At 36.5% G+C, this 1,066,623-nt stretch overlaps 1 protein-coding gene across 1 annotated transcript; it reads left to right on the plus strand.

Annotated features, from left to right (window-relative positions):
- The first annotated feature begins 408,176 nt into the window (after nt 1-408,176).
- LOC145687806 (prolyl 4-hydroxylase subunit alpha-1-like) lies at nt 408,177-974,705 on the plus strand. The gene is made up of 12 exons (XM_081761230.1): nt 408,177-408,314; nt 466,714-466,920; nt 710,103-710,254; nt 844,554-844,718; nt 892,638-892,825; nt 895,045-895,254; nt 898,970-899,143; nt 904,318-904,391; nt 905,494-905,602; nt 957,016-957,147; nt 958,531-958,696; nt 974,371-974,705. Exons 2-12 carry the CDS (start codon nt 466,724-466,726, stop codon nt 974,454-974,456), a joined length of 1,653 nt encoding a protein of 550 aa, XP_081617356.1. The 5' UTR covers nt 408,177-408,314; nt 466,714-466,723; the 3' UTR covers nt 974,457-974,705.
- Nucleotides 974,706-1,066,623: the final 91,918 nt, after the last annotated feature.

The following is a 1,066,623-nucleotide window of genomic DNA, read 5'->3' on the forward strand; positions in this document are numbered from 1 at the left end:
AAAAAACAAACATTGCTTCCTAATGCCTAATAAAAATAAACAAAGCTTTCTAATGCGTAATAAAAGTAAACACGGGTTTCTGACCACTGTTAAAAATAAACAGGGCTTTCTAAAGGGTGATAAAGTAACAGGACTCTAATGCATAATAAAAATAAACAGGGTTTCCTATGGACTGCTAAAAAATAAACAGGGCTTCCTATGGACTGCTAAAATAACCAGGGGTTTCTGAGAAAAATAAAAAATGAACAGGGCTTTCTGAGAAGGAATAAAATGAATCGTGATTATTTAATGAAAACCCAGGTGAAATTGATAAAATCAGGTCATTATCGGTCCACAAAAAAAGTAAAAAAGTCACTCTAAGGACATAAAAGTATCGTAATCTATATTATAAAAGAGAACGTACAAAACCTTTGTTCCCTCATCACGCTAATACGGCTGAACCAATTTCTTTTATTTTTGGGGGGTTATTAGGATTTGGACCCTAGATGGTTTTTATCATATCACTTTAATTTTTAATTACCAGTGTCTTGAGATAATTGACCATTCAAGTGTCCATACGTACAAATCCTTTGTTATTAGTTCATCATAGGTATAAAAATAAACGTATTTATATGCAACCCGCATGACCGTGTCACTCGGCGGGTTAACATAAATGACAGGCGCTATAATGTTAACATTTACTGCAATTTGAAAGCGAAAAAGTAAAAATTATCTAAGTAACAAAGTTTATTGCGTTCCGGGGTGACCGCAGCGAAGCGGGTCACTCGGCGGGTTAACATAAATGACAGGCGCTATAATGTTAACATTTACTGCAATTTGAAAGCGAAAAAGTAAAAATTATCTAAGTAACAAAGTTTATTGCGTTCCGGGGTGACCGCAGCGAAGCGGGGTGAACGCTGCTAGTCCTCTATATAGCTTTATAACTACTCCAAAGCGTAAAAAATTTTCCAGACAATATGAAACAATGCTACTGTTTACTACAGAAAACAATACTTAACATACGTTATTCATATACTACATAGGTACTGTCCTCTTTCCCGCTTAGATGTTACACAATGTTGTTGCAGAATGTCTGACATCTAACAGTCATCCGTACATTACGTACGTCAGCTATAAGTTACATACGGCCATGTGTATGTGAGATTATGACCACCTCCATACAGTTCTTTTGTTCGTGCGGAAAGTACGTTTATTCGTAACAGTTATACGGAAATTATGTTTAAAATACACTTTTCAGTTATACGTTTAGTGTACCTTAAATCCCAAAACTACAGGATTTACACATGTAAGCAACGTTTTTACGTACGCCACATACATTTTTTCTCAGTGTGCGAAGAAAATAAATGAAAGCTAGTAATAAGTAGTTAAGAAAGTTAATGAGGCAGTTCTGTGAATCAGTTAACTTTTAAAAACGTGGACTAAGACAGGTACATACTGCCGTAAATTTCGTGGTTGGAAACCCAGACAAGTAAAGCCAATATTTTTTTCTTTTTTCGGAGACTTTTCCTTTATTGCAGTCATTGGTATTAAACAGATATTGAAATTAATTTGATAAGATATTGTAGAGGTGAGAATATTTGAAATTAATGAAGTTTTCGAAGAAATGAGAAATCTAATTTTTCGAATTTATGTGAGATTAGGAACAAAATGTAACCGATTTCGTAAATATATTGGTACCACGAGTTATATTATGGTTACCACAGTCGTTATGTAAAAATGTTTTTGATGCTTCGTGTCTCTATCTGTGAATAGTGTGCAAATCTCTTTCGTATCAGCCTTTATATCAACAGTAAATTTTGTGCCTTTGCTTTTCATATTTCCTCAATTTGCAATCCTGCAATCCCGGGGTTCGCCCCCACACCCTCGCCTTTGCTCGGCCTACTTCCTCACACCTCTTAAGCTCACAATTTCCGAATTTCAAGTTTCTTTTCCTATTTCAACTATCTAAAAGATAAGAGTTTGTATACCATGAAAACGCCTATTTAAATAACATGGTGATTTCTTCATCTCCCTTTAGACTCCTTAAAAATTAAAAATATTCACTTTTAGCAACTTTCCTGTAGGTTAGCCTCGGGAGGCTACATGTGCCAAATTTCATGATTCTAATCCTGCCGGAAGTGCGTAAACATTTTGGGGTGTAGACGACGTCCAATATAAATAACATGGAAAATGTTTTTCTGTTCCCCATAAAACCACACAACAGTTGGAAATTTTTATTTTTGCTGACTCACTTAGGTAATACTAACAAAAACGTTCAAGCATACCGAATTTCACGTACCTAAAATATGAGATTATAAGTCCAAAAAAGGGTCTTTTAAATAACATGGAGAATTTCTTCATCTCCCCTTTAGACTTCTTAGAAATTAGAAAAAAATTTTCACTTTGGCAATTTTTTTGTCGGTTAGTTCCGAAAAGCTGCAATCATATCAAATTTAATCATTGTAGCCCTATAGGAAGTGCCCTATAATTTTGGGGTGTAAAAGGTGTCCTATATAAATACAATGGGAAAGATTTTTCAGTTTCCCATAAAACCACTCTAAAGTTGGAATTGTTTATTTTTACTGATTTACTTAGTGAATACTAACGAAAACGTACAAGCATGTCGAATTCCAATTTTTTATATCAATTCCAAGTTCCTAAAACATGAGATTATATGTCCAAAAAAGACCCACATGGGGAAATTCTTCATGCCCCTTCATCATTTCAACTTTCCACGTCAACCGGAAGCACCCCTTTAATTTATGTCAGTTTATGTAGTTTTATATACAGTTAGGATATGTTGGTGGCAAATATAATTAAGATTACAAGCTATTTGAAAGGTGTATATCATTGGAAAGAAAGCCCGAGGCAGTATGAAACTGCGCAAAATGCGCGTCATGTAATGAACTCCGTAGTTTCGCAATGTGGAAACGTAGAGAACAACTAAGTATACTGAAACACCAGCTATGTCTAATGATGTAGCAGCGAGGATTCAGGATCAAGGGTTTTGGGCCCTCTTGATACTCTTCGTTTTTAGGTAAGGGAAAATGAGGTATTAGCGAAAGTGATTTTCTAGTTCGGGTAAATGAATTAGAAAATCGTTTGGACATAACTCTCTAACATATTTAATAAAATTAATTATCCCCTGCTGTTCTAGTGGCTAGCATGTGTGCCTTTCTTGTACAGAGTCTTGGGTTCGATTGCCGGTGGAAGAGTCCTTGGGAACTAATATTGCATGTGACACATTATGACTCCAAAATGTACAATTTTAAATTTAAATCGAGTAATATGCCACAATTGAGAATCCCAATATACAACATTGACATGGTGAACAAAAAGAAGTGAAATATGAAGAAAAACACATAAGATGCCAAAAGGGCAGCCAATTTCGTCAGCCTCAAAAAGTGTTGAGATAAGGATGGATGAGCCAAGTACCTTGGCCACTGCATCTGAAACGAACACTGGAACTTGGCGCGAGGTGTCAAGGAAAATGATGTTAAGGAACCTTAGGGATAGTGGTGGTGGGACTGGTGGGTTTGAGAACACCACCAACCTGAGGAATATCAACTTTGCTAAGACGCTAAGGCACATATACAGTATACTGCAGTAAGATTGGTGGTTCGAAACCCAGACAAGGAAAACTTATTTTCCTCCAAGAAATGTCAAGGTAAATTATGTTAACGAGCCTTAGGGATTGTGTTTGTGAGCGTGGTGGATTTCGGTGTCACCAGAGTAGAATACCCGGCGGATAGACGGCTGAGTCAGGAAAAATTTATCTTGTTTTCCTAGAATTCGGAGGCAAGTTTCAACAAGCCTTTAGTTGTTATGCTCATAGCCTTTTAGGAGCCCCGTGGGAAAATTTTGGTTGTGGGAATCCGCTGTTGCTATGCTCATAGTCTTGGATGTTCATACTCTTGGACGGCTATCGGATTTTCGTCAGAGTCCTTTCAGTTATCACGATCGAAGCTTGCCAATCGATTGATTGATTTTCGTCTTTTCGTTATGTATTGAATAACTATTTTGCATAGCATTGGTCTTCGTCTTTTCCCCGCCCCGTTCCTACTGGGAAGTCGAAGAGCATAAGCGATTTAGCCCCCCTTGGTAATATTCCCACGAAATCCCTGTAGTTTATGAACTGAAGGCGTGAAAAAATACAGCATCACATTATTATTATTATTATTATTATTATTATTATTATTATTATTATTATTATTATTATTATTATTATTATTAATATATTGGAGGAGTGAAAGTGAAGCAGACAACTAACCTTGAAAGTAGCTTCGCTAACTAATTTAGAGTTGAATTAATTCTTACATAAAAAAGAATTTCACCTATATACCACTTCGTATTCATTTTAGCGCAGCATATGATATACATCCTTCGAAGCTCTTCATTTCGAAGTACTATAATGCTTTAAAGTGTTCAATGCTCTCTCTCTCTCTCTTTCATCGAGAATCGAATCGAATCCGTATTAAAGTAGTATTAAAACGTAAATAACAAACATAAAATAAATTTAAATATACAGCATCACGAATTTCACGTATATAGCACTTCGTTTCACGACAGAAAGGAACGAATTAACATAATGTCTTAAAATATTTAATGCTCTCTCACCGAGAATCAAACCAGGACCCTAAATATGCTTTCATTTTGAAAGGTCTCTCACGGAAATCGAACGCAAGACTAGGAACGAATTAACTTAATGTCTTAAAATATTTAATGCTCTCTCACCGAGAATCGAACCAGGCCCTAAATATGCTTCCATTTTGAAAGGTTTCTCACCGGAATCGAACGCAAGAACAGTACTTCACGATTTAGTTTTCAATTAATCCTTGAATGAAAAAAAAGAATGCTTCTCTCTGATCAAAACCTCAGCTGGCTATCTAAAAAGATCATGAAAATATAATCATTATTATAAAATAGAATATGACCAAAAATATGAAACATATTCCCTTAACTTTCTTACTGTGCTTTGACAGAAATAGCATTGGGTAGCTATTAAAGCTAAGAACGCAAGCTTTTCATTGCATTGGGGTATCTATTTTAAATCCATTGCCCACAGTCCCCTCCTGTTGCTAAGTGTTAGGTAACGTCTGTAGGTAACTTTTTTTGTCCTGGGAACGTTCCCTGGATTGATAAGATGAATGTCATGGTTCATGATTGTTTCAAATCGTGTTGGAATTCACTGATTGAACATGGTCTAATAACTGAAGTTTTTCATAACATTTCAGAATGTTTTGACAACGTAAGATGAAAATTTGTATACTCAAGTCAACAGGAACACTTGAGTTTTATATGAAAGTGATATATGAAGGATCGCATGTTTGCTCATGACAATGACCACTTGGGTACATGCTTCCCATAGCAGTTCATAATGTTTTGAAGCCATAGGCTGGGAATCTTAGATTCCATCTTTTTTCTGATTAGTGCTGATGAGAATATAGTGTATCATTGAAGCTATTTTCTTTATCTAATTTGGTCTTGGTATTCTCACGAATTCACTTGTAAGTGTTCATGGGAATAGGATTTGTTTGCAGACTTTTCTTTGATCGAATAGACCTTAGTTGCTAAGGTGAATATCGCATTGCATGATTTTTTTTCAAACGTATACAGCATTTGAGATTACATGAATGTTTGTTGTTGTCTTCACATAGGAACATACTCACGTGCGACTGAAGATAGTGTAATCTGAATGAGAAATCTATGAGTTATGTGTAATGTAAAATAAGTTTTTTTAAAGATAAGATTTACTAAAGATGCTATTTTGATACACCTACCGAATAATGTGTGTGAATAAGGAAATGAAACTTTGTTTCAGATGTGAAACTGAATAAGGATATGAAATGTAGCAGGGGGAGAAGTGTGAAGGTTGTATTCACTTCGAAAAGCTCATATGTTTCTTGAGAACTTTTTATCATAATAAACTTGCTTTATTTTTGACTTGAGATATAAGTGATCGTATTGCTTCGCGATTGCGTTTACCTTTAATATATATATGAGATTTATGAATGTTTTTGTTCGTATGCTTGTAAGAAATCGTATTTTCGCTGAGTACATTTTAATCACGTTGGCATCAGTTTATTCTTGTTGATGTATTTGAATATATTTGTTCATTGATTAGGAAATTTCCTGAAGAATGCAGAGACGAAAGACATGAAATTCTGATTAGGGCTTGTGAAATTTCGTAAGTCCCCTTTCTCAGATAGATGAGTGCTTCGTCATGTCACTGCGTGGTAAGAATACATTAAATCATTATTTTAAAAAGAAAGAAGAAATGGGTGTATTGAAATGTAATATTTGAAATGTTTAAATTTCGGGTGACGTTTTTATTTGACGTCACACGAATGTAAAATAAAACCATTGAACAGAGTGAAGTGTGTGAAGTAGACTTCTACGAATTGTGTTGTGCTAATCTGTGTAGGCATTAGAAGAGATTGTCAGCATACTGAAGCTCTACGTTCTAGTAAAATAAAGAATAGTTGCTGTTCTCTCTTTCTTTCTCTTTTAATCATCTCTGAGGTGCTACCTAATTTCTATAGATAGTGATTATTTGAATTATTATACGTATGATCATTTAAAGTTATAATTCCTCATTTGAATTAGCTTTCCGTGTCTGTCTTAAAATACATTTTGAAATGGAGTCCCTCTTACATAACCACTCAGTTCATTTTCCTATACTACAGACGAAAGGAACTCCAGCTACTTTGTTTACACAATCTAAGTATTACCAAGGGAATTATGGAGACTTATGTTCCTTTAAAGAGTATGTACCATCATATTCAGAAAAGAACGATATTGAAATTTGAAATTTGTACACGCAAGCCCGTTATCAGCGATGTTTTTTGATTTATATTACCCCTGTTAGCATTGGCTTTGAGGAAATGCTAGAGTTAGGAGGACATAGATATTTTTTTATCAGTAGTGTCATCACTTATCAAAACTTGCTGGCCATTACGTGATGCAACTTTTTTCGCATTAAAGGTTCATCTGAAAAATTTCAGATTTGCGCAATTTATCAAAGTGTGGGTAGTCAGATACAGCTACAGAATCGATTAGCCGGATATAAGTGTAGGTACATTTTTAATAGTGTAATTCAAATTGCTGACCTGATGTCAACATGTGCAGAGATGTGTAAGAATGCATCATGTATTATATCACAGAATACTACATTGCTAGATCTATCCGCTTTCGCAGATTTGTTGGCTATTGTAATGGCCAACGTAACACATGGCTATTGTAATTCATCTGAATTAACTTTTCTTGTTTGTCTTAAAAAGCAATATATCTTTGCGGGTAATCACTTAGCGCACGTACAGCCAGGAAAAATATTCTTCAGTTGAGAAAATTTTTTTCCTATTACAGTACTAATTTGGCAAATTATCAAATTATGACTATTCTAAAGATAACGTGACAAAAAAAAAAAACAGATTAATTCATTTGTTCCCGAGTTATAAAAGAAAAAGAACATTTTATAGATTACTTTCTTTTTCGTGTGTACAGAAAGATTATATGGCTCAGATTTTTGTCTCATATATCGTCGGAGATATTCTGATTCTTTTAGAATAGAATGCAATTTAATATAATATTTCCTTGGATATAGTGTTTTGCATTGAGTTATTCAGGTTTATTATTTGGTTTACTATTACTGTTAATATATGTAGGAATTTATTTCTTGTTCTTTGACACTACTTGCTGAAAGCAATACATATTCGCGTCAAATCACTTAGTGCACGTACTTTTATGTAGGAAACTTGAGTTCAACTCTTGACGGATTCCAAGATAATCTGTAAATTCATGTTTCGTATAGCATCCATATATTCTGATTCTTGTAGAACAGAATGAATTTTAAATGTAATATTTACCTGAATATAGTGATTAGCATTGTATTATATATTCCGTAGCTAGTTATTTAGTTACTATTACTGCTAGTATATGTAGGGCTTTATTTCTTGCTCTTTAACATTACGGAAATAAATCAGTTTATAAGTATAGTATTTATATAGTTTAATAGTAGTGGTTTTGATTATTATTTCAGTGCTTATGTAAGTGATATTTTCGTAACGTATTTTGTATTAGTATTGGAATTAATTATTTCATTGTTTATCGTGGATGTATTTTCCTATATTATAGGAAACCTGAGTTCGACTCTTGATGATAGATAATGTAGTCCGAATTCCACGTTAGGCTGTAGATTTACGTCTTATATAATCAAACCTAGTCCTTCTAGACTAAGTTTTTCAAAGAGTTGATAACGAATGGGGAATTTAATCATCTCTAATGAGGTACCTAATTGCTATAGATAGTGATTATTTAAATAATTATACGTATTGTCATTTGAAATACTCTTTTCTTGTTTGTTTTAAAATAAAATTTTAATTGAAGCTCCTCTTACATATAGTGGCCCAAAAGTAGGTATACAGCCCCGTAATGATTAGCTCATGGGATTTTCATTTACTTATTGCAATCCATACATACAGTATATTGACTTAGTTTCTTCATTATTTGCTCTTAATTCCTGTTCACTTATGCCTAAACTCGGAATAGACCGAAGCACATGAATTCATTATCTTAACCCGTCACTTCCAGTTAACATACCGGGATAAAGATAGAAATTATTATTATTTTTTTTCTTGGAGCGCTCAATTGATTGCAAATTACCGATTCTCTATATCTCTTACTGTTTCTAATCTATGGAGATGGATATTTAAACCGGAAGTAGTAGTAACTATCTACCATTTCCGGTCTTAGTAGAGAGATACAAAAGAAGAAGGAATCTTTTCTTGGGACAGTAAATCGATTCGAAAAACATATTGTCACTTATACTACAAACGGATGAAATTAAAGCTACTTTGTTTAGACAATCTAAGTATTACCAAGGGAATTATGGAGACTTACGTTCCTTTAAAGTGTACGTACCTTTATGTTCAGAAAAAACGATATCGAAATTAGAAATTTGTACACCAAGCCTGTTATCAGCGAAGGTTTTTGATTTATATTATCCCTGTTAGCATTGACTTTGAGGAATTGCTAGAGTTAAAGGACATAGATATTTTTTATCCGTAGTGTCATCACTTATCAAACTTGTTGACCATTATGTGATGCAACGTTTTTCACATTAAAAGTTCATCTGAAAATTTTCAGATTTGTGCAATTTTTCAAAGTGTGGGTAGTCAGATACAGCTACAGAATCGATTAGCCGGATATAAGTGTAGGTACATCTTTAATAGTGTAATTCAAATTGCGGACCTGATGTCAACATGTGCAGAGCTATGTAAAAAAACATCATGTGCTATATCACAGAATACTACATTGTTAGATCTATCCGCTTTCTCATATTTGTTCAAAAAAACGTAACACATGGCTATTGTAATTCGTCATCTGAATTATTTTTTCTTGTTTGTCTTAGAAAGCAATACATCTTCGCGGATATTCATTTAGCGCACGTACAGCCAGGAAAAAATATTCTTCAGTTTAGAAAATTTTTTCCTATTACAGTACCGACTCAGCAAGTTATCAAATTATGACTACAAAATTAACGTGAAAAAATTTTAAATGTAATATTTACCTGAATATAGTCATTAGCATTGTATTATATATTCCGTAGCTAGTTATTTAGTTACTATTACCCCTTTCCGGCACCTGTTTTTTTGGGCTATTTTTTTAGACTTTCATTCAAGCAGCTACTGCATCGTCACTATTTATCCTAAAATCATAGTTCATACCTCATTCTCTTAATAATGGAGCTGGCTTTCAAATGATACCAGTTGCATGCTCATACCAGGAGCAGAAAAATGATGTCAAACGGAATATTTCGGAGGGAAATTTTTTCCTCGCATTTTGGGCCTCTCTGGAGCGGCCCTGTGTGAACGTAGCCATATAGAAAAAATCTGATAAATAGTACTTGGTACACTGAATGTGTGTGCCAAATTTCAAGTTTCTATCTTGAATACCAAGGGCGGGAGAAATTTTATCAGGAATTCCCACCATGCCCCAAATTACCGTAACACACCGTAACACCATTTATATAGTGTAATAGTAGTGGTTGGGATTATTATTTCAGTGCTTATTTAAATGTATTTTCGTAACGTAGATAGTTATTTCTTTAACAGCATTAGCATTGGAATGAATTATTTCATTGTTTTTCTACAAAAAAAGTTTCCTACAGACGTTGCCTAACACTTAGCAACAGGAGGGGACTGTGGGCAGTGGATTCAAAATAGATACCCCAATGCAATGAAAAGCTTGCGTTCTTAGCTTCAATAGCTACCCAATGCTATTTCTGTCAAAGTACAGTAAGAAAGTTAAGGGAATATGTTTCATATTTTTGGTCATATTCTATTTTATAATAATGATTATATCTTCATGATCTTTTTAGATAGCCAGCTGAGGTTTTGATCAGAGACAAGAATTCTTTTTTCATGCAAGGATTAATTGAAAACTAAATCGTGAAGCACTGTTCTTGCGTTCGATTCCGGTGAGAGACCTTTCAAAATGGAAGCATATTTAGGGCCTGGTTCGATTCTCGGTGAGAGAGCATTAAATATTTTAACACATTAAGTTAATTCGTTCCTAGTCTTGCGTTCGATTTCCGTGAGAGACCTTTCAAAATGAAAGCATATTTAGGGTCCTGGTTCGGTTCTCGGTGAGAGAGCATTAAATATTTTAAAACATTAAGTTAATTCATTCCTTTCTGTCGTGAACGAAGTGAAATTCTTTATTTTTCATGCAAGGATTAATTCAAGTCAACGGTCGTGAAGTACTGGTCTTGCATTCAATTCCGTTGAGAGACCTTTCAAAATGAAAGCATATTTAGGGTCCGGGTTAGATTCTCGGTGAGAAAGCAATGGGTATTTTAAGGCATTAAATTAATTCGTTCCTTTCTGTCATGAAACGAAGTGCTATATACGTGAAATTCTTTATTTTTCATGCAAGGATTAATTCAACTCTACGGTCGTGAAGTACAGGTCTAGCGTTCGATTCCGGTGAGAGAGCTTTCGAAATGAAAGCATATTAAGGGTCCGGATTCGATTCTCGGTGAAAAAGCATTGAATACTTTAAGACATTAAGTTAATTCGTTCCTTTCCGTGAAGTAGTGGTCTTGCGTTCGATTCCGGTGAGAGACCTTTCAAAATGAAAGCATATTTAGGGTCATGGTTCGATTCTCGGTGAGAGAGCATTAAATATTTTAAGACATTAAGTTAATTCGTTTCTTTTTGTCGTGTAACGTAGTGCTATATACGTGAAATTCGTGATGCTGTATATTTAAATTTATTTTTGTGTTTGTTATTTACGTGTTAATACCACTTTGATCCGGATTCGATTCAATTCTCGATGAAAGAGAGAGAGAGAGAGAGAGAAAGAGAGAGCATTGAACACTTGAAAGCATTATAGTACTTCGAAATGAAGAGCTTCGAACGATATATATCATATGCTGCGCTAAAATCACTACGAAGTGGTATTTACATGAAATTATTTTTATTTTTATACAAGGATTAATTCAACTCTAAATCGTGAAGTACTGGTCTTGCGTTCAATTCCGGTGATACAGCTTTGAAAATGAAAGCATATTTTGGGGTTCAGGTTCGATTCTTGGTGAGAAAGCATTAAATATTTTAAGACATTAAGTTAATTCGTTCCTAGTCTTGCGTTCGATTCCGGTGACAGACCTTTCAAAATGAAAGCATATTTAGGGTTCTGGTTTGATTCTCGGTGAGAGAGCATTAAATATTTTAAAACATTAAGTTAATTCGTTGCTTTCTGTTGTGAAACGAAGTGCTATATACGTGAAATTCTTTATTTTTCATGCAAGGATTAATTCAACTCAACGGTCGTGAAGTACAGGTCTTGCGTTTGATTCCGGTGAGAGAGCTTTCAAAATGAAAGTATATTTAGGGTACTGGTTCGATTATCGGTAAGAGAGCATTAAATATTTTAAGACATTAAATTAGTTCGTTCCTTTCTTACGTGAAACGTGAAATTCTTTTTTTTTTCATGCAAGGACTAGTTCAACTCTAAAATCATTCAAGTACCAAATTCGATCCCAGCTCCCTACCAAAGTGGATTTTTGTGTACAGAGTCTGTATATCGTAAGTTAGCGAAGCTACATTCAAGGTTAGTTGTCTGCTTCACTTTCACTCCTCCAATATAATAATAATAATAATAATAATAATAATAATAATAATAATAATAATAATAATAATAATAATAATAATAATAATAATGATAATTTGATACTGTATTTTTTCATAACCTACAGGCATTTCGTGGGAATATTACCAAGGGAGGCTAAATCGCTTATGCTCTTCGACTTCCTAGGAGGAACAGGGCGGGGAAAAGACGAAGACCAATGCTATGCAAAATAGTTATTCAATACATAACGAAAAGACGAAAATCAATCAATCAATTGGCAAACTTTGATCGTGATAACTGAAAGGACTCTGACGAAGATCCGATAGCCGTCCAAGAGTATGAGCATCCAAGACTATGAGCATAGCAACAGCGGATTCCCACAACCAAAATTCTCCCACGGGGCTCTTAAAAGGCTATGAGCATAACAACTAAAGGCTTGTTGAAACTTGCCTCCGAATTCTAGGAAAACAAGATACATTTTTGCTGACTCAGGCGTCTATCCGCCGGGTATTCTACTACCAGTAGCCTAATAGCTGAAATGTCCCGGCCGAAACACACAAAAAAAAGACATCTTAATGTATTCGTATATGTTAGACACCTCGCGCGAAGTTCCAGTGTCCGTTTCAGATGCAGTGGCCAAGGAATTTGGCTCATCCATCCTCATCTCAATACTTTTTGAGGCTGACGAACTTGGCTGCACTTTTTGCATCTGTGGTGTTTTTGTTCATATAGAATGGTTTCTTCTGTATGTTTCTATATTTCCGTACGAAATCTTAATTACAGTAATTAATTTGACAGAAAATATAAACATGAGGATTAAACGAGGAAATGCTAAACCAGTTTTCAAGGAGATAGTATTTCCATCAATAGCCCTTTTACCACATTCTCTGATGTTAATACGAGTTTTTCAACACAAATGAGTTGTATACATGCATACATATATGTATTAACACATACATATAAATAGAGTAGGTGAGGGGAAGATGCCATAGATTTTAATCATAAGACAATAGCAAACAGAAAAATACGTGTTGAAGACTTAAACTTACAGGATAAGTAGTTTAGTCCTCTCGCTAGACCCTGTGTGACGGTAGTGGAAGAAGTAGAGACGGTAAGTGATAGAAGGTCTGATAAGTAAGCATCTCCAAATAGGCATCTTTCCCTCACTGTCGGTGTAAAATAGCTATTTCTTGTGGGTAAGATGCCACACCTTTTTGGTATGGCTATCACCCTAAGATTGGAAAATAGAACAATTTTTGTTTATTGTGATGTTTAATAAATTATATATGTACCGATACAATACTGACTCTGGATTAGTCTAATGTACACAAATAAACTATATGGAATGCGTGTAAATAATACAACAGTCAACACACTGTAGGAAAAACCATTGAACATAAAGAAAATCGTACCTTTCCTACGAGAAAAATGTCATTTTGATACAGTTATAATAGGTTAAGTAAACATTAAGGCAATAGCAGAAAGCATGTACAATAAACATTTGGACAATGAATACAATGTCAGAAATGTTAAACCGATAGGCACTAGAAATGTTCAGAAAACTATAACGTACAAACAGGCACTCGTAAACATAATGTGGTGTATTATTCTGGAACATAGTGTGACATGAGCACAACCTTATCTGCTGGTTAACCTGTAAGCAAACACAAGTAGGATCTAAGATTTCCTTAGCCTGTATGATTATCAGCAACTAGAGCACTTAGCATGATTTTCAGAATATGTTGCATGAAACCATTTCTGACAGGCAATTCACCTTACCCAATCCACTTTAGGAATTCTTGTTCGCATCAACCATAGGTTAGTGGGCAACAGAAATTTTAAAATTTTTTTCTCGCTTGGGAGAGCTGTCTTATACTTTAATAAGACCCCTTCTGCGTAATTCCATCTAGATATTCTATCCTTGGTCTTCCTCTTCCTGGTTTTCCTTCTGCCTTTCCGTCTATCAGCACGGTGATCCAATCGGAGTGCCGAATAAAATGGCTAATCATGTTCTTTCTTCTTTTTCCTATTATCTTCATGATCTGTCGTCCTTCACTAGCTTCCTTTAGCACGTCTTCATTCCTTTTCCTTTCCGTCCATGATATGTGAAACATTCTGCGCCAACACCACATTTCAAATGCTTCCAGCTTAGATATTTCAGTGTTTCTCTCTGTCCAGTATTTGAGTGTTTCTCTCTCTCGATCCTTAAAGCGCCACGCTCCATACCAGTGTCTTAATAAAACGTTTACGAACGTCCAACGACACATTTCTTTATGTTAGTAGTCCTCTTATCCTATTGAATGCTTGTTTAGCTTTCGCTATTCTGGAACTTACGTCTTTTTCACTTCTTCCGTCCGAGGATATTACACTTCCTAAACAGGGGAACGTCTTCGAGTTTCTCTCCATCTAGCCATACGTTTACCTCTTCCTGTCCTGCTCTTCTGAACTTTACCATTTTGGTTTTCTTCTTATTTATCTTCCTTTTGCGTGTTTTTTTCCAGTTGGCCGTTCAAGTTTGAAAGTGCTTTCTGTAGGTCTTTTTCGCTCTTCGCTATCAATGCTATGTCATCAGCAAACCTTATTGTGCTGAAAACGTGACCATTTACTTTTACGGCCTTTTTCGTTTTTGTCCAACAATTCTTTCATAGCCTCTTCTATATAGACGTTGCACAGGAGAGGTGAAAGTTCACATCCTTGTCTCACTGCTTTACTTATTCTTGCTTCCTTCTTATATCTCACTATAACAGTTGTCTGGTTCCTATAAAGTTGGTTATTCTTCTGTCTCAGTAATCCACTTTGAGATTCTTTGACGCTCTGAATATGATATTCCAATCTACGCTGTCAAAAGCTTTCTCTGGACTATCTAGATCAAAATAACACAATCCATAAACACTGCAATAATTATCCTATTTTCAGCATAAGTACGTTCCTTTCTTTCTCTGGTGTTGGTGATTTTTGTGGAAAATTGTTTCGCAGACGATTCAAATTCAATACAGATGCCTGTCATTTACATCGGATGTTTCTTGGTACGAGAACTGATACAGGACAAATATCATTGATAGATACTTGCGGAGACGTTTAAACAGTGTTGGGTAAGTTACTTGTAAAAATTAAACGCGTTACAAGTTATTTTACGTTCTCTTAAAATGTAACGCATTAGTAAGGCGTTACTTCGCCCAAAAAACTAACTGTTACTTTACTTCGAAAGTAACGCGTTACTAACGCGTTACTTTTAGGTCCGAAACATTAAAATTGTGAAAAAAAAAACTATGACATCAATTTTCCGTACTACTATTACTACCGCTATTATTATTATTATTATTATTATTATTATTATTATTATTATTATTGCACATTCTGAATCGCTTTATGTAAATGCAAGGAAAAATTTTTACTTGATATATGAATATTTTTATATAATGTAACATCGATAAAATGCCATACTGCCTTACTCGTAGGGATGGACACGATAGAGTTCGAGCGAGTTTCCTTTGAAACTCGATTCGACTAGAAACAGACATCTTTGAGCTCGACCCGGAAACTCGACTCGAAAAATTTCCTCCAACTCGACTCGAATTGGGGTCGAGTTTCGAGTACATTCTTCAAGTATATTACATAGAGAATATAATTATTATCAATGACACTACTACTACTACAACTTTTATTATTGTTATTATTACTATTATTATTATTATTATTATTATTAATAATGATAATAATAATAATAATAATAATAATAATAATAATAATAATAATTATAACAACACTGTATGTAAAAATGAAAGATAGTTGGTTTGTATTTGAATACTAAAAAAATAGTTGATTGCCAACCTCGGTAGTCGTGAAGTCTAGGAGTCAAGGACATTGTTAACGAGTTTGTGTATTCGGGCTCGAACCAAACACTGTTAAAACTTATAGGGCACTGGCCAAATATATTAAAAACTGCTCGGCCCGAGTTTAGAATTGTCAACGACTCGAGCAGCTCGGCTCACAGCTCATTCACTATCAACCCGAACCGAGAAGTGAGCCGAGCCAACAGCTCACCCAATCGACTCGGCTGGAGCCCTCTGCTCAGTTGAGCCGAACCGAGCAGATAGCTCATCCCTACCAAGCCAGCTCGAGCCGATGGTTCACCCCAAGTGAGCCGGCTCGAGCCAGCTTCTCAGTTGAGCCGAACCGAGCTGAGCTTGTTATAAAAAATTATTGTGGTCTCGCTATCCAGACGAGACGAGATGCGAGAAGTGTCCCCTCTCGTGAGCAACACTAAAAGTATTCAATATTACTGTTTAGCTTACATTTCTCATGGCTTTCGTTTTCCAGTGTAATCAGGCCATGATTTCAAGACGAGTTAAAACGAACGAGCCATTTATCAAATTCGACTGGACTCGAAACTCGACGCGAAAAACTGAATCGGCTCGGAACTCTACTCGAGGATATTACCTTTGACGTCACTGGATTCTCGATTTGAATTCGAGTCGAGTCGAGTGTTACCTTGACTCGTGCTCATCCCTATGCGTTAGAAAAATATTGTTTCTTATTATTATTCTCCTAAACTAATTATATAATAATAACAATGTTGCTATTAAAATTAAAAAATACAGAATATAGAGAAACATTATACTACAACTAATAAAATGAGAACACATGAACTGGGAATGAATCGAAACTTGTCAGTAACTAAAATCGATACATGCTTTTTAAAGCTAGTTTCAAACTCTATAATCAACCGGACTCTAGCATAAGCAAACTGATCTGAAAGAGCTCCAATATTACATACCATCAGCAAACTATTTTCTAGTAATAAAGTAGGTCTGCTCATCAGAACACAGTTTATTCATATTAGCCCCTTACTGTAAATCATTAATTATGGCACCCTAGCTGTTGATAAATATTTTCCGCCGGTGCATTTCAGACACTTTACTTTTAAATTCTGTCCACCATCATCCTCAGCTCTTAAGAAAAAAAGTATTCTTTCAAATGTTCGAACGGTAAAATATCTTCGTTCACCATTTTTATAAAAAACAACACCAATCAAAGTAAAATAGACTACCGGTATCATTGCACTCCTAGTTCACTCACTGAATGTATTGATTTGGAGCTGTCAAAATCTACGACAAAATCTTCCATGTGCTTGCAATCAGTACACGTGATTTCCCTAAGACTGTCCTCATCTTCAAAAAACAGCAAGTGGTACTACGAACTTACCTGTTTCTCTGTGTGTCTGTGACTGTCGGTCACTGACATACGTAGTTTATCCTCGATTGTTTTATTCTGAGAAATTTACTTCAGGAAAAACACATTTGTTTGCAAAAAAATACATATATTGTAATTACTCATCCGCAATGTAACGCGAAAAAGTAACGCAAACTAGGTACGTTACTTAAAAATTTGTAACGCGTTACCGTTACAGTTACTTTGGAAAAATGTAACGCGTTACTAGGAAACGTTACTTAAAAGTAACCGTTACTTGCGTTACGTTACTCCCCAAGACTGCGTTTGAATTGCAGAAGTCAACTCTGTTGATTGAAGACCGGTCAGAAAAAGCAGAAATTGTTGGTGTATCTTCACGCTGGAAGCTGGTCAAGCGATCTCTTCGTAGACCTATGTGTGTTTGTAGTTCCTCCGTGCTGAGGAAGGCGAGGTCCCGGTATCAGTATCAGTAGAGGGAAGTTTATTTTATTTTTTTTTTTTTAGCATATCTTGTTTTTGTACAGTGGGAAACGTGGCCGCCAAGAATGAGTAATACCTTCTCGGTCTTTGCAGGTATACGTGGAATGAAGTGCTGCTGCACCAGGTCATGAAAATGTCAGAATTGACGTACGCAGATTTCTGATTCGTTATTATGGTTGCACCATTTGGCATAGAGTCCTCCCACACCTGCTCTTTGTTCTTACCTTTAAAAATGCATGTAGGAGGCAGAAAGACATCTTCTGCTCTGCAACATGTGATGACAAAATGGTTTCACCTTTTTCGCCAGACGTAACTTGGTCCGTTGGAGACCCTTTAACACCAATAACGTGTTCTACACGTGCGCTCATTTGGAGACCGTTCATCGACATCGACGGAATTTGGTAGAATTGTGATGGCTGGAATGCATTCATTCCTCCTGTTCGTATTTGTTCTACCGCGAATTACAAGTTTCTTCCAACCACTCCGCTCGTTGAGACATTCGTTGAGATATCCGTGGAATTATCTGCAAAGACTTAGTCACTATGACAGCAGTACAATCATGTATATCGACTGAGAAAAGAAACTGCCATTTTAGTTTTACATTTGTATCAAACTGCAGGTATCCACATATGTCTCTTGTATTTTCTGCTGGCCTGGGCATCTTGTACTACAGCAGGCAATTCAAACATTATAGATATCTGGCACCGCACTTTTTATGCATCTACCCCATTCAGCGGTTCAAGATGCCTAATCCCTTATCTACATGCCATGAGCCTACAACTGTACTTGACTCATATCAGTCCATGCACAATATGTCTACATGTTTCCTGCTCAGTTTTAGAATAATAACTTTAATAGCTACTTAGTAACCAAGAGTTATGTGCACTTCACCAACTATTTTTAGCTATAGCAAATGTTACTTACCGCACTTGTTTTCTTCTCTTCGTTCACTATTTCTTCAATCACCTTATAGTTTTGGCAAAGTAGCAGATATACAATCCTCTCTCTGCTGCGCGTATTCCCCTGCCATTTCGTTGCGTAAATTCCAAGCAATGCATTTGTAGGCATCTCACCTTCTCCCTCTCTACATTAATATATTGGGTGGCCTAAAATTCGCGTCCATGCTCAGAAAAAGGTGGTGCTACATGTAAGAAAAGACAAGAACTTAATTTGACCTTCAGAATCTTCTTTCAGTGCAAGTGCCCAGTAAAAATTGACAATGTGGCTACATCGTATGCACCATAAATGATAAATGTCGAACAGAGAAAAGTTACAATTGTTTGGCGTGACGTGTATGACTAGCATCCTGGCGATACTTATTCAAATCTTATCATGAATTTCACTTTATTTATTTACTTTTTGTCAGCACAGAATACTATTGCAAGCTAAATGCGAATGGAAACATTGAAACAAAGCAGAGATAGTATAAATAAACAGAAATAAGTACACTGACGTGTCAACATCGGGCCTCGAACCAGGCTCACACATGTTGAATTAATTGATTTTTAATTTTGTGTTCTACTGAATACCGAGGCTATATGAATCATTGAATTACTACTTAATGTGGGATCCAAACCACACGAGTTCCCACGAGATATTAAACACGTTTCTCCCAGACAAAGATGCGTGGAGCAACCATATAGGCACAAGGTGAGGTAACGCGCATTGGAGGTGAGTCTTCTATCCGCTTAGCATGGGAGGAATTCACATATCATGCATATGCTTGTAACTTGCTTGTGTCTTTGTTAGATCATCTACATCCATGTGTCCACTTTGCAGCACACATTAAATACATTCAGATATTTACACGGTACGCCAGTGTACTTATTTCTATTGCTTCACATTATTCCCACTTTATTTTTCTGTTTCCATTAACATTTAGATCGCAAAGATGTTCAATACCTTAAAAGAAAGCAATTCTTGGTAGAATTTGAATACGGTTCTTGTCATATAGGTTGCCACTTCCCCACGCCAAACACTTATATATATTTTTTTTTCTGTTAGATACCTGTCTTATAATGTACCATGTGGTATTGTCACATCGTGGTATATTTTCTGAGCCCTACCGCCGAAACAAGTCCCTGTATATTCTTGTTATGCTTTCGTATTCTTTTTACATGTAGCGTAACGTCTCCCTGAGCATGGGCACGCGTTTTAGACCACCCTATGTATGTGTATATCAGGGCTGCTTAACTGCCAGTTATCTTGGAGCGAAGCTCTCAAGCCTTTGGTTCACAGCACCGCCTTCTTGATTTACATCACAGAGGGTTGCTCGGTCTAAAGTTGACTATAATAATATAAACATACCGCAATTTTGTTCCATCTCCTATTAAAGAATATGTTTTCTTAGCCTATAAATGTGCCGTAAGACGGGATTACTTTGCACATCAGAGGTTACTTTGCACAAAATATGAAAAGAGATTCACAGTCCTCTGTCGGTAAAACCATGAACTGTAAACAGGAAGTTTCAACTGCCACCGTAAGATACAATATCTAACAGTATTTTGGCTATAATGTTGGGGGTTAGCATCATTTCTAATTGCCGGGAGGGTTTGTTGTTGTAGAAGTATGGAAAGCAGCCACTGTAAAGACCGCCAAAATTTAAAAGATATCACCTACAAGACTTTCCGTCAAAGTTAAGTGAGTTTCGTAGAATACTACTGTGTATAATGCGACTTTAATACAATAGTTGAAATTGAAATGTGAAACGTTTTAAGTCATTAGAAAATTAAAACTGGAAGAAGGCGGTTTCAGCCTCTAATCGGGGTTACTTTGCATAGGTTCAAAATGCCTATTAGATAGAAAATTATTACAACTGGAACCTCTTGCATTCTAAATTTAGATAATTTTCCTATTTAGGTAGACGTTGGAATGAATTTCTTGTTTTAAAATAAATTATAAACAGTGGCGGATCCACAAAAATAGTTTGAGAGGGGCTTCACAATAGAAGTGAAGAAATCATACAATTTGGGTGGACTTTAGCCTGAAAGTCTCAAACCCCATAAATCTTCCACTAATTACGGTTAGGATGCTATTCTTGAAAATAAAGAATAACCAAGGCAAATCAGTTCCCGGGGATTATTTTTTCTATTCATGAGTTGGCATTTTTGTGGGACATATGCTGAACTATTAGAATGTGGTTCCTGTGTAGGTACCAGAAAATACATAATTTTCTTTACAAATTTTTTTTACATGATTCATACTAAGTATCGTTGCAGTACCCTCATTGTAATATCAATATTTGTAAACTGTATGCAGTTTTGGGTAGAAAGTAAAATGTATAAATACTGAAAGGAAAACATTGTACAGAAACGTTATATTTGTATGTTGAAGATACATTTTGTAAGTTGTGCAAAGTAATCCCTACTATGGGGTTACTTTGCACCAAAGTTTATATTTCAATAAATATGGTCATATTGAATGTTTAGTAATGAACTTGCACGAATGTTTCCCACATATATCTAGCTATTTATGTTTAAAATATAGTGTTCTAAACCATTACGTTTATAAGTTACATGCGATTTTCTTTGAAATTCCTTAAATCGTGTGCAAAGTATCCCCATCTTGCGGTATATTAATATGTGAAGTAGAAAGGGTAAATAATTATTTTTTGTTATCCGCGTGTTTCAGGTGGCTTATTCTTCTCTCTCTTTCTCTTTTTTGTTTTTAAATTCTGTTTCACGATATCGCTTTTGAAAAAAAGTCCATGTCTCACAAGTAACTAGTTGAAATGCCCTTTCTTTCAACAAAGAAAATGGGTTATGGAAGATACGTATTAGAACTATCTAGGTAACCTTCAGTTACAGTTCAGGTGGTATAATTTTTTGGAGGTCCGAATAATTTTGCCCGTAGTGTGTATTATTAGGTTTTACTGTATAATTTTCGGTTTACGTATTAAATCTGTTTGGTTTTTTGTTCAAATAAAACAAATAACCCAGAAGTTTCAGAATAATTAAGAAAATTATATTTTTCAGGAAATAACTTTTTTTCATATATTATTTTTATTCCAAAATTTTTATGTATGGGCATCTCATTTGGAAGATTATAAAATTTTACATTCTTATTTCGAGGTAATTCATAGGTTAGCAATTGAATAGAAATTTCTGAATTTTTCCTCCAATCCAATATTTGGTGGGATATTTTAGACCTCCTTCGTCTCGATGAGATACCCATATCCGGCTAAAATCCGGTTTGATCCAGTTTTCACTATTTTCCATTCGTTTTATATTTCCTACCGCGAAATTTTCTGCGCCGAATTGGGAACTATATTCCTCCTCAGTGCTCTGGAGCGTCTTTTACCTCGTTCTTTGTCGTCTGGATGCCGGAGATGTGAACTGTATCCATCGCCGCTGTCAAATATTTCATTAGTTCTACAGGAAAACTACTGAATATTGAGGTAACAATAATTTGAATCGTTACATAAATATTTTGGAAGCAAATGGAGCCCTGAAGTATTGGAATTTTATCTGAACCAGACAGGCAAACTAAAATATGGAACTTCTTGTTGCTATCACCATGTTGGACGTTGCCATCATCTCAGGACAGGTTAACAGTGATTGCGAAATTTGATTTTCCGGTTTTGTGAGCGTTGCAAACCACTATCTGGAGATTCAAAAGTGACTTCCCAATTTTTCCTTTCCATCCAAATTTCAGTTCCATCCAATGCGGTAACCTGTAAATACATAGTTTTGTATGTGTAGTATATTTGATATATTTTTTAAAGACATGACGGTATACGTAGGTTTTGTGTTAGTTAACTTAAATATTAAAATGTCAGAGTAAACTCCTGTAGGGACTCCTATTTACTCTTAAATTGATTTAGCTTCCAACACAGCATGCGTTGAATAACTTCGTGAAGGTTCCTTTCTCGTCAAGAAAGGGATCTTCCTTAATCTTCTTTTATATATCCATTCGGGGTCATTAACAATAATATTATAATTGAGCAAATGGGTTAGTTTGGTGCAAGGGACACCTGGCCCTAATACCCCATCCCTTTTTTAGCATCAGAGCCAATTAAACTATGGTGATGTTTAGTGGATTGTTTAGCGTAGATATGTAATAGGTGATTTTGTACACTAATATGTGTAGTTTTAGCTTGTTGTGATGTAGCATGTATGTGTGTATTGATGTATGTGTGAAAGCGTTATTAACTTATTTAAGGACAGTGCATTGTTGGTTCATTATCATCCCTTTTAGTCGAACCTGATAGTTAACTCATCCCTAAATTAAAGTCGTTATAATATTACACATTTGTCTTATGAAAGAGATAGTTTGTTGTAAATAGTGTACAAACCATTTTCCAGTACAAAGTTTAGTTACCTTACAGCGCCCCCTAATAGCTAGTGAACAATCGCGCAACGCTAGTCGTTTGTTTTATCAACATAGTTAAAGAGATTCGTTAAGTTAAAATCGCCTATTTTTCGTTCATATTTAGAATTATATGATAGCCACAGTCCATGTAAGTAGCTAAAGGAATAAAGTACATTACTGGTTACCTATCCTGAAGAGTATTATCCGTTCTGTAGCGAAATAATTAAATAATAAACGAAAATAAACCTTACGTTCGCGCTTAAACACAAGCCATTATATAGAACGCTACTCCATCGTGAGATCATAGTTTTAAAGTTTCCTTTCCGTTCCTTTTTTTTCTTTTTTTTTGGCAAATAATCCCATTGTTGATTTCGGAATACAAGTATATTTATAAGTACAGTACAGAATTATGAATGAATTTACACAGCAAGTTGCATGTTAGAGATGTGAATAAAGTAAATAACACTGAATTCTACTTGCGTATATACGGTTATTAGGCTGCGGAGTGTAAATATAGGGTGTTGCTCATGTTGGAAGAAGTGAGTCTTGGTTCATGCAAATTTTCATGTATTGGTCAGTGCTTGAGACTTTCATTTAGTGGTATGTAGATTTCAAGGTACGGAATGTGACTGCTTTGAACAGTCTTCGGCGTATTTAAAGAATCGGGTGTCTCAAAATGAATCTACTACATGAAATGTGAATACATATAATTAATAATATATATATATATATATATATATATATATATATATATATATATATATATATATATATATAAGAATATAGTGTGTGTAATTAAATAATAGAACACCTTAAAGCATATATGAGCCCAGTTTATTCTTTTGCCACTAAGGTTGTGACTTTATGAATGATAAATGTTCGAGCAGTGACACCTACATCAAAAATTCGTATGGAAAGGAATGCTGTGTACAAATAACTGACCACGTTTGCACTTGGTAACCTACTGATTAATCGTAATTATTTAAATTGATCCGAAGAAGTGATTTAAAGAATCGAAGTACTAGAACGATTAATGTCTCGTCAATTTTTATCCTTGCGGGATTGAGAGCTCTAACGTTAGCAAGAATTTGACAAACTACTTACTTGCTAGTACAAAATTATTTTATTTAATTTTTTGGCTACCTTATTTAGGATTTTCTTTGTTTGCCGACTTCTATACTATTTTGTGCATACTTTAACTTGAACTCTTCTCAGTTTTCTGAGGGGTCAGATTTTTTGTATTAGAAACTTCTAAATTAAGAGACCACACCTACCTTCTGGTACTTCCGGGATTTCCAATGGCTTGGCCGGATACAGTGAGTAGTAGGATTTCCATAAATTCCTTGTCTTTGTGAAAATCCTATTCTGGGCACAGACTTGCACTCGCACATGGAGAGATATCTTAGGCTACGCATTTAGTAGGCCAGCTCTTTAGGCATATTAAAATACGTGTTTGGCTCAGAAGTCGATGATTGTCGCATATTTTTTTTATTCGACCGTTTCTTTCTTGTTGTCTGTAGCGTTCTATCTTATCTTCTTTGGTTCACCTCTGTCTTTTCCCTAGCTATCTTTCTATTCTCTTCTCTAATTTTTTAAACTTCCCCCTTTTTAACTTGTCAATTTATATAGGGGAAGCCGGGGCAGAACGGGGTACTTAACATAAATGGCTATATAAGGGTAATAAAATAATAAGAGAATACTGAAAATGAAGTTAACATATTATTTAAAGTTTTAGGTACATAAAGGACCAGTAGTTGGTTGATATGAGTCCAAACACAAGGACACACATATTTATCGAAAGTAATGTTTTTTCACATGGACGTGAACACACGGGCACAATGGGGTACTGAATTACGGCTGGCAAAACTTACAAATTTAAACTTCTTGGTCGTCGTCATTATCTACGCCTGCACAGGAATAATGTGACCAACGTTTGCACAGCATACAGGCAATCCATCTCTCATTAGATTGGGAACACTACCCAGCACAATAAAAGCATGTAGTGTCCTCTGATGAACTAGCTCACAATTTCTTCTTTTTTGCTGCTGCCAGCTCTCGTGCATACTCAAGTGTGTGGTCTGTCGTCTTCGCCAGCTTGTCATTGCCCTGCTGCTTCCTCTTCTTTCTTTTACCTTTTGTTTCCTCTTAATTGGCTCGTTTCCAATGCTGCTTTATACTTCGCTGATATCTAAGTTACTGTTTTTCCTCGTCTTTTGGTCAGTCTTCTGCCACCAGTCTTAACTCTGGGGAAAGGTAAAATATCATTCAGTGGCATGTGTATTAATCACCGTCACGTCAATGTTGTCACGTCCGGAATGTCTGTTCCTGTGATTGGCGTCAAAAGTCGTGAAATAGGTTCGTCAAAAGGTATACTTCCTGAAATCGTGATCAATCTAGGATATCTGATACTGTGGATGACGACGAAGGTTCTGGTTTCGATGCTACATGGGAACAACTTCCTGGAACAGTTTGTAGAGCAGTCTGGGTTTCTCCTTTTGGTTGCAATGTGATATCTGTAGCCCATTCCGCCCTACACCGTCCCGGCCCTATACACATGTTGCTGCTTCATATGCTGTCAGCGGTAACTGCGTGGGAAAAATTACATATTGTAGTCACTAAAACATACTGCAACTATGATATTCTGAAACTATACTAACTACTTCAGCATTCTGTGCATTCTTATTTGAGTTTCCTTGGGCTTTGTTTCTATTGATACTGCAACAGGCGTCGAAAAACAGAGCGTATAAACTAAAACGATTCGCACATGCAAGACGCCTTTTCCAACACTGACGCTGCTTGCTTCACATACCGGTAGGGAGTCGACATTCAGTTTCCTGCTGCTTCTGCAAAGCTGCAACACCATAGTGAGGAAATAGAGGTACACCATTCCACCCCGCCACCCCGTTCTGCCCCGCCCTTTCCTAACCATTTAGCATATCTAATTTGAACTTAGATATATTCGTTTGAGATATTGCAAGATATAATTCGTAGAGTTATTTACTTTCCGCATATATCAAGGGAACATTTTCGTTACTAGTTGACCCGCTGTAGTCGTGAGCGATCGCCCAGTATACCATTTAACTTGCTTCCGTTTCTTCCACCATTCCTGATTAAATGCTTCGAATTTTAGCATTGAAGTACTCATCGTGTCCATTCTTGTTTCAATGCCGTGTCATAGAGATGAATTTTCTGTGTACATATATGGACCCATAAATTATTGTTAACTTTTAAGATGTTATTATCTGTATTGCAAACTACCACATTTTTCAGTATCATAGATTAATATACGTATCTCCTCATTGTTCTTAATATCTATTATTTACGAATTAGTAAGGATGTAAACATATTTATAATATCGCGCGGTTACCCATCTTATGGTCGAGTTTATTTCAATATACAGGATGTAGTGGTGCAACCTTAGAATTTTATTAATCGGGGTAATTAATTAGAACATTGTAAGAAGATGAATAAATATATGCATATTGAATTATAATTATGTAGTGAATGTAAGTGTTATAATGAAGAGTATCATATAGTGTTGAAATATTTTGACTCATGTAAACAAAGGGTCTTGTTACCTGCCCCGAACGGGTGCGTTGCCATAATTTCGTAAATTCGACGAAAATAAACGTAAATTTGGAGTATACCGCTATAAATTTAAATATCATCCGTGTTTGTAATGTGATTAACTTATAATATATATGTGTACATTAACAACTCGGTATTATATCATTAACCACATGCTGCATGTAAAAAAAAGGCAGGTTATCGTAACTCGGAACTAACATCAAGCATATCCCTAATCCCGTGAACTTGGAACCTTACCATATACTCGAATCCCAAATCCCTTGTTACGTGTTGTAACGGGTGAACGACACATATATAATCTTTAAATAGTCTTCATTACCCACAGTCCTGCGAGAACGGACGTCACCTCACTTCCCTCTTTAGAATATAAAATTATAAAAGGAGAGAGAAAGGAGAATTCCATTCCCCCATGGCTGAGAATAATGGCGACGTGGAGTGAGAAATTCAATACTGGTGAAGGCTTACATTATATGCAAATATCTCTATTATTATTATCAGGAAAATTTCTACGACTACTTGTAAATGTAAAAAGTTTTCTCTAACAAACGAAAATTTTTATTATAACAATTCCGAAGTGATGTATATATATATATATATATATATATATATATATATATATATATATATATATATATATATATATATATATATATATATATATTAATATTTAACCATTTAACAAGCAACAATAGCATAAATAGAAATCTCCGTTAGCAAGCAAATTATTTTCTAAAAAAATTTTTTTTCAAGTAACAAAAGTTTTTGAAGTAAATATTAAATCCAATAATAAATCCAATATAGAACATACGAACCTTTACAATAATTTCCTCAAAAATGTATGGAACTCAAAGCTGCTGCCAAGTGGCTTCCTATAGGAATGAAAATGTGGGAGGATAAGATATCTTAAATGGGTCAATACGCATGAATTACGAGCAATAGCTCAACTGTAATTCCATAGTATCTATTCTTTTTTTTCCTAAAAGGATCTAGGAAATTTATCATTCATTTAATGTCTCCACTTGCCTGACAATTTTCCGTAATAGCTGTATCCAATTCCTGACTAGCGACTTCTATATAACTTGCAAGAAAAACAAGAATCAACAAGTTTTAACTGAGGCTCAAGTATGCCTACATAAACAATTTACGTTAACAATATGATTAACTATGTTACTTTTCTTTTCTTTTTTTTTCACAGTTTTTTTTAGAAACTTCCAGGAATAACAAATAATATTGACAAAATCTGAACAAACTCCATAGTCAGGGTCTGATATAATATCTAAAGAAGTTAATAAAGAGAGATTCACTTATACAGAAAACGTTTTAAAGACCCATTTATATTTTCAAACGACGTATCCGACTCACCTCAATTATAGCACTGCACAGAGCTCGTAGCTTAGAGCAAAAACCATGGTTGCAACGTGACGTCATCCCGAACTACACGAAACTCGCGCAACCCACAGACAAGGTTACTTATACAGCGCTTCCAACTCAGAGAGAATAAACCAGCTTTGCAGTAAGCCGGAGTTTCATCTCACATTTTTGTCTTTTACAATATTGTATTTTATTATAAAACTTGGGTAGGTTACAGTGTGAATCTTCAAAACCCAAATAGTGTTCCAACTCAGTGGTTGTGACCTTAGCGCAAAAGTGATTAGTAAATGTCTGTAATGCAATACCAAGTATCCTTCATCTATTATAACAAATACCCTACAAATTCGTGAAATTTTCTTTTCCCGAAACTGTAGAAATGTGACTACAATGTGAGATTTAAGTAAGATCAGTTGAACAAAATATCAAACTAAATAGTAAGACTGATGATTGAATCGAATGACATAAATTTAAGTTTTTCTTCCTTATTTTACGAACGGATATAGATATATAGATAATTATAATGATTGATATATGAAAAATTATATATAGACTAAATATATGTTAGTCATGAATAGGTAAGTATCACAACATGTGTATACTCAAATAAAGATTAACTGCGTTCATGGACGCAAAATATATGCAATATAGACACGTGAAATAAACATTATATAAAATGACGAGAAAGGGAGTCGTTTAATTTTTTGAACCTATTAATATGCGAGATATGATTTATATTACCAATGTTTAATCTCAAAAATCTTTTTTCTCTTTCTTCTTTCCACATTTGAATTCCGATTGATATAACCTAACATTCTATGTACACTGATATACCTTTGTATTTGCATGTAAGTAATATCTTTCCTTGTGTTTTATTCTTAATATGTGTAATAAATGTTACAAAACTGTAGCTAGGAGATAGTTTCCTTCCAAGTAAGTTTTAATCTATTTAGCTGTACCGATACATTGTACGATGTGTGTATATGTGTGTGAATGAATGATAACTGTAGTTTTAAGTGGTGAATTCTAAAGTTAATATAAAGTAATAATAGTTATTATGTATATGTATTACTGCAACATGTGCATATGCAAGTCATGACTGAGGTCATGAGTGTAACTAATCCCTAATTAATCCAAATCGGCTCTGAGAGTCAAGCCGAAGCGGCGGAATAAGTTAGAGATAATAACAGTTTCTTCAAAAATTCAAGAAATCCGATTTGCGGAAAATATGTGCATCGTTTGATTTTTTCTTTCCTTGGCAAATTCAGACCAGTCTTGGGAAGTAACGTAACGCAAGTAACGTTTCCTAGTAACGCGTTACATTTTTTCCAAAGTAACTGTAACGGTAACGCGTTACAAAGTTTTAAGTAACGTATCTAGTTTGCGTTACTTTTTTTGCGTTACATTTCGGATGAGTAACTACAATATATATATATATATATATATATATATATATATATATATATATATATATATATATATATATATATATTCGGAAACAAATGTTTCTTTCCTGTAAGTAAGTTTCTCAGAGTGAAACAATCGAACATGAACTAAGTATGTCAGTGACCGACAATCACCGACACACAAAGAAACAGATAAGTTCGTAGTGTTACTTGCTGTTTTTGGAAGACGAGGACAGCCTGAGGGAAATCCCTGACTATGGAGTTTGTTCAGATTTTGTCAATATTATTTGTTATTCCTGGAAGTTTCTAAAAAAAAACTGTGAAAAAAAGAAAAGAAAAGTAACATAGTTAATCATATTGTTAACGTAAATGGTTTATGTAGGCATACTTGAGCCTCAGTTAAAACTTGTTGATTCTTGTTTTTCTTGCAAGTTATATAGAAGTCGCTAGTCAGGAATTGGATACAGCTATTACGGAAAATTGTCAGGCAAGTGGAGACATTAAATGAATGATAAATTTCCTAGATCCTTTTAGGAAAAAAAAGAATAGATACTATGGAATTACAGTTGAGCTATTGCTCGTAATTCATGCGTATTGACCCATTTAAGATATCTTATCCTCCCACATTTTCATTCCTATAGGAAGCCACTTGGAAGCAGCTTTGAGTTCCATACATTTTTGAGGAAATTATTGTAAAGGTTCGTATGTTCTATATTGGATTTATTATTGGATTTAATATTTACTTCAAAAACTTTTGTTACTTGAAAAAAAATTTTTTTTTAGAAAATAATTTGCTTGCTAACGGAGATTTCTATTTATGCTATTGTTGCTTGTTAAATGGTTAAATATTTTATACATATATATATATATATATATATATATATATATACACATCACTTCGGAATTGTTATAATAAAAATTTTCGTTTGTTAGAAAAAACTTTTTACATTTACAAGTAGTCGTAGAAATTTTCCTGATAATAATAATAGAGATATTTGCATATAATGTAAGCCTTCTCCAGTATTGAATTTCTCACTCCACGTCGTCATTATTCTCAGCCATGGGGGAATGGAATTCTCCTTTCTCTCTCCTTTTATAATTTTATATTCTAAAGAGGGAAGTGGCGAGCACCAACCAAGAGTAAGTGAAACTAAAGTAGTAAGTTACTAAGAGAGAAGGAAATCGGTGACTTCCAGTCGAGAGTACTGAACTAAAGGAGTAAATTACTACAGGAGTAAATTTTTCGTTTACTACTGTAGTAAATTTATTTACTCCAAAACTGGTGGAGAGCACCATCAAAGAGTACGCTACTACATTAGTAACTTAAGGAGGAAATAAGGCAAAAATTTACTCCTAAGCTGTAGTAGGAGTAAAGTTAGAGAGTAAGATGTGTTCTTTGATTTCTGTGTATTAAATATCAAATTCTATGGATTATCTGGAATAGGGAAAATATATGAAGATGTAGGAAGAAGTAGGCAACCTAAGAATGAGGATTTTAATGGATAGAAGAAACCCATTTGCGATGTATAGCGACCATGATTTCAAAAAGCGGTTTGGTTTCGTAAGCAATCTTTTGAGTCACTGCTTGGTATGCTGCAGCCATTGCTGCATCATAATTCTGATAGGAACCGTGCTTTGTCTCCTAGGCTGCAACTTCTTTGTAGATTGCGAATCCTTCGCACTGGAACTTATCAAATCGTAGCAGGGGATCTCATTAACATCCATCGTACTACTGCTGGAAAAGCTTTTAACGGTGTGATAAAAAATTTTAATTGCCTTAAAGCCACTGTATGTGTCCATGCCACAGAACAAAGAAAATATATATCAAGGAACAAAAGGAAATTTAAGGAATTGGTGGATTCCCGAATGTCATAGGGCCATAGATTATGTACACTCATGTCCAAAATTATTGTCGCATGTCTATAAATATGTTGTTCTAAAATATAATTTGATAACGAATTCACTCGGAATTTCTTATGATGTTCGAATGTGTATAATCGTAAATAAGAACAACAAAACGAAAATAAAATTTTCTTGTCCACTTACCGACATTTTATTTTACTCATTATAATTTTCGTATTTATAATTTTTTTCCTATGAAATTACCACAAATATACATTTCCCGATTATACACGTACTATCAGTATTAAAAGTACCCTGCAAAATCATTATCAAATTATATTCTTACAAGAATACAGTTATAGATATGCGACAATAATTTTGGACATGAGTGTACAGTACATATACCCATAATTTGTCCATCTGGAGCAAGCAGAGCTATACAGAAAATCAAGAATTTCTTTCTAGTAGTACACAAATCATTTCTGATGCCAATATGAAGATTTTGAACTTGGTAAGCCGTGGCTGGGTTTCACGTATGATGCATGCATTTGGGACATTGGTAATCTTATAGTTCTGTAGAATTTGAAAATGGACAGTATGATGGGTTGCTTGTTGGAGATAGCAGATATGCTCTCTCCAAACATCTTATGTCTCCTGAGTTTCGACCTCAGACAGGAGCCGAAGAGCGTTACAATAGAGCCCATATTGCTACAAGATGTATAATAGAACGTTCCTTCGGTGTTTGCAAGAAACATTTCCAAATTTTCACTGAAACAATGCGATATGAAAAAAAAAAACTAATGTGGAAATGTTATTGTGGCTGCTCCAAATCTGCACAACTCTGGAATAGAAGTTGGATATGTGTTTCACCCTGATGCTGTGCATGTGAATGACATCGACCAATATGCATTTCAGCCAGAAGCAGATGCTGCAGGGCAAGCTGTCAGGTCTATTATACTTAATTATTTTAATTAATGTGATACCTAATTTGCTAGTAGAATAAGAAGTTATTGTAAAGACTTTTCCCTCTTAAATGAATATAAGACACTGGATCGTCACTACTGCAGTGAAATGTGACCCATTTTATTTATGTATAATTTTATAGTTATGGTTCTCTGTGCTCTTTTTCTTTTTTCTTTTCTTTTCTTTTCTTTCTTTCTTTCTTTTCTTTTCTTTCTTTCTTTCTTTTTTCTTTTCTTTTTTTCTTTTTTTTTGCAAATAGGGGATTAACATTTTCATTTTATTTCTTACTTCAGCACGCAAAGTTATACAATAAGGATGTTTTGATTATTTCTAAGAAAAACAAGATGTCTACTCTTATAATTTTTTTAATACAAATAAATATTAGTACGTGGTAATTAGAAAAATTAAAGGTACTGATGCTGAAATAATAAACACAAACATTACGTCATGTGAAAAACAAGACCATATTGGAAAAAAATATCAATCAAATAAAGTAAATTTCGTACATATAAAACATATTCATATTCATTTACAAAAACGTAAATTTTTCGAGTACATTGCCTGAAGAACCGGAACCTAAAATTTGCTGCATTTCGTTGTTGAACTTATTCATAACTTCCATTTTAAGGTTGTTTTCTATGATTTCTCTGTCTTTTTAATTAACAACATTTTTGCATTATATTCCTCTCGTATTAAACGCATTTTCAACGAAAGAAGCTCGTCTACTTTTCCCAACAACTTCCTGTTCTTCACTACAAGAGCATTTTCTCTGCCTTTTTTTCATGGGCGCATCTTTTAATAAGCTTCAGCTCCCGATAGCAAACGAGATACGTACCAGTAGTGTGTAGAAATGGCTTACTTCTTTAGTAAAAAGGCGTTACTACTTTAGTTACAACTAAAGAAGTAAATATAAATTGAGCTCTCCAACAGTTACTAAAAGAGTATATTACTATGGAAGTAACTTACTAAAGTAATCCAGACTAAAGAAGTAAGAGTTACTAAAAGAGTAATTTATACTAGTTTGGTGCTCGCCACCCATATAATCTTTAAATAGTCCCCATTACCCACAGTCCTGCGAGAACGGACGTCACCTCACTTCCCTCTTTAGAATATAAAATTATAAAAGGAGAGAGAAAGGAGAATTCCATTTCCCCATGGCTGAGAATAATGACGACGTGGAGTGAGAAATTCAATACTGGAGAAGGCTTACATTATATGCAAATATCTCTATTATTATTATCAGGAAAATTTCTACGACTACTTGTAAATGTAAAAAGTTTTTTCTAACAAACGAAAATTTTTATTATAACAATTCCGAAGTGATGTATATATATATATATATATATATATATATATATATATATATATATATATATATATATATAAAATATTTAACCATTTAACAAGCAACAATAGCATAAATAGAAATCTCCGTTAGCAAGCAAATTATTTTCTAAAAAAAATTTTTTTTCAAGTAACAAAAGTTTTTGAAGTAAATATTAAATCCAATATAGAACATACGAACCTTTACAATAATTTCCTCAAAAATGTATGGAACTCAAAGCTGCTGCCAAGTGGCTTCCTATAGGAATGAAAATGTGGGAGGATAAGATATCTTAAATGGGTCAATACGCATGAATTACGAGCAATAGCTCAACTGTAATTCCATAGTATCTATTCTTTTTTTTTCCTAAAAGGATCTAGGAAATTTATCATTCATTTAATGTCTCCACTTGCCTGACAATTTTCCGTAATAGCTGTATCCAATTCCTGACTATCGACTTCTATATAACTTGCAAGAAAAACAAGAATCAACAAGTTTTAACTGAGGCTCAAGTATGCCTACATAAACCATTTACGTTAACAATATGATTAACTATGTTACTTTTCTTTTCTTTTTTTTCACAGTTTTTTTTAGAAACTTCCAGGAATAACAAATAATATTGACAAAATCTGAACAAACTCCATAGTCAGGGTCTGATATAATATCTAAAGAAGTTAATAAAGAGAGATTCACTTATACAGAAAACGTTTTAAAGACCCATTTATATTTTCAAACGACGTATCCGACTCACCTCAATTATAGCACTGCACAGAGCTCGTAGCTTAGAGCAAAAACCTCGGTTGCAACGTGACGTCATCCCGAACTACACGAAACTCGCGCAACCCACAGACAAGGTTACTTATACAGCGCTTCCAACTCACAAGGAACCCTAGGTATCTATCAGAGCCCGATTTTCATGAAACTTTGTATATAGAGAGAGTGCCTCAGGAAACTCGCAGAGCCAGAATTGTAGCTGCAGAGTCCAAGACGTTGGGACACTAGGGCCCGAAAAAGATCAAAAGTGGAACGTCAGTACATTAAGGACATGGTGAGAAAATGCACATTTTTCTTTAAAACTAATCATTGTAGCGACACGAAATGAGCATACATGGATACGAGATGGTCGATATGATCTGTTAAAAGTTATAAAAAGAATATCCGCCATCTTTAAAGAGGCCATGTTGAAACTGGTGTGATTGGTGTAAATGAGAAGAGGGTCATCCGATGCATTAATTTTAACGTAAATAGTCACAAAAACTTGTTGGTGAAGTCTGTTGTTGGATTATATTATTCCTCTGCTTCTGGTAGAGTGATTTAGGTACAAGATAAGCAAAGTGTATCTCATGACACTCGAGCAGATGCAGGGTATGGAGCGCTATAGGTGGACTGATATGACGTTCTGATTTCTGTTCGAATTAAGTCAAGTCTAATAAAAAGTTACTATTTAATATCAATCATGACATTATTATGAAGATTGAACCCGTTATATCAGCACATCCACACCAATTACATGGTAACTGTGACACAAATGATGTAGTGCTAAAATTATATTTCGCTCGGTTTTCTAGTTCCACTGATCCCACTCATAGCGCTCCATAATCTGCATCTGCTTGAGTGTTATAAGATACACTTTGCTCATCTTGTACCTAAATCACTCTACCAGAAGCACAGGAATAATGTAATCCAACAACAGACTTCACCAACAGGTTTTTGTGACTATTCACGTTAAAATTAATGCATCGGATGACCCTCTTCTCATTTACACCAATCACACCAGTTTCAACATGGCCTCTTTCAAGATGGCGGATATTATTTTTATAACTTTTAACAGATCATATCGACCATCTCGTATCCATGTATGCTCATTTCGTGTCGCTACAATGATTAGTTTTAAAGAAAAACGTGCATTTCTCACCATGTCCTTAATGTACTGACGTTCCACTTTTGATCTTCCTCGGGCTCTAGTGTCCCAACGTCTTGGACTCTGCAGCTACAATTCTGGCTGTGCGAGTTTCCTGAGGCACTCTCTCTATATATAAAGTTTCATGAAAATCGGGCTCTGATAGATACCTAGGGTTCCTTGTCAGAGAGAATTAACCAGCTTTGCAGTAAGCCGGAGTTTCATCTCACATTTTTGTCTTTTACAATATTTTATTTTATTATAAAACTTGGGTAGGTTACAGTGTGAATCTTCAAAACCCAAATAGTGTTCCAACTCAGTGGTTGTGACCTTAGCGCAAAAGTGATTAGTAAATGTCTGTAATGCAATACCAAGTATCCTTCATCTATTATAACAAATACCCTACAAATTCGTGAAATTTTCTTTTCCCGAAACTGTAGAAATGTGACTACAATGTGAGATTTAAGTAAGATCAGTTGAACAAAATATCAAACTAAATAGTAAGACTGATGATTGAATCGAATGACATAAATTTAAGTTTTTCTTCCTTATTTTACGAACGGATATAGATATATAGATAATTATAATGATTGATATATGAAAAATTATATATAGACTAAATATATGTTAGTCATGAATAGGTAAGTATCACAACATGTGTATACTCAAATAAAGATTAACTGCGTTCATGGACGCAAAATATATGCAATATAGACACGTGAAATAAACATTATATAAAATGACGAGAAAGGGAGTCGTTTAATTTTTTGAACCTATTAATATGCGAGATATGATTTATATTACCAATGTTTAATCTCAAAAATCTTTTTTCTCTTTCTTCTTTCCACATTTGAATTCCGATTGATATAACCTAACATTCTATGTACACTGATATACCTTTGTATTTGCATGTAAGTAATATCTTTCCTTGTGTTTTATTCTTAATATGTGTAATAAATGTTACAAAACTGTAGCTAGGAGATAGTTTCCTTCCAAGTAAGTTTTAATCTATTTAGGTGTACCGATACATTGTACGATGTGTGTATATGTGTGTGAATGAATGATAACTGTAGTTTTAAGTGGTGAATTCTAAAGTTAATATAAAGTAATAATAGTTATTATGTATATGTATTACTGCAACATGTGCATATGCAAGTCATGACTGAGGTCATGAGTGTAACTAATCCCTAATTAATCCAAATCGGCTCTGAGAGTCAAGCCGAAGCGGCGGAATAAGTTAGAGATAATAACAGTTTCTTCAAAAATTCAAGAAATCCGATTTGCGGAAAATATGTGCATCGTTTGATTTTTTCTTTCCTTGGCAAATTCAGACCAGTCTTGGGAAGTAACGTAACGCAAGTAACGTTTCCTAGTAACGCGTTACATTTTTTCCAAAGTAACTGTAACGGTAACGCGTTACAAAGTTTTAAGTAACGTATCTAGTTTGCGTTACATTTCGGATGAGTAACTACAATATATATATATATATATATATATATATATATATATATATATATATATATATATATATATATATTCGGAAACAAATGTTTCTTTCCTGTAAGTAAGTTTCTCAGAGTGAAACAATCGAACATGAACTAAGTATGTCAGTGACCGACAATCACCGACACACAAAGAAACAGATAAGTTCGTAGTGTTACTTGCTGTTTTTGGAAGACGAGGACAGCCTGAGGGAAATCACGTGTACTGATTGCAAGCACCTGGAAGATTTTGTCGTGAATTTTGACAGCCTCCAAATCAATACATTCAGTGAGTGAACTAGGAGTGCAATGATTCCGGTAGTCTATTTTACTTTGGTGCTGTTTTTATAAAGATGGAGAACGAAAATATTTTACCGTTCGAACATTTGAAAGAATACTTTTTTCTTAAGAGCTGCGGATGATGGTGGACAGAATTTAAAAGTAAAATGTCTGAAGTGCCCCGGCGGAAAATATCAACAACTAGGGTGCCAAATTAACGATATACAGTAAGTGGTTAATATGAATAAACTGTTCTGATGAGCAGGCCTACTTTATTACTAGAAAATAGTTTGCTGATGGTATGTAATATTGGAGTTCATCAGATCAGTTTGCTTATCCTAGAGTCCCGTTGATTATAGAGTTTGAAACTAGCTTTAAAAAGCATGTATCGATTTTAGAGTTACTGGCAACTTTTGATTCACTCCCAGTTCATGTGTTCTCATTTTATTAGTTTTAGTGTAATGTTTCTCTATATTCTCTATATTAGTTCAGCAGAATAATAATAAGCAACCATTTTTTTTCTTACGCATAAGGATGAGCACTAGTCAAGATAAAACTCGACTCGACTCGAATTCAAGTCGAGCTTCAAGTCAAGTCAAAGGTAATATTCTCGAGTCGAATTCCGAGCCGATTCAGTTTTTCACGTTGAGTTTCGAGTCCAGTCGAGCTTGATAAATGGCTCGTTTGTTTTAACTCGTCTTGAAATCATGGCCTGATTACACTGGAAAGCGAAAGCTATAAGAAATGTAAGCTAAGCAGTAATATGGAATACTTCTAGTGCTGCTCACGAGAGGGGGCACTGCTCGCATCTCGTCTCGTCTCGATAGCGAGAAAACAAGAGATTTTTTATAACAAGCACGGCTCCGCTCGGCTCAACTAAGATGGCTCGAGCCGGCTCGCTTGGAGTGAACCATCGACTCGAGCTGGCTTGGTTGGGATGAGCCATCTGCTCGGTTCGGCTCAACTGAGCCGAGGACTCTAGCCGAGTCGGTTCGGTGAGTTGTCGGCTCGGCTCACTTCTTGGTTCGGGTCGATAGTGAATGAGCTGTGAGCCGAGCTGCTCGAGTCGTTGACAATTCTAAACTCGGGCCGAGCAGTTTTGAAGATATTTGGCCAGTGCCCTATAACTTTTAACAGTGTTTGGCTCGAGCTCGAATACTCAACCTAGACCCTCAACCCAAATTCTGAATCTCGTGAACAATGTCCTTGACTCCTAGACTTCACGACTATCGAGGTTGGCAATCAACTATTTTTTTAGTATTCAAATACGAACCGCCTACCTTTCATGTTTATATACAGTGTTGTTAAAATTATTATTATTATTATTATTATTATTATTATTATTATTAATAATAATAATAATAATAATAATAATAATAATAATAATAATAATAAAAGTTGTAGTAGTAGTAGTGTCATTAATAATAATTATATTGTCTGTGTAATATACTTGACGAGAGTACTCGAAACTACATACCGGATTTGGCTCGACTCGACTCCAAACTCGACCCCAATTCGAGTCGAACTGGAGGAAATTTTTCGAGCCGAATGCTCAGGTCAAGCTCAGAGATGTATGTTTCTAGTCGAATCGAGTTTCAAAGAAAACTCGCTCGAACTCGCTCGTGCCCATTCCTACGAGTAACGCAGTATGACATTTTATCAATGTTACATTATATAAAAATGTTCATATAACAATTAAAAATTTGTCCTTGCATTTACATAAAGTGATTCAGAAGTGCAATAATAATAATAATAATAATAATAATAATAATAATAATAATAATAATAATAATAATAATAGCGGTAGTAATAGTAGTACGGAAAATTGAAGTAATTTTTTCACATATTTAAAGTTTCGGACCTAAAAGTAACTCGTTAGTAACGCGTTACTTTCGAAGTAATGGGGCGTTTACACTTAGTCGATTTGCGTTCGATTCAGTTGAATTGACGTCACTTTCAACTTAATCGACCGTGTAAACGGGACTTAAACTTAATCGCTTGTTGATCTAAGGCGACTAATCGACTGGCAACTGAATTGGAAAACGTTCTATTTTCTGTGGTTGAAATAATTGAACACATCTATCGATCTGATTCGGCCTAGTTGGTTCGATTTAGTGGCAAATGCAGCGAGTCGATTTAGTCGTGCGACTAAATCGACCAAGTGTAAACGCCCCATAAAGTAACAGTTACTTTTTGGGGGCAAGTAACGCGTTACTAACGCGTTACATTTTAAGAGAAAGTAAAGTAACTTGTAACGCGTTACATTCTTACAAGTAACTTACCCAACACTGATTCAGACATGCGTTCGACCTTCATTATGTGAAATCAGTTACTGGATGAATGTTATCTAATGTTCAGAAACAACAAATAACAGATTAAATTAGTACCTCCTATCGTCTGGGCTGGGTCAGGATAACTCCAACTTGTGCAGTTACCTGGATCCAGGTCAGAGTCGTATGAGGGAACATGTGTCTCATGAGGAACAGTTAAGAATTAATTCTGGAATAATAAAATTTGGATATGAAGCACATTCCAATATCTATTTAAGCTTCCTTACTATATTTCAATACTTATCCCGTATTTCTTCATTTCTATTTTTTTCCTTCTCTCCCTCTTTCATCTTCTGTATTAACCACAGACTATCCAACATCCCTTTCCTCCAACAGTTTCTTGTGATATCCCCCTATTGCCGACGTAATAGATTTCTTCAGAAGACCTCTCTAACCCTCTTTCTTCTATGCTCCTTCTCCCTCTTTCTCTCCTATCTTCCTCTTCACTTCCTATATCTCTTTCTCAATCTTTTCCTATTTTAAAATAAAACTGAAGGGAAGTCGTGACTGGAAGTTGTCGCTATAGGCGCTGTTAATAAACTCAATTAGATTTATCTTCGGAAGTCCGATATTAAATAACCAATAAAGAAATATACATAGAATAGTAGAATGAAAAATTGGTTCAGTTTATTTACCGAATTGACATATTGAAGTTCAAGTTGGCGACAACTTAGAGAATCTTGTCCCAGTCATGAACGACTTCGCATCGCTTACTTCACCTTTCCCCTTTGGAAACGCATTTCAATGAAATTATAATGATAAAAACATAATATACTATGTTTTAAAGATCAATTTTGTACATCTCTATTTCCTTATAATGCGCCCTTTAATTAATGCGACATGATAAAACCCTAGCTTGAGGAAGGTAATAACTATATTGCAAAACATGCTTTAAACGATTTAGTCATTTTCCTGGGATGTAATTACAAACAACGGAAAACATCAATTTCAATGTGGTGAATTGTGTCAGCAGACTTTTATGTCTTCCTGACAGTTACAGAAAGAAACCAATTTTCCAGGCAATGCTACGATTGTCCGACATACATTAAAAGCCGTTGGTTTGAGGTCATGCAGGGCGGCCGTTAAGGAACAGCTAACACTGGACCATATGATTGACCGTCTGAAGTTTGCACAGGAAATGGAGCAATCATTTGATGCTCCAAAAAGAGTTCCCCACCTTCATTCGACAACTGCGTGCGTGATAGTCGCAGGTTTGACTGGGAAACTTTGATTCTTCTGCTTCACAAAATCACAATTTTTATCTTAATATAGATACTGTTCGATCATTTGTTTCTCTAATTCTAATCTTCCATATGTGAGTGCATTCTTCTTTGCTCCCATATTTGAATTTATGTCGTTCGTCACGAACATTGATTAGACACATACTTTTAATAACTGTAGGTAGTAACTTAGATTTCTTCTTAAGATTATGTTCCAGGTAAGTTCAGAGACAACTTCTCAAACGCAACACAATCAATTTGCATTTAGCTAACGTATTAATCAGACGAACGCATTGTAACACTCAATTCAGAAATCTTTTCAGGCGAATTTCTCTCTCAATGAAAGGAGAATATTGCGTTATAACAGCAATGAGTTAACGAGGGCTGCTTTAGATAAGACAATGACTGCGAGAGGAATCGAAAACGAGACTAAATTAATCACTCGAGGACGTAAGGTGGGTTGATGGACCGAACTGCACCTGCAAAACAACGTGTTGTAGCAGTTTCAGTAGCAAAATCTTGTATCATTTTCTGTGGTACTGTCTGTACCAATCGTAAAACACAAAAGAGGAAGTGTAACGGTGTGGGATTCCTTGTCGGCACATGGAATCGGAAAAGTAGTAATTTATGAGAGTCAAATATATTACAAAAAATATATAACCTATGGAACCTGAAGGTTCGATGCTGCATTCACAAATGTTCACCATTGATTTCTATCCTTGGCCAATTGGATCCAGCTTATACATAGTATTTCTACTTCTGCGAGATCCACCTTATTATTGTGATCCCATCTGCACCTATGTCTTCTTAGTGGCCTTTTTCCGTTCGAGTTTTCAGTTACAGTTTAAAACGGCGTTCTATATCCTTCCATTCTGGCTACATGACCTGTCCACCTCAGTCTTCCAGATTTAATGACTCTAACAAAGTTAGGCAAGTGGTATAAGTTATGCAGTCCTTCGTTATGAAGCTTCCACCATTCCCCATTCTCGTCCTTTTTGAGTACGAATATCCGTTCTAGTAATTTATTTTCACGTGCTGTTAAACTACGTTCTTCCTCAAAGTAAGCAATCATACAGCACAGCAGCCATAATTATCGTTTTATGTATTTTAAGTCTTAAATATTTCGACAGATTTGCGAAGAAAAAACAGTTTGGGCGTAATAATAACATGAATTCTCTGCTTTCAATCAACATCTAATTTATTCGTGAATATTTCTAGTACTGTAATTGAAGATGATTGATATTTTAATATTAAGGTGGACCTCGCAGAAGCAGAAATACTAAATGTAAACTTAAATAAGTTGCAAGCAAAAGTGTTCACCTCGTTGCTATATATTTTATTTGTTTTCCTTGGAAATAGTGCACGCTTTAAAATAATCACAAATTCTCTCCTAAGTTTGTGGTAGGCACAAACTATTTCATAAAATGGAATTTATGAAGCTTTTTGTTACTGAGCATTTCGATGGCAAATTATACAGGGTGGCCCCAAAGTAGGTATACATTCCTGCATTGATGAAGTATACCATTCTTGTTTATGTTTTCATTTGCTTCGGCTGTTCCGAGTTTAAGGTATAAGTAAAAAAAAATAAGAACAAATAATGAAGAAACTAAGTCTACCTGATAGATAGCAATAAAAATGATATAAAATGCACTGCGCTGATCAGCACGGCACTGTATACCTACTTTGGGGCCACCTTTTATAAAATCATTATTTTCTTGAAAACGTTTTTGTTGAAAATAAAATCGACCGTATTTTTGTAAGTATACTGAATTGTATAATTCGGTGAGTTCAGTAACCTGGCATCATCAAGTATGCTATTTTTGGTTCGTTTGTCGTTTTGTGATAATAATAACAAAAATAAAATAAAACATAGGCCGGATTATCACACGGTCTGTTAAAAACAACACATACACAATATTTTGTGTTATTTAAGTGTGTCTTTGTAAACAACGTTTCTGTAATCCGGTGTATTACTGGCAACTGCCATATTATTGAGAGACTATTGTAATAAAATTTACGCACAGAAAAAAAGTAGTATTGCTATTTGAATTTTGCAGCATTTTTATATAAAAAGGACAGACCGGAGCAATTGCCTTCTTTACTGAGCTTACTCGTACTTGATCCATAAATTTCATTCTGAAACGTTTGAATAGTACCTTCCACATAGTAGGTTATTGCTTTTTAGTTCGCCCTCTGTGGAATGAAATAACTATTATTATTATTGTCCCATGTGATTTGAATTCATACTTTCGAGTTTATGAGAAGTAAATATTAAATTTCGGGTATTAGTAACCTTTTTGAGGTCTGGGTCTATTAAGACTTCTAACTGTGTCTATAACACATGAAAGAATAAACTTTAAGACTTTCACAATACAAGACTCCATCGTCTATTAATGGGTTCTCCCAGTTGTTTTTAATTGTTAAAGCCAAGGATAGTGAACCATACGAAGGAATGTCTTACAAAATATATGTAATAACAACGTATATTGCCGTGAATAGCTACTTGGCGAAAATGGTGATGAACTTTACACTGTTCTTAAAGGATACAGCTATATTGAAATAATGTAGGAAGAAACACAAGAGTCCTGCAGAGAAAAGACTATAAGGAACCTCGTAAAAGGAGAAAATGACGGATGTTTATTCGAAAAAAAATCGTAAAATTATCGTCGTTTGTTCTTTCGAAAGAAGAAACTGTATTGAGCCAAGGGTCAAATGGTCAGTTGCGACACACAACACGCATGCACATGGACCAGTCAAACAAGACAAACAGCTGTAAATGGTTGGTATCAAGCGAAGGAGAGAGAGTTGACAGGTGTATTATAAGCTATTCCTTACCAAAGAACAATCAGATATTCCATGTGAGTTGAGACACTGAAATGCTTTCCAAGCTTCAATTACCCCCCTTCTCGAAGTTTGAAGGTAATAATCGGCAAATCTTGTCTTCATCTCTGAGAAGTAAATAGTTCAAATGTGAGGAACTTTTACGAGCATCAAAACAGAAATATATATGAGTTCTTCCTGGTGAATAATGGGTGGTATCTCACAACTTATTCTTCACCCCTGTCATACATACAGTCCAGAGAAGAAAAATAACCTGTTCTTTTAACCAGATTGTTTATGGGATATTTAAGTTACAATAAATCACTAGTTATTTTAGAACATTAATTTGAAATTTCAGTCATGATAAGACTGTGATCCATTAAAGTAAATAATATGGAATTTCTTTCTACATTAAAAGAATTTCTATTTTGACGAAGTACGATATATCCCTTTCTCATCTGAAGAAAAAAAAGAAAGAAAAGATACGATCTTCATGAATGGATAATAATAAGACGATTAAGCTATAACAGTTTATGAAAAAAAATCCGTAAAGAAAGTCATCAGAATTCTCCGCGCTATTTAAGCATTCGGTTTAAACTATACAAACAAAGCTGAAGAAATATAGGGTGGGCCGCGAACAAGTAGCCCGGTGTGGTGCGCACGAAATACCGGGGTCCCAGTTTTTACCCCCTCATAAATCATAGTTGTAAAATGTCAAAACATACTGTGTTAAAACAGCAGATGGCTTTTTCAAACGAGGGCTTTTGAGGTACAAGTTTTGTAGTCATACATGGTTGCCAGTCAACGGACTGCAGAGAGGAGTTTATCCAACGATAGAATATTTCTGTACCCCCAATAAAATAAGGAAAAGGCACGGAGCAATAAAACTACCACACGTCTTGACCACAAATTTAGGAGAGGAAAAATTGGCACGCGACACATTGAGTGACAGGTAATAAACCAACCGCTCAATGCGGAGAATCGGTCTCTTGAAAAATCTTCTATATTAATCAATACATTTTAGTTTTTGTAAAATATTAATGATTTCACAAGATAAATAAAACTGTCACTGTTCATTGGATCAGTCATAAACATATATATATAGTGGCGGATCCAGGATATAATCAAGGGAGGGGCTAAACCATAGTTTGCACTTTTATCCAGTGTAAAGCAGGATTGAAGCCCATTTTATCCAGTGTACACTTGAGCGTCCACTATATATATTTTAAATCAATTGATCAGTGTTGACAAATTATGTTCCAGACTGCAAATATTATCTTTGTGTATATTAAAATTAAGTTACTTGAAATGAAATTTATTAGTTTAATCAGGAATGTCATTTAATTATTTATGCCCCCTAAGTCTGAGGTGTATAATGAAATACTAATGGAAAACGTTCATTAGTAGATAACATTACTCCAGAAATGTTACTCCAGAATATGTTTCAATTAAATTCAATTTCTTTAGTCATTACGCAACACCAAGGTTATGAAGGACGGAACGTGGGCCTTGAACAGCCACCGGCGGGTGTACAGACAATCATATAAGATCAACTTTCTCAGAATAAGTATTTTCCACCACACTGTCTCACTTTCCAGAGAGTTGGATTAGAGGATCACGCAACTGTCCTGACATGACCAACTCAAATAATCTAAATTAAAAATATATCGAGTACTTAAGTCTTCCAAACATAAATAAATGAATAACCTACCCGTTCTTTCTCAGTTTTATAAGTTTCTGTCGAAGGGGCATATATATCTGATATCTCGCTTATTGTTTAAGAACAGCGAGACAAAACTTTTTCCTATATAAATTTTCTTTTTGTCATTATCTTTTCAATGATATATCAAATTACATACTTTATCATGTGATATTTTCGGATAGCCACAGCAATAGGTTACACGGTGACACGAGCAGAGCACTCCATGAAAATATTGTTTTCAAAAAGATTGGAGACATCATCAAAAGGTTCTAGCCACAGCAATAGGTTACACGGTGACACGAGCAGAACACTCCATGAAAATATTGTTTTCAAAAAGATTGGAGACATCATCAAAAGGTTCTGTTGTTTTTCCTGCTCGCAATAATGTTTTCTTGAAAATGGTTTGTCCTGGAACAGAGTTGTAGAAATATGTGGTGATGCAGCTCCAGCGATGTTAGCTTCGCAGTCTGGATTTATAAAGCTGGCAAAGAACAAAAATTCTACAGTTATGGGTTTGCACTACTTAATTCACACACAAGCCTTAGTAAAAAAAAAAAAAGTTTTCAGAAAACTTGAAGCAGGCATTATCACTGGCTATTAAAGTTGTTAATTTTGTCAAGTGCTCTGAATGCTCGCCTTTTTTAGATTTTGAGCTGTATCCATATTGAAGTTCGTTGATTAACGAGTTTAAATACCACTTTTCATATTTCTCATATGTCTCAAATTTTCCGGTATTTCGAGATAGGGCCATCTTATTATAACAGTTGCAAACCAATCCCTTTTTCCTCCCACCTTTCTCTTCCCCTTCTAAGGAAATCCAGAAAATGCAGAAACAATTCTTTAACTATTTTAAATGAAAAGTATAAATAAAATAAATTATGTCTCTAAGCTTTAGGAATTTCGAGATATGGCTATCTTATTTTAATAATTGCAACATCCACCAATTTTCTTACCGACTTTTTCACTTTCTGCTTTTCTCTTCCCTTCTAAGGGAAATATCTAAAAACGCTGAAACACATCTTTAATAACTTTAAATGGAAAGTCTAAATACCAAATTTCATGTCTCTAACCTTAAAGGATTTTAAGATATTTTCATTTTGTTATAACAATTATAACCCCATTCCTTCCCCTTCTTCCATTCTAGGGAAAATACCAAAAACCGACGAAACAGGTGTATAATTATTTTAAATGGCAAGTCTATATACCAAATTTTATGTCTCTCTCTGCCTTCAGAGATTCGGATATATGGAAATTTTAGTATAGTTATTGCCAGCATCCTTTCCTTCCTTCCATATCGATTTTCTAAAAATCTCTCCTTAATGGTATCCCACATTACAAATCCCATGCACTGTTAAAATTTAAAGTTTCCAGGTTAAGAAATTTGACCTTTGAGTTCCTCAGTCATGCAGGCCTTACTGTGTCCAGTGGTGCGATGTGTCCGAGGTTCGATCTCAGCTCTTGGCAAGTGAGTTTAGTGACTGACAAGTTGTGTGCGCGAGTTTTCTCGGTATTCTGTTACCTTCGGCTTTCTTTATTCAATCATTATCATCAATAGAGCCCGGATTTCCATACATAAACAAACCCCAAAATATTCATGCAAACATGCACGAAAAATACAGTATAAAAAATATGCATTTAAAAATTTAACATATGCACTGAATATACACTAAGAAAATAAAATATCAGGTTCTTACAAAAATATCTTATCTTAACGATCTCTGTTGCAATGAACTATCTTCCTTAAGTTCTTTTTTTTTCTGTCAACTCTGTGTTTATCAGTAAGAAACGTTTTGTAGATCGAAAAGTTTCTATCTACATCAGCAGAAGTCACTCGTACATGTGAAATACATGAAAGTCTTCCTGTGTTACATTCTCTTCCCATTCCATGTTTTCACCATTAAGTACATTTGTAATGGCACAGATTGTTTTGTACCCGGATTTTTTTTTTTTTTTTTTTTGCCAAACACTTAGCAAAGTTTATCTGACGCTATTTTGGCAAGACCATGAATTGTTTCACTGGACAAAGTCTGCGATAATTCGCCCAACAAGGAGAGTGAATGCTGCAAAGCCTTCTTACAGGATTCCAACTGTCTGACAACTTCAGGTATTGCCGAGAAGTGGTTATGTATGTACTTAATTTTGTTCTCAATGAGACTTGTAGAGAAACATCTTTGAGATACATAAATAGCGGCTGCATCATCGGGACTTAGTGAGTCTACAGCTGTCTTCATTGATTTTTAAGATATCTGTATAATACTGCACAGCTTGGAGCCACGAGCTCTTCACTGGATGAGAAGGTATTGGAACATTTGTCGCAACTTCGCGAAAAATACGTAAGCGCGATGGAGCTTTCACAATAATTTATTTACATTTAACACTAGCGCGTCTACTGCTAAATATTAGCATTTGATTGTTTCAGTTACGCAACATTTTCTGCGATTATTCTGTACATTTTGTTCTACACTGCGTTTACAAACGGAGTCAGTTCACTTTAAATATAGCCTACTTTCATGTGATATACTCTCAAATATGCTAGTATGTATCAATAAAATTCAGGAATATGCAGTATCCTGCAAAGTTTACAAAATATGCATACCCATCGAAATTCACTCAAAATATGTACTTACATGCACCATTACATGCATCTCAAACGAATTCTTGCAAGTCCGTCGGAAGGAAGAAAGCATTTTCCATAGGTTCTTGAATGTCACTATAAACATGCATTTCGCATATAAATCCGGGCTGTAATCATCAACGTCTTCCTTAACCTCAGTGTATAATCATGGGACGCTAAACTAATAATAATAATAATAATAATAATAATAATAATAATAATAATAATAATAATAATAATAATAATAATAATAATAATAATAATAATAAGGATCACATTATAGTTTTATAACCAACATTACACACCTGATTCATGACAATAAATTTACTCTTCTAGTCAACTCTAGGACTTGGTACCGTACTTCAGTGATTATGCATGTATCATTCAATTTTAAAATAGTTTTGAGTGTGCCGTTTGTTCCGCTAGTCCGTGGAATATTTAATAACAATATTTAAATACTGATTCTCACATAGGGTACTTTATTATTATTATTATTATTATTATTATTATTATTATTATTTGCTTTTTTACTACCTACATGAATTACTTTTCTCTGTCTATCTATACTAATACAATAAAATATCGTTTGTGTGTCTGTTTGTCTCTCATCGGCTTTCCACAGAGAAAGACGTGACCTAGAGCTATCAAATTTGGTAGGTTACTAGATCTAATTCTATATGAAGCACTTTCTTTTTTATTTCGCCACTGAAGACATTATAGAGGACTCGAAATTTATGCATAAAGGGAGATTAATAATTCCCGGGAAGCCGGATATTAGTGTCTAATTCATAGTTTTCGGTGTCACTTAGACGAATAATAACACTCCGGAAGCCGTTCAAGTTATATTCTCTACCCATTATCATCGAGGGGGACGGAGAGAAAAACAGTACATCCAAAATCACCGATATTAGTATCGAATTTGCAAGCTGATTGGTGTTAGTCATGATGACATTGAAGCCCAAGTTTAGGCAGAAAGGAGCATGTCAGTTGGCCCGGGAATAGACAGGTACAACCAGGCGCGGACCAAGGCAAAATTTTCATCCGGGCAAAGTGACTTTCTGTCACTTTCTCCAAGTTCTAACATATATTTTACATTTTATTCGAATTATATTAATATTTTAAACCCATTGTTCAAAGAGAAAAATTAATATTCAAATACATGACATATGCAGATATATTTAGTACTTAAAAAATGAATATGGTATCAGATATATTGTGTTTATATTATTATTATTATTATTATTATTATTATTATTATTATTATTATTATTATTATTATTATTATTATTATTATTTATGTATCGATATCTAACAACAAAAACAATATCGAACACCATTTATTGAATACTAGTAATGCTGACATGATTAGTGCTATATAATCAATTGTTTTGTTATCAATAACATCAGTAGTAGTATTCAATACCACCCACTACCATAAATCCCACTATGTAACAATCTATTCTAATAACGTGAAATACCAATAAAGACACTTCACATATGTTGAATGTCTTTTACGCACAGCAATATAAACCACCCTTTTTAAGTAGGTCCTACTAGTTGAAGTCCATAGCATTCATAAAACATATCTCATGAATTTGTACAAAAGATAACACTCTTACAAGGCTAAAGCTTAATAACAGGTTTTATTAAGTATTAGAAATCCTCTGACTTTGATAAGTAAGTAGATCATATCAATGTCAATTTATGGAACTTTATGAGAAAGAGCGTCCATGTCTTTTTCTTCCATAAAAACAGTACCTTAAAATCTTGAATAATTTACTCAAATTAGTTTTCTAATTTTGCAACATTTAGCATCAGGCGTGATAATTAATAGTGTAACAAAATTTAGAAAGTAAATAAAAAGTTAAACTTTACTATTACTGAAAATTAACAACAAATTAAACAACTTTAAATATATTTGTTTTCAGCACTCACAACAATTAAAATATAATTTTCCAAGTCTTTTTTGTCTGCGAAATACCTAACAATGACATCTGTGTCAATGTCTTGAAGAATGTCGAACTCAATCGGCATCATGGCGATCCCCACGAGGCGCTCCTGGCACATGGTAGATCTCAAATAATTTTTAATTAATTTTAATTTTGAGAATCTCCTTTCGCCTGAAGCCACGCTGACGCCCCCCAAACCTCCCTGGATACGGGCCTGCTGGTTACTCCTTAAGTATTTTAATACTTCAAAGCAAAGCTGACATTTTCTTTGTAACTTTGGGAGGGTGGGGGGCATTAAGATGTGTTTGGTTGCAAATAAGGTTCTAAGAAGGCATATATAAGTATTTTAAGACAAATTAAATTCAAATTATGCAAAATATTGTATATTCATAAAAAATATAACAATAAAAAATATTCAAAAAATATATGGGGGGCCACATAAGCATTGGAAGGCCCGGGCCCCCACGTTCTCCAGGATCGGCGACCTTGATTCAAGTTTTTTTTTTTTCATTTTCACCTGGTAGTAGGAGCAGTAAAACCAATAGTTCCTGTTGAAGCTGGAAACCCTCAATATCACAATGCTCTAGGTCAGCAAATTTCTTCATCAGGGTATCCTAGTCTTCCTTTTTGATCCTGTATAAAAACCCAAATAGGTCATGTTGTGGGGTCGAAATGAATGATTTTGCAAGAACTGTGCATAGCGATACAATAACATTTCCTAGACACTACTTTCAACAAAGGCCGACAGTTAGGTGCGGCGGCATCGTATCTAAGAAAACAAAAATAAGTGGTGCCTGTTAACCCTCCACTACCACTTTAAATGAGTAGCACATATAAACTCCAATAACATTCATTACCTGGGAAAAGTTTACAAAGAAAATGGGCCGCTATAAACAATATTAAATCCCCCTCCACTATCTCTTGTACATGCCATGTCTCCATTTGTCGATACAGTCCCCTACTAATATGAAACTCTCTTCTTCCATGGTGGAATGGAAAAAGATTATCTAATTGACGCTAGTTTACAACAGTATAAAAAAAAATCAGTAGAGAACACATTATAAAATTTGCTTTTTGAGACTCGTTTTGGCACCCCCTGACTGTGGCGCCTCGGGTAGTTGCCCGGGTTGCCTGGCCCTTGGTACGCTCCTGGGTACAACGCCAAGGGAACTATTCTTCCTTATTTATTCACTTAACATATTTCTTTACTTTCAAATCTATCTTTCTATATTGTATAAATAAAAATGAAAATGACAATGTTGTGACTTATTAACTCTTCAACAATAAGACTGATCTCGATCAAATTTTCAACATAAATGAGATCTGGGATGGTTTTCATAATTTCATTTTGATGGTGCAATTTGGGGAGGGGGAAATGTGTAAAAATGAGCAAAAATGAGCGATATTAGTGCCGAATCATAGTTTTCGGGGTCGGTGAGATCAACAGTGACACTTCGATGCCGTTTCAGTCCCTATTAGTACTTCTAAGAGAAGATGGTACCATATAAAAGTGTTAAATTCATATTAGTGTTAAATGTATTTTTTTAAATTGTGACTTCCTAAAAAGATGGGAAAAAGGGCTTTCTTCTTTCCGTTCTCCAGATCTTTAACCCTATTAAGTATAAAACCTTGAACAATTTGCTTAAGCATTTTCAATTCACACCAAGTGATTTTGCGAAATTTGAGCTTCAAGGGGAGACTGAGGCTTAAACTTATTGCCTTTCTGTTGGTCTTTGAACTTTTTCATAAATATTCTTGATTCACTCAGGCTCTAGATGACACGGGATTTTTGAAATGGTACCACTAAGAAAAACAAATAAGAAAAAAAAATGTAATTTTTTTCATTCTGGATTTCCTAAAACATTAGGTGCCTGATCTTGAAAACTTTTCATTTCTACCTTCTGAATTAGACACGGTTTTACGAAATGAGATCCTCGGTCTGAGGAAACGGTCTGTATCTCTTTCTTCTCGTTCCCCAGACCTCCGAAATAGGTGTACATAATCATAATTTTGTATAGATATTAGCCTAGGGTATAAATTTATGGTTAATTTTTTTTAAAAAAATGAATCATGTAAGAGGGTGGAAATGGGGTTAGAGAGCACTAGAAAGTTGAAATTTTGTGAATATATAATAAACTGTATACTTCAAGACAGAATTTGAAAATGAAATATTTAAGTTTTACGTTCCACGGTTATGCCGGTTAGGCTAAAGGAGACGGTGATGATGAGAGATGAGTGAAATAGTGGAATGAAGAAAGTGGGAGGAAACGGGAGAACCCCGAGAAAACCCACGAGCACGGAAGACAGAAATTGAGTAATAACTCCAAGGACACGAGTTAGAATCAAAAGATTTCGCATTATTAGTAATTTGCTAATTTCTTTTGAATGAAATAAAGTGAAACTTTTCAGTTTAACTGTCCTCTCTTTAGGCTAAGGGAGACGACGATTAAGGCAAGTGAATGATGATGGAAGAATTGGTGGAATGAGAATTGAGAGGAAGCGGGAGTATCCTGATAAAAATCACGGACACAATGTTGTCCACCATAAATTTATGTGGCCGGGGATCGAACCAGGGACTCCACATACCAGAGGTAAGCGTATCTATACCACTGAGCCACCTTCCTCTCCCTAACTTCTTTTGAAACTAGCTATATTTTGGCATGCAGAATATTAGTATATTGTGCGAGAGATCGACTTGGTCAAGTTTGGGAACTGAGAAAAGACATTTAAAGGTGCTTTACGGTGAATATGAGATTTAATTTCGGTGAATATGAGATTTAGTAACAATTTCCGTTGACAGTGTGAAAATCTTGTGATTTCCGGTGCAAGAAATTGATTCACCTCAGTCTCAACTCTGATAAAATACATTAAAAAAATAGATTTTGGTATTATGCGTATCGCCTAAAAATTTTGCCTAATGATTTACGTAGATTTTGGTGAATCCGCCATTTTTTGCTGCTAAAAACGGTCTGATCCAGCCTTAACGTTGCGAAAAGTTATTTAGGGGCTGTTGCGTGAAGTTTTACGTAATTCCAGGGAAATCAAAATTCTATTAAGAAGTGTTTTAAATGAAGAAAATTTGCACATATATCAAATATTTTTTCATAAACCTATTTTTTTCCGTGCGAAGAACGGACATTCTCCTAGTAATTTATTAAATTACTTGCTTGATTTGTCGAAAGAAGATGTTTACTTTAAGATTAAAATTGAGTAAGACATCATGAAAAAATAAATATTTCCCGTGTTGAGATATGTGCCTGAAATTATATAAACTTGAAAGCATAAGTCACCATTGCCATTATTTTTCTGTGACAATGAACTTTCTGCCCTCTTAAGACACAAGGTTATTTACTTTGATTCATATTGTATGTTATTTGAAGCTTATATCTTGTATTATACTTGATTTTGATTGGAAATGCTGTGTGTTATTTGATAGGAAGTCTGATAACATTTTATATTAAAACAGAGAACTTTTTTTATGCCAGTTTCAGTATGTCCAGACGTGATTGACATTATAGTTTGTTGTCTTGAAAATAAAGAAAAGCGCCTTTATTTCTCCGAGACGAACATACTGCTTATTTCACAGATGTTCATACAACAGATGAGTACCTGGTTGATAATTTTTTACACTACACAGCATGTGACTTGGTCCCATGAGGATCTTCGGCCTTCTTGTTCCTAATCCGCTAGAACAAGACCTCGTGAGAAACGCAAGTAGACAACTCACCTAGTACTATACATAGAAAGAGATACTGCATGTGTTTGTCAAAATAATTTATTGGGGGGTAATCTTTGTGTATAAGCAGTACTTGAACTCGCTGAATGATCACCCTGTCCCTTACTCGTACCTTTATATTACTGGCAACCCTAAAACCAACTTAAAAGATGGTATCCTTTTGGTAATATATCTGGTTCCACAAGAAGGAAAGAATAAAAGCGGATGTCAATATGATTTATTGGGGGGTAGTTTTTGGTTGCTCATCTTGTACCCCCCGGTAATGCATGGGCAGCTTCAATTGTGGGCAGCACACCGGCTCTGCTCTACCACGATCATACACGCATATCCATCATAGTTGAACTTTTCAAAAAAATGTTTTATATTCATTGCTATGCTTAAATTGTATTCAGTTTTGTAGTTCATTAGGACTGTTGTACACATCGAAGCATTGATTAATACACTACTCCACAAAATTTAAGCAACTCGAAGGAACTAGCAAAAAATATAACGACAAGATCACTGCACCAAGTATAATCAATAGAGAGACGATAAAAATAAATAAAACTTATTAACTCCTGAACCAATCGACCGATCTTGATCAAATTTTCAACATAGATGAGGTTCAGACCTGGAATCGTTTTTATGATTTAAATTTGACGGAGCAACGTAGGGGAGGAGAAGGAAGGGGGAATTTATATAAGACTGAAAGTGACTATTTCTGTAACTTAATAACTCTTGTACTATCCGACCGATCTCAATCAAATTTTCAAGATACACGAGGTTCAGATCTGGAAATATTCTTGTGATTTCACTTTCACGGTAGATCCTAGGGGAGGGGACGTACAAATAAAACTAATAAAACATAATAACTTTTGAACCACCCAATCAATCTCGTTCGAATTTTCATCATATATGAGGGTCGGACCTTGGGTGTTTTCTGTCGTTTCACTTCGACGAGCCAACCTAGGGGAGGGGAAGGGGGAGATATAAGAAAAAGTTAAAATTAAAATGACTGCCTTTGTGACTTCATCACTCTTGAACCACCCGACCGATCTCAATCAAATTTTCAACATGCATACCTTTAGGGGCAAGGATTACTTTAGGCTATTCACTTTGGTTATGCAATGTAGGGTTGGGGAGGAGGAGAAAAATTTAAAAATGATCAAAATGACCGATGTTAGTGTTGAATCCATAGTTCTCAAGATCAATGAGAGAAACAGTGACACTTCTGATGCTGCTTCAATGCAAGTTCATTCCTGATGGTTGGGAAGGGGAGGGTACAACATAGAGGTGGGGGATAAACATTTAAAAAGATCGAAAATGACTAATATTAGTGGCGAATCCATAGTTTTAGAAGTAGCTGAGATTAACAGTGACATTCTGATGCCGTGTACCGTAATATGGTGGTTTGGAGGGGAGCTATATATAATAATAATAATACTAATCGAAAATGACAAATATTATGTCTAATCCATAGTTTTCGGGATCATTCAGATTAACAGTGACATTTCCGATCCTTTTTAAATCCAAAATCTGCCCCGCCACTTGGGGGAGGGGGAGAAAGAGAGATATAAAATGATCGAAAAAGGCCACTGTCGAATTTATAGTTTTCTGGGTCACTTAGATGAACAGTGATACTTTCGATCCCGTTTAAATTCAAATTCAACCCCGCAACTTGGGGGTAGCAGGAGGGAGAGAGATTTAAAAATGATCGAAAATGACCGATATTAGTGCTGAATCCACATTTTTGGGGTGTCTGAGATAACGGTGACACTATATATATATATGATCGAAAATGACTAATATTAGCGTCGAATCCATGCTTTTCGGGGTCGCCGAAATGATCAATGATCTTTCCGATGTTGCTTAAATTGATGCTACTAAAAACGAAAGCAGCATATTTCGCAGGTACTAAACACATGAGATACGGAGTTGTGCATTTAAATTTTCATTTCAGCCCAGCGGAGCGGGTAACATATGTTAGTAACTATATATACCATAGTTTCTATGTCAATTTGGCCTTACATGAATTGACTTTTGAAAATTATTTTGCATTGTGAACGGTAAAATAGTAGACCCTACTTGCATTGTGTTAATATGACTGAATAAAACATAACACCTCCGTATAATTCCTTATGAAAAGTAGCCTGTTAGGCCTCTTTCACATTACACGCCGCGCCGTAAACGACTCCACGCCGTGTGTACAATAGTCGTGCCGTGAAACATATGACTTTTTTCGCGAACATCACGGATGGTTTTTTTTTTTTCTGGCTAAATTGATTTGTCTTTTTAAAAATAGAGACCGTATGGATAATCGAGATAGGTTATTATATTTGTACTGGTTCTATTTAAAATCTAAAAAGACAAAGGTACAGAAGAATAAAGTGGATTCATTTCTTGATTATTCAAAGACCTGTAGCTGGTGCATTTGTGCTATTATTTAGTGACTTTAGAAGTGATGAAACGAAGTTTCTAAATTATTTTAGTATGTCGATAGCAACCTTTGATGAGTTGTTAGAAAATACAAAAGGACAAAATTTTAAGGAAAATACCCACTTAAGACATGCAATTTCACCGACTGAAGGACTTGCCGTAGCTCTGAGGTAAGTAGTTGGAAATTATACGTTTCGAAATGTTTGATTTTCATATTTACACATTTGTATTCAATTGTAACCTGGTTTTGAAAAAGATATATCTGAAGTAATACAATATCAAATTTAATTTTAAAAAACCTGATCTAAACTACATTCTCCAAAGTATTAATAATACAAGATGAAGGTAAATGCTATAATATACTTTTCTTAATTTTTGCTTAATTTATGCAAAGTATAAATGCAACACAAAACACGCATTGCACTTCATCAAAGAAAATAATGTTTTTATCACTGTCAGTCAAATTTTTAAAATTGGAATTCAATCTGTTGCAAATCTCCTTCCAAGCAGCTGTTGTTTCGTTCTTGTACTTCAATGAATCCAAAGATTTGTCCCACAGTATGGGCCTCTAATCCAGCATAATATTTCTGTATCTATATCTTTCATGAACTCGATTAATAGCCAGGGAGCGCGGTGGCTCAGTGGTGGTTCACCTCCGGTGCTTGGGGTTCCTGCCTTGTGGACTTTGTGGTGGAGTTCACGCCTTGTGGACTTTGTGGTGGACAAACACCGTGCTTGTGGGTTTTTCGGGGTTCTTCCGTTTCCCCCCCACTTTCTCCATTCCACCATTTCATTCATTTATGATCATCACCGTCTATTTTATCCAAACCGGCATAACCGTGGGACGTAAAACTCAAAGATGTCATTTCATTTTCTATTTATAGCCAAAAGCAACTCCTTCTATCACCTTTCAATAAACTAGCAAAGAGAATTTTGTCAGGCACACGCCGTCTAGTGTGCAGAGAACCATAAGTAACAATAGTAATCAACATATTGTGTACGGCGAAGCGCCATGTCGCATCTCGAAGGACGCTGAGATGTTTACGGCGGCCGCAGGCGGCGAAAAGCCGTGGCCGGATAATCTGAATAGCCTCATATATACTAATGGTAATTTAATAATCAGAGCTCCGTGCCGGGTGCGAAGCGCGGCAAACGCCGCGTAATCTGAAAGAGGCCTTACTAAAGGCATACTTAAAATTAATGAATGAATGAGAATATGAATTCTTCATTGTTTCAGTCACACTCAATAATATACGATAATATTTTACCTAATGCTTTGTTGACATTCCCTACTGCTCTTTATGATATTCTTTCAAAAATCAGTGACTTCATATTTGAGACACATTTTTATATATTGATTACTAAAACTTACCTCAATTATATTTCAATAATATAATAATCGTAAATCCCAATCAACTGTGTTCACAGCACGGAAACGCACACCAGTCACACCCTCTTTTATGCGATGAAACAAACAAAAGTAAATCTGTCGACGCGACGGATGCACTTCAGTATTCTCCTGCACATGGTTTACACTAGCGCCCTCTTTCGATTATTTTTGTTTGTTACTAAGGTTAATGAAGAAACAATAAATGAAGGGCGAAATCTGTTGCATTTTAATTTAAAACTATTTATATATTTATTCTTATTTATTTTACAAACAGTTTCAGTAATAAACTATGTAGCACTGATAACACATATCTACAAATTTCAACTTTCAAAAATGTGCTGAGATAAAACAATGGAATCCTTACTAAATCAAACGTCCTGGAAATGAAAATGCAGTCAGTTTTTTCGTATCAACCTCAGATTTACTGTTAAGATAGTGATGATGACTAGGGATGCGCACGAGTCGAGACATTTCTGGAATCTCGACTCAACTCGAATGTCTCGAAAATCTTTCTATAATTTTTAATATTATTTTGAAGAAAATGCTCACTTTTTCTAGACACGAGTAACTAGCGAGTGCAAGCCTCATTGAAGATCAAGCCCAAGCCGTTAGTAAGCTCTAGTCTAGTGAGGTTAATGAGCACGAGGTCGAGCTAAAGATAATTTCACAATGAATATCAAGCTCAAGCTGGAATTAGTGCAAATCTTGACTAGTGTGATCCTCATTGAGATTAGCGAACGCGAGTTCCATTCAGGATAGAGAGCATGAGCCCGAGTGAATCACGGTTACAAAATTACCATTTTTACTTCTTTCTTTCTATCTTTTTTCCCCTACTCGAATGCGTAAGGTTTATGAACAGCAGAAGTGATTGCTAGAAAGACCTTAATCAGCATGTGTTCGAAGTATCCATAGGAATTGTTTTGATATTTAATGCAACTTAAGTTTGCATTTGAACAGTTCAGGTTGTAATTAAAACCTTGAATACTGAGCAGATGAGCACGCAGAATTTTTTTGTTGCGGTGTATTTCTGATACGCAATTAATTCTTCGTAAACAAATACAACTATATGGTATGTGAAGCGGCTTGAGTTGGATTGAATGAGAACGTGAACATGTTTTCGAACTGCGCAATGTATTGTTAATTATCGTGAACTGGAAAAATTAGGAAAAAAGTGGAAGCGCAACTGATGAGCACCAAACATCAAAATTTCACAAGGCATGGTCAAAGCTCACACCTCAAAAACCAGAAAAAAAGATTGCCTCATCAACTAACCGTTGCCTTGTCCAAGTCAGTTGCTTCTTGTCATATCTTGTGAAATTCCCTGCAACTTAATCAGAATGTTGAAAATTTCCTACATTTTAAATTTATTTATTATACACCCATCAGACAGAACATTATGACCACCTACCTACTATCGATATTAACCCGTCCAGGAGACAGCAGCGTCACCTGCCGAGGAATGCTTGCTAGTCAGACACACGTCGGTGCATGTAGTATCAGTGAGAGTGCTGGCCGTGTGTAGAATACGGAAGGCGCGCGATCTATTTGAGTTTGACCGAGGGTAGGTTCGAATGGCCCGGAGACTCGGCAGGAGAATTTCGGAAACTGCAGGACTTGTCGGGCGTTCGAGGAGTATGTAGTGTCTTCAACAAGTGGCGAAACTAAGGGGAAACGACGTCAAAACGTCGAGGGGTTGGGCGCCACCCATCTCATTACAGATGTCGGACGTCGTAGGCTGGACAGACTGGCAAAACAGGACAGGCAGCGAACTGTGGGGGGACTCACATCAGACTTTAATGCTGGGCAAAGTACAAGTGTGTCTGAACACACAGTGTACCAAACACTCCTAACGATGGGCCTCGGCAGCCGACGACCCTTCCATGTGCGAATATTAACACCACGACATCGGTGAGTATGATTGAAATGAACACGTGATCATCGCCACTGGACCTTGGCGCAGTGGCAGAGCATTGAGTTGTCTGATGAATCCCGATACCTTCTTCATTATGATAATGAGAGGGTGCGAATCCGTCGTGTTCCAAGGGAACAGCTCCTTGAAACCTGTACTGCGGATTGGAGACAATGTGGCGGCGGCTTAATTATACTCTGGGGAACATTCACGTGACCATCCATGTGTCTAGTGGAGCTCGAGCAAGGTACCATGTCGGCTGAGGCGTATCGCACACTGCTTGCAGACTACGTGCACCCCTTCATGACGACCATGTTTCCCAACGGTAGTGGTATTTTTCGACAAGATAATGCACCATGTCACCAAGCCAAGAGTGTGATGGAATGGTTCGAGGAACACAGGGGCAAATTCCAGTGATGTACTGGCCCCCCAAATCACCTGATCTGTACCCAATTGAACACATTTGGGATGTGATTGAACGTGACGTCAGAGCGCATCGCGTTGTTATCCGTGTCAAAGGTGGACATACTGACAATTAGGTAGGTAGTCATAACGTTCTGGCTGATGTGTGCGTACATTTTAACTCGTATATTTTGTCTGGATTCTAATTTCGAGACGTCTCGTCTCCAATTCGAGTAGAGTCAAGATAGAAACTGTCGAGTCGAGACAGAAACATATTTTCAAGTCGAGACAACATTTTCTCGAGATGAGTCGAGACAGGCTTAAATATCGACTCGACTCGACTCATGCGTATCCCTAATGATGATTAACTGCTGACAGTAGTAAATGTAATTTGAGGTATAAAATAAAATGTGTTTATGAAGACAAATTCCAAGTTTTAATGGAAGAATTACATGTATGTGATACTAACCATTGCAAACTTATATGTATATCGTTATCATGTTAGGGTGTTCCGGGGAAAGGCGACAAACTCTGCATATGTGCTCAGAACCTCTATACAAGAAAAAATCTGCAACTTTGATTGAAAACGCTTAATTACGGAGGTAGGGGTAATAAAAGTGTAAGAGGAATGACCAATTCCAGTAATTACTTTCAATTAGCTCTCTCTCCGTAGTTAAGCGTTTCCGATCAAAGTAGCAGAAAAACATTTTTCTTGTGTTGATATCCTGAACACATATGATCAATTTATCAGTTTATCCCCGGAACACCCTACATGTTTACTTATAAGCTTGATTAAGAAAAATGATTATGGGCAAAGACAGTATTGAAACATTTTCCTGTTTCTATGTTGTGGAGTCCTTTTTCAGGAGGAACCAACAATAATATATCATCATGGACGGGTCCCATTTCCCTTTATAACTTTTTTTCTATCTGTAAAATGTTCTATTGGAAACGCTCACCTTGAACGTTGCTTATAGCAGTTTTTTCTTAATAACTGAAATGGAAATGGAGACACTGAATGAATATTAAAATACATATTTCACTCTTCTGCCTACCAATGTTTCAAGAAGGTTCTGTACCAGTATTTTATAGTTTTCTTCTCTTAGAAGTAAACCTATCGATATCGAAATCTAGTTTCTAGACCAAGCTTGGCAGAGAAGTGTGGAATGCAAAGAAACGAGCATAAGAAAAATTTAAAGTGCTTCCATCTATAAAGATTGCCGCAGTGGCCAAAAACATGATTGATCAGAATAAGCCATAACCATGTGTTTCAAGTGTAAAAATTTCATTTCATTTGTAAAACTGGTAAAGAAAAGAGAAAAAAACACATTAACCGACACTGGGAAGAAGAAGACATCTACTTTAGGGTATGCTTATCATGGCCGCCATCTTGTATCTCGCTTGACTTTTTTTAAAATAGGAAGGGTGTCATATAATATATGAAATTGGGCTAGAATTTTACGAGAAATACAATGGTGCAGTCTATATTTCTATGAGTTTATATTTGTAAAACATAATGAAATGCACATTGATATGAATTCCTTGGTTCAAAGATTTCTTAACAGCTGTATCTTTTTGAAAAGAATTCAAGTCAGGAAGACATACTGTACGCTAGTGAGAACACCATAGGTAGCTACTTATGAAAGGTATTATCAGTTTGAAATAGCTATCTCGACTGCAGACAAAATTAAATGGTGATGAGACGTTCACAAATCTTAAGGAACTGATGGAAGATGGATGGACATATTTTTCATTGGATTATTCGATTTAGAAGACAAACCTTCATAAGCAGTCATTTATTCAGTACGCAATAGTTTACTTTAGGCTTTCCTGACTTGATTTAAAAAAAAATACATCCACGGGATTTTTCGCAGGAGAGGGCAAAGTTTGTTCTCTTGTTTTGTATTTTTAATACAGCTATAAGAAGAGAAAGAATATGCAAAGCAGTCGCACTGAGGCTGATTTATTTGATACCATCTCAGTATTCACGGTAGTATCACATTAATTAATCAGTAAGAACGCTAGGAACTTTTACTTAGTGGGGTGTTCAAAATAAAAGAGGATGTACATCTAGAATAATGATATATATATTTTTTACACAAATTCAAAGAAAACAATATTTTTACTCCTAGGAGTGTGTGTAAGAAATTTGGCGCAGTGTTAGGGGTGTTGGGTGGGGCTGTGCAGAATACTCCCTGGACATAATATCTATTTTTTACAACAACGTAAAAAATAAAGAAAATACTGCAGCATTAAATTCATAAAATATTTATTTATGTCCGGAAACTTTACAAACTATTCATTTACTTGTTAGGGAGAGGCTATATCCTCAATTGTGGAGTCCATGGATGTACCTGTAGTGCAATATGTTGTTATGTGTGCTTGACAAACAAGAGTAGCAGAGCCATCTTAACGGTACTATAACCACTTAGCCAGGGACTCCGTAAGCACTGGGGACCCCACGAGCAGAATGGCATGTATTAATTGCATGTATTAGGAGAAAAAATTAGTCATAGGGACCACAAAACACACTTGCTTGCTCTAAGGTCTAATGTGCTGTTAAAACGGCATTGGAGAGTAGATTATACTGGAGAGTAGAGTAGACGGCACTAGCGCGGGGCCAGATTGGGAGCAATCGGTCCAATCGGCTTAAGGCAGATCCTGCCCACAGCCTTGACACAACACTTTTGTTCACATTGAATTCCTGCGCCACATACACTTTTGATCGTCCTAGTTCCAATTGTCCAAATATTCGCTCGCGGTCAACGTCTCTCAAATGTCGTCTGCCAGCCTTTGCAAGATGTCTACTACTTGATATCCCATACAGGAACCACCAACTCACTGCTTGCAGCCTCGGACATAACTGGGGTTTCGTGTACGCTTTGTGGCAAAATTAGTTCAGCTTTGTTGCGACGGTGCTACGCACTCGATAGAGCGGGCACTCGCCTTGCCTATGCGTCTATTTGTATGTGGATGCCTCCTACCAGTTTTTAATGAGCTTACACGTCACTCACCTCACGTTTTCTCGGGTTGCTTAAGTTTTGTGGAGCAATCTGTTTTTGCAATTCTTCCACGGTGATGCTGCGGGTAGTGTTCCTGACGTTTTCATCAAGTCTGTCCACGCTATAATCTATTAGCTTATATTCATCTCTTTAAATGTTTCTAGAGATAAAAGTCGTACTTGAACAAGTTAGGAGACCGCATGGGCCATAGCCCCTCGCCGCACAGTGGAGTATTTGGTCTTGAAACTCGGACAAAAATATTTACTATTTAGTATCATAAAGTAATCGATTAAATGAAACTAATTTGTGTTTACCTACAATTTTAAAGATATATTATAACCAAAACGTGGTTCTGCAGTTTTGAACAGTCAAGAAAATCAGGGAAATTATATTATCTTGTGTATTAATTATTTTTTATTGCTTTAAACTCTCCATAGTAAATACTTTAAAACATTTAAGAGATAATTCTTAGTTTTGCTATTAAATAACATTTGTTAATCAAATAATGGATAAGAAAGTAACATAAACATAAAATAGAAGCAGCAATACACTTTTATATATGTACTGTACAGAGTGTGGACAAAATTCTAGACCGGGCTAAATATTTGAGAAACTTTAAATGCAATTGATCCGAAGCCAATTGGGATCAATGTTGGTGATAGGGAGAAACATTATGGCGTGATTAAGGTTGTCGTCCACCATTTTGGTAGCCGCCATATTGGAATCAACTTTTTTGCTTTAAATGGCAATATGGCCATGTGAGATGTTAAACAACATCCCCGTTCGAAGAGAAATCCAACGGTAAAGCTATTGTTCCAAAATCTGCAAAGATTTTGAAGTTATAAATGAATTCAGAATAGGTTATGCTATCATTCAGACTTAAATTTTGTTATGCTTGGAGCATTGGATGGACAGAAATTGATTGTTTCCATTTTTTTTCTTGTAGGCGGGATGGGATGGTAACTCGACAGGAAAGAATCGAAATTATCCTTTTTGGCTAGAATGTCGCTTGCTGAACTGCGTCCTCTAACTCGAAAATGTTTGTTTCTAGCCTCAGCTGCCTCCGCTCAGAGTTGCTAAATAGGCAAAATAGCATGTTTTATGATTTCTGGGGCATGAATTAGAACTTATAGTAGGGCTGGAGTCTTTGGACACCAATTATAAAGGTTCACATAAAGTTCTGCAGTGACACTAGCGAAGTTCTGAAATTTCTCTACGTCTATTTTATGGCCACTTGAAATTGCCCACAGAATAATCTTGATTTTTTTTTATCAAGTTTAAATCCACATCAGTTATTCGGGCAGCAGTTCCGTGCTCAGCAAAAAACCTCCTTGAAGTGAGGCTTGCTTAGGGATGCCCACTAACAAATTCATCTCTTCTCTGAAACTGGTTTGAATTTCTTTTCTTCGTCTCTTTAATTATGATTTTCTCTTCTTCTGATTTTCCTTGCCATTCTTTAACAGGGATTTTGTAGGCTAAGTGGAATATTGATTCGAATAACCTGATCCTTGTATGAAGGACAGACAATCCAAACAAGGACAGACAACAAATTTCATGCGTCATTATTCATGGTGCAGTTTATGAACGTAAAAGTTTCAGTAAATGTCATTTTTTATAGAAATAATTATATGAAACCCTACTTAACTAAATTAATTCTACTTTTCTGTATAAACTCAATCGAGTAAAGATTAAAACCATAGGTTTATGTCAGGAAACTGCTGTAAGGCCTTCTAAACTCACAAAGAAATAAATGAGATATAATTTACAAATATGTTTTTATTTTCATGGGGCAATTTCGGGCAAAATGTTATTCTTGGACTAAGTTAACAAAAGACTGAACTTTTAAATTCAAAAGGAATCATTGATCAACTAGAGTCAGAATATACACAAAAACACTACTTAACTTGTAAACTTTATATTTTTCTCTTGCGAAAAGCTGACGACATTTCAATCTATATTTAACCACGAAGACTTAGAGTTAAAATGTTCACATATCATAAAATTAAAACTTCTATCAATACCCTTTAAAACAATACAGTTTTTATTGATAATGACCTTAATAAAATTACTAAAATTATTACCTCAAAAACTGTGCTCGTAGCCGCTCTAATTTAAATTCGCTTGGCCAGAAAAATTGAGTGACTTCAACAATTATTATTTACGTTCATTTCATATTTAAATAATGAATTTATGTTTACAAGATTTGCCAGTTGTCGAAGAACAAGAAATAAACTTTATTACATGTATTTTCCAAATTTCAGTTTTTCAACTTATGTCCGGGTTTTAGGGTCAAATACTCCACTGTGCGCCGACAGTTTGTTCTCAAAACATTTCATGAACCCGTTGCAATGACTCGCGTATATTGCGCCATATTGATTATATTGAGAAATGCACTTACTGATTTGCTCTGGTGTTCGTTGAATGTAAAACGGTTCGGATATGCTCATTTACATTTTGGAATTCACAGTTGGTTTGAAGAAATTTAGGCCCAAAGTTCGTGTCCCTGACACTTGACAAGAAACGCCAATTTCCTTGTTATGTAGTGGCTCTTCATGAATCAGGAGAGGATTTTCAGGAGACCATTATCTTGTATTCTGCGTATTTGCACAACCTCAGCAATGGAATCAAGCTTCATCCACCACCTAGTAGGCTATAGCAATTGGTCTAAACCTCCTTCCGGTAACCATATCCAGAGAAAGTGTATTTGCGAATGCGTTTAGCTTTGTTGAGCTCTTTCATATATTGAATACTTGTAATTCGACATGATTTTGGTGTAGAGATTTCAGCACTCACCGACACAGTTCGTGATATGCCTACTTGCTGTGATAGTCTTCAAATTATTTTCCGAGGCTAGCTTTTGAGTGAGTTGTTGAGTTTAACATCCTGTTCATCAGCGTGGCTATATGAGACGTGGTCCTACTGATTAACGTTAGGGATGCGCACGAGTCGAGACATGTCTCGAATCTCGACTCGACTCGACTCGAATTCGAGTCGAGATTCGAGTCGAGACACACTTTGTAAAATTCGAGACGAGTCGAGACAAACGTGTTTCTCGACTCGAATTTTCGAGTCGAGACAGCTCATAAAAATCTCGACTCGACTCGAATGTCTCGAAAATTTTTCTAAAACTTTTAATATTATTATGAAGAAATTATTCACTCAGGAACAGCCTTGAAACCAATTCCAGCATTTATTACTTTAGAAAGGTACAGAACGTATAAATTTAATAGTTAATCTTCCGAGATCAAGATTTAATTTTCAGCTCAATTCAGTTAATTAAAACTAGTAATTAATGTCGTGATATTTGATTGTACTTCAAATATGATAATAATAATAATTTTAATAATAATAATTTTAATAATAATAATAATAATAATAATAATAATAATAATAATAATAATAATAATAATAATAATAATTGATTATCTAGTTTGTATAAAAGTATTATCCGTAGCCTATATCTAGTCTGTATAAGAACATTGCAATAAAGTGAAATGAAATGAAATGAAATTTTGAGTTTTACGTCCCACGGTTATGCCGGTTAGGCTAAAGGAGACGGTGATAATGAGTAATGAATGAAATGGTGAAATGAAGAAAGTGGGAGGAAACGGGAGAACCCCGAGAAAACCCACGCACACGGTGTTTGTGCAATAAAGTGAACATCATAAATTCTCTGAATGAGCAATTGGCAGTCTATAGTAATTTAGTATAGTTATAACTATTGTGTTTTTATTTCCATGAACGCCATAGGGCTACATAAGTTCTGGACAGGGCCAGATGTAGGGGGGTGCAAAGGTGCATGCTACCCCCCTTTGTTGGAAATATACCTTCTAAAATGAGAAGCTAGCAGTGAAAATACCGCGACACTGGTGTGTCGTGAATGGGCCACTGGTGTACCGCGAGGATATCAAAACAAAATTATTAATTCTATAGCAATCAAATTGCAAAACGTAGGGGAAAATGTATATTTGTATTGCACATTACACTGTACTATGAACCTCTACTATGAATCTACAATTTTAAGTTTCATGCCGTGTTACTTTTCTGTACATTTCTAATGTTGAAAAAAATATTTGTTATTGTTATGACCATTATTGCTTCTTTATCGTTACAGACTATTTCGAAACTTGAAAATTTAAAATATCATTCAATCCTTTCGATAAATTATTTACATTTGTGTTTTAAAAGTAAAATAGATTTATTTGTTCGTTCGTTATTTAATGATCTTCATTCTTAGTAAAAGGTTGGATACAGTTTTCGAAAGAGTAAGCGTATTTTTAATAACCTGAGTCCAACATTTCATTGCAGTTGTTTTCTCCTTTTAAATTAGAATGAAAAATAAGCATAATGATTTACCACGAGGAAAACCCAGTGATCGAGCTTTCTTCTCTGTGCGAAGGAGATCAGTAATCAAAGAAAAAAAATACAGTGTGTTTTATATTTACAAATAATAATATCTATAAGTGTACCGCGAGAATCCATGTTACACCCGTAGTGTTCTGCAAGTTGAAAAAGGTTGGAAAACGCTGGTTTAGAGGAAAGAATAATTGGTACACTCCCTCCTCGCTGCTCTCTCTCTGCCTAGTATATTTTCTTTATTTTATTGTCTCCGAAACACCATCCCAGACAAATGCTTTTCGGTAGAAAAGTTAGAAATAAACCATCTCGCTCTTGGACAAAGTGGGCAACATGCGGTACTCAGGTCAATGAACCTGCTTTGGAAATTTTCGTGCAATTTAGGTTACTGAGAGGGTGTAGTTTCTTCAACTAATCCGCCTTCTACTATGGCTCGTGCCATAAATAAGTCATCGTCTGATCGTATGGGAAACACCGCTAGTTGTCCTTGCCTGACATCTGTTTCATATTTATATTAGCCAGTAACAGCGATAAAGGGCGCGCATACCCTGGGGTGCGGAGGAGCATACTTGAGGGGGCCTCTACAAGGTACACTCAGCAAGGCACCTTTTACTTGTCATTTATAATTTTAATGCATTTTGAAAGCGTTTCTACACAGCTTATATTTAATTCTAACAGTTTCACAGAATTAAACCAGTTGAGAATGCTCCATGAGCATTGCCAGAACGAACTTAAAAAGAATGGAGAGATGGAGCGGGAAGGAAAACTGTCATTGTTCCTACCTCGCAAAAATTAGTAAAATATTATCTCTCTATGACTTACAGTTCTCGAGATATGGCTGCTTAAATATCTAGAAATTTGAAATTTTTGGCCAGTATTTGGGGAACGGTGGCCAGTTGGCCAGTAGACAGTTAATCAGTGAACACTGGTTATTATTTGGTACCAAAATGTTCACCATCCTCTTAGGTAATGAACAACATCAATGTGATCTCTCTGTGACTTATGGTTCCCGAGATATGGCTCCTTAAATCTCTGGAAGTCGGCTATTTTTTGGCCAATATCTTGGGAACGGTAAGAATGACGCGAAAAATTTAATAACTTTTTCTGATAGTTTTTGAAGCTCTATCAAATACACGGTTCAAAATTGAAAAATTGCAAATAACAGACAGACGGACAGACAGACAGACAGACACACAGACATAGAGAATTCAGTATCGAACTTTTTAAGTTCGTTGATAATGAAGTAATAATTAAAATCAAATAATGAGGAATGACTGTGAACATGAATGTCAGGTTCCTCTTTGCAATTTTCCAAAGATTTTATTTTCCAGTGTAACATTTGCATATTATTATGTTAGTCTATAATGCCATATTTTCGATATCGTGTATCTTAGACTAGAATTACAGTGTATTACAATAAATTATCGTATTTACCAGAAATATCTTCCAATAAAATAATTCGAGATATAACAACTTGTTAATTGAAGAAGACAGTTGCTTACTGACAATTGAGTGGCTCCACTGAGATTCGAACGAGACTATTGTGTTCGCATTTGATATGTTATAACTAGACGGATCCCGAAGTTATACGTGTCACCGGGTGGGATATCGTAAGTTACAACATATTCAACGAACTTAAAAAGTTCGTTACTGAATTCTCTCTGTCTGTGTGTCTATCTGTCCGTCTGTCTGTTATTTGCATTTTTTTAAATTTTGTACACTGCATTAGATAGAGCATCAAAAACTATTAGACAAAATGATTAAATTTTTCGCGTCAATCTAACCGTTCGCAAGATAGTGGCCAAAAAGTGACCGATTTACAGAAATTTAAGCAGCCATATCTCGGGAAACGTAAGTCATAGAGAGATCATATTGGTGTTGATCAATATCTAAAAGGATGGTAAACATTTTGGTACCAAATAGTAACCGGTAGTCACTGTCCAACTGGCCAGTGGTTTGGCCAATGGCCACCAATTAACATCAGGACAAAAATGTTTAGCATTCTATTAGGGATTGATTACCACCAATATCATATCTCTATGGCTTACCGTTCCCGTGATATTGGCCAAAAACATGGCCAATTTCTAGATATTTAAAAAGCCATAGCTAGGAAATTACCTGCTAGAATAGTTTGAACCGAGTCATTTGTTCGGAAACGATTGGGTAAATGGAAAACTCGGTGAACATGTATCCCATCATTTTCAAGGCCACACTTTTTTGGGGTAAAAAGTTTGCCTCAGGGTTCCCCGCAGGGCACCAGACGGGATCCAACTAAAAAGTTTCAAATGGCAAGGGGGGTTAAGTAGCACATCGTTGAAATCTGTTGTAAAATGAAGGAAAATGGAGCAAGTCTCGACTCTCTACGACAACCCTGTGCAAAATGGCGGCGGGTCAAAATGAAAACAAAAACTTAATTGAAAAGTCCACGGCCACCCGTATAAATCGAAAATGGTGAGACAAATGTAAAAACAAGAAAGGACGTGTGGCATTACGAGATCGAGCTGAAGAGAATTTCACAGTAAATATCAAGCTCAAGCTCGAATTAGTGAGAAACTTGACTAGTGTGATCCTCATTGAGATTAGCGAACGCGAGCTCCATTGAGGATAGAGAGCATGAGCCCGAGTGAGTCACTGTTGCAAAATTACCAATTTTACTTCTTTCTTTCTTTCTTTCTTTTCTTTTCTTTTTTTTCCTACTCCAATGCGTAAGGTTTATGAACAGCAGAAGTGCTTGCTAGAAAGACCTTAATTAGCATTGCTTGAATTATCCATAGACTAGGAACTGCTTAGATATCTAATGCAACTTACGTTCGCATTTTAACAATTCAGGTTGTAATTAAAACCTTGAATACTGAGCAGATGAGCACGCAGAATGTTTTGTTGGGGTGTATTTCTAATACGCAATTAATTCTTCGTAAACAAATACAACTCTATAGTATCTGAAGCGGCTTGAGTTGGATTGAATGGAAACGTGAACATGTATTCGAACTGCGCAATGTATTGTTAATTATCATGAACTGGAACAATTAGAAAAAAAAAAAAATGGAAGCGCAACTGATGAGCACCAAACATCAAAATTTCACAAGGCATGGTCAAAGCTCACACCTCAAAAACCAGAAAAAAAGATTGCCCCATCAACTAACCGTTGTCTTGTCCAAGTCAGTTGCTTCTTTTCATTATGAAATTTCGTGCAAGTTAATCAGAATGTTGAAAATTTCCTACATTTTAAATTTATTTAGTATGTACTGATCAGTCAGAACATTATGACTACCAACCTACTATCGATATAATTTCCGTCCAGGCGATATCTGTGTCACCTGCCGACGAATGCCTGCTAGTCAGTCACGCGTACGGTGCATGTAGTATCAGTGAGAGTGCTGGCCGTGTGTAGAATGGGGAAGGCGCGCGATCTGAGTTTGACCGAGGGCAGGTTGTAATGGCCCGCAGACTCGGCAGGAGAATTTCGGAAACTGCAGGACTTGTCGGATGTTCGAGGAGTGCTGTGGTGAGTGTCTTCAACAAGTCGCGAAACCAAGGGAAAACGACGTCCAAACGTCGAGGGGTTGGGCGCCCCCACCTCATTACAGATGTCGGACGTCATAGGCTGGGCAGACTGGTAAAACAAGACAGGCAGCGAACTGTGGCAGAACTAACATCATACTTTATTACTTGGGCAAAGTACAAGTGCGTTTGAACACACAGTGCACCGAACACCCCTAACGATGGGCCTCCGAAGCCCATGTCCTATCTATGTGCGAATGTTAACACCACGACATCGGCAACTACGACTGAAATGAACACATGACCATTGTCATTAAACCTTGGCACAGTGGCAGAGCGTTGCATTGTCTAATGAATCCCGATACCTTCTTCATCATGACGATGGGAGGGTGCGAATCCGTCGTGTTTCAAGAGAACAGTTGTTTGACACCTGTACTGCGGGACGGAGACAAGCTGGAGGTGGCTTAATTATGCTCCGGAAAACATTCACGTGAGCATCTATGTGTCTAGTGAAGCTCGAGCAAGGCACCATGACGGCCAAGGCGTATCACACACTGCTTGCAGACGACGACCATGTTTCCCAACGGTAGTGGCATTTTTTTCGAAAAGATAATGCACCATATCACAAGGCCAGGATTGTGATGGAGTGGTTCGAGGAACACAGGGGCAAGTTCCAAGTGATGTGCTGGCCGCCCAACTCGCCTGATCTGAACCTAATCGAACACAAATGGGATGTGATTGAACATGACTTCAGAGCGCATCGCCCCTCTCCCCGGAATTTACGGGAATTAGTTGACCTGTGTGCAAGGGCGCCGATTCTGGGGGGCCGAGGGGGCCCGGGCACCCCCAAAGCTCATGTGAGCCCCCGCATTGTATTTATGAATATACAATATTTGGCATAATTTGAATACAATTTGTCTTAAAATCCTCATATATATGCCTTCTGCATCTGAATGCCCCTCCCCCACACATTTACAGAAAAATCGGCGCCCTTGCCTGTGTGTACCAATCAACTCTCTCCAGTGACCTTTCAAGGATCATTTCGTCCATGCCAAGACGCGTCGCCATTGTTATCCGTGCCAAAATTGGACACACTGACAATAACGTAGGTAGTCATAATATTCTGGCTGATGTGTGCGTATATTTTAACTCGTACATTTTGCCTCGACTCGAATTTCGAGACGTCTCGACTCGAATTCGAGTCGAGTCGAGACACGAGTCGAGACAGAAACATACTTTCGAGTCGAGACACGAGTCGAGACAACATTTTCTCGAGACGAGTCGAGACAGGCTTAAATCTCGACTCGACTCGACTCGAATGCATCCCTAATTAACGTGGAATTTGAGCCACATGAGCTGCCGCCGGGAGGCTAGATTTTATTCGTTGCTGAATGCTGCGGGTGACTTTTACACCCGTTTCACACCAGACTCTGAATACAGGTTTTTGTTCCTGAACGCTTATCAGCGAAGATCGCTTGCTCTTCCTAAATCGATATACTCCACAATCACTGTTCTTTGTTGCACAGAGAACATCATCTTTTTACGCTAATTACAGATAATGCTAAACGACAAAGTACGGTTTCATCAGTTCATGGGATGCGAAACGTAGCTTCTCAGTATACAGGACAATCGACAACAATAATGAATACGAGTACAATTATGAGCAAAGCAATTTGCTTGGGAACCGAACACTGATTACCATATGCCGCAACGGGTTACTTATTCGTAGTTGACCCAGTAGCTTACAATAGTTCTCAGCCTTCTGGAACACTTCTAGACATTGAAGCCGTGCATTTAGATTGATATTCCCCTTGTACGATATAATGCAAGACATACATACATACACACACACACACACACACACAAAACTTTCACCGAATTAGAACTACCTCGTGGCTATATTATAGCACAGGTAGGCCCGGGTTCAATCCTGGTGGAAGCTCATGTGGTTCAGATTTATGCTGAAAATCCAGTTTCATAAAATCTCGGTGTAGGAAAGGTGCATTAATACAAAATTAACGGACCCCTTCAAATATTTTCAAACATAATATTACATGGCTCGTTGAGCATTTTGAATCATAGCCTTTATATTCTCACTGTAAGTCATGAAGTCGAGATAATGTAAGTGAACGAACAGTTAAATCAAGAAAGGAAACACAGTGCGTGAAGAATCTAAGATAATCTACGCCAAGAGTCATATGAATAATATAAACTTTGAGTCACAGTCATGTGCTGTACTTGTCAACATTTTATCCAGGAATATGTAGTAAGCCATCTCCAATCTTACTTTTATCAATACGTCCTGATTAGATTTCGGAGAATTCATTAACCGTTGAATTCATTAACTGACGCTTAATATTTTATTGAATACTTGGTTTCTTGTATTAATTACGTTATGAATTGGATTTTTCGGCTTTCAGCATCCATGGTGACGTTAGGCCGTTACGTATGGGTGATGACGTCTCTCAGTGACCACACTGCGCGGGAAATGGAAGAGGAAGAAAGGAAGCGGCCTAGCACTAGTATGTGAGGTACCAACCCGGAATTTGCCTCGTGTGAATGAAGAAAATATCACTCAGGATGGCTTGCCTGAAAAAGCTTTAACACTTCTAACCGAGTGTCCCTACCGGGAATCGGACACTGGACCGTTTCCTGTATGAAGATAGTCATTTAGAACTCATGGTTTAAAGGGAATATTGAGCGGCCACTGTAGCCAGTCATTTGGCAGAGAATAATAAAAACAAAAACCTTATAAGTCTATTTTAATGGGATCGGGTCAATGCTCAAGTATGTTTTGCCCGACCATTAAAATGTAGGACATTTGCTCAAGTATCTAATCTTGCTATTGATCATGAAGTGGAAATCTATGACAGGCGCGAAAATCTTGGCTAATGGCCAGAAGGGGGAGTTGAGATTTTAACATATGGTAAAATATACTCAGGGTTGCCACAAGTTAGATAAACTTTTACTATGATTTTTTATTAATAAGATTCAATGTTTTTCAGGAATCATTTAAGTCAAATAAGATTTGAATATTCCGGAAGTATGTGCATACGCTTGCGATTTAGGACTCAATCCTAGCAGTTATCACATCCTCAGTACTATATTTTCCATATTGCGAAGGCAAAATATTGTATCTAAGCAATTCAAGGTACAAAACTGGATTTTTTTTCATTGCTTAAACCATTAAAGAAAAATACAATGTTTAATTAAGACGATATTGTATTTAAAACAAACTCTCCTTTTACACCGTACGTACGAATTCTTCAACAAGTTATATGAATTTCTTAGGTTATGTATACACAACTCCAAAAGTGCATTACCACATGCAATTCTCTTTTTTCCTGCAATAGCAGGCAACCAAAAAGCTCGGCGGTTGGGTTGGTTCCAAATTCGAAAGTCGTTGGACTAAACCTCAATTTTGTCACAAATATATCAGTGTGGCAAACTGCAAATAAGAGAATAAAACATATTGTTAAGAATGGCAATTTTATAATCGTGACGGAGTTGGATGACATCAAAAGTTACAAAATGACTTACTTACACAGTTCAAACAAGATGAGTGGTAAGAAACAGATATAAGAAGAAAGCATTTCTCTCTCTCCTCCCATCCCACCCAAAAAAACTTATAAACAGAAAAAGTTATATAATATAAAGGTTTCATATAACAGCCTAACAGCACAAAAACAAATAGCTAAACGAAAAGAAAAAGACACAAACACAGAATAGGGGCACCAGTGGTGTACCAGACTTGCGGCCCTCCCATGCCAGATAAAAAAAATATTACCCCAGTTTTAAACTCTATTGTAATAATAATAATAATAATAATAATAATAATAATAATAATAATAATTATTATTATTATTATTATTATTATTATTATTATTATTATTATTATTATTATAACGATCATGTGTGCACGTTTTGTCAATGAGCGGTCCCGAAGACCAAAAGGGGTGGAAATCTCCAAGAAAGAGAAATTAATTTTTTTTATGGTAAAGTCTAGTTCAAAGTTCGAAGCACTTGCTTTTGCACGTGATTTTTTGTTTCTTTATTCAGGGAACAGAAAAGTTCTGGCGCCTAAGAAATTATACCATGTAATATTGGAAATTTGCAAGTGGATGTTTTTACATTGCAATTTGTGGTAATAGATATAATGACTAGAAAACAATATTGTAAAAAGTAAGTTTAATTTCTTCATCCATCGCAAGTCTTAGGGGCCCCTTATACCTCGCCGCCCCCCGAATATCGATATCGAAAATTTAGAATGATATACTCATGTCCATATATTCGCGATATCGAATGTTGATATACAATAATATAGATATCGACGATAACGATGTATCGACATATCACAGGCCCAGGTCCGAGAAGTGATGCTTGAAATATACTGGAATCAAGAATCAAATTCTAAATAAGTTCTCCATTTCTGTATTCAGTGTTGAGGGGGAAGGGTGTGAACCCGAATAGAAATTTTAAGAAAAACAAATGTTAAGATAAAAGTAGGTTTTCCGTCTCCCCTTGAACATAAAAATTAACAGAAAACTATTACTGTAATTTACCTTTTACTTCTGTTTCTGATTGTTATCACAATTCAGCGACAGTACACATACTTTACATAGGATACCAATACACTCTATAACTTTTCACAACCAAGCAAGCCGGAAGATGAATTTCCTGTGATATTAAAGTGGAATGTTCTACAAAATAGTCATAATTCATTGGCTATATTTCTATCAGTACTTTCGCACGGACTAAGAGCTACAAGACTAATCGGTAAACGAAAGAGTAAAGTTTGTTGATTATCAACTCTCGACTGTTTGCGAGAAGATGTTTCACACTTTATATTGTTATTTCTTCGTTACAAAAACAATTCTAGTTGACTCTATTCATGGTGAATTACTGAACTTATAAACATTTAAAATTATTGAAAAATGAATAATTATTTTTAAACATAAAAAGTCGTTACAGTTCTGTAGAATGCAGTAGTAGATGGAAGTGAGTGAAAAATATGGTTTATTTGTTGAGATGTGCAAACTGAATGTGAATAATAAGTGTTTCCCATTTTGTTGTCCAGCTGCGGATCTACAATGGACTTCGGGGGCTCGGTGGTTGATAATATTCCTACTTAGAGCTACTTTTAAGAACTCCAAACTCTGGAATGGGTTTTATTTATATATAAAATAAGAAAGATTCCCTTTCTGGGGGACAATCGCCATGATCGCCCCCTGGATACGCCCCTGTTCTTGTGTAGCAGACTTTGAAGACATTTAGTTCGTGTATGTTCCTGACGATGCTGATTAGGGATGGCCACATCTGGATAATTTTTTATTCTCATATCGGATAGAACCATATCCGGATTTGCAATATCCGGTTGACGAATAACAAAACCGACGACGGATAGCGGATAATATCCGGATAATGGATGACGGATAATATCCGCTGACGGATAATATCCGAATAACGAATGACGGATAATATCCGGAAAACGGATATTATCCGCATGACGGATAACGGATAATATCCGGATGACGTTAAACGGATAATATCCGGATAACGGATGACGGATAAGATCCGGATAACGGATGACGGATAATATCCGGATGACGGATAATATCCGGATAATGGATTTATCCGGATAATTTATAAAATTAAGATAACGGATAATATCTGGATAATAGAACATTCGGATAACTGATTACATTCGGTTGACGAATAAAGGATAATATCCGGATAACGTATATGGATTTAAAAACACAATGTGGGAGAGGGACGTATCAGACATTTCTGCTCATGGAGTTATTAAAAGATGATCATCGGGCAGTGGTCTTTACCATTGAAAGATATTGCTTCTTAAAATGTTTTCTAGTAACTTCCAATTTTCTTGTTCTTGTTGTGGGGCGCGGTGGTTCAATGGTAGACCGCTTACTCTCGTGCGTGGGGTCCTTATTGTTTCGATCCCCGGCCTAGTAAGTTTTCGGTGGACAAGATCGTATCCGTAGGTTCTCTCAGGGTATTCCCACTTCATGCCACTTTTCATTCAATCAATTCCTCATTTATCATTGACTTGCTGAAATCATTGGACGCGGTGGTTCAGTGGTAGAGCGCTTCTTCTCGTGCGAGGGGCCCTTATTTTTTTCGAACCCCAGGCAAGTAAGTTGTGTGGTGGACAGGATCGTATCCGTGGGTTTTCTCACGGTACTCCCGCTTGTTCCCACATTTTACTCCAGCAATTCCTCTATTATCATTGACTTTGTTTAATTATTGGGCGAGGTGGCTCAGTGGTAAAGTGCTTCCTCTGGTGGGTCAAGTAAGCTTGTAGTGGACAAGATGGTAACCATGAGTTTCTCAGGTTACTCCCTCTTTTCCCACTTTTCATTCCAGCAATTCTTCTTTTATCATGGACTTGCTTCAATCATTGGGCGCAGTGGGTCAGTGGTAGAATACTTCCTATGGTGCGTGGGGTCCTTACTGTTTTGATCCCCTCCCTGATAAATTTGTGCTGGAGAAGATTGTATCCGTGGGTTTTGTCAGGATACTCCCGCTACCTCCCACTTTTCATTCTACCAATTCTTCTATTATCATTGACTTTCTTCAATCATTGGACGCAGTGGGTCCGTGGTAAAGCGCTTCCTCTGGTGGGCCAAGTAAGTTTGTGATGGACAAGATCGTATCCGTGGGTTTTGACAGCGTACTCCCGCTTCCTCCCACATTTCATTCAACCAATTCTGCTATCACTATTGACTTGCTTTAATCATTGGAGAGGTCTTTGTCCCTTGAGCATTGCGTTGATGTCAGAAATCATATTCGGTTCCAGACATTTGGGTTGTGATGTAAACCTTTCGTGTGGTTCAATCTGAGTATTTTATTACGCGAGATAAAACCATCCATACAGCTATAAATGTTCTATCTTGTGCAACCAGGTATTGAGACTGAGCCAATTCGGAAACTCATTTCTGGCGCTTTGAGGCCAGGAACCAATTTCGGATATTACGCTGTCCTCAAACGGCTAGGAACTTAACAATGTTACCAGCCGCGTCCAACAACACTATGTTTAAAAGGGGAATAGAAAGGACCCGCGTCTAAAACTTCGGGACCCCGTCTCTTGAAGTTCAAGGTTTGGGATCGATTTCTGACATCACGGTTATGCTCAACAGATCAAAACCTTTGAAATTCTGCCAACGCCGTCCAACAACTTCATGTTTAATAGGTGAATAGAAGGGACCCGAGCCCATAACGTCAGGTCCCCATTCCTTGAGCTTCGTGGCCTGGGCCTGATTTCTGACATTACTGCTGCACTCAGGGGACCCGGACCTTTCCAACGATACCACTCGCGTCCACTAACTCCATGTGTAACATGGCCCCCTAACGTAGAAGAATCGACTCCATGCTTTTTTCATAATTATTCTTCAAATGGATTTGTATACAAGGTAGTTTTGTCAAGTTTAGCAGCAGATCTAAAATAAGCCTCTTGAGAGCGGCTCTCATTTGTTAAAGAATACATAACGATCGCTTTTGGCTGTTGGAATGGTTTGTCTATGCGGCTTTGTAAAAAAGTCAGCGTAGCATAACAACAAAAAGGTGTTTTTCTTATATGTTAAAAATCAAAGTAGAATAAAGGAAAAGTCAAAGTTTAGTAAAGCGAGTGTCGGGGAACGCCGAATTCTACTTTGCTGCGGGCAACAAAATTTCTAGCTACGGCTCTGAGCTCCAACACTTATCGGTCTTTCAGAGTCTCATCCTTTACCTACAACAAAGTACTTTGATTAATCTGTTATACAAAACGTTTGGAAAGAACTTGTTAGTGTGACTTATTGATAGCTAAGCAAAATATTGACAGAGTGCTAGTCTTCAGTTTAGCAACGAAGCTGCTATTAGGCGATATATCACGTCCCTCTCTACTTTTGTCTGTGCCTTGTAAATCGTAACATTGTGTTTAAAGGCAAACAGAAATAAGGTCAGTTGTTTAGTTCTTTTAGAACAACTGATAAGACGTTTGTGTCTTTTACACAAACACTTTTTGCCAGATTGCTGTTTCAAGCCTTTTTGCCTTATACACTATGAAACAACATATCCAAATCCAGAGAAGCCCACAGAAATTTTAAAGAAGGGTGAAAAAATATCTTTATTATTCAGATGCTTTTATTATTATTATTATTATTATTATTATTATTATTATTATTATCATCATCATCATTATTATTATTTACAGCTTCTCTTTGTTGATAAAGATCGTAATTTGACATTTATTAACTCGTCGTAAAACGTCGTTGCAAAAACACCTGCAATTTTCGTATTCTAAAACAATAGGGGCGGAGGGGCCGAGTTATCCCCTACCCACCCCACCTCTACCTGACCCTGACCGGCTTTGCCAGTCACGCGCATGGTTCGGGAGTGGAAGCGTGTGCATTGGTCACCGTGAGCAAATTGCTAACGGTGCGTGTAACCACGTAGAGGTTGTTGTGAGCAGGGTGCTAACGGGCGTGTTCTAGTGTTAAGTGTTGTATTTTAAGGGCCGTTTGCTCATTCTTTAAACGTATTGTTTGAAGAGTAGAACAACATGTGGCACTAGCATCGTACAAAGCTGCAAAGAACAAGTATATTTTATTACTTTCCACATGGCACGAGGACAATGAGATTGATGAAAGTAAAGGTGATGATTGCAAACCAACAATTACCTTCTACAACAAAAATAAATGTGGTGTAGGTGTCAGTGACGCCATGCAAAAAGAGTATAGCGTATTGAGTGTACCAAATCGCTGGCCACTAACCATGTTTTTCTTTGAATTGAATGTTGGTGGAATAAATTCGTTTGTTATTTGGAAAGCCAACAACATTGGAGATAATGAATTCAACAAGCCTGCAAGAAAAGACTTCTTGATATCACTTGGCCGACAGCTTCTTTCGGATCATGCGCAAAGAACAATAGCTACAAACTATCCAATCGCAAGGTCAATAAAGGACCGGCTAGTTGAAATATTCCAACTTCAGCCAATTAGGCAAGAACCTCAAGCAGCACCTGATCAGCGAGGTCACAATAGAGTTTGCGGTATCTGCCCTTGTAGAAAGAACAGGAAAACTACCGTCTTATGCATCAACTGCAACAGTCTGAAATGCACGGAACATAAGACCATCATGTACAAACTGCACCGAGCGTGGCCAAGGATCAGCTACAAACGATAAGGACGGAGAAGGTGATATGTAAATATAAGCTCTAAATTTCACTGGACTAGTTTCATAACATCAGTGTTCTAGTACATCAATGATGTTTTTGTACATTTTTTTGTATTTGTAATAATAAAACGTGTCAATATCACGGAGAAAATTTCCTATAGCCCAAATAGCTAATGCGGCAATTTGCTCACAGCGCGTGTTGTGGCGTTACTTTGTAACTCAAAGAGTGTAGCAATATGCTAACGTGGCGTGTTCTCGTGTAGAAATAAAAAAATCAAAAACTGTAAAAACATAACAAAAATTTTCTCAAAATCTTTAGCTTAATCTTTTTTAGGTACTAAAAGTGTCTATAATAAGATAAGAAGTCAAAATTTTATAGAATAATTTTTTCACTCTCAATAAAAATGTACGAATACTGATATTGAACTATCAAAACTTGCGTGAGCAAATTGCCGTCATGGCGTGTCCTCATGTTACAAGTAGGGGGCGTGTACTGACGTGTTAAGTGTAATATGACTAGATCTAGAGACAGAAGAGAGATAATCTTATTGCCAGATATAAAAATGTTCAACAGTGAATACGTATTAAATAAACAAACGTATTGATTGTACCTTTTTAAAAGAGAAATTAGTATAATTAGTAAAAAATGTATTCATTGAAAAACTATGGGATAGTACAGGGTCACGTGCTAGCCACTAGACCAGCGGGAATTACACCAACTCCCCCACATAGTTAGGTTAATGATTTCTGGCATTATCACTGCCCCTGAGTGAAGTAGTAATGTCAGAAATCAGGCCCAGGCTACGAAGCTCAAGGAATGGTGTACTGACGTTATGGGCTCTGGTCCCTTCTATTCACCTATTAAACATGAAGTTGTTGGAGGGCGTTGGCGGCATTTGTTAGGTTTTGATCCGTTGAGCACAATTGTGATGTCAGAAATTGATCCCTAGTCTTGAACCTCAAGAAACGGGGTCTCGAAATTTTAGACGCGGGTCCTTTCTATTCCCCTTTTAAACATGGTGTTGTTGAACGCGGATGGAAACACTGGAAAGATACAAGTCGTTTGAGAACAGCGTAATGTACAAAATTGGTTCCTGGATTCAAAGCACCAGAAATGTATTCGGAATTGGCTCATTCTCAATACCTGGTTGCGCAAGATAGAACAACATTTATAGCTGTATGGATGGTTTTATCTCGCGTAATAAAATACTGAGATTGAACCACAGCAAAGGTTAACATCACAACCCAAATGGCTGTAACCGAATATGATTTGTGACATCACCGCAATGCTCAGTTGACCAAAACCTATCCAATGATTAAAACAAGTCAATGATTATAGAAGAATTGGTTGAACGAAATGTGGGAGGAAGCGGGAGTACGCTGTCAAAACCCACGGACACGACCTTGTCCACCACATAATTACTTGACCCAGCAGAGGAAGCGCTCTACCACTGAGCCACCTCGCCCAATGATTAAAGCAAGTTAATAATAAAAGAGGAATTGGTGGAATGAAAAGTGGCAAGAAGCGGGAGTACCCTGAGAAAACCCACGGATACGACCTTGTCCACCACATAATTACTTGACCCAGCACAAGAAGCGCTCTACTACTGAGCCACCTCGCCCAATGATTAAAGCAAGTTAATAATAAAAAATGGTGGAATGAAAAGTGGGAAGAAGCGGGAGTACCCGGAGGAAACCCGCGGATACGATCTTGTCCACCACAAACGTACTTGGCCGGTACGATCGAAACAATAAGGACTTTACGCACAACAGGAAGCGCTCTACTACTGAGCCACCGTGCACAATATTTAGAGTAAGTCAGTGATAATAGGGGGATTAGTAGAATGAAATGTGAGAGGAAGCGGGAGTACCCTGGGAAAACCCACGGACACGACCCTATCCACCACAAACTTACTTGGTCCACCAGAGGAAGCGCTCTACCACTGAGCCACGGCGCCCAATGATTAAAGTAAGTCAATGATAATGGGGGAATTGGTGGAATGAAAAGTGGGAAGAAGCCTGAGTACCCTGAGAAAACCTCCGGATACGATCTTGTCCACCACAAACTCACTTGGCCAACCAGAAAAAGCGCTCTACCACTGAGTCACCGCGGCCAATGATTAAAGCAAGTCAATGATAATGGAGGAATTGGTGGAATGATATGTGCGAGGAAGCGGAAGTACCCTGTCAAAACCCACGAATACGATCATGTCCACCACAAACGTACTTCGCCTACCAGAAGAAGCGCGCTCCCACTGAACCAACGCGGCCAATGATTAGAGTAAGTCAGTGATGATAGGGGGATTGGTGGAATGAAATGTGAGAGGAAGCGGGAGTACTCTGAGAAAACCCAAGAATACGATCCTATCCACCAGAAACTTACTTGGTCCACCAGAGGAAGCGCTCTACCTCTGAGCCACCGCGCCCAATCATTAAAGCAAGTCAATGATAATGGAGGAATTGGTGGAATAATATATGCGAGGAAGCGGAAGTACCCTCAGAAAACCCACGGATACAATCTTGTCCACCACAAACTTACTTGGTCCACCAGAGGAAGAGCTTTACCACTGAGCCAACGCGCCCAAAGATTAGAGTAAGTCAGTGATGATAGGGGGATTGGTGGAATGAAATGTGAGAGGAAGCGGAAGTACCCTGTCAAAACCCACGAATACGATCATGTCCACCACAAACATACTTCGCCTACCAGAAAAAGCGTCCTCCCACTGAACCACCGCGCCCAATGATTAAGTTAGGTCAATGATAGTAGAGTAATCGGTGCAATAAAAGTGGGAAGAAGAGGCAGTACCCTGAGAAAAGCACGGATACGATCTTGTCCACTACAAACGTACTTGGCCGGGGATCGAAACAATAAGGACTTCACGCACCACAGGAAGCGCTCTACCACTGAGCCACCGTGCCCAATGATTAGAGTAAGTCGGTGATGATAGGGGGATTGGTGGAAAGAAATGTGAGAGGAAGCGGGAGTACTCTGAGAAAACCCAAGAATACGATCCTATCCACCACAAACTTACTTGGTCCACCAGAGGAAGCGCTCTACCGCTGAGCCACCGCGCCCAATCATTAAACCAAGTCAATGATAATAGAGGAATTGGTGCAATGAAAAGTGGGAACAAGAGGGAGTACCCTGAGAAAAGCACGGATACGATCTTGTCCACTACAAACTTACTAGGCCGGGGATCGAAACAATAAGGACCCCACGCACGAGAGTAAGCGGTCTACCATTGAGCCACCGCGCCCCACAACAAGAACAAGAAAATGGAAGTTACTAGGAAACATTATAAGAAGCAATAATTTTCAATGGTAAAGACCACTGCCCGATGATCGTCTTTTAATAACTCCATGAGCAGAAAAGACTGATACGTCTCTTTCCCATATTGTCTTTTTAAATCCATATACGTTATCCGGATATTATCCTTTATTCGTCATCCGGATGTAATCAGTTATCCGAATGTTCTATTATCCAGATATTATCCGTTGTCTTAATTTTATCAATTATCCGGATAAATCCATTATCCGGATATTATCCGACATCCGGATATTATCCGTTATCCGTCAACTGGATATCATCCGTTATCTGGATCTTATCCGTCACCCGTTATCCGGATATTATCCGTTATCCGTCATCCGGATATTATCCGTTATCTGTCATGCGGATATTTTTCGTTATCTGGATATTATCCGTCGTTTGCTATTCAGATATTTTCCGTCATCCGTTATCCGGATATTATCCGTTATCCGTCGTCTGTTTTGTTATTCGTCAACCAGATATTGCAAATCCGGATACGTTCCTATCCGATATGAGAATAAAAAATTATCCAGATGTGGCCATCCCTAATCAGCATCGTCAGGAGCATACACGAACTAAATACCTTAAAAAGAGCAGGGGCAGATCCAGGTGGCGATCATGGCGATTGTCCCCCAGAAAGGGAATCTTTCTTATTTTATATATAAGTAAAACCCATTCCAGAGTTTGGAGTTCTTAAAAGTAGCTCTAAGTAGGAATATTATCAACCACCGAGCCCCCGAAGTCCATTGTAGATCCGCCTCTGGACAACAGAATGGGAAACACTTATTATTCACATTCAGTTTGCACATCTCAACAAATAAACCATATTTTCATTCACTTCCATCTACTACTGCATTCTACTAAACTGTAACGACTTTTTATGTTTAAAAATATTTATTTTTCAATAATTTTAAATGTTTATAAGTTTAGTAATTCACCATGAATAGAGTCAACTAGAATTGTTTTTGTAACGAAGATATAACAATATGAAGTGTGAAATATCTTCTCACAAACTGTCGAGAGTTGATAATCAACAAACTTTACTCTTTCGTTTACCGATTAGTCTTGTAGCTCTTAGTCCGTGCGAAAGTACTGATAGAAATATAGCCAATGAATTATGACTATTTTGTAGAACATTCCACTTTAATATCACAGGAAATTCATCTTCCGGCTTGCTTGGTTGTGAAAAGTTATAGAGTGTATTGGTATACTATGTAAAGTATGTGTACTGTCGCTGATTTGTGATAACAATCAGAAACAGAAGTAAAAGGTAAATTACAGTAATAGTTTTCTGTTAATTTTTATATTCAAGGGGAGACGGAAAACCTACTTTTATCTTAACATTTGTTTTTCTTAAAATTTCTATTCGCGTTCACACCCTTCCCCCTCAACATTGAATACGGAAATGGAGAACTTATTTAGAATTTAATTGTTGATTCCAGTATATTTCAAGCATCACTTCTCGGACCTGGGCCTGTGATATGTCGATACATCGCTATCGTCGATATCTATATTATCATATATCAACATTCGATATCGCGAATATATGGACATGAATATATCATTCTAAATTTTCGATATCGATATTCGGGGGGCGGCGAGGTATAAGGGGCCCCTAAGACTTGCGATGGATGAAGAAATTAAACTTACTTTTTACAATATTGTTTTCTAACCATTATATCTTTATTACCACAAATTGCAATGTAAAAACATCCACTTGCAAATTTGCAATATTACATGGTATAATTTCTTAGGCGCCAGAACTTTTCTGTTCCCTGTAAAAAGAAACAAAAAATCACGTGCGAAAGCAAGTGCTTCGAACTCTGAACTGGAATTTACCATAAGATTTTTTTTTATTTCTCTCTCTTGGAGATTTCCACCCCTTTTGGCCTTTGGGACCGCTCATTGACAAAACGTGCACAGATGATCGCTATATGCATTCATGCTCTTAGGCAGAGTCAGAGATTTTGAAAAGGAATCGACTTTTTAATAATAATAATAATAATAATAATAATAATAATAATAATTATTATTATTATTATTATTATTATTATTATTATTATTATTATTATTTCTATTATTATTATTATTATTATTAGTAGTAGTAGTAGTAGTGTTAGTATTATTATAACAATGAGGTTTACAACTAGGATCCCATTTCTTTATCTTGCATGGGAGGGCCGCAAGTCTGCTACGCCACTGGTGTCCCCTATTCTGTGTTTGTCTCTTTTTCGTTTCGTTTAGCTATTTGTTTTTGTGCTGTTAGGCTTTTATATGAAACTTTTATATTATATAACTTTTCCTTTTTATGAGTTTCTTTTTTTGGGTGGGGAGGGGAGAGAGAGAGAAATGCTTTCTTCTTATATCTGTTTCTTACCATTTTGCTGATTGCATACCATTTTGCAATATCACATGGTATAATTTCTTAGGCGCCAGAACTTTTCTGTTCCCTGAAAAAAGAAACAAAAAATCACGTGCGAAAGCAAGTGCTTCGAACTTTGAACTGGAATTTACCATAAGATTTTTTTTTTATTTCTCTCTCTTGGAGATTTCCACCCCTTTTGGCCTTTGGGACCGCTCATTGACAAAACGTGCACACATGATCGCTATATGCATTCATGCTCTTAGGCAGAGTCAGAGATTTTGAAAAGGAAACGACTTTTTAATAATAATAATAATAATAATAATAATAATAATAATAATAATAATAATAATAATAATTATTATTATTATTATTATTATTATTATTAGTAGTAGTAGTAGTAGTAGTAGTAGTAGTAGTAGTGTTAGTATTATTATAACAATGAGGTTTACAACTAGGGTCCCATTTCTTTATCTTGCATGGGAGGGCCGCAAGTCTGCTACGCCACTGGTGTCCCCTATTCTGTGTTTGTCTCTTTTTCGTTTCGTTTAGCTATTTGTTTTTGTGCTGTTAGGCTTTTATATGAAACTTTTATATTATATAACTTTTTCTTATTATGAGTTTCTTTTTTTGGGTGGGGAGGAGAGAGAGAGAGAAATGCTTTCTTCTTATATCTGTTTCTTACATCTTGTTTGAACTGCTTAAGTAAGTCATTTTGTAACTTTTGATGTCATCCAACTCCGTCACAATAATAAAATTGTCATTCTTAACAATTTGTTTTATTCTCTTATTTGCAGTTTGCCACACTGATATATTTGTGACAAAATTGAGGTTTAGTCCAACGCCTTTTGAATTTGCAACGAACCCAACCGCCGAGGTTTTTGAGTTGCCTGGTATTGCAGTAAAAGAAGAATTGCAGGTGGTAATGCATTTTTGGAGTCGTGTGTACAATATAACTCAAATGAGCTGTATTGAAGGAAATTATATCAAATTTTCCATTGTTTGAAACAAAATGTTTTATGCGTAGAGTATAACAAAGATTTAGAATAGTGTTAGCCAAGAAACGAGATTTAAGGCTGTTTCGTTTTGAAACGAATGCGTGAATGTGTTGTCTTTAAAAATGTGTTTATTAGAAGAGTTCGGTGTCATCTCGAAAATTCTCCCTCGACATTATGTTGGGTAACACAAATACCATAATCTATAGGTATAGTGCTATTATATAAAAGAGTGGAAGTGATTCGCTCATCATCGCCTAGATCATACTTCTTTAGGTAAAAATAAAGTTGAAATTTGAACAGAATATTCTTTGGGTGTACTCCACTAGCGCACAAAGTAATGAAAGAAAGTGCCTATGGTATTGCGAGCACACAATATCGCGAGAATACTGCGTTATCATGTTTGGATTTGTTTTAGAAATTATATGAGAATGTTTATGTTACATAGAGAGGCAAATATCAAGGAATATAATAGACGTTAATTATAACACGATTAATTACCACATTTAGATTTTTGAAAAATATGGATAGATGTTTTTGTATGAAAAGGTAAATAGCAAGAAGTATAACATATATGCAATATCATTATATAGTAAATTTTATATACACGATCTGTCTTTAATTGACATTTACCCATTTTTAGTTCGCACCTATAAAGAAGAAAAAGTGAGCATCACTGGCTACCACCATAGTGAAAGTGCCGCTAAATGTGTAACTTTCGTCAAGGGGAAGATTTATGTTTGTGTACCAGTTTTAGACAATTTAAAAAGGGATTCCTGAATTTCATTTATGCACAATTATCCTTGCTGTTTACTTTGAAAATGATTACCTTATGTTAATAGAGAACAGCAGTTTACTTTTTTAATTATATGCTGACAATATGAAAGTATAAAGACATGTCACGTAATATGTTGACCTATCTCCAAGTTGTGTTTTCTTTTCCAGCGCGAAATAAATTAACGAATCTTATGCCCAAGGATAATGCAATATTTGTTTCGAGGGTGGAGGATGGTGATTTAAAAAAAAAATCACTATTGCCAAAAACTGTTCGACACAATGGATTAACATCGCATAGTATTTTGTGCACTCGAGGTTTGTTATTTACGTCATGATCGCACATAGGCCCTTGTTTGTGAGCTCTCCGCCTACGGCCTATACCTTTTATCGCGGAGGCAAGAGATAAAAAAGGATTTTTTGGAGCATGTATTCCAATGGAAATAAAGAGGTTTTTAAAGTTTTTTGAAAAAGAATTGAGTATCTAACACATTCATGGAATTAGAGAAATGAAACTCAGCATATAAACTCTTCTTTAAAATAAGGAAATACGTATTTCAACGCTTTCAAAAATGCTGCTTCTAACGGAGACATTTCTATAATATTAAATTTTCTCTTCCTTTCTTCAGAGACTGTCGAATGATAAGATTCGCTTAAGTTGGAGGTGTGGAATTCAGTACATAGTTTCTTAATTAAAAATAAGAGAACACGAGTTTCAAGAGCATAAAGAAGGTTATGTTAGGGTGGTCCTTAGGTATATGGGAAAAAATAAATTTTCGAATTTCTTCCGCCGCACCCCCTATTCCTTTTCCTTTGGTAATAGAAACACCATACACAAAATTTCACAAAAATCCATCAACGTTAACCCGTGCCGCAAAGCAGTTGTTTTCTGTAAAAAGAAATCCACTTGAATTTCAATGGCACCTGATTTACTATTTGTCAATAAACGTATAATAATTATCACAAATGTAAATAGGACAATATAAAGCTTTCTTCTGTAATTCAGATTTGACTGAGTTTCAAATACAGTCGGTTGGTTATCAGGCAACAAGCATCATGATCATCGTCCATATATATAGTACTTATGGTAATGAACAGTGTTTTGAACAACCGTGGAAAAGATATTTGGATCTGTTTCTCATGTCACTTGCTTCGTTAGTAAAATTTACATGAGTTAGAAATCAATCAGCTAATAAATACAAGTAAAAAATTAATTGATAATGGCTGATATTCCAAAAAATGGAAAAAAAAATATATATATATATATATTTGAATTGTAGATCGACTTAATGATAACTTAGTTTTTACGCAAGGTAGCTTTTCCACATCCTGGAAACAAGTTTCTAGTCTTTCACCACTTGCAAAAGGAATTGATTCTGTTCTTCATTTTTAGTTAGAACTGCATTGTGATTTTCCATTAACTTTACGCTCTTTCCGCAGCGTTATTTGTAACATGCAGCTTATCAACTACTTTTTCCCCGAATAGATATTCATCATTTGTCGACCAACAAACCGGATCAAGATCTAGAAAACCTGTAGAAATCCGAAACCTTTCGAAGAATTTCTTGGTGTTTCCTATCACAAAATCAGAAATTTCTTTTTCTTCAATATCATCTATTTCACTAGCATGCAGTTCAAATCGCTCCATCGTTTCATATGAACTGTCACTATTTTTAAATTTTTATGCTATTTTGTGTTTTGTTCGTTATTGACATTCTCGTCAAAAAATAAAAGTGCTCACACTCCTCTGAGAGGTACCAAAGATGTTAGGAAAACTTCAATAAAGCCACTCTCGAGACATAAGAATTTATGAGTTTGTACGTTTGAAGGCCCTTCAAAAATTGTAAATCTTGATGTGGTGAACGAGATGCACTGGGACAAGAAAACCAAGTAAACCAAGCTTTTTAGAACAGGAAAAGTGCACACTTGACGCAGTCCTTCTTCTTCCCGCTCATTTAAATTAAACTGATTGCTAAAGAGAAATATTTTTAAACATCATAAAGTTTTTTCCCATTCACCTTGCCTGATGTATAGCTCCAGGGAAACGGAAAGAAATACATCCAGGAGCCTTACTTCTTAGAAAAATTACTGTAAGCTCCAAAAGTTCTCTGTAATCTTCTCTGTATTTCCAAATTTTGAACAGCAAAAACTAGCTTATCTTTCTTCATATTTCAAAGAACTGAATTAACACTTCGATTAGAAATTCATGTAAGAAAATTGTTGTGTTGAAATCTCGGCCACTCTTTCTGGAAACTTTTAAAAATTGGCACCTCTGGACCGGAAGAAACTGAAACACATTCTTCAAATACACACTTTAATATCAATTCAAAAATGTGATGCCTATACGGAAAATGTAAAAGGTATTTTTCCAATTTTTGTTCAAGAAGAATACAAGCTCCATTGATACGTTCAGTATGAGAAGAAGTTATGTCCCAATGCCTCTGATGTTGCGATTAATATGCGCATTGAGCTCTATCAATCAATTTATAGTGATTAAAAGCCACAACGAGTAGTGGAGTAATAAAAGGTACTTTCCCTCTTCTTCTCGAAGATCCTGTCACTATCTCACAGAATCTACTCCTTCCATTGGAATTGTAGTTTCAGTGTTGTGGCGAGTATCCTTGATCGGTATTCTTGCTTTAGGCCAAAACATTTCTGTTTCACGAATTACTAACCGAGCATTCTCTCTTAAAGATAATTTCACATTCGTATGTTATAAAAGAATGCACCAAGTACTTGTCTGTTGGCCAGTAACTTACAACCCAATATCTGTTCACTCATATTACCAACGAGGTAAATACCACTACGATAACTGATTTCACTAGACACCGAACACATAATGATCACTTTGTTCATTTAATCACATGTAATGATACAAGACCCACAATGAAACTTCAATTCCCTAAAAATAACAATCATATCAAAAGATCATAAACGCAAAACAGAAAAATTTAAATACATGTTACAAGTAGTCTAAAATTATTTTATTTACAATAACAGTTGTAATTAAGAACAAAGGGAAGAACGATTTGGTTGTAAACGGTCGTAAAAAACATAATTATTTGATATTTATTTATTTTTTCCAATTTAATATGTTCACAAATCTGCTCCAAATTACTTGAGAAATGGGATTAAATAGAATAATCTAAGTCTGAGCATGTATTGCCATCTATTGAGCAACATAAGAAACTACTATTTCCTAAATCTTATTCCTATAAAGATTAAAATGTCTTGCGGCACCATTTATCGCTGTGATAACGAACTCAAATTTACAGGTAACACTTTTCACATTAAAAGGAAAAAGATTAAGGGGTGCGGTCTCAGATATACACAACTTGAGAAATAAGGACCACCCTAAGGTTATATTTATTATATTGAAATTTCGTTTTATTTATACATAAAGTGTCCAGCGTGACAATTTAAATTTCCGGTTTTATATTTCTTACTCTTATCTTCCCGTGAAGAGAAAGGAAACTTCTGCTACTCTATGTATAATCAGAAAACGGTAAAATATGTATTTAATAACTAGCCTTCGGTTATCTGGGGACTTCGCCCAGAAACAACCGTGTTTTCTCGGCCTACGGCCTCACATCTCATACACCTGCAAGCATACCGAATTTCAGTTCAAACATCAAGTTTCATGTTTCTAACTTTCAGGATCCCCATATATGAATGCATAATTATAATAAACTCAAATACTGTAAAGGGGATTACGTAGTATTTCATCATTTAATATGGAATATGAAAGTTGTAGTATGGTTCCTTCAATTCCGTGATCAACATTATAACCGGAAGTGGGCAATTTCTACTTCCGGTTATACTAGAGTGTTAAAGATGAAGATGAAAGTTGTCATTGAAACGTTTAATTGATTACGAAAACAGGTTTTCGCTATCTATTACAGTTTTTGCTATATAATGATCAACGTTAAAACAAGAAGTGACTTATTTCTACAACTTCCGGTTTCACGAGAGTATTAAGGATAAAGATGAAAGTTGTCCTTCAAAGTGCAATTGATTTTCGAAAACCGTTTATCTATGCCTATTACCGTTTTTCCTCTACAGTGATAAATGTGAAAAACGGAAATGGTTCATTTCTACTACTTCCGGTGGACGAATCACTTCCTTGAGATAATCACTCTATCTATCTATGGCAAAACACAGAATTAAAACAAAAATCGCATCCAATCAAAAGTTATCGTGCAGAGTTTTCACTTTCAGAAGTTAATGTGAAAATTGACATTTATTTTTATATACATAGTATTATTTCCGTTTCTTCTTAGTTTTCGGTGGCCTGGACTCCATATATTCTTATATGATGAGTGTATGCATCTTTGGAGCCGGTGACCCGAGTTTGATTGCCGGTTTAAGCTTATGTGGTTCGTATCTCACATTAAGTTATAGGTCTATACCCACCCAACCAGGTACATTCTAGGAACGTGCCATTTAAGTTCCATATGTACCGTTTACGTACCTGGTACTTGAAAAATGTACATTTCATATGCATAGCACGTGTCGCTAGGTACGTGCCTTTCGAGGAATTTCTGACACTTGAAAGGTACTTTTACATGCTTCACTGGAATGTGAGGAATGTGAATAGCACATACCCCATGTACCGTGGCATGGTTGTGTGTAAGTTGCTTCGTATTGCGACTAGGGTTGCCAATTTAGCCACTTTGTGACGAGATCTGGCCATTTTGAGAACGTCGTTAGTCACATAATTTCCAAAGAGCCAATAGTGGCTTTTTAGCCATATGCTTTTCACTTCTATAGCCACTTTCTGAGTTTAGCCACATTGTAATATATTGTGTGTGTCATTTTGCAATTTTCTGACGTTTGATGCGTTCTCTAGGTTGTAACATTCTAAACCCCACTGTCAGAATTGTCCTCATAAAATTAGCATTGATGGTTATATTGTGACGTTACACAGCAGAGAATTAGTTCGAAACCTGTACGTTAAAACTAGACGTTAAATAAAATTTTCGGGAAGACGTAAGTTTAAGTATAAACTAACTCCTTAAAGAAATTCAGCCTGATAATATAGACATCCTTCAGGAAATGTCGCTTTTCAGTGGCAATAAGCTTGAAACCGGTGAAACATCTTTTACTGATTTAGCTTCTTCTTTCACCGTCTGTGGAATTTGAAGATAATATCGACAAAATTGAAAATCAGTGGCGATTATAAATCTTCGATTGAAGAATTTTTGCAAGAAACTAGCTGAACCTGCGCTCTCTACACAGCGCATTATTCGCATATGAGCATATATCGCCTTATCATTCCTTACAACATCTGTACATGTCTCTTTACAGACACAAGTTAAAGACGTATTGATTTAAAAATAGCCAAGGGGTATCATAAAGGGGGATTTTTCGATTATTTTTCTGAATATCTCGCACCGTTTGCAAGATTTGAGCCTACTTCCGGTTGGAGTTTCTAATTCATGTACGACCAGTGTTTTCTTTCTTCTTGCATGCAATATGTAATAAGCAAATACATTACATACAAAATTAATATATTGTCAGTTCTATATATGGTGCTTATTGGGAAAAACACTCCCCAAAAAAGTTCATCTTAGACTGGAGAAATGGTTATCCTTCCTTTTCCATTATTATTTGGCTATGAAACAAATGCCGGAGACATATACAACCGCTATATACAACAGTGTGGTGTTGGAATGTGTAATGATTAGGATGTGATGTTTTATTTTATTTTTTTGAAATTTCAACACTTCCAATGTACCCGTAAAAATGTACTAAAGAAATAGTGCCCATGTTTTTTACATATTCAATTAGAACTGGACAATCTACATGAAATTTGCAATCGATCAGTGAAAACGTCATCTTTCTAGAGCCTGTAGTTTCTGAGATCTCATTGTCGAGAAACATATATGTGTATTTTAAAAGAGCTCCAAAGATGGCAGCACAATTCATTTGCATGTATTTCGGAGAAGGCTTACTAAAGGCAAAGGCCTTTGAACAATAATTTAAAAGGATAAACTTTGTGAAAAATATTTATTTCAGTAATTTATTTAAACTACACTCTTTTAAAAATATTTGTCTTTGTTATAAACGTGAAATCACAAATAACCGTAAATCAAAGGTTTGAATGCTAAGATTATAGGTTAGAGCTCGGTCGCTCGTAAAGATCTTTCGTCGAACCTAGCTCCTCTTGTAGCTGTTACTGTACTATGCTGTGATCAAGTATAGCAAACGTACTTGTGAGACCAGTACAGGTACCCTACTTAGGAGTCTGACAGAAGGTTTTCATCTTCTGGAGGGTATTAAGTTACGATTTTGAAGGTCATTGTTTTTATACTCTGACCAACTTCTTGTCGCTTTGCGACACAGGTTGCTCTTTTGGATCTCGAACTTTGCTTACGACTTAGGCCATGCATAACGGACTTCCTCGGACAGTATCTCAACGTTCATCTACTTCTGCTAAATCTTCCAAAAATGTCTCTTCACCTCCATCTCGTTCTCGCTCACCAAAACGATCTAGAACATCTAGTACCAAAGAGACTGCTACTCCTAAAGCTGCACGTTCTCGCTCACGCTCACCATTACGAATCCCATCTGAAACTGATCTTAATGACACATCTATGGATTACACTGCAACAGAAACTTCTGCTACTCCGTCTGCCTCTGTCAATCCTCAACAGCCAACTCTTTACAACTTTCTGCTAACTAATTTCGACACTAAATTCAAGACTCCAAAACACATCTTCCAGCAACTTATAAAATATGTTCCACGTGTAGAAATCAGTGAGATTATCTTCCGAAATAATGGAGTTATTTTGAAATCCTTTAACCCAGATTTCCATCGCCATGTCAGGAACAAAGCAACTTTTGAAATTTTTGGCAAAGACGCCACTATAACGCAACTCCAACCAAGACAAAACAAACAACCTCCGCCTCCTCGAAAGCCTCCTATGCTATCAGTAGTCATCAAGGGCGTTGACCCTGAATATACAGACACTGAAATCGAGGAAGAACTCAAAGCGGAACAAGTTCAAGTCCATAAATGTATTCGAATCCGGAATGACAGGGGACCCACCTACCTAGTACGTGTATTAACTCCTGAACAATCTGTTGTCGATCACCTGCTTCTTACAGGAGCGTACATTTACAGACGAAGACACAAGGTTGAACCTTCAAAAACTCCTGCACCACAGCCTATACGTTGTGAACGGTGCCAAACATACAATCAGCATTTGACCAAAGATTGTAAAAACTCTTTGATTTGTGGCTACTGCACACAAGCCCATGCTACTCGGGACTGTCCCAATGGAAATGCCAATCCTAAGTGCAACACATGCTCTGCACAACATCCTACTTACAGTTCAAAGTGTAAGGCCAAACCTTCAGTTGATCCTACTCAACCAGAGCTTACTGTACCAATCAGAACGTCTGATCGTCCAACGCCACCAAATAACTCATTAACTCACCCTGTTACAATTGAAGATATGATACGTTTCTTTACAGTAACAACCCAAAACATTCATCCCTTTCTACGTACTCATATTCTTAACCAAGTCATACTTACAACTAAGCAACTATACAACATTCAACTTTATGCTACATATTCTGGTCAACATGTTCACTTTCAACTCCATCCCGTTTCAACACCTGTCTAAAATTATACATATCATCATGGATTTATCATTTCTGTTTTTGAACATTCGTTCCTTCAACACTCGCAAGGTACTACTCCACACTCTATTGTTGGAAGAAAATATACACGCCTTTGCCTTGAACGAAACATATCTTTTGCCGCACCAACATGTACATTATCAGCCATATACTATTTCTCGTTGCGATGGGCCACCTGGAGATCGAGCAAATGGCGGAACTTTAATAGGAATTCGAAGCAGACTACCTCAACGCACGATCACGCATCACTTTCAGGCCCCTCTTCCGGAACACAACATCACTCTGATCTATTTTCCTTCACGTACTATTGCCTTTGCTACTATATATGTTAGACCCAATGTTCAAATTCCCTTGATATTCTTCCAATACATGGACACCTCGTTTCGTCATTATATTATTATGACTGATCTCAATCTATCCAGTCGCACTCTTACGCAACGACGGAACTTCTATCAATTTCTTATGCTGCACACAAATGCCGAACTATGCGCATTACCAAGACATACCCGGCCTTCATCAAATACAACACCTGACGCAGTCATTGTTTCCTCTACATTACAACCATTCGTAAATTGTCATGTTCTATCTTCCATCGGTAGTGACCATGACCCAGTTAAATTGACATTACATTTTCCAAACCACCTTCAAGCTCCTGACACTCCACCACGTACCGTTCTCTGTTATGACCGTGCCGACTGGAACAAATATCGAGAAGATTTGACTACTACCTTATCTAACGTGCCTACTCCAGTACATCACTCTGACTTACATAACACGCTTGATACACTTACTACTGCTATACAACATAGTAGCCATCAACATATACCCACGATTAAATCTAATTATGTACGACCCGCACTTCCTCCTCAATATCGCACACTAGTTGCTCTTGCACGGCAGGCATACCATGAATATCTTCGCACACGTGATCCAGGGCTTTTACAACTACAGCGCCAATATTTACGGCAAGTTCATAATTATATCATTGCCTATAAAAGACGCAAGTGGATCCAAACAGTTAACCATCTTGATCAAGAACATAATCCTACCAAATTCTGGAATGCCTTTCATAGACTCTGTGGGACACGCTCTTCTCTCTCTTACCCTCTCATCGTCAACCAGACCTCAGTACAAACTGATACAGAGAAGGCTAATGTGTTTGCTCAATCACTTCAAAGCATTTTTACGCCACCACTCATCACCTATACTCCTGAACGTTTACGCACTAGAATAAGCAACGTAACAGATCCGCATCAATCACAACTTCGTATTAGTTCTAGTCACGAATTAGACTCGAATAATCCTCTTACTCGTCCAATTACACCTTTGGAGATTACCGCAGTCTTAGCCAATAAGAAGAATACAGCTCCAGGGTTTGACGGTGTCACTTACCGCCATATTAAAGAGGCTCCACTGGTGGTTCTGCTACTACTGTCCGCTATTTATAACCTTATACTTCGAACAGGTGATTATCCGGCTTCCTGGAAAACTTCAAAAGTCTTAATGTTTCTGAAACCGCATAAAGATAACACCAAGGCAGAGTCATACCGTCCAATACAACTCACGTCTACACTGGGAAAGATCCTCGAACGCATCTTAGTTCGGCGTCTACATACTCACTTCTTCCATAATCAAATTCCTCTACACCAAACTGGTTTTCGTCCTAAATGCAGTCTCAATGATAATCTACTCAAACTTACCACTATTCTTACCAACCACTTCAATAGCATCCAACCTTCCTGTTTATTATTATTTGACTTAGAGAAGGCTTTCGATTCAGTTTGGCACGATGGGTTACTTTACAAACTTCATCTTCTACGATTACCATTCGCATATATCAGACTAATTTATCACTACCTCACCAATCGCATAGCATATGTCTGCATTAATTCATCTTTATCATTTCCTATTTTTCCGCTTAGTGGTGTACCCCAAGGGTCAGCGTTATCTCCACTGCTATATATACTATATGTTCGAGATTTGCCTGTTCCTCCTGATCCTATCTACACCTTTACCTTTGCAGATGATACTGCTTATCTTGCCTGTGGAAAATCTATTCAGCATATCAATAGTATACTTCAAGAGGCAATAAATAAATTCTGTGACTGGTGTGATACTTGGCGACTCCGAATCAACTCCACTAAAACACAGGCACTTGTCATCATACCATCAGGACGTACCAGTAGGGTCCGACGCAATAGATCTCTCTTACATCTTACTATAGCTGGCACACGCATTTCCGTCACCCGTACAGCGAGATATTTGGGTGTTATCTTTGATGACCATCTTTCATGGCGTGGACACCTTCAGCATCTTATAAGTCTAGCGCAAAATAAACTAAACCTTTTGAAGAGATTAGTCGGAACTTCCTGGGGCCTTCATCAAGAGACTGTGTTAAACACTTACAAAGTCTTCTTGCGACCATCCATACTCTATGGACACATCGCATGGCTTAATGCCAGTAACAAATTCTACACCCGCCTCCAGATCATTGAAAGACATGCACTACGTCTTGCATATCGTATCAAACTGCCTAGCCCTACCCGGCTACTCTATGAGCGTATTCCATTTCCACATCTTCTTCTTCATCTAGAAAAACTACGTACCAGGTACATCACTACCCGTTGGACTCAAGGCCATCCCATCCTTCGCAGTTGTATACGCATCGATGCAGATCAAGATGTTCCACCCCGTCTACAATCTACACCACTTCAGCACTTAGTTACACTGTACATTCTCACACATCCTGACGAACAAATAGACGAATTTCTATTAGCATATGAACCACCAGACTTATCACCAAACATTTATCCATCTTTTGCACTTTAATTCACACTAACAAGGGCATCATTGTGTCTCTCATCATGTGTCGAGTCGCCCCGACACAAGAAGATAACCATTCACCTGTCTAACTAACAATATCACTGTGTTGTGGCGTCTAACTTGCACCTCATCTTTCATCTCATCACACATACATTTCGATAGATATTGTACGTACAATAAATAACGATTCCTGATCAATTGATGAATAAAAATCCCAATTATGAATGAATAAAGACAATAAATAAATAAATGAAATTAAACCTCTTAGTCCATCCAACTTATCCTTTGTTCCCCTTACGCATAACTCCACTCCCAAGAGAAGGTATTCCCTTCTACGGGTTCTTGCATTGTAAAAAAAAAAAAAAATCGCTCGTAAATGTTACTGTAGTATTTTAATAGATAGTTAAATTGCCACACAGATGCCGGAGGAGGGCATATATTTTCAGAGTTAGTTGCTTGGCTTTTTTTAAAAGTACAAGCTTCTAAATTCGAATGTAAAAATGAAGCGTTAAGGTTTTAGTATTTAAGTACTCGCACCCCCAGTTGCATAGCACTGCCCTAAGGAACATTACTGACATGCCTAGTACATTCCTGGCACATGCCAATGCCAAGTAAATGTGTCAAGTACATACACGGTACGTGATATACACATAATAGATACATTCCTCGGTATGTGTCATGCACGTACTTTTGGGCGGAAGTAACCTTATTCCTTACATGTGTATTTCACATGATTGCTCTATTCACGTACCTATCATGTACATTCCAATGTACCTCGAGGAACATTCTTTACACATGATCAGTATGTACTTGTGTTGGGTGGGTATAGCCTCGCTGCTGAAACTCACGCTAAAGCCCAATATACAACCAACCAATAAGGACTTATAACACCACATATGCCAACCAGTAAAGTGTAGCATCAGTCGAAATCCAACCAACGGAAAGAAGTTAGATGATCTAGCAGACTTTTCTTCTTGTGGTACTGGTTACGACTTCAACTCTAAGTTACAATCAGCAAAATCATATCGGGAAGAAATTCAAGCTCAAATCAGGAACAGACGGAAGTTTTAATAAGATATGAATAAATATAAAAACACTGATATATCCAAAAGTATTGCTTGAAGGGGATGGATTGTTTCCCAGACGATGAATGTAAGATCAATATACGGAACGACAATTTAATGCAAATACGAATTCAAAAAGACCTTAAATTAGGTGTGGTTTCAGACAAGTAGTGCTAAAGACACTAATTCAATTTCTTAATATATACTATATGAATTAAAATGCGTATCTTATGTTTTGAGTTTCACATCCCATCTCTAAACCCATATCAGTGATCCAAGGATAAAATATGAAGTGCTTTATTTTTTAAAAAATAAATTTCGAGTCATCGTCCCTCATACAGATATTCATGCAAATGTATAAGTCATACACTCGCACTTTTGAAGCTTATCGCGACCAGCCCAATGAATTATAAATAGAAATATCGACAGTTCAAATGATATGCCTGCGAGTGTAAAACACATTTTTTTTTCTTTCATTGGTCAGATTCTGGCAAGCTTGTGTCACAAAGTCTGGATCGCTGTTTTTTTTTTTTTTTTCAAAACGAATTAATATTGAAACCAAAACATAGCAAAATAATTTTTAAGAGGTCACCTTTTCCATTCCCACGTGCCACTGTATGAAAGTAACTTTATTGTCAGGTGTTTATAAGAGCAGATGTTCTATTTGTGTGTTTATTTAATTATAACAATGGTTTACTTGTTAAGAATAGATAAGAGGCATTTCAAAGTAGAGACCAAACTACTTCTTTTAATTTTTTAATATGAGGAACTGTATGATTTATATTAGAATAATTTCTTCTATGAACAGGCCAGAGATGGAGTGGGTCAGTGGGTTGGAGGGTCAGTGGGTCAAGTGGGTCAAGTTTTCTGAGTGGGTCAGTGGGTCGTGAGTCAACAGCACTTGACCCACTGCGACCCACCACCCACCATGAACCACTCTGACCCACCACCCACCGTGACCCACTGCGACCCACCGACTCAGTATGATCTACCGACTCACTCTGCTCACTGCATTGTAGACAGTATCTTCTGAAGACTGGTAAATTTGTCTTCGTTTAACTTTCAGGACTTTCAGTCCCCTTCCTTTTCCATTTGTTTCTGTCTACCTACCTGAGATGAGTATATCTAAGTGAAAATTGAACTTCAGGCACTTTTGGATATTGATATTTTTAATTGTAATAATAGCAATAGGAATTATACTACTACTTGGCTTTCGAAACCTGCGAGATTTTAGAGGAGCAAACTACTGGAAAAAATACATTTTTGGATCACTGTAATATATAAACTATTATATAAAAAATTGAATGTAACTATGTGTGCCTGATCATCACGGTCAAATTGCAAAGTCAAATGAAATTACTTTTGGTATATAGTTAGGCCTTAATCCAAACTGGGATGTTATATTGTTTTCATTATAATCCATAATATCCTAAGGAGGTAGTGAGGATCCGAATTTTTGAGAAAAAAAAATAGTATCTCGCAAGCCGTTAAACTTGCGGAGCTGAAATTCAGCGTATTAACTCTTTATTGAAAATAAACAGAATGTGTCTTAACATTTTTTAAAATTCTCCTTTATGTGGAGGGGGGGGGACTTTCTATATATGGAAAATTGGTAGTGAGTTGGTTTGTAAACATGATCGAGAACGATCGATGTTATTTAAGAAAACAATCAAACAAAAAATACAGTGCTTGGCTTCATATATCCATTGCTTTCTACTATAATAATTGCTGAGGTTTATGTTTATTATATGGAGCGTTTACACCACAGAGCAATCAACCCATAAAGTTGTCAGAAAAATAGGCATAAAATTTGTACCGTAAGCTTAATTACACGGAAATTTTAAGTTTGGATTGTACGCATAATTATATGAAAAGTTTTACACTTTTCCCCCTTTACGTTGGTCTACTTACCTTGATTTGGAACTTTCAAATTTCATTCTTTTTTCCACTGAAAAGTATCGATAATTCAACATTATGATAATTTAATTGAAATTCATCGTAATTTGGCACATGGCAAACAGCAGTGTGGTAATTGAAGGGGAAGAAGAAGGGAAATTCCCATTCACCTCCGAACACTTTCCAGTAACCTCGTACCCTCTCGCTTTCTAGACGGGGTAGGGAATTTGGATGGCATCAAACCTTCATGTGTAATTACAAAAATTAAATTTATAAACAAATAAGAAATCATCAGTTTATTAGGCTTTAATTGATAACGCTGGTATATAAAATTTTGCTTATTATAATTTCTTGATGAATGTTTATGTATTTTGATCACCTGAACACGAATCCGGCACTTATTTTTATGTAGTGTCAATATTTTCAGTGATATATGCATGTTTTATTTACTACCTATATTGGTTTTGCAGAGCAATTTGAGTGCATTTATTTAGATACTCGCTAGGTGGTATCGCATTTGTTATTAAAGATAATTGTTCGGAGTAGCAAACAGAGAATATAGATTCTAAAGATTCATAGCCGAATTGTAAATTGATTAAATAGAGTCTAAGCAATAATTAAGCTGTAGCCAATTCTGGTAGTAATGAAATGGTTGCAAAGTGCTGCTTTCAAATTTTCACAGTTATTTTATATTATATTATAACTCTGAGTGTACCTGCGTGTAGTTAAATGTCAGTGTGTGTCAGTGTGTAGTTGATGTATTTGAACAGCATGTCGTCGAGTCGGAAGTGTAAGTTACAGTGCGGATTATTTTTGTTATGTGTGTGGATACTATATTGGTTCGAATCAGGTGAAGCATAGGATTGTGCATGGACCAAAATTTTGTGTAACTTATAAAGCTTACTTCGGAATGGCGGTTGGGGATCTTTACAAGGCATGGGCCCTACTGTGTCTTGTGGTATTTATAGGTCGATGTTGGAACATTGGTTGCGTGGGAATAGGAAAAGCATGCCGTTTACCATTCCATGATCACTGTTATTTTTGCGTGATCGACTTGACGCACTACAAGAAAGGCAAGAACAGACGTCAGCTACAATACCCAAACATACCATCCTCCCGAGCACCTGTTCCGCATAGTGAAGAACTTCCTATTGCCTCACCTCCGTCCTAAACGGTTTTCTTTGAAGAAGCAGCTTATTCCGAAAGTTCAGATAGTTCGTTCGTTTTGGAAGATAATGGGAAACCTCATTTACTGGACCAAAAAGAACTAGATGATCTGATTAAAGATCTACAATTACCAAAAACTAAGTCCGAATTGATCTCACGACTCAAAGAGTGGAACTTTCTACTTCCTTCCAGCAAAATATCTAAGTACAGAAGTAGACACCAAAGTTTTGCCTTTTATTTTGCTGTTGAGGATTCAATATGCTACTCTACAGATATGGGTGGTCTTTTTAGAGCAATTGGCTTTCAATATGAACCAAAGAAATGACGGCTGTTTTTAATGACAGTTCGAGTACTAATCTGAAGGCTGTTATTTTGCACAACGGAAACCCGTATACTTCAATCCCTGTTGTATAATCCATCTACACGAAGGAAAGTTATTCAGGTGTGAAGCTGATGGAGAAAATTAAATATGATGAACATCAATGGGACGTGTGTGGGGATTTAAAAATTATTTGTTTTCTTTCTTGGGTTGCAAAGTAATTATACTAAATCATTAGTGGGATTTATGCTGGCCCTGTGGAATCCTGCTTTCTATGTTTGTGGGACAGTCGGGCAACTAACCAGCATTATGATCAAACTGTGTGGCCTGAAAGAATGGAGCTTATTCCAGGACACATAATATGATAAATCAAGCATTAGTGCCCAGGGAGAAGATTCTCTTGCCAACATTACATATTAAGCTGGGATTGGCAAAACAATTTGTGAAAGCTCTGGATCGCAATTCATCTGCCCTACAATGTATCAAACAAATGTTTCCAGCTTTATCAGAGGCAAAAGTTCTGGCTGTCATTTTTAAAGAGCATCAGATTCGTGTCATGCTTAATAGTGCTCCACTTAAACAAAAAATGACGGAGTTGGAAAGAAACGCTTAGGCCTTTCATAAGTTTGTGACGGAATTTCTTATGCATAACCAAAGTGAAGCGTTATATCACCAAGTTAAGACACTCATTGATCAATATCGAGCATTGGGAAGTAGAATGTCTTTAAAATTGCATATACTTCAATTCACACTTGGATTTCTTTGTTGAGAATTTAGGCGATGTTAGCGAAGAGCAAGGGGAACGTTTCCGTAAGGACATTCAGGTAATGGAAAGCAGATACCAAGGAAGGTGGGACTGTGCAATGATGGGTGATTATATTTGGGGATTAGTCTGTGACGAAAAGAACGTTTTCCACAAAAGAAAAGAACCACTAACCTTCACTTTTGATTAGATACGGAATTCCAGTACTTGATAAGCACTTTCCTCAAATCTCAAACACTTTTGTATGTTTTTATTTATAAGAAATGTAATATTCATATATTTTGGTATTTATGTATTATGTAGATATTTCTTACCCAAAAAGTTGATGTCCAAAATGTGTGTGTTACGTTTGTAGTTCAATGTTCCTATAAGATAGAATTGTATAATATGTTACTGTTTCAATAAAATCTGATATGCTTATATCATCACAAATTTTGACACTACGGGAAAATAACTGCCATACTCGTATTCAGCGGGTGCAAATCATTAAGAAAAAGACGAAAAACCAACATAAGCACGATCTTGATAAAAATTTGTATACCAGTGTAATTTATGCACAAGATTCCCTAACGAAGGTGTGGCAGATGAAGTTTCTGTTCTCCATGAGTCGACATTGCTAACTGACATGGCCGATATAGAAAAGATGTTGTATGGCGATAGAGACATGATACTTTTTGTTGAGTATTTCAAAACTGACCGAGAAAAATCTTTATCAGACTTAAGTCTAACAAGCAGATTGTCCATGAGGAGTTGCAGAAGTTTCTACGACGGATAGAAGTATTACCAATTTCCACGACAGAGTGCGAACGGGGATTTCCCCTTATGAATTTACAGATGACTGATATTAGAAATACACTAAGTGCTGAAACATTGTCTAACTTGTTGTTCATCAATGGCCCACCGCTAGACAAGCTTGAAATAGACGAGCTAGTTATTTCTTGTCTGAAGGATGGACATCATTCCGCTGCGGATGATTTACCACGAAAAAGTTCTGGAGGCCAACAGGAAATAAACCCGATTTCAGATTTGTTTTAAGGTGGAAAATTACGAGTTATGGAAAATGTATACTTGTATTACTAATGGCTTATTTGTGTTATTCAACTTTGTACCTAATTTTTAGTAAGTCTCTTCTTTGCTTTAGGTAAACTACTTCGAATAAATATTCGTAATAATTGCAATTATGCATAGTTGTAACTTAAATTTAACGTGGTGTTTTAGGGATTACACAAATTGCAATTATGAGCATACTTTATGGAGATGCTCTCACATAGGCTACCCGAGCACTTTTATGCACTATGAAAAACTGATTTTTCAAGTCTTTTGTGAGAAAAGTACTGTGAATTGAGAAACCATAACCTTTTCCATATTGTACAGGGATATTTTCCTTCGAATAGATGTTTCTTTTGGAATGCGTTCAGAAATTAACACTTGCAAGAATACTCTCTTAGTACAAGTATATTTTAGGCACACACTAATTTCCCCCAACCTCGGACTGTTTCAATTTCCTCATTGACAAACACTTTACCGTTTTATATTGTAAAGGTCAGATCTACCGTTATTGTAACAGTAGTGCTTGAGCGATTGACTAGAAATTCAAACTCCGATAGTGACAATGTCAGTCTTGTTTTATTACAAGTGTAAACAATTTAGTCAGTACAGAAGAGGCCGTGGATCGTGTTCAGGGTTGATGACGATGGATTTTGGTGAGTCAGAGTAGGTCACAGTGGATGAGAGTGGAACATGGTGGGTGGTGGGTCAGAGTGGATCATGGTGAGTGGTGGGTCAGAGTGGGTCATGGTGGGTTACAGTGGGTCATGGTGGGTGGTGGCCAACAACAAGAATTAAGCCTGGGGTGGCCAAGCTTCACCGAGAACACTGTTTTCCCCGTGCAATACTGTTTGAATACATAGGTCGTTGAAGAATCCTCCGTTATTGTAAGGGGCCACAGCCCACTTTCCCGCCCTCGAGCAGGATATTGTACTTACACTAATGTCAAGAATCTCAGATGTGTCAATAAAAATATATAGTTATATCTAAGAATATATTGTATGAAGCAAGTCATAGCAGAAAAAAAAGACATTAATTCCCAGTATTTGTTAAAAGGGATTATGTTCAAAACTTTCAACTGTTACCATAATTGTATATTCACATAAATACTATTGATCAAGAGATAAATAGTTGTAAAAATGCCTGCTGTAGATCTCCAAATAAAAAATATTAGCAAAGAAAAGTCCATATTACAAGTTAAATATTTTTTTGTGTTTATCTCGAAATATTGATTTTGTCACATAACCCCTAAAATTGACGTAATGAAATGAAAGATAGTATTTCATGAATATAGCAGTTTAGTGTACATGAAGTACTAAGAAACTGAGTAAAATTCAAAAGTGGATTTAGACCTGAACCTTATGTACCAGAACCTAGAACGGCAAATTTAAGGGGATGGCAACTGTATTGTTTAAAGGTCAAAAACTATGTAATTTCAACCCAAACTTAGCAATTCTTGATATATTTAGCTGCTCTTGCTATTAAACATAAGTTTATTATAAAGCTACAAGCTGCATTAAATATACTAAATAAATCTGCAAATCTGCAAGTGAGTCCCGCTTGTTACTCCGAATCACAATTTAGCTTATGTGGCTTCACAAATTCTACTCGACAGAAATGTGAATCACAAATTAGGAGTATGGCATATTCAGCATGATTCGTTTTTCGTAATATTCTTAAATAGAATATATAATACGCACATAACATATAATGGTTTAACGAATTTCGAAGGGAAGGGCGCAATATTTTAATTGTGCCTATAGGCGCAGAAATTGGAAATCCTGCCGTAGTGATATGAGTTTCAGACGCATTATTTTTATTTGAGAAATATGGAATGATAACGCTATGATGTTATCTCTCTGCCATATTTCTCTTCTAAAAACAACATATCATAAATTCTTAACATACTACTCCTTAGTGGTTTCTATGTTCTAGACCGCTATGTTCTATAAATCTGAATAATGCATTTTGTGTACTTTACAGTTACTCTGAAAACTGTAGAATGTCCACTTCTAAGTCGAATGGTTCCTAAAAGTAAATTATGTTGATCTCAATATAACCTATCATGTGTTTTAAAAATGAAAGTAAATTTAAATAAACAATTATTATGGTACGTATTTTAGGGGATGAGACAGCTGTAACTTCCTACCCTTTTAAACCTATACATGGTAATGATAAGAATATTTGTACTGTAAATAAACAGGTTTTAAGCATTTACGCAAACTTACTTTTTACCAAGTTTCAGATGCAGCAGAAATCATTATTTCATTATGAAAGCTTAACATGTAAACTGAAAATTTGTTAGAAAGGGTTAAAAGAAATTAGCATCTAGAAATTATATATATTGAAAGGATCCCCTGTCATTCACCTGCTACCACTAACCACTGAAGAAACTGTCCTGGATGCAAGGGCGGATACAGGACGGAGTCCTGGAGAAGGCGGATAGACTCCAAGGGGGCGGGGCGGTCAGACCTGATGGAGGTGTCGGAAATATTCGTCTAGTGATCTAGGAGCCAGGAGCGGATCCAGGACGGACTTCTGGGGGGTTGTAATACTGCTATTTACAAGGAGACTTACAGAAGTGTCACTCGCCGGTTTGAATGAAACTTTGCACACTTGTAGAACATCGAAAATTAATCGCAACGTATTTTTTTTTTGTTTCGGCAATGGTGAAGATTTAAAGGCAGAAACCACCCTTTGAACATTAGGGGTGGTGTCCAAGCATGGACAGAAAACAATAATTTAATATAGAAGATAGCATACTGCTAGGGCGATTTTAGGACAGCTGATTCAGAATCTGACGTCAAAATTATAAAAATCAAAATGGAGGATCCAATGTAGTAATTACAATTGCGAAATGTCTTCTGGTTTGAAATTCTCTGCACTTAACCAAGAACAATTATAGTTGGTAAGGGTTATTACGAGAAGGTTGCAGACCGATTTGAAATCCCTTTATGGTGCCTTCCATTTCAATTCAGGCAGAGCATGTACCATCACCATCTCAGATATTGTTGAAACTTTTTTTATAGCAACTAGACATGTTTTTAAGAGACCCATATTTTTTTGTTTTGTCGAAAAAAATTCTCCCGCCAAGTAATGGGCCATCAAAGACGGGGAGTACAATTTATGGATTGTAGAAGACATGGAAAATGGTCAATTTCGGAGCCTCACCATTCGGCTATGGAGACAGGTAGAGTTATAATTCTTGTTGTGGTATGTACATAGGGATATAAATAAACTATATTTTATTATAGTTTGGTTTGCGCATGTGTATCTTTTTGTACATAAATTAACAAATGAACGTCAATTTATCTGAAAAGTCGAAGTTTGCGAATTTTTTTCGAGCACTTCCGGTTCGAATTTTAAAATTCTGTTTTCACGGTTGGTAATACCTAGTTACCCGCTTTCCGAAAAAAAATTTGTATCGCTTCTGTGGTCAACCGTTTTGTCGCAAAAAATTCAAGAAATTGTAAAATTTTCAAAAATCGCAATTTTTGGGCGCCATTTTCTCGAAAACACCATTTTTTAAAATTCTGAAATTTTGTCAGATGGTTCAACTTTACATGAATAATAAACACACCAAATATCATTCTCGACCAATGCTTCATGGATTAACTGCAGCCTTTTAAAGTTAGCGAAGTTTCGCTAATTTTGATGTCACAGTTAGCAACACTGGGAACAATGAAAGTGCAATGATTTGATGATGTTTGTGGTTCATATTCATTAAATGAAGAATAAAAGGTTTTCTTGGCTGTTTTTTTTATTATTTTGAACAAAGAGGCTCTCTGAAATAGTAAAATGATCCTCCCCCTACTCCTCCGTTTTCTTAAACTTAAGTAATCTGAGATGGAAATCGCGATTACGAAACACACAAATTTTAAGTTTACTTGAAATGGCCATCCAATGAATTCTGATGATCTATAAAAGGCCTAAACTATTACCTTAGTATGATTTGGAATGCTCCAGACAAAGTCTCAATTAAGTGCGATGTCATTACAGTGATCGAAAAATGACAAAAAGTTAAAAAAAAAATCGAAACGTTTTCTTACGCGTTCCAAAGAAATTTACTGAATTTTTAAACAACAGTCCCAGCATAGAAATGGGTCACTCGGAATTTTATAGTATTCGACTAAAGTGTGTCAGTCCGCAACCTGCGAGGGAAGTGTGTGTGTGTGTGTGTGTGTGTGTGTGTGTGTGTGTGTGTATTGTGCAAATTTTAAGTTAGCTGCTACTGCGTTGCAACAAATCAAAGGTGCAACCTGTATTGAAGCTGTCATGAGTGACCTATTTCCTTTAGTAGTATGATCCGTAGAAAATGACAGCTGTCTTCTTCAAGAATGTGGTGAATGCCCTGGAGTGCAAGAAATAAGTGTGGTGTCTTTGTAAGAATTGTAATTCATGACTGCATCAAGAAAATCCAAAGACAATCCATTGCTACCGAAGACCACCGTATAAAATTTCAAGATACAAATTCTATTTTACTTCATGTGGACTTCGTTGAAAACTGGACTGTTATTCTGCAAAGTGAAATTCAGAGTTATCACCGAAATATGAAACAATTGACAGTTTTGTTGTAATAAATGGCGATAAAACACACGATTCGGTTCATATAGTCATAGACAAGATTCTAAACACACTCGAAGAAAAGCGAAAATATATTTTATAGAAAAAGGTTTGAATACGTGAAAATTGGTGAATCTACAATTTCCCAAACCGTGTCAGTGATTTCTGATGGTGCTGCATCCCACTTTAAAAATCGCTTTCAGATGTTCGAGATGCAGACAGGTCCGATAAAGCAGTGTTTTTGCAGTGAAACCGGCCATGCAAGGGTCTCTGCGACGGTAGTGGGGAAGGGGGGGCAAAGAATGTGGCAACGCGCCATAGCCTTAGGCTAAAGCAGATACAAAGTATTAAAACCGCAGAAGAAAAAAATGAAATGAAATCTTTAAGTTTTACGTTCCATGGTTATGCCGGTTAGGCTAAAGGAGACGGTGATTATGAGAAATGATTGAAATGGTGGAATGCAGAAAGTGGGAGGAAACGGGATAACCCCAAGAAAACCCACGAGCACGGTGTTTGTCCACCACATAGCCCACATGGCACGAGCTGGGATTGAATCAGGGACCCCAAGCACCGGAAGTGAACGCTCTACCACTGAGCCACCACGTCCCCACTAAAACCGCAGGAGAATTCGTGAGTATAGTGCAAGTACAAACTCCGGGTATTACTCTCGTTTTGTTACCTGGAACTGAATTCGACGACTTCCGGAAGAAAAAAGGGTAAGTATGCGACCGGTAACTGGTATTCAACGAAGTTATCTTTGGCTTTCGGAAAATTGCGAAGTTTTTATGGCAGTAACGGGTTACCATGAATTAACTTCATACTTCCCTCAAAATCGAACTTTTGCAATTCAAAGTGTAGATTTAAGAAATTTGCAAAAAGGAACTTTTGTTATAGCAGAAATATGAATAAATCATGAATTACGTGAAGTTGAAGTGCTGTTTATGCTTCCACATGAACCTTCAGCAGGGTACAGGTTTCCAGAAGAGCATAAGAGACGTGAAAATAAGTGTTTTGTGACTATCGACAATCATGGTAGAAATAAGATAAGGTAAACCCACGCGCAGCCTGGCCGTTCGCGTGACGTCACCTTCGACACCAAATCACTGACCCTCGGAACAAGATGATGCTATTGTCGCGCCCTCTCAGTTGACAGGTTGCTAGCTGTATTTCTATTGAAGATTTTCTACGTTTTCTTTTATTTTAACATTTGGTTAATTTGTTATATGCTGTTGTGTATGACATTTTGTATGTGTAAATATTGTATTTTTTACTGTACAACTCATCTGTATTTGTTACATTGACTCTAAAAGCTTTAACAATACCCTCATGCTCTGTGTAATGGCTGTAAAATGAACACAATAGAAAAGTTGGTGAAGAGAATGCCAAGTTCCATTCATTTCCAAAGCAGGAGGATTTAAGCAATTGTAAGAATTTTACCAAATGAATGAATATACCATATGTAACACAACATGTGTGTTTTTTGCTACTACCACTTTAAATACTGCTTTTGGCATTAATTTGCTTATTATGTATCTCTCTATATAAAAGAACAAGTCCTGACTGACTGACTGATTGATCAACGCCTAGCAGGGCATAGATTTTTTTTTTTTTTGAAATCCAAAGGGATAGGAAAGAAAGAGGAGTGAAAATTATCTTAAAATCTCTATACCTTGGAATCTTTGAATGTTAAAGACACGAAGTTTGGCATATGAACTTCTCATTTAAAACAATTATATACATCTTTTAGCGTTTTGTGATATTTTGCCTAGACGAGAAGGAAAAGAAGTGAGAATGAGAAAGGAGTGGGAATTACAATTAATATAATAAGATACTATATCTCAAAATCCCTTAAGATTAGAGTTCTTAGGGATATGAGAAGTGAGAGGCCGTGGGAAAAGCAAATACAGGGGTCTGGGGGCGAAGTCCCCGGCTAACCGAAGGCAATTATTCAATTAAAAAAAAAAATCTGGATGAGCTAGATTTTAGATGCCGGTTTCTGAGTATTTGTTTTTGAAGCTCCAAGTTAATCACGTAACTTTAATCCTTGTGCGCTTATTTTCTAATATTCAGCAGTGGTTTATAAGAGTATTTTGGAATGAAAATTTATATTTAAATTCACATGTTTTTTTTCATCATTTACAGTATGTTAACTTTATTTTCTTTATCAGGATAATAGAAGATAATTTATTCGAATATTTTCATTGCTGTGGCTTTTGTTATGCAATAATTTCAATCTTAAGCAACTCCCTTTAATATGTTACATGTTTCATCTTTTCTAATAATCCTATTATTTCTAAAATTATTTGTTTAGATCAAGCAGGGATAAAGAAAGAAGTATTGTTCCTTTCATTTTGATGAAGAATCAAAGTACAACAATATGCAGAAAAAATTGCTCTTGACAAGGCAATTAAATCAAGATAGTTTGGAAAACTTTTTTCTTACATCAGAGGCATGGGTTCAAGCAACGATCATCGGAATTATCTAGTATTTAGTACAGAGTAAGAGGATATATATAATGGGAAAGCATTCTGCTGCTTTATTTACTCACGGTAAAAATGTAAAAGCTATCGAAGAATCTTCTACGCAGCAGGAAACAGTAATATCTACATTAATTGAATATATATATTTGAAAAACTCCATACTGTATGATGAATTATGTACAACAATGCAACTGTTGAGTTATATTTTACAAGAAAATGAAAATGAAAAGGAAGATCAAATATGTTCATTAAATATGCATGACCTTGAAGAACAGTCTTGAATTTATAGCTGGGCGGGAAGGTTTCAAAGGACCCCGCACTTTTCTTATGGAAAGTGGCTTTCGGCTAATGTTGTTGAAACTTCGCTGGTTGATAGTTCTTAACATGTGGATCAAAAGTCTCAATGGGCACAAAGACCGAAATCCACTCCTTCCCCCCCCAAAAAACCGCCTCCAAGTAGCTGGGGGGATTGAACTGATTTCAGCATGTAAAACAATTTGTTGTTTTAATCAACTCAACAAGGACCCCTAACAACCACATGTTAGACTATCAAACTACCCCACTTGACACCGCCCTTTCCCCCATATACCCCCCCGTGAATTACCTTACGGATGTTCCATATTACTGTAGTTTATAGTTGCGCGTATCTGTTGAAATACCTACAGTTTTGGTCTCACCGACGATATAATGGGTTTCACGTATCGCTGATTACGAATCTGAGGTGAGAGTTCTAGAATTCAAGATGGTGGATCAATATGGCGGATCAAAAACACGAAACTCCTGAATGTAGCCACAAATAGCTGTTTACTAGGGTATTTTGGGTCGTTGGTTACGAATCTGAGGTCAAAATTCTTGAATTCGAGATTGCAGATCCAATATGGTGGATAAAAACGTCGAAGCCACAAATCGTAGTAGACTATAGTGTTTTTAGATCGCTGTTTAAGTACGCAACATTCCTCGATACTTCAGCCACCATGTAGAATTATTCTGCACCCTTGCCCTTTACCAAAACCCACCACAGATATCTTAATGCTGAACGGTGTTAAAATAATTCATCAATTATCTGTTCATTATTTTCATCATTTCGGTTTGCAGCGTCTAATGTGGTACTTAGCAATGAGTCATCGGGATATCTAATATTCTGTAAATGTCGTGCATGGCCTAAATACCACCAGACACTTGCAACGTGCGCACATGTACCTAATGTACGAGCACCGCTTTGACATATACAGTAGTAACCTTGAATAACATTTTGATCATAATCCTGGTCATTGTGTTAGTAGACAGAGGATACCGCGATACAATTCCTTTACTGGAATATTTAGGAATTGATCATAGAATGCCCGCACTCCTACTACCACGTAAAAGACAACTATCAACAGAAGATGCGAATACTTCTCGACTAGTTACTAAAAGTCGATGGATAGTCGAGGCAAGAAGCGGGCATCTAAGATCTGTTTTTAAGTTTCTAGCACAAAGATTGAATCTGCAACATGCAAAGAAACTGAATAGTTTCTATCGCATAGCTGGAGCTATTTTGAACAGATACCATCCCGTTATTTTCATGCAAGATGCAACCATTGAATTAGCTAGAGAAATGGGAAATAGGTCAATCATGCCGAACGTTGTTAAAGCAAGAGTGGAGGTAGATAATCTTATTAGAAGTAACGGTCAATGGGTACCGCTGAATGATCAAAGCCTAATTGATTTCTCTGTACTTAACTTAAACTACTTACGAGATTTGACTGTAGGCACATATCAAGTAGATCTCTCATCCTCTTACGTCCAAGATAAACTAATACGAGATAAGGATGAGCAATTCCAGCTTGACGAAAACGTAACTGAACCAGGATTCCGGGATTCAAGTGTTTACGTCTCTACTCAAGGTTCCGCAATGCAACTAAGCATCAAGTTTTCATAGCATATGTAGCCAATGATGAAGATGACCAGGATTATGATCAAAATGTTATTCAAGGTTACTACTGTATATGTCAAAGCGGTGCTCGTACATTAGGTACATGTGCGCACGTTGCAAGTGTCTGGTGGTATTTAGGCCATGCACGACATTTGCAGAATATTAGATATCCCGATGACTCATTGCTAAGTACCACATTAGATGCTGCAAACCGAAATGATGAAAATAATGAACAGATAATTGATGAATTATTTTAACACCGTTCAGCATTAAGATATCTGTGGTGGGTTTTGGTAAAGGGCAAGGGTGCAGAATAATTCTACATGGTGGCTGAAGTATCGAGGAATGTTGCGTAGTTAAACAGCGATCTAAAAACACTATAGTCTACTACGATTTGTGGCTTCGACGTTTTTATCCACCATATTGGATCTGCAATCTCGAATTCAAGAATTTTGACCTCAGATTCGTAACCAACGACCCAAAATACCCTAGTAAACAGCTATTTGTGGCTACATTCAGGAGTTTCGTGTTTTTGATCCGCCATATTGATCCACCATCTTGAATTCTAGAACTCTCACCTCAGATTCGTAATCAGCGATACGTGAAACCCATTATATCGTCGGTGAGACCAAAACTGTAGGTATTTCAACAGATACGCGCAACTATAAACTACAGTAATATGGAACATCCGTAAGGTAATTCGCGGGGGGGATATGTGGGGGGAAAGGGCGGTGTCAAGTGGGGTAGTTTGATAGTCTAACATGTGGTTGTTAGGGGTCCTTGTTGAGTTGATTAAAACAACAAATTGTTTTACCTGCTGAAATCAGTTCAATCCCCCCAGCTACTTGGAGGCGGTTTTTGGGGGGGAAGGAGTGGATTTCGGTCTTTGTGCCCATTGAGACTTTTGACTCACATGTTAAGAACTATCAACCAGCGAAGTTTCAACAACATTAGCCGAAAGCCACTTTCCATAAGAAAAGTGCGGGGTCCTTTAAACTCAAACATTCACAGCTTTCTGTCGAAGAACCTGCTGCAATACAAGTCAACAAAATTAATCTCAAAAGGAGGACTGACCTTTCTATCAAAGGAACGTCTGGACACAATCAAAGTAGCTAACAAATATTTTCTTGCATATCTCAAAAAAAAAAAAAAAAAAAAAAAAAAAAAAAAAAAAAAAAAAAAAAAAAAAAAAACGAAAATTTATCTGGAAAGAAACGGGGCATCATTAGAAAATTAACAAGTACCTTGAAAAATGAATTTGATAATAAGTGTGAACCGAAAGTTTCAACACATTTTATCTGACTTAGAACATGCCTAAGAATAAATGAACTAAACAAGCAACTAAAAAACTCTTCCCACAAAAGAATATTTTACAAGAAAATGAAGAAAGTTGTGAAATGAGAGAACTGATTTCTGTTAAAAAAAAAAATAAATAAATAAAAATAAATCTGATTGGTAAATGCAAGTGGATTATGCCTATTCGGGATACCATTTAAGAAAAAAATAAAATAAAAAAAAAAAAAACGACGGACAATACTTCTAAGGTTGTGGGGAAACTTGTCTATACCGTATATATAGGTGAAAGTTTGTTTTGGATGTAATAAGAGTATACTGAAATACTTGATTTACCCTACTTTTCTTTTTATATGCATTTAAAAAAATGAAATATATTCCCATGCCAGAATAAAATTCCAGTAATATAATAGGCATCTAAATCAGAAATAGCAAATAGATATCTTGAAGTCAGGAGAAAACAGTAATTTCACATTGAGATTCCAAAGAGAATATACGGGAGCAAGCAGATAGAGACCTGCACGGGCCGAATTTTTCGGCCCGAGCCCAATCCAGACCGAACGTGCCTAGGCCCGGCCCAACCCGGGCCCGAAAAGTTTTGGAGATTTTCGGCCCGAGCCCGGCCCGGCCCGATAATTCTTTTAAAATTCTTGGCCCAAGCCCGGCCCGGGCCCGATAAATTTTAAAAGTTTTTGGCCCGACCCCGGCCCGATAAATTAAAAAAAATAGCTCGAGCCCCAATGTTTCTCAGAATTTAGTACTAAATTTGACCTAACCTCAAACTCTGGTTCACAACCTGGCGCTTGCCTGCCGAATGGTACCAATGCCTCCTAGAACTTTGCCTGTCATTGAGAGAACAAACACTCCATTCCCTCTAACAAAAATCTAACCTAATTGATTTTTTAACACAAAGTGAAGATGGCAATATTGTTTAGCGACAGGCAAAACATTCCCACCCGTTCTTGTTATATTTTGAGTTCAGTGAAGGTCAAGGTCAGAGCTCAATTTACCGCATAATGCCTGCAATCCTCTATAGTGAAAGTGGAGCCGCTAAGCAACACAAATTGTAAATAGCTATTGCATTCTTTGTAACATTTTTCACGGACACACTTCTTCAACGTTTGGCTTTTTCCAATTATCATTTAACGAAAGTCAATAATTATTAAAGAATTGCAATTGATCGGCCCCAGCCCAGCCCGACCTGAAGAGAAATCAGTGTCGGTTAGCCTAAGCCCGGCCCGGCCCAAAGAAATAACAGTGTCGGCCCGCCCAAGCCCGGCCCGGCCCAAAGAAATAAGAGAGTCGGCCCGCCCAAGCCCGGCCCGCGGGCCGGGCTGGGCTTCGGGCCTCGGGCCGGGCCCGTTCCGTGCAAGTCTCTACAAGCAGACGACAGAGCGACTCCTTTCCCGAGCGTGTGTCGAAGGTGACGTCATTGCGCGAGTAGGACGCAAACGCGTTCGCTGATGGACTTTACCTTGTCTTAATTCTACCATGATCGACAATGTGCTACGCAGGGGCGGATCCAGGACGGACTTCTGGGAAGGGATTGTAATACTGCTACTTAGAGCTACTTATAAGAGCTCCAAACTCTGGGATGGGTTTTATTTATATATAAATAAGAAAGTTTCTTCTTCTGGGGGGGGGGCGGCAATCGTCCCCCTAGATCCACTCCTGGATGAGTTATGAGTGAACCAACATCTACTGGAGCATCTGCACGGTTACGTGCTATTAGCAAAGAAGACAACCACCAAGCAAATGATTGGTCCATGTAAAAAAAAAAAAAAAAAAAAAAAAAAAATCAGTGAAATTTTGTTTCCGAAGACCATTTTCAGTAAGTGAACTTGAAATTTGTGTGTTTCGTAATCGTAATTTCAACCTCAGATTACTTCAGTTTAAGAAAACTAAGGAGTAGAGGGAGGCTCATTTTACTATTTCAGAGAGCCTTTTTAATCAAAATAATAAAAAAAAACAGCCAAGAAAACTTTTTATTCTTCATTTAATGAATGTGAACCACAAACATCATCAAATCATTGCACTTTCATTGTTCCCAGTGTTGCTAACTGTGACATCAAAATTAGCGAAACTTCGCTAACTTTAAAAGGCTGCAGTTAATCCATGAAGCATTGGTCGAGAATGATATTTGGTGTGTTTATTATTCATGTAAAGTTGAACCATCTGACAAAATTTCAGAATTTTAAAAAATGGCGTTTTCGAGAAAATGGCGCCCAAAAATTGCGATTTTTGAAAATTTTACAATTTCTCGAATTTTTTGCGACAAAACGGTTGACCACAGAAGCTATACAAATTTTTTTTCGGAAAGCGGGTAACTAGGTATTACCAACCGTGAAAACATAATTTTAAAGTTCGAACCGGAAGTGCTCGAAAAAAATTCGCAAACTTCGACTTTTCAGATAAATTGACGTTCATTTGTTAATTTATGTACAAAAAAATACGCATGCGCAAACCAAACTATAATAAAATATAGTTTATTTATATCCCTATGTACATACCACAACAAGAATTATAACTCTACCCGTCTCCATAGCCGAATGGTGAGGCTCCGAAATTGACCATTTTTCATATCTTCTACAATCCATAAATTGTACCCCCCGTCTTTGATGGCCCATTACTTGGCGGGAAAATTTTTTTCGACAAAACAAAAAAATATGGGTCTCTTAAAAACATGTCTAGTTGCTATAAGAAAAGTTTAAGCGATATCTGAGATGGTGATGGTACAATTTTATATTTTTTTGCCTGAGTTGAAATGGAAGGCACCTTATATTGATTTGAAACACCTTTATTTTAAGGGAATGCTTGATTAAAATGAGTCTCTGCACCTGTCCCTATTCGGGGTGCTTATGTACAGTGAGTCTCCTCACCTCTCACTATCTCAGAACTTCACATATCCTCAATTATTATAATTATGAATTTATTGATAAAATGCTTCACAGTAATGATTTATTTTTGCAAAAAAAAAAAAGTGTGTGATGCATAAACATTGTTTACATCAAGCACACCTTACTACAGGAATAACTGTGACGAATCGCAAAATGCAACACAATCTTCTTCAAAATAACTGTTTTTGTATCACGCATATCTAATAAGATTTACAAATCTGGGAGAAGAAAACAGATTTTGAATCAGTTATTTGGATCTAAATTATATTATTACCGACATGTAAATTTATGTTATTTTTGTAGAGGACAATATCAGTAAAATGTTTCAAGAAGTTTTTCCAGGGCCTAAAGACGAACACATTAAGAGGCTGAATCCTACCAGTTGTTAGAGCCGAATGGTTTATATTTTAAGGCACTCTTTTGTTCGTAAAATAGGTTGACATGTTGATTAATTGTGACCACTTTACGAATCTAATAACAAAATAGACTTTGCCTTAGACGCTGGGTGAAAAACTTCTTGAAACCATAATCTCACAAGACCTGATGTTAATTTTCCGAATTTGATGCTCTCACAACGACATTTTCAAATTAAAATAGATTATGGACTATAGTGCCAAATATTCCATTCTTCTCCTGCAAAATAATTAACAACGGTGATAACACCATTTTCAGAAATTAAAGGCTGTATGGTGTAGCTGTGAGCCATAGATTTATTGACTGTACCACACTTTCTACTGTTTGTGTCTCTGTAAACGCTATAGTAAGAGGTGCAGAGACCCACTTTAATCAAACATCCTATTAAAATGAGTACAGAAAGAGGTTTCAAATTAGTCTGCAACCTCCTCACAGTAATCTTTGCCAACTATAATTGTTCTTGGCTAAGTGTAGAGAATTTCCAACCATAAGACATTTTGTAATTGTAATAACTATATTTAATTCGCCATTTTGAATTTTATAATTTTGACATCAGAATCTGAATCGGACGTTCTAAAACCACCCTGGCAGTATGTTTTCTTCTAAGTTAAATGGTTGTTTTCGGTCTAGGCTTAGAGACCATCCCTAACGTTCAAAGGGTGGTTTCCGCCCTTAAATCTTCACCATTGCCGAAACAAAAAAATACGTGTCGGTGTATTTTTCGATGTTCTACAAGTGTGCAAAGTTTCATTCAAATCGGTGAGTGACACTTCCGTAAGCCTCCTTGTCAGAGCTACTTTTAAGAGCTTCAAACTCTTGGATGGGCTTTATTTATATATAAAATAAGAAAGTTCCCTCTTCTGGGGGGCGATCACCCCAATCCCCCCCGGATCCGCCCCTGCCTGGATGGCCTAACCAGGATGTACGGACTCGGGATTTGAGCTCGGAATCTTACTATTAGTAAGTGCAGCGCAAACTATGTAGCAGATACTATTTTAATATTTTTTTCTTCTTAATTCAGATTGAAGGAAATTTTGATAGAACTACTAGTAAGAATTACGTCTAGTACGTAGGATAATAACCAAAAGTTTCGCCAACGAACCTAACTTTGAATTAAAATTGAACATCTCTTTCGAAACAACAACAATAGTAAGCTGACTTATTCAGCACATATTTGAAAACTTGGTCCTAACGGCGTCAAATCTCTAGTTCGTGGGGTCCCTAGTTCGATTCCAGCCCGAGCAAAGTAGGCTTTGTTGTGAACACTGTGTGCGTTGGTTTTCTCGGATCCTACCATTTCCTTCAACTTCCTTTAGTCCAGTATTGTGATCCGTCTCATCCTTGTGTCCTTTAGCCTCGGTGCATAATCATGAGACGTTAGGCTAACAAATAAAATAACGACGTCAATAGAAACTCAACACTTAATCACTCTTCTTTATGCTTCATTTTCACCTCGAGGTAATTTAGTCCGTACTTCTAGGTTCTGATTTCTTTTTACAGAAAAGTTCAGTGAATTTATTGTAAAACAGGCATTTTATATTAAAAAGTCTTAGTTTATGTTTTTTTTTCTGTTGAACTAGTTTCAACTATGCTTAGTTTACCATATTTTTAATAAATAACACAATTTTACGTGACACTCTGCAACCCTGTCTATCGCAGATATTTCATAATAGTGTATGTGAAATACCACCCATCCCCCTTCTGCTATTTGCTAAGAATGCAGCAGGTGTCTCTTGTGTTTCGGTTGATGATCATCAGATTAAGAAAAAAGGCAGCTACTGTAGGAAATGACTGTCGTTTAGAGACTTGAGGAAATAGACGGTTAGGCAAATCAGTGACTAGAGGGTTTATTCCTCCCTGCGACCACTTTCAGCCCTCCAGAAACTTTCACTTTTTTGTTTACATAAATAAATGTTCTAAAATAAACAGTCAAGATTGTAAGGTAAAGTTAAATTAGCCTTCCCTCGGTAAATGGTATCCTCCCCTACCTTAGTGTTCTGGTTACGGACCGGATACTACATTACTTTCTTCGCAGTATCTACCTTGCAATAGTGCTAGCTGGTATTTCAACATTACCGAAATAGGTTACCAGTATTCAGCGGCACAAATCTGGCTTCAACATTGGGGGAGGAGGACGTGTAAGACCATTCCCATAAGTTTTTTTTTTTTTTTTTTTTTTAAGCGATGTTCAAAATATCTATGAAGTTGAAAAACAATGCTGTGGAGGATTAGGGGAACAGGGTTGTCTTCAACATTGGGAGGCGGGCAGATTTGAGGATTATTCTAGGAGGGAGACTCATATTACGGTAGATGAATCTGATTTCTGAGATGCACCTGTTGCATATTATATATCAGGCGATGTAGATAAAGTGACAGTCAGACAGAAATTATTATTTCTCCCCCCCCCCAAAAAAAACATATTTCAAATTGAATTATTGGGGGACAGTCCTCCCAGTTTCAAGATTGAGCGGGACATGTCCCCCTTATCCCCCCGGGATTTGCGCCAGCGCTAGTATTAGACCCTATATCCATCCCTGACCCTCACATAATACTGTCAATGGATCAGCTGGTTGCAGTGTTTAAATTTATCTTATTTATTCGCTGGTAACTAGGTTTGTGTTGTACAGATGGACCTACATAACTTTTTTTTTTTTTGTACGTTCCGTTGTACTCTGCATAACACTCAATGTTAAAATAACCTCTGTAATTCGAATGTTTAAAAATTACAACCTCGATAAGTCGAATTTTAAGGGTTCCATAATCATATTTAAAAACTTCGGTAACTCGAAATTTCGTATCTGTGAACCTCTAGAGGTATAAGTTTACCTCTATAAGTCAAATTTCTCTTGATGTGACTTCGATAACTCGAAGCGAAGAAACCATGCTTTTACGTAATTGTCATTGTTACTAATGTATACTGTAATTGTGTTTTGCTCATGTCTAGATATGAAAGCCCGCCCTCCATCTGTTTCTGGGTCAAAAACTCTTGTTCCTTGGAATTTCACAACTTTGAATTGTAGAGATTGAACGAATAAAACTTTGAGTTGTAGAGGTTATATAGTCACTTCCAATGAGAAACGCGGAAGGTTGATATCTCGAATTTTATTTCTGGAAAACTTAATGGCTCTAACCTTGATTACGCGAGAAACTCGATAACTCGAATTTTTATGTATTCCCTTCAGCTTCGAGTTATCGAAACCCCACTGTATAAATCAGTAGCAAAATATATCTTCATAGTCCTGATAATGAAAATAGACATTATTTCACTTCCAATTTTCTAACGCTAAACGCAGTAACAAAATATTTTATTAATTAATCTTCTCTTTGACTAATTACGAAATACTGTAGTAATAACTAGTGATGTTTTTCTAGCCTCACTAATGTTTTCTGCAGTTTTATTTCAGTTCTAACAAAAAAAATTCTAGAATGACTTCCAGAGGTGTCCATCCCTCAAATTTACCACTCTCCTCCCAAGCAAACAACAATAGTGTATAGGAGAACAGAGTTGACTGTGACGAAACCAAGATAACTTACTTTCTTTACATATAAAATGTTATTCAATTTAGCGTTCTTAGAAATAATATTGTAGTATAAGTAAAGTTAACGTGGGTTGCTGTCACCACGGCATGGCGCGTCCTCAAGTTGCGGATCGAGGAGAAGACCTCTAGATAAAGAGGTTAGCTGCGGATATACTGAATAAGCAGTCGCACACAGACGACAAGGAGTGGTCTTTCAGCTTGGGGATTTGGGTAAGGCTAACAACCTCATCCTGCACACACACACACAAAAAGTAAATAAAATAAAAATAAAAGGCACCTGCTCAGTAACATTCACAAAAGCCCCGGGCCACTTTATATGGGCACGCACGTTAAAATCCGCAACGAGCACTGTCGCAAATCCCGGGGGGACGAAGGGGACATGTCCCCCCAATCTTGGACCTGGGGGGGACTGTCTCCCCCAATAACCTGACTTAAAAAGTGCTTTTTGGGATAAGTGTGATGATTTGTGTTCGACTGCCACAAAGGAATGTGAGATGAAATTGATTTATCTTGGCTTTTCCATTTCTTTTAAAACGAATCGCAGTCTGTAGAATTTTAACTGAACTTCGTGCTGTAGTGCGTTTAGTAGTCTCATCAATATGTATTAATTCCACTTCCGCTACTTGGGCACAAATTGCAATAAATGCCAGAGGAGGATATGACCCTCTCCTCATGCTGGAAAGTTGTCTCAGCTGTAGGTAGGACACAAATTCCGGAGAAATGGGGAGACATGTCCCCCCAACATTGGAACTGGAGGCTCTCCCAATAATCCGATTTGAAAAGTGATTTTGAAGATAAGTGTAATGGTTTGTGCCCGACTGCCACAAAGGAAAGTGAGATGAAATTGGTTTCTCTTGATTTTTCCATTTTTATTGAAAATGAAGGCGTGCGACTGTGTGTGACGAAACCTGATGTGAAATCTTATCTCCTCCTCTCCCCTAGGCCCTAGAACGCGAAGAGTATATAGACTACCCAATGTCAGTAGAACCCATCTTTTCAGTAAATGCGCATTTCATCTATTTGTAGTATCAGCCTAGGCATCTACTCATGCTTCGTAAGCTAACTCTATGGCCTATGGAACCCGGAGGTTCAATGCAGCGTTCACAAACGCTCTCCATTAACTTCCATCCTTAGCCAACTGGATCCAGTTTCTACTTTGCATTCCTACTTTTGCGAGATCCATCTTAGTATTGTCTTCCCATCTGCGCCTACGTCTTCCTAATGGTCGTTTTCCGATTGGTTTTACCGCTAATACTTTGAAAGCGTTCATACTTTCTTCCATCCTGTCTACATGTCCTGCCCACTTAAGCCTCCTAGAGTTGATGGCCCTAACAATGTTTGGTAAGCCGTATAATTTATGTAGTTCCTCATTATGAAGTTTTCGCCATTCCCCATTCCCGTTCCTCTTGGATCCGAATATTCGTCTGAGGATTTTGTTCTCAAATACTTTCAGTCTATGTTCTTCCCTCAGAGTAAGCTACCATGTTTCGAAACCACACAGAACAACAGGAATGATTATCTTTTTATATATTTTAAGCTTCAAATTCCTTGACAGAATTCGCGACGACAAGAGATTTTGAACTGAATAATAACACGAATTCCCTGTTTTTAGTCGATATTTAATTTCTTCGTGAATATGATTTTCGTCTGTTAATATTGATCCTAGATTTTTGAAAGTATCCACTTTATCAAAAGTATTATTTAATATTTTAACGCATTCATAATTTGCCGTGTTACGGCCCCGACACATTTTCATGTATTTAGTTTTCTCTGTATTTCTTTCTATTGTTCTCGTATCATCCCCCATCAAATTTACATCATCAGCGTACGCATAACCTGGTAAACACCGTTCAACTGTAGCCCCTGGTTGCTATCTTTGATTTTCCTTATAGCTTATTCCAGGGCAAAGTTGAATAATAATGGCGTTACCGCATCTCCTTGTTTAGTTCATTCTGAAAGCTCGTGGTCAAAAATTTTCCTACCCGGACTTTACTTTGGGATTCATTTAAACTTGCCTTAATTAATCTAATTAGCTTTTCCGGTATTCCAAATTCTGTAAGAACGTTGTACAATATTTCTCTCCTAACCGAGTCGTAAGCCTTTCTAAAATCAATAAATAGTTGATGCACCGGGCTACTGTATTCCCACTTCTTTAAGAGTATTTGGCAAATGGTAAATATTTGGTCGTTAATTGATGGATTTCGTCTAAATCCGCACTGATAATCTCTAATAATTTCATCTGCGTATGGGGTCAATCTTGCTAATAGAATGTTTGAAAGGATTTTATAGGATGTTGACAGAAGAGAGATGCCTCAATAATTGTTACAGTCAGTTTTGTCGCTTCTCTTGTGAATTGGAACAATGATTGATTCTTTCCACTCTTGTGGCAATTCTTCCTTGTTGTAGATAAGGAGGATGAGTTTGTGTATCTTGTTCCACAATTTTTCGCCTTCTGTTAAAATTAACTCAGCCGAATTTCTTTTACACCCGGAGATTTGTGTTTCTTTATTTTTTTAATAGCGATTTCTACTTCTATTCGGTTGGGTTCTGAAATATACGGTTCTGCGGTGTGTATATCCCTTTCTCCCCGCACAATAGTTTTTGGCTGCGTGTTAATAAAATCGTCAAAGAAATCTTTCCATCTATTTAAGATGCTATCTGTATCAGTGAGAACTGTTCCATCAGCTTTCTTTAATATAAGCACGAGGTTGATAGCCTTTATTAAATTTGTTGATCCCTTTATACATGTCCCGATTGTTTTTATTTTTACTATTATCTTCAAGTTCCTTAGTTTTAGCTTTTAAAAAATCGCGTTTCTTTGTTCTAAAAGCCTTGGAAGTTTCCCGCCTGATGTCTATGAAATTTTGTGTAGTTATTTCATTCGGATCTTGTAGCAAAAGTAGTTTTGCCTGTTTTCTCTTCTCTGCTAGTTCGAACCATGGTTTTTTCTTACTTATTTCCGCGTGTCCAAATTTTTCTTTTGAGAGAAGATGCTTCGTAAGCAAAGAACAGAATTCAATTGCTGGAATATTTTTCTCCATAATCTTAAGGTTACATCTGTTAACTAAAGAGTATGACATGCGTCAATTTTCTGTAACGATTCCTGTAATGTTATTGAGATTATCATCATTTTGCTCAAATACGAGTATTGTTGCGTTATACATAATTGATATTCTTTCTTCATAGTTTGGGGAAGTCATTATTTATATTATTATATTTTTATAAAACAATTTTAACGTTGATCTTTGTGGATGCCTAATTAGAAACATACCAATTATAAATATGCATGTATTCAGATTTCAGAATGTGTTCACGGCAGTGATTTGTAATACTGATTTGTACTACTATTTCATCTACATCGCCTAATATTATACTCTACAACAGGTTCACCTCAGAAATAAGATTCATCTACCGTAATATGAGTTTCATATCTCTCCTCTAGAATAGACCTCAAATCTGCCCACCATCAAATGTTGAAGACAACCAATAGCGTATTTAGGATTTTGTTTCAAGTGTCTATGTCCAACACAAGGAAGGAAGTGGACAATTGCCCACCCGAGTTTGAGAATTAAATCTATTTTAATTTATGTATAAATTGAAGTTATAATGGCAAGAATTGCAGACAGATAAATCCTATATGATATGTTACAAACATTTAGGAGTGAATCTAACCCTTTATTCTATTCATACAAAAAAAGGAAGCATCCTCTTGACCTTCCTAATTTCCCGGGCTAATTATTCCCCCGTTTTGATTTTCTTTAATTCAAATATTTCCTTCTTTTAAAAATAACTAACCGATATAATTTTTCCTTTGTTATAATAACCGAATTCTGTCATGTTGATATCCGCGCAAGTTGGTGTGGAACACCAGTTTCGCTTATCAACTCCTCTTAGCTTTGGTGTTACTGATGACGGCCGACTTGAATCACCACTGATAACGGTCGATAAAGTATGATAAGCGAAACGAAAGAAAGTAGCATCAAGAAAAAGAAACAGAAAAGTAGAAAGGACGAAAGAAAGAACAAAAGGACGCAGTTCTTACATGAAATGAAATTTAACAAATACAATATTATTTCTGAACAAAGAGCACAAGAAAATGGAAAGTCAATGACATTCTTAGAAATGGTAAGAAGGATTATTGTTGTGCGTGGAATGTGAAAAACTTATAAATTTATTTCGGGGGAAGCTTGAGCCCAGTCCGAAAGCTCCCTAAATACGCCGCTGAAGACAATTCTGCTAACCTGATCCTTCACGGCATTGTTTTTGAACTTCATAAATATTTTGAACATCGCTTATATATATATATATATATATATATATATATATATATATGAGAACGGTCTTACCCGTCCCCCCCAAATGTTGAAGACATATTTGCGCCGATGGTAACGAGTGATTTAGAGAAATACAGGAGGGACCTAGTAGGAGTTCAGGAAGTTAGGTGGGAATTAAATGGAACTGTGAGTGCTGGAAATTTTAGGTTCGTTTCGGGGAGGAAATAAAAATCACCAATTAGGAACAGTGTTTTTCGTTTACAAACGAATAATATCGGTAATTAAGCGGGTTGAATTTGTTAATGTTAGACTTTCATTTATTACCCCTAAGAGTCGATGGTGTGACATCATTATTTTAAATGTACATGCCACAACAGAAGATAAGGATGACGATATAAAAGACAGTTTTTACGAAGAAGTGGAACGGATATTTGACCAACTCCCGCGATACCATATGAAAATTGTATTAGGAGATTTAAATGCGAAGGTAGGGCTAGATGATATTTTCAAACCGATTATAGGGAACGAAAGTCTGCACAACGGTGTTAGACTCGTGAACTTTGCAACATCCAAAAACCTTTTCGTGAAGAGTACAAAATTCCCATATCGCGACGTTCATAAATACACATGGACCTCACCAGACGGAAAAACATATAATAAAATTGATCACGTTTTAGTGGATAGAAGAAGACAATCTAGTATAATTGATGTCCGGTCGTTTAGAGTAGCTGATTGTGACACCGCTGCCCAGTACCAGCGATATCGTTGAGTAAACAAAATATCCAATGTCCAAAAACGGAATGATTTATTTATTTTTTTAAAAAAAATAGAAGAGAGCCAGGTAAAAGAGGAATATCAGATTGAAATTTCGATAGATTCTCGGTTTTAGAAGATACAGAGTGCACTAGTGTTGAGGATGCTTGGATTGAAATTTGAGACAGCATCAAAATTTCAGCAAAAGAAGAATTGGGACACGCGAAAATACATAGGAACAAGCCATGCTTTAAACTAGGAATGCTTTAGGATTCCTAGGAATGCTTTAAACTAGGATTAGGAATGCTTTAAACTAGTGAGAAGAGAAAACAGGCAAAATTTCGTTGGCTACAAAATCCGAATGACATAACCACACAAAATTTCGTATACACCCAGGGCCGGATCTTAAATCCTGCGAATGCGTAGTTCGCAGGAGGCGTCAGGTGATGAAGGCGCCAAACTGGAATGAAAATTTTGTGTTTTAAATGTGAATATTTATTACAGAAAATATGTCTTCGAAATGGAAATGAATCAATAAACAAAACGAAGTCAACTGCACGTGTTGCTTATGGATTGAGTGCCATTACCCTAGTAGAAAGGAATGTCTTCAAGGGTGCTCCACGATGTCATAAACAGTGTCGCACATAGTGCTTCAGTTCAATGACTACAGTAAAGGTTGAGAAAAATCAGGTAAATGCAATGCTTATCATCGAAGTTCAAACTACTAGGCCTTTGTCGTCCATTGGTCCAGGGAGGAGGGGGGCGAATACGAAGAAAAGACGAGTGGTACAAATAGAATTTTTGACAATTTGGCAATTTCTGAGGAAAAATTTAACATAAATTTCTAGTATCAGTGATTCACTATCGCTTCCCACTGCTTAATACTCACTTTCTTAATGTCTATTAATCCATTTGTTATTCGTCAACATTTTCGTTAATGTCCTGATGAAAGAAAATGGGAGACAAGCGAAGACTGTAAAAAGTGTCTTTGGACTTCTGGACAAAATTTCCAAAGTTATAATCATACAAATGTTAAGGTGGAGAGTTGTCAATACCAGTTACTGTTAAGGAAGCAGTTGCAAGTCGACAAAGTTTTGAAACAGTAAGTTAATTTTACTTGATTACAGTATATAATTGTTAAATTAAAACGGAATGATACAGTCTCTTCAGTTATGGGTCTCAGTTAAATTAATTGTATTTCAGCATTTGTTTGAATACAAGTAGTTTTCATGCAGCATATGCGTAAATAACTCGAAAGGGTAACTGTAATCGATAGGTCATTAGGATTATCCCTTAAGAGATCCGGGGTTTTTGGGCTAATTTTTAGACTTTCAGTCAAGCAGCTACTGCATCGTCACTGTTTATCCTAGGATCATGGTTCATACCTCATTCTCTTCAGAATGGAGCTGGCTTTCAAATGATACCACTTGCATGCTCATACCATATACCAGGAGCGGGACAAATGATGTCAAAGGGAAAATTTCGGAGGGAAATTTTTTTCTCGCACTTTGGGCCCCCCTGGAGCAACTCTGTGTGAACGTAGCCATCTAAAAAAATCTGATAAATAGTATTTGGTATACTGAATGTGTGTGCCAAATTTCAAGTTTCTATCTTGAATATCAAGGGAGGGAGAAATTTTAGCAGGAATTCCTACCATGCCCAAAATTACCGTAAAACACCATGATCTCAGGTAAAAAATTTCCTGAGACATCCCTACCCACCCAACACAAGTACATACTGATCATGTGTAAAGAATGTTCCTCGAGGTACATTGGAATGTACATGATAGGTACGTGAATAGAGCAATCATGTGAATTACACATGTAAGGAATAAGGTTACTTCCGCCCAAAAGTACGTGCATGACACATACCGAGGAATGTATCTATTATGTGTATATCACGTACCGTGTATGTACTTGACACATTTACTTGGCATTGCCATGTGCCAGGAATGTACTAGGCATGTCAGTAATGTTCCTTAGGGCAGTGCTATGCAACTGGGGGTGCGAGTACTTAAATACTAAAACCTTAACGCTTCATTTTTACGTTCGAATTTAGAAGCTTGTACTTTTCAAAAAAGCCAAGCAACTAACTCTGAAAATATATGCCCTCCTCCGGCATCTGTGTGGCAATTTAACTATCTATTAAAATACTACAGTAACATTTACGAGCGACCGAGCTCTAACCTATAATCTTAGCATTCAAACCTTTGATTTACGGTTATTTGTGATTTCACGTTTATAACAAAGACAAATATTTTTAAAAGAGTGTAGTTTAAATAAATTACTGAAATAAATATTTTTCACACAGTTTATCCTTTTAAATTATTGTTCAAAGGCCTTTGCCTTTAGTAAGCCTTCTCCGAAATACATGCAAATGAATTGTGCTGCCATCTTTGGAGCTCTTTTAAAATACACATATATGTTTCTCGACAATGAGATCTCAGAAACTACAGGCTCTAGAAAGATGACGTTTTCACTGATCGATTGCAAATTTCATGTAGATTGTCCAGTTCTAATTGAATATTTAACAAACATGGGCACTATTTCTTTAGTACATTTTTACGGGTACATTGGACGTGTTGAAATTTCAAAAAAATAAAATAAAACATCACATCCTAATCATTACACATTCCAACACCACACTGTTGTATATAGCGGTTGTATATGTCTCCGGCATTTGTTTCATAGCCAAATAATAATGGAAAAGGAAGGATAACCATTTCTCCAGTCTAAGATGAACTTTTGGGGAGTGTTTTTCCCAATAAGCACCATATATAACTGACATTATATTAATTTTGTATGTAATGTATTTGCTTATTACATACTGCATGCAAGAAGAAAGAAAACACTGGTCATACATGAATTAGAAACTCCAACCGGAAGTAGGCTCAAATCTTGCAAACGGTGCGAGATATTCAGAAAAATAATCGAAAAATCCCCCTTTCTGATACCCCTTGGCTATTTTTTAATCAATACGTCTTTAACTTGTGTCTGTAAAGAGACGTGTACAGATGTTGTAAGGAATGATAAGGCGATTTATGCTCATATGCGAATAATGCGCTGTGTAGAAAGAACAGGTTCAGCTAGTTTCTAAAAATTCTTGAATCGAAGATTTATAATCGCCACTGATTTTCAATTTTGTCGATATTATCTTCAAATTCCACAGAAGGTGAAAGAAGAAGCTAAATTAGTAAAAGATGTTTCACCGGTTTCAGGCTTATTGCCACTGAAAAGCGACATTTCCTGAAGGATGTCTATATTATCAGGCTGAATTTCTTTAAGGAGTTAGTTTATACTTAAACTTACGTCTTCCCGAAAATTTACGAAGCAATACGAAGCAACTTACGCACAACCATGCCATGGTACATGGGGTATGTGCCATTCACATTCCTCACATTCCAGTGAAGCATGTAAAGTACCTTTCAAGTGTCAGAAATTCTTCGAAAGGCACATACCTAGCGACACATGCTATGCATATGAAATGTACATTTCTGAAGTACCAGGTACGTAAACGATACATATGGTACTTAAATGGCACGTTCCTAGAATGTACCTGGTTGGGTGGGTAATTACCCTAGGGTCATGTTTCGCCCATCATTCTCTTCAGAATAGAACTGCCTTTCAGGCGGTATGACTCACGTGTTTCCATCATGTATCTAAGGCGGGAAAATGAGGAAAAACTGGATTTTTTGGGTCTAAATATCCTTTTTTCAACTTTTAGCCCCCCTGGACCCCCCTGTTTTAACGCAGAGATCTGAAAAAAATCTGGTAAATACTACTCGGTGGGCTGAATGTTTATGCACAATTCCAATTTTCCAGGTGCAAAAGTAATCCCGCCAAAAAAAAATATACCAACAATGTCCCATATTACCGTATACAGAGGGACATTTTTAAACATTCCCTGAGACATCCCTAATTACCCTAGCGTCATGTTTCGCCCATCATTCTCTTCAGAATAGAACTGCCTTTCAGGATGTATCAGGGAATTAGGGATGCATTCGAGTCGAGTCGAGTCGAGATTTAAGCCTGTCTCGACTCGTCTCGAGAAAATGTTGTCTCGACTCGTGTCTCGACTCGAAAATATGTTTCTGTCTCGACTCGTGTCTCGACTCGACAGTCTCTGTCTCGACTCGACTCGAATTCGAGTCGAGACGTCTCGAAATTCGAGTCGAGACAAAAGGTACGAGTTAAAATATACGCACACATCAGCCAGACCATCATGACTACCTACCTAATTGTCAGTATGTCGACTTTTGGCATGGATAAAAACGGCGACACGTCTTGGCATACACGCAATGATCCTTGATAGGTCGCTGGAGAGAGCTGGCACCACATGTGCTCAATCAGGTCACCTAATTCCCGTAAATTCCGGGAAGGGGGGCGATGTGTTCTGACGTCACGTTCAATCACATCCCACAAGGGACATCACTCAAATGTCCGGCTCCAATTTCAATGAAACTTTTTTTGCTGATAGAAGGCATGTATGCATTATTACTTGTGATGACAAATTTTTGGCATGGTCATGTTTTCTATTTTTTTAAATAACTTTTAAGAGTTGTGATGTGGTTATTAGAGATTACTACAGAAGTCCCTTACTACCCTTTGTAAACGGAGCGTTAATGAAGAAAAGTGAAGAAAACACGCATGTGGATACATATAAGTCCTTGGGGGAAGTCGTATGGTAGATATGACCTTGATGGCAGCCATCTTGAAATCCGCCATTTTGAATTAAGGTCAAGTTTTCAAAATGGGAATAGGGTAATATGATACATAATTTCGGGCTAGACTTTAATTAGAAAAATAATGGTAAGGTTAGTTTTAAGATACACCCATTTGGGGGAAAGTTACAGGCATATTAATTGTTTTTACTTACTGTGTGCGTAAGTCCCTTCTTACTTTCGTCTCAAGACCTGTAAATCGATCGCAACGGCAGAGCCCGGTTTCGCACTAGTGTTTAGAAATCTTTAAACTCACTTGAGGCAATATTTGTGGATTATTGTATTGTATTTTGCCTTTAATTAAATTTGAACCCACTTCATGATCTTGTGTAAAGTATCACTAAAAGAGAATTTCTGTTTTTATGGAGAACGTAAGCATGGCAATTATAAAAGGTGAGTAAGGTGCATATGTATTTATAAGAAAGTTTATTTTACGAGTCTTTTGTGGTTCCGCCAACCTATTCTTTAGTTGTTTTTTTTTTCAAAATACTCATATCTCATAAATAAAAGAGGTATTATAAAATCTCTTACCACTATTCTTTAATACTTATAAAATTTTATTTATTGTAAAAGCACTGGCGAGATATTTCTTATCGCCCACTAAAATTATGGTGGAGCTCCTTCGTGGCTAACGGGTAGCATACTTGCCTTTGGCGTGGGAAACCTGAGCTTGATTCCCGGTGGGAGTTCATGTGGTTCGGATTCCACGTTAATCAGTAGGTCCACGTCTCACATAGCCTCGCTGCTGAACGGGACGTTAAACTCAGAATCAATTCAACTCAAAATTATGGTTTTGACTTGATTATGATGTCATTAGTTTAAACGCCCAACTGCCCAGTAATTATAAATATTGACTACATTATAAAATTGTAATTTGTGACGACTAAAATATCAGAAATTAAAGATTATTCTTTGGGTTTTGGAACATTTTGAAAAACGTGAAAAACTGGTACTGCACCGATATAACACACCTTTTGGATTTGTCATAACATGTCTTACATAGCTTTGGTTCGATTCTTAACACGGACTGCAACTTCCCGTTAAATTGTGCATCCGAAAGGCACTCTTTGTTAAACCTCGCTTATCACCGCTCATCTTAATAATATATATAACTTCACCGCGAAGCAAATGTTGCATTTCTCTCTTTCATCCTAACACAAAACAAAACTAACCACAGCTGTGACACGAAGGAGCTATTTCGAAAAGAAACAAGCTGTGCTTCATAGAGATGTGTACCAAATGATAGAAGTATAAAGTATTGTTTTCTTTCCTGTTTATTGATATCAGTTGGTGTTCTTAATGAGTTTACTCATTAGTTTAGAAAGAGTATATATGGAATTTGGACATATGTTGTACGTATTCTCCTGAGAAATTGATGAGACCAGAAAAGTTATAAGGACAGATGGAATAGGTTTAAGCGCATCTACGTGACTTTATCAAATATTTATTCTCCATAATGGTACCACGCGGAAAACTTGGTATAGGCCTACTTTTATCTTTGCCTCCCTCTGTTAGCTGTTTCGTATCATATATATCGGATGGTTTTGATATTTCTTCTGATCATTAAAACAACAATGGTACCTGTGTGCGTGCAGAAATGCAAAAGCACAAGGTAACTTCCTATTTGTTTTGGAAACAACAAACCCATTTCACGTGTGTGAGAGAAATTGAGCACAGCGAGATCGGGTGTTTACTCACGGTCAGTTCGCAGCAGGAGTCCATGGTAAAAGATTTGGCTATCTCGAAAACACTCGCAAAACCTTACAAATACAAAAGACTGCGCTTTAAAGAAAGTTTAGACACAGATGTTTCAATTTTCTTTTAGCATCTTTCTTCAGCAAAAGAGTCGGTTCATTGTATTCGAAAAAGGGAAGGGAGAAAGGGTGATTTTACTATTGAACTAGTGATCTAGTACGTACTTTGGGTAAATAGGCACATTCTAGTGATTTTTTTGCATTTTTTTTTTCTGATGCAGACAAATGAGAAGGAAATGGTTCTTAAAATAAAAGGAAGAAGTATATTGCAGTTCAAAACAAATGTAGAAACCTTAAATTATTTTTTCTTTTCCCTCTGACTGAATGAAACCCCTGCTGTGTAACGACCTTAGGTAAACAACGGCCATCTTTGGTCCGCTACCTCCTTTTGGTACCCGACATGAGATGGGTTACTTTTTTTTTCTGGAAGAAAGTGAAGAAATAATTATCCAGTACATTTACGTTTTGTCAGGCACACAGGCGCAGTCTGTACTTGTTTTCTAACGAATTTTAGCAACATAACATAAATGAAACATATGTACCAAAAAATACAGGCAGTACAAACGGAAATTTTCATCTGTGACACATTTGATGAGAAATATAGTTAGATGTCACGTGCAAGCACTCTAAACATGTCCTATCCTGTAATTCTATTCGTATGTTTATGTAGGTGAGACTGAGAAATCAAGAAACAATAATAACTGGTTTTCTTCCAGGGGAAAAATCTAAATGTGAAGGGGTGTTACACTGGGACTTTAATTGCGTCCTTTGTACAAGATTAACAAGTAATAGGAATTTTTTAATTTATTTTAGTTCTTGGGGAGAGGAAGATGGAAGCGAACCCTCGTAAGGACCTCTGCAAGGAAACATGAATACTATCCGCCACTGTTTGTTACATTACACAAAATAGTTTTTTATATATATATTGAGTTTTAGTCAGGGTTTTCATTCTGCAGGAGAGGGGGGGATAGTAATACCTGACGAACATTTTCTATTCTCAGAGTGTTGCAATGATAGCATTTCCTCCATTATAACTTGGCCAAGCTAGTTGCATTATATGTAAGGATTAAGTTAGCCTAAAAAGCTTAAATTTCTATGGCTGTTTTACTCTGTACCCATGTTTCTCATTTTCGGTCTACGGGACTGTGTCCGGAAATTTTCGATGGCTTCCAAGTCGGAAAATAAGTGTATCAAAGGCATATATATTATATCTATGGTTATATGAGGCATGGATCTACAGTTTAAAGTGGGATACCGGTAACAACTTCATGAGCTTCCACCGTAAATCGAACCAGAGTCTCCCGCGATCAAGGTGTATGTGTTAACCATACAGCCACGAGGAAATTCACATAAGCACGCACACACACATATATATTGTTGAGTTGATTTTGACTTTACCGTCTCTTTCAGCAGCGAATATATATGAAATGGAGACCTACTGATTAACGTGGAATCCGAACTACATGAGCTCGCGCCGGGAATTGAACCCGAGTCTTCCACGGCAAAGACGCGTGCACTAGCCGCGGAGTTCACACACACACACAGAATCAGAGTCCTCACACACCAAGGTTGAGAGCTGTGCCACTGAGTCACAGCGGCCACGGGGCTAGGTCGAGTCCACTTTACGTTCATAGTTTCTTAGTACATAAATGTTACGATTATGAAATAGATTTTCCTTAATGAGCTGCATAAAAACAAAAGCTTTCGAAATGCATTAAACAATTAGCTCGATTTGAGTGTGAACTTAAAGTTATATCAGAGTGTAAATACGGATACGCACGAAAGCTCGAAAACTTAATACACTATTTCTCCTATATAGTCAGCATGTATCAAGCAATCGTTCAGCTTTCATTTGAGAGGATGGAAATCGAAGGCCCCTGAACAACTATGTTACTAATGTGCGGAATGTATTTATCTTAAAGTGAACTGCTTTGATGCCAAGTGGCCTAACTCCAAAATTGAAATTTTCCAGGAGTGAAAGTTGAAGTTCAATATCTCATGAACAATCCATATTTCTTTTATGTTGTGAACCAAAACCATAACTACTGTATGTAGTTCATTGTTTTATAACTTAGTGTTTACAAAAATCCTTTAAAAAAATACCTATTCATAGAAGTGAATGGTACTTATCTGTACTAGTTCTTGGCATCCAAGCAGTCCATTTATTGTAATACTAGCTTAATATACCCATTCTTCGCATGGGGGCTGTATTTGGAAGTCAACACCTGTGGAAGTATCACCATTCATTTCAGTGACCGCGAAAACTATGGATTTGACACTAGTATCAATCAATATGGGCTATTTATACATGTCTCGGTATTCCTCACCCGCTGACACCCGGCCCGCATACAGTAGTAGCTGAATTTGCAAGTCATCGCTGATGGAAGTGTCACCATTGATCTCAGCGACCGTGAAAACTATGGATTTGACACTAATGTCGATCAATTTGGATTACTTTTACTACATGTCTCGCTAAACGCCCCCCTGAGACCCCCTGGTTCCAATTTTGACAAAATCGCTTCGCCTTAGACTGGGACCTGGACCAAGGTATCCGTGACCAAAATTTGGTAACTCTCGGTCCACTCGTCTGGTCCCCAGGTCGCACACAGACAGACAGACAAACACACAAACAAACTCTTTATTTTATTTATATTAGATAAGATATACTATGTAAAATAGTCTCGTATCATAATATGTGATGTACAACAAATGTTACATTATATATTATCCGTAGCTCGTGATATGCTGCAACATATTAAAGCCTCAGAATAGTTGGGCAAGCGAATAATCCAGAAGTTACGTAATCCTATTGCGTTCATGGGAACGAAAAAACAATAATTATAACTATGCTAAATTACTATAGACTACCAACTGCTCATTCAGAGAATTTATGAAGTTCACTTTATCGCAATAGTTTTATACAAACTAGATAATCAATTATTATTATTATTATCATTATATTTGCAGTACAACCAAATAAAACGACATTAACTATTAGTTCTATTAACTGAATTGAGCTGAAAATTAAATCTTGATCTTTAAAGATTAACTATTAATTTTATGCGTTCTGTACCTTTCTGAAGGAATAAAAGCTGGAATTGGTTTCAAGGTTGTTTCTGAGTGAATACTTTCTTCAAAATAATATTAAAAATTATAGAAAGATTTTCGAGACATTCGAGTCGAGTCGAGATTTTTAAGAGCCGTCTCGACTCGACTCGTGTCTCGACTCGAAAATTCGAGTCGAGAAATACGTTTGTCTCGACTCGTCTCGAATTTTACAAAGTGTGTCTCGACTCGAATCTCGACTCGAATTCGAGTCGAGTCGAGTCGAGATTCGAGACATGTCTCGACTCGAGCGCATCCCTACAGGGAATGTACATATTTTTACCATTCACTTGTCCCCATTATGTACTTAAGGCGGGAAAATTCCGTGAAAGGGATTTTTTGGTAAAAATTTCCCTTTTTTAACGTTTAGCCCCTCTGTACCCCCTGTTTTAACGCAGAAATCTAAAAAAGTGGTAAATACTACTCGGTGAACTGAATGTTTGTGCACAATGTCAATCTTCTAGGTGCAAAAATAAACCAGCACAAAAATAGTACCGAAAATGTCCAAAATTCCCCTATACAGAAGTATATTTTGATAAAAATTCCCTGACACTTCCCTAATTACCCTATGGCCATGTGTCTCACATCATTCTCTTCAGAATAGAACTGCCTTTCAGGCGGCACCATTCACTTGTCTCCATCATGTATCTAAGGCGGGAAAATGAGGAAAAACGGGATTTTTTGGTAAAAATATCCCTTTTTTCAACTTTTTGACCCTCTGGATCCCCCCCTGTTTTAACGCAGAAATCCGAAGAAAAAAATCTGGTAAATACTACTCGGTGGACTGCATGTTTGTGCAAAATTTCAATCTTCTACGTGCAAATATAAGCCCGTCAAAAATACTTCACATAACCCCCCCCCCAAAGTATTACACGAAAATATAAATTTTAGACTTATGGCGTCATCACCTCCTATGTCTCGACACAGGAAGGCCTGAGACCATCCGTAATGTCTTCTCCAATGCCTCTGGACGTGGGAAAAAAACGGACGAAAAAGCTCAAATAGGAGAGTTATAACGCAATGCACCATGAAACACCCCGTATGAGATCCCCAAAGGGTTATAAGTAACATTTTTTTTTAGAACTCTCACTGTCAATCACAGCAGCGTATACATATGCTCAATATCAAACCATTCTCATGGATAAAATTAAGATGTAGCAATATTTTTAAACATTTGGCAATAGTCCTATTGCAAAGTAGAGTTTTGATTACACTGTTAAACAAATTTTGATCGAAAGTATGTAAATTCTTTAAAATTGCAATTTTTACATTCATTTAAGCATAATATGAAATGAAATGATAATAGAAGAATTTTCTTAGGTTGCGAGAAAAAACGCCCTTGTACAACAGTAGCTGTATATATACACAAATGTATTAATATTTATAGAACATTTAAGGAAAATCCTTGTAAAAACCTACATTTCACTTTTTTTTTATCTATTTCACTGTGATGTGATAAGCTGGGAAGTTAAGAAGTGCCCTAACCTATAGCTTTCTATACCCTTGTACTTCCTTTTTCAAAATTGCGCAAATACCAGTTTGACAGCGATACAGAAAATAAAGTAACCGTGGTCAAGTTAAACATTAACAATTCCGTAATAAAAATCAGTATTAACATCATAACATGAAAAATATGTACAAATACCTTTTTGTGCAAGAACTACACTGCAATGTAGACAAAAGTTTCAAGTGATCCCTTGTACAGGATTATGTTTATTTTATTTTGAGCTGCTTCGCTTGGCTTGCCTTTTGTAGGTTACATCTGGAGCATCCCTTGCAATAGTCCAACAGTAGTCGGCCAATATGTTAGAACTCCACTTTCCCTCATATCTCTTCTCCATGGCTGCAATATCTTGATGGAAACGCTCACCATGTTCGTCACTTACTGCTCCACAATCTTCGGGAAATAAGTCTAGATGTGAGTGAAGAAAGTGGAGTTTCAGAGACATATTGCAACCAAGATTTTCGTAGCACAATAACAACTTTGCTACCAGTTGTTTGTAATTTGTTGCTCGGTGTCTTCCCAAGAATTGTGAACAAACACTCTTCAAGCTTTCCCACGCAGCTTTCTCCTCACCTTGGAGAATTTCGTCGAACTTGTGATTTTTGATTAGTTGCTTAATCTGTGGCCCTATGAAAACACCCTCTTTAACTTTGGCATCACTTAATCGAGGGAATTGTCCTCTTAGGTACTTATAGGCCTCATCCTCTTGGTTCATGCTCTTAACAAAACTCTTCATAAGACCTAATTTAATATGTAGAGGGGGAAGCAAAATTCGGTTACGATCTACCAGTGGTTCATGCTGCACATTTTTCACTCCCGGCTGAAGAGTTTCTCTGGTACTCCAATCACTTTTGCGGTAATGAGATCCACGATCTCTACTGTCCCATTCACATATAAAGCAACAATACTTCGTATACCCTAACTGCATACCTAGCAACAGTGCTAGTACTTTAAGGTCACCACAAATGAGCCACTGAAAATCGTAATATTTAATGGCTTGAAGTAAACGTTTCAAGTTTTCTTAAGATTCCTTCATATGAACTGCGTAACCTACAGGAATTGAAGGAAGTTCATTTCCAATATGTAAAAGCACTACCTTTAAACTCACCTTGGACGAATCTATAAAGAGCCTCCACTTCGTAGGTTCGTAATTAATTTTAAGTGCCCTCATGATACCATTTACATCTGTACATGCCACAAGTGTGTCTTCCATAGTAAAAAATGAAGTGAACATCTTCTTCCTATTCCGATACACTGAAATATTTATTTTTTCCTGCAATAAATTCCATTGCTTTAAGCGTGACGCTAAAATTTCGGCTTTGCTTTTCGAGAGGTCCAAGTCTCTGATTAGATCACTTAGTTCCTCTTGAGTAAGTCTTTGTGGTTCACAAGGAGGTTCTTCTACAACAAACGTAGGGTCCTTCGAAGTACTTGATTCAGGAGCTTCAACTTCTTGATCATCATCAGAAAAAGATCGTATTCTTTAGGTGGGTCAGGAACAGGTAGTCCTTCTCCATGTGGAACAGGGCGCATTGCAGAAGGAATGTTACGATAAATCAAGGCCCGCTTCTCCTTCGTGGAAATTCCCTTCTTGACGGAAGGAACCATACAAAAATAACAGTCTCTGATGTGGTCGCTTGGCTCCCTCCAAATCATGGGCACTGCAAAAGGCATTGAGCGCCCCTTCCCATTAATCCAATTTCTTAGCTTGCTGGCACAAGTGTTACACACAATGTGGGGTGCCCAAGATTTATCTTGGTCTCCAATTTTACAACCAAAGTAATATTGATAGGCTTTTCTTATTAGTGGGGTTATAGTCTGCTTTTGTGAGGAAAATGTCACTTCCCCACACACGTAGCAGAAGCTATCCGCACTGTTTACACAATTTCGCGGCATTTTTGTTTATTGAAATCTTCAAAATGTCACTTGAAATAGTTCCGACAACTATTTAAAAATATACATTCGAAATACCAGTATTTTTGCGTACTTGTAGTTGTATTTTTATGTCCTGCACTACACAAACGTCACACCCAAAACGCTGATAAGTGCACTAAACCTGTCTTTTCTAACAATAGCAGAACGCTACTGAGATAAGGAACACAATGAAACCAAGCGTTCATATAGTTTCTTCAGTGTTGCCGGATCAGTGTAACATTTTACCCCAAACGAAGCGAATATATTTATTTTTAAAGCGTTATTATTAGACATGCCTGTAAAACGAAAAGTAGAGCTAATATTCGAAAAATAACTTTCAAATTCGTGATCAGCACCACAAAATCAATAAGAATTAGCCGATTTTGTTCAATTTACATTTTCGTTGTTGAACAGTGTTATTAGTTATTTGTGTTCAGGAATGAACCTATGGAGGTGGCCCGAAAGTCTGGATCCCCCAGAACTTCTAATTTTTTTTTAAGAAAATTACCACAATTTCAGAGAGCAAATACACAAAATTATTTGCATTTTGTAATCTACTCCAAAAAAATCTTTGAACACAAAAAAGAAATCTTGGGTGAGAAACTGATTGTGTTTACATCGTGTTACTCATTGCCTGATTTCGAATATATATGATGAAAAGTGACATGAAAGGACTGAATTGTTTTATAGACCCAAGGGATCCTGAAAAGATTTTTTTTTGCGGGAGGGACCTGATTTTGATGTTCCACCATTGGATCGAAGACAAGTTAAATATAGATTAATACACACAATTTTATTTGTTCGGCTAAAATTAATAAAGAATTATTTGAGATCAACTATATCTCAAGAACGATTAAATGAACTATCTTTGATGGCCATTGAAAATTATATAGTCAATGAAATGGACACAGATGCGACAATAAGAGATTTTGCCAAATTGAAAGTCGGAAAAGTGTCTTTAAAACATGAACTTTTCAGTAATAAAGAAAACGAGAAATTAAAATAACTAAAAAATACTATGTAAATATGCATTTAATGAAGCATATGAGCATACCTCTTTGTCCAAATCAAACCTGTTAATGTTACACTTCAAGCTTATTAGTTTTATTGTGTTTCGACTTTTATGTTTCAATTGTACTTGTCAAAATCATCTTAGGTGTATATCTTATTTGTGTCTTGTGCTTATTTAATGAAAATTGCTATTAATTGTTAAAATGGGAACTTCCTTCCGTATTCATCTACAGTCAAGTATTTACAATTTCGCTATTTTTCTTTAGTATTCACAGGGAGACTATATTGAAGAAATTTACAATTGCACCAATTGTTTGAAGAATTTTTGTCCATTATAACTTTGCACTCTTTTTATTATTTAACTGGGGGGACCTAAATATTGTTTGCTTACACTTACGAAATGTCTAGAGCCGGCCCTGTATACACTAAGCGAGAAACTTCCAAAACTTTTAGAACAAAGAAGCGAGATTTTTTGAAAGCTAAAATTAAGGAACTTGAAGATAATAGTAAAAACAAAAACATTCGGGACATGTATGATGGGATCAACGAATTTCAGAAAGGCTATCAATCTCGTGCTTATATATTAAAGAAAGCGGACGGAACAGTTCTCACTGATACAGATAGCATCTTAAATAGATGAAAAGATTTATTTGACGATTTGATTAACACGTAACCAAAAACTAATATGCGTGGAGAAAAGGAAATATACACCGCAGAACAGTATATTCCGGAACCTAACCGTATAGAAGTAGAAATCGCTTTAAAAAATTAAAGAAACACAAATCTCCGGATGTAGACAAAATCCCAGTTGATTTAATTTTAGCTGGAGGCGAAAAATTGTGGAACAAGATACAAACTTATCCTCCTTATCTGGAACAAGGAAGAATTGCCACAAGAGTGGAAAGAATCAATCATTGTTCCAATTCACAAGAAAGGCGACAAAACTGACTGTAATAATTATCGAGGCATTTATCTTCTATCAGCATCCTATAAAATCCTTTCAAACACTCTATTAGCAAGATTGACCCCATACGCAGATGAAATTATTGGAGATTATCACTGCGAATTTGAACGAAATCGATCAAATATCGACCATATATTTACCATTCGACAAATACTCGAAAAGAAGTGGGAATACAACATCCTGGCACATCAATTATTTATTGATTTTAGAAAGGCTTACGACTCGGTTAGGAGAGAAACATTGTATACACGACTCCAAAAGTGCATTACCACCTGCAATTCTCCCTTTCCTGCAATAGCAGGCAACCCAAAAAGCTCAGCGCTTGGGTTGGTTGCACATTCGAAAGGCGTTGGACCAAAAATCAATTTTGTTACAAATATATCAGTGTGGCAAACTGTAAATAAGAGAATAAAATAAATTGTTAAGACTTACCATTTTATTATCGTGATGGCAATGGATGACATAAAAGTTACAAAATCATCTTACCTAAACAGTTCAAACAAGGTGAATGGTAAGAAACACACATAAGAGGAAAGCAGTTTCTTTCCTTTTCCAAAAGAAAATCTCGTAAAAAAGAAAAAGATTGTATAATGTAAAGGTTTAATATAAAAGCCTAACACCCCAAAAGAAACATCCACACGACACAGAAAGGGCGGGAAGATTTGCTGTGGGGAAAATAACCTCTGGTTTTTAGTAAAACACTAGGTATTTGCCCCCGAGGTATTTTTGCGAAAACCCGGGGTTTTTCAGTGAAGAGATTTGCTCATTATCAACCGTGGGGTGAACTACCCAGGGTTTTTCTTGAAATCCACCGACTTGCTGTACATGTGACTGAAAAGTATTATTTTCCCTGCCTGTCTAATCGAATAGAACCTAGCGAACGTTTCTAGCTTTCCTGTGAGCACGGTTATATTTTTCTTCTGCAGCGTTTTGAGGATTTGGAATAGGCGTTAACATGTAGCTTGTACAAGCATAACCACCGTCAGCTACTAATAATCCAGGAAGGTTTCTTTCTTCAGCTATGACTCTCAGGGAACAGTTCCTCTAAACTGTTGAATCATGGGTGGCGCCAGACCAACGTGCAACGATATTTAATATTTTCATGTTAGAATCACAAATTAGCTGTGTATTGATACTATGTACCCCTTCCCTGTTTCTGTACAACTCTGCAGTTGGACCAGAGGGTGACAGAATTGGAATATGCGTTCAATCAATTGCTCCAAATGCACCAGGGAATTGTGAGTTCTCATAGAACTTCAGTTTCACTGCAGGCACTTCTGTTCCAGCAGGCATTTTTATGAACTAGGGTCTTCTTCTAGCTACACTGTGAAATTGCAGTTGTGCGATGCACATTTACCAAATCACCACCAACTCGTTGAAAAGTGCCTGTGTGGAGAATGCGTAATGTAATCAATACCTGTAAATCTGCGGAGCAGTCATGCTTACGTACTGGTTTGTGTAGATCTTCTCCAATCAAATGCATTAATGGTCGGAAAGTTTCTTTGGTATAGCCAAAACGATCTCCAAATTCTTCATTACTGTAGACTGCCAAAGGATTGTATAATTTCTTTTATGTGGATGGTTCTCAATAACATCACCAACGTAATTGATATGGTCTATTTCGTCTATGTTTATTACAGGAAATTATTCCGTCTGAAAAAACACTCCTACCAGTAGGATAAATTTCCTCCAGTAAAGTGCTAGCTATTTGGGTTTTTTCACTGTAGACCAAATATCTTCATTTTTAAAAACCCAGAGATATTTAACTCTCCAGACGAAAAACCACTGGTGTTTTGCTGGTGTTTTTTTTACCAAAACCAAGGGGGCAAAAACCTCGAGTTTTCTTGACACACACAAGCCAAATCTCTCCTACTTTAAAAACCTAAATGAGAAAACCCAGGGGATTTGAAAACCACTAAGCAAATCTCCCCGCCCAAAGAGAGAGAAACACAGAATAAGGAACACCAATGGCTTAGCTGACTAGCGGGCCTCTCATACAAGATAAAGAGATGGGACCCTAGTTGTAAACCTAATTGTTATAATAATAATAATAATAATAATTGTTATTATTATTATTATTATTAAAAATCGTCTACTTTCCCAATCTCTGACCTACCTCAGAGCATGTCTGTATATAGCGGTCATGTGAGTACCTTTTGTCAATGAGTGGCCCTAAAGGTAAAAGGGATGCAAATCTCTGAGAGAGAGGAACAAAAAAACTTTCTTATGATAAATTCTAGGGGAAAGTTCGAGGAATTGCTTTTGACGGGTGCTTTCTTGTTTTTCGGGGACAGAAAATTGTATCGCCTAAGAAATTACAGTATATAATATTGCAAATTTGCAAGTGCATTTATTTACAATGCAATTTGAGGTAATAAAGAAATTGAAGACTTCGGGACAAACGACTTGTCAAGTCCAAAAAGTAAAACTATAAAGGAGATAGCTTCACAAGGATTTCTATTCATCTGATTTTCTTCAAACTTGGCACATATATACTAGACCGAAAATAAATGCACACATGTTTTTTTTTTGTTTCTTTCGGAGAACAGGTTAAAGGAGGCAAAGGGTCCCTTTTAAAAAAGGGTACCTTTGATTTTAAAGGACCAAATTAAAGAAACGATACTCAGACGATGCAAAGATGACTTCAAAGTACAAAATATGGGTTTTGAAGTTTTTCACAGAGAAGTTTTGCAGAGGCAATGCTCCTTCGAAATGAGAAAGGACCTCGAGCAATCTTTATGGAAATTGGATTTCGGTGGAATTGCTTGGAACCGTGTTATGTTGTAGATATTATGTTCATGAGAAAAAGTCTCAATGGACACAACCAAAAATCGTTGGCCGTTTGACCACCATGAGGCCACTTTCTTAAAAAAAAAAAAAGCTGAAGAAAACGACATTCGAGATTTTGGACAAAAATACTAAAACCGTGATGTAGATATTGTGATTCCGAAAAGGTCCTAATGGCCATAACCACCAAACACTGATATTTGGCCACTACAGGGCTACTTTTTGAAAACAGCCAAACAGTGATATTCTGGATTTCAATGAAAATCAGTAAAACTGTGATGTGTTGTAGATGTTGTGATACTGAGAAAAAGTCTCAATAAGCACAACCACCAATCACTGACCGTTTGGTAACTACAGAGCCACATTCTTGCCAACAGCAGAACTTAACGTTATTTTGGATTTCATAGCAATTGCTTGAAACGGTGATATGTTGTAGATATTGTGATTCTGGGAAAAGGTCTTAATGAGCACAACCATTAATCACTGATCGTTTGGGCACTACGAGGCCACTGTTTTGAAAGTAACCGAAGGTGGCGATGTTCTTGATTTCGGTAAAAATGACTAAAACTGTGATATGTTGTAGATATTGTGATTCTGAGAAAATGTCTTAATGGGCACAAACACTAATCAATGAACGTTTGGCCACAACCAGGCCACTTTCTTGAAAGTAACCGAAGATAGCCACGTTCTGGATTTAGGTAAAATGACTGAAACTGTGATATGTTGTAGATGTGGTAATTCTGAGAAAAGGTCTTAATGGGCACAAACACTAATCAATGACCGTTTGGCCACGACCAGGCCACTTTCTTGAAAGTAACCGAAGATGGCCATGTTCTGGATTTTGGTAAAATCACTGAAACTGTGATATTTTGTAAATATTGTGATTCTGAGAAAAGGTCTTAATTAACACAACCACTAATCACTGATCATTTGGCTACCACGAGGCCACTATTTTGAAAGTAACCGAAGATGGCGATGTTCTTGATTTCGGTAAAAATGACTAAAACTGTGATATGTTGTAGATATTTTGATTTTGAGAAAAGGTCTTAATGGGCACAAACACTAATCAATGAACGTTTGGCCACAACCAGGCCACTTTCTTGAAAGTAATCGAAGATAGCCACGTTCTGGATTTCGGTAAAATGACTGAAACTGTGATATGTTGTAGATATTGTGATTCTGAGAAAAGGTCTTAATGGGAACAAACACTAATCAATGACCGTTTGGCCACGACCAAGCCACTTTCTTGAAAGTAACCGAAAATATTGATGGCCTGGGTTTCGGTAAAAATGACTGAAACTGTGATATGTTGTAGACATTGTGATTATGACAAAATGTCTTAATGGGGACAGCCAATAATCACTGGCCGTTTGGACACTACGAAGCCAATTTTTTGAAAGTAAGTGAAAATGTTGATGTCCTGGATTTCAGTAAAAATGACTGAAACTGTGATATGTTGTAGATATTGTGATTCTGAGAGAAAGCCTTAATGGGCACAGCCAATAATCACTGGCCGTTTGGACACTACGAGATGACTTTTTTGAAAGTAAGCTAAAATGGTGATGTTCTGCATTTAGGTAAAAATGACTGAAACTGTGATATGTTGTAGATGTGGTGATTCTAAGAAAAAGTCTTAATAGGCACAACCATTAATCATTAACCTTTGGCCACTACAGGGCGACTTTTCTGATTGTAACGGAACATGGTGATGTTCTGGATTTCGGTAAAAATGACTGAAACTGTGATATGTTGTAGATGTGGTGATTCTAAGAAAAGGTCTTAATAGGCACAACCATTAGTCACTGACCTTTGGCCACAACCAGGCCACTTTCTTGAAAGTAACCGAAAACATTGATGGCCTGGATTTCGGTAAAATTGACAGAAATTGCGATATGTTGTAGCCATTGTGATTGTGAGAAAAAGTCTTAATGGGCACAGCCAATAATCACTGGCCGTTTGGACACTACGACGGCACTTTATTGAAAGTAACGGAACATGGTGATGTTCTGGATTTCGGTAAAAATGACTGAAACTGTGATATGTTGTAGATGTGGTGATTCTGAGAAAATGTCCTAATGGGCACAACCAATAATTACTGAGCGTTTGGTCACTACAGGGCCACGGTGATGTTCTGGATTTCGGTAAAAATAACTGAAACTGTGATATGTTGTAGATCTTCTGATTCCGAGAAAAGGTCTCAATGGACACACCCACTAATCACTGACCGTTTGGCAACAGCCAGGCCACTTTCTTGAAAGTAACCGAAGATGGTGATGTTCTGGATTTCGGTAAAAATTACTGAAACTGTGATATGTTGTAGATCTTGTGATTCTGAGAAAATGTCCTGATGGGCACAATCAATAAATACTGAGCGTTTGGCCATTACCGAGCCACTTTCTTGAAAGTAACGGAACATGGTGATGTTCTGGATTTAGGTAAAAATGACTGAAACTTTGATATGTTATAGATCTTGTGATTCCACGAATAGGTCTCAATGGGCACACAAACTAATCACTGACCTCTGGCCACAACCAGGCCGCTTTCTTGAAAGTAACCGAAGATAGTGATGTTCTGGATTTCGGTAAAAATGACTGAAACTGTGATATGTTGTAGATCTTGTGATTCTGAGAAAAGGACACAACCACTAATCACTGACCGTTTGACCACTACAGGGCCACTTTTTGGAAAGTAATCCAATATATTGATTTTCTGGATTTCATTAAAAATGACTGAAACTGTGATATGTTGTAGATATTGTGATTCTGAGAAAATGTCCTAATGGGCACAACCAATAATTACTGACCGTTTGGCCACTACCGGGCCACTTTCTTGAAAGTAACGGAACATAGTGATGTTCTGGATTTCGATAGAAATGACTGAAACTGTGATATGTTGTAGATCTTGTGATTCCGAGAAAAGGTCTCAATGGTCACACATACCACTCAGTTTCCGTTTGGCCATTACAGTTCACTATCTTGAAAGTAACCGAAAATGTTGATGGCCTGGATTTCGGTAAAAATGACTGAAACTGTGATATGTTGTAGATTGCTGATTCTGAGGGAAGGTCTTAATAGGCAGAACCACTAATCGCTGACCATTGGCCAGAAGCAGGCCGCTTTCTTGAAAGAACAAAAAATATTGAGGTCTGGATTTCGGTAAAAATGACTGAAAATGTGATACGTTGTAGATATTGTGATTCTGAGAAAAGTCTTAATGGATACAGCCAATAATCACTGGCCGTTTTTACACTACGAGACCACATTTTTGTAAGTAAGCTAAAATGATGATGTTCTGGAATTAGGTAAAATGACTAAAACTGTGATATGTTGTAGATATTGTGATTATGAGAAAATGTCCTAATGGGAACAACCAAAAATTACTGACCGTTTAGCCACAACCAGGCCAATTGAAAGTAACCAAAGATGGTGACATTCTAGATTTCGGTAAAAATGACTGAAACTGTGATATGTTGTACATATTGTGGTTCTGAGAAAAGGATTTAATAGGCACAACCACTACTCACTGACCGTTTCGCCACTACAGGGACAATTTTGGAAAGTAATCGAAAATGTTGATTTTCTGGATTTCGGTAAAAATGACTGAAACTGTGATATGTTGTAGATATTGTGATCCTGAGAAAAGGATTTAATAGGCACAACCACTAATCACTGATCGTTTCGATACTACAGGGCCACTTTTTTTTAAAGTAATGGAACATGGTGATGTTCTGGATTTCTTAAAAAAAAATAACTGAAACTATGATATGTTGTAGATCTTGAGATTCCGAGAAAACGTCTCAATGGGCACACCCACTAATCACTGACCGTTTGGCCACAACCAGGCCACTTTCTTGAAAGTAAGCCAGGATGGTGATGTTCTGGATTTCGGTAAAAATGACTGAAACTGTGATATGTTGTAGATCTTGTAATTCTGAGAAAATGATACAACACCTAATCAGTAACCGTTTGGCCACTACAGGGCTACTTTTTGGATAGTAATCGAAAATATTGATGTTCTGGATTTCGGTAAAAATAACTGGAACTGTGATATGTTGTAGATCTTGTGATTCGGAGAAAAGGTCTGAATGGGCATACCCACTAATCACTGACAGTTTGGCCATTACAGGGCCACTTTTTTAAAGTAACGGAACATGGTGATGTTCTGGATTTAGGTACAAATGACTGAAAAGTGATATGTTGTAGATCTTGTAAGGTCTCCATGGGCACACAAACTAATCACTGACCTTTGGCCACAACCAGGCCACTTTCTTGAAAGTAATCGAAGATGATGTTCTGGATTTCGAAAAAATAAAACTGTGATATGTTGTAGATCTTGTGATTCTGAGAAAAGGGCACAACCACTAATCACTCAACGTTTGGCCACTACAGGGCCACTTTTTGGAAAGTAATCGAATATGTTGATTTTCTGGATTTCGCTAAAAATGACTGAAACTGTGATATGTTGTAGATATTGTGATTCTGACAAAATGTCCTAATGGGCACAAGTAAAAATTACTGACCGTTTGGCCACTACCAGGCCACTTTCTTGAAAGTAACGGAACATGGTGATGTTCTGGATTTCGACAGAAGTGACTAAAACTGTGATATGTTGTAAATCTTGTGATTCCGAGAAAAGGTCTTAATGGGCACGCACACTAATCAATTTCCGTTTGGCCATTACAGGCCGCTTTCTAGAAAGTAACCGAAAATGTTGATGTCCTTGATTTCAGTAAAAATGACTGAAACTGTGATATGTTGTAGATATTGTGATTCTGAGAGAAAGTCTTAATGGGCTCAGCCAATAATCACTGGCCGTTTGGACACTACGAGATGACTTTTTTGAAAGTAAGCTAAAATGGTGATGTTCTGCATTTAGGTAAAAATTTCTGAAACTGTAATATGTTGTAGATATTGTGATTCTGAGAAAATGTCCTAATGGGTACAACCAGTAATTACTGACCCTTTGGCCACAACCAGGCCACTTGAAAGTAACCAAAGATGGTGATATTCTTGATTTCGGTAAAAATGACTAAAACTGTGATATGTTGTAGATATTGTGATTCTGAGAAAAAAAATTTAATAGGCACAACCACTACTCACTGACCATTTCGCCACTGCAGGGCCAATTTTGGAAAGTAATCGAAAATGTTGATGTTCTGGATTTCGGTAAAAATGACTGAAATAATGGTGTGTCAGTGGGTCAATTGGATTAAGATTTTTAAGTGGGTTGTAGGTCAACAGGATATGACTCACTGCGACACACAACCCACCGTGACCCACTTTGACCAAACAAGCCATTCTGACCCACGCTGACCCACCGAACTACTGTGACTCACCAACCCATTCTGCTCAGTGCATTGTAGACAGCTTCTTCTGAGCACTGGTGAATTTGTCTACGTTTTACTTTCAAGGCCTTCTTTTTTCTTCTTTTTCATTTGTTTCTATTGAAGAAAGAACTTCAGGCACTCTTGCAGAACTTTAGGAAATTGATCATATTTGCAATTGTAATAATAGCAATAGGACTTACTTCTTGACTTTTCAGACACAGCCTAAGAGTTTTTAGAGGAGCTAACTACTGGTTTTATTTTGAATCACTTATAATGTATGAATTATTATATAAAATTTTAATATAACTATGTATGTGTGATCATCAACATCAAAGTCAACTGAAATGACATTTGGCATATACATAGTTAGGCCCTAATCTCAATATCATTTTTTAAAACTCCCTTTTGTTGGGGGGGGGCGCATTTTCTATATATAGGATTGATTTCTAAAAATAATCGAAAACGATCGATTTTAGTTGACTGCCTAATATTGATATTAGGCAGTCCTTGATATGAACCACCGTGACTGCCATGGTATAAATTTAACTTCAACTGCTTCTTCAATGTTCTTCTTCTTTTTAGTTTTTACTTTCTATGGCTAGAGTCGAGGGTGAAAAAAATATGCTGTTCAGAAAATGCTGTTTACAATGCAGTGAGCAGAGTGGGTCATGGTGGGTGATGGGTCGCAGTGGGTCACGGTGGGTGGTGGGTCACATGCTGTTGACCCACGTCCCACTCAGAAAACTCGACCCACCGACCCACTGACCCACTCACCCACTCCAACTCTGGTTAACGTTTCGGCGTCTGGAGTAAACAAGTTCTGCCAGGGGAACTTTTTTCTTTCAAAATATATTTTTATATGTTCATATTTATTATTATTATTAATTACTTTCTTGTATTTTTTCCTACATTATTTTAGATTAGTGACCGCGGTTTAGGATAGATTATGTAAAGTCAAATACGGTTATGTATGTTTACATTTTCGTTTCTTTCTTTCAAAATGCACTCCTATCTGTTCACGTAGTCCAAACGTAGGCATACACCTCTGTATTGATCAACTATAACATTCTAGTGTATGAGTTTATTTGCTTCGGCTCTTCTGAGCTTAAGATGTAAGTAAAAACATATTAAGAACAAATAATAAAGAAACTAAGTCTACCTGATGGATAAAAATAAGAAATTATATAAAATGCAATGAGCTGATCAGTACGGTACTGTTTACGTACTTTTGGGCCACCCTGTATATTATTAATAATTTATTTCTGGCATTTAATAATAACTAGCTGAAAATAACCACTTTTCGCATGGGTCAGATAAAATATCTATGTAAACAAACTGAACAACGAAACGAAAATATATCGGTAATTTTCTACTACTTTTACATATCGCGGGAAACGCCCCTTGAGACCCCCTGGTTCAAAATTTAAAAAGAACGCCTCTGGCTCCCAAGCAATGGGAGCTGTATTTAGAATTCAACGCCTCTGGAAGAATCACCATTCATCTCAGCAACCGTGAAAACTAAGGATTTGATACTAATATAGGTCATTTTGGATTATTTTTACGTGTTTCTGTACATCTCCCCCCCTCCCGGTGACCCCGGCCCGCACGCAATGGTAGCTGATTTTGAAAGTCATCGCTAATTGAAGTGTCACCATTGATCTCAGTGACCGTGAAAACTATTAATTCGACACAAATATCGGCAATTTTCTAATATTATTACATGTCTCGTTAAACGTCCCCTCCCCTGAGACCCCTGGTTCGATTTTTTAAAAATAAAAACCACTTGGTCCTGGTCTGAGGCCTGGACAAAAGTATCCGTTATTAAAATTTAGTAACTTTTTGTCAACTCGTCTGATCCCCAGGCCGCACACAGACAGACACACAAGCAAACTCGAACAGATAGAACAAACAGCGTTCTTTCGCATAGAATGTTGTTGCTTCCACCCAGCCTAAGTGCCGGAGGGCTTCTTTTATACATAAACACGTCTATTGAATCTGCCTCTTCTATCGAAGTAATGGGTCGCGTGTAGTGCTAGTATTAGGTATTTTGTTGTTATTGACCTTGAAGAACTAACAAATGGTTTCACATCAAGTCACAAGTCGCTTTGGTCCGTGAAGTTGTTATACAGTAGAAATGACCTATGCATTACTCACCCGTTGTGAAATAGAAATATTATGTTGGTTTTATCTGAACACCCACAAATCTGTTATAGCAAGAGGCCTTTCCACAACTACTTCCAATCTAGATTAAATTTCACGGCTAACTTTCTGAATCATACACAAGAGTATCATTGATATGTTAATGTTAATAATATTTATGGAACCAAAGACAGGTTTTAAACTTCCAAATTGTGTTGTGCATAAAGTCGGAAATCTTATAGACTGGTTTCATCCGTGTGTCTGTTGACAGATACCAAAGCAAAGACAGAAAGTGATATAGAGAAATGGTTTTCTGCTATTGATTCTTCATCCAATGAATGGAATAGGTTCCATCTCATCCGTTAACTTTATATTGAACCCAGAAGTGGTTCAAATTAGCAATTTCCGGTTCTAACATTTAACCCATACATGAAAACGGTAACATACATGAAAACGTTTTTTTTGTAAACGATTGCGCGTGTATAGGCAACATATCATGGTCATTTACAATCTCTACTAAAATTGAAAATGGTTTAAATTTATTATTACTTCCGGTTTCAACAACAGTTTCAACTTTTATCGTCATAGCATAAAACGGTAACATAGCGAGAACTGATTTTTGTAAACGAGTTACCATCTAGAGTCAACATCATGGGTACACAAAATAATCTACCGAAATTATAAATGGTTGAAATTTACTATTACTTCCGGTTTCAATTTCCAATTTCCGCCTAATAGAAATAATAAATGCTTCAAGATGTGGTCTTTTGCAATTAATTCAGTATCCAAACAATATATTTTATTTCCTCCGTTAACCTTCTACTCAAACCGGAACTGCTTCAAATTAGCCATTTCCGATTTCAACGTTTGTCGATATATAAAGAAAATGATAACGGATAGTGAGAAGTGGTTTCTGCAAACGATTTAGAGTCTAAAGACAAATATCTACAATACTAAATTCGGCTGTAGTTAGAATTTATTACAACTTCTGGTTTCAATAACGGTTTCAACGTTTATCGCTATAGAATGAAAACGGCAGCAGATAGCTAGAAACAGTTTTAAGCAAACGATTCAGCCTCTCAACAAACATATCGTTACTATCCATATAATTCTACTAAAACTAGAAATTGTTCAAATTTACTAGTACTTCCTGTTCCAATACTGATTTCCGTAGAGCAAAAGATATTAAAAAGTGGCTTTTTGCAATCGATTCATCGTCTCAAGAATAGCCTCCTCCATCTCCGTGGCAGCTTTGATCAAAGCAGAATTTGTTAAAATTAGCCATATTATGTTTGAATGTTCCTCGCCATAGAGCAAAAACAGTAACAGATAGAACATTTTTGTCCAAACGATTTACCGTCTCTAGGCAACATACCATAATTATTGTCAACACCCTACCGGAACAGGAAGTGGTTCAAATTAACTAAACAATATACGGCTTTTTTAAATATATCAGAGTTGTAAGGAAATGTTTCTCCAAGAATTCAGTATCCCAAGAATACTTTCCACCAATTCCCATTCAAAAAAGAAGTAGCTGAAGTTAGCCAAGCTCGGTTTCAACGTGTATTGTTACATGTTTAATCTATGACTAAGAGTTTCAACTTGTTGCATATATTAGAGGAGTTACCAGTACCAATACCAAACTAAAAGAAGTGAGTATCGTTTCATAGTATGAAACGACGATTTCCAAACAATATGAATTCAATAGTGAAACTTGAAGTAGTGTTATCATCTGTCACAAAAGAAAATGTACGTTTTTCGCGGGATAGTATGTTTCTATCACCTCTCGATTTAATTAAATGTTTTAAAGGACCAATCCCTAACCATAAATCGATAAATGTATTACCTCTCGTTTTGCAGCTCAGACAAGATACGATAGAAATATCGTAAACCTTAATAGAAAGACAAAACAACTACGTTCTTTTACAAGCTTGAAACTTACGAATATTAGCAGTATATATTTACAGAGTAGGGAGTTTCTGCTACGTTATTCCGTAGTTCATTGGATTCGTACAGAACTACCACCCAGATGCTATGTGAGCTTTGTGGTGGACAAATACCGTGTGCGTGGGAGTTTCCGGGGTGGTCCCGCTTCCTCCCACTGTTTTCATTCCACCAATTCATCCCATCATCATCCATACAGCCTGAGCCGTAGTTACCTAAAGAACGTATGACAAAGTCAAGTACTTGACCTACTAAGTAGAATTTGGTACGCTACCTTTAGACCACGGAGGCCAAAACCGTGAACTGGCGTGCTCATAAGATCAGTGCAATTTGTAGTTATGTTCAATTAGCAAGCCAAATACCAAATGATGTTACATGTTCCTGTATTCGTTATATCATAATATGATACTACAAATATAACAAAATATTATGATAAAATAAATCACCAAGACGCCAGGGCGGATTAGGTGCTCCTGGAACGGTTGCTCAGTGATTGAGCGTTCACCACTGGTGGATGGGGTCCCTGGTTCGATCCCAGGTCTCGCCAGTTGAAATTTGTGATGGACAAACACCGTGTGTGGGGGTTCTCGACGTTCTCCCGTTTCCTCCCACTTTATTAATTCCACCATTTCATTTCATTTATTCCACCAGCATCACCGTCTCCTTTAGCTTAGCCGGCATAACTGTGGGACGTAAAACTAAAGATTTCATTTGCATTGTTTTGTTTTCGTATTACTAGTAATAGCAGTAGTGGTATTCGCTGTGGTATTCGTATAGTAATAAGTAGTAGCAGTAGTTGTAATAGTAACAGTAGTAGCAGTGGCGGCAATAGTGGAATTAGCACTAGCATTCGTAATCGCAATACTAATAATAGTATTAGCAGTAGTAGTTGTAGTATTAGTATCACATACAGTGTAGAAGTTTTACATATCTTCTCTGTTACTTGTAATGCATTAATGAGTGTAGTATAAGACTTTTACGTCCATGAGCTGTATTATTGTATAATAAACATGGCTGGACAGAGCAAGCACAAATAACAAATATACAGACAGTATAGGGATATAGAAAACAAACCTTTGGTAACTTTTCACACGATTTTCCTATTTGAGAAGGACAAATAGACAGTGCAATATTATGACGACATATTTCTCATTTTCCATTACATATTGAAGGATTGACTTGATTTATCAACTTGGTTGTTCTCAGGCCGGTTACGCCCGGCCCGTTTAGAGCCCGGCTCCTTTGTGCCCGGCCAGTTTAGAGTCCGGCCCGTTTGTGCCCGGCCCGGTTACAGCCCGGCCCATTCTCTGCCCGGCTCGAGATTCGGGCCGGATCGGGTCGAGACGGACACAGAATACAGATCCATCCGGGCCGTCTTCGGGCCTGGCTTTGCAGGGCTCTGGTCTACAGACACACGGATAAAACCGTTTTCTGCGACTTCCAGCATTTATGCACAGCATAGGTTTGAAGGTCATTTCTATATTAACTTCATGAATTAAAGGGAACTTGTATTCCTCGAAAGGCATTTGTTGGTCCTTCAAGGTCAATCGAACAATGAAAAAACTGATACTAGGAGTATTTTAACACGCCACTCACTACAACGATATAACAGAATGCTGCCTCCGGCTGTTAATAAAAGGCTTAACTAGCTGGAACTCGCTAGTACAGGAGCAACGTTATATGCCAAACAACGTTGTACTGTGTAAGAAATGCTAGGGGTTGTTCTGTCTATGTGCGCCGCCTCCTTGGTTTTCCCTGGTTAAAGCACTCACACAAATAATCTTGTCAGGGCACTGCAGGCAAGATTTTTAGTTTCGAAACATAATAAACATAATAAAATAAATATTTCTTGCTTGACACTATCAAAAAATAAACAATTAAAACATAGAGATGTGAGTTAAAATTTCTAACCTCTAAAACATAATTGATTGTTTCAAATGTGTTTTTGCAAAGGCAACCAAGGAACACACTAAGTTAGTCACTTTATACTTTATGTCCACAACAAAATCCTTGCAGGGGGCGCGGTGGCTCAGTGGTAGAGCATTCACGTCTGGTGCTTGGGGTCCCGGGTTCGATCACAATCCCCGCCAAGTGAACCTTGTGGTGGACAAACACCGTGCTCGTGGGTTTTCTCGGGGCACTCCCGTTTCCTACCACTTTCTTCATTCCACCATTTCATTCATCTCTCATCATCACCGTCTCCTTTAGCCTAACCGGCATAACCGTGGGACGCAAGACTCAAAGATTTCATTTTCAAAATCCTTGCAAGTTCTTTTTGCAATACCATTAAAATTATTTTCTTTTATGATGATATTTTCATTTTAATTTGTATGAATGTAGTATTTTCTTTTAGTAACGTTTGATAATATCACTGCCTCTTGCACTCATTGTGCAAGTAAGTTTTGAAAATATACACTAAATACCACGATTATATATGTTGGGAATATGCATTACAGGAATTAAACTTGAACCCGGGTTTCAACCTGTTTCTTTACGTTTAAGTCAGCCGTGTTACCGACTGAGCTAGGATAGTCCCAACTTATCCTTATATTACCGGTATATTTTACTTTATCACAGCACAGCCCTTTATGACAGTGTTCATAAAAGATTTTAACTAAAAAGAAATCAATCAAAAAAAAATCGAGACTCCCCTGAAAACATATAACACGTTCCGCCATTTATATGCACCCACATACATTTTGGAAAGTCGGCGCCGTTGGTTCTATCTGTTGTGTTTGAAATCAGTGTTTCTCTCAGAAACTATGTTCCGGGGGGGGGGGCACACTTCGTATTCCGGGGGCACTATCGATTACTTTCTATTTTTTATTATATTATAGACGTATTATTTTGGTCTCTTCTGGGGGGCACTCTCAGAGCTCCGGGCGGGCAATACCCCTAAAAACACTTCTGGAAGAAGCACTGTTTGAAATACTCCTAATCTAATATAAATAAAATAAAAAGTTTGTTTGTGTGTATGTCTGTCTGTCTGTATGTATCTGTGTGCTGCCTGGAGACCAGACAAGAGGACCGAGAGTTACCAAATTTTGATCTTGGGTACCTTGGCCCAGGTTCCGGATCAAGACGAAGCGTTTTTTTAATCGAACCAGGAAGTCTCACGAGACGTTTACAGGGACATGTAAAAGTAGTAGAAGATAACCGATATTAGTGTCGAATTCAAAGTTTTGGCGGTCGCTGAGATCAATGGTGAAACTCCGATTGCATTAACTTCCAAATTAACCCCACTTAGTTGCGGGTCGGAGTACCGGAGAGGATAACTGACATGTAAAAATAATCCAAAATGGCCGATATTAATGTCAAATCCAAAGTTTTCGCACTCGCAGAAATCAACGGTGATACTATAGAGGCGTTGACTTCCAAATACAGCCACCATGCGAATAATGGGTTTTTCTGATAGTTATTAATAAATGCAAGAAATAAATTATTAATAATAAATGGGAACAGATAGGAATGCATTTTGAAAGAAAGAAACGAAAGTGTAAACATACATAACCATGTTTGACTTTACATAATCTATCCTAAACCACGATCACTAATCTAACAAGAAGAAAGTAGACTTTGGTAAATTAACTTCGGGGTCATTTTTCGCGAGGTAGTATTGCACATTTAAAATATGAATATTTAGGGATGCGCACGAGTCGAGACATGTCTCGAATCTGGACTGAAATTCGAGTTGACACACTTTGTAAAATTCGAGACGAGTCAAGACAAATTTATTTCTCGACTCTAATTTTCGAGCCGAGACACGAGTCGAGTCGAGACTTTTCGTAAAACTCTCGACTCGACTCGAATGTGTCGAACATCTTTCTATAATTTTTAATATTATTTTGAAGAAAGTATTCAGTCAGAAACAGCCTTGAAACCAATTCCAGTATTTATTACTTTAGAAAGGTACCGAACGCATAAACTTAATGGTTAATCTTTCGAAATCAAGATTTAATTTTCAGCTCAATTCCGTTAATTAAAACTAATAATTAATGTCGTGATATTTGATTGTACTTCAAACATAATAATAATAATAATAATAATAATAATAATAATAATAATAATAATAATAATAATAATAATAATAATAATAATAATAATGCTCTGGGGACATACACGTGAGCATGTATCTAGTACAGCTCGAGCAAGGCACAATGACGGCCGACGCGTATCGCACACTGCTTGCAGACTACGTACACCCCTTGATGACGACCATGTTTCCCAACGGTAGTGGCATTTTTCGACAAAATAATGTACCATGTCACAAGGCCAGGAGTGTGATGAAGTGGTTCAAGAAATGTTCAACAATGTTCTATATCTGTTGACGATGTGCGAATTACAAGGGGAATGAGGGAAATCCCCATTGGTAATACTATATGCTCCTATAACCAAAGGAGATTTCCCTCCATGTCAAAGAACTATGTGCTGTGTAATTAAAATGTATGAGTTGTTTTATCTGTTGTGTGTATGAAATAAATTATTAAAAATGCAACAAATAAATTATTAACAATACATGTGATCAGATAGGAATGTATTTTGAAAAAAAGAAAAGAAACGGTAACCATACGTAACCGTATTTAACTATACATAATGTGACTAAACTAACCGATGGTAACTAATCTAGAATAATGTAGGAAAGATGCAGGAAAGCAATTAATAATAATAAATATCAATATATAGAAATATATTTTGAAAGAACAATGTTTCCCAGAAGTAACTTTGTAAATTTAGGATTTAGGATTTAGATTTCTGGGCTTTCGGCATCTGAGACCATTTAACCCGTCACGTTCGAGGGATGACGTCTCTAGGCGAACACACTTTCCGGGGAAAGAGAAGGAAGAAAGGATTGGGGAAGAAAGGAAGTGATCTGAAACCTAAGGTATCACCCTGGCATCTTCCTGGTGTGAATGTGGAAAACCAAGGAAAATCTCATTCAAGGTGACTGGCCTGAAAAACTTTTAAATTTTTCGACCGAGTGCCCCCACCAGGAATCGAACACGGGACCGCCTTCATGTAACCATATAAACGTATGTTTGTCTATTCCATTACATTGCGAATAGGCGAAATTGGAACAATGTTGCATCGGAGTCAGTCAATTAGTTCGAATAAAATCTGTTATTCATAGCACAATCCCTTCGAGGACATTTCCAAAATCGGGGCAGTAACCCACATGGTCGAAAGTAGTGTTTCCACGAGATGAGACGAGAGAAGACTTCAAGCTGTCTAGTCTCGTGAGACGAGACACGAGAAATGTCTCGTCTCGTGGCAACACTAGAGCGGATGAGGCCCACAAAAAGGAGCTGTTATACAAAGTGGTTAAAATTACAGCTTTTAACCACTTTTGTTTGGTTATCATCACAACACACAACACGACTACAATCTTCCAATCAGTGTTTCTTTCAGAAAAAATGTTCCTGGGGGGTATATTTAGGATTCCGGGGGTACTGCTGGTATTATTCTATTATATATGTATTATTTTGGTCTCCCCGTGGGGGGTACTCTTAGAGTTCCAGGGGGCAGCACCCCAAAAACATGTCTGGAAGAAACACTGCTTAAAACAACGACTACTTAGTTTCGACCACGGGCGCCCGAAGGAAGGGGCAAGGGGCCCGGACGCCCTTGCTCACGAAAATATATGTGTAATATAGCAAACTACGTATATTAAATATCAGGCGTAATATAGCAATCAAGGAGATGACCCCCTTAAAAAATTCTTCGGGCGCCAATGGTTTCCAGTAATGAATTATTACGACAGGAATATTTGTCAATATCGTCGGTACAGTCGAAAGGCAAGCCTTCCCCACTTATTCTGAAATCCTTTTTTCAAAACCTCTTGCGCCACTTCAAAATATAAGAAGGCCCATGTGACTTTCTGATTTCAAAAATGACTTTGGTTCGAATAACATCATAAAACAATAAAACGAAACTAAATTTTATTGTCAAACCAACATCCTTTCAAACTCAGTACAGGAAAAGACCTACACGTTTCTGTCTTTGTTCGGAACGAGAAAACTCATGAAACAATGTTTAGTTGCTGATGAAACTGGCATTAAGAGAACTTGTATCTCTATAAAGGATTTTTATACATAGGTATAACCACCAGCCCTCGGAATGAAATATTCTGAAACACTGATCTCAAAGAATGGTTTAACATTTTACTTGAATCTGGAACAGTATCACTAAATATTTAAACTTGAATCGGTTGGAAAATAGAAATGAAAGCTGTTTGTAAGAATCATTTAAAAAATAACTTTAGGTCTTCCTTGTTCTTTTAGGATAGTCCTCATTTGAAATAATAAACGCTAGTATACTTTCGAAGGCAATAATTTATTCCGAGTTAATAATTTTTTAAACAATTTTAAAAACTGTCTTTTCATTTTTGAGACATGAGACGATACGAGGCATTTCAAGAGACGTCTCGTCTCGTCTCGGAAACGAGACGGGACAAGTAGTCTGTCTCGTCTCGTGTCTCGTATCAATGGTTTCTGTCTGGTATCGTGGCAACACTAGTTGAAAGAAAGAAACAAATGAAATCTTTGGGTTTTACGTCCCACGATTATGCCGGTTAGGCTAAAGGAGACGGTGATGATGAGTAATGAATGAAATGGTGGAATGAACAAAGCGGGAGAACCTCGAGGAAACCCACGCACACGGTGTTTGTCCACTACAAAGTTCACTTGTCCGGGACGGATCGAAGCCGGACCCCAAGCACCAAAGTTCAACGCTCTACCACTGAGCCGCCGCGGCCCCAAGAAAGAAACAAATATGTAAAGACCGAGCACACGGATAAAGTAGTCATACATGTATTTTAATCTTCTGACTACTTAACCTCGACTAATTTAAGATTGCAAGAAAGGAATTATTAAGAAGAAATATAAACATATAGAAACGTATTTTGAAAAGGAAAAAAAACAAACCGTACCAGCCGTGATATGAATCTGGGTTGCCCACTCAACAAGCAGACACCTTACCGAATTATCTGCGGCAGAACTTGCAATTTGTGGTTTAGAAGCTTTATTTATACTGTGTGTGTTACGTAACGACGCTACGGGATGTCATTACTAGTGCGACCACCTGATTCAAGACCCTTTTTTGTAAGTTGTTTGAGGAAAAAAGAGTGATTTCGTAAATCAACAAAACGGATCTTGTATATAGAGGGTGTAACTAAAAGGTACGACAAAACTTCATGGGTGGATTCCTTATTGGTTGACAAGCAAAAGCGTTCCGATGACCATATGTTGGGAAATGCATCGTTCCAGAATTACGGCCTTTGAGCCGACTACTGGTATGAAATAGTCACATTCTGGTCGCTCCTTAATGTGTCTCAATTTAAACCTCAATATATCAAACTCTGATTAATATAGGAAGGTAATTTTAGTAGCAACGTGTTCTGCAAAAATTAAGCTTTCCGCTGATATGCATTTTATGAGTGTATCCCCAAGGAATGCCATCTCCAAAATGCTGATGCAAAAATCAAACAAAAAACAAGTAATTACCCTCCCATGTCCACCGTGGTACACCCACACATACATAAAATATACAGGGTGAGTCGAAAGTCCTTGGACACCTGCATAAGTTTGAAAATCGACGGGAAAAGTAAAAAGTAATGATGGGAACAGAGATTTGATGAGGGGCCGCAACTTTTGAAATGTATGTCATTCATGGCCGCCATCTTGAAATCCGCCATTTTGGATTCACGTATTTTTTTTTTAAATGGGAAGGGGGTGTATGACCCATCAAATAACACTAGCTTGAGCTCAGGAATTTAGTGGTGTAATTTGTTTTTCCTATCTAGTACAGTTTAGAAGTTATTAATGTTCAAAGGTGGGAAATTACCTTGATACTGAATGCTACAACACATGTTCTACGTGTTGTCCATTTCGTGCAATGCACAACTGTAGTCCCTGCAACCACTCTGACTGCCCACGGAGGAGATGGCTCCTGAAGTTTGGTCACAGGATTGTTGGATGCGTTCCTCCATGTGTCTCAAATCACGTATTGTCTCAGCATGCACTATCTGCTTAAGATGCCCCCAAAAATAAAAACCAAGGGTCGTTAAGTCAGGGGATCTGGGCAGCCACTCCACCGGACCACGGCCACCAATTCACTTCCGTGGCAGTTGTTCATCCAACCATTGACGGACACCAAGTCTATAGTGTGGAGGGGTTCCATCGTGCTGAAAATAAGATGGGAAAATGCCGTCAGCGTTCAGTGTGGCAGGGAACACAGTCCTGCAACAGCATCAGATACTGTGGTGTAGTTAAGGTGTTGTAACTGAAAAATGGCCCAATGATGCGGGTGTCCCATATGCCACACCACACCCCATCACCTTCGTTGGACTATGTTCTTGACTCGGGTCAACCCAGATCGGATTTGCGTCACAAAAGTATTATGTCGATTAACCTCCCCGGTCAAAGTGAAATACGCCTCGTCACTGAACAGTATGCCCTTGACAAACGCAGAATCCAGTTCGTGTTGTTCAGTAACCCACATGCAGAACTCCAACCGGCGATCAGGGTCATCCTCGTTCAGTTTGTGTTGCATGTGCAGCTTGTAAGGATGCCACTGACTGGTGTGCAATATCCGGATAACGGAGGATTGACTTTTTGAACATGCTAGGGACACACGACGGGTACTTCGTGTAGGACTTTTCACAAACGACGCAACAACCGCCGTTGCAGTTTCGTCATTGGTGGCAGTCTTTGGTCGCCCACTACGTGCCCTATCTTGAACAGAGCCCGTCTCTCGGAATTTGGTGACCACGTGAGCCACCGTGCTGTGCGATACCGGTTCTCTGTCTGAGTGCCGTCGGTTGTAGTCAGCTGCTATTGTTCGGTAGCTGCGTTCCACTGATATAAGGATGATTTCGATCTTCTGTTCACGTGTCAGACCTATTTTAGATCACCTGGAACAGAGAGAACTATGTCAGTATCAAGTTAATTTCCCACTTTTGAACATTAATGACTTCTAAACTGTACAAGATAGAAAAAAAAAACAAATCACACCACTAAATTTCTGAGCTCAAGCTAGTGTTATTTGATGTGACATACATTTTCCCATTTTAAAAAAGACTTGAATCCAAAATGGCGGATTTCGAGATGGCGGCCATGAATGACATACACTCCAAAAGTTGCAGCCCCTCATCAAACTTCTTTTCCCATCATCACTTTTTACTTTTCCCGTTGATTTTAAAACTTATGCAGGTGTCCAAGACTTTTGACTCACTCTATATATATAGGCGGAAAGTATCGTCCTTTAGAAATACATAGATATCAAAAATATCTTCCTAGGTTAATTAGAGTCTGAGTTATTGAGGTTTAAATTGAGTCACATTAAGGAGCGACCAGAATATGACTATTTCCACCATTAGGCGGCTCAATGGCCGTAACTCTGTAATGATACATTTCCCGACATATGGTCATATGAACGATTTTGCTTGTCTACCCATAAGGAATCCACCTCTGAAATTTCGCCGTACCTTTTTGTTACATCCTGTATATATGTGTGTTGGTGCAACAATAAGTTCCCAAGAATATAGATTAATTCATTTTTGATTTTAATCTACATAACAAACGCTTTTTTATGAAAGCAAGGAGCCTGCGAGTTAAAGATGGTTAAAGACCGTAAATAAAATTCAAGATCTGAATTGGAGAACATTCGAAGTCCACCGGAGTACTTTTTTGTTTTTAGAATAAAGACAAGAAGATTATACTTGGAATGCTATTCTGTTTAGCTGAAATTATTTTGATTTTTTTTTTAAGTTTTGACTTGGACTTACGTATTATGCAAGTGAATAGCCCTGAAACATAGATGCTAAAATAAAAAACAGAAAACGAAAACTACGAAGAAAAAGAGTGGACTTGGGATGTTTTGTAATTCAGCTTTTCAATTCAAACTTCAAATGGAACTGGAATAACTCGCAGACAATGGCTGACTTAACACTTTGATAATAGCGGGTGTAATGGCTGGTTTGAGAACACAATTGATATGGCCTGTGTAGCTAAGTAGACTCCTGCCCTTCCCCCTCAACATTGGATACGGAAATGAAAAACTTATTTAGAATTTGATTGTTGATTCCAGTATATTTCAAGCATCACTTCTCGGAATCTGGGCCTGTGATATGTCGATATATCGCTATCATCGTTATCTATATTATCATATATCAACATTCGATATCGCAAATATATTGACATGAATATAATCATTCTAAATTTTCCATATAGATATTCGGGGAGTGGGGATGCGAGGTATAACGGTCCCCTAAGACTTGCGATGGATGAAGAAATTTAACTTACTTTTTGCAAGATTGTTTTCTAATCATAATATCTTTATTACCAAACATTGCAATGTAAATACATCCACTTGCAAATTTGCAATATTATATGATGTAATTTCTTAGGCGCCAGAACTTTTTTGTTCCCTGAAGAAAGAAACAAAAAATCACGTGGAAAAGCAAGTACTTCGAACTTTGAACTAGAATTTACCGTAAGAAATTTTTTTGTTTCTCTTCCTTAGAGATTTCCATCCCTTTTGGCCTTTGGGACCGCTAATTGACAAAAGGTGCACACATGATCGCTATATGCATTTATGCTCTGAGGCAGAGTCAGAGATTTAGAAAAGGAAACGACTTTTTAATAATAATAATAATAAGAAGAATTATTATTATTATTATTTTAACAATGGGGTTTACAACTAGGGTCTTGTCTCTTTATCTTGCATGGGAAGGCCGCAAGCCTGCTACGCCACTGGTGTCCCCTATTCTGTGTTTGTCTCTTTTTCGTCTCGTGTAGATATTTGTTTTTGTGCTGTTAGGCTTTTATATGAAACTTTTATATTATGTAACTTTTTCTTTTTATGAGTTTCTTTTTTTTGGGTGGGGCGGGGGGAAAGAGAGAAATGCTTTCTTCTGATATCTGTTTCTTACCATTCACCTTGTTTGAACTGCTTAAATAAGTCATTTTGTAACTTTTGATGTCATCCAACTCCATCACAATAATAAAATTGTCATTCTTAACAATTTGTTTTAATCCCTTATTTGCAGTTTGCCACACTGATATATTTGTGACAAAATTGAGGTATTGTCCAACGCCTTTCGAATTCACAACCAACCCAACCGCTGCGCTTTTTGGGTTGCCTGCTATTGCAGGAAAAGGAGAATTGCAGGTGGTAATGCACTTTTGGAGTCGTGTATACAACATTCTTTCAGAATTTGGAGTACCGAAAAAAAAACTCATTAGATTAATTAAGATATGTTTAAATTCATCCCAAAGTAAAGTCCGGGTAGGAAAATTTGTTTCACGAGCTTTCACTTCAAGAATGGCCTGAAACAAGGAGATGCGGTGTCGCCATTATTATTCAACCTGGTCCTGGAATATGCTATAAGGAAAATGAAAGATAACAACCAGGGCCTTTAGAGTTGAATTGTGTTCACCAAGTTATGGCGTATGCTGACGATGTGAGTTTAATAGGGGATGATAGGATAATAATAGAAAGAAATGCAGAGGTCTTATTAAACGTTTGCAGGAACATGGGTTTAGAAGTAAATGCAGAAAAAAGAAATACATGGAAGTCCGTCGGGATCGTAATACTGCAAATTATGGATGCGTAAAAACATCGAATAATACTTTTGATAAAGTGTATACTTTCAAATATCTAGGATCAATATTAAGAGACGGAAACCATATTCACGAAAAAATTAAATGTCGACTAAAATCAGGGAATTCGTGTTATTATTCAGTTCAAAATCTCTTGTCATCACGAATTCTGTCGAGGAATTTGAAGCTTAAAATATATAAAACGATAATCATGTCTGTTGTTCTGTATGATTCTATATAAAATTCTTATGCCGTTGTTCTGTATGGTTCTATATAAAGTTATTATGCCATTTGTAATATAAAAAAATCTGTAACCCTAAAAAATCTCATGTGGTCAACTTTCGCTCTAAGATCCACCTTTGAGTACCCTTAATGACTTCTTTAGTATATAGACCTTTCCCGACATTCTTCATAAAATGTGTTTATAAATTGATGTTGGGTTATAAACACTGTTTATCTAATGATATTGCAAGTTCGTCAATGTCTTGATACCCTCATCGTGCAAAATTTGATCGATTTTTGTCTATTTCAAGATAAATGATGCTCCTTGTTTAGTAAACTTTTCTGATCTAAATGTTATCCTTCAATTATCGTTTTACAATCTCCATGTTAGAACTATTTGAGCTATCAATTAATAATTTTTAAATTTTATCCCATTCAATTGATGATGGCAAATTTTGTCTAACTTAATGTTTTGACTCCTATACGTTAAATTTAATACCTAATTGTTTAAATGTTTGAAATACGTTTGCTTAGTTCTTGCAAAACAGTTGAAAACCCGTATTTAAATGACAAAGCACTCTTCAAAGAAAATGTCACTTCCTACACCTACTTTTCGGCTGTCCACAAAACAGATGGTTTCTGCCATACAAACGATGACAGTATTATTGTACTTGATGTCTTACGAATGCTATCACTCTATTCTTGACTTTTTTTTTTCGTTTCGTGACTAAGTTGAGGAGAAAGAAAGACAATGGCACATGAAACGAGCTTTCTAATCATTTTTGTCTCAGAACAATCGCTCTTTTCGCTACGATCTTTCGATGTTTCCTACAACATCTCAGCTTTTTTAGTTCACTAAACATTGTACGTATCCAGTGTTGGCTCTCTTTGTTATCCTTCAATTAAAAGATGAGAATTTCTGGCAGGAGGCGTGTACAGGGAGTGTTATCTCCCTTCGGGCTTGAGAATACACATAAGAGATTAGTTTCACTTGGTTCACACACATTGAAAACTCTCACTTCAGCATACGAATCAATGGTGTATATTTTGTTTCGTAACCTGAAACATTTTTTTTTAAGTTTTGCATCACCCAGTTCTAGATCTAACTGTTGTTTTTCTGCTGCGCAGTTTAACGAAAATTTTGATTCTGCAAACTCTCAAGGCAGTAATTAATCAAGTAAATTTAAGTTCTAAACAATAAATACAGTTAAATTTTCAAGTAGAGGAATACTATCAGACAAAGCAAAATTTGTCCCATTTCCAGCATTACATTTGCCCCAGACAATCTTCTTTCATTTACGTATTACTTTAGAAGCTGAATAAAACCGTTACTCTCAAACAATGTTTCACAACCAGAGTTGAGGGTTTGCGGGTAAGAGTAACTGATTTTAATTTTGCTAGCTGGGATTATTATGCGTGACTATTGACTTTTCTAACATTTCTTAGAAATAGAACACTTGTGACGAGAATATAAGTGTGCCTTCATTTTATATATATATATATATATATATATATATATATATATATATATATATATATATATATATATATATATATATATATATATATATATATATATATATATATATATATATAACTATCCAAGTTCTTATACAAACATTTAAGAAATATTCGTTATCAACACCTTTTGTCTTCGCGTTTGCTAATCATATAGCTACAATGGAGATTCAATAAATCATTTCAAAGCTATTACTGAATTTGAGCAAACATTATGGAGGCAATTTTACCTTATTTGTATCAGTGAAATGAAGAGGCAGCGTGCCTTAGAGCATGTCTTAATAAGTGACTCAGTGAGTAAAATCTTCGTATCATACGCTATTGACTTGAATTGTGACAACGGTTGTTCAGAATATTACAATCATTTTGCAGAACTTTACGCAAGCGAAAAACATTAATGGCATAAAATGAAAACAATCCGCGAATCATTGAAATTTACTTTGTTGACTGGTATTTGAACTCTCATTTCTGGCTTGCGAACTGTAAAGATAGTCACTTTGTGCAGAATAAATATATTTGCATTAATTCTGATTTTTGAATTAGGTTTTCACGAAGAAAGGATCTACTATTAAGCTGGAATCTGAACTACTACGATATTTCGGAGAAACTTGACGTTAGTAAAGATAAATAAGGGGAGATTATCTGGGACTATATTACGGAATGCCAACATATTCGGATTTCGGTAAGGAGTATCCTGCAACCAGAAGTGTGTAGTCTAACTTCAGAAATTTTTCATTTATCTTATTACTTTGCATGCCAAGAATGGTTATTTCTACTCATATATATCTCTATATGAATAAATTATTTTAGTAATTTCACAATCTTCGTGTTAAAATAGTAATAAATATAAATATTATGACAGTTTAACGACATAAAATATGTCCCTAAATAAGACATATAGTAATGAATAAGCCTTATTCAGCTGGATATAAAAATACGCGTGAGTGTAAAATTTCATGCGTAGTTTTTGACAAAACAGAGAGAAACGAATTTCTCTGGAAACCAAAGACAATGCTTTACCAGGACCATGCCATTTATTGAGCTTAAACTGATATTAAAATAAACCTTATTTAAGTTTTTCATTATAACACTACCAGGGCCACAATACATACTATTATTAATAAGATAAAGCCTAAAATTGATATTAACTCTTAAATTTTAATTTCTGTTTAATTAAAATATTGTCAATATACAAGACATGCATTAGTCTATAGATCATATTGCGCTAAACAAAATGATATACGTGTGAATAAATTCTCATACATATTTTTTGAAAAATAAAAAAAAATGTGGTATCTTTCGTCTCCAATGATAATAGATATATTTTTATTTTGCTGGAAAAAATGTTACTTATGGGTCATTCCATATCAAATCACCTAGAGCACCGTGCTTCAATGTCTCAGATTCTCTTCAAAACTTTTTCATACATTAATACCAATGAAATTATGCTGAATTATTTTTTTCCCGATTTTTTGGATGAGAAATGGGCCGGGCAATTTTTTTTTTTTAAATGTGAATTATTCTTCAATTTCACTTTTTGGCACTCAGCATCATAGAACTAAATTAACATAACTTCCTTATATTTCAAGTTATTGGGCTCATTCAGATGTCAAATGAAAGTTTAATTTTTGCTATTTCAGTAGATCTTAAGTAAACTTGCAAAAGATTACACCGTCAAACATTAATGGCCATACAAAGAAAGTTTTAGGGTTTTTACAAACTGTGCCATTGCTCAAAAGTTACAACTATGATACTTTTGAAACCTTTTTTGTACATTCATCTTAACACGTACATGGTATGGTTAAGAAATAAAGACGGTGTTTTTTTTTTTTTGTATTTTTGTAATTATTATTTTTTTATGTACGGAAATATGCAGTTTTAAGTTTTGTAATAAATTGTGTCATTGCTCGTAAGTTACAAATACGAAACTATTGAAACTTTTTAAATAGAATCATTTTAGCACATACATGGTATGATTAAAGAATAAAAAGGGTGCTTTTGGCATTTTTGTAATTATTATTTTTTGGTATTTTACATGTACAGAAATATACAGTTTTAAGTTTTGTTATAAATTGTGTCATTGCTTGTAAATTACAACTTTGAAACTCTTGAAAATTTTTTATAGGATCATTTTTGCATATAGATGATATAGTTAAAAAACTAAAAAGTGTGTTTTGGTATTTTTGTAATTATTATTTTTGTACATCAGAGTGCAATTCATGAATTGCTCTGGGCCTTCTATATTCTACTGGCCAAAAAATCAAGACTTTTGTTGTATACCTTTTGAAAATATCATCTGGAAAGTTCCTGTTCCATCTCTTACAAGCCACGATACTTCTAGTAGAAAACAGTACCTTAGCATTAATGCAGCAAACTTTTTTCTTTTTTAAAAATAAAACACACACACTTCTCAACGAAAAACAAAGATCGTCATAAAAACAAGGGTAGTTAAGGAGTTCATTATCTATCAATGATACTGAAGGAGCGTTCTGTTTTTGTGCTGATGCAATACTTTTTAAGCTGGTTCGAATCCCACTCGATGTATTTATTTTTTTATTTCGTAATTTTCCAGTCATTTTGGCCGTACATTTTTATACTATAGCCTATGTATTATACAGAGGTGATGGACAACTTTCTAATTTATCCAAAAATAAGTGTAGAGGCGTAGAACCTTTCCTATATATCCCAATGTGAGTTCCTCTTAGTGAAAATAACTTCTTGCATCGATCCATAAACTTTTCGAAAACCTGTAAATAAATCCAGAGATCTAGTGTTTAGGAAATCAGTATCAAATCGAATACCTCCTTCATCACTATCAGAACGCAATTCGTATTATTATTATTATTATTATTATTATTATTATTATTATTATTATTATTATTATTATTATTATTAATAATAATAATAATAATAATAATAATAATAATAATAATAATAATAATGTCTCTGGCGTGGAAGACTTGGCTTGACTGAGTTCCCGACTTTAGTTCATATGGTTCGGGGTCTACGTTATGCTGTACGTTCACTTCTCATATAGCCTCGCTGCTGAAAGGGGCGCTAAACTCAAAATCAAATATACTATTATTATTATTATAGAAATCTTTGGCATGGAAGACCCGGTTCGATTACCGGCGGGTGCTCATGTGTTTCGGGACCTACGTTAAGCTGTAGGTTTACTTCTTATATAGCCTCACTGCTGAAAAGAGAGCTAAACTCAAAATATATTATTATTATTATTATTATTATTATTATTATTATTATTATTATTATTATTATTATTATTATTATTATTATACGTATCTTTGTTGTAGGATACCCGAGTTCGATTCCCGGCGGGAGTGCATATGGTTCGGGGCGTACGTTAAGTTTTAGGTTTACTTCTCATATAGCCTCACTGCTGAAAAGGCGCTAAACTCAAAATCTATTATTATTATTATTATTATTATTATTATTATTATTATTATTATTATTATTATTATTATTATTATTATTATTATTATTATTATTATTATTATGAAATAGAAAAAACGGTTTTAGGGTACTAAATTTGGTGAGATATTTTACTTCTTCCCAGTATGGACTTTATTGTTGTCTTAGTGTATCAGAACCATTTTAGATAGGCTTTCTCACATTTCTTTTTCACTTAAAAGCCTTAATAGCTCTCAATAGTATCACCGCTTGCTTGAGTCAATTGCATCGCACAAGAATGCACTTAGTTACATAATACCTTGGCTATCACCTTACTCTGAACATTCTCACTTAGTATTTTGCGAGAGGAGATGAGGTGTGTTCTCTACTGTTTTCAAATAGGTTTTGTGTCAGGTTCAAAATAGTGGATGTAAGCCATACATTGAATTATGATATTTTGTAAAAACCTGGTTGTATCCTCTTTTTAAAGATAAATAATGTTTTCAAAAGTGAGATCTCTTTCACATTTTCCTATAGAAAAGATTGTCTGAAGAGAAATGAAAGTGAGTTGAGGCCATAGTTGGGCACTATTTAGTATATCTTAGATCCTGCGCAGGGCGATGTTTCAACTTCGAGGGGAAAGGTAGGCCTACACCTAAAAAAAGCACTGAACTCGCTGCCGACTCTGTTCACCATTCAGATTTGGAAACCTGCCTCGTTAATATTTTCCTCATGCTCTGCCACACATTTGTATCTTCAACGCTTCATCAGAGGATGTTGTAACTTGTGATACAAAATACCTATAATTTCTACAACACACTAAAGGTTTTGATTTTGCAATACTGTCATGGATAACATCAATGTTTTCTGGGTCAGTATTATTGAAGATGCACTGCAGCGAAGTTCATTAACAATAAACCTTTGACCTTTTAGAAATCTGCAACTCAAATTCTCACAGCAGCATTAGAAGTTTCACGGTTTCTCAATAATTGACACATATCTAGATGGATTTTTGAGATAGTAATGCGCACCTCAGAGACGGTTAGATTGCGATGAGCTATCCGCTCTGTTTATAATTGGTTCAGATTAACCACCCTCTCGATTCGGCTTGATTGAGGTGCGCCATCGGCTCGGTAGACGTGATATATCGTCTTCTTTCTGAGCTCGGCTCTGTAATGAACAACCGCGAGCCGACCAATTTAAACCAATTGCACGCTCGAGTCGGCACGTTTCATTCAGCGCATTCCAATGAACCGAGTTTCATCGCTAGAGGTTAGATCGGTTGTCGCTTTTATAAAAGTGACTGTATGTCCAGCTTAGTGAGTCTTCCTGTATCTCATCTCTCCTTAAAGACACCCTTGGTTCCGCTGTGAAGATGATTGTTACAAAACAAAGTTCTAGTAAAGTCAGGTGTAAATTTCCTACTCGATAAATTTCTTGTATAGCTATCTTGAAAAATTAATGGATTTACGCAGTGTTCAGTAGCTTTTGTCAATTCAGGTGAGTAGGGACATGGTTTTTATTGGACATTTGAAATACAAACACTAAAAAGAACGATGTTTTTTTTATTATTGAAAACAAAACTTCACCGGTTTTGTTTACAACACTATGTTTCGCATCCATACAGCACCGCAGAATTTTCATTGGATAGAAGATATTCAAGTGACAATTAGCTCACATTTTCTTTACTGTATTTGCACTTTGCTATTCTGTTGGAGATATCAGTAAAAGTGTTTAATGAGTATCAATTTTCGCAACAACGACACGCTGATGTTCTCTCATGCTTCACAACGTAAGCGAGAAGATTCATGAATTATCGGAAATGAATTTTCTAAAAGGTAGTCCAAACTTTTGAATACATATAGGGTAATTTTGAATAGACCTAATATAGGCACATTAAAAGCAAAATGATGATATAGAAATATAATTTGACAGAAACGTGAAATATCTTGTCTAGAGTTCAATCTGTTGGTTAAGTTACTTTTAAAATATATCGCGTTACTTTGTCGTCAACTTACTTCTTATATACAGTATATGGCACAAGTTATACTAGGTGATAGTGGTTATTTATATAACTCACAGTCGGTTCGGAAGTAGCGTGCTATTTGTAGCGAAGCTACAATAGCTAGCTATAAATTTTGTAGCTCTAGAAGTAGCGGCGCTACAACGCAAAACCTGTAGCTTGTAGCTGTAGCTGAGCAATATATTTTTATATTGTGTAGCGAATTTTGCACTAAAGCTACAAATAAACCTTTTCCAGGACGCAAAAATATTTTGTAACTCCAACATTTCCTCACAATTTTTAGTAAATTTTCATATGATGATAGGGAGAAAATATGATTGTTTTCTGATTTCTATCTCCAATTATTTTGCAACAATATTACAAGAAAATTTTCTGAGATAAATTGCGTACTGACGATCGGCCAAAAGAATAGTAATCACTCTTAAAATAGAACTACATGCCATTCTAGCAGCGACAGCATATACATTTTTGGAAGGAGGGGGTAATATATATATATATATATATATATATATATATATATATATAGGGTGAGTCATTTAAAACTGTTTTTGAAAATATCTGGAAAACCACAAATCGGAGTTTAAAAAAGTTGTAATAAAAGTTGTTCGTCTCGAAGGGGGACATCGAATGATACCACACTTGAAATCTTGAAATGATACCACACTGGCCAACTTTGAAATCTTAAAAAGGAACCACAATTTTTTATTGCATATTCTGATTTTCGGTGAAAAAATAAGTAACTTTTGTCTCGAACATTTTTTTCGTTGCGTGATAGATGGCGCTGTAATCGACAAAAATCAAAATGGCTTATAAACGAGAAATGATGCATTTAAAGCTGTTTTTCAGAATATCAGGAAAACTACAAATCGGATTTTGAAAAATTGTTGTAAAAATTGTTCGTCTTGAAGGGGGACATCCAGTGATACGACACTTGAACCCCCGGGGGCGGGAGGGGGGTCAACTTTTAAATCTTGAATAGAAACCACCATTTTTTTTTTTTTTTTGCATATTCTGATTCTCCGTGAAAAAATACGTAACTTTTGTTTCGAACATTTTGTTCGTTGCGTGATAGATGGCGCTGTAATGCACAAAATAAAGATGGGTTACAAACACTCGGTAAAATTAAAGTTACAAAATACACATCAGATTAGAAAAGTTAATACTTGTGATATTTTCGGAAATACTACCAACTTACACCATAGTTGATTCTCCCTCTACAATCTCATATTAGAAAGGCATTTATTCTAAAATCTGAAATGATAAACCGGTGTTTTATAGCAAAAACACTTGATCCTCTAGAACTTAATACATTACTATGTCCACATTGTTAGTGTAATTTCTGTCACAGATGTCATTTGGAAATACTCAAGATTTGTTTTTATCAATGTATTAGATCTAGTTTTAGTGTTTCTCAGGAATAACGACGTGGATGTAGTAATAGTTTGTTCCCTTCGGGATGCTTTTTTAATGTGAGTTCCCTTGCCTCTCACCATGCGGAGCAGGACGTTTGGGCGCAAAGCTGTTTCGGCGCGAGATGTTTGGGCGCAAAGCCGTATATCTAAATAGGTTAATCTACTTAAATGGGTTATAATTATAATGTATTTCATAACGAGAACCCGGATGTTTTCGCACTAAAAGCCTTGAAAATAGACACTAATATCACAAATACTCTGTCATAAAAAATAACTGCACAACTTAAGAAATTCAGCAAGATGAAATTTGACATCAATTTTCTAAAAAAAAAAAAACAAATCTTCAAACACTAAATTTTCGTTACGTTATTACAGTATGCCCTATGGTAAACAGTCTTAGTTGCATTAAATGCTTAGGCCTAGTTTTGTCCTAGTAAATTGTTGTATATGCCTAATGCAGAAGGAAAAAAAATCTTATGTTACATTTACCATGACATTATCATTGCATGACGGAATTATGGGCCAAACCCAGCAAGTACCGTACTCTGCACAAGATTTAAGCTATATTAAAGAAAATTAATGGGAGATTAAGGGATTTGGGACTTTCAGATTGAAACCCACCCAAATTGCACGATTTCTTATTTTAAAAATCTAATGTTAGTCATTCCTATGCGTATAAGCTGAAATCCTAGTCATTAAAAAAAAAAAAAAAAAAAAAAACGAAGTATTTGTAAGTAAAGCCTCTCTCAAACTACTTTTCTGGATCCGCCATTGTTCATAATTTATATTCCAACAAGAAATTCATTCCAACATCTTCCTAAATAGGAAATTTACCTAAATTTAGAATGCAGGAGGTTCCAGTAGTAATAATTTCCTATCTAAGCGGTATTTTGTAGCGGTGCAAAGTAATCCCGAATACAGATTGAAACTCCCTTCTCCCAGTTTTACTTTTTTAATGACTAAAACGTTTCACATTTCAATTTCAACCATTGCATCAAAGTTTCATTATACATGGTAGTATTCTACGAAACTGACTTGACTTTGGCGGAAAATCTTGTACGTGATATCTTTCAAATTTTGGTGGCCTTTACAGTGACTGCTTTCCATACCTCTAAAAGAATGAACCCTCTCGGTAATTGGAACTGATGTTAACCGCCAACATTATAGCCAAAATACAGTTAGATGTTCTGTCTTACGGTACCAGTTGAAACTTTCTGTTTTCTTTTTTCTTTTTCTTTTTTTTTTTTTTTTTTTTTTTGCCGACAGAGAACTGTAAAACTCTTCATATTTTGTGCAAAGTAACCCCTAATGTGCTAAGTGTCTTACAATATTCTACAATATCAACAGTTTCAAAATTTCTGTACAACAGTACGAATCTTTCATCTGCCCGAATATATTTTCTTCTTTCCATGGGAGGGTTTCTTCTCGAAGCATTGCCTCGTACACTAAGTTCTGCTTTTTTTCTGTCCTTCGAAGTGCATCAATAAACTGCCAACTCGATCAATATCGTTCCTTTATGTTAGATATATTATAAACGACAGAAGTTTAGTTTGGGGTGTCACAGGCTGCCTACAGTAAATTTTATTTGGACCACTCCTCCTATTTCAATGAATAGCTAGTGCCTATTTTTATGAAATCTGAAATAACTTTCTGTTAATACAATAGTCTCAACTATCCGGCCTAATGGGCAGATCGAATAACAAAAAAACATTCAATAAATACTCACTTCTTGAAACACCCACCCATAGCATTATAAACTTAATTTTTATTCCAAAAACAGCTCTTATTCATTACTTAATAAATATTTCCTATGTTTTGTAACATTCGTTTTAATAATTTATTATGGAAAAAGAAAATGCAAAAATGAAAATATGTGCAGTGTTGTATACATTTTGTCACATTTTAAAAATAACTAAACGTTAAAAAAACGTTTTTTTACACAAATTACATGTCCTTATTACATATATCTTAATTTATTTCTTTCGAAACTAAATCGCATAGTACGGAGAAGGCCGGTAGCCAGCCCAAAAATGTAGGGGGACCCGACTGAAGTTAGGAGGGACCCGATCCAACCATATTATAGTTCATTTGCAAGCCTGCCGTGAAAATTTTAGTGGGGCAGGAAAAAATTTACGAGGAAATCAGCCCCCTAGACCCCCTGAATACGGGCCTGGTACGGAGATCTGATACTAGAGATGCGGATAGTCGAGAATCTGCTGCATTTATTTATTTATTTATTTATTTATTTATTTATTTTTACTGGTACAGATACGTTGTGCATGACGTGCAGAAACTTTGTTGTGTTCAAGATGTTATTTTTAGTTTTTGCAAAATTGTTGTGGAAGTTTTTTTGAAATTTCCAGTGCCTATTTTCATATTTTAGTTCCTAAACATCCGGATTCTAGTTATGAAATACAGTATATGTAAGTAGGAGAGCTATTTATATAAAAGGTTTTGTGTCCAAACATTTCGCGCCCAAGCGGCCGCACTTAAACGTCTCGCCCCCAAATGTCATGGACCCTGACCATCGAGGTGCTTGTTTCAAGGCGAGACCTCTTGCCTCTCACCATCGTGGTGCTTGTTTTAGGAGAGTCTCCTTGTTTCTCACACATCTCCATTGTTTACTGAAACAAATATTCGAAATGGTGCCCGTTTTCTGCAACACACATTGCAAGTGTTACATGTACAGCGAGAGTCTGACCATGGATTGCGACCACGATCGCAGTCTTTGCTTCATAGACTGTAATTTAAATGATAAAGAATGTATCGCAGAAAATAGTCACCATTTCGAACATTTTCTTGTCACTTGTCAACGGCGTTTAGGGATGGGCATGAGCAAGTTCGAGAGAGTTTTCTGTGAAACTCAACTCGACTAGAAATAGATTTCTTTGAGCTCTACTCGAAACAAACATATTTGAGCTCGACTAGAAAAATTCCCTCCAATTCGACTCGAATTCGGCTCGAGTTATGAGTCGCGTCGACACAAAACGAGCCAAATCCTGTGTGTAGTTTCAAGTACTCTCTTCAAGTATCCTACATAAACAATATAATTATTATCAATGATACTATTGCATATAATAATAATAATAATAATAATAATAATAATAATAATAATAATAATAATAATAATAATAATAATAATAATAATTATTATTATTATTATTATTATTATTATTATTATTATTATTATTATTATTATTACAACACCGTATATAAATATGAAAGATAGGCGGTTTGTGTCTCAATACTAGAAACTAGTTGTCTTCCGACCTCGGTAGTCGTGAAGCTTAGGAAGCAAGGGCATCGGGGTTTGAGATCCAGAGGAGGAAGTATTCCGGCTCGAGCCAAAAACTTAAAAGTTATAAGGCGCTGGCTAAACAAGTTCAAAACTCCTCGGACCGGGCTTAGGCCTATCAACCGCTCGAACAGCTCGGCTCACATCTCATTCACTAACGAGCCGAACCGAACAATAAGCCGAGCTAACAGTTCACTCAACCGACCCTGCTCGAGTTCTAGACTCAATTCAACAAAACAGAGGAAATGGCTCATCCCAACCGAGCCGATCGCTCACCTCAAGCGAGCTGGCTCGAGACATCGGCTCAGTTGAGCCGAGGCGAACTAAGGTCGTTATAAAAATCGCTTGTCGTCTTGTTATCGAGACGAGACTAGAAGCGACCAGTGTCCCCTCTCGTGAGCAGCACAAAAAGTATTCCACATTACAGCTTACATCTTACATGACTTTCACTTTGCAGTCTCATATGGCCATCATTTCAAAACGAGTTAAAACGAGCTGAATGAGTGAGCTATTTATCAAACCCGATTCGACTCGGAACTCGAGTTCATAAACAATGACTCGGCTCAGAACTCATAGTTCGACTTGGCCCATCCCTAACAGTTTCTACCCATTTTGATGTTTTGAAGATCACTGCGCTATCTGTCACGCAAGGAAAAGATTTTTTTTTTAAAACAAAAGTTATGTTTTTTTTACATGGAGAATGGGAATAAGGAATAAAAAACGGAGTTATTATTTAACATTTCAAACTTGACCCCATCCCGCCCCCAGAGCTTGGGGTAGGGGGTCAAGTGTGTTATCATTGGATGTCCCCCTTCGAGACGAACAACTTTTATTACAACTTTTTCAAAATTCGATTTCTGGTTTTCCTGATATTCTGAAAAACAATTTTAAATGCTTCATTTTTCGTTTGTAAGCCATTTTGATTTTTGTCGATTACAGCGCCATCTATCACGCAACGAAAAAAAATGTTCAATGCAGAAGTTACGTATTTTTTCACGGAGAATCAGAATATGCAGTAAAAAATGGTTATTTCTATTTAAGATTTCAAAGTTGACCCCCCTCGCGCCCCGGGGGTTGGGGGTCGAGTGTGGTATCATTGGATGTCCCTCTTTGATACGAACAACTTTTATTACAACTTTTTTAAAATCCGATTTGTAGTTTTCCTGATATTCTGAAAAACAGTTTTAAATGCCTCATTTTTCGTTTGTAAGCCATTTTGAATTTTGTCGATTACAGTGCCATCTATCACGCAACGAAAAAAATGTTCAATGCAGAAGTTACGTATATTTTCACGGAGAATCAGAATATGCAATAAAAATGGTTATTCCTATTTAAGATTTCAAAGTTGACCCCCCTCCCGCCCCCAAGGGTGGGGGTAGGGGGTCGAGTGTGGTATCATTGGATGTCCTCCTTCGAGACAAACAACTTTTATTACAACTTTTTTTAAAATCCGATTTGTAGTTTTCCTGATATTCTGAAAAACAGTTTTAAATGCCTCATTTTTCGTGTTTGTAAGCCATTTTGATTTTTGTCGATTACAGCGCCATCTATCACGCAACAAAAAATGTTCGAAACAAAAGTTACGTACTTTTCACGGTGAATCAGAATATGCAATAAAAGATGGTGGTTCCTATTTAAAATTTCAAAGTTGACCCCCCTCCCGCCCCCGGGGGGTGGAGTGTGGATGTCCCCCTTCGAGACGAACAACTTTTATTACAACTTTTTTAAAATTAGATTTGTGGTTTTCTGGATATTTCCAAAAACAGTTTTAAATGCCTCATCTGGTATATATATATATATATATATATATATATATATATATATATATATATATATATATATATATATATATATATATATATATATACTTTAAAAAGAGCAGAAAAAAATGCATACTTTACTGTGAAATGGAAATTGACAGTCAAAGCTTTTATGTAATATTTTAACCAAACTTTTAAGTTCAGTTACGTGTGTAGATGCCATAACATATATTATAATGCATGATGCCAAGTAAGCTATATTTGTGACAAGAGCTTAAGTTGCGAATACGTTTCTGAAAAACTAGCTAATAGTTATAGTGGGCTACAATTTTTATCATGTAGCTGTAGAGCAGCTACTTTTGAAAAGTAACTTTCCGATCACTGCTCATACTAAAATAATGTTGGCAATTGGTGAATATACTATATACTTGCCTTCTACGTGTGCCTCTCGGGTCTACTCTAGGCGATCTTGCTTTTCTCGATTTCAACAATCGATAGAAGGAAATTTATCACCTTTCTCAGTTGGTTTTATGTATGCTCAGAAAACTGTTAGAGTTAATAATATGATTTAGAATACTCGGGTCATAACAAAGAAGAGTCATGAAAACCATGGCCCTACTCACCTGAACCGATGAAAACTACTAAACACTGCTTAGATCGGTTAATTCTTTACGATGCTATGCAAAAACTTTATCGAGTTGGAGATAGTGGTGTCAACCAGCTCGGCTCGAGCCCTGAGCCACCGGCGCCGCTTGAACTCCGGCTCGGTTCAATTGAGCCAACAGCTTGAGTCGGGATGATTGGAACGAGCCATCGGCTCGGTTCGGCTCGGCTCAGGTGAGCCATTGGCTAGAACTGGGTTGGTTGAAATGAGCTACCTGCTCGGTTCGGCTGGGCTGAACTAGACTCAGGTGAGCCATCGGCTCGAGTCTGCATGGTTGGGGTAAGCCATCAGCTCGGTTCGGCTCAGTTCAGGTAAGTCATTGGCTCGAGCCGGCTGAGTTGGAATGAACCATCGGCTCGAGCCGGCACGGTTGGACGAGCTGTTGGCTCAGCTCACTTCTCAGTTCGGCTCGGTGGTGACTGAGCCGGAAGCCGAGCTGCTGTAGCCCATGACAACACTTCTACTTGGAACCTGAAAAATACTGATTTGAAAGCCGTAGAGAAACCACCTCATCTCCACTCGCAAAATACTCATGAGAGATTGTTCGGGGTAAGATGATGACCAATGCTTCATGAAACTGAGGGCATTCTTGTGAGATAGAATCTAGCAAATGAGATACTATTGAGAGCTATTAAGACGTTTAAGTAAAAAATGTGAGATCGTCGTGAAAACCTATCTGAAATGGTTTTGATACACCAAAATAACAACATACAGTCCGTAGGTGTAACCAGCGCCGTAACTTAGGTTTTTTTCGGGGAGTAGCAAGCATTAAGACGCGTATTAGGGTCCCATAGAAAGTTGATTTTCTCATTCTTGGACCCTCTCTTTCCATCTTTCTCTTACACTTTATGGACCCCCGGAGCCTGTGCGCCCTCCCGCACGGCAAGGTCTGCGGTTCCATTAGTTGCGCCCCTGAGCCCGTTTCACACATGACAAATTAATTAAGGGGACAATATTGACAAATCTCAAAGCCATACTGATACATGTTATTTCTAGGGCACCTAATAGTAGACATTTTTTTTGTACTGAAATGGGCCCCAGACTCATTTTTATTTTATTTACACTTTGTGTGCTGTTTTGTTTATATAATGTAGTGAATCTGTTTGATGCTTCATTTATAATTTCATCTTCGTATCGTATATGGAGTAAAAAAAAAAAATGTCTTAACATGGGCCTTCATCGAACGGCGGGGAACTTCTCCGGAAGTGGCAGTTGCCCGATGCCCACCACAAATTACGACCCTGGGTGTAACAACAAACTGGGAGGAAATAAAATGTCTTACCAAACTTAGTACCCTAAAACTTTTTTCTATTTCCTACTTAGAATAATAATAATAATAATAATAATAATAATAATAATAATAATAATAATAATAATAATAATAATAATAATAATAATAATAATAATAATAATAATAATACTTTTGGTTTTGAGTTTAGGGTCCCTTTCAGCAGTGAGACTATATGAGAAGTAAACCTATTGCTTAACGCAGGCCGGGAACAACATGAACTCCCGCTGGGAATCGAACCCGGGTCTCCCACTCCAAAGACGGGTATAATAATAATATATTTGATTTTGAGTTTAGCGCCCCTTTTAGCAGTGAGGCTATATGAGAAGTGAACCTACAGCTTAACGTAAGCCCCGAACCACATGAGCTCCGCCGGGAATCGATCCGGGTCTCTCACGCTAAAAAAGCGTATAATAATAATAATAATAATAATAATAATAATAATAATAATAATAATAATATTAACTGAGTTCTAATAGTGATGAAGGAGGTATTAAGGCTGATAGTATTCTTCTGGACACTAGAACGCCAGATTTATTTTGAGGTTTGCGAAAATCTTACGGATCGATGCAAGAAGTAATTTGCACTAAGAATTTATCACAATGGGATATATAGAAAAGATTCTGCACCTGTACACCTTCTTATTTTGGGATAAATTAGGAAGTTGTCCATCAACTCAATGTTATACATATACTATAAAAGTGTACTTCAAAAAAAAAAAAAAAAAAATAGAAAATGAAAAAAAAGTAAGAGCATCGAGTGGGACTCGAACCAGGTTCAAAAGTACTAAATTCGCACAAAAAGCAAGAACTTAGCTCGCATGGCTATCAAACCAACAACTATGAATTTCCATTCCTATTTCATGAATAAAGAACGAATTTCTTAACAACTCCCCCTCCGGTAATAGTATACAACGGGTCCTCATCATCTTCTGTGCGCGTGGATACTTCCTACTGTTGCACTACGTATAAAAATGATTTTATTACATTTACAAGTGGTAATAGAACACGCAAGAAACCCAGATCATGTTGTATTCACACTTCGACATGAAGTGTGAATATACCATGATCTGCGTTTCTTATGTGTTCCATTACCACTTTTAAATCAAATAAAATCATTTTTATACGTAGTGCAACAGTAAGAAGCATCCACGTGCACGTGACATGCGATATGTGTTTCAAATGCCCCACATATACTCATACAAAACGTACAAGGGCACATTATTCTTCTTCGTATACCATATAAATAAACAAATCCTAGAAAAATATATTTTAAATGCAAGGGCACATTTCAAGAATGCAATAAAAATAAGGTAGGGAGTACAAAGCGAAAACGCGCACATATAGCCCGAAGTACAAGGGCTATATTATTGTTAATCAAGAAATATAAAGCTCTGTAAAAGTTGATGCCTACAATGACCTACTGAGCAACATAGAAGTGCTTACCGCCCACGTGATGAAATTTTAATAGAATATTAAACTATCAATCAACACAAAAAATCACTCATTAACTAGAATACAAGATTTTAAAGCACCAATATAAAAAAGATAAAAATCGTAAACCTGGTTCACGATCCACGCACTTTACTTACTTACACGTGCAAGAAATGCTACCATTTTCTTCTTCTCCTTCCTAGCGTGCTGCCACCTGCAGAACACAAATCACAAGCTACGTCAATGTATGCAGAACCAAAAAAAGATGGCACCTCCACGTAGGCGGAACCTCTGGCTAGAACTGCAAGACGTTATACGGCCCGCAAGAAAATTCCCGAAAATGCAGATTACCAGTAAGTGAAAGTAAACAACAAAAACAAACTTTGCGTTGCGTTCAGCTCACAAAAACCTCTACGGAATGACCTTAAATCTTGACGCAAACCTCTACGGAATAACCTCTCAAACCCGTTTTCTTCACAAAACCCGGTATGCAGTCACGATAGACCTGCTACTACTGCATACAACTCTCAAACAGTTGAAGAGCGTTCGCCGTCGAACAAAACAAATAAGGAGTACGATCAGAAAGGTGGAATACGTAACTTGTGTTTTTATATTCGTATCACCAGGAAAGTGAACGACACTCGCTTCGTTACCCCACTTTTAAGTTCCTAGATGTTCAATGAATAATCTGTAAAAGACTGCACTTCGTGCGTCCCCGGGAAGTGACGGGTACGTCACGCATACTATTAGCAGAAAGAGATCTGAGTATTTCAAACAGCAAACTGTGAGCTGTGTTGAGAAGTCTTGTTATTTTTTTTTCTTTTCACTTCCCTACCTTCCCTTCATTTCACTACCATTACGTCAACTGCGATGTTGCCAAACTTACAATTTTAAGGGAGTTAGAAAAAATGTGGCATACAATTATATTTTGCATAAGTGTACATTAGTCTATTATATCTTATTTCTGTTGATAGGGTTCGTAATAATTACTCAACCCCTTACATTGCTAGGCCTATATTTTCCATTCACAAAACCACAATATTATTACAAAAAAATGTATTTCTTTTTGTTATTTAATCATACCTAGTAAATGCAAACTAATCCTATAAAAAATTACAAAAGTTTGATAATTGTAAGCGATGGTACAATTGGGAAAAAGTTGAAAGTCATAGTTAAAGTACAAAAATATAATATTATGGTAATGCCAAAACTACACATTAAACCAGTTCTATTTTTAAGGATACCTCATATTTACTAAGATAATTATTTGAAAAAGTTTTAAAGTGTGACTAGGGTCAGAGTAGGGATGGCCAAATTTTCCGAAATCGGAAATTTCACTTTCCGGAATTTTTCCGAATTCCAGATTTTTCCGAAATCGGAATTTTTCCGAATTCCGAAATTCTTCCGATTTTACTTTCCGGAATCCTGAAAGTAAAAATTCCGGAATTGGCCATCGCTACTTCGGAAAAGGCATAATATGTTAACAACAATAAATCTGTATATTTCTGTACATTTAAAACACAAATAATAATAATAATGATAATAGCAAAAACACCGAAAGCCCCCTTTTTTTATTTTTTAACCATATCATGTATGTGCTAAGATGATTCCATTTAAAAAGTATCAAAAGTGTCATAGTTGTAATTTACGAGCAATGACACAATTTGTAACAAAACTTAAAACTGTATATTTCCGTACATAAAAATAATAATTACAAAAATAAAAAAAAACACCCTCTTTATTTTTTATCCATACCATGTATGTATTAAAATTAATGTGCAAAAAAGGTTTCATATTTGTAAGTTTTTAGCAACGGCACAATTTGTTAAAAAACACTAAAATTTGCTTTGTATGCCCATTAATGTCTGACAGTGTAACTTTTTGCAAGGTTACTTAGGATCTAATGAAAGAGCAAAAGTAAAGGTTTCATTTGACACCTGCATAAGTCCAATAACTTCAAAAATAAGAAATGCTAATTTTAGTTCTATGATGATGAGTGCCGGAAAGTGAAATTGAAGCAAAATTCACATTAAAAAAAAATTCTCTCCGGCCCATTTCTCATCCGAAAAATCGAAAAAAAAATAATTTAGCATAATTTCATTGGTATTAATATATGATAAAATTTTGAAGAAAATCTGAGACATTGAAGCACGGTCATGTTTCAAAATTAGGTGATTTGACATGGAACTTTATTTATGTACTATGCATGTAGAAAATACACTGTTAACTAGCCAATTGTGTCTATTGTCTGTCTTTTCGTAATAATGACACACGTGCCTCTTTATGCACATATGACTTGTAATTATATTAATAACAGACGCCGTTTGAATTGAATATACTAAAATGTCCTTTCTGTTCCTTACATTTATTCTTCCTATTATAACATTTTCTACGTGTACAATTCCAAGCGACCGTACGTCCTTCTGTCAAGAGACTCAGAACAAATAAACGAATTCCAGTATGAATTTTGTGAAGGTACAGATGACTATGTTATACCATAGAAAATAATACTCATTTTTTAATTTGTCTGGAATTTGTTTTCAAGAAAATATTGTAAACAATGTACTCTCATTGTATGAAAGTGCTATACATTTTTGTTGTCGATTGAACTTGTCACGCATATGTTGTTCGTTTCTCTTCTTATTTTGGGAGATTCCGGTATCAGATGTCGGTGGGAGCTCTTGTGATTCGGATTCCACGTTAAGCTGTAGGTCATTGTCTCATATAGCTTCAGTGCTGAAAGGGACACTAAAGTCAAATTCAATTAGTCATCTTGGTTTGTAAAATGTTTCATTTGATATTTAATGTTATTTTTTTCTGCAGAAAGAGGACTGCGGTGGCTCAGTAATAGAGCGTTCACCTCTGGTGCGATCCCACCTCGTGCCAAGTAAGATTTGTGGTGGACAAACACATTGTCCGTGGGCTTTCTCGGGCTTCTTCCGTTCCCTCTTACTTTATTCATTTCACTCATTTCTCATCACCACCGTCTCCTTTAGCCTTGCTGGGGATCGTGAGACGTAAAACTGAAACATTTTTTATTCTGCAGAAAAGTGTTTTCGAACAAAGAGAGTATACAGTTCGACCAGCAAACGCCAAAACATACTTTATATCACAAGTTCCAGGTTTCAAATATATATTATAGAACAACTAAATTTTCTTCCGTCTCGTACATAATCTAATTTTAGTACTAATAGATTTCTTTACGAAAATATATCTGAATAAAATAACGTGAAATTTCTCTCTATTATTTGTACAAATTACAGTCTGACATCTATAAATGCAGCACAATGAAATGCGTTCCGCCTTAAGTTTCCTCAAGTACGTGGATTACGAAGTGAAAAAATGTAATTTGTTGATAAAACATATTTCCTATACCTTCACTGAATTAATTTTCCTCTGACTTGAAGAAGACAAAAATATTTCTTGTTCCATGAAATTCGTGGTATCGGTTTCTTTTGTAAATATAGTAAAACGAAAGTTGTTAAAGATGATGCTAGTAACATAGTCCATTCTCGGAGAATTAGGGTGAACAGCCAAAGCAGACACTAAATATAGGATAATAATGAATGAGCTCGTCAGAGCGGATAATAAGTGACTCTCAGCGACTTTCACCTTCAAACCAAAGCATTTCCGTCACTCTCCAGTTAGTGTCTTTGCGAGTGAAAGATGCATTTTTGTTTGTTTTAGTACTAACCTCATCTTGAGATTATTCAAATGCCTAAAAGAGCAATTGTTTGAAGCTTTGAATGTATTTCAAATGGTTTTCTTGATGTAATACGAAGCGATTATAAGAGATTTGTTGTGATGTTGGTGCTTATACGCAGTGGCGTATTTACGATTTTGTTTCGGGAGGGGCTTTTCCTCTTTCGGGGGGCTTTGCCTGAAAATGTGAAAATTCTGCAAGATATTTACTATACTTTACTATAGTAAGTAAGATTTCGGGGGGGGGGGGCTTAAGCCCGGAAGCCCCCCCCCTAAATACGCCACTGCTTATATGTATTGAGAATCTCATAAATACGGAAATAGAAATAAGACCTACGATATAAAAATCTTTAAAAGTCAAATTTAACCAACATTTATAAGTTAAGAGAAAGAGAGAAAACTTTCAAGGTTTTCTTCCATCGACATGAAAATTTAGTTATATGACATAGAGCTGATGCATTAGGAGTTCAGATTTAAAGCATTATGATTTTTTAAAGTTCAAAAATAATATACAAGAGTAGTGGTTTTAAGATAACCACTTCTCCATGATGTAGACCAGTCATTTTCAACTGAATGCTTTGAGACAGGATCTCATCCACGGCAAGGGATCCACCGGGTGTGGACTAGTAATGGGCAGTGGGAAGGGAAATAAAAAAATGGGAATATTTCGATTTTTTTCTCTGGCATATAAGTTCCCGGGAGGGAATTTCTTTCCATTTCTTTACTTTATGTTCCATATTACTTTATTTTAATTTATTAGCACTTACTTCTAGGTCTTGAATAATCTGGAGGCTAAAAAAAAATAAATAAATAAAATTCGTTGACTGTACTTTATATATAACTAATAGTATGGTTTTTTAAATTCCATTTCCATTTGCACTGAAAAGTAGCAAAGCACTAATTTACAAATAATGAAAAGGAACCATTTTTTAATGTAGAATTTATGTAGAAATAGTGGTGAAGTACTATTAATACACCTCAAACCACCGTTCGTAATAGACTTCGGTCTGTCTGTTGTCTCTGACTCGAATTTCTGAATAGGTACTCGGACTTCCCTTACATGTGAATTAACGCATGGAGTTTCGAGAAGTAGGTAAGAAGAAAGGTCGTGTGTGGCAACGTTACGTGCAAAATTCTAAAAATAAGTTAGTTTCTTGCAAATTTTGTGAACATAAATATGTATGCGCAAATGTTGATAAAATGGTGAGACATGTGTTTTCTGGCAGATATCCAACCTAGTTTGTTTATAACATTTAAAATGTTAATATGTTTGTAATATTAGTAGTAAGGTCAAGTTTAGAATATCCACTTATATATAGATTTAAACTGTTTAGCGGTGTAAAAGTATGTGGACTTCCTATACCAAATGTCCTTTCCAACATATTTACTCGTATAAAACATATTGTAAGTAAATATAGGGCCTACATTTATGTGTACCCTCTAAATATAATAAAATATTAATAAAATAACGATAACAAATACCATTCAGAATATACACTTTAAAGAATCCTCTGCAGACAACAGTACGGTAATTAATATACTGTGATAAAAAAACGAACTTAACTTTGAAATCATAATATAGTAATAGAATACCTTGTGCGTAGCAAATTTCTTTGTGTTTGTACATAAATTCCCGGAATATTCCCATTTTTGGGAATCTTCGCGGGAATATTTCCAGGGAATATTCGCGAAAAATATCTTCTCGGGAATTTGTCCATTACTAGTACGGACTCCTAGAAAATGCCCAACTCAACATACATTTGTATACTTTCTCAACAAAATTATACTTTTTAAGAGGAAAATGATTGATGTAGCACGAAAATTTGATCTTACATTTCATCTGTCTTCTTTCTCTTATAAAAACAATCTAGTTCTATTATTCTTCCTGAAAATGCAGATAGTAGTGTTTTACAATTATTTATCGTCTTTTCTGGTGTAGTATGATATCCGTTCAATACTACATAGACGTAGTGGCTTCTAATATTGGACTCCCAAAAGCTTGGATCCCTCCAAACAAAAATTTCTAGATGCACCCCTCTTGCTAAGTGTAATGATAGGGACAGTACATCTATACGAATAAGTTTATTAGGAAAATAATGACATTTCGTCTCTTGTATATCAACAAAATATTCTTTGTGTTCATGTTGGAATATTTAAATCTTAACTATGCCTGAATTCAGGCTCACATTTAAAAGACAACATTATTCAATCGACATTTAGCAATGAAACAGTGACAATTTGGTATGCTGAAAGCTCTGGTCATTTTTGCTGGTTTTCGGTACTCTGCTGACGAATATACAGGGTGGTCCAAAAGTGTGGAAACACGCAAATGAAAGACAGGATTTTAAAAGAATAGTATAAGCAACACTGTAGGTTTGTAGTACAGGAGGGTAAGAACTTTCAGGACGTATGATGTTGATGCCCGCCATCTTGAAATCCGCCATTTTGAATTCACTTTCATTTTCTTAAAACAAACCACATGTTGTGATGCTTTGCTCTCATGTAAAACTTTCTCAGAAATTCAATGCTGTGTTTGCTTTTCCTTTATCGCTTACCATAACGCAGTTATGACTTTTTTCTTGGTATCCTTTCAGATTACTAACAGTGAGAAAGCAAACTTTGATAAATGAATTTCGGGGTTATTTTTGTAAGATGATAATGCACATTTAAAGTGTTGATATTACAAACTGGGATAGCGCAATGGCCTAATATAGCGCAGAAGAAGTCTTAAAATTTTCGACTCGCCGCATGTATCGCACGATGCACAAAGTTATCAAGTAACGGCGTGGCAGAGTTAGTAACATCTGTGACTCACGTGCCAAGGATCTCGGATTCGTTTTTTTTTTTTTTTTTTTTGCTTTAACGAATAAAGTAGCTATTTGTAGCTACAAGAAAGGTGTTAATTCACCATATGTTGATAATGAATTAAAACAATAGAAATATTCAAATCAGTTGTAAAATCTTTCAATGTTCCATGTTAACTAGCAACAAAATGTAATCTATTTCGTAAATATATTGATATCACGACTTATATTATGGTTACCACAGTTGTTGTGTAAAAAATGTTCTTGACGCTTCGTCTCTACATCTGTTGACAGTGTGAGAATTACAAGGGGGATGAGAAGAAAATACCCTTTGGTAATACTGGATGTTGCTATATCCAAAGGAGACTGCCCCCTTATTTCCCTTGTAATCAGCGACGCAAATCTGCAGTAGTATTGGGGTGACTTGGCCGCGTTTTGGACTTTGACCCCGACCTTTGTGACGTCATAGGTCAAAGGTCAATGACCTTGGCCCGGGGTCAATGACCTAGGGGTACATAGGACCACCCCCTCTAAATTTTGGCAGGGGTACCTTGGCCCACCCCTAAATTTTGGCAGGGGTACCTAGGACCACCCCCTTTAAATTTTGGAAATTGCCAAATCTAAAAATTGGGTATGTAGCATAGGACCATAGTATGTACCTCTATCAGTATTGGGTGTCTATGTCGTTCCCTTTCATGGGTAAAAGATTGCCAAATATTCAAATTTCAGGGGTTTTTGACCTAATTTATCCCCTTTGATGAGGTGTTATTACCCTATATGGTTATATGGGCGTATACAGGGGTCCATTACCTTTCATAAGACATGGGTATATTGATGCACCCCTTGAAAAATTTGGGAGGGGTACCTTGGCCCACCCCTTAAATTTTGGAAATTGCCCAATTTACACATTGGGTAGTATAGTACAGGACCGTAATATGTATTATGATAAATTTGGGTGGTCCACCTCGTTCCCTTCTAGGGGTACAAAATTGCCAAAATATAAACGTAAGCAATACGTTATACCACGTGTTTGGTTTTTGGTCGATTTTATCCCCTTTGATTAGGTGTTATTATCCTATATAGTTATATGGTCATGTATAGGGGTCCATTCCCTTTCATAAGATATGGGTATATTTGTTTACCAGTTTAAAAATTTGGGAGGGGTACCTTGGGCCACCCCTTAAATTTTAGAAATTGCCCAATTTAAACATTTGGTATTATAGTACTGGACCCTAACATGTATTATGATAAATTTGGGTGGTCCACCTCGTTCCGGTTTAGGGATACAAAATTGCCAAATTTTAGTACAACCACGTGTTTGTTCTTTTGGCTCAATTTATTTCCTTGGATGAGGTCCTATTACCTTATATGGTTATGTATAGGGGTCTATTCCCTATCATAAGACATAGTTACATTTGTGCACCCCTTTAAAAATTTGGGAGGGGTACCTTGGCCCACCCCTTAAATTTTAGAATTTGCCCAATTTAAACATTTGGTATTATAGTACTGGACCCTAACATGTATTATGATAAATTTGGGTGGTCCACCTCGTTCCGTTTTAGGGGTACAAAATTGCAAAATTTTAGTACAACCACGTGTTTGTTCGTTTGGCCCAATTTATTTCCTTGGATAGGTCCTATTACCTTATATGGTTATATGGTTATGTATAGGGGTCTATTCCCTATCATAAGACATAGTTACATTTGTGCACCCCTTTAAAAATTTGGGAGGGGTACCTTGGCCCACCCCTTAAATTTTAGAATTTGCCCAATTTAAACATTTGGTATTATAGTACTGGACCCTAACATGTATTATGATAAATTTGGGTGGTCCACCTCGTTCCGTTTTAGGGGTACAAAATTGCAAAATTTTAGTACAACCACGTGTTTGTTCGTTTGGCCCAATTTATTTCCTTGGATAGGTCCTATTACCTTATATGGTTATATGGTTATGTATAGGGGTCTATTCCCTATCACAAGACATAGTTACATTTGTGCACCCCTTTAAAAATTTGGGAGGGGTACCTTGGCCCACCCTTTCAATTTTGGAAATTACTCAATTTACGCATTGGGTATTATAGTATAGGACGCTAATATGGATCACTATAAATTTGGGTGGTCCACCTCGTTCCCTTTTTAGGTGTACAAAATTGCCAAAATATAAACATAAGCAATATGTTGTACCACGTGTTTGGCTTTCGACCTAATTTATCTCCTTGGATGAGGTCCTATCACCTTAAATTTTTAGGAGGGGTACCCTGGCCCACCCCTTCAATTTTAGAAATTCTCCAATTTAAGCATTTGGTATCATAGTACAGGACATCACTATGTATCATGATAAATTTGGATGGTCTATCTTGTTCTCTTTCATGGGTACGAAATTGCCAAATTTTAGTACAACCACGTGTTTGGTTTTGGCCCAATTTATCCCCTTTGATGAGGTTTTATTACCTTGTATGATTATATGGTCATGTATAGGGGTGCATTTCCTATCATAAGACATAGGTACATTTGTGCAACCCGGGAGGGGTACCTTGGACCACCCTTTAATTTTGGAAATTGCTCAATTTAAACATTTGGTATTACAGTATAGGACTCTAATATGGATCACTATAAATTTGGGTGGTCCACCTCGTTCCCTTTTAGGGGTACAAAATTGCCAAAATATAAACGTAAGCAATACGTTGTAACACGTGTTTGGTTTTTCGACCTAATTTATCTCCTTGGATGAGGTCCTATTACCTTATATGGTTACATTGTAATGTATAGGTGTCCATTCCCTATCATAAGACATAGGTACATTGGTGCACCACTTTCAATTTTTGGGAGAGGTACGTACCTTGACCCGCCCCTTAAATTTTGGAAATTACCCATTTTATATATTCGGTATTATAATACAGGACCTCAATATGCATCATGATAAATTTGGATGGCCGACATCGTTCACTTTCATGGGTACGAAATTGCCAAAATATAAACGTAAGCAATACGTTGTACCACGTGTTTGGTATTTTGGCCCAATTTATCCTCTTGGATGAGGTCCTATTACCTTATTTGATTATGTGGTTATGTATATTGGTAAATTCCCTATTATAAGACATGGGTATATAGATGCACCCCTTTAAAAATTGGGAGGGGTATTTTGGCCCACCCCCTTAAATTTTGGAAACTGCCCAATTTAAACATTTGGTATAATAGTATAAGACCCTAATATGTATTACTATAAATTTGGGTGATCCACATCATTCAATTTCATGGGTAAAGAACTACCAAAAAATCAAATTTCGGAGGTTATTGACCCCTATTTAGCATGTTATATGGGTATGTACAGAGGTTTTATTACCTTTATATGTTTATGTGCCCTTTTAAATTTGAGAATTATCAAATAACAAAATTCGGTAAACGTTTTTCTAGGACCCATTGATGTTCCTCTTATAGCAAAATACTCAAATTTTGGAGTTTATTGACCTATTTTTTTTTGATACGGCTTTATTATTGAATAACTACAGGATTTATTACATAAGACACAGGCGTATTTGTGTACCAGTCTTAAATTTTGGGAGGGGTACATTTCTTATTGTCATATCAACAATTGATAATTGTTCTTAAAATTGGATAGTATCTCATTCATTGGGTAAATCATTGTGAAATATGAGTATGATAACGTGATCATTTATTCACCTATGATGGGATTAGGTGTTCAGGACATTGGTACATTTAAACTTTATAGGATTATTTGAGAATGCGTCATTGGTTTTGATTATTATAGCCAAATATAAACGTAAGCAATACGATGTACCACGTGATTGACCTTGATGAGGTAGTGTACAGGGATTCATTTCCTTTGTTGTGGTACTCCTTAAGTTTGAGTACACGTTTCTAGACAACAGTTGGTTCTGCTAAGATAAACAATTGACGGACATTATTGACCTTATTGAACATATAATGATATGATTAATTCTAAGACTTAGGTATATCAAGAGAAGTATTCTTTAAATTTGGGAATTGTGATAAACAGGATTATAACATAAGGCGCGAAATTTGAAACAATACTTTGAACTTTAGTCACAGCTCATAGTCTAAGATCATTTGTGGTGATTGATTTGACCTTCAGATTTAAAAATCTGATAGCTAACCTTATTGAATCTTATGACTCATAGTCTTAAGGGAATACATGCTACAACACTGGCAAAGTTATTGTTGATGCAATTTGATTGGTTGATCACTATCTTTCGTGCAATCTGATTGGCTGATCACTATCTTTCGTGCAATTTGATTGGTCGATGAGTCTCAAATCTTTGCTGCATTCAGTTTTAAGTTTTGTTTAACATTTAAAAAGTTTTTGAAAATTTTTTGTTTGAAACTTTGGTTTGAAATTTTTTAGTTTGAAAATTTTTGTTTCGAAATTGTTTTGTAAATTTTTTGTTTGAAATTTTTGTTTCAAATTTTTTTTAGTTTGAAAATATTTGTTTTGAAATTGTTGTTTGAAAATGTTTTTGTTTGAAATTTTTTTCAATTTTTTTGTTTGAAAATTTTTTGTTTAATTTTTTTAAAATTCTATCGTTTCAAATTCTTTTTGTTTGAAATTTTTTGTTACCAAATTTTTTTAATTTGAAAATTTTTGTTTTGAAATTGTTTGAAAATGTTTTTGTTTGAAAATTTTTTGTTTAAAATTTTTTGTTTGAAATTTTATCGTTTCAAATTCTTTTTGTTTGAAATTTTTGTTTGAAATTTTTGTTTCCAAATTTTTTGTTTGAAAATTTTTTGTTTAATTTTTTTTGTTTGAAATTGTATCGTTTCAAATTATTTTTGTTTGAAATTTTTGTTTCCAAATTTTTTGGTTAAAATTTTTTGTTTCAAAATTTTGGTTTGATATTTTTTTTTAAGTTTGTGCACTCATTAGTAAAGAACCGGAACTGTTTAGAACAAAAACCTCTGGCATCATTGTTTATCATGGTGCAATAGTACACGTCAGAACATGGGGTTGTACTTGAAATGAAAAAACACAATTCATTGAAATGGATCATTTTATTACACTCCACATACATCCATACCAGATATAGGATCTGGATATTGTCGATACAATATATTTTGAACTTCTTGCACTAGTTTGTCTTTAGCATATAGTTTTAATTCCAATTGAAGTCTTTTAAGGTCTATTGCAATATCAATAGGTGGAAACTCAATGTCCATTTGATCACAAATAAACTGTTTATAAATACAGGTATGCACCCACGAACGATGTTGACAACCATCACAACATCTAGATACATGTTGTACAATATGCATGACCCATTTTTCAAAATAGTACTTTTTCAGGAATATACTTGTTTTGTTGCACACTTCCACTGCATGTTTCACACACTGGAATACGCTGATGAATTTGTTCCATTCCGTTTGCGTTAGATACACCATGTTACGAGGGACATGCAATGTACTCTTTTTACGTAACAGCACCATTTTCTCTTCGAGGACTGTACGCAGCACCACTTCATGATTTGAGCCTAATGATTTGACTATGGTCACTTTTAGCTCATCATGAAAATAATAATTCATTTGGTCGATTCGTGAACATACTATTTTCCATTCTTCACAGGTCAGTTGTACACCAAATTGTTCTGCTTCGCCCAATCGAATCACAGGTTCAAATGCTCTAGCACTGATACCAATCATCACATGTTTTGTTTGAAATATATTTATTGGATAATAGCTTGCGAAGAGGAATTCTTTATCGTTAGGAGTACACATCTTTTCTGCTGAAACGCACTTGCTCAAATGATTCCATGGGCTGATAGTGTACTGGTTGATTTCATAGTTATTGCTGACGTCATTGGAAAGAAATGTGCTGACGTTTGAATTCATGATTTCATCACAGTTGCTGACGTCACAGGAATTTGCCGACGTTTGAATTCATGATTTCATCACAATTGCTGACGAAACCGGCTGTGTACTAAATTCAAATTGATGACTTCGACCCAAGAATCCTTTGTAACATAAAGATACAGATCCAGTATTTAAGAAACGAAGCAATTCTTATTTTGATGCTTCCATGGGTAAATATCTTGCTGGTAGAATTATATTCTTATCATTTTCAAGCTTTATTACGATTCTTAATCCAAACATTGTGGGGATTTTTTGGCTAGCTAAGATTCTATAAGGTACATTCTGTTGTAAATCAGTAATCTTGGTAAATGATTTCATCACATCACGTGTGTTTAGAAACTGCAGACAAGTAGCCATGATGACGTTTTCATGAATACTAACTCGAACGATACTTATATATGATGCAAAACTGATGACGTTGCATTATCATGTTCTGACGCGTACTATTGCACCACAATGTTGCCAGAGGTTTTAGTTCTAAACAGTTCCGGTTCTTTACTAATGAGTGCACAAACTTAAAAAATGTCAAACCAAAGTTTCAAACCAAAAGCTTACAAACAAAAATTTCGAATAAAAAACTTTGAAGCAAAATTTTGAAAAAAAAAAATTGAAACGAAAAAAAATTGCAAAATGAAAAATTTCAAACAAAAAATTTCAAACGAAAAAAGTCAAACAAAATTTTGAAACAAAAAATTTTTTCAAACAACAATCTTGAAACAAAAAAATAAACAAAACAATTTCAAACAAAAAAATTTGAAACAAAAATTTCAAACAAAAATTTTTCAAAAAAATTTTCGAACTAAAACATTTCAAACCAAAGTTTCAAACGAAAATTTCAAAAACTTTTTAAATGTAAAACAAAACTGAATGCAGCAAAGATTTGAAAATCATCAACCAATCAGAAAAAATCATCAACCAGTCAGATTGCACGAAAGATAGTGATCAGCCAATCAGATTGCACGAAAGATAGTGATCAACCAATCAAATTGCATCAACAATAACTTTGCCAGTGTTGTAGCATGTATTCCCTTAAGACTATGAGTCATAAGATTCAATGGGGTTAGCTATCAGATTTCTAAAGCTCAAGGTCAAATCAATCACCACAATGATCTTAGACTATGAGCTGACTAAAGTTCAAAGTATTGTTTCAAATTTCGCGCCTTATGTTAAAGTTCTGTTTATCACAATTCCCAAATTTAAAGAATACTTCTCTCGATATACCTAAGTCAGAATTAATCATATCATTATATGTTCAATAAGGTCAATAATGTCTGTCATTTGTTTACCTGAGTAGAACCAACTGTTTAAGTGTGTACTCAAACTTAAGGAGTACCACAACAAAGGAAATGAATCCCTGTACACTACCTCATCAAGGTCAATCACGTGGTACATCGTATTGCTTACGTTTATATTTGGTCCATAGGCTGGAATAATCAAAAGCAATGACGCATTGTCAAATTATCCTACAAAGTTTCAATGTACCAACGTCCTGGACTCCTAATCCCATCATAGGTCAATAACTGATCACGTGATCATACTAATATTTGACAATGATTTACCCAAAGAAAGAGATACCTGTAAGGACAATTACCAATTATTGATATGACAATAAGAAATGTACCCCTCCCAAAATTTAAGATTGGTGCGCAAATATACCTGTGTCTTATGAAAAATTAATGAATCCTGTACTTATTCAATAATAAAGCCGTATCAAAAAAAGGTCAATAAACTTCAAAATTTGAGTATTTGGCTATAAGAGGAACACCAATGGGTCCTAGAAAACGTTTACCGAATTTTGTTATTTGATAATTCCCAAATTTAAAAGGGCACATAAACATATGAAGGTAATAAACCTCTGTACATACCTATATAACGTGTTAAATCCTTATCAAAGGGGTCAATAACCTCCGAAATTTGATTTTTGGTAGTTCTTTACCCATGAAAGGGAACGAGGTGGACCATCCAAATTTATAGTGGTACATATTGAAGACCTGTACGTAGATACCAAATGCTTATATTAAACAATTTCTAAAACTGAGTGGATGAGCCAAGATACTCCTCCGAAATTTTTAAAGGATGCATCAATGTACCCATGTCTTATGATAGGAAATGAACCCATATACATGACAATATAATCATATAAGGTAATAAAACGTCATCAAAGGGGAGAAATTGGGCCAAAACAAAACACGTGGTGCAATATATAGCTTAAGTTTATATTTTTGCAATTTTTTTTATCCATGAAAGTGAAGGATGTGGACCTTCCAAATTTATCATGATACATGTTGAGGTCCTGTACTATAATACCGAAAGCTTAAATTGAAATTTAAAGGGGTGCATCAATATACCCATGTCTTATAATAGGAAATGGACCAATACACATTACCATATAACCATATAAGGTAATAGGACCTCATCCAAGGGGATAAATTGAGCCGAAAACCAAACAAGTGAGTGTATTAAAATTTGGCAATTTCGTACCCATGAAAGGGAAAGAGGTGAACCACCCAAATTTATAGTAATCTCTATTAGGGTCCTATACTATAATACCGAATGCTTAAATCGAAATTTAAAGGGGTGCATCAATATACTCATGTCTTATAATAGAAAATGGACCAATATACATGACCATATAACCATATAAGGTAATAGGACCTCATCCAAGGGAATAAATTAAGTCAAAACGAAACACGTGGTTGTACTAAAATTTGGCAATTTCGTACCCATGAAAGGGAACGAGGTGGACCACCCAAATTTATAGTAATCTCTATTAGGGTCCTACGTATACTATAATACCAATTATATAAAATGGGTAATTTCCAAAATTAAAGGGGTGGGCCAAGGTACCCCTTCCGGATGTGCACAAATGTACCTATGTGTTATAATAGGTAATGGACCCCTATACATGACCATATAACCATATAAGGTAATAGGACATCATCCAAGGGAATAAATTAGGTCAAAAACGAAACACGTGGTTCTACTAAAATTTGGCAATTTCGTACCCATGAAAAAGAACGAGGTGGACCACCCAAATTTGTAGTGATCTATATTAGGGTTCTATACTATTATACCAAATGTGTAAAATGGGCAATTTCTAAAATTTAAGGGGTGGGCCAAGGTACCCCTCCCAAATTTTTAAACGGGTGCACAAATGTACCTATGTCTTATGATAGGGAATAGACCCCTATACATAACCATATAAGGTAATAGGAGCTCATCCAAGGAAATAAATTGGGCCAAAAGAACAAACACGTGGTTGTACTAAAATTTGGCAATTTTGTACCCCTAAACCGGAACAAGGTGGACCACCCAAATTTATCATAATACATGTTAGGGTCCAGTACTATAATACCAAATGTTTAAATTGGGCAATTTCTAAAATTTAAGGGGTGGCCCAAGGTACCCCTCCCAAATTTTTAAACTGGTGAACAAACATACCCATATCTTATGAAAGGGAATGGACCCCTATACATGACCATATAACTATATAGGATAATAACACCTAATCAAAGGGGATAAAATCGACCAAAAACCAAACATGTGGTATAACGTATTGCTTACGTTTATATTTTGGCAATTCTGTACCCCTAGAAGGGAACGAGGTGGACCACCCAAATTTATCATAATACCTATTACGGTCCTGTACTATACTACCCAATGTGTAAATTGGGCAATTTCCAAAATTTAAGGGGTGGGCCAAGGCACCCCTCCCAAATTTTTCAAGGGGTGCATCAATACACCCATGTCTTATGAAAGGTAATGGACCCCTGTATACGCCCATATAACCATATAGGGTAATAACACCTCATCAAAGGAGATAAATTAGGTCAAAAACCCCCCGAAATTTGAATATTTGGCAATTTTTTACCCATGAAAGGGAACGACATACACACCTAATACTGATAGAGGTACATACTATGGCCCTAGGCTACATATCCAATTTTTAGATTTGGCAATTTCCAAAATTTAAGGAGGGTGGTCCTAGGTACCCCTGCCAAAATTTAGGGGTGGGCCAAGGTACCCCTGCCAAAATTTAGAGGGGGTGGTCCTATGTACCCCTAGGTCATTGACCCCGGGCCAAGGTCATTGACCTTTGACCTATGACGTCACAAAGGTCGGGGTCAAAGTCCAAAACGCGGCCAAGTCACCCCATTACTACTTCTGCCCTCAACATTGGAGCGGATGGGTAAGACCGTTCCCATAATTTTTTAAGCAATGTTCAAAATATTTATGAAGTTGAAAAATAATGCTGTGGAGGATCAGGGGCGCAGAATTGTCTTCAACGTTGGAAGGTGGGCAGATTTGAGGCTTGTTTTGGGGAATATCCATTTCATCTCACTTTCTTTTGTGGCAATCGGACACAAATCGTCACATTTCCCCCCCCCAAAAAAAACACATTTGAAATCGGATTATTGGGGGGTACAGTCCCCCAGTTCCAAGATTAGAGGGGACATGTCCCACTCAATCTCCCGTGTAATTTGCGCCAATGCTTGAATTTCTCACACTGTCAACAGATGTAGACACGAAGCGTCTAGAACATTTTTCACACTTTTTACTACTTTATCGGTTGTAGCAAAAAACAAAAAAAGTTTACTCCAGCTGGAATCGAACCCGGATCCTATGCAGTGAGGCACAGGTGCTACAGAGGCGGTTCAGTATACATTGGGCCAATTTCGACTTACCTAAAAATTTAAAAGAATCCATGGCGCCAGGTCCGTAAGTCCTCGATGTGTTTCCCTTGGTTCGTAAGAAGAGCCCGACAGCGCAATTTCCACTATAAAAGGTTTCTCTGAAGAACTGGGAGGGGAATCTTGTCCCATTCAGTTTGCACAACTTTCCAAAGTCCTTCCACAGTTGTCACACGCTGTTTTCCCAAAGCCCGCTTAAGCAATCCAAATGCACAATAGTCCATAGGACTTGCATCTGAAGATTTAACAGGTACCTCATTGAAAGGTATCACCTGTATACCACTTGCCTCCTCCATCTCCTGTAGAATGCGATGTCGATCGTGAGGTACGTGATGAGGCCTTGTCCATGTGAATGCTCACCAGATTGGCATCATATCAGTACATTGTTGGAATCTCATGCACGTAGATCGGCCGCATGATCTGCTCCTGAAAATACTGCGAATTTATTTTGCAGTTCTTCACCACTCTACGAATCTTCAGTTTACCTCGGTAACAGTAGTCAGTAACGACCACGAACTCTTTCGAGAAGGATTCTTTACAGACACGGACCCACTTTCTGAAGTTGTTGGCGTCTTTCTTTCGGTACATGATCGCTCCGTTTTGCCGCAGTCGGAAAGGTAAATCCGTGCTTCATCGAGCGTTATGACGTACATCCACCTTTGTTTTGCCAGATGCCGTTCGTACAGCTTCCGTGCATTACACTTTCGTTCCTTTTGGTGGGCATCCGTGAGAAGATGGCCGCGAGCTTTCGTGACTTTTTCCAGCTTGAGTTGATGGTGTAACGTCCGGCTCACAGTCCCCATAGACACGTCAAGACAATTAGCCATACACCTTTTGTTGGCGGATTTTCTTGCATTGCCATTTTTCGAAGTTTTCTCTGCATAGTGTAGGTGGACTTGGTGCATTCCCGCTTCCTAGGCAACTTCGTTGGTGATCCAAATGGTGGAGCTTCGTTGCCCTTGCACTTTTTAATAACATCTTTTTTTCCACTTAAACTGATGTTGCAACGATTCTTCTTGCACTGTTTTCTAATGACAGAAACACTAAAATGGGCGTCATAAAGAGCCGCAACATAGCCTTCCCAAAACCGGCTTAGTTTGGTTGAAATTTTGGTCACAGAGCGGAAACCGACACACTTGGAAACAAATTTAACACAACACTAACAACAATGGTCCTGTTTTGTGCGTTATTGTCGTCCGCGCGGAAAAACAACTCCGTTCCCAGGATGCCACTGCACAAAACTGCAGGACGCCACGAGCCAGGTCGGATGAGTTCTTTCTGCCCGGGAGGGGGAAGGAACGAAATCAGCCAAACGTAGGCTGAACAACCTCTGTACTTTTTTTTTTTGAAATCTTCATTAACAGTTTAAATACATGTACATTGGACAGTTATAAAAGCAATACAAGAACCTGTTGATTTAAAAAAAAAAGAACTGTTAAGAGATGAGAAAAGCTTGCACAATTCTTATGGAGCTAAGACAACGAAATAATTTGCAAATTGTTGCACATTAATTTTCTTCAAATGGTACCGTAAATAAGACAAATACACATCGGCATGATATGGTCGATATGTGGTAAGCACATAAAGAAGCGTATATGCAGTGAGTCAGATTACGCTGTTATTTTTTGCTTTAGGAAAGTAGTTGAAATCTGGATATATCAGAACATCAGTAGCAGTAATATGAAATGAAGGAGAATGGCAAATCTTACATATGAATGTACTGAATTGATAACATATATGTCGAATCCCTGTACAATATTGTAAGCGATGCTCAAGAGTATTTATGTTATGCCAGTAGTCACACAGATTACAAGACACTATACCGAGTTGATATAGTCTGTCTAGCGTTTCGTATTTGTTGTTAACTATAAAATACCAAAGAGATCTTTCCTGGGGAGTTAAAAAAGGAGCATTAATATTTCGCCAAATATAATAACAATGAAGCTGTGATTCTTTCATTTGAATGTGTAACGCGACCTCCACCCTTTACTCGTACAAGTGATTGAATGGAGCCGTCGTTAGGTAGAACAAATGTACCCTTCGGGCACATCCACACTTATAACGTATAGCAGGTTCAGAAATTAAATTATTTAATGCATAAACAATGTTAATTAAATATATAGTAATCCTGAGTTCAAAAATGTTAGAGCGAATTTAGCTACTATTCATAAATATACATAATAGTATGGTTAATCGGGAAAATAATATTCTTTGTTCTATTCATTAACTTTATAACAAATTCAATAAAGTAATATATATAATGACTGCTGATAAAGAATTCCATCCAAAGAGGCTACTTCAATAGACATATTTTTTTTTTCTGAAATTAGGCTCATGACAGTAACCTATTAAAAATTACATATCATCTGTAAGAATTTTCGAATCTGAACGATTCTTAGTTACTTATAACAAACTTATTTCTATATAATTAATTAATACAGTAATTACCTCACCAATATTTTGAATACAATATTCCTCCTTGCTATTTGTATACTATGGACATGGAACTTCACATAGAACATGTATTAACAGGATCAAATGGAAACACACACTTTTCTTTAACGTAGCACCAAGTAACTATAACTTCTTTCACACATACACCGATCCTCAATTGAATTATTAAAATATAATAATATCACGTAATAAGATTTTAACTTTCAGAACTATGCTTTCAAGATACAAAATAACAACTGGTTAATTATTAATGGGTTTTACCCATTCCGATCAAAATTCGAAACTCAGGATAGCTCAGACTTCTACCTTTGGATTCAACAGCTAAAGTGCTGTTGTCTACAGACAGAAATTAAACGTAGGAAGATAGTTCGCACAAATTCCGCTGTGGGCGCTGTTATAATGTGAAGCTGATTTTACTTTTTTTAAAACTCTAAATAAACATCTCGTTACACATTCACCTCTCCCTCAATTTTTTTTTGTTATGAAATACGCAGAATCTCGTTTGTCTCAAAGTCATGATTAATCACCAAACTAGTATCACTATACCTACTAACTAGCAGAAACATACTTCCCAACTACACCAACTAAAGAAAAATATAAACCAAAAGTAAAAAAAAATAATCCCCAAAATACAATCAAACCACTACCATACTCTACACTCTCTCTACAGTTAGCAAGTATAGTAATTCGTCTATGATTCGCATCTTTCATAAATTTACAAACACTTCCAAAAGAAATTATGAAATAGCGCCAAAATGCAATTTCCTGATTTTCCTAAGCAATATTAAATATAAAGCGAAAGATATATATATATATATATATATATATATATATATATATATATATATATATATATATATATATATATATATATATATTCCCTACATATTATATTTTACATATTCAATAATAGAAAAAGAAATTACATTGTAACTTACAATTTCTGTCTTGATTACATACTGAACGAATAGTTTCCAGTTGAAAAATAATATGTTGATTTATCCATAACCAGTTTTATCAGAATAATCCATTTCCATCCAAGAGACATGACAAACAGACTGGAATCCGGTCCACGGAATTCTCCATTAACAATTGACGATACAATCCACCGACTATTGGACTAAAAGCCCAATTCACAATTAAGGACGCAATACATTAGACATATTTAGACGGACACATTACAGGCCTGCAATGAGTAAACTATTTTAACATATAACACTTTAAAATTACTTAAAATTATGTTCGTCTATTGTCTTATTGCACCAACGTAAAGCTTCAATAACAATTTATATTTCTATGTATATATATATATATATATATTTCCTTTTTTCCAGTTCTTAATAATAAAAATTCCTAATTAATAGGGATTCTCCTTTCTCTGAAAGGTTTTGTCATTGAGACATGTACTCTACGAATATCTCTGTCATTTTCAACAGATTTAACCTGTAATGAGTTTTCACCAAGGAATTTCTGGATTTCGAATGGCCCCAACCACTTTTCTGATAAACTCTTCGTAATGTTATCAGCCAAAGATGACTTGGTTTGGGCTTTAATTAAAAGTTTATCACCTACCTGATAATTAGTAGGTATTCTTCGTTTATTAAAAATTTTCTTTTTCCTATGCCATGCTTTCTCCATATTATGGAGCGCATTTACCCACAAATTGGGGTCTTTCTTTTGGATATCTAGCTCCTGCACATTCCATTTTACATCTAATGGGTCTCCGCAGTTATAGTTAAATCAAAGGGACTACACTTGGTCTCGTCATGAACTGCGCTATTAATCGAGTACTCTATTTCGTATAGACCCGTGTCCCATTGATTATGTCTCTTACTAAAGTATATCCTCAACGATTTTTTCAAAACTGAAATGTATCTTTCAGCTGCGTTTGAGGCACTATGGTACGGAGAAATTCGAATATCACGAATACCATTACTATATAAAAAATCTTTAAATAGTGCAGAGCTATACACACTAGCATTGTCATGTGCCAAAGAAAATATAAAGCCATGTCTATACATTAATTTATATAAACGATTGATAATGGCTTGACTAGAAAGTACACGGAGTGGTTCTAAGAAAACTCGCTTAGAAAACGAATCTACCAAAATCAAACAATGGCGTCCCGATCGTGTATTGCACATTGGACCAATTGTGTCCGTATACCATCTCCCATTTACAAATTTTTCAAAATCTGATGTTAATTGACCCATTGGTTTCCTATTATTAGGTTTATTTTTCTGACATAGCTCACAGCATGACACAAATTGTTTTATATCTTCTACCATCCCACTCCAAGTATATTTGGCTGCTATACGCCCAATAGTTTTTCTTGTCCCTAAATGACTTCCGGGTAAAATACAACTATGATGAAACTCTATAATACTATTCGCTAGACATTTTGGAAGACAAATCTTATACGGGTTTTTTTATAGCTTTAGTCTTTTTACACAGAATCCCTTTAACTAACTTATAATCCTCTAATCTCTCCTTACGTTCTAAACGATGTATAATCTCCATTAATTCAGGATCTCTAGCTTGATGATCTTTTATAGATATGTTAGCAAATGTCATATTCCAGAGATTTACTAAGCATAAATTATTAATCTCTTGTTCCATAGTTGGCTCTAAATACATAGATTCAAAATGTTCCTCGTCAAACAATCGTGACATAAAATCTGCACTTATATTCAAGTTACTTGAAACAGATTTTACAGTGAAATCAAACGCTAATAATCGATACAATAAACTACCATACCTTTTGACCCTTCGTATGTTACGTATAGCATACGCTAAACCCACATGGTCTACCCTCAGTTCGAATTTATTATGCAAAAACGTTTTATATCGTTCCATGCATTCAACCGCCGCCATAAGTTCCAACAAAAAGATCGGCTCATTTAAATCATATTTACGTAAGCGTCTAGAAAAGAATGCTACCGGAACTCTATTTCCCTGACTATCTAATTGTTCTAACGTGCCTCCTAAGGATTTTAAACAGGCATCTGATGTAATTATAAAGGGTTTATTCAAATCTGGAAGTTTCAATACTACATAAGCTTCAAATAATTTCTTTATCTGATCTAAAGCTCTTTGCTATTCTTTTCCCCACTCAAATTTACACTTCGCCGAACGAAGTCGAGTTATCGGTTCCATCACATCATGAAAGTTTGGTATAAACCTACTATAAAACTGTAATAACTAGCTAAGTTAATCAAACTTTTCCGATTTTTCGGTGCAGGTAATTTCCTGATAATTTCTATTCTAGAAGGATTTATACATAGATTTCCGTTTTCAACAACAAATCCCAAATATGATATCTTTCTCTGAAATAATGCAGATTTATTAACCGACAATGTTATACCAACCTCATTAAACTTCTGCAAAATTGACTCAATTAGCTGTTTATGACTCTCAATATCTTTACTTACTGCCACTATATCATCAAAAAACCAATCCACACCTTGTTCTTTCAAAGGATATAGCAAATCAGTTAAAACCTTTGACAAAATAAATGATCCTGAAGATATACCAAAAGGCACATACTTATATTCGAATAAACCGCGTTGAGTTAAAAAGGCGGTATATTGAGTCGAATTTTCACTAAGTTTCAAATGATGATATGCTGCATGAACATCAAAACGGCTATAAATAACTCCCTGTGATAGACTAGCTAACACATCTTCCATACGAGGAGTATATTGTGCATTTAAACACAAACAAGAATTTAGAGATTGATAATTCACTACAAACCTTTTACTTCCTGACTTATTGTTGACAAGAAAACCAGGAAAAGTCCACTGGGAAATACTAGGACGAATTATTCCTTGAGCAAGTAAATCATCTAAAATTACATCCATTTGCTTTTGTTCTGCCTGCGAAAGAGGGTAAGGTGTTTTCCGTATAGGTGTATCGTCTTTTAACAATATTTGATGCTCAAATCCTTTAATACATCCTATCTTATCACTAAAAACATTAGGATATTTATTTATTAAATTATCAACATACCCTTGTAAAGTATGATCCTGTTCCAAGAAACTAGGGTCTACTGTGATTGGTGACAATACTGATGGCGGCTGTTCAAAATTCCCTGACCTCTCCGGATACAATGAAGAAAAAGTCTCTCCTGGGTTGGCAACAACGGGAGGATCCAAGGGCGCTGATGATATGGAAACCTTGAAGACGCCTGGCGACGAAGTCATTTCCCTTTCTCTACAACCGTCCATCCTCATAAACAAATTGGCATAAGCAGAAGCACCATCGCTACACAATAAATCGCTTTGCGCAGAATAAGAATTATCTTTTTGGGATGGGGTGACAGATTATAAGTGAGGGGTACCACGGCACGTTCTTGTTTCAATAAAAGTTTGTTATTGTCAAAGTCTATCTAAGCACTTATAAATTTTAGTTCCTGGACTCCTACGATAAATGTAGGTTCTAAACCTTCCACTAGGAAGAACTTCGATTTGTAAGTTTTCTTATGAAATCTAATAAATAGGAAAACACAGGAGTTCAACTCGATCTTTTGTCTATCCACACCTACTCCACGAAATTTTTGCTCATAAACACGCACAGGATTATTTAAAGTTTTATTCCACTTCTCAAAGTATTGTTTGTTCACCAAGGAAACTGAGGTACAACTGTCAAGTCCTCCTTTTAATTGTTTCCCCATAATAAAGACATTGACAAATGCTGCAATTAAGTTCTTGAATGTTCCTTTATATGGATTCTCACTCTTAACCTCCCTAAAGTTTGAAGAAAGTTTATTAACTGGACCTTTATTCACCTTACTTGCTTGGGAACTAACCCGGGACCTCTCACTATTTGTAACACTGCGTATCCGCTCACCGCTTTCAATGTTCAACTTAGCTATACATTGAGAAAGTTTATGTGGGCACTGGGAAACTCTCTGATTTCCTTGACAAAAATAGCACTGAATTACTTTTCTTCCTACTGTTTCCTTTTGTTGATGTTTAACTAAACTATTGTAAACAATTAAGTTCCGCTGATGTAACTCATATTTTTCCACTTCTGCTTTCACAAATTCTAGAGATACTGGACGATTATATTTTAAAAGTTCATAACGTATTTGAGGCTTCATCCCATTTAAAAGAATGTCAATTAATGTTTGTATATCTTCTCTCCCGTGTGTGATCACATAACTATCCACCACACTCTCGACGTGAGATACTATATTAACCTCCAGCTTTTGCAAACAATAAATATATTTACGTTCTATTTGTTGTTTACCTATCGGGGTCACAAATTTTGAATGCAATAGGTAACTAATATGTACCCACTGATTTGAACCCGTTATCAAATTAGATAACTCATGATTGATAAGGCCACTACTCCTTCCTAAAGCTATAATAAACAAAGCTTCTTTCGGGAACAAGTTGAGTTTCATAATCTTATAAATCTCTAATAAGAAAAGAAGAAATAATTTGGTCTTTAGTTCCATCACAAAAAGGGATTCTTTTTATTTTTTTCCGAAAAATTATCATTGGCAGCTGATACTACTAATTTATTCATATCCACAGAGAACGGCATAAAATTATGTAAATATGGCTTACTACGTTCATTCTCTGTATTGATTTGTTTACCAATTTTCCAACAGTCTTTTTCATTTAAAGCAAAACAGCTCTTATCTACCACAGGTGCGCTGAAACCAGTTTGCCTTAACTGACCTACCGCAACACTCTCACTCTCATTCCTCAAATCGTGAGTCGTTGCACCTGCCAAGGTCGAATTGTAAACACTGCTGGTATCTGAATCTAACAACGGTGATAAATTACCAGCTGTTTGTGACTCAACTGCCCTTCAGTAACTGTCCCTATATCTTTCGTTTTTTAAAACGAAAAATCTTGGTCAATCAAAAAAGCATTTAATGGATTAGGTATTATCAAACCACCATCTCCATAGGGAAAATGATTTAAATTTAACTGGCCCTGATGGGTACGTTCACTACTCGTATCTGACATGTTTCTGGCTCGAACCCCGCAATATATAAAACTCAACTCTCACAAAATTCTTTCTATATACAGCCAATATGTTACCAAACAAGGAATATCCTGACAAGTAAGAACTAGATACGTGTATCGTAACAAATTAACTACATTGGTGCTAACAATACTATATTTCATGTAGATGAAAAAGAGAACCTGCTTTCCCAAATCTATCCTTCCTGCTACTTATAATAATATTTCTATTAATGAAAAATAAGAAGGAAAACTTTAGCTGTTGAATTTGTGTAACGTGACCTCCACCCTTTACTCGTACAAGTGATTGAATGGAGCCGTCGTTAGGTAGAACAAATGTACCCTTCGGGCACATCCACACTTATAACGTATAGCAGGTTCAGAAATTAAATTATTTAATGCATAAACAATGTTAATTAAATATATAGTAATCCTGAGTTCAAAAATATTAGAGCGAATTTAGCTACTATTCATAAATATACATAATAGTATGGTTAATCGGGAAAATAATATTCTTTGTTCTATTCATTAACTTTATAACAAATTCAATAAAGTAATACATATAATGATTGCTGATAAAGAATTCCATCCAGAGAGAGTACTTCAATAGACATGTTTTTTTTCTGAAATTAGGCTCATGACAGTAACCTATTAAAAAATTACATATCATCTGTAAGAATTTTCGAATCTGAACGATTCTTAGTTACTTATAACAAACTTATTTCTATATAATTAATTAATACAGTAATTACCTCACCAATATTTTGAACACAATATTCCTCCTTGCTATTTGTATACTATGGACATGGAACTTCACATAGAACATGTATTAACAGGATCAAATGGAAACACACACTTTTTTAACGTAGCACCAAGTAACTATAACTTCTTTCACACATACACCGATCCTCAATTGAATTATTAGAATATAGTAATATCACGTAATAAGATTTTAACTTTCAGAACTATGCTTTCAAGATACAAAATAACAACTGGTTAATTATTAATGGGTTTTACCCATTTCGATCAAAATTCGAAACTCAGGATAGCTCAGACTTCTACCTTTGGATTCAACAGCTAAAGTGCCGTTGCCTACAGACAGAAATTAAACGTAGGAAGATAGTTCGCACAAATTCCGCTGTGGGCGCTGTTATAATGTGAAGCTGATTTTACTTTTTTTAAAACTCTAAATAAACATCTCGTTACAAATGTGAGGCGTGACGATATGTTGAGTTCTTAGATAATGCTGGTAGAGGGCTTTGACAGGCATTAACTCAATTTGTGCTCGATCAATTAAAGCATGAGCGATATCTAAGACGGTTTCACGCAGGTGTGGAAATTTGAGTCCCCAAGGAAAAATATGAATCGGAGCTTCAAGGTCAATCCAACCTAAACAGACATAGAGAACCGAAGACGACACACTGATCTTATCATTCGTAAACAATTGAATGCTTCTTTTCAGCAGTAGTGATTTTGTCTGTAGGGTAATGTTGGTATAAGCTACACCACCCTGAGCTGGTAATAGAACCAGTTAATCACGTGCAATTCGCAACAGCTTGTGATGCCACAGAAAGAACTAAGTGTGACAATTAATTTATATATTCTTGAGGGAAGAGGAAGCATTTGACAGAGATATCAGCAAAGACTGAATGCTTTTTGTTCCAGAAATAAATTTCTACTGAACAGGTTCATATTGCGAGGCTTCTGCTGTATTAGAAGACCGCGTATTTTGTTTGCATGTATATCAGAATTGAAGTTAATGGTTTGCTTAGTGTTATTCAAACATTCAATCTATAAGATTTTAACTGAATCAGCAATCGTGTAGTACGTACTGTATGTAGTCCGATATTTGGGATGTATCCATAGCAGCTTTGTTTTTTCTTTATTTAAAATCACTCCAGAAATTTGTTGATATCTGTGCTCTGAATTTCTTCTAAGGTGGAAATGCTGTTGACAGAAATGAACGTCGTCAAGATAACTCGCGACAGAAATGGAAACTGATACATTTGTATGTCATTGAGTCTGCTTTATGCCTCGTATATGAGAGGTGAATCGAGAAACTGAATAAAAGGCTGGAAATGCTATCACCTTGAAGAATACCAGTACAAAAAGGGATAAGAGAAATTAGACCACCATTGATTTTTAACTTAGTTGTCCTGTTGTGATATACTCCTTGAAGCATGGACAGAAAGGCGCCATTAAAACCAATTTTTCGGAGAACTTTAAAACGATAATCGTGTGACACATTATCGAAAGCTTTCGAGAAATCAGTAGATAAAATATCAACAGGCGTAGGAGAAGCAGTCTCATTATAGGCAATAACATCTCTAATATTAGGTTAGGTTTTATGTATTAAAGCATGTTGCCTATGCCCATATTGACAGGAACTTAATAACTCTCCCACATAGTGTCTCTTACGAAGCGCTAGACATCGTGTTAAAATTTTGAAGTCCACACATAAAAGGCTGATGGGAGGATAATTGTCGATGAAGTTAGAGTTAAGCAGTTTAGGGATTAATACAGTACTACCAGTGGAGAAAGATTCTCCTAAGGTAGAGGTATCTCGATATTCATTGAAGTGATTCGTAAGAAACGGGGCAAGAATATCAATGAAACTAATATAAAATACTAATAGTAAGGAGTCAATACCATTAAATTTGCCACGTTTCCCTAATTGATTTGATCGCTTAACTTCATCGAGTGTAAAGGGACTGTTGAGGTATTCCTGGGCATTTACATCTAAGTATAGAGGAATAAAATCCAAAAGAGATTCATCTACATTATTGACCGTAGGTTTTTGCATACAATTGTTTACAATACTGTACAAACTGGAGAAATACCAGCAAACCTTCATAAATTTAGCCATCCTTGCCCTTAATAGAAGAAATTAACTTTTGCTTGCCTCTGAGTTGTTCTTTTCTACGTGTGTACGTGATGTTAGTTTGTTCCGTGTCATCGGCCGGGACAAGTTTGCCTCTAACAAAAAACACACATTCGTTGTTTATGCAATGACAACAAATGTACTTTGATTTCTTAAATTTGATGCCTGACAGGACGGCCTAGCAATTGTTCTTACATGTATTCTTTGAGAAATCTCGAGTAATAGTTTCATTGAATATGGTATTCTTTGTTCCGTTGAATACAATATTGTTTATTTATGGATCGAAATCTCGGTTTAACTCGCTTTTCCCAAAAAAACATTAGTTTACCGTGATGGCATGATATTAACGGAAACAATATCTACCATTCATCTCGAATTAAATGCTGATACTCAGGGTCCATAAGTATAGAGGTGTTAAAATACCAAAGGGGACTACTTCTCAAAAGTTTGGATACTGAGGGTTATTCTCATGATAATAGCATAGTGGTCGCTGAAACAAACAGTTTCGAGCTTAACATCGCGTACATGTGCAACAAGTGAGCGGCTTACATAAAAACGGTTCAAACGACTAGATGATTTTGAAGTATGAAACGAGTGACCCGGTTCAGCGGGTCGAAAATGACGCCACACATCTACTAAAGTATATGTGTCTACTATTCGCTGGAGTTCAGGAGAAAAGTTAAAGTTTGGAGTCTAGTCAATAGGCTGTAAAACTGAATTATAAATCACCTAATATACAAAGGTTAGTTCCATTAAATAGAGCCTGCTCAAGGTCAGTGTTGAAGAAATGTTGCCTCTATCTCTTTTTCCGAGCGCCAGACGGGACATAAACATTTTATAATTTGATGTGTTCAAGCATACCCATGGAGATTCTTTCATTTGGGTGATCATTAACTACCTTAAACGCTAGATCACTACGATAGATAGTAGCTGTACCTAGCTCATTCTCTGTAAAACAAGAATAGCATGTATGATTGGAAAGATAACAATATTCTGGATGGGCTATTTCTTGGGAGAACAACAAGTCAATTTCTGCTTTTTAAATAAAATCTCTTAACGCTTCTTGTTTAACAGGGGAGATAAATCCATTTAGGTTAATGATGACAAAACTAAAACTATACATAAACAAACAGAAAGTGAAACGAAATGGTAAACACTGCATTAATGGCTGAAAATGAGACCCCAATAGAAGGAAGGTAATTATAAGTCGTCCCCAACGGGGGTACCAGCTTTCAACGTTTCCAAGATGGCCCTGGTTTGTGCACCTAAAACTTGTGTAACATCTGAAGGACGACCACCTTTACACGTTTTTAAAACTCCAGTGACAGTTGTCTTTAATTTGGAAATATTACGTTTTTCGTATACAGGAGCACTGAGATCTGATTCATTGGCGGAGTCACTGATAAGGGGTTGGACATTCCTGTCAAGGGTAATGTTTGAGTCAGATGCCAAGTGCACGACACGCTGAATATCGTGGTCCATGGGAACACTAAGATCAACTTTGAAACCCTTAACTGACTGTTGGTCACCTACCTGAGCTAGTTGTTCTTCCAGGAAATTTTCTGTGCCTTATAACCAGGAGTAGACTGGGGTACTTCAGTAGTTTTCCAGAGGGGCAAAAACTTCCGGGTCCGTAGAATGAACTCCTTGAATTGGTGGGTCGGGACGAATGACAGGATCTTGAGATGTTTCAGGAGCTGGAACGTCATGACTTGAAGAAATACCAGGTTGAGCAGAAGTGAGAAGAGGAAATTCCGTGTAGTTATCAGTATGTGGTAGATTATTAGGAGTACGAAACCGCAGCGGTTGAGAACTACGAACTGCTGGGTGAACTTTGAAAGACTGACATTTTTTCGGAGACATTCTTGAACAAAATGGTCTTGTGAGTTGTACAACGCACAATTTGGATTTGAACTGACTAACTACAAAATAGGCACAAACCACACGCTGTAATAAATGAAGGAATATTTTGTTTTACCTTGAATTTAATTAATTTAGGTCCAGTACGGGTGGCATATAAATTATCCGCAGAATACTGTTTGTCTAGGGTTGACTGAATTTCACCATAATGAGAAAAAACTCGTGTTAACTGTTGATTACTACGTTCCATAGGTCACAAAGACACTTTAATGACAGTAAGACTGTTGTCAGCGAGATCAATAGGAAAAAAAATTGTCACTATTTTTCACTATCGGTGTATTTGACTTCTCCATTAGTTGCAGATAGAATTCGTTCACACAGTACCTTGTTGACTAACTTAAACAGTTGTTTCCTTATGAAATCCAGTTCTATACTATGGATTTGATCAATTGTTAACTTCAAGGTGTTTCGTATCCAATCATGGAAAAAATGGAAGTACGCTTTTGACTTACTTAACCAAAATTGATACGTAAGGACCCCGGTATTCTCACGCAAGCAACTCATGTTGAATTTTCGTCCTACAACGACCACAATTATCACCTAAAGAAACAAGATATGTAGATATAGAAGGTACTAATTAGAACTGCAACATCACAGTAAGATAATCGCTCAATATAAAAACTAAGTTCGTAACTCGTCGTTTGTTACAACACTAACGGTCGGCGAGCGAGAGACGGTGTTACTAGCACGAAGTCTCACGAACGTGTATGCCTACTGACTTAGCCACGCTTTTACTGTATAGCCTTGAGCATCGTACGATATATGCGGCGACTCGAAAATTTTAAGACGCTTTTTCTCCGCTATATTATGCTATTGTGCTCTCTCAGTTTGTAATATCAACACTTTAAAATCATCTTGCAAATAATGGCCCCAAAATTAATTTACCAAAGTCTGCTTTCTCCTTGTAAGATAACATGGCTATGATGCAGGCAGAGAACATTGAGATCATTTTGATATCAAGAGAGCGAAGCACGATGGTCGTTGACAGACGATTTTAAGAACTGTCACCCAAATAGGGCACTCATTAGACATACAACAGTAAGCAAGTTGATCAAGAAATTCAGGGAAACAGGGTCCATGGCCAACAAACCAAAATTAGGCAGACTATGAACGGTAACTGGCGAAACAATTGTAGCAGCAGTTAGCAAGAGTCCGAATAGAAGCACTCCTTGTTTGTCCCAGAAAAGTGGTGTTAGTAACATATCTATAATGCATGTTTTGTATCTGCATAAGCGGCGCCCCCACAAGCTACCTGTTAGAGGATGAGCTCGATCGACATTTCGAATAAGTGGATTGTACAACAGAGCAAATTCGCCAAAATTCCCGTTTTGCCTACGACGTCTTATTCACATATGAGGCCAACATTTACGTTTCTGGTGTAGTGAACAAACAGAAGTTCGCTACCGGTCAATCCCCATTAGTGTGAAGTATCTGCTGTCATTTCTGGAAAAGTGATGGTGTGGTGTGCGAGGGACCCATGTTTTTGGTCCTTCGTTTATCACTGATACTTTAACAGCAATCGAATATCGTCGAACGTTGGAAGAATAAATCTTGCCCTTTTTCTTATCTGAAGATAAGATATTCTCTGTTTTCTTCAACATGATAATGTCTCTCCGCATTATGGGTATTGTGTTCGTGAATATTTGGATATGTAACTTTCCAACTTGTGGAACGGTAGACGAAGTGCTGTGGAGTAGCAGCCACGTTCTCTTGATCTCAATCCCCTAGATTTTTATATTTGGGGACATCTCAGACACATTGTGTATTCATTGAGAATTCGGAACATTAACTGCCTAAAGAAACGCATAACAAGCGCGTATGCAAACATAATTGAAAGCATTTTGAGCAAGGTTTTTGATGAATGGGAAGAAAGAATGGCTCTGACAATTAACGGAATGGATAACACTTCGAATACATTATTTAGTCGGCGGCGGGAGCTCATGTGGATCGAATTAAACGTTAATCAGTAGGCCCTGTCTCACATAGCCTCGCTACTGAAAGGGACGTAAAACTCAAAATCAACTGAATCAACTAAACATTCTTTAATTGCGAGAAATGTGTGATATGTGACTGACGTGAAAACGAAAGAAAAAAGAAAGGAAAAGAAAAAGAAAAAAAATAAGAAAAAAAAACAGTCATACTTTCGTTACAGTAAGTGATAAGGTAAAAGCAAACATAGCATTGAATTTCTGAGAAAATTTCAGATGAGAGTAAGATATGACAACATATGGTTTCTATTTAAGAAAATAAAAGTGGTTTCAAAATGGCGGATTTGAAGATAGTGGCCACCAACATTACTTGTCCTAAAAGTTTTTACCCGCCTGTACTACTATTCTACAGTATAATGTTTGCAATTCTTGTAAAATCCTGTATTTTATTTGAGTATTTTTACACTTTAGGACCACCGTATAGATTAATGTTTAGTGCTAGGGTTATTTTTACTTGTTTTTCTATAGTAGTACACGAAAGAGTATAAATGGATGACATGAACTCCGTCAGCGGAGGCAAGAGGCAGTGTCATCTATATTTTAGAAGCGTGTTCAGTTCTTGGAAATACATGTCGAAACATACTAATTTGCTCTCACATACTATAGTAATTAATATATTTATATTAAATTTTACGGTACTATATTATACGGTACGAAGTATAGTTAGCTGGGTTATGTGCGTAAATAACACAGCCACAAAAAAAATAAAAATAAAAATAAAAATAAAAATAAAAATAAAAATAAAAATAAAAATAAAAATAAAAATAAAAAAAATAAAAATAAAAATAAAAAGTTGTGTGCAGCTGACCGCAGGATATGGATTCGATGTATTTTGTTACAAAGAATCCAAATTTCGAAACCCTAAAGCGATTGACGGTGTCAATTTTGTTTTATAGTCGAGAAAACATGTGTTGTCGTATCCACAACCGCTCAGACACCATAAAACAAAATTCACACTGTCAATCGTCCTAGGGTCCCAAAATTGGAGTTTTGTGTAACAAAATATATCGAATCCATACCTTGGGTTCCGCTACTCAAAAAAATTTGTTTGCTTGTATGGCTGTATTACATGCATCCTCCTATCCAAAATTGCTCAAGTGTTTCGCCCATAAAAAATGGCATTGACAATCGTCCTAGGGTTTCAAAATTCTTATTCGGCGTAACAAAATACATCGAATCCATATCCTGCACAGAACTGTGTGTGTGTGTGTGTGTGTGTGTGCAGCTGTGTAATTATTGTTTTAGTTTATGTGCATGTGTGCATCGAAACGTGTGTGTATTTGTGACTGTGCTTGGGTGTCGGTTTTACCCCATCTTGAAACCGGTCTTTTTCACAACCGGCCTCCCCCATTGTAAAAAAAAGAAAAAAAAATCCTGCGGGTATTTCTGATGGAAGAAAAACAAATAGCGAACATTACACCACTTCACCCAATGATGACAATAATAAACTACTTTTGCATCTTGTAAACAATGTATTTTATGTAAGTGAAAGATCATTTGCTTGAAGTAATATTGTAACAATTCCACACAATATAACTGATAACCTGTATTCATCTTAAAATAGAATGTGAACTTTCTCGTGGCTATGTAGATAGCGTACGAGCTTTTGGCAGGAAAGACCTGGGTTCGAATCCCGACGCGAGCTCATGTGATTCTGATTCCAACAGATTGTATTGTATGTTGCAGACAAGGGGCAAATACAGTCTTTTATTGGCATGTGTAAATGTTAACAAATCTGAAAATTATACACTATAATATCGAACGAAATATAACAACTGTTGACAGTACAACAAAAAAAGTATTTGAACACAAAGAAAAATGAACATAAAAAAGCTACGAAATGAAAACAAGAGGATCTCTCAATACTTTGCTTTTACCCTTTAGCTGCGACCTCTGCTTGAAGACGTTCTGGCATTGAATTGATGTATTTACGACAAATGGTGGAATCAAATTGGACCCCAATCCTGTTGAACATATTGAATCAATTGTTCACCTCTGGTAGGGTTGGTTTACGGATATTTTTCTTTAGTTCAAACCATAAGTTCTCCAGAGGATTCAAATCTGGTGATTGCGGCGGAGTTTTCAGATAGTGGGATGTATTGTAAAGGATCCATTGGCGAACGTCGCAATCTCGGTACTTGGAGTCGTTATCTTGTTGGAACATCCAATTATTACCCAAGCGAAATTTTTGCACACTATCCTGTAAGTTTAATTTTAAGATCTCCAAATATACTTTCGCAGTCATAATAGAATCAATCACATGGATATTTCCCACTCTATTAGCATTTAAACATCCACACACCATAATTGAACAGCTGCTATGTTTAACTATGGTAACAATATTCTGTTTTCCGAATACTTTATTCTTCGGTCGCAACACATACATTATTCTTCTGCCCATCACTTCCAAATGCGTTGATTTTAGTTTCATCTGTGAAAATCACATTGTGACAAAAGTCTACAATGTTTTTTCTTTTTCTTTCCTTTTTTCTCTTTCTTTTCTTTTCTTTTTTTTTGCAAATTCTAGTTTTTTTCTTTCTGTTTGTCTGAGAGATGTATGTTTTTGCCCTTGCTGAAAATCCTTGAAAACCTCCTGTTTTAAACGTATTTCTTACTGTTTGAGGTGTAACATTGACTTGCATGTCCTGGATGGGTGACGCGGCCACCTGCCTTGCACTCCTTCGTGGATTTTTCTTATCAGTTATAATGATGTAGGCCCTACTTTTCTTGACGGGGATTTAGCTTCCTTGGTAGGCCTATTCGCGGTTTATTTTGCAGTATTTCTTCTGTTTTGTGTTTCTTTATAACCAACAGTGGAAGGTACTTGTTCACTATACTGCCAATTTCTAGATAACCTTTACCTTCTCCATACAATTTCACGATTAACTTTCGTTTCTTATCTCTCTCCGTTTTTTCTCCATGATACTGATTTCGTCTTCAAGTCCTATGAACTGCCTCATTCTACTTTGTAGACTACCCAGGTACGTTGAAACAATTCTTCATCTCCTATTTTTGCGTGATTTATTCGCGATCACAGCGCTGTCCAAATACTTTTTCCTTTTTTGCTATCCTTCTACCCCGAAAGCTATGGCTCAGACACTAATATTAGTCGTTTTCGATTAGTTTCCTTCTACTGCTCCACTTCTCGTCAGTATGTCGATAATGCGATAAACCTTAAGCTAAAAATTGACCCAGTCATGTACCAAAAATCATCGAATTCGATGCAGTGATCTCGGAGGAGTTGGCCGTCAAACAATCTTCCATTTCATTTTAATTGTACACAAAACTTACTCCGTCTCTCAAAACTAAAATTTTTTAGAACGCTGGGACAGGTACATTCTTATTTTTAACTACGAATTCATATACAGAGTCTCATTTTCCTAATTTAATAGACTGGTGAGTTACTAAATTTTTCGCCCCCTCCCGCTACCTTTTAGAAAATGACTTTTAATCAAAATAACATGATAGAAATCCAGTTCGAGATAGTTGATAAATATTAAAAAATCAAATGGTTCAGCTGCTTTCCCGTGATTTGATCACACACAAGATCAATTTCTCTTTGACATATTAGATTTACATATATACCAGGGGATTTTTAAAGCGCTATTGCATTGCTCTTTACTACACAAAATAGTAGAATCGCGAGACAAACGAAGAATTGCATGGCAAACTCAATAAATGAATCCGTGACGGACAGGTGTTGCTTGGAATTTCCATGACTCGATTACGAAGCAACCAGAATTATTAGTCTCAATTGCGGACGCGTGCAAGAGAAGAGGTAAGATCTATTGATAACAAGCAGCAACGTTGCCACATTTTTCATTTCATTACATTTACTACCCTGCCTCGACATAAAGAATTGAAATCTGTCAGTATACGAACATCTATAATTATAAAGCTATGTAATATTAGACATACTGCTAACCCCTAGTTTATCCATTAATTACGTATGAGATACATGTAAATTACATCAGAATTCCTGTAATTATTTTGCAGATTTGTGCCTTATTTAATTTAATTTATCCCAGCAAATTTTTAGTGAGGGAAATTTTCATGCAAAACTAATAAATTTAAATAACTTCTCTTTCGATAGGAGAAATAAAAATAAAAGTGTTACTTGGGCTTGCATCTACGACAAATCCAAAAATTGTATAAAGCGAATGTCAACGAAAGACAGTGTTGTGCTCTGGGCTTCACAACATTCGTGTCTACCGGACGTTGCAGTAACTGGAAAACCAGGAAACCTGGAAAATAGACAGAGTGCTTCGGTGTCAGGAAAGTCTCATTCAATAGAAAACTATGTACCTGATGTTCACGTAAAAGAGCAGTAAGAAGATCTTTCCTGGTACATAACGACTGGATATTTAGGTAGAGTAACGTTATAAGAAGGCTTCTATCCATGATGGAAAACGATTTAACTTGGGTTGTGACGGTATTTATTTGAAAATGGACAGTCTGACCGGAATAAGTCGCCTTGACATCGAGGTGATATAACACTTTGGTCGCATGAATCACTTGAGCGACAATGTGGACTCGCAAGAACGGATGGATATTTTGAAGCGTGAGACTGAAAAAGCGAATCATATCCTCAACAGTAACTGGTTCACGTAGAGAATTATGTGGAGGCACTGGAGCATCGGGAGTGCGTAAAGGCACAACTAGTTCCGGTTTCGTAGGCTCCGCTGAAGGTTTGGCTTTGCACTTATAGCTGTAAGTAGGGTACTTTTCGTTACAGATATTACATTGTGGCGATGCTGTTCCATTAGGACAATCTTTAGTGATCTGAGTTTGACCACAGTAGCCGCACTTAGAATTGTTAGGACAGTTAGCTGTCAGGTGTTGATTATAAACTTGGCACTTTTCACAACGGACCGGGAGTGGCGGAGGTGTACGAGAAGGCTCTACCCTATGACAGCGGTTGAAAATGTAGGCTCCATGCTGGAGCAAGTGGTCAATGGCTTGTTGTTCGCTGGTCAGAACGCGAACTAAGTAAGTAGCGCCTGTATTGTTGCGGATTCGAATGCATTTTTGAATGCTGACACCTTCAGCTATAAGCTCCTCTTCGATCTCAGTGTCTGTTATCTCGGGATCGACACCCTTGATGACCACAAATAATAATGGTGGTTTCCTTGGTGGTGGAGCTTGGGCCTGACGTTTTGATTGCAGAACAGAAATGTTTGCGTTTTTGCCAAAAATTTCGAAGGAGGCCTTGTTACGTACATGGCGATGAAAATCTGGATTTGTCGATTTCAGTATGACGCCATTGTTCGTGAAGCGAATTTCGGCTATTTCCAGGCGTGGAAAGTATTTGACAAGATGTTGGAAAATATGTTTTGAGTTTTTGAATTTGGTGTCAAAATTAGAAGAAAATTGTAGATCGGAAGAGTCGAAGGCTGAGGAGGAGCGGTTGGTTTACTAACAGATGGTTGCGTGTCCATAATCAGATCTTGTTCGTCATCGGCAAGATTGGTTGTCTCAGGAGCAGACCCAGAACGGGGGCGCTTGTCAACAGATTGATCCGAGTTGTCAGATTCCCGCCTAGTGCGCCTACGCTGATCCCTAGGCTGGGGGACCACGGGTGGTAGCCTGTGCATGGGGCCAACAGCCCTACAAAAGTGATGGAGACGTATACAAAGGTACAGGTGATGATCGGATCCCGCAAGCAACAAATGAGATGAGATGAGATGAGACCAAAAATATAGGTTTTAACCCTCCAAAAGGCGTATAATTCTTTTGTCGACCCTATAAAAAGCGTACTTGCACCGATCTCAGAAATACGTGTTGCAATACTTCTTCATCGAAAGGTGCAATAACTGCCTTAAGACAGGTTAAGCTTAACCCAAAGTAGGTATGTTAAAAGCGTTTTTCCCTGTCTTACATTCCCATCATGAGACGGGCGGGCCGCAGAAGGTTATGCCTTCTCTATGGCCAGTGATAGAAAAAAGGTTTGGCGAAATAATATGAGATGGTTCTCAGGCTGTTATGCAATATTAAGAAGCAGATAGGTCATATAATAAGGAGTTGCAGAAGCAAAGTCGATTATTGATGAGCATGGAGTGGTGCATGGAATGGGAATGTGGTCGTGTTTAGACGGTGGAAGCTAAACTGCAGAGAGATCCATGTGTGGGATCATGGATGGTGAATTTGGACATAGTGGTGATAGATACGGCGAAGTGGGTTGTGCGTCTCAGGGGAGTTGTCCTGTTTGTAAATGGCCAGTAGATGATCGATAGGCGGGTATGCGTATCTGGATTGCGTAGGTGTTTGCTCCAAGAGCTCTCCAATTAGAGGATGTGCATTGGTAATGCGCTGAGAGATGTAGCGGCTGCGAAGGCGTCGGAGATGAGGAAGAAGTGTAGGGATAGTGGTGCCTCGGTAAACCTCTGCAGTAGGTGTTTGCTGCGGTAGAGAATATGCAATGCGTAGTGCATGGCGTTCAAGGATTTGGAGGCGTGCATAAAAGTTGGTAGTCGCTGACAGCTAGGCGAGATGACCGTGTGTCAGTGCTGGTCGGACGAAGACCTTGTAGGTCTAGAGAAGCAATTGGCGTTAAGACTCCACGTAGTGCCTTTTAGATGTCGAAGGAGGTTAAGGCGACGGCGGATGTTGGCTTCCAAGGTACGAAGGTGGGCTGTCCAAGTTAGGTGTTTATCGAACGTGACACCAAGATATTTTAAAGTATCGTGGACCGGAAGACGAGAGTCGAAGAGGGTAATCGTGAGGCGCTCGGGATTGCGAGTAGGGAAAAACATGTGTGTCTTGAGGCCAAATAAGGTCATCTGTGTTTTCGTTGGATTTGGTTTAAGCTTCCATTTGAGGCACCAGGCAGCAAGATTATCCAGCGCACGTTGAAGGAGGTGATTAATTTGGTCAACGGAAGACCCAAGTGCGAGATACGCTGTATCATCGGCAAATTGGAGCATATGGACTGGAGGCGGAGGTTGAGGCATGCCAGCGACATAGAGTAAATATAAGAGGGGTGAGAGCACGGAACCTTGAAGAACGCCAGCACGAAGTATAAAGGTTGGGGATTTGGTGTTATTAATCTGGATATAAGCTCGTCTATGGCGGAGAAACTGAGCGATGATCCGCACGTACGGAAACGGCAGAAGGGAGGTAAGTTTGTAGATTAGTCCAGCGTGCCAAACAGTGTCGAAAGCCTTTTCGATATCGAGTGATACTAGTACTGAGGAGAGGCGTTTCTCAAAATGGTTGACCAGTAGGGAGGAAAGTTTGACAAGTTGATCGTTAATGCCAAAGGAAGGTCGGAAACCAGCCTGAGTAGGTGGAATGATTGCCCTATCTGTAATGTATGGCTGCAGACGCTTCATAAGAATACGTTCGAATGTTTTGCTAAAAGCATTCGTGAGACTGATCGGCCGATATGATGCCACTGAGGAGAGGTCTTTTTGCGGTTTTAAAAAGACCACTATCTTAGCAATCTTCCACGCTGTTTGAAAATAGCCGGTCGCAAGTATTGTGGAGTACAGTTGAGAGAGTAAGAGCAGAAAAACGGCAGGCACATGGAGAAGTTGACGCTAGGAGATATTGTCATTACCTGGTGCTGTATTGCGGCGGGATTTGAGGACCTCTAAGATTTCGGTTGAAGTAATGGGTGCCAGTAGTGGGCCGTCGGGTTGAGGGAGTTGAGTGAAGTTCGGTGCAAATCGTGCTTGTTCGGGATCACCGACTGCAGTTATGTGCCGATCACTAGGATGAGTGAAGATAGGTGAAGAGTGGGTGGTAAAGACCGCCTCGAAATGTTTTGAAAAGAGAGTGGCTTTCCCCAAGTCTGTAGTAGGGGCAGTGCCATTATTAAGCAATGGGTACTGTGGTCTACGCTTCTGAAAAGTTAGTCGTTTGAAGAGGTTCCAGAATCGAGTTGGGTTGCGCTCATCACGTAGCTGGTTACATGATAGTCGCCAGTTCAGTCTCTTCCGTGCAATAATATAATGTTTCGCCATGCGCTGGAATTGGCGATGTAAGTGTAAGAAGTGACGATCCTGGGTGCGGTGATATTCGGTCAAATACTGATCGGATCGTGCTAGGATATTTAAGACTCCAGAAGGGAGATTTGGACGGCTCTTAGGTTGGGAGTATTTTGGTACGGAACATGCAGTACTGTGGGTGATTGTGGTCTCAAGTGTGGTGCAGAGTTGATCGACGCTGGCAATGGAGTCCAATGTGGGAGTGAGGTTGCCGAGGTCGTTGGTGATAATCTCTTGATAGCGATCCCAGTTGACTGCAGTAAAGTTATATTTAGGAGTTGAAGTGATGTCAGCAGGTTTTGGTATAGTCTGTGTGAGAGTCAGAAGGATCGGTAGATGATCACTGCCAACAGAACCAAGAATTTCCACGGACGTCCGAGATAACAGATTATTGGATACTATAGCTACATCGGGTGTGGTATTGCTAGCTGGTCGACTGTGCTGAGGTAGGTGAAGAAAAGTGCTATGGGTAGTTGCTAGAAAGTCAGTAAATCGCTGTCTCTGCTCCATAGTGCGAGAAGCGTAATTAATATCTGCCAGAAGAATATAGGTACGGAAGTTCAAGTCAAGATAAGTGAGAAAGTGGTACGGTAGCGGCTGGGTAGAACGGACGTAAATAGTGGCAACTGTGAATGTAATAGATGGAAAGTATAGAGTTTGGATCACATGTTCAGAGTAGCGTTGTGGGTTAGGGGCTATAATATGACGCCGTGGAAGAGAATGTTGAACCGCTATAGCTCCTCCCCCGCGAGCTGGATGCTGGGATAGATCTGCACGGGTAAGATGATAGCGGGGAAAATAGTAACGTTCGCTGGACTTTAAGAAGGTTTCATTGAGTAGAATACAATCAACGTTATGTGCCGCAGCCATGGTTTCCAAAAGGACTCGATTGGTTCGTAATGATCGGATGTTTGAGAAAAATAATTTGATTGGCCGTTTCCCCTGAGTGCGAGTATTCATGGTGGAGTATCGGAATGGAAATGGAAGTATGTTGAAAGACCAGAGTACGTTGCAGCCATATGAAGATGAAAGATGTCATGCTCTGCTTTCGTGGCGTGAGTGAAAATAGCTTCCCGTTGGTATGCGAAGGTGTTCTGGAGAACGAGACTTATAAATTGCAGCATAGTTTCAACTGTGGGTGGCAGTAGAAGTGAAGTTTGGGTGCCAGTAGAGACCTGAGTTGCGGGATGAATACGGAGAGGCACTGCGGTTTCCGGTTTGTCGGGTAAGGGCTTCGGTTTCTGTGGGCATTGATAAGAGTAAGTGGGGTGAGGCCTACCACAGGTGTTGCAGTTAGCAGGTTGTTGTAGGTTAGGACAATTTTTCAGCTTATGGGCGCCTTTACAGTGTGGACAGAGGGAAGGTAAGCTGCATTTGTTAGTAGGATTTGCATTATAGGCGTGACAATTTTCGCAGCGTAAGGAAAGAGGCGGTGGAGTACGTGACGCTTCCACCCTATGGTGGCAGCGGTAGATATAAACGCCATTCTGGAGAAGTTCGTCAATAAGAGTCTGGCCGTCTGTAAGTAGGCGCACCATGTAAGTTGGACCTGTAGCATTCATAATACGTAGGGCTCGTGTGAGGTGGTAGCCGTCCTCTTTGAGTTCCTCCAAGATTTCTTTTTCCGTTAGGCTGGGATCTACACCACGAATTACCACGGATAATAAGGGTGTGCGACGTGGTGGCGGTGGTGTTTTCTGTGTGGGCGTTTTCACAAGAGTAATCTTAGCATTGGTGCCAAACATAGCTCGTCCGACCTTGTAAATGAGATGGTCATATAATCCAGGATTGGTTGTTTTTAGTAAGATGCCATTTTGGATTTTGATAAGTTGCTGAAGATCGAGGCGTGTACAGTAGCGCATGAGCTGGAGGTACATTTGTTTGACGTTGAAATACTCTGGTTTTAAATTACTGAAGAAGATGGTGAAGATTGTAGTAGATAGATTGTCTATGATGATAGGCTTCTCAGCGGATGAGGAAGGGGCAGATGATACGGACGGTTGTGTGGATCTAGGCTTGGGTGGACTGAATAGAGCCTCAGTGTATTTAAGCTTCTTTATATGAGTAAGAGCGGGAGCGATTCCTGTCTCGAACAGGAGAACCAGGGGAGACAGAAGAAGTTCCAGACGAGGTGCGGTCTCGTTCTCGTAGCCGTGGAAGACGATCCTGTGGTGGCCCCATCACAGTTGCGGGAAGAGTATGGCGTCCAGAGGTATTGTCGGTTGGAGTAGGAGGCCCCGGCATGATGACCTCTTGGAGAGCGACAGGTAACCAGTATGAGAATAGAGCAGGTTAGTAATTGATTGGCTAGCGCGCAAACAACGAAGTGTTGCTGCCTTGCCTAATTAAGAGCGGACTGGCAAACCTGATTAGTAGAACAAAAGGTGAACAACCAACTAGATGAGACAGTATACAGGATACTGATGTGGATGTTGTGCGGAGATAAACCGCTAGCTAAGGAATGCAAGGCACTCTCAAGAGCTAGGCAAAAATCGTAGAAAAGATCTGTCTTCCAAAAGATGAAAATCTCCTGTCAGTCCGTAGAGAAGTGTAAGTATGCAAATCTCATGAATGCGTATGCTACACTCAATCCTCGTATTGCATAGTAACAAGCTCCTAGTACGGTTAGACAGCCTTAATAATAGTATGTTAAAAGCGCTTTTTTAAAAGGTTAACCCGATCAAAGGGTTACGCCCTTTCTTCGGTAGGAGGAAAACTAGGTATAGGGTTTTACTTTTATTTATAGTTGGGCATTGAGAGTTTGAGGAGCATTAATTTATTTTATTCTTTTGTGGTCATCTTTTTTTTCTTTCTTTCTTCAAAATGACTTTAGTGGCATCAGTTGCCATAAGGAAGGCATCAGTATACGGAAGGTCATTTATTATTCACTATTGCATTTTGGAGGCCGGGCTATGGTTGTGAAATGAGAGATGAGGTGAAGTGCTGATAGACGCCACAACAAAACACAGGGATGTGGTTAGTGTAGACAAATCAATGGTTATCTTCTGCCCTGGGGTGTCACAGGGCTGATGATGACAGATGAAGCCCGCTGCTAACAACACTGATGAAAACACTAGTGCAGAGATGGATAAATGCATGGACTAAGGTGAGGTGGACGGTATATAGCAAAATCGGCCTTGTGGGGGTCATTATCGTCTAAAGTCTTATGGTAAAGTGTAAGAAGATGTTGAGGAGGGGTATCATGAATGATGTCCTGGTGAAAGGTGTCTAGGAAGAGCGGATTACCTTCGGCAATGACTTTTGTTATGTAGTTTGTGCGGAGTGTTTCCAAGTGCTGTAAGATGGTGGGAAAGTTGATACGGCGATAGAGATCGGCAGTTGGTGCTGGTAGTCTTATGCGATAAGCAAGGCGGAGAGCATGACGTTCGGATATTGCAAGTCTAGTATATAGTGCGTCAGGGGCAGAGATCCAGCATATATGGCCATGTGTGAGAGCAGGTCGAAGGAAAACCTTATAAGTCTTAATAACAGTGTCAGTATGTAAGCCCCAAGTGGTGCCCACTAGCCGGAGGAGAAGGTTTAATCGATTTGTAGCCTGTGATCGGATTTTCTGTAAGTGAGGTTTCCAGTTGAGTTTTGAGTCAAAGATGATTCCGAGGTATGTTACTTGTGATGATGGGCGTACAAAAGTGCGTGACGTGAATATGTAGAAGAACAGGATTGCGATAAATTCGTGATCGGCAGCGAGGTGGAAGAAAAATGATAGCCTGTGTTTTGAGGGGATTTATGGTTAGGCGCCACTTGCCACACCAGGAAGTGAAAGCGTCAATTCCTTGTTGGAGTGTTCGATTTAAGTGTTGAACAGTGTTGGCTGTGGTGAAAAAATGCTGTATCGTCGGCATATTGATATAATGAGACATTTTGTGGTAGAGGGGGCATGTCTGCTACGTATAATACATAAAGAAGGGGTGAAAGAACAGAGCCTTGAGGAACACCACAGTGAAGAAAGATCGGATGTGAAAGTGATTGGTTGATGGTAATGTAAGTCATACGATTCGAAATGAAAGAATGGACACATCTGATGTAGGAGAAAGGAAGATGAAAAGAGTGGAGTTTTGCGATGAGGCCGGCATGCCAAACTTTGTCAAAAGCCTTTTCAAGATCGAACAATAACAAGCAGGAAGGTTTGGAGGTAATGTAATGATTAGTTATGGCAGTCGTGAGGCGTAAGAGTTGATCGGAAATACTGATGTTTGGGCGAAAACCAGCTTGATGAAGAAGAATGAGGTTTCGTTCAGAAAGATGGGTATGAAGGCGACTGACAAGAATGCGTTCACAGATTTTGCTGAGTACTGATGTCAGTTGTATAGGACGGTATGATGAGAGTTCTGTAGGAGATTTATTGGGTTTGGTGAAAAGCAGAGTTTTAAAGATTTTTAAAAGCGCCCGAGCTCCAACCTATAACTCTGGCTTTCAAATCTTTCATTTAAGGTTATGTGTGATTTCACGTTTAACAGAGACAAACATTTTAAGTACGAGTACTTTAAACAAATCAGTTAACTAGATCTTTTTCAGAAAGTTTATGATATAAAATTATTGTTCAAAGCCTTTATATTTTAATAAGCCTTCTCTAAAATCATTGCACGTAAATTGTGCTTCCATCTTCCGAGTTCTTTCAAACTATATGTTGTGAACGTTTATATGTTTGTGGTCAATCCTTTCGACAACGAGATCTCGGAAACTAGAGGTACTAGAAAGATGACATTTTCACTGATCGATTGCAAATTTTATGTAGATTGTTCAGTTCTAATTGAATATTTAAAATCACGGCTATTATTTCTTTATTACATTCTTTATGGCACACTGGAAGCGTTGAAATTAAAAAAGTAAAGCATCATATCCTACGCGTTATACATTCTAACACCACGCTTATGCATATAGGGTTGCATATGTCTCAGGCGTTTGTTTCATGGCCAAATAATAATGAAAAAGGAACGATAACCATTTCTCCTGTCTAAGCAGTAAGATGAGTCTTTATTTTTGGAATGATTTGCCCAATGAACACCATATATAACTACCATTATAATTAATTGTGTATGTAATGTATTTGATTATTGCATACTGCATGCAAGAAGAAAGAAAACACTGGTCATGCATGAGTTAGAAACTCCAACCGGAAATAGGCTCAAATCTAGCAAACGGTGCGAGATATTGAGAAAAAATAATCGATAAAATGTCCCCTTTATGATAGGCCTTGCCGATTTTCTTCAAGACTTCTTTCACTTGTGTCTGTAAAGGGACATGTGCAGATGTGAGAAACGAGAAGGAAATTTATGCTCATATGCGAATGATGCGCTGTGTAGAGAGCGCAGGTTCAGCTAGTATAATTTAAAAGAACTCCAAAGATGGCAGCACAATTAATTTGCATTGATTTTGGAGAAGGCTTATTAAAATACAAAGACTTTGAGGAATAATTTTAAAACATAAACTTTATTTAAAAAAGACGTATTTAAATAGTTTATTTAAAGTACACACAGTTTAAAATATTTGTCTTTCTTAAACGTGAAATCACAAATAACTGTAAATCAAACTTTTGAAATTCAAAGTCAGAGATTGGAGTTCAATGGAGGCTCATATACTTACCCTGCTATATTCCTAAATACATTCTCCACAGACATGATGGACCGAACGGCGCTCGTCTCCATGGAGGTACAGCTATTGGCTTGCAATCTCGCATTCCCCATCGGTCTATTATCCTACCTCCTGCTTTTCAGTTGCCCGAATACAATGTTGTTCTCTTATATCTCAGGAATCATACTATAGCTTATGCAACCATCTATGTCAGGCCGAGACAGGATATACCATATCAGTTTTTTCAGTACCTCTCTGACACCTATCGTAAATTCATTATCATGGGAGACATCAATTTTCACAGCCGGCCTCAACACGAACAACAACGATTTTTGAATTTCGTCACGCTTAATACGACCGGCCACTTCCATGTACTTCCTCGGCCAACTCGGCCATCTAGCAATACCACACCTGATGTCGTTATATCCTCTACAACACTCAACTCTCATATCAATATTGACGTTTTGGATTCCTTGGGGAGCGACCACGTTCCTATCAAGCTGTCTCTTGCTACCAACACTTCTTCACACCATACCATACCGAAGAGAAAAGTTTATATGTATCATCAGGCCAACTGGCCAGCGTACCAAGCGACCATCACCGCAGCACTTTCTGATACTTTAGAGCTAACATCACAACATGACCTAGACACTGCCGTGCAACATCTCACTCAGACCTTACAAACAGCAGCTGATCACCACATTCCAACCGCATATATTTCCCCGCACAAACCGAAACTTCCTCCACGATACCTTTCTCTCATAACTGCAGCTCGACGTGCCTACAGAGAATACACTCGCAGCCGTAATTTAGAAGCACTTCGCCTTCATAGACAATATCTTCGAATCACTCATAACTACATAATCGCATACAAACGCCTTCACTGGACCAGAACTTGTAATAAACTCAACGAAACATCCCATCCTACCAAATATTGGCGACAGTTCAATCAACTCGTTGGCAAATTCCAAAGGACACCATACCCACTAGTTGTAAACCAGCAAGCACTCTCTTCTGATCAGGACAAGGCCAATAGCTTTGCCGCCCACTTCCAAAATATCTTTACTCCCTTACCTGGCTGGCATACTCCACAGCGTTTACTTGCAGAAATCGATCGGTTATCTGATCCTAACTTAACACATTTGCAACCACATCATAGTCACGCTCTGGAACCAAATAATGCACTCACAGTACCCATCCAACCGCCAGACATCCAGTCTACTCTCCTTAAAAAACGAAGTACTGCACCAGGCTTTGATGGGCTTACCTATACTCTCATTAAAAACGCACCTCCTGTTGTCTTCACCATCCTCAGTTTTATTTATACATTTATACTCCGTACTGGTTTTTTCCCCATCACTTGGAAGTACTCAAAAGTATTACTCTTCCCTAAACCTAATAAACCACCCTCTGACGTTACCTCTTATCGACCTATACAATTGACGTCTACGTTCAGCAAAATATTTGAACGTATATTAGTGCGTCGTCTCCACGATCACTTAGAGACTAACGCTCTTCTACCATTGCATCAAGCTGGATTTCGCCCCAATTTCAGCATTCTGGACCCCCTGTTACGTCTCAGCACCTCTATATACAATCAATTCAACCAGGGTCATCCATCATGTCTGGTTACATTCGATCTAGAAAAAGCATTCGATAAAGTTTGACACCAGGGTCTTATATACAAGTTATACTCTTTCCAACTTCCTCTCTCTTACATACGAACTATACACTCCTTTCTCACAGCCCGACTTGCTTACATATCGATCAATGATGCTCTGTCATTTCCAATATTTCTTAATTCTGGCGTTCCTCAGGGATCTTCTCTCTCTCCTCTGCTGTATTTGCTATATGTCTCCGACTTACCAACCACTCCTGGTACACAACTTTTCCAATTCGCTGACGATACTGCATTTCTCGCTGTTGGACGGACAATTACTGGTATCCAACAACGCCTTCAACAGTCAATTGACACATTTGTTGACTGGTGCAACGTTTGGCGTTTGGCTATCAATGCTACTAAAACACAAGCTATCGTTTTCTTACCATCTGGTCGTCGATCTAGAGTACACCGAAATCCTCATTTGTTACGACTTCATGTTGAGAACTCACCAGTCACCATCCATAACACTCTTAAGTATCTGGGCATTGTGTTCGATTCCAAGCTTACTTGGATACCGCACCTTCTCACTGTCATCGAGAAAGCCAAAAACAGACTTAACTTACTGAAACGACTAGTTGGTACCACGTGGGGTCTACATTCAAATCTCCTCCTAAACACTTACAAAGTTTTCATGCGTCCGGTCTTTAACTATGGTCACACAGCTTGGTTGCCAGCTCCTCCTAAGTACTATCGAAAGCTAGCAATACTCGAACGCCATGCATTTCGTTTAGCCTTCCGTATCCAGCTCCCCCACCCAACCCGTCTACTCTACGACCGTATTCATTTTCCCCCGCTCTTATCCCATCTTGAGGCTCTCCGCTTAAAATACATTACGAAACGCATTACAACTGCTCATCCAGTATTCCTGAACATTCTCCGCTATGATAGAGACTATGACACCCCTGCTGTTTATTATCCGACACCTTTACAACATCTGATGACCCTGTATCATTTGAACATCGGCCGCGAGAACGTCGATCCGGAAGTTTTCGACATTTATCATCCTGGCACAGTTTCACCGCTCATCTATCCATCTCATGCACAGTAAATCAACCACTAACAGGGCTGCCTTTGTCTTCATTAGTTCCTGAGTCGCCCCAGGAACAGAAGCTAACAGCATTCGTCTTACTAACAATACCCATGTGTTGTGACGTCATAGCACTTCACCCTCATGACATCTACCACTCTTCCTGTCTTGCCTACCGTCTATTTCTGTGATTTCACCGTATGTTTTATAGCTCCAGATGAACCTGAATCACCGCAACTGTGTTTTGTTATGTTCTCTTCATTTCAGGCGCCGAAGTTAAGGAACGACTACGACTTATATGTCAGCCAGACGATCTTCCTTAGCATCCATGGCAGATGAAAATTGCCCTCACTTAATTGATGCCCATCCCTATGAGTGAACTGAATAAAATGTTAAATAAAGATGACTAAACACCACCTAGACCCTCTCATATTAAAATTGATGCTCCTATACAATCCGACCTCTTCCCGAAGAAAGGGCGCAACCCTTTAAGCGGGTAAACGTAAAAAAAAAATAAAAAAATGGAGGCTCATATACTTCGCTGGTTTCCAGCTTTCCCATTGGAGGCATTGTTTTTCAGTGTCAAGTCCAGGCTGTGATTATTACGTATTTGTGGACGCAAGTACGGCAAGTCTCAGCAACGGACGAGAGAGTGGGAGAGATTAAGGGTTTCACTCGAGTGGAGACTGCGTTAACGTACACATTAGTGTACATATTTTTGGAAGCTTAGCTTCATCATTCATTCATTTCATCTTTCATTTCGTCACACTATTTCATTCATTATCTTCACCGTGACTTATGGCGTCCCAACCTATCATTGGACAACATTCTGGCTTACCACCTATAGCACCGGAACCTTCTTGCTCCTCCGGGAAACCGATTAGACGGAGATGCCATTCTCTGGAACGAATCTCTACCAGCCAGGGCTCTTCTTCTCGTCAACGTTCTCCTATCGCATCCACCAAGCTACCGCCTGCTAAACGCCAGCATAAGTTAAGCGATGCAAGCTCTGAAGCATCAATGATTATAGACATACAGGATGATCGCCAGTTTCCCAACCTGCCTCCTCCGAATCGACCACCAATTTATTCTTTCTTACTCCAGAACTTTGACCCTAAATTTTCGAATCCTAAGCTTCTTTTGGTGCAGATTACTAAGTATATGCCTCGGGCTAATATTACTCAAATTGTCAGAACACGGAACGGCATGATTATTAAGACAACGGATCCGGAATTTCTGCGTACGACCAGGAACAAATTCAGTTTTGAGATCTTTGGATCTAAATCAACTATGACCAAGCTCACTGATCAACGCACAAAACAGCCGCCGCCACCGAGAAAAACACCCACACTGTCTGTTGTGATACGAGGGGTAGATCCGAGTTACACTGACGAGGAAGTTTTTGAAGAACTGAAACTAGAAGGTCATAATGTCATTAAATGCCTCAGGATCAAAAACGACCATGGTTTGACCTACATGGTGCGGGTACTAACTAACTCTCAACAGACTATCGATGAGTTACTAACTCGTGGCGCATACATATACAAACAACGTCATCGCGTTGAACCATCACGCACCTCTGCTCCTTTACCTCTTCGCTGCGAGCGGTGTCAGGTTTATGGCCAGCACTCTACTTCACAGTGCAAAAACCCGTTTAAATGCGGTTACTGCTCAGGACCACATCCTACACGCAGCTGTACAAATCTCAAACTACCTCCGACCTGCTCCACATGTCAAGATCACTCCCACCCAACATACAGTTATAAATGTCGTTCCAAGCCAGCTCCAGAGCCATCGAAACCGGAGACTGTGGCACCATTACGCATACCAGAACAAATCCAACCACCGACCAATCCTGCTTTACAACAACCTGTCACTGTTCATCAGTTACTGACGTTTCTAACTCTCTCGCTACAAAACATCCACCCCTTTCTACGAGATCACATCGCTCAACAAATTCAATCCGCGGCCAAGGCAATTTTCCATGCCAACATCTGTCCAACATATTCAGGCAATAGTGTATATTATCATTCAAATGTCCTTGAAACTGAAGTCTAATCGCTATCCAGTCACAATCCGCATTATTCTGCATTGCATTATGGCGCTCTCTTTCTTATTTCTAAACATCCGCTCTTTACCACAGCATAAGCCGCTTTTTGAAGCGCTTTTACTAGAAGAACACATAAATACCTTCATCCTTAATGAGACTCATCTCACCCATAGACTGCCCTGCCGCATATCTCGCTTCCAATTGTTACGCCAAGATAGCACGATGCCAGCTAGACGAGCCAATGGTGGAGTAGCGATTGGGTTTTCGCCCTCTATTCCATTTCGAAGCCATTCTCCAGTTCTTCCAAATCTTCCTGAATACCTTATTACATCTCTATATTATCAAGCACTGTACGTAACTGTGGCAACCATTTACGTTCGTCCGGGTCATGATATTCCATTCAGCTTCTTTCAATATATTTCCAACAACTTCCGTACTTACATAATCATGGCAGATGTAAATTTACATAGCCGGACAGTTACGCAGCGGGATTGTTTCCTCAATTACATTATCAGTCATACCACCGGAGTGATTTTGCCACTACCCAAACCGACTCGCCCCACGAGTCAGACTACTCCTGATATAGTCATTGTTTCGAGCAACCTATCACAACGTAGTTCTGTTAATGTTCTTGACCTCATTGGTAGTGATCATGCTCCAATCAAATTAGTTATTCAGACTCATAGCAATACCACTTCTCAAACGCCGCCGCCCCGTATTACCTACCGCTATGATAAAGCAGATTGGAATGCCTACCGATCATACCTTGAGAATCATCTTAATGATCTTTCTTCACCGACCACTGAATCCGACCTATCTCATGCTCTGGACTCTATCGTCACTGTTATGCAAAACGCCACAGAAAAATACATCCCCAAATCAACAGTTTCAAATTTTCGACCCTCATTACCTCCTCAATACTTACCGCTGATAAAACGATCCCGACAGTTTTATAGAGATTATGCTGCAACTGGCAATCTTGACTCTCTTCAGCATCAGAGACAATTGCAACGAACAGTTCACAATTATCTTAAAGCTTACAAGTTGCGATGCTGGGTCAAAACATGTAATAATCTCGGCTCTCTTTCACATCCTACTCAGTATTGGAAACGTTTCCGGCAACTTACTGGTCTCAATACTCATACAACATATCCTCTCATCGACAACAATACTCCGCTTCATACTGATATAGATAAAGCCAATGCTTTCGCCAGGTATCTCCAGGACATCTTTACACCTCTCGCACCTGAATATCCCCATCGATCTCATCCAGTCGACAACCTCAATCTGGATTCGCCTCATCTGCAGGCTAATGTTCATCACACTTTACCCGAAAACAATCCTCTTACTGCACCGATCTCGATTTCTGAAATAACCTCAGTGGTAGCTCATAGACGTAACACAGCCCCTGGCATGGACTCTATTACATATCGACACATTAAAGAAAGTCCGTACGTAGTTTTATATCTTCTTTGTCTCATCTATACCTTTATTCTTAGAACTGGCTTTATACCTGCTGATTGGAAAACTTCAAAAACTCTAATGTTCCTAAAACCACATAAACCTGTTGCCTCTGTTAGCTCGTACCGCCCTATTCAACTAACGTCAACCTTTAGTAAAATACTGGAACGCATCATTGTTAAACGTCTTCATCCGTACCTGGCACTACACAGCGTCATTCCACTCGAACAAGCTGGTTTCAGACCTTCTTTCAGCATAAATGATCAGCTGCTTCGCCTTTCCAATTCCATCTATAATCACTTTAACACAGGCAATCCATCATGTTTGGTCCTGTTTGACCTCGAAAAGGCATTCGACAAGGTCTGGCATCCCGCTCTCATTTATAAACTCAAACAGCTCCGATTGCCTATTGCTTACATCAGATTCATTTTTAATTTTCTCTCTTGTCGACTGGCATACGTCTGTATCAACTCCAGTTTTTCATTTCCCATTTTTCTCCATTCCGGAGTTCCCCAAGGATCGGCTTTGTCGCCGTTATTATATATTCTCTTGGTTTCCGACTTTCCACCAGTTCCAGCTACAGTTAAACTCTTCCAGTATGCCGATGACACTGCTTTCTTTGCGACAGGGAAAACCATTCACCAACTCAATCTCGCTCTACAGGATTCTATCAATGCCTTTGTTGATTTGTGCTCTCACTGGAGACTAAAAATAAACGCTGGAAAAACTCAAGCAATTCTCTTTCTTGCTCCGAAGCATCGTTCCCGTGTCCACAGAAATCCAAGACTTCTGCACCTCACAGTGCAAGATGTATTGCTCAACCCTACTCGCAGTGTCAAATATCTTGGAGTCACTTTCGATCAGCATCTAACCTGGACAGCACACCTAAAAGATATCTCCAAGAAGGCTTACTCTCGCCTCAATCTCCTGAAACGTCTTGCTGGAACTACTTGGGGACTCAATGCTCATACAATTCTCAACACATACAAGGTCTTTCTCCGTCCTATTCTCACGTACGGATTTACGGCTTGGATATCTGCTCCGATCCTCTACTATGAGAAATTACGCATCCTGGAACGTCATGCTTTGCAAATCGCTTTCCGTATCAAATTACCAAGTCCCACTCAAGATCTTTATGACAGACTTACGTTTCCACACATCTTGTATCATTTAGAAACACTCCGGACCAAATACATCACCCAGCGCCTGCACAGCAATCATCCACTTCTCCAGAAAACGTTTGAAGACCACGCCCGAAGCATCTCCCCTACTGCTGCTCTTTTCCCGCCGCTCTCATTATTGTTTACTCTACACCGTTACACTCTACCTCCAGACCACCCGAACACCGCTTATTACGAACCATACTCTACAGACGCTCATCTACCTCACATATGGCCATCATATGCACAGTAATACCTTCTGTACTAACAGGGCTCCTCTGTCTTCATTGATGCCTAGCGCCGCCCCTAGGCGAGAAGATAACCTGCATTTGTTCAACTAACAGAACCTATGTGTTGTAGTGAGTTTCGCACTTCATTTCATCTTCTCATCTCATATCATATTACAGTTATGCTTTTCCTTCACTGAAGCTTATGTACTTCCTTTACCTCATGATTATGGTTAAAGGCCATAATGACCATCACAATTGTACAATAAAGTTTATGTATCAACCCATATCCCAACCACGGCTTCCTGAACAGCACAATCTATTTTAAAAATCTCTTCCCCTACAGAGGGCGTAACCCTCTTCGGGTAGTAGCTAGCGTCGGCTAGCTGGCAAAAAAAAGGAGGCTCATGGCATGTTTACCTTTGAGCAGAACCTAGCCTCTCTTATAGCTGTTAATCTGTTAGCGAAAATCAGGTGTAGCATACGCACTTGTGAGCACCACAGACATACGCTATTTAGGGGATTGACGAAAGTTGACACTTTCGGAGGGTCGCTTGTATTTTTGGGATTTCATCATTATCATTCGTCGTTCTTCTTTTCACTTCACTTCACTTCATTTCTCACTGTAGTTAAATCACACGGACAGATAGTGCTGGTCCTTGGACCAATGCACAAGAACCTACCCCCATATGTGGGGCCACCGGCTCCTGGCTCTGCTACAGTAGACCGTGACAATGTGTCTCGCTCCGGTCGTACCAGGCACCTCTCATGGGGTAGTCAAACCAGTTTACGAATAACTAGACCCAGAGATCGTACTGATTCTGGTGACTCGGCACACTCCAGTAAACGGCCTCGCGATAGATCTCGGTCTCCTGTTCTGACTACCAACTTGGACTCTGCAATGGACACTGCTACCGCTTCTTCTTCTAATTTATACAACACCAAAGAACCAATCTTTTCATTTCTACTTACTGATTTCGATACAAAATACACCCATCCTAAGATGGTGTTTCTACAAATCATCAAGTACTTACCACGAGCCAGCATGGAAACGATTGTTAAAACTCGGAATGGATTTATCATTCGTTCTAAGGACCCGAATTTCGGTACAACACTCCGAAATAAGGCATCTTATGAGATCTTTGGTAAAACTGCGAAATTAACAAAACAAACTGATAGGAAAATCAAACAACCACCACCTCCTCGAAAACCACCCATGTTTTCTGTCGTTATCAGAGGAGTGATACCCGAAATAAGCGATGACGAGGTTCTTGAGGAACTCAAACAAGAGGGAATCGACGTTAACAAGTGCATTCGCATTAAAAATAGCAATGGCCCCACATACATGGTGCGCGTTCTATCTCAAAATCAAACTTCGTTAGATTATCTATTATCACATGGAGCTCCTATCTATAAGAAACTCCATCGTGTTGAACCTTCCAAGACAACAGGGCCTCTACCAATCCGGTGTGAGAAATGTCAAACCTATAATTCTCACTTTACACACCAATGTCCAAACACATCTAAATGCGGGTACTGTAGTGGACCTCATGAAACCAAGTCTTGTAAAAATCAGCAGCAATCACCAACTTGCTCTGCGTGTAACGAAAATCATCCAACTTACAGTTATCGCTGTAAGGGTAAACCACAAGCTCAACCTGAACGTCCAGAACTCACAGTACCGGTACAAAGCTTTGACAAATCCACACCACCTACTCAGTCTCTCGCTCAGCCTCTCACTGTCGAAGATCTCCTTCGTTACATCACCATAGTACTCCAAAATGTTTTTCCATTCCAACGCGAGCACATTCTTCGGGTTGCCATTTCAACAGCTAAATCTTTGTTCAACTTAAACTTTACAGCTACATATTCAGGCAATTTTGTCCACTTTCACATCGCACCTCTAGAAACAGCAGTCTGAAACCAACGTGGCAGTATACATAATGGCTTTGACTTTACTCTTTGTAAATATTCGATCTTTTCATCAACACAAAGTACTTCTAGAGCCTCTACTGCTAGAAGAGAGAGTTGATATTGTAGCTCTCAATGAAACAGCTTTAAAACCAACCATTACTGCGCGACTTTCAGGGTATCAAATTCATCGATGCGATTACCATGATGCACATGCGCGCGCTCAAGGAGGAGTAATGATTGGCTTTTCTCCAAAACTTCCTTATCGGCAATATAATCCTCCGGCATTTGCACAGCTACCTGAACATCTCTTCTACTCTATATACTATCCTTCTCTCACAGTAAATGTAGCCACTATATATATCCACCCTGGGCATCCAATACCATTTTCTTTTTTCGATTATATAGCCCGTAATTTTAAAAACATAATTATCATGGCCGACGTAAACATTCATAGCATAAGTGCCAGGGAAAGAGAACGATTTACGGAATTTATTTCAACCACCCTACAACTTTATATTCACAACCTTCCTGGTCCCACTCGACCAGCCAGTCAAACAACTCCAGATGTGGTAATAACTTCTTTATCGTTTGTAAATGACTGTGAATTGCAGATTCTCGATACGATCGGAAGTGATCATTGTCCGATTAAACTGTCCATTAACAAGGGTCGTTCCTCTGTAAAGCAGTTACAACCTCATTTTATTCCTCGTTATGATAAAGCCGACTGGCCTCAATTTAGACAGTTCATACATACCCAGGTCTCAACCCTTCATCCACCAACTAATGAAGACGAAATGTATTGCACAGTCAACCAGATTACAAACATCTTACATACCAGTGCTCAACAAACCATCCCTGAGGAGAAATTTTATCCTTCTAAACCTAAATTGCCTCCTCAATATCTGTCTTTAGTACAAAAATCACGCCAGCATTTCCGAGAATACAAACAAACCGGAAACGAGGAATGTCTTCGCCATCACCGGCAATGGCATCGCACAGTAACTAATTATCTCATAGCATATAAACGTCGAAGCTGGATCAGCGCCTGTAATAAATTAAACGATGAAGCATCTCCAAGCCGGTATTGGAAATCTTTCCATAGACTCACAGGCAGAAATATTAAAATTTCGTATCCACTTTTGGACAATAGTGCTCCTCTGTTTACTGACCTAGATAAGGCCAACGCTTTTGCAACGCAATTGCAGACAGTTTTTACACCTGAAGTATCTCCTCATTCACGTAACCGTATAGACTTGGCTACTATTCCTGCTCTACAACCTTCACTTTTACACACAATCGATGAGGAAGCCCCTCTTACATCACCAATCACTACTCACGAACTTCAACGTGCTCTCCATAAGAAACGCAATACTGCACCAGGCATTGATCATATTTCCTACCGACTACTGAAAGAGGCTCCGCTTTCTTTGCTTACGTTACTTGTTGCAGTATTCAACTTTATTCTCCGTACCGGCTTTTATCCTGTCGATTGGAAAGTATCCAAAATCTGCATGTTTCTCAAACCTCATAAACCGGCACATGATGTAACGTCTTATCGCCCTATCCAGCTCACATCAGTCTTTAGTAAACTGTTCGAAAAAGTCCTGGTACAAAGGCTTCATATATATATCCAAGAACATAACTTATTACCTACACATCAAGCAGGCTTTCGACCCTCATTTTCTATTAATGACCAGTTACTTCGTCTTTCGACAATTATCACCAATCAATATAACAAAGGTCTCCCATCATGTCTCGTCTTAATGGATCTGGAAAAAGCATTTGACAAAGTTTGGCACTATGGGCTCATACGAAAGTTGCAGAAACTTAACCTTCCGATCAGTTACTTACGTTTTATATATACCTTCTTAACTAATAGAATCGGATATGTTTACATAGGATCTGCCATCTCCCGTCCTATTTTTCCACACTCCGGAGTTCCACAGGGTTCTGCACTCAGCCCACTTCTCTATATATTGTACGCCTCCGATATACCACCACCTACACAGAATGTGTACTTATTTCAATATGCAGATGATACGGCATTCTTAGCTCTGGGCAAGACCATGCAACAGATCAACATAACCTTGCAATCAACTCTAAATAATTTTATGCAATGGTGCACCACTTGGCGACTAACTTTAAATGCCGCCAAAACACAAACACTGGTATTTCTACCTCCTAAACGCCGCTCCAAGGTTCAACGAAACCCTCGCAACCTTAATATATCTCTACAAGGCCATCCACTTCGACCAACACCTACAGCTACATATCTCGGGGTTGTTTTCGACTCTAAATTAAATTGGAAAGCTCACTTAGAGAAAGTAACACAAAAGGCCACTCTGCGGCTCAATCTTCTACGGCGTCTAACAGGAACTTCTTGGGGTTTAAACGCACCTCTCTTAATCAACACATACAAAATGTTCCTCAGGCGCATTTTAACTTTTGGCCATATTGCCTGGTGCAATGCTCCAACAAAGTTTTACGACCGATTATCGATACTAGAACGCCATGCTATTAGACTTGCGTACCGCATAAAATTACCATACCCGAACTTCATGACATACGAACACATCAACTTTCCTCACCTTATTCAACATCTTGCAGACCTCCGTTTGAAACATATACTCTCTCGCCTACCGGTCTCGCACCCATTACTCCTAGATACTTTACAAGCTGATGCTGAAACTGATGCACAGCATAAATATCTGCATACACCGTTAAACGTTCTCCTCACGCTATACCTAAAATCTATACATCCTACAGCTGAAGACCACGACATATTTCATATATATCTTATACCAGATCATCTTCATCATTTGTTACCATTTTAGCACTATGTCTCAATTCACTACTAACTTTGGGCTTTCCCCGTGTTTCCATCAGTCTCGAGTCGCCCCGAGACAGAAGAACTAACATGCATTCGTGTATCTAACACTATGTTTGTGATTGTGGCGTGTACGCACTGCATTTCATTTTATACTATCATGTTTATTTCATAATTCAACGCACTGCTTTCATGCCAAAGTTCCATTCTGTTTTCTACCTGCACCAATTCTATAATTATATATGTATTTTGTTTACTTATCTGCACATTTAAATTTTATTCACTCACTTATTGTTTTGTTTATTGTTACTTTCAGCACTATTCTTTTATAAAACTGCACTTAGACCATCTTATATGCTAAAACCCACCAGTGTCGTCAATTCTGTGCCAAAGAGAGGGCGTAACCCTCTAATGGCTAGGGTTAGGAGACACTCTACCAGCATACCTTTTGAAATGAAAATAGATGAATAAAGTTTATAGTACCAATCCCTAACCCTGTAACCTTAACAAAAAAAAATGGAGGCATACCTCTGGAAACTGCTGCTTAAAACCAAACATGCGTTACTCTACATTATGGGGATTACTTTCCTATTCGTCAATATTCGTTCATTTTCAGAACATAAGCTGTTATTCGAAACATTATTATATGAGGAGCATATTAATGCATTTGCACTTAACTAAACCGCCTTAAGACCGAACGTGTTAGCCCATATTTCTGGTTACCAGATACAGCGCCACGATTATCCCGATCATATGGCACGTGCTCAAGGAGGGGTTGCAATAGGTTATTCTCCCAAATATCCAGTAACAGCATATACTCATCAAGTTTTTGCAGATCTCCCGGAATACTTACTTTACTCTATATACTTTCCATCATTAATGGTTAATTTTAGCACAATCTATATTCGACCACGCCAACCCATACCATTACAGTATTTTGAATATATAGCCAATAACTTTCGTAATATTATTATCATGGCGGATATAAATATCCATAGTCGTAGTGCTCGCGAAAAGGCAAATTTTCAGCAGTTCTTAACTGACAATCTGCAGCTGCATCTTCATGTCCTTCCTACTCATACCAGACCAATCAGTCAGACTACACCAGATGTCGTAATTACATCTATAAACCTTGTTAACGACTGTCAGCTTGAAGTTCTCGATTCCATCGGAAGCGATCATCATCCAGTTAAATTAACATTAACTCGAGGACAACCGCCACGACAGGTAATTGCACCGCGACGTGTTCCTAGATTTGACAAAGCGAATTGGCCTCATTTTCGGCAAGACATCGAACACTCTCTTTCAAGTGTAGCAGCTCCAGCTACAGAACCTGAGTTGGCTTCGTGTCTTACTACTCTCACTGAGTCAATACGAACCAGTGCTCACCATAACATTCCAACTGTTCAATACCACCGACGTATGTTACTCTGATACATAAGGCTCGCCAATATCTCCGCGAATACCATCGAACAGGGAATGATGTCTATCTTCATCAACATCGCCAATGGCAACGAGCGGTTCGTAATTATCTTGCTGCATATAAACGTCGCAGTTGGATTAAGACTTGTAATACCTTATCTGAGGAAGCACACCCATCACGCTATTGGAAGAGGTTTAATCAACTAACTGGCAAGAATACGACAACCACTTATCCTCTAATCTTAGATGGCACCCCTCTCTTCTCAGACCAAGAGAAAGCTAACGCTTTTGCTAGTCAGCTACAGACAGTTTTTACTCCAACAGCTGCCTCTAAGATCTCTGAACGGACAGACATCTCTTGCATTCCTGCTTTACAACCTTCTGCAGACCACGTCATTGATCTGGAACATCCACTCACCGCACCGATTACTACAGATGAACTTCACATTGCTCTCAGGCGGAAAAAGAACACAGCCCCTGGGGTTGATAACATTTGCTATCGACATATTAAAGAAGCCCCACAATCACTTCTACTACTACTGGTGGCGATATACAACTTCATTCTCAGAACTGGTTTCTATCCCTCAGACTGGAAAGTATCAAAAATTTGCATGTTCCATAAACCGAACAAGCCTCTACATTCTGTTTCCTCTTACAGACCAATTCAACTGACATCAGTATTCAGTAAAATTTTTGAGAAAATTCTTGTCTGCCGTCTTCATAAGTATCTTGAGACAACTACTCTACTACCCATCCACCAAGCAGGCTTTTGGCCTAACTTCTCCATAAATGACCAGCTACTTCGCCTCAGCACCATAATCACTAACCAGTATAATAAAGCCTTCCCTTCTTGCCTCATTCTTATGGATTTAGAAAAGGCTTTTGATAAAGTTTGGCATTACGGCTTAATCAAAAAATTACAATCATTCAAGTTTCCACTTTGCTATTTGAGGATAGTATATTCTTTCCTCACAAATCGCATTGCTTATGTTACAGTCGGCAATGCTCTATCTTGGCCTATCTTTCCGCTTACTGGGGTTCCTCAGGGTTCTGCTCTCAGCCCTTTATTGTATATCCTATACGCTTCTGATATCTCTGCAGTTCCACGCAATGTTTTTACTTTTCAATACGCAGACGACACAGCTTTTCTTGCTCTTGGTAAAACTATCCAACAACTTAATATTCTTTTACAAAGAACTCTCGATAATTACATCAAGTGGTGCAAGCGATGGCATTTAACCATTAATACAGAAAAGACTCAAGCAATCATATTCTTGCCTCCAAACAGACGTTCCCGAGTTTACAGAAATCCGAATCTTTTGCAAGTAACTGTTGATGGATACCGTGTACGCCCTACCCCTACTGCTACTTACCTAGGCGTGGTTTTCGACTCAAAACTAACTTGGAATGCTCACCTGAAAAAGCTAACAGCTAAGGCTAACATACGGTTAAATCTATTGCGCCGTCTCACAGGCACGAATTGGGGTCTGAAAGCTGAAGTGATACTTCACACCTATAAGGCATTCCTCCGACCCATCCTCACTTTTGGACACACCGCCTGGAGCAATGCTTCTGCGTCATATTACGAAAAACTCTGCATCTTGGAGCGACATGCTATTCGGCTGGCTTATCGTATTAAGCTTCCTTACCCTACATGGCTGACATATGAGTATATCGATTTTTCAAAAATCACGAAACACCTCGCAGAACTACGACTAAAGTATATCACTTCACGTATACAAACAGGTCATCCGCTATTCTTGAACATCCTGCAGATTGATACTCTTACTGACGCTACATTTCGGTACAAACATTCACCGTTAAACATCTTAGTATCTCTGTTTGTTCAAAATACACATCTGACTGCTGACGAACGGGAAATATATGACATTTACTCCATTAATGATCATCTTCCCCATATTTTTCCATATTAGCACTGAAATCCTCACTATTAACAAGGGCTTCCCCCTGTCGCCCCGGGACAGAAGATTTAACACTGCATCTGTCTTGCTAATTTAACTATGTCTGTGTTGTGCTTGCACTTCATCTCATACCTCATCATCATTGCCCTAAGTTCTATTACATTTGTGATACATTTTGTTTTTTTATCATATTTATACTTTAGCACCTCGTATATATATATATATATTTGGATATATGTGTTCTACTTTTGAATTATTATTATTTATCAGTAACACCTAGTTTAGTATGCTCACTTTTTCATCATGTTTATAAAACTGCACTTTGACCATCTCATAGTGTTCAATAATCAATGTAAATCTAAATGCATCTTTGCCAACGAGAGGGCGTAACCCTCTAATGGCTGGGAGTAGGAGTATCACCTTGCCCAAATCAGTTAATAATTGATGAATAAATATTATCCAGTTCACTTATAACCCTATTCCCTTACCCCTAAAAAAAATGGAGGCACACATACTTTTCCAGAGGTTTTACCTCTGAAGCGCCACCTACCTAGAACGGTGACGATTTTTGTAGCAACCTTCCTACTCCTGATCCTGGACTTTTCTCCGCGTTTCTACAGGACACTGTTCATCAGACTTATCTCAGCCAAGGGTGTACAGTATTACTGCATTAATAGGGAAACTGTCTTACCTGGACTACTATCCAAACGGGTGGTTTCACCATGAGATCACTCACACATCTCATCATACATTAGTCTCCCTAGCTTTTTCCATCTGGGCAGTTGCCCATCGGACGGTCTTTAAAGATGGCGGATTCACGCACCACCTCAGGCAAACGCACGAACAGTCGGCATACCTCTCTTCCTTCTGTCGTCGACGAACCTCCTGTGTATCCCACGAAGGTGAGGCCACGGAAGGGATCGTCAAAGGCGCAGACAAACGCTACAACCGCTCGCACACGAAGAGATTCTCATACTTCAGTTGCATCTATTGAATCTACAACCTGTGTCCGCTCTAGGTCACCTCAGTCTAAAGACAGCTATGCTGCACGTGTTCGGGATTCACCTCCAAAGAAAAAACATCACCACGAAGATTCCGCTAGTGACACTATGGTATAGGAGCATCAACATCGTCCACTTCACCTATCTCATCAACCTTTTCCATACTACTTCGTAATTACAACAGCAAGTTTTCCAACGAGAAGTTTGTCTCACTCCAATTTCGGAAATATCTACCACGTGCTGCTCTCAAGGAAATAGTTTATACCCGGAATGGTTACATTCTCAAGACAGCAGACCCAGATCTTTACACCACTATTCGTAACAAAGTACCAATCGATACTTTTGGCGCAAACGCTGAGATCACTCGTTTTACCGATTCAGCACGCAAACAATCACCTCCACCCCGACGGCCCTCACTTCTCTCTGTGGTTATCCGCGGAGTAGATCCGTCATACACAGACGATGAAATACATGAGGAACTGAAACTCAATGGTTACTCCATTACTAAAGTTCTTAGGATTCGTAACGACCGTGGGCCCTCCTACATGGTCCGAATTCTTACACCTCATCAGGAGACCATAGACGATCTACTTGCACATGGGGCATACATCTATAATCGAAAACATAGAGTCGAACAATTGTGATCGTTAGCACCATTGCCAGTACGCTGTGAACGCTGTCAGGAATATAATACACATACCACTTCTGAATGTAAAACCAATTATAAATGCGAGTCTGTGCAGGACCCCATTCAACACGGCTCTGTACCAATTTACACCAACCAGCAAAGTGCTCCACATGTCCCGATAACCACCCCACTTATAGTTATAAGTGTAAAGCAAAGCCGGAACCAACACCAGTCCATCCTGAACTTGTTGTACCACTCCGTACAGCACCTGCCGCCACTTCAACTCCGCCTGCTACTGACGCTCCTGTCACTTTAAACCAATTGTTCACATTTTTTACTCTGGCACTCCAAAATATTCACCCTTTCATACGGCCGCACATTCTACAGCAAATTACTCTAGCAGCTAAATCAACATTTCATACCAATTTCACAGATACTTATTCTGGTAATACAGTACACTATCATGCATCTCCAATCGCTCACCTCGGATAATCACTCTTTCATTATGGCTTTAAACTTTCTGTACTTGAATATCAGATCATTCTCTACCAATAAACTCATGTTTGAAACTCTACTTCTGGAGGAACATATCACAGTTTTTCTGTTAAACGAAACATTCTTGACAAAGAGAACTTCATGTCGCATACCCGGCTACACCATTCTTAGGGCAGACAGTCACATTCCAGCACAACGAGCGAATGGGGGCGTAGCAATTGGTTTCTCTCCACATATCCCCTATCATCAGCACGATTGTCCCATCAATATGTTACCTGAACATCTCATCACCACTTTATACTTCAAATCTCTCAGCATCACGTTTGCAACCATTTACGTACGTTCTGGTCACCCTCTTCCGAGTCAGTTTGTTCAATATATTTCAAACACTTACCGTCACTGTATTATCATGGCCGATTTTAATCTGCACAGTCGCTCACAACTAGATCGTGCGAATTTCGAAGTTTTATAACTACGCACACAACTGGGATCATACATTCACTCCCAAAGCCTACTCGGTCCATTTCCAACACAACACCTGACATTGTCATCACCTCAGCAAATCTCTTCACCCATAGTCTCATCACTGTTCTCGATACAATAGGTAGCGATCACGCTCCTGTTCAATTTACGCTTCAGTTACAAGCCACTGCATCACCTCGCTCGCAATTGCCTTCTCGCCTATGTTACCGCTTCGATAAAGCAAACTGGATTCATTATCGAAGCTATCTGACTCAACATACAGCACACCTAACATCACCCACTGCTGAAAGATGAACTTTACGCAACAATGGATACTATTACAAATACCATTCAGGAAGCCAGTAAACTCTCTGTTCCAACTAGTAAAAGCATTACATACAAACCACGTTTACCACCACAGTATGTGACTATGATATCCCGCTCCCGACAACTTTTCAGAGATTACCTTCCCACCGTAAAAACTGAAGCTTTACACCATCACAAACAAATGCAACGTACAGTGCACAACTACATCAAAGCGTACAAACTCAGATGCTGGGTTAAAACCTGCAATAACCTATCAACCACCAGTCATCCAACAAAGTATTGGAAAAGGTTCAACGCTTTATGCGGCAAGTCCAGTAGCACTCCATACCCCATACTGATAGGAAACTCCGCTGCTCCTACAGACACAGACACAGCAAATGCTTTGGCCGATCACCTCCAGACAATTTTCACTCCGCCCCCTTCTGAGGACCGGCCACACATTGCTGATCGGGTAAACCCATCTACTCCATTCTTACAGCCTAGTCATCTGCATGTTCTCAATCCAAATCAACCTGTTACCGCACCCATCACCGTCACGGAGATCACCGATACCGTACGATATAAACGGAATACAGCACCAGGTCTCGATAATATAACGTATCGCCAGATCCGAGAATGTCCTTTTACACTACTACTTCTTCTTGCAAACGATTTCACTTTCATTCTGCGCACTGGATACTTCCCTATGCCTTGGAAGACCTCAAAAACGCTAATGTTTCCGAAACCACACAAACCACCTCATGAACTATTTTCTTACAGGCCGATTCAACTCACAACAACATTTAGCAAGATTCTTGAGCGCATTCTTGTTAAACGCCTCCATAATTATCTGTTAGATAGAAACATCCTACCTCTCAGCCAAGCGGGTTTCCGCTCTTTCTTTTCTATAAATGACCAAGTCTTACGCCTCACAAGCCTAATCAGTACACACTATAATTCAGTGCACCCATCATGCCTCGTCCTCTTCGACTTGGAAAAAGCATTTGATAAAGTGTGGCATATTTGACTTATTTACAAGCTTATTAGACTTCAGCTACCTACCGCCTACATCCGCCTCATCTTTAACTTTCTCTCCGGCCGTCTTACATACGAAGCCATCCAAAATTGCCTATCGCATCCGATCTTCTTGCTCTCAGGAGTACCTCAAGGTTCCGCTCTCTCACCTCTATTGTACATTCTGTTTGTAGCTGATATGCCACGCCTTCCGGATTTCGTTCAAGCCTTCCAGTATGCAGACGACTCCGCTTTTCTCGCGCTAGGCACATCCATTCAACATATTAACGGCATCCTACAAACCGCCATAGATGACTTTTGCCGCTGGTGTCGACACTGGAAACTTAAAATTAATGCTACAAAGACACAAGCCATCGTTTTCATCCCGGAGAAGAAAACATCTAAAGTACGCAGAAATCGACGTTGTCTCTCCTTACATGTTGACCATGTTCCGTTGCAAGCTACCAGGACCGTAACCTATTTAGGCATCTCTTTTGACACTCACCTTACATGAATGCACCATCTTAAAACAATAACGACAAAGGCTTACAATAGACTAAACTTCCTTAAACGTCTCGTGGGTACGACTTGGGGTCTAACACCTTCTACTGTCTTAAACACCTACAAGGTTTTTCTGCGTCCTACCTTAACGTATGGCTTCACAGCTTGGATCACTGCTTCCGACACATTCTACAATAAACTACTTGTCCTTGAACGACACGCCTTCCGGATAGCTTTTCGTATAGTATTGCCTAGCCCAACACGTGATCTCTATTCCCGTATCTCATTTCCAACGTTGCAATATCACCTTGAAACTCTCCGACTCTCCTACATCCGTAGCCGCTTTCAAACTCATCATCCCCTTCTTTTTGACACACTGCAATACTTACATACCACACCTTCACGATATGTACACACTCCATTATCCCTTCTTTTCACACTATATCATTACACACTTCCACCCGATGATCCCTCACTTTTGCTTATCAATGATTACATCACTCATGTTCATCGTTCTCTCATATTCCCATCATTTCATGCACAGTGATTTCCTCTGTCTACTAACTTGGGTTCCCACCGTCTTTCATCATAGCCTAGAGTTCCCCTAGACAAGAAGATAACCGCATTCGTCTGCTAATATTTAATCCTTTGTGTTGTCCTGTGCATTGCCCCTCACTTCATCCTTCACTTCCATCAACAAATAATTCCAGACTCATATATTAAAATATATATTTGCTCTTTTTGTCTTTATTTCACAATTTGCGTCTTTTCATACTTGTTCTAGTTGTTTCATATTATGTTTCTTATTATGTCTGTTATTTCCGTGACTATCCTATATACTGAAAACCTCATTTTCATTATTTTATTATTATTTTGTTTTCTGCAATTCATAACAACTGCATGACTGTATGTATTAACATGTATCACTGTATTTAATGTTTGTAAATTGTGATCATTCCTTATCCACGCCAAATGTTAGGGAACGCAAAGTTCCTTAAGTCCAACAATTAGATGAATAAAGATATATTACAGCACTTAGACCATCCACAGACCTTGAAACCTAAGTCTTCCCACACCACTTCCCTAAAACAGGGCGTAACCCTGTAAAAGGTAGCTAGCCTTGGCTAGCATTGTAAAAAAAAATGGAGGCACAACATCCACTTCGACCAACACCTACAGCTACATATCTCGGGGTTGTTTTCGACTCTAAATTAAGTTGGAAAGCTCATTTAGAGAAAATAATACAAAAGGCCACTTTGCGGCTCAATCTTCTACGGCGTCTGACAGGAACTACTTTGGATTTACACGCACCTCTCTTAATCAACACATACAAAATGTTCCTCAGGTCCATTTTAACATTTGGCCACATTGCTTGGTGCTCCAACAAAGTTTTACGACCGATTATCGATACTAGAACGCCATGCTATTAGACTTGCATATCGCATAAAATTACCATACCGAACTTCATGACATACGAACACATCAACTTTCCTCACATTATTAAATATCTTGCAGACCTCCGTTTGAAATACATACTCTCTCACCTACCAGTCTCCCATCCATTACTCCTAGATACTTTACAAGCTGATGCTGAAACTGATGCACCACATAAATATCTGCATACACCGTTAAACGTTCTCCTCACGCTATACCTAAAATCTGCACATCCTACAGCTGAAGAACACGACATATTTCATATATATCTTATACCGGATCATCTTCATCTTTTGTTTCCATTTTAGCACTATGTCTCAATTTCAATACTAACCTTGGGCTTTCCCCGTGTTTCCATCAGTCTCAAGTCGCTCCGAGACAGAAGAACTAACATGCATTCGTGTATCTAACACTATGTTTGTGACTATGGCGTGTACGCACTGCATTTCATTTTATACTATCATGTTTATTTCATAAATACACAACGCACTGCTTCCATGCCAAAGTTCCATTCTGTTTCTACCTGCACCATTTATATATGTATTTTGTTTACTTATATGCACATTTAAATTTATTCACTCACTTAATGTTTTGTTTATTGTTACTTTCAGCACTATTCGTTTATAAAACTGCACTTAGATTATCTTATATGCTATAAACACACTAGTGTCGTCAATTCTGTGCCAAAGAGAGGGCGTAACACTAGGGTTAGGAGACACTCTACAAGCATACAATTTTGAAATTAAAATAGATGAATAAAGCTTACACTACCAATCCCTCACCCTGTAACCTTAAAAAAATGGAGGCACAACCAACCCCTGTTTCCATGTCAAATTTTGCGGATGACCCCATTGGAGATGTTCACGATACGCCACTGGTGTCGCTACTATTTTTATTGACGTCTACACATACGATTTTGTAGTTCAATTGTTTGTTTGACGGCTCTATGTGCATTATTAGCTGAGATAAAGGCCTGCTACGGGTAGTCAGATACAAGTTTGCAACAACGCATCTAGCGGCTAAATGGGAAAGGATATGACAAAGTTTGTTCTCTAAAAGTTGCATGACATTTAATGTCCTTTCGAACGATTCCAACTGTTATACCACTTTCCATTTCAAATTTTGAAGCTGCTCCCCGTTGGAGGTATTCGCGAGACGCCATTGATCTCGCTACTATTTTTATTGTATTTTACACATACACTGAGAAAAATCCATTATCCGGACAGCGGTATATTGTACAAATACAAGGATTCGTTATGTTTACTAAGGAAATCTGTACGGAGCGTACTTTATCCATATACTACACAGGTACTGCCTTTTACCCGCTTAGATGTTACATCATGTGGCTGCAGGATGTCTGACATCTAACAATCTTCTGTATTTTACATACGTATACGTATGTTAAATACTTCAGCTATATGTTATATACGTCCATCTGTGTGTGAGATCCAGACCGCCTATAGACACTCTTTCTTTCTCCATGGCTGACGTCATTGAACTACCGTCTTTTGCTTGCGAAACGAGGTTGTTTACAAACGGAACAGAAGAGAGGAAGGAAACAAAAGCCTGGGTAAGTACAATAGTTAACTATTACTTTAGTTAAATATTCCATTAACTATATATTCTTTTAGTGTAACTTGCTTTAATATAGTGCATAAACTACATTACTAAGTAAGTAATGTAATTTATGACTACAATTCTTACTATTGTAACTCGTTAATGATTGAGGAGAATGGAATGGGTGTATCTGAATTTTGAGAAATCTTTGAATATTAATGTTTTGAAACATTTTACGTTTCAAGGTAGCAAAATGAATGTTATGTGTTTATTTATTCCGTTTTATGTGTGACGATTTATTACTTGGTGCAGATTTTCTACAGGACTGCTTAACATAATTGCTAAGAAACCGTTTTCAGCGCGAAAATTTCCTTGTTTAGAGAAGATTTAGGATTTAGATTTCTGGGCTTTCGGCATCAATGGCCTTGTTAGCCTGTCACATATGAGGGATGACTTCCCTCGGTGAGCACACTATCCGGGGAAAGGAAGGATTGGGGGAGGAAGAAAACAGCCTGGGATCTATATATTAGGTACCGCTCCGGCATTTGCCTGCTGTGAATGAGGAAAACCCAAAGAAACCTTATTCAGGATGGCTGGACTTAAAATCTTTTGATACTTTTTCGACAGAATTCCCCCACCGGGATCGAACCCGGGACCGTTCGCACCGAAGGCGAGAGCATTAGCGACTACGCTACACGGGGCCACTTGTGTAGTCTAGATAACTCATTTTAGTAGGATACTTGCAAGATTTTTTTTTTTTTTGCTTTTAGTTTAACACCCCATGATTGTACATCAATGTAAGTGAAAAGGTGACGATGAGATACATGATAATGGTGGAATCAAGAAAATGTAAGGAAACTGGAAAGTCTTAAGAATCATCACACGCACAGTGTTCACCAAAAGCCTATTTGTCGGGAGCAGGAATCGAACCAGGGACCTAACGGGTCAGAGGTAAGCGCTCTACTACAGAGCTTTCTTTTGTTTAAAGAACTTGTTTACATTGAAATATATATATATTTTACGAAGATATTGACATATTTTACAGCCTCTCTGAAATTTAAAAAAAAGAAAGACTCGTCAGGGAGAGCTTACTTGTCAGGTTTTTATTTTCTAAATTTAATTTAATTTAATTTTTATTTATTTATTTTTGCTTGTTATTTTCCCTAGTTAATTAATGTTTGGGTTACTGAGAATTAAAACCTTTATAGTATTATTGTCATGTCATCACTTTGGAACCAAAAAGTTAGAATTTTTATCTTGTGTTTTCAAATAGAAAGTTGGTGAGTTTGTGCCTTAGCATTGGTTTGGTTTCTAGAACGTAATTGAAGGTCATGTTGAGTTGAGTCTTGGCGGGTTTGAATTCGTGAAATGTCAGGCACTGCTTGTGTCCCTGGCTTCTGTCTGTGATGTTTCCTGGCTTTGGGCTGTGACGTATTTATGTTGAGGAGTACCAACGCAGGCCGCGTGATATACTGTAGCTACAACACAGCTTCAACAGCTACGAGTGCCAGGTGTTTGAATTTCAGCTTTCGTGACGACGTGACTAATGCAGTATAGTACTAGGTTCCAATTCTAGGGCTGGTAAAAACGGTATATTACTTTCGTGGTGTGGTAAGAAATACAACGTAATAGTTATTAGTTTAATTAGTGTTTCTTCATAGTATTGTTTCACTATTTCTAGAAGGAATTACGTATTAACGAAGTAATGAATAAGCAAAAGCACACTTTGATTGACGTTTACTATTTCTCATACTCCATTGAGAATGTTTTGATCCTCAGTTGCGCAAACATCCAGTGTGCGTTTTTTTTTTTTTGCTTACACTGCCTTACAGATGAGCTCCCTCGTGGCTAAGTGGTTAGTGTACACGCCTTTGGCGTGGGACACCCGGGTTCGATTTCCGGCCGGACCGTATGTGGTTCGGATTCCACGTTAATCTGTAGGTCCACGTCTCATACAGCCTTGCTGCTGAAAGGAACGTTAAAATCAACTCAGCACTGCTTTACAGATGCAATTGTTCAATTCCGAGTTCGAATGCAGCTTTTCACGGGCAGGGGGCGACTTTTATATATACAATCCAAGCATTTTAGTTATCAGTTATCAGCATTAGTTATCAGCATTTTAGTTAGTGATGCAATATATATATATATTACAAAACTGAAAGTGACTATGTTTGTGACTCTTAATCTCTTAGGGCCGCGGTGGCTCAGTGGTAGAGCGTTCACCTCTGGTGCTTGGGGTCCCGGATTCGATTCCAGCCCCCGCCAAATGAACTTTGTGGTGGACAAACACCGTGTGCATGGGTTTCCTCGGGGTTCTCCCGTTTTCTCCCACTTTCTTCATTCCACCATTTCATTCATTGCTCATCATCACCGTGTCCTTTAGCCTAACCGGCATAACTGTGGGACGTAAAACTCAAAGGTTTCATTTCATTTCATTTTTTCTTAATCTCTTGAACCATCCGACCGATCTCGATCAAATTTCCAACGTAGATGCGGTTCTGGCCTGGGAGTGTTTTTAGCTATTTACTTTGACAGTAGAACTTAGGGATGGGGAGGAGGGGGACAGAAAAAATAAATAAGACTTAATTTACTTTGAAGTGTAAACGTGCGAGCGTTTTCTTTTCTCTCTCTCTCTCTTTCTTTCTTTCTCTTCACTCCTCCAGTCTCCTCTCACTTTGGTACACGATTTCGCACTCTGATGAAAAGTATTAAATACCGCCAGGAAAAGTACTAATATATAACCTCTCGTTTAGGCGCCCCTCCAACCACGCGCCCGGGGCACATGCTTTGCTTGCTCGCCCATAGCTGCGGATCTGTAAGCTACATAAGTAATATACAAGGCTTACGTAATACTTTGAGTTATAAATACTATTAAGAAAGGAAGAATTGCATTTTTTTAACTTTCGGAAAGAAGCTACTATGGGATTAAAGATAAGGTAGGAAAGGCAACACATTTGTATGCAAATGAAGTGGAACACATTCCAGTCTATGCTTTCACCCAGCAGACATTGTTTGGAACCAAAAAAAATATTTTAATTTTAGGAATCTTGTACTTAGATTCACAGCCGAAGCGACAAAATAACTTGACTCATCCATTGTAGCTCTCCCCGCAACCAGTGTTGCCAAAATGTTGACAATAAGTTTGCGAAACGAGATGTGACGACTCCAATTTTGGGTGAAAAGTCGCTATAAAAAATAATCGAGAAATTCATTGCCTATAAGCATTGTTTTAAAGTCGTAGATGTAAACTAAACAATATGTTCTACTCACTGGCGCAAATCCCGGGGGGATGACGGACACATGTCCCCTCCAATCTTGGAACTGAGGGGTACTTCTCCCCAATAATCCGATTTGAAATGTGTTTTCTGGGAGAAATTTGATGATTTTTGTCCGATTCCTACAAAGGAACGTGAGATAAAATAGACGTCCCCCAGAATAAGCCTCAAATCTGCAGCCTCCCAACGCTGAAGACAACTCTGATCCTCCACAACATTGCTTTTCAACTTCATAAGTATTTTGGACATCGCAAAAAAAATTTGGTAATGGTCTAACCCCCCCCCATGTTGAAGACAGATTTGCGCCGCTGGTTCTACTCACATCTTTGTAAACAGGGCGCAACCAATCCTTTAATTCAGGGATCATTTCAGATTGTTTCGGGTACTTTTGTTCATATTGTGGAGTCAAAATAGTTCCGAAATAATTAACACTACAATACTTACGTTAACCAATTTTTTTGTAAAAGAAAAAGTGCAGAATAATTAAAAGACCCCAAAGGACAAATATAACAAACACCCACTTCGCCTTTATTCACGCATCTATAGCTAATCTTGTTGCTATCGGTAATGATGTTTACGTGTGCCTCTCAACGGAAACTCTGCGAACTAAAGGACATTAAGTTTGTAGTTGTTCTTCGTTAGAGGGCAAGGGTAACATAACAATGCAGGATTGTGGGGCAGTTGGTACGCTGTATTTCCAAACTCTTCATCACTTGCGCTGATTAAAACAAACAAACAGAAAAAAAGAACGTAAAAACTGTTTTGAACTAATAATTCTTCTCTACAGATTAACATTTTGTTTGCAGCAAAATTTGTAAGTAGCCAAATCGTCATTTAAAACTCACCCAAAAAAGTCTCCAACCGGAAAAATTATTTTTTGTCGCGATCGTAGGGCGACCACACGTCCCGTTTTGACCGGAACAGTCCCGTTTTAGGGGCGTGTCCCAGCCGTCCCGTCAGTAGATGAAAAAAAATAGTATTCGTCCCGTTTTATGTAAATGAAAGAAGTAAAAACAAACCCAGTACCTTTTTTCCTTTTAAACGTATTAATAATTAATAATAGCAAAGAGGCAAAAATTCAAGTGAAATTCCCTATATTAAACATACTCTATAGTTTGCAGTACTGCTCGAAAGGCAGCAGAGGTTGTTTGTTGGTTGTGTGTTGAACAAGCACCCGCTCTGTAACAAAGAGAGAGAGGGGGGAACTCTGATATCAAGGCACTGATAAGAACAAAGATAGATCTAAAAGTCTAGGGTTGCCAGAACCTGTCCCGTTTCTAACTGAAAATTTTATGGTCACCCTACGCTATCGTTGAGGTCGAATTCCCCTGATTTAGCGACTTTTCCCAAAATTGGCAACATTGACCCCCACCGAACAACAGTCCGTCATATTTAGCCTAGCCAGCATAATAGTGGGACGTAAAACTTAAAGATTTCATTTAATTTCGAACAACACCCCCAGAAACCTACTGTTATGCCATTCCCAAAACACCCTTTTGTACAGTTCTCCCTAATCGAAAAAAAAATGTAAATAGCAGGGTTCATACATAAATATGGAACTCAACTTCCCTGAATTTTCCAGGTTTACCAGGTATTAATTTGCAATTTCCATGTCTAGTGGAAGAAACTAATAATACGAGAACACACAAATTTTAAGAATACTATATTTATATATTTGAGAATGGCCACCCTTCTCCCTAATGAACGATTGCAATTAAATATTGAGTCACAAGAAAATAAATAATTAAAATAAATAAAATTTAAGTTTAAAATATTAAGTTGAGAAGCCTACTAAGGGAATTAATTAAATACTTTTGTTCTATACTTGAATACATTCAAAATATACAAAAATGTTGGGTTGGGGAAGAAAAAAGGGCCCGCGAGATTTTAACTGATTCTTGTAGTACCCGATGACAGAAATCGATTACTGAAAGAATTTTCAAAATCGGCGCAGGCAAACATGGAGAAAATCATATTTTCATGTACCGGTTCAAAATGGGGAAAGAAAAAAGGACCGCGAGATTTTAACTGATTTTTGTAGTACTCAACGAGAGAAATCGACTAGTGAAGAAATTTTCAAAATCGGCGCAGGCAAGCATGAAGAAAATCACATTTTCATGTACGGTACCGGTTCAAAATGGGGAAGAAAAAAGGGCCCGCGAGATTTTAACTGATTCTTATAGTACTCGTCGAGAGAAATCGACTAGTGAAGGAATTTTCAAAATCGGCGCAGGTAAACATGAAGAAAATCACATTTTCATGCACCGGTTCAAAATGGGGAAGAAAAAAGGGCCCGCGAGATTTTAACTGATTCTTGTAGTACTCGTCGAGATAAATCGATTAGTGAAGGAATTTTCAAAATCGGCGCAGGCAAGCATAAAGAAAATCCCATTTTCATGTACCGATTCAAAATGGGGAAGGAAAAAGGGCCCGCGAGTTTGAACCGCTAAGAAAATTCTTGCCCGTGGCCATATGTATCACATATCTCACCAGTTCATAATAAAAATTTTGAACACAAAATTACGGTCGTCCGTGTGACGTACTTCCAAAAGGCCTAATGTATATCACCCAACTCACATTCAATGAAACCACATCCGTGTAGAATTTAGAAAGGAACTTCTTATGATGTATACAGGATGTCTCAAAAGTTCCCTGACATAGGGTAACTCGGTTATTATCAGAGTTACAACAAAATGTAAGAGGTAAAAACATCTCGAAATATGACGTTTTCAATCTAAAGTGAACACTTTTTAAAAAATCGGACGAGATGTTTGTGCTGTATACTATTTATGCACCCAATTTTAAATGAAATGCAACGTTGTCATTTACCTGGCCTGAATGAAGTTACTGTTTGAAACGGGGGCTAGCCATCGACATGTTAGCGTAAAGGACAGTAACTTCACTCACTTATGTTTTGGGTCCAGGAAATTGGCAACGTTGCATTTTCATTTCACATTGGGCGCATAAAGAGTGTACAGCGCAAACGAGTCATCCGATTTTAAAAATTCCTTCACTTTAGATTGAAAACACCATATTTGGAGATGCTTTCCCCTCCTACATTTTGTTGTAACTCTGATAATAACAGTTACCCTATGTCAGGGGACTTTTGAGACACTCTGTATATCTTATTTAACGTATGTTTGATGTCACTATAACTGTAGTATAATTTAGTTTGTTTAAATTTACAATTTAATACAAGTAGATTCGGATTTACATGCGTAGGATTTTGTATGCATCTAACTAATGAATTCTTTTATTTTCATGCTTAACTTAGTGACTTGGCTTTGGACTGCAACTGATTATTGTAACCCATTAATGTTTGAGAAGAAACAAAATATCCGAATCTTTATTTGGAGAAATCAAGGGAGACCTTATGTTGACAAAACCAGAGCACCATACAATATGACGTCACTAAATGTGATAGTAAGTTGAGCAGTGTTTGCAACTGGTTTGATGTAAACTTATTAATTTTATACTAGAGTAACAGACCGGAAAAGAAAATATGTTTAAAAATGATTATCTCTTAATGAAGTAATATACTTAAAGAGATATTTGTATATTTGTATGAAAACATAGCATCTCCACACGCGAAGCATTTTCGCGATGTGCTCCGCGAAAGATTTGTTGCCACAAAAAGTTGGAGACCCACAATATATAATTGACATAAAACTTAATGATAGGCCTACATCATATTAGTATGTGACAGGCCCGTATCCATGGGGTCTAGAGGGGGGCGGGCCCCCTCTAAATTTTTACTGCCCCCCCTAAAATTTTCATATTAGGCTTGAAAATGAACTATAACAGGATGCAAAATTTCAAAGTCAGACGCACTCGCCAATCCAAACATAATGGTCGCCAGTATCTCTCACGTACAAATTGAGATGTTCCGCTCCCCCCCCCCAAACGACCTTTGGTTTGAGAAAGAAAGACTTCACATTCCGTGTTTTCTCTCACTCAGTGACAATTATTTTTTTACGAAACAGAAAATGTGCTGCCCTTTGAGTTCAGGCAAAAACCATTCCTACTGAACACTGGTAGCCAACTCTAAATTTCTAGTCGCCTATGGCGACTTGGCGACCGGAAATTTTGTGCCCTGAACTATAATATGATGATTAACTATAATACGTTTGGATCGGGACCCCCAAACTTCTACTGGGCTTCCCCTACATTTTTGGGCTGGCTGCCGGCCTAGTATGTGATAAGTGACAGGGCCGTAACTTGAGGAGGGAGGGGGCAAATGCTTCCCCAGGGAAACTCCCCGCCGTTCGAGGGGACCCATTTTAGAACAAAATTTTCTTCCTCTGTATACGATACGAACATACAATTCTAAATGAAACATCGAACATGTCCACTATATTATATAAACAAAACAACACATAAAAGGTAAATAAAACAAAAATGAGTCGTGGGCCCATTTCAATTAAAAAAGTCTACTATTAGGGGCCCTAGAAATAATGTTTATTCGTATGGCTTTGATATTTGTCAATATTATCCCCATAATTCATTTATCATGTATGGAACGGGCCCAGAGGTGTAACTAACGACCCCGCAGTCCTTGCCATGCGGAGAGCCCATTGGCTCCTGGGGCCCATAAAGAGTAAGAGAAAGATGGAAAGAGGGAGCCCAAGAATTAGAGAAACAACTTTTTTCTAGGAGCACCAAATACGCGTATTAATGGCTACCCCCCTCCCAAGAAAAATATGTAGCCCTAAGTTACGGCGTTGAATAAATGGATGCAGGTGTAGAATACATAAACATAAAAAAAAAATAGTAATTTTACGATTAAAATGAATGACTGTACTAATGAATGTGTGAAAGAGGACTGTACTACTAATTTTTAAAAATTAAATAACGTTTACTGAATGTGGAAAACGATTATGCTCTCCTATTTTATGAGTTTAAATTTGCAAAATTTACGAAAGAAGTATGTAATATATTTATCGGGTTCTGTAGGATTACGGGGGACCAAAACTTAGTAAAAAGCACAATGTTTACAGGGGGAATGAGTTCATGTTGCGGAAAGTTAATTGATATTGATATGTGAGTAATTTGTGAACTGAGTAGACTGGAAATGCCGTGTGCGGAATGGAAAATTTTGCATTTACTATCTGTTATTAATTATAATATTTATAGACGAGTACAACGTGCATTGCGGCTCTCTAACCCGACTTCGCTTGTTAGCGCTCGCTCATCAATACTGATTTATTTATTTATTGATACCAGTCATGACAAGTACCGGCATCTATGGCCTTAAGCACGTCACGTTGGTGGGATTACATCCTCGGCGAGCACACAATCACGATACGGCGAAGGATATAAGGAACGGATAAGGGAAGAAGCAGTGGGGCCTGTAAACTAGATACCATCCTGGCATTTACCTGGTGTGAATGAGGAAATCCCAGGAGAAACCTCATTCACGATAGCTGGCCTGAAAAAGCTGTTACACCTTTTCGACCTACTGACCCTGCCGGAAATCGAGCCCAGGACCAAAGGCGAGAGCATTAACGACGGCTCATGCTCATCAATACTGTCTGAAACTCTTTACTTAGTGGTATGTTTGGCTTAAGGTAGATTAACCTCACAAACATTTAAAAAAAACTTCAATAATTTTAAACAAAAAATGCTTTCTCCCCGTAATCCGACATATGGCTAGTTTTCAAAGCACACACTGAGGAAAATAAAATGTAGGTGGCGTACTTAAAAAGGTAGGTTACATACGTAATTCCTGTAGTTTTTGGACTTAACGTACAGCAGACGTATAACTGAAAACGCATGTTTTATAACACTTTCCATATAAGTGTTCCATCTATACGTAGTTTCCGTGTGAAACAATATAGGCGGTCAGGATTTCACATACAAATGGACGTATATAACATATAGGGTAAGGGGGTACAATTTCGAACAGGTACAATTCTGAACACAGTAAGCATTTGCACCATTTTTCGAAATACAACAGTTCCCAACACTGAATAAAGAATATGGCGTTGACAGTGACTTCTGTGCTTGTTTGTTTCTAATAGAGTTGTGTGTTTAATTGTTTGTTGAGGCCGTACAGAAATTATTCTTCAAGCAAAGGTGTATATATCAACCTTAGAAAATGTCGTACTATAAAATAGCTCATTGTTTGACGTTGTATTGTTGCTTTAAATTGCGAAATGTTGGTTGTTAGTTTACTGTAGTATGTTGCACGGTCCATGATGGAAACAAGCATGGTACACCAGATGCCATCTACGAGCAGCATTTGTAACTGTTTAGTCGCAGATAAAGTATAGTGAAAGGTACAATTTCGAACACCAATAAGGGACAATTCTGAACACTAGATTGAAGATACATATGAGCCAGTTGTGCTACCATTCTCAGTGTGCCTTTCGTGTTTTGTCATTACAGATGCCACGACGGAAAACTGAAACGAAGAAGCGTCTTTTGTGGAATCCTTCTAATATGGCAACAGCAGTGAAGAGCGTCTTATCGGGTGATTTATCGTTAAGAGTTGCATTGGCATTGTATCACATTCCACTAGGCCCCCTTCGTGACCGTGTAGGAAAGGAAAAGGAAAGGCAGATTGCACTTACTCCACCGATAACAGGCAATATTGGACATCCCACAGTACTATCGGAAGAAATAGAGAAGGGTTTGGTGAATAGGTTAGTGTATTTCGAGAACAGAGGATTAGGACTTACACCCTTGCAAGTAAAACATTCTTCTTTTCATGTGGATCTGGCCTGTGGAGTTCAGAACCCATGGAATTCAGATGTGAAGATAGTTGGTGATGACTGGTTCAAAACCTTTATGAAAAGGCACCCAAACAAGTTTGAGAAAACCAGAAGGACTATTGAGAGCTAGAGCTGCAGCTATGAATGAAGAAGAAGTGAGGAACTACTTTAGAATTCTGAAAGGTGTAATGAATGACTTTGTTTGATAAACCTCAATGCATATACAACATGGATGAGACAGGGATTCCCATGAATAACAGATCCATGAAAATAGTAAGTCAGAAAGGAAAGCGTGAGATCGTGTCACTAACCAACGTTGATAAAGGGGAAAACGTAACAGTCGTTGCTTGTTGCAATGCTTCTGGGCTAATCCACGCCAAATCGTACAGCGAAAATGTAATTTTACACCCGACCATTTCCGATTGCAATGAAATTTGGTATACAGTATCTTTAGACAAATATAAGAACCCGTATTTTTTATTTTGCCCATATTAGCTCTGGTTTGGTTTTTACAGCCTTCGAAAGAGAACTCTGCCCGACGATTTTGTGTATGCTGTGATAAATGAACGGCACGTCACTCGGAACTTCAACTGAGCACCATAAGGCCACATTTGACCCAAATGTATTCAAATTCATCAGACTAAATGGAAATTGCATGAGGATTTTACAAATCAGGTCCAAAACGGCATAATGATATTTCCAAACCATGAAATTTAGTTTCAAAATGGCGGAATAGAATTTTTCGAAGGTACTTATTAAATTACGCATAACTTTTTTCTCTAAGCGGGGAATTCAATGAATAAATGCCGGTTAAATGAGTACATAATGCTCTATTAGGAGAATAAAAATATCCGTGGGTTTTGGCTTGTAACAGCCTACAGAGCGCCAAAGTCAATTTATGACCTTAGATTTGAGAGTACGGGCAATACACCATAGATGTTACAAAATATTGCATTTCGTAAAAGAATCACGGCACTAGGTAACTGGGATAGTAGTTTCAAAAGAAACTATTTTAGTACGAGGCCCCATGAAAATATACCTTTAAAATCCAAGATGGCGGCATTGCAAAATGGCGGCACATGGTAGTTAGTTTTGCGTCACACAAATACAAATTGACGTAGGGCCATGTACCAATATAGGCAAAGTAAATGTTCATACGAACGCTATGAATACAAAATCACCATACCAGAAAGACGTTGAAAATTCAAGATGGCGACCTTTCCTAAATTATTGTTTTGGGATTTATGTGGTGCAAGTTCCAAAAGAAATGTTCACTGTATTTAGCAAAAAAGCATACCGCTTGAGAAAGCATACTTACCTAAGTTATTTTAGAACGAAATCCGACAAGGAAACTCCCGTAGGATCCAAGATGGCGGCCTCTGCAAATGTCAGCATGTAAGTAATGGTTTCCTTATATCTACACTACAAATCCAAGAAGAGGCATACAGCTTCTGCAGAGGAAAATATGTATTCACATTAATATTTAAATGTAACACCCTTTAGGTTTCAGACGATACACTTTAGGTTTTAAGATGGCGGCTGTTTCGAAACTGTATGTTTAGTAATTTGTCACAATATCGTATGTGTACGTAAGTTGAAGTGAATAGAACGTCAAACAATCATACATGAAGTACCTAACTTGAAATACTTAACTTTGAGTTATGCTGAGAGTACATTTAATTTCGTTTAGTCCATATTGCCTGAATGTTCTTAACACTCTTTGCAGTGAGTTTGTATTGCAGCCTTCCGAACTGCGTGATAACGTCAGGAACTTCCATCGCACATAGAATATTCGAAAGTGGAACCCAGCACTTGTCTTCTCTGCCGCGGTTTTTATCCTCTGGCCAGTACAACCTCCTTGAAGGCCAATGTGGATGCATAAATTTGATCCATACATCGTTGCTGTCGTCGTCAAGTTCTAATATCATCCCAATATAACACTGTTCATCCCAATATACACAACTAACGTAGGAACTAAGTTGAAGTTCTCTGAATCTGGTTACCTGTGAACAGTGGCGGCGATTGGACGTTAAAAGTGGGGGGGCAAGACATGATCTGAATATTTATATATCAATGTTAGTTTACCTGGTTGCTTCTAACGTTTTGTTTGGCGAAAGGTTGTATACCTAATAGGATACTATCTTTTTCAGTTAAAATACCGTATATCGTATTTCAAATTTTATTAAGTAAATTGATAAGAGCAACGCAAGTAAGTACTAGTCCTTTATATTCTTAAACGAAGATGTAAGATTTGATTCCTTGCTCATGAACATCTTAAAATTGTCTGAAAGATTGTGTGATCAGATTATTTAATAACAAATTGCAAAACAAATTAATACAAAGGATAATATTAATCATAGTAATGAATAATGAGGCTTGTTTTGAAGAAGTTATATTGAAACTGGGGATCAATGAACAACTTAATTTTTAGTTCCACACATGCTATTAAATGTATGTTATTACTCTTAGAAAATGAAAGTAAATACTACAAGCGTATGCTATGACATTTAAAGAAATCTCGAAACATGTTCGTTCTCGTACACCCCTAAACACACCACTGCAAAACAATGGAAAGGGCTGAACCTGTTTTTTATTACTCTCTTTTTAATTAATATTTCTTACTGAGCTCCTTCGTGGCTAAGTGATTAGCGTACGCGCCTTTGGCGTGGGAGCCCCGGGTTTGATTCGCTGCAGGAGCTCGTCGGATTCTACGTTAATCATTAGGTCTACGTCTCGTATAGCCTCGCTGTAAACGGATATATATATATATATATATATATATATATATATATATATATATATATATATATATTTGCGAAACGCTATCTCAATTAGTTTAAAAGCGGCTGATTAACTCATATTGGACTTACACTGAGCCCTTGTAAGAAGAAATGAAAGTATGCTCCAAATGTTGCGCTCTAATAGATAAATTCTTGGACCATATTCGTGACAATTAAAACGCAATTCCTGTAGCTTTCTTAACTCCACGGGGAGACAACAAATACGTACTCACGCAACGGCAGGGGCCGCGGTGGCTCAGTGGTAGAGCGTTCACCTCTGGTGCTTGGGGCCCCCACCAAGTGAACTTTGTGGTGGACAAACACCGTGAGCGTGGGTTTTCTCGGGGTTCTCCCGTTTCCTCCCACTTTCTTCATTCCACCATTTCATTCATTACTCATCCTGACGGTCTCCTTTAGCCTAACCGGCATTACCGTGGGACGTAAAACTCAAAGATTTCATTTCATTTCATTTCACGCAACGGCAAATATTATAGAGAACATTTTTTTCTAAATACATACAAAAAAATTTACATTTCAAAATGGAACTATATACATTAATAGGTCATTTCAGAAAAGTGGGGGGCAACTGCCCCCCTTTGCCCCCCCTAATCGCCGCCCATGCCTGTGAAAAGCTGTACCTCAGAGAAAAACTTTCATCGTTGCTCATACTCTTTACAGCAATTTCCGTTTTGGAGACTGGCTTGAAATAATGGTAGGAACGGGCTCCTGGTACAGTTTTTTGTTTCGAAAAACGCAAGTTTAGATTAGCTGCCACGGCAGTAACATCCTGTTTCTTGATAAACTGGATGGTCACTTTAGGTGCAAAGTGTTCACTGCAAAACTGTGACATTTGCTGCGCTGTACATATTTGTTCTTCGTAAGGTCTCTGGAAGTTTGCACGCGTTACACTTCTTTTGACAGTTCCGCCTATACCATCACAAGCAAACTTGCCGGGAGAATTGAATGTTTGTTTGAATAATTGAGTTTTGTACGTGGTTAGGCAGCAGTGGCGGCTCGTGAATTATCTGGTAGAGCTAACAATGATAATTTGTAGTTTACCGTGGTCAATAGGGTATTAATGGAGAGCTTATGCTGAAATGAGTAGCAATGTAATGGTGTTACAGTCAACTGACACTCTAAAATCGAATAGCAATGAGCGCTTGTATTGCAATACACAGTGCATACGATCCCAAACAGTGTCGCCATCTTGAATTATCAATGTCTTTGTGGTCTTATGATTTTGTATTCATAGCGTTCGTATGAATATTTACGTTGCCTATATTGTTACATGGACTAAATGAAATTAAATGTACTCTCAGCATAACTCAAAGTTAAGTATTTCAAGTTAGGTACTTCATGTATGACTGTTTGACGTTCTATTCACTTCAACTTACGTACACATAGGATATTGTAACAAATTACTAAACATACAGTTTCGAAACAGCCGCCATCTTAAAACCTAAAGTGTATCGTCTGAAACCTAAAGGGTGTTACATTTAAATATTAATGTGAATACATATTTTCCTCTGCAGAAGCTGTATGCCTCTTCTTGGATTTGTAGTGTAGATATAAGGAAACCATTACTTACATGCTGACATTTGCAGAGGCCGTCATCTTGGATCCTACGGGAGTTTTCTTGTCGGATTTCGTTCTAAAATAACTTAAGTAAGTATGCTTTCTCAACCGGTATGCTTTTTTGCTAAATACAGTGAACATTTCTTTTGGAACTTGCACCACATAAATCCCAAAACAATAATTTAGGAAAGGTCGCCATCTTGAATTTTCAATGTCTTTGTGGTATTGTGATTTTGTATTCATGGCGTTCGTATGAATATTTACGTTGCCTATATTGTTACATGGCCCTACGTCAATTTGTGTTTGTGTGACGCAAAACTAACTACCATGTGCCGCCATTTTGCAATGCCGCCATCTTGGTTTTTAAGGTATATTTTCATGGGGCCTCGTACTAAAATAGTTTCTTTTGGAAACTACTATCCCAGTTACCTAGTGCCGTGATTCTTTTACGAAATGCAATATTTTGTAACATCTATGGTGTATTGCCCGTACTCTCAAATCTAAGGTCATAAATTGACTTTGGCGCTCTGTAGGCTGTTACAAGCCAAAACCCACGGATATTTTTATTCTCCTAATAGAGCATTATGTACTCATTTAACCGGCATTTATTCATTGAATTCCCCGCTTAGAGAAAAAAGTTATGCGTAATTTAATAAGTACCTTCGAAAAATTCTATTCCGCCATTTTGAAACTAAATTTCATGGTTTGGAAATATCATTATGCCGTTTTGGACCTGATTTGTAAAATCCTCATGCAATTTCCATTTAGTCTGATGAATTTGAATACATTTGGGTCAAATGTGGCCTTATGGTGCTCAGTTGAAGTTCCGAGTGACGTGCCGTTCATTTATCGCAGCATACACAAAATCGTCGGGCAGAGTTCTCTTTCGAAGGCTGTAAAAACCAAACCAGAGCTAATATGGGCAAAATAAAAAAATACGGGTTCTTATATTTGTCTAAAGATACTGTATACCAAATTTCATTGCAATCGGAGATGGTCGGGTGACACCCCTGTACGATTCGGCGTGGAATGACCCTTCTGGCTCTTAGTCCATTTCCAAAGGTGTCAGAATGCGCCCGGAATTCAATGATGGTTTGCCACCTTGCACAGTTGTGGAGTTGAGCGAGTCTGGTTACATCAACGAAACGGGTTTTCCTTAGGTGGTTGGAACATTTTTGTATACACAAAACTCCTGGTAAAGTTTTGCTTATACTGGACAATCATGGAAGTCACACCAATTTCAATGTTTTGAAATTCTGCCAGGAGAATGAGATCGAGCTCGTGGGTTTACCACCTTATACTAGACACGTTCTTCAACCTTTAGATAGAACTTTGTTCAAGTCTCTGAAGGCACACTAGCACAGGAAAGCAATAAACTGGCAACATCGCCATCCCAACGAGACTCTGTCGAAGCTCAGATTTAATCCTCTCTTTTGCGAGGCTTGGAACGAGGCAGCTTCTGTTAGCTCGGCCAAAAAAGATTTTGCGTGTACTGGAATCATGCCCTTTTCGGACGACACTGTTCCAAAGTCCAAATTTGCTCCTTCCCTCATGTTCGTATCGTCTTCGGAAGAAAAACATCAGTGTAGGAATAACACTGACACTAATGACATTTGTGCACCAGGAACATCGAAAATTGATGATTCATCTATATCACAAGATCAAGATAGACCCACTATTATCTCACCTACACCAAATACCTCAGGTTCTCCTATACCACAAGACGAAGACAAACCTACCATTCTCTTACGTACACAAAAACCCTCCGATTCTCCGGAAAATGCTTTGGTTCGTAACATCCTCAAACCTCCTGAGAAGAAACCTTCTACACGTAAAAGAAAACTCCTAACCTCGCTCCGTCTTACAAGCAACGCTCACATTGTTGAAGTACGGGCTAAGAAATTATGTGTTGTTAACCGGCCTACTCCAGGAAAGAAGCTTCAAGTTACAAGACAGCCGCAAAGCAGGGCATTAACTCCAACAAATGAGGACATATATGACTTTTGTCAGTTGAGCTATTACAGTGAAGAATCCGTCGTGAAAGGCGACTGGATACGATGCCAATCTTGCCAAGTGTGGTATCATGAAGTGTGTGTAGGTGCACAAGGTAAGAAACAATTTATTTGTGGATAATGTATGTGTTCGAAATTGTACCTACCAGTGTTCGGAATTGTACCTGATGTGGTACAAATCTGAACGTTTCTGTGCTAACAAAAAATTATGTTTATGGACATTGTAACAGAGCTTTTTTCTTAATATTTCTGTAACGCAACACATAGATTACAAACTTTGTTTTTACCAAAAATTGTCCTGTTATTACGTCTAGTTTGTCCGAAAATAAAAAAAAGTTTCTAAAGTGTTCGAAATTGTACCCTCTTACCCTAGTTGAAGAATGTAACATAGGCATATGCATGTGATATACGGAAAACTGTTAGATGTCAGACGTCCTGCAATGGCATGATGTAACAGTGCGTATGTAGCATATGGAATAACTTATGCTCCATACTGGTTTCTGTAGAAAGCAAGAGGATTACGTGTATTTATATAATATACCGCTGTCCGGAGAACGGATTTTCCTGTGTGCAGTTCATAAGTAATGCAATTATGTGGGTGCTGAACCTGTGGGTTCAGTATTTCTTGATAAATACATTAAATGTTGTGCATGTAATCCCACAAGAGAACACAGATATAGGCGGGAATTCATGTCACTTCCCATTTTAAGACAGTAGTAAATGCGAAAATTGTCGATAAGTGATTTGCCTACTTTGATTTTGCGAATAGTTCGTACTATGTGCGATTTTATCAATGCAGCGCATAGAGTATGGTCGACGTCGATAAGCTAATAAAACGAAATACTTCAAAAGTTGGGCCAGTGGGTGCGTAAACGTAAACCTTAGGTACAAGCTGCATAATTACTTCATTACATCAGTGTTATTGTGCATCCTTAAATTGGGATAGTTTCCGCAGTTCAGATCAATAATACGTGGACACATTCATATTACTTTGAAACTCACATTATGATGAGAATAGTGTCATCACGCCTTTCGGCGAGTGCCAGTAATCCACCAGGAACAGGTAAAATTCAGGGGAGCTATAAGAGATTATTGTTCAAAAATTACATTTAAAAAATACATTTATGGGTGCACATTTAGTAGTAGTAATGATAGTATAGTAGTAGTAAGGCAGTAGTAGTATGGTAGTAGCCAGGCCCGCAACCAGAGAAGGGCTATGGGGGGTCAGGCCCCCCTAAACTTTTTGTGGCCCCTCCAGATTTCAATACAAAGTTTTATTATTAATACAAAAACACAATTTAGATATTTATAAGGTAATTTTTAATGACTTGCCCCCCCTCAGATATTCACGGTCCCCCAAACCTTTGTAGGTGTTTTCGGGCCTGGTAGTAGCAATGATAGTATAGTAATAGTCTAGTGGCAGTAGTAGTTGCATACTAAGGCAGTAGTGGCAGTAGTTGAGTAGTAGTAGTAGTAATAATAATATACTAGTAGTAATAGAGTAGCAGTAGTTTGGGTTAGAGTAGGTTCAGGCCAGCTAAATAGTCATATTTCAAGTCCCTTGTACATTAGTTTGCAACCCTGAAATAACGCCCATTATGGAGAGTTTCATGGAAATGAAAGCAACCTCTTATTGCTGTATCTATGTTCAAAAATGACTTACATATTCTGCGCCTTCATAAATAAATTCCTTAAACATTTATCTTTTGTTCTGAATTAACACCTTTTACCTGTAAATTGTAATTTATAAAATGTCCACGTCTTCTTAATCCCGTTTCTGCCACTCCAAAACACATACTAAACCTACAAGAGTTTATTTGGTGCTAAAAGAAATTGATATATCATGAATGTCAGTACACTTACAAAATAGAACATAACTGAGGAAACCTGAAATTTCAATCTTGATACATGTATTAGTGCGCAACACGAAATTAGATTTTAAAAAAATCCCGGCGTTCTTCCTGCCTTTGATGGGACAAGCCGCAATTATTTACGCATTATTCAGTGCATTGTTTGTGTATAATCTTGTTCGTTTGCTGAATGTAAAACGCAACTCACAAAACGACTGTAACAAATAATAATTTTTTTATTGTCCACCAGTACACGAACAAATTCCTGGCATGTCTTAAATTATAATCCACCTTGGCATATTACCTCAGCCGTAATGCTGTCAGCAGATCTGCCTTGCTTATGGATACACTGTGCATGAAGTGCTCCAGGTTAGTGACGTCATTAAGTGACGTCATGTGCTGCAGCTCTGGTTATGTCAACATAAGAACTCCCAGAAATCAAAGGTCTATTGGAAAGCTGGGGATTACAATCATTACTTTCTACATTTCAAGGTGCGTAAATTATATATTCTGTGTTTATTGTTAAATTACTATTACTAATATTGGGTTGGAATCAATCAAGCACTTCATGATATTTTATGGGGATTAAGATGGGTGCCGGATAGATAAGTATTTGAGCGTCAGGCTCTTATTTCTTTTCAATTTAATATTTAATCAATGATTATTTTTCTCCCTCATTATTCCACCAAATCGTATTCCAAGATCATCAATTTTCATTACTCATTTGTGACCTTCAGCCTACATAGCATATTCGTAGAACGTAAAACAAAGATTTCCTGTTATTTTATGTTTATCTTTTCTCCATAGCTGTGAAAAATAACACCTTCAGCATCATAAATTTGTATGCTACTTGCCTGCTTTCGCCTTTCAGCCGTCTACTCTTCGGACATCACGAAGCAAAGCAGGTCTACTTTGCAGTTCCTAGTTTTGAAAGGATGTGACATAACATAATGATATTGGTATGCGATGTTCAGTACTATAGATAATTAAACAATGCTAGTAAACAAATCGAGTAGCAATTGTATTTTTTTTTAGCTTACATGCCTTTCAGACCGGCCATTTTTTACAACATATTGTTATTTCTACTCTATATGAAATATATTCTGAGGTTGTGTTTTGGGGAGCGTTCACCTCTCCTGCGTGAAGTTCCTGGATCGATCCCAGCACGTGCTAAATGGACTTTGTGTTGGAGAAACACTGTGTGTGTTTTTTCTCGAGGTTTTCCCGTTTTCTCACATATTTTTCATTCTACTATTCCATTCATTCTCACCATCGTCTCCTTTAGCATACCCGGTATAATTGTGGGACGTAAAACTCAAAGATTTCATTTCATATAAACTTTGTTGCAAAGTAACCTGATAGCTGAAGATACTTTGCAACACATATAAAAAAGAAGTATTTTCAACATATGAACATAATGTTTCTGTGCAATGTTTTCTCTCCTCTATTTATACATTTCACTTCCTACACAATACTGCATGCAGTCTACAAATATTGAGGTTGGACTTACGGTACCGGTGTCAGTACTTAGTACGAATTATCGATATTTGTAAAGAAAATTATGTATTTTCTGGTACGGACATAGGAACCACATTCTGATAGTTTAGTATGTCCCACAAAAATGGCAACTCAAGAACAGCAAAAATCTCCGAGATCTGATTTGCCTTGGTTGCTCTTTATATCCAAGAATATCATCCCAACCGTAATCAGTGGAAGATTTACGGGATTTGGAGCTTTCAGGCTGAAGCCCACCCAAATTGCAGAATTTCTTTTAAAAAATCTAATGTTAGTCATTCCTATACGTCTACGCTTCAAGCCCTTCAAAAAGTCTAGTCATTTCTAAATAAAGGAAATCTTTCTGTGTGAAGTCCCTCTCAAACTATTTTTCTGAATCCGCCGCTGTTCGTAATTTATTTCCCAACAAGAAATCCATTCCCACATCTACCTGAATAGGAAATTTTTATAAAGTTAGACGGCAGGAGGTACCAGTAGTAATAATTTCCTATCTGAGGGGTTACGTTTGATCAGTGCAAAGTAGCCCCGATTAGAGGCTGAAACAGCCTTCTCCCAGTTTTATTTTTGTATGACTTTCAAACGTTTCACACTTCAATTTCAACTGTTGTCTCAAAGTCCCATTATACACAGAGTGTTCTACGAAACTGACTTGACTATGACAAAAATTCTTGTAGGTGATATCTTTCAAATTTTGTCGGCCTTTACAGTTACTGCTTTCCATACCTCTATAACAACAAACCCTTCACTTAATTAGAACTGATGTTAACCGCCAACATTATAGTCAAAATCCAGTTAGATGTTCTATCATACGGTGGCAGTTGAAACTTTCTCTTTAGTCCATAATTTTACCGACAGAGGACTGTGAAACTTTTGCCGTATTTTGTGCAAAGTTAATCCTGAAGTGCAAAATAATCCCGTCTTACGGTACTTACAGAAGATTAGTCAGTAATTTTCACATTAATTTTAAAGGTGACAACAGGTGGAGCCTATGGCTGTGTGATATTTTAAGGTGAGGACTACTGGTGCAAGGATTTTAAAATATTGTTTTTCCTCCAACGGCTACTCCTTTTTGAATTCTGACTACATGGTCACTATAGGAAGGATCAGTGAGTCTTTCCAACTACGGTATAGCTCCGACAGATTCACAATGCTCAGAGAAAAGACAAAATAGTATGTTTTCAACCTTAAAGTGAGAACCACTGGCGTTTTACCCTGCTATGCAAAAGTAAGTGAGTACTCCAATGGGGTTCCAATGCGGTACCTAATTTCTGCATTTTAGATTAATGGAAATACATGTCTCCAAAATGTAAAGAACTGATTTTTTTTTTACTGAAAACTGCAACTAGGTAAGCCTTATGGATACCGAAATATGGGAAAATAAAGAGCGATACTATAAATATGTGGGGCTTGCATACTTGACGCTACAATTCGGAAAATGAATTAAAATATGACTTACGGCTATCAAGATGCTGTCAAATAAAGGGAGGACCAACACAGTTAAGGGGTTTTCGTGTTAGATGCTAAAATTTCCGAAATCAGTCATGGAAAGTTAATAAATACCAGTAGCAATTTCATCTTAAAGTAATTAGATATCTTCATGGGGTGTTAGAACATCATGGAGTCTACCAAAATTAAGTTTTAAAAGCTATTGAAAATATAATCTGACATTTGTAAACAGTATTTGAAATATGTGTTTACCCAAAACTTCCAGCTAGTACATCTAACATCTGGAGAAACACTGTGAAATAAAAGCGTATGAGATCTTGAAATTTCGGAAACAATTATTGGTCGCAACAAAATTAAATAAGATGGTTCTTCTATGGGTTAAATGAGTACCTCAGTACAATTTCGATCGAAAGATTAGTTCAGCCCTAGGTTTTTTTCAGGCAATTCCAAGGGTTCATCGAGCTGTGCAAAAGAATGAAAATTCGCTGTCAATATCTAAGATAGTAACCAAGATATAAGGAATTATATATTTTATGACGTAAAAACAGAGATCGTTATATATTTGTACTTTTGGGTCTTTCCTATAAGAAATTAATTCAGAAAACTACTGTATATACCTTAATAGACAATTCAATGGGCGGGGATACAGTAGCTTAGTGGTAGGTTGTTTAACTAATATTTTTTTGCAGAAACTATTGGAGTATTCACTTAACCCATAGAGATACGATCATACTTAACTCCCCATTTAATTAAATAAAAGGAAATATTTCAGTTTAGCGACCCATGATTATGCGTTTTAGTCTCAGGGAGATTTTGATTAAAGCAAGTGAATGTTGTTGACAGAATTGATGGAATGCAAAGGTGGGAGGAAAAAGAGTACCCCGAGAAAACCCAGGAATACGATGTCCACTACAAACTGACTTGGCTGCGGATCGAACCAAAAACCAAATACACCAGAGGTAAGCACTCTACCACTAAGCCACCGTGCCCCCGCCCATTTAATTGCCTATTAAGGTATATACGGTTGTTTTCTGAAATTTCTTCTTCTTACAGCAAACACTCAAAAGTACAAATCCATGTGGGTCTCTATTTTTACGACGTCATAAAATACACAATTCCTTATATCTCGCTTGCTAAATTAGATATTGACAAAAAATGTTCACTTTATTTCAGAGCCCGATAAACGATTGGAATTGTCCAAAGAAAATTTAGAGCTGAATTAACCTTTCGGTCGAAATTGTACTGACGAGTCTGAGGTACTCACTTAACCCATAGAAGTACCATCTTATTTAACTTTTCTTAGGATCAATAATTGTTTTCTGAAATTTCAAGATCTAATACGCTTTGATTGTATGGTGTCTCTCTAGCTGCTAGAAGTACTAGCTGGAAGTTTTAGGTAAATACATATTTCTAATACTCTTTACAAATGTCAAAATATATTTTCCAAAGCTTTTAAAATTTAATCTTGGTAGACCCCATGATGTTCTTAAACTCCATGGAAATACCTAATTACTTTAAGATGAAATTGCTACTGATGCTTATTAACTTTCCATAACCGGTTTCGGAAATTTTACCACCTAACACGAAAACCCCATAACTGTATGGATCCTCCCTTTATTTGGCAATATCTTGATAGTAATATTTTAATTAATTTTCTAAATTGTACTGTCTAATATGCAAGCTCCACGTACCTACGGTGTCGCTTTTTATTTCACCATATTTCGGTAACTGTTAGGCGTACCGACTTGCGGTTTCGGTAAACACACACCTCTAACGTTCTTTAAAACGTTATTAAGACATATTTTAGAATGTTTAGAAATGAGAGTTCTGCGAATATCATGGTACCTGAAAACTCCCATCAGGGCGTGTGTGTAGTGTATTTAATTGAAAGTACTTTTGAGGTTGTTGTAAGTAATTACGTTTCCGAAACTGCACCATCTAGTACGTAAACCCCACACTTCTATGGTGTCATTTTTTATTTTCCCATATCTCGATATCCATAAGGCTTACCGAGTTGAGGTTTTCGGTAAACAGATGTCAGTTCTTTACATTTTAGAGACATAAATTTCCATATATCTAAAAAATACAGACATTAGGTGCTCCATGGTACCCCGAACACCATTGGGGTACCCACTTACTTTTGAATAGTAATACATTTTGAGTTGTTGTTCAGCAAAAGTACGTCCTTTCTGAAGACAGACCCAATTGTACTTACATTCTTTTGTACGAATATACTGTATAACCCTAATAAAGATACTGTACTACAAATTATTTCTTCCATAAATTAGAATAAAATATTATCTCTGTTTAAAGAAGATGTTTGTTAATGTTAAGTCATTTCAACTGTTTTTCTCTGTAATAAGAACATTATCCCTCGCAATATTTTTTATCTTTTTGCTATTACGATTGGATTAAGTAAAATTCTATACGAAGTACTATTATTTCAGACATGAATTAATAACTAATGTATTGTTCTATATGTAAGACAATGTGTATACTGAACATGTCTAGCGAAGGTGTTGTTTTAATACAGAATCTATAACTCAGCTTTTCAGTAGTTAACTTTATTGGGAATCCAAAGAAAAAAAAGTTTAAAAAAATGTTGGACTTACCAACGTATGTGTGTTCGAATTCTGGACTAATCCAAATTATCCAGAGAAATCATTATATATTTCTTTGTTGCTATTTCAGATGTATCCTTTATCCAAGTCGTGTGAAACGGATACTTCATATACCGCTATACTTTGTATGAACTATGTTCCGTATTTACTTAATCACTTTGTAACTTTCTCTAGTGTTGACAAGGTCGCAGGTGTGAATCGATTAGTTTAGTGTTTCACTCATGTCACCTTGTGACTAAGGTACGTCCTGTCGGTATATATATGATACTGGGTTCAATTAGCGATAAAATACATTTTTAGCATTAAACAAATGCAAAAATCTACACGAAATGAGATACCATGATCTCTGACTTACGGATAACACCAAGCAACTAATGGTACTGAGTGTGATTGAGTTTACTAGTTACTATCTGCCTAAAATCAGTGTTCCTTTAGCTATAGTTCTTTTCGTGCTCTGAATTGCAAAGTTTGAGATAACAGTTTTAAATTATTGTATATATATCTTCCGAGTAATTCTGATAATAATTGCTCTTTCTTTAAGCAATGTATGAGACTGTTAAACTGCTCGTTGCTTAAAACTAAGAAGGATGCATCCAGGAAAGTCCAAATTTGCAGAATGTCTAGAGCAGGGAAGGATAAATATGTTTAGTCGGTGGCTGCACAACGCCTCCGCTGTCACCAAGTTGTCACACAGCGAATACAGCGGACGTTTAAGAGTGTTCTGCACTTACTATTAGGTATCGGCCTTGTAACTTTGGCGCAGCTACCATGTCTCCTTCTTGGTGTTGCATTTTTAACGGCGAGTACTGAGTAGGAATCATCTTGTGAGCGAATACGTTTTCGGCTGACACCATACTTTTAATTATTACGACATTAAAAAAAAAACATACCTGTTAATTAAAATGTACAGAGAAATTATTTCTGGAAAATTCTATTCAGGCCTCTTGTGGTAACAACTGCACTTTAGTAGAAGATATTATTAAGGAAAAGAGTGAGGTAAAATAATCCTTTATATCGTACAAGCCATGGATGATAACAGCTTAATAAATGATTGTACGTAAATCTTGTTTGAGTTTGAATATAGGATTGTATACGGCTGTGCATTTTGCATTATTATTGAAGTGCTGCAACTAACTAACTGCAAACCATATGATAAATTCTTACAGTAATATATCACATATTGATTTACTCTGTATGAAAACGAAAATAGTTTAACATATGGTTAACCTCCTTTGTGCCCATAATTTTAAAATTAACGCCATAATTTTAAAATTAATGTTACCTCCCCCTCCCCTCGGTTCTACCATCAAAGTGAATAGCCTAAAACCAGCCCAGCCTCGGACCTTATCTATGTTACAAACTTGATCGAGATCGGTCGGTCGGTTCAGGAAATTTAGAGTCACAAACATAGTGATTTTCAATTATATACATATATATACAGATAGATAGATTAAAGTTTTGAGTTTATTTGTTAATATTCGTTTATTATATTTATAAATAAAATTAGTTTCTGTTTGCACATTCCTTCGTTCATTCTCCTAGTTCTCTTAACACTCAATTCTTTATATACTTTTTAGGTGATATACCATATGGCCTCTCCTGTTTTGAAATGATTGATTTTCATATAAATCAGATGACAAGTAACAGTAATAGAGTAAAATTGTTTCGTGCGGATGACAGGTATAGAGAACATGTTAGACACTATTCATTGAAAAGTGGTTCAACAGTTTCGTTGAACATTATCAGGATCAACCTAAAACTTTTAAAGTACTGAGGGATGCTATCATATGTAAGGTACACTCATGTTCAAAATTATTGTCGCATGTATATAAATATGTTGTTGTAGGAATAAGGTAGGTGCAGGTAAATACGCTATGTTAAGGGTGTTGGATTGTTTTATGGCCTTAATTTTCTAAAACACAAAGAACAAGACATGTGCTTTTCAGAGTAGCCTTTTCCGCGTGTAGAAAGAATGTGGAAATGATGATGACTTGTACCTAAGGTAAAAGAGAAAAGTGTTACAAAGTGGCCTTATTTACCAATACGTGCAAAGTAATTACGCCAAATCTAGGATAGTACTAGAAACCTGTAATAAATTTTACAACTGCTTACATCGTATGTATTATACGACCTCAAACATTACTACACAACATGGCTGAACTAAAAAATTGAATACTAAAGTGCAAGATGAAGATAAAAAAGATAAAATGTAAAAACGATCATTTCCAAAGTTGAAATGAAGTTCCAAACTGAAAAGTTTTAGTGCATAAGAAGATAAACAAACAATGTCACTGTACTGTGATTTAAAAAAAAAAAAAAAAAAAAAAAACTAAATCGATATTACATGGAACATGTGAGGCAAATGAAAACATCTTTGTTTTCTACAGTCAGTCCTGCATAAGCCCTGGCGTATTTCACTGCACCATGCTTGGTATTGATTTAGTAGCCATGTAATCACAAATACTGAAATTGCACTTACAAAACAGTGTTCCTAGTCGGACACGAAATAAGGCGTATATTGCTGTAAACAATCAGCAATGTTCTGAGTTAGCACGGTACTAATAATGGATTCTGACGTCTATTGAAATAATGTCCTTCCACGGAACCTTCCCGAAGTAAACAACACTGCACGGCGTGGCGTTTCAACGCTTTCTCCCGGAGTATTCATCAAATCGGACTTATCCAAGACCGTGGCACATATTGGAGGCTCATTTTATCGGATTTCGTTGGAAACGCCCCAACACTGAACAATTGGCGTATTTAGCTGAACTGGCGTATATACCTGCAGTTACCTTATTATTCAATGTTACAATCTGAAGACTCTACGGTATCACCAACATTTCACACACATTCAAATTTTGGAGGACTCTGTAGACTAATATCGCGCGTGCGACGGACGTAAGAATACACATCAAAAGTACCTTATAGTTCAATACTATGCCCGTCATAGGACGAATTTCTATAATAGAAATAAAGTTTCAACAGATACTGTATTTTAAACTATAATGTGTTACAGTTAAGGGTATCTAACATATCATTCATCAGACACCATGTAGACACTCTATATAGTGTCTGATGAAAGATATCCGAAACTGTAACATTATAGTTTAAAATACAGTGTGTGTTGAAGCTTTGGTCAGTGTTTCTTTTGTTACAATATCAAATCCAAAGCCATGGATAGTGTTATTATAGAAACAAAATTAGTAGGAATTGAACAATTGATTTAAAAATAAATTAAAAAAAAACAGCTTAGTTAAGTATCAAATCGAATCGCATAGATGGTTTTCAATAAACCTAAACATCTTAATGCCGTTTACGTCAATTTAATATCTGAAACCGTTCCTGAGCTACATTGAACATTGTGAAAGTTTGCAACACTACTTACAATTATGTAAAAAGAATTTAATCTTTAAGTTTTACGTCCCGCAGTTATGCCGGCTAGGCTAAAGGAAACGGTGATGATGAGAAATGAATGCAATGATGGAATGAAGAAAGTGTGAGGAAACGAGGAAACCCACGCACAAGGTGTTTGTCCACCACAAGGTCCAGTTGGCACAAGCTTGGATCGAATCAGAGACCCCAAGCATCAGAGGTGTTAAAATTATATGGTTGCGATAATTGTTGTAATTACAACTACAATAAACTATTTATGTAGTGTTATATATGCAAATGAAAAGAAAAATCATTCTAAAAGATTCCCGTACATATGCCATTTTTAGTAGTATAGGAATCTCTTCACATGTTTTTCATATTTCCGAAACGGTTTGAAATTGTTGTAAACGGTGTTATGATCTTTACACTTATTGAAAACCGTATGTGAGATTGGATGTGAATACTTATATAGGCACTTTAACGAAATAAAGACATTTGAAAATATTCAAGTTTTCAGTTCCTCCTAACATTTTTCCTATTTATTCGAAATACATCATATCCATGTAGAAATAATAGTGACACGTTCGATTCCCGGTGGGAACACTCGGTTGAAAAAGAATACCGGATTTTTCAGGCCAACCATTCTAAATGAGGCTTTTCCTTGGTTTTCCTCACTTAGACCAGGAAAATCCCGATATGGCACCTATCATACAGGTCCCAGGCTGCTTCCTTTCTTCTCCCTTCCCCGCATAATGTGCTCATCGAGGGACTTCATCTCTCATATGTGACAAGCTTAAGGCTATAGATGCCGGCAATGTACAGAAATATGTATAAATAAAAAGTAGAAAGAATAGTGCACAGTTTGCGCCCGTTCTGAATATAGTGGTGCTGGATGGTTTAGAGAATATTTGTTCTTTCGGCCCAGGCGCACTTCTATGTCAGAAATTTGTCAAAAGAATTTAACAAAGTGTACAATTTTATTGATTTTTTTAAGGGCATACATTTAAATGGTTAAATATGTGGTATAATTACACGTTTCTAGGTATATTTTCTATGATGTTTATTGAATACTTTCGAAAACAGGTCTTAAGGAGGACTCCCTGATGTCAAACCAGTCTTGGGAAGTAACGTAACTCAAGTGACGCGTTACTTTCTAAGTAACGTTTCCTAGTAACGCGTTACATTTTTCCAAAGTAACTGTAACGGTAGCGCGTTACAAATTTTTAAGTAACGTACCTAGTTTGCGTTACTTTTTTCGCGTTACATTTCGGATGAGTAACTACAATATATGTATTTTTTCGGAAACAAATGTTTCTTTCCTGTAAGTGAATTTCTCAGAATGAAACAATCGAGCATGAACTATACATATGTCAGTGACGGACAGTCACCGACACACAGAGAAACAGGTAAGTTCGTAGTGCCATTTGCTGTTTTTTGGAAGATGAGGACAGCCTTAGGGTAATCAGGTGTACTGATGGCAAACACCTGGAATATTTTGTCGTAGATTTTGACAGCTCCAAATCAATACATTCAGTAAGTGAACTAGGAGTGCAATGAAACCGAAAGTCTATTTTACCTTTATTGGTGTTGTTTTTATAAAGATGGAGAACGAAAATATTTTACCGTTCAAACATTTGAAAGAATATTTTTTATGAGCTGAGGATGATGGTGGACAGAATTTAAAAGTAAAATTCTGAAGTGGCCCGGCGGAAAATATTTATCAACAACTAGGGTATCAGAATTAACAATATACAGTAAGCGTTAATATGAATAAACTGTGTTCTGATGAGCAGGCCTACTTTATTACTAGAAAATAGTTTGCTGAGGGTATGTAATATTGGAGTTCTTTCAGATCAGTTTGTTTATCCTAGAGTCCCGTTGATTATAGAGTTTGAAACTAGCTTTAAAAAGCATGTATCGATTTTAGAGTTACTGGCAAGGTTTGATTCACCCCAGTTCATGTGTTCTCATTTTATTAGTTGTAGTGTAATGTTTCTCTATATTCTGTATTGTTAATTATACATAACATTGTTATTATTATATAATTAGTTTAGCAGAATAATAATAAGAAACAATATTTTTCTAACGCATAGGGATGAGCACGAGTCAAGCTAAAACTCGACTCGACTCGAATTCAAGTCGAGTTTCGAGTCAACTCAAAGGTAATATTCTCGAGTCGAGTTCCGAACCGATTCAGTTTTTCGCGTCGAGTTTCGAGTCCAGTCGAGTTTGATAAATGGCTCGTTCGTTTTAACTCGTTTTGAAATTATCGCCTGATTACACTGGAAAGCGACAGCCATGAGAAAGGTAAGCTAAACAGAAATAATTATGGAATTATTTTAGTGTTGCTCACGAGAGGGGACACTGCTCACATCTCGTCTCGATAGCGAGACCACCAGAATTTTTTTATAACAAGCTCAGCTGGGCTCGGCTCAACTGATAAGATGGCTTGAGCCGGCTTGCTTGGGGTGAACCATCGGCTCGAGCTGACTTGGTAGGGATGAGCCATCTGCTCGATTCGGCTCAACTGAGCCGACGGCTCTAGCCGAGTCGGTTGAGTGAGCTGTTGGCTCGGCTCATTTATTGCTTCGGGTCGATAGTGAATGAGTTGTGAGCTGAGCTGCTTGAGTCGTTGACAATTCTAAACCCGGGCCGAGCAGTTTTGAAGATATTTGGCCAGTGCCCCATAACTTTAAACAGTGTTTAGCTCGAGCCCGAATACTCAACCTAGACCCTACCCAAATTCAAAAGCTCGTGAACAATTTCCTTGACTTCTAGACTTCACGACTACCGAGGTTGGCAATCAACTAGTTTTTTAGTATTCAAATACAAACCACCTATTTTCATGTATATATACAGTGTTGTTATAATTAATTAATTATTATTATTATTATTATTGTTATTATTATTATTAATAATAATAATAGTAATAATAATAATAGTAATAATAATAAAAGTTGTAGTAGTAGTAGTAGTGTCATTGATAATAATTATATTGTCTATGTAATATTCTTGAAGAATGTACTCGAAACTACCCACCGGATTTGGCTCGACTCGACTCGAAACTGGATTCCAATTCGAGTAGGAGGAAATTTTTCGAGCCGAACTCTCGGGTCAAGCTCAAAGATGTCTGTTTCTAGTCGAATCGAGTTTCAAAGAAAACTCGCTCGTGCCCATCCCTATGAGTAACGCAGTATGGCATTTTATCAATGTTACATTATATGAAAATGTTAATAATCAAGTAAAAATTTGTCCTTGCATTTACATAAAGCGATTCAGAACGTATAATAATAATAATAATAATAATAATAATAATAATAATAATAATAATAATAATAATAATAATAATAATAATAATAATAATAATAATAATAATACGGAAAATTGAAGTAATATTTTTTCACATATTTAAAGTTTCGGACCTGAAAGTAACGCGTTAGTAACTCGTTACTTTCGAAGTAAAGTAACAGTTACTTTTTTGAGGCAAGTATCGCCTTCCTAACGCGTTACATTTTAAGACAAATAAAGTAACTTGTAACGCGTTACATTTTTACAAGTAACTTACCCAACACTGTGTCAAACTTAGGAGCTCAGAGATTCAATGGCTAGTTAATGCCTCCAACTTTAAATATAGGCTATTCATATATGATAACAGATAATTTCGACTCAAGATAAATTCTTTGTAGGTTGTAATAAATAAAAGCGGTAATTTATAATTTTCCCGGCTGTTTTTCTACCGCTGATTTGCTCAACCATTTGCCATTTTTGACATGATGAATGATAGCTACTTTCTCTAACAAGCACCTGCTACCTGATGAAGCTCCTCCTATTCTTCACAGTTTTCACTTATAATTTACCTGGTCATCAAGTGTTGCCTGTCATTATCATTAAAGCGAATGAAAATATACATTATCCCAACAAGAGGTGCTTAAGAGCATTTCCTGCGAGCAGTACCAGTTCATTGGAGTTGAAATTGTCATTAGCATAATTTAGTCAGTTATCTTTATGTTTCGCAGCATTCGAACCTGACGATGAACTTAAATTAAAACTACACCTAAGGTAATTCCATGATGGGTTATTAGGATGAATGTTACGGCCCATTATCAAGAAAACGCATATTGCCATGTACTGCCAAGCTCATAAGCTGATTATCAATAATAACATTCAGCGGCATATTCAATGTGTTATAAAGTAAGTATTAGCTTCATCATTCGTTCTGAAAATCTCTTATGGAGTCATGGTGGCTCAATGGTAGAGCACTTACCTGTGGTGCGTGGGGTTTCTATTTCGATTTTATGACCAAGTAAGTTTGTAGTGTAAAACATAGCGTCAGTGGGATTTCTCGGGTACTTGCTTTTCCTCCTACATTTTCATTCCACCAATTATTCTATTATCATTTACTTACCTTAACCATCCGTCTGCCTTAGCCTAAAGGATATAATAGTGGCACTTTAAACTGAAATAATTAATTCGATTTTCTTTGAAAATCTCTGAATTTGTATTCAAGATAACGAATTTTCACAAAATAGTGATATAATTTTGGAGGAATTTTAATGGAAAGGAACGTTCAATGAGTGAAAGTATTAAGCATTTAAACAGAAGAATGTCTTAGGTAAAATTTACTTTATTTTTTTTTTTAACAAAAGCGACTTAATATGCTGGTAACACTGACTATCTATCCTAGGACTTTGTTCACATAATATTCACCCAAAGACTTGAAATGCTTGCTATAAAGTTGGTTGTAACCCCACAAAGAATTATCAACCAAGTTACAGCAAGAGAGGCAAGTGGTTTTATCGAGGTTCCTATTGCAAATTATTAAACATTGAGAATCGACCTTGACTAACTAAAATGAAAAAAAAAAAAAAAAAGAAAAATAGTTTTTATTTTGTTTGTTTGTAGGGGCCGCGGCGGCACAGTGGTAGAGCGTTCACCTCTAGTGCATGGGGTCCCTGGTTCGATCCCAGGTAGCAACAAGTGAACTTTGTGGTGGACAAACATCGTGTGCGGGGTTTCCTCGGGGTTCTCCCGTTTCTTCCCACTTTCTTCATTCCGCCATTTCATTCATTTATCATCATCACTGTCTTCTTTACCCTAAACGGCATAACTGTGGAACGTAAAATTCAAAGATTCCATTTCTTGTTTGTTTATTATGTAACCTGTGAAACCAAATTTCAGTGGAATTACTGAAGTCTACACATACAACAATTAACAAGAACAATAGGAAATAAATTCAATCATGGTCTATATTTAAAGATATAATCCTGTCATTCGACTGGTAGAACTGAGGCAAAACCCGAAATAAACGTTAATTAGGATGATCAGTCACTGAATTCAAACCCAGGATTTCTCAATTGCGAAACAAAATGTTAACTACTAGCCTACGCTCGCTCAATATGCTACGTTAATATTATCTGAAACTACACAATTCACACAAGCTGAAACTAAGTTTAGTTTTTGGGGTCTCTGGTTCGATCTCCGGCTAAGTAGGTTTGTGGTGGTCAATATCCTGTCCGTGAGTTTACACAGGGTACTCGCGTTTTCTCCCAAATTCTCATTCCATCAATTTTTTCATCATTCACTTGGTTTAATCATCGTCTCCCTTAGCCTAAAGAATACCAATGTCGGACGTTAAACTGAAAAAGTTTAAGTTTTATTGGCCCTATGGTAAAGCTATGTACAGGATGTGGCCCACTCAAAACTCTAGGTCCCCTTTCGTTCCCTCCCTCGCTTCCTTGTGTACGGTCTTAATAGGTACACTGTCCGATAAAGGCATTGGACTGGCCTAGCAACATAATAGACGATTTAGAATAAAGTTAAATTAGCAAGTAGTGGCTGGTTATTACAGTTGATACAGTATTATACCTAGGTATGTAAGAGATGGAACTGTTAATCCCTTAGACCAGTATTTAAAAGACCATGCTCTATTACATAGGGAGATATTTGGATTGCCCTAGCAAAACTACAGGCCAGAAATTGAGCTGAGTTGATTTTGAGTTTAACGTCCTGTTAAGCAGCAAGGCTATATCAGACATGAACCTGGTGATTAACGTGGAATCCGAACCACATGAGCTCCACCGGGAATCGAACCCGGGCCTCTCACACCAAATGCGCGTATGCTAACCGCTTAGCCGCGAAGGAGCTCAGGCTAGAAATTGGAACGGAGCGCCACCATTTGTATAGGAACCCTATTCTTCCTTCATAATCAAAGTAATTTGAAATTATACCACATTTAAGTAGTAGTTTTATGTTCCAGTTTGTAACAAGCACACTTTGCATCTCTTATTTGCATGTCAATATTGAAATTTTCGATTAACTTTTTGCTTTAATTTGCATATTGTAATGTACATACATTAGCGTATGCAAATATATTAAAATCATGCTATGCATATAATTATTTTGCTTCAAATTTACATATTTAACAGATATTTTCCGTATAATAATTTGCATTTAGGATAGGATAAGTAAAGGATTAGTTGTGGGAGTAATTGTGTATAGTTTATTTCATTTTTGTGTTTATTATTATTATTATTATTATTATTATTATTATTATTATTATTATTATTATTATGTGTGTTATGTAAGTATGTCATGGGAAGGATTAAATCAAGACAGAAGTTTAATTAAACACATCGATTTGGAATATAAAATGTGAACAGAAGGCAATGCTTTTAGGAATTTTAGAAAGTTGGACGGTACATCGCATGAACCCAGCAAAGAAAAAAAGGAGAAAAGTTGGGAGATTCTTTGTGTCAAGACAAAGAACACCCAAGAGTTAGATGCAGCTGGTGCATAGTTGCTAACTCAGTTCTTCAAAGAAGAGAATATGGCTGAATCTTCAGTATTCATAAACCTGCGGAAGATATATAGGGGAAGGTCGTCTGGTATCGGACACCTTAGCTTTTTTTTGTTTGTCAGCCTGAAAAATAGCTATATCAAATTACTTAATGCACAAAATGATACCTTGGTATCTTACACACAACGTGTTAAAGGTGATTTGACAGATAAAAACTAATAATATGTATTTTTGTTAAAAATCAAAAGTAATACAAATTAGCATTCTTAAAAAGTGGAGGGTGGTATCGGACAAACATAAAACCATAGAGAATTGGTCTTTTGAGGTAATTTAATAACAGAACTAATTGCAAATATTAGTTGTTTACTTACGGGAGTTCTTACACACAAAATAGAGTTTTATTACGCTTTGAAATACAGCCTAAATAAGAGTAAAAAATATATCTTAAAATTCTTAGTCTCATCAAAAGTTGTTATTTTTTATTCTGACATAAATCACAATGATAAAACAGTCTGCCCTCAAAATTTTCATATTGTTCATGTACCAAGTCCTTACATATATGACGCTGTATCCATTCATCAAAAGACTCCTCGCAGATTATAATGTTTAGTTTTAGAACAAGTTTCTAAACTAGTTTTAAAAATTCTGATATTCTTAGTGGCTTTGGCTAGTTAACTATACAAAGCTTTTACATGATTGTATAATATTTCTTCGTGGTCACGTTCTACTAAATGTGTCTTTGTTATCCATGCAGCGAGGCTTAGCTGTTGCCTTTTTCCCCTTCGACAGTTTTCCGACACGATCTTATAATGTACTCTAAGGAACACCATATCTAGCACTGGCCGCACGTGCTTCTTTGGAAGAAACTTTGCCCATGGCCAACTTCATATTTTCTTCATTCCAATTGCCACGTATTTTCCCCATGGTTTCCTGAAAAGGCCAGAAACCATTAAAAACGTCAAGTTTACTTACCAGTGTTGTGTCCGATACCACCCGATTCCCTTTTGTCCGATACCAGCCGAAAGACTTGTAACTTATGAATGGCTATCTACCAGCTTGTAACAACACCAAGGCAACTATACGCCTAAATTATAATATATATACACACCCTAATAAATGCTGTGATAGCAATAATATATCAATACATTTACTTTGTGAGAAGTTGCAGGCACACAAATCTATCTCCGTGCACCTGATCACTCGCAAAAATACAAAAATCTTGAAGCATGAGATACACCGTTCATCGGACAAATCCACTATGGCGTGGACTTAGCTAGTTCATTTCGATCAACTAACTGTATGCTTGACAGGTGTCGCCTTAAGCAGGATTTAACGAAAACTGCTTTTGTCCGATACCACCCGCTGTCCGATACCAGACGACTTTCCCCTATGGGAAGAATACTATGGCCGGAGACGGTGTGAACTGGAGACACCAAGCCGAGTGCAGCCATTGTTTAAGTTTGCTTGCTGGAGTTCGTAAGTACATGTGAGATTTCGTTTACAAAGAGGCGTGATAATTCTGGAAGTTGAACAGAAGTAACACATTTTGAGTGTATAGCGTCGCTTCCAACGGAAATTCCGCCAGCCCGAGTCCAACCTCGAATTTTGCAGCTCCCTTCACCTCACCGGAGCAAAATCGAGGAACTGAGCATTCCATGTAAGAATCCTTCACCCCTGTAGATAATTTTACTTCTACAAGTAATTCTCTCAATATTGTAAAGATTTTCTTGGTATTTCGTTATTGTAGAATATAAATTAGGTTAGTCGCTGTATGGTGTTGTTTTTGTATCGAATAAAAAAGGCTTATTTCAGTACAGGACGACAAGTCCGGCAGTACTCCATGAAGGAAATGCATGATAGATGTAAGAGCGTAAACATCGCTATCATAGCAGGGGACATCCTGAGGAGAAAAACTGCACCGACGAATAAGAAAATGAGAAATTTCCATGTTTTCAGGACATGACAGCATGTCATACTTTCAAGTAAGCTGTCTTAGTGTATATAGGTGTCTATTCTAGTGTGTGGTATGTTGACAAACATTTTTGTTTGCGAAAAAGAATGAAAATATGACAACTCCACTATAGCAACCAATCACACGGGTGAGCGGTCGCAGAGGAATCCCGCTAGACGGCAGCACAGTCGGATCTGCGTGAGAGCAGCATGTTCTCTCAGCCGAAACATAGACAATTTTTGTGAGAAAACATAGAATACAAGTTTCATAAGAATGTCATAAGTGTAGTGCTACGTGTCATTTGAAAGCTGGACATTTCAGCTATCCAGTGAAAACATCAGTTTGTGTTTATCAAGCAACAATTTTAAATGATTAAGAGGAGAAACAGTGAAAGCGAAAATTAAGGCCAGAGGAGACAATGACCTCTGTAGGCAACTCTTTTCATCCCCGCTTCACCCCCGTCATAAGATTCGCAAAAGCTGGAAAGCAAACCCAGCATTTTGAGTAGAAGGTGGGTTTGATAAAAACAAGAAGGCAGAGGGAAGCAAGGGGAATGAGTGTCTTGTCGTCGGAAGAGAGGTATCACTCTTCGTACTCTTGTATAGTGAATTCGGTTCTTGGTGTGATAGCAGAAAGATAACTCTTCGGGTTCTTCACATACAGAGGGATTCGCGACTCTGTTATAGTAGCGGACAGTGCTAGCTGCGAACATTGAAGTTTATTTTAGTAAGCAGTTATATTAGCTATGTGCGCGAACATTTTGTAAATATATAAACTATAGTTATTATATTCAGCGCAGAAATATATATATATATATATACAATCTTTTGTTATTAATCCTGCGCAGCGAAAATCGCAACTGTGTGCGTTAAGTACAGGACAGTGGTGTGCGAACATTGTGAAATGTAAGCAGGATATAATAATTTGTTAATCTGAACTCTATAGAAGCAGCAGTGTCATCTTCCCTTTACTATTAGGGTGATGAAGTTAGATAGTCGTTCAATAGCCACTTAGCAGGCTGGATCGTGTTAGGTTAGGCGAAACAACCTGTGCCTAAAACACGTTCCACTGCAGGCACAAGATCCAGGGAATTGCAAATTGTTCCCTGAATATTCGACCAAAGGCGAACCAGAAGTGTAGCAGAGTATCGTCATGTTTTAATGGGGAAGACAAACTTGACCTCCATGGGACCTACGTTCTGGTAATGGGAAGATAGCAGAGCCAACTTCAAGGATCAAGAGGAAGACCAGGAGACATCCAAGACAGGAGAAGAGGAGGACCACCGAACATGTGTCGAATCGTGCACGAACATTTCATCTAAAACCCATCAGGCCTTAAAGTGTAAATAAACATTTCGACGAAACCAAAATCTGAAAATTTCAAAATTTAATATTATTGTTTTCTTTATTGTAAAGTCACTGTGTATAGTGTTTTTGCAAGTGTTATTACACTTCATTAAAAGTTTATCAAATTAATTTCGTGTGCACCTCATTCTCCACAGGAAGCCTTACAAGGTATGTGCTCAGTGTGATATTATCATGTCTTTCCTTTCAGCTGTCCTGGAGTTGTCAATGTCCGGTACAATACGATGCCACAACAGCCAAGTGTTGTTGTGTGATTGAGAATTAGTATTGTCTCTAATCACCTGGAGAAACACGTAGACCTGTAAAGTAGAGTCTCTCTTTTGATTTGGAATGCTCTTCTAAATTATCTTCATTTCATTCAGTAAGATCAGTTTATCTTTATAAATTACATATTTTGGTGCTACCGACATTTTAAATTTAAAGCTTTACCGACTTTGCTAGTTATTTGCGTATTTTTCAGAACATTAGCATTTCAAGATTTACATATTTAAATTTATTCAAATTTTTATTTAATTTACATATTAATTAATTAATTTTCCACTCTACGGCCCTTCCCCTTTACAATATTAAGGTTTAGGTTGTATATTTTTTATTTTTATATGCATTTATATAATAGTGTAATAACAATAGGGGATGCCAACATTTAAAGTATTATAGAGCTTAAGTTGTGTTATGTGTGTAAATAATTTGGTTTAATATTAATGTATGATATTTGAATATGGAACCCAAGTTTCTATATTCATTTTGAGATTTGATTGGAGTAGCATACCAAAAGTTTAGAGATGAAACATTCGTTATGCATAAAAAAAACGAAGCAAGAGAATCTGCACTCAGGTTCGAGTGAACACAGATGTTTGTACAGCAGCATTGCCACTACAAGGCATTGATAATTGTTCGTAACAGATAGTTTTATTTTTATTTCTTCATGGGAACGAATTAGGGTCCTGAGAATAAGTATAAATTCTATAGTTACTAACTTTGTCTTCTGGGTTGATCCTGACGGCAACCAGACTAGAGTTTCTTTGTGGCGAAAGCAGTATAATTTTTCGTATCTCCATGCAAAATTGCAAGTAACAAAAGGTGTTAAGAATAAGGGTTCTGACCATATTTGTCACCTATGCCAAGACACTCTGCTGCCAACGGCCCCTTCAAAAATGAGCCTATAATTTTTCGCTCACTTTCTTTTCCTTTCAAATCCAGAAGAGAGACTATACCTTTCACCCACCTTCACCTCTGTGAATAGAAGTAAATGCAGTCATTTTTTCTAGTTATGATGCTCTTTTGAATTAATAGAAATTTATACTGTTTAATATAGATAGATAGATAGATATAGAGAGATATAGATATAAAGCTTATTGCAATAGAATCCGCATTATTTTGAGTGGTATTGCCAGGAGAGGAGTAGGTTAGGTAAGAGCCTAGGTTCACATAAATCACGTGGTAAGCTCCCTAGCAGATGAATTTAAGAAAAGAGTATTCCAATGCAATATTTTAAGGTGTCATCATATAAATGTTGTACATATATATTACAAACATGTGTAAAATTATAGCACTACTTTGCTTCATAAGCGGTATTATTTAAAAGGTCTGCATTTTAAGGGTTATTACAAAACAGCTAGATAGAAAGGGAAAAGCAGATGAGTGAAGTTTCCTGGTTATCCCGCGAGTGGTCAGTCACTCGCGGAGAAGAATGTCACAACCAGTGATGCTAGGTCGTCAAGTTAAAATTTTCCTCAGGGATGCTCAAAAACTCCCCTTTTAAGATAAAATTTCCCTAATTTTTTGTTATATATATATATATATATATATATATATATATATATATATATATTGTTATGTTGTTATTCTGAGGTTGGCATTATATTTGTATACACTTTCTTTTGTGAAATCGTATTTGAGATCACTCCTCTACTCTCCACCCAGTATTACAGAGTTGGTTCTGAGTCCAACTCCCTTTAAGCCTCGGTATTGAAACGTCTTTGGCCTACTGGTTCGAAGATGATGAGAAAGTGCACTAAAAGTCGCAATAATGGGGGGAGACTCGTATTTCAGAGGTAGAGCCTGTACTGGAAATCGAAACCCAGGTAACATATGAAGACTGTGAGCTGAATCTAGATAGGGAGGGATAGCTTGACTAAATTAAAGAGACCATTCCATTTTATATTTTATTTATAAGAATAAAAAAATAAAAATGAGGATACAGATGAATCTCACAAATCGGTTACTTGGAATTACAACTTGAAATTATTACTACATCACGTTTATGGGCACAACCCCTTCGTAACCAAATGGGTGCTAGAAGGTTTTTATGCTAAACCGCGATTTATTGAAAATAGTGAAATTGATAATCTGTACTCGCAACTTGCATTGGCCCAAAAGGAAAAGTGTTAATTCTTGAAGAGGGAATTTGGTCTCGTTTTGTAAATAACTTCATATTTGTCACTAAACAATCTCAAGGTGCTCATCCCGAGTCGAGGGGGGGAGAACTTAGAAAAAATAATCACATACCTGATTTTCTGACGAGCGTCCCTATCAAGAGCGAAGTACACTGGTTGACGGCAGGCCGGAGAATCACCCGAGCCGGCGAACAGGCCTCGCTTATATAGGCGCTTCGTCCCACGCATTTCTGCCAGTTCTGACGTCGCTCGAAAGCTACGTCACGAGCCTCGACGAGCTTGGAGAAGCTTCTTCACGCGCATGCTCAATAGTGGCTAAGACTTCTAGTTTTTCTATGATTTGTCCCCATCACGCCGGGACTGAGTTATCTATTTTATATTTTCATTTACATTTCTTATTTCACGCATAGCTCCAAATACATAATGTTTTTTCATGTATTTATCGCTTGCGTGGTATTAACTAAATTTGCATCCGGGACCCGGCGCTGTGATCTGAGTAAATCAAAGCCAGGGTCATACCACTATTACACGCGTGTGGGTTGGTGTCAATGAGGCATTAGGTTGCTAATACAATCAGAGCCTCAACTGACTCCGTTCTCCCTTTCTCTCTTTTCCTTGCTGCACACACAATTTGAAAAGCGCGGGCGTCTCGACCCATAATTTGAGTCCGGCTTAGGACTTCGAGGCATAACTGTGTAACAGTTATCCGCCGACCTCGGTAAAAAAAATAAAAAAAATGTTGGAAGTTATCTTCCTGATATTTATATCCAAATACAGAAACGGTTGTCCAAGGCAAGTTGCTGGGATTTAATGGGTTAATATAGAACGGGCCTTACGTAACGCGCTAAGGAACTAAAAACAAACTTTCCTAAGAGTCTGGAGATTATGAACGAAAAAATTTGCAAGAGAGCGGGATTGTAAGATTTCATGTGTTTTAACTATACTACGTTTAAATGCTACAACAACTCCACTGACAAAATAGGAGATTAAAAAACCAAGTTTAGTACGAAGCTTTTATGATTTGGAATCTGTAGGATGAAACCTTACAACCATGGTATCCTTCTAGCTTAAAATTGTCAAGAGGTTTCGTGTGAACTCACAATAGTAGATTTGTTTTTTTTTTTAAAAAAAAAAAACAATTCCTCACCATAGTATTAAGCATGCCTTTGAACCAATTACGAGTACAACTTTTAGTATCCTAAAGAAAATGAAGATTTTGTGAGTTTACTGATTTGCTAAGTACCATTATATTTACTGTACTGAGTACAATTATAGTCATACGTGTTAAATGTGATTTGTCTCAGGCTACTAATATAATTCAGCTAAAACTTAAAAAGATCAACATTAAATACACTCAAAGAAAAAAATAGCGTGAAGCGCTTTTAAATTTGACTGAGATGGACGATAAAATTTACAAGAGCAGTTTTCATTGGTTTTAGTATAAGCCAAATGGGAAACATGCAATGATATAGAATAGTACACTCGATTGTGTTTGCCTTAATTCTTAAAATATTGCGGGGTTGTGCCTTACAGTTTGTGAACAAATTCCTTATGTTGTTTCAATATACCATTTATAATTCATAAAGCATAGGCGATACTCTACTTTCCAGAATCAAGTGAATATTGAACATTTATGGCATATAAGGAAAATATAACTTGGAAAGTATTTGAGTACCACAATACATATCCTGTAATATATTTATTGTAATATAGAAGCGATTGCATACTAAATGCTTAAATCGCGTATGCAAAATAACTTGAATAATGAGCGACTAACGATTAATACACAATGCTTAATAAGTATTTTCAAGTGCGTCTATAAACATTTGATATTAAAACTAATCCTAACCTTTGGCTAAGAATATAACTAACAATATTAGTTATTACTATCAACATTGGTAGTAGTAAGGGTAATATATTACAATCTTACTGCATAACTGTGTCCTATACTAGTGATCAGAGTATATATATATGTTTATTTATTTTTTTTCTACTCATTTTTCTTTATTTGGTTTTTCTCATCCTGTGTGGTATGCATCATGCCACACACATTGACATTTATGTATACTGGCAATATACAGCAATTACAAACTAATGAGCGCACTTCAGCGCACCTAGTGGTTAAATACAAAATAACTCTAGATTTCTTTTCCATGGGAGCTTCTGTTAGCAAGGGGGAGACTGAATAGTTGAAAGACTGACCCTATGGTTAGTGTGTTAGTTTATGCCCTAATGGCCTATGGTAATAACAGATACAAATTCTAATAATCAGGGATGCAGTTACATTTACCATACTATAGTACATGTTTTAAAGGGGACTGTATAAAGTTCCTACGTAATTAGGGGGGGGATGTTTGGGGGGTCTATAGGTTAGTATTGTTAGTATTCCTATTCTTATTATTATTAAAAGTAATATTGGTATTAGCATTCGTATTTTATATCTCTCTCCTTTTTATTTTTATTTTATTTTATTTTATTTTTTTTAAATACGATACGAAATCGAGCGGGATTTCTTTGTGGTTACAAAGGAAATTTACGAAGTAAAATTACATCATGTTCCATCATGTTGGTGGTTCTTGTTGTTTTATAAGATAGATTTCAAACACAAAAGTTAACCACAACAAAAGCTATGGTTGAGCTAGAGAATTTTTTTTAAACACCGGAAGTGTGTTCCGTTCTTTCTTTTAATTCAACTAACCTTGACTGACAACAACCATAGGTTTCCGTTTGTGGTGAACTTTCCTGTTTTTAAATCTTAGACACATAGTGTAAGTGATTTAGTTATTCGGAGAATAATTCTACATAGAGACGACATACAGGGTGACATGTATGTATCCTGTTGTTGAGCAACAGTTGAATGCAGATATGACGAAATTCAATGTGCAATGGATAATTGAATAAAATACTTCCTTGTTCTTTTCCGCTTCGGTTTTTGCCAAAAGATAAATATACAGAGGTTCCAAAAATTACGGTCTTTAACATAGTGGAATGAGAATGTGCAGAGTCGAATACCATACTCACATATAGGCTTCTTCAATTGTCTGAAAACAAATCTTGTGCTTAAATTTGACCAATTAATAGGAATTTATTCAGACAATAACTTTCCGTGGGCTTTTGGTACATTAGACCGTGATTATTACAATGAAGCTGAGTTATTTCATATATTGAGAACGTTTTAAAGTCTCTTGACGTTGCTTACAATCTTCTTATGATTTGTCACAACGCTGATTTGAAAGAGTTTTTTATTCCTTTTACTTTGAGTCTTATCACTTGTCCAAATTTTGTGTATGTACTGGTACGAGAAGAGTTTTTCACCTGTAAGCAATGAACTGAGGTAGGTCAATGGGAGTCTGTCCGTAGATAAAGAGCTTTCCTTGTCACTGCAGAAGTTTATAAATTTTGTGGTACAGAGAAAGTTCTGTATCCGGATGGAGGTTTAGATTTTAGATAAATGTTGTCCACTAATAAACAGTGATGGATCGAACAATAACAATAATCGATTTCCATATCGTCCCTCTGGATCAGCCCTGGATGGGGCCGACTGGCTGTGATCTGGATCCTTGGGTACCTCCAGATGCTAAGACTATGGGGGGGGGGGCTTACTCTAGGCATCACACTGGGAAGGCAATGGTTAGAGATCTGCAATCAAACAGACTATTAGCTTACATTATCATTAATGCTTTACATATTAACCTTGGCTTATGCAGAGTACTGGTTTATATAGGTAGTCCACTGTATCCTTCTTGTAATTGTTCATTATTATTTTTTTATGGGGCTGACCACACATCAGTTTAGGAAAGGTATAGTGATCGATGGAACCTGCGAAGGTTACCAATAATGAGGCTATCTGAAAATGAGAGTTGAATAAGAACAATGTTTTTCATTCAAATGTCCTGAGTGTGCTGACCACACATCATCAGAGTCTAGGCATAGGTACCTGTTTAAATAATGTATGTGATTGTGTTAATATCATTATGAGATTAAGAATCAATTTTGTACCATGAATAAATTAAACTGGAAGCCTAGAAATAAGTGTATGTGCGCTGACCACACATTACTATTAGGATGCCTCTTGTGTTTGAGCTGTGATGATGCGAAGATGAAGATAACATCATGGTAGAACAAGTTCTTCACAAGATGATTGATTTACCTAACTTGGTTTGTTTTTTTCGTGAGTGGAATAATAATGATGGAGGAAAGTGACTTATCAAAATATTTTTTTCATTTACTGCAGTGATTAATGGGTGATGAATCATATGGTGAGTAAATCCAAGGTACTTTGCAAGATGGACAATACTTTGTTTGTTATTAAAATGTCAGGGCATACATTGCCTTATTGACATACTTTTGTCTTCAGATGTAGTCAGGTTGAGGAATAGAGTGTTAAAAGGAAGTTTGAATTGAGCCAGCGTGGCGGAAGTTAGCTAATTATACAGATTGGTATAATGATATGTGGCTTGTAAATTATCAGCTCAGCAGACGAATGTTCGGAGAGAGGGGGAAAAGGGGGTTTTTCTTGTCATCGCCACTGAGAGAAACATCTAGTATACTGTTACAGACGCCGGCTTCAGACCAGGGACATCTTAACATCGTCAGATAAGTATATTTGAATTGTTTTTCTAAATTAGAGGATAGGAGTGGTCAGTCATTGGATTGCTATGCAAGAATACGAAAAGTTTGTTGTATACGGTCTTTTATACCTTGAAATGTTAATATTATCTACCTTTTTTTAAATTTTAACCAAGATAGAACTTAACAAGTTTATGCAATGCTTTTAAGTAATTTCGTGAACCACAGGATTATTAAACAGATCTTAGATTCAGCAAGATTTAATTAAATTTAATTATACCTTTGCAAGTATGCCAGTTAGGAGAATTAGTTCCAAAGTACCTTCAAAATTTATGTTAATTGATTGAACTAAAAATTTAAAGTATGTCAAGCAAACTGATATAACTTTTAAACATGTAAGATTTCATAATTGAAATTCATTTCTAGTTTTACACTTTATTTCACCTTGTGTACCCATAGTGTTCAAGATAAGACGTATCTCACAATAGGGCAATCCAGCACTTGAGAAATTCTCAGTTAACGTGCATATTTTTTCACTTGTATGCTGATTATTCTCTTTTTAATATGTTATCTCGATTGCTATTAATTTCTTTGAATTAATATTATAGGATTTTTGTTGTTGAGCTTGGGTGCTACGTTGTATAGTTAATTAGTGACAAATTAGGCCCTCAGAGGAGGCAGTCTTATCTTGTGCACATTATGATTTGTTCATTATATTTGCATACTTTTGTAGATAGCTTAGTAAAATAACAAAGTAGAAGTGTCAAATTTCTGTTTAGAAGTAAATTGATAATCAATGATCAAAAATTAATAACTTTTAAAAAAACATAAAAAGGAAAATGAATACTCAGTTATTTCCAATGCGCAGGTCCTTTCACTTCTCTCACCTGGGCAGGTTCTGCTATTAGGCTTCTGAAAGGAAAATTCTGAAACGAAAAATTCTCACACACAAACAGTATTATAAATTGAACCCGCGGACTCGAGTGTGTCCGTAGTGTCGCGACAACTTATTAGTCGAAATTTAAAGAACGTGTTAGTTAAAACATTACTGGATTTAATTAATAGTTACATTTATCTAATTTCTACTCTATGCTAATTATTAGGTATAATAACAAATGAGTTTAAATAAGTTCTTAACTTTGTGGTTCATATTTTTCATCTTGTTGGGGTATACGTATCATCCTTTGCTCGAAGAGCGCACAGGAAAGAGAAGGGAAGACTTTATGTTTCCAGAGACAATGAGGGAGGTCTCCTGTTACGGGGTAAGTACTATCTCCCTGAATTGTTAGTGTATTATTCTTGAAGCATGCGTCTTCAATTACTTCACTTTAAGTTACCAATTCGTTTAGCCATTGAGTGTTAACCTAGTTTAGTGCTGAACCCTAGTGTGCAACGAAGTCGAAGTTCGTATCCTGCGAGTATCCCATACCGATTTTTATTATTACTGAAATTAAGTGAAAGCCACTACGAAAGATAGTGACCAAAGTCGTAGTTAAACAGTGATTATAAGAAGTGCGTTTTGCATTACCTGTGAATTTAGTAAGTGTTTCCCTAAGGAACAACAAAGACGGTGTTTTGTGCGTGTCACTCATACAGAAAGTGCGTGAGTCGGGATTCGATCCATCGGGGGATCGAAGTTGGATACAATTGCGTAACAGAGACTACGGTGTATTCCAATCGTGATGATTTATAGGGCAACATTATTATTAATAGTTTGGGTGTAGTTTCATTCCCCTGTTTTTTAATTGTTTCTATGTAATTGTTTTTATATTTTCTCGTTGTAAATGCTGGTGTGTTCTTCGATGTTGACGCTACTCGCCACATCATTCTGAGTTCTTGTTAGCAGCTGGATTCACTTCCGTCACCTGATAAAAGTTGATTTCCTTGTAGTTTTAACGCTGAATGAGAGGCGGGTGTTGAAGAAGTATCCGCGAAAAGCAAAATGATATTCGATTAACTTTTAAGTTTTTAAAGAGTACTACTTTTGTTTATTTTGACATTTAACTTATTTCACTTAAAAATGATAATTACCGTCACGTCCTTATAATTACATCCTAAAGTTCGTGTGCGCCGTGCGCTGTTGTGATGCAGTTTTCTACCTATTAAACCAGGGCCGCGTATGGAGGGGGCCAACCAATTTCGAAAGTCTCATGACTTGTAGTTTTTAAATCTTTTGTTGGGTATAATCATAAGTTTTATTCTGAATAGAATTAAGTTATTTTATACTAGATTCATTAAAAACAAGTTGACAGAGCTCGAGTGTCCTTAATATGTGTCATGTAAAGTATGAAGGATTCTATGATGCGAGTATTGAACCTCGTTACGACATTATGTGCACGTAATGATTTGCCTTCCGTGTTTTATTATCATTATTATTATTATTATTATTATTATTATTATTATTATTATTATTATTATTAGTATTATTATTATTATAATGTACAAGTGATAGCGCGATTTAATACCACTCTGCGTTGTATTATCAGCGTTGTGTGCCCTTTTAATCAAACCAAGCCAAGAGTTTAACTTGTATTAAGGCAGTTACACAGGGATGATTGAAAAACACGAGTATAGTGGTGTAGTGGTAAGACAACATCTAGGAGGGCACTATAGCTCACAACGATGTTATTTATGTAACCGTTACTTTACATAACATGTCGATGGTAATATAATCAAGTTTGTATTATAATAAGCGGGTTCTAGCCCATTACCCAATGATGGGAGGACATAAAAAATGGGGGGGGGCTCGATCTATCCCTAATATTCTTACGAAATACATATGGTAGCCTTAACACTAACCTAAGTTTATCTTGCCACAATGAAATAATGATACAATATGATACTATCTAGTATTTTGATAAATATTATTAATGCCCTTATAATTGAAAACATTATTCTAGAATGAGCATCACTGTTAATTCTTGATCATAAGTCAACATGAATATAACTAAAGGTAGTGTAATCTTACTAACTAAATGTAGCGAAGTATAGTACACAGGTAGCTATTTACATTCTTTTTTTTTAAAAAATGAATGGCCGAGACATGTATAATTGTAAATGCATTATATACAATATGCGCATTATGCTAGTATAGCGCCGTGGTTTGCCAATAGATTGGTCCTTGCTAAGAGATTGGCAATTTTTACAGCAGCATAAGGTCACTTGTGTTCACCTAGAAGGGTCGCATGAAAATTTCACTCATATCTATGGATACGAAGTCCACAGCAGCAGCAGAAAACAACATGTCAGAGACTAAGGCGTATTTCTCCTTATTTCGTTTTCTATTTTATTTTTTTTTAATTAACCAATATGCTTCCCGCCCGAACTACGCGGAAAAAAAAATAAAAAAAAATAAAAAATAATAACAGCTCAAGGAAAAACAAACGGGGTAGGCATTGTGTGGAGTAGCCTATGTAAATATCTGGTGGGGGGAATTACGCTCCTTTTGTTTTTTCACAGGTAGATAACCCGGGTCAAAAGAAAGCGACACGTAAACAACGCGTTTATCATAAGTAGGAGTAAGTTTGTAGCTGAGCAACAAAAAAAAAACAAAAAAAACAAGCAATATTGACTTTGCTTTATCTTCCAGGGTAATACATTCCTAGACACGAAGAGGGAGAGCGGCGAGTTTCTTGAGAGAAAGAACTAAAATAATCAGGCGGCGGCAACGGATGAATTCCTATAATGTGACTGAGGAGTTTTCAGCTGCAACGACGTATATTTAAAATCGCAGTTGAGTATACAATAAAATACACGTGTACATATAGATGTTTGTAGTTACTAATAATATATTTTTTTTCAGCTATGTCGTCACTCGTTTTCCTTATAGGTTCTCTGTGTTTGGCAGCATATTGGGAGTCTTATAGGAGAAGAAGAAGGGTAACTCATTCGTTGCCGGCAACATTCACACAAAGAAAAAAATATTCGCCCCAATATGTTGGCAAACCATTTATTTAGGTATCAACTCGACATAACCTTTTCTGTGACGCGTCTAGCTTTTCCTTTATATGGTAGTTATGGTAGGTACGGTAGGTACGGTAGGGCCCTAATTCTAAAAGTGACTTATTTGCTCCTCAGATCAATTTTAGCGCCGCCGACTAAGATGAGTGCCTACTACCCATAGTAGGCCATGGGTATCTAATGCCTTTTACAGCATCGAAGGGGGAGGGGAAATGGATACCAGGAAGTAACTTTTTGTTTCTGATTCTCGAAGAGTATACTATAACTTTTTTTACATTGTTACTGGTTGTAAAAGATCTTTTTCGTTGTATGTATGTCTTCAGGCTCTATTTATAGCCTTGTATGAACATGTTCCGGTATGCCAGAGGTCATGTTTGACTACGTGTACTCCACTTTTTAGAGGTCTGTGCGATATAAGAGATATTCGAAACACTCAATAAATAATATACTCCAAGTTTTCCCCTTTTTTTTATAAATCCGTCTAGATTGAGGCAACCGGGCCTCATGGTCAACCTATACGTTATGCCTAACATTCCTCGTCCTCACTATCGCTAGACACTTGCAGCTCGCGTGAGTTGTCTCGGGGGAAATACTTCTTTAAACTTTCAATGGTTACAATCTGAGTGTGGTTAGGGTTTGCTACTAATTCAATTTTACAGGCATTTGTGGGAGAAATACTCCTTAGGTAATACGGTCCCATAAACTTGGGTGTCAACTTAGGAGAAATATCCTTCTTAGGTAGATAATCTCTACACAATACTAAGTCACCAACTTTTAGCTTAATAGGTTGTCTAGTGCGATCAACTCGTAATTTAGTCTGCTGCTGTGCATGTGTCATAGCCTGCTGGGCTAACTTACGGATTAACTTTAGTTGTTTCTGATGTTCCAGTATTTTCGTGAATTGATACTGGGTGTCCAACTGAGTGGGAAATCTTGCCTTTTGACCAAAGACAATCTCGTATGGGGAGTATTTTCTAATAGGTGAGGTTGATATATTGTAAGCATATGCACACAATCGGACATATTCTGCCCATTTAGTAGGCTGTTTAGCCGTGTATTTAGTTAGAAAGTTTGCAATTACAGAGTTAAATTGTTCACACAGCCCGTTTGTTGACGGTTTGAATGCTGCAGTTCGAACAAGTTTAATGTCAAATAAGTCATTTAGTTCGGCCATTATCGCTGAGAGAAAATTCGTTCCTCTATCCGTCAATATCTCTTTAGGGGGGTCAAAACACGTGATTAACTCGTCCAACATGCCTCTAGCCACTGTCGGAGCTTTCATATTTCGCAGTGGTACTAATATTGCGAAATGGCTAAGATACTCTATGATAACCAGGATATAACTGTAGCCTGCGCTACTATGTAGCGGTCCAAAAATATCCAAACTCCAACGGGAGAATAGTTCCTCTTTTACAGGTAAAGGGTGAAGAAAACCTTGTTTCTTTTCTCGAGGGATGTTCACCCTTTGGCATTCGTCACACGAGCGCACGTATTCCTTAACTATTTTCCCCATGTTAGGAAAGTAGTAACGTTCGTTCACTTTAGAGTAAGTGCGAGAAAATCCCGTATGGCCTCCACACAGCGGAGACGAATGGGCCTCTTGTAAAATGTCGGGAATAGCCTTTTCCGGTATCACTAGTTTCTTATCTTTGTTCATGACTCGGTATAAAACATCGTCAACTACAACATAGGGTTTTAGGGCACGATCAGTAGGGTTATCTTTTTTCTTTTGTATTAGTTCTCTAATTTTCTCGTCCTCTTTTTGCATTGTTCTTATATCTATTTTGGGACATAACACTAGGTTGCACACGTCTGCACAGTCTTCTTCTTGACCAAATTTTGAGGGTAACTCATCCTTTAGCGGACACCTTGACAAAAAATCTGCGGTCACATTATTGCGCCCTTTGACGTGTTCAATCGTAAATTGATAGGGTTGCAAACGGATGGCCCAACGCATAAAACGAGAATTTAGCATCTTATTATTTCTGAGGTAACATATGCCGTGAGCATCGGTCCGCACAATAAAGGGACGGTCTGCCAATAGAAGGTGGAAATGCAAAATCGTCTTAGTAACTCCTAGCGCTTCAAGCTCAACCGTGGAGTAGTTGAGCTCCGCTGGAGACAAAGATTTCGATAAATAGGCTATTGGGTGTTCTTTGTTTTCTTCTTTAATCTGTGCAACGTATCCACCTATTCCGTTTCGACAGGCATCCGAATAGACTATGACGTCCTGATTTGGGTCAAAGTGGGCAAGGACTGGAGCAGATATAAGACAAGATTTCAAGGTATCCCATGCTTGTTTCTCGGTTTCTCCAAATTCGAATTTGGCGTTCTTTTTAGTCAATGCAATGAGTGGTTTTGCAATAGTAAAACAGAAAATCCTTGGACAAAAGCTCTGTAAAATGAACAAAGTCCAATAAAACTCCGTATTTCTTTGACTGTAGTGGGGTATGGTACCTTTGATATAGCTTCCGTTTTTGCGGGATCTACACAAATTCGTCGTCTACCGACGATGTGACCAAGCACCGAGGCTTCTTCGTAACCAAAGTAACATTTCTTAGGGTTGAGTTTTAAGTTGGCCTCCCGGAGTCGAGATAAAATAATTCTCGTTCTTTCTATTAAAGCTGGGAAGGAAGGACTAGGGCAAACCAAATCGTCTAAATAACATATTACATACTTCCACATAATGTCACCAAATATAACATTCATCATATTTTGAAAAAGGACCGGGGCCGTGCTTAGGCCGAATGGTAGTGTCAAAAATTCGAATTTCCCCCGACTGCAGATGAATGCAGTCTTCTCTATATCGCACGGACGGATTAATAATTGATGGTATCGATTTTGCATGTCCAAATTATTTATGTATTTGGTACCATTTAAAAACGCTAGTACTTCATCTATGCGCGGCACTGGCGTATAATTAGGCCTTAATATCGAATTTAGCCTTCTGAAGTCCACGCATATGCGCGGGGAGCCATCTTTTTAGGTACTATCACAATTGGTGCCGAATATGGACTCTTACTTTCCCGGATAATATTGCTGTCTAACATTCTCTGGATCTCTTCTGCGACTATCTCTCTCTGTTTTGGTGTTTCTCTATATGGGGGGTGAGAAACAGGAATATCTGTGATGACCTCCAAGGGGCACATAAATTTATCGGTAGCCGCAGTCAGACGAGACTTGTCCCAGGCTACAACATCCCTAAATTCCATCAATAAGTCCAGCAACTGGTTTCTTTCTTCTGGGTTTAAGTTTGGACCAATATTTAGTACTTGAGCTAATTCTTCCTTTGTTTGGGGGACTTTCTGGGGTTGTCCAGGGACTTCCACGTCGTCTGTTTCATCTTTGTTAGTAAGGTGTATGATCTGATTAACGGCCTGTACGTCATTGTCCGTCTCGTCATTTAAGGACTCGACCTGGGGAACAAGTTTCCCTAAATAAAGGTTTTTAGACAAAGATCTGGTTCGATCTGAACTATTAAAGATAGTCAGAGTAATATTTCCATTGTCAGTAAACACTGGACCTCTTGGGATCAAACAGGAGTGCCAATACCGAATTCCTTTGGACGGTATGAATTCCCAAATATGCACGTTCCCGGTTGGTGCCGTAATTTCTATGTCATGCGAAGCCTTGGACGGCACGCGGACATTTGCTGGAAGGTGCACTTTATAGGTAGTGTCCGGATAAATATCAAAAATTTCGTCGCTCAACCCCAAGGGGTTTGGCACGACCTCTTTCTTATTATGATCCTGTGCAGAACTCTCTAGGTGAGGGAGAGTTGCTGGATCATTTACACTTCCTTGCGTTATCAAAGGTTTTTCTAATGTTTCTAACTGTCCTCTATTTGATTGGTCCTCTACAGGCTCATAAGGCGCCTGTGAGGCCAGGGGTGGCTTTACAGAGTGTTGTTTCTTTTGGCTATATTTTGTCGCATAAAACGCATTCTTTTTCTTTCTGGGAATAATCTCTGTACCCGAACTTACTGTAGAACTAGCTACCAAAGTTCCACTAGGGCCTGGTTGAGGGTCAAGACTGCATAGATTTTTTCCCTCTTTTTCTAAGTCAGGCGAATTGGTAGGTTCCAGCTCAGGAGCACTGGAAGATACCTTGCTTTTCTTAGTTCGTTTACGTCTTGCCTTTTTACGCCTATTGACTTTTACATTCGTTCTATTCGTAGGCTCCGAGGGAAATTTTGTAGTTTTCCTGGAACACACGAATACTCGAGATGTAATTTCTTTAGCAGGGAGTTTTTGTCTTTTATCAGCTACTCTAGCGACGGGATTTATGGGATTTCCGGTAACCAATTTTGGAGACGGATCCTTACTCCTAAGTGGGAGGTTCCGTTTCCTATAAGTTGGTTTGTTTCTATGAGGGGGGATAGAGAAAACCGTTTGTCTAGCATTATCGTTCTGTATTGATTGGGAATCGTTAAACGATCCTTTTACTACTGACGGTGGGTATCGTTCAACATGTGTTAAGTCTAAGGTATGAATCACACCTTGACGATGCCCATATGTACCTTTTGGAATTCTGAACCATAGGACTTCAACATGATTCCCGTCTTTATCTGCTAGCTCCAAGTATTTGGAATGAATGGTTGTGACATACTTGTGCAAAAAATCTATCCCTAAAATGACATCATAGGCGCAAAACTGTGGGTCAACTATAGCTACATCTAGAAATCTTCGTTTGGTTGTTTTCAAGTGATCCTTGAAACAACACGCTATTCTCAGAACAGGAATGTAATCTGTGGGTTGGGCACCTACGCCACGAAGCTTTACATAACCCTTCAATCTTTCAGTTAGTGGGAATCTTGGGGGTAAGAGGATTTTCGAAGCCAGCGAAATTTCTGAGCCTGTGTCTATAAGACCTTGCGCCCAGCGGTCTCCTATTTTTATCTTGACTGTACAAAGCTGCGCCTGCCCATGGCCAAGGCCATAGGCATTTTGGTGAGTGTTCCTATACATTTTGTAACCCGGTTCTGCTACTACTTCGTCTGAGTAACAAGAACTAATCTGTACAAATCCAGGTTGGTGTTGTTCTTTAATGCTTGACCAGTCCAAGCGGTCATTTTCCCATATTACGTCATAGCTAATTCTCTGACTAACTAATTTTTGTGCTGTGTGAAGTTTTCTAAGATATTGCAGGCACTGTTCGAGATTATCACAATCATCCACTTCAAGCATCAGCTTATTTAGGACGTCTGGTAACAAACTCATTCTAAGCTTACTTATCAATTCACTTTCATTAACCCAACCTCGTAAGAATTTCAAATCCTTTATTAACTTATAAATGAACGCTAAAGTACTTTCATTGGGTTGTTGTTTTCTTGTATCAAAGTCATATTCTAATCTTGCAGTATACTCAATACTAGGAAATGCCTTTTTAAGTTTTTCCGTCATCTCGTTATAGTTTAAAGGTGAAAGGTTTGCTAGGTCTACTAAATAGAAGGAGAGAGCTTCCCCTTTCAGACAATAAGGAAGGTAATTTACTATCTCTAGGTTTGACCATTCGTATATGCTAGCCACTAATTCATAATCTTGCAGGTAAATTTCCACACACTCATGTCTATTACCAGAGAAGGAGGGAATTTCAACATTTGGATAGATCTTGAATGCTTGTGGTTTAACACCAATAGTAGAATTTTGATTGTCACCGTCGGGAGGAGGGTTGCTAACTTTGCCTGTTACAACAGTATCTGTAAATTTAGGTTTCTCAAAACTAAATGGTATAGATGGCTCGGTAGCCGGACTAGTTTTAATTTCTTGCTCTGATTTTAAATTTATACAAGGCTTATCCTCAGGATCCAATTTTAAAAAGGGCGAAAAATTTAATTTTTGCTTGTCAGAGGTCCTATCTTCACTTGATGAATGTGAAACGAGCTCATCTTTCAGTTCTAAGGACCTGTCTAAATAAGCTGAGGTGTTGAAATTTTCAGAAACGGGCCTATAGTCGGTATCAGTTACGCTTCTATTTTCTAAATCGGAGGTTTGTTCTGGACGAAATTCTGATGTATAAGATCTATTTTGTTCGCTAAGTACTGATTTTTCTGACTTTTCCCCTTCGCTAAACTCTAATTTCTCCACTGGGGTCGTGGGTGTAACTACGCTACTAGGTGGCGAAACAAACGCTATCTGTAAGGGATCTAACTTTTCCTCTTGTTGGTACTTTTTCATTTCCTTGGTCGCAGGTGATTCACCAGTTTCATTATAGGAACTGAATTTAGAACTAGCACTAGCTGAGGGTTGTAAACCACTATTCTTAACACTATCGGTTTGTTTGTTAGATTCACGTTGGGCTGGAGAGGTTGAGGGATCGTCTCTATTTTCTACCTCATCTAAGCAAATTACTGACGCACCAAATTCCGCGTAATCAAATATTTTACCAATGTTTTCGTTTATTCTACTCTCAGACCAGGAATCGTGGTCTTCTTCTTCTTCTTTAATTTGCTTCTGGTGGTCGGAGCAAACTGAGGGAAAAGCATCATCACTTTTCTTCTCTTCGTCTAACCTCCTCTCAACTGGAGCAGGAGCGACGAGGTCACTTCTCTGGTCACCATCCTCTGTGGGAGGGTCTTGGTTCGCTGCTCGGGGAGTAGAAACCGTGGGAGGATCCCAATGGTCATATCGGAGTTCTTCTTCGGAGTTCCATGAAGGTTTTGACTCATCCTCCAGGGATGACGCAGGAGAAGACTCCGGGTTGTCTTCTTGAAATTTGGCTATTTCTTCGTTTTGTAATTTCTGTAGTTCGCATCCCAACCAATCGTCTTTCAACGATTCACTCCCATCTGAATCTGCACTACTAATATCTCCGTTTGACCACTTAACTTTAGAAACTACACTGAGTATGTTATCTATACTGTCCAAATATTGCAGTTTCTCTTAGAGGGTTAGGCTATTTTCAAACATAACAGGGTTGGTTTGGGTAGCTGTTGTCCGAAGAACCTTAAGTTCACGATCTGTGTCAATCCTGGTCATTTTAGGAAACTTATATTCGGTCTGAACACTAACATCTTTCTTTTGGACAACGTCGGTCTGTATTTCCATATCAAAATTTCCAACTACATTTTCCTCAGGTAATAACTCTTCAAAGGGGGCTGACGGGTCGGCTTGAAAAAGAATACCTAATTTCTGTTCGTCGTCACCTTGGCGACGAACAACTGTGACCTGTACTTTCTTGTTTCGTAGTTGTTTAGTTAAAGGTCGAATTAAGTTTCCTACTGCCGGGGACAGTTCCGTTTGTAATGAATGCTTAATCTGGTCTATTAATGCTTTATAGTTAGGTTGTGTCAGAGAGCGCAATTCATTTTCATTATTCTCGTCAGGACTCTCAATTTTCGTTTCCCTTGGTTCGGTTCCTATATTTGCATAAATTGGCTCTTTATTCGTTGAAGTCTGGGGTTCGATACCAATATTTTCATAAATTGGTTCTTTACTCGTTGAGATTCGTGATTCAGTATTTAAGTTAGCATACATAGTTCTAGGACCGATCTCAGCATAAACTGTTTCATCACTACTACCAGCATAAAAAGATTGAAAGGTTGGTCTTTGCATTTCTAACGGCGTTGCAGGATGTGACAATTCGTATTTAATAGGGAAATATAGCGCTACTGGGCTATCTGGTTCCTTTGATACTCCAATATCTTTATTCCCTGAACTTAACACTAAGTTACTTAATCTATTTTCCTTATCAACTAACTTATTATTATCTAAGGGACTTTGGTTCGAGGGGACATCAGGTATTACACAAGCTGTTGTTTCTATCTCAACTGTTGCTTGAGGGCATTCCTGACCTGCAGTTATTAGCTCTGCAATTTCGAGTTCATCTTTTAAATTTACTTCATTCACTAGAGCTTTTGGATCTACCCCCGGTGGGGTCTCGTCAGTATCTGAATTTACATATATCGTCCTAGGAGCTGGTGTTGGTTTATCACTCGAACCAGCACTTTGTATTTCTGTATCATTTCTAGTCGGGATAGGACTAGATGCGGCAAGAGGCGTTAGATCGTAGCCACTCGCCGGAGCGTCAGGATTTTTGCGGCCTAGCGGTCGTTGGTTCAAGATATCTGGGCTGACTCCACGTATCCAAGTATCTCGGTAATGGATTCTTTTTCCAACGGTCAAATTGCGGAGGAGAATGCCCATGAACTTTTATTTTATTGCATTCAATACAATAATAATTATTCCACCGATCCAAAATATAACGGTGTTTGCCCGTGGGCGTCTTAGGACAATGGTATTGCCCTAAATCTAATAGCTTTTCTTTTATTTTCTGCGCGAAACTCATTTTTGATGAATAAATCTGTTTTTCATGTCAGTGGCCTCTTAAACCAGGGCAGTGGGTAATCAACCTATTTCCTCTGATATAGTAGGAATTTAATCACTGATAGCTACTTCCCTCGGAAATGCTACGTCAAATTTTTACGTATTATGAGACTTTTTATTATTTCGATATCTTTATTTAGCTTCCTTTGAACTTGAATACTCAACTTCCCTTTCTTTATAAATTTTGCTTTACTTTTTAGAACGGGAAACGGAAAGTGACTAGACAGCTGTTTATAGAAGAAAATGTTTAGCTATTCACTTATGATGATTTTACTTTTTACTTCTATTCTTTAACTTGTTTTCCTTTTTTTATAAACTTCATTTTTTTAACTTTTTTTTTAAATTCCCACAGGGGGGTTACGAACATCCAACCATTGGATCATGTACCTGCATTTTGATTTTTGGTGTTGCATTTGCATAAGGGAGAGTTTTAGGCAGTTATTCCCAGGCAGCCGTCGGACATGCACCCCTAGTGCAGGGGGGCCCTGCTGGACCAAGAGAATAAGATACCTGTGACCCCCAAGCTTTGCATGGGAAAGGATTTTAGACACTTATCGCCAGACAGACCGTCGAACTTTCATCCCGTGAAACGGGCGGTTCTGCTGTCTAGAGATAAACTGCCTGTGATCCTCCCCAAATAAGTGGTAGGGATTTTAGCCACTTTTCACCGGACAAACGAGTCGAACTTTCATCCCGTAAAACGGGAGGTTCTGTTGCCCAGAGATAAAATTGACTGAACCCACCAAAGCTAGCAGAAGCATAAGCAGATTTTAGGGTTTTGCAAGTACATGAATCAAAAGTTGAATTCTGTCCTAACACTCGCGTCCCGATTTTACATTTCCATCACTACACAAGACACGTCGTGAGGTAAACTGAGTCTTGCTCTGCGGAACCTAGCAACTATTCCGCTGACTTATAACAACTTAAAGCGAGAGAAGTTGAGAATAGAAATTTTCGTCGTTACTTCACTCCTTGTAAAACGCACCACTTAGAGCAGAAAAAAAATATACTTGTATATCAGAGTCATAAGCTGAACACCGCCTAGGCCAAGTACGCCACTGAACTTTACTGACTTTACATATTACAGATAAACCACTTGACTAGTCAGAAGAAAAAAAAACTTCGCGTACACTTTACACTTTTATATATCGAAAACTCTTCGATAAAAAAAATCACTCGCGATTTGCCCTGAAACGCAACTTTGACTTTTGGTTCCCCTACAAAGTGAACGAGCACCAGAGATTTGTTTAGAGATTCCAGCACACACAGTTCGTTACCCGGCGAACACCGAACACCATAAAACTGTTATGTTGTTATTCTGAGGCTGGCATTATATTTGTATACACTTTCTTTTGTGAAATCGTATTTGAGATCACTCCTCTACTCTCCACCCAGTATTACAGAGTTGGTTCTGAGTCCAACTCCCTTTAAGCCTCGGTATTGAAACGTCTTTGGCCTACTGGTTCGAAGATGATGAGAAAGTGCACTAAAAGTCTCAATAATGGGGGGAGACTCGTATTTCAGAGGTAGAGCCTGTACTGGAAATGGAAACCCAGGTAACATATGAATACTGTGAGCTGAATCTAGATAGGGAGGGATAGCTTGACTAAATTAAAGATACCATTAAATTTTACATTTTATTTATAAGAATAAAAAAAATGAGGATACAGATGAATCTCACAAATCGGTTATTTGGAATTACAACTTGAAATTATTACTACATCACGTTTATGGGCACAACCCCTTCGTAACCAAATGGGTGCTAAAAGGTTTTTATGCTAAACCGCGATTTATTGAAAATAGTGAAATTGATAATCTGTACTCGCAACTTGCATTGGCCCAAAAGGAAAAGTGTTAATTCTTGAAGAGGGAATTTGGTCTCGTTTTGTAAATAACTTCATATTTGTCACTAAACAATCTCAAGGTGCTCATCCCGAGTCGAGAGGGGGAGAACTTAGAAAAAATAATCACATACCTGATTTTCTGACGAGCGTCCCTATCAAGAGCGAAGTACACTGGTTGACGGCAGGCCGGAGAATCACCCGAGCCGGCGAACAGGCCTCGCTTATATAGGCGCTTCGTCCCACGCATTTCTGCCAGTTCTGACGTCGCTCGAAAGCTACGTCACGAGCCTCGACGAGCTTGGAGAAGCTTCTTTACGCGCATGCTCAATAGTGGCTAAGACTTCTAGTTTTTCTATGATTTGTCCCCATCACGCCGGGACTGAGTTATCTATTTTATATTTTCATTTACGTTTCTTATTTCACGCATAGCTCCAAATACATAATGTTTTTTTCATGTATTTATCGCTTGCGTGGTATTAACTAAATTTGCATCCGGGACCCGGCGCTGTGATCTGAGTAAATCAAAGCCAGGGTCATACCACTATTACACGCGTGTGGGTTGGTGTCAATAAGGCATCAGGTTGCTAATACAATCAGAGCCTCAACTGACTCCGTTCTCCCTTTCTCTCTTTTCCTTGCTGCACACACAATTTGAAAAGCGCGGGCGTCTCGACCCATAATTTGAGTCCGGCTTAGGACTTCGAGGCATAACTGTGTAACAATATATATATATATATATATATATATATATATATATATATATATATATATATATATATATATATATATATATATATATATATATATATATATATATATTTACAGAGTGTAACTAAAGGTCGTTTACAACGCTTGAGAGGTGATTCCTCGCACGAAAACAAGCAAAACATTTATGTGACATTTTCTTAAATTCGGCTTGTTTCCGAGTTACAAACTGTCGCAAATGGCGGCAAAACGACGTGTGACACCTCATTGCGGACAAAGGAAAGGTGCAACAAGAAGCAGGTCTAGACAGTTTAGAGAAAGTAATGCCTGGATAACATAATGGTGTGAGAAGGAGGCAGTAGGGACGCGGCAAAAGGAATTTCTCAAATGGAATTTTCTTATGTGGACAGACTGACATGCGGAAAATGGATGGAGAAAAGGAACTCCTTGTGCCGCGTCCCTACTGCCTTGCTTTTGACAACATTATGTTATTCAGGCATTACTTTCTCTAAACTGTGTAGACTCGCTTGCTGTTGCACATTTGCTTTGTCCGCAATGAGCTGTCACACGTTGTTTTGCTGCCACTTGCGACAGCTTGTAACTCAGAAATGACACCGAATTGAAGAAACTGACACATAAACTTTTTGCTTATTTTCATGTGAGAAATCACCTCCCAAGCGTTGTAAACGACCTTTAGTTACGCCCTGGATATATATATATATATATATATATATATATATATATATATATATATATATATAGATAGATAGATAGATAGATAGATAGATAGATAGATAGATATAGATATAGATATAGATATAGATAGATAGATAGATAGATGGATACATATATAAATCCTTTTTTTTAGAGAGCATTGTTGTGTAATTGTGGATTATTATACTATGCTCATATTTCCACAATGTACATTCCTGCTTTTGATCTGTTATTCTTTCAATGTTATCTTGTATAATTACATCCTGAAGCCAGGCAGCGGAAGGCTTGTTGAAAAAGAAAAGTTTGTAACTTTGTGTGTGGGATTCTGCAAGAATGCCACCTTCTTTCCTCATACTTTCGCAATGCTTAGTAACATACTATTTGTTGAAAAAAGCTATATATAATATTTAGTTTTCTTTAGTAAAATTAGTATCGCCAAACAACTGTTTCTCCGTTTGACAACTTTTTTTGAAAAGAGAAAAGATAATACTTTTTCTCCCGCTTCCAGCTTCAAATCTTTACTGGTGACTGTATTAGTAAGCATTGCCTTTCTGGGGCATCAAAACAAACAGGGAGAGAGAGAGAATTGCCGTCGTTTTATTACTACATGAGCGGATGTAAAGGACAAGTATACAAGTCTTTCTTTCTAGGAATTCTGGAAGCCCTCTGAACTTTCCCTGCTAGGAATTGCAACACATAGTAGTTTATATAGGGGTTTATGACCCCTGGTTGCAGCTTCCCTTCCTTTTTTCTGATTTTTTTTATCATTCTGTATTTTCAAATATTGAGTTTCGGTCATTTTGTGGAGAAAACATAGTCAGTAACAACGTATATTCCGATGTGTTTTGTTCCAAAGATTTCGCGTCGTGTCAGTGCGTTGGTGCGTTCGTTTATCGATAGTGTTGACAGAAAAAATAAAACATTATTGTGGTGACGTGTTATGGTTTTAGTTTTTTTGGAACAAGAAAAGCTTGAGTTTCAGTGAAGTGTGTGTTTTATTTATTCACTCATTCATTATTTGCAGGTAACTAGTGTTAATTGAACATTTGAAAAATGGATCGTTTTATACTGAGAACGAAAAAAAAGTGCAAAATGAATCTTCTATTTCAGTGATTGACAATATTGATAGTAGTGCTTCTATTATTGAGGGAAAGCAAGAGGAAATTTCAATGCCGTCTTCATCTACAGACAAATCTATATCAAATAAAAGAACCTTTCATATACATTGGGGTGAGAAGTTTCCTTGGTTGTTTTATGACGCTAAAGTAAATACGGCATTTTGTAAAATTTGCAAAGATGCATAAGAGAAAAAACTTCTGAGGTTTTCATCAAAAATGGAGTTAACCTTTGTTGAAACTGGTTTCCGTCATTGGAAGAAAGCGCTGGAAAGAATGAGAACACATGAAAGCTCTGATTGTCATCGAGAATCGTTTTCAAAACTTCATGTTCTAAATAGCAAGATCAGTGTATCTTCCCAGCTCTCTGATGGTAAAAGAATTCAAATGGAAGATAGTAGAATTGCCCTACTGAAGATGCTTTCTTCTACGCGTTATTTGGCTGTTCAAGGACTTGCTATAAGGGGTCACACTGACGACAAAAGCAATTACAATCATTTGCTCCGATTGAGAAATGAAGACAGCCCTATCCTTAAGTTGTGGTTTGAACGAGAGAGAGAGAGAGAAAATGGATATCACACGATATATGTAACGAAATGCTATCAATTATGAGTAATGCTGTAGTGATACAACTTGTGTCTACTATAAAATCCACAAAGTATTACGCTATGATTATTGACGAAACAGCAGATATATCAGTGAAAGAACAGATTTCCTTTTGCTTTAGAATAGTCACCAACGATCTTGAAACTGATGAAACTTTTCTAGGCTTTTACTTAACAAATGACACACATTCAGAAACTCTTTTCAAATTAATTCAAGATGTCCTTCTACGTTTCAGTCTGGAAATAACATATTGTAGAGGCCAATGTTATGATGGCGCTTCCAATATGGCTGCGTACGTGGAGACTTGAAGCAAAAATTTCTCAATTAGAATCGAGAGCTTATTATGTACACTTATGTCCAAAATTGTCGGATGTCTTTTGAAATTACATAAATAGAAATAACTCTCTTTCTTGTGATAGAAAATGTCACATTTCTTCTTGGAAATAAGCAGAAAAACAAAACATTTATTTCCAAAAAATATTTCAATAAAAAATTAAGAAATAAGCAAGTTATAATTAAAAAAGGAAATCTCCGAAACTTTCATCGAAAAATTCTAAGTTCCATTTTCGTAAACGTGGCAAACGCGCAGCGAAATTTACAAAGAGGGAGGGAATTTTATGCTTTGTTAAAAATACAACGTAAATCTGTCATAAGGTTAGTTACTATACATGTGGCACAGCTCTAACAATCATTGCTATTAAGCATTTTACATTTAAACAAATGACTAAACAGAAATAAGCTACAAAATGTGCGAAACGATCAGGCATTTTGTGTTAGTGGTTTCGTTACATGCGACTGCCAAGATGCAGTTCTTACCATGCCTTTGTAGAGTAGTCGGTTAAAGTCTTTTCTTTACATACTTTTTTTTTCCACGATCATCACTTCGAATCCCATACCCTATAGTAACGTTTTTTTAAAAGAAAAGCTTGATTCTGTGAATTCCTTAAAGAACAATGTTTTGTTCTAATAATGCTCCTTAGTATTATTATCTTCATTCTAGTTTATTTGAATATTTCCAAATAATTTAGAATTATGTCTTTAAAAACATTAAAACTGTCAAGAATTTTATAAAAAGTGGCAGCTTCATTTGTAATCATTTTCATAACCGAAATGAGAAACTTACAAATAGTGGAATTTTTAATTAACATATGACTAAACTTTCATAGAACAGTAATTAAATAAAACATTTACTCTGCATAGTTTCTGCAAATAATATGCAGGTAATAGACATAAATAATGAACGTAAACTATTAGATGTCGATTAAAAATTAGTAGGGATAGTTCTAAAGCCAAGTAGAAAATTCTCTCTGCTTCATGAAAATAATGAACATTTTACAAAAGTAATGGTATTTATGCTATATCGGAAATTTGTTTAGTAAATAAATAAATAAAATACAATTATATAATTCAATCACTCTTACTCGATAGCTTGAAGAGAAACTGTGTCGGCCGCGATCCTTCGGTTTTCTTCGTAGCACACAAAGGGACACAAAGTAGATCCGAACCAAGGGAAAGGGTGTAGAAAGAAATAGTGGCACGCCACAGAACAGCATGATCAGAGCAATGAAAACTTGACCCACGACCCACTGACCCACCACCCACTGTGACCCACGGCCCACTGACCCACCACCCACCGTGACCCACTCTGACCCACCACCAACCATCAACCATTCTCATCCACTGTGACCTATTCTAACTCACCAAAATCCATCATCATCAACTCTGAACACGATCCACGGCCTCTTCTGTACTGACTAAAGAGTTTACACCTCGTATAATAAAACAAGACTGTGAAATTGTCACTAATCGGAGTTTGGATTTCTAGCCAATCGCTCAAGCACCACTCTGTTAGAATAACGATGGATCTGACCTTTATGATATAAAATGGTAAAGTGTTTGTCAGTGAGGAAATTGAAACAGTTCGAGGTGGGGGGAAATTAGTGTGTGCCTAAAATATACTTGTACTAAGAGAGTATTCTTGCAAGTGTTACTTTCTGAACGCATTACAAAAGAAACTTCTGCTCGGGTACCCTATGTGAGAGCATCTTCTTAAAGTATGCTCATAATTGTAGTTTGTGTAATCACTAAAACACCACGTTAAATTTAAGTTACAAATATGCATAATTGCAATTATTATGAATATTTATTCAAAGTAGTTTATCTAAAGCAAAGAAGAGACTTAATAAAAAACAGGTACAAAGTTGAATAAACAAATAAGCCATTAGTAATACAAGTATACATTTTCTATAACTCGTAATTTTCCACCTTAAAAACAAACCTGAAATCGGGTTTATTTCCTGTTGGTAACTTTTACGTGGTAAATCATTCGCAGCGGAATGATGTCCATCCTTCAGCCAAGAAATAACTAGCTCGTCTACTTTGAGCTTGTCTAGCGGTGGGCCATTAACATTGATGAACAACAAGTTAGACAATGTTTGAGCACTTAGTCTATTTCTAATATCAGTCATCTGTAAATTCATAAGGGGAAATCCTCGTTCGCACTCTGTCATGGAAATTGATAATATTTCTACCCGATTTCTGCAACTCCTCATCGACAATCTGCTTGTTAGACTTAAGTCTGATAACGATTTTTCTTGGTCAGTTTTGAAATACTCAGCAAGAAGTATCGTCTCTCTATCACCATACAACATATTTTCCATATCACCATGTCAGTTGGCATTGTCGACTCATGGAGAACAGAAACTTCATCTACCACCCCTTCGATAGGGAATCTTGTGAATAAATTATCAATTAAAGCCTGATAAACTGATGATTTCTTATTTGTTTATAAATTTAATTTTTGTAATTACACATGAAGGTTTGATGTCATTAAAAAGTTCCCTCCCCCGTCTAGAAAGCGAAAGGGAACGAGGTTCCTGGAAAGTGTTCAGAGGTGAATGGGAATTTCCCTCCTTCTTCAACTTCAATTACCACACTGCTGTTTGCCATGTGCCAAATTACGATGAATTTAAATTATCATAGTATAATTATTTCCTTGTTGAATTATCAATACTTTTCAGTGGAAAAAAGGATGAAATTTGAAAGTTCCAAATCAAGGTAATTTGACCAACGTAAAGAGAAAAATGTGTAAAATTTTCCGTATAATTATGCGTACAATCCAAACTTAAAATCTCCGTGTAATTAAGCTTACAGTACAAATGTTATGCCTATTTTAGTCACAAGTTTTTGGGTTGATTGTCCTGTGCTGTAAGCGTTCCATATAATAAACATAAGGATCAGCAATTATTATAGTAGAAAGCAATACATATATAACGCCAAGCACTGTATTTTTTTGTTTCTGATTTTTTTCTTAAATAACATCGATCGTTTTCGATCATTTTTACAAACCAACTCACTACCAATTTTCCATATATAGAAAGTGCCCACCCCCCACATAAAGGAGAATTTAAAAAAAAAATGCTAGGACAAATTCTGTTTATTTTCAGTAAAGAGTTAATACACTGAATTTCAGCTCCGTAAGTTTAACGGCTTGCGAGATACTCATTTTTTTTTCGCAAGAATTCGGATCCTCACTACCTCCTTAGGATATCATGTATTATAATGAAAGCAATATAACATCCCAGTTTGGATTAAGGCCTAACTATATACCAAAAGTAATTTCATTTGACTGCAATTTGACCATGATGATCAGGCACACATAGTTACATTCAATTTTTTATATAATAATTTATATATTACAGTAATTCAAAAATTTTTTTCCAGTAGTTAGCTCCTTTAAAAACTCACAGATCTCGAAAGCAAAGTATAGTATAAGTCCTATTGCTATTATTACAATTAAAAATATCAATATCCAAAAGTGCCGGAAGTTCTTTTCTCACTTGGTTAGATATACTCACCTCAGGTAAGTAGACAGAAACAAGTGGAAAAGGAAGGGAAATGAAGGTCTTGAAAGTAAAATGAAGACATATTTACCAGTCTTCAGAAGATACTGTCTACCATGCAGTGAGCAGAGAGGGTGATCATACTGAGTCGGTGGGTCGCAGTGGGTCATGGTGGATGGTGGGTTGCAGTGGATCATGCTGGGTGGTGGGTCGCAGTGGGTCACGGTGGGTGGTGGGTCACAGTGGGTTACGGTGGGTGGTGGGTCCCAGTGGGTCACATGCTGTTGACCCACGACCCACTGACCCACTCAAAAAAACTTGATCCACTTGACCCACTGACCCACCGACCCACTCCATCTCTGAGCATGATATGTGTGAATGGTCACGGCAGTGACACGGACGGATCATGGCAGGGGAATGACATGGGCATGATACACTATGTGTGAATTGATCTTTAACTGAAAACTGGCACATTCAGTGCACGAGGGAGTCAAGTTCACTTTTGATATTTTAGACATGTTTTATCTTTAAAATCTCTACTTGAGTCTTCTTTCAGAGCGCATAAGGTTCAAAGATTCATGTTCAGAAATTGTTAAAAATGCAAAGTATATCTGTCATAATGTTAGTTGCTATACATATGGAATAGCTCTAATAATGATATTAAGCATTTTACACGTAAACAAAGGAATAAATAAAAATAAGCTACAAAATATGTTAAACTATCATGCATTTTGTGTTAGTGGTTTCCTTATATGCGTCTGCAGGTAGTCCGCTCTTAACTTACCTTTGTAGAGTAGTTACTTAGCACTTGCTCTTTATCCTTTATTTTTCCATCTACAAGTATCATTTTATGCGAAGTTGTCTAATATATTTGTGAAATTAGGATTAAATATTTTTAAAGACAGCACTCCAAATTCATTTGTTTGATTGTAAATGTAATATTTAAAAAAACGCGCTTAATACTCTTTGATGAGGGTGAAAAGGCGACGTAAATAAGTTTTGGGTTTGATGGCTGATCTTGAGTTTGTCGTCTCTTTGAGCACTGAGGCTATATGAGACGTAGATCTATAGCTTAATGTGGGTTCCGAAACACATGCGCTCTCACCGGGAATCCGAACTTGATTTTTTGCGTCGAAAAGGCGTACGTGAACCTTATAATCACGAAGGAACAATTTTCACTTCAAGGAGAAATCCCAATCGGAGGGGACTTGAAAGAGTTTATTTCGGAAGAAAGATTAAATATTTGCATAAACTTCAGAATGGTTAACTGCTTTAGGTCTGAAAAATCTATTTAATTGCGTCTGAACTTCTGGAAATGTCATTTTGAAGGTAGATAGAGTCTTGAGTGTGCGTGTTTTATAATGTATTTTACAGTGACCTTATTGTTTTTCATAGTCATTCTCTGAAATGAAGTTTTTAAAGTGGCAATTTTAGTCGAAATCTTTTATTTTAAGATATATGTATGAAGTTAAGTTAGAAATCCCCCTTTAGTAGTGTTTGAAGGATTGATCTTAAATCCTTCATACTTAACACGTTATCTTTTATCGAATGCTTCTTCCGGACAAGCTCTGACAGTGCCCCCCCCCCCCGTAATACTGACAAGGAGAAGGCAGAGTTTGGTAAGTGAATTTCAGAGCCATTTTTTGGGAGGTGGTAGTACACATTTAGAGAGTTAATATTACAAACTGGGAGAGAGCAATGGCCAAAAATAAGGAAGAAAAAACGTCTTAAAGTTTTCTACTCGCCGCATATATCGTACGACGTACGAATTTACCAATTGACGGTGCGGCAGAGTGAGTAAAATCTGTAACTCATGTGTAAAATGTCCCGGGTTCGAGTCACATCTCTCTTTTTATTTCTTCAACCAATAAAGTAGGCATTTTAACTATAAGTAAAATATTAATTCATCGTATGTTTATAATGAATAAAACAATAGAAATTTTCAAATCACTTGTAAAATCTTTCAATCTTCCATGTTAACTGCAAACTGGCATACTGATATCACGAGTTATATTATGGTTACGACCAGTGGCGTATTTGCGATTTTATTTCGGGGGGGGGGGCCTTTGCCAACTTTAGTCCTGGAAATGTGAAAATTCTCGAAGATATTTCATTTACTTTAATATAGTAAATAATATTTCGGGGGGCATAAGCCCGGAAGCACTCCCAATAAATACGTTACTGGTTACGACAGTCGTTACGAAATAAATGTTCTTGACGCTTCGTGTCTACATCTGTTGACAATGTTCGAATTACAAAGAACTTGAGGGGGAAATCCCCTTTGCTAATACTGGATGTTGCTATAACCAAAGGAGATTTCCTCCTCATTCCCCTTGTAATTCGCACACTGTCTACAGATGTAAACACGAAGCGTCAAGAACATTTTTTACACAACGACTGCGGTAACAATAATATTTATGGAATAGATTAAATTTTGTTTCTACCATAGTTAAAATGGAACATTGAAAGATTTTACAAGTGATTTGAAAATTTCTATTGTTTTATTCATTATAAACATACAATGAACTAATATTTTACTTATAGATACAAATGGCTACTTTATTGATTGAAGCAAAAAAAAAAAAAAAAAAGAAGTATGACTCGAACAGGAATTGAATTCGGAACCCTTTACACATGAGTCAAAGATTTTCCTCACTTTGCCACGCCGACACTTGGTAAATGTGTGTGTCGTACAATTTATGCAGCGAGTAGAAAACGTTAAGACGGTTTTTCTCCGTTATTTTTGGTCATTGCGCTCTCCCAGTTTGCAATATTAATTCTTTAAATGTGCACTAACAACTCACAAAAAGTGGCCCCGAAGTTGACTTACCAAAGTCTGCCTTCTCCTTGTGAGTGTGCCCCCCCGGAACATTAATTCTGAAAGAAACAGTGCTTTCACCGAATACTGATTTTTGTTTCTAATATTGTAGACATACGTATCTGCTGAGGTGATAGTCATAATGTACGTTTTAGCGAAATATTTCTGAATAGAATTTCGTTAAGACAAAGGGTGACTTTAAATCTATACTTCGTACACGTCATCTATACTTCGTACACGGTTCTTGTCATAATATACTGCGCACCTGTAAGACGCCCATCAATCCTGTGAAGATACCCAAACCCCTCTGCAGAGATCCAGCCCCAGACAGCCACTGATATGCGTCCGCTGGAACGCTTGTGCCGTATGAATCGAGGATGGAATCTGGAACCTCTCTCACGAAAGACACAGACTGGTCCATCATTTGCAGAAGAAAATATACATTCATCGATGAAAATGACACTTGTCCAGTTCCGATGCATATTTTCCTCTGCAAATTGACGTCGTCGTTTGATGTGTTCCGCAGAAAGAAATTCCTTAATGGCTGCACGCCGAACGAAGAGATTAGCCTCCCTGAGTCGCCTAATAGCTGTTTGACGTGATCCAGGAAAGTCAGCGGCTTGTCGCAGTTGACGCGAATTTGAATGGGTAGTTTCCTTGGCTTGTTCAACCAGATGACGGTCTTGCTCGTTTGTGGTAACTCGCCGTCTCCCATTACCACGACGACGAATTGTTTTTCCGGTAACACGATATCTGTGTGCCCACCGCTGACCTGTTCTAGGGTAAATGCCTACATGTTCCGCGGCTTGCTTAGCGCTGTAACCTTCGTCAAGAAGCGTTATGAAACGAATTCTTGCTTCCTCCATGACGCCTACCACTCAAATGTAAGTGAATGTCTGTCTAAAAGAAATCCCATGTATTACGTGGCATTTACTAGACACGAACTCCCTTTTATCGAATTTTGATTTGTTGTCATATCAGATATTTGGTAGTGTGAATTGAGTCCTTACTTAATAGCCCTACAGTATCACACGAAACACAGCCAGAGGCGTTTTCTTTCAGCTTTACCTTTGAATGTGTATAATCAGGGGACTCTCGGGATAGTTTTTCTGCTCTCATTTTTCCCAGGATACTTTGCGGTCGGTGACGTCACGTGGAGGTATCGCGGTATTTTTCAAAATAAGTGAAATACTGCATAAACAATTACACTACTGTTTCAAGATGGGCAAAAGTTATCTTACTTTTGCAGTAGCTCATTCTAATAACAAAGGAACTAATACAAATGAAATAATGTTCCGTCGATTCCCCAAAAATAATGAACTTCGAAGAAGGTTGATTTCCCGCTGTAAACGAAAGAACACTTTTAATGTGGATAACGCACGAATATGTTCTGCTCACTTTTCATCAAAGGATTATCAAAGTTTGAAAAAACGAGCTTCTAAGTTTCCTGCAAAAGTAGTGTTTAAGATCTGACACTGTTCCTTCATTATTGATACCAAACTGGCATGGGGAAAAATAAATTAGACACTAGTCAAGTTGAAAAACAGGTGTGTAACAACAATAATTAATTTTACTTTTATGACATTTGTTTCTGAGGGCCTGAAGCTTAAGGAGTTTATGTACGTAAAGCGAAGTGGAAGGGGGTACAAACGAGAATATAAATGTATACTCTCATATATTCTTTAGTTTAAATGATACTCGTAAGTTTTGTTAAGTATCTGAAACATTATTCTGGCAAAGTGCTCAAAGTGCACTTTGAGCAGAACATTCATAGGAACCTATTACGAACCGAACCTAACATAATAACTTTACCTAATCTAACCTAATCTAATCTTGTTTAACCGAGCCGTACCTGTTACGTACAAATCACATTGATTTTATTCCTTCTCGAATGCCACATCGTGTAACAAAATAATTTGCTCTGATCAAAGTGCACTCTTACCATATTCTTTTAATTGAAGGGCTGTCCGAGAGAGGGGGCTAAGCCACAAAAACAATTCTGATAAATCGAAGAGCAAAGTGTAGGACAACTGCAAATTTTTCCCTGTGAAGGTGGTTCTTTTATGTATGTATACCACTCTATAGATATCTGTGCAACTTATAACCTGTAATACATAATGTAAAATGTGTTATATTGAGTAATAAACGAATATTAGTAATGTAAAGGAAATATTTTGCAGTCACGACTTCTGACAATTTGGTTAATACACACTAAATACAACGGGTTAGGTTAGATTTCTAACATGACCTAACTTAACCTAACCTAACCAAATTAGGTTAGGTTAGATTCGATTATATTAGGTTAGGGTAGATTAGATTTCTAACGTAACCTAACATATCCTAATACAACCTAACCTAATTTATTACATACCCGGAATCTCTGAAATTTTGAATAATGTTTGCTTTATGTATTTTACTACCTGAAATGTTCTTATTAAGAGGATTGGTTTATGGAAAGTATTTGGACTCCTTCCACCCTTAGAATTCACGTTTCAATGAAAGTGCAACGACAAAAATCCGTAATGCCACCCAGTGGTGGATCCAGGATATGATCAAGGGAGGGGCTAAACCATAGTTTGCCGTTTTTTCCAGTGTGAAGCTGGATTAAAGCCCATTTTATCCAGTGTATACCTTAGCGTCAAGGGGGGCTATAGTCCCTATAGCCTCCCCCTTAGACCCGCCACTGATGCCACCCTTTCCCCACGCCCAAAGAGGGTGAATTTGGTTTTAAATGGTATCGGTTTGATCACTATTCATTTCAGTGACCCTGAAAGTTATGGACTGGACATCAATTTCGTCTGTTTTTGATTATTTGTCATCTCCTTCCTGTTTCCTCTCATCCCGAGCCAAAAAATTATAAGATCCTAAGTTAGACCTGGCTGCATTAAAGTACCAAAAATAGTTAAAGTTGGTTGAAGAGAAGTTAGCAATCAAACATTGTTAAAATGAATAGAAAATGCCCCCTCTTCCCCTTAAAACAAAAAATTTCAAAAACAGTGGGACATGTTTTTCTTTAAGCTTAATGAGGAGTTTATATACCGAGTTTCATCTTTCTGACTTGATAGGTTCGTGAGATGCTGTATTTTAGGTACACATTTTGAACCCCTTCTACCCTTTAGGATTCGCCCTTTAATCAAAGTAATGTGATAAATATCTTAGGCCAGGTCAACTAAAAATTATAAAAATCGGTCCAAAGCTCCAGAATGAATTAGCGAGTAAACATTATATTCATTTTTATTTGTATAGATACAGTAATTAATCATTATTGACTTTATTTATATATTTATTACATTATATTGTCTCATCTGTGAGTAAAACTAACTCATTATTTGTATTTGGAAAGACAAGGAATATCATAATTATGTTTTGAATCCAGTTTTACGAATAAAGCGCGAAGTGTAACAAGCAGGCAAGCAAAAAAAATCTTCGCCGATACCTCCACATGACGTCACAGACAGAGAGCTAATCAGAAAGCTAATCGCGAACTGGGGCTACCTGTTATTTTAATAAACCTTGGTGTATAATGTAGCTTGTATTCTCCAGGCGTTTCAATAACGAAACACACTTTACTTCAGAACTAGTAACACTATATATGTATATAGGCCTACCTCAGTTTCATTCAATGACATCTAGAATACTTCTTACAGCACCGAGGTTATATAAGACGTAGACTTACAGACTAGCGTATAATTTGAACAAATGCACATTCACCGATAATCGAATCAGGCTCGTATCCAGGAGGTCTAGGGGGGCTGGACCCCTAAATTTTAGCTACCCCCTAAAAGTTTCACGGTAGGCTTACAAATGAACTATAATATGGTGATGAACTATAATACGGTTGGATCGGGCCTCCCCTAACTTGAGCCGGGCCTTTATATGTTTGGGCTGGCTACCGGCCTGAATCGAATCCAAAGTGCCCCCATTCCTTTCACAAGAATACCCTTAGCCGCAAGTGAACGCAACATTCCTTTAAATTATATATACCTGAACCGCTTTAAATCACATATAGACCCTATTTGATTCATTTATAATTTTCTTCGTGACCATAAATCCTATTTAATGTATGTATACTATGGATGAGCACGAGACGAGTCGAGACAGGATTTTCCTGACAAAATTCGAGTCGAGACACGGCTCTTCCAATAGAGAAATATACATTTTTCGAGTCGAGACATCACTTTTACAGCACATTTTCCAGACGAGACAGCCACAAATCTTGTCTCGTGCGCATTCCTAATGTATACAATCTACCGGTAAAATAAGTACAACTGAAATAGGAAATAGCGATGGCCAATTCCAGATTTTTACTTCCCGGAATCCGAAAAGTAAAATCGGAAACATTCTAGATTTCGGAAAATTCCGATTTTGGAAAAAAATTCGGAATCGGAAAAATTCCGGATTTCAGTAAAATTCCGATGTCGGAAAAATTTCGTATTTTTTCCGAAGTCCGGAATATTTCTAAATTCCGAAATTGTTCCGACATCGAAGTTTTTCCGAAATCCGCAAAGTAAACTTACAGATTCGGAAAATAAATTTTCTGGATTCCGGATCGCGAAAAATTTGGCTATCGCTAGGAAATAGTAGGCTGTAATCTATATATCAAGGGTGCATTTCGTGCTTGTGTTTTAACCTGCATTTGATTGCTTCAGAGAAAAACGTAAAATTTCTACATTTATTTCTTTAATATCAAAGATGTCCGTTTATTGTACGGGAAGAGTAGTTTTATTTGAAAAATATTTTGAAGATTGTTTGGACCTTCTTTCTCCTCTCAGAATACATATTTGAATTAAAGTGAACTGATGAAAACTAAGCTCGACTCAAGTTCTTACTATGTGCACATATTCATTTCAAATGGTTGAGTCGTTTTTCGTGGTGAAACAGAAAATGTCGATGCAATTTTATACTGTTTATTAAGAAAACATAGAGGAATAGTTGCGCTTCCTCCTAAAAGCGAAATTTTCGGAAACTTTGGATCTTGTGTCCATCGAGTTTTAACAAGGAGTTTATATACCAGATTCTATATTCCAATTATTTGGGGTTCGTGATATACTATATATATATATATATTTTTTTTTCCATAATTTTTACACCGACTATCCCCCTAGAGCATTTTAATGAAATTGACATGACAAAAGCAATGCCGAGTTACCTGTTCATAACTTCAATTTAAACACTTAAGAAATTTTCCTATCATGATGAGACTGTATTGTATTCGAATGCGAAAAAAGTCATGGTAGAAATTGCTCCTTCCCTACGTGAAAACGGAATTGTTCAAAATACTAGAACGAGTTCCTATATATTTTAAATTAGGAATATATACGGTGACTTTCATATTCTTAACTCAAAAACCTCGTAAGATACTCTATTTTTATGTATACTTTGAATCATGTTTCCCTCCTTAGTATATGTGTCCGTCTTTATTAAAGTAAAATAAATAAATAAATAAATAAATAAAACATTGAGGTGGAAGACAATGCTAACTATGCGTAGCTATTATCATGTTACCTTCATTAAAATATGTTTGCTAAAAGATTAGATATATTCAAATTGTATGCCAAAAATCACTCAAGTTTAACAGATGAAACTCAGTATATAAGTTCCTTATTAAATCTAAGCTGGTATGAGTCCCAGCGCTTTCGAACATTTCGATTTATGGGTATGAGGATATCAATATCTATATTATTCTAGTTTCACATAGTCTGTTCATAAAATAACCAAAATGTGAAAATGGTTACATCGTTTAAAATGAATTTGTGATTTGCGTCTACCTGAGGTTTTATCATCTCACTTTAATTCATAGGGGCATCGTAAAGGAGGAAGAGTCCCCAAATATACCTTGCAAATATGTTCCATACATCTAATCTTCCCGTGACAAGAACCGGCATTTCAACTAGTATATTGCGTAAATGAAATCAATCTTGGCTATATCGTCGAAAAGAAAAAAATAAAAGAGGAATTTTAGGAATGATCCAAAAAATGAATCAAAAGATTGCGATCTTGGCCAATAATTTTATTAATGATTAAAAAAAATCATCAAAAGATTGCGATCTTGGCCAATAATTAGTTTCAGAATCAAGGGCACAAAATTTTTGAATGGTCCATAAATCAAATGTTCGTATTTTCGACGGAATAAGCACATTACACTGAGTTATGTGATAGTTTGGGTTTGGCTACACTATATGTAGAGCTCCAGATATAAGATGTAGAAGAAAAATTTTGATTGAATGAAATGTATTAGATTTCTTTTTTCAGGGGTCACAAAATTTATGAGCGGCCCCTAAATAGTTTTTTTTTTTTTTTTTTTTTTTTTTTTTGCGAAATAAGGAAATGATACTGAGTTAAATGATAGTATGAGTTTGGCTACACTATATGTAGTTCTCCAGGTATAAGGCGTACAAGAAAATTTTGCCTGAAATATATTTAATCTTTTGATCCAATAAAACAAAAATATTAAAATAGGTAATTTTTACCAATGTTCTGTACTTTTTTACTTTAACCATTTTAGGATCCCGGCTTTTTGGGCTATTTTTTAGACTTTCAGTCATGCAGCTACTGTATCGACACTATTTATCCTAGGATCATGGTTTATACCTCATTCTCTTCAGAATAGAGCTGGCTTTCAAATGGTACCACTTGCATGTTCATACCATATACAAGGAGCGGGGAAGATGATGTCAAATGGAAAATTTCGGAGGGATTTTTTTTTTCTCGAACTTTGGACCCCCCCTGGACCCCTCCTGTGTAAACGTAGCCATCTAAAAAAATCTGATAAATAGTACTTGGTACACTGAACAGCTGTGCAAAATTTCAAGTTTCTATCTTGAATACTAAGGGCGGGAGAAATTTTATCAAGAATTCCCACAGTGCCCCAAATTACCACAAAACACTATGATCTCAGGGAAAAAAAATCCTGAGACATCCCTAATTACCCTAGGGTCATGTGTCGCCCATATTCTCTTCTGAATAGAACTGCCTTTCAGGCGGTACCATTCACATGCCTCCATCATGTATCTAAGGCGGGAAATTCCCAAGAAAACGGATTTTTTGGTCTAAATTTCCCTTTTTTTTTTTACTTTTAGCCACTCTAAACCCCCTGTTTTAACGCAGAGATATGAAAAAATCTGATAAATACTACTACTGTTAAATACTACTCGGTGGACTGAATGTTTGTGCACAATTTCAATCTTCTAGGTGCAAAAATAAGCCCGCAAAAAATTCATAAAGTGCCCAGTGTTACCCTATACAGAAGTATATTTTGAAAAAAAATCACTCAGACGCCCCTAATTACCCTAGAATAATAATTCGACGTCATTCTCTTCAGAATGGGACTGCCTTTCAGACGGTATGACTCACGTGTCTTCATCATGTATGTGAGGCGGGAAAATCGTGGAAAACGGGATTTTTTGGTCTAAAAATCCCTTTTTTGAATTTTTTCCCCTCTGAACCCCCTGTTTTAATGCAGAGATCTGAAAAAAAAATCTGATAAATACTACTCGGTGAGCTGAATGTTTGTGCATAATTTCAATCTTCTAGGTGCAAAAGTAAGCCCGCCAAAAAAAAGTATATACCGACCATGTCCCATTTTTCCCTATATAGAAGTATATTTTTCAAAAAATCCCTTATACGTCCCTAATTACCATAGGATAATGATTTTACCGTCATTCTCTTAAGAATAAAACTGCCTTTCAGACGGTATGACTCACGTGTACCCATCATGTATGTGAGGCGGGATAATCCTGAAAAACGGGATTTTGAGGGTAAAAATATCCCTTTTTCAACCTTTGCCCCTCTGGTTCCCCCCCCCTGTTTCAACTCACAATTCTGAAAAAAAAATCCGGTAAATACTACTCGGCGGACTGAATGTTTGTGCAAAATTTCAATCTTCTACGTGGAAAAATAAACCCGCCAAAAAATGTTGAACATAGGCTTAGTAAATGAAAAAATAAATTTTAGACTGATGACGTCATCACCTCCTATGTCTGGACGCAGGAAGGTCTAAAACCATACGTAATGTCTTCTAGAATGCCGCTGGACTTGAGAAACAAAAAAAAAGACGTAAAAGCTCAAATAGAAGAGAAATAACGCAATGTATTATCTGTCAGGAAAGTAAATGTACACCTATTTTTCGAGTCTGGAATTTCTGCGCTCCATCCGTGGAGAGTATGGGAATTAAATCAATCAAATGTTTACTGAGGGGCAAAAAGAAAAGTCTAATCTGAATAAGACATTGCAGAGGAGCACAAGCTGTGAATACGAATAGTGCATAGTGTAAATAAAGGACGACACCGAAAGAGAAAGCCAGATACAGCTGTTAAACGGAGATAAAAGAGCAAGAATTGTCGAAGTGGGAACATAAAACACAAATACAACAAATACGCCGACAACTAAACGTCCACCACGCAATGATCTTGGAGTAGTGGTTAAGGTGCTGGCTTACAAATGCGAAGGACGCCAGTTCGAATCCCCGGCAAAGACGTTTTTAAAAATTTTTGTTAATTATACATACAGGTCATGAGAGATGGTAAAAGAGGGCGTATTTAGTGTTTCGTAGCAATTATTATTGGTAATGTTTAGTCTGATAATACTTTTTGTCTTTGTGTATTGCTTTTATTCTTTTGTTCATTTCGAAAGAGAAGAATATCTGAACAAATGCCACTAAAATTCCTCTTATTTTTGAATGTGAACGCCATTTGCAATTAGTAAATAATAACAATTGAACGTTTCGATGTAGCTGCAAAAAGTAAAAAGAAAAACATGGAAGTTGAGGGGTTCGAATCCATACTCATAGTTAATAAAATAAAATTTCTACATGTCTTACACTTCTTGACCACATTTCTACGTTAGCAAGTAAGAGGCTTGTGTTTAGGTTAGGCTGGTTAATACATTTCGCAAAGAGGCCCGGTTTAGTTCTGACGCACCACAGGTGCGAGAAGGGAGAAGGGAGCAAAACACTTTTTCTCTCTTCCTCTGTGTGTCTATTTATCTATCTATCTCTATATATAACGCTATTTGTGAATATCATAACCACCCTAATTTTCAGAAGATTGAGACGAAACTTGGCACCAACATTAATTGTTGAAATATCTTGATGAGTTCGTTAACCAGAATAATCAGATGAAAATGTTCAAAATGGCGGCCCTTCAAACTCTTAAAAAGTTCCAAGGAACCAATTTTCGCCCCTTAAATAGGTATTCAGAAAGTTTGAGTAACTTTTCCTCTTTTACTGAAATATTTGTGTGCAGGGACTTATCCTCTTTTATTGAAATATTGGACCCGATTAATCGCCTAAAAAAGGTTCTCGCCCTTTCGCTACGATCAGGCTTTTTTTTTTTGCAGGAGGAGGGTTATTTTTGTATCGGAACAAGGTGATTGTTAGTGATGATATGAAATTACATATTGAAAGTGAAGTAACTTGTGAAACGTGTTATTTGAAAGAATAATATAATAAATGTGCTTTTCCCTAACACAGAGAACTGTAAATCACGTATTTCGAGTTCGGGAGCGTGAATGGCGAGGAGTGTTATTTGATTTGCTTGTTAGTAACACATTGCATTGCAAATAAAGGTAGGCAACATTAGTAGTAAGTGAAATAATAATAATAATAATAATAATAATAATAATAATAATAATAATAATAATAATAATAGGTGTTGTTTGTGGCAAGGCAATATATTCCTCAATTCTTCTTCAAACGTAATCGTTGTAACGCCATATCTCCCTTACAAACAAAATATTAGCAATTTATATCGAGAGAACGGGAAATTGTAGAGTGATGGGAGCAACGTTGGACACTACGCACTTTCAATGCAAAATGAACGAAGAGTCATTGTCATGGGAAGTCATGTGGCCACGGCAGAGCCCTCTTTAGGCAAAATATCGATAACTTATATCGAGAGAACAGGAGGTGATAGTGGTATGAGACCAACGTTGGACACCGTGCACCCATAAGGCGCATCGAAAAAATTAGAGGGGGGCGCCAGCTATCCTTACTTATTTTTACATAATATAAAATTATATTGTCGAAATACACACGAGAGTTAGCAAGTAATATTTCATATTATTATTATCATTATTATTATTATTATTATTATTATTATTATTATTATTATTATCAAGAGCGTCTTTTCATTACGCGTTCATGTTTGATATGAAAGCAAAGAGAAGATACATCATTCGTAAAAAGAATAAGAATAGCCAGTTACTTTAACTGTGGAAAATACGAAAATAGTGAATACCTGTAGCGAAAAGAAATACTTTCTATATTTTCTCCCAATTGGATAAAAAATCAAGCCGAGATAGATTCGAACTAGCATGGACGGCGCGAATAGCCAGTGCTTTGTCTACTATTTTTTTAACTGAGTCACCGAATGTGTTTCAGTAACTTACTTATTGCTAATTTTACTTGCTTTTTCTAATAACTTATAACGACAGGGACACGAACACAGAAGCATCGAGGACAGTTAAAAATCATAAATACTCTCCCGCCGGGAATCGAACCCGGGACACCATACACCAAAGGCGCACGTGCTAGCCACTCGACCAGTGGGGAGGGCACTGCTGACTACCTGTGTCGTTGGGGATTACCACAACTGTATTGCCAGCTATCACTTCTGCGGGTTGTATACTATGATCACATGTTCCTTCTTTGCTGGAAGAGTTAAACCTACATTCTATGTAATACATGAGGTATTTAGACCTACATGCTCTTCATAAAATGTAATAAAAGGGTCATGCTGGAAATAAGAAAAATAACATTACTTGGACAAAACGGAAACTATTGGCATCAAAAATATTTATCTACGAGGCATGCGCGGTAGTATATTTCAGAATAGTTACTTTTAATTCAGTAAACGAAGAAAGGGGTATAGAAAGCAAATATATCGCGTCAACGAGATCGACCAGAGTTGACAGAGGCGGAAGCAGATGTGTAGTAATACAACAACTTGGTTAAATTGATAATTGGTTCTGTATTCTGTAGTAGATCGTATCACAACTTTACGGGAGAGCAGAGAAAGACTTACTAACGCTATCATACAGTAAGCTTTAGTAGCACGATCATATAGACACAAATGGATGTAACTGTGAGTACTACAACTTCGATTTAACGAAATCCTTTAGATATTCAGTGGTTTGCAGGGTTGTATAAGACACAAAAAGATAAAACACAATACCATTCTTCATACCTTAGCTTCCAGTAGCTAGATACATGCAATTTCTGGTTTTATACTGAAACACCTGTCGGATTTTAATACATGACGTATTGCTGGATAAAAAATGCTTTGCATTACTTGTTTGTTTGTAGACAACTACCAGCTTAGTGTTCTGAAAGCTTGTCTATAAACTAGGGATAGCCAATTCCGGTAGTAAAACCGGACAAATTCCGGAATTCGTAAAATTCCGATTTTGGAATAATTCCGGAATTCGGAAAAATCCGGAATTTAGAAATTCCTGATTTCGTTAACGTTCCGGAATTTGGAAAAATCCGGATTTTTCGAAATCCGAAGTTTTTCTCAATTCCGGAGTTTTCTAAATTCCGGATTGTTTCCGACTTCTGGAATTCTTCTGAATTCAGAAGTTTTACTGAATTCCGTGGCGGAAAAAAGTCTTTGACCAGGTAATGGCGATTGCTTTGAAAGAAATGAAGAGTATGAGAATTGAGTCTGTCATATTTGTAGTTTCGTGTGGAGAAAAAACAAACTTGTGAACTAACGGTTTAAGAACAACTTAAGTTATTGATGTAAACTTTGCCGACACCATAAAGGAAATATGAAAGACATTTTGAATCGAAGAAATATAATATACAAGTTTGCAAGCGGAGACAAAGAAACCTAACGTAACCAGACTAAAGACGAATCGTTTGCCGCGTAGCGATCGCGGTTCAGAGGTGAAGGTGCTTGTGCGAATGGACGTCGCATTTTTTTTGTTACTTTAGGATTTTTGATGGCGATTGATCGGTGATGACATACTATATTATATTCAGATTATATTCAGATATTTGAATACTCGGATGTTTCAATACTTGAACTATCAAATCTTCAGGAATAATAATAGTAATAATAATAAACTAATAAAAAATATTATTATCTCGTAGAAGATTAAAAGCTAGGAGCTAATTATCGCTCAGGTCATACCATCACAAGTAGAGACATTTGGAAAGAATATTTCGGTTTGGTTCAATGTTGCCCACGAGAAGAGGGATTTAACATCTCGTTTCTAAAACAAACAAAATAACATGAGAATTAACATTTTACATTCGAGACGGGACAAGTCTAACTCAAAATTTTCGTCTCGCTTTGCGGATGAGAATCGAGACGATACGAAAAGTATCGTAAACATTTCCCATCTTGTCTCGATTCTCGAAATAGTGTATGTCCATTCTTTAAGTAGCAATTGCTCTGTAGACTGATTCTCATAGGCTATTTTGTTACATTGTATTTCAGAGATCATTGAATTATGCTCTGTGTGGGTATTTTTGTAGCAAAGCTTTTATATTTACCTCTGCATATCCTAAAAATTAGTTTATTATATGCCTTACTGTTGCGTGATATTCAGTTATATTTATTACAGTTATTTTCCTTAAAACATACAATAGAATACTGTCGACATGCAACTTTAATGGAAAGCTCGAGTTTAACATTCGGGTAGTTGCAGTGGTGTGTCTTGAAGGTACGGAACCCTTTCACCGAAATCTCTACTTTTAAGTAAGTTTTGCCAAATTTTAGGGCAAGTTATAACTTTTAATGCCGTTATTATTATTATTATTATTATTATTATTATTATTATTATTATTATTATTATTATTATTATTATTACTATTATTATTATTATTATTATTATTATTATTATTATTATTATTATATCAGCACCGTATATAATCTTTAAAAGATATGCGGTTTGTATCTGGATAGTAAAAGCTAATTGACTGTCGATCCCGGTCATCGAGAAGTCTTCAGGAGGAAAGGACATCGGTCACGTTCTGGGTTTGAGTTCCGAAAGGGCAAGTATTCGGGCTCGAGCCAAAAATTGTTCAACCGAGCCAATTTCAGCCATCGGCTTAGTTGAGCTGAGTCGAACCGTGCCGATGGACTAGTTTCAACTTAGCTGGCTCGAACCGGTTCACATGAGCCGAGTAGGTGACCCATCCCAACCGAGAAAGCTCGAGCCATCGGCTCAATTAAGCTGAGTCGATGACTCGTTCCAACATAGCCGGCTCAGGTCATAGGCTCAATTGGGCCGAGCCTACTGGAGCTGTTCGCTCAGTTGATACGAGCCGAGCTGGTTGATATCACTACCCGGGTAGGTCTTCTGTTTGGGCTCAAGAATACGACCGTGCAGGTCTCAGCCTTGATTTTAAGAACTACAGTATATACTTATATTGGTGATTACGACATTTGAGTCTGTCTCGTAATAATAGCCAAAAAACCTCTTGTCTTCTCGTTATCTAGACGACACGAGATACTCTAAAATTGCCTCACGAGATGCACTAAAATTACGAGACGAGATGTACCCCTGTCGTGAGCAACACTAAAAGTATTCCACATTACTGCTTACATTTCTTATGGCGTTTGCTTTCCATTCTAATCAGACCATTATTTCAAAACGAATTAAAACGAGCTGAACGATCGAGTGAGCCATTATCAAACTCGACTCAAATCGAAACTTGACCTCGAAAACAGCGACTTGGCTCGGAACTTAACTCAAGAAAATTATCTTTGACTCGACTCGAATTGAACTCGGGTCGAGTCGAATTTTGGCATGACTCGCGCTCATCCCTATTCGTATTTGTATTTTATGTTACCACTTCAAAAATTTCTACTCTTTTTTCTCCGTTTACCTGCTGTTTCTGGATTTCTCTTTCAGTGTCGATTTTTTTCCGAATTCCGGAATGTTAACGAAATCAGAAATTTCTAATTCCGAATTCCGGATTGGACGAATTCCGGAATTATTCCAAAATCGGAATTTTCCAAATTCCGGGTTTTTCCCGTTTTACTGTCGGGAGTACGGAAAGTAATAATTCGGGAATTGGCTATCCCTAGTTTATACACAACCTTTCAGAATACTAAGCTAGTAGCTGTCTACAAACAAACAAGTAATGCAAAGCATTTTTATCCAGCAATACGTCATGTATTAAAATCCGACAGGAGTTTCAGTATAAAACCAGAAATTGCATGTATCTAGCTACTGGAAGCTAAGGTATGAAGAATTGTATTGTGTCTTATCTTTTCGTGTCTTATACAACCCTGCAAACCACTGAATATCTAAACGGCTTTCGTTAAATCCAAGTTGTAGTACTCACAGTTACATCCATTTGTGTTTATATGATCGTGTTACTAAACCTTACTGTATGATAGCATTAGTAAGTCTTTCTCTGCTCTCCCGTAAAGTTGTGATACGATCTACTACAGAATACAGAACCAATTATCAATTTAACCAAGTTGTTGTATTACTACACATCTGCTTCCGCCTCTGTCAACTCTGGTCGATCTCGTTGACGCGATATATTTGCTTTCTATACCCCTTTCTTCGTTTACTGAATTAAAAGTAACTATTCTGAAATATACTACCGCGCATGCCTCGTAGATAAATATTTTTGATGCCAATAGTTTCCGTTTTGTCCAAGTAATGTTCTTTTTCTTATTTCCAGCATGACCCTTTATTACATTATATGAAGAGCATGTAGGTCTAAATACCTCATGTATTACATAGAATGTAGGTTTAACTCTTCCAGCAAAGAAGGAACATGTGATCATAGTATACAACCCACAGAAGTGATAGCTGGCAATACAGTTGTGGTAATCCCCAACGACACAGGTAGTCAGCAGTGCCCTCCCCACTGGTATAGTGGCTAGCACGTGCGCCTTTGGTGTATGGTGTCCCGGGTTCGATTCCCGGCGGGAGAGTATTTATGATTTTTAACTGTCCTCGATGCTTCTTTGTTCGTGTCCCTGTCGTTATAAGTTATTAGAAAAAGCAAGTTAAACCATTAAAGCAAGTAAAAATAGCAATAAGTGAGTTACTGAAACACGTTCGGTGAGTCAGTTAAAAAAGTGGACAAAGCACTGGCTATTCGCGCCGTCCATGCGAGTTCGAATCTATCTCGGCTTGATTTTTTATCCATTTGAGAGAAAGTATTATTTCTTTTCGCTACAGGTATTCACTCTTTTCGTATTTTTCGCCGTCCTTAACAGCTAAAGTAACTGGCTGTTCTTATTCTTTTTACGAATGATGTATCTTCTCTTTGGTTTCAGGTCGAACATGCACACGTAATGAAAAGACGCTGTTAATAATAATAATAATAATATAAAATATTACTAGCTAACTCGCGTGTGTATTTCGACAATATAATTTTATATTATTATGTAAAAATAAGTAAGGATAGCTGGCGCCCCCTTCTAATTCTTTCGATGCGCCGTATGGGTGCATGGTGTCCTTTGGTCCCATACCACTATCACCTCCTGTTCTCTCGATATAAGTTATCGATATTTTGCCTAAAGAGGGCTCTGCCGTGGCCCCATGACTTCCCATGACAATGACTCTTCGTTCATTTTGCATTGAAAGTGCGTAGTGTCCAACGTTGCTCCCATCACTCTACAATTTCCCGTTCTCTCGATATAAATTGCTAATATTTTGTTTGTAAGGGAGATATGGCGTTACAATCATTACGTTTGAAGAATAATTGAGGAAGATATTGCCTTACCACAAACAACACCTATTATTATTATTATTATTATTACTATCATTATTATTATTATTACTATCATTATTATTATTATTATTATTTGTGTTGTTGTTGTTGTTGTTTTACTTACCACTAATGTTGCCTACCTTTATTTGGAATGCAATGTGTTACTAAAAAGCATATCAAATAACAATCTTCGCCATTCACGCTCACTAACTCGAAATACATGATTTACAGTTCTCTGTGTTAGGGAAAAGCACATTTATTATATTATTCTTTCAAATAACACGTTTCACAAGTTACTTCACTTTCAATGTGTAATTTCGTATAATCACTAACAATCATCTTGTTCCGATACAAAAATAACCCCTTTGGCGTGGGAGGCCCGGGTTCGAGTCCCGGCGGGAGCTCATGTGGTTCCGATTCCACGTTAATCAGTAGGTCCACGTCTGATATAGCCTCGCTGCTGAATCGGATGATAAACTCAAAATCAACTCAACTCAACTCAAAAATAACCCTCCTCCTGCAGAAGCAAAAAAGCCTGACCGTAGCGAAAGGGCGTCAACCTTCTTTAGGCGATTAATCGGGTCCAATATTTCTATAAAAGAGGATAAGTCCCTGCACACAAATATTTCAGTAAAAGAGGAAAAGTTACTCAAACTTTCTGAATACCTATTTAAGGGGCGAAAATTGGTTCCCTTGGAACTTTTTAAGACTTTGAAGGGCCGCCATTTTGAACATTTTCATCTGATTGTTCTGGTTAACGAACTCATCAAGATATTTCAACAATTAATGTTTGTGCCAAGTTTCGTCTCAATCCGCTGAAAATTAGGGTGGTTATGATATTCACAAATAGCGTTATATATAGAGATAGATAGATAGACACACAGAGGGAGAGAGACGAGGTGTTTTGCTCCCTTCTCCCTTCTCGCACCTGTGCTGCGTCAGAACTAAACCGGGCCTCTTTGCAAAATGTATTGACCAGCCTAACCTAAACACAAGCCTCTTACTTGCTAACGTAGAAATGTGGTCGAGAAGTGTAAGACATGTAGAAATGTTATTTTAATAACTATGAGTATGGATTCGAACCCCTCAACTTCCAGGTTTTTTTCTTTTTACTTTTTGCAGCTACGTCGAAACGTTCAATTTTTATTCTTTACTAATTGCAAATGGCGTTTACATTAAAAATAAGAGGAATTTATTGGCATTTGTTCAGATATTCTTCTCTTTCGAAATGAAGAAAAGAATAAACGCAATACACAAAGACAAAAAGTATTATCAGACTAAGCATTACCAATAATAATTGCTACGAAACACTAAATACGACCTCTTTTACCATCTCTCATGAACTGTATGTATAATTAAAAAAAATTTTAAAAACGTCCTTGCCGGAGATTCGAACTGGCGTCCTTCGCATTTGTAAGCCAGCACCTTAACCACTACACCAAGGTCAGGGCGTGGTGAACGTTTAGTTGTCGGCGTATTTGTTGTATTTGTGTTTTATGTTCCCACTTCGACAATTCTTGCTCTTTTATCTCCGTTTAACAGCTGTTTCTATCTTTTTCGTTCGGTGTCGTCCTTTATTTACACTATGCACTATTCGTATTCACAGCTTCTGCCACTCTGCAGTCTTATTCAGATTAAACTTTTCTTTTTGCCCCTCAGTAAACATTTGATTGATTTAATTCTCATACTCTCCACGGATGGAGCGCAGAAATGCCAGACTCGAAAAAATAGGTGTACATTTACTTTCCTGACAGATAATACCATAAAAACGCATATGGTACAAATTGTACACTCCGCATCAAAAAAATTGCGACACCTAACGCCTCGCAGTTAGGCCACACAATATAGACCTTCTTATCCTATAATCGTGTCAGGTAATGAGACCCCCTCTCTCCCCTCCTTTCTTCTCTCCTATACTGAAATTAGCTAACAACATGAGCGCAATTCTTATTTCAAACCACCCATGTATTAGTTTCGATAAAATGAAATAACAAAACCGAGACGAAACTAGATTCATAGGTTGATGTAGGGAGAAACTGAAACACACACAATGAAAAATTGAAAACAATGAATGTCTATTACACAGAGATTCATAAATGAGGCAGAGAGAGAGAAGAGGAGAGAAGAAGAAAAAGAAAAGGGAGAACAGATAAAACTGTGGAATTCAAACGTAGTGAGAAAAGAACCTAACATTATAAAGTTCCGTTTCCAGAAATCCAACAGTAATATAGAAATAACGTTTGTTTTTACATATTTTTTAGAACTATTCGAAGATATAGAAGATGCTTTAAACATTCATTATGTCACTTTCATAATGGATTGCATACTCAATTTCAAGTAGAACTGTAGATCTCCGAGACAAATCTGGGATAATGCGAAAAGTTTAACACACATGCTTTGTTTCCTCGTGGTTCGATTGCAAATTCGATAGTGTTCATTGGACATACTGTTCCAAAATACATTCCAATATACCCAGTAGATAGCATTGGTCATATCCTCCATTTCAGACTTCTAATACAAACTGAACAAAAAAAAATAGCGAAACCAGAAGAATAGAAAAGAGAAAGAAAGAAAGAGAAAATAGAAGACAGTTCTATTTTACTATTAAATTTCAATCAGAAATACCCTATATTAGAAGTTCAAACTGTATCATAACGAAAAGTTACAAATGTTGGAAAGGGAAAGTTTATATTCCTCATAGATGTAGCATGCTTCAAATTTCAACGTGAAAAAAACTCACTGAATTATAGGATGGGAACAAATTTTGTGTCAAATCTTAATAACAATAAATAAACAATAATAACAAGAACAATAAATAAAATTTTGTTTTCAAATAACCAAAGAGTTACCATTTTCTAGTCTTTTACGAAGATTTATCTGTTCTGAACATCCAGCATTGATTTCATCTCTTCCGGATATAACGTAATTTGCACAGGTAGAATGAACACGCTAAGAGCTCAAACGGATCATCGTGTCAGTCGGATGATGTTGGTTAGGTTATAGACCACCACTGGATCGAGGATTCAAATCCGTAGTGACCCGGTAATTCGACTGAGACTCGGTAACCCAGAGGATAAAAAGAGATTTTACTTATTCCCTTGCGTTTAAACATTAGGTCTATTTCTGTCAGAGATGACCAGGGATGGAGATGTTATCCCCAGAGCACGAAAAACATGACGCCGAAGTTAACAGTTAATTAGATTCTCCAGACCATCTATATCGGGCTCTTGCTCCGTTTTAACTTTGGAACATGAAGTGCGTGTGTGAGAGAGAGAGGGAGAAGTGAAAGATGCAAAGACAGCATAGGGAAACGTCAAGACAGAGAAAGAGGGGACGAATATAAATATGAAACATACTTATCATTACAGTGTATGATATAGAACGCACACACTGTTTATTTGAATTTTCGCCAGTGATGACTTGTAAGTTCTCCACCAGAAGATAAATCTCTGCAGCCATTATTTTATGCGCAAAAAAATCATGCTAACTGATGGAGAATCGAACCTAGATTTTCCATTTGGAAGTCTGGCACGTTACCACTACACCACCGATTGCTTTAGCCAATCTTTCTTTAACAAATGGTGTAGTGTTTCTTTCTGAGAACGATAACATGAAAAATGTATACTGCAGATCAATGATGTCTTTGGAATGTCCTGGTAATTTCCTTGCCCTTTCCCAACCAGCATTCGTAAATCGTCTCTATCATGATACAGATGTTTGCTTCCACATTCTTATGTATTGCTTGTCCAGTATGATAAGTCGATTCTTCACAATCACTTTGTAAAAAGTTTAACTTTGGGGTGAACAGGATTTGAACTTACGTTCGATAGCTCTATTATTCATAAGGCCATTACGTTACCTCTACACTATGAGTTTTATTATTTCCGTACAGAAATTACAAGCTGAGCACACAACCACAGGAGCCAAACATGATTAAGTACAAAAGGAGGCTGTAGCCTGTTTACTATATTACATTACAAGTTAATCTTTTTACAAAGTGATTGTGAAGAATCGACTTATCATACTGGACAAGCAATACATAAGAATGTGGAAGCAAACATCTGTATCATGCTAGAGACGATTTACGAATACTGGTTGGGAAAGAGCAAGGAAATTACCAGGACATTCCAAAGACATCATTGATCTGCAGTATACATTTTTCATGTTATCGTTCTCAGAAAGAAACACTACACCATTTGTTAAAGAAAGATTGGCTAAAGCAATCGGTGGTGTAGTGGTAACGTGCCAGACTTCCAAATGGAAAATCTAGGTTCGATTCTCCATCAGTTAGCATGATTTTTTCTGCGCATAAAATAATGGCTGCAGAGATTTATCTTCTGGTGGAGAACTTACAAGTCATCACTGGCGAAAATTCAAATAAACAGTGTGTGCGTTCTATATCATACACTGTAATGATAAGTATGTTTCATATTTATATTCGTCCCCTCTTTCTCTGTCTTGACGCTTCCCTATGCTGTCTTTGCATCTTTCACTTCTCCCCCTCTCACACACACGCACTTCATGTTCCAAAGTTAAAACGGAGCAAGAGCCCGATATAGATGGTCTGGAGAATCTAATTAACTGTTAACTTCGGCGTCGTGTTTTTCGTGCTCTGGGGATAACATCTCCATCCCTGGTCATCTCTGACAGAAATAGACCTAATGTTTAAACGCAAGGGAATAAGTAAAATCTCTTTTTTATCCTCTGGGTTACCGAGTCTCAGTCGAATTACCGGGTCACTACGGATTTGAATCCTCGATCCAGTGGTGGTCTATAACCTAACCAACATCATCCGACTGACACGATGATCCGTTTGAGCTCTTAGCGTGTTCATTCTACCTGTGCAAATTACGTTATATCCGGAAGAGATGAAATCAATGCTGGATGTTCGGAACAGATAAATCTTCGTAAAAGACTAGTAAATGGTAACTCTGGTTATTTGAAAACAAAATTTTATTTATACTAATTCGACACAAAATTTGTTCCCATCCTATAATTCAATGTATTTTTTCACGTTGAAATTTGAAACTTGCTACATCTATGAGGAATATAAACTTTTCTTTTCGTTACGATACAATTTGAACTTTTAATATAGGGTATTTCTGATAGAAATTTAGCAGTAAAATAGAACTCTTCAAATTTGTCTTTCTTTCTTTTTCTTTTCTTTTCTTTTTCTTTTCTTTTTTTGCTATTCTTTCAGTTTGTATTAGTAGTCTGAAATGGAGGATAGGGCCAATGCTATCTACTGGGGTATATTAGAATGTATTTTGGAACAGTACGTCCAATGAACACTACCGAATTTGCATTCGAGCCACGCGGAAACAAAGCATGTGTGTTAAACTTTTGACATTATCCCAGATGTGTCTCGGAGATCTACAGTTCTACTTGAAATTGAGTATGCAATCCATTATGAAAGTGACATAATGAATGTTTAAAGCATCTTCTATATATTCGAATAGTTCTGAAAAATATGTAAAAACAAACGTTATTTCTATATTACTGTTGGATTTCTGGAAACGGAACTTTATAATGTTAGGTTCTTTTCTCACTACGTTTGAATTCCACAGTTTTATCTGTTCTCCCTTTTCTTTTTCTTCTTCTCTCCTCTTCTCTCTCTCTGCCTCATTTATGAATCTCTGTGTAATAGACATTCATTGGTTTCAATTTTTCATTGTGTGTGTTTCAGTTTCTCCCTACATCAACCTATGAATCTAGTTTCGTCTCGGTTTTGTTATTTCATTTTATCGAAACTAATGCATGTGTAGTTTGAAATAAGAATTGCGCTCATGTTGTTAGCTAATTTCAGTATAGGAGAGAAGAAAGGAGGAGAGAGAGGGGGTCTCATTACCTGACACGATTATGGGATAAGAAGGTGTATATTGGGTGGCCTAACTGCGAGGCGTTAGGTGTCGCATTTTTTTTTGATGCGGAGTGTACCATAAGATCCCCAATAACGCGCGTATATTAAAGGCGATAAAGGATTAAAAAATTATGCCAATAATAAAATACCTCAGAGCCTCTCAAGTTACGGCCGAGAAACTCGATACAAATGTCTTATTATAAATAAATAGACATATATCCTAACATTTTCGAAAATTCTACCTTTAAGAAGTAGTAGATGGGATTTATTCAATTGTTTTACTCACATTATTTTGTTATCTATTGCATCATCACAAAACACATTCCAACCGTTTCAAATTAGTTTTTAAACATAATTATCACCGTTTTCGAACGAAGGCTTGATTTTGTTACTTTCGTCTAAAGTCCATAGAGAAAGAGGGTGGAAAAATTTATGCTTAAAAAACAGTATTTCACAAGACTAATAAGGGGAAACCAGACTTTGGTAAATGAACTTCGGGTTCATCCTTCGCGAGGTAGTAGTGCATATTTAAGTGTATATATTACAAACTGGGAGAGCACAATAGCCAGAAATAGTAGAGAAAACTCGTCTTAAAGATCTCGACTCTCGCATATATGATGCCACGCGTAAAGTTATCAAGTGACGACGTGGCAGAGTTTGGAGCATCTACGACCCCGTGCAAATGGTTCCGGGTTGGATTCTTGCTAGATTCAACTTTTTTGTGTTTTGCTTTAACCAATAAATTAGCCATAAAATATTAATTCACCATATGCTTATAATGCATAAAACAATAGAAATATTCAAATCAGTTGTAAAATCTTTCAATGTTCTGTGTTAACTAGCAATTAATTGTACCCTATTCCGCGTTATATATTGATATCACGCGTTATATTATGGTTAGCACAGTCGTTGTGCAAAAAATGTTCTTGTCGCTTCGTGTCTATATTTGTGAACGTTGTGCGAATTACAAGGGGGATGAGGGAGAAATTCCCTTTGGTAATACTGGATGTATGCTGTAATCAGCGGCGTCATTTCAGACTTCAATTGAGGGGGCAAGAGCTCCACGACATAAGGCTTTCACGTTTAGTTCTAGTATATTAGTAGACAATCGATTAAAGGATATTTATTCCTCAAACTCTTGAGGGGTAATTGCCCCTCCTGCTCTTCCTAAATGACGCCCCTGGATACAACTGTCATACTTTGCCATACTGTTGTCGTCTGAAGTACAATCCATTCTCCCTTGCATATGTCCGGTCAATTCGCACACTGTTCACAGTTATAGACACGAAAAGTCAAGAACATTTCTTACACAACGACTCTGCTAACCATAATATAACTCCGGGCCGCAGTGGCACAATGGTAGAGTTTTCACCTTTGGTGCATGGGGTTTCGGGTTCAAACCCTGTTTCCGCCAAGTGAACTTTGTGCTGGACAAACACCGTGTGCGTGGGTTTCGTCGGAGTCCTCCCGTTTCTTACCACTTTCTTCATTCCACAATTTCATTAATTTCTTATCTTCACCGTCTCCTTTAGCCTAGCCGGCATAGACGTGGGACGTAAACCTAAAAAAAAAATTCATGATTTTTCATAATATAACCCGTGGCATCAATATAATACGTGGAATAGGTTACATTCTATTGCTAGTTAACATGGAATATTAAAAGATTTTACAACTGATTTGAACAATTCTATTGTTTTATGTATTATTAACATATGATGAATTAATATTTTACTTGTAGTTAAAAATGGGTACTTTATTGGTTAAAGCATAAAACAAACAATTCACTCGAGCAGGAATCGAACCCAGGACTCTTTGCACGGGAGCCGTGGATCATCCTAACTCTGCCACGCCGTCACTTGAGAACTTTATACGTCGTGTCATATATGCGCTGAGTTAGAAACTTTAGGACGCCTTTTCCCCACTATTTCTTACTATTGCGCTCCTGCAGTTCGTAATATTAACATTTTAAATGTGCACTACTGCCTCGCGAATGATGACCCCGAAATTCATTTACCAAACTCTGCTTTCCTCATGTTAGTTTACTCTGGCCGGGCTTTTCTCATGTTACTTTCATACAATACATGTTCTAAGCGAGGAAAGGAAATATTAAAAATATACTCCAAAAAAAGACTTTCTGATGAATGTCTCATCATAGGGAGATGAAACTCGGCATTTAAACTCCTCCTTATAAATCTGTGACCACGTGATCCATCGTTTTTGGAAATTCCAACTCTAGAAAAGAAAGCAAGACAATCACCACAATATCTTAATTTCCCATTTTGTGTTCATAAACTGGCCAAAGTGAGTAAGCATTTTAGCTGTTTAAATTAAATCTAGAAGATAGTTAGCAGTTGGATTCACTTGGATCTTTTTCATTTCACTTCGATTGATATGCTATTCTATTGGGGATCAGGTTTGAATATTTCGCAAATAATATTTCCATAAACATATTCTTTTCCTTCGATAAATGGCTATTTCACTAGTTCGTACCTGACATTTAAAGATTGCTAGAGCCTATATTTTTAAACGAATTGTGAATTCTATATTTGAGTTTTAGAATATACTAGCATCAATTATCTGCTTCGCTGCGGTAAATTAAGAAAACATAGTTCCGCTAATCAGTCACTTTTTACTATTACTAAAGCGCTCTTTTATATTGGTCATTTTCGATGGTTTTTATATATCCCCCTTCTCTCCCCATGTTGCGGGGCACGGAATCGGAAGTAACACTGTTCATTTCACCAACCTGAAAATAGATTCGCCACTAATATTTGTCATTTTCTATCGTATTTATATATCTCCCTCTCAAACTGTGGGGCTGAATTTGGATTTAAAGAGCATCGGTAGTGTCACTGTTAATCTCAGCTAGCTCAAAAGCTATAGATGACTAATATCGGTCATTTTCGATCATTTTAAGTGTCTCCCCTCCTTCTCCCTAAAGTTACACCGTCAAAGTGATATGACAAAAACCATTTCAGGTTAGAACTTCATTTAGACTGGAAACTTGATCGAGATCGGTCCGGTGGTTCAAGTGTTATTAAGTTTTATTTACTTTAGGTATCCCCTCCCCTCCCGTAAGTTCTACTGTCAAAGTGAAATGATAAAAAAAAATCCTCGGCCCTAACTTCATCTATGTTTAAAATTCGACCGAGATTGATTGCTTGGTTCAATAGTTAAGTTTTACTTACATTTTAACTCCTTCCTTCCCCTCCCCTAACTTTTATCGTCAAAGTAAATAGATACCAGTAAATACCATCCCAGGCGAAAATCGCATCTATGTTGAAAATTTGATCGATATTGGTTGGGTGGTTCAAGAGTAATAAAGTCACAAAGACAGCCAGTTTTATTTTTATTTTTTTACATATCTCTCCCCTCCCCACCTTTCACCGTCAAAATTAGATTATAAAAATTATTCAAGGCCCGAACGTCAGCTATCTTGACAATTTGATAGAGATCAGTTAGGCGGTTCAAGAGTTATTAAGTTTTATTAATTTTCATACATCTCTTCCCCTCTCCCCCTAACTGTTTGTTCTACCATCAAATTGATATGATAAAACTACCCCAGGTCTGAACCTTATCTATGTTGAAAATTTGATTAAGATTGGTAGGGTGTTTAAGCGTGATGAAGTCACAAAGAGAGTCACTTTTATTTTCATTTTTTAAAATATATCTACCCCTACCCATCCCTTACGTTGGATCGGAAAAGTGAAATGGCAATAACATCCCAGACCAGAACCTAATCTATGTTGAAAATTTGATCGAGATCTCTCGGGTAGTTCAAGAGTTACCCAGTTTTATTCATTTACATATATTTCCCCTCCTGCTCTCCCCCTTCCCTAAAATCTACATTCAAAGCAAAATGATAAAAAAAATCCCACTTCCAAACCTCATCTATGTTGAAAATTTGATTGAAATAGGTCGGGTAGTTCAAGAGTTATTAAGTCACACACCTAGTCACTTTTATTTTTATTTATATTGGTGTTTACATATCTCCCTCTTCTCTACGTTGTTCCGTCAAAGTGAAATGATAAAATCCATCCCAGTTCAGAACCTCATCTATGTTGAAAATTTGATCGAGATCGGTCTGGTGGTTCAAAATATTAAGAGTCACATAGTGAGTTTCAATTTTATAATATAGATTTACTGATTTCTTGAACCCGTATTAGGAACCTAGAAGCACAATTTTAGGAAGCTAAAAATCAAGTTTAATTATGTGTCACAATAGTTCAGCGAGTGATCAACATCTATACACAAATTTGTGACGTTAATCTATTTCGGGTTACGTGGAAATTCCTCCGTGCATGGCTTGTAGATTAATATAGACCTATCACAGTTCACAAACCAATCATCTTCCCTCAAACTGATAGTTATAAGACTAATCAGTTGGTTTACTTGGAGTGTAACATCCCTTTCAGCACCGAGACTATATGAGACATGATTCTACAACTTAACTTGGGATCCAAAACTAAATGAACTCCCATCAGGATGAATTTCTTGATAGGGTTGATTCCATAAATGTTGCATAAATGTTCTTTTCATTCTCACGTGAGTATTCCAAAATAGAAAATGACCTTCCAGAATACATATTGTCTTTCCACTCGGTATGAACACTAGTTTATTAACCATATTCTCCTTAAATAGTGAACATGATTTCTTTTTTTAACATACTGAAACATACAGTATAATAATCAACAAACAAATAAATATAATAATATTGCTTCTTTTTCTTCTCTTTATGTTTCCACAAAGAGAGGTATTTCATTGATAACATTATTATTTTTTAAAAAAAAAAGCTGTGTTCAGTTCACAGTTAACACATAGATAAGAGAGGCACTTTAAAGCGCGTCAGATTATTTGCTTTGCTCTTCTGCTCAGTAGTGACTCACCAAACTTTCTACTTTCATTTCAATTACTTGTATATTTAGTTTTGGATGTAAGCTTATTTTGATATTTTATTAACGGAAAGAAATCTACAACACCGTTACTTTTGATCTACCTAGGTATAATCATACTTTCAGCCTTATATTATTACCTTAGACAAGAACAAGAAAAAAATCTAAGAGAATGAAACCATATACAGGGTATTAATGAACTATACCAAAAAAACTATAAGAGGTGATTCCTCACATCAAAATAGGAGAAAAAGTTCATATGGACCTATGGCGAAAAGTGCATAGTTTCAGAGCTAGGGCTGACCAAAATCGGGGAAAAGCCAAATTTCAACAGGCCCTACCTCGAATTCCAGAAACTGTGGATGGTGGTCTTTATTAGCGTAATGAAAGCCACGCTTACACAATCCAAAAGTGCATATTTCGTCAATTTTTAATAGGTATACAAGGTATTCCCTACAGGGTGTAATTCTCAGATATGCTCTCAATAGAGTTTTCAGATATACGGTGATTTCAAGGAGGGTCCAAAGTAGGCAGAAGGTAAGCCTTAACAATAATGGACATCCATTGCTTCGGAGGGAAGTCGGAAGTGTTAGGAACCGGCAGCTCGATGTTTTTTTTTGTGTTCGCAATAATGTGTGATGCGATGTATTTCCTCACTGTATATTTCACGTTCTCGTCACTTATAAGCGTGAAAGAAGACATTACAGCATGCGTTTTCCCGATACGAGAAACCGTGCTGCTGACGATCCTTAACACTTTCGACATCGCGCTAAAGGATTCTGTGATAACTGCTATCAAGGCTTATCGTTTGCCTACGTTGGACCAATCATAGAGTCAGTCAAATCTCAAAATTCGGTTGATTGTATGTCTGGGAATTTTACCCTGTATGGAATACTTTGTGCACCCACTGAAAATTAATGAAATATGCATTTCCGGATTGCGTATTCGTGACTTCCTTTACCTGATAAGGACCACCATCTACAATTTCTGGAATTCGAAATAGAACATATTGAAGTTTTGCTTTTTCACGATTTTGAACAGCCCTAGCTCTGAAACTATGCACTTTTCCCCAAAGATACATATGTACTTTTTCTCTTATTTTGATGTAAGGAATCACCTCTTAGAGTTTGTCGGTATAGTTCAATAACACCTTGTATAAAACTCTAATACTACAAGTAATGGCTGTTCCTTTGACAAAAAGAAAAAAGTAAATATTACAAGTAATGGCTGTTCCTTCAGCGAGAAAAAACAAAATGCACTTGACGAAGACTCCAAAATGGAACAACTGATTGGTAGATTAGAACATTATCTACTACGCCACATACTCAGGTGCTTTTTTTGTGATTTTCGTTTCTGTTGTCTTGCCATAACACAGTTTCTCTGCTTCTCCTGCTTCTCACACTATTCGTGTTATTTGTTGTGTAAATTGCATATGCAAACGTAGTATATTTTGTTAATTTACCAGCATCCACACCTTTTAAAAGTTTTAATGGTCAATTATATTAACTGGACCGATTTTCTCGTATTTTCCATCGCGTCAAGAAGCAAGAGATACTATCCTGCGGAGAACATGCATTTTCTTATATGACAGGCAATACCTATCCGGCCCTGAGTGCCATTACTTCTTTCTACACCCTTTCCCTTGGTTCGGATCAACTTCGTGTTCCTTCGTGTGCTACGAAGAAAACCGAAGGATCGCGGCCGACACAGTTTCTCTTCAAGCTATCGAGTAAGAGTGATTGAATTATATAATTACATTTTATTTATTTATTTACTAAACAAATTTCCGATACAGCAAAAATACCATTATTTTTGTAAAATGTTTATTATTTTCATGAAGCAGAGAGAATTTTCTACTTGGCTTTAGAACTATCCCTACTAATTTTTAATCGACATCTAATAGTTTACGTTCATTATTTCTGTCTATTTCCTACATATTACTTGCAGAAACTATGCGGAGTAAATGTTTCATTTAATTACTATTCTATGAAAGTTTAGTCATATGTTAATTAAAAATTCCACTATTTGTAAGTTTCTCATTTCGGTTATGAAAATGATTACAAATGAAGCTTTCACTTTTTATAAAATTCTTGACAGCTTTAATGTTTTTAAATACATAATTCTAAATTATTTGGAAATAATCAAATAAAGTAGAATGAAGATAATAATACTAAGGAGCATTATTAGAACAAAACATTGTTCCTTAAGGAATTCACAGAATCAAGCTTTTCTTTAAAAAAAGAACAACAAAAAAAAACGTTACTATAGGGTATGGGATTCGAAGGATGATCGTGGAAAAATAAAGTATGTAAAGAAAATGCTTTAACCGACTACTCTACAAAGACACTGCAAGAACTGCACCTTGGTAGACGCATGTCACGAAACTACTAACACAAAATGCCTGATCGCTTCGCACATTTTGTAGCTTATTTCTATTTAGTCCTTTGCTTAAATGTGAAATGCTTAATAGCAATGATTGTTAGAGCTGTGCCACATGTATAGTAACTAACCTTATGTCAGATTTACGTTGTATTTCTAACAAAGCATAAAATTCCCTCCCTCTTTGTAAATTTCGCTGCGCGTTTGCCACGTTTACGAAAATGGAACTTAGAATTTTTCGATGAAAGTTTCGAAGATTTCTTTTTTTTTTAATTATAACTTGCTTATTTCTTAATTTTTTATTGAAATATTTTTTGGATTAAATGTTTTGTTTCTGCTTATTTCCAAGAAGAAATGTGACATTTTCTGTCACAAGAAGGAGAGTTATTTCTATTTATGTAATTTCTAAAGACATGCGACAACAATTTTGGACACAAGTATACTACTATGAGCAAAATAAATGACGCGTCTCTTTACTTTAAAGTTTTCTTAAAGTATCTCCGTTTTCTTTATATGTTCGAAATTTTGGAAGGTTTCCCCAGCAGGAAACGTTAATAACAAACTCGTTTTTAATATTTTTTTAAATATTAGCTTAAAATAAATAAATTAGAAGCGAAAAACATTAAAGCGACGGAAATTACAGGAATTACCAACTCTGCTAAAGTGGGAAATTTTCAAGAACGCGAGGGAATTCTGCAGTTCAGCACGAAGCAGCGACATCTCTGTCATTGAGAGAAATGTGGATTAAATCTACAAACGAAACTTATAACGAAACATTTCTAATATGTCTTATTACGTGCATTATCTGCAAACTCCAGAGCATATAGTGGAAATTACCTATGGAAAAGGACGAATTGGTAGCACGATCGTAATGAAAAATCATGTTTAACGTAGAACATATTCAGTTTACGTAAGAAAACATATAGCTAAGTTAATTAAAGCAACGAGTCTGTATGCTGAAGGTAGCTGGTTCGAACCCCAGAGAGGTGCAACTGTCTTCTTTATTACTGTGGTTATTTTTATTTATTTTTTATGTGGGAAAGAATCAAATTATAACATATGTGTAAAACTCATGACGATACCAAAAAATAAAAAAAAAATGTTGTCGCACTTGCATTAGTGTCCCTAATTTAGTTTGCAAACAGTTTCGTAATTATTTTCCCTGTGCTCACTGCTCACAATATGCTCGCTGGTGCATAATTTATGTTTCCCAGTAAATGCTAATTCTAATTTGGAGATTTTTATAAAGTTTCACAATGTTTATCATTAAATAGTCTTCTATCTACTTTTTTGGACACTTTGATACCAGATTTCCCCATTAAATGTTTAATTTTCCGTAGATGTTTCATTACGGAAAAGTTTTACAGTGTATTTGTCTTGAAATTGTTTTGAATTTACCCCATGAGGTAAGTAGCCCGAAGGAGGAGAACTGAAGTAACTGATATCCTACGTAAGAGCAACCAATTTTAGATTGATGACGCTTCTTACCTTCAGCACATAATCTTTAAGTTAGAGAGTCAGAAAGATAAATCTTTTTTTTCCCTCCCCTTTGACTACTCATTTTAAAGCTCTACATGTAATGATTCGTGTCACATAATTTCGTCTCTCCAAAGATATTCATATAATAATAATAATAATAATAATAATAATAATAATAATAATAATAATAATAATAATAATAATAATAATAATAATAATAATAATAATAATTATTATTATTATTATTATTATTATTATTATTATTATTATTATTACTATTATTATTATTCCTGAATATGCCACCCTTACATAATGTAGTAACCTTAGACATCTTAGTTAAAGTGCTTTCTTTAGTAATAATTTGAGCAACTACGTAACAAAATTTAAACTGCAGGAGGGGCACGACGTTTTATTTTACCCCTCTATTTTCAGCACCCTCCCGAAAGAAAGTATTTAATTTCTGACAAGAAGGGCAGACAAAATGAATAAGAAATATATTTAGAGCATCCTTTCCTCCGTGAGTGGAATATCACGCAGCATTTTTTTATTCTACCGAAGATGACTCAAGGCGGTTATGATTAGGTAACAAAAGAAATACGTAATATATTTATAGCGCCCTTTGGCTGTAATAGTACTGCTTCTTTATTTGTTCGAAGGCGCCCTACACAACCAAGGGTGACAAAAAGAATAGGAAAAGTGTCTAAAGATTATAAAACACTTTATATTTTGTCAGAAGCATGGCAGTGTATCCACAGCATTGCTTTCGTTAACAAGTGTTTCACCCTTGAGTCACTTATAAAATTAGCCAGAATAAACTTTTGCCGATCGTTGCTCTAGAGGGATTTGTGCAGGATGGTTTGGTGTCGGGCTAATAACGATGAGTATGTTTATTTACAACACCGTTAAAGAAATACCAAACTTTCTGAAAGGAACTTACTTAGGAAATATCAGATCCTCCTTATACTTAGCCAGAGCCCATTCTGAAACATTGCATCTGGTGTTCTGGGTGAAAGTTCTATGGGACTATTAGAAAAATATATATATTCCGATTTCCACGCTGATGGTAGAATTTCTGAAACAGTTGTTGAATTACGTTAGAAGCATTGGCGTAAATAGCGCCCCCACAACCCTGTGGCGTGGGGACCGCACAAGCTGCAAAGCCAAAAAAATATATAGAAAGTACGCAGGGACGGACCGGGGCAAATTTTCACCTGGGCAAAGCGACTTTATGGCGCCCTCCCCCCTAGTATTAGCCTATATTTTACATTTTATCCTAGTGTTTTTAATAGTTTAAGCCCATTTTTCAAAAAGACATTCATTACCTAGGAAAACTTCCAAAGGATATGGCCTGCTATAAACAATACGAACACCGCCCCCCAGCTTGGTCTAGTGGCTAGCACGCCTGCCTTCTGTGGTCCCGGGTCCAATTCCCGGTGGGTTACCGTTGGACGATAAACGTGGTTCGGATTTCACTATAATCAGTATCCACATCTCCTTTGGCCATTAAGGCATAACCGTGGAACGCTAAACTCAAGCAAAGAAACAAACAATACTTACTCCCCTTCCACTCTTTATTCTACATGCCATCTCTCAATTTGTCGATACAGTCCCCTTAGTGCTATGAAACTCTCTTCTTCCATGGTGAAATGGAAAAAGATTATGTAATTGCCGCTACTTTACAAGAATATAAACCAAAATATCAGTAGGAAACACATAAAATTTACTTTCCAAGGGTCGTTTTGGTGTCCCTCTGACTATGGCGTCCCCCGCCCAAGGTCCGACCTTGAAAGTACTGACGCATAACTAAGGGCTGCGGACGTGAGGTTAACTTTCATGTTATGCCACTGGTGTTTGAAATGTTCAGTAACGAATCGGTTAGTAAAATAATTTCGACGGTTACTCATATTTAAAGTTTAGCTAAGACAAAGTTACCTAACCAAATACATTTGATATCGCGATGTTACAATTTGATTTTTCCTCACATAAAAAAGAGAAAAACAATAGTAATAAAAACCCTTACTGGTATTAGGCTCCAAGTAACAACCTAATTCGTACAGACTAGTTGCTCTGACCAACTGAGTTTCGATTTCTTCTCGAAAGAAGTCTGTTATATTACGAGACATGCTTTTCATTATGATCGTGCTGTTAATTTATTCTTTCGATAGGTAATTTCCACTCTTTGCTTTACCTATATAAATAAATGTATGGATTCATATATTAAGTGTCCTTGGGTAATGTGTGTAATAATTTCGCGACAAATATACTTGCTTAAATATATAGTATGATATGATTTGCCCTGATTGTCTGTTCATATGGTGGTTGGAAAACATACGTCAAAACTGTTCGAAGTAATACGAACACAGCTTAAGAACAGGGACTGAACTGAATCATCACTCGATTGACCTTGAGGGCAAAAAACACCAAAGGGTAGCTATAAACGAAAGTTCAGCATGCATTTCTGTGGAGCTCTCTTCAATATCACGGTTCTCTGGCAAACACGTTTGTTCTTAGGAGTATATATTACAAACCTAACCTTTCGATAGAGCGCAATGGCAGAGAAGCAAAGTAAAGGAATTCTTGCCCTTGTTAAGTTGGGGTACCACCATGTGCAATTAAAAATATCGCGTCTCCTTGAAGTGATACTTTATCAAAAATAACTCGTTTTCCTTTATATATTCGAAGTTTCTGAGGGTTTCAAAATGAGGAAACATTACTGACAAACAAGGACGCATTTAGGGGTGGGTTCAGGGGGTCCGGACCACCTCTGAAATCTCAACTTTTCTGTAAATTTAACCTAATTTTGTTTTTTTTAATATTATAATTTATCCTAATATTGAAGTCGGACCTCCCATATAACTTTGGACCCCTCCCGAAATAAATTCCTGCATACGTGCCTGCTGACAAATATATTTTCAACATATTCGTTAAATAATAAAGTAAACTAACTAAATTAGGAGCAAAAAGCTTCAACACGGTCCAACTTTTGTCCACTGCCAATATTGTTAGAAGGAATATTAATAGCAAAAACTCCTAGTTAATTCTGAACCTTGGAACTTCATCCCGAACAGAAGCATATTTTCGAAACACACTAAGGCCTAGCCAGAAAGCACTGTAAGCGAGTTACGTTTGGCAACATCGCACGGAAACAAATGAATGCTGAATTGCATTGTAACCCGTTCCTACTACTACTACTTTTACTACTAACTTTGCTATGGATCTGTATAGTACAAGGGAAACTTATTTTAATGAAAGAAGTTTAATGAAAATTTTTAAAAAATAATTGTTAAATCACTTTTTGAATATTATTTTATTTTTTTTTATCGAAAGGAGTGTTACAAACTTTTTTAAAAATAATAAAAATAATTCTCCTTAGGAAGGATTTGAACCCACGTCAAAACCAATCTTTCTTACCAGCATGCTGCGCTAGCTCACTCAGCTACGTGAGCCGACAGCATTTAATGTTTACTTTGTGCTGTATTCACGTCATGACTCGTGATGTCACCAACAGGATCACGATATTGACGTCATTATTTTTCCTACATTGCAGAGTCCCCCGAGATTTGATCATTGTCTACTCGGACTGGAATTGTCATTTGGAACAAACACTTCAAACGAAGCCAAAAATTCCTTTAAAATAGACGAAAACTTCGAAAGTTTTAAGAATTTTAATATTTTTGCCTTTTCTCATATGGGAGTCATAGCCTCTACACCGAAAAGCCCCCCGAAATTTGATCATTGACCACTCGGACTGAAATTCTCATTTGGAACCAAAACTTTAATATGAAGTATAAAATTAAACTTTTACATCAATTTGAACTGACTGGGTTCCGGTTAACCACACTATTATGTTTAGTTTAGTTAAGTGGTAATTTGTGACAGCTTCACATCATCAAAAGAATCCTTCACTTCACCACTTCCCCTCCTCATGAATCCGTACTGGATCAGCCACTAGAATGAATAGACACTTCTCCTATTCTTTTTGTCACCCTTGGTTGTGTAGGGGCTCCCTCGAACAAATAAAGAAGCGATAATATTACAATCAAGGGGAGCTATGTATTAGGTACCTCTTTAGTTACCTACCCCTAACCGCACAGGGCTAGCTTCGGTAGAATTAAAAATGCTACGTGATTTTCCAATCATGAAGGGGGAGAGGGTGATATAAATATATTTCTTATTCATTTTGTCTGCCCTGCTTATCAGAAATTACGTAACGTTGTCCCTGTTTGTCAGTAACGTTGCCCTTGTCTGTTGGGAGGGTACTGAAATGAGAGGGGCAAAAAACGTCGTGCCACCTCCCACATGGTTGCTCAAATTATTACAAAAGAAAGTATTTTAAACTAAGATGTCTAAGGTTACTACATTAGGTAAGTATGACATATTCAGGATTATTATTATTATTATTATTATTATTATTATTAAATGAGTGTCTTTGGAGCACCGACATTGCGTAAGACGAACCATGGTATGCAGAGGTTTAAGATGGGTGGGCATAGGGGAGGAAAAAAAGACTTTTTCTCCATCTGACTCTCTAACGTAAATATTATGTGCTGAAGGTAAGAAGCATCATCATTCCACAATAGGTTACTTTTAAGTAGAATATCAGCTACTTCAGTTCTCCTCCTTCGGGCTACTTAACTCATGGGGTAAATTCAAAACAATTTCAATTTAAAACAAATACATTGTAAAAGTTTTCCGTAATTAAAGATCTAGGGAAAATTAAACATTTAATAGGGAAATCTGTTATCAAAATGTCCAAACAAGTAGATAAAGATTATTTAATGATAAACATTGTGAAACTTTATAAAATTCTCCAAATTAGAATTAACGTTTACTGGAAATCATTCGTTATACACCAGCGAGCATATTGTGAGCAGTGAGTATAGGGAAAATAATTACGAAACTGTTTGCAAACAAAAATTAGGGACACTAATGCAATTGCGCCAACATTTTTTTCTTTAGTGGTATTGTCATGAGTTTTACACATATGTTACAATTTGATTCTTTCCCACATAAAAAATAAGTAAAATAACCATAATAATAAAAGTGACAAATGCACTTCTATGGGGTTCGAACCAGCTACCGCCGGCATACAGTCTCATTGCATTAACGAACTAAGCTATTTGTTTCCTTACAATTGAATCTGTTCTACCGTAAAAATGATTTTTCATTACGATCGTGCTACCAATTCGTCCTTTTCCATAGGTAATTTCAACTATTTGCTCTATCTATACGTTAATACTTGGCATAGATTCATATATTTGAAGTTTGCAGATAATGTACGTAATAGGACATATTAGAAATGTTTCGTTAAAAGTTTCGTTTGTAGATCTAATCCACATTTCTCTCAATGACGTAGATGTCGTTGCTTCGTGTTGAACTGCAGAATTCCCTCGTGTTCTTAAAAATTTCCCACTTTAGCAGAGTTGGTAATTCTCGTAATTTCGGTCGATTTAATGTTTTTTGCTTCTAATTTATTTATTTTATGCTAATATCTAACACAAATATTAAAAACGAGTTTGTTATTAACGTTTCCTGCTGGGGAAACCTTCCGAAATTTCGAACATATAAAGAAAACGGAGATATTTTCAAAAAACTTCAAAATAAAGAGACGCGTCATTTATTTTGCTCATAGTAGTACATTGCTTTGCTCACTCTCTTAGCTTGTGTGTTTAAGATACTTTAAGAAATGCGAGAGGCTGTCGAAATGTCCTCAACCTGGTTAGGGAAATAATTGTTCTTGTAAAACATTCCCCTAAGAGACTGGTTTTCTTTCATCAACTGCAAAGTGAAAATGATAAGTCGATTAATTTTCGACCGTTTTGTCCAACTAGAATGACAGTACGGCATGTCTGTCTTCAGTCGTGTTACCTTAACTACCATTAGCTTATGACTTTCATGTCAGAGCAATCTTTATCAGATAAGTCAGATGCTGGTGCCAAATCACATGGCTTTCTGGTTCAAATGCACTCGTTCGATTTCTTTTTTCATCTCGTATTATTAATGAAGCTGTTTTGTCACATTGATAGCGCAAATACAGCACTACAAAAGAAAGTTTTGTGTATTCAAGATGCTGTAAATATGATTTCAAGCCTACAACTCACTTTGCAGAAGTTCTGAAAAAAAATGAAATGAAATCTTTAGGTTTTACGTCCAACGTTTATGTCAGTTAGGCTAAAAGAGACGGTGAGGATGAGAGAAATGAAGAAAGTGGGAGGAAACTGGAAAACCCCGAGAAAACCCACGAGCACGGTGTTTATCCACCACAAAGTCCACACGGAGAGAGCTGGGAAAGAACCAAGGACCCCAAGCACCGGAGGTGAACGCTCTACCACTGAGCCATCGCGCCCCCAAGTTCCGAACAGATACTGAATTTGACACGTTCTGGGCAGATGTAGTAGGAAAAGCAAACGAACTTGGGGTTTCAGAACCAGCTCTCAAGCGACGAAGAAAATTTCCAAAACGGATCGATCAAGGTGATAATCCCCATGAATATGAAAACGCACAGCAGCTATATCGTCAATAAAATTTTGAAACTATTGACACAGCAGTAAAGTGTTTAGAATCACGGTTTGATACTAAAATAAAAAAAATTTCTAGGGCTCTGGGAACGGTTTATCATTGGTGGAACAAATGATGTTAGTGTTATAGATGAGTTTTACAAAGACGATATAGATATCGAACGGCTCAACCTGCATCCTGATATGTTACTTGATTTTCGCAAAAACAAACAAGCTTCCAACCTTTCCGAAGTTTCGCATGTGTTCTTGACTTCTTAAAGCAAAACACTTATCTTCAAACCATGGTGCCAGAAATCGTTAAGTTCGTTGGATTATTTTTGACGCTACCATCCACTACTTGCACAACGGAGAGATCCTTTTCTTCTTTAAGATGACTAAATTCCTATCTACGATCTACCATGGGACAAAAACGGCTCAGTGCGTTAGCAATTTTAAATTGTCATCAAGAACTTTCTGCAGCACTCGATCTTGATTTTATTGCAGACGAATTTATAATGAACACCGAAATTCGCAGGCAAACCTTTGCTATGAAAAAGAAGTGATTCTCCGTTTGCCACCTACAAACCTGAACCTAGATGGAAGAAATTCAACTAAGTACAAGTAAGTTAATATTAACATAATATTACAATTTAATAAGAAATTTAAAATTTGGTAGTCGTATCTTATTCCTACATCTATTTCATTGTCTCATAAAAAAACTTCAGAACTGTGGCTATGCACGACGAAGAACTTTTGTGCATATATGTGCATATGATTTATTACAACCATATTCTATATTGAATGGAGTAACTGTGCTTATTTGACCGTCTGAATAGTGATACTTTTCTTGTATTATAAGGGTAGCACAAGTTAGTTAGCTAGTCGCAAATATACTGATGTAATTCCAGTGGAGCGTGCTATATAGCTAAGGACTAGAATAAAACAAGCAACACGTCTAACGGTAGTCCACGATTACAAAAGTCTCTCCGCTACATTACTGACGAGAAATATCGTAGGGAGATCACTTGTCACAGCAATTAAATTTCTAATTGCCATCAAGAAAAAGGAGCTTTTTGTAGTAGTCACTGGGAAGAGGCTAGTGTGTATTGTTGGAAGAAGTGACAATACCGTCGTAGGAATACAAACGTGGTAGTCCTGTCAAAGAGAAGAGACAGGGCCAACATTGGACAAGAATATACCAGACAACGAAGAAGAAGTAGTGCGCACAGACTATTAACTTTCCAAGTCAAAAATTCAGAAAATATCTCAAAGAATTTTTTTTCGATGGTGAATGAGTGTATATACAACATATTATCAGTGTTTGTTTGTGTGCTGCGTGACTTGTTTTGATATTGTTTATTAAAAGTTTAATCCCCTACAAATGGATACTTCTTACATAAACATTCCAGGAGATATCACACGTATGTGATGATATATGTGTGTCATATTTCTTCTTTTTCATAACCACTTGAGGGCGTGGCGAAGCGTAATCCCACAAGTTGGGTAGGCCCAATAAATTAATATTCCCATTTAGTTCCACCACAAATATTTTGAAATACAGTTCACATTTTTTCTCTTTGGGAGTTGCAGGGGGATGAGGGGAATTTCCTCCTCATTTGCTGTTTTCATTTCCTGCATATTTGAAAATGGAGAGAGAGGAAAAGAAAGTACATTCTTACTGTTAGCTGTCAAATTACTTTGATAAGCGTTTGTTACTTGCATCACCTACTTTAAAATAAGTATAACACTGCATTTAATTAATGCATCACGTGATAATGACGTTAATAGAAATGTTAATGCTCAGAAGGAACTTCATTTGAATCAACTAAAGGTATATGATATTGTATTGTATGCAGTGCCATATTTACAGCGGTAGCTTCAGGGTTAAACACTGACCGAAATTTCATCACGTTTTTTTATGTTCTATATATATTGCAGAAATAAACTTAACAAAGACCCTTCCAAAACGAGGAAAGCCCTCGAAACGAAATCGTAAATACCACACTGAGTCTATGAAGTGAAGAACTCAACTAAAATTACAGACGAATATTGTGATTTTATCCTGTACGGTAGTGTTTCATAAATTTGAACGTACGTTTCATATATAGATATTACACATATTTTACAAGGTATTATGGACCACGTCCTATGTAGGAAATAAACAGCTACACTGAATAACTCCTGAGAGTATATACCAAAATTTAGCAAGTTATCACTAACAGAAATACATAATTCTACGCAGAAACTTCTTATTCTGTGTTAAGGAAATCATTTTGTAACATATTAGCATTTAAAGATGCCTTCAACGCTAAAACTAAACTCCCAGAGGCAAGCCTTCGCACCTTCCCAACAATGGGTGCAATCCCCAGCTATAATAGCTTCCCTCCCCCCTGTCTAGCGAGCTGGTGAGGCTTAGACGAAAGGGTCTCCAAGTGTTTCCAACATACTATTTTTTACCAAAAAAAACGAAAATTTGAAGTATGGACTTTATTTTATAAGAAATCAAAGATAAAGAAAATATATGGTAGAAAACAAGGTAGGCCCGGCCCCAGATCCTCATAGTACTCTTCGCCACTGCTTGAGAGGCAGATTCGACGCAAAACATAATTCTGATATATTTAAGAATGATAGTTGCATGTGCCAATTCTGGTGAGACACATGAAAATAAAACCGCAACGAAGACCCTGACAGGATTATTCATTTTGTTCAGAACAATAAGATTTATCATTCAGTTACATGCCCTAAATTTATTTGTATTTGGCGTAATTATTAACTTTTCTTTCATGCTCTACAGAGAATTTTGCTGTGTTGAATATTAGTCAGAGTTATTTTTTATTATTATTTGTCAAAATTACATTAATCGAAACGCGTGAGCCTTCAGCCCTCGCACTTTGTCGATTGGTTATCTAATCAGTTCATACCCTCCATTTTCATATAACTTGGCGTGTCCAGTTAATAGGCATGTCCACGCACATTGACAAATCACAAAAGTTGGCTCAACCAGCGTGGGGCACATTCACAGTACACCAGTAGCGCATCGTCGTCAACAATAGAACAGCAGGGGACCTAAGCAAACTGGTACTTAACGACTTTTATGTCTGTGGGAAGAGGTGTGGTCGGACAATTCATTAGGAGGGAAAGACTTATTACCCTGACCGTTAGGTGGTAGGACGGCTTCCTGGAAAAAAGGTTGAGTGTTAGGAGGGATGAAGTAGTTTCTAGAAAAAGTTGACTGACCTGTATCACGTGATTTTTTGAAGGCGTTGTCTCTATAGGAAACTCGGGACATGTGTTGGTTCGTATCCTTTTTTATTCTTTCTTTTTATTAAAGAAAACTCAGAGGAATTATATTCCGAAAATTAAGAACACGTAGAACAGCTATGATATGAGCAAATTAATCATTTTATTTACTTGCATAATATTATTTTATTTCATTGTTCGCATGCTAAAGCATACTCTATAGAACAGCTATACTGTGATCATGTCAGATGGGAGGGAATAAACTTTATTCATGCGATACTTCATAATTCGACGGATAGTATGCATAGTATACTTAGTGAGCATGATAAAAGTTCGTGTACGGAGTACATATACAGAGCGTGGTTCTCGCACATCTTTCGCTGGTGAACTAAAGACATGACTTGAACTTTTTGGAAACCAGGTGAACGAGAGTAAAGGATAGCGTTGTCGGGTAATGACCTTACAGGTACGTTTTAAAACATGAAAACAAATACAAAAGAAAAGAGACACCGTGTCGGTTAGACATCACAGAGTGCCGACAGAGTAATAAAAACAAGTTTTCCGCCGCGGTAGGTGAACACAAGACATTGTCGGGGGAGAATAGAAAGAAGATTGAGGTGGAGGTAGGTGAACATGTTGAAACATGCCCCTATGATAATTGGTAATAGAAAAGAAGTTTGCGACACGAATGTTGAACACGTCATACCTTGTGGGTATGAAAATACTTTAATACGGGCTATGATTACGAACTACTTTAATGAAAATACGGGCTATAGCGGAAAATATATATATAGAGACATCATGCATCTCTTTGAGAAAGAAGAACCCAACGAGGTTAACACTGAAATAATATCTGATGCTGAAACAGAAATATACGAATTGTCATCAGATGAAGAATATGATTTTGATGCAATAGAATCACCAGTGCTACCAACAGTTTCACCAACTCTTCCGTAATCTCCAGTTGTATTATCAAGAACATCACGATTTTGGGATTTAGATTGTTGTTGTAATAGTCAAAAGGTGGGTCGTGAATGTATAAAGAAGGCAATTGAAAAATGGGGTTTCAACGATACATTAATATATGACGGATGTAGAGAAGGATCCCTTCATGATTTTGCGCATTATTCTATGAATGTTCACCCTGTCATTGGAAACCCGTGCTTGGGGTATTATAGCAAGTCCTAATGTTGAAGAACATGTGTTTTACGTGTATGAAAATAAGCATATTATTGGATAATTAACACGAGAAAAATGCTATGAAACGTATTCGGAATTATTAAGTGATACTGACTATCTTCTGGAATTACTGGACATTTTCATAAGAAAAGACAGACGGAAATCGGACATTCCAGGTTGAAAGAAAAATGTATTTGAATAGACCTAGTGTGAATTGTGTATTAAAAACTATAAAAGTATACTTACGTAACAATAATCCAATTGAATGCATGGAATACAAGTTAAATCTTCCTCATGATTGTACTCATCTTCATAATACTGGAACATTTGCAACGAAGTACTTATCTCTTGACAAAACTCTTAGTTAACTTTTTGAAGTTTTTGAACAAGAACATAGTGAAATCTCATTTATATGGTTTATGCGTAAAATGTTTTACCTTTTAAGAAATACAGAATTTGTTGGACAGATTATTCCGTTTTTCATTCATCACACAAATGAAATTTCGCCATGTGTAAATCAGTATATTATCGATATTCAAGCTTTTTAATGTGTGATAACGAATTTATCATTAGTGAGTTTTGTTTAACTGCATGCCCTGATACAGTAAATTTCGATCCAGTAAAATCACCAATAGATGATAATTTATTATCATTAGGTTGTCAAAAACAAATTGATTGGTTAGCTTTAAATTTACACGGTTTGAAATGGAATAGCAAAACTGGATATACTCTATCATGCATACGAAACCTTCTATATCAATTATGTTCAAAGAAGTCATCCTTTTATTGTCAAGGTTTTGAGAAATATATTTGGATTAAAATTATATTTGCATTAGATAATGTCATTGATTTAGAAACAAAACATAGTCCTTCATTAAGCGAATTATATGGAAACTCATTTAATGAATATTGTACTTTCTACACAAATATTGTAAAGAAATCAGGATGTGCATATCGTAATACACAACAGTTGAATTACTGATGGAAATATGAAAGATCTACAGCATTTACTAACGCATTATCAAGATTATAATGTCTTTTTTCTTTGGAATTGTAAATAAAATGCAGGGATGTAAGTTTAAAAAATACTGAAAAATTAAAAAATGTTTACATGATAAAAATTGTATATATGATAAAAAATAAAAAAATGTAAATATATATTAAAAAATAAAAAAATATTTGTTTTCTTTTTTAAAAAAATGTTTACATTTTTATAAACGATATCATCATTCTTTTTCAAATTTTTGTTAAACAGTTTTAAACACTTTTGAAATCAATGAGTGCGAATAATATGATGCAAAAAGAATAAAACAATATATCCAACACAATATAGAATTATCATGTCGATATTGATGATTATTTGTAAAGTACATTTTAGTATTTTTGATAAAAGGTCTTTTATTTCCTTGGAAATTTCCATAGCAAGACTGTCAATGTAATAGCCATGTTTTTCTGATCGATGTACATTGCAACCCAATGCGAACCAGCAGAATCAGATGTATCAAGATTAATCACAAGTGCAGCAGGAGGTTCTACCGTTATAGGAAGTTTGTCAATAGGGTAAATTCCAGTAACTCTTGCACCAGTCACTTTATCACTTAGTAACACTTTTAACAATTCGTCACTATACATGATGAAGATTATTATTTTTTAATCGTAGTAGGTATCTAACTATCACTGTTATTCACATGTAACACATAGTCATACACTTTCACATATTCACTATACAGTAATGCTTCATGAACACTGCACCTACATTCTCCGAAAGAATGTTTATTATGTGCACACTGATGAACGTGAAAACTTCATGCAGTACACTTTGGACAGTTTATTTCTTCTAAATTTGTAACTTCTCTTTGAAGAATTTCTTGAAGGAAACACTTTCTAGTTATTCTGTATGTGTATATGGTTGTAGTATTTGAACAATATGTTTGAAGTATTTTGTTAAGATGTGAATATTTTACATCGCCTTCGTGCCAGGTAATGCCATAAACATTCTCACCTAGATATTTGTTTGTAGTTATGATTTACTCAGCTAACTTATTTAAAGGAAATGTTGGTTTAAAAATCCAATTTTGGAGAAAGGGAACGTCAGGATTTACAATGGATAGCTCCTTTACAATAAACTCATCTTCATAATCGTGAAAGGCAGAGAAGTATACAGCAACCCTCATCGTACTCAACTGAATAAATTAGAAGGTGTTATCGGTATAAATATTTATATCTTTGCCTACTTGTGCTAAGGAATCGAATTGTGCATACACAATGCATGTAACAGGTTCAGTTAAAGTTTCTGAAAATGATACTTTTAAATTTACTGGGGAACCGCGTACTACATCCCATGTGTTGTCGTCTAATGGTCCTGTTGAAGATAGAATAAAAGCATACGGAGCATATCCGTTTGGAAATTCATCAAGAGTAACAGTATGTGAATAATTTTGATAATATATGACAGCACCTGAAATCAAAGTTTAGTAACTTAGAGGGTATAAATCATGATTAAAATCAAGAATGAGAGGGTTGATGGGGGGAGGAAATGATTTTGAGCCGACTTGTAATTGCAGATTGTTAACGTTAAAATTTCGAAATTCATAGGGATTAAGATGTGATTTTCCATTGAAGGCTGTGTTGGAGATTAAAAAAAATAACCAGGCCTTGAGGAACATTACCCAGGAAGAGATTACCAATGTTGTAAGATTTTACTTGTGAAGGTATAGTATAAGATCTTGTCTCCACTCTCATCAGAGGTGACTTGGCCGTTTCCGAAACCATTCGTGTATTTAATTGCATAGCTAAATCTGCAGCTACATCAATGCGTCCTAGATGAAGAATAACTTCCTCAAGTGCAACCTTATAACTAGTATTTTCAGGAAACATTAAATTATCTTTACTACGGTGTAATTTTAAAAGTAAACTTACTTTGTTAGGGAGCATACGATCCAAACTTACAATATCAGTATGAAGAATTCCATAAATTTCAAAAGATTTACTATTTTTTACCTTAGCACGTTTTTGAAAACCAGCATTTGTATAATCTAATTTATTAAAAAGTTTTGCCGTATCTTTATGCCACATGGCACATGCTAATTGTGTTTCAGACGCATCATAAGAATAATTTAATAATTTTTCAATGTATGCACGATAAGGATAAGATCCTGATGAATAACTAATTAATTTATCATTTAACGAAATATCAATTGGACTAAATAAAGAATGTTAGAAATTGTTTACTGGTGCAACAGTATCATCTTGAGTTAAAGTTGTACGATCAGCTTTAGTAATTTTAAATCGTACATAAAGAATATATACGCAGGATGAATAAATTCCCCTGTTTCTCCCGGAATAACAAATTCAATAGGTCCTTCTGAGGTTAATGTAGAAATAAGATGACATTCAGCATTTGTAGTTGCTTCAATTGCTGTTTGTGTTATTGGTATAGAAAAGAGATCAAATTAATTGGTACAACATTCAAAACTATTTGAATTTTGGAGCGCCATTATGAAAAGATATCGTGTATATGTTTCCGTTTTGTTGCTGATCCAAACTTTACAATTTCAGGAGCCTTCCTCTTGCATGACCGTCTCTTGCCGTTACCAGATAGCAACTGTTCGACTTTATTAACGGCTTTTGTCTTTAAACTATCACCAGCTTCTTTTAAACGCGCACGAACAGATTCTTTAAATGGACGATTTTCTAATACATCACCCTCAACTTGCATACCGGTTTGTATTGCTTGACGTCCTACAGTTTTTGCACCTTGTTTAAGAAATGGTAATGCAAAACGAAATAACTCTTTAAAGAAACTACCTAGTCCATGTCCCCTTTGATATAAAGGTGCTGAAACATATGGTATTCCATGTCCACGATGATAAGTAACACGTCTCGCTCCCTTCTTTACTATTATTTACCAGTTGCAGGAGAGCGTTTAAAACGTAGTGTTACGGCCAGTGTCCCAGAACGAAATGGCAAATTTCGCTCTGCATGATCTTTTAATAGTATTTCGATTGTGTTAAAACAAAATTTTGCAAGTGGAATATAATGAATATCTTCAAAGATAATTGTTTGATCTTTCCGTATTTAATTTGGGATTTAGAATGTAGATTTCTGGACTTTCGGCATCTAAGGTCTGATGACCCCAGGACCTTTTCTGCTTGTGACGCACCACGACCCTCCAGGGACCAACACCTAACAAAGGAATCTATGATTACTTGATGAAGCATTGGACGCAGGACCCTCCAGGGACACACCGGATAGCCCCTGATGAAACCCAGTTATTTAATGTTTCGTAATATTTAATTTTAATCCCTCACATATATAGCATATTCTAACAATGTGTGAGAAGTTAAAAAGCACGTCGTTAAAATATAGGCCCAGGCTTAGCAGGGACCAGCTGCCTATACAAAGGAATCTATGATTACTTGATGAACGCAGAACCCTCCAGAGACCACCTATAGAAAAATGGCCCACTGCATCCCCAATAAATTAAAATGAAGTTATACATATGTGAAATAAGAATATACATACAACCCCAGCTATACAGAAGTATCTATGGTTAGTTGATGAAGAATTGAACCAGGGCCCTTCAGAGACCATACGAACATTGTGTGAAGATTGGACATATCTTTATTCATTCGGGACTTTTTCATTCTTTAGTATCTTTTATTTCATTTCTTAATTGGGTCGTATGCTAAAGCATACTACTAAGAACAGCTACGCTATGAACCTACAAATAATTCCGAGACATTTAAAAGCTCATTGCTAAGAACTCGCTGTAAAGATGATGCGGGAACACTGTGCAGACACATCCTTCCTTTACAGGCTGTGAAACAGAAATGACTTTTGAGAGAGACAGGCAAGGTCACGGTGTAGTGACGTCATATGAACTTTGTCTTCTACTGGCGTGGCCGATATCTAACTGACTTATTCACAATGAAGAAATGATCACGAGGACATGAATTTATGCTCAAATATATGTCATATGAACTTTGTTTCCTATTAGCGTGACCGATATCTAACTGACTTAATCACAGTGATGAAATGATCACGAGGACTTGTAATTATGCACAAACATGTCACATGAAGGCTTTGACCTTCCTGATGTTGGTTTATGCATGAGAAGACGAAAGCATTTTTTATCTCTTGAAACACAAACACACACAGAGGGAAGAGATGGAGAAATACGTTACTCACAGATAAACGCATGTTTCATATGCTTTTGTAATACAGAGAATTGAAAAATTAGGTTACTCACAAATAAATCCCTGTTCTTTGGAAGACGAACATATATCACAACTTTACTCAGAGATCACGAAGAAAAAAACCTTTTGCATCTTTTTTGATGAATCGCTTGCCGCATGGAACTATGTTTGGAAGTTGTAAATACACCACGTGTAAATCAAAGTATACTAATCATCGCTGGTTTACTTACAGAGATTAATGCCCTTAGAATACAAGGATACAAAAATATGCACAGTATTGACAATTAGATGTATGACCGGTACGCGTAAACCAGATATGATAATGATATTTCCTAATTAAATTACAATATACGAAAAAATGCCTGCTCATATTGAAATAAAGGTATATAAAACCCCTTAAATTCCCTATCATATTATCCATACCAAGTTCGTGCGTGTGTGATTCTGTGTTTTCTGAAATTTCTAACTTTTTCGACATTGACCGCTTTTCAGCATTAAAAACGTAAGTTATTTCTTGTTTGATTATTGAATTATATGACTAGTTGACCTAATCGGGGATCACCATTGTATTTGCCAAACTCACGGACCCTTTGTGTTTTTGTAATGAATACTCGATTTATTTTTTTTTAATTATTAACTTGCCCTTATTCGCTGTTACTTGCTCGGAGGAATTACTCGATATAATTTTTAAATGCCAACCTACCTTCACTCGCGTACGCTCGATTAGGAATTGCGTATAAATTATTACTAACCTACCCTTATTCGCTGAAGCGCCCTCGGGAATATTGTATAAGTTAATTGCCAACCTACTTTCACTCGCGTACGCTCGGTTGGGAATACTGTATAAATTAATTACTAACCTACCCTCATTCGCTGACGCGCCCTTGAGAATATTGTATCAATTAATTGCCAACCTACCTTCACTCTTGTACGGTCGGTTGGGAATATCGTATAAATTAATTACTAACTTACCTTTATTCGCTAACGCGCAAATGAAAATACTTTATACATTAATTGCCAACCTACCTTCACTCACGTACGCTTGATTAGAAATACTGTTTAAAATAATTACTAACCTACCATCATTCGCTGACCCACCCTCCGGAATTTTGTATAAATTAATTGCCAACTTACCTTCACTCGCGTACTCTCGGTTAGGAATATTGTTTAAATTAATTACTAACATACCCTCATTTGCTGACGCGTCCTCGGGAATATTGTATAAATTAATTGGCAACCCACCTTTAGTCGCTGACACTTGCTCGGTTGGTTATACTGTATAAATTAATTACTAACACGCATTTATTCGCTATTGCTCGCTGGCTTGAGAATACTGTATATATTAAGTAAAACACGCATTTCTTCGCTGTTGCTTGCTCATGATTTATTTTTAATTTGCTACTGCGCCTTACTTACTATTGCTCCTCGTGATTTAATTTTAATGGCTAGTCAGCCTTAATTACTGTTGCGCGTTCGTGGTATATTTTTAATTACTAACTCACATTTCTCGCTGTCGATAATACTACATAAAAGCTTCTTGTTGAGCCCGCCCTCAAAAGTGCGTAATGATTTTTAAAGACACTTTTACTAAGGAACAATTCATTAATTGATGGCACACATATCTACTATACGGTACTTTCAGTACAAGTACTGAAAAGTAGATGAGCGAATACGTACCTTGTAAAAAATAAATGAACGTAGATTCATTAGTCACATTGAATTAGATTAATATATTAGAATTTTAATAACCATCCCGTATTATTTTGTGGTCCTGCCTAGAGTTGCAATTTACTTAAATACAGTACATGTTTTAATGCTAAAAGATGTAAAAATAAAGTACTTACATGGTATATTTCGCCCCAGCATATTTTAATTTACACTTATTGAGTACTGTATATAATTTACTCCTCTCGTCGCATCGTTCACTCACTTTTTTCACAGTTGAAGTAACAAAAATGTAAAAAAGATATTCTAAACATTTAAAACATACGCCTGTGAATTAGTTTTATCTTACGGAGCACAATTATTACACTACATGCACGAGCGCATGAATCATACTGTACTTTACAATTTACCCGATAGGGGGCAGCATTGAGTAGGCTTTGCGATAGCACATGCGGATAATCTATGGCTAGTCACAGACTACTAAAGGGAGAATGGGGAGAAATTATTAAATAACAATTTACTAAGAAATGGGGATGTCTTTTTGCTATACTTGAGTACAAGTAGTCTGTAAAAATGAGAATAAATGAAATGACGCATACAAGTACAGACTGGGATTTTGAAAACCCTTATGGAATGAGAACACCATGATGCATAGAGATGATGCTGTGTTGGGAATATTTGTAAAAAATATATTATTAATATTAAGGAAATAATAACATTAATATCTATTTGTGGCGATATGTCTGTTCATGAATCACTTAACAGGAAAGGAATATGGTACTGCATACTTTAGAACTTGGTTGCTAGCGCTTTGCGAAAGCACAATCCCTCTTTAGATTTGCGTTGGTTTTCAATATATAAGAAATATATAAGAAATTTACAATATATAAGAAATATTGTTTATAGAAATGTGCGACCCAGTACCTTTTTGGATTTGCTGTGCTTTATGCAAATTTGCAATATGTAATATAGTTCGTTTATATAAGTTGGACCCTTTGGATTTCCGTTGAAGAATCTAAAATTGTGATTCTATGAAAAAGACTGTTGTCGCGCCCCACTATTAGAAGAGCGTAATAATTTTAAATAAATGCGACCCACTTTAAATGAGTTTTACTAAGGAAGATTTGTTAATCATGGGGTAGTAACAGGCTAGTTAGAGGAGCTTTTTGGTATAATTTGAGTACAAGTAGGAATGAGCGTATGCTTAGTCTGAAAATAAATGAAATGATGTAGTGATGCATACGAGTACAGACTGTGTCTTAAGCTATTTTAGAATGAAATATTGAAAACCCTTATGGAATGAGAACACCGCGAGGCTAGAAAGTAGCTAAAATTTATTCACCATTGGGAATTCAAGTCAGATTTTCCATCATAAAGACGGCTGTGCTATTTACTTACTTACTTATGAAAAATGTATAATTTAGTTTTCCATCGGGGTTTGAATTTAGATCTTCCACGCTAAAGGCATGTACGCTAATCGCTTAGCTATGACGGAGCAAGGATTTAAATTTAGTTATACACTGAGGAAAATGCTAGCTAAAAATGAATTGACCTGATTTTATGTATTATGAGTATTTTGACATTGAAGATCATTTAAATCGTTACGTACCATAACACTTGAATTATATGAATAGGAAAAATTTTTACGCTGTATGGTTGACGTAAAAAGCTTTTACACTTTTTGAGTAACTGCTTCATCATGAATTAAACAAGGGGCCTGCTTGCACGAAAGGCGGAACATGTATTCTACTACCGGAAATTAAACCCGGGTGACCTTGCACCAAAGGTTGTAACATTAGCGAGTATGCTATATGAAACCAGTGGAAATTGAACGGGACGCGCATGCGCCAAAGGCGGGAACATTAGCGAATATGCAACGCGAAACCTCTAGTTTACAACCAGAAATTGAACACTGGCCTGCTAGCACCAAAAACAAGAGCCTTAGCTATTACGACATGCAAGGGAGCGCTAGTTCCTGCACCGGAAATCGAACCCGGGTATGCTTGCAACAAAGCCGATACAATTAACGGTTACGCTATGCGGGACCACTGGAAATTGAGCCTTAGCGTCTTCGGTATGCGGAACCACCGCAAATAGAACCCGGGTCCGCTAGTACCGAACGGGGAAATATTAGCGATTGTGGATTGAACGCGGATCTTTTACGTGAAAGGTCCGTAAGACTGTAAATATTACAGTTCTTATTCAAGAACATATTACAAGATTTATTAGCGGTACATGGTAGCTTAATTTCAGTTAACGTGTCGTTCAGCGCCATAGTTATATAAAACATGAACCTATTAACGTTCATTGGAAAACAAATTCGAACTGCGAAAGCAATGAAATACATGTGTGGTAATCTTTTACCAATGGTGAAGTTTAAATCGATTTTCAGTTTACCCTCCCGTTCAGCATTGATACTATATGAGACGTGGATCTACACGAAGCGTAACATTTTATTGGAGTTTATCTTAGACATACGAAGAAAACTTTTTTGTAGTACTTTTAGGACCAATTCAAATACAATAAAGTAACTCCTCAGATTTGTATATATTGTGTATATTAAAAGAATAAATATAAGTTGTACTAATAATACTTTATTCATTATTTTGCAGAAGAAAATGGCGGGACAAAACCAATTACCCCCACTGATATAACCCATGAAGAGGCCATGGATTATTTGTTTAATTTGCTATTAGGAGAAGAAGAAGGCAGAGGAATGAGTGGGAGTTATGAAGGACAAGAATTTATCGAATTTGAAGAATATAGTGCATTCGCTATTATTTTGAGCAGCTGAAATTTAAAGAGTTCAAATTAATACCTGATTTTCACACAAATGTAAAAAATGATATAAAAAAGGAGAAATGGCACGTGTGCGATACATGTGTAAATTTAGATTTGGAGGTGATAATATTCAAAGGAAGCATTATGAGAATATCGATGTGTGAAGAGAATTTTAAGGTTGCCATGGGATTTTGAGGGGCGGAAGTGGTTCTGGAAAGAAAAAGTAAAAGAGCAGAAAGAAAAATGGAAGACGAAGAAAAGGAAGTGCTCGATAGAGAGAGACTGGATATAGGGGGTGAACTAATTCTGGACTAGTAAAATTTTGTAAATGTTCTAAATATATGTAAAATAAATGTGCTTTTCTGGGTGAAGGGAAAATCTGTGCTTTGTTTTTCTCTGAATTGTTAAGGCCTTCCTAACAAAGTTCATAAATGTGTAACTTTTTTCCTGGTCATATTGGAGTTATATCGGTAAATATTGTGTAATGAAACATAGATGTCTTTTACTAACTACAAAGTTTTGAAGAACGCAAAGATGAATTTTCAGGAATAAAAGGTCATTTGAAATTTTGAGAATAACATTCATCGTTAGAATTAAAAAAGAAGCAGAAAACTTTAGTTCATGTTCATAATGGAATAGCTTTAGTTCATAATGGAATATTATTAGAAATTTCTCATCTTTTACGGTTTTGCTTTACATTTCTTTCACGATTTGCTATGCTGTGTTTTAATCACTTTTAAGATAATTAATGGAAAAAAGGTATCCGATTACTAATTATTTTGTTGTTGAATGTTTACTATACAGAGTATATCTGATAATTTGATTTCTAATACAGTATACTGAAAGGAAAAGTAACATGAAATCTTTGAATTTTACTTCTTGGTTAAATCAGAGCAGATCAGCTTAAGATGAATGAAATACAGGTAGTGAAAACTGGGAGGAAGCAGGAAAAGTCCAAGAAAGTTAATGCAGACAATTTAAAGAAAATCGAAAACTTTTCTCATGCGAACGCTAAAATTATTTCGTAGACGGGAACTACACATACTTAGTTTCGAATATACAATGAGATCGTTTTTTTCATTAGTTGAATAAATAATTAGCTATCTCTTTTGGGTTTGAAGTTGTGGATATAATTTCCGCTTAACATTTTCCGTTTATGTACTGAAGCTATTTTATATGAAATCACTTTAAAATTTCGCTTTTAAGATGAAAGAAATAGTGGGATGAGGAAAGGGCTGAAGTTCAAGAAATCTTATGCAAAAACAGGAGAATGTCCATTGCAATTTAATTGGTCAAGGAATGAACCTGAAATGGTATCGATCTATCTAAATGAACTATGGTTAAATATCCATCTATCCAAAGTAAAATATGATTAACATTTCAAAACAATTAACCTGACATAAAACATGAAGGGCTTTGGAAAGTATAGTTTCAGTGTAGAAGGACAAACTATAACTTGTATGTTAATTGATGAAAACGTAAGATAATAGACATATATTTGTCCAGTTGGATTAAAGAAAAACTTCAGTTCAGATACTTAATGGTAGTATTGATGGTGATGATTAACACCGCGGCTATATTCTCATAACATGGTGTTTGTACTGATCTTATCACCAGTTTGATCCACATAAGCCCTCACGCGGGATTCGAACTCTCAATATCTGTGAAGATGGAATTGAAACTGTCTCTTACAAATAAAAATTACATACTAAGGTGTGTGTGTGTGTGTGTGCTAAACGCTTAACTATAGAAGAAGTCTGATAGTGTATTGAATTATCTTTAATATTCTACATTTAACTTAAATTGATTATTTAGTTTATTGGAATATTATTGTTTTAAGCTAAGACAAATGGATAATGCTAACAAATAAATGCTAATCCAAGCAAGGACTGACCACTACACTTTGCAAAATTTTTAAATTTCCTACACTGCATGGATCCTTCTCTATAAAAATTTGATAGCTTACACAATTTATTTCGAGAATTAATCGAAACTGAATTCCTGAAAGCAGTACCGAGTTATAGCTAACATAGTGATAATTCTTTGGAAAACTATTAAACCCTTTTCTGTTTTGAACAGTGCACCACAAAGTTATGGTTGACGGATATTGTAGGCCATATAGCTAAAATCATTTTATGGTAGCAAGATGAATGGTCTCAAGAACTTAAAGTCAGAAAGTATACATGAACTAGACTGAAATGTTGTATTTAGTGGGATAAAGAATGAGTTTTAAGACAAGTTGATAAATGAGATGAACGTAGATATAAGTGTAGGAGGACCACATCAGAGTATCAGTATTACATGTATATACACATATGAGGATGAATGTTTGTTCATCATATATGTTCGGGAATACAGATCCACACAAATTATTTCCAATTTCAATAAACAATAATTCAGACATGAAAATTAAGGAAGGTGGGCGTGGGGGGCAGTGATGGAAACTTAATAATTATTTATGTATATATATATATCTTATACTATATCCTTTTCTAGGAAACTTGGATAGCGGATGAACATTTCAGTTTGCATGTGGTGACAAAATTAATTAATTGAAACATATTTAACGTAGAAGCTTCTCTTCCAAGTTTTCTAAATACATCGTAATAAAAATTTCACGGATCGTTCCATGTTTGAAAGAAATCCATAGACCGTAGAAACCGAATGTAAGATGATCATTAAACTGAAAGTATAATTATAGTTGATATTAATAATAACAAAAACAGTAGTAAATTGCATTTAAAATAAATGCTGATACCATAATTAACTGTTGACATAGATCTTGGGTAGCACGCTTCGTTATTAGACCGCGATACGGTCCGTTGTCATATTGTGGAGTAACGAGTAAGAGGTTTGGCTGGTGCACTATAGGTCCCGGGTTGGATCCTCCGCCAAGCTGTGGTAAAATTTTCTTCTTTTTATTTTTGTAACGTGAGTCGATTTTATTTATTTTTACAATATATATCTATGTTATCTATTATTACGTTGATAAATAATTGCAAGAGTTTGGAAATAATTTGATAAAGTTAAGAGTTTTCATGAATATTAGTGCATACAGATGAAGTGGTCGCATAAGTAAATCACAGAGACGTCGCAAGACAAAAGGAGTGGGAATGGAACATGTTAGAATAGGATTGTTGGTTATGAACGTCGAAAAAACAGGGTACTGCACCCGTCTTGTACGTTTTTTTTTCGGTGTGCTACATCAATGTGACCTACAGGTATATTTGTAAAGATTATAGAGAAAATTGGCGTAGTCATAATTTACTTAAAATAAGACTGAACTTGGCTTTCGATTTTTTCCTATGATGTTAGGCAATCTGGTATGTCACTCTTGTAGTGTTGGTATGCATACCACCAAGGCACTGATGGACATTTCTTATGGTAGTATGAAATTTAAAATCACCATCAAACATGTGGTAGTGTTTAAAAAGAATGGCAGGTGTGAACTATGTATGGAAAGCATCGGTGTAGAACATATAGTAATAAGAATATCGACCACTGCAAGCAGTCTTCCAACTTCCAAATTGAATCAGCATGTAATAGCGGTGATCGACGGATATTTTTCACGAAATTTCATACCCTTTGGAAGACAGAAAACTTTTCCTTCTTTTTTTCTTATTACACGAGAAGTACTAATACAAAGTCTACATATCCTCATTTCAAGGTTTATTTAAGACAAGATATACACCATGCATTAGTTCTGAAAACCTTAAATTATACATAGAGATCTCTTACTGTTAAAATACACATGCAAGTATAGTGTTTTTACTTACAAAATGTTTCGAAAACCAACAATTCTCAGTCTTTATTATAATACGACAACGTCTCAAGTAGTAGGGGATGGTTACTACGAACACACTTCCTCCTTCCACCTCCTAACTACCAAAAAATTATGAACCCGCCACTGACCATTGTACTTTAACACAGAGGGATACCCCAAAGTGAGATTGAATATGCTTTTATGACATTTAAAATCATAAAAACTTACATTTAAAAACTTACATCTAAAATTACAATTAAATCATTCTACGCATTTACAAATATAATCATATCCATAATTTTCACATCTACTACATCTTCCAAAGCTACAGAAGTCACTTGTACATTCTTTTTTAGTTTGCGTTGCAATTGATTTACATGTTGTGCAATAATATCGAAAATAGTCTAATTTTATTATGTTTTGTTTAGGCATTTATTATATAAATGAATTGTATATATATTTCGTTTTTCTTCTAACTTATAATGACCCCATGGTAGGGTATTGATCCCATCCTTTAAAACACATCTCTTATCATCCACGCAACTTAAAGCTAACTTATTTACTTCTATACTGTACAAATCGTGCTTATAACTTCTAATCAAATTCATCTTCTTATAATATTCTTTTTGGCTAATCAAACAGTCCTTATATTCGTTAAATGTAAGTTCTTTATAGACGACATTCTTCTTAACACTTTTAGCTTTCTTACAACACTTTTCTTTATCGAACTTACCTTTAAAGTCTTTATCTGTTAAATCTATTTGAGGTGCTTTTATACTGTACATCTTACTTCTTAAACCCACAAACTCTTCTATGATTGTGCCTTTAATTTCATCCTTCATCTTACCAAGTATTTTCTTATTGATTTGTGGTATCTTATACTTGTTATCTTTAGGGTAATCACTCGTGTCGAAGTAATCAATATAATTTTTCATGTCCTCGTACACATCTTCTGTTTGGATATGGTATATATAACTATCGGTATCTGTATAACATACTTCTATTTTGTCTTGGTATTTTGGCTTCATCACATTATAATGGAAATCATACATTAAATATTTTGACAAATCTAGAATTGACATACCAACATAAATTGGTTTGTTAAATTGCACTTTAACCTTGTTCATGTGAATTGCTACTAAATTTTCCGTAAAAACTGTAGTACTCTTATAATTCGGTTTTGCTACAAGCTTCTCGTATTTTTTCTCATCACTTACAAGTTTAATATTAACTCTCTTTCTAATATTTTCCATCGTTTTCCCAAATACTGAATTATTCATGAGCTTATAAAAGTCTTTTTCAAAATCATTCGTTGCTTTCGTTCTCATTTGTGTGTTTAAATCAATATATTTATTTAACCAATCTGATTGTTCGAACTCTATTACTCGATGTATCTTGGTAAGTTTTAATCCAAGTGAAAGACATTGTTTTAGGTTTCGATAGTGAATTACATATTTTTCTTTGTCATATAGGGTTGTTAATAGCTTCGATTGTTTTGAACCAGGCGGACATATATTTTGAGGAGCTAATGGATAGTCTTTGTGATAGTCATGTAATTCTTTAGGATATTCAAGATCGACTTCTAATATATAACCAGTATCAGAATCATCAGTTATACTTGTAAAATCTATTTCTTCAATCTCATCTTCACTTAACCATCTAAATCCCTTATACGGTAAATATTGACTCATTGCCCACCCATACAAGTTATTGGCATCTAGATACATTAAGTAAGAATCTTCTTTATTCTTATCATAATCTTCCATATACTTATTGTTTGCTTTTACATATCTTTTTGAGCACTGACTAATCCCACCTCTTATACCTTTCTCTACCATTAATACCATATCATAATCCCACAACAATTCTAATTTTATATTTGTCATCTTTAACATTGCATCCCAAGCTAAACCCGGTGCCGTCATATACCAAGCTGGATCAAGATCATAAGCTTTAAGACATGTTTCTCTAAAATTCTCGAACACATCTGCTAACAATAATACATCTGTTTTTAAATATAAATCATGGTATTGTCCGAGATTCTTAATGTCAAATATTTCCCATACTTTCTTTGCATGTTCATAATCTTCATCACTTATATGTGTGTTCATAAGCTTGTTGAAGAATGCTTCCTTTATCGGTAATTTTCTTTCTCTAAACCTATCCCAATTGTTAACATAATCATATGGGTAAACACCTTTTCTTATTACAAGTTGAAACTGTTCTTCATTAGGATAAAAGTGTTGAGTATGTATCATTTGTTCGCGTTTCAAGTTCGATGATATTTTATCTAAACTAGAAGCCATAAATCTAAATGAATCTACAAATTTCAATTTAATAGTTCCAACCTTTTTACTGAATGATATGCATCTTTCCTCGTTATTGGGTATTAGATCTATTTCTTCTTTATTACATCCAAGCTCTTTTATGAACAAGTGAGAGTCATATCCCGTCAAGTTATGTATGATCACTGGTACAAACTTTGGTACTTTAACTTTTAAATTGCAGTTATTACATAGTGGTGCTATAAATTTTCCTGTTATATGATCGTGATGCTTAACTTTATGATTTTCTTTAGTATACTCCTGCTTACAGTAATAACAACATTTAGATTCATTGAACTCTTTTCTCTGACATTTTGTTAATGGTAATTCGTTGTTTTGTTTGTATATGTTCGATATGTGTTTGGCTTCTTTTGTTAACATTCTTATAAATTTAGTAGCAGCGTTCTTACCTCTATACAAAACAGGATTAGTTTTACTTCCATCGCTCTTTACTACATAATAACAAAATCCAGATGGCTTATGTTGTTGATATTTTTTCGTATATGGCTCGTTATCTGGATAACATTCTTTACAACCCATAACTTTATGTAACAAACATTCAAAATCAGCATAAATCACAAATGGCATTTTCATTATGTATTGGTAGTTTTTAAATTCAACACATTTACCTTCTTCAGGCATTATTATTTTTACTGGCTCATTTAACGAACAATCTTGCTCATGTTTATTTAAAGCGTTTTGAGAGTAAAAGTGTAACACACATCTGTCACATAAATATTTTCGAGCTCTCTTTTTAGTTAATTGTGTACATACTAGTCTGCTTAAATCCTTAATCCAACAATAGTGTGTTTTAACTTGGTCTTCATTTTGTTCTTTTATATATAATAAATTGACATGATTTTCTTGCTTGTTTTGTGTGTGATGTAGTATATAGATTGAATAGTCTTTATCATATGCATAAACATTTATAGAAATATTAAGTAATTTTTCAGCTCTTGGAATATCACTTAGTTTTACAGGATAATTGATGCCTTTTAATTTTTTTCCAAGTCTATAACAACATGCTTATACTTCGGTGGTCGTTGTGGATTTTTTTCAACAAGATGTAATGCAGAAGCGATTGAATATAAGAAACATTTTTCATCTTCGTTCTTTACATTTATGATTGCTTGTTTATTTTTAATTTTATCAGGTAATTCTATGTAAGTTGATCCTCTATATGGTGTATATTTGGCGATTGCTAGTTGTAAAAAGTTAATGTTTATAAGAGCCCAGCCAGAACCTCTAGCTTGGAACTCATCCATTCTTGTTCTTAATCTTTGTTTCATCTTAGTTATTTCTTCTTTTAAATTACTTGATTGATATATTTCTTGGTTTTCAGTGTTAAAATAGAAGTTTTGAGTTTCTTTACCTTTCTTATATGTACAACTTATATAAAGATTAGCTTTCAATGAACTGTGTTTACTTAAGCTAATTTGTAATCTGTTTAATATAGCTTTAGATGTTGCAGTAATATATTGTTCAAGTGGATCTTGTGGTTTGTAATCTGTTGTAAATTCCCATGTTTCTAATCTTGATTTCATTAAAGAAAACTAAAGAAAACAACTCATTTCTTACACAAAACATTCTCTATGCAAATGTTATGAATTTGTCAGATGAGATATTAGATTCACTGACTAATGAACAATGGTTATCTATAGGTTATGATGATTATGAGGGGGAATATAACTATGATCACATTACAGAAGACTTCATACGTAAATATCTGCAGAAAGTTAATTTGAGCGAAATATGTTTATGGAAAAAGTTATCGGAAGAGTTTATAAGAGAATTAGCTGATAAAGTTGATTGGGAGATTATTTCAGGAAGCCAAGACTTATCAGAAGACTTTATAAGAGAATTTGCAGATAGAGTTGATTGGAAGGAAGTATCGTATAACCAAAAGCTATCTGAAGAATTTATTAGTGAGTTTATAGATAAAGTTGATTTTGATGCTATATCTTATAGGAACAAACTCTCTGAAGCCTTTATACGAAAACATGCAGATAAAAGTTTCTTGGGGACGCTTATCTGGAACTCAACAATTATCAGAAAATCTTATAAGAGATTACGCTGACAAAGTAGATTGGGAAATAATTTCATTGTTTCAAAATTTAACAGAAGGATTTATTGCAGAGTTCAAAGACAGAGTTCATTGGCATAACATTTCAAATTTTCAACACCTCTCTGTAGAGTTTATATATTTATTTAGACATTATGTAGATTGGAGAGTTATAATAAGAAAATACCGTAATAATCCTGATTTAGGTGGTATATTGAATTTAGCATTCGATGTTACAGCAGATGGTTTGTTTAATGTTTAACTAATTACCCTTTATGACTATTATATCATAAAAGTCGTAACCTTAATTATTAGATATTAACCTTAATTATCTTTTATGATTATTATATCATAAAAGTTGTAACTTTAATTATCTAATATTAACCTTAATTATCAGATAATAACCTATCATATAAACAATCAATTTCTTTAATCAATTCTTCTTCTGATAGTGGCGTAAAACTCATTACCTTTACCTTTTTACACCTATTCATCTTTTAACTCCAATCCTTTTAATTTTTCGATTACTTCATCATCTTGAATTTCTTCTATAACTTCTTTGATCGTGTTGAGTTCACACTTGAAAAATTCACCTTTATATTTAAATTCATCTAATTGTTTATGCACAAGTGACTCTAACTTTTTAGCATCATTTGTCTTATAGGTTTCTTCATAATAAAATAGTTCGAAGTCAAGTCTACATTCATTAAACTGACCTAGGCGTTGTTCAAGATTTTTTGTATAACCCACTTTATATATATTCTTCTCTTGGTGCTGTTTGGTAGTTGCTATATAAACAAAACCTGACTTATCATCATCTTTTTTCAATTGAGACCATCTTTTTATTTCTTGGAACAAGTGTGGATGAGCATATGTACCCCTGATTATTGTTATTCTTCCTCCACTAACCACGTAATATATTTTTTGAGATTGATGTCCTTCTTCTAATCTTTTTATTAATGTTCTTGATTCTTTATTTCTCAACCACTCTTTAAATCTCTTACCTCCATCATTACATAGTTTAGTAGCAGTGAAATATCCTGTACTCTTATCTATAATCAACTTAAAATCACCAAAAATACCATACCAATAATTACCTTTAATCTGTTCATAACAAATATCATTTAAACTATATGAATTATCCATAGTACGCATATTTTATTATATAAAAATAATTATTTATTTCAATTTTTGATTAGCTTTTATGGTTATTATTCCATAAAAGACAAACATTTATATTTACACTACAACATTACTTTTATCTATCCAACTATTGTGCGAATCATCAAAACCTAACCATTTAACATATACTTTATCACCTTTCCTTCTTAACACCTTTTCCACCAAGTATTCATCTTTATGTTTCGTCTTTAATAGTTCTGGTTCATAAAATCTACCTTGTACATCCTCTTCTTCTAAATGTTTAATTCTATATGTAGGTGGATTAGATGGAATAACTTCACTAATAACAAATACTTCTGTTGACCAATTAGGTGTATATCCTTTCTCAAATAACCCTTTCGATTTACTTATACGAACATGATCACATAATTTGTATTTGGGTTTAACACGTCTATATTCTTTTTTATACACTTTTTCCAATATTGTTCGCTCATTCTTCTTATTAATTTCTATAGGCTTTAAACCAATTGTTCTATGTACTCTATTATTATACTCACTAACCAATGTTGGTAATATCTCTATCCATTTATAATTTCCTTGTGTTGTGAACCTTTTCCACATGTTTTGTTTAAGTGTTCTATTAAATCTCTCAACAACAGAAGCTTTCTTACCACTATAGGTTGAGTAATGATTAATCTTATTTTCATCCATTAACTTCTTAAACTCTTTATTATAAAACTCTTTACCTTGATCAGTTTGTAAGTTACTAGGTTTTCTCGTTTTTAATATGGATTCGAATGCCTCTGTAACATTCTTACCACTTTTATCTTTAACAGGAACAGCATACGCATATTTAGAGAACACATCTATAATCGTAAGCAGATACTTATAACCTTTATTTAATTTGGAAACACCTTTTAATACTCCACTATCCATTTCAACAAGATCAGCTTGCCAAAGATCATCGATACCTTTTATAACTACACTTAATCTGTCAAAGTTTTTTCTAGATGGTTTGTGAATTTCTTCTATAATGTCTTCTCTAACACCTTTACCTTCTTCTAGTCAATCGGACTTTTTAACGAATTTAGTTTTAGTAACACCACATACAGAACAAATACCTTTCTTTAGATATCTTCCATTCTTTGTTTGTTCAATTCTAATGGTATCTTTCTCCGTATCTGTTAACTTCTTACACTTAACACAATACATCATCATTATTTATTGTATAGAAAATCAACAAAAAAAAAAAAATAAAATTTATCATTACCTAATACTATACTTTTAACATTATCATCATCATCATCATCACTTGATTCGTTTTCATCTTCTATTTCTACATACATAATAATCAATAATAACTTACCTTCTTTCAATTCAGAATCTTTAGATGGTCTAATTGCTAACTGATCATTTATATTAAAGTGTAATGGAAAACTTTCAACTAAAACGTCATTTAGAAATAAGTCTATAAGATGTTTATTAAAACTCGATTCTATATGCATTAACCTACCTCTATAAAGAAATTTGTAGGCAGCAGCTAAATTATGTACAAAAAAGACTAGTTTCCCAAGATCATCTTCTGCCAATCGACATGGAACTTCAACAATTTATTTTCTTGTAAGTAAATTAAACTCTTTTTTCACTGATTCAAGCTGTTCTAATGTTACAACATCTTGTTTATCAATAGCATTAGATACATTACCAAAAATATCCATATTTATTATATAGCAAACGTCTTTAGGAAAGCTCTCTTTCTATATACATCACAACAAACAATAATTGACCTTCTTCCATAGCTGAATTTTTATTTGGTTTAATCGTTATTATATCATTCTTCTTAAAATCAAAAGGTATATTTTCAATCAAAGTATCATCTAAATATATGTCTAAAAAGTATTTATCCAAACTTAAATCCATGTGCATTATTTTCCCATTATAGAGAAATTTGTAACCGTTAGAGAGATTAAATATTCTAAAGATTGGCTCCTTAACGTTTTTAGCTCCTAATCGATATAGTAGAGGTACAGTTTCTTTCTGCATAATCAATTTAGTAGTATCCATCCTAACCTTTTGAAGATCTTCTTTCTTTATGTATGTGTCTTGTAACGTTTCTAATGCATCTTCAAATCGTTTTCTATCGTTCTCTAATTGGTTGTTAATATCGCTTTTCACTAACTCGAGCTGGTTTAACGTAATAGCATCTTGTTGATCAATACCATTAGTAATATTAACTAATCTTTTTTGTGTAAAATCAATCCACGATCTATAATTTGTTGTGAAAATTTTATTTAGTTCAGATTTAAAATTTGTACGACTCATTAAATTTTCATGTCTGTCTCTTTTATATTTTTCAAATTCTTCATTCTTAACAACATTATCTAAATTCCTTAACTGCTCTTCACTAATATCACTTACCTTACTTTTAATATTACCAAAAATATCCATACTCATTTATTATATAGAAAATGTCCAACCTAATTTTTCAAAACATTTCTTTAACATCTCTATTTGTTTAGATGAATGTTTAAAATCAATATCAACATGAACATCGTGCTTTTTTAACACATAGTATAATACACATTTTAAGTTAATAAACAATACTCTTTTCGGATACAGTTCTTTAAAGGTTTTGTATAAGTTTTCGAAGTCCGTTATAAGTGTTTCTTCCATATGTTGTAAGTTTAATGGTTTTTGATCGGTAAGGTGATAGTGTATTAAATAGACATCATCATAATATTTTGTGTATTTGTTTTTCTTTAATACTTCCAGAACATCTTTTGTTGATATTAAATGTTTTGATATATCTCTAAATTCATCATTTAACACCTTGAACACCTCTTCAGGAATAATTCTATACTGTAAAGCTTGTAAACGAGATAACTGTAACTTAAATCTTTTTATAGTATCATACCATGGTTTTCTTACGCAAGCTCTCATTCCTTCACAAGTACTGTAAACAAAACCATTCGCTACAGAACAATTATCACAAATATATGTACCCCTACCTTTTGTTAATGACTTACAACCACAATTATTGCATTTTAATGGTCTAGAGCTATAATTTGACAACAACTCCTTTAAGGTAATTATTGGACGTAACTTTACCAACTCTTCTTCCGTGTACAAAAATTTAGGTATTAACATTCTCCAAAAATCAATAACATCATATACATTGTTTTTATCTTTTAACTCAATCTCGCTAACATACTTAAAATACTGATAAAAATTAAATCTAACTAGTGCATCTAGTTCATCCTCATTTTTCTCAAAATAATCTAAAAATCTATTGTGTATAGCTTCCATATTTATCTTAAAACAAAACTTTTATGAATATATGCCATAAAAGTACTTAAACTTAATAATATTTAATCATTTTTAATCATATACATAACATCACTAAAAGAATACCCTTGATTTAGAAGATTTAAAACCTTAACACAAAGATGACCACATATAACTGAACTAAAGTCTTGTATTCGTTCGTCATTGTAAAATAAGTTTTCGGTACCAAGATATTGTACTAGTTGTTTAGGAGGAACACCACCATAAGAATCGAACACGTACTTTATGTTGTTATCTTTCCAATAGCATACCCAATGAGTACCAATGTTTTCTGATTTATCAAAGTTAACTACACCACATTCATTTATATAGGGTTTTTGTGGAAGTTCATCACTCATAAATACGCCTCTAAATTATTTTATCTTTAATTCTTTAACCAACCTCTCTATATCGAAGTTGGTCAATGGTTTTAGTTTTTTTGATTTCTTTGGTTTACCTGCTCCCTGCTTTTCTTCCATAACCATATTGTGTCTTGTTTGTTCTTCAAGTTCTTGTTTATTCTTCTTAGCATCCAGTACAGTTTTAGTAATCGCTGCTGCACCACCTGCTAATGAACCGACTGCTCCTAAAGCTGCTAAAATGGCTGGAATTGTAAAGATAAAACCACCCATATGCTCTTTCTTAATCTTTTTCATTTGTGCAGTAGTTAAAGTTAAATCCATTCCTTTACCTTCTTTAATTTTCTTGGCTTTATCGTTAAGTTGTTTCTTTGTTAATACATGATCAATATTTAAATCCTTTTGTTCGTTATAAGGAACACTAAACATACAACCTTTAATAGAACACATCTTCCTATTTATTTAAGAGAAAATCTTAGTTTGTAAAAATACAGTTGTTGTTGATCCACCAAAATCAATTAAGGAATCATTCTCATCTTTTATCCTTATCTCAAAATTGTCAACCTTGTCTTTGGATATAGGGAAAAATAATGGATAAGTAGGCTCGTAAATAATACTATGTTTGAACTCAGCATCTGTTTTGAATGATGCTAAAATTCCTGTTTCCCTATGTGTATATTCTGTATCTTTAACAAACATGCCATTTGCTATATTACAGTGAACATTTATAGTATCAAACGGATGAAACTTTGGCAACTTACTTCCAATATGTGTTTTGTTCTTTTCTAAAACTTCAAAAACATTAAACCCGAGGACAGTACCTATACTCCCAATTGTAACATCATTACTATCAGTTTCAATTTTAACTCTATTTCTTAAATGATCTTCTGATAATGTTATGTTGATGGATTGAGATTTTAAATACTCATTAAGTGATTTTAAATTATATTGACCTTCTGGTATAAAAACTTGTCTATCACCATATGAGAAACTGTTTTTTTCTGTTGTTATGTTTGGAGTTAGATATGTACTGTAAAACACAACTAGTCCTATACTTAAATAGTTGCTACTGTTGTCTAATTCGTAATGGAGTTTCTTCTTTAAAACAGAAGTATCACTCGTTAACTTAAATACCTTAGCCATTTATTATATAATAAATGAATGAGTTTGATTTACCTAGAGATATTCCAAGAGAAAAAGTAATCAAGTTAATAGAAGATGTCATTCAAAAGTTAGAATATAGTTTAAAGAAGAAAAAGAGAAAACTACGAATTGTTAAATATGCATACTACACTTTGATCACGTTATCAGTCATACTTTCTGCAACAACTGGATTTATTAATATTTTTATACCTGTAACAATTTACTCAATATTAACAACGTCTCTTGCAACTGGAAGTGCTATAATAACAGGTTTGTCTTCTAAGTTAAACATAAGCAAAAGAAAAGACGAATATAAAACCATTGTCACTTGTATTAACTCGTAACTTGTATTAACTTGTAAAAGATACGTTGCTTAAGATCAGAGAACAACTTAAAGATATAAGATCATAAAAGAGTCGATTTTCTCTATAATAAATGAGTAAGAAAACTATTAATTGGGATGTAAAAGAGATGATAAAAGAAACAGCAGTTAAGAAAAGAAATGGAGAGCTTATACCTGATGACATTCGTTGTCTTATCGTAGGTTCATCGGGGTGTGGTAAGACGTTTTTGTTATTTAATTTTTTATTACAGCCAGGTTGGTTAAACAATAATTACTTCTATATATATTCTAAAAGCATGAATCAGCCAAAGTATGAGCAGTTAAAAGATCGATTTGAAAAGGCAGAACTAAAGTTTAAGAAACAAATAGCAACGTTCTTAAGCGGTAATGATTCTATTGTACCTATTGATGAATGTGAAAAATACTCTGTAGTAGTGTTTGATGATTACATTTCGGAAAATCAAGATACTGTTAGAAATTACTTTACAAGAGGTAAGCATAGACATTTAGACTGTTTCTATCTTGCACAAACATATTCAAAAGTACCTAAACAGCTTATAAGAGATAACGTTTACTTCCTATGCATATTCAGACAAGATGATACTAATCTTAAACATGTGTATAATGAGTTTGTTGGGGGAGATATGTCTTATGATAAATTTAAAGAGATGTGTTCAAAATGTTGGCAAGAAGATTATGGTTTTATAGTAATTGATATGACAAGGAAGGTAAACAATGGTAAGTATAGGAACAAGATAAAACACTTCTTAAACGTTTGAGTTTTTCACGTTTATTTATGTTCTTTGACGTTTATTGACGTTTATTTATGTTCTTTGACGTTTATTGACGTTTGTTCGTTTTCTATATAATAAATGGATGAGAAAGATATTAATAAGAATATCAAGTTAAAGGAGTTCTTGATAAAGGGCTTCAAATCTTGGAAGAAAGAAAGAGCAGGTATATATGATAAATTTAAAACACAAGAACAACCTGTAATTGATGCTATTCAAAACTTGGGAAGTGAGATCAAAGAAGTAGCAGAACAAAATAAAAATCTAATAACTGAACTTGTTCCAGTTGTACATAAGACGGCTTCAATAGATCCTAGTCTACTAGAAACACCTAAAAAGATAACTTATGATAGTTCCCCAAGTAGTAGTGATACGCCTATAACAGGAGAAATAAAACAAATGAGAAAACAAATTAAAGACAAATTGGAAGGAGTAGAGCCTTTAATAACAGCACAATCATTTGGTAAGATTGCAACGAAATAATATAGTAAAAGAAATGATAGTGTGTTTGGAATAAGAACTGTAGAAGAAGATGGAAAAATAATAAATAAAATAGGAAATTCTGAAGTTAAAGTGAATGGTGATGATTTGATAATTAATGGTAAAACTTATAAGGGAACATAAGGTCTATGGGAATTGTTAACGATGAATACTAATAAAAACATTGAAGATTATGATGATGATGATTTTGAACAGTACAAGGAAATAATAATAGAATCAGATGCTGCCTTCCGAAAATATAATCGAGATAAAAAAGTAGCATCTAATAGAGTTTCTAAGTACATTAATATTATCAAGCCTATTTGGGATAATTATATTAAACGATCTTTACCTCCAACTCCTAAAAGGACTGGTGAAGGAATTAAACAATATACAGAGATACCTAAAGAATATATATGGATGGATGATGTGAGAAAGTTAATTGATCGCTTAATAGTTATAGATGGAGAAGAAAAGGCTGGTAATAATAACTTTTATAATGATAAAGTAGGTATAGTGAGTATGATTAATAATAAGCTTTCACAATTTATTCCTAATGATCCAAAAGGTATAGGTTATTTGATTAAGATCTTAAATACATTACCAACACGATTTTGGAATGATGAGAAGCTTGGAAAAGGACTAATGAATAAGATTTTAAACATGAAGGGGATACCGGAGTTACATATACCAGGCTTCAGATTTTGCGGACCTTTTACGAATCTTCAAAAAAGGTTAGAGAGAGGTGATCAAGGTATAAATGCATTAGATGAGGCTTGTAAAGAACACGATATATACTACAGAGACAATAAAGATACAGAGTCAAGACATATTGCAGATAAGGAACTAGAAAGTAAAGCATGGAAAAGAGCATTTAGTAGTGATGCGTCAATTGGTGAACGATTAGCTGCTTTTGGGGTTGGTACTGCTATGAATGCTAAGGTTAAGTTAGGATGGGGATTATAAGTTTTTTAATTGTTATTATGTATGATTCTTTTATGGGTATATCCCATAAAAGCGTTGTTTCAAGATTTTCTTTATAATAAATGGATAGTGTTGAGAGTTACGAGTTACAAAGCTTTAATGCTAACACAAGAACATTTAATAATTTGAATGAAGCTAACAAAGATATTGAGTTTGATTTCGATGTGGGGGATGGCTTTATACATCCACACAAAGCAGATTGTCATATGACTTTTGAAGTTGTTGGTGCATCAGTTGGAGGAACATTTGGTGCAAATGATACTATAAAACTTGTAGATAACTTCTTACCATTCTTCTTTTCTCAAATTGAGGTTAGAAAGCATGGTGTTGTTATAGATAAGATTGAGCTACCAGGAATAACGTCTACAGCTGTCGGAACATTAAAGATTTCCAAACCAGAAGTTGAATATCTAAAACAAGCAGGATTTGAAACAGATGATAAACTTGGTCTAAGAAAGGACTTTAGTGTTTTATATCCATTAAGATTAATTCCTGGCTTTTTAAGTGATTATAAAGAGGTTATGTGGAAAGGTGGATTGAGAATAACATTTACAAAACCTAACAACAATAACGATGTCTTGTATAAATGGACTGGATCAGGAGCAGGTGCAGCAGCTCCTCATGATGGAAAAATAACAATAAAAAGTATGGAGATAAGAATGCCTATTGTTGAATACGAATCTAATTATGAAAACCAGTTATAGTTGAATATTCTTAGAGAACCTAAAATCATGTTTTCCTTCCATACTTATCAATGTGTTCAAAAGACTGTTGTAGGTTCTTTCTTGGAGTTTGATGTTACTACTCAATTTAATTCTAGACAATTCGGTATGCCTGATTTCGTAATTGTAATGTTCCAAACTGATAGAAGTGGCAAACAAACAGCAGTTGCAAGTAAGTTTGATCATTGTAAGGTAAAGAATATCTATCTTAAGAATGGAAGGAATGTGGTATTTCCAAAAGAATCAAGAAACTTAGATATTGCTAACAAGGATTATTTTAAGATGTACGAAGATTATACTGCATTTAAGAGAATAACATGTGGCAATATCGAAATGTACTATGATCCTAAAGAGTTTATAGATAACAGACCGATGTATGTGATTAATTGTAGTAAGAGGAAGAATGTATCGGTAAATGAGAGAACAAACATAAAGATTGTAGTAGACTTTGCAGAAGCTGTGTCTGCTAATACTATATGTTATGCGATTTTAATTGGACAAAAGAACTTTACATATGATCCTAAGAATGAGAAAGTAGTAGAAGAGATTTAGATAAATGTATTAAAGTTTTTCCATAAACAAAATTGATAAAAAATGATTAAATATTTTTGGTGAAGAGTGTTCATTGATTTTCTATATAATAAATACGATGGCAAGTCATATTGAACTTTTAAATAAACTTGGAAGTCTCGAGCAAAAACAAGTTATTGGATTAAGAGAATTAGAATTAAATACAGAATATAAGATTGTGAAAATGGAAAAGATTAAAACTAAGTTTGGAAATAGTATTTTAGTTGAATGTGAGGAGTTCAAGGTTTTTCTTCCACCTAGATTTACAAAACACTTAACAGATAAAATGATCGATGAGATCGTTAAAGATGGAATAAAAATCAAATACACTGGTTTAAAAGATAATTATCCAACTGTTGAGTTCTCTATGTAAATGTTATGTAAATTTTATGTATGTAAATGAGGATTGATTTTATAAATTTCTCATAAAACGAACATTTTACTTATAATAAATAAACTATGGCTAATTATTTGAATAAAAAAATGATGTTAAAGCATTGAGATTCCTTCGCATAGATGAGTTAGAAAAAGGTAAAGCGTACGAGATAACATTATGGAAATTGATTCAAACACAGCGTTATGGTCAAAGAGTTTTAGTACACTTAGATGAGAAATATAAGACGTTGTTACCACAAAGATATAATGATGAAACTGAGCAAGTATTGAAAGATTTGAAAAAGTATAAGCTGTTTGTTAAGTATGAAGGTTTGAAAGATTTAGATAATGGTTATAAAATACATCACTTTTACTTTAGAAATGAATCCAAAAAATAAAACTTGTAATTTTAAGTGTATAAGTGTTCATTATCAATATCCGAACTTGTAATTTTAAGTGTTTTTATAGTATCAGACTATAAAAAACTAAGACCTTTGGATATATAGAACATAATGTCATTTGAATTTTAAAGATACATATATAAATAAGGGATTTATTTGAGTTTTTTGTAATTATATCCTTAGAGTTATGCAATTTATAAGACATTCAATAGATAGGAAATTTATTTGTCTATTGAATGTCGTTTGAATTTTGAAAATCGGTTAATAAACAACGGAGATATAACAAATTCGGAATATTATCCTTAGAGGTATGCAACCCACAATACATTCGAAAAATTTCAATTGGTTTCTCTATCGATTGCCGTTTGAATTTTGAAAATCGGTTAATATTTGATGAAGTTACAGCAAGTTCAAAATTTCGGGAATTTTTTACGGGTTTATTTTTAAATTTTCGGGAAAATGTTATACTTTTAAAAAGTCCTAAAATTTTATTTTAATTATGGTAGTATTTTTATTTTTTCGATTTGTTGAAATTTTGTGGAGATATTGAAAAAGGGAAAAGTATCCTTTGGGTTGTGCAGCCATTTATGCATTTTAGAAAATTGGTTATGTTATTAGTATTCATTTGCCGTTTGAATTTTGAAAATCGGTTAATTAGGAGCCGAGGAATTAATTAATAACGTTATTTGGGGGTAAAACTATCAGTGTTGCCAACTCACTTTTAACAATTATCATATTTATTAGTAGTGGGGTGAATTCATCCCGATATGTTTTAAAGCGATATCTTGAAAAATTAAAATCCTGGAACGTTCCGAAAAAATATATGGAGTTGGATACACTGATTTTTTCTTTTTTGGACATTAATGTTTTAGCTATAATTACCACCTAGGTGACTATGATCAATAAGTTACTCAGTCAGTAGATGGTGTCTCATATCATGTAGTTTATCACTGAGTGTTGATGGGAAGGAAGGAGAGAAAAAGACTCGAGAGATATTTTTTGTGGATTCAGTGACGCAGTCTAACAGCTATTATACAACGTCATCAGTATACAGCTCCCTCTGGTGAAGACAAAAAGAGTGCTTGAATATGTATATATGACGTTGTCTAACAGGTATTAGACTGCGTCATCGGTACAGCGCTCCCTGTCCGCCGCTAGCTAAAAATTCTGTTGAAGGAAGAGCGGCTAATGTGTATATATGTATGTTGGTGTGTGGAGAAGGAAAGAGAATCGGATTGGACGGTCCTGTCCTGGTACTGGAATCGTTCAAATGAATCAGTGACAGATCACCTATTCCAGAGTTGTATGTATTCTTTGTATGCATTCCTTCTCATTGAGTTTTTAAAGCTAATTATTAACGGATTTTCATGATTCAAGTGTCAAATGAAAGCTTATAAACTGGAGATTAAGATACAATAAATATATTTTGTGTGGGATTCCATTATAAGTTTTTAAATGTAAGTTTTCATGATTTTAAATGTCATAAAAGCATATTCAATCTCACTTTGGGGTATCCCTCTGTGTTAAAGTACAATGGTCAGTGGCGGGTTCATAATTTTTTGGTAGTTACGGGGTGGAAGGAGGAAGTGTGCTCGTAGTAACCATCCCCTACTACTGTCTCAGTCTGTTTGTACTGTTCGCTACAGTGTGATCACGCAAGCCATAGCGCAAATATTTTAGCCTTTTCTTTTTCGTTTCAGTGGACTAAAACAGTCTTGGAACTTTCCATCTTGTAGATTTTCTTTCTTCTTTAGCTCTTTGGATATTTCCCTTCCTTTCCCTTCGACACCCTCTCTTCTTACATGGCTATCTGTGTATTTCCCTCCTTCTTTACTTCCCTTTCTCTTCATGGATATTTCGCTATCTTTCTCTTTATTTCCCTCTCTCTTTACGTATATGTACTTTATTTATTTCCCTCTCCTCTGTTGATGTTTATTTGTCTTTCTATGTCTCTACTTATTTCCCTGAATATCTAGGTATTTGCTGATGTTTGTTTATTATGCTTTTGTTGGTCTATTAGAAACCTATTATATGTTTTCCAATTTGGATCTATTCTTAACCTAACATAACCTTGCTCTGTATTTCTATGCATTTATGTCTCATGGTAGTTGCAGTCTCTTTCGTTTTTCTCTATCTCATGTACAAGTCTAAGTATTTTCTTTTTTTCTTCTTTTTGAATTAGAATATACTTTAATAAATTTACATTTCTGAACTAATTCGCTATGATACGAACTTCTAACTTTATTATGTATGTTACCTGACTTTCTTACTCTTATAAGTTTCCCCTAGCATAAGTTTGATACGGACGTGCGGTGTTCTACTACGTTTGGAACGGACACGTGTTTACATATCCCTGTGTGTTGGGCTTAATGTTAAGTTTCTTTCAGTGTGTTTGTTCCAAATTTAAAAGTCTTTTTTCAATAAAGCAATCGATGCAATTTAACAAAAATTAACACAGAGCTTGATGCAATGTTCCATACAGATAGTTATTCAAAAATAACTCTCGTAATTTAAGAATACCAATTTATTACTATTTTTTGTAGTAGTAGTAGTGTGGGCTTACAAAGAAAAAACTAAATACTATGAAGTTTTCGTAAACTGATACTGCTAAAATACATTTCAATAATCATTTGCATAATAATAATTTTAAATGCAAAGTGAGTTCTTAAAGACAAACGTCAGATTACATTCTGAAACGGGTGCATAAAAGAGAATGAAAGCTATTGGTTGCAAGAAAACACATGATTTCAAGTGGGCGTTTCCGCTAAAACATTCTCAATGTTGTAATGACGTCATAACAAGATATATATAAATACAGCGTTAAAATCAAGAAATTAGTGTCTAGTGTAGTCAGTTCCTTAGTTTTACCCGTATTTGTGCTCAAAAAAACTTTATTTGAAAACTGATTCTACGTATTGCTGAATAAAAGACAAATCATGTTGGAATAAACTTTTTGCGTGTGTGAATGGCATAATAACGATATAACCATTCAATGTTTAATATAAACGTTCCATTTGTGGCCACCTAAGAAAAGAATTTTGTTACTGTTCGATGTATGTTCCCACAATTATAAACAAAGTGCAACACATAAATGCCTAGCAATACATAAGGATAAATTAATACAAAAGCGATATGGTTAATTACTGATATCGACATTCGGGACGAAATTTTACGACAGTTTCAGAAATCCCATGGAAAAACATTCACAACGTTAAAATGTTTTAATACAAATGAAAAAGCAATTGAAAATTAATTTATTAATGAACTAATAAGAATATTCCCAGAAAAGGATTTTAAAAGGTATATGCTTGAAAACGTCGTATGTGTATAATTAGAACTTATTTTTTTTAACAATGAGTGTTATAAAAATAAGAGAGAACATAAACAGAGTTTGTGAACCAAGTGTTCTTATAATTGATTGCACTGTAAAAATACTGAACAGTTTTTAATAATAAGAAGAAAGAAGAGTAAATTTTAAGGAAGTGCATCGATGTAATGAGGACAAAATTAAGTAATCTCATACACATTTTGCTAGAACTTCATCATTATATAATTCAAATTTCATACCTCCTATGCTTAAACTTTATATCGGGTGTTGCAAAATAAGTATTACAACTCTTGGGAGGTGACTCCTGCCACTGAAACAAGAAAAAAAGTTCTCTTGAACTTTCGGCTACCGGACATAGTTTCGGATCTACAAGTTGCCGAAAGCATGGGAAAATTACTTTCGGACGCCAATAGTTCGGAAACTATCCAACGTAAAGAAGGCAGGTAAAAGTTCACTGAAGAAGTCATACCTGCTGTATTGAATTTTGCATGTTTCACAATCCGACCATGCACGCGCAAGGGATTCCCCAACGGAACGTAGGGAGTCCCGGATAATCTGCCAAATGAAAATTGGTATAACTGGATATGAATTGATTGGGTTTCTACCAGGTTACAATAACTCGTTTGTATTAAGTCGATATCCGGAACATATACAAAATGGCGGACACCTTCAAGCCTGTTGTGTGTGGTTGCATAATCGCCAGGTACGGATGCTGCTCAACAGTGACGTTCTGAGTATTAAGTGTAGCGAATTTGTACTCAAATGCTCCAGAAAGACATCTGGAGTGTCGGTATAGCACAACAGATGAAGCAGGGTGATTCACATGTGTTGAAACACCTAACGAAAAATGCCCAGAAATGCACTCATACTCAGTAAACGTGAGTTCAAAACGTCGGAAATGTAAGTAATAGCATCAGGAAAATGAAAGCCAATTCACCAAGAATATTTCGTCAGTCCGATGCATTATGATCTGCACGGTTGCATATCAATAGGGAGGCAACAACTGAGGCCAAGTTGAAATTAAGCATGGGGACTCCCTAAAAAACTGGGTAAACTCAAGGAATGTCAGTAGTGGGATCGCATGATCGATATTGAAATGTGGCCAATGTGTGTGTTGATATCAACATGTAGCTAATGGGCAAATGTCAGCATGTCCCACCACTGCTGGAAATAGGAAACTAAGAAAATAACGTTGTAAATTCTGCTATTATATCTGGCGCACTTTTTGGTAGAACGTAACTAGAACACATTTGTATCAATGTTCTTCTTTGATTGGGACATTGTCCCACAGTTGACACATATGAAAAGATATATCTTAATTCATGGGCCAAATTCTGATAAAGCGTAAAAAATAAACTTCTATCATGTTCCACGTCTTCTGGGACACATGACGTACTCGAAATTTATGAAAATACCTCCAGAAAGTCGTATCTTTTACACAGTGCACATACCGAGACAAAGACGAAAATGAACCAATTTAGCACATGTAATACTACTGCTGGAATACCATACATATGGAAAATAAAACAACATGAGAAATAGAAAGTAATATCTTAAAGCTCTGATTGTTTACAACTGTGCAGTAGGAGTAACAAAATGATACACACAAGCATGGGGGAAGCTGTACAAGAGCGCTTGCCAAAAAAAGTGGTTAATCCCCAAAGAAATGGATACAGAGAAAGTGAGGCTCCGACGAAGCCTCAGGGCTAGAGCGATTGTTTTCGCTCGCGTGGTCGCAGTTTCCATTCCTACTGGGAGCCCACGGCCTCAGATTCAAGACCTGAGTAGTTATTTTCCTATTTTTCGCACGTGGGACGGTGTCCCAGCAGTAGTGGGACATGCTGACATTTGTCCATTAGCTACATGTCGATATCAACACACACATTGGCCACATTTCAATATCGATCATGCGATCCCACTACTGGCATTAATTTAGTTTATCCCGTTTCTTAATGAGTCCCCTTGCACAATTTCAACTTGGCCTCAGTTGTTGCCTCCTTATTGGTATACAACCGTTCAGATCATATTGCATCGGTTTGAGGGAACATTATTGGTGAATTGGCAATGGCTTTCGTGTTCTTGATGCTATTCCTTACATTTCCGACGCTTGGAACTCACGTTTACTGAGTATGAGTGCATTTCTGGGCATTTTAAATTAGCTGTTTCCACACATGTGAATCACCCTGATTCATCTGTTGTGCTATACCGAAACTCCAGATGTCTTTCTAGAGCATTTGAGCACAAATTCGCTACACTTAATGCTCAGAACGTCACTGTTGGCCAGCATCCGTACCTGGCGATTATACAACCACACACCACGGGCACGAAGGTTTCCGCCATTTTGTATTTGTTCCGGATATCGACTTAATACAAACGAACTATTGTTACCTGGTAGAAACCCAATCAATTCATATCCATTTATACCAATTTTCATTTGGCAGATTACCCGGGACTCCCTACGTTCCGTTGGGGAATCCCTTGTGTGTGCATGGTAGGATTGTGAAACATGCAAAATTCAATACAGCAGGTATGACTTCTTCACTGGATTTTTTACCCGCCCTCTTTACGTTGGAGTTTCCGAACTATTGGCGTCCAAAAGTAATTTTCCCATGCTTTTGGCACCTTGTAGATCCGAAACTATGTCCGATAGACGAAAGTTCAAGAGAACTTTTTTTCTTGTCTCAGTGGCAGGAGTCAACTCCCAAGAGTTGTAACACTTATTTTGCAACATCCGATATAAATCATTGTCTTTTGTTAGCTACTTTTTTGTTCTTTGTCTCAGGACGTGAAACGATGACAAATCCCTGCTTACGGGTAATCCTACCTGGGATGATTATTGTTTTTCTTTGAATGTTTCAACGAACTAGGTTATAAAAATGCTCAAAATTAATTTCTTCTCGAGTTCTATAATCTAAAGTAATTCTGTAATTTTATAAACATAATCTACTTTTCCCGTCCCACTTTCTTTAAGCCTATACGCATTATTTTTTGCCTCCAAACCATAAAAGGTTGTAAACTTCCAACCCTTCCGGAACTTTACTAACATCGAGTTTCTTTTTAATATTTCGGAATTTTTTTGTAGGTTCATATCGTAGCTGTTCCTTGGAGTATGCTTTAGCATACCATCTAATGAAGAAATGAAAACGAAAGAATAAAAATTACGATTGAATACAAAATCGGGCCCAAAAAAAGTGGAGATTTCTCATTATGGTGTTGTACGAACACGATGCTATCAGTATCAAAATATAACACCTTATCGCAACCTACACTTGTCATTAAGTCATACAAATTTAACCGCGCCCATGACGTAATAAACACCGCAATAACAACGTTTGAGAATTTCCGAAGTTTATTCTTATTGTCTGTATTATGATACGTAAGAATAAGATGTTTTTCTCTGACGGGCAATAGGTTTTGTGCCTTATATTTTGGTGCCCGTAAAAGCTTTTCCTGTGTGTCAACAATTACAGATTATGACAAGCCTGTTCATTGTACCCATTTTTCATAAAGCGAATTGAGGAATATTTTAGCTATGTACCACAGACCATGGTTCAATTCAATGTTATTTTCCATTAACTCTGTCTTTATTAGCATTATAATAATCTGCCATATATTTATTTTTGTCTCCTTTGGTTTTGCATTAAGCGGGAAAACCAGAAGCTTCCTGCTTCATTTGGAGGAGTGTGCGTATCTGGAACAAACAATATGTATTACGATCTTCCGAGTTCAAATTCCTTTTATTTTGAGTTTCCACACTGTATACCATTATGCAGTGCAAAACGTATTTGTAATGGTACAATCATTAATATTTCCTCCTCTAAATGTATAAACATATTCCTGGGAGCTTCTAATGAAGCGATCCAACAAAAATTGTCTTTTAAGTTGTATCTTGACGGAACTGAACTTACTAAAATATGGTTTCCGTTCTTTAATGTATTATGAGTACAATATTATATTACTAAAATAGTAAAATGTTTTCTAATACAATATCATGTAATATCGTATATAAAATTATATGTTTTCATATATAAACATCTTCATAAGTTTCATTGATAATAAAAAGTGATGTACCTGGAAAATTAAATATTGTAATGCGCAAGTTTGAGCATAAATCAGGTCGTGAGTGATACTCATATAAAGCGGATTCTACCATGATTGGATATGCAGTAAAAAGCAGTCTGTATCAGGTAGTGCAAAACTAAAAATGAATACATCATTACATATAAAACTTCTCATAATAAAAAACAAAAAGGTGAAATTCAAATGAATCTTTCATTATCAAAAGTATAAGTGTAGAGTATAAGTATATTTCACCACGTTAAGAAACGTTTTGAACTTGAAAAACAAAAGAAAATTGTACATTTCCATCCAAATGATCGTGATATTCCTGAAGAAGATGATACATGTAAAATTTTTCCTAAGCAGGAGGTAATGAAAAGACACTGTGTTTAGAAGTTTCAGACATCCAAATGAAATACCATTTCAAGAGGAAGTAGCAGATCAAAATACCATTTCTAAAGACATTTTGATATTCAACGAACTAAAGTGTGAATTTACTCCTAATGATGTATGTGAAGTTTGTGTTAAAAAACTACTATTAAATTATAAACTTTCTGAACCTTTACTTTGTGAAAGTTGTGCAATTCATAGTAAAAATGAAACTGTGCATAAATGTGTAAGTGAAATTAATGAAGAATTAAATACTGTTGTGTGGAATTTCCTAATTAGAAAATCAACGCGTGATTAAATATTAAACAATATCAAAAAATTCATGTGAAATATATAGATACCAACATTATTCCATATCGTATAAACAAATTTAACTATACATATCAGGAAATTACATTTAATGATTATCACATTTCTGATTTAAGAGAAACATATCTTGAACAGGATAAATGTGTGTATGAACAATGTCAGTGTGAGTATCAGTGTATTTCCCTAAATACATACGACCATTGATAATATACTTTTAAATGTTTCTCTGTAAACAAACAATGTGTGTTACTGTGTATTGCAAGATGAAAACCCGAACATAAACTTTTGTGTTGCGAATGTTTTCAAAATCGCCGTAATGTAGATGAACATGATTCTATTACTTTACACTATGATATACTATTCTATAATGCATGTGGTGTATTAGTTAATATGCAAACATTTCATGCGTTTTGTGAGAAATTTACAACAATGCAAAGTAATATGGAAATTGATGGGTGGGAATTTACATATGCATTATATATCATATTGTTAAACAAAGATAACATTCAATTACTTACTGAATTATTCTTACAAAAAAGATTTACAATATAATATGCATTTTTAAAAAAGTTCAATGGTAAATGAAAACTTTTGTGTTAATCAATCACAAAATAATAAAACAAAGTGTCTAAATTAACAAAAACAACTGATAAAAGACTTTCAGCATTGAATTGGCCAACATGTAATTGTACATATACTATTATAAATCTTGAATGTATTCAACAATATTTTAAGGAATGTGTTAATGAAATTTGTAAATAAATTTTTGTTATATATATTTCTTGTTTCCTTTCCTAACTTTTATTCTTTCAATTCATTCATTAATATGCTCATAGCTTGGCTTTTCCAAGGAGTTTTTAATATTTCTGAACTTTTTACAACGACCTTTTCTTTAGTGCACTCACATATTGTTCGAACATTGCATACATATGAGGGATAAAATTTGTAATATTTTCACCATTATTTGTAGCTTCACAGCGTAGGTGGTCTTAGGAGTATGCTTAGCGTATGATTCAGTAAGTAATTAACAACGAGTTTCCAAGGAAAGGATTTATTTACAAGTTCACACTATAAGTGTTCGGAGCTTACAATGGAAACGATCCGTGAAAGGTAGGAAAGGAGAATATAAAAAGTAAGAAACGAAAGAATAAAAATATTAAATTTTAATAATGAGCTTCTGTTAAAGTGAAGCGTATAAGATAGGGAGCAATTTAATTACAAGTTCGAAATTATTTGTAGCTTCACAACGTAGCTGTTCTTAGGAGTATGTTGTGGCATACGATCTAACTTATATTTCTATAGAAGAAAACCATTAAAATATTAGGAGAATACAATTTGCTCCGAGTACGTATAACATACGATTTATTTAGAAGTTCGCAATTTTATTATTTTCAGAAGTACTTGTAGGTTCACAGCGTAGCCGTTCTTAGGAGTATGGTATGAATCTAAAATTCCTATGCAAGCGAAACTTCAAAATAATAGGAGAATACAAATAAGAACGTATTTCTAATGAAGCGATCCAACAAATAACCTGAGCTTGCATAGCAAGCGAAATATTTACAAGGTCGAAACATTCTTCATACGATCATAACTTTTAGTACTTTCGGACATTTTGACAACGAATTTTAAAACGTTCACTCAAAGTGTTCTGGATTTGGTAAGTAAATGATCTAATTTAAAATAAATATCACGAAGTAACAAGTAATTAATATTTTGACAATCGAATTTCAACAACGAGTTTCCAAGGAAACGAAAGAATACAAAAGGATAGCTTCCATATGAAGCGAAACATAAAAATATGAGCTTCTGATGAAGAGATTTATTTAGAAGTTCACACTCTATTTTAACAACGAGTATGCTATGCATACCAATAAATAAATAGTTGGAGCTTCCATGGCAAACGATCCTTAAAAGATATGAAAGGAGAATTTAAAATATAAAGCGATCCAGCAAATGATTAACGAGCTTTTTTAATATTTCCGAACTCTTTATCAGTTCACGCACAAAGTGCTCAATGGGTTTCCAAAGGAAACGATTTATTTTCAAGTTGGGAATATAATTCCTCTAAGATTTCTTTAATGAAAATGAAATTTAAAAAAATTAGTATTTTCACATTCTTCATCGAATCGCAAATAGATTTGTTCAGAATTTGAACGGCAAACGATCCAATAAAGAAGCAGAGCTTCAAATAAAGCTATTTATTTACAACATTTTAACAACAACTGTTATTATAAATAACACGAACGAACAAATAATTAACACTGAGCTTGATGAAGCGACTTAATATATATTTAACAATGAGTTTGCACAGCAAACGAACCAACTAATATTTCACAGAAAAGAATATAAAAATATGAAAAGATCTAATAAATAATTGGAGGTTCCTATGGAAGCGATCTGTAAAAGATATCAGAGGAGAATATAAAATTATGAAATAAAAATCAAAAATAAAATGTTGTGTATATTTATATTTCAATATAAGTAAACATACAAACAATAACACATATCATCATAGAATACAATATATACAAACATAATAATAATACATACAAATAACATATATACTTAAAAGAGGAAACTATATAAAAATACATGTTACACCTCTATTTTTATCAAGTAATATATTTACTTTTTCTTCAATATATTTGAGTGTGTTTAATAATTTTTCGTGTTGTTCATGAAACGTGTATGTTTACTTAAGTATTGAAATGGGCCTTCATATATACATCAAACACGTCATTTCCTACAATATTATTAATCATGACGCACCAAGCTTCCACCACATGTTTTAATCTATTTACAAATAAACATGTATGTCCAAATTGGTTGAAATGATTTAAGGTGCACCCTTCGCAAAGTAGCACACTCTTTGGTTTCCAGTTTATAACACTTTTTGAACACAATTTTCGTCCACGTTGTCACAGTTGCACATACACTTTTCTAATTTCCAATGAACCGAGAAGTCTATTGGTTCCTTCTGCTCTGTTGATACAAAATCCAGTTTTGAACCACTTGGTGATGGTGTGACTGGTCTGCATTCATCTAATTCTTCAAATAAACGATGAATTTCTTCTTCCTCAGCATCCGTAAATAAATCAGATGTTGTCCCTCCACCTCTGGAAATAAATTTCGTGATGCTGGCACCTCCAGCTCGGGAAATAAATCTTGTGATGTTGTCCAACCACCACGGGGAATAAATCTGCTGGTGCTGGTTCCTCCACCTCGGTGAATAAATCTGACGATGCTTGCCCCTTCATTAAATCCCATTTCAATAATGGAACTATTACTGCTTTACCATGGGATGTCCCATTATGCGAAGAGGCTGGTGGTCAAACTGGATATGTTGGGATTGAAACAGGATCGCCCTTGAATCGATGATTTCCTTGTATATTATAAGGTAGGAAAAAATCCTACCCTAGCCTCAGTTACATGATTGTGACACACTAGATATTAATCGATTATGTCATTATCAATCAATAAACATTTGATATCTCTTTTCAAAGGCGGCATCTTTTTGTGTACAATTTGCAACCATCCTACTTAAGGCTCAAAACCATATTTTCTTTTTTAAATAGGCACAAACAACGTCGGATGGAATATATAACATTTCAATTTTCATTCAGTTCTCCCAATCAACTACATAAAAGGAAATTAACTTTTGAAATTATTGAAAGCCAAAATTGCATTACAGAGAATTTAATATTGCTGTCTAACTTATCGCCCTTTATTTACAACAGATTATTTAGTATACTGCTATTTACGTGCCACCCACTTTCAAATAGCTGCACATCTTTCAGTAATTTCACCCTCTCACTGTCTTTATCATAACTCTACAGTGCATGATTGTTTTAATTTCTGTGAAAAAGTACTTTTACAGGAGAACACAAAAATGAGTAACGGAAGTACAGGAATGCTTAATAGTGTCATCTATGCGGAAACTATGATATTGGTGTTGATCAATACGTAGTTCGATGGTGAACATTTTGGTACCGATGTTAATTGGTGACCATTGGCCAAACCAGTGACCAGTTGGACAGTGGCCACCGATTACTATTTGGTACCAAAATATTTACCATCTTTTTACATATTGATCAACACCAATATGATCTCTCTATGACTTCAACATGCATTAATAACTGCATACCGTTATGCAGGAAACCACAGGTAATTTACCACTATGACCCATATCTGTCCCACTATGCATTCTTTTCATAAAAATTACGATGCACTTCGGGATTGTGGTTACCCCTGACCAGGGGCATCAGATCACTCCTTTTCAACGAAACTAAAAAGTTTTCAACGAACTTAACATGTTCGTTACTGAATTCTCTATATCTGTGTTTCTGTCTGTCTGTCTGTCTGTCCGTCTGTCTGTTATTTGCGATTTTTTTTCAATTTTGAACCCAGCATTCAATAGAGCGTCAAAAACTGTAACAAAAGTGATAAAAATTTTCGTGTCACTCTTACCGTTCCCGAGATATTGACCAAACATGGCCAATTTCTAGATATTTAAGGAGCCATAGCTCGGAAACCATTAGTTCTAGAGAGATGATACTTACGTTGATCAATACCTAAGAGGATGGTAAATATTTTGGTTCCAAATAGTAACCGATGGATACCGTTCAACTGGCTACTGGTTTGGCCAATGGCCAGTTGGACAGTGGCAATTGATTAATATCAATACCAAAATGTTAACCATACTTTTACGTAACACAAATATCATCTCTCTATGACTTACCGTTTCCATGGTATTGGTCAAAAAATGACAAATTTCTAGATATTTAAAGAGCTATAGCTTGGAAACCGTAAGTTGTAGAGAGACGATATTAATGTTGATCAATATCTAAGAGGGTAATAAATATTTTGGCATCAAATAGTAACATGTCACCACTGTCCAAGTGGCCACTGGTTTGACGAATGACCATTTGGCCAATGGCAACCAATTAATATCGGTACGAAAATGTTTAGCATTGCATTATGTACTAGTTAACACCAATAGCACCTCTCTATGACTTACCGTTTTTGTGATATTGGCCAAAATGGCCAATTTGTAGATATTTAATAAGCCATAGCTCGGGAATCTTAAGTTGTACAGAGATGATATTAGTGTTGATTAATACCTAAGAGGATGATAAATATGTTGGTACTAAAAAGTAACCGATGGCCTATGTCCAACTGGCCACTGGATTGGCCGAGGGTCAGTTGGCCAGTGGCCATCAATTAATATCGGTACGAAAATGTTTAACATTCTATTGGGGATTGATTTGCACCAATATCTTCTTTGTATGACTTACCGTTCCCATGATATTGGCCAAAAGATAGTTCCGATTTCTGGAGATTTAAGGAACTAAATCTCTGGAACCATAAGTCTCGTGCAGAGATCATATTGGTGTTCATCAATACCGAAGAGGATGGTGAACACTTTGGTACCAAATAGCAACCGGTGGCTACTGATTAGCTGTCAACTGGCCAACTTGCCACCGTTCCCCAGATATTGTCCAAAACACTTCGAATTTCTAGATATTTAAGCAGCCATATCTTGAGAACTGTAAGTTATAGAGAGATGATATTTTGCGAATTTTTGCGAGAAAGGGAAGAAGGTGCAGATAAAATGATTTACTTTAACATCTAGTTATCCTTCCCACTCCATCTCTCAATTCTTTTTAAGTTAGTTCTGGCAATGCTTTTGGAGAATTCTCAACTGATTGTTACTGAATTCTCTGTGTGTCTGTATGTCTATCCGTCTGCCTGTTTTTTTGTGATCTTTTTTCAATTTTTAACCCTGCATTCGATAGAGCATCAAAAACTATCAGATAAAGTGATTAAATGTTTCGCGGTGATTTGCATGTCGATCAATATTAAGAGGACGGTGAACATTTTATTACCAAACAGTAATCGGGGGCCACTGCTTTGCCCAATGGCCAGTTGGCCAGTGGCCACCAACTAATATCGGTGCCAAAATGTTTACTATCCCCTTAGGTATTGATTAACACCAATGTCATCTCTCTATGACTTACCGTTCCCGTGATATTGGCCAAAAATTGATCAACTTCTGAGGATGATAAATATTTTGGTACTAAAAAGCAACCGGTGGCCTCTGTCCAACTGGCCACTGGTTTGGCCAAGGGAAAGTTTGCCAGTGGCCATCAATTAATATCGGTACAAAAATCTTTGCCGTTCTATTAGGGATTGATTAACACCAACATCATCTCTCTATGACTTACCGTTTCCGTGATATTGACCAAAAGGTAGTTCCGATTTCGTTAGATTTAAGGAGCCAAATCTCAGGAGCCGTAGGTCACACAGAGATGATATTGGTGTTGATTACCTAAGAGGATGGTGAACATTTTTATATCAAATAGTTACCACTGGCCACTGATTAGCTGTCTACTGGCTAACTGGCCACCGTTCCCCAGATATTGGCCAAAAAGGTTCGAACACTGGCTTTTGACTGATAGGCAACTGTATTATCCGGTAATACATTATCAAAATCGCTGCCTGGAGTACTGGCGTTTCTGTCATAAAGGGGTTAATTTTTTATTTACGTTTATGCAAAAATACCACAAGGTAGATCTCGCAAGGTAGATCTATCCAATGGCGATTATAACTCAAACTTGCCATTTTTTGAGTTGTAATAGTCTTCCACCGGGTGTGCGATATATATATACGTTTAAGGGGATCGTTGTAAGTGGGCTCATCGTGTAGACTAATCTAATTAGAATTATTTCTCCAGAGGTATAAAAAAATCTAGAGAACAAGCTGGAATTAGTTGGCATCTTAACCGTGAAAGAGTCAATCAGTTTGGAATGTAACCTCTCCATTAATGGATTACAATATCATAATAAGTGACCTTCTTCAGACAGTCCTGTGAAACCATTGTGAATATCTTAATTATGATGAACAAGCGTGAATTAATTCATGTGAATCGACGTTGAAAGACCAGAAGCCGGTAGACGTATACAACATCAGAGATATGCAACAGTGCTCTTGTGATGCTGGCACGGGAAATGCACAATAATTATGGAATACAAAGAGACAATCAACCGGCACCAAATTTCTTTTTCTCTACTTTCAAAGAAACAGTAATCATTAAAATGTGCTCTAGCATGAGCTGTAACGTACATGCAGGTGTGTATTGGAGTAGCATTCTCCTTGCAATCTAGAGTGCAATGCTGTATTTGTTTTCCAATTCTTGTCGATTTTTTCTGCTTTATTTGCCACCATATACAATTGAATTGTTGAGTACGGACCGTGGAAGTGTCATTTTTATACGATCCAAAAATGAAAACAGTCCTATATGTCGGATACATATTGACTAATTTAGTTTTGTTTGTCACTTCTCTCAAATTAGCTTCGATGGAGATGACCGGTTTTCGAACTCAACGATTCAACTGATGAAAATAAAATCTCTAACTGCTTTGGGAAATTACCCATCCTACCTTATTTACAAAATTGCGTGGAAGGACGGGAGACACGGTGACTCAGTGGTGGAGCGTTTACCTCTGGTGCATGGGGTCCCTGGTTTGATCCCCGGTGAAGCAAATGGACAACATCGTACCCGTGTGTTTTCTCGGGATACTTCCGTTTTCTCCCACATTCTAATTCTCTTTCACTTGCCTTATTCGCTGCATCTCATACTCTAAACGGGTTTAACTGAAATTTTTCATTTTCATTTCACTTTGCGAACTGATTAATTCTAGATTGTTGTGCAGGTTAGGATGTAGTTATCACACCATTTAGTATTTTAACAAAATTGGGTGTTTTTAACTTTAAAAGTGTTAGAGAAGTAGTTTCCTATATATCTAGCTTATTTCTCGATAACAGTCCTTTTAATTGGGAAGAGGGATATTAAAAGGAAGGAAGTTAAACGAAAATTATTTATTTTCCTGTGAATATTCCGATTCTGAATAAAAATTTGCCACTTAGCATTTTTTAGAAATAAGTTCAGATCTAGATACACAGAGAAAAATCCGCTCTCCGGACAGCGGCATATTATACAAATATAAAGTGTCCTCTTGCTTACTATAGAAATCAGTACGGAGCATACGTTATCCGTGTGCTACATAGGCACTGCCCTTAGATGTTACATCATGCCGTTGCAGGATGTCTGACATCTAACAGTTTTCCGTATATCACATGCATATACTTATGTTATCTTTGTCGGCTATATGTTATATACGTCCATTTGAATGTGAGATCCTGACCGCCTACATTGTTTCATTCAGAAAGTACGTATAGATGGAACGCTTATACAGAAAGTATTATAAAACATGCGTTTTCAGTTATACGTCTGCTGTACGTTAAGTCCAAAAACTACAGGAATTACGCATGTAACCTATCTTTTTAAGTACGCCACCTACATTTTTTTTTTCTCAGTGTAGACTATTGCCTGTCTATTTTCAAAGTTTATCACCAAGTCTTTACATTACGTGGATGTACGATTTAACGTGGAAATCAAACCATATTAACGAATTCCTAGCAGGAATAGAGCACGAAATGTAAAGAGTGTTATGCACAGTGGCGGCTTTAGGGGGTAGGCCGGGTAGGAAAGGAACTACCCAAAAATTTTGAAAAATATATAAATGCTAAAAGATACAATAAAGAGTAAATATATTTTCCTCTATTTATATTAATTGTAGATAGTTATTTAACAAATAGCATGAACCATTACTGCAAAAGTAATTTCCTACTGGCATTAATCAATCAAATGTGTAGATGTATCCATAAGCTAGAGAGCGGGCCTGCCCAAAATTAAAATCCTAAAGCCGCCCCTGGTTATGCATTAATGCACGAATTAAGCTAATTACTAGAAGTTGTTCAAAGCATACGCGTTAAGTTCACTGAGTTTGCTGTTCCACTTGGTGTAGTGGCTATTGCGTATGACTTTATTACGCAGATCCCGAGTTCGATTCTCAGCGGAAGAGCATTGAACACACTGCTGTGGTTCCAGGATTTCTTCTAGAAAATTTTGTCTGGGAAGGGGATAATAAGGTGGTTGCACTGAGACACTATTTTTGAAAGGCAGTATTTTGCACAAGAGAGACATATAATGGCATTTCCATTTGGCACAGCTCCGGAGGTGGTTGACCAAATCAAGGGGTGGAACCCCCAGGAAATATTCCTGAAAGTAACACGAGGTGGTTTGTATTTCACATTAAACAGAAGGTCCACGTCTCATAGCCTCGGTACTGAAAAGGATCATTAAACTGCAACAAAAAACAAATAAAACCAGTTTTACAACTATGTAAAATCAATAACCAATATAATGAAAATTATATTCTGATAATATCCTTGACTTAAGACTTATGCACGCGTAGGTGAACACTTGATCTTATTGGGGTTTTCTTTTGGGGTTTCCTCACCGGGCAAATTATTAAATAGTACATTAAACTTATAGATGCTGGCGTTCGAAATGTTACTTCTACCTTCCTGTTAATAAGTGCTTCTAATAGGAAAGAAGATCCTTACTTTCTTCCTTTGTCATCACTTCGAAAGCACTATAGATACAGTTTTTTGTAAACTTTCGACCAAGATTGGGGAGGAGAAAGTATGGCAATTGTAAAAAAGGAAATGAATTAGATATTTCAACCCATTTATGCGTTTCATGGACCCTACATACCGAAAATGTTTTCTTTTAAATGTTCGTCTGTCCGTTCCGATGTAAATATGTTCACTTGCCTAGAGATTGTATACCGTTCAACGTATCCGCACAAAATTTTAAACTTTTGTAAGTTTTTATAAGATTCTCTAGTGTCATTTTTTGAACTTCCTACCCCGAAAATTAAGGGTAGTTTACAGAAGGGAGAAAATCGAAAACTACTATTTCTCGGAAACGGCTCCAACGATTTTGTTTAATTTTCATACATCAATGTTTATTAGCAAACCTATAGTGTAGTATAATCATTTCTCTAAGAAACATTCAGAAGGGATAGTTTGCTTCTAGGGGTGAATTCTTGAACGATTTTCTAAAAAGAAAATAAAAAGAAAAAATGACTCAAGGAATGTTGTTTATATTTCATAAATAAGTATTCCGTTAGTAATCTGACAATATTGTATAATTCACATGTCCTGAAAATATTCACAAGGGGTAGTTTACTCGTGGGGTAAGTTTTTTTTTTCGGGAAGTTCTTTTCAAAAACATCTCAAGCGAGTTTATTCATATTTCAAAAGTAAATACTCTATTTCATTTGTAAGCTGACAATATGGCATAACTCGTTTGTCCTGAAAATATAACCAAGTGGTAGTTTACTCTTGGGGGTGAGCTATTTCCGGGCGATTTTCTAAAAAAAATAGCTCAGGCGATTTTGCTCATATTTCACAAATAAATATTTTATTACTAATCAGACAGTATGCCATAAATCATTTGCTCTAAAAAATACACGAAAGGTAGTTTACTTTTTGGTGAGTTTCTTTTTTATTTCTGGGCGGTTTACCCGAAAGTGATTCAGGCGATTTTGTTCATATTTCATAAATACATATATAGTTACTAACCTATGAATATGGCAAAATTCACTTGTCCAGAAAATACTCAAAAGGGGTAGTATAGGCCTACCCTAGGGGTGAGCTCATTCCAGGTGATTTTCTCAAAAACGTCTGTCATTTAAGTTCATATTTGTTAGACAAGTGTTTCATTAGTAACCTCACAATACACGAAACGTCATTTCTCATGAAGCAATTAACAAGAGGTAGTTTACGCTTAGGGACGGGTTCATTTTCAGATTTTTTTTCAAAAGCAACTCAGATGATTTTCTTAATATTTCAGAAAATAAATATTTCATTAATAACCCATAATGTCGTATAAGTTATTTCTTATAAAATATCCACAAAGGATAGTTGACTTTTAGGGATGAGTTTTCTACGGGCGAAGTTTGCTTCGAAAACGCCTATAAGTTTGTTCGTATTTCACTAACAAATGTTTGTGAGCTTCCTCTTGGCTAAGCGGTTAGCATATGAGTGTTTGGCGTTTAAGACCCGGGTCCGACTCCCGGCGGGAGCTCATGTGGTTCGGATTCCACGTTAAACGGTAGGTTATATAACCTCGCTGCTGAAAGGGACGCTAAACTCAAAATCAAATCACAATCAAAATAAAAAATGTTTCAGTCATAACTGTAGCATAAAGTAATTTAGTGTAAGAAATTGGAGTTGAGTTGAATTTCAGTTTAGCGTCCCTTTCAGCAGCGAGGCTATGTGAGACGTGGACCTACTGATTAACGTGGAATCCGAACCACATGAGCTTCCGCCGGGAGTCGGACCCGGGTCTTAAACGCCAAACATGTCATGGGTCATGGGTCTCGAACATGGGTCTCCCGCTGTAAAAAATTGGAGAAAGAAAGTTCAGTGTGGTGGGCTGTACCTGTACCTTTATTTGGTTTGGTTTGAGCTGGTATGTATTTATTGTCTTCTTGTTTCGTGATTACTGGCGTGAGTCGCATTTCAAGACTTTTGCAGATCGTTTGGGCTGGAACAATTGATAAAACGCTTGCTCCAGGGCCACACAGGTGAGCAGACTCGACAGCCAGGTAACACGTCCGTCAGTTATTTGCTTTCCACTTCTCAGCGCGCTCGGCTTCGTATTCTCTTGTGTTTTCTTTTCCTGGCGAACCACAACGAATTGTTTACATTTGTTAACATCACATGGTTGTCTAACACGCGAAGTAAGTAACAGCTCGTTTATGCTAATGTTTATTTTCTTTATGTTGTATTGGCAACGTAAAATAACGTTTTTAAGTAATTTTTTTTAGAAGCATTGGTTGAATTGCAAATTACCTATTAAAATCGTTCTTTTAAGGAAAATATATTTTTATAATATCGACTTTTTTCTTTTGGAATCTAATTTCGTTGTTGGTTAAAAGCGATAAACAAAACTCAAACATTTTTTATAGAATGCATCTGTTTCATTGATGGGTCGATTATTTTTGTGTGGTTGTGCATTTACATAATTATCGTTCAGACGTTGATACTAGAAGTGCAAAGAAACGTTAGAAAAGTGACTGAAGATGTTTGAATGGTTGATTTAGAGGTTAGCGTCTTGCTGAGCACCAAGGTTTTATAAAACGTGGAACTACAGCTTAATGTGAATCCGAACCTCATGAACTACCACTTACAATCGAACCCGGATCTCCCGCGCTGAGGACGAAGTGCCTTGAATTACATGACCTGATTACTTAATTGTGATAAATTTGAAAGAAAGTATTAAATATGGCTAAAACTGAAAGACGAAGCAATTCCCAACTTCATGTTAACAAGTTTCTAATTTAATTCATAATTGGATCATTTAAACATTTAAAAGTATATATATATATATATATATATATATATATATATATATATATATATATATATATATATATATATATATATATATTTAACCAGAGATGCGCCTATAACTTCTTAACCTTCCTAATGCTAAGATATGAAATTTACGTGTCGTAAACGAGTAAAAGTATCGTTTGACAGTTATGATATATCACATTTTCAGTATCTCAGCAACTTGAACAAACAAATTTTTGACAGTTATCACACTTTACTTTCGTCTTCCTATCTGACTTCCTATGTAAATTCAAACAAATGTATTGATTTTCATAGCAAAATTGATTGGATTATGACAAATGTAATTAATTGATTATGAACTAAAATATATTTATGAAGTAATAAATTGGCAACTTTCAAATATTCAGCTTTTCAAATATTTTAATTGTAAATGTCTACGCCCAGTTGGACCTCGCTTATCATTAAGGAGGTCAACTAAGTATATGCTTATCCCTCGTAATGGAAGTCAATAATTTTGTTTGTGATGCTGTTTTAAAATATCCTTCATAAAATTTGATTGGTACCTAAAATATTCGAAATTAGTTGATAAGTGCTACTCGAGTCGTCGTCTTGGTTCCATCAATTGCTACGTTGTAGTTTAGGAAAGAATGGAACACGGAAATAATTAACTAATGGGATCATGTGATCCCACTGTCTTCTCCTCCAAATAACATATATGCATAAACAATAGTGTTTTTATAAATATTTTGCACATTTTAAATTTAGACAAATTGCCATGTGTATATATAACTTATGTAGCTTTACAAAATAAAAAAAAGAAAACTTCCTAGGTTAACTTATTCAAATCTTTGTCTATCAACATACACGAAATTATGATAGTCTTATTGATTTAATTTTTTAACTACGGTCGAAATTTTTAAATAAAATTTGTTTCCGCACCTAACTCATTTTGGTGAACCTACTGTCTCGTTTTAAAGTTATATTTTCTGTAATAACATTTTATTTGTCCAATATTTTTGAGTGACATGATAAAGCAGACTATAGTAATCTCGTTCACTACATTTCTTTCTACGAGTTATCAAACAAGAAAAAGCTTTAATATGGATTTATCCACTCTAAAATTATTTACGGAAAGAAACTTGTGAGGAAATACTTTTATTGTCACCAGCAAAAATTAGGATTCATACTTTGTATGTGTGTGTGTGTGTTTTTTTTTTTTAATAATCTTGCAAGCTAGTTGACCAACTGGAGTACAATTGAACATCCATAATAATTTAGTGCAGTGATCGCCAAACCGTCGGTCAGGAACTACTAATAGCTCACGGGGACATTTTCGGTAGATAGCGTTAACCCTCCGGTTGGCTAACCTTTATTCCTCCACTTGGTAGGCAATAAACAAAAGTGAGATTTTTTTAAAAAAAAGTTTGTAGTTTCTTTGGTTGGTAGCTCACAGCAGGATTTAAAAACGGTACGGTAGCTCAGAAGCTTCATAAGTTTAGCCACCACTGGTCTAGTGGCTAGTGACGCGCCTTTTGTGCACGGGGTTACAATGGAAGATCCTTGAAATTGAAATACAATGTGGTGGTTAGAATTCCGCCTTAAACCGTAGGCAGACGTTTCATATAGTTTTGATGCTGAAAATAGATGCTAAACTCCAATCTACTAACCAACCGTAATAAGTTTCCAGTTTTGTGAAGAGAATTACGTTGCTTCAAACAAAACTCAAGCAACTTTGATTGATGAGTTCTGATTTATTAACAGAGGAACACGGGAGATTCTCATATGTATTTTTGCCGGTGAGTGTACCTATATGATGTTCTTAAACAGAACTCCGGATGTGGAACTTGGATGTCATGATCATAAAATGGATAAGATAAACCTTACCCAATGTGTTGTAAAATTTCAAAATGAATAGAAAGATCCAGGTTTGGACCGCCAAATTTGTAAAATTTGAAATGAATAAAAAAAGCAATTTCTGTTCGGGTCGCGAAGTTCGTAAACTTGAAAATAATAGAGAGATGTCTTGGTGGTGATCGTTTGTAGCGCCAAATTTTGTAAGAGTTAAAATAATATTGAGATTGCGGGTTTCGGGTTCACATTCCATCTGTTGTTATTTATCCCCTGTGCACCACCGTTAAAGTCTCCGTTCCCCGAACTAAAATGGTTTGTGACTCGACAAGGACTGATTTCACGGTTTGGAAATCCTATCTCCCCACGGTGTCCAAGGGCTTTAGGGGAACAAGATCCCTCTAAAACCATGTAAGCAAATGAAAATTGATTTTATTTTCACCTATATTCACATGCTGCAACGCTGAAAGAGAATTTTGTTCTAATCTTTGGTTTGTGTGGATGAACTAGACTGACTTTCACTTTCCATGTGGACTGAATAATAATAATAATAATAATAATAATAATAATAATAATAATAATAATAATAATAATAATAATATGAAATCTTTAAGTTTAACGTCCCACGGTTATGCCGGTTAGGCTAAAGGAGACGGTGATAATGAGAAATGAGTGAAATGGTGGAATGAAGAAAGTGGGAGGAAACGGGAGAACCCCGAGAAAACCCACGAGCACGGTGTTTGTCCACCACAAAGTCCACACGGCGCGAGCTGGGATCGAACCAGGGACCCCAAGCATTGGAGGTGAACGCTCTACCACTGAGCCACCGCGCCCCCCTAATAATAATAATAATAATAATAATAATAATAATAATAATAATAATAATAATAATAATAATAATAATAATAATAATACCAGAAAATAAACGAATATATCTAGAATTTAAAAAATTTAATTGAAAGTCCTGACAATCAGTCTAATCCCCACTAGAATCGAGAAATTGCTTATATTTCCTCATTAGCCTAACAGATCTTTTGGAAACTAAGGTTATGCTCAAGGTTAGGAATACAACTTGTTTATGAAAGAAAAAGCTTACGAATTGGGGGTTAACAATGTAATAAAAGTTTTAATGAGTAAACGAGAACAACAAAAACAAATGTATTTCTTTTTTTTTAAAAAAAAAGTTAAGTAGGCCTAAAATTAACATTGAATTTGGAGTTCTATGACAACAAATATTAATAATAAGGCATAAGGCCTCTAACACAGGAAGAAATCAATTCAAGTAAATTACATCTTGGTTTTCTTTCTTGACCTATGTATTGAATGAATTGTTATCCTTAACCTGACACACATAAGCAAAATTTGGAACTGATACTTAGGTGTCGTCCGATTTGCGACAGTCTTATTAGCAATAGGAACTATTAACTGTCTTATGAGCGACCGATTCAATCTTTAACTACCTTTGAATCACCGATTCGTTCATACTAAGATAATGGAAGAAGATAAGGTTATTTCTTCTTTAACTTGTTTCATGCTAATGTGATTTAGAACCTAACAAAATGTAATATGAAAAATTCCGCTCTGCCTGAATTTAATACGTGAGAATGCTCTCATTACATTAACAATCTTTTATACGTTTTTCCTAATATTATATTTTTGAATTAATTTTTATGAATACGTGGACTATATCAAGGAGAAAACTAACTATTTAGAGTAGCTCTGCCTTTGTCAATGATTCTGATATAATTAAAAATTGCATGTTAAAATAATACGGAGCATAAGTTTAGATTGAATATGTTTATGGCATAAGAAAGAAATCAGAAAGAAGTAGGGGCGCCCAAAGAAAATTTTCTAGGGAGGGGCATCTCCATGGTTGCTGTATCACGTCTGGTATAGCCGTATTTAATATACGTGATTTGCTATATTACGTATACATTTCCGTGAGCCAGGGAGACGACCCCTGCTTTCCCATCGGGCGCCCATGGAAAGAGGGTTCACCACTTGAGGATACCAAAGAAATCTAAAAACACGGTTTATTCGAAGAAATTATTACACAAGTTACAGATCTCTCGAAGGACTAAACAGTTCGTCTAGTTATAAGGGATTATTTCAGATTGCTATACGACAAACTTTTATGTATAAGTCAAAACAATTGAGGAAAGCAAAATAAGCAATTAGTTTACGTTTTAGTAGCTTACAATAGGGAGGAAGGTAGTTTAAAGGGTTTGTTTACCTTTTGGATTGTTTAGAGTAAACTGTATTGTAATTGGTGGAATTGGTTGAGAAAGCCAATCAGATGTAAGGGATCTCACAAGCTGTCATTTACTATTGACTTTTTTTTCATTTTATTCAGTGTCTTAGGAAGTCTAAAAAGTAAATAGTTGGCGAAACTGATACACGTCTAACTTTTTCAAAATAAAATATATTACTGTGCTTAGGGAATAATTAGATTTGAATCAAATTAAGTAGAGAAAACATAACTTTTGAAGAAAAGGGATATTACAACTGAATTTTCAATAATTACATAGGAATATTTATTTATTTATTTATTTATTTATTTAACAAACACCAGATACAGCTCAGAGGCCATTTTGCACTGGATATCTTTTCTTGGAAATATCCCTTTATCTCGTCAAGTTATTTGATATGTTTTATGTCAAATCTAACTCAAAATAAGTGTTATTTGCACTCACAGTAGAGGAAAAATATATTTGACGAACAGTATCACTGGCACGTACGTATTTCATACCAAGGTTGTTCGGGCGCTATTAACGCCAGAGGCAACATATTTTACGAGATGGAATCATATCATCTTCCATCATCTCCAATGTAATGAATCGGTCGCTCATAGGACAGATAATAGTTCCTGTCGCTAATAGGACTGTCGTTTCTGGGACTAATTCGATATTTATAACCAGCGCTAGATGCAATTTTGCATTGTTTATCTTTCATATAGAGCTTTCATAATTATATATATATATATATATATATATATATATATATATATATATATATATATATATCATACCAAACTGGTTAAATTACAATCTTGCATATGAAAATACCTATTCATTTGACATCGTATACTGAAGATATAGTTTACGTTGATCAGCTGATATGTTCTGAATATGACCTTTCCAAAACTACGAATTTAAGATGATATATTGCTTGACGGAATTTGAGTATAACTACCTACATCTTAGTTGGGTGAAAACTAAATATTGGGATTATTTAAAATAAGTTGAAACGAGTCGAAGTAAGTCGAAATAAGTTGAAGTACATCGAAATAAATCGAAAAACAAGTCAAGACTTTGATTTGAGATTAGTGAGAAGTATGAAAGAAACATAGAATGATCTAAAGGACTTAAGTAAACCTATGTCTGGCTGCTAATCGTTTATAATTATTGACTGAAAATAGGGTATAAGTACACTAGATATGCAATTTGACATTGACATAACTAACAAGAATACATCATTATATACATAAAATCAATGAGAGTAGCATTACTATTATTTTATTTACGGATTCCGTATTTCTAACCAAGAAAATGGTTAATCGTGAGACTAGTCGCTTTCATCGTGTGCGTGGGTTTTCTCGGGGTTCTCCCGTTTCCTCCCACTTTCTTCATTCCACCATTTCATTCATTACTCATCATCACCGTCTCCTTTAGCCTCACCAGCATAACCATGGGACGTAAAACTCAACGATTTCATTTCATTTCATTTCATTATAGTCGCATTCATTATAATCATTAATTAATCTTTTAGCTATCTTGCATAACACACTTTTGTTGAGACATTACGGTATTATTTATTAGACTTTTACTAGCATATAGATCGAAATAGATTCATTTAATCCGTTAACTTCTATGCAAAATGACTTTACAAACACAATAATCTTTGGACAATTCGAGCAATACACTGAATATATTTCTAGGAATCAGGGGCGGCTTGTCTATAAGTGCTGCAGAGCTGCAGAACTACCAGCTATTTTAGTGGAATAAACGTATTTTTAATTGAGTTGAATTGTGTTTAATTTAACCAAGCTAATAAGATGTACTGATGATATTTTGTCTAACAGTGTCCTGAAATTGTACTGCTAGATATGCTACATAGCGTAGAATTACTGGAAACACTTTCTGAAGCTTAATAATATTGCAAGAGCTGTGCACGGATTGCCCTATGCTTTACCACCGAGACCAAAATATTCACCAGCCGCACTGTATTACGTTTTTCTTGTTTGTTAGATAGGGTTTACTAGAGCTGCACTTCTAGCAGCTCAGAACTCACGAATACTTCCGAAGAAGCCGAAGACACACGACGTGATGTACAGTGCACATGAGGCGCCGTTCTCTTGCTTTTGATAAAGGTCTTCAGTGTAATTGTTGTGCGCTTTGAAAATAATAGTATTCCATGTTCGAGTTTGTGCAAATTTTCTGAACAAACACAATTGGTGTGACAATTGTTTTAGGAAAGCATAAAACTCTAGGAAATGCTACTACCCTAATGAAAATAGCTGAAGCAGAACGTTACTTATCTAATTGCCAGGGAAGACTCAATGCCACAATATGCCAGGAAAGACTCAATGCTTTGGCTGCTTTATCAATCGAGCGTGATTTTCATATCCACCATGCCGAACTTTAATGATAGAGTAATAGAGCATTTTGTACAGCAGAAGGCATATCGGATGGACTTCATTTACGAACGATAAAATATCTATAATTCAGTAGTAGGAATTTCTGCCTGTAAACATTACGTGAATCCGAAATTTTTATGGTATCTGAAAACAGTATGTTTCTTGCGATATAGATATGGTATTTTTAAAGTTTGTTGTACGCAACAATGGCGTATTTAGGAGGCAGCTATCGGGCTGAAGCTCCCCTGAAATTCATTAAAATTATAGGCATCCAAAAGGAAAAATTGAGTGCTTATTTGTGCACACTTTACTATTTTTCTCCTGTTTCACAAAAAGATGCTAAAAGATCTTCTGTTTTCTTTGCTTGGGCTCACGAAGGGCCTTCTGTATGTGTGGTCTGCTGCGGGTGGCTTAGGCAGCGGGGGTATTAACGGACAAAAGAAAGGTCGTTTAAATGTCCTCGCCGCAACGACAGGTATACAGAATATAAAGAAAACATTTTAGTCTTGGATACGGAAGGAAAATAAAGAATGTGATTTGAGTTAACTTTGCATTTTAACACACACAAAGAAAGAATAAAATGACATTCGCTAACGTTGTTTTAATTATATGCATAATTGAATTAAAAGAATTTATTTGAAATTAAATAAAAATGCTGATGATGCAACTGTCACAGTGTTCGGTCATGTTATAACACGCTTATGTTAGATATCTAACGTATGTTTATCAAGTAGTTAAAAGTTAGGTGGAAATGGGAAATTAAAAAAAAATCTTCGAAATCTTTGTTTTACGTCCCACGATTATACCGGCTAGGTTAAAGGGGACGGTGATGAGGAGGTATAAATGAAATAGTGGAATGAAGAAAGTGGAAGGAAACGGAACAATCCCGGCAAACGGCACACGGTGTTTGTCTGCCACAAAGTAGGGGAGTAGGGGAACCAAATTGAGTGACAATAAGATGATCTAGTGGTTTAAGGTGCTTCAACGCTGAAATTTCCCTTGAGCACAACATTATAATTACATTTGTTAACGGATACGTGATTGTGAATGTTTTAAAATTTAGAAGGCAGATTTTACTGACATGAGACGACAATCAGTTCTAGATAAAATCGATGGAGGGTACACCGAAGTATTTTCAGATGAGGCATAGGGTCTATAAATAATCGATTTGATGCGTCTTCTCGTCCTCTTTTTGCTTCAGTTTATAACGTGCAAACTTATGAGTTCAATGGTCACTTAGTCGCAAAGTATTCATCTCTAGTGTGAAGTACTCCTGGTTCGATCCCAGACTGTGTGAATTGGTGGTGGACCGTGTGCGTGGGTTTTCTCAAAATTCCCCCATTTCTTATCACATTCCACCTATTAATTCATAATAATTCACTTTCATTTAGTATCAGTCTATTTAGCCTACGGGCATACTTTCTTGGTGAAGGAACGAAATTACTATTTTGAGCTATGACCACCATCCACCCTTATCTAACCTGTTCTATCAACCATTATAAAAATTATAGCTGAATTCAATACATTAACGATGATGTGAACTCTCTGAAAGTGACGTACCTTGAAATGAGTGGCTCGGTATTACACTAAATGAGACATTTTAAATAGCTCTCCCGTAAAATTATAAAAATCAAAATACACTACTTAGCCCCTTTGCGGACGAATTGTGGGAGGTAAAATTAGAAACATACTTTCATTCAAAACTAGTGAGTGCACGAGGAAGAGAGTTCGCCAATGCAACTGACATCACTCCTGATTGAGGAAGATTGATAATGGCTTTACATCTTGTGCATTTTAACACTAATGTTCAGTTAAGTGTTTTACTTGAAATGCTATTGCCCAGTAGATGTATACAATCAATTTCTTCCCTACTGGCCAAGCGCGCACGCCTGTGATGCACGTGCTCTGGGAAGGAAAGTCTTGAGATTTGAACACATTACAATGGTCCGAATTCCACCTTCTACTGTAGGTCCACGTTTCATATTCGTCCTAAGTTCTGAAAAGGGACAATAAACTTTAACCAACCAACCAACTACGCACTCAATTACACGTATTATAAAAGGCTACATTGAAGATTCAGAACATATCATAAACTTGTGTTTGAAATAGTTGCATAGATTTGGAAATCGTATCTTATAACGATTATAGGAAACATTTCTTTTTATAAAAGAAGAAAGTTATTTACATGTTCTGACTAGCTTTTCAATGTATTATTCCGCGCGGATGGAAATGGGAACGGCTTTTATGTTATTTGACAAAGCAAGGTATAAATTGACACGAATATGCAAGTGTATCAAGTGTTCTAAAAATTGTGTCCACGGACTACGGAAAACTGTTCTACAAGTAGAAACAAACTGGCCCCACGTAGCGTAGTTGCTAACGCTCTCGCCTTCGGTGCGAGCGGTCCCGGGTTCGATACCCGGTTTGGGCACTCGGTCGGAAAATGTGTATAAAGTTTTCTTTTTGGCCAGCCATCTTGAATGAGGTTTTCCTCATTCACACCAGGAATGTACCTAACTTATAGGTCCCAGGCAGCTTCCTTTCCTTTCCCCGGATAGTGTGGTCGCCAAAGGATATCATCCCTCATAGGTGACGGGCTAAATAGCCATAGATGCCAAAAGCCCAGAAATCTAAGTCCTAAGTCAAAACAAAGCAAGAAGTACATATAATTGTATACCTTTCGGGTTCTCGTCTAGAGATGCGAATTCCACTATGTGGGAACGTCGCAGATAAAGAACCATAGGTTACAACTACCAATCTATCAAATAGTTACATCGATTCTTTCCAGAAAAATGAAACGTTTGAGCTTAAGGGGGTGTCTACCCATCATCAGAGGCTTCAGAATCTCCATAAGGTAACATGTAAAATTTAATTCGTAAATATCTTACAAAATACTGCACTTAGAAACTTGCAATTTTCTATACGAATACCAAAGAGCAATACAAAGGAGGTGATTATCTCAATTTTAAACTTAATGACTTAGATTAATTGTAATAATTACTTCCGTAATTAGGTAATCACTATTGCAGGTAAAGGATCAAAAGACCACTTTCATACTTCACAAATTACTACAGGTAAAATTCTTTGAAGAACACATGCTGGGGAAGGATGCATTGTGGCAATTTGAACAGCGAAACTCATGTCTATCCCTCCATTTTCATAATCATTTATGCCTTGAGCAGTTTCCCTTACCACTCCCCGCCCCAGACGGCAACTACCTGAATTTGCTTTTTGGATGGAAACTGGAGTGACTCAAGTGTCAACAAAATACTTGGTAGAACAAAGATAATGATCTTTGAAACCTCAGTATCGAACATATGTTTCCGATTGCTTTTCTACATCTTTTTTTTTTTTTTTTTTTTTTTTTTTCTTGAAACGGATGGATTCTTCTTCCAAGCAGTAGCTTTCACCTCTCTGCCACTCAAAACTATACAACGAAGAAAAGTCTAAATGTTTCTTATTTACCTATGTTTTGTTTTCTGGAAGGATAGGATTCATTTTATTTTATATTATTTATCATAGAAAACAGACAGTGCGTCGTTTCTGTGGTTAGAATGGATTACATAATTGTATGCAGGGGTGGCAAAAACCAAGTTTTCCTTGTTTGGTATTTGAATAACTACAATTTGGTTTACCTACTCCTTTATATATTTACCATACCCGTGTGTGCACGTGTGTGAAAAAAAAGAAAGAAAAAGTAAAAGAAACAACTAAAGAACTGCTTGATGGATCATCACCAAATTTGGTCAAAATATAGTCAAGAGTAAGGAATTTTATTTGTCATTAAAACCACCTACCCAAACCAGAAGTGATTTAAATAAACCATTTCTGGTTTGAACTTTGATCACCATAGATCGAAAACGGCAATATGTAGTGAGATCCGGTTTTCTGCTTCGTAAGAATATATTTAATATCTATTATTAACTCTACTACAACCTACAATGGTTCAAATCAACTATAATTTCTGTTTTCAATAAATAATTATCTATATACAGCAAAAACGGTAAAAAATAGATGAAAACGGTTTCTTCCAATCGAGCAGCTCTCAAGCATATCAGGTGTACCTTTCATCTCCTCTTGTGATCTTCAATTGAAAGCTCGGTTTCAATAGTGATCTCCATAGAACAGAAATGAAGCGGGTTCTTGCTTTCTATTCAGCTTGCTAAAAATAACTACTATATTCTGTCTTCCAAAAGATGTGGAAATCAACTACTTCCGATTTTAACTTTAATGGCTATAGAATAAAAACTGTAATAGATAAGAAGCGGTTTTCTGCAATTAATTAGGCGTTCCAAGAATATATTTCGTCTCTAGTCTAATTTCTCTACTGAAACCGGAAGTGGTAGAAATCTACTACAATTTCCAGTTTCAATATTAATTATGAAAATATCGTACTACAGAAACCAAACTCTTTTGCGTGATGTACACGTGGCACTGCTACTTCTTTTTGAACCATTTTCTTTACCTTGTGGATAATCCTGGCCTCTATTTTTTAAATAATAAAATAAGTCAAACTCGAGGTCATATGTAAACTAGTTTTACAAATGATTTACCAGTAGAGCACAAATTATTTACTAGTCTGCCCATTCATTACTGTACAAGATTGAATAAGCCAAACCGAGTAGCGTGTCTGAACAAAGGAGTGAGTTAGGGAAGCTAATACATAAGATTATTTGCATGAATAAAATCTACTTTAGATTTGTAATAAGGGATAAGAAATTTTAAACATCTGAGAGGTTATTTGGTTCACATAATTACAGTTAAGAAATTGATAAGGGAATAAGATAGATTCGGCTAGAGCCTAAGTTGGGATAAAACGGGAAGTATAAAACACATTTTTGTAATGAAAGTATTGATTCTGAGCGAAAACAGCTAGTTGACCTTTGACCTCGAGTTAGACCGGTTTGCGGTCACTTCTTAAGATTGAGACCGAGATCAGTCGAATTAGCACCCTCAAGTTGCAGTTATTCATTTTTTTAAGAAGGGGCCATGGCTACAAAACATTTAATTTATTTAGATTACATATGGATAGAAATAAGTTTTTTCTAGCCCGTTCTTATGTAACAGGGGGGTTATGAAGGACGGGACCTACAGTTTAAAGTGGGTTACAAACCATTACTCGGTTTGAAACGGAGAGAAATTGTCCTCTAGCTGGGCTCAAACCTGGGACCCTTGCCTGATTACAAAAGTGACAATTCTACAGACTCATCCACGGAAAACACCTGATAAAGATATATTGTACTGATCTTGCATGTACTGTACTTGTGAATATTTTAAGAATCACTTTACAAGAAGAGAAAAAAAAATGCACAAGTGAAATCAGTAAAAAGTACAGAAGATATACTTTATTCCTCCAAGTTAGTTCACAGAGTCAAAAAATTAGCGACCTAATTTAATTTGCATATAAATATAAGAAGTGAATAAAGATATGAATCAATTGAGTTCACTCTGGTTCTGAACCATTTATATTATTTTATTGGTTTAAATCAATTGTTTGTTTAACATACACATACAAATTCTATGAACTTCAATAGGAAAATAATTTTGGATCTTTCGATAATTTTGGATAATTTTAGCACCAGTCGAGCTAAAACTCGAATCGACTCGAAACTCGAGTCAAGTTTAGAGTAGAGTCAAAGGTAATTTTCTCGAGTGGAGTTCCGAGCCGAGTCACTGTTTTTGACGTCGAGTTTCGAGTGAGTCGAGTTTGATAAATGGCTCGCTCGTTCAGCTCGTTTTAACTCGTTTTGAAATAATGGTCTGATTAGACTGGAAAGCGAAAGCCATGAGAAATGTAAGCAGTAGTGTGGAATACTTTGTGTTGCTCACGACAAGGAACACTACTCGCATCCCGTCTCGTCTCGATATTGAGACGACAATAATTTTTTATTTTTTATAACGAGACAGCCTCAAGTGTCATGAGCATCAATATAAGTATATACTGTAACTTCTACTATCAAAGCTGAGATCTGCACGTTCGAATTTTTGAGCTCAAGCAGAAGCCCAACCCGAGTGGTGATGTCAATCGGCTCGGCACTAGGTTCAACTGAGCGAACAACTCGAGCAGGCTTGGTTCAGATGAGCCATCGGCTCGCCCCAATTGAGCCAACGGCTTGAGCCAACTCGGTTGAGACGAGCCGTCGACTGACACAATTGAGCTTTTGGCCCGAGCTTGCTCGGTTGGGATGAGCTACCGACCCTCGGCTCAGATGAGTCACCAACTCAGCTGAGATGAGCCATCGGCTCGTACCAGCTCCGTTGAAACGAGTTCATCGCCTCGGTTCGACTCGGCTCAACTGAGGCGATTGCTCGAGTTGGCTCGGTTGGGTGAGCTGTTGGCTTGGCTCACTTCTCGGTTCGGCTCGATAATGAATGAGCTATGAACCAAGCCGCTCGAGCCACTGACAACCCTAGACCCGAGCCGAGCAGTTTTGAACATGTTTGACCGGCGCCCTATAACTTTTAACAATTTTTGGCTCGGGCCTGAATACTTGCTTCTCCGGAACTCAAACCCAGATCCTCGTGAACAATGTCCTTGTGAACAATAATAATAATAATAATAATAATAATAATAATAATAATGATAATAATAATAATAATAATAATAATATAAGTAGTAGTAGTATCATTGACCTATTATCTATGTTGGATACTTAAAAATAGTAATTGAAACTACACACGACTCGACTCGACTCGAAACTCGACCTGAATTCGAGTCGAGTTGGAGGAAACTTTTCGAGCCAAGCTCAAAAATGTCTGCTTCGAGTCGAGTCGAGTTTCAAAGAAAACTCACTCGTATCCATCCCTACAGTGGAATAGGTATAAAGTTCGTGACCCGAGGTCTCGCTATGTATGTACACAGGGTGTTCGAAAACGACATCAAATTACTTAAGGAAATTAATCCTTACACGAGAACATAATATGAAAGTTACGGGTCACCGTACTAAAAACATTTTCGATTAAATTTCTTAGGTTAAATCATATTATGTTGCTGTCAAATACAACAAAACTTTAAGGCGTTTTCGGAAAACTCCAAAATATTGCTCGAGTTGTTGCTTTCTTGTACCGTTACGACCAATTTTCTGTGGACAATATATCTGAAATAACGCAGCTGTGCACCAAGGTTGGTCTATAGGCTTTTTCATGTTTTCATCCGAGGATTCACATCCCGAAGTTACTTCCTGACAGCATGTGTATATATTATATTTGCTTATTTTCGAGTAACAAGATCTAGAAATGTTCGAAGCCCTAGTTCCACTTATATTTATTACCATAATGAAAACTTTAAAAAATCGTTCACGTAGTCTAAATTATAGTGACATTACTATGTCCGTTCTTCATTAGCTTGGTTGGTTTGGTGGGTTTAGAGTTTAGTTTCCCTTTCTGTACCGATGTTATAAGAGACGTGAGCCTTCAGTGGAATCCGAGTCCTTAGTGATCTGTTGATATTTCAAGGCTCTTCTGCCGGATATCGAACCCGAGATCTGTGATCCAAAAGTGCGCGAGCTAGCCACTAAACAGACAAACGGGAAGGGTTATTGTATTTTTTAGAATGTTACCTATGTATGTTTATTCACGGGAAAGTTGGTTCATCGGGTTCAATCCATCGTTTCAATCTGTAGAATTTAGCTTGAAGTAAAGTTGGTTTTTTTTATTACATCCAGAAAAATATGTGTTGAATAGCTAATGTTCCCAGAAAGTAGAAGTAACTATCTGTCATGAACTTCAAATCCCAGTTACTAGAGGGAATTCTGTAGTTTGTATCCATGCAAACGTCACATACAAACTTAGTGCTGCAAAGGAAAGCTAAATTTCAACCATGATCTGTATCAAATTGTTGATCCTCCTCTTCAAAGTATATACTCTCCCCTATTTTCTACTGTTGAGGCAGTGTTATTACAAAGAGTTGGAACGTACTAATATGAAATTAGTGGTTAGCAATAATTATCTAACTAGAGTTACTAGTAATGAAGAAATTGGCGTTCTCTACCTGATCTTTGTTTTCGCAGTATACATCATACAGCATGAAATCGCAAGAAGCAAATATTTCAAATTGTCTTGGAAGCAAATATTCTTTCTTTGTAACATTTACAGAAAATCTATCCGCTCTGCAGAAACGGAGGAAAGAAATGGGATGAGGGTGGCACCCCGCAGCGTTCTACCACACCCATTGGAAAAGGACTTAAGAGGGGGAGGGAAATACCTGCCTGTCAGCAGGACATCTGTTCGCGAAGATCACATTGGAACACACAACCTTCAATATATAGTCCATTACAATGTTACTTTAAAAAGTTCATTACTCTTGATCTACGTCATTAAGCGTGAAATTGAAACAATCATTTCATTTCTATTGCTTTTCTGTATACATATAAAAAATTTTAAGTTGTTACGTACCATATTTCGTTAGATATTCATGAAATAAAGTTTACATGTTATCTTATGGGGACTGAGAAACCAGTGGCAAAAGGTATAACATCGCCAGGCAAGTGAATGATGGTGAAAGAATTGGTGGAATAACAAGTGGGAGGAAACAGAAGTCCCTCGAGAAATCCCACGGACACGATGTTGTCTACCACAAATTTACTTGGTCGGGCATCGAACCAGGGTACCCCACGCACCAGAGGTAATTCTTGTCACATGACAGTTAAAGTCGATAGATGTTGACAGTAGAGCCACGTATTAGCGTAACAATCGATGTAATTGCTTGATGGATTCATAGAGCAATGCTAATGGTTACAATTTAATCTGCGACATTGCCACATAGTGAACTTCTGATTCCTCATAGCAGCTGAAGGAGGCTTCGGGGGGTATACTTTATAAAGCATTTTCTCTTTATTTTGAAGTGAATAATGGCGCTATGTTGTCCCATTTTTAGAACACCCGATATACATATGCGTGTGTGTACTGTAACAAGAGAACATAATCCTCTGTATCGATAAATACTTAAATTGCTCAAGTTTTTGCTATACAGATATTAGTCAATGTAAAGATAACCAAGAAAGTTCTGTCGCTTTTTCATTTACCATCTTCAAACATCGATATGTTACCTAAGACGTAACTGAAAGATCAAAAGTAGTGGCCATCAGCATCGGCGACCTTCTGCCAACGTTCTGCAAGGCCATGGGTTCAATCGAAGTAGAACTTGATGGGCCGTGAAGCAGAAAAGTATCAAGCATAGAGATGGCTACGAGCGAGTTCGAGCGAGTTTTCATTGAAACTCGACTCGACTCGAAAGAGACATCTTTGAGCTCGGCTAGAAAAATTTCCCTTAACTCGACTCGAATTTGACTCAAGTTTCGAATCCAGTCGAGCCAAAACGAACCAAATGCTGTGTGTAGTTCCAAGTACTTTCTTCAAGTATCCTACATAGACAATATAATTATTATTAATGTTACTTACTACATTATTATTATTATTATTATTATTATTATTATTATTATTATTATTATTATTATTATTATTATTAAGAAAACCGTGTATAAACATGAAAGACAGATGGTTTCTATCTGAATACTAAAAACTAGTTGACTGCTGATCTTGGTAACGTGAAGTATAGGAGATAAGGACATCATTCATGAATTTCTGGGTTTGAATTCCGGAGGAGCAAGTATTCGAGCTTGAGCCACAAATTGTTAGAACTTATATGGCACCGTCAAACATGTTCAAAACTTCGGCCCGAGTTTAGGGTTGCCAACGGCTCGAGGGGCTTGGCTCACAGCTTATTCACTATCCAGCTGAGCCAACAGCTCACCCAATCGAGCTCTCTCAAGCCAATGGCTCACTCTAATCGAGTCGGTGGCTCATCCTAACCGAGCTGGCTCTAGCTGTTCTCTCAGTTGAACCTAGCTGAGCCGGTTGACATCACTACTCAGGTTGAGCTTCTGCTTGGGCTCAGAACTTCGACCGTGCAGGTCTCAGTCTTGATGATAAGAACTATATACTTATATTGGTGCTAACGACATTTGAGGCTGTCTTATTATAAAAATCCATCGTCGTCTCATTTATTCAGACGAGACGAGATGCGAGCAACACTAAAAATATCATCTCGTGAGCAACACTAAAAATAATCCACATTACTGCTTACATTTCTCATGGCTTTCGCTTTCCAGTCTAATCAGGCAATGAATTCAAAACGAGTTGAACGAGCGAGCCATTTTTTCAAACTCAACTCGATTCGAAACTTGATCTCAAAATAGTGACTCGACTCGGAACTCGACTCGAGAAAGTACCTTTGACTCGACTCGAATCTCAACTCGAATCTCGACTCGAATTCGCTTCGAGTTTCAAGTCAAGTCGAGTTTTAGCTCGACTCGTGCCCATCCCTAATCAAGTACATTTTGCACCTCTACTAGGGATTTGAACTGGCGTCTTCTAAGGTGATTGCCCAAGGAATGGAACAGGCAATAATCAGATGGTGCAATGTTTGGGGACTATGGTGGATGCAATAGTGTTTCCCATCCAAGGCGTAGAATGGTATCCCGGGTTTAGTGCACCCATCCTAGCCACTTGCGGTTTAGCGTTGTCCTGTAACAGGAGGATCTTCTTCTGGTGTAATGCTGGTTTCGGCTGTTTTGGAACCCTTTCATGGGATGCTAACCAACGATGACGGCGCCGTGGAACTTCGTAGAGGACCCACTTCTCGTCACATGTCAACGCCCTCCCCAGAAATGGCTCCTTCCTCAGTCGACACAGCAAAGAAACACAGGTGTCTGGTCGCGTTTCCTTCTGGCCCGGAGTCAAATCATGTGGGACCCATCGCCTCAATTATAGTGTTTTCCAAATTGATAAATGTGCTGCCGAATGGTTTCTCCACTCACACGTCTGGTCACTGTTCGCCTAAATTGCTGCCTGAAGATCTTCATTTTGTACATGTGTTGGTCTTCCGACACGTGGTGCGTCTTCGAGTGTTTCGTCACCGTCCTTAAACTTGTTAAGCCATCGCTGCACTGTCCGCGTACTCACGACACCGTAACCAAAGGCCTAGCATATTTTTTTGCCCCGCTGAAGCGGCTTTTGACTCCAGTTTGAACTCGTACAGCGTACACGCCCTTATGGCGCTCTATGGAGGTCCCATGCTCACTGTGTCCTTATGCAAGTTCACGGGGTAACTGAACTGCCACTTCTGTATGTTGGATATGCCCACACCAACAACTGACATTCGTCTTATCTCCATTCGCATTCAACTCACAGTGTGAGGACCAATGGAACACTAACCTCCACAAAAAGCGACGTAACTTTCTTGGTTAGCCTTATATAATACTTTTGCTTGTGACTGTAAATACTACTTGTCTATACTCAATGCAAATATCTCTGAAATATAATAGATGTACTCATTTGTATAGAAATTAAAGGTTTCTTGAAAGACGAATCATATACTGTAACTCATTAAAAGAACTGTGCATTGTCCCAGGTTGCGCTTAATTTAGCAGCAGTTTCCAGGTATGGTGTATTTGGAATTGCTAGGAAATTCGGAATTGAAGCTAGTAGATATGCTATTTGAATTCTTATAATCAGCCGTAAACTACTGTGCCGTGAAGATGAATGGACTTTCTGCAAAAATGCACCACATTTTACAAGTTTATTTCCATAAATGTGCAAATACTGCACAGGTCCGCGAAGGAATTTATACTGTGTATGGACAAGATACGTTATCGAAAGCAACAGCCAAAAAGTGGTTCGTTCGCTTTATTCCTGGAAATATGAATGTCTAAGATGCTACTTTCAGTGTGTGACCAAACGCAGGACTAATGGACGATATTCTGACAAGAGTTGAGCAAGCCCGACATGTAAGCAGTCATGACACGCCAATGACTTGATTGGCAAGCTGTGTTAAACCATTTGGAGAAAACTAGGTTCATAGATGTCCTGAATCCCTTAGTTATGGTTACTGTATTAAAATATGTTCATCAGAAATTGCAGTAATTATTTTTTTAAATAATTAATTATTTAATTGAATTTTTAAAAATATTTTGCACGTAAAAATGTTCCTTTGTAATAGCTGATTTGATCAGTGAAAATTACATTGCAATATGACCAATGATTCTCCATATAATCGTGAACATACCTACAAATACACATGCATACATACCCACTTACATATAGATAGATCAAATTGAGATTTGATCCTTAAAGATCCCCCACCACGTCAGTTACAGAGGATCATAAATGACAAAATCATATTTTCTGTATTGAATAAATATGTGGTACAAAACAAATCGCAAAAAAAAAAGTTACAATAATAGTGATGCAATCAAACGTAATCGTGAAGTTACTTCACTTGCTTTGGCAGTTTTTTTTTTTTGTTTTTTATGCAATTCTTCATTTGATGAGGCAATCAGATCAATTACTTTTTCTTTGTCTACATTCTAAAATAAATCTTTTTCTGTAAACATAAAAAGTAAAGGAGACAAATGATTTTGACTTATAGTAGACCTTGCTCTAGTTTTAACAATTTTCAATGTAGAAAATGCTCTCTCACATGAGACTTGAGTATAGGGAAGGTAAGGACAAATTTGAGAGCAGTGTACAAATTACTGAACAAATCGCTCTGTTGCGAAAGCTGAACCAGAAGAGAAATATACATTGTAGACATTTAAAACACTTTGGATTGTTTACATTTTCATTTTTTTCACACTCTTTTTGTGTTTGTCGGATTCATTTTCGCTTCTCTATCCCTGCAGGACCCTTTGGCCTGGGGTCCTTGGCGATCGCCAAGTAGTCAACATGGCCAGTATTTCACTGGTTTCATGTTTTTAAGTTGAAGGAAAGTAACATGATGCAAAAATCTAAGCCAGGATCAACCCATTGATTTTGCAATTCAGGAGGAGTTTGCAGACAAACATCGTCACACTAACTTTTATATACATAGATAAAGGAAAAAAAGTCCTGACTGATAGTCCAAACTGTTTATGCTAGAAACTTGAAATTCGTATATTATAAAATTTGTGACGTAAGGCACAACTAAGGAAGGGGTTTTGAAAATTCTACATGTAAGGGAGGAAATGGGAATTGTAATTATTATATGATGTCCATATCTCGGGATCCCTTAAGTTGCGAGACATGAAATTTAACATTTGAGCTTGCCATCTAATCTATTCTAATATAAACTAGTTGAGAATGTTCCAAGAGCATCGCCAGAACGAACTTAAAAAGAATGGAGAGATGGAGCGGGAAGGATAACTGACATTGTTCCTAGATGTAAAAGTAAATCTTTTTATCCGTACTTTCTTCTCTTTCTCTCAAAAATTAATAAAATATTATCTCTCAGTTCTCGAGATATGACTGCTTAAATACCTAGAAATTTGAACTTCTTGGCCAATATCTGGGGAACGGTGGCCTGTTGGCAGTAGACAGTTAATCAGTGGGCACTGGTTACTATTTGGTATTAAATGTTCACCATCCTCTTAGGTATTGATCAACACCAATATGATCTCTCTACAACTTACGGTTCCCAAGCTATGGCTCCTTAAATAGCTAGAAATTGGCCATTTTTTGGCCAATATTACGGGAACGGTAAGGCATAGAGAGATGATATTGGTGTTAATCAATACCTAAGAGGATGATAAAATTTTTGGTACCAATATTAGTTGGTGGCCACTGGCCAACTGGCCATTGGATAAACCATTGGATAAACCAATGGCCAGTTGGACAGTGGCTACCGGTTACCGTTTGCTACCAAAATATTTTTCATCCTCTTAGGTATTTTTCAACATCAATATCATATCTCTACAACTTATGGTTCCGGAACTATGGCTCATTAAATTTCTAGAAATTGGCAATTTTTGTCCAATATCACGAGAACTGTAAGTCATAGAGAGACGATATTGGTGTTAATCAATCCCTAATACAATGTTACACGTTTTCGTATCAATATTAATTGATAGCCGCTATACAACTGTCCACTGGCCAAACCATTGGTCAGTTGGACAGTGGCCACCGGTTACTATTTGGTACCAAAAAGTTCACCATCCTCTTAGGTATTGATTAACATCAATATCATCTCTTTACAACTTATGGTTCCCGAGCTATGTCTTCTTATATATCTAGAAATTGGCCATTTTTGTCCAATATCACGGGAACGGCAAGTCATAGAGAGATGATATTGGTGTTAGTCAATACCTAAGAGGATGGTACGCATTTTGGTACCGATACTAATTGGTGGCCACTATACAACTGGCCATTGACCAAACCAGTGGCCAATTGGCCAGCGGCCATCGGTTACTATTTGGTACCAAAATATTCACCATCCTCTTAGGTAATGAACAAGACCAATATGATCTCTCTATGACTTACGGTTCCTGAGATATGGCTCCTTAAATCTCTGGAAGTCGGCCATTTTTAGGCCAATATCTTGGGAACGGTAAGAGTGACGCGAAAAATTTAATCCCTTTCTCTGATAGTTTTTGAAGCTCTATCAAATGCAGGGTTCAATATTGAAAAACTCGCAAATAACAGACAGACAGACACACAGACATAGAAAATTCAGTAACGAACTTTTTAAGTTCGTTCATAAAATAAAGAGTTTGTTTGTGTGTTTGTCTGTCTGTCTGTGTTGGGCCTGGGGACCACACGAGTGGACCGAGAGTTACCAAATTTTTGTCATGGATACCTTGGTCCAGGCCCCAGATAAAGACGAAGCGGTTTTTTTTAATTTCGAACCAAGGAGGCTCTCAGGGAGCGTTTACCGTGACAGGCCTGGGGACTGGGCTAAAAGTTACCAAATTTTTGTGACGGGTACCTTGGTCCAGGCCCCAGACCAAGACGAAGCGTTTTTTTTTTAAATCGAACCAGAGGGGTCTCATGGGGAGTTTACCGGGACATGTAAAAGTAGTAGAAAATGACCGATATTAATGTGGAATTCATATTTTTTGCGGTCGCTGAGATCACTTCCATTAGCGATGATTTGCAAATTTAGCTACCATTGTATGTGAGCCGGGGGTCACCTGCGGTGGGATTGCCGAGACCTGAAAAAAATATACAAAACGACCGATATTAATGTCAAATTCAGAATTTTCGCGGTCGCTGAAATGAATACAGCCTCCATGTGAAGAATTGGTATTCAACTAGTTTAAAATAAACACGTATTTCAGCGTTTTTTCTCACATTTGATCTAAAAGGGAAGAAAAGGTCCTTCACTAAGATACCCGTACGAGGTGTTCGAATTTCGTGCAAAACTAAAGAATTCAGAAAAATTTTATATGAAAGACAGAGGAGGAGGAACACAAAATACTGGCTGGAATAACACGTGGTGGCATTCGCTAATATCTTATAAATTTGCATCCTGGAGATAAGATTTTTGGACAAAGATGAAAGATTGTGAGACTAGTAGAACAAATTCTACTCTTACAATGTTTCCAACGTTATTTGCTCTCAGCATTTTGATTAACATCTTTTGTTGTAGTAATCATGCCTCAGCATCACAAAAGCAAATATACTTTCCTTTGTAATGTGTTTACATGTATCTTGCACTAAATAATTTCGTGAAAAATAAATTTCATGATACGTTTGAAGTGGATTTTTTTACGTGAACCAAATAAAGATCACTAGCCCCAGATTTTACACGGCGGGATCGAAGGTGGAATAGCGTCTGTAGAAAGTTGCATGCAAAAAAATCTTTCATGACTTACAGAGAGAGTTTTTATTCCTGAAGCGTAAACTTGTCACAGAACTAGATTAAAATCATAACATTACGATCATTATTATTATGTTTATCATACTTTTAATCTAACTGGTTATAAGATGTTAACATATATGTAAAGATTCTTCAGTTACTTCTAGTATGTATCGTGCGCGGTTAAAAGGAACTGTTGTCGAGCCCAAACAATGCTAATGATAGAGAGAGTAAGAGAAAACAGTAGCGTTTTGCGTGCACAATATTCACCATAAACTTACATGAAATAGAATCGAACCAGGAACTATCGGCATTAGACTAAGCGCTTAGTAGTTGAACCAACATGGTTTGTGACAATTGTTGAACACTCTTTATTTAGTACGATTTACTTCGGTGCAGTTCGTTATCTGCTATCTGTATAAATATTAATGTCAAGAATAACACTTTATTTGTCACACTTGGAGAAAAATGAAAAATAAATTCATTTAATGAAAGATTCTTAGCGACGTTTACATGAAACACGACTGTATTGCATGAAACACGACATAGAACTTAGAGTGGAGCAGAGAAACGGGAAATTTTGAAGTAACGTAATTTGCATGAATAAACGCAGGAAAAACATCTTTCATTAACGAAAGTGCATGCATATAGTATGTCATTTATGTTTTCAATACAAAATGTCACTGAAACTGTCTCTTTAAGTCTTAAAGATGACACCGGAAAGATGTCTACCTTTCGGCGTTCACATTCTAATAGCCTGTTATGGAAACTCCGGGATGCTCTGTGTAGCATGTCTCGGGAAATGGCAGTGATTTCCTTTTCAATATTCTATTTTAGTTCATTGATAGTTGCAGGACGTGTGCGAAACCATGCCTTTAAGATGTCCCCACAAGAAGAAATCTCACACACTAAGATCAAAGGATCTCAGAGGCTATGGAATGTCACCGTTACGTGAAATGACGCGCCTTCCAACCAATTGGCGAACGGTTTCCATCGATTGTCGAGCAGTATGTGATGTGGTTCCATTCTATTGAAACCGCATGTTTCGATCGTGGAGTCTCCGTGTAAAAAAAAAAAAAAAAAAAAATGTTTCAAGCATATCAACATACCGAGCGGATGTTGCTGTTGTTGTAATACCGTCATGCTCAAAAAAGTAAGAGTCAATGACATCATGACAGCCCATCCGCCCGGATACCCGGAAATTTCCGGGTGGGCCCCGCGCTCTGCAAAATCACTTAAGATATTGCTCGATAACTATTTCAAAACTCTGTTCTCGTTCACAGTAACCAGAGGTGTAACTAACAGGCCCGCAGTGCTAGCAAAGGGATAACACTAGTTAAAGGGGGTCCCCTGCCCAACCCGTAGCCTTGTTTGCTGAAAATTCAATAAGACAGTTAAAAGTATCAAAAAAACATGTAAGTCATTAACTCGAAAATGTAATCTCGTCCATAATTTATGTATCCAATAATGTGATGTGCAATCGATAATATATAAAGAGCATGGTGCTGATTCTTCTACGGTAAGGAAAAGTGTTATTTGTTGGACGCGAGTGGTGGCAATAAATAATGGTCCTCTGAGCACAGCGGTGATGTCAGAAAACGGGCCCAAAGCCTCAGAAATCGGGCCCTGAAGTTTCGAGCTTACGTCCCTTCTATTCACCAGTGAAATATGTAGTTCTTGGATGTGGGAGGTGACAATGGAAATGTCGTGGTCCCCTGAGCACAGCGGTGGTCACAAATCGAGCCCGGGGTCTGATGTTCCCAGATATCAGACCCCGAAAGTATAGGGTCGGGTTCCTTCTATTCACCAACGAAACATGGAGTTTTGGACGTGGGTGGTTGCATTGGAAAGGGTCTGTTTCCCCTTAGCACATCGGTGATGTCGTAAATCTGGCCTGCGGCCCCAAGCCCAAGATATCGAGACCAAAGGATGTTGATGTCATATTCTCCATGATTTTTGCTTAAAAAAGTGTTTCCTTATTATACTGCCTGAATGTTATTCAACCGAACATTACAAGACAATACCGATGCTGCATGTCAGTAAGTTACACTCATGTCCAAAATTATTGTTGCATGTCTATAAATATGTTGTTGTAGGAATATAATTTGATAACGAATTCTTATAATGTTAGTATGTGTATAATCGTCGAAGACAGGTATGTGGTAAATTTCACGTCAAAAGAGCAGTAAATAAGAACAATAAAACGAAAATAAAACTTTCTTTTCCATTTAGCAAAACTTCGTGTTATTCATTCTAATTTTCGTATTTATAATTCTTTTCCTATGAAATTTATCATAAATATACATTTCCCGATTATACACTTAGGATCAGTATTAAAAGTATCTGCAAAATCATTATCGAATTAATTTTTTACAAGAAGACAGTTATAGATATGCGACAATCATTTTTGATATGAGTGTACAACGCAATATATTTGATATCGAAGAGAAGGGACCTAAATCCAAACATGTGGGGCCCGAATTCTTGGGTTTCAGGCCACGGGACCGATTTCTAACATCACCGTTGTGCTTAGGGAACCCGGTTATTTCCAACGCCACAACTTGTGTTTCCAACTCTGTCTAAAACTGTTTCCTTATTGTAGGAGGATTTTATGGAATATTCTCCATGTTCTTATCCAAGAGTTAAAAAAAAAAAAAAAAAAAACATTACAAGGCTGTGGGAATTAACAGGGCATTCGATAGGGACAATTTATTTTTATCATATATATAAAGTACACGGGAAATAGTGAACCCCAATGGAAACGCACCACTCCTTTCTTGCAAATCTAGTTTTTAGCTTACGATTTTTTTTCATATTTTTACTTGTTTCCAAAACTCGGGTAGAAGGAGATCTCCATTGCTAATGCATTCATAGTTTTTTTCTTAAAGTTCGAGTCGATAAAGAGGAAGGGGGGTAGCAAGATGGGGTTTCTAATTCGGTATACCTAACAACAGTGCACGATTATTGACAGGGGCCTATTTGCGAATATTGCGGGTTGTTGGCATTGTGATACAAATCCAGGGTAGATTAAACGATAGATTTACAAACAACAACAACAAAAATAATCTTTGATGTTTCATGTCTTGATCTTCGCCTATTTACTAATTTACTAAATGAGGGTGTTCCATTTAGGAGAATGTGCTTTACAGGAGATAGCTGAAAATGTTTAGTTGAGCATGAAAATTTGAAATCTGTTGTTGATATTTGCTAAAATAATAATAATAAAAAAAAAACTCCGGAAAACTCTGCCAGACAGCTGTGGTAAAGCAAATAATAAAGGCTGTACTGACACACAACCTGACGTAGATGTTGCAGAATGCGATAGTTCTACTAAGTGTAGTGCCTCGGAGGGCAAAAGTGAGCCTGAGGAATGCACTGCCTCTTTTTCAGAAGGCCAGTCTTATAAGATGTGCAACGAAAATAATCCGTGTAAGCAGTGTTACTTGTGTTGCTACAGGTTGCTACTAAGATATAACATGCATGTTTCCAGTTTCCAAACACTGTTTACACAAATATTTGATAACTCTCTCAGTTACTCAAGTATCGTGTGAGCGAGCATTCAGTTATCTTAAATTAATTAAAACTCTTACGCGTTGGTCTTTGTTCAATCATATTCTGGAATAATTTATGCTTATGACCATTGAAAGGGAAGTTCTGCAAAAAAAAATCTCTAAAGATGAAATTATCGATTAAATTGGAAAATCTTCTGTCTTTAGAAAAGTGCTGCTGTAAAAGTTGGTTTGATAAATGATCTTTATTACTCACGTGTTTTATAAGAATTGCAAAACGCATCAAAGACATGACAGACAAATGCGCTATCACCTCTATGTAGTGAATAAGTATGCGAATTTTTGCATCAAAAGTTCATGCTGTTCGTTCCGTTTTTTCTTTGTTGATTTTGAGAGGGTGATTCCTAACTGCCGTTAGTAGAAGAAATATTTTTGGTTGTAATATTCCAATTTAATTAGTGTTTAACAAGTCAACAAGAAATTATTTATCAAACTCAGTGCACGTGCTTTATCAAAAATGTTATAAAAGTGTTTCCCTAAACTTTGTGTTTTCAAAATGTTACTTTCTTGTTTCTCGCCTCCATAATTGGGTGGTTACTCAATGTTCTTCATTATATATCATGTAAACAAATCTACAAAGGTAGACTATTAAATTACGCAATAAAATTATGTTTATTATTATTTATTTATTCACTCATTTGCATGTACCATTCATGAAAATTAAATTCCTCAGAATTTTGAAGATTGAATGGTATGATATTCAGGTTTCTTTCAATATAAACAGTCGCTGCTTTGAAGGGACATGTACGATTCATTGCAAAGATTTTCAGACTAGAAAATAAAGAAAGCGAAATAATACTTAGCTGTAGATACGCATACACAACTTTACATTTCGTGGGGGCGGGGGTTTAGCCATCCAAGTCTCCAGCTAAGGGTTCATTTCTAAAAGGGCAGTCCTGACTACAGACCAACTCTGTATTCATTAAGGCCATTAAGCATCATTCGCCGGGTGGGCCCTTGTACTCCCAGCCCGCCTCTGATGACATGATACAGAAAACCACATTGTAACCTTGGCGCTATATAATGGACACTCGTGAAGCTCACAAGCCTTTTCATGTGCCCAGTAACGGAAATTCTGTTTGTTAACGTATCCATTAAGGTGGAAGTGTGCTTCGTCTGACATCCATATGTTGTTAACGAAATCGGTGTCCTCGTTGGTTTTAACCAACACCCATTAACTAAACTCCCTATGCGACACATAGATGGCCATTTTCCACCGGGTTCGCTCGGGCTCCCGCTCACCTGTCTCAACTGGGCTCGCGCTCACTTCTGTCAACTGAGCTCGCACTCATTCGGGCTCGCGCTCATCTCTCTGGACTGGGCTCGCACTCACTCGGGCTCGCGATCACTTCTCCCAACTGGGCTCGCGCTCACTCGCGCTCGCACTCACTAATTTTATCTGGGCTCGCACTCACTCGAGCTCACGCTCCCTTCTGTCCACTGGGCTTGCACTCACTCGGGCTCGCGCTCACTTGTCTCAACTGGACTCGCGATCACCAGCGCTCGCGATCACTTCTCCCAACTGGGCTCGCGCTCACTTCTGTCCACTGGGCTTGCACTCACCCGGGCTCGCGCTCACTTGTCTCAACTGAGCTCGCACTCACTGGGGCTCATGCTCACTTGTCTCAACTGGGCTCGCGCTCACTTGGGCTCACGCTCCCTTCTCTCGACTGCGCTCGCGCTCGAGCTCATTTCTCTCAATTGGGCTCACGCTCATTCGTGCTCGGGCTCAGTTCCCTCAATTGTGCTCGCGCTCACGTATTTCATTGGGGCTCGAGCTCAATTGCACTGGGCTCACTTCTCTGAGTTGGGCTCGCACTGACTTGTTTCATTGAGGCTCGGGCTCAATAATTGAGCCCGAGCCCAGTTGAGCGCAAGAACCATGCTCGCGAGCTTGTACACCTTGGGCTGAGTAATGGCGTATGCTCCCTCCAGTTTCAACCCTTGATGGAGTTGTTACAATTAATCGGAGTTTTCTAACTTTTCCTATTTTTGCGGCGGCCCAAACTATTACCTCGATTTTTGTTAAAATAATGTGAGTCACTTTTATATCGATTTTCATTGTTTCTGTTTGCAGAATCTATATGGATAGAGCTATCATTTAGTTACAAAATAATGTTTTTTCTTATCTCATAGAAATACCTGACAGTGACACGTTAATACTAAACTTTGTTAAAACAGCTGTTTTAACAAAATGAACTAGACCTACAAGTCATAGGTTGTTTATGCAGCTGAAATTTGAAATACTGTTGATTGATTAATTGATTATCTTTCACCGTCCCCTTTCATCAGCGAGGCTATATGAGACATGGACTTATAGCTTTAACGTGGAATCTGAACCACTGTCGTTCAATAGTTTCCCACAGGGAATCGATCACAAAAGTCGCGCGTGCTAGCCACTAGACCAGTGGAAGGGCTTGTAATACTGTTGTCCAATGATTTTTATTAGGAGTAAATTATAGGTGATTTTTTTTTTTTTTTTTTATCGTTTAGTCAGCGTAACGAAGATGTCCAAATTACAGACCATTGTGTAGTCCACAATCCAGTATACACCTTCTGAACCCCTGTCACCAAGGCATTCAAAGTGAAAGTGTTAGTGCTCTGAAGAATGTTAACCCTCCCCCCGTCCCAACCCCATTGTTAAGAAACCAACTATCCAACCCCGAGTCAGTGAAGCTAAAATCGACCTTGACCGATGATAATTTTGTGCTCAGGAACTGCATGAATTAGTAAGTACAACAAAATTAGTAAATCCCAGATATGTTAAAAGCAGACCTTCACCTTCAAGTTTTACTGTGTTGCCAAGCCTCGAGGCTCATTCGTTGTCGTGGTCTGTAGATAATAGCTATGTATCTGAGACCATGCTTCAAAACCATACACTGAGGAAAAAGTGTACGTGGCGTATGCAAAATCGTATGTTACATTTGTAAATCCTGTTGTTTTTGAACTGCAAACGTATAGCTGAAAACGCATGTTTTATAATACTTTCTGTAAGTATTCCATGTGTACGTACTTCCGTATAAAACAATATGCGCGGTCAGGATCTCATATACAAATGGACAAACAAGGGAACGTATAGCCTGTTGGCCTCTATCTAGAATTTGAGGGAGTGAATAGTTTGTATTAACAAACAAGCAATATTTTCTAAAGTTAATTCTGCAGCAGTTTCTTTATTTCTTTACGTTTATAACTTCTAATGAAAAAATAGGCCTATTATGTGATATGACACCTCCATGAATACCGGGATGATATAGTCTTAATGCGATTTCTTTACATGTTTTTCTGAAACCTGGAGCACCACAATAGCGTTCCCATTCGGGCCTGCATCTTCTAAGTCCATTAGATTACTTTTCCCCCTTACTTTGAAGCAAGAAAACTTTAATTTTTTAACTTTGTGACTTCCCTCAGGAGCAACCTCTACTTTTAATTAGGTGTTTGAAAGCATATTGTCCTGCTAAATTACATTAAATATGAATATTTCTTAATTTAGGCTAAGTTTAAGAGTATTAAAACTGAAAATTTGAAAATATGCGTTGATTATAGCCTGTATTTTGTTGAAACACACCAAAGAAAATTATAAGTTAATGAAAGCTCAATAAAGATGTTCATGAATGAAATTTACGTCATAACATCAGTTTGAGTCGAGAAGTTATGTGTAGTACTTTCGAAAATGGTAAGCATATTGTGGTTCTAGTTTTCAATTCATCTTTACATTTCCTTATGTATATTAAAAGCCGGTTCTTTAATGGCGTAACATAACGGAAAAATAGTACCTATATAAATGAGGTAATATTAGGGACTGCGTTAAAAGAGGAAATGTAATTATGTCAATTTACGAAGCTATCGTGAAATTTAGAATGTTTTGTGTTTGTTTGTTTGGAGTTTAATATTCTTTTTCATCAGTGAGGTTATATGAGATCTCGCTCGTCTGGAAGATGAGAATAGTTACTTACCACTTATTCACAGTGAATCAATATGAATAAGTGCCTGGCAACCCTTAGCTATTTCGTCAGGTATGTGCTAATCTTCACGGTAATAAGATTTGATAAATCCGCAATGAAAATATTGTGTCAAACAACATCAAAATCAAATTGTAACCTAGGGTAAAAATGGATTTGAAAAGGTTGGGGAACGCATGACGTTATGCCGTCCCCTATGCCTATCTTCGCCCACTATATTTTTTAGGAAGTGGAGAGATGCCATAGATATTTTTGGAAGTGGGAGATGACGTCCCCCGTGTTTTCCTTCACTTTTAACTCTGGTTGTAACAAACGACTCGCCATCGTTTCAGGGTAGCTTTCGAAAAAAGTCTTTTGAAAGGAGGTGTGTGTGTGTGTGTGTGTGTTATTTTTTTTGGATGTTGAATTGCTATCTTTCTTTTTTTAATAGCCCATTGACTTATTAGGAAGTATTTTTCTTTTAAATAGACGAGATTTTAATCATTCAATTTTATTAATTTCTTTTTCTGGCCTATTTAAGAGTTCCTGGCTTTAAAAATATTCAATGTAATATTGTTTTAGTTTTTATTTATATATAATAAAATTGCATAACACCGTAGTTAAATTTTGCTTAGAATACATTTAAAGATCTCGAGAAGAAGTAGTCAGTAAAATTAACAGGCTAAAATTCTTTTATTTCAAAAAATTAAAACAATGTTTCCTCATATAAATTAATGGGCTGAATAACCATTATGGTGCAAGTTATCAACATTCTTAAGAGCTACTCTTGTTTATTGGGATTTAAAGAAGCTACAATTAAATAATACATAATTATTTCGCTCGACTTTTCTACGAACACACAGCTTCATTAGTTGCTAGTAAATAAATTTCCTACTTCGCAAAGTCAAGTAGTTTCGTTACTCTATGATCTCACAAAAAAAAAAAAAAAAGCTTGGGTCATGGAAGTTGTTACTAAAACAACAAAGACAAATACTTGCCTCAAACAAATACAATCCTTTCATAATAACCATAAAAAAGTCGGTTCTCTGTCGAAAGGTGTTTGAAGTCCTCTGGACAATAAAATGACAGCTCGGACCTCAAGAGTGTGCTTTTCTTTTTTGTAAAGTTGTTTCATTCGCTCGGGCTCACGCTCACTTCTCTCAACTGAGCTTGCACTCACCCGGGCTCGCGATCACTTCCCTCAACTGGGCTCGCGCTCACTTGAGCTCGCGATCACTTCTCCCAACTGGGCTCGCGCTCACTCGGGCTCGCGATCACTTCTCTGAACTGGGCTCGCGCTCATTCGCACTCGCGCTCATTTCTCTTAACTGGGCTTGCGATCACTTCTGTTAACTGGGCTCGCGCTCACTCGGGCTCGCACTCACTTCTCTCGATTGGGTTCGCGCTCACTAATCTCAAGTGGGCCCGCGCTCACTTATTTCATTGGGGCTCGGGCTCACTCAGGCTCGCGCTCAATTATTGAGCCCGAGCCCGGTTGAGCGTGAGTGCCGAGCTCACGAGCGTCGGGCTCGCGAGTTTGGACACCTATGATGCGACATAGGATCTTGTTGATATAATTTCTATACTTATAGGGGTGGAACTTGAATTCGTCCAGTGTTTTTTTTTTTTTTTTTTTTTTTTTTGTATGCTTCGTCGCCTAATCTCTAGCGCAGATGCATGTTGTGTAACGGAGCAGCGGGGGCTCCTCTCAATAGAAACTCGAACAGCTGCAATGTTCTCTGTGGTACGTTCTATTTGAACGCCATCTGAAGGCTTCTTGTTCAAGGCTGAACAAGTCTTTTTTTTTTTTTTTTTTCAATATTACGCACCCACGTTGTAATCGCATGAGCAGATGGGACACATCCATGATATCCTAGCTGGTAATGCTGTCGAAATATCTTTTCGCATCAGTCACACTATCACCCTGCTTGTAAAGGCTCTCACAGCGACAGTACGTTTCGCACCATTCCAGTGCTGTATGGTCACTAAATGGCAACGCGCTCACAACAGCCATGCATCGGTTCCGATCAACTGCTAGCACTACAGTGTTACCTACTCTAAAGTTCAAAATTTCCCGTTTCCCTGTGCACCCTGTATAATGAATAGGATAAAGAGTCGATTTTACGTCAGCGATGGCTGTCTCGTCAGTACAATTTCCATTAATCAGGAGCGGTTATTGTTACAAAAACAATCATATTATTGCGTTTAGAAGTGCACTTGCTGCAAATGACCCACTTACAGTTAGCTACGGTTAGCTTTATTTGCGGGGAGGGGGTAACCTAGGTTTGATCTTCGATGAGAATTCATGTTGTTCGTGCTTTACATTGAGCTGTAACCTCACGGTCTTGCGTAGTTCCGATGTTCAATAACAAGATTCAGTTTCAAACAAATCTAGCCAAGCATCATTTAGCTGGAAAGATGCTCGTCTAAATGAGGGTATCCAAATCAGAGTAGCCTTTGAGTTAATTTCAGAAAAATCAAGTCAACCGATTTACTATACTTGAAATCGAAACTCTCATATTGTATATTTATAGATGGAACTATATAATTGTAACAAGAAAAAAAGAGTGACCTTGATGTAATTATTCAAAGTTTAATAAACTAGTTGAAGGCTAATTTAAAACTTTCACACAAAATATATATGCGGCTATTACTAAAGCATCTATACTAATAGGCTAGATGATGTGTAATAACTTTTTTCCCTGTTGCAAGCAGTCTTATCATCTGGCGGTTATCGAAACCACTTAACGTATACAGGGTGGGCCATTTTAATTAATCCACGGAAATATCTGAAAAATGATAAAACATAGAAGAAATGTTTGTAATACACGTTATATATTGCTAAGGGGGGAAAACCATTTCCGCCAAAAGTACCCCTCTCCGCCCCCCGGAAATGGGGGAAACGGGGGTAACTTTGAAATGTCAAATGGGAACATGGGTCGAGTAATACCTCATTCGAAAGGTCTTGGAAAACTAAGTAACGCTGTACCAAAATTTGTTTCATATGGAGCACCAGTTTTCAAAATGGCCGCCATGATATAGTTCGGAAACTCCAGTAGCCGTAGTATGAAATCCATGGGAGGTAAATGAACGGAACAAAATTGAAATACGTAAATATCATAGGGCATAGTCGAATGATGTGACCCCTGCGATCCCAGCGGCTTCCCTGAAGGGATCTTGTGAGCTAACTTCAAAATTTCAATGTCCGACCGGACAACGGTTCGAGCGTTACGCTTGACATACCCAATGCTGTTTGGAAGGCAGACTTCAGGGATAGAGAATTAGTGCACTCAGCTAATGCGGATGGCCACAGTCAAGGGCGCCCATAAGGGGGGCAAGGGGGCTCTCGCCCCCCTAGAGGAAATTGTGCTTCGGAATATCGAAAACTCAATAGAATTTTTAGAATAGCTACAGCAAAATTTGAAACTATATTTGAAATGTCGCTTTTTCTTGCCTCCCTTGGAAACCACAACATGGGCGCCCTTGGCCACAGTTACATTTTGATTAACTATTAGCACTCATGTCATATTGTGAGCTTGAGGGACGAAACAGTGTGTACGTATATCCCCGAAATGCTTTCTGAATAACCAGCACGCATTGCATAAAAGTTTCTGTGGCGACGGAGATTAGCAAATTCACACGTTTGTAAGTTCCAGCAACTGCATTATTCGACAACTTCTTTCGTATAACGTTCCTTCTGTTTTCGCATCAAATCATACTTAGCCATACAGATATGCGTTACCATTCAAATAAAATTTCACCTTTTTTTAGTCACTACAGCGTCATCCTTACAAACAAATGTTTCAACCATACCATACCTATTTGTAAGGTTGCCTTAATTTGCGAATTAAAGTAGTTCTCATTTGAACTTTCACTGTTACTTTTCACCCCACTCACATACAGAGCAAAGGAAAAGATTATTTTGCAGGACGTCAGTTACCTACTCCAGTTTTTCTTCTGTTGATTTATCTCCAATCGCTTTCATACTACGGACACAAAACCTTTTCTCTGACACTGATACTATGTTTCGGCGGCCTTTTGAGAACACTGCCATTTCACCTCAATTGTTTTTTTCCTGCAAGATGTTTGATTTTGCAAGATTTATCGAACGAGGTACCACTCGACTTATGTTACTATTTGAAATCTAGAAATTAGCCCCCAAGACCCCTTCAGGGAGGCCACTGGGATCACAAGGACCACACCATTCGATATGCCCTATGATATTTACGTATTTCAATTTTGTTCCGTTCATTTACCTCCCATGGTTTTCATACTACGGCTATTGGAGTTTCCGAACTATATCATGGCGGCCATTTTGAAACTGGTGCTCCATATGAAACAAATTTTGGTACAGCGTTACTTAGTTTTCCAAGACCTTTCGAACGAGGTATTACTCGACCCATGTTCCCATTTGACATTTCAAAGTTACCCCCGTTTCCCCCATTTCCGGGGGGTGGGGAGGGGTACTTTTGGCGGAAATGGTTTTCCCCCTTAGCAATATATAACGTGTATTTCAAACATTTCTTCTATGTTTTATCATTTTACAGATATTTCCGTAGATTAATTAAAATGGCCCACCCTGTATATATATATATATATATATATATATATATATATATATATATATATATATATATATATATATATATATATATATATATATATATATATATATATATATATATATATATATATATATATATATTTTGGAAGGACGATAGAAGCAAAAATGTATTGTAATCGTGAAAAAAAAAACGATTTTAATAGCAATTACATATTTCATGACCCTACATCACGAAGAAAGCAGGTTTTGTATGCCGGTCCATCTGTTCATCTATTTCTTCGTCCATACGTATGTCCATCGTTACTATTTTACGTAACAACATCACATCTTGACGAATTTATTGTATTCCGTAGAAGAAGTTTCGAGTTTTTCTTTCTCCAAATAATAATGGTATGGTACTGAGAGATGAAAATTGAGAGTTTTTCGAAAAGTCTAACATTTTCTTTTCGTATTCTACAAAGAAATGTTTCGTTAACATCACTGGAATATGGCACTGTTGGTTCATTACAGTTAAATTCAGAAGACGTGGGTTACAACTAGGAATAATCTTTTTTCGATCGGTTTTCTCAAAAATGACTCGGACAATTTTCTTCGTAATATAAAAATAAATACTTCCTGAACGATCCTGTAATTTTGCTTTGCAAAACTCACAATTATTAGCTTATTTTAGGTGTGATTCTTTTTGGGTGATTTTCTCTAAATCAACTCGCAAGATTTTGTTGTTATTTTAAAAATAAGTGTTTCATTAACAATTTTGCAATATGACACATATAAATTTTGAGAACAATTAAGATATTATCATTACTAGATAATATCTGCCCATATATTTTTTTTAAAATGGCAGTATCGACATTATTATAACTCATAAAGACTCATTACGTTCGTGAGTAATTAGTTTTCTCACAGAATTTTTGGAAGGTAATTTAGTGGTGGACCACGGGCAAATTTCTCAAAAAGGCACTAGTATTTTACATCATATTTCACAAATAAATATTTCATTAATAGTTTTACGAATTGGCATGATTTATTTCCCTGGAGTCATTTAAGGAAATAATTTTATAATGTAAAAGTGAGTAGAGATATATTTTTTAAAAAAGTTCTTTTTCACTTGATACAAAAGAAAGTGATGCTGTCAGTTAATAGGGAAAATCCCATGCAAAGAGACAACGTTTCAGATACATAATGGACATAAATATGGTATATTTTTATATACTGATATAATTACAAAATTAGCTCTACAATATTCACAAACATGTGCGAACTTATATCACTGCAATATTTCCTCTCTCTATGTAACATTATTTGTTCTGCAAAAGATTCTACATTGACATAGCAACAATAAATTATTTTGGAGGTTCAAAGAATTTTAATGACAACAAGTATTTGAATTGTGTATCTGTACTTCTACACCTTCAAACAAATAAAAAGAGTTCACTGTTTTAATTTAAGCATAAAATAAATCATAGGTGTCAGTGTCCTTGCATGTATTAAAGTCTTAACTAATTTATTTTGAGAATTTTAAAACATAATAAGTATTTACAACAAATCGAAAAACTGCTAAGTACGACTCTTGTCGTATTAAGTATAGATGTATACTTGCAGCAGAGATTTCAAGAAAACAATTTGTACTGACATCAGTAATTTTCTTTACCTTGGGTTTAAAGACATGTTTGACATCTGTTGAAACATGTTGCAAATTTTGAAGAGTCTATGGGTTTTCATGAAGTTGCTAGTATTGTTTGCAGGGAGAGGACTTAAATTCCCACTCCCCACGAAGAGGATTTTCTCTTCGTTACCAGTATTCGTAGGTTTATTTTTCCTTTAAGGAACATGGTCCGAAAATATGGCGTTTTCAATTACTTTTCTCTCTAGATATCGATGAGTTAAAAAAATATAAATGCTATTGTAGTTGGCACAAGAAAATTATAAACGATAATCAGATAAATATATTCTTATCGTTATAAGAAACTCCCAAATAATAGTTTTTAATGGTTATACTGAACCCTTGCAATTATATATACGAACCGCGCGTCACGACAATGTTGATGTCGGTCATAAAATTCGCTTAGACCTACGGGTGTTCAATATACAATAGGGTGGAGTGAAAAGAGGCCAAAAAATTTTTTTTCGAAATTCGATTTTGGATAGGGGGCAAAAGTTGCATCATATTATAGTACTTTACCATGGAAAATTTCAATTCGCTAAAATAATTTTTAGCCGGGGCGCAATGGGCCTTAAATTTGAAAGATTATGGAAATAAGTGAAAAGAGGCCAATTAAAAAAAAATAAATTCAAAGTTGGATATGTTACAAAAGATGCATCATATCGTAGTACTTTACCATGGAAAATTTCAATTCTCTAAAATATTTTTAGCCGGGGCTCCATGGCCTTAAGTTTCATAGATTTTGTAAACAAATACACGTGTGTTGTGTATTTGTGTAATTATTAGACAGCTCTTCGCTTGAAGTAGACTGTAATTTGAGAGTGTTAAGATTCGTTGTCGCGACGGGATGAATTTCTAAAGCCACCGAAGTTCATATTCTATGTTACAGACTACATTAACCCAAAATTCACCACTAAGAGGTGGCTGCCGTCGAGTTCAATCCCACCCACCCGCCAACATTAGATTGAATTTTTCATAAGTTGCGTTCACGTCTTCCTGCAAAATACTGCGACTGTCTGAAAAGTAGGCATGTATTTTCTCAAGACAATTTTGGAACGAATGAAGAAATCGCTCTCTCGTGCCCCAGATACTGAAAGAAGTTTCACTAATTAATTTCACTAATCTTTCCACTATTTGCGTATGACATTTGAACTCAGGGATATCAACACATGTATTTTCTGAAGTGCGAATTTCTTACAATTTTTCGTGTGTCTCATGAGTCAGTGTTAGCGTTCTGTTATATTACACTCATTCCAGTTTATAATTTCTGTGTAATTATTAGTCTCGAAGTTTAATACTGGCACTTCGAAGGAACGAATTTCAGAATGTTTACACTGCTTTCTGGATTGGAATATTTTATCAGCAGCAAGGATTCGTGTAGTTGATCTGTCGACACCAATCATGGCAATGAGAATGTTTTAAGGATTCGCATAGAATGCATTTCTGGAAATTACTTTATTGACTGGAGTCTTGTATGGTTCTTGCAAACATCGCGAAAGTTTTATGATCAGGAACAAATGTTTAGCTCCGTATTTGACAATGAACCACACTTTTACCACGAACTTTGATAGAGTTTTGAGCTCCTATGAAGGATTTGGCATTGATATATACACCTATAGACGCAAAAGTCTGTAAGCCACTGTTAACCAGCGAACATGCCCAAGTTTCCCAGTTTCTTAATCTGCTAGGCTTTTATCAGTCTAATCTAATGACAGATTGGAGTATTTCACACAAGTACCTCTGACCATAACTGAGATCACGCACATTTAGGAGTGTAGGGGGTTCTGAAGAAATCTTTTCGAAGCCGTACACTGAATTTGTTTCACAATTCACTAATGATCTACCAATAGGGCCAAAGAAAGTGTAAGGGCCAGTACTTATACTGTCGATTTCTTTTAGTAAATGACGAAGTGGTAGTTCAGTGAAATGTAATAAGCATATGCACCACTGCAAGAGCCTCCCTAAATGGTTTTCGAGCACTTTAATCACTCCTCCTTTTGACCTAACATTAATATTAGTGCCATCGAAATAGCTACCACATCTGATAGGTCCACATTATTTTATTGTAATTCGCAGCAGATGAAACTAGCAATATTCTTTGCTGATGTTGATCCGGTCAAAGCATTTCCGGTATAGCCGAGAAATTTGTTACCCGTTTCTACACGGATAGAATAATGTTCTTCCATCTTCATCTTCCGGACATCGTGAGCGTTTGGTCTTTCTTCCAATCAAAATAAATGGCACGAGGTTTCACTTTATTAACAGTCTCTTAGTTCTTACACTTTCCATTATACCATTTTTGACAACCTCTCTTTGAATTTTACTTCTGTCAATTATGTTTTGCGACTGTTCTAGACTCATATATTTAAAATCTTCACAAAACCGCAGTAGCAATTGCTGCAATTTTTCTTCTAGTAACGCCGGTTTTCGCTTTCACTTTTGCTAATGTTGGGACGAATTTTCTCATTTTCGTGCATCCAATCTGTGCTTGCTCTCTTGTCTTCTTCAAAGGATATTTCCAACTAAAATATGATCTCCTCCAGCTTCAGTGTGTTCTTTATTGCCTTCCTATCTTGTTTCCGAAGATGACAAGTAATCTGAAGATTCGATAATATAACTAGTAGAGTATAATACTCTTTGGCTGAAGGCTTCACCGTAAGGTCGCTTTTTGGCTTTCCTTCCTTCTCTTTTCTTGAATTTCTTTGTCCAAGTAATATAAATAATACCGAATATCATTTTTTACTCACCACCCAGTGACACAACTAGGCTAGTTATCGTCCGGGGCAAGAACTCGCCTTAGCCCCCCCCCCCGACCAACCGAACCAAAAGGCTCCGCAACTATATCTGATATTGGCATCAGACAGTAGTTCTCCTATTCCATTCTTTCTTCAAGTGATAAAGCTTGATTTCAAAATTGTAGTACATATTTTAATTTTTAGTACAAGATAAAACACTAAACTACTTTGTAACTGATTGACAAATAATCTGAGAGTAGCATGCTTGACACATTCTTATAGTCTTAACGAAATAACTGCAAATCGCAATGTTTTTGGAATTATATTGGGATGTGGATATGTGTAGAATGAATCAACATCTTTTGCTTTTGAATAGAATATTTAATTATGAAAAACAATGAAGCTGTTGTCTCGAGTATTATACTCGGACATTTTACAACTCTCTTAAATTGATATAAGTTAAATGAAAACACAAAAAGCTGGAACTAAAATTTAACTTACGGCCTCTTTTGGATGCAAAGGTTTTACAATGTCCTCAAAAGATAGCTTTGAAGCTAACATAAGCTCTATGGATATGATCCTAAGGTTGGTGAGTCGTTGTTACCCTGTTAAGTTTCATAGGTATTTTTTTATGATATCTAGTTTGCTAAAACTCCTTTCCTTGCTTTATAGTGAAAATAATTATATGCCCAGTTTTGCGGCCCCAATTTGACGCCCGGGGCACAAGCCCCGTTCCCCCTAGTTACGTCACTGTCACCACCAACCAAACTATTGTACTATTAACAATACTGTCAAAAGTTCATTGTAGGATATCAGAAGTCTTATTAAATAGCAAAAAGCTTCTTTATGACAGACTCGCAAAATGCTTATAGTGGATCACTTTTCGTCTTATTATTCCCAAATTTCAGGACCATTGTGCCCCGGCTAAAAATAAATTTAGAGAATTAAAGATTCATGTTGTTATCTATTGAAAAAAGGACACATCTTTTGCCCTCTATCCACAATATAAATTAAAGTCTACTTTCAGCGAACATTTGCTAAATGGTTACATAGTAAACGGAAATTGATTTGCAAAATTTCAAATTTGAAGCCACTTGCGCCCCGGCTAAAACTTATTTTAGAGAATTGAAATTTTCTATGGTAAAGTACTACGATATGATGCAACTTTTGCCCCCTATCCAAATTCGAATTAAAAAAAAAAATTCGCTCCACCCTAATATACAATCCAACCCGGAGCTTGGGATACTAGAACTTTTGAACCTGAAGCGATACACAAATAATGGTTATGCCAAAAATGAAGCCTTGTTCATGCATATGTTTTTAAACTTGGAAGCATCGATCACACTACATTAGAAACCACACAGTGTTGCCAGATGTAACCAAAGGTGTATTTTTTTTTTCAAAACATGTGAATTGACTAATAACTCATACGTATGGATGTTCTGTCATTAATTTTCAGTTTGCTTAGTTGGAGTAGCTTCGAAACTATGGAGCAGAGAAAAGAATTTTTGATTTCCACTGATAACTAATCGGATGATGCCTCTGTAAGGGGGAACTAGAAAAACCTTAGTTTTCAGGAATTAGCACTCTGAATTGGCAACTTTGCTGATATTTGAGTGCATCAAAAGGTGCATTAGGGGTCTGTCTACATTATGCAATTCCTGAAAACAACGAAAAAGAAACTTTGAAATTATCATGATAAAACTGTTATTTACACGCACCCGACAACACTGCTATTATCACGCAATGAGTTATCAGCTCTGCAACAGATGCTGAAAGTATTCCCTGTTTTGATTCAAACACAGGTTCACACGTTTCACCATGTTGGGAACTTTACGAAGAGTAAAAGTGTTAATGTTCTCAATGGTATTGCGAATGCTCGTTTCCAGATCTTGTATAGTTTGAGGACTGTTCTTGTATACCTGTTGCTTTAAGTAGCCCCATAGAAATGTATAGCAGTGTTGTCGGGTGCATGTAAGCAAAAGTTTTTTCATGGTAATTTCAAAGTTTCTTTTTCATTGTTTTCAGGAATTGCATAATGTAGACAGATCCTTAACACATCTTTTGATACACTGAAACATCAGCACAGTTGCCAATTCAGAGTGTTAATTCATGGAAACTACGATTTTCCTAGTTCTCCCCTTACAGAGGCCTCATTCGATTAGTTATCGGTAGAAATGAAAAAAAAAAATTCTTCTGCTCCATAGTTTCCAAGCTACTCCAACTAAACAAACTGAAAATTAATGACAGAACATCCATACGTATGAGTTATGAGTCAATTTTCATGTTTTGCAATGTATATAAAAAATGAAATCTTTAAATTTTACGTCCCACGGTTATGCCGGTTAGGCTAAAGGAGACGGTGATGATGAGAGATGAGTGAAATGGTGGAATGAAGAAAGTGGGAGGAAACGGGAGAACCCCGAGAAAACCCACGAGCACGGTGTTTGTCCACCACAAAGTTCACTTGGCGGGGACTGGGATCGAACCCGAGACCCCAAGCACCAGAGGTGAACGCTCTACCACTGAGCCACCGCGCCCCCCGCAATGTATATATATATATATATATATATATATATATATATATATATATATATATATATATATATATATATATATATATATATATATATATATATATATATATATATATATATATATATATATATATATATATATATATATACACGTCTTTGGTTACATCTGGCAACATTGTGTAGTTCCTAGTGCTCTTCAATCGTTGCTCCCTGGTTTAAAGATATATGCATGAACAAAGCTTCATTTTGGTATAACCATTATTTGTGTATCGCTTCAGGTTCAAAAGGTCTACTATCTCAAACTCCGGGTTTCATCGTATATTGGACACCTTGTAGTATCCACAAGGGTGCTGTCTTGACACAAAGTGCGTCGTTAAAATTTTAGGGGGAAAGTTATATAAAACTAGCGAGAAACTATGATAACCTACAAAAATGAGTAATTTATGTAAAATCAACTTTTTCCCTCAAGAAATACGTACTGTCGCAAGAAGTTTGAGTTGACAAGCGTTCAACAAGTTAAAAACTTGCTCTTTGGAGGAACATTCCAAATAAATTTAGAAGGATATGTCATGAGCCAAAGAGAGAATGAGGGAAATAAATGCCGCTGTTCCAGGGTGCTTCCTTACCTTAATATTTTCACGTTCTACTCCTCTATTTATCGTTTTGTTTAAACTACATGTTGCTATTGCTGAAAAATCGAAATTTGTTGTTCTTCAAGCCTAGAAAAGTACCAATAACGTTAAACATAAAATTTCGGAAAATTGTTCCGGCTCTAGGAAGTAATAGTAAGGCATGGATTACTAGAATATGAATTAAGGCATGGATTACTAGAATATGAATTGATATTACATGATACTCGTCGGTATGCGTGATGGATACTAAAATGATATATTCTTGAAGATTTTGATCCCCAAACCATATTTTAGCTAGAGACGATATTAAAGACAAATACATTATTTTAATATAGTTGATGAAATAATGAAGCGAAATGTAATTGAATTTGGTGAGATCATTTGCGCGCAATGTTTCTCCCAGAAGAGTTCGTATGAAGCAACTACGGTTGGAACACGCAAACTTTCCCTACAGCATCGAATAATTTAACCATTAGCCATTGGGGTTTTCGGTAGATCTAATCAGGAAACAATTTGAGCACTGTTTTTATCCTACTTATCAGAAACCAATAGCACAGTTGCAGCAAGAGAAAATGAACGTGAAGCAGTAAAGCCCTTTAACACTCCCGGAGAATAATAATATGCTTTTGGTAACATGTTAGGTGCTTATTTGCCATGAGGTTATATCACACAGAAGATCACAGAAGTTCTTTATCAAATCTGCTAAAACCAGAATTCTGTGAAGTTTAATTTAATTGGCTAATTGTGAGTACAATATATAATTAACCACCAAGTAGTCGTCATATCCCCCATTGCGTTTCAATTAGGATCTAACAATTATTTTCTAAGTGTCATGTAGTCAAGTTTCAAAATGGATATTAAAATGATGTGGTAGTCGCAGGTTGTATGTCTCAAGCATAGTTGTATTCGAAATACAGGAACGTTATTTACTACCTGTTCTTGAATTATTTTTCTTCCCTTTTTGGTTTATAGACACGAACATATAATCGAATCAAATTTTTCGGCATTTCAAAGAATCTTGGTATAACGGAGACAACCCATTGAAAGCAATAGCATTTTATGTAAAATAAACTTCAACGCTGTGCTTCGTTTACGATATTTCAAAGTTCTTGGTAAAAATTAAAGAAAATTTAGACTTAGACAATGAGAACTCACAAATCGTTATTTTTTCTTAAGAAAATACGCGCACGACTTTTAATAGAAATGTATTTTTCTTAAATAAATAATATTTTAAGATCTATAGTGTAAATAAAGTTGACAATAGAAGATAAATTAGTATCGAAGTAATAAGTAAGCAAAATTGGTTGTTCAGGATGCGACAGCAATAACTAATGGGGTTCAGTCCTAAGCTTGACCACTGATTCCATAATAGTAATATTGATAATATTTTTTCATGGTCAGTGATTCTTGTATTTCAGACTGGCATATGTCAGCTGAAAAACATTCCTGTTTTTGGAAAGTTTCTTACTTGAACAACGTGTATATTTGTTCAACGTACATTATATTGAAGGAAACAACTGATAAAAAGCTAAAAAGCTCCACACTTCAGCCTTAGTCACAATAGAACGTGACCCATTGATTTGTAAATTGAAAGTCATGGCTGAGGGTCTAATTCTTTTTACTACCAGTGACAACGGATTTGCTTCCTGTCTATCCGTCGTGCAAACACGTATTTTGAGAGGGCACCTGGTCTGTAGCCTGAATAACTGTGCGCCTGTCCTTCTTCCAAACGAAGTCAAGACGGAATAATGATTAGAATTGTCAACCGTGAGTCTGAAGTTTAATATTCATGCCGCAATGTATAGAAATATCGAAGCTAGTGGTCATGATACAGGCAATTGTAGTCCAGAGTTTGATACCATATAAAGGCCATTGCTTCTATTCTTACTGTTAGATCTCATGGGAGCACAGTGACACAGTGGTAGATCACTCAAGTGCAAGGAGTCCCTGATTCAATTCTAGGTCCCGTAAGCTTGTGGTGGACCACATCGTATTCGTGGACTTTCTGGAGATTCTTCTATTTACTCCCACATTCACATTCCACCAATCATTTTCATTAATTATCCATCTTCTTTAGCCAACAGAGTAAAACGTAAAAATAAAATATTTCATTTTTTAGATTTTTTTTTAGCGAAACAGTTCAAATTATTTTTTGCGATTTCTTGACTCTTCACTACAAAAGTTTGTTTCCTAACAGCTATGTAAATATAGTCTTCTTTTGTATTGAAATTTTCTATTTTTTTTAAAGTTTTTGTAAAACAGGTAATCTTTGTCATTGATTACACAGTAATATCATGTTGTCTAAAGAATATCACACACTTATCAAAAATTGCTACTTGTGAATTTCAACGCAACGAAATGATTCTTAATTACAAAACGATTCTAAGGTCATTTATGTGGAGATCATCATTTTCTATGACAGCATTTGTTAACGTAAATGTATTTTTAGCTAAGAAACACATAAGAAGAAAAGGTGAAGTATTTGTCAGGATTTATCATTTTTGACAGGCGTGACTACTAAGCACGCTAACTATTTAATAGAACCAATATATATCAGATTGTTCATTCATTAAGGTAAGTATAACATGTTTTGTATCATATAATTTGAAAGGACAAATTAACTCAAGAGTTATCTTACTGGAAATCAGTTACGCTGAATATACTGTCATCAAAGTTGTTACGGGATTAGAATATTAAAAAGAAAAAAAAAATAATTATCTGCAGTCTATCCACAACAAACAACTTTTGATATCTGAGAAGAATAAGAATTACACCAATGGACCTAAAAGGTTAATAAAATCACATTTCAAGTTTGGGATTGAGCATCAAGATAATGTAATAGGTAGATATGGAAGAGAAATTTCGGCAGGGTACGGGCTAAGCTTATTCTCTTTCCGACTGGGCAGAAAAGAAAGTTGTTAGCGTGTTTGAAGAATGCCGTAAGCGAGGAGTCAATTAATGTCAAGCCCAGAGAAGAACAGCAGAAGAATAATCGAGTGGGAGTCACAAAAGAAAGAGGAAACAGCGCTATATGATTACATTTAGAGCTCTCGTGGACAGAGAAAGATTAAAGGGAATACGGAACGTAATATTTTGAAACTACAAGACACAGTGTGATCATAAAACTTTTACCATATTAATGCGCATGCTGTGTGTAGAAATGGGTTAGAAACATCAAACAATAGGAAAAGTTCTAATTAAAACTATCCTTTTTTAAACATCAATATTGCCAAACATGTTTAGTATGCTTCTTTTGGGTGTGCAGCTTTAATGACTGTTAGGGATATAAATTGTTCATTTAGTGTCATAGTCAATTGATTGGATTGATTTTCAGTTTAGCATCCCCTTCAGCAGCACGGATATACGAGACGTAGACCTACAGCTTAACGTGGGATTCGAACCACATGAACTCTCTCTGGGAATCGAACCAGGGTTTCCCATGCCAAAGGCGAGTACGCTAACTGCTTAACCATGATGGACCTCTATAGTCAACTGAATATTAACATTTAGTAAGAATGCTCTCTCATGCATTTAAAGAAGGAAATGATTGACAGCCCGACGCGATGCTTAATTTCACGAAATATTGAGGAAAGGCTACTAAAGAAGTAAAAGATTTTGAACGATCTGACAATTTTCAAAATTTGTATGCGTTTTAATTGCCAGTGCAACTGATGTAATATTACTTCTATTATTTTTTCTTAGTAAAAGGAAATTATATAACATAGTTTCTACTGTTCCTACGGGAGTAGTGAGAAGTTTTCTCTATAAATATTTTACGAAACCAACCCAACAAGAATTATCATATTAATGCTTATATCTGAGAAACTAGAGCCGCAGACTTAAGATGAAGTTTGAACTGTTGGTATAATTTTTGGGAATTGTTTAATCAGTAACAATAGTTTTACTTTTCATAAGAATAATATAATATACTTCATGACACGAAGAAGATCTCAGGCGTCTAAATGTTTGGCGTTCCTGTCTTTGTTGTGGCAGACATGGGTTCGATTGACAGTAGGTGGTCATGTGGTTTGGATCCCATTTTAAACCATATATCTACACCCTATGTATTCAGAAAGGAACCTGGCGCAAGCGAACGATTTTTTGTACGAAATTTTGTATATATACTAATTTGAGATCGGTGAATACCACGGGAATAGTCATTCGATTCGCTTTTGCGTGCTTTACGAGATTCACAGGGTGATGCAAAACAGAATCCGTACGTTGGATTCTGTTTGCATCGCCCTGTAACTAGGTAATCCGAGTCGGAGTTGGACGAAATTTCGCATGGATGCTAATTTAGGGTCGTTGAATGACATGGGAATAATCATTCGATTCACTTTTATGTGCTTTAGGAGATATACAGGGTGATGAAAAACAGAATGCAACATAATACAACTATGTAAGAAGCAAGTGCTAAAGATATACACTTTACCCTAATGACTGACATAATAGCACACAAATGAAATAAACTGCAGTTGAAATATATTGATTGGAAGTCGAAACGAGACATACCATTTCCATGGTAGTGTGAATTGCAAACAAAGTGAGTTGGTCAAAGAGCCATGGAACAGTAAGTGCAGGTAAGAAATGCTGCTGCCTCTCAATCTGCTGTTGCACATATGTCATCGTCAACTTGAAATAGAGTTTGAAGAATATTTCGGAAACCACTGTTCAGTTCTTTAGTTACATATCCAGCATTGCGCCACGCATACACTAGCATGTCTTGCAATGCAGGGGAACAGAATTGATGATAGACCACGGAATGCAATTTCATTATACAGACTCTACCATGCAACTTTTCTGTACTACTTTCAAGTACAATTTTGTGTCGAAAGTATTCTCCAATTCTCCGAATGACAAGACGTCAAGTGGCTGCACAAATCTCGTAGTCTTGGACGGAATTATTTGTGTTCGAAGCGTGTTCTTGTGTAACATCTGTTGTATGTGGAGTTCGTTAAACATAACATGCCACTCCAGGAATCTAATAGCAGTAACGTGTCATCTGTAACACATCAGGAATGAACACGCTCATCAGCCATCTTTTGACATATAGTTTGGTGAGTTTTCCCGACCTGCTAACATCAACGACAAGGTTAAATGGAAGGTATCTGTCTAGAGTTTGTTTAATTTTAGATCCGAACTGTCTTTTTGGGTCTTGGAAACATAAGCAAAATCGTGTCCCTAATGTGCTAGCAGATAAAATATGAACCTGAAGAGTGTAGAAATGCGTGGTAGAGATGCGACTGATTGCATGCGTATGTCTCTCACCTGTCTGTGCTAAAGTTCTTCCCGATATCAGTTCGTATCCAAATCCCGTCTGATCAGTATTGAATACACAATCAGCATTGTATGGAGTTTTTGATATGATTGTGTTCATATCTGTCACAAGAGCTTTTCCTATGTCAATTAATTCTGACTTTTCCTGTATATCTTTTCTAGAAACAAATTTTACGATTTTCTGGAGCTGATCCTGTTTTGCTTTTTGAAGCAGTGGAGAGACTTTGCTGATGTATGTAGCCGATAATTGTGTTTTCTTGCTGATAATATAGCCCAGTTTCTAAAATCAACATCATGAGTGGTTAAGCCCTGTTGGCTGGAAACCCTGAATGCTTGTAACAATTCGTTTCTAATAGCCTTCAATATATATGTGGCTTTAGACGTGTTTTATTGTATTTCAGAGCCTTATGTACATAATTTAATGTGCACTTACATTTCTTTTGCTGTAGATAATCACAGAGTCTTGTTCCCTCCAGCCTTTAAGGTATTATAATGTTCCTTAATCTTATTATACAGTTTCATTTATTGGTGTACTTACTACATGGTTTTCCGGACCTGATGGTTCATATTCACTTGCGGGAGGTCCAGGTTCACATTCTAAAACTTCATTGTCCTCTTGTGCCTTTCCCTCATTATCTACATCACACTCTATGTCTAACGAGTCGCACTTTACAGCAAATGTCCTAATTTTATATTTGTCCTGTATTAGATCTAATAGTTCACACGCAAATGACTTATCTTGTACCCCTTGTCAACTATGTTGTCACACAGTTTTTTCAACTTCCACTTTTAAAATATTCACAACATTAATAGGATTCATGCATATCATCTTGCAAGCTTCCGTACAACGTAAAGAAAACACTGATCCCACTTTCTCAAAGAAACGTACGAACGTAGCACAAACGCACTGCAGGTGGTAGATATCGTCTTTATATGAACACAGCTGTCGTGCAACTCTTGTTGGGTCAGTAGCTGCGTTATTGGTTTCTGTACCTATATACGTCACTACTTGTGTTGTCCAACGTTTACAGCTGAAGTTTGTTGTATGGCGCACAAAAACTAAACGTTCTATCCATAACAATCAACCCCATCCTAAAGCTTCACAGGGCTCATTATTCCGTTTGTTCTAACAGAGATACGTCTATTACACGTTGCGCAAATTATGATGTCGCATGGCATCCAACGTTACAAAATCTTGCAGAACATTTTACTGAACCACCACAAATCGTGAATGTATTTCTAGGAACACATTGCATATATTGAAGGAATTACTAGACTCTGTTGTTGGTCACGCATAATTTCAGGCAAAGAAATATTTGCACCAGCACACTCCGTGCAGCAAAGCGTGTATTGGGAACAGTTTCCACCATCCAGTCTGTGTTGCTGGATATTTATGCTGGATTCTTGCTGCTCTAGCAAGAAATTGTAAGCCGGGTTGTTGATTCTGCGTATATCATACGTTATGACTTATGACTGTCAACGGCTGTTAAGGTTTTATTTATGCATCACGTGATTGGCGTGCGGATCTCCAACGATTTCGATTGTACTTAGATTAGGCTGTCGTTGTCATCTGGTGTTCGTGAGTAAGAGAGGGACTTGCTACATTTGAATCGTGTATGCCGAATTACAGTCTGATATGCAAAGCAAGCAACATTGACAAGCAGGGCAAGGTCTGCCGCACGGGAACATGTGAGTTGGGCTGTTTGTTTTTCCAAACTTTGTGCATTGCTGTTTCTTTTACAGTCTCTGAAACCCGGTCTCCGTTCTAATGTTGACCTTTTATTGTATTGTGCTGCTGCACCTGATAAACGGTGCGATTTCACGGACATGGGTCCTAAAAAGACTTGTGCTTCTTTCCAGGATCTCTACATCGACCACTGTTTTCCCTTTCATTTTCATGTGGAATCCCCCTTCATCGAAGGGAGATTTTCCTGCGACGCCACTGCGTTCCTTATTATCGCCATGAAATTCCGCATATTCATTTCGGTATCCACTTTTGGGCTTTCATTGTTCTATATCGGTGTATTATGGAATGTTTCTGCTATCTTACTTTTGCATCACCCTGCATATCTCGTATTGTACGCAAAAGCAAATCGAATGACTATTTCTGTACGAAATTTCGTCTAACCCGCACTCTTCAGGTTGGGACCATTCCCTTGTACAAAAAAAAAAAAAAAATAAATAAATAAATAAAATAAATAAATAAAATAAAATAAAATAAAACATGGCATCCGACGGTTTAATATTTATGTTTGATTGGTCAAAAGAAGCAAATTCACATCTACTCCCGCCTGGTTCGTCATTTATATTGAAATCGTGCAGGTACAGGTACGTGACAGCTTGATGGTAAGAAAAAAGCACTATCACTTTCGACTCCAGGGTCATTCATGTTAAATTCATACGAACGAGTGACAGCTTTAAGTTGCCTGATAGAAAACCTGCAGTCTACTCCAGCTGGTCGAGAGAAGAGCTCTGTGTCCCACACTTTACAGCAGTGATCTTCATCTGGTTGCTCTGTGACGTTACAGTTTTCGGTTTCTGTTTTCAGAAAATCACACAGAAAGCATATGAATTAAACATGAATTTTAGCATTGATAAAAGACAAGGGTAGCAGGCAAACAAGATTAAGTCAATGGTTTTGTGGACACGCTACTCGTGGATTCATGGCTAATCCTACGCTGTCAACTTTGTTTAATTCCATGCCCATACCTCGTTCCCCTTCCTTCGCTCAAGCTGTTCTCTATGTTCTGTTTTGATCGGAGAAACAAGTTCGTACATCATGGTTGCTCTTCACTGTATTTGGAGGTGGATGGGAAATTCGTATTTTGATACTAAAAGAGTATCGTACTGTTCTCCTTTCCAAATATATATATATATACCTGTATATGGAATGTCAAAACTACTGTCCAACATCTTAGTGGTTGAAACAAGAACAACAACAAAAAAAAAAAATCTTAGAGTTTAATTTCATCTTATTAAAATATTAAGGGATTCTCAAGATAGTAATTAATGAGCAGTCAACTAGTCAGTTGTATTTCGCTCGTATATATACAGGGTGGCCCATTTTAATATTTTCAGGAAATATCTCAAAAACGGTTGAACATAAATAAACAAAAAAAAACTCAAATAGTAAATACCATGGGGCACATCGAATGGTATTATCGCGGTGCCCTCCAGAGCCGCCCTTCATGGGGACCCAGAGCCCAATTTTAATATTTTAAATAGAAACATGGGGCGCATGTTACCACGTTCGATAGAACTCCAAACACTAAATACCGTTGTGGCAAAAGATTTTCCATATGCGTCACCATTTTCAAAATAGCCGCCAAGACATGGTGCCTGTGTCGGATAAAACGTCTACTACCACTAATATGAAAATGTTTGGAGATAAATGAACAGAATAAAAAGTGAAACAGGAAAATTGCATGGGGCACGGCGAATGTTGTTGTGGCAGTGACCTTCAGGGTCGCCTTTCTTGGGGGCTTAGGGTACAACTTCGAAATTTTAAATGGAAACATTGGCCGAGTGATACCTCGTTCAATAGATCTTCAAATATTAAACAGCATTGTGGCAAGATATTTTTCATATGGTCAGTGTTTTCAAAATGGCCTCCAAGACATAGTACCTGTATCAGATGAAATCCTGTACCACTAATATGAAAACGGTTGGACATAAATGAACAGAATGAAACTTGTATAGGAAACCACAGAGGGTACTTATCATTCCACAGTTCGAGAATGATGCTATAGAGAGAAAAAAAATGGTTAAAGTAAAAGTAACATAATGCAAAGGGGAAAATCTAATTCTTAGAAAATCATCTTTCCGACCTCCCTGCGTAAGTGGTTGAAGTGGGTGTGAATGGAACAATCTCAAATGAGAACCCCACTTTTGCTTGCGATAGCTATGGCTTGTCTGAAACATTTGTGTGCAATTAACTGGTATTTAATGAATAAATAAGTTGAAATTCGGTTTGAAGGGTAACACTCATTTTATTACAAAGTGTGATTTGATGGCAAAACGGAAGTAACTGAAATGCGAAGCAAAGGCTGTAATAATACATTTTTGAAACTTGCAAATATTTTGCTGCCCCTGAGAATAAAACCTAATGCGTTCAAGATGTTTCAGAGGCATCTGTATCGGTATGTACCACTTCGTTACTGAAGATCACAACTGAAATTACCGCTGAAAGTTAATCGAATATGTAACTGTGGGCGACATCTCAGTGTAACCTCATATTCTATCTCTTAAATTTCCTTCGCAGGTGGTGTTGGGTAGATTGAAAATGGACATGCATACTTTTCTGCCCGTTATAACTGAACTTGTCCTCGTGTTTCTGTTCACTAAATGAATATCGGGATGGTACCTTCTATACTGCTACGTTTGTCATCTTTTCAAATTTTTGCTCACTAATCTGTGATCTGTGCATTAGACAACTGCACGTCATAAAATAAAGTTATGTCACGTCAATTGACGTTCCTGAACATTGTGCACGAAAACTAAAGCTCCAAGCGAAGCCCTCAAACGTTTATCCACCTGAAATATTCACTGTTAAAGAATGAAAATAATTAAAGCGGTGTTGTTTGAATTATTAAATAACGACGTACTACCACTTTGTACACAAAAACGTCAGTCAGAAACTCTCGTCGAAAGGACTGTTATCTGATGCAGGTGCCATGTCTTAGTGGTTATTTTGCAAACGGTGGACCATGTGAACAATCTTCCTTCACAGTGCTCTTTAGTTTCTCTAGAGCTATTGAACGAGGTATCACTCACTCAATGTTTCTATTTAAATTTTTGAAGTTGGCTCCCCATGAAGGGCGGGCCTTGGGTCACCGTGACAATACCATTTGAAGTGCCTCAAGGCATTTCCTATTTGTGTTTTTGTTCGGTTCATTTATGTTCAGCCGTTTTCATATTAGTGGCACTGGAAGTTTTATCTGATACAGGTACCATGTCATGGCGGCCATTTTGGAAACAATGAATCGTACGAAGAATCTTTCATCACAACGCTTTTTAGTTTTTAAAGATCTATCCAATGAGGTATCACTCGCTCCATATTTAAACTTCAAATTTTAAAGTTGGGCCCTAGGCCCCCATGAAGGATGGCCTGGGGGCACCGCGGCATCATTGGACGTTCCCTATGCTATTTTCATGTTTCACTTTTTGTTCTGTTCATTATCTTCAACCGTTTTCATATTATTGGTAGTGGACGTTTTATCGGATACAGGCACCATGTCTTGGCTGCCATTTTGAAAAGGTGACACATATGAAAAATCTTTTCCCACATCGCTGTTTAGAGTTTAGAGATCTATCGAACGAGGTATCACTCGTCCTACATTTCGATTTAAAATTTTAAAATTGGGCTCTGGGGCCCATGAAAGGCGGCCCTAGGGGACATCGCGATAACACCATTTGATGTGCCCCATAGTATTTCCTATTTGAGTTTTTGTTTGATTCAATTATGCTTAACCGCTTTTCAGATATTTCCATGGAAAGATTAAAATGGGCCACCCTGTGGGCGCCATTTTTAGAACACCCGGTATGTATATATATATATATATATATATATATACTAGCTGAAATACCCATTCTTCGCTTGGATCAGATAAAATATCTACGTAAACAAATTGAACAACGAAAGGAAAAATATATAGGTCATTTTCTACTACTTCTACATGTCCCGGTAAACGACTCTCTCCCTTGAGACCCCCTGGTTCGAATTAAAAATACGTTTCGTCTAGGTCTGGGGCCTGGAACAAGGTACCCGTTCCCAAAATTTGGTAACTCTCGGTTTACTCGCCTGGAAGGTGTAAATGACAAACATCTTGGGTCTCGAAGTCTGCTAAGTTGAAATTCCAGTGTTAATTTCAATTGATGAATAATTTTCCAGTTGGAACGGTGCCCAAGGGGCTCATTACTTAACACAAGAATGCAATAAACGCTAATTAGCAATTCAATACACACAATTACTATGGACTAACTATATTTCAAAGACAAATTTTGACTATTGGTTAGTTGGTTTAGAGTAGTGCTGTCGAAATCGGTTTTTGAAAAAAACGAAAACCGGTTTTTGAAAAAAGTGAAATTTCATAAAACCGAAATGTCGGTTTTGAAAACCGCTTTTGCGGTTTCGGTTTTGAAAACCGCATTTGCGGTTTCGGTCTTGAAAACCGCATTTGCGGTTTCGGTTTTGAAAACCGCATTTCCGGTTTTCGGTTTTCAGAAAATCGGTTTTCCGAAAAACCGAAAATGTCACAAAAAATCTACAGCACTAATATAAAGTAACGACGAGAAAACAGCAAAGAATCTTTCCCCACACCGGCTCTCAGTTGCCAGATGGAGGGAAATTTCCCTCGGCGGCTTAGGGAAAAATGATCAAAATTTGCAGAAGGAAAAGAAGGTATTTTTTCTTAAAATGTCCTAAAGTGTAGGGAAATTCTATACTTTTACAATTGGCAGAATAAAAAAAATAAGCTGCAATTTCTCAAAGAGGCACGGCTATCGTTATTGGGAAGTAAAAGATACAGAATAAAATATGATCGGTGTTTCCGTCTAATATAAACTATTGCAGGTGTCTGGGACTTGCGATAAGAAGCCAGTCGACACATGCAAAACCACAACATTCACATTTATCGGAGTGGCAACAAATCAACAATAAAATTGTGTATTGCTATAGAGATTTTCTTTCTTTCTTTTCTCTTTCTTTATATTAAGAAAGGGAGGTGGTGCCTTTTTGTTAACAAAAGAAAGAGTGGCAGTACTATTTTTAAAAATATGGGGAGAGAGTAATAATAATATAAAAGATGTCAGTCTAAGTGGATGATATTTCAAATTGAATTTCATGAGTTGCATGTGTAGTGATCTTAAATAGGGATATACCTTATTTCTATTGAGTGTTGGCTTATTACCCTATTTTAGCGGGTACCACCCGATTTTCAGGTTATATATTCGTCCCCCGCTTAAACATATCTTAATCACGAAAAAACACCCGCTTTTTGGGATTGGAAAAAAATCTAAGAAAACTTAGTTGATAAAGTGTTGGTATGATATATTCCCCGTAAACCGCTACACCTTTGACAATCTCAATCGCGATTGAGTTAAATTTGGACTCGCGCTCAGGCTCAAGCTCTGGGCTATCTGAGCAGTTCGCGTGTGCAGAATCATTTGCTAATAAGAGATCTGCTCTAATGCACAATGGTTTTCTTTGTATAGTTCATGTGTTTTCTATGTAATGTATTGGAGGTTCTATACGAATGAATATTCGTTTGTAGATGTTGTAACAAACATACTTGAATTATTCATACCTTCACAAGCTACAAGAATGCCGAACGACAATTTCAAGTGTAACTTTAAAGACTCTTATAGAAGCGAATTTACGTTTCTTAGCCAGGGCAGAACTCAGTTTGAAGCAAAATGTACAATCTGGAAAACTGTTTCGTTTGAAAAGTAGGATGCAGGGAAGCAAATTGGACCTCCCCTGATTTTTATATATTTTGTAAACTAGATCACGAGGAACACGAATCTGAAGGCGTTTTGACATTCCGACCTCCGGAACTCGAGATATTAAAACTTAAAGTTTAATATAGACGGTATATGAAAAAAACACAATATTCTCTATACGAAACATATTATGTCCGGAGAGATATATAAAGGTAACGAAGAAAGTTCTGTCGCTTTTTGTGGAATTCTGTGTAAAATTCACCCTCATACCGTGAGTTTAATGCGAATGGAGATAAGGCGAAGGTCAGTTGTTGGTGTGGGTAAATCCGACATTCTACCTGGTTGTGGAAGTTCAGTTACAACGTAAACGTATGTAAGGACGGAGTGAATATGGAACCTTCACAGAGCGTCATAGGCGCGTGTATGCTGTACGAGTTCCAACTTGGATCAAACGCCACTGTAGCGAGGCGGAAGATACCTCAGGCCTTTGGTGAGGGTGTCGTGATTACGCAGACAGTGCAAGGGTGGTTTAGCAAGTTTAAGAACGGTGACGAAACACTCACGAAAGACGCACCACACGTGCCGGAAGACCAACACATGTACAAAATGAGGATCTTCAGGTAGCAATTGAGCCGAACAGACATGTGAGGAACTGGTGCTAACATTCAATGTTAGTCGAGAAACCATTCGCCAGCACCTCCATCAATTTGGGAAGCACTACAAGTTGGGTCTATGTGTCCCAGATGATTTGTTTCCGGGCCAGAAAGTCCTCCTGTGTGTTTGGTGGACTGCTCACGACATCGTGCATCGGGAACTGCTACCGGGCGGTCAGATAAGAACATCAATGCAACTGTCTACTGTCAGCAGTTGAGCCGTGTTCAAGAAAAACTCAATACCCTGGAGCCAACACTTCTCAATCGCTAAGGGGTTCCCCCATTACGGGACAACGCTATGCCCCACATAGCTAGAATGAGCCGGTACACCATCCTACACCTTGAATGGAAAACACTATTGCATCCGCCATACTGTCCGGACATTATACCGTCCGGTTATCACCTGTTCCTTTCCTTGGACACTCACTTTAGAGGACTCCAGTTCAACTCCGTAGTAGAGGTGCTAAATGCACTTGATACCTTCTTCGCTTCACGGCAAACCAAGTTCTACCGCGAAGGAATCCATGCCCATCCCGAACGTTGGCAGAAAGTCATTGATACTGATGGGTACTATTTTTGATCTTCCAGGTACGTCTTTGGTGACATATCTATGCTCTAAGTGATAGGTCAAAAAGCGACAGAACTTTCTTCGTTACTTTTATACATATTACATAAAACTACTGTATAAGTTCTAGTATCTCGAGATCGGGAAATCGGAATGTCAAAATTCGTTCAGATAATTGCTAATTTTGGTCCAGTTTACAAAATATATAAAAATCAAATAGTGTCCTTTTTGCTTCCTGGTTACTTTATGTTCGAATATCTTGAGTTCCGAAATTCGGAATGTCAAAATTCCTTCAGATTCGTGTTTCTCGTGGTTTAGTTTACAAAATATATAAAAATCAGTTGGGGTCTAGTTTGCTTCCGTTTTCACTTGATGTTCGAATATCTCGAGTTCCGAAATTCGGAATGTCAAAATTCCTTCAGATACGTGTTCCTTGTGGTCTACTTTACAAAATATATAAAAATCAGGTGGGGTCCAGTTTGCTTCCATGGTCAATTTATGTTCGAATATCTCGAGTTCCGACATTCGAAATGTCAAAATTCCTTCAGATTCGTGTTCCTGGTAGTCTAATTTACAACATATATGAAAATCAGGTGGGGTCCAGTTTGCTTCCCTGCAGCCGAAAAGTACATTGAATAGTCGTCAAAGAAATAACTAAAAAAAAAAAAGCTAAGGATCGAACGTCAGTATTTGTCACCCTAATTTAGCTGTGCCTTGTACAACCATCGAATTATCCCTTTCGCACTGTGCTGCACATATTACCATAATAGTCTTGGAGCAAATAAAAAAAGTTAAAACACACATATAAATCAATACATTTGTCTCGATCGATAGATGCTTTCACAATTGTTAAAAGGTGTAATTAAAAACAGCATTGTTTCTACTTTGAAAAGGACAATCCCTTATAAAACCGCAAACACGGTTTCGGGCGGCTTTCGCTTTCGAAAAGAGCTTTTTCGGTTTCAGTTTGGAAAACCGCATTTGCGGTTTCGGTTTTGAAAACCGCTTTTGCGGTTTCGGTTTTGAAAACCGCATTTGCGGTTTCGGTTTTGAAAACCGCATTTGCGGTTTTCGGTTTTCAGAAAATCGGTTTTCTCAAAAGCCGAAAACCGCAAATGTCACAAAAATTCAACAGCACTAGTTTAGAGCTTAACATACCTTTCAGCAGCGAGACTATATGAGACGTGGGCCTGCGGATTTCGTATCACAAGATCTATCGGAAATCGAACCCAGGTCTCCCACGATGAAGGCAAGTATGCTGGCCATATAGCCAAGAAGGGATTCAAGTAGTGTGGGTTGAGTTAGTTTTTGTGACATGCACTCTCGCTCATATCTATAAGGTTAGTATGTGAATCGTCGGTGAGGAAGACCCGAGTTCGGTTCTTTGCGGGAACATATGTGGTTCTGCTACTACATTAAACTTTAAGCCCATTTACGTCTCATACAGCCTTGTTTCTAAAAGGGACAAACTGCAAACCAACGCACCTACCAATCAATAAAATATATTTGGAACACTGAAAAGAATAAACGGGCGTTTTTTTCTTTTAGTTATCTGAATTGCAGTATATTTTAATTTCGTAAGTAATCACCATATCTGTAAAGCCATATGATTGACGAGGTATTACATAACTGAAATGCATAATAGAAGAGTGTTTCTTACGACCATTACTCCGTCGTAAAGCATATTGTGGACATATAACTTTTATTGTTACATACGTGCAGTTAATTATATAACTCCATCTCTAAATGTTTTCTTTATTTCCTTATTTATTATGGATGAGTTTGTTAATATATTGCCTGTTGTTACACCAACTGTCTCTCATTCTTACGTGAAGTTTATACATGGATTTCCGTTACTGCAACATCAAAAAGTTTAAACAAGCATTTTGCTAAAAATAATGAACAAGAAAAAAAAGTCTTACTGTCCTCAAGGTAAATGCTTCTCTTTAAATTCGCTTAGTATCACGTATTAGCTTCTTTATGCCCATTTAGTTTTAACATATTTTACTTGCTTACATTTTCCTTCCTATATTTTCCAAACTGTCGTTCATAGACATTTTATACGGATTGCGTGTCTGAAAACGAAGTTGTAGAATTAAAACTCTCTTCATTTCAGGGGTTCGACCATGTGGGCCTTTGTAGTCTGCTTGGCACTACTAGTAAGTTTCTCTTCGTCCCAATGGATGCGAAGTTCTCTGCCGAGAGATGACTTGTTTTCAGCAACTGCTAAACTAGAAAATTTAGTCTCCTATGAAAGTCAATTGGTGGACTTTTTAGAAGAATATGTCAGACACGCTGAAGATCGACTGAACACCATCAAGAGGTAAGTGTGCTCAAGTTCCATAAAGCAGTTAGCTAGCCTGCTATCTTAGACTAATTAATCTAATCAGCATTTCTTACCCCTTTAATTTGACATAATAGCATACATATAGAATTGAAATTTGCTTAAAATCTCCATATAGATGATCACAATAATAGAACCAGTTGAAAATGATGCAAGACCATTCCCAGAACGAACTTAAAAAGAATGGAGAGATGGAGCGGGAAGGATAACTGTCATTGTTCGTAGATGTAAAAGTAAATCTTCTTATCCGCACCTTCTTTACTTTCTCGCAAAAAAAAAAAAAAAAAAATCTCTCTATGACTTACGGTTTACGAGATATGGCTGCTTAAATATCTAGAAATTCGAACTTTTTGGTCAATATCTGCAAAGAGTGGCCAATTGGCCAGTAGACACTTAATCAGTGGTCACCGGTTACTATTTTGTATCAAAATGTTCACATTCCACTTAGGTATTGATCAACACCAATATGATCTCTGTGTGACTTATGGTTCTCGGGATTTGGCTCCTTAAATATCCCAAAATCAGAACTATCTTTTGGCTAATATCACGGAAACGGTAAGTCATAGAGAGATGATATTGACGTTAATCAATCCCAAATAGAATGATAAATATTTTCCTACCGATATTAATTGATGGCCACTGTACAACTGTCCATTGGCCAAACCAGTGGCCTGTTGGACAGTGGCCAATGTTACTATTTGGTACCAGAATATTTACCATAATTTTAGATATTGATGACATCAATATGATCTCTCTATGATTTTCGGTTTCCGAGATATGGTTCCTTAAATCTCTGGAAGTCGGCCATTTTTTGGCCATTATCCCAGGAACGGTAAGAGTGACGCGAAAAATTTAATCACTTTCTCTGAAAGTTTTTATGCTCTATCAAATACAGGTTTCAAAATTGAAAACAAATCGCAAATAACAGACAAACAAGCAGACAGACAGATACAGAGAATTCAGTAACGAACTTTGAAAGTTCGTTGATAAGTAGGACAAATTGGAGGATTTTGAGTCAAAAACAAACTCTTAGAAAACTATTCGAGTAACAATATATCATAATTAAACTTCTTAAAATACTGATGAAGAATTCGTGCTTTCCTAAGCTGGAAGTAGTGTACCACTTCTTGCGAAGACCTTATTCAGCTATGTAATATTGATAGAAACAATTGAAAAAAAAAGTTTTCGAAAGATATATATCGGGAAACATTGAAAACTGCACTCTATCAATTGGTTCTTTTGATTGTTTCTTGATGTTTAATGTCCCTTCTCAGCGCTGAGGCTATATGTGTAGTGGATCTACACTTTAAGATAGAATTCAAACAAGTGATGTTAAAATTAGAATAACTCATTGTTTGAATAATGGATTCTTCGAACATTCGAACAAAATTCGTTATTCGAATAATTTTAGGATAACGAATAATTGTTAATATTGGAAACATATATTTGGATATTTGAATAGCAAAAGAAAAAAAATATTGGCATAACGAATATTTGAATAATTTTAACAGCACTAACATGTAAGTCAAAAACCGTAATGCGTTCAAAGTTAAAGATGTTTCTATGGAATCGAACCCGAGACTACCTTCATCAAAAATTCACACGCTAGCCACTAGACCAGCGGGATGATACGTAAACCTACAGGTAGGTGGAATCCAAACTACCATAATTTGTTCAGTGGTCTCCCACCGGGAATGGAACTCGGGTGATCCCCCTCGCACCAAATGGGCTTTGTGGTAGACAAACACAGTATGCCTGAGTTTTCTCGGGACCCTCCAATTTTCTTCCCCTTTCTTCACTCCACCAATGCGTTCATCATAATAATCATCATCTTCCTTAACATAATCATGTGACTTTGGTGTTTTTAAGGATCGTTTACAATGCTTGGAAGGTGATTGGGGGTACTTAAAAAAAAAAGTTCCACTGATATTGGAATCACTTCGTTTCGCAGATAAGTGAGAACTACCGAAAGTAAAATGAAAGAAACTTTACTGCCAGAAATGTGCAATTGAGCCGCAAAGGATTTGCCAAAGTAAGTTAAGGATTTCCCAATATTCCGTTAGAGAAAGTAGGTCGGATAGATAACGCATGGAACGAAGAAAATGTCAGCGAGTAACAAAAATTTGTCGGCACGTCGTCGATATCTACAGAATCAACATGGTGACATTTTTTTTTTATTTTGTTCGTATGTATGAGTGCAGCGGACAAAATGAAAGTAAATACTATCTTTCAAAATGAATGGAAATATTTGACTTTGATGTTCCACACATTCCTGTAGACTAACCCCTTCGGGATCCTATGGTACAATTTGTACCATATGCACTTTTCATGGTACATTGCCTTATTTCTCTTCTATTTGAGCTTTTTCTTCCGTTTTTTTTTTGTTTTCCAAGTCCAGAGCCCTTGCAGAAGACATTACGTATGGTTTCAGACCGTCCTGCGTCCATACATAGGAAGTGATGACGTCATAAGTCAAAAATTCTTTTTCTCATTTTCTAAGCGTATGTTCAATATTTTTTGACGGGCTTATTTTTCTACGTAGAAGATTAAAATTTTGCACAAACATTCAGTCCACGGAGTAGTATGTACCAGATTTTTTGTTCCGATGTCAGTACTAAAACAGGGGGGAACCAGAGGGGCAAAGGGGTAAAAATAGGGATTTTTAACCCCAAAAATCCCGTTTTTCGTCATTTTCCCGCCTTACATACATGATAGGACCACGTGAGTCAAACCGTCTGAAAGGCAGTTCTATTCTGAAGAGAACGACGGTCGAATTATTATTCTAGGGTAATTAGGGCCGTCTCAGTGAATTTTTATCCAAATATACTTCTGTATAGGGTAAAAGTGGGGCATGGTAGGGAAATTTTTTTCTGGCGGGCCTATTTCTTCACGTAGAAGATTGAAATTTTGCACAGACATTCAGTCCACCGAGTAGTATTTACCAGAAGTTTTTTTCGATTTCTGCGTAAAAACAGGGGGTCCAGAGAGGCAAAAGTTGAAAAAAGGGAAAATTTGCCCCAAAAAATCTCTTTTATCAGGAATTTTCCGCCTTAGATACATGATGGAGACATGCGAATGGTACCGCCTGAAAGACAGTTCTATTCTGAAGAGAATGATTGGCGGATTATAGTCCTAGGGTAATTAGGGATGTCTCAGGATTTTTTTTTCCTAAGATCATAGTGTTTTATGGTACTTTGGGGCATTGTGGGAATTTTTGATAAAAATTCTCCCGCCCTTACTATTCAAGATAGAAACTTGAAATTTGGCACACACATTCAGTATACCAAGTACTATTTATCAGATTTTTTTGATGGCTAGGATCACACAGGGGGGGTCCAGGGGGGGGGGCAAAGTTCGAGAAAAAAATTTTTCCCTACGAAATTTTCACTTTGACATTTTTTCCCGCTTCTAGTATATGGTATGAGCATGCAAGTGATACCACTCGAAAGCCAGCTCTATTCTGAAGAGAATGAGGTATAAACCATGATCCTAGGATAAATAGTGACGATACAGTAGCTGCTTGACTGAAAGTCTAAAAAATAGCCAAAAAAGCCAGGATCCGGAAAGGGCTAAAGGAGAGGGATCACTGATGAATGTGAATAATTATGAAATAACTGGTGGAATAATAACGTGGGAGAAACAGAAGAACTCTAAGGAAACTCATGGACACGATGTTGTCCACAACAAACTCTCACGGCTTTGCTCCAGTGGTGAGCGTTCTACCACTGAGCCATTCTGCTCCTATGAAATATTTAGTTTCACGCCCCTCGATTATGTACCGTGGGCTAAGGGAGACAGACAACTAATGAAAGTGAATGGTAATGGAACCTTTGCTGGAATGAGAACGTTGGAGGGAGCGGAAGAGCTGTTCCCCCAAAACACAGAGATGATGTCAACCACAAACCCACGTGGCCAAGGATCAAACCAGGTACCTCCTGCACCAGACATTAAGTATAATAATGAAGAACAAAATAATTTTGGTTAGAATAGTAATAACAGTTACGTGGAGACGGTCAAGTTTTGTATGCTTATAACATCATTTTAAATCTCAGCAACCGGAACTATTTTGATTCCTGATAGGTGATAATTACCGTTACCAAGAGTTCCAAGATATTCATAAAATTAATAAATTTCACCTATGAATAAATTGGATCTAGTGCTACTTTCAAAGAAATATTGGTATTGATTTCAATTCTTTTTAAGTGTTCTCTTTCTCCTTATCAAACTTTCATTGCTAAGTTTAATTATATAATTCAATAATTTACCTATCACATGCACAAATAATGAAATAGAAGTTTGTACAGAAGTAACGCCGCAAAAGCAGTAGTTAATAATTAAAAGGAACTCGTGTTGTTTCACGTTTTCTTGTGCATGTGGTCATGTAAGCACAGTTTTTTTTTTATTCTCAGGGTCTCTATATATTAAAAAAAGATGGTGATCTTGATGCGTTGTCTTGTGTAAGATAACCTTCAGTGTGGATGAGCATTACAGGAGGTCATGTATGCCACTTACATTCCTTGTGTCTTACATTCATCATGCACACAAATGATCATTATTTCTGTGAAACTCACCAGAAACTTAGTGCTAGAATCCGAATCACACAAGTTTACTGGAAATAATTAACACATTTCTATATGTGACATTTGAACCATGTCTATATGTTACACATTGCAATTATGAAACATTTCTTTACAAATTTAATAAAGTCTTTTTTTTTTTAATATGTATTACAATTTTCCGGTATAAACATCTACTTATCCTTCCGAATCAAAATTCAGAGATTGGGTTATAGCAATTAGAATTTTGTTTCTGTTCAATTTCTGTATGACTTGCATATTAAAACGTTTCAAGAGAATGAAAGCAGAAACAACAAACGCGTTATCAATTGTAAATCTAATATCAAAAGAGATAATATGTTATGTCTGATCATTTTTAAACGCGAGAGCTACTGCTAATATGTCCACGCGTGCAGTGCTTGATCGTCAAAGTATTATTTTCAGAAAATGTTGATAATACGTAAGTTGAAGACACTGCCGATGGATATACTGCCTTGACTTTTAGGAAAATACTGGTATTATAGGTAGGGCCTATATCTACTTCGCAGAAAGCACGGTGGCTCAGTGGTAGAGCGCTCACCTCTAGTGCGTGGTGTCCCTGGTTCGATCCCCGGCAAAGTAAGTTTGTGGTGGACAACATCGTGTCCGTGGGTTTTCTCGGCGTACTCTCACTTTCTCACTCCATCAATTCTTCCATCATCATTCACTTGCTTAATGATCATCTCCCTTAGCCTAAAGGGCATATACACGGGACGTTAAACTGAAGAAGTATATCTATTTCGCAATCTTCACATTGGCTTCGACAGTTGTAATTTGATTTTTTAAACTTTTTTACTTGATGTGTTGATTCTTGTTATTTAATACTTTCAAGAAAATCCATGACTTATTAGGATAAATTATGAATATAGTAAGAAATTCGAATATTTATTACAAACTTAAACGCGTCTTATAAAAATAAAATAAGAACAATTAAGTTTCCAACAACTATATTATATTTAGAGTTAACAAAAAAAATCTAAGGTTTTCTAAACGAAATTTCGGTAAAAATCCTTAACATGTTTAGTCATTTGATATCTCAGCTCATCGGAATATTTGTGTAATGAACACAAGGGACATGTATGGCGAAGAATAATACCTAGAATTAAATGCAAACTATTGCCTTGTTAATTGTTACGATTGTTCTAATCATATTATGTAACGGTCTATGGAATGCAAGAAAACACGTGTAATGGTGTTCATACTACGTGAACAGCGTTCCAGATTGTTTCCTAATCTTGAAAGTTCTCCAACCATTACCAGCAATCAGATGTGCTCTCCGCGGCTATACTGGTATCAGACCTAAGAACTCACTTGTACTGAAAAGGACACAGGGCTCCAAGCAACTTCTTTCTGTATAGCATTCTTGGGGATTCTAAAGTAACTGATTGATAGAACGATAGAACAGGAATGATAGAACGAAATATGGCATTTTGTATGTTTGAAATACAAACGTATTGTAGTAGTAAAATTCACACTTAAAATTTGTACACAATTTGCTGACACATACCGTGTTATCTTTTTACTTTAGGACGAAAATATATGCGCAATATACTATAGATGGTTTCAAGTTTATCATCCTTGTTTCTACATCGATGTTATATGAAACAGTGAAGCGGAACCTACAGTTTAAAGTGGTATCCCTTACACTCTTTTCTTTTTGTTCGAGGCTTAGTGGATCCACCAGGGATCGAATCCGAACTTACGCGCACAGAAAGCACGCATATTAAGCACGTGACCATGTTCGGTACATAAGCAGTAGAGACTGAGGCTTAGCTTTTGAGGACAAGTGAAGCGAATAAAGATGGAGACGGACATTTTCAACCCGAGACAAGACCAAGACCGAAAGGAGATTTATGAATCAAAACAAGATCGAAGCTGACGTCTCGTCATGTCTTCTTTGGATTCAATTTATAACTGAGAAAATAATAGCAAATGAAAAAATCCGGAATGTTTCCCTAAGCTTTAGGAAAATAATATCAGATGTGTTAAGAAGGAAAATAAAACAACATTTTACCTATGTAGATGAAGTGAATAATCGACTTGATGCATATAGTTACAAGGGTGGGCTGATAAGTTCTCGGCCCGACCCAGAAGGACTTGAGCTGCAGACATGAAAGTGTGAGGCTATTCAACTTAGTCCCCTCGAAGGTCAACACACTTGGTGGCACTTCGGTGCACCAACTTTTCCAACCCCTCCCCCCCCAAAAAAAAAAGATTTCTCAAGGTCTGCAAAAAACAGTTCCGCAGCTGTTATAACCTCTTCATCACTGTGAAATTTCTGTCCTTTCAGTGCTGTTTTTAGTTTTAGAAACAAATAATAATCGGAAGGGACAAGATCTGGCGCGGAAGGTGGGTGGTCAATGCACTGAAACCCTAGGTCCCTCAGAAAATCCATTGTTCTGCCAGCCTTGTGGACGGGAGCATTGTCCTGTAAGAACAAGACACCTCGTGTCAACTTTCCCATGCGCTTTTCTTTAATAGCGTCCTTTACCTTAGCCAGCAGACTGCAGTAATACTCTGCAGTTATGGTTTGGCCCTTTGGAAGGTAGTCTGAGAGCAAAACACCATCCTCATCCCAGAATATTGAGGCAAGCACTTTCCCTGCGGACTTTCGTGCTTTGAATTTTTTGGGTCTTGGAGATCCTGAGTGGCACCACTCGCATGACTGGTGTATGGTTTGCGGATCAAGGTAACGCAACCACGCTTCATCCTGGGTAACAAACTGATTTAGAAAATCTTCCTTGGAGTTCGCAAAATGCCGTAAAATCACCTGCGATGATCTCACAGGTTCGCGTTTCTGATCCTCGTTGAAACATTTCGGAATCCATTTCGCAGCAAGCTTGCGCATGTCCAACTGGTCATGGATTATTGACCCAACACGTTCCTTGGATATGTGCACTTTGTCAGCTATCTGCTGAAGCGAATTCCGTCTGTTGCTCAAAATCAGGTCATGAATCTGGTCCACTTTTTTTCGGAATTGACACTGACAGTGGCCTGCCACACCTGTCACCATCTTCTGTTGAAAATTCATCACGCTTGAAGTTCGCACACCATTTCTTCACAGTGGAGTATGAAGGGCACTATACACCCAATGTGTCTAGCATGCAACCATGGATTTCCTTGGGTGACTTCTGTTGCAGGAAGAAGAACTTCATTACACCTCGCAACTCCTCTTTGGTGAATTTGACATCTGGCTCCGCCATGGTTCATTCAATTACCTGTAAAATAAAAACCGCTCATGGTAGAATCGTGAAATTTGGTACTTAAACGTATAAAAGATCAACATTTCACATAATATCAATTACATTAGGGTAGTACATTCAGAAGGGGGTCGGGCCGAGAACTTATCAGAGGACCCTTGTAATTCTGAAAACTCCGTATTTGCTTGATGTAGTTCAAGACTTTTTTGTAGCAACATAAAGTAGCGTGTTATTTAGAAAGTAAACTAAACATATTGTAATTTTTCTAGTAATTGTTAGCACCACAACATTGATCGAAGGAAGACAGATTTTAGAATCAAAAGATTTAGAATGTTTCATAAAGAAATCTGCGTTTCGATTTAACAGCACGCTATTTCACTGTACTTCCATCTTTTTCTATTTGGATTTGTCAACACTCGAAATAGACTCCAGTTAAAAAAAAAAATGTTCACAAATTTCAAAATATATATTACAGACGAGTTTCAGAACCCGACAGAAAAAGAGGTTTCCAATGGACATTACTCCGTACCATCCTTTGCAAAAATTGCAGAGCGTATGGCAATATAAAACATGCAAATAATGTATCAATTATAATTGCTAACATTAAGCCTATTATCACAAATTAAAGAGCAGATTTTGCGTTGCGTTGACGCAAAATGTTACGAAATATGGTGTAATAAATTTTTGAACAGTATTTTGACGTTGCAGAATACAATCCAAATTGTTTTAACAGCTTTCGTTTAACAAACAAAAGCCTTACTTTTGGTCTTCCAATGAGAGAAAGACTTGTGATTTGTCCTGTCTTCCCCCACAAAAAATAAGAAATAAAATTAAATGAAATCTTTAAGTTTAACGTCCCACGATTAGGCTAAGGGAGGCGATGATGAAAGCAGGTGAATGCTGATGGAGGAATTGGTGGAATGAGAAAGTGGAAGGAAACAGGAATATCCCAAGAAAACCCACGGACACGATGTTGTCCATCACAAACTTACTTAATCGAGAATCGAACCACGCACCGCATGCACCAAAGGTAAATGCTGTAGCACTGAGCCACCGTGCCTTCTCAAAAAAAAAAAAAAAATCAGAGAGTTAGTAGAAATTATTTAATTTTGGTGCATTTTCAAAATGTTTATTAGTTCATTCAACCAGCAAAGAGAGAAAAGTTCATTGCCTCGTGAATAGAAAATGTATGACCAATATGACTTTCGCTGCATTAATGTTGTTATTGATCGTAAAAGAAGTAGTACAATGGTTTTCATGTTCATTCAATATTATTATTCTAATGAATGAAGCAATTACGATGATAGGAACTCTAAGATAAGAAAAGTGCAGTTAATTGGATTTACTGTAGAACTGTATAACTTACTTTATCTAATGTAGCAACACTGTGTTAATCAGTGACCCCTTCGTGGCTGAATGGCAAACATGCTTGTCTTCGGCGCGCGTGATCTAAGGTTCAAATCCGCCAAGGGAATTTGCCTCTCATATAAACCTAAGGAATGGTTTGAATCCCACTTCAAACATTAGATTCCGTTTCAAATACTGAAAAGTTACTTAATATTACAATCAATCAATTAATCAAAACTTCATTTTTTAGTGTTGATGAATTACTGATGTTGATAAGTATATCCGTTATTATTGAAATTCATACTCAATTCCCTCATTTTATGGACGTGTCGATTGATCCTACAGCTATGATGAGAAAAAAAAACAACAACATAAAAATTCATGAAGATCAGGAAATAAACGTGTGAAACGTTTGAGGTGCTACTAAAAGAAAAACAACAATCTAAATTTCAAATATTTTTCAGTGCAAGTTATGTACATCATACATTCATGTTCTTATATTTTTGACACGCGAGGATGGTTGGTTGTTATAACACCTCAGCACAGGATTGCGAAATGATTCATGTTAGCCGCAACGATGTTCTGAAGGTTCAGCGTAGTTGGGTCACAACCATATGACCTTTTGACTCCAAGTCCTTCCGAACGGAGTCGAAATTACATGGTCCGATCGGCTACAGGATTTGGAATGTTTCAAGGGGAGGAGACTAAGCCATTTTTATCTTTGTATAATATGAGTTGACGAAAACAATGAATCAAAATAAACCACATGAATACTCCAGAAGAAAGTATGCCTGCGGCTTGTCATTCTTCTTGAATGTAATTAGGATAACTCTAAGCTTGCACTATGTATCACTCTCTCTACATATGAGTATTATCTTTTTAAGACATTACATGTTATAAACCGATTATAGTATATGGAAATGGATAAGGACGTGTTTGGCTTATATATGTATTGTCTGCATGTAACTTTTTTATTATATTAGAAAATAGTTATGATTTAACGATAATGATGTTGCCAAAACAACAACCTGAAATATTCTAACTACAGGTATATTTAATTGCAATAATTTTCCAGTTGGTTGAGTGCCGCTGCAGTTAATCGGAGATGTTATCTGCAAGAGAAATGAAACAGACCACATAATGTGTTTTTTATGATTGAGGCCCCAAGTGAGGTATAGAAAAAAGAGCTGGCGCTTATTAATGAACTTTTAAAGTTTCAAAGTTTCCTCTAGAGATGAAGTTTTTTTTTTCTTCCTAAGTCATTTTAAAAAAGATTTTCAGGGAGTCACAAATAGATAAAATGGCTTATGTAATTAGCCAGACTTTCTATCCCACAAAGAGTAGTGCCACGTGAGTAAGATATAAAAGAAACGGGATGGTCTGCCCAAGGCCAATGCCACGAAGAAGCTTGAAATAAGCCTAGGTCCTCCTCCTATATTTTCGCATCGTGCGTCGAGTAACATAGTCTTCAAAGTCTTGTACTATGCTGATAAACCGAGAAAGAACAATCCTTTCTCATGGGATCTTACCACATACTCTGCACAGTAATGCTATAATATAGTAATGAATTTTTAACGCCACGCGAGTTGTGTAAAAGGGAGATGGTAGAAAAAAGAAAATTCCTAAGATCATAGGATCCTGTTTGCCATAAATCCTTTAAAAGAACGATAAACAGATTGCTTTAGAAAGGTAAAATAAGGTGTCAGTAAGATTTTCTAGTTCGAGAATAAGTAGATAGTAACAATGCTCTTTAGATCCAAACCGCGTCGATAATCGAACTTGGGTCTTCCACATCGAAGGTACGTATGCTAATTATATCACCAAGAGAGCTCCCCTACCTTCAAAGAAGTGGAAGATTGTGATATTTAAATATGGGAATAATTTTCTAAGTACAAGCTAAAATGTATTTCAACATTTTCAAGTTAATGTTTAAAACATTTATTCCGAAAAATCATTTCATACATTAAGCACTGCTTTCTATTGGGAAGTCCTCTCTACTGGCTATGTCAACTTCCCCCTTCATGCAAAACATATAATTATTAAATACTACAGCATATGACATATCCTAATTGATTATATTCTGAAAATTTATAAAATGAGCACTATTTCCATCAATCTTTTTTTTAATAGTTACGAATAATGTTATTTGGTATGTACACTTTGCAAACATGAAGAAGCGCAAATGTTTTAGAAATATGCTATTTAATTTATTATTTATTCATTTATTGTGAAATTTTTGACTGTAATTAACTACTTTCATGTATCAGCTTCCAAATACAACCTAGTCACGGCGTTCAGAGTCCATATACTTGCTCTTTTGAGTATCTCTACATGTTGATAATGAATTAACCAAGATGAGCGTCAGTGAGAAAGGTTTCCAGGGACACACTGAAAATAAATCTTACTCTAATTCTCAATAATATCTTCTAAGGCGCCCTACATTTGTCTTTATTCTCGACGATGAATCTAAAATATGCTTTCCAGGCTTCATGCGTTTCAGTAGATGCTGTCACAGAGTACTTATTTGTTTTTAATTGATAGTTACATACGTAGCAAAATTAGTCTAGAGAATGTTGTTTGGTGCCGTTGTTCAAAAATTTGGATTGATATGTAAGTTCCCATACGTAATACACCTACACTGAAGTGGTTGATAATAAGCTCCTATGGTTACCGTATTAACAACCAATATGCATTTTTGATTACCAGCAGTTTGATATGAAAAATATCTCTTTTCATGTTTAGTGTCAGTACAAGCAACTAAAAAATAGCATTTGTTTGCTCGGAAACAAGTAAAATTCGAAATTTTGTTACATATTGCTATTTTGCATGGGATATCCCTTACATATGAATGTTTTAAAGAGCATACGAGCAAAATCTCGCGGCCATAACCTCGCTGCTGAAAATTCAGCTTGCCAAAATCTCGCGGGATAAAATCTTGTCTAGGAGAAAACCTTGCAATCCAAAATTTACGGATCAAATCTCCTTCGGCCAAAACTCACAGGCCGAAATCTCATCAACAAACAATCTTGTCATAAAACTATACATAAGAGATTCTTTGGTAATAATAATAGCTACTACTGCTATTAATAATCATCATCATCACCTTGAGTTCCGCAAACAGCTTGTTAGCAAAAAAAAAAATAATACAACACGTTGTATGCTATAAGAGCAATACATTAGGATTCAGCAATAACAAGTGAGTTTAGTTTAACAGTGTGAAACTACGGTCAACTTCTAAATTATGTGAATTCAATACTCAAAATTCAAGTACTACATCTATAACTACTGATTGGAATAGGTTAATAAGATCAAAATTAGAACCTGTTTCTCAGACATTGAATCCATATCAAAAAGTCATTACTCCCTATGCCTTACTGTTTTTGTCCTGCGATGATAAAGATTCAAACTAGAAGTCATTAATTTGATCCAATTTCGTATTGAATGATGGTTTAAGTAGGAGACAGAACCCACTCTTGGTAATCTAAATCGATTGCAAGAAACTGCATCTCGGTATCTCGTACCGTTATTACTCTACAAAAAGCAGTATTGAAACGGGAAGTAGTAATAAACTTTAACAACTTCCGGTTCTGGTATAGCGTTGCGGGTTGTAACTGTATGTTCGCTTGATATCCTGTATCGATTGAAAAAAAAAAAAAACAATTCGGCTGTCGCCATATATTACCATTCTTGTTCTGTGGCAATAAATGTTGAAACCGAAAATCATCATTTGAACCACATCTGGTATGAATAGATTATTGTGATTTCAGTTTGGCGTATCTTTTAGCATCAAGGCTATATGAGACGTTGGCCTACAACTTAACGTAGGATGTGAACCACATGAGCTCCCGCTAGGAATCTAACCCGGGTCTCCCACACCAAAGGCGCGTACGCTAACCACTTAGCCACGAGGGAGCTCGAGGGTTAATGGGGAAGGTGAAACCTGTTCTTGGGAAGCTGACTCAATCGCAAGATCATACACCTCGACATCTTTTACCATGTTTGTTCAGTAGAAGTCAGTTAAAACCGGAAGTTGTAGTAAATTTCAACCACTTCTGGTTTTCGTAGTGTTGCGTCTTTTGAAGATATGCTCCCTTGAGACACTGGATCGATTATAGAGAACCACATCTCAATATTTCTTACCACTTTTGCTCTGTGGAAATCAATATTGAGACCGAAGGTAATATTAAATTTCAGTCACTTACCGTTTTGGTAGAGTATTCGGGACAGACATTGTACGTTTCCTTGAGACGCTGAATCGTTAAAAAAAAAATGCTATCTGTTACGTTTTTGGTCTCTGGCGTTTATGGCGTTAAACATTTAAACCGGAAATGATTAATCTGAATAATTTCCGGTTTGAATGGAGGATCAAAGGACGAGATGGAATCTTTTATTGGGACGCTGAATCAACTGTAAGAAAACGCTTCTCGATATGTCTTACCGATTTTGCTCTCATACTTGTCGGCAGACGAAAGGACAAAGCCGTTGTCTAAGACTTCCGACCCTTATGTATAGCGTAGTTTGGAAGTCTACTAATAATAAATAAGGAAACGGTATAAAGAGGGAAAAGTAATATAACACATAATGTAGATAAAAGTCAATTCTTGTCAACGCTGTTAAGATTGTCAAGCCGTCTCTAGAAACAAAGAAAAGCTAAAAACAGCAGTCTAAAAATTACATTTTAGATTAATGTTGCTAAAGTTATTACTTAAGAACTATCAGTCAGATCTCATCAAATTTTCATTTGCTTAATACAGTGTGGCGAGCACCAACCGAGAGTAAGTGAAACTAAAGTAGTAACTTACTAAGAAAAGGAAATTGGTGACTTCCACTAGAGAGTACTGAACTAAATGAGTAAATTACTACAGGAGTAACATTTTTATTTACTACAGAAGTAAGTTTGTTTACTCCATAACAGGTGGAGAGCACCATCAAAGAGTACGCTACTACATTAGTAACTTAAGGTGGAAATAAGGCCAAAATTTACTCCTAAGCAGTAGTTGCAGTAAAGTTAGAGGAAGGTGTATTCTTCGGTTTCTTTGTTAAATGTCAAATTCTATGGATTATCTGGACTACGAAGAAAATATAAAAATGGAAGAAGTAGACATCCGAAGAATGAGGGTTTTAATGGAGAGAAGAGATCAATTTGCGATATATAGCGACAAGGATTTCAAAGTGCGGTTTGACTTTCGTAAGGAATCTTTTGAGTCGCTGTTTGGTATGCTGGAGCTGTTACTGCAGCATAATTCTGACAGGAACCGTGCTTTGTCTCCTAGGCTGCAACTTCTTTGTGGATTGCGAATCTTTCTCTCTGGTGCTTATCAAATCGTAGCAGGGGATCCCATTAACATCCATAGCACTACTGCTGAAAGAGTTTATAACAGGTCAATTACCTTAAAGCCACTGTATGTGTCTATGCAACAGAACCAAGTAAATATATCAAGCAACAAAAGGGAATTCTATCGAATTGGTGGATTGCCGAATGTCATAGGAGTCATGGATTGTGTACATATACCAAGAGCTTAAAGTGATATCAGATGAGGTGACGGTATGGACCAAATATGACTAATTAGAGCAGAAATTTTGACAGAACACTAAAAAACATCTCTACTTCTGCCTTTTTTGCACCTCGCGGTGCCTCAGTGGTAGAGCGTTCACCTCTGGGTGCATGGGGTCCTTCGTTCGATTTCAGCTCGCGCCGAGTGATCTTTGTGGTGGACAAACACCATGTGTGTGGCTTTCCTTGGGGTTGTTCCGTTTCCTCCCACTTTCTTCATTCCACAATTTCATTCCTTTGTCATCATCACCAACTCCTTTTCCCTAGCCGGCATAACCGTCGGACATAAAACTTAAAAGATTTCATTTTCATTTATGACGTGAAATATCTATAAACAAAGAGAGAGAGAGAGAGAGAGAGAGAGAGAGAGGACTAAGATATAAATGTTTTACTCCCCACTATCATCAGCCTAACAGAAATAAATATTTTTAATTAGTATTCAATGAATATTGTTTTCCATTGTACTCCATTGTATTATGTTGTATTCCGTCAATAATATGGAAAGTTTAAATATTTGCTAATCATTCCAATATTCGGTAAATAATTACCAACAAACACATAATGCAAGACTAATGAACAGTAAAATGTTTTGTACAGCCGGTTTACGATTAAATAAACGAATTTTCTGTCAGCCCAAAGTGCAAAATTCTTATACTTTCTACGTAAGTGTGGATCTCTAAAAATATACAAAACATATTGTATGATACATAGGCGTAATTTAGAACATGATTAGAACATTAAACTATTTTTACCAACCTGGCTTCTATTACATACAATGTCTGGTGTACTGAACCTTAAGTCACAGTATCTACCATAGTTTCTTATAAGGTCCATCTTTCTTTTCTTGTTGACATCTTCTGTAGTCTGCACTGAACCTTCCTTTTCGTAACCAAGACTTAACATACGGCTTAGCAGGCCCGTATTCAGGGGGTCTAGGGGGGCCGGGATCCCCTAAATTTTTACTGGCCCCCTCTAAAATTTTCACAGTAGGCTTGCAAATGAACTATAATATGGTTAGATCGAACCCTCCTAACTTCCATCGCCCCCCCCCCTACATTTTTGGGCTGGCTATGGGTTTGCGGCCCAGGATTAAACATGTGTACAGGGGTCCGATGAATGAAACAAACATTTTACTCGAAAATGTAGTAGATTAAAACAAGAAAACACATGTATGTCCATATGCTTTTCGTCTCGTTTTCAAAGCTTTGTAGGCATTTGTCTCTAGTATCTAGAATTTAATGATGCCTTACAATCTCATTTCCATTTTCAAAAGCTTATTCTGGTTTCGTTTCGTCTTGTTGTCAACACTAATTTTCTTATAATTGTAAACACAGAAGTCCAACAATGTAAAAAGAATAATTTTGAATTAAAAGAGTCCTGTCATTGCTAGGGGGTGGATCCAGGTTAAACATTTTAGGCGGGCGGTACGGTATATATATATATATATATATATATATATATATATATATATATATATATTTTTTTTTTTTTTTTTGAGGTGGGGATGGAATTGCTCGCACAAATGTTGAAAAAAATCAAGAACACAACTTCTGCCATTGAATAGGGTGATAGGGGACTGTTATTTACTTTCGAAGCAGCAACAACGAAATCTTTGATAGTACTGTGCAGTCGCCCCTTGTCGGTCTGAGAGCTCAGATGATGTGTTAACAATTGACGTGTTTGGGGATGTCAGATCCGACAAGTTGCGCCCAGGATTTTGTAAATATAGAACTTAACAAAACATGAGGTACGGGATCTAACCTGGGTTGCATTTAAATGAAATCCAACACGTACAAAAGAAACAGACTGTGATGTTAAAGGGGGTGAAAAGGGGCAAGAAGGGAGTAACTTTCGGGATAGGTTAATCTACTCGCACTTACTTGCAGGTCTGATCGTTGTCCTCCCGAGAATCCCTCCAACAGGCCGACGTCCGTCCATCCTTCTGTTTGGCTGGCTGGTCGTTCAAGTAACCAAAGTTAAGAGTTGGCGAAACCCGGACTGAGTAACCAACTTCACGAAGACCGCAACTTTAGACAAACTTATAACTTCTTCTTAAAAAGCAATACATCGTCGTTGAATCAAAGGTGCTCTCTAAGACAGAGCAAGGCTATCAATCGTCAATTTCAAATGTAGCTAGCGGTCTACCTTCTATCTCGTCCCTCGCTCCATGTCGACTGTCCCTTCCGATAGTGTCTCAATCCATTTTGTCTGGCGTTCCTTCCGGGATCATATCCTCGGTTATTCACTCTGCTTTGCGTTTCGATGGAAAAAGTGCATGCTCGTAGATTAACCAAGGTAAGGTGATGATAGGAATGCGGACGGGGAAGCAATCTGTTATTTTATTAATTGAAAAATTACAACGTAAGAAATGAATGACAGACAGCAAAGGCAAATGAACTTAGAAAAACAAGTCGATAGGTGATTTAATTTGAAACGAATGATGATGCTTTTGACTGAGATGTTCTTTTAAAATAAAATGTCCCATTGATCAAAACAAGAAACTTTTCCATATGTCCAAATACACATATCTTCACATCCCCCCCCCCTGAAATCAAAGTCCCGAATGAAAACATTTCGGAGACAAACAAAAAAATCACTTTTTAGAATTTCTGTTTAAAAAAAAGCTTAAGCATCTTTGTAGTTTCATTCAGACTATATTTGCTGCTGTGTTTTTATCATGAAGACTGAATGAAACTACAAAGATGCTTAAGCTTTTTTTTAAACAGAAATTCTAAAAAGTGATTTTTTTGTTTGTCTCCGAAATGTTTTCATTCGGGACTTTGATTTCAGGGGGGGGGGATGTGAAGATATGTGTATTTGGACATATGGAAAAGTACAAACATATCTATTGACTCAATGCTATCTTCGCACTTTATTTTATGTGTAAGATCTGTTTTTTTTTTTTTCTACACGCAAAGTACAATTTAAATCGGTAATTTACTTTTACCGATATGCCACACCGGCCGATTTTTTAACTTTCTGATGCATAACTGGCTCATACTGGCTCACTTTAAGCACTGCATATACCCCTACTTTTTCCTTCTGGAGCACAAGCAGAACTATTCAAGAATTTCTTTTCTATCGCAAGAATTTCTTTTCTATCACAAGAATTTCTTTTCTATCAATACACACATCATTTGTGATGTCAATATGAAGATTTTCAACTTGGTAAGCCGTTGGCTGGCTTCCACGCATGATGCACACATTTGGGACAATAGTAGAGTTGCTGCTGAAGTTGAAAATGGACAGTATGATGAGTTGTTTGTTGGAGATAGTGGATATGCTCTCTCCAAACATCTTATGACTCCTGTGTTTTGACCCCACATAGGAGTCGAAGGGCGCTACAATAGAGCCCATTTGATACAAGATGTGTAATAGAACGTACATTGGGTGTTTGGAAGAAATGTTTCCAATTCTCACTAAAACAATAACAAGTATGGGAATGTTATTGTGGCTGCTGCAGTTCTACAGAACTTTGAAATATAATTAGGGAATGTGTTCCACCCTGATGCTGTGGATGTGAATGACATCAACCAATATGCATTATAGCCAGAAGTAGAGGCTGTAGGGCAAGCTGTCAGAAGGCCTATTATACTTAATTACAGTGGACTCCCGGTAATCCGAACAGGTTCTGGAGGAAAATTTTATTTATTTATTTGTGGCGAAAATACACAGTTTAAGGAAATGAATAACTAAAAGGATGAAAATGGGAGCATGTTTTCGTAGAAAACAAAGTAAACTTTCGTTAAATATAGTTTTTTTTTTTTAAAAAAAGATCTATATTTAGGCCTTAAGTCACATTATGACAATTACACTAAGTTTGAAATAGAATACAGTACGTACTGTACAATATGGAAACTTATAGGTTTAGTATGAGTGAAATACAGTAATGTAGTAGAATAAGTACTGTACTGTAACATAAAAGTATGTACTGTAATTACTGTACGTGGAAAAATAAAGGCATCAAGTTTTTCCAACATTTTTAATATTTTAACATTTTGCCGGTACAGTACATAAGCTGTAATTAGAAAATGTGATTTGAAATATTACACGCTATGTATTACAACACAATAGACCGTTCATCCGCATCAAACAGCGATTTCACTGTTATTCCGGCTAACCAGAACAATCACGTAATCCGAACAGGACTCGGTCTCAATTAGTTGGGATTAGCGGGACTCCACTGCATTTTAATTACAATTACACCTAATTTGCTAGTAAAATATCAAATTAGTGTAAAGACTTTTCTTGTTAACGAATAAACAAGGCACTGGATCGTCACTTCTGTAGTGAAATGTAAGCCATTTTATTTTTATGTATAATTTTATAGTTTTGGTTCTCTCATTTTTCTTCCTTTTCTTTGTTTCTTTTTCTCTTTTTTTCAATCAGGAGATTAACATTTACATTTTATTTCTTACTTTAGTACACAAAGTCATACAATAAAGATATTTTGATTATTTCTAAGAAAAACAAGATGTCTGCTTTTATAATTTTGCTAATACAAATAAATATTAGAATGTTAAATGTACTGATGCTGAAATAATAAACACAAATATTATGTATGTGAAAAACAAGAACATATTAACCATTGGGGAAAATATGAAGGAAATAAAATTTATACATATAAAGCATATTCATATTCATTTACAAAAATATAATTTTTCCGAGCAGATTGCTTGAAGAACCTGAACATGAAGTTTGCTCCATTTCGTTCTTGAACTTATTCATAAGTTTCATTTTAAGGTTATGCCATTCTTCCACGATTTCTCTTTGTCTTTGAACTAAGAATATTTTTCTATTATATTCCTCTCGTATTAAATGCATTTTTAACGATTGAAGCTGCTTTGGTTTTTCCAACAACTTCCTGTTCTTGTTCACTACAACCGCATGTTCTCTGCCTTTTTTCATGGGCGCGTTATCTGATAAGCTCCAGCTCCCGATATGAAAAGAAATGCGCGTTCGAGCAGTGTACAGAAATGGCTTACTTCTTTAGTAAAAAGGCGTTACTACTTTAGTTACAACTAAAGAAGTAAATAGAAATTGAGCTCTCGAACAGTTACTAAAAGAGTATATAACTACGGAAGTAATTTACTAAAGCAATCCAGACTAAATAAGTAAGAGTTGCTACAGAAGTAATTTATACAAGCTTAGTGCTCGCCACCCTAAGTTTAAATTTAAATATTTAAAGAATCTGCTAGTATTTTTGAAATTTCACATTTCCAATATAGATGAACTAAAATCGTGCCATTCCTTATACTATGATTTGGTACTTTAAAACTTATGTTTCGTAAACAGTATCCACTAATATATACATTGCCTGGTATCTTTCACATGCATGCTTTGTCAAAATATTTTCTCTTGTTCGTAAGACTTCAAATTCCAATAATCATTCTAGTATTCATAGTTATGTGAATAGTAGTTCATTTCATTTTAAAACAGCTCGTGTCAACTTGATTTTTTTCGCCTCAACTCGATTGTCGGAAAGTTTTTCTCGCCTTGTCTCAATTTTCTTGTCTCGTCTCAATTGTAGGAAAACTTTTCTCGTCTTGTCACGATTTTTCTCGTATCGTTTTATAAATCTGTGTACAAAAATTATGCCCTATTTTTTTTTTTAATTTCATCTAGAAGTTACCAAAATACTTCTACTTCATGGGAGGTCCACGAAGGGTGTGCTATTTGCATTTAAACCATATTATTGGATTGTATTGTGTAATGACTTGCATATCTTTAAACGTTGATACTTGTGATAAACTATAAGAAAAGTCGTATTATCGGGAATCAGAAATAGAATATAAAGCGTATTAGCAGAATTAATTTTTAATATGACTATGCTAAGAGGGAGTAATGTTAAGTGTGTCAATCCCTCTTTACGCCATTGGCTTACATAGCGGATTTAGGCATATACTTTCAATAGTATATTTGAATAAAACATACCAATTTTAATAACAATTCTTTCACTTCTCTCTGCCGCACAAGCTGCTGTATGTGCTGTTTCATTAAATGCAATGAGAGTCCACTTTTTTTTCTTTCTTTTCTATACTTTAATACTTTTAATACTTTATACTTAGCCCTTCTAGTATCTGAATGCGTTACTTTGCGTGTGTGTGTTTTTTTTTTTTCGTTTTCCACTTCAAATCACAACAATCAGTTTAACAATATTATAACATAACAAACTATCCATTGACTTTTAGTCGTCGTATGTTCTGCTCACCCTGTAAAGTAAAGTAGAAAAGCACTCATACCTTTCCTCCTGACAACTCCTTCAACCAACAATACACAAACACACACCATCGATTGTACAAAACAAACGGACGAACTCAGATGGATTATCCTTATGTCCATGAAGTTAGCAGGCCACCTATGGCAGGCCAGAACTTCGATTTCACACATCGTTAGTGCTCGTTAGTGCCGCAAACCACATCGATAGTGCTACGAAAATAACGTATTAATTTTAATAGTTACTATTGGCCTGCTAACTTCATACCAGCAGTCCAACATATCAAAATCACACCATAAGTGAAACTGCCGGTTCGAGCATCGTTAGTGCTCATTAGTGCTATAAACATTAACGTTAGTGCTTCTATGTATACAGTTTATAGGGTAACAAAATGAGTCCGTTTTATGAAACTTTCATGAACTTAGCAGGCCACCTATGGGAGGGCAGAATTTCGACTTCACACATCGTTAGTGCTTCGTTAGTACTCGTTAGTGCCGCAAACCCATCGTTAGTACTACAAAAATAGGATCTCAATTTTTAACAGCCACTATTGGCCTGCTAACTTCATGCCAATGAACTTGACAGGCCACCTATGGCAGGCCAGATTTTCGACTTCACACATCGTTAGTGCTTCGTTAGTGCCACAAACCCCATCGTTAGTGCTACGAAAATAACGTCTCAGTTTTAATAGTTACTATTGGCCTGATAACTTCATGCTAATGAACTTAGCAGGCCACCTATGGCAAGTCAGAACTTCGACTACACACATCGTTAGTACTTCGTTAGTGCTCGTTAGTGCTACAAAAATCACGTCTCAATTTTTAGCAGTCAATATTGGCTGCTAACTTCATGGTAATGAACTTGGCAGGCCAGAATTTTGATTTCACACATCATTAGTGCTTCGTTAGTGGTCGTAAGTGTCACAAACCCCATCGTTAGCGTTACGAAAATAACGTCTCAATTTTAATAGTATTGACCTGATTAGCCTGCTGCTTGTATTGACCTGATTGGCATATATGTTGCCAGCAGGCCAACATATAGAAATCACACCATAAATGAAATTGACGAATCGAGCAGTGTTAGTGCTCGTTAGTGCTATAAACATTAGTGTTACTGCTTCTATATATACAGATTTTTGCGTAACAAAATGGGTCCGTTTCATGGAGCTGACAAGCCACTTATGGCAGACCACGATTTCAACCTCACATATCGTCTGTGCTTCGTTCGTGCTCGTTAGTGCTGTATATCCCTTCGTTAGTGCTCCAAAGACAACGGATATATATAATATTTAAAAAATCTATTTTCCTCACCTAACTTCATGTTAACACGTTGCACAGAACTTACCCCAGAGCACAATCTCGATTGCATCCATCATTATTACATCGTTAGTGGTCGTTAGTGGCGCATGTCCCATCGTTACTGCTCTATAGATATTGCCTACAATTTTGAAGAAACTATTATTGGCCTGCTAACTTGTGGCAACACGCCAGGGACGAAATCTGCGACAGATGTCACCCTTCATTAGTACTTCGTTAATACTTGTTACTGCCGATTATTATATCGTTATTGCTCCATAGATAATGACTACAATTAGGGATGCACGCGAGACGAGACGAGACGAGAAATGGAAAGTCTCGTCTCGTCTCGCGGCCTCATATGTTGGTCTCGTCTCGCGTCTCGTCTCGTCTCGCAAATGTGAAGTCTCGTCTCGCGTCTCGCATAAAATTTTGAGCTTCGTCTCGCGCGAGACTCTCTCGCATGGTCTCGCAGTATTGCATATATTCTGGGTTAAAATTTTGCAATGTTTAATTCTATGGCTGTTAATGAATGATGATGTGATATTCTGTCCGAAGGCAGATATTTGACCTAAAAGTCCCTTGGCAAGGTGAACCCATGGTGGTTTGCCATTGCTTCCCATGGGATGAATGTTCATAACATCCTAAGGAGACGGAACCTAGAGTTCAACATGGTATCCGAACTTGTGTCCATTCCGCTCCAAATCAAAAGAAAAGTTGTGCTGGAATTTGATTGCTGGACCATTAATTTTCGCATAGCATAATTTACAGCAATACCAGCATAAATTGTTTGCTGGATCGAACATTGTTTTCCACCTTAGAGTTCTCCAGCAATATATTCCAGTATGCCATTAGGGCACATTTTTGCCCCGAAAAAAAAGTCGCCAATGTAATTAGGATATAAAGAATATAACGTTTCCGTATGTTTTTCTGAACTCATTGAACCAAACCCGGATCCTTTTGCTATATCTATATGTATTTTTTTAAAGCTAGCTAGCTATGGTGTAGCTAGCACCTATTGCGAGGGCTACACCCTCTATTTGGGAAGAGATTTAACATTATTATGGCGAAAATAAATGAATTTCTGTTGGGCAAAGAGACATATTAACTTTATTAAACATCCATAAGTTTTATTTATTTATTTATTAATTTATTTATTTTTGTTGTACGTGAGGAAGTCCTGTTAGTAACAAGTGGGTTTACTGTGCATGATATGAAGGTGAGGTATGGGCCGGTACGTGTGATGTGCTGAGGATACTGATGATGTTATAGTCCGGATGATTTGGAGGTACGGTATATTTATATAATGCGAAAAGCAGTGAGAGAGGTGTAGACGTGTGGTGATGGCTGTGAGTGTAGGGAGCGTCGCTGTAAACGGTTTCAAAAAATAAAGCGTGTTCGCTGTCATACCGTTGAGTTATATATTTAATACGAAGAGCTTCAATATGATAAAGAAGGTGAGGAAATGTGATACGGTCATACAATTCACGGGTCATACAACAGCTTGGTAATTTAATGCTGTAGGCTAGGCGGAGAGCATGTCGTTCCATTATTAACAGCTTTTCGTAATATTTTGCGTTTGCTGATACCCATGAGGTAAAACCATATGTAAGAACGGGACGGAGGAAGACCTTGTAGGTGTTGATGAGCGTAGAAGAATGGAGACCTCAAGTTGTACTTATGAGACATTTAAGTAAATTTAATCTATTTTTGGCTTTGCTTACAACGGTAGCGAGGAGTGGACGCCATGTAAGATGATGATCAAATGTTATACCCAAGTATTTCACTGTCTTTGAGTGCTGTATGGCAGAAACATTGACGGTAAGGGCAATACGAGCTGGGTTTCGATGAACTCGTGATCGACGTTTTGCTGGAATAAAGACTATGGCCTGAGTTTAGGTAGCGTTTATTGTTAAGCGCCACATCCGACACCAATCGCTAAAGCGACGGATAGCTTCATTCATCGCATTGTTTATTTGAGAGATAGTTTTCGTTAACGCCAGGAAAGCCGTGTCATCGGCGTACTGAAAAGTATGAATGTTTTGCGGTAAGGACGGCATGTCAGCGACATAAAGCAGATACAGCAGTGGGGACAAGGCAGAGAAGCCTGAAAACCAGGATAAGAAGAAAAACAGGATAAGAGACACTGTCATTGATGTAGATGTAAGCCAGGCGGTTTGAAAGAAAATTAAAGATGAAGCGGATGTACGTGATAGGAAGACGGAAAGACAGAAGCTTGAATAAAAGTCCCAGGTGCCATACTTTATCAAATGCCTTTTCGAGATCGAATAAAACTAAACAGGCAGGCTTGGAAGAATTGTAATGATTAGTGATCATGTTGGTAAGGCGAAGTAACTGATCGTTAATACTATATCCTGGTCGGAAACCAGCTTGATGTAAAGGTAGCAATTCTTTCGCTGTTAAGTGAGTGTGAAGTCTTTTGACAAGGATGCGTTCCAATATTTTGCTGAAAGTCGGAGTTAATTGTATGGGCAGTAAGATGATACGGAATTTAATGGTTTGTGTGGCTTAGCAAACATGAGTGTTTTGGAAGTCTTCCACTGAGGGGGAAGATAACCTGTGTGGAGAATAAACGTAAATATAGTTGCTAAAAGGTGTAGTAAGGCGAGAGGCGCTTCTTTGACATGACGGTAAGTGATTGAGTCCAGACCAGGGGCAGTATTGCGTTCGCGAGCCGTGACGGAGTTGATATCTGTTACAGTGATAGGCGTAGCAAGAGGATGGTCGGGTAAAACATGAGACGTGCTGGGTTGAAGTTCTGGTGAATGTATGTTAAAGGTATGTGTGGGATGCCTGCGAGGAATGGCTGCTTCAGACGGCGTGAAAATAGATTGTAGATAGGTTGCGAAGGCGTCTGCTTTTTCTTTATCTGTCTGAAGAGGATTTTCATCTTCTAGGAGAGGATAGGTAGTGTGGGTCTTGCGACCAGTAAGCATGTTGAAACGGTTCCAGTATCTGGATGGGTCTGCATCGTCTCCCAAATTATTACAAGCTTTTATCCATTGACGGAGTTTATATGCTTTAAGATAATTGTGAACTGTGCGTTGAAATTGACGATGTAAATGCAATGACTCTAGATTTCCTGTACGTTTGTAATCTCTGTAGAGTGCTCGTGAACGTCTGATAAGTGGTAAATAATGGAGTGGGAGCGTTGGGTGATAACTATGGGATGTACTAGTCGGTATAAAACGGCTGGTAGCGTCATGGAGTGCTGTAGTTATTCTATACAAAGAATTATGAAGATCTTCCTCCGTTTCTGATAGAGTTGAGTTTGCAAAAATGCTACTAAGGTAATTTCGATATCCTGGCCAGTCGGCTTTGTCGAAGCGCAATGTGGTAATTTATATGTAAATTTCTTCGTCTTTATTTAGCCGGATTTCAACCTTGTCTTTGCCTGCTTCTAGTCCGAGGAATGCTCTAACGTCACAATATCCAAAATTGACATGGATTGTTCCTTTAGAATAGGTTTTAACTTTCTTTTCAGAACGTTTAAACTCTCTAGCATTAAATTTGTGGAAGCAGCAGAGAAAATATAAAAATACGTTACTTGTGTAGGAGAACAGTGCTGCCATCTATTGTAGCCTATCTCCCTTTACACCACCCACCAAGGAATAACATTACTTGTGTGAACGGACTTGTGGATAACATATACTAATATACTAACCTAAATAACTGATATACAACATAATTATGTTATATACTAATAACAATTATATCAATGGCTCGCCGCGGGGAATAGTGATAATTAATTTTCAACACTTTAGACACTGTCAAGTATGCTATGCACTTACCTTAGTTTCCTTCTTCTGAGGGAAATATATTGTTATATCCTCCTTCCTGCAACTACTCTTCTGCTCTTTGTCGCTGCCGGGGTAGAGAATCGCGTACTATTTCTTGTGAATATTTTGCAAGTGTTTCTTCACCGCGTTATATTACGAGAATGCATTTTCAATTCTATCTTCTTAGGCTTACATAATTTACAAATAGCCAACTCAGCATTCGTCGCAATTTCAAAGTAATCCTGGAACTTACTTTTACGTCCTGCTGTTTCGGATGGATCAAGACTCGAACTTGCAGAAACAGTACCTGAATCCGTTTCACTTTCAACTGGGTCCCCATTTGGCTCTTCTAAAATATCGTCGCCACTATCAACATTTACACTTTTTGGTCGTTTCCTTGAAGGGTGATTTTCCATTATAAAGATGTTTTTATACCACCAAAAGCGCTTGTAGATAACAAAATAACTCCTTACAACACAATACGACCCAATTCTTTTGGTTCGTTCGCACTTATAGCAATATTGCATTATCGCATTTTATCAACTTTCACTTTCAACTTATATACTGTTTCCATATCTAGAAAATAAAATTACTGACAGATATAGGGCCATTCCTACCATCTCCCACCAAACCTATAGGGCCATCCTACCAAACCAGTGTTTGAATTAAACTTCCGAACTAGAGGGGAATGTTTTTGACAAATATATAGAAAAAAAGTACTTACTCCATGTAAAAATATTATGTTATTTCTGCGAGCCGGACCGGGGATAAACTTTAACGAGAGGGGATTTCCCCGCCATCCCCCAACATTAATCGCTAGCAGTAATGTGAAAAAGACAGAAACAACATAATATCACATTTCGCAGCAATAGGGAGTCTTATTCGCTTTTCAGACCAAAAACAGAAGTTCATGTATTCGTGCGCGCCCGCGTGTATGTGTTTGTGTCGCAAAATAAAATCCTAAATCGATGCTGTAATAAATTTCCAATTTACAAAGCTTTTCTTTTTGTAATGATGTTTAGAAACTAAAGAAGGCTTTAATTCTGAAAATCAACCTTGAATAATAATAAATCTCATAAAATGTCTATTGCCCCAATCACTTTTTTGTTACTGGAGACATTAATGCTCAACTTAGAAAACTCAATAAATGTAAAATCACTAAATATAAAATTAAATGTAATTCATAAATGTTGCGAGACTTCTCGTGCGAGACTTAACCGAGTCTCGTCTCGCGGCTCGCGTGCATCCCTAACTGCATTAAAAAAAAAAAAGCATTAATGGCTGCAACATAATGGCAGCAAACAACGGACGAAATGTACGACAGACCACAATTTCGATCACATCCATCATCAGTGCGTCGTTAGTATCGTTAATGCCCCATATCCCAAAGTTAGTACTTCACAGAAAACGAATATAGTTTTAAGGAAAGACATTATTTGCCTGCTAATTTCATACCAGCAGATCAAAACCAAATCTAAGCAGACCACAATTTTGATTACACTCATTATTAGTGATTTGTTAGTGTTAGCTAGTGCTGTGTATCTCATCGTTAGTGTTCCACAGGTAAGGTCTAAATTTCTACAAACTTCAGTTTCCTCTCATAATTTCGTGCCAAAAAGCCACACACTAAACCTACAACAGACCACAATTTAGCCCGTCATTAGTTCATTGTTAGTGCTTGTTAGTGCGCCATATCCAACCGTTTGTGCTTCAGAGATAACGGCTACATTCTTGAAGAAAAACATTGTTGGCCTGGTAACTTCATGCCAGTAGTCGAGGGACGAAATAGACGGCAACCCACAAGTTTGATTACATCTGTCACTAGTTCTTCGTTAGTGCTCGTTAGTACCGCACATCCCATCGTTAGTGTTCGCTAGTGCTGTATATCCCATCGTTAGTATTGCATATATAACGGCTTCTTTTTTTTTTTAAAGAAATCCATTATTGCCATGCTAACATCAACCCAGGAAACGAGGAACAAAATCAACTGGAGGGTACAATTTTGATTACATCTGCAATTAGTGCTTCGTCAGCACGCGTGAGGCGCGCATATTCCACTGTTAGTGATCCACTGATAAAGGCTACATTTTTTAAGAAAGCCAATATTGATCTAATAACATTATGGTAGCATACCAGGGACGAAATCTACGGGAGACCACAGTTTTGATTACATCTGTCATTACTTCTTCCTTAGTGCCGTACATCCCATCGTTAATGTTCGTTAATGCTCCATATCTTATAATAAGTACTGCACATATGTCGGTTATATTTTTTTAAAGAAAGGTGTTATTGGCCTGCAAATTTTATGGCAGAAGACCATAGATTAAATCCGCACGAGAACACAATTTTGATTACACCTGTCACTAGTGCTTCTTAAGTATTTCTAGTGCCACTATCCCACCATTAGTGATCCACCGATTACGGCTACATTTTTTAAGAAGGCCATTAGTGGCCTGTTAACTTAAGGCAGCAGACCAGAGGCGAAATCTATGGCAGACCACAAATTTTATTATACCCGTCATTAGTGCTCGTTAGTGCTGCATATCTCATCGTTAATGCTCTACTGATAAAGCCTACATTAAAAAAAATCAATTTTTTCATTCTAGTTTCATGCAAACACGCCACGCACAAAACCTACAGCAGACCACAATTTTCATTTTATCTATCATTAGTGCTTCGTTAGTACTCGTTAATGTTGTATATCGTATCGTTAGTGCACGACACATTACAATTAGTATCAAGTTGGCCCCACCACTTTTCGACTGGGAAAAATAAATAATGACATTCGTTTGTGCTGCATTAGTGCCCAAATTTCAGCGTTTGTGCTATCAAAATAACAACGTTATAAACAATTTAAATTTCGGAGCCAACTTGACGTCAAGCTGGCCCCGCTTTTTTCCTTAATTGAGATAGAATTGACTTCCTAATGGCAAACGTTTGTGCTACGTTAGTGCTGGTTAGTGCCCAGATTTGAGCGTTAGTGCTGTTCAAATAACGCTAGTATAACAAAACTAATTAGCGTTAAGTTGACCCCGCTCTTTTTCCTAATTGAGATAGAATTGATTTTGTAATGCCAGACCTTTGTGCTACGTTATTGCAGGTTAGTGCCTAAATTTGAGCGTCAGTGCCATTCAAATAATGCCGGTATAAATAAATTAATTGGCCTCAAGTTGGCCCCGCTTTTTTCCCTAATTGAGATAGAATTGATTTCGTAATGCCAAATGTTTGTGCTACGTTAGTGCTTGGCCGTGACTCAATTTGTCCGTTAGTGATGTTGAAATTACATGTTCCTGAACTTTGCGCCTCCAGTTAACGCATTATCGATAAAATTAGTGTCAATCATTGTTGCATCATTAGTGCTTCTTAGTGCACCAACCCTAACGTTAGTGCCTCATTAGTGTACATGCTACAAGTAAAAAACCTCTCGGGTTCCAAATTGACGCTGGTCCCCACTTTTAGGACTAACGAAATAATTAGTGTCATTCGTTAGTGTATTGTTAATGCTTCTTAGTTCATCAACCGCTAACGTTAGTGTTTCATTAGTGTAGGCTCTAGAGCCAAAGCAATGGTTCACACTGGTCTCCCCACACTATGCAGTAGTGAAAAAAATCATGCCATTCGTTTGTATGTCATTATTGCTTTCAGAAAATACTCATAGTTTCGTTAATGTTTTACTATTAGCGTAGATATAGGCAATTATATGTCACGAAACTCCCGTATGAAATGCATGGCTAATTTTGCATTGCGTGAAATTCCCGGCAATTTGAAAAGCACTAATGACCTCTTCCAGTGCAATCGTTAGTGCATCGTTAGTGCTAATTTGTGCACCAACCCCTAGCGTTTGTTCTTTGTTAGTGTTGATGCAACAAATGAAAAAGCTTTTGGGGTCAGCGTGATCTTGATCCCTACTTTAAGCACTAACAATGGAATTAGCGCTTTTCGTTAGTGCATCGTTAGTGCTTCTAGAAAACACTGATAGTTCCGTGAATGCTTCACTATTACTGTAGACATAGCCAGTTATAAGTTCCAAAATTCCCATGAGAAAAGCATGGGAAATTTTTCATTGCGTCAAATTCCCCCCAAATTCAAAAGCACTAATGATTTCTTCTATTGTAATCGTTAGTGCATCATTAGCGATTCTTAGTGAACCAACTAATAACGTTAGTGCTTTTTTAGTGTAGATGCTACAAGTAAAAAACTTTTGGGGAACCAAGTTCACGCTGCCTCCAATTCAAGCAGTAACGAAAAATTAGTGCCTTCATTAGTGCATCGTTAGTGCTTATAAAAACGCTAATAGTTTCGTTAGTGCTTCGTTATTGTTGTAGATATAGCCAATTATATGTCACGGAACTCCCAAAATAAAAACATTTTATTTTTTTTTTTCTATTGGTCAAATTCTCGCCAAGTTCAAAGGCAGTAATGATCTCTTCTACTCCAATAGTTAGTGGTTGCTATTGCACCAACTCCGAACATTAGAGCTTCTCATCGTGAATGTTTTTGTAGGGAAGAGCTAGCGTGTAGTTAGCATCCCCTAAGTTTTATTTTATAGCGTCCATACTATTGAAGCACTAATATTGGGAGTTCTGCAATAAGTCCTACTAACGAAGTAGTAACTATTACAATAGTGGTCATTAGTGCTTTTAAATTTGGCCTTAATTTTACAAAATGAAAATGCTACGTCTCTAAAGTTAGCCCCGCACTTTTCTCAAATGCTACTAAAACCTTTTACATGTTTAGAGCACATTAGTGCACTAAACACTAACCTTAGTACCATGGCTAAGTTCACGAACGTAAAAATTTAAACACCACTATCGGACAAATAGAGGCACGACCAAGCACTAACGTATCACAAACGCATGGCATTATAAAATTCAATTCTACCTCAATTAGGGAAAAAAGGGGAGCCAACTTGACGGAAAATAATTTCGTTATACCGGCGTTATTAGAATAACACTAACACTCAAATTTGGGCACTAACCAGCACTAATGTACCACAAACGTTTGGAATTACAAGGTCAATTCTATCTCAATTAGGAATAAAAGCGGGACCAACTTGATGTTCATAACTTTGTTCGTTTGTTCATAACTTTGTTATTTTGATAGCACAAACGTTGAAATTTGGGCACTAACCGTCAATAATGTAGCACAAACGAATGGCATTATTTATTTTTCTCCGTCCAAAAGTGGTGGAGACAACTTTACTAATCACACAACAGCTATATTTTATTTAGAAACCATTATTTGTCTACTAACTTCGCTACAACAAACCAAGGACGAAACCTGCTGCTAATAACGATTTCACTTACAGTCAGGGTGCGAATTACCGGGGGGGGGATGAGGGGGATTTTCCCCCTCAATCACATTTTGTTCCCCCCAAAGAAGTCAGCTGAAGTATCCCCACCGGGGATGCTCGCTTTCCCCCTCAAACTATGCTTAGTATAACTCCAAATGTCCCTGATTTTTGTTATTTCTTGTAAATTCAATCTTCTAGCTGTATTTCGAAATGATCGATGTAAACTGTTCAGTTTTGGTCATTTCTACTTACCACCTAATTACCCACTATTTTCAACGTTGTTTAGTAGAACTATATTATTATGACTATGGTTGTTACTTGCAACTGTACCTTCGTTCCCTTCAGTTCGTCATCGTTTGTGAATATGAATGTACTAATTGCGTATAACAAAGCCACATATAGATTTATAAATGTTCTTAGCGGTTGGCCAAGAAGAAGTAAACAAATAGCTTCTTCTACCATACTTGGCGAAGTTCGGATATGTCATATTATCCTCTATATTTGTATCGATTATCATCTTATTTTAATTTTTGTTATAACATGTTATTTCATTTTCCAGTGTACTCTTTGTTAGCACATGGTCTTCATTCCCTAGTAGGTTGTGTGTATGAAACTCAAAAGTTGCAGGGGCCGTGGTGGCTCAGTGGTAGAGCGTTCACCTCTGGTGCTTGGGGTCCCTGGTTCGATCCCAGCACCCGCCAAGTGAACTTTGTGGTGGACAAACACCGTGTGCGTGGGTTTTCTCGGGGTTCTCCCGTTTCCTCCCACTTTCTTCATTCCACCATTTCATTCATTACTCATCATAACCGTCTCCTTTAGCCTAACCGGCATAATCGTGGGACGTAAAACTCAAAGATTTCATTTAATTTTTTCAAAAGTTGCATTTAATTTGTGATAATTAGCATAGTAATAACTGCTTTTACAGTTTACGCAAATGAACTTTTGAAATGTACTCAAAATCTGAGATATAGGTATTCTCTCGTAAGTATATGTTAACGTACACGCTGGGCGATAGCATGTTAGCAGACATGTTAATGAAGGTGATTTTTAGGTGAATAAGCGAATAATTCAAGATTTGTTTCAGCATTTGTTAATACGACTGGTTTTCCGTGTCATTGTCCGTGTCTGTATAAGCATTTCAACTGGAGCGGTTTTTTTTTTAAAGTTAACCCTTTATTTTTCCATGTTTTCGCTGTACTGTTTGCTGTCCACGCAATTAATGTTGTCTGAAAAACTTCAGTGTAATGTTTTACTTTATTTGAATAACGTAGCCCATAGTGAATCAACTCATCTTCAACCTAACAGTAAAGTAATTTTTAAGTGTTGACTTTCCGTGCCCATCACGGAATCGATATTTGGAGAAAAAAAAGTCGTTATGAGCACAGCTTTAGCGTTAAGTAGAAGCACAAGCTCGAAATTTGAATTGAGAGATTTTAAATATTTGGCCTTCGATTTGACCTTGATGTGAGAAATCGGGACCAGCAACAATCCATTTCTTATTTGATAGGCTAATATCTAGATTTTCTTAAAAAAAATGTCCGGTTTAACTGATAATTTTAGTGGTTTTCACAAGACTGAAGTAGGTTTCTTTTCGCAATCTGTATGTATTAATGCAAAGTGGAAGCTTTCAATATGAGTGGAAAAATTAACATATGCTTGTGATCATGGCTATCGCTCGAGCCAAATTATTAACTAAATAAACCTTAGAGAGCTACGGGGACAAGAGTGAGTACAACATTAAAACATGTTCAGAAAGGTTTAGTGGGGTGTGTGTATGTCAGACAATATATATGTGCATAGTTATTGTCGGTAGATTTATTAAATTAATAAATCTCTTATTTATTGCAGATGTCACACACATACACACACACACACACACACACACACACATATATATATATATATATATATATATATATATATATATATATATATATATATATATATATGGGGGGTAAGGCATTTATTGTCTCATTTTGAAATTTGAACCTTCAGACTATGTCCTTTGGCCTAATTTATCCCCCCCCCAATATAGATTATCTAATTCGCACACTGCTTACAGTTGTCGTTAGTGCTTGTTATTGCAGCATATTGCATCGTTACTGCTCCACAGATAACGGCTACGGCTAGGTCGTTACTGCTTTTATATGCCGCATACACCATTATTTGTGCTCACATATAATGCCTATATTATTGAAAACCCATTATTGGCCTTCTAATTTCCTGCCAATAGACCTGGGACGACACCAACTTCAGACCACAATTTCAACTTCACACATCGTTAGTTGCGCAAATTTAATCGTTAGTTGTCCACAGAGAACACCTATATCGTTTAACAAATTCATTATTGGCTTACTAACTTCATTATTGGCCTGCCCTTTGACATGAAGTTAGTAGGCCAGTAATGGGTTTTTAAAAAAATAGGCACTATATGTCAGTACTAATGATGGTGTATACGGCATATCAAAACAGTAACGACCTAGCCGTAGTCGTTATCTGTGGAACAGAAACGATGCAATATGCTGTACTAACGAAACACTAACGACGGCTGTAAATGAAATTGTTATTAGCGACATGATTCGTTCCTGGTCTGTTGTAATGAAGTTAGGAGAAAAATAATGGTTTCTAAAAAAGGTAGCTGATATATTTCGAGCACTAACAATATGATATACAGCATTAACGAGTACTAACGAAGCACTTATGGTAGATAAAATTGTGGTCTACTGTAGGTTTCGAACGTGGCGTGTTCCCATAAAATTAGAAGGGCAAAATGGATCTTTTAAAAATATAGCCGTTATCTGTGGAGCATTAACGATGAGATATACCGCAATAACGAGCACTAATGACGGGTGTAATAAAAATTGTGTTCTGCCGTAGATTTTCCCTGGTCTGTTGGCATTAAGTTAGCAGGCGAATAATGCCTTCTTAAAAATGTGCCGTTATCTGTGGAGCACTAACGATGGAACATTGGGCACTAACGAGTACCAACGACGCACTAATGACGGGTGCAATTGAAATTGTGTTCTGTCGTACATTCCGTCCGTTGTCAGTTGTCATTATGCTGCAGGAAATTATTGGCTTTTTTAAACCATTATGTAGCCATTATTTAAAAAATGTAGCCATTATCTATGGAGCAATACCGGTATAATACTCGACAGTAACGAGTACTAACGAAACACTAACGACGGGTGTCATCTGTTGCAGATTTCGTCCCTGGCTTGCTGGCATGATGTTAGCAGGCAATAAGGCTTTATTGAAAATATGTAGCTGTTATCTGTAGAGCACCAGCGATGCGATATCCTTCAGTAACGAGCATTAACGAAGCACTAATCATGGGAGTAATATAAATTGTGGTCTGGAGTATGTTTTGTCTCTGGTCTGCTTGTACGAGGTCCGCTATAAGTTCTGTGCGGCGTGTCGACTAGGTAGGGAAAATGTATATATATATATATATATATATATATATATATATATATATATATATATATATATATCCGTTTGGAGCACTAACAATGGTATATACGGCACTAATGAGCACTAACGAAGTACTAAGGGTATGTGAGGTTGAAATCGTGGTCTGCCATAGGTGGCTTGTCAACTTCATGAAACGGACCCATCCTGTTACCCAAAAAATTATGTATATATAGAAGCACTAATGTTAATGTTTATACCACTAAAGAGCACTAACGCTGCTCGAATCTGCCATTTCGTTTATGCGGTGATTTTGATATGTTGGCCTGCTGAAATTAGAAGGGCAAGAGTGACGGCTAAAAATTGAGATGTTATTTTTGTAGCACTAACGATCCGGTTTGCAGCACTAACGAGCACTAACGAACCACTAACAATGTGTCAAATTGAAATTGTCGCCTGCTAAGTTTATTGGCATGAAGTTAGCACGCCAATAGTGACGGTTAAAAACTGAGACGTTATTTTTGTAGCACTAACGATGGGGTTTGCGGCCTAAGAAGCACTAACGAAGTACCAACAATGTGTGAAATCGAAATTGTGGCCTGCCAAGTTCATTGGTATGAAGTTAACAGGCCAGTAGTGATTATTAAAAATTGAGACGTTATTTTTGTAGCACTAACGACAGGGATTGCGACACTAACGAAGCACTAACAATGTGTGAAATCGAAATTCTTGCTTGCCATAGGTGGCCTGCCAAGTTCATTGGCATGAAGTTAGCAGGCCAGTAGTGATTATTAAAAATTGAGACGTTATTTTTGTAGCACTAACAATGGGGTTTGGGGCACTAACGAGCACTAACGAAGCACTAACGATGTGCGAAGTCGAAGTTCTGGTCTGCCATAGGTGGCCTGCTAACTTCACGGACATATTATCCTTAAATAATAAAAAGGACACGAAAATAAGAAGCAGCTGATTAAGTTAAAGTATAAATCTTAAATTTTCTTGAACATTTCTTTACATTCTGTGAGTAGGCCTCAAACTTGAGAATTAGTATGCACTGCACAGGTAAGAACCTTCCCACTGAGCCATAGTGGTATGCTTGAATAGTTACTTAAACACTTCAACTTATAGACATTTTTTACCGTTTAGATTTTTGCATAACGTTTCTACCGTGCAGTCAGTACGTGAGTGACAGTACGTAAGTGACAGTAAGTGAGTAGTAGGAGTGTTACATTTTATTAAAGTAATTAGTGGATTCGTAAGTGGAGAAAACGTTCCCATCTCGATATTATTATGATAATAATGGTAAATTCATATATATATTTTAAAGTAACTGTTAATATCTTACCAGAACTGCACATACAACTGGTATATAATATCATGTAGTGCTGTTAACTGTTGATCATATCATTCTCATTTCTGATAAATATGAGAACACAAACTTTCGTACAAGTGAACTATGCTAAATAAAGAAACATACCAATATTTTACATCCCTTAATTTGAATTGTCCAAACAAACCTCACGTTTCTTAACCTTTTATCATTTACAGATGTTTAACAAGGTTTATTAGCCTGGAGGCTGTCCGGTTATCACATACCTGGGTAGCTGGCCATTTTGACTAATAGTCCAGGAAATCTAGAGCAATTTTACCCTCAACCTGGGCAAAATTGCAACCTTTAGTTTTACACCTGTATTTTGTTTAGATACCTCACCTGATGAAAATATCCAAAATCCGACAAAATCGGACCACGGGAACACCCCCAAAAACGGTTTCAAAATGGCCGACCATGTTTTTTTGAAAAAACCGTAGACCTTTACGTTGGAGGCTCTAGTAGCCCTCTTAATTGACACAGAGACATGAATGATACCTCGTTGGAACGCTCATAGACCACAAATTCCAACGAAGTGACTTTTGTACTCATCATGCCCAACCCATAGAAGAAAAAGAAGAAGAAAGTTGATTTTTGTTTTTAATTGATATTTCTTGGACCCTGGCAACACTGTACATCCTCATACGCCGGCAGAAAAATTCCCACGCGTAGACCAAACATCGGTAACAATAATATAAAAAATGAAGGACGTAGGTTCAACAGTAAGGGAGATAAAAATTCGTAACTGCGGACAAAGAAGGGTCACTGTGTATATTTTTTACTGTGGTCTAACTTCTGTTCCTTAGATCTAGCATTCTCCCTAATTGTCACAGAGACATGAAGCATATCGCGTTGGAAATCTTATGGAACCCCCTTGCCAGTGACGTATCGTTTGTGCTCCCTGTGACCAACCTGTAGAAAAAGAAGAAGAAGAAACCTTGAAAAAATTGGAAAAATCTACACTTTTACCTTTCTTGGGCTCTGGCAACCCTGATAATCGTTGGGTATAGGTGGCACAAACGATACGTCGTTGGAAATGGGGTTCCATAAGCTTTTCTACATATCATAGTCTTGCATGAACCTAGGCACTGAAGAACCATGGCTGATTCCCTTACACGTTTGTGTATCATCTGCAGAAGCCTAGATCCTGACGATAACCTTATCACACTTCAAGAAAAGGGAGCTGAAGGAGTGAACAATGCCAGTAAGGCTCGCGGTAGTAACATTCTCGCCGCTACAAGTATGGTGGTTCATGTCTCTTGTCGCAAACGTTACTTGATAAAAAATATATTGCGATTGCCCTAAAAAGAAAAACGTCATCGCCGATGCAAAAACGAGTTACTCGCTCGTCGGATGGGTCCTTCAACAGCAACAGTGACTGCCTGTTTTACGGAACGCCTGTCTTATTTGATGACCGTCACGTGTTGAAATCAGAAAATGTGCGAGTGAAAACACAAGCATTGCCACACAATATTTTAAAGTATTGCAATGAACGAAACGATACCGGGTCATAAACTGTCCGAGGTCGAATTGAGTACTTCTCATCTGATCTTCATGCTGGAGATTGTGTCTATCACAGATCATGTAGTATCAACTTTCGAACAGGTAAATCAATTCCTCAACAATACTGCACCGACAATCAGTCAGCATCAAAAAAATTCCGGGCTGGCCGACCTACAAATGATGAGAGAATCCGAGCATTTCAGTGCATTTGTAGTTATTTGGAAGAGCACGATGATGAGCAACTAACTGTGGGAGAACTTGTTACAGAAATGGGCACATTTCTTGTAGGGACTGATCACATTGCATATGACGGACTTCGCATGAAGCGTCAAGTAATGGAGTAATTCGGTGAAAAAATATAATTTCTATTGACAGTGGAAAAAACGACTTCATTACACTTCGAGAAACTGCCAATCACATTCTACGGGCATATCGTGATTTACCACGAGAGTATTATGAAGAAAAGGAAAAAAATAGAATAATAGCAACCGTAGCTCGACTGATCAAAAGCGACATAAAATCCAAACTACATATCCTTCACCCAGCGACTTGAGCATTCAGGAATTTCTTCAGTACATTCCACCTAGCCTTAAACTATTCTATGCCATACTTTTTGCCGGAAAGGGCAATGAAACCAAAATAACATCGATTGGCCAGTGTTTGATGCAAGCAGCCCGACCAAGAGATATGTTAGCTCCTCTGCAGTTAGGTGTTGATGTGCAGCTGCACCACCACTATCGATCGAAACATCTGATTGACAGGCTGCATCACCTGGGATTTTGCTCTTCATATGCGGAAGTGCAGCGGTTTGAACGCTGTGCTGCAAGTACATTTGGTAATCGTGTGATCGAAATGCCAGCAGACCAGATTCTCCTCTTTGCAGCGGATAATGTAGACCATAATCTCCAAACGCTGAGTGGTTTAGGTACATTCCATGGTATAGAAATGTTGGCGGCCATTACTCCATCCACTACTACCAGTCTAACCATTCTTCGGAAGCCCGTCTCTGATGCGGATGTGAAGTCCCTTGCCAGTGTTCCCATTCACGCATACACTGAAGCCAGGGCTATTCTTGAAAAGGTCAACTGTGAACTGGTAACAGCACCATCACCGAACGAAAGCTCCCTGGATATTTTGTGGAAACCTTCCTGGCACTTTCCGTCACGCACACCAAACTGGTCAGGAATGATGCAGGCCATTCACGCAGATCCATCTCTTCATCATCCAGGGAAATCCACTGTTCTCTGCTTAATTGACCTCCATCCATCTTATATGCCATGCATCTATTCCACTTTAGTGTACCTGAATAATCTTGCGAGAAAATATAAAGTCACACAATCATCACCTTAGACCAACCACTGTTTAGTTAAGCTTCACGTATCCTGCATGACAGAGCACTTAACACCAGTATTAAGGACACGGTTGTCCTGTTGGGCTTATTTCATACTCTCATGAACCTTCTAGGATCAATTGGTTCCCTGATATATGGTTCAGGCTTACGTGAAATCTTGCATGAGGTTTTATGGAGAAAATTCGGTTGTACATATGTTAAGTGGCAAGTCCGTAGCAAGAGCCTTCCGTGCGCACATGATGGTTGACCTCGCATTAAGTGCATTGTTTGTGGAGAATGTTTTTCTGGAGACCGATAACGGAACACACAGAACTATCAACGATGCTTACTCTCTCTATCAGAGTCTGATGTCGGGTGAGATTACTGTAACTGGAGCTAGTTCTTCACATCTTCTTCAAGAAGCCCGAGAAAAAAATAGAAGCACGAAAGTCAGAACTTATTAACACATCAAAAAAAAAAGTCAGTTGTTTCTTGCATACCAGCGCATGTTGACTACAGCAAGGAAACTTGTGGCAGCAGACCGAATAGGAAGCTGGGAAGATCACCTTGATGCTTTAGCAGAGTGCATTCACATTTTCGCTGCAGCAGGACACTTCAATTATTTGAAGTCGACTTGCTTGTACCTGCAAACAATGTTAACGCTGCCATCGGTTAATCCAACGTTCACGAAAGCTTTCAAAATGGGTTCGGAGTTATTAGAAGAAGCAACCGTTATTGGGCTGGGTTGTCCTCTGATCTAGTCAGAGAACAGGTTCTGATGAGATCGTTAAAATCCACTGGAGGTCTAACCCATGGGAGTGGAATTTCGGAGATGCAACGATCTTTGTGGGTGCTCTCAATGCCAGCATGCTTCGGGTACAATCTGGCGATGCAAACTCTTACTCACACAGCATATGTCACTAGCAAACAACATAAAGGAGCCGAAAGGTCAAGAATGTCACGTGATATCAGTGACACACGTCGCATGCTTGCACGACTGCAGCCCATTTCACCATTTGACGGAGACGAATCGTTGAGAAACATTGCCACTAGCGTCACACCGGATTCCTCGGTCAACGTTCATAATTTATTTTCAGTTGGGGCAGACCATGCGAAGAAACTATCTGGTAAAGACCTGTTCACTGTGAAGGGGAAACGTGCAGATAAAGTCAAAACTCTAGCATCCCCGAGTAGTGTTAAAATCAGCAGCGATATCTCCGTCCATTCGAATCTTTTGTTTCAAAGACTGTTAGTTGTCGCTAATGCAGGCAGCACATCTTTAGAGGTAACCTTAGCGCATGAATTATGTGCCTACCCATCGGCTTTATTTGAGTCACCCAGCATGATGCGTAAGGCAGACAAAGCCCTACTGGCCTATGCGATACGAGAGTTCAGCAAGCAGCAGAGCGCACAGTTTGAGTGAACGGAGCCAGACAATATTCTGTATGTCTTAGACGGAGGATCTCTGTTTCATAGACTACCATGGTGTAAAGGCAGTTCGTACGACAATATCGCTGCATCATTTGCTGAGTATACGGTTCGTAAATATGGCACATCAACCATCGTATTTGATGGGTATGGAATTTACTCACCATTGTTCATTGCAACTGTGCTTCCGGGTGTGCAAGAACGCATTATACTTGCAGAAAGCATGCCCTTCCATGTACTATTGCTAGTGGTGTGTGCAAAGAAACTGAATGTTCTAACTCTTTAAATGAATATGGTGAGGACAGTGTTAGCGTAGGCGATGATGATGTAGACGTGTAATTTGCCTCCCAAAGTATTTCGTCTTCCCATTCGGGGGCGCGGTGGCTCAGTGGTAGAGCGTTCACCTCTGGTGCTTGGGGTCCCGGGTTCGATCCCAGCCCCCGCCAAGTGAACTTTGTGGTGGACAAACACCGTGCTCGTGGGTTTTCTCGGGGTTCTCCCGTTTCCTCTCACTTTCTTCATTTCACTCATCTCTCATTATCACCGTCTCCTTTAGCCTAATCGGCATAACCGTGGGACGTAAAACTCAAAGATTTCATTTCATTTTTTCGTCTTCCCATTCTTTTGCCTTAGAATATTTTTGCTTTATATATAGGTGTTATGTTTCTATAAAACGAATTGTCTTGTACACTGTATTATGGTATGACCTTCTATTTGCTATTGCTTGTGGCGTATGCCAAGAAACTGAATGTCTTAACTGTTTAAATGAAAATGGTGAGGACAGTGTTAGCGTAGGCAATGACGATGTCGATGTGTAATTTGCCTCCTAAAGTCTTTCGTTATTCCCATTCTTTTGCTTAAGAATATTTTTGTTTTATGTATAGTATACTCATATTAAAGCGACCTTTGATTTAAAGAAAGAAACAAGATTTTTTCATGCGTAGAACGATTATCAGGGTTGCCAGAGCCCAAGAAAGGTAAAAGTGTAGATTTTCCCAATTTTTTCAAGGTTTCTTCTTCTTCTTTTTCTACAGGTTGGTCACAGGGAGCACAAACGATACGTCACTGGCAAGGGGGTTCCATAAGATTTCCAACGCGATATGCTTCATGTCTCTGTGACAATTAGGGAGAATGCTAGATCTAAGGAACAGAAGTTAGACCACAGTAAAAATATACACAGTGACCCTTCTTTGTCCGCAGTTACGAATTTTTATCTCCCTTACTGTTGAACCTACGTCCTTCATTTTTTATATTATTGTTACCGATGTTTGGTCTACGCGTGGGAATTTTTCTGCCGGCGTATGAGGATGTACAGTGTTGCCAGGGTCCAAGAAATATCAATTAAAAAACAAAAATCAACTTTCTTCTTCTTTTTCTTCTACGGGTTAGGCATGATGAGTACAAAAGTCACTTCGTTGGAATTTGTGGTCTATGAACGTTCCAATGAGGTATCATTCATGTCTCTGTGTCAATTAAGAGGGCTACTAGAGCCTCCAACGTAAAGGTCTACGATTTTTTTCAAAAAAAAAACATGGTCGGCCATTTTGAAACCGTTTTTGGGGGTGTTCCCGTGGTCCGATTTTGTCGGATTTTGGATATTTTCATCAGGTGAGGTATCTAAACAAAATACAGGTGTAAAACTAAAGGTTGCAATTTTGCCCAGGTCAAACCGCATTTTGACTCGACTATAAGGAGAAATTCCTATTTACCCGAATCCTGTTTCGCCGAAAACTAGTTAAAGAGAATTATATTTCCCTTTAAGGAATAGGGAATTTTTCCAATCTAAGTCCCCATATTTTGTAGACAGTATTATGTTGCCAAATTTTATGAAACTCTGTAATGACTCTCTAGTAAAAGATCAATATCCTTAAGGTTACATTTTTATTTTTGTCTGTCTGTGTTACGCGAAGGAAAGTATACAATCATACAGAAAATGAATCAGATACCACGATCCTTTTCACTTTGAATAATCTTTCAGACATAGTTCGTTGTAGGCCTATATGTGTTGCAAATAAATATGTAATATACACTAAGGTGGGTCGAAAAAAAAACGATTTCTTTCAAATCGAATTCTAATAGTGCGGAAAAGCTGGAGCATCTATCGAAACGTGTTTTTTTTTTTTTTTTTTTTGAAATCGCATAATATCTTCAGTTCGCGCATCCAGGTTAAAATTTTACCAAATTGTCAAAAATCGTACTTTTTATGGAACACCCTGTATAGAAGACAGGTTGCTTCTGATAGTTGTAATACAGCGCTAATTTTCAAGTAGGCATGTAACAATACACAGAAGAAAAGAAAATAAATATCGGATAATATCTTCAGTTCTTGCTCTAAGGTCAAAATCTCGTGAAATTGTAAAAAATCGTACTTTTTTGGAACACCCTGTATAAAATAGTTTTTGTTATAGCCCTAATAGCATGCAGCAACAGGCACACAAAAAAAAATAAATCGAATACATTCTTCACGAAAAATAGAAATTCCATTGTGTTTCATATCCCCATTTGTAAAATGTATATTTTTTTTTCTTCAGAAATCAGTTCATTGGCCATATAACGCCTAGAACTGGATCTACAAAGGATATATCTGACAGTACATTTTCTTATTTAAGTGACAAAGACGTGGGCATAAATGATCTTGTTGCTATCTGCTGTGATGGGACAGTGGTTAATATTGGATGGAAAAGTGGGATTATTCATAATATTGGGGTCAAACTTGGAAGATCATTCTAGTGGTTTATTTGTTTATTACATTTTAATGAGTTACCTTTCAGACATCTTTTCGAGTGCCTAGATGGTAACACTTCAAGCCCAAATCATTTTCTGGAACTATCTTCAAACAATTGAAACACTGTGAGCAGCTTCCTGTTGTTGGTTATGAGAATATTCAGACCTAAGATATCTCCGTAAAAGAAAATGACCTGAACAAAGAAAAAAATATCTTCTTGATATTGTTGGAGCTATAAACAGCGGCGAGTGTCCAAGTGATCTTGCAGTAAAGGATCCAGGCCCAATAAGTCATTCAAAGTGGCTTACTATAGTGTATCGTTTTTTAAGGTTATATATTTCGACAGAAGATCCTTCATTTGAGTTGAAGACATTGGCGACTTGCATTGTAAAAACATATGCACCAGCTGGATTTGCTACAAAACAAAATTCGTCTGTAAAAGATGGTGCAAAACATGTTTTTAAATTGATTCAGACATCACGATATCTACCGGAAAGTTTACTAGAAATTCTCGATCTTGTAATACAGCGAAACGTTTTTTTTTTTTTTTTTTTTCACCCTATAAACCTTATTTTGGCCATGGCGATGGATGAACGGAAACACATAAGAGAATAAGTTTTCAGAAGATTGTGGAAATCGAGGAATCAACCACCATCAGGTAAAAGTGTGAGGAATTTTTATCACCTGATCTCAATTTTGAAGCAACTGACTATACCGAATTGATAGGTTGGTCAACGTGTAAACTTTCATCACCACCAATAGTGGCCCATGTAACAACAGCGAGTATTTTGTCGTTTTTAAAGACAAAAGGATACCAGAGTTTCACTACCTAAAATTTCCATGTCACACGCAGTCCGTAGAAGGATGTGTTAAACTTGTAACAGAGGCTGCTACAAAAGTGTGTGGCTCCTTAAACAGAGATGGTTTTATTCGGACCACACTTTTGTCACGCTCTATAATGCCAGATTTTAGTAAGAAGTCTGATTTTAAAGTTATGCTCGAAATACAAAAGAAATAAGTTTGAAACTTCTACAATGGTAGGGTGGTTGAGAAGGGTGTGGCTGGAACTCGAAGTGCATCTACCTCCTCGTGGTGAGTTCTGGGTCATTTCTAAGATCAGAAATGAGCGAAGAGCTGCACGATCAGATCGGAAACATAGAAAATGATTCCTTTCGTAAAATTTTCGATTTTTAAGTTCCAATACACGAACTGATGATACTATCCAATTTCTATTTTTTTTCTGAATATTCCCGCATAATTGGGAAAAATATAACCGCCATATTAAAACTATAACAACGTAAACTATTTTATACAAGGTGTTCCAAAAACGTACGAGTTTTTACAATTTCACGAGATTTTGACCTTAAAGCAAGAACTGAAGATATTATCCGATGTTGATTTTCTTTTCTTTTGTGTATTGTTACATGCCTACTTGCGAATTAGCGCTCTATTGCAACTATCAGAAGCAACCTGTCTTCTATACAGGGTGTTCCAAAAAAGTACGATTTTTGACAATTTGGTAAAATTTTATCCTGGATGCGCGAACTGAAGATATTACGCGATTGCAAAAAAAAAAAAAAAACATTTCGATAGATGGTCCAACTTTTCCGCACTATTAGAATTCGATTTCAAAGATATCGTTTTTTTTCGACCCACCCTAATACACCCGTTTCAGTTACGTGTAGTTCGGAGTGATTTTTGTAGTATTGAATGTTCACTTTTATATTTTCCTGTATGTTGCGCAGGAAAGTTATATAATTTTACTGTTCTCCCTTCAATCTCCTTACCAAGCGAATACCAGGGTGGTACCTAATAATAAAACCGTGGTCGTTTTCTTCCCACTTCTTACATCTCCCTCCTAAGTACAGGCAGCTAGCGAATTACACGTAATAACATATGAAGTGCAACATTCACCTGTCTTCTTCGTTTGAATTTGGTTTAGAATGGAAAAGTGAAGAATCTATATAAAGTTTTGAGAAATATATACAGTTTAAAGTTAATGGAATGTTCAAAAACTCTCAAAATGGGTGACAAACATTTAAAAGATAGTACAGTCTTGTTTAAAAAAGTAGCTTATCATTCACTTTTCTTCGAAAACTTCTGCATTTTTTATCCCTAGATTGAATTAAGGCAAACAAATGCATTTTTTGTCAATTTATTTCAAGCCAAAGTATTGTATTAAAATTTCCTACTACATTTGCGACAATATAGCCTCTTAAAACTGATGGTTAGATTTTTTAAACAAGACTGTACCTTTAATTTAGATATGCCCTTGAAACGGGAAAGAATCCTGCAAGTGGAGTATTTTATTTGACGATCTGCATGGTTTCCATGAAAATTAGCATTTCTGAATATAAATTCATTTAACTAAACAGGAAATCTTGATTCCCTGAAGATGGCCAACTGCCCATATATATGATAATTGGGTAGCCTAAAGCGTCCACTAAAACAGGAATCGGTGCAACAGGAAGACATGCTTAATATATGCTTGGTATAATTATGAGTTTGTCGTTTCATAAAGAAAATTTAATTGAAATATTCGATATTTTAAATTAAATTCATTAGAAAAAAGGTGTTAATTACAATTTAGTTATTAGCATTTATTTGATTAGAATAAATTCGAAAATGCAGTATCTTTCAAGCTCTTTAACATTTGAAAAAATGAAATCGGTCTTATATTATTTGGTACTTAAACTATTTACAATAAATGACGATCTCTCATTTTTAATTTTGTTTTGACTGAAACAGGTTACGTGAATATATATATATATATATATATATATATATATATATATATATATATGTATATATATATATATATATATATATACTGAAACCTGTCTATGTTGGCCACCATCGGTTCCATTGAAAAGTGGCCAACTTGAGTTGAGTTGAATTTCAGTTTAGCGTCCCTTTCAGCAGCGAGGCTATTTGAGAGGTGGACCTACTGATTAACGTGGAATCCAAACCACATGAGCTCCCGCCGGGAATCGAACCCGGATCTCCCACGCCAAAGGCGCGTACGCTAACCGCTTAGCCACGGATGAGCTCCAAGTGGCCAACTTATAGAAAATAAGTGATTGGTGTATTATTAGAATAGGATTTCTAGTATTACTTCATTGTAAAATTTTAATAAGGAATACCACGACAGCTACTTTTAAATAATGTATATAGAGTAGTCATAACAATATGCAGTACTAGAAAAAATACTACAGTGTATGTGCCTTTTTCTTCCTGAAAACTAGTCTGATTCACTGAGTTATTCGGGTGGAAAACAGAATCACACAACCATAAAATCGAAACATATGTACGCAGTTTATTGAAATTGATACTGTAGCACACTGAGTTATCTACATATTAAAATGCTACAGTACCAACTAAGAGCGACGGAGCTCTAACCTATAACCTTAGCTTTCAAAACTTTGATTTGTGGTTATTTGTGATTTCACGTTTATAACAAAGAAAAATATTTTTAAAAGAGTGTACTTTAAATAAATTATCTAAAGAAATATTTTTCAGAAATTTTTTATCCTTTTAAATTATTGTTCGAAGGCCTTTGCCTTTAACAAGTCTTCTCCGAAATAAATGCAAATGAGATGTGCTGCCATCTTTGAAGCTCTTTTAAAATACGCGTATATGTATGTGTCCTATCCTTTCGACAATGAGATCTCGGAAACTATAGGCTCTAGAAAGATGACGTTTTCACTGATCGATTGCAAATTTCATGTAGATTGTCCAGTTCTAATTGAATATTTAAAAAAACATGGGCACTATTGCTTTATTTTTATTTTTTCGCCCGAGTTTTTGCTCATAATTGCCGACTTTTACTTTGCTTTTTTTCGCACTTGCTCATAATTGCCGACCTTTACTTTGCTTTTTTCGCACTTGCTCATAATTGCCGACTTTTGCTCATAATTGCCGCCTTTTACTTTGCTTTTTTCGCGCTTGCTCATAACTGCCGACTTTTACTTTACTTTTTTTGCTCTCACTCACACTTGCCCATCTTTGCTTGACTTTTTGCCCATGTATAAATGGGTTAGTAAGGGGGACCATGTCCCCCTCTCCGGCCGCTTTTTACTGCCATTCGTTTGATCATTCCTCTCACGCGCACGTGTCTGACTCGTGTCTGACCCGCGCGTGTTTTGCGGGTAAGCGGTCTTACAGGAGATGGAAGAGATGGAAGAACCTCGCAGCAAGTGTGGGCGAGATCTTTAAAGGGAACCTACTTTACACAGGGGCCACCTCGTCCGTCAATTCCCTACCCCAGTTCGTACTGCCTTCGTGACACCAGATACCACAGTAGTCTTACTATCACCGACAAGTACGCGTGGCATACACCTCCATATAATGTGTCCGTTCCCAGAAATAGTACATTTGTCTCATTATAAGCAGGGGCTCCTCTGTATGACGGCAACTAAGCCATCCATCACCGATATGGCTTACCTTCTCGCTCTCGTTAAACTTAAGCGTGGACGGACTTGTTTACATGACGGTAACTGCGCCCTCCATCACCGCCACAATTTACCGTATGCTTTCTTTTGTTGAACTTCATTAGCTTACACTTATGTGGTGATTTAGTTTTAAATTTGGTTGTTTTAGCTCACAGTTGTCAGCTTTCTATCGACTCAAATTTCCAGACGATGTGTGTATCTTCTCTTGAGAGTACAACAAAGGTCTTATCACAACGTTTTCTTTTTAATTTTTACCACATATTTTTAAGTATAATAATGGTTTATTTATTTTGAACTTCACAGCTCTATATTTCAATTTGGAATTTTTACCTACCTCTTCATTCATTTGCTGTGTTCTTCCCTTAGAAGTATTTAATTTTTATTAAATTATTTATTTATTTAATCTCGTTGAGAAAAATTCGTGTTCACAGAAAGAAATTCTTCTTTCACTACCGTGGTGGCACACGCCAACACCGCGTTTTATCGGATTTCTGCCGTTCCTTCCCATACATTTTGCTGTTGCTATAGTGTGCACAAAGTCCCATGAAATTTTAACCTATCTGCTACGATTATGCACCGGACCGGAGAGATGCAATAAACCTATCTTTTCTTTGGGGGGGGGGGGCGTTTGGGTTTGTGAGGAAAAACATGGATGAATTTTTATGTATATTCCATGTCACTCTGGTTAAATATGTTATTTTTTTATTTCTATACATAGTGGTTTCCATGGTTTGGGTTGAAATTTCACTCTTGTAGTTAGAACAGTTTTGTTAAAAACGTGGTTTTCAATAACAGCAATTTCAAACGTGAGCGAAAAGTAAAAATATTGGTATTTGCTTTATTTCTGTATCAGCCACCTCGTGGCTAAGCCGTTAATATATGCGCTTCTGGCGTTAGGGATCCGAGTTTTATTCCGACAAGCAGCCTGGGTGGTTCGCCTCCCGTATTAAGCCAAATTTCAACTCTCTTGCACATATTTATTATTATTATTATTATTATTATTATTATTATTATTATTATTATTATTATTATTATTATTATTATCATCTATTAAAATACTACAATAGCAATTAAAAGCACGGTCACGGTCACGGTAATTTTGTGGTTATGTATAGAGTATCGGGCCAGAGTCCCTGACTCCATGAGTAATATGTTATAAAGAATATATCAAGATGTGCTGGTGGTTTGTTGGACGTTACTATTGTTTTGTTATGTATGGGAGACTACATCTGCAACTGTCGCAGAGTAGCTGATTATGACTTCTTTACCAGTTCTGGAGAGATTTTAAATGCGTGGTGTTCGCTGGATGTTCCGCAGTGCGCATTCGGTGCCGATATTAGCTATAGCTGGATTTATATGTCTGGGTAAAGTACGCCAGCACTTATTGTGGAGATGCCGTAGTACGTCTCTGACAGTGGGTAGCTCTAAGTCTTCCAGGATCTGGCTGTTTCGTGTATATCTGTCGTGACCAGTGATTATACGACCAGCTCGAGTTTGCACACTTTCGAGAGTTTGTATGTGACTATGTGAAGCATGTTGCCAGGCAGCGCATGCATAAGAGATGTTAGCCAGGATTATCAATTTGAAGATGGGAACTCGGACCTCATGAGAAAGGAAGCTACAGCGCAAGATGGGGTACAACGCTGAGATTTTTCGTAATGCTCTCTGTTTTATGTCTCTGATGTGTGCGGCGAACGTTAGACCACGATCTAAAGTTACAGCCAAATATTTGGCGTGCGTAGCATGAGGAATGCGTGTGTTCTCATAGTTTAGATTTCGATTGGCGCGGATGCGTCTCCGACTGTGGATGACAGCACAGCTTTTGTCTGCATTTATTTTGATTCTCCAACGTCTTGCCCATTCTTGAAAACCTATCAGTTGACGTTGCATGTATTTATATACTAGCAGCGTTCACCCCGCTTCGCTGCGGTCACCCCGGAACGCAATAAACTTTGTTACTTAGATAATTTTCACTTTTTCGCTTTCAAGTGATATGATAAAAACCATAGAAGATTGCAGTAAATGTTAACATTATATCGCCTGTCATTTATGTTAACCCGCCCCGCTTCGCTGCGGTCACCCCCGAACGCAATAAACTTTGTTACTTAGATAATTTTTACTTTTTCGCTTTCAAGTGATATGATAAAAACCATTATAACGCCTGTCATGTATGTTAACCCGCCGAGTGACACGGTCATGCGGGTTGCATATAAATACATTTATTTTTATACCTATGATGAACTAACAAAGGATTTGTACGTAATGGACACCTGAATGGTCAATTATCTCAAGACACTGGTAATTGAAAATTAAAGTGATATGATAAAAACCATCTAGGGTCCAAATCCTAATAACCCCCCCAAAAATAAAAGAAATTGGTTCAGCCGTATTAGCGTGATGAGCGGACAAAGGATTTGTACGTTCTCTTTTATATATATAGATGTAACAGAGTGCAAGTGAGCTACTGGTCGTGAAAAAGGTAGTATCCTCTGCGTACGTTGCAACAAAGCAATGGGGTAAGGTCGGGATATCTGCTGTCCGTAAAAGTACAGTGCCTTGTGGAACACCTGCTTTAATAGGTCTAGACGTGGATTTAACACCGTCAACAGACACATGGAATTTTCTGCCAATGAGGTAGGAACGCAGTAAATGCAGAAGACGGTCTGAAAAACCTTGCGTGTATAGTTTATGTAATAGTCCAGCTAACCAGACTTTATCAAAGGCTTAACTAAAAGCGCCTTTTTTGTTTGCTAGCCGCTTATGACTAGCACCCACCCAAAGGGCCACCCCCTTTATTGAAGGATGAGAGAGGAAAGGAAAACTGATAGGAGATTGGGATAAGGTGGATGGTTAGAAACCAGTTTTTATTTATTTCTTTATTTCCATATAAAGTCAAAAAAAATCAAAAAAACAATGTGGAGGGAAGCATCAATTCGCCGCAGCGGGACTGTCTTTGAGCTTGAAGGACATTATGGACTTTGATCATAATCATTCAATTAGGATGGGATGAGACGAGAATGAGGTACAATAGACATCACAACAACAGGGAGATGTTAGAGTAGACACATGCATGTTATTTTCTGATCCAGGGCTACTCTGGATCGTGATGTAGACAGTGGGAGGCTTAGTGAAACAGTAGGACTACTGTGCCGTAGATGGAAAAATGAAAGATGAATGAAGATGCGTGATGAAATCGGCTACGAGAGGAAGGTGAAAACTATCTGGCGGTAGGGAGTAGTAGTAGAGAGTAAAGAGTAAAGATAAAGGAGTATGGCGAAGTAAGGTCGTTTTCCGGAAGGTGGCGTCGAAGTGCATAGTGTCAAAGAGAAGCGGATGGTGGTTCTGGAAGCGCTGAGAGATGTATCGTAAACGGAGAGTTTCAAGATGATAGAGAATATGGGGAAAGGGTGTACGGGCGTATGAATCACGGGTAGGGCTAGGAAGACGGATTCGGAAAGCAAGCCGGAGTGCATAGCGTTCGAGAATTTGAAGGCGTTTGTAGAAGGAGGGAGGAGCATCAACCCAAGCTGTAAAGCCATAAGTGAGGACTGGTCGGAGGAAAGCTTTATAGGTATTCAGAAGTGTGGTAGCAGAAAGACCCCACGTGGTACCGGTCAGGCGACGAAGAAGATTAAGACGAGAATATTCCTTTGTACAGATATACTTGAGGTAGGGAGTCCATTTGAGGTGTTGATCAAAAATAACGCCTAAGTAGGTGACTGTTTTACTGAGAGTAATAGGAGTGTGCGAAATGTGAAGATGGAGGTTGGCGGGGTTACGATAGACACGGGACCGTTGACCAGGTGGTAAGAAGATGATCGCCTGAGTTGTTGTGGCATTGATGGTAAGTCGCCAGGTGTGGCACCAAGAAAGAAAGAAATAGATGGAGGGTTGGAGTAAGAGATTAAGGCGAGAGATCGTATTTCCTGTAGCAAGAAAGGCAGTATCATCGGCATATTGAAAAAGAGTGACAGTGGAGGGTAGAGTAGGAAAATCTGCGACATAAAGAAGAAAGGGAAGGGGTGAGAGAGCCGAGCCTTGTGGAACACCTGAGTGAAGGAAAATGGGATGAGATAGATGATTGTTAATGGATACGTAGGTAAGGCGACAGGTTAGAAAGTGATAGATAAGACGAATGTAACAATAGGGTAGATTGAAGTGAAAGAGTTTATAGAGAAGGCCCAGATGCCATACCTTGTCGAAAGCTTTTTCGAGATCAAATAACAGAAGACAGGATGGTTTGGAAGTGTTGAACTGGTTGGTGATGAAAGTAGTGAGGCGGAGAAGTTGATCTGAGATGCTAAAGGAAGGGCGGAAACCAGCTTGATGGAGAGGGAGTAAATTATAAGCAGTGAGATGGGTGTGGAGACGGGTGACAAGGATACGTTGAAGAATTTTGCTAAATACTATTGTGAGTTGGATGGAGCGATAAGAGGAAACTGAGTTCGCTAGTTTGTTGGGTTTCAGAAACATTAATGTGGTAGAGGTTTTCCAGGTTATGGGATAAAAGCCAGTGCGAAGGATGAAGGTAAAAATAACGGAAAGGAGGTGATGTAAGATATAAGGACCTTCCTTGATATGACGATATGTGATTTTATCTATGCCGGGGGCAGTGTTCTTTTTCCGAGAGACGTTTTTTTCAGATTTCCGGGACAGTGATGGGGACAGTGAGTGGGTTGTTTAGAGAAAGCTCATGATCGGGGTGAGGTTGTAAGTTCGGTGAGGAAAGGTTTAAAAGCGCCCGAGCTCCAACGTATAACTATGGCTTTCAAATCTTTCATTTACGGTTATGTGTGATTTCACGTTTAACAGAGACAAACATTTTAAGTACGAGTACTTTAAATAAATCAGTTAACTTGATCTTTTTCATAAAGTTTATGATATAAAATTGTTTTTCAAAGCCTTTGTATTTTAATAAGCCTTCTTTAAAATCAATGCACATGAATGTGCTTCTATCTTCCGAGTTCTTTTAAACTATATGTTGTGGAAATTTATATGTTTCTGGCCAATCCTTTCGACAATGAGATCTCGGAAACTACAGGCTCTAGAAAGATGATGTTTTCATTGATCGATTGGAAATTTTGCGTAGATTGTCCAGTTTTAATTGAATATTTTAAAAACATGGCCGTTATTTCTTTATTGCATTTTTTAGGATACGCATGGAAGCGTTGAAATTAAAAAAATAAAGCACCATATCCTACGCGTAATACATTCCAACACCACGCTGTTGTATATAGGGTTTGCATATGTCTCGGCGTTTATTTCATGGCCAAATAATAATGAAAAAGGAACGATAACCATTTCTCCAGCTTAACCAGTAAAATAAATCTTTATTTTTGGAGCGATTTGCCCAATGAACACCTTATATAACTGCGATTATAATTAATTGTGTCTGTAATGTATTTGCTTATTACATACTGCATGGAAAAAGAAAGAAAACACTGGTCATGCATGAATTAGAAACTCCAACCGGAAGTAGGCTCAAATCTTGCAAACGGTGAGAAATATTGAGGTCCCCTTTATAATACGCCTTGCCATTTTTTTTAAATCAAGACTTTTTTCACTTGTGTCTGTAAAGGGACATGTACAGATGTGAAGAATGAGAAGGGTATTTATGCTCATATGCGAATGATGCGCTGTGTAGAGAGCGCAGGTTCAGCTAGTTCAGATTGAAAATAAGAAAAGCAAAATTATAAATTCAATAATTTATATGCAGTTTATATGATTTTTTTTTTCGGCGGTGACAAATATTTTCTGTAGATACCTTTCGAAAAGTAGCAAAGCAGTTACTAATAACAAATTTATTCATGGTGGTTCATTCTAGACGTATGCCTCTTATTCTTTTTTTGCACATATACACATTCTAATTTTGTAGTAATTACCTCTTGTTAATGAGCTACAAGTGTTTTCCTTGGAGCAAAAGATGTTTTGAAAAAATCTTAAGGGAACTCATATTTGAAAACCTCTGCTACCTTTCGATAAGCCGTCAGGTGCCAATAAATCACAATTGAGATGGTTAGCTTTAACCGTAAGAATTTTCCGGAATTACTAAAGCTCCCCATTGATGAAAGGAGCCGATATAGCTAATGGTTTTACCAAAACAGACAGGGTAAACAAATACGTACAATCATTTCCTGAATTCCTGTACGTGCGTTTTCTTATTCGCCACTTCCTTCACATACCCCTTTGTGGTAGTGTTCTGGCCATTGACCTCCAAGAACAAATTGTGGGAATCTATGCTTCTCTGTCTCCAGTAACAAATACAGAACATTTGGCTCTCATACGGGAATACGAAAGAGTTAAGAAAAATAACAAAACGTATTCGAGTGGCCAAGATACGCAGGTAAATTTATCATTATCATCATAGGATAAACATTGCTTCAATGCGGCCAACTTCCAAGATATATAGGTGGCCAACTTAGAGAGGTAGCCAATTTGACAGGTTTTACTGTATATATATATATATATATATATATATATATATATATATATATATATATATATATATATATATATATATATATATATATATATATAATATATAATACTTTACACAAAGACAATTTCACAACTATATACAAGTCTTATGCGCTTTCTGTGTGGCCTCGTTTCTGGAGTGGGTGTGAGCACGCTTATCCATCACGTTTAACCTTAGGAAAGTTTGCGTCTCAAATGAGTGCTTCTCCTCCTTAATGACACAAGTCACATAACTTTCTCGCACAAGATGTACTAATATTGTGCCGTGTCAAGTTCAAGCCAATACCGATAAATTAACACCAGATTCAAATTGAGCACAATATTTAGCGCAAACCTATTGATACTGGCATTCAGGAAGTTATTTTGGGTACTTAACAACAGGGAGGACTAGATTGACGAACTTTCTAAATCCTCTACTAATGTCATATGACCAGAAAGGTATATATTGTAAAGATTTGATGAATTATTGTTGTATTTTCATCGTTCCATATCGTCTTCAAGTCTCATTTTATGCTCATTACATAATGTGTGTCTTATAAGTTTGTTCCCGATGGAAGTCGTCTACAGTTTCTTTCTTATTTTTTAGTAGAAAATATCATTAAAAATAATTTCTCTACAATACATTCACTAAGTCCGAGGCAGAAAACAAATTGTAATTTTCTGTATTGTCAATGATTCTTATAGCTAACTGCACGTTTTAATGTGTTCCATTGTTCTATACTAGTTTCACAAGGCAACAATTTAATGAGGTTTCAAGTCAACTTCTGTCAGCTCTGTTTGCGTGAACTATTACATATGATGAATGGACTGGATTAAATGTATCTGCGTGTGTTCTCTCTTTGAAGTATAAGGCATGGTGGCTCAGTAATAGAGCGCTCACTTATGGTGTGAGGAGTTTCGGATTCTAGCGTGAGTTTGTGGTGGACATCTAGTCCATGGGATTTTTCGAGCTTCTCTTGCTTCCACCATATTATCATTCCACTAGTTCTAAACAATCATTCATTTTCATTAATCATCCACTTCGTTTAGTCTAAATAACAGTTTGACGTAAAATTAGAAACTTAATTTCATTTAAATGATGTTTCATCCTTCTTTCACACTTCCGTTCATGATAATTAAATATTGTCTGTATATACAATATTCCAATACCAATATATAGTTTGAAAGGATAAATTAAAGTTGCTTCTACCTTAAAAATCTATATTTTAATTATTCATGGTTATAGTGTTGTTTCTCGTGTTGTGTTTATCGCAATTTGTCATCACCGCCGCTCTGTTTTATCGTGTGAATCCCACCGTGATATATGTCATGTCTCGCTGCAGTCAATTTTATCTCTTCTAGAGTGTCAATTCCATTGTGGTGAAAACCACGCAGACAAATTTTGACAAGCGATTATTTCACTGCTAATTTAGAAAAGAAAACAACAAATTGATTTTATTATTAATGAAATTACATAAAAGTGCAATCAGCAATATGAGCAAAATCATAGGACAGCAATAAATACTGTATTTCGGAAAACAATATTTTACATTCTTGTTTAGTAATATTTGTTAAGCCCCATACGATGATTAGAGGAGCAACAGTGACTGCTCTTTGTTATATCACCTTAATAAAACCTAAGGTCAACATATCCATTATGTGGATTTAGTAGTAGAACAGCAACGTTTCATTCATTTCACTTTTTAGAATTTACTCTTCCCCTCTGACTTTCAATTCAAACAAATACTCCCGTGTGCGTGGGTTTTCTCGGGGTTCTCCCGTTTCCTCCCACTTTCTACATTCCACCATTTCATTCATTATTCATCATCACCGTCTCCTTTAGCCTAGTACGCGCCTTTGGCGTGGGAGACCCGGGTTCGATTCCCGGCGGGAGCTCATGTGGTTCGGATTCCACGTTAATCAGTAGGTCCTCGTCTCATATAGCCTCGCTGCTGAACGGGACGTTAAACTCAAAATCAAATCAAATCAATCCTTTAGCCTAACCGGCATAACCGTGGGACGTAAAACAAAGATTTCATTTCATTTCATTTTCACTTCATTGTTTATATATTGCACTATCTTCTCTTGCCTGTAGCTGTTGTTCTGCTTGGAGTTAAACATATTCGTTTCCAAATGAATAGACTTTACGTAAGACTTGAATGTATATTTTAACAGTAGCCTCTCTTCAGGAAAGTCACATCGGTACAAATTAACATTTTATCACAACAAATTAAGGGAATAAAACTTACCTAAGGTTCTAATTCTTCCATACAATAATTAGGGAATTACGAAAGTTTTCTTCCATTAGTTTGTAGCGATAAAATGCTAATTTTGTATCGTTGTGAATGACAACAATTGAGATTTTTAAACAAAACAAAATACATATTTCTTATTAATTTTCTCTCGTAACGATGTCAGAGCAGTGTTCGTACGTTTCCTTAAGAAAATTTCCCTTTAACTGGTTCAAAATTAACTATTTTCTTATCCAATTTTCCCTAGTTTGTTGTGTGTCCAATTCCTGACAGAAGCTATGTGATACCAATTGAGCTATATAAAGGAAGTGCCAATCACATTTGTTTTATTCGTTTGTTTTTTTTACTTCTATTTTTATTTTTTTCCTTCACTTTTTTATTTTACAAAAAAAATACAAATACACCCACCCAACAATGGATGAAAATTATGCTACTTTGAACGGATGCACACGCATACTATTCGTATTTTATTGGTTTATTTCTGAAGAACAAAGAAAAATTTAAGCATTTATATTCGTCAATTAGTCAGCACGAATATTGCCCTGAATTTTCACGTTTTATCGAGAAATTCCGTTTTTGCTAAATTTATTTACGAAATTTCCCTATCTAGGGAAGTTTCCCTCAAACTACATACGTTAAGTCAGAATGGATACAGTATTGGAATGACTGCAAATCATTTGTCAGACAGCTTGATTTAAAAATTAACGATCTTCTATAAGTATAAACGATGCGGTTTTACAAATTATTATTATTATTATTTGTTTATTGTTGCATTTTTTTAACCCATTGGGGCTTTTCTGTGTGAAGGACGCAATACAGAAAGGCTATGTTTCATAAAATTTGTAAGAAGTTTATATAATTCCAGGTTAATGATTACTGTTATAGTAGCGTTGTTAATGTGAAGTTTTGTGACGACAACAAAGCGTCTGCGTCTGCGTTAACTTCCTAATTAACCAATAGATATTCGACCTTCATCTGATTGTATCGTAATATGTCCTATATTACCTACTTATATCATAAATACTGCCACGAAGTTTGGAGTGGCGCTGTAGGTATCCGGAGTAGCACAGTGCGGATAAAGCGGAAGATGCATGTAGTGTGTGTTTGACTGTTCATGGCATACGTTGATATTTTACTAAGTTCTGATGGAGTGAGGTGATTACGAAAACCGTGTAGCAGTAATTGCACTACACAAGGTCGGGAAGACAGCAGGTGAGATTTTCAACCTCCTGAAACCCATACAAATCAGCAAGAGATTCGTGTATCGCGCCATACAGTGATACACCGAGACTGGAACGGCAGCTGACCGTGCAAGGAGTGGCAGACCACGAATGATACGAACCCCGCAGGTCCAGAAAGCAGTCTCAGCAAGAATTCGAATAAATCCTGTTCGAACACAAAGTGTGGTGGCTGCTGAGATGAACATCAGCAGAAATTCCATGTGACGTATGATCAGGAGGACAGACGGGCGTATAATAGGCGAACTGGTTACTTTCTGACCCAAACATTAATGTCACAGAGGGTCCTTAAATCAAAGAGACTGTTGCGGCGTTACTTCAACAATCTGCACAGAAAGATTCTGTTCACTGGCGAAAAGATGTTCACAATTGAGCAGGCCTGCAACGCCCAAAATTGCCGTGTGTATGCCACGTCATCGACTGCAGCTGCTGAGGCAACTCTAAGGGTTCAGAGGGCACATCATCCTGCCTCAGTGATGGTTTGGTGGGGAGTGAGCTACTCAGGCAAAACCCAGCTGAATTTTTGCGAACAAGATGTTAAAACATCTGCCAAGGCGTACCAGGACGCAGTGCTAACACCCATAGAGAAACCACTGTCTGCTACCATGTTCTCTGGAGAAAGGTGGACCTTCCAGCAGGATTCCACTCCAGGCCACAAAGCGAAAACAACCCAGGACTGACTGGCACGTAACGTCCCCGACTTCATTTCTACCGCTGATTGGCCTTCTAGCAGCCCGGACCTTAACCTGTTGGACTACAAAATTTAGGCAGTCCTTCAGGCAAAGGTCTGCCATAAACGGTATCCAACTGTCGACTATCTGAAACAATCCTTGACTCGAGCATTGAACAATTTTCCCATGGACGTGGTGCGTAATGCCATTGACCAGTGGCCAGACAGACTTCGTGCCTGCATCAAGGCCAAGGGGGGACATTTCGAAAACTGATTCGTGCGTCAGGTGTACAACACATCAATTTAAAACATTACCAAAATAAATTGCCTTGGTGTTAATACTCTCTGTTATTCACAATCAAACTTGTGACAGTATTTATGATATAACTAGGGTACTTTACCCATAAAGCTGATCGCAATCCAGTTTATTTCTTACGGTCACTGCAAAAGTGTGAGAACGGAAGATGTATACGTTTTGAATTACCCTCTTTGTATGTTATTTCTCTTAGGCCCATTGTTTTAATGTGGAGGATAGAGCAAGGTGTCTCAGTGGTTGAGGCTTACCTCAGGTGCGAGCGGTTACTGGTTCAAACCCAGTACATGTAAACTTGTAGTGAACACATTTTTAGTGGATAGAGCGCACGTCTTAGGTGCATGCGGTCCTGGGTTCGATTCCCAGCGGGAGAACATGCATATTTGAACGCACTGGTAATTCCGATTGCACTTTAAACTGTAGATCCACGCATCATACAACCTAGGTGCTGGAAAGCGACGCTAAATTTCAACATACAGCATTGTGTTCATGTGTTGTCTCGTTTCTTCCACAGTCTTATTCCACCAAATTATTTCTTAATCATTCCCTTTCATTAATCACCTGTTTACTCTGACCTACAGACCCACCATGGGAGGTTAAATCAAGAGCTTCAATTCATTTCCTTTCTTTAATATAACAAAATGACTTTCCAGCAATGGACTCCCGTAGGTGGGAGCAGTTGCCCCCATGGACTTTCAAAAGGTGTTCAGTTATTAGAAATACATACTCAAAACATAGTTGTGATTTTTTTTTTTACTTGCTTACCCCAAAGAGGATTGGGGGAGGCTTAAATAGTTTCTTTTGAGGTTCGTCAAATCTCCATAATTATTTGACTTAGAACCTTGAAAGTTTGTATAAATATTGACCTTCCATCCTAGGCTTCATATAACATTTACCACCATAATCGAAAATAGTAACAGATTGCGAGAAGCCGTTTTTTTTTTTTTTTTTTTTTTTTTTTTTTTTTTTTTTTTTTTTTTTTTGTAAACGATTCAACATATCAAGGCAACATATAATTATCCAGAACACTCTACCAAAATGGAAAGGGCTTCAAATTTACTGTTTTTTTCGGCTTTGGATACTAATTTCTGTAGAGCAAGAACGGTAAATGTTATCAAGATGTAGTTTTCTGCAGCCAATTCGGCGTCCATAGAATAGGTTCCATCCGCTTCGTTAATCCTGTAATCAACCGGAAGTTCTTCAAATTAGCCATTTCCAGTTTCAATATTTATCACCGTAGAACGAAAACAGTGACAGATAGCAAGAAGGTGTTTTTGTTTTATTTATTTATTTATTTATTTTTATTTTTGTAAACTATCCAGTCGCAAGATAACCTATGACTATCGACAATACTCTACCGAAACATGAAGCCGCCACTTTAATATTATTTCCGGTTTCAATACTGATATCTACAGAGCAAACACGGTAAAATATATCAAGATGAGGCTACTTGCAATTGATTTAGTGTTTGAATAATATATACTATCTCGTCCCTTAGCTCTCTATACAAACCGGAAATGGTTTAAATAAGCGATTTTTGTTTCAGCCTTTATGATCAGTGAAAAAGTATTAAGATAATGCGAATAATGGCTTTTTGATATGGATTCAGCGTCAGAGAGAGAAAAAAAATATTTTTGATCATATTACTCTATTGCAACCAGTACTTATATACATACACTACTTCAAGTTTGAGTATTGAATTCACATAGTTTGAAAGCCATAGTTTCACGTTGTGAAACGATACTCACTTGTTTTATAATAGTTCTTCTAGGACTCTAGGCTGGAAATAAGATAAAGTTTCGGAAATCGCAAATCCTTAAAGATGTGGACTTAGGTAGGCTTTTGGGGTGCTTGCGTTCAGTATCGAAGCTAAACAGGAATGGGATGCAGGGAGAAGAAGAGATGAATAATATTGTCTACAGTAACAGGCTAGGTAGACGCTAGTTGTTTTGCATGATGTATTGTTCAAGCGTACATCAGCTTACACATATATTCTTAAACTTCCTCAATAATTCTAATGCCCAATACTGCTTTCCTGCACCTCATGACACACAACTTTGATTATAATTGTTGAAGCAAATAAATTGAAGAAATAAAATAATATAGACATGATAAAAGAAACTTTCGGTCGCTCTACGAAGTACATCATCACTATAAAATTAACCAAAATAAAAATAGTTTTCGGACCCGAACTATGATCACTGTGGCTTGGTGTCTCTACAACACTCAAATTACATTACAGGAAATCTAAAATTGGTTTGGTTACTTGCAGTTTAGCGTTCATTTTCAGCACCGATTTTATGAGACATTGGCCTACATTTTACGGTCAAATACGAATCATCATAATGCGTTCAAATTTCAAAAGTTCTCTCGCCGGTAATCGAATCCGAGACCCCACGGACGAAACCACTAGACCAGTGGGTTGGGTAGCTCTAATATTGAATCCAAACTATTGGCATTAATAAGGATCCTGTCAACTTTGCGATGTATTAGAAATAATAAACAGCAGGACATACTATGTATAGGATGAGTCTATTTTTCCTGGAGACTGTACATAATACTAATGTTTATAGGTAAGTTTGTGCATATTTTCGAAACCTACGGTGTTTAAATAAATACATATCATTTACTTAGATGTTTTGTAACATTTTGTTAAACTAAAGTAATTCCGAAAGCTCTATTATCGATACTGATCTGAATCACTTACGTATATTCCCAGTGGAAATGGAACCTGGAAGCTTAGGTATATAACTAAGATCAAGCACCCTATAATAGAGACATTTTAAAAGATGATTTTATGCTGAAGCGATTTCATACATCATATATTTCCGAGTCCAAAGCGAGGCTTTTGTCGTAATTTTGTGCTAAAAAATAGTAGTAGTCCTGCTATCACGACGTATGATGTGGAGCTTTCCTTTACTGATTCAAATCACGGATTTCCATTAAGCTCTAACTTTACCCTCTTCCTTATATACCATTTTAGCCTTGAACGTTTACAAGATTCATTAGACCTTTCCAGTGAGGAAGACTGAGAGATGTTAGTATCCGATTTGATTATTAGTGTAGTTTTGTAATAACTTCTGAAATATATCCAGTATGTATTGCAGATGTACTCTACTGTGAACCTTTGTTAAAAATATGAGGAATCGTCTTGGATTCAAAAATATACGATAAATATATATCGGACACACGCGACTGTAAGAGTAATGTGCTACCCCAAAAAAGACGTTAATAAAAATAAAAAAGTTGAAGTTAGTAGAAGTGCGACATCGATCGAGAAACTGGGAGGTTTCTAGTATCTAATTTTAACATATTTCCTCCTCCTTTCTTGATGAATTAAACCACAGAGTAGCAAAACATTTGGTGTAAACATATTTCTTTTAAAGAAGTCGAATGAACGAAAGAAAAAAATGTTCTGGTGATTATTTGCAGTCAAATAATTGCCAGAAGGATGAGAGATGAACTTTCATAGTGAAAGTTGTGTGTTCACTTACAATTGGTTGCCTTTCGAAATGGAGGAGGAGACAAAATTAAAGCTTATTAATAAACAAATGTCTTGTCATTGTAGACTTATATCTTCCGCTATTATTTGTTAGGCAAATTGGAACATGTGTCATAGAAATAAGAATCACTTCTACGTGGTTTCAATAAGATTGCAGGTTTTGAATGGAAAGCCAGTTTTCTTAATCATTATTTTTTGCGTCATAAGAATAAAGGAAACTAGCGAAACCAAAGGGGACGTCCCAAATTAGATCATATTTTCCCAGTTGTTTGATTGGTGCTTTGATGATTTCCCCTACATAATATGAAAACATTAAGTTAGAAACGCCCAGATCAAGTTTTCTCTCTCACTCATCCCGCTTTTATACGACAATCGTGCAGTAATTGCGGTTTCGAAACACTTGGTAGGCGATTTATTGCTTTCACAGTTTGCCATAGATCACAAGGAAATTATTTCATAATTGTATTAGGCAAATTTAGATTTCACATATTTATTAACAATTCATTATTTTAGAGTCTACTTATATGAGACAGTGACATTTAAAGCGTAAAATAATTCTTATCCTAACAGTTTCCAAATGACTGGTACAATTTGTATTCAGTTTCTTGTAAAATATAGAGGGCGTGAAAAGCAATGTAGTTGTCTTTTATTGACCATTTAATTAAAATATACAAATAGAAGAAATGTTATGCCGGAAAATACACTTTAAAGTATCATAGTGCAAAAGAAAATGCCATTTTTTGGGATTTACTGTACCCCACATTCAGAAAATATTAAATACATTTGATATTCGAATATTTATAAACGCTCATAGTGAAAACTACATGGTTCAGGGCCCTTATATAACTATATGTCTCCTTGAGAAGTGGAGTGGGTGATTATTTTCAATCTGTAGGAGCAACACTAGAATATTATTAAACCCTCGATGTTATAATAAATATTAATTTCCCTAGATTTATTTCTAGCTCCCATTGGCGTTATATTCTCTCGGAAAAATGTAGTCAATTTTAAACGAAGCAAGATAGGTATTAACCTGAATCAAAAGCACAGTTCTGAAGAATCATCTGTTTTCATGCATATTCCTTTTCAGGTCACTCAAAACAGAAAAGAAACATTCATTCAAGACAATGTTGCAGTCCTGTAATCAATCTTTAATAGAAGGGGGTACGATGTCTCAGCGGTAGCGCTTACCTCTTGTGCGTGGGGTCCCGGGTTCGATCCCTGGTCATGTAAGTTTGTGGTAGACAACAACGTGCTCGTGGGTTTTCTCGGGATACTCCCGTTTTCTCCCACGTTCTCATTCCACCAATTCTTCCATCATCATTCACTTGATTTAATGATTGTTTACCTTAGCTTAAAAAAACATAATCATGGGACGTTAAACTCAAAGATTTCGTTTTCATTTTCAACCTTTATGTAATACAGAACTGAAAGACTAATATGTGTATCAAACGAAAGCAGATTTAAAAGCGAAACAGCAGAAGTCGAAAATGAAAGCTAATTTTAAAGGGTTTAGAATAAGTTATTTTGAACCACCCCTAATAACACCCACTAAAATTTATTACTATGTATAAGGTAGTCGATTTTTTTTTTTCACATAAAAAGCCGGCTTTTTTGAATCGATGTTTTTTTACATAAAAAGCAGGCTTTTTTTTGGAAAAAAACGAGAATTTTGGAAATTTTGGCTTTTTTCATTTTCATAATTTTTCTATCTAGATAGCTTTCTTATAGTATATTATATAGTTAGATAAGAATTCCATGACCTAAATGCCATATTTAGCTCTGTAATTCACCATCAAGATGGATGGAGCACATATTTTACGAATTAAAGCTAACATGAAGAATGTAATATTTGAGGGCAATTTTAGAGGCTGTTTAACTTTATTTTAACTTTTGAGTTATCGACATTTTTTTTATTCTCTAGATCATTTTAGTTTGTCATCCGTGTTTCATTTCTAAGAGCTTAGTACTCTAGCTTCTAGCACAAAAGTTAAACTTACGTTTTTCTATATATACGTCAAAGCGTACGTTTTTCAATATATCCGTCAAATCATACTTCCACATTTCTGTTATATTGTAGCTGTGCAATGATTTAGCAATAATTTTCCGGATACAACCTTCAATACCAATTTATACAAATAATCAGTGACAGATTTAGAAAAGTACTTTGGGAGGGGTTTCTCTGATTGTTTCGTTTTCTAAAAAAAGTCCTAATTTTATTTGGGAGGTGCTTGAAGTTTACGAGTACAGGCATAACTAATATTTCGTTTCGTTTATATGTTTAGCAATAATCTTCCGAATACAACCTTGAAGATCATTTTATACTGAGAATCAGTGGCAGATTTAGAAAAGTATTTTAGGATGGGTTTTTCTTACTAATGTTTGGTTTTTCTAAACATTAGTAATTTTTATTTGACGGGAGCTTAAAGTTTATGATAAAGGCATAACTAATAGATATTTCGTTTGTTTTAGACATTCCGTAACTTTGGGAAACAGGCTTCAGTCCGAAAGACCGTCCCCCTAACCTTCGCAAAACCGTCACTGCTGGTAATTAGTAATAATAACGATTTATAAACAATAAGAAAGGAAGTCGGCCAACTCACAGTACACACACTATTTCTACATTCACAGATGGAATGAAGAAAACCTTTGTCAGAATGGTCGAATGCTGGATTGAATCCCGGACTTCCCGATAGAAGCGCAAAAGCTAACCACTCAGTTACGTTTGTTGTGCAGTTGTATTTAGCTTAACTTAAATATATTCCGTAGTTCTTTTCTTTGAGGGGGAGTTCCTTAATGATATGTTGAATCTCTCTTGTTAAAAATTGAGAAAACTTGAGGATGGGGTAAACCGTGATGGTGGTTAAAAGTTAACTGCATATTTTCAAGAATATACAGAACCAAAAGCTTTAGATGTGCAGACTTTAAGTGTATCATATAAATCTAAGTGTTTCTCTTATGTTTTATTTTAATTTTATTTTGCTTCAAAAGGAGGGTATGAAATACTTTGAAGTAAAAATACTACATACAATTTTGCTAGTTATTTGTGTATTTTTTTAAAAGAAGTGTTTACTTTTAGGGTTGGCTAGTTTACACCAGCTGATTTATTTTTTTTAATAACTGGTTTAAACCAAATAAATAAAAAAAAAATAAAATAAAATAAAAAGAACGAAAGATGCGAATCGTGTGAACTATATGGTGACGTTTCCACATATCAAACCATCTGTATTAGTTTTATTTCCTTTTCACCTTTTAATTAATGTGTTCCATGTTCAATTCTCGCTCGAACCACAACCCTTCTTTCATGCGTAATCCAAGTAGTGGTTCGGATGTCACTTTAAGCGAAAGTCTTCTCCTTGATAACATCCGTATTACGTAAGCATGTTGAAACTAAATTGTATATTTCTGCTTGCCTGAATGCCTGTTTTATAAAGAAGCCAGGGTTGCTTAAATATATTGATAGAAATTGGCAAAATTTATCGACTGCCTACATAGCTTCCAACATTAGCTTGGATTGGACTTTCAATGATATCTACGTATTAAATTTGTGGTTTGGGTACAAAACCGCGCGGACCAAAACCTCGCCTCCCAAAACCTCGCGGCCCAAAATCTCGCCGGGCCAAAACCTCGCCTGGCCAATATCTCGCCGGGCCAAAACCTCGTCTTCCAAAACCTCGCGCCCCAAAATATCGCCATACCCAAAATCTCGCCTGACCAAAACCTCGTTGTAATGATCTCGCGACACAGAATCTCGCCTGGTCTAAATTAAGCGAGACGTAATGTCGCCTGGGAAGAAATGTCAGGATAAAACCTCTTCACGACGATTTCTTCAATGTAGAATGTTCTATATATTATTATATGTATATATTTAGTAATAACACATAATTACATTAGAATAATGACAAGAAAAATTCTAATGCATGCTTTGGAAATATATATATATATATATATATATATATATATATATATATATATATATATATATATATATATATATATATATAAATGACTATGTTTGTTACATTATACCTCTTGAGCCATCCTACCGATCTCAATCAAATTTTCAACATAGTGCCGTAGCTAGAGATTTCGGCGCCCCTACTCTCACCACACCAAGCTCTTCCTTCCTTTTTTCTTTTTACTCATAATAAAAGCAGCAGATATTGTTATACTACACTGAATTTTTATTAAGCTTCAGGCGAGATTTTGGCCCACGAGGTTTTGGCTCCGAGGTTTTGGCCACGCAATGTTTTTGGTGGCGAGGTTTTGGCCCGGCGAGATTTTGTCCCGCGAGGTTTGGGGCGGCGAGGTTTTGGTCACGCGAGATTTTGTCCCGGCGAGATTTTGTCCCGCGAGGTTTTGGACGGCGAGGTTTTGGCCACGCGAGATTTTGGGCGGCGATGTTTCGGCCGCGAGATTTTGTCCGTATCCCAAATTTGTAATTTGATACCTCAGCTTTAGCGTACTGATTATGATACATTGACCTTAAATTTTACATGCAAAGCAATAACAGGATTTTTTCGTTATTGTTTTACATTTAAAGTAATGACTGGATTTTCCCGATGGCTAGAGCGGGAGTTTCTCAATTTAAGAAATTTACTGACCGGACTTCTTTAAGCTTATGGGACCTCTTCCAGCATAACCACGTTGTTGCATAATAACACCAAGGTGAAACAAACTTATTTCTGTGAATTTGTAATATAAATACATAAAGCAAATATCTAAATCAAAAACACTTGGTTTAATCCCCAAAAAAACCTGGTTTAAACTTCCTCGAAAAAACGATGTTTTGGCATTTTCAAAAACAACCATGGTTCTTGCCAACGCTGCTTACTTTTGTATATAAGAGGTTAAAAAATATTATTATATAAATTGGTTAATCCTTTGGAATTCATGACGTAAATATGTTGAAGTAAAATTTTTGAAATATATTTTCGAAATTCATGGTTTATTTTCGAGGTTTTATATTATTATCAGCATCAACCACTAATTAAATGACTTTTTGTATTATAGAGAAGCGAAACAAAGTCCGCTTTATCAATTTAAAGCATAATTTTGAAAAAAAAAAGCCCAAAATTTCCCAAGCAAAAAAGCGAAGCAGAAAAAACCGAGTTTTTTTTCAAAAAAGCCGTTTTTTTTTGGAGCCCTTGCATCTCTAGTATAAGGTACCGAAAAATATAGATAAATTTTAAAGAATTTAGTACATATAATATCCATAAATTCTAACCTGATTAAAACTTAATACACATTAGTATTAATTTATACAATCACTACTTAAGGACGTTCAGATCTTTAGTGCTTCGTTGCGGCTAAATATTTTAACGTCTTAAGTTCGAGGGCTGAAGAATCAATTTCTGGTTCAAGTAGAGGTTATTCAGATCCCACAATAAACTTTAGGTTCACGTCTTATATATCAACGATGATGATGATAAACTACAACTAAAGAGATTTGGCATATGTATATTACAAAACATCTCTAATTCATCGCGACACATATCTAAGTTAGCGCATGTATTTATTACATTTTTAGCAAACTTACTACGCTTGAAAGGTATATTAACTGACTTCCATGTTTACTTATATCCCTTTTTGGATCAAAAGATCCGTATATTTCAGGCAAAAATTTTCTTTTAGGCCTTATATCTCGAGAACTACATATAGTGTACCCAAAACTAATGTATAACTTAACTTAGTATGATGTGCGTATTCCGTAAAAAAAAAAAAAAAAAAAAAAAAAAAAAAAAAAAAAAACTCGACTTAGGGGCCGTTCGAAATTTTTGTGGCGCCCTATATATGGAGAATTACATGTAATATAGTCAAACCCAAACTATCACTTAACTCAGTATGATGCGCTTATTCCATAAATAATACAAAGACTCGATTTAAGGGGCCGTTCAGAAATAATATGGCCCCTGATACAAAAGATTATTACTGGGCAAATCCGCAAACTTTTGAGGCATTTTTGGATCATTCCCAAAATTCTTGGTCAAGATCTCAATCTTTTGATCCATATTTTGATTATTCCTAAAATTCTTGTTATCACATCCATTTTTTTTCAAGTGGCAATCTATGTACCCTTTAGTTGGTTGATTGGGTTGGAGTTTGTCGTTCCTTTCAACAGCGAGGCTATACGTGACCTATAGCTTACTTTTGTTTACTGCTCCTGTTGGCCCATATTTCCACTTTCATTTTACGTACCAATATCATTCCCGTCGATTGGAAAACCTCCAAGATTTTTATGTTTCTAAAACCTAACAAGCCAGCTACCTCAGTATAATCTTCCCGTCCAATCCAATTAACCACTGTTTTCTGCAAAATTCTCGAACGCATTCTTGTTAACAGACTTCATCCACATTTCTCTCGCCATCGCATTATTCCACTCCATCAAGCAGCTTTCCGTCCTCCCATTGGTGTTCATGAACAGCTCTTACGCCTCACCAATCTCATTTCGAATCACTTTAACCGCTCACAGCCTTCATGTTTACTTATATTCAACATTGTGAAAGCTTTCGATAAGGTATGACATCCTGAGCTTTTCTTTAAGCTTCTGTCCTGTAAACTACCAATGTGCTACATCCGATTCATTTTCAACTTTCTATCATATCTCAAAACATGCATATCTGTAAACAACTCCTTATCACACCTGTCTTTATTCATTCCGGCGTTCCGCAGGGCTCAGCATTATCTCCACTTCTGTATCTGCTCTTCGATGCTGATCTTCCTCCACTTCCTCCAAATGTACGTCTCTTCCAGTTTGCAGAAGACACAGCCTTTCTTGCTCTCGGCAAAACGATTCATCAATTGAACACAGCACTTCAATCTGCCATTGATATCTTTGTTAGTTGGTGCTCGAAATGGCGATTACGCCTAATTTCTGAGAAGACTCAAACAATAGTTTTTCTTGACCCTAAGAGACGGTCCCGCGTCCATAGAAACTCAACACGCCTGAACCTTATTGTTCTTGATACTCCCATCAAACCTACCAAACACACTAAGTACCTAGGTGTTACATTTGATACTCACCTCACATGGCGTCCTCACTTATCTCAGATTATCACTAAAGCCTACAATAGACTAAATCTTCGTCGACTCACTGGTACAACCTGGGGCCTACAAGCAGATACCATTCTCACAACATATAAGGTGTTCCTACGACCCGTCCTCACCTATGGGTTTACAGCATAGGTAGCTGAACATTCAACCTTTTACAACAAGCTGAAGATTCTAGAACGACACGCTCTGCGTATTACATATCGTGTCAAGCTACCCAGCCGTACATAAGATCTGTATGATCGCATTTCCTTTACCACATCGAAAAACTTCGACTTCCCTACATCACAAATAGACTGGTCCAGAAGCATCCCCTTTACCTTGATATTCTACACAGTGATATCGACTACGTTCCACAACATCCTGTCCGCCATCCGCCACTCTCCCTCTTTACGTTATATAGTTATTCACTCCCACCAAATCATCCTGATGAAGACATCGCAACAGCCTTTGCCATTCATTCAGATTCGCACTACATCTTTCCATCATACGCTCAGTAATCCATCTCTTCTAACAGGGCTCATTGTGTCTCTCATTATGATCCTGAGCAGTCCCAGGATCAGAAGATAACATTCATTCGTCTAACTAACCCTTCCCTTTACTGTGTTGTGGCGTTCAGTGCGCCTCACCCTCATCTCCATCTCATCGCTCATCCTAATGATTATGGCTAAAATCCATAATGTCTGCTATGGTTCTTAAATCTATATTATAAAAGAGAACGTATAAATCCTTTGTTCCCTCATCACGCTAATACGGCTGAACCAATTTCTTTTATTTTTGGGGGGTTATTAGGATTTGGACCCTAGATGGTTTTTGTCATATCACTTTAATTTTTAATTACCAGTGTCTTGAGATAATTGACCATTCAAGTGTCCATAGGTACAAATCCTTTGTTATTAGTTCATCATAGGTAAAAATAAACGTATTTATATGCAACCCGCATGACCGTGTCACTCGGCGGGTTAACATAAATGACAGGCGCTATAATGTTAACATTTACTGCAATTTGAAAGCGAAAAAGTAAAAATTATCTAAGTAACAAAGTTTATTGCGTTCCGGGGTGACCGCAGCGAAGCGGGGTGAACGCTGCTAGTACTATATAATTTATGATCAAAATATATTTATGCTAGTGGTAAAAGCGATGCATCCGCCGTTCTGTTGGAAAGAGGAGGGGCTGGTGGAAAGTGCCGTAAAATGTTACGTTGCCTTCATAGGAAAATATCTAGATTCGACACAATAATATATATATATATATAATTGAAAAACATTATGTTTGTGACTCTAAATCTCCCGAACCGCCCCACCGATCTTGATCAAATTTGTAACATGGATGAGTTTCACGGCTGGGCTGGTTTTAGGCTATTCACTTTGATGGTATAACTGAGACGGATGGGGTGTAAAAATAAAAAAAAAACTTAATAACTCCTGAACCACTCGACCGATCTTGATCAATTTTTTCAACATACATGAGTGTAGGGGCAGGGATTACTTTAGGCTATTCACTTTGACGAAGCAACGTAGGGGAGGGGAAGGAGAGAAATTTAAAGATGATCAAAAATACCGATGTTAGTGTTTAATGCATGATTTTCGGGTCCGATGAGACAAACAGTGACACCTCTGATGCTGTTTCAATCCAAGTTCAGCCCTAATAGTAGCAGAGGGGGAGGGTACAATGGAGGAGAGGGGGATAAACATTTGAAAATGATCGAAACTGAGTAACATCAGTTTCGATTCAATAGTGACAACCTCCCTGGTTCGTTTCTACTTTGAGGATGATGAAAGTGAACTCAGAGAAGTTACCTTCCACTCACTTTCTCACCTTCCACTCACTTTCTGGAATGAGTGGGAATAGGAATTATAACAAAGCGAGAGGTAAAATTCTACTCATGTCAATGCGGGGACTTCTGTGTTTAAATAAAAACTCCAAATTTGCGGGAAGGCGAGAAAGTGATATATAAAATGATCGATAATGGCCGCTATCAGTGTCGAATTTATAGTTTTCTGGGTCGCTTAGATGAACAGTGGTACTCTTGATTACGTTTAAATTCAAATTCAACCCCACAACTTGGGGGAGACTGAGGAAGAAATATTTAAAAATAATGGAAAATGACCGATAATTAGTGCTGAATCCACATTTGTGGTGAGTCGCTGAGATAAACAGTGACACTTTCGATGCCATGTCCCGCAACATGGGGGAGAAGGAAATCTACATATAAATGACGGAAAATGACCATTATTGGTATCGAAATTGTGCACAGATATTGAAAACATAAAATGGAGAAATACGGGTTTCGTATTTTATTTGAAAAAACGGTTAGGTGGGGCACGGATCCCTCCAAATCTTTGATCACGAAATATTAAAATTGCTAATAACAGTATGTCAGAAATGCCTAAACGACATGAAGAATTGAAACAAAGCTTTTTGCAGGGACAAGAAGCAAAAAATAAACGAATACGGGTTTCTTATTTTCTGCGGAAGAACAATTTTAAGGGGCAAAATCCCCACCCCAAATTTTAAAATTTGACGCCTGAAAGACAGTAACAAGTGGACCGAAGTGAATGAAATTGTGCACAGATATTGTAGTCATAAAATAAGGGAATAAGGGTTTCGTATTTTGCTAAAAAAACGGTTAGGTGGGGCACGGACCCCTCCAAAATGTTTGATCACGAAATATCAAAAGCGCTAATAACAGTATGCCAGAAGTGCCTAAAGAACATGAAGAATTGCAAGGAAATTTTGTGTAGTGACAATATGCAAAAAAAAACTAATACTTTAATATTCTGCGGAAAAACGGTAAAGCGGCAAAGGCCTCCACCGAAAATTTTGAAAATTGACGCCCAAAAGGCAAAGAGAAGTAGACCGAAGTAAATGAAATTGTGCACAAATATTGTAGAGGTAAGTGAAGGAATACGAGTTTCGTATTTTCCTGAAAAGGGAAAAAAAAACTTTTGGGTGGACGAGGCGTCTGGTGGCGAAAGGAGTGGACAGAAGCGAATGAAATTGTGTGTAGATATTGGATATGTAAAATAAGACATTTCGTGTTTCACAAGTGTATCCACTTGGTTTCTCAAATTTGGAAGATAAAAGTAAGCACAAACAGTATATATAGTATTTTATAGTATTTCAGGAGGCACCTTTAACACTTACAATGTTTTCGTGATCAAATATTTGGAGGGGTCCGAGCCCCACCCGATCGTTTTTTCCAGGAAAATACGAAACCCGTATTCCCTTATTTTGTGTGTAAAGTATCTGTGCACAATTTCATTCACTTCGGTAAACTTCTTCTTGCCTGTCGGGCGTCAACTTTGAAAATTTTGCGTGGGGACTTTTGCCCCCTAAAATCGATTTTCCACAGAACATAAAAACCCGTATTCGTTTACTTTTTGCGTATTGTCCATACACAAAGTTATGTTGCAATGCTTCAAGTTTTTTACACTCATCTGACATACTCTTACGAGCACTTTTGATATTACGTGATCAAATGTTTGGAGGGGTCCGTGCCCCACCTAACTGTCTTTCCCAGGTAAATACGAAACCAGTATGCCCACATTTTATGTCTACAATATCTGTGCAAAATTTTATTCACTTCGGCTCACTTCTTATCTTTCGGGCGTAAAATTCCAAAAGTTTGGGGCGAGTTCTTTTGCCCCCTGAAACCGTTTTTGCGCAGAAAATAAAAAAAATGTATTTCTTTGCTTTTTGTGTATTGTCTATACGTAAAGTTTCGTTGCAATTCTTCATGTCCTTTACGCACATTTGACATAGTGTTACTAGCACTGTTCATATTTCGTGATCAAAGGTTTGGAGGGGTCCGTGCCCCACCCAACCTTTTTTTCACGAAAATACGAAACCCGTATCCTCATATTGCATCTGCAATATCAATTTGCGATTTCATTCACTTCGATTCACTTCTTCCCCTTATCTTTCTGGCGTCAGCTTTCAAAATTTTGCGTGTTGAATTTTGCCCCTAATATCTTTTTCCACAACATAAAAAGCCGTATTCGTTTTTGTTTGCGTATTGCCCATACACAAAGTTTTGTTGCAATTCTTCATGTCCTTTACACACATTTTACATAGTGTTACTAGCACTTTTCATATTTCGTGGTCAATGGTTGGGGGGGTCCGTGCCCCACCCCAGCTTTTTTTTTAAGGAAAATACGAAACCCGTATCCTCATTTTACATCTACAATATCTGTGCGCAATTCATTGGCATGCACTTCGGTTCAGTTGTTCTTGCCTTTCCGTTGTCAACTTTCAAAATTTTTGGTGAGGCTCTTATATTAAACCTTCACATTATGTATTTTTTTTCTTTTTCATGAGATTCTTTTTTGTTGGGGGGAAGGAGAGAAATGCTTTCCTCTGATATGTGTTTCTTGCCATTCATCTTCTTAGAGCTGCTTAAGCAAGCTAATTTTGTAACTTTTGATGTCATCCAACTACGCCACTATAATAAAATTGTCATTCTTAACAATTCGTTTTATTCTGTTATTTGCAGTTTGCCACACTGATATGTTTGTTACAAAATTGAGGTTTGGTCCAACGCCTTTCGAATTCGCAACAAACCCAACCGCCGAGCTTTTGAGGTTGCCTGCTATTGCAGGAAAAGTAGAATTGCAGGTGGTAATGCACTTTTGGAGTCGTGCATACTATATCCGCTTCCTAGACCATTACACACACAAACTCAGCTTCCTCGCTCTACACTCTTTACCACGTCGACTGGCCGCTGGTTTTCAGCTGTTCTGTACACCGTGTCTGCGAATCTACGTAGAGGACTCTTTGATCGGGTATACGAATGTCAGAGAAGGAAACAATCCACATATTTTAGTTTGACGGAGTTTTGTGCACGTGATTATTCTCCATTTAGGCTCAAGTCACATTGTTGATAATACCTGTTTTTGGCCACCTAGATTAGTAATATTACACACTGTGTGGCGATTTGAAAGTTCTGAAGTACGGAAAGTGATATCTCACGCAATTTGTCTTTCCGTGTTCCACCTGAAGAGACTTGCTTTTCCCAACGGTACGATTGTTTTCGGAATGTTACTCTCTTGTAGTGTCGTATAACGGACTTAATATCAACTTTTTCGTCTTTTACTCTTTTATAATTCAACTGCTTTCCTCTTCAACTGGATAAAGTGGGAAACTATGCTTTAGACCCTTCCTTGATCGTATCCTGAATACGCCACTTATATATACCGTTCAGTGGACGTCGTGAATGATATATAGGACACAATGCATACGATTTACATTTTGACCATTGTTCACTGTTAACTTATCAGCACACTTGTACTTGAACATATTGCTCTGATAGACGCTTTGCCCTGGCGTAATTGTCTGTTTATTAATACGAGATAACATTCCACTTGTAACAAGAATGACATAAGAATAAAACGAATTAAATTCAGTGTTCAATTGTGTTGTGAATTGCTTGAAATTATCATTTAATTTCTAGTTTCATGTGATGTAACCATGCTCTAAACACTCAATATTGCCTTCTGAAACAGGTACAAATGACAACTCAAAGTGTAGCAACACGTATGTTCTACTCTTAATTCCTTTATTCATTGCAGGAGTTTCAAGCAAACCCACTTTGTGCGTTGCTAGTTATGGCTTTGCTAAGAGGTGTCATATTGCCCTATGTTCACACTTTAGTAAGTGTTTATCTCCTTCATTCCCCACGTGAGCCGGTATTTAAAAAAATATGGCCTACTTTTGATTCCTTTATTCACTCCGGGAGTTTTAAACAAATCGGAGTGTGACACATGGAAACCTTTACTTGTTAGCTTTTATCCGTCTATCGAAACCACAAGTAATAGACACCTTTACTTTTGTTTTTGAGATTGGATTCTCATAGAAAAAATGGTAAGAAATAGCAATGAAATTGCTTTTTATAAGGCTTCAACGTTGTAAGAGTAGGTTGCATATCTGTCAGGCGCGCACTCAGGGATTTTTGTTGGAACTGGCTCACCTACAGACCACTGCATCTATGTAGTATTGAATGGGTAATATTCTGCACCCGAAAAGACAATAAGGAATTGTAAAGTACTTCCACCTATATATTTTTTAAAAAATGATAGATCTGGATATTTTTGTAAGAGATAGAGTACACATACTGTACAGTGTAAGATCAAGTTCATGTTAATCATTTTTTAAGTATAGTTTTATTGACAAAATATACAAATGTGTGTTAAACGAGGAAGTTTTGGGTGAGGGATCCGTACCCCGTAGACCTCCCGTGGGTGCCCGACTGATCTCTGCCCTTACATATTAGAACCGAAAGTGGCAAATCTAATCACTTCTCGTTTCATTGGTTCCAATAGAGCGAAACTATTAATATATACATAGAAGAAGTTGGTTTTGAATATGTATTCAATGTCAAAAGAGTAGGATCCACTTCCGTTGTTATTTCCAAATTTAAACTGAAAGTACGTATTGTGTTAGTACTATTTTGGGTTTTGTACACCATGCAGGGCACTTACGCAGGTTAACTCTATGTGCGAACAACTACACGAGATACGAAGATACTCCATTATCCATAAACTGGTGTATAGCGAATTGTAATAAATTAGCTTCTATCTTATTCCAATTAATGTTACTACTAATACAATTAAGGGTACGGAAGCTCTGTGGTAGAGCGTTCATCTCTGGTGCATGGGGTCCTTCGTTTGATCCCAGCTCGTTTCTGGTGAGCTTTCTAGTGGATAAACACTGTGTTCGTGAGTTTTCTTGGGATTCTCCCGTTTCCTCCCACTTTATTCATTGCGTTCATTCCTCATCATCACTGTCTTCTTTAGCCTAGACGGTGCAATCATGGGATGTAAAGCTGAAAGATTTAATTTCATTTCATTTTACTAATACTATTTCACATTAAACATTAACAAAACTCTTCTCTATAACATTACTGAGTGAACAAATAGGATCCTTCTAATTGAGCATGTATTTGTTACTTGTAAATGCATGAGTCCCTTAGTTTAACTAATCAAACTTATTTACATGGAAACTCAAACAAAAGCAATACCTCTTCCGAAAAACACTTCGTCTGATTAGTTTAGGCTATCTATATACTCGTAATCTACTCTTTCCCTCAACATATAGATTCATCACTTATGATTTCAGCATTGGTTTCCTGTAGCTGGAAAGTCTACCGTAGTTCCACAAACTTTCTTGCTTCAATTCATTAGCGATTTCAGTCGTTGATTACAAAAGGGATCTATATCATTTCTAATAAAATTTAAGACTTTTCATCTCTTGTACTGAAACTGCGAACACTGGACATTACAAGGATTCAATGACTTGAAGTGATACATAAGCAACATTGAAGTACAATCTCCCTTAAACGACCTTACATCTTATTTTTAAATGTTTTGTGACATCACTCTCTCTTAAATAACACACCTTTTATATAACTTATTTATTTACTCATTTGCTATTAGTTGGGATAATTTTATTGAATATACAGTAGAAATACAGTGAATGGGAAGGTAGATTTTCTGAAATCTTGTACTGTATCTACAAAATTTTCAAAAGTGCAATGGTTAAACAACATTGTAAGGAATTGACACTCCCAATGTGCCAAAATTTGGAACGAGTCGATTTATTACTTGCAATTTGTATGATAAATTGACCCTTTACAAATAAGAGTTTCATCATTATCTTAGAGAATGAAATGGTTCAACTCTATCTATCAGTCGTTGCTCTAATAAGCAACATAATATTGTGGGTAGGCCCATCTCTTTCTGCAGTTCAGACCTTTAGATCAAGTTGAATTATTAATACGTTAGATTTAGACCTTAAGGATATGCGAACTGTCAAAAATTGAAGGGTGTAGGGAAAGAAGGTGTTATGCCACTTCTTTAAATTTTTACAGGAGAGCTATTTGAACTGATCACTAGACATGTTTTTCCCCCGAATATAGCTTTTATTAGACTTTTCGAATTAACATATTTCGTGTAACCAAAAGTAATCTAAAACTATGTTTTGTGTTCTATATTATGGCGTTATTACCTCACAATGACTCTAATAATAACGATAAAAAGAATCCAGAGACACATTAACTTGTGTATAAAAGAACAATTGTCATTCCACAGGCATTGTAATTGTTCTGTTGTTGTGTCAGTAATTCATGACATAACACTAGAACGGCGGCTGGATCATTTTTGACCCATTTCGAACTTTGCGTTTTAACAACTTTTCTATTTCCTTACGAATCGGATCGAATTATTGCCACTCGTTCTCTGAAAGAAATATTTGTACTAAGTACCACTCTTATACACACTTTGTCTTTTGATATACCAAACAATTATACTAGAACAACGGCGTGGGTCAAACTTGACCTAACCCTTTTGATATTTTGTTGCATTGTAGCATCACTCGTGGCTAGCGTCTTTATCTTGCGACCGTCCTTTCTCTCCCACTCCAACTCGTGTTCAAGGCAGCTTCTCAGCAATTTTGTCAGTTTAGTTGAAGTTAGTAATACTTTATAGAGCATGTTGGTTAGAAGAATCTCATTATTTTCGGACCGATGTGCTATTTCAAACACTCATTATGAGCAAGAAACTGATCACACCGGATGAAATACTGTTTTAACAAAAGATACACTGACCAAAGCTTAAAACTTTACTTTATTTTAAACTAGCAGCGTTCACCCCGCTTCGCTGCGGTCACCCCGGAACGCAATAAACGTTGTTACTTAGATAATTTTTACTTTTTCGCTTTCAAGTGATATGATAAAAACCATAGAAGATTGCAGTAAATGTTAACATTATATCGCCTGTCATTTATGTTAACCCGCCCCGCTTCGCTGCGGTCACCCCGGAACGCAATAAACTTTGTTACTTAGATAATTTTTACTTTTTCGCTTTCAAATTGCAGTAAATGTTAACATTATAGCGCCTGTCATTTATGTTAACCCGCCGAGTGACACGGTCATGCGGGTTGCATATAAATACGTTTATTTTTACCTATGATGAACTAATAACAAAGGATTTGTACGTATGGACACTTGAATGGTCAATTATCTCAAGACACTGGTAATTAAAAATTAAAGTGATATGATAAAAAACATCTAGGGTCCAAATCCTAATAACCCCCCAAAAATAAAAGAAATTGGTTCAGCCGTATTAGCGTGATGAGGGAACAAAGGATTTGTACGTTCTCTTTTATAATATAGATTATAATTTAAAATAAAGTAAAGTTTTAAGCTTTGGTCAGTGTCTCTTTTGTTAAAACAATTAATCCAAAGCCATGAATAGTCTTACTATGAAATACTGGCAAATTTCAATGACATAAGTGACCGAAACATAAGCACCGAAAACCATACTTCTGCAAATAAGATTCGTAAAATAGGTAAGAGTATTATTATTATTATCATTATTATTAAACACAAATTATATGTCTTACATTGTAATAAAATATTCATAATAATTTCAGTCATTTTGACGAAAATTTTGCAAACAGTTTTTCGTGCTATTGCGGAAATATGTAATGTGTTTTTCTTTTCTTTTTTTTTTTGTCTGTTGGTATCACTATGTTCAAATGTTTCATGAGAAGACGTTTATAGCACAAATAAATAATAATAAATAAATTACAGCCATATTCGATCCACTATTGGATGAGGCCTCTCCCCGGAGGGAGTACTTGGTCTACTGCTCCCACGCTGACCAGACGGGTTGGGAGATGACAGCCAAAGCTCTCACTGTGATCGCTACTATTTGACCACCCCGCTGGTCTAGTGGTAAACGTGGTTGACTACGATTGAGGGGTCCCGGGTTCGAATTCCGGCGCTGACAAGAATTCTTAGACTATTAGCTAGTGGCGTAACCAGAAATTTCAAAGCTACTGAAACCAAAAAGTTTAGAGGTCTAAATGGGAGACAACTTACTATCTCGTATGTTTCGATAACTTGTATTTCAACCAAAGAAGTAGAATCTCTAAAGGAGTTTTTCGAAAGTACAGGTCGTTTACTATTCTTTTTATATCAGAGCTTTCACGATTAGAACCTAGCATATTTTATTTAGAAAGCCATCACTCTATACTGACTTTTTCTGGTTTGAACTACAACAGTTTACGACCGTGTACGCTATTTTAGGTTATGTCAGGTTATGTGTTTCCACAAATTTTAAATAGGATAGGAAAGTTATAGAAATACATAGATGCGTATTACAACCATATTAGTAAAATATTTTTGTGTAATACGTCACGTTTTTATTTATGAACAATATTTTTGTATGATCCTTCTCCTTGTAGAGGAGTGATTGAACTTTGTTCTGTGTAAGACTGCAAGTTTAGATGTGTGTAGATTAGGTTACTTTAGTTCAGTTAAGTCATGCGCTTGAACAGCTATCTAGGCTGTGATCGCCACTATAAGACCATGCGGCTGCACAAATATATTGTATTACATATGTTTTAGTTACGTATATTTGTATAATATATCTCGTTCTTGTCTGTGAATAAATATTCATGCTATGCACATTCTCTTTTCTCCTGATGGAAAAGTCAATCAACCAACATCACATGATTCTACATATTCTGGGAAAGATGCTGCTGGTCCAATCAATCAAGCAGAACTCATCGATCAATGTGCAATAACTCAGAAAAACACATGAAACGTTCGAGTAACAGGCTATCACATCTACAAGCTGGAACAGAGTTGGAAGCGCCAGATGGAACAAACTGGACTGTTTTATCAGACAATGAACACACAAAATGTAGGCGAAGTGAGCATAATGTTTTGAAAGAAGATTGTGGGCCTTCTTCATACGCAAAACGCAACATAGACGAATCGGTTTTCAGCGCATGGAATCTTCCAATCAATAACAAGATATTGAAGCACATACAAAAGTATACTGAGGCTAAGACTTATAGAGTACTTAAAAGCGAGAACTGGTCTATGTCCCTTGACGAGCTTCAGGCTTTCTTAGGCATAATTTATGTGCGCGGTGCAGTTGGAGCTAGAGGGTTAGAGCTATCTGCTCTGTGGTCAGATACATGGGTACTGCCATTTTATAAGCGTGTATTGCCACGGGACAGGTTTAAAGATATTATGAGGTTTCTGAGGTTTGATCTAAAATCAACAAGATCAGAAAGACTGAAAGACAAATTTTCTCTGATGTCCCAAGTATGGAATGATTTCATATCTAACAGCCAGGTATGCTATAAAGCAGATCCATACATCTCTGTAGATGAACAGCTGTCCCCATCAAAGTGTCGGTGCAAATTCACACAGTTTATGGCATCAAAACCCGATAAATATGGCCAAAAGTTTTGGATGGCAGTTGACAAAGAAGTACATTCTGAATGCATTCCCATACTTAGGAAAAGATGAATTGCACGCAAATAATGGACGTTGTGCCAATCGTGTGGTGAAACAGCTTGTAGATTCCTTCACAAAGGAGAATTAACGTTACCTGTGATAATTATTTCACCTCACTATCTTTGGTTAACACTGAAAAACAAATCTATAAGTATTGTTGGGACAATAAACAAAGCAAGACGTGAGGTGCCAGTTCTTGTAAAAGAGTCTTGCGATGATTTGTACAATACAGTTGTATTGAAAAACAATGTAACTCTTACTGTATATCAAAGTAAACCAAAATGAAAGGTCTTAATCTTGAGCAGCATTCATCCAGATGTGGCTATAGACACAAAGGAGAAGAAACCCGAGACAGTTTTGTTCTACAACCAAACAAAGTATGGTGTCGAAGTTGTCGATCAAATGGCAAGAAAGTACTCAGTCAAAGCCCCATTGCGACGCTGGCCACTGAACACATTTTACAACCTACTTGATCTTGCAGGCATAAATTCATTGATTTTTTTTTTTTTTGGTCTGTGACAAAGTGTCATATTTCAAGACGAAGCTTTCTTTTGAAGCTTGGAAAAGAGCTGTCTCAAAAGTATGTCCGTCTGAGGACGGCAGTACCACAAGCTTCAAATATTCCTGGTCCACAAGAAGAAAAACGTGAAGAGGTGCGCAAGAGGTGTCAAGTAAAACGCAAATACTCTGGAACAAACAAGAAGTATAACTCATGACAGAAACCCGAGTGCAAGCAGTGGACAAGGGCAGTGTTTCATGTCTGAAAATTGTCAAAACTCAGTCTGAAAATCTCGTACTTCTGTTCAAGGCGATAAAGAAATTATTGAGCAACTGATTATTTAAAGATGGTATTATTTTTCATCAGGTGTTCGTTTAAACTGCACATTTATGTTTCATGCGTATAATAATACTACTATATAATAAACTGACATTTTATATAATATATTTAATAATATCATTCTAACAATATTATATTCATTAAAAAATAGCATGTTTCTTAAATTTGTATTATTGGCAAAAAACACATTGATCAATAAGCTAGAGTTCAAAGAAGTTTTTTTTTTTGTTTTATTGAATGAAAGTCACGTTTTATTATACAATAAATATTATGTGGTTTAGAATATAAATAATTAATAAAAATAGAATAGGTCATTGTTGACCCACTCTCGCCGTTCTAGAGAGTATCAAAAATACCGCCGTTCTACTGATAAACCAATGTGTATACCGCCTCTCATAATAGAAACTCAAATAATGGACTGTTGAATTTGTTAAGTCGTAGACAACTTTTCTCACCAGGCGCGAATGTTCTGTCCAGCACGAAGCCCTATCACAATATTTCAATTCTCATTTTAAGTTGTTCCAGAAGCTTGGTTAGGGCGTAAACTGTATACAGACTAAAACTTGTGCTTTCATACCACATATAGGCCTAATTATTTAAAGGAGGTTCAGGTCTCTATTGCATTTTTTCCCTGTGAAATTTAGTTCTGGTAAGATAGCTATAATAATGAATAGTTAGAACTCTATTTAAGTATTCCGAAGTCAACCAAGGTTTGGTTACTGATTACAAGACGAATAACAATTCCTCACAAAGGGAAGAGTAATATAATTAGGGTAAAATACGCGTTCCGGCGAAACTAATCGTTATCTTGCGTGTACGTAAATTATTGTTGTCCGATGACCATGGAGCAAATTTCTGAAAAAGGAAATAAGGGAAATTTCTACATGGTAGCTCAACACATTCAATACAGAAATAAGGTTGTGAATAAGGAAAATATGCGAAATTCCTTTAAATTCCAGAATGCGTTCTCCATGTTCTGAAGGGCGCTTTAGAGTAGTTCCGTGCGTTAAGTCCTCAGCAAACACTTCAAACAAAAGCAATGGTTTAGCATCTTTGATTACCATATACAACATCGTTGTAAGCGCTTTTGTTTACTGAGTGAATGAGTGCGTAGGTTTCATCACACTTTCTTTTTTACTGCATTGTGAAAAACAAATCTCTTACGGTGAACAAAAAATATAGCGTATTTTTGTGTTGTGAAATTTTCTTAAGAGTAATATACTAGCATTGGAATTAAGTGATTTCACATTGTATATGTTGCTAGTGCAATACTAGAATACTCTGACGACATTTAAGAGTTTAGAAAAATTGATATTTTTAATTTATAGATTAAGGATTACTGGAAGTTTGAGATTGGTAAGTTGAAGAGAACCATTTCGAAAGTATTACCCACGGGACGAGAAGAGCCAGAGATCTTGAAAAGGAAAAAGAAAAGATATATATACTTTTCGATACCAGACTGCTCCAAATCTGGTATCATGGGTTACATTAATTGCTATGTTGTTGTGTACAGATCGATACATTAGCTGAGTGAAGAGAACATTGTGCGAGAACAGTGGTGACCCTGGTGAGCAGTACAAGGAAAATACTCAATGAGCATTTATCTTTTTCCGTCTATCCTCTGATTTACAGCTAGATGAGGAAGATAAATTCACTTTTTTAATATTTGTCCTCTTCACCAGATGTTCTTCTTTCATTGATAGTGTCATATGAAGATTATACAACTTATTTTTGTATACGGTAAAGTTACGTCTGTTTTTTTGCCAATAGGGATGCATACGAGACGAGACGAGAGAGAATTTTCCTGACAAAATTCGAATCGAGACTCAGGTCTTCCAATAGAGAAATATAGTCGAGACATCACTTTACGAGACGAAAATATAAAATGAAATGTTTGAGTTTTACGTCCCACGTTTATTCCGGTTAGGCTAAGGAGACGGTGACGATGAGTAATGAATGAAATGGTGAAATGAAGAAAGTGGGAGGAAAAGGGAGAACCCCGAGGAAACACACGCACACGGTGTTTGTCTACCACAAAGTTCACTTTGTGGGGGCTGGGATCGAACCTGGGAGCCCAAGACCAGAGGTGAACGCTCTACCACTGAACTTTTCGAGACGAGACAGCCTCAAATCTTGTCTCCTGCGCATCCCTAGTTGCCAAGTTAATTGTATTGAACATATTGCTCTGTAGTAATTAATGTAGACAACAATTTCAAAGAAAAGGTAAACTTATAATCATCCTATCCAACGTTGCGTGAAAAATAATGATGTACTTTTTTAAGAACGTATTGAATTCCAAACAAAAATCACACAAAAGATTTCTACAAGTTTAAACAACTGTGTGTCACTGTCATATGTTAAATGCTGACCATTTATACCACTACTTCGCTGTTTGAACATCTTCATGATAATTACTACATTAAGAGTTCTGACATTTTAATCCATAACGTAAAGCTAATATTTAACTTACGAACATAGTTGCAATCTCATACATGACCATCCATTCCGTGGTAGATTAGATCTTGTTTCAGGCTAAAACCATAATTACACACTTTAACTTCTCATGAGATGGCTGTATACCCTACCTTATACGCCTCTACCTTATCCCTTTAAACATTTCAATGGTTGAGTCTGGAGTGGTGTGCTGCGTTCAAATTTCTACATTCCTACAATGATTTCTTTCAAAGTAAGAATATTAGAATACTTTCATTGTACTGAGAGGTCGAAAGTCCTCTATTAGTTATAAAGTACCGGCGGAGAAAACTTCCCTATCGAATAGGAGTCTACTGACGTATTGAGAATCGGCACTCAAGCTTTAAGGCAAGCTCACATTTGTCTTTTGGTGTCAAAGAGCAATTAAAACAAGCAATCTATCATATTGCATGGCAGGGGTGTAGCCAGCAGGTTTGTGTAGGAGGGGCCCGTCGTTTTTGAGGAGGGATCAGCTACAATGTACAAAGCAAAAAAAAAAAAAAAGTGTTGCTGCTAGTGTTTCTGAGGCCTGAAAGAAAGGAAAATTTTGGTTTCCTTCTGGAAAACTAAAAACACTATTTTAGCTTATTATTATTATTATTATTATTATTATTATTATTATTATTATTATTATTATTATTATTATTATTATTATTATTATTATTATTATTATCCATAAATTATATTCAAGATAGTTTTTATTATCATTAATCAAGAACTACTGTCCGGGACCAAACGCTATACTTTTGTGCATAACTATAAAGGTAACCAAGAAAGTTCTGTCACTTTTCGTGGAGGTCTGTGTTCAATTGGACCTCACACCGTGAGTTGAATGCGAGTGGAGATAAGGCGAACGTCAGTTGTTGGTGTTGGTATATCCAACATACTACCTGGTTGTGGCAATTCAGATACACTGTGAACTTGCGTAAAGACAGAGGGAACATGGGACATCCACAGAGCGTCATAAGAGCATGCATGCTGAACGAGTTCAAATGGGGGTGAAACGCCGCTGTTGCGGGACAGAAGATATGCCAGGCCTTTGGTGAGGGTGTCGTGACGACGCGGACAGTGCAGCGATGGTTTAACAAGTTTAAGGACGATGACGAAACACCCGAAAACACCACGTGCCAGAAGACCAACACATGTACAAAAAGGAACTGGGACTACAATTCAGTGTGTGGAGAAACCATTCGGCAGCACATCCATCAACTTGGGAAGCACTACAAGTTGGGTCGATGGGTCCCACGTGTTTTAACTCCGGGCCAGAAGGCAACGCGGCAGACGCCTGTGTTTATTTACTGTTTCGGAGCCATTTCTGGACAGGGCATTGGCATGTGATAAAAAGTGTGTCCTATACGAAGCTCCACGGCGCCGTCATCATTGGTTAGCATCCCATGAACCGATTTCAAAACAGCCGAAACCAGCACTGCACCAGAAGAAGGTCCTTCTGTGTGTTTGGTGCATCGTGCATCGGGCACTGCTACCAGCTGGTCAGAGTATCAATGCAACTGTGTAGTGTCAGCAGTTGAGCTGTGCTCAAGAAAAAACTCAAAAGTCTGGAGCCATCATTTCTGAATTGCAAATGGGTCCTCGTGGGACAACTTTAAGTCCCACGTGGCTAGGATGACTCAGGACACCATTCTCCGCCTTGGATGGGAAACAATATTGCAACCACTATATTCTCCGGGTGTTACACCGTCTGATTATCACCTGTTCCATTCTTTGGACAGTCATCTTAGAGGATGCCAGTTCAAATCCCTAGTAAAAGTCCAAAATGCACCAGATACCTTTTTCGTTTCACGGCCCACCAAGTTCTACCGCGATGGATTCCATGGCCTTCCAGAACGTTTTCAGGTCGTCGATGCTGGTGACGGCTATTTTTGATCTTCCAGGTTAGGTGACATATCGATTTTCGAAGGTGGTGGGTGAAAAAGCAACAAAACTTTACTTGGTTACCTTTATATTTCAATTTAAGACCTTGTATACAGAACCTATCTGCACAACATTGATTTTCTTTGAATTTTCACTTAATTTCTTTACGGTTTCCTGACAAAAATATTTATTATTCGTGACTAAAAAAAACATAATTATTTTATTACACTGAGTAGAAATAAAAGAGAGCGAATGAAATCCAAATTGAATAAAAACATTGTTTCTCACCAAATTTTCTATCCTCTATGTCTTTTAAAACACTTGTTGAAGCATATAAAATATACTGTACTTACAAATCAGTTTAGTACCTTTGTTTTATGGCTGTATTTATAGTACCTTGTTAAAACGTTTGTCTTCAAACTGTCAAATATAAATCGCAGTAAATTGTGTAATCTGCTGTCACAAAAAAGTATCCTATTTTTCGATCGGTATAAGGAAGAGATACTATACTATTTTTCGATCGGTACGGAAAAACAATATTTGCCCATACTATTTTACCGTAAATTATTAATTGTCAATAAACTTTGTTACTTTTAAATGAATGAAGCGAGATAATTTTACTATGATGTTTTAAAAGCTGGTCATTTGGGGGGGGGCAGGAAACCATTTGGGGGGGCCTGGCCCCGATAGGCCCCCCCTTGGCTACACCCCTGTTGCATGGTTTAACACAACCTGACAGAGTCCAATCCAAACTCGAGAGCTCCTTGGAAGCCAACAAATGGCTACATTATCACCCTTGCCTACCCGAGGTTACTACTGAGAGACCATGCACACTAACGAAAGTAATGTCATATGTTCAATGTTATATATAAGTTCCCCATTTCGAAGTAGGACGAACTATTTCTACCCCAACAAGAAGTTTCTTCTGATTTGTCTCTTCTTCATTTATGTTTAAAAAAAATGTTTACCGGTAGAGAATTTGTTCTGCAATTCATAATTTCCCACTGAAATTGTCGACTATGAGTTTGGTAAAACGACTGTATACATGATACTTTAGGGTTTCTTATTAGACATTCAGGACATGGGGACATTCAATCGACAGTCGACGACAACAAGTGTTAGCAACTGTTAGCACAGAACGACTTCAGGCTGCGATCTACCATAGGTTATTTCTTTATTAGTAAACAAATTTGAATTAGATTATTTCTTGCGTCCCTAATAACACGTGTTGCTACGAGTGTACTTAACTACTCCCGAATACAGAGTCATTTATAGTAGTTTTGCTGGAAGCATTTCCAATTAGCGACTTTCGATAACAATTAATGTAGTGAAATAATAATGACTGTAGTCACCACTACATGTGCCATAATAGAAGGAAACGTTTGCACATATATGCAATTTTTCATTCATGTGTGCGAGAACTAAAGAATTAAAGAAAGTAGATTTCAAACAAGTTCAATTCATTATCCGACAATTGTCAACAAAAATAGAGGCTAATTTTGAAGCTGAAAAAGTGGGCGGGTGGAGTTTCTAATAATTTTCTAAGGCAATCTTTATTTTTGAAAGGGAGTAGAAACGATATGAACAGGCTACTACCTGGGTACTGTTGACTCTCGAACATTTTGAAGAAACGTTACGTACAGTTGACGATCAAGCTTCGGCTACGTTGCTTGAACGTAGAATTCAATTTTGTTTGACGTATGCATCCTTAAATATTTCACTTTAGCCTGTGCCCAGCAAGTTAATGTATATTAGACTTTGCAGATGTTTGAAGCTTCAAACCGGGACATTGTTAATGCCAATATTTTATCAAAAATTCTAGTGATAAATTCTCAAGTTACCAAGACATACGCACAATAAAATTCTCAGTTTTCAGTTCATCATTAAACGTACATGACTTTTTAGGTATTGTGAACTGAAACGCACGTCAACTATTAATAATACTCCGTTACATACCTACACACGTCGACGTGATATGTCAAGTTGTAGAGCTTAAAAAACTGCCAGATTGTAGATCCAAAACATCACTAGATCACAATAGAAAAAGCGACAGAAGTTGTTAAATAACTTTGCGACTAGAAACTAAATTTCTCCAGCTGATTGGAACAAAACACGAAACCGGCCGGGACGCCGGAACGACCTCTCAAACCGGGATGTCTGGCAAGCCTACTGTATATGAAAGTCAACATACAGGAAAACCCTGAAATAAAATTTAAAATGATCAAATTAGCCATTTATCACCAGCAGTTTTTCACTTTTATTTGATGCTACATTCCTGTAAGGCAGTCTAAAATGCTTTTAACAAAATCCGCTGTTTAAGAAACTTGAAAGTTATTCGCCACTTAATTAAAACAAAGTAAAAGACCTCCTTAACAGTGGTCTAGGGCTAGCGTGCGCGAATTTAATGACTGCAGTTCCGGGTTTGATTGCAGATGGAAGAACATTGAATGCATCATGGTGGCTTAAATTCCAACTTAACTATAAGTCCATATCTCGTTAAAGTTTAGGCCAAATAGGACAGACGATTCGTTAATTTAAACGATTATGAAAACGAAAATGTAGAATGAGAGTATGAGAAAGAGCCGGTAATCCTCTAGAAAACCCACGGAGACTATGTTATCCAGCATTAGCTCATATGAGCTGTAAGGAACCAAATATCCTTCGCACCAGAGGTGAGCGCTGTTCCACTGAACCATCGTGTCTTGCACCATAGAAACAAGAGCTTGTCGGGGAGTTAGTTATTGCGTGACATTCTCCATTTGCTTGTGTCATTGTCTATTTTTATACCAAATATATTTTTCAAAACTTAATTTTCGGAAAATCATCAACCTCTTTTCTGTAGAAACTGGCGAACAACTTTGACAATCATGTAATACAAGACACAATAATTCCTTCATAGAATTTTTCTTTTAATTGCAGAACAGAAAACAGTTTTAACGTAGTAGTAATATATAATATTGTCATTCCCCGTCGTTGTTTCTGAAAATAAAATAAATAAATAAATAAAAAAATACTTCGCCGGTAGACAACATCGATTTGTGCTTTTTCCATTTGCATTAAAGGTTAGCATAGCAAATTTGTACTGAACGTAAACCGACATGCCATGGTCTCTATGAAAATATTAATGCTGTGTCACGTGACCCCGTGTAATGTCTCATCTGTATTACCTTCGTCTTGTTGCTTTTTACAACTCACGCACTTGTGTGTGACTGAATGCTCCCCGGAAGGTATGTGGATGAGAAAACAAGGCTGGTATTGTATTCATGAATTTGTATTACAGGTTCTGAACACTTAGTTCCAAGAAAAAATGTTACCTATAGTTCACATTTTTTTATTTGCTTTATTTTTTTCGGTTCTCAGGATTACATAATGATCTAACAAAAATAAGTGCTTTAGAGAAAAAAAAAATATAATTTCGTTCTACAGAAATTCAGTTTTTGTGAAATAATCGGAAATTCTGGATTGGTACTTTCGTGTAATATTTATTAAACCCCTAATTAAATAAGAAAGTCCACATAGATATTTAAGTATGTTTTGCTTGTAAAAGTCAAAAAGTAGTTCATTTGACGTTTAACGTTCTTTCACCAACGAAACCATATGAGATAGGAATTTACAATTTAATTCGGGTTCCAATAAATATAGTCAACTGAGGATGAAGCCCGAAAAAATTAAAAAAAAAGAAAAAAAAGACTAATGTCTTTAGTATTGATTGAAATTTTATCCTAATACTAAGTGAAGTAATTTCTGTGTTTAGAATAGCAAACTCATCTTTTTTTTAAAGGCGTTATTCGGAAAGATAATATCAGAGCTTAATGACATGTAATAGACTTATCATTTATTTCCAACTGTTTTACTCGATTTCCGTCTTGTTTGCTTGTAAGTTCCAGTTGAGTATTCTTTAGTCATGGAAAACACTGAAGCGTAATACAAAACTTACACACTTCATGTAACAAGTCGGTAGAACATTATTATGCAATTGAGGTTTAATTTCTCGGTGCTAATTATTGAATTCCTGTTGATTTTTTGGTATTTGACTACAGAGTTATGAAGTTATTCTTCCTTTCTATCGGTGCTAATTTGAAGACGTTAAGTGCTCAAAACACTTGTAAGTTATAGTTAAACATGTCTCTTCTCTTGTCTGTCAGCGTTGCAAATTTTTGCGACTAGTCGCTACATCTAGTGGATTTGGAGAGGTGAATGACGACAAAATTTTTACAAAAGCGACTAATGACTTCTTCAGAACTTTTAAAGTGTCTTTGCGACAAAACTAGCGAATTCATTTGGTGCTTTTAAATTTTGAAATTACTTACTGAGAGGTTGTCACGAGATTAGTGAGTAAATAGAAAGCGAATCGTTATGTTAATGCCACTTAGTAGGCTCCCTATAATTAGGGAATAATGCACGTGGTTCGTGACGCCACCATCTGAATGCGCCATGTGTGACAAATTCAGGTATTCCCAGACGGCTCGTAACAACTGACGACACAAGATGTGGCAACTGTGCTTCTTATTACAATAGCCAATTGGATAATGTTACAATCTCGGGAAAGAACTCTCATACATATGAGATACCAGATGCTGCCATTAAAACGATTGGAGTAAAAACAGCGTAGTCACAGTCAAGGGTGCTCATGTTGTGGTTTCCAAGGTGTGGGGCAAGGCAAGTATAAGCGACGTTTCAAATACAGTTTCAAATTTTGCTGTAACTAATGTAAACATTCTATTGAGTTTTCAATATTCCCAAGTACAATTTCCTCTTAGAGGGGGGCAAGCGCCCTACCGTGCCCCCCCCCCTGATGGGCACCCTTGGTCACAGTAGATGTCTACCGTAACATCCCAACCATTACTATCCGTATCAAGAAGGATACGTTATAGCCGTTTCAGGTTCTGGCCATTTTCAGGTAAATTATCGACTTTCAGTGAGACGAATAAAGTATCCTCCCTATTTATCATAGAATCATGGTTCATACCTCGTCTTTTTCACAATAGAGCACCCTTTCAAGCAGTAATATTCACATTTCCTTATCATGTAACTGAGACGGGAAATTTTGAGAGAAATCTGGATTTTTCTCTTATTTTTATCATTTTTTTTTTTAATTTTGAGCCCCTCTGCATTCTCCTGTGTTAACGCAGAGATCTGAAAATGAAGTCAAAGATACTAAAGTGTATACTAAATGTGTGTCCAAACTTTCAAGTTTCTATCTTGAATAACAAGGCTTGGAAATATTTAGAAATTATCCTTACAGTGCCGCAGATTACCGCAAAAGACCATGATCTCTGGTAAAAAAAAAAAAAAAAAATCCTGGGACATCCCTATTTATCCTAGGGTCATGTTTTGTACCTCATTCTTTTAAAATAGAACAGTCTTTCAAATGAGGCGTAAAAGTCGCGAAAAATGATTGTCTTTGATTAAAATATTCCTCTTTTTACATTTTTGCCCCTCTGTATCCCCCTATGTTAACGCAGAGATCTGAAAAATTGCGATAAATACTACTCGGTGGGCTGAATGTTTGTGCAAAATTTACATTGTCTAGGTGCAAAAGTAATCCCGGAGGAAGGCGTGAAACCATACGTAATGTGTTCTACAAAGCCTCTATTCTTGGGGGAAAAACGAAGTAAAAAGCTTTATTGGTACTTTTTTAGTGGAATAAAGAAGACACTACTAAATACAAAAAATTGGCACTAGAGCCTAAAAGGAATAGAGGAAGAGTCTGTGCTTAAATAAATAAATAAATAGATCGTTTAATTTACGTTGTTTCTGTCTTTACTGATTATGATTACTTTATTGTGTTCCACAAAACAGAAAAAAATGTTTTAGGCTTAAATTCTACAAATGCCTATTGTAACGATGACCTAGCGACTTTCGAAGCAGACTTTAGCAACATTTTGCCAGCAAGAGTTGGCAACAGTGTGTCTAATGTGACAAACCAAGAAACAACTTACTTCAGTCAACTCTAAGCAAGACCAACGTCCAGTCTGTAAAAATGGTGAATGCAAATGAGAAGTTCGTGACACCTTTAATTCATAAGATTTGTTTATTAATTTGCCTAATACAATGTATAGTTTTATTTCTCAACACCATCAAGAGTCGGATTGTTAAACGTCACCTAGGGTCAATCCATGCTAAGTGATCGAGAAACAAGAAAAATTGCCGCTCGAGCTTTTTTAAAAAATCTAATTTTTTCATGAATGAGTAGTAGAAAATGGATCGATCTGGGATATACTAGAACATACTAGGCCAACTCAGGAGCCCCTGGGAAATCGAGCGCCTTGAACCGTCAACCCACGGTCCTTTACGACCTCCATTTTAGGGGTGAATTTGTTCCCTTTTATGAGCACTTGTTAGGGGGTGTATTCGTTCCACTAGTAAAAGAGCATTGCTTAACATAGCATAAGACTCATTCTCTTCAACCTCATACCAGAGCATAACTAGTAAAAGAGTATGAGCTATTTTCCAACCCCTATTTTAACATAGCATAAAACTACGTAGCATAGCAGTTGGCCTATTTTCCCACCCTATTTGAACATAGTCTATTTTAAGGGTGGACTCGTTCTATTTTAGGAGCATATTTTAACATAACGAACATATCAGGGGTTTTTCAACCCTTAAACACAGCACATAACACATAGCAGACATAAGACTATGGGGGTGTATTCGTTCTCTTTTATGATCACTTTTTCAACCCCTATTTGAACATAGCAGATAATACATAAGACTACGTACCTTTCCAACCCCTATTTTAACATAGCAGAAAATACATGGAGACTACGAACACATAGCAGAGCATAAGACTACGTAACACAGCAGGGGTGTACTCGTTCCCTTTTATGAACATATTTTCCACCAATAATTGAACATAGCATAGATTACATAAGACTACGTTTGAACCCTTATTTTAATATAGCAGTTGGCCTATTTTTCCACCCCTATTTGTACTCGTTCTCTTTTCCAACCCAGAACTAATCCAACCCTTATTTTAACACATAAGAGCAGAAATTACATAAGACTATGTAACATAGCAGGGGTGTACTCATTCCAACCCCTATTTTAACATAACAGAAATAGCAGACAATGAGCAAACATTACAATCGAACACCCACGGTCTACAGATAGTCATTTTAGATGGTGTATTCATTCTCTTAAATGACCACTTTTTCCACCCCTAAGTGAAAATTACATAGCCGAGCAGATAATGCATAAGACTACGTAACATAGCAGGGTGTGTATTCGTTTCCTTTATGAGCACTTTTAGGGGTGTATTCGTTTTCTTTCATGATTACTTTTTCAACCCCTATTTGAACATTTTAATATAGCAGAAATTTATGAAAACATTCTCTACCCCTATTTTAACGTAGCACTGATTTCGTTCCCAACCCCTAATTTAACATAGCAGAAATGACACAAGCATGTCCTCAAACTACTGACCATCGTGAACAAAGGTCAAACGTGGAAACGGAGCCACATATTGAGATGGTGTTTCAACATTTAGTAATAGGTCATCAGGTACTACATGTCTCAAAATTAGTGGCCATCGAGGTCAAAGGTCAAAATACTTAAAGCCTAATAACTCGAAAACGGAGCCACATTTAGTAATTAGTCATCAACTACTACAAGTTCCAAAAATGCTGACCATCGAGGTCAAAGGTCAAAATACTTAAAACCTAATAACTCGGAAACGAAGCAACGTACTGAGGTGCTTTTTCCACATTTAGTAATGGGTCATCAACCACTACAAGTTCCAAAAATAATGACCATCGAGGTCAAAGGTCAAAATATTAAAACCTAATAACTCGGAAACGGAGCCACATATTGAAATGGTGTTTCCACATTTTGTAATAAGTCACCAACTACTACAAGTTTCAAAAATAATGACCTTCGAGGTCAAAGGTCAAAATACTTAAAACCTAATAACTCGGAAACGAAGCAACGTATTGAGGTGCTGTTTCCACATTTAGCAATTGGTCATCTACTAGTAGACGTTAAAAAAGTACTGACCATCGAGGTCAAAGGTCAAAATACTTAAAACCTAATAACTCGGAAACGCAGCAACGTATTGAGGTGCTGTTTCCAAATCTAGTAATAGGTCTTTGACTACTACAAGTTTCAAAAAAATGGTCATCGAGGTTAAAGGTCAATCTCGTAAACGAAGCCAGATATTGAGGTAACGTTTCTTCATTTAGTAAATTTGTGTGATCTATTATATTTTGCACCAAGCAGAAAAAAGTGAAGAAGAAATGAATTTGAGTGGCTTATTTACTTTTGTATTAATGAAAAAGAAATCAAAGAAACACAATTTTAACTAGCGCAGAATTTCTGTACCTATTTGGGCTATTCAAATAAACGCAAAAATTAATTTGGATGGACTAACAAGAAAGAAAGCAAAGATATGCCATATTAACTAACTGAGAATTTGTATCATCTTGTATTATTTAAACAAAACGAAGGGCTGAATTTGAGAAAGCGAACGTGGACCATTTTAATTAACTCAGAATTTTATATCATTTTGTAATACTCAAATTTGGATGGAGTATTTAGCTTTGTATGAACCAGAAAAAAAAAGTGAAGAAGGTCCATTTTAACTCGTTCAATATTTCTGTACAATTTTGTACTACCCAAATAAACGAATTTTTATTTTCGTACCAATCAGAAGAAAATGAAAGAAGAGTCATTTTAACAAGCCAAGCAGAAAAAGGAAAGAATTAACTCTTTGTACTAATCAAGTAAACAAAGGTATAAATTTGTACTGACCAGAAAAGGAGAAGAAGGATCAGCATTCTATACTGTTTGTGCCATTTAAATACGGGTGTCCTATTTCCTTTTATACCAACGAGAACAATTTTTAACTGGCTTAGAATTTTATACCTTTTTGTAATATTTGTACCAAACAAAAAGCAAGGAAATACCATTTTTATCTAGCTCAGACATTCTTGACCATGTTGTACTATTTAAAGAAGCGAAGGGATAAATTCAATTTTTCACCAACGAGAAATGCCAGTTTAACTCAGCATTTTATACCATTTTGAAATTTTTAATAAACAAAGAAGTATACTTGTACTAACTAGAAAAAGCCAAAAAAAAGAACTTTTGTACCACTCCAATTAACGAAATAATAAATTTAGATGTTCTACGTTTTATACCCACGAGAAAAAATTAACCCATTTTATTTAAATAAACAAAAGAATATTTTTGTACTAACTAGAAAAAGCGAAAAAGGACCATTTTAACTGACTCAGAAGTTCTATACTATTATGTACTATTTACGAAGGGATAACTTTTGAACGGGCATTTTAACTAACTCAGAATTTTATATCATTTTATAATACTCAAATAAACGAAGAAATAAATTCGGATGTAGTATTTAGTTTTGTACAAAGCAGAAAAAGCAATCCAGAAAAGGCGAAGAAGTATCTTTCTAACTAACTCAGCGTTTTATCTTTTTGTGCTATTCAAATAATCGAAGGAATAAATTTGAGTGGTCTATTTTATTTTTGTACCAATATTTTATACTTTTGTGCCATTTAAGAAATGAATAAATATATTGGAGTATCAACGAGAAAAAAGCAAAAATATGCCATTTTTAACTGGCTTAGAATTTTTACCTTTTGTTACATTTGTACCAAACAGAAAAAAGCTATGCAAATAAACAAAGGAATAAAAAGCGAAGAAAGACCATTTTAAATAGCTCAGTATTTCATATATTTCTGTAGTACTCAAACAAACGAAGCAATAAATTTGAGTGACTTATTTACTTTTGTACCAATGAGAAATGACATTTTAAATAACTGAGAATTTTGTACCTTGTGTATTATGCAGTTAAAGGAAGGAATAAATTTATACCAACCAGAAAAAATGAAGAACTATTTTAACAAGCTCAGAATTTATATACATTTTGTACTCCTCAAATAAACGAAAGAATAAATGTAAGTGAGCTATTTAATTTTGTACCAATGAGAAATGCCATTTTAACTGACTCAGAATTTTACTACTCAAATAAACAATGGAGTATTTAGTTTTATACCACCGAGAAAAACAAAGAATACTGTACCATTTTGGAGTATTCAAATAAACAAAGGACTTATAATTTGTGTCAAATCTAAAAAGGACCATTTTAACTAGCTGAGTATTTTATACCATTTTGTATTATTTCAACAAACAAAAGGAAAAAGCAAAGAAGGATCATTTTAACTAGTCAAATAAACGAAGGCATAAATATGAGTGAGACCAGAGAAAAACCGAATAAGGCCCATTTTAACTAGTTAAATATTCTTGTACAATTTTGTATTACCCAAATAAAGGAAAGAAGGGTCATTTTATACTTTTTGTACCATTAAAAAACTGAGGATAACTTGAGTAGAAAAGTAAAGAGGATACATTTTAACTAGCTCAGCTTTTTCATACCTAATGTTGTCATTTAAACATGGGTGTTCTAACCATTTATAACAGGCTTAGATTTTTATGCCTTTTTGTAATATTTGTACCAAACCGAAAAAAGCAAGAAAATACCATTTTTGTGCTAACCATTTTAAAAAACTCAGCATGTTATAACTTTTTGTGCTTTTGGTCTACCCAATTTCTTGACCATGTTGTACTATTTAAACAAACAAAGGAATAAATTTATGTGTCTTATTCACTTTTGTAACAAGCACAAAAAGGAAAGAACTAACATTTTGTACTAATCAAATTTGGGTGGTCTATTTAGTTTTGTCCATTGTAACTAACTCAAACAAACGAAAGAATAAATTTGAGTGGCTTAACCCTTTGGTGATCCTATGGTACAATTTGTACCATACGCGTTTTTCATGGTACATTGCGATATTTCTCTTTTATTTGAGCTTTTTCGTCCGTTTGTTCCAAGTCCAGAGGCCTTGTAGAAGACATTACGTATGGTTTCAGACCGTCCTGCGTCCAGACATAGGTGATGACGTCATAATTCAAAAATTTCTTTTCTCATTTTCTAAGCCTATGTTAAATATTTTTGGCGGGCTTATTTTTCCACGTAGAAGATTAAAATTTTGCACAAACATTCAGTCTACCGAGTAGTATTTACCAGATTTTTTGTTCCGATGTCAGTGCTAAAACAGGGGGAGAACCGGAGGGGCAAATGGTAAAAAAAAGGATTTTTTACCCCCAAAATCCCGTTTTTCGTCATTTTCCCGCCTTACATACATGATAGGACCACGTGAGTCATACCGTCTGAAAGGCAGTTCCATTCTAAAGAGAACGACGGTCGAATTATTATTCTAGGGTAATTAGGGCCGTCTCAGTGAATTTTTATCCAAATATACTTCTGTATAGGGTAAAAGTGGGGCATGGTAGGGAAATTTTTTTCTGGCGGGCCTATTTTTTCACGTAGAAGATTGAAATTTTGCACAAACATTCAGTCCACCGAGTAGTATTTACGAGAAGTTTTTTCGATTTCTGCGTAAAAACAGGGGGAGTCCAGAGGGGCAAAATTTGAAAAATAGGAAATTTTGCCCCAAAAAATCCATTTTTTCCAGGAATTTCCCGTCTTAGGTACATGATGGAGACATGTGAATGCTACCGCCTGAAAGACAGTTCTATTCTGAACAGAATGATTGGCGGATTATAGTCCTAGGGTAATTAGGGATGTCTCAGGAATTTTTTTCCCTGATATCATAGTGTTTTATGGTAATTTGGGGCATTGTGGGAATGATTGATAACAATTCTCCCGCCCTCACTATTCAAGATAGAAACTTGAAATTTGGCACACACATTCAGTATACCAAGTACTATTTATCAGATTTTTTAGATGACTACGATCACACAGGAAGAGTCCAAGGGGGGCCAAATTCGAGAAAAAAAATTCCCTACAAAATTTTCACTTTGACATTTTTTCCCGCTTTTGGTATACGGTATGAGCATGCAAGTGACACCATGTGAAAGCCAGCTCTATTCTGAAGAGAATGAGGTATGAACCATGATTCTAGGATAAATAGTGACGATGCAGTAGCTGCTTGACTGAAAGTCTAAAAAATAGCCCAAAAAGCCAGGATCCTTTAAGGGTTAAGCAAAGAAGGTCAATTTGTACCTTTTTGTGCTATTAAATTTGAGTGACCTATTCAATTTTGTACCAAGTAGAAAAAATTGAAGAATGAATAAATTTTGTTTGCAATTAAAAAAGCGGAGAAAGTCTATTTTTATGTACATTTTGTACTACTCAAATTATTCTTTCTGTACCAACCAGAGAAAACAAAGGAATAAGCTCAGAATTTCTATACCTTTTTGTGCTACTCAAATAAACGAAAAACGAAGAAGGATAATTGTATATCCTTTCGTACTAATCAAATTTGTATGAAAAAAGCTCTTTTTAGTTTTGTACCAACGACGGAAAAAAGGGAAGAAGGTCCATTTTGTATTACTCTAGTGAATTTGGGTGGTCTATTTCATTTCTGTAACAATCAGAAATAAAGCTCAGAATTTTATACCTTTTTGATGCTACATTTTGTATATTTTTGTGTCATCCAGATCAGTTTATTTATTTCTTTTAAAGAAAACAATACATTACTCTCACTGACAAACAGTTGCCAGAGTCCAATGTTTGTAATCTATTAAATTCTTAATATTACAATACTACAAATTGATCCATTTATAAAATAATATAGTTAACAGGTCAATTCTCAACTTCCATCAAAGTATTTAGCCCTAATATGTTCTTCTATTCATACACAATCAAATGCATATACTACAGTGTCTCAGTGTTCATTTACACAATTAAATAATTGTTTATCTTTCTCTAAAACATTTCTACTATTTCTTTAATATAACAATCGAATTCTGTAATGTATTCATATACCAGATTAATTTTTTCTCCCAAAGTATAAGTGTTCTTAATACTACAACCTTTAAAATGCTTCTTTAAATAGATTTTATAGATTTTCTCTCATTTCACGTTTAATTAAGATTGTCCACACCTTTTGTATTAATTCATAATCATACTGCAGCAAACAGTTGTGATCTTTTTCCTTTTCATTATGTTCAGAACATGTTGCACATACACGAACTACCAAAGGGGTCATTTTGACCCCTCACCGTTATTCACCATCCTCTAATTTGAACATTAATTACAATATGCAAAACATATTGCACCACTTTTGTTCTCTCTATCCAGTGTGAATATATCTTAAATAGCATATTTCAATTATTTTTGGTTTTCTTTAAAAATGATGATTTACTTAGAACTATCACAGGGGTCATTTTGACACCTACGTGTTTAGTTCGAAGGTGAAAATGAAATCTTTGAGTTTTACGTCCAACGGTTATGCCGGCTAGGCTAAAGGAGACGGTGATGATGAGAAATGAATGGAATTGTTCAATGAACAAAGTGGAAGGAAATGGACGAACCTCGAGAAAACCCACGCAGACGGTGTTTGGATATCCTGTTTATTATTAACAGGTCTTATCCAGAGAAAACCCACTCTGGATAAAAAAAATGCCTTTTTCGATTCTTGTTTATACTTTTTATCAAGGTGTATTATTGATGTCTCCGAACAATTGTGAACAATCATTGATTTGAGGTGGTGGTTTTGAAGAACGTGTTTCACTGTTTGGGAATAATAGAGTATTCAGGTAGTAAATGACATACAGCAGCAGAGTTTCTAGTAAAGGTACAGGATATTGACGATAGTGGTGAGGATAGTAACAGCTGAATTGAAATGGAAGATGTTACAGACCTTAAAAAATAAGATTTGTCCAGTAGTTATGACAAAGAAGTCAAATATACTGATTCTGATTCTAGTAATAATGATTCAAGTGAAGAATCTGAGCATGGGAATTTTACTGAAATTAGTGGTAGGGCAAGTGAACTCCGGATCAAACTGTGTGGATGACAGTGGATGTAAACAACAAGACATGCGGAAGATTACAAAAACATAATATAGTTCGTATCAAACTAGAAGCCACGCCACTCTTTACGCGTAATATGGATAATGCTTGTGCAAGTGCATTCAGACTGACTGCAACCAATACTCCACTGCAGAATATAAAGAAGTGTACAGAAGTTGAGGACCGTCGAGTTTTAGATGATCCTAACTGGTCAGTTTCTCTCGATGAGTTTGATGCAATTATTGCATTGTTGTATTTCCGTGGAGCAATGAGGATGAATTGCGAAAGTGTGGTGTTTCTGGTCTGTAAAGCTTGGGTTGCAGCTTCTTTCGGAATGTCATGCCCAGAAACAGGTTTTAAGAAATAATGACATTTATAAGGTTTACATCAAATCTATGAGGAGAGAAAGACGTAAAACTGACAGGTTTTTCTTATTTTCTTATACTTGGTATCAGTTGATTGAAAATTTCCGAAGATTCCACAATCCCCGTACCTATTGCACTATTGGTGAGCGGCTCTTTCCAATGAAATCTCGCGGTCCATTTATTCAGTTCACGGGTAGCAAGCCATATAAATATGGCGACAAATTTTGCATGCGTTGAAGTGAAGAACAAATATATAATAAGTAGTTTTCCATATCTAGGAAAAGATAAAAAGAGGCGAATGAACATCCCTATTGCTGAACATGTAGTTTTACATCTTTTGAAACTCGGAATTGCATGTAACTTGAGACAACATTTTTACGTCTATACATCTTGAAAGGGAACTAAGAATCAACGGAATAATTTGCTTGGTACTGTTGAAGCGACAGGAGAAAAGTTCTAGCTTCTGTATGTTTCCATAATAAAGATTTGTATAAAGATAGACTACTCAAAACCGTGGACGATATCACACTCACTACATATCAATGCAAGAAAAACAAAAGTGTACTGATATTGAGCACCCTTCACACTAACGTACATGTAATGAGTGGTCACGAAAATTAGAAAACTTAAATTTTTTTTTACAATCAGCAGAAAATTGGTGTAGACATTGTAGACCAGATGGATAGTAAATATTCTGTGAAGGCTGTTAAAAGAAAATGGCCGGTATAGCTCTTTTATAACCTACTTGGTTTGGCCGTCGTAAACCCTCATATCTTACACAAGTGTATTACAAATAGGCATATCAGTATACAGAAAATTGTAGAAGTTCTGTCTTTTCAAGTTGTCAAAAGAACATTTTGAGAAAATGAGACAAAGTGTTTCGAAAGATTTGCTAGCAGCATCAACAACTTCTACCGGAAAAAGGAAGAAGTGCAAATCGGGACATGCAGCGGAATCAGTGCATTGAAATTTATACCTATATGCCTCACTATAATACAATTATCAACTTTTGATTTACTCTTGAAACTTGAACTGTTTATATGCTCACATCTTATATTTTTAAATAATTGCGTAACCTATTGGTACAAATGTTCCTGAGTTTATCTTTGGGAAGATTTCAAGTGTAAATTTATTCGCATACTGTCCACAATTGTGGACGTGGGAGACCATGGTTAGATACCTGGTTAAAGCTAGTGTGGATTCTAAAGCATATTAATTTTTATATCAAGTCACATCAAATCTTGGTTGCCAAAGGTAGGCTAAATTTCAACCTAAAAAACCTCTAAAACAGAAGGGGTTAAAATGACCCCTTTGGTAGTTCTTGTATAATTAATTTCCTGGTAGTTCTAGTGTTAAATAATTGTATAACACATGTATCACTAATATTTTCACTAGTACACTCGTACTCATTAGCTTCTACTTCAAAACAGTTAATATTTGAAATACTGTCATCATCACTTTCCGGGAGTATTTCATCATTATATCTATTATAGCGTCTAAAATAATACACTTCTTCTATTTCTTGTGATGGATATATGATTCTCACTTTATCACGTAATTCATTTGGCAAATCGGGGTCAGACGGGTGAATTAACAATATAGTTTTTTCATTTCACGCTGAATTTCTTTTTCTCTAGGTGAAACATAAAAAATCTCCATGCTCTTCAGCAAAAACAAATCAAATAAATAATTTTGTATACCTACAATAAAAGCATTCTATGCATTCCCCGTTTTATATTACAATCAAACAATATGTTTCAAGGCAATACAACATCATGATGTATGTTTTATTATTTTCTAAATATACTCCATAATCTTATATTCCATTATATTTGTCTTTTTGGACTTAGACGAGGAAAGGAAGTTTAAAAAATAATTGAATCGTTGAGCAATACGCAGTACCTTAGGGCTCTTACTATACTAGCAATACAAATGTTAGGTAACGCATTCGTAACGTTGCTTAAATATCTGTACCACTCTTTATTGATGGTATGGAACATGGAACTTTGAAAACTTTTCTTACTTTAATATGATCTCTTCTGCTGTGATCAAAAATGGCCATGCATGCTGTCATGATTTGTCGTCCCTCATCAGTTTTCTTTAGTACGCTAATTGCTATGGAGTCTGTTTCTACATAATTATAACGCAACTCTGGTTTGTTAAATCTCACGTTCAAAAAAATTATGAGCCTTACTTAGTGACGGGAGAAGCATTCTAAATTGTTCTCTGGATGACACAAAAATATACAAAATGTAGCACCACAAAGGTATAAAATTCTGAGCTTTTCTTGTGATTGTTACAAAAATGAAATACACCACCCAAATTAATTAGAGTAATACAAAATGGACCTTCTTCCCTTTTTTCCGTGGTTGGTACAACACTAAAAAAGCTTTTTCACACAAATTTGATTAGTACGAAAGGATATACAATTATCCTTCTTCGTTTTTTCGTTTATTTGAATAGCACAAAAAGGTATAGACATTCTGAGCTTATTCCTTTGTTTTCTCTGGTTGGTACAGAAAGTATAATTTTAGTAGTACAAAATGTACATAAAAATAGACCTTCTCCTCTTTTTTAATGGAAAACAAAATTTATTCATTCTTCAATTTTTTCTACTTTGTACAAAATTGAATAGGTCAGTCAAATTTAATAGCACAAAAAGGTACAAATTGACCTTCTTTGCTTAAGCCACTCAAATGTATTCTTTCGTTTGTTTGAGTTAGTTACAATGGACAAAACTAAATAGACCACCCAAATTTGATTAGTACAAAATGTTAGTTCTTTCCTTTTTCTGCTTGTTACAAAAGTGAATAGGTCACAAAAATTTATTCCTTTGTTTGTTTAAATAGTACAACATGGTCAAGAAATTGGGTAGACCAAAAGCACAAAAAGTTATAACATGCTGAGCTATTTAAAATGGTTAGCACAAAAATGGTATTTTCTTGCTTTTTTCGGTTTGGTACAAATATTACAAAAGGCATAAAAGTCTAAGCCTGTTATAAATGGTTAGAACACCCATATTTAAATGACAACATTAGGTATGAAAAAGCTGAGCTAGTTAAAATGTATCATCTTTACTTTTCTACTCAAGTTATCCTCAGTTTTTTAATGGTACAAAAAGTAAAAAAAATGAACCTTCTTTCCTTTCCTTGGGTAGTACAAAATTGTCCAACAATATTTAACTAGTTAAAATGGGCCTTATTCGGTTTTTTCTCTGGTCTCACTCATATTTATGCCTTCGTTTATTAGACTAGTTAAAATGGTCCTTTTTTGCTTTTTCCTTTTGTTTGTTGAAATAATACAAAATGGTATAAAATACTCAGCTAGTTAAAATGGTCCTTTTTAGATTTGACACAAATTATAAGTCCTTTGTTTATTTGAATACTCAAAAATGGTACAATATTCTCTTTTTTCTCAGTGGTATAAAACTAAATACTCCATTGTTTATTTGAGTAGTAAAATTCTGAGCCAGTTAAAATGGCATTTCTCATTGGTACAAAATTAAATAGGTCACTTACATTTATTCTTTCGTTTATTTGAGGAGTACAAAATGTATATAAATTCTGAGCTTGTTAAAATAGTTCTTCTTCATTTTTTTGGTTGGTATAAATTTATTCCTTCCTTTAATTGCATAATACACAAGGTAGAAAATTCTCAGTTAAAATGTCATTTCTCATTGGTACAAAAGTAAATAAGTCACTCAAATTTATTGCTTCGTTTGTTTGAGTACTACAGAAATATATGAAATGCTGAGCTATTTAAAATGGTCTTTCTTCGCTTTTTATTCCTTTGTTTATTTGTATAGCTTTTTTCTGTTTGGTACAAATGTAACAAAAGGTATAAAATTCTGAGTCAGTTAAAAATGGCATATCTTTGATTTTTCTCGTTGATACTCCAATATATTTATTCATTTCTTAAATGGCACAAAAGTATAAAATATTGGTACAAAAATAAAATAGACCACTCAAATTTATTCCTTCGATTATTTGAATAGCACAAAAAGATAAAACGCTGAGTTAGTTAGAAAGATACTTCTTCGCCTTTTCTGGATTGCTTTTTCTGCTTTGTACAAAACTAAATACTCCATCCAAATTTATTTCTTCGTTTATTTGAGTATTATAAAATGTTATAAAATTCTGAGTTAGTTAAAATGCCCGTTCAAAAGTAATCCCTTCGTAAATAGTACAAAATGGTATAGAACTTCTGAGTCAGTTAAAATGGTCCTTTTTCGCTTTTTCTAGTTAGTACAAAAATATTCTTTTGTTTATTTAAATAAAATGGGTTAATTTTTTCTCGTGGGTATAAAACGTAGAACATCTAAATTTATTATTTCGTTAATTGGAGTGGTACAAAAGTTCTTTTTTTGCTTTTTCTGGTTAGTACAAGTATATTCCTTTGTTTATTAAAAATTTCAAAATGGTATAAAATGCTGAGTTAAACTGGCATTTCTCGTTGGTGAAAAGTTGAATTTATCCCTTCGCTTCTTTAAATAGTACAACATGGTCAAGAAAGTCTGAGCTAGTTAAAAATGGTATTTCCTTGCTTTTTTGGTTGGTACAAATATTACAAAAAGGTATAAAATTCTAAGCCAGTTAAAAATTGTTCTCGTTGGTATAAAAGGAAATAGGACACCCGTATTTAAATGGCACAAACAGTATAGAATGCTGATCCTTCTTCCCCTTTTCTGGTCAGTACAAATTTATACCTTTGTTTACTTGATTAGTACAAAGAGTTAATTCTTTCCTTTTTCTGCTTGGCTTGTTAAAATGACCCTTCTTTCATTTTCTTCTGGTTGGTACAAAAATAAAAATTCGTTTATTTGGGTAGTACAAAATTGTACAGAAATATTGAACTAGTTCAAATGGACCTTCTTCACTTTTTTCTGGTTCATACAAAGCTAAATACTCCATCCAAATTTGAGTATTACAAAATGATATAAAATTCTGAGTTAGTTAAAATGGTCCATGTTTGCTTTCTCAAATTTAGTCCTTCGCTTTGTTTAAATGATACAAAATGATATAAAATTATCAGCTAGTTAATATGGCATATCTTTGCTTTCTTTCTTGTTAGTCCATCCAAATTAATTTTTGCGTTTATTTGAATAGCCCAAAAAGGTATAGAAATTCTGCGCTAGTTAAAATTGTGTTTCTTTGATTTCTTTCTCATTAATACAAAAGTAAATAAGCCACTCAAATTTATTCCTTCTTCACTTTTTTCTGCTTAGTACAAAATTGAATAGATCACACAAATTTAATAAATGAGGAAACGTTATCTGAATATGTGGCTTCGTTTACGAGAGTGACCTTTGACCTCGATGACCATTATTTTTGAAACTTGTAGTAGTTAATGACCTTTTACTAGATTTGGAAATATCAGCTCAATACGTTGCTCCGTTTAAGAGTTATCAGTTTTTAAGTATTTTGACCTTTGATCTTGATGGTCAGTACTTTTTAGCATGTACTACTTGTTGACCTATTACTAGGTTTGGAAACAGCACCTCAATACGTTGCTTCGTTTCCGAGTTATTAGGTTTTAAGTATTTTGACCTTTGACCTCGATGGTCAGTATTTTTTGGCATGCACTAGTAGATGGCCAATTGCTAAATGTGGAAACAGCTCCTCAATACGTTGCTCCGTTACCGAGTTATTAGGTTTTAGTATTTTGACCTTTGATCTCGATGGTCATTATTTTTGGAACTTGTAGTAGCTGATGATTTATTGCTAAATGTGGAAACACCATCTCAATATGTGGTTCCGTTTCCGACTTATTAAGTTTTAAGTATTTTGACCTATTGACCTCGATGGTCATTATTTTTGGAACTTGGAGTAGTTGATGACCAATTACTAAATGTGGAAAAAGCACCTCAGTACGTTGCTTCGTTTCCGAGTTATTAGGTTTTAAATATTTTGACCTTTGACCTCGATGGTCAGCATTTTTGGAGCTTGTAGTAGTTGATGACTAATTACTAAATGTGGAAAAAGCACCTCAGTACGTTGCTTCGTTTTCCAGGTATTAGGTTTTAAGTATTTTGACCTTTGACCTCGATGGCCACTAATTTTGAGGCATGTAGCACCTAATGACCTATTACTAAATTTGGAAACACCATTTCAATATGTGGCTTCGTTTCCGAGTTATTAGGTTTTAAGTATTTTGACCTTTGACCTCGATGGTCATTATTTTTGGAACTTGTAGTAGTTGATGACCAATTACTAAATGTGGAAAAAGCACCTCAGTACGTTGCTTAGTTTTCGAGGTATTAGGTTTTAAGTATTTTGACCTTTGACCTCGATGGCCACTAATTTTGAGGCATGTAGCACCTAATGACCTATTACTAAATGTGGAAACACCATTTCAATGTGTGGCTTCGTTTCCGAGTTATTAGGTTTTAAGTATTTTGACCTTTGACCTCGATGGTCATTATTTTTGGAACTTGTAGTAGTTGATGACCAATTACTAAATGTGGAAACAGCACCTCAGTACGTTGCTTCGTTTCTGAGTTATTAGGTTTTAAGTATTTTGACCTTTGACCTCGACGGTCAGCATTTTTGGAACTTGTAGTAGTTGATGACTAATTACTAAATGTGGCTCCGTTTTCGAGTTATTAGGTTTTAAGTATTTTGACCTTTGACCTCGATGGCCACTAATTTTGAGACATGTAGTACCTGATGACCTATTACTAAATGTTGAAACACCATCTCAATATGTGGCTCCGTTTCCACGTTTGACCTTTGTTCACGATGGTCAGTAGTTTGAGGACATGCTTGTGTCATTTCTGCTATGTTAAATTAGGGGTTGGGAACGAAATCAGTGCTACGTTAAAATAGGGGTAGAGAATGTTTTCATAAATTTCTGCTATATTAAAATGTTCAAATAGGGGTTGAAAAAGTAACCATGAAAGAAAACGAATACACCCCTAAAAGTGCTCATAAAGGAAACGAATACACACCCTGCTATGTTACGTAGTCTTATGCATTATCTGCTCGGCTATGTAATTTTCACTTAGGGGTGGAAAAAGTGGTCATCAAAGAGAATGAATACACCATCTAAAATGACTATCTGTAGACCGTGGGTGTTCGATTGTAATGTTTGCTCATTGTCTGCTATTTCTGTTATGTTAAAATAGGGGTTGGAATGAGTACACCCCTGCTATGTTACATAGTCTTATGCAATTTCTGCTCTTATGTGTTAAAATAAGGGTTGGAGTATTTTTGGGTTGGAAAAGAGAACGAGTACAAATAGGGGTGGAAAAATAGGCCAACTGCTATGTTAAAATAAGGGTTCAATCGTAGTCTTATGTAATCTATGCTATGTTCAATTATTGGTGGAAAATATGCTCATAAAAGGGAACAAATACACCCCTGCTATGTTACGTAGTCTTATGCTCTGCTATGTTTTCGTATTCTCCATGTATTCTCTGTTATGTTAAAATAGGGGTTGGAAAATAAGCCATACTCTTGTATTAGCTCTGCTATGTTACATATTCTTATGTAATATATACTATGTTCAAATAGGGGTTGAAAAGTGATCATAAAAGACAACGAATACACCCTTGCTATGTTACGTAGTCTTCTGCTCTTCTGTGTGTTCGTAGTCTTATGTCATTTCTGCTATGTTAAAATAAGGATTGGAAAATATGTTCATAAAAGGGAACGAGTACACCCTTGCTATGTTACGTAGTCTCTGCTATGTGTTATCTGCTCTTCTGTGTGTTCGTAATGTTATTTGTTATCTGCTGTTCGAATAGGGGTTGAAAAATATGCTCATAAAAGGGAACGAGTTCACCCCTAAAATGGAGGTCGTAAAAGAGAACGAGTACACCCCCTAAAAGGTGCTCATAAAAGGGAACAAATACACCCCTAAAATGGAGGTCGTAAAATACCGTGGGTTGACGGTTCAAGGTGCTTGATTTCCCAGGGGCTCCTGAGTTGTTCTCATACGTTCCAGATCGATCCATTTTCTACTACTTGAATGCTTATCCTATATCGGGGGTACTTCTACACCATAATTATTTATTTTCTACAACATCCCATGGCGACGCAATGGCTTGCGCCATTTTGCGTTTTTTCGACTTTGGGTGTTCACGTTGTTTTGAATATCTCAGCGTGTATTTGTTCTAACAAATTGAAATTCGTTGGACATCTCCAACTCGTGCAGAACTAAAACTTTGATTCTTAACACTTTTGCCTAAACCACTTAAAAGGGGTGAAATCAAGTCCTACAGTAGCAACATTTTTGGACATTGATAACATGTTTGGGAAGAGGAAACAACTGATGTAGAGCTCTGAATTTGTGTGTGCATGTAGTTCGGGGTCATAAGTTAATATGCAAAAATTTATACACACATGTAGCTGCTCCTAAAGGCCTGAAAAAAATTGTAAAATTGGGGAATTATGCCAATTTAGCGTATTTCACCGTCCAATATCTCCAATGGGCATGGATAAAAAAATTTTGAAATTTTGGGAATAGTTAGTCCTTTAGTATACCATAACACACAACAAAGCGCGTTTTGTGTTTTTGAGCAGGATCTCTATTACTAAAGTGAACACGTTTTCTTTTGGTATACCAAATATATTAATGGCGGAGAATGAATTTTTAATAATTACTTTCCTATTTTGAGGACTTAAAGCTTTTCAATAATAATTTTATTATACATATATATTTTTTAACATTACCTTAAAAATTTTAATTGTACAGAGCAAACAACTTTTTTTTATAATTAAAGAAATTCTAAACTGATATTCAAGATACAGCTGGTTAGTTTCATCACACAAAATAGTGTTATTATTGGCATTTTATCCATAGATAATGAAATGTACTGAATTTTCAGTTATGCAAAGAATTGGACCAATAAGTTAAGTTTCTTATATTTTACTCCTGGTTTACTGAATTAATAAATCCAATCCGTTTAAGAAACTACACTATGACAACTAAGTTGTTGATATATTCATATCAAAGTAAATAACCCTAGAAAAGAATAAGAACCTGTAGTAAAATAACCTAGAAAATACTTTGAAACTAAACAAATTACACATTTACCGAATTTTCCATTCTGTAGAAGTAATTGTATGATTACGAAAGTTGCAGAATAATGAAAGTAACTAAATTTAATAAATTCGTCGAACAATTATTTACTAAATATGCCGTTGAAAGAACAATATCCATAAAATAAGGAATAATACTTCGTAAAACACATCCTAAATAACTAAATTCTAATTTCTAGAGTGCTCACTAAACGAAGTTTAACACCAAAGGCGTCGTTTAGGGGGCAGGAGGGGGCAATTACCCCCTCAAGGGTTTGAGAAATACATATACTTTAACCGATTGTCTACTAATATACTAGTACAAAACGTGAAAGTCATATGTCGGTGGTGCTCTTTCCCCCCTCAAACGAAGTATGAAATGACACTCCTGAATAACACGAATGCTTTGTAAAATTGTTTATTGGAATAGCATATTTAAAATGTTGATGTGATAAACAACGTTAAGCTGTATAGTAACTCAGTAAAGTTATTATTTATACTTTAAATTATTCAGTATAGAACAGTAATTAACATCTACCATATTTGGAGAACTATGAAACGACCAGAAATTTTACCGCCCTACTCAGAATCAACCGTAAGATCAGAGTCAAAATCATCGCAGACTTTCAATTTATAGTTTGGACTGTCTCCCAAAGATTCAACAACATAGGCGGAGAAGCATAATAAAACGGCCTCAGATCAATCTTGTGACGACAAGTAAGTTCCCCTGTAGGTACCCCCAGGAGGCATTAATTCCTCATGTTTCAACTCTGACTCTGACCCTTAACTCTGATTTTTCCGTCTGCGATGACGTAAAATCGAAAAATTGGTGTGAATTATTTCTCAAGATTGACTTGATCGATCTTGTTCAAACTTAGATTTATGTATCGATGTACACGAGGGCTTCGTCTAAAATATGTTACAGCTAACCCCCACAATTTCCCTCTTTCGAAAAATTCCATTCAATATTTTGTTCACGTCTTTACCTATGAAGTTCTTCGAGAAAAAGATGAAACAAATAGGTTTTAGATGCCGCTTGAATCCTAAACTAACATATAATATCTACAATTGTACGCCAGGTGTGCCATGATCAAAACTGCTTGCAAACCTCCACCACACCTAAAGGGCTCAATTGGTTATTATTTTGCATATTTACCCATGAATGAGTGAGAAATCACGCTTGAAAGACCCCAAAATCGACGAGGCTCCATTTGGTGGCCTGTAACATCCCCATCCCCATCTTGGGTCGAAGTAAAACTGTTGATATTGGTTTCTATTTCATATATAATCCTAACATCTTGAGCATGAATATGAGGTTCGAGTGGTCATTATGTCTCCGTAAGTACCCCATTTGATGGTACCTGAAGCTTCAATGTGAGCTATCATATAATACAATGAATGTTATCCACCAGATATACTTACCTGGATCTTGACGGAGGTTCCATGTAATAGGGGAAAAACGCTGAGCTTCAAATCTTGATGTTCTGAGTTCTAATTTCCCCTATAGCTGAGACTTTAAATAAAAAAAAAAACATTGTTTCTTCTATATAGTGATTGAAACCTCTGCATTCAAATCAAGTTAGAAATCTTCTGGAATACATTTGTTAGCCCTGAAAAGGGCTGTTTTTATTATACGATTAATGGGATGTCCAATATCCAATAACCTCCTGGATCCTCCTCGGCATCCCAATTAAAATCCGAAAATAACGTTCGCTCTTAGCAATTTGCTCCCAGGCATCATGAATTAAATTCCACAATTCTGTTTTCGTGGTGGGTGACGGATTAGGCTAGTGTTCCTTCATAAATATTTTAACTTTTATGTCGACACCACGCGGTAGCGAAGCCAGAATATCCATAGCAGGGTGCTGCACCAGCCAATTTTGAACTACCCGAGACATATGGACGGATGACCTATAATACTGCAAATGAATTACCTCATCAGGATAAAGCTGTTGAACAGATGGAAGCATGACATTCCAAAGATTGTGCAAATACTGTTCACCTGTTAGACGTCCCTCTATCTGATGGAGTACTCCTAAGCCCTCTGACGTCAAGAAACCCCAGGCTGACGACGAAACATGCTCACAGTCTCGTCTATGGTATACATATTGGATCATGCCTGTTTCCTTTTGCTCTACACACGACAACTGCTCCTGACCTTTCAGATACATGCACGCCTTCATCTGTGAAGATCACATCATTCCGATTCCGATGCCTGTTCGGGGCCGCGGTGGCTCAGTGGTAGAGCGTTCAACTCTGGTGCTTGGGGTCTCGGGTTCGATCTCAGCTCCGCCAACTGAACTTTGTGGTGGACAAGCATCGCGTGCGTGTGTTTTCTCGGGGCTCTCCCGTTTCCTCCCACTTTCTTCATTCCACCATTTCATTCATTACTCATCATCACCGTCTCCTTTAGCCTAACCGGCATAATCGTGGGACGTAAAACTCAAATATTTCATTTCATTTTTCCGATGCCTGTTCGTCTCTGCAAATTCGAGACGCAGTCTAATATGATCCTGTGAAAGGACCTCATTTCTTGCAGCACGACGATTGTACCTGAAGATTCATGAGCAATGTGAACTGTCATGTAATAAAATGAATGTTATCTACCAGGTATACTTATAGTGCTCAATCGAAGTAAAATCACCTGAGCTGTTAAGAGAATAAACATCAACAACAATGCTCAGCGTAATGTAATGTAATCTTTATTGTGATGTCCGTGGCGGTATATAACCCTTTGCATTACATTTTCCAATATTTCTTGGATGAAATGTTTCTTTCACTCAAGTCTCGGTTTCATTCAAATGTTTTATTTAATTACTAGGCTTTATCTAGCTGGGTGCTCCGCCCTCAGACCCCCGAGTTTGCTCGGCTTACGGCCTCGCATCTCCTATGTATCAGCCTTTGCATCAAGAGTGAATTTCGTGCATTTTTTTTTAATTACATTTCCAGAATTTGACCCAACTGGGGCTTCGTCGTCTGCTCCCGCGTTTACCCGGCCTGCGCCATAGCACCTCTTAAATCCACAATTCTACCAAATTTCAACTACGTAAAAGATAAAATTTTGTATCCCAAGAAAATTCCCATTTAAATAGCATGGGAATTTCATCATCCCTCGTTTATACCCCTTAATATATATATATATATATATATATATATATATATATATATATATATATATATATATATATATATATATATATATATATGTAATATTCACTTTTGGGAATTTTCCTATCGGTTAGTCCCGAAAAGCTACAATCATGTCAAATTTAATCATTATAGCCCTGCAGGAAGTGCCCAATAATTTTGGGGTGTAAAAGGTATCCCTTATAAATAATATGGAAAAGATATTTCAGTTCCCCATAAAATCACTCTAAAGTTGGAAATTTTTATTTTTATTGGTTTAGTTAGGTACTACTAACGAAAAGGTGCAAGCATACTGAATTTCAAGTTTTTATTCCAATTGCAAATACCTAAAACATGAGATTATAGGTCCAAAAAAGGACTCATTTAAATAACATGAGAAATTTCTTCATCGCTCCTTTAGACCCCCTAAAAATTAAAAAATATTAACTTCTGGTTATTTTTATGTGAGAGTCCCTTAAAGCTACTATCATAGCAAATTTCAACATTCCACGCGAACCGGAAGTACCCCTTTATTTTATGTCAGTTCATGTAGTTTTATATATAGTTAGGATTAGGATATTGTTGTTGATGGTTGTTCTCTTTTCGTTGAGATGTTATCACTTCGATTGGACACTGCCTTGTAGGTATATGTAACATTAATATATCATATGACAGCTCACATTGAAGCTTCAGGCACTCTCAAATGCAAGCCTTACAAACTGGGAGATGGGTTCCTGAACCCACTCCTATTTGTAGGGTTCTGTAAGGTAAACCAGTAGCCATTGAGAAAGAAATGTAGTTGAATTCTGTTCTTAACATTCCTTTTGAGAATGCTGAATTTTTGTTCGGGCAAAAAAGCAAAAGGCAGACTTCAATTGGTTGTGGGTTCGACGAACAACCCCTTTGTACCGTAAGGGTTAACATCCACCATACTAAATTAAGCTATACTAAACTGTTTGCAGCTTACGTTTGTGACTACATCCATGTGGTTCACAAGTGGTGACAAAGAACCCAATGATTTACTTGAATGAGAAATAGTAGTTGTATTTCAACATGAACCCAGCTATAGATGTGCAGAGCTTTCTTTTAACAGTAAAATACCAGGAATGTCTATTTCTAATAATTCAGCTATTTTTTCGCAGATGATATACTTGCAACGGTATTCCGAAAAGTACTGCAGAATGTTGATTCTTCAAACCGTTTGACATGAACTGGGCACTTAAAACACTTTTTCAAATAATGTGTCGTTTTGCTGACTTTCGCATGTTTATATTCTTTATTAGAGAACTTGCAAACAACACCTTTGTTTTTGACTTTAGAAAACTGTCGTACACGACCCTTCTTCCCCATGTTATATTCCTAGTCTTTCAAACACTTTTGACATAACAGTGAAAGTATATAGTTCAGATAGTAACTCATGCAATCTCAACTTGCAGAACAGTCAGAGCCAACACAAGACTAGTATTGAAGGCAGAGACCAATGCGCAACCAACTGCAATAATTATCTTTCATTTTTGATATTCAAACCAGTGCTGTGGTGCAGCCAGATCTTGCACTTCTGCAACAGTACAAAGTACTTCAATAATCTCTATAAAACTGAAGGGATGTTACGCATTTTAGTGTAAAATATCCGTAGTGCAATATTTGTAACAACTTCGGTAACTAATAAAATACAGAAAAGCGTCACCAGTATGGTTAACAATTCTTAAAACTTCATAATAATTTATTTTAATATTTATTTTATTTATTTAATTTATTTATTATTTAATTTAATTTAATTTAATATTTATTTAATTTATTTTAAAATACCAATTTTTGGGGTAGATAAATACAAAAAGGGTAAATACCCATTTTTTACCTACCCACTGAGTATTTAATCGACCCACATCTCTAGTTCTGCCACATGCATATTTCAATAGAGCATCTATGGTTTCGTATTTTCATTTTTTACCCGCGCTCTGTACGTTGGATAGTTTTCGCAATATTAGCGTCCGAAATTCATTTGTTCACGCTTTCGGCACCTTGGAGATCCGTCACTTTGGCCGATGGCCGAAAGTTCAAAAGTAATATTGCCCAAATGTATATTTTCTCTTTTTTCTTTCTTAAATAAATGTACTATCAAATAATTTAATTCGCATTCTGAAAGTGCAGTGAGCGTGCACTTTGTATAAAAGCGGAAAACGATAAGATTGTTTTTACTAAACAAAATAAGAAAAGATGTTTAGACATTTCCATGCGGGGAAAAGGCGTTACTGTCTCACTTTACTGCGCTTACAATTCTTTAGTTGCCAAGCGTGACAAACTCATTCTGGTCCAATAAACTCTTGTATTATAGCAAATAAAACTAGTAGTTCACGTTCTTGAGTATATTCAACGTGCGATCTTTACGTGTTATTTCACCTTCGAATGTATACACAAATGCACTCTGTTCTTGATTGCTGCGTTCATGAACTTGAAATATTACTGAATAGAAGGATTAGGTTAATGTTGTTAGTCTTATCATGAATTCAGTTTCTTATGGACACGCTTATATTTATGGGTTTCCAAAATTAAAGTTTTATAGTATCTAATATGTTACACTCTTACAAAATAAAGTAGAAGATTACCACACGATTGAAAAATTAAGTTGTAACCATACATTCGTTTACTGAATTTGTATTTGTTGAATATTTATTTCATTCCCCAGCAGACATTTCAATTAGGCAGTAGAAAGAGTGCATATAGAACATCGTAAGTTGTCTACAAGACAAAAGTTGAGTCTGTCTCGTCTTAACAAGGTGTCGTGAAAGTGATGTCTCATCTTGAAAAGTGTATCTTTTGCTACTGGAAAAGTTCTATCTCGTCTTGTATTTGGACGCAAAAATCATGTTCCATTTCGTGTTGTGGGCAAATTTGTGAACTTGAGTCTACTGTATTCCAGAGTGCGTGATGAAAACAATGATCAGATTTTGATATTGTTTGATTTTGTTATATAAATATATTTGGATAGTGCTTATTTTCGGACTTCCCTTTCTTTTTCTTTCTTTCTTTCTTGAGTCTCACCAACTAAAATGGTTCTTTATCAGAGCAAAGTAACCCAAAAGAAAAAAAAAAACTTGAATAATATTGAATGGTGACATAAGTGACTTCAAATTTTCAGTGCATTTACCGCATACAACATGAGGCGAAGGTATGTTGTAAGATTGGAAGGGCTAGAGGGAATGACACCACATCTCAGGGGGCAATGGAGATATAAACGTATCTAGTACTGTATAGTACCATCACGGCGACCATCTTGAAGTCTTCATCTTGGATTCAGGTCCAAAATTTTAAATAAGAATAGTCACGTCACATATCATTTTGGGCTAACCTTTTACCATAAGCACACATCTGATGCTATTTCCAACTTACCTGTAATAATTTAATAGTTGTTACCTTCATAATATCTTTACTAACTCACAATTGTTTTTCCAAATTTGCAAGGTACCTTTGCCTCACATTGCATATACTGTAAATACATTCTAAACTTGAGGTTCCTTGGGACACCATTTAATATTATTCAATTGAGCTAATGATTTTCATGGGTTACTTTGTTCTGTTATGGAAACATTTTAGGGAGTGAGACCCTTAAAAAAAACTAGGATGTCGAAATATAAAGACCATCCTTATATATATAATGTGTGTTGGAAGATATATTACTATTGATTCTACACATTATGATTTTAAGGCAATAAAATAATTATTCTTTTGAAGAAAAGTATATTTTCCTTAAAATGATAAAACAAATTCTACTAAAAGAAAAATAAATCTGTTGGGTGAATCCATGCTGTAAAAGAGAAAAAAGGAAATTTGCTGCTCGAAATTTCTGAACAAATTAGATTTGTTTTTTATATGTTGAGTCGATATAAGAGTACTTCAAAACCACAATTAATTATTTTTTACATCCTATGGCGACGCAGCGGCTGCCGCCATTTTGGGTTTTCTTGATTTCAAGTCTGGTGTGTGGGGTCCGTGGTTCGATCCCCGACCAAATAAAATTGTGGTGGATAACATCGTGTACGTGGTACTCCCGTTTTCTTCCCCATTTTCATTCTACCAATTCTTCCGTCATCATTCACTTGCCATAATCTTTGTTTCCCTTAACGTAAAAGACATAAACGTGGGACGTTAAAAGTCTCATTTCATTTTCTACTTTCTAGTGATAGTTCAATAGATTATCTACCTTTGGGGAACTTTCCTTCTTTCCTTTCCTATATGCTTGCCGAGGTTCGGTGTCTTTTGACACAATAGTCTATTGAGTGTAAGATTAAAGAAAAAATATTACACAAAAAATGACTTTTTTGAGGGGCGGGTTAAAATTAATTAATAAAACTCATATTAAAAGAGATAGGATCTCTAAGTGGTTCGCTATAATCCATTATAATCAATCGCGGCCAATGCTTTTCAGTCTTAGAGCCATTTCATCATTTTACCCACAAAAAGATCTCCTTTTTATGTGTTTTGTAAAAGCATCAATTTTATTATTTTCTACGTCTATTTTTTTATCTTATGTATTCACATTGATTCACTTCAAGTTGATGGTACTTCAGCAATCTGTAAGTAATTACGAAGATATCCTGGATGTTATACTGCATACGCAAACTCTAAAGTATGTCTGGTTACGTCACTGAATGGGATATATAAAGGTAATCAAGAAAGTTCTGTCACTTTTTTACCCACCAACTTCGATCATCGATATATCAACTACGATGTACATGGATGATGTCCCATCAGCATTGAAAACCTCCTGCCAAGGTTCTAGAAGGCCATGGAATCCATCAAGGTAGAACTTGGTGGGCCATGAAGCGAAGAACGTATCAAGTGAATTTTGCTCCTCTACTAGGGATTTGGACAGGTGTCCTCTAAGATGATTATCCAAGGAATGGAACAGGTGATAATCGGACAATACAATATCCGGGGAGTGTGGTGAAAGGAATAGTGTTTCCCATCCAAGGCGTAGAATAGTATCCTGGGTCATCCTAGTCACGTGGGGCTTAACGTTATCCTGTAACAGGAGAACCCCTTTGCGATTCAGAAGTGCTGGCTCCAGAGTTTTGAGTTTATCTTGAACACAGCTTAACTGTTGACAGTACACAGTTGCATTGGTGCTCTGACCAACTGGTAGCAGTTCTCGATGCACGATGCCGCGAACAGTTTACCAAACACTTAGGATGATCTCCTTCTAATGTAGTGCTGGTTTGGTTGTTCTGGAACCGGTTCATGATATGGTAACCAATGATGACGGCGGCGTGGAGCTTCGTACAGGACCCACCCATGATATGTCAACACCCTGTCCAGAAATGGCTCCTTACTCGGACAAGACAGCAAAGAAACACAGGTGTCTGTTCGCGTTTCCTTCTGGTTCGGAGTCAAATTATGTGGGACCCATCGCCTCAACTCGTAGTGCTTCCCAAGATGATGGAGGTGCTGCTTGATGGTTTCTCCACTCACACAAAATAGTAATCCCAGTTCCTCACATGTCTGGCCACTTTTTGCCTCAATTGCTGCCTGGAAATCTTCATTTTGTACGTGTGTTGGTTTACCGGGCACATGGTGTGTCTTCGAGTCTTTCGTCACCGTCCTTATACTTGTTAAGCCATCGCTGCACTGTCCGCGTACTCACGACACAATAACCAAAGGCCTATCATATCTTCTGCCCCGCTGAAGCGGTGTTTGACTCCAGTTTGAACTCGTACAGCGTACACGCCCTTATGGTGCTCTGTAGAGGTCCCATGTTCACTCTGTCTTTAGGTAAGTTCATGGTATAACTGAACCGTTACATCCAGGTAGCGTGTTGGATATACCCACACCAATAACTTATCTTCTCATTATCTCCATTCGCATTCAACTCATGGTGTGAGGGCCAATTGAACACAGACCTCCACAAAAAGAGACAGAACTTTCTTAGTTACCTGTATATGTTGTTAGTAGATTTGACTTCGAGCGTAGCGTCTCTTTCAGGAAAAAGGCTATATTAGTCGTGGAGCTACAGCTTAACGTGGGATTCGAAACACATGAGCTCCTGCAAGGAATTGAATTCAGTTCTTCCACACTAAAGACATGTACACTAACCGCTTAGACACAGGTAGCTGGTGTATTTATAGTAGAGAGGGATATTAATAATGATAATAAAAGGTACGACCACCGCATTACACTTTCTCACTCTATTTCCTTAAACTAAATTACACTGCGCTGTATTTATTAATAAAATATATTGTGAAACATTAACAAAATCATAAGACAATTTCGGAAATCTTCGCTCAAAGGAAACTAGTCCCGAAACGTAAACTATTCCTTATAGATTTACCATAAGAAATGACTTATGCCATCTTCTAGGATTATTAATGAAAGATTTATAAAATATTAACAAAATCTCATGAGTCGTTTCATAAAATTGTTAGAAAAAAGCCCCAAGAGTAAACTATTCCTTGTATATTGCCATTGAAGTGATTCACGCAATGTTATAGGAATATTAATGATATATTTATATTTATATCTAGTGAAATATGAACAAAATCACCTGAACTGTTCCTGAGAAAATCGCCCGGAAAAAAACGCGTCCGAAGAGTAAACTTTTCAGGATGAATTAGTTATACCATGCTGTCAGGTTATTAATGAAATACATACTTATGAAGTAAAAATTAAGTCTCCTGAGTCGTTCTTCAGAAAATGGTCCTGAAAGAATTCACCCTCGAAATTAAACTAATCCTTGTAGATTTTCTCAGGTCAAATGAGTTATTCCATACCGCCAAGTTACTAATAGAATATATATTTATGAAATATGTACTACGAGACCACCTGAGTCGGTTTTGACAAAATAATCTGAAAAGAAACCCACTCCTAGGAGTAAAAAACTAGTGGATATTTTTAGAACAAATACTTTGTTATTTTATTACGTTATCGATAAAATATTTATTTATGAAATATGAACCAAATGGCGTGAGTAGCTTTTTAGAAAATGTCTGAAAAGAAATACACCTGAATAAGTGAACAAGCACTAACGGATATTTAGAACATATACTTTGTCACTTTGTCAGATTATTAATGAAACGTAGACTGACTATAAAATCCGTGCTAAATGCCAAATGAAATTGAGTAAAAAAAAAAAAAAAATTACTTTACAACTGGTGGCTAATAGGCCCACGCGCATTCTTCTGGTGATTATTTGAACTACCTACCCAGTAAATATTAGATAGCCAGTTTTACACTTATTAGGGTTAGGCACATAGGCCACATATTTACACTAAACCGAACTTTTCCGTTTTTTACACCTAGCACGGATTTCATTTTCACTCTACAAACATTTATTCATCAAATATGAACATAACAACCTGAGTTGTTCCTGAGAAAGTCGTCTGAAAAGAAACCCCTCAAGAATAAACTTATCTCTCATACATTTTTCCAAGATAAATGAGTTATACCATATTGTCATGTGATTAATGAAATATTTATGAAACAAACAAAATCACCTGAATCGTTTTTAAGAAAATCATCCGAAAAATCTCATCCTCAAAAGGAAAGTACTACTCATTTTTTCCAGAGAAATGAGTTATACCACAGTATGTGGTAATTAATGAAATATAAATAAAATCGTTAGAACCGTTTTTTGAAAAAAAGAAATGCCTTGGTAGTAATCACTTTTTCAGTATCTATGGGTCATGAAGCATGCAAATCCGTTGAAATCTCGAATTCAATTTTTGCATGATCATCATACTTTCTTCTCTCCTATAGATGCTCTAAAGTTAAAATATATAAATATATAAAATTAGCAACGGAACAATGTACTGTCATCGACTGATGTTGCTGTGCAAAATTTCATCATTCTATGACGAGGGAAAATTGGCTGAATTAATGTTGCAAGATTTAGAAAACACCGTTCATACGGTCCATTTCCTTACGGTCCTCATCTACACGGTGTAAGTAAACCTATTCTTTCTTACTTATATATGGGGAATATTGTATTGCTCAAAGGAGAGATAACTGTATTTTAGGGATTCTGTTTTTTACTCCTAAAAATCTGTTATTTCCACTACTTAGAAAATACTTCAGTGAAGCTCATCTGACAAGAAGATAATTAAGTCTACTGAAATAGATAATTAAAGTTCCAGAACGTTTGCTAAATGGATTTCCGTATAGAAAAGGCTCAACAAAGAATTTTCTTAGTAGTGGCCTATTGCCATTATAAAAATTGTTAGAAAAAAATTAAGACAAAAAATAAATCCTCTTTGCTTTCAAGTTTTATACAATATTCGGCAAGTATTTACACCTGTCAATAAAAACTATTTACAATTTTTGTGTTTATTTATTTTTTCTTTTAGTGCAAATGACGATGTACATCTATCGGAGAAAGTGAAAACAAATTATGGATTACACAATGTTTATATCTGCATTATTTTCTACAGCTGATTGAATGGGTGTATATTATGTGAAATTTCTTGTAACCTTAAGTTGCAGTATCCTTTATATAATAAAATACAGCAATATAATGCAAAGGGAATGCTTAAATGCTGTATTGTCCTAATACATTTTGAATCTTAATATTGTTTATAGTTCTTATATAACAACCTAAATGTTTTATATGTAGGAAATTACTACGCTTCCTCACATTTGATACGTATCATCAGGGCATGGCGCGTCCTCAGGTTGCGGATCGAGGAGAAGGCCTCTAGAAATAGAGGATAGCTGCGAATATATTGAATAAACAGTCGCGGACACACAACAACAGGTGGTCCTCCAACTTGAGGGTTTGGTGTGAGTCTAACAACCTCATCCTGTAAAAATGTACATGTTCAGAAGCTAACACCTTCGACCAGAACTAATAACTTGGTATATCAGGAAAATAAAAATGATATGAGATTTTGAACATGGTATATAAAGAGTCTTTATAATGCAGGCGCGTTAAAATCCGTAACAGAAGAGTTACAGAAGTATAAAATGGACCTAGTCGGAGTCCAGGAAGTTAGATGGAAAGGAAAGGGAACAATGAAGTCCGGATATTTTACATTCTTTTACGGGGAAAAAATAAAAATCGCCAACTAAGAACAGGGGTTTTCGTTCACAAACGAATAACATCAGCAATTAAACGGGTTGAATTTGTTAATAATAGACTTCCTTTTATTACTCTTAAGGGTCAATGGTGTGATATTATTGTTTTAAATGTACATGTCCAAAAAAGATCAGGATGACGATATAAAAGACAGCTTTTATGAAAAAGTAGAACGAATATTTGAACAACTCCTGCTATGCCATATGAAAATCCTGTAAGGGATTTCAATTCCTTTAGGGAATTCTATTAGGGAAGGTAGGACGAGATGATACTTTGAAACCGATTGTAGGGAATGCAAGTCTGCATAAGGAAAGTAATGACAACGGCGTTAGGCTCATGAACTTTGCAACATCAAAAACCTTCGTGAAGAGCACAGAATTTCCACATCGCAACGTCCATAAAAACACTTGGACTTCACCAGATGAAAAAGAAAATCAAATTGATCACGTTTTAGCAGATATATGAATATAGTCTAGCCTAATTGATGATCGGTCGTTCAGAGGAGATGACTGTGGCGTTGATCACTACCTGGTAGCAGCGATAATGAGAGACAAATTATCGTTGAACAAAGGTAGTGTTCAGCATCTGAAAACGGAGAGGTTTAATTTTTAAAGAAATTAGAGGAGAGACAGGCTAGAGAGGGAATTCCAGACGGAAGTCTCGAATAGGTTCTCGCTTTTATAAGGTTGGAAGTGCAGTAGTCTTAAAGATATTTGGGTTGAAATTTAGGATAGCATTAACATTTCAGGAAAAGAAAAAAGCACTAAGTGAAACAATTCACAATGCTGCCTTCAGAAATAATTTAGCGTTCAACTCCTGCTAATATATTTCAATGGTACGAGGGATTTCAAAGTTAATAAATTGTTATCCAAATAATAATAATTTGAATTTCAAAATAATCAAAACTAAAGCAAGGTATCATAAAAAAGTATAAATGTAATAAAGAAGTAAATTATCTCAAATTCAATGAATTGCGTAGGGAAATAAAGTAAGAAATTAAGCTTGCATACAGAGCGTTCATACAAGATTCTGAAAATATCATTAATAACAATTTTATAAAAAATAAGACTAAGCATCTTCTTGGGGGGGGGGAATTAAATTATGAGGGACGCGAACTTTACAATAATGATGAAATAGCCAATTCTTTTGCACAGTATTTCTCGTCAGTATATGTGCCAGATACAGGCTTCACTGACATTCCTACGAACAATTTATTAACTTATGTAAGTAACAAACTAGAGTTACTTACCATTGAGGAAACCACTCAATATGAAGTAGAAATGGCAATCAAAAAATAAAGCCCAGAACTGCTGTTGGCCCTGATGGAATACCTCCATATATCGCAAAGGGCTGTATAGATGCGTTTACATATCCGCTAAGCATTGCATTCAATCTCGCTTTAAAAACGTGCGTTTTTCCGGATAAATGGAAATCATCTATAGTTTGCCCAATACCAAAAAACAATGATAAACATGAAATAAATAACTACAGGCCTATATCAATTTTACCTACTTTTGCAACGATATTTGAACAAATCCTATACCGAGGGATGATTGACCACATCCAACCCGTAATCTCACCATATCAGCATGGCTTTATCCCACACAAATCAACAACAACAAACCTTGCACTTATCACAGACTTTATAGCAAATTCGTTAGATGTAGGATGTCAGGTTGATGCAATATATATAGATTTTGAAAAGGAATTTGACAGAGTCAATCACAAGGTACTATTACATAAGCTAGGCGAATATAATTTATCTTCTCCCTTGATCAAGTTCTTTTCATCATATTTAAATAATCAAAAACAAACTGTTATCTACAAGAAATATAAATCATCTGATTATATTGCATATTCTGGAATTCCCCAGGGCTCTAATCTAGGTCCGTTATTGTTCCTTTTATTCATTAACAATCTCCCTGATCATATATTATTAAGTAACAAATTGCTTTTTGCTGATGACCTCAAAATATACGGTAGGATAAAGACTATTCATGACTGTCTCGATTTACAACGTGACATGGAAAATATTGCTAATTGGTGTTCTCTTAACAAACTTAATGTAAACATAAACAAATGTAACATTTTATCGTTTACCAGAAACAAAAGTCAAATAGAGTTTGATTACTCAATGAATCAGATCTTACTAAATAGATTAAATTCAGTCAAAAATCTTGGAGTTATATTTGATACGAAACTGACATTTAATAACCATATAGAGAACATAGTTAACGAATCTTTCAAGATGTTAGGGTTCATAATTAGAATTGGAAAGGAATTTAACAGTAGTACTACACTAACAAAAATGTATTATGCCTATGTGCGATCAAAACTGGAATATGCTGCTGTGATTTGGAACCCATCACAACAGCAATACCGACACCAACTGGAAAAGGTCCAATCTAAATTTATCAAATACTTGACGTACAAGACAACTGGAATCTATCCATATTATGAAAATTATCTAACATTAATAGACAACTTCTGTATCCCTACACTTGAACAAAGGCGAAATGTGACAGATTTGATTTTTCTCCATAAAATAGTACAAAACGAATTTAACTGTACAGATCTCATATCAACATTACATTTTCATGTCCCGACACTTGAAACTCGTGCTAATAACTCCGGTTTGTTTTATTGCAAAAAAGCAAGGACCAACGTATTATTGAAATCACCAATTTGGAGAATGTGTTCTACTTATAACAAAATATATATCAAACACAAAGAAATTGATATCTGCAATATGAACTCTATGTTTAAGAAAACTATTGTAAATGTATTATGTAATACACCAACACTATAATTGGGCCTATGCCTGTTGTGTTGATGGCAAATAAATTATTGAAATTATTGAAATAAATTAATTATTTGATCTTGCTTTGCTATGACTTTCTACAACACCAAAGTTACGAAAGAATTGTTCTTTACCGAGCATGGACGCTGGGACGTAAACCCAGAACAGCTAGAAAGTAACAAGGAACGGACATGAACGTGTCATCCGGATATCCGAATCAAACCTAGTCCATCCGATAAACATAACAAAGATATGTTCATGCACAAAACATTAGGTGCCATGGACAACGAAGTAAGTCCCTCGGGCCCATTAACCCTGTTAGTATAAAGAAAATCGTAGACTCCCAGTAAAATAGCTATTACATTAACACTGTTCATTGGAAAGTCATGGTTTATAGTTCATTCTTTTCAACTTTCAAGTGGTGCTATGTATTGGCACCCATAACGCACTTGAACACTGAAAATTGGAAGAATGTCGGGAAAATTCCCTCCAGAAATCCCTTCCATCAACTTTGTACCCCTCCCCGGGTAAAAGCACATAATTCAAATGTATCTAGAAAAATACTATAGGGGATTAGAAATGACCTTACCAAGTTTTGCATTGACAGACGGAATAAAATCTTGTATACCAATATATGCTTTCCCCTAATACCTATTCTGTCTATCAACACAAAATTTGGTACACACAAAATGTACGCCTTCACACATGCGCTTCGGTGCAAGTGAACCGCGTCTCTGAGCTGCTATGAAGATCACCCCGCCAGTAGCCGGCTCGAGCGAGCTGCTGGTGGGGAAGAAAATAACATGCAGTCTTATGAGAACCCTTGACACGTGAGCGTGAACTCATTTGCAATGAAGAAATGTGTACATATATTTGATATTGAAAATTTTCTCGTTTTGGTGTTACTCCAACGAAATGTACACTTTATAGTATTATACAGTTCGTCAAACGAAGATATAGACATACTGAAGTAATTGAAAACATTTTCCTTCATGTTCTCTCAGTTTAGGAAACGACTGTAAAATGAACCTTCTTGAAGTATTGATCGATTTATAGGATGAATCCACATTGTTCTATTTCTTCTTTTCCTTGTTTTCTTGCAATTTATCGCTAAGATTAAAGATGCAGCTTCTTCTGATTCTAACATGACTGCCATTTTAATATCACGATCTTTTTGTCGGCTCAGAGGTATTTGCTGCCTTTATACTAGAGGTTCACATGAGCGGCTCACGCTAGTGGCTAACAAAATATTATAGTTTTAAAGCGACCTAAGATTGTGTTGCACAGTAAATATCCTTTTCCTTCACAGTACATCGTCTCGGAGATAGCTGAATTACAGAATCACGCAAATATTTCAAATAAGATAATACTATATATATTCGCTTCAAGTTCCCGAGTTACGCTCTAACCAAAATGCGTATTTGATTAGAACATTAAGGAGAAAAGAAAGAACATAAGGCGTTTATAAATTCGGTTCGAACAACGTTCAAAGTTTATTAAATTCTCCTAATATATGTGAGACAAGACGACAAGGAGACAATTCTATATATTAAATTAACAATAAAGTATACGTGTGGCTTGTGAGCCCTTGTGGAAGTGCTTATGGCTATTGGTGACCTATGTTCTTTAATTTTTATATACTTGCATCAAAAACATTTCCGAGTTCAGATTCGTTAAATCTAACTTCTTGAAGTTGAACATGGGCTTCTGTACTGTATATGTTATGCCTGTAAGCGAGACACTATTGACTTTTGAAAAACCACATCTTTGGATTATGGTCCAAGCAAATTCTTTAATGCAGTTAATCAGTAAGAAACAAAGTAACTTTCATTTGAACATTTTTTTTTTTTTTTGTTTTATTTTATTATTCAGTGAACCGTTTGATAAATTTAAATGAATGTGTGGCTCTCATGTTTTGAGTCCGTTGTCAACTTACGTGTGAATTATAATCTTAAATCTAATTTAAAACAATGTTTACTCAAGGTAATTTTGATTAACCTGTTGGAAAAGCGGGCAACAAATGAAGTATCTAGAAATAATTTAGTCTCACGAGAAATATATTAATCATAATTGACAATATAGTTTACGAGATAAACATAAACACCTCTTTCAAAGAATTCATGAGCAAAATATAGCGCCTAGAGGTGCTAATTGCTTACAGAGATGAGGAAAATTAGCAAGAAGAAAAGTGATAATAGCTATAAGAATTGTGCCTTTTCAGCTAAAATAACAAACTAATCACGTGTCTTGTTCAGCGTACGTACTGGTCCAGTAATATAGTTAAGCTGGTCAAGGCAACTTGCATAATCTTAAAGTTGAAGCGGCATTTTTCCTCTTCACGTGCATTACATAAAGCGAAGAGCGCTGACATTACGAAAACTGATGAGCCACGATGGTTTAACACAAATTGTAAATAATTGCAGCAATCCATATTTCATTCACATTACATTGATTTATGAGGAACATTATTCATGATTTTAACTTTCTATCATAGGTTTATTTTTAATAATACAGATGAAGACAAGAGTGAACTAATTCTGCTTATGAAGAACTGTTTTTTTTTTTTTTAAATTCTGTTATCGGAACGACGTATATACATATATATTTATGACCCAAATAATCTAATAATATTGCAAGGATCCCCACATCACAACAGACGCGCGTGTCAACTCAACACGTGCTATTATTTATAAACAACATAGTAGACAGCAAATCAACACGGAAGACCGAGGAACACCGAAAGCAGGCGGACCTCACGGAAGGACCCGAGGAGGACAAATAAAAGGAGGACCACCGAGGGACCCAGTATCAGTCGACCAACTGATCGCCTAACCTTTACCTTCCTATGTCGCTGTGGACTAGGAGCACCTCTTCCTTACCCTATGTCACACTGGGCTAGAGATCCATCTTAAACTTATAATACAAGCCTAACCAACAACCTGCCAAAGTGTTCTGGAAACTGCCACGAGTGGAAGGGGCACCCGGCAAAACATTTAGTATTCCTTCACTTGGTCATTGAGGAAGAGACATAGAATTAAAGACACTTGTACTTATTATATTTTGTAATAAAACTTGGTGAAGGGGAAAAGACACCCGGTCTATCATTTGACTCTACCAAACATTACATGGTGTAGGCACCGGAGTTTTGTACGGGGCGCTCTTTTTCTCAACTTTTTTATCTAAACACTGACGAGGTTAGTATCACAATTCAACTAAATTGGACATAATCCCTCCCTCCCTCTCTTCGTACCTTTCCTTAGTGCGATTTATGCCGGAAGCTAGGTCAGGTAAACGGACGTACAGATCAGGAGAGAATAATACAAATATGACAGAGGGTGCATCGAATTTATCATTTAATATGCTTCGTATTTATCATTTAAATACTTCGTGGCTCACTGTCAGAAGTACGCCTACAGACTTTGTGTACAGAAGTAAGTATAATTGTGTTTAGGTGTTCTGAAGTATACGTGTATAGACTAGGCCTATATTAGCTATGTATATGTGTGAACAAGAAGTGGTTTTCTTGTCTCTTTGAAGTATAATTATATTGAGTATCTATATTTGTGTAAAAAAAAAATATTGTTTGTTTGATATATGTGCATCTGTAATGTTTGTTCGGAAAGTGTTCCTTGGAAGTTACTTTAAACAAAACACTCTACTTCATCAGGTTGTCATGACATTTTTGAGTTTTACGTCCCACGGTTATGCCATCATAACGTTGTGAGACAGTGAAATTTCACACTATATATATATATATATATATATATATATATATATATATATATATATATATATATATATATATATATATATATATATATATATACTTAGGTAGTAACAAAAATGTAAAAAAATAACGTACAATGCATATAGTGTTTCCTTGGTGTTTTTTGTACTTTAAGCCAAATAGCACAGCATATGCGTATATGCTCAGTATATTCCCAGATATGCGTAGTATCTTCTCGACAATTGCTAGGAATATCGCTGTTTCCGCTTTTTATATATATTCTTTTCAGCGTGTTCCTTATATATGCTTTTAAGTTTTTTCCACGCATATTCTTTTTAGTATATCAATATATTCTTTTTTTTATAATATATTGAAAATATTTAGGATTTAGATTTCTGGGCTTTCGGCATCTAAGGCCATTTAGCCCTTCACGATTTGAGGGATGACGTCCCTTGCGGAGCACACAATCTGGGGAAAGGGAAGGGAGAAAGGATTGGGGAAGGAAGGAAGCGGCCTGGGACCTATAAGTTAGGTATCACCCCGGCGTTTACCTGGTGTGAATGAGGAAAACCCAGGAAAACCTCATCAGGTGGCTGGCCTGAAAAAGCATGTTACACTTTTTGACCGAGTGACCCCACCGGGAACTGAACCCGTGACCGCTCGCACCGAAGGCGAGAGCATTAGCGACTACGCTACGCGAGGCCACACTATATTGAAAAGAATATGCTAATGTACTAAAAAGAATATCCGTAGAAAAAACTGAAAAATATCCTAAACATATTGAAAAGAATATAACATATTGAAAAGAATATGCTAAAATATATATAAAGAGCTGATATAGCGATATTCTTAGCAATTGCTAAGAGGATACTACGCATATCAGGAATATTGTGAACATATCGCATATTCCGGTGGTTATGTGCTTAGTTTATCCTGAGAATATATACTTGTGTTGCGCGGAAGAGGAACAAGGCTGCGCAAATTAGATGCTATGGCCTTACAGAAACTTCCGTCTAGGCATTCACCTCATGGGACTGAGGAAAACCTTAATCTCCCTGACCAGCCGCAGCCCACGTTCGCAGTTCGTTTCCACGCTCGATCTATTTTATTACGTTTTGTGTGTGTGTGTGTGTTGGAAAGTCTAGTGGGCACCAAGATAGTGAGGACAAATCTGTACTGCTTAAAAATGTTTACGTGTTAAAATTTGCTTTATATTGTACTTTCAACCCGTAATTCAATGTGTATTCTATTCTTCTTACAGCAGTATGCTTTATTTCCTAGTACTTTAAGTCTATGGTTGTTAGTTATTATAATTATTGCATCACAATCCTCTTTCTCAAAGCTTATTCAATTAGTATAAAATTCTAGGTTAGTATAAAATTCTAACCTTGACAGTTTGCAACATTGCAAACCTTCACCAACAGGCAATATGTGGCGAGAATATTTCCACCCACACTCGCATCGAAATTCCCAGCCCTTGTTTACAATCAGTACAATACGTTTCTGTCGCCTTGCAATAAAAACAATGCTGTCCAGCGAACCTAACTGTCTTTGGTGTGTCTGTTTATTGTTTACAACGCAAACTGCATCTTAACAATATTGCCAGGCGCACAAGGCTTTCGCACACTTTCGAACAAGAACACATGTACAAAATTGAGTGGGCATTATCTGTAAGATTGTATTACACCATAATTAAATCGATGTGTCATAACATTAATGTTTCAGTCATCTCAAAAATAACAATTTATGTAGTAATAATAATTTATCTATGACAGTGCAGAAGTAGGTACATTCAGTTTGACGATTTTTGTGCCTGGCAACCATGAATTAACCATGTAGTTTGAGAAGCAAAGTTTAGACGCTCGCACTACAATTGTTCTTTGTAAACAATCCTCCATCCTAGAGTGAACGGACAATACTGCAGGCAATGATATGTATCTGTTTATATGATGTTTAAAACAATGAATAGAAAATAGTGTGAGTTCCGTCTTTTGTTAATTACTTAGTTTTGCCAAAGTGCATTCAAAATGTCTTTTTCTTATTGAAACATATCACTAGCTATTTACTAGAAAGAAATATTTGAAATATATTGTCTTACCTGTACAACAAACACAGACGTCCTTGTAGACTGTAAATATTTTAATATATTGCAATTTATTCCACGTGACCTGCTTGATGTGCTAAATGTAAGTTCACTCTGTGTATATTCACTCTGTGTAAGAGATTTTTTCCAAGAGTGTCTGGAGTTATCTGTTCAATGGTACGCTGTATCGATCGTCGAAGTTCTTCAAGTGTTGTTGAAGGATTTTTATCAACGTCTTGCTTAAGAATGCTCTATAGAAAGAAGTCGTATGGGGTTAGATCAGGACTTCTAGCTGCGAACTCAACATCAGAAACCATACTTATTAAACGGTTTCCAGTCCTCCATCTTAAAATTGGTAATGTTGCCGTAGTACAATGTGCTGGAGCACCATCCTGTTGAAACCACATATCATTGTGTGGATCAAGATTTAAGCGATCAAGTTCAGGGAAAAGAAATTCTCGCAACATATTTTGGTATGTAAATTGATTAACGTTTCCTTCGAAGATAAACGGCCCTATTACACCAGTTGCTGTTAGTCCCATCCACACCTCAATATCCCTTTGATCTGCACAGCGTTCAATTCTTTTCGCCGGTGGACTGGGTCCCAAGAACCGTTCATGTGACGAAGACACCATTCCATTAAAAAAAACTTCATCTGACATTATAATTCGAAATAAAAAGTTTCATTTAATTTGCCTATCAACCAGTTACAAAATAAAATTCTGGCACCGAAATCATCATCATGTTATTTATGTACAATCTTCATACGAGACGCCTTAACCTCAAGCACACGCAATATCCTACTCAGTGAACCTATTTTAACGTTGGGTGCAACACTCCGCCGACGGATTGATTTTCTTGGTGAACTAAGCAAAGAACGAACCACTTTGCATTTAGTATCCTCGGTAGACATCCTTACAGGTGATCCTGCCTTTCGTTGTCGCTGAGAAAGATGTTCCTTGCTAAAACAGTTATTTCGAAACTGTTTGTAAAGATGAAGAATTTGGGTATTGCTTATTTTCACACCCCACTGTGCAAACGCCTTTCTCCGCGTTTTTGTAACCTACTTCCTACTAAGAACTGAGTCAAATCGGCACGTTGTTCCTTTGTTAGAGTATCCATTGTGACTTACACAACTACACTCGCACATACCCACACACTTCCAAACACGTAGGCTTATGAGTATAGGGAAAATAAAACATACAACAGTTTTTATTTTCTTACACACTCACACAAGATTCACAAACTCATTTAATTTTCAGCTCAACTCCACACTCTACTGCCAAACTGTCTCTGTCCAACCAGATTATCATTCTAGTAACACCAAGACACCCTTGTGAACGAAACCGACTGATTAACGTGAGCCCAAAACATAAACAGATTGTGTTTATGCTTCAGTCACGAAAGTGTATAAATAAACGATAAGAGTGCGTCTCTTTCTGCGTATGGGGAAGCAATCTATTTCCAGTGGAATTATATTTATTTTCTTCACAATTTCCTGGCTATGCATCAAGGCAATATTAAGGCTGACATATTTATTTTTCATGAGAATACGGGCCATCTTTGTTCTCCCCTCAAACTTCACAACACAATGCATTGCTTGGAAACAGTTTATTTTCAAGGCATTCTCCATTTTGATATGGATACAAAGAAATAACGAACAATCTGTAGCACAGTCTGTTCTCAGAATTTTTTGGGAGGAGGGGGGACTCCTGAGTGATTTGAATTTATATGTGATATTTTTATTGGAAAATGCCAACCAAATAATATGTTTTTTTTTTTAGAATCTATTAGACGAAAGAAAATCGTGCACCCACTATGCCCTAGAATGTCCTGCACACAATAGTGCGCATTCTATAGTGACTTCCTAAAATTAAGTATTCTTTTATTTAAAAGAAAAGATTTCCGAGAGTCCAAATAAACATTCTTAATTTTAAATGCCATACCAACTAAATTAGTTCTCAAACATTGCCGTTTCATACTTGCCAATATACGAACTATGAACTTCTTATTTCGTGACCTTTGACCTTTTATGACATTGTTGACCATTAATTATACATGTATTCCATGACCACCTTCCTGCATGTATTCTATGGCAAGTCAAATCGTTTTTCAAATGTCACACTTTCATATTTGCTAAGACATCAACTATGATGTTTTAAATGCGTGACCTTTGAACTTTAAGGACATTCTTGATCTTTCTCCTGTGCCCATACACATCCTTTGGAAGGACATTTCTGCATGTATTCTATGGCACGTCGAATCATTTTTCACACGTCGCCGTTCCATATTTTCTTACACATCAAACAATGATACTTTAACTACGTGACCTTTGAACTTGTATGACATTGTCGACTTTTTTCCTATCCCCATACACACCAAATAGAAGGACCTTTATGCATGTGTTCTGTAGAAGCTCAAATCATTTTTCAAACGTCTCAGTTTCATACTTGCTAACACATGAAACATGAAATGTTACCTGTGTGACCTTTGACCTTTACGATATTGTTGACCTCATACACACGCCAATTGGAAGATCCTTTCTGCATGTGTCCAGTGGCAGCTTAAACCCTTATTTCCAAAATCGCAGTTTCATACTTGTTAACACTTCAAACATGACATTTTAACTGCGTGACCTTTGACCTTATATGACATCGTTGACCTTTTTCTATGCTCATACACACCAATTCGAAAGATCTTTATGCATGTATTCCATGGTAGCTCAAATCATTTTTCAAACGTCGCAGTTTCATAGTTGCTAACACATCAAACATTAAATTTTAACTGCGTGACCTTTGACCTCTTATGATGACCTTTTTCCTATGCCCATACGCACTCGTTGGAAGGATCTTTATGCATGTGTTCTATGGCACTTCAAAGCATTATTTCCAATGTCACAGTTTCTTTGTTGTTAACACATCAAATATGACATTTTAACTACATGACCTTTGACCTTTTATGACATTGTTGACCTTTTTCCTATTCCCATACACACCAATTCGAAGGACCTTTATGCATGTATTTTGTAGAAGCTCAAATCATTTCTCAAACGTCTCAGTTTCATACTTACTAACACATGAAACATGAAATGTTACCTGTGTGACCTTTGACCTTTTACGATATTGTTGACCTCATACACACACCAATTGGAAGATCCTTTCTGCATGTGTCCAATGACAGCTCAAACCCTTATTTCCAAAATCGCAGTTTCATACTTGTTAACACTTCAAACATATTTTAACTGCGTGACCTTTGACCTTATATGACATCGTTGACTATTTTCTGTGCCCATACACACCAATTCGAAAGACCTTTATGCATGTGTTCCATGGCACTTCAAAGCATTATTTCCAATGTCACAGTTTCTTTGTTGTTAAAACATCAAATATGACATTTTAACTACGTGACCTTTGACCTCTGATGATATTGCTGACCTCTTCGTTTTGCTAAAAATGGTGTTCTGTAAATTCTTTGTGCATATCTTTTTTAACATTATCTTCAACTGAATTAGTTGTGTACAATAAGCTGTTGAAAAGGGAGCTTTTTCCTCAAGGGGCACAGATGACCTGTTAGAGGTCACCGGGTCACGATTGCCCACATTTCTCGTTATCACATCGTTTCGGATCAGAATTTATGTCGATATACCAATTTTTGCTGCCGGAGATGCATATTCAAAAAAATGACATGTGAGACTACTATTTAACATTGAAATCCCATATGGAAAAAATCGCATTTTGACCTTTGACCCTGTAACTCCGCAAGCAATACCAACCATGATCTCGTTTTGCTATCAAACAAATCTTCTGACCTTCCTCTAAAATTCCTGTAAATTTCACAGTTCTAGGTTTTACGAGTTCTGAGTACTATGAAATTAAAGTTTACACACGAATTATGGGACAGTCGTTACTATAGTCAATATGCTTCAAAGTCATTAAACATATACACATTTATTTTATACACAAATGCACAAAGTTAATATTTACAATACAGAGACACGAAACACTTACATGTTTATATACAAACATCAACCCTACTAGTGCTAAAGTTGATTAGTTAGTACCACTGTTGTCATTGCGATAAGGGGAATGGAGGAGAAGGCCTGCTAAGATTCGCTAGCCAGCTTTTGTGTCAAAACACAGCACCAAGCTACAGTAAACAGACAATACCTGAATTAGGCTTCTTCACCTTATGGCAATGTTGACCTTTTCTTTATGGTCATGTGCACCCCTTGGAAGGACCTTTCTTCATGTGTTCTATGGAATCTCAAATCCTTATTTAAAACGTCACAGATTTATACTTGCTACCACATCAAACATGAAATTTTAACTGCGTGACCTTTGACCTTTTACGATATTGTTGACCTCATACACACACCAATTGGAAGATCCTTTCTGCATGTGTCCAATGACAGCTCAAACCCTTATTTCCAAAATCGCAGTTTCATACTTGTTAACACTTCAAACATGATATTTTAACTGCGTGACCTTTGACCTTATATGACATCGTTGACCTTTTTCTATGCCCATACACACCAATTCGAAAGACCTTTATGCATGTGTTCCATGGTAGCTCAAATCATTTTTCAAACGTCGCAGTTTCATAGTTGCTAACACATCAAACATTAAATTTTAACTGCGTGACCTTTGACCACTTATGATGACCTTTTTCCTATGCCCATACACACTCGTTGGAAGGATCTTTATGCATGTGTTCTATGGCACTTCAAAGCATTATTTCCAATGTCACAGTTTCTTTGTTGTTAAAACATCAAATATGACATCTTAACTACGTGACCTTTGACCTCTGATGATATTGCTGACCTCTTCGTTTTGCTAAAAATGATGTTCTGTAAATTCTTTGTGCATATCTTTTTTAACATTATCTTCAACTGAATTAGTTGTGTACAATAAGCTGTTGAAAAGGGAGCTTTTTCCTCAAGGGGCACAGATGACCTGTTAGAGGTCACCGGGTCACGATTGCCCACATTTCTCGTTATCACATCGTTTCGGATCAGAATTTATGTCGATATACCAATTTTTGCTGCCGGAGATGCATATTCAAAAAAATGGCATGTGAGACTATTATTTAAAATTGAAATCCCATAAGGAAAAAATCGCATTTTGACCTTTGACCCCGTAACTCCGCAAACAATACCAACCATGATCTCGTTTTGCTATCAAACAAATCTTCTGACCTTCCTCTAAAATTCCTGTAAATTTCACAGTTCTAGGTTTTACGAGTTCTGAGTACTATGAAATTAAAGTTTACACACGAATTATGGGACAGTCTGTATGCGGGACACGTGCACGAGGATCCGGACAGGCTTTTTATGCTATTCGACCATATGGCAGCAATGCAGGCATGGTCACTGGCTAAGAAAAAGGAAATTTTACCAATATATTTACAAGACACGGCACTAGATCTCGTTTTACAGCTTAAAAATCAAAATCAATTTGATACAATGACTTATGACAATCTAAAATCTAGGTTAATAGGTTTATGTAGACTAAAGGTCCCATCGTATAAAGCAGAACAGGAATTGGTCGAGGTACAACAGGGAATGGACGAGCCAATAGACTCATACTTTTTACGTAAACTTCGAGCAATAAGGCAGTTAATACCGGAAGCGACTGAAGAACAAAAGATCCACCATTTATCTTTGGGTTTGCAGAGGGATTTCCTTAATAAGATAGCATTAGAAAGGTTTGCAACGGTAGAAGCGCTACAAAATAAACACACTGGAAGCAGCTACTGACCTTTTAAAAAAAGAGAACACGCAGAGCTATCACAAAAATTACATATGTTATACGGCCAGAGTAATATACTTAACCTGCATAATACATCCTATGGCCTATCAACCGAGCCAAAGTGAATATATCCTGCACAACAGTTATACCATCATACCTATCCTGTGCAAATGCAACCAGTTACACAACCAATGAACACCTATATACCTGGATATCAACAACAAAATAATCCTTCCATGGCAATTCCTCAACCCAACCATTAAGAAATTCAAATCTCAAGCCAGGAACCTAAGACCGTTCCCCAACCAGAGCAAAATCCTCCACAAAGTGACCTCTCTACCTTGGCCAATAAAATGGCAGAATTGTCGCTGGTGATAGCCCAGACGAATTATAAAAGCCATCCGAGGAATAGGAACCAGGGAAACGGAATGAGAAACAATAATAATGGGAAGATAAAAACAGGGACAAGCCCGGAATAATCAACAAACTGCTCCAACGGAAGATCAAATTTTGGTGTGTGCAATATGCCGGAAGCGGAGCCACGGGACATCTAATTGCTACAAGCGTCAAAAAAACGCATAAGGCAGCCCCTTGACAAGGGGGCCGACGGTTACCGACACACGGAACGAGGAGACCTAAAAGAAACTGGCAAAAACTATGAAATTCCTGTAATAAACGAACAATTAGGACAATTGGCGGAAAGAAGAGAAAATATTGCGTTAGACGACGAAAATAACAGGTCCCATCTAACAATTAAAACTAAATTAGGCCTTCAGAATGCGATAATTGACACAGGGAGTACGGTTTCCCTATGGCCCACCCAAATCGTTCTCCCTGGGACAGATATAATTCCATTTCAGACAATAATAAAAGGAATTTCTGGCAATAACATTCATTTGAACCAAGTAGCATTAATAAAATTTAAAATAGGTTAGACAACATTCACTCATTACTTCAGAGTAATTGATAAGACAATGCCAATAATAATAGGAATCGATTTTCTCCAACGTTCACATTCCACCATTGATTTAATCAAGAACACAATTTCGTTTTTTAAACGACCGAGGAAACCGCAGTTCCCAGTTCAAAGTACAGAGAATACATTGTCAGCTTTAACCACTCAGATAATATCGCAGACGGATCACAATTGTTTATATCTGACTAAGCAAATAACTTTGCCTCCAAGATCGCATACATATGCACAAGTAGCAGGAAAGAAAAAAATAGCTGACAGAGAATTCCTATATGTATCATTGCTTCCTGGGTTACGCGAGAAATATAATTTAAATGCCCTTGATCAAAAGATAGAAACAAGCAAAATGTTAATGTTAATTTCAAATCCAAATGGCAAGAGCGTAACTATAAAGAGGAACACACCAGTGGCGGCTCTTGAGGAAGGGCACCAAATTTCTTTTCAAGTCCTAGAAGAACCCGATTTCTTTGAAAAGGCATATCAATTTAAAACGAAAGAGGAAACAGAAGAACGTTTAAAATATACAAAAACACTTTTCAATAAAGAACTTTTTGACGTCAACCCCGACCTGGACAGAAAACAAAAGCAAGCAGTTTATGATTTGTTATTTAAATATAGAGACGTTTTTACATATGCACCTGATGATATCGGATATTTTAGGGGATACGTTCATAAAATCAGAATTTCTAAGTCTGCCGTGTTCCACGACCGCTCCCCACCTATTCCATTAAATATTAGGAGTCAAGTAGATAAGCAGATTCAAGACCTTATCAAAGCAAACATAATCAGGCCAACTGACAATAATGAATTCTCCTCTCCACTTGTTGTGCTCAAGAAGCCTAATACGAAGGAATTTCGAATAGTTCTCAACCTGCAGAAGTGTAACACTTACACCAAGTATCTGTCGGTACCATTTCAAGGAACAGAGGACGTTCTAAACTCTATAAAGGGGAAAACTTTCATAAGCACAGCCGATCTTTCCAATTCATATTTCCAAATCTTGTTGCATCCTAAGAGCCGTAAATATATGACCTTCGAGCTCAATCATAATAGAAAATCATACGAATTTTTGAGATGCACAATGGAGACCAAAAGAAGTTCCCAAAGTCTAAGTGTCGCCAGGAGAATGATTTTGGAGGGACTACCAGATAGAATTACAAATTTTGAAGACGATCTTGTTACTAGTTCGTATAATTTTCCACAGCACTTGCAGGATTTGGAGTTATTATTCCAGAAGCTTAGGAAACACGATTTTCGAGCATCACCCAAGAAGACACATATTGTCTATCAGGAACTTAACGTATTAGGACACCTTGTTAGTGGAGAATCCATTAAAATATCTCCAAAAATAGCTAAAAAGATACGAAATTTCAAGAGACCGACTACAAAACGGATTCTCAAAAGCTTTATAGGCCTATGCTCATATCTTAGGGGCCACATTAAAGACTTTACGTTAAAAATTGAGCCTTTCCAACAGTTAGTAACATCCAAATCTAAATTTAAATGGACAGAAAATCACGATGTTCTTTTTGAACAATTAAAAGAAGACATACTAAATGCTCCATCACTTGCTCACTTTAACGATTCGCTAGAAATCCGCATCTATAGCGATTGCAGTCAAACTCAAGCAGGAGGACTACTCGCCTGCTATGACCCAAAAACTAACACTGAGAAGGTGGTTGCTTATTGTTCCCGGAGGCTAACGAAAAGTGAAGAGAAAGCAAGCACATGGCAAAAAGAATTGTACGCTCTCATATACACATTGCGTAAATTTCGCTATTTTCTACTAAATAGAAAATTTAACCTATATGTAGACTCAAAGTGTATCGCGACGATGAATAACCAGCCGGACAAAGTCGGGAAGTACACAAGATATAAGTTATTTCTAGCCGATTATGATTTTGATATACACTATTTGCCTGGATCCAAACACCCAGCAGATATAATCAGTAGGCTAGAACAGGTCCAAGATATTAAGAAAGAAGGCGAAAAAGTAGAAAATGACGAAGAAAAAGGGGAGGACTATTATGCTTTTAAATCAAACAGCCTTCATGTTAATACTATAGAAGCAGGAAATAATTAGCCTTTACCGAATATCGCAAGAGAGCAGCGCAAGGATGAAAATTACAAAGACATCATTTCCGTTTTAGAGGGAAGGGAGCCGGAAAAGATCTCCACAGCCAGATCAGCAAGATTTTTTTGTCTTAAAAACGGCATCTTATATCGAAAACAAAACCACCCCGATTATGGATTACTACATCTTTTATGCATACCGAAGTCCTTAGCTAATTTGTGGTTCACAACTTTCCACCGCCAGGCGACCAATCCGCATTTTGGATTTTCAAAATCATACAAGACAGCTATCAAGAAATTTTATATGCCGTATCTGAAAAACTATCTTGCTAATAAGATACGCATGTGTACTGATTGCCAACATCTGAAGAAACTAGCACAGAAGAAACAAGCCGAACTCTTACATCACCCGGTGGGAGAGATAGCAACAACATGGATATATGACGAGTTAGGGCCCCTACCAAGCAGAGAAGGAAGAAATAAATACATACTAGTAGCCACGGAACTAGCCACACGATATGTCATTGCAAAGACAGTAGACGCCATAAACGCGGAAAACATAGAGAAATTTCTGGAACATGATATTATCCTCAAATTTGGAGCTTTTAGGACATTATATTGGGACCGACACCCAGTACATGGAGCAACTCGTTTACAAAATTTGGCACAGAAGTACGATTTCGTCTATAAGTACTCACCCGCATATAATCATGCTTCAATAGGGTTAGTAGACAAACTAATAAAATCATACAGAATTGTCTAAAATTTTTCGTGCAAGAACACCATACGGATTGGGAAAGATGGTTACCGCACGTTATTTTTGGCATCAATACGTACGTACAAGGAGGGACCAAATATTCTGCAAGTTTCTTGTTGTTTGGTTATGAACCCAGGACCCCGCCAGAATGTACGCTAGAATCAAGACAACATATACAAATTGACAGAAATAAACTAGCGGCCATCAGAAAGAAAGCACGAGACAACCTGGAACAGGCATATAATAAACAAAAGCAGTTTTACGATAAGCGCCATAGACAGACAACTTATAATCCAGGGTACCTTGTTTTGGTATATTATCCCACAAGGAAAGTAGGTTTACCCGAACATTTCACAGTTCACTACGACGGCCCGCCACGCATCCTGGAGAAGATTAATTCAAATTTATATCGAGTAGAATTACCGTCTAAATTCAAGGACAGAATTCAAGAAATTGCGGTAGACCGTTTAAAACCATTTTATGAAGACCAAACAGAGGGGAGACAAAATTAAGGAGAAAGAGGCACAAGTAAAAAAAAGGTACTTACCTAATAAATGCTAAACAAGATATTCCTCTTCCCGTTTATAATTCTTTTATTTAACCATACGGTTAAATCCCTCCGCCTCCTATTCTCCGACAGCCTTCGATACTCCCTTATAAACTTTTCTATCAGCCTATTTAACCTTGTTCGGCGGACCTCTCGCAAGTACCGTAACCCACCAATAAACTTCAAACGGTGGATCCTCTTCACCCGATATTCTTTCAAAACTCTTAACACCTTTTTTATCAACCGTTTATTAACTACGACCATTTTACTAGATACAAGGTATTAAAAGAAGTATTTTCTCTCTCTTATAAGATGAACCAAATAGCCAGGTCAGCGATTTACATCTGCATACTGCTCAGTTCGACAACCTGTGGCAATGAACTGATATTCAGCCAGCTGGGACTTACAGTAGCTCGATATAAACCGATTATCAATTACGACGACACCGAATTTGTACCTTATCGTCTACATTTAGATGTTTTCGCTATACGACTTAAAAATGAATCATGTTCCGGATATGAAGATTTAATAACCTTATTACATAAGAAAGAAACACAGTTTATTTCTAAAGTCAATAATATAATCCCATGCGATTTTAGGCAAGGATGCTCTCACAGGCCTAAACGGATGATATTCAGTCTTCTAATGGGGCTTACAAATTTGGCATTCAGTGGCTTCTCGCTGTAAGAAGTACACAAGTTAAAAAGCTCTATAAACCTTCTTAAAGACCAAACAGACTACCTTAATAACCAGATACAGCAAATTAAAGAAAGTAATTTCCAACTAACCCACATTGTTTCTAACTTCACAGTAGCCATTGAAAAACTAGTTTCTCAGATATATCAGAGATTTTACAATTAATGTGCACCACGGCAACAAATGAACGTTTTTTAATAACTCTCTTAAACTTTCAACTCATAGAACAGCACTTCGATTTAATAATACAAAGTATATTGGATAATAAAATTAACGACGCGCTAATTAAGCCTACACTTGCTAAAAGTATTATACAGGATAACACAAACCTAAGAGGCACTTTGATGGAACAGGACTTAGGACTTTTCTACCAATGCTCCAAAGCATATCTTGTGTCATTTGATTCCAATAAAGCAAATTTAGATATTATATTACAAATCCCTAATCCCTATTATAAGGGACAATAATTACTATTTTCTTTATAAAGTATTTAATAATGGATTTCTGACAGATTCTTCATATCTCCGTTTACAGACGCCCGAATTCGCCATATGGACACCATCAGGAATCTTCGAATTCGACGTTTCACTTTGTCAAACACATCGTATGTTGGAAATTTGTAAATTCCAAACACAAGCTAGATCCCAAAAAACAGATTGCTTATATGATCTTATCTTTCGAAATGTAACTACAACATGCCATGCTAAACCTACATTATCTAAGGCAGAATAATATTACATGTATACAACAACGGGACTTCTACTCACAACACGGAAAATAGTAAGGATAGCTCATCAAAGAAATCATATAGTTGTTACAGATGAGATGGATCATTCTTTAACTTATTTTTTCCCATATGAAGAATATGAGTATATTAAAACAGAGACCCTCAATTTACCTACTAGACATACGGCAAACGTTACCATAGAATATCGCACACTTCCGACTAACTATAACTTTAACTTCACCTTCAACCTCCAAAACATACAACAAACAGTAACATCTTTTGAAGCTCTAATACAACATGAACGTAGCCATCTACCAAGTCATTTTTCCGAGTTACATCTACACCATGCTTTTCCATGGACTATTCTTATTATCTCTTGTATCTTATTTCTTCTTCTCCTCGCCATAGGAACAACTTTACATTTTATGTATAAACGCTTAAGAACACAGCAGCATTAATAACACATTTTCCTTTTCAGAACTATGTTCCAGCTTCTGCTACCGATAATTCTTCTTTCATTGGTTCTAATAACAATAATAACTTATTTGTGCCTACTCTTTTGCAAGTCCCGTTACAAAAACAAAAACTTAGCTAATCGACTCCATATATCATTACCATTAGAAAGACTCAATATACCGGCGCCTAATATACAGACAAAAATTCAAACTATCCAACCTACACATACAGAGTGCGACGTCAATATCAACACCGATTCTACTGAAAAAAAAACGCTCAAACGATACCTACTATTAGTGAACTCGTATACATTTATTAATAACAGTGATGACACTTCTGCCCACTTTGAGGGAAATTATAAACAGTTTTTTGATCCTGCTTATTTGGGACAGAACTACAGTGTTATTACCATTATGTGTATATTTCACAACAAGTTTTTCATAGTGATATAGGTGTATCCTAGTGTTTATAGTGTTTTCTAGTGTCTAAACAGTATCAAGTGTGTCAGTGTTGGTGCAGTTACTTTTTACTAATTACAACTGTGTATTTTCTCAAAATAATCTTCCAGATTATTTTTTTCCAGTGTGGGGGGTGCAAGGATCCCCACATCACAACAGACGCACGTGTCAACTCAACACGTGCTATTATTTATAAACAACATAGTAGACAGCAAATCAACACGGAAGACCGAGGAACACCGAAAGCAGGCGGACCTCACGGAAGGACCCGAGGAGGACAAATAAAAGGAGGACCACCGAGGGACCCAGTATCAGTCGACCAACTGATCGCCTAACCTTTACCTTCCTATGTCGCTGTGGACTAGGAGCACCTCTTCCTTACTCTATGCCGCACTGGGCTAGGGATCCACCTTAAACTTGTAATCCAAGCCTAACCAACAACCTGCCAAAGTGTTCTGGAAACTGTCTTGAGTGAAAGGGGCACCCGGCAAAACATTTAGTATTCCTTCACTTGGTCATTGAGGAAGAGACATAGAATTAAAGACACTTGTACTTATTATATTTTGTAATAAAACTTGGTGAAGGGGAAAAGACACCCGGTCTATCATTTGACTCTACCAAACATTACAATATATTTGGAAGCTATGTTTGAACATCTTGGCGTAGAAGGCCAGGAAAACAAGAATATAAAGTCGTTCCAAATTATCCTAAGTCCTAAGCATAAGTGTTCACTGAGCAACGATAGCAGAGAATAAAGTTTGGTGATCGTGAAAAAATCAAGTTCGAGATTTTAACGGACTTACACGTTACATAGCTCCTACATACCAAGAAAGTAATTTTCGAATGTCTATCCGCTCATGTTTATGTACACTCCTCTCAAGGCCATATCGTTCACCGTATGTGGATCAAATTTTAAACTTCACATTTTAAAAGATTATCCATTTATATATAATATGAATTTTTTTCCTACTTCCCAAACTAAAGGTAGTTTATAGAAGAGTGAAAAATGTGATTTTCTTGAACAGTTCTAATGTTTTTTTATTTTTTTAATGAACCAACAATTTATTAGAAATCCTATAACAGGGGTGCCCACAAGGAGGGGCTATGACGCAAACTGCGTCATTGAAATATTTGGGGGGTTAAAAATCTATATAAATATGTTTGATGGGGGGTAAAATTAATCGAAAATAATATTTTTTTCATGGAAGAACACCTACGGATAGACAATTGGGGGGTGCGTCATGGACATAAGGGGGGTGGGCACCACTGCCTATAATATGGTGTAAGTAGTTTCGCAGAGAAATATCCAGAAGGACTGAGTTGCTCTTAGGAGTGAATTTACTGCGATACAAAATTTTTCGAAAATGCCTGTTATAATTTTATTTATACTCTCTAAATAGATGTTTCCGTAATACAGCATGGTATGACTTAATGTAAGAAGTGAGACTGGGAAAATTTAGTGCTATGACGCGTACCTATATTTATTTTGAATGCCTTTTTATTTTGTATTTTCTTTGGTATTTTATCTTAGATTTAAAATGTGAAACGAAACTAATTTGCTGTTTAAAATAATTGAAAGAATAAAGTTACACTAATACAGGTTTTGTCTTGTTGATGTTCTAAATCAGCGTTTCCCAACCGGTGTGCCGCGGCACACTGGTGTGCCGTGAATGGGCCGCTGGTGTGCCGCGAGGAATCGAAACAAAATTACTAATTTTATTGCAATCAAAATGCAAAAGGTAGGGAAAAATGTATATTTGTATTTCACATTACTGTGCACCTCTACTATTAATCTACAATTTTAAGTTTCATATCAGGTTACTGTTCTGTATAATTCTAATGTTGAAAAAAATGGTTATCATTGTTATGACTATTATTGCTTCTTTATTATTGCAGACTATTTCGTAACTTGAAAATTTAAAATATCATTCAATTCTTTCGATAAATTACCTACGTTTGAGTTTTAAAAGTAAAACAGATTTGTTTGTTCGTTCGTTATTTAGTGATATTCCGTCTTTGTAAAAGGTTGGATACATTTTTTTTAAACAAAGCGTATTTTTGAAAACCTGAGTCCAATATTTCATTGCAATTGTTTTCTATTTTTAAATTAGAATGAAAAATAAGCATAATGATTTTCCATGAAAAAAAAAAAAAAAACAGTGATAGTGCTTTCTTCTCTGTAAGAAGGAGATCAATAATCACAGAAAAATACCACAGTGTTTTATATTTACAAATAATATCTATAAGTGTGCAAGTAACACTCGTAGCGTGCCGCAATTTGAAAAAGGTTAGGAAACGCTGTTCTAAAGTATGGGTAGTCTACAAATATTTTAAACTCAGCCTATTTTAGCTTCCAGGTATAAATGAGAAAGCGAATTAAACATGGTATGGGGTGGATATGAACGTAATTTGTTAGTAATTTCACGTAAAAATCAGGAATTCATCAAATGCGAGTATTCTGGGCAAGATATTGAAAATGAATTAAATTACTTACTTTCATTTATAAATTTCTCAATAAGCAATTAATGAAACATCTGTTTTCAATAGATATGTAATTATTTTGTTGCATTCTCACTTGAAAATGAGAACCACGCTGAATTACTTTACAATAAGCTGTCGCTCATAATGACATGATCCTACAAAAATACCCTTATTTTATTCTTCTTTTTTATTATGCGCATAACGAAAGAGCGAATTCCGAATGACAATGTAAGTACTATAAACTAAAGAATGACTAGGAAAGACAGCTCACGTCTTCTCATTAGAATACCATTGAATGCCAAACTTACAAACCGCCAAATGTTATTCTAGTGAACAATGAATGGTGGCAGTGTTTTGATGGTGACTATAATATTTTCCTTTCTTTTTTAAAAAATATACTGAATAAACGTTTGTCATAACATCACATAACAGAAAGAAAGTCTTCAGAGTATCACAATAACTGAGGAAATTATACAAAATTAGCTTTACGAACGGTTTCGGAAAAAGAAAAAGGAAAGAAAATGTTAAACTTTCACTCTTACAGCGGATGATAACACTATTGTAAATCACTGTTACACAGTGTGACATAGTTATTGCCAAGTCTAAACGAAAAGAATACGAAAGAAATGACAGATAATTGTATGTGAAATCTTAACTGCTGTGAATCTGCGTTCAATTGTAGTTTTATATGTGTCTGCAGACACGTACTCACGTACAAATTCACACACAGAGAAAACCTAACTTCAATCGAGACATATAATTCTATGTATATACAATTCTATATAGGGCTTATATTTTGTGGGTCATTAACAGTACCCTTAAACCCAGTCGTATATCTGGTATTAGATTCTAAATCTAGTAAATATGAATGTGAAATCTATTATATTCTATTTGGCACTTTTTATGACTTAATGCTGAAATATAAAAATACAATTATTAATCCCGATACAAGAATGACTAATTTTGTGAATAGAAGTAGTTTTATTTTTTAAACCAGATTTAACACTGAATTTGATAAGTAGAGTTATTAATGACAAACAAAAGTAAGTTCCACTTCACAGTGTGAAACTACGGTAGATTTCCGAATCATGTGAATTCAGTACTGAAGCTGGAAGTAGTATATCTATGGCTTCTAGTTGATATAGAGCGATAAGATCAAAGACAGAGCATGTTTCTCGGACTCTGAATCTGTATTTTCTATCACGAAAACATTACTTCCTATCTCTTACTGTTTTTGCTCTATACCAATTTATTCAAAGCTGCAATAGAGGAAAAAAATCACAGGGAAAATATTCTTGCGAACTGAATCCATATCAAAAGAAGATGCTTCCCGCTATCTATTTTTGTTTTGTCCTTTATGCGATCAGTGCTGTAACCAAAATGTTCGTAGAATTTACTTTCTTTTTGGATTGATAGATAAAAGTAGAGATAAAACTCATCGTTGAGACGCTGAATCTATATATATATATATATATATATAAAACGCTCTTTGACATCGGTTACCGTTTCTGTTTTATGGAAATCACTTCCGATTTCGTTAGAACATTGCGGATGGTAATGATATGCTCTTGGGAGTACATGTATGAGTTGGTTACAAAAAACAACTTCTCACTATCTATTACCATTTTTTATCTATGGTGGTTAAAGTTGAGACAGGAAAAGCTTTATCGCTATCACTTGCAGTTTGAATACAAAATTAACGCAGGAGATGGAACATATTCTTAGGACGCTGAATCGTTTTATGAAAAAATGGTTCTCTATACCTCTCACTGTTTTTGCTCTATGGAGATAAGGGATGGAATTTAGTACTTACCCCAAATCCATCGACGACTCAGAGCCGGTACTGCGAGTTATAGTGAGCCGTTGTAAATTATATCGTTTATGGGTATAAGCACCGTTGCTGACGCGCCTGCTTCCTACGGACGCACCCCCTCGCTGCCGCTCGGCCAACTATTGCGTTTCTTCCCTCACCAAGTTAAATGGCATTCGTGCTTTTTATTGGTCATCTAGCACACGTTGGTTCACGTTTTATGCACTGTAGTTTTTATACCATACGTCCACACTGTATGTATACTCATGACTAAACCACAGTTACAAACAACGAACCGTAATCACTACCAAGTGTTTCGGTAAGAAACTAAATAATACCCGAAATCAGTTTTGAAACCAGAAGTTCAACCACTTTCTGTTTGGTAGGGTTGTGGATATTAATGAAATATTCTCTTGAGATGCTGAATCGATTGCAAAAGTACCGCTTGTTGTTATATATTGTCGTTTTTGTATTATTGAAATCAAGGTTGAGACCGAAAACAGTTCATTTCTACAACTTCAGGTTTGAATAGAGTGTTAACGGAAAAGAAGGAACCTATTCTTTAAACGCTATATCCATACCAACAACAATTTTTCACTATTTCTTACAATTACTACTACATAGAAATCAATATTGAAATTGGAAGTTCTATAAGAATTTAGTTGTGGTTTTAGTCAGGGGCGGATCCAGGACGGACTTCTGGGGAAGGGACGGTGGGGTGTAATACTGCTACTTAGAGCTACTTTTAAGAACTCCAAACTCAGGGGTGGGTTTTATTTACATATAAAATAAGAAAGTTCCCTCTTTGGGGGGTGATCCCCACTATTGCCCCCCCTGGATCCGCCTCTGGTTTTAGTAGAAGAATAAGAGCTGATGTGAAATTTATTTTCAGCATCCTAAACCCACATCAAAAATAGTTTGTCGCTTCCTATTACAGATTGCACTCTGTAGGATTCAATACTGAAACTACAAGTTTGCAATGAATAATAGAATAAAGTCTGAGATGGAACCATTTTTCATGGTTTTCAATCCATATCAAAGAAGTGGCAGTGTCACGTGTACACCACGTGAAGAAGTTTGGTTTTGAGTTGCATGAGTGAATACAGAAAACCACTTGTCGTTTTACAGTTTTTATTATATAGTGATAAAAGTTACACCAAAAGTCGTTCATTTCTGTCATTTCTGATTTGAATAGAGGTTAAGAGAGGGTACTTATTTTTAGAACGCTAAATATACTTAAAAAAAAAACTTTCCAGTGTTTCTTATTTGCTGCTTTTTTGCTCTATGTAGAATCTTGTTGAAAACGCATATTTTACTGAATTTCTACCACTTCTGGTTCAGGGCCGGCGCGAAGGGGGGTCGAGCCGTGCAACCGCCCAGAGCGGCAAGTCTAATGGGTGGCAAAATTTGAGTTAGAAAAGAATACTATCAAAATATAATGCTTCGCAATAGGCCCACATGGAAAAATAAAATTGTGTTCACCTGAGATGTAACTGAACATATTTTACTCACATTCAGAAAAATGCTCACTCAGGAAATTCAGAGCATTCCCCTCATTTTCAATTATCAGACTACTAAGACACAGGTATCTCGTTCAATATTTCCCTTGCGGGGGCGTAGGTAAGATTTTCAGCAAGGATGGATAAGATTATAAAAGTGTCTTTTATATTATTTTTGTTCAGGAATGGTCTAACGCTCCACTCCTACTTGAGACAAGACCGTTCTATCCTACAGCATCTAGAGACATTTAGGTTAAATGCCGAAGGCAACATTGGAAGAACGTAATAGAATGACTGGTTGCAATAATACAGTTTTTAGGTGAACAATGTCTACCGTTACGCGGAACATCAGATTAAACTTTACAGAAATAATAATGATAATTTTCTGAAACTGGTAAAACTCTTTGCAAAGTTTGACTGCGTCATGGCCGAATATATTAAAAGAACCATGGGAGGACAAAATAAATACCACCATTACTTAAGAAAAGACGTCGAAAATAAAATTATTCAAATTCTTAGTAAACAAATAAAAAAGTAAAATACTGTCTTTGTTGGGAGCTGCAAAATATTATAGTATAATATTAGCATATATTACCCGCTTCGCTAGGTTGAAATGAAAATTTAAACGCACAACTCCGTATTTCATGCGTTTAGTACCCTGAAATATGCTGTTTTCGTTTTTAATGGCATAGATTTAAACAGCATCGGAAAGATCATTGATTATCTTGTCAACTCCGAAAACCATGGATTCGACACTAATATTGGTCATTTTCGATCATTTTTGAGTATCTCTTCCCCCCTTCCCCCAAGTTGCGGGGTTGAATTTGAATTTAAACGGGATCGAAAGTATCACTGTTCATCTAATCGACCCAGAAAACTATAAATTCGACACTGATAGTGGCCATTTTCGATCATTTTTATCTATCTCTTTCTCCCCCTCCCCCAAGTGGCGGGGCTGATTTTGAATTTAAACTGGATCGGAAATGTCACTGTTCATCTGAATGACTCAGAAAACTATGGATTAAACACTAATATTGGTCATTTTCGATTATTATTATTATTATTATTATTATTATTATTATTATTATTATTATTATTATTATTATTATTATTATTATTATATAGCTCTCCCTCCTCCGTGTTGCGGCACACGACATTAGAATTGTCACTGTTAATCTCAGATACTCTTAAAACTATGGGTTCGACACTAATATTAGTCATTTTCGACCATTTTTAAGTGTTTATTCCCCTCTCCTACGTTGTATCATACCTTCCCATTCCCCAATTATCAGGGCTGAACTTGGATTGAAACAGCATCATAAGTGTCACTGTTTCTCTCATCGAGCCCCGAAAACTATGGATTCAACACTAATATCGGTCATTTTTGATCATTTTAAAATTGCTCTCCTCCTCCCCATTCCCTATGTTGCATCGCCCAAGTGGATAGCCTAAAGTAATCCCTGCCCCTTGAACTGACGTATGTTGAAAATTTGATTGAGAACGGTTGAGTGGTTCAAGAGTGATGAAGTCACGAAGGCAGTCATTTTAATTTTATTTTTTTACACATATTTCCTCCTCCCCCTCCCCTAGGCCGACTCGACAAAGTGAAACGATAAAGAAAAAACACCCAACGTCCGACTCTCATATATGTTGAAAATTTGATCGAGATTGGTTCTACACCAGATATTTCTGGTAAAGAGCAAATGACAATAATCATTCGTTTTGTATATACAAATTACATAGAGTAATGGAGAATGCCTTGTAAAAATTTGCGAACACTTTCTTAGTTTCGTACCGGTAACAGACACCACTGGTCTAGTACTGATAGAAGTAATAATTAAACAGCTAAAGGAAATGAATATTCCTATCGAATACATGAGGGGCCAGGATATGACAATGGTTCCAATATGAAAGGCAAACATTCAGGTATTCAGAAGGAAACTTTAGAAATAAATTCCCGAGCCTTTTATGTGCTTTGCAGTAGTCATTCGCTAAACATTGTCGTTAACGATGCAGCCGCAGCATCTAAATACGCCATTTCATTTTTTCTTTGGTATGGTTAAAACAGTTTATGACTTTCTTCTACGTCAGTTCAACGTTGGACCGTACTAAATGAACATATTAGCAGTCTCACTTTAAAACCATTAAGCACCACAAAGTGGGAGAGCCGAATTGATGCTCTGACTCCACTTAGATATTAAATATGGGAAGTTTATGGTGCCTTACTTCAAATAAGTAACAATAGAATGGTCACCAGTGGAGTATTTAAGAGGGGCTTTCGGGCTTAATCTTCCCCCGAAATTTTATTTACTATATTTAACCCAGAAATCCCCAGTGTATCACAGGTGTCACATTGATTTCTTGTTGACCTTATAAAGTTAGTTTCAAACATTCTACACAAACACCCATTGTACTTTATAAGCCACACATAAACCTTTGTAGCAAGCTTTGTTTCCTTCCTTTTATTCAGGTTTTAGCAATTTTATTCAACTTTTCTTGTCAGTAGCTGCATGTGGGTCATGGAGTTCTCGAGGGCCTTTCAGCTTCCGGATATATATTATTTATTAGTATGATAAGTAAGTATTTAACTCCCTAATAATTTATTTTTCCTGTATCTAAAAGGGTCAATAATTACTCTGCTAAAATAGTAATTGTTCATGTACTAAATTAAAGTTGTAAACTACGTCTGTTCCTCGCTGAGTCACAGGTGTCATACTGTGTCTCCATTTTTTTTTAAATGGACATTTCTGTTATTTAAGACGCTCATTTAGTGAACCATGAAAATTTTGTTCAAAAATTCTTACTTGAGCAATGTTTGGATTTTTGTGGGTTAAGTAAATGTAATATCTTGCAGAATTTTCACTTTTCCAGGACTAAGGTTAGCGAAGTCCCCCCCCCCCCCGAAACAAAATCGTAAATACGACACTGATGGTAACCCACGATGCTCTGTGTATAGCAAACCAGCTGTATGACTTTACTTTCCTTTGCTCATTCGTTTTCTGGTATGACTTTTTACTCCACATGAACATAGTATAGTAAGCAAAAGTCTCCAAAGCATTGATTCTTATATGTTGGATGCAGTCGGGTTTCTTGAAAATATATCTGAGTACTTTGAGAGTAACAGAAATTATACAGAGTTTCAATCTTACTTAGTTGATGCTATGGAGTTGGCATCACCATTAGATATGGATGATCCACAGATAGGTAATACAGTGTAAACTCGAAGTTGAAAGAAGAGACAGCTTCAGCGCTAGGCAGGTGGTGAAGATATTGAAGGCCCACAAACAAGATACAAGATCGATTTTAATTACAAAGTTCTAGACGTGATTTAAGAGAAAGGTTTGAGTAACTTAAACGTCACAGCGAGTATTTCGATTTTCTTTACAATATACGTAATCTTAAATATATGTCACCTGAACTTTTTTCTGAAAAGCGTACTAAACTTGCCAGCATCCTAACACACGCAGAATCGAAAGATATTAACCTCAGTGATTTGAAAGACGAACTGGAAGTGTTAGCAGATATAATTAAGCGTAAAAGTTCACCAAAAGAGACTTTAAAATTAATTACGGAACACGACTTGACTCACAATGCCAGTGTTGCACTTAGAATTTCGTTAATCTTACCGGTAACAGTGGCAAGTGAAGAAAAGTTTTTCGAAACTTAAGCTTATTAAAAACTATCTACGTTCTTCCATGTCTGAAACATGCTTAAGTGGTCTAGCAGTGATAACAATAGAATACGAATTGACTGAAACATTGGCCTACGCGAATGTGATAAAGGAATTTGCTCGTATCAAAACAAGAAAAAGTTTCTTTGAATTAAGGTATGTTAAATTTTGTATATTGTGTTTTAGTACATTATAAGGCTTAGGCTAATCACTTAGTTTTGCCGTAATATCTGACTCACTATATTATCTTCATGCTCCATATTCTATTGGAAACACCTTTTGATGCAAAATAAGCTTAAAAATTAAAATTTTTAGTCGTGACTAAAGCATTTAAAAAAATATATATTTTCTGTATGCATTGCTGTATATCACAGATATACAGCGAAATAGAACATACTGAATATTGTGTCATGTATGGAGTCATTAAATATCATGTAAGCATTGGAGAGAGGCAGTTCAATATTTTGTTTACTTTTCTATTTCATATATTCTGTCATTTGCAGATATTACTCAAAACGATGCTAATATATTTCTAATCTCAATTGTGCAGCTACAGCTTTATTGTGGCCAAGAATATCACAAAAGATTGATATCGTGGCAAAACCCACATCCTTCGTCGACAAGATTCTGTCGTTCAATCAAACTAACGAGACAAAAAAATTAGCAAGGCAAGAAGTATCCAGCATTGGATAACAGGTATCAGAACTTCATCCAACAACAGTGACCGTGAAACAAATGGATATATCTGTGGTGGTGCACATGATGATGATTATGATGAATGGAAAGATTTGCAATACTTCAACATTCCCTCGCAATAATGCTATTTATCTGAACTAAGCCATCTAAAGTGAACAATTTGAACTTGGCCAACAAGCAAATCGAACATGACCCGGAAAAATATCGTTTTGGCCTATCTGTGTTGCATGCCTGGATAAGATTTTACGAGTGTACTATCCATATTTCACACAGGCTTGAGTGAGTAAAGCGGCAAATGAAAAGTTTACCTGACAAAAAAAAAAAAAAAAAAAAAAACTATGAAACATGAAAACGTGATGTTACCCAATGCCTGGTCGTACTATTAGGCATTATAGACGTGCAGATAAGACTACATATTTAATTGGGTACGAATTACGTAATGGGTTCATTGCCGGCCAATTTGTTGTACACATCATATTTTTTTGGCTAGTTTCTTAATTTTGTCCACTGTGCGTTTTAACTCTACAATGATCAACGTTAAAACTGAAAACGGTTGATTTATGTCACTTTCGGTTTGAATACGGGGTTAAGAGAGAAGGTAGTACCTACCCTTATAACACTAAATCGATTCCAAGAAGCCGCTTCTTGCTTTCTCTTGCTTTATGAAGATCCATATTGAAACAGGAAGTTGTAGTGGAGTTCTGCCATTTCTGGTTTTAGTACAGAATTAAGACCACACATTGAGAAAAAAGTGTATGTGGCGTACGTAAAATCGTATGTTACAGTTGTAAATCCTGTAGTTTTGTACTTAACGTACAGCAAACGTATAACTGAAAACGCATGTTTTATAATAATTTCCGTATAAGTGTTGCATCTATACGTACTTTCCGTATGAAACAATATAGGCGGTCAGGATCTCACACACAAATGGACGTATATAACATATAGCTGACGAAGGTAACATACATATATGTACCACGTATGTATTATAAAGAAGACTGTTAGATATCAGATATCCTGCAACGGCATGACGTAACCTCTAAGGGCATTGCGTATGTACCATATAGATAACGTATGTACCATACTGATTTCTGTAGCAAGCTAGATGATTCCGTATATTTGTACATATACTGCTATCCGGAGAACGGATTTTTCTCAGTGCAGATGGAATGTATTCTTGGAATGCTCAATCGACTGTAGAAACCAGCTTCTCTCTATCTATTACTGTTTTTCTCTCTCTCTCTAAAGCGTTTACCGATAAAACTAGAAGTGGTTGATCTCTGTATTTGATTGGAAATGGAATATATTTTGAAACTTTTAATTGGCTACAGAAAACTGCTTTTCACTATCTGTTAGTTTTTTATTCTATTGCAACCAATATCAAACCCGGAAGTGATTGACTTGTGCTACTTCCGGTTTGAATACGAGGTAAAGAGAGAAGGTAGTACCTATTCTTAGGATACAAAATTGACTGCAAAAATTTGCTTCTTGGTATCTCTTACCGTTTTTGCTCAAGGTAGATCAACTCTAAAACCGAAATTAATGAAACGGAATGCAATATTTCAGTTTAATGTCCTACGGTTACGTTCGTTAGGCTAACGGAGAAGGACGATTAAGGCAAGCGAATGAAGATGGAAGATTTAGCGGAATGAGAATGTGGAAGTAAACAGAAGTACTTAGAACCCGTGGATACGATGGTGTCCACCACAAACTTATCTGGATGGGGATAGAACCAAAGACGCCATGCGCCAAAGGTAACCACTCTACCACTGAGCCACCATACCCTAATATTAAAACCTGGAAGATGTAGTGAATTTTTACCACCTCCGGGTCAGTAGAGCATTCAGATGGAGATAAAATGTATTTTTGGGTCTCTCAATCGATTGGCGGAAATAGCTTCTCTTTGTCTATTACTATCTTTGCTTATAGACCCTAGTGATCAACGTTCACCTCTGGTACTAGGGGTCCCGGGTTCGATCCCAGCCCCCGCCAAGTGAACTTTGTGGTGGACGCACACCGCGTGCGTGAGTTTTCTCGGGGTTCTCCCGTTTCCTCCCACTTTCTTCATTCCACCATTTCATTCATTACTCATCATCACCGTCTCCTTTGGCCTAACCGGCAACACCGTGGTACGTAAAACTCAAAGATTTCATTTCATTTTTTTTTCCCTAGTGATGAACGTGTAAACCGAAAATGATTGATTTTTACCACTTTTGGTTTGAATATCGACTCCAAAAACGAACTATATTCTTAACTTTTCACCCTTTACACTGTGATGGAATTTGGTCGCAATCCATCAAGGAATTCTTGGCATTTTTTGTCTCCCGGTCGGTCGGACGAACAGGGTAAATCTATGAAGGAGTTTTGGTAAACCAAACTCCTTAAAAAGTACTTCTTGCTATCTTTTACTGCTTTTATCTTCTCGGGGCACAGTGGCTCAGTGGTAGTGGTCTTACCTGTGACCAAGTAACTTCGTGATTGACAACATCGTGGGTTTTCTCGGAGTACTTTCGTTTTCTCCTACATTATCATTCCACCAATATCATGCATTTAATATTCATTTGCCTTAATTATCCGTCTCCTTTAGCCTAAATGGCATAATCGTTGTACGTTAAACTAAAAAAAAAACAAAAAAAAAATTTTACTTCTTAACTATGCTATGCTTCAGCATAGAACGAACGGGGGTTCATTCGCAGAGCACTCACCTCTGGTACAGCGGTTGACACTTCTAAATGGTACAGCCATATGGAGATTTACGGCTAAGGTGTACCATTTAGAAGTGTCCACCGCTGTACAAGGTTCTCTGGTTCAATTCCACAACACATAGGTTTGTGGTGAACAACATTGTGTCTATGGGTTTTCCCGAGTTTCTTTCATTTTCTCCCACCAATTTCCTAATCGTTCACTTTCATTAAATATCTGTCTTCTTTAGCCTAAAGGACATAGCCGTGGAATTTAAAACTGGAAAATTATTTCGTTTTGTCTTTTATAGAGCGTGCATGTTTGTCCATTCGTCTATCTGTCTACAGATATCATAGCGGAAACAGTAAGAATTTTGAGAAGCGGTTCTCTGGAATTGATTCAATATCACAAGAATAAGTTCTGTCTCGTCTATTAACCATCAATTCAAACCAAAAATCGTAGAAATCAACCATTTCTGGGTTCAATAAACGTCACCGTAGAGAAAAACGGTAATTAAATAGCTAAAAGTGGTTTTCTGGAATCAATTAGCGTAAGAAGAATAACTCTAATACTCACCATTATATTTTTGCTACACTTGGAAATTATAGAATTCCATCACTTTCGTTTAAATAAAGAAATAAAGGTAGAGACGAAAGTTATTCTGGGACACTGAAATATTATGAAAAATCCGTTTCTTATTGGCTCTATCCACTTTTACTGCAAAAAGATCAATATTGAAACCGGAAGTAGTAATAAATTTCTACCACTTCTGATTTTAGTGAAGAGACTAGCTATTATCTCCACGTGTCACTGTCAACAATCTTTTTCATTCCTTCTTCTGCGTCTTTCCCATATAATTCCTCTGAGCTCGAAGTCTTGCATGAAATTTGAACAACTCGTTGTTGATTGTTGTTGATTTTAGTTTAGCGTCCCTTTCAGCAGCGAGGCTATATGAGACATGGACCTACTGATTAACGTGGAATCCGAACCACATGAGCTCCCGCCGGGAATCGAACCCCACGCAAAAGGCGCGTACGCTAACCACTTAGCCACGAAGGAGCTCTTGAACAACTCGTGTTAGTACAAAGGTAACTAAGAATGTTCTGTCGCTTTTTGTGGAGGTTTGTGTTCCATAGTCCCTCACATCGTGAGTTAAACGCGGATGGAGATAAGGCGAAGGTAAGTTGTTGGGTGTGGTATATCCAACATACTTCATGGTTCTGGCAGATCAGTTACACAGTAAACTTGCGTAAGGAGAGAGTGAACATGGGACCTCTACAGAGCGTCACAGGGTCGTGTATGCTGTACGAGTTCAAACTGGGGTCAAACAACGTTGCAGTTGGGCGGAAGATATGCCAGGCCTTTGGTGAGTGTGTCGTGACTACGCAGACAGTGCAGCGGAAGTTTAACAAGTTTGAGTGGTGACGAAACTCGAAGACGCACTACGTGCCAGAAGTCCAACACATTAGCAAAATGAAGCTCTTCAGGAAGCTATTGAGACGAACAGTTACCAGACATGTGAGGAACTGGGACTACAATTCAGTGTGAGTGGAGAAACCATTAGGCACCACCTCCATCATTTTGCGAAGCACTAGAAGTTGGGTCGATGGGTCACACATGATTTGACTCCGGGCCAGAAAGCACCGCGAGCAGACACCTGTGTTTCTTTGCTGTCTCGTCTGAGGAAGGAGCCATTTCTGGACAGGGTGTTGACATGTGATGAGAAGTGGGTCTTGTACGAAGCAACATGGCGCCGTCATCATTGGTTAGGGTCTCATGAACCAGTTCCAAAACAGCCGAAACCAGCACTGCACCAGAAGAAGGCCCTCCTGTGTGTTTAGTATACTTTTCGCGGCTTCGTGCATCGGTAACTACTACCTGCTGGTCACAGCATCAATGCAACTGTGTACTGTCAGCAGTTGAGCAGTGTTCAAGAAAAACTCAAAACTCTCTAGCCAGCACTTCTGAATCGCAAAAGGGTCCTCCAGTTACAGGACAACGCTAAGTCTCGCGTGGCTTGGATGACCCGCGCACCGCCTTGAATGGGAAACGCTATTGCACCCGCCATACTCCCAGGATATTGCACCGTCCCATTATCACCAGTTTCATTCCTTGAACAATCATCTTAGAGGACACCAGTTCAAATCCCTAGTAGAGTTGCAAAATGCACTTAATATCTTCTTCGCTTCACAGCCCAGCAAGTTCTACTGCGATGGAATCCATGGCCTTCCAGAACGTTAGCAGAAGGTTATCGATGCTGACGAGGACTATTTTTGATCTTCCAGGTACTTCTTAAGTGACATATCGATGTTCGAATGTGGTGAATAAAAAAGCGACAGAAGTTTCTTGGTTGCCTTTATATCTTATAAATCACTCCCACCCCTTTTTCTTCCCTTTTCGGTCAAATATCAAGAAACACTGAAACAAGTGTTTAATTACTTTGAATTGAAAATCCAAGCACCAAATTTCGTGTCTCTAACTACTGACTGTTCGTCCTTTCTTTCTTCAGTTGTTTCATCCGAAGAAGTAAAATACAAATATAATCACAAACAGAAAATCCACAGGAGTGCGTCAGCAAAACATGTGAGCATTGGCAATCTCGACTGATGATCACAATACTATCATCAATCAAGTTATTTTTTTTCCAACGATGGAGAATCGTCAGAGCTCTTTCTCTTCCCTTAGTAACTATCTGTCTCTACTTTCGACTGCAATTAGCAGAATCCTAAACTCCTTGCCACGAAGTTTCATACCTAGGTATTTCTAAGTTGAGAGGATCATGAGATACTTAATGTCCTACACATTTAGAAAGAAGTAGTTAATGAAAAGTGGGATCACCCAAGATCGATTTCTGCTCAACTATATGGAGCGGGAAACATCTATCTCGCCATAATACGTTTCCGTGATCCCACTGTTCATTCTATGACTAAAGAAGATATCCTGCATTATCTGAATATCCAGACTCCGGGTGCTCGCAGAAATGTCACTGACCTATAAAGTTTCTACATAAGGTAGACAATGGAAACTTCAGATCTGAAGCCCTACTTCAAGAATTATCCCTTCACATTTCTACCCGTGTAGCATCAAATACACACCTCTTTCACCTTTCCAGCCCTAAACTGTTGATTAGTCAAAGATCCTTTTTCATAGAACACAAATTTATATAATCAGATAACAATTTACGTAGACATTTTTAAGCCACTCAGCTTTTGAAAGAATACGTAATTACACAAATTCAAAATAACTAAAAATGAATTAAGAAACATCGTCTGTGTTTTGTCTTTTCTATTATATTTATTTTCTTCTATTGTTAATATATGATTATGTTTCCCTGTGTAAATTGCACTCGTTATGTTGTATCCGAGTATCTATTAAAATAAATAAATGAAATAAAAAATAGGCCCGGCCGTCCTAGTGAAAGAGTTTGTAAGTATAAAAGCAAGGAAAGTACCGTTAAGGTTATAAATGCTGTTACTTAATTTATCCCAGGCAGTGAGTGAGAGACTTATGGAAATATTAAAATGTACTATCCCAACATCACGAACTTTATTTTATTTTTTACATTGGTACAAACAGAATTGATTTTTCTATTATATTTGCTGAATGCAAATAAAGTTACTCCAATCAAAAATTATATGTAAGTATAAGCTTTGTATTACTAGTTTAGACTAATTATTAACGTATAAATTGTTCAAAACAGATAGTACCTCTTAACTTACTGATTTCTTTAAACAGGCAAAAGTTAAATTTTTGGACATAATCTAGTCACTTCACGTTTTCTATGGAATCTTTTTAGAAGGGATTACAACCATATTTTTTTTTGTTTTGTATTTACAATGGACATCGACATCGTTTATATTACAGTAAAACTTTAATTTCCTGTTGCCCTGTGGTTATATTAGTAAAATTTCATTCCAGATGCCACTTCATTTTTTTTTTAAATAATTGGCTTATAGATTACTTATAAATACCATAGAGAGAAGCATTGAGAGCTTTATTTTTATTTAATGCTTAAAAGAAAGTAACAATGTGATTGTGTGGTGAAAATGGAAGGGGTGATAAGGCTTTACTTTTGTTTTGGATTTGGGGGAGAAGGAGATTATGGGGGCGCAGGCATGTTTTTCGCCCAGGGTATAAAATATCTTAGAGCCGCTCCTGGGTCGGGAAAATCTGGCAACTGTACGTGACGCCCAAACGAGCACCCCAAAATAAAGTTTTGAACGTATTTTCTAATATCACTGCAATAAAATGTAAAGTATAGGCTAGAACTAGGTGGGCGGCGCCAGAAAAACACTTTCACCGGGTGAAAATTTTGCTCATGAATTGGACATTTCTGATGGGTCAATCCATGCAAAGCGATCGAGAAAAAAGAAAAATTGCCCACGACCTTTTCAGAAAATGTATTTTTTTCATGAATGTTTATCCTGTATCAGGGTACTTTAAAACCACAATTAATTATTTTTACAACATCCCATGGCAAAGCAACGGCTGCTGCCATTTTGCGTTTTCTCGACTTTAGACATTTACGTTGTTTTGAGTATCTCAGCTGTATTTGTCCTAACAAATTGAAAATTGCTGGGCGTTTCCAACTCGTGCACAGCTAAAACTTGGATCTCTTAACATTTTTACCTAAAACTATTTGAAGGGGGTGAAATCAGGGCCTACAGTAGCAACATCTTTGGACATTGAAAACATGTTTGGGAAGAGGAAACAATTGACGTAGAGATCTGAATTTGTGTGTGCATGTAGTCCGGAGACATAAGTTAATACACAAAAATTTACAGACCTGTTGCTGCTCCAAAAGGTCTGAAAACAAATGGTCAAGTTGGGGAATTATGCCAATTTAGCATATTTCACTGACCAATATCTCCAATGGGCATGGATAAAAAAAATCTGAAATTTTCGAAATAGTTAGTCTTTAGTATGCCATAACACACAACAAAGCACGTTTTGTGTTTTTGAGAAAAAGGGGTCAAAGAATTAAGTAATAACATCATACTTTAGGAGGTGTTCTTTTTTCATAAAATCTACTAGAAATTTTTTGTTGTGAAGTAAAATAAAATAGGATGAATTTCACTGACTTGAGAATGTAGATCAAAAGGAAGCAACAGTCTTTTGCATTAGTTGACAGTTAAAACAACGATAAACATGATTGAGTATCATTGATTGAGCAAGAGCAAGGAATACTTACGGACTTTTTTTTTGTCAAGGTTGCATTTTGACTTTCCTCGCCTTTTGCTGATAGCGGCATTCTTTACCAGTGCCGCTGGGGGTCTGATAAGACAGTGTTACAACTAGAGGAAAGAAACGAGCTTGAGAGCATTGACTGGACTAACCATTCATCCTACTTTATTTTACTTCACAACAACAAATTTCCAGTAGATTTGCTGTGGGTCTTACTCGCTGTAAACACTGTCAAATTTGCAGTAGATTTTATGAACAAAACACTTCCTAGAATATGACGTCATTACTTAGTACTTTGACACCTTCTGCTCAAAAAGACAAAACGCGCTTTGTTGTGTGATATGGTATAATAAAGAACTAAGTAGATATTCGCAAAAATTCCAGATTTTTCTATCCAGGCCCATTGGAGAAATTGGACAGTGAAATAGGCTAAATTGGCATAATTCCCCAACTTTACGATTTTTTTCAGGCCTTTGGGAGAAGCTACATAAATGTCTGTAAATTTTTGTGTATTAATTTATGATCCTAGACTAGATGCATACACAAATTCAGACCTCTACGTCAGTTGTTTTCTCTTCCCAAACATGTTTTCAATGTCCAAAAATGTTTCTACTGCAGACCCTGATTTCACTCCCTTCAAGTGGTTTTAGGCAAAAATGTTAAGAGATAAAAGTTTTAGCTGTGCACGAGTTGGAGACGTCCAGCAATTCTCGATTTGATAGCACATATGCATACTGAGATATTGAAAACAACGTGAACGTCTAAAATAGCAAAAACGCAAAATGGCGCCAGACCCTGTATCACCACAGGATGTTGTAAAAAAAAATGTGGTTTTGAAGTACCCTGATATAGGATAAACATTCATGAAAAAAAAATAATTTCTTAGAGATGGTCAAGCGGCACATGCTTGATCACTTAGAATAGATTGACTCTGATCTGATAAAAGAATTTGCAGAAGCAAAAGTGAGAAAGAAACACTTCTGATTTTGTATACAATTTGTCCACTGACAAAACTGAAAATTAAAAAAAATGATTATAAGAGGTTTCACAAGGTTTATTATTTATTTTATAATTATGTAAACTCGTAACATACTATATGGATAAATTTATTTCAAATCACTTTGGTAATATTGCTTGATGCATAGGTGCGTGAAGTTGGCCCGTCACTTGTGACTAAGACTAACCAAATTCCGTCCATCGTTAGTGCTAAGTAAGTGCTGTTTTCTGCCGCAAAAGTTTCCGTTAGTCCTGCTAAACATCACGAATTAGAGCAACTTCAAAATGGTTGGGGCCAACTTCACGCAGCCCGCCACTTGTCGCCAAACTTCACCAAGTTTAGTCAATCGTTAGTGCTACGTTAGTGCTGCTTTCTGCCGTAAAAATTCGTAAATGCTGATAAACTTCACGAACTAGAGGAACTTCAAAATGGATCCGGTCAACTTGACGCAGCCCGTCACTTGTCACCAAACTTCACCAAATTTCGTCCATCGTTAGTGCTACGTTACTGCTCTTTTCTGCCGTAAAGAAGTTCGTTAGTGCTGCTAAGCATCAATAATTACAGCAACTTCAAAATGGCGTCAGCGTGAAGTTGGCCTGCCACTTGTCAGATAAATTCACCAAATTTTAACAATCGTTAGTGCCACGTTAGTGTTCTTTTTGCCATAATAATTTTCGTTATTGCTGCTAAATTTCACGAAATATAACATGGATCCGGCCAACTTCACACAGTCCGCTACTTGTCACCAAACTTCACCAAATTTCGTGCATCGTTTGTGCTACGTTAGTGCTGTTTTCTGCCGTAAAGATTTTCGTCAGTGCTGCTAAACATCAAGAATTAGAGCAACTTCAAAATGGGTCCGGCACATTCACGCAGACCGCCATTTGTCACCAAACTCACCAAATCTTTTCCATCATTAGTGCCACGTTAGTGCTGTTTTCTGCCATAACATTTTCGTTAGTGCTACTAAACATCAAGAATTACAGCACCTTCAAAATGCTATCAGCCTGAAGTTGGCCCGCCACTTGTCAGAGAAATTCACCAAATTTTGATCATCGTTTGTGCTACGTTGGTGCTGTTTTCTGGCATAAGAATTTTCGTTAGTGCTTCTAAACTTCACGTAATATAGCAAGATAAAAATGGGTCCGACCAATTTCACGCAGCCCGCCACTTTCACCAGACTTCCCTGTTTTCTGCCGTAAAGATTTTCGTTAGTGCTACTAAACATCAAGAATTACAGCACCTTCAAAATGCTATCAGCCTGAAGTTGGCCCGCCACTTGTCAGAGAAATTCACCAAATTTTGATCATCGTTTGTGCTACGATAGTGCTGTTTTCTGGCATAAGAATTTATATTACTGCTGCTAAACTTGACGAAATATAGCAAGATCAAAATGGGACCGACCAACTTCACGTTGTCCGCCAGTTGTTATCAAACTTCAAATTTCTGCCATCGTTAGTGCTGCTAAACATCAAGAATTAGAGGAACATGTAATTCAACAATGAAAAAATCTTTCATCCCGCCATAATAACATTTGTGCCGTCAACAATAAAAAGTTTTCGTATTACTGATAAGCAGTTTTGTTCTTTTTCTGTTCCTTTCAATATATTCATAGAACGATTCGTTCTTCCAAATCCAGTACTTTGGTTCTTTTAAGTTATATGCTCCCGGGTGTCTTGGTTTTAGAATCCGATTTCTCTGAAGAAGGATTCTGTTCTCTGGATGTAATCCTTTTGTGCCGATGAATTGAAAAATTCCGAGTTATGATTCTCCAATATGATCAATGTTTTCATTTAATCCAGTCACATAACTTTTATCAACTGTGACGAAGGGAAGCGTACAGGGTAGGATTTTCATTTGAAGGCATGTACAGAAAGTTTTATTTTTACCTTAGTTGTAGATGTTGCTAGTTATATGCAGAATATACCTATACAGAATTAGTGCTGTTAGACGTAAAGTCTTGAACACACAAATATGGTAATTTGCTCTTCTCCTATGTTATACGGCTCGACTCTTTGGCCACACACCCGTCTTTCTTAGCCTCGGTGCATAAAGCATTTTCTTCTGAAAATGTTTTCTATTTCCTAATGAGTACTAGTTCACACGTTGATGCAACCCAAGGTAGTTGTGTCTTGAGCATTACATGCCGATTTCGTCTCTCTGTAAAACACAGTGTGTGATCAAAAAATTCCGCGAATAATTTTATTATAAACAAAGTAATAAGCTTACATGGAATTTGATTTTTCCTCCTTCAAAGTACTGTCCTTGGCTAGCAATGCACTTATCCCAACGTTGAATCAATGATTGGAAGCATTTCTGGAAAACTTCTTTTGGAAGGGCGTTCAGCTGCTTTGCCCTGGCCCTTTCAATATCAGGAATGGTCTCAAAACGTTTTCCTTTAAGCACGGTTTTAATTTTTGAGAGGAGCCAGATGTATCATGACGCTAATTCTGGTGAGTAAGGTGGATGTGGACAGACAGGAACACATTTTCTGGCCAAAAGCTGGCAAATAGGAAGAAATTCTGCACTCACTCGTCTCATTTGCACATTATCGGTTCAAAAGCTTTGCAGGACCCATACAAGATACTAATTTCTTCGGTAACCTCCCGATTTATTATTCGTCTGTTAGAACGAACAATTTTTGCACCTTTTGCTCGTTTTCTTCTGTTCTTGAGGTAACTAAACGCCCGGGGTGACATCCAGAAGTCCTAAAAGGCAGAAGTCCTAAAAATATGGGCACTAGACCTAAATTTTAGGACTTCTGCAGTTTAGGACTTCTGCCTCGGTATGATTTTTAGGACTTCTGCCTTTTAGGACTTCTGCCTTTTAGGACTTGTGCCTTTTTCATTCACTTGCTTTAGTTCTGAAATTCGCCACCACCACACGAAATTGGGACGATGCAGCAAGTAGTTGGCAATAATATTACGAACGTATCTAATTCCAACAGTAACAGCTATATTTGTACTACTAAGAATATTATTATCACTATCTGTTCTGCACTTATACACGAATTACATAATACAACCTATTTCACTCTAAGAATTAATTACATAATTAGTTAAGAAATTCGTTTCTTTCGAATGGAGATACGAGAATCCCAAGACAAATGCCTAAAACAAAAACAAAAAACAAAAAAATAAATAAATAAAATAAATAAATAAATAATAAAAAATGTTTAAAAAGCATAAGCATATTTTACCAGACTTCTGAAACCAAGCAAACATTCAGAATTGCAATATATACTGTGCGGAGCGTATTTTATTAAGAGTAGGATAAAAATCCACTGAAGTTTACTTAATTAGGACAAAAGTTTACTAGGCATTTCACGAGTGAACATTAAATACCAACTGTAAGAACGCAGTAAATTTAAAATTGAACAAAGAACATTTATTATGTAATACAGTGGGTGACATTCATAAGTCCTAAACGGCACAAGTCCTAAAAATATAGGCACTAGACCTAAATTTTAGGTCCTGTGCCACTTTTGCAGAAATTACTACATAGTCATTTAGGGGTGTGGCCTGCAAATTTTTCTAGGGGAGCAGGCTTCTTATATATTAAAAGCAAATAAAAAGTTTATTTCCAGATTACGAAAGCTTCAATAAGACAATAAATTTATACATATTACACCTGTACATAAATACATAATATTATTATATTTCCAGTTAGTTCCTTTTTGAAACCTGAACCTTGACAGAGCGTAAGTTTAAAACCACAGCTTGTGGGAAATGTACGAATCAGGTAGTTATAAGAAATCGGAAACTGTTCATGGAAATCCATTTGTTTGACTGTATTTATCTTCTGTACTCTTATATAAAAGAGTAAACATGAGTAATTTTTTGGGCATACTACTACAAGTAGAGTCGTTAAATTTTAATTATAAAATATAATTTTCTTATGAAAGAAGGACATAAGAAATAATTTTTTGGAAATAAGTATCGTAAAAAGGGTGGGGCAAGATTTTTTAAAGAGTAGTGTATCTCGCAAGTTTCTGAAGCTAGTAAAATGAAACTTGGCATATAAACTTTCCTGTTTAAAAAACTGAAAATTGAACACATAAAAAGGAAAGAGCAAAGGGAGCACTTTTTTATGTTCGAATTTCCCATTACTTACTCAGAAAATATGTAAATAAATTAAGGAAGGATTTGTTTAAGCTAGATGCGTGAAATTCGGTATTTGAACTTTTAACTAAAAGTAATAAAATACTATATGTTTCAGCATCTTGAAAATTACACTTCTAAGGGGAAGGAGGGTCAATTTCTATAATATTAAAATATCCCACTGCTTATAAGATTTGGGCAGAAAACTCTTTTCCTTTAGGCCTCGGTTCATCCAGTTAAGCAATCGAGAGTACAAAGTGGCTAATTAATTAGGTTCTTTTAATAATTTAACATGTTGACGTAGTTTAATTCTTTTAAAACTGTATTCTTTCACATTCTATTATAAACATCCTTCATTTGCTGTAATTATTAAACACGTTTAGTAAACATAAAACAGACTAACCCCCGGTCCCGGCCAGGAATGTGTTTTTGGTGTTAAGCCATCATTTGCCGTCCGTAACATAACCTTTGATTTTAACTTCACGTACTCTCAAGACTCAAGTCTCAGAAATGTAGCATATATGAAATATACTACTACTACTTCTACTACTACTACTACTACCATTACTACTACTATTACTATAATAATAATAATAATAATAATAATAATAATAATAATAATAATAATAATAATAATAATAATAATATGCACTTCTGAAATACGTATGTATCTATGCGTTTTTAATTCTTTCATAATCTTGAAAGAAACTCTGGATTTGTTTTTAGTTTGTAAAAATCAAGGCCCTCTAGAATAACTTGCTGGCTACTCCCTGAATGACTATGTATTGGTTTCTGTACACGTATTGTGTTATCACTTGCTAGTCTAGTGTTATCTGTAGAACAAAACAATAGTTCTTGTCTTGGAATATTACTAGTTTGGTGTGGTAGTACAGTGATAGAGTGTGACCTATAATTTAATTTCCCTGTAGGGTATGCTATCTGTAATGCAATAAACTGTAAACGCTTCTTCTTCCTAACAAGGATGGGCGATAAGCCCCTGCAATTCCATTACAAATAAGGACGAAATTATTTTATAAACTACTTGGTTAATATAACGCTATTAGTTCTTACAAACTTCTGTTAATCTTATTTAACAATTGCAAAATGGAATAAGAGAGAAAATATATAATGATGATGATTGTTTATTTACATAAGATATACATACAACAAAAGGGAATCTGTTGGTCACTACTGCGTATCTGCTAAACCAGGGTCAAACTCTGTGTGTCACAAAAGTTAGTTTAACAGAGTTTAAAATAATATATATTTTGTTCCAAAGCAAAATAGGCTTTGGAACAGTGGGTGAGATCCAAAGCTATTGCAAAGAGGTATCAAAAAACTAAAAAAAAAGATTGGCTCTGAGAAACAGAAACGAAACTTCTAGAGACTTAAACATTAAAATGACTGAGTATGATGTAGACATTTCGCCTGAAAATGTTCGAAGGGTTCTTTGTATTAAGGGAATAAAAGCACTCAGGCCAAGAAAGAAAGCAAAAATTACTCCAATCATTACAAAGAAGCGCCTTGAATGGGCACGTGGCAAAGAACATTGGACTGCTGATGATTGGAGAATAGGAGTTTCAGTGATGAATCATATCTTCGTGTCTGATGAATGTTCACAATATGTGCGACTAGTGTTGCAAAGGTTTAGAAAAAACAAAAATGAAATTTTGGGTAAAAAAACAGTTTTTACCGTTTTTCCCGAACCTGAAAAAAAAAAAAAACGAAAAGATTGGGAAAAATTGAAATATTCGAATGTTTCACACATTATGCTTTTAAAATGAAAACTACACTATTTTATATTTACTGCTTTACAGTTAAGATCATTGAGTAGTTATGTTTCTTGTATTAGAATAGGGAAATTTAATGGCAATAAATATATTTACACCATTCCTTTAAAGTTAGCACCGTGATAGAATGGAGTTATGGCTACAAAAAATTCTGAAATATAATCGAAGTTAGATTAAATAATATAGACGCATTTAAATTATCTTAAATAATCTCATAAAGTTACCGTTTCATGGCAGGGAAGTGTTAAAATAACAGGGCCAGAATCATTTTAGTTAATACCAGTATGTTAAAATCAAATATCTATTTTATGGATACACGTATCTTCCTTGTGCTGTGTAATTTTTTGTAAATTTTGAACCCATTAGAAAAAAAAATCTTTTGTTCGGAAATATTGGCAAAACCGGGATAATGTAATTTAAAAACAATTTATTCGCCTGATGTTAATCTTATATGCTGTAACGTGTCTGCAGCATCTATGCAAACAACGTATTTCGCTAGCAGGAAAAATAGTTAAAGCAACATCTTTTAAATTTACTTTTTAGTTTTCTGATAAAAAATACCTCTTTATTATTTGTATACTTTTCGAAGAACTCAAAAAGAGAAAGGATTTTCTTTACATATACACACATACACCGCATAAGTGCGTAAATTTGAGCAGCGACAAATATATTAAAGAATTTAACATGTGAAACTTCCGTTCGTTATTCTTAAAGACTAGCAGAATACCCGTTCTTCATACGGGGAGAATAGTTTCATTTTCGGTATAAGGAGCATCAAAACTGTCACCAGTGATCTTAGGGACCCCAAAACTGAGTTTGGCACTAGTATCAGTCATTTTCACTTACTATTACATGTCATCCTTTCCCTTTAGGAGTAATAATGGGGGCTGAATTTGGATTTAAACGGCATCGGAAGTGTCACTGTTCATCTCAGCCACCCAGAAAAGTATGAATTCGACACTGATATCGACAATTTTCGACCATTTTTATATACCCACATCTTCTCCCCCCACAAGTTGCGGTGCTGAATTTGGATTTAAATGTCATCGGAAGTGTCACTGTTCATTTCAGGACCCCAAAAACCATGAATTCAACACTAGTATCGATCATTTTGGATCATATATATATCCGCCTCCAAGTTGCGGGGATGCATTTGGATTTAAAGTGCATCGGAAGTGTTACTGTTCATTTCACCGACTCTAAAAACTATGGATTCGACACTAATATCGGTCATTTTCGACCATTTTTATATATCTCTCCGCCTCCAAGTTGCGGAGATGAATTTGGATGTAAACGGCATCGGAAGTGTTACTGTTCATCAAAGCAACCCCAAAAACTATGTATTCGACTATAATATCGGTCACACACACACACACACACACACACACACACACACACACACATATATATATATATATATATATATATATATATATATATATACCCCTCTCCTCTGTCCCCAGGTCACGGCGCTGAATTTGGGTTTAAACGGCATTAGAAGCGTCACTGCTCATCTCAGCAACCCCAAAAACTATAGATTCAACACTAATATCAGTCATTTTCGATATTTTTTTTATATATCACCCCCTTCCCCGTCCCTAAAGTTTCGGCGTTGAATTTGGATTTAAACTGCATCGGAAATGTTACTGTTCATCTCAGTGGCCCTGAAAACTATGGATTCACACTAATATCGATTATTTTCCAACATTTTAATATACCTCCCCCTCCCTCAATTTGCGGGGACAAATTTAAATTTTTTAAACAGCATCGAAAGTGTCACTGTTCACCTCAGCGACCTCGAAAACTATGGATTCACACTAATATGGATTATTTTTCATCATTTTTATATACCTCCCTCAATTTGCGGGAGTAAATTTGAATTTAAACGGCATCGAAAGTGTAACTGTTCATCTCAGCGACCGCAAAAACTATGGATTCGACACTTATAGCGGTCATTTTCGATCATTTTATACATCTTCCTCTCCTTCCCCCAAGATGCAGTGCTGAATTAGAATTTAAGCTTCATCGGAGATGGCAGTGTTCATCTCAGCAACCCCGAAAACTATGGGTTCGACATAAGATCGATAATTTTTAAAATATATCCGCATTTCCTTCCTCCAAGTTGCACCTTCAAAGTGAAATGATAAAACCATCTCAGGCCCGAACCTCATCTATGTTGAAAGTTTTTGTCGAGATCAGTCTGGTGGTTCAAGTGTTGTTGAGTTACAAATATAGTTACTTTCATATATATATATATATATATATATATATATATATATATATATATATATATATATATATATATATAGTTACATTCTTTCATTTCTAGTCTAGTTAGTTACATTCTAGTATACTTTCATTTATATATATGTTTATAAAAAACTCAGCTATTGCTTCTGCACTATTTCAATGGTTCGTACTTTAATACATCCCTTCCTCAACCATGGTTGCGGAATTGATTAAACGTAATGTTCTTGTATTAAATAAATGTATTTTAAATATATATTTCTCATTAATTTCAATTAAGTTGCTTTTCAAAGATCCTCTAAAATTTCAGTGACGCACTATGGGCTATAAGCCATTAACTTCTATGACCACCCTGCTACAAACTACAGACTTAAATATTCGATAAAGCATTTCAATACTAAGTAGTTGCCACAATACCAATGTGAACGTATTTAATTCCAACGGTAACAACTATGTTAGTAACACTAAAATTATTATTAATAATGATAACGAGTAAGGGTTTAGGATGTTTCGGTGTAGGACGTTTCGGTGTAGGATGTTTCGGTGTAGGGCGTTTCGGTGTAGGACGTTTCGGTGTACGGATGTTTCGGTGTACGGACGCTACGGTGTAAGGACGGTTCTGTGTAAGGACGCTTGCTGTAAAGGACGTTTCGGTGTATAGCCTAATATTTGATTGCATTAATCATATGCTTGTAATGAACAGGCATGAAGTGTCATAGTGTAGCTACTCTGGAATAGTGTAAACTGATTAACATTGTTATTGAGTCTCATTGTTATTGAGACAGGATGATAATACAACACCAATCCATTCGCAACAATAATTTCTATTCAGAGATGTCCATAGGCGAGTTTTATAGAATAATAATCAAATTTACTGCAAAATATTCAGCATTATTTCTAAATTGAAATAAATATATTGTACAAAGTTCCTGAGACACAGTAATAATATATACAAACTGAATAATACCTCAAAGGAATTTTTGGCGTGGGAGACCCGGGTTCGATTTCCGGTGATAGCTCATGTGGTTCGGATTCCACGTTAATCAGTGTGTGGACGTCTCATATAGCCTCGCTGCTGAACGGGAGGTTAAACTCAGAATCAACTCATCTCAACTCAAAGGAATTTTGTTGAAAAAAATATAATTACATAGAATCACTCAACTAAGAATCTAAAATTGTACACAATTCCTTTTAAGACTGTAATCACATCGTCAAATTTGTAATTTTCACAAACGTTGTTCAGTCTCTTCGTAACATCGGCGTATTGTTTCTTTGTTCTGACTTCATATCCGCCAATTAACTTATTTTTTCCATTTGAACAGCACTAACAAGGAGACTTACGGAAGTGTAATTTACTGATTTGAATGAAACTTTGCATACTTGTAGAATATAAAAAAATAAATAAAATAAAAAAAATAAAATAGAATAAAATAATAATAATAATAATAATAATAATAATAATAATAATAATAATAATAATAATAATAATAATAATAATAATAATAATAATAATAATAATCGTCACTTTTTTAATTTTATTTTTGGCAATGGTGTGGGTTTAAGAGCCTGCCTTACTAAAAATAATACAAAATATACCATTTTTCTTTTGCTTGTTTATTCATCAGTGGAAGGAGATAATGAAATGCAAGTCACCACAATCGTAGATAATGTTATTCTACAACAGAAAATATGAACCTGAAGAATGTTCAGTGTTGCTATCCATAGAAATTACAGTGTTGCCAGAAAAACAATTTCCCTAAAATCTAAGTTAATGCAGCGAGTAGAGGAACGAACTCAACTGCATTTGATTACGTATCATGTTGTTTCGGTTTCTTGTGAACTACTTTTTAATTAACATTATTATTTAGTTTTAATAACTGTATGTTAAAACTATTTTGTTTATTACAAACTAAATACAACTATTATTTTAAAAATAGTTCACAGGAAACCAAAACAATATGATACATAACCAAATGCAGTTGATTTTGTTCCTCTAGTCGCTGCCTTAACTTAGATTTTAGGGAAATTGTTTTTCTGGCAACACTGTAATTTCTATGGATGGCAACACTGAACATTCTTCAGGTTCATATTTTCTGTTGTAGAATAACATTATTTATGATTGTGGTGACTTGCACTTCATTATTATCTTTCACTGATGAATAAACAAGCAAAAGAAAAATGGTAAATTTTGTATTATTTTTAGTAAGGCAGACTCTTAAGGGTAGAAACCACTCTTTGAACGTTAGAGGTGGCCTCCAAGCATAAACAGAAAGCAATCATTAAAATAGAAGATTAAATGATACGACCAGCTTACTGTCAAGGAGGTTTTAGGACAGGTGATTCAGAACCTGACGTTGAAATTACAAAATTCAAATTGGCGCATCCAATATGATGATTACAATTACAAATAGTCTTCTGGTTTGAAATGTTCTGCAGTTAGCCAAGAACAATTATAATTGGCAGGGGCTACTGAGAGAAGGTGCAGACTGATTTGAAACTCCTTTTTCTACTTATTTTAACAGGACGTTTGATTAAATCTATAGCCAAAAAGTTAGAAGCCAATGCCAATGCATTTGTCGCGAATGTGAAGCAACACATATTGGAAAATTAAATATTTATAACTCTGATCAATAGGTTTAATTTTTAAATGCAGACGGGACGTACTCTAGTGTTTACAGGGACACAAACAGTAGAAAGTGTGGTACAGTCAGTAAATTCTATGACTCGTAGCTACATCATACAGCCTTTAATTTCTGCAAATAGTGTTTTGTTATCACCACTTTTAATTGTTTTGTAGGAAAACAATGGAACATTTGGTCTTATAGTCCAACACAACCTCTTTAAATTTGAAGATATCCTTGTAAAAACATCAAATCCGGAAAAAAATAACATCAAGTCTTGTGAGATCATGGTTCCAAAAGATTTTTCTTCAAGCGTCTAATGCAAAGTCCATTTTGTTATTAGTTTCGTGGAGTGGTCACAATTCAACTTTGACTATTTTAAGAACAAAAGAGGAATTCATAATAGAAACAATTTCTGCAGGGACAACTGGTAGGATTCAGCCTCTTGTTGTGTTCTTTAAGCCGTTAAAAAATTTCTTGAGACATTTTTCTGACACTGTCCTTCTCTACAACTATAACATGAATTTACATCTCCGTAATAATATAATTAAGATCTCGTCACTGATTCATAATCAGTTTTCTTTTCCTAGATTTGCTAATATTATTGGGTATGCATGATATAAAGGCGGTTATTGGAAGAAAAACCACCTGTGTTTGAAAATTGTCTTTCAAAGATTGTGCAGGATTTTGCGATTTGTGCACAGTTATTGCCGTAATAAGGAGTGTGCGGTGTACACAATGTTTATGCATCACACACTTTTTTACTATATATCATTACCGTAAAACGTTTTCCCAATCAACTAATAATTATAACATTTGAGGATATAAGAAGTTCTGACATAGAGTGAAGCGAGGGGACTCACTATAAATAAGTAACCCTTGCCAATTGCAGAAACATTTAATTTTTATTTTATTTATTAATTTATATATTCTATTTCGTGAATTTATTTCTCCCTAACGAATAATTTTAATTTTGAAGAGTGGACGTTTCGGTGTAAACATTAGAACTTTTACACCGAACCAGCCTCACACCTAAACGTCCTTACACCGAGCAATCCGTACACCGAAATGCCCTGCACCAAAACGCCTTACACCGAAACAGCCGTATCCCAGGAGTAGTTAATTACGAGTATGACAATTATTTGCTACAGAAAGACTTCTGTACAAGAAATGTATATATGTGTAAAAATAATTTAATTCAAAACAACACAAGGAAAGCAAAATTTATGACGTACATAACTAAAACACAATATTATGTTACTAATATGAAGTCAATGGTGTGGAAATAGAGAAAAACAGACATTATGAAAGATCTGGGAATCACATTTGGTAGAAAGTTAAAATTTTGTCAACATAGAAATATATCATGGAAAGAGTAAGAAAGGACAATAGGCTTTATTTATTTATTTATTTATTATTTCAGAACGATACAATATGCATTTATAGAAATAACTTGTAAGAACTAAGGCTCTGTGATATGAAACAGTATATCTAAAACTTTGACTAACAGATTGACAGTATTCTTCTTACGGACGCGATGGTAGCGCCACAAGAAATTTTTAGGACTTCTGCAGTTTAGGACTTCTGCAGTTTAGGACTTCTGCAGTTTAGGACTTCTGCAGTTTAGGACTTCTGCCGTTTAAGACTTCTGCCTTTTAGGACTTCTGCCTCGGTATGATTTTTAGGACTTCTGCCGTTTAGGACTTCTGCCGCGATATGATTTTTAGGACTTGTGCTTTTTAGGACTTGTGTCTTTTAGGACTTCTGCCATTTAGGACTTGTGCCGCGAAATAATTTTTAGGACTTGTGCATTTTAGGTCTAATGCCGTTTAGGACTTCTGCCTTTTAGGACTTCTGCCGTTTAGGACTTCTGCCGCGTCCCCAACGCCCGAACATTGCTTGCCTTCTATCCAGGGCCGGCGCTAGCACTTTTGCCGCCCTGAGCAGTACTTTGACATGCCACCCCTTTAATCCGCAAACCTTAATTTGACAGAAGACGTTCAAGTGTCACGAAAAATAAGTAAGATGCCCCATTTAAAATCATGTATGAAATGGAAAAGTAAACAAAAAAATTGAACTACCTCTCTCGAATGCTTAAATGCTGGAATTTAAACGACTCCATACATGACACAATATTCAGTATGTTCAATTTCGCTGTATATCTGTGACAAACAGCAGCGCGTACAGAAAATAAAACAAAAAAATGCTTAAGTCACGACTAAAAATTTTAATTTTTAGGCTTATTTTATATCAAAAGGTGTTTCCAACAGAGTATGGAGCATGAATATAATATAGTGAATCAGATATTAGTGCAAAATCAGTGTTGGGCAAATTTCAATTGAATTAACAATTAACAATTAATCTGTAAATTTAATTGTTAATTGCAATTAACAATTGAAATAAGTAATGGTTAATTGTTAATTGAAGTTGGCCATTGAAAAAGGAGAATCAATTGCAATTGAAAGTAATTGCAGTGAAAAGTAATTGCAATTTAATTCTGTAATCCAATTGCAATTGAAATTAATTGGCAATTGATTCAATTGCAATTGATTTCCACAGCAATTACTTTCAATTGATTGATCAATTGCAATTGATTTTCACTGATTAATTTTCAACACTGTAGTTCAGAGAGGGCGTGGGGCAATGAAAACTTTAGCCACAACCAATTGGCTCACCACCCGTCGTGACCCACGACCCACCGTGACCCACTCTGACCCACCACCCATCATAAATCACTCTTACCCACTCTGACCCACAGACCCACCAAAACCCATTGTCATCAACTCTGACCCATGATTCACGCCCTCTTCTCTACTGACTAAAGAGTTTAAAATTGTAATAAAACAAGCCTATAAAATTATCACTCATCGCAGTTTGAATTTCTACGATCAATTGCTCAAGCACCGCACTAATACAATAACGGCGGATCTGACCTTTCTAATATAAATAAAATAGAGCTTGTTCGTGTGTCTGTCTGTCTATCTTTGTGCGGCCTGTGGACGAGACGAGTGGACCGAAACTTTTCAAAATTTGGTCACGGGTAGCTTGGTCTAGGCCCCAGACCAAGACGAAGAGTTTTTTTTTTTAATTCCTTACTAGGGGGTCTCCAGGGGACGATTACCGGGACCGGCCTGGGGACCAGAAAAGTCGACCGAGAGTTACCAAATTTTGGTCAAAGATACCTTGGTCCAGGTCCCACACCAAGGCAAAGCGTTTTCAACAAAATTCGAGCCAGGGGGTCTCAGGGGGGCGTTTACCGGGACATGTAGAAGTAGAACGATATCAGTGTTGATTTCATAGTTTTCGCGGTCGCTGAGATCAATGGTAAAACTCCGATCGCATTAACTTCCAAATTCACCGTATTCGGCTGCGGGCCGTGGATCAACAGGGGAGGATACCGAAACGTAAAAGTAATCCAAAATGACCGATATTAGTGTCAAATCCATGGTTTTCGCGGTTGCTGATATCAATGGCGACACTACCATTAGAGATGACTTTCAAATTCATTCACCGTTGTATGCGGGCCTTGGATCACCAGAAGGGGGAATTCCGAGACATGTAAAAATAATCGAAAATGACCGATATTAATGTCAAATCCGTAGTTTTCGGGATAGCTGAGCTCAATGGTGAAACTCAAGACCGCGTTTACTTTCATATTTAGCCCCCATCAGCTAAGAAAGGGGGCATTATAAAGGGGATCACGAGACATGTAAAAATAATCCACAATGACCGATATCAAATCCGTAGTTTTCGCGGTGGCTGAGATCAATAGTGATACTTTCATTAGCGATGATTTTCAAATTTAGCCACCATTGTATGCGGGCCGGGAGTCACCGGGGGTAGGGAATTGCGAGACATGTACAAATAATGGAAAGTGACCGATATTAGTGTCAAATCCATAGTTTTCGCTGTCGCTGAGATGAATGGTGATACTTACCCAGGCGTTGACTTCCAAATACAGCCCCCGTCGGCTGTGGGCCAGAGGCATTGTTTTTTTCAAAATTGGAACCAGAGGATTATAGGGACTTTTACCGGCATATGTAAAAAGTAGTAGAAACTGGCAGATGTTAGTGTCACATTCATAGTTTTCGCGGTATTGGTTGGGGGTTGGTGGGGGCCAGATGAGATTTTTTCACAATACGAACCAAGGGGGTCTGAGGGGTGGTTCACCGGGATATGTAAAAGTAGTAGAATTTATGTCGAATCCATATTTATTGGGGTTGCTCAGACGTATAGTGACACCTCCAATAGTGTATACGTTCAAATTCAGCCCCCATCGGCCTTCCCAATGAAAACACATGTACGTTGCTGGATATATATTCACACAAAATATATCGAATTTTAGAAATGTTTTTTAATTGTTCTCCCATTGTTCAGTTCGTTTACATTGATATTTTATCTGATCCATGCGAAGAGCGGACATAACAGCTAGTACGAAATGGTAAAGTGTTTGTTATGGAACAAATTACAATGAATTCAATTATATAGATAATAATTATAATTAATAATTATTTCCTTGTTGAATTATATATACTTTTCAGTGGAAAACTGAATAAAATTTAAAAGTCCCAAATCAACGTAAAGTAGACCAACGTAAAGGAAAAATGTATAAAATTTTCCATATAATTAAGCTTACAAACTTAAATGGAAATTTAGCTTAATTACATGGAAATTTTTTGTGTCGTTTTGTGCGCCTGTTTCCTCGTTTTCTGCGTCACCGGAAATGGGTCGATGTTATCCTACACATATGGCGGAACAAGTTAATGCTGTTCCGTCAGGAACGATTTCGAGGTCGTTTCCTTCACATCATCTTGTGCGTGTTTTCTACCGTTTTGTAAGCCTATTTCCAGGTTTTGTGAATCAATGGTAGTGGGTCAAAATGGGCGTTCAAAGTGGGAAGAAAAATGATCCACTCTCCCACCAGTATCGAATTTCAAGGTCGCTTTTGCGCATTGTTTAGTGCATGTTTTTACCGTTTCTGCGCATATTTTCACGTTTTGCAGGCCAACGAAAGTGGGTCAAAGACGACCTACCAATATGGCAGAAAAAGACATATCCATTCCACTTTCAAGGTCCATTTTGACCCTCTCCCACTGATGCACAAAGCAACACAAATCATGCATAAAAAAATATGAAGAAAACGACCTCGACATTCGATGGTGACGGAACAGCATTATGTTATTCCGCTATACTTGTAGGCCCTTTTGACCCATTTTCGTTGTCGCACTAAAGTGGAAATAGGAGCACAAAACAGTACAAAGCAGGCACTATACGATGCAAAAGAAACGACCTCCAAATTCGATAGTGGCGGAACAATGGCTCTATTTCCTCACACATTGATGGACCATTTTGACGCATTTCTGGTGATGCTCAAAACGTGGAAGTAGGCGAACAGAACGGTACAAAATACACACTAAACGATGCGAAAGAACCAACCCCGAAATTCGATAGTGGCGGAACAGTGAGCCATTTAACTCCCACTTTAAAGCCCCGTTTAACTCACCTCGGGTGATGCACAAGACGAGAAATAGGCGCAGAAAACTTTTTAAAAAAAGGGCACTAAACGATGCGAAAGTAACGATCTAGAAATTCGATAGTGTCGGAACAGTGGGTCATTTTCGTCACACCTTGGAGGCTCATCTTGACACACTTCTGGTGACGATCAAAACGTGGAAATAGGGGCACAAAACGTAACAAAACAGGCACTAGTCAATGCGAAAGGAAGAACCTCGAAATTCGGTAGTGGCGGAGGGGTGAGTCATTTTCGTCACACTTTGGAGGCCCATTTTGTCCCACTTCCGGTGACGCACAAAACGTGGAAATAAGGGCACGAAACGGCACGACACATTCACTAGTCGATGCGAAAGGAAGAACCTCAAAATTCGGTAGTGGCGGAGCAGTGGGTCAATTTCGTCCCAGCTTTGAGGCCCATTTTGACCGTCTTCTAGTGACGCACAAAACATCGAAATAGATGCACAAAAGAGTACGCGATATGAAATTAACGACCTCAAGATTTAATAGTGGCGGAACTCTTGGTCATTTTCGTCCCACCTTCCGGACTCATTTTAACCTACTTCCCATGACGCACAAAACGGGAGTAGACGCACAAAACGGCACAAAACGATGTGAAGGAAACTAACTCAAAATTCATTGGTGGCGGAAGAGCAATAATTTGTTCCGCCATATTTGTAGGCCCATTTTGACCCACTTCCGGTGATACACAACATGTGGGAATAGGCGCACAAAGCGACACAAAACACGCACAAAAGATGCAAAACAAAGTACCTCGAAATTCGTTGGTGGTGGAACAAGTTAATGAGGCCGTGAGCACCAATATAAGTATATACTGTAGTTCTTACCAGGGGGCGCGGTGGGTCAGTGGTAGAGCGTTCACCTCCGGTGCTTGAGGTCCCTGGTTCGATCCCAGCTCGCGCAGTTTTGACTTTGTGGTGGACAAACACCGTGCTCGTGGATTTTCTCGGGGTTCTCCCGTCTCCTCCCACTTTCTTCATTTCCCATCATCACCGTCTCCTTTAGCCTAACCGACATAAGCGTGGGACGTAAAACTAAAGATTTCATATCATTTTTTGTAGTTCTTACCATCAAGGATGAGAACTGCACGGTCCAATTTGTTAGCCAAAGTAGAAGCCCAACCGGAATAGTGATGATGTCAACCGGCCCGGCTCGGTTCAACTGAGCGTACAGCTTTAGCTGGCTTGGTTGGGATTACCCATCGACTGGGCTCAATTGAGCCAATGGCTTGAACCGGCTCGGTAAAGACGAGTTATCGACTCGGCTCGATTGGAGCCAATGGCTCGAACCAGCTTCGTTGAAACGAGTCCATAGGCTGGGTTCGAGTTAGCTTAACTAAGCCAATGACTCGAACCGGCTCGGTTGGAGTAAGCAATCAGCTCGGTTCGGTTCGGCTCGTGTGAGCCTTCTGCTCGAGCTGGCTCGGTTGGATGAGCTGTTGGCTCGGCTCACTTCTCGGTTCGGCTCGATAAGTGAATGAGCTGTGAGCGAGTTGCTTGAGTCGTTGACAACCCTAAACCCGGGCCGAGCAGTTTTAAACATGTTTGGCTGGAGTCCCATAACTTCTAACAATTTTTGGCTCGAGCCCGAACACTTGCTCCTCCTGAACTCAAACCAAGAACCTCGTGATCGATGTCCTTGCCTCCTGAAGATTTATTGACTACCGAGATCGACAGTTAACTAATTTTAGTATTCCGATACAAACCGCCTATATTTCATGTTTATACATGTACACGGTGTTATAATAATAATTAGTTATAGTAGTAGTAGTAGTATCATTGATAATTATATTGTCTATGTAGGATACTTGAAGATAGTAGTACTTGGAACTACACAAAGGATTTAGCTCGAATTGGCTCGACTCGACTGGAAACTCGATCCGAATTCGAGTCGAGTTGGGGGAAATTTTTCGAGCCGAGATCTCGAGTCGAACTCAAAGATGTCTGCTTCGAGTCGAGTCTAGTTTTAAAGAAAACTCGCTCGAACTCGCTCGTGCTCATTCCTATTGTATACATGACGGGCATATAGAGTTCTTTCGAGGGGGATAGAACCATAAACATAATATATTTAAAAAATACTTAGTTTCACGGCTTTCTTCCCAGGGGTTAAAGGGATGGTAGGTATCCAGCATTTCTTATAAGTACCTTATTTGAAATATGTAAAACAGTAACAAGTGGACAATACAATATACACACATCTTCTTATCTTCAGTTTTAATTGCTGATTTCAATTGCAATTAACAATTACAATTAACAGTTACAAGTTTCAATTGTCAATTGCAATTAACAATTGAATGTTTCAATTGCACCCTTTGCAATTAACAATTAACAATTAAAAGTTTCAATTGCCTGGTGACCAATTAACAATTGACGAAAATTTAATTGCAAATTTTATGATTGAATTCAATGGCAATTGAAATTAATTGTCAATTACAAATTGAAATCAATTGCAATTGATTTTCAGAGCAATTACTTTCAATTGATTGATCAATTGCAATTGAATTCAATTGATTTTGCCCAACACTGTGCAAAATTAAGTGATTAGTCTAAGCCTTATAATGTACTAAAACACAATATAGATTCATAAATTTAACATATGTTAATTGAAACTAACTTTTCTTGCTTTGATATGAGCAAATTCCTTTATCACATTCGCGTAGTCCAATGTTTCAGTCAAATTCGTGTTCTACTGATATCATCGCTAGACCACTCAACAGTGTTTCAGGTAAGGAAGAACGTAGATAGTTTTTAGTAAGCTTAAGTTTTGAAAAAAATCTTTCTCCACCTGCCATGTTACCGGTAAGGTTAACAAAATCCTAAATGCAACACTGACATTGGGAGCTGAGTCATGTTTCTTAATTAATTTTAAAGCCTCTTTTGCTGAACTTTTAGGCTTAATTATAGCGGATATAAACTTCAGTTCGTCTTTCAAATCACTGGAGTTGTATCTTTCGATTCTTCGTGTGTTAAAAAGCTGGCAAGTTTAGTACAGTTTTCAGACAAAAGTTCAGGTGCCATATCTTTAAGATTACTCATATGGTAAAGAAAATCGAAATACTCGCTGTGATGTTCAAGTTGCTCAAACCTTTCTCTTAAAGCTAATACAATCGCGTCTAGAACTTTATAATAGAAATTGATCTTGCATCTTGTTTGTGGATCTTCAATAGCTCCATCCTCTGCCTCGTACTGAAACTGTCACTTCTTTCGACCTCGAGCTTGCACTGTATTACCTATTCGTGGATCATCCATACCTAATGTTGATGCCAATTCCATCGCATCAACTAAGTAAGATTGAAATTTTGCATCATTTCTGCTCCTCTCAAAGTACTCAGATATATTTTCAAGAAACCTGACTGCATCCAACATATGAAAATCAACGCGTTGGACACTTTTGTTTATGTTTATGTGGAGTAAAAAGTGACATCAGATAATGAGTGAGCAGAGGAAAGGAAGGTCACGCAGCTGATTTGCCATACACAGAGCATTGTGGGCGACCATTTTATCTGTCCTATTGTAGTTACTTATTTGAAGTAAGGCATCATAAACCTCCCCAATTTGATATCTAAGTGGAGTCAGAGCATCAATTCGGCTCCCCCACCTTGTGGTGCTTAATGCCTTTAAAGTGAGACTGTTAATGTGTTCCTACAGTATGGCCCAATGTTTAACTGACGCAAAAAAAAGTGAGAAACGTTTTTAACTATAAAAAAGAAAGAAAGAAAGAAAGGGCACACTGAGATGCTGGAGGCTAGAATGGCCTGTCTCAAGTGGAGTGTATGTTTTGCATGCTTAGAGTGGAGCGTTAGAATATTGCTGAATAGAAAAAAAATATATATATGACACCTTGATAATCTTATCCACCCTAGCTGAAAATCTTATCTACACCACTGCAAGGGAACTATTAAAGGAGACACCTGTGGCTAGTAGTTTGATAATTGAAAATGAAGGAAAATGCTCTGAATTTCCTGTGGGAGCATTTTCCTGAATGTGAGTTATGTAAATTCAATTACATTCTCACGTAAACAATTTTATTTTTCCATGTGGGCCTATTACGAAGTATTTTATTTTGATAGTATTCTTTTCTTTTTCAAATTTCGCCACCCATTAGAATTGTCGCCCTGGGCGGTGGCACGGCTCGACCCCCCCTCGCGCCGGCCTTGCTTCTATCAACACATTTCCGCTATTAAATCGCTCATACCACTGGTCAACAGTCTTCAGAGTTACAGCATTGTCGCCATACACCAATTTAAACATCTCATGAGTTTCTTTGGCACATTTTTGCAACTCGAAACACAACTTAAGGTTCACGCGTCGTTCGAAATCAATGATGCCTGACATACACGGTAAACACAGGCTCATTCTAGCGGGTTTGGATGCTGACTGACAAGTCAGGATGCATTCCAACTCAACGCTTCCAGTCTCAACGGATCTGGATATCGCACAAATTACATCAAATATTTGCAGCACTAGTAGTTGCTTCTAAAAAAAGAAAATTAATTCAATGTATTTTTCGATCACACCACGTAAATGTAATCAGTGATGATTTCATTAGGTGGCTCTGGTGGGAAATTCATTCCCGCGGAACATAAATCTCCGGTCGTGTTCAACGTGGGTTATCATTTTTGTAGTATTACCTTCACTCTCCATATAGCCATTTTGAAGTTACCCTAATTCTTGAAGTTTATTAACGAATATTTTACAGCTGAAAACAACACTAACGTAGCACTAACGATGGACAAAGTTTTGTGAATTCTGGTGACTAGTTGCGGGCCAACTTTACGCTGACGCCATTTTGAAGTTCCTTTAATTCTTGAAGGTTAGAAGTACTAACGAAATTTTTTACGGCACAAAACAGCAATAACGATGGACGAAATTTAGTGAAGCTTGCCTAGAAGTGGTGGTTTGCATGACGTTAACACATTTTTAATTTGCCCTAATTCTTGAAGTTTAAGCAGCACTAACGAAAGTTCTTACGGCAGAAAACAGTACTAACGTAGCACTAACGATGGACGAAGTCTGGTAAATTTCGTTTACAAAGTGTGGGCTAACTTCACGCTAACACCATTTTGAAGTTGTTTTAATTCTTCAAGTTTAGCAGTAGGGTCAATCCATCTGAAGTGGTCCAAAGATGGTGAAAATGGTAGCTGGACCATCTCCGAAAATTATAAAAAAAATTGAATGTGACAAACCTTGTATACGAGATGGTCAATAACATCATTCACGTTATCATATGTATACACGACTCCAAAAGTGCAGTACCACCTGCAATTATCCTTTTCCTGCAATAGCAGGCAACCCAAAAAAGCTCAGCGGTTGGGTTGGTTGCAAATTCGAAAGGCGTTGGACTAAACCTCAATTTTGTCACAAATATATCAGTGAGGCAAACTGCAAATAAGAGAATCAAGCAAATTGTTAAGAATGACAATTTTATTATTGTGACGGAGTTGGATGACATCAAAAGTTACAAAATGACTTACTTAAGCAGTTCAAACAAGATGAATGGTAAGAAACAGATATAAGAAGAAAGCATTTCTCTCTTCCCCATCCCACCCCAAAAAAGAAACTCATAAAAAGAAAAAGTTATATAATATAAAGGTTTCATATAAAAGCCTAACAGCACAAAAACAAATAGACAAACGAAACGAAAAAGAGACAAACACAGAATAGGGGACACCTGTGGCGTAGCAGACTTGCGGCCCTCCCATGCAAGATAAAGAAATAAGACCCTAGTTTAAACCCGATTTTTATAATAATAATAATAATTATAATTATTATTATTATAATTATAATTATAATTATTATTATTATTATTATTATTATTATTATTATTATTATTATTAAAAAGTCGTTTCCTTTTCAAAATCTCTGACTCTGCCTAAGAGCATGAATGCATATAGCGATCATGTGTGCACGTTTTGTCAATGAGCGGTCCCAAAGGCCAAAAGAGTGGAAATCTCCAAGAGAGAGAAATAAAAAAAACTTTCTTATGGTAAATTCTAGTTCAAAGTTCGAAGCACTTGCTTTTGCACGTGATTTTTTGTTTCTTTTTTCAGGGAACAGAAAAGTTCTGCCACCTAAGAAATTATACGATATAATATTGCAAATTCGCAAGTGGATGTATTTACATTGAAATTTGTGGTAATAAAGATATTATGATTAGAAAACAATATTGTAAAAAGTAAGTTTAATTTCTTCATCCATCGCAAGTTTTAAGGGCCCCTTATACCTCGCCCCCCCCGAATATCGATATCGAAAATTTAGCATGATATATTCATGTCCATATATTCGCGATATCGAATGTTGATATATGATAATATAGATATCGACGATAGCGATGTATAGACATATCACAAGCCCGGGTCTGAGAAGTGATGCTTGAAATATAGTGGAATCAACAATCAAATTCCAAATAAGTTCTCCATTTCCGTATTCAATGTTGAGGGGGAAGGGTGTGAACCCGAATAGAAATTTTAAGAAAAACAAATGTTAAGATAAAAGTAGGTTTTCCGTCTCCCCTTGAATATAAAAATTAACAGAAAACTATTACTGTAATTTACCTTTTACTTCTGTTTCTGATTGTTATCACAAATCAGCGACAGTACACATACTTTACATAGTATACCAATACACTCTATAACTTTTCACAACCAAGCAAGCCAGAAGATGAATTTCCTGTGATATTAAAGTGGAATATTCTACAAAATAGTCATAATTCATTGGCCATATTTCTATCAGTACTTTGGTACGGACTAAGAGCTACAAGACTAACAGAACTAGAAATTAGAGATTTCATTCCTTTTTTTCTCCCAGACTAAAAGATTTCTGCATTTTCCTGAGGTTTTCATTTTCTTAATATAAGTCCCCTATCCTGGGCTAATTCTGGCTACCGCGGTTTCGAGGTAATCGGTAAACGAAAGAGCAAAATTTGTCGACTCTCTGCTCTCGACAGTTTGTGAGAAGATATTTCACAGTTCATTTTATTATTTCTTTGTTATAAAAAAACTTCTAGTTGACTCTATTCATGGTGAATTACTGAACTTATAAACATTTACAATTATTGAAAAATGAATAATTATTTTTAAACATAAAATGTCGTTACAGTTCAGTAGAATACAGAAGTGAAAGAAAATATAGTTTATTTGTTGAGATGTGCAAACTGAAACTGAATAATAAGTTTTTCCCATTCTGTTGTCCAGAGGCGGATCTACGATGGACTTCTGGGGACTCGATGGTCTGTAATACTCCCATTTAGAGCTAGTTTTAAGATCTCCAAACTCTGGAATGGGTTTTATTTATATAGAAAATAATAAATATTCCCTTTTTGAGAGGCAATCGCCATGATCGCCCCCTGGATCCGCCCCGCTCTTGTGTAGCAGACTTTAAAGATATTTAGCTCGTGTATGCTCCTGACAATGCTGATTAGAAATTGCCATATATGGATAATTTTTTATACTGATATCGGATAGAAACTTATCCGGATTTGCAATATCCGGTTGACGGATAACAAAACGAAAGACGGACAACGGATAATTTCAGGATAACGGATCACGGATAATATCCGGAAAACGGATGACGGATAAGATCCGGATAACGGATGCTATTCGGATGACGGATAATATCCGGATAATGGATTTATCTGGACAATTTAAAACAATAAGATAACGGATAAGATCTCGATAATAGAACATTCGGATAACTGATTACATCCGGGTGACGAATAAAGGATAATATCCAAATAACGTATGTGGTTTGAAAAAGACAATATAGGAGAGGGACTTTCTCCTCATGGAGTTATTAAAAGACGATCATCGAACAGTGGTCTTTACCATTGAAAGATATTGATTCTTAAAATGTTTCCTAGTAACTTCCAATTTTCTTGTTCTTCTTGGGCGCGGTTGCTCAATGGTAGACCGCTTACTTTGGCGCGTGGAGTCCTTATTGTTTCGATCCCCGGCCAAGTAAGTTTGCGGTGTACAAGATCGTATCCGTAGCTTTTCTCAGTGTACTCCCGCTTCTTGCCACTTTTCACTCCATCAATTCTTCTATTATCATTGACTTGCTTTAATCATTGGATGCGGTGGCTCAGTGGTAGTGGGGCCCTTATTGTTTCGTTACCAAGCCAAGTAAGTTGTGTGGTAGAGAGTATCGTATCCGTGGGTATTCTAAGGGTACTCCCGCTTGTTTTCACTTTTCTTTCCACCAATTACTCTTTTATCATTGACTTGCTTTAATCATGCGGCGCGGCAGCTCAGTGGTAGATCGCTTCCTCTTTTGCGTGGGGTCCTTATTGTTTCGATCCCAACTCAAGGAAATTTGTAGTGGACAAGATCATATCCATGTTTTTTCTGAGGGTATTTCCGCTTCTTCCCACTTTTCATTCCGCAAATTCTTCTATTATCACGGACTTGCTTCAATCATTGGGCACAGTGGCTCAGTGGTACAGCGCTTCCTCTGGTGGACCAATTAAGTTTGAGGTGGATGAGATAATATATGTGGGTTTTCTCAGAGTACTACCGCTTCTTCCCATTTTTAATTCCACCAGTTCCTCTATTATCATTGACCTACATTAAGCATTGGGTACGGTGGCTTAGTGGTAGAGCGCTTCCTCTGGTGGGCCAATTAAATTTGTAGTGGATAAGAGAGTATCCATGGGTTTTTCAGGGTACGCCCGCTTCCTCCCACATTTCATTCCATCAATTCTATTATCATTGACTTCCTTCAATCATTGAGCGCAGTGGCTCAGTGGTAGAGCGCTTCGTGTGGTGTGGCAAGTAAGTTTGTGGTGGACAAGTTCGTATCCGTACGTTTTCTCACGGTACTCCCGCATTTTATTCCACCTATTTTTCTGTTATCATTGGCTCTCTTCAATCATTGCGCGCAGTGACTCAGTGGTAGAGCGCTTCCTCTGGTGGGCGAAATAAGTTTGTGGTGTACAAGATGGTATTCGTGGGTTTGTCAGGGTACTCCTGCTTCCTCACACATTCCATTCCACCAATTATTCTATTATTATTGATTTGCTTCAATCATTGGGCCCAGTGACTCAGTAGCAGTGCGCTTCCTCTGGTGGGCCAAGTAAGTTTGGGGTGTACAAGATCGTATCCGTGGGTTTTGTCAGGGTACTCACGCTTCCTCCCACATTTCAATCCACCAATTCTTTGATTATCATCATTGTCTTGCTTCAATCATTGGGCGCAGTGGCTCAGTGGTAGAGCGCTTCCTCTGGTGGGCCAAGTAACTTTGTGGTGGACAAGATCGTATCCGTGGGTTTTCTCAGGGTACTCCCGCTTCTTCCCAATTTTCATTCAACTAATTTCTCTATTATCATTGACTTGCTTCAATCCTTTGGCACGGTGGCTCTGTGGTAGAACGCTTCATCTGGTGCGTGGGGTACTTATTGTTTCGATCCCCGTCTAAGAAGTTTGTGGTGGACAAAGTCGTATCCGTGGGTTTTCTCAGAGTACTCCCGCTTTCTCCCACATTTCATTCCACCAATTCCTCTATTATGATTTGCTTGCTTTAATCAGTGGGAGCGGTGGCTCAGTGGTAGAGCGCTTCTTCTGATGGGCCATGTAAGTTTGTGGTGGACAAGATCGTATCCGTGGGTTTTCTCAGGAATCTCCTGCTTCTTCCCCCTTTTCATTCCACCAATTCCTCTTTTATCATTTACTTGCTTTAATCATGGGGAGCGATGGCTCAGTGGTAGAGCGCTTCCTCTGGTGCGTGGGGTCCTTATTGTTTCGATCCCTGGTTAAGTAAGATTGTAGTGGACAATATCATATTCGTGGTTTTTCTCAGGGTACTCCCGCTTCTTCCCACTTTTCATTCCACCAATTCTTCTATCATCATTGACTTGCTTTAATCATTGGAGAGGTCTTGGTCCCTTGAGCATTGCGGTGATGTCAGAAATCAGATTCGGTCCCAAGCATTTGAATTGTGATGTAAACCTTTGCTGTGGTTCAATCTCAGTATTTTCTTACGCGAGATAAAACCATCCATACAGCTATAAATGTTGTTCTATCTTGCGGAACCAGGTATTGATATTCAGCCAATTCGGAACCTCATTTCTGGCGCTTTGTGGCCAGGAACCGATTTCGGACATTACGCTGTCCTCAAACGACCAGCATCTTTGCAATGCTACCATCCGCGTCCAACAACTTCATGTTTAAAAGGGGAATAGAAAGGACTCGTGTCTAAAAGTTCCGGACCCAGTTTCTTGAGGTTCAATGTTAGGGGTCAATTTCTTATATCACAATTGTGCTCAACGGATCAAAACCTCTGAAATGTCGCCAACGCCGTCCAACAACTTCATGTTTAATAGGTGATAGAAGGGACCCGAGCCCGTAACGTTAAGATCCCATTCCTTGAGCTTCGTGGCCTGGGCCTGATTTCTGACAATACTACTGCAGTCAGGGGCAGTGGTTACGGATGGGCACGAGCGAGTTCGAGCGAGTTTTTTTTAATTCGATTCTACTCGAAACAGACATCTTTTAGCTCGACTCGAAAAATTTCTTCCAACTCGACTCGAAACTCGACTCGAATTTGGATCGAGTTTCGAGTCGAGTCGAGCCAAAACGAGCCAAATCGAGCCAAATCTTGTGTGTAGTTTCAAGTTCCCTTTTCACTTATTCGACATAAACAATATAATTATTATCAATGTTGCTACTTCCATTACAACTTATTATTATTATTATTATTATTATTATTATTATTATTATTATTATTATTATTATTATTAAATTCTGTAATTAAACTTGAAAGATTGGCGGTTTGCGTCTGAATACTTAAAACTAGTTGTCGGCCGATTTCGGTAGTCGTGAAATCTAGGACACAAGGACATCGTTCATGAGGTTCTGGGTTTGAGTTCCGGAGGAGCAAGTATTCGTGCTGGGTCCAAAATTTATTAAAAGTTATAGCGTGCCAAGCAAACATGTTTGAAACTGTTCTGCCTGGGTCTACGGTTGTCAACGACTTGTGCGGCTTGGCTCACAGCTTATTCAATATCAAACCGAAACGAGAAGTAGGATGCGCACGAGTCGAGACACAATATGTAAAATTCGAGTCGAATCGAGACTGCTCGTAAAAATCTTGATTCGACTCAAATGTCTCAAAACTCTTCACATATTTTCAAAAATAATTTTGAAGAAACTAATCATTCAGAAACAGTTATATATATATATATATATATATATATATATATATATATATATATATATATATATATATATATTATACAGGTGCGGATCCAAGAGAAGCTAGAGCTCCTCCGTGGCTAAGCGGTTAGCATACGCGCCTTTGGCGTGGGAGACCCGGGTTCGATTCCACGTTAATCAGTAGGTCCATGTCTCATATAGCCTCGCTGCTGAAAGGGATGTTAAACTCAAAATCCACTCAACCAAGAGGAGCTACAGCCCTCTTGACACTCAGGTATACACTGGATAAAATAGGCTTCAATCCTGCTTTACACAGGATAAAGCGGCAAACTGTGATTTAGTCGCTCCCTTGATCATATCCTGGATAGGTCACATAGCTGTAAAACTATGGGACCTATCGTTAGGGATACGCACGAGATGAGTCGAGACAGAATTTTCCTGAGAAATTTCGAGTCGAGACACAGCTCTTCCAATAGAAAATTATACATTTTTCGAGTCGAGACATCACTTTTACATCACATTTTCGAGACGATACAGCCTCAAATCTTGTCTCGTGCGCATCCCTACCTATCGTAGTTGGGTTAAGACTTCACTTAGAAACTAATATGTGCGCTATCCAAAAATACAACGTTTCAGAATCTAAAGTACACACGGGACAATTTTTAGAGAGGAACTTTGGCTATATGCATATAATTTGAAGTACTCACCAAATACCTGTATAAAAATTGTTGCAGAAGTATGGCGGAATTCTGAAACATGGATATTTGGATAGCGCACGTACTAGTTCCTAAATAAAGTCTTGACCCTACTACGGTAGGACGCCTAGTTTTGGAGCTATGGACCTCTAAAGTTTATTTCTTCTTGTTTTTGGCAGCCTATAACTCCGAAATTAAGCATTTGTGCACCCAGGTTGGTTGTTACCTTTTGTCTTATCTTGGTGTCAGGAACAGTATTTCTTCCAGATATGTGTTTGGGGCCACTGCCCACCCCCCGGAGCTCTGAGAGTGCCCCCCGGAGGAGACCAAAATAATACGTCTATAATACAATAATAAATAGAATAGTACTAGGAGTGCCCCCCCATCCGGAACATTTTTTTCTGAAAGAACAACTGGTCAGGAATCTCCTTGCATTTTTTAAATGGAGAATCGCATCGCAGTTTGCAGTGCAAATGGGAATGCAATGCAGTGCAAACATGGAAATGCAATGCAAATTGAAAAATGTATTGCAAATTGCGATACATCTTTGTGTCTTAAATTACTACGTAAGCTAAAATAAGGAGCAAGTTAAAAATATATTACTATTATTTCAAGAAACTTCCCCCGACTTGAAGGGTCGGTTATTACAAGAAAAGGTGCCTGGACTTTGGATTACAATAGTTTTCCACTTTTGTCTTTCCTTCCCTTTGTCAGTTTATTGTTACTGTGTCATTCTCCAGATCTTCTCAGGTTTCGGGTCATTATCCTTGTTTCTGAGCGTGTAATAATAATAAAAAGTTCCTTGAAGAAAAGGCGCATTGGCAGCAGATTGGACCTAGCCGATATATGGTATATTTAGCATGATTGGGGCTTGGTTAGTAAAACGCAGAAGTGCGTACAGTAGATCAGTAAAACAGTAACGGTATTCTTCAATGCCGAAAATACAGTATAGGAAAATACACTCATCTTTATCTCTCTTTTCTTTTTGTTTTTCATTTGAAGTACTGATATACCGGATGCCCATTTACGTTTCTTGTTAAAAGCAACATATGTTTTAGCAAGATTTCTTCTTGGGAGACGCCGCGAAAGTAGTAGGACATGGTTACTTCTAGCGCATTTCCCCCCTCTCAATATTTTTAACCAGCGCAGAAGGAACCAACTAACCATACAAAGTTACACGGCGCAAAGTATTCCCATAACTACAATGCTAAAGTGAGATTGAATATGCTTTTATGACATTTAAAATCATAAAAACTTACATCTAAAAACTTACATTTAAAAACTTACAATCTAAAACTATTTCTCATCTATCTTATAATGACCCCATGGTAGAGTATCTATCCCATTCTTTAAAACACATCTTTTATCATCCACACAACTTAATGCTAACTTATTTACTTCTATACTATATAAATCATGCTTATAACTTCTAATTAAATTCATCTTTTTATAATATTCTCTTTGGCTAATCAAACAGTCCTTATATTCGTTAAATGTAAGTTCTTTATACACGACACTCTTCTTAACACCTTTAGCTTTCTTACAACACTTTTCTTTATCGAACTTGCCTTTAAAGTCTTTATCTGCTAAATCTATTTGAGGTGCTTTTATACTGTACATCTTACTTCTTAAACCCACAAACTCTTCTATGATTGTACCTTTAATTTCATCCTTCATCTTACCAAGTATTTTGTTATTGATTTGTGGTATATTATATTTGTTATCTTTAGGCTAATCACTGGTATCGAAGCAATCAATATAATTTTTCATGTCCTCGTACACATCTTCTGTTTGGATATGGTATATATAACTATCAGTATCTGTATAACATACTTCTATTTTGTCTTGATACTTTGGTTTCATCCCATTATAATGGAAATCGTACATTAAATATTTTGACAAATCTAGAATTGACATACCAACATAAATCGGTTAGTTAAATTGCACTTTAACCTTGTTCATTTGAACTGCTACTAAATTTTCCGTAAAAACTGTAGTACTCTTATAATTCGGTTTTGCTACAAGCTTCTCGTATTTTTTTCTGATCACTTACAAGTTTGATATTAACTCTCTTTCTAATATTTTCCATAGTCTTCCCAAATACTGAATTATTCATGAGTTTATAAAAGTCTTTTTCAAAATAATTTGTTGCTTTCGTTCTCATTTGTGTGTTTAAATCAATATATTTCTTTAACCAATCTGATTGTTCGAACTCTATTACTCGATGTATCTTGGTAAGTTTTAATCCAAGTGAAAGACATTGTTTTAGGTTTCGATAGTGAATTACATATTTTTCTTTGTCATATAGGGTTGTTAATAGCTTCGATTGTTTTGAACCAGGCGGACATATATTTTGAGGAGCTAATGGGTAGTATTTGTGATAGTCATGTAATTCTTTAGGATATTCAAGATCAACTTCTAATATATAACCAGTATCAGAATCATCAGGTATATTTGTGAAATCTATTTCTTCAATCTCATCTTCACTTAACCATCTAAATCCCTTATACGGTAGATATTGACTCACTGCCCACCCATACAAGTTATTGGCATCTAGATACATTAAGTAAGAATCTTCTTTATTCTTATCATAATCTTCCATATACTTATTGTTTGCTTTTACATACTTTTTTGAGCATTGACTAATTCCACCTCTTATACCTTTCTCTACCATTAATACCATATCATAATCCCACAACAATTATAATGTTATATTTGTCATCTTTAACATTGCATCCCAAGCTAAACCTGGTGTTGTCATATACCAAGCAGGATCAAGATCATAAGCTTTAAGACATGTTTCTCTAAATTTCTCAAACACATCTGCTAACAATAATACATCTGTTTTCAAATATAAATCATGGTATTGTCCGAGATTCTTAATGTCAAATGTTTCCCATACTTTCTTTGCATGTTCATAATCTTCATCACTTATATGTGTGTTCATAAGCTTGTTGAAGAATGCTTCCTTTAGTGGTAATTTTCTGTCTCTAAACCTATCCCAATTGTTAACATAATCATATGGGTAAACACCTTTTCTTATTACAAGCTGAAACTGTTCTTGATTAGGATAAAAGTGTTGGGTATGTATCATTTGCTCAGGTTTCAAGTTCGATGACAATTTGTCTAAACTAGAAGCCATAAATCTAAATGAATCTACAAATTTCAATTTAATAGCCCCAACCTTTTTACTGAATGATATGTATCTTTCTTCATTATTGGCTATTAGATCTATTTCTTCTTTATTACATCCAAGCTCTTTTATAAACAAGTGAGAGTCATATCCTGTTAAGTTATGTATGATCACTGGTACAAACTTTGGTACTTTAACTTTTAAATTGCAGTTATCACATAGTGGTGCTATAAATTTTCCTGTTATATGATCGTGATGCTTAACTTTATGATTTTCTTTAGTATACTCCTGCTTACAGTAATAACAACATTTAGATTCATTGAACTCTTTTCTCTGATTTTTTTGTTAATGGTAATTCGTTATTTTGTTTGTATATGTTCGATATGTGTTTAGCTTCTTTTGTTAACAGCCTTATAAATTTCTTAGCAGCGTTTTTACCTCTATACAAAACAGGATTGGTTTTACCTCCATCACTCTTTACTACATAATAACAAAATCCAGATGGTTTATGTTGTTGATATTTTTTCGTATATGGCTCGTTATCTGGATAACATTCTTTACAACCCATAACTTTATGTAACAAACATTCAAAATCAGCATAAATCACAAATGGCATTTTCATTATGTATTGGTAGTTTTTAAATTCAACACATTTACCTTCTTCAGGCATTATTATTTTTACTGGCTCATTTAACGAACAATCTTGCTCATGTTTATTTAAAGCGTTTTGAGAGTAAAAGTGTAACACACATCTGTCACATAAATATTTTCGAGCTCTCTTTTTAGTTAATTGTGTACATACTAGTCTGCTTAAATCCTTAATCCAACAATAGTGTGTTTTAACTTGGTCTTCATTTTGTTCTTTTATATATAATAAATTGACATGATTTTCTTGCTTGTTTTGTGTGTGATGTAGTATATAGATTGAATAGTCTTTATCATATGCATAAACATTTATAGAAATATTAAGTAATTTTTCAGCTCTTGGAATATCGCATAGTTTTACAGGAAAATGAATATTTTTTAATTTTTCTTGTAAGTATTTGACAGCTTGCTTGTACTTGGAAGGTCGTTGTGGATCTTTATTAACTGGGTATAGTGCAGAACAAATTGAATATAAGAAACATTTTTCATCTTCATTCTTTACATTAATTACTGCCTTTTTGTTTCGAATTTGTTTAGTTAATTCTAAGTATGTTGATCCTCTATATGGTGTATATTTGACGATTGCTAGTTGTAAAAAGTTAATGTTTATAAGAGCCCAGCCAGAACCTCTAGCTTGGAGCTCATCCATTCTTGTTCTTAATCTTTGTTTCATCTTAGTTATTTCTTCTTTTAAATTACTTGATCGATATATTTCTTGGTTTTCAGTGTTAAAATAGAAGTTTTGAGTTTCTTCACCTTTCTTATATGTACAACTTATATAAAGATTGGCTTTTAATGAACTATGTTTACTTAAGCTAATTTGTAATATGTTTAATATAGCTTTAGATGTTGCAGTAATATATTGTTCAAGTGGATCTTGTGGCTTATAATCTGTTTTAAATCTCCATGTTTCTAATCTTGATTGTAATGCAATGTTCTGACGTTTTACATCGATTGGTATTGATTCAACTTTGATTCTTGGTTCTTCAATTACTTCTTGTTTAAATGGGAATATATTTCTAATCTCTCTCCTGCTTTGTTCATCGTCATATTGTTTAAGAAGGTCTATCAGTTCTGCTTTTCTTAATCGGGAATATCTTCTGATCCCCCTCTCTTTACATTGTCGCCTTAACTCTACTACGGTAAATTTACTATAATTACTCATCTTATTTATTATATAGAAAATCTCACTATAACTCAATTTTTATCTTCACCGGGTTATTTCAGTTCATTTTTGTACTATTTTCACTTCCATATATCCTAATACAACGCTTAACATTGCACACTCCTGCAATTGTCTACATATTACGCGTTGTATTAGAACACGGCTTTGATGAGAATATCCCATCAAAGTCACATATACACATATTAAAATTAAATCATTTTTGTAAACTTACTCATCATCATCATCATCATCATAATCATCACTACCATATTTATATTCATCATCACTACTCAAATCAGATGTTTTTTGTTGCATTATTAATAATCCTTTTTCCTTTAACAGTATTTGCTTCTCTAGTAGTGCTGCTAAGAGTTTAAGATCATGATGAATTAGTTTAAGTCTATTATGTAATAAATCAAATTCTTTCTCCATATTTGTTATATAGAAAACCAACAAAAATGATATAAATTTAAAAAATCTAAGAATAAAAACGAACACGACTAGTGTTAAGGAAATATTATCTTACAAACCTATATTTGATGGTGTATGTAAACATTTAGATATTGGTGGTTATAATGATGAAGACAAAATAAATTTTAGCGTGTCCATAGGTATGTTAGATCATTTGTTCAAGAAAGCTACTAAAGAAAAGAACTCATTTCTCATACATAACATTCTCTATGCAAACGTTATGAATTTGGCTGATGAGATATTAGATTTACTGACTGATGAACAATGGTTATCTATAGGCTATGATGATTATGAGGGGGAATATAACTATGATCACATTACAGAAGATTTCATACGCAAATATCAGGAGAAAGTTAATTTGAGAGAAATATGTTTATGGAAAAAGTTATCAGAAGAGTTTATAAGAGAATTTGCAGATAGAGTTGATTGGGAGATTATTTCAGGAAGCCAAGACTTATCAGAAGACTTTATAAGAGAATTTGCAGAGAGAGTTGATTGGAAAGAAGTATCGTATAATCAAAATCTATCTGAAGAATTTATTAATGAGTTTATAGATAAAGTTAATTTTGATGCTGTATCTTATAAAAACAAACTCTCTGAAGCCTTTATACGAGAACATGCAGATAAAGTTTCTTGGTGGTACTTATCTGGAACTCAACAATTATCAGAAAACCTTATAAGAGATTACGCTGACAAAGTAGATTGGGAAATGATTTCAATGTCTCAAAATTTAACAGAAGAATTTATTGCAGAGTTCAAAGACAGAGTTCATTGGGATAACATTTCAATTTATCAAGACCTCTCTGTAGATTTTATATATATGTTTAGACATTTTGTGGATTGGAGAGCTATAATAAGAAAATATCATAATAATCCCGATTTAGGTAGTATATTGAATTTGGCATTCGATGTTATAACAGATGGTTTGTTTAATGTTTAACTAATTAACTTTTATGATTATTATATCATAAAAGTTGTAACCTTTACAAATATCTAAACACACAACTTACTGTTAACTTACTGTTAAGTTTCACTTTATTTAGAAGGTTAATCGAGTTTGGGTCTTTGGTTTTAGACAATATAGTCATGTCTGGATATTTTTCTTCTAAGCATTGTAATCTTGTCTTTATGTTACACTCTTGAATTCTTCCAACCCAATACCTGTAACTCTCATAGCTCTTTACTTGTTCTCTTTTGCCTGTTTCATACTTTTCTAATATCTTTTGTAGTTGAATAGGGGAGAGATTCTTTTTAATAATAACTAGTTTGTGTACTTTCCCTGGATCTTTTGTATGTTCAGCTGCGATTGATTTAAGGTGTTGATTTTCAGTTTCTAATTTCTCATTGTTTATACGTAATTGATTCATTTGTTGTTCTATCTCTTGCACTCTTGCTTCTAGTTGTTCCTGTTCATCCTTGTATTGTTTATAGTCTTTTGTGTAATAGTCGATAATGATTTGATTGCATTTAAGGTAAAACTCAGGAGAAACCCATCGAGATATATATCCAAAATCAACTCCTTACATATATATGTTCCTCTTATTTCGTTCCATGTTTCACCTTTACCTCCTGCTACTTTTTTAATAATTTCTAGACCTGATATACCGGCTCTGGAAATGTATGCTATGAGCTCTTTTGATCCTTTATTTTCTAAACAGTGATCAAAACTTTTTCTACCATCTTGACACAGTTTAGTAGCATTGAAATATCCTGTACTCTTATCTATAATCAACTTGAAATCACCAAAAATACCATACCAGTAATCATCTTTAATCTGTTCATATCAAATATCATTTAAACTATACGAATTATCTATAGTACTCATATTTATTATATAAAAATGTTAATTTAATCATTTTCGGAGTTTTTATCCACACAAATAGATTCTTATCACCATCTAATCATAAGTACGTACAACGACTCCTATGATTAGAGGAAGCGTTTTTTCTATCATAATATTCTATTAGCTCTTTTGATTCTTTATTTTTCAGCCAGTTGTGAAACCTCTTACCACCACTCTGACACAGCTTAGTAGCTTAATGTTTAACTAATTACCTTTTATGACTATTATATCATAAAAGTTGTAACCTTAATTATCAGATATTAACTGATCATATAAACAATCAATTCTTCTTCTGATAGTGATGTCCAAAACTCATTACCTTTACCTTTTTACACCTATTCATCTTTTAACTCCAATCCTTTTAATTTTTCGATTACTTCATCATCTTGAATTTCTTCTATAACTTCTTTGATCGTGTTGAGTTCACACTTGAAAAATTCATCTTTATATTTGAATTCATCTAATTGTTTATGCACAAGTGACTCTAACTTTTTAGCATCATTTGTCTTATACGTTTCTTCATAATGAAATAGCTCGAAGTCAAGTCTAAACTCATTAAACTGACCTAGGCGTTGTTCAAGTTTTTTTTTGTATAACCCACTTTATATATATTCTTTTCTTGGTGCTGTTTGGTAGTTGCTATATAAACAAAACCTGACTTATCATTATCTTTTTTCAATTGAGACCATCTTTTTATTTCTTGGAACAAGTCTGGATGAACATATGTACCCCCGATTATTGTTATTCTTCCTCCACTAACCACGTAATATATTTTTTGAGATTGATGCTCTTCTTCTAATCTTTTTATTAGTTCTTTATATTCTTTATTTTGAAACCAATTTTTAAACTCTTTACCACCGTCTTGACACAACTTAGTAGCGTTGAAATATCCTGTACTCTTATCTATAATCAACTTGAAATCACCAAAAATACCATACCAGTAATCATCTTTAATCTGTTCCTAGCAAATATCATTTAAACTACGAATTATCCATAGTACTCATATTTATTATATAGAAAATCTTTGATCACTGTTTGTACCTTTTGGCTCTATATAATACGTTGAGTTTTGCTGGCTTGGATGTAAGCCAGCTAATTTTTATCATAATATTCAAGTAGTTTCTTACTTCTTACTAATCTTAAAGTCATCCCTACGAATTCGGTGCAATGACTTTATATAAGAAATTAACTCTTTAGACTGCTTATTTTCTAACCATTTATAAAATTCCTTCCCTCGCTGTTTCTTTATTTCCTCCTGTTATTTGATAAGTAGAGCGTCTGCCGGAAAGTCGACCTACGCTTTTTTTTATTGTAATAGTCTAATAACTCTTTTGAACTTTTATTTTCTAACCAGTATTTAAATTGTTTCCCACCATCTTGACACAGTTTAGTAGCATTGAAATATCCTGTAACTACCTGCAAGTTTTATTTCGTATGTTGAACTATTTTTTAAGTGGAGCACCATCGCCTTTTATGGAATAATAACCATAAAAGACAAACATTTATATTTACATTACAACATTACTTTTATCTACCCAACTATTATGTGAATCATCAAAACCTAGCCATTTAACATATACTTTATCATCTTTCTTTCTTAACACCTTTTCCACCAAGTATTCATCTTTATGCTTCGTCTTTAATAGTTCTGGTTCGTAAAATCTACCTTGTACATCCTCTTCCTCTAAATCTTTAATTCTATATGTAGGTGGATTGGATGGTATAACTTCACTAATAACAAATACTTCTGTTGACCAATTAGGTTTATATCCTTTCTCAAATAACCCTTTCGACTTACTTATACGAACATAATCACCTAACTTGTATTTGGGCTTAACACGCTTATATTCTTTTTGATACACTTTCTCCAATATTGTTCGCTCATTCTTCTTATTAACTTCTATATATTTTAAACCAATTGTTCTATGAATTTGATGATTATACTCTTTAACTAGTGTTGGTAATATCTCTATCCATTTATAATTTCCTTGTGTTGTGAACCTTTTCCGCATGTTTTTTTTTAAGTGTTCTATTGAATCTCTCAACAACAGAAGCTTTCTTACCACTATAGGTTGAGTAATGATTAATCTTATTTTCATCCATTAACTTCTTAAACTCTTCATTGTAAAACTCTTTACCTTGATCAGTTTGTAAGTTACTAGTTTTTCTCGTTCTTAATATGGATTCGAATGCTTCTGTAACATTCTTAACACTCTTATCTTTAACAGGAACAGCAAACGCATATTTCGAGAACACATCTATAATCGTTAGCAGATACTTATAACCTTTATTTAATTTGGAAACACCTTTTAATACTCCACTATCAATTTCAACAAGATCAGCTTGCCATCTTGTATCAATACCTTTTATAACTACACTTAATCTGTCAAAGTTTTTTCTAGATGGTTTGTGAATTTCTTCTATAATGTCTTCTCTAACACCTTTACCTTCTTCTAGTCAATCAGGCTTTTTAACGAATTGAGTTTTAGTAACGCCACATACAGAACAAATACCTTTCTTTAGATATCTTCCATTCTTTGTTTGTTCAATTCTAATGGTATCTTTTTCCGTATCTGTCACTTTCTTACACTTAACACAATACATCATCATTATTTATTGTATAGAAAATCAACAAACTTCAAAGTTCCTCGGATTCTAGGAACTTCAAAAACTCATCTTACACAGTAAAACTAGAGCACAAGTGAATATAGACCAGACTCGTTGATAAAAAACTGTTTGAGGATGAACGTTCTGTAAGGGGGAGTAAAACTCCCCCTTGTCCATATTAGTAAAGTTTTGTTTGTCTTCATCGTCTATAATAGCAAGTGCCTAGGAAACCTCTCTTTCTATGTACATTATAGCAAACAATAATTGACCTTCTTCCATAGCTGAATTTTTATTTGGTTTAATTGTAATTATATCATTCTTGTTAAAGTTAAAAGGTATATTTTCAATCAAAGTACCACCTAAATATATGTCTAAAAAGTATTTATCCAAACTTAATTCCATGTGCATTATTTTCCCATTATAGAGAAATGTGTAACCATTAGAAAGATTGAATATTTTAAAGATTGGCTCCTTAACATTCTTAATTCTCAATCAACATAAAAAGGGTATAGTTTCTTTCTGTATAATCAATTTAGTAGTATCCATCCTAAGCTTTTGAAAATCTTCTTTCTTGACGTATGTGTCTTGTAACGTTTCTAATACATCTTCAAATCGTTTTCTATCGTTCTCTAATTGGTTGTTAATATCGCTTTTCACTAACTCGAGCTGGTTTAACGTAATAGCATCTTGTTGATCAATACCATTAGTAATATTAACTAATCTTTTTTGTGTAAAATCAATCCACGATCTATAATTTGTTGTGAAAATTTTATTTAGTTCAGATTTAAAATTTGTACGACTCATTAAATTTTCATGTGTGTCTCTTTTATATTTTTCAAATTCTTCATTCTTAACAACATTATCTAAATTCCTTAACTGCTCTTCACTAATATCACTTACCTTACTTTTAATATTACCAAATATATCCATACTCATTTATTATACAGAAAATGTCCATCTTAATTTTTTAAAACATTTCTTTAACATCTCTATTTGTTTAGATGAGTGTTTAAAATCAATATCAACATGAACATCGTGCCTTTTCAACAGACAGTACAGTACACATTTTAAGTTAATAAACAATACTCTTTTCGGATACAGTTCTTTAAATGTTTCGTATAAGTTTTCAAACTCGTTTATAAGTGTTTCTTCCATATTACGTAAGTTTAATGGTTTTTGATCGGTAAGGTGATAGTGTATTAAATAGACATCATCATAATATTTTGTGTATTTGTTTATCTTTAGTACTTCTAGAACATCTTTTGTTGATATTAATTTTTTTGGTATATCTCTAAATTCATCGTTTAACACCTTGAACACATCTTCGGGAATAATTCTATCCTGTAAAGCTTGCAAACGAGATAACTGCAACTTAAATCTTTTTGTACTATCATACCATGGTTTTCTCACACAAGCAGCTTTCATGTCTTCATTAGTACTGTAAACCCAACCACTCTCTACAGAACAATCATCACAAATGTATCTACTCATACCTTTTGTTAATTACTTACTACCACAATTACTGCATTGTAATGGTCTAGAACTATAATTTGACAACAACTCCTTTAAGGTAATTATTGGACGTAACTTTTCCAACTCTTCTTCCGTGTACAAAAATTTAGGTATTAACATTTTCCATAAATCAATAACATTATATACGTTGTTTTTATCTTTTAAATCTATCTCGCTAACATCCTGAAAATACTGATAAAAATGATATCTATCTAGTGGACCTAGCTCATCCTCATGCTTCTCAAAATAATCTAAAAAACTCTTGTGTATAGCTTCCATATTTATCTTAAAACAAAACTTTTATGGATATACCATAAAAGTACTTAAACCTAATCATTTTTAATCATATACATAACATCACTAAAAGAATACCCTTGATTTAGAAGATTTAAGACTTTAACACAAAGATGACCACATACAAAACTTTACTAATATGGACAAGGGGAAGTTTTACTCCCCCTTACAGAACGTTCATCCTCAAACAGTTTTTATCAACGAGTCTGGACTTTACTCACTTGTGTTTTCATCTAAGAAGCCCCAAGCCAAAACTTTTATGGATAAAAGCACTTAAACCTAATCATTTTTAATCATATACATAACATCACTAAAAGAATACCCTTGATTTAGAAGATTTAAAACCTTAACACAAAGATGACCACATATAACTGAATTAAAGTCTTGTATTCGTTCGTCATTGTAAAATAAGTTTTCGGTACCAAGATATTGTACTAGCTGTTTAGGAGGAACACCACCATAAGAATCGAACACGTATTTTATGCTGTTATCTCTCCAATAGCATATCCAATGAGTACCAATGTTTTCTGATTTTTCAAGGTTAACTATACCACACTCATGTACATAGGGTTTTTGTGCAAGTTCATCACTCATAAATACACCTCTAAATCGTTTTATCTTTAATTCTTTAACCAACCTCTCTATATCGAAGTTGGTCAATGGTTTTAGTTTTTTGACTTCTTTGGTTTACCTGCTCCCTGCTTTTCTTCCATAGCCATATTGTGTCTTTTTTGTTCTTCAAGTTCTTGTTTATTCTTCTTAGCATCAAGTACAGTTTTAGTAATCGCTGCTGCACCACCTGCTAATGAGCGAACTGCTCCTAAAGCTGCTAAAATGGCTGGAATTGTAAAAATAAAACCACCCATATGCTCTTTCTTAATCTTTTTCATTTGTGCAGTAGTTAAAGTTAAATCCATTCCTTTACCTTCTTTAATTTTCTTAGATTTATCACTAAGTTGTTTCTTAGTTAATACATGATCAATATTTAAATCCTTTAGTTCGTTATAAGGAACACTAAACATACAACCTTTAATAGAACACATCTTCCTATTTATTTAAGAGAAAATCTTAGTTTGTAAAAGTACAGTTGTTGTAGCTCCACCAAAATCAATTAAGGAATCATTTTCATCTGTTATCCTTATCTCAAAATTGTCAACCTTGTCTTTGGATATAGGGAAAAATAATGGATAAGTAGGCTCGTTAATAGTACTATGTTTAAACTCAGCATCTGTTTTGAATGATGCTATAATACCTGTTTCTCTGTGTGTGTATTCTGTATCTTTAACAAACATACCATCTGCTATATTACAGTGAACATTGATTGTTTCAAACAGATGAAACTTTGGCAACTTACTTCCAGTATGTGTTTCGTTCTTTTTTAAAACTTCATAATTCGTAAATCCAAGAACAGTACCTAAATCTTCCCCCAGTGTGATATCAATATCACCTGTTTCTATTTTTACTCTATTTGTTATAGGATCCTCTTTTAACGTTATGTTTATGGAGCGAGATTTTAAATAATCATTAAGACTGTTTAAGCTGTATTGCCCATGTATACTAACAAGTTCATCTCCATAGCCAAACGACGCATATGTAATGTTTGGGGTTAGATATGTACTGTAAAACCCAACTAGTCCAATACTTAAATACTTGCTACTGTTGTCTAATTCATAATGGAGTTTCTTCTTTAAAACAGAAGTATCACTCGTTAACTTAAATACCTTAGCCATTTATTATATAATACATGAATGAGTTTGATTTACCTAGAGATATTCCGAGAGAGAAAGTAATCAAGTTAATAGAATATGTCATTCAAAAGTTAGAATACAGTTTAAAGAACAAAAAGAGAAAACTGCGAATTGTTGGATATGCATGCTACACTTTCATCACGTTGTCGGTTATACTTTCTCCAACAACTGGGTTTATTAATATTTTTATACCTGTAACAATTTACTCAATATTAACAACGTCTCTTGCAACTGGAAGTGCTATAATAACAGGTTTGTCTTCTAAGTTGAACATAAGCAAAAGAAAGGATGAATATAAAACCATTGTCACTTGTATTAACTCATTTAAAGAACAGTTAGAGATGATAATAACATCAAATGGTGAAATGGATAACGAATATATAAAAGATACGTCGCTTAAGATCATAAAAGAGACGATTTTCTCTATAATAAATGAGTAAGGAAACTATTTATTGGGATGTAAAAGAAATGATAAAAGAAACAACAGCTAAAAAAAGAAATGGAGAGCTTATACCTGATGATATTCGATGTCTTATAGTGGGTCCATCTGGGTGTGGTAAGACGTTTTTGCTATTTAATTTTTTTATTACAGCCAGGTTGGTTAAACAATAATTACCTCTATATATATTCTAAAAGCATGAATCAGCCAAAGTATGAGCAGTTAAAAGATCGATTTGAAAAAGCAGAACTAAAGTTTAAGAAGCAAATAGCAACGTTCTTAAGCGGTAATGATTCTATTGTACCTATTGATGAATGTGAAAAATACTCTGTCGTTGTGTTTGATGATTACATTTTAGAGAATCAAGATACTGTTAGACATTACTTTACAAGAGGTAGGCATAGACATTTAGACTGTTTCTATCTTGCACAAACATATTCGAAAGTACCTAAACAGCTTATAAGAGATAACGTTTACTTCCTATGCATATTCAGACAAGATGATACTAATCTTAAACATGTGTATAATGAATTTGTTGGAGAAGATATGTCTTATGATAAATTTAAAGAGATATGTTCAAAATGTTGGCAAGAAGATTATGGTTTTATAGTAATTGATATGACAAGGAAGGTAAACAATGGTAAGTATAGGAACAAGATAAAACACTTTATAAACGTTTGATGTTTTTTCACGTTTGTTCGTTTTAACGTTTGGCGTTTATTGACGTTTATTGAAGTTTTTTCACGTTTATTGACGTTTATTGACGTTTGTTCGTTTTCTATATAATAAATGGATGAGAAAGAAATTAATAAGAATATCAAGTTAAAGGTGTTCTTGATAAAGGGCTTCAAATCTTGGAAGAAAGAAAGAGGAGGTATATATGATAAATTTAAGACACAAGAACAACCTGTAATTGATGCTATTCAAAACGTGGGAAGTGAGATCAAAGAAGTAGCAGAAAAAAATAAAAATCTAATAACTGAACTTGTTCCAGTTGTACATAAGACGGCTTCAATAGATCCTAGTCTACTAGAAACACCTAAAAAGATAACTTATGATAGTTCTCCAAGTAGTAGTGATACACCTATAACGGGAGAAATAAAACAAATGAGAAAACAAATTAAAGACAAATTGGAAGGAGTAGAGCCTTTAACAACAGCCCAATCATTTGGTAAGATTGCAACGAAATATTATAGTAAAAGAAATGATAGTGTATTTGGAATAAGAACTGTAGAAGAAGATGGAGAAATAATAAATAAGGTAGGAAATTCTGAAGTTAAAGTGAATTGCGATGATTTGATAATTAATGGTAAAACTAATAAAGGAACAGATGGTCTACGGGAATTGTTAACGATAAATACTAATAAAACCATTGAAGATTATGATGATGACGATTTTGAACAATACAAGGAAATAATAATAGAATCAGATGCCGCCTTCCAGAAATATAATCGAGATAAAAAGGTAGCATCTAGTAGAGGTTCTAAGTACATTAATATTATCAAGCCTATTTGGGATAATTATATTAAACCATCTTTACCTCCAACTCCTAAAAAGAACACGACACCTAAAAGGACTGGTGAAGGAATTAAACAATATACAGAGATACCTAAAGAATATATATGGATGGATGATGTGAGAAAGTTAATTGATCGGTTAATAGTTATAGATGGAGAAGAAAGGGCTGGTAATAATAACTTTTATAATGAGAAAGTAGGTATAGTGAGTATGATTAATAACAAGCTTTCACAATTTATTCCTAATGATCCAAAAGGTATAGGTTATTTGATTAAGATCATAAATACGTTCCCACCACGATTCTGGAATGATGAGAAGCTTGGAAAAGGACTAATGAATAAGATTTTAAACATGAAGGGAATACCGGAGTTACATATACCAGGCTTCAGATTTAGCGGACCTTTTACAAGCTTGAAGAAAGGTTAGAGAGAGGTGATGAAGGTATTAACCCATTAGATGAGGCTTGTAAAGAACACGATATATACTACAGAGACAATAAAGATACAGAGTCAAGACATATTGCAGATAAGGAACTAGAAACTAAAGCATGGAAAAGAGCATTTAGTAGTGATGCGTCAATTGGTGCACGATTAGCTGCTTTTGGGGTTGGTACTGCTATGAATTCTAAGGTTAAGTTAGGATGGGGATTATAATTTTTTAATTGTTATTATATATGATTCTTTTATAGGTATATCCCATAAAAGCGTTGTTTCAAGATTTTCTTTATAATAAATGGATAGTGTTGAGAGTTATGAGTTACAGAGTTTTAAAGCTAACACAAGAACATTTAATAATTTGAATGAAGTTAACAAAGATATTGAGTTTGATTTCAATGTGGGGGATGGCTTCATACATCCACACAAAGCAGATTGTCATATGACTTTTGAAGTTGTTGGTGCATCAGTTGGAGGAACATTTGGTGCAAATGATACTATAAAACTTGTAGATAACTTCTTACCATTCTTCTTTTCTCAAATTGAGGTTAGAAAGCATGGAGTTGTTTTAGATAAGATTGAACTACCAGGAATAACATCTACAGCTATTGGAACATTAAAGATTTCCAAACCAGAAGTTGAATATCTAAAACAAGCAGGATTTGAAACAGATGATAAACTTGGTCTAAGAAAGGACTTTAGTGTTTTGTACCCATTAAGATTAATTCCAGGCTTTTTAAGTGATTATAAAGAGGTTATGTGGAAAGGCGGATTGAGAATGACATTTACAAAAGCTAACAACAATAACGATGTCTTGTACAAATGGACTGGATCAGGGGCAGGTGCAGCAGCTCCTCATGATGGAAAAATAACAATAAAAAGTATGGAGATAAGAATGCCTATTGTTGAATACGAATCTAATTATGAAAACAAGTTAAAGTTGAATATTCTTAAAAAACCTAAAATCATGTTTTCATTCCATACTTATCAATGTGTTCAGAAAACTGTTGTAGGTTATTTCTTGGAGTTTGATGTTACTACTCAATTTAATTCTAGACAATTTGATATGCCTGATTTCGTAGTTGTAATGTTCCAAACTGATAGAAGTGGCAAACAAACAGCAGATGCAAGTAAGTTTGATCATTGTAAGGTAAAGAATATCTATCTTAAGAATGGGAGGAATGAGGTATTTCCAAAAGAATCAAGAATCTTAGATATTGCTAACAGGGTTTATTTTAAGATGTATGAAGATTATACTGCATTTAAGAGAATAACATGTGGCAATACCGAAATGTACTATGACCCTAAAGAGTTTATAGATAACAGACCAATGTATGTGATTAATTGTAGTAAGAGAAAGAATGTATCGCCAAATGAGAGAACAAACATAAAGATTGTAGTAGACTTTGCAGAAGCTGTGTCTGCTAATACTATATGTTATGCGATTTTAATTGGACAAAAGAACTTTACATATGACCCTAAGAATGAGAAAGTAGTAGAAGAGTTTTAGATAGTTAAATGTATGTTTGTATTGTTTTATGGAAGTTTTTCCATAAAAAGAAATTGATAAAAATGATGAAGATTGTATGTTGTTGCGGATTAACGTGGGGCATTGATTCAATGCCCCTAACTTCTGAAAAAATTTTCTTATCAGAGTACAGACCCGGTTCGTTGATGAAGGTTGTGTGAGGTTGTTCATTTGGAAGGCTATCCGTGGGGCGTATGTCTGTTTCCAGGTCTTCAAATGATTAAATATTTTTTGTGAAGATAAAAATTGAAGAGTGTTCATAGATTTCCTATATAATAAATACGATGTCGAGTCATATTGAGCTTTTAAATAAACTTGGAAGTCTTGAACAAAAACAAGTTATTGGATTAAGAGAATTAGAATTAAATACAGAATATAAGATTGTGAAAATGGAAAAGATTAATACTAAGTTTGGAAAGAGCATTTTAGTTGAATGTGAAGAGTTTAAGGTATTTCTTCCACCTAAATTTACAAAACACTTAACAGATAAAATGATTGATGAGATCGTTAAAGATGGAATAAAAATCAAATACACTGGTATAAAAGATAATTATCCAACTGTTGAGTTCTGTATGTGAATTTCAAATGATGATCGGTTTTGTGAATCCAAAGAATAATAAAATGATCAAGAATATGTTGTCAGAAGTAAAAAATGGAGTGAATAGAATGGATCCTCAAAAGAAATTTATACTTACTAATAATTTCAATGTAATTGTGAAAAAATGTGCAGAACGAAGTTCAAGTTTTTTATATTAACGGCTGTCTCTTCAGCTTGAATTATGATCAGTGGACAGAGTTTAAGAACTCATTGTTTCCTATTGAGAACGAGGTTAGCAGAAGATTCCATTATCAATATCCGAACTTGTATGTTTTAAGTGTATAAGTGTTTTTATAGTATCAGGACTATAAAAACTAAGACCTTTGAATATACAGAACATAATGTCATTTGAATTTTAAAGATATATGTATAAATAAGAAATTTGAGTTTTTTGTAATTATATCCTTAGAGTTATGTAACCTACAAAACATTCGATAGATATTAAATTTATTTCTCTATTGAATGTCGTTTGAATTTTGAAAATTAGTTAATATTTGATGAAGTTATAGCAAATTCAAAATTCGGGAATTTTTACGGATTTATTTTTGAGTTTTCGGGAAAATGTTATTTCTTAAAAAAGTCTTAAAATTTTATTGTCATTACGATATTATTTTCTATTTTTCGATTTGGTGAAAATTAGTAGAGATATTGAAAAAGGGAAACATATCCTGAGGGTTATGCAACCATTTATGCATTTTATAAAATTGGTTATGTTATTAATATTCATTTGCCGTTTGAATTTTTGAAATCGGTTAAGTAGGACCCGAGCTATTGAATTTTAACGTTATTTGGGGGTAAGTCCGCCAGTGTTGCCAACTCACTTTTAACAATTATCATATTTATTAGTAATGGGGTGAATTCATCCCTATATGTTTTAAAGCGATATCTTGAAAAATTAAGATCCTGGAACGTTCCGAAAAAATATTGAGTTGGATACACTGACTTTTTCTTTTTTGTCTTGCAACTTAGGATTTAGTTCTGATATTCTGGTATCGCTAAGTGTTGATGGGAAAGATAGAGAGAAAGAGACTCGATTGATATTTCGTCACGGATTCAATGACGTCATGTATGATGTATTCTCCTTCGAGGAGACTACGTCACATAGAGCGCCCTCTTACAGTTGCTAGCTAAAAGTTCTGTTGAAGGAAGAGAGGCTAATGTGTATGTATGTATGTTGATGTGAGGAGAAGGAAAGAGAATCGGATTGGACGGTCCTGTGCTGGTACTGGAATCGTTTAAATTAATCAGTGACAGATCACCTATTCCAGTAAATGCTACATTTGTTATATTACTTCTCATTGAATTTTTAAAACTAATTATTAACTGATTTCCACGGTTCAAGTGTTAAATGAAAGCTTATAAACTGGAGATTAAGATGCGATAAATATATTTTGTGTAGGATTCCATTGTAATATTTTAGATGTAAGTTTTTTTATGATTTTAAATGTCATAAAAGCATATTCAATCTCACTTTGGGCTATTCTTCTTTGTTAAAGTACTATGGCTAGTGGTAGATTTGTAATTTTTTGGCAGTTAGTGGTGGAGGGGAAAAGTGTCTGCAGAACATACATATGTACCCTACTCGCGAACCTCAAAAAACATCCCGAACAAATGGACTCTCTCTTTCTGTGTGTGTTTGAACCAATCCGTTGTTTTTCCTAAACCTAATTGTTGAATTTGTCGCTGTGGTAAAACTATTTCGCTCAATTTGACAAATAATATAATAAAATATACAGTAATACTTATCCAACAAGAGCGTGGATTGCAAGGAAAAGCACTGAACCCTAATGTACCCCTGTAGCAGGGGCGGATTCAGAACGGACTTCTGGGGGGGCGTGGATTGTAATACTGCTACTTAGCTAGTTTTAAAAGCTCCAAATTCTGGGATGCGTTTTATTTATATATAAAATAAGAAAGCTTCCTCTTCCGTTGGAGGGGAGCGATTGCCCCGATGGCTCCCTGGGTCCGTCACTGCCCATTAGCCTCTCCCCGAAATTAAAAGCATTGATCTATTAATTCCAATTCGAAGTCATTTTCACTTCCATGTTAATGGTGACGGAGTTCTTGTTCTTTGTATCTCTGTACTCAAGAAAATAATAATAATAATAATAATAAAGCATCTGAATAATAAAGCTATTTTTCACCCTTCTTTAAAGTTTCTGTTGACTTCTCTGAATCTCAATATGTTGTCGTATAGTGTATAATGCAAAAAGGCTTCAAACAACAATCTGGCAAAAAGTATTTGTGTAAAAGACACAAACACCTTATCAGTTGTTCTACAAAGAACTAAAAACTGATCTGTTTGCCTTTAAACACAATGTTACGATTTACAAGGCACAGACAAAAGTAGAGAGCAACGTGATATTTCCCCTAAGCGCACCTTCGTTGCTAAACTGAAGACTAGCACTCTGTCAATATATTGCATAGCTATCAATAAGTCGCACTCACAGGTTCTTTCCAAACGTTTTGGTATAACACGTTAATCAAACCACGTTGTTGTAGGTAAGGGGTGAGACTCTGAAAGACCGATAATTGTTGGAGCTCAGAGCCGTAGCTAAAAACTTCGTTGCCCGGGGCGAAGTAGAATTCGGCGTTCCCCGGCATTCACCTTACCAAACTTTGACTTCCTTGCTGTATTTATTTTAGACCTGCTGCTAAACTTGCCAAACTACCTTGTATACAAATCCAATTGGAGAATAATTATGAAGAAAGCATGGAGTCGATTCTCCTATGTCAGGACGACCATGTTAGACAAGGAGTTGCTGGACGCGAGTGGTAGCGTTGGAAAGGTCCGGGTCCCCTGAGGGCAGTAGCAATGTCAGAAGTCTGGCTCAGGCCACGAAGCTCAAGGAATTGGGTCCTGACGTTATGGATTCGGGTCCCTTCTATTCACCTATTAAACATGAAGTTGTTGGACGGCATTGGCGGCATTTGAAAGGTTTTGATCCGTTGAGCACAATTGTGATGTCAGAAATCGATCCCTAGCCTTGAACCTCAAGAAACTGGGTCCGGAACTTTTAGACACGGGTCCTTTCTATTCACCATTTAAACATGGGGTTGTTGGACGCGGATGGTAATATTGGTAAGATCCTACTTGTTTGAGGACAGCGTAATATCCGAAATCGGTTCCTGGCCTCAAAGCGCCAGAAATGAGGTTCCGAATTGGCTCAATATCAATACCTGGTTGCGCAAGATAGAACAACATTTACAGCTGTATGGATGGTTTTATCTCGCGTAAGAAAATACTGAGATTGAACCACAGCATAGGTTTGCATCACAACCCAAACGCTTGGGACCGAATCTGATTTCTGACATCACCGCAATGCTCAAGGGACCAAGACCTCTCCAATGATTAAAGCAAGTCAATGATGATAGAAGAATTGGTGGAAAGAAATCTGGGAGGAAGCGGGAATAACCTGAATAAACCCACGGATACGATCTTCTCTACCACAAATTTATCAGAACGGGGATTTAAACAATTAGGATCCCACGCACCAGACGAAGCATTCTACCATTGAGCCACCGTGCCCAATGATTAAATCGAGTCAATGATAAAAGAGGAATTGGTGGAATGAAAAGTGGGAAGAAGCGGAAGTACCCTGAGAAAACCCACGGATACGATCTTGTACACCACAAATTTTTCAGGCAGGGGATCGAAACTGTAAGGACCCCATGCACCAGAGGAAGCGTTCTACCATTCAACCACCGTGCCCAATGATTAAATCAAGTCAATAATAAAAGAGGAATTGGAGGAATGAAAATTGGGAAGAAGCGGGAGTATCCTGAGAAAACCCACGGATACGATCTTGCCCACCACAAACTTACCTGACCCACCAGTGGAAGCGCTTTACCACTGAGCCACTGCGCCCAATGATTGAAGCAAATCAACGATAATATAAGAATTGGTGGAAAGAAATGTGGGAGAAAGCGGCAATACCCTGAATAAACCCACGGATACGATCTTCTCTACCTCAAACTTGTCAGGACGGGGATCGAAACATTAAGGACCCCACGCAACAGAGGAAGCGCTCTACCACTAAGCTACCGCGCCCAATGATTAAGGTAAGTCAATGATAATAGAAGAATTGGTGGAATGAAATGTGGAAGGTAGCGGGGGTACCCTGAGAAAAGCCATGAATACGATCTTTCCCATTACAAACTTACTTGGCACACCAGATGATGCTCTCTACCACTGAGTCACCGCGTGCAATCATTAAAGTAATTCAATGTTTACAGATGAATTCGTGGAATGAAAAGTGGGAAGAAGCAGGAGTATACTGAGGAAACTCACGTATGCTATATTTTCCACCAAAAACTTAATTGGTCCACCAGAGGAACCTCTCTCACACTGGGCCACTGCGCCCAATGATTGAAGCAAGTCAATGATAATAGAAAAAATGGTGGAATGAAGTGTGGGAGGAAGTGGGAGTACCCTTTCAAAGCCCACGGATACGATCTTGTGCACTACAAACTTACTAGGCCGAGGATCGAAACAGTAAGGACCCCCTGCACGAGAGAAAGCGCTCTACGACTGAGTCACCGCGTCCAATGATTACAACAAGCCAATGATAATAGAAAAATTGGTGGAATGAAAAGTGGCAAAAAGCGAAACTACCCTGAGAAAACCTGCGGATACAATCTTGTGCACCGCAAACTTACTTGGTCGGGGATCAAAACAATAAAGACCACACGCACCAGAGTAAGCGTTTAAACATTGAGCCTCACAACAAGAACAAGAAAATTGTAAGTTACTTTGAAATATTTTAAGAAGCAGTATCTTTCAATGGTAAAGACCAGTGCCCGGTGATTGTCTTTTAATAACTCCATGAGCAGAAAGTACTGATATGTCCCTCTCCTATATGGTATTTTTCAAACAATATACGTTATCCGGATAGTATCCTTTATTCGTCATCCGGATGTAATCAGTTATCCGAATGTTCTATTATCCAGATATTATCCGTTATCTTAATTTTATAAATTATACGGATAAATCCATTATCCGGACATTATCCGACATCCGGATATTATCCGTCATCCGGATATCATCTCTTATCCAGATCTTATTCGTCATCCCTTATCCGGATATTATTCGTTATCCATCATGCGGATAGTATCCGTTATCTGGATATTATCCGTCATTCGTTATCCGGATATTATCCGTCGTGGTTATCCTGATATTATCCGTTATCCGTCTTTCGTTTTGTTATCCGTCAACCGGATATTGCAAATCCGGGTAAATTTCTAACCGATTTCGATATAAAAATTATCCATATGTGGCAAATCCTAATCAGCATCGTCAGGAGCATACACGAGATAAATATCTTCAAAGTCTTCTACACAAGAGCGGGGGCGGATCCAGGGGGCGATCATGGCGATTGCCTCTCAGAAAGGGAATATTTCTTATTTTATATATAAATAAAACCCATTCCAGAGTTTGGAGCCCTTAAATGTAGCTCTAAATAAGAGTATTACTAACCCCCGAGTCCTCAGAAGTCCATCGTAGATCCGCCTCAGGACAAGAGAATGGGAAACACTTATTATTCAGTTTCAGTTTGCACATCTCAACAAATAAACTATATTTTCTTTCACTTCTGTATTCTACTGAATTGTAACGACTTTTTATGTTTAAAAATAATTATTCATTTTTCAATAATTGTAAATGTTTATAAGTTCAGTAATTCACCATGAATAGAGTCAACTAGAAGTGTTTTCATAAGAAAGAAATAACAAAATGAACTGTGAAATATCTTCTCACAAACTGTCGAGAGCTGACAGTCGACAAACTTTGCTCTTTCGTTTACCGATTACCTCGAAACCGCGGTAGCCAGAATTAGCCCAGGTTAGGGGACTTATATTAAGAAAATGAAAATCTCAGGAGAATGCGGAAGTCTTTTAGTCTGAGAAAAAAAGGAATGAAATCCCTTATTTCTAGTTCTGTTAGTATTGTAGCTCTTAGTCCGTACCAAAGTACTGATAGAAATATGGCCAATGAATTATGACTATTTTGTAGAATATTCCACTTTAATATCACAGGAAATTCATCTTCTGGCTTGCTTGGTTGTGAAAAGTTATAGAGTGTATTGGTATACTATGTAAAGTATGTGTACTGTCGCTGATTTGTTATAACAATCAGAAACAGATCTAAAAGGTAAATTACAGTAATAGTTTTCTGTTAATTTTTATATTCAAGGGGAGACGGAAAACCTAGTTTTATCTTAACATTTGTTTTTCTTAAAATTTCTATTCGGGTTCACACCCTTCCCCCTCAACATTGAATACGGAAATGGAGAACTTATTAGAAATTGATTGTTGATTCCAGTATATTTCAAGCATCACTTCTCGGACTTGGCCTGTGATATGTCTATACATCGCTATCGTCGATATCTATATTGTAATATCCTATGTGATGTCGTAAACAAGCAGTTCCACGCTTCAATGTTTACAAACAACACCACATGGTTCGGCAAGAGGATCTTCCACCAGAGGGACCTGCTATCACCTGCAGACGACGTTTAGCCCCTCCTACGGAGCAGAAGACGAAATCGAAGCAGAAGCGCCACCGCCACCCAAGGGACGCTATAAATTGGGCAGAAGAATCCAGCTCAGTACCAGTTTTCTGGTGACCCTCCTACTGTCTGCTTCGGGACTTTAGGAGTAACCTATCCCAGGGCCTCTAGTCTGCTACGGGACTACGCCTATCCTTTCTCCTGGCTTTGCCTGCTTCGGGGCTCTGTCTGGGAATCCAAACCTCAGCCACTTTGCCTGCTTCGGGGCTCTGTTGGCCATCTAACCTACCCACTGCTTGCTTCGGAGCTTTGGGAACCTAATTCCACTCCACTTTGCCTGCTTCGGGGCTCTGTTGGAGATCCTGTCTGCGACTTACGGTCAAAGACTATCTTTTACTTACCCTTTAAAATAGAGAACAAATTGTATAGTATTTTGTACAAATACTCTTATATAGTGGATTTTTATAATAAAAACTGGTAGTGGGAGTCGATTCCGGACACTCTTTTTATTAACTGCTCTACCTCTTCCTTATATGAGACGAAATTACATAAAGTTTTACATGGTAGAGGCTTGACCGACTCAGAATAAGCTCTGAATACTCCCCTACCGGACAGTATTTTTATTAATCGGAAGTGGACATTTTTTCTTTGGAAGGTATGTGAATTTTAAGTGTTAGTGCTTTTAGTGAACTGAATTTTTTATGCCTCAAACTAGAACTGGTAAAAACACTTTTCCAGAAAACAATTTTAACATGGAGCAGAATTCGCGCCCTTCTTTTAATATACCACACCTCACTAAGTATTCGGGACACGTTACGGAGGACCCCGATAGATTTTTTATGCTCTTTGACCATCTGGCACTATTACATTCATGGAATGAACAGAAAAAGAAAGAACTATTACTTATGTACTTACAAGATGTAGCACTTGACTTAGTCCTACTGTTAAAGGCCCAGAATCAGTTAGACGCGCTTAATTATGAACAATTAAAAGACAAATTAGTTGCACTGAGTAGACCAAGATTACCGGCATATCGAGCGGAATTCGAAGTTTTTCAAGTCCAACAAGGTGAAAACGAGCCAGTAGATGCTTATTTTCTCAGAAAATTAAGGGTCATTAGACAAGTTCTGCCTCAGGCCACCGAGGAGCAGAAAATAAATTATTTATCCTTAGGTTTAAAGAAAACTTTTTTGCAAAAGATAGCGTTAGAAACATTTACAACTGTTCACGTCTTACAAACGCATTTACATAACCTCGAAAAAGCAAATGACCTAATGAAGAAACGAGATTACGTGGAATTACAACAGGCATTCTATTCACTCTGCGATCAGAGTTCACCAGTCAGCAGTTTACATTCATCAGCAATCGCTGGCGCTTCCTTCCCTGTACATCAACAACAACTGACCTATCCAATATGTAACCCAACACCTAGTTGGAATCAATACCAGCAACCAGCTTCAATTTTTCCTACACCTTCAGCACCACAGCTACAGGGTGCATCACAAAATCAGATAATTCCAAATCCTTCCCCCCAAGTTGCTAATCCGAATCCCCCTCCCGAACCCCCCGCGCCTAGCACATCTAGTAATTCCAGTGCAAACAATACATTAGATTTCACTAAATTAGCAAATCAAATGGCTGAACTATCTCTTCTTGTAGCTCAAAATGCCATTAAGAACTCACAATTTAGGAGAGGTGGACGTAATAATTATAGGTCGAAAAATACAAATAATGGAAATCAAAATCGGCAGAGAAATGGAAATAAGAACAATTCTAAAAATAATAATAAAAATAATAATAGTAATCCTAGGCCGGAAACAGTTACGGTATGCGGTACGTGCTATAAAAAAGGTCATTCTTCCAGTACATGTTATAACAACAATCAGCAGGGAAACGCCTAGGGGGACCCCAGGACAAACCCTCTCAAGAACATGTTCTGAGGGCCGAGAACCAGGAAAGAAGTGAACATCAAAAATTGGCAAATACATCACTTTATGCAGTGGCTCCGTTATCAGATAGAAGGGAGAACATTTAAATGTTAAATCAGGAACATAAATTATTAATTAATGTAACAATTAATAAAGAAAAGTATCCTGTAATCATAGACACTGGCAGTTCATTGAGTCTTTGGCCTAAAAATTGGCTTCCACCAAACACAAAATTTATTCCTTTTAGCACTAATCTACGAGAAATTGAGAATTCTGTCGTAAATTTACGCTATATAGCTTTGATTACATTTAGAATTGGCTCAACAACATTTTCTCATTATTTCAGAATTTTAGAGCATGGAGATTTTTTGCCTTTATTCGGTGAAGACATTCTAAATCGATTACAGACCAAAATTGACTTAAAGAATAACATGTTGTCAGTATACAAGAAACCACGGCCTCCGCAGTATCCAATTGAAATTGATACCCAGGAAAAATTATCTGCTAACCCTATGCATACAATAAAACAGCACATGTCGGCTGATGTTTTTACAGCTCGAAAGGTTACCATACCAGCCAGGTCACATTTCTTTTTACCAATTAGTGTCAAGAATCGGCAAAAGAATAATAAATATTTTTTCATCTCTCCTTCCAGTATGGAGCATCTTTATATAACCGTATTAGTTGCAACTTTTTTAGTATTCCTAAGCCTTATTATTTTATACATATTATATCGTCGTCTTCGTTCGTTACCAAACACATCTAGAACGAACCGCATAGAAATTTCATCTCCTATTCCATTGGAAACATTTAATACCAATAATACAACTAAGGAGCAACAGCTAACACAGACTCCAACTCCACTTACTATAAGTGAATTAGTTTATATTTATTGACGCCAAGCCAAAAACAGCCCTATCTCGAGGGAAATGAAGTATCATGTACCATGTACGGATCCTGCCTGTATATAGGGACCACCTGTTTCGTGCTCTATATTCCGCTACCACATTACTGCTCCGAAAAGTGATTTTCATTTATTTCAGTGCCACAAGTGTTTAGTGTTCAGGGATTTCTTTTGTGTGTGTGATTCTTCAGTGTTGCCAACTATCACATAAACAAAAACAACCCTTCGGCTTATTTTTAAACAAGCCAGGGGGGTGTAATATCCTATGTGATGTCGTAAACAAGCAGTTCCACGCTTCAATGTTTACAAACAACACCACATGGTTCGGCAAGAGGATCTTCCACCAGAGGGACCTGCTATCACCTGCAGACGACGTTTAGCCCCTCCTACGGAGCAGAAGACGAAATCGAAGCAGAAGCGCCACCGCCACCCAAGGGACGCTATAAATTGGGCAGAAGAATCCAGCTCAGTACCAGTTTTCTGGTGACCCTCCTACTGTCTGCTTCGGGACTTTAGGAGTAACCTATCCCAGGGCCTCTAATCTGCTACGGGACTACGCCTATCCTTTCTCCTGGCTTTGCCTGCTTCGGGGCTCTGTCTGGGAATCCAAACCTCAGCCACTTTGCCTGCTTCGGGGCTCTGTTGGCCATCTAACCTACCCACTGCTTGCTTCGGAGCTTTGGGAACCTAATTCCACTCCACTTTGCCTGCTTCGGGGCTCTGTTGGAGATCCTTTCTGCGACCTTACGGTCAAAGACTACATTTTACTTACCCTTTAAAATAGAGAACAAATTGTATAGTATTTTGTACAAATACTCTTATATAGTGGATTTTTATAATAAAAAATCGATTCCGGACACTCTTTTTATTAACTGCTCTACCTCTTCCTTATATGAGACGAAATTACATAAAGATTTACAATATTATCATATATCAACATTCGATATCGCGAATATATGGACATGAATATATCATGCTAAATTTTCGATATCGATATTCGGGGGGCGGCGAGGTATAAGGGGCCCCTAAGTCTTGCGATGGATGAAGAAATTGAACTTACTTTTTACAATATTGTTTTCTAATCATAATATCTTTATTACCACAAATTGCAATGTAAATACATCCACTTGCCAATTTGCAATATTATATGGTATAATTTCTTAGGCGCCAGAACTTTTCTATTCCCTGAAAAAAAGAAACAAAAAATCACGTGCAAAAGCAAGTGCTTCGAACTTTGAACTAGAATTTACCATAATAAAGTTTTTTATTTCTCTCTCTTGGAGATTTTCACCCCTTTTGGCCTTTGGGACCGCTCATTGACAAAACGTGCATACATGATCGCTATATGCATTCATGCTCTTAGGCAGAATCAGAGATTTTGAAAAGGAAACGTGCTTTTAATAATAATAATAATAATAATAATAATAATAATAATTATTATTATTATTATTATTATTATTATTATTATTATTATGGGGTTTGCAACTAGGGTCCCATTTCTTTATCTTGCATGGGAGGGCCGCAAGTCTGCTACGCCACTGGTGTCCCCTATTCTATGTTTGTCTCTTTTTCGTTTCGTTTATTTATTTGTTTTTGTGCTGTTAAGCTTTTATATGAAACCTTTATATTATATAACTTTTTCTTTTTATGAGTTTCTTTTTGGGGGGTTGGGGAAAGAGAAAAATTCTTTCATCTTATATCTGTTTCTTACCATTCATCTTCTTTGAACTGCTTAAGTAAGTCATTTTGTGACTTTTGATGTCATCCAACTCCGTCAAAATAATTAAATTGTTATTCTTAACAATTTGTTTTATTCTCTTATTTGCAGTTTGCCACACTGATATATTTGTGACAAAATTGAGGTTTAGTCCAACGCCTTTCGAATTTGCAACCAACCCAAACGCCGAGCTTTTTGGATTGTCTGCTATTGCAGGAAAAGGAGAATTGCAGGTGGTAATGCACTTTTGGAGTCGTGTATTCAAGTGTTCCTGAATGGCGCCCATCTTTGTTGTCGGTGGAGTGTCAATTTTGGCATTTGCAAGCCTTTACAAAAGCTACAGTTGCTCAGGACATACGAATCAGAACTCCAAACACAAACAGATTTTTACAGGAGAGATAGAGGCACACGGAGAATATAAATTCTTGCTCCTAAATAAATATGCAGGGTTGCAAACCAATACATGAAATCACCAGAAAAAGCACAAAAAAACTGTTAAATTGGCTGTATTTTGGAATGCCACAAAGTGAAGGGCGGCATTCATAAGTTTTGTGCTAAATACTATTGCATGTAAAGAGTCTGCAGAAATATTAACAGCTATGATACTACTGGCACCATACATTTAAGTTGAAGTTCGTGATTTTGATTCCCTTTTTGGGGTAATATCTCAGAAGGACAAGTGCTAAAAATTGCTGCTTAAGCCACTAAGTAATTTTGTATGTGAATAAACTATTATAAAAAACAGTACTGATATTACATGAAGAAAAAAGTGGGGACATAGTAAAAACGCGAAGAAAGTATGTACGTGACGATGATCGTAGTCCGGAAAAAATAAGAGTTTTCATATTTTTCATGTTAGATCTCAACAACTACGCATTATTCAGCAATTAAGCCCGTCGTCTTCTGCGTTCAGTTTTGCTAAAACTTATGAGTGGCGTTTGGTCCGTCTTTCTAGCTCCATGATCATTGCCATGTTTATATAGAGAGACGGTTAGCTCCCCCTTGCACCCACGACAGCCATCGTCTAACTGAACCGCGGTATTAAACCACTCAACGTATCAGCAAAGTGTCATTAAAATCCAATCCCAGTTACGGAAGTTAAAATGTTAACAAAGTTGCTTTACTTCTATCTATTCTATGTAACGCAATCTTGGGAGATTGGATTTCAATCGTACTTTCCTGATACATTAAGTGCCTCAATACCTCAATCCAGTTCGACAATGGGTGTCGTGGGTGCAAGGGAGAGCTAACCCCAATACCATATAGACGTAACAATGATCATGAAGCAAGAAAGATGGTACAAACGACACTCGTAAGCTCTTGCACAACTGAATACAAACAAACGTGGGCTTAACTGCTGAATCATGCGTAGTTTTTGAGATCTAGCATGAAACATATCCAAACATTTAATTTCTCCGGGGTACGACCATCATCACGCAGGTACTTTCTTCACGTTTTTAAAACGTCCTCAATTTTTCACCATGTATTATTAGTTATGATTCTTTTTAAATAGTTTATTCACATACGGAACTACTTTGTGGCCTAAGCAGTAACTTTTACCACTTTGCCCTTCTGAGATATTACGCCCCAAAATAGCATCAAAATCAAAAGCTTCAACTTTCGGAACCTCATAAATCTATTGTGCCAGTAGTATCATAGCTGTGGATATTTCTGCAGACTCTACATGCAGCAGTATTCAGTACAAAACTTATGAAATACCCACTTATGCCATTCCAAAATAAACCTCTTAAAAGTTTAATTTCCTGTACATAAGTTTAGTAGTACTAACGAAAATACTTAAGGCAGAAAACAGCATTAACGTAGCACTAACGATGGTCAAAATTTAATGAATTTTTCTGACAAGTGGCGGCCCAACTTCACGGTGAAGCCATTTTGAAGTTGCTCTAATTTTGAAGTTTAGCAGTAATAATGAAAATTTTTACGACAGAAAAAACACTAACGTAACACTAACAATTGATAAAATTTGGAGAAGGTTTTAGACAAGTGTCGGACTGCGTGAAGTAGACCGGACCTATTTTGAAGTTGCTCCAATTCGTGAAGTTTACCAGCACTAAGGAAAATTCTTATGGCAGGAAACAGCACTAACGTAGCACTAACGATGGTTAAAATTTGGTGAATTTCTCTGAGAAGTGGCTGGCCAACATCACGATGAAGCCATTTTCAAGTTGTTCTAATTCTCGAAGTTTAACAGCGCAAACAAAAATGTTTGCAGCATAAAACAGCATTAACGTAGCATTTACGATGGTCAAAATTTGGTGAACTTCTCTGACGAGTGGCGGCTCAACTTCACGCTGATATAATTTTTAAGTAGCTCTAATCCGTGAAGTTTAGCAGAACTAAAGACAATTTTTACGGCAGAAAACAGCACTAAAGTAGCACTAAAGAGGGACGAAATTCGGTGAAGTTCGCTGACAAGTGGAGAGCTGCGTGCAATTGGCCGGACCCATCTTTAAGTTGCTGTAATTCGTAAAGTTTAGGTGCACTAACAAAAATTCTTATGGCGGAAAACAGAGCTAACGTGGCACTAACAATGAACGAAATTTGGTTATGTTTTGTGACTAATGACGGGCTGCGTGAAGTTGGCCGGATCCATTTTTAAGTTCTTTAATTCGTGAAGTTTAGCAGCACAACGAAAATCTTTACGATAAGAACAGCACTAACGTAGCACTGACGATGGACGAACGTAGGTGAAGTTTTGAGAGAAGTTGCCTGATGCGTGAAGCAGGCCGGGCAAATTCTGATCTTGCTATAGTTCGTGAACTGTAGCAGCACTAACGTAGCACTAACGACAGTCAAAATTTGGTGAATTTCTCTGACAAGTGGCGCGCCAACTTAATGCTGACGCCATTTTCAAGTTGCTCTAATTCTCGAAATTTAGCAACACTAACGGAAATCTTGACGGCGGAAACAGCACTTGCGTAGCACTAACGATGGTCAGATTTTGGTGAATTTCTTTGACAAGTGACGGGCTTACTTCACGCTGGGTCCATTTTGAAATTGCCCTAATTCTTGAAGTTCAGCAGCACTAACGAAAATTTTTGTCAGGGAACAGTACTAACGTAGCACTAACGATGGAAGAAATTTGGTGAAGTTTTGAGACAAGTAGCAGGCTACGTGAAGTTGGCCGGAACCATTTTGATCTTGTTTTATTTCGTGAAGTTTAGCCCGGCACTAATGTAGCACTAATGTAGAAAATTCTTATGGCAGAAAACAGCACTAATGTAGCAGTAACGATAATCAAAATTTGGTGAATTTTAATGACGAGTGGCGGGCCAACTTCACGCTGACGCAATTTTCAAGTTGCTCTAATTCTCGACGTTTAACAGGACTAACGGAAAGCCTTACGACAGAAAACAGCTTTAACGTAGCACTAACGATAGACGAAATTTAGTGAAGTTTGGAGACATGAGGCGGGCTGTGTGAAGCTGGCAGGACCCATTTGAAGTTGCTCTAGTTCGTGAATTTAGGAGCGCTAACGAAAATCTTTACGGCAGGGAACAGCACTAATGTAGCGCTAACGATGGACTAAATTTGGTGAAGTTTGGCAACAGGTTGCGGGCTACGTGAAGTTGGCCCGACCCATTTTGAAATTGCTCAAATTCGTGAAATTTACCAGCACTAACGAAAATTTTTGCGGCAGAAAACAGCACTGACATAGCACTAACGATGGACGAAATTTGGTGAAGTTTTGAGACAAGTGGCGGGCTACGTAATGTTGGCCGGAACCATTTTGATCTTGTTTTATTTCGTGAAGTTTAGCAGTACTATAGAAAATTCTTATGGCAGAAAACAGCACTAACGTAGCACTAAGGATTGTCAGAATTTGGTTTACTTTTTGACGATTGGCAGGCCAACTTTACGCTGGCGCCATTTTGAAGTTGCTCTAATACTTGAAAGTTTAGCAGAACTTACGAAAATTTTTATGTCAGAAAACAGCACTAACGTAGCACTAACGATAATCAAAATTTGGTGAATTTTAACGACGAGTGGCGGGCCAACTTCACGCTGACGCCATTTTCAATTTGCTCTTATTCTCGATGTTCAGCTTCAGTAACGAAAATTTTACCGCAGGAAACAGCAGCAACGTAGCACTAACGATGGACGAAATTTGGTGAAGTTGGGTGACAAGTGGCGGGCTGAGTGAAGTTGGCTGGACCCATTTAGAAGTTGCTTTAATTCGTGAAGTTAAGCAGCACTAACGAAAATCTGTATGGCAGGGAAAAGCACTAACGTAGCGCTAACTTCGGACTAAATTTGGTGAAGTTTGGCAACAAGTGGCGGGCTGCGTGAAGTTGGCCCGACCCATTTTGAAATTGCTCAAATTCGTGAAATTTAGCAGTACTAACGAAAATTTTTGCGGCAGAAAACGTAGCACTAATGATGGACGAAATTTGGTTAGTTTAGGCGACAAGTGGCGGGTCAACTTCACGCACCTTTGATACATTGCTGTTTATTTACACTACCCTGCAAAGAGTCTGAATTTTACATGAGTATATTTTTAGTGAACAGGACACTCCTTCCAATTTACTTTTAAAAGGCATACCACAATTATATTAAAAGAGAAACGGTCAATACTCTCTCACAAATATTTTGTTCGGTTTATGGCCGTTTCTGCCCACACAAATAGATGGTCATACTTGGGGCCTATTCGGTTGTCGTTGCGTGTTACTTGCCACGGTGTTACTTGCCACTATTGGAATTTCGTGTTACTTGCCACGGTTACCTTATCGCATATTTATCTATGACAGCGTGTCCGTTGCCACGCACCTGCATCTAGATTTGACCTGAGGGGTGGGAGTAACTTCCCTGTGTTGTTTTATCTTGGCTGGAAAGCTCATTCTAGTTTCTTATAACAGCGAAACACACTTCCTTCCACAATTTCTTCTTTAATGCTGGGCGTTTCTCTATTTCCTCAATTATTTTTTTCTAGTCTTTATCACTAATTAAAGACACGCTAGTCACTAATCAAAGAATATATTAGTTTCCATTGCGAACACTTCTTTTCACGCGCTACACACGGAACGAACTATTACGTGAAAAAACTTGTAGAAAACATTTATTTTTTACCTTTCTACTTGGAGATATCTCGGCAACTTTTCTGTCGCCGTCGTCTCAGTGAGCGGACTCCCATAAGACTCAATGCATTTAGCCAGAGCAACAAGATAGTTGCTCGACAAAATGTTGCCTGTGAGCGGTAGGCCTGGCTTGGCGACGAAACAGTTGGGCAACATCTAAAAATGCATTGAGTCTTATGGGAGTCCGCTCACTGCGGCGACGGCTTCAGAAAAGTTGCCGAGGTACATCCAAACAGAGAGATAAAAAAAATAGATGTTTTCTACAAGTTTTTTCACATAACAGTTCGCTCCGTGTGTAGAGTATGAAAAGAAGTGTTCGCAATGGAAGCTAATACATGTATGTCTTTAATTAGTGATAAAGACAATGAAAAATTGAGGAAATAGAGAAACACCCAACGTTATATATATATATATATATATATATATATATATATATATATATATATATATATATATATATATATAAAAGTTTGCAAGAATATTCAGATATAAATTGAAAGAAGAAATTGTGGGAGAAAGTGTGTTTCGCTATTGTAAGAAACTGTTATGAGCTTCCCAGCCAAGAAAAAAAATAACATAGGTATTTACACAGGAGTCTATTACATTTTAAAATGCAAATGAAATGAAACCTTGGTGTTTTGTTCCACGGTTATGCCGGGTAGGCTAAAGGAGACGGCGATGATGAGAATTAATGAAATGGTAAGATGAAGAAAGTGGGAGGAAATAGGAAAACCTATCCACACGGTGTTTGTCCACCACAAACCCCACTTAGCGCGAGCTGTGATCGAACCAGGGATCCTATGCATCAGAAGTGAACGCTTTACCACCGAACCTATTAGATTTTGAATCTGATATCACAGTACAACTAAATGGACCAATGCCATTAGGCGGTCTAATTATTATTAACGCTTATACTGTATTAGAGGTAAATCATTCTAATACACACATAGTACATGCTTACCTTAATGTCACTATTAGCCTTTCTTCAGGTGGTACAGCTAGTCTGAAGTTTGTGTTTATCTTTGTTATTGCTGGTGCTAGTAGAGACAACAGTTCATCAAAGGTAATCACATTCATTCTACAGTAGCTAAAGAACTTCGAGGGATAATTGCGTAAATCACAACATAGCGTGTAAACGTTTTCCTTCAGCAATCTCTCACTGTATATATAGGATGTACCCGGTATTTCTTTTTTTCTTCTTTTCTTTTTTACTAAATTCAACATTAGCGCACAAACAATAGCACATTCTTCGAAGTCCATCGTACTGTGCCCAATCCCGCCAAATTGTGATATCAAATGCCCGGCAACTTTTCTGTTGCCGCCGCTAGTGAGCGAGGATGTGTCAAAAAAAAACTTTTGTCGCCGTGAAGTTGCTGACTGTAGGTGACAGCGACAAGATAGTTGCGCAACTGTTTTGTCGCCAGTGAGCGTTAGGTCTAAAATCTAAGGTTTGTGCTCAAATGTAACATTAGTTTTGTGATTACCTAGTGTGGATTAATTTCTTGTGATCATAATGGAGTTTTCAACTACGTCAAAGGGCAAACCCCTTTCACTGCACGAAGGATTTCAGTACGACTTGCAGAGAAAGAACATTAAATAGACAACGTGGGTATGCATATATAATATTATTTTAGTGTGTTTTCTCTTTGTACAGTTCACCGTCTTTCACTTCTTGCATGCCGGCCTTTTTCAACTCCTGGACATCAGTTTGTCAGGTTGTATTTTATATACATGCTCTGCGAATCGCACTTATAGTTGCCGAATACTTCGATTATTTTAGACAATTAAATTGGCTGTTTTAGTATTGTTCTCATTTTCTCGGCTATTATAAACAAGTTCAAATTTAGTAGCAGAAGGACTTGATATTAATTGTTCGTTTTTTTTTCTTTCTTTAAATTATGGCAGTGTCTATTGAGTTGCTTTTTGATCGTTTGAACTTCTTATTGATGGTTATTAAAGGTATTTGATACTTTGATACACTTGATTAAATCCGCCTGTACGCTTGGCCGAAAGGTATTTTTATCATTGTCGTCATAACCATAGACTTTACAACGAGGGTCCCTTCTCTTTGCTTTGCGGGGGGCGGAGGGGGCTCGCCACACCACTGTAATCAGAAGTGAAATATATTATTAAATAAAAATTAGTACACAACGCACACAAAAATCTGCAAATGGACAATGTAACTCCAGTTGCGAGTTTTTTTTTGGGGTGGGGGGGCTTTATTATTGGTATCCAACCTCCGAAGACTCTTTCTACTGTTATTGCTTTTAAATGTAAATTTAAATGTTATGTTTAAATGTAAATTTAAATGTTTTTAAAGGTCAGTATTTCCGTGCTTCTTATTGTGGTCTCATTTTTCAGCTGTGTGTGAACAAAAAGAAATCTACGTGTCCGGGTTCAGTTAGGACAGTAGGTGAAATTACTATACAGTGCAGCATGACCACACATGCATTCCGGATGTGGCGACTTGCAAGATACCAAAGCGCCTAGCAAGAGGGCACGGGAAGAAATCCTAACGCCTGTGTGTATGATCTTCCAAGAGGAAATGGCTGTACCGATAAATCAGGGATTGGATCTGGTCACTGCAGTTCCTTTGTACAACAATAGAAAAGATAATCTGAACAAAACGAGAAGGGAGTCTTTGGGTATCAATCAGAGCACACCTACACCAAGCAATATATGTTTTCCAGATGATTTTCTCCTGTTTGAAGATGGCACTTCGGTTTTGCAGTATGACAAGTTGGGAGACGGGCAACGAATTCTTTGTTTTGCATACGAGGGTCCTCGGGAAACACTGGTGAAAAGTGAACAGTGGTTTTTCGAAGGAACTTTTAAGAGTTGCCCCAAACACTGCACAGCTGTACACGGTACATGCAGACATCGGAAAAGTACATGAGACAACGTCAGTTGTACCTGCTCTGTATGCTTTGCTGCCAGATAAAATGGAGGTCACCTACAATCAACTGTTCTCTTTTCTTAAAGTTTGGGTTGGAGAGAAGTACCCAAAAGTATGCAAATTAGATTTTGAAACTACAGCAATGAATGCACTTCACGCTCCATTCCCACACGCTGAAATATCAAGTTGTAACTTCCACTTCGCCCAGAGCATATGGACAAAAGTGCAAAGTCTTTGCCTTGTAGAAGACTACACTAACAACGAGGAGGTGCGTCGACATATCCGGATGTGTGCTGCATTGGCCCTAATACCCCCATAGTATTTTGATGATAGCTGGCTACTTATTATAGAGGACTGCCCACCTGGGACCAAGGTTGAAGCGTTCAATGATTATTTTGTCGGACAGTGGCTAGAAAATCCTGCCATTAAAAGAAGTACTTGGAACTGCAGTGCTGAGAGACACAGAACCAACAATGTAGTGGAAGGATGGAACCACAAATTGAACGCTACAATATCTAAACGTTCGCCGAACATACTTACTTTGGTGAAGGTGCTGAAGGAAGACGCTAAAATTTAGTTTCCATGCCTTTACGAGACACCAAGTGCAAGGTATACCGCAAAAGAGAAGGATAGTATCTTCCATAAAGTTTGACGAGAGAATACAACGAATTCTTGAGAATCTGAGAAGAGGCTGTGATTTTTTAAAAAAAAAATGTATCACAAGTTTGAGTTATGTACACCTTGTCTCAAAAAGGTTGAGCGCATTCTTTATTGCTGTTTCGAGGCAAAGATTTTCTAAGTCCAACTTCGGGTATCTTCGGGAAAAAGTAAACCAGGTTCGAACCTCGAAGCCAATCTTTGCAATCGGGAAAAATCTTGCAGATGTGTTTTTCTTCTTTTAAATATAATAAGACTTGTTACCAATTATATATAAAAAAGCAACATTGATTGAAATACTTAATGATACAATATTTCGAAACTGTATTAATGCCAGCACATGCTTGTTTGTCATTTTGCTCTCCATACTTAATGGAATATTTAGATACGTAAATGAATCTTTCCATATGTAAAAGAATGGTGAAAGTTAAGACATAGAACATTATTCTCTCCTGAGTACTAAAATAAAAGTCAAAGTAGAACAAAAACAGCGTTTGCAGTGGATATGAATGTAATTATTATCTTAAATACCGTTATATATCGCTAGAAGTATTAATCGTGGAGCGCTTGTGTTAGCTCAGTGGTACGCCGTTGGATTTCAAATCGTAAGGTCGAGGGTTCGATTTCCATCTGAGTCAATGTTTTTTTTATGAAATTCTATTTTCCGCAATGCATGAAAAATTATATAAAATAATTACATTAAAATACGTCAGTTGTATATATATAACATACAATCATTGCAGAACAAAGTGATTATTATATTTAAAATATAACAGGTGTTAACAGTACGTTGGTATTCTATGATATATGTGAATGTTAAATACAAATTAAGAAAATAATATCATCGCAATGAATAAATTATGTAGTGTATTTATTTGGAGCTATTTGTCATCGGAAGTTACTTCTGAATTTTCTCATTACAGCAAGTGATTTACGCTTTCTGAAAGGTAATGAGACTATTCGGGTATAAACAGAAATTATTATACAAACTCCAATCTTCGTTACAGACACAAAATTCCCGATCCCCAAAACTATGTAAACAGGAAATTTACGAACACGAAGTCATGTCTAAGAGACTTATTTATACTCGAGAAAGAAGGCAGAAGAGGATTTCTTTCCAAAGGATTTCAGTTCAATAATCTGCAAGGCTTTTGTATATGGATGTGGTCCCTTTCTCTCCGCCAATATATATAAAGTAAAAGCGATTGATATTAGTGTCGAATCCATAGTTCTCGTTGTTGCAGAAATTAATAATTACAACTCCGAAAGCGTTAAAGTCTAAATTTAACTCTCATCGTAAAGCTCCTTTGTGGTTAAGCGTATAGCGTACACGCTTTCGGCGTGGGAGACCCAGATTCGGCCCCCAGCGAGAGCTCATGTAGTTCGCGTTAATTAGTAGGTCTACGTCTGATATAGCCTCACTGCTGACGGGACGTTAAACTCAAAATCAATTCAATTGATTCAAAACCCATTATTATGGCGGGCGATAAAGGATGAAAAATAAAATGTCTCAAGTGACTGAGATTAGTGTCAAATCCATAGTTTGAGTTCGTGACACTGTTACAAACACAATGTCATTTAATGCCACGTTTTGGTATGAGCGACTATGCCTCCTGGATTTTGAATTTATAGGAGCAACATCAAAAGCATTGCTCACACAGCTCTAAATGATTTGATGTATTATACGTGTATATTCCAGCGAAACTCCGGAATGTCTGGAGCAACTTTTACCTAATATGGGAGACATATTACTTTCAATCTAAGGAAAAAATATCGTGGAATTCAGATACCTCAAGGGATTGAAGTTGGGAAGAGTGGCATGTAAAAATAGTGTAAAATAACTGATTGTAGAGTGTTATCCATTGCTTTCTCCGTCGTTGAGATAAGTAGTGAGGCACTTAATGGCGTTATATCCAAATTCATCCCCATCTTTACAGGATGAGGGGCTTGGAAATATGATTAATAAAATGTAAAAACTTACTTAAATATTTGTCGAATAGTTTTCTGGGGTCGCGAAAGCGTTTCTAATAACTTTGGAATGTAGTTTGTAACCACTTCAAGATGGGCTCTTTAATCATATCAATTTCTCACCTTAAGAAGAAATTACCATCTCAACTAGTATATGTATCAAGCTAGCCTTCGCAATCGAGAAAAAATTGTGTAGATGTATGTTTCGTCTTTTAAATGATATACTAAATGTAAAATCAGAGATTGAGTTGGTCGGTGGGTCAAATGGGTCAAGATTTATGAGTGGGTCAGTCGGATCGTAGGTCAGCAAGGCGTGACCCACTGCGAAACACCATCACTGTGACTCACACTGACCCATTGACCCACCAACCCATTCTGCTCAGTGCCTTCTAGATAGCATTTTCTGAACACTGGCAACTTTGTCTACGTTTTACTTTCAAGACCTCCATTTTTCTTCTTTTTTTCATTTGGTTGTAATGAAGAAAGAAGTTCAGGCTCTTTTGGATTTTGATATTTCCAGTTGTAACAATGGCAATAGAACTTACTGCTCGGCTTTTGAGATGCAGGCTATGAGTTTTTAGAGGAGCTAACTACTGGAAAAAATTGGTTTATTACAAATATAACCTCTTAAGTCAGTAGAGAGGATGGCGTGGATAATGGATCAAACTTAATGACGATGTATTTTAGTGGGTCGGAGTTGGTCACAATTAAGACCTCAATAATTTATCCTTCTACAAGCGAGATTTTCTTCATCGTTTCCGTGGCGAAGTCAGAAGAATATGCGGGAAGTAAACTTAAGGTTGAAGGTTCGCGCCCACCTTGGGACACTTGCTTTTTTTCCCCTAGTGTGTTTTACACTCACCTGAATATAAACAAATCAAGCATATGGGCGATTTAACATATTTTGGGGGAGAAATTTTGTGGTTCGTTGGCGTTTCGTTGAGTCTCTGCCGCTGGTGGTATAATTTTCAAAACCGAAGTGGGGCCACCACGGATCGTAGCTGCGGGATCACTAACTTTTGGCGAAATGTCGCCAGTTGCGCATCGGTGGTCCACTGACGCTTACGACATGGGGACTTGTATCTGAAAACTAAGAGAATAAAGAAGCATGGTATCCATGAAGCCCGTTGACACTAATAAAAGTCTGAAACGATGAAACAGATGTCAACACCGGAAAACATGTATTTTATAATTTCAAAGGTACCCCGTGCCGAGGAAAAAGATTTGCCCCAAAGTTCCCCGGTGGGTCTCAGGAGGAGTGCAACTCAAAATTTGAAAATGGTAAGGGGAATCAAGTAGTATGTCATTTAAAAGTATTACTAAAATTTAAAAAAATGGTAAGAGTCCCGAGTCTTTATGCTAACTTGTGCAAAATAGCGAGCGTTCAAGATGGTAATAAATCCTTCATTGAAAGCTCCTTGACCACCTCTATAAATGTGAAACTGTGAAACTACCCAGAAGAGGTAAACACTTGTCTTACCATTGCAAAAGTATAATGCACCAAGGTAAAACAAGAAGCGACCCATTATGAGTTTATTACATCACTAATATTAAATTCTACGTTCTACGATTGTGTCTTTAAGCTAAAGGACAGGGTGATTGCGAATTATGAAATTAATGGTAGAATACAGAATTGACCCACAACCAACTATGAACCACTCTGAACCGTTGTGACCAACTCCGACCCACCAAACGTAATCAACTCTGACTTATGATCCACGTCCTTCTCTCCATTGACTGAAGAGGTTACACTTGAAATAAAACAAGACTGTGAAATTTTCACTTATCGGAGTTTGAATTCCTACCGTCAATCGCTCAAGCACCGCTCTGTTACAATACCGGTGGATCTGACCTTTATGATATACAATGGTCGTTTCGTCCAAAGGATTTTCGTCCAGAGACATTTAGCCCAAACACATTTGGTCCAGGGACATTTGGTCCAAAGGGCAATTTCTCGAAAGAACATTTTGTCCAAAAGACAATTGGTCCAAAGGACATTTCGTCCAAAAGACGTTTGGTCCAAAGGACATTTCGTCCAAAACACAATTGGTTTAAAGAACATTTCGTCCAAAGGACATTTCGTCCAAAAGCCAATTGGTCCAAAGGACATTTCGTCCAAAAGCCAATTGGTCCAAAGAACATTTCGTCCAAAGGATTTTCGTCCAGAGACATTTAGTCCAAACACATTTGGTCAAGGGACATTTCGTCCAAAACACAATTGGTGCAAAAGACAATTGGTCCAAAGGATATTTCGTCCAAAACACAATTGGTCCAAAAGATATTTGGTCCAAAGGGCATTTCGTCCAAAAGACAATTGGTCCAAGGGACATTTCGTCCAGGGATGTTTAATTCAAAGCACATTTCGTCCAAAGAACATTTGGTCCGGTAACGCTTGGGGGTCAAGGGTTTGCTTCTATTAGAACAGTAAAAGTGATGCATATAATATTATGACTCACAAGTAATACCTCCCAAGTGTAACACTCCGATTTTGAAAAAAATAGGCAGATAGATACTACACACAAAATAAACGAATACGTGTTTTTCTGCGGAAAAGTGGTTTAAGGGGGGGCAAAAGCCCCTACTCAAACTTTTGAAAGTTGACGCCCGAAAGGCAAGAAGAGGTGGACCGAAGTGAACGAAATTGTGCATAGATGTTGCAGACGTAAAATGAGGGAATACGTGTTTTGTATTTTCCTGAAAAAAATGGTTACGTGGGGCACAGATCCCTCCAAACCTTTGATCACGAAATATCAAAAGTACTAATAACAGTATGTCAGATGTGTGTAAAGAACATGAAGAATTGCAACGAAACTTTGAGTAGGGACAATACGCAAAAAAGAAATAAATACGTTTTTTTATTTTCTGCGAAAGAACGGTTTTAGGGGGCAAAAGCCCCCATCCAAAAGTTTGAAACTTGAGGCCCGAAAGGTCACAAGAAATGAACCAAAGTGAATGAAATTGTGCAGAGATATTGTAGACATAAAATGAGGGAATACTGGTTTCGTATTTTCCTGAAAAAAAGGTTTGGGTGGGACACAGACCCCTACAAAACTTTGATCGTGAAACATCAAAAGTGCGAATAACAGTATGTCAGAAGTGCTTAAAGGACATGAAGAATTGGAACGACATATTGTGTAGGGACAATACGCAAAAAATAAAAGAATGCGAGTTTATTTTATGAGGAAAAACGGTTTTAAGGGATAAAATCCCCCACCAAAAATTTTGAAATTTGAGGCCTAAAAAGCAAGAAGAAGTGTACAGAATTGAATGAAACTGTGCACAGATATTGTAGACGTAAATTGAGGTAATTGGGTTTCGTATTTTCCTTTAAAAAAACGGTTGCGTATATCACGGACCTTTTAAACTGTTGATTACGAAATGTCAAAAGTGCAAATAATTATACGTCAGAGGTTCTTAAAGAGTATGGAGAATTGCAACGAAACCTCGTATAGGGACAATTCGCAAAACAATAAACGAAACGTGTTTTAATTTGTGCGGAAAACAGTGTTGGGACATAGGCCTTCTCCGAAAAAAAGTAAATATTACCGTAATAGCGCAGGAATTAGTGGACCAAAGCAAATGAAATTGTGGGTAGACATTTTAGAGACCCTATGTAAAATAAGGTCTTTCGTGTTTCTGAAGTATCCCTATCCGTTTTGCTTCAAATTTGGCACATCAACAGCAAACAGGAAATTAATCGACACGTGTTTTTGTTTATGCGGAAAAACATTGTAAGGGTTAAAGGTGCCTCCTGAAATGCTATAAAATACACTATACTGTTTGTGCTTGTTGTTGATCTGCCAAATTTGAACAAATCAGATGGAGACACTTGTGAAACGCGAAAGGCCTTATTTTACGTATCCAATATCTACATACAATTTCATTCACTTCGGTCCACTTCTTCTTGGCTTTCGGGCTTCAACTTTCAAAACGTTGGGTGGGAGTTTTTGCACCCTATAACCTTTTTTTCGCAGAAAATAAAAAACCCGTTTCATTTATTGTTTGCATATTGTCCATACACAAAGTTTCGTTGCAATTCTTCATGTAAATTTAGGCACTTCTGACATACTGTTACTAGCACTTTTGATATTTCATGAGCAAAGGTTTGGAGGGGTCTGCGCCCCACCCAACCATTCTTTCTAGAAAAACACGAAACTCGTATTCCCTCATTTTTCGTCTACAATATTTGTGCACGATTTCATTCATTTCGGTCCACTTCTTCTTACTTTTCGAGCGACAACTTTCAAAATTTTGGGTGGGGGCTTTTGCCCCCTAAAACCGTTTTTCCGCAGAAAATAAAAAAAACACGTATTTACTTATTTTATGTGTAGTATCTGCCTGCCAAATTTTTATAAAAATTGGAGTGTTACACTTGGGAAGTGTTACTTGTGTAGCTTCTTATTTCTAAAGGAAATTTTGAAATAGAGATTTATTCCGCAATTTTCTTTTCGATAAAACAAATATATGTTGAGATATTCAGAAAAAACATAAACGCTTGAAAACTAAATGGCCACCTTTCTTTGCTTTCATTAATAATTTTACAAAAATACAGTTTTAGCTTCGCAGAAGTACAGTTGTAGCTTCGTTGGTTAAGGAATTCACCTCCCAAAATGATAAACAACCCTTTGAAGAGCATACTCCCTCTTCATTTGCGGACAACATTGCCTCTGCATGGTCATGTGAATCTTGTATTTGGTTTGAGACTTTGCAATGGATATCTTAAATGTACTGTGCTGTACCGAGAAAATTAATATGAAAGCAAAAGTATATACTAATGTTATATTTTCATAAGGAGTAACACTGAAATAAAAATACAAGACAAGTTAACAATTCTGGTTTGTCATACAACTCACTAATTATGTAGAAACGTCTGCCGAAGTTACACACTATCAATAGTCTACAAATAGAAACCAGACTTGTGGTTAACCTGAAAAGATACGTATATTCTACACGAAATGTTCCAACTTTCATCTTATATTTGTCAATCACTTTTCACAATGTTGCAGCCAAGAATGTGACTGTTTAAGAGTATTATCTTTGGACACTAAGAATATATTTCACACATGTGTATTTTTCTATTCTCAGTATTTCTTCAAAGATACTTGACACATAATTTTTCACTTTTCTAACACAAGAGTTTGAATACCTAATATTTAACTTACTCAAATTTAAACTCCATTAATTTTAGTTACCAGTACTTATTTTAGAACTATTTCATTCACAACATGAAAATTTTAGATGTCATGTTAGCAGTTATTACAGCAACATACTTCACACTACAACCTTTCCCTCACTCCTGTTGTTCGGCCATGTTGTTTTCAGGCGTTTACGTTTTTCTGAATATCTCAGCATTATTTGTTCTATCAAAATGAAAATTGCGGAATAAATCTCTATTTCAAATTTCCTTTAGAAATAAGAAGTTACTGAGTCATAATGTTATATGAATCACTTTTACTCTTCTAATAGAAACAAACCCTTGACCCCCAAGCGTTACCGGACCAAATGTTCTTTGGATGAAATGTGCTTTGAACTAAACATCCCTGGACGAAATGTCCTTTGGACCAATTGTATTTTGGACGAAATGTCATTTGGACGAATTGTCCATTGGACCAAATGTCTTTGGATTAAATGTCTTTGGACGAAATATCTTTGGACTAAAAGGGTGGCCACCGGGTGGACCAGTGTGAGTCACGGTGAGTGGTGTTTCGCAGTAGGTCACGTCCTTTTGACCCACGATCCACTGATCCACTCACAAATCTTGACCCATTTCACCCACTTACCAACCGACCCACTGACCCACTCCATCTTTGATTTTAACATGTCTTGTTTCATTTAAAAGACGAAACATACATCCACATAATTTTTTCATCGATTGCGAAGGTTGGCTTAATATCATAATTGTAATGGTAATTTCTTCTTTAGGTGAGAAATTGATATGATTAAAAAGCCCATCTTGACGTGGGTACAAATTACCTTCCAAAGTTATTAGAAACGCTTTCTCACCCCGAAAACTGTGAATTCGACAAATATTTAAGTAATTTTTGAGATTTTATTTTTAGCTCTCCCAGGCCATCATCCTGTGAAGATGGGGATGAATTTGGATGTAACCTCCATTGGGAGCATCACTGTCCATCTCAACGACTGAGAAAATTATGGATAAAACACTAAGATCAGTCGTTTTACATTATTTTTACATGTCACACCTCCCAACTTCCATAACTTCATACTACTACAATATTTTCTTCTTAGATTGAAAGTAATATGTCCCCCAAGTTTGGTAAAGGTTGTCCCAGACATTCCAGAACTACGCTCTCCTTATTAGATGTGCTGGGGGATCTTACTCTTACTGGAAGTTGAACTTAAACTTAAAGGTCATCAGAACTGCTCCCAATGAACTTGGCGACCACGAAAGATATGGGTTGTATACTAACATTGGTTATTTTCAATTATTTCTACATGTCACAAATTTCACAAACTCCTTTATTGTGTTAATGAGAGCTTAACTTACATGGCATCTGAAGTTCCAATCTTTACCTAAGAGACCCCCAAAATTATAGATTCGACACACTAATGTAGGTCTTTTTTTATAATTTTGATGTCAGTCCCTTTCATTCCTTCTAGGACAGCAAACGTATACTGCCACTGCTAGGACTAAATTTGGTCTTAAATGGCATTAAAATTTCTACCAAATAATTTAGCGAACAGTGCTGCATTTAGAAGCTCGGTGTCCCTACGCACTTTTGCTCTCGGCGCCCCCAATAACTACACATTTCTCCGTCCCTTGATCCCTAACTTACAAATAAAACTTAATTCGAATATGCTTAATTAGTGAATTTATTGCAGTTAAATACCACTCACTAGATGCTACAGCTACAATTACGTAACAAAAAATAAATGGGAAACATGTTCTGAATTATTTTCAGATTTCTTACGCTATCATTAAATATATTAGAATAGTAAAAGAGGACTGCTCATGAAATACTATATTTGCTCTCGATTTTTTTAACTTTTTCCTACGAAAAAAATTAAAAATTTAAACTTTGCGCTCTTCAAATATGTTGCCCTCTAGGCACGGGCCTAGTTGGACTAATGGGAAATGCGGCACTGAAAACTTACGCTTCGACTCTAATATTGGTTGATTTCGATATTTTTTGTCGCTACGTAACCACCCTGGGTGCTAATGGGAGCTTAATTGGACTTGAATTAAAAGTAGAACTGTTTACCTAAGCGACCACGAAAGTATGGATTCGATACTAATATCGATCCTTTTCTAGCATTTTTGATATATATCCCGACAGTACTCTTTTCCAGATTGTAAGAAATATGGTTAAAATTGCTCTAGACATATCAGAATTATGTCGAAACACACACATACATCCACTTTCATATATATAAATACAGAGTGAGCGAGCGAGAAAGTGAGAGAGAGCGACCAAAGGCATCACCACTTCCACATTGCAAAAGAATATATCAGGTATTGAATTGAAAATCTATGTAAAGACCTTCTGCTGTGGCATGCTTCATAAGGACAATTCCAGTCTGCTCACGTGACCTTTGGGGTTCATGAATTTTTTGCGAGCGTTCCGACTTTGGATTCTCTGTTTATACCCTCTTTTTATGCCTCGGATAATTTTTCAAGAATATCAATGACATGCTGTAATACGAATGTTCAGAAGTAACCCCTATATGACAAATAGCTGCAAATAAATACACTACATAATTTATTTATTGCGATGATATTATTTTCTTAATTTGTATTTAACATTCACATATATCATAGAATATCAACGTACTGTGAACACCTGTTATATTTTAAACATAATAGTCACTATGTTCTGCAATGATTATATGTTATATATATACAACTGACGTATTTTAATGTAATTATTTTATATAATTTTTCATGCATTACGGAAAATAGAATTTCATAAAAAAAACATTGACTCAGATGGGAACCGAACCCTCGACCTTACGATTTGAAATCCAACGGCGTACCACTGAGCTAACACAAACGCTCCACGAATAATACTTCTAGCGATATATAACGGTATTTAAGATAATAATTACATTCATATCCACTGCAAACGCTGTTTTTGTTCTACTTTGACTTTTATTTTAGTACTCAAGAGAGAATAATGTTCTATGTCTTAACTTTCACCATTCTTTTACATATGGAAAGATTCATTTACGTATCTAAATATTCCATTAAGTATGGAGAGCAAAATGACAAACAAGCATGTGCTGGCATTAATACAGTTTCGAAATATTGTATCATTAAGTATTTCAATCAATGTTGCTTTTTTATATATAATTGGTAACAAGTCTTATTATATTTAAAAGAAGAAAAACACATCTGCAAGATTTTTCCCGATTGCAAAGATTGGCTTCGAGGTTCGAACCTGGTTTACTTTTTCCCGAAGATACCCGAAGTTAGACTTAGAAAATCTTTGCCTCGAAACAGCAATAAAGAATGCGCTCAACCTTTTTGAGACAAGGTGTACAAAAGTTGGAGTAGTTGATAAAGAAGAAAAGGGACATGCTGTTGGATTTTGCAAATAATTAATGTTTATAATCATAATCATTATGGCGTGCGACGCGCAAGTGACAATGTTCCTATTGAAACCACCTAGGAGGGTGGGGTGCTGACTGCCACAGCCAATTATTGGTGCTGATTGCCACAACTGGCGCTGATTGCCAATAGCAAGGTGCTGACTGCCACGATGGCGTGCTGACTGCCACTGGCCTGAGAGAAAGTTGCTAGACGTAACATTACCGGACGCCAAGAAGCATGAAAGAAACTAGATGACCCTTAGGATCGTGTTGTTCAGACCAACACCTAACAAAGGTAAACAGGTCTCTGTATGTACACTCATGTCCAAAATTATTGTCACATGATTATAAATATGTTGTTCTAGTAATATAATTTGATAACGAATTCGCCCGGTATTTCTTATAATGTTAGTATGTGTATAATCGGCAAAGACAAGTATGTGGTAAATTTCAGGTCAAAAGAGCAGTAAATAAGAACAATAAAATGAAAATAAAATTTTCTTGTCCATTTAGTTACATTTTATTTTACTCATTATGATTTTCGTATTTATAATTCTTTTCCTATGAAATTTATCACAAATATAAATTTCCTGATTATACACATAATATAAGTATTAAAAGTACTCTGCAAAATTATCAAATTATATTCTTACAAAAAGACAGTTATGGATATGCGACAATAATTTTGGACGTGAGTGTACTTTCAGTTTTGTCAGGGAGCAGTGCGTGCAAAATTGGTACGATTTATGCATTCTCACTTGAACTCTCTATGTCAGCATGAACTGTGTACAGCTGTGCAATTGTTTTAGAGCAGCTCTTGAAAGTTCCATCAAAAAAGCGCTGCTGGCTGTCCCTTACAAGGGAAGTTATAAGAGGCACACATATAGCTATTTTTTTATTTAAAATTTTTATGTTAATTTCACCCGAAATTTTTGCATAATATTAGAATAATTTACATATCTATAGGTTAATTAAGAATAAATAAGTTAGTTAGGTTAATTAGTATATAAAATAGGTGAATTAAACATTGTCATTTGGAATATAAAAATATATGTAGGAAAGAAAATTTAACTTGGAAAAACACCACTGAGTTAAAAAAAAAAAAGAAAAAAAATGTTCCGTAGCAGTTAAAAGCTGTGTACGTGCACCCAGGATTGCTATCTAAAGTTAAAAAAAATTGTGGTATGAGAGAAATTTTATCTAGGTCATATATTTAAATCATACTTCTAACTTAGTTAGGTAGAAGTGAGCAGAGTTGCTAATGTAGCTGCAGATAGTGCCCTGGCGACATAGATCCTACCCCATTACCTTTGTGTATTTCTGCTCAGATATTTTAGCAAGTGGGTTTGAAGTCTTGGGAACAATAAGGCGTTAGATTTTCTTCAAGTGACCAGATTTCACACTAGAAACTTCGAAAGCTTGGGTTGGATCCCGCCAGAAAACCAGCCTATATTTTTTTTTCTTCAAAGCGCGGTTTCGACAAGGAAGAGCCCCTGCTCTTCCTGCGAGTGGGTTTTCCCCCCATTGAAAATTATGAATGCATCATATCCTAGCATTATTACATATTTAGAATTGTAGAAATGTAAGATAAGATGTAATTTTGGTCAGAAAAGATTTTTTCGTTGTTACCTTAACTTTAAAACAAAAGCTTATTACTTTACTGTGCTTGGTGTTGACATTGCTGTAATTGAGACGACAGCGATACGCAGTACCGTGAATATCATAGCAGCCGATATGTGTATATTTATTGATTATTAATTCTAAATTGAATGTCACTGCTAGAATCCTATGTAAATATAATCAGACGAATATTAGGTACAATGTAAGATAGAATATATTGTTGATTCATGATAATTATTGTGACAAAAAAGTGAAAAACCAAGAACAAGTGTGTATGTGGAGGTTGCGAGAGATCACCGCTAGAGTACTCTGGCGAGGTAAACAAAAGCACATGGACTGGTTCGGCAAGGAAGATTGTTTACAAAGAAAATGTACAGTGACGCCGGGGAAAACAATACGAAAACAAGTATTCAACATTTGAATAACAAAGTGTATGATACACCGTTTTAAAGCGTAGTACTTCCTCTATTCGGTGGTCAAACTCAATATAGATGACAAGCAATAATAATTTAAGAATAAATGAAAGATTACATGAAAGTGTACTACCCAGACATTTTGGCGACAAAACCATTAGGGTCCGCGAAAAGGGACTATACATTGAATTTTGGGTAGGTCAGGAGCGAGCCTTTCAAAATCGTGTTGTTTCCTCTGAAAGAAAACTGTTTGACAGGGAAGGAGCAAGTTAGTTGGTGTTAAGACGCGATATACAGAGGTCATCCTCTATAATAGTTAGTGCAAGACTAATTGTGACAATGGTCTGTTTTGTGAGATAGGCACATATTAAATAGCCGAATTGTGACGTTGCTCGAGATTAAGTTTTTTTTCTTGATCTGAAATATCAACAGTAGTAAGTCTGTCTCAGAACTTTACGTCATCTCAGAACTTAACTGTGCTTTACGGGAAACACATGTCGTGAGACGAGATGTTAAAAAAAAGGGAGAGTTAGAATATTTTTTTATATAGATGCAGAGACTGAGTTTTGAATCTGCAGCTAGGACAATGAATACTAGCATATAACTCTCGTATGTAGTTTGCTGTGTGATATATGTATAAAATTCGGAAAGTAAAATTTTAAGTGCGTCGTATGTGGCCGATGTAGTGAGAACATTAGAACTGGATCGTAGAATCAGAACATTTCCAGAGACTTTGAGGCAATCCAGATGATAGTTATCCAGTAACACTGCATAAACCAGATGTCTTCAAATGGATCCAGAGATACTAAGAGAGAGACACCAGTACAGCGGAGAAACAACCAGAGCAGCACCCAGTAGCAGCAATTGATACCTTCTAGGAGATTCCAGGGGATGACGAGCGAACTTCAGTGAGAAGAGAAAGGACTGAAGGAAGAAGACAATGAAGAAAACGTCAAAACAATACGTGCACGAACTATGAACAGAAATATATAATGGCCAAATTTTCATAAAAAGAAAAATAATTCATTATTTTTTTTATCGACCGGTCACTTCAATTTAATATTCGTGTGAATATAAAATATTTTTTTTATATATGTGTGTGAATATCAGTGTTGAAAATCTGTATGTTTTCTGTGGAGGAGTGGAGTGTGTTTTTTTATTTTTATCTACATTAAAAATTCGACAAAATAACATGGAAGTCTTTCTTGTACGGATTCCAGACATCAATTAAGGTATGTGGAAAATTTCGCATATGTTTTTCTTTTACAGCATGGCAAGAACATGTACAGAGAAGGGTGTATGGTTGTAACCTGACCATTTCAATGGACCATCTCAGTTGAAGTAAAACCACTGATTACCTGAGTTAAAGAGTATTTTGTATATTTCAAATCACTTAATTTTTTTTAAAAAAAAAAGCTCTACCAAATATTTCTTTTATATATTTAATCTTTTAACTAATCACAAGTAATTCATATAATTCATTTACATAACTTCTGTTAATTACTTTATTTAAATACTTCTTGGGACAGTCCATTCAGGGCACTCCACCATTGTGGTGCAAATATTTATTTATTTTAATTTCGAAATCTGGCTATGTCCAACACGTTCACTTTAGCCCACCACAAAGTTCAGGAGAAAGCACTCGCTTGCAGAGAAACGAAGCATGTCATTTGAAGTCCCAATTCATGCTGATTACAACAAGCTAATAAAATTCCTGTACGGTTGAGAACGGTTCGAGATATTCAACTTGGAAGTTTACATGAGAAAATGAGGATATACGCATTTATACGCGTTAAGTACAGCATAATTAGTAACGAATATTGACATACGAATTGAAAGCTATCGGAAGTAACAGAAAAAAAGTGTTTCGCAATAACTAACGGGTTTGTTAGATACAATTAGTCATTACATTGTTCACAATAATCATAGGTTAGAGATGAAAATTGATCACTGTTGTTCTTCTGTTTTATGAAGAAATGATGCAGGCAAAATACTCCCTTGCACCATGAACATTTTATATGTGCAATTGTGTTGCATACGTCAAGAGAACGGTTCGCAGAACCAAAGCAAAAAGCAAATTCGACAAGTGATTAAAAAGTTATAGGCCTATAATTTGTTCGTAACCTGCCTTGCAGAACGCAAACTGAAACAATCCAATGTATCGCGGTGGTCGGAAGTGATTCGTATGGACACAAACTTTATTTGATTGTTTCGTTGGTACATTATAACGTCCAGATTAAGAAGATTCATACTATGTACAAATCTTCTGCCATAATCTTTGATTGATCGGAATCAAAACACATCAAATGGTTGCACAAATCGTGTGCAATTCTTTGGTATCTTCTCAACCATTAGGTCTTTGCCATCCGTCGTGCAACTTGTAATGGACAATTTGTCTGTGAATGGACCCCAGTGATCAAGCAATAGCAAGTTCAAACCATCAGGCTTCGCCATGGGTGAGAATACTTAACGCATTGAACCGTGCATCCACTCATTTTCTCATATAAATTTCCAAGCTGAATATCTCGAACAGTTTTCAACCTACAGGAGTTTTATTACCTGTTGTAATCAGCATGAATTGGTCCTTCAAATAACATGCTTATTTCTCTGCAGGCGAGTGCTTCTCCCAAACTTCCCTTGTCAGCTGGCTTCAGACCATCATATCCATTAAATAATACAATAAAACAATTAATATAAACAATGAAATGAAAAGACAATCTCTTTATAAACATCCAAGCGTATGTCGTTCCACTTAGTGAGCAACTTTGTAACTTATAAGATGCCACATAGATTTGCTGTGATGATTACTCAATTAATCCCTACTAAATTAATTAATAATCATACTTTTAGTATGAGGGATTAATTCTTCTCTTTCCAAATACAATTTCTCCCAGGCTCGTGGCAGTCAGCACGCCGTCGTGGCAGTCAGCACCTTCATATTTGCAATCAACGACAGTCGTGGCAGTCAGCACCAATAATTGGCTGTGGCAGTCAGCACCCGTGGCAATAAGCACCTATCCGCCACAAATTGTCCTTAATCCCCGCAACTTAACCAAGAATCATACGGAATGTTGGAAAGAATCCAAGGAGTATGGATCGAATGTGATGTAATATATAAATCATTGCGTTTCTTCCATGCTTTCAGGCGGCAAAATGAGCGCTCGAATTACTGAAGAACTTCAATTGTTTGTGTAGATTTGAAAGAATACTCCTTTCATCAGAATCTTGTTTTGTTTCTTATATTTCGTGCGAGTTTTGTGAGTTTTGTGACACGCATAAATATAACAAGTTTCCTATTTCATAAATCAGAAATTTGTTTTTTTTTTCTTGTGTTTCAGGTGATTGCCTTGCTTTGAAAATTGCTTGGGAAATTACTCCCACCCCCTCAAGGTCAAATCTAGATGCAGGTGCGTGGCAACAAACACGTTCTCATAGACAGATAAATATGCGATAAGGTAACCGTGGCAAGTAATACGAAATTCCAATAGTGGCAAGTAACACCGTGGCAAGTAACACGCAAACTCGATTGTTGAGGGGCGCCATTAGGGATTTTGCCTAGAAACGCCAAACACCATTGTTATGCCACTGTATATATATATATATATATATATATATATATATATATATATATATATATATATATATAGTTAAGATGATTATTATTAAATGACCTGAATTCTATTCAAAATTATAAAGATTCTATTGGGGAAGTTGCATAATTATATAACATTTGAAATCAAAAACCGAAAGTCATTTGAAAAGTAATTTTATATTGACATCAAGGTGTTATGGGGTGAAATTTGTTGTTTTGGCGGAAATTTTGTTTCAATAAAAAACAAAACTAGTTTCTTTTACTTTAACTTTCAGATACGTGACAACATATCGCCAAGTACAATCTATGGATCAACGAACTAATTTGGTGGCAAATCCTATTGATGCATATTTGTTAGTAAAGAGATTGACTGTGGATTGGGAAGACATTGGAGGTGCTTTGAGTGCTGAGTCGAATCATAGTAGAGGTAAGTATATATTTCAGTCTTCAAAGGTAAGAATGATTCGCAGAGTATTGAGTCGGTCGAGAATTTGTTTATTCTGACGGATGTTTACAAAGAAACAGAAGGAATGCCTTCAGAATGAATCACTCAGCATATTCAACCATCTAATGAAAAAAAAAAGAAAGAAAAATAAAGAAAACACGTAGAAATTAACTTTAGGTATTGTGAGCATACGCAGTTTCTTGAAATATGGCAGGGTATTAGTTCTTACGTACCCCTGTGGACGGAAAGCTTATTTGTTATGTGTCACTGTATTGCATTGCATGGGAACGGTCAACTTTATCTTCCAGTTTCTTCGAAAGTTAGAAAATGTGACATACCATTATGTTCGCCCCAGCAGCTCAATTATTACTAAATTATATAAAATAGCTTATTTTACTGTAATAAAGTGAATTGAAATTTCTGTTTGCAAACTTTAGGCTACTTTTCAGATCTTTTTCATTAGACTAATGTGACTGTTGATGGACTGTGTCATCAGAAATGCAAAGACGTACAGGAAAAAATGAAAATTCTCTTGTGATACATAACATTATATATTGCTACATTACACAAATATATTTTGGTCAAATATTGCCTTGTTCTTTGCGTTGCAGATATGTAATTAATCTTTATGTTTGGGGAATTACAATGTCGAAATTCTGGACAGCGCCATATAGCTTCATTCCGTTCGTCTGTTCGTTCCGATTGTCTCAATGGCGATCTGATCCTGAAATACGAATAAAAAATGCAAATAGAGAAAAATAAATTCGGCAGTGTTATTCCAATGCGAAAACTTTCTCGATTAATAGTGCCGGTTTAATTTCCATCAAGTATAGGAAACGTATGCAACCTACCTACCAGACCGATTTTAGCAGAAAATATTAGATTTGATACCAAATTTGATATTCTGATTAAAGAAGAACCAAAATTCACATTTGAGTTGAATTTATAGGCCTAAATCCATCCATGTTTTACTGTTGGAAACAAAAAGTACTAGGGGCCCCGTTATATCTCGCCAAGACAGCACAAATTTTAGTGACGTCATAGGTCAAAGGTCAATGACCTAGGGGTACTTACGACCATCCCCTCTAGATTTTGGCAGGGGTATGTTGGCCCACGTCCTAAAATTTAGCAGGGGTACATAGGACCACACCCCTTAAATTTTGGAAATTGCCAAATCTAAAAACTCGATATGGTAGGCTAGGGCCAGGGTATGTACCTCTATTAGTATTGGGTGTCCATCTTGTTCTTTTTTAGGGGTACAAAATTACCAAAATGTTAAATTTCGGGGTATTTGACCTAATTCAACCCCTTTGATGAGGTGTTGTTACCCTATATAGTTATATGGGCGTATACAAGGGTCCATTCCTTTCATAAGATATGGTTATATTGATGCACTCCTTTGGGAGGGGTACCTTGGCCCACCCCTTCAATTTTGGAAATTGTCTAATTTAAACATTTGGTATAATAGTGTAGGACCCTAATATAGATCACTATCAATTTGGGTGGTCCACCTCGTTCCATTTTAGGGGTACAAAATTGCCAAAATATAAACGTATGCAATACGTTGTACTACGAGTTTGGTTTTTGACCCATTTTACCCCTTTGATGAGATCCTATTATCTTATGTGATTATATGGGTATGTATAGGGTTCAATTGTCTTACATAAGACATAGGTATATTAGTGCAACCTTTTAAAATTTGGGAGAGATACATTGGCCTACTCCTTAAATTTTGGAAATTGTCCAATTTAAACATTTGGTATTATAGTATAGGAAATCAATATGTATCACTATAAATTTGGGTGGTCCATCTCGTTCCTTTTCCTGGGTAAAGAGCTACCAAAAATGCAATTTCGGAGGTTATTGACCCATTTGATGAGGTCTAATTACCTGACATGATTATATGGGCATGTATAGGGATCTATTCTATTTCTTAAAATATAGATACATTGGTGTGTCCGTTGAAAACTTTGAAGGAGTACATTGCCCCCCCCCACCTTCAATTTTGGAAATTAACAAATGTAAACATTTAATATACTACTATATGACCCTAATATGTATTAGTATAAATTTGGCTGGTCCATTTTTGTTCCCATTTATGGATAAAAATGTTAAAAATTCAAATTTCGGAGGTTACTGACCTCCTTTGATGCGGTTTTATTACCTTATATGAACATATGAATGTGTTCAGGGGTTTAGTTTCTTTTATAAGGCATGAAAACATCGATGCTTTCATCTTAAAATTTGGTAGAGGTACATTGGCTCACTCTTAAAGTTAGAAAATTGCCCAATTTGGTATAATAATATAGGTTCTTATAAATTTCGTTCCCTTTCATGGGTAAAAATTACCAGAAATTAGTATGAGCACGTGTTCGATTATTGACTCAATTTATTCCCTTTGATAAGGGTTTAGCACGTTATATGTGTATGTGCAGAGGTTTATTACCTTTATATTTTTATGTTCCCTTTTAAATTTTTGGGGGGTACATAGAACCATTCCTTAAATTTGGGAATTATCAAATAACAAAATTTGATAAACGTTTTCTAGGACCCTTTGAAAAATGTTGGTGTCCCTCTTATGGCCAAATATTCAAATTTCGAAGGTAATTGACCTATTTTATCTTCTTTGATACGGCTTTATCATTGAATGAGTACAGGATTTATTACTTTTTTTCATAAGACGCAGGTGTATTTGTGTACCAATCTTAAATTTTGGGAGGGGTACATTTCTTATTGTTAAATCAATAATTGGTAGTTGTTCTTGGAATTGGGTTCTCTCATTCTTTGGGTAAATCATTGTCAAATATTATTATGATCACGTGGTCAGTTATTGACCTATGAAGGGATTAGGAGTCCAGGACATTGGTACTTTGAAACTTTGTAGGATAATTTGAGAATTGTCAAAATTAAATTACGTCTTAGTTTTGATTATTCCCGCCTATGAAGCAAATACAAACGTAAAAAATATGATGTACCACGTGATTGACCTTGATGAGGTAGTGTACAGGGATTCATTTCCTTTGTTGTGGTACTTTTTAAGTTTGAGTACATACTTCTAGAAACAGCTGGTTCTGCTATAGTAAACAATTAACGGACATTATTGACCTTATTAAACATATAATGATATGGCTAACCATCGAGAGAGACGATATATCGAGACGATATATTTTAAGACGAATATATCGAGAGAGGTATTCTTTAAATTCGGGAATTGTGATAAACAGAATTTTAACATAATGCGCGAAATTTGAAACAATACTTTGAACTTTAGTCACAGCTCATAGTCTAATATCATTTGTGGTGATTGATATGACCTTGAGCTTTAGAAATCTGATAGCTAACCTTATTGAATCTTATGACTCATAGTCTAAACGCAATAATGCTACAACACTGAACTTTAGTCTCAAGGTGATGTAATCTGACACTGGCAAAGCTATTGTTGATGCAATTTGAATGGATGATCACTATATTTCGTGCAATCTGATTGGTTGATCACTATCTTTCACGCAATCTGACTGGTTGATGATTTTCGAATCTTTGCTGCATTTAGTTCTGAGTTTTGTTTGACATTTATCGATTAGGTATACTGTTTAAAAATCTTGGTTTGAACATTTTCGTTCAACATTTTGCACTCACTGATAAATGTGATCAAAACCGTTCATTTGTTAGTCGAATAGTTAAAAACCGGATAAAATTTGACGGTTAACCGTGAAACATAAAATTATTTGTTTGAACTTTTGTTTGAAATTTTTTGTATGGATTTTTTATGAAAATTTTTTCGTTTCATTTTTTTTGTTTTTCGTTTCAAAATTTTGTTTGAATTTTTTTGTTTGAAAATTTTGTTTGGAAAATTTTGGTTTCAAATTTTTAAGTTTCTGCACTCATTGGTTAAGAACCGTTTCGTAACTGTTTAGAAGAAAACCATCTGGCAACATTGTTTATCATGATGCAATAGTACACGTCATTGAACATGGTAATGCAACGTCATTAGTTTTGCATCATCGTTCGAGATACTATTCTTCATAACGTCATCTTGGCTACTTGTCTGCAGTTTCTAATCTCACGTGATGTGATGAAATCATTTATCAAGATTACTGATTTACAACAGAATATACCTTATAGAATCTTAGCTAGCCAAATGATCCCTACAAAGTTTGGATTAAGAATCGTAGTGAAGCTTGAAAATTATATGAATATTATTTTACCGGCAAGATATTTACCTATGGAGGCATCTAAATAAGAAGAACTATTACGTTTCTTAAACACAGGATCTGTATCTTTATGCTATAAAAGACTCGTTGGACGGAGTCATCAATTTGAGTTTAGTACACAGGAATCTGGATCTGTGAATTTGGCTCCGTCAGCAATTGTGATGAAATCATGAAGTCAAATTTCAGCACATTGCTTTTCAATGACTTCAGCCGTAGCTGTATGCCGAAATCTTTAATCACAGAAAGCGATCTATGAATGTGCTTTGGTTAGCACACTTCTTTCCAATGACGTCAGCAATAACTCTATAATATCAGGAAATACCGTGTCAGCCCATGAAATCATTCGAGCAAGTGCGTTTCAGCAGGAAAAATATGTACTTCGAGCGATAAAGAGTTCCTCTTCGCAAGCTATTGTCCAATAAATATATTCAAAATAAAACATGTCATGGTTGGTATCTGTGCTCCAACATTTGAATCTGTGATTCGATTGGGCAACGCAGAACAATTTGGTGTACAAATGAACTTTGAAGAATGGCAAATATAATGTTCACGAATCGACCAAATGAACGATTATTTTCACGATGAGCTAAATGCGACCATAGTCAAATCATTAGGCTCAAATCATGAAGTGGTGATGCGTACAGTCCTCGAGAAGAAGATGGTGCTGTTACGTGAAAAGAGTACATTACATGAAGCCCGCAACATGGTGTATCTAACGCAATCGGAATGGAACAAATTCATCAATGTATTCCAGTGTGTTAAACATGCAGTGGAAGTGTGCAACAAAAAAAAATATATTCCTGAAAAAGTATTATTTTGAGAAATGTGTTATGCATATTGTACAACATGTATCTAGATGTTATGATGGTTGTCAACATTGTTCGTGGGTGCATACCTTGTATTGATAAACAGTTTGTGATCAAATGAACTGAGTTTCCACCAATTGACATTGCAATAGACCTTAAAAGACTTCAGTTGGAATTAAAATTATACGCTAAAGACGAACTAGTGCAAGAAGCTCAAAATACATTGTATCGACAATATCCAGATCCATTATCTGGTATGGATGTATGTGATTAATCAGTGCAGTGTAATAAAATGACCCATTTCAATGATTTGTGTTTTTCATTTCAAGTACAACCCCATGATCTGACGTGTACTATTGCATCATGATAAACAATGTTGCCAGATGGTTTTATTCTAAACAGTTACGAAACGGTTCTTTACCAATGAGTGCACAAACTTAAAAATTTGAAACCAAAATTTTCCAAACAAAAATTTCAAACTAAAATTTTACAAAGAAAAGTTTCAACAAAAATTTTCAAACAAAAATTTTGAAACAAAATTTTGAAACAAAAAAAAATTGGAACAAAATTTTTTAAACTAAAAATTTGGAAACGAAAAAAATGATTTTTTTTTTCAAACAAAATTTTGAAACGAAAAACAATTAATAAAAAATTTCATACAAAAAAATTCAAGGAAAAGTTCAAACAAATAATTTTACGTTTCACGGTTAACCGTCAAACTTTATCCGGTTTTTAACTATTCGATTAACAAACTAACGGTTTTGATCATATTTATCAGTGAGTGCAAAATGTTGAACGAAAATGTTAAACCAAGATTTTTAAACAATAATCGATAAATGTTAACAAAACTTAAAACTATATGCAGCAAAGATTCGAAAACCATCAACCAGTCAGATTGCGTGAAAGATAGTGATCAACCAATCAGATTGCACGAAAGATAGTGATCATCCATTCAAATTGCATCAACAATAACTTTGCCAGTGTTAGATTACATCACCTTGTGACTAAAGTTCAGTGTAGTAGCATGTATTGCGTTTAGACTATGAGTCATAAGATTCAATAGGGTTAGCTATCAGATTTCAAAAGCTCAAGGACAAATCAAGCACCACCAATGATCTTAGACTATGAGCTGTGACTAAAGTTCAAAGTATTGTTTCAAATTTCGCGCCTTGTGTTAAAATTCTGTTTATCACAATTCCCGAATTTAAAGAATACCTCTCTCGATATATCTGTCTTAAAATTAGCCATATCATTATATGTTTAATAAGGTCAATAATGTCCGTTAATTGTTTACTATAGCAGAACCAGCTGTTTCTAGAAGTATGTACTCAAACTTAAAAAGTACCACAACAAAGGAAATGAATCCCTGTACACTATCTCATCAAGGTCAATCACGTGGTACATCATATTTTTTACGTTTGTATTTGCTTCATAGGCGGGAATAATCAAAACTAAAGACGTAATTTAATTTTGACAATTCTCAAATTATCCTACAAAGTTTCAAAGTACCAATGTCCTGGACTCCTAATCTCGTCATAGGTCAATAACTGACCACGTGATCATAATAACATTTGACAATGATTTACTCAAAGAATGAGATACATCCCAATTCCAAGAACAACTACCAATTATTGATTTAACAATAAGAAATGTACCCCTCCCAAAATTTAAGATTGGTACTCAAATACACCTGTGTCTTATGAAAAAAGTAATAAATCCTGTACTCTTTCAATGATAAAGCCGTATCAAAGAAGATAAAATAGGTCAATTACCTTCGAAATTTGAATATTTGGCCATAAGAGGGACACCAACACTTTTCAAAGGGTCCTAGAAAACGTTTATCGAATTTTGTTATTTGATAATTCCCAAATTTAAGGAATGGTTCTATGTACCCCCCAAAAATTTAAAAGGGAACATAAAAATATAAAGGTAATAAACCTCTGCACATACACATATAACGTGCTAAATCCTTATCAAAGGGAATAAATTGAGTCAATAATCGAACACGTGCTCATACTAATTTCTGGTAATGTTTATCCATGAAAGGGAACGAAATTTATAAGAACTTATATTATTATACCAAATTGGGCAATTTCCTAACTTTAATGGTGAGCCAATGTACCTCTACCAAATTTTAAGATGAAAGCATCGATGTTCTCATGCCTTATAAAAGAAACTAAACCCCTGAACACATTCAAATGTTAATATAAGGTAATAAAACCGCATCAAAGGAGGTCAGTAACCTCCAATATTTTATTTCTTAACATTTTTAATCCATAAATGGGAAGAAAAATGGACCAGCCAAATTTATACTAATACATATTTGGGTCTTATAGTACTATATTAAATGTTTACATTTGGCAATTTCCAAAATTTAAGGTGGTGGCCAATGTACTACTTCAAATTTTTCAACGGATACACCAATGTATCTATATTTTAAGAAATAGAAAAGATCCCTATACATGCTCATATAATCATATAAGGTAATAAAACATCATCAAAGGGGATAAAATGGACCTAAAACCAAACACGTGGTTGTACTAAAATTTGGCAATTTTGTACCTCTAAATGGAACGAGGTGAACTACCCAAATTTATAATAATATATATTAGGGTCTTATACTATTATACCAAGTGTTTAAATTGGGCAATTTCCAAATTTGAAAGGGTGGGCCAAGGTACCCCTCCCAAAGTGGTGCATCAACATACTCATATCTTATGAAAGGGAATGGACCCCTGTGTACGCCCATATAACTATATAGGGTAATAACACCTCATCAAATGGGTTAAATTAGGTCAAAACACCCCGAAATTTAACATTTTGGCAATTTCTTTTACCCATGAAAGGGAACGAGATGGACCCCCAATACTAATTGAGGTACGGCCCTAGGCTACCATACCAAATTTTTAGATTTGGCAATTTCCAAAATTTAAGGGGTGTGGTCCTATGTACCCCTGCTAAATTTTAGGATGTGTCCCAACGTACCCCTGCCAAAATCTAGATGGGGTTGTCCTAAGTACCTCTATTTCATTGATCCCGGGCCAAGGTCATTGACCTTTGACCTATGACGTCACTAATATTTGTGCTGACTCGGCGAGATATAACGGGGCCCCTACTACTAGAAGTATTGAGGAAAATCCTCTAGCTATGATTTCTCGCTGTTTTATAATTTTCTCAGAAAGAATGCCTTTCAAATCTTCATTCATTAATGGTATAGACATTTGTGAATGTTATATCCAAATGTCCAAACAGTATTTTCTTTCAGTAATATATTCCACATAATTTTCACGGAGATATATTAAATAAAACTGTTTTATGGCATTCCATCCGTCTTTTATTTATTTTTACGTATTTTAATTTACAATAATAATATTAATAATAATAATCTAATAATACTAATAATAATAATAATAATAATAATAATAATAATAATAATAATAATAATAATAATAATAATAATAATAATAATAATAATAAAGAAAACAGTCATATTATAAATTTGAATTAAGCCGTGAATTATAACAATATTTGATTATTTTTTAAATGTAAAATTGTAACAATTAAACTATATTACAATAATTGATCAAGATTTCTCCAAATTAGCAAAGCTCTGATGATGAACGCAGTCAGTGCGTTTGAAAAGTAAATTAAAATAAGTAAAGCATGGATGCAACACCAATCAATGAGTTAATTTAATTTATTAGTCATTGGAATAAAAAATGATTGCTACATGACTTGACTGAAATAGCAAACCAGGGTTCTAAATGGTTATTCAAATACATAATCAATTCATTCATTAGTTATTTTAATAATAAAATAACTATTGGAATAATGTTAACGGGACTAATTAGTTATTTATGTTAAGTAGGGAGCGGGATAGTTCAACTGATAATTCATTTTCATTTTTCACGGGACTTTAAGATAAGAGGCGTTTCTCAATTTGACCCCTTTATATAATATATATATATATGTGTGTGTGTGTGTGTGTGTATATATATATGTATAAAGCCCGTATTTAGGTAAGTGCTATTCTGTGCTCGAGCACAGGGCGGCAAAATTTTGGATTGTTTTAAAAACATACTCAATAAAGTAATATTTAAAAGTAGCAACCGCACAATAGAGTCCCGCACAATTGCTAGAAAATATGTTAATGTGTTTAATTCGCTCTAATTACAGTAGTTACTAATTAGGTAGCTTATCTGATTATTTAAAAGAAATCATCCTCCCCAACCTATCTCAAAGGGTGAGGATGAACTTGAACATCATGAAAACGGATACCGCTAAACTCAGCGAGCTCGAAAACTATGAACTCAACACTAGTATCTATCGTTTTCGATTACTTTCAAAATCTCGCCTCCTCCCTGGCGAGTGGATTATGACCTTGAAGTTGAATTGGATTAAAACTGCCACTATTCATATCAGCCACCCCAAATCGATAAATTCAACTCTAATATTGCTCGTGTTTGATTATGCTCAGAATGCCCCAATATTATGCTTATGGAGACTTTGCACCCCCATATCTCAGCTCAGGTGTAACCTAGGGGCCTGAAACACGCCAGTTTGATAACGGGAGCTTCAAAACATATTAACATTTCATGTTTCCATCAATTATGGTTCTCGAATTGAAAAGCGCTACAGACAGATAGACAGCTCAAGAATTAATAGAATCCGTTTTCTCCGGACAGTAAATTAAAACCTACATGAATAAATTACATACCAGTATTGAGAGAATTTGTCCCAATGGATGAGTGGCTAAGCTCGTTTTCTTGTAATCAAGGAGACCCGGGTTGGATTACCGGTGGGGACACAAATGGTTCGTATCCCAAGTTAAGCTGTAGGTTCCGTCCTTAGTACATCATCATCATCCCAAGGAAGGCAATGTCAAACTGTCTTGGGTTCACCTTGACCAGGGACCTTGAATTCAAACACCTACCTTCGGGCAGCACACCACATCATATTCATCAATGAGAGAATTAGGCCATTTAAAATTTTGTTCTAACTTTTGTAACTTGTCATACCTAAACTGCTACTCAACAAGATCTGGTATGTTTGCAAAATCAGGGTTGTTTCCTTTTTTTAACATACATTTATGCGGGGGGCAAATAATTTAGAGCACAGGGGCGCACAATATATAAATACGGACACACACACACACACAAACACACATATATATATATATATATATATATATATATATATATATATATATATACAATGAAAAAGTACTTCCTGGGTATTAAGTTTCCTCCCTATTTAAGTTTCATTGTCTACTAAATATTATTGAGTTCGCCAGTTTTGCCAGTTTGAGTATGACTGTACATCAAATTTTTTCTATTGTAGGGCATTTTATTTGGACACTATATATCTATATATTGTGCACATTCTCCTAATAGGCGATATACTTAATGCATTAGTACGCTGGGGTGGTTCATGAAATGTTAGCAGCCGCGAGCGCATTTTCCTACTCGGAACAAGAAGGGGCATTTCGGACAATAATATTGGCGAATGTATCTCATTATGTATAAGTTTATGCAAAAAGCACAGAAGGAAATTAGCTCTTCTTGCTTCAAGAGAATAGATTGAATAGCTTGGTAAGAGTTCAAGATATTTTTTGTATCGAGGATAGGTCCCCGTGTCTTGATATACTAAATAGTGAGCAAATTTTGATTGAATTGCTTCTAATTGTTGTGTATGATTTTGCGTGCTAGAACACCATATTATGGACGCGTATTCCAGTTTGGTACGTACATATTCAGCATAGAGAATTATAAGAACATTACTATTCTTGAATTCACTCCCAAGTCTGATCTAAAATCCCAGATTTCTGCAAGCGTCATTTATAGTTCGATTTTGGTGAATATCAAACCAGAGATTTGATCATGTTGATACGCCAAGATCAGTTTTTTGGTCAATTCTTTGCATTGGTATGCCATTAATATGATACTCAAATTCGAAGTAATTTATTTTTTTCGTATTAAATATTACACTGCACTTCTCAATGTTTAGTGGTAACTTGTTAATTTCACACCACTCATGAAGTGCATTGATGTCATTCTGCAAATCAATGCAGTCTCTTTCCGAATGTATGACGCGGTCAAGTTTTAAGTCACACTTTTTGTGACTTTATTACTTCAGGTAAATCATTAATATATAAGAGGAATAGCAAAGGTCATAAGTTTGAGACCTGTGAAACACCTGAATGAACTAAAAATTCAGTGGTAAGAACATTTTTGTAGCGAATACGATGTCTGCGTTCACAGAGATATGACGATAAACATTTTAGGATATGAGAAAAATCAAATGTTACCAGCTTGCTAAGAAGAATATTGTGATTAATACCAGCAAACGCCTTACTGAAGAGGCTTTTACCCTCGCTTTACCACTTTTCCTAAGTCACTCATATTTAAATTACACAAGTGAATGGTATAATCTGGGTTTTGTAAAGTACAAAACCCCTATATCATTTTTTTTAGCTTTATATCGAACAGTTGAAAATAAATATGAAACAACTGCGGATTTGCTTGCAGTACTGATCTAACAAAAATAATTTAAAATACGGAAGGGTTTTAAAGTTTTCTATTGTCTTGTGAAAATTATTTTACAGAGCTTACATTAGCTCGTACAACGATAGTTTCAACTTGTATCTTGCACTGCAGATTTGCATTAAAAGTTGAGAGTTATTTTGCAATTTGTATTTATTTATGTTGTAGATCTATTGGACCACTATTGTACTCACGTCCACAACTGAAATCTTTGTCTCCTTTCTCCACCCTTTGGAGTGAAATTTGTAAATTCCATGAAAATAAATAAAGTGCAGATCATATTGTGCACACCAAGACTCACACATACAAACTTTGTCCATATGTACTCAGCATTTCAAAATAATTTTTAATAATAAACCAATATATTTCTTCTATCCACCCATCAGAGTGAAATTACCCAAAACTCCATGATACAGTTTGGGGCTTATAAGTATATATGTATAACCATTATAAAGAATTTCGATTTCCTGGGTCGTATATTTTTCGGAAATCTGATAAAAAGTGAGAAATATTCAACTCCCCTTTCCCTCTCTTAGATTTTGAATGTCACAAAATCCTCTCTTCCTCACAGTCTAGAGTTGAAAAAATAAATTGAATGAAATCTTTAAGTTTAACGTCCCACGATTAGGCTAAGAGAGACGATAATTAAGGCAAGTGAATGATGATGGAAGAATTGGTGGAATGAGAAAGTGGGAGGAAACGGGAGTACCCTGAGAAAACCCACAGACACGACGTTGTCCAGTGAAAATTTTAATTTCTCACGAATATGAGTTTAGCGTCCCTTTCATCAACGATACTATGTGGGACCTGACCTACAGCTTAACGCGGATCTGAAATATATGAGCTGCCGGCGGGAATCAAAGTCGATTCTCTCACGCCAAAAGCGCGTACGCAATCCACATAGCCACAAAGGGGTTCGTTAATTTCGTACACTCAACAATTTTGGAGATTTACGAAAGAGAGGGAAAGGTCAACCTCCTTCTTTCCCTCTTTAGTGCTTTTGGAGATTGGTAGATGAGTAAAACAGTGGGTTTTCTTCTTTGTTTTAGTTATACAGATTACGATTTGCCATTTTGAATAATCTCTGGTTAAAAGATTATTTCATTCATGTGGCCAATGCACAGAAAGGAAACACATATTGGAAACTATAATAACAGTCGGGAGGATTAATTGAAACGGGGAAATGAAAGCACGAGAAACTTGGTTTCCATTCTACTTAAATATAATTCTAAATCAATGGACATTTTATCACTCAATGTCTATCGTACGTAACTATGAGGTTTTCGAGTTCACGCCTAGTACCACTCAAAGAGGATGTAAAATTAGATATAGACCACCACCAGCACCACCTCCACCACTACTACTACTACTACTACTACTACTACTACTACTACTACTACTACTACTACTACCACTACTACTACTACTACTACTACTACTACTACTAATAATAATAATAATAATAATAATAATAATAATAATAATAACCTTTAAAAATGGACATCCTCCGTTTTACCTCTGAGACACATATAGTGTATACAGTGTGCGTGTATGTTATTTATGGAGGACACAACTAAAACAATATATATATATATATACAAACTATCTACTCGCTGCATTAACAATTTTTATTATAGTTATATATGTAATTCAGTCACGTTAGAACCCGAAGTGACCAATTGTTATCGTTACAAGAAGAAATAAAGATTATTTATTGTTTTGGCATGTAAACATACAGAATAACAGGTAAAGCAAAGTTCATTAAGAACAGGTGTCTGCACAATTTTTGTTATTGAAGAAGGTAACGAGTTTCTCATTCAAGTACCATGTCGTCTCTCTGCTTTAAAGTTGAATATAAAGAGTGCGTAAATTACTTTTCCTTTTATGAATCGTGTATTATGTGTTTGCAGTACCGGATTCGGTTCCTGTTTGTATGAGGAACCATAAAGCATAGGAAAATTAAGCCAAAAATGCCTCAAAACGGGAAAAAACATTAGAAAGCAAATTTCATTTTAACACGTTCCATGGACTCCCCTGATACTCCATAGAAAAGTCCCGAAAAATCCGACGTAGGCAGCCACCTGAAAGGACGTCATCAGTATGGCGGCCACGCAACTACGACTACTTATGCTTATGCGTTAATATCTCATCACAGAACTGAGATACGAACTTCGTTCTGGTGCCAAATCAAAGATAAAGAATTTCTTAAGTGATTTCACTCAATATCGTTCTTAAGTGTTGCAGCCATTTTTGAATATAGCAGTTATTATCTTAAAAATTAATTTTCTCCTTTTCGTTTTATTTTTTATAGCAGATTACTATAAAACTATCAGATATACGAAAAAACACCTCAAAATAAACGTCATAGGGTGGATGTTTACCTTCCTAGAGATACCAATATTATTTCTGTATCTTAACAATTAAGGGAAATAGTCCAGTTTATGTAGCGCAAGGTGATGAATTTTCAGCACAAATTACGCTAAACATGTGAGGATAATTTTACAATCAAAGGCGAAAAATGTTTGAAAAACAAACTTTTAACACATTTTTTAAACCGCTGAAACTCCTGAAAAAAATCGTCGATAATTACACATGAGTAACCTCATGGAATGACGCAATCAATATGGCGGCGATGCGAATACATTCATTTATGCTTATACGATAATATCTCATCACAGAACTGAGATAAGAACGTTGTTCTGGTGCCAAGTTAAATGTACATATTTCAAATGAGTTCAGTTAATATAGCTTTTATGTCCTACCGCCATTTTTAAATATGCTGGGTGTTATCTTAAAAATTAATTTACTCCGTTGCATTTTATTTGTTTGAAATTAGTTTATTATGAAACTACCAAATACATAGATACGAAATATTTTTAGTATTTTAAAATAATATTGATATCGCTAATTTACTTGGCTTTGTAATAGCAAAAAGTCTGCATTTTACTATGTGATATTATTAAACAAAATTATTATTTAAAATAGCGAATATTAAACAACTTATAATTAGAAAAATAACAAACATAACACATATATTTAATCAAAATTTAGAGATCATTTACTGCATTATAAATTACATAACCTACCTCTCTACAATTGAATTTTAACTGTTTTATTCATTAATGTTTCTGAATCGTTTAAAAGATTGTTTTGAAGTTTATTCAATACCATTAAAAATATAATTATCGTCTTCTAATGAATTTAATACTAATTCATGTGTGCATGACTTTCCCGCACATTCTCCACACATTGATGTACAGTGGAGTCCTTCTTTTCGGAACTCACAATTTCTGGAACAATCACTTTTTCATCCACACCGTACGAGATGTAGTAGATTATCTGACGCTGGTAGCAAAGTTTATGCCACGGGGAAGCACTACCCCACCTCTATTTTTCATCCACATTCCTTAGGCGAAACGTGATTTCCGTTCCGCTCTTGTATCTGATGGTACACTCGAAAACTATGCTGGTGCACTGTAACTGAACTTGGAGGGAGGCTTGCGAGGATCATGATATAATTCGTTTTTTTTTTTTTTTTTTTTTTTTTTTTTGCAACAGTTTAGATATGTTTCTTAAATCTTGTCCTGTTGAGTCCATCTGTTATTTTTGCGCCGTACAGTTTCACAATAAATGCTTCTCCTACAAAAATAAAAATATGTTTAAATTAATACAACGGAAATTTACCCTTTCCTAAAAATAAAAGAAATATGTAAGAGAAAATTTTCTCACAGTGTTATAGGGAAAACATTTCAAAGAGTGACCTTCAAATGCAAAACCCATTTATTCACATTAGGTGCCAAGGGGGAATACGTTATTTCTTGACCAGGATCCAGTGATAACCCAAACCTACTCTTTCACCGTATTGTCTGCGTTGTAAGGAGTGAAGAACTTTGCTTGAGGTACGAATTATCTCCATTTTCCCAAACTCTGCTCGATAATGTTGTACTAGGTAAAGGAACGAAGTCGAAGATAATATATGTCATTGTCAAGATGTGTGACTTACAGCATGTGTGTGACCAAGAACCCGCGATTTGTTCTTGATGGTGGTGATCTTTCAAATCAAGTACATTGGCCTCTGTTATCTATGGTGAAATTTGTCATAGGTATCTTGAACACATAAATAGTCATTACGGAACCAATGCGGTCGTTGCTTTCGACGGGAACGAAAAACCAAGTACAAAATATGTTTTTCATGTACGAAGATCTCTTGGGAGGCCAGGTAGCACGAAGCTGAAAGTAACAGAATTGAACGTCTTGCCCGCTCTACAAGAGAAGTTATCGTCAAACACAGCCAATAAATCAAATCTGACTATCACTGGATCCTGGTCAAGAAATAACGTATTCCCCCTTGGCACCTAATATGAATACTTGGGTTTTGCGTTTGAGGGTCACTCTTTGAAATGTTTACCCGATAACACTCTGGGAAATTTTCCTCCTACTTATTTCTTTTATTTTTTAGAAAATGGTAAATTTCCATTGTATTAATTTAAACGTATTTTTATTTTTGTAGGAGAAGCTTTTATTGTGAAATTGTGCGGCGTAAAAATAACAGATGGACTCAACAGAACAAGATTTAAGAAACATATCCAAACTGTTGTGAAAAAAGGAAAACACACCAAATTATATCATAAATTTTGCAAGCCTCCCTCAAGGTCAGCAGTAGTGCAGCAGCATAGTTTTCGAGCGTACCATCAGATACAAGAGTAGAAGGGAAATCATCTTTCGCCTGAAGAATGTGGATATTGAAGAAGAATACGATAATTATATTTGTAATGATATTGAAGAAACTTCAAAACCATCTTCTAAACGATTCAGGCACATTAATGAATAAAACAGTAAAAATGGAATTGCAGAGAGGTAGGCTATGCAATTTGTAATGCAGTAAATGATCTCTAAATTTTGATTAAATATATGTGTTATGTTGTTAAACAAAATTTTAAATCTGTGTTATATTACAACAGTAAAATGTTTAATATTTGCTATTTTAAACAATATTTTTGTTTGATAATATCATATACGAATTTTTTGCCATTACAAAGCCAAGTAAATTAGCGATATCAATATTACTTTAAAATACTAAAAATATTTCGTATCTATGTATTTGGTAGTTTCATAGTAATCTGATTTCAAACAAATAAAGTGCAACGGAGTAAATTAATTTTTAAGATAACACCCAGCATATTTAAAAATGGCGGTAGGACATAAAAGCTATATTAACTGAAATCATCTGAAATGTGTACATTTAACTTGGCACCAAAATGACGTTCTTATCTCAGTTCTGTGATGAGATATTTTCGTATAAGCATAAACGAATGTATTCGCATGGCTGCCATATTGATTACGCCCTTCCAGGTAGTTGCTCATGAGCAATTATTGACGATTTTCTCAGGAGTCTCAGCAGTTTAAAAAAAATGTGTTAAAAGTTTGTTTTTCGAACGTTTTTCGCCTTTAATTGTAAAAATATTATCACATGTTTAGCGTAATCTAGGTGCTGAAAATTCATCACCTGGACTAGTTCCCTTAATTATTAAGATACAGAAATAATATTGGTATCTTTTGACAGGTAAACCTTCAATCTATAACGTTTATTTCGAGGTGTTTTTCCGTATATTTGAGAGTTTCATAGTAATCTACTATAAAACAAATAAAACGAAACAAAGAAAATTAATTTTTAAGATAATAACCGCTTTATTTAAAAATGGCAGCAATACTTAAGAACGATATTGACTGAAATCACCTGAAATATTCTTTATCTTTGATTTGGCACCAGAACGAAGTTCGTATCTCAGTTCTGTGATGATATATTACCGCATAAGCATACGTAGTCGTACTTGCGTGGCCGCCATATTGGTGACGTCATTTCAGGTGGTTGTCCACGTGGGATTTTTCGGGACTTTCTGTGTAGTATCAGGGAAGTCCATATAACTTGTTAAAATGAAAATTTGCTGTTAATATTTTTTCCGTCTCTAACTCTTGTGTTCGAAAAAAAAAGTTAATGAATGAAATCTTCTAAATGTAAATTAAATTCAATACTTTTGTGGTTTACAAAAGGAGACGCCAGTTGATCACTCGTTTTAACCGGATTCCACCTGTTTTTTTTAGATTTGATTATTATTTATCCTTTTAAATAAGATTGTTCGAACTCTTAAAGAACATCTATGTCTGTCTGTATCAACAGGTATCAGGTATCAGCGTGAATCGCTTTCCTGGAATCAATTCATCATCCCAAGAGTAGGCCCCATCTCATTCCTTGATCCTCTGTTCAAACCAGAGTGGTAACAATTATCAATTTCCAGCTTCAACGTTGATTTCCATAGAACATAAACTGTAGCAGGTATCGACAAGCGTTATTTTAAACCGATTCAACGTGTCTAGAATAGATGTAAGCTTTATCTGCATTTCTCTACTTAAGAGTCTTCATCCCGGCAAAATTAAAATACCGCTAATTTTACATTAATTATGTGATATCTTCAAATATATAAAAGATAATCGAAATGTGGAACAAGAGCGCTCTAGACAATATCATTTTACATGAGAAACCGTTATCACGACTCACTTATCTACTTTCGATTTCAAGCCATTTTGAAAATCGGCATTTATTTTCGCGTTTCTAAACAGTTGAAAACATAAAGCCACTAGGTGACTTGTGATAACGGTACCTCACGCAAAATAATATTGTCTAGGGCGCTCTTGTTCCATATTTCAAGTATCTTTTATCTATTTCAAGATATCACAATTACTGTAAAATTAGCGGTATTTTAATTTCGCTGGGATGAACACTCTTAATTGGAAGTAACAGAAATGTAACACTACTTCTGGTTTTAATACTGATCTCCATAGAGCATAAACGGTACGAAGCAGCGAGAAGCGTTTCTTTGGAACCGATTCAGTGTCCCAAGAATAGATTCCATCTCCTCCGTTAACTTTCAATTCAAACCGGAAGTAGTAGAAATTAACCACTTTTGGTATCAGAGTTTATTACTATAGAACAAAGAACGTTAGCAAATGGCGGCAAGTATTTTTTGAACCGATTCAGCATCTCAAGGCAAGGTACAAGCTTTACCTGTATTTGCTACTATGAACAGAAGTGTACGCAAATATTTATTACTTGTTTCTCTTTCGATAGTGATATGCATAGATCAAAATCGGTATGATATAGCAATAAACGATATTTCTCAATGGATTCAGCATCGTATAAATAGGTTACATCTCACTTGTTTGTCCTCTATTTAAATCGAGTAGATACTAATATTTTCGGTTTCAGCGTTGACCGTATGAGACAGCGACAAGAGATGTTTTGGAATCGTTCTAGCGTCTGAAGAAAATTTGCCTTCAAAGCATGTATCTCTCTACTGAAACCGAAAGTAGTAGAAGTTAGCTGCTTTCAACACTGATCTTCGTAGAGCAAAAATGGTAAGAGATAGCGAGAATCAGAATGTTGATATGAATTTCTGCCACTTCCGGTTTCAATAGAGAGATGCATGCTCTGTTCTATAAGGATTAATGTTGAAACCGGAAATCGTTGATTTATAGCTCTCCCGGTTGGAATAGAGAGTTAACGGAGAAGAGCCTATTATTTGGAGGCTAAATCGATTGCAAAAGACATCTTTTCGATATATTTTTACCGTTTTGCTGGAAGGGTATCAACGTTGAAACTGAAAATAGTTAATTTCAACCACTTTCGTTTCTCGTAGAGTATTATTGATAGTGATAATGTGTTCTCTTGTGACGCTTAATCAATTGCAAGAAATTGCTTGTCAATATATATTACCGTTTGTGTTCTACTTTGATCAACGTTGAAACTTAAAATGATTGTTTTCTACCAATTCGAGTTTGAATAAAAGGTTAGCGAAGGCGATGAAACATTTTCTTTGGACACTGAATCGATTGCAGAAACTGCTTCTCGATATATTTTACCGTTTTTGTTCAATTGGATCTACGTTGAAATCGAAAGTGGTTAATTTCTAGTACTTAGACTGTAAAAAATGAGCAACAGAAAATGACTACCACTTTAGCGTTCTACTTGTGTGTTAATTCAGCGGCAAGCACATCGCCTTCCGGGCATATCAGAAATAAATCTTTACTACCTGGGAGAATTTTCATTGGTATTTATCGTTTAATATGAGCAAAGCTTTGCAAAATATCTTTGGCACTTATGCCAAGTAACGAATAATGTTAGATGTTTCCTGTTATCGATCATAATAATATTGTTGTAAACCTGTGAATCGTCTGACAACAGTTACATAGACAACAGTTCTGTAATCTTCTGTTCATACATGCCAATACACAAGAATAACAGATAAAGAAAACAGATGGAATCACTGCTCTCTGTGTAACTGTTATCAGATGATCCAAAGGTTTACAACAATATTATTGTGACTGATTAGAGAAAACATAGAATGAGTTTAGTTACTTGCCACAAATGGGAAATATATTTCGCAAAGCTTTGCTCGTACCAGCCAATAAAAAAGCAATACAAATACTCACAGCCAGTAATGAGGTATTTTTGATTTGCTCTAAGGCGACGTGCTTGGTGTCTCATTCTTCCAGACGATAATCCTTTCACAGCTCCAATTTCTACATCCGATATCGCCACCGTCGTAAATCGCAAGCGCAACACAGCTCCAGGTATCGACCACATAACTTATCGTCATATCAAAGAGGATCCTTATTGTCTTCTTCTGCTTCTTTCATATATATACTCCTTTATTCTCCGGACCGGCTATATCCCTTGTGGCTGGAAGACTTCTTCCACTCTTATGTTTCTTAAGCCCAAAAAACCTCCAGATTCTGTTGCTTCTTACCGTCCAATACAATTAACCTCCGTCTTTAGCAAAATTCTTGAGCGCATCATTGTCATCAGACTACATCACCATCTTTCTCAATATAATATCTTGCCTGTACGCCAAGCTGGTTTCCGACCTAATTTCAGCATCAATGATCAATTTCTCAGACTCCTTAACCTCATCACGAATCATTATAACACTGCTCGGCCTTCATGCCTCATTCTTTTTGACCTAGAGAAGGCTTTTGATAAAGTGTGGCATTTAGTCCTCATGTTCAAACTTCACCGTTTTAGGCTTCCACTCTCCTACCTCCGTTTCATATTCCATTTTCTTTCTAACCGCCTATCTTATGTTACCATCAATAGTTCCTCATCACGTCCGATCTTTATCCATTCTGGTGTACCTCAAGGCTCCACTCTCTCGCCTCTTCTATACCTTCTGTTTGTAGCTGATATGCCAACCCTTCCTCCCAATATTCATACTTTTCAATATGCAATGACACTGCCTTTCTTTGCACGGCCAGAACTATTCAACAAATCAATTCTGCTCTCCGCCTCGCAATAGACTCTTTTCTCCGATGGTGTACAAAGTGGCGCCTCAATATTAACTCAACTAAGACACAAGCTATCGTCTTCATACCACCTCGAAAACGTTCTCGGGTTCAGAAAAATCCCAATCTACTCAATCTCGAGGTTCACGGTACACGAATACCACCTACTAAACAGGTTACCTACCTTGGTATCACCATCGATCATCACTTAACTTGGCGGCCACATCTTCAAGCAATCATTTGTAAAGCGTATGCTCGGCTAAATTTACTGAAACGTCTAGTTGGTACAACATGGGGATTGCAACCCACTACAATCCTTAATACGTATAAGGTATTCTTACGCCCAGTTCTAACATATGGTCATCCCGCTTGGATTGCTGCACTACCTTTTTTTCTATCAGACATTACAAGTACTTGAAAGGCACGCATTTCGTCTTTCTTATAGGATCAAGCTTCCCAGTCCGACGCAGGAGCTTTACGACCGCATCACTTTTCCTAGCATTCTCCGTTACCTTGAACAGTTACGAGTAAAGTTCATCACAAACCGGTTTCAGCAACGTCATACATTACTTCTGGATACTATGGATGCCGACCGCCACTATGATTTAGGATATAAATTTTCTACTTGCCCTCTATCCCTACTCTTCTCTTTATATCTCAAAACCATTCCACCGGACCATCCAGATCATTTTGTCGCTTCAGCTTATTCTTCTGATCACCTTCCACTTCATATATCACCTACATATGCTGCACCGTAACCTATTGTGCTAACAGGGCTCCGCTTGTCCACATTACTGTCCAGAGCAGCCCCTGGACAAGAAGATAATCTGCATGCGTCTAACTAACATATCCTTGTGTTGTCCTGTCATATGCACTTCATTGTCATTGTTTTTTTTTTGTCCTCATGATTATGAACAAAGTTCACAATGCCCAATAAAATTGAATAAAATGCAATAAAAACCATAAAATGAAATTATGATCTAGAAATAAAATAAATGATTTTTCCGATTCTCTTCAGTTCCCATAGACCACCTCCAATATCCTTCCTTCCCGAGTCTCTGCACTCCTCACTCCGGATAGAGGGCGTAACCCTCGCAAGGGAGCTAGCCTTTGGCTAGCAGAAAGAACTTGGTGTGTGGCATACTTTTCCAGAGTTTGCTCTGAAGCGTCATCAAGTGCATGATAACGAGATTTGAACTATCCTTCCTGTTCCACATCCTAAGCTTCTTGTCTGTCTCTTTCTTGAGATCCTCTCGTCAGACTTATCCAGTCAAGGGCGGTCGGATCTACGGATTGAACCAGAGGGGCTGCTCCACCTGGACAGCTATCCAAACGCGTTGTCCTACCTTCATCATCTCATTCATCTTTCATCAGAATCTCATCGGTCAGAGTCACGGCTTATTACTTTCCAGGTCTGCAAGATGGCGAACCCAAATGCTTCGGGTGGACCCATAGTGGATGGCCGACACGCTAATCTACCACCTGTTTTTCTTCCTCCTCCCTCCTCTTCGGCCACGAATGTGGTCAAGCTGAAGGATACGGGTAACAGACAGCGAACCCAGTCGGGCAGTTCAACTGCTTCTACGACATCAAACGCTTCCACGCGATCCAGATCACCACGAAGCAAGCAACTGTATTCTGATACTGTAACGCAGCCTCAGGTGAAAAAGCAGCATCGAGATAAACCATCAGACTCTTCAGATATGGATGCAGCCGATGACCACACTGCTAATGAAACCAATCATACTCAGTCATCACTCATCAGTCATCACATCTCTCCGGATAAGCCCTTTCTTCACTCATTTCTCCTTCAGCAATACTATACAAACTTCAGCAACGAAAAGTTCATAACAATTCAACTCCGAAAATATCTACCTAGTATACCTTTAACAGAAGTCATTAAAACTAGGAACGGATACATCTTCAAATCGCAAGACCCACAATTCGCCACTACAATCAGGAATAAGGCTTCATTCGAAATCTTCGGCAAACAGGCTACCATCACCTCACTCAGCTCAACTCGACGCAAACAAGCACCTCCACCAAAACGACCTCCACTACTTTCAGTAGTGATTCGAGGAGTCGATCCAACCTACAGTGATGAAGAGATTTATGAAGAACTTCAATACGAAGGACATACCATCAGCAAAGTCTTACGTATTCGAAACAATGTTGGTCCCACTTACATGGTACGTGTCCTCACGTCATCTCAAGACACCATTGATAATCTCCTCACGGCAGGGGCTCTTATCTATAAACGAAAACATCGTGTCGAAACATCACGTTCTTCTCCACCTTTGCCTCTCCCGTGTGAAAAATGCCAGGTATACAACTCTCATCCTACTACTCAGTGTACAAACTCTATTGTCTGCGGTTACTGTTCAGGGCCCCATCAAACTCACATCTGCCCAAACATGCAACAACCTCCGAAGTGCCCCACGTGCAATGATCAACATCCCGCATATAGTTATAAATGTAAAGGCAAACCTACAGCTCAAGAATCACATCCAGAACTTGTTGTACCTTTACGGGCTGCAGAACAGACCGCTTCTACCAACCGCACCGTTGACGAGCCTGTCACAGTTAGCAAACTACTTGAATTCATTGCTCTGGCATTACAAAATATACATCCATTCCAACGTCAACATGTTCTTCAACAGATCATTACTTCCGCCAAATCTACTTTTCATGTGTCATTATACGCCACATACTCCAACAACTACGTTCACTTCCACACCACCAAACTCGAAGCAGCAGTATAATTCTAGTAACTGTGGACATCATTTTCTTATTTCTCAATTTCCGATATCTTCTTAAAAACAAAGCAGTATTTGAGACTCTCTTAATGGAAGAACAAGTTTCAGCATTTCTGTTAAATGAAACCTTTCTAAAGCACACTACTTCCTGCATTATTCCGTGATACACAATATTACGTCATGATAGTTTCATCCCAGCAATCAGAGCCAACGGAGGTGCAGAGATAGGTTTTCGTCATTCAATTCCATTTCGTTCACATCCGTATCCTGTATTACATATCCCCGAATACATCATCGCTACCTTATATTTCAAAAATATCGCTCTTATCCTAACCACAATCTACATCCGCCCAGGCCTTCCCATTCCTCACGACTTTTTTTCACACCTCTCAATCACATAAATATTTTATTATTCTTGCCGATATCAATCTTCGTAGCCGTTCTCAAGCAGAACGCGATGACTTTACCGACTTCATCACAGTCCATACCAGCGGCACTCTGCTTGCACTACCGTCCCCAACTCGTCCCATCAGTAATACTACACCGGATATAGCATTGGTCTCCAACACTATTATCACCCGTTGTACAGTAACTGTTCTGGACTTAATGGGGAGCGACCATGCGCCCATCAAGCTCACCTATCATTCCAGTCTTACTTCTCCTACAACATCACCTTCACCACGTCTATCACCACGTTACGGTAAAGCTGATTGGTCATCGTATCGCTCCTATATATCAAACGCACTGGCAGATTACGAATCACCAAATACACAAGATGAACTCACACACCAGGTTGATACAATCACCACTGTAATTCAACAGGCTTCCTCTCTATATATTCCACAGTCTGAATCCATCCCACATCGACCGAAACTTCCACCACAATATTGTTCGCCGCTCACGTCAGTCATACTGAGAATTCTTGCGCACCCGCAATCCTGAAGCTCTAAGCCTTCATCGTCAACTCCAAAGAACAGTTCATAACTACATTTCGGCTTATAAATTACACCAATGGGTGAAAACCTGCAATCATCTTTCCGACACAGCTCATCCTACTCTGTACTGGAAGCGCTTCAATGCACTCTGTGGTAAACACACCAGGACCCCATACCCTCTTCTACTACACGAAGCTCCACTTCATTCCGACACAGATAAAGCAAACCCCTTTGCTGCCTATCTGCAGAGAATTTTCACTCCATCCGAGTCGGACAACACAGACATACCTCATCCAGTCAATCAAATCAATCTTAACACTAGATCTTTGCAACCGAACATCACTCATGCACTTCCCGACCATGTTCTCACTAGCCCTATCACAGTTTCCGAAATCTCATCTGCCATCCAGCGAAAACGAAACACTGCACCTGGCTTCGATTCTATTACTTACAGACACATTAAAGAAAGTCCTATAGCGCTACTGACACTTTTGGCATTTATATATACGTTTATACTCCGAACAGGATTTTTTCCTAACGACTGGAAAGTATCTAAAACACTCATGTTTCCCAAACCTAATAAGCCTCCATCAAATGTCTCATCCTATCGCCCCATACAGTTAACGTCTACATTCAGCAAAATATTCGAACGAATACTTGTCAAACACCTACATCCCTATTTACTTGACCGCCAACTACTCACACCAAGCCAGATTCCGACCATCATTTTCAATCAACGATCAACTACTCCGCCTCACAACTCTTATCACCAATCATTACAACTCCATTCAGCCCTCCGTTCTTCTCCTATTTGATCTCGAAAAAGCATTTGACAAGGTTTGGCACATAGCACTCATATTCAAGCTCATCAAATTTGAGTTTCCGATAACCTATGTTCGCATTATTTACCAGTTTCTAGCATGTCGCTTCTCATACATTGCTATTAATGAGCAGCTTTCCCATCCTATATTTCTTATGTGTGGGGTCCCTCAAGGTCCTTCTCTTTCCCCTCTCTTATACATCCTGTTCGTTGCAGATCTTCCGCAGCTGCCTCCCGACGTTCACCTCTTCCAGTATGCTGACGACACTGCTTTTCTTGCTCTAGGCAAAACCATCCAAGCCATAAACATTTCATTACAAGCCGCTATAAATCGTTTCACTCACTGGCGTTCTCTATGGAAGCTCAAAATAAATTCCCCCAAAACTCAAGCCATCACTTTTGTTCCACCTCGGAAACGTAACAAAGTTCATCGCAATCCATCCCTCCTATCGCTCACTGTCCATGATACACTCATCACTCCAACTCGCACTGTCACATACTTAGGCATTATCTTCGATCAACATCTCACCTGCAAACCGTACCTCCAAAGTGTAAAAACCAAAGCCTACAACCGACTGAACTTGCTCAAACGCCTAACCGGTACTACCTGGGGTCTTCAAGCCAATGTTGTATTGAATACCTACAAAGTCTTCCTTAGACCATTTCTTACGTATGGCTTTCCAGCTTGGATTTCCGCTTCTTCTTCCTACTACAACAAACTAGCCATTCTTGAACGACATACTTTTCGCATTGCCTTCCGAATCTCTCTGCCAAGTCCGACTTGTGATCTCTATCCATTGATCTCATTTTCTACTCTCCGCTATCACCTTGAAGCGCTCCGTTTAAAGTTCATCACTCAACGTTACACACATCACCAACCTCTTCTCTTTGACACAATGCATCACCTTGCACTTCGCTCCGCTCCCACGTGATATCATTATACCCCACTTCACCTTCTGTTTTCATTATACTGCTACACAGTACCACACCAGACCACCTGGATCGACAACTCCTTGACGAATATCGCCTGCATGTTCATCTCCCTCATATTTTCCCATCATTTTGTGCACAGTGATTCCATAATTTACTAACAGGGCTCAGCACGTCCTCATCAGCTTAGAACAGCCTCTAGGCAGAAGATAACCACATTTGTCTCTCTAACATTCCTCATGATATGTTGTGGCGTCAAGTGCCCCTCACTTCATCTCTCACCTCCATCAGTGCTTATGATTTCTAATTTGTATCTTAGTTATATCCTAATTTCGGGAGTTCTTTTCTTTATTGTTACTTGTTCTAAGTTCCTTCGTTTACTGTTTCATTTCCGCTCTTATATCTTCCTAATTTAGATAATTTTGGTAATTACTCGTTTCTTGTTCCGTATTCTTTCATTTACTGTATTATTTTGTTGTTTTCGATAAATCTGTACAATGTATAGTTCCTTCTACCTCTGCTGTATGTTTATGATGGTAGAGATCATAAAGACCTCAGTGAAAATGACGAAATAAAGTTATCAAAAACCCCATAGCCCATCCATCCTTTTCCAACTCCTACTAGACCTCTAACCTCCCTTCCCTAAAAGAGGGTGTAGCCCTCTAACAGGTTGCTAGCCCATGGCTAGCCTTAAAAAAACTTAGTGTGTGCATCTTTCCTCGAACCTAACTTCTCTTGTAGCAGTTACTGTACTATGCTGTGATCAAGTATAGCAAACGTACTTGTGAGACCAGTACAGATACCCTACTTAGGAGTCTGACAGAAGGTTTTCATCTTCGGGATGGTATTAAGTAACGATTTTGAAGGTCATTGTTTTCATACTCTGACCAACTCTTAGTCGCTTTGCGACACAGGTTGCTCTGTTGGATTTCGAACTTCGCATACGAATTAGGCCATGCATAACGGAATTCCTCGCACAGTTTCACAACGTCCATCTAGTTCTGCCAAATCTTCAAAAAATGTCTCTTCACCTCCATCTCGTTCTCGCTCACCAAAACAACCTCGAACATCTAGTACCATAGAGACAGCTACTTCTAAGCCTGCACGTTCTCGCTCACGCTCGCCAGTACGAATTCCATCTGAAACTAATCTTCACGGTGCATCCATGGAGTACACTTCAACAGAGACTTCTGCTATTCCTTCTGCCTCTGTCAATCCTCAACAGCCAACTCTTTACAACTTTCTACTGACCAATTTCAACACTAAATTCAAGACTCCAAAACACATCTTTCAGCAACTTATAAAATATGTTCCGCGTGTCGAAATCAGTGAAATTATCTTCAGAAATAATGGAGTTATTTTGCAATCCTTTAACCCGGATTTCCATTGCCATGTGCGGAACAAGGCAACTTTTGAGATTTTTGTCAAAAACGCCAATATAACAGAACTCCAACCCAGACAAAACAAACAACCTTCGCCTCCTCGAAAGCCATCTATGTTATCTGTAATCATGAAGGGCGTTGACCCTGAATATACTGACACTGACATCGAGGAAGAGCTGAAAGCGGAACAAGTTCAAGTACATAAGTGCATTCGAATCCGGAATGACCAGGAACCCACCTATCTAGTACGTGTATTAACTCCTGAACAATCTGTAGTTGATCAGCTACTTCTTACAAGAGCATACATTTAGAGACGGAGACACAAGGTTGAACCCTCAAGAACTCCAGCACCGCAGCCTATACGCTGTGAACGGTGCCAAGCATATAATCAACATGTGACCAAAGATTGTATAAAATCTTTGATTTGTGGATACTGTACCCAACCTCATGCTACTCGAAATTGTCCTAATGTAAATACATATCCTAAATGCAACACATGCTCTGATCAGCATCCAACTTACAGTTCTAAATGTAAGGCCAAACCATCAGTTGATCCTACTAAACCACAGCTTAATGTTCTAATCAGAACGTCTGACCGTTCAACGCCACCAAATAATTCGTTAACTCATCCTGTTAGAATTGAAGACATGATTCGTTTCTTTACAGTTACTACCCAAAACATTCATCCATTTCTGCGTACTCATATTCTTAATCAAGTCATGTTTACAGTTAAGCAACTATTTAACATTCAACTTTATGCTACATATTCTGGTCAACATGTTCACTTTCAGCTTCATCCTGTTTCAACACCTGTCTAACATTATACGTATAATCATGGATTTATCATTTCTGTTTTTAAACATCCGCTCCTTCAACACTCGAAAGGTACTACTTCACACTTTACTACTGGAAGAAAATATTCACGCCTTTTTTTTTTTGCTTTGAACGAAACATATCTTTTGCCACACCAACATCTGCATTATCAGCCATATACTATTTCTCGTTGCGATGGTCCACCTGGAGATCAAGCAAATGACAAAACCCTTATAGGAGTACGAAGCAGACTACCTCAACGCATGATCACGCATCACTTTCAGGCTCCTCTTCCGGAGCACAACACCACCCTGATATATTTTCCTTCACGTACTATTGTCTTTGCTACTATGTATGTTAGACCTAATGTTCAAATTCTCTTGACATTCTTCTAATACATGGATACCACATTCCGTCATTATATTATTATGACTGATCTCAATTTATCCAGTCGCACTCTTACGCAACAACGGTACTTCCATCAATTTCTAAAGCTCCACACAAATACTGAACTATTACCAAGACATACCCGACCTTCCTCGAATACAACTCCTGACACAGTCATTGTCTCATCTACATTACAACCATTCATAAACTGTCATGTCCTATCTTCCATCGGCAGTGACCACGACCCAGTTAAAGTGACTTTACATTTTCCAAACCACCGTCAAGCTCCTGACACACTACCACGTAACGTTCTCTGTTATGACCGTGCTAACTGGGAAAAATATCGAGAAGATTTGACTACTACACTCTCTATTGTGAATACTCCAGTACACCACTCTGACTTACATACCACGCTCGATACGCTCACTACTGCTGTACAACATAGTAGCCATCAGCATATAAGACGATTAGATCTAATTATGCTCGACCCGCACTTCCTCCTCAATATCGCACACTAGTTGCTCTTGCACAGCAGGCATAACACGAATATCTTCGCACACGTGATCCTGGGCTTTTACAACTACAGCGCCAATATCTACGGAAAGATCACCATTATATCATTGCCTATAAAAGAGGTAAGTGGATCCAAACAGTTAACCATCTTAATCAGGAACATAATCCTACCAAATTCTGGAATGCTTTTCACAGGCTTCGTGGGACACGCTTGTCTCTCTCTTACCCGCTCATCGTCAATCAGACCTCGCTACGAACTGACACAGAGAACGCTAATGTATTTGCTCAATCGCTTCAAAGCATTTTTACACCACCAGTCATTTCCTATACCTCTGAACGTTTACACACTAGAATCAGCAACGTAACAGATCCACATCAAACACATCTTCGTATTAGTGCTAGTCATGACTTGGATTCGGATCATCCTCTTACTCATCCGATTACACCTTTGGAAATCACCAAAGTCTTAGCTAATAAGAAGAATACAGCTCCTGGATTTGATGGTATAACTTACCGACATATTGAAGAGGCTCCACTGGCGGTTCTGCTCCTACTTTCAGCTATATATAACCTTATTCTTCGAACTGGTGATTATCCGGCTTCTTGGAAAACCTCAAAGGTTTTAATGTTTTTGAAACCACATAAGGACAACACAAAAGGCAGAGTCTTACCGCCCAATACAACGTACGTCTACACTGGGAAAGATACTTGAACGCATATTAGTTTGTCGCCTACATACTCACTTCTTCCACAATCACATTCCTCTACACCAAACTGGTTTTCGCCCTAATTACAGTCTCAATGATAATCTACTCAAAGTTATCACTATTCTTACCAACCACTTCAATAGCATCCAACCTTCCAGTTTATTGCTATTTGATTTGGAAAAGGATTTCTATTCAGTTTGGTACGATGGATTAATTTACAAACTTCATCTTCTACGACTACCATTCGCATATATCAGACTGATTTATCACTATCTTACCAATCGCATAGCATATGTCTGAATTAATTCATCTTTATCTTTTCCTATTTTCCCACTTACTTGTGTACCCCAAGGGTCTGCGCTATCGCCACTCCTATATATATATTATATGTTCGAGATTTGCCTGTTCCTCCTGACCCTATCCACACTTTTACTTTTGCAGATGATACTGCTTACCTTGCCTGTGGGAAATCTATTCAGCATATCAATAGCATACTTCAAGAGGCAATTAATAAGATCTGTGACTGGTGTAATACTTGGCGACTCCGAATCAACTCCACTAAAACACAGGCACTTGTCATCATACCATCAGGACGTACCAGTCTGGTCCGACGCAATAGATCTCTTTTACATCTTACCATAGCAGGCACATGCATTTCTGTCACACGTACAGCGAGGTATTTGGGTGTAATCTTTGATGACCATCTTTCATGGCGTGGACATCTTCAGTATCTAATATCTCTAGCGCAAAATAAACTAAATCTTCTGAAGAGATTAGTCGGTACTTCATGGGGCCTTCATCAAGAGACTCTGTTACATACTTACAAAGTCTTCATACGACCATCCATACTTCATGGACACATCGAATGGCGTAATGCCAGTAACAAATTCTACATCCGCCTCCAGATAATTGAAAGACATGCATTACGCCTGGCAAATCGCATCAAACTGCCTAGTCCTACCCGGCTACTATATGTTCGTATTCCGTTTCCACATCTTCTTCTTCATTTGGAAAAACTGAGTACCAGATACATCACTACTCGTTGGAGGCATCCTTTGCAGTAGTATACGTATAGATGCTGAACAAGACGTTACACTCCGTCTACAACCTACACCCCTTCAGCATTTAATTACAATGTAGGTTCTTTCCCATCCTGACGAACACACAGACGACTATCTATTAGCATATCAACCACCAGATTTATCACCCAACATCCTTCCATTTTTTCCACCTTAATTCGCAATAACAAGGGCATCATACTGTCTCTCATTATGTGCTGAGTCGCCCCGGCACAAGAAGATAACTCTTCATCTGTCTAACTAACCAATATCACTGTGTTGTAGCGTCTGATTTGCACTGCATCTTTCATCCCATCATACATACACAATGACAAATAATGAACATACGTTGAATGACGATTATTAATCAATTGATGAATAAAGATCCCTATATAATGAATAAATAAAGATATCAAATGAATGAAATAAAACCTCTTTGTCCTTCCACTTTATCCTTAGTTTGCTATACAATTAACTTCACTCCCAAGAGAAGGTATTCCCTTCTACGGGTTTTGCATGGTAAAAAAAACTTGGTGTGTGATCACTTCGGATCGATTGTTCAATCAATCGATCATTGACAGCTGTGACGTACCAGACGTCAGAACAGCTGCTTTTTGGAATTCCTTCCTGTTCCTCATCCTGGGTACTTCTCTACGCCATTTCTTCGAGCACTGTAGTCCAGACTGATCTAGCCAAGGGTCTCTAGTGCTACGGATCTCGTAGGAGTTTCACTCTCCCTTGAGTACTATCCAAACGGGTTCTCTCACCTACATCATTCATTTCTCATTTTTTCTTTATCCTGGGCTTTTGCCCATCGGCTTCATCACTACTATGGCGGACACTGGCAAAACAACCGGCTCTAAGACTAACGGCAAGCATTCTAATCTCCGGCACGTCGTAGCCGGACCATCCGTTCGTGCCACGAAGGCAGAACCACGGACTGACTCTTGCGCTACAAATAGACGACAGCGGAAAACCTCACAAGCATGTACGACTTCTGTTGTTTCTACCAGCTCAGTTAGATCTCGATCTCCTCAGGAGAAACAGAGCTATGCCGCCCGCCTCGCTTCACCTCCAGCAAAAAAGCAGCATTTGCATTCAGATTCAGATTCTGATACAGACGGAATGATCATTGCCGATCCACCTCACAAGCAATCTTCTAATGCATCCAACTCAATCTATTCTATGCTATTAACTAATTTCGACACAAAGTTTTCCAATGCAAAATGTGTTGTTCTTCAGCTACGAAAATATCTACCACGAGCAGCCATCTCTGAAATAGTTCACACGCGCAATGGTATCATCCTCAAGACTACAGATTCATGTCTGTTTTCCACTATTAGGAACAAAGTCCCTGTTGACATTTTCGGCAAAAATGCTCAATTAACATCATTACAAGACAACCATCGTAAACAGGCACCTCCTCCTAGGTGTACGCCCTGCTCTCAGTGGTCATTCGAGGAGTAGATCATTCATACACTGATGATGAAATCTTAGAGGAATTGAAATTCGAAGGGCATACAATCACCAAAACCATTCGTATCAAGAACGGTCAAGGCCCTACCTATATGGTTCGTGTATTGACCTCCCACCAGGAAACGATTGACGATCTGCTAGCGAACGGAGCCGTTATCCATCAGCACAAACACAGAGTGGAACCATCTCGTTCCTCACCACCATTGCCATTGGGTTGCGAGAAATGTCAAGAGTATAACACTCATCCTACTGCTGAATGTCGCAACACACATACATGTGGGTATTGCTCCGGACCACACTCTACACGTGCTTGTACGAATCTAAACTCTCCTCCGAAATGTCCCACTTGTCAAGAACAAAATCCTGCATACAGTTATAGATGTAAAGGCGAACCTGAACCACAAAAGGATCATCCTGAGCTTGTCGTTCCACTTCGTACTCCGAGCAACCTATCATTCATCATCATCCATCAGACTCTCCAATCACTCTCAATCAACTTTCACTTCAACGTTCTTCACTTTGGCTATGCAAAACATTCAACCCTTTCAACGACCGCACATACCTCAACAGATCATTCAAGCAGCCAAATCTACATTCAATATCAATTTCACTGCCACCTGTTCTGGAAGCACAGTCCATTTTCATACTTCCATACTTGATACTTCCAACCATTGCTCTGGTGTTCTTATATCTTAACATCCATTCTCTTCGACAAAACAAAGTGCTCTTCGAAACGTTACTCATGGAAGAACATGCCAGTGCTTTCCTGCTGAACGAAACATTTCTAATACCCTCTATCACATGTCGCATACCCGGATATTCCTTGTTACGCGATGACTCCAAATTACCAGCTCAACGTGCCCATGGTGGTACAGCCATAGGTTTCCTTCATAAGATTCCTCACCGACGCCACATTTGCAATACTCCTCATCTTCCAGAATACGTTATCATATCACTCTATTTTCGAAACCTCACCGTCACTGTTGCAACAATCTGCATACGACCTGGTCACCCATTAACTACCGCATTTGTTCAATTCATTTCCGACAACTTCAACCATTATATCATTATGGCAGACTTTAATATGCACAGTCGGACAGAGCAGGACAGAACGAATTTCAGAAATTTCCTCACCAATCATACCACTGGGATTATTCACGATCTTCCCAAACCAACTCGCCCCATATCAAATACAACGCCAGACATAGTCATCACGTCTGCAAATCTTGCCTCACGCAGCCTCATAGAAGTTCTAGATCCACTTGGCAGCGACCATGTACCAATCAAACTTTCTATCAACACTCACAGCTCAAACCCACATCAAACCCAACCTACTCTTTCCACAAGCCTTCGCTTCGATAAAGCAAACTGGGACAGATACGAGAGTCATCTTTCCACTTCCACCACTCATCTTACAGCGCCCTCAACAGAGGACGATATGTACGCTACCATAAACACAATTACATCTTTCATCCAAAAAGTCAGTACTTTGTCCATACCTACTAGTACCTCTAGACCATATCAGCCCAATTTACCGCCTCATTACCTCATAATGATAACACGTTCTCGTCAGTTTTATCCTGAGTATACTCTCACCCAAAATCCAGAATCATTGCGTCACCACAAACAGTTTCAGCGCACAGTACGTAACTACATACGTGCTTATAAACTTCGATGATATCTCACAGGCTGCTCCTCAAAATCGAACTTCTATTGCCATTACCACTCTTGCAATTCCAAATATCAAAATTCAAAAGTAACTGAACTTTATTCATTAGAAACAAATGCAAAAAAGAAGAAAATGGAGATCTTGAAAGTAAAACGTAGACAAGCTCACCAGTGTTCAGAAGATGCTGTCTACAATGCACTGAACAGACTAGGTCGGTGGGTCAGTGTGAGTCATGGTAAGTGGTGTTTCGCAGTAGGTCACATCCTTTTTACCCACGATCCACTGACCCACTAAAAATCTTGACCCACTTCACCCACTTACCAACCGACCCATTGAAACATTCCATCTTTGATTTTAACATGTCTTATTTCATTTAAAATACGAAACATACATCCACACATGTTTTTCTCGATTTCGAAGATTGGTTTGATGTAATAGTTGAAATGGTCATTTCTTCTCACGATAAGGAATTGATATGATTAGAAAGCCCATCTTGAAGTGGGTACAAACTACCTTCCAAAGTTATTAGAAACGCTTTCTCAACCCCAAAACTATGAATTCGACAAATATTTTAGTAATTCTTGAGATTTTATTTTTAGCTCTACCAGGCCATCATCGTGTGAAGATAGGAATGAATTTGGATGCAAATTCCAATTGAGAGCATCACTCTCCATCTTAGTGACAACAAATTATGGATAAAAGATTAAGATCAGTCGTTTTACATTATTTTTACATGTCACACCTCCCAACTTCCATATCTTCATATTACCACAATATTTTCTTGTTAGATTGAAAGTAATATGTCCCTCAAGTTGGTAAAGATTGCTACAGACATTCTGGAGTTGCGCTGCAATGTACATTTGTACAGAAACATTAAAATACTTAGAGTTGTGCGAGGAATGCCTTCGATGCTGCCCCAGTAAATTTAAAATCCAGCTGACACGATCGTTTGGAAGTGTTTCTATTTATCTCGGTGATAACAACACTATGGACTCTACACTAATATCGGTCGTTTTGAATCATTGTATATATTACTCCCTTCGACTGTCCTTATTAGATGTGCTAGGGGATCTTACTTCTACTGGAAGATGAACTTAAAGATCATCAGAACTGCTCCCAATGAATTTGAGGTCCCGAAAGATATGGATTCAACAGTAACATTGGTATTTTTCAATTACTTCTACATGTCACAATTTCACACACCCCTCCAGGTTCCTAATGGAGGCTTAACTTACATGACACCTGAAGTGCCCACTATCTAAGCAACCCCCAAAGTTATGGATTCCATACTAATGTCGGTCTTTTATTATAATTATGATGCCAGCCCGCTTCATTTCTGCTAGGAGAGCAAACGGATACTGCCACCGCTAGGACTAAATTTGGTCTTAAATGGCATTAAAATTTCTAACAATTAATTTAACGACCAGTGCTGCATTTAGAAGCTCGGCGTCCCAACGCATTTTTGCTCTCGGCGCCCCTAATAACTACATATTTCTCCGCCTCTTCATATAATATCGACGTACTGTGAACACCTATCTCAGATGTTATATTTTAAACATAATAATTACTGTTCTGCAATGATTATATGTTGTATGCATACAACTGATGTATTTTAATGTAATTATTTTATATAATTTTCATGCATTGCGGAAAATAGAATTTCATAAAAAAGCATTGATCATATGATAATCGAACTCACAATCTTACCATTTGAAATCAAACGGCTTACCACTGAGCTAACACAAACACTCTTCGGAACATGCTTCTAGCGATGTATAGTGTCTCTTAAGATAATTATGAAAAGGGCCTGGAATTTTGTGTACTAAAAACTTTAAAATATTTAATTTTTAAGTGCTAAAATGAAAAAAAAAATATTTGCTAAAACTGAAAAATATTTAACAAAAAGTAACAAGGAAAACTGTGGAAAACGCCTAAGATAAGAAAAGTACTGGTGCTCACCAATGGCTTATATTCATCAGGTGTCGAAATTCCATGAGCATTGCAGTGAATAACTAACGTATTTTCCAAGTTGTCCATCGTAAAGCCATGCCCATTGTTACTACATAATTCCTTATATTGAGAAAAGAAACGTTCTACATCACATGATGTTGACCTCGCATATTTGAAAAGGGGCACATCAAGAATATTCACACCATCAACTTCACTTGTGTTTTGGTCTTCCAACATATCACATATTTTACATAAGATTTTAGTTTAGGGTTTTATTTTACATAGCCAATGTTTTTCTCAAACTAATCTCTATTTTTTTTCTTATGACTTCAGCTTTTGAAGCACAAAGAACATTCAGCTTTCTTTCAACACACTGTACTTCTTTAACCGAAGTACTCAATAAATCTACCGTAGTTCCTACTTCCTTTATAGAGCGAGTCAAGAAACTGAAATTGGCAGATATGAAAGCCAAGTTACTTTTCAAGCGACTGTCACTTAAAGAGATCTTGAACAATTTCAATGGATAAAGCATAGTCTCGGTTTAGTTTAATTACTACATATACAAATGATCCAAAATTCTCCGTATAATATAGTACTGCATTAAACCAGGTACCCCACCGCGTGATTACAGGTGTTCACCGGGAACTGTTTCTATTAAAAGTTGAATTCTAGCTGGCGATTTTAAGAAAAGTGTGTTTTTTTTCATTTGACATTAACTTGTCTACTTCTGGATAAAGGGTTCTGATTTTTTCACACAATAGATGTAGGGCGTGTACGACACACATCACCTGAATCATATTAGGGTAGCACATAGAAAAAGCTTCACCAGCTTTCCTCATATAAGGAGCACCATCAGTCAGGAAAAGGGAAAACATTGTCATATTTCACATCATTCGGCCACAAAATGTGCAAAGATTCATTGAACAGCCTGACAACTGTGACATGATTCGTGACTGAAAGTTCTTTAAAGTCTAGCGATAAATGTTGTTTGGAAATTGTTTCGTAATTTTCCAGTACCAGTATACCAACTATAACACTTTCCACTTTTCTATTCTAACACTTTTCCACTTCTTAACTATTTCCCACTTTTCTAATACTAACAGAATCACTAGTTGCATCAATGTTCATTCAAATTTTTAAATTTTTACAGACGAACCTAATGTGTATTAATGTTTCTTCATAGCGCTTGGGTAGATTTTTTTTTTGAAGCGTTGATTGATCTGGAGGACTTAAGTTCGTATATTTGGTAAGAAAATTTCGGAGCTCGGGATTGTTTATCATATACAGGAGTATAGCAGCGTATTCATTATGCAACGTATTCTTTTCCTTATTCTTTCTCGAGAGAAAGAAAAGAACAATTGGTTTTGAAATTTAGGGTAAAATAACGGAAAATTATTAAAAATATGTATGTATTACAAAAATGTGCAAAATATTTATTTACATAACTTTTTCAGAAAATATGTTTTTTTATGTGAAATAAAATTTGTAATTTACACTTGCAGACTATTGATTCGGATAATAATCTTTGTTTTGGGCGTGTATATGTTAAAAAAATTACCTACAAATCCGGGCCTTAATTATGACATTCATATCCACTGCACACGCTGTTTTTGTTCTACTTTGATTTTATTTTAGTACTCAAGCGAGAATTGTGTTCTGAGCATTCTTTTACATATGGAAAAATTCCTTTACGTATCTAAATGTTCTATTACGTATGGAGAGCTAAATGACAAACAAACATGTGCTGACATTAATACAATGTTTCGAAATATTATATCATTAAGTATTTCAATCAATGTTGCTTTTTTTTCTACACTTGGTAACAAGTCTTATTGTATTTAAAAGAAGAAAGAAACATCTGCAAAATTTTCCCGATTGCAAACGTTGGTTTGGAGGTTCGAACATGGTTTACTTTTTTCCGAAGATACTCGAAGTTTGACTTAGAAAATGTTTGCCTCGAAATGGCAATAACGAGTGTGGCCAACCTTTATGAGACAAGGTGTACATGAAGTGGTGGAAAGCGATGGTCATATTTTATTGCAGATACTTTGGAATAAAATACTTATTTGTGAGATTTATATATTATCTTGCACTGTGCATCTAAACTAATACTTTGTTTCACTGAAAGAGTCGTCGTAAATTAAATTCTCCAAATGGACCATCACCAGTGATAATTTTTACAACCTTTTCTTTATCTATTTTATACTTTGTATTTGTGAGTCATATGCCTCTTTTTTTGTTGTTGCTTGAGGAGTTAGAGAGCCTGTTAGTTACTTTAATGAGAAGGTGGGTATTTGGACACCGCAGAGTAACATTTTCAGCAACGTGTATGTCTATTCATCATTTAATGCTTTCACTTCTCTTTCTTTTTTGAAGCGAAGTGATTACTTCTTAATGAGATTGTATTGTATCTCTTTCCAACTCTATCTACTGTGAGCCGTCCGTTATTGCAACAAACAAGAAATGGATGAACATCATTTGGTTCTGGTATGTTAGGCTTAATATATTGCATCATCGTCTCTTTATTATTACATTACTCATGTTACCGTTAAGCAACTAACAATAAAACAAGTGCGTCTATCAGAGTGATTGAGTAAGCTCAGGCGGTAGGTGTTAGTTCACAAAATGGAATATTCGAAGTTCGAGTTCCACTGAAATAGCTTAGAAGAAGAGAATCATTGACATTCCTCCAATTGATATGAAGCGAACATTTAATCTGCTTAAGTTGACACGATCACGAAATACTCAAATTTTTGCAAAAATATTGACCCCGTTTTCTCCTTACGGTACCCATATTAATCAAAGTAACGTGATAAAAACTTAAGCTACAGCTTGGTACAGTCATATCAAAATCATTGCAGCTGTGTACAAGGAATTCGCCGACAAACTTCGTTATATTCATTTTTATATATATAGAACATGCCACCTTGTCCCCTTAAAACGGAAATTTTGAAAACCATTGAGACATGTTTCCACTAACTCAAATTGAATGATTTATGTACCAAATTTCATCTCCCTAAGTTTAGAAGATCGTGACAAATGTTTAACCCTCGCTCTGCCTTTAGTGTGTGCATTTTGATCAAAGTAACACAATAAAAACACAAGCTATGGCGCAGTCATGAACAAAATATCATCAAAATCGGTAGCGGCCTAGGAGTTCTGAGACAACTTTATATATATATATATATTATATATTATATATTATATATAATATAATATATAATATATATATATATATATATATATATATATATATATATATATATATATATATATATATATATATATATATATAATATAGTATAATTTCGTAAAATGACCCGTTAACTAAGCCTTAAAATGAGAATTTTTAAAAGCGCGTGGTCGCAGGACCTGTTATTTTAAGGAAGAATTTATATACCAGTTCCATCTTCCTGAGTTGAGAAGATCGAGATATATTTAATTTTTGCATATATTTCGTCCCTTCTCGCTATCCTCTTAGCATACACATTTCAATCAAAGTAGCGTGATAGAAACCTAGGTTTGTTGAAGAGAAACAAGAGGCCTTCCTGTATTTAGACTTCAAGCACCTTACAAAATGCTAAACGTAGAGACGTCCAAGATTGTTGAACTCTTTCGTGGCTATATGGCTAGTGTACATGCCCTCGACTGGAAGATTCGGGTTCGATTCCCGGTGGACGTTCTGTGGTTCGGATCGTTCTATAAGCGGTCAACGTCTCATATAGCCTCAGTGATGGACGGGACCCCAAGCTCCAGGTCCACCAACGAAGTTTAAGATTGCTGCGCTCCTCGTATTGAAAATATACGGTAATGCATAGCAAAATTTGTACTACTAACCCTATTTGGCGTGTATTTTGTTTACCTAGTTAGGAATACATGAAATAAATGTTGCTTATTTACCTTTAAAATCCCCAAGTAATTTTGCCATTGATTTTTATTATTTTTATTTTATTATTTGGAGGTTAACGTTCATTTTATAAAAGAATATTATACATGGACATACAATTTAATGTGGTATATAAACTACATGTATTCTCTAATCAGTGTCACATCAGGGCTTCTTTCATCAAAGAAAGGACACTAATAGGGTAGGCGCCAGGGAGCGTCTTCATGAAAATTGTGTTCCTAGTACAAGTTACTCCAAAAATGAATAGGCATACAATAAGTAGAAATGCTATTCCAAACATAATAGGGTTGTTATTTTCCTCCAGTTTAGCCGTTCATTACATAAGAATGGGATTTTGACTTTAAAGCTAACATCAAGGTTTAAAAATTGTATAAAACAAATTAATAAAATGCTTGTAACAGAGATAAAAACTAATACTTATCCAATGCTGTACGATATAGACAATTTACTTGTACGAAAAAAAATGACAAAGTAGTTAGGTTAAGGAAAGAAGATCTGTAGAATTTAGAGAAAATGACAGGATGAAACCAGTTCAAGGACTAAATATTATATATTAATGCTTCTTACTACACCCGTGGTCAACTTTCCCCAGGTGGAGATAACTGCACGATCTTCAGCTTTTGAAAATTACTATAACTAAATCTCACGTAAGAAGAAAACGAGATAATAATGATGCTGGTAAACAGAGCCTCTCGAAACTACAGAATTTTGAAATATGAGCTTTTTATATAACTCATAATGCGCAGAGTTAGTATAGGGTGTTGTTATAATTGTTTAATTTCTTCTTTTACCTAAACATCTATGATGTCTTAACACAAACATAGAGATACAGACAAGAAAAGAGTAGCAAATTGAATAAAAGTATTTGCTGTTAAAGAAATAGCATGATCTAAAGAACACTAACTAAATTCTTATTTTCTAATACTCTACTAAACTGCTATGTTTTTTAATGGGTTGTAAAGCACCAAAGGTATTTAGATACTTCTAAGTGCAAGTTCCTCTTGTCAAAGAAAGAATCATATTTGTCGGATAATAGTGCTATGTAACATCAATAGAAGATGGCTCACAAGGAAAGGTCACACAAATTGTCCCTCAAATCTGATTGTCACATAGCATATCTGATAGAGTATCATGATAAATAAAAAAAAACGAACAAAATTTAAGGTGCTATGGACCAGAAGGATAGAACCTACGGGGCTTCAAAATGTGAATAATCAAAGAAAATATATCATGGAATTATGTACGCTTAAAGTAAATATCTTGGAAACCATTAAAACAATAAAACCGAAAGGTGCACAATATAATAAAAACAAAATGCCGTATCGAAAACCAAAAACTATGTTGCCATATATGAAGTAGTGTTGACAACACAGAATAAAAATATTTTGTTTGAAATAGCGCCATATACAAATGCGCATAGATTTAAAATGCTCTATTTTCACTAAACATAACAGTGAAGTCTATAATGAAATCTTTGAGTTTTACGTCCCACGATTATGCCGGTTAGGCTAAAGGAGACGGTGATGATGAGTAATGAATGAAATGGTGGAATGAAGAAAGTGGGAGGAAACGGGAGAACCCCGAGAAAACCCACGCACACGGGTTTGTCCACCACAAAGTTCACTTGGCGGGGGCTGGGATCGAACCCGGAACCCCAAGCACCAGAGGTGAACACTCTCTACCACTGAGCCACCGCGTCCAACTGTCTTCATCAGATTCGGAGCTGCCCTCGAATCAGAAAATAACCTGCATTTGTTTTATTAACACAACCCGGTGATGTGATGTCTCGTGCACCTCACAATCATCCCTATCATCCCACCTCAATAATGATTATGGTTAATGGCCATAATGTCCACAACTCTCCACGATGTAATTATTTCCCCACTCCTATGATGAATGAATAAATAACTGCTACCAAGTTATAATTTACTATGTAAAATATAAGGTTTAATAAAGTTGAATGAAACTCTAGAAACCCCCCATCGTTCTCCACTCCTAGCTATTTCCTGTAACCCACTTCCCGATATAAAGGGCGGTATCCTTTGGACGAAGGCTAGTCGTAGTTGGCTAGCAAAAAAAAAAAAAAAAAAAAAAAAGAACAAATGTAGGGTAGTAGCTCCCTCATGCCTAAGCGGTTGTCGGTGGGAGCACATGCGGTTCGCATTCCTCATTAACCTGTAGGTCCACTTTCCATATTGTCTCGCTGCTGAAAACGACGCTAAACATCAAATAAAAAATCAATCAAAAATATAGGCTAGTGGTTAGCGATGTTATTTCTTAATGTGATGACCCCAGATTCAAATCCGAAGACTATCTATCCTGTCTGAGGTTTTTCTAGATGTTTTCCTCAAGTTCTATCAAGCAAATAAATTATATTTTTCAGTGCAGTCACTGGCCAACTTCCTTCAACTTCGTCTTATATTATTATACAGGTAGGTTGTTTCTGTTTTCAGTATAAATTGGTGTCTCAGGCTGTATCAGGAAGTTGGTTAGCGTTCAGTATATGATCAATGTGCACTATTTTAAAACATATGAAGCATTCCGGGTAGTAATGGTGAACTTTGGGAAAACGCATATTTAATTTTCTTCACAAAGAAGAATTCTACAAAACGTTCTTAATTCAATTAGTTATTATTATTGTTGTTGAAATTTCTGTTATGATTATTGTACTTCGGGTAAATAAAAAAGCTGGCCAGATGTTGAGTTTGTCCTTACTATTTGAAACGCCTAACACTGTATGTAGTAGATTTGTATGAAATTAAAATAGTTGTTGAAAGTAATCTAAAGAGTCTTTTTTCGATTCTTAAAGATTATTTGTAAATACTGTTTTCTTAAAATACATGCAATGCTCCAAATATGTTCTGAAGTTCAGAGCAAATTTGCTTTATAATATTGTAGTACCTTTCTTCACCACTCCGTTAATGTAGAGAAATGTTCTGAACTTTGCAGTACTATTTTTCAGACTACAAGAAAGTGTGAATCAATAGGGGTTGCAAACACACTACCCACCCCCAACACGACTATCAACAGAGCTGAGTTGACAATTTAACATTGATACCCAACACGGCTGCCGACTAAAAAACAAACAATGTGGTGTGCTTCAGTTTCTCTTCAAAGTCCGCGGCGCTCAGATGACACGTTTGCCTCAAAAGTTACGGTTAATTTCGTTCGTCTCAACAGAAAAAAGAGGAGGGGAAAGAAAGGAAAAAGACTCCATAACTATAAATAAATTATTGCAAAGAATATGATTTTAAATTAAGTATATATATATATATATATATATATATATATATATATATTACTATGGTTATGTGAATATGTGTCTGTAAGATACAAATGAACACATAATGAAAATACTATTATTATTATTACTATTATTATTATTATTATTATTATTATTATTATTATTGTTGTTATTATTATTATTATTATTATTATTATAAAGAAAAATAAAAACTAAGAAAAACTTATTTGATGTACATAACATAACATTCATTCTCACTATCTTATCATCATTGCCTCCTAACGATGTAATAAGTATGTTGACATTTTTTTTGAAGATCCCGCCTTTAGTCCAGACCTTTTATTATTAATAGGTATTATATCATATGCATATATCACTACATTATTCGATATTAAAACAGCCCTTCCCTCTGGTCTACTAGCTACCGCGTGTGGCTTTGGGTGCACATAGTCCCGGGTTCGATTTCCAGTGAAAATACAAAAATAGATGTAATTTTATAATTCACTTTCATCGATCATCCGCTTCATTTAACCTTAAAGAGACAAACGTGGGAATGTTTTTTTTTCATAATAAATTGTACACTTTTTCTATTACGAGGTTTCTCAACCTTGGACTCGCGAGAATATGAGGGTTGAGAAAAATTAAATCTTAAGTTTACGTCCTACGATCATGCCGGTTAGGCTAAATAAGACGGTGAGAATGAGAAATGAATTAAATGGTGTAATGAAGTAGGAGAAAACGGGAGAACCTCGAGGAAATACGTGCACACGATGTTTCTCCACCACAAAGCTTACTTGGCCCGATCTGGGATCGAATCAAGCACCTCATACACTATAGGTGAACACTCTACCACTTTTTTGTTTTCTGGAGTTCGTCCTAACTGGGATACTATTTGCCATGGACAGTTCGTGCTATTTCTACGTAATACAAACACGATAGGTACACGAACACAGAAAGGTCCAGAACAATTAAAAATCCGACCCTGCTCTTCAGAGGGATTCGAACCCCCAGTGAATTGCACCTCATGATCCAAAGCCGAACTCCCGAGACCACTCGGGTATTGCCACAGGCTTACCACTGAGCTACCGCCTCCCGATATTGAGGGTGCGAAGGAGGATGTAAATGTAATTAGGGTCTAGTAGCAGAAAAATATTTTTTTTTTAAATATTTTGAATTTCTTTTGATAGACATATTTTTATTTGTAAATTTTGTTTCCAAATACAAAAAAGGATATTGAGGAATTACAAGAACCGTTTTAGAAACAATTGGAATTAAAAGAGGAAAGAATCTCGTTAAAAACGGTAGATTTAAATACAAGAAAAATACAAATAGAACTTACAACTATAAGCGATGAACAGCAATAATAATAATAAGAAAAACTCATAAACAGGAAATTAATTGTAAGGGTCACAGGTAAGAAGGTGTGATAAAAGGGGGGTCGTGTTGAGGAGGCCTAGTCTATTGCATCATTAAGTCTTTCGTAGTCCTTTATCTTCCGTGGTTTTAACGAAGTGCAAGATAAGTTAAATCAATTATAATAATGGAACAGCAGGATTCATACCTAAACGTGTCGATATATAAAAAGAGTAAAGAACTCATACAAATGCTTACACGGAAGTTAGATACTAACAGACATGCACTAGTCTGAAAATTGTTTTAAAAAATAAAGAAATTTTGTATCCACTACCAACACAATATTAAATGATCCTGAGTAAAAAGGCTCTTCCGTCCTCCTACTTTTTGACGTTTAGGTAAAACGAAGAGGGAAGGGACGGGGAAGAGGGGTAGGGTGAAAACCTGGCAACAGCGACTTGCCAAACAGAAAGCGGAAAATGTTCTGACCGCCTAATTGATCCTAGCGCCACCACTGAAATTGGAGTTCACATATCACGTCATCTGTGTCTTACTATACCTATATTTATTTCTTAGTATTCTCCCCCTTGTTGCCCATTTATCCTTCTACGAATACTACCATTGGTATTCGTCAGTAGCGTAGCGTGGTATTCTGAAATGGGGATGCCAAAGTTAGTCTCTTGTGCGATACAATACTACTAAAATGAGCAATACATAGCTATACCGATGGGAAATATAGGGTTGTAAAAAATTTAGGGGGGAGGCTCCTAATTGGTGGCCTAGTGGGGCATACAGAAGCAAATGCGTGAATTACGTCAGAAGCCAATAAGCAACTGTCTCAGCTTCTTCTTACCACTACCGTGTGACAAGAAAACTCGGCCCCGCTGTTGTATGAACATTGTTTCCAGCATAGTTCCCTTTATTTCTTTTTCGTGGGCAGCTTCTTTCTCCGCATACCATACTTCAATCTCGTTCTTTAAAAAGTCACCTCTTGAAATTTGTCATCTTGAGTCCGAAATTCAGACGTCCATTCGTGAATATGGGCCTGAGTGTATACGTATATCATTTGAAGATGTAAATAGAAAACATTTAAATCAGCTCTGAGGGCCTGTTTCTGAGTATGTATTTCGTTGTCAGATATCCAGATACAGAAGGCAGGGGCGAAAATCTGTCTTCAACGTTCGGGGAACGGGTAAGACCGTTCCCATTTTTTAAAGCGATGTTCAAAATATTTATGAAGTTGAAAAACAATGCTGTGGAAGATCAGAGTTGTCTTCGACATTTGGAGGAGGGCAGATTTGAGGGAGGAGGGCATATTTGAGGCTTACTCTGGGGGGAGGGGTGATGAAACTCATATTACGGTAGTTGAATCTGATTTCTGAGATGAACCTGTTGTATATCATATACCAGGCGATGTAGATAAAATTGTGATACGTATCAAGTGTCGTGAACACATTCTGAAGTCCGAATACAAGCATATGTATAATTGATATGTTTCTATTTACGCATCCACAATGATCCACATTAAAATTTTAGGACACTTGTTTTGTAACAATATAAATAATGACTTCCCCAAAACTATGAAAGAAAATCAACTATGTATGGCGCAACAATACTCTTATTTGAGCAAAATTATGATGATCACAATAGCATTATAGGAATCGTTACAGGAATTAAACAAATAGTTGAAAATAGACTAACATTAATAAATGATAATGAAATATTAAAAAAACACGATTCTTTTTTTAAAATGAAACAAGTCAAGGGAAACAATTTCATCCCACTTTCTTTTGTGGTATTCGGATACAAATCATCACAATTTCAAATCGGGTGGAGGGTACATGTCCCCCTCATCTCCTCGGGATATGTGTTAATGACTGAAGGGCCCAAGCAATCTTTGCGAGGGGCGAGAATGCTGGCTCTGTTGGTCTACCAGATCGGTGACCGTGATTCTAGAGAATGCTTTATATTTATGCTTGTGTGTGTGAGCTCCCTCAAAGAATTTCTGGCCACGCCACTATGTATTTATGATGAAGATTAATAGCTTGCCTTTAATTACGATTACAATTACGATGCATTTAATTACGATTAAAGTATAACTATTTTTTACATAACTGACATACATTATTTACATAACCGACATGTTTCAAAAAGGCATTGAACTAGCCATTTCTGTTTTGTTGTCTTTCCTTGACGTTAGCGCTCGTACGTTCTGTACAGAAACTATAGCTTAGTTGCTTAGTTCAAAATAGATAGAGTTGGAAATACTTGAAGATATGCCAGCGTATATCTAAAGCAAAATGTAGAGTTGCAAGGGGTGAAGGGAGTCAAGAAAGCAAGTAGTTGCGCATGCGCACTCCATAGAAAGCAGACGAAAACCCCGTTTCTTGCAGTAGGCCTGGATGCCCAAGGAACATAGCATACGACAAGAGGAAAGATAGAAAATGTGCATCTGAGTGACGCGCATGCGTAGGTTCCGCTTATCAAAAGTAAGGCGAGAGAGCTCATCCAGAAGATTGCAGTGGAAATAATTGTGATAATTACAAGCAAACAATTTATATACAATGAAATACGTATTTTTTCTTATTAATAAGGGATGCCGGGCATACCGGCGTTCCCTTACGCTTCGCCGCTGGTATTCGTTCATATTTATCATTGTCTTATTTATCTTAAAGAGACGTTGTGAGAGTCGAGCATTAGAGTATTTAATTTTATTTCTATGTCTACAGAACTACACCAAGTTAACTCGATCTATTTTGAGCTCTCTCGTGACTACATGGCTAGCATACACGCTTTCGGCGCGAAGTAGTGGGTTTGATTTCCGAAGGAGCCTCATGTTGTTCAAATCTTGACCTAACGATAACTGTGTAGGCCTTTCTGCAACGAATAACTTTTACACCGCCTGAAAATATAATTAAAAAGTTAGAGATATTAACTGAGTTAAAGTTAGTTATGAGATATTGGAGCAGTCGAGGATGCAATTTAATGCACTGATCATCATTACTAGGTTATACTATCTATGAGAAATATTCAATTATTTAGCAGATAAAATATTAGTATTGTTTATACAGAGCTACTTAAAAAGAATGATGCAAAACTAAAACGTAAAGGAAAGCCACCAAGTTCGGACCCATTCCATTGTCAGAATCCCGTTTATTTCACAAGACAATTAGCTCTTCGTGTTGGAATGGATAGGAACGAAAAGACAATGACGTAATCGTTACGGTGTAAAGGGTGGAGTAGCAAACTCCAATTAATATCCGCAAAGTTGAGACATTCTTTCTTTTGGCGTGGAGCGAAGTTTTGACGTTCATGCAAAAGCATGTCATTTGGAAAAGCTTTAGAAGATTAGTGGACAGACTTTGTACAGTTCAACCTTTAGGAAGTTATATTCTTTGTAACTGTACTGTTTGTTTGGTACTGAATACAATTGAAACTGGTTAAATGTCGAGTGAAATGCAAAAAGCAAGGTTGCTTAAGTCGGACCCCATATCATGTCCAAAGTCGGACCCCTGATTTTTTCGTGCATAACACATCCCTCTATTGTAAGCGAAGGATTGCAGCCTGTTACTAAAGTCATCGTACATATTGTCTCGGATGTCCCAAACAAATGGCAGTGCTAGTGGAAGAAATTGGGATGCTCAGAACATGAAAATTGCGATTGAAGCAAATTGGAATAAGACAATGGGATACAAAAGAACAAGAAAAGAATTCAAGGTCAATAGACATATATTCCAGGATTCCGATTTCCGTGCTCCTGCTAACATACAAGACACTCATGCATGCTTCTTGCCCAATAATAAAGTAGAAGTTCGTGCAGTGGTGATAGCCACTTGTCACCAAGAAGCAACCTGCCTGTCTGCGTCACCATCAACCTCACATTATTCAGGTCCATCTAATTTCTCATTGAGGGATGAGATTGGCCCATTGGACATCAGTCGAATACTCCTATGCGGAAAACAATGTCCAGAAGAGGTCGGAAGGCAACGTCATTCTTTGCCAAAACTTGCTCTCCATGCAAACATGATCTGCTTCAATCTGTGGCGAGCTCAAAGGGAAAGGGAAAGAAACCTTCGCCCACTGCAAGAAGGTTGCCCATGGACAAACAACAACACTTCTTAAGATAACGCACTACAGCATATGGATGTAGCGAGCGAATGAAAGATCTTACGTGCACAGTTCGTGATTGGACGACGACAGTTCAGAGAGTGATCACGTTTCGTCATTTCTAGCGGAGACAGAGACTTGGATATTCTACAAGCAGGAGTGTCAAACAACAATGATGCTGATTGTTTGTTTTGTATTGAGAAGTTCTCTATGGATCATAGGAATGAATTGCGGATACAGTGTACAATGTGTGGTATGTGGGCACACATAGCGTAAAGAGGATGACTTATGAGGTTTATTTGTTTTTCATTTGACTTAGTGTATCGTGTATTTTTATGTTGTTCAAGGATGTGTATCGTATTTGTAAAATAAAGTTTTGTGCTATTTTGATACTTTATTTGTGGTTTGTCATGTCAATTATTATGGGGGTCCGACTTTGGATACCTTTTTCTTAAAAGCCATTTACGTCATTTTTCATTAAATAATTCTTTAGCAAAATCTTATGAGTGGCATGTTGAATTGACTAATGTCTAATATTTGATTTTTCATTAAATAATTCTTTAGCAAAATCTTATGAGTGACATGTTGAATTGACTAATGTCTAATATTTGATAACCTGCCAAAGATATTCAAAGGAAATGCAAATAAAAACATCAATGCATGCAATGAATATTTAGAGGTACGGTCCAAAAACAAAAGGGTAGACTTTCCTCTACCTGTTTTGTACTGAAAACGGCATACAAAAGCAAACTTGAAAAAAAAATGGAAGATTGTGAGTTTTATAGTCTGTGCTTGTAGTTTGTTAAAGCCGCTAGAAGGGTTAGGTGTGTAAATAGTTAACAATGCCAGTGACTACCATGAAGGTAGAGCGTGCATATTGTGTGATGGAATTGGCACGAAAAAGGCATGTCGTAACAGAGCAGACAAATTTTCGTACAAAATTCAGAAAAAGAAACATCACAAAGAAACTGCATTTTCCTCTAGATACACAAGTTTGAATTGAATGTGTTTATGCTCTGTGTAAAATCCTGGTCTACCAAAAATATTGAGGACAACAGTGGATGGAATCCGTGCTACATTCGAAAAGGAGTCTAAGAAAGTCAACAGCCCGGGATAGTGCAGAACTGAATGTGCCCCAAATCACTGTATGACTTTTTGTACGAAGGCGTCTATGGCGAAACACCTTGACACAAGCATTGGAATGCAGAATCAGAATCTGTTAGAAGAGGATACATTCGTCGCCAAATTGGTGTTTAACGATGAAACGAATCTTCATTTAAGCGGGAAGTTGAATCTCCATAACGATAGAATCTGAAGTACACAACACTCTCATATCATTATGGAACAAGAAGGAAACTCAATAAAAATGACCGTGTCTTACGTGATGAGCAACCACAAAATATGTGTAGATCGCTTTTTTTCTTGTCAAGGCCATTGTCAGTGGCCAGACTTACCTGGACATATCAGAATGGCTTATGGAGCAACTGTAAGATATTTCTAATTCCGTGTTTTTCAGCAGGATAAGGCTACTACCCATTTCCATTTCGCAAGCACTTGAATGCCACTGGACCGGGGCGTTAGGTCAGCTGTACGGGGAATCATGATTTGGTTATGCTGACTTGGCCGCCAAGATCCCTGACCTCCGGCCTGTGACTTATTTCTGTCAGGGTTTCTGAAGGATTCTGTATACATTTCTCCACTGCTAGAGGCTTGTCTAACCTTTAACTTCCATAAAAATTTACAACCTTTCTTTCTTCTTTTTCGACCATTTTTTCTTTTTAATGTTGTTTCAACTCAAAATAAATAGGCTTTAGTTTACAAAGTAGTTCTTTACAAATAACCCTGTATTAATATAGGGAACATAATTTAGTTTTCATGACAATGCATTTTTATCTGCGGCTCTGTAAAAAAAAAAAAAAAAAAAAAAAAAAAAAAAAAAAAAAAAAAAAAAAAAAACGTAACTTTTTTATTCTTTCGTCAAGATACATAATTTAATAAGTATTAATATTTGGAGTGATTAGCGGTGATTTATTTCTCTTCCCCAGAAGGAAGCTTTCAATACACAGGGGGTGAAAAACAGTACCGGTACTTCAAAAATACTGGTAAGCCACATTGAACATTATCTAAAATACGATGGGATAAAAATGTTTTCTCCGGGCCATCCCCTAAAATCATCACTGACTAAGACTGTTGATTTCTCAATATTTAAAAGTGGTTGCTGGGGGCAAGGTGGCTCAGTGGTAGAGCGCTTACCTCTGCTGTGTGTGGTCCCCGGTTCGATCTTCAGCCAAGTGAGTTTGTGGTGGACAATATCGTATCCATGGGTTTTCTCGGGTACTCCTCTTTCCTGTCACATTATCATTCCACCAATTCTCCCATCATCATTCACTTACTTTAATCACCCGTTTCCCTTAGCCTAAAGGACATAGTCGTGGGACGTTAAAGTGGTTGTTCTAGCTCTACTTCCTACAATTCTTTATAAGTATAAATTATGCTCCATAGATGGCAGGATGCACATAGTAATTGGTAATTGAAAAACGTGATGTCTTTCCGTTTCTACATAAATATTTATTCATGAAGTAGCTTTTAGCACACGTTACAGTTTAGCCAGTTCGTCTAAACTATACAGTCTTGATAGAAATCCGGCTCATGAAACAAGAACTAAAATGTATATATTATTAATGGTAAATGATAAATGAGTGATGAATAATGATAAATCTAAGATAATAATAGGGCGACTAGCTTATATATCGATCAATGAAACGTTATCTCATACCATCTTCTTACAATCTGGGGTACCGCAAGGCTCATCTTTGTCTCCTTTATTATACTTATTGTACGTCGCGGACCTAGTCGTTCCTAATACCACCACAATATTTCAGTTTGCGGACGACACTGCATTTTTCACAACTGTCCGTACTGTACGGTCTCGTAATAAAACCATGCAAGCAGCTATTGACGCATTCGTGCGTTGGTGTCATATATGGAGGTTGAACATTAACTCTTCAAAAACACAAGCCATAGTTTTCTTGCCACGTAGGCGCCGCTCTCGAATACATCGAAATCTGATTCGTCTTCAAGTTGAGCTTACGCCTGTTCCCGTGTCAACCACTATTACGTATCACGGTGTCATTTTTGACACTCATCTTACATGGATTCCACATCTTACCAAACTCATAGGCCAAGCACAAAACCGACTTAATCTCCTGAAACGACTAGTTGGCACAATCTGGGGGCTTCGAGCACGTACCGTAATCAATACATATAAAACATTCATGCGGAGTACGTTAACATACAGCTTTTATATCTGCACCGTTAAAATTCTACCAAAAACTTGCTATCCTCGAGCACCATGCTATATGCCTAGCATATATTATAAGTCCGCCGCATCCAACGAGATTACTTTATGAGATGATCCGCCATTACTGAATCATCTTGAACAACTTCGTGTACGTAATATCTGCAAACGATTTGCTCAAGACCATCCCCTGATATTTGAAATTCTCCGCTGCGACCGTGATAACGATGCACCGCCCAATTACATTGATACTCCCCTTCAGCACTTCATGACACTATATCATTGACAGTTAGATAACGATATGCTGGACCCCAAAATCTTTGCAGTGTATCGCCCGCATGAACTTTCATCTCATATCTATCCATCATACACACTGTAAGTACCTATTAACAAGGGCCTCCTCTGTCATCATTAGTTCTTGAATCGACCCAGGAACAGAAGATAACTTCATTCGTCTAAACTAACATAATTAGTGATGTGACGTCCAGAGCACTTCATTTCATCTATTTCATCAACTACATTTGCACCTTTATTTTTGAGTCCAATTTACCTTTTATTCCATTGTTTGTGTTCATGCAATACCTGACAATGTTAACATGTTCATTTGTAGCACTTAAAATATTACTGTTCATGTATGTGTTTTTCTTTTTCTGAATAACTTCACTTAATCCATGCTTAATATAATGAATGAATAAATAAATAATAAATGTGAAACCTCTTAGACCACCTATATTTCCTTCAAATCAATAAATCAAATTGAAGCACTTACGCGAAGAAAGGGCACAACCCTTTAACCGGGATGATGGACAAAAAAGATATTGTAGTTGTCAGGACCAAACAGAAAGCGTTAAGAAACCCGACGAGAACTTATATTCTAGTTTACTGATATAATTTTAGTAATGTAATTATGCGACTTACCCATTTGGGACCAGCGTCCTATTTTTAGGACACTTGATATTTTATTTTTTATAACAAAGAAGAATAAGGGTTTCGTGTTCTGCTAATTACAGGGAGCAATTGGAGACCTGTCATAATGCACTGTAATTTTTTGATACATGTTTTCCTTTCTCTCTGTAAAAAAGGGGCGCTTAAATTTATCTGTGTAAGTTACTTTATTTAGGTATGTTTCAGGCAACGTTATTGTTTTGTTTTTAATACAAACAATGGATTTAATTTATATGTATTAGGCAGCAATAGGTACGCGGCAATCCGACTATAAAAAAGTTATTTTAGTTTTGTTATTACTTTCGGTGCTATAGATGTTGAAACATTAGTGTCATATAAATAGGACGCTGGTCCAAAGCAATATACTACTAAGTAGTAAAAGCGAATGTATAGATAGACTGACGCCCTTGATTTTTTGCGTTCTTACGCTTATCATTCATTGTTCAATGCTTAACAGCTACATTTTTTTTACTTTTCTCAATTGAATGCAATTTACATCTAAGCTTTAGTGTAACTACAGTAGAGAAATAAGTGGTAGAAAAAGAAAAGTGCTGAATAATAATGTTCAAATTTGAAAAAAAGGAATACGCATCATACACAAAGCTTCCCCAAATTGATGCACAAACTGACATAAACTTTAGCGAACTGAAAGTGAAATGTTGTAAACAAATCACCTACAGATAGATTCTTTTGTATATTTTCAACAGTGACACAGTGCAATATAGCTATAGTGAAGGAAACAGTTCGTTATGATGTACATGTAAAGAACAATCATTATTTTTTTGTTGTAAAATTATAAAACTCGTTATAAAAATTTGATTTCTGCTATGGAAAGGATATGAAAATAAAGGAGAGTGCTAGCGACAATATACATCATGATAGAGAAGATTTTTCTTAAGATTCCAGAGTGGTTTTGAATATGCTAGATATTGTATATGGTCCGAATAGTCATTTGCTATATTTTGAGAATTTTTTCGCGAGTAGAGATCTGCTAATACATCTTCGTGAATTGGGATTCAGAGCAACCGGTACTCTGCAAAGCAATCGTGTGTCTCAGTATCCATTGACTGATTCAAGGGTTGAGTAAATACATATGCACGGAGTTCATATGAATACAGATTCTACTGGGATGGTAAGTTCTCATTGCCAAATAGAATGACAATTGACGTGTTGTAATTGCCACAAATTCTGACAGCATACATCCTGTTTCGTGAACGATGAGGTGGAGCCAACTACATCATGAACATATTAGAATTGAACAGCCTCATGTTATCCTACAATAGCCATATGGGAAGTGTCGACTGCTTCGTTCAAAAAAATAGAATTGATATAAGATGCAAGAACTGGTATTGGGTGATATTTTCACGAATTATTAACATGATGATCGTAAACTCATAATTATGTTTACGAAACCAACTCAGTTCAATATGAATATTCTGACATTTACACGCAATATATCTGTATATCTATCATATATATCAAACTTGGTGGTCACCTCTTCAAATGTATTCAATGATGTACGCCTCGCTGGAAGTGTCTACTTCATTATTGAAAGGAAGACGTGAAGATGCCATGACAATAGATGCACTTGAATACCATTATCGTACTTTGAAAAGTGTAATGTCACATTGTGTTTCAAAGCTTTTCGTGAAATACCAAGAAGGCAAAGAAAAATAAACTTTGAATCAAAGCCAAACACGTGTAGCAAACTATCACAGGTAGATCGAAATTACAAAATAGCAATTATCTGAACTTCAAACGTAACTGTTTAGTGTTCTAAATACTGGTATTTGTACGTTATGTTTAGTTATTATCATATATCTTATTTTGTATATAATTTTCGCAAATAAACATCAATACAAAACACACATGCATATATCCTCCTCGGTCCTTGCGTCCAGCCCGCTGGACCTTTTTTGTTGAGTAGTTGTCGCTACGCTATTTTTAGAAATCCGTTTAAACCATGTGTGCAGGTCACTGGATGTCTCTGCTATCTACGTACGAATTTTTGATTTCATTTGTTTCCACCGAGATCTGGTATTACTGAATGAGTCGCCATGGATGACGAAGGTGGTGCTAATCAACAACCTCCGCATGGAAAACGAGGTAATGCATCACTATTTATTATTTTTCGATTGTAGATCTTTGCTTATCTTTTGTTTATAAAGCAGAGAACATAATGAATGTGTAAATTGTTTTAAATATTTCCATTTGAATAGTTTTTTTAAACTCACATTTTCAAGTCCAGCCGGCTGCACATCAGGGCTTTATCCTGACCAAATATCATATTTTAGTATTGTTAACGTAAAATTGCTATTTTTTTCTCAAATATTATTTGTGTCCAACCTTGCAATTATTCATGTACATTTCATCATAAGGAGTTGCAGTTAAATATTTATTATTTTGCTTAGAAACGAGAAGATTGAACAAATACTTGTCATATTAAACTATTAGATAAAATACATATATTAAATATGTGTTGCATGTATTTACCTAAACCTAAATAACATGTCATCAATTATTATTATATTATATATTTTCAGGAAGGTTATATTTAACGAATGAAGAAATATTACAAGAATTGGGTGAAAGCGACGTTGATCTTGGACTTTCCGATGATTCAGACGCAGATCCAGATTGGAAAGATTCTGAACAAGATGCAAATACGTCGGACTCTGATCTTTCTTGCCAGGTAACTACAGTAAACCTGATTTCTTCTTTATTTTTATTAGCTTAATACTCTTCAGAGACTAAGAGGTATTTTACACTATAAATTTATTAATGGAAGAATAACATTGATACTTTGATTTCCATGAATTTGGTCACTAGTTCAATTCCAGGCAGAGTTATATGCATCGTACTTAAAACCAGAGTAGTTTGTTCAGATCATTTTTTATGAAATAGGATCTGCCTGACTTATTCTCCATGCAGAGAAGGGATGTTAGACTACAAGCAATTAATAAATTAACAGAACACAATGTCAAATATTTAATAATTTTAAAAATAATATTACACTAAATTTCGTATAATAGTTTTCAGGTAACCATACTAAGAAGATTGTTTTGAATAATTATTTTTCTGTTTGTTATTCCTTGTTCCTAGCGCTCCGTTATTTTATTATACGTTATTTCTTAACATTAGATACTATACGGGTAAAGTTAACGATATTTCAACTTTCTTCTACCAGCTGTTTCTGTAAATTGTAGGGAAATGATTTTGAAGATGTCAATTAAAAATGTAAGATGAGAAAATAATACTATTGAATTACTTTTCTAAAGATAAGTACAATTACATGATTTTGAAAATCCAGTTAAGCATTTTAATGTGCTTGGAGATTCTACGTTTAAAGTAGTATTATTGCATATTTAATAATTTACTTTACCTTGTTTCAGGAAGATGACCCACAAGAAACTCAGGTTAGTATGGAGGAAGAAAACAAGGAAAAGCACAAAAGGGAACTCAGGTGGAAAGTGTCAACATTTGAAGACGATTTCACCCAAATTACTGACGCTGAATGGAACGTGGGTACAAGAGAACATTGGACTCCATTGAATTATTTTGAACAATATTTTAATCAGGAATTTTGGGAGATGGTTGCCGATCAAAGTAATAGGAGGGTATTACAGGATCCTAGTGTGTTGACACCGCTTCGTGCAACTTCTGAAGAGTACAGGAAACTAACTGGTGCGCATATAATAACAGGATGCTTAAAATTACCTCGCTTGAGGATGTATTACCGAAAATCCTTAAACGTTCCTATTGTAACACAAATTCCACGTGATAGATTCTTCCGGCTCCGTAATTATATTCATTTTGTTGATAATTTAGCTGTAACAGACGAAGAAATCCAAAGAAATAAACTGTGGAAAGTAAAACCAATATTAGACGCATTTAAAAACAAATGTTTGCAACTTCCGCTTTCAGGAAATTTGTCCATTGACGAACAGATGATCCCGTTTGAGGGGAAAACTAATCTTCGCCAATATGTGAAAGGAAAACCTAATCCTGTAGGTCTGAAAAACTTTGTGTTAGCCAGTCCAGATGGTTTAGTTTTAGATTTCGTAATTTACGAAGGAGCTAATACATGGGTGGATGGACATCCTAATCCTAAGTTAGGTATCGGCGGGACAATAGTTAAAAAGTTATGTGTACGAGTTCCAAATGGCCATGTTGTTCACTTTGATAGATATTTTACGAGTATACCTCTTCTAGATAGCCTTTTGGAAGATAGAATATTTGCTGTAGGGACTATTCTTACAAGTAAATTGAGCAACTCTGTTAAAAGCAAATTGCGAAGTGACAAAGCACTTCAGAAAGCTGGAAGAGGAAGTTTTGATGAAGTGGTAAGAGAAGATGGGAAAATATGTGTTGTTAAGTGGTCTGATAACCACAGTGTTTTGGTAGCATCTACAGCAGTAGGCTCTAACCCTGTAACAGAAGTTAAAAGATGGGATAAGAAAACCAAAGCGTATGTATCAGTTTCTAGACCAAAGTGTATTGCAGTCTACAATCAATCCATGGGTGGAGTGGATATGTGTGATAGATTAATTTCATATTACCGAACATCAATGAGGACAAAAAGTGGCCTGTTCGAGTGTTCCTTCATTTTGTAGATATGGCAATTACAAATTCTTGGTTGGAGTACAAGAGAGACCAAATTGCTTTGGGGATACCTGTGAAGAAAATATTTGATCTTCTGGAATTTAAAATTTATGTTGGAGAAGCACTAGCACTAGGTGCGACAGGTTTGGGCAATGCTTCTCCTAAAGCTAGCATTACTACGAAAACTAAACTCTCTGACTCAGACAATGAAGAAAGTGAAAGACCTAACAAAAAAAAAGAGACCAACTCCTCTACCTCAAAAGGACATACGACGAACGGGAAACGATCATCTTCCAATCTGTGCTGTAGAAAATAAAAACGGTTATATGAGATGTAGAAACAAGGACTGTAAAAGTAAAACACGATTCAAATGTATTAAATGTGATGTGTTTTTATGTATTACGAAAGAAAGACAATGTTTTCTTGAATTCCACACGTAGAAATCACCATGTAATTTTGATACAGTGTGATATATTATTATATTACTTGTAATACTAATGTTCTTTTCTATTTTAATTCAAACTATTCGGTATTTCTAAAGAGTAATTTGTCATTTACATTGTTCACTCATTGTTGTGAGTATATAACACTAATAAACATGTTTAATCTGCACTAACAATGTTGCTATTAAAAAAGTTTTAATTTTTTATTGAATTTTAACATATACAATAAAAGCAGGATAAAGCCCCGAAGTCCAGCTGGCTGGACATCAAATTTCGGGGGGTTGGGGGGGAGGTAAACATTTTATTATAAAACAACATCCTTACTTATCCATAACCTATTAATAAATCAAAGTCAAATGTAAAATACCACTAAAAATATCATCTCGGGACTGAGGAGGATATATTAATCAGGAAGACTTCGTGCTTCGATAGACTGGCCGTGATCACTCATTGCCTCGAGGCACTTAGCGGTAAAAATTTGAATTGCTTTACTCAAGCAATAGAATGCAATTAGTTAGGAATATGGCCTTTCTATTATATCAGAAAGGACCAGCGTCCTATTTATAGGACAGGGCGTAAGTCACATCTGATACGCAGGAAAAATCAAAATGTTATATTTTCGTGATACTTAGGCAATAATAAACTAAATTGAATTCTTAAAGTGAAAGAAATCAGAAAAAATAATAATTTGGTCCAAAATGGGATAATTCGGGTTTCGAATATAATCACAACATAAATCATGCCAGCGTTAACTTATAGACTTCAATGTAGAGGGTAACACATTAAACTTTTGCTACCCTAATGTTTGGGGAAAAGTTGAGAACTTGAATTTTTGGCGGGAACCTTCTCCTCCTAATGGGACATTTTTTAAAAATATTTTTGTTTGCAGCTTCTAATTGTCACATCATAATGCGTTTAAACCTCGTTTGAGAGCTTATGAATCGTACATTTAAAATATATCTTTAACATATGCTTGTGTAAATGTAAAAGAAAACGACGACGAAAGTGAAAATTTAAGAAAATCGAAAATAAATTTCTGACTATGTTGTTCTGACAATATTTCCGTGCTAGTTATAATTGCTTCAAATTAATTTAAGAACATTTGCTATATGACGTTTCTCAAACATGTGCAAAAATGGTTGATGTACGGTAAATTGGCTGTAAAGACTTCAAAAAATGTTTGACATTTATTATTATTATTATTATTATTATTATTTATTATTTATTATTTATTATTATTATTATTATTATTATTATTATTATTATTTCTATGTGCGATGTGGATGTTAACAGCATCTGATTCCTTCCATACTCCTTAGACTAATTGTAACAAATGATTTTAGTATCAAATTATACAGAACGGTATAGAGAGTAACCTGTCAAAAATCCGTCTTGAAATGTTTAGGGAAAAGCCATCATCTTGAAGTTTAAACAGGAATATCCTGGCGCAAGGGACGTTTTAGGTGTTTCGTTTGAAGCTCTTGATTGTCGTATTAAAACATGTTATACTTAGTTTTAAACTTATAAACCATAATTTCAGAATATATTTTGCATTTGCATCTGACATGAAAATAGCTGCAAGATAAATTATACTACTCACCATTAAGAATACAACTTCAAGTAGATGACATTTAAAAAAGGTCAAACATGCAAAACATAGAGAGCATGGAAAAAGAAGCAATTGATTAGCACGATAGCGCACTTAAACAGCAGATGCGCCGAGTATGCCACTTATTTACAGCAAGCGGAGACCGGTCAGAGAACCACAGTTCAGTGGAAGACGAAGGTATTTATGCCGTGAGTGTGCGTATACTATCAAGAGATACCACGGCGTTGAATACAGCAGATTTCGACTTTTAACCTTGGACAAATTGTGACGTATTGCGAGTATGGCTTATCTTTGCTCTATATTAGTGCATGTATTGGACAAAATGGGGCCACAGTATAACGTATATGAACTCGATGGCTTAACAAAGGCACTACGTAGCGACATACCGGATCCCAATGATCACGCCATACCACCACTTGCAAGGACAGATGGCTTATCCATATGGCTGGCGGTTTGGACAGCCACACTCCACATACTAGCGCAAGCAGTGCAAGCTGTTGTGCAGAGCTCAGTGACTTCACGAATTATACCTCGTCTGACATATTTAAGCATATTCGCACTGTTCCCAGTCTTCGGTGTTGAACGTCACCATGGAGGGACGAATGGCAAGAATTCTCTTTTCGTACAAATCTCTCTTTCCTCGCTGCATTATGATGGCTGCATCCGTATCTGTGCTGCCGTGACACTAGATGGGCGACGCCTGCATTTTGCATCGCCACGTTGAACCGGCACTAGATGTCATGGTGTAGGATGCCTTGAATTCTGTTGCCGTTTGTGCATCCTACACATGGACAGACATTTGACCAGACAACGGTATATAGACGAGGTGTTGGACCCGACTATGTTCCCTCTAACTCAAGTTCTGTTGGGAACTACATTCTGCTGGACGCGTGCCCCATGTTGGACGTACTCTTCTACACTTCCTGGCAGGGCATAATGTTCATTTGCTTCCTTGGATGGAGCGTTCCTGCAATCTCTCGCCGATAGAATATCCTCAGAATATCCTCAGAACGGTATATAGACGAGGTGTTGGACCCGACTATGTTCCCTCTAACTCAAGTTCTGTTGGGAACTACATTCTGCTGGACGCGTGCCCCATGTTGGACGTACTCTTCTACACTTCCTGGCAGGGCATAATGTTCATTTGCTTCCTTGGATGGAGCGTTCCTGCAATCTCTCGCCGATAGAATATCCTCAGAATGTAAAAATTGGAATCTAACAGTTTCCAATCTTAAATCTCCAATGAATATTTCCTTGTTGTTAACGTTTATAAGAAAGATAACTTTCTCCATCGAAATCTTCATTTCTGGTAGAGTTTAAGCCATATAGGCTATATTTTATTGTAGAATGAACGATATAATATTAAAAATAATGACAGACCTTTGAATTGTGTTTCAACGTACAAAATATGCGAATAAAAAGATATATTATAAATTAATACTAGACTTTCAATTTATGTTGATAAAGCAACCACCCATCATCAGTTATATTCACATTTAGTTCGAATCCTGATGACTTACATATGCAGCACAAAGCGCTAGCAATGTTGATAAAAATATCCTCATTTTCAATGTTATGAAAACAACCGAACACAGCTCATATTCCAATTAAGCCCATGCTTCCTTCTATGCCAATAACTGTTAATCTCTTTATACTCTGGAACAGCTGATTGTGTTCCGTGCTGAAAGATCCTTTATTAATGGAACAACTTTACACTAATCCATTGTAATAATTATTTTTTTCCTGTTAACGTGAAAGTATCTGATGAAATTCAACGTACCTTCAGGGGAATACTTTTACTAACATACTTAGTTTCATTCGCCTTGACAAAAAACAGGAATTATTACACCATTATATTATGCAATGACCCTATGAGAGTTTTAGTTCAGTAATTATTGAACAGCATACAGGCATCATTATACTCCAAGGTTCCCATAAGTGTCAATTCAATTAGCAAATCGCCTGACCGTCCTTGGGAGTCTACATCAAGACATTCATACTACAGCTCATTCATTTCCTGAAAATGAGCTTAATTGCATTTTGCAAAATTATTATTGCCAGTATCTGCAATATATTGCACAATTCCTGTCTTACATTTCAAATGCAGACTCCAATAATATATGCATTCGGATAGTAAGTAACTTCTTAAAGTGGAAACCATTTCAATGTACTGGTAGCTAAATTATGCAGTTATGCTAGTCAGAGATCACTTCCACTTTTCTACAAGGTTTACTATGTTCCAAAAAGGTGATAAAATGGCATTCAATTCAAAACATCCTTTTAGAGTTCTTTACTTTCATAAAATTAGTTTTTTTTTTAATTTTCTTCATTGTGCATTAAATTTTCTTTTCATCAAATATCATTATACGTGTCTTACAAAAGTAACACATTCAGAGTTAAGTCTACTATCTTGTGTGCGCGAATAGCCCTAGAGATTGCTGCGACACTAAAAATATGCTTCATTTTTTTCCCCTTAGAATAAACTATTGGCAGGATTTCTTGCAAACTAGATCTTCCATAATATATAGCTCAAATATCCAAGAAACTTCTCTCTTAGATAGAAACCTCTAAGCAAAAGTACCAAATATTTTAGAGAATAATCTGTGGGTTTGCTGTTAATGATGATCTGACATTTCCAATATATTGATTGATCAAATATTTCAATAACCTTCTTATCAAATTTTGAACCTTCAAACTAATTAAAAAAATGTTGAGTAAATAGGGTAAGTATGCCTAATTCTGCAGTATCACTAATTTCGCAGTACCACACAACATGAATAATTATGAACTTGTAAAATGTTATGAAAGTAGCGCTCCGCATGAGTAATATATGGCAGGTACTTCTTTATGAGAAGAAATATTGTATTGCTCTTCCAGATGTAGGGTTCCTCAGAAACTAGATGAAATTGAAAAAGCTGTGATTTTTTTCTTGCTCGTTGGGACGTGAGGTATAGCTGCTTATTCACCAGGTATTTGTAGCATAGATGTTACAGCAGAGTGCATCACGTGTATGTAAATGTATAGTGGAAATTACAAGGAATGTAATGATATATGCAAAATATTCGGAGCCATCCTATACAAAGCTCAGTATAGGCTGAAGTTCGGTTAGGCTGTTTGTAGCCACGGTACACGAGAAAACAAAGGCAAGGATACTTTGTTGTAACAAACTCTCTAGGAGGCAAAGTTGTCCAAGGCTTTGTGAAGGCTATGCACCTGGTTTCATGTGCCTTGGTTGTAGTGAGGAAGATGATTAGCTTTCCTATGCTTTGAACATTTGATTATCTTTCCTTTGATCTGTCATGTTTGCCTAAGCCTAGTTTGTTTGTAGCCTTATTGGAACACTCAATTCTCTTCATGTTCTATTGTTTTATATTGTATACACAGAGTATTTCAAAACAACACCGACAACGTTTGGGAGGTAATTCCTGACACCAAGATAAGACAAAAAGTACATACCAACTTGGGTGCACAAATGCTTCCTTTCGGAGTTATACGCTGCTGAAAACATGAAAAAGTGAACTTCAAACGTCCGTAGCTCCAAAACTATGAGATCTACCGTACTCGGGTCAAGACTTCACTTAGGAACTAATCGTCCCTCTCGAGAAAAAGGGGCGTATCTCATTTTCTTAGTTTTTCCAAGAGACAAGTTTAAACCTTTTCTCATTTTTATTCTATCGTCTTCTTTTAAAATTAAGTTTGATTTCCTTCGTTTAAGGGTATATAACTTACGAAATCAAATTAAAATTGAACAGAACACAATATAATAAATTACGAAAATATCTTTAAACATGTCTCCTGGAGAAGTTGTAAAAACGAGATACATCCCTTTGTGTCGAGAGGGACGTAATATGTGTCCTACACAAAAATAAATGTTTCAGAATCCTAAGGTACTCACGCAACAGCTTTTATAAATGGACTTCGGCTACGGGCATTTAATTGGAAGTACTCACCAACTACCTCCATAAAAACTGTTGCGAAAGTACCGCAGGATTCTGAAACTTGGATATTTCGATAGGGCACATACTAGTTCCTAAGTTAAGTCTTGACCAAACTACTGGAGGTCTCACAGTTTTGGAGCTATAGACATTTAAACTTCATTTTTTCATGTTTTCGGTAGCCTATAACTCCGAAAGAAAGCATTTGTGCACCCAGGTTGGTCTATACTTTTAGTCTTTTCTTGGTGTCAGGAATCACCTCTCTAACGTTGTAGGTGTTGTTTTGAAACACCCTGTATTTAATCAAGTTTAATGGTTTTGAATTGGTTTCAGTAGTAGATTTTGTTTAGTTAAACTAATTTGATTTCTTGTGTTTGGCCATTTGATTTTCTAACACGTTCTGTCATGTGAGTTAGATAATGTGTAACTACATTTTTTTTTTTTTTTTTGGAGCTTTGCTATAGCACTCAGTTCTCTTCATGTTATGCTGCTTGATATTGTAGCTAGGTTCTATTTTATCGTGTCTAATGTGTTTTGAATTGGTTTCAGTAGTAGTTTTTTTATGTTAGCTAAGTTAGATGCAATGATTAACGTTGTGTTTACTTAAAATAGTAATAATCAATAAAATGTAGCTATGATGAATAAACTATCGATATGTTAACATACGTAATTCAGATCCTATCAGTTTGTAACAATGAAGTCAAATAGGCCCATAGGATAGTAAAATTAGTAACAAACAGGCAGTACTGCGAAATTATGCACACCTATGCGGAATTAGGACATATACCTGAGAAATTGGGCCCAAGTGTATTTTATGTCTCTTCGGAACATTACTAAATTTCTAAACACGGCAAGAAAGCAACAGCATATGTATGTAGTCAGGTTAATATGTACCTCCGAAACAATAAAGTATGCTGCTATTTGTCAATTATATATTTGGCAATATATATGCAAATATGCAATTTATTACGAAATTGGGCATATTTGCCCTAAATGATGAATCACCAGCGTAGTGATCAATCATAGGAAGAAAAATGCCAGATTCTTCTAGGCGTATCATTCTAGCATAAATCGAGCGCATAGTACTTAACCATGTTAGGCGAGTTGAATGAAAAGTAAGACAGCTACTACATGCAAAACACTCTTACGATGCATCACTTCATCACTCGGGAAAATCAAATAAAGAAGAGCACAGCTACTGAGGAGCAAGAAAGCTTCTCGTTAACCTTTGTCTGGAAAACCACATACAATCATCGTAACATATATGGTGCGAGGCAGACGTGCTAATAGACTCACTATTATCAACAGAACCGAGTGAAGAAGCTCTTTAAGAACTAAGGTGTTAGATTTAGGTTTAGCGTCTGCATGTAAAAAAGAAAAATACAATCTTTACAGTACTTATTGGAGCTTGGAAAGTCATGCCCTGGCTGACAGAAAATGATCATTGTCCAGAAATTTAAGAGGAGATGCATAAAGTAGTGTGGTCAACGGTATTGGCAAATAAGTCAGCGTTTTTCAACAACAAATCACTACGAAGGCTTAAGATGCAGCAGCGAAATAAAGAGAAGCTATACCGTGGATACAAGAGTTTGAAAAATAACAGATTTGCGGCTTTCAACCAACATACGTCTGTGCTCTACAATACTTAAACACACATACACACAGTTACAGTATCAAGGCTTACATAAGTGTTTACCAAGACAATAATGAGTGGCTATATGTCACCAAGCAATAGAGGTCTGCACGAGCCGGAGTTTTTAGCCTGGGCCCGGCCCAGACCGTGCATTTATAATGTGAGGCCCGACCCCGAGTCCGAAATATGTTTTAGAATAGGTCCGAGTCCGGCACGAGCTCGTACGATAATCAAATGAGCCCAAAATGAGCCCGAATTACAGAAACTTAATAATGAATACAAAATTGCATTTTTATTTACGGCGATTAAAGGTTTAATTTTGAAGTTGCGCTATAAAAGTTCTCCAGAAAGAACTGTCCAATAAATATCATTGTACAGTTTATTTACAAAGTTAGGCCCGAAAAGGCCCGAGAAATATGGTTGTATATTTAAAAATTCTTGGCCCGAGTCCGGCCCGGGCCCGAAGTGATATATGCTTTAGAGCTGTCTGATTACAAGAAAATATTTCATTTAGCTTATAACTTAATTTTAACGAATCGAAATATGCAATTAAATTTTTGTATCTCACTTTTGCGCTTAAAACAATAACCGTTACGTTTGTGCGTCACTGGTTTGTTCTGGGAAAACTGTCATTGTTACTCTTCAGGGAAGCAGCTTGTAGCAAGTTACGAAGTTACTTTGCGTGATTTACTAGTTTGTACAATATTGTTGATAAAACTAACAGTAAAATGCTTAATGATCTAAGGTTTCTTTTTAAAAAAGTGAACTAAGTTTATTTGTTACCAATTATTAGAAAATATTTAAAATCTAAAGGCAAATTGGGGGGCACGGTGGCTCAGTGGTAGAGCGTTCACCTCCGGTGCTTGGAGTCCCGGGTTCGATCTGAGCTCGCGCCGTATGAACTTGGTGGTGGACAAACACCGTGCTCGTGGGTTTTCTCGGGGTTCTCCCGTTTCCTCCCACTTTCTTCATTCCACCATTTCATTCATTTCTCATAATCACCGTCTCCTTTAGCCTAACCGGCATAACCGTGGGACGTAAAACTTAAAGATTTCATTTCATTTCATTTCTAAAGGCAAATTTATAGTTTTAACTATGATTATACATCAAGGAATCCAACATTCATTACTAAACTATTGCTCTAGAATAAAGCCAATATTTGAATTTATTGAACAATGTCCATGTAACTAGTATTATTTCTCTTGGCAGTACATTACAAGCAGTGACAATGATAATATCTATTCAGTGTTGAAGTTCTTTTAAAATGCGTAATGCTTCATATGCATCTTAGCACACAAAATCAGTTATCATAATAATTTTGTTTAATATCTAGTTTACGCAAATTGGTATTTCTGAACCGACCTGAATGAATGCACTAATTAACGTCTCACCAAAGGACCTGCTGAAGAAAATCTTATTTATACTTAAAATAAATACAAAATAGTCCTGAATATGAAATCACTGTAATTTAATTGCAGGATATTAATCTCTAGTGTGCAAGATTATCAAATTTTCCATAAGAAAATTGTTCAGGGGAGCAAGGGTAATTTTACTCATGGGATAATGCTCCTTTGAATGAAAATAATGTCTGACTTCCCCGCTAGATTCGATAATAGGATCATAAACTTAAGATAATCGTATACGTGCTTTACTCCCTGAGATTTCTTCGGTAGACTTATGATTTTGAAATAGGGTAACTTCGGCAAATAACGAGACCAATTCAACATATTGTTCTGGTGTTCAAGTGTTTTTTTTTATATCTAGAACCGTGCAAATTACATGGAAGATGGAGTGAACCATCCGCTATAATGCAATGAGAAAACAAAGATCCTACACACACAGTGCTGACCACAATACACTGAGAATCGAAGTGAGTATGAGATGGCTTTATTACCAAACGTGTCGGCAAATAACGCCACTTCCTTTACAACAACGGAAAGGTGTTAGAATCGTAACGAAATACATTTTGAAACACAACTAAACAATGTTCTTGTCAATGTGCTACCTGGTTTGCTGATACACAAAACTCAGTCATCGTATATGTCGTTAAACAATAACTCTTCTGATGATTGCGAACCTCTTAACAGCTGCAGTCATATGGAGCACTACTCGTCGGAGCCAGACAACAATGCACAACCAGCGTCACAAATATTCAGAAGCCACATTTAACAATGCTGTCAGAATCACATAATTCGTGAAACCAAATCTTGCATTCAATGCAATGAATAAACGTTTTATGACCCCTGAGATCATAATAATATTCTCCACAGTCCCCACGGAGCATATTTCCATCCTTCGTCTTCCCAGAGGATGCTTGTTTCTTCATGCCAGAAGAAGTGAAAGGGCCGCTCTTGCGAATAGGTTGGGATGAGATTTGCTCCCAGTTATTTTAGCTGTATGCAGAAGCTCGTGGATGGAGTGGGCACTCGGTGGTGTTGAAGGAGAGATGGAGGCTGGTCATGTGCTTGGAGGTATTGGTGGAGGTTGCTGTTGCTCTGAGACATCATTTGGGGTAAAAGCGACATCGGGTATAGCTTTTTTTGTTAAAGGGATGCCCTGTAGCGCTGAAGCCTGAAATTGTGGTTTGAAGTGTTGCTGAACGGAACCACGCCTGTGAAAACAGTTTTGGAAACTGTAGCTTCCCAAGTGTTATTCCGGGATGCGTTCTGCGATAACTGTCAACTTCTTCAGAGCAGTACAATTTTAACGATCTGAAGAATATCTTGTCAAGCGGTTGAAGTTCATGGGTGCAATGTGCAGGCAAGCACAGCAGTTTAATATACATGGTACCAGCAGCATTTAAAATAGTAATATCAAGATGACTGCGATGGCAATCTACAAAAAGCAGTGCTTGGACAGGGATCCGATGTATGTTGAAAGTACGGGATTCTTCCTTTGTAACATAGCCTTTAGGTGTCATTGCATAGGTGTTATCTGAAGGAAGATCATCACCAAACTTCTTTCTTATACTTTCCTCTGTATAACACCATCGGAGGGATGTAATTTGAACCTGATACATTAGTGCACGCAATAACACTAACAGTTTCGCCTTTTTCGCCATGTGTGGCATTAAGTACTCGCTTGCTCCCTTTCTGTGCCAAAAGTTTTAGACTACTGTTGTACGTTAGTTATAGTCGTGCATTTAATCTGCATTGTAAGTAAGTTCAGGATTGTCACAAAAGGTTCATAGCATCAACTGTATTTCCCAATAGCGTATGCAATTCGTTCACTATAGATCTGTTGAAACGCATGAGTTTACCATAGCTCAAATTCTCCGCCTTTCTGCACACGATATTCGAGTGTCTTGCCATGAAAGCATAAAACTAGAATTTTCCGGCTCTACCACTACGACAAAGAAAAACAAACTTTTAACACTAGTAGTAGTTTCTATTAGCGATTAGATGGAGTGGCGTTATTTCCCGACGCGATAGTGGCGTTATTTTCAGAATCAATAGACTTTGTTTCGGCCACTATTTCCATAGTAAGAATAGCGGTCCTGTATATTTTATCTATATCATAATATTATGCAAGTACAGCCCTATCAACACATACCTTTAGCAATAGTAAAATCTCACTTTTACCCAAACAATTCGCCTAACTCGTTTCACACACTAAAAATTTGCGAGCTCTTTCCTCTGTTCCGCGGCTGTGATGTCAACATTTGTTCACCGGTTTCTCTTTACTGATGCCTGGCTGGCCTCTAGTCTTTGTGTCTGCAAAGACAAGAGGCATCACTGTTTATCACACACTCATAAGCGATCACCTTACGAACCACGTGTTCATGCTAGCACTACGGAAAGCTTGAAATGGCGTTATTACCCGACTGACGTTATTTGCCGAAGTTACCCTATCCTTACATTGTATCAATAATTATTTCACCATTTCCTCGCGCGCTCCTTCAGACAATAAAGTATATTTGTGTACAATTTATGTCAATTCATGAAATACATGTAACAGATAAATTTATGTATTGCAAGGTTTATGAATATAACTGTGAAATAATCAGGTTCTTATTTTTACAAGTAAAGAACAAAGTATTAGGGAGAAAATGATAATTCAGTAAGTATTGGTTCATATGTAAATATTTATGCCTAAAGTGAAATGTTTGAATATACGATTTTAACATTTAAATCAATAGCTGAACAGAATTGAAGGTATGAAGCTAGTTCCAATTCGATAATTACTGAATTAGTACAATGCCATAATGCGACGAATATGATAGTAAGGGTATAATATTCTGTTCCTGCAAACAAAGCAATAGAAGGGAAGTTTAAATTAAAAAAAACAAAAGATGTCATAGTAAAATCATATATTACAATTACCTTCATCAGTCACGCTGTCTACAAAATATATAAAATAGTACCGGTATATTACTATCTAAATACACAACTATCTACGAGGGAGGATCAAATGAAAACCTTAAAAGTGCGATAAATGTTAGAATGTAACAATGGAAAGGAAATTTTACCTCTTATTTTTCAACGTAGTCCCCTTGATGTTCAATGCAAGTATTCCACCGTTTCGGAAGTGCATGGGATACCTCGGGGGAAGAATTCTTTTGATCGAGATTGTAGCCACTCGTGCACCGCATTTTTCATCTCTTCATCATTATTGAAATGTTTGCAACCCATCGAATCTTTGAGTGGTCCAAACAAATGAAAGTCACTGGGGGCAAGGTCTGGTGAATGGAGTGGGTGAATGAGACACTCAAATTTGATGTCATCGATAGTCTCAACGGTCAAACGGGCAGTATGCGGTCGGGCTTTGTCATGTTGTAGAAGTAATCCTGAGAACAAAAGTCCTCGCCGTTTACGCCTGATTGCAGGGTGAAGTTGATTTTTCAGCATGTTTGAATACGAGGCACTGATTGCTGTCTCTTTTTTTCATGTACTGTTCCAAAATTATCCCATTAGAATCCCAGAAGAGAGTGAGCATGATCTTTCCTGCTGATGGTTGAGTGCGGATTTTTGTTTGTTTGTTTGTTTGTTTGTTTCGGCGAAGAGCTATGCCGCCATTCCTTGCTCGCTTTATTGATTTCTGGTTGATGATAGTGAACCCACGTCTCATCGCCTGTAACAATCCTGTCCAGAAATGCATCACCCTTTCGTTGAAATGACGCAAAAGTTCTTCACAGGCGTCGACGCGACGATCTTTCAATTCAGCAGTCAACTGACGTGGGACCCATCTTGCTGATACCATATTGAAATGCAGAACATTATGCACAATGTTGAGCTAAACCAAACCTAATCTTCAATATGTTGCGATTTCTTTCAGGGTAATACGCCTGTTGTCTTTTACAAGCTGTTCCCCTAGTGCAATGTTGTTGTCGGTCACTACGTGGTGAGCCTGTCCCTGTCGAGGAGCATCCTCCACAGATGTTACGCCACTTTTAAACTTCCTACACCACTCGTATACTTTCTGCAGGGACAAACACGAATCACCATACTTTGCTGCCATCCTGCGATGAATTTCAATTGGTTTCACACCTTCACTACTCAAAAACCGGATCACGGAACGCTGTTCTAATACGGTGCATGTGGACAGTAGGGCGGTCATCTTTAAACTGCTCCTGTGCTGGCGCTTGTTTGATTAGACTCCTCTTCCACACAGTGAAGAAAGAGAATGCTCTTAGAAACAATATTGCCAACTTTCAAAGCAATAGTACAATATTTGAAATTTATAATAAACTTATAATGTTTTCATTTGATCCTCCCTCGTATTTACAGCTTAATATAGTATATATATATATATATATATATATATATATATATATATATATATATATATATATATATATATATATATATATATATACAATACAATATGATATTAATAGATGTGTTTTGCTCTAGTCAAATTTTTATTTTTGTTTAAATTATAAGTCTGTTTCGAAGTTAAAATGAGCTATATCCAAAAAGGAAGATGCTATGATAGCCTAAACAGGATACGGACAAAATCTCGTGGCCGAAACATCGCCGCCCAAAATCTCGCCGGCCAAAACCTCGTGGGACAAAATCTCGCCGGGCCAAAACATCGCGTGGACAAAACCTCGCCGCCCAAAACCTCGCGGGACAAAATCTCGCCGGGCCAAAACCTCGCGTGGCCAAAACCTCGCAGACCAAAATCTCGCGTGGCCAAAACCTCGCCGTCCAAAACCTCGCGGGACAAAATCTCGCCGGAACAAAACCTCGGGTTGCCAAAACCTTGACACCCAAAACATCGCGTGGCCAAAACCTCGCCGCGAATGAAACTTTTCTTTAAAATTTACCCAATGAGTTTCTTAATATGCAATTCCACATTACTACTACTACTACTACTACTACTACTACTACTACTACTAATAATAATAATAATAATAATAATATACAAAACATCGTGTGCCTGGGCTTTCTCGGGTTATTCCCGTTTCCTCCCACTTTCTTTATTCGATCATTTCCTTCATCCTGATCGTCTACGTCTTCTTTCTCCTACAGGACATAATCAAGGGACGTCGTGAAAACTCATATATTATTTCATACTTTCAAAAATATTATTAGATTTTTGTTAAATTTTAAGTTTTAGGATGTTCCAAAGTTCACGAAACTAACCCCGTTAGTTGCCATTACTTTCCTTATGCAGACTTTCTTTCCCTATAACCAGTTTAAAAACATCCTGTCACCCTACCTTCACTTGAAATCCTCTAATACAGTAATAGAATTTTCATATGGTATCGCGGGACTTGGTCAAATATCCGTGATACTTCTTCTGAAACAGCATCTTTTATACCGTCATCCTTATCATCTGTTGGAACATTTACATTTTGGTCAGGCGAGATTTTGGGTATGGCGATATTTTGGGGCGCGAGGTTTTGGCAAAGCTAGGTTTTGGCCCGGCGAGATTTTTGCCCGCGAGGTTTTGGGTGGCGTGGTTTTGGCCAGGCGAGGTTTTGGCCCCGCGAGATTTTGGCCCGCGACGTTTTGGGCGGCGAGGTTTTGGCCAAGCGGGGTTTTGGCCAGGCGAGATTTTGGGCCGCGAGGTTTTGGTCCGGCGAGGTTTCGGCCCGGCGAGATTTTGGGCCGCGAGGCTTTGGCAGGCGAGGTTTTGGCCACGCGAGGTTTTGGTCCGCGAGGTTTTGGCCGCGAGGTTTTGTACCCAAACCAGCCTAAACTAACTAAACATTTGCACTTATAAACATTTTCTAGAAATCAATATTTTTGCAGTGTAATCGTTTGCAAATGTATCAGCAGGTAAAAAATATTATTCCTGTAACTTTAACACTTACAGCTGATGAGTGAATAAAGTATAAAAATGCATGTATTCGCAGAGTACTATTTTGTGTGTTGTTGTTAAGAAAATAGAAAATGCTTGGAAGTTTCAAGGTAATAACAAATAATGCGTAATTTAGCATTTCTGCTAAATCACAACATTAATACTCGTATTCCCCAGAGACGTAACCCTCTTACTATTTGGCTGCTTTTTCTCACTCTGGCATTAACCAACCCCGATACTTCATGGTGGGTTATGAAAGAAATTGCAGAAGGTAATGGAAGTCGAATTTCTAAATTAAAAATAAGCTATATTAGTAGTTGTAATACGGTGTCTTTAATATTTCCAATCTAGGCGTTATTTATTTTTGACCTCAATTGATATACGGTAGTAGTTGTAGTCCTAATATCTATGGTCTAATGTAATAATAAAATAATTATATTGGTGTGTCTTACGTAATTTTAGCAATATAAAATTTCGGGTGACTAAGGGAGTGTTTTAAATTAGGAAAATCAGAACTTGCTCATGGGTTACTTGTACATACAGTACCTCGAATATTTTGTTACTTTCACGCATCCACTAGATTTATTCACGTTTTAAAGACAAAAATGCAATGTTAAAATAACCGTTGACGCTTTCTATACTGCTAAAGATTGGAACTATAATCCAGGCACGTGAAATCAATTCATTATTTTTTTGTTTTCTTTTTGTAATGTAGAAAATTAATTTTTCGCAATGTTTCACGCTTTATATCTTCGTAACTACGAAATACTAATTTGAGATGTTTAGTGTTGAAAATTTGTTTCACGCGATTGAATCGTTAAATTAAATTTTTAGGTCATTAAAAAGAAATGTTCAATTAAATCTGAACATTGCTCTTACCGTATATTGGGTGAGTACTTTCAGCTAATAAAATATAATTTTAACTGAGAAAATGTGACGATTTACATAAAGCCAATCAAGTATCTAGTACAGATAACTTGCATTTTAAAGTTGAAATTAAGTTATCGACTAATGATTGTGCTGTCACTTTTTATGCACAATGACAGCTAGTTTATGCAAGAGTTCTTAATGCCATAAATACCATCTTCCCACAAATATCCATCATTTAAATAAGAAACAAAGGAAAGCTCTTCAAGGACCAGTGCACAGGCAGGAATAATCTAAAGCGTTCAACATTGAGGTCACATACTTTTAAGAGTTGCATCAAAGATGATGTAAGCGCGATTCAAGGCGAGTAAATGGCGTTTGATGTGTTAAATCTCTCAAGTAATAGTAGCTTTAAGTGAACATTAGAGTACGTTCGATTATTGAACTATTTCCCAGGAACCTAATATATGTTTTATAAATAACTTATCTTTTTTTTTATTCTAAATTGATTAACACGTTCTATGCAATGAATGTGAACTGGGATTTATACGATAAGTTTATAAGATAATCTAGAAATAAATATATAGGTTAAAATCTGAATACATCATCATTATTAGTTTCCATTCAGAAGTAGATGTTTGCTACTCTTTGACTGACTCGTATATGTTCGATGATGAATACATGTTTTAATTGCAATAATTGTTTCCAAGAACATTAGAGTTGGAAGCAAGTCGGATGACAGATCGTCTAGTACAGCGTTTCCCAACCTGTTTCAAGTTGCGGCACACTACGGGTGTAACTTGAATTTTCCCGGCACACCCATTAAGATATTATTATTATTATTATTATTATTATTATTATTATTATTATTATTATTATTATTTGTAAATATAAAACACATTGGTATTTTTTTCTGTGATTAATGATATCTTTTTCACAGACAAGAAGGTTCGATCACTGGTTTCAATCCGAGGTAAATCATTATGCTTATTTTTCATTTTAATTTAAAAATAGAAAACAATTACAATGAAATATAAGACTCAGGTTTATAAAAAATACACTTTCTCTTTTGAAAATTATATCCAACCTTTCACTAAGAAGGAAGATTACTAAATAACGAACGAACAAACAAATCTCTTGTACTTTTAAAACACAAATGAGGGTAATTTGTATGCAGGTTTGCTTTCTCGAAATGACTGAATATTTTAAAATGTCAAGTTATGAAATAGTCTGCAACAATAAAGAAGCAATAATGGTAATAACAATTATAACAAATACCTTTTTAACATTAAACATGTACAGAATAGTAACACAGTATGCAACTTAAAATTGTAGATTCATAGACGCTCAAAGTGATGTGAAACACAAATATACATTTTTCCTCACAAATATAATGTGAGACACAATGTCTTTAAATTTAATTGCAATAGAATTAATAATTATGTTTCGATTTCCTCGCGGCACACCAGCGGCCCATTCGCGGCACACTGGTGTGCCGCGGCACACCGGTTGGGAAACGCTGGTCTAGTAGCACTACGCAGTGTGCCGGAGAGAACTTGACCCAATGTTCTAATATCATTGACCGACGGATGGTAAACAGGGAAGCAGTCATACGGGAGATCCACCGCGTTCAGACCCTCCCCCCCCAAAAAAACTCCGTAATTCGACTAGCATTAGTAAACTTTCTTAATTAAGCTGTACTTGGTTAACTGAGAAATGATTGATATACCCTAAAGATTTTATTTTACACCTCGTCTGTACTATTTCCTTTCTTATGAAAATAATTTAATTCTATCATATTTTTTGTGAGATAATGAGTGACAGTAATTAATAATTGCTCATTGTCTTTTCGGATGCAGAATAACATACGTTCAATACTTCATAGAAGCATTGGACTCCACCACCCTAAAAAAGAACTATGGTTCCCTTCTATCAAAATTTTTTGGGTGCGCGCCTGATGCTGAAGCTTCAGTTTGTGAGTTCACGAATAGAAATACCAACGCCAAAAGATCAAATAGCTCATAATAATAGCCTTCATTCCACGTCTCCACCTTATGTTCTCTTCAAGTTGTTACTGAATGCATATAATTGTTCTTAATTAGCCTTAAAGTGTTCAATCAAGAAATGAGATTTAAAAAAAAAATACAAGAGTGGTGTGTAAAATGAACAGTTCAAGTACTTTGCTGCATGCCGGCACCTTCATTATGTATTGAATATTCATTTGTATAACAGAGATGCTGTTTCTTCTATATGTATAAAATTAATTGATGTAGTGATTTTTGCTTCATTATCCGTATGTTTTGAAATGCTGTAAGTACTGCAACATTCATGGGGACTAAGGGAATTCAAGGCCTCTAGGCACTAAACCGAAAGGAAAACATACTGCAGGTTCAATTTTAACGGTATTTTTAATTGAGTTCCCTCATGGTTATATAGTTAGCGAGGAATACCCGGCTTTGAATCTCAGTGGGAGCTCATATATCTCGAATCCCGCATTAAGCTGTAGGTCCACGTCTCATATACCCTTGCTGATAAGAGAAACGCTGAACTCTAATCTAATTAAAGCTATTTAATTACAATGATTTAGAAATGAAATAAAAATTAATAAACATCAAACCTATGTTTGTTCTTTCAGTCAAGTTTAACAATTTAGCTCCAGGTGAAGCTAAGGATGAAATCCAAACTACGAAAAGCAATAATTTTTTAAAGAATATTCCACCTGGAATCGAACTCGGAACCCGTGAACCAAAGACGCGTGCTAGCCGCTAGACCAGCGGAAAGGGTTCCAAATTAGTCTTCTGTGTTCGTAATTTGTTACATTTCTAACTGCGCGTAAAAAAAGCCCAAAGTCAAGGAAGTCGACAGGAACCCGCTCCCAAATTTTTCCCTTGTTTATAATTCTCTGTACCGTTCGTAAACTTACACCGCAGGTAGATACAATTCTGTTCTGAAATTTGGGAACGCAGTGATGGCTACACTAGAGATCGCCAGCTCTCTGCTCCGCTTCACTTTTAAAATAGTTTCACATTTTATAGACAATCTTAATGTGTGACTTCAGTGGTATATCCGTGTTCGATTTCCGGTGCGGTCACTCGGTCGAAAAAGTGTAACACGCTTTCTCAGGCCAGCCACCTTGAATGAGGTTTTCCTGGGTTTTCCTCATTCACACCAGGCAAATGCCGGGGTGGTACCTAACTTATAGGTCTCAGGCCGCTTCCTTCCTTCCCTAATCCTTTTTCCTTCCCTTTTCCCGGATAGTGTGCTCGCCGAGGGACGTCATCCCTCAAATCGTGGCGGACTAAATGGCCATAGACGCCGAAAGCCCACAAATCTAAATCCTAAATCCAGTGGTATATCCATTTGGTTGCGTTACTGATTACTGAACTAACCCTTGTACACAACGTTACTACAATAGAAATGCCTTTCGGAAATATATTTTCAGTGCTAGTTTCGTATAAATTACGATTTTGTAGTTAATAGAATTAAATATTTTATTTTTCTGTTAGTGATATCATATGAGTAATATCACTTTTTACTTTCATGTACAGGACTGAACAAGTATTTGTGTAACAACAGAGTATATGAGAAAAACTGAAATTAAACTTTCTTCTTAAAATATATATGACTTGCAAGAAGGCCATATTTACTAATTTGTATTTGTTTAGAAGTAGGAAATGCTAAACAAGACTTCATTCATATTTAAGAGTTCAACACTCATTTTAGCACAAAAATTCGAATGGTTGTTACTTAAATGATTGCTACAATGTATAAATGCAAAATAAATAAAATAAAAACAGAAATCTGATTATTAAACTGACCGGTAGTTGAACCCAGGTCTCTGTTCTAACGGTAGGTGCTCTATTAGAAAGTTGTCAGGAGCATAACACTTTGCAACTATGATCCAAATCATTATATGGGAACGAAATATTTTTAAAATATTTTTATTGCACTTGTTTAAATATTATTATTATTATTATAGATAGCAACATTAGTAATTAAATACCAATTTCTTGCACTTTTTTCAAACCTGAAATTGGCAAAATATTTGGAACCCCGACCAAATACGCAGTTGTTGGGTGTAATTAAGATCATTGATAATATTACTATATTTTTTTAAACACTTGCTTGTCTAGTACTGTTATCGTTTATCATATGTGAGTAATTAGGTATCAGCATCATTATACATAATAAGTTTCACAAGAAATTGTGCATAAAGCCAGATTCTGATCATACGTCAAAGCTTTCAGACATTTTCTGAAATTACCAGCAACTTAGTACTTCTGAACGTTTCTCTCTGTCATATACATACTATCTAGCTATGCATAATTTATTTATTTTGACACATTTTAGGATAAGTTCTATTGTATTAAATTGAATGTTAATGCTTGCTACTTTCAACTTCAGACAGAAAATGATGTATTGAATCTTTGGATGGGGTCTCACTGAGAAAAACCCGTTGTCTGGACAGTAGTATATTGTGCAAATAAACAGTCTTATGTTTACTACATAAATCAGTACGGAGCATACGTTATCCATATGTTACATACGCACTGCCCTTAGATGTTACATCATGTCGTTACGGAATGTCTGACATCTGTCAGTTTTCCATATATTACATATATATATATATATATATATATATATATATATATATATATATATATATATATATTATGTTACATACGTCAGCTATATGCTATATACGCCGATCTGTATGTCAGATCCTGACCGCCTATATACAGTTCTTTTGTTCGTACGGAACATACGTTTATTCGGAACACTTATACGGAAAGTATTATCAAACATGTGTTTTCAATTATACGTTTGTTGTACGTTAAGTCCAAAAACTATAGGATTTACATATGTAACCTATAATTTTACGTACGCCACATACATTTCCCCCCTCACCTTCCCGCACAATTCATTTATCTTATTATTTCATCCTTCTACTGCATTATTAGTTATGTATGTCCGCCGGTAGCGCGTCCATTTATCCACAGAAATACCTTCGTTTTCACCCACTGTTGTACAAAATAATTCAAGAATTCTTCTAACTTTCCATTAGCAAAAGCTTCATACTTAGTTAATAACCATTCTTCTGTCTGAAAATACATTTCCTTCTTCTTTGGTGCTCTCGAAGTCAGCATAAACGTGTCTTAATTCAATAATGCAACTCTTATATCCGTTGGAAACACGATACTATTAGTCCAGTCAATAAAGGCAAAATATAAAGGGACTAATTAGTAACAAGCTGAAACTTTGCCAGTTATTGCAACATCATAAGGAGAGTATTCCTTCAAAAGTCCCCAATCCTCTTCCTCTTGCTTTCCCACATGGTCCTAAACATGCAAATTTGCATACCTACGGTGTACATTAAACTTTCAATAACTCGATTATGCCAGCTCATAGCAATATGATTTTTAGTTAGGTTCCTCACATTACGTTCCTTAAATTATGTCCGTAAGTGTTTTTAGCTAAATAATTATATATGGAACTATTGAAATAAATTGCTGAAAAAGTAGATTTTTCAATATAATGTTTAATATTTTTGTTATTATTATTAAAAACATGATAACGCTACAACAAAATGTTTCAAATAAAACGTTTAGCTTGTTTCATTAGCTTTAGAATGATATGCGTATTAATAGGTTTATAGGAATGGGAACGATGTCCAGAGAATTATTATCAAATGACTGCAGGTGTGGGAAAGTCATCTTGCCGGGTCTGCTAGGCGCGCGCTTTAGTCCGGCTTTGACACTGTCTACCTCCATGCGTCAGTTTCAGTGAGAGATTTATGAAGCTTGTATGTCCTAAGTGGTTTTGTGCAGCAAAAGTGAGAAGTATTTAATGGGTATCTACCAGGATCTTTCTCTCTGTAAGGTTTTTGGTTTATAATTTGAAATATAGGCATATATTATTACTATGTCTTTAGTATTCTGATTTGTTATTTTTAGGTAGAATTTAACACTTTGTTTACATGCTCATAATTAATTTAGATGTTTATGTTTTAAAAAATCTACAGACAAATTTACGTTAGGTTTAATTGCAAAATAGCAGTTTTCAAGTGCAAGGCAAGCATTGGAAGGTTTAACCACTACGTGACTATTCACAGTCAATTAAAAAAAAATAGTATAAAATATATAATATGCATGGATAAAAACCCAAATGTGTTTCATTTCAAACACTAAACTTCAATTCAAAATGCGTAAATCTCTATAACGTTTTGTGATTATACAATATTTAATCATTTTCGACCTGTCAAGATTATTATTTATTTTTGTCAATAGCACTTACCGTAATTAATAATAGAAAGTAGAAAGTAATATTCCTAATTTTGAACTTAAATTCCCATTTCATTTTGATTAATAAAAATGAACTCAGTATAATATATTACATTGACTAGAGTGTAACCATTTCACATTGTTCCAAACTACCTGAGCAACATTAATATATATATATATATATATATATATATATATATATATATATATATATATATATATATATATATATATATATATATATATATATATATATATATATATATATATATATATATATATATATACAGATGTTGATCAGAAAAATGGAAACACCTGTAGTTGGCAACACGTCAGATGTATAGGTTGGCAGTGGTGTCGTGGCGCCCGCAGCGCCGGATCGCTGGTGGTGGTGTGTTAGGTCGGTCTCCATACTACGTCAGGCGCAGTGGAACAGCAGTGTCCACTGGCTGCAGCAGACGGAGGTAGTAAAATGGGAGACCTCTCAGATCTTCAAAGAGGGCAAATTGTTGGGGCGCGGTTATGTGGAGTGAGTGTGACGGCAGTGGCTACTGTGTTAGGTGTGTCGCGTGGGACAGTGTCGAAGGTGATGACGGTCTCCACAACACACGGGAAAATCACATCGGGGAAGCGGAACAGTGGGCGAAGGAAAATCATGAGTCACAGGTCACGCCGGGTATTAAAGCGCATTGTCAGAACCGTCGTGCCACTGCGGAGGAACTCAATCAGCACCTGCCCCACCCTGTTTCGACAATCACAGTCCGCCGCGAATTACATGACATGAGCTTACGGGGTCGTGTTGCACGGCCAAACCGCTCATCAGGGACCATAACGCTTTCGCATGCCGCAAATGGTGCCGTGACCATGCAACTTGGACCGTTGAGGACTGGAAACGTGTGATATGGTCGGATGAGTCATCCTTCACCCTATTCCCAACCACGGGCCGTGTTTATGTGTGGAGAACGCCCAAAGAAGTTTATGATTTGCAGTGCCTCCGCCCAACTGTGAAACATGGCGGCGGCTCGGTGATGCTGTGAGCCGCATTATCATGGTTTTCATTGGGTCCTGTGGTCACACTTAGCGGACGAATCACTGCCAACGATTATGTCGCAATTTTAGGAGACCACTTGCATCCTATGGTCCGGACGTTGTTCCTGGACAATGACGCCATCTTCCAGGATGATGATGCACCCATTCATACAGCTGGCGTTGTTGCAGCGTGGTTTGAGGAACATCGGAATGAAGTTCAACACTTCTCCTGGCCCGCCCAATCCCCAGATCTCAACATAATTGAACATCTGTGGTCCGTCTTAGAAACACGACTCCGGCGACGATTTCCACCTCCATCCTCTCTCACAGAACTGGCCGTAAAATGGTGTAAAATTCCACTTGCTACCATTCACGACCTCTATGCCTCCATCCCACGTCGCATCAAGGCTGTTCTGAAGGCGAGAGGTGGCCCGACACCATATTAATCTGATAAGTTGCAATTTCGTTCAGGTGTTTCCATTTTTCTGATCACCATATATATATATATATATATATATATATATATATATATATATATATATATATATATATATATATATATATATATATATATATATATATATAAGTTTGATTTCATTTGTGTAATTTGTGGAAATGAGCTTAACATAGACATTGTAGTTGTAAAAATGGTGTCAATTCTATTCGTGAAACTAGTGTACAAAGAAAAGGCGATGTGCAAGAAACGTTACAGAGAAAGTGTATTGAGAAAGTGCAAATTTTAAGAATACGATTATTTCAGGGGGAAAATCTTATTCCAGAAAGACTTGACATTTTTACATCACAAGTAACAAAATAATAACTTCAAGTGAATCCAAGAAGGCTGAAAGTATGTGGGTTGTTATAAATCACGCTCTCGTATTTGCTGTAAGACGTAAATCGTTTCTGCCACCCATGTAGACAAGCCTTGCTCTAAATCTACATCGATTATACAGTTCAAAACACTTCATAAATATATTTCATCAATGAGAGCGCAAGCATCTTACCGTGAAGCCACAATCTACCTAGCATCGAACATTAACTCCGGCTCCCCAGCTATTCATTCAGATGGATTTTTCCAATATGTTTTTGATAATGATGACGTAAATGTATGGTCTTGATGACGCTTTTCGTCCTATGGCAAGGATTCATTGTGTCACGTCAGGTACAGTTCGCGGCATAGAAATTATTACAAAAATTCTAAGTCCAAATTAATAACAAACTCTTGCCCCTTTTCTTATGCATCCAGAAATACATGTCTCAATCGATTAGTTGCTTCTAGTACGATCCAACTACAACTCCTCCCCTCCTCCACCTCTCCTTGTCTAAAGCAGTGTGTGTGACGTAGTACACTTTTTCCATTCAGAAGAAAAAAAAGCAATAAAGTTTACAATGTTACAGCTCTAAAATAGTCTTTCTTTGCTCTGAAATATCTTTTAAGAGCCTATTTATTTTTTTAAAAAAAGTCACACAATTTTTCCATAGCATCGTTAATACCTTTAGTTTCATTCTTTCCGTTCTTTAAAGACTGCAAGCTAGTAAGATGCTCCCTAAGAAATCTATGGAAATTGTCAATAACAGCAGTAAGTTTTGTGCTTCCTAAAGTCTGTAATGAACGCACAGAGCTCTAAAATATCTACTGACAGAAATGAGTGTTATTCAGCGATTCCTTTCTTTTCTTTTCAGTAATTGCAAGCAAATGTTCCAGGGGGGTCATTTGGGCAGGGCATAAGGGTGTAATTTCATCTCCCTTGAGCTTCATAAATACATATTGTTTGAGCAAATATATAGTAATAAACTAATAAAAAAGTGAAAAAAAATTGTCGGCGGAGACGCCCGTCCTCCGAATAAAATATAAAATAACACTGCTTTCAGAAACAAACCTATAGAGTTACGATAGCACTTTGCTAGAGAGCTTGCACTTGGTTTCAAGAGTCGAAGGTTTGATCTCAAGCCATATGAGATCCTGGGCGACATTGAGAGAGACAGACAGACAGAGAGAGAGATTGAAATATGGAGACAGAGAGGGATGATTTATATACATAGATTTAGAATTGAGGAAAAATGATTGGACAGCATTCGTATTATGACGAAAATACAGAAGAAGGGAAGGTTTTGAACTGCGAAGATCACATTAGGCAGTTGTCGAATTAAGGTGGAGAACACTTTTGAGAGCATCATATGATTACGAATGGAGAGAAAGATCTTGAGAACTGAGGAATTAAGAATTAAAAAAAAAAATCTGCAGCTTCTGAGACGGGTTTCGAACTGCGAACCTTGTAGTTATCGAACCATCACTTTATCTATTCTGCTATGGAGAACTCTGTACACATGCACATACGTTTCCTTCAGCTACGTTGAAAGCTAACTTAATGGGATATTCCAAAAGTTGACTTGGTGGATGCGCCGTTTTGATAGGATATAAAGCTCTTGTAACTTAGTTACAATGTGCATAATGCACTTCTCCTTGTTCAGAACTCTTTTAGGGCAATAAAATTTGTTACTGTTGTGTTAATTACGTTACATTTGATATATAAAGTAGTACCAAACCCCTTGCGTCATTGTCTGTTAGGTGAATGCTTAATGTAAGTTACTCCTACGTGTATGGTCCGAGCGTCGAATCAAGACCATTCTCATTGATTATTTTCTTTGAGCTACGCTCACACTGTGCATTCCACAAATTCAATTTTGAAGTAATGTAGTCACAGCTAGTTTAATTCGAAATTATTTTCAAATATGATATTTGTTATTAGATGCGTTTCTTTAACTTGTGATGTTTCAAACTTGATATTAAATCTTACAACCTTAATGTAACTAATTTCCCTACAGCATATCATCATGAATGTTTGCACAACGACGGCAGTCAGGCGTTAATACAAAAAACAGTTCTTACAGTAATGTATGTATATACATTTAGAAAGTTTGACTCAGAAAAAAAAAACGTAGAGTGCAACATTGACTCTTGGAGGAATTTCAAACAAATTTACTATACGCATAAATTACCATCTCAACAACCTATTGTGTGGGCTAAGACACTGAAACCATTCCAGGGAGGGAAAGGGGTTAAAAGCAAAAAAAAAAAAAGTAATAGAATACCAAAAAAAGTATTGGTGCCAAATTCATAGTTTTCTGGTTCGAAAATATGAATAGTGGCTACCAGATGGCACTCTTCACTTGTTTGTAGCCTTGCATAAATGGAAAATTGTTTTAAAAGTATATTTTACATTCAAGTATAATTGTTAAATAAAAAGCTTGTCCTCCAACATTATGTTTTATAATTATTTTCTACTATATTTCTTTTTTATAATAACATATTTTATATATGTATTGTATTCTATGTTATACGTTTCTTAATTACATTTTATGTCTTGCATTTGAAGATGAGCTTATGACAATTCAGAGCAGCAGGGACATACACAGAATGCAGGCCTTGGCAATCCAGAGCTCCTGCCCCACGAAATCACTTGTTTTCTGTAAATAATATCTAATTTCAGAGATGATGATAGACATTTTAGTAAAACATGCCCTCAGAAAGCCTTGTCTACGCCCCTGAAAAGCAATGAAAATTTTAGAGCGTGAGCAGTTACTAATGTTTCCCCAGAAGTTATATCTTCGATTTTTCCGAGTGTGATATCAGTATTTGTGCATCATCGCTTTTCACTCGCAGTGAAACGTACTAAAAAGAAACTTTTCTGAAGTCTTCGCTGGTTCCCCCTATGACCTCATGCCAATAGGGTCAACTTGGACATATCCACATCTGAAATATCACCTTTTATGTCAGAGATAACGAAAGGTATCCACTCGACACAAATATAGGATATTTTCGATTCTTTTTGCCTGCCACTCTCCCATTGTCAACTCTATGCCAACCAAGGCTTAATTTTGACTTACGCAGCATCCAGAGTGTCACTATTCATCTTTGCACATGAATTCTACACTAATATCGTTCATATTTGACGTCTTTTACATGTCATCTTTACTTCTTGGTAGGGGTGGTTTCAGTCCCTCGCTCCCATAACTATGGAGAACTTTAACCAACGTAAGTATAATTATAAATTACCATTTTGAAAATAACTGTACAGGTGATTTTTCTTTGGAGAGGAATTCGTTAACTAATTTTTCGATATCAATGTATTGCCTTTTTAAAAGTAAGATCCTATTCTCAAACACAAATGATGTCTTTCAAAGCTCTAATGGAAAACGAAACGAATCGTCGTATACCTGTCACATTTTTGAAGAGAAAATAATCTAAACATTGATTGCACAAACGTATAATGGTACCATTTGCATGGAAATTTATAAACGTGTTGACTTGATAGATGAGGCGTTAGTGAACGGGTTTTTTGCTGGTGGTACTACGTTCGAATCTCATCCATTCTTGTTGCGTTTTCCTTTTAGCTACACTGAGTTTGTGCATTCTAGATCTTAAAGCTTGAACCATATCTAATGCCAGATAGTGAATTAAAAGTAGCTGGCATTATTTTCAAACACAAGACGTTATTACATGCTTTTCATTAGCTTACAATATTCAACTTTAATATCAACTCTTCCATCCTTCATTTAACTCATTTCTTGACGTGTTTTGATACAAAATTCATAAATCCTGACGAAAAATTGCTTTACCAGTTAATGGTGACTGCTTTGGAAGCAAGTGCAAACTATGAGAATTAAATGTCATATCTGCAGTTTCGTGTGGAGAAGAAACAAACTTGTGAACCAAAGGTTTAAGAACAACTCAAGTTATTAATATAAACTTTGCCAAAGATTATTCACTTATATCAACATAAAAGAAATACGAAAGACGTTCTGAAACTAAGAAATATAACATACATCTTTGCAAGCGGAGGCAAAGAAACCTAACGTTACAAGTCTAAACATGAATTATTTACGGCGTAGTGATCGTGGTTGAATGGTCAAGGCACTGGATCAGTAATCTAGAGGTTCGTGGTTCGAACTCGCGTCGGGCACATTTTTCACTTTAGGATTTTTGATGGCGATTCATCGACGATTATACACGTTTTATTATATTCAGATATTTGAATACTGGGATGTTTCAATACTTGAACTATCAGATCTTCAAGGATAATAATACTTATTATTATCTCGTAGAAGATTAAAAGCTAGGAGCTAATTATCGCTCCGGTCATACCGTTACAAGCAGAAACGCGACATTTGGCAAGAATATTTCGGTTTTGTTTAATGTTGCCCACGAGAAGAGAAATTTCTCATCTTGTTTCTAAAACAAACAAAATAACATGAGAATTAACATTTTACATTCGAGACGGGATAAGGGTAACTCAAATTATCATGTCGCTTTGAAGATGAGAATCGAGACGAGACGAAAAGTATCGTAAACATTTCTCGTCTTGTTACGATTCTCGAAATAGTGTATGTCCATTGTTTAAGTAACAATTGCTCTGTAGACGGAATCTTATAGGCTTTTAGTTACTTTGTATTTTACAGCTCATTGAATTATGATCTGTGTAGGTATTTTTTTATCAAAGCTTTTATAATTACCTCTGAATATCGAAAAAAATTAGTTTGTTATATGAATTACTGTTGGGTGATATTCAATTATTTCTATTACAGTTATTTTTGTTAAAACATACAGTAGAACACTTTGTACATGAAACGTTAGTGGAAAGCTTTTGTTTAAATTGTGGGTAGTTGCAGAGGTGTATCTTGAAAGTACGGAACCTATTTCTCCCAGATCCCTACGTTTAAGTAAGTTTTTCCAAATTTTAGGGCAACTTTAAAACTTTAAATACCATTCTTCTTCTTCTTCTTCTTCTTCTTCTTATTATTATTATTATTATTATTATTATTATTATTATTATTATTATTATTATTATTATTATTATTATTATTACTGAAGTGTTGGTAATTTAGTGGTTCACCCTATTCCACCCAGCTCCCGCCTAGTGGGCATTGTGCTGAATAAATACAGTGTGTGTAGTTTTCTCCGGATTTCGCTTCCTCCCAGTTTCTTTATTTCAATATTTCTTTCATTCTCATCATCGAGTTCTTCTGTGGCTTACCGGCATAATCATTACTTAATAACAAATTTTTGTATGGCTCTTCTGAGTTCAGTATTCCTACTTTCTACATGAAATTGGCCTGGAAACTTCGCGTTTAACATTTAGCTAGTTGTAGGGACGTATGCAGAGGGTCCTGATGGTTCTGACAATTGTCTCCAATCCCGACTATTTTCTAACTTTTGCCTAACGCTCGGGACGATTTTACAGATTTTAATATAATCTGTCCTCATAGGGAACTTGTCTTCTATATTACTATTATTATTATTATTATTATTATTATTATTATTATTATTTGGAAATATAAAAATCCGTGGTATATTTTTTTGTGTGTAATACTGATCATCATCTTACAGAGGACAAAGGTGATCACTGCATTTCCCCGTGGTATATCATTATACTTATTCTTCGTTCTGATTTAAGAACAGAAAACAATTGCAATGAGCTATTGGACTCAGCTTTTAAAAATACACATTCATTTTCGAAAACTGTACCCAACCTTTCAATAAGAAGAGAGATCATTAAATAACGAACGAACAAAAATCTCTCATTCTTTTAAAATGCAAATGTAGGTAATTTGTATGGATCTTTGCTTCGTCGAAAGGATTGAATGATACATTAAAATTTCAAGTTTCAATATAGTCTGCAACAATAAAGAGGCAATATTGGTCATAACGATAGCAAATATTTTTTTCAACTGTAAAAATGTACAGAAAAGTAAGACACTATGACACTTAAAATGTATTAACATGGTTTGTATATGTTACATTTTTTAAATATTATATGAAGGTTAGAATTCTTCAACAATATTAGTAATATAACAATTTTTCGATAATATCTATTGGAGGTTACAATTGTTTAATAATAATGTATGAATTTACAATTTTACAAAAATAAGTAAAACAAGTTGGTACACGAAGCAAAATTAATGTGCAACATAAGCTTGATGTTCTTTCATAATCTAGTTCAATTCTGGAATGATAATTGACAAACACACCCTTATATCGTGTTCCGAAGTTAATAGTTGTGACCTGTTCTTACACTTAATTGTATTCCTTGCAGAAAATCCTGCTTTACTTAAGTAGGATGTAGAAAACGGAATGAGGAATTTCACAGCCTTTGTAGAAATATCTAGATATTCTCTCCGGAGAGAAATACAGAATAATGTCTTGCTGTGAGTACTTGAGCTTCAAACCTAGGCCATTCCTCACATCGACCAATTCATTTTCTTCCTGGACATTTCATTCTGCTGACTGTAGGACAGAAGGCGCAAAATGGTCCCTCACCCAGTCAAGAAGGTGTCACCTACTGGACAATATGAAAATCGAACCTTCAATTGACTTAAGAGAAGCTAAGTAGGATTTGTCTTCATCACGATACATGATAACGCCCTTTCTTTGGGTAAAACATTTGATTAGGCCTATATTTGCGTTATATTGATATTTTAACACAATAAATATACAAAAGAAAATAGTTCGTATTTACCAATTTTGGTTGAACGAATATATGGAACGTGTTGAAAATGACGAACGGAAATATTATTATTACTTTTAGTAAGAGTGGAAGAACTTAGAAACAATTTCACAAAGTCGTTTCATTCAAATTTATGACATATACTAGACCTTAAGGATGACCATTTTGTATTCATGAATTGTTTGCGAAACACGCCAAGTTTTCAGACAGTAGGAATCGAGAGTATAGACTGTGACGTGATGTTAGTTTTCCCCTTGTGAAGGAAGTCGTTTCAACTCTAACTTGTATGAACGAGATAAATTGACTATGTTATATGCTATTATACATAAGAAATATCAACTTTGTAAATTATAAAATACTACTGAATTTCGTCATAGTGACTCGAACCGCGGACCCCTAACTCACGAAACGACTGCTCAAGCCACTATCCTAAGACTGCTCTTTTAAGACTGCTCTGTATGATGAAAGCAAGTGAACTATGATGAACAAATTGGTAGAATGAGAAAGTGGGAGTGTCCCGAGAAGACCCACGAGCACGATTTTGTCCTTTTCAAGCTTACTTGCCTTTGGTACGAACCAGGCACCCCACCCATCAGATAGTTCAGTTGGCGAGGTCTCAGTTTCGATTCCCGATGGGAGAATCTTTGAAATATTAAATGTCCTCCATGTATTTATGTCCGTGTCCCTGTCGTTCAACGTTACTGGAAATAAATGTAAAACGAGAATAACCGAATATAATAGACATAAGTTACGGAGATACTTTCGATCTTTTTAAAAATATATAAACTTAAATTTTCTTGACTATAGTATTTCATCATGACCTAAATCAGGGTTTCATCGTTAATAAAATATTACAATCGTAAACGTTTGCAGTTTGTTATATAGACGAGTGTTTCTTGACTCTTACTTAAAAGAGCAGACTTAGGGTAGTGGCTTGAGCAGTCGTTTCGAGAGTCAGGGGTCCGCGGTTTGAGTCCTCCGACGAAATTAATAAAAATTTTATAATTTACAAAGTTGATATTTCTGATGTATTATAACATGAAAAATAGTCAATTTCTCTCGTTCTTACAAGTTAGAGTTGAAACGACTTCCTTCACAGGGGAAAAACTAACAACACGTCACAGTCTACACTCTCGATTCCTACTGTCTGAAAACTTGGCGTGTTTCGCAAACAATTCATGAATAAAAATCGGTCATCCGTAAGGTCTAGTGTGAATCATAAATTAATTTGAAACGACATTGTGGAATTGATTCTACGTTCTTCCACTCTTACCAAAAATATTAATAATATTTCCGTTCGTTATTTTCAAACAATTTCCATATATTCGTTCAACCAAAATTAGTAAATATCAACTATATATATATTGATAAATATGAACTTATTTTGTATACATATTTCGTTAAAATATCAATATAACGCAAACATAATCCAATGTATTTTACCCAAAGAAAGGGCGTTACTATGTATCATGATGAAGACAAATCCTACTTAGCTACAGCTAAGGCATCCGAAGGTTCGGTTTTCATATTGTCCGGTAGCTAACAGCTTCTTTCCCCCTTCTTTTCCTTCCAAAGTATCTCTTATAAGGCAATTCATCCTTATAGAGGGTCCAATGAATTTGTTTTGATTTTTTCTTAACTTCAGTATGGTTATTTGCATTGGAATAGGTCGAAATATTTGTCTCAAATATTCAGTAATAATAATAATAATAATAATAATAATAATAATAATAATAATAATAATAATAATAATAATAATAATAATAATAAAATAATGGTATTAAAAGTTTAAAAAGTAGGTCTAAAATTTGGAAAAACTTACACGTAGAGATTTCGGAGAAGGATTTCCGTACCTTCAAGATAGACCTCTGCAACTGCCCGCATTTTAAACAAAAGCTTTCCACAAACGTTTCATGCAGAAAGTGATCTACTGCATGTTTTAAGAAAAATAACTGTAATAGAAATTATTGAATATCACTCAACAGTAAGGTATATAATATACTAATTTTTAGGATACGCAGAGGTAAATATAAGAGTTTTGCAAAAAAAAAAAAAAAAAAAAAACTACACAGACCATAACTCAATAAGCTGTAAAATACAAAGTAACAAAAAGCCTATAACATTCCGTCTACAGAGCAATTGTTACTTAAACAATGGACATGCACTATTTCGAGAATCGTAACAAGACGAGAAATGTTTACGATACTTTTCATCTCGTCTCGATTCTCATCTTCAAAGCGACATGATAACTTGAGTTACCCTTATCCCGTCTCGAATGTAAAATGTTAATTCTCATGTTATTTTGTTTGTTTTAGAAACAAGATGAGAAATTTCTCTTCTCGTGGGCAACATTAAACAAAACCGAAATGTTCTTGCCAAATGTCACGTTTCTTCTTGTAACGTTATGACCGGAGCGATAATTAGCTCCTTGCTTTTAATCTTCTACGAGATAATAATAAGTATTATTATCTTTGAAGATTTGATAGTTCAAGTATTGAAACATCCCAGTATTCAAATATCTGAATATAATAAAACGTGTATAAACGTCGATCAATCGCCATCAAAAATCCTAAAGTGAAAAAAGAGAGGGCTTGAGACACGAACCTCTAGATTACTGATCAAGTGCCTTGACCACTCAACTACGAACACTACATCGTAAATAATTCGTCTTTAGTCTTGTTACGTTAGGTTTCTTTCCGTCCGCTTGCAAAGTTATATGTTATATTAAAAAAAACACGTCAAGAAATGATTTAAATGAAGGATAGAAGAGTTAATATCAAAGTTGAGTACTGTAAGCTAACGAAAAGCATGTAATAACGTCTTGTGTTTGAAAATAATGTCAGCTACTTTTAATTCACTGACTGGCATTAGATGTGGTTCAAGCTTGAAAATCTGGAATGCACGAATTCAGTGTAGCTAAAAGAAAAACGCAAAAAGAATTGACGAGATTCGAACGTAGGACCACCAGCAGAAGAATTCCGTTTAGTGACCCCTCATCTAACAAGCCAAGACGTTTTATAAGTTATGAACTAGCATCGGAATGGTACCATTATACGTTTGTGCAATCAATGTTTTGCTCTTTTTCTCTTCAAAAACGGAACATGTATACGACGATTCCTTTCGTTTTCCATTAGACCTTTGAAGGACATGATTTGTGTTTGAGTATAGGATCTTTCGTCTCCTTTAAAGAACAGTTCTAACAAATACAACTCAATTAAGACAGCAGGGGTCGCGGTTGCTCATTAGTAGAGCGTTCACCCCTGGTGTTTGCACTCCCGGGTTAGATCCCAGCCCCTTCCAAATGAACTTTCTGGTGGAAAAACACCGTGTGCGAGGGTTATCTCGGGATTCTCCCGTTTCCACCCACTTTCTTCATTTTATCAATCACTCATCTTCACCGTTTCCTTTAGCCTAATCGCCATAAGCGTGGGACGTAAAACTCAAAGATTTCATTTCATTTTTCAATTAAGACAGCGTTAAAAAACTCGTACTGCCTTAGAAAATATTCCTAAAATGGTCAAACTGTATAATGCACCCGGCGTGACTAACGGGAGTGTGGTGAGGGAAGCCTACCGTGAAAAGGGGTCCACTGACGTTTCGTTATTCCACTTTGGAGGTTTGTATATAATATCACACTTTTTCTTCAATGTCTAAAATGCAACTACTTTAGCCTTAGACGAAAAAGAAGTTGTGAAGGAAGTATAGACTGTGAAGTCTACTGAAAAGATTATATCACGTCCTTGCAGCAACAATTTTAAGTTTTCGAACAGTAATGAAGAACAAGATTGATTGAAAGTTTACCTTAGAATGAAATAGCTAAAGATCTAATCTACATAACTCTTATTGATAGTAATGTTCCGTATTTGTTTAGAGGCCTATTCTTTTATAACTTTACCTATGGTGCATGGGGTCCTTGGTTCGATCCCCGCTCGCGCCGAATGAACTTTATTGTGGATGAAAACCGTGTGCATGAGATTTTTTGTGTTTCTCCCGTTTCCTCCCACTTCTTCATTTCACGATTTCATTCATTTCTCAGCATCAATGTCACCACTTGCGTAATCGGTATAATCGTGGGACGTAAAATTTAAATATTTTATTTCATTTTACTTTTATAACTGTATCTCACTTTTCCTGTGACGAGAGCAACATCTAAGCGAGCATTCGGTGAATCAAATCACTAAAACCTATATTCATAGCACAATTGTGCATATGAACTTGAACCCTTTGGCAATTTTTACCTAGGAAATCAAAAAAGGCAATTCATTGATATCGAAAAAGTAGTTAACGAATTCCTCTCCGAAAAAAAATATAGATACCGAGCTTCGTAATACCAGTTATTTCTCAAATGATAATTTATAATTATACTTACGTTGGTTGAAATTTCTCCATAGGTATAGGGGCGAGACACTGAAACCACCCCTACCAAGAGGTGATGATGACATGCAAAAGACGTCAAATACGAACGATTTCAGTGTCAAATTCATGTGCAAAGATGAATAGTGACACTCTGGATGCTGTAAAGTAATAATTCTGTAAAGTGAAGTGACCAGAAAACACAGAAACAATCGTCAAGCCCAAACTCTGACCCACAACAAACCTAAAAATGACTCAAACGGTCGTGCATATGCTGTGTTCAAGACTTTTGAAATGACCCTCGTACTTATACCTGGACCCTCTCATTTCGTAACGGTTTGCGTCAACACAAAGCGAAAATAAGCATTTCGGTTTTACTTTCACGTGGTGACGTGTTTGTTTTCTACGGACACAGTTCCACGTTTGCTTATCGTGAATCCCAAAATATATAACATCATAATGACCACGTAGCACAGGATGGTGCTTGTCTCTCTCCCTTGTCTTCCTTTACGCGCATATACACTATCGCTGAAATGCCTCCTCCATACGAACAAAAGCCCGTGTGAGTTTCCAACTTCGTTCAGTTCAAATAAATGAAATGATAGTTTCTAGTGACCACCATGCAGAGGTTTGTACGTATTCTTCCGAGAATAATCGCTTTTCAGACATATCATTTTGCAGTATATCATAAATCTGTATTCAATTATTGTGAACCATTGTACAAAAAACAAAAGATTTTGATTGAATTATAATAGGAAAATTCTGTGGTTAAGCCTTCTTAAAGTTAAACTGCGAGGGCACGGTTGCTCAGTGGCAGAGCACTTACCTCTGGTGCGTGGGGTCCCTGATACGATTTCCGATCCAGTAAGTTTGCGAAGTTAACATCGCGTCCATGGGGTTGTCGGGCACTCTCGCTTTCTCTCACATTCCCATACCATTAATTCTTCTAACATCAGTCACTTGCCTTAACCATTGTCTCCCTTAGCCTAAATGGCATAAACGTGGGACGTTATACAGAATGTTACGCTCCGCTAAGGAATACGATGTCGTATATAATTTGCAGAAGAACTATGGAATATTCTTTACACAGTATGTTTACACTATTTTGTTTACAAGCATACCCACCTTTGCTAACGCGCCTGGTCCCTATAGACACCTTGAGTTTCCACTACTTTGGCCCTGCCTTGACTTGGTTAAATACTTTCTTGTTTTTTGTGGCCACCCAGCATAGATTTGATTTTTTTTTACACTCTACTCGTTTACTCCTCAACTCACTACGGATCCAATCGTTCATGGACCCACCAGGTTCTCCGTTTCCCATCAGATACTTTTTTGTTTTCAATGGACATCTAACAGGGGTTGTTTGGTGTTTATTCCACTATAGCTTTTATGGCATATTTCTATGTGCTGTACTTTTACTCATAACGTTTGGGTCCAAATAAGGGAATCGGCACCCATGCATCCATAAATGCAACTCACTTCTTAAAAACAATTTATACATTATTTGTAGTTAATTTCGTGGAGAATGAAATACAAAATAAGTTATGTATGATCCCCTGAAATTAGTCAGTACGTATAAATATTGGATGATCTGAAAAATTTTGCTACCATTTAACAGAACTTAGCCTATGTATTTTCAATTCAAATTTTACAACTATTAGTATCTACGTTTTATTGTCTTTTCCAACTTATATTTAGGAAAAAGAAAGAAATATATGTTTATGATGATCAGGAAACAATTATTTGTAACATACATTACAAAATTCATGAAACACAAAAATATTGTTTCCTTATTTAGATAGTTTGCTTTAATTCAGCATGTCACAGAATATAAATTGTGTCACAGATTGGTATACTTTAATATTTCTCCTACGCAGAGGGAAAAAAGGAAATTTTGAAACAGCGTTACCATCTTGTACAGCACAAAATTCTCAGCTTTTACAGAGTACCGAATATCTTGGTAAGTACTTGACTTATCGATCTCAAATAAACGTGACAATGCTCCTTATGACATACTGATTTCCTCTATGCATTTAAAACCATAATGTACTAGGGACCTTTTCCAAGTTATTGCACTATTTCCAAACTCAATTTTTCTTTCTTCTGTTGTGGCAACACTTTTTAACTGATCCTTCTAAACTTGAAGTCATTTTAAAGAGTTCTTCCCAGTATTTCATTTAATGTGCACAAATAGTTACTACTTCATTCCTTGTGTGTATTAAAGGCGTTTAAATTTGGCATATGTTTTACAATATTTCTCAAAAAGTATGCAACACTGATCTGCGAGTGTCATCTCTTTCTTCTTTGTTTTCATTGCTAATTCGAATTATGGTATTAAATTTAGGTCATTCCATTTTAAAAATCATAACTTTATATTGGGTTGGCAACACTGTTCACCTAGTGATGTTACCTAATACATGGATAGATGTCCCCCTTCCTGTAGTTGCTTTGTACAAAGTTTCGCTTCTCTACCTCTCTTAGTTCCTCTGTTATAAAGGTGGGACATTATAAATGGTGCACCCGGTATATATATATATATATATATATATATATATATATATATAATATATACAATGTGTATATATATAAAATATGTTATTATAAATAAGAAATAGAGTAGAAAATAATTATAAAACATAATGTTGAAGGACAAGCTTTTTATTTAACAATCATACTTGAATGTAAAATATACGTTTAAAACAATTTTCCATTTATGCAAGGCTACAAATAAGTGAGGAGTGCCATCTGGTAGCCACTATTCATCTCTACGAACCAGAAAATTATGCATTTGACTCCAATATTTTTCGTATTCTATTACTTTTTTTTAACTTATAACCCCTTTCCCTCCCTGGAATGGTTTGAATGTCTTAGCCCCCACAGTAGATTGTTGAGATGGTAACTTATACGTATAGTAGATTCGTTTGACATTCCTCCAAGAGTCAATGTTGCACTGTACGTTTTTTTTTTTTTTTTTGATGAATCAAACTCTTTAAATATATGTACATACATTACAGTAAGAACTGAATTTTGTATTAACGCCTGACTGTCGTCGTGCAAACATTCATGATGATATGCCGTAGGGAAATGAGTTGTATTAAGGTTGTAAGATTTAATATCAAGTTTGAAACTTCGCAAGTTAAAGAAACGCATCTAATAACAAATATCATATTTGAAAATAATTTCGAATTAAACTAGCTGTGACTACATTACTTCAAAATTGAACTTGTGAAATGTACAGTATGAGCGTAACTCAAAGAAAATATTCAATTAGAATGGTCTTGAGTCGAAGCTCGGACCATACACCTAGGAGTAATTTACATTAACCATTCACCTAACAGACAATGACGCACAGGGTTTGGCACTACTTTATCAGATGGTTCTATCAAATGTAACATAATTAACACAATAGTAACACATTATGCTGCCCTAAAAAGAGTTCTGAACAAGGAGAAGTTCATTATGCACATTGTAACTAAGTTACAAGAGCTTTATATCCTACCAGAACGGCGCATCCACCAAGTCAAATTTTGGAACATCCCATTAACTTAGCTTTCAACGTAGCTAATGGAAACGTATGTGCATGAGTACAGAGTAGTGCTGTTGAATTTTTGTGACATTTGCGGTTTTCGGTTTTTGAGAAAACCGGTTTTCTGAAAACCGAAACCGCAAATGCGGTTTTCAAAAACCGAAACCGCAAATGCGGTTTTCAAAAACCGAAACCGCAAAAGCGGTTTTCAAAACCGAAACCGCAAATGCGGTTTTCAAAACCGAACCGCAAATGCGGGTTTCAAAAACCGAAACCGCAAATGCGGTTTTCAAAACTGAAACCGCAAAAGCTCTTTTCGAAAGCGAAAGCCGCCCGAAACAGTGTTTGCGGTTTTATAAGGGATTGTCCTTTTCAAAGCAGAAACAATGTTTGCTGTTTTTAATTACACCTTTTAACAATTGTGAAAGCATCTATCGATCGAGACAAATGTATTGATTTATATGTGTGTTTTAACTTTTTTTTATTTGCTCCAAAGCTATTATTGTAATATGTGCAGCACAGTGCGAAAGGGATAGTTCGATGGTTGTACAAGTGACAGCTAAATTAGGGTTGCCATATTTTAAAATCAGAAAAGTAAGGGGGTTCTAAACCGTAAGTATTGATGTGAACTTCTGTGTTACAAATACTGACCTGCGATCCTTAGTACTTTTTTTTTTAGTTATTTCTTTGATGATACTTCCAATGTACTTTTCGGCTGCAAGGAAGCAAACTGGACTCCACCTGATTTTCATATATGTTGTAAATTAGACCACAAGGAACACAAATCTGAAGGAATTTTGACATTCCGAATTTCGGAACTCGAGATATTCGAACATAAATTGAACACGGAAGCAAACTAGACCCCAACTGATTTTTATATAGTTTGTAAATTAGACCACGAGGAACACGAATCTGAAGAAATTTTGACATTTCGACTTCCCGAACTCGAGATACTAGAAATACAGTAGTTTTATGTAATATGTATAAAAGTAACGAAGAAAGTTCTGTCGCTTTTTGACCTATCACTTAGAGCATCGATATGTCACCTAAGACGTACCTGGAAGATCAAAAATAGTACCAACCAGTATCAATGACCTTCTGCCAACGTTCAGGTTGGGCATGGATTCCTTCGCGGTAGAACTTGGTTTGCCGTGAAGCGAAGAAGGTATCAAGTGCATTTAGCACCTCTACTACGGAGTTGAACTGGAGTCTTTTAAAGTGAGTGTCCAAGGAAAGGAACAGGTGATAACAGGACGGTACAATGTCCGGACAGTATGGCGGATGCAATAGTGTTTCCCATCCAAAGCGTAGGATAGTGTCCCGGCTCATTCTAGCTATGTGGTGCATAGCGTTGTTCCGTAACGAGGGAACCCCTTAGCGATTGAGAAGTGCTGGCTCCAGGGTTTTGAGTTTTTCTTGAACACGGCTCAACGGCTGACAGTACACAGTTGCATTGATGTTCTGCTCTGACCAGCCGGTAGCAGTTCCCGATGCACGATGTCGTGAGCAGTCCACCAAACACACAGGAGGACTTTCTGCTGCATTGCTGATTTCAGCTGTTTTGGAACCGGTTCGTGGGATTTTAACCAATGATGACGACGCCGTGGAGCTTCGTACAGGACCCACTTCTCAACACATGTCAACATCCTGTCCAGAAATGGCTCCTTTCTCAGACGAGACAGCAAAGAATCACAGGTGTCTGCACGCGTAGCCTTCTGGCCCGGAGACAAATCATCTGGGACACATAGACCCAACTTGTAGTGCTTCCCAAATTGATGGAGGTGCTGGAGAATGGTTTCTCCACTAACATTGAATGTTAGCCCCAGTTCCTCACATGTCTGTCCACTGTTCGGCACCCTCACGAAAGGCCTGAGGTATCTTCCGCCAGGCTGCAGTGGCGTTTGATCCAAGTTTGAACTCGTACAGCATACACGCCCTTATGACGCTCTGTGGAGGTTCCATATTCACTCCGTCCTTACACGTCCTTACAAGTTCACGTTGTAACTGAACTGCCACAACCAGGTAGAATGTTGGATATACCCACACCAACAACTGACCTTCGCCTTATCTCCATTCGCACTCAACTATGGTCAATTGAACATAGACCTCCACAGAAAGCGACAGAACTTTCTTGGTTACCTTTATGTATCTCACAGGACATGTTTCGTATAGAGAATATTGTGTTTTTTTCATATAGATAGATAGCGTCTATATTAAACTTTAAGTTTTAATATCTCGAGTTCCGGAGGTCGGAATGTCAAAACTACTTCAGCTTCGTGTTCCTCGTGATCTAGTTTACAAAATATATAAAAATCAGATGGAGTCCGGTTTACTTCCGTGGTCACTTTATGCTCGAATATCTCGAGTTCCGAAACTCGGAATGTCAAATTTCCTTCAGATTCTTTTTCCTCGTGGTCTAATTTACAAAATATATGAAAATCAGGGGAGGTCCAATTTGCTTCCCTGCATCCTACGTTTCAAACGAAACAGTTTTCCAGAGTGTACGTTTTGCTTCAAACTGAGTTCTGCCCTGGCTAAGAAACGTAAATTCGCTTCTATAAGAGTCTTGAAATTGTCGTTCGGCATTCTTTGTAGCTTGTGAAGGCACGAATAATTCAAGTATGTTTGTTACAACATCTACAAACGAATATTCATTCGTATAGAACCTCCAATACATTGCATTAAAAACACATGAACTACATAAAGAAAACCATTGTGCATTAGAGCAGATCTCTTATTAGCAAATGATTCTGCACACGTGCACTGCTCAGATAGCCCAGAGCCTGAGCCTGAGCGCGAGTCCAAATTTAACTCAATCGCGATTGAGATTGTCAGAGATGTAGCGGTTTACGTTGAATATACCATACCAACACTTTATCAACTAAGTCCTCTTAGATTTTTCTCCAATCCCAAAAAGCGGGTGGTTTTTCGTGATTAAGATATGTTTAAGCGGGAGACGAATATAGAATCTGAAAATCGGGTGGTACCCGCTAAAATAGGGTAATAAGCCAACACTAAGCTCAATAGAAATAAGGTATATCCCTATTTAAGATCACTACACATGCAACTCATGAAATTCAATTTGAAATATCATCCACTTAGACTGACATCTTTTATATTATTATTACTCTTTCCCCTTGTTTTTAAAAATAGTACTGCCACTCTTTCTTTTGTTAACAAAAAGGCACCACCTCCCTTTCTTAATAAAAAAGAAAGAAAAGAAAGAAAAAATCTCTATCTCAATACACAATTTTATTGTTGATTTGTTTCCACTCCGATAAATGTGAATGTTGTGGTTTTGCATGTGTTGACTGGCTTCTTATCGCAAGTCCCAGACACCTGCAGTAGTTTATACGTGAAGGAAACACCGATCATATTTTATTCTGTATTTTTTTACTTCCCAATAACGATAGCCGTGCCTCTTTGAGAAATTGCAACTTATTTTTTTATTCTGCCAATTGTAAAAGTATATTCACCAAGAATTTTCCTACACTTTAAGACATTTTAAGAAAAAATACCTTCTTTTCCTTCTGCAAATTTTGATCATTTTTCCCCTATGCCGAGGGAAATTTCCCTCCATCTGGCAACTGTGAGCCGGAGTGGGGAAAGATTCTTCGCTGTTTTCTCGTCGTTACTTAATATTAGTGTGACATTTGCGGTTTTCGGTTTTTCAGAAAACCGATTTTCTGAAAACCGAAACCGCAAAAGCGGTTTTCAAAACCGAAACCGCAAAAGCGGTTTTCAAAACCGAAACCGCAAAAGCGGTTTTTAAAACCGAAACCGCAAAAGCGGTTTTGAAAACCGAAACCGCAAATGCGGTTTTGAAAACCGAAACCGCAAAAGCGGTTTTCAAAACCGACATTTCGGTTTTATGAAATTTCACTTATTTCAAAAACCGGTTTTCGGTTTTTTCAAAAACCGATTTCGACAGCACTAGTACAGAGTTCTCCATAGCAGAATGGATAAAGTCATGCTTCGATAACTACAATGTTCGCGGTTGGATACCCGTCTCGGACTCTGTAGATTTTTAAATTGTTAATTCCTCAGTTCTCAAGATCTTTCTTTCCATTCGTAATCATCTGATGATCTCAGAAGTGTTCTCCACCTTAATTCGACAACTGCCTATGGGAGCGCGGTTTGTCAGTGGTAGAGCGTTCACCTCCGGTGCTTGGGGTCCCTGGTTCCTTCCCAGCTAGCGCCGTGTGGACTTGGTGGTGGACAAACACCGTGTTCGTGTTTTTTTTCGGGGTTCTCCATTTTCTTCCCACTTTCTTCATTCCACCAATTCACTCATTTTTCATTATCACCTTGTCCTTTAGCCTAACCATCATAACCGTGGGACGTTAAACTTAAAGATTTCATTTCATATTTTTTCGACAACTGCCTAATGTGATCCTCACAGTTCGAAACCTTCCCCCCTTCTGTTTCACAAATTCACAATTTTCTTCATAATACGAATGCTGTCCGATCATTTTCCCTCGTTCTAAATCTGTGTATATAAATCATTCCCGTCTGTCTCCATAATTCAATCTCTCTATCTGCCTGTCTCTCTCAATGTCGTCCAGGAACTCATATGGCTTGAGATCAAACCTTCGACTCTTGAAACCAAATATAAGCTCTCTAGCAAGTGCTATCGTAACTCTATAGGTTTGTTACTAAAAGCAGTGTTATTTTATATTTTATTCGGGGGGAGGGAGAGTCTCCACCGACAAAACTTTTTCACTTTTTTATTAGTTTATTACTATATATTTGCTCAAACAATAGGTATTTATGAAGCTCAAGGGAGATGAAATTACACCGTCCTGTCTTGCCCAAATGACCCCCCTGGAACATTTGCTTGCAATTACGGAAAAGAAATGAAATGAATCATTGAATAACACTCATTTCTGTCAGTAGATATTTTAGAGCTCTGTGCGTTCATTACAGACTTTAGGAAGAACAAAACTTGCTGCCGTTATTGACAATTTCCATAGATTTCTTAGGTAGCATCTTACTAGCTTGCAGTCTTTAAAGAAGGAAAAGAATGAAACTAAAGGTATTAATGAAGCTATGGAAAAATTGTGTGACTTTTTTTAAAAAAATAAATAGGCTCTTAAAAGATATTTCAGAGCAAACGAATGAAAAAGACTATTTTAGAGCTGTAACATTGTAAACTTTATTGCTGTTTTTTTTTCGTCTGAATGGAAAGAGTGTACTACGTCACACACACACTGCTTTAGACAAGGAGAGGTGGAGGAGGAGAGGAGTTGTAGTTGGGTCGTACTAGAAGCAACTAATCGATTGAGACATGTATTTCTGGATGCATAAGAAAACGGGGTAAGAGTTTATTAATTTGGGCTTAGAATTTTTGTAACAATTTCTATGCCGGGAACTGTACCTGTGTCGGATAGCAGTTATCAGAATTCTAATTGAGTCTTTTATTATGACCACAACTATCCGAGAATACTTACATCGAATGGAAAAGAGAAATATAGGTCTTTTTTTCAATGGTCATTAAAGATTTAAGCATGCATGTAATGGAGGGTATATGCGGATATATAGCGTATACCCACCTCTAATGTTGGAAAACTATCGTATAGCCACCTAGGATTTAGGAAGTACGCGGGTATACGCTACATTCGATCCATGGTACACTCACTTCTTTGGACGAAACAATATCTGCTTTTCACTTATTGTATTTCAAAGCAAAAAAATCTTTTCGTCAGGTTGTTGCCACGAATGATGTCTAAATTCTTTTAAAATGTTTGCGTTTGCGGGGAGTGGGAATCGAGTTTTCCGAAAATCCCTTCTATAATGGAAAATAGCAATCTCAACCTGGAATGTTTTTTTTCCTCAAGATGTCACATGCTCTGTCGCTACCTTCTGAAAGCTGACCTCTAGTATTATAATAAAATAAAACCAAGGTGTTTCCAAGTGTTTTTATTGGAAACTCACTTGTTTCTAAAGATCAGTGGGAGATAAATTTGAGCGGTTAATAGAGTGAGGATTTGGACCTATATTCATGTTGTTCTGTTTTGACATAGCGGTAACCACACTTTTCACACCTTTTTGATCCAAATTCAAAGTTTACCAATTTTATACAATTTCAGCAAGGTGATACAGGATGGAACCAGTTCTTTTCTAAGCGCAGATGGAGATTCCGAAAAAAATGTGCTCTTAACTTTAGTTCAAGGGTTAAGAGGAAATTAAATAGATATATTTGCGCCAAGAAATCTTTGTTCTCCAAAAATAACAAAAATCGTGATCTATCGTCGATCTAGTTTGAAGCATTCACCATCGTCCACAATATCATCAACTACAGCAGCAAACCTCGGATTAGTACTGCTCGTTTGCAGCCGCAATTGTCATCAAAAAGAAGGGAGCGATTGATTTCGATACTCAGCAGTTAGTATTAGTAGTAGTAGTTTTTTCCGCAAAATACTGGGCAAAAGAAGGAGGGGTAAAATAAACATTTTTCTTTGTTCTTTCGTTTTCGATCAGAAAAAAAGTATTTGAAGAAAAATTGTTAATAGAAGAGGGTAAAAAAACAAAATGCAGGAAAGATTTGTAGCGTATGAGCATGTCACAGCAATCCTTGATGATTTCAGTACAACAGTCACTTCGAAAATATTTACTTTGTAGTGTGAGTTGATGAATTAAGAGTTGGTTTTCAATTTGTAAGATGTCGAAGAAGGTTTTAAAATATTGGTTAAAAACGAAAAAAGACAATAGTTGTGTAAATTCCGTTGACGAAAATGTAAAAGCATAGATATCGAGAAATAGCGAAGAAAAATCCAAAGAACATGTTAATTTGCCAAAAGACTAACCCGTAAGTACTTTTATTTATTTCACATTATAAAGGCTGTTATGGCATTTCCAGTTGATGATGAAGATATCAGAGGGATAACGTCCTTCGTTAAAGGCAATTGAAATTATACTACTTGGGGCCTAAAACTTAGGTACCATTCCGACATATTGTCTGCTGTGAATGAAGAAAAAATTATCTTAAGATAACTGATCTGCAATGGTTTTTTCACACCTTCTTGACCATTTATTATTATTATTATTATTACTATTAATATTATTATTATTATTGTTATTATTATTATTATTATTATTATTATTATTATTATTATTATTATTATTATTATTATTATTATTATTATTATTATTATTATTATTATTATTATTATTATTATTATTGGAATTTACATCTGCGTGAACGGTCCTAGGTTTATTTTTTTCTAACTTTCGCAAGAAACAACTGTTCGAGTAATTCTATTTTTAAATAATCGGTAGTTAGCCATCCTCACTGGTTTTTCTAAGCTTTTCTTTGACAGATTAAGTGAATGTTGGAATAGTACATCAGCTTATAAGTCCAGGCAGTGTCTAACAGTGCACTCAAGCTTTAATAATTTAATGAGCAGTGATGAAACACCTTTCAATATCTGAGAAAATATCTGATCACAGAAATTGATATCTACCTAGAGGATGGATGGGTACGAGTCTAGCTAAAACTTGACTCAAAAAGCGAATTCGAGTCGAGTCAAAGGTAATTTTCTCGGGTCGAGTGACCGTTTTGAGGTCGAGTTTTGAGTCGAGTCAAGTTTGAAAATAGGCTCACTCATTTAGCTCGTTTTAACTCGTTTTGATATAATTGCCTGATTAGACTGGAAACCGAAGGCTATGAGAAATGTAAGCAGTAATGTGGAATATTTTTAGTGTTGCTCACGAGGTGAGACACTGCTCGCATCAAGCCTCGTCTCGATTGACAAGACGACAATAGATTTGTATAACGAGACAGCCTCAAATGTCGTGAGCACTAAGCATATACAGCAAGTATACACTGTAGTTCTCACTACCAAGACTGAGACCTGCACGGTGAAAGTTTTCAGCCGAAACAGAAGCAAAACCCGTGTAAGGATGTTAACCGGCTTACAGCTCGAGCCGGCTTGGTTGAGATGAGGCACCAACTTGGCTCACGTGAGCCATCGTCTCGAGCCGGCTCGGTTGGGGTGAGCCATCAGCTCGGTTTGTTTCGGCTCGTATCGGTTTGGGTGGGTGAGCTGTTGGCTCGGTTCGATAGGAAATGAGCTGTGAGCCGAGGGCTCGAGCCGTTGAGAACCCTAAACCCGGATCAAGCAGTTTTGAACATGTGTGGCCGGTGCTCTCTAACTTTTAATGATTTTTGGTTCGAGTTCGGATACTTGCTCCTCCGGAACTCAAACCCAGAACCTCATAAACGATGTCCTTGCCTCCTAGACTTCACGACTACCGAGGTCAGCAGTCAACTAGTTTTTAGTATTCAGATAGAAACCACCTAACTTTCATGTTTATACACCGTGTTGTTGTTGTTAATAATAATAATAATAATAATAATAATAATAATAATAATAATAATAATGACGTTATAGTAGTAGTAGTATCATTGCTAATAAATATATTGTCATTGTAGGATACTTGAAGAAAGTACTTGAAACTACACACAGCATTTGGCTCAATTTGGCTCGACTCGACTCGAAACTCGAGTCAAATTCGAGTCGAGTTGGATGAAATTTTTCGAGCCGAGTTCTCGAGCCGAGTTCTCGAGTCGAGCTCAAAGATGCCTGTTTCGAGTCGAATCGAGTTTCAATGAAAACTCGCTCGTGCCCATCCCTACCTAGAAGAGCAAGACTTGCGTACTTTCATATTTGCTTACTCGGTTTTAATAATAAAAAGGAACTAACCTAAAAATTCAAATTTGAATTTGCAAAGTGAAAAAGCTCCCATTTTTTAGTTTACAACTTTTATTTCTTTTAGAAAAGACTTTTAGGAGGAGAGCATTTGTTGTCTTTATCTGCAATGTATGTTTTTCCTTTTCTTTTCCAGGGTATGTATTTATTTTATTTACTTAACAATGACCATATACCGCTCAGAGGCCATTTTATACTGAATATCTAACAACAATAACAATGTAAAGGATTTGAGAAGAAGAAAAACGAAATTTTTAAGTTTCACGTCCCACGATTGTGCCGGCTAGGCTAAAGGAGATAGTGATGATGAGAAATGAATGAAAATTGTGCAATGAAGAAAGTGGGAGAAAACGGAGAACCCCGAGAAAACTACATACACGGTGTTTGTCTTTCTCAAAGTTCACTTGGCTCGAGCTAAGATCGAACCAAGGACCCCATGAACCAGACGTGAACATTTTACCACTTACCAAACGCGGTCCCATGATTTGGGAAGGTATCGGCCAGCCTGTTTAGTAGGTACTATTCCGGTATTTGTCTGGCAGGACTAAGGAAAACACTGGGAAACCCCAATCAGGATGGTCGGCAGCGGCAATCGAACCAACTACCTCCCGAATGCGAAGCCAAACTCTACCAGTTGAGCTACTTCGCTCCGTAAGATTGTCGTTTGCGATTTTTTTTCTTTTTGAATTGCTGCTGACGGTAAACCTAAGCCTGGAATCAAAAGAAATTATTGGACTAAAGTTTTAGATGGGAATACCGATACTAACAGATTCTAACTTGGCACTTACAAGCAACGTACAGAACAAGGCAGGATCAGATCCAACTCAAACTTCCCCCAGAGGACACATAATAAGAAAGAAGAAAAATGCCAAATTTTAGCTGCCCATACCCAGAAACACCGGAGATATGCTCTGCAACATAACACACCACGCGACAATATGATATAAGATAAACGTCGCAAGATACCCATTTATGTCGAAAACGAAAAGGATGGGCAGCACCAAAATGATATTAAGATATTTGATATGCTATAACACTGACTTGGCAGCCATATTGAATACCGAGATCATGGATATAGCGTGAGTTATTGAAATGAGAAGCTGGGTGTGTGATATATCAATGTAAGGTAAAATGCAAAAGGAAAAAACAATGCTGTAACCGTGAAAAACATATGTATAATGGTGTGGACGGGACGAAGTGCGGAAGACTCTGGTAAAACAAACGTGTTATCGAAGGACAGAATAATAGGGCAAGACCCCACGACAATGGTACGCGAAAAGTAACTGCAACAGTGCCTTTTGCATGAAAGTGCATCCGCATTATGCTTTCCGAGGATATTGGGATTCGGTTTGGAATAGTGGAAACCACAGTTGCAACCCGCGATACGAGCGCTCGTTTGGCGACTACCTAAACTACAAAGGATTATCTCTTATGGAACAACAATTCGGCAGCTCGTTCCGGAATGTAGGAAATATCATCTTGGATGGGTGATCGAAAACACGACCTACCTGGGATTGAAGCCCACTGCTGGACAACGTTTTGTATGATTTTTGTTCAAGTTTCTTGCTGTTTCGTGTAAAGAAAGTACATTTCGGCCCACGTTTGTTTAAAGAACACTATCTGAAGCAAAGTGTGTACGGATGAGAAAGCCCAGCCATGTTCTAGCTTACATTTCTTTACGAATGTTCCTTTTCCTTTGCGCGGTTTGCTACACTATTTCGCGACGGTTCCAAACTGTCACAATATCAGGGAAAGGCAGCGTTCTGCATTGACTCGATGAGTTCCATGAGTTGTTGCAGTCTCCCACTAGAAGGTTAGTTTGCCACAAAATGAAACGACTCGAGTTGTGTCACTGTCACCAGTCGATGACACGGAGGGTCCATAGGTGATAGATAGTGGAACGGCCCTAATCTAAGTTAGGAACAATTCCCCAAACCAAGATTGGCCATATTAATTAACAATAATACAAGTAAAAACAAATTAATGAAATATAGTAAACATAAATGTGTATATAATAGTAATAAATAAAATATAACTTATGTGCATATTAATAATGTATATACATGTATATATTTTAAAGCTAAGATTTATATTTCGTTCCGTTTGTCGTATTTTCGTGGTATGCTAGAAGGGTAAGAGTGCTGTTACTGGATTCGATTCTCTGAAAATATCTCATTTGTATTGCCAAACAAGATTAAGAATTATTTTTCCCCTCATAATTCTTCTAGATATTGCAACAAAATTTGGCACACACATTATTCATAGACAACAGAATTTTTCAAGGTAGGTTATATTCAGGAATCTGCACACGGTACCGCTTCAGTAGCCTCCAGAATTCAAAAAAGGGATTTTTAGAGGGAAATTTTCATATTTATCCCAAAACACTTTTCTTTTGTACATTATAAACATATGTGTTTGGTATCATTAAAAGCTTGTTTCATTTTGGAAAGAATTACGTATTAACCATGATACTTGGATGCGTAGAACTGTGTTTGGAAACTTATTTTATATATGAATGTCCAACTTTTTCTTATTTATATATGAAATTCGGTATTGCCAAGTAGGACTGAGAAATATTTTTCCGTCGTAACTACTCTAGATATTGCAATAAAACTTTTAACACACATTACATATGGACCGTAGTATTTTGCAAAGTAGAATATATTCAGATACCTGTAGCCAGGGTTGCTCCAAAGGGCACTATTTTTTTTTAAAAAGGAGTTTTCGGAAGGAAAGTTCTCTATTCTACCTCAAATTTCCATTCCCTTGTACATCATGTAAACATGCGCATAATACAATTTTAAACCATGTTTTATTCTGAAGAGAATGACGTATAAACCATGATACTCGGACGAATAGTACTGAAGTGGTAGCTACTTACCTGAAAGTCAACATTTTCTACAAAAACACAAGAGTCTAAAAGGATTAAGTGGGATAGAGAGGAAAGCAAGAGGGGGATGCGTGGGGACTTTTTAGAAAATACTTCTTATATTCCGGTCTAACTTTCCTGAAAAATTCAGCTTGTTACTAATTAGTCCCGACACAAAACCTTTATTGACTGGACCTTCAAGATGCATTCGTTCGTCAAGCAGAACGCAACACATATTGTGATGTTGTAATATTCCTAGCTGTATATCAACTAGCCGTACTACATTTGTATGAGTAATTTTCTGACTCGACGGTCATCAGCTAGTTTTTTAGCTTCAATATCAAATTTTAATCCTAAATTTAATTAGGAAGAAAAAGAGAGAAAACTTACAAGATGATTGAGAACGTAATTGGAATTATCACAACTGTCTCTCTCTCTCTCTCTCTCTCTCTCTCTCTCTATATATATATATATATATATATATATATATATATATATATATATATATATATATATTGGGGGGGTCGTCATCCCGTTTAAAGGGTAACGCTCTTTCTTCGGGTTCTCATATTTTTCAAAACGAACCTAACAAATATAAAAAAAGTGATCGTAACTGTCTTTGATTTTCACGTACTTACAACTGTTGTAGGTCGCAATTGATATATATGTATTTGTTCAGTATCATTATTTATTTTGAAATAATTAAATTAAACAATACAGTTTAAGAAATAAAAATACCAAATATTAATACCCAAATCTAAATATGATTAAGGCCCTTATCCTATTTTGTAATAATTAAATTAGAACAATCATTTTTAAAGGTACAATTGAGGAGTTTGATGTAATAAGGGCGTAAGCGAGTTTAAGCCCTTTTTGCATCAAACTCATTTGTGGCTTTTTCCATGCTTGTTTACCCTCCTGGTAACACTTCAATTCAATATCGAAATAAAATGCTGCATATTACATTGTTTTATGTAAGAAAAACACTACTTAAATTTTCAACATCGTTTTTCTCCAACTGCATGTTTCAGACTTACGCCCTTATTGCATCAAACTCCTCAATTAAATCCCAAAAATACTTTTAAATCGGCAAATTGCCTGCACGCAAACGACATCTAGCTTCAGATAAGGCAAGCATTAGCACAGATAGTGACATATATTAGCATGTTTAATATTAGGAAATAACATTATGCACTGGTATGTTTGCCATACATAAATATTGTCCTGTTATTAATATTTTGTTGTACTATTTTATTGGTTACCTATTATTATATTTATATTTTTTCAGTTGTAAAATGGTCAGTGTTCTGTATGGAACACCTTTGGAATAATTTTCTTCATTCATGGCTGCCAAAAAACATAAATCAGGCGTACAAATAACTGAAACACTGAAGCTCGGAGTTATACTGTATTTTGCCACTTGTAATATTTTTCTTAAAGGCTACGGTGGGTATTAAGAACTATACACTGTAACAAGTTATGTTTTCACATCATTTGAAAATCCTTTAAAATACGACAAGGTATATAGTAAGAGATATTTTAAGCTCGCAGCGATGACCTTTCATCCAAGTACGTTCTGTACTGTTCACTATAATGAAGCAGTAACGTATTCCTCTTTCAATTTTTATTTTACTCCTGCCGTGCACGCTTCGTTACAGGTACCGGTTATACACCTTGGGGGCTAAAGATTGACGACAGCTATCAAGTTTGAGATACACGACAATCTCTTTTGTTTCATCTTCAGCATAATTCCGTTGATAAAGAAGGGACCGCCTGCACAAAATTAATGAGTCATCCTACAGTTTCAACATCTAGCTTCTACATCACCGTTTTTTTTTTTTTTTTTTGTTTCTTTTTGTTGTAGAGCTGCAATTACTTTTTTTCTACTTTTGTAACTGCTTCTGGTAGAGAAAAAATGCTCCCAATATTGATTATAATAGCAGCAATCATATTGTATGTTTAGTTGCGTAATAAAATTTCTGTTCCGCCATTTATGTTAGTACTCAATTTGCAGACAAATTGTCCAGTCGCTGGATGCATTTCTATGGTAATTATATAGAATCAATAATACTCATGAATAAGTATTTCTTAGGCCGGATAGCTTTTTGTCAACAGTCATAACACTGGAATCTTATTGGTTATTAATATATTGCAAAGTTGTTGGAAAAGTAAATTCAAGAAATTTGAGTGCATAGTTTGTCATGATAATTTTTTTACACAAATTTAAATTAGATGTATTACTGAAGTTTCCTCACTGCATAACAAAATAAATCGACTTTCATTGAATTTTGAGCAAATACTAATTATAAATGCACAGCGCATTTACACCATATCGAATCAAGTCTTCACATTTACTATATTAGCCTATGCGTCAAATGAACATTTAAGATATGGCTTGTCAAGCTGTGGTACGTGTACTACTGGTGGTACGCGAGTCATTGCTGGGTAGTATGTACCACTTGTGTAAAGTTGTACGAAAATTTTAGACGAAAGAGAAAAAAAGAAAAATAGAAAACGTAAAGTGTGGTCGAGTGCATGACAGTCTAGGAACTTTCCCGACATCCTCTTTCGTCTGCTAAAGATCAAGAAGTTGAATGCTGAACCCGATATAAGACTAAAGATAAGTCAGTTGAAACTAAGCGTTAAGAAGCTGTGTTTGCCAAAAAGTACACCCTTCATACTGAAGAAAATGTGAATTCTGTAATATTTCCTATTTTATGTTCATTGCTTACCCTGACTATGTTTTCTTTTTCAGAACTGAAGTGCCACAATCAGAAATATGTGTGGTCACTTAACGTTATTTTAAGTTTTAAAACTGTATATTTTAATAAACAATCTACTTAGTCAATTCAAATAATACCTGATTTTTAGCATATATGGGACATACATGTGAATTTTTATATATAAAAAAATAGTTACGTAGTTACGAACTAAGTCAACAAATGTGTAAGTTTGCCCCTGGGAAAAAGAAATCATGTTTTCTCAGAATAACTATGATTACTGGTGCATTAATATTATTTGTATTAAATGTGGTGTTACGTCAGTGGTAAAAGTTGAGAATCCCTGCTTTAAGAAGTTCGTTCAGTCCATTTTTGTTCTAAGTAGCAATCAAAGACCTTTTTGTGAACATTACAGGGCGGGTACAAAGTGGCTTTTTCCAATACAAGTAAGGAAAGAAAAGAAATAAGCTTCCAGTGAGTGTTTTTTCACTAGAACTGGCACTACTGTCTCTCTTAGTGTTTCTGGGACTGGTAACCATGTTTTCGTACGCGTTTTGTTTTTGAGTTTTTACTAAGTGATGTTCCGTGCAGTACAGGTGTTGAGATAGATTTCAAATTAACAAAGCAACAACGTGTTTTTGTACTATAAACTTGGTGAAACCAAAACAAAAAGACAAATGAGACAACACCAGACTTCAAGAGATTTGCATGTAGAACCACCATCATGTCAAGCAATGAGAAACCTGAACTAACGATTCGAAGCTACAGGTTCTGTGTATGGTCTACCGCGAAGCGGACGACCACGAAATGAACGAAATGGAGGAAACACTGGGACTTATTGTGTTCAGAATTGTGTATTTATCTCGAAGAAGTCTGCCAAAAGTCGTGCATGTGATCTGGAATGACAAGTACCGCTTTAAGAAACATGTTAAGGGATTAGCAGGTGAAACCTTGCCGGCCAAAGCTTCTGCGTGTGTTGTACGAATATCTTCCGGACCGGCTTGTTGAGTTCTGTGAGTGGTTTCTCATTCGAAACGAAGCCAAGATAGGCTTTTGAAAAATAATTTTGTGAACAAACGAGGCCTCACTGAAAATGAAAGGTCACGTAAACAGTCACAATTGTGTTTATTGGAGTCATATCAATTCACATGAAATTGTGACAGAAGTGTTAAACATCCCTAGTGTCACTGGTTTGGGGTTGTATTTGGAATGGTGGTGTCATAGGACGTCATTATGAAGAAACTGTTACCAGGTGTTCGGTAAGAGGGATGTTCGTTGGCCTCTTTTCATCTTTTTCTAGATATGGAAAACTATTTACTGTATATTTGTTTTTCACTTCAACAAGCATCCAGAATTTGTCGCCATATTTATCCGGCTTACTACCCATGAACTGAATAAATGGACCGCGAGATTTCATTGGAAAGAGCCGCTCACCAATAGTGCAATAAGTATGAAGATTCTTCGGGAATTTTCAATCAACTGATACCAAATATAAGAAAATAAGCAAAACCTGCTAGATGTACGTCTTTCGCTCCTCTTAGATTTGAGATAAACCTTATAAATCTTATTATTTCTTCAAACCTGTTTCTGGGTATGACATACCGAAAGAAGCTGCAGCCCAAGATTTACACACCAAAAACACTTCACACTTAACGCTCTTCATCCTCATTGCTCCACGGAAAGACAATAATTGCATCAAACTCATAGAGAGAAGTTGACCAGTTAGGATCATCTAAAACTCGACGGGCTTCAACTTCTGTACACTTACTTATATTTCGCAGTAGAGTATTGGTTACAATCAGTCTGAATGCACTTGCACAAACATCATCCATATTAAATCGTAACGAGTGATGTGGGATCTAGTTTGATATGAATGCATATTATGTTTTTGTAAACTTCCGCATGTCTTGTTGTTTACATCCACTGTCGTCTACACAGTCTGATCCGGAGTTCACTAGACCTACGGGTAATTTCAGTAGAATTCCCTTGCTCAGATTCTTCACTTGGATCATTATGACTAGAATCAGAATCAGTATATTTGACTTCTTTGTCATAACTACTGGAAAAATCTTATTTTTCAAGGTCTGTAACATCTTCCTTTTCAATCCAGCTGTTACTGTCCTCATCACCAAAACCACTATCGTCAATATCCTGTAACTGTGCTAGAAACTCTGCTGCGGCATGTTGTTTATCACCTGAAGACTCCATCATTCACAAACAAGGAAACACGTTCTTCTATACAACCACCGCAAATCAATGTTTTTTCACAATTGTTTCGGGGGCATCAATAATACACCTTGATAAAAAGTGTAAACAAGAATAAAAAAAAGGCATTTTTCATCCAGGGTAAAATAAATAGGAGGTGGATTTTGTGGTGGACAAACATCGCCTGCATGGGTTTTCTCGAGGTTCACCTGTTTCCTCCTGCTTTGTTCATTGCACCATTCCATTTATTTCTCATCATCACCGTCTCGTTTAGCCTCGTCGGCATACACGTAGGACGTAAAACTCAAAGATTTCATTTTCATTTTCGAAGTAAACACGGAGGTGTCAAAATGACCACCGTGGTAGTTCTAGGTAAATCACAATTTTTAAAGATAACCAAAGATAATTGAAATATGGTATTTAGGATATAATCACACTGGTTAGAGAGAAGAAAAGTGGTGCAATATGTTTTGCATATTTTAATTAATGTTCATATTAAACAATGATGAATGACGGTGAGGGGTCAAAATGACCCCTTTGGTAGTTCTTGTGTTAACCTTTGGCACCGCAGAGAATATAGAACAATGTTCTCCTTCCGATGTTTGCGTGATTCGAAATTTTAGTGCTTGCTCAACATTAGTGTAAAATTTACAATGGCATAATGGTCCACCCTGTCCATAATCCTTATGCTTGATTATTATTAAAGAAAATTAAATGAAGGGAGAACATAAAAGGAAATTAATTTATTGATTAAAAATCACTACTTTTCTAGTCTTTGAACTCATTTTGAGCGGTTTGTATGGTGAAAAAGTGGCTTAACAATTGGAATATAGATGAAGGAGTGATAGTAAGGTGGGTGATTAAGATTTTTTTTTTTTTTTTTTTTTTTTTTGAGCAGGACTCTACATTCTTATACTTTCAGGTACATAGAAATGTAACCTCTCACTCCTTATAGTGCGATAGGGTTCCAACCTACGAACCTGCTAAAAAATGATAGTTCTTCATTGAGCTAATTGGGACCTCGAATTTCACAGATTTTGAATTCAGTTCTTAGATCATGCTTCATTTTCAGTTGTTTGAACTAAAAAAAAAAAAAAATGAAATCTTTCAATTTAACGTCTCACAATTATGCCCTTTAGGCTAAGGGAGACGGATGATTAACGCAAGGAAATGATGATAGAAGAATTGGTGGAATTGAAATGTAGGAGCAAACCGGACTACCTCGTGAAAACCCATTGACACGATGGTCCTTTTAGTTGTTTACTGTTAGTTTACTGTTAGGCACAATTATTTTCTAATATTGATATTCCAATCATTTCATCATACTAATTGGCAAAACGACAACGAAGCATTTATATTTTCTTTTTCAAAAATGATTTCTCTGATAAACATTTCCTGAAAAATCAAAATTAGAACAATATATACCGAGTAATTCAATAAGAACGTACCAGGCCTATATCGCAGCTAATACTGCATGTAAAGCCTTCAAACAAAACATTACATTACTAAATCGTATGTGTAGAATGCAATAACAATAGTAGCGAGACCAGTGGCGTCTCGTGAATACCTCCAAAGGGGGGCAACTACAAAATGTGCAATGGAAAGTGGTATAACTGTTGGAATCGTTCGAAAGGGCATTAAATGTCATGCAACGTTTAGAGGACAAACTTTCTCATATCCTTTCCCATTTAGCCGCTAGAATCGTTGTTGCACACTTGTATCTGACTACCCGTAGCAGGCCTTTATCTCAGCTAATAATGCACATAGAGCCGTCAAACAAACAATTGAACTACCAAATCGTATGTGTAGAATGCGACACCAGTGGCGTATCGTGAATATCTCCTACGGGGGTCATCTGCAAAATTTGGCATACAAACAGGGATTGGTTGTGCCTCCATTGAAACAAGCGCACAACGGGAGAAACGCCGAGAGGAAACACGTTGTCATATTTCTTCCTCGTTGGCAGCAACAGGGTCGCATTACTAGGTGAAAGTCAGATGGTGCGGGGGTGTTTCCTCTCAAAGTTTCTCCCATTGCACGCTTGTTTCAATGGAGGCACAACGAGCCCTTGTTTCCATGTCAAATTTTGTAGATGACCTTCGTTGGAGATGTTCACGATACGCCCCTGGTGTTGCTACTATTTCTATTGAATTCTTCACATACGATTTGATAGTTCAATTGTTTGTTTGACGGCTCTATGTGCATTATTAGCTGAGATAAAGGCCTGGTACGGATAGTCAGATACAAGTGTGCAACAACGCCTCTAGCGGCTAAATGCTAAAGGATATGAGAAAGTTTGTCCTCTAAAAGTTGCATGACATTTAATGTCCTTTCGAACGATTCCAACAGTTATACCACTTTCCATTGCAAATTTTGAAGTTGCTCCCGTTTGAGGTATTCATGAGACGCCACTGGTCTCGCTACTATTGTTATTGCACTCTACGCATACGATTTGGTAATGCAATTTTTTGTTTGAAGGCTCTACGTGCAGTATTAGCTGCGATATAGGACTGGTACGTTCTTATTGAATCACCCGGTATAATAGCAAATAGTTTGGGCGAAGGTAGAAACTTTTATTTCAGCGTTCAGTTTGTTTCTGTGATTTAAGCTACTCCCCTTTCCATGTTGTTCAGCCTTTTCCTACGAAGTAAACAGTCATGATTTTAAAAATATGTATATATATATATATATATATATATATATATATATATATATATATATATATATATATATATATTAACTCGATATATCGTTGACAAGATTTTGATTGCATTAGAACATGTTGTGATTTGAGGTCCCTCGTAGCTATATTGTTAATGTACGCGCCTTTGGAGCTGTCAATTCGGATTTGTTTCCCGGTGAGTGTTCGTGTGGTTTGGATCCCATTTTACGCTCGCTGTAGGTCCATGTTTTATACAGTCTTGGTGGTGAATGGGGTGTTAAACTCCAAATCAACCATCAACAACCATAATATGATTGATTGTAGAGCTTTCGCTTCCATAAAGGTGATTCTTTGAGTTACTTAAGATGCAGCACCATTTAGTTTTATATGTATACTTCAACCATAGTGTATATAGCAAGTTCATTCTGATAGCGTGTCGAACAAGTTCACGAATATTTTCAAATTTTTGCCAAATTTGAGGGCATTGTTGGAGTGTTATTAGAAATCCTTAAGCTAAATTTCAACCTATTAGGTAAAGCAAATTTATTGGAAGATCAATCTACTATATAAAATCATGTTCTCTAAAACAAATATACCTAAAGAGGAGGTTTGTGTACAACTTTATTCAACGATATTGTACATAAACACACATTGACAACGTCAGGAGTACTGAGTAAACCCAATATATAACGTCTATACAGGGACGTTATATGTGGCTTCAGCCCCAGCTCGCACCAAGTGAACTTTGTGATGGACAAACACCATGTGCGTGGGTTTTCTCGAGGTTCTCCCGTTTCCTCCCACTTTCTTCGTTCCACCAGTTTATTCATTTCTCATAATCACCTTACCCTTTAGCCTAACCGGCGTACCATGGGACGTGAAACTCAAAGATTTCATTTCATTTGTGGCTTCAAGGGTAGACAATTGACCTCCTACGTTTGAGATTGGTTATATCAGGTGTTCTAAAAACTGGCGCCAACGGACAACATAATGCTATTGTTCAGGTCAAAATAAAGAGAAAATATTTTATACTTGTACAGTATACCCTTCGGGCTCTCCTTCAGCCGTTATACGGAATCAAAAGTTTCACTATGTGGCAACGTCACATATTAACTTAGAACCATTTTCATTGCTCTACGAATTCATCAGACAGTTACATCGATTGTCAATGTCTATCGACTTGAACTGCTGTCTGGAAAGAATTGATGTAACTGTTTGATAAATTTGTAGATCCACTCTATGGTTCTTTATCTGCGACGTTGCCACACAGTGCAATTCGTGTCTATAGACGAGGACCCGTATATATGGATAATCAGAATAGTGGGTGCCATTCCTAGCGTACCCGATATACATTTTAATCAATAGTGTAAGAATAAAGGCTAAAGAAGACGGTGATTATGAAAAATGAAGGAAACGGTGGAATGAAGAAAGTGGGAGGAAAGGGGAGAACCAAGAGAAAAACAACGCACACGGTGCTTGCCCACCAAAAAGTTTACTTGGCGAGAGCCGAATACGAATCAAGGACCCCATGCACCAGAGGTGGCATAATAATGAAGAATGTGAAACACTGTTTATATCAGAGAATCTTGCCTCTCCTTCTTCTCTCCTCACCAAAATTTCAAATGACTCTGGTGGATCTATGAAATCATAAATCTGTCATGAACAGCTCTACTCTATAAATTACTTTGTTTATATTGAATATTACAGCGTAACTGAAATTTTATTGTTGTGTCGTTCTTTCTTATGTCATTGTTGATCTATACAAGCTCCTTTGTAACTTACTTTTTCTTTTTCTCTCTCTTTCTCTCTCTCTGTACGTAGCTAAGTAAGAGAGAGAGAGAGAGAGAGAGAGAGAGAGAGAGAGAGAATCAGTAGCACTTTATTCGCAAAGGTTAAATGTTGGACGATGATCAAGCAAAACTGCTTTTCGATTGCTGGCTACTCTTCTGATTTTGATATTTAGATAGTGTCAAGTCATTTACAATACAACAAAAGAGAAAAGGAAAAGTGAAATGTAGGAAAAATAAAAAAGAGAGAATGAAAGCGGAAATGAGCATTGCTTGCTGGAAATTCCGCTCCATTCCGGTTGATTCCATTGAACATTTAATGAAGCTCAGCTGATCGAAAAGACATTTTTTGAAAGTACGATATGATCCAATGGGTTCTCGTACCATGTTCTGTCTGAGCATCTAGATTTTTTTTCAATTAGCTTTTCTTTCTTTCTTTCTTTCTTTCTTTGACTCAGAAACAATCAAAGAAGATCGTTAAACCATGCCAATAGAATTATTCGATACTGTTCAGCGTAAGAAAACAATGTGACAATACACCTTTCCGAATTCGTTCTTTAAATCAAAAGAAATTACAAAGAGACTTCTCCTTTTCAATAAAAATGTAAATAATATGCATTTAAAAAAACAGATCTATGAACAGTGACGAAAAGAAAAATAAATAAACAAAAAAAAAAAAAAAAAAAAAAAAACTGAAACTTCAAAACGAGTTATGTATGGCATTAAGACGGAAGTTACACACTAAAAGAATATTCATAAATGTGTTTACATCAAATCTTTCGATCAGTCGTAGCTGCACATTGGATGATCAAATTTTAGTAGTTCTTCGCAAAGAAAAGGAAGTTAGATCTATAATGCCTTTCAAGGAATGACTTTGCTATTTTCCTAGTCAATAAAACATGTAGTGTACACACATTTTACGGGTATGATTTCCGTATTTTACTGTTGAATCACCGTTTCTGCAGCGAAATATATTTTATATCTAATTGACGTTTTCTTATTCTCTGGACTTTGAATGAAGACCAATAATTATTATTTGTCAGACTGAGATTCATTGTGTATAAAGAATCCCGTTTCAAATTGTGTTCCCGTATATTACATTACATCCTTAATGTACAGGGTGGCACCGACTGACACATTTCAAACTTGAGTATTGCCCAGGCGTAATAACCTATATTGGTTAGCAAGGTGGGAACCGAAAGAGGAAATAGTGCCACGTTATATGTTCAGTCGCAATGGATCATTGAGAACACAGTGTTACCTCAGTTCGTAGTAAATTAGCACACTAAGTCTGTGCCAGAAGTGCGAAACTTTAATGATGGTCGAAATGGAAAGATTCCGTTTCGGAATACCAGGAAGTTTGAAAAAACTCGTAGTGTGTTGGATGTGAAACAATCGAGCTCCAAGAACAGTGCGAACGTGGTTGAGTGGTCAAGCCACTGGATCAATAATCTAGAGGTTCGTCGTTCGAATCCGCGTCGGGCACTTTTTACTTTAGGATTTTTGATGGCGATTGATCGGCGATGACACGCGTTTTATTATATTCAGATATTTGAATACTGGGATGTTTCAATACTTGAACTATCAAATCTTCAGGGATAATAATAGTAATAATAATACTTATTATTATCTCGTAGAAGATTAAAAGCTAGGAACTAATTATCGCTCCGGTCATACCGTTACAAGCAGAAACGTGACATTTGGCAAGAATATTTCGGTTTTGTTTAATGTTGCCCACGGGAAGAGAAATTTCTCATCTTGTTTCTAAAACAAACAAAATAACATGAGAATTAACATTTTACATTCGAGACGGGATAAGGGTAACTCAAATTATCATGTCGCTTTAGAGATGAAAATCGAGACGAGATTAAAAGTATCGTAAAAATTTCTCGTCTTGTTACGATTCTCGAAATAGTGCATGTCCATTGTTTAAGTAATAATTGCTCTGTAGACGGAATGTTATAGGCTTTTTGTTACTTTGTATATTACAGCTCATTCAATTATGGTCTGTGTAGATATTTTTTAGCAAAGCTTTTATACATACCTCCTTACGTTAGTATATTATATGCCTAAAAATTAGTATATTAAATGCCTTACTGTTGAGTGATATTCAATTATTTCTATTACAGACATTTTTCTTAAAATATACAGTAGAACACTTTCTACACGAACTTTCGACGGTAAGACCACCAGCAGAAGAATCCCTTTTACTATACCCTCATCTAACAAGCCAACACGTTTTATAAATTGTAAATTTGCATGCAAATGATACCATTATACGTTTCTGCAATCAATGTTTTGCTCTTTTTCTCTTCAAAAATGTAACATGTATACGACGATTCGTTTCGCTTTCCATTAGAGCTTCGAAAGACATGATTTGTGTTTGAGTATAGGATCTTTCGTCTCCTTTAAAAAGCAGTTCTAACAAATACAACTCAATTCACACAGCAGTAAAAAAAAAAAAAAAAAAAAAAAAAACTCTTACCGCCTTAGAAAATATTCCTAAAAGGGCGAAAATGTATCATGCACCCGGCGTAACTAACGGGAGTGTGGTGAGGGAGTCCTACAGCGAAAAGGGGCCCACTGAAGTTTCGTAAATCCACTTTGGAGGTTTTTATATAATTTCACACTTTTTCCTCAATGTCTAAAATGCAACTACTTTAGCCTTAGATGAAAAAGAAGTTGTGAAGGAGCTATAGACTGTGAAGTCTACTGAAAAGATTTATCACGTCCTTGCAGCAACAATTTTAAGTTTTCGAACAGTAATGAAGAACAAAATTGATTGAAAGTTTATCTTAGAATGAAATAGCTAAAGATCTAATCTTATATAACTCTCATTGATAGTAATGTTCCGTATTTGTTTAGAGGCCTATTCTTTTATAACTTTACCTATGGTGCATTGGGTCCTTGGTTCGATCTCCGTTCGCGCCGAATGAACTTTATTGTGGATGAACACCGTGTGCATGAGTTTTCTCGTGTTTCTCCCGTTTCCTCCCACTTCTTCATTCCACGATTTCATTCATTTCTCAGCATCAATGTCACCACTTGCGTAATCGGTATAATCGTGGGACGTAAAATTTAAATATTTTATTTCATTTTACTTTTATAACTGTATCTCACTTTTCCTGTGACGAGAGCAACATCTAAGCGAGCATTCGGTGAATCAAATCACTAAAACCTATATTCATAGCACAATTGTGCAGATGAACTTGAGCTCTTTGGCAATTTTTGCCATGGAAATCAAAAAAGGCAATACATTGATATCGAAAAAGTAGTTAACGAATTCCTCTCCGAAAAAGAAAAAAATTGTAGAAACCGAGCTTCGTAATACCAGTTATTTTTCAAATGGTAATTTATAATTATACTTACGTTGGTTGAAATTTCTCCATAGGTATAGGGGCGAGACACTGAAACCACCCCTACCAAGAGGTGAAGATGACATGCAAAAGACGTCAAATACGAACTATTTCAGTGTCGAATTCATGTGCAAAGATGAATAGTGACACTCTGGATGCTGCGTAAGTCCAAATCAAGCCTTGGTTGGCATAGAGATGACAATGGGAGAGTGAGAGGCAAAAAGAATTGAAAATATCCTATATTTGTGTCGAATGGATACTTTTCGGAATCACTGAGATAAAAGGTGATATTTCGGATGTGGATATGTCCAAGGTTGACCCTATTGGCATGAGGTCATAGGGGGAACCAGTGAAGAATTCAGAACAGTTTCTTTTTAGTATGTTTCAGTACACTGCGGCTGAAAAGTGATAATGCACAAATACTGATATTACACTCGGAATTATCGGAGATATAACTTCTGGGAAAAACATTACTAACTGCTCGCACTCTGAAATTTTCACTGCTTTGCAGTGGTGTACACAAGGTTTTTTTTCGAGGGCATGTTTTACTAAAATATCTATCATCATCTCAAAAATATATATATTTTTTACAGAAAAGTAGTGATTTCGTGGGGCAGGAGCTCTGGATTGCCAAGGCCTGCATTCTGTGTATGTCCCTGCTGCTCTGAATTGTCATAAACTCCTCTTCAAATGTAAGACGTAAAATGTAATTAAGAAACGTATAACATAGAATACAATACATATATAAAATATCTTATTATAAATAAGAAATACAGTAGAAAATAATTATAAAACATAATGTTGGAGGACAAGCTTTTTATTTAACAATCATACTTGAATGTAAATTATACTTTTAAAACAATTTTCCATTTATGCAAGGCTACAAACAAGTGAAGAGTGCCATTGGTAGCCACTATTCATCTCTTCGAACCAGAAAATTATGAATTTGACATCAATATTTTTCGTATTCTATTACTTTTTTTTTTACTTATAACCCCTTTCCCTCCCTGGAATGGTTTGAGTGTCTTAGCCCCCACAGTAGATTGTTGAGATGGTAACTTATACGTATAGTAGATTCGGTTGAGATTCCTCCAGGAGTCAATGTTGCACACTATGTTTTTTTCTGAGTCAAACTCTCTAAATATATGTACATACATTACAGTAAGAACTGAATGTTGTATTAACGCCTGACTGCCGTTGTTGTGCAAACATTCATGATGATATGCCGTAGGGAAATGAGTTACATTAAGGTTGTAAGATTTAATATCAAGTTTGAAACATCACAAGTTAAAGAAACGCATCTAATAACAAATATCATATTTGAAAATAATTTTGAATTAAACTAGCTGTGACTACAATACTTCAAAATTGAACTTGTGGAAGGCACAGTATGAGCGTAGCTCAAAGAAAATAATCAATAATATTTGTCTTGATTCGAAGCTCGGACCATACACCTAGGAGTAACTTACATTAAGCATTCACCTAACAGGCAATGACGCACAGGATTTGACACTCATTTATCAGATGGTTCTATCAAATATAACCAAATTAACACAATAGTAACAAATTTTACTGCCCTAAAAAGTGTTCTCAACAAGGAGAAGTTCATTATGCACATTGTAACTAAGTTACAAGAGCTTTATATCCTATCAAAACGGCGCATCCACCACGTCAAATTTTGGAATATCCGATTAAGTCAGGTTTCAACGTAGGTAAAGAAAACGTATGTGCATGAGTACAGAGTTCTCCGTAGCAGAATGTATATAGTCGTGGTTCGATAACTACAAGGTTCACGGTTCGAAACTCGTCTCGGAAGCTGCAGATTTTTAAAATTCTTAATTCCATAGATCTCAAGATCTTTCTTTCCATTCGTAATCATCTGATGCTCTCAAAAGTGTTCTCCACCTTAATTCGACAACTGCCTAATGTGATCCTCGCAGTTCGAAACCTTCCCTTCTTTGGTTTCACAAAATCACAATTTTCGTCATAATACGAATGTTGTCCGATCATTTTTCCCAAGTTCTACATCTGTGTATATAAATCATTCTTCTCTGTCTCCATATTTCAATCTCTCTGTCTGTCTGTCTCTCTCAATGTCGCCCAGGATCTCATATGGCTTGAGATCAAACCTTCGACTCTTGAAACCAAATATAAGCTCTCTAGCAATGTGCTATCGTAACTCTATAGGTTTGTTACTAAAAGCAGTGTTATTTTATATTTTATTCTGAGGGCGGGAGTCTCCGCTGACAAAAATTTTTCACTTTTTTTATTAGTTTATTACTATATATTTGCTCAAACAATAGGTATTTATGAAGCTCAAGGGAGATGAAATTACACCCTTATGTCCTGCCCAAATGACCCCCCTGGAACATTTGCTTGCAATTACTGAAAAGAAAAGAAAGGAATCGTTGAATAACACTCATTTCTGTCAGTAGATATTTTAGAGCTCTGTGCGTTCATTACAGACTTTAGGAAACACAAAACTTACTGCTGTTATTGACAATTTCCATAGATTTCTTAGGGAGCATCTTACTAGCTTGCAGTCTTTAAAGAACGGAAAGAATGAAACTAAAGGTATTAACGATGCTATGGAAAAATTGTGTGACTTTTTTTAAAAAAATAAATAGGCTCTTAAAAGATATTTCAGAGCAAACGAATGAAAAAGACTATTTTAGAGCTGTAACATTGTAAACTTTATTGCTTTTTTTTTTCGTCTGAATGGAAAAAGTGTACTACGTCACACACACTGCTTTAGACAAGGAGAGGTGGAGGAGGAGAGGAGTTGTAGTTGGATCGTACTAGAAGCAACTAATCGATTGAGACATGTATTTCTGGATGCATAAGAAAACGGGGTAAGAGTTTATTAATTTGGGCTTAGAATTTTTGTAACAATTTCTATGCCGGGAACTGTATCACCGCTCTTAGTCTACCCCTGATCCACCTTATTTGTTTGTGTACAATGTACAGTAAAGTGCATTAGTTTTCAAACTGCATAAAATTCCATGTTTAAACAATTGTATTGTTGGCTTCAAAATGAATAAGCTATACTAGGTACCTTAGATAAACAGTATGTAAATACCAACAAGGAAAATGCGCAGAGTAAACATTTGAATCTTATTTATTTTCTCTTACACTGCCATTAGGGCCTATTACTCTATTAACGACTCTTTACAATACAGTGAAACTTTCCTTAACGGACACCTCATAATAGGGGACACGTCCATAAGATGAAAAAAAAAAAAAACTTTCTATTTCGGCAAAAGCATATGTTTTGTTATGGGAAAGAACTCTCCCTTTTAAGGACTCGTATATTCTGTATTTACCCCCAACGCTGTTGTAATATCTTCATAACGAACAGAAATTATTTGCAGCTCATTCTTATTTAGCATAGAAAGTACTCGCTGCAATTTAAAAATAAACCTTTAATTGACACCTTTAACTGATTCAACAATTATAAGCAATTTCCTACCAGAAACTAGCATCCGCAGAATTATACGGCATCCCGTATTCCCCCCAAGACATTCATAAACCATCATGAGTGATTAGTTTTGTCCACATTCAGAATTTAGCATATATTTCTATTTAGACCTGTAACTAATGTACTACATACCGCATAAAGGCATCACATGAACTGTGAGTAATCTAAATTTGTATAAACTCTCCGTAACGGACATCTCCCATTTACAGACACATATTCATGTCCCATCGGGCTCGTTATTCAGAGGTTTCACTGTATTACTTTGTAATTTACCAAATACACTCTGAAATCTGTGTCTGTGTTTAGAAATGAATACACTTATTAATAATCTGACATTTCATTCTTGTATCTAACTGTTTTACACTGGTCAACTCTCTGAGATCTCTTCAGTTACCAAGTATATGCTAACTTCAAATACACTCCCCACCCAAACTCATACATATCTACTCCCAATTAAAATGAGTCTGGATTTCCATTTTAAAACTACAGTAGATTTCTAAATTATGCTATTTCCTTTTAGTCAAAGAATATGCAATATCCTGTTGTAATAAAAGGAGAAAGTCAGAGACGGAGTATTTTCTTGAGACGCTGACTCCATTCCAAAAGCAGTTTCTAGCTATCTCTTACAAAAATGAAATGAAATGAAATTTCTAGTTTAACGTACCACAATTATGCTCCAAGAGTAAGAAGGCGGCAATGGTAATAAATGTAGTGGCGTAATGAAGATAGTGGAAGGAAACGGGATAACTCCAGAAAGCCCACCACAAAGTTCACTTAACACGAGATGGCGTCAAGTCAGAGACCCCATAGACCAGAGGTGAGCACTCTATCACTAAGCCACCTCAGTTCTTTATATTTTAGAACTATTAATATTAAACTGGAACTACTTATAAATGTGATATTGCACTAGTTTTAACTACTTCCTGTTGCAGTAAGAATGATAGATGAGATGAAATCAGTTCTTGAGGTCTTGAATCCATACAAACAAGGAAAAAAGTTGCCGCCTTCTAATACTGTTCTCAATCTGCAGGAGTAAATATTAAAACCTATCGTTATCAGATTCGGAGATAAAACTTATCCGTTCAGAACATAATTCATAGAAAAAAACTTTTCCGAAATTCTCATACCGAACGAGAAGCACAATAAGACAGGAAATGCTAACACTCTGCGTCAATTATAGTGGACACAGCATGAATGAAGTTTAACTTTGATCCATATTTTCTACACGATTGTATTTAAAATTAGCAGTTTAATTTCCTCCCCTACAAAAACGAAGGCATACGACAATTGAGCAGTTTATTTTCAAAAAGGAGCATTTCCATCTCCAGTTTTCTGCTAAATTGATCATTAACGCTTTTTGAATCTTAGGGATATCTATCGGATTACGCAGACAGGTATTAAGGATTTATGCGAACAGGAATGTTTTTGGTATACTTCACAATAGAAAGTTAGTCGAGTCTATAAGGAAGACGTATCTCTACCTCGTTCATTCACTACTTCTACAAAATCAACAATTAGGGAACATTCCATCCCAAAAGATCAGAAACCGTTAAAGGTCAATTTCATTAAAAGAAAGAAATGTTCCCTTTTGAAAATAAGCTTCTCAATTTGAAACTAAACTAATTGTTAGAGAAAAGAAGAAAGTCAGGACATATATGTACGTATAATGCATTTCAACTTATAAACTAGAACTAGAAACGCGAAATACACATAAGTGGGATACGAAGTTCGTGAGTCCCGGCGAGAGCTTATGTTGTTCGGATTCCACGATAATAGTAGGTACACGTCTCATATAGCCTCGCTGCTGAAAGGGATGTTAAACTCAAAATCAACCCAACGAAGTTCGTGACACGTCCAAATTTCAATCTAATCCGTTTAAGGATTTAACTGCGAACAGTGTATAACAAAAGTGACTACCGTAGCAATTAGACTACGGAGAATTAAGCTCTTAATGAAGTTGCAGAGAGCCTGTGTTATCAAATCAGGAGCATAGAAGCAAAAACTGCAAAATTTATTTTTCAATTTTGTCAGAGAACGAAGAAAAGGTGATGCCCTTATGTTTCAAAATTTTGAACAACTTTTGTTTTGTTATGTTTTGTTTAATGGTAGATTTCACTCATCTGCATTAAGTAGTGACCACTAAACAAAAAAGTTCAATAATTCTGAAACATAAGGGCGTCACTTTTTCTTCGTTCCCTGACAAAATTGAAAAATGGATTTAGCATGTTTTGCTTCTATACCCCTGATATGTCAATTAAACTCGTAAAGTAAAATGAAAATGAAATATTTAATCTATTTGCAATAAAATATATTGTTGTAATGATTTACCAATATTTGTTAAGATAATAAACGTGATTTTCTGTGTTAAAGACGACAGTCAGTGAAACATGCAATCCTAACTATATATAAAACTACATGAACTGACATAAAATAAAGGGTTACTCCTGGTTGACATGAAAAGTTGAAATTTTGTATGATTAATGATTGTGGCTTTCAGGTACTAGCTCACAGGAAAATTGTCAAAAGTGAATATTTTTAATTTTTAGGAGTTCTAAACGAGGCATGAAAAAATTCCCCATGCTATATAATGGGTCTTTGTTTTTGGACTTATAATCTCATGTTTTAGGTACTTGGAATAGGAATAAAAACTTGAAATGCGGTATGCTCGTACGTTTTTGTTTGCGTTACCTCAGGAAATTACTAAAAATAAAAAAAAAATCAACTTTAGAGTAGCTTCATGGGGAACTGAAAGATCTTCTCCATGTTATTTATATGGGACACCCTTTACACCCCAAAATTATTGAGCACTTCCTGTAGGGCTAGAATGATTAAATTTGACATGATTGTAGCTTTCCGGACTAACCGACAGAAAAATTGTCAAAAATGAATAATTTTATTTTTTTTTTTAGTTTTTAGGGGGTCTAAAGGGAGGATCAAGCAATTCCCCCTGCTATTTAAGTGGGCCATTTTTTGACATATAATCTCATATTTTAGGTACTTGGGACTGTAATAAAACTTGCATTTCGGTATACCTGTACGTTTTTGTTAGCATTACCCAAGTAAATCGCCAAAAGTAAAAAAAAAGAAAAAAAATGAAAAAAAATCCAACTGTAGAGTGGTTTTATGGGAAATTGAAAACTCTTTCCTATGTTATTTATACGGGGCATATTTTGCACCCTGAAATGTTTAGGCACTTCCGGCAGCATTAAAATGATGAAATTTGGCATGATTGTAGCCTTCCCGGGCCTACCAACAGGAAAATTACCAAAAGTTAATATGTTTAGTTTTTAAGGGATCTAAAGGGGGATGAAGAAATTCCCGTGTTATTTAAATGGTCGTTTCCTTGGGATACAAAATCTTATCTTTTAGATAGTTGAAATGGGAAGAGAAACTTGAAATTTGGTAGAATTGCGGGTTGAAGAGGTGCGAGACCGTACGCCGAGTAAACACGGGGGTTGAATTCATGAAATGTAATCAAAGAGCAAATGCACGAAATTCACTCTTGATACAAAGGCTAGTACATAAAGGTGCGAGGCCGTAGGCCGAGCAAACACGAGAGACTGGAGGCCGACCCCCCAGCTAGCCAAAAGCTAGTCTATATTATAAAATTGAAATGGACTATGTTTATGACTCTTAATCTCTTGAACTGCCCGACCGATCTCGATCACATTTTTGACGATGATGCGGTTCTGGACTGGGAGTGTTCTTAGCTATTCACTTTGACGGTAGAACTTAGGAGAGGGGGAGGGAGAAGTTAAAAATAAATGAAACTTAATAACTCTTGAACCAAACGATCAATCTTGATCATTTTTTTTAAAAAGTGACCGACTAACGGAACATATTACTATTGTTTTCTTAATTTAACCCAGCGAAGCGGGTAATGAATGCTAGTGTTTAATGAATGAAAAATCGCAAATTTTGCATTACGATTCGATTAAATCAAGTTTTTAGTTTCACATAATTTATTTGGAATTTATCGAGACGAGATGGAGACTTGCTCCTCGGAGCCGAGGCCAAGATCAAGACAAGATGTTTGATCGAGGCAAGACCGTGACAATTATTTTCGACTCGAGATGAAACCAAGACTGAGATCGCTTTTGGTAAACCGAGATTGTACGTAGTCTCACCTCGTCTCGATACCATCCCTACTACCACTTTCAGTTACAGCAAAGTCGGAGATGCAATTTATTAATATGGTACTAATCCATACAAGGAAACTTCTTTTCGCTTTTCTGTTGTGGCTATCAGTATTTAACCCGGAAATCGTAAATTTCTCCCACATAGGTCTACCAATATAATATTTACGAATACATATAATGGCCCATTTTAATCTTTCCACGAAAATATCTCAAAAACGGTTCAACATAAATGAATCAAATAAAATCTCAAATAGGAAATGCCATGGGGCACATCGAATGGTGGTGTCGTGGTGCTTCTCAGGGCCGCCCTTCATGGGGGCTCAGGACCTAACTTGAAAATTTGAAATGGAAACCCCATATTTTTACTGCAGATTCGGATTCTGCTAGTAAAAAATGCACTTTTTCGTTATCCTACTAGATAACGCTGTAATCGCAAAAGATGAATGAATATCATCGTAAGTTACCTAACTTTCCGACCTGAAATATTTCCGAAATGACAAAAAAAAAAAAAAGTGACAAATCTAGTTACGCAAGAATGTAACCATGTCACGGGCCTACAAAATTCTGTGAACAGAAAGTGCCTCCAGAGGTCCCATCATAATACCCTGGGGGCAAACTTGAACATTTTAAATGACAACATGGGTCGAATGATACCTCGTTCGATAGATCTTAGAAAGTGAAACAACGTTTGTCGAAACATTTGCGATATGTCCGAAACAGTTTTCAAAATGGCCGCTAAAAATGTTGTCTTTAGCGAACAGAAAACTACAGGTACAATTAGTAATAACGGACGTGGTTGAGCTTTTCTAAACACAGTTACTAGTGCCCTGTACACAGCGCCGTAGCTGTGAGGGGAGTGGGGCCGTTGTCCCGGGCGCTCACAGCAAGAGGGCGCCGAACGAGCAAGAAGAAAAGAAATGTTGGAAAAGAGTAAACTACGCGTGCCTCATAAAAGTTTTTTCGCCCTATGAATCCAATATTGTCGGTTTTCAAAGAAATAGAGTTGGTAAAAATCTTTTTGATCGCTCCGCTTGTCACGCAAACGTTTCAATAAGAGTCACAACAAGTTTCTACTTACTAGATAAAGAAAGTTATAGGACGGTTACCGAAGAGCACGCACTTAATATTCATTTTTAAAAAAGCTCCAAAAATAATGAAGCAAAAATTATATAAATTGAATATAATTTTAATTGAAGGTTAAACTACATTGTAAGAAATGGAAAACTTTACTACTAAATGTAGATACGGAGATATACGTTAGAAAGTAAAAAAAAAAAAAAAAAAAAAACAACAACAACAAAAAAAAACAAATGCGTACTCTTGAGAACCACTGTCCCAAGGAGTGCGTTTCGTGGTCCCTAGGAGGGCGCACTCAACACCTATCATACTTGAAACCCAAATTCCCTTCGTAAGACGAACACTGAACATGTCACCATCGTTCACAATTAATGCACTGAATCCAGTCCTCATCAATTGGTTCTTCATGCAATTCGTACACATTGAGCTTGAAATTTGGTTGATCTCAGCTGCAGTTTTCTCTGTTGAAGTGGATGGTTCGTTGAGATGATGAAAAAGTTTTCTTTTTGACTTAATATTTCCTTTAATTCGTTTGCTCTGAAGGACCTTGTGAAATGGAGCACTAATAAAAAATTTCAGATCGAAGTTTGGTACGCGCAGTTTGTCGTATTTCTTTTATTTCGGAAGAGGAATGATGTATCTCGGATGAACAGACGTGTTTGAAGTTGCGGCTTCTGTAAATGTATGACGTTTCTCTTTTTCTATGGTATTGTCATACCATGAAAGGCAATAGCAAACTACCATGGATCCACCATGCCTGGGGATCTTCGGGTAGAACAGAAGATCATCATCATTATCATTGTAATTTAAGAAATTCTGTAAACTGAAAATATTTCTTATAGATGATTTACAGTTGGTGCTTGAATCGAAGACAAACAATTGCAAATAATTACAATCCATTCAAATATTCTGTTACACTCCGTTTTCTTAAACTAACTAACTACAAAGAATAACCATATAGTCTGTATGATGAATGCTGTTACCTACACACACTCTTAATGAAATTATCTCAAGGAATACGCGCGCGCTCTTTGGTAACTCACTAACGCGCACTCTTTGGGAAACAGCAGTCAAGTCGAGTGAATTCATCCAGGCGGCTGCACATGCAAGACCCCCAAAACTAAGCCATGGTAAACAATTCTATCTACATTCATGTTTTCTACCATGCAACAAAGATACTGTAGTTAGCTTTTATATCAGAAAAATTTCTTAAATAAGAGCACTAAAATATTACATCAAGAATTAAAAAAAAAATTATTTTTATCTGTATTTTCTGTTTGGAGCTATACGTTAACCTCTGTTTTCTTCGTATCAACACTCACACAAAGACGCCTCAAACAGCGTAGCAATAATAATTCTATGTGTTACCACTTCAGCGTAATTGACGCTGCGCGCTCTTAGGGCGTGTGTACTCTTTGGTAACTCTCCTCTATTATGATTTATTAATGACTATGCAATATACAAGGTGCCGAGTAATGACTTAATAGTGCACGGAGGAGCATTTTCAAAATCAGAAACAGTCAAATCCTGAAATACATATTCGGCGTTTTGATGGTGATGAATTTTGTTATTAATCCCGCTTTTCTACCCAATTGGATTAATCATAACGGTGGAAGTGGAGGTATAAAAATGAGAGGAGTGAAGAGACACACACTAGCTACAGATTACGCGGAAATACAAAATAAAATAAAATAAAATAAAATAAAATAAAATAAAATAAAATAAATAAATAAAAATAAGTGAAAACAAGTGAAATAATAACATTTTCAAACTTGAAGAAGTTGTATAATAGCGGGTTAAGCGGTCAGATTTTAACCCAGTGAATTGTGTCTTTTTCAAAAACTAATTACTATTAGCTTTTTGTTTTCATTGGCATCCGAAATGCTTCCAATCTGAAGGCTATATTGTACATTCGTATCTAGTTAATCTTTTTTTTTTTTTATTTACCAACATACATACAAAATATCTGCATGTTCGTGTATGTGTGTACAGGGCGCGTATGTATGCATGTATGTATGTAGGTGTTCACTGGCCTCCGGGCCCTATGAGACAATTCCTGTTCACATAATTTTATTGACCTCTAACATGACAACATTCCTGTCTAACTGGATTTGTAACTTTTTTTTTTTTGTCATTTCGAAAATATTTCATGTCGCAAACTTAGATTTCTATTAAAAATTTTAAAGTTGCCCCTCCTCCCTTTTGGGGAGGAGAAGGACAACCACATTTTGTCTTACTTAAATAGATATTTTATACTATAGGACATATTTCGTGTCCTTTTAAATTGAAACGGTGTTTATCAAGTTTATTATCAGAATAAGGTGACGTGCGTTGATATTCATTTTTTCCGATTAAAGCGCCATTTACTAGGACAACAAAAAATACTTAAAGTAAAATTTGCGTATTTTCGATTGTAGAATTCGAATATGCGATAAAAATATGCATTTCCATTTAAAATTTTCAAGTTGGGCCCTGGGCCCCCGAGCGGCCCTAAGAGGCACCACGATTACACCGTTTGATGTCCCGTATGGCATTTCCTATTTGAAATTTTGTTTGGTTCATTTATGTTCAATCGTTTTCTAGATATTTCCGTGGAAAGATTAAAATGGGCAACCCTGTATATATATATATATAACCCCGCCGTGGCCGGTCCCAAGCCCGTGCTGAGAAAGGGGGAGGGGCCCCCAAAGGCCCTATGCCTGTGGCATGCATTGTTGCCACAGTGTGCCTTGGGGGAGATTGGTTCGGGTGGGAGTCTGGAGACAGACTTCCTTTCGAGTGTCCTGATTACACGGTCGGACACTGTTTTTACGTGCCGACCTATAGGGCAGGACAACAACCTACCGGCGGAGGTGAACCTTTGGGTATCCACCGAAATGGGCGACTAACTCGTGCCATTGGGTCCGGGAGAGTACGTGTGACCCCATTACGTTTTCAGTGGGGTAGGCAGCTTGCTGCTGTACCTACCGGCGGGGGTGAGCCTTCGGGTGTCCCCCGAAATGGCCAACTAAGCCGTGCCCTTGGGTCCGGGAGATAAGGCTGCGTGGTACCCCAACACGCCAAAAAGAGTGGGTAGCTGGTGTGTCCAAGAGTGTGGGCGGATCCAGCGCCCTACCGGGAGAGTTGTAGCTGCTCTCAAAGAGAGTGCTATGCGTTCTCTTGGGTCCGGGATGGGATTCCTTATCCTAACGCATACTTGTACCTCAGAAGTGCTGAGGAAGTGGGAGGTCACACGACCCTACCAGGGGAGCCGCCGCTCCTTAATGGCCATTGTCTTTAAAGGTAGACAGTCTACATCAGCCATTGGGTCTGGTATTGTTTGGGCTGGTCTACCAGGAGAGACACGGCTCCCTCGGGAGACACGGCTCCCAAATGACAATGTCTGCCTTGAGCAAACGGTCTACATCAGTCATTGGCTCTGGTAATGTACGGTGTACCTCTACCGTAACTAGAGGAAGTCCCGTATTGTTTGGACGACCCTACCGGGGGGAGTGTCGGATTCCAGCCTGCGGGAGGACCAACCGGAGGTGGGGGAGGGGCCAATCCCAGGAATCTGGGTAACAGTTCTGATCCTGCTAATGGGAAGAAGTTTTGTGGGATATGGGCTGGCACCAAACCAAAATGGTGACTGAACACGTACCATTGGGTCCGGGATGAGATACGGGAGTATCTCGACGTGTGCGTGGTACCTCTGCACGTCAAGGCGGTTGCCAGTTGAACGATAGAGGTAGGCAGGGCCGGGATTGAACAAGCCCCCTCGGGCGTTGCCTGGGGCCCCGGATTGGGTTGGACTCTGTCGGGCTGTGGTCAAACCGTGGGATTCGGTAGCTTGTGGGAGCCAATCCCAGGAATCTGGGTAGCGGTGAACACGGTCGGGAGGTGAGCTTGCCTTATAACGCTCGGGCGCCATGTCTGCAGAGCATGGTAGGACTGACTCGCTAGCAGTCTGCCTCAACCAGTAGGTCTACTGGTAGGCACTCAGGGCTTCGGTCTGGCCGCGCAGTGGGCGTATCCCACTCCCTCAGAGAATGGGGTGACACACTTAGGTGTCAAGGTTAGGGGACAAATCTTGACGGTGCACTTCGTGCACGAGCAATTAGCGTATATTGTGCAACTACGGGCGGGGTGCTTTGTTTGGCGGAACCCGTCCATTAAATAGACCGAACGGTCGCGGGCATGCTCCCCATGCATGCAACTAAGCGTGGCAAAGTAGACCACTAGCTCACAATGTATATATATATATATATATATATATATAATATACAATTTCCGCTACTAGCTCTTAATTACATTTATTTTTTCTGTATCAATTTGCTACCCCGATGTACTCATTTCGCGACCTCCAGGTTAAGAATTCTCATTCAGAAGTACACATAAAAGCTGAGTGTCACTTTCCAACTGCCAATATTACAAGAATACTAGGCTATGAATAGAGAAGAATGACTACTGTCAAAAATATTTCTCTTAATTTTCACTTGCTCAGAGACTCGCTTTTAAGGCATGGCAATGAAAACAATCTCGACATTTTTTAAAGTACCTGAGGGCTACTTAAGAGCTCACGATGAACGTTAAACAGAAACTTACAATGAATTCTTTCTCCTGACGCCCTTTCTTCTCTTTGTTATTCCAACTAAATATTAGCCACATCATTCTCTCCTCATGACTTCAAGAATGGAATTGATATCATGGCATTATGCTAAGAAGACCTCCTGTGCCAAACAATGGTCCTAAACTTTTATTTGAGGTTACGAGATTTCTATTTTAAAGCAGGAGTAGATCTTGCAATTTCAAACAGTTCTGTTCATCTTTAAATTATGAACGATCACTCTGCCCTGCAATTTAACATATGTTCTTTGATTTATTCTAAAACTACAAGGAGAAGGTATGCGTATTTCATTATTTGGTTCTACTATAATTTGTCAAATAAATAATGCTGACATTGGAACATTTTCAGTAAAATGTCATAACATGAATCGACTTAAAATACAGCCTGATTTCTGGATAGCTGTACATGCATTTAGGACAATGTTATGATGTTAATTTCTGTTGTTTTCTCACCGCCAATGTGACTAATTATATCTTACTTTTCTCTTCTTTACAGCAACTGTAGATTTTCTATCTGCTTTTCGTGAGCGAGCCAATTTCCCCCTTTTTGACGATTTGCAAGGGGCAGCTGTTGCTCTAGTACGTCTACAGGAAACTTACAGATTAGACGTTGGACAACTGGCAACTGGAAAATTCCATGGAACCGGCAATAAGCCTCCTGGTAGGTAATACTCATTAAAACATCACCTTAACTTCTATTAGGTACAACTTTAACTACTTTTTGCTATTGCTTTAGTGTTTAGTTTTGTTACTAGTGTATCACAAACAAAATTAAACGTAAACATAGAATATGCTCATTTCAACGAATAGTGACTTTCTACAATCGAAATGTAATTTACTCAACAAATCAAGTATCCCACAGAACTACAAGTGCATCATAGGAAATTTGAAACATTTACGTGCATCAAATGGCGCGTTAATATGTATAAATTTCGTTTTTGTCACTGATGCGCAGCATTTTCAACCTTAGAGAACGATCGAAAATAAAAAATGGGTCATTTGAGACATATAAATGCATTGTGGTTTAAGATTACTCAATTGATGCAGATCTTTGCATCGGCACTGATGCATTTCTTCTTGATGTGAGCGTCACCTGTCGTGTTTTGTTTGAAGCAAGTTTTTTTTTTCAATCATATGACTGACATGAATTTTCATTTGTCTTTCTCTCTCTCTCTCTCTCTCTCTATTTGAATTGTTATAATTAAAAAGTTAAAAAAAAGAAAAAAAGAAAATAAAAAAATAAAAAATAAAAAATGAAAAAGTTTATATATATATATATATATATATATATATATATATATATATATATATATATATATATATATATATATATATATATATATATGAGAAGGAAGAACCTTCCTCTTTATTTCCTTTTTCATTTACTACTATTTTTTTAGAGAGAGAGAGAGAGAGGAAGGGGAGGGAAAATATACAAAAATAAATAAAATTACATAATATGAATTTTGTAATTTAAAATTTAAAAAGAGAGAGAGAGAGAGAGAGAAAGAAAAAAGAAAAAAATAAAAAAAAAATAAAAAAAGTATTATCTAGTCTCCAGCACTTACTGCGCATGCTCGACTGGTTTTCGTGTTGTTGTGGAGCGAATTCTTACTTGTTATTGTGTGTGTTCGTTTGTCTAGTGCTGGAGTCTGCTTAGAAAAACGGAGGTAAGTGTATATTAAAATACGATATTATTGTGTTAGGTAGTGGAAGTATGTAGTTATTAAGAAAAGTACCGTTAGCAAAACAAAAATAGCAACAAGAATAGAGACAGAGCCATAAGGGATTCTCAGAAGGAACTCTTTTCCTACAAAAATCCACAAAGGAGTGAAAAAATATTTAGGTTAACTACAGTACATACTGTATGTTGAAGTGACTCATGCTACCAACTTACATAAAAGTACGTATGATTTCGGCAATAATTTCAGCTTTGAAACAAAAATGGTGCTGGCTGCTTGATTCTCATTAAATATATCCAATGCATACGTGAACTCCGAACCGCTGTTATTATTATTATTATTATTATTATTATTATTATTATTATTATTATTATTATTATTATTATTATTATTATTATTAATACTTAATATTCTTATTAGGTGAAGGTTGATTATTTAGAAAAACTTCATTTAGCTCGCATAAGTTGTTACTCCTGCACCAAGGGCGCCGATCCTGGGGGGTTTAGTGGTCTGGGACCCCCAAAGTTGAAATGGTCCTCTAACGAGGGGAGCCAAATTGCTAAGTTGAAGCAAGTTCTCCTATTTCTACAGTACATGGTCGTTCATTTTTCCTTTCTACTAATGCATATCTTTCATAGAGCCCTCCAAAGTTACACAGAAAACGGCGCCTTGTCCTGCACATACCAATAGTAGAGTATCTACTAAAAGTCACACATGGTCACGTAATTGTGATGTTTTGGTTAGAGTATCGGGCCAAAAGCCCCGATTTCGTGATATTGAAGTAAATATTGACAAAACACGGGTATGCCTACTATTGAGCAGGAAATAAATTGAAGGTTAAAAACAGTAGCACGGCATTAACCCTTATATATATATATCGTATATGTTTATACGTTAGGATTGCATTTTCATTATTCGATTTAAAAAGTACTAATAAAGCTTTTTTTTTTTTTTCTAGAGTGGAAGCGTTCTAGAACACGTTACTTATGGTTTTACGCCTTTCTGGGTCAAAACATAGGGTGTGATACGTCATAACTTAAATTTTAAGAATTTTTTGTTAGGCCTATTTTTACTATTTTTTGAGTTACTTACTTTTGCACCTATAACAAAAATTCCCTTTTTCTCGATTTTCCCGCTCAGATACTCGACGGAGACATGCGAATGGAAAACGTTTCAAAGGCTGTTCTATTCTGAAGAGAATGAATTACGAACCATAATGCTAATGTAAGTAAGGATGTCTCAGGAAATTTTTACCTGAGATCTTGTTTTAAACGGGAATTTATGGTACTGTGGGCATATTATTTTTTGGCGGGCTTACTTTTGCACCTAGAAGATTGATATTTTGCACATACATTCAGTGTACTCCTTAGTATTCTACAGATATATTTCAGATCTCTGCGGTGCCCCAAGTTGTGTTCGAACGGGTAAAATGTTTTAAAAAGGGATATTTTAATAAATCTCTTTATCGAGATTTTCCCGCCTCAGATACATGATGAAGACATGTGATTGGTAACGTTAGAAAGTAATTTCTATTCTGAAGAGAATGAGGTACCAACCATGATCCTAGGGTAAATAGGGATGTCTTAGAAAATTTCCCGTTTTATGCGGGAATTTGGGGTATTGTGGGGATATTCTTAGCACATGTGTTAATATATATATATATATATATATATATATATATATATATATATATATATATATATATATATATATATATATATTTACCTTACTGTTCTAAATAGAAGCTTGAAATTTTGTAGACATATTCACTATGCCCTTAAAATTTTTCAGTTGATTTTGAGATCTGTGTGTTAACACAGGGGGGAGGGGTCCAGAAATGCTAAAAAAGGGATATTTTAACAAACATCTCATTTTTTGCAATTTTTCCCGCCTCAGATACATGAAGGAAACATATGAATGGTACCGTTTGAAAGATTGTTCTATTCTGATGATAATGAAGTGTAAAACATGACCCTAGGATGTCTCAGAAAATTTTTATATTACATCCGAATCTTCTTGAGTCATCTGGGCCACTGTGGGGATGTTCTTAGCTGATTGGTAATTTGTTTATCCCATCCTTACTATTCAAGATAGAAGCTTGAAATTTTGTACACACGTTTCGTACACCATTTAGTATTTTTCAGTTTATTTTAAGATCTGTGTGTTAACACAGGGTGTTCCGGAGGGACCCAAAATAGAAAAAAAAAAGGATTTTTTTCTACCAAAAGCCTTAGTTTTTCCCTCAAACTTTCCGTTTCAGGGACATGATAGGGAAATGTGAATGGTGCCGTTTTAACACAGCGTATAATAAGGAAAGGAAATTTCAAATGTAATTTCTGGTATCATTATCAGATTAACTTTTCAGAGGTTAACAGGATTTTCCACTAGTGTTATGTTCTTCCAATGAATTCAATTTGATTATGAGATTTAAACTGACTGTTACTTCTTTTTTAATTAAAATTCGTAGTTTCATGAATGGGAAATGAAAGAAACATAACTCAGCATGTCAGAAGGCTACTGATGATGTGTCAGTAGAGACAAGAGACACACGTACTAGAAAACATGCTACAGGCTAAAGCAGTAACGTCTTAGTTACTGTTCCATTTTCAGTTTTTTTTTTTTTTTTTTTTTTTTTTTTTTTTAGAACATGTGTCGTGTACTTACGTAACATCCTATATTACTGAGAAAGTAAACCTGATAGCAAAATTCTGATTTCAGATTTGAATTTAACATGGTAAATTACTATAGACCTACAGACTTTTATCCCAGAAATATAACATTTTTAGAATATTGTAATTATACATCACAAGAACAGTTTTCATATTTTTGTACCTAATTCGAAACGTCCACGTATTTGTCCGTTTGCAAAACATATCTTTAATAATTGAAAACAAGGAAATGTAAGTGAACAATTCTTTCAGATGATTTTAAAATGAAACTTTGGATGTCTTCCCGTTTGGCCTTTTCCCGTTTCGCCTTGTGCCTGTTTTCATTACTTCAGGCTATGATGCTAAGATAGTATATGCTAATTTGATTGTAAGGCGAAACAGAAATTCCCGTTTGCCCTTTCCATTTCGCCTTACACCAGCGAAGGGGATTTTCAAGTTATGATAGGGAAATTTAGTGTCATTTTGGAAAACATTTGTAATGCTAGTAGTATTTACGTTTGAACGAACAGAATAGCGTATAATCAAAGCAAGTATTCAGAATTTTGTGTTATCTGCGTCACTGTTTAAAAAATTGCTTATGTAGCCTTGTATTTGTACCTCACATATGAAGAAGAGAGCGGCGGAAGAACGAACATCAACAATTACTAAGACATATAGGTAAGTATAGGTAAGTATATATAATAGTTGTAATAAGGTATAAGTAATTTTGACACTGAAGCTTCTCTGCATGTTTCTAATATTTACTCGTGCAACTTCTCCAAAAGTTATTTTAGAACTTTAGATGTGAAACTTTTCTTAAATGGCATCCTAGTTAGCACACAAATGCATAGTCCATTTTTTTTTTTTTTATTTATAGTGAACACAATTAACCGGTCGTAGTTAAGCAATATTCCGTCTGTCTTTACTTTCTCGAATGAAAATACGACATTTTTTTTTTTTTTTTTTTTTTGCTGTTGATGTTTAAAATGATTTTATTTTCTTCTCTCCAGGAAGAAGATTGCTAAGGGAAATTACTGTGGTGAAACTGCATCTGTTGTCCCTATTTTTGGTGCCGTCAAACACTCACTGTATAACGTACGAGCATGAACCGGGCACCACTATCGCAAAGATTGAGTAAATTGAATGTGGAAGGATCGTGGAGCGAAACGCAGGACGGCAAAAACTTTTATTGGGGGATGAAGGCGATGACACCAGTAGAATTCTTGTAAGTTATATTTTAGTAATCAAGAAAATAGTTTATCATTTCTTACGTTCTTCTTCTTTCCTTTTTTTTAAATCGTGAAAATCTGTTATGACAATAGTAATAGGAGTAAGAATATTAATATTAAAGTATTTTCTTTAGAATGTCTGTGTTGTTTATTCTAGTCTTTCTATCTTCAACAGGTTTTCGGCACTATTGGAACTTTGGAAATTATGTGTCAGTGCGACAGGATTGTAATGGATGGGACACTTAAGACTGTACCTCTGCTTTTCTCCCAAATGTACATCCTGCACGGAAAATATTTCGGCCAGGTATTTGTTATCCTCTTCTGCATATTGCCCAGTAAAAAGCAAGAGACACATGTAAGATTACTGGAGGTAATCATCGAAGAAGCTGAGAAATTTGGACTGCGTTTCAAATTGAAAGAAGTTTCTATTGATCTTAAGAAAGTAGCAATCAATGGTATAAATAAAGTATTTCCTGGTTAAAATCACAGGATGTTCTTTCCACTTCTCTCAGTCTGTTTGGAGGAAGGTTCAGCAGTTAGAACTTTCTCAATTGTACAAAGAGAACACTGAAGTAAAAAGATGGATTCGACATGCAGCAGCACTGCCTCTGGTACCAACTTCCCATTTAGATGTAGTGTTTGTACGTTTGCAGGAAGATGCGCCTGACGTTCTATGAAGGAGGAGTTCCATGATTATCTTATAGACACTTGGCTGGATGATGGTGACACGTTATTTTCTCTGTAAGTATGTTTTCTTTCCTACATAAATAGATGGCGTTTAGTGCAAAAACTTAATGATTGTTTTTTTTTATTATTAAATCATTAATTAAGCTATCCCGAGCACTCTACAGTATAGCATTTTTTCCATTAACACCTAATGTAAAGTGTAATATAGATTTTCTTGTGACGTGCATGTATTGAAGATTCTACATTCACTGATTTGTAAATTATCAAAAGAACACATTCTTTTGCTTTGCAAAAGAAATAAATTAGGTTTACCCAAAATTTTGCCATCGACTTTCCAACGTAGATTCTCCTGCAATCCTTTGAATTTTTAATGTGCTAATGATGTATTTTTACCTATTTGCAGTGACTTGTGGAATCACTTTGAAAACGATCAAGAACAAATGACTAACAATGCAGGACAGTGGCACGTCAAATTACGAAGAAAGGCATCAAGGGATCACTTAGACATACATTCTTTCATTGAATTAATGAAAGACAGGCAACGTGAAAATGAAAGATTGCGAGTACTTCAAGTGGGTTACCAGAAAACACTTAGAAAGCTAAAGTAGAGACGGTTTGACGACAGGATTCACCGCCTAAAAGATAGACTTAAGAACAGTGAAATTGATGTAATTTCATATACTGATGCTGTTTCATATTATATCCACATAGAAACTTGATATGCTATTTCGGGTGTGATAATAAAATTTATGTTCTAAGATATTTGAGTTTAATTTGTCTGGAATAGAAGAGACGTTGCAGTTCAGAATAAGATAAATCCCTCTTTGTTACAGAAACAGAGTGAAAATTCCCTTGTATGTTATAAGGTCAAGCAGGAAAAGGCCAAACGGGAATTCCCCTTCCGCCTTAAGATAACATCCTTATCGGTTGTGGCAAAATGTTTTGAGGGCATAAGGCGAAGCCGGAAAAGGCCAAACGGGCATAAATTAGTATACTAAAATATATTATAAAAAAGCGATAGAAAGATTCAGAGAACATAGACATACAAAGTTTGATTTATAATCTGAGTTGGTAGTTCCCCCCCCCCCCTTTTTTTTTTTACTCTGTAAAGTTTTGTGTTTCCCATCGCTAGATTTGCTATCGGTACGATTTTTCTAACATTGACCCATGTTCTTTTATTTTACCAAAGATAATTTGGGATTTTAGCTTTAGTGAAAATGGCAAAACTGCTCTTATACAGCAACCTGTAAAAAAAAGCTATGTAGCTAGGTATAATAAATTGAGTTCTTTTCCTTTTTTGACTTGTAAGATATACTATTTGAAAGCCTTATTTTTGTAACTATTTTCTCATTATGGTTGTGACATAGTTTAGATGGATCTCATAAATTGAGTGGCCTAAATTGTATATTGCACATCTGATATACAGGGTTGTCAAAGGTGTGAAAACGATGGAATAAATTTACAACACTACCAAAACTATGAAATCGAGGTTTATTAGTGTGATGCATGACAGAGTGAAAATATTCCACTTTACATGAGAGCTTCTGCGACCATTTTGGAAGGTATCATACTGGGTTTTAATTAATTCAGTGAAATGGGAACTTTACGATCCGATACTATTGTTGAAATAAGGTGTGATTTCGTAACGATATTATGATAGTTTCCTCTCTGCTTGTTTGCATCCTGAACAAAATTATGATCATAAATTCACAATGACAAGTTTTTGTATCTAGACCTAGCTCGTATGTGATCAAAATTTCGTTAACAAAGAATATAGAAAACAATCTTGTTAATGGCTTTAAAAATCACACTTTATTTCAAAAATAGTAGTGTATCGTAAAGTCTATATTTCACTTAATTAACTCAAATCCAGTATGACTACTTCCAAAATGGCCGTAGAGGCTCTCATGTAATATGGAATATCTGCACTCTGTCCTGCATTACCAAAAAAGCCTCGATTATATATTTTTAGTAGTGTTCTAAATTTATTTAATCGTTTTCACACCCTTGGAAATCCTGTATATTCAGGGAATATGCAACCAGCGATACCAACCACTGTTTCAATTAATGCATGTAAATGCTTCAGTAGGATACAAAAAAAAAAAAAATGCATAACATTTTGTGATTTCAGCAAAACGTTTATCTGCATAATGAATTTTATGCACACAAGTGCATCAATTAATACAGTTTTCATTATGCATTTAGTTGCATCCTTAAAAATTATGCATCTAAACGTTTTGCTGGAGTCACAAAAGTTATGCATTTTTTGTGTCAACTAACGCGTCTGTGGTTCTATGTGTACTATAACGTAAAATCGGAAAGTTTGGACAAATAAAAAGGATTGAGAAAAGATGATAATTACCAATGGATAGAATATTGAAATTATATATATATATATATATATATATATATATATATATATATATATATATATATATATATATATAATATCCTGAAAATAATAACATGGTCTATTTGAAATCTTCGACTATCTATTGAGGATTTCCAGGTATATCGTCTTCTCTTGTGCTGATTGAACCAAGTGTTCTCAATCACTAGTAAATTCTGTCTACAAAAATTGATTAGTCCCTCTCCTCTTTCATTTCTTTCGCTTAAACCATATTTGCCTATGACACTACCTTCCTCTTTTCTCCTACACTGCATTGGAATCTCCCATTACAATTATGCATACACCCTTCTCATCCCTGTCTATAATTTCTTCTACTTTCTCGTAATTTTCCACTACTTCTTGAGTAGGGTGGGCCGAATTTCAACTTTTTTTTTCAAAAATCGGTTCGGCGAAGCGGTTAAAGGGTGTCTTTTAGTGGGCAAAGTGTGCTACATTTTTTGTCAGAATTTTTAGTCAACGCTTTCATGTGCCGCATCGATGTTTTATGGAACATTTATGCAACCCGCACTACACGGTACAATATTTCACGTTTTTGGCTATGTAAACCACATATATTCTCATCTTTTTTGATTCAGCCTTAGGGGCAGCTTGGACTATACCTAATTCACCTTTCCAAAGCCCACTTATGTGCAGTTCTTCGCTTAAATTGACCAAATTTCAACGCTTAAAACAAGAAGGTTGCGTTGTTTTATTTGTATGTACAAATATATATATATATATATATATATATATATATATATATATATATATATATATATATATATATATATATATATATATATATATATATATATTTGTTTAGGTTAAGAGTAGAGTTTACTTATTTATTTATGTATTTATTTATCTTTTCCTCTAATGCAATTAATTATGAACATTTCCGATCATTTATTCTTTGTACAAAATAACCCAGAACTCATCACAACGAGGAGACTGCACTTCGAGTTCCGCCCACCTTTTGTTCCGCCCTCCCGCTCTGTCTAATTTTCTGCCTTAGCCTTACTTGCTTGCGTCCTCACATACTTGCTTTTCTTTTCTAGATGGCGTAGTATTATTTCCATCCGAATGTTGGCATCCCTTTTCTAGTAACTAAGGCACAACGTATGAATCTATCACAACCTGCCGGTCCACACAGGGTTTGAGAAGCTTGCGTCAACAAACCCACTATTCACTCTACTGATAGGGTATGGCACGGTAATGTAGTTATTTCTTCTCCGAGCATTGCAGCTGTCTAAATATTTTCTTCAATCTCGTCGTCGGAGACAGTGTTGTGCAAATTTCAATTAAATTAGCAATTAACAATTAATCTGTAAATTTAATTGTTAATTGTGATTAACAATTGAAATAAGTAATGTTCAATTGTTAATTGCAGTTGGCCATTAATGAATGAGAATCAATTGCAGTTAATCAATTGATTGAAAGTAATTACAGTGGAAAGTAATTGCAATTAAATTCAGTCATTCAATTACAATTGAAATTAATTGGCAATTAATTCAATTGCAATTGATTTCCACAGCAATTACTTTCAATTGATTGATCAATTTCAATTGATTTTCACTGATTAATTTTCAACACTGTAGTTCAGAGAGAGCGTGGGTCAATGAAATCTTTAGCCACCACCAACTGACCCACCACCCATCGTGACCCACGACCCACTGTGGCCCACTCTGATCCACGACCCACAGGGACCCACTCTGACCCACCACCTACCATGAACCACTCTCACCCACTTTGACCCACAATCCACCAAAACCCATTGTCATCAACTCTGACCCATAAATCACGCCCTCTTCTCTACTGACTAAAGAATTTAAACTTGTAATAAAACAAACCTATGAAATTATTACTCATCGGAGTTTGAAATTCGCTCAATCGCTCAAGGACCGCTCTATTGCAGTAACGGTGAATCTGACCTTTACGAAATAAAATAGTAAAGTGTTTGTCATGGACCAAATTAGCATGAATTCAATTATATAGATAGTTATTATAATTATCATTGATAGTAATTTCCTTGTTGAATTATAGATACTTTTTAGTGGAAAAAAGAATGAAATTTGAAAGTCCCAAATCAAGGTAAAATAGACCAACGTAAAGGAAATAAAGTATAAAATTTTCCACATAATTAAGCGTTACAGTATAAACTTAAAATTTCCATGTGATTAAGCTTACAGTACAAATGTTGTTTATTTTTCTCACAACTATGTGCCTTGATTTCCTTGTGCTCTGAACTCTAAACACAAGCTTCAGCAATTATTATAACAGAAAGCAGTGGATATATAATGCGAAGCACTGTATTTTTTGTTTCTCAATTAATATCGATTGGTTTCGATTATTTTTACAAATCAACCCATTACCAATTCCTCATACGTAGAAAGTCGTCCCCCCATAAAAGAGATTTTTCTTTTAAAATGCAAAGACACGTTCTGTTTATTTTTAGCTCCCTAAATTGAAGTCGAGTTTCGTGTCGAGTCGAGTTTGATAAATAGCTCCCTTGTTCAGCTCGTTTTAACGCGTTTTGAAATCATGATCTGATTATACTGGAAAGCGAAAGCCATGGGAAATGTAAGCAGTAGTGTTGAATACCTTCAGTGGTGCTCACGACAGTGGTGCATATCGAGAGGTACTTCTAGTGCATCTCGTCTCGTCTCGATAGCGAGACGACGATAGATGTTTATAACGAGACAGCGTCAAATATCGTGAGCACCGGTGTCATTAACTTGTTAAGCCACCAACGAATTTCGAGATGGTTTCTTTTGCATCGTTTTGTGCGTGTTTTGTGCCGTTTTCTACGACTACTCCCACATTTTCTGCGTCACTGCAAATGGATCAAAATGGGCGTACAATTATGGCGGAACAAATTAATGCTGTTCCGCCACAAACGAATTTCAAGGTCGTTTCCTTCATATCGTTTTGTTCCGTTTTGTGCGCCTATTTCCACGTTCTGTGAGTCATCGGAAATGGGTCACAATGGGCCTCCAAGATTGGACGAAAATTACCCACTGTTCCGCCACCAACGAATTTTGAAGGTGCTTTCTTTTGCATTGTTTTGTGGATGCTTTGTGCCGTTTTGTACGCCTGTTCCCTCGTTTCAATTGTCACAGGAAGTGGGTCAAAATGGTCCTACAGATATGGTGGAACAAGTTAATGCTGCTCCGCCACCAACGAATTTCGAGGTGGTTTCCTTCAGATCGCCTAGTACCTGTTTTGTACGGTTTTGCGTGACTATTTCTACGTTTTGTGCGTCACAGGAAGTGGGTCAAAATGGTCCTTCAAGGTGTGACACAAATGACCTACTGTTCCACCACTATTGAATTTTGAGGTCATTTCTTTCACATTGCCTAGTGCCTGTTTTGTGGGGGATACGGACAAAATCTCGCGGCCGAAACATCGCCGCCCAAAACCTCGTGGGACTAAATCTCGCCGGGCCAAAACCTCGCCGCCCAAAACCTCGCGCGACAAAATCTCGCCGAGCCAAAAGCTCGCGTTGCCAAAACCTCGCTGCACAAAATCTCGCCGGGCCAAAACATCACGTGGCCAAAACCTCACCGCGAATAAAACTTTTCTTTAAAATTTACCCAATGAGTTTCTTAATATGCAATTCCACATTACAAATAATAATAATAATAATAATAATAATAATAATAATAATAATAATAATAATAATAATAATAATAATAATAATTTCCTTCCGCTTTCTTTATTCGATCATTTCCTTCACCCTGGTCGTCTACGTCTCCTTTAACCTACAGGACATAATCAAGGGACGTCGTAAAACTCATATATTATTTCATACTTTCATAAATATTATTAGATTTTTGTTAAAATTTTAAGTTTTTGGATGTTACAATGTTCACGAAACTACTTTCCTTATGCAGACTTTCTTTCCCTATAACCAGTTTAAAAACATCCTGTCGCCCTCCTTCACATTGAAATCCTCTAATACAGAAATATAATTTTCATATGGTATCGCGGGACTTGGTCAAATACCCGTGATACTTCTTCTGAAACAGCGTCTTTTATACCATCATCCTTATCATCTGTTGGAACATTTACATTTTGGTCAGGCGAGATTTTGGGTATGGCGATATTTTGGGGCGCGAGGTTTTGGAAAACGAGGTTTTGGCAAGGCGAGGTTTCGACCCGGCGAGATTTTGGCCCGCGAGGATTTGGGTGGCGAGGTTTTGGCCCCGCGAGATTTTGGCCCGCGACGTTTTGGCCAGGCGAGATTTTGGCCTGCGAGGTTTCGGCCCGGCGAGATTTTGGGCCGCGAGGTTTTGGCCAGGCGAGGTTTCGGTCCGCGAGGTTCTGGCCGCGAGGTTTCGTACCCAAACCGTTTTGTGGCGTTTTGTGCGCCTATTTCCGCGTTTCGTGCGCCACCGGAAGTAGATCAAAATGGGTCTCCAAAGTTCGACGAAAAAAAAAACACTGTTCTGCTACTGTCGAATTTCTAGGTTGTTTCCTTCGCATCGTTTAGTGCCTGTTTTCTGCACGTATTTCCACGTTTTTTTCGTCATCGGTAGTGGGTCAATATGGGCTTCCAAGATAGGACGAAAATGACCAAGAGTTCCGTCACTATCGAAGTTTGAGATCGTTAATTTCACATCGTATAATACCTGTTTTGCACTATTTTGTGCGCCTATGTCAACGTTTTGTGTGTCACCGGAAGTGGGTAATAATGGACCTCTTAAATACGGAAGTGGCCCACTGTTTCGCCACTATCAAATTTCGAAGTCGTTTCTTTCGCATCATTTAGTGCTTGTTTTGTGCCGTTTTGTGTGTTTGTATTTCCACGTTTTGTGCGTCACTGGAAGTGGGTCAAAAAGGACCTCCAATGAGGGACGAAAATGACCCGCTGTTCCACCACCAACGAATTTCGAGGTGCATTCTATCGCATTGTTTTGTGCGCATATTCCCACGTTTTGTACGTCACCGCCAGTGGGTCAAAATGGGCCTACACATATTTCGGAACAAGTCAAAGCCGTTCCGCTACCAACTTTAAATCGCCTAGTACCTATTTTGTGCTGTTTTGTGCTCCTGTTTCCACGTTTTGTGTGTCATCGGAAGTCGGTCAAAATGGGCATCCAAGATGAGACGAAAATGACCCACTCTTATTACGCCATTATCGAATTTCGAGTTCGTTAATTTCACATCACTTAATGCCGGTTTTGTACCGTTTTGTGTGCCTATTTCAATGTTTTGTGCGCCTATTTCAATGTTTTGTGCGTCACTGGAAATGGGTCAAAATGAGTCACTGTTTTGCCACTATCGAATTTCGAAGTCGTTAATAGTCACATCGCTTAATGCTTGTTTTGTATCATTTTGTGTGCCTATTTTGACGTTTTGTGTGTCACTAGAAGAGGTTCAAAATCGGCCTTCAAGATGGCACGAAAATGACCCAATGTTGCGCCACTATCGAATTTCCAGGTCGTTTCTTTCGCATTGTTAATGCCTGTTTTGTATCGTTTCTGCGGATATTTTTACGTTTTGTGCGCCACCAGAAGTGGGTCAAAGAGGACCTACAAATATGGCAGAAAAATACATTTTCATTCCATTTTCAAGGCTCATTTTGATCCGCTTCCACTGACACACAAAGCGACACTAATCATGCACAAAAAATAGGAAGGAAACGACCTTGACATTCGCTGGTGACGGAGCAGCATTAAATTATTCCGCTATACATGTAGGCCATTTTAACCCATTTTCGTTGACGCACAAAATTTGGAAATAGACGCACAAAACGGTACAAAACAGGCACTATACGATGCAAAAGAAACTACCTCCAAATTCGATAATGGCTCTTTTTCCTCGCACTTTGATGGACCATTTTGACGCATTTCTGGTGATGCTCAAAACGTGGAAATAGGCGAACAGAAGGTACAAGACACACACTAAACGATGTGGAGGAAAAGTCCTCCAAATTCTTGGTGACGGAACAGCATTAACTTGTTTCGTTATATTCGTAGGTCCATTTTGATCCACTTCTGGTAACGCACAAAACGGTACAAAACAGGCACTAGACGATGCGAAAGAAACGACCTCGAAATTCGATAGTGGCGTAAGAGTGGATCATTTAACTCCCACTTTGAAAGCCCGTTTAACTCACTTCCGTTGACACACTAGACGAGGAAATAGGCACAGAAAACATAAAAAAATAGACACTAAACGATGGGAAAGAAACGACTTATAAATGCAATAGTGGCGGAACAATGGGTCATTTTACTCACACTTTGGAGTCTCATTTTGACACACTTCCGGTGACGCACAAAACGTGGAAATAGGGGCACGAAACGGCACAAACAGACACTAGTGGATGCGAAAGGAACGACCTCGAAATTTCGTATTGGCGGAGCAGTGAATCATTTTCGTCCTACCTTCGAGACCCATTTTGACCCTCTTCCTGTGACACACCAAACGTCGAAATAGGCACACAAAAGGGTTCAAAATGGGCATTAAGCAATGCGAAATTAACGACCTCGAAATTCTATAGTGGCGTAATAAGAGTGGGACATTTCCGTCCAATCTTCGATGCCCATTTTGACCCACTTCCGGTTATGCACAAAACATTAAAATACGCGTTCAAAAAGGCAAGAAACATGCACTAAACGATGTAAGAGAAACAGTGGGTCATTTTCGTTCCACTGTGGAGACCCATTCCGTCACACTTCCCATGACGCACAAAACGTGGAAATAGGCGCACAAAACGATGTAAAGGAAACGACCTCAAAATTCGTTGGTGGCTGAACAGCATTAATTTTTTCCGCTTTATTTGTAGACCCATTTTGACCCACTTCCGCTGAGGCACGAAACGGGAGTAGGCGCACGAAACGGCATAAAACACGCACAAAAGATGCACAAGAAAGCTCCTTGAAATTCGTTTGTGTCGGAACAAGTTAATGACGCCGTGAGCGCCAATATAAGTATACTGCAGTTCTTACCATCAAGGCCCAGAACTTCACGGTCCATTTTTTAGCCAAAGCAGAAGCCCAACCAGGATAGTGAGGTCAACCTGCTCGCCTCGGTTGAACTAAGCGAACAGCTTGAGCTATCTTGGTTGGAGTGACCCATCGACTCGCCTCAATTGAAAAAATGAAATGAAATCTTTAAGTTTAACGTCCCACGGTTATGCCAGTTAGGCTAAAGGAGACGGTGATAATGAGAAATTAGTGAAATGGTGGAATGAAGAAAGTGGGAGGAAACGGGAGAACCCTGAGAAAACCCACGAGCACGGTGTTTGTCCACCACAAAGTCCACACGGCGCGAGCTGGGATCGAACCAGGGACCCCAAGCACCGGAGGTGAACGCTCTACCACTGAGCCCCCGCGCCCCCTCGCCTCAATTGAGCCAATGGCTTGAGTCGGCTCGGTAGGGACGAGTCATCGACTCGGTTCAATTGGAGTCGATGGCTCGAGGCAGCTCCGTTGAAACGAGTCCATCGGCTGGGTTCGAGTCAGCTCAACTGAGGCGATGTCGCGAACCTGCTCGGTTGGGGTGATCAATCAGCTCGGTTAGGGTGACCCATCCGTTGGAGCTGGCTCGGTTGGGTGAACTGTTAGCTCGGCTCACTTCTTGGTTCGGCTCGATAGTGAATGAGCTGTGAGCGAGCCGCTTGAGTCGTTGACAACCCTAAACCCGAGTCGAGCAGTTTTGAACATGTTTGGCCAAAGTCCTATAACTTTTAACAACTTTTGGCTCGAGCCCGAATACTTGCTCCTCCTAAACTCAAACCCAGAACCTCATGACCAATGTCCTTGCCTTCTGAAGATTCCTTGACGACCGAGATCGACAGTCAACTAATCTTTAGTATTCAGATACAAACCACCTATATTTCATGTTTGTACACAATGTTTTAATAATAATAATTAGTTATAGTAGTAGTAGTAGTATCATTGTCTATGTAGGATACTTGAAGAGAGCAGTACTTCCAACTACACAAAGGATTTAGCTCGTTTTGGCTCGACTCGACGCGAAACTCGATCTGAATTCGAGTCGAGTTGGGGGAAATTTTTCGAGCCGAGTTCTTGGGTCGAAATTAAAGATTGCTACGAGTCGAGTTGAGTTTTTAAGAAAACTCGCTCGTTTCTATCCCTTTACGGGAAGTGGTTGACCGGAATAGACGCCTTCGTTCGTCAAGACGAGTTATATATATATATATATATATATATATATATATATATATATATATATATACTGTATATGTGCAAACGCTTGAAACACACCCACCCCTGAAACCTGTATTAAGTAGCATGTACCGGAACTGGCTGACCGGATTTGACCAATTTCAATACTGATCGTTTTCTTTCGTCAAGGCAAAGTGATTGATATATATGTTGCATGTGTGCAATCGTTTCAAATATCTCAGCCCCGAAAATGTATTAGGTACTATGTACCGGAAGTAGATGGCGGGAAGTGAGTAATACAGGTACTGACCTCTTGTGTTCGTCAACACGAGTTGATTGATATATACGTTCCATATGTACAAACGCTAGAAATACCAAAATCCTGAAGTGCCATGTACCGGAAGTGGCCGACCAGGAGTAACCAATATCGATACTGATCGCTTTCTTTCGTCAAGATAAATTGGTTAATAATTATGTTGCACGTGTACATTCGTTGAAAATACCTCACCTCCAGAAAATGTGTTAGGTACTGTGTACCGGAAGTAGTTACCTGGAAGTGAGCAGCTCATGTACCGACCGCTTTTCTTCGTCAGCACGGGTTAATTGATATAAACCTATATGTTGCGTGTGTGCGAAAGCAAGACACATCCCAACCCGTGGAAACTGCATTAGGTACCGTGTATCGGAAGTGGTTGACCGCTAGTGACCAATTCCGGTACCGATAGTTTCCTATCGTCAAGCCATGTTGATTGATATATATGTTGCATGTGTGTAATGATTGGAAATACTCCACCCCCGGAAGCTGCATTATTCCCAATTACCCCCTAATTTTGAGACTTTTCTAATAATAGGATCTGTTATGCTAATCGCTGATTGTGTCGGCAGTCGGTTTTTCTCGGCCGTTGTTTTAGCAGTAAATGTTTGGTCCGTAAATTGTATGCATGACGGGCATATAGAGTTCTTTTGAGGGGTATAGAACCATAAACATAATATATTTTAAAAAAATACTGAGTTTCACGGGCTTTCTTCCTAGAGGAGTGAAGGGATGGTAGTAACCAGCAGTAGTAATCGCGTCACTTTGCCTAACTTTTTGGCCCCTGGGTCCCTGCCTCAGGACCCATGGTCCCTGGCCGGGGTCAATGACCTAGGGGTACCTAGGACCACCCCCTCTAAATTTTGGCAGGGGTACCATGGCCCACCCCCTAAATTTTGGCAGGAGTACATAGGACCACCCCCCTTAAATTTTGGAAATTGCCAAATTTAAAAATTGGGTGTGGTAGCCTAGGACCATAGTATGTACCTCTATCACTATTGGGGGTCTATGTCGTTCCCTTTCATGGGTAAAAAATTGCCAAAAAGTCAAATTTCGGGGGTTTTTGACCTAATTTATCCCCTTGGATGAGGTGATATTACCCTATATGGTTATATGGGCGTAAACAGGGGTCCATTCCCTTTCATAAGACATGGGTACATTAATGCACCCCTTGAAAAATTTGGGAGGGGTACCTTGGCCCACCCCTTAAATTTTGGAAATTGCCCAATTTAAACATTGGGTATTATAGTACAGGACCCTAATATGTATCATGATAAATTTGGGTGGTCCACCTCGTTCCCTTTTAGGGGTACAAAATTGCCAAAATATAAACGTAAGCAATACGTAGTACCACGTGTTTGGTTTCGACCTAAGTTATCCCTTTGATGAGGTGTTATTACCCTATATGGTTATATGGGCGTATACAGGGGTCCATTACCTTTCATAAGACATGGGTATATTAATGCACCCCGGGAGGGGTACCTTGGCCCACCCCTTCATTTTTAGAAATTGCCCAATTTAAACATTTGGTATTATAGTATAGGACGCTAATATGGATCACTATAAATTTGGGTGGTCCAACTCGTTCCCTTTTAGGGGTACAAAATTGCCAAAATATAAACGTAAGCAATACGTTATACCACGTGTTTTGTTTCGACCTAAGTTATCCCTTTGATGAGGTGTTATTACCCTATATGGTTATATGGGCGTATACAGGGGTCCATTACCTTTCATAAGACATGGGTATATTAATGCACCCCGGGAGGGGTACCTTGGCCCACCCCTTCATTTTTAGAAATTGCCCAATTTAAACATTTGGTATTATAGTATAGGACGCTAATATGGATCACTATAAATTTGGGTGGTCCACCTCGTTCCCTTTTAGGGGTACAAAATTGCCAAATTTTAGTACAACCACGTGTTTGGTTTTTAACCTAATTTATCTCCTTGGATGAGGTCCTATTACCTTATATGGTTATATGGTCATGTATAGGTGTTCATTCCCTATCATAAGACATAGGTACATTGGTGCACCCCTTTAAATTTTTAGGAGGGGTACCCTGGTCCACCCCTTCAATTTCAGAAATTCTCCAATTTAAGCATTTGGTATTATAGTACAGGACCTCATTATGTATCATGATAAATTTGGATGGTCCATCTCGTTCCCTTTCATGTGTACGAAATTGCCAAATTTAGGTACAACCACGTGTTTGGTTTTTGATTTAATTTATTCCCTTGGATGAGGTCCTATTACCTTATATGGTTATATGGTCATGTATAGGGGTCCATTTCCTATCATAAGACATAGGTACATTTTTGCACCCCGGGAGGGGTACAATGGCCCACCCCTTTAATTTTGGAAATTGTTCAATTTAAACATTTGGTATTACAGTATAGGACCCTAATATGGATCACTATAAATTTGGGTGGTCCACCTCGTTCCCTTTTTAGGGGTACAAAATTGCCAAAATATAAACGTAAGCAATACGTTGTACCACGTGTTTGGTTTTGACCTAATTTATCTCCTTGGATGAGGTCCTATTACCTTATATGGTTATATTGTAATGTATAGGTGTTCATTTCCTATCATAAGACATAGGTACATTGGTGCATCCCTTTCAATTTTAGGAGAGGTACGTACCTTGGCCCGCCTCTTAAATTTTGGAATTTTTTTGATTTAAGCATTCGGTATTATAGTACAGGACCTTAATATGTATTATGATAAATTTGGATGGTCCACATCGTCCACTTTCATGGGTACGAAATTGCCAAAATATAAACGTAAGCAATACGTTGTACCACGTGTTTGACATTTTGACCCAATTTATCTCTTGGATGAGGTCCTATTACCTTATATGTTTATATGGTTATGTATAGGGGTCTATTCCCTATCATAAGACATAGGTACATTTGTGCACCCCTTTAAAATTTGTTAGGGGTACCTTGGCCCATCCCTTAAATTTTAGAAATTGCTCATTTTATATATTTGGTATTATAGTACTGGACCCTAACATGTATTATGATAAATTTTCGTGGTTTACCTCGTTTCTCTTTCATGGGTACATGTTATATGGGTATGTACAGAGGTTTATTACCTTTATATGTTTATGTTCCCTTTTAAATTTGGGGAATTATCAAATAACAAAATTCGGTAAACCTTTTTCTAGGACCCATTGGTGTTCCTCTTATGGCCAAATATTCAAAATTTAAAGGTTATTGACCGGCTTTATTATTGAATAACTACCGGATTTATTACTTTTTCATAACACACAGGTGTATTTGTGTACCAATCTTAAATTCGGGAGGGGTACATTTCTTATTGTCATATCAATAATTGGTAATTGTTCTTAAAAATTGGATAGTATTTCATTCATTGGGTAAATCATTATGATCACGTGATCAGTTATTGACCTATGATGGGATTAGGAGTCCAGGACATTGGTACATTGAAACTTTGTAGGATAATTTGAGAATGCGTCATTGGTATTGATTATTACAGCCAAATATAAACGTAAGCAATACGATGTACCACGTGAATGACCTTGATGAGGTAGTGTACAGGGATACATAGCTAACCTTATTGAATCTTATGACTCATAGTCTTAAGGGAATACATGCTACAACACTGTCAAAGTTATTGTTGATGCAATTTGATTGGTTGATCACTATCTTTCCTGCAATCTGATTGGTTGATCACTATCTTTCGTGCAATTTGATTGGTTGATGATTTTCAAATCTTTGCTGTATTCAGTTTTAAGTTTTGTTTAACATTTAAAAATCTTGGTTTCGTTCAACATTTTGCACTCACTGATAAATATGATCAAAACCGTTTATTTGTTAATCGAATAGTTAAAAACCGGATAAAGTTTGACGGTTAATCGTGAAACGTAAAATTTTTTTAGTTTGAAATTTTTTTGCTTGAAACTTTTTGTTTGATTTTTTTTTTTGTTTCAAAATTTTGTTTGAGATTTTTTCGTTTGAAATTTTTTGTTTGAAAATTTTTGTTCGAAAATTTTCTTTAAAATTTTTTAATTTTTTTTTGTTTAAAATTTTTCGTTTCCAAATTTTTTGTTTCAAAATTTTGTTTGAAATTATTTTTCGCTTCAAAATTTTGTTTGAATTTTTTTTTGGGTTTGAAATTTTTTGTTTGAATTTTTTTTCGTTTCAAAATTTTGTTTCAAAGATTTTTGTTTGAAATTTTTGTTTCAAAGTTTGAGTTGACATTTTAAAAGTTTGTGCACTCATTAGTAAAGAACCGGAACTGTTTAGAACAAAAACCTTTGACAACATTGTAGTGAAATAGTACACGTCAGAACATGGGGTTGTACTTGAAATGAAAAAAACAAATCATTGAAATGGATCATTTTATTACACTCCACACACATCCATACCAGATAAAGGATTTGGATATTGTCGATACAATGTATTTTGAACTTCTTCCACTAGTTTGTCTTTAGCGTATAATTTTAATTCCAGTTGAAGGCTTTTAAGATCTATTGCAATATCAATTGATGGAAACTCAATGTCCATTTGATCACAAATAAACTGTTTATCAATACAGGTATGCACTAGCCGGAACTGTTTAGAACAAAAACATCTGGCAACCTTGTGGTGCAATAGTACACGTCAGAACATGATAATGCAACGTCATCAGTTTTGCATCATATATAAGTATCGTTCGAGTTAGTATTCATGATAACGTCATCATGGCTACTTGTCTGCAGTTTCTAAACACACGTGATGTGATGAAATCATTTACCAAGATTACTGATTTACAACAGAATGTACCTTATAGAATCTTAGCTAGCCAAATGATCCCTACAAAGTTTGGATTAAGAATCGTAGTGAAGCTTGAAAATGATAAGAATATAATTTTACCAGCAAGATATTTACCCATGGAACCATCAAAACAAGAAGAACTGCTGCGTTTCTTAAATACTGGATCTGTATCTTTATGTTACAAAGGATTCTTGGGTCGAAGTCATCAACTTGAATTTAGTACACAGCCAGATTCGTCAGCCATTGTGATGAAATCATGAATTCAAACGTCAGCACATTTCATTCCAATGACGTCAGCTGTAGTTGTATGAATTTGGTTGGTCGGCATGACGTCAGCAACTTTGATGAAATCATGAATTCAAACGTCAGCACATTCCTTACCAATGACGTCAGCAATAACTATAAACCAGCAAATACAGTGTCATCCCACGAAATCATTTGAGCAAGTGCTTTTCAGGAGGAAAGATGTGTACTTCTAACGATAAAGAGTTCATCTTCGCAAGCTATTATCCAATAAATATATTTCAAACAAAACATGTGATGATTGGTATCAGTGCTAGAACATTTGAACCTGTGATTCGATTGGGCAAAGCAGAACAATTTGGTGTACAACTGACCTGTGAAGAATGGCAAATATTATGTTCACGAATCGACCAAATGAACGATTATTTTCATGATGAGCTAAATGTGACCATAGTCAAATCATTAGGCTCAAATCATGAAGTGGTGCTACGTACAGTCCTCGAAGAGAAGATGGTGCTGTTACGTAAAAAGAGTACATTCCATGTCCCTCGCAACATGGTGTATCTAACACAAACTGAATGGAACAAATTCATCAGCGTATTTCAGTGTGTTAAACATGCAGTGGAAGTGTGCAACAAAACTAGTATATTCCTGAAAAAGTACTATTTTGAAAAATGTGTTATGCATATTGTACAACATGTATCTAGATATTGTGATGGTTGACAACATCGTTCGTGGGTGCATACCTGTATTGATAAACAGTTTATTTGTGATCAAATGGACATTTAGTTTCCACCAATTGATATTGCATTAGACCTTAAAAGACTTCAACTGGAAATAAAATTATATGCTAAAGACAAACTAGTGCAAGAAGTTCAAAATACATTGTATCGACAATATCCAGAACCACTATCTGGTATGGATGTATGTGGAGTGTAATAAAATGATCCATTTCAATGAATTGTGTTTTTTCATTTCAAGTACAACCCCAGGTTCTGACGTGTACTATTGCACCACAATGTTGTCAAAGGTTTTTGTTCTAAACAGTTCCGGTTCTTTACTAATGAGTGCACAAACTTTTAAAAATGTCAACTCAAACTTTGAAACAAAAATTTCAAACAAAAATCTTTGAAACAAAATTTTGAAACGAAAAAAAAATTCAAACAAAAAATTTCAAACGAAAAAAAATCAAACAAAATTTTGAAACGAAAAAAATTTCAAACAAAATTTTGAAACAAAAAATTTGGAAACGAAAAATTTCAAACAAAAAATTTTGAAACGAAAAATTTTAAACAAAATTTTCGAACAAAAATTTTCAAACAAAAAATTTCAAACGAAAAAAATTTTAAACAAAAAAATTTAAACAAAAAAAAAAAATCAAACAAAAAGTTTCAAGCAAAAAAATTTCAAACTAAAAATTTTACGTTTCACGGTTAACCGTCAAACTTTATCCGGTTTTTAACTATTCGGTTAACAAATAAACGGTTTTGATCATATTTATCAGTGAGTGCAAAATGTTGAACGAAACCAAGATTTTTTAAATGTTCAACAAAACTTAAAACTGAATGCAGCAAAGGTCAAACTTTATCCGGTTTTTAACTATTCGATTAACAAATAAACGGTTTTGATCATATTTATCAGTGAGTGCAAAATGTTGAACGAAACCAAGATTTTTAAATGTTAAACAAAACTTAAAACTGAATACAGCAAAGATTTGAAAATCATCAACCAATCAAATTGCACGAAAGATAGTGATCAACCAATCAGATTGCAGGAAAGATAGTGATCAACCAATCAAATTGCATCAACAATAACTTTGACAGTGTTGTAGCATGTATTCCCTTAAGACTATGAGTCATAAGATTCAATAAGGTTAGCTATGTATCCCTGTACACTACCTCATCAAGGTCATTCACGTGGTACATCGTATTGCTTACGTTTATATTTGGCTGTAATAATCAATACCAATGACGCATTCTCAAATTATCCTACAAAGTTTCAATGTACCAATGTCCTGGACTCCTAATCCCATCATAGGTCAATAACTGATCACGTGATCATAATGATTTACCCAATGAATGAAATACTATCCAATTTTTAAGAACAATTACCAATTATTGATATGACAATAAGAAATGTACCCCTCCCGAATTTAAGATTGGTACACAAATACACCTGTGTGTTATGAAAAAGTAATAAATCCGGTAGTTATTCAATAATAAAGCCGGTCAATAACCTTTAAATTTTGAATATTTGGCCATAAGAGGAACACCAATGGGTCCTAGAAAAAGGTTTACCGAATTTTGTTATTTGATAATTCCCCAAATTTAAAAGGGAACATAAACATATAAAGGTAATAAACCTCTGTACATACCCATATAACATGTACCCATGAAAGAGAAACGAGGTAAACCACGAAAATTTATCATAATACATGTTAGGGTCCAGTACTATAATACCAAATATATAAAATGAGCAATTTCTAAAATTTAAGGGATGGGCCAAGGTACCCCTAACAAATTTTAAAGGGGTGCACAAATGTACCTATGTCTTATGATAGGGAATAGACCCCTATACATAACCATATAAACATATAAGGTAATAGGACCTCATCCAAGAGATAAATTGGGTCAAAATGTCAAACACGTGGTACAACGTATTGCTTACGTTTATATTTTGGCAATTTTGTACCCCTAAAAAGGGAACGAGGTGGACCACCCAAATTTATAGTGATCCATATTAGGGTCCTATACTGTAATACCAAATGTTTAAATTGAACAATTTCCAAAATTAAAGGGGTGGGCCATTGTACCCCTCCCGGGGTGCAAAAATGTACCTATGTCTTATGATAGGAAATGGACCCCTATACATGACCATATAACCATATAAGGTAATAGGACCTCATCCAAGGGAATAAATTAAATCAAAAACCAAACACGTGGTTGTACCTAAATTTGGCAATTTCGTACACATGAAAGGGAACGAGATGGACCATCCAAATTTATCATGATGCATAATGAGGTCCTGTACTATAATACCAAATGCTTAAATTGGAGAATTTCTGAAATTGAAGGAGTGGGCCAGGGTACCCCTCCTAAAAATTTAAAGGGGTGCACCAATGTACCTATGTCTTATGATAGGGAATGAACACCTATACATGACCATATAACCATATAAGGTAATAGGACCTCATCCAAGGAGATAAATTAGGTTAAAAACCAAACACGTGGTTGTACTAAAATTTGGCAATTTTGTACCCCTAAAAGGGAACGAGGTGGACCACCCAAATTTATAGTGATCCATATTAGCGTCCTATACTATAATACCAAATGTTTAAATTGGGCAATTTCTAAAAATGAAGGGGTGGGCCAAGGTACCCCTCCCGGGGTGCATTAATATACCCATGTCTTATGAAAGGTAATGGACCCCTGTATACGCCCATATAACCATATAGGGTAATAACACCTCATCAAAGGGATAACTTAGGTCGAAACAAAACACGTGGTATAACGTATTGCTTACGTTTATATTTTGGCAATTTTGTACCCCTAAAAGGGAACGAGTTGGACCACCCAAATTTATAGTGATCCATATTAGCGTCCTATACTATAATACCAAATGTTTAAATTGGGCAATTTCTAAAAATGAAGGGGTGGGCCAAGGTACCCCTCCCAAATTTTTAAAGAGGTGCATTAATATTCCCATGTCTTATGAAAGGTAATGGACTCCTGTATACGCCCATATAACCATATAGGGTAATAACACCTCATCAAAGGGATAACTTAGGTCGAAACCAAACACGTGGTACTACGTATTGCTTACGTTTATATTTTGGCAATTTTGTACCCCTAAAAGGGAACGAGGTGGACCACCCAAATTTATCATGATACATATTAGGGTCCTGTACTATAATACCCAATGTTTAAATTGGGCAATTTCCAAAATTTAAGGGGTGGGCCAAGGTACCCCTCCCAAATTTTTAAAGGGGTGCATTAATATTCCCATGTCTTATGAAAGGTAATGGACTCCTGTATACGCCCATATAACCATATAGGGTAATAACACCTCATCCAAGGGAATAAATTAGGTCAAAAACCCCCGAAATTTGACTTTTTGGCAATTTTTTACCCATGAAAGGGAACGACATAGACCCCCAATACTGATAGAGGTACATACTATGGTCCTAGGCTACCACACCCAATTTTTAAATTTGGCAATTTCCAAAATTTAAGGGGGGTGGTCCTATGTACTCCTGCCAAAATTTAGGGGGTGGGCCATGGTACCCCTGCCAAAATTTAGAGGGGGTGGTCCTAGGTACCCCTAGGTCATTGACCCCGGCCAGGGACCATGGGTCCTGAGGCAGGGACCCAGGGGCCAAAAAGTTAGGCAAAGTGACGCGATTACTACTCCAGCATTTATTATAAGTACCTTATTTGAAGTATGTAAAATAGTAACAAGTGGTCAACACAATACACACACATCTTCTTATCTTCAGTTTTAATTGCTGACTTCAATTGCAATTAACAATTAAATTAACAAATTTCAATTGTCAATTTCAATTAACAATTAAATGTTTTAATTTCAACCTTTGCGATTGACAATTGACAATTACAAGTTTCAATTGCCTGGCGACCAATTAACAATTAACAATTAACGAAAATTTATTTGCAAACTTTATTATTGAATTCAATTGCAATTGAAGTTAATTGCAAAGGTGATTGAAATCAATTGCAATTAATTTTCAGTGCAATTATTTTCAATTGATTGATCAATTGCAATTGATTTCAATTGATTTTGCCCAACACTGGCCGGAGAGCATCTTGATGAGCGGAGCTTCTGCTGGGGACAAGGTCATCCACTCCACCATGTCGTAGTAATCGTCCACGTCAAAATTTATTTTTAAGAACTGCGAACTATTGGAAAATACAGAGAATGATATCTGCTTAGGTTCCGTGTGTAGAAATTGGGTTAGCTGTCCCAAATTTCATAAATGTCGCGGTCCTTCCCAGCATGATGCCTTTTGCTGGATGGCAAACCAGACCCGGGGATACACCATGACGAGGTATTGTATACATGACTCCAAAAGTGCATTACCACCTGCAATTCTCCTTTTCCTGCAATAGCAGGCAACCCAAAAAGCTCGGCGCTTCGGTTGGTTGCAAATTCGAAAGGCGTTTGACCAAACCTCATTTTTGTAAAAATATATCAGTGTGGAAAACTGCAAATAACAGAATAAAACGAATTATTGAAAATGACAATTTTAATATCGTGGCGGAGTTGAATGACATCAAAAGTTACAACATGATCTTACTTAAGCAGTTCAAACAAGATCAATGGCAAGAAACATATCACAGAAAAGCATTTCTCTCCTCCCCCGCAACAAAAAAAAATAATCTCATAAAAAGAAAAAAGTTACATAATGTGAAGGTTTAATATAAAAGCCTCACTAAATATTTTGAAAGTTGACAACGGAAAATTCAAGAACAACTGAACCGAAGTGCATGCGAATGAATTGTAGACGTAAAATGAGGATACGGGTTTCGTATTTTCCTTAAAAAAGGTTGGGTGAGGGAAGAGCCCCTCAAAACCTTTAAACACGAAATATGAAACGTGCTAGTAACACTCATACCTTTAAATGCGTGTAAAGGACATGAAGAATTGCAACGAAACATTGTGTATGGACAATACGTCAAAAATAAACGAATACGGGTTTTTATGTTCTGTGGAAAAACGATTTTAGGGGGCAAAAGTCCCCACGCAAAATGTTTAAAGCTGACGCCCGAAAGGCAAGGAGAAGTGAACTAAAGTGAATGAAATTGTGAACAGAGATTGCAGACGTAAAATGAGGATACGGGTATCGAATTTTCTTTAAAAAAAATGTTGGGTGAAGCACGGACCCTTCCAAACTTTTGATCACGAAATTTGAGAAGTGCTGGTAACACTATGTCAAATGAGTGTAAAGAACATGAATAATCGCAACGAAACGCAACGTATAGAAATACGCGAATAAAAGGATAACGGCTTTTTTATTTTCTGCGGAAAAACGGTTTCAGGGGCAAAAGAACCCACCCCAAACTTTTGAAAATTAACGCCCGAAAGATAAGAAGTGAACCAAAGTGAATGAAATTTTGCACACATATTGTAGACATAAAATGTGCGTATACGGGTTCGTATTTACCTGGAAAAAACTGTTAGGTGGTGCACAGACCCCTCCAAACCTTGATCAATTCTGTTTTATATTCTGTGGGAAAACGATTTTCGGGAGCAAAAGCTCCCACCCAAAATGTTAAAATTTTATGCCTGAAAGGAAAGCTGAAGTGGACCGAAGTGAATGAAATTGCGAAAAGATATTGCAGACATCTAATTAAGGAATACGGGTTTCGTATTTTCCTGGAACAAACGGTTGGGTGGGACACGGAACCATCCAAACATTTGATCAAGAAATATCAAAAGTGCTAGTATCAGTATGTCAGATGTGCGTAAAGGACGTGACGAATTGCAACGAAAGTTTGTGTATGGACAATACGCGAAAAATAGACGAATATGAGTTGTTTTATCTACTGCGGAAATACGGTTTTGGGGGGCAAAATCTCGCACCGAAAATTTTAATAGTTGACGACCGAAAGGCAAATAGAAGTTAATCGAACTGAATGGAATTGTGAACAGACATTGCAGACGCAAAATGAGGGTACGAGTTTCGTATTTTCATAAAAAAAATCGGTTGTGTGGTTCACGGACCCCTCCAAACCTTTGACCACGAAATATGAAATATGTTAGTAACACTAGGTCAAATGTGTAAAGGACATGAAGAATTGCAGGGAAACTTTACGTGTTGACAATACGCAAGAAATAAATGAATACGGGTTTTTATTTTCTGCGGAAAAACGGTTTTAGAGGGCAAAACTATCACCCAAAATTTTGAAAGTTTACGCCCGAAAGGCAAGAAGAAGTGAACCGAAGTGAATGAAATTATGCACAGATATTTTACACACAAAATAAGTGAATACGAATTTTGTATTTTCCTGGAAAAAAAGATGGTTGGGTGGGGCACGGAGCCCTCCAAACATTTGATCACGAAAACATTGTAAGCGTTAAAGGTGCCTCCCGAAATATTATAAAATACTATATATACTGTTTGTGCTTACTGTTGATCTTCCAAATTTGAAAAATCGGATGGATACACTTGTGAAACACGAAAGGTCTTATTTTACAAATCCAATATCTACACACAATTTCTTTCGCTTTAGTCCACTCCTTCCGCCACCAGACGCCTCGGTCCACCAAAAAGTTTTTTCTTTGCAGGAAAATATGAAACACGTATTCCTTCATCTTACCTCTACAATATTTGAACACAGCTTCATTCACTTCGGTCCACTTCTTTTTGCCTTTTGCGCGTCAATTTTCCAAATTTTGTGTGGGGGCCTTTTCCCCTTTACCGTTTTTTTTTCACAGAAAGCAAGAAAACGCATTAGTTTCTTTCGCATATTGTCACTACACAAAATTTCGTTACAATTCTTCATGTTCTGTAGGCACTTTGTCAAACTGCTATTAGCACTTTTGATATTTCGTGATCAAAGATTTGGAGGGGTCTGTGCCAAACGTAACCGTTTTTTTAGGAAAATACGAAACCCGTATTCCCTCATTTTATGTCTACAATATCTGTGCACAATTTCATTCACTTGGGTCCACTTGTTATTACCTTTCGGGCGTCAATTCTCAAAATTTTGGGTCTGGTTTATCACCCTGAAACAACTTTACCGCAGAAAATAAAAATACACGTATTAGTCCGCCATTTTGAAATATGTGATAATTTTGGAAATTGAAAGGTAGTGATGTGATATATCAGTTAGGGCCAGCATGTTCTCAACAGTCAATTGTGAACTTTAGTGATCGGTGTCTGTACTTAGTTGTTAGATTTAGGATAATCTTCATAGTTATTTACGAAAATCTAGGAGACTGATTCTCGTATGTTGAAAGTTTGGACTACCACGAAAACACATTTAAGTTGAACATGTCCAAAGCCAGGAAAACTAACCTCGAAATTGATATCCAAGTTATATATTATTACATTTCACTGTCGAATATCAAATTTCACTGTTAGTTTTCTTGGTTTGTAGATATGAGTTACTTTTTTGTCCATAATACGACTAACAATGCTAAAAGACTCACAAATCAAAATTAGTTCGTACCTTTAGCATTTCTTACAGTCAACGTTCAATTGTAGTTCTTAGCCTTTCAAAATTATGAGCCTCACAGACTCCTTCTTTCTTACAAATATTAGTATCAATAATATAACCTATTGAAAAATTATATTAACGGTAAACCACCGACAAACTGTAAGCAACCCCTGTAAAATGAAATAAAGTATTTCATTTTAACGAACCACGATTATGCTCTTTAGGCTAAGGGAGACAATGATTAAGGCAAGTGAATGTTGATGGAAGATATGATAGAATGAGAATGTGGAAGAAAATTAAAGTATCCGGAGAAAACCCACACACGATACGATGGTGTCCACCACAAAGTTTCTTGGCTGAGGATCGAACCAGAGGCCTCACGTACCAGAAACAAGTGTTTACCACTGAGCCACCGTGTCCTCCCCCAATCCCTAAAAGACGCGGACATCCAGTTAAGAATAACTGACATAAAAAAACGTACTTACCATTTTCTCACAAAGCAAACTCCACGAATCCCACATTCTGACCGTTTGTACTTCTTGTATGTTGGTTTGTTACAAACATGACTTAGTATATCGATACATCTGTCAGAATAATAGTGTTTGCTCCAAAGTAGGGGCAGGTGACTTAGTGATAGAGCGCTTACTTCTGGTGCAGGATGGACCTCGTTTGATCCCAGACTTAAAATTTGTAGTGGATACCATCGTATCCGTGAGATTTCTCGTAATTATCCTGTTTTCTCCTACATTCTCATTTCACGAATTATTTCCCAAAAATTAGCTTCCATCTATTACCTCTCTTTATTATTGGATCGGATTTCAGTTTAGCATCCCTTGGGTAGTAAAATTACATGAGATATGGAGCTACGGATTAACATGAGATCCGAAATGCTTGCGCTCCCGCCGCGAATCGGAGCCGGGTCTCCTATGCGAAAGTCGCAGACGCTACCCAATATCCATGCGTGATCTCTCTGTCTTCATTAGCCCAGAAGGCATAACATTTAAACTTTATGGACTTCATAAAATTTCAGTTCTTCCTCGATAGCCAATTCTATACTGAGACAAAGTAGATCAATCAAATGTGTCAATCTTCCCTTTTTTTATAAATTTAATGATGTTCTTGTAACTTTGACCGTGTTCTAAGATTCCTGTTAGTTGACATATCGTAATTAACTTGCCTCGGTCAACGTTTCATAAAATATCCCCATAATTCTTCAATTTCTTTGAGGTGATCTTTGTGCTGCTCCTGTACCATATCGAGTTGTGCATTAATGGAAGCCATGGCTAAACATAACATACATTTCCTTTCCCCCGACTTCGATCCGACATTTTGTTCTCGAGTTATCGCTGTTTTGGGCATTTTTCCGACTGGTTTTTGGCTGGTCATAGCGCCAAAAGGAAGCATTTGTGCACCCAGGCTGTCTTATCATGGTGTCTGGAATCAGCTCCCAACGCTGTCAGTGTTGTTTTGAATCACGCTCTATATTTCTATCCTGTTTCTGATTAGCTTCTCTTTGCCAATCAATTTCCAGTATTCCCAAAACAAACCAAAAGTGAACTAAATTCACTAAATCGCCTACCCCCTATGCTTTCTTCTTGTATAGTACTTGTTATATATTTAGATTGTAGTTGACAGAGATTGCCAATATTGATTGAAATATCTGGTTAAAATGCTAGTATAGGAATTCCCTCTTCAGTACAGAAATTCCCTCCTTGCATCCTACCGCAGTTTTAGGCGAGATGGGATTAAGTAAGATGGGAATTCCCATCTCGCCTAAAATGATAGGCATTCTTATCTTGGAGATGTAAGTGGCTGATAAATCGTTAGGCTAAGTGGGATTAGGCTAGATGGGAAGGAATCATCTGAAAAGGTAAGGGGACGGTAGGTAGCGGCATGACGTCACGCCGTACCCCATGCCTATCTTTGTCCATTGTAAATGCTTAGGAAGTGGGGGGTCGCCGTACCCAGTTTTTTGGAGGTGGGGATAGGGTCCCCCGCGGTCCCACGCACTTTTACCCCTGCTGCTAAGTATTAATTGCTGTGAGGACTAACGAAAAATATTACGTAATAATAATAATAATAATAATAATAATAATAATAATAATAATAATAATAATAATAATAATAATAATAATAACGGATCTGAATGATAAATATATTTTTTCAACTTTTATTACAATTGCTGTCTGTTCCCGTGAATCTGGTTATATTGTTTTTGTAAGGAATAATGAGGCTTCAAAAACAATATGATTTGTATAAAAGAAAAATAAGCCTTATCCGTTGTATTACGAACTGACAAACTGACCTTGCGTCTGTTTTTTTTTAAAACACAATGTTACGAGGCACAGAAGCCACCACGCCTGCGGTGTGCTTGCTTTTTTGCCTCAGGCAGCTTCAATACTAAAGTTAAGACTTTCATTCTATCAATTTATGTCAGTCAGTCACACAGGTTCTTTGCAACGCTGAATTTTACAAGAAAGATTTTGTTCATCGGATAGGAAGCAAAGCCCATCGTACGTTGTAATCCCTTCCCCTCTTTTCCACAGTGTGTGAAATTTAACTTGTATACTGTAGTAAGTTACAGAAAAGAGAATGTTATTTTTTTTAAATGACATTATCGAATAAGATTGACCAGTATTACAATATATTCAAGATGAAAAATATTCATTTAACAGTCGTCGTACTTAGTTGTCTGCACTGAAATTCCCATAATGTGCTTTCTTCTTTTCTAATATGAGCTCCGAGCTTCTTCGTGGCTAAGTGGTTAGTGTATGCGCCTTTGGCGTGAGAGACCCGGGTTCGATTCCGGTGAGAGCTCATGTAGTTCGGATTTCACGATTAATCAGTAGGTCCCGCCTCATATAGCCTCGCTGCTGAAAGGGACGACAAAATCAACTCAACTCATTCAGCACCATAGGAGATTTTGTCCCTGGAAAATGTCCCAAAATGGGAGAGGAGGAAATATACATATAAATGACCGAAAATGACCATTATTGGTGTCGAATCCATGATTTTTGGGGTCGCCGACATGATCAATGGTCTTTCCGATGCTGTTTAAATCGATGCCATTAAAAACGAAAACAGCATATTTCACGGGTACTAAACACATGAAATACGGAGTTGTGCTCAGGTATTGGCCTTTCTCTATTTCAAAACCACCTATTTTTTAAATCTCTTTCCCATAATATCTATTACTGGAGCTATCAGTATATTTTTGTTTTTCCTCCTTATACAACAGTAAGGTTATAAAGGAAGGTCTTTTTAATGTGGGTTCGGAACTTGAATCTGATTGGCCGTTCCCAACCATACTATCTCGCCTCCAGGAAAACTGGATTACAGGGCAGAGTCTAAAGCAAGAAATTTCTTTTTTGCTAAAAAAAAAAGACTTTAGCTCGCATACTAGTCATAGCACATGTTTAGAGGTTTTTCAACGAATCTGTATGAAACGAAACCTGCAAATGACACAGGACTGAAAGTTGAGCTTACAAAAGGAGTCAAATCTAGTATCATCCTAAAACAAAAAATAAATCCTAATGGCTGACTACTTTAATGCTCATAAATCATTCTCATGTAAAAATTTAGGGTGAGCCCTTACCCCTAGACTCCCCATGGATACGGGCCTGTGTGACCCCCCACCCTCGAACACAATTTTCTGGAAGAAAGCCTCTATTCTTCCTTTTGTCTGTCTAGTTTACTCAAAACATGAAAAGCAAACTAGGTCACAGAGCATAGAGTTGGGAATGATTGACATCTTGCATTGCAGACATATTTCGTACCGTTGATGATTTTGGGAGGTTTTCCAGGGACAAAATTCCCCTCGGAGTTATATCTCCTATCAGAGATGGAATGGGTCAGTGGGTCGGTGAGTCAAGTGGGTCAAGTTTTCTGAGTGGGTCAGTGGGTCGTGGGTCAACAGCATGTGACCCACTGTGACCCATCACCCACCATGACCCACTGTGACCCACCACCCACCGTGACCCACTGTGACCCACCACCCACCATGACCCACTGCGACCCACCACCCACCGTGACCCACTGCGACCCACCAACCACTGCGACCCACCGACTCAGTATGATCTACCGATCCTCTCTGCTCACTGCATTGTAGACAGTATCTTCTGAAGACTGGTAAATTTGTCTCCGTTTTACTTTCAAGACCTTCATTTCCCTTGCTTTTCCACTTGTTTCTATTTATTTATTTGAGGTGAGTATATCTAACCAAGTGAAAAAAGAACTTCAGGCACTTTTGGATATTGATATTTTTAATAGTAATAATAGCAATAGGACTTACACTACAACTTGGCTTTCGAGGCCAGTAGCGTACGTAGGAATTTATTTCGGGGGGTGTCCAAACTCAATATGAGGGTATTTTATATCAAAATTCCTAAAATTGCCCCTAAAATTAGGCTAAATTTACATAAAAGTCGAATTTTCGGGAGGGGTCCGGACCCCCAGGACCCAACCCCTGCGTACGTCCCTGTTCGAGACCTTTGAGTTTTTAGAGCTAACTACTGGAAAAAATACATTTTTGAATCACTGTAATATATCAATTATTATATAAAAAATTGAATGTAACTATGTGTGCCTGATCATCACGGTCAAATTGCAAAGTCAAATGAAATTACTTTTGGTATATAGTTAGGCCTTAATGCAAACTGGGATGTTATATTGCTTTTATTATAATGCAATAATAATATCCTAAGGAGGTAGAGAGTATCCGAATTTTTGCGGAAAAAATTGGTATCTCGCAAGCCGTTAAACTTATGGAGCTGAAATTCAGTGTATTAACTCTTTATTGAAAATAAACAGAATGTATCCTAGCATTTTTTAAATTCTCCTTTATGTGGGGGAGGGCACTTTCTATATATGGAAAATTGGTAGTGAGTTGGTTTGTAAAAATGATCGAAATCGATCGATGTTATTTAAGAAAAAAAATCAGAAACGAAAAACACAGTGCTTTGCTTCATATATCCATTGCTTTCTGCTATGGAAAATTGGTAGTGAGTTGGTTTGTAAAAATGATCGAAAACGATCGATGTTATTTAAGAAAAAAATCAGAAACAAAAACACAGTGCTTGGCTTCATATATCCATTGCTTTCTGCTGTAATAATTGCTGAGGTTTATGTTTATTATATAGAGCGCTTACAGTACAGGACAATCAACCCATAAAGTTGTGAGAAAAATAGGCATAAAATTTGTACTCTAAGCTTAATTACACGAAAATTTTGAGTTTGGATTGTACGCATAATTGTATGAAAATTTTATACTTTTTTCCCTTTACGCTGGTCTACTTACTTGGATTTGGAACTTTGAAATTTCATCTTTTTTTTTTCCACTGAAAAGTATTGATAATTCAACAAGGAAATAATTATACTATGATAATTTAATTGAACTTCCTCGTAATTTGGCACATGGCAAACAGCAGTGTGGTAATTGAAGGGGAAGAAGGAGGGAAATTCCCATTCACCTCTGAACACTTTCCAGGAACCTCGTTCCCTTTCGCTTTCTAGACGGGGGAGGGAACTTGGTAATGGCATCAATCCTTCATGTGTAATTGCAAAAATTAAATTTATAAACAAATAAGAAATAATCAGTTTATCAGGCTTTAATTGATAATTTATTCACAAGATTCCCTATCAAAGGCGTGGTAGATGAAGTTTCTGTTCTACATGGGTCGACATTGCAAACTGACATGGTCGATATGGAAAAGATGTTGTATGGTGATAGAAAGATTATACTTCTTGCTGAGTATTTCAAACCTGATCAAGAAAAATCATTATCAGACTTAAGTCTAACAAGTAGATTGTCAATGAGAAGTTGCAGAAATCGGGTAGAAGTATTATCAATTTCCACGACAGAGTGGGAATGGGGATTTTCCCTTATGAATTTACAGATGACTGATATTAGAAATAGACTAAGTGGTGAAACATTGTCTAACTTGCTGCTCATCAATGTTAATGGCCTACCGCTAGACATGCTCAAAGTAGACGAGCTAGTTATTTCTTGGCTCAAGGATGGACATCATTCCACTGCGGATGATTTACCGCCAAAAAGTTACCAACAGGAAATAAATCCGATTTCAGATTTGTTTTAAGGTGGAATATTACGAGTTACGGAAAATGTATACTTGTATTACTAATGGCCTATTTGTGTTATTCAACTTTGTTCCTAATATTTAGTAAGTCTCTTCTTTGCTTTAGGTAAACTACTGTGAATAAATATTCATAATAATTGCTATTATGCATATTTGTAACTTAAATTTAACGTGGGGTTTTAGTGATTACACAAATTACAATTATGAGCATACTTTATGGAAATGCTCTCACATAGTTTACCCGAGCACCTTTATACCCTATGAACAACTGATTTTCAAGTCTTTTATGAGAAAAATACTGTGAACTGAGAAACCATAACCTTTTACATATTGTACAGGGGTATTTTCCTGCGAATAGAAGTTTCTTGTGGAATGCGTTCAGAAATTAACACTTGCAAGAATACTTTCTCAGTACAAGTATATTTTAGGCACACACTAATTTCCCCCCACCTCGAACTGTTTCAATTTCCTCACTGATAAATACTTTACCATTTTATATCGTAAAGGTCAGTTCGACCATTATTGTAACAGAGTGGTGCTTGAGCGACTGACTAGAAATTCAAACTCCGATTAGTGACAATTTCACAGTCTTGTTTTATTACAAGTGTAAACTCTTTAAGTCAGTTCAGAAGAGGCCGTGGATCGTGTTCAGACTTGATGACGATTGACTTTGGTGAGTCAGAGTAGGTCAAAGTGGATGAAAGTGGTTCATTGTGGGTGGTTGGTCACGGTGGGTCAGAGTGGGTCACCGTGGGTGGTGGGTCATGGTGAGTCACAGTGGGTTACGGCGGGTGATGGGTCATGGTGGGTTGTAGGTCACAGTGGGTCACGGTGGGTAGTGGGTCATGGTGGGTCGTGGGTCAGAGTGAGTCATATGGGTGGTGTGTCAGTGGGTCGTGGGTCAAGTTTACATTGACCCACGCCAACTCTGTCTCCTATGGTGCTGAATATGAGTTGAGTTGATTTTGTCGTCCCTTTCAGCAGCGAGGCTATATCAGGCGGGACCTACTGATTAATCGTGAAATCCGAACTACATGAGCTCTCACCGGAATCGAACCCGGGTCTCTCACGCCAAACGCGCGTACACTAACCACTTAGCCACGAAGAAGCTCGGAGCTCATATTAGAAAAGAAGAAAGCACATTATGGGAATTTCAGTGCAGACAACTAAGTACGACGACTGTTAAATGAATATTTTTCATCTTCAATATATTGTAAAACTGGTCAATCTTACTCGATAATGTCATTAAAAGAAAAAAAATAGCATTCTCTTTTCTGTAACTTACTACAGTATACAAGTTAAATTTCACACACTGTGGAAAAGAGGGGAAGGGATTACAACGTACGATGGGCTTTGCTTCCTATCCGATGAACAAAATCTTTCTTGTAAAATTCAGCGTTGCAAAGAACCTGTGTGACTGACTGACATAAATTGACAGAATGAAAGTCTTAACTTTAGTACTGAAGCTGCCTGAGGCAAAAAAGCAAGCACACCACAGGCGTGGTGGCTTCTGTGCCTCGTAACATTGTGTTTAAAAAAAACAGACGCAAGGTCAGTTTGTCAGTTCGTAATACAACTGATAAGGCTTATTTTTCTTTAATACAAATCATGTTGTTTGAAGCCTCTTTATTCCTTACAAAAGCAATATAACCAGATTCACGGGAACAGACAGCAATTGTAATAAAGGTTGAAAAAATCCTACTTATCATTCAGATCCGTTATAATATTATTATTATTATTATTATTATTATTATTATTATTATTATTATTATTATTATTATTATTATTATTACGTAATATTTTTCGTTAGTCCTCACAGCAATTAATACTTAGCAGCAGGGGTAAAAGTGCGTGGGAACGCGGGGGACCCCATCCCCACCTCCAAAAAACTGGGTACGGCGACCCCCCAATTCCTAACCATTTACAATGGACAAAGATAGGCATGGGGTACGGCGTGACGTCATGCCGCTACCTACCGTCCCCTTACCTTTTTCAGATGATTCCATCCCATCTAGCCTAATCCCACTTAGCCTAACGATTTATCAGCCACTTACATCTCCAAGATAAGAATGCCTATCATTTTAGGCGAGATGGGAATTCACATCTTACTTAATCCCATATCGCCTAAAATTGCGGTAGGATGCAAGGAGGGATTTTCTGTACTGAAGAGGGAATTCCTATACTAGCATTTTAACCAGATATTTCAATCAATATTGGCAATCTCTGTCAACTACAATCTAAATATATAACAAGTACTATACAAGAAGAAAGCATAGGGGGTAGGCGATTTAGTGAATTTAGTTCACTTTTGGTTTGTTTTGGGAATACTGGAAATTGATTGGCAAAGAGAAGCTAATCAGAAACAGGATAGAAATATACAGCGTGTTTCAAAACAACACTCACAGCCTGTGTGCACAAATGCTTCCTTTTGGCGCTATGACCAGCCAAAAACAAGTCGGAAAAATGCCCAAAACAGCGATAACTCGAGAACAAAATGTCGGATCGAAGTCGGGGGAAAGGAAATGTATATTATTTTTAGCCGTGGCTTCCATTAATGCACAACTCGATATGGTACAGGAGCAGCACAAAGATCACCTCAAAGAAATTGAAGAATTATGGGGATATTTTATGAAACGTTGACCGAGGCAAGTTAACTACGATATTTGAACTAACAGGAATCTTAGAGCACGGTCAAAGTTACAAGAACATCATTAAAATTATTAAAAAGGGAAGATGGACAAATTTGATTGATCTACTTTGTCTCAGTATAGAATTGGCTATCGAGGAAGAACTGAAATTTTATGAAGTCCATAAAGTTTAAATGTTATGCCTTCTAGGCTAATGAAGACAGAGAGATCACGCATGGATATTGGGTAGCGTCTGCGACTTTCGCATAGGAGACCCGGCTCCGATTCGCGGCGGGAGCGCAAGCATTTCGGATCTCATGTTAATCCGTAGCTCTATATCTCATGTAATTTTGCTACCCAAGGGATCCTAAACTGAAATCCGATCCAATAATAAAGAGAGGTAATAGATGGAAGCTAATTTTTGGGAAATAATTCGTGAAATGAGAATGTAGGAGAAAACAGGATAATTCCGAGAAATCTCATGGATACGATGGTATCCACTACAAACTTTAAGTCTGGGATCGAACGAGGTCCATCCTGCACCAGAAGTAAGCGCTCTATCACTAAGTCACCTGCCCCTACTTTGGAGCAAACACTATTATTCTGACAGATGTATCGATATACTAAGTCATGTTTGTGACAAACCAACATACAAGAAGTACAAACGGTCAGAATGTGGGATTCGTGGAGTTTGCTTTGTGAGAAAATGGTAAGTACGTTTTTTTATGTCAGTTATTCTTAACTGGATGTCCGCGTCTTTTAGGGATTGGGGGGACACGGTGACTCAGTGGTAAACACTTGTTTCTGGTACGTGGGGCCTCTGGTTCGATCCTCAGCCAAGAAACTTTGTGGTGGACACCATCGTATCGTGTGTGGGTTTACTCGGGATACTTCAATTTCCTTCCACATTCTCATTCCATCATATCTTCCATCAACATTCACTTGCTTTAATCATTGTCTCTCTTAGCCTAAACATAATCGTGGTTCGTTAAAATGAAATACTTTATTTCATTTTACAGGGGTTGCTTACAGTTTGTCGGTGGGTTACCGTTAATATAATTTTTCAATAGGTTATGTTATTGATACTAGTATTTGTAACAAAGAAGGAGTCTGTGAGGCTCATAATTTTGAAAGGCTAAGAACTACAATTGAACGTTGATTGTAAGAAATGCTAAAGGTACGAACTAAATTTGATTTGTGAGTCTTTTAGCATTATTAGTCGTATTATGGACAAAAAATAACTCATATCTACAAACCAAGAAAACTAACAGTGAAATTTGATATTCGACAGTGAAATATAATAATATACAACCTGGATATCAATTTCGAGGTTAGTTTTCTTGGCTTTGTACATGTTCAACTTATATGTGTTTTCGTGATAGTCCATACTTTCAACATACGAGTATCAGTCTCCTAGATTTTCGTAAATAACTATGAAGATTATCCTAAATCTAACAACTAAGTACAGATACCGATCACTAAAGTTCACAATTGACTGTTGAGAACATGCTGGCCCTAATTGATATATCACATCACTACCTTTCCATTTCCAAAATTATCACATATTTCAAAATGACGGGTTTGAAGGTGCCGCTAGAGGTTCGCGATCTACTTTGCCCATTCTTCTGCTGTCAATATGAGAAACTATCACCGTTTGCATTGTCTATCTATCACTGTTTTCATGATTTAATAGTTTATTTGATGTATTTCAATAACATAGCATAGCCCTCCTCCCATAAATTTTACCCCCCTCCGTTTCTTATGGCGTTCAGCCCTTATAACTTTGCACATATACATATTTCCATATCCTCTATTAGTCGCACTAAGTCTCATCCCGCAACTCGATTCATCCATTTGGACCATTTTCTTGTCATGCAATTTCTTATTGATGGAAAACAAGGAAAATAGTTCTACAATGACTGACAAGTAACACTTCCCAAGTGTAACACTTCGATTTTGATAAAATTTTGGTAGGTAGATACTACACATAAAATAAACTAATACGTGTATTTTTATTTTCTGCGGTAAGGTTGTTTCAGGGGGTGATAAACCAGACCCAAAATTTTGAGAATTGACGTCCGAAAGGTAATAACAAGTGGACCCAAGTAATGAAATTGTGCACAGATATTGTAGACATAAAATGAGGAAATACGGGTTTCGTATTTTCCTGGAAAAACGGTTAGGTGGGGCACAGACCCCTCGAAATCTTTGATCACGAAATATCAAAAGTGCTAATAGCAGTTTGACAAAGTGCCTACAGAACATGAAGAATTGCAACGAAATTTTGTGTAGTGACAATATGCGAAAAAAAAAACTAATGGGTATTTTATTATCTGTGGAAAAATGGTAAAGGGGAAAAGGCCCCCACACAAAATTTGGAAAATTGACGCCCAAAAGGCAAAAAGAAGTGGACCGAAGTGAATGAAACTGTGCTCAAATATTGTAGAGGTAAGATGAAGGGATACGTGATTCGTATTTTATTGGAAAGAAAAAACTTTTTGGTGGACCGAGGCGTCTGGTGGCGGAAGGAGTGGACTAAAGCGAAAGAAATTGTGTGTAGATATTGGATATGTAAACCTCTAAAACCGTTTTTCCGCAGAAAATAAAAACCCGTATTCATTTATTTCTTGCGTATTGTCAACACGTAAAGTTTCCCTGCAATTCTTCATGTCCTTTACACATTTGACCTAGTGTTACTAACATTTTTCATATTTCGTGGTCAAAGGTTTGGAGGGGTCCGTGCACTACCCACGAAACTCGTACCCTCATTTTACGTCTGCAATGTCTGTTCACAATTCCATTCAGTTCGATTAACTTCTATTTGCCTATCGGTCGTCAACTATTAAAATTTTCGGTGCGAGCTTTTGCCCCCTAAAACCGTATTTCGGCAGTAAATAAAACAACTCATATTCGTCTATTTTTCGCGTATTGTCCATACACAAACTTTCGTTGCAATTCGTCATGTCCTTTACGCACATCTGACATACTGATACTAGCACATTTTATATTTCTTGATCAAATGTTTGGATGGTTCCGTGCCCCACCCAACCGTTTGTTCCAGGAAAATACGAAACCCGTATTCCTTAATTAGATGTCTGCAAGATTAATTCACTTCGGTTCAATTCTTCTTGCCTTCCGTGCGTCAGCTTTAAAAATTTTTCGTAGGTACTTTTGCCCCCGAAAATCGTTTTTCCACAGAACATAAAATCCCGTATTCGTTTATTTTTTGCATATTGTCCATACAGAAAGCTATGTTGCAATTCTTCTTCTCGTTACACACATCTCACATATTTTTACCAGAACTTTTGATATTTCGTGATCAAATGATTGGAGGGGTCCGTGCCCCACTTAACCGTCTTTTTCAGTAAATACAAAACTCGTATACCAACATTTTATGTCTACAATATGTCTGCAAAATTTCATTCACTTCGGTTCACTTCTTCTTATCTTTCGGGCGTCAACTTTCAAAATTTTGGGGTGGGTTCTTTTGCCCCCTGAAACCGTTTTTCCGCTGAAAATTAAAAACCGTATTCCTTTGTTTTTTACGTATTGTCTATACATAAAGTTTCGTTTCATTTCTTCATGTCCTTTACACACATTTCACATAGTATTATTAGCACATTTCATATTTCGTGATCAAAGGTTTGGAGGGGTCCGTGCCTCACCCAACATTTTTTTTTAAGAAAATACGAAACCCGGATGCTCATTTTACGTCTGAATCTCTGTTCGCAATTTAATTCACTTCGGTTCACTTCTTCTTGCCTTTCGGGCGTCAACTTTAAAAATTTTGCGTGGGGACTTTTGCCCCTAAAATTGTTTTTCCACAGAACATAAAAACCCGTATTCGTTTATTTTTGGCGTACTGTCGATACACAAAGTTTCGTTGCAATTCTTCATGCTCTTTACACACATTTGATATACTGTTACTATCGCTTTCAATATTTCGTGATCAGAGGTTTGGAGGGGCCCGTGTCCCACCTAACCGTCTTTTCAAGGTAAATACGAAACCCGTATACCCACATTTTATGTCTATAATATGTGTGCAAAATTTCATTCCCTTCGGTTCACTTCTTTAATCTTTCGGGCGTTAATTTTCAAAATTTTGGGGTGGGTTTTTTGCTCCCTGAAACCGTTTTTGCGCACAAATTAAAAAAACGTATTCCTTTGTTTTTTGCGTGTTGTCTATACGTAAAGTTTCCTTGCAATTCTTCATGTCCTTTACACACATTTGACATAGTATTACTAGCACTTTTCATATTCCGTGATCATTGGTTTGCAGGGGTCCGTGCCATACCCAACATGTTTTTCAAGATAATTCGATACCCGTATCCTCATTTTACGTCTACAATTCATTCGCATGCACTTCGGTTCAGTTGTTCTAGAATTTTCCGTTGTCAACTTTCAAAATATTTAGTGAGGCTTTTATATTAAACCTTCACACTATGCAACCTTTTTTCTTTTATGAGATTATTTTTTGTTGCGGAGGAGGAGAGAAATGCTTTCCTGTGATATGTGTTTTTTGCCATTGATCTTGTTTGAACTGCTTAAGTAAGATCATGTTGTAACTTTTGATGTCATCCAACTCCGCCACGATAATAAAATTGTCATTTTCAATAATTCGTTTTATTTTGTTATTTGCAGTTTGCCACACTGATATCTTTGTTACAAAATTGAGGTTTGGTCCAACGCCTTTCGAATTCGCAACCAACCGAAGCGCCGAGCTTTTTGGGTTTCCTGCTATTGCAGGAAAAGGAGAATTGTAGATGGTAATGCACTTTTGGAGTTGTGTATACAAGACACATGAATGCCTCGCAAGGTCTCGCTGTGCTAATGTACAAACGAAGAATGCGACGTGCCTTGTTGAGCCAATGTAACTGGACCACTGGACCGGTGTCTTGTTCGCCAAGTTTGAAGAACAGTATCCTGAATGAATTTCTCTCCAGATTGCTAGTAAATAATTTTTATCCGCACTGAGGTCTTCTACTTTTGCGAATTCATCCAACCAGTCAAGATTTATTGCTTGGTGTTTTACCAAGGGCGTTTCCTCGCACTTGTCGAGCTTTCTTCGGATGGGTCCTGAAAGTGTTTTTGGACCCGATGCTCCCCCATCGTGATGTCTTATTAAGTAATGAAACGATAGTTCATTTCCGTGAAGAAGGCAAACAACCCATTGAAATTCTCGATTGAGTTTTTTTTTCAAACAATGTAGAGCTTTTTTAAATCTTCCCGTGTTGATTCGTGTACCGTCATAGCCAGCTGCTACCACCGTTGACAGATCAGTTCCGTTTTCATCAAGAAATTCGTACACAGATACGGCGATGTCCTCTCCACTACCAGACTTCGGCACGACGTCGTTGCCCAAATATGTAGAACCTGGTTCTTCCACTATTGTTAAGTGTTCTTATTCGATCTACCGTCGATACCAATGTTTTCTTTTCTCGCTTGTGTTAGGGTTTGGTCTTTTCTTCGAAGAAGACTCTTCTAACAGATTTTCCGGCTATGTTGTTATTTTCTTGAACAGCCGCGCTGAATTTATTATTTTCCCCCCTAATCTTATTTTTATCAATAACGAGGTTTTTGCCCTCCATTTAAATGTCTCCTGCATCTTGAATTGCTGCACTAGCCAATAGTGAAACTGCCCAGAGAAGAAATAACTGCGTTTCTATGCCATACCCAAGCAGTAGAGCGAATGGTGCGTTTGGTGACGCAAGCTTCTCAGTCTGTTCGGGCCAAGTCGCGACGTATTCATACGCTGTGCCTTGATTTCTAGTGAGGAAATGCCAACACTCGGATGGAGAAAAAGACTATGCCATCTAAAAAAGTAAAGCAAGTAAGTGAGGACGCAAGCAAGTAAGACCATGGCAGAAAATTAGTCAGGGCGGGAGGGCGGAAACAAAAGCGGGTGGAACTCGAAGTGCAGTCACCTCCTCGTTTTGAGTTTTGGGTTATTTTTGACAAAGAATAAATGATTGAGAATGTTGATAATGAATTGCGTTACAGCAAAATATAAATAAATACGTAAATAAATAAGTAAATAAACTCTACTCTTAGGCTAAACAAAATAAATAAATTTTTTGTACATAGAAATAAAAAACGCAATCTTCTAGTCTTAAGCATTGAAATTTGTCCAATTTAAGCGAAGAACTGCACATAAGTGGGCTTTGGAAAGGTGAATTAGGTAAGTCCAAGTTGCCCCTAAGGCTGAACCAAAAAAAAAAAAAAAGACGAGAATATATGCGTTTTACATAGCCAAAAACGTGAAATATTGCACCGTGTAGTGTGGGTTGCATACATTTTCCATAAAACCTCGATACGGCACATGAAGGCGTTGACTAAAAATTCTGAAAAAAAAAATGTGTCACACTTTGCCCACTAAAAGACACCCTTTAACCGCTTCGCCAAACCGATTTTTGAAAAAAAGTTGAAATTCAGCCCACCCTATTCTTCAGTTGCACCTTGCTTATATCTGTATCAGAACTAGGATTTATTTTTCCTTTAAGTCTTAACGTAATAACTCTATCAACAACAACTTATATTTCATTACCTTCTCTTCTGAGTGTTTACCATGAATAATTCAGACACAATTATCGGCACCCTTTTCATTATCTGAGTATAACATTCTACAGTTTTCATCATTCATTTCTCGATTACCTTCCCATCTGAATGCACAAACCCTTACCAAGTCTAGATTATTTTCTTTAGGATTGTATATCATCTTTAATATTTTCTCATTTCCCTCTCTGAAACAGGTATGTACACTAATGTCCAAAATTATTGTCGCATGTCTATAAATATGTTGTTGAAGGAATATAATTTGGTAACGAATTTTCCCGTTATTTCTTATAATGCTAGTATGTGTATGATCGGCAAAGACATGTATGTGGTAAATTTCTTGTCAAAAGAGAAGTAAATAAGAACAATAAAACGAAAATAAAACTGTCATTGTTCATTTAGCAACATTTTATTTTACTCATTCTAATTTTCGTATTTATAATTCTTTTCCTGTGAAATTTACCACAAATATACATTTCCCGATTATGCACATAGTATCAGTATGAAAAGTACCTCGCAAAATCATTATCAAATTATATTCTTACACGAAGACAGTTATAGATATACGACAATCATTTTGGACATGAATATGCATTCACTGTCCCTATCCTAAACTTTGTGCTGTTGCTTGTCTTCTTTTCTCTATCTACCTTCCCCACGTTGTTATTATCTTGTCCAATATTCCTTCGCAAGACATCCCCTCCCGAAAATCCGATATAGAGAATATTTTACCTCCCAAACAATATTTTGACCTGCGAAAGCCCATTATACATATGTTTTTCTGCTGTCAGCTAACTAGAGAAAGATAGAGCGATGGTTTTCCGTTGCCTTCCACCCCTCAGTATTTCAGCTGTTAAAGCCACTGTGACCACGCCTGGAACTAATGTCCAATTTGCCGCACCAATCATTTCAAATATAGCTACAAGAGAACTGTTAGCTTCTCCGAGAACACTTTTGTCTTGCTACCCATTTAGACCAGTTCGACAATAATGACTCTTCTGGGAGTGTACTACCACCGACAGTTCTAAATTTCACTGTAGCACACAATTTTCTCCATCCGACACATAAGTGTCTTTATAAAGGTGATATTTATCTGGGAGGAAATCAATATAGGCACACACACACACACACACACACACACATATATATATATGTATATATATATATACACTATGTGATCAAAAGTATCCGGACACCTAGCTGAAAATGACTTAGAAGTTCGTGGCGCCCTCCATCGGGACTGCTGGATTTCAATACGGTATTGGCCCACCCTTAGCCTTGATGGCAGCTTCCACTCTCGCAGCCATACTTTCAATCAGGTGCTAGAAGGTTTGTTGGGGAATGGCAGCCCATTCTTCACGGAGTGCTGAATTGAAAAGAGGCATCGATGTTGGTCGGTGAGGGCTGGCACGAAGTCGGCGTTCTAAAACATCCCAAACCTGCTCTATAGGACCAAGTCAGGACTCTGTGCAGGCCAGTTTATTACAGGGATATTATTGTCGTGTAACCACTCTGCCACAGGCCGTGCTGTTTGAACAGATGCTCGATCGTGTTGAAAGATGCAATCGCCATCCCCGAATTGCCCTTCAACAGAGGGAAGCAAGAAGGTGCTTAAAACATCAATGTAGGCCTGCGCTGTGAGATTGACACGCAAAACAACAAGGGGTGAAAGCCCCCTCCAAGAAAAACACGACCACACCATAACACCACCACCTCCGAATTTTACTGTTGGCACTACACACGCTGACAGATGACGTTCACCGGGCATTCGCCGTACCCACACCCTACCATCGGATCGCCACATTGTGTACGTGATTCGTCACTCCACACAACGTTTTCCCACTGTTCAATCGTCCAAAGTTTATGCTCCTTACACCAAGCGAGGCGTCGTTTGGCATTTACCTGCGTGATGTGTGGCTTATGAGCAGCCGCTCGACCATGAAATCCAAATTTTCTCACCTCACGCCTAACTGTCATAGTACTTGGAGTGGATCCTGACGCAGTTTGGAATTCCTGTGTGATAGTCTGGATAAATGTCTGCCTATTAAACTTTACGACCCTCTTCAACTGTCGGCGATCTCTGTCAGTCGGCCTGTACGCTTTTGTGCTGTACGTGTCCCTTCACGTTTCCATTTTACTATCACATCAGACACAGTGGACGTAGGGATGTTTAGGAGTGTGGAAATCTCGCGTACAGACTTCTGACACAAGTGACACCCAATCACCTGACCAGGTTTGAAGTCCGTGAGTTCCGCGGAGCGCCCCATTCTGCTTTCTCACTATGTCTAATGACTACTGAGGTCGCTTATAATTAGTACCTGGCAGTAGGTGGCAGCACAATGCACCTAATATGAAAAACGTATGTTTTTGCGGTTGCCCGGATACTTTTGATCACATAATGTATATGGTTTGTACTCCCTTTTTAAAGCATATTATTTGTATAGTCTTCAAATTATTCACTAAACTCTAAAGAACAGTTGAAGAAAGTGTAAAATTAGAGTAAAAAGTTTAAAAGGTCCTTTCTGCTAGTCTAGTGGCTAGCGGGTCACTTTGATGTACGTGGTCCCGAGGTTCGATTTCCGGTGGGAGAACCGTTGAAAGTTTAACCATAATTAATTTTTCTGTGTCCGTGTCCTTGTCGTGTTCGGTAATCCTGCACGGTTGAAAAATTTTAAAATAACAGTCATTTTTTTCACACTGACAGAGCGTTCACCGTCGGGTCCCTCGTTCGATCTCAGCTTGCACCAAGTGAATTTTCTTGTGAACAAATACCGTGTATGTGAGTTTTCTTGGAGTTCTTCCGTTTCTTCTCACTTTCTTCATTCCAATATTTTATTTACTCTCATTATCACCATCTTCTCTTACGTACGCGACATAACTGTGGGACGTAAAAGTGGAGGATTTTTTTCAAAAGTATTTATGTAATAGTGCATAAAAAAGACATACTTTTGGGATACATACACCGTTAGTTTGATTGAGGTCTCTTGTATAGAAATACTAATCTCTAGTTCCTTTCTTTTTCAGTTTTCAGGAGCATATTGGGACTTAGCGCACGAGATTTGTTGTATTTAGGAAAGCATGCCTTGAGTTTAGGACTAGTGTCCACGGCAGCAGAATGGTTTCGGGTTGCGCTAGAGAGGGCAGACATCGAAAGATTTGTTACAGCAAGCAAAGATGAGATTGAACCTTTTCTTCAAGCTACGCTAGCAATCGTAAGTATAGTTTTGTCACTTTAATACAGAACAGCACGTATCATTTGTGAATATTTTTTTTATAAGTATATGTGATTTTTTATACAATTTAGTAGCGAGAAATACATATTACATATATATCAACCCATTTCAGTTTTAAAGTGGAAATATTTAGCTAACTTCCATAATTTAACCATTACTTAAGAAAATAAAAACGTAATAAATAAAATAATTAGTGTCGTCACATCTGCAATCAGCTGTTGTACTGTTAACTTAGAAGTCATCCACCGTATCATTTTTCGCTCAGCAAAAGTAAACTTGCAATGACTGTTTAACAGTGACAATGCTGACAAACAATATAGTTAAGGAGATAACATTTGTTAAGATATTTTTTTTCACTCAATACTTGTTTTTATCACATATACTGTAATTATATATTTCATAATATATTTACAAGGGAAATAATTTTGTCATGTATAGATTGACAAACTCGAAGCACCAAGCCCATAGAGTTTATTGAGATGATTATTTATTTATTTATTTATTTATCACTTTATACTTCCAAAAATTAATTATAATCTCCTCCAACTATTGAGTGTAATCTTGAAATTTGAAACTGAAGATTCTTTTGCAAAATAAGGCTGCTGCTACGCTATTATCTATTTGCAGGAATATACCTCAGCTTGTAGGCTTGATTGAAAGGGATTTGTTTACTTTCTTGTGCGTATAGTCGCAGGGATAAATCTGCAGCTGTTGGTAAGGCACTCAGCGCTTTTCGTTCGACCGATACTTTTCCGTTAAACGCAAATGCTTTTCCTGTATCCTTAGGTGGAGATCCTTACAATATGCTTACAGGCGATCTGCGGGTTTACGATCTACAACAGAAGAAGAAAATCGCCAATGCCATCGGTAGAGCCAGCTTGTACGATGTAAATAATGAGAATGCACCATTGCCTCAAACTGAATCCAATGTGTTATGAAGCAATGTATCATGTGTGTCCGATTACAACAGCTTCACATCTCAACGGCCATCATCAACCACATCATTTGCATCATTGCATCCATTGCCACAGCGACACATCATCTCCTGCTACTACGGAAAGAAAATTTTAAAGTGGTACTGTTCTTACATCTGATCGCTATAGACTGTGCTACGTCAGGTAAAAACTACTAAGGCTACTGCTTCCAAAAGAAAACAGGAAAGGAAAAATAGGAAAGTCACAAACACGCAAAAATATTGCGGGACAGGGCCATTCATCATCGGCAATTCGTAAGAAAAGCAATTATTGTAGTGTCTGTAATGGATATTTTTACGCAGAAGAAAACTGACAAAAATGGATGCAATGTATCATATGCGCAGTGTGAAATTATGTTTCGTGCGTATTTGCCCAAGACATGATCTCCTTCGTCTGTGAACAGTCACAAATAAGATAATTTTACTTCTTGTGATAGTGTTTTGTTTGTAACTGTTCAATTCATGTTATACCAACACAAGAGCTAGTAGCCAGTTCAGATGCTCCGCTCCTACGTTATAAGTTATAAAGCTTGAAAGAAGGATTTTGAACTATGTTTATGATTTATTAATACAGGGAAAGTACATCAGTAATAACAAAAGATCGTTTTTGTGTAACAATGAGAATAAATTAAATTTACGTTTCTTTTCATGAAAATTTCTTCATAATTTATTGGTATTTTCACCATGTACGTTTAGGGTATTGCTTCATTGTATGATTTCATAATCTGGTTCTACATTAGGGTGTAAGATATTTGATGTATTGTTTGTCATTAATTTTATATTTTGGTTTGAAAACTTAATTACACACGGTGCGCATATTACCCCAGCATCAGGAAATATGCGCCCTTATCACTCTTTGACATATTTTGGTGTATGATGCTTTCAGTAAACATTTTTTTTTTCATGCTTGCCAGTTGAATTATTTACGGAGGTATTAAACTTTCCAACTGCATACTAACTTTCGGATTCCTTTCTTCCATCTGTGCCTGAAAGCTCATTGTATCCTCAGGAGGCGCATATTCGACGCAATGACCTTAGGTTCTAAATGTTTGAAAAATGTCAAATTCTTAGGCAATTCTCAATATCTTTGGACATCCGGTGGAAAATGTCTTTTAGTTTTAAAGACTCCGATTTAATATATATAATATATATATAATATATATTTGGCTGCCTGTAGATGCTGTTTCTCTACATAGTTAATAAAACAAAAGTTTTACTATTGTAGCAAGAAGGAAGAATGAATACATTGGAGTTAGGATATGACCAGCAACAGGAGCTTAATGAAGCTGCAGAGGAAGCTCGAATAGCAGCATTGTCGTTATCCGAGCCCCTCCAAATTTCTGAGCCTGAGTTTAAAGTTAAATTATATGATGATCAAACAGAATGGGAGGAAAGTCAACATTATATAAGGCTCTGTAGAGGAGAGCAACTGCGGGTAAGTCATTATATTATTATAGTTAATGTAAGGTAGTTCTATGCCCAATGCTTTTCTCGAAAGATAAATAAATTACTTTTATGAGTAGCGTTTATTTAATATATTGATCGTAATTCAAACATTTGATATAATTGTATTTTGAATTTGTTTGAAAATATTATTTTCCTAAAATAGTTTTTTTTTTGTACGAACTTGACTTGATGCAATATTATACATTTTATTATTTATTTCTGGAGATGGCATATCATTTAATAGTACAAGCTGTATTAGAAAATAGTAAAATAAAAATTATAATAATTGTGTATATACACTTGTAAGTATTTCATAATGTTCCTGAAAATAAATAAGATTTAAACATGAGCATATTAAGCTGAACACTTGGCTTTAATAAATATGCTAAGAAGTGCTTTGTCTGTATTATTTTATTATTTCTAGCTTTATGCGTGTGAGAAGCAGTACATTAAAAAAAAAACAATCATTAAAATTATTTTTACGTCGTTAGTCAATCTAAAGTTGAATTTACTGTCTAAATACCAAAATATAACCAATATTGTAATTTGCTTACCTTAACATATAGGTAACGCTGTAATGTTAACCTTAACAAACCTTAACATTAAAATGACAGTATAGAAAAAAATGATCGTTGTGTTTATTTTAGTAATGTAGTAAGTTTAAGAAGTATTTTAAAACTGCATTGAAGAAATAAAAGGTTACCTGAAATGTTTTCGAAACTGTTTACAAAGTAGAAAGAAGTGATACCTTAATATATGTACACTAGAACCTCTCAATAACAGGTAACGTTTGGATATGATTGTTTGACCGTAAATGAGAGGTGTCTGTTACATAAATTTATAGTACCCATATCTCATGTGGTAATTTTAAGCAGTATATAGGACGTACATTAGTATAAAAGTAAATATAGGGTAATTTGGCTTAGTGTTCGAAATACTAAGAGAATGAGGCAATTCCTTTCCGCCAAGAACACAGAAGTATTACTGGGAAATGTGTTTATATCTTTGGTGCATTGTTAAAGAGCTTAAGTCAAAAGATTACCCTTTCAGGAGAGCCAAAACAACTTCAAATGATGCCGTCACAAGCTTTCGATACCAACCAAATGTTATATTGTAAAATATGACTTTCGGATATATTTATCACTGTACCCAGGGATAAGCTCAGGATACCAAACGAAATATTGTTTTTTTTTTTTTTTTTTTTTTGTCAATAATGTATCACATACTAGAAACGACCCAAAAGTTACTTAAGTTCATTTTACCATATTCCAAAGATATGGCTGTGTACTGCAAAACGTAATTCTTGTGTAATAATGTTAGTCTGAAGTTCAAGTCATACCTCTATAAGAGTCCCATAATTTGCGTACTGATTGTATTAAAAGTAAAAATATCTCAATACTAACATGGAATATCACGGAGCAAAAAAATAGGTGTTGAAATAACATAAAATGACTACTACTTTAGCGTGTTACTTGTGTGTCAATTCAACACCAGCCACATCGCCTTCAGAGCATATCAGAAATACCTCGTTACTGGAAGAACTGTTGCCCGTGTAACTGTTGTCAGACGATTCACAGGTTTACAACTATATTATTGTGACCGATTACAAAAAACATAGAACATTATTCTTTACTTGGCAGAAGTGCCAAAGATATTTTGGAAAGCTTTGCTCATATTAAACGATAAATACCAATGCAAATTCTCTCAGGTAGTAACGAGTTATTTCTGATATGCTCAGACGGCGATGTCTTTGTGCTGAATTAACACACAAGTAACACGCTAAAGTGGTAGTCAATTTGTGCTGTTTCAACACCTCATATTTTACATTGTACGTATTATTAAATACTGGAAATCCAGGCAGAACTAACCAATCATGGCGATTTATGAATTTCCTGCAAGAACTTTTCAATAGTTGTCTGACGTAAATCTAACAGACACTAGTCTCTGATCGAAATTGTTGCATATAACTGCTGGATTAGTTAGATGGATTAATGAAAAAAAAAATATTTTCAAATTTAAGAAAGTATGTTTTGTGCTAAATATGTATCAACTGAGAATAATTTCGGTTATGAGTAGGGAGACTAAAAGAATATTGTCCGTATATATATATATATATATATATACATATCTGAGTTCACTCATAATAACACACACATATTTACTGAGACAAACAAGTTAGTTCGTATTATGGAGGAGTTCGGTATTGAGAGGTATTTGTTAGAGAGGTTTCACTATACTTCAAGTTTCTACTGTAATAGGCTAACATGATTATTAATGCGTTTGAAGAAAAGCACCGATGAATACATGAAGCTTTGTTAGATGCTTTACACGGTTATGTTATAATAAGCAAAGGTTGTAATATTACGAAATCCTATGAAATACAAATGGTCTTGGTGTACGAGGAACGAAGTCTTGGACAGCTATATTGTAAACGTTGATGCGAATGTTGCGAACCACTTCCGAATTTTGATGTACGTAAGTTTTTAAATGCAATATCTTATTATTCTTACACTACATTTACCAAATCGGCCTGAGTCAGGCGACCACAGAATTCTCTGTTACTAATTCGAATCCTGATCAGTTCATCAATGTTAATCGTTGCTCTTCCACCATTCATTTTTCATTGCTTTCTTTAAGGTAAATAGTAGAACTGTGGACCATAAAGCTTACTAGTAAATATATTTTTTTCAATAAATGCAACGAAACACGAAAACAATAATAAAACGTTTTAAAAAGAATTTTAAATGCAAATCTTTTCGTTTTTCAATAAAACAAATAAAGCTAACAATAAGCCTTGGTTTGTTTTCTTCAAAGGAAGACTGGCCACACACCTTTTTAATAACCATCTGTTCGTAATGAGTTGCAGTCTTTTTGGACATTTATAATTGCAATAGGTTGAAAATAAGATTTGTGAAATAGCCAAAGATTTACAAGTAAGTTAATCTTACGTGTTGAAATACAGTATATATGAATGATTTGTTTTTATCGAACATCTCTGTCTATCAATTATATAAGAATTATATTATCTTGTCTGCCATGAAGACTAATAAAATGAATATTATAACAAGATATAAGTATATAAGTTAAGTCATGATGGAAGATACAAACTAGCGCTTTACTTACCTATGCTATAGTGCAAATGTTAGTCAGTATTGTGTAATAATTTAGTACGTTAATAGAATAAAGGCAGTATATGTGTACGTTACACTGAGAATAAAATATATTGTTGATTTTGAGATCGAATATTTGATTTGTTATTTATCAGTAAATTGTAACTTGCCAGATGGTGCGAGTGGGCGGGCTATTATGCTATACTCTAAACAGCGAGCGTTTCCCTCAGAAATTTTATTATATCAACAATTATTTCACTCACTAAATAATTAACTCTTAATTAAACCGTCTGTGAGTAGAACGTATTATTCACTAATTACTTGATTTTTAAATTGTCATTATGTCAAGGATTAATTGTAATGACTAGACTGTATTTACATTGCCTGCTAGTACGCCACTGTTTAATATTTTTATTCAATTATTAAGATTTCATAAATTGCAAACGTAACCTATACAAATACAAAACATTGATACATTGTCAACAGAAAGTGTAGTAAATGATATATGTAATTTACGTCAACTTCTTATTAGAAGCAAAGAAGGCGTGAATATTTGACCTTTTTTGACAAATGATTTGTTGCTTTCTTCAACAGCCACCAGCAATGGATGCAGAACTTCGCTGTCGATTCGTGACTAACAATAACCCATACCTCTTCCTACAGCCACTGAAGTTGGAAGAGAAATCTTTAAATCCTCGGATCGTCATTTTTCATCAGTTGCTTAGTGACAAGCAGATGGATAAATTGATTCAAGTAGGAAAACCGAAAGTAAGTTACAAGTATTTGATAAATGTAAGGTTGAAGGCAAATATTGAATACAGAATTTTACATGTCTATCTTGAAATTTTTGAAGTTAGTGTTAGTAGAGAATAATGTAAGGTAAAAGTAGTAACCAGTGCCTTTCCTTTATAGGTTATCGATTTGAACTTCATTAATAATAATGCATTCTGTGATGAGTAAAACAGATATACGCTGTAGTAAATGCCAAGAATGACGGACATATCGAACAATGCTAAGTGTAAGCGCCATACTACTGCAACGCAGTGATGCCAACTTCAAAAGTTATAAAATCACAATTCAAGAGTCAGAAAGTCCTGTTTGGCTTTTGAAATTTCCATGTTATATTAATTACAAAATAATAATACAGTAATAAAATATGAACATGAAACTATTCCCTCTTCCATTTACACAAGATAGTTTGTGAATAAGTACTTCCTCAATTGTTGTTTACGAAGGAATACAAACGAGCCTTCGTTCTTCATTTTGCATGGAAAGTTTTGAAAGTTGATTGTTTATTGTTTGGCATTTTCTTTTCTTTCGTTCATTCATTGATTCGTTCATTATTTTATTATCTTCTTTCTCTAAATACCAGGGTACAAGTTTCTTTCATTGGTGGTTGATTTTTGAGTACCAGACACTCCACAAACCATTTCCTCAATAGCATAAAAACTCTTCTTCTTGTTTAAATCGTTAAATATTTGACGATACCGTTTTCACACTTATTAATGACTCATTATACCTATTTTTTGTATCTAGAAAATCTTATTGGCATGGATTTGGTGTACGTGAAAAATCCCTTATATATTAACAATTTTCTATAAATCTCTTTTCGAAAAATTAACAAGGGGTACGGTGGCTCAGTGGTAAAGCGCTTACCTCTGATGCGTGGGTTCCCTGCTTCGATCCCCGGCCAACATCGTGTCCGTGGGTTTTCTTGAGGTACTCCCGTTTCTTCCCACTTTCTTATTCCATTAATGTTTCTGTCATCATTCACTTGACATAATCATCATCTCCCTTAGCCTAAAGCAGCGTTTCCCAACCGGTGTGCCGTGGCACACTGGTCTGCCGCGAATGGACTGCTGGTATGCCGCGAGAAAATCGAAACAAAATTATCAATTCTATAGCAACCAAATTGCTAGACATAGGAAAAAAATGTATATTACTATGAATTTCTACCATAGAAAATTTACTGTAATATATTATTCTACATCTATTACTGTGTAGCAGACAGTATTTCGGCCCGTACACATTTCCACAGTTAACTGCTATGTTACTCTTCAATTGAGAGTCATACTAACACCGAGAAATGGAAGCACTTTTACGGTAAGCGTCAAGTGAACGTTCGTAGAACACCCATTCGCACGTGAATGACAGAACAACACTCTGTTTAACAGGTGTGTTTTAACTTCGACACATCGCAAGCTGTGTGATTGCAATAATATGCACCGGTTTTGGTTAAAACAGCAAAGTTAAAAGTACAAGACATTTCTTTGTTCGTTCGTTATATAGTGTTCTTAGTTCTTAGTGAAAGATTGGATACAATTTTCGAAAAACAAAGCGTATTTTTAAAACTCTGAGTCCTATATTTCATTGCAATTGTTTTCTATTATAAAATTAGAATAAAAAATAAGCATAATGAATTAGCATAGGGGAAAACCAGTGATCGATCTTTCATCTCTGTGAGAAGATAATCAGTAATCACAGAAATAAAATTACCATGGTATTTTATATTTGCAAATAATAATAATATCTATGAGTGTGCCGCGAGAATTCAAGCTACACCCGTAGTGTGCCGCAAGTTGAAAAAGGTTGGGAAACGCTGGCCTAACGACATAATCGTGGAACTTTAAACTGAAATATTTAATTTTATTTTCATTTTTGCTCGAAAAATAAACACAAAAAGCAGGAAATTGTATTTTTTCCTACAGGTTGGTATCACTGCTGCAGCGTACATAAACAAGTACCAGAATGTATATTATTGACACTGCAGAACCGTGACGGTGCGCTTTTCAATTTAGAAATATACCGATGGTAACAAATTTGCAATTCTACTCAACTGAGTTTTTTTTTTTCTTTCTTTCTTAAGTTCAATAGACGGTTTAAAGAGGATGTAAAACATAATCTTGGGACAATAAAAATCTGTATCGAAAACTGTTTCTCGCTTTTTGCTACTGGTTTTACTCTATAGGGATCTCAATGGTTGGTTGGTTGATTTGGAGTTTAACGTCCCGCTCAGCACCGAGGTTGTATGAGACTTGAACCTTCTATACAGCTTAACGTGGGATTTGAACAAAATGAGCTTCCACCGGGAATCAAACCGGTGTCTCCCCCGCCGAAGTTGCATACAGTATTCGTCAGTGGAGCTATTCAGCCGGTTCGCTAAAATATTTCGTGTTAAAATATTTCGTGTTCGCAGAACCGTTTGTTATACCCAAACATAACGGTAAATTTTATCCAATTTACCCAGAAACAGTAAATTTTAGTTCTGAGAGGGAACATACGATCTTTCAGAACGAATCATAAGTGTTTATTTCATAATCTCAAGTGCTCAGATATCAAGAATGAGAACTGAGTTTACACGAATGTAGTGCTGACGGTTATTTATATTTGAAAAGCATACGTACCATTATCAACAATTGTCGATCCGTTGATAGATTAAGGTCTTTCCAATACTTTTTGACAATCATCAAATATGGTATAATTCGTTTTCAAGATATTTGCAGTGCTACCTAATTTCGCCACACCACTTTGTATTACGATCCTGTATAAATCTCTCTTCTTGTTACTTGTGATATCTAATAAAATATTTGCTTTTGTCTACCTTTTATGGTTTGTTTCCTAAGAGTTATTTACATCTATCTATTTACTTACTAATCTTCTCTCTCTCTCGATATATATATATATATATATATATATATATATATATATATATATATATATATATATATATATATATAGAGAGAGAGAGAGAGAGAGAGAGAACCGGTTGTTAAAAAATTAGAATATCACTACTGGTATTTGTACAGCAAAAAGGGAGTTCTTTGGAGATTAATATTAAAACAGGAAGTGACAATTGATTTGAGTAGTGCAATAATGGCGGAGATCAATCTATTCTTGGACCTATGTTCAATGGTAATTTCTTTATGCTGTATAATTTAGGTCGAATCTAACCAGGAAAGTAGTTGTGCAAACATAGCAATTTTTTATATCGTTAGTTTGCAATTTTAGATCACAATGAACAAAAATATTATGTATTATTAATTTCTGAAATTTGTGTTGTATACAAACTCTCCTATATATATACACAGGATATTTTTGCCATATTTAAAAATTGTCATATATATCGAGAGAGAGAGAGAGAAAGAGGAAAAGCACCAAAACCGACATACCATTTTGATTTTGGCTCATAAAGCTGAACTGAAGGACCATGATTGTGAAGTAAATACATTTCTTTAAACCAGCAACACTACTCAATAAATTTATGTAACCAATTTTAAAAATTGCCACGATTATGATGATTTGTTCAATTGTCTCCGAAATCATACTTTTAGAAACCAGGCCCCAAAACCGACATACCTTCAGAAAATATTATGTTGCAAAATGAAAAAAAAAAGATATCTTTTAAAAAGATATCCTGGTATACATTATCCTGATATACATTTTGATATCCTGGTATAAGTTCTGTTACGCACAAAAGTAAGTTTACTCGTAAGATACTATTAGATCTACACCATACTTTGCTTATTAGAATAGAAATAAGTGCTGATTGAAATAGTCCTATCGTGGTATTAGGCACAATTCACAGTTCTAAATAGTCTACACATTTATGGGCATTTTGCAAGTTAAGTAAACATTAAGAGAGAATATCGCTATTGAATTACACATTCAGTCAAAATCAATGGTAATAATCGCAGATGTAAAGATCCTCTTCCATGCCGACACATTCTGTGTGTGCCCAGACCTCACAGGATACACACTGAAACTATTCCTCTCAGCTAGTGTCTTCTGAAAAGAGTCTTTGGCACAAAAAGAGGTACATAATGCATCATTACTTTCTGACACACTAGACACTTAACCTTAATCTGATGATGAATCCTTGTCTGCTTGCTCACACCTTAGCGTTTTTGTTCACCTGGACGTAGATTGGCACTTAACCCTACTTGCATTTCCTTTTGAGTCTCCTTTTCTCCTTGCGTTCCGTTTAGTTTCTCTCTGTGCTTTTTCCATGGTAGGTAATAGTTCCTTTTTTATATGGTGACGAGGTTATTACTGCCACTTGAATAGCTTTGCGGACTCTGACAGGTTTGCAGAATTGTAAATGAAAGGGTATGTTGGTTTATAGAACACCTTACTCCTACATGTTTGTGCATGTTTCACTACCAAAGAGTATCAGTTGGCACAATAACCACTGTGATTTGCAAAGTTAATAACTTAAACAATAAAAGTATGTAATGAATAAATCATCTACCTCTAAATAATTCTAGATTTCTGATGATGATGAAATATCAATACAAATTTTAGGACAGCTAAAAATAAAACAATGCTCCTCACACAGTAATTAACCCTTACAACTGGTTTAAGCTGCACTTGCTCCGGCTAGTGGTGAGAGTAGAAAAGGCGGAATGCGGAATGCCGGTTTACGAACCTATGTCGCTTTTAATGCTTTTCTCTCTCTCTCTCTCATATATATATATATATATATATATATATATATATATAAAGGTTTCGTGCCTGTGAAGTATCTTATCTTTGTATTTTTTTAAAAAAAATAAAAGTACGCGTACCCGCAAGATATCTGTAAAACTACTAAAGTACGACATATCACTGCCAAAATGTTATTGAGGTCTTTGTTAAATGTATTGATTAACTTTGAGAAATATGATTGATATTCAGTTTGTAATTATGAACATAAATTAACAACAATTATAATGAAGATCAATCAGTGTTTGATATCAAATCCTCCTTATGTTAGATATTGCTTAAATTTTGTAAAAATAAAGTAGCAGCGCTTGATTTTGCTGAAACGATTCTTTGTGAAATCTTTCTATTTAGTATTCTTTGAAATCAGTGTTTAAGAAGTTTTGATTTAAAAGTAAATGATCTAACTGTGTATCAAATTATTTTAGAAAATTTCTTAATATGTGATCTCGTTTTCACTACAGCTATTTCGTTCCCGCCACAAACACGAAATGGATAAGGAACAAGATGTAACAAGTTTTAAAAGAATTAGCAAAAAGTAAGTTGTCTCTTTCTTATAGGCTACTGACACGAATTGCGTTTTACTAATAATTTATATATATAACCTTACTACTACAGTAAGAAAGAATTTAGGCAACCAGCTTGCATCTGTCCCACGATGTTTCCCTTTAGGCTAAGGAAGTCAATGATTAAGGCAACTGAACGATGAGGGAAGAATTAGTGGAATGAAATTGTGGAAGAAAACAGGAGTATTCGGGGAAAACTTACTTAACCGGAAAAAGAACCAGGATTCCCACGCACGAGAGGTAAGCGCCTTACCAGTGAGCGTGTGAGCTACCGTGCCCACCTCAGCCCACATTAAATAAGTTGTATATGATTTCTCTCGACATGATGATAAAGCAGAGGAAGATGTATGGAACTGTAATATAAAACTAGGTCAAGGTGGCTTAGTGGTAGAGCGTTCATCTCTGATGCGTGTGGTTTCTGGTTCGATCTCAGCTCGCTCTGAGTTTGCTTTGTCAAGCATCAAACAAAATCAGGAGCATTTTCAAAATTTCCTTCTATTATTTTCCAGTTGTGTAAAGTATTCGAACTTATACTGAAGTAAAGGCTACTTACCTGCAATTCAAACGAGGTAAATGATATGAAAACTCCCATCAGTACGTGTATGAATGAAAATTATATTCTCCTTCGCTAAATTTAATTTTCCACGTTTTCATTACAAATTAAAATATTTTTCTTCGGTATTGTTGCATCAATAAACGAAATATTAGCAAGTTTTCTTTGAAATATTATGGAGATTGCTAAATCATTTTTGTTTGTCTCTGAGGCAGTGTTGTCAAGTTACCTTATAAGCGAATAAAATCAGTAAACAAACATTTTTGTTCTGAAATTTTCTAAACTTCCTTGCCATGTCCCTGTTACGAGGAGTATTCAAACTAAACTTATAACAATGGGATTGCAGTAAAATTTTAAATTTTATTTGGAGTAAAATGGGATAAAATTGATATTATATTGGGTAAAATGAATCTCGTATCAATAATATATGGTTTTTGCACTTGTTCTTGGTTACTACGTACATATTGAATATTTTCTTCTGGTATTTGTGTAGTTAGACTAAGAAGTATTTAAATTCACAGCGCGTGGTTGAAGGAGGAAGATGATCCCATCATTCCTACAATTACTAGAAGAATAGAACTTGCTACTGGACTTCATGCGACAGATCAACGATCAGCTGAGGATTATCAGGTAAATACAAATGTTTTACAGTTATTCTCAAAAAAATAAATATATCAGAACAGTTACAAATTCCACATTTTTCATTTAAACAAAGTTTAATAAGCGAAAACGTATATGCAAACTATTAATAATAGCAAATGAGTGGAACAAGAGCAACTCTTTTTTTTTGGGGGAGGGGGTCTCATGGCCATATGATTGTAATGTCATCGTTATAACCTTTGACACATAATTCTTGGGTTTAATTTCCGTTAGGTATTAATGTGGTCTGGATCTCAAATTTAACTATAAAGGATCAAAGTCAACAAATGATGTTTCACTCCTATTTTATTAAAGTATCTGCTATAACTTGAGGAAATTCTTAATTGCTAACAAATGAGTCGAAGAGCACTCTACTTGAATGCAAGACCACAATCTGGTTTTCAAATCAATTATGAATGCTTGTATATTTCATTCGGTTTAAATAGTGTACATGTTGCATATATAATGTTATGTTACTTAATATAACTCATTTTTGCTATAGATACATATCTACTGAACAGATTTCCCTTAACAGTTTTTTTTTTCTTTTCTTTTTTTCAAGTTCGAACGCAAAACTTGGTGTTTTATGATTCGGGAATTAAAGATTCTCACTTGACCAAGTTTCAAATGTTTAAATTGCTCAATGTAATAAATAAGTTTAAATAAGTCCAAACCCGAAGTTCGATGGCAAATAACTCAAGAACCAGATATCAAAACACCATAATGATTCATACATACTAATCTTATGAAAATCTAATACTATGTGAAATTTGGTAAAAATCGAACGATTTCCATCAATCTCATTTTAGTGAAATTTCTTGATTTTACCAAGTCCAAACTCAAATTTGATGGTCAATAACTTGAGAACCAATTAGCTACATGCCATAATATTTAAAATACATATTAAGCTACACGAGGTGTAAAACTGCTATGACAGATTTAGTCAAGATCAGATTTCAATCATGCATAGCATGCCATATAAAACATCCTTTGACCAAGTCTGACCCTAAATTTGATGGTCAGTAACTCAGAAACCAGACACCTGCACATCGTAGTGTTCTATATGTGAACTAAACTTGGAAAATTCTATCCTGAATCCAGGGCCAGCTTTAGGTAGTGCGGGACCCGATTGGGAACATTTTGTGGTTCCCCAGGTTTACAACTAATTTGCACGCCTTTCTAACTCAGACCACAATGGTTCAATGATGTTCAGATTTGGTGATTGTGGGAAACAGGGGAGGTGTGATAGCTCCTGGTCATGCTCCTCAAACCATGATTTCACCGTTTTTGCAACGTGACAGGGTGCCAAATCATCTTGGTAGATTCCATCACCATCAGGGAACAATATTTGGGCCATGGGTAGAACCTGGTCCCCCAAAATGGCCTCATATGCCTTAGCATTCACCATTCCTAGGATGATGGGACCTGCAAGAAACCACGATATCACTGCCCATACTGTAACAGAACCACCCCCATTCTTTACAGTTGGGAGCAGACAGTCTGTATCATAGGAATGCAATGGTGTTTTCCATACGTAAACACGACCGGTTGTTAAAAACAAGGTGAAGGTCGATTCATCGGACCACATTACGTGATTCCACTGCTCATGAGTCCACGCATTCTGGTCCTTGCACCATTAGATACGCCTCTTCGCATTTACTGCTGTGACCAGGGATTTCACGGTAGCGGCCCTACCATGAATTTTCATTTTATGAAGTTTCCGTCGCACTGTTTTCAATGAAATCGGGTTCTGTAGCCTGGAATTGAGTTCAGAGTATTTTTCATTGCAGTGGTCTTCTTTTTAGCTGCTACAATCCATTTTAATGCCCTCTGGTCGCTACCTGACAGGATTGTCTTTCGACCACTGTTGTGCTTTGCAGACGTCGTTTGCCCATGAATTGTGTATGCCCTCGTGACATTGGATACAGTGCCTTTCGATACCCCCACAATGTTCGCCACTGTTGCCACTGAAGCTCCAACCTGACGGGCACCAACGATCATACCTCTTTGTAACAGCCCTTTCCCATTTGGCGGCGAACTGCCGCGCAGGGTAGAAAGACATTGCAAGCAATTAAGCTTTTTATATATGCGCGGCGGTCGCCGCAAATTTTCGCGGCGAGGAAAAACAGCCGCCTCTCCCTGCTAGAGAGCGGTGCGGTAGATTGCCGCGCATAGCTAAGCGAGACATTGCAAGCAATGGATCTCTTTACATATAGGCGGCTATTTGCCGCTTGGGTGTTGGAGGAGGGAGCAAGTGTTGTCAGGAAAGAGTAGAGAGTGGTTGCGATAATTTGTATGTGTGTGTTTTTTTACGTATATATATCCGTGTGTTTGTGTATTTATATATGTTTTTTATGTTCTAGTCTAGGACACCTCGAGTGCTTTTAACCAAACTTGTTACATACAGTATGTGGGAAAAGATGACATGTAAAAATAATCGAAATCGACCGATATTACCGAAGTGTCGAATCCAAAGATCGTTCATAAAAAACAGTCCAAATCAATACAAATTATTTCTTTTTCTATGTAGTAGAAGATTGGGATAAATGTACGGGCAACGCTGGGCAAACGGGCTTCTAATTTTGTTAATTTCTAGTACCCCAAAATTGAAATTTGTACTATCTAATATTTCAACAATATTACACATTTTACAGTCTTTTGCTATATATTTATGTACTATGTTGCTATATATATATATATATATATATATATATATATATATATATATATATATATATATATATATATATATATATATATATATATTAGGGATGGCCAAAATTTTCCGGAATCGGAAAATTTACTTTCCGGAATTCGGAAAAAAATCCGGATTTCGGAAAAATTCCGGAATACAGAAAATATCCGGAATTTTTCCGATTTTACTTTCCGGATTCCGGAAAGTAAAAATTCTGGAATTGGCCATCCCTAGCTAGTAGCTGTTAAAAGAAAAACACAATAATGAATATATATACTGTATTAGTTTCTTGTAGTTGGATATGTCTTTATCAATTCCGTAGAAAATTCCTACTGCAGTTGTTTACTGCATTATGAGGAAGGTCTTATTTTCACACACACAAAAAAAGTCGCCGGTATGTCTCAAACATTATCGCGTTCCTACATGCAGCTGCTCCAAAGCACTGCAAACTACTTTTTAACCAGGCGAAAGGCAGTGAAGGAAAATAAATCTCAACAAATATTCTAATAACATTCGCTTATTGTCAACATACCTATGTACAGTAAATAAAAATTTATAATTTTTGACTTTACGAAGTATACAATGTAATTGTTCAATAATTAACATAAGCAGGCATTCATTAATTTATATTAATATAATAATTAATAAAACTAATAAGCGGGTGATGGATGACTCAGTGGTAGAGTTTTCATATATGGTATTCTAAACCAGGACATGTGGGTTTTCGATGGCTAATTTTGTGTTCGAAAATTTTCCCGGTGGTAGGCCTACTCTTGGTTCCCTTTCTTATATTTGTTCCATCATCACTCATTAACGAATTTAGTTTATCAAAACTCTATAGCCATATATTCATTCTGTCCGTCAGTGAAACAAACAGTCTCAAGAACTATCTGATGGATTACCATCAATTTTGGCCATGATGTATAGAGTCAATAGTTAAGAATCGAGTTCCCTGATGAATGTAATATCCAAACCGGAAGCGGTACAAATCAACCATTTCCGGTTTTCACGTTAATCATTATATAGTAAATATTGTAATAGATAGCGAGAAGCGGTTTCCAGTAATCGACATATACTATATAACATTCATGTAGATAGAATGCTACCCAATTTGTGCATCTGCTGAAAATAATGAGCTTAGGCATTTAGAGAGCATTTTCCGCTTTAGAAAATGTGTGCTTGGTAAAGAATGTAGAGAATTAGCTGAGTCAGGCACGTAGCTAGAATATGGTAATAGAAAGGGGGGTCTGTCACGAAATACTGTGGTTATTTACCAGGGGCTCAATCATTCTAAACTATTTTATTGGCAACATATATTGGTTCGTTTAGCCAAGATTTCTAATGGGGGGATGATATGAAATACTGTTGTTACACACCAGAGGCACGATCAATCTAAATATTTTACTGACAACATATCCATATTGATTGGTTTGGACAATAAAATGAGGATATATTAGTAGTCTTATTTCTAAATCTATCCAAGCTACGCAGGCGGTGGGTCGCCCCAGACAATGGGTAGAGAGTTTAGTTGTATAGAAATACATTTTTGTTTAAATGACATATGATGACAGGTAATAGTTGCTGTATTATTGTATGTATAGGAGTTACACAAAAGAGAATAATACAAGATGTCAAAGTTGTAAAGATAAATGATTAGTAAAAGAAAAGAAACAAATATTGGAAAATTGTTGAACAATGGTAGATTGTTATAAAGGATAATAGAAGTATACAATACATTGTAGTTGTGCGAAAAGAATAATAAAAGAGAAACCTCGCAGCTGTATGTTTTAAAATAATAAAAGAGAAACCTTGGAAAATCATTGAAGAGTGTGAGATTGTTATAATGAATAATAGAAGTATACAATACATTGTAGGAAAAAATTTAAATAAAAGAGAAACCTTGCAGCTGTATGCTTTAAAAATAATAATTTAGGTGGCGAACAATAGCGGATTGTTATAAAGAAAAAGAAAAGAATAATAGGAGATGTTGATGTCGTGGGAAGTTGCAATGCACATTAGATGAAATGTTTATGAAAAGATTTTTAAGCCAGTGTTGGCTGCCGGAAACGCGGACGCGGCGCGGGAAGGCGCGGGCGCGAATGGTAAAAGAAATGTGGGCGCGAACGGTAATAAACTTGAAAATGCTGTAAAAGAGAGGATGATTTAGAATTTTAAAAGAAGACAATAGTATTTACCCCTAACGTATATATGAAAAGAATTTTGAGATTTTTTTATGTTTGTGTATTGTGATAATGGCATGTTTAAATATAGTTTTGAAAAGGAATAGGAAACTTGTATGAACTTGATGGTTTTGGTGGACGCCATCTTGTTTGTTTGAACTGCTTAAATACGGGAGTTTTGGAAAATGTTGTATGTATTTTAGCTATGGCTGCTATACAGAAAGAAGATTTTGTGTACGCCGATGAAGAGACGTTGCTTTCTCCACCATGTGTTAAGAAGAAGCCGAAGACAAGAAATAGAGATTTGCCGGTAAACCCAAGAGCAGATTCTCCAAATAGTGTGAAAACTATTTATTTATCATCATCTTCGGATGATGATATAGATATTGAAGAAGATGAAGAATTTTTGCCAGGATCACCATCGTTATTATCAAGAACGGTACGATTTTGCCGATTAGATTGTACATGTGAAAATTTTAAAGTGGACTCAAAGTGCATTTTAAATGCTATTAAAGACTGGGGGACGAATAATATTTTAATTTGTAGTGGTTGTTTTGAAAGTATGAAGAACCAAATGGCCGACGAATGTTTACTTATGACTGAAGAAGAATTGCTGGAAAGAGCTATATCAACTTTAATAGAAATAGAAATTGAAGAAGTGTTTTATACATATGCAAAATCGCATATAATTGGCATATGTACACAGGAGATGGTTTATGAATTGTATTATGATCTGATTGAAGAAAGGGACAAGACATTTTTAAGTGAAGTGATTGATATTTTTAGAATGAAAGATATAAAGCATGTGTGAACTGATATACAGATGTAAAGTGAACTTTGTGTTTGTGTTTGTGTAAATAGTGTAAAGACATACAAAAATTGAAACAACGATTTATACTTTAAACTTTTGACTATGTATGATTGCATATTATGTATTTCGAAAAACATGATTTGTGTATCATGTAGTGAAGAATAAATTAGTGAAGTTTGTCTTTTAAAAACTATAAGTGCATACTTACGCTTTAATAATATTTCTTGTGAACAATGTTTGCTGCACCGTGAACCTTAATGTTTATTTCTTCATGATATTGGGACTTTTGCTGTAAAACATTTATCCAACGATATAACTCTTTTTCTTTTGTTTGGAGAACATCATAGTGAAATTTCAAGTATAAACTTTATACGCAAAGTGAGTGAACACTGAATTTGTTGAACAAATTATAGCGTTTTTGTGAGAATGTAATCATAAATTTTACCATGTGTTATTGAATACATTATTGACATACAAGATTTTAAGATTTCAAATCATGAATTTATTATACGTGCATTTTGTTTAACTGCATGTGATGATACAGTAAATTTGCGTTGTTTAATAAAATCACCAGTAGAATATGATATACTTCCGTTAGGTTGTCAAAAACAAATTGATTATTTAACTTACACGGATTAACTTTGAATTATAATATTTTCATTTAACTATGGTAAGTTTATCTAATATTATTATATTGTATTACATAAACGTAACCTTATATATCAACTTTATAAATAACATGTACCAATGTATTGTAAAGGTGTAGAAAAACACTTTTGATGAAAAAATATTTTTTCGCATTAACTAATATTCTTTTAATTTCGAAAATAAAAGATTTTATAGCATTGAATGTAATGTATGCAAACAAGAAATAATAATAATAATAATTATTATTATTATTATGTGTAATGATTGATAATACCATTAGGTTTTTGTTATTATTTTAATTTATTGTATTGTAATGTGATGAAAATATAAAGAAATAAACTTTTACATTATAATATTTTTTTCATGTTTTCTTCTTCTTAAAAATTGTTAATGAAATAAATAATTGGAAAAAAATTGAAAATGATTGAAGGTAACATATGTTTGATATATATTTTCTATTGCATTTACTTATATTATTTGGCGATTAGTATTGTTTCACATGTTTGCATTATTTTAATTTTTCGTAATATTATTTTACATTTTAAGAAAATATTTAAAAATCAATACGAATAATAATAAAATACCTAGCAAAGTATTAGAATTTAAAACATATATATATATATATATATATATATATATATATATATATATATATATTGCTTTAGAGTAATATAAAAGTTTAAAACTTAAATAATTTATGTATGAACTAATAAAAAAGAAATATTTTGAAAATATTAATTATTTATATTCTCGTACTAAATTAGTCGAACACTTTGTATGATCGTGTTAAAAATTGCAAGGAAAACTTTACCTTTGTATTCTATCGTTTCTTTTGGAAACAAAACTCAGTTAAAAAGTGTGACTTTACGAATTATTCTTTCGTGTTTTTTGAAGTAACACGTTATGTAGAAATGTTTGCTCAATTTCTTTTACTACGTAAATTTTTATTTGTAACCTTACCTATTATTAACACATTCGTTTTTACGAAAACTCTTTATTTATTTATTTAACCTTGCGCAATAAATTAATCGAACACTTCGTGTGAACTAATAAAATGATTTGAAAATAATAAATTGTGCGAACTTAGAAAAACATATTAATATTAAATGTGTTCTGGATATTTAATAAAATTTTACCTTGTTTTGATGTTAGTATACTTTTAAAAATATACATACATACATACCTGTTTAATGAAAAGTAAAACACATGCTGCAATTGGAAGCTCTGGTAACCAATGGAAGCTATGTTCACCAATGGAAGTAAATACCAACCTTGTAACACGAATACGCAATCGTTAAAAGTTTATAAGCATGCGCAGATTTATTTATGTATACATAGGAACATTACTTAAATAGTATAGTATTTGTGAAGATGTGTAGTAGACGGGTATATCATTCCGAGTATATTTCGCCACGAGAGAAATAACTTAAACTTGCTAATAGGAAGAAAATTATTTTCTAGATGATGATAATATTTGTGAAGTGAAATTATTATATCCTAATGAAGATCATTGTAATTCGTTTAGAGGATTTTATCGAAATGATGATGAAATACAATTTGAAAAAGTGTATCCTAACACACATTGAAATTCATGAATTAGATATTGTGAACTGTAAGTGCAATCGATTTAAAGTAAGTGACTTGTGCATAAAATAACTTCTTGAAAATTATAAACTGAATGAACCACTACTTTGTTGTGCTTGTTCATTAAGAATACCCGATGAGCGACTTCATTTATGTTTACTATCATATAATAATCGATTAAAACGTGCTATGTGGGAATTTGTAATTAAGAAGAAAACTCGTGACATAGTGTTTGAACTGTACTTAAAGAAACACTGTTTAGACGATAATTACAGACCAAACAAAACGCTTTTTAAAAGATTTAAATTATCATATGAATCACTGACATTTTTAGATTCTTATATTTTGGATTTAGTGGAACTGTTTTTAAAAAAAGATAAAAATGCCAACAGGAAACAGATTGTGTGTGTATAATTGTAGTTCGTTTTTTGTGACTGAACAGTGCGTGCTGGATTGTATTTCAAGATGGAAGCCAGAATATAAACTTATATATGTCGGTTGTTTTGAAAATTCCCGTATTATAGATGAACATGAATGTATTACTGTGGACTATGAAATGTTGTGCTATAATGCATGGCGTGTTATGGTACGAGGAGATACTTTTGATGAACTGTATGAAATCTTTTCATCATATCACGATATTGAAATAGATGATTGGAGTTTTATTTATGCATTTTATAATATTTTATTAAACAAAAATTATGTTGATTTAATCATAGAGCTTTTCTTAAAAAAAAGATTTTATTTATAATTTTTAATCTGTTTCATGTGTTAGTGAAATAAGTAAACGAAGTGAAATTTATACAATGTAAATACAATAAATTTTTTATTGTAAAATACTTATGATAATTTGAAACATAGAAAAAAAATTAGTATGATAATTTTGTTTACATGTACCTGAATGTAAATTAAAATAAAATATAACATTATATATTTATTTATATTATATACTTTGCAACAATCTTATTTATATGTAATCAGTTTTAAATTATGTGAAAAATAAATATATCATTTCGATAAAAGCATTTTTGTTATTTTTATGTTTTTTAAAATACATAGTTTGTAATTTATATACAGGTAGAAACAACTTGTAATATTGCACGGAAAAGTAAGTTGTTGTAATTTTTAAGACATTGGAATTTAGTTTGTAATGTTCTACCTATATGTTTTCATTTTGTAATTTTGCACAAAATCGAATTACATAATTATTTTAATATAATTTAATACAATAAGTAAAATACAAACATTAAATAGCATTTGTAAAGAAGAAAAATATATAAGAAAGAATAAAATATTCACGTTTGAAATATATATATATATATATATATATATATATATATATATATATATAAAACTTTTGAAAGGAAATTACAAAATAATTAATATTTAGTTTATTTTGATAATTTAAAATTAAATTGTAACTTATATTTGTACTTTAATATGATGGCAAGAAATTTTAACAGCGACTTTTTGTTTAGTATAGTTATTTTTATAGGATTGCAACGTATATGTTCTGAGCTTGCTTAGCAAGCAAATCGTAAAAATAATTTAATTACATACAATCTAATAATGAAAAAATAAGAAACAATGTTTAGAAAACGTTTATGGGAAATTTCACTATGAACTTTATTGGGTAATGTTATTGATACTTTCGTTAATAGTTTATTTTGATATTTCCCTAAAAGTATAACAGTACTGAAAAAATGTTTTCTTAGTAAACATATATTACAAATGTAATAAGTTAAAATGTTCAAACCGCATACTACATAGTAATAGAAATACTGAGAAAAGTATATAGAAAACATAAAAGATAAAACATGTACATATATACATACACATTTTGTATTACACATAATATTGTATACTTAAAACAAAAATAATGAAAAGTGTAAAATAGAAAACATCAAATGCAAACACTTACACAATTAACAACGAACTTTTAATGAAGCGATCAAACAAAAATAATGTAAAGTTATAATAGAAAACATCAAGTGAAACACACAATTAACAACAAGGTTTCAATGAAACGATCAAACAAAATAGCTACTTTAAAAAGTTATAATACAAAACATTAAATGAAAACACTAACATACATACATACATACATATATAATTGAGTAATAGAAATACTGAAAAGAAATTCAAGAACTACATATGTATATAAAAATTAGTAATACGGAAACTTAATTTACAAAGTTTTAAAATATGTTTACAGATATTTAACAGCGAGCTTTTCTTTAGTACACACAAATATTGTTTGAACATATTATTTTTTTACACCGAGCTTCCAATGAAGCGAAACAATGAGAAAAGAAGCGTACCATAAAAATAAATTATGAATAATTCATTAAGAGCTTTAATATTATATTCTCAAATTGTTAAGAGTTTTTTTAAAGAAATTTTTGTTTATATATTTTAGTATTTTTGCAATGTAATTCAACAACGAGTTTGTGTAACAAACGAACCAATAAATATACGAGTTTGCACAACAAATATTTATATTTTTGGAATTAATTTTAGCAAAAAGTTTGCACGGCAAACGTACCAATAAATAAGTACAGCTTTCTTTGGAAGCGAATCGAGAAAAATGGAAGCGATGCATTAAAAATTAAGAGTATGCAATGCATATGATTTAACGCTTATACAAAAACTAAAAATAAAAATATACTGTAAATCATAATAATTACTTTAAAAACTAAACTTAATAATATAGTAATATAAATATTGACAAAAAGTATATTTAAAACATGTACATAGCTACATATATGATTAGTAAAGCACGTAATAGTATATACTGAAAAAGCAATTTAAAAAGTGTAAAATTGCAAACATTAATTGTTGACACATACATACATATACAATTTTAGTATACTGAAAAAGAATATAAATACTTTAAATTAGAATATAATTAATGCAAACACGTACAAAATTAATAATGAAAAGAGTAAGTGTTCTTACAACTTTTAATAAAAAAGGAGAATATAAAAATAAATATTAAAAATGGAACGATATAATATTAACTGTGAAAAACAGAATAGCTAATTTTAAAAATAGTTACAGTTTTAAATATGATTATACTTTAACGTCTGTTGTTTTAGAAAAACACCAAAAAGTATATTTTTTGATGAATTACAGTTTGTGTGTGTTTTGTTAACAAAAAAATAAATATTAAAACGATCGCAGTCTATGAGTGTTCTGCTAAGAGAAAAATAAGCAGAGGTTCCACAAAATTTTAATATTTTTATACTTAATTTTAGCGAGGGGTTTGCACGGTAAACGATCCAACTAAAATTTATATGGAAGCGACTTAACGTAGTTTCTCTTTGAGTTTGTATAAGAAACAGTTTATTTACAAGTTTACAACAATTTTTTGATATTTTCGGAATGTAATTCCTCTGAGCTTCCTATGGAAGCGATCCATTAAAAATTATGAGTTTTTGTAAGAAACGATCCAATGAATAAGCAGAGCTTTCTTTGAAAGCAAATCGAGAAAAAATGGAAGCGAATCATTAAAAATTACGAGTTTGCAGAGCAAACGATTTAATTAAAATTGCTATGGAATTGGCTTATTTACAAGTTTACAATTTTTAGTAATTTCGGAATGCAATTTTTCTGAGTTTCCTATGGAAGCGATCCATTAAAAATTACCAGTTTGCGGTTTTAGTATTTTCGGAATAAATTTTAACATCGAGTTTGTGTAATAAATGAACCAATAAATAAACGAGTTTGCAAAGCAATTTCTATAGAATTACACTTTAAGAACGAAGTTCTTCCAGAATTTAAATACTATTACATTTTAGTATTATCGAAACGTAGTTTCTCTTTATTAACTTCTTTGGAATCAAATTATTTACAAGTTCAGAGCGTAGCTTCTCTTACGAGTTTGAAGTGTTACAAACTTTAATACTACATTTACAATTTGTTCGAGTAAATTATAACACATTGTGTAATATTAATGTCATTAATTTAAAATATTTTAAAACACCTGCGTACGAGACTACAAAACTAATTGCATTTGGGTACGAAATTACAAAACTAAATGCCTTTAGGTACGAGATTACAAAACTAAATGTCATTGGGTACGAGATTAAATTTTGAAAGTTATCATTTCACACAAAAAACTGCGTCACATCATATACAACTAGTAGTGTTATACTCTGTGTTAATATTATAATTAATTTCGTTATAAAATTACAATTATTGCAAAGTACACGTACACCTTTACTGATGTTTAAAGTTACATGTTACATTTACCAAACGTGTACAGGAATTGTGGATAAACTTATATGTTTATCTTCGGCAATGTTCGGGAAACTTCGGTAAAGTTCGGAAACATTCGTTTTGAGTTCTTGAAATTACGAATTATGGGTGTCCATAATAAAATAATACAATATTTTAAAAGCGTACAGTACTTTAATTGTAAATATTTTAAAGTTATACATTCCAATTAATATTATATGTCATATACAAATATTATAAACCTTATTACATATACTATATATCATTAATGCAAACAAAACACAATAAAATCCATTATAGTGACCGTCATGTTTGTTTTTTCAAACAACGCCATCTGTGCACACAACATTGACATTAGTGTGTATAAGACTGTGCGTGTGTGTACATGTACCATAGCAAGTTACCGAGTGTTGTTTGTTTTTATAACCGGCAATACCCCGCGCAGTTTCCGGGCGGCAATATTTTACGCGTCCCGCGTCGCGAAAAACCTTTTTCCGGTCGCAAGTACAACGCGGCGCGCACCGATAGCGGTAAAAACGCGCAAAAATGGTGTTTATTTTAGTAATATCATTCATTTTGCGTATTCAGATAAGAATATATCATTTAATAAGGACATTTCAATAGTGTCAAAAAATCGACGCCATATTGTTTATGCAAATTAATTAAATTTGTATTTTAAAGTTACAATGTCCTAACATATATAGTATTGTTCGTTAGGTCCTAAGCTTCAAGAAAATATCCTTGTTTACTTTCTACGACCAATAGTTTGCCTTAAAAATCAAAAAATATATTGTGACCCACCCTAAATATAAAAATTCTGGCGGCGCCCATGCTAACCGAAAAAAATGTTTAATTTTATCGTGTAAGGTGTCTTTCTATATAGTTTTTGGCCTGACAAATCGATTTGTGTAGTCCAATTTGTTCTATGATAAATAGTTTAGGACCCATCATATTTTTATTTTAAAGTTATATTGTTCTAACTTGTAGAATAGTATTCGTTAGGATGTAAGCTTCAAGAAAATAACTTTCTTTTCTTTCTACGACCTACAGTTTGCCGTAAAAAAGCAAAAAAGAATGTAATGTCACAAAACTTACTTTCCGAGCCGCCACTAACACACCCCGAAAAAAATGTTCAAGTTTATCGTGTAAGGTTTTATACTATATAGTATTTGACCTGACAAATCGATTTTTGTAGTCCATTTTTTTTCTATGATGAATAGTATAGAAGTTATGCTCATTTAAAGATATTATATGGAAAAATCTTACTTTTTTCCATTAGCGCGACCTATATAGCAATCAATGCCAGTACTATACAAGATTTTGTGCGTTTAACTTCAAAATTACGGGCATAGTGTTATTCCTAGAAACGGCAATGCCTCATACGTTTTCCGACAAAAATATTCTGTCGTATCCCGTGTTGGCTAATCAAGTTTTTTATTTTTCCCGCCATATTTTATTTCTTCGTATACAGTTCCCGTACGTGCTTCAAACATGCAAGACAACAATCTGTGTTAGGTAAGCAACAATGTTTTTAAATTTGTATAATCTCCATGTGCTTTGCAGTAGTAGCTATAACCATATAATATAGCATTACATAGACATATATTATACTCAAAACCTAATTTTTCCCCTTTCAAATGTTACAAATATCTTTAAAGTAACGCTAAATGGCTAAAAAATAATCACTTAAAACCAGTTTCATATTTTTCAATCTTAATTTACTCTCAATAAGCCGTCCACACAATCATCTTCTGCATACGCCACTGTTCTCAACAAACAAATTATTCCTTTTCGTTAATAATAATTCAAGTTAATCATTTGCTATTCATTTTTTAAAAATATATATCTTAAACTTTATTCTTAGTTTACAAAAACTCGTGGAGTTTTGGTATCAAAAAATAAGTTTTCTTCACCCCTTACTCTTTTCTTCCTTCCTTTGGAATGTCATAAAAACCCACCCCATTCAGCGACCATTCAAGTCGGCTCAAAGCGTGGGTAACAACCATACCCATTGACGCTAACTTTCTCTCTCTCTCTCTCTCACACACACATACACACACACATACACATACAAACAAACACACACCAATGCATTTACGCGTCCTTGCGGGCATTGTCACACACACACCAATACAAAAATACATTTTCTCTCACCATCTCTCTCTCTCTCCTTCAAAGTAGCAACACAAATTTGCCCCCGCCCTTCTTTCCGGTCCTAGTGTAACCTGCAGCCAAACCAATTTTTTTTCCTTTTTTTTCCTCTCTCTCGCTCTCTCTTGGTTTACATATTACTTTGCAATGTTAGGCAACCTCTTTGTCCCCCTTACAGCGTTTATGCAGTCATTTTAAACCATCTTTTACGCCTTATATATATATTTCTCTCTTACCTCACACACAAATCCTTCTATAAAACTCCAGGAAATACAACCCATTTCCGCTTCCCGTATCTCATTTTTAAATTCATGGCAGGCAAATCTCAATGTCTTTTGGCAATCACTTATTGGTAATTTTATTTTGCTTATAAAAACCTGAGGATTATTATTATTGCGTTTACAAAAGCTTTTCATTGACTTTTATTTTTACCCAACTGGATCCAGGTTTTACTTTGTATTTTTATTTGTGCGACATTTACTTTAATATTGCCCACTCATTCTCGTTTATGTGATGAGTTTTACTAGTGAAAAATTTTTGAATGTATTTGCTTTTCTAAATACATAACATATTTAGTGCAGTCTTCTACAGTTCATGTTTTGCTTTAAATATATATATGTTAAATATTACAGTACCCTTGGGTGATATACTTGGTAATGTCCAATCATTTTAAAATTTGTATAGAAAACAAAGAGTAAAAATATCATTTGAGTTTCTTTTTATGAGATATTTTTTGAAATGAATCCATTAAAATACATAAACAGCAAATTAAAACGTTCGAGGGAATATGCAAATAATCCCAAAACTGTGGGACATAAGAACCTATGCTAAAAATCAAATGGAAATCGTGACTTATCTATAAATAACATAAATTTAAAGCCTAACACCCTTACATTTTTTACTATCCCCAAAATTTTTCATGGAACGAAAATCAAAGAAAGCCTATAGCCAAACATATAATCATTTTTAAATACCGAAGTAAATATTGCACTTAGAAAGAAGTTGGTCAAGTGCTATATCTGTGCCAATGGTTTATATGTTCAAAACGTTAGCAATACGCAAGTTATAAAGCTTCAAGAGTGTTCTTCAAGGGGAAAAATAAAATGCATATAAGGACAAACAAAATTATTTTAAAAACGGGTAGGAGAAAAGAGGTGGGTTTTATTCGTATTTATTTTTGTTAATAAAACTATTTTGATTGCATGTAGTTTACGGAAAAAATGTCTTTTTCTTAATATTAGTATAAAAGGAAAAAGGTGGAAGGAAAGCAATGGATAGGAAGAAGAAGATAAGCATAATTTTGAAAACAGATGAGTCAAAATCATAAAGCGTTAAAGAATTATTTTCCAGGTCTGACAAATAGCTTAATACTTAAATATTATTATTATTATTATTATTAATAATAATAATAATAATAATAATAATAATAATAATAATAATAATAATGAATATTTAAATAGCTGGAATGGTTAGTTGGATTCCAGCTCGCATTACCTAAAATTTGTCTTTTATTCATACATTCTCTAATTTAATCAACGTTTTTCTAAGTTTAAAAACATCTTTAACCAGCAATAGGAAAATATTTACATAATTGTATTTTCAGCATTATTCTTCTTGTAAGGTCTCTATAGACCTTTTTTCCTGTAATTTCAGCATGCAGACATTCTTAAATTCCTGTGAAACTAATATCCTTCGCTGGATCTTTCACAATAAATAAATGAATAAATAAATAAATAGATTTCTAAAGTATTTCGATAAATATACAATACCTTACTCCACTGCATTTGTTTGTTCAATCTTTCTAGGATCCAAAGGAAAACTGAAAAACAAAACCATAAAAAATGTGGTCGCTATAAAGCTTTCCAAACAAACAACCTTAAAACTTCATTATTGACAGTGTGAATTACCTAAAGTAAACACATTGGAATTAAATGGAAAGAAACTGCATATTTAATAAAACACTCAAATTATACTTCCTATACTAACGTTCTTTTTTTCTTTTTATTTTTATTCCATATTTACAATTTTTGTTTTCTACATTTTTACACTTTTTTCTTTTTTTTCTTTTTTTTACACTAACTCCATATTTGCATGTTGATATCCAAAAATATTTACTTGTTATTTCATCAAGCATTTTTACTAGTGCGCAGTCCACTGCGAAGTTTGAAATATTAAATTCAAAGTTTGAATGTAGAAAATTGCGTAAATTAACTACAGTATCTCAATATCGCTGGTCCATCCATATTTGCATATTTTGTTGCACTTCGTGTTGTACATTTTGTTAATCATTCCCTCCGCATTTTTTTCCTCTTCAACAACTATTATCTCATCCTCCTCCTCTTCAACAACTGTTATCTCATCCTTCTCATCTTCGTCAGCTAATTCAATTAGATCCTCGTCCTCCTCCTCCTCTTCAACAACTATTATCTCATCCTCCTCCTCTTCGGCAGCTAATTCAATCATATCCTCGTCCTCCTCTTCAACAACTATTATATCATCCTCCTCCTCTTCGTCAGCTAATTCAATCAGATCCTCCCCCTCCTCCTCCTTTTCAACAACTATTATCTCATCCTCCTCCTCTTCAACAACTAATATCTCATCCTCCTCCTCTTGGTAATTTAATGTGATAATTTCAACTTCCTGCTGCTCTGCCATCCTGCAACAAAAATAACAATTATAAATATCAAATAATACTATAAAATTTCACAGGTTATATTTAAGCAAGCGTGCTGTTAAAAATATATCAAAATAATTATGACCTTATTTTTTATGTCTCTCAACAATTCAGGCATTCAGTTATATAACTATCAATGCCAATTCAGGATTATATTCTCAAAAATAATTAGTTACTGTGCATTCAATACGCAGTTAAATTCTCAATCTTATTTCTTAAATATAACTCTTATAGTTATTCGGTTAACGCCTATAGTTTCATCTGCAAAAGTTATTTCATTATTTAAATATTAGTTCTTAAAACTTTGATCTTCAATACAAATAATGAGTGTAATTATTTTTTATTTGTTCTCTTCTAAAGAAGCTGCTATTATTTATTTATTTGTTTGTTTCCCACCAGTAAAAACTCCGGGGAGTTAAGCTCCTAAAATCATGTTTATAATGTAATTTACATATAGTTCCAACAAAAGTAATATTTCCTTCCTTCATTCATAAACAAACTAATTTTCTCTGCAATTTTTACCTTACTTTTAAAAGTAAGCTACATATAACTGACTACAAAGCCTTAGAAAAAAATCACCAATCTCAAACATTTTCTAACAGAATTACTTTGTATCCCTCCCAACAAAAAATTTATGTGTCTCTCCCTATATGTCCAAAATATCAAATAGGTTACGTCCTTATTACATTCGTATGTACATATTCGTATCATCTAACCTTTTCATAATAAATACCAGAGAAATTAAGCAACAGTTTTTCCTAGGAAACAGGGGTATTCACGATACTAGCAATGCAATATTCAAATATCATAACGTTTTTATTTTACTTTTGCTACACAAATCCTAAACTAAAAAGTCGGAATATTCAGTTACTAAATTAATTTCCTCTAGTACATTTGGTCCATAGTTCCGTTCTTTGGCTAAGTAACTTTATAATAAACAATATTATGTTCATGATTTTTTTCGGAATTCTTCCGTTTCTTTCCACTTCCTTAATTATCATCTCCCTTTACCTTAACTTCCATTACAGTGCAATATAAAGTGCTAAGTGGGACAATAAGTATTCAATATTTTCAATAAATTAATGTAAGGAAACAAAAATCAATTTTCCTAAAAAAAACAAATCTTCTTCATACCTGCATTTTAAATAAGGTCTTGCAATATACTTCATTTAATTTTTCTATACTTGTATTTCTATAATATAAAACATAAATTTACTTCCAATTTAACTAAATATTTTACCTTGTATTCTGCATTCAAACCATTATTCTAATAAATATTAAGCACATGATTATACTTTAGACCCAAGTGTTTTTTTTGTGTTTCCCGCATTTCATTTTTTATTGCACTTCCAATAAGGTCAACTACACAAAACTGTACAAGACTTATAACACAACATAAATTTCAATAATAATAATAATAATAATAATAATAATAATAATAATAATAATAATAATAATAATAATAATAATATTTAAATCGGGAGCACACTCCCCCTAAATTTTTCGGTCTCCCTTAAATACTGCTATTGCCAATAAAAATCATTATAGGTATCAATTTAAATAATTTTAGGTACCAAAACATTTCTCTACAAGTTACTAGTTTAATCTAAACTATTATCACAAAGGGTTTTGCCCAATTCTTTAGCTAACAAAGGTTTCAGGACACAGTGGGTTACTAATAATCCGATTATTTCTGCTGCAAAAATGTGTCTAATTAATCATGGCCATGTAAGTTTGTGGTTTTATTTCTTTACTTCCCACTTTTTTAAAAATAATTATTACTCATGTTTATAGCTTAATGGATATATGATCATGGTACACTTGCACCTATGGCAATTGACATGTCATAAATGTTGGGGGGTCTTTCCAATATTAATAACTGTCATCGGGAAACTGTTACATAACAACTGTACATTTAAAGCCATATTACTATTAGGTAACCTTCTATGTACATGCAAAAATACATGGCAATCTACAGTTTTCCAATTAAGGTACCGGTGCCTTTAACGTAAAAACAATTCAGTTCAATTTACCACATTAACTTAACTAATTCCAATTCCACGTTATTTTGTAAGTCTCATCTTACATAGCCTTGCTTTTAAAATTATCAACTAAATTTAAAATACAACCAAGCATTGCTTATGTCTTTCCAATTCAACAATTAACTAAAAGTTTATATCTCATATTCTCTTTTTAATAATAAATTCAAATACATATTAAGGGGGTCGTGGTGGCTCAGTGCTATAGCGCTCCCCTTAGGTGCTTGGGGTCCCTCATTCAATCCCACTTCACGCTATATAACCTTTGTCATAAACAAACACCATACTCGTAAATTTTTACGGGTTCTCCCGTTACCTCGCACTTACTTCATTCCGCCATTTCACTTATCTCTCTTCATCACCGTCTCTAGCCTAACCGGCATAACCGTAAAACGTCAGACTTAAAAATTTCATTTTCTATGGCATTCATAAGCTTTTATCTTTGCATCGTCTCCTGCTTTCCTCTGCATAAACTAGGCTAAACATACTATAGTCAATACGTTCCCAACTATAACGTGGTCTCTTCCAACAAGTCATTTAAAACAGTAAGGGTTGCACTTTTCCTCTCTTAAGTTTATAAATAAATAAAATAATTTATTTCTTACCTCAAATTTAGGAATTCCTTCGACACAGGTACCCTCACAGACAATCCAAGAAAAATCTAAAACAAAAATAAAAATAATTTTAACATAACATAATAAAACTTGGTAAGCAAAAGAATATTCAATTTTTAACTCAAAAGATAAAAAAATAATTAATATAATTTCAACACCTCCTGCGCAAGCACATAACAATATTATTTTCTATATAGCATATATATTAAAAGCTTAATGAAAATTACTTGGGTGGTTTAAAATTAAGTTCTATGCATTTATATAAATTTCTATATAGTTTTAAAAATTAATCCCACCCTCAGCTCTTCAATATTTATCCTTTATTTTCTCTTAAAAGTCAACAAATGAAAATTAACCTCATGTTACAATTTACATTAAAATGATATTATATTCACACTTTAATCAGCTATAAAAGTTAACTTCATTCATTAGTTCTTTATAGAATAAATATAAGAAAAACAAAATTCAACTTACCTTCCAAATATAAGTATCAATCAAGTATTCGCCCGTTTCCTCAACTCGCACAAACAAATACACTAACGCACAGTAAACTCTAAAATCGAAATAAGCGTCTTCTCCAAAACAACATATTTATATTTTTCACAAATAAAGGGGTAAAAGTAACGCCATGCATTTTACGCTTTCTTTTTTATTTCTTCAAACATTATCTTTTTCAAATCTTAATGTCCCCTGCAATCACCTACGTGCAATTACTGTATGTCTTAAAGCAGTTTTTTTCTCTAAAACGCAAAATTCTTTTAAAATGTTGCCCCCCTACAAACTCTCTTCAATACAACAGAAAATTTACGCAACTTTCTGTCTATAAACAATAAATTCACACATACAAAATACTCTACCCGTTAAATAAAGCGTGTAGGGTCCAGATATTTCACAATAGCCGTAAATACAATACACTTTTTGTAGCCTCTGCAAAACGAAAACGAAACCGAAGGTTTCTCCTTTTCAGTTTTCTTCATATTATTCAGCCAGTGCACAAGGTGTTTTTCTTAGCTCTGTGAGTATTCAACCATACGCTGACATTTTTTTCAACTAAAAATCCAACTTTCATTCCCAATGCTGTAATAATAATAATAATAATAATAATAACAAAACGTTCATTTTTTATGTTTCAAAGTTCATATTCAATCGCAATTATACACATCACAAATTTTTATTCAATTTTCACACGAGTTTCCCATTTTCTCTCACTTTATTTATTCATTTCTTATTACACAATGCTAACTAAATGCCTCAAAAATATCACAATTACCTTTAGTACATTAGTATCCTCACTTTAATTTAACCAATTTCAGTGGTGTCCATAAACATATGTTTCCTCCGAGTTCTCTTCTTTCATCTATAAATTACAACATTCTCCTTCATTACTAAGGCGTTCACCTCTGGAGCTTGAAGTCCCAGGTTCAATCACAGCTTACATCATATACAAATCGTAATATACACCCATTATAACCATAATGTTTCACTAATACATTACTTATCTATAATTTACGCTATACAACACTCCATCTACAAACATATAACTTTGTAATCATCAGTATTATACCCATAAACTCTGTTATTCAACTTCCATATTAATCAGTAGGTCCACGTCTCATATGCCCTCCATGTCAAAACAAAATACTAAACTCAAAATCCGTTCAAATTCATATCGTGTTCGTTGAAATTCTCAAAGTACTTGTGTTTCTTCCTACATTATTATTCAATTTACGGCATCAGTGCTAAAATAAATATATCTTTCGTGTTTCACACGTCCATGATTCTATCCTCAGCTCGCATCATATATACTTCCTAATATGCAACCATTATGTCATTTAGTTTCTCACATTTAATCTATTTTTCTCATCTATAATAAAATGTCGCACCACTCTTATCTCTTCTTAACTTCATCATCTGAAAGTAGCATCAATATCAAATAAATTAAAACTCTGAACGAATCCATAACCCGTAAATATCTATATTTTTACTACAAATATTATCTTATAAATTTCTTACTTTCTACCTAAGTTCCTCACACTCCTTTTCAAAACTACAAAAAAACATTCACGGCACTAACCCTAACATCAACAATCCTTTTTTTTGTTTCATTATATCCACGCGTTTTATTCTAACAATTCAGCCAGCCGCATGTTGCATTCGTTATTCTCAGCTTCTCCTTTTTTTTAAAAAAGGAATACACTGGCTATTCTTAAAAGTTAACAAGCATCTTTTCTACAAAAAGGGCTCTTTATTTCTTTTTTTTGCTAGCATCAGGGTAGTTGGCATGCTAAATGTCACATTTATCTGTCTAACAAGTCAAAAAATCTTTTTTCAACTATTTCCATTGTTTGTTTTCTAAAAAGAGGTATATTCAGGTCACAAAATCGTAACATACAACTCCTCAAAAGTAACACAACGTTTTCTCCACCCCCAACAATAAATGTCACATGGGGTTTCTCATTTTATTCTCTTCAATTCTATATATGTACGGTCCACCAGTATGTGGTTTTCGCTTTCCATTCCAATAACTTTCACAAACTGACATCTAACATTTGACCAGGTGTTCCTTACAATGATGAGTGCTATTTCTTTCTTCAACTTGGCATTTTTTGTTCCCCATAAGTTACAAGTCACAAGCCAATTAAACAGAGTTCCTTTACTCAAGAAAGGACAGCACACTTCGCCCCCCCAACCACCTGGACCACCAAACATGCATATTCAAACTGACATCTAAAAATCTTAGATCCTGACATTAATGAGTGCTATTTTTTTTTCTTAAATTTCACATCTTTTCATTCTCCATAAGGTACAAGTCACAACCCAATTAAAAGGACTTCCTTTACTCAAAAAAGGGCATTACACTTCACCCAGCAATCCTATGGAGCACCCAACATATCTAACATCTGCCTGTATTCCTTTCTTTACAAGCCGTCAAAGGATTTTTTTTTCTACATCTACCCAGTCTCTCCCTCCACTTCTTAGCTATCATTCTATTATCTACATTTATGTTGTTTTTAATAGAAGCAAGTAACATATGTGACATCTTCAAAATGCTGTCTTTTGAGTTCCTACGGTACAGCATTCACCCAAAGCTATCTGTCAATTTCAAGTGTCAATATCTTGTATTGTATTAATCCTAGAAAGCTCAAATTTATGTGAGAGTTAGATAATGGGTTATTCTCTGCAATACAAAGGCTCTTTGTCGCCAATCTTTTGTTTCTGGACCACACACGTTGGATAGATTTAGGAATAAGACTACTTATATTAGTAAGTATTTTAATAAGAAGCTATGAAGAAATCTCGAGTAAAAGAATATAAAAAAGTATTGACAAAGATATAGTCTTCCGAGGTCATTCGAACGGTGTCGAGAATTTTGCGCCCTACCTCAAGAACAGGGAAAATTGCGCCTGCGATGTACCTCCACCGGGAAGCTTGTGCCCTGCGAAACAAAAGAACCTATTGGAGCTTACGCATTTGCTCGGAGGGGCTGACATTACAGCATAAACAATCCTCCCCCCACAACCATGCCATTCGTGATTTATTTTCATTCTGGCCATATAAGGGGAGAATAAACTTCAATATAAGCCAAAAGAACACAACGGATCAACACAGCACACTGTACTTAGTTTTCTTGATAATATTACTGAACTGCTTTTACATTCACTTTACATTTTCTTTTCTATATTTTGTGTCCTGAAAAGCCAAACTACTCGCGAGGATTGTGAACAGAGATATCTGGGTAGAGCCAAACAGCCTTTTGTAGATTAAATTATACTCTTTGATAATATTAATAAATAATTATATATCAGTCATTTATACTTTTATTCTAAATTTTGTAGTATAATGAAAAATTGTATGGATTGCCCTTTAGTGAACTAAAATTGTATTTTTTTCATTTGTTCGGAATATTATAACGGATGGAGTAACTCACTGAGACGATGAGAGGCAAGCCTAGTTCAAGTGTGAGTGGAAGTTACTTTACACAATACAAAAATAAGTTGAATTGTAGGGCGCTAACATCCCAGTGCAAATATATAGCCGGCGCATTTTCCCCTCTTTTTGGGGTAGGGCGGAAATATCCCAGTGCAAATATATTGCGAGCGCATTTTTTCCTATTTTTGTGGTAAGGCGTACATTTCCCAGGCGCAAAATTCTCGTATTCAATGAAAAAATAATGTCCGTGAAGTTGACAAGCCACTTATGTCAGACCACAATTTCGACTTTAAACGTCGCTAGCGCTACGTTAGTGTTCGATAGTGACGCAAATCGTTAGTACTCCACAGATTATGTGTGTTTTTTAAATAATGGATATAAGTCTTCTAGCTGCATGTCAACACGCCAACTTATAAGAATCATCTCAAAAATGAGGTTAACCGTTAGAGCAAGTAAGTGCTCATTAGTGCCATTAACATTAACGTTAACGCCTCCATCGTACGGCCCTTTGAGTAATAACACCACGCTCTTTGCTAGGGTCTCCATGCGTCTCTGTATTCTCGCGAACATAATGCTCAATGTGGATGCTCTTGACGTGCCCAAGTTAGTTACTTTTTTTGCAACTATTGTTTATCTGTTATTGTTTATTGTTTATTGCTAGTCTGCAGAGTAGTCCCTACATTAATATGCCATTGTCCTTGATAATCATTGCGTATTTACAAGCAGTTTGTTATTACTGTTAGAAGATATCAAAAAACAACAGATAAAATCTACTACTTAACGGTTCATATTTTTCTTTTACAGTACATAAACGATCAATAATAATAATAATAATAATAATAATAATAATAATAATAATAATAATAATAATTCAGCATAAAAGTTATCAATTGCATCACACTGGCAACAAGCGGCGCATATTTTAACTTCATAAAAATTCGTTTCTACGATTTTCTGGAAAACTACGTATAACATCTTCATTATGTCAAGTTGTTTATCTCAGTGTGATATATGTCTTACCTCTGGACAATATCACAGTAAAACAAAAATTAAATATTAGGAGTACATCGTACTTTTAAACTACATCTCATTAACCATGGGAAGATTGAGTAGTGTATACTTTAGGATGTATGTTTCAGCTTAACTTGCATCATACATTCTTAGGATTACAAAAAGGAAATTTGTTCGTTTGCATTTGAACAAAATTCTTAGGATTACAAAAAGAAAAAATATTTTTTTCCGAATTCCGGAATTCGTTTTTTTTCAAATTCCGGATTTTTTCCGAAATCCGGAATTTTTCCGAAATTCGGATTTTTTCAAATTCCGGAATTTTCCGATTTTACTTTCTGGATTCCGGAAAGTAAAAATTCCGGAATTGGCCATCCCTAATATATATATATATATATATATATATATATATATATATATATATATATATATATATATATATATATATATCTTGTTACATAAAAATTCGTAACCCGGATTTTAGTAATAATACAGTAATGTACCTTAGCAAAGCAAGAGAAAATTCATTATGTGACATTTGATAAATGTACCGTGTTTTATATATTTTATAACTATCTTAATACTTCTATGGTTGTAATTTCTTGAATAGTCATTTGAATTCAGGGACTAGAGCAGTGCTTTAAAGAGACTTGAGTCAATAGCCGGAACGCTTAAGACAAACGAATAAACCTGAAATACTATAATAATAATAATATTAATAATAATATAATACCAACAGACCAGCCTTGGGTTCAGAGGTTGAGTGTTGACTTGGGATTCTGGGATAGATCTCAACCTCCGACTATCCCGAAAGAACTTCACCCTGGTTTTCCCACTCACAACAGGTAAATATCGGGATGGTATTTGAAATATCCAGAACCATGCCGCTATTTTGCTCAAGCCTATCAATTGTAGAAGCAGTATAGAAAAATCTCTTTCAAGGTACCACTTCTCTTGAAAAAAAAAAATGTTTCTCTTACTGTTTTTTTTTTTATTTATTTATTTTTCTCTGTCTTAACAAGGCGAGTAGAAGACATATTTTGCGTCTGGCCATTGTTACCACCACAACACGATAAGAGTTACAAGGTTTTGTTTCTTCAGTTGCACAGCAACCCTGCTCGCATATTTTTCATTCGCGGAAAATAGCCGCGTTAATATGAAAGGGTACACTTATCACGCGGCAAACTGCCGCAAGCGGCGACGGCAAATCGCCGCCTCAATGTGAAAGAAGAGTAAGTCTGTCTGGTCGCCCATTTTGCCGCACCACTTTCAAACCACGACACTCACAGGTAATCTGGTTACTGCTGACGGAAGAAGGATGTCCACATGAAACATTGAAAACATAAACGATCTGCAACCGCAACATGTGTTGTACAGTGGAGGGCCAAACTTATGTGTTCTGTATGAAGTGTTTTTAGATTTTTTGTCCAACTCCTGTATATATATATAAATATTGTACTCTCGCTGCTGGTCTGGTGATTAGTGCGTGCGCCTGTGGTGTACGTAGTTTCGAGCCCGATTTCCGGTGGGAGAGCACATGAAATTTAATTTCATAATCACTCCCTTTCATTAATTATTCATATCCTAAGAAAAGAACGTGGGACGTCAAATTAAATATTATATATATATCATTTTCGTTTTCATTTTATTTCAGAAGTTTAAAAGAAATTTTGAAGTCAGAATGGATGGCAATCACAATGTGCGCTTAAATAGTGCGTGAAAGTTAATAAACTAAATCAAACATCTTGAAAATTAAAATACAGCCAGGTTTTTCGTATTACCCACAGATTTTCTGCTATGATAATGATGATGATTAACCCTGACAGCACAATTACAGAGCAGACATATATCTATCATGTTCCCTGAGGTACAGGGGAATGTGTCTAGTATATGCCTTACATACTTCTGAAAAAATCACATGAATGGCAAATGATAGTCACAGTCTATGTCCGCCCCTAGGCACATGCCTGACATGTACCTCGGGAAGGAGCCTAGTATGTTCCCCATGCCGTAAGCGTCAATGAACCACAAAATTACTCTCCCAAAATATGTTAACTCGCCTATATGCGTAATGTGTTTATTTTAAGGTGATTCTAAACAACACTTTAAACAAGTAAAAAAAAAATGTAGGGTTAACCTAGGGTGGGCGTGAACCACCAACCTTTGGCTTAATAGCCGCCTTCCCTTCAGACTTGATCACAAAGAGAACGTCGCTTGTAGACGGATAAATTATTGAGGTTTTTTGCATTCGGCTAATCAGAGTGTTCTTTTAACCGCATATATTTGACTACAATCGTTTGGGATAAGATAAAAACTGCTCACAATGTAATTTTGCAACAAATTGACGATGTCTATTTACTCTATGTCATGGTTCTTTCCATATTCACTTTCAAATGATCGGCGACAGTTGCCATCTAATAAAGTTGATGCATTTATTACTTCTAGTACACAATCGCTTAGAAAAAGAAGCAACAAATGCATCAAATGTGGGAGATGAATTTAGAATACCTAAATGGCGAATGCCTAGCACACCTTGTGCTGTTAGGGTATCTGAAACAATATGTACCTAAATGACGTACCTATAACATGACATATATATGTCCTACGGGACGACATTAAACAAATGACTGTTAGAATGCGAAACTGAGACAGATATATAAATTTTATCTTTGTGGTACATAGTTGCAAATATCAATTAGGTGTAACAAGTACCTAAAAGTGTAGGCAGTTGAAGTTTATGATTAGCACATGAATATCATATGTGCCAAGTGTCGGGTAGAGGAGGGTTACCAAAGAGTACGCACGCCCTAAGAGCGCGCAGTGCCAATTACGCTGAAGTGGTAACACACAGAATTGTTATTGCTACGCTGTTTGATGCGTCTTTGTGTGAGAGTTGATACGAAGAAAAGGGAAGTTAACGGATCGCTGCAAACAGAAAATACAGCTAAAAATAACTTTTTTGAATTCTTGATGTAATATTTTAGTACTCTTAGTTAAGAAATTATTCTGATATAGCAGCTAACTACAGTACTCTTGTTGCATGGTAGGAAACATGAATGCAGATAGAATTGTTTACCATGGCTTTGTTTCGGGGGTCTTGCATATGCAACCACATGGATGAATTTTACTCGAGTTGACTGCTGTTTCCCAAAGAGTGCGCGATAGTGAGTTACCTAAGAACGCGCACGTACTCGTTGGGAGAATTTCTTTGATAGCGTGTGTGGGTAGCGGCATTCATATTACAGACTATGGTTATTCTCATCAGTTACTCTCGGAGTGTAATATCATGTTTGAATGGATTGTAGAATTATTTGTAATTGTTTGTCTTCGATTCAAGCACCAACTGTAAATCATATATAAGAAGTATTTTAAATTCACAAAATTTCTTAAATTACAATGATGATGTGGTGTTCTGCCCGAAGGTAGGCCTTTGGTCCATGGTAGTTTGCCATTGCCTTTCATGGTATGATGATGTCGTCCTAAGTAGTGAGGAAATGATCAAAATAAAGATTCTGGAAGTGTCCTGGAGGAAGATGCTGAGTGAAATATGGCTTCGATTACGATTATTATGAAACCACAAACTAAGAATTAAAAAAGACATACACTAAAGGTGTTCAGGATTTTTTCCAGTTGGCGGAATAATGTAATGAAACCACGAACTAAGAATTTAAAAAATCATCATTAATTTTACTCATAAAAATCATAATTTGTGGGTGAAACTAAACGAAGATTTTCTCTAATGTTTTAAATTTCGTGTACGTTCATAATCAATTCTTTAAAACCACATGGACGTGTAATGAAGAAATTGTTGGAAGCAAAATAGTTTAGAATTGCCTGTATAAGAACAATTGGAAGCAAACCTTAGGGTAAATTAAAGTTTATGAAGGGGTTTAGGTTTCAAGTATGATAGGTGTTGAGTGCGCCCTCTTAGGGACCGCAAAACGCACTCTTTGGGACACTGGTCCTTAAGAGTACGCATTTGAGTTTTTTAACTTTTTAACGTATATCTCCATTTCTACAACTAGTAGTAAACTTTTCTATTTCTTACAATGTAGCCTAAACTTCAATTAAAATTTTGTACAATTTATATAATTTTTGCTTCATTACTTTCGGAGCTATTTGAAAATGAATATTAAGTGCGTGCTCTTTGGTAACCTTCCTCTACTTAAAAAGTAGCTGGTACACCTAAGTGACACATTCCTAGTACATCTTGTGGTGTTAGGGAACTGCTAACAGGAGTAAATGAAATTTGAGAAATAAAATAACTGATGTTTATGAGGATAAGTGTGTATATATATATATATATATATATATATATATATATATATATATATATATATAAATGTGTGTGTGTGTTGTGTATATATAAATGTGTGTATACAAACTTATGTGTATATCGTTATTACGTATTCATATACAGTGTGTTCCGGGAAAAGCCGACAAACTTCGCATATGTGTTCAAAACCTCAATATAAAAATAAATCTGCGATATTCATCAAAAACGCTTAATTACATAGATAGGGATAATAACATGGTAAGAGGAATGACCAATTCCAGTAATTACTTTTAATTAGATCTCTCCGTAATTAAGCGTTTCTGACCAAAGTCACAGAATTTTTTTTTATATATATTGAGATCCTGAACACATATGATAAGTTTGTCAGATTATCCCCGAAATACCCTGCATGTTTACTTGTAAGCTTAATTAAGAAAAAATATTAACGGCAAAGACAGTTTCAAAACACTTTTCCGTTTCATGTTGTGGAGTCCTTTATAGGAGGAACTAACTGTAGTCTCTCGTCATGGACGGGTCCCACTTCCCTTTATAACGTTTTTCCGTCTGCAAAATGTTCTGGTGCAAAAACTCACCCTGTTCATTGCTTACAGCAGCTAATTTTCCAGAGAAATAACCCAAATGGAAATGCAGACAGTGAATGAATTTTAAAATACATATTTAACCCTTCTGCCCGCAATTTTTCAAGAAGGTTCTGTACCACTATTTCATAGTTTTCTTCTTCTATAAGTAAACCTATCGATGTCGAAATCTAATTTCTTTACCACACTTGGCAGAGAAGTGTGGAATATCAAGAAACGAGCGTAACCAAACTTTAAATGCTTCCGTCCATAAAGACAGACGCAGTGCCCAAACACATGATTGATCAGAATAAGCCATAACAAAATGTTTCAAATTAGAAAATGCCATTTTATTTGTAAAACAAGTAAAGGGATGAAAAACAAAAACACAACCTACAGCGGGAGAAAGTAGACATCTATTTGAGGGTATGCTTATAATGGCCGACATCTTGAAGTCGGCCATCTTGTATCTCGCTTGACCATTTTAAATAGCAAGTGGATTATGTAATATATCTATTTGGGCTAGTATTTTACGGGAAAAGCAATATTGAAGTCTATGTTTCCATAAGTTCATGTTTGTAAAACATTAATGCACATTGATATGAATTCGTTGAAAGATTTCTTAAGAACTGTATCTTCTTTTTGAAAAGAATTCAAGTCAGTAAAACCTAATGCACGCTAGTGAGAACATCGTAGGTATTACTTATAAAAGGTATAATCAATTTGAAATGGTTATGGATTGCAAACAAAGTGAAGTGGTGATGAGACGATCACAAACCTTAAACAAAATGAAGGAAGATGGATAACATATTTTCCATTGGATTATTCGAGTAAGAAGATAAACCGTCATAAGCAGCCATCTATTCAGTACGCACTAGTATACATTCAGTTTTCCAGACTTGATTAAAACGAAATATATCCACGGTATTTTTCGCAGGAAAGGCAAAGTATAGGCTACTCTTTTGTCTTGATGTGATTTTGAGTTTAACGTCCCGTTCAGCAGCGAGGCTATATGATACGTGGACCTACGAACCACAAGAGCTTCCGCCGGGAATCGAACCCGGGCCTCCCGCGCGAAAGTCGCGTACGCTAAAATCTTATATCATTTTGTGTATTTTTAATATAGCTATAGTAAGATAAATTATATGCAAAGAAGTCGCACTGAGGCTAATTTATTTGATATTATCTCGGTACTCACGGTATTATCACATGATATAATCGGTAAGAACGCCAGGGAATTTCATTTGGTGGGGCGTTCAAAATAAAAGAGGAAGTACACCTAGAATAATGATATACAGTCTTACACAAACTGAAAGAAAATAATTTTTATTGTCAGGGGTGTAAGGAAATTTGGGGAAGTGTTAGGGGTGTGCAGAATACTCCCTAGGCATAATATCAATTTTTAAACAAAAGTTGTAAACGTAAAAAAAAAAAAAAAAATCTGCTGTATTAAATTCTGGGAATATTTTGGGGGTGCAGTTGCTCAGTGGTAGGGCGTTCGCCTCTGGTGCTTGGGATCCTTGGTTCGATCCCAGCTCGCGCCGTGTGGACTTGTCGGGAAAAATACCGTGCTCATGGTTTTCCTCGGTGTTCTCCCGTTTTCTCCTACTTTCTTCAATCCACTATTTCATTCATTTCTCATTATCACCGTCTCATTTAGCCTCACCGTCATACGCGTGGGACGTAAAACTTAAATATTTCATTTCATTATTTTCAGAAAATATTTCCTTATGCCCTACAACTTAATACAAACTATTCATTTACTTGTTAAGGAGAAGCCATAACCTCCTTTGTGAGGTCCATAGATGTATCTGTATTGCAGTATGTTGTTGTGTGTACTTGATAACCGAGAGTAGCAGAGCCATCTTAACGGTACCAAAACCACTTGACCGGGGGTCCCCGCAAGCATTGGGAGCCCGGCGAGCAGAATAGCATTTATTGATTACATATGTTAGCAGCCAGATTTAGTTACACGTACACAACACACTTGCTTGCTCTGGTTCCTAATCTTCTGTACATTAATAGCAATGTATGTGAACAAAATCTTAAGATCCAAATTGAAAGTGACTATGTTTGTGACTCTTAATCTCTTGAACCGCCCGACCTATCTCGACCAAATTTTTGACGTAGATGCAGTTCTGTCCTGGAAGTGTTTTAGCTACTCACTTTGATTGTTGAACTTAGGGGAGGTGGGTCGGGGGAATTATAAAGAAAATCAATAAAACTTAACTCTTGAACTAAACGACCACTCTCGATCAAATTTTCAACATGGATGACGTGCGTGATTGGGATGGATTTTACTATTTTACTTTGACGGAACAACGTAGGGTTTGGGGAGATGTACAAAAATTAATAAATATAAAAATAAAAGTGACAATGTTCCTAGGTTAATAACTCTTGAACCACCCGATCGATCTCAATCAAATTTTCAACATAGATGAAGTTCAAACCTGGGAAGTTTTTTTATTATTATTTCAATTTGATTGTAAAACTTAGGGGTGGGGAGGGGAGGATGGTAAACTTATGAAAATGAATAAAACTTAATAACTTTTGAACCACACGACCGATCTTGATCGAACTTTCAACATAGATAAAATTCGGACCTGGGATGTTTTCATTTTAATCAAATTATGAACATAGATTAGATTCGGACCTGGGGTGACTTTTACGATTTTCCTTTGACGGTAGAACTTAGGTAGGAGGAGGGGAAGTGAGAGATACATAAAATATATACATTTTAATAACTCTTAAACCACCTGACCGATCTCGATCAAATTTTCAACATAGATGACGTTCAATCGGTAAAACCTAGGGAGGGAAGCGAGATTAATATGTAAAAATAAACAGAACTTAACTCTTGAGCCAACCAACGGATCTCGATCAAATTTTTAACGTACATGACATTCACGCATGGGATATTTTTTATCATTTAACTTTGACGATGCAACGTAGGGCGGGGGGAGGGGGGGGGTATATGTAAAATATAAGAATGAAAGTGACTTCATCAGTCTTGAACCACCCGACTGATCTCGATCAAATTTTCAACATAGATGAGGTTCGGGCATGGGATTTTATTTTTCTATTCACTTTGACGATAGAACTTAGGGGGGAGGAGTTTTGAAAATAAAACTTAATAACTCTTGAACCAAACGATTAATCTCGATGAAATTTTTAACTTTGATGAGGTTCGGGCCTGCAACTTAGGTGAGAGGGAGATATATATAGAAATGAATAAAACATAATAACTCTTAAACCATCGGACCGAACTCGATGAAATTTTCAACCTAGATGAAGTTCGAATCTGAGATGGTTTCTGTCATACCACTTTGACGTGTAACTTAAGGGAGGGAGAGAGACATTTTAAAGGAGAGGGAGAGACATTTGAAAATAATTGAAACTTACCGATATTAGTGTCGAATCTATAGTTTTTAGGTTCGCTGAGATGAACAGTGACACTTTTGTTTTTGTTGTTGCTGAGATGAATAATAATACTTCCGATGCCTTGCCCCGCAACGTGGAGAGGGGAGAGGGATATAAAAAATCACCGAAAATGACCAATATCAAAAAGTGCTTTAGTAATAGTAAAATGTGACTGACTAACGGAACAAGCGAAATTAGGGTCCGTCTTTGATTTGAGGACTTTTTAAGTTCGAGTAACTATCGAGAAATTCTTATTTAAAGATATTATTAACGTGTTACTAAAACTAATTTGCTAGCCATAAATATTTTTAATTTTGTATCATATTCAATCTTTCAAACAACAATAATGTCCTGCAGGGGAGAAGGGACGTGCAGGTTTGCTAGTATGCAGCAAAAATGGCACTGGAGAGTAGAGTAGACGACACTAGCGCGGGGCCCGATTGTTAGTAATCGGTCCAATCAGATTTAGGCCGGCCCTGCCTGACTCCGAGGCCTGCCGGCTTTGGTCAACATCTATCGCATTTTAGTGAAATTTCTTTCTAGGTAAAACTCAATCCAAGGGTACGCATCTGTTATCGTGATTTTCATCAGAAGATTTGCTTCTTCCCTGGAGATCGTTCCACGTGAATGCCCACATCACCCTCTGGTGACTTCGTCATACTTGAAGCGGATAGGTGCTGATTGCCACGGGTGCTGACTGCCACGAACCTGGGAGAAACTGTATTTGGAAAGAGGGGAATTAATCACTCATATTAAATTTATGATTATTAATTAATTTAGTAGGGATTAATTAGGGATTAATTTAGTAATCATCACAGCAAATCTATGTCTCATCCTTTAAGTTACAAAGTTGCTCACTAAGTGGAACGACATACACTTGGATGTTTATAAAGGGATTGTCCTTTCTGTTATATGTACAATTTGCACATTTCATTGTTAATATTAATTGTTGTATTGTATTATTTAATGGATATGATGGTTTGAAGCCAGCTGACAAGGGAAGTTCGGGAGAAAGCACTCGCCTGCTGAGAAATAAGCATGTCATTTGAAGGACCAGTTCATGCTGATTACAACAGGTAATAAAACTCCTGTACGTTGAGAACTGTCCGAGATATTCAACTTGGAAGTTTATATGAGAAAATGAGTGGATGCACGTTTCAACGCGTTAAGTATTCTCTCCCATGGCGAAGCCTGATGGTTTGAACTTGCTATTGCTTGATCACTGGGCTCCATTCACAGACAAATTGTCTATTACAAGTTGCATGACGGATGGCAAAGACGTAATGGTTGAGAAGATACCAAAGAATTGCACACGACTTGTGCAACCATTTGATGTGTTTTGATTCCGATCAATCAAAGATTATGGCAGGAGATACGTACAAAGTATGAAACTTTTTCATCCGGACGTTATAATGTACCAACGAAACAATCAAATAAAGTTGGCGTTCATACGAATCACTACCGATCACCGCGATACATTGGATTGTTTCAGTTTGCGTTCTACAAGGCAGGTTACTAACAAATTATAGGCCTATAACTTTTGAATCACTTGTCGAATTTGCTTTTTGCTTTGGTTCTATGAAGTGTTCCCCTGACGGATGCAACGCAATTGCACATATAAAATGTTCATGGTGCAAAATAGTCTTTTGCCTGCGTCATTTCTTCATAAAACAGAAGAACAACAGTGATCAATTTTCATCCCTAACCTATGATTATTGTGAACAATGTAATGACTAATTGTATCTAACAAACCCGTTAATTATTGCGAAACACTTTTTTTTCTGTTACTCCCGATAGCTTTCAATTCGTATGTCAATATTCGTTACCAATTATGTTGTACTTAACGCGTATGAATGCGCATATCCTCATTTTCTCATATAAACTTCCAAGTTGAATATGTCGAACCGTTCTCAACCGTAGAGGAATGTTTTTAGCTTGTTATAATCAGCAGGGGCTTCAAATGGCATGCTTAGTTTCTCTGCAGGCGAGTGTTTTCATGTCCATGAAGTTAGCAGGCCACCTATGGCAGGCCAGAACTTCGACTTCACACATCGTTAGTGCTTCGTTAGTGCTCGTTAGTGCCGCAAACCCCATCGTTAGTGCTACAAAAATAACGTCTCAATTTTAATAGTTACTATTGGCCTGCTAACTTCATGCCAGCAGGCCACCATATCAAAATCACACCAAGAGTGAAATTACCGGTTCGAGCAACGTTAGTGCTCGTTAGTGCTATAAACACTTACGTTAGTGCTTCTATATATACAGTTTTTAGGGCAAAAAATGGGTCAGTATTATGAACGTAGCATGAACTTAACAGGCCAACTATGACAGGCCAGAATTTCAACTTCACAGATCGTTAGTGCTTGTTAGTGCTCGTTAGTGCCGCAAACCCCATCGTTAGTGCTACAAAATAACGTCTCAATTTTTAACAATCACTATTGGCCTGCTAACTTCATCCCAATGAACTTGGCAGGTCACATATGGCAGACTAGAATTTCGACTTCACAGATCGTTAGTGCTTCGTTAGTGCTCGTTAGTGCCGCAAACCCCATCGTTAGCGCTACAAAAAATAACGTCTGAATTTTAATAGTTACTATTGGCCTGCTAACTTCATGCCAGCAGGCCAACATATCAAAATCACACCATAAGTGGAAGAGCCGGTTTGAGCAACGTTAGTGCTCGTTAGTGCTATAAACATTAACGTTAGTGCTTTTTATATATACAGTTATTAGGGCAAAAAATGGGCCCGTTTTATGAAGCTGGAATGAACTTAGCAGGCCACATATGGCAGACTAGAATTTCGACTTCACAGATCGTTAGTGCTTCGTTAGTGTTCGTTAGTGCCGGAAACCCCTTCGTTAGTGCTACAAAAATAACTTCTCAATTTGTAACAATCACCATTGACCTGCTAACTTCATGCCAATGAACTTGGCAGACCACATACGGCAGACCAGAATTTCGACTTCACAGATCGGTAGTGCTTCGTTAGTGCTCGTTAGTGCCGCAAACCCCATCGTTAGTGCTACAAAAATAATGTCTCAATTTTTAACAAACACTATTAGCCTGCTAACTTCATGCCAGTGAACTTGGCAGACCACATATGCCAGACCAGAATTTCGACTTCACAGATCGTTAGTACTTCGTTAGTGCTCGTTAGTACCGCAAACCCCATCGTTAGTGCTACAAAATAACGTCTCAATTTTTAACAATCACTATTGGCCTGCTAACTTCATGCCACTGAACTTGGCAGACCACATATGGCAGACCAGAACTTCGATTTCGCAGATCGTTAGTGTTTCGTTAGTGCTCGTTAGTGTCGCAAACCCCATCGTTAGTGCTACAAAAATAACGTCTCAATCTTTAACAATCACTATTGGCCTGCTAACTTCATGCTAGTGAACTTGGCAGACCACATACGGCAGACCAGAATTTCGACTTCACAGATCGTTAGTGCTTCGTTAGTGCTCGTTAGTGCCGCAAACCCCATCGTTAGTGCTGCAAAAATAACGTCTCAATTTTTAACAATCACTATTGGCCTGCTAACTTCATGCCAGTGAACTTGGCAGACCACATACGGCAGACCAGAATTTCGACTTCACAGATCGTTAGTGCTTCGTTAGTGCTCGTTAGTGCCGCAAACCCCATCGTTAGTGCTACAAAAGTAGTGTCTCAATTTTTAACAATCACTATTGGTCTGCTAACTTCATGCCAGTGAACTTGAGAGACCACATATAACAGACCAGAATTTCGACTTCACAGATCGTTAGTGCTTCGTTAGTGCTCGTTAGTGCCGCAAACCCCATCGTTAGTGCTGCAAAAATAACGTCTCAATTTTTAACAATCACTATTGGCCTGCGAACTTCATGCCAGTGAACTTGGAAGACCACATATGGCAGACCGGAATTTGGACTTCACACATCGTTAGTACTTCGTTAGTGCTCGTTAGTGCCACAAATACCATCGTTAGTGCTACGAAAATAACGTCTCAATCGTTAACAATCACTATTGGCCTGCTAACATCATGGCAAAGAACTTGATAGGAATCCTATGGGAGGCCAGAATTTCGATTTCACACGTCGTTAGTGCTTCGTTAGTGTTCGTTACTGCCACAAACCTCATCGTTAGTGCTAGGAAAATAACGTTTCAATTTTAATAGTTAATATTGGCTTGATTGGTCTGCTAACTTCATGCCAGCAGGCGAACATATCGAAATCACATCAGAAATGAAACTGCCGGTTCGAGCAGCGTTAGTGCTCGTTATTGCGATAAACATTAGTGTTACTGGTTCTATATATACAGATTTCTGCGTAACAAAATAGGCCCGTTTCATGAAGCTGACAAGCCAACTATGGCAGATCACGATGTCAACCTCACATATCGTGTGTGCTTCGTTCGTGCTCGTTAGTGCTATACATCCCTTCGTTAGTGCTTCAAAGACAACGGATATATACAGTGTAATATTTAAGAAATCGATTTTCTTCACGTAACTGCTGTCAACATGTCCCACAGAAATTACCCCAGAGCACAATTTCGATTGCACCGATTAGTGGTTGTTAGTGGCGCATGCCCCATCGTTACTGCTCTATAGATATTGCCTACAAATTTGTAAAAAGCTGTTATTGGCCTGCTAACTTGTGGCAGCACGCAAGGACGAAACCTACGACAGATGGCACCCGTCATTAGTGCTTCGTTAGTACTTGTTACTGAAGATTATTTTATCGTTATTGCTTCATAGTTAATAACTACATTTAAAAAAGAAACATTAATGGCTGCAACATAATGGCAGCAGACAATGGACGAAATGTACGACAGACCACAATTTCGATCGCATCCGTCATTAGTGCGTCGTTAGTGCTCCATATACCACCGCTAGTGCTTCACAGAAAACGAATATATTTTTAAGGAAAGACATTTTTGCCCGCTAATTTCATGCCAGCAGATCAAGACCAAATCTACGCAGACCACAATTTTGATTACACCCTTTATTAGTGACTTGTTAATGTTAGGTAGTGCTGCGTATTCCATCGTTAGTGTTCCACAGTTAAGGTCTAAAATTCTACAAACTTCATTTTCCTCTCATAATTTCATGCAAAAAAGCCACACACTAAACCTACAACAGACCACAATTTTGATTACACCCGTTATTAGTTCCTCGTTAGTGCTTGTTAGTGCACCATATCCAATCGTTTGTGCTTCACAGGTAACGGGTACATTCTTGAAGAAAACCATTATTGGCCTGGTAACTTCATGCCAGTAGTCGAGGGACGAAATAGACGGCAACCCACAAGTTCGATTACATCTGTCACTAGTTCTTCGTTAGTGCTCGTTAGTGCCACACATGTCATCGTTAGTGTTCGCTAGTCCTGCATATCCCATCGTTAGTATTGCATATATAACGGCTACATTTTTAAAAGAAATCCATTGTTGCCATGCTAACCTAAACCCAGGAAACGAGGAACAAAATCAACTGGAGGGTACAATTTTGATTACATATGCAATTAGTGCTTCGTCAGCACGCGTGAGGCGCGCATATTCCACTGTTAGTGATACACTGATAAAGGCTACATTTTTTATTGATCTGATAACATTATGGTAGCAGACCAGTGACGAAATCTACGGGAGACCACAGTTTTGATTACGCCCATCATTAGGCTTCATTATTGCTTTTTTGTGCCTCATATGAAACCGTTAGTGCATCTGTCATTACTTCTTCGTTAGTGCCGTACATCCCATCGTTAATTTTCGTTAGTGCTAGGGGGCGTGGTGGCTCAGTGGTAGAGCGTTCACCTCCGGTGCTTGGGGTCGCTGGTTCGATCCCAGATCGCGCCGTGTGAACTTTGTGGTGGACAAACACCGCGCTCGTGAGTTTTCTCGGGGATCTCGCGTTTCCTCCCACTTTCTTCATTCCACCATTTTCACTCATTTCTCATTATCACCGTCTCCTTTAGCCTAACCGGCATAACCGTGGGACGTTAAAGATTTCATTTCATTTCGTTAGTGCTGCATATCCCATCGTTAATATTCCATATATATGGGCTACGTTTTTAATAAAGCCATTACTAGCCTTTTAACTTCATTCCAGCATACCAGGGACCAGAGAAGACCACAATTTATATTACATCCTTCATTAGTGCTTAACGAGTGCTCGTTAGTGCCGCATATTCCATCGTTAATGGTTCACGAATAACAGCTACATTTTTTAAGAAGCAAGTATTGGCCAGCTAACTTGATACCATCAGAACAGGGACGAAATCTAAAGCAAGTTACAATTTAGATTACACTCCTCATTACTGCTTCATGAGTGCTCGTTAGTGTCGCATGTCAGACCGTTGGTTCCTCAAAGCTAACGGCTACATCTTTCGAGAAAAACATTTTTTGCCTGCTAAATTTATGGCAGCAGAACAGGGATGAAATCTATGCAGACAACAATTTTGATTAAATCGGTCATTAGTGTTTCTTTAGTGTTCTCTAGTGCCGCACATCCCATCGTTAGTGTTCGTTAGTGCTCCATATCTTATAATAAGTACTGCACATATGTCGACTATATTTTTTAAGAAAGGCAGTATTGGCCTGCTAATTTTATGGTAGGAGACATAGACCAAATCCGCACAAGAACACAATTTTGATTACACCTGTCACTAGTGCTTCTTAAGTATTTCCAGTGCCGCTATCCCACCATCAGTGATCCACCGATTACGGCTACATTTTTTAAGGCCATTAGTGACCTGTTAACTTCATGCCAGCAGACCAGAGGCGAAAACTACGGTAGACCACAATTTTTATTATACCCGTCATTATTGCTCATTAGTGCTGCATATCTCATTGTTAATGCCTTACAGATAACGCCTATACTTTTAAAAAAATCCATTTTTTTCCTTCTAATTTCATGCAAACACGTCACGCACGAAACCTACAGCAGACCACAATTTTGATTTTATATATCATTAGTGCTTCGTTAGTACTCGTTAATGTTGTATATCATATCGTTAGTGCACGACACATTACAATTAGTATCAAGTTGGAACCACCACTTTTCGACTGGGAAAAATAAATAATGCCATTCGCTTGTGCTGTATTCAGCGTTTGTGCTATCAAAATAACAAAGTTATGAACAATTTAAATTTCGGGGCCAACTTGACGTCAAGCTAGCCCCGCTTTTTTTTTTCCTTAATTAAGATAGAATTGACTTCCTAATGGCAAACTTTGTGCTACGTTAGTTTGGGTTAGTGCCCAAATATGAGCGTTTGTGCTGTTCAAATAACGCCAGTATAACGAAATAAATTAGCGTCAAGGTGGCCCCGCTCTTTTTCCTAATTGAGATAGAATTCATTTTCTAATGCCAACTGTTTGTCCTACGTTAGTGCTTGGTCGTGACTCAATTTGTCCGTTAGTGATGTTGAAATTACACGTTCGTGAACTTTGCGCCTCCACTTAACGCATTATCGATAAAATTAGTGTCAATCATTGTCCATCGTTAGTACTTCTTAGTGCACCAACCCTAACATTAGTGCTTCATTAGTGTACATGCTACAAGTGAAACCCCTCTCGGGTTCCAAATTGACGCTGGTCCCCACTTTGAGGACTAACGAAATAATTAGTGTCATTCGTTAGTGTATCGTTAGTGCTTCTTACTTCACCAACCGCTAATGTCAGTGTTATCTGTAGGGCATTAACGATGAGATATGCAGCACTAATGAGCAATAATGACGGGTATAATAAAAATTGTGGTCTACCTAGTTTTCGCCTCTGGTCTGCTGGCATGAAGTTAACAGGTCACTAATGGCCTTAAAAAATGTAGCCGTAATCGGTGGATCACTGATAGTGGGATAGCGGCACTGGAAATACTTAAGAAGCACTAGTGACAGGCGTAATCAAAATTGTGTTCTTGTGCGGATTTGGTCTATGTCTCCTACCATAAAATTAGCAGGCTAATACTGCCTTCCTTAAAAATTATAGTCGACATATGTGCAGTACTTATTATAAGATATGGAGCACTAACGAACACTAACGATGGGATGTGTGGCACTAGACAACACTAATGACAGATGTAATCAAAATTGTTGTCTGCATAGATTTCATCCCTGTTCTGCTGCCATAAATTTAGCAGGCAAAAATGTTTTTCTTGAAAGAGTAGCCGTTAGCTTTGAGGAACCAATGGTCTGACATGCGACACTAACGAGCACTCATGAAGCACTAATGAGGAGTGTAATCTAAATTGTAACTTGCTTTAGATTTCGTCCCTGTTCTGATGGCATCAAGTTGGCAGGCCAATATTTGCTTCTTAAAAAATGTAGCTGTTATTCGTGAACCATTAACGATGAAATATGCGGCACTAACGAGCACACGTAAAACACTAATGAAGTATGTAATATAAATTGTGGCTTCTCTGGTCCCTAGTATGCTGGAATGAAGTTAGAAATTAGTAATGACTTTATTAAAAACGTAGCCCATATATATGGGATATTAACGATGAGATATGCAGCACTAACGAAAATTAACGATGGGATGTACGGCACTAACGAAGAAGTAATGACAGATGCACTAACGGTTTCATATGAGGCACAAAAAAGCACTAATGAAGCCTAATGACGGGCGTAATCAAAACTGTGGTCTCCCGTAGATTTCATCACTGGTCTGCTACCATAATGTTATCAGATCAATAAAAAATGTAGCCTTTATCAGTGGATCACTAACGGTGGAATATGAGCGTCTGACGCGTGCTGATGAAGCACTAATTGCATATGTAATCAAAATTGTACCCTCCAGTTGATTTTGTTCCTCGTTTCCTGGGTTTAGGTTAGCATGGCAACAATGGATTTCTTTTAAAAATGTAGCCGTTATATATGCAATACTAACGATGGGATATGCAGGACTAGCGAACACTAACGATGAGATGTGCGGCACTAACGAGCACTAACGAAGAACTAGTGACAGATGTAATCGAACTTGTGGGTTGCCGTCTATTTCGTCCCTCGACTACTGGCATGAAGTTACCAGGCCAATAATGGTTTTCTTCAAGAATGTACCCGTTACCGGTGAAGCACAAACGATTGGATATGGTGCACTAACAAGCACTAACGAGGAACTAATAACGGGTGTAATCAAAATTGTGGTCTGCGTAGATTTGGTCTTGATCTGCTGGCATAAATTTAGCAGGCAAAAATGTCTTTCCTTAAAAATATATTCGTTTTCTGTGAAGCACTAGCGGTGGTATATGGAGCACTAACGACGCACTAATGACGGATGCGATCGAAATTGTGGTCTGTCGTACATTTCGTCCATTGTCTGCTGCCATTATGTTGCAGCCATTAATGTTTCTTTTTTTTAAATGTAGTTATTAACTATGAAGCAATAACGATATAATAATCTTCAGTAACAAGTACTAACGAAGCACTAATGACGGGTGCCATCTGTCGTAGGTTTCGTCCCTGGCGTGCTGCCACAAGTTAGCAGGCCAATAACAGCTTTTTACAAATTTGTAGGCAATATCTATAGAGCAGTAACGATAGGGCATGCGCCACTAACGACCACTAATGAGTGCAATCGAGATTGTGCTCTGGAGTAAGCTCTGTGGGACGTGTTGACATGCAGTTATTTGAGGAAAACCGATTTCTTAAATATTACACTGTATATATCCGTTGTCTTTGAAGCACTAACGAAGGGATGTATAGCACTAACGAGCACGAACGAAGCACAAACGTTATGTGAGGTTGACATCGTGATCTGCTATAGGTGGCTTGTCAGCTTCATGAAACGGGCCTATTTTGTTACGCGGAAATCTGTATATATAGAAGCAGTAACATTAATGTTTACCGCAATAACGAGTACAAACGCTGCTCAAACCGGCAGTTTCATTTCTGATGTGATTTCGATATGTTCGCCTGCTGGCATGAAGTTAGCAGACCAATCAAGCCAATACTAACTATTAAAATTGAAACGTTATTTTCCTAGCACTAACGATGAGGTTTGTGGCAGTAACGAACACTAACGAAGCACTAACGACGTGTGAAGTCGAAATTCTGGCCTCTCATAGGATGCCTGCCAAGTACTTTGGCATGATGTTAGTAGGCCAATAGTGATTGTTAACAATTGAGACGTTATTTTTGTAGCACTAACGATGGGATTTGGGGCACTAACGAGCACTAACGAAGTATTAACGATGTGTGAAGTCGAAATACTGGCCTGCCATAGGTGGCCTGCCAGTTCATTGGCATGAAGTTAGCAGGCCAATAGTGACTGTAAAGAATTGAGACCTTACTTTTGTAGCACTAATGATGAGATTTGTGGCAGTAACGAGCACTAACGAAGCACTAACGACGTGTGAAGTCGAACTTCTGGCCTGCCATAGGTGGCCGGCCAAGCTCATTGGCATGAAGTTGCAAGCCAATAGTGACTGTTAAGAATTGAGACGTTATTTTCGTAGCACTAACGATGTGGTTTCTGGCACTAACGAGCACTAACGTAGTACTAACGATGTGTGAAGTCGAAATTCTGGCCTGCCATAGGAGGTCTGCCAACTTCATTGGCATGAAGTTAGCAGGCCAATAGTGACTGTTAAGAATTGAGACGTTATTTTTGTAGCACTAACGATGGGATTTGCGTCACTAACGAGCACTAACGAAGCACTAACGATGTGTGAAGTAGAAATTCTGGCCTGCCATAGGTGGCCGGCCAAGTTCATTGACATGAAGTTAGCAGGCCAATAGTAACTATTAAGTTTGAGACGTTATTTTCGTAGCTTTAACGATGTGGCTTTTGGCACTAACGAGCACTAACGATGTGTGAAGTCGAAATTCTGGCCTGCCATAGGTGGCCTGCTAAGTTCATGCTAGCTTCATAAAACTGACCCATTTTATTACCCTAAAAACTGTATATATAGAAGCACTAACGTTTATGTTTACAGCACTAAGGAGCACTAACGTTGCTCAAACCGGCTACTTCACTTATGGTGTAATTCTGATATATTGGCCTGCTGGCATGAAGTTAGCAGGCCAATAGTAACTATTAAAATTGAGATGTTATTTTTGTAGCACTAACGATGGGGTTTGCGGCACTAACGAGCACTAACGAAGCACTAACGATGTGGAAAATCCCAGTTGTGGCCTGTCATGTGTGGCCTGCCAAATTCATTGGCATGAAGTTAGCAGGCCAATAGTGACTGGTGAAAATTGCGGCGTTATTTTTGTAGCACTAACGATGGGGTTTGCGGCACTAACGAGCACTAACGAAGCACTAACGATCTGTGAAGTTGAAATTCTGGCCTGCCATAGGTGGCCTGCTAAGTTCATGCTAGCTTCATAAAACTGACCCATTTTGTTACCCTAAAAACTGTATATATAGAAGCACTAACGTTAATGTTTACAGCACTAGCGAGCACTAACGATGCTCAAACCGGCTCTTTCACTTATGGTGTGATTCTGATATGTTGGCCTGCTGGCTTGAAGTTAGCAGGCCAATAGTAACTATTAAAATTCAGACGTTATTTTTGTAGCACTAACGATGGGGTTTGCGGAACTAACGAGCACTAACGAAGCACTAACGATCTGTGAAGTTGAAGTTCTGGCCTGCCATAGGTGGCCTGCTAACTTCATGGACATAGTGTTTTCTCCTGAACTTCCCTTGTGAGGGACAGCCAGCAGTGCTTTTCGACGGAACTTTGAAGAGCTGCTCGAAACCATTTGCGCAGTTGTGCATAGTTCATGCTGACATAGGGAGTTCAAGTGAGAACACATAAATCGTACCAATTCTGTACGCACCACTCCCTGACAAAACTGAAAGTACACTCTTGTCCAAAATGATTGTAGCATATCTATAACTGTCTTCTTGTAAGAATGTAATTTGATAATTATTTTGAAGAGTACTTTTAATACTGATAATGTGTGTATAAATCAGGAAATATATATTTGTGGTAGGAAAAGAATTATAAATACGAAAATCATAATGAGTAAAATAAAGTGTAACCAAATGGACAAGAAAATTCTATTTTCCTTTCATTGTTCTTATTTACTGCTCTTTCGACATGAAATTCACCACATACTTGAAATGAAATGAAATGAAATCTTTAAGTTTAACGTCCCATGGTTATGCCGGTTAGACTAAAGGAGACGGTGATAATGAGAGATGAGTGAAATGGTGGAATGAAGAAAGTGGGAGGAAATGGGAGAACCCCGAGAAAACCCACGAGCACGGTGTTTGTCCACCACAAAGTCCACACGGCGCGAGCTGGGATCGAACCAGGGACCCCAAGCACCGGAGGTGAACGCTCTACCACTGAGCCACCGCCACCACATACTTGTCTTTGCCGATTATACACATGCTAACATTATAAGAAATACCGGGCGAATTCGTTATCAAATTATATTACTAGAGCAACATATTTATAGTCATGCGACAATAATTTTGGACATGAGTGTACATACAAAGACCTGTTTCCCTTTGTTAGAAATTGGTCTGAACAACACGATCCTAAGGTTCATCACGGGTCTTTCATGCTTCTTGGCGTCCGATGATGTTACGTCTAGCAACTTTCTCTCAAGCCCGTGGCAGTCAGCACGCCACCGTGGCAATCAGCACCTTGATATTGCCAATCAGTGCCAGTCGTGGCAACCAGCGCCAATAATTGGCTGTGGCACCCCACCCTTGAAAAGACCACTTTCACGTGTTTGTCATAGTTGTTATCAGCACTTGCCCGGGGCGGTAAAACTTATATGATCCGAATTCAAGGGGACACATTATTAGAAATACAATTCTGAATTTTGAAAAAATATTCCTATTTAATCTCTTTAAAGTTGAATAGGTAATAACGAAAAACTTGAGCGATGTGTTTTAGAATCAGATTCACTTTAATATAGGTGCCGTGTTATTGAAATGAAATCTTTCAGTTTTACGTCCCACGCGTATGCCGGTTATGCTAAAGGAGACAGTGATTGTGAGAAATGAGTGAAATGGTGGAATGAAGAAAGTGGAAGGAAACAGGAGAACCCCGAGAAAACCCACGAGCGCTGTGTTTGTCCACCACAAAGTCCACATATCGCGATCTGGGATCGAACCAGGGATCCCAAGCGCCGAAGGTGAACGCTCTACCACTGAGCCACCGCGCCCCCCTTGCCGTGTTATTGAGTCTGTTATTGTTGGCCATGAATGATATTTTTTTATTATCGTAAAAATTCGCTTTTGTAGATTTTATTTTATAAAAACTACAAATGAAGGGATATACCCTGACGTCATTTTGTTCTTAGGGGCCGCGGTGGCTCAGTGGTACAGCGTTCAGATCTGGTGCATGGGTTCTTGGTTCAATCCCAGCTTTCGCCAAATGAGCTTTTTGGTAGGCAAACGCCGTGTGCGTACATTTTCTCGGGGTTTTCCCGTTTCCTTCTACTTTCTTCATTCTACCATTTCATTCATTTCTCATCATTAGCGTCTCCTTTAGTCTAGCCGGTATAAGCGTGAGACGTAAAACTTAAAGATTTCATTTCATTTTGTTCTGCTTAATGAGTTATATCGATTTTCCCCATCTCTTTTGGATAATTAACAGATATTAATTCTTTAAAGGATTTAAAGAGGTAACATAATTGTTTTAGAAATAGGTATATTAGTGCGTACATTAAAAAAAAATCGTAAGTGTAGAACTAGATTGTTGTCCGAAAATAATATTGTAAAATTTGTTAGTTAGAAGCTTCTGTATGGTTCATGTATCACGTCTACTGGAACTTTTTCAGAGTATACGGACTAAATATCACTAATGAAAGCCAACTCAGAAAAAAAAATACTCATATTCTGAGTAATTTTAATGGAAAAGTACTGCTGCATCCGTAAGGAAAAAAAATCAAACGATTAATTTGTTCATGCTTCATACAAACTATATTTCCTTTTACAAGTTGACCTTTTCTTTAATATCAGATATTTGAGAAAAATTAGAAATTATAAGTTACTTCTGAAAAACATTAATCTTTCAAAAAAATTAGCAAAACAGGTAAGAACGTCATACAAATCAATGAACAGGAAATAAACTACCAAGCAGCAGTAGTTATAAGACTTGTTGCTTTTGTCTTATTGTGATTAAAATCATTACGTGAGAAAGTCACACATCATTCTAGACTTATTTAATGAAATAACTGCAATTATTTTCCACAACTGATACAAAATTTTGATTTTAATACAGCTTATAAAATAAATATTATTTAAAAAATTCTGCCTTATGTGAAGTTCTTTGAAAAGCTATATATATTTTGCAGTAACATTATAATGAATTACAATGTACCATTATAGTGCAGTCAAATTAATAAAAAGTAAGGAACAAATTAGTAACAAGCTGAAAATTGATATAGATGTGGAAATGATGTTCTAAGCAACATGCTAAAAGTCCCCTGGTATCCCACTCTATCTTCGCCCGAAATTTGGAAAATGGCCGCTGGAAGTGTCAAATGAACAATACCCAGATAAAATAGCAATATCTTTGTTATCTTTGGATTAAGGTGGATTGTAGATAATTATTGTTATCCTTCAATTTTTAAGTAGAAATATGTAGAATGGGAAGATGTATGCGCATAGGAAATACAAATTCAGGACCCAATTATCTTCTTATTGTAACTTTCCTTCACACTTTACTCAAGCTTAGAACTGATTATGAATCAATTGTTTCTACCAAACTAAAAACAGTTTTTCCATTGGCGTGTTTAAGAGCTGCGAAAACATCTTATATCTTCTTGTCTGTATATGGTAATGGTAAAACAATTTAGATCTTTTTAATCGTCTCTTATTTTGGGGGGAGGAGTTGTTAAATTCCTTGTTATTATTTTGTTTCATTTAGTTCATGACTTTACTGTGGATAGAAGTACTGCATGACACGTAAGAAATCTGAAAAAGTTTTTCAGTGGTGTGAAGTCTACTGCGCCATACATATTCTTTTAAATATGGCTCAGTTCCTCTGATACTCATCCTCCCTATGAATCTTCGAATGTCTCGTTTTACTCTCGCCCAATAAAATTCAATTATTGATGTATGTGTTGTATTGCCATTCGGATCAACAAAATTAATGCTGTGATTTATTGTATCATGCTGGTATCCTAAAGCAGATATATCTGCTATATATTCTCCAGCAATATGTTTTTATAATTGTGAGGGGTAAGACATTATTTGATATAACGTTTTCTAAAGTTGCGGCATTTCTTGCTTGCACCAACACCATAAACATTCCTCTAGGTTTTTGGTCCATTCCTCCAACAACTCATTAGATGCACATTATAAGGCCTCTGTTGTATTTGCATTTGCCAAACACGCTCTCGTCACTTGAACTCTGTAGCCCTTATCTCCAATTTTGGCACTGGTTTCTAACAGCCACATTGCAAGGAGCTCTCTAAATTCATTTAACAGTTTTGAAATTGTATTTTGACTGAGACCCATTTCACTTGTAATTACCGAGGCTGGGTATCGCAGAAACTACCCAAGTAGAACGTCAAAAAGCAAGTCAAGTTTTACTTTTGTCATTGAAAACAAAGTGCCATGTCGAATAGAAGATTTCTTCCTACAGTTCCTATCTGTAGCTGAGTTCTTTACCTTTTAAAAAAAGTACTGTAGATTGGTTGGTATTATAATTCTAAATTTGAGTTTTCTATCGAAAAATTAAATAAATACAGTGGTACATATATTAAATATATTGACAAATATGTTATATTCAAAAAGGAAATACAACATATTTATAAAAGTAGTGCTGTTTCTACATTTATCTTTTGTTATTTTTATAGTCACACATTTTTAAGGAACATGGTGGAAAATGGACTTTGCACGTAATTAGAATATATATATATATATATATATATATATATATATATATATATATATATATATATATATATATATATATATATATATATATATACATATATATATATGAAGACCTTATATTGTGTTCTTAAATTTTGCAACTTTCCAAACATCATGTTTAGATTTCATTTTAAACAAATAAACAAAAAAATAATAATACTATTGCATCTTCTGTTCATAATTAAAAAGTAAGTGCCTGTTATGAACGTGTGATCCATGGCGAACGCTAATGCACAATATGAGTCTCAAAAATTTTCGATATTTAATCGCCTTTGCGATTTTAATTGTACTCTATGTTTCTGTGTTCGTGTCCCTGTCGTTCTAGGTGATCGGAAAAAAGTCAAGTAAACGAGTAAAGCAAGCAAAATTAAGTAATAAGTAGTTCAAGTAAGTTACTGAGACACGATCGGTGAGTCAGTTAACTTTAAAAAAAGTGGTGGAGTGTTCATCTCTGGTGCTTGCGGTTCTGGGTTCGATCCCAGCCCCCGCCAAGTGAACTTTGTGGTGGACAAACACCGTGTGCGTGAGGTTCTCCAGTTTCCTCCCACTTTCTTCATTCCACAATTTCATTCATTTCTCATCATCACCGTCTCCTTTAGCATAGCAGGCATAAGCGTGGGACGTAAAACTCAAAGATTTCATTTCATTTCATTTTTTCCATAAATACTCATATATGTTAAGAGACCTAAAATATCTTACCATTCCCATTTTTACAAATATTACTATTGCCTCTGCATGTACCACAGAACTTCAAAGCTTGAACCAGATGCCATTGCAAAAGAAATTGTTTCAGTCCATAAGTGATGATAGTTCTACGTAGGCCTGTAATGTTTTTAAAGGTGTCCATGTTGAATGGCCCGTAAACTAGTTGAAAACTAATTAAAACGTGTGCCCTTGAAATGAGATCGTGTAAGTCTTACCGCCTAGGGGTTGGCGCTGATAACAACTATAACAACTGAGGTGGGAGAGTCACGTAGCATTTCGCGTGGGAAAATCAAGTATGACTAATTGGTCAGGTGGAACGATCTTCAGGAAAGAAGAAAATCTTCTGATCAAAATCACTTTAACAGATGTGTACTCTTGAACTGAGTTTTACCCTAATTTCTTAATTTCAGTGAGTTCCAACACATCTTTGATGGCCAATTACTCGGAAACTCAGAAACTGCATACCAGTATATTTTATAGTGTATCCGAATGTGTGCAAAGCTTGTCAGCATCTATCATCATGTCAAGTTAGGTCAAAATCGGATGGATTTTATCGAGCGAGATTTATTGATTTTTTTTTTTTATTTCCGTAAGTTCAAACCAAAATTTGATGGTAGTAACTCAAGAACCAATGGTATACTTAACAAATTATTTCATATATAAACTGAGCCTGTCAAGTTCTATCACTATTTCAAGTTTGGCGAGGTCGGATCAGTAGCGTCGATAGCATGCCATACAAAATTGCTTTCACAAAGCCCAGTCAGAAATTTGATGAGCAATAACTCAGGAACCAAATGCCTGCACACCATAATGTTTCAAATGTTTCACTAAGCTCGTTAAGTTGTATCACCATTCAAATTTTGGTTCATCGATCATGTATGATATATACTTCCCTTGTCTTTTTTCTTCAGAAAATAAAATGAAAGAGAGAAAGTTTTGCAAGATTGCAAGATGTCTCTCGAGACAAGAGTTAAGTCTCGTCTCGAAAAATATTTTAAGTAATGTCTGGTAAAAATAGCTGAAATCACGTCTCGCATCCCTCCCTATACAAGATTGGTAGGCTTACATCCTTGTAATAAGTAAAGAAATTGGATTTTAGTTTAGTGTCCTGTTCAGTGGAGTAACTGTACGAAACGTGGATCTACAACTGAACGTGGGATCTGAATCACATGAGCTTCCTTCGGGAATCAAACTCTGGTCTTCCACGCGAAATGCACGTACCCTGCTCACGTTTCCACAAGGGAGCTCAGTAATGGAATTAACACGGATATATATATATATATATATATATATATATATATATATATATATATATATATATATATATATATATATATATATAACTAACTAACTCTATGGCCTATGGAACCCGGAGGTTCAGTGCCGCGTTCACAAAAGCTCTCCACTGACTTCTATCCTTAGCTAATTGCATCCAGTTTCTACTTTGTATTCCTATCTCTGCGAGATCCCTCTTAATATTGTCCTCCCATCTGCGCCTAGGTCTTCCTAATGGTCGTTTTCCTATGGGTCTACCAGTCAAGACTTTATATATATATCGGAATTGTTATACAATAAAATTTATTAAAGGAACTACGTAAAACAATATCCCAAGAAAACTACGTGCTCTCGTTGAGTTGATTTTGAGTTTAATATCCCTTTCGCCAGCGAGGCTATATGACACGGGGCTTACTGATTAACGTGGAATCCGAACCACATCAGCTCCCACCGGGAATAGAATCCAGGATTTTCACGCCAAAGGCGCTTACCTAAACCGCTTAGCCAGGAAGGAGATCTAACTAAATAATTATTAAGGCATATTTATATTAACGTTATAATAACAACTGACATTTTCGTATTGAATGTTTTGTGTTAAAAAGTACTATGAGTAATGAATGCATACTGGATATGTGCTTGTACATATAACGCTTTCATTTGTAAGTACATATACATATACTTCTGTTTATTCAAAACATGATTTGATTGAAATACTGTGCTATATTTTGCTTTCTTAGAAGAAACTTTTATTTCAGGTGGCAAATTACGGAATTGGTGGTCTTTATGTCACACATAACGACTTTTTGTTGACAAGTTACAATCAGCCAGTTCCACCTTCAGATTGGGAGAAGGTCGTTGGAGATAGAATTGCTACTCTAATGGTTTATGTAAGTTAAATTTCTAGCTTATGACAGTGTAACTAGTGATAAACTTATATAATAAGAATAATTCTACTTACGAAAGGCAAACATGTCAGTGTATCATGCTAACTTCTAGTAGTAAACAGTCACGCTAATAGTGTCGCAACCATTTATTTCTGTTTTTTTATGGCTTTTACTCATTGATATCAGGAGATTGCCGGGATGGTACCTAATATAGGGGTCTCATAATGCTTCCCTCTTTTCCTATTCCCGGGATAGTGTACTTGCTGAAGGACAACATCCCTCATACGTAAGGAACTTAAGGCCAAAGATACTAGCCCAGAAATATGTATAAATATTAAAGAAACAAACTATTTTAACCGATAGTGTACAGGTGGACAAAGGCTCGGACGGAACAACTAACAAAGAAAATTTTTAAAAATACAAACATTTAACAATTACATTTCCTGTCATTTGCTTTATTATTACATAGACATTTGATACAAATTGGAGCAAAATGTTTGAAATGGTGGCTTATATTACATCAAAAAATAGACGAATCATGTTTTGGTACTTAAAAACTTGATTGTGAATGTTAAATCCAGATAAAAAGGAACAATTTAAATTTCAATATATATATATATATTTTTTTTTAATAATGAGTGTTTGCTATCGATTCAAACTGTACCTTTGAATTACTACACACCGACAATCCTCTAACTCTCTAAAATTATTGGTAATAGTTAATGTCCTATAATGAAGGGATAGTAATGACATTTTGTAAGTAAATATATATTATTTGAGGTCTCAATTATTCTCCATATACGAGTATGAACATTACAGCTCTCATCCTATTTTCCAAGAAATCTATTCACTCTTGGTCCTTGAATATTAATTTTTCATATGCTACTTTGAAGGATAGAGGACATAAACTATTATTCTGTCTCTGCTCTGCTCTCTCAGACGTTACACATAGTTTCTTCAGATAAATAAGCTTGAACAGCTTTGTCTACGCAGTTGTGGTCATTCATCGTGTGTTGAGAGACTAATATGATATATGCCCTCAGACTTTCAAGAAAGAAAAAAAAATCATTAAAAAGTTCCTCGATAAATAGGAAGGAAGAGGTTAAATATTCAAATTGAGATTCGCAACATTTGCTGGAGGTGGTATGATTATTTGGTTGAAAATCACCATGATCGATATTTTTCTTGGCATTCTCATTTCCTTGTATTTTCTCCTCTTTCAACTCTAATTTGATATCAGTAATAAAGGTTAAGCTACAAATGACTCAATTACAACTTCAATTATAAAACATACATACATACACACACACCCACCCAGATATATATAGTCTACTTACTGTAAACTATTAAATGATATGAAATAAATAGTGCATAAATTTATTATAGTTAACCAATGTGGAGGCAGGAGGAGCTACTGTCTTCCCACGAATAGGTGTGACCCTATGGCCAGAGAGAGGATCGGCTGCTTTTTGGTGGAACATCTACAGAAGAGGATTTGGCGATGAAAATACTAGACATGGAGCTTGTCCTGTATTACATGGATCCAAATGGAGTAAGTAATAAATAATCTTCCAAAAATGAGTAATACTCTTGTAAATATTAAAAATAGACTTTGATATGTAACAAACATAATATAATACTTCTTTATTATTAAATAGGCTTAGTATCTCATATACAAAGTAACGAAAAGAGCGAAAGATTAGTTTCTAGTGTATATATAATGAATTCTGAGTAACTCTAATGCTCTATTGAACACCACACGCCGGAAAATTGTATCACAAGAAGCTTTCATTAGTGACCAATTATATTATAATATTGGTATTTCAATTGAATTTTTGTGAAGAATTGGTAAGGAAATTAATAATGTAAACATTCAACTTGAAACTTGTGGCTAAGAAAGAGGAAAAACTGATTGGTTTGCACATAGTGGAAGTATCATTTCTAAATAGCAAATAACTTTATACTTTTTGCTATATGTCGGAATCACATTATTATTATTATTATTATTATTATTATTATTAATGTAGTTAGCAATAGTAGTAGCAGGAGGAGGAGGAGAAGGAAGAAGAGGAGGAGGAAGAAGGTGTAATATTCAGTTTAAAAGTTATCCCTACATATTGCAAGGTGTTTAGTATGACTACTCAAAAACACTCACAATTATGGTGCTATGATATCGTTGACAAATCCAAATTAAGTGTAACACGAAAGATATTTCTTTCATTAGAACATCAATTGCTAATCAGATCGTTCTTTAACATTAACCAAGATTCTCGTAATACATACGTACGCTGGATGGTACTTTAACAACGATTTGTAAGTTATTTATCAATTTTTAATTAACCGTTTCAGAATACTGTACGGAGAAGTTTTCTTCTTCCCAAGTTTCAGTGACATCAACGACACAGCAAATGACATCTGATGTGTATTGTATATGCTGGACGAAAATCTAAGTTAGAATGGTTGATACAGACAGTAAAACTGACTCCTATTTTACCACTATAATTTTTTTTTTTTTTAAATGTAAGAGACAGAAGTAAGAAAAAAGAAATATTTCAGTTTAACGTTCCACAATCATGCCCTTTAGGCTAAGTGAGGCTGGTAATTAAAGCAAATTAAAGCTGGAAGAATTGGAGGAATGAGAATGTGGGAGGAAATGGGAGTACCACGAGAAAACCCATTTACACGATGTCCACCACAAACGTACATGGGAATTCAACTAGGTACCCCACGCACGTGAAGTAATCGTTCTAGAACTGAGTCATCGGGCCGCAACGAAAGTAAGATTGTAAACACCTAAGAACTTTAGAGCTTTTACCAAAATATTGTAAAAATGAAATATCAGTATTACGATTTATCAAAGAATTTTATTGAATTTATAAAATATTTTCAAACTGTAGATAGAGTGCTTTCACAATGCCGCTCCTATCTGAAAATTATGTATGAGACTGACCGTTGCTACATAAGATACGAATTCTAAAAATAAAATAAAATAAAATAAAATAAAATAAAATAAAACAAAATAAAATAAAATAAAATATAAACAATAATAAAAATGAAATCTTAAAAGCACCGTTTGTTACACAGTATTTTACATATATTCAAGAGTTAAGTCACAAAAGTTAAATATTGTTTCAGGACTAGTGGGTTGACCTTATTATGAAATATTTTGATGTTACATTATATATGTTAACTTTATCTTCAATTGTGACTAATGAAATTATCATGATAATAATAACTTACAGTAAATACACTTCGAACTACTAGGGAATGTTTATAATTTTATTCTAACTGCTTCAAAACTATGAAGGTATTGCATCGTTCAAATGAAAATCATGAAACTTGTTATCCTACAATAAATCTAACAAATAACAATTTTAAACTAATTATAAATCGGTCTATCTGGGATATATTAGCTATAGGGAGTTTGTTTTATGTAGTATGGACGTCTGGGCTCGCTTATGCTTTAATATACAAGGTCTGTCCAGAAAGAAGCCGAACTTAAAAATATGATCAACGTTATTTTCTTCGTGATAGCTTCACGTAGTGGCATTCTTCCCAAGCACTTTCAAGGTAATTGCATCATCCTTCCTTGTGTTGTTGTGAGACTACGAGTGCTAAAGTGAAGGTGTTTTGTACTTGTGTTTATTTTATGGTATTACGAAAATGCAGATTTTGGAAGAGTAGCGTGTGTGCTTCAAATTTTGCTTCAAATTGGCCAAGACACTTATAGAACACTTGAAAATGTTGCAGGAAGTGTGCGGTTGAGAATGTTTGAGCGGAAACCATTTTTAAGTGTTTCAAAGCAGGAAGAACACTTATCAAAAATGAGGTAAAATAAGGGCGTCCATCATCATCATCATATAATGATGTTCATGTTCAGAAGTATACAATATTGTACAGAATAATCATCATTTGATCGTTCGCAAAATAGCTGAGGAAGTAGAAATTAGTAAATTGTCTTGTCATGTTTTCTTAGTTGAAAAACCGAACATGCATCGTGTTGCTGCAAAATTTATTCCATGGTTGGCTAAATAAAAGCTTATGTGAAAATCTGTGAATGTCTTTTCGATCGCGTAAACGAAAGCGATAGTTTCTTGAAAAAGTCACCAAGATAGATGAAGAGACTTGAGTTTATGGTTATGATATTGAAAAAAAAAGGCACAGTCATTCCAATGGACCGAAACCGAAGAAAGCACATCAAAGTCGCTCAAACGTTAAAATGATATTTATTGTTTCCTTTGATTTTTGTGGTGTAGTTCATTGTGAGTACGTCCCACGTGGTCAAAGCTTCAACAAAGATTGTTGTTTTGAAAGATGAGGTATGTGAGAAGGCTGTAAGGAAGAAGCGATTGGAAGCTTCAAAACGCGGAACATGGATGCTGCACCATGACAATGCTTCTAGCGGTTTGGCGCTTTCCATTACGGAGTTCTTGGCGAAGAAGAGTGCTACTGTTGCACACCAAATTCCCCACTTCCCTAATTTAATATCTGCAGATTTATTTCTATTTCCCAAGCTATAATCCACCCTGAAAGGTACCCTTTGCAATCATAGATGCGTTCCAACGGGACAAGCACGTTGCGAACGATGTATTAATAGTGGAGGGAACAATTTACAAGGAGATAAACCTGAATAGCTTCCACAAACATTAAGTGTCATTGCATTTGGGAAGTTATATTTCTTTCAGAATTGATCGCGTATATTTAGTATAACATCTAATTGCGGTAGAGATAAAAAAAAAAAAAAACTTGAACTCTTGAATGAAATTTTAATATTGATAATAATAAAAGTAGTCTCTATGTAAATATATTCTAAAGCTGTTAATTAAAAAAAAAAAAAACACACAATTTACCCGATTTAAAGATTTACAAAAGTCTCATACTACATGTGGCCTATATTTCGGGACTTTTAACGTTTTGACTCATATGCTGCGAGTGTAGTAGCGTGTCCACATAAAGTGGGGATCAGAGTTATAGTATACCAACATATTACTCATTTACAGGGCGGTAATATTTACAGTCATCTGCTTAGAACCACCGACTGACATGTGCCTGAAATAAAAAACATTTTCATACACTGTATGTTCATTGTACTCACCCCTCTTCAGGTCAGCGTACCTGGACATGAGAATGTACTCCAGAAATAAAAAAGGAATTCCAAAATAGATGTGAGTTGTTAAATTTTAATTTCACTTAAAAAAACTGCACACTGTACACTCCTTCATGTAAACGGAAATGAAAAAATAACGATAATTGTTTTGTAGCTTTTCAGAACGAAAAATGTCTGTGGCTACACTTGATCTATATTAACTATGAATTGTCCTACTTGTGTATTGTGTCCTCTTCTTGGCGATGTCTTATGACCTGTATTCTTCCCTTTTGTAGATGCACTTCCTTCTTCTCACTAGGAAGGTTTCTTGTCGACTATTTGCAGTACATCTTTCCCGATGATATATTGCTTAGAAAGTAACTATTAAGCTACAGTATTGTTCTTGTAGTCAATTTTCAGCTTGTATAACACAGACTGATCACATGTAGCCACTGTGATGACACGAGAGGTAAACAAGTCTCACAAAACTTTACGGTCGAATGCACAACACATATGATGAACATTTTCTGTTTTTGTCGACTTCAAAGTATAAAAAAAATCATTTCGGTGAGTCCCGTAATAGTCCCAACATTGTCAGAGATGACATTAAAAATGAATAAAATGAGTTCACTATCTGTCAGAGAGAAGTTTTGAAGCGTACTGTTCATTGTGTGTATATCGGTTGCACTGAACACCTTCACTTATTAATATATAACTGTTCTTGTAAAATATATATTATAGGATACTGTCGCTTGATAGTAGTACTAGTTTGGTGTATTACGAACTCCCCTTTACTATCCCACGTAAAAAATGAAACTAGTTTAATATTAACTAGTTATGCTTAATAAATCGACTATCTCACTCCCGGGCTCAATACTGGTTCCATTGAGCTAACATGGTGTCTACCTCGATAGAGTGATATATAGGAGATATCCCTCTTAACTAAAGTGGTACAGGTTCCACCTTAACAGGTTGGTATCTTGGACTGAAGTGTCCCATGACCACCCCGTCAACCGTAGTTATTCCGCTGCTAGGAGCTCCAGAAAGGAAGACTCCCTTTCTATGTGTAATTTTCTCTATGTACCAACGGTTTTGCGCTGACAATAATTTCGGGTTTCTGAAATGGGGTCATGTCTTTGAATGTTAATACCCTTTTTCACACGACATGTGGTGAGAGTTTTGAATGTCCCACCACGTACATACGTCTTTTCTGAATAGACTGATATATCTTGAGATACTTACAATGCTTTATAATATATGTATGACACTAAATGGAAAAACAATATTAGAAACTTTGAACTTCCCCAGTACACAAATGATAAGCTTGACAGGTGGAGACATCTGTGCGAAAAACAGGCAGGTCACCCAGCCGAAAACAATCAGAAGGGATGTAAACACAATACGTATTTCAAGTTATTTACATCCATCCCTGCTTAGACATGTATTATGGTTACTGTTTAAACATTATAACACTTACAAAATATATTTATCAAGAGAACTATAGTATAAAAACCTATTTATACTATCATGTGGAGGGGTGCCACACTTTTCAGAAATATTAGTCATTAAAGAAAGGGGAACGTCAACCATTTGCAGACGGGCATTCCCTGCGCGGCCCCAAGAACTCTCTAAATAGTACTTTTAAAAGATGCAATTAAGGCATATAAGACTTTCGGACATAGGACATACCGTTCTGAGAAAACATAATTGCTATTTCGGTGTATCGAAGAACCTTTGTAGTTTTAGTGATATTAAGAAACACACAAACACACTTAGCCAAATCACATTTTCAATTTTTGTGCGACTACGCTTCTGGCTGGCTATTTCGGACAAGAGGGGGGGGCGAAGGAAGAAGTATGAAGTGAGATAAAACGTCACGAGCAGAAGAAATGACAAGTTATAGCTCCTTGAAAATAACATACCAACGTTACTAAAGCGTTTTTCACAGTCCTTTGCACCTTTCAAAAACAAACCGCATAACTTATGTTGTATCACTGTGCGCACGACTATTTGCTGCTTGGTGAAGAGTAAATTGTTTCGTCGGTTTCCCGCAATATTTTTGCTGTAGCACGTGCATGTATTTCTGCTACTGCGATATGCATTACTCGTCTCACTCTCATACCATTGCCGTGATATAGGGAAAATACCCAATACTATACAATCCCTCCTTCTTTAAGAGCAACTGAACATTGTTATTTTCCTCCAAACTGTTATTATAGATGAAATTACAATGAGTTATGTCAAATTATCAACTGAACGATAAAGAGATGGTGCTGGTATGTTACAGCAAGCATATTTATTATTATGGGAGATTGTTTCTTTTTCATATATTACCTAAATCATTACACATATCCATGAAAAACAGATGGTACTTTTCCCCCTTAAGTTCAATTTATTGATGTGCTTTCTTACATTGTATAGCATGCGAATGTACAAATACTAGCTTCAGTACTACAAAGTAAGTAAATAAATATTCTATGAGAACATGAAAATTAGCTATTATAGGTCTTAATTTTCTTCAAGTGAATTGAACAACGTTGATATCATTTGGTAATGTATATGCTTCTCTTCTGCACTAACGGGTTTGTCTTGTTTATGTTTAATAGAATAACTCGGAGGCAGCATGTAACCTACTGGCTTCCTTGGGCGACATCTTTTAATTGTGGCGCGCACTTCGTGTGTTTTGTCATTTGTTGTAACAGTTTTCCCTTACAAATTGGATTTTGGTTCAATATTTCGATCCCATATAGATACATACTTTGAGTCGGATCCTAAATGTTCTTACTGTGCCTTAACAATACATTAATTACCATAATATATTGCATTTGTTGTGTACTATTTGCTCATGGAAGAATAAACTGTTATTAGTCTCATTTCCAATGTTGCTAACTCATAGTTATTTTTCAGTTTTCCACAAAGAATGGTTGTTAAACAGTTGTGTCATTTCATGAAAATGGGCTAAGAAAATGAAAAAGAGAAATCAAGTGAACTCGCTGTTCTTATTGAAGATAGTAAGTTCCTTATAGTATTTCAGATCTTTGTTTGACCTTTCATTAGGGATGAGGAAATAGTGAATTAAAAGAAAAAAAGAAAGAAAGATAGTAAGGGGTATAGAGAGAAATTAAAGAGGATAAAACCTGTTTTAGTGATTCATTACGAAGTAATATGAGGCTATTTTTTTCAGTTATAATTTGTATATCACTTTTTTAAAATGCGATCAGAATAAATGCACATCTAAAAGATGCAAAAACCGAATATTCGGTGCCAGAAATGAAATAATGTACAAAGGAATCTTGAACATTTAAGAATTTTTATAATATTGGATAGGAATATTCATAACTTTTGAGTCTTATTTTTTTCTGGCTGCAGTGAAAGTAAGAGGAGGTACTATGTGTATGTTAAATAATATGTCCTTATTCCTATGTAGAAACTAAAAAGTTTCTTGGATGTCGATAGAGTCTTCATACTCTCATGACTGATATTATTTTATGGTGTAACTTTTATGTTAGATATTAAATGAAAGGATAAGTCACGAGGATTCAAAATATATTTTATAGGTATTTTATTGCATATAACAAAGGAAAGGAAATAATAAATTCTCTATTCAATAAATAAGTAAACTCAGTAGTTTTCAAGTTCTTGCAGAATGAACAATTGCTTGTTCCAAACACTCGCTCGCCTGTAATGGAAACGTACAAGGAGCTCAGTTTTGAAATGAAATTAAATACAATCTTTTGAGTTTTACGTCCCACGATTATGCAGGCTACGCTAAAGGGGACTGTGATTATGAAAACATGAATGAAGTGGTGGAATGAAGAAAGTGGGAAGAAACTGAAGGACATAGAGGAAACCCACGCACACGGTGTTTGTCCACCACAAAGTTCACTTGGCGCGAGCTGAGATCGAACCAGGAATCCCATGTGCCAGAAGTGAACGCTCTACCACTGAGCCACCGCGGCCCCCCAAGACCTCAATTTTGAATAGAAGTCGTGAGTACAACTGCACATGTTTTTAAATCTGATAATTAACTCCTGTTGCTATATGATCCGCGTACTCGTCGTCGGGCTGGAGACCCGCGTTCGATTTCCGGAGGAAATTCATGTAGTTCGAATCACTCGTTTGGCTGTAGTTCCAAATCTCACAAAACCTTATTGTTGAAGGGGACGATAAACTTTAATCCATCCATCCAACCATAGATCTGCTAGTAGGAACACTAAGTCATCATGTAATAGTGGCTCTGAATCCTAACATTTTAGGCAGATTCTCAGCTAGAGGAAACGTTAGGAGTGGGGATAGTAAGTTTTAGTTGTAATTTACACTGGTAGAAGAAATTCAACGTTCTGCCCTTCTTCCCCGTGGTGCGTGTATGCGTTTACATAGTAGTTCAAAGATTCAGGAGAGCAGTGCGTACGCCACTGCAAACAAGAGAAAATGGTTCCTGATTCTCCTATTACAAGCCCATGCCATTTTGTTTTTAATCTCATTGTTTTCCCCCTTCAGTTTGTTTATTTATTTCTTAGCACAAAATTGCATATAACATTTTTTTGTTTAATTAGTTGGCAACATTTCTGCACTGCAGTCTGCGTTGTTTACAAGGGGTGCAAAGCTTCGTGAAAATCAGTATAACATACAAAGGAATTGTTCACGTCTTCCTGGCGCTGAACACAAGCGTTTCTTACTCGTATTTAACTACATTAGAGTTGAACTAGTAGCATTGTCTTATCATAGGTATCTTAAAATAATACCATCTCTGGACCTGAGTGCTATGTTTAGATGGAAACAGTTGTACTCTCCTCTCTGATGTCCAGGAGTATTTCGATGGAGGCTAAGAGTTTGGTTAGCAGATGGGAGATGATTTTGAAACTTGCAGAAAAAACCTCGTTGCTTTTGCGAATCTCTCCAATATTTACTCAAAGAAACTGATATGTCAGGCGCTTATAATATGTAGAATGTTGGCTTTAATAAGCTGATTTACATGAATAAAATGCTTAACTAACATAATAACCTTAAAAATAACCTTATAAATAATATATAACATTATAAATAATATATAACCTTATAAATAATATATAATTTGCATTTTGATATGCAAACGTTTTGATAGCTAATTTGCTTTTCAAAATTCAAATAAAGTACGCATATGGTATATACAGTGGGCAATGCCCCCATGCCCCATAACTCTGCCCATGCGTGGGGCAAACATTGCAACCAACGCATGGTTATTCATAACCAGAACTAGTGGGTGGGCATCCAAGCATAAACTTTGTCAATGCGTAGTATTTTATTTTTTTCCATAACCCAATTTGTCGTTAATATGAAATGAAATTTTTAGTTTTATGTCTCACGATTATGCTGTTTAGACTAAAAGAAGCAGATGATAAATGAAAGTAAATAGTTACCAAATAATTTTTGAAATGGGAATACGAAAGAATCTAGAGAAAATTCACGGACACGGTGTTGTCCACTATGTAGATGTGTATGGTGAAAAGGTAAATGGAATGTGAATGGGGGAAAATATGAATAATTAAGAGAATGGAAATGAAAAAAAATTGAATATTAATTTGAACTTATTAGAATATTAATGCAAAATACTTAAGTAAAATCGATAGAGCACAGTTTGATTTCGGTAGAGCAAATGTTAAACAAAATGATAGATTAGATTTATAGATTAATAGATTAGCATAGATTAATAGAACAAAATGAATTATTATGAACTTGACTTTTGAGATGAGAGACTAACTTACAGGATCCTCAGGTTAATAGATACAACACTATCGCTCACACACATACAACAACATGGGTGTTATTGCTAACCATTAGGGTGGAGCGAAAAAAACTTTTTTTCACCAAGCAAAACGCCTGGGGTCCAAAAAGTTGCGTAGTGGCATGGTGTCAACGGGTGTAAAATATTTCCTTGATCGGTTGATATCTTCAGGTTGCGCATGCGCACTGAAGTTTGGCGAAAATGGGGGAAATTTAAAAAAAATAGGATATTTTAATTTATTTGCTTTTATTTCTTTTTGTCACCAAGCAAAACGCCTGGGGTCCAAAAAGTTGCGTAGTGGCCTGTTGACAACGGGTGTAAAATATTTCCTTGATCGGTTGATATCTTCAGGTTGCGCATGCGCACTGAAGTTTGGCGAAAATGAGGAAAATTTGAAAAAATAGGATATTTTAATTTATTTTTTTTTATTTTTTTGTCACCAAGCAAAACGCCTGGGGTCCAAAAAGTTGACAACGGGTGTAAAATATTTCCTTGATCGGTTGATATTTTCAGGTTGCGCATGCGCACTGAAGTAACATCCTTTTTTGCTTTACCAATAAATTCTATTATGCCATTAAGCCCAATTCGTGCACTGAAGTTCTGTTAGCAACATTCATGTATTGTTTGTAAGAGTAAGTTAAGAAGCAATTAGTTAATTATTCATTAATTAATTAATGATTAACAGGGGCCAAAGTCTTTCTTAGTTTCAAACTTCGGCATCGCGAGCCGATTCGGAAGACGTGCCCGGATGAAAAACCATCGCGCCTGTCCTGTCCACAGACTTGAGTTGCAGCTTCTGTCACCACACGAATGCATCGTTCGACTGCTTGCGTATGGCACGGTAGATCCTTCCACCACAGATTTTGAAGTTGATCTTGATCCAGGCTATCTTCTGGCAGTCCAATAACGAGTGGTGGTTTGGTGACAGCGAGGTCTTGCCAAAAGATGATGTCTGTGTAATCCTTGGCGCTGAAGTTCAACGGCGGAACTTCGAAGGTTCGAATCGAGCCGCCAGGACCAGGAGGAGCCTCTCTTGCCTTCAGTATTCGTTTGTTGGCCGAAGTACGAATATGAGGTCTCTCGTCATGCAGCATCGCCAGTAGGAGGTTTTCGGGATATGCGGCGAAGGCGTTTCTCTGCATGGTGTCGTAAACGACCTTCTTCAGTTCCGGATCGAGGTACTGCGACAACTGCATGGAATGCCATAGATTCTTTGGTGCATCCGTGATCTTCCAATGGCGCTTGATATTGAACCACATTGGAGCGTACACGCAGACCACGAACGTGGACAGGATGACTAGGTTTTCAGATGGGATTTCACTCGCCACATACAGCCGCAAGATTCGATTTGCAGTAGTCAACCATTGTGAATGGGACAACATGCCAGGACTTCTTCCTCCCAGCCCTTGCGGGAATTGCCCGGTTGCGACAGCCCGACAGATGTCGAGTAGATACTGCTGGTCGGTGCTGAGGTCTGGGACGACGTCGGGAAAACTGCCTTGGATAGGCTGGAACTCCAGGACAGGAAGGTTCTCGCAAATATGAAGGTTCTTTGCGAGTGGTCCCGTATACCCTCGTGGGCTACTCGTAGGACCCTCTAGATACTCGATTAGATGACGTAGGGTAAGCTCATTGAAGTGGAGCTAACAGACTATCCACTGCAATGGCTTGCCCAGCTGAACTTCCAGGCAATGAATAACCCCATTTTCCTTTCCTGTGTTGACAGCAGTACCGTCGCTGCCGATCGCCTGCAGTCCCGACAACTCCATGTTCACGACGGTTGCGTATTCCAGGATTGCATTCGTAATTGCTATAGCAGATCCGAATTTTGGTGTAACGTGTCCGAAGTATGTAGACCCTGGTTCACTGATTAGGGACACGTGTTCCTCCACAATCTCCCTGCGATGTAATTTTCCACCAGCCATCATTTCAACAGACATCGTTTTGTCCTTTCTGTGTCGTGCAGAATAGCAGAAGCAATCGCTGCGGCAGGCCTGTCAGCAATCCCATATCTTTCTAACACCTGGGCAAACGTGGGGAGTTTGAGACTGGTACTGGGCGACTGCTTTGTGGATTTCCGGGTATCGAAGGTTACTGATTGGTCAGTTGTCTCAGCACTAGCAGACTGCGCGCAATCGATGCCATCGTTGGAATCCGAATAGTCAGCTTACGTGTCAAATTGGGACCTTGGACCGGAGTCTTCCTGAACCTGACGATGCCGCATGCGCAACCTGAAGATATCAACCGATCAAGGAAATATTTTACACCCGTTGTCACCAGGCCACTGCGCAAGTTTTTGGACCCCAGGCGTTTTGCTTGGTGACAAAAAAAATAAAAAAAATAAATTAAAATATCCCATTTTTTTTTCAAATTTTCTTCCTTTTCGCCAAACTTTAGTGCACATGCGCAACCTGAAGATATTAAACGATCAAGGAAATATTTTACACCCGTTGTCACCAGGCTACTACGCAACTTTTTGGACCCCAGGCGTTTTGCTTGGTGACAAAAAAAGAAAAGAAAAGAAATTAAAATATTTCATTTTTTTCAAATTTTCCTCATTTTCGCCAAACTTCAGTGCGCATGCGCAACCTGAAGATATCAACCGATCAAGGAAATATTTTACACCTGTTGTCACCAGGCCACTGCGCAACGTTTTGGACCCCAGGCGTTTTGCTTGGTGACAAAAAAAATAAATAAAAAATAAATTAAAATATCCTATTTTTTCAAATTTTCCTCATTTTCGCCAAACTTTAGTGCACATGCGCAACCTGAAGATATCAACCGATCAAGGAAATATTTTACACCCGTTGTCACCAGGTCACTACGCAACTTTTTCGACCCCAGGCGTTTTGCTTGGTGAAAAAAAGTTTTTTTCACTCCACCCTACTAACCATGTCTTGCCGGGTTACGACAACTTCAAGACAGCTGAAAGAAATACATGTTACTGAAATTCCTTACATACCTGGACAGACTCTGGTGTAGAAATGATGCACTCGAAATTCATTGGGATCAACAAATTTAGTTAGTCGCTAGCACACGATAATGATATGTACACTTTGCTACACGATATATATATACTTTTGCCATCAATTTACACTAATGTTGCCGAAATTCTTGGTGTACATACGTATAGGCCTTTTAATATTTTTAAAAGTTCGTGCACGTCACTCCATCACATCTGTTTTTTCTCCTGATTCCTGGTTGTTCCTGATGGACTCCATTTCCTGGATTCCCACGTTGGTCCCGTTATTTTCCCAATTAACGAGACATACGTCCCACGTAGGCATCGTTTTCTTCCCATAAACGAGACGTCTTGCAGACTTGGAGGCTTGTCACGACGCTTAAATGGACTACAGCTTTCTTACTGCTAGAACTAGTCCTTCTTGCAGTAAGAAGCTAGTCTTTAGGGAACAACTTTACTTTCCCTTATTTTGTATCACGGTGAACATATTTTCCGTTAATTGCGTAGTCAGAACGCGTGTTTCGCCTAACTTTCGCGATCCAGCCTGTTAAGTGGCATAATAGCGTCTACCTAGTTTCATCACCCTAATAACTAAGGGAATATGACACTGACTCTACTGTTAGTCCGTGTACCTTTTGTAGCTTTTGATCGCAGTTTCTTTTTTTGAACTTTTAAGTTCTTGCACCCGTGATAAAATATAGAAGTAATTTTGAACATGTTTCTAAAAATGTTTTGATCTAATGCAAGATCAAACAACAAACTATTAAATTTCAGTATCGCTGCACATGATTGATATAGTTTATCGCGAATCTCTCAGCTTATAGTACTAAGTAACATTGAGAACGGAACACGAAGAGTACTACTTTACTGTCCGAAGTCTCAATCACGAATCTCTCAAGTTGCTTCTGCTATTGTCTTTTAAGAACACACCTGTAGCTGCAAAAGTTTTGGGCTCGCCTCAAAGCTACCACTTTTCTTACGACTTGGGTGTTTCCGTGAGAGGGGGTTTTCACCACCGGTCGTTGACTTGTTTAACCTAACTAACACACCTTGTTTGCTTTCTAAGTCGATTGCACAAAACTGACACTTTACATTCAAATTCTGTCACTCACTCCATTGTTTGCGAGAATCAAGCTTTTCTATTGATATACAACACTTATGATAAATTAGAAAAATAAACACAAAAATTAAATGTAAACACTATATACACAAATTGTAGCAAAGTTCTTTGCCTTTCTCTCACGAGGCTAAGTCGGTGCTGCCGTCTGGTAAGTTTTCTTAGTGGTAATTCACCTGCATGGGAGATTTTTGCAATTGATGTAGTCACGAAGTTTTTTAATGTTTTTGGTTGAACTAAACATTCCATGATATTAAACACACTAACAAAATTAACTATATATACAAATGCACATATGGTAAACATGCGAAGTGCTGTCATTATATAATTACTTTATTATAAATGATTTTGTCGAGGTCGGTGCTGGTTCTCTACCCAGGACGTCTTCTGCTTAGGCCTGATCATCGTCACTCTTCCGGGTACCACGTCTCTTCCCCAGATTTAGACTGCTTGAGTTATTACCCAGAATCGAAATAAGCATTTCTTTTGTCAATTCATTACACATACAAGAATACGACTAAACTATGCTACATGCTACAATTACGAAAACTCCAAGAAAATTTTTACATCAATAAAGAATTATTTGTGGAAGCATATTTACAAATAGGGTTTTGGTAAGAATAGCTCTCTCTCTTCTTCTCTTCTCAAAAGCGGCTGAGAAGTTCAAAATTCTAGATCCGTCCTGGCTGGCGGAGAAAATCGTTGGAAACCCAATCTATCGACTTTAGAAGTGTGAAAACTGGGCAGGTTCGTATTTTCTAACACTTCTTTGTATTGGAGATTTTCACATGTATGTATGAACTCCTGCAAACATTTACAACAATAGCTGCTCCCGACATCGGGTCTCCTCGTTACAATGTCTCCTACCTTAGCAATATTGTCAACCATACCTTTCGTATTGCTTTAGGTATCCCAACTGCAGCCATATGTACTTACAACTTGGTTGTTACGGTTAGCAACTATGCCCCATATGCATCAAACCAAGCGTACTTTCTCGCTGTAGACAAAGACTCTTGTCTTTAAACTTTTACCCTTTTTTATATGCTGCGCTTTCCGAGAGAGATGAGTTTTGAAAGTTCATATGCATTTTGTTATATCTTTTAACTAGCGTAAAGCTTTACATTGAATTTATTTACAGATTGATGTTCAAGAATAATAAAGTTATGTCTTAGTTATATCCTTAACACAGTTAACAATTATATAAAACAACAACAATAATAATATACGCATAAATCAACTTAACTCTACATTATAACTAACTAACTAACTCTATGGCCTATGGGACCCGGAGGTTCAATGCCGCGTTCACAAAAGCTCTCCACTGACTTCTATCCTTAGCTAACTGCATCCAGTTTCTACTCTGTATTCCAATCTCTGCGAGATCCATCTTAATATTGTCCTCCCATCTGCGCCTAGGTCTTCCTAATGGTCGTTTTCCGATTGGTCTTCCAGTCAATACTTTGAAACCATCTCTACTTTCTTCCATTCTAGTTACATGACCTGTCCACCTAAGCCTCCTAGACTTGACGACCCTAACAATGTTGGGTAAACCATATAAATTATGTAGTTCCTCGTTATGAAGTTTCCGCCATTCCCCATTCCCGTTCCTCTTGGGTCCGAATATTCGTCTCAGGATCTTGTTCTCAAATACTTTCAGTCTGCATTATTGCTTGCACAACTAATCCTTTATTTTTCTATTTATATTTGTATTCCAAATATTCATATACAAAAAGTAACGATACCCTACATGCAAATTAATGAAACTAATTATATGCAAGAATACAAAACATTAATATATATAATATATTTATATACTCTATTGTATGCTCGATACAACTACAAACTTGCGTGGTCTGGGATCGAACCAGGGACCCGTGGCACTAAGGTTGAACGCTTACCACCGTATCACTCACCTTGTCTTTAATATTTTTTTTTCAAAAAGAAATTGAGAAAAATACTCTGTTAATTACCGAGTAATGGTACAGCTTCAAAACTATCTGAAGGACTCAGGAGATGAACATGATAACCACCATTTTACAAATTTTACAGAAGAACCGATAGGAGTTCGGCGCTTACGATGTTGTTTGGCTGAGAGCATATATTTCTTCCTTAAATATCTCGGGAGTTATCATGGACATTAAAGAAAATGACTGATTTATCATGTTCTTCCTGTTGGTCTTTCACTAGTTTAATAGTAGCGACAAGAGTTAATATTTAGTAATATACCTATATGTAATGAACAATAAGGTAACTTGTAATATTTTTACTAATATGGCAATTTGTATTGTATATTTTAGTTTCAAACAAGTGGATCCGCTACAATGATCAATTTCTAACTGCACCTTGTGGACTCCAAGAAAATGACACATTTTTATGGCCATAACTAAGTTGAGTGTGAACAGTGTTGTGTATAATAGAGACTCAATTGATGGAAAAACACGGGTCACATTTCAAAGCAAATAATCTAATCGTAAAGTAATGTTCAATTGAATCAAATTCGTCGGTCAATGAGTATACGTAAACGTTTTCAAGTCGTAACTGAACTAAGATTTCGTTGTATATGTTCCATGTATGTATATAGTCATTGTATATTCGCGAAATGTATTTTTTATAAAAATAAATTCTATTTTGTCATAGTATGTTTTATGCTTATTACAATATGTCAGTCTCTAATCCCATTTTGTTTGTAACTATTACCGGACCGTTTTAAATTACGCTGTGTCGTCTAAATAATAAAACAGAAGTAACACACTTTGAGTAATGAAAATTGTTCCAATAGCGAATTTGAACATCGTTTACTGGATGTTTGAAAGATATAAACTTTAGCGCTATTACAAATAAAATGAGGATTTAAAACACCTTTTTAACATTTTTTTTTACCAGTCCATATAGACTATTTCTACTTCAACTGATGTTAGATGTTAATCTTATTTAGACACAAGAGTTTGGTACATTTTAAGTGCAGAATCTATACGTTCTCGTAGAACTTGCAACGTACGAAAAATATTTGAATAAATGTTTGCACTGCGCCTACTTTCATTGAATACTGTTAGAAATTATATGACCCATCTGATGTTAATATTTCACTTCTTTATTATGACGATACACCTATGCCAATTAACATAGACTCAAGAAATATGCATGGGAACTCAATGAACATGCTAAAATTTCACATGTTTCAGTCCCGCTGGAGAGAAAAAGAGTACTCTCTGTGATGCCATGTTCACTGTATACACAGGAATACCTTACATAACACAGTTGTTACAATAATTTTTTGCGCTATACAGAAATGCGATATACATGTTACCACTTTTCACTCTCAATGTATTGAAACTCACCCCGAATGAACTGTCCTGAAATCTTCAATGGTTTTCCCCTCTAACCTAATGGGTCCAACTTTGGACATATATCATATACAGAATATCAATATTTATGTCAGTGACCCCGAAAACTATGTCAGAACTCCCTGAATGCTGTTAAGTTGGTTTCAAAAGAAGCATGTAAAAATCACGTTTCACAATTTTTTGACCATAAGCCACAAAAGCCCTATAGGGACGGGATTCTGGTGTTGCCGTAAAAGTGGCAGAATGTCATCAGACAAAGTTGTGCATATGTGGTTTCATAATATTATTTTCAAATCCTATAAATGTATTCTCACTTTTTACTTCCTAAGGTTCAATTTGTTTTAGACAACCTGATACTTCTTTTTGGTAACAAGTAGAAAGGCAAAGGACCGAGAAAAAAGTACTCAAGAGAAAGGACTTCTCTTGACGGCTGGGAAATTTTAGACTTTTTTTTAACGTTTCAGTTCTAATGAAGAAATATCAATACGTTTCACATTTCTTTTTAAATTATAAAACAAAATTACATTTAATTATTGTACTATGAAGAAAACTAATGAAAAATCCTTATCCTCTGTGCATCAACGTAGGACGTTAAACTGTGTATAAAGTGTTAAAAATCACAGTTACGAAAATGTAATATGTTAAACAAAACTGTCAATTAAAATTTATGAATAAACTAAAATTTCATTATGAATTGTGAATGAAGTAAATCTTCACTAACGTTCATTGAGGCCGTTAAAATTTAAAGGTGAGAAAGTTAAATATTCTACCTGAAAATTTCTTATTTCAAGTATATTACATACCATGGTATAACAATAAAGAAAATAAGAATTGTATGAATAATGAAGTTTTACTCCCGTGTTAAAATCATATCCACAATAGCTGTTTATCACTTTTATTTTTATAATTGAACTGAAGTTCTAACAAAGTATCTAAAGCTCAGAATAAATGATTTCTCACATGAAGATCGAGATGTAAGCGAAATTTTGAACCAAAGATATATATATATATATATATATATATATATATATATATATATATATAAAATAGGGTAGTCAGTAGTTGAAATATATATATATATATATATATATATATATATATATATATATATATATATATATAGTAGAGTAAGGATAATAGTTGAAATTTTACCGTGGCACCCCCTAAATTTGTTCTCCCTTATAAATAAATAGTACATGCAAAATATTAAATCAATAATTCAATATTTAGAGGTTGCGCAATCGACATAAAGTTTAACAAAATTAGCGCTTTATTGGCGCTGTATTGACAACGCAACACACTGCTTTTGTGCAATTGTTCTCCTATATCCAGTTCATGTCATTATTTATTACACAACCATGCCACTATAGGAAATGTTGTTTCAAGAATGAGCAACAAAGCCGCATGTATTGGAATTCAATTCCCTTTGATGCATCCACTGCATTTTGTATTTATCATGACATTAGAAACAATGGAAATGTCACAAATAAAAACATTCACTGCAACGACGAATGTGTTTCCATCTTCGTTAGAACTTGAGTGAAAAATAACTTGGTTTCGTCTCAATTGAAAAGTTGCAATCGCACTTCGTTTGTCTTCCGGTGGTGAAACTCGTATTTTACAGCGTATTTTAATTGTTTAACGATTATAATCCATGAACACCACAGTCAAAGTGACATTTGGTGGCAGTATACTGGTAATGCCGAATTGTAGGGCTGATTTTCTCGGTTGTTTAGTACAACAAAAGCTAGAAATGTGGTGGTGCAATGCTGACTTGGATTGTGGTGTGGTAGTGCGTTTGTGATAAAGTTGATATGTATTTCGTTATTGTCATGACAGAAGGCAGTAGAAAAGGACTAGACTTTATTTAGTAAGACCATATAAGAAAATTCTGACCGGAAGCAAACTACCTTCGAATGACGATGTTTTGCGTGTATTTTCCACCCTCACCTAACCTTAAAAGAACAACCCATGATAGTGCTTGCTAGAGATGTTATACAAGAAAGTAAAAAAAATTGAAGAAGGCTTGTATTATTCCAATTCGTAAAGAAAAGCATGCAACTGTGAAAGTCGAAAAATTTAGGGATCAATGGGCACATTAAAAAAAAAGACCCGAAAATCTACCACACAAAAAGGAAATGATGCTAGATTTGTTGCAAGTTTGAATAATTTATTTGATATATCACATGTTGATGGTCTTAGACTAGCCAAAAAATAAGGAACACCAGAATTTCCTCATTACTCAAAGGGAAGAGGGACGACTTGGTTATATGGTGTCAGTTGACGGAACTCTTGCTCAAAAGAAATCGAAGACGACAAACAAGAAGCAACGAAAACATGAATTAATGGAGGCAAGCACTAGTGCTAACGTGCTACTGACGCAGGTACCCTGTTTATTTCGAGCGATAGTGAAAGTGGCAGTAATTTGGAGTCAAGTACAACCTGCTCTGATGGCGAATACGACCCACGCAGCAGTGTACCCTGCAGAAGTCCTCAGACACAAAAAGAAAGCGGAGAACCTGAAAAAATGTTATTCCCGAACTTGCTTCTATGTTAGATAGATCGAAATTAACTTACAGAAAAGCAACTTTCGTTATAGCTGCCACAGTGAAAGGTTTGAGTCACAATCTTGTCCAAGTTACCCTCAGTCGTTCATTCATCAAACGAGCTTGCGAACGCAATCGTCTTTAGTCAGCTGCCGTCATAAAGAGCAAGTTCCAATCAACAAACGCCCTCGTTGTCCATTGGAATAGCAAAATTATACCAGACATAACAGGAAAAGAAACCACCAATCGCCTACCTGTAATAGTATCTAGTATGAGAAAAAATTCAATCGCTCGACTCAGAAAACTGAAATCTAGAACTGGAAAAACTCATGCCGATACTGTACTAGGTGCATTGAGGTCCTGGGATATTATTTACCAGGTAAATGTAATGTGTTTCGATACAACTGCCAGCAATACTGGTTGCTACAGTGGGGCTTCTGTCATTATAGAGCGGGAAATAAAGAAAAGACTTTTGTAGCTTGTTGTCACCACATACTGGAGATAGTTTTGGCTGCAGTTTTTAAGGAATGTGTGCGTGAAGATGTATCACACTTCAAGTTGTTGCGGAGCACAGGAAGCAATATCCAGACTGTTCAAAGAATGCCCTATCTAAGTAAACTAAATATGTGAAACTGACGTGTAAGAATAGAGTGAAGAAATAAATTTACGAAGTTTTAATAATGCAAATATAATCAGCCATAATGTGCTTTTATGTGTAATTATGTAATAGGTAATGTGAATAACAAAATGTATAACAATGTATATGTATAAAATGTGTAAATACTAATAATATCTAAAATTTCAATTGGCTTGCGCAACCATTAAAAATTGTTGTTAAAAAATAAAATTTTACCAGTATATATATTTTCAGTTGCGTAATAAATATTAGGGGTGCCGCAAGTGAAAACCCGGTAAAAAAATCCCTAATTTCTGAACCAACCTAATATATAAGGTGTGTGTGTGTTTCTTGGTTTCTTTTGTTGCCTTCCAGTTTGAATTTATACAATCGGATGAAACCCATATGGCAAGATGTATAACTTCTAGACACGAATTAAGGTGGGTAGGGTACTAGCCCGACACTTGTGATGGTGGACTGCATAACTCTAACTTGCTGGGAACAATACAATGCCAATTTGAGAACTGATCAAGATATCAAGCCCTGGACTGAGGATTGAAGTCTGAAGTATTTAATATTGTAAACGCACTTTCTTAATTGTAGAATCCAGTACAGGGAAACAAAAGTGGCATTTGCACAAGAAAATAACAAAAAGTCAAATTAGCGAAAATGTCCGTTTTTTTTTTATTTAAAAAAAAGTCCCAAAACACCGTTTCTTTCATTTCTCGTAATAGGTATTTGCAATACAGTTTGCAGGGTATTGAAATATTAATACAAACATTGTCTTAGTTTCATAATCAAAATTCTATGTTAATATCAATTACTTTTGTTAAAAATAATTAATATATTGTGGTATATGCAAGTTTTACTTAAACAATGTGGTATTTACTTGCTATCTATTAAGAAGGTATATGCATAACATACAATTCAAGATTTGTAAAGCATAATATCGGTGTGTTTCTTACAATTAATGATAAAACTTCAGTAGGGGAAGGGAGCACAATGCGTCAATGGCAAAGCAGTGTAAGAGTTCCTGGTTCGATCTCAGGCCATGTAAGCTTGAGGTGGACAGTATTGTGACCTTAGGATTCTCGGGATATTCCCGTTTCTTGTCACATTATCATTTCGCCAACTCTTTCATTAATCATTGTCTCCTTTAGGCTGGGTTCAGACGTGTAGAAAAGTATGTTGCGGACCCGCAACAGACTCGCAGCAGATTCGTGCTGGTGTCACAGATCAACCAGTTTAGTCTCGGTTCAGACGTGCAGAAAAGTCTGTTGCGGACCCGCGCGAGCCGGAAATACATTGGTTCATATCATTCATGCCACACGTGCAGACTTTCCCGCACGACTCTGCTGCGGGCCCGCAGTGGGCAAACATTGAGTTGCGGGGACTGCTGACTCGCAGCGAGTCCGCACAGGTGTTGCGGGTCGGAAAACCATTGCTGGCAATGAGGCAAGCCACACGTGCAGACTTTCCCCCGCCCGCAGAAATGGAAAGCGAAGAACTGAATGAAGAACTATTCATTAACGAAATACAAAAATATCACGAGATATGGAATTTAAAGTGCGAAATGTATAGAGATAGAAATAAAAAACGGGATGCATGGAATAAGGTGTGTGAAACCTTATGTGAGAAATTTAATGAAAAAACAGAAGAAGAAAAAAACAGCATTGGTATGTATTATTATTACTTTTCAATGTAAAAATCTAATATTCATGTAGTGTTTAATTTGATTTTCGTTTAGCGTCCCTATCCAGCAGAGAGGCTCTGAATACTTTTTTGTGATAACAATAGACAACAAATACGCTTGGAGAAAAAGCTTTTATTGTTAATGCAGTTTCTTTGATGAGATTTCTTGTCACTCACTCCGGAATGAACCGACTGTTTATAACGTACGTTGCATTATACTTTAGGTCGAGGCAAGGGCGCCCATCAGGGAGGGCAAGGTTGGGCGTTCGTCCCCCTCCCTAAGAGGAAATTGTACTTGGGAATATCGAAAACCCAATAGAATTTTTACATTAGTTGCAGCAAAAAATGAAACTATATTTGAAAAGTCGCATATATTTGCCCCCTTGAAAACCACAACATGGGCGCTCTTGGGTCGAGGTCACGTATTATATTGCTTCTGTGCTCAAAAGGGACGCTGAAGTCCAAAACAATCATCAACATAATAGCAGAACAGAAAAGAAAGAAAAAAACATAGTTTTTCGGCTGACAATTGTTATCTTTATTTGGTAATGTACTAAATTAAAAAAAAATAGAGTTAACACGAAAATTGTTGAACATCAGGGTACTCATGTGGTTAAAAAATAAAAAAGCATGCTCGAGATGTAACAGAAATATTTTTGTTTCTCGTGCAATTGATAATATTGTGCACGTCGTTACTTTTCTAGAGATAATAACTGAATGTTTTCTTATATAAAGAACAACTTAAACAAAGTTATCTTGCCATGGAACTCTACCTATGTCGCTTACAAAATAATCAGCCCATCTGTTTCTGCTTCCGTTTGCTGCGTTGCCTCCTTTTGGTGTGCTACACGTATTGGGGATTTCCTCAAAACCTTTTATCGTGTTACGTGCGGATATTTTATCCACACTTAAAAAAAAAAAATCTTGGAGTGTACTGCCTGAGAAGTATGCAACCCGAAATAAAGATGTATTTTTTTTAGCGCCTTTGGCGGAAAGTGGTGAATTACGTACCTACGACGGTGCTTGAAGAGGATGGCTTACCCATTCGATTGCTACTGTGCAAGTGGGCACTATCTGTTCTGCTATATTCAACTGTGTATAAGGTTATATATCACGCGTTTCAGAATTAGTGAATTTTACAGTTTATTCCTGAAAAAGAAATTTATATTCAGATATTTTCTAAAGTATTGGTATCTAATTTCCGAAAAGTGTTATTTCGGTTTGGCGATATTGTGTGGATGAAAAGTTCTGTACTGTGACACCAACTTATATAACTTGGGAGTGAATGGAATTATATATCACTTTTGTAAATGGGTGAGTTGTTATACTAATTTGTTATCTTCTCTGATGTAAGGTATTACATTAATTAGGAGTAAATATATTTTATATCTATTTGAATTATTTAACAGCGTGTTATTAAAACAATTTTGAATATATTTTTTTTAAAGAAAATTAATGCTATGGAATTGTGGTAGGGTAGATGTTGCTACTCTAGTAGACTCCTTAAATATACTTACAGTAAAAACAGTTTTTTCTAGTATAGAAATATATATATATATATCAAGATATAAATTTACATATGGAGAAACTACTATTCTTGTTCAAATCCATTGAAAGTATATATGGCTTGATTGAATTATTGTTATAAAGTTTTCAATTCAGATATATAAGCTTTTATTTCAAAATCCTAACAGCATCTTTCTGATTATTTATATCATGGTTTTTTGTTTTGGTAAGCTGAAACACGTAGAAATCTTATAGATGAGAATTAATATAGAAAATATACGTTAAGATTTGCACTAGGAGGATCTCGCGTAATTTCCCTCATTTAACAATTATTACTCTAGGGCATGTTTCCCTTTATAGATATTTGTCCTGGTCATTAACGGCCGGTGGCCCACGACGGAGCCATACCTAAGGCACGTTACAAACAGTAGCAATCGAATCTTCAATAATAATAATAATAATAATAATAATAATAATAATAATAATAATAAAAGTTGTTGAAATTAGTTACGGTACATTCCTTACATACTTGATAGGTTTAAAGTGCTGGAGTAAAATCCGATTTCTTGAGACTATAGGAGGGAACGTACAACATAATACATGTATATACATTTGTTTGTTTGTTACTTTGTAGGTTTCTTGTTGGAGTTGTTAAATATATCCGCATTCTTTTTGTAGTAAAAAAAAGTTTGAATTTTGGATGGTTAGAAGGCTGTATGGTAATACCGGATTTCTTGTACGAAACAAATGCTTGTAAGTGTGCAGTCGCTATTAGGCAGAAATATTTTTCTGGTGGGAATATTTTTGTATATTATAGCATTAACTTTTATTTCTTCATTATTCATAAATATGGAAAATCATGCGGGAAGGCCTGGTCAGCTAGTATTAAATGGGTTTGTAGGAGGAGAAAGGGGAGTATTTATTCCGCCTAATATAGGTCAAGGTTGGGATTTGTCGTATTTGGAAGGGGAAGCAGAAGCAAGTAGGCAGCATTTATCGTCGTTCACTGCTGATAATGTAGCTGACCTGTCTTCAACAGGTGTGTGTTCTGACTTTGCTGATAGCAGCGGAATGTTGAGGGACGAGTTGGAACCAGAGCCCTGCAAACCCAGGCCCGAAGAACGGCCCGGCCCGACCCGAATGGATCTGAATTCTGTGCCCGGCTCGACCCGGCCCGGCCCGAATCTCGAGCCGGGTTCTAACCGGGCCGGGCACATTTCGGGCCGAGCCGGGCCGAAACGGGCCGGGCACAAATCGGGCCGAAACGGCCGGCCTGACTCGGCCCGAACACTGTGAAAGACGGATCGGAAACTAATGTTGGCAGCCTGTGTTAATCGTAATGTGTTTGGCATGGGCGGCGATTAGGGGGGCAAAGGGGGCAATTGCCCCCGCACTTTTTTGAAGTAACCAATTAATGTATATAGTTTCATTTGGAAATGTAACGATTTTGTATGTGTTACTGATTATTAGGAAAAAATGCTGCCATATAATATTTTCTGTTGCGTGAATACGTACGTATATATTGGTTGTCTTCCCGTGGAGTAAAGAAAGCTACAGTAATTGCGTTTTAATCGCCACAGAAAATAACCCCAAAAAATAACTTATTGGAGCACAATTTCAGCATACTTTCATTTCTCCTTACAAGGGCTCGATATGTTAGTGAGCCGCTTTGAAGCTAATCGAAAGAACATTATGCAAAAAAGTAGGGCCTATTTCACAAGTTATTCTTTAATTGCACAAAATTTGACAGTTCCTAAAATGTCTTTTCTTCTTTCTAAAGTAAGGAATATCGATTAAAAAGAGCGTGATAAGAAACAGCTTCTACCTTTTCCATTGTTTTGTAGTGTAATATACGAGTGAAGTGTTGTGTTTAAGGATGTACGAGTGTATATACAATAAAATTTAGTAAATTGAACATAATTCTAGGTTTTAAGTTTATTTTGTATAACTGAAGTGTGGATTGATTCTAAGTATTGTTGTGTTTTGATGTGTTCCAAGAAAGTGAAAACTGCACCTAATGGCAACGAACATATTTCAAGAAGTTGCAAAAGGAAATATTTCTTTAAATGTCGTAGCATATGCTTGTAGTATTTACTGCCTTCCATTTTCTAAGAGTAATAACATACATTTAATAGCATGTGTGGAATTAAATATTAAGTTTTTCATTAATCCTCAGTTTCAATATAACTTTTGCAAAACAAGCATCATTATTCATTACTATGATTAATTTTATCCTTTCTATTTATTTGTTTCGCAAATTTATTAAATAATCTGATCACACAATTTTTCGGACAGAATTTTAAGATGTTCATGAGCAAGAAATCAAATCTCTTCTTACACTTTCGTTGTTTAAGAGTACAAAGGGCTAGTATTTACTTGCGTTGTTCTTCTCAATTTACTTAATAAACTATTATATACGATATACGGTATTTTAACTGAAAATATAGTATCCTATTAGTTATACAATCTTTCGTCAAACAAAATGTTAGAAACAACCAGGAAAACTAACATTTATATACAAATATTCAGATCATGTCTTGCCCCCTCACTTTTAACGTCCAACCGCCGCCACTGGTGTTTGGGAAATTAACTCTTTATTCAAGACTGTAAAGTACTGTACTTCTACTACTCTTATTACTACTACTACTGCTACTGCTATTATTATTATTATTATTATTATTATTATTATTATTATTATTATTATTATTACTACTTCTACTACTACAACTGCTACGAGCGTCAGAGTTGACATGTCTGGTGGTACATACTTTACAATCTAAGTACAGAAAAAATCGAAGAAATACTAGATATTATGGCCAGTCTGCGTAGTCTGGCCAGTAGATTGCATTCACATCTGGTGCTAGAGGTCGTCGGATCGATCCCTCCTCGTGTTATGTGAGCTTTGTGGTGGACAAACATCGTGAGCGTGGGAGTTTTTGGATTAGTCCGTTTTCGTCCACTGTCTTCATTCCACCAATTCATCCATCATCCATACGTCTTGAGCCGTTAATGCCTAAAGAACATATGAGAAAGTCAAGTCCTTGACCTACTAATTAGAATTTGTTCCGCTACCATTAGACCACGGAGACCGAAACCATGAACTGGCGTGTTCATAAGATTAGCGCAATTTGTAGTAATGTTCAATTAGCACGGCAGATTCCAAATCATATTACATGTTCCTGTATTCTTTATAATTCGATGCTACAATAATAATAACAAAAAACAATGATCAAATAAATCACCCAGACCCCAGGATCGATGAAGTGTTCCTGGAACGGTGCGTAACAAGTAAATAACAGAGCTATATGACGGAATGCGAGGCAGTAAATCAAAACAAAATCCACACATATCATTGTTGATCAAAAAATACCTCAAAAGTCCCCTGAATGAAAAATATATAGATATCAGCTATCAAAAATGCCTCTTAACATCACATATAATAGAAGGAATAGTTGATATTAAGAAAATGAAAATATAAGGTTTCCTAAGAAACTAATAGTGCAAAATGAACATCGCTTTACTGTATGTCCTTGTACGCATCGAATAGCACGGAAACAGAGTCAACAGTTTCAGGCTTTAGAGCATTTCTCCGTTCCTGAGTACTAAAATCTCTTTCAGTAGACGCACTAGAAGCAGGGATGACGAGATACTGACGCGTTAATTTACACAATTTTGGTAATGTTTGTTCTTGTTGCTTCCACCACTGCAGTATATCTAGTTCTCTTACACATGATGACATGTTGAGGTAGATGTCTACTTCATCATCAAATTCACCAGAGACTGAATGTCTATCTTCCCAATCCATTAGTTTATTCTTCTTGGTAGGTGGTTCCAAGTTATGCCAACTAGCCTAAATGAGACGATGGTGAGAAATAAATAAAATAGTGGAGTAAATAAAGTGGAAGGAAACAGGAGAACGCCGCGAACCCCCCACACGGTGTTTGTTCACCACAAAGTTCACTTGGCGAGAGCTCGGATCACACCAGGGACCCCATACACCAGAGGTGAAAATCAACCACTGAGCCACCGTTCCAAGAACACCTAATTGACCCTGGCGATTTGGTGATTCATTTGATAATTATATTTTATTATATGTCTAGCATCATACTATAAACAATACATGAACATGTAACACCATTCGATATTTGCCTTGCTAATTGAACATTACTACAAATTGCACTGATCTTATGAGCACGCCAATTTATGGTTTTGCCCTACCAAATTCTACTTACTAGGTCAAGTATTTGGCTTTATCATACGTTCTTTAGGTAACTATGGCTCAGGCTGAATGGATGATGATGGGATGAATTAGTGGAAAGAAAACAGTGGGAGGAAGCGGGACCACCCCAGAAACTCCCATGCACACGATGTTTGTCCACAACAAACCTCACATAGCATGAGCAGGGATTGATTCGACGACCTCTAGCACCAGATGTGAGTGTTTTTTCTATTGAGCCACTATTCTCCCTCGTAGATCAAACATCGGTTCACATTCTACGCAGATCGGCCATAATAACTAGCATTTCTCAATTTTATTCTGTACTTAAGAAGGCAAATTCGGTACCACCAGACATGTCAACTCTGACGCGAAGTCGTAGCACTTGTAGTAGTATTAGCAGTGGTCGTAGTAGTAATAGTAGAAGTAGTAATAGTAGTAGTAGAAGTAGTAATAGTAATAGTATTACCAGTACATCGCAGTCTTGAATAAAGAGTCAGTTTCCCAAACACATTACTATTAACATAGGCTTACAGTAAGACCGTACAAACACGGCAAAAATAGAGGTAGTGGAGGACATTTAAAAAACAAATAGGCTGACAACATTAGTTTCTGAACCGTCTTTCAGAGTATATGGGCCGAGCCGGGCCGGCCCGACATGTACTCGGCCCGGTTCGGCCCGATTCGGCCCGAAATGTGCCCGGCCTGGTTCGGCCCGATTCGGCCCGAAATGTGCCCGGCCCGGTTAGGGCCCGGTTCAGTTTGATATTACTTGAAGCGGGTCGGGCACCGGGCCGAACCGGGCGCGCCCGGCCCGTGCAGGGCTCTGGTTGGAACCTTTGTGTGTGTCTACAACAAGTAGTCGTAGCTCCCTGAATCCGTTTATTGACCTTGATCAATCAGCTGAGGAGATGATTGCGAAAGAAAAGAATAGTACAAATCCATTTTGCGATAGAAATAAAGTTGAAATTATGAGTAATGAACCTCAGAACGTACGTTTACTGAATAGTTTTGTGCCTTTTAATTTTAATATGGAGAAATTAACGGTTAATGCTTCTTGTAATTTGTTTAATGAACACGTACGTAGAATTCCTGTAGTAGATGGATCAGATGATGTAAAGCTTTTTCAATTTATGAGTGTAGTCTATGGTATTATTAAATTGAAGTTATATCCTGTAGAAACCGTTCTGATTGCTGCGTTAGGAAAAGCGCAAGGTAGATTAAATCAGTAATTAATTTCCTTATATGAAATAACTACCGAATGGTCACAAATTGCAAGTCATTTGTTTCAAAAATACATTACACCATTAGGTAGGCGAGCCATCATAAATAGATATATTAAGGTTATGCAAAAACCAGAAGAGAATTTATTAGATTATGTAAACAAAATAATAGACTCATATATTGTTTGTTATGGATCCCTAAATTATGGGAATAGTAAAGAAGTTATACAAATCATTATGGAAGGAATGAATCCCCACTTAAAACATGACATATGTAAGTATCGTTACCCTACGTCATTAGATGAGTTGTTGAGTGAATTAAATCAATATGACTTACATCAAAGGAATTTGGAGGTATACAGTGCATTAACCAAGGTTTCAAGTAGAGGAGGTGAAGAGCGTAATCAGGTTTCCTGTTATTTTTGTGGTGGACTGCACCGAGTAGCCAATTGTCTTGCTAATAAACAGTATTTGCTGAATAAAAAGTTGTTAAAAGTGAACATGGGAACGAATGTGGAAAGACGCTTTGCAGGGAGTAGTGACCGATCAGGGGCTCTGAATCAGGAACTGGGGTCCGGTGTTCAATCTTCTAATGGTGCGAGTGTTTCAAATTATTTCAATAATCAGTTTATGAATAGTGATAGTAGGAATAAGAGACGCTTTGCAGCTAACAGTGATCGGCAGCAGTATACGCTTCCTATGGAGAGGTCCGAAGTTCGAATCCCGGTAGATAATATTGAACATGGACACCCTAATGTGAGTGATGGTGTTTATAATGAAGTTTCTCAAATTAACAACATAAAAACAAAGCATTATGCACCTAGACCAGTGAGTAATTTAATGCATAGTGGTAATTTTAAAGGGAATCGAGTTTCAGTGTCTCGGAGTGGTGTAGAAAATGCGAACTTAAACGTTTTTAGTTCGTCACCTGCTAATAATGAAAGTAGTAAGAACTTTCGTATTTTGAGACAAGTTCATGGTGAGAGAGGAACAATACCCCGAAAATGTGTTGATAGAAATACAGTGAATATTAAAAGAAAGGATGGAACAATAGAAAATAATACTTCAAGAAAACTAATTGCAGCTTTTGTCGATGCTTTTGTGCTTGGAACTCGTAGGCGAGGGGGACTAGACACGTGTTCATCATCTTCGCTTATTGGTAAACAAAACTTTGATAGGTGGAATCAAAATTTAAAATATCCTGTGCAAGTGTTTAATGAAAAGTTTACAGGAGTAGGAATAGATAAACAGAAGTTAACTTTAGAACAATGTGTGAGGATTCCCATTAAATTAAAGAATCGAGTGTATCGATTAAAGCTTTTTTTGGTGGAAAATCTTGAACCAGTTTTTATTATGGGAATTAACCCTCCAATACGCGCGCGGGCTACTATTGTAGCCCAGCGTTTTTATTTTCCTTGCCGCAAAGTAATTTGAAATGATAACAGAAAGGGTGCCTGTGTACCTTTCTATCTACTATCATTCTGCGTGTTTGTGTGTGGTCGAACATAAAATCGAAAGGATCTCATTGCTATTCTGCTTGAAAGTTTCATGGGCTACACCTGTAGCCCGCGCGACTATTGATGTCATGGGTGTTCCAAAGCGTCAAAGGTTTTTCATTATAGTTTGAGTGTTGATCAGATGGTTAGTGAGTTTGCAAAATGCCAATTCTGATGAGGAATGTTTTCTAGATGGCGATAGTTAACATTTTGAGTCCGCAAAAATGCATTTTTCGGACACAGAAATAGTGAAAATTCGCAAGATGCGACTGAGAATTCCGGGCGGCAGGAATTACTGATACCTGTTGATAATAGTAGTAAAGACAGTTCTGAAGTAAATTATTATGTAGTAAAAGACAATCTCAAATGGGAAAAAGTCACTCCTAGTCGTAATATTTGCGCTCGTGCTCATAATACTGTGGTTCGTTACCATGACCTAAAGGTGGGGGTAGGACTGCGTTGTCGGAGCTTGAATATCTAGAAGTGCTTTTAGATGCAAACATTTTGAGACTTAAGGTTGATTTTACCAATATTTATATTGACAGTGTTAGATTGAGATTTGTACTTAACCGTGATGCAAAACATACAGACGAGATTTTACGTGTCCTTATTGACATTTAGATGCTTTTGATGAGTGGTCAATGCTTGCAGGAAAGTGTGCATTGACCACTCACCACTTGTGTGCAGAACATGCTTAAAAGGACACGAATATGGAAACATAAAAGGAAAAATATATGAGTGTAAATAGCATAGGTAAATTATGCAAAATCGTAATCAAACTTTGATACCAGAGGCTCGTTATGCTGAAAAGGTATATGCTTTATGGATAATACGTTTATTTGTAATATTTGTAAAATTTTTGAAAAATTATACTTAATTTTTAAAGAATTCTAACACACATGTTAAGGATGAAGAACAATTTAAAATGCGCCAGATTGGTCTATTTATTGATAAATACAAATAACTTTTACAGTCTTATTCCTGTATCACTTTTGAAAAAATGAATGGTGTTGGTCTTCTTTATATATACATAGCTTTCAAAATAAACATGTTTCTAAAATTGTGTATAAAACCCTTAAAACAGTTTATAAAAACAATTCTCTACAAGAAAGACAGGAATATTAACAAAGCTAGGCAACATAATAAAATAAAAACAAATGGGCTACAGTGGTAGCCCGCGCGACTATCCACGTAACAAAAATCCGCGCGCGTATTGCAGGGTTAATGAACTTAAGCAGTTAAAGGCAAATATCGATTTAGTGACCAACAAGTTAATTCTTCCTTTAGAGAACTCTGTGGTTTCTTTGAACTTTTCATTAAGGGACCCTCACCTGATTTACGTGAAGATACTTGTGCTGTTGATTTGTTTTGCAGAGAACCATCCCAAATTTCAACAAAATTATTTTTGAGGGAAACATCTTTGAGTGAGTTACATCCAAACGTTGGTCGGGAGTCACACGTTAGGGAATTTACTCAGGAACCAACCAGGGGACATTCCAGTGTTGCCAGCTCAGTGGAGACCAATGGTTTTTCCAATACCAGTCTAAATAAGCAGTCTATCGAGAATCTATGTCAATTGAGAGTGGATCCGGATGTCTTGGAGGAATATCCGGAATTACAAGGGTATGTGAATGAGTTACTTGATAAATTTCCTAATGTATTTTCACCCTATGTAGGAAAAATTAAGGATTTTAATTATAAAATTATCTTAAATGATTACACTCCTATTCGTAAGAAAGCATATCCCATGTCACGAGCATCTCAAAGAGAACTCGATAAAATTATTGATGAGATGTTAAAATCTGATTTAATTCAACCTAGTAATAGTGAATATGCTTTTCCCTGTTTTCTTGTTAATAATAACGATGGATATAAGCGTATGGTCGTAATCTATTCTGCTTTGAATCGGCATATTTGTTTAAATACACAGTTTACATCTCGGATTGAGGATATTTTAGCTGAATTATCAGATGCTAAAATCTATACCCATCTTGATATAAGAAAAGCATATTTAACAATACCATTGACGGAGGATTGTCGTCATTTGACGGCATTTCTTACGCATAGGGGTTTGTTTGAATTTAAGGTACTTCCATTTGGATTAGCTGCCGGAAGTTATGTGATATCAAAAATACTAACTGAATTGTTATATCCGTTAAAAGATGAAGGTGTAGAGTGGTATATGGACGATCTAATTTGTAAAAGTAAAGATATAGAGAGTCATAAGGTTCTGTTAGGAAAAGTTTTAAAAAGGTTACAGGATAAAGGACTCACCTTATATACTAAGAAGTGTACATTTTTTTCGCGTAAAATTTCTTATCTGGGTTTTATTATAGAAGATGGAAAAATGAAAATGGACCCATCTAGACTTGAGATTATTAAAAGATTGCCCGCTCCAAAGAATAAAAAGGGTTTGATATCTTTAGTTTCATTTTTACAATATTATGCAAAGTTTGTTCCACAATTTCATGAGGTTATGGAACCAATAGAAAGATTAAGGGCGGCTTCTGCAGTATTTAGGTGGGGACCAGAACAACAAAAGGCTTTAGATGATATAAAAGAACTACTTGTAAATTATGTTGTATTAAAATTGCCTGATTTGAATAAAAAGTTTGTAATTTACAGTGATGCAACATTAAGAAGTTTAGGAGGGGTGATCCAACAATATGATGATGATAATAACTTAGTTCCAGTGGGTTTTTTATAGTAGACGTCTAAAGAAATATGACTTTAATAAGCCTATATATTTGTTAGAAATGTTAGCGGCCATTGAAATCATGGAACGTTATAGAACTTATCTGCATAAACCCTTTGAGCTTAGAATGGATCACGCCGGTTTAGTGTATGCCTTAAGGAATATGAAAAGAATGAAAAGATATGGATCGTTATTATACCGTCTCTTTGCCTTTAATTTTGAAGTAAAATCAATTTCTACTAATATGAATATCTCGACAGATTTTATTTCGAGATTGTATGACATTAGTAACTTTGAGGAAATAGAGATAGAACCTTCACATGCAGATAAAGTAACAAATTATTTCTTGATTAATCTGTGGAATATCCTTATGTAAATATGTCTATACGAGATCATCAGTTAAATGATCCTGAATTAAATAAGATTATAAGGGATTTAAAAGCAAAAAAGGTGATTGAAGGATATAAGTTGATTAACAATATATTGTGTCGTAAAACTAAAGCTATTAGAAATCTGTATAAGATTTGTTTACCTAAAATATTAGCTCCAAGTATAATTGAGTTCTTCCACGCAAGTATTTTACCCGGATCTCATGCCGGAATAAGTAAAACTATTGGGAAGATCTGTGCACGCTTTACGTGGCCCGAGATGCAAAAGGAAATTACGGAATATGTTTCTGCTTGTAAGGAATGTCAGTTAAATAAAAGTAATAATGTAAAACCTGCAGGAAAGTTGATTTCTCAGTATGAGAAGATAGTAAATGGATGTTGGCAAATTGACTTAATAGGCCCAATGGTAGAAAGTAAATCAAGACCTTATTGTCTGATAGTCGTGGATTCATTTTCAAAAAGAGTTTTTCTCGAACCAATAAAATTCCTTTCTAGTCAAAGCATTATCAATAAACTATAAATTAATGTGTAGAAACGGTTTTGTGTTTTCCATAGGTTATGACAATCACTCGGTGTTTACATCAGCTAAGTTTAAAGATTTTCTATATGCAAATGGAATTAGGGACATAAGTATATCACCATATCACGCGCCGTCGAATCCGAGTGAAAGATACGTGTCTACGATAAAAAATTCTTTGAGAATATATTTTGGACAAAAACAAACATCTTGGGATAAATGAATCTGGGAAATCGAGTATTCAGTAAATTGTGCTATTCACGAAGAAACAAAATGTAGTCCTATGGATTTAATTTTTAATTATGATCTATGTAATCCGTTGGATGTTAAATGGCAGATAAGAGCTTCAGATTTAAATACTCGTTAACCGGAGTTATGGTCAAAGGCTCTTCAGAACATGAGCAATGCGTGGAAACGTAAAAAGAAATTATATGATAGAAGGCGTGTTGATCATAATTATAATATCGGGGATAAAATTTTGATTAAAACTCAGTTTCTTTCCTCTTTGAGTGATAAGAGAACTAAATCTTTGTGTCCAAAATGGAGTGGCCCTTATTCCATAGAACGTTTCTTGGGTGGAAACACTGTTCAAATTAGAAATACGGAAAATCCTAGAGATATTAGAAAGTGTCATGTGAGTCAGACAAAGATATTTAGGGAAAGGAGAAACATTGTAAAATAATAATAAATTAGATACCTCTCATACTATTAATTAGATAGGTGATACAGAGAATCTGTGATATAAAGAAATCATATTTATGGTTCAGCTTTAAAATTAAAAATATATATGTGGATATATTTAATTTTTAATGTGTTATTAATACTTGTTTTTGTAAGTTTTTCAGATCTGGACGTGTTGTATAATTGTCATGGTTTTGTTAATTGGCAATGTAATGATAATTCTCGGAAAATTTTATGGAAGATATATCAAGTTGCCTAATCCATGTAGCGAGCAAGAATGGATGTAAGATGATTACTATAATAAAATTGTAATATTTTATTGGTATTATTATGAATTATGGAGAGTAATATTAAATTAATAAAATTAGATGAACTCACCTCTGATAATATCATATATATATCATTAAAATGGTTATTAAACTTGAGAAAATGTCACATTTTGAAATTTGTGTATTTCATGAATAGGATAACGACTGATGACTTTTCTTTAACTAACGTGAGTGGTTGTGACTATAGTAATGAGTGAAAGAGCGTTTGTATTTTGGGGGAATTTTTTTTCTTTAGTTTGGTTTTGTTTAGTTGAAGTGAATGAGTTTGGCGAGAATGAGTTAGTTAGAAATAAATATATGTAGATTAGAGGTGTTAAATTACTAACAGCGACTGACAAGGACTAACGATAAATTAAATTCTATTCATAACTAAGAAAATAAGGGTAATTACATGTTACAAAATTTGTTATAAAAAGTTGTGCCAACTTTTTATCGCTGAGTGGGAGATGTGTGTTACGTACGGATATTTTATCCACACTTTAAAAAAAATCTTGGAGTGTATTGCCTGAGGAGTATGCAACCCGAAATAAAGATGTAATTTTTTAGCGCCTCTGGCGGAAAGTGGTGAATTACGTACCTACGACGGTACTTGAAGAGGATGGCTTAGCCATTCGATTGCTACTGTGCAAGTGGGCACTATCTGTTCTGCTATATTCAACTGTGTATAAGGTTATATATCACGCGTTTCAGAATTAGTGAATTTTACAGTTTATTCCTGAAAAAGAAATTTATATTCAGATATTTTCTAAAGTATTGGTATCTAATTTCCGAAAAGTGTTATTTCGGTTTGGCGATATTGTGTGGATGAAAAGTTCTGTACTGTGACACCAACTTATTTAACTTGGGAGTGAATGGAATTATATATCACTTTTGTAAATGGGTGAGTTGTTATACTAATTTGTTATCTTCTCTGATGTAAGGTATTACATTAATTAGGAGTAAATATATTTTATATATATTTGAATTATTTAACAGCGTGTTATTAAAACAATTTTGAATATAATTTTTTTAAAGAAAATTAATGCTATGGAATTGTGGTAGGGTAGATGTTGCTACTCTAGTAGACTCCTTAAATATACTTACAGTAAAAACAGTTTTTTCTAGTATAAAAATATATGTTATATCAAGATATAAATTTACATATGGAGAAACTACTATTCTTGTTCAAATCCATTGAAAGTATATATGGCTTGATTGAATTATTGTTATAAAGTTTTCAATTCAGATATATAAGCTTTTATTTCAAAATCCTAACAGCATCTTTCTGATTATTTATATCATGGTTTTTTGTTTTAGTAAGCTGAAACACGTAGAAATCTTATAGATGAGAATTAATATAGAAAATATACGTTAAGATTTGCACTAGGAGGATCTCGCGTAATTTCCCTCATTTAACAATTATTACTGTAGGGCATGTTTCCTTTTATAGATATTTGTCCTGGTCATTAACGGCCGGTGGCCCACGACGGAGCCATACCTAAGGCACGTTGCAATCGTTAAATGTCACAATTATAAAAATGTTTCCTTTTTCTCACCTTAGAAATGGATTATTCCGAAACACTAAATCCATTATTTTTATTTAAGAGTTTACATTAAGAATTTCACATCTCCAATCTAAGCGAGAGTCCTATACTTTCTCAATATATAACGGGAAATGTCACTACTATAGGAATGAAATGAAATCCTTGAGTTTTACGTCGCACGATTATACCGGGGAGGCTAAAGGATATGATGATGAGGACAAATGAATGAAATGGTGGAATGAATAAAGTGGGAGGAAACGGAAGAACCCCGAGAAAACTCACGCACACGGTGCTTCTCGCACCACAAAGCTTACTTGACGCAAGCTGGGATCGAACCAGAGGTGAACACACTATCACTGAGCCACCGGATCCCACTAATATAGAAATCCCCCATCTCCCCTTCAAGAGAAAATTTTCAAAGACGCTGAAACCTGTGCTCCATTATTTTTAATATGAGTTTACATGTCAAATTTTACATCTCTAACTGAAGCGATTGCTCACATTCGATAATTTGTGAATAAATACAGGGAAATTTTACTATTATTGAAACGCCCCCTCTTGAACGGGATATTCGGGAAGTCTCAAATAAATGTCTCATTTTAATTTAAAGCCACCAATTATGTCAAAAAATCAAAATTAGTCACGCAGCCGCTAATAACGTCTGAAAATGTCTATGAATAGGTCTCCGAATGTTTAACTTTCTGTGCTCTTACAAACGATAATTAGTTAATATAATTAACTTACCTTAATGTAACAGCCAGAGCTGCTTCGTGGCTAAGCGGTTAGTGTACCCGGGTTCGATTCTCGTCGGGAGCTCATGTGGTTCGGATTCCACGTTAATCAGTAGGTCCACGTCTCATATAGCCTCGCTGCTGAACGGGACGTTAAACTCAAAATCAACTCATTAATGTAATAACCAACATTTCAATTGGTGGTATCGCAAGTCTCATGAAAGTATCTTTTGCTTTAATTTTATCACTTATTTTCGATAAGAGTGCATCAAATGAAGAGATGCTCATGCGAAAATAATTAAAGGTCTTTTGTTCGTCATTGCGCAAATCAATAAACATGGAAGAAAATTCACCTTTAAGCATTCCTGAGCTTACGTACGAATGAACCCAGTATCGTCTCTGTTTCTTCCTTAGGATTTTACTGGCTAAGTATACAAAAACAGCACGTTTTCTTCTTTCAGTTTCCATCTTCATTCAACTGCAGCTGAAACTAAAATTAGCTGTTTTCTATGTCTATGTGAAGCGGTTGGGCTGAGACCCCCGCACGAGTCTGCTGCGAGTCTGTTGCGGGCCCGCAGCAGACTTTCTGCACTTCTGAACCGAGCCTTTGACGAGTGCCGTTGTCATTTTTATTTGTATGGTTATTAGTATTTTGTTTTTTATGTGGGAAATAATCAAATTGTAACATATGTGTAAAACTCATGACGATACCAAAAAAAAAAAGAAAAAGATAAGAAAAGAAAAGAAAAAAATGTTGTCGCACTTGCATTAGCGTCCCTAATTTTGTTTGCAAACAGTTTCGTAATGATTTTCCCTGTGTTCACTGCTCACTATACGTTATGCTCGCTGGCGCATAACGAATGTTTCCCAGTAAATGTTAATGCTAATTTGGAGAATTTTATAAAGTTTCACAATGTTTATCATTAAATATTCTATCTACTTTTTGATATTTTGATAACATATTTCCCTATTAAATGTTTAATTTTCTCTTGATGTTTAATTACGGAAAAGTTTTACAATGTATTTGTATTAAATTGAAATTGTTTTGAATTTACCGCATGAGATAAGTAGCTCGAAGGAGGAAAACTCAAGTAATTGATATTCTACATAAAAGCAACCTATTGTAGAATGATGATACTTCTTACCTTCAGCACATAATCTTTACGTTAGAGAGTCATACAGAAAAAAATGCTGGCTTTTCCTCCCTATGATCACCCATCTTAAACCTCTACATTCCATTGTTCGTCTCACAAAATTTCGGTGCTTCAAAAACATTCATATAATAATAATAATAATAATAATAATAATAATAATAATAATAATAATAATAATAATCCTGAATATGCTATATTTACATAATGTAAGGATATCTTAATTTCTTAGTTTAAATCTTAGATATCTTAGTTTAAAATGCTTTCTTTAGTAATTATTTGAGTAACCATGTAAGAGGGGGTTGCGTTTTATTTTGCCCCTCTCGTTTTAGTATCCTTCCAACAGAAGGTAATTTCTGATAAGCAGGGCAGACAAAATGTATAAGAAATATATTTACAGCATCCTCTCCCCTTTCATGATTGAATATCACGTAACATTTTTTATTCTACCAAAGATGGCCCTGTGCGGTTAGGGGTAGGTAACTAAGAAATACCTAATATATAGCGCCCCTTGATTGTAATATTACCGCTTCTTTATTTGTACGAAGGAGCCCCTACAAGGATAGCAAAAAAATAGGAAAAGTGTCTATTGATTCCAGTGGCGGATCCAGCACAAACTTCTGGGGAGGGGGAGTGAAAGATTCTTTTGATGATGTCAAGCTGTCACAAATTACCACTTAACTAAACTAAACATAATAGTGAGGTGAACCGGATCCCAGTCAGTTTACATTGATGTAAAAGTTTAACTTTTGGCTTCATATTAATGTTTTGGTTTCAAATGAGAATTTCAGTCCAAGTGGTCAATGATCAAATCTCGTGGGGCTCTTCAGTGTAGGCTAATACGGCCCCCTTATGAGAAAAGGCAAAAATATTAAAATGTTTATAACTATCGAATTTTTCGTCTATTTTAAAGAAATGTTGGGCTTCGTATTAAAGTGTTGGTTCCAAATGACAATTTCAGTCCGAGTGGACAATGATCAAATCCTAGGGGGAATCTTCAGTATAGGGGGCTACGGCTCCCTTATGGGAAAAGGCAAAAATATGAAAATGCTTATAACTTTTGAATTTTTCCTCTATTTTAAAGAAATTATTGGCTTCATATTAAAGTCTTGGCTTCAAATGACAATTTCAGTCCGTGTGGACAATGATCAAATTTCGGAGGGCTCTTCAGTGTAGGGGTTTCAGCTTGTTTATGGAACAAGATTCTCGTAGTTGATATTGCAAAATTGTTTTGTATACATGAGTGGAAACTTGCACCATTTGGTTAATTTTACCTCTTATATTTTGCAGATTCAAATTCCAAGCAATAGTTACTTCTCAAAGCTAAAAGAAGGCACTTACTACCTAGATTCATTAAAATGAAATGCCTTTTATGAGAGGTTGTCATGTAGCAGACGAACGAACAGGCACCCAAACATTGGTTGAGTCGGCCGGTTGAAACTCGTTAAGCTCACTTCAATTATTATTATTATTATTATTATTATTATTATTATTATTATTATTATTATTATTATTATTACTATTATTATTATTATTATTATTATTATTATTATTATTATTATTATTATTATTAATAATAATAGAGCATTCATATCTGGTGCATGGGGTCCGCGGCTCGATTCCACTTCGCGCCAAGTGAAATTTGAGGTGGACAAATACCGTATGCATGGGTATGTTTTTTTGGGTTTTTCCATTTTCCTCCCACTTTCTTCACTTCACCATTTCATTCATCATCATTCTTCCTTAGCGTAGGTGCATAATCGTGCAACTAGATATTCCATTTAATTTTGATTTCAATAATAATAATAAACAATTAATTCAACTGAAAGGACTGTAATTTATAGACGGCAATTATCATAAATATGCAACCATTATAAAAACAATGCTTTGAGTAGAAAGATAATCATTTCCAAGTGTTAACGAATGCGCACGAGATAAGACATGTCTCGAGGAAGAGACGAGACGCGCTTTGTGACATCCAAAATAAGACGTGACAAATGTTTTGGAGACGAGATAGCTTTTAAAATGTCTCGTCTTGTCTGGAATGTCTCCAAAACAAAAGTCTAAGTTTTTAAATTATTTTTCAAGATCTATTCTCTCAAAAGTAGCTCTCTGCCTTAAAATTAAGGAAATAAATTCAACTCCAAGAATAAACTACTACTCATATATTTTTCAGGTCAATTGACTTATATCATGTTGCAAGGTTAAATATTTATTTATGAAGTGTGTACAAAATTTGCCAGAGTATTTTCTGTGTAATGAATGAAATGGTGGAATGGAGAAACTGGGAGGAAACGGGAGAATCCCGACAAAACCCACGCACACGGTGTTAGGCCAAAGGAGATGTGGATACTAATTATAGTGGAATCCGAACCACTTTTATCGTTCAACAGTAATCCAGCGGGAATTGGACCCGGTACCACAGAGGGCAGGCGTGCTAGCCACAAGACCAAACGGGAGGGGGGCGGAGTTCGTATTGTTTATAGCGGGCCATATCCTTTATGAAGTTTGCCTAATTAATGAATGTCTTTTTGAAAAATGGGTTTAAAATATTAAAAACACTATGGTAAAAGGTAAAATATAGGCTAGTACCAGGGGGAGGGCGACAAAAAGTGACTTTGCACTGGTGAAAATTTGGTCTGGTCCGCCCCTGCGTACTTTCTGTATATTTTTTTGGCCTTGCAGCTTGTGCGGTCCCCACGCCACAGGGTTTCGGGGGTGGTATTTACGCCTATGCTTCGAACGTAATTCAATAACTGCTTAAGAAATTCTATCATCTGCGTGGAAACGGGAATATATATTTTTCTAATAGTCCCATAGAACTTTCACTCAGAACGCTAGATGAAATTAAGTAGAAGGAGGATCTGATGTTTCCTAAGTAAGTTCCTTTCAGAAAGTTTGCTATTTTTTAACGGCGATGTAAATAAACATACCGGATACTCATCGTTATTAGCCCGACACCAAACCGTCCTGGACAAATCCCTCTAGAACAATGATCGGCAAATGTTTATTCTGCCTAATTTTATAAGCGACTCAAAGGTGAAACACTTGTTAACGAAAGCAATGCTGTGTATACACTTCCTTGTTTCTGACAAAATATAAAGTGCTTTGTAATATTTAGACACTTTTCATATTCTTTTTGTCACCCTTGGTTGTGCAGGGCGGCCTCGAACAAATAAAGAAGAGGTGATATTACAGTCAAGGGACGCAATAAATATATTAGGTATTTCTTTTGTTACCTAACCATAACGGCCTAGAGTCGTCTTCGGTAGAATAAGCAATGCTACGTGATATTCCATTCACGAAAAAGGAAAGGATACTCTAAATATATTTCTTATTCATTTTGTCTGCCCTGCTTGTCAGAAATTATATACTTTCTTTTGGGACGGTGCTGAAAAGAGAGAGGGAAATAAAACGTCATGCCTCCTCATACATCTTAAATTTTGTTAAATCGTTGCTCAAATTATTACTAAAGAAAGCACTTTAAACAAAGATGTCTAAAGTTACTACATTATGTAAGGGTGGCATATTTAGGAATAATAATAATGATAATAATAATAATAATAATAATAATAATAATAATAATAATAATAATAATAATAATAATAATAATAATAATAATAATAATAATAATAATAATAAATATGAATGTCTTTGGAGAGCCGAAATTATGTGACACGAATCATTACATGTAGAGCTTTAAGATGAGTGGTCATAGGAGAGGAAAAAAAAACAGGATTTTTCTCTGTATGACTCTCTACCGTAAAGATTATGTGCTGAAGGTAAGAAGCATAATCATTTTACAACAGGTTGCTTTTACGTAGAATATCAGTTACTTCAGTTCTCCTCCTTCGGGCTACTTACCTCATGTAATAAATTCAAAACAATTTCGATTTAAGACAAATACATTGTAAAACTTTTCCGTAATTAAATATATATAGTGAAATCTGTTATCAAAGTGTCCAAAAAAGTAGATAGAAGACTATCAAGTGAGAAACATTGTGAAACTTTATAAAATTCTCCAAATTAGAATTAACATTTACTGGAAAACATTCGTTATGCACCAGTGAGCATGTAGTGAGTAGTGAGCACAGGGGAAATAATTACGAAACTGTTTGCAAACAAATATTAGAAACACTAATGCAAGTGCCACAACGACATTTTCTCTTTTTTTGGTTGAGTCATGAGTTTTACACATATGTTAGAATTTTAATCTTTCCCACATAAAAAAATAATAAAATAACCATACAAATAAAAATGACAACTGCACTTCCATGGGGGTCGAACCCACTACCTTCGGCATACAGACTAGTTGCTTTAACTACCTGAGTTAATTGTTTCTTAACGTGAGCTGAACCTGTTGTACGGTAAAGAGAAATTTTCATTACGATTGTGCTAAGAATTCGTTTCTTTCCATAGGTAATTTCCACTATTTGCTCTATCTTTACGTTAATACTTAGCATAGATTCATATATTTGGAGTTCGCTGATAATGCATGTAGTAAGACATATTAAAAATATGTCGTTAAAAGTTTCGTTTGTAGATCTAATCCACGTTTCTCTCAATGACATAGTTGTCGGTGCTTCGTTTTGAACTGCAGAATTCCCTCGCGTTCTCCAAAATTTCCCACTTTAGCAGAGTTGGTAATTCTCGAGATTTCTGTCGATTTAATTTTTTTGCTTCTAATTTATTTATTTTAAGCTAATATCTAATACAAATATTAAAAACGGGTTTGTTATTAACCTGTCCTGTTGGGTAAACCTTCCGAAATTTAGAACATATAAAGAAAACGGATATATTTTCAAAAAACTTCAAATTAAAAAGACGCGTCATTTATTTTGCTCATAGTAGTACGTTATAAACAGTCGGTTCATTCCGGAGTGAGTGACAATAAATCTCATTAAAGAAACTGCATTAGCAATAAAGGCTTGTTCTCCAAGCGTATTTGTTGTCTATTGTTATCACAAAAAAAATATTCATAACCTCGCTGCAGAAAAGGGACGCTAAACAAAAATCAAATGTAAATACTACGTGAATATTATATTTTTTACATTGAAAAGTAATAATAATACATACCAATGCTGTTTTTTTCTTCTTCTGTTTTTTTTTCATTAAATTTCTCACATAAGGTTTCACACACCTTACTCCATGCATCAAGTTTTTTTTTTTTTTTAATTTCTATCTCTATACATTTTTCACTTTAAATTGCATATCTCGGGATATTTTTGTATTTCGTTAATGAATACTTCTATATCCAGTTCCTCGCTTTCCATTTCTGCGGGCGCGGGAAAGTTTGCACGTGTGGCTTGCCTCATTGCCAGCAATGGTTTGCCGACCTGCTACACCTGTGCGGACTCGCTGCGAGCCAACAGTCCCCGCAAATTAATTTCTGCCCGCTGCGTGTCCGCAGCAGAGTCGTGTGGCACGTGAGAAAGTCTGCACGTGTGGCATGAATGATAAGAACCAATGTATTTCCGGCTCTCGTGGGCCCGCAACAGAATTTTCTGCTGCGGGCCCGCAGCAGACTTTTCTGCACGTCTGAACCGAGACAACCTAAAGGGCATAACGTGGGACGTAAAAGTAAATGTATAATATTCTTCACTTTTATATAATAAGTCAGAGTGTAAAAAAAAAAATCTTCTGGTTTTACTCTTCCAAACGGGACTCTCTGTTTAGAAGACTCATTATGCACTACACACACTATTGATCGAAATCTACAAACTTGAATTTCTTTATTTATTGCATCTCGAAATACACATTTAAAGCTTGATGATTAAGATAATCCATATTCCTCAAGTCCCCATGTTCTCCGAACTACTATACACCAATCCATAGCATTTGTTCGCCTGAACTTCATATATTAGCTGTATAGCTGAAATTGTGCTATCTTCCAAGTATGTTTTCCTCTCACACTGTTTGCTTTGGTTAAAGTATATAACGCAGTCTCTTAGATGTATAGTATCTAACAGATGTATAGTATTTTTACGTGCATGTATGTGTAAACAATTATTTTAGAAAGTTGATTATCTCGGAACACCACAGAAAAAGGAAGACATAAAAAATGTCACTCAGAGCAATATTGCCCAACTACATGCGTAAACGAGTTTTATAGACCAATAAATTTTGGAAACAATATAACAACTAACTTTTTATGACGTAGCTCTGACACCTGTTCCAGCGAGATTGTCTAGATTTCCCTCATTCGAATACATGAAATATGATCGAAGTGGCCATTTCAGGATTATTCATTGTTCTTTGGGTTCTATATACCTAGGTAGAATATTTAAGAAAATTTAGTTGTTAATTTTAGAATGAAACTGTTACAAACTATACAGTCCCATTAGCACAGAAAAACGTGTCCAAAGGCGAGACATATGATAACCGATCGATCTCATCAAACAGAAAGAAACGGCCTCAGTTTAAAATGTAGTGCATAGTTAAAAAAAACTCTTTTGTTAACATAAAAATCTTGCTATACAAGAACCACACTACCAAGGTGAAACTAATACTTAAATGTGCATCCATCAAGCATTTAATTAGCAAGACAACAGTACATTTAATTATTAATGAAGTATACCATAACATTAACTCTTAAAGTTTAGTTTTTATTAGTCATGTAATATATGTGATATCAAACAAAATGTGGCATGAATTACATAGACTATAATAATCAGGCACTTGAAGAAAACATATCTCGCTTTAAATATTAAGTTTTACTTTGGTTTCCATATACTCCTTTACAATTCTTTATTTTGTATATCAGAGATTTCTCTTTAGAGTAAGTGGAGCATGCTATTTATTGGTACTCATGACATTAAAAATCAGTTATACTAAATAGTACTACGGAATACCTGTATTTGAGTATACATATACACATCAAATATATGAATATACCTGTCAAAGAATTATCAATGATAGAAAGTTTAAGTAGTGATATATTACATACGTCGAGGCATAAACATGTTGATAAATTATATAAAATTTTGTGTTATATACAGTACAATATATATTTTGTGAAAAATGATATTTTAAGTTCCTCAAGTATCCATCAGCTTATCGACATTTGAACATATTTTTTTCTAGTGCAAAGGGTTTTTAGTTCCATCCTAGTCTACTTAAGTTTGTGGTAAACATAACGATATCTGTAGCTTTTCTAGGGATTCATGTATTTTCTCCCGCTATTTCTTTCATTATCCCATAATTTGTACTTGCCATTCGTCTCCTTAGCCTAGATAGCATGACCATAGATAACACTGATATGCAAGGTTTTGTTATTTTCAGGTGAAGAGGTGTATCGGAATTGATTTTTTCTGCAGATTAAGAAAATTACCTTCAAAATTGTGTATCATGTCAGGTTTTTTTCACAAATCACGAAAATGTCAAAAAAAAAAACAAAAACAAAAAAAAGAACGTGTTTTAACCTGTAGACGCCTGCCAGCGAATTCATATCTTGATGTTGTTATCTCTGGTGCCTCTCCTAATCGTTGCAGAGACATGAACTCCCTTGTTCGAAAGCTAATAGAACAAGTAATGCAACGAGCAACGATGGAACTTTGTTGCATCTGAGCTCCCATTTCTAGAAGAAGAAGAAGAAATTCGAAATATTTGTAAAAAAAAAGTACTTTTTGAAGTTCCGCCCACGCTGGCAACACTGAGTTATTCTACGTTGGTAAAAAATATTACGAGTTCCCTACATAGTCATATCAACCATATAGAAAAATATAAGCCGTAGCTATAATAAGAAGCGAGAAAAAAACAAAGTGCAACCACCGTTTATATATTTATTTTTTTTTGGCTCGTAAGCATTGACGTTGTCACCCCTAGCGTCTCCTAATTGTCACAGAGACTTGATCGACACCTTGTTGGAAAGGTAATAGAGCATGGAATCCAACGAGGTATGTTTGGTACCCCTAAGCTCCCATTTGTAGACAAAGAAGGAATTCGAAATATTTGTAAAAGAAATGAACTTATGGTACGCTGGCAACACTGTTAGTAATCCCACGTTGTTCAAAAAAAAAATAACACAAGTGCCTTACATAGTAATTACAACCACATAGAAAATGAAAGCCGTAGCTTCAATAGGAAGGAAGAAACAAAACGAAGTGCAATCACCTGTATAAAATTTATAATTTGGTTTGTACACGTGTATGCATTCAGATTGGCAACCCTGGCGTCTCCCCCACTCCTAATTGTCACACAAGTATGAATGACATATTGGTTGGAAAGCTCAGGAAACAGGGAATGCAACGAGGTATGCTTCGCAACCATAGTCTAATAGTCATAGAAGAACGGTAAGAAGAAGGAGAAAAAAGAAATAAACATAAATGCATTGTTTAAAACATACATACCTAGCATTCGTCACCGGGCTTCCCTTAAAACTTCCTCTTTTTGGATTTTCGTTCGTGTTATTCCGCACAGTCTCTTTTTAACATCCAGCAATAGTCAGCCATCATATTGGCAGTCCACCTTCCTTGGTATCTCTTTTCCATTGCTTTAACACTAGAAGGACCGCATTCTATCTACCTATAGTGCCCGCAATGGGTCATTTTGACCCATATTAATTTTTATACTGATATTGTGGAATTTTCTCTTGGGTTCTTGTCTTTCTGCACTTGAGAGCGCGAATTATAGTAAATGTTAGTTCAGAAGTACTTTTTACATACATTAAGGGGTAAACAGAAATACTTATATACTTATATATATATACAGATATACTTATATATACAGATAGATATCTAGTTAGAGGATATATGGAAGTGATATATGCTTGAACAATACACAATTTATTTTTCTAATTTGTATGGGAATTAAAATGTTGAAAAAATAAATGATTTATTACAAAATGGTGTTTCTAATAGTTTTCCTTTTATTATTCTTTTTTTGAACACGAAATTGTTTCTAGGTAGTCTGTTATTTTGCAGATGAACTTTAGGTAACATTTTTCCTTTCTTATTGCAATAATCTTGGGAATACAATGAGCTATAGAGCTTCACCTACTCATGAAAATGGTGCAAGGAGAAAACTGTCTTACACGTCTTTCTTGCACTCATTACGCACCAACACTTTCGATTAGCACTTTCCGCAGGCAAATCTTTTGCATGATGGGCAGCATGCAGATGACTTGTTGGCACATTTTGGTGCGACCTGGCAGTGCTTTCTTTTTGAAGAACCCTTAGTTTGCTGTGGAAGATATTGTTTGGGTTGTAGATTCCCTTTCCTTTCTTTTATAATTTCATCAGCTAGATCCAAGAGGAACTTCCTTCTGTTTATCCGTCTTCCAGTGACTGCTTTGTAAACTATTTAAGAATTTATACTGTCCTGTCAAGTCCAATATGTTGTAAAGAACATGAACTGGCCATCGTCTACTACCAGCTCGAACAGAGTACTTGCGCGCCATTTGGTCCAGAACATCTATACTCACTTTCGTGTGATTGTAAAAGACAACTCTTTGAGGCTTCTTTTTCCCTGTTGTTGGTACTTCTACACCAGGAGGCAGAGTGTTCAAAATTAGCACGTTCTTATTTTTTCTACAGAGGTATTCTGTCATCGTGTGGCCATATTGGTTTTTATATCATATAGCTCTCGATTTGGTTCCACTTTCTTGACACAGACTGGTAATTCTCTACGTTGTTTCTGTACTGTGCCAACAATGCTGATAGCATCTTTCTTCAAATTCTCAGCTAGCGATACAGAAGTAAAACAGTTGTCGCATGTAGGTTCAAGCCGTTTTTTTTTATATGGTTCCATTAGACGTAAAACTACATATTCGGGAAGAGGCTGATCTGCAGGCTTATTTTCGTCGTTTCCTAGGTAAGGAAACCCGTGATGACAGTATATGGTATTGACATCAGCTAACAGCCAGTACTATATTCCAAATTTATCAGGTTTCGTTGCAACGTACTGCAAAAATCTGCATCTACACTTTGTGGGATATAGTTGTTCGTCACATGTATCATTTTCCCTAGGGTTGAAACAATTCAACGAATTTTTCACAAATATGTAACATATTAAAGATGCAAGGGCATTTGCCAGTTTGTAGCTTGATTCTTCTCTATGCACGTATATCGAATCGAATGTACTTCATGATTTCAAGAAATCTGTTCCTAGTCATTGCATCTCTAAAAAGAGCTACTCCCCATTTGCTGAACCAACAACTTTTCAGTGGCATATTCCGCAGATCTAACGCACCTCTAACATAGAGCAATGCTATGAAAATTAGAAGTTCATCTTTATCTACTGTCCAATTAGTTTTTTCTTTCTCCGCCTCTTTCTCGGTACATCTTTTGACAATTGATAAGAATTCATCATTGATAATCAGTCGAAATGAACTAAACAACGAATCCTCGGTTATATTTTGCTTTGCATAACGCGTTGGCCCTGGAGTAATACGTAAGATGTTATGCGTCTGTCTTTTACCCTGAGATGGAGCTGATGAATCTATAACCTCCCATTTTGCTCCATCAGCCGCAGTTACAGATCTTGATAGATTATGTGTTTGTGGTAGGGAATCTTCAATATCGCTTGACTCATTCGAAGATAATTCCGTTGATCTTTCGGACACGTTCTCACACTCTTCTGTAAATTCAGAATCCGAACCTGAAATAGCCACATCTTCATCTCCAGAATCGCTTTCTGAAATACTTTGCATTTCTCCTAGTATTTCTTCGTTGTTACGTAAAATTGTCGATCTTTCCTGTGACATGCTTCCAGAATGATCGCATAAAAATTGTATCTTGGTCTACAAACCAGTCTGTTTCTTCACATCACCCGTCACCAATAACACAAGTAACGTGTAAATATTGAGTAAATTTCGAGAAGAGCAAGAGGCTTTTCTAGAAAGCAAGCGACCATTTCTCCATGAGAGCTTATTTAGTTATTACTGATAAGGATTAGAAATGAATAAATATGGAATGAAAAATAACAGACGTAGTGAAAGAAGATTTTTTTTATAGATTACAGCATTAACGAATAATATCTAGAGGTAGCATTAGAGTAGCATATCTATGTGTTTAGTTTGTACCAAATATTTAAATTGAAATAGCCTATACCGTAAAAATATATGAAATTTAACATGGGTCAAAATGACCCATTGCGGGCATTTTAGGTATAACCATAAAATTTGCCTTAGATTGTGAACCCACAATGCTCTGAATTTTAGCATTGGTGCAGGCCAATAGCATTAACAAATTCATAAAATATTATTCACTTAGTATTTCAAATACGTTTACAGTAGAATATTAAAATATGGTGATGGGTCATTTTGACCCATCCGGTCCTTCTACTGTTAATGTCCTGATGGAAACACTCGCCATGTTCTTCCGTAAAATCACCAAGATTGTCAGGAAAGTAATTGAGATGAGCATGAAGAAAGTGAACTTCGACGCTCATGTTGCAGCCAAGCAGTTTAAAAGATTCCAACATCTCGTCGATTAAAACGCTGTAATTTGCAGCCTTCTTCTTCCCCAAAAAGTTTTGTACCACATTTCTGAACGTAGCCCATGCTTGTAATTCTATCTCACTCATACTTTCCTCAAATGTTTTGTCCGCCATCAATTTTCGGATTTGTGGGCCTTTGAAAATTCCAGCTTTGATTTTTTCTGACGTGATAGATGAAAATTTACTGGCAAGGTACTGAATAGTCCAGGCGCATTTGTAAGTCCGTGGGATTTTGAATGAAGGGATGTTGCGGGTAGGTAGAATATCTTCATTAGGAAGTACCTAATCATGTGGTACCAGGTGGCAAGCCGAAAACCGTGGCTGGGGACCGGGAGGGAGGAAACAAAATGGCCGCCAGTCACAGTTGTCTCTCTGGTTTTAAAGTGCTATAACTTCTACAACTTTTATATTAAAACCTTGAAAGTTGTGCAAATATGTAAATAACACATCAAACATTCCATTTTAGAACAATTTGGTGCAATAACGACGCCATATTTTAAATATGGCGCCCTTAAATCCCAAAATTCGGTATTATTTCTTTCTTTTCTTTATATTCAAACGGATATAACTCGTAAACTGCCACAGATAGGCGAAATTACCTTGAAAAAAATGTTGTGGGTCCGTGTAAGGGCTTTCCAACGAGGTATATGCCATTTCTGTATCTTTAAAACTAACGGAGCTAGACTAGTTTATATTACAGTATGTGTATACCTTATAGCTTTTAATATAGCTAGTAAAATTAGGCGAAACCTGCATTTGTAAGTTCGTGAGTTTTGTGTGAAGGATCTTTACGGGTAGAGGGAATGGCTTCACTAGAAGGTACCTAATCATGTGGTACCAGGTGGCAAGCCGAAACCTGGCAGGGGACCTGGCGGGGGGAGGGAACCAGATGGCCGCCGCTCTCTCTCTCTCTGTGTGAAGTTTTATAATAGTTTTTATTTTCATTACTTCTTTGGCATTGAAAGATTTTTTCTTTGTTGCAGGCATAAACAGTATAGTAGAATGAAATTGGAAAATGGAAGAGCATGAGAAAAATATCAAAAGTCATCTGCAAGTGCAGCTACCTCCTTCGGCGAAGAAAATTAAATTAAGTACAAACTATTCTATGTGTATTTTTTGTCAAGAGGAAACAAAGAAACTACTTGTGAAACCCTCCAATTATGAAAAAGCGCTACAATGTATAAAATTGAGTGCAGAATGGATGGATAAAGAATACATTGAACTGAATAGACGTTTGGGTGAAGTAATAAGTGAAGATATAAGAAATGAAAATGCATCATGGCATGCTGATTGCTATAAGAACTCCACACACAAGAAGATGATGGAAAGAACTAGAAGATCGTTTGAAAAAGAGCAACAGGAAATCCCCATTACACATTATGAAGACTCGAAGGCTTCAAACTCGTATATTACAAGATCACAAACACCTACTTATGAGAAAACAAAATGTTTCTTCTGTGACGAAGAAGGAAAACGAAGAAAACCCGCTATATGTCATCACCTACGATCGATCCGGTAGTCGTTTGAAAGAAGCAGTAAATTTGTTAAAGAATGAAGTGTTCAAAATACGATTAAGTAACTGCATTGATCCTGGAGATGCTCATGCACAGGATATATCCTATCACAAATCTTGCTGGAATACTCATGTTGTTAACGTGTTGCGGAAAAGCGAAGGCAACAAGGGTTCTGGACTTAGCTCTGTGAGTGAAGAGGCTACCAAAACAGAATTTATTTATTCACTAAGCAAATTCCTTCTTGAAGGTCGTGTTACGTCAATGGATGAGGTAGAGAAACTTTATAATTCCATTGCTAAAAGCAATAATTTTAGTGACGATAAACTTCTGACTAACAGTTGAAAGCCTTGATAGAGGAAGAATTAGAAAATGTTGCTGTTGTGTTTTCCCATCCGAAGAGGAAGAACGAATTTATTCTCTCGTTCGAAGCCTCAAAGAATTTATTTAAAAATTACAAACGATATTGTTCTAGCTAACGCTAAGCAGGACTCTGATGATGTTGGAAGAAATATAAAGATTCTTTTTAAACCAGCAGACGTTTTGAGAAAATATGCTTTCCAAAGTGAAAAGTGGTCGTTTACTGGGACTGTGGGTGAAAGTGATGTAAAGAAGTCTATTCCAGAGGTGATCTCTTATTTTTTCAAATGGTGTTGCAAAGGAGAGAATAAAATCGGATGTGAAAATGCAGGTTTTGCAATCAATGAAAAAAGTCAATCACAGACGTTCATGTACGAAATATTGTCTCCTCGTTAAGCAGCATATACAAAAGAAAGCTCTAAATTCACTGTACGCCACACTCATGATCTACCATTACAAGTGGCAGTTGGGCTCACTATGCACTCAGCAACACGAAATAAATTTATTATACAGTTTTTACATCACGCAGGTGTGTCTATCGAATATAAAAAAAAATTCTTCGTATCGAGACTCAAATAGCAAATGAAATTACCAAGAGTATGGATTCCTCAGGTGGACATTATATACCCTCAGAACTTGTTCCAGGAAGGTTTGTCTATTGCGCGGCAGATAATATTGACTTCCAAGAATACTTGCCATATGGTAAAGGGAATCTACATGGTACTGTTATGGTTATTTATCAAGAGAAACAGGATGAAGATGTATCTTCTCAAATCAGTTTGTCAGGAAAACCTACGACTAGAACACTCGAGAAGATACCCGAATCAATTTCTAAAATGCTACCTTGCGTCATCTCAGGATCATTAAGACCGTCAAATCCCTCTCTGGTAAGTTCAGCAAAGTCTCCAGAAGAAAGTTCTGGGTTAATTCAAAGATACGAACGAGATGACATAATCTGGATGATGGCAAGTTTGCAATTTCTCCGATCGCACGCTGATGATGATTTTGAAGATTCAGAAGAACAGTATAAGAAATCTTCTGGAAGAACTACAACAAACTCTGAATCTCCTGTGGTGCCGACATGGTCGGCTTACAATTCGATTCTTAACAAGACCATGCCCAAAACGAGAGTTTGTCGACTACCTTTGATTGATAGCAGTCCGACCAATGCTTCAACTCAGCTCACGTTTATGAAAAGACTTGATGATGTTTCAACGTCAGTTATGGGTCCAAATTCAAAGACAATTGTTACACTTGATGTTGGTTTGTACAGACCTACTTTGAAACTATCGATGGCGAAGAAAGAATAATCGAAGAAATGGATCTTACGACCCGGCGAGCTTCATATACTAATGGCTATGCTACAAAGTACCTGTTCTTTTGTGGATGGAACTGGACTTGAGACATTTTTGAATGAACTTTACGATGAGAAAGTACTTTCTAAAATTATTGCTGGCAAATATGTGAGGAGGGCTGTGGATGCTCACATAACATTGAGAACGGTTCTTTTCAAATTCTTCTCTGATATGTTTTTCGAAATGCATGTTGAAAGTAAAGCATATATTGAACAGGAAATTAATAACATCATAATAGGTTTGCAGCTTTCGAATAACGAATTAGTGAAGAAAAGTCACGAAAATACGGCACAAGCATTGGCTCGTCTTCATATTCTTTCCAAGATGAGAGAGTTTGCAGCTGCCAAGTGTCATAAAAGTCCGACATTCAAAGTTATGTGGCAGTACATGGAAATGGTGAATCTTAGGATTATCTTCATACGATCTGTAAGAACTGGTCATTGGTTGCTTCATCTTAAGGTACTAGAGAAATTTGTGAAGTATTTCTTCGCTCTTGAACTGACCAACTATTCAAGCATGATATCTTGGTACTTGGCTGAAATGAAGCAGGTAAAACTGATGCATCCAGATGTACGGGCTGAGTTCCTAAAAGGAAATTGGGTAGTTAATAAATCAGCCATACCATTTTGTGCTTTGGGATCCGACGAAGCACTTGAACACGAAAACAGGAGTATGAAAGTTTTGGGAGGCATCAAAAATATAACTCAGAAGAAAAACGCACTAACAAGATTTTTCTTGATTGCCCCTGAACTTGCTGGAGTATCTGATGAAGTTAAAACTATGTTAGGTATGATAAGTCACCATAAGAAAGAGCATAATCAGCTTTCAGTTTCCAGATCGAAAAGACAACAGAATGATCTGAGACAAGTCTATACAGCAGTGTGTAATTCCAGTAATCCAGTGACGTACGATGGCAATGAACTCATATATGTTCATACAAAGGCAGTTTTCAATAAAACTATTGAGAATGATTGTTGTGTAATGACTGAAAAAGGACTTGAATTATTCAATAATTTCAATAATCGCATCGAGCATCAACGAACAAATCTTTGGGAAAACGTAAGAAAAGCGAATTTAAAGCTTTGTAAGTCTGCACGGAAAACAGTGAAGACAAGATTGTGTGATATTATCTTACAGCTTAAAGCTTATCGTTCCTTGTTTACAAGAATGGTTATTGCTTCAAGATCCCGGACAGACATTGATTTAGAGGCTGCTCTTAGTACGTACGAAGTTTCACCAGTTCCACTTTCACTATTTCACCTGGATGGATCCATGATTCTGCCCCAAAATAAGAGTGTTCTTATGAAAATTCTAAAGAATGTCGGCAAGGCTACAGAAGGGAATGGGAAACCTGTAGAAGATTTGCTGCTTCAGGAAGATGGGAATATCAGTTCAGAAAGTTGGAGAGAAAAAAAGTCAGCAGTGGAAGATGACGAAAGAGTAGAACTGGAAGAAAGACATACAGCAACACGCGTAATTATTTGCACTGAAGCTTTACCAATACGAAGTTAGTCACCGTTGGATTCCATGCTATTTCAGGGTGTGATATTACTGGGGCATTTTCAAGGAACTCAAAGAAGATGTTTTTGAAAGCATTTTACAACGCTGGAGTTGACATGCTTGCATCTCTTGGAAACCTCGGTTCTAGTAAGTTCAATGACGATGATGAAAGGCTAATTGAGAAGTTCATTTGCAATGTTTATGTGCCGAACACTAAAATTCAAGATATTGGGAAACTACGATGGTGGCTACTCACGAAAAGGGACACTCAAGGCTCAGGTCGTCTTCCAACCAGAGCGGCTCTTACACCTTTCATTAAAAGGGTGAACTTTCAAGTGCTAGTGTAGAAAAGTGCCGGAAAATATCATTCAAATCTGCCAAACCCACTAGATTGTGGATGAGAAGAAGAAACCCGTGACGAAAATAATATTGTTCCTGTGATGTGCACACTACCTTGCGCTCCAGAGACTATTGCAGTTGATTCGCTGCGGTTGCACAATAAGTAAATACTCCTTGGCATGCAAATGTCGATCTCGGATCATGCGATGTACGGAACTGTGTCTTTGTGGAGGAGATGAAGATCAGTGTGTAAACCATGACTTACGATGGGAAGATTCAGAAGATGATAGTGATGAGACTCTCGATGACTAGTGAGAAACCATAGTGTTACATCGTAAGGGAGAAACCTTAGAAATGGTATATAAGGAATGCTCAGGTGAAAAACTATCGGTGTGACATCAAAGAGAGAGACCTTAAAAGTATAGTGTAAGGAATGCTCAGGCGAGAAACCATAAGTGTGACATCTTAAGGGAGAAACCTTCAAAATATGATGTAAGGAATGCTCAGGTGTAAAAACATCAGTGTTACATCATAGGGTAGAAATCTTTAAAATATTGTGTAAGGAATGCTCAGGTGAGAAATCATAGGTGTGACATCTTAGGGGAGAAACCTTAGAAATACAGTGTAAGGAATGCTAAGGTGAGAAACCGAGTAATAAAAACCCACTAACGAACTGAGTGTCTTTTTTTATAGTGACCGATTGGGTCAGATAGAAAGTGGGTTCTTTAAATAATAGATAAATGAAGTAAAGCAAACCCCAAGGTTGATTTAAATGAAGCAAATCAATCTATATTATAAATAATAGTATATACTTATTAGTTACATAAAAATTCTCACAAGAAAATATATTTTCCGTAGGTGTAACACTTTTACATCCAAAACTGTGTAATTCAAGGGTATATTTATAAACTAATTGTATCACAGAGCATCATATTAAAGATATTAGATATAGGTACGTAAATCCAAGGTTAATTATGCTGCATTTCTTTTCAGTTTATGCTTGTGTTGTGCTTTTGCTACTAAAACCCACAAAGTCTGACACCTACCACTATATTAACAAGTCATTTTGTGTTAGTTTTAAAGACACGACATCAATCTCTCATTTTAAAGCCACCGATCTGGCCTACAAGTTTATTTCATATCAATTCCGGCTACCTGTGGCGGTTTACAAGTTGTTTACCTTTGTACATAAAGAAATGGATAAATAATAATAATCTAATTTTGATACTGAAGCACGCCATATTTAAAATATGGAGTCGCTATGGCACCAAATTGTTCTAAAATAAAATTTATAATGTATTATTTACATATTTGCACAATCACGAAATTTTTTAAATATATAATTTGTAGAAGTCATAGCACTCTGAAACCAGAGACACGAATTTCACTGGCGGCCATATTGTTTCATCCCTCCCGTTCCCCCGGCCACGGTTTTCGGCTTGCCACCTGGTACCACATGATTAGGTACCTTCTAGTGAAGCCATTCCCTCAACTCGTAAAGATCCTTCACACAAAACTCACGAACTTACAAATGCAGGTTTCGCCTAATTTTACTAGCTATATTAAAAGCTATAAGGTATACACATACTGTAATATAAACTAGTCTAGCTCCGTTAGTTTTAAAGATACAGAAATGGCATATACCTCGTTGGAAAGCCCTTACACGGACCCACAACATTTGTTTCAAGGTAATTTCGCCTATCTGTGGCAGTTTACGAGTTATTTCCGTTTGAATATAAAGAAAAGAAAGAAATAATACCGAATTTTGGGATTTAAGGGCGCCATATTTAAAATATGGCGTCGTTATTGCACCAAATTGTTCTAAAATGGAATGTTTGATGTGTTATTTACATATTTGCACAACTTTCAAGGTTTTAATATATAATTTGTAGAAGTTATAGCACTCTAAAACTAGAGATACGAATTTCACTGGCGGCCATATTGTTTCCCCCCTCTCGGTCCCCAGCCACAGATTTCGGCTTGCCACCTGGTACCACATGATTAGGCACCTCCTAATGAAGATATTCCACCTACCCGCAACATCCCTTCATTCAAAATCCCACGGACTAGGAAATATTGACATATGCTCCTGGACTAGAAAGCATTTACTATCTCTGCTTAAAGCTGTCACGGATTGTTTCAATAAACCTAATTTTATATGTAACGGTGGCAACAGTATTTTAGAGGGATCAACCAATGGAAGTGAAACAAGTTTCTTTTTGCCAGGAATGAAAATACTTCTGAGTGGCCACTTCTTTCGAACCCAATGTTCAGTTCTTGCTCTGAAGTCCCACTCACACAAAAAGCAAGGATATTTTGTGTAGCCTGCTTATTGGCCTAGCAATATTCCAATGACTTTGAAATCCCTCCCCCCCACACACCCCTCATTACGTTTGTACTGCATCTTTTACAGCAGAAATTGAAGGCTTTCGTATGTCTCTTCCATAGTCACTGAATGTGCTATTGGAATGGACGGATGGACGTTAGTGTTGTGTAATAAACACCTTTTGAGCTGTATTTGCTGGAATCTATGAACAGACTCCATTCTCCTGAATTGCAATTGATGTTGTAGAATTTCATGACTGCCGGAATGTCTCGACAATATATCCAACCATTTACCTCTACAAGAAAACGGAACTAATTCTGCCTCTCGGTGTCTGTACCAGGAGAATCTCGTATTAGGACCCAATTAATTGTTTTCATGAAGTCGCGATCCCAGCAATTCTGCTGCGTCTTAGGTAAATTAACGCCACGAACCAAATCATTAAGTTCGTGCTGGGTAAGGGGCAAGGGCACTCTGGTTTCATCCAAACTGTCTAGTTGGTACGGCTCATCATGTGTATCACTGTCTGATTCTGTCTCGGTTAGAGGATTGATCTTGCACGGAGATGGCGCAGGTATGGGCTCACTATGGGGCACTGGTCTCATGGCAGATGGAATATTCGGATACACAATGTTACGCTTGCTGGTCTTGGTATGTCCCACGATCTGCACTGTGCAAAGGTAGCAGTCATGACTATGATTTCTTGGTTCACGCCACACCATGGGTACACCAAACGGCATGGATTCACGTTTTCCACTTTTCCAATTCCTCAACCCCTCCACACATGCACGACACACTTTATGAGGAGCCCACGCTTTGTCCTGATCTGCTAATTTCACCCCGAAGTATTGCAAATAGGCATTTCTTGCGAAAGACTTAATATTTTGTCTTTGCTTTACTGTCATATAACAACCACATATATAGTAAAATAAGTCTGGGTGGTTGACGCAACCACGTGAAGCCATTGTACACACAACTTCAAAAACTGCGGATAGAACAGCTACGTACAGCAATGCACTTGGTAACAGAACCTACATTCAACTGACAAGTGAGCGTACTAGCCGGAGTGGCCATAACTGTGACCTTGTTGAAGAAAGGGGCGCTGGGATTAATGAATCATACTAATGTGCAATCTCTTCTTTTGCGCTTTCGTGAATGTGGTTAATCTGAACGTGATAAAATTCGTTACTATTGTTGTAACATTCAGCGATATATTTGTTTCTCTTTACACATTACTTCCATTTAAACTTTCCAACAAGTCGATCACATCATTTTCTATATGGTTGGTATGACTATGTGAGGCACTCATATGATTTTTTTTACCAACGTAGGATTACAAACAGTGTTGCCAGCGTGGCCGGAAATAAAGAAAACAAACATATTTTACAACTTTTTCGACTTTCTTCTTCCTTTTCTTCTACGAACGAGAGCCAGGGTTACCAACCATATCTCGTTGGACTCCCTGTTCTATTACCTTTCCAACAAGGTGTCGATCATATCTCTGACAATTAGGAGTTGCCAGGGGTAACAACGTGAATGTTTACGAACAAAAAAATAAATAAATAAATAAATAAATAAATAAATAAATAAAAATAATAATATAATCGGTGGTTGCACTTTTATTTTTTTCTCGCTTTCTGTTGTAGCTACGGCTTTCATTTTTCTGTATCGTTGGTATGGCTATATAAGGAACTCGTATGAAGTTTCTTACTAACGTAGAATAATTAACAGTGTTGCCATCGTGGCCGGAAATTCAAAAAATGACATTTTTTTTTTTTACAAATATTTCGAATTTCTTCTTCTTGTTCTACGAATGAGAGCTCAGATAAAATAAACATAGCTCGTTGCATTACTTGTTCTATTAGCTTTCCAACAAGGGTTCGTTCATGTCTGTGCAATGATCACAAGAGGCGACAGGGATGACGACGTCAAGATATGAATTCCCTGGCAGGAGTTTACAGGTTATTTTTTTTTTATTTTGGCATTTTCGTGATTTGTGAAAAAACCTGACGTGATACACAACTTTCAAGGTCATTTTCGTAATCTTCAGACAAAATCGATTCGGATACACCATTCTATTTGAAAGCAAGAGAAAAAAGTTGAAAATTTGCAGATCAGTGTAATTAATCTAAACATTTTATTTAATACTCTACCATTTGAATGCACTTAATTGCCGTTATATATACTGAAGGCGTATTGTTTTCATGCTGTGTGTCACAGTTAGTATTTCACAGTAATATACAATAATAATGAAAAAGGAACAGTGAAAACAAACATATTCCTTCGCTTCTAGCTAATGAACCTCGTCTTGAGTCCAAATTCACTGCAATTTCATCTCCCCAAATTTGACCCTCAATACAATGGTTAAAAATATTCTTCTCCTTACTTGCACCTGCAATATCAAATTTGTTTCCTTCTCTCACTCTTTTGAAGTGACACTTCCAATGTTAACAAAATTAAGTAAGATGTTTGTGTTCCGTTCATGACAAAGGTCCCATATGCTCAAATTCGTGACCTAATATCAATAAGGACTTGAAAGAAACTTATGATAAGGTTTCCTGATTTCCTTATCCTTCAGGAGAAGATTTCAAATTTTTTGCAACAGAATGGTAAATTTATTCTGTTTATGAAAGGGACCAGATATATCAAGTTTTTTTCCCTTACCTTCAAAAGTTGTAAAGAAATACAAATGTCTGTAAGTCCACATCTCGTACAGCATTGGTGCTGATCAACCAAGTAAACAATATAAATAATTAAATAAACAAACAAAAAATAAAACTATGACAAAAGCATCCAATGAAATTTAATGTAGATATCGTGAAATGACACTATGACGTAATACTGCAATTTCAGTGTTGCAAATGTTGCCGAAGATGAATATTCTTCACTTAATACGATGCTGCACTTTATATTCTATTTCTCAGCTGTCTTAAAGTGGTATGGCAAAAACCACACAACAATGAACACATTCCAATGAAAACATTGATAAAGGTTTCATTGAAATCAAATCAGTAGTCTTAGAAGCAGTGACTTCTAAAATATAATACGCTACCTATTAGAAATTTGTTATATTTTGAAAATACTCGATCGATTGTCGGGAAAGTACCTAGTCTTGGAAAATAAAGTTTACTGTAATGAATTCTCTGTAACTGTAACAAAGATGAATTAAAGATATTAGAATATACAATACAATTGAAGATAGAGTATTCTACAAAAATAACAAACATAAAATTTGTTATAAAGTTAATAATTTTTTCAAAGGTTATGAGAAACTGCAGTTGGCTAATTTCTGTCGCTGGCTGTGTCAAAGACCAAGAGAAAGAGTGAGCTTGGAGTGGACAGAACAGGGACATAGTGAAATCTGGTGTCTGTTGACTTCTCTTTCTGTTTAATTCAAATCGAGCGTTTATGAGTGGCAATAAAATGTTTTCTTATGTGCTACTGACATCCTGGCTATGTTTGCGGTCTTTTTCATGCAGATATGATTTGATAAAACTCATTCATGATTAAAACAGCTGATATGAAGATTATTGGTAAAAGTAGAAACGAGGAAGTATAGTTATTTTATTTGACTACTCTTTACGACAATAATGGCGGTGAGTGTTTTCTTTTCTAAATCTGGTCTCTCTATATACTCTACAATCTATTGTATTTAGTACATATAGTAAAATAAATAAAATGCCATTTCCTTATACTGTAAAATAGCATTTTAAATGGAAAATATTTCAAAGAATACAATTCCCGCTTGTGACACAGAAAACTGTAAGTTGTAATTAATTTTAATAGCAGGTTTCTCAAAACTCTTTTCTAATCAATATTTCTGAAAGCGGATACCTATATAAATCAATTCCTCGCTCCCATAAAAGACAAGTTACGCCACTGTAAAAAAAAAAAAAAAAAAAAAAAGTTAGATAAAATCGTTACTGCCTTCTCCGCAATGAGTTTTCCGATTCTCCCCTAAATATCTCTTCCTAAAGTCAATTAGCCTCGAAGCATAATGGACGTTAATTCTTTATTTTTTTTAAATATCTGTTGTTCCTTGCTTTTGAAGCATGTAAGATTTCGCATATGTCTTTAGACGTTAGTGAAATTTGTTCTGTGATTTTAATTTACTAGCAGATATGTAACTTTTAGTACTATTTTTTTTTTTTTGGTAATTTTAACAGCAGTTTGGTAAATTTATTAATATAAACTAGCTGAACATGCGCTCTCTACACAGCTCATCATTCACATATGACCATGAATCCCCTTGTCATTCCTCACATCTGTACACGTCCCTTTACAGACGCAAGTGAAAGACGCCTTGATAAAAATCGGCATGGAGTTCTATAAAGGGGAGTTTTTTTCGATTATTTTTTCAGTATCTAGCACCGTTTGCAAGATTGAGCCTACTCCCGGTTGGAGTTTTTAATTCATGTATGATCAGTGTTCTCCTTCTTCTTGCATGCAGTATGTAATTAGCAAATGCATTACACACACACATCGACGCAAATCTGTCTTCAACATTGGAGGGGGGGGGGCCTTTAAGACCGTATATATATATATATATATATATATATATATATATATATATATATATATATATATATAAAGTGATGGCGATGTTCGAAATATTTATGAAGTTGAAAAACAATGCTGTGAAGGATCAAAAGAGCAGAATTGTTTTCAGTGGCCTATTTAGGAAGCTATCGGGCTCAAGCTACCCCCGAAATAAATTTGGTAGTTTTCGTATTCCACGTACAACAATAATCATTCTTACTATTTCTAAGAATGTCATTGATTTTTCATTTTCTTATCCTCTTTGTTCAGAAATAATACTGTATTTGTCAAATTTCATTCCATGTAAGAAATGGGTCCTTTTGTTCTTTCTTTCGTCCTTTCTACTTTTCTGTTTCTTTTCCTTGACGTTACTTTCTTTCATTTCGCCCATCGTACTTTATCGAGCGTTGTCAGTTGTGATTCAAGTCGACCGTCATCAGTAACACCAAAACTAAGAGGACCTGATAAGCGAAACTGGTGTTCCACACCAACCAGGAAGGCCAAGAGGATGCTTCCTTTTTCTTGTATGAATAGAATAAAGGTTTAGATTCACTCCTACATTTTTGTATCATATCATACAGGATTTATCGTACTGCAGTTCTTGCCATTAGCCCTATAACTTCAATTTATGCATAAATTAAAATATATTTAATTCTCAGACTCAGGTGGGCAATTGCCCACTTTCTTCCTTGTGTTGGGCATAGATACTCGAAACAAAATCCTAAATACGCCATTGGTTGTCTTCAACATTGGGAGGTGGGCAGATTTGAGGCTTATTCTAGAGAAGGGAGATGAAACTCATATTACGGCAGATGAATCTTATCAACTGTTGTAGAGTATATTATATATTAGGCGATGTAGATGAAGTAGTAGTATATATCGGTATTACAAATCACTGCCGTGAACACATTCTGAAATCTGAATACATGCATATTTATAATTGGTATGTTTCTAATTAGGCATCCACAAAGATCCACGTTAAAATTGTTTTATAATAATATAAATAATGACTTCCTCAAAACTATGAAGAAAGAATATCAATTATGTATGACACAACAATACTCTTTGAGCAAAATGATGATAATCTCAATAACATTACAGGAATCCTTACAGAAATCTGACGCATGTCATATACTCTTTAGTTAACAGATGTAACCTTAAGATTATGGAGAAAAATATTCCAGCAACTGAATTCTTTTCTTTGCTTGCGAAGCATCCTCTCTGAAAAGAAAAATTGTGACACGCGGAAATACGTAGGAACAAACCATGGTTCGAACTGGCAGAGAAGAGAAAACAGGCAAAATTACGTTGGCTACAAAATCCGAAAAACTACACAAAATTTCGTAGAATTCAGGCGGGAAACTTCCAAAACTTGAAAGCTAAAATTTAGAAACTTGAAGTTAATAGTAAAATTAAAAACAATCGGAACATGTATAAAGGGATCAACGAATTTAAGAAAGGCTATCACCCTCGTGCTTATGTTAAAGAAAGCTGATGGAACAGTTCTCACTGACACAGATAGCATTTTAAATAGATGGAAAGATTTCTTTGACGATTTGCTTAACACGCAGCCAAAAATTAATGTGCATGGAGAAAGGGAGATAGGCCCTACACACCGCAGAACCGTATATTCCAGAACCCAACCGAATAGAAGTAGTAATCGCTATAAAGAAATGAAAGAAACGCAAATCTCCCGGTGTGAAAGAAATTCCGGCTTAGTTAATTTTAGCTGGAGGCGAAAAATTGTGGAACAAGATACACAAACTCGTTCTCCTTATCTACAACAAGGAAGAATTGCCACAAGAGTAGAAATAATCAATCATTGTTCCAATCGACAAGAAAGACGACAAAACTGACTGTAATAATTATCGAGGCATTTCTCTTCTGTCAAAATCCTATAAAACCCATTCAAACATTCTATTTGGAAGATTGACCCCATACGCAGATGAAATTATTGGAGATTATCAGTGTGGATTTAGGCGAAATCGATCAACTATCAACCAAATATTTACCATTCGCCAAATCCTCGAAAAAATGTGGGAATAAAATAGCCCGGTACATCAACAATTTATTGATTTGAGAAAGGCTTACGACTCGGTTAGGAGAGAAACATTATACAACATTCTTACAGAATTTGGAATACCGAAAAAGCTAATTAGATCGATTAAGGCATATCTAAATGGATCCCAAAGTAAAGTTCGGGTAGGAATTTTTTTTTTTCACGAGCTTTCACGTCGAGAATGGCCTGAAACAAGGAGATGCGTTGTCGCCATTATTATTCAACTTTGTCCTGGAATACGCCATAAGGAAAATCAAAGATAGCAACAAGGACCTAGAGCTGAACGGTGTTCACCAGGTTATGCATACGCTGATATGTAAATTTAATAGGGGATGATAGGAGAAAGATAGAAAGAAATGTAGAGGTCTTATTAAAGGCTTGCAGGGTCAAGGGTTTAGAAGTAAATGCAGAGAAAACTAAATATATGGAAGTGCGTCGGGACCGTAATACAGCAAAGTATGAATGCGTTAAAATATTAAATAATACTTTTGATAAAGAGGATACTTTCAAATATCTAGGATCAATATTAACAGACGAAAATAATATTCACGAAGAAATTAAATGTCGACTAAAAACAGGGAATTCGTGTTATTATTCAGTTTAAAATCTCTTGTCGTCGCCAATTCTGTCGAGGAATTTCAAGCTTAAAATATATATAACGATAATCATACCTGTTGTTCTGTATGGTTTCGAAACATGGTCGCTTACTTTGAGGGAAGAACATAGATTGGAAGTATTTGAGAACAAAATCCTCAGACGAATATTCGGACCCAAGAGGAACGGGAATGGGGAATGGCGGAAACTTCATAACGAGGAATTAGCTAAATTATACGGCTACCAAATATTGTTAGCTTCATCAAGTCTAGGAAGCTTAGGTGGGCAGGACATATAGCCATGATGGAAGAAAGTAGGAACGCTTTCAAAGTGTTAGCGGTAAGACCAATCGGAAAACGATCATTAGGAAGACCTAGGCGCAGATGGGAAGACAATATTAATTTGGATCTCGCAAAAATAGGAATAAAAAGCAGAAACTGGATCCAGTTGGCTAAGGATAGAATTTAGTGGAGAGCTTTTGTGAACGCGTCATTGAACCTCCGGGTTCCATAGGCTATAGAGTTAGGTTACGAAGCATGAGTAGATGCCTAGGCTGATACTACAAATAGATGAAATGCGCATTTACTGAAAAGATGGGTTCTACTGACATTGGATAGTCTATATACTCTTCGTGTGCTAGGGCCTAGGGGAGAGGAGGAGATAAGATTTCATATCAGGTTACGTCACCCACAGTGGCACGCCTTCATTTTCATTACAAATATAACAGCCAAGAGAAATCAATTTCTTCTTACATTCCTTTGTAGCAGTTGGACACAAATAATAACACTTATCCCCAAAAGCACTTTTTAAGTCAGATTATTGTGGGACAGTCTACCAGGTATAAGATTGGGGGGACATGTCACCCCGTCCCCCCGGGATTTGCGCCAGTGCACAAACAGTTAATTATATTGTCAGTGATATACGGTGTTCATTGGGCAAAACACTCCAAACAATAAAAATTCAACTTAGAGTGGAGCAATGTTTATCCTTCGTTTTTCATTATAATTAGGACATGAAACAAACGTGTGAGACTTATACAATCTTCGGATACAATTATGTGGTGGTGGAATGTATAATGTGTAAGATATGATGCTTTAGTTTTTTTTAATTTCAACACTTCCAATGTATCCGTAAAAATGTAATAAAGAAATAATAGCCACGTTTTTTTTTTTTAAATATTCAATTAGAAGTGGACAATCTACATAAAATTTGCAATCGATCAGTGAAAACTATATCTTTCTAGAGTCTACAGTTTCCGAGGTCTCATTCTGGAAAGTATTGGCCACAAACATATAATCGTCTACAAACGTATTGTTTAAAATAACCCCAGAGGTGGCAGCACAATTGATTTCCATAGATTTTGGAAAAGGCTTATTAAAATACAAAGGCTTTGAACAATAATTTAAAAAGAAATAAACTTTGTGAAAAAAGATCTATTAAAATAATTTATTTACAGTACACATACTTTAAAATATTTGTCTTTGTTAAACGTGAAATCACACTGACAAAAATAAGCGGTAACCTAGGAGAGGTTAATGGCTAATTTGGCTGTTAGAACCACATACATAGAAAATCTTAACCTTCTTCCCATCCATCAAGCAGGATTTCGACCAGGCTATTCCATTAATGATCAACTGCTTCGCTTATCCACAATGGTTACACACCATTATAATTCCGTCCAACCATCTTGCCTTGTACTGTTTGATCTAGAAAAAGCGTTTGACAAAGTTTGGCACTTAGCACTTTTCTATAAACTAATACAGTTCCATTTCCCAGCCACATATATTTGTCAGATTTACAACTTCTTAGTGGGCCGTCTCTCCTATGTTTCCATAAATAACTGTCTATCATACCCTATTTTCTTGATCTCCGGAGTACCTCAAGGATCGGCTTTGTCGCCACTTATTTACGTTCTCTATGTTGAAGATATGCCTCCACTTCCAGATAAAATCCATGTTTTTAAATACACCGACGACACTGCCTTTCTCGCCTTGGGATCGACTACACAATCGATAAACACATCTATGCAGACAGCAATTGACATTTTCCTCCGCTGGTGTAATAAATGGCAACTCACAATTAATGTCACGAAAACTCAAGCTATTGTATTCATCCCATCTAAGAAAACCTGACGAGTTTGTCGAAATCCCAACCGCCTCACACTTCACGTTAGTCATATACCTATATAGGCACGCTCAACAGTGACCTACCTGGGAATTACATTCGATAAACATCTAACATGGAAACCTCATCTTCAAACAATCATCGCCAAGGCATACAATAGACTAAATATCTTAAAGAGGTTAACCGGAACATCATGGGGCTTGAAACCTACTACAGTATTGAATACCTACAAAGCTTTTCTACGACCGACTTTAACATACGGTCACACTGCATGGATTGCTGCTACACAATCCTTCTACTAAAAGCTTCTAGTTCTAGAGAGACATGCACTACGTATTGAATTTCGAGAATGACATGAAATGAAATCTTCGAGTTTTACGTCCCACGGTTATGACGGTTAGGCTAAAGGAGACGGTGATGATGAGTAATGAATGAAATGGTGAGGAATGAAGAAAGTGGGAGGAAACGGGGAAACCCCGAGAAAACCCACGCACGCGGTGTTTTTCCACCACAAAGTTCACTTGGTGGGGGCTGTGATCGAACCCGGGACCCCAAGCACCAGAGTGAACGCTCTACCACTGAGCAGTCTTGGGAAGTAACGTAACGCAAGTAACGCGTTACTTCTAACGCGTTACTTTTTAAGTAACGTTTCCTAGTAACGCGTTACATTTTTTCCAAAGTAACTGTAAGGGTAACGCGTTACAAATTTTTAAGTAACGTACCTAATTTGCGTTACTTTTTTCGCGTTACATTTCGGATGAGTAACTACAATATATGTATATTTTTTTTCGGAAACAAATGTTTCTTTCCTGTAAGTGAACTTCTCAGAATGAAACAATCGAGTATGAACTACGTATGTCAGTGACCGACAGTCACAGGCACAGAGAAACAGATAAGATAAGCTAAAACTCGACTTGACTCGAATTTAAGTCGAGTTTCGAGTCAAGTCAAAGATAATATCCTCGAGTCGAGTTCCGAACCGATTCAGTTTTTCGCGTCGAATTTCGAGTCCAGTCGAGTTTGATATATGGCTCGTTCGTTTTAACTCGTCTTGAAATCATGGCCTGACTACACTCAAAAACGAAAGCCATGAGAAATGTAAGCTAAACAGTAATATGGAATACTTTTAGTGTTGCTCACGAGAGGGGACACTGCTCGCATCTCGTCTTGTCTCGATAGCGAGACCACAAGAGATTTTTAAACAAGCTTAGCTCGGTTCAGCTCAACTCAGAAGATGGCTCGAGCCGGCTCACTTGGGGTGAGTCATCAGCTCGAGCTGGTTTGGGAGGATAAGCCATCTGCTCGGTTCGGCTCAACTGAGCCGAGGGCTCTAGCCGAGTCGGTTGGGTGAGCTGTTGGCTCGGCTCACTTCTCGGTTCGGGTCGATAGTGAATGAGCTGTGAGCCGAGCTGTTAGAGTCGTTGACAATTCTAAACCTGGGCCGAGCAGTTTTGAAGATATTTGGCCAGTGCCCTATAACTTTTAATAGTGTTTGGGCTCGAGCCCGAATACTCAACCTAGACCCTCAACCCAAATTCAGAAGCTAGTGAACAATGTTCTTGACTCCTAGATTTTACGACTAGCGAGGTTAGCAATCAACTAGTTTTTTTAGTATTCAAATACAAACCGCCTATCTTTCATGTTTATATAGTGTTGTATAATAATAATAATAATAATAATAATAATAATAATAATAATAATAATATGAGTTGCAGTAGTAGTAGTGTCATTGATAATAATTATACTGTCTATGTAATATACTTGAAGAATGTACTCGAAACTACATACCGGATTTGGCTCGACTCGACTCGAAACTCGACCCCAGTTCGAGTCGATTTAAAGGAAATTTTTAGAGCCTAGTTCTCGGTTCGAACTCACAGATGTATGTTTCTAGTCGAATCGAGTTTGAAAGAAAACTCGCTCGAATTCGCTCGTGTACATCAGTACGAGTAACGCAGTATGGCATTTTATCAATGTTACATTATATGAAAATGTTCATATATCAAGTAAAAATTCGTCCTTGCATTTACATAAAGCGATTCAGAACGTGCAATAATAATAATAATAATAATAATAATAATAATAATAATAATAATAATAATAATAATAATAGCGATAGCAATAGTAGTACGGAAAATTGACGTCTTTTTTTTTTTACATTTTTAAAGTTTCGGACTTAAAAGTAACGCGTTACTAACGCGTTACTTTCGAAGTAAAGTAACAGTTACTTTTTTGTTGCAAGTAACGCGTTACTAACGCGTTACATTTTAAGAGAAAGTAAAGTAACTTGTAACGCGTTACATTTTTACAAGTAACTTACCCAACACTGCCACTGAGCCACCACGGCCCCATACTGCATTTCGAATCAAGTTACCTAGCCCAACAGCAGAGTTACATCACCGTATTAAGTTTCCATCTCTACATTTTCATCTCGAAAAGTTACGTCTCACCTACATACACAATCGTTATCAAGCGCACCATCCGCTACTTCTGACAACTATGCATCATATGGCACTCCATCCATCACCTTTTAGATATTTTCATCACCGATATCACTACTATATGCTCTGTACTGCTTTACACTACCTCCTGATGACCTAGATCTGGAGTTACTTGCAGACCATCTAATTCATGACCATCTTCCGCTCATCTTTCCATTTCATGTTACACAATAAATCCATCCACAACTAACATGGGCTTTCATGGCCTTCATCAATGCCTAGACTAGCCCCTAGGCGAGAAGATAACTTCATTCATTTACTAACAGGAAAACAGTTATTAAAATATGGATTCTACATGAATTAATACAGAAATGTGAAGGAAAGTTTATTTACGGAAGTTTATGCATTTTCTGATATTTAAATGAATATATTCTTATATTATGTTTGTAGTACAAATAATGACGCGAGATGTTAGCACTACTAATCATAGAATTGCCGTCAAAACATACATACACTCGTACTAATAATTTCGTGGTGGATTATAGGAAACATAGTACGTTTTACGTTGCTTCACTGTAAAATATTAAATATACGAACTAAAGCGTTTCTTATAGTAAAGAGTATGCACACACAAATTCTCACTGTAAGTTCTTATATTTTTTCTGATAGTGGTTCAGGGGTAAGATGCATGAAAAGAGAACTGGCCACCTGGAATCTCTAACCAGGTAAAAAAATAGGGTATCCGTTGCTGGCGGAGAAAAATAATCTAGTCACTTAGGCGTTACACCCCCATTGGTTTATTTTAGTCGCGATCTTCGTTTATACGGTTGGAGTACTTGCCTCTTTGAGGCTGAGGAAACACCCGTCGAATTATATTTAATACCTCCACGGAGGTTAACACATCAAATTGATTATTTCTGTTGACGACCTAGCTATTCCTCTTGGCTAAACGATTTATTAAGTTACTCTCCTCTTCGGAGGGTAGCTTATACTTTTGACATCTCAGCTTCATTCATCATCCGAGCTCCTATGATGGCTACGTCCAAGCCAGTCATCTCGAAAAAGAAGACCAAAATCCCAACGAAGATAGTCAGCCGATCTCAATACCGGCCTGAGGACTTCCTTGTCCCGCTGGGGCGGCCCACCACCTCCGGCGCTACTGCCAAGTCACGATCATCCTCGACTGACATTCCATCCCTTGCTCCACCGCAGGACGACAATGCCATGGACTTTACCCTGGCCACTACACCCAAGCGACGTCGCTCGTCCTTGGAGTCTACACTGAGCCAACAATATTCATCAGACTTCCCTGTTTTACCGATGAGCAACCGATTTGAGCCTCTCTCTACTCTCACAGCTGACGAGTCTCCTATGATAGAGCCACGGCCCAAAAGCGCCAAAGAGATTAAACCACCTCCTATTTACATTTACGGCATCAAAAACACTTACAACTTCACCAAAAGCCTTTGCAAGACCCTCAGAGAATCGCCTCAGGTTCGGCATAACAAAGAACGCATCGTGATTCAGGTATCTTCTAGGGACGATTTCACAACTATAAAAAACTACTGCGAACAGACGAAAACTGAATACGCTACTGGCATCGCCAAAAGTGACCGGCCCGTAAAGGTTGTCGTTCGCAAATTACCCATCGATACCGACGTCGCTGATCTTCAGTCTGCACTATTCACTTTAGGTTTTAAGCCGCTCACGATTCATCAAATGTCTCGTCGGGGCCCCACTGGTGGAGATAGAGTCCTCATGCCACTTTTTCTCATCTCCCTCGAGAAAACTCCAAATATACAGGAAATCCACAACATATCAGGATTGCTTCATTATAAAGTTTCATTTGAGCCTTATCGGCCGCCGAGTGTTCTGCAGTGTTACCGCTGCCAACGTCTTGGTCATTCACAAGACACTTGCAAAGCTCAACCTAAGTGTGTCAAGTGTGGGCAAAGTCATTTTACGAAAGCCTGTGCCAAACCAGATGCATCTACGCCAGCAACCTGTGCAAACTGCGGAGGGGACCATCCAGCCAATTATCGCGGTTGTCCCGTCTTTCGCTCCTACTCAGATGCTCTCAAGAAATCAACTCCTTCTGGCCGCAGCTCCGGTCCTACTGTACCAACTTCACTGGACAATAAGGCACCTCGCAGCGACCGACCTCCACAACCAAATCAGGATGCTCCCTCTACGTCTAGCACACCAGATATTGCGTCTACACCATCCGATAATGACTTTAATCTCAATTCACTCCTCACTTACATCAAAACCTTCAACTTTGGCCGCATTATCTCTCATATCAAGAAAGGATTTACTAGACTTCGGGAAGCCACGGATCTTGCGTCCAAGGCTGCTGTCGTCATAGAGACATTTGCTGACATGATTGCTGATGGCTGCTTCTAACCAACCACTCATTCATCACACTATAACTGTTGTAACCTGGAATGCAGATGGTCTTACCGACCAGAAGCGTCTCCTAATTCGTTTTCTAGCAGAACATCAGGTAGATATCATACTTATACAGGAAACTCACTTCACTGCCCAGGTTACACACTGGAGACTGCCCAACTACCAATTATTTCGCCTCGATCGAGTTCAAGGACGGAAAGGAGGTTTACTGATTGCCCTGAAACGAAGTTTCAAGGCTAGACAACTCCTTTTACCCCCGTTACACACACTAGAAGCTCTTGCTATAGAAGTCTTCCTCCCCGGGCTTCCTCTCATATTGGTCACGGGCTACCGTTCTCCAGCACATGACTTAGATCCCAATGATTTCGACGTCATCTCGACCTTGGGACCCAAAATCATATTGGCAGGGGACTTCAATGCAAAACATGGGGAATGGCACTCCAGACGTTCCAACGAAAACGGACGAATATTACACCGGTATCTGCACACATCTCCATTCATTGCCTATGGGCCACCTGATCCAACTCACCATCCTAAAGCAGGCGGAGAACCGGATGTGTTAGACATAGTTCTAAGCAAAGATACCATCTTAGCTACACGTCCTTACGTGATCTCAGCACTAGACTCAGATCATGATCCGGTCCTTTTCAAAATTTCACATCGTCATATCTCCCGTCCTGCACCCGCTCATATCTCCCGAACTACGAACTGGGATGTCTATAAGCAGGAATTAAACTCTTTGCTCGACATAGCCGCTCGTCCAACTTCTCCTGCGGAAATTGATCAGGCGGTCGCCCATCTCACACTTGCTCTACGTACGGCTGACTCCCTCAGCACATCAATAATTCCTGACTCGCAGTCCGATCCACACTGTGACTCTCCATTACTTCGTCTTTATATCCATCTCAAACGCTGGGCTCGAAGTACTTGGCAGCGCACCAGACATCCACTCTACAAAACACTATGGAACACCTTAAGCCGCAAAATCAAGACCATCACTAGACGACAAACCGAGCAGTACTGGGAGACACTTTTTCGTGGGGTCACACTTAATGACACCAAAATCTGGCAGTATTCCCGCCTTTTCCAGCGCCGAGAGACTTCTCGTCAAACTCAAATACTTCAAGGTCCGCATGGGGTCATACATGACGACCAAGGGCAAGCAGACTTATTTGCTGCATCTCTAGAGCGCCAGTTTACACCTAATGCGACTCCTGTCGTTCCTCACATTCGGCAGGACGTTCGGGCCACTATGCGCATGCTCCATTTTCAACCAATACTTCCCCTGCCCGAGGTCGTAACACCAAGGGAAGTTGAGCGTCAAATTTGTCACTTGCCCAACAAAAAAGCGCCTGGAGTTGATCAGATCCGCCCAGAACTACTGAAACATGGGACACGGAAGCTACTCCTCTATCTTGCTGCTTTATTTACAGGCATCCTTCAGGTTTGCTACTTTCCCCGTGCTTGGAAAGAAGCGAAAGTCATTCTTCTCCCTAAACCAGGTAAAAATCCGACTCTCCCAGAAAACTATAGACCAATTAGCCTATTATCTCATGTGAGCAAACTCTTCGAACGAGTGCTTCTCGCCCGACTTCACGAGCACGTCACTACTCTAGATATACTCCCCCACCATCAATTTGGTTTTCGTGCTAACCACAGCACAACAAGTCAATTAGTGAGGGTAGTCGACCACCTGACTACCTCTTTTAATCGACGACAATATGTTGTGGGTGTATACCTTGATATCTCGAAGGCGTTTGATAAAGTGTGGTTACCAGGCCTCATTTATAAGCTTCGCTTACAAGGCTTCTCTTTACCTTATCTCAAACTCCTCACTTCATACCTCTTTCATCGCTTTTTCCATGTCTCTGTGGGACAGACCAAGTCTGCTGCCAAACCAATTCAAGCTGGTGTGCCTCAAGGCGCGGTTCTTTCGCCTCTGCTTTACACTTTATACACCGCAGACTTACCCATTGTGCCACACTGTTTTCCTGCAACATACGCCGATGACACTGCTTTCTTTACGAACAGCAGCAATCTTCGTCTTTCCTACCACTACATGCAGCGCCAACTCAATGTCTTTCAACGTTGGGCTACCATCTGGCGGCTAAAAATCAACGCGGATAAGAGCGTTGCAGTCTGCTATAGCAAAAGACGCAGCAGAGCCATCCATCGTTTATACTATGACAACATTGAAGTTCCGCACCGTCTGCATGCTAGATACTTGGGAGTTATATTAGATCGAGGCCTTACTTTTGGTCTTCATATCAGGGACATTAAACACCGAGCCCTTCGAAAATTGTCTGCCCTCTATACTATTCTGCGTTGCAGTGTCTTAAGTCATGACACAAGACTCCACGTCTTTAAAATGGTAATTTTGTCCACAATCACCTACGCATGTCCAGCATGGCAACATGCGGCACTCAGTCACTTGCGCACGGTCGAGAGTGTGCAAACCAGGGCAGCTCGTATCATAACAGGCCATGACCGATATACGCGTAATCGTCAACTTTTAGAGGACTTAAACATATATCCTATCCGGGACGTGTTACATCAACACCATACTCGTTTTTGGGCCAACCTTCCCCGCCACGTCAACCCCGCTATAGCAGCCATTGGCACAGCGCATACACACCGACGAATTTACAGGACGCCACGGTTGTAGCATAACTCTATACCCACACTCTCCCCCTCACTGCGACAGTTGCAGCTGAAGGTCACATGACGTCGTCGTATCTCATATTCTAACTCACCCCCCACAGGTCTATTCATTTTCTTTTCTATAGCTGTCATCGAGTCAGGGACTTTTGTCCGATACTCGACACAAAACTACACTTTCAAGCTAAGCTAAGCTAAGCTAAGCATGAAAAGAACTGGCCACCTGGAATCTCTAACCAGGTAAAAAAATAGGGTATTCGTAGCTGGCGAAGAAAAATAACCAAGTCACTTAGTGTGTCCATCCCCAATTGTTATTTTAATCGCGATCTTCGTACATACGGTTGGAATACTTGCCTCTTTGGGGTTTAGGAAACAACCGTCGAATTGTATTTTCATACCTCCACGGAGGTTGACACTTTGATTTGGTCTTAACTGTTGACAACCTTGCTATTCTCTAGGCTTACGATTTAATTTGATACTCTCCTCTTCGGAGGTAGAGGTACCTGAAAAAAAAAAAAGTAGTTGACGACTTTGGCACTTATACCGGTGAACGATTACTTTCGTGCTCCCTCTCTGGAGGAAAGAGCACCTTAATAAACTCTAAACTTAGAGCTTTGCTCTAACACCAGAATATACACAGGGGCCGTCACTACCCCTTTTGTGGTAAGCTGGCGCCATCTCCCACCTTAGTAATAAAGATGGCTTCTCAGAAGGCATCAGCAAAATCAGATAAAAAAGTACAATCACCCCGGATTCCAGGTCTCAGGGGCAAAATAACAAAACCAACGTACAAACCGGAAGATTTTCTAGTGCCTTTAGGCAAAAAGAAACAAGCAGCCGCCCCAGCGAAATTAAAATCCACTGCACTTAAGCAGTCCAGCGCTTCACAACCATCCGCTTCGAGTAAGCCTGAAGACATGGACTTCACGGTAGTAGGAACGCTGAAGCGACGAAGGTCGTCTTTAGCAAACACCAAGACAGAACACCTCACTAATAGTGTCTCCGAATATCCACCTCTTCCACTCAGTAATAAGTTCGAGGTTTTGGCCCCAGCACAATCAGATAATGCTAGTACTAGCACTAAAACTGCAACAACAAGTCAGCCACACAGTTTCAAGCCTCCTCCGATTTTCATCTACGGAATTAACAACACCTATACATTTATTAAGACCTTGTCCCGAGCATTGAAGGAGCCCCCTCTAGCTCAGCCAACTAAGGAGCGCATTCGGATTCAAGCGGCAAACAAAGATGACTACAATTCTATCAAGGCTTACTGCGATCAAACGAAAACTGAGTATGCCACAGGGGTAGCAAAAAACGAAAGGCCTATTAAGGTGGTTGTGCGAAAGCTGCCTATTGACACTGACTTAGACGATCTGAAGGATGAATTTATCCGACTGGGCTACAAACCAACAAGCGTTCATCAAATGTCTCGCAAAAGCAAGACAGATAACAAGAAAATACTAATGCCACTGTTTTTGATTGCTCTGGAACGAAGTGCAGCTATTAAAGAGATCTATGCTATCAACAACCTACTTCATTACAAGGTCCAAATCGAACCATATAAGCCTCCCTCGGTGCTACGGTGTTACCGATGCCAACGCTTGGGGCATTCACAGGACACCTGCCAAGCGCATCCGCGCTGTCTCAAATGTGGGCAATTTCATTTTACCCAGTCCTGCAGTAAATCCGACCCCTCCACGCCCGCCACTTGCGCAAATTGTAAGGGAGATCATCCGGCAAATTACCGTGGATGTCCCGTATTCAAATCCTATTCTGAGGCTCTTAAATTGCCGGCACAGTAACCAAGAAAACTTCAAGATAAAGCGGAGAAAACGGTCAACAAACCAGCAGCAGCGACAATTCCCGATCCCACTATTATTAATGTCCAACCTATGGCTACGGACAATGAAGACGCTGAAGCCCCTACTGCTTCCCACATCCAACCAGCATCTGCCGAAAAACAGGAGAGCCCCAAAGAAGACCTGGACCTAAAGTCTATTCTTTCATTCCTCAAGGGGTTACATTTCCACAAAATCATAACGCATATTAAACGTGGTATTACCCGGTTCCGTCAAGCAGCAGATTCAGCTTCCAAGGCTGCAGCAGTAATAGAAACAATAGCAGAAATGGTTGACGATGGCTGTTTCTAACTCCAGCGTCCTACATCATACACTTATCCTTGCTACATGGAATGCAGATGGTCTCGAGGGGCAGAAACAAATGCTAATTAGATTTCTTACACACCATAGAGTTGATGTCATGTTTGTACAAGAAACACACTTTACAGCTCGGATCACTACTTGGCGACTACCCAATTATATTGTATATCGGCAGGATAGAGTCGGCAGACAGAAAGGAGGATTACTACTTATAATCAAAAAGGCTTTCCCAGTCAGGTTGGTTACAATACCACCCCTACTTACTTTGGAGGCACTTGCTGTTGAGCTAATAACTCCAGGCGTTCCATTAATATTGGTTACCGGGTACAGGTCCCCGGCCACACAACTAGAGCCCACAGACTTCGATGTCATCGCAAACTTAGGGCCAAAGGTCATTTTAGCTGGAGATCTTAATGCTAAACATGGAGAATGGAACTCAATTAAACCTAACGACGCTGGAGACGATTTACACCAATACCTCCTCACGTCCAACTTCAACGTCAGTGCTCCGCCAGACCCAACTCATTATCCAAAGTTCGGCGGACAACCCGATGTGCTTGACGTCGCTCTTTGTAAAGACGTATCCTTTACTGTCCATCCTTATGTCATCTCAGATTTAGACTCTGACCATGATCCAGTCATTTTTCACGTATCACACCGCAGCATTGCCCATTCTGCCCCTATTTTTAAGCAAATAGAAACCGACTGGGATATCTTTAAACAAAAACTAAACACTATGATAGATCTCCGAGATCGGCCAGCTACCATTGAGGACATCGACCAAGCGGTTTCTCACATCACATTAGCACTTCGAACAGCAGAGGCAGCGAGCTCCACTACCAAAATCTCTCCAACACACACGGGACAATGTGACAGTCTACATCTTCAGATCTATCTCCATTTAAAACGTTGGGCTAGACGCCGATGGCAGCATACACTACATCCAGCATACAAAACATTATGGAATAAACTGCGTGCGAAACTCAAGATGCTCACACAACGACAAAATCAACAGTACTGGGAAGATACCTTTCGAAATATCACACCAAATGATAGAAAAATATGGACATTCTCTAAATCCTTTCAGCGTGCTACAAATGCTTCCAGAGCTAGAGTTATTCAAGGCCAACAAGGACTGACTCAAGACCCACAGTCACAAGCGGATATTTTCGCTGACTCCCTGGAAGAACAGTTCCAGCCTAACAGATCACGTCTTGATCCCTATCTCAAACAGCACATCCGAACCACACTACATAGCCTAACTACACAAAACCCTATACATGACATCATCTTAGTTACACCTCGAGAAATAGAAAGACATATCAAATGTCTGCCGGCGAAGACAGCATCCGGACCCGACGGAATACGATCTGATATCCTAAAACATCCAACCAGAAAACTACTGGTCTTCCTAACCTATTTATTTAATGCCATCTTTCACTTATGCTATTTCCCGAAGACCTGGAAGGAAGCTCGTATTATCACCATCCCCAAGCCCGGGAAGAATCCACTTCTCCCGGAAAACTATAGGCCAATAAGTCTTCTGTCACACCTAAGTAAACTCTTTGAACGTGTGTTTCTCTGGAGGCTGAAACAGCATGTAGCTACTAGAGACCTTCTACCATTTCATCAGTTCGGGTTTCGTGCACAACATAGCACTACTACACAACTCGTGCGAGTAGTGGATCATTTAACAGTGGCTTTCAACAGAAAACAACACACCCTTGGGGTCTATCTGGATGTCTCAAAAGCCTTTGATAAAGTATGGTTAGCTGGACTTTTATATAAACTATACACGCAAGGTTTTTCAGATCGTCTTCTGCATTTACTGCGTTCCTACCTCATTGGCAGAAAATTCCATGTGTCTGTTGACGGAGTTAAATCCACGTCTAGACCTATTAAAGCAGGTGTCCCACAAGGCGCTGTACTTTCACCGCTTTTATATAATCTGTACACAGCAGATATCCCGACCTTACCCCATTGCTTTGTTGCAACATACGCCGACGATACTGCCTTTTTCACGACCAGTAGCTCACTTGCACAGTGTTACATATACATGCAACGCCAACTCATAGGTTTTCAAGAATGGGCAAGACGTTGGAGAATCAAAATAAATGCAGACAAAAGCTGTGCTGTCATCCATAGTCGGAGACGCATCCGCGTCCATCGAAATCTAACCTATGAGAACACACGCATTCCTCATGCTACGCACGCAAAATATTTGGGTGTAACTTTAGATCGTGGTCTAACGTTTGCCGCACACATCAGAGACATAAAACAGAGAGCATTACGAAAAATCTCAGCGTTGTACCCCATCTTGCGCTGTAGCTCCCTTTCTCATGAGGTCCGAGCTCACATCTTCAAAATGATAATCCTGTCTACCATCTCTTATGCATGCCCTGCCTGGCAACATGCTTCACATAGTCACGTACAAACTCTCGAAAGTGTGCAAACTCGAGCTGGTCGTATAATCACTGGTCACGACAAATATACACGAAACAGCCAGATCCTGGAAGACTTAGAGCTACCCACTGTCAGAGACGTACTACGGCATCTCCACAATAAGTTCTGGCGTACTTTACCCAGACATATAAATCCTGCTATAGCTAATATCGGCACCGAATGCGCACTGCGGAACGTCCATCGAACACCACGCATTTAAAATCTCTCCAGGACTGGTAAAGAATTCATAATCAGCTACTCTGCGACAGTTGCAGATGTAGTCTCCCATACATACCAAAGCAATAGTAACATCCAACAAACCACCAGCACATCTTAATATATTCTTTCTAACATATTACTCATGGAGTCAGGGGCTCTGGCCCGATACTCTATACATAACTACAAAATTACCGTGACCGTGACCGTGACCGTGCATGAAAAATCACTTAGCCCACCCAACATACTAATTCCATTGTTAATCGCCAATCTCATTCCTAAAAGAGGGCGTAACCCTCTGAAAGGCAGCTAGTCTTTCAGACTAGCCTGTAAAAAAAAAAAAAAAAAAGATGCATGAACCTATACCAGCATACCGAACACCCAAAATTTCCTACACCAAAAGGTCGAACAGGCACATGTCTGCTGTGGCCGGCCATTCTGACTAAGGTTTTCCAGGGTTTCCCTTAGTCACACCAGGCAAATGCCGGAATGGTACCGAACATAGGCCCTGGCCGAAAGAACCTCCCAAATCCTCGCCCATATTCCAAAATAAAATAATATATATATATATATATATATATATATATATATATATATATATATATATATATATATATATATATATATATAATAAAAATAATGATTAAAGAAAACTACACAAACCCCTCAACAAATAATTCATCCTCTCCTGATAATCCTTACTCCTCTAATCCGAAGAAAGGGCGTTACCCTTTAAACGGGATGACGACCAAAAAAAATGTATCAACGCATACTTTCCCAGAGCTTTGCTTTGCTCTGCTCTGAAGGGGAATGCGGCGTAGGATCGAAAAATTCAGCTCAAAACCTGTTTCGATCCTACGCAGTGTTGATTCTACGCAGTTTCAATTCAACGCAGTTGCCCTGAAATAATTTAAGTTTTAATCATGCGCTCAAAAAATATATATTTTTGTCTCTCTCTTTAATTTGTTTAACCTGTGCAGCTATAAATTAGGGTTATATTCATGGACTCCACACGACCTAAACTGCGTAGGATCGAAACTACGTACGGTCGAAAATGCGTAGGATCGAAACTGCGTACGGTCGAAACTACGTAGCGTCGAAACTGCGTACGATCGAAACTGCGTACGGTCGAAACTGCGTACGATCGAAACTGCGTAGAATCCAAACTGCGTAGGATCCACACTGCAGGTAGGATGGACAAGTTACAGGCGTATGGATTGAGAATCAATTATGATTTGTAATGATGACTGTCAGAAGTGTAATACTTACTTTGAAACAGCTTCGACGGAATATAATGTAAAATAGTTATGTAATATGAAGAATTTAAAGTAATGAAGAATATGATGTATGATGAATATTGAAGGATAAGAATAATAATAATGTTTAATGAATATTTCGATTGTAAAGATATTTTTTCGTAGAGATGCAAAAAAAGCCGACTTTTTTGAATCGATGTTTTTTTTCACATAAAAAGCCGGCTTTTTTGAAAAAAACAACTAGAATTTTGGAAATTTTGGCTTTTTTCATTTTCATGATTTTTCTATCTAAATAGCTTTCTTATAGTATATTCTATACTTAGATAAGAATTACATGACCTAAATGCCATATTTCGCTCTAAAATTCACCATCAAGATGGATGGAGCACATGTTTTACGAATTAAAGCTAACATGAAGAATGTAGTGTTTGAGGGCAATTTTAGAAGCTATTTAACTTTATTTTAACTTTTGAGTTATCAATATTTTTTCTTCTCGATATCATTTCAGTTTGTCGTCTGTTTCATTTCTAAGAGCTTAGTACTCTAGCTTCTAACGCAGAAGTTAAACTTACGTTTTTTTATATATCCGTCAAAGCGTACGTTTTTCAATATATCCGTCTAACCGTACTTCCACATTTCTGTTATACTGTAGCTGTGCAACGATTTAGCAATAATTTTCCGGATACAACCTTGAATACTAATTTATACAAATAATCAGTAGCGGATTTAGAAACGTACTTTGGGACGGGTTTCTCTGATTGTTTCATTTTCTAAAATCTCCTAATTTTATTTGAGAGGAGCTTGAAGTTTATGGGTACAGGTATAACTAATACTGTATTTCGCTTCGTTTATATGTTTAGCGATAATCTTCCGGATACAACCTTGAAGATCATTTTATACTGAGAATCAGTGGCGGATTTAGAAAAGTATTTTGGGAGGGGTTTTTCTTACTAATGTTTAGTTTTTCTAAACATTCGTAATTTTTACTTGACGGCAGCTTAAAGTTTATGAGTAAAGGTATAACTAATAGATATTTCGTTTGTTTTACACATTCCGTAATTTTGGGGAACCGGCTTCAGTCCGAAAGACCGCCCCCCCTAACCCTCGCAAAACCGTCACTGCTGGTAATTAGTAATAATAACGATTTAAAACAATAAGAAATGAAGTCAGCCAACTCACAGTACACGCACTATTTCTACTTCATAGATGGAATGAAGAAAAGTTTTGTCAGAATGGTCGAATGCTGAGTTGAATTCCGGACTTCTCGATAGAAGCGCAAAATCTCCAGTCAATCATGTTTGTTGTGCAGTTGTATTTATCTTAACTTAAATATATTCCGTAGTCCTTTTTTTGTGTGTGTTGGTGGGGTGGGGAGAGTTCCATAATGATATGAAGGGTGTGAGCCAAGAACATGGTAACTAACAAATTTTCAATTGCCGAGTTACGCAGCATCAGGTAGGTAGCAACGCATACCGCTTCGTTTAATCCCTCATGTATAGACTTATGTGAAAAATCAGCTTTCCGACTTTCAAAATGGATTGTGCAGCAGAAAATTTCTAATTTCTTAAAATAGTAAAATTATGGGTTACCATGTTCTTATCTCACACCCTTCATGTTCAATCCCTCTTGTTAAAAATACAGAAAACTTGAGGACTGAATAAACCGTGATGGTGCTTATATAAAACTGTAGAATTTCAAGAATATACAAAACCAAAAGCTCTAGGTGTGCAGCCTTCAAGTGTATCATATAAATCTAAGTATTTTTCTTATGTTTTATTTTAATTTTATTTTGTTCCAAAAAGAGGGTATGGAATATTTTGAAGTAAAAATACTACATAGAATTTTGCTACTTATTTGAGTATTTTTTAAAAGAAGTATTTACTTTTAGGGTTCGCTGGTTTACACCAGCTGTTTTTCTTCTTTTTTTTAAATAAACAACTGGTTTAAACCGAAAAAAAAATAAAAGGTACGAAAAATGCGAATCGTGTGAACTTCATAGTGACGTTTCCATACATCAAACCATCTGAATTAGTTTTATTTCCTTTTCACCTTTTAATCAAGGTGTCCCATGCTCAATTCTTGGTCGAACCACAACCCTTCTTTCATGCGTAAACAAAGTAGCGGTTCGGATGTCACTTTAAGCGAAAGTCTTCTCCTTGATAACCTCGGTATTACGTAAGGATGTTAAGCCTGAACATACGAAACGAAACTAAATTGTATATTTCTGCATGCCTGAATGCCTGTTGTTTTATAAAGAAGCCAAGGTTGCTTAAATATACTGATATAAATTGACAAAATATATCGATTGCCTACGTAGCTTCCAACATTAGCTTGGATTGTACTTTCAATGATATGTACGCACTAAATTTGTAATTTAATACCTCAGTTTTAGCGTACTGATTATAATACGTTGACCTTTAAATTTTACATGCAAAGCAATAACAGGATTTTTTCCGTTATTGTTTTACATTTAGAGTAATGACGGGATTTTCCCGATGGCTAGGGCGGCAGTTTCTCAATTTAAGAAATTTACTGACCGGACTTCTTTAAGCTTATGTGACCTCTTCCAGCATAACCCCGTTATTGCATAATAACACCAAGGCGAAACAAACTTATTTCTGTCAATATGTAATATAAATACATAAAGCAAAATATCTAAACCCAAAAAAACCTGGTTTAAACCAAAAAAGCCTAGTTTAACCCCCCCCCCAAAAAAAAACGGGTTTTTGGCATTTTCAAAAACAACCATGGCTCTTGCCAACCCTGCTTACTTTTGTATGTAGGAGGTTAAAAAAAATCTTATATACATTTGTTAATCCTTTGGAATTCATAATGTAAATATGTTGAGAAGTAAAACTGTTTGAAATATCTTTTCGAAATTCATGGTTTATTTTCGAGGTTTTATATTATTATCGGCATCAACCACTAACTAAATGACTTTTTGTGTTGTAGAGAAGCGAAACAAAATCTGGTTTATCAATTTAAAGCAGAATTTTCAAAAAAGCCCAAAATTTCCCAAGCAAAAAAGCGAAGCAGAAAAAACCGAGTTTTTTTTTCAAAAAAGCAGGTTTTTTCCGAGCCCTTGCATCTCTACTATTTTGTAAAGGCTGTCAGAAAGTTAGAGAAACAAAAGTCAGATAAAGATTCATATGCTGTTCTGTGTGTACTTGTCTGCGTAATATGAATGAAAATTTATATGATTTTATGTACAGCTTAACGACCTAATCACCAGTTATTCATATGTATGTCAACAACGTTACAATATTGTACTTCGCTTTGGGAGTTTCTCATTTGTACACTGAACCTCAAATCGATTTATAATTGGAACACGTACCCGTGGGAGTAGGAGCATTTCAATGTATTCCGTTACATTTCACAAAAATATTTTTAACCGTAAAAGATTCGAAATTAAACTACTATTCAAATAGAGAATAAAATTACGAAAGTTTACAATTATTACTGGAAATCAATGCTGTCATCCATTTTGAACATTTTAAAAGAACATAGTTTCTAATGTATTGAAATTTCATTTCTTATGAATAGTTTGAAACGTTGTAAATAGTTGTAAAGAACCTGGAGAAAATTCATGAATATCCTCCTACAATGGGGAAGCCGTGTTAGACATGGAGTTAGTGGATGGAGATGGTGGCATTGGAAAAGTCCGGGTCTCCCGAGCACAGTGGTGATATCAGAAACCAGGCCCCAGCCATGAGGCTCCAGAAAAATGGGGTCCCGAAGTTTTGGGCGCGGGTTCTTTCTTTACGCCTATTAAACATGGAATTCTATGTGGGTGGTGAAGTTGGAAATGTTCGGGTCGTCTGAGCACAGTGTTAACGTCAGAAATTGGGCCCTTGTCTTAAAGGTCCAAAAATGGTGTCCGGAAATTTTGAGCTTGGCTTCATTATATTTTTCTTTTAAGCATGGAGTTATTGGATACATATTGTGGTGTTGGAAAGCTCCGGGACCTCAGATTCCAGAAATGAGATCCCAAAAGTTTGGGTTCAGGTCTCTTTTATTTGCCTATTTAACATGATGTTGTACTATAGTGTTAGCGTTTGAAAGGTCGGGGTCGATTAACGAAAGCGGTAATGTCAGAAATTGGGCCCTGGCCTCGAAGCTCCAGAAAATGTGGTTCCGAAATGTTGGGCTCGAGTCCACTCTATTTCTCGTTTAAGCATGGAGTTGTTGCATACAGATGATGACGTTGGAAAGATCCGATTCCCCTCAGCGCAGTGTTGGTCAGGAAACGGGTCCCCACCATGGGGTCCCAGAAATGGAGTCCCAAGGTTTTGGGCATGAGCCCCTTCTATACGCCTATTAAACATGAATTGTTGTACGAAGGTGAAAAACTTGAATCTTCCTAAAAAAAAATAAAAAATAAAAAAAAACTTGTATCTTCCTTATAATTATTAGATAATAATCTCAGCTCCTAAACACGTATAAAAGATACCGAAGTTATATTTCAGCAAAAAACAATTACCATAAAACATCTATTTGCATGTGTAATGACTGAAATGTATTATACTTTGCTTCCTTCCCAAATAAATTCATTTCACCATTCCATTTATTCTCATCATCTGCGTCTCCTTTAGTCTACCCAGGATGACAGTCGGACATAAAACTTAAAGATTGCATTTTCATTTTCACATTGGGAAACCCTGTATCTGTGTTCCTTGAGTGCCCCAAATGCTAAATAATAATGGGTTGGAAGGCCCATGAAGTTTAGTACCTGGTACACCCATTATCTCAACTTGCCCAAAAAGTTAAGGGCTCACGTTAAGTTAACGCCCCAAAACTTTGGTTTTCACACCTTATTAACTATATTGGCCCAAAAGATGAAATTTGTTAGTCCGTCGATCTTTATCTCGACTAGCCCAGAAAGTTGGGAGGCTCTGGTGAAGTTAGCCCCCAAATTTTCGCCGCCTATATCACATTAACTATGGGAGAACGAAAGCTGAAATTTGGTAGCCCATCCAGCCCGTAGACAGTACTATGTAGGCCATTCATTCTATGGACCAGCCCAGAAACTTGAAGGGGGGGGCTCACATTAAATTAGAGCCCGAAATCTTTGGCGCGCATATCTCATTAACCCTTTCGGGACAAAATTGATTTTGGGGTTTTCGTAGACTTTCAGTTAATGATTTATTACCCAAACACTGTTAGCCCGATTAATATCGTTTACGTCTTGTATTTTAGAAGAGAGACATGGCTATTTTTTGGTGTACGTTAGATTGCAGTGTTGCTAACGGGAGGGATTATTGAAAAAATGTAGGAGTGAATTTTAAAAACAAAATCCCTAGCCGAATTTCATGATTTTTTTCTAGCTGGCAACACCGAAGCCACATGGGTTCAAGTCACATAAAAAGAATTTTCTGGTATGTTGACAAGGTACAGTAAAAACCTGAAGTCGCTTGCTGCCATACAAAGAGAGAAAGAAAAAAACTCTCTCATAATAGACATGAAATTTTGGCACTTCTTACGCGTCAGAAACAAAAATCAGCATACATGGTGGTTCACCGGCTTCCCTAATTATCCAATCGTGCTCCTCTATGGTGCGTTTTGTAGGCCAAGAATGATTCCGGAAAGTTGTACGTTGGTTTGAATATAGCCAAGGACACTGAAATAATAGGGGAAAGGATAAATTTCCCAAAGTTTTCACAAACAATTACAATTAACATTAAATTACAATTAAAAAAAGTTTTAATCATTTGTTTTAAATATCTTGTTTTAAACAAAACAACCCTGGAAGTTAGTAAATTTGGGACGAAGCCCAAACTAGCAAAAACTTGATCTAATTACATGAACCTTCGATTGTGCCACCTGCAAAGCCTATAAAAGAAGTGACAATTCACAGCAACTAGGTAACTAAGAAAATGTTAAGCTAAGTCAATTGAACTTAACGGCAATCTTCTGAACAAGGAATTTGCCAACTTGATCAGAAGTGGTGGCTTTTGGGGGGAGGCTTCTCCTTTCTCCCTGCTGAGACAAGACTTAGCTTTTTTGGTCCTCCTGAATAAGTCATAGTCCCCCAAGAAAAACTTCCTGGCTACACCCCTGTATGATTATTTAATTATATTTGTCACTATTTTATTTGTCAGTTTCGTTTCTATGCAGTTTCGATCCTACGCAGTTTCAACGCTACGCAGTTTCGACCGTACGCAGTTTCGATCCTACGCAGTTTCGACGCTACGCAGTTTCGACCATATGCAGTTTCGATCGTATGCAGTTTCGATCGTATGCAGTTTCGATCCTACGCAGTTTCGACGCTACGGAGTTTCGGTCGTATACAGTTTTGATCCTACTCCGGTTTTCCCCTATATAACTTCAAAAAATACTATTACTTAATATTCTGTGATTATAAAATAATTGTTTTTTTATTGTTCGATCATATGACCTTATCTGTTTTCGATCCTACGCTGGTTTTAGTTTCGATCGTACGCAGTTTCGACGCTACGCAGTTTCGATCGTACGCAGTGTCGATGCTACGCAGTGTCGATCCTACGCATGTAACCCCTCTGAAGCGCCACTAGAGCATAGTGACGAGTTTTGTAATTTCCTATCCTATATACCGGTCACTGAAGCTTGATCTCTGTGTGTATCGGTTGAGAGACTAATCTAGCCCAACTCATCAGATACCTACGCAGGTTGATAGCATCTTTGTCCCACCTAGACCACTATCCAAACGGGTGGTCTTCAAACCTGTAACCTAGACGACCCCTGCTATGGCATCTGGACAAGGCCCCGGTCATTCTGGATTACCTTCTGTTGTTGTCTAAGGCCCCTCTCTGACGGCGGCAAAGCTTGATAACCGCAAAGCTCGCCAAGAGTCAGAACCGAGCAGTCCAACGGGTGAATCTGCAAAAGCTGCTACTTTTGCTGCTGCACTACAGATGACACCTCCAACGAAACGACATCACACTTTGAGTGAGTCCTCATCAACATCTAGCAATATGGATACCGAGATCACTGCCAATACATCATCTAAACCTATCGTGCATTCTTATCTCCTAACAAACTACGACGCCAAATACCATGATTTGAAGCAGATCTACTTACGTTTAATTAAGTACGTGCCACGATCGGATGTCAAGCAGCTCATACCTACTAAGAATGGTAGTATCATCCGATCCACAGATCCCAACATGGCAACCACACTTCGCAATACTTACTCTTTTGAGATCTTTGGCAAATCGGCAAACCTTCAAAAGCTTACTTCTCAACAAGCGAAGCAGCCTCCACCTCCTCGCAAGCCTCCGGCTCTCTCTCTGTAGTTATCCGAGGAGTTGGTCCACAATACACAGATGCTGAGATCGCTGAGGAACTCAACATGGAGGGTCATTCGATCATTAAACGCATTCGAATTAAGAACATATCCGGACCAACCTACATGGTCCGTGTTCTAACAAATTACCAAGAGACCGTGGATGATCTCCTTAGTAACGGTGCATTTATATACTTAGAACGTCATCGAGTAGAACCATCTCGCTCACCACCTCCACTTCCAATGCGTTGTGAGCGATGTCAATCCTATAACTCGCATCATACCAACGACTGCAGGAACCCTTTCAAATGTGGGTACTGTGCCGGCACACATTCGACTAAGTCGTGCACCAATCTTACTAGTCCACCGCAATGCTCAACTTGCCCGGATCAGCATCCTACATACAGTTATAAATGTAAGGCCAAACCAGCTGCAGAAATACTTAAACCAGAGCTCACTGTTCCTATACGCATCCATAACACCGATTCTACTACACCACCCTCTACTTCTACAAATCAACCTATTACCATTGACAAATTTTTGGCATTTCTTACTGTCACATTGCAGAACATTCATCCATTCCTTCGTCAACATATTCTTCAACAGGTGCAACTAGCCGCAAAAAACATCCTGCATGTCAATTTTACGGGCACCTACTCCAACAACTTCGCACACTTCCATTCTACTGTACATGAATCTGCAGTATAACTTCCCTCTTCATCTAATCTCTTTAATCTTCATTATGGCAGTTCACTGTTTATTTCTGAACATTCGTTCTCTTCAGAAAAACAGGCCTTTGTTTGAACAGCTGCTCCTTGAGGAAGATTTACATTGCTTTCTACTTAATGAGACATTCCTCTCACCAAAAAATATCCTGTAAAATTCCATCTTATCATCTTGTTCGCCACGACAGTACCGTCCCAGCTCGCCGTGCTAGTGGCGGTGTCGCTATAGGCTTTCCATCATCTATCTCTCATCGGCTACATGCTACCGGCGACCCAACACTGCCTGAACATCTTATCTCCACCTTATATTTCAAACATTGTTACATCACGGTAGCCACCATCTATATACGACCCGGCCAACCTATTCCTCACAGTTTTGTTCAGTATATATCGGACAACTTTCGCACCTACATTATCATGGCTGATATTAACTACCACAGTCGCACAGATCACCAAAAGCTTACTTTTCGCAACTATCTTCAGACCCACACGACTGGTTTCTTTCACCATATCCCTAAACCGACAAGGCCGGCATCCAACACAACTCCTGATATTGTCGTAACTTCACCCAACCTTCTTTGCAAGCTTACCTTGACTGTACTTGATCCTCTGGGGAGTGATCATGTCCCTATCAAACTCACTATTCAACAACAGGGACCTATTCAACCACCTCCAACTGCTCCCCCGTTCAGTAGCTCGTTTTGACCGTGCAAATTGGCCTAAGTACAAAGAATGCCTCTCTAATAGCCTCACATCTGTATCAGCTCCTACTACAGAGGCTGAACTTTACGATACCTTACATACCATCACCGAAAGAATACATCAGGCTTCCACTGAATTCATACCCCAGACTACAGTAACTTCCTACAGACCTAAGCTACCGCCCCAGTATTTACCATTAATACGCCGTTCCCGCCAGCTCTATCGAGATTTTACTCACACAGGTAATCTGGAATCGCTTCGGCAACATCGCCAATACCAAAGAGCAGTACATAACTATATTGTTGCCTACAAGACCAGAAACTGGATCAAAACCTGTAATACTCTCTCCGATACAGCCCACCCAACTAAGTACTGGAAACGATTTCACCAGCTCACTGGTCAAACCTCTCGTACTTCTTATCCACTCATCTTTAATGATACGCCCTTACACACTGACGAGGAAAAAGACAATGCTTTTGCTGACCAGCTGCAAGGGGTCTTCACGCCTCTTGGACCTGCCCTTACAGCTCGCCATCATCCTCCAGCTCGGCTGAATCTCAACACACCATCACTTCAACCTCATCCCGAACATCCTCTGCCCGACGATTTACCTTTAACAGCTCCTATCACTGTCACAGAAATTACTTCCATTATAGCACGTAAGCGTAACACTGCTCCAGGTTTAGATTCTATTACCTACCGTCATATCAAAGAAGGACCGTATATTCTCCATTATCTTCTGTCTCTCATTTTCACGTTCATTCTCCGTACTGGTTTTATCCCTACCGATTGGAAAACATCAAAAACTTTAATGTTCCTCAAGTCGAAAAAAACAGCTCCCTCTGTGTCTTCCTACCGCCCAATACAACTCACCCTTGTTTTCAGCAAGATACTCGAAGGAATTCTTGTCTCACGCTTGCACATCCATCTCACCGCTCACAACCTTATTCCTCTTCATCAGGCTGGATTCCGTCCAAACTTCAGTATTTAACGATCAACTTCTCCGCATGACCACATACATTACTGCTCAGTTCAACCAATCTAAGCCTTCCTGCCTTGTCCTTTTTGATTTAGAAAAGGCATTCGATAAAGTCTGGTATCTAGGTCTCCTATACAAACTATTTTCTTTCCGCCTTCCAATATGTTACATTCGGTTCATCTACCATTTTCTCTCTGGTCGCCTGACCTATGTTTCCATCAATACTGCTCTCTCACACCCTGTGTTCCATTCTGGTGTTCCTCAAGGATCGGCTCTGTCTCCGCTTTTTTATCTACGGTATGTTGCTGACGTTCCTACTCTTCCTACGAACGTCAGTCTATTTCAATATGCGGATGATACGGCTTTTCTGGCAACGGCAAATACTATTCAACAAATCAATCGCATCCTTCAACCTAGCATTGATGCTTTCATTCAATGGTGCGAAACATGGCGCCTCAAACTTAACGCCAATAAAACACAAGCCATTATCTTCCTACCACCAGGTAAACGCAGTCGGGTTCATCGCAATCCATCCAATCTCAGTATTGAGATTGCAGGAACACCACTTTCTGTTAGTCCCACAGTCACATATCTGGGAATTATCTTCGACTCCCATCTGAAATGGTCTGCTCATCTCAAAAGTCTTGCTCTTAAAACGACCAACCGTCTAAACTTACTGCGACGCCTAACTGGGACTACCTGGGGCCTGAAACCTAAGATACTTCTAAACACCTACAAGGCATTTTTACGCCCTATTTTGACTTATGGCTTTACAGCCTGGCTATCAGCTCCAGTCATATTGCCGCAGGCTACAAATTCTTGAGCGTCATGCCCTACGCCTTTCGAATTAAATTACCAACCCCTACACGTGACTTATATGAGAGAACACCTTGTCCACAACTCCTTTATCACCTAGAGGACCTCCGACTCCGGTACGTTACGAAGCGATTCCAGACTCACCATCCATTGCTTTTTGATGCCATGCACCACGAAGGCACTCTTCGCAAACCTTCAACTATTCTCCGTCATTCTCCACTCTCTCTGCTGTTTACTCTGTACCAATACGTTCTTCCACCAAATAGTCCCGACTTTCAACTTCTTGAAGACTTCCTCATTGCAATCCCCCCACCATATATCATTCTGTCTTATGTTGCACAGTGATTTCACCTCACTAACAGGGCTCCACTCGTCTCCATTACGTCCAGAGTAGCCCCTGGACAGAAGATAACATTCATTCGTCTCTCTAACACTCTGTGTTGTGTTGTGATTTCAAGTGTACCTCATTGTTCCATTTCTCCACACTGTTCCGCTCTCACGCTCTCCTGTTGAATTGCTCACACTTATTCATGTTTTCCTGTCCTTATGATTATAGTTAACGGCCATAATGTCCTTTCAATTGAATGAACTTGGATATAATAAAGTTAGTAAAATCTCTTTTGTCTCACGACAATTAACCTACACCTGGAGTTCCTATTAACTCCGCTTCCCAAATAAAGGGCGTAACCCTTTGGGTGGGTGCTAGCTACGGCTAGCAAAAAAAACGTATCACTTCTTCTCTGGGTTAACTTAACCTGTCTTAAAGTAGTTATTGCACCTTCCGATGACGAAGTATTGTTATACGTATTTCTGAGATCGGTGCAAATACGCTTTTTACAGGGTGGGTTGAAACCTGTATTTTTTTTTATCTCATCTCACTTCATTTCTTGTTAGTTGGTTCCGAGCATCATCTGTACATTTACATTCATATTCATCACTTTTGTAGGGCCGCTGGCCCGATGCACAAGCTACCCCTTGTGGTCCCCCAGCCTAGGGATCAACGTAGGAGCACTAGGCGGGAATCGGATACTTCGGATAAGTCGGTTGATAAGCGTCCCCGTTCGGGGTCTCCTCCTGAAGCGGCCAATGTTAACACTGCTGATGACCAAGACTTGTGTATGGACATCCAACCTTCAACTGGCTCTGACGCTACACCACCTCCATCTCGGGATCAAATTTATAATTTCCTTCTGACAAACTTCGATACAAAGTTCAAAAATTCAAAGCATATTTTTCAACAGCTTGTTAAATACGTGCCACGATTGGAGATAGCCGAGATTTGTTTCACTAACAATGGTGTCATTCTCAAGTCCAAGAACCCAGATTTTCATCGCCACGTTCGTAACAAGGCTTCCTTTGAGATCTTTGGCAAGAATGCAAATATTACTATCTTGCAACCGAAACGTCAGACGCAAGCTCCACCACCAAGAAAACCACCGCTGTTATCTGTCGTTATCAAGGGTGTCGATCCCGAGATAACTGACTCGGAAGTGGAAGAAGAACTTACTGCTGAAGGTGTCAAGATCCAAAAATGTATTCGCATACGCAACAATACTGGTCCGACCTATCTAGTTAGATTTCTGACAAACGAACAGCAAGCTATTGACCATTTATTACAATATGGGGCCTACATATTTAAACGCCGCCATAAAGTAGAACCATCTCGCACACCTCCACCTCTTCCGATTCGATGTGAAAAGTGCCAGGTTTACAACCAGCATCAGACACCTAACTGTCCGAACACTTCTAAATGTGGTTACTGCGGCCAAAACCATTTGACTAAAGACTGTCCAAATGGAGCAGCGCCACCAAATTGCAACACCTGCCATGATGCGCATCCTACTTACAGCTATAAACGTAAGACCAAACCTCAACCTGAGCCCACTAAACCTGAACTGGTGGTGCCTTTACGTACACCAGATACACCAGTGCCTCCGCATAATTCTCTCATAGAACCAGTTACAGTCGTAGACATGATTCGCTTCTTTAGTCTAGCTCTCCAAAATATACATCCTTTCTTACGGACTCACACAATCCACCAAGTTGTCTATGCAACTAAACTACTCTACAACCTAGATGTCAAAGCAACCTATTCCGGACAGACAGTACATTTTCAAATCTATCCACTCACAACCGAAGTTTAACTGTCATATATCATGGATACGGGCTACATTATTACGTTACTTTACCTCAATATACAGTCACTCTGTACCAGGAAAGGCCTACTTACTGCTTTATTAAATGAGCACAAGGTTCATAGTTTTTTCCTGAACGAAACCTTCCTGATTCCCAAACAATCTATTTATTTTCCTGGCTATCAATTCATACGCCACGATGGACCACCGGGCCAGCGAGCTAATGGCGGAACAGCTATCGGCACTCAACATAAGTTACCCAGCAAAACTATTAATCATAGATTCACTGAATCTTTACCGGAGCACAATATTGTCACCATTTATTTCAACTCCAGACCTATCACTGTAGCAACCAAAGGTATCCGACCATATGTTCGCATACCCACTTCATTCTTCACTTACCTGGATGATAATTTCCGCTCCTACATCGTCGTGGCTGACATTAACTATCATAGCAGAAGTGCTACCGAAAAACGCTCTTTTTCCGATTTCATTAACACTCACACGAACGGCGAAATTTGTCCACTGCCTAGAGAGACTCGTCCATCCTCTAATACAACTCCTGATGTGGTGATTGCCTCCTCTAGTATATTACCATACCTTGATATCAGTGTCCTCGATTCTATTGGTAGCGACCATGATCCTATAAAGGTAGACATAAATTTTCCTAATCGATCAAAACCACCTCAGAAATTTCTCCGTTCCCGGCCAAATTTTGACCGTGCTAATTGGCTATACTACCGGCAGGATATACATGATACACTAGCAGATAGTTGCCTACAGCGGTGCAAACCACATTCCTGTAACCACAGGTAATTTTTACCGCCCTAAACTACCACCTCATTATCTCTCACTCATATCTCTAGCTCAGAAAGCGTATAAGGAATACGTACACAGCCGTAACGATGTCACACTCCGACTTCATCGTCAGTACCTTCGTATGGTTCAAAATTACATCCGAGCATACAAAATACGCAACTGGATAAAGACAGTTAACGCTTTAGCAGAGGAAAGTCATCCAACTAAGTATTGGAAACATTTCAATCGGCTAATAGGGAAAACCAGCACCATTCAGTATCCTCTACTAGACAAGAATACTGCCCTTACAACGGACTCTGCGACAGCGTATGCCTCTGCCCATGTTCTTCAGACCACCTTTACACCAGGAACTTCTTTTCGAGATAGGTCGACACTTTACAGACGCATTGCCAGATATACCAACCCTCATAATGGATATCTTCAAATTACCGTCGACCATACTCTGGATGACCAGCATTCTTTAACGGCGCCAATAACGCCAGTGGATATTACAGACGTGATTCATCACAAGAAAAACACTGCGCCAGGGTTTGATGGTATAACCTACCGCCATATTAAAAAAGGTCCTGCTATTTTGCTACATATTTTGGCAACGCTTTACAATTTTGTCCTCAGAACCGGCTACTATCCACCTACTTGGAAATTATCTAAAGTGCTAACGTTTCTGAAACCCCACAAAGATGAAACGAATCCAGTTTCTTATAGGCCAATTCAGCTCACGTCCACACTCGGCAAAATCTTTGAGCGCATCGTAGTCCGCAGACTTCATAGGCATTTGCTAATACATGATCTGTTATCTAAACACCAAGCTGGTTTCCGTCCTGAGCATAGTCTCCTTGATAACATCTTACGACTTAGCACTATTCTTACGAACCATTATAATAGAATTGCACCCTCCTGCCTACTTTTATTCGATCTTGAAAAGGCCTTTGATCGCGTGTGGCATAATGATCTTGTGTATAAGTTACACTTCTTCAATCTTCCAGCCGCATATATACGTATGGTGTACCACTTTCTTACGAATCGTCTTGCATACATCTCCATCAACGACAGTTTATCTTTCTCTATTTTTCCTTACACCGGTGTCCCGCAAGGTTCAGCCATATCGCCACTATTATATATCTTGTACGTCAGTGACCTGCCTGTCATGTCTGAGCCTATTTATACCTTCACATTTGCAGACGATACCGCACTGCTTGCTTGTGGCAAAACTATGCACCAAATCAACACCTCTCTGCAAAAAGCCATAGATGCTTTTACCAACTGGTGCAGTAGATGGAAGTTGAAATGAAATTGTACTAAGACCCAGGCTCTCGTCATCATTCCACACAAGAGACGCAGTCGAGTACGCCGCAATCCATGACGATTTACCCATCCACCCTAGCACTACTGCTAAATATCTGGAGGTAACCTTCAACACCAAGTTATCTTGGAAATCTCACTTTCTTTCCATCAAGGAGAAAGCGCAAAATCGTTTAAATCTTCTGAAGCGGCTCGTCGGTACTACCTGGGGTTTGCATACCGATACTGTTCTAAACACATACAAGGCATTTCTTCGCCCATGTCTCACTCACGGTCACACTGCCTGGGTTAGTGCGAGTGATGATTTTTACGAGCGTCTACGTATTATAGAACGCCATGCTTTGCGTCTCGCATTTCGAATCAGATTACCTAGCCCGACACGTCTCTTATACGAACCTGCACATCACTCGACATCTGGAAGACCTTCGCTCCCGCTACATAGACAAAAAATGGAGAACACAGCACCATACACTTATGGACACCATACACATTGATAGTCGCCTTTTCGCCTCACCTACTTATTACTACCCTCCACTGCGACATCTCCTCTCCATCTATAGCCGGACGCATCCAGAGCACCCTGACGATAATTTCTTCGCTACTTATCATCCATCAGAATTCAATCCGCACATCTACACATCGTCGGCACAGTGACTCCACCTAACAAGGGCATCCCCCGTGTCTATCATCAGTGTTGAGTAGCCCCAACACAAATGATAAGGTCATTTGTGAATACTAACTCTTCCCTGTGTACTGTGGTGTCCAAGCACTTCATCTCATCATTCGGTCCGCTCATTAAATAAACATCTCTTTCTAAAATTCACAATCCTTACATCTGATCACTTTTATCTGCTCTCTGTCTGTCCTAAATACTACATGTTACTATTCCACATTCATATATGTGTTTCTAGTTTGTACCATCTATGTTTTACAACAACAATAATAATTCACCTGTGTATGAATAAAGTGACTTACTTTATTATTGTTGTTAAACCTCATAGCCCATATATGTGATAAATCATAACCAATGTCTATCTGAATCACTCCCGAAGAGACGACGTTATCGTCTGCGGTAAAACATACTTAAAAAAACGTATCAGATTCTCACCAGCTGTGACGTACCATACGTCAAACCAACTGATTTTTGAAATCCTTTCCCCGATCCTGGGACTTGCTGCTCAGATATTCGCTGAGCAACAGCTATCAGACTTATCTCAGTCAAGGGTAGCTCGTTGCGACACGTTTAGACTGGGGCATTTCCTCACCTAAGCAACTATCCGAATGGGTGGCTTCTACTTGCTTACCATACCTTAGCTGTTTTGTCTTTGTTGTACTCATCATCATGGCTACTGGATCTCACACTTCTGCTAATCTTTCCTTGGGCCCCTCCGCTCCTTCTGCATGTGCTGACAAGCAAAGGGAGAACTCTAAACGCACGACACGTAGCGAAGTTCATCCGAATCAGCCTAAGTCACCTCAACCAAGACGCCATCACACTCTCAGCGAATTATCTACTGCATCTGATTCATCTCATCACATGGACGCTGAAACTTCTTTCACTTCTGTTAAACCTGCTATTTATTCATTTCTTCTTACCAACTACGATCCTCAGTATCTTGATCTCAAAAAGCTGTATCATCGCATCATCAAATACATCCCACGCACACGTGTAGCACAAATCACCTACACCCAGAAAGGCATCATCATTAAAACACCCGATGATAAATTCGCATCCACAATTCGGAATACTTATTCATACGAAATCTTTTGTAAAATGCTTCTATATTTCAACTCAATGCTCAATCAGCTAGGCAACCACCACCACCACGCAAGCAACCCGCATTATATGTCGTTATCCGAGGTGTTGCTCCATCTTTCACAGATGACGAAATCAGTCAGGAACTCGAACTGGACGGACATTCTATCATCAAATGTATCTGTATTAAAAAACGCTCAAGGAAACACCTATATGGTTCGAGTTTTAACTAGTTCGCACGACAAAATCGATTCTTTTCTATAAATGGAGCTTTCATCTACCGTAAACGTCACCTTGTCGAGCCTTCTCGTTCTCCTGCTCCACTTCCTATGCTTTGTGAAAAGTGCCAAGTTTATAACGATCATCCAACTGGTTCCTGCCCAAACCAACTTAAATGTGGATTATGCACTGGCCCTCATAGCACCCACAATTGCACTAACCTGAATCAAACTCCTAAATGTTCCACTTGTAACGAAACTGGGCACGCTACCTATATTTACAAATGCAAGGCTAAACCTACTGCGGACCCATTCACATCAGAATTAACAGTGCCATTGAAACCACATGTTACCCAAGCTGCATCTGCTCCTCAAGATATATGTCAGCCCATCACAATTATCCAATTCTTGTCGTTTCTCACAGTTACATTATTAAATATTCATCCACTACTGCGCAACCATTTCCTCTGCCAAGTTAAACAAACTGCCAAAGCCATCCTAAACATCAACTTCACAGCTACTTACTCTGGCCAAACTGTTTACTTCCATTCAGATCCGTTGCAAACAGAAGTTTAAGACTTACTACTCCACAGTCTACTACCTTATCGTCATTATGGATATTCCTTTTCTCTTTCTGAATATTCGTTCTCTACCTCAACATAAAATCTTATTTGAGCAGCTCCTTTTCGAAAACCATGTGGCGTGTTTCGTTTTGAACGAGACACATCTTACAGCCCGCACCCACGTGAATCTGCCGCACTATACCATGCTTCGATCCGATAACCAGACACCAGCAAGGAGGGCAAATGGTGGGGTCGCTATAGGATTTTCTCCATCTCTTCCATTTCGACGCACTACTTTTCCAATACACAACTTACCTGAACATCTAGTTACTACTTTATATTTCAAACAACTTAACATCACCGTTGCGACCATCTGCATTCGTCCAGGACATCCTCTTCCACATCAGTTTATTCAATACATTTCCGATAACTATCGCACTTACATAATTCTAGCTGAACTGAATTTTCATAGTCGCACTCACCGTCAGCAACAAGATTTCCGCAACTACCTTACCACGCATACCACCGGCCATTTTCATCCACTACCCAAGCCTACTCGACCTTGTAATAATACAACGCCGGATGTAGTTATTTCTTCTCTTAATCTCCAGACTCGCTGCAGGGTAGATATCCTGGACGCTCTTGGCAGTGATCATGTGCCAATACTTCTGACTATCACAACTCCCCGTTCTGCTTCTCGCACTCCTCCTCCACTCTCTCGCTCTTATCCCATGTTCGACAAAGCCAACTGGAACGCTTACCGCACCTTACTTCAACATAAGTTAGAAAATATTCCGGAACCTGAAACAGAAGATACCCTTTATATCGCATTATATACTATTACCGCTGCCATCCACACTGCCTCTGCCCAACATATTCCGCTTCGCACCGCTCGTACTTCCAAACCAGAACTACCTCTTCAGTATCTTGCACTTATCAAATGTTCCCGGGCCCATTATCGAGATTTCTCTCGCACTGGTAACCTTGAGTCACTCCGTCTCCACCGTCAGTATCAACGCACTGTTCACAACTACCTGGTTGCTTATAAACGCCGTCGCTGGATCGCTACTTTGCAATGATATTTCCACCACTACTCATCCCACAAAGTACTGGAAGAGGTTCCACCAACTCGCTGGCCACTCATCTCGAACACCTTACCCTCTCTTAGATGGAGACGAACCACTTCTTGATGATACAGCTAAAGCAAACACCTTTGCTCATTATCTTCAAGGAATTTTCACTCCGCTTTCGCCTGATCCGTCTCTTCGCCGTCATACAGCATATAATTTCAATCTTTCATCACCAGATTTTCAACCTAATTTCAATCATCATTTCCAGGTAACAATCTTCTCACAGCTCCTGTCACGGTGGAAGATATCCGCAACACAGTCGCCCGCAAACGCAACTCCGCCCCAGGTTCTGACCGTATTTCCTACCGCCATGTTGAAGAGGCACCGTATATTCTTCTTCAATTACTTGCTGCTATTTATACGTTTATTTTACGCACAGCCTTCATACCGACTCATTGGAAAACATCCATCACTCTCATGTTTCCCAAACTAAATAAGCCACCCCATGCTGTCTCTTTGTACCGTCCTATTCAGCTCACCCTTATATTTAGCAAAATTCTGGAACGCATCCTTGTCACACGTTTACATCATCATCTTTCAGCTCATAATCGTCTTCCGCTTCCTCAAGCAGGATTTCGGCCTTCATACAGTATCACTGATCAACTTATGCGCCTAACAACCAATATCACAATACAGTTTAACACATCTAAACCTTCCTGCCTCATCTTATTCGATCTGGAAAAAGCTTTTGATAAGGTGTGGCATCTTAGTCTTATATATAAACTCTTTTCTTTCCGCCTTCCTCTGTGTTATATCCGTTTCGTCTTCCACTTTCTCTCCTCCCGCCTTAGTTATATATCTATCAACAATCACCGCTCACATGCTGTTTTTCTCCATTCTGGCGTTTTCTCCATTCTTTATCTCCGTTATTATACCTGTTATATGTGGCCGATTTTCCACCATTACCAGGCAATATAAGCTTATATCAATTTGCAGATGACACAGCCTTTCTTGCAACAGCTAATACTGTCCAAGAGATAAACCGCACACTACAGCTTGCTATTGATACATTGCAGACGCTGGCGACTGAAACTCAATGCTGCCAAAACACAGTCCATCATATTTCTTCCTCCGAGCAAACGTTCTCGTGTCTACCGCAACCCTGCCAACTTCTCTGTTCACGTAGACAACGTTCCTCTACAGGGTCAAAACACTGTCACTTATTTAGGGATAGTCTTTGACAGACATCTTAAATGGACTGCCCATCTGAAGTCAATCTGCACCAAAGCATACAATCGCCTAAACCTTTTACGACATATCACTGGTACTACCTGGGGGTTGAACACACACACGCTCTTAACAACCTACAAAGCCTTTCTCCGCCCAGTTCTCACCTTCGGTTTTACCGCCTGGATTGCCGCTCCTCCCTCCCTCCCTCATTTTATACTAGACTTCAAATTCTTGAACGACACGCCCTCCGATTAACTTTCCGTATCCGCCTTCCTAGTCCAACACATGAACTCTACGATCGCACTCCATTCCCCCACATTCTTTATCACCTTGAAAATTTACGCCTTCGATACATTTCTTCTTGGTTTCAAACTCGTCATCCCATTCTTTTAGACACAATGCATCATTTTGCTTAGCATCCTTCAAATGTCCTTATCCGACATACCCCTCTTTCACTCCTCTTTACCCTCTACCACTTCTCCTTACCCCCTGACAGTCCCGACCATCTATTTGTCACAGACTACAAAAAATGAAATGAAATCTTTGAGTTTTACGTCCCACGGATATGCCGGTTAGGCTAAAGGAAACGGTGATGATGAGTAATGAATGAAATGGTGGAATGAAGTAAGTGGGAGGAAACGGGAGAACCCCGAGAAAACCCACGCACACGGTTTTTGTCCACCACAAAGTTCACTTGGCGGGGGCTGGGATCGAACCCGGGACCCCTAGCACCAGAGGTGAACGCTCTACCACTGAGCCAGCGCGGCTCCCTACGTCACAGACTACATTACCGCTACAGCATCAACTTGCATCATTCCATCTTATGCACAGTAGTCCTCTTGTTTAACTGGGCTTCCCCTGTCTCTATCAGATCCGGGGTTGCCCCCGGATCAGAAGATAACCCACATCTGTTCTGCAAACAAAACCCGTTGTCGTGACGTCTAGTGCACCTCATTTCCATTCATCCCATCCACCTTAAGCCATGATTATGGTTAACGGCCATAATGTCCACCTCTTCCTTTAATATATGATTTACTGCTCTCTTGATCAGATAATTTCCTCCCAATATATTTATGACTATGAAGAATACCATGTTGGAATAAAGTTTAATATCCTCCCCCATATATTTATGATTATGTAAAATATAATGTTGAAATAAAGTTTAATAAATCTAACAGTACCCATCCATACTTTCCTAATAGCCATCATTCCTTCACTCCACATCCCGATATAAAGGGCAGTGCCCTTTGGGCAGGAGCTAGTCGTCCGTGACTAGCAAAAAAAAACGTATCATACTTTTCCAGAGCTTGCTCTGAAGCGTTATCCAGTGCATGACAACGAGTTTTGAATTATCCTTCCTGTTCCACATCCTGAGCTTCTTGTCTGTTTCTTTCTTGAGATCCTCTCTTCAGACTTATCCAGTCAAGGGCGGGCGGATCCACCTGGACAGCTATCCAAACGGGTTGTCCTACCTTCATCATCTCATTCATCAGAATTTCATTGGTCAGGGTCATGGCTTATTACTCTCCCGGTCTGCAAGTTGGGTGGACCCATAGTGGATGACCAACACGCTAATCTACCACCTGTTTTTCTTCCTCCTCCCTCCTCTTCGGCCACGAAGGTGGTCAAGCGGAAGGGTACGGGTAATAGACAACGCACCCAGTCGGGCAGTTCAACTGCCTCTACCACATCAAACGTTTCCACACAGTCCAGATCACCACGAAGCAAGCAACTATATTCTGAAACTGTAACGCAGCCTCGCCATCAGGCGAAAAAGCAGCATACAGATAAACCATCTGACTTTTCTGAAATTGATGCAGCCGATGACCACACTGCTAATGAAACAAATCGCGTCTGTCTGAATAAATCTTCTCTTCACTCATTTCTCCTTCGGCAATACGATACCAAGTTCAGTAACGAAAAGTTCATAACAATTCAACTCCGAAAATATCTACCTAGCCTACCTTTAACAGAAGTCATTAAAACTAGGAACGGATACATCTTCAAATCGCAAGACCGACAATTCGCCGCTACAATCCGGAATAAGACTTCATTCGAAAACTTCGTCAAACAGGCTACTATCACCTCACTCAGCTCAACTAGACGCAAACAAGCACCTCCACCAAAACGACCTCCACATCTTTCAGTCGTAATTCGAGGAGTTGACCCAACCTACAGTGATGAGGAGATTCATAAGGAACTTCAATACGAAGGACATACCATCAACAAAGTCATACGTATTCGAAACAATGCTGGTCCCACTTACATGGTACGTGTCCTCACGTCATCTCAAGACACAATCGATAATCTCCTCACGGCAGGGGCTCTTATCTATAAACGAAAACATCGTGTCGAACCATCACGTTCTTCTCCACCTTTGCCTCTCCGGTGTGAAAAATGCCAGGTATACAACTCCCATCATACTTCTCAGTGCACAAACTCTACTGTCTGCGGTTACTGTTCAGGGCCCCATCAAACTCGCATCTGCCCAAACATGCAACAACATCCGAAATGCCCCACGTGCAATGATCAACATCCCGCATATAGTTAAAAATGTAAAGGTAAACCTACAGCTCAAGAATCTCATCCAGAGCTTGTTGTACCAGAATCCAGAGCAGTTTATCTTTACTACGAAATGGTAAAACGGGATGATACAAATCCCGGGGAGGAAGTACTATACATTTCACGATCCCCTCGAATTTATCGATTGGTGGACATTCAGCACCCATATAGATTTTTGGGTGCCCTATAGGATATTTTTTTACTTTGCAGCAGTACGGGTATAGTGAATGACGTCTACGTAGTGCACTTCCACCCCGGGGGCAGTCTTATAATAATATTTTACAGCTGAACACCGTCCCCCATATAGAGCATCTCTCGGTTTAATAGGATATTTTCTACACAGTGGGTGATGTGTCACAAATTCTGCAATATGAGGATTTTTACGCAGTTCATTCTTCCATTCACATCCCCACATTTCATATATTATATAGCCCAAGTTTTTTAAATGATTAATATTTTTAATGGTGTTTTCATACCGTATTTCAAGAGTGGTATGTGGATCTTTATATATAGGATTATTACGACCTGTTTTAAAACATTTAACACATCCGTGATAAAAACAACCATCATATTCCCATACATGGATCTGATCATCTATACGTGCGTAACCATCTACTTTAAAAACACCCATTAGAACCATTTCCTTACCATTTACTGCGTGCTTGATTGTAATACCTAGTCTTTCTTGCTCGTAAACCAACCATTGAATCGCTTCGATGGACTGTTGATCTGTCCAGCGATACCCATTACGAGGAATAATTCCTATAGCCTGTTCTTTAAGAAATTTGCGTCGAAATACCAGATTACAAGCCGAGGTTATACTAATTGCCTCGGCTAATGGATTAACATCAGTTATTTGTTGGAGTTCTACCAGGAATTTAACTCATGCTTTCCGTAGAAGGTCAACATCCATGCGACAATAACGAATTAATTCTTCTTTGAAATTAAATGTTTGATTTGAGGATTTTTCATACTATTCTATAAACTGTTTTTGTTCTTTTTCATTCATATACTGAAAACCATAGAATTTAGGGTCATAACTTTGATTATCTTTCGTATTAAAATAGCGCGGGAAATAACCTTTTGTTTCTTCTATGCCAAATGCATCAGATAATTTTGATAGAGCCATCGGAAAGAAATTAATACTATCGATAAATTTCAGATATTTACAATAAATAGTCATTATTTTACACTCCTTCATTATGACGCTTGGAGTCCATTGTTTTGCTGATATCATTGCACGCAGAATAAAATGTGCATCATATCCTTTTGCATTATGTGCAATACATACAACTTTATAAATATTGGATGGTTTACTACATATATACTACAGAAAATCAGTAACACACTCTTCACCATAAAAAAAAGTTTTCCTTTCTGCTGCAAATAGTACATGAATTCCCTTCGCTATCCTTAAAACAATGATAACATACTTGCTGTGTGATTAGCAAATTAGGCACATGTTCACGGAAAATTTCATCTTGCCTACATTCTGTCATAAAATGCCATCATCCATTTTCCTACGTTTGAATATTTTCGTGATTGCATATAACATAAATGCCGGGGGGCATCATATTGTCACAGTTTATACAGAATGTTTCCCCACACTGGTGAGGATTTCTACTTTTCTTGATAACATACGCTTTAAGGCATATTGTACATACTTTTAGTCGCGACCACAAACCTGTTTTTATTTGATACGTCATACATTCGTTACCGTAAAAACATGTGTTACAATTATTACAATTAATACTTCATCTGTTTTCTTACATGGAGGATTTTCTCGACATTTATTGCATAATGCCTTACAGCGACCTATATGCCTTTCTCTATGATCATATTACTTATGGCATGTATCGCAAAAGTACACACAACTAAATGCAACCCATAGATTGGTAATGACATTATAATGATTATTTATAAGAAGTAGATTAATTTTCTTCTCACCACCGATGCCCTCGAAAAATGTTTTCTCCCCCATCAAATCATCGTACACTGTAATCGTATAATCAGTTAAATATTTTTTGAATTAGTTTTAATTCAGGTATGCCATTACCATGCATCAAATTAACGCCCCAGCTCTTACACAATAATTTTGTTTCTAAAGACATAAAGTTCTTTTTTTTTATTATAATAAAGCTTACATGCATTTTTATCCCCTTTATTATCAATGAGGCCTTTAGCAACTACAAGTGCATGAGCTAGGCACCTACTATCTTTATTTTTAATAACGACTATACCATTGCATTTTTTCATATATTCTTCATCAGGGGTAAAATTTTGACTTTTCCCCCTTCCCCTATAGGTAACGCCACATGATGAAAATCAATAACAAAACGATCTTGTTCCATAAAGTTTGGCATTAGAGTGTATGACTTGATTCAGAGCCTGCCAGACGATGTCTTCACCGACATTCGCTGCTTCTCAAAATGAAAACCAAAACAATCTACCTGGATTATTCTGATTCCATAATGTCAGCCCCACCTGATGGTGGGAACCTACATCTACCATTAACATATTTAATAGCTGAGCAATTCCGCTTCGCAACCAAGTAATTGGGTTTTCCCCTTCAGGGGTTCTCGCAAGTTGTGCAGTTATTATTGTACCATTCATTCGGAATTTTTTGTACTTTCTAGTTATTTTGTTAATAATTGTAATTTTACTAGAATCTTCCATTAAAAAAAAATAAACACTATTATTGCTTAGAGTACTATAGTATATAAATCAGGTGTTTGTAACAGAAAGTAACTATATTATGCTATCAACTAGCAATTATTATCTATCAAGTAGTAAAAGAAGTAGTATTATTAGCGTTTTTTTTTACAAAAAAACTATATTTTACGTATTTCCGCAGTGTGATCTTTTTACTGTAATTGCGGCTTTTCCTACTATAGAACACCAAAAAGTGTTTTTCCAATAACGTATTCTTCCTAGCGTTTTTAGTGATTATTTCTAAATCTGTAAATAGAAAAAAAGCAAATTATTACATTTCTTACATTGCAAAATCATCCAAAAATCGCATATTAGGCATATCCTACATAAACTACACTAGTCAACAAGTTTTTTGCCACATGAAAGAAGAATGCTGATCTTTAAGGAACTTTGGCCGCTGAATTCGAATCTGCAATCTGTTTTTCTCTATCACGCACAGTTTTCCCCTTGACAGAGGGATTTTCGGAAATTTCCCCCACAATTTCCCTTTTTCTTCATTCTTGTACCTCTAGCTCGGGTACCCTTAGGCATATAAACATACAAATTATATTCTAGGTTAGCTTGATTTATACTTAGTAAACCCTGTAGGTTCCATCTGAATCGCATCATTCTTCATTGAGAAATAAATATATTTCTATAAATATATGCTATGTGTACTGTCCATTTTACCATATGCAATAGGTGCAGAAAAATCACATGTAACTTCCACGGGAATTACAATATAAGCAAGGTTTATACTTCATTGGATTTGCAATGAAACATACTTTTACAACGATGTATACACCATGTCCGCCATTTTTATAAGAGGGAAATTCTAGAGGGATTTTTCAGGAAATTCCCTAAAAAGTAGATTTTTGCCTCATGTCACTGTTGATATAGTGATACAGAAACGGGAATTGCGCCAGATAAATCGTATTGAAAAACTGATCTTTAACTCCAAAAGTATACAACAAAATTCTTAGTTTCTACGCCTTTTAAACGTCATTCAAGATAGTAAACAAAAAAAATAATATTGACCTAGAAAAACAAATATCAGGAACTCACAATGGATCAAATGCACAACTGCTTTACAAAGTATGAAAATAAAACATTTGTACTTACAATTAACTCTTCCTTTTGTAGTGCCAGTCACTTTCTCTAACTAAAATCCAGCAGTAGTCGCCCATCATATGAGGATCCCATTTACCTTGATAACGTTGCTCAATTTTTTGAATGTTCTCATGGAATCGTTCCCCTTGTTCGTCACTTACAACTCCTAAATTCTCGGGGAAAAATTCCAAGTGGGAATGAAGAAAGTGAATTTTCAGTGACATTCTACATTCTAACCTTTGATAGCTATCCAAAAGCTCTTGAATCAATTGACGGTAATTTTCTGCATTATGATTTCCCCAAAATCCATACACCACTTTACTGAAAGCTCTCCAGGCGGATAGTTCATCATTATTTAACTTTGTCTCAAAGATGTTGTCTTTTAATAGTTTCCGAATTTGGGGCCCGACGAATATCCCCTCTTTTACTTTCCCGTCACTAAGTTTTTGAAACTGACTTCTAAGGTACGCAAAACCTTCTCCATTCTTGTGCATGGCCCTAATAAAGTTTTTCATTAAGCCAAATTTTATATGTAAAGGCGGCAGCAGAATTTTTTCTGAATTAACTAAGGGGGAATACCTAACATTGTGTTTCCCTGGCATATATGTTTCTCTTGGGGACCATTCTTTTTGAATGTAGTGTGATTCAGTTGCTCTACTGTCCCACAAGCAAAGAAAACAACAGTATTTTGTAAATCCTCCCTGAAGCCACAGTAATATAGCAATGACCTTTAAATCACCACAAATTTGCCAACAGTACTTGTTATAATGTATCACAGCTAACAACACAGACAAACTTTCACAAGTTTCCTTCATCTCTACGGAATGTGCCATTGGAATTGATGGTTTAGTGTTCCCATTATGTATCAAAACAGCCTTAACCCTTTTCCCGGCTGAATTTATTTTTTTACTATAATTTGATATGATGGTAAAATATAGTACATTGGGGGTACATTATACTATATAAAAATAAATTTTGCTTCTATTGTTGCTCAACAATGCTGAGGGGAAAGAGGACTCAGGAGTCCCGTCAGGCGGTTCGGCTTCGACATTATAACGCATACAGGTGAAATAACGTATGTGTAAAGAAGATGGGACTGAAAAGTACCGACAGTCGGAAAAGGGTTAAGGCTTGTTTTAGAGGAGTCAATAAACAACCTCCATTCTTCAGGGATGTGTTGGAAACCTAGAACATCCATTAAACCATCTATATTTGTACATGCACAGAGGGAATTTTGCATTATATAGTAACCTAAAAATTGTTCATGTCGGTTTCTGAAAATTGAAATTCTGGTGGTAGGAGCCAGTAAATTCCATTCTTGAAGTCTCGATCCGAGCAACTCACCTTGTTGCTTACTCAGATTTTGATCCCTCACTAAGTCATTCAGTCTGGTGTGTTTTTGGTTGGGCTATAGTTTGGATCAAAGGGCAACTCGTCTACTTTCTCTTCTGCTGGAGAAGATTTTTCTGACTGTACGTATGGATCAGGGATTGGGAGTTCAGTTCCATGTGGTATGGGTTTTAGAGCGGATGGAACATTTGGGCACTCAATATTAGATTTTGTTCGTTTAGAATGACCCCAATTTTTTGTTAGACAGAAATAACAGTCTTCACCATGATTGGTTGGTTCTCGCCAGACCATTGGCACCGCAAAAGGCATAGCTCAAGTTTTATCGCCACTTTTCCACTTAATAAGAGTAGAATAGCATGTTACACAGCACACATGGGGAGCCCACACTTTGTCTTGATCACCCACATGACACCTAAGATAGCTATAATAAGCTTGTTTTAACGTTTCTGTTAATGCACGGCGCTGACTTTCACAGTATATTTTCCACAGACGTAACAGAAAGTGTTCGGTGAGTTTATACAAGCACGCCGCGATCTCTTCATAGCAGAGAAAGAAAACAAACACGCACACGCACTTACGGCCACTTGTCACAGGTAAATCCAAATTAAAACTAAACCTACAATATGCATGCAGATATACAACACCTCCTTATCTATTTGCCATGGACCTGACAATGTATCAGCAGAGTCCTATTTTGCGCAGCTTTATTGCATCAGCCAAACACGTGTTGTTGTACAGCTGTATCAATGCAATCATATGCCAGGTGGTACAAAACCACAGACCTCTTACTCCATGTCGTATACTTTCATTTTTCGTATGTGTGCCTGTATGGGTAAATGAAATTGTTTTTTTTTTCTTTCGGTGCAAAGAACGCAACATCAC

Source organism: Thermobia domestica, chromosome 6 (assembly GCF_964235325.1).
Source record: "Thermobia domestica chromosome 6, izTheDome1.hap1.1, whole genome shotgun sequence".
NCBI lineage: Eukaryota > Metazoa > Arthropoda > Insecta > Zygentoma > Lepismatidae > Thermobia > Thermobia domestica.

What these genes read in the sequence shown, in the direction of transcription:
- LOC145687806 (XM_081761230.1), top strand. Translation starts at nt 466,724, where the DNA reads ATGTGGGCCTTTGTAGTCTGCTTGGCACTACTAGTAAGTTTCTCTTCG. An exon ending in AACCGGCAATAAGCCTCCTG is followed by an intron (nt 844,719 to 892,637) that starts GTAGGTAATACT and finishes TTTCTTTTTCAG; the next exon opens with TTTTCAGGAGCATATTGGGA. An exon ending in TTTAAAAGAATTAGCAAAAA is followed by an intron (nt 904,392 to 905,493) that starts GTAAGTTGTCTC and finishes TTAAATTCACAG; the next exon opens with CGCGTGGTTGAAGGAGGAAG.